Source organism: Caretta caretta, chromosome 5 (genome assembly GCF_965140235.1).
Source record: "Caretta caretta isolate rCarCar2 chromosome 5, rCarCar1.hap1, whole genome shotgun sequence".
Classification (NCBI taxonomy): Eukaryota; Metazoa; Chordata; order Testudines; family Cheloniidae; genus Caretta; species Caretta caretta.
The window spans coordinates 6464672-7618104 of NC_134210.1; the positions used below are offsets into that span (position 1 = coordinate 6464672).

The window sequence follows — 1153433 nt, forward strand, 5'->3', positions numbered from 1 at the left end:
ATGGACGATTTACTGAAAACGAAGTTAAAATATAAATAATTCCACAATTCAGCTGCTGTATTAAGTAGGCATATGAGAAAAGCCCAGAAGACCAAGGGTGGCTTTTATTATTAACAAGGAAAAAAATTAAATTTAAATAAATGTAATATTTATTAAAATTTCCTTTCACGCTGTTACCTGAGGTTCATAAAACTTTTGAGCTGTGTCAGCTTTGCACTCCCCAGTACATTGAACTCGAGGGAAAACTATAAGCAAATTCTTAAGATCAATGCAAACTACTTCTCCATTACTCAAAAAAAGGGAATTTTAACTATTTTTTGAAGGCCCCAGGACTCCACTAATCCAGATATAAAGACTCTTTTCACCTTCAAACATCATGATTCCAACTCCCCTTTCACCACCCCCACCCCCGTCCTCTTCCATACATGCAGAGCCCTTTACACATTCTTCACGCGGGGCGGGGGAGGAATGAATATACATTACACTTAAACATCCAGCCATGCGCCTTTTGTGCATTTTCCCTCATTTCCCTGGCCAATATTTCTTTACTAATTATGCCGCAAGACAATTACATTTGATGTTGCACCATTTTCCCAACATGCAGCAAGTTACAGGGTTGGGGCTGTTAAAATCCAGGGCTTGCCTGGTTCCAGTCCATCAGTGATTAGGACAGTGGGAACTCAACAAGAAGAAGGTCTTAGGGTGCTGAGGTGAGAATCAGAGGAAGAAGAAAAAGCAGCTGTGAAAATCTGGCAGTAGTAAAGGATGTTATGGGGAATGGGTCAAACTCCTGGATTGTAGGCAGCAAGGAAGAGGGGTGTTTGGAGTAGAGATCAGCCTTACCTTAAAATCTGGCTCTGGTTCTGGAGTTTGAATGCAGCATAAAGATCTTGAGGTTATTGTTTCAGCCCATTAAACAATAGGCACAAATCAGGAGAGAGGTCTGTGGGAAAGGGCTGGCTGTGGGGTACAGTTACAGAGCAGCGTTAGCATTTAGAAAACTTCCTACACACACAGTTTGGGGTGCTCAGACGCGGGGGGATTGATTTCCTTTAGTTCTGAGATAGGCCTTACAAAAGGATGTAGGGAAATCAGTGAGGTGGAGATGGGCGGGCAGATAATTCTGACTGCAAATGTTCAACCACCAATGGAGGAAAAGAACGACTGGGAAGAGTGAGAGTCCTGAATTGAGGAGGAGATAGAATCAGGTGAGAATCTTTAACTCTTGCAATAGGTCAATTTGATCCTTTCTGCACGAAGCTATCAAAGATAAGGGCTTTATTCAGGGGTTGTACCGTATGATTGGAGAATTGCTAACATAGTTCCTATTTTTAAGAAAGGGAAAAAAAGTGATCCAAGTAATTATAGGCCTGTTAGTTTGACATCTGTAGTATGCAAGGTCTTGGAAAAAATTTTGAAGGAGAAGGTAGTTTAGGACATTGAAGTCAATGGTAAATGGGACAAAATACAACATGGTTTTACAAAAGGTAGATCGTGCCAAACCCACCTGATCTCCTTCTTTGAGAGAGTAACAGATTTTTTAGATAAAGGAAACGCAGTGGATCTAATTTACTTAGATTTTAGTAAGGCGTTTGATACTGTGCCACATGGGGAATTATTAGTTAAATTGGATAAGATGGGCATCAATAGGAAAATTGAAAGGTGGATAGGGAATTGGTTAAAGGGGAGACTACAACGGGTCCTACTGAAAGGTGAACTGTCAAGTTGGAGGGAGGTTACCAGTGGAGTTCCTCAAGGATCAGTTTTGGGACCAATCTTATTTAATCTTTTTATTACTGACCTGGGCACAAAAAGTGGGAGTGTGCTAATAAAGTTTGCAGATGATACAAAGCTGGGAGGTATTGCTAATTTAGAGAAGGACAGGGATACCCTACAGGAGGATCTGGATGACCTTGTAAACTGGAGTAATAGGAATAGGATGAAATTTAATAGTGAGAAGTGTAAGGTCATGCATTTAGGGATTAATAACAAGAATTTTAGTTATAAGCTAGGGACGCATCAACTAGAAGTAACGGAGGAGGAAAAGGACCTTGGAGTATTGGTTGATCATAGGATGACTATGAGCTGCCAATGTGATATAGCTGTGAAAAAAGCTAATGTCATCTTGGGATGCATCAGGAGAGGTATTTCCAGTAGGGATAAGGAGGTTTTAGTACCATTATATAAGGCACTGGTGAGACCTCACCTGGAATACTGTGTGCAGTTCTGGTCTCCCATGTTTAAGAAGGATGAATTCAAACTGGAACAGGTACAAAGAAGGGCTACTGAGATGATCCGAGGAATGGAAAACTTGTCTTATGAAAGGAGACTCAGGGAGCTTGGCTTGTTTAGCCTAACTAAAAGAAGGTTGAGGGGAGATATGATTGCTCTCTATAAATATATCAGAGGGATAAATACCAGAGAGGGAGAGGAATTATTTAAACTCAGTACCAATGTGGACACAAGAACAAATGGATATAAACTGGCCACTAGGAAATTTAGATTAGAAATTAGACGAAGGTTTCTAACCATCAGAGGAGTGAAGTTTTGGAATAGCCTTCCGAGGGAAGTAGTGGGGGCAAAAGATCTATCTTGCTTTAAGATTAAACTCGATAAGTTTATGGAGGAGATGGTATGATGGGATAACATGGTTTTGGTAATTAAATATTCATGGTAAATAGGCCCAATGGCCTGTGATGGGTTTTTAGATGGGGTAAGATCCAAGTTACCCGGGAAAGAATTTTCTGTAGTATCTGGCTGATGAATCTTGCCCATATGCTCAGGGTTTAGCTGATCGCCATATTTGGGGTCGGGAAGGAATTTTCCTCCAGGGCAGATTGGAAGGCCCTGGAGGTTTTTCGCCTTCCTCTGTAGCATGGGGCACGGGTCACTTGCTGGAGGATTCTCTGCTCCTTGAGGTCTTCAAACTACAATTTGAGGACTTCAATAGCACAGATATAGGTGTGAGGTCTTTTTTAGGAGTGGTGGGTGAAATTCTGTGGCCTGCATTGTGCAGGAGGTCAGACTAGATGATCATAATGGTCCCTTCTGGCCTAAATATCTATGAATCTATTCTGGGTGATGTTCACCCCTGTGTAGAGAGCCTTAAGTATCACATAAAACCTCAAAATCGGACTTAGGTCTTGGGTAGGCCCTCTGTAGAGGGGTGAATTTCACGCAAGGTGACGCGCTAACATGATGGGAACTCAGGTTGCTCCTCAGCTCACAGGAGTGACTCCACGTCTCATTGGAGCGGGACATAAGCAAGTAGTGGGTTCAGAGTACAACTCTGCTATATGACAATGTGCTTTGATGTTGATACATGTGTCTAGTGGAGGCATAAATAAAAGGGAAGATGGTAAAGGGGGATGATAAAGGAAGAAAAAGATTTGGAAGTGTTTGAGGGAATCTGCATTTTAATTTTTTCATGCACATCTCGCCAGCTCTCTCCTGCTGTGAGGAACATTCATGTTACTTTGCAGATAAACTCTCTGAGAGGGAGCTGTCTGCCTCTGTGGCGACAGAACGGTGTCTCGAGAGAACCACCACTGCATTATCGTTTCTCCTTCAGTGCCAGCCAGTGTCTGTCACCGAGGTGCTCGTGGCACCTGGGCTATGATGGAGGAATTAGATCCATGTCTTTTCTGGATGATGAAGGCCAGCCAGGGACATACTGGGTCCACTGTTGGCTGAGATTGTCCATATTTTACTTCAAGGAGTGTGGGACAAGATATCAGTTGTCTGTAAGGAACGTATAATTAGGCCTCTGCTCAAGAAACCGTCTTGTGATGCTGAGAGTCTCTGTCTAAGCTGCCTTTTGTGGGGAAAATTGGTTGAGAACCTAGGATTTGCAAATCTGTGGTCCAGCCAGCCCAGTGCCCTGTCTCTGACAAGTCCAGTACGAGATGATTCCAAAGTAGGTGCAAGAAGCCCCCTAGTGGAATTTTATGGAATTACTAGGCTGTATAGGCCAGCTTTCTTCCTGTTTTTGTTATATTCAGGTAGCACCTAGCAGAGCCAGCTCATTATGCTATGCACTGTATGAACATGTAGAAATAGACCGTCCCTGTCACAGAGAGATCACTGCTTAAGCAGGCAAGACAAGATGAGCACAGCATACGAGTAAGGGTGATGGTTAGGCACATGTCTTGTTAGTTTCAGGTGATTTTGGGGGGGAGGGGAATATGGGACATCTGAGTTATATGGTTGAAAGAGGTGATGGGGGCGGGATGTAGGGAAGGGAAGAAGTTGGTGTAATTATGCAGTAAGATAGTAGAAAGGAAGAGGTAGGAAGGGGGAGTATGCAAATAGAGCAGAGTTGAGAGTCCAAAATAATCCAAGCATAGATGATACTTGTGATGGCAGAGAAATAAGAAAAATGACTGTCTTGTCTTCAGGGCCCTGTACAACTCGGCTGCTCCCTACTTATTCTGCTCTCTTATCGAGTTGCACCCTCCACCCCTTCTGCTCCCAGTGATAGCAGCCTTGGCCAGCTGCTTGGCCGCTTCTCCTGCAGACACCTCCATGCTTTCTTCCATGGTGCCCTCATGCATGGAGCAGCCCCTGAACTGGTCTGTGAGCAGAGCTGCTTGGAGAAACTTGGACAGAACCCTACACCGTCAGACAATGTGGTTCTGTTGAAATTGAAATGCTTAGTGAAATCGGGTTGATTTTGCTGGAATTTTGTTTTGGAAGAAAACTGGAAAAAATAATTCTGACAGTGTTCATAGAAATGCTTGGCTGGAAGGGACCTTGAGAAGTCATCAAGTCCAGCCCTCTGTGCTGAGGCAGGACCACATAAACCTAGACCACTGGTATTTGTCCCACTTGTTCTTAGAAACCTCCAGTGGTGGGGAGTCCCCAACCTGCCTTGGAAGCCTATTCCAGAGCTTAACCACCCTTATAGTTTTACAAAGCTTTTCCTAATATCTACCCTAAATCTCCTTTGCTGCAGATTAAGCTCATTACTACTTGTCCTACCTTCAGCAGACATGTCAAACAATTGGCCACAGTCCCAGGCAGACTGCGAAGAGCTATAAAAGGATCTCACAAAACTGGGTGACTGGGCAACAAAATGGCAGATGAAATTTAACGTTGATAAATGCAAAGTAATGCACATTGGAAAACATAATCCTAACTATACATATACAATGATGGGGTCTAAATTAGCTGTTCCCACTCAAGAAGGAGATCTTGGCATCACTGTGGGTAGTTCTTTGAAATCATCCACTCAATGTGCAGCAGCAGTCAAAAAAACGAACAGAATGTTGGGAATCATCAAGAAAGGGATAGATAATAAGACAGAAAATATCATATTGCCTCCGTATAAATCCATGGTACACCCAGATCTTGAATACTGAGTGCAGATGTGGTCGCCCTATCTCAAAAAAGATATATTGGAATTAGAAAAGGTTCAGAAAAGGGCAACAAAAATGATTAGGGGTATAGAACGGCTTCCATATGAGGAGAGATTAATAAAACTGGGACTTTTCAGTTTGGAGAAGAGGCGACTAAGGGGGGATATGATAGAGGTCTATAAAATCATGAGTGATATAGAGAAAGTAAATAAGGAAATGTTATTTACTCCTTCTCATAATACAAGATCAAGGGGCCACGAAATGAAATTAATAGGTAGCAGGTTTAAAGCAAACACAAAGTATTTTTTCACACAACGCACTGTCAACCTCTGGAACTCCTTGCCAAAGGGTGTTGTTTGAAGGCCAATATTATAATGGGGTTCAAAAGGGAGCTAGATAGATTCATGGAAGATGGGTCCATCAATGGCTGTTAGCCAGGATGAATAGGAATGGTGTCCCTAGCTCTGTTGGCCAGAAGCTGGGATTGGGTGGCAGGGCATGGATCACTTGATGATGACCTGTTCTGTTCATTCCCTCTGGGGCACCTGGCATTGGCCACTGTCAGAGGACAGGACATTGGGCTTGATGGACCTTTGGTCTGACCCAGTATAGATGTTCTTATGTTCTTATGTCCTTTTTATAAAAGTCCTTAACATATTTGAAGACTGTAAAACTGGTTACACATTGGCCGTTAACATGATTGGATGATGTATGTAAGGATGATGTATAAAGAGTTCTAGGTGTGTGCTGGAAATATGTTCCTAAAATGTGCATGGCAGGCAATGCCTGAGCCCGACATCTCCTAGGCAGTAGCATAGCTAGGGGGGGAGTGGGGCTGCGGTCGCTCCCCCACTGAGTACAAGTGGCGCCTTGTCAATGTCATGGCGCCTTTTAAATTTTCCCCGGTTGAGGGAACAGGGGGAGAGATCCAAAAAAAAGGCACCACCCACTGCGGTGCTTTTACTCACCTGGCGGCGCTCCGGGTCCTTGGTGGCACCTCGGCGCCGGGACCTTCACTCGCTCCGGGTCCTCGGCGCCGGGACCTTCACTCGCTCCGGGTCCTCGGCGCCGGGACCTTCACTCGCTCCGGGTCCTCGGCGCCGGGACCTTCACTCGCTCCGGGTCCTCAGCGGCATCTCGGTGGCGGGACTTTCAGTGCCGCTGAAGACACCCGGAGCCTTTTTTTTGGATCGGTCCCCCTGTTCCCTCCACCTGGCTACGTGGCTGCTCCTAGGCCAGGGATTCTCAAAGTTCATTGCACTGCGACTCCCTTCTGATGACAAAAATTACTACATGACCCCAGGGGGCGACCAAAGCCTGAGCCTGCCTGAGTCCCGCCACCCTAGGTGAGAGAGCCAAAGCCAGAGCCCCACCACCCTGAGCGTGGGGGTGGGGGGTGGTCAAAGCTGAAGCCCAATGGCTTCAGCCTGAGGCAGGGGGCCTGTAATCTGAGCCTTGCTGCCCAGGGCTGAAGCCCTTGGACTTTGGCCCTGGGTGGTGAGGCTCAGGCTTTGGACCCGGGCCCCAGCAAGTCTAAGCCAACCCTGGCAACCCCATTAAAATGGGTCCTGACCCACAGTTTGAGAACCGCGATCCTAGACAAAGGAAGGTGGTTTTGCCAGCTTGACTGTGTCTCCAATGTAAATTAAGCAAGGTGAGGCCAAAGACAAAGCAAAGCACATTTACATGTATGGTCAACAAAGCCAGCAGGTGAGCAAATGGGGGAAAGGTGACCATTTGGGGGGTGAGGGATAGCTCAGTGGTTTGAGCATTGGCCTGCTAAACCCAGGGTTGTGAGTTCAATCCTTGAGGGGCCATTTAGGGATCTGGGGCAAAAATTGGGGATTGATCCTGCTTTGAGCAGGGGGTTGGACTAGATGACCTCCTGAGGTCCCTTCCAACCCTGATCTTCTATGATTTAAGAATCTCAACAAGGGTTGCAGACTGCTCCCACTAGGGAGCCATCCTGCCTCTTGAAACGGGGTCAAGGAACTTTGGGAAGACAGAAGCAGAGGCAAACCGCCATTTTATCATCTATCAGTGGACGGACACCAAGGGCAAAGAGAGTTCTTGTAATCTGAGAAAGCTGGACCCTTCAACCAAAGAGGCTGAGATCTTGGGGAGCTGATTATAGGTGAGAAACATGCTTAAACCAAGACTGTAACTTGCAGATGTGGTGAGGTTGTCACTAGAAAGTGTTTGTTTGTTTAACTTGGAACCATAACTGTGCCTTCCATTTTTACTTATTGTCACTGAAATCTCTGCTCTTTGTCGATAAACTTACTCTTGTTTTATTACAAAACCGTCTCAGGGCTGCGTATTAAACTGAAAGGTTAAATCCTCAGCTAAACTAACAGGTTAGTGTGTGTCTGCCTCTTTGGAGGCAGTGAATTTAATAACTTCCATGAGGGGCCAGTGGGAGGGACTGGAAACTGCAGACAGACATCTCTGGGGAACTTGGGAAATGGGGTGCACTGATCGTTACCTACAAGGAGCGGTTTGGACAGGCAGCATCCTGAGGAGTTGCTGGCCAGGCAGACGAGCCGGTGTGTCCGGGAGCTGGTTCATAGCCTGCCTCAGCAAATTGATCTTAGCACGGCACTGCTGTGTCCCCCTTTCGGGTCCCTTCTCCTGCTTGCCATGAGCGATCTGCCCATAGAGATCAAAGTTCCTATGGCTTGAGCGAGGGTGCAACTACACAGCCTCCTCTCCCCACAGCCCTAACAGCTCTGGTGTACTCTCCGTGGGAGGGCGTCTGCTGCAGAAAGGTGGCCTGGTCAGCTGGGAGGATGCTGCGTGAACAGTCCACGCCAAGCAAACAGGAAGAGGAATTCCAAAAATTCCCCGGCCTTTAAATGGGGGAAGGGTGCCTGTAGTAGGAAGAGAGCCTGAGACAGGGGTAGGCAACCTATGGGACACAGGCCAAAGGCGGCAAGCGAGCTGATTTTCAGGGGCACTCGCACTGCCCGGGTCCTGGCCACCGGTCCGGGGGGCTCTGCATTTTAATTGAATTTTAAATGAAGCTTCTTAAACATTTAAAAAACCTTATTTACTTTACATTCAAGAATAGTTTAGTTATATCTTACAGACTTATAGACAGAGACCTTCTAAAATCGTTAAAATGTATCACTGGCACGCCAAACCTTAAATTAGAGTGAATAAATGAAGACTCGGCACACCACTTCTGAAAGGTTGCCGACCCCTGGTCTGAGACAAAAGCCCTTGTATCAGAGGCCTGGTGTGAGGCAGGACCTCCTCACAGGATCTGGCAAGAACAGGGCTGATATTGTAGAAATACACATTCCTAAGAAGTGCTAGACACAGAGTGCTCACGCAAACACATCCCGATATCAAGTGGTACCAGAACATCCCAATATCAAGGATGGTACAAAAACATTCCCCAAGGATAACAGGAACACAGTGACCCCTCCTAAAAGATAGGGTCAGGATAACAGTACGTAATAGAGATATTTTAATCAAACCAACATGTACAAGGTGATGGGTAATAACTAGCCATGTCAGGGGACAGTAACTAACTATGTCAGAGGAGCAGTATTAACTTGTTTGTATCAGGGCTAAAGATGTATCTCAGAGGGAGTGTCTTTGTCTAGCCTAGGGAGGAACAGAAAGTCCCGCTGTTCACTAAGCTGGTCCATTGTTACGGGCACACATATATTAGTGGTCCGATAGAGTCTGCGGGATACTAATACCGTGCTTTGTTGACAATAAACTTGGCTGGATGCCTTCATCCCTTAATGAATCTTGTGGTCATTGGGCTGTTCTCTCGAGGCCTGCCATGCCAGCTGTCTGCGCAGGGCTGGGCCGGCATACAAAGGGAACACACGCAGCCAAACATCTATCAACATCTAACCACAGTGCATACCTATGTACCTGCAGGACAGTGGAGTTCAAATTGCTGACCACAGCGGTCATGATGGGCATTGTGGGACACCTCCTGGAGGACAATTAGGGCAACAGAAGCAATCACAGTGTCTACACTGATGCTGTGTTGCTCTAACTATGTCACAAAAAGCTGTATGTCTCTCATCGAGGTGGTTTTATTTTGTCAGCATAGCAATGGAATTACATCGGCAGGAGGAGTGTTTCAGCAGGTACATATCCACTGTTTTGTTGACAAACGCTAACTTTTGTTGACAAAACTGTGTAGTGTAGAGAAGATCTAAGTCTTACTGAAAGTTACTAAAACCTAGGCTCCTAAATCACTTAGACACTTTTGAACATGTTACCCCAAATCACTCGGGGTCTCAGTTCCGCATCTGTGAAATGGGGATAACACCCCCTGCCTCACAGGGATCATTCCATCCGTGGTTGTGAGGTAACCAGGATCCTGTGGTGATGAGCCCTGTATAAGTACCTAGATACAGGGCATTAGAAGGCTCCAGATCTGTAGCCAAAGCTCTAATTTGGTAATGTTCCAGAGTTGTGCTGTCAGTTTACCTGTATTCAAAATCTACGTGGATCACTAAAAAGCCCCTGATCTCCCCTTACTCCAGCATACGTTGCCTTGCATTTTACGTGCTTACAGCTCAGGTCTGTCTGGCAGACTCCGTGGTGAGAGCGATACTGAGGAAAGTCATCTCTTTTCTCAGTAATTTTCTCTGCTTCTCTTGATCATTAACATGCTGGAAACCACTTGAAAGAAACACTGCAATTTTTAAAGGGATTTTATTCATTTATTCATCAAGGTTAAGGACCCTGAAAAGCTGCTGTCTGCATCTTTTAGCGTTTAGTTCTTTCAAATCTCAAACACCCGGTAGTCCTAAATCTGGAGCTCTCTTTTTGCTATAAGGGTTCCTCCTTGTGTGTCTGTTGTTACATTCTTAATATACAATAAACTCCTTTACCATTTGTTATATGGCTACCATTGTCAGGAGAACTCCAGTGACCTGATGACCTTCATAAGAAATCCAGGCTATAAAATAGAATACTTAAACTGATGAGTTATAATGTTCATAGAGTCACATGCTATGATTAAGGTTGAATTGCACTTTCCCTTTTTCAAGTCCTCATAACTTTGGCCAACAAATTGGGCTAAAATTTTACATGCTTGTTCTCAGCTCAGAGTGGAATATGTAACTATAATGAGCTTTGGACCTTAAATCTTGTGCTTGATGCCTGATATATTTAATAACTGGAAGTTTTATACAGTCTAGCACAGTGATGCTCAATAACTGGTCTGCAGACCAGTGCCGGTCCTGAGATCTCCCTGACAAAGTTTGGGAAGGCAGCAAGGTGGTCCCTGGTATCAAAAAGGTGGAGAAACACTGGGCTAGCAAATCGCCAGTTAAGCACAGAACGTATCGTCTTCATGCTTAGTGTGGTTTTTAATCTCACTGAGCGCTACCAGAAAGGCTCAGGCAAGGTCTATATACTACAACGGGATAATGTAAACGCTTCCTGAGGTAACAGAAGGGGTTTTTCTGTAGGTGTAGGTAAACCACTTCTCTGAGAGACGGTAGCTAGGTTGATAGAGGAATTTTTCCTTTGGCCTAGCTGCCTCTACAGCAGGATTGCCCTGAACAACGTAGCTAGGTCACTCTAAGTTTTAAGTGTAGGACAGGCCTAAGTTTGAAGCATCAGTTTTACAAGTAAATCAGTTTTACCGTGACCAGCAATTGAAGTCTGTAATTTGATCAGCCTCAGCTCCAACCTAGAACAATTCTACTCAGTTCCAGGGCAGTGCCTCATTTGTGAGACCATCCTTCCTCCTCGTTTCTATGCTGTCTCCATTTCCACTGCCTGGTGTCGGTTTTGTTGTTGTTTCTTTAGAGTGTCAGCTATTGGGGGCAGAGACGGTCTCTTCTGCTGTGATTGGGGAGCCCTTTGAATGACAGACCCTGCTGCAATACGGAGAGCAATATGTTGATGCTTGGTTCTGAGCCTCTCAACTCTGGGGAAGTTCAGCTCCAGATGTCAACTTTTCATCTTGAGCCTACATCTAACGGCAGAGTAAACTGGACTCGGGCCTAGGAGTGTAGGGTTCACTTCCTGACTATGCCATGGGCTCCCTGCATGACCTTGGGAAAGTCACTTATTTCTCCGTGCCTCAGTTCCTCAGCCATAAAATGAGGACGATGAGCAGTCCTTTCTTCCACCTTTTGTCTTGCTCCGTTAGACTGTAAGCAAGGACTGACTTTCAGAGTGGGTATGTCTAAACGGCAGCCAGAGGTGTGTCTGCAGCTCTGTGTACAGGCATTAGGTTTAATCTAGCTAGTGTGGTTTAAAATAGCAGCACAGATGTGGCAGCGGAGGCTTCAGTCTGGGCAATACAAGCCCACCTGGACCCCAGGTTTGCACTTGTGTTTCCAGCACACGTCGAGGTGCTTGCCTGCTGCTGCATTTTCGCCCCACGAGCTAAATTAAAGCCAGCATGGGCGGGCTTTCCAAAGCTGCAATCGCACACCCGAGTGCAGTGTAGATGTTCCCTATGAGCACAAAGGGGCCCTGATCCTGGTTGCGGTCACATAATACCTGCTTTGAAAAAGAATGGGAGAAAACAGAAGAAAGAATAAAACCTGTAGCTTCTTTGCGGACCAACCCCCCTCCCTGACCCCCGCCCTGGAAAGGACAAAGAATGTGTTTTTTCTCGGTTGCTGCAAAATGTTTTATTCTACTTATGTGACTTTGTTAAGGCGCCATGGGAGCCAGGAGTGTGTGCGAATGGGGAGGGAAACAAAGCAGTGGCTGGGGGACAGACTGGAGCACTAAAGACAGGAGCATGTTATGTGGGAGAAAACAGACAAACATCTGTTGGGAACCCTGAGATGAAAGGATTTATGTTAAGAAAATGATTTTTGTTGGGCGCTCATGATGACAAATAGAAAATATAGTTATATATTTTTGGAAGCTGGGAAGGGTGAGCCGAAAAGATTCATTATGAAAGGAAATCATTGGAGTTGGGGAGCGTGAGGTGCAGAGATGTACGATACAAAAAAATCCAGTTTGCAGGGAGCTCTGGCTCAGGGAGATTCATGGGCAGGGGAGGGAAAGAGATTGGAGACTGAGCTTGCAAGGAGGAAGGCCATTGCTCTTAAAGAATAAAAATCACGCTATGTTTCCTCTCATATTGATATGGCTCAGGCTGCCTCCTTCTTTCTGCTCCTCCATGCTGCCTCCTGCACTGTGCAGGATGTAACCATGGGGGAGCTGAAAGAATGGTCCATTGTGCAACACCATTCTTCTGCCCAGCACCCATCTCCATTGGCCTCAGCGGGCATCACCCATGCGTCAGTGAGGGTAGAACTGGGCTGCTGGTTTTCTGGCTTGTTGTCATTAAACTTCTGTCCCTGCTGGGGAATGTGTGGCAGCTTTGGTGAAGACACCAGCTGCGCCAACAAGCAGGGTTTTCCCATTGGCATAGGTACTCCACTGCCTTGAGAGGAGTAGCTAGGTCAGCAGAAGAATTCATCTCGTCTACACCAGGAGTTACGTCAGTATAAGTACACCTCTTGGGGGAGTGGATCCCCCGCCCCCCCGAGAGACGTAGCTATGCCGATGTAAGTGCCTTGTGAAGACCAGCCTATAATGAGATACAGCCCCTGCCTCAAAGATTTAAAATTTTCTTTACAGACAGATAAAGTGTGGGGGGAAGGGGGCATTATTCTCCCTCTTTTCCAGGTGGGGAGCTGGGGGTGTGAGAGACTTGAGTGACTTGCCCAAACTCCCACGTGAAGTCCTTTGTGCAGCTGGGAATTAAGCCCGAAGATTCCTGATGCCCAGTTCAGAGCCGTAACCACAGTGCCAGGGGAGACTCCGACCAGCCAGGAGAGCAGTGGGCCTATCCTGAATATGTGGGAGTAAATCCATATTTGAACCCAAATGAGTCACCTCCCCACCCCTGATGTACTATCCCAAACAGAGCCAGAGGCGAGTGTCAAAGGGAAACATTTCCAGCCCTGCTCCCAGTGGCATAAGGAGATCATGTTCGACCAGTGGCCCGTGGACTTTCCCCTTTTTGGGCCATGCTGATGGTGCTGCTGAGGCCATCTGGAGAAGAGGGCATGTTTTAGTATCTAGTGTCTGGGTTCTGGCCCTGGCCCTGTCTCTGGGGTGGGTCACTGTAATATACCCATCTGTAAAATGAGGGGCATGATACTTGCCTCCCCTCATAGAGTGTTGTGGCGTTGCCACTTGGAGCCAGTGTCATAGTTTCACAAAACAAGCGTTCCTTCGGGGGGCAGAGTAGCCTGGTGGACAAGGCACAGGAGTGGGACTCAGGAAACTAGGGTTCACTTCCCGGCTCTGCTGCTTTGTGACCTTGAGCAAGTTGCAGCGCCTTTCTGTGCCTCAGTTTCCCTATCTGTAAAATGACACTGCTCTCCTTTGCAAAGGGCTTTGAGGGCTACAGCTGACCGGCTCTAGACAAGCGTTGGGGGGTTATGATTCGATGTGGCATGCAGACCAGATGCACAATTTGGTGACGCAGCTTGGCAATCTCTATTAAACTAGGCCTCCTTGCCTGACCACCTAGAGGGAGGAGTGGGAATGTGCAGCAGCCACTCAAAGGAAACCTACTCCCCTCTCACTGGAGTTCTTCGGGCGGGGCGGGAGGCATGCGGCGGTGTGGGTAGCAGAGGCGGGGCTGAGGTTGGTTGGTGCACCTCAGCATTCTCCCCCCCACTTTCCCTGCACCTGCTGATCAGTTGCTGAGCAGAAGTGAGACCCAGGGAGGGAGGAAGCAGCCTCTTGGCGCAGTAGGGGGCTGGGCAGGTAGCAGGCTGCTGTCTGCAAACAGCTCAGCTCTGTGCCCGCCCTTCCCCTGCTACTCCTGCTGGTAAAACTCCACGACTGGGCCATCTAGTGCCTTGATTACTGTGCCTGTGGCCTTTCTGCCCTCCTCCTCATCTTACTTTTCCCTCTGCCAGCCTAGCCAGAATACTCAGCCTCTCCTGGGTCATTCTCAGCAGGTCACCCCCACAGGCCCTCCACCAATCCCTGTCTGTCTTGGCTCACGTGACATTCAAGTGCCTTATCCTCAGCTTCAAATTCAAATGTGACATCACCACTGCCCATATCTTTGCCTTCAGTTCCTCCTCCCAGTCCTCTGGAGTTCCTGCCTCGCATCCTCATGCTGCCTTCTGCACTGGGACTATCCCATTTCCTCTCCCACACTGCCCCCCTTAAACCCTCTCTCCTTTGTTCCTTGTTCACCAAACCCTTCATCTCCTCTTACTATCCCTTCCCTGAGCTATAGTCTCAGGTCTGGTCTTGTGCTTAGACTGTCTGCTTGTTGAGGCATGTTGGCAAAATGCTGTGTGATGCACAAGGGCGTGAATAGCGTTAGCTGTTTCAAGATCCCCACACCACTTCATCCCCATGATGTCCATTCACTTCGCTTATCCCCGCTCCGCTGGGAGCTTCATATTCCCCTCTTGAAACCTGACCCTGGTTAGGCTGCTGGTATGCTGAGACCACTGACTATTGTGTTGACTGATACTGTTGTGTTGTTTCCTTCTACTACTCCTGTCTGTAGCCACCTGTTGTCTCTTGTCTCATGCGTAGATTGTGAGGTCACTGGAGCAGGGACAATCTTTTTGTTTTATCTTTGTACAGCGCCTGGCACAATAGAGTCCTGATCCATGATCTGGGACTTCTAGATGTTTCTGCGACACAAGTAAGAAATAGCAGAGCTGGTTGGGAATTTTCTGTCTAAATGTTTTCCAGAGGAAAAATGTTGACTTTTCCCAAAAATTTGATTTTTCATTGGGCAAATTGAAATAAAAATATTTCATCTTGGGTCAGGTTGCCCTGAATCGAAACATTTTGTTTTAGTTCTTTTGACTTCGATTTGACTCCATCTGAGCTGCCGCAGGGCCTCCTGGGAGTTGTAGTTTGGGTATCTCATGCCTCCATTCTCCCTTATGCACCAGGCTCCTTGGCTGGATGACATCAACCATGATGCACTGCAGTCTTCCCTCTGGCTGAGGCACAGCGGTGCATGAAAAGTTTTGACATTTCCTAATTGAACTTTTTTGGAACTTTTTGTCCCATGAAAAGTTTTTGTCCTAATTTTGGATAAAAACAAATGGTAATATTGGAATTTCCCAGGAGCCAGAAATTCCAGTTTCTCGATGAGCTCCAATAAATAATAATAATAATGGTGTGTTGGGTGGTGGGGTCTTAGCACCTCCTGAGATGCTCAAGTAGGCCAGATGTTACCATCCACAGCCTGAAACCAGCAACTTAACCTCAGCCCCACTCTTTAAATTTGACTTTACAAGTCCTTTCTGGTTGCGTCGCACCACAGCGGGAGGAAGTGAAAATTACGGGCCACAGGCAAGGTTCCAAAAAGTGCGCTCTCTTTCTCAGAAAAGGGCTGGCAGCTTTCCATGGCCCTTCAATATATTTTATAGCTGTACTACAGTTTTTAACAGCATAATTTAGTAAGTGTCAGTACTTTGTAACGGAGTGTGCAGACACCATCTTATTCAACCTCTGTCAGCATTATGCTGAGTCAAGTAGCATGCAGAGGGGAAGTGTTAGTGTCTCAGGAAGTGAAGTTGGCAAGAGAACTGGCCATCAGCATAAATATTGGCATAAATATTTTCTTAATCAGCAAGCAAAGTGCTAAGACTTTTTACCTTTACTGGATTTCTTTCAGAACATCAGGTGTCATTTCGGTTACCTTTAAATTATGCCTCCCCCCAACCCCCAGACACACAATCCACACTGGTTCGTGCTTTTGACACATTGCTTTTCCACCTAAACTACCAAGGGAGAAGTCACTGGCTCCTCCAACCGTATAGTGCCAGTGACTTCTTTATTAATCGATTATTATTACGCATATTGATGAAGTGCTCCTCACCATTGTACTTGGGCACACATACTTATGTTAATTGTTCATTTACTTTACTTCACTTCTAGATACACAAAAATGCTAAAAAGGACTCGAGTTGCCTTTGACATACTTTAAAAACACATCTGGATGCAGCAATTTAAGATAGCCCACTGAAAAGCCCTCGCCTTCTGAAACCATTCCCCACCTTTTCAGTGACAATTTGTCCCCACTGCCAAATTTTCACATGCTTGGGTGAAGTGAAGTGAAGTGAGCTGTAGCTCACGAAAGCTTATGCTCAAATAAATTGGTTAGTCTCTAAGGTGCCCCAAGTCCTCCTTTTCTTTTTGCGAATACAGACTAACATGGCTGCTACTCTGAAACATTTCCCATGCTTCTAATCAGAAGGATCAGACTCCAAGACTACCTCTATACCTGGAGCGAAGGATGTGATTTCCCAGCTTGCGTAGACACATTTGTGCTAGCTTCCATTGAGCTAGCCTGCTAAAATTAGTAGAGTACCTGCAGTGGTGCGAGCCGTGCCATGGGCTAATTATACCATCTACATACCTGGGCGGGGGGAACAGCTGGACTTGCACGCAGGGAGGCTAGCCCGTGCCTCTGCTCACTGCTGCCCAAGCTGCTGTGGCTACTCTACTGTTTTTAGTGCACTAGCTCGGTAAAAGCGAGTGCAAGCACGTGTGCGCGAGCTGGGAATTCGCTCCCAGTGTAGATGTAGCCCAAGTGGAGTTGGGGGGAAGGCAGTTGCCTGGGGAAGTAAGTCATGTGTCATCTCTTGAAGGTGGGTCAGATTTGTGTTTAGGTCTGTTTTCATCCAGGAAGGCTCTGATCGTCCCTCATGTTTTCCATTTCTTAGGCTTGCCTAGGATGTGCTCAAGCGTGCAGGTTGATCCCCACAGTGTTGCTTGTTGCCTTGCAGCCAGAGGTTCTGATGCATATTAGCACTTAAAATTCAGGGTGTTATGACCGTTAACCTAGAGTCCCCCTGCTTATCTTAATGGTGAACGTTAGTTCTGGGACCCCATGTGCCATCAGTCTGACCACAGACACATGCAGGCATAGGCGCTGACTTCTTCTGGCTCCGGTGGGTGCTCAACTCCCCTCTGCCCATGGCCCAGCCCCAACTCCAGCCCTTCTCCGCCCCCTCCCGCCCCCATTCCCCAAATCCCCAACCCGGCCCCGCCTCCTCCCCTGAGCACGCCATGTTCCTGCTCCTCCCCTCTCCCTCCCGGAGCTTGCTACAGCTGTTTGGCGGTGACAAGCTCTGGGAGGTAGGCTGAGGAGCGGGGACAAGGCGTGTTCAGGCGAGGAGGTGGAAGCAGAGGAGGAGGTGGGGTGGGGCGGGGAGCTCGGCTGCCAGTGGGTGCAGAGCATCCCCTAGTTTTTCCCCATGGGTGTGCCAGCCCCGGAGCACCCACCGAGTCGGTGCCTATGCGTGCGGGTGAGAATTGCCGAATGAGGGCACTATGTAGTGAACCGGCTAGCATGCGTCTGCAAAATTTCCCCCTGTTGGATTGACCCAGAACTGCTCACTTGTGTGTATTGTGGTACCTGTGCTGCTAACAGCTGTTTCTCCTGTAGGTCCAGTAACAGGGGGCCTGTGATTTTGGAGCAGGAAGACCTGGGTTCTAAGCTTGCTGTCGCTTTGAAGCTCTGTGTAGCTATGGGGGGCAATGCAGTGGCATCCACAGGTTTGATGTAGCAACCAATAATGTATTTTGCACATACATTAGCATCTTTCACTAAAGGTTCTTAAAACGATGCGGGGCAAGATTTGAAAGGCACAAAGGGATGGGAGTTGGGAACCTAATTTCATTTTGAGCCTTAGAAAAACCTCTCCCCTAAGTCTCAAAACCTCACATGAGGTAGGTAAGCAGCATTTTTCTCATTTTATAGATGGGGACGTTGAAGTGACCCAAGGCACAGGTGGGGACAGAATCCAGAAACTCGGCACTAAAACACATGCTTTTCTCAAGATGGTATGTGGTTTGGTAACTCTCCAGTTCCAGCATCTGCAGAGAAGGAAACTCAATTGCAGTTAATGGCAGTGAAATTATGGAGAGATTAGTGTAATTACAACTAGAAGAATCTTCTAGTTCAAAGATGATTGATGACTCATGGAAGAATTTGGATGGAGGCACGAGAGGAGATTCCAGGAACATTGGCTCAGACTTTATTTACCTCCACAAGTTCCCCTAGGTATGGAAAGAAATGGCTTGACAAAAATAAGGCATGGAAGAAAGAGGATTTAATGTGGCTACTCAATGCTATTAAATAAATGATGTGTGTTGGCAGGACTGTAGGTGAGAAGAAGGGTGGGAGACTGAAAAACCATATTGTGAAAAGAACCAGAAGAATTGCCCTCATAAATCTACTCCACTATTCCCATCATATAGAGGATGGAAGGAAGTAGATTACTGGGGTGCATAAGAAAATCAAAGGGGTATAGAAGGCGTCCACATCTTTGGCTGGCCCTTCAGCGTGAATACTGCACATGTGTGTCCTTTCTCTAGAAAAGAGAGCAACAGATGAGGAGCGGGAAAGGGTAAGAGAGAAGAAGGCATGAAACTGAAACGTAGGGGATTTTTTTCCCTGTATTTGAGGTGGGTTAAAGGAGCTCCAGGTGTTCTCTCTAGAAAAAAGAGATTAGGAGGCAACATTAATCAAGTTTACAACATATTTAAATGAACAGATAAAGAGGAAAGAAAAAAAAACCCTCCCTGAAATGTTTTTCTAACAAATGCATATTTGAGCTAAAGAATTCACAGGGGTCGTCATGGAAAGCCACATGTATATATGCAAAACTAGGGTTAGAAGACAAAGCGGGATTATTTTCTAGGCTCATAAATAATGTAACGGTTGGAAGAAAAATGTGGAGGCTTCAGCTGATCTTATTGCCGAAGGAGGAACTAACAATATGTCTGATAAAGTGGGAGGTTGAAGGGAATTTCACACAGAAGAATGATAGAGCATTGCTGATTGTCATACCATGCATGGTGTTCTTCGGTGAAGGATCGGCATGTTTTCTGCCTTCCTTGATGCACGGAGGCGTCTGTTTCCAGGATTTAAAGGACCTTTCTGGAGGAAGGAAATTATGGGCGTGCCGAGTTTGTGGGTTAGAGTTTCGCTGGTGCCCACTGAAGGCAATTGTAAAACTCCCATTGACGACTTGGGTACCGAGTTAGACCAATGCGGAGCTCTCTTAAAAATCCCACCTTTAATTGTTAAGAAAGATACTTACTAAGAGCCAGCTATTGAAAAACTTTAGGTGTACAGGCACACACTTAATTTGCACTTGTAGTTACCATGTAAATTGAGTAACTGTGCAACGGCCAACTGAGGTCATTTATGAGCTTGGTTGCCGATTTTGCATACACAGCCATCCATTCCATCTTCACACTTACTTGGTCTGCACATCAATCACTCTGACGCGCTGTACAATTTAGTCATGCACTTGCACACATAATGTTCTTGAAGTTCTTGTTTGGAATCATTTATGTTCTCGTCAGTAGGAATTCTCATGATACATACCAACCACTGCTTGTCTGTCTTTTAGTCAAATTTTGCCTTATCGATCATGATCCATAATTTCCTTTTTTAGAGTGCAGTGTCATACTAGTGAAAGTGGCCAGATTGAGAGCCCTCCAGTCTAGTTTCAACGACTCTGTGGTCTTCTATATAGCCAGGGAATAGACCCAGCAGGGGCCATGTAAAGTTGCCTTATTTTCCCAAACCAATATAATCCAGCCCTGATGGATAATCTCTGGGAGCTGGGAAGCTCTCTCAAGGTCTCACTCATTCCTGTGTCTCTGTTGACAGTATCAACAAGGGGGCCAAGTGGGCTCATCAATTTGTTATAGGGATCCCTCTGCATGAGGAGCTATATTGAGACCATCAAACGATTTCATGTACAGCAGTTTACCTAAATGCAATCAGATGACAACTTCATCACTACCAACTTGGGTTAGAAGCAAAACTGTGACCTAGTGGGGAAAGGCTTTGTGTCCCAATACCAATTCCTCAAATGCAATCCAGTATGGACTGGTGATTCTAAAACCTGACCATCTCTGGGTCTTTGACTTTTTCTCCATGAACACTATAATCCTGCACATAGCTTGGCTTTCACAGGAAAGCATGCAGAACAAGGGGACCTTCTGGGTGATGTAGATTAAAGCTGAGCACTATCAATGTGAAACAAAATAAAAAATTACCAAAGTTAGCCTCTTAAATTCATGTTTACCCTGATTTTCAGAAGCGTGCAGCACTGGAAATTCTTCATATGAAATATTTTGGAGTGAAAAGTGCAAGTTTGGCAACACCAAAACATTTTTGTGAATTTGTCTGTTTGCTGAATTGTTTAAATAAATAAATAAATAAATAAAAAATTTTAAAAAATTGAAGCTTTTCATTTTCACATTTTCTGAATGAAATGTTTCAATTTTTCCATTCAAAATGACTTTTTTGTTTCAAAATTTCCTTTAATTTTATTTAAAAAAAAACCCCAAGCTTTTAAAAATGGTCTAAATTGAAACAAAACATTTTGTTTGACCCCCAGATAATTTGTTTTGATGAAAATTAAAAAAAAAAGGGGTTGATTTGATTTGAAGCAATTCCCTTCCCCACCGTGCACCCCACCAATTTTTGGGACTATCCAGTACACCGACAAATCCATTATTTGCAGAGCTCTACTCGGCACCCAGGAGCTCTCTTTGACTTTTTGGCCAATAGAGGCATTCCTGTCCCGACTGCCAAGAGCAATGGGAAAATAGACCCCAAGGGTCGCAACATGGAGTTAGACTGGGGCTAAGTTTGACTCATAGCGACCATCTACATTGTCAGTGGGGTGACACAGTAACAATTGTACTCCTGAGATGTTGCTGGCTCCCAAGGTCTTGATTTGGAAAAAAACCCACCCTAGCTTGTTGTTAACTGTAACACTTTATGATCAGATGCTACACCAATGCCACCATGCTCATTGGCTCCCTGTAGTGTCCCTTTGTTATAACCTTTCCTTTAAGAGCCATTAGGAGGAACTAGATTCAAAGTGCTTTCTGACAATCCTTTCAAACCCAGGAGCATGTTCTGTGATTCACTGGAGTGTTGTCATCTACTTTACGCTCATGCTTTCTTGTTTTGGTCCCTGTCAGCTGAATTTGTTTTCTGGTTTGCAGATGCTTAAGGATGGCCAATAATAGGAAGACGCTATGAAAAGGGTAACGTGGATTTGGAGTGGCTGTTAGCCAGGGTGGCCTGAAAAGCAATGCTATGCCAAAGCTACTGGCACAATAGCACCTCAGTGTGTGATCTTGTCATACCTTGTGCTGAGCAGGGTTGGGAGACTTGTGATGGGAGTCAGGTGGGAGAGGCAGTGATGTTAGAGATGATGGATGAGTAAGTGCCATTCTTCCCTCTGACCCAGTATGTAGCCACCGTGTGCTGTCAGGAGTTGCCGTGGTCATTAAACGTCCTGTGGGAATTTTTGCCATCCTTACCAAACTCCAGCCTGGGGGGAATTACATTCTGCCTGCCTACAGAGCTCCAGCGAGATGATGCAGTCTCACAGTGTGAGGTACCAGAGCTTAGGCTTGTTCATAGCACGGACCACATCTTAAGAGCCAGATCGTCTCATGGACACCTCCCTAGCCTGGATCCCTTCCCCTTTCATTTGCGAGCAGATAGCAACTCTAGCAATTGCTTACTTGGACAAGTAACAGTCGTAACGCATTTAGGGCATTCTTAGCTTCTTTCAATGCGATTTAACAGCTGCAACTAAGGAGAAGGAGCTAGCACCATGTGGCCAGCCGTAGAAGACAAGTGTGGACCCTCTAGGCTAGTTGTATGCTCTCTGTTGCTTTATTAATGTGAATGTTTGAAGTGTGTGACACCCTGACAGTCAAGCTGTGCCTCTGTCTTCTCTTTTGGTCTCTCAGATCCATGCAGGTGCAGGGACCTTTTGCCACTCACCATTCACTGCAGTGGACTCCTGCGATTCTCCTGCTCTTAGACCGAGACCAGATTATGCTGCCTTAAGTGCACAGACTCCTTTTCACTTACAGGGCCCTTTCTGATGATGCCTGCAAGGTAACCTCTTCCTGGAGACGGGTGACTGTGGCAATTCTCCAAGCAACGAGCAGCTATAGTTTGACAAGTTTTATTTAGGAGATTTAGAAAGCATAGAGAAGACAAAAGTGATTCAGCAAAGAAACATGTATCTATGTTGGGGCTTCCCTCCTCGCTATCTTAGATGGGCCGTGTTCTCCAATTGCAGGACAAGAACGGAACCAACTCACCTGTAAAAATGTAAAGGTCTCCCCTGGTCAGAGTTAACAGCCTCTCTTGCGGCTGCCCTCGATACCCACCTCTGTGTCTCTCCCCAAAGAAGCCCATCCTTCGTGACAGTTCTCGACATGATTCCATTAACATAGTCTTTGTCTCCGCTACATCTCTGTCAAGTATCTTTCAGAGTTTGTCTGGGACATCAAAGTGGGTGGTAACGGTATTGTTTTATGGCTTTTGTCCATAGCCCAACTTCTCCATCTCTAGCAGTGATCAATCTTCCCCCTGCTCTTTGCGGTATGCTTCAGACAGGACACAGGAATCAGATGTAGGTTTCATGCCCAAATGACAATTAATTTACCCACTTTGTCCCAAAGGCCAATTCTTGTTGTGGATTAGACCTGGGGCAGGCAAACTTTTTTGGCCCAAGGGCCACATCTGGGAGTAGAAATTGTATGGCGAGTCATGAATGCTCACAAAATTGGGGTTGGTGTGTGGGAGGGGGTGAAGGCTCTGGTTGGGGGTGCGGCCTCTGGGGTGGGGGTGAGGCTGGGGCTGAAGAGTTCAGGGTGTGGGAAGGGGCTCCGGGCTGGGGCAGGGGAGTGGGGTGCGGTGGGGTGAGGGTTCTGGCTGAGGGTGTGGGCTCGGGGTGGGGCTGGGGATGCGGAGTTTGGGGTGTAGGAGGGTGCTGGGACCGAGGAGTTCAGAGGGCAGAAGGGGGATCAGGGCTGGGGCAGAGGGTTCGGGTGCAGGAAGGCGTGCAGCCTGGGGGTGCAGGCTCTGGGGTGGGGCTGGGGATGAGGTGTTTGGGGTGCAGGAGGGTTCTCTGGACTGGAATCGAGCAGTTTGGTGGGCGGGAGGGGGATCGGGGCTGGGGCAGGGCATTGGGGTGCAGAAAGAGGCTTGGGGGTGCAGGCTCTGGGTGGTGCTTACCTCAAGTGGCTCCCGGAAGCAGTGGCATGTCCCTTCTCCAGCTCCTATGCGGCGGTGCGGCCAGGTGGCTCTGTGCGCTACCCTGTCCACAAGTACCGCCCCTGCAACTCCCATTGGCTGCAATTCCTGGCCAACGGGAGCTGTGGGAGTGGCACTTGGGGCGGGGGTAGCATGCAGAGTGGAACCCCCTGAATGGCCCCTTAGCATAGGAGCCGGAGTGGGGCCATGCTGCTGCTTTTGGGAGCTGCATGGAGTGGCCCCCAACCCTGCTCCCTGGCTGGAGTGCTGGAGTGGAGCAAGCCCCAGACCCCGCTTCCCAGCGGAAGCTTGAGGGCCAGATTAAAATGGCTGGTGGGCCAGATCCAGCCTGTAGGCAGTAGTTTGCCCACCCCTGGGTTAGACGCTCTTGGGATAAAGAGACTGACTGACCTGGATTGAGCTGTTATTCTCTTTTAATTACATTACATAACATGCAGCCCCCAAAGGGGGTCCAAGTGACATGAGATGGGGGATCTGCAGGTAAGTGGGAGTAGGAGACTGGGAAGTCAGAGAGGCAGGGTTGGGGGCAGAGGCGATCCACAGCGCTGGAAAGATCACCAGGGAAAAAGGGATGGAAGAGAGGCAATGATCTGCAGCGCCTCCTTTGTTGTTCCAGGTCTCACCTGCTGAACTAAAGTTTCCCCACATTTGTTAATGGCATTTTTCAGAGTCTGTGTGATTCCCCCCTTTCATTCTCAGCCTGGTCGCTGTCTGAAGGCGAGGCGATCAGCTGCTGATTATGGATAGGAACCTGCTTCCATTTACCATCTGCATCCTCACAGCTGTGCAGCAGTGAAGACAACCAGGTGCAGGACTTTAAGCAAGAAGAGGGGGAAGAAGCGGATTGCCAAGGGGCCCTTCCTTGAGTGTCCTGTCCTAGGGCCACTCACAAGCAAGTGTCCTCTCCTGGTGAGTGTGTCTTGCAGGTCCCCCTCCGAGCCGAGCCACAGAGGATATGAATTGTTACAGCCTCAGCTGCTGAGCCTTGGCTCTGGGGGGGGCATCACATAAGGACTTATACCCCCATTCTGTGCAGCCCCTGAGAGGAGGCCAAGCCATACCAGCACTCTGTGCAGCACCATCCAGGCCAGGTTGGGATCGACTCTCTCTCTCTCTCTCTCTCTCTCTGTCAAGCCTGCCGGTTGCTCTGATGCGCTCTATAATGCAGCCGCTGTCTCACTAGAGACTGAGTCCCACCCACGTACTTCCCACCTGAATCGGTTTTGCGCCAGTGATCAGGGTGGTGAAAGGCTTCATAGCTTATTACCCCTACCCAGTCTCCCGTAGCATGTCCTCTGCACCAGGAGGCAGAGATGGAGCTTGTGTGTGTTCGAATGCGCTGTGCGTTCATCTTCATCCGAGAAGAAAACAACGAATCCTTTCCACATCCCTGAATATCTCTCTCATCTCCCTCCAGTTTCATTTGTTTCTTTCCTGTAAATAACTGGACCCATCAATAGCTATTAGTGGCAAAAAACCAACCCTTTCCACTTACACATTCTCATTGCCTCCATTGAGCAGTAAGCACCATGAGTCCCATTTATAAAGGGTGAAACTTGCCCAAGTCCACAGGCCGCTGGGAGAGCCAGGAAAAGAATGCAGATTTCCCGAGTCTCCGCCGTGCGCTCAGGCCAGCTTGTCTGCAGCTAGCATTAAAAATCATCCAAAAGCAGAGACGTGAGGGCTGCTCTGAGGAAAACCTGAGCCTCACTCCCAGAGCCTGGTAAGTTTCACACAGTTATCCCAAGGCAGCAAAAGGAGCAAAGTCCTGAGCTTTAGCCCCTGCACTCATCAGCATGAAAAAAACATAAGTGTGAATCAAACAACAGGCTTCAAATAGGAACTGCGATGACTCTAATTTGTATGTACCATTATTTGATGTTCTAACCTACCAGGTTTAGGGTAAACCACAGTGGAATATCAAGCAGACATTAAATGAAACCATGTCATTAATTCAATTCAACGAGATATGTTTTATATAACAAAGGGATTTGTTCTGATTCTCAAACAATGTATATTAATGAAAAAGTCGAAATAGATTCATTTTGTTCTCAGAGCAAACACATTGAGGAAAGCCATCAAGAAGTAAAGAACATGGCTTTTTTTTTTAAACTGTGCTTTATTTAGGGCTAAGCTGGAAAGCGTCATTCAATAATTACAGAAGATTACAAGGAGTTTTAGGGAATTGAGAGTGAAAGAGCAGTTGTATGGAACTGCAGCTGCATTACACATCTGTACCTCCTGGCTGTGGGCTCGTTTCTGCTGTCCTTACTCAGATGAAACACCCGCTGTCACCCAAAGGGAGTTTTGCCAGAGTAAGGGCAGTAAGATCCGACCCAATAAGGTGTTAAAAAAAGGCCAAGATAACAATCACATTATTTAAAAAGCAAACAAAAACCAACCCCAAATCAATTAAAACAAACTAAGATTTAAATGAAGAATCAGAAATAATCATCACACTCTTCTTAGTTCAACTAAAACGAATGAGAATGATGCAAATCAAGTCTGAATACAGTGGAAATAAATTATAATAAATATGATATACTTTAAAATATATGTGTTTTTAAATAATTCATTGTTTTTCTGATTCAGTTTTTCAAAGCAATGTCTTATTTTTTAACTGCTCTAAAGTCATTTACCAAAGATAAATATCGTGCTTTCATTAAATAGTTTTCCTTGTTTTTTTCTCTATCATTACAATTAAAAGTCCTACAAAATATGCAAATTTATTTACAGAAAAACAGAGCCAGCATCTCTTTTTTTTTAAACATCCCCCTGTTTTTCAAAATTCCTTGTAAACAGTTTCAGAAATTCTTCAAAGAGATTGTTTGTTTTTTTATGTTATTTTTTTATTTTTATTTTTTTATATTATTTTTTCTTTTTTAAGATTAAGGTTCTAGGCTAACCCCTTGCCCTGAAGGTTTCTAGAGCAAATATGGAAGCTACTGAAGCAGAGGATGATGGGAATTTGCGGACAGCAGATCATGAAGACATGAAGCGTGTAGCTGGGTTTTGTTGTTCAAGTTAGAACGGCATCTGATAAAAAGACAGCTGTTTTGTTTCCCATTTGCGTTGTCTACAACAATCGAGTTTTGTTTGTTTATTTTTGTTAATAGCTGGAATGCTTGCAGTTAAAAAAGCTGCCAAAATAGCCATTTCTCTTCTTTTTCTCCTCGATAAATAACAGCATCCAACAGCAGTTGGCAGAGAGTAGGAATTTATGCTCAGTCTAAACTCTACAAAAATTACAATTCTACAACATCTTTGTTTTTAGCATTAACGCTAACTTCTATGTAGTTTTTTTTTTTTTTGCTTTTTGTTGTCTAATTTTTTTTCTATGATATAGGTATTTTAAAGTTTTTTTCTTTTTTAAATTCTGTACAACTATTAGGATTTTAAATGGGGAGAGTTAGAAGCATTTACAAACCTTTTTTGTTTTTCACTATCAACCATCTTTCTTTTCTCTTTGCTATGCCTTTTTATTTATTTACTTTACTTTTTTTTTTTTTTGCTTTTCACAGACATCATCTTACCTGCTTTGAGCAGTGCGATTCTTACGTATTATACAGAAAACCATATGAAAGTTTCATAGACTCTAATTAATGTATAACCAAAGAACCTCCCAAAGTATCAAAGAACTATTATCTTGCCATTTTAAAAGCATTTAAGCATTTTTTTTTAATTTTTACATATTTCATATAATTGCTCTCAAAAACTGTTTTAGGAACAGCTCAGAGAAAAGCAAAGAACTTCCATATTTTACATACAGCTACAAGTCTGCGATAAAAAGTTTTGTCCTTTGGTCCCTATATAGCTAAGGAATGACAGATAAAGATGCTCAGTGACCGTTACCATGGGGTCAACATGGTAGCCGCATCCTTGGTGGCAAACAGGCACTCCTTTGTCCGTATCCAGGTTTGCATTTCCTGTTTGGAGAAAAGCCGCTGTGGTGATATCAATGTCTCTTCAGAAATCCTGGTTGATCTTGTTCCTGTTCTGATTTATTTATTAATTTTTGTTTGTTTCCAGCCCGTGTCCTTCGAAGTCAGCAGACGTGATACTTTTCTTGAAGAAATGTTACAGTCTAAACAATCAAAGAGAGAATAAGTCTGAAGTCTTCAGCTTGATTGATATTTGCTGATATGTCAAAGGTGTAATCCAACAGTTCCTGTTTTTTTAAAATATATATATATATATTTTTCTAAATGTGGCCCATTCAGCTGCTGCCCTAAAAAAATGAAGAAGATCATTGCAAATTAAACTAAAAAGGCAAAGTAAACAAATAAAAAAGGCCTTAAAAATAAAAATCCTATTCTTTTGGGCCTAATCCTGCTTCCATTGAAAGTGAATGTGTTTCGCTCTCAGATTCAGTGGAAACAGGACTGAGCTCTTGCTCTGGAGTTTGTTTTTGAGGTATACTCCCACTAAAGTCAATGGAAAGATTCTCATGGACTTCACTGGGAACTGGCTCAGACCCAAAGTGAGCAAGGCAGTCAAGATCATGATAAAGAAAAATACAATTGCTCCTTCTGCATTTTTAATAATAATGATATATATCCATAGAAATATATATACTCACATCTATATATATGTACAGATATATACTTTGTAAAGTGGCACTTAAAAGAAAAAGCCAGATCACAATCTTGCTTGGTTGGACTTTCTAACGTGTGAAGTCTCTAGGAAAAATTACTCTAAATTTTAACCGTGTGCTGTATATGATGATATATGGACTTCCCATGGAGAAACAGCTGTCATTAATGTATATTCCTTTGTGAATGTCAGAAAGTAACACTTTGAACAGGCAATTCATGGGAGGTAAAAGGAAAAATAATCAGTTGGAATGAACTTTTGAAAAAAATAGTAAAGCTAACATTTCTTAAATAAAAAAGTTATTTAAAAAAATTTAATCATGATCCGACTAGACTTGACATTTAAGTAGGATGCTTAATCATTACGGATTAGCTCTTATCTCTTTCTAGCAAGCAGGTTCTTCTTATACACTCGGTGATTTATTACATCAAGAAACTTAGAAACTGCAAAAGGTCCACTCTGGTGGAAAAGTGTCATGCGGAATATCAATCCATGCTGGCAGGTTTTTCACACTGTTGGTTCAACAAACAGCAAACCGTACACAGCAGTCTAAACAATTACAACACCAAAAATAATAAGAATAAGAGAATAAAAAAATAAAAAAACACTCGTCAAGGACCCTTTTTCAGTTGTAAACAAAAAGATGCATTTTGCTTTTTTATCAGGATTATTTTTTCCCCCTCAAAACAATCCCTCCCTTACCCCAAACAAATAATTTGTCAGGAGTGGCTGGAATGTGGAACCTTAGATTTAGGAATTCTTGAAAAGGCACACAAGAGGCCGCAGGCTTTTCTCTAGGTTGCTTTTTGGTTGGATAGCTATTGTTTTTACACGACTGTTACTATCATTACTTTTTAAAAAAATTTTGGAGAGTGATTTGAAATATCCGAAGGGAAAAAAAAAGGTGTCAATTGAAAAAGGCCCCCAATTCTCCGGAAAAAAAAATAAAATCACAATATTTTTCAAGTGCAAAAAAATCAACCACGCGTTTTCTTTTTTCATTTTTTGGTAAAATATTTGTACAGTTATAACAATCCCATTTGCTAAAGAATTAGGAATCCATCTTTTTTTTTTTTCCTTCTATGTGACATCTAAAGAAGCATAAAACGCTGACGAGAAATTAAACGACAAATAAAGAAACCACTGCAAGCACCAAACAAAACAAAAATGAGCACAGCAAAAAATCGTGGCAGCACAAAGTCAAAAAAGGCACATGTGATCATGACTGGCCAATCATCAACTGATACAACATCCAAGAAAAATACGGCACCTGCACGAAACTTGACGGCATGTCATGCAACCAATTCTTAGCTTGTTACATGACGCCATCATGTCACACTTTCAACTTCGAGTTGATTTGAACTTACGGACTGGGGGACTGTATTCTCCACTTTCATGTCATTACGTGAACTTTTTTCCTAGCTCAGCTCGAGACTGTGGTGGATTTGACTGGCTCTTGGTTGGTTTTGTTGGAATTTGATTGAATGACAAAAGAAGAAAAGATTTTTTTTATATATATATATATATTTATATATAGTGTGGAAAAAGGGAAAGGTGGGGGAAGAAGATATATATCAAAATAATAATAGAAATAATAAAAAAAAAAGTACCAAACAGCATCCGTCAAAAAGCTCTAGTGAAAATACTTGCGATTAAACGATAAAAACGAAAGAAGGAAAATGAAACGAAAGAAAGAGGGAAAAATAATGGAGGAGGCCTAGCAGGGGACAAAGACATATTACACACAGTTTATGTGGACACATGAACAACAGTGAACAGGAACAAAACATTATGCCGTGGCTGCTGAGGAGAGCATGCGCTGAATGGATGAGAGCACACACAGATCGGTTTGCGGCTGGAAAATACATTTGCTGCCAACCGCCGTGGTTTTGTTCAGACCGTCTTTCCCAGGGCCACCCCTCCCCACGAACTCCCGGGAAGTGGCTCTTCAGTAAGGGGTTGATTCACAGCCCATTGGAGCCTTTCCGTTGACTTCAATGGGCTCTGGATCAGGTTCTCCGCTGCTATGTTTGCAGCTGAAAAGCTAAAGGGCTGGTGGAGTAAAAGAAGAGGGACTGCTTTGGTTGTTGAGAAAAAGGAACTAGCGTCTGTCCCTTTAAGGGGTTGTATGATGAGAAGCTCAGAACAGCGGCACAGCTGGTGTGGTTATGTGAATTTACTCCCCCGTTGTTTTGATATGGCCTAAAAAACCCCCAAAATTCCACCTAAAGGCCTGATCTCACATCCTCCCTCAGGCAAAATGCCCCCTGGACTGCCCATATACTCCTGACCCTGCAGTCCTTACCAGGAAAAACTGCCTTTAACTTGCTCTGGGAGTTTTGCCTGAATGAGCACTACAAGGATCAAGTCCCTAAAAGTCACTGCACACAATGAAACATAAAGTAGCGGGCTTAACCAACAGCTAGAAGTACTGTACTTCAAGTGTTTGCTTCCTATCCCATAGGCGGGTTGATTTCTCACCAGCATGCCTAGTCCTGAAAAGTCACTGCACATTACTGAATTTCACTGCACATTCTTTTGTCACAAGGACATTGTCTTAGACTCTAGTTCTGAAGTCATGCAAGCAGGCCAGAAAGGATTCTTTCCATTGGCTTTTGCTCAAAGCCAAACTGTGTGTGCTGGCAAGGGGAAGGGTTTATGTTATCCAGAATAGAGATGGCCTTGAACAAAACCCAGGATCTGAACTCTGGATTTGGCTCCAGCAGCCAGACTCTGCTCTCTGTTACAGCAGGGTAAATCTGGAGTAACTGCACCGATTGTTGCTGTTACACTGGATTTACCTAGTCTGTGTCACTACCATCGGCAGACCAAAACCCCTGGATCTTGCACGTTCAAAATTTGAATCTGAACTTGTGTTTGAATGATGCCTGGTACAGAGGTGAATGTATGCACCCAGACAGGATTTTGGTTCAGCTCCGTTTCTGCTACAGAAAGAGAGGGCAGCGCTAGAATAAACCTCCCGTCAGTGCTGGTGCACGAGGCCTCGCCCTAAAGGGATTGTAGGAAGGCTGCTGTATCTCACGCCCCACAGTCACCATTAAAAAGTCAGCACTAGTCACACCGGGCCAGCTTGTGAATTCTGATAGATGTGCAGCAGAAGAAAAAGCTGTAAGGAGCCACCATATCTCTTCGGGCTTGTGCCTGTGTTGTGAGAACCACCAGTAGGGGAGAGCAGGTACTGCAGGGTCAGGAGTGCTGAACTGAGTCTTAGATCTCCTTTTGCCCACCGAACATGCTGGACAGTGTGGCTAAGCTGGAGCAGAGGGGAAAGGCCAACCCAACGCACTTCCCACATGCAGCAGCAGGGGCTGGATTGGGACTCTGAGTAGCTGTTCAATTCCTGATCTGCTCCTGGGATTGGCCTGCCCTCTTTGCAGGGCTACACTGCAAGATTACACCCTAGTCCAGCATGTTAGCTGAGAAGCTTCCCCTAATACACAGCGAGACCTGGTGGGTGAGGTAATATCTTTTATTGGCCCAGTTCCTGTTGGTGAAAGAGCCAAGCTTTCGAGCTTACACGGAGCGCTTCTTCAGGTCCGGGAAAGGTACTCGGCGGGCCCGACCTGAAGACAAGCTCTGTGTATGCTCAACAGCTTGTCTGGTTCACCAACAGAAGTTGAGCCAATAAAAGCTAGTACCTCTCCCATGTTGTCTCTCTAATAACCTGGGCCCAACATGACTACACCAACACTGCAAACTTCCCTAATGCATGGACTAGGCGGCGACTGTGTGTCAACTCTGGAATGGCAACCACAGTACCTCTCTGCCTTTAGATTAAAATTTCAGACATTGGGAATGTGACAACAAATATATATCTGTATACATATATATATATATATACACACACACCTATACATATATAAATGATTAAAACTCACTGAAAACAAACAAACAAATGCATTCAAATAAAAATCAACCAAATCTATTTCATAAGCAGTTCACTTCTCTGGGAGCAGATAAAAGCTTTGGGTATGGCTAAGAGAGAAGCCGTCCCATTCATGAATAAAGATGTTAGGGTTATGAAGACAGGGCTACAGCCTGATACGGAAATGGGGCCGTTGGGACTTGTGAGACTTTGTTACAAAGTGAGAGGGAGTGCATGCCTTGCGTCCTTGGAGACTGGCTACAAGAAGTGATGGTGCAACGCATCTCTGAGAGCTAGAACGCCGAGCCGGAGCGTGTCTCTACGCAACAGGCTAAGGCCAACTATGCCCTGTAATTTCACACCGGCCAAGCCTCTACTGGGAAGTCTTTTACAGCAGTCCTTTGGCAATATTCTCATCGACCGTTGAGACCCTAGTTACTGAGGATGTCTTTAATCAGGGCCCTGAGACGCAGCTGGAATGTGCATGATTACAGTGGTGACCCTAAAAACATTTCCAGCTCTCTTTGTTACAGCAGCTTCCCCCCGGTATTGCCTGGACTCTGCTGCTGGAGAGGACACACCACATTAAAGGCCCCACTGGAAAACTTTCGAGGGTGGCCACTGTCTATGCTTTATTGCCTACAGCTGCACTATTAGGTGAAATTCACGCCCATGTAGTGAGCCAGCACAAGACGGTGTGACAGCTATTCCAACCAGAGGCGGTATTGTTGAAGACTGCTTTGTATTATATGTAGGAATGTTGTGGGTTAGGGGGTTGAGTTCTACTCCATGAAGGAGTTACCACAGCTACTACCGGGAGGGGATTACTGCAGGCCCTGGGATTGTAAACAGCTCCAGCAATGTACCACCCCCTGGGCTGGTTTGCGGGTACTGGTGCAAACAGGTACCAGAGGCCAAGGAGACAAAGAAAGGGCTTCTGGTATAAAAGGTCCAACTTGACTGGAAAGAGGAGGCCTTCCTTTTGATACAACAAATGGCCCTTACCTTTGATCCTCGGGGGGGACCCAATGCTACAGGAGGGTTGGAAGGACTAGAACCTATCAGGGTTCCCATAGGAATGACGGGTGACTTCTGGTATGAGGGAGCAAGGAGCATTTAGACCCCTTTAGTTATTATTGTTTTACATGTTTCCTTGAATAAATATGCTGTGCGTTGGATGAGCTGGATGGGCCCTGGTACAGCACTGCCATTGGCCTTGGAGAGAAAGCAAAGAGCACGGGGTGAACGGCAGTCACAGTGTGCACTAGCCTAAACTCCCTGCTCAGGAGGGAGTGGCTGGCAGGTCCCTGCCCAGAGAGAGGTGATGGCTAGGGTAGGCTTGAGATCTGAGTGGGTGTTTCTGCAACGGACCGGTTTCCCACTGAAATGGTGCATGCCCTCTGCGCTGGAAGAATTTCACCTGGGCTGAGTGCTCACGCAGCCCACACGAAATGCCCCAAGTCCTGTCCCAGGATGCACGGGGCTCAGGGAGTGACCTCCGAAGGAGGCTCTTAAGCTGCATTCGTAGTTCCTGATAGTGAGGGGACGTCATTGTGGGTGTTATGTTCAACTCAGTGGGCGTTTTGCCTGAGAAAAGACTGCAGGATGTTAAAGTTGACTGAGGAATTCTCTTGTATCTGAACATCCCCCTCTCTTCACTCCCCGTCCTCGCTTTTTATGCAGATTCCTTTCAACCCAGTAGTAACACAAAAGCATGCTGCAGTTCTTACTCTCTGGGATGGTCAAGCACTTCCTAGCATTTTACTCCACACAATGCACGTGGCTTTCTTGCCATGGCAGATTCATACTCGACTGGCTGTAGAATCAGGGCCCCTCCGCCATGCCCGCTCTTAAGACTACGCCATCTCCTATGGACTGTTGTTAAATCCAGGTTTGTGACTTCCTCCCATTGGAGTCAAGGGCAAAACTCCCACTGACTTCAATGGAGGAGGATCGTTCTTGTCACTATTGAATATTTATGACTGAGATTGGGGCCCGATTGTGTTAGGCGCTGTACAAACAGAGAGGTAGACATGGGCCTTGCCCCGACAGTGTTTACCATCTCAGGAAGATCAGGCTTTACACTACCCTGCTCACATGTTTTGTGTCACTCCCAGCGTGGGGGAGGGATTGCGACTCAGACACAGTTCCTGCTTGGGGCTGGTGCAGCTAAAGGGTTTCTCTGCCCCTCCCCTCACTCCTCTCATTTCATTGCTTTGTGCTTCCAGGGTCTTTCATAACGCTGCCCTTCCTTTCTTGTCTGCTCCTGTCCCTGCACCCAAGCTCTCACTTTTGCTCAGTCAGAGAGGCCAGCCATCTCCCTTTTGGTCATCGCCTCAGACAAACCTCTCTGCCTGCTTCTTTCGCACTGTCCCATCTGCAAGGGGCCCCTTCCCTGAAGTGACTCACAAGCGGCTTTCATCTCCTCTACCAAACGGACAACACCCCAGGGCTGCCACCATGCCATTGTTCTTTATTAGCGCTGGGCTCATCCCAAGCACTGCTGCTAAAACTTCTATACCACTCCGTACCATCCTGTCACCATCCAGCTAAACATCATACACCCAGCTACACAGCCCCACTCAGACAGATAGGGCCCCAAGCCCCAATGCAGTCCCATGGCTTTTGGAAAGGAGGGCTCTGTGTGTGTGTACGAGAGACAGAGCCAGACATGCTACACACATAAAGATAATACATGCAACTATGGACTGCCTGGGAGGCATTAGCTATAAAATATTGTCCTGATGGGAAAAAAAAACCAAACCAACCCAAGCTCTGGTGTGTTGCATGTTTAAGCAGGGGAGGGGGAAGAATTATATTTTCCCCTGCGTGACAGTTCTTTACAGCTGTTGGTCCTGGGGGCAGTCAGTATTTGTTTTATTACACCCCAGAATCTCGCACTCTCCTGGCCTATCTCTACACTTGTTTTGTCTTTTCTCTGACTTCCTCTAGCAATTTTGCTCTCCTAGGCCGTTTCTTTCTGGCGCGGGTGCCCTATCTTTCCCCTCCCCCCGCCCCCCTCAGCTTGAACAGGTCAGCTGCGCTCTGCTCCCTGGCTCGCCACTGAGGCATTGCATGCTTGACACGAGCCGGTGAAGGGCCACTGATGGTGTTGCACAGCTGGGGCCAGGCGGCCAGAGCAGGACTGTCTGATTGGGGGTAGGCCAGTGTGGCGGAGGGTTCCCAATACCAGTGGTAGGTCCTGGCTCACTATTTCATGGCGCCTGGCCATTTCCACCAGACAGCAGTCAATGTTAGCGCCTCACCTGTTCTCGTGTGCGAGGTGAGAGCTTTATTAGTTAAAACCACAATAGTTGGGGTTTTTTTGGACATAAGATTCATTTTAACAAATAAAGGACAAGGATACAAAAAAGATGGGGTGTGTGTGTGTGTGTACATATATAAGTTATATACCTGTGTACGCACATATATGTAAATTATATATGTACCCCCCCCCCCATATGGCTACAGTCTACTATATATATTAGCAAGGGTCAGAAAGATTCCAATGAAACATTGTTTTCGTTGGCATTTGCTGATTTTGACGAACTTCACATGGAACGCAGGCAGGATGCCATGCTGGATAGGCTGTTGGCGATCCCAGGCTTTCCAGGTCCACAGCTCCAGGGCAGCCCTCCATGCAGATTGCTTTGGTGTCAGGGACCTCAGGGCTTCCAGGCCAGCTGGGACTTGGGCAAGCTGGGAAGCAAGCTGCCTTGGGATTGGGCCAACCCAGGAAACAAACCGGCCTAGGAGTTGGGGAAGTGAGTGAGTCCCAGCTCCCAGCCTGGCTGTGGCAGGGGGCATATTTTGCTTTGAAACACCATCTTTTAGTATTTTCAAAACAACATATTGAGGGATTCCAGAGCTGCGAACATTTTCATCTTGTCTGAAAACAATTTCCAAAAACCGGAAAATTGTGTGGCACTGAAATTTTGTTTCCTGGCCAGCGCCATAGAGAGAGACAGACAATTACACAGATACAGCCACACATGACAGTTAATGCTAGCTCCAGTGCGCTAAGTCAGGTGATGAAAACCCAGCCCTCTGGAGTTCTAATGCCCGCGCTCTGTGTCCTTGGGCAAGACAGTTGCCCTCCTTGCCTCAGTTTCCCTACTGATGAATTAAAGCTGCTGCTGCTAATATCTATAACGTCTTTCAGCCACAGAGCTCAAGTAACCCTACATCCCTTGTGGGGATGTTATGGGAGGTTTTTTTTAAGTTACTTACATTACATTTAGAGTTGGTAAAAAAAAATACCAACAACCACCCTTGGTCAACTTGTTTTGTTGGTGTGGGAGGGCATCACAGTCGGCTGCTTTGTTGGTGTGCGAGGGCATCACGGTCGGCTGCTTTGTTGGCGTGGGGAGGCATTTGGAAGAAGGGCTATGGCGAGGTACGGCCTGAACCTGTCACCAGTAGGGGGAGTAGAGAGGCCTCCTGAACCCAGAGCCAGGGCAGGCTGGAGAAGGCTGACTATGAGATACCTCAGCTGAGCTCCAGGCAGGCATGTCCAATGCATGAGTGTCGTGCCATGGGCGGGCACTTCCACCCCTGCTTTCCAGATGAGCTTAGGACCCAAGTCACTCCCCTGTGGGATGGCCCAACAGTGGGCGTAACGTCCCATCCCTCAGCCAGCATTCCCCATCTCATGCAAAATCAGTCGGTGTGGAAGGGAGTTCGTGTAAACCCAAGTGTCCCACAGTTGCTCCTTGTGCATGGCTCACAGAGACGGTCGCGATGGGAGGGCCTCAGCGCCAGCCTGTCAGCAGTGACCGTGCAGGCAAAAGGAAGTGCAGCGGGTGCACGGACTGCCTAGGGGCATGGCACGGTGAGGCACTGACTCGGCAGGCAAGGCTAGCAGCCAGTCAGCACGCGGCAGCTGGTGTCACCCAGCCGTAGTCACGTGGACTGGGACAGCTCCTAGTTTTGCAAAGTACCATAGATCTCGAACTTCCGCCCGGGTAGCCTGGCAGGGACGGGTAGAAGGGGTCCTGCCTTTGGGTCTCACGGCAAACTGAGAGTTTGGTCCCAGGGCAACGCTTCCCTTCACGGCTGCTGAGTGCCAGGCAGGAGATGAAATGGAGACGCTGCTCTGCCGCACCTAAGATGGGTTCTTTATTACGCCGGGGCGTTAGACCAAGGTGGCATCGGGGAGTTCATTAGCTCCCAAGCACCACGACAAAATTTTAATTTAACAAAGCTGCATGTGCTTGAAAAGCAGTTCTAACTGGGGCACTGTACGTGCACCTCAGCACCTGCTCGCCATTTGTTTGTTCTGGGTTGACACGAATGCATCGAAATGCTGCACTTCCTGACACTTTAATAGTCTACCGTCGTTGGTAGAGGAGAGGCAGAGATGCCGTGCCCCAGCTTTACGGCGCTGAGGATTTCAAGGCACTGGCTACAGATCTGTTCACCGACCGCAGGAACCCCGGCGAGGGATGTGTGGCCACAGGTGCGGTCCCTGGAGAAGCTGGGGCATCCTGGCTCTCGTCCAGTTACATGGAACATGATGGCCCAAAGCAGCTTGCCAGGTGTGAGCGGCGAAGTGATTTACACAAGGGGACCCCCATGCTCCAGGCTTGCAGGGGAGGAGCTCTCTGTGGCTCACACTGCTGAGGTAGTGGAAGGGACATGTGGACGTGTCATGGGTGTTGCTAGGGGGTCTATGCACAGTGTTGGATGTACAAGTCTACATTGAAGAGGAGCAGCAGGTTTGTCTGCGGCTCCTGCCCTAAACCTACACACCGGCTCCCGACCTTGCGCCTCTCCTCCAAACGCTCAAAGGCCTTTTGCTTGGGCTGTCTTTGCAGACTCGGGGCTTTGCGGGGCCTCTGCGCTGCGGCTGAGGGACAGTAGGTTGACTGCAGAGGAAAGGGACTGCATTGACTTCAAAGGAAGCAGGCATGGGACCAATCCTCTTCCCATGTGAATGTCAAAACTCCCACTGACTTCAACAGGGCACAAATGGACCCAATCCTGCTAGCGTTGAAGTCAGGGAACAGGAACAGGTCCATTAATAATCACCTTGGCTGCTTTGTGGGTGACACTTTGATCTTCACTCATCCACGACTCTCTGAGCAGGGAGCAATGGATTGTCATCTGAGTGACTTTGCCAAGATTGGCCAGTGGCAGGGCTAGAAATGGAACATGTAATGCCTAATTACCTGCCCTAACTATCAGCCCATCCAGTATACGGAGACTCTCTTGTCTGTGAGAATCTTTCCCATGGCATGGGGATTTGCTAAGTACCCAAACCTGAGCTGTCCAGGGTTTGGTCAGCTAAGCAGCCCCCCATGAACCATCACAGAGCCAGGAATATGCTTCTGCTTGCAACACCCCATTACTGCACCTTAGCGTTTATTTTTCTGCCTGCAGCTTCAATTTACCTCCAAGGGGCACAGTGCAATCAACTAAAAATATTTCCTGCTTCGTTTTAATTGCTCTAAGACTCAAAGGCACCTCCAGTGATGAGCAGTAAGGTGAAAATCAGTGCCCCAAATATTTCAAATTGATGAAAGCATGAGATGGCTCAATGAGCATTCACAGCCCTATTAATTATTAAACGGAATTCATTTTTGGGTTAAAAACACAAGAAAACAAACCCCCCAAAGCCTAACTCTGTGATGTGTCTGAAATGCAGTTGTTCAGCCATGAGGCTGTAACTCCAGTGTGGGCTTGAGAAAACTATAACAAGAATCCTTCATACTGCTGGATCACCTTCCATCCCACGGCTCTGTACAAATGCTCATGAATTAGGGCCTTATGCCAAACACACTTCCCTACGTGAATAACTTTACTGCTCCATCTCTGGTACTTATCTGCCCCCCAGGACCGTAGTCTCTGAAAGCCTCATAATCTTCGCTGTATTTGCCCTCACAAGCCCCCTGTGAGGTAGGGCTGTGCTACTATTTTGAGGCCCAGAGAAACTAGAGTCGTAAAGCTACATAGGAACCTAACACCCATTGAGTTCAATGGGCGTTAGGCACCTAAAGAGGATCTGGGCCTAATTCTGTACTCATCCCGTGAGCTGCGGACTATGTGTTTTCCCGAGGCTGGTGGTTGGGTGTTTCTCGTGCACTTTCACTGTCTAGTGGAGGTCTCAGAAAGTGAAATCACCCCATGGGTCTGTGAGCTTATCAGTGACTGAGGATGAAATCCCACAATAAATGTACAGAGGTACAATTTTACTTCTTTGTAACCACAACGGATCTCAGCTACACTCAGCCAGGAACTGCTTTTGTCACAGAACCGTCTCTGAAAGGGCCCTCGGCCATTCCGAGGGAATTCGGGACAGCTCTCCTGCTACTGTTACAGGGACAAGCTGCAGAACAAAGAGCCTCCCGGCTGGTGTGCAAGCTTATTAGCTCCATGACTAGACCTACAGCAAGACAATTATCGGCTCCTCCTTCCCCATATAAAAGCCTTCAGTGCACTGCTCTGGAATACACCAAAGACCATTCAAATGGCTATGGGCATGCTCAAGTGTGGCCCATCAATCCTCCTGCAAAGTTCGCCTCCAGCTGGCCAGGAATGGGTAGGCATTGGTCTCCGCTAAGAGCGTGGCCTTGAGTTTCTCCATTTCAAAGAAAGGTTTTTGGGCAAGAATATTCAGTTACTTGCCAAATTGGAAGTTAAGTATTAGGCATGTTTTCCAGCAGAAGCAGTAGTATAGTTTGCTCCCCTGGGACCTAGGTTTTGGGTTGTACAGGTGTTGATAGTAATGGGGACAGGTAGCTGTAACAGTGGGACTAGCAATGGCTCGTGGTGCTTGCAGTGTCCCTCTGCGGTGCATTATGCACCAGCCTCCTTCAGGGCTGGCCCAGCAGCTTCAGCTGCCTCTGTCCCTCCACCTGCTTAGAGAAATGGCTCCCAACCTGTTTGGGTTCATGACCCAGAAAAGGGCCGGAAAATTTCCCCTTGACCCACAGCTGAGACAAGGTGAAGGATTTGCACCCCCAGGTCTGTGTGCAAATCGGAATCCTGCTGTGCTCAGGTACCCTGGAGAGGTAAGGCGGGAGAGTCAAGGTGCTGAGAGGATAAAGAACTTCTGATGCCTCCTGGATGGCGAACATTATCGGCTGGATTAGCCATTGCCCTGCTCAGAGTTTAGACCAATGCAAGTGCATCTGCAACACTACCAAGTCAGAATGGGAGCCTTTCACACCCACTTTGCGTTGATGTAAATGACTGACAAGGAATCAGGTTCTATCTACCCATGAAGGCCGGTTACTGTGTTGCAGGAGAGGACTAGAGTCTCCATGATGATGCACTGGCCCTGCTGAGCAGATTTTTAGTGGCAAAGAGACCATTCATTTAATCCCTCTATCCAGGTCTTGGGATCTCTGTCTGGATTTCACAGTCATGAGGATATGTCTCCACTGCATTGTTAGTTATGGGTATAGTGCCCGGTGACTGTCCCTCCAGCAAAGCCCTACACGCATTACTGTCTCGTCACTATTTCTGCTCTGCTCCATGTGTGTCTGGGGGCATAGCCCACGGTTTTTCGTGCTGAGTCGCTCTAGGCTTCTTTCCCAGTCAATGTTCTCAATTGTGAGCGAACTTGTCCATCGAGTGGGGGGAACTGTGCGAAGGCATTGGAAGACTGAGTGATTCAGCTTGTGTTCTCACTGCAAAGTGGGTAGGGTCCACCCCGAGTGAAAACAGAGCGTGAGTTCTAACCCATATTTCCAGCCTGATAAACCAGCCAGAGTTTAAGGCATCTCTAACCTCAGGTCACAGGTTTTTCTGAACGGATTGGAGGGGGTCTGGGCTAAAACCTGGCTAAGAGCCTGGGCTAACTCTGCAGTGAAGATGTAGCTTGCATCTTCGAACAGCCCTCTTCTGTCCATCCTAACCTGGAGGTTGTCTTTCTGAAATAAGGAAAAAGAAAAATGCCCTGTTCTCCCCTGGGGCCTGAGAAACAGCAGTCAGAGCGGCAGCCTGTGCCTCTCTGATGGATTCCGCCTCAGCTAAATGAAATTAAGATTTCAGCAAACAAGCCCCAATTCCACTGTACCAGGAGAACAAATGACAGCTGATAATTGCTAACTCCTTTTGCTCATTCTTTGCTCTGTTCACCCCATCAGTCTCTGCAGATTATATTTTCAGCTGCGTTTAATGAACGTCATTTATTAAACTAACACCGGGGTTCTGCTCTGGCCTCAGACAGATGGGCTTGCTAATATGAATCATTTTGGTCAATTGGATTATTCTGAGAGGGAATGGATCCCTGCCACTCTGTGGAACACAACACAAACAAACACGGATGGCTCGCCTCCGGTCGTGACCATACTCGGTTGGTGCTCGTTCGGCGGCAGCATTCGAGATGGCATCATGGTGTTGCTATTGCTTCCTTTCTGCTACCGCAGGTAAAAATAATAAGAAAGGCACACAACTCATTTTATTCCTGATTGTTTAGACAGAGTAAAAGCCTGGCTCACCCTGGGGTTCGGCAGAGGGACATGCATCATCACCGTCTTTCACGTGCTTAACAGACGCACAGTCAACCAGATTAGTCTTTCACTACAAATAGCACTTATTCTAATGTGTAACAAAGCAATCAAAATAAATATCCCCCCTCCCATTCTCCTTCACATTGACCCCAGAGAAGACAGGCAAACTTACTTGGTGAGTGGCATTACTTCTCCCCCAACTCCTAGTCAAATTAATCGGGGAAGGCAAAGGGACATTGTTTACAACAGCTACATGCTGTAAAGGCGTACAGTGCTATTCTAATAAAAGGAAACAGATAAAATCCCTCTGAAATCTTCCACATGGAGATGCTCCCAGCCGCTGTTTCAGGATTTTAGTGCTAAGAACTTTTTAAACTTTAGAATAATGTGTTATGTTCAGGGATCTATCTATCTAAACACAAAGCCCAATTATAAAGAACAAACAAGCCAGTGGGGTTACATTACCAGTCTCCAGATCCATCAAAGGATGTATCATGACAGGCAACAAAGTATACTAATGCATAACCATGTGTGACTTCAACTATCTGCATATAAACTGGTCAAAAGATGCAACAGAAAAAGGTTTAGAAATACACCAGGCCAGGTCATCAGCTGGTGTAAATCAGCACAGCTCCATTAAGGGCTGATTTATACTCATCAGTGATCTGGCCCAACATATACTGACACCTTCAGTGGTTGCTATTCAGAGCAGCTAATTCTAGAGCACATGGCTGGAGAGATTCTCCTCAGTTTAGTCCTCAGTAACACACAGGAGCTGGTTCAAGAAGTCACCACAGGGGAGCGCCTATGTAACAATGACCACAATATAATTAAGTTGAGCAGTCTTGAGCGAGGAAAGGTACCACATACAAGCGTGGTGTCACCAAAAAGGGGAAAATTTAAAAAAAAAATCATGAGGACAAAGGCTCTAAAGGCAAACCAAAAGAAATTAAAATCCCTACATTTGACCACAGAACTGGAAGGGACCTCTTGGTCATAGTCTAGTTCCCTGTTATCGCAGGCATCCTCCATCATATAATAGGAACATAATCTGGCACTGAGGTTAGGAGGAAACTTTCTCTGTGGACAGATTATCTCATAACTGCCCACTGCAGGGTTTGGTGCCCCTTCCTCTGTCTTGTACTGGCCACTGTTGGAAACAGGCTACTAGACTACAGGAACAATTGGTCTATCTGGTACTGCAAACCCTATATTAAAGAACATCCTGATTACCATAAGAACAAACTGTTGTCCTGTGTTTTTAAAACAAAAAAAACTTCAAATCCAGACTCCAGAGAGAAACTGCTGAATTGGAATTCATTTGCAAATTGGATACTATTAATTTAGGCTTAAATAGAGACTGGGAGTGGCTAAGTCATTATGCAAGGTAGCCTGTTTCCTCTTGTTTTTTCCTACCCCCCCCCCCCAGATGTTCTGGTTTAACTTGGATTTAAACTTGGAGAGTGGTCAGTTTAGATGAGCTATTACCAGCAGGAGAGTGAGTTTGTGTGTGTATGGGGGTGGGGGGGATGTGAGAAAACCTGGATTTATGCAGGAAATAGCCCGACTTGATTATGTAAAGAGTTGTCACTTTGGATGGGCTAGCACCAGCAGGAGAGTGAATTTGTGTGTGGGGGGGTGGAGGGTGAGAAAACCTGGATTTGTGCTGGAAATGGCCCACCTGATGATCACTTTAGATAAGCTATTACCAGCAGGACAGTGGGGTGGGAGGAGGTATTGTTTCATAATCTCTGTGTATATATAAAGTCTGCTGCAGTTTCCACGGTATGCATCCGATGAAGTGAGCTGTAGCTTACGAAAGCTCATGCTCAACTAAATTGGTTAGTCTCTAAGGTGGTGCCACAAGTACTCCTTTTCTTTTTGTTTTAAGAGTGAAGTCCCCTGTTTGGAATGTTACAGACATGTCAAGAATTTACTCCCCAAAAGCTAATTTCCAAAACATTTGAAGAAAAAGGGGGGAAGAAAGGCTTTTTTCCCCCTGCTTCCTTCCACCCCAATATACTATGAAACATCAACGTGTGACATGCCAGGAGGATGCACAGAGGAGAAACCAAAGACCATGAAAAGCATATACTTATTTTATTTCACAGACAACTGTGAAATGCAAAGTTTAAACATGAGTAGAGTGCTTCCTCAGAGATGGAGAAAGAAAAAGTTTTATCCAGCAACTTGAGTTAAATTTTAGCTGACTTATAGCCCAGGGTTTTCATGGGCTACAAAACAATCTGTCCCACTCTGTTTGACAGTGCTTAAAAATCAGGAATATGCTAGTCTCTTTCTTTTGGGGGGAATCCAGCCTTTTAAAACAAGGTGGTTTTTTTTTTTTTTTACTTTACAGAATTCTACAGCCATCAGCTGATGACCTGAGCCAAAGCTCACTAAAATCAATGGCATGATGCCTGTTGGATTAACTGGGCTTTGACTCAGGCCTTAAAGCTCACAACAGTGATCACATTATTGCTGTAGTGATTTTAATAAGGGTGGGACAGCCTTGAAAAATGCAGTGCCTGAACTCACCATGGGAGAAGGTTGTTTTGTTTCTTTTTAAAATGAGTGATTCAAATATCATTTGTTTTTCATTGCTGGGGTAAAACACAGGGTAGCTGGTAAATGTCCATCACAACTTTGCCAGGCCCTGTGGCGATTTTATGTCGTGTGTGTGGCAGGGGCCTGGTTGGGAAGATCTCTAATTTTATTGGCTTGGTCCTATACTAGCAATAGGAGAGAAAAGCCCCAGCAATGATCAGGGAACCTGATTTCCAGCAATTGCCACCTGAATGTCTAATCACAATCCTCAGAGCAGCTCCAGGGATGGCCAAGCACAGAGCTCACACTTCAGAAATGGGTCTCTCAGCTCTATTAAAAAAGTGTGTTTCACTTAATCGCAAGAATCCATTAGGATGTAAAAATGTCAATGCAGAGACGTTTTGGAAAGCCCATAGAATGGCCAGAACTCTGATGTTACATCCCAGTGAACTCTAGTAAGTAACTAAAATACCCTCTGGTGTAATTCAGAATTGAAATGATCACTGGGCCAAATTGGGCCTCAGCTGGTGTAAACTGGTGTAGCTCCATTGACTTCACCCCCCATTGACTTAGTGGAGCTGCCAATTTAGTCTAGCTGAGGAGATGGTCCCATTATCTAAATGGCTATTAACTTTCCAGGGAACGTGCACTCTGCTCTTATTCATTGTGCTTCTCAGTTGGGAACTACTTAATGGCAGCCATTGTAGTTTCCCCCCTCTTGTTTGCTGTTCGATCCAATCTTACAGGAGGGTTGGGTGAAGCTCAGCTGAGTGGAAGAATGGAATAATTTGAAATAAAAGATACCTTTTCCCCAACTCTAGTTATGGGGCAGGAGGAAAGATATTGGGGAGGCCTTGCTCACACTTGAAGCCTTCAGTTCTGTGCTACAGCTGAATCAAACCATTCAGAGCCCGGAGGGTTGAGATTCACTTGTATCCCGTCAACGTTACCATCCTCATGAATAATTCAAATACTCAATTATTGCATTTGCTATACCACTGGAAGCCACCCATGCGAATGAGAAACTGCTCTAGTGCAGCTGATTGTGTGTGCCGCCCAAAACCGTAAGGGCATCGGTCGAAGGTGCTCACAGTCATGGAGGCTTCGCTGCATCACCTCATTAAGATTCTTGCCGGTTCCCGGAGCAGAGTAAATTTCATGGAGTGTGTTACCCTCCTTTCTTTTATACCTACTTTTTAAGCACTAGCAACTACAGCCCTGCAAGTGGGACTGGGACCCATGGGTCTTGCAGGACCCCTGCAGCGGGACCGGGTAAAACATACGTTGTTGCACGTAGGATTGGGTGGGCAAAAAAACCCCCAAACCAGACCATGGTAATTTGCAGGAGGATTGGGTGGGCAAAAAAACCCCCAAACCAGACCATGGTAATTTGCAGGAAAACATGAACTGTCTCATCAGTTTGTCATAAATTGAATGTCAGCGATGTAAAGCAGCTATTTTTAATACTTAAATGTAAGCAAGGGATAGAAAGATTTAATGTCTATTATAACAAGAGTTAAATAATTTTTTACATGATTTAAGCAAGATTTGTGGTAAAGTTGTGTCTGAATTCTGTTTATATATATCATATATTAACCAACTGTGGTATTTTTTTAGTAGCGGGGGGAGGGGGAAATCTGTCTGTCGTGCGGGATTGGGATTGCTGATTTTTGCAGCTGAGAGAGGGATAAAAATACAAGAAACAATGTGGAAGCAGGTGGGATGGGGACAGAATTAAAAAAAAAAAAGTTGCACGCAGGGCTCTCCTAGCAACCACCACATTCTGTTTCGCGGTATGGCTCTGCAGTAACTCTGAAGAACTTTCTGACGGCCATAATAAGATCTGGCCATTTTCAGCCTACCAAAACATGCTGTAGAATTGACCGGAGTGATATAAGTCATGAGTGGACCTGGAATCCTTTAAATGTTGACTTTATTATGGTTTCAGGTTGTCCACATTACTGCCCTTGCTAACTCACTGTTCTTTAGGACCAGCACACAGTGCCCTGACCTTGGCATGTGTTGTCAATATCAAACTTCAGCGGACAAAAAGAATGTCTGCGATGGAGATACTGTTATATTTCTGGAACCAGCAGAGAAGGGGATAGACATACAGCTGTCTGCTGTGGTGGATTTATCGTTCTGGCTGCAACGCTAACATGAAAGTGAGGCTTTGCACTGGGGAAGGGCTCAAACTTTTAAAGGGACAGGACATCGTATTCCTACACCTTACTTTAAAAAACTTTCCAAACACACATACATTATCGTTTACATGGCTAACATGGAACACTGTATAACCCAACTAAAAGTTGCAGATGGACTACCGTAGACTCTTAAATTGCAAGGTATTAGTCTGCCCTGGAATAGCAACTCACTAACTAAACAGTTTTTAATTTCAGGCACACAACTGATTTTCTCACTCTCTTGGGCTAAATATAGTGATGATGGTGCAGCAGTGTCATGAACAACAGGAACAGTCGGTGGCAAGAAATCAACTGGTTCTAGTATAGAAACAACTGGATCTGATACCAAAGTTTCTTCCACAAACTCATCAAAATTAGGAGTTGTAATGGAAGGAGGCTCAATTGGAGGAACAGAAAGTCCTACTGGAACATCCCCAGAGTTCAGTACTAGTTGAGGCTGCAACTAGTCCATATGTTATTTCCAGAAAATACCATTGGATAGTTTTACCATGAGTGAAATGGGTCTTGTTCATTTCACAAGTTCTCCAGGTACCCAGTTCACTCCACAACCATAGCTGTGAGTCCACACTAAGTCTCCATCTTGAAAAGAACAATGACGAGTCTTGTGTCGATGATCAATTTGCATAGCTTGGGATTTGGCTACCCTGTGAGGCAACATCAGGATGTAGACGGTTTCAACAGGTCCGCAAAGACTGCTTCAAGAAAAGAGTTGCAGGTGACTCCTGAATGGAAGCATGTGGTGTGTTTGTGTAGACAAGCAAGAAATTGTCCAATTTCTGCTAATGACTCAGAATAGACTTGTTAGCTTTTAAGGCATGCTTAAGTGTTTGTACAAAGCATTCCACTAGTCTGTTTGCAGCAGGATGGTAAGGAGCTGAGCATATGTGCTGAATTCCATTTGAAACTAGGACCCTCTGAAATTCTTCAGAACACAGTTGAGGTCCATTGTCACTCACCAACCGTAACAGTAAACCAAACTGGCTCAACAAGGTCCGAAGATGTCCAATAGTAGCTGTAGTAGAAGTCATTCTGAAAACTGGCCATTTTGACTATGACCAAAACCATATAACCTTCCAAAGGTCCAGCAAAGTCCATGTGAATATGTGTCTAAGGAGACTGAGACCACAACCATGAGCTGGGCCATGATCATGCTGAATTTGCTGACACATAACATAGCACCCCACCTTCCTCTCAGTCTTTTTGTCAATCTCCAGCTACCAGACATGACTCTGGGCTATGGACTTCATTGCTATAATGCCAAGATGACCTCAGTGAAGAGCTTCCAAAACCTGAGATTGAAGTGATTTCAAAATGATCACTCACATTCCCCATAAGATGCAGCAGTGATTCACAGATAATTCATGTTGACATGACATGAACTGTGTAAACTGGGGATTTTTTTGATCCAACACTGTACCCCAGGGATTGGCAACCTTTGGCATGCGGCCCATCAGGGACATCTGCTGGTGGGCTGGGATGGTTTGTTTACCTGCAGTGTCTGCAGGTTTGGCTGATCGCGGCTCCCACTGGCCGCGGTTCGCTGCTCCAGGCCAACCGGGGGCTGCGGGAAGCAGCGGCCAGCATATCTCTCGGGCCCACGCCGCTTCCCGCAGCCCCCATTGGCCTGGAGCGGCGAACCGGGGTCAGCAGGAGCCGCGATCGGCCGAACCTGTGGATGCTGCAGGTAAACAAACCATCCTGGCCCGCCAGCGGATTTCCCTGACGGGCCGCATGTCAAAGGTCGCCAATCCCTGCTGTACCCTGTAGTACCACCCCCTTCACAAGAGAAAGTACGTCATACATAGTGGTTTCTTTGTTGATGTCCGTACTAGTGATGGGTGACCTACCCATCAAATTGAGATAGAACACTTTGTCTGAAGTTTCTTTGGGTCAACGAGAACTTTGGCATGGTCAGCATGACAGCCCATTGGCATTCCCATGCTGAATCCTTTTACAGAACTGAAGAGTATAGGAATGAGCTGAAAACAGTGGTGCCCATTGTTGCATACGAGCATCAGCTAACGATGGAATTCCAAAAATTCCAAAATTGAAAGTAATGGATGATGCTCCATTAGCAAGGTAAAATAAATAGGTATGCAACTTCCAAATTCTGAAGCTCATGCTGAGACAGCTTCTTGCTCTATTTGGGCATAGTTCTTCTCTGGAATAGTGAGTGTTCATGATGTAAAGGCAACAGATTTCTCCATGTCATTAGGAAAAATGTAGGAAAGAATCACACCCACTCCATATGGTGAAGCACCGCAAGCCAATTCCAATGGCAGAGAAGCATCACAATGTGTAAGAACTTCAGCTGATGTCAACAGGTTTTTGGCTTTCTTAAAATGTACACTCACACTATTCAGCAGGGCTGGATTTACACCTTACACAGCAACTTTAGCACTCCCCCCGCCTACACCTGATCTTTCTGTTTTCTGTAAAAAATGAACACTTTTAACCCACTTTTAACTTTTAGGTGCCCCTAGGCATGTGCCTACTGTGCCTAATTGGAAATCTAGCCCTGCTCTTCAGTCCATTTCCATTTTTTCTTTGCTTGTATGAGTTCATGTAAAGGTGCCAATACCGTCACCAGATTAGGCAGAAAATCACCATAGTAGTTAAGTAGTCCTAAGAACGAATGTATCTGGTGATGGCACTTAAAGAACAGCCTTCTCTTTCTCCGATGATTTCCTTAAACCCATGGCATCCACTACATGTCCAAGGTGTTCAGCTAAAGGTTTGAAAAACGTCACATTTGTCTGAGGTACTCTCAGTCTATGGTCTTCCAAATCCTGCAAGACAGACTCCAAATTTTGAAGATGATCCTCTTGATCATTCCCTTTAACAAGAACTCAATTCAGTCCCTTCAGAATCTCACCCATGACTTTCTGGAACATGGCAGGTGCTGATGTGATACTGAAAGGCAACCTGTTGTAACTAAATAAGCCTTTTCGTCTGTTGATTGCGAGATATTTGTGAGATCCTGAATCAATCTCCATTTGTAGGTATGCATTGAGCAAATCCAATTTACTGAAACACTGTCCATGGTTAAGAATAGCAAACAAATCTTCAGGGCGAGGTAGTGGATACTGATCTGCACATAAAATTGGATTCAATGTCACTTTGAAATCTCCACAATTTCGGATTGACCCATCCTTCTTGATCTCTGGTACAATGGGTATAGCCCACTCACTGTGTGAACCCAGTGACAAGACTCTGAAGTTCACTAAGAGGTCCAAAGCAGCTTCTACCAGAGGCTGCAGAGCATCAACGGCAGAGTTGTGCCTTCAGGGAGGAGTATAAAGATATTGCTCAGGCATGCAGGAGTGAAATCAGGAAGGCCAAATCACACCTGGAGTTGCAGCTAGCAAGAGATTTTAAGAGTAACAAGAAGGGTTTCTTCAGGTATGTTAGCAACAAGAAAGTCAAGGAAAGTGTGGGCCCCTTACTGAATGAGGGAGGCAACCCAGTGACAGAGGATGTGGAAAAAGCTAATGTACTCAATGCTTTTTTTGCCTCTGTCTTCATGAACAAGGTCAGCTCCCAGACTACTGCACTGGGCAGCACAGCCTGGAGAGAAGGTGACCAGCCCTCTGTGGAGAAAGAAGTGGTTCGGGACTATTAAGAAAAGCTGGATGGGCAGAAGTCCATGGGGCCAGATGCACGCATCCGAGAGTGCTAAAGGAGTTGGCGAATGTGATTGCAGAGCCATTGGCAATTATCTTTGAAAACTCATGGTGATCAGGGGAGGTCCCGGATGACTGGAAAAAGGCTCATGTAGTGCCCATCTTTAAAAAAGGGAAGGAGGAGGATCCAGGGAACTACAGGCCAGTCAGCCTCACCTCAGTCCCTGGAAAAATCATGGAGCAGGTCCTCAAGGAATCAATTCTGAAGCACTTAGAGGAGAGGAAAGTGATCAGGAACAGTCAGCATGGATTCACCAAGGACAAGACATGCCTGACTAATCTAATTGTGGATGAGGGGAAAGCAGTGAACGTGTTATTCCTTGACTTTAGCAAAGCTTCTGATACAGTCTCCCACAGTGTTCTTGCCAGCAAGTTAAAGAAGTATGGGCTGGATGAAAGGACTATAAGGTGGATAGAAAGCTGGCTAGATCGTTGGGCTCAACAGGTAGTGATCAATGGCTCCATGTCTAGTTGGCAGCCAGTATCAAGCGGAGTGCCCCAAGGGTCAGTCCTGGGGCCAGTTTTGTTCAATATCTTCATTAATGATCTGGAGGATGGCGGGGACTTCACCCTCAGCAAGTTTGCAGATGACCCTAAACTGGGAGGAGTGGTAGATACGCTGGAGGGTAGGGATAGGATACAGAGGGACCTAGACAAATTAGAGGATTGGGCCAAAAGAAATCTGATGAGGTTCAACAAGGACAAGTGCAGAGTCCTGCACTTAGGACGGAAGAATCCCATGTACCACTACAGACTAGGGACTGAATGGCTAGGCAGCAGTTCTGCAGAAAAGGACCTAGGGGTGACAGTGGACGAGAAGCTGGATATGAGTCAACAGTGTTCCCTTGTTGCCAAGAAGGCTAACGGCATATTGGGCTATATTAGTAGGAGCATTGCCAGCAGATCAAGGGAAGTGACTATTCCCCTCTATTTGCCACTGGTGAGGCCACACCTGGAGTGCTGTGTCCAGTTTTGGTCCCCGCACTACAAGAAGGATGTGGAAAAATTGGAAAGAAGATATTTCTTCTTTGTTGCCCAGCGGAGGGCAACAAAAATGATTAGGGAACTGGAACACATGACTTATGAGGAGAGGCTGAGGGAACTGGGATTGTTTAGTCTGCAGAAGAGAAGAATGAGGGGGGATTTGATAGCTGCTTTCAGCTACCTGAAAGGGGGTTCCGAAGAGGATGGATCTAGACTGTTCTCAGTGGTAACAGATGACAGAACAAGGAGTAATGGTCTCAAGTTGCAGTGGGGGTGGTTTAGATTGGATATTAGGAAAAACTTTCACTATGAGGGTGGTGAAGCACTGGAATGTGTTACCTAGGGAGGTGGTGGAATCTCCTTCCTTTGAGGTTTTTAAGGTCAGGCTTGACAAAGCCCTGGCTGGGATGATTTAGTTGGGGATTTGTTCTGCTTTGAGCAGGGGGTTGGACTAGATGACCTCCTGAGGTCCCTTCCAACCCTGATATTCTATTAATCTTCAATACTTTGGCTGGCTGTCAGAGAACAGTAAGTTTCATTGAAATATTGCTCATCTGTTCATGTCCTTTGGTGCGCCTGTACAGTATTTCCTGAAGATTTGGCAGTGCTTTCGCGATCGTCTTGATCTTGGCCCAATTCACCTTGAGCTTCTCAGGCTAAGATCTGCCAAATAATGGTGGATACTTCCCTTCAATCATAGGCAAGGGTAAAATGACTGACTGTCCATCTAGTTGAACTTTCACCTGAAGTATCCATTTTGGGACTAACTTTTTCCCCCAGTATAAGTCTTCAAAACCGTGATGATTCCTTCTAGGGGAACTTCTGACAAAGTCTAGTGATAGGTAGATGCAGAAATCAGTGAACCAGCAGCTCCAGTATCAAGCTTCATGCTTGTAGGAAATTCTTCGATCATGGGTATAACCCAGATTCCATCTCTGACTCCAGCTTCTGATAACATCTGTAATGTTAGGACTTGGTCAGTGTTTCAAGAGCGCTTGCATTTTCCCACATTATGAATTCCTGACTTTGATCCTTTCTTAGGTTCAGTCATCACAGGTGTCTTCTTGGATATATGGTTATTCTGTGTTGCTGGTAGCTGAACTGTGTGACAAGTCAAGGTGATGTGTACTTTCTTCTGGCACTTTCTTCAACTAACCTGACATGCCCAGCAATTCTCCTCAGAGCGTGCAGTTTGCACGCAACAGCCACATGGAAATTCCTTTCATTTCCATGGTCTTCTCTCTCATTGATGTAGGAGGTAAACTTCTCAGTTCACACTAAATTCCAGAGAATCGTTCTCTCTGGTCTCAATTGCAACCGCCACTTCAACAGTCTTCTTGAATGTAAGCGCTGATACAGTCAGTAACTTCTTCTGGACCTGATCATTGTGTAATCCATAGACTAATCGGTCACGCAGGGCATCACTTAATGTTTGTCTGAACTGACAATGCTCTGACGACTTCCTTAAAGCAGCAACAAACTGTGCTCCTGACTCTCCACTTCCCTGATGAAACCAACATCATTCTGCTATCGTTGATGGGTTAGGAGAAAAATGTTCCTGCATTTCCTGCAGTAACTGCAGTGTACGTGGCAGTTCCAGACACAGATGGAGACAACAGGCCATGTGGAAGTCTGTATGCCTTTCGACCCATCACTGTCAGTAAGGCTGAAAATGGTTGTCCATTTGGAATGGTGTTGCAAGTTACAAATTGCTCAAAACATCTGAGGTATGCCACCCACGATTCATGGTTTTTGTTGAACTCATCAACATTGCCTGCAGAAAAGCACCATTTCTCTATTCTACTGTTCTACTGGACTTCATGCCTCCCGGATGCCTTTTCCACTGGGAATTCTTTAAAAAAAAAGATCTATGCACCATCTACGCTCGATCACCCTCCACTGGATATGTGTTTGCCACACTCCTTTGGCTGCCTTTGTACTTGGGCTGCCTTTGTTGGCTATAGACCCTCAGTGCAGGCTAAGCTATTTCTCTGCCTGCATGCTTGCACGTGGTCAGGCATTATGTCTGTCTGCTTACTTTGCACAAGCTCTGGGCAGCAGCCTATTCCTTTATGCTGTCTTTATTTGCCTACTTCTCCCTCTCTAGCTAGCCGACTCACGCTGTCCCAACAGCAAAAACAGCAGCCTGCCACCCTGTGCCTCCAGGTGAACATCTGTCCCCTTTTTTTAAAAGTATTATTTGCTTACTTCTTCTTGCAGGGGAAACTCTGTTCCTTCATAGAACAGAAATGCTGCGTTGCCAAATGTTATCTCTGGAGCCAGCGGAAAAGGAGATAGACAGACAGATGCAGAGGGAGTGGATGGAAGCACAGCTATCTGCTCTGGTAGGTTTATTGCTCTGGCTGCAAAAGTGAAACTAACATGAAAGTGAGGCTTTGCACTGGGGAGGGGAGCATGCTCAAACATTTAAAGGGACAGGACATCACAGATACCGTGCTTTCAGCTAAACACTTCAAGGACAGAAGTTACTATTGGAGAAGAGGAGCATCCATAGGAACAACACCTTCTCTTCTAGCTCTCCTTCCTTTCTTTAGACCCTCCGTTCTCCTTGCCCATCCATATTATCCTTGACTCTGAATTCTCTTCATTCCTCTTCTGTGTCTGCAATTCTGCTTCTGAGAAAGTGCCTTGACTTGACTACACTGCTTCTGACTTCCCCATTCATGCCTTTCTCCTCTAATGTTAGCAAATGTATTGTAAGGAATAATTCTGCATCAGCTAGTGGTGAGAGGATCTGATAGGCCTTTTCTGCCTCTAACTGTAGTGTTAACAGAGTGCTACCTTCTCATACACCCAAAGAAGTGTTACCACAAGGCCCCCCAATCTTGAGCAATGCCTCTGGGTCTCCATTCATTTCAGAATCCTGTGAAAAGCAGCCTTGCTTGTTTTGAAAACCCTTTGCGGATTTGCATCACCTTCCTCATGCGTCTTGTCTCTCTATTTCTCTTTCTGCCCTCTCTGTTTGTCTAGCCCTGGCTTTTTGTCCTGCCACATAATCTTGCTACGGTTGGTGCAAGAGTCTTCTCTTCTGCAGCTTCTGTATCTCCCCACCACATTGCCTTTCTGTCTCATTTCCAATTTCAGCTGAAAGCATCTTTCTTCTCCCTTGCCTGTACCTCTTGATTTTTCCCTCCCTATGCTATTAACTCTCACACACTAACTGAGCATGTCTTTGCTCCCCTTGTAAGGGATGTATGGAACTTGAATGATGAATAACTAATTATACCTTCTGGCCCTTAAAATAAAAATATTAGAAAAGCTATTCACCTCTTTCAATCCCAAAATAGGATCCACCAATAAAGACAAGAAAATGTTTCACATCATGTGAGACACTTTGTCCAAGGAATCAGCTAAGTTTGGGTAGTCCCCTACCCCATTACAGAAATGAACATGGCTAACCGAGGCTATTGTTAATCACCGAAGCAAGAATCTCTCATAATTTGCACATGTATAAACCTCTGGTTGTGTCTCCATTTGAGTGGTGAACTGTTGATTATACGTTAATGTGGTTCTGGGTGAATTGATAAATTGTTGGTTGATTAAGAATAAGCAAGTGTCCTGGTTTGAGCAATACTGTCCAGGTTGAAAGCTGATCTGGAAAGAACCCAGCGTTCGACGAGTAAGCAAATGCTTCCTGGACTGAATAAAAAGCGGTTATTCTATTAGATTCTGTTATAGACTGGCAAGCCTAGTTTGTTAGATTTCAGCTTTAAAATCTAACGGGCACCCTGGCAAATTCATAAATTGACCCCCCCCCCTTTCATGTTTACGCCCTCTAGTGGCTGGACCGCATAGAAATTTAATTCTGCCTTGAAGTTAATGGATCTGATCTGCGCCAGTAGAAGCTCATGTTGTTTAGATCTAGGTTCAATTCATGCAGACGAGCCCTCCAATCAGGGGCAAGATTACAAGTTCTGGCCCATATGAGAATTTGGATGAACTTCCTCAGCCACTTGGCTGTGACTAAACACCTTTGGAGAGTCACTACCACTGGGGTTTTGTGGCTGCTCTCGAAAGTTTGTTAAGAGGTATGCATCTCTATAGCAAGACCCTTGCTCAATTTCGTTTGGGGTTACCCACTTCAGAAGGGGTGACCAATTGTGAAATGTACTAACGAGTCTCAGAGAGGTTATTTCAGCGCATCAGTGCCAACTGGATGGCAAGAGGGTGAGAACTGGGAAGCTGCTTTCATATCTATTGTTTACCTCTGGAATAACCGTATTATCTAATATGGACACATTGAAGGACACAGTTTTTAATGAGGATCTCTCTATAAATTAAAATAAAATCTTTGTTGTATTGCTTTATGTTAATGTAGCACTCCCAAGACAAACAACGTGGATGCTTTAGCAACCTACCTGGACTCACTTAAGTGCAAACACAGCAATGCTCCTGAATAGCTGCCCTGTTTTTAAGAGGAACCAGTTCCAAATATTGCTGAATGGAGTTTAGCCTTGACGCTGTAATTACTGATTGTAATTTTTGAGCGAATGCAGCGATTAATTATTGTAGTTTTCCATCAGTGCATTATATTGTGTGCCAATCTTAGTATAAGTTCTTAGTATAAGATTGGTATTGAATTTGCAGCTCACAAAACAGAAATTAAGTATTTTAAAATAATAAAGTGATTAGTAATTTGAAAGGACAGTCGGGTTAAAAAATGATAGGCCAAAAAAGAAAACACATTTCTTTACAGGTTTTACTAGCAGCGTAGATAATAAAAACAGAGAGAATTAGTCCCTCTTAGTCAATTTCATTTTTCATGTGTTACACAAAGCCTGGCTTGCAAACACACTGGGAGGGAATGTTTAATCCCAGTCATCACTGGAATTATAAAAAAGGAAGCAAAAAGAAAAGGAGGACTTGTGGCACCTTAGAGACTAAACAATTTATTTGAGCATAAGCTTTTGTGAGCTACAGCTCACTTCATCATTCATGCATCCGATGAAGTGAGCTGTAGCTCACGAAAGCTTATGCTCAAATAAATTTGTTAGTCTCTAAGGTGCCACAAGTCCTCCTTTTCTTTTTGCGAATACAGACTAACACGGCTGTTACTCTGAAACCTATAAAAAAGGAAGGAATTCCTGGAAACATTTTGGTTGATCTAAGGTTTTTCCAATGCCCAATGTTAGGCCTTTCCGAATGAAGCTGCACTGAAATAAGCACCCCTTTGCTCAACTGCATTAAGACTGGAGTTATTGCATCAACATAGTCACACCAATGCAACTTTCTGTAAATTAGGAAAACCTTAAATGATGACTAAGGGATGGATAAGATAACAGTCTGTACAGGAGGGAAAGGAATTGTTTTTATGGGCCTAGGAGGTATAACTACAAGTAATTGAATTAGATTGTACTAAGGGACGTTTAGGTGGATTATCACGATTAACATCCTAACAGTATGATCAATGAGTGTGTGCAATAGTCTCTTAAAGGAAGTGGTACAAGCCTCATGACTTGGGACACTTAAAGGTAGATTGGACAAATGAAAATTCAGTCAAAACTGCAGTTTCATGGAATCATAGAATCGTAGGACTGGAAGAAAACTCGGGAGGTCATCTGAGCCAGTCCCCGGGACTGAGGCAGGATTTAATATTATCTAGACCATCCCTGATAGGTGTTTGTCCAACCTGCTCTTAAAAACCTCCAATGATAGAGATTCCACAACCTCCCTAGGTAATTTGTTCTGGTGCTTAACTATCCTGACAGTTAGGAAGTTTTCCTAATGTCTACATATCCCTTGTTGCAATTTAAGACCATTGCTTCTTGTCCTGTTCTCAGTAATTAAGAAGAACAATTTATTACTCTCCTCTTTATAACAACCTTTTTACATTGAAGTCATCTGAAGTCACAAACAGAGCTGGGCAAAAATTTTCCATCAAAACTTTTTTCCAATGGAAAAATTGGGTTTTTGACTAAACCAACATTTCCACAAATAGCGTCTGCTTTCCTCAACCCTGTTTGTTTTTCATTGAAGAAGTGAAAACCTGAAAACCGAACAGTTTTGTCTGGACACTGAAATATTTTTTGGGGAGGTTGGTTTTCTGACAAAAAGTTGACATTTTCTGCAGACTGTCCCCCTTTTCTGCCTATTTCTAAGCACAAGTGTCAAAGCAGACATCAACACAAGTTTGCAAGTCTGAACGCCCCAACCTTCTGTATTTCCCCCGATATGTCAGACAGGGCAGAATGATCCCAACAGTGCATTCACCAATGCTTTGCTGATGGGGTTTTTCTTCACTTCCCTCTGGAGACTCTCCACAGCCAAAACGGTATCAGCATCAGTAAGTTTTTTCTTGCTACTCCACCTACATTTACCTTTGTTCGGTTTCACTGCATTACTCCTGGCTGGCCTACTCTAATCCACCCCTCTTCACCTTGGGCATTAATAATATTCCCAGCAGAGGAGGCTACAAGGCCGTCAGTAACACTTTTCTGACGATTAATCACCACAATGAAGCCACACTGGGGTAATGGGCAGGTTCGCCAGCCATTTGCACTGCTCTGGGTAACTGCTTTGCTGAGTTAGGGTGAAATTCACCCCTGCGCAGAGGGCCAGCATAAGTCCTATGCACCAATGTATGTTAGCTCTTTACCCAGAGATGAATATTACCACTAGTGATCAGACAGAACTACGGCACTAGGGCTGTATGAATGAGGGAGACTTACAAGAAACCCAAAGCTTGGTGCCATATAAAATGTCCCATAGAAAAGAGGGAGATGCTGTACTTTAAAAACTGCCTGTGAATTAAGTGAGACAGTCTCTGTTCATACAAATGAGACATGGCAGGTCTGAGGGGTTCACCTTGTAGTGTGATGGGTATAATATGGGGGATATCAAGACTTCCTTTCTTACCACCCTTTGTCTGTCTTGTCTATTTAGATGGTAAGCTCTTACGGGCAGGAACGGTCTCTTACTATGTATTTGTACAGAGCTTAGCACAACTGGGCCCTGATCTCAGTTGGGGTCTCCTGTATAGCCATCTTCAAGTGGTTAAAAATCACAACTCAGACCCCAAAAATCGTAAGATTTTTTTTAAAATGACACATTTTGGGTACTTTTTCTTTGCCTTCAGGTTTCTAAGCCTTTAGGGTACACTCTGCTCAAGTTTCCTAGCTTTTCTCTGCTAGCCCTCATAGTTGCAATGTACTTAAAAACAATACAACCCCCCCCCCAACAAACGCAAACAAGTAAACAAATGAACAATCCCCACCCCCCAAAACAGAGATTCTCACATAATCGCAGGACTCCCGGAGCTGGGGCTTTACCTAACACCAAATATTGTGAGATTTGTGATACAATTATGAGAGAGGGCAAACTGGAGGTTCAGGCCTCTAGGCAGTGTTGAACTGTTACTGTTTCTCCCAACTTACTATGGTGGCTAGGGCAATGGGAAGTGGGGATGGGGCTAGTGTGTGTCCACATGTCCGTGGCTGGATAATATGGAGCGGCTATTGCTCTCACTATTAGCAATGTGCCAGCAGTGGCTAGGTAGAGTTATGCTCTTGCTCATACGCTTGTCCCTTAGGTACTGTAATCTGCACCGACATCTTTGCGGTAATCTACAGTACGCCAGTGCTCCTAAGAATGCCAGGCCTTATTTTTTCATTATTTCATGCATTTACGATCTGACAGACACATAAAGTTACCTCAACCTCCCGTTCCTACGGGGAGATTTGTAATAGAATATATTGATTGTGGCCTCAAGCGATCCTCTTTTGTTTCTTCTGCTTTCTTTCCCCTCCCACCCTTCCTTTTGATACAACCTTTGGGATGAGAAAGAACAGAGCAAACAGAAGGCAGCCATTTTGGAAGCGTTCTGCCACCTGAAGCCTTCTGGGTTTTGCTCACGGCGGCTTGTGATCTTATCTCCCCCATCCCAGCAAAAAATTTTTGAAGTGTTTGACAGCAACTTTAGCGCATTAGTGAGGAAAACAAAGGACTTTACATCAATGTGGCCTAAACCAAATTGGGTCATAAAAGGGAGATTAGATAAAACATGAATCCAGCATGAGAATTATTTGAGCGAGGAGAGGATTTTTTTATTGGGCGGGGAGGGGGAAAAGAAAATATCCTTGTGTTATCCAATCAGGCTGGATTTAGCTCACTTTTCTGCTGGCAACCTCCCTAATTTTGTAAAGGAGTCCAATAAAACAAATGTTTCTGCTGGAAAGCTGCCAGTTCAGAAAGGTTCTTAAGCACATGCCTACTTTTAAGCACATGTAACTGCCCTGAAGCCAATAAGATGACTTGTGTGCTTACAGCTAGGTGTAAAATTAAGTATCTTAATGAACTGAGTCTGAAAAAAACCCGCTACCCAGGCTAATATATAATGTTCTGTCAGTTCAGTGTGTTGGTTACCTCATAACTTGGCAGTATCTATCTACCTTTGCCTCCCTGCCTTTCGGTCCCCATCATGGGAGCTGTCTTTAGGAATCTTGTTGCTGTGACAGTGCTATGTACTGATTGGCCTCCAATGAGTATGCTTAACTGATGGTACCTCTTATTTCCTCTGTAGCAGAGATGGACCTAAAACAGGATCTGAATACCTCTGAATCTCCATGACACCGCCTGGTCAGGGAATGTCTTCCCCATTCTAGCTTGCCAAACTACCACCTTCATTTCATTCCAACCCCTCCCCAAGATGAACTTCTTCAATGATCACAAGGGGTCCCATTCTCAGAAAGGCAGCCTCCCTTTCCACCAGTGCCCACCGCAATTCAGCCACAGCTGTATATGAGGCAGACAAAGGCGCACGTCACTCACATCTGCACCCGCTTCTCTTTCTGTTAGGTGCAAAATTGCAAGTGTAAATTTTGCCGGCGCAAACGTCGCCTGCTACAAGTGAGCTGGTCCTCAGGTCTGTCAACATTTACAACAAGGAATGAGGCAATTAGAAAATAATGATTGTTTGTTTATTTAGGAGGCATCCAATCAGGATTAGGGCCCTACTGTGCTGGGCACCACGCTCCCCCCCCGCCCCCCCTATAATTACAGTCGCTATAGGCAGAGGGTGGAGTAGATTGGATGGTAACAGCTTACCCAGTTTTACTGAAAAACCGGAGAGAAGCCCAGTTAAAACCTGGACTGCGTGGGAGGCTAAGGTACTCAACAATTAGAATACTCTGAGCAGAACTGTTGTTTCTGCTCCACAGAAGCCAAGGCAGAAAATAAGCTCTGAAGGATGAGTAGATTTCTGACTCCACCTTGTTTCTCATGATCAGACAATTACTTTTTGTATAATTTATTAGTAAAAACCACTTGCCCTACCCAGGAGCAGCCCCCTTATAATAAGTCAGTGTATGCAGCTCAGCCCTCATGATTAGCCTTATCACGACAAACCAGTATGGGCAGCCCAGTGCTTAAGAGCCACCCTACAATAACAAACCAGTGTGCACAGCCCAGGGCTCATGATTCACCTATAACAACGAACAAGTGTGTATACTTTAGCACTCAGAGCTACCCTACAATTCTAAGCCAGTGTGCACCGCTCAGCATTCAGGGTGAGATTTTCAAAACTCAGAACTTGCACTCCTAAATCTCTTAAATGCAACTGAAAAATCTCTTAGGCGCACCGGTGTACTGGGTTAAGAAATTAGCGTGCATGCCCCCAGCACCTGCAATAAGAAGCCAGCGTGTGCACAGGATGATGAAGCAAAAAAGCATTTGGATATGGAAACCTATTTCAGTTTCAAGCTTCCAAGGGGCCTTGTCGTAACCAAGGAAAAGAAAATGTATTTAAAAAAGGGTGGAAGAATACTTTGGCCATCATCTTTGTATAATTACATACAAAGGAGTTACTAGATTACTAAGACTGCATCTTTCTTGAGCCATTATCGCCCTGAGAGAGTCAAATGACCTGTGTGAAATTAACATGGTCAACTAATGCATTTACGGAGAGGGAGTTTCTTAATCCACTTCATGTCTTGCCTCCAGTGCATTGATTCTTGAGGGAACAGAGTTTTGCCATGAAGACTAGAATAGGGTATTATTAGTGATAGTCTGCATATCAATTAAAGATGGAAAACTGGGACTAGAACAGCCTGGAAAGTTGGGGAAGGTCAAATCTGGGCAATTGATGGTTGACCCCTAATTCTGTGATGGCCTGAATCAAAATCTTAGATCCCCAAACCCCCCAATGTTGGAAAAGTTTGGAAATCCAAAACTGATCTTTGCAGTTCAGGTACATCTTTGGTACTGGCCTTCTAATAGAAACTTGCAGATAGCTTTAACTACGGAATGGATGGCTACTTCTTCTCCATAATAAACCACTCATCCATATATATATTTTCCTAGGACCTAATTACTGGGGAAACCAGCCAATGCATAACATTTTGGGACCAGTGGGAGAGGAGCTGAGTAGAGTTATGGATGGTCATCAGGAAGAAGAGCAATATCCATTCACCAGATCGGGGACAATGGTTTCTACCTTACCATGTGCTGACACACTGTAACTTGCCAAACCATGAACCAGGTCATGCCCTTTTTGGAAAGGAATGCCTCTGGTCCTTGAAGATAGGAACTGAACTATCATCAGTGATGTTTCAATGCCACCATGCTAGGCAGGAGCCATCAGAAATACCAGAGTTCTACCAATGCAGCACCAGGCTGGCTGCTTCTGCACCACCTATCAGGCTGGCTGCTTCTGCACCACCTCTCAGCACCACCTATCAGTAGCTAACTGGCAGGGCACTCTTAGTGCAGTAATGCTGTTACTTTGCGTTGGAGACGAGAAACAGCTGTTGCAGGGACAGAATGTATCCATTTTCAAAAGCACTTAAGTGACTTAGGATCCTACTTCCCATTTTCAAAAATCACGTAAGGTTTTTAGGTGCCTAACTCCCACTGAAATAAATCAATGGGAATTAGGTGCCTAAGTACCTTTGAGGATGTTGGTCTTAGACGCCGAAGTCTCACTGAAAATGCTAAGCACCGATGGGTATAGCGATACAGTGATAAAAGACCTGCAGCATGGCCATGGTTGACTCGGGACAGCTTGCTCGGGCTTAGGTTTCATCCACACAGGGATTAAAAAACCCTGGCTGGCCTGGGTCAGCTGACTTGGACTCACGGGGATTGGACTGTGGGGCTAAAAATTGCTGTACAGACATCTGGGCTCAGGCTGGATCCCCAACTCCGGGACCCCCCCACTCTCACAGGGTCCCAGAACGTGGTCTCCAGGCCAAGCCCGAATGTCTACACAGCAATTTTTAGCCTCACAGTCCAAACCCCTTGAGTCCAAGTCAGCTGACCCAGGCCAGCCGGGTTTTTTTAACCCCTGTGTGGATGAAACCTAAGCTTGGGTTCTGACTTGGGTTTGAACCCAAGCCCCCCATCCATCCACATACAAATCAGCTGGACTCAGATCAGTAAGCACTCAGGACCCAAGTCATATAACTCATACTGAGGGGGCGCTTCAGAACCCAAGTCCTGCAGTGACTTGGGTCCATGCCCGGGTGGACACAGCTCAAGCCAGAAGGTCTGCTTAGGGCAGTGTGGAGGTGTTAACACGGTTGGGAGACCCAGGTCCAGCAGTCATAAATCCAAGTTTACAAGGCAATGTGGATGACCATGTGCAGGCTTGGAAGAGGACAGTCCACAAGCCCAGGTCCTGTAGATCCGTGTTTACAATGCAGTGTAGACATACCCTGTGTGACTTCTGAAAATGGGACACTTCGGATCTTTCGAAAAGTTTATCCAAAGCCTAGACTCCATTTTGCTGCCAGGGGCAGGCTTAAATTCCACCTAAACAAGTGAGTTGTGCTGGTATTTTTGGCACTGTTGTATGTGCTTAGAAATTCCCTTAGCGTACCATGTTTGCTGCCTCCCAACAGAAAACAATTTACTGTCCAGGAGGCTAATCCTGAGGTCATTATTCCGTTTTTAACCAAGTCCTCACTCCAGCAAAGCTCCTGTTGGCTTCAGTGGGAGTTTTATCTGAGTAAGGAATTAACAGAAGCTGAGGGAGGACATGAGCATGGATTCCTTTATCCATTTCTCTAGTTCAGCAAGGAAGATATTAGGGGCTATTTAGTTGTCAAGGAGACCTATTTGCAGGACTCTGTCACGCTGAGATGAAACTGGACATGGACTATACCACACGAAGAATGAAAAATGTTTTGGAACATTTGCAACATGGAGCTACTGCTATATACGCCGGACTGGTCCAACTGCTTGGAATTAAACTGCAGCCTGGTTCCCACCTCTTAATTACAGGTTGTCTTCAGCCTCAGAATCCTTTCTATGGCTGAGCAAGTGACCGGAACAGCTGCTATCCTCCCTAGTGGTCAGGAAGACGCATCATAGTCACACGATGCCACAGGGAGGAGGACTTTGGCCTGTCCCACATTTAGCCTCTTTCTACCAAAGTGCACACACAAACAGTTCCTGTTTTGTGTGCGTGTGTGCGTGTGGTGGTGTGGCTCTAGCCAGAGACCTAGTGGAAAAGATAGAAGCCAGAGGATTGCAGAACTAATCTTTCTTTAGGGTCCACAACACAGATTCTGTACAACAACAGGTGACATCCCCTCCCCCGTGCAGTTACCTGTGCTAGTCATGTGTATCCAGCGGTTCCCACAACTCTTCAGTAGGGACGGTTAGCATCCTTCGGCCTCTTCAGCTGCACCTTCAGCCTCTTCATGCCAATCTGGAAACCATTCATAGCCTGGATGGCAGCCTGGGCACTGGCGGGGTTGTCAAAACTCACAAACCCTGTCAAAACAGGAGGCAAGGCGGGGGGTTTAACGAACTGAAAGGGGCTGCAGCACTACATGCAAGACCACTTAGAATGAACATGGGGTGTGGGCGAGGAAAGGACTGGGGAGGTGGGTGGGAGGGAGGGAGGGTGAGGGGAAGATGGTTGCCAATGGGGTGGGTTGTTACAGATCACAGTATCTGATCCGAAAGCAGTTCCAGACATTACACCACACAGAGTCCGGGGCCCTGCGTGTTTGAACCCCAGCATTAATGCACGCAGCTCTGAGGCTATGTCTAACTGCGAGTTGGCACTTGTCATGAGTCATTTTCAAGGCACTTATTCTGTGTGTCTCTCTCTCTCTCCCAAGGCTGGGGTAAATCTGCTTCTACCACCCTTGATGTTTCCCTCTTATCTTCTCTGCAGCACCTTCTCCTCTCCCTGCTGCATCTATGAATGAGGGAACTTGATATAGCCATAACTACTTGCTTATAATGGCAGAGTAAATATGGGAGAACCCAATGACTTTCCCATGCCAACCTGAGCTGGCTCAAACCCTAGACCATCAGCACTGAAAGCTTGAACAGTTATCACTTGAAGTGAAGGAGCAGCTCTGTTAACTGATAGCTGTAGGGGACTCTTATTCACACCTTTGAGGGAGGCAAACACCCACACTTCCCTAATGGGGGTTACATGAGTAGCTCGGGTTACTCTGCATGGCATCTAGACAGCACTGCGCTTTGCAAGCAGGCATGTAGAGCTTGCTGTGATGGGAATCACCCTCAGCGACTGGACATGTGAATGGGGTAATTATAAGGGGCTAAGGGGACCACTTTGGGACCAGACGAGCGAGGGCAGGTCAGTTCCCAGCATGTTGGGACAGAGGCTGAGCAGAGATGCAGCTAGACCAAGTCCACGGTGTGCTGGAGTAGCCAGCCTAGTTTACATACTTGGAACGGAGTCTTATTTATTATTTTGTAATGGGGGAGAGCGGAGCTTGTCATTGTGGCTTCGCCCCCCCAATGGCTGGAGGCCATTATAATGACACGGATGCTAATGGGATTAGCTACTACTTGGGGTCCTACTTTAGATCCAGCAATAGAAACCTGTGCTTCTGAAGACTGCTGGGAGTTCTGCCCTCCCTTCCGGGTGCGCATTTAGCTGGTAACTGGTGTCTGGAGAAGCATGAGGCAACCACAACATGCCAGAAATGCCCCTCATGCTCCAGCCATGAGCATCCTCATGTGTTGTCCGCCTCCCTTGGGTCTGTGCATAGATACTGTGTAACAGCCTGTGCTGGTCATCCCCCTACACAGGGCTCCGGCAGCACAAACCATCCAGGGTCTGCTGATAAACAGGGTGAGGCAAAGAGGCAGTTTTAGAACCCCCAAAAGCTAAGGATGAGCCCTTGCTGACAGATACATGCCTGCCCCTGACAATGGAATGGAACGTGGTTTGCAGCCCTGCCCCTCCATACGCTCAGAGTCCTCATCAGTGTCTCATCTCTGAGCTAATCCTTGGCTATCAGCAAGTCTCACTTGCTACAGGACTGATTTCTTTCACAAATCACACACAGACACACACACACAAACCAGTCTTAAACCCACACACTCTCTGCCTTTGGCTGTTAATGCAGCTCTGTGAGAGGCCGTGAAACGAATGAAATTAAGGGTTACATCAAGGTGAGATGATATCCTACGTGAGCGTGGCAGTCACATCTTCAAGTGGCAGTGATGGGTCAGCACATGGAACTAACTTGTGCTCCCTTCCCCAGCACCAAAGTCAGTAATCAGTTCTTTGTGGAGTTGCCCTTAGAGCACAACACAGATGAGGAGGTTCTGGTATTGCAGTGGTGAAGATGGGAGCAAAGACCTTTGCTTGCCCCTCATGCTTGACATTTGCTTGCCCCTCATTTCTTGACAGAAAGCTGGAGCGCAATGGTAGAGGAAACTCATGAAAGAGTCAATCAGATCTTGGATGTTGTTACATAACAATTATCCTGCCCCCGGGATCATGGATCAGCCAAGAAGAGGTCTGATAATGTGAGGATTCTAGGTTGTGTGTGATTGGTTGACTGACTTGTCACTCAATAGGGCCCTGATCCTGCTGCGAATGAAGGAGCTAGCAAAGCTCCCATGGACTTCAGTGGAGCAGGAGCAGGCCCTGGGAGCTGCAGTGGGTGTATTTCCCTAGATCACTAAGTTGAAATTGCTAGTCACCTGGCCCATGTCTTTGAATGCAGCTCTTAATGAGAGCTGTTTCCCCCCCCAACTCTCTTCTAGGCTCTCAGTGCTCTTATTCCAGACATGAGAAGAACATGCCTCATGCCGAGTTGGGCTGGTTTCAGCTGGGTAACTACCAACAGTCATGTATTGAACTACCTCTGAATGTGGGGTTCCACCCTCTCAGCTGTCTCCCTTGCAAAATACATTGTGCCCACCGTTTCCATAGCCCAGGACCCATCTGTCTAGGATCTACATCCTGATGTTACAGCGGTGCTAATTAATGGATGTCTGGGTCGGGCACTCCTGAAGGCGGTGCCCGCGGTGGGAACTTAGTCAAACTCTCACAGACAAGAAACTCCAGCTGCGTGTCAGCCACATGCTCTATTGTGCTGCTTTTCTACAGAGGCAGTGGGATTTAGTAGGATTTGTTTTGCACCAGTACATCTATGCTCCACGCAGGGCTTTTCACTGGGGTAACGACAACGTTGTAGTTAGTCCACTGACAGTTTCTCTTGTCTGAACATGCTCAAAGCCTTATAATGGTGCTACTAAGCCATAGCTTTTACAGTAGATTTCTGAGGGTGACCGTTCTGTGTAACACCACATGGAATACTAACGGGTGGCACTTGCGAAGATGATAGAAAAGGTGGTCACCAACCATGTTGCACAGATGGCATAGGGAAAAAAAGCAGGGAGAGGTACCTGGATGTTCTTTGGTATTGGGTATGTACCCTGGGCCAGGCTTATGGTTCTTTAGAATGTCCTTTTTTCAGACTTCTTTCATCAAATGTCACAATTTTCCACTGGTACTTCAGTGCATGGCATGAAAAATGCTCTGCTAGCCAGAAGCTGGTGTGGCATTTCCCAGGAGCAGAGAGCCAATGTCTCCCGTCTAAAGGTGATAGTTTTGGCCGCGAGTGGCCTGATGTGCTTGGGAGGCTCTGTTACAGGTTGTATAGAGCTGAGTGTATTATTTCTGGGGGATGCTTTGCAGGCTGGCAAGGCAGTTACCTGGACTCCAAATAGCAGAGATGCTCTGGTTCAACTTGAAAGCTGAGATGCCACAGTGCTGGGCGATGGATTGATAGACAACAGTGACTTTTCAGGTCAGATGCCTGCTAGTGGATTAGATAACGGCCACCTCATGCCATTCTTCTTCTGAAGAAATTTTGCAAGCAGGATAATGACAATGAGCAACATTTTGCTCTCTATTATTCAAGGGTGAATCCAGAGTAACTCCACCAACTTCAGCAGATCTACTCCAGTTTTAAACTGCCAACACTAAGAGGGGAATTTGGCACAAAAAATACGCCTTAAACATTTTACTGAATGTCTTTAATTCTGGGGTCTGCTGCTATTGACTTTAAAGCACTACTTTAATGCACCACCCATTCTGGTTAACACCCCCTACTTTTTAACATCTCTCCTGCATTGTGGTCCCCACTCTTGAAGGACAAAGAAAGAGAGGGAGAGGTTAAAAAGCTTAAAGCAGTTTCTGTGCATCAGTTAATTAATAAACTGAGAAAGATATGTACCAGTCTGTAGATGGTTGGTAGGAGGACACGGTTTTGTGATAAATCTATTTTATGTTTTTTTCAGAAATTTATGTAAAACGGCCGATCTAATAAATGATTTACCAAGGTAGTAAAGGATCAAGAAATTTGCTAGGACTGCAGCTCAGAGCGTTGAATCTCCCTTGTTCTGCACTTCTTAGCGTATGTGCAACGTGCCTCAAGTGGTACGTGACCAGGATTCATCTCCGAATTTGGTCCGCTGGTTGAATCAGTAGCTTCCCCGACTAGGGCTGGGTACGGATGGGGAGTGTGATGTGAACGCTGATCCATGCCTCCCTGTTCTGCACTGCACTGCACTGCACTTCCAAAAAGTTGTCAGCTACAGAGTCCATGGCTTCTCCTGACCCACCTCTCCCTCCCTGACTGTGACATGACCAGTGGGCAGCAACAAGGACAGAATAATGGAGAGCTGGATTTTCCCCATCCCCCATTTCTTTCCCTGGCTGTTGCTTCAGGCTGCAGAAAAGTGGGACTCTTAGGGGCTCTCAGAGCACAGCATGCCTTTCCCACCACAGAAACAGTCTTGGATGGGTTGCGTCCAGAGCGGGCTCCAGCTTTTTTGCCACCCCAAGCGGCGAAGGGAAAAAACCCCAAAACCAAGCCAGGTTGAGCTGCCGTCAAAGTGCTGCCGAAGAGGAAGAGAGGGACTGCAGGGCTCGCCGTGATGATGGACAGAGTGCCGCCCCTTTCTATTGGCCGCCCCAGGCGCCTGCTTCCTTCACTGGTGCCTGGAGCTGGACCTGGTTGCAACACTGTGGGGCACTAAGAAGGTTGCTCCCTGACTGCTCTTCCATTTAAACCACCCCAGATGGGGAGTGGGGAGAATGGGGAAGAGCAGATCACATGTCTACTACAGAGGTGTACTTGAACGCTGCTTTGCACCGCAAAACACTTCAGCCTTGATCCTGCAGGTCCTTGCGAGGTGCTAATAAGCACCAGAGTAAATGGTGGCCATGTGTGGGCATGAGTTAGGCTAAGCATTCAGCCCAGTCCTCAGTGGTTGTATGGCAAGTCTCAAAGTCTTGTGTGCCCACTCCCTTAGTGGCAGGGTGCAAGGAGAATGGGTGGTGTGAGGAGATACAGCCTCAGGCACAATTATCAACATGCAAGTGAGCCTCTTGCCTACCCACAGCCACTCTTAGGTTTCACTCCTTCTACTAGGCTGGAATACCATGGTGTCCATTGCAGCAGGCTCTCTTCAGCATGTGATCCTCTGGGCTTTCTGCTCAGCACCAGGCTTAGTGACTGCACAGGGCAGGATCAAGTCCAGCATGTATGTAGCCGTGCAAACAATGAGACATCGCTCAGTTGCTATTAGAGACAGGCCCGAACCCAAACCAGTCCATTCCTAGCGATCTCAGCAGAGAAGCTGAGGATGGAATGGATATGGAGAGTGACCGAACTCATGCCTACAGATGAACCTTCTAGGACATAGTTATAACATTGTTAGGGTGACATTTGGGGGGAGGGAGAGAGGAACGCTTGCACTTGTCATTGCTCAGGTTGTGTCTGTTGTGTGGCTAAGAAAGGACTTCAGGTCTCCTGGACTTGGCACTCTTGTCACCTACACTAAATTTGCTTCAATGAGCGAATTAATGAGTGGGAAAGAAAGATACAGAACATATCCACTCTCTCAGCAGAGCTGATTCCTTCAGTGTGGCTAACTGCCGGGAGGTTTCTGCAGTTCTTTGTAAGCATATTGCTCCAGGGATGGTCACTCCCTTAAGACCTTCATTTTCCCACACTTTGTAGGCAGGAACTCAAGTGATTCCTGGAGCATGATTGTGTTGGCTTAATATTTCCAACAAAGAGAAACAGGAAGCTAAAATGAGAACCGAAGTTGTGAAGGAAACATACTGCAAGGGCCCATGCTACACTGGCTGAGGAATGGACTGGATTTCTTAGCAGGCCTTTTCCATCTTCATTTACTGTTATTCCTGGGTTTGACATACTGATGAGCCAATAACCAGTTTTTTCCTTCTGGCACTGGAAGCATCTTCCATCAGAAGACGCAAGTTCTGCACATACATACTACCATCGAGCTGGGCACTGCTGAGAATCTAATCCAAGCCTGAGCAGCCCTGGGAATATTCTGTTGTCCTCAACTTCTTGGTGCTGGGATGGCCTGTGGAGGAAAGCTTAGTCACAACGAACTGTTGGGATGGGGGCTGGAAAGCAGCAGCCCTTAGCTGTTCTCTGTCAGAAGAACATACTGTGTCTAAGAAATTCTTTATCTCATGGTGAAAAGTGCTTTAAAAACCAAACCATGAATGAGTCACTATAAAAAAAATAGTGAGCCCAATTCAATTTACGTCCCTTTGTTTTCCATGTATCACAACCAAGCATTTTTGAGAACTCTCCTTGTGTACAGAGACAGAGACAACAGCCTTTAGCCTCAAATCAAAGTGGTTTTGGACTGAAAGCACATGGCTGCACTTTGTGCGTGGAGAAAAAATGTAACTCTCCTATTCTCCAGCTTCATGTTCTTTTTTTCCCCAAGTAGTGTCCCTGGTTCATCATGGGGTAGCCCACAGCTTCAGACTGATCTTGGTGGCATGTCTCTTCACTCCAGTCCCCGGTTGAATATGTTCTGACTTTTCCCATGTGACATCAGTGGCTAACTTGAACTGGCTGAGTCCAGCTAAAGCCAAAAGCTATTTGGCTTGAAGTAATGCCCAATATATAGGTAATTCATCACACACACTTTTCTGACAGCCACTCCAGAAAACAATGGTTGTTAACTTATTGCAGGTGGTTGTCAGAAGTAAATGGGAACTGGAATCCTTCGTCCTCTTTTGTTCCCTTTCCGTATCCCTAATATGTTCGATTCACAGGTGAGGAGGTAGCAGCCTCAATGGAAGTGGGAAGCAACTCTGGTAGTTGAGGAAAGTTTGGGACTGGATAGGGAGGCTGAATTCCAAGTTTTTGTTATTTATCACAGTAGCACCTAGATACCCCAACTGAGACCAGGGCCTCACTCTGCTGGATGCTGTACATACCCATCATAAGAAACAGTCCCCTTCCCCAAAGGGCTTACAGTCTAAATAGACAAGACAGACTAAAGGTGAAACTGAGGCACACACTGGCAATGTGACTTGCTCAACAGCATACAGCAGGCCAGCGACAGAACCAGGAACACAACCCAGCTGTCCTGACCATGCATCCCATAGCCAATCATCTCACAGCTCCTCTGTCGGTCAATAGAAAATGATTGAGTAACTGCATGCAGTCCACAAAATACAATAGTTTGTTGGAGGGTCCCATGCTAAATTGCTTCCGTCAGCGCTAAATCAACGGCACCATCTGGATGACTACAAGCACAGAGCGACCATAGTCAGGACTGTTCAAATAGGGTTCTACATGAATCCCAGATGACCAAACGACCACTCTCTCTGCCACAGAGCAGATGCAGATCTAGTGTCCTTCTAATGGAACACTCACAGGAAACCCACACTCAGAAACCTTGCAGCATCAGCTCACACAGCACAATCATGAGGTCCAACTGTTGTATATTTCATCAGCACAGAATGACGCCCACAGTCCAGACAAGTACTTTTGTTTAGAAAAAACACCCGATAGTCCCATAATTTATTGTTGTGATTTTTTGCAGTTGTTCTGTTTTGCTTCTCCCTTCCTTTCTCCCTTTCATTTGTTGCTTTCACATTCTACATCTGTTCAGACTGTAACCTCTTTACAGTGGCCCAAGTTTTCAGAAGTGGCGAGTGATTTTGGGTGCTCAACTTAAGACACCTGATTTTCAGAAAGATGCTGAGCCATTGAAAATCAGGCCATTTTTTCACATCTGAAGCTGGGCATGCACCAAAATGAGGCAATGAAAATCGCTCGTCGCTTTTGAAAAATTAGGCCAGTGTATTTATTTAGGGTCTATCATGGGCAATGTTCCCTCTAATTTTTGACAGGTCGTGTGCGCAAAAAATGTCTTCTGTGCAAATTGTTGTGCTGTGCAAATTTTTGTGCACGTGGTGTTCCGCCATGTGCGCGGGGTTTAGGATCTGTGTGGGCACACACATGCGCACAGCTTAGCGGGAACAGTGATCGCGTACCATCCAAAAGGTATGGCTGACTGTTATTTATTGATAATTAATTAAGAATAATAAGGAAAGATAGATATAGGCTGCCATTCCATGTGTCTAGATTTGCTCCTGAGAAAATAAGAGGTCAGGGTTCAAGGAAACTAGATGTGAAAAATTAGGGAGGGTTAAGGTCAGTGTGTGGCTACTGGTTATGGCGTACCTTCCCCTGACCCAGGAGGAGGGTGGATTGAGCTAGCTGCACAATGACTTTTAAAACTGCAGGCAAAAAATGTGCATGCAATTGGATGCTTCATTTGCACATGCAGTTAACATCACTGAATGCATGATTTGTGTATATTGCACACACAAGTGGCCTCTTGGACACATAACTGCCCATTTACATGGGCAACTGCCAGATTTGTCCACGCTGTGGTGGTAATTGCACATGAAAATTAGGCGCTCACTTTTAAAGACACATTTCAGAGGAACAGCCGTGTTAGTCTGTATTCGCAAAAAGAAAAGGAGTACTTGTGGCACCTTAGAGACTAACCAATTTATTTGAGCATGAGCTTTCGTGAGCTACAGCTCACTTCATCAGATGTATACCGTGGAAACTGCAGCAGACTTTATATACACACAGAGAATATGAAACAATACCTCCTCCCACCCCACTGTCCTGCTGGTAATAGCTTATCTAAAGTGATCAACAGGTGAAGCCCTCTACACCAACATTCCACACAAAGATGGACTACAAGCCGTCAAGAACACTATCCCCGATAATGTCACGGCTAACCTGGTGGCTGAACTTTGTGACTTTGTCCTTACCCATAACTATTTCACATTTGGGGACAATGTATACCTTCAGATCAGCGGCACTGCTATGGGTACCCGCATGGCCCCACAGTATGCCAACATTTTTATGGCTGATTTAGAACAACGCTTCCTCAGCTCTCGTCCCCTAAAGCCCCTACTCTACTTGAGCTATATTGATGACATCTTCATCATCTGGACCCATGGAAAAGAAGCCCTTGAGGAATTCCACCATGATTTCAACAATTTCCATCCCACCACCAACCTCAGCCTGGTCCAGTCCACACAAGAGATCCACTTCCTGGACACTACAGTGCTAATAAACAATGGCCACATAAACACCACCCTATACCGGAAACCTACTGACCGCTATTCCTACCTGCATGCCTCCAGCTTTCACCCTGATCACACCACACGATCCATCGTCTACAGCCAAGCTCTGCGATACATCCGCATTTGCTCCAACCCCTCAGACAGAGACAAACACCTACAAGATCTCTATCAAGCTTTCTTACAACTACAATACCCACCTGCAGAAGTAAAGAAACAGATTGATAGAGCCAGAAGAGTTCCCAGAAGTTACCTACTACAGGACAGGCCTAACAAAGAAAATAACAGAACGCCACTAGCGGTCACCTTCAGCCCCCAACTAAAACCCCTCCAACGCATTATTAAGGATCTACAACCTATCCTAAAGGATGACCCAACACTCTCACAAGTCTTGGGAGACAGGCCAGTCCTTGCCTACAGACAGCCCCGCAACCTGAAGCAAATACTCACCAACAACCACATACCACACAACAGAACCACTAACCCAGGAACTTATCCTTGCAACAAAGCCCGTTGCCAATTGTGCCCACATATCTATTCAGGGGACACCATCACAGGGCCTAATAACATCAGCCACACTATCAGAGGCTCGTTCACCTGCACATCCACCAATGTGATATATGCCATCATGTGCCAGCAATGCCCCTCTGCCATGTACATTGGTCAAACTGGACAGTCTCTACGTAAAAGAATAAATGGACACAAATCAGATGTCAAGAATTATAACATTCATAAACCAGTCGGACAACACTTCAATCTCTCTGGTCACACAATCACAGACATGAAGGTCGCTATCTTAAAACAAAAAAACTTCAAATCCAGACTCCAGCGAGAAACTGCTGAATTGGAATTCATTTGCAAATTGGATACTATTAATTTAGGCTTAAATAGAGACTGGGAGTGGCTAAGTCATTATGCAAGGTAGCCTGTTTCCTCTTGTTTTTTCCTACCTCCCCCCCCCAGATGTTCTGGTTTAACTTGGATTTAAACTTGGAGAGTGGTCAGTTTAGATGAGCTATTACCAGCAGGAGAGTGAGTTTGTGTGTGTATGGGGGTGGGGGGGATGTGAGAAAACCTTGATCTATGCAGGAAATAGCCCGACTTGATTATGTAAAGAGTTGTCACTTTGGATGGGCTAGCACCAGCAGGAGAGTGAATTTGTGTGGGGGGGTGGAGGGTGAGAAAACCTGGATTTGTGCTGGAAATGGCCCACCTGTTGATCACTTTAGATAAGCTATTACCAGCAGGACAGTGGGGTGGGAGGAGGTATTGTTTCATATTCTCTGTGTGTATATAAAGTCTGCTGCAGTTTCCACGGTATACATCTGATGAAGTGAGCTGTAGCTCACGAAAGCTCATGCTCAAATAAATTGGTTAGTCTCTAAGGTGCCACAAGTACTCCTTTTCTTTTTAAAGACACAATGACCGATGTCATGCTGACCATGCCAGCGTTAACTGGAGCCAGCTCCCCACCACTCAGCGAAGCGCTCATCCTAGGGACGACCCAGAGAAGCAGATCTCCTGCACTCTAGGGGCTGGCAGAGGTAGCAGGGCAGATGTATTACCCTACCTCTCTTAAGTCCTTATATGGCCCCCATTACTCTAGTATCTGAGAACCTCACGATTGTCATTGTATTATCCACAGCACCCAGTGAAGGAGGAAAGTGCGTTTATCCTCATTTTACGCATGAGGAACTGAGGGTACAGAGAGTAAATAAGTGACTTGCCCAAGGTCACACAGGAAGTCTGTGGCAAAGCAGGGAAATGAACCAGGATAACACTCCAACCACTGAACCATTCTTCCATCACTGGCCGTCTGTTGCATCTCTGCAAGTTCACCTGGATTTCAGGAGAGCCATGGGTTTAGGGGGATAAGCCCTTCCCATTCCCCAGAGGCAGAGCACATCAATCCTTGCCTGCCCATAGAATCATTAGATGGGCTCTCCCTGCAGTACAAACTCAGGGAGCTCCCCTTGCCCTCCATCAGAAAACCCTGCTTAGGGGACAATGTGCCCTGAGTGAAGATATACGGCTCCTAACGTGCTGACAGCTCTTTACAAAAAGTAAATAATAATGAAGAATAATAACATGCAATTGTCTGGCTGCTGGCCCACCTACTGGGGAAAAAGTGCATCGCTTTGCCCTTGGTCTGTCTCAGAACGTGCCTTACTTTGATTGCTAAAGCCACCAAATTGTGATGCACCGAAGTGGTAAGACTTTTCTGTGGGGGAGGAAACAGTCTGCTTCAAAACAGCTTCTCGTCTCAGTGTCGGAGCCTGCTCCTCTGCAGCCTGTCCCCTCCACCTCCTTATTACCTCAGCTCCTTTCATTTCTCATCTCTTCTATTTACACCCGTGCTGATGCCTCTCAATTTCTCTCTGCCCTCGTTTATTAGTCCTATCGATGAATGGAGGTTTTCATTTAATTATTCTGCAAGGTCTTTACCTGGCCATGTTCCTTAAAGCATGCACTAGTTGCTGTCGTGCAATTTTTTAGCACTGTAAAGAATTTCAGGATACAGTTTGTATGAAAGTAGCTCTATAATGTACATGCGTATTTGAAGGTATTGTACTGTAATGTGATTTATAGCTACTGAAACCCTCAGTAATGGAGTATGTCTGAAGACCAAGGACATCATTTCGGCTATTTTCCAGTGTCTAATGGAGTTGGATGACTTTTGGAATATTTAACCTTGTGCTGGTCTTTTACCATCTCTTGGTGCAATAGATATATAGATAAGAAATATTTCTGCTCTGCATTTGGAAAGAAGCAGGATGATGTATTTATATCTTAAAGTGACAATAAAAAAACTATTCCATCAGTTACTAGGGAGGATGTACAGCAATGATTAAAGTTAAATATGTATAAATCTGCAGGACCAGATAACTTGCATCCAAGAGTATTAAGAGAAGTGGCCAAGGAGTTCTCTGAACCATTAACTTTGATTTTTAACAAATCTGGGTACACTGAGGACTGAGAAAAAGCTAATGTTCTGCCAAGATTTAAAAAGTATAACAGGATGATGTAGGAAACTATAGGCTGGTTAGTTGGACACCGGTGTGGGGCAATATCATGGAAAGGCTGATATTGAATGCAGTCAGTAAAGAATGAAAAGATAGCAGCATAATTAATGCCATTCAACACAGTTTTATGGAAAATAGGGGTCTTGTCAAAAAAAAACTCGATTCTTTTGTCATGAGATCACAAGTCTGGTTGATAAAGGTAACTGTAGTGACATAATACTTGTAGACTTCTGTAAGGCATAAGTCCCGCATGACATTCTGATAAAAAATAGCACTATAGAAAGTCAATGCAGCCTATATTAAAGAGAATCATAGAATCATAGAATATCAGGGTTGGAAGGGACCCCTGAAGGTCATCTAGTCCAACCCCCGGCTCGAAGCAGGACCAATTCCCAGTTAAATCATCCCAGCCAGGGCTTTGTCAAGCCTGACCTTAAAAACCTCTAAGGAAGGAGATTCTACCACCTCCCTAGGTAACGCATTCCAGTGTTTCACCACCCTCTTAGTGAAAAAGTTTTTCCTAATATCCAATCTAAACCTCCCCCACTGCAACTTGAGACCATTACTCCTCGTTCTGTCATCTGCTACCATTGAGAACAGTCTAGAGCCATCCTCTTTGGAACCCCCTTTCAGGTAGTTGAAAGCAGCTATCAAATCCCCCCTCATTCTTCTCTTCTGCAGGCTAAACAATCCCAGCTCCCTCAGCCTCTCCTCATAACTCATGTGTTCCAGACCCCTAATCATTTCTGTTGCCCTTCACTGGACTCTCTCCAATTTATCCACATCCTTCTTGTAGGGTGGGGCCCAAAACTGGACACAGTACTCCAGATGAGGCCTCACCAATGTCGAATAGAGGGGAACGATCACGTCCCTCGATCTGCTCGCTATGCCCCTACTTATACATCCCAAAATGCCATTGGCCTTCTTGGCAACAAGGGCACACTGCTGACTCATATCCAGCTTCTCGTCCACTGTCACCCCTAGGTCCTTTTCCGCAGAACTGCTGCCTAGCCATTCGGTCCCTAGTCTGTAGCGGTGCATTGGGTTCTTCCGTCCTAAGTGCAGGACCCTGCACTTATCCTTATTGAACCTCATCAGATTTCTTTTGGCCCAATCCTCCAATTTGTCTAGGTCCTTCTGTATCCTATCCCTCCCCTCCAGCGTATCTACCACTCCTCCCAGTTTAGTATCATCCGCAAATTTGCTGAGAGTGCAATCCACACCATCCTCCAGATCATTTATGAAGATATTGAACAAAACCGGCCCCAGGACCGACCCTTGGGGCACTCCACTTGATACCGGCTGCCAACTAGACATGGAGCCATTGATAACTACCCGTTGAGCCCGACAATCTAGCCAGCTTTCTACCCACCTTATAGTGCATTCATCCAGCCCATACTTCGTTAACTTGCTGACAAGAATACTGTGGGAGACAACTAACGGGGCATGTTAAAGGGCTTTCCCTTCACCCGCTCCCCTGGTTCTTGACACGCAGACAGAGAGCAAAAGACTAGAAGTCCGAAGTGCAGGCAATGCGATGTTTATTGGGGATTTGTTCCAAGCAAACATATTCCGAAGCCCTTTACACCAGTCGGGCTTATCTCTATACGCCGATAGAGTTTTCCCCTTCCCCTCCCCCAACTACAGTTCTACATGCCAACAGAACCCCCTAGCTCTGCACCCCCAATGGAGCTCCCTCTTGCCAGTGTTCTGTTCCCAGCTCTGATGCTGCAGAGCCTTGCCTGTGTCCCGGTTCCTCATTCCCCTATTCCCAGTCCCCCATTTGTCCATTACCATTATCATTCCCCTTCCCACTCCTCCTCCTTAACAGGCCCAAATAGACCTGCAATGCACGCCCCAGTCACACCCCTTATAACTTATGGGCAGGTTCTGTTCTGGAGGGTCGAGAGTCGGGGGTCTTCATCCCACCTCTTTTGTACCCCATAGGAGGGGTAAGGAGTTTCTCTGGTCTTTTAGTGTTTTACCTCCTGCCTCAAATCCCCCCTTGGCCCTCCCAACTGTTTGCCTGACCTTGCCTTGAGATAAGGAGTTGAGGCAGTTGTTAAGTGTATGCTCATATATTACACTCCCATCATGCCCAGTAACACTGTAACTGCGCTATCCCTTATCTCTTCCCATTGTACGAAAAACCCCATCTGGTTGTGGGAAATGCAACACATGGTGTCTTTGTTCATTGTTATTCACACATATTAGTATAAGATATACAATTATCAAAAAGTCAAACCCAAAATTCTATCGCAGGCTGACAACCAAGCCTATATGCTAACAAGGCATATGATCACAAATGGTGTGGAGAAAGTGACTAGGGAAGCATTATTTACCCCTTCACATAACACAAGAACCAGGAGTCACCGAATTAAATTAACAGGCAGTAGATTTAAAACAAACATAAGTAAGTACTTCCTTACACAACACCTAGTCAACCTGCGGAACTCATTGCCATGGGATGTTGTGAAGGCCAAAAGTGTAAACAGGCTTAACAAAAGAACTAGATAAGTTCATGGAGGATAGGTCCATCAATAGCTATTGGCTAAGATGGTCAGGGACAAAACCCATGCTCTGGGTGTCCTTAAACCTCTGACTGCCAGAAGCTGGGACTGGACGACAGGGGATGGCTCACTCAATAAATACGATGTTCTGTTCTTCCCTCTGAAGCATCTGGTACCAGCCACTGCTCAAAGACAGGATACTGAGCTAGATGGATACTTGCTCTGACCCAGTATGGCCATTCTTATGTTCTTCTTATTAAAACCCAGTTAACCGAGAGATCACAAAAAGTAATTGCAAATGAGGAATTGCCATCCAATAAGGGTGTTTTTAGTAGAGTCCTTAAAGGATCTATTCTAGGCCCAATGCTATTCAATACCTTTATCAATGATCTGGAAAAAAATATAAAATCAATGCTAGTAAAATTTGCAGCTGACAGAAAAATTGGTGGAGTGGTAAATAATGATGGAGACAGGTGAGCTATAAAGGCCAACCTGGATCGCTTGGTAAGTTATGTGCCATTTGAACAATATGCATTTGAACACAGCCATACATACATAGGCCATACATACATAGGTCATACATCTAGGAACAAAGAGCGTCGGTCACACTTATAAAGTAAGGGACTGTATCCAGGAAAGCAGTGACTCTGAAAAGGACTTAAGAAGCACAATCTATTTAGTTTATCCAAGGAAAGGTTAAGTGAGACTTGACCACAGTCCACAAGCACCTACATGGGGAAGAGATTTCTAATAGTGGAAGCCGACTCCAATGGTTGGAAGCCGAAGTTAGACAAATTTGGACTACACATGAGGAACAATTTCATAACCATGAGGGTAATTATCCATTGGAACAACTTATCTCAGGATGTGGTGGCATCTCCATCACTTGAAGTCTGTCTTTTTAAAAAGGCATGCTATGGCTCAAAGAAAGGTTATGGGCCAGATATAGAAAATATTGAGCTTTTTGGCCTATTGAGTTCTTTTGTCAGACTCGATGATCAAAATGGTCCATTTTGCCCTTAGACTCAATCTATCTGCCTGTCCATCATTCATTCAGATACAGCACATGGTCATGGAGATATCTAGCATAATAGTTCTTGCCTATTGATTTGGCATAAGTTGGTGTAGTATTCATGGTGTCACTGACAACTGATGTCAGAGCCTCAGAACAGAAGGTCCTAAATTGTGGGCTGGGGACCACTGTGGAAGCTGGCTGGTCACATGAAAATGGCTCTTCAGCTTGTTTCAGCTGAGACAGATAGGAAGGGGAGACTGAATGAAGAATAAAAATAGACAGTTTGATTAACTTTCTTCAAAAGGTCAAAATGCTTAGTGCACAAAGGGGCAGCTAAAATTGGATGAACATCTTCCTAATCAGTGTCAAGTATCAGAGGGGTAGGCGTGTTAGTCTGGATCTGTAAAAGCGGCAAAGAGCCCTGTGGCATCTTATAGACTAACAGACATATTGGAGCATAAGCTTTCGTGGGTGAATACCCACTTCTTCGGATACATGTACATTTCGTGGTATTCACCCACGAAAGCTAATGCTCCAATACGTCTGTTAGTCTATAAGGTGTCACAGGACTCTTTGCCAATCTTCCTAATGTCACTTTCCCATGTCTGCAAGTGCTCTGGTTGCCCCATGGACACAGTGTGATCACAAAAAGGAGGGGAAATGGTCTGTGCAGGGTAGATGTTCACCAGATACTCTCTCTAAGAGGTGGTACTGTTAGGAAGAAGTTAGAGACCTCTGCTTGTGGCAGATGACCTGAATTTTGATGGTACAAGCGGGGAGGAATTTTTCCTCCTACAGCATCTTATGCTTCTCTTTCAGGACAAACTCTGCTATGTTGGAACTGACAGCTTGGCAAGTAGGAGAAGACCATACTCATGTACAAGTTTTGAGGTTTGGATTCAACATTGGATCAGAACCTGAACTTTCACTAAATTTGGGCATGTTCAGATTACAGAGCAAGCCCTCAGCTGTGACGTTTGGATACAGGATTCTTGGTCAGGATCATCTCCAATATAATAAGAAACAGAAGATAGAAATCTGATATGGATGATTATAACAAAGAGGTCTCATACTAGCTGTGGTGTTCAGATTGCCAATATTCCCCCTATCCCTGACTAATATGTATGTTTGCATTGAACATGGAGCATCACATGGTTCGACATGCCCAAGATAGCTGATGTCTGTGCCCTTCTCTGAGAAAATTCACCAATCAGGAATCCTCACAAGAGAGGAGGTTGGTCGTTTCTGTGGAGGTCCGAGTCTATACTCATATCAGTCTGTACTAAGATCAACAGAGGGAGTTTGACTTGCCATCTGAAAGCATGGGTCTTCTGCGGGTCTTTTCATGAGCTGTGGCTAGCGCTTGAAGCTGTGATTCAACAAACTGCAGCTCAACATGTGTGTAAACCCACCTTTATTCAGCAAAGCATTCTGGCACAAGGCTAACTTTAATGTGAATGGGATGTAAGCACATGCTTAAAATTAAGGCTGTGCATAAGGGCTTTGCTGAATCCATGGCTGACTTTGCTTTGTAGGAGTAGCGTAATATCAAGATGCCAATAGCTGGTGTAACTCCCACCATCTGTCTTCATCCACCTGAAGAAACTCCTAGCTTCATCTATGCCACTGTTAGTTTCTCACCAGTACTACTGGATTTCTGGGTAATTGGAGAAGAGTCTAAATAAGATCATCATTTCCATGTCCAAACTGATCAACAGGCCATCTATATTGTCTCTACCAATGGCCAGTCCTGGGCCCAATGCACAAAATCACAGTAATGATGCATCAAAAGTACAATAAGATACCATGGGGTGGGGCATTGCTTCTTGATTAATAAATAAAATAAATAAACAATAGCAAGAAAACATGAACATGAAGGATGCAGTAAGACCTAGGTTAAAAAATGGTGTCTAATTTTCACTGGCTCCTTAATGCTCCAGAGAGACTCTTAAATGGTTTGTGGGCATTAAAAAGCCAGTGAAAAATAAACCCAAATTCTTGTCATACTGCTACACTAGATGCTGATCACTGGCTATCTTAAAGCTCCCCATTGTTATGCTACCGCCTTGTGCTTCATTACTACCAGGTTGGGGCATCTCTTAATAAATGGATTAAAAGACTTAAAGCTGCTTGTGGGGGGTAGTCTAAAAGTTTCTGCTCAGAAGCAAGAAATATTGATTAACAGCTTTCAGTGAAACTTTCCAGCCCAATAAATAATTCTACATGTAGGTCACTGTGTGAAGCACAGCAATTAATGATAGTGTAATTGATGAGAAAAAAAATCCCTGTAACATGCAATGAACCATTAAAAAATTAAAAATGATCTTGGTTTTGGGATCAAGAGGTTCTCTATTGGCACTGAACTTAATTTAGTACCAATGGGAAGAGGGGAACAAATAGAACCCCAAATGGAAAAGTCACCAAATAATCCACACTGCTCCCTGATCCAACCTGCTATAGTTAGATTCCATCCTTTTAGTGCTGATTGACACCCCCTGTGCTCTCAAAGAGCTGCAATGGACAGAAAGATGATCTGTCTACTTCTTCCATAGTAAACATCAACTGAAGCTTAACTTCTCTTACGTCATAATATAGCTGCGGATACACATACATGGATCAGACAATCATGTGCTGTCCACAATATCTCCTGTGTGATAATGCCTGAGTACCAGCTGTGTGCATGCTCCCAGGACCTGCCCAAAAGCCCATTGCAGTCAATGGGCATCTATCCATTGCAGTGAGCTTTGGGTTAGGCCATCGGTGACAGACTGGGAATGTGCTTGTGTGTTGGGCCTTTTAAACAAATGTTTTCTTACACCCAGACCCAAGGACAGCGGAAACTCTACTGGGCAAAGAGACGTATAGGATGCTCCCTTTCTCAAAATGATGAGACTCAGAACCTGAAGAATGTACTGTTTCTATTGATAGTATAGCGTAGAGATTCTGATCCAAGGGGACGGATGGAGATGAGCCTGTAGGGGGGATTCCATAAGAGGCACCAGAAGTCCCCTAATGCTTTCTGGGTGGCAGAATGGTATATGGGGTTCTAGGGAAATTCATCCACAACATGACTAATTATTATCACCTATGTAAATGTACCCATACATGATCTGATTAGTTAAATCAGGATTACTTGACCAAAACCTAAATTAGTCCTATTGCCCCAGTGCTAGTCAGTTGTAGCAGCTATTGGCTGGGGAGCAGGTGATAGAAACAGGGTCCTCTTTCCTCTCTTTTTGTAATGATAAACACACCTGGGCTAAGGTTTAAGGGCTGATCCTCAGCTGATGCAAGACAGTATAGTTTTAATGTCTTCAGTAGTGCTCGGCCAATTTACACCAGTTGAGTATCTAGCGCTAACTGTATATGGAGAAATACTGGCCAGTAGGCAATAATGCCTTTAACCCAAAGCTATAGCCATTGGTCACAATTGTGAGGTAACAGCCTTCCACTAAGACACTCCTGTTCCGAGAACAAGGCTGGAGCAAAATACTTTGTTTTGCAAGTTTAAAAAAATATATATATCAGCCATTTCTTTAAGAATCTCTAGCGCCCCCATAATTTGGAGCAGGGACTTGACATTTGTTGGGAGGGGGGTTTTGGTGTCAGGGAGGAGCTTGTGTTGTCCCTGTGAAAATCTGCAGAGATTTATGTGGAGGATCTAAAGTTCCAACCCTGCTGATGAACCAAGTGGGTGTTGCAACAGGGTTGCCACCCACCTCTCCCTAGCACCCCCTTTCTCTGGCCAATATGCCTGCAATCACAGCTTTTTCACAGGAGAGCCCCATTTGGTTGGCTGGGTGTGAGCCTGCTTTTGGATTTAGTTCTTTCAATGGAGCGCCCCCTGGCCAATGGCTCTCTTGGCAGGTCTTCAGCAACTCAGCACTCTAGCCGAGCTGTATACACTGTCCTCCCCTCCAAGGTACACAGTCCCAAGTTCTTATCAAAGCCCCAAAATGGCCTTCTTCAACCACCCAGCTGGGACCCATCTTGGTACCCTCAGCTGGAGTCCTTTTCAGCAGCCCTCTCTGGGCTCAGTCTGTAACCAGACCAGCAAGGTCTACCTCAGTACACTCACCTGGTCTGGACAAGTCCTGGGCTCAATCCCCTGGGCTCAGCCTGCCCACACTGACCTTTCATCCTCCTGCTGCTACTCTATCCAGTCAGGTTTCAGAGTAGCAGCCATGTTAGTCTGTATTCGCAAAAAGAAAAGGAGTACTTGCGGCACCTTAGAGACTAATAAATTTATTTGAGCATAGGCTTTTGTACCAATGTGATATATGCCATCATGTGCCAGCAATGCCCCTCTGCCATGTACATTGGTCAAACTGGACAGTCTCTATGTAAAAAAATAAATGGACACAAATCAGACATCAAGAATTATAACATTCAAAAACCAGTCAGAGAACACTTCAGTCTCTTTGGTCACTTGATTACAGACCTAAAAGTTGCAATTCTTCAACAAAAAAACTTCAAAAACAGACTCCAATGAGAGACTGTTGAATTGAAATTAATTTGCAAACTAGATACAATTAACTTAGGCTTGAATAAAGACTGGGAGCGGATGGGTCATTACACAAAGTAAAACTATTTCCCCCATGTTTATTCCCCTCCCCTCCCCGTTCCTCAGACATTCTTGTCAACTGCTGGAAATGGCCCACCTTGATTATCACTACAAAAGGTTCCCCCCCTCCCCTGTAATACCTCACCTTAAGTGATCACTCTGGTTACAGTGTGTATGGTAATACCCATTGTTTCATGTTCTCTATATATATAAATCTCCCCACTGTATTTTCCACTGAATGCATCCGATGAAGTGAGCTGTAGCTCACGAAAGCTTATGCTCAAATAAATTTGTTAGTCTCTTAGGTGCCACAAGTACTCCTTTTCTACCCAGTCAGTCAGGCATCTGATCTTTGGCAGTCTTCCCTGGGCTTGGTTCTGTCTGGTGAGCTCTCTGTAGTGAGTCGTCCATGACCCTGCTGTTCGTCTAGCCAGCCAGGAACCCAATCCTCCCTTGTTGAGCTCTACACAGTAACTGAAGTCTCTGTTCTGCTGCTTGCCTTTTATCTGGCCCTTCTGCCCCCTTATTGGTCGCTCCAGCAGCCCCTCTGATTGGCCGCTCCTCTGCAGCCACTCTAGTGCTTGGAGGACTTCTCGCTGCTCTATTCCGGGGCAGGGTGATGCAGGCCCATGAGGCCTCCAGCCGGGAGCCTCCAGACCTAGTCCGCCCTGCCACAGGTGTCAATAGGATGCCACATGATGGAGTTTCTGTTTTTTTCAGTTTGCTTTTATAAAAACCTAGGAAATCACCCCCCCACACACACACTACATTAAAAGAACAGTAAGGTTGCAAAGTCAAGCACTCCAAATTCAGGAAATGCCAGAGTTAAGGTGTAGCTCCCTTGTTTGTATGCAGTATGATATGGTGTTTAATTATATTATCACATATTATTTTTGATTCGTTCAGGGCACACAAAAGAGCAGCTCTGTGAATGAATTAGGATTGTGTAGTGAAGGAGACTCCGGTCTGTGGGAAGTTGGAAGATGTGTAGTGAATGAGGCAGGGGACTGCAGGAAGAGAAAAGAAGGTCTCAAGGCTACGTCACCCTGGAGAACTGGAATCTATCCTTGCCTTTGGAAGAGTTCCTGTGTGATTCTGGATAAGTCACTTAAACCAGACTTTTCACAGGTTGTCACTAATCATTTAGTTCCTCATTTTCTGGGTCCCCAACCTGGGGCCCTGAGGTCCAATTTGCAGATGTGCTGAGCATTCACAACTGCAACTGAATTCAATGGGAGCTGTGCTTTGAACACATGAAGTGCTATATGATGCTGAGGACTCTGAAAAATGAGGCCCTAGGCACCCGAAATTGGGCATTCAAAATTGGTGGATATTTTTGACCTTAATGTCCCCGTGGCTCAGTTCCCCATGTGTAAAAGGAGGAGGAAATGCCCTCACTTCACAGAGGTGTTGTGGAGATACATTCATTAATGTTCGTGAAGCAATCAGATCCTGCAGTGATGGTGGCCACAGAAAAGCCCATGAGGAAATTAAATTTTTGTCTTCAAAGCAGGGTTCGAATAGTGAGCAGTTAATGAGGCCAAGGGCCCCACAGTGAACAATGAGGATAAAACCAAGTATTGAATAGCTGCTCATTAACTGAGCACCGACCCTCCTCTTCACGGAATGAAATGGGGGTTCTGTGGAAAAACCTCTTTTTTACGTTAGCTGTTCTAATGCTGGAATTTTTGTTATCCACATAAATGGCCAATCTCTTTTTGACTCTCCCTGAATTCTTGTGGCTCCAAAGTTACCATGTGGCAATGAGTCCCCTAGCGCAGTGGCTCTCAACCTATCCAGACTACTGTACCCCTTTCAGGAGTCTGATTTGTGCTGCATACCCCCAAGTTTCATCTCACTTAAAAACTACTTGCTTACAAAAATCAGATATAAAAATACAAAAGCGTCACAGCACATTATTACTGGAAAATTGCTGACTTTCTCATTTTTACCATATAATTATAAAATAAAACAATTGAATACAAATATTGTACTTACATTTCAGTGTATAGTATATAGAGCAGTATAAACAAGTCATTGTCTGTATGAAATTTTATTTGTCCTGACTTTGCTAGTGCTTTTTATGTAGCCTGTTGTAAAACTAGGCAAATATCTAGATGAGTTGATGTACCGCCTGGAAGACCTCTGCATACCCCCAGGGATACGTGTACCCCTGGTTGAGAACCACTGATCTAGTGCAATTACATATTAAGTGAAAACATTTTTAAGGTATGGGTGTGTATATGTGTGTGTGTGTATATATATATATATATATATATATATATGTCTGTGTATGTATCTGCGTGTACACAAATATATAAATGACAGCTACAGTCATTTTGTATATGGATTTTACATATAGATTAACATGTCTATCATTTGTCTGTCTAGACAGAGATAGAAACAGACAAAGAGAAACAGATTGTTTGTGTATTCTCTTTTAATAAATTCTTAAACTATGCAAGAAAGAAAAAGTCCCGGCTTATAGTGTACAGATTTTCCCTAATAGGAGTTATTGGGGAAAGGTAGAGCTGTCCCTTTAACTGGGGAGCTGCAAACAGCTGTTCCTTGTGCATACATGCTTGCTTGGTCTGAAAGTTTTGGTAAGTCAGTGCATAACTGACAGTTAGATTTATCTCCCCAATAAGCAATCAACATTATAATAAAGGAAAAATGCTTTCAGTGCACCTTTGAGAGTGCATCAGAAATTAATCTAAACACCACATTAATTATAGTTTGTAAATGAATAGTGGCTCACAGCCCTAACACTTCTACTGCTCCTCTCCCTCACCACCCCCTCCTTCTGAAGCTTCCCCTGACCAGCTGCAATGGCTGTGGATGTCAGTGGGGTGCAATAAGTTTTCCGTGCATCTCTCCCATTCACACAGTCCACTCCCTATCAACTGGAGGGTGTTCAAAGTACACCACAACCTAGTGCTCTGGGATGGAACCTGCATTCAAATTTTGAGTGGGTGACAAAACATCCTCCTCACCTCAGACCTGCAAGATCTTTCTCTTCAAATTTGCTGGTGCCACATTTCAGCAGGCTTGTGTCACCTGCTGCAGCCCGCATTTCATGCTCTGACATCAGAATCATTCCTTTCCCTTCAGTCCCCTTTGGCAGGCCCTTGAGCCCCTCTCAGAGCATTCTGTTCCTGCCTCACCTTGTTTACTGCCTTCCTTAAAATAGGTCCCATGGGCACCCTTCCTCTGAGCATCCATGACATTCTTTCATCTGGCCAGGGCGTCACATGGGGCACGCCTTGCTCAACGGGGCTGTCTTAGACTTCCCGGCCAACATTTTCAGACGTGTTCTGTCATTCTAGGTGTCTTGATTTTGGGGATCTGACCTGATATGCTGAGAAGTTGATCTGCAGACGCGCTTGTCGCTTACAACTCATGCTAATGTCAGCTGGAGCAGGGGGTGCTCAGCATCCCTGAAAATCAGGCTTGAAGATTCTCAGGAGGTTCAAACTCCAACGTGCTCCAGAGGAGTGGGTGCTTAAAAATGTAAGCCCACAGGCAGGGGCACAACCAGAATTTTCCTAAGGAGGGGAGCCCAGGTGACCAGCCAAGTAGCGGAGGTCACACCATGCGCTGCATACCCAATTTCCCTGTTGGCGGGATCCTGCTTTATGCATGTGTTATATTCTGAGAGGCATCTGTGTGTGTATGGGGTTGCCTTTCCCTCCCTTCACCTTGCCACATGTGTCCTTGCCGAGCTGCCATCTCTCCTCCCAGAGGGGGCCCAGAAGCAGAAGAGGTGGAGCAGACCGCATGAGGGGATGGTGGCCCAGGGTTTTGGGATGCGAGGAGCTGGGTCTGGGACCTCTGTCCCCACTTCTCCCACCAGAGAGATCAGGACCTTGAATTTGTAGTGGCATCAGTCTGTGGCAAAGCAGGGGTCGGTTGGGATCCCTGGGCCCCCACCTTTATTGGGTCCCTGCCCCTAGGCACTCTGATTCCCTGTTGGCCTGGGAGTCTGATCAGGACCTGAACTTGGATCACCGGTGCAGCAAAAGCCCAGTCTGCTGACACTAGGAGGTTTGGGCTAAAGAGAGAAGGGACGAGAGGGGTGGGATGGGACTTTACCAATGAAATCTGAAAGCAAGTTAAAGGTAAAGTATGATAAGCTTAATAAGACTATTGCTAATAATACTCGGCAGTCAAGCAACACTCTGCTTCCCGAATGCTTTCCAGTAATGGCCTCGCGTATGATGGGGGTCATTTCACCTGTGGGGGCCTGAGGAGAGGTGAAGTGATTTGCCCAAGCCAGTGGGGGATGGGGGATGAGACGACGCAATTAACCCTAGACTGGACTGCCTGTGCCATCTCTCCATTTCCTTTGTCAGTATGTGCAGGCAGAGCTAGATTCTGCTCAAACCCAGAGCCTGGGTGGAGGCACAGTGTGAGCAGGTGCTAAGCAAGATTTTTCCATGCAGCTCTGCCCCCTGTTGTTCCAATCCTAGGTCTCATGGAGCTCTGCCAATGTGCATCAGTCCTGACCTACAATGCCCCCGTTCTGGGACCCCACATAGTTCTGCTACCGCACCCCCCATCTTGATATGCTGCACCCACTGCTATTTCAGTTCTGGCCCCTCCAATTCCCCCGCCCTGAAACTTTGCCAATACATTTCAGCCATGCCCTGCATCTCCCCCTGCTATTCCAGCTCTGGTTCCATCCCACAACACTGCAATAACATTTTGTAAATAGAACCACCGAATCATAGAATCGTAGGACTGGAAGGGGCCTCGAGAGGTCATCTAGTCCAGTCGCCTGCACTCGTGGGCAGGCCTAAGAATTAGCTAGACCATCCCTGACAGGTGATTGTCTAACCTGTTCTTAAATAATATGATACTAGCACTTGGCACCCCTCAAACTGTCCCCTGGGCTCCAGCGCCTCTTGTCCTCACCTTTAACTCCCTTTTTCTCCTTTATCTTTAACTGATCTCTTTCCTCTGGCTACTTTCCGTCTGCTCACAAACCTGCTCTAGCATCTCTTGAGCCACCCCCTCTTGTCTCTTTTATCATCTTGCTGCCTTCCCTTGTCTTCCAGAATGCTGTCCACTCCCTTCTCCTCTGGATCTTTCCTTGATCCCCTGCAATCTGGTGTGCACCACCTCCACTCTTCCAAAACTGTCCTCACCAGTCACCAATGACAGATGTGATTTTCCTAAATACAGCAAAGCAGCACATCAGTGTTCTTACTCTCCTTGTTTTCTCTGGCACCTGAAACATAGCCAATCAATCTCATCTCCTTTGCTTTCTCTCCTCTTTTGGAATCTATGATTCTGTGTGCTCCTGGTCTGCCTCCCACCTGGCTGGCTTGGTCCTTCCATATTTCCACTGACAGCTCTTCATCATCCTCTCCTGCTCCAGAAATTGGATTTCCATCTGCAATCCCATCCTCTCCTTCCTCTTTATTAGATCTCATCAGCTCCCATAGCTTCAGGGAAGGGGTTCAAAGAAAAGCTACAAGGGTGATTCATGGCATGGAAAACTTGCCTTAAAATGAGAAACTAAAGGACCTTTACCTATCTAGAGATGGTACAGATATGCGGTAAAATTTTCAAATGCACCTAAGGGTCTTAGGCCCATTTTCAAAAGCAACTTAGGGTCCTGGAGCCTACATTTCATTGACTTTCAATGAGACTTGAGTTCACTTTTGACAAGAGGACTAAGGTTCCTACATCACTTAGGGACTTTTGAATCTAGCAGACAAAGGCATAATAAGATCCAATTTGTGGAAATGGAAGCCACCAAATTTCAAATTGGAAATAAGAGGCAGATGTTTAACAATGAGGATGACTAATCACTGAAACAGATTACCAAGGGGTGTGATGGATTCCATCAAATGAAGACTGAATGTCTTTGTAAATTATATGCTTCAGTTCGACCACAAGATGGGCTACTCACAGGAATCACTGGGTGAGATTTTCAGGCCTGTGTTTTACAGAGGGTCAGACTAGATGGTCATAGTGGTCCCTTTACAGTCTAGGAAACTTTCACAACGCATTATCAAACCCACAAAACTCATTGCCACACGATATTGAGTTTAGGATTCAAAACAGCATTAGCCATTCCTATGGATAATAACTGAATCCATAGATATATAGAATAGAATAAAAACGGACAGAGATAACCCCTCATATTTCAGAGCACAAGTCTACACCTAACTTCTTTGGGGCAGGGACTGTCTTTTTGTCCTGCGTTTGTACAGAGCCTAGCACAGTGGAGTCTTGGGCCATGAATGGGACTCCTAGGCACTACAGAAATTCAAATAAATACAAACAGAAAGGCATTAGGAAGGTATTTCCTCTATGGTCTGGAGTGTCTGGTGCAGGCCACTATCAGAGGCAGGCTACTGGACTAGATGGATCCCTGGTTGGACCTGCTATGGCAGTTCATACGTTCCTCATTTGTCCATGTCTTAATTTACACCCCAAAATACTAATGCGTTCTTTGCTGCTCCATCCGCATCCATTGTCATGTCTTCCTCATTAATATTGCCAAAATCTATCCATTTTTCATGGTCTCCGCTGCTACAACCTTCATCTAGAACAGTGGTTCTCAAAGCCGGTCTGCCGCTTGTTCAGGGAAAGCCCCTGGCACACCGGACCCGTTTGTTTACCTGCTGTGTCCACAGGTTTGGCTGATCGCAGCTCCCACTGGCCACGGTTTGCCGCTCCAGGCCAATGGGGGCTGCGGGAAGGGCGGCCAGCACATCCCTCGGCCCGCACCGCTTCCCGCTTTCCACAACCACACTTTGCTTTCCAGGCTTATGGTGATTGGTGAACATATGTTCAGACAATTTGCAAATCCACTTTCCCAGGTGTCCTTCTGGGTTGTGCTTCATAAGGAGTCAGGACACGGCACTGTGATCTGTTTACACTGTGAATTCTGTCCCTAGTAACTAGGGATGATAGGCCTCAGGGCCTCCGCAATAGCCAGACACTCCAGTTCTGCAGCCGAATACGTGGTTTCCCTCTTATTTAATCTGTGACCTCCACAAGCTACCAGTCTGCACTTACCAAGCTCATCAATTTGTTTCAGTGCAAATTTCATAGCAGCATTTGAGGCATCACAGGTTACCATGAACGGCTGGGATAGATCTGGGAATTTAAGCATAGTGAAGAAGTCCCTCCTTCAGTGACTCATATGCTTTCTAGTATTCTTCCGTCCAGACAAAATTGCTTTTAGTTAGCTGGTATAATGGCGTTGCCCGCTCTGCGACATTTTTTACAAATCTCTTGAAGAATCTGCAGTGGACTACAAACCACTGTATGGCCTCCAAGTCTGTAGGAACCTTCCAGTTCTTTATAACTTTCAGTTCCTGAGGTTGGAGCTCCAATCCATTCTCACTGACTGTATGTCCTAGGAAGGTGATGCGACTCTTTGCAAACTGACATTGGTTTCCTGCACGTTTAAATTCTGACTCCTTAAAAAGCTTTAGAACCCTTTCCACTCCTACCAGAGGCTCCTCCTGTGTTTTATGGAAACAAATGAAGTCATCTAAATATGTGGGGATGTCTTCATCTCTCAACATTTGGGATTAATGATTTACTACCCTCTGAAACATGCCTGGTGCCCCCATGCGTCCAAAAGACATTCTGCAGAATTGAAACAGTTCATAGGGTGTCACAAAGGCAGGAGTTTTTTTATCGTGAAGTGTCACTTTAATTTGATGGTATCCAGATATCACATCGAAACTATTAAAATAATTTCCTCCTAACATTTTATCTAGCGCATCTGCTATGTGCTGACATGGGTAGCTATCTGGAACCATCTGTGTATTAAGACTCCTGTAGTCAATGCATACCCTCAAGTCTCCGTTTGGCTTTTTTCACAGTTACACCTGTCAGGCCATCCTCCAGCATGCAAATTTAGCTTCTCTTTCACTGTGACCTGATACACCAGGGGAATCCAATGTGGGGGCTACCTCACAGGAACACTCTCTGGCCTAAACAAAATCCAGTGTTGCACCCCATCAGATCTGCCAAGCTCTTCATTATTCCTGGAAGAGCAGCTGTTCTATTTGCTTCCTTTAATTGCCTTCTATGGCTGCTTCTGTCAAGTCAATTCCCAGCTCTTTTACTGATTGGGCTGCTTCACAGCTCTTGATCTCTGTCCCTCTGAAAGGCTTTGAGACACCAGTTACACTCTCCCCATAGTCTGATTTTTCACTAATTGAACTTCCTGGTCAGTCACATTAATTGGTCTTACCCTAGAACTCCCTCTTTGGTCCAGCTTGAAACAGAGTTCTGCATCCTGACTGCATATTTGTAGATTCAAACACTCCTATAGGTTCACCACAGCAGTCCTTTATCCTTAGGAGTATTATTGCATGATGACCCGGCTTCACCATAAATTTATTTCTGAGAGACCACTGGGAGCAGTTCATCTTGTCATCCTGAAGGCACGGTAGAGACACCTCTGTGGCCCCAAAAATTGCTTCCCAGAGTCCACACTTCCTCCTACTCACCTCCTGCAAGGGTATCTGAATATTGTCCAGGGAAAAGTGTGTTCTACTGACACCTGTGACGGGGTGCGACTCACCACTCTGGCGCCTCCTGCCGGCTGTCATGGGAACGAGCTCTTCTTGCCAGTGCACCCTCTTCTGGTGGCGCCTCGCCGCAGTCACTTCTACTCTAGAAGCCATATCACTCCCAGGACTGCGGCGTCCTCTTCAGTGACACAGTCCTCCATCTGTGCCACACTCTATGCTCCCCCCTTCTGGGGGAATATCGCAGTCCCTTAGTCCAGCCACTTCCTCAGTGGTGAGTGCGAGCAGGAGGGAGCGAACACGGGCCCGCCGACTACTCCACATCCCAGCCCAGGGACCCTGTAGATGGCTGCTGCTTGAGGCACCCCCTCTGACTCCTCAGTAGATTTCCCTGGGCTATTTCTCCGGAGCCCCAGCACCCTCTTTGCCCTTGCCTTGGGGCCTCAGCCTGCAAATCCCTGCAGCCACCCAGGAGCTGCCTTTAGCTCCTCGGGTCTCTTCCTGCAGTACCACTATGTCCAGGATGCTTGCTGCCTTAGCCTGCCAGGCAGCCAGTCCTCCTCCCTCCTCGAGCTCCAGGGAGTGACTGAAGCTGCTCTGCTCTGCAGCCCTTCTAATATGGGCAAGCCCGGCCCTGATTGGCTGCTCCTTGCAGCCTCCCTGGGGTTTGAATAGCCCCGTATGGGCCAGCACATGCCCCATCACAACACCCCAGGACTTCTTGTGATGCTCTCAAATGAAATCCACTCCCAGCACAACAGCACTAGAAATACTGGTCACCACAACAAAAAATCCTCTTAGGATGCAGAGACCCCAGATTCAGAGGGAGCTGGATTTCTCCTGATGTCGGCGGTGGCTGATTATTAGCAGTCACTAATTTAACTTCTGCAGTACAAATTTTCTTCCCCTTCTCCTTTCTTCTCTTCAGCACTGGGTGTTCACCATGGATCAGACTTACCTCAGACCCCGAGTCCAAGAGCATTGTGGTTCTTCTAACTGTCGATGTCTCCAGACCCAGATTAACAGGTAGTTCTTCACATTGGCCATTATCATAGTTGCTGATTGCGACCCTACTGCTTCAGCAACTTCTAGTGGCTTCCCTCTCCTCAGGCAAATCCTTCTTCAGTGACGGCTCCTCTCAGCATCACCTGCAAATGTCGTCTGGCTTGGGACCCACTCAGGAAACACCAATTTCTTTTGACCCATCGGTCGCCTGTGAATAACTTGCACTTGGGTCTCCTCCAATTTTTTAGCCACTTCACTAGCTATCATTTTTTGAAGTGCTGCATCTGGTATAAAGGAATCACCCTGAGGCTGGGAATTAACAGCTGATACCTTTCAGGAAACCCCAATTTCTGCTTCCACATTTTGAACACTGCATATAACCTGGTCCATAGTACACTACCCTCCTTCACCAGGAGGTTATGAAGCTACATGAAGCTGTTCAGTATCTTCATCAATGGTTGAGATAATGGCATAGAGAGTACACTTATAAAGTTTGCAGACAATACCAAGCTGGAAGTGGTTGCAAGTACTTTGGAGGATAGGATTATAATTCAAAATTATCTGGACAAACTGGAGCAATGGTCTGAAGTAAATAGGATGAAATTCAATAAGGGCAAATGCAAAGTACTCCACTTAGGAAGGAACAATCAGTTGCACACCTGCAAAATGGGAAATGACTGCTTAGGAAGGAGTACTGCAAAAGGGATATGGGGGTCATAGTGGACCACAAGCTAAATATGAGTCAACAGTGTAACAATGTTGCAAAAAAAAAAACCGAACATCATTCTGGGATGCATTAGCAGGAGTGTTGTAAGCAAGACATGAGAAGTAATTCTTCCACTCGACTCCATGCTGATTAGGCCTCAACTGGGCACCACATTTCAGTAAAGATGTGGACAAATTGGAGAAAGTCCAGAGAAGAGCAACAAAAAATGATTAAAGGTCTAGAAAACATGACCTATGAGGGAAGATTGAAAAAAATCGGTTTGTTTAGTCTGGAGAAGAGAAGATTGAGAGGGGACATGAAAACAGTTTTCAAGTACATAAAAGGTTGATACAAGGAGGAGGGAGAAAAATTGTTCTTCTTAACCTTTGAGGATAGGACAAGAAGCAATGGGCTTAAATTGCAGCAAGGGAGGTTTAGGTTGGACATTAGGAAAAACTTCCTAACTGTCAGGGTGGTGAAGCACTGGAATAAATTGCCCAGGGAGGTTGTGGAATCTCCATCATTGGAGATTTTTAAGAGCAGGTTAAAAACACTTGTCAGGGATGGTCTAGATAATACTTAGTCCTGCCATGAGTTCAGGGGACTGGACTAGATGACTTCTCGAGGTCTCTTCTAGTCCTATGATTCTACACTTCTAAAGCATTTATAAACTGAGGTTTCACCTAGGATTCTCTCATGGCTTGCCGCCTGGCATAGTTCCAGATTCAGCGCTGCAGGTTCTGCTTCACTCAAGCCATCTCCCAGACAGGGAAAACCCTATGAAACAGTCCCCTTAATTCGCACAAATAACTATGCGTGGGTTCCCCTTTCAGCCACTCCTGACTTGCAATTCCTTCCGATATTTCAAAAGGGCCAATCCCCTCTCATAGCAGTGCTGTAAGTGTTTGCGCAACTGTGTATAAGACCCACAATCTGTACTGGGAAACTGCTGGTAAAATGCTTTGGCATCACCATCCAGAACCACTGCTAGGTACTGTGCTGCTTCCTCATCAGTCCATCTTATTCACAGAGAGCGATTGCTTAAAGTCTGTCAAGTGCTCACAGATTCCGGTCTCATCTGCATGACTGGTAAATTCCTTCTCAAGCAAAAATGCTTTTGATGTCTGGAAGCCACTGCCACCAGTTGTAATTCTCACTTGTAGAATCACAGGGATTTATTGGGACACTGCAAGGACCAACTCCGGTATATAAAGGCAAGACTGAACTTCCTGCTTACCCCCAAGATCAGATCAACACACATAATGACATACAAGACTTTGGCTTAGTAAAATCATGATATAGCACCATCTACTGGTGGAGGTGATATCTACATTAATTATTATAATTACACACACATTGGGCATCCTTATATATTCCATATACTAAAATGGGGAATTACTACTTGAACCAATAATATCTTTGGAACTGGAATGAACTTTATGAGTCGGGCCAGTATGTACTATATACCAACATATAGCATCTCTTCATATACACTCTCCCCCACAACACATACATACATATATCAAAAAGAAAAGGAGTACTTGTGGCACCTTAGAGACTAACCAATTTATTTGAGCATAAGCTTTTGTGAGCTACAGCTCACTTCATCGGATGCATCTCCCTGCCTATCTCCCCAGCAGGGCCTGATCCCTTAAGTGTGCTCCGAGGTGCTGTGGGGTGGGCCTCTCTCTCCTTCTCTGGTTTTTCATAAGCAAGGGCTGACCTGGCTCAGGCACCTAATGCCAGGAGATGGTTCAGGGCTGAGAGTCTTGAGCAGAGATAGGTGCCTCCCTCTGGCCCATCAGGTGCCTAGAAGCCCAGATTAGTGGGAATTAGGCACCTAAATACCTTTGGAGATCTGGGCCTTTCCTTTGCACCTCACTCCTTGCCAGTTTAGGGTATATTTACTCTGTAGTTAGACACCTGTGGCTGGCCTGTGCCAGCTGACTTGGGCTCGCGGGGCTCAGGCTAAGGGGCTGTTTCACTGCAGTGCAGCCATTTGGGCTCAGGCTACAGCCCGAGCTCTGGGGCTCTCCCACCTCACAGGATCCTAGAGCCCAGGCTCTAGCCTGAGTCCAAATAGCTACACAGCAATTGAGCAGCCCCATAGCCTGAGCCCTGCGAGCCCAAGTCAGTTGGCACTGGCCAGCCATGGGTGTCTAACTACAGTGTAGACATACCCTTAGGGAGTTCCCTGCCCAGCTTTCTGCCTTCTGAGAATCCCTTTCTTCGGGTACGTCTACACTTTGAACTGTGGAGTTAATTCCCAGCAGAAGGAGACATACCCGCATTAGCTCTGATCGAGCTAGAGTGCTAACAATAGAGTGGAGCTGTGGTAGGGGTTACTGGCCCATGTACAGGCCTACCATCTGAGATGGGTATGTACTTGGGGTGGCTAGTCCCTCCCACTGCCACAGCTGCATTCTATTTTAGCACGCTGCCTTGATCAGAGCTAGCACGGGTATGTCTCCTCAACCTGGGAATTACACTCCCAGCTCGAAGTGCAGACATACCCTTAGGCACCTAACTCTCCCCAGGGGCTGTGTGGGGAGCCTGGCCACCTAACTCAGGGCTCTGAATTCAATAGCCGTCAGGATGCCCAGGAGTTAGGCATTGCCATGCCTAAGTCCCTTTATGAATCCAGCCCTGAATTATTTGCTCCAGGAAGCACACCTTGTCTTTGGCAGAAAAGGTCATTGAACCCAACTGTCCTGAGTCCCAGAGCAGCATGCTAAGCACTAAACTATCCTTTCTCTTGCTAGACTGCAAGCCTTTTGTAATGAGGAATCCATCTTGCTCTATTTAATGATCCCTACCCACCTCCGAGGGAAAGCAATAGAGGTCCCTGTCATTTGAGAATGGACACATATTGACTGGACTAAGGCCTGAATGCACAAAAGGATTTAGGTGTTAGGAGTTTCGCTGAGCGTCACAATGCCTAACTTTTGGGCGCCTGGGAAATCACTTGTCACATAGCCAGAGTTCAGTACCCAGCAATGGCTGGGGAGAGCCAAGAGCCTTAGAATGGGATGCACAAAAGATACCAGCATGCTAGGCAGGGAGCCACCTAAAGTAGGCAGTGGGAATTCCTAGCTCTGCTTGCAATTCCTAGCTGTGAACCTTCTTTAGAGTTTGGCGCCTATGCCAATTTTGCAGGAAGCCACTGGGGACCACCCCCAAAACTTTTAGCCCAGTGCATAGGGCATTCACCAGGGATGTGGAAGACCCTTGGTTCAAGTCCCCCCTCCACCTGAGAGGGAGAAGGGATTTGAACTGGACTCTGCTACTACTCAAGTGACTACCCTAACCACTGGGTAGTTCCCACTGGGGTTCCCTCAAACACTCCTGTTGAAACGGCATGGATAAATAATTAAAGAGTCATTGGAGCAGAGGAGCTGCTTCGTGGACCTCCCACATCCTGGGGAATGGTCTACCCACCATTGGCTGCAGGGTGATTCTCATTTTTGTGAGCTCTCTCTCTCTCTCTAGCCAAAATGACTTTTTGAGGGAGAGTGAGGGAGAAAGGCAGCACAAACATGAGAGTGACTGTGTAATCTGGTGGTTAGAACACTCACTCACACTGAGAGATTCCAAGGCTAGAATGGCCAATTATGATCATCTAGTCCAATCTCCTGAAGAACACAGGCCATAGAACTTCCCTGAACATAAATTCCTAGAGCAAATCATTTAGAAAAACATCCAATCTTAATTTTAAAATTCCCAGTGACAGAGAACCCCTCAAGACTCTTGGTAAATTGTTCCGATGGTTCATTACTCTCACTGTCAAAAAATTGACACCTTATTTCCAGTCTGAATTTGTCTAACTTCAACTTCCAGCCACTGGATCATGTAATACCTTTCTCTGGTAGCCTGAAGTGCCCATTATCTAATATTTTGTTTCCCATGTAGGTACTTAGAGATTGTAATCAAGTCACCCCTTACCCTTCTCTTTGTTAAGCTCAATAGACTGAACTCCGTGAGTCTATCACTATAAAGGTTTGTTTTCTAATCCTTTAATCATTCTTGTGGCTCTTCTCTGAACCTCACCAATTTATCAACATCCTTCCTGAATTGTGGGCACCAGAGTGGGACACAGGATTCCAGCAGTGGTCGCACAAGTGCCACGTACAGAGGTAAAATAACCTATCTACTTATACTTGAGATTTCCCTCTTTAAACATCCAAGGATTGCATTAGCCCTGTTGCCCATAGCATCACCCAGGGAGCTCATGTTCAGCTGATTGTCCACCATGACTGATTAGCCACCTTTGTTTGTTGGGTTTAGTGTGTGGGTGCTGGGTGGGGTTGGTGGCCTGTGATATGCAAGAGGTCACACTCGGTGAGCTGCTGGTCCCATTTGGCCTTACACTCCATGACGTGACCCCCAAAGCTTTTTCAGAGTACTGCTTCCCGGGATAGAGTCCCCATCCTGTAAATGTGGCCTACAGTCTTTGTTCCTCAATGTATACATTTACATTTAGCTGTATTAAAATGCATATTGATGTGAGAGATCCAGCATCATTTCCCCCCCTGCTCCAATAACTCTATTTATCCACAATGGAAGAGCTTCATTAGGAGACATTGAGAGAGGCCCTCCCCCATCAGAATACCCAATAACCCGGGGCTAGGCACTCACCTGAAATATAGCAGATCCCTGTTCAAATCCCTTCTTCCTGCTTAGGTGGAGGGAGGATTTGAACCAGGGGTCTTCCACATCTTAAGTAAGTAAACTCACCACTAGGCTAAATGTTATAGAAATGTACAACTGGAAGTGACCTCAGTAGGTCATCTAATCCAGTTCCCTGCTCTGAGGCAGGACTAAGTATGATCTAGATCATCCCTGACAGGTGTTTGTCTAACCTGTTCTTTAAACCTCCAATGACGGAGATTCGACAACCTCCCCTAGGTAATTTGTTCCAGTGCTTAACTACCCTGACAGTTAGGAAGTTTTTCCTAATGTCTAACCTAAATCTCCCTTGCTGCAATTTAAGCCCATTACTTCTTGTCCTGTGCTCAGTGGATAAGGAGAACAATTTATCACACTCCTCTTTATAACAATCTTTTACATACTTGAAGACCGTTATCATGCCCCTCTTGGTCGTCTCCTCTCCTGACTAAAAAAACCCCAAAACTCCAGATGAGGCTTTATCAGCACGGAGTAGAGTGGAAGAATTAATTGTTGTGTCTTGCTTATAACACTCCTGCTAATACATCCCAGAATGATGTTTGCATTTTTTGAAACAGCGTCACACTGTTGACTCATTCAGTTTGTGATCCACTGTGACCTCATAATCCTTTTCTGCAGTACTCCTTCCTAGGCAGTCATTTCCCATTTTGCATTTGTGCAGTTGATTGTTCCTTCCTAAGTGGAGTGCTTTGCATTTGTCCTAACTGAATTCCTCCTATTTATTTCAGACCATTTCTCCAGTTTGTTACGATTATTTTGAGTTCTAATCCTGTCCTCCAAACCGCTTGCAATTCCTCCCTGCCTGGTATCACCTGCAAACTTTATAAGGGAAGTTTATATAAGGGAAGTCTTCCTCCTTCTCCTGTAATTTGCCCCAGCTGTTTTGTGTGACCTCACCTGAGGGGCCCAACCTGGTAGGTAGCTGAACGTCTATTTTCCCCCGGTTTGTGAATCGCTTTTAGGGGGGAGTTAGGCCCCTGGATATCGACAGGTATGCTGCTGCGTGCATGCTCAGAAGCAGAAACATAGGTACCTAGGGAGCTTTTACTGCAAAAACTTAGGTGGCAATTGAGTTTAGGCACCTACAGGATTTAAGTGGGAGTTTTATGCACCACCGTGGTCCTGAAACTGGAACGTAGGAGCATAAAACAAGGACTTGGGCACCTAACTCCTTTTGTGCTTTCAGGCCTAAGTACTGAAGAATGTAAACTGTGCACTGATTCCTCTGGGTGACAGATGAGGCACCCTAAGGGCATGTCAATCTCTAGCTTCTGTGAATCTATGAAAAAGATGTAAACTGCTGTCTAGTGTTTCTTATTCATAGATTATAAGGCCAGAAGGGTTCACTGTGATCATCTAGTCTGACCTCTTCTATAACACAAGCCGTAGGACTTCTCGGAATTAATTCTTCTTTGAACTAAAGCACAGCTTTTAGAAAAAGATCCAATGGGCTGAACAAATCCTGGCGCACCTCTGATCTGCCGAGATGCATTTCACTTGTTTGATACAGGTTCCCTGCTTCTCACTTTGTCTCCTCTCCCTATTCCCAACATCGTCCCTTCTGCCAGCCCACATCGAACACTCGGATCAGCCTCTCAACTAATTTTCACCAATTGCCCTTGAGAAAAAGAAGCAGCTGCTGATGACCCTAATGTTGCATGCAGCATGTCAGCCATCATCGGGATCCACTCCCACCATATAACCCTCCTGCTGCCCAGTGCTCTGTGAAGTTCTAAGCTACTCGGGGCAGGAGGTCTGCTCTTCTTTCAGTTCTTTTACATCCTGTGCATCACTGTGCATCTTTAGAGTGCAACATACATACACTACTCAGAGAGATGATGACAGATTTGCCTCTTCTGTGCCAAACCTTGTGAAAAATACTGCAGGATCTTACAGCAAGGATAACTAGAGCTGGTTGAGAAATGAAAAGAAATTGTTGATTTTTTGGGAAACTTTTTCTTAAAGTTTCATCAAAATTTTGATTTTTTGATACGTTTAACCTTTCTATAAACTGGTTAAAACAGGATTTTTTTCATGCACAATTTTAAAAAAAACATTGGTCTCAATTTCAATTTTTGTGACCAGATTGAGGAACGACATTTTTATCATATAAGCACTGAGTGTCTATTATTATTTGTTTGATCTGGTCCCAGCAGAATCATATTTTTATTATAAGTGAAGATATGAGAACGTCCTCATTCACAGGGAAAGGTGTCTGCTTCTCTATTGCACCATAAGAAGTATGGAAGGGCAAGTTAAAAAGGGATGGATGGATGATCTAATGATCCCATATAGAACTCTAGAGTCCTGCTGGAAAAACACAACTGAGACTTGTGCAGGCATGTTTTTGCATGGTGCATGGTAAAGAGCACAAAGCTGCTGCAATTTAATACAAGTGGATACTATGGGAGAAACGTTGAGTCTGGGAATAGCATCCTGAACTATAAAGTTAAACCCTCTGCACAGCCACTCTATGGCTTGTAAAAACACAGGGTAAAAAACAGGGCATGGAGTGGGCGTCGCTGAGATATGGAGATAAATCAACACATCAACATGCAAATTAAATTGAAATATTAATTTTTCAGTTTGATTTTTAAGTAAAATACATCAGTTTTTGGCATAAAAAAATCTAAAGAACTAAAATTTTATTTAACCTAAAAAAGATTTTTTAAATACTAATCTTTCTTTCGTTCTTTCTTTTACTGGAAACAATTTTTGAAAAATGTTTTGTTTTCTTAGTTTATGAAAAAGTAAAAAAAAAATTCTCAGGAAGTATAAAAAACAAAAAAATTTCTGTGCAAAATAATTGTCCTTTTTCAACCATTTCTAATTATCATATCTGAATACTCGCTACTCCCATATCTGTGTAACAGCAAACTGCAAATCAGAGACCAGCAGCACTGCCAACCCCAAACATTCAAAAATCAAGAGGTTGGCTTACAATCATGATACTGTTAAAAATAACTTATGAATTCTTTTTTATTATGTGTGGTTATGTTTTCAAGCTTTTCTCTGCAACTACGAGGACAAAAACTTATTTTTAAAAAAAGAAAGTGGAGACATTCCTAATCACATGCCTCCAGGAGCTGGAACTTTAAGAAAAGCACCCAATATTCTGAGACTCACAATAAATCACCGGGTTTGGCAGCACTGTAAGCATGGAAGCAAACTCTCCATCTTGCAAGAACAGCGTGGGTTGTACAAGGTATTTATCACCATGTACCAAGGCAACTCACAACTGTTTCTGACCAGCACTCTCCATGCTGCAGTTTTCCCCACCAGCAAGTAAGCACTGAGCAGAGCTGTTTGGGAAGTGCGTTTTGTTCCCATGACAACACTTAGATGAATTTTTTTCTACAAAAGATTTTGGGCTCTTGTTGGAAAAAAACAAACAAAACAAAATGCATACATTGACTTGTTTTGCTTTTGCTATCTGAAAAATGAAATGTTCTGTCAGAAAATCAAGAATTTTTCAATCAAATATAATCAAAATTGGACATTTCCTGTAGGAAAAGCAATGCTGTGTTGGAAAAAAAAAAACGTTGAATGAAAAACGTGGTCCAGCTCTAGGCCCACTGAAAGCAGCAAATAGACTGAGGACCTGATTCTCTGTACTTTTGCGTTGCTGTAAAACTGGCAGATTTGGCAAACTGGGAATTCCTTATATGTAGGGGGGAACCCCATGTCGTACAGACCAAATGCAATTGCTGTGTGCCACTGTCATACCCCTAGTTCCAGGGCTAAGGGGCAAGGCCTAGGGAATGGTGAAAATCCCTCTATGTTTTGGCTATCTCTGGCTACTAGAATGGCCCCCTTAGCTACATAGGCAGCCAAGCTCAATTCAGAGAGGATGTTCTAACTTATGCCATGGGCCCCAGCATTGTCTGGAGCTGAGAATCGGGTTCTGAGAGCCTAAATGAAGTTACCAAGCTTCTCTCCTTGTTTTTTGCTGAACTTGGGGACTAAACACCTGCGTGGGACCTTTTTACTTAGAGGTTGGGATAACCTCCTTACCCACAAGTATTTTGGTGGTTACTGCCCCAGTGGATTGCTAAATGGATTGTTGTTTTAGGTTTCATCCGCTCTATAACATACAGTAAATAAATATTTGCATTCTCCTCCTATTACATTGCAGCTATCATCTTTTTCATCCAAGGATCTCCAAGCACTGCATAAATATCAATGAATACCAGCACATGAGCTTGGGTTGTGTGACTATCCCCATGTTACAGATTGGTGACTAAATCACAAGGCCAGGACAGGTTAGAGATGAGAAGAGAACAGAGAGAAATCTGAACCCAGCACTCTAGCCCCCAGATGATCCTCCCACCTCACTGAGCCTGATTCTCATCTCCCTTACTCCACTGCCACACCTCCATTAACATCAACTGAGTTCCCTCTGCTTTACACCTCTGTCTGGAGGAGGAGAACCAGGTCCATTAGTTCTCTATAAAGAAGAGCGTGGAGACAGCCATTTCACTGCCAGAAGCTCCAACTTGACTGTCCCACGCTATGGATACCATCAGCGTGTTATCTATCATTTACACCTAGAAGTAGGATGGTCCTCCCATTTGGGCAGGACGCCACTGGGGCTGTAAACAAGAAGGGGCTGGGACTGAGTCATAAGTGTAACGCTTATTTGAAATCCCCCAAGATGAATCCTCATACTGGGCCCCTCCACGCTCAGTGTCCAAGAGTTAATGAGAGCAGAAGGGCGTGAAGATAACAATTGCTGGCTGAGACAAACTCTGTGTTCCCACCCATTATGAGGAGCTCAGTGGTCTGTCCAAAGTCACATTCAGATGCTCTCTGGATGGACAGGAAGAACTGTATAGACCAGCAGCTGTTGGGGCCAAGAACTCCCGGTGGCTAGTCAGTCCAAGCCAGCTGACTGCTTTCAGCACGGCACTGATTTCCAGTGGGAAACCGGCCAAGAGAAGTTGGAAGGGTTGTCTGAGGGGGAAAGGTGGAGGAGACCAGGGAGGGAACGGGCAAGGGAGACATGGTGTGGAGATTGACAGAAGCATCAAAACCAAAAGAAAATAAAAGTCTGATATATGGAGGGATCCCCCAGAAGCTGGCTCCAGACCAGCAGCCGGCAGAGAATCCTCTGAGTCAGGGCAATTAAAAAATATAATTTGCCCCATTGCACCTCGTAAAGGGCATGTGTGCAAAGAGCAAGGGACGGCAGGAACCACATGGCAGATCCCAGTGGTGAGCGCGGGGACATCAGAGAGAAAGTACACCCCGAGAGACACCCACCACCCCGGGAAACTGCGGTTCAGAGGGAGGGGAACTGGGTGAGGAGAGGTACATGGATGAACGTGGACAGGGTCCCGCTCTGCCCCACAACAGCAGTGGAGTGAGTGTGACATTTACAGCAGCATGATAAGAATTTGAGATGGGGAGGGGAGATCCTGCAGAGAATTAAAACACAGATCTCACGTCTGCCTGCTGGCAGGGCCTTGAAGCAGACCTCTCTTAGTGGCTTACACTCAGAAGGTCAGATCTTTAGCAGAGAGAAATCAGCATGGCTCCCCTGCAGTCTAATGCATTACATCAGCTGGTGATCTGGCCCAAAGAGCCTTTCTTTCCCCCACTGCCTGATTTTCCTCCCCCTGGGCCTTGTACTTTCTCCCCCGACCAACCACACTGCCACAAACCCATCCCCCAACCCCACTGGCTTCTCTCCAAACGCTTGTTTTGGGGATTTTTCTCCCCTGTAGCCAGCAGCCGGAATGTCCATCTGCTAGCAACCTTCCAAACCTTTGTCTCTGAGCAGCGCACACGGTTCTGAGCATGAGACGATTAAGGGGAGGGGGAAGGGAGAAAAAAGTATCGACAGAAGTAAATCGAGAAATCAAAAAACGTAAGCAAAGAGAAAGCAGTTCGAAAGGCAAAGTGTTCAGAGAAAGCCCTTTCCTGGATGAATCTAATTGTTTTGTTATCTTTACCCACCAAAGCATTTACTTTGGTTTGTCGCCCGATCCACAAACACTTTCGAGGAGATGACATTACCGAAAGGCAGGAACATCTGCATCAGCTCAGCATCCCCAAACTCCTGGGGCAGATGGTAGATAAACAGGTTACAGCCCTCTGGTCCTGCAGGTGAGATGGGAAAGAGAAGAAGGGAGGAGGTTTGAATAAAGAGTACCTGGATTGGACACGCCTCTTTCTCTTCTCAGCTACCTTCTGCTGGGGTGGAATGTTCCACGGTAGAATATTCCCTAACAGTACTTCTGTACGGTCTATGTTTTAAATGCATCCAGCAACAGGGGTGGGGGTGAGAGGGGGGCTTTCCACCACTTCCTTTGGCAGACTGCTAAGATCTTGCCACTAGACTTCCTCAGTGGAGGGGATCTGGCTGTGGGGATCAACTTCCACAGGTGTTTTGGCCAATCCAGGCTCTGACCCACCAAATAACCAAAGTGACATTTACAACAGCTGCCTACCCTCCCTCCAAAAAAATCCTCAACCCAAGCCAAGTTTCTTATGACCAGAGAAGGGAGGAGACCAGGAGACCCCATGGGGACCTTGCTATGCAAATCTAAGCAACATGCCAGGTGATCAAATACCACAGGGATGGCATTAGCATAGAACTGATAGCGAGGCAGCTAGATAGAGTGGTATGTATGGAGATGGAAAGAAAGAAGCATTTCTTGGTATTCCGTTCAGAATTTTTCTTTGCTTCGTTCACTCTCATTAACCTTAGTTCTACCTCCCCCCACATCCATCTTTTTGGACCACTCTGAATGGTCCCCCTCCCTCCCTGGTGTTTATAGGCGGAACGTCAGTCATCTTTGTCAAACACCTGTTGAGGCAATTGGTGATGATGAGTGGGAACAGACACACAAACACATGGCATTCTATATTCAGCCACCCGCCTCTTTGCCCAAACTCAGACAGAACCTGGCCAGGGTTGAAACCCTGAAGCCCACCCTGAAGAATGACTACCTCCACCCCCCCCCCCACAGAAATTCATATTCTACACGTTGGTTCCAGGCAGGGACCTGCCATTCTCTTCCTGGTGCTGCAATAGATGCCAGAGCAAGAATTCTGGCAGCCTTTTGCAGCATGCAGTAGACTCTAACCTGAAGCTGGTTGGGAAAATTGTGATGGAGCAGTTTTCCATTGGAAAATGCAGTTCTGTCAAAATGAAAATGCTTTGCAAAATCACATAGATTTCGCTGAAATTTTGTTTCAGAACAAAAATGTGTGTGTGTGTGTGTGTGTGTGTGTGTGTGTGGAAAAGCTCCAACAGTGTTGAAATGTCCTGGTTTTGACATTTTTGGAATGAAACATTTTGATTTTTCCTTTCAAAATGACTTTTCATTTCAAGTTATGTAATGTATTGTAATTTATACGATAGAATTAAAAAAATCAAAATGGAAACAAAACAGAAAATTTCATTTTGGATAGATCAAGACATTTCAGTTTTGTCAAAATGGAAAGTTTCGGTCAATCTTAAATGAATTGTTTTTGGTATTTTCTTTCGTGGATCATTTTGAAATCTTCAGGTTTCGTCCTGATCTGGAACTAAAACAAATGTTGCAATCCCGAACTCCTCCATGAAATGAAGTTTCCGGTTTCTGCCCTGTTCTATTCTTAAGAATATAGGAACGGCCATAGTGGGTCAGACCAATTGTCCATCTCGCCCTGTATTCTGTCTTCTGACAGTGGCAAATGCCAGGTGCTTCAGAGGGAATGACCATAACAGGGCAATAACTGAGTGATCCAGCTTCTGGCAATCAGAGGTTTAAGAACAGCAAGAGCATCGGGTTGCATCCCTGACCATCTTGGCTAAAGCCACTGATGGACCTATCTTCCATGAACATATCTAGTTCTTATTTGAACCCATTTATACTTTTGACCTTAACTCTAATGGTAGCTCACTTTTGCTAGCCAGTGTATGGGAGGGCCAATTCCTGTGCATGCTTTTGGGGATGCTCTCCGAGCACCCAGCTGTGCTCCCAGTCCTGACTGTGAGAAAGACACAAAGGGTGAGGGGGAAGATCCTTGTGTCTCCCTTGACCACCAGTATGCACCTCTCTGACCCAGCAAAGCAGGGCTTCTATCATTTATTGCTGGAGCACAGTACGAAGTAGGGAAAGAAAAGGATTTTAATGCTCTCACTTTCTTCATCAGGGCATAATTATAGTGTCGTAACACAGCAAATTACAACTTTGCCTTTCCTATTGGGGAGGGGAGTTCGCCTAGGCGCTCCCACCTTTTATTGGCCATTACTCATTCCCCTGGCTGGCAGGATAAGTACGGTGAAGTCAGGATTCTGACAGATGCCCATTTAAAGCTCATTAAAATTCCTGGGCCTCAGCGTGATTGAAGTCACAGGCTTTCCACATTTCCTTTTGGATTAATGGAAAATGAAGCCTTAATGAATATTTGCTAAGCACAATTTTCCCCACTAATTTGCTAAAAGGACTGTCAGGAAGGAACAGCCGATCCTTTGCATTTTGTGCATTTCCTAGAGGTTGCTGAAGAGTTTATTCCATATGGGGGGATGCCAGTGAACCAGGGTAATTAACTAATTAGGCACCCGGTTGTCTGTTTAGCTAAATTACTTTTGAACCTGAGTGGCCATACAAATCATACAAAGATTTACCCTACATCTGTACCTTTTTCAGGGTTATCCCCTCCCTTCTCTAGTGACCGCTGTTCTATCTCCAGGAAAGAGAGATGCAATTCAGTTCAGTTCAATGAGACTTTATTGGAGAGACGGGAAAAAAATTCAATTAAGTTTTTGTTGAAAAATGTATTTTTCAAGGCTTGAAACTGGGTCAAATTTGACAAATAGCTTTGATTGAAATTTGTTTTTTGAAAGAGTCGAAACCACATGTTTTCACTTCTTTGTTTTGAAACATTTCGTTTTAACTTTTTGATTCAAAACGTCATGTTGGTTTCAAATGCGGCCAATTTAAAAAAGCCCATGCACGCCCCCAAAAGAGGGTGAAAAACACCCAAAATGGTGGAATCAAAATGAAGAACAAAAAAAAAAATTCATTTGGAGTCAACTAAAAATGTCAACTTGAAATCAATTGAAAAACCTAAAAAAATAAAAACAAAAACTCATTTCAATTCAACGTGAAATGTTTCAGCCCACTGAAAATAATTTTTTTGTTTTTTTTTTATTTGATGAAAAAAATTATTTTGGTTTAAATGGAACTGGATTTTTTTTAACTCTATTTGATCAGGAATAGACAAATGTTGCCAAAGCATGAGATGAAGACAGACCTCTCAGGTACCTGATAGAGGTGGGTGAGATCTCCCAGGAGAGAGAGATGGACAGATGCATTCCCTGAAGTCTTGGATATATTGTACATTAGTGGGAATCCTACCCGGTTGTAATCTGACCTGGGATGTACCTAGCGAAACCTATGAAGGCTTAGAAATAGTTAGTTGAAACAGGGAATGAGGTCCTGAACTTTAGCCTTCCCCAGGTTTGAAAGTTGGACCCACGGTGAGGAAACCTTTATACGTTAGGCCTGAAATCAGCATTGTCTGATTCCACTGTGGGATCAAGCACAAAAGAGGAAGATGGAAGGAAGCAAAGCCCCTGCTTAAAATGCAGCCATGTTCTGAACCGTGACTGTGACTGTGACAGCATGGAGTCCCACAGAGAATCATAGGACTGGAAGGGACCTCGAGAGGTCTTCTAGTCCAGTCCCCTGCACTCACTGATTCTATCTCAGTGAATCAGATCCAATTTGTTCAGTTCTCAAGTCAAAAGAGTCTTTTCTAATTGCCAGCCCTGCAAACTGAAAAAAACTCAGCTGGGATTGTTTGGCTTGTTATACTATACCACCACCAGCAATAACGATGTGGTAATCAGAATTCAGGTGACAAGCCATTTTTTATCTGCCTGCCTGTCTATCCACCCATTCATCTATGTGTCTTCTACCACAAGTAGTAGTTAACCAGTAGTTGTTGAAGAGCTAACAAAACAACCTCTCTCTCCTTTGCCTTATCTGCAGGAGTAAAACCGAATAGTTTGTGCGTGTGTGCGTGTGCGTGTGTGTGAGAGAGAGAGAGGAACGTACTGAGAGAAAGCTAAATCAAAGAAACGAGTTATGTGTTTATTTCTGAATGCTGTTAAGCCCATGGTCTTTCTCACTTCTTGTGACAATGAGTTCCATAGTCTAGGCCCAGCAGCTAGGGAAGTTCTGTCTCCCATAATCATGAGTTTCCATCTTACTAGTCAAGAGTTTCATGGTTTCTATGGAAAATAGCTGTCATGGGAAATCAGGGCCAGAGAGAGAGAGAGAGGACATCTCTCCATTAGTTAGGGTCACTCTCATGGAGGGATTTGAATATCAGGACAAAGAGCTTGAGTTGGACTTTGTATTCAGTGGGGAGCCAGCGCGGAGAGAAGAGCACTGGGTTGATGTGTACCTGGAGACCTGTGTAGTTGCACTGAGAGTTTAGGGCCACAGAGTAGCTGTCAATGGCTCACTGTCATACTGGTGGAATCCTGCAGGGGTCCCTCCTGGGTTCTGTACTAGCCAATATTTTCATTAATGACTTGGATAATGGCTTGAAGAGTATGCTTGTAACATTTGCAGATGACACCAAGATGGGATGGGTTGCAATTACTTTGGAGGACAGGATTAGAATTCAAAATTACCTTGACAAATTGGATGATTAGTCTGAAATCAACAAGATGAAATTCAGTAAACATAAGTGCAAAGTATTATACTTAGGAAGGAAAAAGCAAGTGCACAGATGCAAAATGGGGAACAACTGGATAGGCAGTAGCACTGCTGAAAAGGGCTTGGGAGAGACAGTAGATTACAAATTGCAAAGGAGCCAACAACGGGATGCTGTTGCAAAAAAGACAAATCTCATTCTGGGTGTATTAACAGGAGTGTTGTACGTAAGTCATGGGAGGTAATTGTCCGGCCCCACTCAGCACTGGTGAGGTCTCAGCTGGAGTGCTGTGTCTAGCTCTGGGCACCACACCTTAGGAAAGATGTGGATAAATTGGAGAGAGTCCAGAAGAGGGCAACAAAAATAATAAAAGGTTTAGAAAACCTGATCTATGAGGAAAAGTTAAAAAATCTGGGTATGTTTAGTCTTGAGAAAAGCAGACGGAGGGGGCAATCTGATAACAGTCTTCAAATCTGTTAAGGGCTGTTATAAAGAGGACAGTGATTAATTGTTCTCCATGTCCACTGAAGGTAGAACAAGAAGTAATGGGCTTAATCTGTTAGGTTAAACATTAAGAAAACTTTCTAATGGTAAGCGCAGTTAAGCTCTGGAATAGGCTTCCAAGGGAGGCTGTGGATTTCCTGTCATTGGAGGTTTTTAAGAACAAGTTAGACAACCCACCTGTCAGGGATGGTCTCAGCACAGGGGGCTGAACTAGATGACCTCTTGAAGTCCCTTCCAGCCCTTTATTTCTATGATCTGAGACCACACACCCCAGTCTTTCCCATTGAATTCAGTGAGGTTGCAAGTCAGTTCAATTACTACCTCTTTCCTGGCAGTGCTAATGATATTTTACAAAGCAGGACAGAATCAAGTTCACTCTCCCATATCTGCCCCGCTCTGTTGTACTAACACCGAAATGAGCCAATGTGACTCAAAGACACAGAGGGTGTGATTCTGATCTCACACTGGTGTAACTCCACAGACTTCAAAGAACTTATTCTTAATTGACCTCCGCGTAAGTGAGAGGCAAAGCAGCCCCTCAGGGAGCAGAGAGGCTGACTTTTATACACAATCACTATTATGACCATCAGTGCACTTTAAGCAGAAATATCCGTGATCCAGGCAAAAGGGAAAGCAATAGGACAAAGGTGGGAGATGAATGGATTCCATATTATATGCCAATGTTTTCTTCAGTATGGAAACCTCCTCTTCTCATATAAATTCCACTTGTAGGGCGTGCAGCAGTGGAAATTTGCATCTAGTTGAGCCTGACTGATTGAAATGCTCCACCAAAATGCATCCGTTTCAAATGTTCTCATGAAATGAAAATCCCAAAGAACTTACAGTTGGAACCATCATAATGTTTCATTTCGATATTGTCGTTTCGCTGAGTTTTGTTTTGACTTTCATATTGTGTTAAAATATTCAACGGTGTATGTTATAGACAATGTTAAATGTGCTATATACAATGAAATATTAAAACCAACATTTTACTGTAGTGTGCACGTTGACACGGAATGGAGCAGAACGACACCACCGATACCAAATGTTTTGACACGATTGAAATGAACCGTTTCAAATTTGGTCAGAACAGACACATTCCCGTTTTGATCTGGACGAAATGGGCCTTTTCAAGGAACGCTTTTTTTTGACCCGCCACAGCTGGCCTCTACTGTACGCAACATAATTAAACCTTCTGAATTATGCTGCCCTCTAGTGGCTGCAGCCCGGGGAGGACCTAAGCACATACCCCGCAAGCGTGACCGTTTCCATAGGTTACCAGTAATGCCCGATGATATTACACAACAGATGGAGAGTAGATGAGGAGAGGGTCCAACATGATGAGGCGTTTTCAGGGCTCTATGTAACTTGGGGGTTGGGGGAATACAATGCAATAGGGATGACTTACTAGATATGGAAGAGAGAACAGCCTGTTTACTTACCTTCTCTCTGTTGCTGTGGGATCATGGGAGGCGGCTGTGGAAACGCTTGGCTAATCTGGCCATAAGCAGCAGGATAAGCAGCTATAGGAGAAAGAAGAGGAGAGAAGAAAGATCGAAAGATTTCAGCAATGGGGAGTCAAGACCTTTCATCCCAATAACCACACCAAGCTCTTTTTCTGTTCAGCCCATTTGTTTTGGCTGCAATAGCCATATGGGGGAGAAGCACGTACTCAAATGGCAGGGATATCACAGTGCAGGTTAAAATGCCAGGCTTTGGCAGGTCTAGGAGTCCTTTGCTTTGGGCACTGACAGTCACTTGGACTTAATCACCTGCAACACTTCAGGCCAGATCTTCAGCTTGTATAAACAGGGGGAACCCTGTAAAGGTCAATGAAGCTCCCCCAGTTAAAGGTCCGGCCCCTTTTTTGATTCAGGAGTGGAGTGGTGAATATCTGGATTTACAACAGTGAGTTTCAAAACGTCCTGCCTGCAGAGCTCACAGGGAAATGAGGCACTTCTGCAGCACCTTTAATGTGATGGTCCTAATGCACATTACAAACATTAGCTAATTCATCCTGACTCAAGCACTGGTAGGTATTATCTGTCCTCTCGTTTTCCAGATGGAGAGACTAAAGCACAAGCAGGCTAACCTTGAGGTGTCCCCTGTGGGATCACATGGGAAGGACAGTCTTGCATCACAGCCCACATTTGACACTCTAGACCTTTGGACAGTGGGACAAGATACACATGAAGATGCCTTTGAATTCTGACCTACACTGAGCATGCTGACTCCCGCGGGAGTTGTGTGCGCGTGTATGTGTGTGTGTGGAGCAGATATGAAGGAAGGAATTGCCCCACATTGGGGCACTGCAGAGGGGGATGTATATTAAGAAGCATCAAGGAGGGATCCCATTTCATTGTTAAGGCCTGAAGGAATCAGTTGTTATTGATATGAACCAAAACACCGTTTTAACCGACAGGAAGTGAATTTCAGGTAGATAGTGCCATGTAGCAGAGGATTTTCTTGGGTTGGATGGCAGGGGGCCAGCTGGAGAATGCTAGGCTGGGGAGGAGGGACAGCTTCTAGACAACAGGAGGTGGATCCAGGTCGGGCTTCTTAACAGGAGTCAGCCCCACTTTCTCTCTCCCTGGCCTGCCCTTCTGATATGACCCATCTCCCACTACAGCTGGTTCCAGTGGCTGACATCTCCCCCCTCGAGGTTCTGCTTTGCTCTCCCCACATTTTGCTTTGAGTTTCTGGTCCAGGATGAGGGGATGCAAATCCCGTTTGCCCATACAACAGGCACACCCTTGTCTATTGTTCTTTTGGCATTACATGCTTTGCACGCGAGAGAGAATGGATGGGTCAAGGACGAGCTATTTTAGACTGGCCCTCGAGGAGTGGCTTGGAAAAGGAGCCTGAAGTTATCACATGGATTTGCTGGATTCCTAGCAATGGGGAGGCAGATTCGCTATGGGACTTGAAGAATGTGCCCTATATTGTCTGCCATATTATCTCATCACTTCAAGCTCTTCCTGCCATCTGCTCAGTAGACTTTGAAAGGGAAGGGGTTGGTTCAGGCACTTGTGGGGAGGGTCTGGGGCAAGTATCTGGGGCTTTGGGCTTCCTAACACAGGGAAGGTGATGGCAGGATGGGGTTTATCGCCTAAGCCAACAAGAGTAGCTCAGCCAGGGAAAGGTTCGGACACAAAGAGGTCCCTCCTGCTGGAAGCCCACACTGACCTTCTCACACAGCACAACCACCGCTCAGGCTTTTGGGGCCTCATTTTGTCCTTTTGCACATTACGCTGCCATGGTGATGGGCCCCCGACTGGCTAAGCCTCATGGACTGGCTGACGCTGCATTCCCCAAACTCCCCTTGGCATTCTAAGGGCATAAAGGTGGCAGGATGGGGCCACTAAAACACCCTTTCTACAAAGAGAGACTCATACATTGACTCACACGCACACCCCCCTTCCCTTCCCCCGCTTTTCCACACAAACACATTCACGCTGATTCTCATGCTGCTACACACTCACCCCCACCCCCGCCTCCCCAGATGGTCTCTCACACACTCACTTGGATCCTCTTACACGCTCAGCAGAAGACTAGCTCACACCTACTCCCCTCCTGCTCCACAGGGTGGAAGCAGTGCTTAGCTGAGGAACAATTTTGCCACACTCAGCTCTCCTCCCCGCCGATAGGGCAAGGGGAGCCATTTGGTCCGACAGTCGGCAGATTACATGCCTGGCTCTCAGAAACACAGCGTAAGGGCTGCCTGAGTCCCAGAGAGAGGGGAAAGGGGCCTACATGCGTGCAGAGGGGTTAATTAACAGCTCAAAGGGTTGAGCTGCCGCTCATCCATCAAACTTCACGAGCAATAAATGACAATAACTAAAACACCAGCAAATGAAGCTTTACATGAAGAATTAAATTAAGTTCCCAGATACAGCCCTGACATGAGATAATAGCCATTCCTCAGCGGGAGCCCATGGCCGCCCTAGTTACCACAGGAAATAATGACTTTGGGGTTGCGGCTTCCTCACGGTGTCAGCTTGGGTCACCTCATGAGGGGATGTTGAACACGCTCTGAGCCCAGTCATCCCAGCTGGTGTCGGTCCATCAGTTTCAAAGGAGTGACTCTGCATTGACACCGGTGTGACGGGGAGCAGAGGCTGGCCTTGTTGGGAAGCTGCTGGGAAATGTAAACCAATTTCTCAGCGGGGGAAAGGCTGGGAGAGGTTGTGTGGGGCTCTGCCATTGGCATCCCCCTCCGGCCGTTACACAAGGGAGACATTTGCACAGTGATCACAGAAAGTGGGAAGCAGAGGGGGTTATGGGCCTGGTTTTCCTCTCGCTAACTGCAGTGGAAATCTGCAATGATTCCACCACACTGATGTAAGGGCCTGATCCGGCTCCCACTGACGTCAACAGAAGTCTTTCCTGGCCTTTCGAGGGGAGCTGGATTGGGCCGTAGAAGCGAAGCTAGGCCGTATGTTTTGTTGTGGGAGGAATGCAATCTCAGACCTCTCTGCCCTGGCCTGGTGCTGCCCCTGGGAATGGCTCCCTTCACCCAACCCCCTCAGGCACATTCAGCGGTTAAAGGCTTTGGGGACGTGAAAGGTTTATTGGGAGAAAGTGTTAATACTAACGACCTGCGTACTGCTGCACTCCAGCGTAGGCTTGTTGCAAGGGGTCTGCTGCAGTGGGGCTCTGTGCTGTGGAGACAGAAGAGAGAGAGGGAATAAAGGCATTAAAATATCACGTTCACACTGGCTTTCTCGCCGCTTAAGTGTTTAGGGGGCGGGACAGATGAACCTGGAGAGAGAAACCCACAGAACAGGTGCGGCATATGCATCCCACACAACAAATTACACAACTCTTGTTTTACCGACCCATCACAGAAGAAGTGTATTGTCAGTCCTTGTGCAGGGGAGGGGGATGGAAATGAAACAGAGCTGAATAGCTTTTGGTCCTGAAATTGGGATGGACTTTTCATATGAGATGTTTCTCCGGAGAGCTCTGCTATTTCCCATTCTTACCATGAGAACCCATCTTGTGGGACTGGGGGACTTCTACCTTGCGCTGCCTGGCAAAACGTGACTCCAGGCATGCGCAGGTATACACGATTGATCTAGTTAGCAGCAATGCTGCACGCATCAATTGTTCTTGGACTCAGCCCCGCTCCGAACAGTGCCCTGATCCTCAAGAGACAAACCTTTCTACACTGCCCTCTGGAACTCCTCTCATTCCTCTCCCGGAAGTGGAGAGATGTACAATAATAAAAGAAAAAGCAAAGAAAGGAAGAGAATCCTTTCAGAACCAGGACTCTCCTTAATGTGTGTCCTCTAGCTTTAATGTTACTCAGCCATAAGGGTCACAAGACAGACGCCTGGGGGTGTGGTGCACTGAGGCAAGAACCAACGACGTGATGAGTCTCTACTTTTTCTTACATACAATGCGTGTGTCAGGGTGAGGAGCTGTACGTGGGAGATGGAAGGTGTGAAATGAAAGGAAGAGCCTGGATTTCGCAGAGAAGTCATTATTTTCCTTATAATAATGAGCACTAGAGATAGCCCTGAGCCTATCCCAAACTTCGGGGAAAAATTTAGATCTAGACCCAACTTTGGAGTTTGTGCCCTTCTCTAACTATACCATTTATCCAACTTATTATTATTACTATTTATTTGTATTACTGTAGCACCTCAGGACCTCACTGTGCCAGGCACTGTACAAACACAGCACAAAAAGACAGTCTCTGCCCCAACAAGCTTAAAATCTTAGCACAGAACAAGAGACAACTGATGGACATGGACAGACAGATGGGGAGCAGAGAGAAACAAAAACTCATTTGATCTCTGAAGCCTCCCAGCGCCCTTTACAAAATTTTGCTTAATCTGCTGCACAAATGCAGCCACCTCTGTGGCAGAATACGGCAGCTGTTTCAAAGGGCATAGCAAGGCTGGCCAACAGCTTTAGGAGAGGAAGCAGCCAATCTCTGTGTAAGCCACTTAGTCCTCTTCCCAGTGCCTTTTCTTTCTGCACAAACCTCCTGCATGCTCTCCTAAAAGTGTTTGTTTTTGTGAAACTTTGAAGTCTAGTTCAAGTGCAGCCAGAGCTGGTAGGCTTTTTTTCTCTCCCTTTCCCCTCTGGTTGATGAAAAAAAAATACAAAAAAAAAAAACGTTGGATAAGCTCTTTCTTTATCTGCAGCCATAAAATATTTAAAGCAAAGCTTGACTGAACCTCCAGTCCGAATGTCACCTTGGCCCTAATATTTCACTTCTTGTTATGAGTTTAATTTGTATTTATTGGTGCGGCACAGTTTTACATTTATGTGGCCCCCTCCAGGCTTTGTACTTTTAAGACAATCCCTGAGGGAGCTGATACTTCCCCCCTCCCCTGTCTCCTTTCTCTGAGCATGGAGGTGTGGCTGGAGGCAAGGGCTCAGATGGCACAGCCAAGGATGTGGAGGTCTCGCAAGAAAGTCTGGTTGCCCTTGGTAAGGTGAAGGAGAGACACTGAATGTGTGACAGGGAGGAGTACAGGCTGGCTCTTATCAGCCCACTGAATTATGGGAGAGCTCTGTAGCTTCCCTGTGTGTCTCCCTTCCCATCTGATTTGAGCCAAAGTGTCAAAGAACAATATTAACCATAATGGAGGTCTTCCTAGTTGACTTGCCTCACCAGGGCTTGGGACAAGGGCAGAGGCAAGTTGCACATATCTTAGAGGGCAGAACCCAACTCTGGCCAGCTCTCAGACTGAGTTTAAAGCATCTCTTTGACTGGTTGGGCTGTGAGAATGGGTCATGTGGGTGCAGGCTTAGAACAGGGACTGGAGTCAAGATTTATGGGAGCCAGCTTTGCCACAGACTGACTGAGGACAAGTCTTTAGGAGGGGTCTACACTGAGATGTAAGGCCAGGGTTAGCAGAGCTTGAGTTAGCAGACCCAGGTTTGATAACCTAGGGCTTGAGCATCTACACTCATTTGTAAGCCCGGCTTAGGAATTGCTGAACCCTGGCTCCCAACTGGGGTCTCCAGCATGTACACTGCATTATGTGGGCCCAACTCCAACCATCCATATAGCAGACTTCCTCGCGCCCTCCCAAAATGTGGCCACTTTAGCACTTTGTTCGTGGTGCAGAGTAGGAAAGCTTCTTGACTGCCCACCAAACTCGACTGTCCAGAGGACAATGAAAGTCGGCCCTTGGGATTCTTCTGGTGGACTCCCAGAGCACAAGTCCAGTGCAAAGTCCAGAGCACAAGTTACTGCAAGGCAATAGGGCTGGAACCCTGGGTCCCAGCTTGCCTCAGGCTCAGGCCGCAGGTGAGCACGATTTATGTGTAGACAGAATGGGGGTTAGGCTTGAGGCTGAGTTCAAATCCTGGGCTTACATTGCAGGAAGTGCATCCAATGCATGGTCGTCTTAGACTATGTGTCTGCACATGTTTTTGCCCAACCCTCCTACCATCCACACACAGCCTTAAAGCACATGCTAGTTTGTGCTTTGAACCCACACTCAACTACATGGCTGAAGGTAGGGTTAAAGCCTGAGCTGTGCTTTAGCTTGGGCTGGAACCATCCCACTTTGCAGTGACAACATAGGCAAGATCACCCGAGTGCTGATTGTCCCCCACTGCTTTCCCACAATTCCCCCTGAGGGAACAGATACCTTCTCCTGTAATTGACAGAATTGCCTGGGAAATAATCCTAGAGTGTTTCAGCATAAAGCACCGAGGGCGAGTACAGAGGACACAGTTGTGGGGCTATGCGTAGCTGTGGGGATGCTCACACCTAAGTTAACCTGAGTGCTCAGCTGCAGATTTTGATCACCCAGGCTAACGATGCAGTGTAGACGTACCCTTAATTTATACATGCCTGAGTTTAATCTATATGTAAAATGGGTAAGTACTGTGTTGTCATAACATTCACCTCCCCTTCCAAATATGGTTTAGTCCATGCCTTGAGTGCTAGGTGAAACCTCCCAGTAATAACAAAGTCTTGTGACCACCAGAAGATCTCAAGGTGCCAGTTACAACCCTCTCTCCCCGTCTGTGTGCTGGATAAATATCTGGAGTACAGCTAGCTGGAAACATTCCAGAGAAACATTTTTTTTCTCGGAATTTGCTAATGAATCAAAATAGAAACATTTTGCAGAGATGGTTCAGTTCTGACAACATTCCTTCAGACACCAGGCAAAGCTCGGATACAACCTACCATCTTGCCCTGCAGGCTGCTGGGGGGGCATAGGCTTTCATGGTCCATGGCACCAGGGCAGCCCGTCTATGCAGGCTTCCCTGCGTTGGGGACCCCAGACCTTCCAGGGTCTGTGGATCCAGGGCAGCTGGCCAGGGACCCTACGTCTCCATCCCCTTTCACAGAGAATTTTGAAATTTGTAGTTTTCGTTCCTAATTGAAAAAAAAACAGATTTCGAGCTATCTAAATCCTCAGCTCTATGGAATTATCTTTCTCTGCCCGCTCTAATCTGGAGCCTCCTTTTATAAAGGTACTAAGGCACAGAGAGGCTCATGATGGCCGGCTCTCACAGAGATGACAAACGCCGGCAGCCCCTATGGAATTTACTCCTCATTTCTGACAATCAGACTGGACATTAATTGTCCAGTACCAAATAGCCACTCAGTGGCAGGGCTAGGAACAGAAGCAGGCTTCCTGACTCCTAGATCCCTTGGTCTGTCTCCAGCATCCATGGAAAGCTCACCTAGCCTATAAGCCACATTCTTGTCATCAGGGCCAAGGCAATCATCTTAGGAAACTTAATTTTAAATTACTTTTAACCATTTAAGATTAAATATTAAAAAATGGCAACATGTTTTATTTAAAGGGTTTGCAACAACAGGCCCCTAAATGCAGCTCTGGTCCCTCCCACACAAAGCTTTTAGAGGTCGTAATTTTCCTCTACCTTTAGGAGACTTGTCAGCATGGGCATTATCAAACTGTGAAACTGTGGGTTTCTCACTTGATGCTGATCTCTCCATGGATCACATGGAGAATTCCCCCTGGCCCATGGAAAGTTTCCTTATTGATTTCTGTAGGCTTTGGATTGGGCTCCTGGAACGTTATTGACAGGTAAGGAAGATGCAGGAGTCTAATGCTTTCGCCTTACTGCTGGCACCTGGGCATAGGTGCAGCCCCAGTCATTCTGTACAGACCTGCCAGCCAGGGAGTGGGGTCACGGAGAGGGGCGATGCCCTGTATCTCCACACTAGTAAAGAGACCTGCAGGGAGGCAACACTCCAGCAGCTTGGGGCTCTGGGAACCATACAACCAGCTTAATTCTGTACCTTATTCCTTGCCCAGACCTCTGGGAAAAAGACGATGAGGTGGAAGATCGGTAGTGTAATGATGCCCCTGGCTGAATCCTAATCTGTGGGGCTGAACCTCGGACCGGTGGATCTGAAAGCTTCTACAGCTTGAGCTAAAGGACCCAGCTTCCTTAGCTCAAAAGCTATAGCAGATTCATGAAGCTCTCAGCACAGACTAGGCACTAGAGGGAGACAGAGCCATGCTATGTTAATGTGTATTGCAGCCAGTTTGTATCTCAATTTACCTATAAGCTGTAGCTCATGAAAGCTTATGCTCAAACAAGTTTGTTAGTCTCTAAGATGCCACAAGTCCTCTTTTTCTTTTTTCTTTTTCTTTTTTCTGTTCATTGTGGCATTTCCCCTTCCCTTTCTGTGTAGACACACTTCTCTTTTCTGTAGCGCTATCTTCTCCTTTACAACCAAACTTAAGCTGAAGTTAGCATGGTACAAGGTGTTGGACTGACAGCACTGGAAATGATAGGCCAAATTCAGAGATGTTGCACACAGAAGTGTAAGTTAGACACCCTTGCAATCAAACTCCCTTGCTGCCAGACTCGCATAGCTCTTACACCCATTCTGCCGATGTGCAAGGTCGTCTAAGCTGATGTCACTTACACACTGAGGATCTGGAAGATGGTGTCAGAAAAGGAGAAAGGCTATTGTTTACAGCTGATCTCAAAAGGCCAGATTGCTGGTGGAGGTTAAGTTAGCTCTGCTTAAGCCTCTTGAGCTACGTTGATGTACAGCGGCTGAGGATCTGGCCCAGTAAATGCAAGAGAAAGGTGCACTGTGCAAACAGATGTTAGTAGTAACTTTTGCTGGCAGCTCAGGGCAAGAGCCTTATCCCTGGACAGGAGACTGAGGAAAGGAGATTGCCTCGATATTAATTTGATCATTTCCATATCTCTACGGGAAAAGTCCTGCTCAGATACAATCATCTCTTTGCAAGATGACCCTGGCCAAGATGACACAAGGTGACCACAGCAGATAACCTTCCATAAACCTGAAGACATAAAGCAAGCCAATGACCTACTTTACGACCATAAATATAAATTTAACAAAGGCAGCACTAATTCGTTAGGCAGAAGTCAAGAAATGACTCCCAAGTCCTTCAAAGAAAGTAGATCCATTAATGTCACTTTCTGAATCCTTTGCCCAATGCCAAAAAACCCCCAAGGATGACTTCCCAAAGTCAGCACGAAATCCCAGCGCTTTCAAATAAATGCCAGGAAGCTTTCATGTCACTGTAACGTTTATCTGCTTTTTAAAGGGACACCCAGCTGCTTTTAGGCCCAATATTTAGCTTCCCTAGGAACATATGGGGATGATGGTTACAGAATCTAATATGTTTTCTTAAAAAGAAATTCAGTGAAAATAGTGCTTTGAAAAAGATGTAATAAATATCCCATTCCTCCCCGGGCATCAGTAACTCAAACACAACAGCTGCAAGTTAGCCAGTGTCTGGGTAACCAAAAGGTGAAACTGACTACGTACAAAAAGGGCTGGATTCTGCTCTCTTATATTTCAGGGTAAATCAGTAGGAGCTGAACTGAAGTCAATAGAGTTACACTGGTGTAGATGAGATGATTAAGATTAGGGCCTGATCCAGCTCCCATTGAAGTAAATAGGAGGCTCTCCATTTTCTTCAGTGGGATTTGGATTGGGCCCTGAGGTCCAATGTATCCAGAGTATTGTAGTTTCACTGTCCCAGGTCAGGTTTAAACACATGCAGCGTACAGGCTGCCAAGCAACTGTTATTGCTGAAATCCATTCAGTTTGATTTAAGTGAGTTCTTTGCTCCTGTGAGGTGTGGAGCAGAACACAGCAAAGAACTGATTTTTCGGTTCAGGGACTGAATTGAAATATCTGAAAAAAAATTGGGTTTAGTTCAAAATGAAACTGAGGTTTTTTTGTTTCCCCCCAAAATGAAAAAAAAATTGTTTTGAGTGGAATGAAGCATTTTATTTCACCCCAAATGATTCCCCCCCCCATTTGTTTCATTTTGGGGGCTTTTTCCACACTTTTTGGGGGGGTTGTTATAAATTAGCGACATATCTATATGAAATGCCATTGCCAAACGAAAAGTCAAAACTGTTTCATTTCAATCGGGTTAAAACGAATCATTTTGACTTAAAAAAAAAAATCCTGTTCTGTTTTTGTCTGAAACTATTTGCTGAATTCGACCCGAATTGATGAATAGTTTTGTTGCCCAGAAAAATTCATTTTTCAATTAATTTACTAGTTATCAAAAAAATTCCCCCAGCTGTATTGCTGAGCACCCTCAGGTCGCCCTATCAGAGCCAGTGATTTCACTTCCGTGGAATGATCTAGGGCAACTTTCTCTCATCTCGCCATTCTCTGCCTCAACATGGTCAATAACAGCCACGCACAAGGAATTCATTTCATTCAATCTGTTTTTCTGTGCTTCGCACGATCATTCCTTATCTATACGATGCGGGGCTCTTGCCTCAGGCTGCGGCTTCGGGACCTTTTGCGCAGCCTTGTAGAAACTTGTCCAATAAATCCGCGAGCGGTGCTAAGACCGTGTCACCTCTCACAGGGTTCCAGAGGGGTGGATATTGAAAGCGTGTATTTGGGGTTGAGCATGGTGAAGTTGGGTGATAAAAGCAGGCCATGCTGTTACCCGCTTTTCAGTTTAGAAGGAAATAAAATAATCACAAAAAGAAAACCCTCTGCAAGGTCAGGATCAAAATAAATAAATAAATAAACGAGTGGGAGGACTCTAGTCACCTTCTCCTTAAATCCAATTTAAATCACTCTCTACAGCCCTAATCTATATCCATAATTATATCATTTCGTACAACAAGCTTGCGAGAGGTCTTAAGAAATTTATGTAGATTAAAATTCATGGGTGCCATAGTACGGATTCCATATTATTAAGATTGATTAGGACAGCTGATGCTGTGATTAAAGAAGCCAGCGTTTACTGTTGTAATTAATTAGGTATTCAGACACAACAATAACTGCAATAACAGAAAGAATGTGCTGATCCGGCAGAAAACAGTGACCGATCCTGTGCTTTCTGGTCTCGTTTCGCCTTACGGGGCAGGATGCTGTGCTGTCAAAGGCATGCTATTCCATCCTCCATGCCCTCCACACTGAGAAACTCCTCACGAGACCCAGGGAACCTGTTCTTTTGGCCTCTCTCCTGCAGGACTGAGAATCCCTGTTCCTGTCCACGTGGCAAGTTCAGAGTATGTTCATGTATGTTCAGAGTAGAAAAACGAAGGGGTAAGAGGCCCCACCTGCTTTAAATTAATATAACTTGCCTCTGGGAATTCTTATCTTTACTCGCTGTGTGTCTTATGGCAAAGCCTATGTGCCCCAACGCAGATCAGGGCCCTGCTGTGCAAGGTGTTATTCAAACTCATTGTGAGCCACAAAGAGCTTCCACGCTAAATAGACACAGGGAAAACAGAGGCATGGACAGTTGAAGTGACGTGTCCAAGGTCACGCAGCAGGTCAATAGCAAAGCCAGGGATAAAGCGCAAGTCTCCTGATAGATTATTATTTATTTAAAATACACAGATATTGTGGTAGCTCCCAGAGGCTAGATAGTTTGAGTCCCTGTTGTGCTAGGTACAAACAGAGAGCAAACGACAGTCTCAGCTGTACAGGGTATGTCTACACAGCCCACGGCAGGAGCCTCTGACCGGGGCTAGACAGATTTGGGTAGGTGGGGCTTGTGCTTCAATGCTAAAAATGACATTGTGGCTCGGGCTAGTGCCTGGGTTCTGAAGGGCTGAGGGGAAAGGGGTGTGCTTCAGAGCCACAAATCCAGCCTGAGACACAACTTAAAAGCACTCTCCACACAGCTGGTTTTAGCATGAGCCCCGCGAGTCGACCTGGGCTCGGAGACTCACTGCGGCGGGCGGCTACTGGCCATGTGGACATCCCTAAGGAGTCTAAAAGACGCCTTGACTGGCGGATGAGAGACACGAGCGGGCCTGGGCACAGGGCGAGAGAGACAAGATAAGAGACATCCCAGGATGGGGGCAGATCTGAACCAATCAGGAGCAGTGAGCCCAGCTTGCCACCCGGCTAACCATTATTAGGCTACAGTTTCCTGTAGAGGAGAGCGCTGGTGAGGGACTGGAAGGAGGACAAGGTGAGGGCTCTTTCCAGATTCTGGCTGGGAGCTTTTCCCAAGTGTAAGGGGTGGGGTAGGAGAGAATGCCAGAGATCCCAGTGGAGAAGTAGAGAATCAAAGAAGCCAGGCTCACACCCTGGGCAGAGCACAGCGGGGAATCAACCTGGCAATGAGATATGAGGGTGGATATGTGTAGCTGTAGCCAAGATAGAAGATGTTCTTGGGTGAAAATTTTGGCAGTGCGAGCAGATTTTGGCTGCATTCTCCTGGGAAAGATCTAAAAGTGACCTCTTATCAACTGTGTGGGTGAAGGAACTGCCAAGGGTACTAGCTTTGTCATCCTTTCCCTGCATGGTGATCCTGCCAGGTTCACAACACTCCCCCAGAGAAATCCTGCTGAAGTCACACTGAATCTCCATGCTTTTTTCCCCAGGCCACAGGGTGTCCTGTGTAGCTGGTGATCATAGTGCCTGTGTGTTTAATCCCACCAGGCTTGCCCAGGAGGCTTTTTATGTTGATTTCATTCTGCCATGTGGCTTTCATGCATTCATAGACTGACAGATTCCGAGGCCAGAAGGGATCACTGTGATCATCTCGTCTGGCCTCCTATATAACACAGGCCCTAGAACTTCCCCAAAATATTTCCCAGAGCAGATCTTTTAGAAAAAACATCCAATCCTGTTTTAAAATGTGTCAGTCATGGAGAATCCACCATGAACTTTGGTAAATTGTTCCAAGGTTAATTACCCTCTCTGTCAAAAATGTAGGCCTTATTTCCAGTCTAAATCTCTCTGTTTTTTACTTCCAGCCAATTGGTTTGACACCACTGTGCTCACCCCCTAATAAAAGACTGGCAGCCTGTCTACCTTCCACCTTATCAGTGGCAATCTATCCTCATCAGAGCCACTTGCTCTAGACTGGGAACTGGACCACATTGCTGTAAACCACATCCTGGCTAGTGATGTGTGCTACAAGGGATGTAACATCCGGCCAGCTCAGGAGTGTGAAACCATATCGCCTTCTAGTGGCTGGAGTCCCACAGAGGATGTGGGAGGAGATTTTCAAAAACGCCTTGGGAATTTAGGAACAGAAATCCCACCAAACGGTGGTTTTGAAAATATGCCCCCATAACCACTAATACTACCAAAGATAATGAGGGGACCCTAGGCACCTATGTATTCACACACCTTACACACTAGTGTAATAATATTTGTACACAATGCATCTTGTGAGGTAGCATCTGAAAACTAACAACACACCATAATATCATGGTGAAATATATGTAACAAGGTTACATGTGAAGTTATAAATGCTCTCTGTGTTATGTTACTAGAACATGTTTAAGACCAGACAGCCTAGCCCAGGTAAAGGGGATAAACAGGTTTGTTCTAGACAAAGGAATGGGGGTTTCCTTCAATTTACATATTAGCAGTAAACAAAGCCGTCAAGCTAAACCAGAGGGGGCTATCCTGAAACTGCACGCGAAAGACAAAGAATTAACATGGCTCCTGTACCCCACAGAGAGTCAGGAGGCCTTCCTGACTTTTAGGGCAAAGATAATTCCTTTGGGAATATAAGGGCCAGAGAGAGATGCCATCTTTTTCCTACACCTTAAGAAGACAAAGAAACCAAGTGATTTGATCACTGTGATGAGTCCTGGCCAGTAAAAAGCCAGAAAGGAGACTGTGGATGAGAGAAACCATCTTGAACAAAGACTCTATCTTGCTAGATTACGTTTTAGACTTTTAGGGGGGTGTTTTCATTTGTTTGTAACCACCTCTACCTTTATCCCTTTTACTTGTGTAAGCAGTGTCAGGATGAGCTCCACCCTGACATCTGGTGGTGAGGTGTGGCAAGTTGTGGAAAAGAACTTCAGGGGCCGATCTCATTTGCATAGGCACACCCACCACGCCTAGAATGAGACCATAGCTGCCCAAATGGTCACTTTGGCTGCTGTGGGATCCCCAGTGTCTCTGTTATTGGGGCAGGAAGAATAAATTGTTATTACCCTGATTATGGGAACTGTGCTTGGAACTGTACGTGGCCTTTTGTTATGATGGAGGGACTCACCATCAACTAAGTAGCACTCGCTAGGCAAGGGTCATGGGTTCCAAAACTGTGTGAATAGAGAGAGGCTGGGGACAAGTACTAATACTTGGTGGCATGGGCCCCTTGGTGAGGGCCTTACATGCTAATTGCACTTCCTCCTCTCTCCACTGTGGAATATCAGAGCTAATTTTGATTTCATTAGAAGTCTAGTTATAGGCTGCTGAGCTCATTTTGGGCTGACAGTGCACCAGCACTGGGGCTCCCCTACTACAAGCTGAATTCACCTAAGAGCTGAAATCACTGAGTGTTGTGTTAAGTAGTGGGGGAGCCTGAAGATATATTGTGGAGCAGTTGTCGGGCCGGCTGGAGTGCCTTGCGGACCGGCTGGTGGAGCAGTTTGTGGATGGCAGGAGCTGCTTGTGGGCCGTGGAGCGGAGCAAAGGAGTTCGTGGGGCGGCTGGCAGAGCGGAGCGCAGCTGAGCGAAGGAGTTCGTGGGGCGGCTGGCGGAGCGGAGTGCCGCTATGGAGCTATGGGGCAGTCAGCTTCAGATCATGTAAGGTGCCTCTTACCCCCGTCCCATTTCCACCCAGGTTGAGAGGTAAAGCTCCGCAGATAAACTTTTGAACTCTGGGGCTGCCCTGACCAGGGACAGAGACTTTTGGGGCATTGGACTTTTGGGACTTTGGGTGATTTGGGGTTGCTGGACTCAAGAACCAAAGGGAAAAGGGCATGCCCCAATTTGCTTGGGGTGGGTTTTTTGCTCATGGGTTGTGTTATGAATCCTGTTGGTGGTGTTTCCCCAACATAATGCCACATTGTTTCTCTCTGTTATTAAAAGGCTTTTGCTACACTCAGACTATGTGCTTGCGAGAGAGGAAGTATTGCCTCTTGGAGGCGCCCAGCGGGGGTGGTATATATTTGTCCCAGGTCACTGGGTGGGGGCTCGAGCCGGTTTGCATTGTGTTATTGGAATGGATCCCCTAGATATTGAACCCGGCCCTTGTTGCTGCCAACTCTGACGGGCAGAAGGGTTACACTTGGTATCACTTAATCCACGCTCTTTTGTTAATAAACTTGTTCTGCTGTCATGAGAAATCATCAGTGCTGGGTAAGTTCAGTAACCTGTGTGTGGTTCCAGGAAGCTGACAGGTTGGAATGTTTTGCTGACTCTGGAGAGGCACCAACTTTCCCTGCAAGGGCCCAGTGAGAGGGCCTGGTCCCTGCAGTAGGATGATTTTGGGGTGGATTCAGAGCTGGAAGGGTACCAGGAGCAGCCTGCCAGGAGTAACCAAGTTGGGAAAGACAGGGTGAGGCTTGTGAGTTTCTGGCAGACGGTTGGGGTCAGAGCTCTGGACCAAAGCTGCACGGCTACAAGACACCCAGGGTTACAAGGCAGGTGGTGACTGAAACCCTTACAGGCCTGGGTGAACCCCCAAACCTCACACATGATTCTTCTTTGCCTCAGATGGGGGAAACATGGGTTTCCAAAAGCTCCTGATTTCTAGCCCTACTGTCATCCATTCAACTGTAGCATAAACCATATCAATGACATCTGCCTGGTTCAGTAGCAATGTATGAGGAGAGGCTGAGGGAACTGGGATTATTTAGTCTGCAAAAGAGAAGAATGAGGGGGGATTTGATAGCTGCTTTCAACTACCTGAAAGGGGGTTCCAAAGAGGATGGCTCTAGACTGTTCTCAGTGGTAGCTGATGAGAGAACAAGGAGTAATGGTCTCAAGTTGCAGTGTGGGAAGTTTAGGTTGGATATTAGGGAAAACTTTTTCAACAAGAGGGTGGTGAAGCACTGGAATGGGTTACCTAGGGAGGTGGTGGAATCTCCTTCCTTAGAGGTTTTTAAGGCCTGGCTTGACAAAGCCCTGGCTGGCATGATTTAGTTGGGGTTGGTCCTGCTTTGAGCAGGGGTTGGACTAGATGACCTCCTGAGGTCCCTTCCAACCCTGATCTTCTATGATTCTATGAATGTATCAGAATGGCTGCTTTAGGAAGCCAGTAGGTTTGAAGGGCTTATTTGAAAAATTCATGGGTCTATAACTTGCCCTCTCCCCTACGTATTGTCCTTGAGTATAAACGCCATCCAGCACAAAAAGGGGACAAGCAGCAACTTGGTCACTAAGATGTAGGGCAAGGGGCCTGTGATAAAATTTTCAAAAGCACCGATGTGAGTCAGGAGCCTCAGTCCCATTTTCCAAAGTGACACCGTATTTGTGCATGAGACCTAGTGAAAGAATGTGACCTGTCTGGTTTTACTGTATACAGCAGAGTCATTAGTAACAGAGGAAAGGGATTAATGGTCACTACCTGAGGCCAACTTCTGCTGTCCATTACGCACTATAAATACAGAGTAATTCCACGAGGGTCACAGGCTGTTAGTGGTGCAACGGAGAACAGAATCTAGCCCATAAAGAGGTCATTATCTTTCTTATTACATTTCTTACGTTCCTGTAAATGAAGCACTGAGCCCTCAGCTCTCATCTCAGCTGGTACGAGGCCTCGCCGGCCGACTGCAGTCCCTGTCACTCCTGTTAACCCGGAGCCGGTGAGCACTCTTTGCGGTTGCTGTGATGTTGCTCACAATCTCATGGCACAAAGGATTAGGCTTTTGCTCCTGCTATATGTTCTGACACACTGCCATGTTCAATGGCGCTCTGAACTGAGACACCGAAAGGCCAAAGGGCCTGCAGATAAACTAGCGCAATTCTCCAAATGGCCTGAGATTAGCGTAAAGGGAAGGAAAATATTTGTTCCCCGGACAGAATCCCTAACTGTGAGAGAACCTCAGAACAGTGAATTCTGGCCAGGCTTGGCGGGTGTGAGAGGAGGGCAAGCTTGCCTGAGGCTGACTGATCTGCAGTGATATTGCATGGGATCCGTTGGTAGGTCACAACAGCACAGTGCAGTGAAGCTGTTGGCACGGAGGCTGAGAACACACCCTTGACAAGCTGTGATAGCTGCACTCATGTTGCCTAATTTCCAAACCCTCTCAAACACGGTGGGTTCAAAAGTTCAACGTGAACTTGAATGATATTGGGTTCACGTCCTCTGCCTGCCCGGCAGGAGAGAATGGTAAAAAGGAGCCAGGGAGGAGAGAGAAAAAAGAAAGAGGATTTCTTTTCAGATGTGTCTGCTGCACCTACTGTGACTGCACTCTTTGGGTTTTGTTTTGAAGCTTTTATTTAAGAAAAATGAACAGAGAAAAAAAATCCAAGGCAAAATAAAGGGAAGGCAATTATATGATGTCATCCTGCCTTTATGTTTCAAAGATTGAAAATTTTTGGTGGAATGCTAGAGTAGTTAGGTGTGACAGACAGACAGACAGATAGATAGATAGATAGGCTTCATGATTAATGGAATTTACATTGATTCTGACACTCCAGACCATATGTATCTAAAGACAGCGGTTGTTCTATGTTTTGCTATTTTCATGCAAGGAAGGCAGTGGGTCAAATTCTGCCAAACTTTACAATGGTATAAACCCACAGTGGAATTGTTCAGCATTTACGGAAGAGTAACGGAGAGATGAATTGGGTCACAAGGTGCTATATATGCTGCTAAATAAATAAATAATAATAAATGTTCCTGGACATTTTTGTGCCAGACGTATACTGTGAACCAGAGGCTGGTGAAAGCTGGGTGGGGAGATGTGGTTTGGGGCAGTGAACATATATATTACGGGAGATCTGTGTTTTTTTTCCTGTGCAATCTGTGGGTGTAGACATGGTTACATACCCTGTTTTAAAATTTAATTACAATTGTTGTATATAGAACCATTGAACCACAGGAGTATAAGGCAGTGCCAATATCAGATATTTCAGAGGAGGGTGCAAGATATCTCATAATGGACAATGATAGATTAAGCTGCTGAACACTGAAAGTTTCTTCCTAACCCTAGGCGGTTGGCTTCTATCATAAAGCATGAGAGTTTGTGTCCTTCATACGTTTTTATCCAGTCGAATATAACTGTAGATGTTCTCATTATCCATATAAGTGTCTAATCCTCTTTTGAGTCCTGCTAAGCTCTTGGCCTCAATAATACCTCGTGGCAATGGCTAAAGTTTTGGCATTTGCACAGAGCCTGAGACAGGTACAGAGAGGAAGTTGGAATCGATACACACAATAAAATAAATCAATCCTATTTTGGGAATGCTTGGATCCAGGCTTGTCCTCTGGGCTCATCTCAAATTGGGACAAGCAGCACTGAACCAGTAGGCTAGAATCTGACCCACTGAGATCTCTGGAGAAACGTCTGATTGACTTCAATGACAGCAGAGTTAGGCAAAGGCTGATTGGTAACACACTGCATTTTCCATAGCAAAGAGGTCCACAGAGCACAGATAGTGTTCCAAGTTTTTTCAAATCATATTGTTTGCACGTCGCTCCTCACTAGCTGGGATTGGCCAGCCTGGGAGCGATTTGGGTTTCTGCAATATCTCTGGCTGAAAATATTTTATATAGGGCTGGAGGGAAAACAAGAAGTCAGTTTTGTGAAAAATGTGCAGGTTTTGAAATGTGATTTCTTTCCCCATTTGAATGAATCAGAGACCTTTTGAAATATTTTAGTAAACAAACAAACCAGCAAACAAACAAAACCCCCCCCCCCCAACTCTCTCTCACTTGCTCTCTGTTTCCTGATTTGACCAGAAATTCCATCCTGGAGCTGAGAAATCCTTCCCAATGAAAGTTTCATGGACACTGATATGTTTCTGTGAAACATTTTGGTTTTGACAAATGGGCATTTTCTGACACAAAATGTTTTATCGAATAATTCCTGACCAGATCTAGCTTTAAGCTTCAGATTTTATGAAACTTGATTGAGTTCTAGAAAACTATTTCCCCTTAATATAAGCCCTGGGTTTTTCCCAGGTAAAATAAATTGAAAATCTATTTCTCTAAGCAGTCAGAGGCCTGGGCTAGGCAAACAGTAAAGATTTTGATTTGAAAGGAATTCTCTTCCTGCCAGGGCTATCAGGGAATAAAACAATATTAATAAAAACCCCGCCATGAAGCAGTTCTGCCAGGCTTTATCACAAGGGCCTGATCTTGAAAATCTTCCTTGTTAGTCTAGTTGGACTAGCATGGGGAATGGTGGTAGGATTGGACCCCTTAGTATAACAACTCAATGGGCCTAATCAACTCATTAGTCAAATTATTCAAGTTAAATGAAGGTGAATTTCACCAAGTAGTACCAGGAATCGTAACTAAAAGTGAGTGGCATTCACTGCCTCAGAACTTAGGTGTTTGTGCAAACATTCTCTTTGCCTGGATTCACATACCTTGAGCTTCAGTTTGAGGGTTTGAATAAGCCCCCAAACTTACACAAAATTGGACAGATGCCTCCAACTTTTACCCAGTCTTATGTCAAAACCATAACCGAGCTTGAAAACCCTCAGAACCTTTCCTGGGGCTTGAGCTGAGACTGGAGTTGGGAATGAGATCTGGAGGCAGACAGATTCATGCATGTGCATACAGAAAGGTTTCCACTGCTCCAAACATGACAGTGACAGGACTACATACATACACAGACTAGCTAAAGTGAGCAGTTAGATAGCTAGATCATCTGACCAAACTATTGCAAAATGACATTTTGTTTTGAAATTTAGCTAGATTGAAGAAAGCCAAAAAACAACAACAACAAGGGTATGTGTGTGATAGAGAAACCATAAAAAGGAAGAAAACGAAGCCCCAAACGTTTTCATTTGACCCCAAATAAAAACATTTTTTGGATTTTTCGGTTCAGCCACCAAACGGAAATAACTGATTATCTGCTCAGCTCTGCTTCTATCACCTAAGACTTCCCATCCCCACAGCACATCAGTAAAGTTCCCTGCGAGGCTGAGCTCACCTACTCCAAGGGAATGGCTGAAATGGAAGGAGTGCTTTTTGTGTCGCATGAGGCAAACTCACTGGCTGAAGTACTGACTCAGTGTTCAACTTTCTAACGAGCTAGATTAATCGCTGCGTGCTCCAGAGTAAAACATTCCTACACCAGCTGGTGGTTAGTGTTAATTAGTAACATTTATTTAAAACATTTTTTTTATTGTGTATAAAACAGCAAGAAATGCCTTTTCATCAGCTTGAAGAGGGATGGATGGTTATGGTGAGATAACCGCACCACAGAGAAATCTAGGTGCATAGGTGGGCCTCGTGGGATGTTGCTGCATCCTTGGCTTGGTTGTACCAAATCAATTATATATACACACATAATATAATATATCCCCCATTCACTGCTGACTGCCAAAACCTGAAAAAAACACCACCTCACAACTGATACCCTTTGTGTCAGCCATAGCAAACAGGCTATATGTTGAATGCCTATGGAAACTGGTCTAATCCCTCAACCCTAGAGGCAGTCTCTCCAGTGCAGGGTTGAGCCATATTTGTGGTGTGGAGCTGGACCTATTCTGTGGATACATAAAGGATTTCAGTCTCCAGGGCTGTTAAGTGAGTTGAGCAGGGATACGACCAGGGGGTCAGTGAACGGCACTGATCCACCACATGAAAGGCCTTATGTAGGCCCCGGCTACAGCACATGGGTTGCAACACGAGATGGACAAAGCAGGCTAGCTGAGTGCCAATCCCATCCCATCCCATCAAGACAGACTCCCACAGTGTCCTCCTTCCACAGTCACTCTTCTACCCATAACTGAATTCAGGGAGGAGATCCGGAAGAGTCGGCCATAAGAGATGTAGCTGACAATCTTCAGCTGAGCCAGGCTCAGCACGGCTCATACAAGATCAGCCAGGAACAAGCCCCCTTTTGGTATACCTGGGAGAACTGCCACACATGCACCATGTTGGTTTCAGCTTGACCTGGCCGCACATATGTGCAGGGTGGACATATGTGCATGGGGCCGGCTTACCAGGTAAGATCTCCTGACCTTAGTGTCCAGCTACAAGGTAGCTCCTATGGCAGAGAGAAACACACTGGAGCAGGATATCATTGCTCAGAAAGAGAGGACGTATCAGATAAAGTTATCAGCACTGGACCATCTCAATAGGATGGAAACCAACTGGATCTGAGAATCGGGATGGTTTGGCTTACCTGGGTAAGGGTGGATGCCATTAGCGAACACAGCTTCTGCGGCGGGCTGCCCATTAGCCTGCGGTGGGAGGCCAGTGAAACCATTCACCCCGATTGGGGATGGGATGCTAGGCACAGCCGGTGCAGTGATGCCAGGAGGTGTGCTCCCACCTACAGGAAGGAAGTAAACAGAGGGGAAAAAACCAGCCTTAGGATGGTGAATTCCACAGGTGGTGACCACACACAGCAAACCCGGATACTACGGTGATGAACACCAGAGGGACGCCTATAGATAACAAAATGAATAAAGGTCAAAACCATCTCACAATGCAATGGACAGTTTGCACCATCACGGGCAAGACTGTGCAACAGTTGCTCACGTTGCGGAGAGCGTAACATGAGAGGTTTGCCCGAGCTTGTTTAACCCCAGGAGTGGGCTTTTCCTCCAGTGATCACAACCTTTAGACTAGATCCTCAGCTGGTGTCAACTGGCATAGTTCCAATGGTGCTAAGGTCTGGCCTAATTTATTGGCAAATCATCAAGGCTTTTGTTTTCAAACCATTGTTTGGCCTCAGAAGAGAACTCTGAGTCCCACCTGCATAGAGCATCTCATGTCATTTTGGTTTTAGTCTTGGAGATGTCAACCTTCTGATCTTACTGAATCCAACGACTGGCCTACGGCCAAGGCTGTCACATGACCTGCCTCTGAACTAGTAGGCTCTTCAGTTTGAGAATACACCGAGTAGATGGCTAGTCCAAGAAGGAAAAAAGAACAGCTACAGTTTGTAGCATTATAACAGCTACCCCTACAAGGACAGCATTTCACTGGTGCAGTTTCACCCAACCCTGTCATGCACCTTGCCGTTCTGGCTGTACTGAGAGAGGCTGACAGAGCAATGGCTAAATTCCGGGGTGAGTCGAGCGTGCTGCCTACATTAGAGAAATAGGTGTACCAGTGATGAGCCCAGTGTGGGTATGCGGCACCTATGTAAGACAAGGTCAACACTGCTAAGATTTAATCTCATAATTTAACAGAATAAGACGAATGGTTCTCATCTCTTCTTGACTTCAGTGCATCTGTGTATTTGCACCAGATTAAGTTTTGCTAATGGAGACAGGACCTAAGGAAGTCCAGGAGTAGTCTAAATTTAAGCAGCCCCCCAACATGTAAATTACTCCAGCACACACCTTCCAGACTCAGCGAGACTCACACCCATTTAATGTGACCAGGTGCATTCTTCTTTTACCTCTGAAGAAGAGCTGTGTGTGGCTTGAACGCTTGTCTCGCTCACCAACAGGAACTGGTCCAATAAAACATATTAACTCATCCAGCTTGTCTCTCTAATATCCTGGGACCGACATGGATTCTGCTGTACTGCATACCCACTTAATGTGTCATTCACCCCTCCCTTTGTATAGACTCCAAGGCCAGACGGGACTATTAGATGATAACATCTGACCTCCTGTATAGCACATGCCATAGAACTTCCCCAAACTAATTCCTTTTGAACTAGAGCATACATTTTAATTAAATATATTATATTTGAATTAGGCCATTGACTCTAATGGCATGTAAGAGGCTTTAACTCATGCACCACATGTAATTTGCACCAGTGTAGACATTCTTACACAGCAGTAGGTGGGAATAAGTAACAGAGTGTAATTGAGTCTAGTTCCCTCTGCCTCACACATCATGTCTGAATTTATTATCATGATATTTTATTAAGGCAACGCTTAGAGGTCTCATCTGAGACCAGGGCCCAGTGGTGCTAGTCACTGCATAGACACAAAGTAAGAAGTTCCGAAGATTTTACAAAAGAAATAGACAAAGGGTGAGAGGGGAAACTGAGGCACAGAGCGATGACACAACTTGCCCACGGTCATGCAGCAGAGACAGGAACAGCACTCAGCTCTCCAGAGCTGCAATCCAGTGCCGTAATCAGTAGAGAACCTCGCCTCTGGGAAGCTGATCTCCAATAGCAACACCCAGCAAAGTGATAACCATTCACCCAGCTGCAATACTCTGACAGAGGCTCCTTGCATGTTTTCAGGGGGCCTTACGTACAATCCCACCACCAAAGTGACATGAAAGTTGGGGTTGATTCCCTGCTTCTGACAAACACACCCTCTACCGCATCCCTGCCAGAGGTGACTCACTAAAAATATTTCTGAAGAGCAATTTTCTTTTTGCTTTTGGAAGGGATCAGCTTGTCCAGGTGGCAGGTATTTTCAAAATATTTCCCAGGGGCAAGAGTGATTGGTTAATCAGTCAGCTGGCTGGCTAGCAGTGATTTCAGCAGAGGAAGAGTCTTCCTGGATTCCAACTGCAGACTCCTACAAGCAAGTGGAGGGAAGATGTTGTTTTTCAGAAGGGACCATTATGATCATCTAGTCCGACTTCCTGCACAACGCAGGCCACAGAATCTCACCCACCCACTCCTGCGTTAGACCTCTCACCTATGTCTGAGCTATTGAAGTCCTCAAATCATGGTTTAAAGACGTCAAGGAGCAGAGAATCTTCCAGCAAGTGACCTGTGCCCCATGCTACAGAGGAAGGTGAAAAACCTCCAGGGCCTCTTCCAATCTGCCCTGGAGGAAAATTCCTTCCCGACCCCAAATATGGTGATAAGCTAAACCCTGAGCATATGCGCAAGATGGTGTTTTAGATTCCACAGACTGTATAGATTTGGTGATCAAAGACTCTAACTGAGACTCAGGTGAACAAAACCTAAGCTTTTGGGAACTCTCCGTTTTTTCTCACTGTGTTTCTGTGGGTACTGATTTTAATTTGTTTCCTTTATTTGTTTTTATGTATAACTGTGAAAGTAATGTCTGTGGATTATAAAATAGCCATGTCAAGCTGTAAAAATTAGCTTATTATTTGTTTATTTATCGTATGATTTTATAAAGTTATTTAATTAAATTCATTTCTTTAGTTCCTTTTGGGACTTGAATGTGGGGAGGTTGACCCTCTGCAATCCTTGCTGAAAATCTGTAGAGACTGAATTCTGGGTCTCCAGTGACTTTCTATGGGAGTTGTTTTTTTTTTTTAAGGCACTGGAGATGGGAAAAGAAATGAACTCTAGCCCACGCAAAGGTTACACAAACACTCCGCTTTCACTATATCATAGTGGATGCTATTTCAGTGCCTTCCTGCTACCCAGAACAGACACGTTGCTGCTTCCCCTTTGCTTCAGATGTTGCTGGCCTGAAGAAATTCCCTCTATGCCGTATGCGGGTCCAGGGAACAAGAGGTGACATCCTGAGGTCCAAGGGCAAAACTCTTTGCACACATCATCAGTCTGAATGTCACAGAGGCTAGTTAGCATTTCAGTCGCTTTTCCTGACCTCTCCTCTATTTGCATAGGAAATGTGATTTCTTTACTTAAAATTGCACTGAGGATTTTTTTTTAAGTTTATTCCTCTCAATTTTAAAATTTTCCTTTGCATAAACCCAGTGGGGCCGGATCCTGAGCTGGAGTAAGTCAGCGTAGCGCCGCTGAAATGAGTGGAAGGAAACCACTTTACACTAGCTGATGATTTGGTCCTATATTTGGAAATATTTTGTTGCGATTACACAGATGATGTGAGAGATGCAAAACTCACATGGAAGGAACAGTAGAAAGGTGGGTGTGGGGGAGGAATAAATGGCAAATTCTGAACAGCAGGGTGATCAAGTTGTGGCCTGTAAGTCCAAGGCCACACATGGTCCAAGGTCACTAGGATCAAGATGGAGCACTGCTATCTAGTTAACTACCATGCTAGTTTAACACCAACAGACCCCAGTTGTCGGTGGGTGGGATTGAACCTGGGACCTCTAGAGCTAAATGCATGAGTCTGTACTATATGAACTAAAAGCCACAGGGCCGTTAGCTAAGGCTGTAGCAGACTCATTAATCTCTCTCTAAGTGGTCTTGGTGCCACTTGAGGGGCCAGAGCACCACACCCAGGTGTCTGGGTTACAGTAGCCACATTAGCAATACCACTGACAGACAGAAAACAAGATAGAGGGGCATATATGGCAGTAGATGGATAGATGTACTTCTCTGTTTTCCCTCCCAGCCTTTGTCTGTCATTTTTATTCAGACAGTAATCTGTGTGGGGTCGGGATTATGTGTCTGCACAGAGCCTAGCACAATGGGACCTTGAGTTCAGTTGGGAAGTCTAAGTGCTACCATAACGCAGATAATAAATGATGATAATTAGAGCTGGTCGGAAATGTTCTGGCTGCCATCCCCACTGCCTCTAGGGACCCCCATCCTTCTTCATCCTAATTTTGAAAATGGACCTGACCAGACCAGGCCAGGGAGAAGGACTCAGATGGCATCACCATCTTCTCCGGCTCCAGCTGAATCCTGAACACCACATGGCACGTGAGACTTTCTCACCCGCACTTTGCATGTGTCCTTTTCCTTCTCCACCTTATTTCTTCTCTTCCCTAGCCTCCTTTTGCCTTCTCTCTACTAAGAATCTGTCTTAGCTGGTCAAGACTGTAGATTTTGCAACACTGCTGTAAGCCTGTGACCAGAAAGAGGAAGTTAAATGCAATGCCCTAAGCCTGATACTGGTACAAGTTTGCCAGGACTCTGAGTGGCTGATAAGACCATGTGGTGCGCCTGGGTTTCCCAGCAGTGAGGTTGCAAATGAAAGCCAACACCAGAGACAGAAGGTGCATTTTCTATCTTTGCTGGTCTCTTCTCTCCCGCTTTGGGTGGGTTTGTCTTGCTTTGTCTTCTTGGAAATGGGATTGAACAGCGGCAGCTACAACATAGCTCCAGCCCATCTCAACTAACTTTTTCTCTTTTTGCCAAAAAGGACAGGTATTATCCTCTAAGAGATGAGACAGACAAGGTGGGTCAGGTTTCAGAGTAGCAGCCGTGTTAGTCTGTATTCGCAAAAAGAACAGGAGGACTTGTGGCACCTTAGAGACTAACCAATTTATTTGAGCATAAGCTTTCGTGAGCTACAGCTCACTTCATCTGGTAGGTGATATCTTTTATTGGACCAACTTCTGTTAATGAAAGAGACACGCTTTCGAGCTTACACAGAGCTCTTCTGCAGGTCTCTGTGTAGCTCAAAAGCGTGTCTCTTTCACCAACAGAAGTTGGTCCAATAAAAGATATTACCTTACCCACCTTGTCTCTCTAATATCCTGGGACCAACACAGCTACAAGAACACCGCAAACATCTAACAGACTGTCAAACAAGAGATTTTGCCTTTATAGACTGTCTCCGGCTAAAGAGAAAGGGAACAAGGGATGATGTTAAAAAGAAAGCCTTACTTAATGCTTTATATTTCAAATGCATTAACTGTTTCTCCTTCTTTTCTGTATCTTTAAGAAAAAGTTAAAAGGCTGTTTAATGGTGTGTTTGCCATAGTATTAAGCAGGCTGAGGTCTTTGTGTACCAAACCCCAAATCTTGTTTAAAACTATTTAATGTTGGACAGCTTCAGAGTCATGTTAACACCTTTGAGCCTCTGGGCCAATTTATTCCATCAAAATTGATACAACAGTTCCCCAGCTTCCTAAAGGTGATATCTTTTATTGGAGAGCCAGCTCCCCATTAGCCCATCTGGTAGAATTTTGTTTAGAATTTATCAAAATGAAATCTTTCGGTTTTTCAAAACCATTTTTTTCCAGGTTTCTGTTTCAAAATTTGCAGGTGGGATGGGAGGGGTTGTTTCAAATCAGAAAGAAAATAAATCTTCTCTGAAGCAGAATTTCTGTTCTTCTCCTAATAACAACAGACACACCAATAATGCATGTTGGGTCTGCAGTACCTCCTGGGTGTGGTGGTTTGGACGTGAAATTCACCCTCTACATTTCTTCGTAGCAAGTTTTGTGCCTGTTACACAATGCTGTGTTACTGGATGGGGACATTTCCAAAGGTAGGCTTTTCATAAATGAATATTAATTGGCTATTCATGAATGGGTATTTTCATGGGATGGTCTAGGTTTACTTGGTCTTGTCTCAGCACAAGGGGTTAGAATTGATGACCTCTTGAGGTCCCATCCAGGCCTACATTTCTATGATTCTATGAATGGCTATATTTGGTTTTCATGAACGGAGATACATAAGCAGTGTGAAATTGGAGTAACACCATAGTGGACTAGGCCCTAGAGTTGGAAATGTCTTCCCAAGGGAATACAGTGTCACAGAAGCTTGCACAGAAGTGGTGCAGGGATATAGTTCATACACTGTATATCATGGCAGCCAAAACATTTGGCTGTTATATTGGTATTTACACAACTAAGTTGCAGAACGCATTCATTTTCAAGCCTTATTTATATGCAAAAGAGCTTGTGCTCTTTTGTGTCAGGGCCGCCATGTACCACACGGGATGGATTCAGTGCTTTTCAGACCCTGAGAGCGTTTGAATTCCAGGCGTTTGCTGCTTGACGCTTTCTCCGCTCCCACCAACACAAAACAAATCTAGCTAATGCAAATATGATAATCTTGTCAGCAGCGGGTTTAAAGGGTGCAGATATAATTAAGCCACTTTTCTATTTGGTTTTGCAGTAGCTCCATCGACTCGTTGTTTATATATTTACCGTTGTGTAAACACACATTTTGAAATGTATGGGGTAAGATTTCCAAGTCAAGCGTTTCCTTGGCTTTTCGTAAACCAGCTTGGAATGAGATTTGTTTTTCTATAACAAGAGAAGCAAGGAGAGAGATAGGTAAGAAGGCCCTTGACTGAATCAATAACCGCTGACACTGTCCCCAGATGCAGCTGCAAGGAGATGTTAGGGCTTGTGTGAGCCAGTGGACTCTCATGGGCCCAGGGAGTTCGGCAGACAAATGCTAAGGTGACTTAGCTTTTCGCTAAGCCCCAAAGATCACCCTTCTGCACCCAAAGATCACCTGCAGTTCCCACTGAAGTCAATGGGAGCTGAAGGGCGTCAGTACCTTTGAAAACCTTTTGCCAATAAGAGCTGGAGCTCTCAGGGAACAAGTCAGGCCTCATGCTCCCAAGACTGTGATTGCTGTGGGTACACTAGGCTGGTATGACAGGGCTGGCAGAGTTAATGCCATCCAAGGATGATGCCCCCATGAAACAGAGCATCTAATAAGCTAAGGTGCCTCTGGCTAGACCTGTTATAACTACAGATGGTCAAAGGTTTACATTTAAAAGTGGCTTTTCAAATTACATGAAAATCTCTGAGCCTTTTTTGGGTTTATCTAGATACTTATCTGGCTGCCATTACCATAGTATCTGAGCACCTCTCAGTCATTAATGTATTTTTTCCTCACAATACCCCTAAGAGGAGGACAGTGCAAGTGTGCCCATTGTACAGATTGGAAACTGAGGCACAGAGAGACTAAGTGACTTGTCCAAGGTCACACAGGAAGCCTGTGGTAGAGCAAGGAATTGGACCCTGGTCTCTCAAGTCCTAGGGTAGTGCCCTAACCACTAGACAATCCTTCCTCTCCACCAGAGTATAGGTCATAATTATCAAATTTTTTGTCAAAATGAAAAAAAAAGTTTTGAATCAATTTTATTCAAATCTAAGTGAAAGATGTTTGGGTTTCAGTTTCCTTTCCCTCTCCTTCTTTCCAGAGGAAAAAAGGGAAAGAAGGGAGTGGAAACCAAAAAAAAAAAGAAAGAAAGAAAAAAAGAATTTTTTTTTGTTATGATTCAAATCAAGTTGAATAAAAATTAAAATTTTAATTTCAGTGAAAAACCCGGAAACCCAGACCAAACAAAACTGGTGTCACTTCTCCCCAAACTTTCCAGGGAATGTAGTTACTATTTGTCAACCAGATCTATTCTGGACAATGACAGCCTGCAAGGAGCAAATGGAGGCTACGACAGATATTGATCTCCACCGGAGATGTCTGGAAAGACGAATTCAGACTGGGACAGGTGCAGAGAAGGGCTAATAGGAAAATCAGGGTGATGGAAGGCCTATCTGACATGAGAAGACAAAGACCATGGCTTGTTTAGTATAGCAAAGAGAAGGGATCTGATTGCCCTCTATAAACACATCCCAGGTAAATACCAGGGAGGGGGAAGAGCTGTTGAAACTAAAGGACAATGTTGGCTCAAGAACAAATGGAGATAAACTAGCCCTTGGTAAATGAAAGCTGGACATTAGGAGAAGGTTTCTAACCATCAGACGGCTGAGGTTCTGGAACTGTCTCCCAATAGGAGCAGTGGAGGCAAACAACCTAACTGGTTTTAAGATGGAGCTTTATGAATGGCATTATGAATGGCAAATGACTTTATGAATGGCATTATGTGATGGGGTTGGCTGGACTTGCTGACTTACGGACACTGCGCCAGGCCCTGCAAACACCTTCTGATTTCAGGATCTGGTCTGTGCACAGCCTGTCCACCCCTCTGCTGGAGACCTCAGTGAAGTACATCCCCCCACAGCCAGCTGTGAGACAATGCTGGCAAAGGCAAATGTCGCCAGTCTTTGAAGGAAACGCCTTGATATGGTGCCAAGATGCTGTGCTGTGCTGCTGATTGCAGAGGATTTTGGTACCAGATGGGAAAAGAAGTTGCTGACCAGTTGTGGGGGCGACATGAACTAGGAGAGATCAGCAACACGAACAAGGAGAGCAGCTCCTTGAGTTATGCGAGTTGCCCTGGAAGTTTTACTTCGGCATCCTAGCAGGGCAGAGGTCCGTGGAGCTCTCCATAAGCAGCACCGCAAGAACCAACACATCAACAGTGCATTACTTCCTTTTATATGGAGCACACGATCCTCAAGTGCTGTAGTGTGTTATCGTTACAGGAAGTGGACAATATATGGGATCTGATCCTCAGCTGGTGTCAGTTGGCGTAGTCCCATTGGAGTCACTGGAGTCATGCTGATTTACACCAGCTGAGGACTGACTCCTGGTGTGGAATGCTGAGAAGTGGTGGCGCAAGTGAAAGTGATGAGAAGAAAATGAGCACATTCCCGCGTAAGGCGAATAAGAGAGGAAGAGGCAAACAAAGAGGTATAGGGCAAGTGAGCATAAGAGACGATCCCTGACATGAGATGGAGACTTGACAAGACATGAGCTGTCGAAGAAAGATACACAGGGGCAGGAGCTGCAAAGGTAAAGCTGTCACACCCGCAAGACTCTCAGTGGGATGCGAGGACAAAGGAAAAGCCCGTGCAGGTGGCAGAGTGGTGAGCAGAGGCAAAACGCCAGATTTAGAAGTGAGTCTAAAAGAGGAGTCCAGAGTTCCTGATAAATGTGGAGTTCGTGCCCAGTGGTGGAGTTAGTGCCCAGTTGTGTGTATGCAAGCATTTTCAAACCAGATTAACTCAATCTGACCCATTTTAAAATCACCGTGTAGACAAGCCCTACCTGACACCTTTTGGCAGCCCCCTCCCTCAAATGCATTTCACACACCTCCTAATTCAGCCCAAACTCTGGAAGACAGGTTGGAGCCAGGTTCCTGGAACATTTTAAAAAATGAAGAGGATGACTGTGAAGTCAAAGATGCACGAATGGGCTTAACAAGTGCACGCCTGGCATTTCTGGGAACATAGTGGGTCCTGTCGAATGGAGTCTGGTGAATAAGAGATTTTTTGGTTCACTGGCAATTCCAACTTATTTTTTTTTAAAATTCCATTTTGGGGGTTGAAACAGACATGAAAATTTTTGACAATTTTCATCAAATGGAAAAGTAAAAAAAAAAAAAAAGTCCGGGTCAGGTTGAAACGAAAGGTTTTATTCTGACCCGACTTTATAAATGTTATTTTGATTTCAGGCAATGTGACAAAAGCAAAGCATGGCTAGCTTCACAAACCAACCAGTGGTGTGGTGACGCCATCGCCCTTAGGAGCTTTAGCCCACTGGGAGGCACTCATCTGGGATTTGGAAGACCTAGATTAAATTCTCCCCTCTACCTGATGTGGAGAAGGAATCCTAATGTGGGTCTCCCACGTTGTAGGCGCATGCCCTATACTCTGGGCTGTGTGAAAACCTGTAGCTGCATAATCCAGTGTCTCCTGTTAAAGTTGTTCCACGCTGTATAAATAGTCATTGGAGCAGGGACTTCAACTCCAGCCACTCCCTCTCAAGGGAGTCCTGAAGACTAGGCTATAGAGTCATTCGCACCCTTTTCCCTGCACTCAGTGGCTATTTATTGTCATCATGAATGACTATGACTTGCCACTACGGATGACAATGAATAGTCATTGGGTCATGGAAAGGGAGTGAGAATAACCCTCCACTGGCTTCCCATGGACCATCCATATACCTATATCTCACATCTATCAGATGTCTAGATTCTCTGATGATACAGAGTGGGTGTAAGTATTATATGGGGTGTGACCAAGAGAAGAGGGTCATGGCTGGGATTCCATTGCCCTGGCAATCCTCAGCTGTTGTACTTGCAGCAGGTGTAACTTAGAACAGCCTCCAGGCTGCTCCACCATATGCTTCAAAAAAGCCTCAGAAGAACGGTGACCGACTTAGCCAGACTTCCTGATCGGTAGCAGCCCTGTGCAGCAGAGCCCCTGCACACTCCCAACGGGCAGTAGCGGAAAGCCTCCATATACCCCCTTAAGCCCCCTGCCTCAGTTTCCCTTCCCTTCCATGGTGGTCGTGAGACCAGATTGGCTAATATTTGCTCATCACCTTAAACGCTCAGGAAACGGGAAAAGTTTGACCAGAGATGAGCCTCACCAACCTCTGCAGGGGAGCAATCTCACACCACAGTGTGTGCGAAATCTAGCTCCAAATTTTACACGTATTCCCCAGTGCCCTCTAAATAAGGCTGCTGCACTCAACACAAAGTGGCTGATGCCCATCATCTCCCCTTCCTGCTCCCCCCCGGCACTGACACGACTCACAGCACTTGGGGCTGGTTCCCCTGAGCCAGAGAGCTCTCGTTCTCTTGGCTGGGCAGCCAGAAGTACTTCAGCGTAATGTTGCAGGCCGAAGGGCTTGGGGCAGGAAAGCTCTTTGTTAAAACGTGTGTGAGCTGAAGGCCAGGAGAGCCCTGCGCTCCCACAGCCTAGTGATCCCACAAATAACAGAGATGCCTACGGCAGGAACTGTGCCCCCCGCCCCCGAGCTTCCTACTGAGCATCGTTTGTCCCCAGTTCCTCCCTGATAACCCTGCCTTGCGGCTGTAACCTGCACATGTCCCGGTCTGACTTCACCGCAGCAGTTGTTATTTTGTGATACGTCACCTGGCCTCTCTGCCCTTGGCCAGGCCCTCCCTCCTGCTCCAGTCTAGCCCCTGCTCTGAAATGGACAGTAGCGGCTGGTTCTTTGTTCTTCGATCTCCCTTTCTTGCTTTGCCCTATCACACTGTGCTACTGTTATCACCTCTCCCCCGACATCCTTTACAAACACACATCCAGACTCACAACGCCCCCGGCAAGCCACACGGAGTCTAATCCCCATTCACACTACTGGGGAACTGAAAGATTAAGGCCAACATTTTCAAGCTCAGCTACAGGTATCTAAGCCCACCTAAGCAAGCGACCTGCCTCTGAGAGGCACTGACCACCCGCAGCGCCTGCTAAAGTCAATGGGGAATGACAAGCGCTCAGCGCTGCTCAGGATCTGGCCTGCTGCATTCAGTGCTTTTCTTTGAAAAACGGTGGCCCTCACCATTAAGGCTTGGGTATCAAAAACGCCACAGAGGGGTGTGGGTGAGGTGCTGGGGGCCGAGATGTCTGCTCTGCTTGAAGCTATCCTGCTGGGTGGAAGATCATGCTTCCTTGCTGGGCTGTCCCCTTTGTTGTCAGGCCTCCCCTGCAAATCAGCGCCACCCTCCGGCATATTTTCCCACTCACCCTTTCTCCTAGAGCATAGGGGAACAGGGGATGTCAGGTACAGGGGGATGTTTTCTCTGCTTTGCCCCAGTCTAGCCCACATGCTGGCACAGTTGATGGTTTTGGCTGGGCCAGGCCAAACCCATCCTGCTGTGTTTCCAGCAGTCACAGCTAGCAGGGTTTCTGCTGCAGCTCTTCCCTGACATCTTAAAAGAGAAGCTGCAGCTTCAGGGGAGCCAGAGGATTGCTCCTTGCCTATGGCACGACAAAGGATGGCGTGGACTTTGCTGGCAGAGAAGGGCCTCAAACCGAAGCTCTCTCTCCCTGGATTGGTTCAGCTCCAGAACCAAACACCCTGGCTCCGGTCTCTCGCTAGACTGTCTCAGACTGGAACGCCACACGGGAGTGTGCGCAAAACTTAGGGCAAGTTCAGAATTGACTGTGACGTCAGATCTGAGCGGGGTGACTCCCTGCAGATGGCAGGACAATCAGGCCTTTCCACGTAGAATGCCTTTCTGTGTTTTCCTGCTACCCTCTGGGCGCCCGCTGAGTCATTCCCCCCTCTCTCTGCTCTGTAGCACAGCTACCTCGGCCTCCCTAGCCCTCTGCGTCCGACTCCTCCTTGCTGCCCTGCGGTTGACTGCTCCTTACCTGAGGTTGGCGTCATGGGAGCAGCAGCCAGACCGTTCATGTTCAGAGCTGCCATCTGCTGCATCTGGGCTGCGGCAAAGGCTGCCATGGGATTCAGGTAGCCTCCTTGTGCCACGGATGCCATGATAGCCGCCTGCTGCTGCATCAGCTGGAACAAAGAGAACAGGGAAAAAATATCACGCGTTCACCAGCAGGGCAACCCCAGAGAGGAGACGCTGCAGGCACAGACCGGTCACTCAGGCTCTTCCACAGCGCCGGCTCGACCAATGTGGTTCTGCGCTAGATTTTGTTTTGTCCAAAGCCAGAAAAAGCCACTGGCAACCGACCAGACAACCCAATTTGCAGGTTTTCAATCAGTATCTGTGGGCTCTGGATCGGAAACACTTTGCTATGTGCGTGAGATGGGCTGATTTCCATTGGTCTTAAGTCACTGAAATTCATACATGCATGTCCTAGGACAGGGGTTCTCAAACTTCATTGCACTGCGACCCCCTTAGGACAACAAAAATTACTGCATGACCCCAGGAGGGGGAACTGAAGTGTGAGCCCACCTGAGCCCCACCGCTCCAGGCCGGGGGACAAAGCTGAAGCCGAAGGGCTTCATTCCCAGGCATGGGGCCTATAACCTGAGCCCTGCCACCCTGGGCTGAAGCCAAAGCCTGAGCCCAGGAAGTGGGGCTCAGGCTTCAGGTTTGGCCCCAGGAGGTGGGCCTTGGGCTTGGGCTTTGGCCAGGCTAACACCAGCCCTGGTGACCCCTCACGACCCACTTTGGGGTCCTGACCCACAGTTTGAGAAGCGCTGTTCTAGGAAAAACCACAGGATGAGGAGTCAAGTACTCCAGTCTCCGCTGCACCACTCATTCACTCTGCGACCAGGGGCTAGTCATTTTAGAGGAAACCTGCAGCGATTAAGTTACACGTTACATGTGTTGGTCCTGCTTTGAGCAGGGGGGTGGACTAGATGACTTCCTGAGGTCTCTTCCAACCCTAATATTCTATGATTCTATGTCATAGCACATCTCTCTCTCTCTCTAATGGTAAGAATCTACATAGTCATCATTCGAGCTGATCAATAATTTTGTGATGGACAGTTTTCCACTGAAAAATTCAGTCTAATTGAAATTGAAACATATCATGGGAACATGTCAATTTTAGATAAGACAAAGTCAGAATATTTAGTTTTGACACTGTCTAAATATTTCGCTTTGGCTTTATCGTTTTGATTCATTTTTTTAGACTTCTATGCTACGGCAAATTGTTAATTTAATATTCTATGATATGCATTATAGTTAATGTTACCTAGGTAACATTATTTAACATTTTTGTGTAATATAGAAGTCTACACAAAATTAAATGCTTCAATGGTCCCAAATCAGGTTTTTTTTTAAATTTTCATTTAGTGGAAAATGTTAGCTTTTCGTTGTGATTCAGAATTATTTTTGTCCCCAAAATGTCAGAATTTCCCCCGGGATGGAAATTCCAGTTCCCAACCAGCTCTAGTCATTGGTTCTCACAATGAGCTGGTTCTCCACTTGTGCTGTTCATGAACTCTTATGCAGCAGGAGTGAAAAATGCGTGTCAAATGCTACCATTCAGGTGAGTAAGAGGAGCATTTTGATTGGGCAGCATTTTACTTTCTCTTTTCACAGGCATAAATGAGAACACAAGGAGCGGGGCAGGGCAAAACCAGCACCTCTTGCATTTAGAAACGTCTCTCGCTGCTTCACTCGCTCTAGAGCTGTGGGGGACACTACTGACTCAATCTGCTATTTTGGTGCCTTCTCCATCAGAACGTGACAGCCTGATGATGTAGTTTACCATGTCGGCCATGGATCTCAGCATTAGAAGGAAGGACACTTTCAAAGCCATTGCAAGGGAAGGTTTATTGTTGTTTACTGGCAAATTTAACAGTTAAGAAGCTGCTAAATTAACCACAAACATAAAAAAAAATAGCAATCACTTTACAATGTTGAAAGCATCCTTGCTGGGCATTCAAATGCAGAGGCAGTCTGGTCCAATGGACAAAGAGTGACCGAGGAGCTAGATAGGCTCAGCTCAGCTACTGATGTGCTGTGTGACCTTGGCAAGCCATTTCAATTCTCTGTGCCTTAGTTTCCCCTGCTGTAAAATGGGGATAATAATATTTGCCCTCCTTGGTAAAAGTGCCTGAAATCTATGGATTAAAAGTGCTGTATAAGACTGGAATATTATTATTTCTTGCATCTTAACACACAGCAACTCAGTGCCAAGGTGGAGGCTTCCCTTTTGATTGTTAATTACCCTTCCTTATTATATACTGCATAAGACACTTTCACATTTTAATTAGTGATTTACTCTTCTTTGTAATTACTGATGGAGTGATTAGATGAGCTTTTTATATTACAGCACAATGCCAGTCCCCTTTAAGGAGCAAATTTGTTGTAGGCATCAATTGGATTTATTCTCCAGATCAGACACTGAGCAGGTGATTTTATTAAATACTCCAATAAAGTGAGGAAGGGAGAGGGAATGCATCCATCTTTAAACAAGGATTGACTCTACCTTTGGGTGTCTACTGACCCATAGCTCATTTCCTGCGTGGGATATTTATTCTTCTGTCTGGCTGAGGACAGAGCTTGCTCCATGGCTGGTTATGTAAGTGATGGCTGAGGTCCAGGATCGGCTTAATACTGCTGATCAAATTTGTATTTCTCGGAGGTAAGGAGAGCTTCAAGGGCTGGGAGGGAGCTGAGTCTAGGCTGACTGCGTTAGACTTTCCTCTTATTCCTCCAAGGTATGTCAGAGATGGAAAAACTTTTGTGACCTGCTTGTACAGTGTTTATGGTGGTTAGTCTGCAGAGTGGCTAACGGCCTACTGCTGGTTTCAGTTACTGGAGCTAATCCTTCTGCTCAAGTGATACAGCTTTGTGTTTTGGTGCTGAAGGTTTCGGGTTCAGACACTACTCATGACCTATAATGGGGATATCATAACGTTTGCTCGTAACCCTGGTTAAGACACTGGACTGTGACTCTCCAGTCACTCTCTGCACTGGAACTCTGCCACAGACACCATGGATGACCTTGGTCAAGTCATTTCATTTCTTTGGGCATCAGTCCCCACCTGTAAAATGGGGATAATAATTCTTCCTTTGTCTTATCTAGACTGTACGACTTTCAGGCCAAGGGCTATCTCTTACTAGACACAATGGGGCCCTGATCTTGGCTGGGGTAACTCGCTGATACCATAATACAATTAATAGTCATGCTGTTCCAAAGACAATCCCTATTATGCATGTTGCATGTTAGTTACTAGAGCCCAGCAAATTGTGAGTAGCATTTGACTGCCTGGATGGTGTAACCTCTTGTTCTGCTCATGACACATCCAGGAGCTGTTTGCAATTGTTTCAAACATAGCGGGTGTTCAAAATGATCTGCCGAATCCCACCTGGTCTGTCAACAAGTATACAGTGGGAAATGCACACGAAATGGTGGCCTGATACAACCCCAGGTTGAGGCATGCACAGTTTTGCAACATACTGTCATTACTCCATCTCTGTTACATCTGTCCAGAGTCACAAATGGCATTTTCCTTTCTGTGTTCATGCAGAAACTGAGGCTGCTCCTAACCTGCCGATTACAGGTCAACGCACTGTGGACACCCTAAAGTCCCACTGATTTCAGTGGAATGGCAGCGTAAAATTGACTGTACTGCTGGTAGAGGGAGCGGAGTAGGCTGGGAAGAGCGGAGGTTACATTTAACTTACACTTAGAGAGGAAGGATGGTCTGGGGGTTAGAGCACTTGTCGAGAACTCAGAAGGCCTGTGTTCAAGTTTCTGCTGTGCAACAGAGTGCCTATGTGACCTTGAGCAAGTCACTTAGGACATGGCTACACTATAGGGGTTGATCTTTGGCTCTGCAGCTGTGCAGACATGGCCAATATTGATGGAAGGGGTTGAGGTAGGTAATCCTCCTCTCCGAGAGGCAGTAGTTAGGTCAACGAAAGAATTCTTCTGTCGACCTAGCTGCAGCTACATGGGTAGCCCTAACTACAGCGCTAAGGCTGTGAAATTTTTCACAACCCCGAGAGTGACATAGCTAGGTAGAGCTAATTTGTAAGTGCAGACTAGGCCTAAGTCTCTCTGTGCCTTAGTTCCCCACCTGCACTATGGAGATCATAGCACTGCCCTCCCTCAGAGGGGTGGCTGTGAGGAGAAATGCACTGAAGATCATGACATGCTCAGATTAGAACATATGGACAGTGGGAATTTCCCTTCCTTGAGAAATTTTGGAGAAAAAAAAGTTCCATGTCTGAAGAAAAAGTCGAAATGTTGAAAATTCCAGCAAAAACCTGTTTTGAAACAATCCAATTATTTCATTTCAAAAATGTCTAAATGAAATTCTACCTGGGATCCCAAACCCCAAGGCTCCCGGCTCATCGACAGCTCCTGGCTCCACCTTGGAGAGCCTAGAAACTCTGGGGTCTCCAATCCGGGGGCAATCTGCATGGCTGGCTGCCCCAGAGCCACGGATCCTGGAAACTCCGGGGTCCTGACTCTGAGGCAGTCCAAGGAGCTGGGCAAGCGAGCTGGCAGGAAACTGGTCCACGTTCTGTCAGAACATGGGCTGAAATTGTCCCATTCGTGGGAAACATTTTGAATTCGATGAATCTGCCTTTTCTGTCGGAAAATCTCGGAGCAGCTCTGATCCTATGGCAATGGAAGCTTTCTTAGAAAGTCACAGCACTGTAAGAATAGAACTATACCGCGGGAAAGGGAACTCGGTAACCTTGAAACAAGCGAACGGAATAGACCCGTCTCCCCTCCCCTACGGTGAGTCAAGGGAGATTTATGAAAGGAGGGCAAGTCCTGCAAGGGTCATCAGTCTGTCTTATAAAATCCCTGGAGCGTTGCCTGGGGCATTCAAATAAGTCTTCCCACTCCTTCCCAGCTACCTCCTGAAGACAAATGTCCTATCCAACCTCCTTTCATTTAAAAGAGGCCCAGTGTGTGAGTGAGCTTTTTCCTTTCTTGGCCAAAGGAGGCATTTTTTTTTCTATTATTCCTTCCTTGGGATGATCTCTGCCTGAGCAATTAAGGAGCTTTATCCCGTCCTTATCTGATAGACAATTCCCTCCTCTCCCAGCCCTGTCATTGTCAGTATTCAAAGCCTGGGCTTATGGTGACCGGTGGATGGTTCCAGGGTGGTGTATGTTCATGGAGAGCATCTGCTGAGCTATCTGCTATCTGATGAGCCCTAGCTCCCAGTCCCTGAGCAGGAGGATCTGCTAAAGGGTCGCTTACACAGAAATGAGCCACTGGGAAGGGTTGGGGGCAATACCTGCCAGGAGGAAAGCAGAGCGATTGGGATGGGATGGGGGAAGAGAGATGATTGGTTGGGCAGTGGAGACCTGCCCACTGATGGAAGAATCTCCACACACCCTTTCTTCTGCAACCACTGATCCTGTGAACCCACTGAAGGTTCCTCCAGGGGCCGAGCATGCCTCATCACCCACTGACTTCCATGACTGGAGAGAGGGCCCTTGCAGTCAGACACGAAGCACTTGGGCCTGGCCCCTAAATGAGGGCAGGATGTGTCTTCGGGACAGAGTTGAAATGCAGAGTCTCCCAGGAATCTTTGCTTCCACTTTGTTTCACTCAAGCCTGCACTTCTGGAGTTGAAGCGCATACAGGCCCCTCACACCAGTTTGCTTTGGGCATCAAAAATACTACAGCTAGCAGTGAGCAGACCCAGGAAAGTTCCCCCAGGCTGCCCCTCCTGCTGGGGAGAAGCTCCCCATCAACAGCTGCAAAACAAACTCATTGTCCTCCTTCAAACCCCTCCTCAAACTCTCCTTTGCTCTGATGCCTACAAAAACCTTGGCAATGGCCAGGCTACTGGTGTGCTGAGACCACCATCTACCACGCTGACCTGTATTGGCTCACTGTTTCCTTGCACTCTGCCATCTGTCTGTATCCATCTGTTGTCTCCTGTCTTACACTTAGACTGTAAGCTCTTTGGGGCAGGGGCTTTCTTTCTGTTATCTATTTGCACAGCGCCTGGAACAATGGGGCCCGGGGCCGTGACTGGAGCTCCTAGGCACTATGATAATGCAAATAAATAATAGGTAATAATAATCATAATTAATAAGTTGAATTTCCTGCAAGATTCACTTCACTCTTCACGTCCTGTCCTAAGCCACTGTGCAGTGTGACTGGCTGCTGTTAACCAGCTTCTGTGGTCCCAGCTCAGTGGTGGTGACATCGTACGCTGGTTGAAACCATTGCTCTGCCCCGTGAATTATTACGGGTGAAGCAGCTCTTACAGAGTAGGTTGCACAAACCTTCCTCTTCTATTCACTTGTTTATAACTTCTTGTTTTTTACTTTCCTGGCTGCGGGCAGGTTGGTTCTCCACCAGGAGCACAATTTCCAACCAAGTCTAAGCCACAACGGTTGAGAGAGACAAGGCAGGTGAGGTAATATCCTCTCAGCGACAGAAGTTGGCCCAGTAAAAGATATTACCTCAACCACAGAGTCTCTCTAATATCCTGGAACTGACACAGCTCCCACAACACTGCATATACCAGACATTTGCAAGAGTGAAAGAGGCAACAATAATACACCCTTCCATTGTATGGAATATCTATACACTCCTCCCTAGGAGGGAAGATTGAAAAAATTGGGTTTGTTTAGTCTGGAGAAGAGAAGACTGAGAGGGGACACGATAACTGTTTTCAAGTACATTAAAGGCTGTTACAAGGAGGAGAGAGAAAAATTGTTCTTCTGAACCTCTGAGGACAGGACAAGAAGCAATGGGCTTAAATTGCAGCAAGGAAGGTTTAGGTTGGACATTAGGAAAAACTTTCTAACTGTCAGGGTGGTTAAGCACTGGAATAAATTCCTTAGGGAGGTTGTGGAATCTCCATCGTTGGAGATTTTTAAGAGCAGGTTAGACAAACACCTGTCAGGGATGGTCTAGTTAATACTTAGTCCTGCCATGAGTGTAAGGGACTGGACTAGATGACCTCTCGAGGCCCCTTCCAGTCCTATGATTTTATGCAATAATGGCTCACAACTTATTTTGAACTCCCCTAGCTTGACAGTGGTAGATGGGAGACACTTGAAATTAGACAGTGAGAGATTCCTTGGTCGCAGATACACTTTTGGTTGCGATTTGTCTGAGTTAAAAGATGTATTTTGCAGATGCCAGCTGGATTTTGTAATACATTCCCCTAACAGTCCACCAGTATTCTATTAGGGTGTGCACAGAACCCCTCACTAATGCAAACACAGCTGAGTCTGTATGAGTGCTATTAATTATTTGTATTACAATAGCACCTACAGGCCGGAGCTGAGATCAGGGCTTTATTATGCTAAGCACTGCATAAGCCCATGGTGAGAGACAGTGCCTGACCCAAAGAGCTGACAAAACAGACAAAGAGCGAGAGAAAGGAAGTATATTATTCCTGTTTTCCAGATAGGGAACCGAGACACAGAGAGGTTGAATGCCTGGCCCAAGGTCACACAAAAAGTCCCTCCTAGCCAATGTGGGAATTGACTGAGGGAAGGGTGCTACAGAAAAACATAGCACGGGATCATGAAAAAAACATATTATTGTCTATCCCAGTCTTTGAACAGCCTAGCATTTTGCTCGCTTTGTCTTCTTATTCTTTTGCTCAGAATAATACCAGCGGGCGCTTTCCACCTCCCAAGCACTACACAAACACTTTGCTAATTAATAAACCCCTATGGGAGAGCCAGGGGGGCAGTAATGTCAGGATCTAGCTCGTGTTTATGCCTACAGATCGGCTCCCCCTGCTGGAGGGAATGAGAACAGCAGAACTGTTCAACGTGGGCAACGCTAGGCAAATAAAATTCATCAAATAATTCAACCCATTTTTGTGATTTAAAATATATATATATATATTAGACAGTTTCCCCCTATTCCATAGAGCTAGCAGGATAATGAGTGAATATTGTATAGGGCCTAATCACATCAGCCACACTGTCAGAGCTCGTTCATCTGCACATCTACCAATGTGATATATGCCATCATGTGCCAGCAATGCCCCTCTGCCATGTACATTGGCCAAACCGGACAGTCTCTACGTAAAAGAATCAATGGACACAAATCAGACGTCAGGAATTATAACATTCAAAAACCAGTCGGAGAACACTTTGGTCACTTGATTACAGACCTAAAAGTGGCAATTCTTCAACAAAACAACTTCAAAAACAGACTCCAACGAGAGACTGCTGAATTGGAATTAATTTCCAAACTGGATACAATTAACTTAGGCTTGAATAGAGACTGGGAGTGGATGGGTCATTACACAAAGTAAAACTATTTCCCCATGTTTATTTCCCCACCCCCCACCGCTCCTCGGATGTTCCTGTTAACTGCTGGGAATGGCCCACCTTGATTATCACTACAAAAGGTTTTTCCCTCCCCGACCCCGCTCTCCTGCTGGTAATAGCTCACCTTACCCGATCACTCTCCTTACAGTGTGTATGGTAACACCCATTGTTTCATGTTCCCTGTGTATATAAATCTCCCCACTGTATTTTCCACTGAATGCATCCGATGAAGTGAGCTGTAGCTCACGAAAGCTTATGCTCACATAAATATGTTAGTCTCTAAGGTGCCACAAGTCCTCCTTTTCTTTTCACAAAATCTACCGTTGGTGGAATAATTTCCCTCTCGTTATTCACCCAGTTTATGTCATGGATCCTACACCCTTAACCATGATTCTTCTGCAGCTCAACGGGGCGGGGCCCTGAGCTTCTAGAGCAAAGGGATGGAAGTTCTAGCTCTTCTTCTGCCCCGACACTGCACTGCCCACTGCCTGTCGAGATCCACGTAATCCTGGGTGACCAGAGATTTGTTGCAATTCAACAATTGCCGTTATTATCGCCTTTGCACAGCTAGGGGAATGGTGAGTCACTGACAGTAAATGACTCACCCAAGCCCAAACAGCAAAGTCAAAGTGCCCCTCCTAACTCCCAGCCCCTTCCTTAGCTGGTAATCCCATGCTCTGTGCTGCAGAATCTAGTTCCTACCCCCGTCTGGAATTTAGCCAGGACACCATGGCTAACACTCGCATGTCGTTTTTATGCAAACTTGACAGATGGCTTTGATCTCATTTTCAAAAATTAAATCACTTTCCCCATGGTTGTTACTTTCCAGGGGCTCCTTCCTTTCTGCTTGCTTTTCTTGTCTGAATTTTCCTACCTTCTCTGGTTTACCCTCAAATGATTTCCGTTCTGCCTAGTGGGTGGCAGCAATATAAGGGAATCACTAAGGGCTCAGCTGCCTCTTCGTTAAAAAAAAAAGGGAGCTCAACAAACTTTGTTACGGCGGCTTACCTGGACCTGATCTCTAGTAGTGAGTTTAATATTCTGTGCTGCTTTTTACCACACATGGCTTCGATGCTGCTTGTTATCTATGCTTCTGAATGTATTACGTGAAAGAAAGAAATAATTTCCCATTATTTTGTGGGGGAGGGGTGTTAAACAGGCCGAGAAGATTCAGTTGGGAGACAAACACTCATTCGGTCTCTGAAGTAAGAGATTTCATCAAGCTGTGAAACTTGGCTCTCGCTATATTAAGAGCAAAGAGGGGCCGATACAACTTTCTGCCTCTTGAGTGTCAGCAGACACATCTATGTCATTAGGACCAGATCCACTGTCATAGGCTTGCCTGGTGCCCCACGTGGGTTGATATGCAAAGGCCAGGTGTAGAAGAGAGCTTGAACCTTCACATCCAAGCCCAGAGGGCACAAAAAGGGGGCATGTTGGCTCAACAATGTGTCTCACTTCCCCTGAGGAGAAGACTCTCCGTAGGGGCTTAATCCAGCTCCCTTGAAGCCAGGGGAGAATCTCCCATTGACTTCAACAGTGCAGACTAAAGCCCTGGGTTCGTTATGGGGGTTGGACACTGCTGGTGGGAAAGGGTGGGGCTGAGCCATTGGCTCTGTTTCTCTGCCTTCTCTCTGATCAGCAAGGGGATGGATGGCCAGGAGGCAGTGTAGACGTGTAGGACTGCTGAATCAATTGGTCTGGCCTTTTGGAGCGTGCACAGGCCAAAACAGATCTGCAATGGAATAGGTAGGAGGCAAGGCTATGAGTACAAACTCAGTGTCGAGTCCCTTATGTAGGTCATACTCTAGTAGGGTATTAGCCATTGAGCCATTAGTATTGTCTGTTTAATGGTAGCATCTAGAGGTCCCAACCAAGATGATGGCCCCACTGTGCTGTCCCTACCCCAAGGGCCTTTCGGTCTGAATAAGGATTATCACCATTTTGTAGATGGGGGAAATGAGGAATAGAGAGAGATTAAGTGATGTGCCGAAGGTCACACAGGGAGTTGGTGGCAGAGCTGGAAAATGAACCCCTGTCCCCTAAGTGCTGGACACTTTAGGCCAAGCTTCTTCTCCCTTTAGCTGGGGCCTTACATCCAGGCAGCAGGCTGAGCTCTTAAATGTACATTGCATCTTCCCGTCAAAAGAAAATGCCCCCCCACCCCTTTTCTCTATCTGTAACCACTCCATGTCTCTCTATCATTCTCTCCATCTTTCTCTGGTATTTCTAAGGTGCCAATCACCTTGGTATCTAAGAGCTGGCAGTCCAATGTGGATTAACTGGGGCTGACGGGACACTGCACAGCCTGAGCGCTTCACTCCCTTTCTTTTGTGTGCGATTTGGAGATGAAACAGATAGGAAGAGGCAAAGATAGTTCTGCTGATTGAAAGACAGGCTTCAAGCCCATCTTGGCTATGCAGACGCCACACAGAAATGTGATCCCGTCACTTAGACAGCTCTGAAGTCTCCAGGGTAATTGGTGTCACCAGCCTGTCATATCAGAGGGCTTGAATTCTAAAATGTATCCCCTCCCATTAACATATTTAGCAGCAAAAGATGGTGGGACCATATCCTGCTTCCACTGAAGTAGATGGAAAAACACCCATTGGTGTCACTGGAAGCAGGAGCAGGCTCAGTAAAGGTTCTTCCTCTTTCTTTAGAGTCAAATCCTCACTCCAGCGTCTTCCCACCCTGATTTCCTTTGCTTACTACAGGGGAAAACAGATTTGGGGTAATTTTCACTGTTAAAAGTAAAGGGCCAGAATCTGCTGCCAGTTACATCAGAGTAAATCCGGAGGGATTCAGTCAGTACCTTTACAGCTATGGCAGAGCACATTTAGTGCGAATCCATGACCATGGAAATCATCAGTCACACCCACACTGGTGTAAAGATAGACCCCACCTCTGCTGCAGTCAGTAGGGTTACAGCCGGATTTGGTCTAGCGGGTCAGTGCAGCGCAGCGGGCACCTCCCAAACTGGCCGCACTTCTACATGGTGTGCTTTGTGCAATACAAGGCCTCGGGACGTCTTCAGAGAGGGAGAGACAGAAAGCATGGGTAGTAGGAAAGAAGGTGGGAAGGAAACGAAAGAAAGAAAGAAAGAAAGCATGTGTAAACAGGGAGAACAGAGAATGGGTTCCGCTTTGACTTGTCTTGCAGGATTTCTGCCTGAGAAGTAACAACTGAATCTCTCTGCCTCTCAGCCCTTAGAGATGCTCCTTCTTGGCCCACATTTCTTGTGGTCCTGCATGTTCCCCAGTTGATACCTCTACACAAGGGGGCACTAAGGCAGCATCCCCTAGCTGGGATGCCCCTGAGGTGCTGGGTGCAGCTTGACCTCCCTGTGGACTGGCAGCAGGGAGGGTCAGCCCGCTCCCCTGCTGACTGCTGGGGAGGTTGGATAAACGCAGCCAGGCTGGGGGAAGGATGTTTCATGCATCATGTCGGGAGAGGAGTCGGGAAGGGTGGCCGAGGGCTCCTCTTCTAACCACTAGGGAATAAAACAAACAGGAGGCTGGAAAAAAAGATGAGCTTGCTTGATGGGGAAGGAATGAAAAAGTGCGGCTGTGCGGTTCTGGGGTGAGGGGGGCAATTTCTTGGGGCTCCCAGGATGTTTACAGAACGCTAAACTGTATTATACTATTCTGCCATTAGGTTGCACTGTATTTTAAATACCTTATTTAAAGCTAACCTTAGCCTACCTGGCAGAGCATTAAAGATGCTTATGATGAATATATCTGGTCTGTATAAGCAAGCTCTGTAATCACTCCATATCCGACACAGAAGAATATGGCACGGTGTCAGGAGTAAACTAAGGACAGGTCTACACTTAAAACACTGCAGTTGCACATCTGCATTGGTGCAGCTGTGACACGGTTAGTGCTTCACTGAAGACGCTACTACACCAATGGGAGAACTTCTCCCAGCAGCATAGTTAATTCGCGGCCGTGAGAAGCAGAATCTCTGATATAGCACTGTCTACACAAAGCGGTTAGTTTGGTCTAACTGAGTCGCTCAGAGGTGTTGACCTGGCCTAAGAACAGAAAGAATGAAGTCACAAAAGTTGCAGACAGAAGGATTAGCAACAAAGGTTGCAGGAGCTCATCAACATGCCATTCTTCAATGCCCCAGAGAATTTCAGCTTAGATAAAGCTTCAGCGTGGACAGACTGGAAACCGTACTTTGCAAGATTTCACATTGCTACCAAGTTGCACAAAGAAACTGGGGATATACAGGTATCATCTTTAATTTATGCTACAGGGAAGCAAGCAAAGCATATCTTTAAATCCTTTGACTTTACTGTAGACAGGAACAAAGATAACTATGAAAGGGTTCTGGCTATGTTTGATGCATACTTTATACCGTGGAGAAACATAATTTAAGAAAGAGCATGTTTCCACCAGAGAATTCAAGAACCAGGAGGAAAAGTGGAATGTTTTACAAGAACTCTGCCTACACTGGCTGAAAGCTGTGATTTGGGGAATGCAAAACATGAAAATATGAGAGACAGACTGGTTATTGGGTCAACAGATAAACCCAAATAACCCAGGTAAACCCCTTCACAGCATCTGCAAGTGAAGGGAGATTTAATCCCAGCCGTGGGGCGTACAGAGAGCAAAGCAGTCTGGACTAGTGAGACAGCAGCACCTACAGCAACTTGAGAAACCTGAATCCAGCTTAGAAACTGTAAACAGACACTTGAATGTTAAAAGTCATTTATCATAAACCCTCTGAGGCAAGGAGAGAGAACTCTCAGGCTAAGAGGGACAAATTCCAGCCTACATGCACGAGGTGTGGGAAAAGTCCTATCCCAAGAGATGATGCACGTTCAGCCAGAGGCACACAGCATAGCTAATGCACGAAATATAGACATTTTGCAGCTGTTTGCCGCACCAAAGCAGTCAGGGAGTTTAACTCATGTTACAGACAATCAAGACCCATTTTTTTCTGGGATCTATCACTTGTGATGACATAGAGCCTGCCTGGAGAATGAAATTGACTATGCATGGCAAGACTATTGACTTTCAAACGGACACAGGAGCTGACATCACAGTCATCTCAGAAGGGACTTACAATTATCTTCAACCTCTCCCAGAGCTGAAGTCACCTGACACCGTTTTGACTATCCCTGGAGGGATGCTGAACTGCATGGGTCTGTTCACCACAGAAGCAACTTACAAAGACAAAAGCTTTGCATTCACAGTGTGTGTGATCAAACGACCACAGATCAACAGGCTCCTCAGCCACAGTGTGGCAGCCATGATGGGTCTGGTGAGAAAAGTGGAAGAACTCAATGGACTATTTGGTGAAATACGACTTTTCAAAGGCGATCCAGTACAAATCATCTTCAGAGACAATGAGGAACCATACCGCTTACATACACCTCGCAAGATTCTTATCCCATTACTTCACAAAGTGAAAACTGAGTTTAGGAGAATGTAATGGGATTGGCATAATCGAGAAAATCTCAACACCAACAGCATGGTGTGCCCCAGTGATACCAGTGAAAAAGAAAAATGGGAAAATACGAATATGTGTGGATCTTAAAAGACTTAATGAAGCACTTGTGAGAGAAAAATATATATCCTTCTAACCCTAGATGATTTCTTTCCCAAAGTGAAAGGAAGTACAATATTCTCCAAGTTGGATGCCTCAAGTGGATTCTGGCAAATCCCTTTCGCCAAATCAAGTACTAAACTGACTACATTTTTCACACCCCTGGGGAGGTTTTGCTTTTGAAGATTACCTTTTGGGATTGCTAATGCACCTGAAATTTTCCAAAGAAGGATGGCAGTATAATTAACAAACACAGATGGAGTGGTAGTTTTCATGGACGATATTCTGATATATGGATCTTCAGTGGAAGAACACAAGAAAACCTTCAAAGAAGTCCTAACCCTAATCAGTCATTCTGGATTGAAGCGACACAAGGAAAAAAGCGTTTTCCATCTACCCCAAATTGATTTTTTGGGGAGAGACAATAAACAAAGATGGAATCAGTCCTAGCCCTGAGAAAGTTCAAGCAATTTGAGAATTGAATGTACCAACTAATGCACAAGAACAGAGATGTATCCTGGGGAAGGAAAAATTATCTTGGTCAATACCTACGAGACCTTTCCACAGTGACAAAACCACTGAATGAACTGTTAATGTCCAAAACATCTTGGCTATGGAGGCCAAATCAAGACATTGCCTTCAGAAAGGTAAAGGAAATGACCTCAACAGCTCCAGTTCTGAAATACTATGATGTGAACAAACCTACCATGGTCAGCGTGGAGCAAGCAGCTATGGCCTGGTGATGGATTGTTGCTACAACATGGCTCCGAGTGGAAGCCAGTTGCATTTTGCTCTTGTATACTCACTGAAGCAGAAAAATGACATGGACACAGTGAAAAGGAGTGCTTGGCAAGTGTATGGGAAGGTGAGAACTTTTACCGGTGTCTGGGTGGACTGGATTCATTTTCACTGGTAATAGACCATAAACGGCTTATAACCCTCATCAACGGAAAAGACCTGGATCGAGGAATGCTGAGATGCCAACATCTATTGTTGCGGTTAATGTGACTAACCCAGTTACTAAACATGTTCCAGGGGAAAAGGTAGTAGTAGCGGGCACCGTGTCAGAGAGCCCAACATCGCACTCAATTACCTGGGAGCTCGAAGTCGACATAAAGGCACATGGGGATGCTGTGGAGACATGCAGCCCAATGTCAAAACAGAGACTACACCAGCTACAAAAAGCAACCTCAACAGACATACAACTTCAGGAATTTCTAAGTTATACTAGCGGTGGCTGGCCCAAGTATCTAACAGACCCTAAGGAAGTGACAAGACACTATTTTGTGGTGCATGGAAAATTACGCAGTTCAGATGGACTCATGATTAAAGGCAACTGCATCATAATTCCAAATGAAACCAGAGGAGAAATCCTAAATCTCTTCCATGAAAGACATCAAGGGCTTAACTAAATGCTGTGAATGGACCAACCAGTCAGTGCGGTGGTCGGGCATCAGCCAGGACATAAAGAGTAAATATCTGCATATGAATGTTGCAGAATTAACAGATCAACACAACACAAAGTAACTTTAATAACAACACCTCTACCAGACAGGCCTTGGAAGAGACAAGTTGGAGTTTTATGCAAATTCAGAGGACATCATTACCTAGTCACAATGGACTGTTTTTCCAGGTATATAGAAATAATGCACTTGGAAGACATAACGTGTTGAAGTGTGTTTTTAAGGTCAGGCTTGACAAAGCCCTGGCTGGAATGATTTAGTTGAGGATTGGTCCTGCTTTGAGCAGGGGGTTGGACTAGATGACCTCCTGAGGTCCCTTCCAACCCTGATATTCTATGATTCTATGATTCTAATCGAGAAACTGAAGTTCACTTTTGCTTATTTCAATATTTCAGTCCAAGTAGTGACAGACAACAGACCACAATTTACTGCAGCAGAATTTAAGTCATTCTGAATGAGATATTATTTTGATCATATTCCTAGCAGCCCACATTACACACATGTGAATGAAGAGGCTGAAAGAGCTGTACAGACAGCCAAGAAAATCCTACAGCAGGAAGATCCATTCTTCACTCTTCTCAATTACAGATCAGCACCAATACAAGCTAATGAATGTAGTTCTAAACAATTCTTGAAGGGAAGACAACTATTGCAACTTTGGAAAAGAATCTATCTCCAAAGTGGCCAGACATTCAGAACGCAGCCAAATCAAATAAAAAGACTAAAAGAGCTTTTGAACACTTTTACAACAGATGTCACTCAGAGAACTGTTGGGTCTAAAATCTGGTGACTGCGTACGTCAAAATGGATGGAGGAAAAGGATGGACAACTCCAGCTGTCATAAAGAAAAGGAATTCAGCACCCAGGTCAGATGTGACTGAGACCAACAGTGGAGAATTCAACAGAATCAGAAAGAAGGATCAACAGAGCAAACTCTACAGATGTCAGATGGAGACCAAGAAGACGACTCAAGGATTCCAAACGGACTACACCCAGTCGTTGCAACTAATGGACAGCCAGATGACCAAGTTGTTAATGTGTTTGGGACGTGTAATTAGAAAAACAGTATGATTCAGAGACACTTAATAGATTGATACATACTGAACCTCAGTGATAGCATGATCATATAAATATTGTAAATGGCAGGAAAGTAGAACGTAAAAGGGGGAGATGTGATGGAATGCTAAACTGTAGTATACTGTTCTGCCACAAGATGGCACTGTGTAAAATACTTTATTTAAAAGGCTAACCTTAGCCATACCAGGAAGAGCATTAAAGGATCTTATGATGATCCTAGTGCGTATAAGTGAGCTCTGTAGCCAGTCCATATCTGGTACAGAAGTACATGATAGGAAGTGTCCTCACAAACTCAATAGCTCCACACATGCTGGGGAGAGAGCAACTCAAGAAAGGGGAGGGAGTTCCCCAAAGGAGCGGGCGATTTGAGATAGATCGGGGCATGCAGGATTCTCCAGGGCATTCATAGAATCATAGAATCATAGAATATCAGGGTTGGAAGGGACCTCAGGAGGTCATCTAGTCCAACCCCCTGCTCAAAAGCAGGACCCATCCCCAATTAAATCATCCCAGCCAGGGCTTTGTCAAGCCTGACCTTAAAAACTTCTAAGGAAGGAGATTCCACCACCTCCCTAGGCAACGCATTCCAGTGTTTCACCACCCTCCTAGTGAAAAAGTTTTTCCTAATATCCAACCTAAACCTCCCCCACTGCAACTTGAGACCATTACTCCTTGTCCTGTCCTCTTCCACCACTGAGAATAGTCTAGAACCATCCTCTCTGGAACCACCTCTCAGGTAGTTGAAAGCAGCTATCAAATCCCCCCTCATTCTTCTCTTCTGCAGACTAAACAGTCCCAGTTCCCTCAGCCTCTCCTCATAAGTCATGTGTTCCAGACCCCTAATCATTTTTGTTGCCCTTCGCTGGACTCTCTCCAATTTATCCACATCCTTCTTGTAGTGTGGGGCCCAAAACTGGACACAGTACTCCAGATGAGGCCTCACCAATGTCGAATAGAGGGGGATGATCACGTCCCTCGATCTGCTCGCTATGCCCCTACTTATACATCCCAAAATGCCATTGGCCTTCTTGGCAACAAGGGCACACTGCTGGCTCATATCCAGCTTCTCGTCCACTGTAACCCCTAGGTCCTTTTCTGCAGAACTGCTGCCTAGCCATCCGGTCCCTAGTCTGTAGCTGTGCATTGGGTTCTTCCATCCTAAGTGCAGGACCCTGCACTTATCCTTATTGAACCTCATCAGATTTCTTTTGGCCCAATCCTCCAATTTGTCTAGGTCCCTCTGTATCCTATCCCTGCCCTCCAGCATATCTACCACTCCTCCCAGTTTAGTATCATCCGCAAATTTGCTGAGAGTGCAATCCACACCATCCTCCAGATCATTTATGAAGATATTGAACAAAACCGGCCCCAGGACCGACCCCTGGGGCACTCCACTTGACACCGGCTGCCAACTAGACATGGAGCCATTGATCACTACCCGTTGAGCCCGACAATCTAGCCAACTTTCTACCCACCTTATAGTGCATTCATCCAGCCCATACTTCCATCAGTTATGCTGAAAACACTTAGGAGAGGATGGAAGCTTCTTAGGCCTTCATCGAAAAAGAGGGAAGATGGGGAGTCAAGACAGGGGACAGAGGGTACTCTAGCTGAGTGCCAACATACTAGAGAAAGCTGGTAGGGTAGAAAGCATGGTCTAGTGAATGGGGTACTAGGGTAATATTCAAATACACCTGCTTTCAACTGGTGACTCAGCAACAGCCTCCGGATATAACCTTGGGCAAGTCCCTGATCTCTGTTTGCCTCAAGTTCCCGTTTAGAAAATGGAAAGAGTAGCCTCACCCTACCTCACAGAATATAAGGATCAAAGCCATGAAAGACTGTGAGGTGCTCACATGCAATGGCACGGAGGGCTAGCTATGTGGCTAGTGGGATCTGTGCTGTTATGTCTGCATGTCGCTCCTGAGTTCACCCAATGCTGAGGCACCCAGAATCACTTTTACATCTGCCTACAGCAGGGTTCTTACACCTTCCTCTGAAGCATCTGGTAACAGCCACTCTCAACAATGCGATACTGGACTAGATGGACCATGAGTCCAAATCAGTAGGGCAGCTCCTGTGTTCCTGTGTAAATGTGTCTCAACTGTTTTGCCTCTGTCTGACTCAGATTTAAGCTCTTTGGGGCAGGGACCATGTATGAGTGTGCGCGTGTGCGTGTTACCTGGCATCTTTTGACGACCCTGAAGATGCAAAGACTAAGGCGGCCATTTTCTACACTGACCACTGATTTTGACTGCCTGAATATGGGGGTTCACAAAATAATTAGAAGACACTGTCGAAAATATGGGCCTGGCTGAATACAGTTGAGAGCTATCTCACCGGCCAATCCGATGCAGCTTAGGGGTTATAGCCTGGGAAGGCCAGAGGGTTAAACCCGGGATGGTTTCCATTTCCTGAAACCGATCTGGGGTTGGATGTTGGTGACACAACACTAAAAACTGGGGTGGAATTGGATTCGGGTCCCATTTTATCCAAATCCTTGACGCTTCGTGGTGTCTGGCTTTGGTGGTTATGGATTGGACCAACTGGTCATAACTGGAAGCAGCCGTTTTGCCTTCTGCACTGTCTGGGAAATATCCCAGCCTACAGCAAGCTGAGTGGCTTCGTGGCTCAGACTTGTCTCTGACCTATCTCTGCAGAGCCAGTTTAATGAAGGAATCACACAGTCTTTCTTTCCTTTCCTCACTCTTTCCTCCTGTAGGGTGTCTCTGTGTGCTGTGCCATTGTCTGTATGGTGTCTGGCAACGCAATTCTCCTTCACGTGTAGAGAACAGTAGCTATACTTACTGCCTGTGCGTAGGCACCGTATGCTCCAAACTGGATCGCCATGGGGTTGAACATGCCCATCTGTCCTGCCATTTGCTGCATGCGCCTCATTGTACGCTCCTTGTCCGTGTCTGCAAACTTCACCACCAGGCTCGAGGAGGCCCCCTGGAGGTAGGAAAACAGAAAGAGAGAACACAACAGGGGTATTTTCCCATTAGTGCCTACTGGGAGCAATCTGCATTTGCACATGTAACAGAGACTGGCTGAGATTCGGCTCCAGTGGGCTTTGAAGACAACCCTGGGCATCCTCCCGTGATCTTTAAGTTCCACGCTGATCTCAGCCTGTGGCAGGCTGGAGAGAGCAGCAGCAAAGAGGAAAAGGAATCTGTACCACGAGGGTGGGGTGAGTGGGCCATCTGGCCAACTCTCATTCTTCTCTGAGCTCCTCCTTTCTTTGCTTTGGTTTAAATTCCCCCTGCAAAGAGGTGGGCCTTGTTCTTTTCCACCTAGTGAAGCTGCTGGTCTATTAGGGATTTACACTGAGAGTTGGTGCCACTGCGCTGCAAGCGAGTAACTTCTGCAGTACATTTGGCCTGATTTATTTTTTGGACAGTGCAATGGGTTAGTTCTATCCCTGCCAGATCCTGCCTGTGGGACCCCTGCCTCCCGCAATTGCTTGGCACTCACTATTTTTATGCTTGTGTCTGGTGAGAACACAAGGGTCAGCTTTGATTCCAGAACTTAGCACCTCACAGTCTGCAGACGTTTAAGCATCCTGCAGCATCTCCGTGAGACGCAGTCAAGTCAGGGAAGGGAAAGTGGTGATAAGTGGATCAGAGTTTCCTCCTCTACCTCGAGAACTGCAGAAAGTTGAGAGGTGACCTCAGTAGAGGTCATGGGAAGATGAATGCAGAGTTTGTTAGCTGCAGTTAGGAAAGCTCTACTCATTTGGAGCAATGGAATTTCTCAGCAAGGAAAACAAGGTGAAAACCCTTTTGTGCAAGCTGGCACAGACGGCATGCTGTAATGACAGTGGAAATGCAATAATTAGGGATGGGCAAACTCTTTGTGCCAAACTTTGAACCCGCTTGGGTTCAAATTCAAGAGACACTGACTTGATCGTTGTTGGGTAGGGATTTTCCAAAACACTCAGAGTTGCTCTCTCTTTCTGCTCCTGCTGACACTAGTGGAAGTTTTACTAAAGATTTCAGTAGGAACAGAGATAAGCCAGCTCTGAGCACTTTGGAAAATCTCACACGGTTGGGCTTATTTCCCACTTAGGAGAGAGTACATGGAAGGCACACTGATATTTTTCATACGCATTGAAACAGAACGACAGTGCGGTTAACATATGGGATTTTCTGGTAAACACATGTAATATATGAGTCATAACTACAGCTGGTAATTAATATGCCTTTTTAACACATGCAAACTCAAACTAATCATGCAGCTAGACTTTCTTCCATTTGTTCCCTTGATGGAACCATGTTTTCTTCTCACTCCTAAGGCCTTGATCTTCTATCCAAACAAGGAAACCCAGATCACCCTAGCAGGTGACTGGTAGGAAGCAATCAGCTGTGAAATGGGTTGTCACTTTGGATGGGCTATCACCAGCAGGAGAGTGAATTTGTGTGGGGGGGTGGAGGGTGAGAAAACCTGGATTTGTGCTGGAAATGGCCCAACTTGATGATCACTTTAGATAAGCTATTACCAGCAGGACAGTGGGGTGGGAGGAGGTATTGTTTCATATTCTCTGTGTGTATATAAAGTCTGCTGCAGTTTCCACGGTATGCATCCGATGAAGTGAGCTGTAGCTCACGAAAGCTTCTGCTCAAATAAATTGGTTAGTCTCTAAGGTGCCACAAGTCCTCCTTTTCTTTTTGCGAATACAGACTAACACGGCTGTTACTCTGAAACCTGTTCTACCTCTCACTCACTCTTGTGTCTTAGGCTCAGTGGGACAAGAACTTGGCTTTAATTGGCCTTGACACTTGAGCTTTAGTACTATTAATCCAGCCACAGCCAGCAATCTGCAGCTACACCCAAGCTAGCAGCAATGCCAACCTGCTTGGGCCCCTGTCTACACTAGAACTCAGCACTGGCAGCTAGACTTGGATGGCAGGTCCCATTTCCCTCCCATGGAAAATTTTGAATTTTTGAAAAAATATTAATCCTGGCTTGGGATGTTTTGTGGGAGAGAACAATAAAAGAAAATCTAGTTCTGGGAGAACCAAAGCAGAATTTTTCCAGGGAGTCAGGCAGCCTAGGTAGCTGGGAAGTTTGGCAGCCCGTACAGCCTGCTGTTTGGAGAGCCCAGCTGATGCAGTCATCCTGGGAGCCTGGGAAGGCAGAGGACCTGTTAGGAAACCAGGCAGGTCTCCATGGGCAACATGCGCGGTTTCCATCTAAATGGACCCATTCCCATGGAAAGGTCGGTTTCGCCAAATCAGTCTTCCGCTACAGAAAACCATTCCACCGGAAAAATTTCTGAACAGCTGTAGTGGGAGCAATGCTGTGGCCCCAGTTTAGCACCAGAACAGTGGCGTTGTTGCTGGCTGTTGCTGCAACACGGGCACTAATTGTTCCAGTACAGGTGCACCGTTATGGAGACGGGGGGAGTATAATTGCTGGCCCCCCAAACTGGGGAATAATATCTATTTCACTGAAGGCAGAGCTGCTTTGCTGCTCGTTAGGAATATCTTAATAAAATACTTTAATGCACATACAATGCCTAGCACAGCAGGGTCCCGGTCTCTGACTCCTAGGCACGACGATAATACAAATTAATAAATAATAATAATAATAGATACGTCTGCAGGAGCCCCAGCACATGCATATGCAGCACCTGCTGCAGATCCTCGTAAGGAATAAAAAGCCGAGGAATTAACTTGATAAAGAAACAGTCTGAGGCCACACAATGAGTGATGTTCCCCTGGATTAGCAGCACTGGAAGAGATTTTCGTTGGTGAGGAACCTTTCTTTTTGACCTGTCACTCTCCCACTCTTTCCCTCTTGCTAATACATCTATAACCTGCCTGAACAATGTGGTGAAGAACAAAAGAAGTGAAACAAATGACTTAGCAAAACAAAGGGAGGGAGAGATGAATGCCCTATTCAAGGCTGTACAGTGGGATCCAGGAGTTATTAAGAGAGCGAAGCAGAATAAAATCCACATTCACCAGGGTTTCTGCTCAAGGCTGGGCAACTTCTCATTTTTTCTTAATCACATGATATAGCTATTGATCCTTCCCCAAATCACATTCTTAATTGCAGCTCATCGACAAATGAATATTTTAATGCATACATTTCCTGCTAATTATCGCCCCGACCAGTCCTTAATTAGATTTCAACACTCATTTAATTAACCCTGATCCAAGAGGCTGTTTGGTAACCTGGATCTAATGATCTGAACCTATTTGCAGCCGCACTGGAGAGAGGCTTTGGGTCAGGGTAGGTTGGGTGGCTCAGTGCAGCTTAGAAGCCTAACACGGCAGAGCTGGGTTAGCCACGGAGGAACACAGTTTAAAGGACGCAAGATTTTGAAGCTGAGTAAAGGGAATTATTGTTATCTTCTGGGACGTGTGTCAAAAATGCAGAGTGGTCTAGTGGAGAGGGTACTCAGGAGAGGGAGGAAGCAAGAGACAGGATTAGACCTTGAGCAAGTCACTTTGCCTCTCAGGACATCTTTTTCCCCACCTCCAGTCCTTTGTTTGTCTTGTCTGTTCAGGCTTTGGCACTGTCTCACTGTGTTTTTGGACAGCCTAGTACAACTGGGTCCTGATCTTGGCTTGCCCCTTTAGGTATTACCATAATACAAAAAAAAAAAAAGCTGTAGAAACATGGCAATCTACAAATAGTGGGGGATTTGGTATTGTAAGTGTTATCGAAATTTTGAAGGAGGAGGAAGAAGGAAGTCTATTGGCTGCAGCCAAACAGAAGCAGCATGTTACAAGATTGCTCTGTAAAACAGAGATGTCTGTATATATGCAAATATATTTAGTATATATGCAAATATAGTTAATAGACAAATTGCCAGTAGATGGCGCTCACCAAAATGCAGTACAGCTGGTTTTATAGGACCAATCAAATTGATCGCTGTGCCCTGCAAATGGCTCCTTAGGTGCAACTCTTCCCACGCAGCACTGAACAAACATAGTGGTGGAGTCAAACAGGGCTTTAATCTGAGGATTATCAGCAAAAAATGCCATGCAATGTAAAGGAGACTTCTCCTCCATGGCTGTTGCTTCATTTGCAGCACAGAGTAACTTGGCATCTACCCCTCTGTTTATTCAGACTTTTAGAATTCTGTTAATTCTGAGAACTGAGTGTCATTGTGAATTGAAGAGGGTGGTGGGGAAAAATGAGGCCTTCGTCTGAAATATCTCATGCTTGCTGTCATAAATATAAAGGGAAGGGTAAACCCCTTTAAAATCCCTCCTGGCCAGAGGAAAAATCCTCTCACCTGTAAAAGGTTAAGAAGCTAAAGGTAACCTCGCTGGCACCTGACCAAAATGACCAATGAGGAGACAAGATACTTTCAAAAGCTGGGAGGAGGGAGAGAAACAAAGGGTCTGTGGGTCTGTCTATATGCTGCTTTTGCCGGGGATAGACCAGGAATGGAGTCTTAGAACTTTTAGTAAGTAATCTAGCTAGGTATGTGTTAGATTATGATTTCTTTAAATGGCTGAGAAAAGAATTGTGCTGAATAGAATGACTATTTCTGTCTGTGTGTCTTTTTTGTAACTTAAGGTTTTGCCTAGAGGGATTCTCTATGTTTTGAATCTAATTACCCTGTAAGGTATCTACCATCCTGATTTTACAGGGGTGATTTCTTTACTTCTATTTACTCCTATTTCTATTAAAAGTCTTCTTGTAAGAAAACTGTATACTTTTTCATTGTTCTCAGATCCAAGGGTTTGGGTCTGTGGTCACCTATGCAAATTGGTGAGGATTTTTACCAAACCTTTCCCAGGAAGTGGGGTACAAGGGTTGGGAGGATTTTGGGGGGAAAGACGTGTCCAAACTACGTTTCCCAGTAAACCCAGTTAGACTTTGGTGGTGGCAGTGGATATTCCAAGGTCAAAGGATCAAATTAATTTGTACCTTGAGGAAGTTTTAACCTAAGCTGGTAAAAGTAAGCTTAGGAGGTTTTCATGCAGGTCCCCACATCTGTACCCTAGAGTTCAGAGTGGGGGAGGAACCTTGACACTTGCCAAAGCAGGTAAGACCTTGGCAGCAACGGATGGTTAGTTGGAAGATGTTTTCCTCCACCACCGCTAGATTTTGCCTTTAATCCTCATAAAGAACAAAATGAATGCCAATGGGAATTTTCCACAAGGATCCCACTGAGTAATAAGTAATAGATGGCTACTGTGTGAAAGGGAGGGCGTTGGACAAGTGGTTAGAGCAAAGGCCTGGAAGTCTGGATTCCTGGGTGACATTATTAGTAGCAGTATTACAAGTAGTGCTTAGAAGCTTCAAATGACATCAGCACCCCAGTGCGGTAGGTGCTGTACGTACACCTGCAAGAGACGGCCCCTGCCCTTCAGAGTTTACATTAAAAAAAAACCAAAACCCAACAAGACAGGGAGATCACTGAGAGTCACTGTTGCTATCTCCATTTTATAGCTAAGGAACTAAGGCCCAGAATAATTGGACGACCGACAGTTTATGTGTGGCAGAGTCAAGAATTGAACCCAGCTATTCTAAATTACAGGCTCATACACTAAGCATAAGACCACACTTCATCCCCAGCATCTGCTACTAATACATCATGTAGGATCTTGAAGGTCATTAAATTAAACATCATTGATTTAGTCGGGGTTGGTCCTGCTCTGAGCAGGGGGTTGGACTAGATGATCTCCTGAGGTCTCTTCCAACCCTAATCTTAAGAATGTAAGAACATAAGAATGGCCCTACTGGGTCAGACCAAAGGTCCATCTAGCCCAGTATCCTGTCTTCTGACAGTGGTCAATACCAGGTGCCCCAGAGGGAATGAACAGAACAGGTCATCATCAAGTGATTCTGTGATGCTATGATTAAACTGGCCAGATTCCGAATGGATGTGGGTGATGAATTCTGTAGGGCGTTCATGTGATATCACTTCCCAAGGCTGGTAAACCTGAGTTGGTGTAAACTGGTGTAGCTACCGGCTGAGAATTTGGCCTTACTCATCTGCAAAATGAGGATAATAGAATTGGCTCCCTGCTTACTGTCATCTACAGACAGGCTCCCTTTGGACTCCCTGGGACTGGGCCCCTTCAGTACTTCCTGAGCCCACAGGGTGTTAAGAGGCTTAAATCACTCATCTGTGGAAAATGCTTTGAGATCATGGGTGAAAGCTTCTGCATACTGTGGATGGGGAAGGCTTACTTATTTGTCCACCTCATGGATTCATTGCTTTTAAAGCCAGAAGGAGCACAATGAAAATTTAGCCTGACCTCCTGCCTAACACCTCAGCTCCCTGTCATACAATTCCACACAAAGCATTATTACGGGAGCTCCCTAGTGCCGCTCGGAGCGGAGAATGTTGGACCATGAAGGACCACATGCGGCCCGGATCCAAAGCTCATGGAAGTCACTGGCTTCCACTGGTTTTGAATCAGGCCCTCAATGAACACGAGACAGTGCCATATATTTCCTTTGCCACAGGCTGGCTAAAACTGGAGCTCATCTCCTTTCCTCCTGACCTCCTTTATTAAGTGCTATGAGATCTACTGCTGAGAAGCACTATAGTAGAGGGAGATATTATTTCCCGTTTGCTCCTAGGCTGGCAAGTCTACTTAATGTGACTATCCTTGTTTGTTCCCCTGGGGCAGTTGGTAATATATTGCTCCCCTTAGTCAGCACAGGCAGACACTCTGCAGCCTGGTGCTGCGAGGGGAAAAAAATGGAGGTAAAAATCCCCCTCCACTACACTCAGTTTGTAATCCCTAATCAGAGTCCTCTTTGGGAAAAACTAATTTCCCAGCCTGTCTTGACGTGTGAAATAAAGTCACACTTGAAAACAGGGGCTTGACAGGTCGCTTGTGAAATTTCATATTCAACTAAAAATAAAATATCCATCCATTGATATTTCATTAAAAGGGCACAAAAACAAATCTCTTCCCTGGATGTCTGGAGTGCTTCCTGTTAGTTATGGCCCTCCAAATGGAGTGTATACACAAATTAAGCATAAACTTTACAGAAGACTAAATAATACTGTACTACCCCAGGTAAACCTATGTCTTCCAGCACAATTGTCAATGAAAAAGTCTTGAGAAATTAAGTCACTGCAAAGTACAATGCCATATATTTATATTTAGTAGGGCCTATAAGCGTAAGAACCTCGGGGCTCAGCGAGGCAACTCGCCCCCCTAGTAATATATAGAGATTATTTTTATAAGCTCGTGAATTACAGCCCTGATTCCGCAGAGCATTTAAGCACATGCTTAATTTTAACTATCTGAGCAGCCGCACTGGAGTGCAGCATGGGTGAATTCAGTGCTTTGCTGAATTGTGACCTATACCTGGTATAGGTGGGGTCAGCTCACTGGATAGATCCAGGGCTGGGAAGTCGAGAGGTTTTGGCTGCTTAAAGTTAGGCTTCGAGGCTGGGATTTAAACATGTCCAAGAGAATCAGGTGCCCACATTTGATTCGGGTCCTTTTGAAATCCCAGCCCTGTGTCCATATCGCGGCACCTATGTCAATGGAAACTGCTCGGGGTTCAGCATTTTTGAAAATCAGGCTACTTATTGAGCTGCCACAATATGAATTTAGGTGCCCACATGTGAGAATCTTGGCCTGCAGTTCTATTCCCAGCTGTGGAACTGATTTGGATAGGTGCCCTTAGACAAGCCACGAAGGGCAATATGTTCAAACCAGCCTGCCTGAAGTTAGGCATTGAGAGTCAATGGGAGAAGCTGCTTGCCAAGACTGAAAACAGGGCTACATCGGCTGATGTAAATCTGTGTAGCTCCACTGAAATCAAGGATGCTATATTACATCAGCTGAGGATCTGGCCCCAGTTTGTAAAGACACTTGGGTATCATAGATTCATAGATATTAAGGTCAGAAGGGACCATTATGATAATCTAGTATGACCTCCTGAACAACTCAGGCCACAGTATCTCACCCACCCACTCCTGCAATAAACTTCTCACCTATGTCTGAGCTACTGAAGTCCTCAAATCATGGTTTAAAGACTTCAAGGAGCAGAGAATCCTCCAGCAAGTGACCCGTGCCCCATGCTACGGAGGAAGGTGAAAAACCTCCAGGGCCTCTTCCAATCTGCCCTGGAGGAAAATTCCTTCCCGACCCCAAATATGGCAATCAGCTGAACCCTGAGCATATGGGCTTGAAGTTCAGGACAGGAAGTGAAAAAGAACAGTGTATCCATTTAGACCTTGCAGAGGACAGGGAATGTTAGATAGGCAGAATGTAATTACACAAGTTGGAATTAGGCCAGGACATCAGGAAGAACTACCCTCCTCTTGTGAAATATGCCATGGTATTTTTCCATGTCATGTCTCATCTGAAAGGTGAGTGGGAAGGCAGCCACAAGGAGCAATTTTACTTTAGATTCCTGAGATCCAGTTTAGACACACTCGAGCCGTGGGTGACAGAGACGGAAGGAGATAGGAGACATTCATCCAGCACTAGAGTGACAGAGGCCTTTGATAATGGCACTCCCTTGGCAAGGGAATGTCTAAGCAGAGATAGTAGCTACAGGTACTTCCATCCACAGGTCTCCTGAGTTGTAATTTATTTGGAGTAGATGCTTGAGTTAGGTCTTACTCCCCCAAACACTTGTCAGTTGGTATCACTCTGAGCTGAAGTAGTTACTTCCTTCAAGGTAACTGAAGTATTAACTGGTGGCGAAACTGTACCGGATTTTAACTAGGAATAACTAGATACATACCTCAGATATTAGAGATGGCCCCCGAATCAAAACTCCAAGTCTTTAATACCTCAACACTTTGGGAAAGTTTGGATCCCAATCCAGAGCTGGATTTTGTGGCTCAATCTACTTATAATAATTTCACACACGCCAGAGCTATTCACGTCGCTTCATGCACTACTGGCAGGCGATCGTTATTGTTGAGTAATGGTCAGAATGTATTTTTTTCCCATGAAAAATTTTGACAAAAAAGAAAAAAAAGTCTTCATTTAATTTTATTGGGTTTCCATAGAAAAACTGAAACCCCCCAAACCCTTTTTTCTTCTCGGATGATTTTTTTTGTTTTGAAAGTTTTATATTTTCAATGAAAATCTGTTGTGGTGGTATTTGGTTTGTTTTTGGTTTTTTTTTTAGGCAAATGGATTGTCTTAAAATAAACCTCACTTCATGGGAAAAAATTTTGAACAAAAGTTTTTGAGCCGCTCAATTATTCATATTATGGGAGACAAAGCTAAGATCAGGACCCTTTGCGTGAGGCATGGTACAAACACATAGTAAGAGACCGTCCCTGACCTACAATCTAAATAGGCAAGATGGAAAAAAAGTGGGAGGGGACATAGTCACTGATAGGAGAAGTGAATTGTTTAAACTTAAACAGCAGGTCAATGGCTCAGCCAGGAATAGACCCTTGGTCACTCCAGGTCACTGATTTTAAAAAGAAATAAGAGTTAAAGAAGGGCCAGCAAATGAGGGAAATATACAATTTTTAAATAGCTCGTTTTAAAATTAGAATATTGCACAGGATAAGGAATACTGCAATAACATTATTTAGTTATAAAGATACTGCCCATTAAAGCATGTTACAATCACTTCTATACTGTATCCATTCTCCATTAACACATTTCAATTTGATAGCCTAAATAATAAGTCTTTGCACTTCCACAGCACCTTCCATTTGAGGATCACAAAACTATGGCCAACCATCACTCTGTTAATTAATCTCATGTCATCTTTGCATTATCATCACCATTTCACGTATGGGGAAACTGAGGCACAGCAAGATGATGGCCATATGGTGCTATACCCTTGGCTGGTGTAAAATCAATGTACCTCCATTTGTTTCAATGGAGTGATACTGATTTATACTAGCTGAGGATCTGGCCCTTTATATGCCAAAGAATCTGCTTCCATTTGGACTGAAACAAATGGGAATGAGGCGTAGATTTTTAATGGGGAGAGCATTTAACCATTGGAACAATTTACCCAGGGTTGAGGTGGATTCTCCATCACTGACAATTGTTAAATCAAGAGTGGATGTTTTTCTAAAAGATCTGCTCTAGGGATTATTTGGGGGGTAGGTCTCTAGCCTAGGCTATACAGGAGGTCAGACTAGATAATCACAATGGTCCCTTCTGGCCTTGGAATCTATGAATCTACTAGAGAAACATGGCAGCTGTTGAACAGTGTACCACACCACCATGCAAGAGCTTAGGGCAGGAAGTGAAGCAAAATGGCATATCTGACTGAAAGAGCCAGGGGATTTTAGGAACCCAGAATGTAATTACTCATTGGAATTTGGCTGGGACACCTGGGTTAATAAATCTAATTTTGTCAAAAATACTATGAGATCCTTCACAACCACAAATTACAAGGGTCTCGGCTTAATATCTCATCCAAAAGTTGGTACTGTGACCTTGACCTTTAAAAATGATCTTGGTCAACATTTGACCACTTTGGCCAAAACCAATCAAGTCACCTACAAATAAAGGCATTCTGGAATGGGTTAACACACACAGATTCCTGAGGATTATCTGTGTAGGCTGCAGGAAAGGGGTTCATTCATTCCTGAAGAGACTTCAAGGGAACTTCTTCATTCCAGCCAGTGAAGATATCGTGCTTTAAGGGTGAGCTGGCTGGAAGACAAGAATTCAAGGGAAATAGTTGGAAGCATCCAGAGTGATTCAAACCTGGTCGAAAGCCCATGGAAAGGTCCAACTGACTTCACAAGGCTTTGGAGCAGGACCCTAGTGAGAAAGAGGTGCAAGAAAGGAAAGAAAATCATCAAAGTGATAAAGATCCAGTCCTGGGACTGTAATTCTTCCTCTTCTACAGGACGAATGTGTTCTTAACACAGGATCTCTGTGTTATCCACTGGAATTCCCTCTGTTGGGCGAGAAATCCCCCTGTAAGAGAGGGAATGTTTTATGTCTCCAGGACCATAGGTTTATAAATGGCTGTGATCCCTCAGGAAAGGTTAGTGCTTGGAAATTTTTTTAGCCCTCTTAGGTTCTAATGTCCAAAAGAGACAGGTGTTGAGCATGGAATATCTGGGACCTCTACAACATTCCACTTCTCTGTCTTTCTTCCCCACCCCCCAGCAACCTCCTCCTGTTGTTGATTTAGTTCCTTCCTCCCTCTGGAGCCACAAAAGGACATTATAGCGCCAATTAGCTCCTTTTGTCTAAAGCAAAGATGTGAGGCTCACTATCGCTTATCCCTCTTAGCCCATTTGGAGGTAATGAATTCTGCAGCGCAGAACAGTTTGAAGGGAAGAAAGAGAGAGAAAGACTGCAACTGAAGCCTATCAACTCCCCTGGGCCTCTTAGCTGTCCTGCCAGATGCCTGCACTGCTACGGAGATGTGACTAGAGAGGAAATGCAGCTCAGTTGAGTGCTTAGGCCCCAAAAGGCCATCTTCGGTGCCGGTATGATTCATACCCCCTGTCAGGCAGCCGGGCTGCCTGGCATTCTATTCCGGGGCCTAGAAACATCTGATTTATTAGTTCATTTATGAAACAATGGGGAAGGGAGGGAACGTTGCCCTGGGATTTGATTTTATTTTATTGTAGGACGTAAGGGATATTATTGCTGGGGTGCTACCGGAACCTCTGGCTAAAGGAAGTGAAACAAGTGGTGGTGGTGGCAGGAGTGGGGTGGGCCAAACTGTGAAGGTCTATCCCCTATTGGGGGACCTGGTGACTGAGGGAAAACTGACCCATAAGTTTTAGGCTGTGGTGACTTTTGATAGCAAACAGAGACTGGGCTAGATCAACTACTGAGAGATGGGAAACCCAAGTTCTAATCCCTTCTCTACATCAGATACAGAAGAGGATTGAACCGGGTCTCCTACATCCTGGGTAAGTACCCTGACCACTGGACTAAAGGTTACAAGGCAGAGGCCCACTTCCTTCTCTCTCCCTTTTTGTTTGGAGTTAGGCATGTGCTGCCACCTTTCTTGCAAAAAAATGTCTTAGGTGCCTACCTACAGTTCCTGGCTGAGAATCCCAACTGGAGATAGGTGCCTAACTCCTGGAGACAGGTGGGGCTTAAGCCACACCTCCGTCTTCAGCATCTCCCATTGGCTAGCTTAGGTGGCTCCCATTCTTAGGCGCCTCACTCAAAGCTGTAAATTCCACGAGGCTACAAGGGGCTATGATGCTGAATTTTGACACACCTAAGTCCGTTTGAGGATTTAGCCCCAAGCTCTTTGGGACAGAATGTGTATTGCACAGTTCCCAGCCCACTGTTGGCATTCAACAAAGAATATGAAGTGCAAATGGTTCCCCTGAAACACTTGATGATGCCAATGATTTACTCATCTGGCACCAGCAGTCCACTAAGTCCTTTACTGACAGGGGTAAAGACAAGATGACAGCCCTGAAGAGCTTGCAATCCAGAGAGATGACATATGAACACAAGCACTGGAAGATGAGGAGGTGGAAGGGTGCCATTAAACTTGACTCTTAAGACTTCTTTCTAATCACCCTCACTGTGTTGTTAACCGTAATATTTTAGGCACTCAAGTGTCCTTGAGTTAACTCTTCTCTGCTGGGACTCGGGTGTGCTGCTGCTGTGACCATTTCTATTGATTGGCTTATTACAGCTGTGCACAATGCTCCTCTAAGTCAAATAATTTAATATGGAGATATACCTATCTCATAGAACTGGAAGGGACCTTGAAAGGTCATCGAGTCCAGTCCCCTGCCTTCACAGCAGGACCAAATACTGTCTCTTATTGTTGCCCCAGATCCCTAAATGGCCCCCTCAAGGATTGAACTCACAACCCTGGGTTTAGCAGGCCAATGCTCAAACCTCCCTCCAAACCATGCTGTTGTCACTGCTACCCTTCCTCCCACCCATTTGTTTCACCTCCCTGCTATTTCTTGCCTTTTAGCTTGTAAGCTCAGGGGACAGGGGCTTTCTTTTACGGTGTCTACCCAGTGCCCAGCACAAAGAGACATCAGCTTAGCTGAGGCCTCTTGGGGCTACCCCAATACGAACAGTCAGGAGAAACCACTGGAGTCTAGTTGTGGAGAAGGAATCCGCTAGGGTGAATCCAACCCTGCTCCGACTGAAGTCATAACATCTCTTGGCATCTAAAGGAGCGGGCCACATCCCATGAGGCCGCATGCACTTGGGACCCACACCTGCCAAACTTACTCAAGTGAGGAGCTCCATTGACTTCCCACGGATGAGTCTTCCTGGCATGAATGGAATATGGCAGGATTTGGGTTTGGGGCAAATACTCCCCAACTTTTCAGAAAATGACACACCTGCCTTTAAAAAAATTAAAAACCAGGTAGCTGCCGGGAGCCAGCAATGGGAAGTGGATTGTGTGTGTGTGTGGGGGGGGGGGGGTGAGAGAGACAGACAAGGAAAGTTTCTCCTATGAAAGAAATGATCCAATTTGAAGTAAGTCCCTTATGGGAAAAGCTGTGACAGAGGCTGCTCTGTTCCTGTTAATTTTCACAGTGCAGCTGTCAGCGGGTCTGTAAATAGTACTCCATGAAGCCAGCACTTCCTATCCACACATCAACCGTTCAATTAACAGAAGAACAGAAGAAGGAAATAAAGTGCACCACAGCCTTCTATCACGGCTTTGATGTTTCCCAGCAATTTATGAAAGTGTACACAAACCTAATTACAAGCCCCACTGCTTCCCATTTACATGGAGCTTCTCAAGTTCAGAGCTGTTTATATCAAAATAATTGTTAAAAATACCTCAGCTGATGTATGGCTTTGTGGGGCCCTGCTCACCGCAGCCACCACACCCCTCCTCCTGGGGAGTTTCTGCCTACCCAGCTCTTTGGCACAATAAAAGCAGCTTCCCCACCGCCGTGCATGCGAGCTGCACAAGATACATCTTCATCAGGACCTCAGCGGCTTGTTTCCTCTCCTCCCCCTACTTGCCCATCTCCTCCCACTTTTCTTCCACCTCCCCTGTCGTCTTTCTCTGCATTTACCCCCATCCTGAACTTGGCTGAATGTTCCTCTGCTATGTTACGGTGGAACGACAACAGCTGTTTGTCCCCCTCTCCCCCCGCCACACTGTAATGGAACGGTCTCAGCCTATGCTTTGTAAAGCACTGTACAGGTTAGCTGCACTATAGGAATGTCTAATAAAAAGACTCAATAGTAATAATACTGTATGTTGCAGGTTAGTATTTTTTTGTATCACTGCCCTCTGTTGGTTGGATGCAGAAGCACTCAGCTGCGTGACATCAGCCCCACCATGTAATGCAGCGTCTCCATGAGTTTACCTGGTAGGGACCTGTGCTTGCGAGTGGGGATCTGAATTTTAGCGCCACTCTCACCAGGACAATGCATGCATCCGATGAAGTGAGCTGTAGCTCATGAAAGCTCATGCTCAAATAAATTGGTTAGTCTCTAAGGTGCCACAAGTACTCCTTTTCTTTTTGCAGATACAGACTAACCCGGCTGCTACTCTGAAAACTCTCACCGGGAAGTGCCGGGTGGCTACTGACCGCAGGAGCACGACCACCGGGATGGCCCCAGCTGCAGCATGAATTTGTTACACTCATAAATATTTTAGTAACGCCAGTCCAGTGACCTATGTGATCCAGAGTTTTCGTCCCACCAGTCTAGTGAACTACAAAATCTGTTCCAGCCTGAAGAGAGAATTTCCATGTCAAGTGTAGGCAGCAAAACAGCTGCTTTTCTGGGCTATTAAATACAGGGAAAGCTAGGAAGACCTCAGCATCTTCAGGGTCATGGCTGGGGTAAAGAGCAACAGGACACATGGCTGATGGTGCTGAATCTACCCTTTTCCGGTTGTTTAAAAAACTCAGGTAAATAAAATCCATTGCAGAAGTCTCAACTGGCTGCCCAGCTAGTCATAAGCAACTGGGAATTTCTCATTGCCTTCATGGGAGAGTGGGGATATTGAGGAAGGATCTGTAGGAAGAATCATAGAATATCAGGGTTGGAAGGGACCTCAGACAGGGTGCTGACCAGAGCTGGTTGAAAACGGCTTTTATTTTCAGCAGAAAAAGATTGACTCTGTCAACACTGCCCCAAGCCCAAAAGTTTTCAAGAGGAAAACAATTCCATTGTCAGCTTTGCCAGGAAAAGCTGAATGCTTCTGTGGAGAGGAGACACTTTCCGCGAAGTGTAGCTGAAAAGCCATTTTTTTCTTTCCTTTTAAGCTCCTTGGGGCAGGGACTGTCTTTTTGTTCTGTCTTTGTACAGCACCTAGCGCAACAGGGCTGTGACTGGGGCTCCTAGTCACTACAGTTCTAATAGTATAGTAAAAAAAAAACAATTTTCTGTCAAAGAACTGTCGATGAAAAATTGTCAGCCAGCCGTAGTCGTGACTTTAGCAAGTAATTTGGGGAGGGCCCTCCACAGACAGGTAAAAGGATATCATAGAATCATAGAAGATTAGGGTTGGAAGAGACCTCAGGAGGTCTTCTAGTCCAACCCCCTGCTCAAAGCAGGACCAACACTAACTAAATGATTCTATGTTCTAGTTCAATCAACAGTTGGTGCTGGCCTGTGCTTTACAGGAGGTCTGACTAGATGATCATAATGGCCCCTTCTGGCCATATGGTCTATGACTCTATTAATAAAGAGGGAGGGGGCGCAGAAGAATTGTTAAAGTATAAGGAATGGGGGGGCGATATGAGGAGATCTGTGGGCAGGTAAGTAGAGTATGGAAGAGTTTATGTATTACTTTAAAGGTAATAACAAACAGCTTGAATTAGATAAGGTGGAGGCAGGGGGAAGCACTCAGAGAGGTGGGAGATGTGGTCAGAGCGACAAGCTAGGAAGATGATCGTCTCCATGGGGTTTTGAAAGGAGGTGAGAGGCTTGATGTGAGTGTTGGAGAGGAAGAGGCTGACAAAGGCGAGATGATGAAGTTCTGGCTGTGTGGACGGAGAGACAAGGCCTCCTCCTTCTATGCGTCTGGCGTGGACATTTTCTGGTTAAGCTATTGGACTGCACTCAAGAGACCTCAGTTCAATTTCTGGCTCTGCCACAAACTAACTGTGTGACCTTGGGCATGTCACTTGCTCTCTGTACCTCAGCTCATTGCTCATAACATGGGAATCAGAATACTTCCCTCCCTTACTATTCATTTCTGTGAGACATTAGAGGTGACAGAGGCCACGTAAGTACTTAGAAGACCCATCCTCTAGGGAGGAAACATCCTTATGAGCTAGGCTGGGAAGCAGGAGTAGGGCAGCATGTATCTCTAGTTTGCATTGTAGAAACACTTCCATACCACCCCCTCCTCACAGCTTATTTGGGGCTTGAGAGAAGGAGCAAGTGCTGTGAAGAGTTTAACGGACACTTCTCACTTCTCCAGGAAGTTTACGATGCTGGAGAAGCTCCCTGAAAAAGTCACAAAGTACATCTATGAAGAGATAAGCGTGCATCTGTGCCACCAAACACAACCCTTAACCTTTGCAGAAGTTTAAAGAATTCAAATAGCTTGTCTGAGGGAAATAAGTTTCATTTCTGGTTCGTGTGTGCACTTCCGGATTCCTGCTGGGAGTAGGGGACTGGTCCAATATTCGGGGAGGTCAGTGTAAGGACTTGGAACCTGATGAAGTAGTGCCGGAATACTAAGAGGGTGGCTTGATCGGGGAAAGAAGCCTTGGTAATCAATCATGAAACCCTCCCTTAGGAATATTTCCAGTTTGACCTTGCATCCCTGAGAAGCTCTGGTTGAGCAAGTGAACATTTGGGTGCTTAACCATGGCAATCCCCTACACCTCTGGTGTTTATTCCATTATTAGAGCTGACAATAATAATAGGCCAAATCATGAAGTCTTAAATTTTTACCTTGATCAGGCAAAACTCCCATTGAAATTCAGGGGAGATGCGATTGGTCAGCACTTGTGAAGATCACACCTCTCTCTCCAGATCACAGGTCTCTATCCATAGCCCTTTAACTAGGATTAACTAGAGAGTCTGCTCACTTTCAAATAAACTCTAATTTTGCACTGGGTAGCACCAGCATATTTTCAAAGGAAACTGAAGAAGGGAACAAGCAAGCACTAATAGGATGGGACAGAGGATGATCCATTGACTAGAGCATTAGCATAGGACTTGAGAGACCTACACTATGTCTACACTTAATTCTGAATAATGATGATTTGTTATTACCATAGGACGTAGGAGCCCCAGTTCAGGACCAGCGCCCCATTGCGCTAGGTGCTGTTCAGACATAGAACAAAAAGACAGACTCTGTCCCAAAGGGCTCACAATCTAACTATAAGACAAGAGAAAACAGATGGATACAGACAGTCTGATGGGGGAGTACATGGAAACAATGCGACCACATTGGTCAGCATGAGAGACAGTGGTCTCTGCGCACCAATAGCCTAACCATTCTCAATTTTTTTGTAGGTATCCTGGCAAAGTGCGGGTTAGCTCAGTGAGCATTGGCCTGCTAATCCCAGGGTTGTGAGTTCAATCCTTGAGGGGGGCCATTTAGGGATCTGGGGGAAAAATTGGGGATTGGTCCTGCTTTGAGCAGGGGGTTGGACTAGATGACCTCCTGCGGTCCCTTCCAATCCTGATATTCTATGATTCAAAGGACCATTTTGATGAGGCATATGGAGGAGGATAATGAGATCATTCTGTGCATGTTGATGGGGAGCTCCTCCTAAGTGTATGGGGAAGCAGGGGAGAAAGCACAAAGATGCTTGTTTGACAATGTAACAAGTGGGTGATGGAGGCGGGCATCGTTGGGTGATCTGAGGTGGGAACTGACATTTTGATAGTGAGAGATGATCAATAGGGTGGGGATAGTTCGCAACACGCCTTGAAAGTGAAGACAAGTATCTTATTCTTGATGCAATAGAGAAGGGGGTGCGAGTGGAGTTATTCGGTGAGAGAGGGAATATGGTCAAAATGACAGGGTAGGACAGTGATCTTTGTAGCAGCATTCTGAATGGATGTGAGCAGGGCAAGATGGCATTTGTCAGAGAAAAGGATCTTGCTGTCATCGAGACGAGATTATGAGGGCCTGGATGAGCGTTTTAGCTGTGAAGAGGATGGATAAGGAAGTCCGTATCTTAGAGATGTTGTGGAGAAAGAATCTTCAAGATTTAGACACAGTCCGGAGGAGAGGAACTAGAGAGGCCCAAGTGGAAGATGCTGGGCAGGTAATGGGCCTGAATGACAGGCAGGATGCTGGTGTTGTCTGAGAAAGGAAGTAGTGGGACAGGAATGGGGGGAAATTCAAAAGCTCTGTTTTAGCCATGTTCAGCTTCAGCTGACACTAGACATCTACAAAGACACGTGAGAGAGTCAGGCTGACGTTTGAGTTCAGACAAAAGGAGACAGGTCTGGTGTAGAGAGGTGGATCAATGAGTAGTCAGCCTGGAGCTGGCAGCTGAATGTGTGTATGTGGAGAGAGAAGGTATAGAGGGAGAAGAGAAGGGGGCCAAGGATCGAGTCCTGTGGAACCCCCACAGAAAGCTGGAGGGAGGGGGATGAGGAGCCTCCTCTGAAGGTATGCTGAGGGAGCAAGCAGAGAGGTAGGAGGAGAACCAGGAAAGGACAGAGTGACAGAAGCCAGGGAACCCAGGCTAAATGGGGCCATATAAGTACCACAGACAGAGAAATGTGGATGAAACTGTTGGACTCACATAGAATGAAAGGATTTAGAGTCAGTAAAATAAACTCAGCAAAAGATTGTGAGGTGCTTAGATACTATAGTAAAAGAGGCTGTAAAAGCACCATCAGTCAACAGCTGTGGATGAAACTGTTGACCCCATACAGAGGCAAAGGACTTAAGGGCAGTAATTCCCTGAATCAGCTGCTTTGGAACAAAGAATGGCCCTTTTGTACCACCATTGCCTGCACTGTTACTGGTCTCTCTAAGGGAGAAAAAAATTCTTGCAGAGGTACAGAGCGTGTGATGAATGGCAGCTAGGCTTCTATCCAAGGAAAGGGTTAAAAAAAAAAAACTTCCACAAAAGAAAGTTGCCTTTTGAAACTATTAGGCAGCATATGTTGTGTGAACAGGAAGTCACAGCGGAGCAATAATCCTGGCAGCTGTGGAGAAACAGGAGCCTGCTGCAAGAATGAACAATTCGAGACCTGACAAGAATGATGATGGATGCCCCGTTGGTCGTACGCGAGGACGAGGCAAGAGCCATTTAAACTGACTGAACCACAGGGACAACTTTGAGTTGGCATTGCAGCCAGACAAGCTGGCCTAGCTCTAACGGCAACGGGAATGGGAGGAAGTGCGAGGAAAGAGAGAAGTGCTGTTCCTCTCCTTCCAAAGTATGGGGCCCTAGATCCTGGACCTGATTCACCAAGGTACGTCATCAACTCCCAGCCAGTGAACAGGCCCATTGACTTTGATTTAGACATACACTTAAGTACCTTCCTGAACTGGTTCTAAAAGACAAAGGGACGGGTGTGACCCTAAGCATCCCTTTATGCCAACTGGCAAAGGGCATACTCAATACACTGTTGTCAGAGTATCTAGCCATATAGTGTCCTGTAAAGTATCATATAAAAACTGGCAACACAATGGTCATGAATCTCATCACATGGTGTATGTAAAGAGTTATGTATATGTGTGGGAATATGTTCCTAAAATAAGTTTTGGAGGCAGTGGGCACACAAGTCTGCCTTAAGAACATAAGAATGGCCATACTGGGTCAGACCAAAGGTCCATTCAGCCCAGTATCCTGTCTACCGACAGTGGTCAGTACCAGGTGCCCCAGAGGGAGTGAACCTGACAGGTAATGATCCAGTGATCTCTCTCCTGCCATCCATCTCCACCCTCTGACAAACAGAGGCTAGGGACACCATTCCTTACCCATCCTGGCTAATAGCCATTAATGGACTTAACCTCCATGAATTTATCCAGTTCTCTTTTAAACCCTGTTATAGTCCCAGCCTTCACAACCTCCTCAGGCACAGAGTTCCACTCCTTAGAAAAAGGAGTGTTGTTTTTCCTCTTTGCCTGGTCTCACAGCAAACTTAGCAAGGTGAGGCCAGAGTACATTTATATCTAAGGTAAACAAAGTGATTAAGCCAACCAGAGAAGTTAAATTGATCAGAGGAGGAGGGAGACAGCATTGCACCTGCACAAGCAGCAGGGAAGAAAAAGCCTTTTCTGGAGGTACACTTCAAAGGTTCATTGGACTATAAAAAGAAGGAGAGAGAACCCCCTAGAAACCCCTTAGATATCCACTTAGGAAAAAAAGGGGACAGCACCCTCTGATTCTGTGAATGTTGGATCTTCCTGCCAGGAAGGGCTGGAGATGCAGTAAATGAGAAAGCTGTTTAGGCAAAGACATACCTTGCTAGAATTAAGTTTTAGGCACTAGAAAGTGTGCTCAGTTTTGTTGGTAACTATTTTCTTTTCTGTGATCTTGCTTGATATCACTTAAATCTCTATTCTTATGAATAACCTATTCTTAGTTTGACTATAAACCATCTCAGTGCCATTACAGTGAAACAAAGAGGGAGTCCTTAGCTAACCAAGCAGGCTGGGGTGTGTACTTTCTCTGTGGAGCCAGTGAACTCAGTAATTTCTGTGAGTGTCCAGTGAGGAACTGAACACAGCGGAGAGACATCTCTGGGGAACTCAGGAACTGGGATTCACTGTTGGTTACCTGCCCAGCAAGGTTAAGATGGGCAGAGTCTCGAGGAGTTTGCTGGTGAGGCAGATAGACTGGTGTGGCAAGGAGCTGATGCACTGTCTAAGCCCCAGCAAAGCTCTCACTTGCTGAGGCAGAGGGGTAACACAGGGGCTTACGGTTCTGGGTATCCTGAACAGAGAGTCACAACCACACCTGCAGCCATTACGCAGCTGATTAGTTTTACTGGCACTGCTCTCACAAAAAGCCAGGCCCAAGGCCCTAGCCGTTTGGGTCATTAATGACTATTTTGCACCTTTGGTAAGAGCAGGGGCGATAATTCTGTGGCGCTGGTCAAATTGCAGTCTGGTCATTTGGAAATGTATAGTTCCTTGCTTCCTACCTCAAAACAAAGATTCCGAGAAAAACACAGGACACAACAAGAAAACTCAGATGAGCTGTCTCCATGGAATCTATGCTCACTAACACCAGCTGAGGATCTGGTCTTTGATCCATAACGTTCTCCCAGGAGTGCTTTCTGCTGAACCTTTGCTCTCTGTTCACCTTCCCCCATGGTCCGCTTTCCTTTCTCATTGTGTTACCCGTCTCATTCCGACTAAGCTTAGTGGGGTGAAATCCTGCTTCCACTGAAATCAATGGCAAAACTCCCATGGATTTCAAGGGGGCCAGGATCGAACCCCTGATATTCTTATTTGCTTGAAAAACACCTTATCCTCGCCCCCCCCCCAAGATGCCACACAAATAATAAATGCTAATTTTTCCTCCACTTTCAAGAGGTTGCAGTATACTTCTCCACTTCCTGTCCAATTTTTTCAGTGTAGTGTTGCTGTGTGCTGTTAAACAGCTGCCATGTTCTACCCCTGAGATGGCTGTATTATCAATCTCCCTATGGCCCAATCCTGAAAGATGCCGAGTGTCCTTCAGCTCCATTGAAATGGATGGGTGCTGAGGCTACTTGTGGGATTTATAAAGCACTCTGGAGTCCTTGTGGATGCAAGGCACTATACAGAGTAAAGCTAATGGTATGATGCCTTCTAAGAAGCCACAGGTTTGGTTATTGAAGGATATTTCAGGCACAAGTAGTTAACAGAAACAGCAATAACCATTTGGTCTAAGTGAGCAGGAAAAACAACTGAGGCAACGGTCCAAATTCTGCACTGACCTTCACCCTGAGAAACTCAGCTGATTTCACTGGGGTGGCAGAGGAGAAATTCAGTGCAAATTCTGACCCTAATGCACAAGAGATAGATTTGAGTGATGAGGGATGGTGAGGAAAAAGGAAGATGGCAGGATAACAGCTAGATTGGTGGTGAGCTATATTTTGTGCACAGCTCAGCTACAAGACAACATGCTCATAGTACCCTTACTTCACCCTCCTCCTCTCCTCCAACCCCCACCTGTGGTTCCCCCCGCCTATCTCTTGCATCTTGTCTTTAACAAAGATTGTAAATCCCTTGGGGGCTGCCTCTTTGCTACATGTCTGTACAATTCCGAGCCCAGTGAGGCCCTGATCCCTGACTGCGGTCTGGTAGCGCTACCTTGAGAGATTCATAGATTTTAAGGCCAGAAGGGGCCATTATGATCAACTAGTCTGAGCCTTCTGCAGAACACAGGTCAGAGAATTTCATCCAGTGGTTCTTTCATCAAGCCCATAACTTCTGGTTGAGCTACAGCTGGTCTTTTAGAAAAGACGGCCAATCTTGACTTAAAGACTTCAAATGATGGAGAATCCACCATGTCCCTGGGCAAGTTGTTCCAATGATTAATTACCCTCATTGTTAAAAATGTGCACTTAATTTCTTTTCTGAAGTTGTTGAGCTTCAGCCTCCAGCTATCAGATCTTGTTCTGCCTTTGTCTACTACACGAAAGAGCTCTCTACTATCTAAAATCTTCTCTCCTCATAGATACTTGTGACCATGATCCAGCAACTTCGTAACATTCTCTTGGATAAACAAAAGAGACTGAGCTTTTTAAGACTCTCATTCTAAGGCAGGTTTTCTAGACCTCAAATCATTCTTGTCACTCTTTCCTGAACCCTTTCCAATTTGTCAATATATATTTTTTATCCTTGCAGTATTTATCCTACTGGTAATTAGTAATAAAAGTCACAAACCAATAATCATAAAGCAAAAAATGTTAGGACAGATTGTCTCTCCCCAAGGTTTCTAAATTGTGCTTTCTCCTCTGTGTAAGGCAGATGTGTGTGTGTGTGTGTGTGAGTGTGTGTGAGAGACAGAGAGAGAGAGCAAAATAAGCCTACCGTGTTTTCCCCAAATATCAGGCTGGAACCTCAACCCTGTTGGGCGTTTGTCCAAATGGAGTGATCTGAGGTTGATGGCCAGGAAGACTCTTTAAATAACTTCACAACTCTTAATTCTAAGTTGTAGAGATGAGGATAAGAACCGAATTTTGCACTTTTTTGTGGTTGCACACAGGTGCAAATCAGAGTTCAGCTTGGCTCTAAATTCTGCTTCCGTCATATTTGTGTGCTTTTCTCTGCTGAACACCAAAAAGGTTCCTCATTGTTCCCATATAGACCGTTATTCCTTGGCAAAGAAAAAGCATTTAGACACTGGCAACAAGCCTGAATCATCCCTGTGCAACCAGTGGGGTTACCCCAGGGATAAATCTGGCCCAGCTGGTACAACATGTGTGATCGTGTGTCTTTGCAGACAATCAAAACTCTATCATTATCAGTCACGGGACACTGCGCCTCTTGAGCTCACATGTATGTGAAATGATATCAGTGCCACCCTGGCCTTTTAATGAAGTAGCTAAACAAACCCGAGGCCCCACACGCCTCAGCTGCAATCCATTTTCCCTGGAAGAAGATTCAGAAAGCACCAATAAATCATCAGCCCTTCCTCCCCTCACCCCTTCATCAGGCCTCTGGGCCGCATGGGCAGAACAGATCCCCGAGGCGTTCTCCTCCATTAGCCTGCTACTCACCGGCATTGTCTGGCTGCCATGCAAGGCGTTGATGGCTGCTTGGGCCTCTGCATGCGAGGAGTATTTCACAAATGCACACCCTGCAAGAGGAGGGAGAGGAAAGAGAAGGGGTTTTAAAACCAGAGATCCGAAGGCAGCAGGCGTCTAACATGGGCAACTGCAACCAGCCACATGAAAGGGATTTACTCTATTGAAAACCCACGTGTCTCTCCTATCTACATAAATTATTTGCTATTTGCAGAGTGCTACAGATGGGCATCACCCATTACAGTCCACAAGTGCTCATCTCTGCCCCAAAGAGCTTGCTGTGATGACACAAGAGGTGAGAACAGGAAATTGCATTTATGGGATGGGCACCACCTTGGCCAAGGCCATCTATAGAACCTTGGACTTCCAGCGCTAAATAGCAAATGTCACGACAACTTGAGCTGGAGCGCCATGCCTTGGAGCTGTGGGCATCAACAGAGTCACATCCTCTGTGCGTCAGCCACGGCGAGGACACACAATGCACACAGATCTGGGGATTACATTTGGGTGTTCAGAGGTGATTTCTCTTAGCCTCTTCTAGCCAGGTTTGGGGGCTGAGTGGTGAATTTGTATGTAGGCACTTCAGGTATTAGCGTGAAGAGCACCATATCGTAACTTTACCCAGGAGTAAGCCCTGTGTCAGGGGCAGGGAGTCTCACATCATCAGTATGGAGAAGGTATTACTATAACTATTTTAATTGACACAGAAGAAGATAAGAGACTTTCACATAAGCAGTGGCCAAGGTGAGAAAACCCCCAGAAGTCCCGGCTTTCAGCCCTTTCTCATACTATCTGGCTATCCTCCCACACGTACCCCTGAGGATTACAAAAGAGGCTATTGAAAGCATGGGAGTTAAAAACATTGGGTTTTTTTGGGAAAACAAGCCCAACCCTAAAATGTAATTGGGAACCTGTAAATTCCCCCCCCCCCTCCAACACTCAGACTGCCTCTCGGGGGAAGTGTAGCAATTGCAGTTGTAGACGGATCGAATTTATAAGGGGCTAAGAGAAGACCATCATGAGAAAGTGAGATAGATAAACTTCAGCTGGAAACAATAAGGATCGATTATCACATAATCGCAGACCTGCATTCCCGGACGCCTGAGATACTTCACCTTCCTTTTCACTAATCAGAGATAATCCAAAATCAGGGTGTTTAAGTATTTGCAGAGATTCTTTTACACTTTCTGCTTCTAAAAGGAGGATGATTAGCAAGTATACAAAAGCTTTCCGGGTCCAGTAGCCCAGAATTTTGGCTGCAGCTATCAAACTGTGTTCCTTTGTTTCTTGGAGTGAAATCCACCCTCTCTGCACAAAGCCTCAATTAGTGGGAGCTATGCAAGAGTTGGAATTTACTCTGTTCAACCCACAGGGTGTCAACACAACCCCTCTGCCGCTGTCATTCCCTGTTGGGTTTTGAGATTAACTGAAATTCTTGCTCTGGACAAAGGACCAATGGTATTTAGACACCTAAAATGCAGCTAGATACCTAGTGGGATTTTCAAAAGACACCTATGCATCTACCTCCCACTGAAATAAATAAGGGTTAGGCACTGAAGGCGCTTTTGAAGTTTGCTGCCGGCAAACTCAGGTGCCCAAATGTCTAAAAAGGTACCTGATTTTTAGCTGATCGCTTCCTGAAAAATCAAGGTCCCCCTCAAAGGTGTTGAGATCCTCTGCAAGTCCCTCAAACCGAGGCCCCCAATACCCTTCAACACGGGAAAATGTCGGGCCATCTACTCAGCAGGGGCTACACTGATTTAATCCAGCTGAGGATCTGGTTCCTCGTGTCTAAGCACTATAAGAAACCACATAGAATAGAATAGAAAAACAGCCCAAAGTACACTATAGGCATCATCATATGGGTGACAGCCGCAGCAGCTTGCCCACGGGCATCATCACTGGAGATCTCTGCTGGGACAGCTCACCCTGATACGCTAGTGGGGAAGAAATGGAACAACAAACAGGAGTTTTTTGGGGGGAATATTGTGTGCTCTTTGCCAAATGGGGTGAAATATGCAGTGTGCAAAACCTGCAACATCACAATAGACATTATATGTGGTGGTGTTTAAAAACATAACATCAAAATAAATAAGCTGATTAAATGCAGAAAAATGGAAAGGAGAAAAAGGCCCAACATATTGATTATTTGTCTTCCTGTAGCACCTAGAGAGTCCAAAGATCAGGACCAATGAGATGATTGCTAGACACCGTACTAACACCTAGGAAGACTCACTCCCTCCCCTGAAGGGGTGCACACTAAACAGAGAAGACAAGAAAAAGGTGGGAGAAAGGAAATATCATCAACTGCATTTATAAATATCGTTTACAGATGGGACCCTGAGGCCCAGAGAAATTAAGGGTCACGCTCAAGGTCACACAAAAAAACAATGATAAACTGAAGCCAGATCTCCTGCGTCTGAGCCAAATGCCTTAATTCCAAACTCATCCTTCCACTCTTAGGTCTTGTCTGTTGCCCACAAAGCACAGTATGCAGCAAGCGGGGGTGTAAATCTCTAGCACACTAGCTCACTGCAGAGAACTGTCCATGTGGATCCTGCTATTGCACATTAAGAGTTCACCGTGCAGTTTGACGGTCTGTTGTGAGGCCTTGTCTGGGCGAGGCTAGAAGGCAAGTTGGCACATTTTAGCTCACACGTGCTAACGAAAAGTCTAGTGTGATCAGGGCAGCGTATTCTTTGACATGTGCTGAGCTGGTTGAAATGAAGCCCTGGCTCCCTTGATGTCCTTGATCTGCTAACACGTGTTAAAACTACAGCTGCCTTGTCTAACCTTTTCCCCTAGGATAGACATGGCCGAAATCCTACTCTAGACAAGGTCTTAGAAGAAGAAAACACCATGAGAATGACTGTGTCCTGAAATAACTAGTTCTTCCAGGGAGATGTATCACACTGGCCTCTGGCAGGTGGAGTAGCAGCTTACCTGGAGTTCCTGCTAGCTCTTCCCCACATCTAACTGTCTCATGAGATAAGATAGCTACCCTGTGCTTCTCTGTTGGCTGGCTGTTCTGTGTGTGTAAATCAGGGGCCTCACAGCTTCCGTAAATAGCACCAGCAAATGGAAACTGGTAATATTAACTCTGTCAAGGCTCAGTATTGATCCCAAATAGCTTCTGAAAAGCAAAGGCTGAGACTTCTGCTCACTCGCGCTAATAATTAAACTGGTTAGCAATATGGAGCTGCCACTCAAGTTCAAGTTGTAAAAAAAAGAGAGAGAGAGCAGGAGAGAATAAGTCTCGAGGGCTGTGTCCTCCTTGGAACCAGCTGCTGACAGATCTCAGTGATTATTGCCTTTATTATTACTGAGGTTTGATTCCTTTGTGGTTATCTTTTATGCCTGACAGCTTTGGGTGAGTGCAGAGGGGCACTTGAATTTCCTGCTTTCCCTTATCCCAACTGTTTTTTTCAATTAATGGAGTGTCTAACCTCATAAGATCAGTGGGGTGGAGCCCCTCCAAGTTAGCTCAGTCTATCCCCTTCCAGTCTGGCTGGCTTTTGCTCCCCAGTTTATATAATACAGTTAGTTGAAAAATATATTTAAAGAAAAATGGGGAAAATTGGTCCCATTTTTCCCCTATTGAAATTCAAAACTGTGATGACCTTTTTCATTGAGATTTGAAATTTTTCAGCTGGCATGAGAACAGGTCATATACCAGGGCTGAATTTGTCCACAAATATTTATGTGAAAAAGGACACCCAAACTTTCTGTTTTGGTCAAAACTTTGATGAAAAACTGAAATTCAGAAAATGTTGACCAGCTGTATTCGTCAACCACCCGTCAGAACGGATAAATGGGATTGTCAGCACGTCACTGCCTTTTCCTTCGGCGTCTCCAAGCGTGCAGTGGCTGAGGTGATTTTTCAGCTTTCTCCACCTAAACTAACCAACTCTATTCACTAAAGCAATAGACAAGAAAGCATTCATTTCCCTTCCATCAGCAAAACAAACCGTGCACTGAAGAAAAGTACTGTCATTCTTGGGAGACCAGGGTTCAATCCCCTGCTCTGCCCAGACTCCCTGTGTGACCTTGGGCATATCACTTAGCTCCTTTCTGCCTCAGTTCCTCATCTGTAAAATGGAGGTGACAGCACTACCCTGCCTCACAAGGGTGTTATGATGCAGAGACATTGGGCTGAGTCCAGTCCCCTGTTATCACAGGAAACTACTACATGCCCTACTGTATATTCTCGTAGGCTGCATCTGTCCCAGATTTCAATAGCTCCACCAGTGGGGCTTCTAGTACTTTCTTCAGAGGTCTTTCCTCATTGACCTTATTGCCAGGAAGTGTTTTCCTGAATTCCAAAAGAAATGTCCTGGTTTTTTTTATTTCATCCCCAAGTTCTTCAACTAACTCACCCTAAAAAGTTCTCCCTGCATACAGACTGTCAACTACAGCGGGTCAAAAAATGGAAACAAAAATTTCAACATGGAGAATTTCACAGAATTTCAAGCCAATGTATTTCAAACTTGTGAAAATTTCCAACCAGTTCTGCTGTTTGGCATTCTTTGGATATTTGTCACCAGTGATCACCGTGTGCAATTAACTTTGCAGACACCAGCCATACCGCGTCGCATGGCTACTTGGACATCATCAGGAGGGAAAGAACTTAGAAGGAACCTTCCACTCCGCAACCACAGGTTCCCAATGTCTGAGCTAATGGGAAATTATTTCAGCTGTATTGGTGATCTGTGCTTTGTGGGCATCCAGCCACAAGAGAATGACATAATCACATATTAATGATTAGTTCTGACATTTCATGAGACATTAAAACCCTGTGGAACTTTCTCACAAAGGGGCCATCTATCAGAAGTCAGTGCAGTGCTGCCAACCCCACATGTTCAAAAAACTCATGAATCGGCCCTAAAAATTCCGAAGACTGGCTTAAATCATAGTATTTAAAAATAATAAATGTGCGGTTCTTTTTGCTTTCTGGGTTTTGAGCATCTAGATTACAGCCGGGTCTTGTTTCCAGCCTTTCCCCGCAACTGTGAGAACCAGGCACCTACTTGTTTTTTAGAAAGTGAAAGCTGAGATCCTGACGACTCCAGGAGCCAGGACTTTATGGGAAGCACCCAACTTTCCAAGACTCAAGTTATGAGAGCTGGCAACACTCGCAGATATATCAGATATATATTTACTCTGTCTTCCCCCTCACAACCCCCTACTCCAATTCTATGACCTTATATGATTAAAATATTGGAATGCCACTGTGGTTAAGGGCAGAAAAGCTATGTATGAGAGAATCAGCCTGTCTTCCTGCTTTTCTTATTATCCCAAGTGAGTTTTCAGAACTAGGAATTGGGAGCAACTGAGAGAAAGGGTGAGAACGTTCTTGTTTCTTCCTCAAATGAAGTGATTCACTTCATACACACAGAAAAAGGCTAGAAGAAAAGGATTCTTGGCTTCTTTTTTCATTAAGACCTTGGGGAGTCTGGTGCCTCTTGTTCTTGTTCTTGCCAATGTGCTTAAGCAAGTGCTTAAAGTTATCCGTGGGCCAGATTTTTTAAAGGTATTTAGGTGCCCAACTCTCATTGATTTCAATAGGAGTTAGGCCCCTAAACACCTTTAGAAATCTGGCCTCATACATTTAAGTGCATTCCTGGTTCGGGATGGCTTTCTAAACAGGAGCCGAAAATGCTGGGGGCTCTTGGCCATCTGACTGGTGTTTGGCAAACTCTGAGAAGTAAATTGGTGGGTCTCAGGTTAATTCTAATGGACAAACATGGCTGGACTGAACAATCTCTAACCCCTAGAGACTGGCCCTCTCTGGGAAGATATTGGCAGAATGGCAGGGAGGTGGGTATGTAGTGGGGGAGATTAGTGTTCTGTCAATCCAGCCCCATTCACAGCACTACACTCATTTAATTTGCTTTACAGCGCTGGTGCAACAGCAGGATCAGACAGAACAGTAGGAGGAGCTACAAGGACAGAGGGAGACCAAGGAAATACTTTATTGAACAACAACACAAAATTAATCCATGGAACTCACTGCCATAGCATGCTGTGATGGCAGAAAGTATAACTGAGTTCCAAAAAAGAACTAGGTAAATCCATGGAGGATAGATCCATCAATGTCTATTAGCCAAGCTGGGAAGGGATGCAAAACCATGCTTGGGGTGACCTCAAACCTCAATCTGCCAGAAGCCAGGAGGGGAAGATGGGGTGGATCTGTCCGCTATTGCCCTGTTCTGTACATTCCCCTGGAAGCTCTGGTACTGGGAGACAGGACACTGGGCTAGATGGACCATTAGTCTGACTCATGGCAGCTGTTATGTTCTTAAGTCCCAGTCGTTCAGGAGATGAAGCTGTAATTTACAGGCAAACCTGTCCAGCTCACAATGGGTCTGCAAAAGGGCTGGAAAAAATACATCAAGACACAGGCTGGCATTTGTGTGTGTCTTCTTCTCTAGCCACCATCAGGCTAATACTTCCATAATGAGTAACGGGGTCGGGGGAGCAGTGATGCATCACATGGGACTGTGAAAAAGCAGAAAAGTGAGCCCTATGGAATCAGAGCCAGGTTCAATAGCCATTCAGATCAGTAGATAGAATCCCATTAATTTCAACGTGAATTGGATCAGACCCTCAAAAAGTAAGGTTTCAGAGTAACAGCCATGTTAGTCTGTATTCGCAAAAAGAAAAGGAGGACTTGTGGCACCTTAGAGACTAACCAATTTATTTGAGCATAAGCTTTCATGAGCTACAGCTCACTTCATCAGATGTGATGAAGTAAGTGGCTTGGAGGGAATCGTGGCTGGGAGAAAGCTGAGATCCTCTGGTGTGGAACAACACTCCCATTCTGCCATGATTGCTACCTCCCTGCACAGTGTTAGCATCCAATTTCTGCTCTTGGTGTTCGACTTTCCCAGACATTCACTCTCAGAGCAGAGAGTATATCGGATGGCACCCTCCCTTTCCCCCGTCTGTTTCCTACCACAGTGACAAGCTGTGGCCTGTCTGAAGATGAAGAATCTTTGCTGGCTGAGAGTGACTTTCCAGGCATATCAGGGTCTTTCTCAAATATGTCACTGTGGTTAGGATCCTCCGTCTTCGTGTTGCAGAAATATGCCCGTCGATGTTGTCACATGTCAAAATAGCTGGTGACATATGAACTGCAACAGCAGGCCTGGTGTCTTCTTCACCCACGCCAGCACATTTGATGAACTATTTATTACATGCCGATCAATATTTAATGGATGCATTTCGTTGTCAAGAGAGGAGGGCTTCCTCTTTAAATTGAAGATACTTTTCTAGGAAATGGCTGGAAGAATGACCCTGATATTAGATGGAAAATTCTTGTTCAAATGCTGACGCTGGAGAAAAGGCTTCAAGGACAGAACACCCGCAGCTGCATGCGGCCAGGTGGTAAGTACTGTCTCAAAAGGGCCAACAACTGGCTAGTCAATCCAATGAGACCAATTTTCACATTTTAAGTATTTGCCTTTGAAACCTGATAGAAGAGCTTTTAAATTGGGGATGGCAAATACCGACGAGTGCAATGGGCACACACTCAAAAATGTATGTGCATTTGTTACCCTGCAGTTTGTGCAAGCTAGTGGGTATATGCACATGCAAAATGGCCCTTTTGTGTGTATTTACCTCTCTTACAAGTGCAGATTCCTATTTGTATGCAATTGGGGGTCTTTGCATTGTACACACACATTATGCCTGGCTGCGAAAGTTAGGTCCATGTGATTATCCACTCCATTCTTCTGGGGAAAAATGCAAGATCATTTCCTTTGTTCTATACATTCTTCACCACTTTGCCAACGCCAGCTTTAAGTGATGGGGCTTCTACCATTTCCAGTTAGGAAAAGCACAGTACGGGGAGTTGAGAAATCTGGGTTCTCAGTTCAGCTGCATCATTCTGCCTCCTTGGACACTGCTGGCTTCCCTGATTTTAGACTCTGCTAATGGTGGAGTAAATTCTATTTTTAAATGTCCAAAAATCAAATAAGAAAATAAGTTCAGAAGTTGATCTCCATACTCAGAAGTCAGAATGCTTATTGGAATCTGCAATACTGGTCTGCATATTACAGCTAGTTGAAACATTTGGCTTTTTGATCATAGAAAATTTTTATTTTGGTCAAAGTTACCTGGCTTTTCTCAGGGGGCGAGGGGCACAAAAAGCACCCTTCCCGCAATTTTTTGGGTAAAAGATTTTGGGTTTTGAAACTGAGTCACTGTCTCCAGATTGCCTCTTTGTGGCCAAGGGTGGCTTTGCCTCAGTTTCCCTCCGAGGTTCCTGGAACTAATCCACAAAGGCTTTCCCCTAGCTAATGACACCCTTGCTTGGGGCTGGTCTAATAACAAACAAGTTGAAACAAGCCTCAAAATCCCACAGTAAAGTCCATGAACCCATAACACAACAATTCATTCACAGCTCTTGCTCTTCTTCAGGCCCAGTCTACCCTTCATCAAGCTGCCAATCCCAGACGTTTCTAGCTGGAGTCCTTCCCTGCTCTCCAAGCAGCCACTCACAGGCTTTCCTACCTGGAGTCCTTCCTTTCCCTTGAATTGTCTTCTCTATCATTCAGAGAGACCAGCAGATAAACCCCTTTGGCTGCTCTGCTCTTTTGACTCTTAGCCTTCCCCAACTCTCTCTGGCTCAGAGACCAGCAGGTGCACACCTTCTGCTGCATGCCTGGTCCTGGCGATCTCAGGGTCTCCTGCAGGAGACTTGCTGCTCTCTGCAATCCTCAGCAACCTTCTCCAGACCTTTGCTGACCTTTCTCTCTCCCTCTCCCAGGCCTTTGCTTTATTTATCCAGGAAGCCTGATGGAATCACATGGCCCATCTTTCTATTCCCCACCCGTGGAGAGGAGTTAATCGTCTCACAGGTGAGGCTGAGACCCATTTCCCATTAAAGGTCCAGCCACCCAGCGACACCCCCAAATTTAACATTTTAATCAAACCTCTTTTGTGAAAATTGACGTCTTTTCAATTTTTGTTTTCTTTGGAAATCTAGGGGAAAAGAACCATTTTAAAACCATGTTTTTCATGAAAAATAATGGGGATCTTTTGACCAGCTCTACTGAACATACTACAAGAACTGCCTTCCTTCTGATATTTCATTACTTTTGCTTATGCTCCCAATGGAAATGGTCAAACTCCCATTGACTTCATTGGGTGCTGCAGCAAACCCTAAAACACTATTTCTGTAGTATTGGCATGAATATTGATAGCCTGGAGTGGCTACAGTGAGAATTACACATGATAATGAAGAGGAACTTTTGTGTTGGAGGTGAGAGAGAAGAGAAAGGGGCCCTGGGTTCCATTCTTGGCTCTGCCGCTAGGCAGCTGTGTGAGTTTAGAGAGGCCTTTTCTCTCTACGGGCCTCTTTTTTTCCCCTAAAAAGAAAAGGAGTACTTGTGGCACCTTAGAGACTAACCAATTTATTTGAGCATGAGCTTTCGTGAGCTACAGCTCACTTCATCAGATGTTTCCACGGTAAACATCTGATGAAGTGAGCTGTAGCTCACGAAAGCTCATGCTCAAATAAATTGGTTAGTCTCTAAGGTGCCACAAGTACTCCTTTTCTTTTTGCGAATACAGACTAACACGGCTGTTCCTCTGAAACCTTTTTTTCCCCTCCCACTCTTTGTCTTGTCTATTTGACTTTTAGCTCTACGGGACAGAGACTGTCTCTTATGGTTCATACATCACCCAGAATAATGGGGCCCAATATGGATTGGGGCCTGTAATACACATAATAAAATCATCTGGGACTTGGGAAGAGCTAGTGGTTGAAGATGGCAAGTGGAACACTTGGTTGTGTTAAGAGAATGAAAGAGCACGTTTCACCTGAAGGCACACAAACGCAGACAAAGGAAAATGTGGCTCTGGATTGCTTCAGGGCAGATTATGAAAGCAAATTTTACAGGACATGAGTGGGCACATTTTCAGAAATAAGTACTGTACTTAGGTGGTGCTCACAAAACACGCACTTACAAGGTGGGCAGTGATGCATGCAAGCTGGTATGCATGCAAAGAAGTGTACGCACATAATCATTTGTGGGCATGTACTTTGTGCACGCAACTGGTTCTTTGTGCTCAGGCACACATATCCTGCAGAGACCGGGCCAAACTCAGCTGGTGTACTTGGACTTCAATGGGCCTTGGCCCATTTACAGCAGCAGAGAGTTTGGCCCACTCCTTGGGGACCTTAATATGAAAGTTTGGCCCTAATCAATCCAAGAGGTGAGATTCATCTAGCCACTGAGTCACCCTCGTCTACTGGATGCTGTTGTTCAGAGGTTGGTGCTGGCTGCAGGGGCCATGCACCGTGTAGCATGAGCCGTCTTACCTTTGCTGTTGCCATCGGGTCCCCGGAGGATTGTGCACTCCTCAATGTTCCCGAACGCCTCAAATAGCCTGCGCACATCGTCTTCTGACTGCTGCTTGTTGAGCATGCCCACAAAGAGTTTTCTGTCTTCTGGAACAAAATAAAGAGATGCTTACCATATTTCAGGAGGAGTGCGAAAGCCAATGTGGCTCCACACAACATGCAAAAGAAAGAGGTGGGAGGGAGACGCGGCCCTCCCCCATCCAAGGCAAACAGTTTCAGAAGTGGCTATGGATTTTGGATGCCAAGCTGGAAACGCCTTAAAGGGGCCTGGTTTTTAGAAAGTGCCGAGCGTCATGTTGAGCACTAGAAAACCGAGGCACCTAAAACCAGTCAGTCACCTCTGAAAATTGATGCCCCAAGCCTCGTGAGTCAGTTCTCTCTACTCAGTCTTTGCAGCCGAGTCCCCAGAAATAAAACACTGGGATTTTCCAGACTGCCATTCAAAGGGAATGCATACAAGGATGGCATTTAGAACCAACCTTCAATTAGGAAGTGCCCTTTTTAGTAGCCACACTTTACCCTATAAGCTGCAGGAGAAAATAATTAAGTTTAACAGAAGCGGCTCTGTTTTGAATTGGTCTTTGATTTAAAGCAGCGAGGGAAGTAATTAAATGGAATGGAAGCCCCAGCTTGTAAATGAAGATTTTGGTCTTATATAAATATATATAAACGTTGACATACACGTTATACATATAAACACATTTATGTACACACACAGATCTCTACACAGAGAAAACTATTTTTGAAGGTCAGCTGATTGAAGCCAATGGAATGGATTTTGCCCAAACTTGCCCAAACTTGCAGTGGTCACCATTTAAAGCCAAAATTTACTAATACAAGTATCTGAGATAGGACAGGTACTAATACAAATATCTGAGATATCTGAGATAGCTCCTATTTCAACTAATGGGCTAGACCACTGTGCTCTGTTGGTAGATGTTGTTTTTTTAATGGCAAGCATTGTATTTACCTTTGGGCTTATAGTAAGGCTATGTTTACAGTACAGGCATGTCAGTCGGGTGTGAAAAGGTATGATCCCTGATCAACACAGCTGTGCCTGCATAAACTGCTAATGTAGACGCAGTTTTATCAGAAAAACTGCACTTTTACTGGTATAGCTTGTTTAGCTTGGGTGTGTTATATGTGTGGAATAAACTACACCAGTGAAAACAAAGCTTTGCCAGTATAAGCAGTGTCCCCACTGGAAGCATTTTGTCGTTATTCTATACCGTTATACTTATATTGGTCAACAGCTCCTAATGTAGACCCGGCTGTTAAAAGGAACAAACCTCGACAAACCATCCTGGGCCCAGTCCAATGGCCACCAAAGTCAATAGAAAGACTCTCATGGACTTTGGTGGGCACTGGATCCACTCTTAGAATGGATTTCTATTCATTGCATTGTTACGGGCAGCACTATACAATATCACTGCATGAAGGGGAAAAAAGGAAATTTACATTGTTTACATTGTGTATGTAAATAGGCAATTTACACATGCTTCATAAATGTGTGACTCATCATTCATTAAATACTATGTAAATGTGTGTGAACCAAGATGTTTTTTTTTCTCGAAGCAGTTTACAGAACAGATGCAACCAATTTGAATAAATGCATGTTAGTAAATAAATACTTTGACTTTTTTTAAAACGTGCATGTTAATAACCTGAACCTGACCAGAATGCCCATTTACAAAACTCCTTTCCTGGCTGAGAACATGGGTGATTTGCACCAGCTTTACTCATTGAGAAAGTGGTGATTTAGGCAAACTGCTCTGCTTAAACTGGTTTGATCAATGTTCACATACCAATGGGTCATCTGTAAATTACCAAATTGCCTTAGAAACTGAGCTAAAGGTCATTTTTCATGCAGTGGATTAGAACCCTACCCCATTAGGGTGATCCTGATGAACCAAGAGCACTCAGCGTATAGAAAATGCACAGATGGCTAGAGTAGGAAGATGACCAGCCTTTACATTGCCTTTATCTGAGTAGGCAGAACTGAAATAGTAGGAACAAAACACACTGGGTTATCCCCATGCCTTCTTTTTTTCCCGTCTCACCTGAAGCAGCTAAAGTAATGGACAGCTCAAAGGCTTGTTTTCTAGAGGCATGCATAAGGAAAGTGATAGCTTTGATGACTGTCTTAACCGGAGCTACTGTGAACCATGGAAATAGGAGCTAGGAAGATGGGATAGTGCAGTTTCAGACTTCCACACTGTACATTTTTCAGTGCTTTGTCTAGACTGTTTCTCAAGTAATCGAGTCCTTTAATCCTCCAATGGCAAGGAATGGACTAAATATTATAAATGTTCTCTATAGCTCTATGAGTCTGAGGGGCTTCCAGCATCCCCCTTGGTCACATCTCTGTGATGGGCTGCATGTATCTGCCAATGAAGGAATATTTCCTAACCATTGAGTGGGCACAGGGAGAATGGGAAAGCTTCAACTGTAGAAAAGTCTCCCCCACAGCCAGATGAAACCATCTTCTTCGAGATACAATGTGTATGGCCCATCAGAAACCACTTTACTCCTTGGGCAAATTGCTCTGTGCAATGGAATCTCTGAGATGGAGTGTTACACCTTTGAAAGGTCGCTATTAAAGCTAGTCATATCCTCAATTAAACATCTTTTTAGGCCTTGGCTAGGCAAAGCCTGAGAGAAAGCAGTAAGTCAAAAACCCTACTGTGTGTCTAGGTGTCTGGGGAAAACTGGTTTGGAGAAGGAGCAAGTTAAAGAAGTATGGGCGGGATGAATGGACAATAAGGTGGATAGAAAGCTGGCTAGATCATCAGGCTCAACGGGTAGTGATCAATGGCTCCATCTCTAGTTGGCAGCCGGTATCAAGTGGAGTGCCCCAGGGGTTGGTCCTGGGGCTGGTTTTGTTCAATATCTTCATAAATGATCTGGAGGATGGTGTGGACTGCACCCTCAGAAAGTTTGCAGATGACACTAAACTGGGAGGAGAGGTAGATACGCTGGAGGGTAGGGATAAGATACAGAAGGACACAGACAAATTAGAGGATTGGGCCAAAAGAAATCTGATGAGGTTCAACAAGGACAAGTGCAGAAGAAGAATCCCATGCACCACTACAGACTAGGGACTGAATGGCTAGGCAGCAGTTCTGCAGAAAAGGACCCAGGGGTTACAGTGGATGAGAAGCTGGATATGAGTCAACAGTGTGCCCTTGTTGCCAAGAAGGCCAATGGCATATTGGGATGTATAAGTAGGGGCATTGCCAGCAGATTGAGGGACGTGATCGTTCCCTTCTGTTTGACATTGGTGAGGCCTCATCTGGAGTACTGTGTCCAGTTTTGGGCCCCACACTACAAGAAGGATGTGGAAAAATTGGAAAGCGTCCAGCGGAGGGCCACAAAAATGATTAGGGGTCTGGAACACATGACTTACGAGGAGAGGCTGAGGGAACTGGGATGGTTTAGTCTGCGGAAGAGAAGAATGAGGGGGGATTTGATAGCTGCTTTCAACTATCTGAAAGGGGGTTCCAAAGAGGATGGATCTCGACTGTTCTCAGTGTTAGCAGATGACAGAACAAGGAGTAATGGTCTCAAGTTGCAGTGGGGGAGGTCTAGGTTGGATATTAGGAAAAACTTTTTCACTAGGAGGGTGGTGAAACACTGGAATGCGTTACCTAGGGAGGTGGTGGAATCTCCTTCCTTAGAAGTTTTTAAGGTCAGGCTTGACAAAGCCCTGGCTGGGAGGATTTAGTTGGGGATTGGTCCTGCTTTGAGCAGAGGGTTGGACTAGATGACCTCCTGAGGTCCCTTCCAACCCTGATATTCTATGATTCTATGATAAGGAGGGTTGGCTGCCCCAGATGGAGGTGAGGTGCAGGGAAAAGAGAGATCTTTGAACACAACTGAAGCCAAGTCTCCACTAGAAAAATGCTTGCCGGTATAACTACACTGGTATGGGTATGGAAGCAAACCTTCCCAGTGTTGACATAGCTAATACTGGCAAAAAAGTGCTTTTGCCAGTAAAGCCTATACTGGCTCCCAAGAAAAGCACTTTTATGCCGGTATAACTGTGTCTGCTCTAGGGTTTTTGCCGGTATCGATGTGGCAGACAAAATTGACACCCCTAACTAATGTTATAATTTCAGCAAAAGTTCCTAGTGTGGACTTGGCCTGAGACTGCCTTGTCTAGTTTAGTTTATGCAAAGCATAAATCTAGGTATGTTATGCAAATAATTTATTATTTGGTTTGACTCCCTTTTCCCTGAAATTCAGTCATCCGCAAGTCACTGAAGACAGTGAGCAAAAGGTGCCCATCACCGCCAGTTTTGTGACATGTCCACCAGGTGGCCACGTGACCACCAGCTATTGGACTGAGACCCTCTACTCACTTACCCATGGCTTTAGGGCCAAGATTTTCAAAAGTGGTTTGTGACTTTGGGACCCAAGTTGACCCACCTTAAAATGGTCTGATTTTCAGAAAGGGCTGAGCACCCGCCTTGCTGAAAATCAGGCCCCTTTAAGATGACTCAAATTTGGGCACTGCAAATCACTTTTGAAAATATTTGCCTAGTGTTTTTTATAACAGGGATTTATGGCAACTGCTGTCTCAGACACCTATATGTTCACACAACCGGCTGGTGAAATGAGTCGCTTGAACAACCACCGGCTCCCAGGCAGTCTTTTAACCAACCATTATGTTTGCTCTTTGCATTCCAGCCCTGCAAGAAAGCTCATTGCGATGTTATAATAACATATCCCGTGCACTGAATGGGAACAGCGGAGGAGCACGGCAGCAGCTGGGAACATTCAGTGGGCTCCTGATCTCGACGTCCACCTGGATTCATTTGCATGCGACTGAAATTACAGCCCCGTAATCCACTAATGAGCTTACACTGAACCTTTCACACCACCAGTGCCCCCAGATGCTTTGCCAAGTCCCAAACAAAAGGCTGACATGCTGTGCGCCACAGTAACTCGGCTCAACTTCATCAAATATGTCTGAGAGAGCACGAGTCAGGCCATTAGGCCAGCAGAGCAAAATGGAGAGGGATTGCATTGGACACGGTGTGTTGTGCATGGGGATGAATGTACACTATATACTCTCTCTATTGGGGATGCTTCCAGAGCATCCTGTTATGAGAGTTCACTGCACTGGGTTACTGTCCCATCATTCAGATCACGCTGATTTTGCTGCTGCAAAGGGAAAGGCAATGTCTGCACAGTGGAAGTTCAACAGAAAGGGAGAGACATCAAATGTTCAGGACTGGGCCTGGACTTGGACCAATCCCCTGGATCAAACCATTCTGGAACGTTGTGTGTGTGTGTTAATTTCCAAACTTGGATCTGAATTCCATGCAAGCCTGTGGGTCTGAATACCCCACATTCTGAACTTGTCACATTCAGAGAGTTTTGCAACCATGGGCTACGTCATTCTCAGAACAGCCCTTTGAAGAAGGTGGAAATCATCATCCCGATTGACTGAGCTGGAGAAAAAGGGGGGTTATGCTCTGAAAAGTGACTCCCTACAAACAGCTCCACTGAGCCCCACGGTTATTATGTCTCAGTGATTTCAGATCAATTAAGCTCAGTTTACGAGTAAAAACTGCCTAGTAGAAAAAAACCTGAACTTGGAATCTGAGAATCAAGCTGGTTCCTTTCCTTCTTAGGAATCCTCAGCAAGAATAAAGCCAGCACTGGTGGACACTGGTAATATTTTCTACATTTTTGACTGTGATTTCTCTGCTCAGTGCTGATTGGCTGTTTGCTCCAGCCTCCTTTTCCTGATCTCAGTCTTGCGGTCTCATTACCTCAGTCTCATTCTATGCCTGACTCTCAGACATTCCTCCCTCCCTCTTTTTGCCTTTTATGTCACCCTTACCCCTCTCCCTTCCCTTTGTCTTCCTATTTAGCTGATCCCCTTCTATCTAACACTCTTCCCTAACAGGTCGTTTTCCGCCATCCCACTGATTGCTCTGCTCGACCAGCTGCAGCTACTATGTTGATTGGTCCTTTCCCCTATTCTGCATCTGCCTTGCCTATTTAGACTGTAAGTCTTTGGCGCAGGAACTTTCTAGGGCTCTGTGTTTGTACAGCACCTAGCACAATGGGGCCCCAGTCTTGATTGGTCCCTAGGCATTACAGTAATAAACATGATGAATAAATTAAAATATAAATTAACCACAAGGTCACCCTTCCTCCCCGTAGAGTAACTGTATGTAGCCAACATTTCCCCATCCATTCCAGCAACAGTGCAAGGTACCTTGGTCTCTGCTGGGACATCAAAAGCTGGAGAAACTAAACCAAAAAAACAAATATAGAAGATGTACCCTTAATGACACCTCTGATATTAAAATGTAACAAGGCTTCCCACCCGCAGGCTCCTCTGTCAGCCCGGCTAGGGCTCGCTTGAGTCAGTGTCACTGGCTTCACATGGGTGAAGAAATGTATCTTGTTAGCTAAATATACGGTGTCTATAAATCTCCCGGGCTGTGTTTATATGAAGGCCTGGGCACCTCTCTTGGCGTGAATAGGGGTTAAATTATTCCCTGTTCTATTTGTATTTAAATGTTATGTTTCCATGATAAGCGTAAGGCAGAGGTGTCAGACGGGCCCAGGGAAGGAGACGGCAGGCAAGAAAGGTGCAATAATCGAATGTTGTACACTGAGTGTTGAGTGGGGGAAAGTGCTAATTCAAAAGACAGAAGGGACAATGAGATGCAGGATGCCTGACCCTCTGCAGGGCAAAGGATGTATATGATACTCACAGAGATTGTGAAGGGCCTAGGGGAAACATCAGGGTCACACACACACATGTATGTGTAGCTAGCTCTCTCTCGCTCTCTGTATGTATTCTTCATACTAAACGAAGAGGTTGAATCCCTGCTCGAGCAGAAAAACAGATTTCAACCTTATTATCTGTGAAGTTGCAACCAGTACCTCCATAATACAGAGATAGATCTAACTGTCTTCTGTGGCCTGTGTCATGTAGGAAGACAGAGATGATCACAACCATGTCTTTTGGCCTTAAAAGCTATGAGTTTGTGTATCTGTGTAACAAGCTCATTGCCATGGCATATGATACAAGTGGGTAGATTATGAGTGGGTGTGTGTGTATTCAATAGGCAGGTAAAATACAGATGTGTGTACATTCTATAGGCAGGTACAATCCAGATGTGTGTGTGTGTGCTATAGCAGGGACCATACAGATGTGTATACATTCTATAGGTAGGTACAACAGATACCTTTTCAGATCCTGCCAAAGGCAAACACATGAGGAAATGCGATAAGGCAACTGCTGACTTTCTAACATTCAGGGCTCAGCCTGCTGCCTTTCTGCCTTTTGGCTACGAATCCAGATATTAATTAATTCCTTATTAGTATTATTCATCCCTGTTTGTCTCACTACTATTCTTTTCTGCTTGTAAATGTCACCAGTTGCAACTGGGATTGCACATACAACTAGTGACCAGCAGCAGAGCTCAGATCCATCTGCAGGGTGTGTGAGCCTGTTTCCTCCAGCACCCTGGAAAGATGCTCCAACACCCGAGCAGAGAGGGAGCGAGAGGTAGAGTGGATCTCCCCAGCGGTCTGCTACCTACTCCAGCAGGCTATGCACTCTGCAGCGAGGAGGGGCCCTGCTGCATTCAGTGTGTCCTGGGAAGGCAGCTCCTGTTTTGCTCTACTCAGCAGCTGCTAACACAGGCACCAAGGGCCGGTTTCTTCTCTTTGTTCCCAGCAGGTTGTACAGGCCTCCAGGTTCTTCTCTGCAGCAAGCAGCCTACAGGCCAATGGCAGCAGCCGGAAAGAAGGTGGGGGAGGGGTGCGTGAAGCTAGTGTCATGTGACCAGCCAGCTCGATGCAAAGTTCCCCGCAGATCACAAGTGACCCACGTGCCAGTTTGGGTTACACCACAGGAAGCAAAAATAGCCCTTCAGCTGTGCTAGCTTTCAGAACAGAGGTAGTGTCTACCTTGGGCCAAAGCATAGGGAGGGAACTCCAGATCTGAGCTACTGAACTTTGGGAAAGTTTGGAACCAGCTCCAGTTCCGAATCTGAATTTGCTGGCTCAGGCTAAATCCCTCATCCTGAGTCTCTGTCTAGGAGTCCCCCCACAACTCTCCCCCTCATCACATTTGCTAATCAGGCAGCTCAGTAGGCTAAAAGCAGGGCATTTCCTGTGGTCCGAGCCGCGTGCTCCTACTGCCATTCTCACAGCAGTCCTACGGCTGCGAGATGATGATTATGTCCCTTTCCACAGGGGAAGCAATTACGAATTCTGTTGTAGCTAATTGTAAATTAGCTAATTAACTTCTCCATGGTACCTTGCTGAAAAACACATGAACCTTGTAAAATGGAGCGGTTTCGGAAATTAGGACAGAAAACCCCAATCGCCCCCAACAACTTAACTCAAAACAACAAGAACAAAATCTACTCTCCTCCCACATAGCCCCCTTCAAACAACACATCCTCATTCTAATTCTGCTGCAGGCTTTAAAATGTTTGCTGAGTTCACCTGCTCATCGCAACCCGGTGGTGTTTGGGAGCTCTAATCATATCTCAGCTGGAGCAGTTTCCTTGGGTGTAACTCTCCCCCTTCTCCCATTTTTGTTCTATTTAACAGATTCTTTATATCCCTTACATTAGGAGTTATGATTGCACAGATGCCAGTCTCCTGGTGCTGGAGACAGAAGCTTCAGAGACGCCCGGGCTAGAGAAAATACCAGCAAATCCGAACAGCTGTGTCATGGGGACAAGTGCAAATGGCCATAAGCCCAGGTGTGGGCTTTAATTGTCCCATGGAGGGAAGGGTAGATCCATCTTCCTGTAAGCGTGCTACTCCCCAGTTACCCCCTTGAAAAACTTATTTTGCAAGGTTTTTTTTAACTGTACAATTGCACCTTGAGTCCTGAATTTTAAAGAGATCCTGGCCATGCTGTACAAAGTCAGAGAGTTCCTATAAAGTAATCACCATCGGAAATGCCAAAGGAAAGAAGCAATAGATGAAATGCCCCTCATCTTCACTGAGCCTATGAACATCCTTCTCTTCTTTTAAGTCTGGGGGTCAGGGTTCTATCCTGAGTTTTGCCACAGATTTGCTGTGTCCTATCAGGCACAGTCACATAACCGTTGTGTCTTTCATTATTCTTATTAAGGAGGAGGGATGGTCTTTACCATTACTCTTACAGTACCACTGAGGGACCCCAATCAAGGATCAGGGCCCCATTCTGCTAAGCACTCTACAAGCACTGGAATAAAAAAGACACTGTAAAATGAATATGGTGGTGCTCCAGCCCGGTTGACAGGGATGTGCTGAGGATCTATCCATGTCCTTGGTCCCTCGGGCAAAAAGACCCATCTCTGTCTATGGAGCAACAACCACAGCACTGACAAAGCTCTCAGAAGCCTGAGAAGTTCAGAGCTACATGCTGTTATTAAAGCTTTCAATGCCCCATGCTACCCCAGCGGAGTCAAAAGATGTATAAAAGAGGTGAGTCAAAGAAGACTCTGGCTCCTCATGTAAAGCCTTGTTGAATAACAGGCAGCAAGGCTAGTTAGGTGCCTGACTCCCCTGGGAGGGCTGGGAGCAAGTACTGACTTCAGAGTGACTCTTGGGAAAAGGTCCTTGAGTGATTGTGCTTCTGCATCCTTCACTACCCGCAGCCGACCAGTGGTGCGCAAGGATAACCGCAAACACAGTGCATCACAGTGATCTCGCCTGGAGGTCAAGGCCTGGATCGCTCAGAACAGGTTCTGACACCCTGACCCGTATTGACTACCAACTCATCCCAGTAGCTCACCTTCAGAACCTGCTGAAGTCAGCGGGGCTATTTTGGAGTACGGCATTGCTCAGTGTGAGTAAGGGGGTCACAATCTGGTGCTAAAGGCTTGATCCAGCGCCCAGCGCCGATGATGGAAAAACACCCAGTGACTGCAATGGAAGATGGATCAGGCCCTAAGCCAAAACGCAGTGTGTTCCTCCGGGCAAGGGCATGAGTTCAAGCCAAACTGCAAAACAGGCCCTTTTCTAGCTTTGTATTCACTTCAGTCCAAAAGGTAGCAAGTGATTTTGGAACTGGGGATTTAAGTCCGGGGACCTGTAAGGCTTGGGGGGCTGGGTGAGGTTCCAGTTTGTCCTCTAGTAACTGCCATTTGTTTACTCCTTATCATCCGCTGGGCAGGCTATGTCAGAGGCGCAGCTTGTCATCTCTGAGCAACCTTCAACAGAAGCAGCCTCCCAAATTCAGCCCCCCACCCATCTGTAATAAACACAGCCGACAATCTCCCCAGCAATCCTGCTCTGCCTTGGGATTACGGCTGTCATTTCTTTCAGCACTTGGATCATATCAATATGACCCCTCACTAGTACATCACTGGAGCTATTTTAATTGCATGCCTGGAATTGGTAATCTAATTAGTTGCTTCAATGTCAATAACCCTTTCCTTGCCCACAGTAAGTTTAACCCACCACTGGACTATCTCAGTGCTTATCACAAGCCTGGCTTGGCGAAACAAGAAGCAGTTTCAGTTCACCTCCTGTTAGGCAGATCCCAAAGCAACTCCACCGCTGCTGACCTTAGATGGTGCCTTTCTTGGAAGTGTCAGAAGAGCGGGACACAGATTGTATGGGCAATGGAGAAAGAGTTCCGCTCTCACGCCTCGAAGTGCTCTCACCAGGCAAAATGTGGGGAGCAGGCTACACTCTGCCTTTTTCAGGGATCGACAGAAGTCTTTCACCTCCAGAGCTTTCAGCCCTAGCACCTTTCATCACTCCTGCAATCACTGAAATACCCTTTTAACAGGAGTATCACTTCCCCTGTCCTAAGGTAATGAACAGAGCTGGGGGAATAACTGACTTCTCAGTTTGGTGGCAGTCCTGAAATATTGGAGAAAAAAATTAGTTCAAGTCGAATTGTATCTGAATGTTTGGGGGCATTTTTACTGAACCAAAAAAGTCCAGTTCAGGTCTGATCCAGAGCGGGGATTTGAACTTTGATTCCCACATCCCTGGTGAGTTCCCTAAGGACTGGGCTAAAGATTATTGGGTGGGGAGGGAAGAAGGGGAAAGTACACCATGGCATTTCCTCCTCTGGGCATTTTGTGAATAGCTGAAAGAACATTTTTTAGCAAATTTTGTGAATAGCTGAAAGAACATTTTTTAGCAAATAAATGATTTTTATGACAAATTTTGCCCAGCTCTAGTTATAGCTTCAAGGCAAATACCAGCAGTTCTGGCTAGCTGAACCACTGTCTTAGGGCAGCAAAAAGAGGTGTAATTCCACACTTACGTGTTAAATGGCAGGTTCCTTTATGGCATTCCGGGTGTTCAGTATAGAGCTGGGAAAAATAGTTCACAACTAATATTTTCTAAGATGAATTTCAATTCTATTCCCTATAGGTTCATTCACAATAGAGTAGAACACAGTTTCCCCTTTTCTGAATTGTCCACAAACAGATCAGGATTCTCCCCAGTTTATTCATGACCGGAAATTCTCAGCTAAAACATTTCTGTGAATGGCTCTTGGTGTGTAGCTTTTTGGTGAGTATTCAAAATCTGACCTGATATTTGATTCAATGTGAAGATCATGTGGCCTGTTTTTCTTCCCACCATCACACTTCGAATCAGGTTTCTGGTTGTGAAAATCAGTTTTTGTTTCTTGAATAGTCAGCAGCATTTGCCTACAATTCACTATTCCATGACCATCCCTGCTGGTAAACTAGTTCACTGGAATATTAATGGGAAGCAAACACAAAAGGAGGTGAGAACACTGTAGAAGTGGTGTGTGCAAGTAGATATATTTTTCTCACTACTGAACTTTTTATGACTCTCTTAAAAAGTTGTGGGTTCGGTATTTTTATATATCAGAATCTGTTCACCAATCCAAAATATAACTGATCAGATTTCCCAATTAGAGAGATAAAGCCATCACAGCTTTAACTATGAACTGATACTTCAAATTAATATCGGGTCCAGTTACCTCTGGACCGCATCAGTACCTGTAAGTGCGGCTTGGAGAGAGAGCTCAAACACTGAGTTCTGCTCCTGTGATCCAGTTCTGATACAGAACTTGGATGCGATGAATTTAGCACACCTTAATTCTTACACTCTTCTGCACTGATATAGCACATAGTATGGACGGAGCCTACAGGGCAGTTCAATTTTCATGCCTGTTCAGTGCAAATCTTAAAAGATTCTTGACAAACTTTGCAGGGTCAGTGGTGTGAAGGCTGGTAGGTCAAGAAAATAAGTTTAAATCCCTAAATTCATCTCTCAGGTAACCTGTAGGGTTTGAAACCCTCGCCAGAAGCCTAAAAAGCCAGGATATTAATCCATTGCACCACTCAAGCCTTGAATTGCTGTAACAGCACGGACATGGAAAGTGGGGGAAAAAGGACATATTTTCTCTTGCAGGAGCTGTGACGGCATTTCAGATCAAATTAAACTTCAGTTTTTAAAGACTTCAGTGGAGGTAATTGAAACACTTCCTCACAATCGCCTGAACCTAACTGTTATCTCTCTTTTCCTCTGTATATCATCCCTTTTCCCCCAAGCCTGAGACAGCCCTGCCTGGCTGCAGCCTCCTTAATATTAAAGACGGTGATTAAATGGGATTCGCCAAAAGACAAAGGGCTGAAAACCTGCCAATTGTTAATCCCTCTTTCGCCGTGCTTAAAAATTCCATTTCCTTCATTTGAAGAAAGGGGAGAAAAAAAAAGAGAATTATACGCCTATGTCTAATTTAAATTCTGGCGTCGCGGGTCCTGTTCCCTTCTCCCTCTCTTGACGTCTGAATATATTCCTTTATTACCATTATTACAGCTTTCTGATTGCATTAAAATTCATCCACACGCTTCTCTCCACATTCCACTTTTCTTTTGCCAGTTTTTTTGCTAATTCCCTTTTTCTCCCCCCTCTCCACTTTCAAATTATACAGAATGTCATTAAAGAGCTCCAGAAAATACCTCAACTCCTTTCTCCCTCGCTTTTATAAACTCGCCGGCTTCCTCTCTCTCTCTACATCTACAAACAAAGAAGGAGAAGAAGGAGAAGAAGAAAACAAAACAAACACAGCAGCACAACTCATCATTTTAAATAACATCTTTCCTACATAAAACGGCTGAGGGCCAAGTGCTGATTTCACAAACAGAAGCGCAACTCCTGCTAAAGTTATCAGCATTATTTGTATCAGGGTAGCACCTAGATCAGTGGTTCTCAACTCTGGGCCACCGCTTGTTCAGGGAAAGCCCCTGGCGGGCCTGGCCGGTTTGTTTACCTGCCGCGTCTGCAGGTTCAGCCCATCGCGTCTCCCAGTGGCTGCAGTTCGCCGCTCCAGGCCAATGGGGCCTGCAGAAAGCGGCACGGGCCGAGGGATGAGCTGGCCGCCCTTCCCGCAGCCCCCATTGGCCTAGAGCGCAAACCTCGGCAAGTGGGAGCCGCAATCGGCCGAACCTGCGGACGCGGCTGGTAAACAAACCGGCCTGGCCCAGCAGGGGCTTTCCCTGAACAAGTAGTGGACCAGAGTTGAGAACCACTGACCTAGATGGACCAACTGAGATCAGGCCTCCATTGTGCTAGGCTCTGTACATACACATAAGGCTTGTCTACACTACCCGCTGGATCAGTGGGCTGCGATCGATCCAGCGGGGGGTCGATTTATACTAGACACGATAAATTGACGGCTGAGCGCTCTCCCGTTGACTCCGGTACTCCACCAGAATGAGAAGCGCAAGCAGAGCCGACGGGAGAGTGCCAGCTGTCGACTTACCGCAGTGAAGACACTGCGGTAAGTAGATCTAAGTACATCGACTTCAGCTACGCAATTCACATAGCTGAAGTTGCATATCTTAGATCAACCCCATGCAATAGTGTAGACAAGCCCATAGAGAGAGACAGATGCTGCTCCAAAGAGCTTACACTGTAGGCAGAAAGAAGAAACACAAAAGAAGTTTTATTTTCACGCCCATTTTATGGCTGGGGAACTGACATAAAGGGAGATTAAAAGACTTTGTAACGCAGCAGGTTAGTGGCAAAGCTGGGAATAGAATCCAGAGAGCTGGTCCAAAGTCTCAACCATTCTCCTTCTCAGCTCTTGGAAATCCATTGGGATTGTATATTGGTAAATGAGGACAGACTTAGGCTGCTAGTCTCCTTTCTAACACTGTATTGGTTTGCTTGCTATATAATCTAAACTATCTGTCTACTACCTCTCTGTCCATTTTTCACCCTGCATGCCTTTCTTTTGTTGCCCTCAGTTACACCAGTGCAATCAAATACCTACAGCTGGTTGGAAAACAATTTCTGTTCCATGGGAAATTTCAACATTTCTAAATTTGTTTTCACTTTGAATGGGAACAAAACATCAAATTTAAACATTTATTGTGGAATAGAAATTCTAAAAGATTTCAGTTGAGAAACATCAATAATGTTTTGTTTTGATAATGTCGAATCATTTCATTTCAAGCGTGTCAACACATTTTGTTTCAATAAGGCAAAAACATTTATTTTTGTTAACCTAGAAACATGGTAATATAATGTAAACTATTAAACATAATATATAATAATAAATATATAACATATTATTAAAATTCATATTTTAGTATAATATTAAAGTCAGAACTAAATGAATCGGAACAATAAAGTTGACACTAAACAGTTTTACCTTATGAAAACAAAGTATTTTGACATTTTCAAAACAAAATGAGAAAGTCAAAATTATTTATTTTGAATTTTTTTCTGGCAAAAATTTTGTGGAAATCCACACAGTCCCACAAATATGTTTAGATTTTGATGAAAGTGCATTTTCTGACAGAAGTTTGCAGTGCCCTAGCCATATAATAGAGAGACAAGGCGGATGAGGTAATATCTGTCATTGGACCAACTTTGTTTGTGAAAGAGAGAAGCTCCCAAGCCACACAGAGCTATTTCTTCAGGTCTTTCTTTCTTTCTGATGGAAAACTGTTTTGTCAAAAATGTTTGGACCAACTCTGCAAATGATCCACAAAATAAGTGGGATGGCATGAAGGAAGAACCTGGCCCAACATATCCACATACCCAGAGGGTACGTTTGAACAGCAACATTCTATCCAAGGGACGTTATATCAGTACTTGAAATAACACCAGGGACTCAGGGCTGGATCCAAAGTACATTGAAGTCAATGGAAAGACTCCCACTGGCTCCCATGTGCTATGGATCAGACCCTTAGCTTACATGCATTGTTATTTGGTATATTAATTGTAGCTGATAATGCGTCCCTCCATCCTTCCCCACTCTTATAGCCTCCTTCATGCCAGGGGTGTTTGTTGAGGTCACAGAGCAATGAGGCGAAGGATGGCAGGGCCTTCCCCCCACCCGGAGAAACGCTATCGTCATCATTGATGTGCACGGGTTCTGGAGCGGCACGCGTGCTTGCCTCTGGAACGAACTTTGTTTATGTGTCAAGGAACCAGACAGAATAACAGCTTTGTTCTTACCCTCGGTGCCCCAGGTCCGGGAGGCTGAATAAATCCAAGCACCCACCCAGGTGATGTTATTTTAGCTTCACAAATGTCACAAACAAGCGGACCCAAACCAAGAATAATAGCCTTTGGACCTTCAAGCACAACCACAACTAGCAAGGAGTCATAAGCCAGGGACGGCATCGTGGGATTTTAATGAGAGAGAAAACCTAAGAACATAAGAACTGCCATACTGGGTCAGACCAAAGGTCCATCTAGCCCAGCATCCTGTCTTCCAACAGCGACCAATGCCAGGTGCCCCATAGGGAATGAACAGAACAGGTAACCATGAAGTGATCCATCCCCTGTCGCCCATTCCCAGCTTCTGGCAAACAGAGGCTAGGGACACCATCCCTGCCCATCCTGGCTAATAGCCTTTGATGGACCTGTCCTCCATGAACTGATCTAGCTCTTTTTTGAACCCTCTTATAGTCTATGTACAGAAAACATGCGCACAGACACAACAGAATCCTCCCATAGTGAAATCACACATGGGGCCCTCATCCAAAACCAACTGAAGTCAGTGGAAACACACACATACTGCAGTGAGTTTTGGATCAGGCCAATGTCTCTGAGGGTCCATTCCACACCCCTCCAGGATTGGAAGTGATCCTAAAATCAGGGCAGACCTTTCCCACTCCGTGGATTGTATTTTTTTTTTTTTTTGCTAGGGATGGCAAGATTTCTTTGATGCTACTTAGCATCCCCCTCACCCCGCAACCATTTTATTAAAGATGATTTCCTTCTTCTCCCCTCCCCAACCAGCTTTAAATGCCAGTGTCATTTCCAGCTGCTGACAGAGCTCTCGAGCTGCCGCGCCGAATGGCATTCGCTAAAACCAACTAATAGAAGGAAATGAGGTTAACCTTTAAGAAAGGTGAAGATGAGCGGGGTGCTATTCTGGCAGTAAAGATGAGTTCATAAACAGGCCTCTCGCTGCCAAGACAGCTTAGCCCGCATGCTGCTGCTCCTGAGAGCCGAGCATGCAGCTCTTCACAGGCCAGTTTTGTGAAGGAGAAAGAAGAGCAGTTATGAGAGAGCTATACAAAAAAAGACCTCTGTAGGCGTATCGTTAGTTATCGACTACGTGTTGGAGCTGGTTGGAAAATTTTGGTTGAAACAGTTTTCGGTTGGAAAATGCTGTTTAGACAAAACTGCCCCCTCCCCCCCCCCTTTTTTTTTTTTTTTTTTGCTGCAGCGTAGCGGTTTTGATGCAATTTTGTGTCGGGAACAAAAACTGAAAACAAACAAAACCCCCCACAATGTCAACATGTCCTGGTTTCACATTTTGGGGAACAAAAAAGCTTTGAATATTTGGTTTGCAAATGACAGGTTTCAGAGTAGCCGCCGTGTTAGTCTGTATTCGCAAAAAGAAAAGGAGGACGTGTGGCACCTTAGAGACCAACAAATCTATTTGAGCATAAGCTTTAATAAATTTGTTAGTCTCTAAGGTGCCACAAGTCCTCCTTTTCTTTTTGGTTTGCAAATGACTTCTTTTTCCCAAGGTACTTTATTTTACATTAACAGTAAAAATCTAAATGAAACAGTTCAATTGACCTGAAACTACTTTTTAAAATGTTTGTTTCCTGAAAAATGTCAAAGTCTCACAATGCCTTGGTGGGATGAACAATCCCTTTTCTGACCAGCTCTATGGAGTGGGATATATTTTAATTTTCAAAGGTCTCCATTAATCCCCCGGTGAGCCTAAGATCCAGGAGAGCACAGGAAAGACCCGCTCTAGGAATTATTTGGGGGAATTTCTATGGCCTGTGTTATAGAGGTCAGCTTAGATGATCACATTGGTCCCTTCTGGTCTTGGAATCTGAATAAACTATGCTCCATCAGGATAGCGTCCCCTAGTGTGGCTCATACGCTCAGGTTTTGTACAATGTGCCTGACTGGCGACATTGGTAGGAGAAAAGAAGAGCTGGGAGCAGAGAATTAGGTTGTGTTTCCTTGCAGCAATCGCAGGGAGATGGACCCCTGACAGGAAGGACAGAGAGCAGCAGGAGAGAGCTCAGCATCTCACAGGCTCAGGCTCAGAAGAAGGAGCTGAAGCCATGAGATCAGTGCAAATGTTTGGACAGGGAAGGGATCCGCTTCAAGGGATCCGCTGACATCCGATCTCATCCTCAAAGCCCAAATTTAATTTTACAGTTGGGTCTCAGGGAACCTGCAGAACGAATCTCCTGTTATCAACCGCATTAGCAGCAGCTACCATTGCCGCAGCAGGATGTGACTGTGTGTGTTAGGGAGGAATTTTGCTCTCCTGTTCTCAGCTGATTTGCTCCATGTGGCCTGCATGTATACATCTTGTCTTGCCCTTGTTACAAGCAGGGGTGTGTGTGTGTGTGGTGGGGGAGATCTCCCATTTTAATCCTGTTGGCCCCCATCCCATGGGAACATGCTGGTATCTGACTTTTACGATGGCAAATTATTCACTCTAGAAATGCTGAAATCATGAAATTGAGCTAACAGGCAATGGGCCAACGCTCAACGGGTGTAAATTGGTATAGTTCCATTGAAGTCAATGGGCCTGATCCCCAGCTGGTGTCAATCAGTGCAGCGCCATTAAAGTCAATAGGCTAGATCCTCAGCCAGTGCAAATCGGAGCAGCACCAGTATACCTTCTGGGGATGTGGCCTAATGAACCTTGGTACTGGAGAAATTATTTCTTCCTCCAATAGGTCCCCAGCCAGACCAGCAAGTGTGAAAACAACCACATGCACCCTGGTGAGGTGCCTGATCAAAGTCACTTTCTTTGCTTGCCCCAGATCAGAGTCTGAAACTGCCTGTGTCTATCTGTCACATGGGCTCTCCACGACCCTGCAGGGCTCGTTCCACCTCTCACCTCCTCAACACTCAGAAAAGGTCTGAGCTGAGGATGTTTTGGGAGTGCAGGATGGGTGACCCAGACTAGAATCCAGCTTATGTTTCCTGGAACTGAACCGGCCATGGCAGTGCTGCAAGGAACCACATCTTTCTTTTGTCAGCAGTCAGCAGTTACAACTCAGACACACACGTGGGGAAAAGGGGTCATTTTACAGAGCCTCTTTTCTGTGCTTTAAAGCTCCCGGTGCTATTATTTTCCCCATTTCCCATCTTTTGGGCCTTTTTGGTCCTGGGCAGGCTGAGAGATGTGTATGTAAGCGGGGGAATAGTCCCGCGCTTGTGAGGAACTTTCCTGACTTCTGCACTCCCCGGTGAAGTGGGCTAGCGAAAGGATCTGAGTCCTCGCTCCCCTTGAGGACTCCCCTTCCACTCTCCTGTCTGGCAGATTCCTCGTAACCCCAACAAGGCTGGGCCCAGGATTCCTGGGGGGCTCGACCCCCAACCCTGCTGTGGTCACCTAGGATAGGGGCTAGGGTGTCCCCACTCCGGGGTACTGTCTCTGCACTGGGCACTTCTCTGACCTACTGACCATTACATACAATTTGAAGCAAATGCAAGTTATTTAATCAACAATTAATTTTAAAAAGAATAAGGAAAAATGGGAAAGGTGAAAGGAAACACATCACCCCGCTCTGTGGCAGGGAACATCACAAACTGCGTCTCTGGAATGTCCGGGCAGTTCACAGTCTGCTCCTTGTAAGTCCCAGGCCCCCTGCTCAGGCCCTGGCTGTGCTGCAGGGACGCTGTGGGTTGGACACTCGCTCTGGTGGTGGCCACACGCTCTCAGGCTCTAGGTGGTAGGACCCTTCTTCCCTGTCGGGGTTACGATCCAAGCCTGGCCTGCAGAGCCCCTTGGCTGAGGCGTCTCCCTGTGCTGGGCCCGCTGCCCAGGGTCCCCCTCGCTCTCCCCAGCTGCTCACCGCACCCAGCTGCGGACTGCTCCAGCCCCAGCTCCACCGCTCTGCCTCAGCACGGCTGCTTCTCTGGCCCCTCTGGCTCTGCTCACTGCAGCTCTGCTCCCAGGACAGGTCTGCTCTGCAGGCTGCTTCTGTGACTCTGCTCCCAGCACTGACCTGCTTTGTGGGCTGCTTTTCTGGCCCCTCTGGCTCTGTTTGCTGCAGCTCTGGTCCCAGGGCAAATCTGCTCTCTCTGGGCTGTGCCTCTGGCTTTGGGCTGCAGCTCTGCTCCCAGGACAGGGTCTGCTCTCTCTGGGCTGCTTTTCTGGCCCCTCTGGCTCTGGTTGCTGCAGCTTTCCTCCCAGGGCAAGTCTGCTCTCTCTGGGCTGTGCCTCTGGCTTTGGGGCTGCAGCTCTGCTCCCAGGACAGGGTCTGCTCTCTGTGGATCTGGCACGGCTCTGCTCCCCAGCTCAGCTCGGGCCCACTCTGCCTGACGCAGGCAATTCCAGCTCACATGGAGGATAGGACCTCCCTGGCCTCCTGACTCCCCGTTTAGCCTGCCCGCCCTGTCATTCAGGCTGACCTAGAGCATTGGCCTCTCCCCATTGTTCCTGGGGACTGTCAGTCTCAGGGTCCTGATTCCCCATCAACCCTTTCCCCTTTCAGTACTGGGAGCTAGCAACTAAAACACCCCCACTGAATGTTAGTAAGGGGGCAACAGTCCCCTTACATGTAGGTTGTAACTCACTCTGCTTTGCAAAGGCTTTGGACGCCTGGCAGCAGCGTGTCTCCTTGTGAAACGGGACAGCGAGTGGTAACACTGACGCAGAGAGCCAGCAAATGGTCTCAGCACGCTCCCTCTGGAAAAGACCCTCTCTAGTGAGCTGCCCTATCAGGAGGCAGGTAAAAATGAGTATCGCCCATAAAAACTAATCAGGATTAATAGATTTTTTAAGGTCAGTTCCATTTTAACGTGTTCTCTGTTGAACACTGTATTTCAGATCTGAACATCCCAAAACTTCAAGAACGATCATGTTCCAGAAATCTAAATTTTGCTGCTCATGACTGTCTCTAGTAACAGGCAAAACAGATTTGTTTTCCTTAGGAGGGGAGGATCTCAAAGACTCATGGCCCAGTGTAAAACAGTTGTGTCATTATAATGATCCCTCCCTGCAGGCTTTGAAATCAGGACCCAGGAGCTGCGGAAGGGCCCGTGGTCCCGCCCCTCACGCTGTGCCACCCCCAAGGCCCCGCCCATTCCTCCAAGCCTCCACCCGTGCACCGCCCCTTCTCCCTCAGGCCCCCCTCATGCCGCCCCTTCCCTCAACATCTCGCCCCGGGCTGGTTCCTCCCCACAAGACCCCACCCCCCGCTCGCTCCTCTCTACCCCCTCCCACCCGGCACTTGCCCTTATGGCCAGTAAAAAGTGGGGGCGGGGCCCCATTCCGGCTCCCCTGTCAGGACCTTCAACACCACAGCACAGATCTCTACTACTTGAATTAAAGCTGGCAGCAGTAGTTGGCTGTTATCCTCTAGCACACCAGGTGCTTTGTCAATGGATTACACCTGGAGGATCTTGGAATGAAACAGTCTGCACCCCTAAGAAGAACCAAGAACAGCTGGAGAGATTGAATGAAAACAATGCCATAGTTACAGTAAGGCTGTGGAGACCGATTTGGATAAAGAGAAAACTCAACGCTTCTCCTGAAAAGTTGCCCCTAAACTTGAATGGAATGTCTTAAAAAATGAAGCTAGCTTATTTTTCTTTTTCCAAATTAATATTTCCTCTGATCACCTGGGGGCAAAGCAAATGTCACCCAGAGAGGGCCTTAGTGTGACTCCCAAGAGATTCCCATCATGCAGGGAAGCCTTCGGTCCTCTGGGCATTTCTCTGAACTAGGAATGGGCCTGAACCCCAGATCTGGTCCGTGAGTGGTGCTCAGAATCCGAATGGTACGCCGTCCCCTAGTTTACCTGGAAGAAAGCTGCCGAGCCTACTTTCAGACCTAGGGATTTGTTTACGACCTTCCCTAAGCTGAGCCAACCTCTCGACACTTTTCATGTTTAGCCATCGCTAATAGACTTTACAGCAATACGAAACTACTGCCTTCTAGAGCATCTTTCAGTCAAGGGTGCTTTTCAGACATTAACCAATGAAGCTTCACCACTTCCACACTTGTCATTGCTGCACATGGCTGCATGCCGCTGTGAAAGGTTCCAGTAGCGGGGAAAGGCTCAGGCAGTGGGGAGACAGCAGGATAAGACACGACTAAAAAATAGCCAAGTAGGCATGAGAGGCATGCATGGCTGCACAGAGAGCCATGCAGGGCATATACGCTGGGGTTCCGGCATGTAGGTCACTCTAAGGTACTCGTCTAAGCCACGCCTCACTGTCTATTTATACCACTGCTAGATGTCATCCTCATTGTAAACATTATACCTTGACTGTCAACACGCAGTACGGAAAGAATGACTCCAATTACAGGCTGCATACAAACAGCCAACACTTCAGCTGCTTATTTGACACTTTTGGAGACACACTTGGATCAGGGAAATCAGCTGCTCTGGAATTCCCGCGGGAACATGGTTTCACCTGAGATTTCTGATATTCCGTGATGTGAGCCATACAGAAGATGGCTGGAGAATGTGATGGCTTTGGGCCTGTCTGCATCTGGCCTCAGCTGATTTCATGAAGTGCAGGGTTGGCCAGTTAAAAAAAAAGGGGGGGGGGTCTGGGGCTCAGGGTTCAGCCTAGTCTGAGATTTGTATGTGAGGGGAATATATATGCATGCGTGCTGTGCCAGGCTGGGACTACCTGAATGCAGTGCAAAGTGTGTGGTGCAGGGAATAGACAGTAAACAGGTTTATGGGCTGTAAGAAAGAAATCAAGACTCAGGGAAAAAAAACCCAACCAACAGCCACCAAAATTACAGAGCAATTGTGTGTGTAAGGAAAATAAAGCTTTGGAAATAAAGGGCTAAATGACATTTGTTTTTAGACAACTCCCCCTCCCCCAAGTGATTAGAAAACGAGTTGGACTTGGTGTGAACTCGGAGTTGGACTGAGGCAGCTGAAACATTTTCAGTTCAAGCTTGACTTGGCAGCGGCATGATTACCCCTCATTAAGTGACTCGGGAGAACAGCCCTGCTGCTGTTCCACAGCAGGTCAGGGACCCATGGGGCACTGGGTGGGGTCCGACAGGCTGTCCTTTAGATCCACAGTCAAAATGCCACCCCCCCATCCCAAAACGCAGCACCCTAAATCAGAGCCAGACCCTGAGATCGTTAATGCTGGTTAATTTCATCCCCTGGGAACCTGGACCTGCTGTCTGCAGAGCAAACTGGTAGGAGAGTTTAGCAGAGATGAGAAAGTATCAGAAATAGGAAAGCAGGTACTTCTTTCAGTGAAGGCCCCTCAGAGCCATCAGATGCTCTGATTCGCTTTGCAGCAGAGCAAGGGGACAGAGGGGTGGGGGTCATCAGCTAGGACCAGGGAGAACCTCATGGAATAGATGTTGCCTGGAATGAAACGGTGCCATCAATAAGGTATGTAGCCACAGCAGTGAATGTCCAGCATGGGTAGCATGAACCAACCAAAGTATTTAATGTGACAGAGAGCGACTTCCTCCCCTTTCCTGGGTATTTAACACAGTTTAGTGGAGTTCAAGGTTCACTGTCTCCTCTCCATTCACATCATCCGTCCATCCTGACACAGCCTGATCCAGCAAGGTGCTGAGTGCCTCTTAAGAATGCTAAGCAGCTGGTGGGACCAGTGCCCCTGGGTGAGGCTGGTTTTCCTCCCCATGGCTGCTTGGGGTGGGGAAGCTGGAATGATTGAGAGGAGTGGGGCGGGAGGAGGGGGAAAAACACAGTCAGAAAGCCCCGGTTGCCCTCTGCTATTGCGCTGCTCGCTGCAAGGCTCCCTAACAGAACCGTGGTGTCGCTTTGCAAGACTGACTGTAATAACTGAAAACACCATGTCAAAAGGAATTTTTCAGGCTTTGACACCTCATAAATTACAGTTCGTTGACTTCTGCCAGGGTCTAGATTTAAATTAATGGGCAGCCGGGGATATATTTATTTCCCTCCCTCCTCTTGTGTAGTAGGGGTGGTGGAAGTGAAGCACAGTGCTAGATCCCGCCCCACAGCTGTCTCCCCATAACCCTGAGCAGTGAAACTCCCATTCCAACTTTCATTCTCAGAGTTTGGCCATCATGCCCCAAGCCAGACAAGCAAAGCTCTGGGGTGGGACATAGTTATCAGATATGCCAGGAGATGGCTTTTCCAAGTTGGTCCTTCCAGATGGGGCATTTGGCAGACGAGAAAATAGCAGGTCATGGGCAAGTCGTGGGTACAAGTGCCAGGGTGGTGGGGGCTGTATATGACACTAAATAGAACAGAGCCTGTCTTTTAAATGAAGTGAACATTCAAGGTCCTGAATCCATGTGGTCAAAGACCCATTGCACTTTTCCGAAGATTAAGGGTATTCAAATGCTGTTTATGGTGAGACATATGATATAAATGCCTGGATGGACTGAGGGCTAGACAGACAGACAAATGGTGTTAGCCCAAGTGCTTGACCAAATGCCAGCTGGGCGATTTGGCCTTCCTGAAATTCCTTTTGTGCAGTTTTACTTGGATACAGTATTAATCTGCATGGCTAAAGCTGAGCTATTTTGTAGCATTACTGGGTCTTATTGATCAGCTGCCATGATTCATCTAAATAGAAGCTGTGTTTTGGTGCTGGGTGAAATGCTCCCAGGACACAGGAGTTTATATGTTATATGTAATGTTATGGTTAGCAAGAATGTACACTGCTGCCCTCTTCTGTATTGTCTCAAATGGCTCCATGGTGTACCATAGAACCTACACATGAAAGAGCTAATGGAGATTCTCCTTTAGCTTAAGTAGTAAGGGGACTTGTGCTTTTGGGGCAGGAGGATCTGAGTTCTGTCCCTGCTGTTGCTATGAAGTTGCAACCGGTGTAGCACACAGCTGTGAAATTCCTTGGTGGCCATGGGTTTGCTACACGTGTGGTTTGTAAAATGTGGCAGATGCTTCTGGGACTTTCAGACTGAAAGGAACTCACATAAACAGAAGTTATTAATGGTATTTTAAGTTCATCCCGCATGTTACAATGGAAGCATTGGCGGCTCCCCGGTGCTGTGCGAGGTGCTCCTTTGAAAGAGAATTCCAGAGGCACATTTATGTTTGGGAAGGCTGAACTGGTCAGAGAACTGGAAACGGTAGCCATTTTTTCATTTGATACAACAACACGGTGCCTGGAAGGGATAAGAGAAAAACCAGAGGAAACCTGGCTCTGAGCAGCCTTTATGGAGCTGCACGAGGGGGCAAGCCTCAGATAATCTCACATTAGAGCCATTTGAAATGTCTTTACTCTCAGTGCAGGACACGTTCACACTGGAGTAGAAGGGGCAGTGCTGTTGGAGGTACTTTGAGAAAGAAATCCCTTGCAAAACTCTGCTGGCTCCTGATTTTGGAGTTAAACAACTTGCAGGTCACGCCCTGCTCGCTTTCAGATGACCTCAGCTTTTGAGTGGCGTGTCTATGTGAGCTGTACAGTGGTGCTCTGTGTGGTAAGATAGGGACAGGAATGACCGGATTGTCAAGGACCCCAGCTGCCTCGCACCGAGCGCAACATTGAATTGTGGCACAGCGTTAGTCTGCAGGATCTTTGGATGTCTCCAAAGATCCTGCAGACTAACGCTGTGCCACAATTCAACTGAGAGGTTCAGGGTTCAGCTGAAAACAGGCCACGCCCAGAAAGATACAGGGTGAACAGCAGCCCCACTTCTCAGGGCTACACTTGCGAAAAGTCACCCAGTTACGCCTTTAGGCCCCAATCTCGTAAGCCTGTGCATAACTTTTTGCAGGGTTCGGGCTTTAGGGTGCAATCCTGCTTTACTCAAGCCAATGGTGATTTTTGCCACTGAGCTGAATGGGAGAAGGATCAGGCATGAAATCCTGGTTCTATTCAAGTGAATGGCAAAATTCCCATTGACTTCAATGGGGCCAGGGTTTCACCTCAGCTCTTTAGGATGTAAACTGCATTGGAGAGGGGCTGTTTCCTGCTCCTGGCTTTGTGGTGCACCAAGTACAGCAATGACCATCTTCAAATAAAAAAATAATTGCCAGTGAATATTTGTAGTGATGTATTAAACAGGGATGTTCATAGTTGTTGTTTGCTGTAGCAGGCGGGTTCGTATGAATAGAGGATTGATCATTCTGTAGCGTGGCACAGACATTTGTGACAGCAATCTGCTCCCAGTACTGGAAGAAGACAGAAGACTCTTGACTCCAGGAGATGCAGTGTGCTGAACAGTCTCAAGTCCTGCTGACTTCACAAGGAATTGAGGGAGGTCCGCATGTCACAGGACGGAACCCCTGATCTACTGGTGTTGCATGTGGAATGGGGAACCACAGAGATTAGATACAGGAAAGATTTTTTAGCTGTGATTTATCTAGTCCATTTCTCTGCCAGTGCAGGATGGTTCCCTACAGTGCATTGTCCATATGAGTATTAAATACCCCTAGTAATAGGGGGATATTCTGCTGTTTTGGGCTCTTCAATCTAGCCGTGAAAAGTCTAACTAGAATCAATGGCTGGAAGGTGAAGCTAGACAAATTCAGAGAGGAAATAAGGGGCAAATTTTTAACAGTGAGAGTAATTAACCATTGGAACAATTTATCAAGGGTTGTGGATTCTCCATCACTGGAGATTGTTGGATCAAGACTGGATGTTTCTCTAAAAGATCTGCTCTAGTTCTAACAGGAATTAATTCAGGGAAGTTCTCTGGCCTGTGTTCTACAGGAGGTCAGACTAGATGGTCACAATGGTCCCTTCTAGCTTTAGAATCTATGAATCCTTAGTGGGAGCACTCTCTAATTCAACAGATCTCACAGCCAGGAAGAACTTTCTGACATTCAGCATAATTTCCCCATGTCTTTATAGCAGCTCATTACTCCTAGCTGCACCTGGTGGTAGCACCCCTAAACTGTCTCATGGGTGACCCCACATTTGGAATATCTGTAATCTGTTACGTCCTCCTCTGTGTCTCAGCTCTTTAGTCTGATTAATATCTACTGCAATCCAGTGCTTTAGGATTGCAAAACAGCCTTGCTGCAAAGGGCACAGCAGCAGATGCGACAGTGAAACGAGACAACATTTCAATCCATTTATCAATGTACTTGAAGTTCCTATTTCAAGGAAACAATAATAAATAGGAAGCAGAGAAATTGAATCCGAAATCCAGAGCATTTTAAATAAATGGAAAGGTTAAAAAAACCCACAACAACCCAGCTCTACAGTAATAAAAGAAAATCAGCACTGGGACCTGTTAAGTCTAGCCGGATCTTATTTATTAGAAGGAACCAATTGAATGAGTCAATCCAATAAAACATGGAAATATAATGTTTATTCATCTCCTGTTTCTGCTCCCTTAATTGAATGTTTTGCCTTGCAAAGTGTGAAAATGTTTCTAATGTTGTGTTGTAGCCGAGTGAAACCCATTTAATCACACTCAACGGGTCATACTCAACATTAGGCCATGCGCTATTGAACTGCACCTGTATTCCCCTGGCAAATGCATCATTAGCTAGCGAAGCTCAGCCGGCAGTTACCAGAGACAGAGCAACAAAACAAAGCCATGCCACCCCCGCCTCGGAAATGGCAATCGTTAATGGAACATTTAGACCGGAGGCTCACAACTGGACTTGGTAGCTAGCCCATGCTGCCGTTAATTTACTGCTTATCTGATAAAGGGAATCAGGCCGTGCTCTTGGAGAAACAAACTTATTTCAATGCCGTTTATTCGGAGCAATTATTTTCAGACGTAGAGACATTTACATCATGAAGCTGGGAAAATGGAGAGCTCAGGGGATCGACAATGGGGTCTGATCTCCCTATCTAGGCGTTTATACCGTGCTCGTCACTATGATAGCTGAACACTTTGTTTGTGGATCAGTGCACACATGAGACCTTCGTGAGGGCAGGTTATTCCATGTCTGCCCTATGGGGAGGTTTCTTGAACTTTGTTCTGAAGCAGCTGATGCTTGCCATTTGTATGCAGGATACTGCACTAGCTGGACAATGGGACTGATCCAGTCTGGCGATTTCTTGTTCTACCCCTGGAGATATGCAGGATCAGGGTGCTGCCAGGAGTGAATGGAACAAGGATTTATCCCATCTGGATACCAAACTGATTAAAAGCCAGTCACGTCAGCAATGAACAAAATTATTGTTATTGCTTGCAATTTCCACAGGAACAATAAGGGAATGATGTGCTCAGTTTCAATAGAAGTTGGTCATCTAACTCTCTTAGGTACTTTTGAAAATCCCAGTCTTTATTATTAATTAAGGGAAGAATTTTAAAAAGTGCCTAAGTGACTTAGGAACATGAGTGACTTTCAGTGGCACTTTGTGCTCCCTTTGGATTCCTTGAAAATCCAACCCTCTTATTACTATTATGGCAGTGTGGCCTACTGGAAAAGAATTAGAGATTTCAGTCCAGTTCCAAGTGGACAGGTATGCCCATTGCAGAAGCCACCACCCAAGTCAGCACAGAGGGGCCACCTTGTTGGAGGCCTCAGTTGAGAAGCCAAAGATGGGATGGGTCAAGGGGATTGAGCTCTTTTTCACCCCATAGTCAGGGATGGGATGGGTCAAGGGGATTGAGCTCTCTTTCACCCCATAGTCAGGGCTGGGGTAGGCTGTTCTGTGACTAAGCAGAGGCCCCAGGCTCCATCTGACACCTCTCATCATTGTGACGTTAACTAATGGGGATTTCTGGTATTTTTAGCAGATGGTCCTTTAGGACCGAACCTGCTTTATGATCAGTCTGATCAGCTGAGGACATGGGGAGTGAGGCTCAGCTGGATGTTACTGCCAAAGGCCACGATAGCCCAGTGTAGTCAGTACAGTGTTTCCATCAAAATGCTTTGAAATCTTAGAACACCTTCTGCGCGAGGGACAGGGATCTCTTTACCACGCAGGAGGCAATGCGGAAAAGCAAGCAGGAAGCTTTTAACCCCTGTCAGTCATCTGTCTGATTCACAAGCCTGATCCCAGGGAAGCTCCCCCTCCACCTGATGGGATGCCTTCACCATGACATAGCTCTGACAGCTCTTCTCTCTCCCAGCACTGAAGCTCTTGATTGTGTGGGTATAAATCCAGGCTGCTCAAAGGAAATCAGGCACTATTTACTCTGGTCCCTTTTGTTAATCATATCACAACAGTCAACCCCCATTTGCTCCAGTAGACTCATGGAACATAGGAATGCAACCCACCTGATAAATCTAAACCAGTCCTCCCGGGACCCTGTGTGTGATGGCTTCCTACAGGATCTGATTTAAAAAAGGACTAGGAATTTGTATGGATAACAAGGACAACGAAAATTACAATACTCAGTGATTAAAAAGATAATTGTTTGGGAAGGTATATAAATCCTGTTGCACCAGGACAAAAGCCAACCTGTAATTAATGGAGGCTAGCAAGGAGATTCCTTGATGGGCAGGTTATTCCATCATTGCCTACTGCTGGACTTCTTTCACCTTCCTCCAAAACATTTGGTACTGGCTCCTGTCAGAGACAGGTAATTGGATGAGATGGAGCACGGGTCTGATCCAGTCTGGCAATTCCTCTGCTCCAGTGTTTCACCCAGTAGAGTCTTAACTGTCTCAAGTAATGGGACCACCACCATTTTTTCTTGCAAGGTTTTCCCACAGTCCAATAGAACACAGATGGTTTGAAAAGGAACCTAATTACATTACCCCACCGCAAAGTGTTTTGCTCTAGGTGCCAGTCAAGCAAGGCAAAGGGCAATGTGCCAGGTGAGCAGGAGGACCTCCCAAGCTGCACTTCTCCAAGAGTTAAGAGGAAACAAACAAAGCGTTTCATGCTAATTCACTAGAGCAGCCAAAGAACTGGCACAAAAGTAGAAAGAAATTAATGCAGGGGTTGGCGGATGAGACCTGTTCTCCTGTTTTCACTCCTGCTTTTCCAGGGCACCACATCAATTTTGGGCTGTTTATACCGGGGCAACGTAGACTGGAACAGGCTCGTACAGTTCCTCTCTCTTAAGGTTTAGATGAGACCAGGCTGCACCTGGAATACTGTACTGTGTTGGCACCATATTGGTCCACATTAATTTACACGTCATCCATGGTCATGGTAGTAATGGAGAGCTGGAGATTCAGGTTCAGATAATTCAGAGTGAAGCCAAATTACCCATAACTAGCAAAATATGCAAAACACAGGTGGACATCTTGCTACCACATGATTTTTCCTGCAATTATTACGTAGACACAATATATTTCTGGCTGGAAGCAGGAAGTGCAGATACGGGAGTAAATGAAAAGTGGTTATTGGAGGGGAAATGCCATCAGAATTCTTTCAAACCTCAGGAAAGGTTCAGCTTGAGTTTCAGGTGAAGGTTCATGTCAACTCTGAATTTATCCAGACAGGTTTGACAGTTCACTCATGCCGAATTCATAGTAGTATATCCTGCAGCTACTGAGAAAGCTGGGATTGTCGGTATGGGTGGGACATCTTGAACTGATGCTTCGTAGGTGTGTTAATGATTTCAGACAAAAATTGCTCTTTGATTTGGAATGTGAACTTTTAGACATCGCTTCTATTTTGAGGACTAACAGCAAGGCCTAAAAAAGAGCGAGTACTTCCAACTATATTTGGTGTGCTGATGACAATGTGGGGAATTTAATGTCTATTCATATCATGCATGACATCCACCAATGAAAAATATCTTAAATGTTTAAAAGATTCGAGTTTTCATTTTCCTTTTTGAGCCACATGGTTCACGTAAGTATTCCCGGGGCACCTAAATAGAACATGTCCGCAGTTGGGCTGTCGACTAATCGCAGTTATCTCACGCGATTAACTCAACAAAATTAATCGCGATAAAAAAATTAATCACAGTTTTAATCGCACTGTTAAACAATAGAATACCAAATGAAATGTATTAAATATTTTGGGTTTTTCCTACATTTACATATACATTGTATTCTGTGTACATTATTTTTGTATTCGCTGTATATGATTTCAGTGTATATTATTTATTATTATATTCGGTGTATATTATTTTCTGTGTATATTATTTTTGATTACAAATATTTGCACTGTAAAAATGATGAACAAAAGAAATAGTATTTTTCAATTCATCTCATACAAGTACTGTAGTGCACTCTCTTTGTTGTGAAAGTGCAACTTACAAAGATAGGGTTTTTTGTTACATAACTGCACTCAAAACCAAAACAATGTAAAACTTCAGAGCCTACAAATCCACTCAGTCCTACTTCTTGTTCAGCCAGTCACTAAGACAAACAAGTTTGTTTACATTTACAGGAGATAATGCTGCCCTCTTTTTATTTACAATGTCACCAGAAAGTGAGAACAGGCATTCGCATGGCACTTTTGTAGCTGGCATTGCAAGGTATTTACGTGTCAGATATGCTAAACATTCATATGCCCCTTCATGCTTCAGCCACCATTCCAGAGGACATGCTTCCATGCTGGTGATGCTCATTAAAAAAAAATGCATTAATTAAATTTGTGACTGAACTCCTTGGGGAAGAATTGTATGTCCCCTGCTCTGTTTTACCCACATTCTGCCATATAGTTCATGTTATAGCAGTCTTGGATGATGACCTAGCACATGTTGTTCATTTTAAGAACAGTTTCACCACAGATTTGACAAAACGCAAAGAAGGTACCCATGTGAGATATCTATAGATAGTTACAACACTTGAACCAAGGTTTAAGGATCTGAAGTGCCTTCCAAAATCTGAGAGGGAGGAGGTGTGGGGCATGCTTTCAGAAGTCTTAAAAGAGCAACACTCAGATGCAGAAACTACAGAACCCAAACCACCAAAAAAGAAAATCAACCATCTGCTGGTGGCATCTGACTCAGATAATGAAAATGAACATGTGTCAGTCCACACAGCTCTGGATCGTTACTGAGCAGAACCCATCATCAACATGGACGCATGTCCCCTGGAATGGTGGTTGAAGCATGAAGGGACATATGAATCCTTAGCGCATCTAGCACATAAATATCTTTTAACGCCAGCCACAACAGTGCCATGAGAATGCCTGTTCTCACTTTCAGGTGACATTGAAAACAAGAACTGGGCAGCATTATCTCCTGCAAATAAAAACAAACTTGTTTGTCTGAGAGATTGGCTGAATAAGAAGTAGGACTGAGTGGACCTGTAGGCTCTAAAATTTTACATTGTTTTATTTTTGAATGCAGCTTTTTTTGTACATAATTCTACATTTGTAAGTTCAACTTTCATGGTAAAGAGATTGCACTACAGTACTTTTATTAGGTGAATTGAAAAATACTATTTCTTTTGTTTTTTTAAAGTGCAAATACTTGTAATGAAAAATAAATATAAAGTGAGCATTGTACACTTTGTAGTCTGTGTAGTAGCTGAAACTGATATATTTGAAAATGTAGAAAACACTCAAAATATTTAAATAAATGGTATTCTATTATTGTTTAACAAGTGCAATTAATCGCAATTAATTTTTTTAATCACACAATTAATTGCAATTAATTTTTTAAATTGCTTGACAGCCCGAGTCTGCAGAACTGCTGAGCATTCTGGGTGTACCCAAGTAGAATTCACCAGCAGAGCTGCTGAGTTCTCCAGGCATATGCAGGTATTATGCACCTGCAGGACTGCTGAACGGTTCAGGTGCACACGAGTAGACTGCACCTCTAGTGGTGCTCAGTGTTCTCAGCATGTCCGGAACACTCTGATGCCTCCAGTAAGAACACAGTTGCATACCCCAAAATGTCACACTGAATGGAATCGAAAGAAATGGCACAGCATGGACCAGAAGGAATAGGTTGGGTTTTTTTTAAAGAAAACCAACAGCAAACGCATTGAAAATGCTCTCATTAGAAATAAGCTCAAATTTGCCACTCACTGCAGGGTTACAAATCTATCCCAGTTGGTCCAAGATACAGCCTGAGGAAAACCCACCCGAGGACCTCTGCCATCCCGTAAATGCACTGGAAAGAATTAAGTACGTTGCAGCATTCTGGTTTAGATTTGACAGCTATAGCACATTGTGCAGCATGATGGCAATTTCCCCCACAGATCTTGGAGAGTCAGAACCAATTAGCATAGCCCCACCCATCCCCCCTGGGGGCAGGAAAGAGTGTCATGTAGACAAGGAGTGATCTTGCCAGGCAATATCGTTGGGGGGTGACACAGCTGAGCCCCTGATGAGATGCTTGTTGACGTCTGTCAGGATGGATCATGGCATGCTTCCCTACATGCCCAGGTGAAATGTGGGTATGCCAAGAGACAGGGGGCCTCGTAACATTTTGTAATATGGCATTTAAGACAAAAAGGAATGAGCTAGGCAAATTAATGCATGATGACAACTGCCTTAAGGACCATCAATGTCCAGAGAGAACCAGGAGAATTATTTCCACCTAGTCCTCAATGTAAATTCTCTCTCTCTCTCTCTCTCTCTGTGTATATATATATATATTAATGGGCCAGATCCTCAGCTGGTGTACATTGATGAAATTCCATTGAAAGTCAATAGAGTTTATGGCCCTGTGTGTATGTGTACATCCATAAACTCACACACTACATACACACTTTCATACATGCATGCATTATACATATATACATGTCATGCACATGTGTGCGCATAAATATATGTATAATAAAAGTAGTAATAAGTGATTGGGAAGAACAACTATAAGGAACAAGAACCATAGTAAAGAAACAGGTAGGAATGTGTTAACCCTTTGCAGCTACCTGAATGGTACAAGCACCAAGGAGGTGGAAGAATTGACTGGTGTGGGTCATGGGTCTACAATTAGGCATAATGGGATGAACTTAAGAAAGGAAAAACTTCGGCTGAAAGATTTCCTGATGGAGAGATGTGTTACGCTATGGAATTGTCCCAGAAAGGAAGAGGTGGAAGCCCCATTGTTTGAGACTTTTAGAATTAGACATGACTACACTAGACAATACACAGTAAGAAACAACCCTACATCACCAGGGAGAGGGATTGGATGGGCTGCTATCTGTAACTCTTGTGATTCTTTGAAGCTAGATCAAATACTGTGAAGCTCTCATTGCTAGACTAGATTAGTTAATATTGGCTTGCAGGAGCCATGTGGGTGCAACTGGACACAAACAGTGAGAACTCCTGAGTCTGTCTGATTTCAAATAGGTCAATATTCATCTTCTTCATGAAATTAGATTTAGCCCACAAATGAACCATTTGCTGCTTCAGTGCAGGATTACTTCTCCTGCCAGGGGAAGAAGAATCACCAGAAAGGGATCCAGCTTCTTAAGCAGAGGTGGGTATATAGGTCCAAAAATGACGTATGAATACTTGGTTAAATATTTCAAAGATTTAGAAAGAGATGTGGCTTAGAGTACCGTACACTGAATTGGGACTCAGTAGATATGGGTTCTATTTTTGGCTCCGCCGCTGGGTGACCTTGGACAAGTCACGTCATCTCTGTGCCTCAGTTTTCCCAACTGTAAAATGGGGATAATACTACTGACCTGCTTTGTAATGCACTTTGAGATCTATAGATGCAATGTGCTATATAAAACTGGGTATCGTTGTCATATCACAGTCTGTTTGGGTTCGCTACCGGCAAACATTCATGTGATGGTGTTTTACTGGCATGAATGTTCACAGAAAGGGAATTTCAAGGTTACATTCACGGCAGCAATCTTCAGCTGATTTACACCGTTGACTTCAATGGAACTACTCCCAATGCGAAAACTAAAGCACATGTGAAATCACTTGCAGGATCGGGCCTACATTTGCCTGTGTATGTATTCTGGCTGGATGTGCTTGCTTGCATGTTCACTCAGTCCGGGTACAGATAAAATAGTTTGTGTCTTAAGTAACTTGTCACTGTGAGCCAACCCACAGCCCATAGCAGGTAACTACGGTCCTTTATGCATGATAAAATCTATAGGGGTTAAAAAAAATTGTCCCCTGCCCCCAACATGCATCAAATAATAAACATCTGAACGTTAATACATTTGAGATCACTCCAGTCTGCTTGCAGATAATGCATGAGGAGAAAAATGAGGCAAAGCTAATCAGAACGAAATATTAATGGCGAATTATTCTACTGTTAGTGCTGTATTCTGCTGTTAGCCTACAAAGAAAATTCCTAGCTCGAGGGCTAAATGATTCTAAACATGGTGACATTCTAGATAATTCTGCAGCTCTGGAGTTTTCAACATCAGCATACTTTATAGTAATAACACTTTGCACTGATACAGAAGCTGCCACATGATAAGTGCCAAACACTTTGTAAATATATATACAGGTTAATTATGCCTCACAACTCTGTGAGATGGGTCCTGTTCATAGCATTGGTTGAAATGCAGAATTTCCATTGCATGGGAAATTTCATCATTTCAGTTGTGACTCAGAACAAAAACAAACATTTTCAAAATTTCCCATGCAATGGAAATTCTATTTTCCCCCCATTTCTGTAAGTTTTTCTTTTGTGGGAAATTGACTCAAAATCAATAGGAATTCACAAAGTGTTAGAGGTGATTTCGGAAAATGTTTGGCAAAAGAGTTTTTCGTCGGAAAAAGCTGTTTTGAAGACACTATAAGTGTAAGTATCATTATGCCCATTTTACAGTCGGGGACCCTAAGTCACAGAGTGGTGAAAACATTTCCCTACGTTCACACAGTGAATCAATGGCAGTGGTGGGATGAGAACCCAGCTGTCTTGACTTCCAGTCCCCTGGTCTAATCCTCCAGACAACAGTCCCTTAGTAAAAGCTAAAAGTAAGCGGTACAATGAGGAATGGAGTGTTTTGGGGCCTAATTAATGAATTTTTATAAAGGATTTTGAACTCCTTGAATAGATGACATGATCTATGTGCACAGTATTATTTGTTATTAATTGTTAATTGGCATTAGCATTGTTATGAATTTGATCAATAGATATTGTTAGTTGTCAGGTCAGATCATATCACTATTATCTAATTTTTATGACTAAGATTACTGCTTAAAAGGAGTGTTTCCTTAATAAGCAGTTCTTAGAAAGGTGCAGACAGCAATCACACTGCTGCACATCTTTCGTCTTCATTTAGTCTGACGTCTGTGTTGCATTTTGTAAATAATCTGAGGCTGTCCCCACTGGGTAGAAACACAGCTTGATATAATGTCAGTGCAGGATGAAATTGAGAAAGCTGAGCCTGGAGTGAGGGGGGAGACTGCCTCCGGTATTAAATCTGAAATCTTTAACCTACTCTTACCTTAGTAAAAGTCAACTTGCCAACATGTAAATGGCAATGAACAATAGGGAATGACATCTGACAAACATGGGCAATATTCAGAGGAAATGTTTATGTACAGTAGAGTAGCTTGTATTATCAGAGCTGCGAGTTCCCTGAGGAATGCCTGCCCTCCCCCCCTCAGTGGAATAATAAAGTATCATGTTTATATGATGGTACCTTTCATCTGATGATCTCAAAGCATTTTACAAACATCTCTCTCTCCCCCAGTGTTTTCTAGAGTGCCTACATATCACTGTAGTATCTAAAGATTTAAAGGGACACTGTCAACTTGAAGCTGTTTTTATTTAAATTAACTACTCAGATGATTCCAGTTTCTATTCTATTCTATTCTATTCTATTCTATTCTAGTACTTATACCAAGCACATCAGCATGGTATCTGTGTACATGAGTTTCAGATAATTCTTTAACATTATGTCCTGATTTTTTCATTTGTATTTAATAAATCTGCCTTCCTTCCTTCCTATTTGTTTTGCTCCCCTGGGGTTCACCAGGGGATTTTAACCAAGGAGGATACTGACTAAGACACCCCCCCAGTTCTGCCATTAACTTGGCCTGGGTAGACTTCAGTTGGGAAACCTGACCTAGTCTCTATGGCTAGTCCTAATGGATCTGGAAAGCTGGCAGGGAAGCCCACAAGCTGAGGCTGTCTCAGGAGATTCACAATGTATCCCCATCAGGACATGCTGGAAAGACTGTGGGCCTAATCCGTTGTCTCCAATGGGCTTTGGATCAGGCTGTATGAGAAAAATGTTGGCAACTCCATTTCCTTCCTTGGCTAAGAACAGGAAGGACCATGGTGAATAATGAATTCCACGAGACAAACTCAAAAATCATGGAAACTTTTAGAACCTTAAAGGCTCATTTCAGGCTCTGGGAAAAGGCTTGAGTCAGTTCTTATTTCATCCCACCCCACTGGCTCAGTCCCTAGTTCACAGGTGGGTTGGATGCCTGGAGATCACAATAGGCCAATTCTGTTCTCTGTTATCCCCATACAACCCCACTGATGTCGACATTCTTCACTGGCCCTTTGTTTGGGAGTCTGCGGGGTTGTACTGAGGGCAGAATTTGTCTTTTGATTTAGGCTTGCTGGGGCAAAGAGAAGAGACCCCTGAGACTCTCTTTGGGGTGTCTCTTAATCCCTGTCTTCTGTAATGACTCCCGCATGCTCCCTCATAGTTGCAAAGGCTACACGAATGTGGCTGGTGGCTGGAATCGAGGAACAGACACAGAAGGGACTGTGACAGGCATTGAGGGGCCAAACCTGGCCTTGGGTTATACCCGTCTAGCTCCCTTGAAGTTGTGTAACTCCAGGACCACTGTAGTTCCAGAAATGGTACTTTTTAAATATAGACATTTTCAAATTCAGCTCTCAGATGCACCTTCTAGGAGATCCCTACTGAAGCCAATAACAGATGTGCATGAACATCTGAAAGCAGAACTTGTCCCTTCGCTCCCTTCTGTACTGTATCCCCCTGAGGTATTAACTCCTGCTGCTAGGCTGCCATTCAGGGTCCCTGCATGCAGCACATGCCCTTTTTGCTCAGTTATCTTTCTGTACATATCTCTAAAGGAGGTGTGGGGGGGAGAAGCCAAGTGAAGGGAAACATATATCCTCAAAAGTCAAGCGAGAGATCTCCAGCAGCACTGTCTGCAGCATAATGAGGTTCCTTCCCTGCCATTTCTTCCTTAGGTTAGAAAGCTGCCAATGCCCGGAGATGGATTTGCGGTATTTGCATGGATTTATTTGCAAAGGGAAAACAGTGCTACACTGCGGATCTGTGTTGCTTGCCACATTGTTATGGGCACCCAGGGGCCCCTCAAAGAATAAAAAAAAATAAATGCAAAAATAAAAAATAATAAATTGCAAACAATAAAAGTCATATTGTATTTCCCAGAAAGCCCTGATATAAGACTGCCTCTGAGTAAAAGCACAGGGGTAAACTTGACACACAAATACAACTCTTGTTCTAGCAGATAACCCCCGACCTGCATCATGTTCCAATTACCACCTTTATGTACCAGACATTTGGTACTGTAGCTGTGCAGATCCTTCCAACCACTTTAGCATCATTTCATTTTAGGGCAAACGCTGATAATCTGAAATCTAACCATGGGAAAAGATCTATTTAACCCTGAAAAGACAGCATCACTTTCCTAGTGACAGATCAGAACAAATACGGCAAAGGAAGCACACAAACCACCTATAGTATGTATTCCAGAGATGCTCCGTTTCTGATGAGACAAAATCAGAGAAGCTGACCGTTTACAGCCATCAAAGATACCACTGGACTTTTTTGCTAAAATAGGGCTGGTGTCTTAGCCATATCTTTCAGCATTTTGAATGGAATTATGGATCCATCCTGCCATTCCAGCCAACGCCTTGGTCCATGGTGTCCAATCGTTCTGGGCATGAATAATGGATTTATCATATCAAGCCCCTATTTTAAGTATAATCTTAACTTTTGATTGGTTGACAATGGATCCAACCCCAGAGGTTCTTTTCGACACTGTTGTGGGCTGTCAGCACAACTTATAATATGTCCCCAGAGGTGAAATGACTTTTCTTGTCTTTATGATAAATACATATACAAGTAATTTCTTAATTTTTATCATATCCTGATTTCATTGAACAAAATGGTAGGTTTGCCAATGTCTTCAATGGCAACAGGACTGGGTCCTGCATAACTCTATTGAGAAATCAGTCTGATGGCTAAGTATCTCTCTCTGCTGTTTCTGAAGGACATAAAGGGCACAATTTTGCTTCCATTAAACTCCAAAAGGAGTTTTGCTGGTGGGTTCAGTAGGAGCAGGACTGGACCCACAACAGATCCCTACAGCCACTGTATTCTGTCAGACACTTTACATTTTAGTTTTTAGTTTGTCCCCAAGACACCCAAACCACTTCAAATGAGGAAGAAGAGAAATGCTGCAAACTTCTTCCCAAGATTCAACGTAAATGCAAATCAAACCCTTTTTCAAGATTCTTGAAATGTTTTTAATTATTTTTCACATTCTTGGGTTTTTGCTCGCCCCATTTCCAGTGGGAACAAGGAAGAGAGAGAAGCGGCCATACTCTGAATAAGTTGGTTCTTTTGGTGTTCCCAGCCGACCTGAAAAGAAGCACCAGAAGAGAAGGAAGTCCCAGAAATCCCCTGCCAGAGTCTCTTCTCAGGAGACAGCTATGGCTGGTCCAAATTTTTTTTATCAAAACTGATTTTCAACAGAAAATTGGGTTTTAGATTAAGCTAAATATTTCATGGAAAGTATCTGCTTTTCACAGAAAAGTTTGACTTATTTGACCAAAACCTTTTCTTCTGAAAATTTGCTTGTTTTCTTCTAATTTTTCTGTGGGGAAAAAGTACCATTTCCTGACCAGTTCTACTCACAGCCCATGTCTGAATACCAAAGAATGTAAAGACTTCAGATAAGCATCTGAGTGAAAAATTTTGAGGTTCGTTAGCCTATACATGTATTAAAAGATGCTGAGCTACTATGATGATAGCTAGGTTAGATAAGTACATAGATGGACATTTCATTCTTTGTATATTTTGTACAGCGACCTTTTAAAGTAGATTAATATCCTGGCCACGTATTTATTTATTTTTCCCCCCAAAATAAAATTGAAAGAAAACCCCATTTCATTTATTTTCTAGCAAATTTTAGACAACGGTAGGCCGTTCTAATGCCCAAGACAGATCTTCCCGACAAATCAAATCCTAAATTCAACAGCAGCAGCAGCCACAAGGAACCCAGTTAAAACATTCACCCAACAGAATAAATCAATAAATGTGTAATAAAATAAATGGATTTGATTAAAAATATCCAAGCACAAACTAAACATTTAAGAGGGGTGAGGGGTGGGGGGATGGTTTAGCAAAGGGAGCTGAACTGAAAGATGTGTATAGAGCTGGGGCTGGTGGGATGATGTGAAATCAAGGAGCAGCACAGATGAAACCTGACTTTTGAAGTCAATAACTAGGTACAGACTTAGCACTGTAGACAATTACTAAGATAAGATGCAGTTTTACCAATTGTACATCTGTATGTCAAGCAGAACAAACAAAATCCTTGACAGCCTCTTACAGGATCCCAATCCAATTTAAAGTGCATGGTACAAGGATGAGCGCGGTAGTCACAGGTTAAGATAAATCTCACCATTTTGCTGTAGTCTCCCAGCTAATTTATTCTGTCTTGTCAGGAAAAAAAAAAACAGAAAAAAGAAAAGAAAGAGTTTCCATGTGTGCTGCTTCAACCATGAACCCAGGCAGGCAGGCTATAACAGGGGAAAGAATTGATTCCACCTTTCCGGGAGAGTTTTTAAGATCAAAATGTAATTTGGTGGAGTGCCGAAGCACTGCTAATTTTAAATTAATATTAATTAATATCCACCAGCAACATGATCCCTGGAAAGATCAAACTATTTGAGCAAAAGGGTAGCCCACCTGGTACTGGGAGATGAGCAATGCTGCCCAGTAATGAGGTCCTAAAAGTAGACATAATCTCATCTCATGCTGGTGCAAACTTGGGCCTGATTCCAACATTACATATAGCAATGTAAACCTGGAGGAACTCCACTAACTTCAAGTGTAGTTGCCTAGGTGCAATGGGAGGACAACCAGGCCTGGTGTCAATGGAGTCACTCCAGATTTACATTGGTGTAAGTGAAAGAAGGAGGAAACCCTCTGAGTCTGGTTTCACACTGACGTGAGATCAGAATTTAGCCTGCTATAAACCCCGGGATCTGAGTGCTCGTGATCAGGCCAGATGATGGGACCTACGGCAAGCATCAGAGTGTTAGTCCTCGTATCTTTAACGAATGCCAACATGGGTGATTCCATTCTGTCCCCATAGCTTCCACCCGCCATATGTCTTGAACGTTAGTTTTTATTTAATCTCTAACAAACTAGCGATGGATGCAAACCAGAACCCTGAACCCAAGCATCTCAGAACTATGGGAAAGTTCAGCTACTTGGTCGCTGTCAAGCTGATAGATTGTAGCTCCAGATCATCTTTCTTATAAACAATGGTTGGGTGAACATCACAAGGCTTTAAGTACTTGGAAAACCACTCGACCAAATCCACAGATGGTGTAAATTAGCATAGTTTCATTGAGGTCAACACAGCTTAAAGAAATGGCCCCAGTTTCCTGGAAGAGTCAGGGAGTAATTTTTTCCCTGATGAATAATTGTGATTCGGGGCTTGGAGAGGGGTTCACCTTTCCCAGAGCATCAGAGATCAGCCATGTCCAGAAATGGGATACCAGTTGGGGTGGACCGGTGCACTGAAATAGTACAGAGAATCCTCTTTCTCAGTAGCTTGGCTGGTGTGTCTGGCTTATGTGCTCAGGGTCTAACTGATCTCCAGATTTAAGCTCAGGAAAGAATCCACCCCGCACCCCCAGTCAGATTGGTAGGGACCTTGGAGGTTTTTTGCCTTCCTTTGCAGCATAGGGCATGGGTTGCCTGCTGGGATCATCTCGGTGTATCCTACCACTAAACAATTCCCTGCCCTTGCAAGGGACTCAGGGATTGGTGGCACTTCCGTCTCCTGCTGTCTGCCTGTGGCAGGTTGGCTCAGAGGGACCACAGTGGCTCTGGATAACTGTCGACCCACTGCCCAGTCTGCATCATCAGCCTTGGCTGCTCTGACCGCTCAGTTTTTGCAATACCAAAAGCCACCCCCGGGTGCCCCTGTTCTGCAGATCCCCAGACACGCTGCACTGATGAACAACAAAGAGGTCAGATTAGCTATGCTGCCAGCCCCCAATCATTGCAGGCGTTGGGTCCCGCAGTGGTGTGTTTCCATTGGTGGCCCACGTGCCAAATGTTGGACCCTCGCTTTAATGTTTAATTTCATGTTTAATTTTTAAAATTTGATTTGATCATTACCATAAACATTAAACAATATTTCCTGTTTAAATATGAATGGGCTGCATTATTTGATTGAAATGAGTGTTCAGATGGCTAATGCGTTTTATTACAGCCATAGAATTTTACTGTTATTTCCCTTCCAGCTGCTGCTGTTTCAGGGAGCTCGAAGGGGCTGAGTTTTCAATAGGCTGGTCCCATCTGATGGCATGGAGAGGGAAACAAGCAGCCAAGGGGAGACCTTCCCTGCCTGGGGATGCCCCTGCTGGTAACAGTCAGCATGGTTTTATAACACTGAGAGGTCGCTGTCATGGTTCAGTGTCCAGACAGGAGCTCAGAAAGGCCCTTCACGGCCTATCCCCACCTGTCAGCTCTCATTCACTGTCAGAGTGTCAACGCTCACCTCTGACCGGTGCATGGTGCCAGCTCTGAACACCCGGGTGTTAAATTTACAAACACGCATATTTGTGCTTTCTCCCCTGTGGCTCCCTCGCACTTGTGATGAGCGCCCCGTCAGACATCCACAGATCTCGCACATCAGCCTCCTTCAAAAACTCTCCTTTGCCATACTGCCGACATACAACATGGCAACAGTTTGGCTGATGGTGTACTGGGACCACTGATTGTGCTGACTGATATTGGCTCATTGTTTCCTTGCACTCCCCCATCTGTCTGCATCCATCTGGTGTCTCTGGTCTTCTATCTAGAGAGTGAGCGCTTTGTGGTGGGGGCTTTTTTGTTGTGTTTGTACAGCACCTGGCACAATTAGGTCCTAGTCCATGACTAGGGCCTATGTGGGTAGGGTAGGAAAAATAGTGAAGACACAAGTCTTTTGGCAGCATGCTGGATACATGCAGACTGGGCATTATGGGAAGATGGTGATGGGATTACAAACCTATAGCTGCTCTTTCTGAGAGCACAGTTGGCATATTCCAACCCTGGCAGGGGGCAGGTATATTCTAGTTGGGCTAGCCCACTCTTTGTAGTAACCAATCTCAAAGGATGTCAGAAAGGCCAGCAGGGCATCATTCTCCATGTTTCACACAGGGGATAACCAAGGCAGAGAAGATCTCTTTGATTTCCTGTTGAAGTCAATGGAAGTCCTGCCACTGACTTCAAGGGCAGCAGGGTCCTAAATGAATTGGCCATGATTGCACAGCTAATTGATGGCAGAATCAAGACTAGAATGCTGATCTCTCAGCTCCGAGGCCCATGCTCAGCCCACTTCCCCACAGATGTCTGCCTAGCTGACACCCTCTGCGGCTGTGCTAAGTTTCCCTTGGGAAATCTGGACTGTCTATGGGTTTGCAATCTGGCATTTTGCAGCCACTTGCCTGTGATGGCATCTCTCTACATCATTATGCTGAGGCTTTGTAAAATGCATCTATATTCTTCTTTTTAATGCACAAAGATAGAAAATGAATCTGATTCATGGTGGGGAGGGGGCTGAGGTATGGGAGAGAAGTGTCAGGGTAAATCATAGACACCAGAGATGGAAAAGACCTATTAGGATATGCAGTCCTTTCCCTGCCAAGGTAGGATTGTTTCCTACTGAGCATTCATAAGCGGTTTGTCCATTCTCATTTTAAGTAATTCAAATAATGGAATTACTGCCACTTCCCTTGGGATACTCTTCCACAGACTGATAGATTTCACCATTAGGACATTATTCCCAATATCGCAGCCTAAATTTCTTTTTGCTTGATTTCAACCACATGATAGGGCTTCTACCACTTCCCTTGAGAGACTAATTACACAGCCTAACAGAGCTCCTCATTACAAAAATCTGAACAGACGCATATGTCCTGGCCCACCTGTATTTGCCAGCCGTGAACATCAGGTATTTCTTTCAGCAAAGGCAGATGTTGAAGCTGGGGTGGGGTGGTCCGCTTGTGGGTCTTTAATGCCACCATAGTGATAAAATCTGACCTAAACAAAAACCCAAGTCAAGGCTTTGCAAGAGTTTAAATCGGAACCTGAAGTCTCAGCTTGGGCCTGTCTAACTGCACATCCACTCACCCTCTGATCTGCCTCTATGGACAATATTGCTAACGCTCTGTATAAACAGATTTTATTGCGAGGTGGGGGTGTGTCATAAATATAAAGGGAAGGGTAAACCCCTTTGAAATCCCTCCTGGCCAGGGGAAAGCTCATCTCACCTGTAAAGGGTTAAGAAGCTAAAGGTAACCTCGCTGGCACCTGACCAAAATGACCAATGAGGAGACAAGATACTTTCAAAAGCTGGGAGGAGGGAGAGAAACAAAGGGTCTGTGTGTCTGTCTATAGTCTTTGCTGGGGATAGACCAGGAATGGAGTCTTAGAACTTTTAGTAAGTAATCTAGCTAGGTATGTGTTAGATTATGATTTCTTTAAATGGCTGAGAAAAGAATTGTGCTGAATAGAATAACTATTTCTGTCTGTGTATCTTTTTTGTAACTTAAGGTTTTGCCTAGAGGGGTTCTCTATGTTTTTGAATCAAATTACCCTGTAAGATATCTACCATCCTGATTTTACAGGGGGGATTTCTTCATTTCTATTTACTTCTATTTTTATTAAAAGTCTTCTTGTAAGAAACAATGCTTTTTCATTGTTCTCAGATCCAAGGGTTTGGGTCTGTGGTCACCTATGCAAATTGGTGAGGCTTTTTATCCAACATTTCCCAGGAAAGGGGGGGTGCAAGTGTTGGGAGGATTGTTCATTGTTCTTAAGATCCAAGGGTCTGGGTCTGTAGTCACCTAGGTAAATTGGTGAGGCTTTTTACCAAACCTTGTCCAGGAAGTGGGGTGTAAGGTTTTGGGAAGTATTTTGGGGGGAAGGACGCGTCCAAACAGCTCTTTCCCAGTAACCAGTATTAGTTTGGTGGTGGTAGCGGCCAGTCCAAGGACAACGGGTGGAATATTTTGTACCTTGGGGAAGTTTTGACCTAAACTGGTAAAGATAAGCGTAGGAGGGTTTTCATGCAGGTCCCCACATCTGTACCCTAGAGTTCAGAGTGGGGGAGGAACCTTGACATGGTGGCATAGTGGTGGGATTAACCTGAAATCATTTTGAGATCCAGTTGAGATTTTTTGAACTAGAAATACAGATTTTAAAAAGGAAATTTTTTTTTCCTTTGGAAAGGAAGTCCAGAAAGCAGCTGAAACTGAAAGCAGCTTGTTTTTTCTCTGCTTTGTGGCCAAGCAGAGACAAAAGGGGATTATCTTTGTGAATTGCAGGTTTTCTTTGCCTGGAGGCCGGGTACTTAACTCCTGCAGGGAAATTCACAGTCTTCCAACCCAGAGTTTTTTTTTCTTTTCTTCCTAAAAGTAAATAGGGGGTGTGTGTTCTACCCATTTGCTTTTTCTTTGGGCTGGGTAAGCAGGTTTCCAAGTAGTTGGAGGTTTTTTGCTTTAATTTGGGCCCAGAGCAGAGACAAGGGAATTGTCTTTTTCTGTAGGCTGACAATCACTATCAGAGAATAGGTATTCTATTCCAGCAGAGCAAAATTTTACAGCCAAGTTTTGTTTGTTTATTTCTAAACCTCGGGTGTAAAGTTAGTTAAAAACAGAGAGGTTAGAATGACCAAATCTGCAGCTTGACTACAGCTGGAATTAGCCAAATTTCTGGCTGAGGAAAAACAAAGGGAACATGAAAGACAGATAGAACTCATGCGGCTGGAGAAGGAGGTACAGGAGGCTGCCCACAAAAGGGAAATGGAGGCAAGGAAGCATGTGGAGGAGGAGAAGGAAAAAGAGAGGAAGCATGTCAAGGTTCCTCCCCCACTCTGAACTCTAGGGTACAGATGTGGAGACCTGCATGAAAACCCTCCTAAGCTTATCTTTACCAGCTTAGGTCAAAACTTCCCCAAGGTACAAAATATTCCACCCGTTGTCCTTGGACTGGCCGCTACCACCACCAAACTAATACTGGTTACTGGGAAAGAGCTGTTTGGACGCGTCCTTCCCCCCAAAATACTTCCCAAAACCTTGCACCCCACTTCCTGGACAAGGTTTGGTAAAAAGCCTCACCAATTTGCCTAGGTGACTACAGACCCAGACCCTTGGATCTTAAGAACAATGAACAATCCTCCCAACACTTGCACCCCCCCTTTCCTGGGAAATGTTGGATAAAAAGCTTCACCAATTTGCATAGGTGACCACCTTGGATCTGAGAACAATGAAAAAGCATTGTTTCTTACAAGAAGACTTTTAATAAAAATAGAAGTAAATAGAAATGAAGAAATCCCCCCTGTAAAATCAGGATGGTAGATATCTTACAGGGTAATTTGATTCAAAAACATAGAGAACCCCTCTAGGCAAAACCTTAAGTTACAAAAAAGATACACAGACAGAAATAGTTATTCTATTCAGCACAATTCTTTTCTCAGCCATTTAAAGAAATCATAATCTAACACATACCTAGCTAGATTACTTACTAAAAGTTCTAAGACTCCATTCCTGGTCTATCCCCGGCAAAAGCAGCACACAGACAGACACAGACCCTTTGTTTCTCTCCCTCCTCCCAGCTTTTGAAAGTATCTTGTCTCCTCATTGGTCATTTTGGTCAGGTGCCAGCGAGGTTACCTTTAGCTTCTTAACCCTTTACAGGTGAGATGAGCTTTCCCCTGGCCAGGAGGGATTTCAAAGGGGTTTACCCTTCCCTTTATATTTATGACAGGGTGGTTGCATTACTCCCGAAAGGTGCAGCCATGAGTGAGTTGCGCAGGTCCTCTCTGATAAAGCTTGCCCACCACATCACCACCCATTTCCCCTCTCTTATAGACAGATATATACAGTGAGCACTTACATAGCACTCTACATCTATATAGCACTCTGCCAACATTAACAGGACTGATGGAGTGTAAACTGATGCTTGGAGAACACAGGTCCACGCAGACACTGCCAGGCTGAGAATTCAGAGCAAGACAAGAGACAAAGCAACTATTTTCTCACGGCATATGCTCGATTCCTCAGTGAACCTCACTCAAAACACCAGAGCTAACAGTCTGTTTGTACGATTTCGCAAGCACCCAGTGAGTCAAGCCGCTTATATTAATATATAAAAATAGAAATAGGGTTATCAATACTGCTCGCAGTCTGAAACGATCTCCTCTTTCATCTCAGCAGTAGCCGTTGAACAAACCCCTGATTTCCATCCCACCCCAGTTTTGCTTCCTTCCTTCCCGTGGCTCTTACGAGGATTTTAATGGAAAGACATTCAAATTGTAACACTCAGTAGCCCATGAGAATCAATTATATTTTTTTCTTCAGTTGCTGGTTACCGTATTATTTTGTATAATTTTTTTTTTTAATGTCTGGCACCTAAATTAGCTCTCAGGAAGGCGACTGTGTGCACATTTATACAAAAAAGGCCCCCCCCCCCCAGCCCCATCCCTGAAAAAACGTTCCGCGAGTTCCTCTGCCCAGAAAATGCTTGTGTGGCAGATGAGATAGGCTTGATGGCAGGTGATCAAGGGTCAGGGGCTTGCACACACTCTGAAAGGGGTTTGATGATTGCAATTACTCGCCCACGCTTTGACACAGCACACAATACAGCACTACAATTAGACAACCATTATTCCTAACTGCCGGTCTCAACCGTGTCCATAAAAATGCAGCTCACTTTGTCTTTGCATTATTCATACTTAGGGTACGGGGGGGGGGGAATAGAAAAAAAGAGGCTGGTATGTGTGTTTATGGTACTGTATAAATTATGTATCCATCCACCAATCTAGACACACACTCACCTTTGAACATTCTCTTTTTCTCTCTCTCTGTACCAGTGGTTCTCAACCTATTTACCATTGTGGGCTGCATATGCAGCTCTCTGCGTGTCATGTGGGCTGCAGCCACACAATATATCTACTACCTATATGGCCCTGAGGATGTCACATGAGCTGCTGCTCTGTGCTGATTGGGCTGCAAGTGGCCTGCAAGCCGCAGGTTGAGAACCACTGCTCTACACACACACATGGATTGATCCTTTGGCATGCAAGTGTGTTGAGTTCCATGTATAAGCACAAAGGTCCTGGTCACAGGTGAGTGAAGTCAATGGAATGACTCCCATTGACTTGATGAGGCTTTGGATTAGGCCCAACCAGAATGGAGAGAGGACATGGGGTACAGGGAAAGCAGATGCTTGATGTAACACGGTGGCTCTCAACTTGTGTCAACCTGTCCAGTCTGATTTGTCTTGCGTACCCTCAAGTTTCACCTCACTTAAAAACGACTTGCTTACAAAATCAGACATGAAAATACAACAGTGTCATAACACGCTATCACTGAAAAATTACTTACTTTCTCAATTTTACCATATTGTTACAAAATGAATGGCAATATAAATATTGCATTTACATTTCAGCGTATAGTATACAGAGCAGTATAAACAAGTAATTGTATGAAATTTTAGTTTGTGCTGACTTCGCTCGTGCTTTTTATGTAGCCTGTTGTAAAACTAGGCAAATATCTAGATGAGTTGATGTACCCCCTGGAAGACCTCTGCAGATCCCCAGGGGTATGTGTACCTCTGGTTGAGAACCACTGGCGTAACACACTTCGCACATGTCTTCAGGTGATCCCATGCTCTGCTTGTACCACACCTCTCCTTTACCTTGTGCTCTTGTGTGGAAGGGAGTAGGTGACCAAGGCTGCAGGCCCTACTTCATATAGTATGTGCATAGGAACAACTGAGTCTTTTGTTTTCCCTGCATGCAGAGATTCACTTTAACTGGAATACCAGCGGAATCCCTCAGTCATTTACACTGGAGATACTTTGACTAACTCTTGCCCTGTATCCCACCAAAGCAACAGAGAAGAGATAGCTTGGCCTTGTTCTCTGTCCCATGGGTCCGTTGGGATTAAGTGGGGCTATTCTTTGGAATGGCCGTCAGTCTTCATGCTTGTCAGTCTGACACTTGTCATTAGCGCTAAGGCCCAGATCCATTGAAATCAATTGAAAATAGCAGCCAAAACACTTTTGTGGATCTAGGCCTAAATTCTCATTAACATAACTCACACCTGCCCCTCAGTGCTGTCTAAAGCCTTTTCTCAACCAGAAACACCAGGATTATCACCGAAGGCATGATATAATATTCACTGAAACCTAGTTATGTCTTGCCCATGTAGTTAGATTTGTTTTATTCCGCAAGATGTAGTAAAGGGAACTCTCAACAAATATTACCCAAGAGAGTTGAACTTTCCATGGCTCACAGATTCATAGATTTCAAGGCCAGAAGGGATAATTTGTGCTCATCTGGGCCGACCTCCTGCATAACACAGACCATAGAACTTCCCCAAACTAATTCCCAGAGCAGACCTTTCAAAAAAACCCACCCAATCTTGGTTTAAAAATTGTCAGTGATGGAGAACCCACCACGACTCTTGGTAAATTGTTCCAATGGTTAATTACTCTCATCATTAAAAATTTACGCAGTATTTCCAGTCTGAATTTGTCTAGCTTCAACTTCCGGCAACTGGATCATATGATACCTTTTTCTGCTAGACTGAAGAGCCCATTATTAAATTTTGTTCCCTATGTAGATATTTATAGACTTTAATCAAGTCACCTTTTAACCGTAGAATCGTAAGGTTAGAAGGGACCGCAAAGGGCATCTAGTCTAACCCGCTGCCAAGATGCAGGATTTCTTGTGTCTAAATCATCCAAGACAGATGGTTATCCACCCTCCATTTGAAAACCTCCAGTTGAAGGAGCTTCCACAATCTCCCTAGGCAATCTGTTCCACTGTAGGAAGTTTTTCCTGAGAATTAATCTAAATCTGCTATGCTGTAGCTTCTTGTCCTGCCCTTTGTGGCAAAAGAGAACAACCTTTCTCCATCTTTTGTATGGCAGCCTTTCAAATATTTGAAGACCACTATCATGTCCCTCTCCTCTTTTCCAAATTAAGCATACCCAGTTCCTCCAGCCTTTGATTATATGGCTTGCATTCCATCCCTTTGTTGCTTGCCTCTGTCTCCTTTCCAGTATATCTACATCTTTCTGTTCACTGGTGACCAAAACTGGACACAGTACTGCAGCTGAAGCCTAATGAGCACTGAGTAGAATGGTACTGTCACCTCCCATGACTTGTACACTAGGCCTCTGTTAATGCAACCTAAAATTGCATTTGTTTTTTTCTTTCTTTTTTTTTTTGCAACAGCATTGCATTGCTGACTCATGTTGACATTGTGATCCACCAAAACGCCCACATCCTTTCTTGGCAGTTCTGCTGCTGCCAAGCCAGTTTTCCCCCATTCTGTATTTGTGCACTTGCTTTTCCTTCCCTAACTGTGGCACCTGCCTTTGTCTTTGTTGAATTTCATTTAATTGTCTATAGACCAGTTCTTCAATTTATCAAGATCCCTCTGAATTTTAGCTCTATCCTCCAAACTGTTGGCAACTCCCCCCCAGCTTTGTCTCATCTGCAAAATTGATCAGTATGCTCTCTATTCCGACATCCAAGTAATTAATAAAGACGTTAAATAACACCGGACCACAAACAGATCCCTGTGGAACCCCACATGAAACATCCCTCCAATCCGACATCATTCCATTAATAGTTATTCTTTGCTGTTTTTTAACCAATTAGGTATCCACTTAATGGTAGTTCTGTTGAGCCCAATTTCTCCTGCTTACTTATCAGAATGTCATGTAGGACTGAGTCAAAAGTCTTGCTGAAGTCCAGGTATATTATGTCCGCCACATTCCCCCATCCACCAAATCAGTTTTGTTTAGCTCAATAGAGCGAGCTCCTTGCGTCTATCACAATAAGGCAGGTTTTCTAATCCTTTATTAATTCTCATTGCTCTTCTCTGAACCTCTCCAATTTATCACCATCCTTTTTGAACTGTAGGCACCAGAACTGGATGCAGAATTCCAGCAGCAGTTGCACCAATGACAAAAAAAGAGGTAAAATAACCTCTTTACTCCTACTCAAGAGTCTCCTCTTTATGCATATGGCTTTAGCGTCATATCAGGAGCTCATGTTCAGCTGGTATCTGGATGCTCTTGTCTGTGTAGGCACTCGAAGGGCAGAGGCTTAGGAAAAAACATGAGTCCTTGATTTAGGCCGTGATCATGTAAATGTAACACCGACAGATCCCGGTTGCCGGTGGGCAGGATGGAACCGGGGACCTCTGGAGCTTAGTGCATGAGCCTCTACCCTGTGAGCTAAAAGTCCACTGGCCCTTAGCTAAGGCTGTAGAGCAGACTCATTAATCTCCCTAAGTGGTCTCGGTGCCACTAGATGGGACAGAACCCCACATCCAGAAGGTGTGTGGGTTACATAAACACTTAAGTATATGTGTAACACTACTCACTGTTAACCCCAATGGGACTACTTGTGTGAGTAAATTTACACAGGTGAGTAAAGTCACACAGTAAGCGTTTGTAGAACCAGAGTGGTTATAGAATCAACAGCAACTTTCCCCACACTTTACAGTGATGGTTTTATGACGCAGGACGACTGTTTTATCTTCAAGCTGAAAGGAACCTCTTTGCTGGCATTGTTCGTAAACCTTTGGAACGAGACCTGTCATTCCTTTCAAGAAAGTGAGTGATACCGAAATGAAGTGTAGAGGTAATTATTAATGATAAAATGAAATAATAAAATACAATACAAGAATAATAAACCTCTCATAGGGATTTCATCATTGTTAATGAAGCATATAATCAATAGGTCATTGTTAGAAAGTGTTGCTTGCTGCATAATGGCATTGAGTGTCCTAATAGAGATGGGCTGGTATGGAAAATTAGGCCCAAGAGATTATATTACAGTGAGGTGGGGGCATAACTGCTGAGATGGAGATAAAGGCAGAGGAACAGTAGCAGTGAGAAAAAATTTGAATCCCGGATAAAAGCAGCCAGACTGAGGTATTTGGGGATTATGCTGCAAAGTCTATTTGGAAGACTAGAAAGGTGTGTTGGGTGACACTCAACTGACTATGAGCACCTGCATCCTCCAACAGGGCACCTGGAAAAGGTTTAAATTACAGCTGTTGATTAATCACAGTTAACTCACGCGATTAACTCAAAAAATTAATCATGATTAATTGCAGTTTTAATCACACTGTTAAAAGATAGAATACCAATTGAAATTTATTAAATATTTTAGATGTTTTTCTACATTTTCAAATACATTGATTTACATTACAACACAGAATACAAAGGGTATAGTGTTCACTTTAAATTTTTATGACAAATATTTGCATTGTAAAAATGATAAACAAAAGAAATAGTACTTCTCAATTCACCTCATACAAGTACCATAATGTAATCTCCTTATCGTGAAAGTGCAACTTACAAATGTAGATTTTTTTGTTACATAATTGCACTAAAAAACAAAGCAATGTAAAACTTTAGAGCCGACAAGTCCACTCAGTCCTACTTCTTATTCAGCCAATTGCTCAGACAAACAAGTTTGTTTACATATATGGGAGATAGTGCTGCCACCTTCTTATTTACAATGTCACCGGAAAGTGAGAACAGCCGTTCGCATGGCACTTTTGTATCCAGCATTGCAAGGTATTTACGTGTCAGATATGCTAAACATTCATATGCCCCTTCATGCTTCAGCCACCATTCCAGAAGACATGCTTCCATGCTAATGACTCTCGTTAAAAAATAACGCAGGAATTAATTTTTGACGGAACTCCTTGGGGGAGAGTAGCATATCTCCCGCTCTGTTTTACCCGCATTCTGCCATATAGTTCATGTTATAGAAGTCTCAAATGATGACCCAGCACATGTTGTTCATTTTAAGAAAATGGTCACTGCAGATTTGACAAAATGCAAAGAAGGTACCAATGTGAGATTTCTTTCGATAGCTACAGACCTTGACCCAAGGTTTAAGAATCTGAAGTGCCTCCCAAAATCTGAGAGGGAGGAGGTGTGGAACATGCTTTCAGAAGTCTTAAAAGAGCAATACTCTGATGCGGAAACTACAGAACCCGAATCACCAAAAATGAAAATCAACCTTCTGCTGGTGGCATCTGACTCAGATGATGAAAGTGAACATGCATCGGTCCACACTGCTTTGGATCGTTATCGAGCAGAACTTATCATCAGCATGGACGCATGTCCTCTGGAATGGTGGTTGAACTTGACGATGAAGGGACATATGAATCTTTAGCACATCTGGCATGTAATTATCTTGCTCCGCTGGCTACAACAGCGCCATGAGAATGCCTGTTTTCACTTTCAGGAGCTATTGTAAACAACACGCAGGCAGCATTACCTCCTGCAAATGTAAACAAACTTGTTTGTCTGAGTGACTGGCTGAACAAGAAATAGGACTGAGTGGACTTGTAGGCTCTAAAGTTTTACATTGTTTTATTTTTGAATGCAGTTTTTTTGTATATAATTCTACATTTGTAAGTTCAACTTTCATGATACAGAGATTGCACTACAGTACTTGTATGAGGTGAATTGAAAAATACTATTCCTTTTGTTTTTTACAGCACAAATATTTGTAATAAAATAAATATAAAGTGAGCACTGTACACTTTGTATTCTGTGTTGTAATTGAAATCAATATATTTGAAAATGTAGAAAACATCCAAAATATTTAAATAAATGGTATTCTATTATTGTTTAACAAGTGCAATTAATCGCAATTAATTAAAATTTTTTAAAATTTTTTTAATTAATTTTTTAATTGCTTGACAGCCCTAGTTTAAATCTGTTTTTGCAATACAGTAGTAGAACAAGAGTGGGATAGAGCTATGGTCTCTAGGTGCCTTTTAGAGAGCTAGAGGTGACATGGCAAGATTGCCGTGGGATAATTGCTTGCACACATGACTCTTGAAGACAGTGGTCCCCAAACTTTTTCACTCGCATCCTCCCACCCTTACCTAAGCTGTGTCCACCCCTGGAAGCTGTGGTTGGGAGCCAGGGCCAGAGCTGCAGTGGGGAGCTGGGCCTGGGAGTGGGGCTGTGGCTGGGAACTGGGCCTTGGTTGGGGCCTGGGCCAGAGCGCAGCTGGAGCTGGGGCTGGGACCACGGTCAGGGCCAAGGCCAGGAGCGGAGCAGGGGGAAGACTGGGGCTGGATGGTTCACCCATGGGGGCTGATCTGGGCCCTGCTCACCCCCTGAACATTCCTGCACACCCATGAGGGGGCATGCCCCACAGTTTGGGTACCACGTCTCTAAGATGTCTTCTGTGTCCTACCCATCTGTCCATTGATATGTCTGTATGCCTCTCTGCCTACCGTTTGTCAGGCTCTCCATTCAACAGAGCCAGCCCATTGCACAGATTTCCTAAATCACCCATGTTTGGCCTGAGTCACAGTCGGTACTTGTCATTCGTCTCTGGTGCTTTCTTTTGGAAGGCTGAAGTTGCTAATAGCGTGTCTGGTTTACCAGCTTTCAGCGTGGTCATGTCGGTGGCACATGACTGGGCTTGTCACTGCTGGTAAATGTCAATTTTGTGCGTGACCAAGAAGCAGGAGGGGGATGTGCGTTCTTATGATGGGTGCTGCTGCCACGCTGCCTACTCCACAACTCAATCGGCGGCAACCAATTCAGGTTCGTTGAAAAAGCTGAAACATTTTTGTTTCGGCTCGTCCTGACTTGAATTTTGTTTTTTTCATTTTTTGGTTTGGCCACTGAACCAAAAAATCATTTATTCGCCCAGCTTTAATTACAATACTGGGACCAAACCTAGTAGGAATGTGCACCACTCTATTGCCCAGAATCTAAACTGTTCAACTGTGTGTGTCATGAGATCTATATTGCTATTATCCAATGGAGATTTTCCTCAAGTTCAAGTGGCAGGGGGGCTGTGCTCTGTGGGTGGGAGGTTCTATTCCTGCTGTTGCTGTGAAGTTCAGAGTAGCATGGCTCGTGATATAGCAAGAACTAGGAGATCCTATGTGATCACTGATTAATTTTTGTATGTTTTTTCCATGAGTACAGTGTGGATAATAATGTAGGTCTTTGTGTCTCTCTCTCTGGTCAATTTTCTACTGAGCCAAAATCCAGGCTCTTGCTATGAATCTGCTCACAAATAAATCCTCTCCTTTAAAGCTGCTCTTACATGTTGGGAAAATCTCATCAGCTTTGAAAGGAAGAAGCACAACTTTACGGGCCAGCCTGTCCATGGAAGCACCTCGGTGTCTGTGAACACGTGCATGTGAGCCTCTGCATGTAACTGCTTTTGCGATGGCCTCCCTCAGTACATCAGCCTGCTTGTGCTCACAGATCACTGGATCTGTCTCCCCCAGAGGGTGTATTTCTCAAACCCACCTCGCAGGGTCCTGGAGTCCGAGCTCCAGCCTGAGCCTGAACGAACCTGCAATGAAACAGCCCTGCGGCGTGTGCGTGAATCAGCTGGCACTGGTCTTTAATTGCAGTGTAGACATAGCCATTGACTCCCCTGGGCTTAATCTCCATTTCCTATAGTTTATAGCCTTTGACCCCTTCTGTAAATTCATCTAGCCTGCGAGTTGAATTTTGTACTATGCTCTGCTTGAAATATTGCCAGGATAGAGCAGACTGGGTTTAACCCATGTTAGGAGAGAGAGAGAGAGAGTGTGTGTGTGTGTGAGATATGCACATTGTAGTCTAAAATTAAATGCAGCAGGAAGGAATCTCCTGCTGGAATTTCCTAAAATATGGCATTCCTCCTCCCTAACCACTTTACATTTTAAGCACTGACTTTCCTAATCCAGAATAAAATTACGGGCAATGTGTACTAGCCAGAGCAGAAGGCAATTTCTCCCCTATGGTGTTCCATGCATGGGATCCACTGAAAGTCAGTAGGACTAAGTAGGAAAGAGAGAATAAGAATACAAAAAAAAAAAGAACAAAGCACATAGGCCACTTTATACAACTGTCTCCTTCATCCCCCCTTCAGCTAATAACCCTCCCTAACCTCAGAGGTTGGCAGTAAAGAAAGCTTGTCACATTGTTCTTGGGCAGTAAGTTGTACATCTAGGTCACCTCCAATTTTTAGTCAGTCATTTGAGGCTCCCTTTCCATGAACAGTGCACTGCTGCTATCCCCCAACAAACAGTGAGATGATGAGTCTGTGTCACAGTGGAGGACACCATCTAAACTCCTCCTGTCCCCTTCACTGCAGTAACATGATGGGCGATGACAGAGACATGAAACTGGGGCTGATTCAAGCATATAATCTTCATAACAAGTACCCTCCAGAAGGCAGTGAGGGGATGATCTCTGGACATCTCAGAGACAGAGAGAGCTGTGAAGAGGTTGAGGGTCACATCTGAGAGATGCTGGTTCAGAGGTTGGGGCTGGAGGACGGAGACTGAGAGTTATTAGACATGAGAGTATGAGGAAAGAGAAGCTGCTTCTCAGATCGGAAAAGATCCAGGAGACACCTTCTGGACATCTCGCTTGCTGAATGCATCAGCTTTTACTGTGTCTCGCTGGCAGATGAGAGGAAGAAAAAGAAAGATAGATCTCATAAAACCAGATTTTGGTGGGGAAATTTATAAAATCTACTGATGGCTCATTACAAAACCAAAGAAACATTACCAGACTTTCTATTTCAAGATAATTCTATTGTAAAATGGGTCAAATTTGGCCACTAGAAATACCACTTCTATTGACTGCAGTGTGGGTTGCGGCTCCTCACCAGAGGCAAAGTTTGGTCCCGTATTTTTAGCTTTAATTCCAGTTCCACTGGTTTTTATCAGCAGTATCATAGACACCTGCTAGAAAATAGGATCTCGGCCACCCACATCAGTTCGTCTGCCCCTGTTGCTTGACCTTGACCAGGAGCTGTAATCCTGTTTGTGATGTCAAAAGTGGCGGCTGTGCTAATCACTGTGATACAAGGAGGCAGTTATGGCTGCATGGGGTGGAAGAAGCAGTAGAAGCAAATGGAACGGTAATCTCTGGAACTGGCTCTCTGGAAATGTGGGCTCAACTCTCTGTCCTTCCATAGACTCTGTGGTCCTGGAAAGTTGCTTAATATCTCTCTTTTGTAAAATGGGGACAGTATTATTATTACTATTGATTATTTATATTACCATAGCACCTACGAGACATAGTCATGGACCGGACCCCGTTGTGCTGGGAGTTGTGCAAACCCAGAACACAAGATGATCCCTTACCCTTCCTTTCTCCCACTCTTTGTCTGCCTTATCTATTTAGATTGTAGGTTCTTTGTGGCCAGGACTCTCTCTTATACATGTATGTACAGCTCCGAACACAATGGGCCCTGATCTTGGTTGGGGCCTCTATCTAAATATAAATAATAATAAATGGACCCTCCCTGTCAAAGATTCCCGTGTCATGAAAATCTCTTTCCCTGGTAATAACGAACAAGGGAAAGAGAACGATAGAGTCTTGATGACAGAAGCTGGAGGTAAGCCCCTACAGCAGAGCTGCACTTTGGGAAAGTTTAGATCTGAAGTTTGAGGCTCAGACTTGTCTTTACAATAAACACTCAGCATGTCTGCACACAAGAGGTTTCCCATGCATCCTCAGTGAGCTTTATTTTCCCTTTGGCGTGCAGGGGATTCAGTGCGGCTCGCTTGCACTGGCTTTAATGGGAGTCACACATAGAACTTGGTGGGTAATTCCACTGTGCCATTGAGTTGCAGCCCTGGCTATCACTTTTAATGTGGTCATGTCTTACTTACTCCCCTCTTCACCTTGACTGACACTCAGCAAAGAAAGAGCCGCTTTTGTCTCATCTGGTTTTAGACCTTGTCCTGCTTTAATCATAGGAACGTGAATTTGCCTGGAGCCTGTCAAAGATGTTTTTGTTTATTTTACCCCTTAACACTAAGTCAGGAAAGGCTGTTGGTAGAGCGGGGCAAAACTTTTTCAACTAATTGTGTTTTTTGCCACAAAAATGCATTTTTCGGGGACCAACATGATTAGCCGAATTTGGGTTAAATTTGGCAATCCGTTTCATTTGGAAATGTTCGTTTTTTGAAAGGGCCAAAATGTTGCATTTCAATGTTTTCATTCAAAACACATATTCAAATTAGACAATTTACACAAAAAGAGTAAAATACATCTGAAACGGCCAACATGAAACGAAAAAAAAAAAACCATAGAAAAACCCTGTTTTGAGTCAATGGAATCATGTTGTTTGACTCAAAACAAGTTGAACCCCCCCCCCCCAATCATTTTGAGTTGACGCAATCTACTTCGGTCAATTAGAGAATATTACTTTCCCTGTGTTTTTCAATTCAGTGTAAACACTTGTTTCTGTTTCAAATCAAACCAGATTTTTTTTCTTCTGATCTTTCAGATCGACCCCTTTGCCCGAGGAAGTGTGTTTCATGTAGCTGCTCAAACCAAAGACTCACAGATTCCAAGGCCGGAAGGGACCATTGTGATCATCTAGTCTCTAACAGGCCATAGGACTTCCCCAAAATAATTCATGTTTGAACTGCAGCATCTGTGTTAAATTATACATTTGCTAAGTACAGCATATCTGCCAGTTATGAAGAATGCACTACAACCCTTGGTAAAGTTGCTCCACTTGGTAGAGGGTCATCAGTTCTTCCAATGCCCATCTTAGGCAGGTATTATGCAATCTACCGATGAAGAAGTATATTATAGAAGCCTGCAATTAATTATTATTATTATCATATGCTCAAGATCAGTGGGAATAGGATTCCAGAACCCCTGTGCCGTGCTCTAACCAGTAGCTTAACTCTCCCTGTGCCTAAAGAACCTTTTCTACTTTATTCTGAGACTTTTTTTTAGCAAGAAAAGAAGAACTCACCCTGCTCTGAATCCAGTCTGGGAAAAATACCGTATACAGTATCTTCTCATGAGCGACATTATCATATCACAGGAAGGAGAGCGCGGGAGGAAAGGGAGGCTGTCGTGGGGAGCGAGCTCAAGAATCAGAAATTGTGGGAGCAGTAATGCAAATGAGTCAGATAGATTTCTTCACATTTATTTTTTGTTAAGGACTGACCTTAAGTTGAGCTGTTATCAGATAATCCACAACTAAAGTCTCTCTGGTGGTTAGCACCACTTATTTCTTGGCGTGGAATTCTACATGCTCAATAGTCTCCCACCTGCACCCCAGGAGAGCTGCTTGCGAACTTGGGCTAAGTCACGATGGCAGCAGGACAGTCTTTGAAAGGGGACCGAGTTCTGGATGCTGGAGCATTAGCAAAGCAGAAGTCCTCTTGGGGATGCTTATGGGAAACAAGGAAGAGAGGGTGTGAAATAAAAGTCTGGCGCATGCTTCCTATGCATTTCCTCTGTTACCTGTCTGTCTAGGCCCGGATGCACAAAAGGAGTTGGGCATTGTGACACCAAGTGTCAGAACATCTAACCTTTAGGCACCTAGAAAACCACGGTGATTCACAAAGCCTGAGTTAGGTGCCTAGGCCTGCCAGTCACAATGGTGAGAGATAGGTGCCTTAGCCTGCAAGTCACAAAAGCCAGCACACTAGACAGGGTGCTGCCTAAACCAGCCAATGGGACATGCCGACCACAGTGGTGAGTGCTGCGCCCTGCCCCCTCACAAAGACCAACACCAAAATGAGTGGTATAGCTGGGTAGACCATTTGATGGGGATGCATAAAATACACAGTGTTGTTGGCTCTCAGGGTTTTAGCAAATGTCTTGTGATATTTGATGTTTCTTCAAAGTCCCAGCTCCTGGAGTCATAGGATTACACGAGAATCTCAGCTCTCAGTACAAAGAAACATAGGTTTCTAGCCCTAGTGGTTGCCAGAAAAAAGATTGTAAACATGACCCAAAGATGCCTTAAAGGCTCTGAAAGCAGATAACAGATACCCCTCCTCCCCAAAAATCCACTGTTAAAACACAAACAAACATGATTTTTTTGAGGCCTGGCTTATGAGTTTTGAATGCTTGAGATTGGCCGTACTGACTGCGTGGTCCTGGGAGTCTGAGCACCGGATGGGATTGGTTCTGCAGGACGATATTTAAGAAGAGTGCTCAGGAACAAGAGTGACTACTGCTAGATAGCGCTGAAGCCATCCAAACTCCTAGATTTGACCAACCGGGAACTTTGGGAGGGGTTTGCAAGTCCAAAACAGGGATGTATGTACTGTTTCTTTCAATCTATAGAAGGCAACCAGTGAGGAGGAGAGGCTGAGAAAGGTTCTAGGGAGAAGTTCTACAGTGAAGCAAAGAGAGTAGCTTTAGGAATCAGACTGTTTTCCATATTATTATTCTTATTTTAATAAAGCTCCTTGGAGAGAAGTAGAAGAAAACCACTCTTTCTGTGATACTCTCCCATTATCACATGGCTGGAACATCCTCTGAAGCATAAGACATGAAAAAGGTAGCTCCAGATCAGAACTTAGCCTCTCTAGTGCTAACTAAATGTGCTCAAGGAAAGCTTCTGGACTGGCCCTGAATAAAATGACTCCCATTCTTCTCCCTGCATATGTCGTAAGGGACAGACATTTTAAAATAGACGCAAGTCATTTTGTGCAGCTGCCACGGTTACCTTACCATTATGGAATGTCTTTCAGAGGTTCTCTGAGTATTTTGCAAATGTTAATTAAGCCACAAAATACCTCAGCGAAGTCGGGTATAGCATTATTTTTACCGATTTTAGAAAAGGCTAGATTGAGATGCAAAGAGTCTTTCAGTAATACAGAAAGTCAGAGGCAGAGCCAGGAATAGAATCCAGGAGTCCTGACTCTAGTCCCCTGGTCTAACTAGTAGACCACATTATCCTTCAGAGCCAGGGACAGTACCCAGTAGTCCTGGCTCCCAGAAATCAAGTCTCCTACTCTAACTACTAGCCAACATCCCCTCCCCATGTGCATTGGACACAAAGCTTTTCAAACCTGAAAAAACTGCTCTATGTTCAAAGGAAGTAAAATCTTGAAGTGTTTGAAGGTCTTTCTGTCTTAGCAGATTTGCATGAGCAGTCTGGGTAGCAATCACGCATTTCCTGCACGCCTGGATAGTTAGATGCTCTTCAAAGATTTGCAGTGGGCAGTTTTAGCCATGCATCCTCTCATCCTTTATAGCCACACTCCTTATGTTGAAGCCATTACCAATATCTCTAAACTTCCTTTCAATCATGTTTTACGGTGGCTGTTCAGTGCATTGAGGTACCTTTCATGGTTGAGATGACACTTTCATTATATGCTGCTATTTTCAGTGGTTTATCACTTTTCCCCAAAATTACCTTTGGGGGCTGAAATTTTCTCATGCTTTCTTATTCACAGTCCAAAAGTGAATTTATTTGGAAAGTTGGAAGATAATCTCTTTGGCCATTTTTGAGTTATCTGAGATTGAAAAACCACTGGGGTTTTGCCATTAAAAAGAGAGTCAGCTGCTTATTTTCATGCTCAGACAATTCAAACATTGTTTGGATTGAAAACCATGTGCTTAGCATGTACACCGGCCATATCCTTCTAGATATGAATGTGCAAACATGTCACACTTGCTGTTGACTCTCTTGCTTTGACTTTCCTGCCTTTTCTGCATTTAACATTTATCCGTAACACTGTATCAATCAATGTGTTTTTTGGGGGGTTTTTAATAAACTAGGTAATCAAGTACAACACAAGAATAATCAAATATGTAGGCAAAAGTCATACAGATATTTCTGAAATGTTCTAAACATGTTTGAGAGTTTTTCAGCTTGTCTGCTTTCAAATAGTGTATTCAATACTAATAATCACCCAGTTGATTTTGGCTGATTGACTACGGGAATAGCTGAAATGATGACATTTCCAATCACCTCTTCATTTAATTTTTAAGCAAAGAAAACACATATTGACATGTTTATCATCTCAGTAGTTAAGCCAGTTAATCTTCACAACAAGTGTGCAAGCATTACCATGCCTGCAGAAAATCCTGTCTGGTTTATGATTTTGTACCTATTAAGAGGAAAATAAACATGCAGGTTTATTCAGTTTAGGTTAGTCTCTATGAGCCTGATGCAAAGCCCATTGATCTCTTTCTGTTAGCTTCAGTGGACTTTCAGTCAGGCGCTAGGGGCTGATTTTATGTTCAGTGACCCTGCTGCTTAGGTTATTGATGACAAGGTTTCAGACACTTTCAAGTAACTTGAGTTGCCAAATCCTTTAAGACACAAAATGGTCACCTTGGCTTATAAATTGTTGTAAAACATTCAGCATCCAAAATAATTGCTAGAGATAAAAGGATCCTGCAAAAGATCTTGAACATTCCCTTGAAACTTCAAAATGGATTTGCTTTAGCCCATCCTAAGGGCTTGTCTACACGGAGAGCTAATGTGTGGTAAACCCGTATAATCTAGATTGCCGTGCGCTAACTGGCTATGCGGACACTAAAAGTTCTGTAGTGCACTTTGTTGGCTGAAAAGCAAATACATCAAAGTACACCACAGACCTTTCAGTGGGTGGAAGCAGGGTCTACATAGCCAGTTAGTGCCCGGTGAGCTGGTGTGCTACAGATTCACAGCCCGGCTTGCTGTGCATTAAACCTCCATATAGACAAGCCTTTAGTTTTACCCGATGGAGTTATGCTGCATTCAGTGGAGGCCCCTCCTGATTTACAACAACATAAATGGGACAAGGATGAAGCCCTAAACCTACATACTGGGGATCAAGACGCGAGTTCAGCAAGGTTAGGGCGACCATATGTCCCGTTTTGGGCGGGACAGTCCCTTTTTTTAGGCTTGGTCCTGGACGTCCTGACTTTTTTGACAAAACTGGGCATTTGCTCTCCCATTTGCTCATCATTTGGCAAGAGAAAACGGGATAAATTCCCAGTTTTGTCAAGAAAGTGGGGTGGGACCCCTAGTGGGGCACAGAGGAACATGCAGGTGGAGGAGCGAGTGGCAATGCCAGCCCTGCCCTGGAGGGAGGGGTAGGGAGAGCAGCTCTGGCCGTCTGGCCCATCCCAAGGCGGGGGAGGGGCGGGGGGGGCTCAGGCGGCCCCACGCATAGACAGAGGGCTCACATGACCAGTCCCGCACATGGGCCAGGGGCCTCGGACAACCAGCCCTGTGTGAGGACGGGCAACAGGGGGGATCGGAGAACCAGCTTGATGCATGGGGGGAAAGAGGGCCATACAGGAGGGAGGGGAGGTCACGGACAGGCAGTGGGAGGGTTTGGAGGACCAGCCCCACATATGGCAGGATGGCGGGGGGGGGGGGGCTGGGGCCAGCCCTGGGGGAAGGAGGACCTCGGTCCAGCTCCGCGCCGGTGGGAGGCAGGTAGGGCTTGGGCCTAGGGTGGGAAACCCTCCAGGATTGTCCTGGAGTCTCCCAGAATTACAGATTAGTCTTTAATTAAAGATGATGTCCTGTGATGCAACCTCCAGGAATACATCCAACCAAAACTGGCAACCCTACTTGGGCTGGCCCTGAGTGGGGGTGGGGTGGTTTAGGCTGACCTGGGGGTGTCCCATTTTCCCTTGGGAAAATCTGGTCACCCTAAGTAAGGTACTTGAACATGTACTTAACTATAGCCCTCTTCAACAAATCACCTAAGAATGTGCAAAAACAACGAGGAGTCCTTGTGGCACCTTAGAGACTAACAAATTTATTTGGGCATAAGCTTCTGTGGGCTAAAACCCACTTCATCAGATGCATGAAGTGGAAAATACAGTCGAGAAGTATACATTTTTAATTTTAAATCCATGGAACTTAAATGCTTCGCTGAATAGGGGTGTTTGTTGCACTGGGGTCATAAGGGCCTTTTCCAAATCCCAGTGAAGTACAGAAAGTCTTTCCACTAATTTCAGTGGGCTTTGGATTAGGGTTCTAAATTAGATGCCAGTTTACTCCATCCTATAGTATGATATGGTGTATTTAACACTTCCTCTTAAGCTGCTCTGAGCTCAAATGAATATAAATACCCAGTGGTCATTCTCCTTATTAAACAGGATCTACACAAAGGACTAATAATCTGGTTGTCTTGTTGTCCACTCTAATTATGGTGTCTGGTGTGAGGAATCCCTGGTACCTCCTAACTTGGGTTGAAAACAACTAGTCCACAGATTTCTGATTGTCCTTTTATTGTTATCATTACTGCAATTAATAAACTTCATCTCCTCATCGTGACTCTCTACAGATGTGTGTGTTACAAGAGAAAGAAGAGTAGAGGGGAATGGTGCATTTTATCTATTTCATGCCACGCTGCTGTTACCCCTTGGATGGGATTTGTTTTGTATTTCAGGGCAGGGAGCTCAAAGATTTTAAAGCGGGGAAGGAGATTAAAAAAAATGCTCAAAAATGTTTGTGGTAATGGAGGCTGCTGTCAACATTTCTCAAGAACAGGCCACGTAGAAACCTGGAAGAGGGGCCCTGGGGAGTGATTTATAGTACAGACTGATACAGTAAACGCAATTTGTTTTAATTAAGGCAATGGGTTATTGCATAATTCACATTGCGCCAGCTAAAATGACCGCACATGGCAGTTTTGGAGAATTACAAGTCGTTCTCATAAATTCCATTAACTGTAATGCAGCAAATGTTGCAGGAAATAGAGAGAGAGAGAGAGAGAGAGAATGTTCCATGAAGAAGCAGAAATGCAACATTCTGGATTCTCACAAGTTTACATTAAAATGAACTCTGCCATGTTTGTCTTCGCTGTTCAGCCACTTTATATTGCTAAGCACATTCTCTCATTCGCCAACCCAACCTACCTACCAAACTTGCAAATGTGATTAGTGTTTGAGACCCTAGGCCACGACTACAATGACCACACACTGCCTACCTCAAAGAACGGGTCGGAACCCCCCCACGCTGGATTTCTATGGGTTCTACGACTGAAGCCTGCCACCAGCAGACCATGCAATCCAGCAAGATTTTCACAAGTTTTGGGTGGCTTTGGGTGCTGAATTTGAGACACCTACGCCTTTCAGAGTGAATGTGCCAAATCTTTGTGCCCGCCTCTTTGTCTGTAACCAGTAGTCCAATCAGAATGGGAAAATGTTATGTGGTCATGTAATTAAAGAGTGTATCATAACACATACATACAACTGGGCAAAATTGCCTGTGTCACCTTAATTCTGGCATTGCCTAACTTTTCCACCCTGACTTTGCAACATTCTCTCTCTTTTTATGGAGATTTTTTGTTTTTGTTTTTACAAAATATTTATCTGTGTAAAAAGGTTCTTTGGGATCCTTCAAATGAAAGATACCATTCGTCTCTAAGCAGTTATCATTTAGAAATGGGCATTCAATGCTTTTGAGCTACTCTTGTTCCAGAAAATTGAAAGATTAAATCAAATGCTTAAAAAAAATGACACCACCGAAAGAAAGAAAGAAAGAAAGAAAGAAAGAAAGAAAGAAAGAAAGAAAGAAAGAAAAGCTGTTTGAGATCTCAGATCAGTATTGGAATTCATGAGTAGGTTTAACAATTCAACATGTTCAGTAGCGAATCAATAACAACCTAGGTGTTTGTTAGTGTCTGACTCCCAAGACAAATGGACCAGTAGATAAGGGAGGATGGTATTGCTGTACAAGGGGCTGTAAAGTGTAATGGATATTATATGGAGGCTGCTGATGTATTGTTGCATACAACGGTGGCGTCTTGTCATGTATGTTCTAAGCTCTATGGGTCTGACCCAGTACCCCCCGAAGTCAGTAGAAAGATTCCCACTGACTTTAATGGGAGCATGAAAACACAGGACGGTCTCCTGCTGTCATTTGGGTCAGACCCTAAATGCACTCCCACTATAGAAGCACTAAGGTAGTTGTCATCTTCTGGCAACACCTTCCATTTGTGGCTATGTTGTGGAGTGGTGCAAAGGGACCATAGTGGGTAGGAAGGTGTTTGGGCAGGATCTGGCCATAATGATTTATATTACGAATGTCTTGAGGATTTGCAGATTCCAGAGGGACAGATTCCACCGTCCTTACCCCATCCTTTCTCATGTCAAATTGCCAGTTAATCTGATTGGTATCCTTCTTGAGTTACAGTGGGACTGCAGAATTTGCACCAAATATGGACGGATGGAGTTTACAGTGCTGTCGCTGTGTTGGGAGTCTAGAGGATACATTGCTCATGTGAAATGTTTGCTGAGAGGGTTGCAAGAGGATGTGTTGCACCAATTTTGATTTTCTCTAGACTGACTGTGATCTTTAGTGTGTCACTTCCCCTCCCTGTGCCTCTGTTCCCATGTTCCCAATTGATTTAGACCAGGGGTGGGCAAACCTTTTGGCCTGAGGGCTGCATCTGGGTATGGAAATTGTATGACAGGCCATGAATGCCCGGTGGGGGAGGGGGACACTATGGGGTGTAGCTTGGGGGCGCTCTATAAGGAATGTCACCAGGGAGCGAGGAGGGGAAACTCATGGGGGGGAGAGCTCTACGGGGCAGCACCAGGGACTCCTAGGGGCCCTGCCGGCAGTGACACCAAGGTGGCCGTACCAGGCACTGCCATGGGCGAAGGCACCCTAGCTGGGATAGGTGTGGCCCCTGGGTGGTTTCCAGGCTCTCGAGGGTGGGGCCGTAGGAGACCGGGGTGGGGGGGATTGGGAGGGGTGGCGCTGCTGCCTGGGGGCGGGGTTCCGATCCCGGAAACAGCACGGTGAAGTCCTGCCTGCGCAGTGTGGCTCTGCGTACCTGAAGATGGTGCTCAGCAAGGGAATGTGAGTCGGGGATCGGGGGGCACCGGGCAGGTGCAGCGGGGAAAGCCCCTGACCCTGCACCCTGGCTGGAGCACCGGAATGGAGCAAGCTCCCGACCCCGCTCCCCAGCTGGAGCACCGGAGCGGGGCAAGCCCCTGAGCCCGCTCCCCAGCAGCTTGAGGGCCAGATAAAAATGTCTGACAGGCCGGAAGTGGCCCGCAGGCTGTAGTTTGCCCACCCCTGATTTAGACTGTCGGCTCTCGGGAATATGGACTGTCTTTCCGTCTGAGTTTTCCCAGCGCTTACCACAATGGGGTCCTGATCATGACTGGGGCTTCTCATAGTACCATTCAAAAATGGATGATAATAACAATACTAAATAAAAAGTAAACCTTGGTGTCTGTGTTCTTTTCCCTCCTACCCCAGCCTCTCTCTGCCGCACTGTCCGTTTTCCCCTTGCCGTTGTGCTTCCCTTTCGGAACGTCGTCGTGAATTTAGCAGCAAGCCGCAGCTGCTTTTGAGCAAAGTTCCCTTCCTGCATTATACATGAGTTTGGAAACAAGAGGAGTTTGTTCTGAATGCCGTTTAGCCTCGTGAACTTTTGCAGGTGAATTTCAGACCAATCTGGCTGAATAAAGCTGAAGTTGGAATTATTGAAACTTCGGGGGGGGGGGGGGGGGGGAGGGGGGGCGCTTTGGATCTCCGCTGCCGTAAAAGGCGGAGAGAGAGCGAGAGAGAGCATTTTATTTTCAGCCTTATTAAAACTTGTCTATAGAGAGGAAGTCGATCTTTTCAATTGCTCCAAATCCCCAGAGAAATCTCCCACTGATCCTCAACGTGCCAAACTTGCAATCCTGGAACAGTTTTTAACCTGCGACATCTGAACGTTTCAGACTCTTCATATGCCACTTAAAGGCAGCACAGTCCACACACTGCCCTACCAGGGATGGACTCTCTGCAAAGGCACATGGCACCACTAACCCATACCACACAGACCTACATGTTGGTACTGAGGGAGAAAGGCTATGCCAGCCAGAGGCCACCTCCCCTGTGGTCATGGTTCAGCCCTAAAACCTCCTTGCGTTCTCAGCTGACAACTAGAAATGGGGTCTTGGGCATCCCATCTTTTCCTACTGGGATGCTCCAGTACGAGGAGAAGAGAGAAGGCCAATGGCATTTTGGGATGTATAAGTAGGGGCATAGCGAGCAGATCGAGGGACGTGATTGTTCCCCTCTATTCGACATTGGTGAGGCCTCATCTGGAGTACTGTGTCCAGTTTTGGGCCCCACACTACAAGAAGGATGTGGATAAATTGGAGAGAGTCCAGCGAAGGGCAACAAAAATGATTAGGGGTCTAGAACACGTGACTTATGAGGAGAGGCTGAGGGAACTGGGATTATTTAGTCTGCAGAAGAGAAGAATGAGGGGGGATTTGATAGCTGCTTTCAACTACCTGAAAGGGGGTTCCAAAGAGGATGGCTCTAGACTGTTCTCAATGGTAGCAGATGACAGAACGAGGAGTAATGGTCCCAAGCTGCAGTGGGGGAGGTTTAGATTGGATATTAGGAAAAACTTTTTCACTAAGAGGGTGGTGAAACACTGGAATGCGTTACCTAGGGAGGTGGTAGAATCTCCTTCCTTAGAGGTTTTTAAGGTCAGGCTTGACAAAGCCCTGGCTGGGATGATTTAACTGGGAATTGGTCCTGCTTCGAGCAGGGGGTTGGACTAGATGACCTTCTGGGGTCCCTTCCAACCCTGATATTCTATGATTCTATGAGGCTGGCAAGATGCAATGCAAGCGGTTAAACCATCAAGGGTTCTATTGAAAGCCTGATATACCCGATGCTCCGGGGACAGGCTGATGATTACCAGCTCTCGTCTATGGGTCAGCTGAGGACAGGCAACAGTGGAAATGCTGCTGAGGTTCCAGCTCTTCATTCTTGGATGTGCTTAACTTCCCCCTTGCTACTTCCTCACACAGCCCTCTGCAGAGCTCACTGTGGGGCCCAGTTCTTTGGCTGGAGTTTCCACACTGTCCTACCAGCCTTTTAGCATGGTGCGTCTCTGGGTTCCATACTGGTTCTGCCCAGCCCTGGCTATTGAGACGGCTCAGAGATGCCCTCCCCTGTTTACTCCTGTTGCCAGGCAAAGGGTTGCAGCTGGAGGATGCAGGTTGAAGAAGTGGGGCTTTATGGCTGGGGAGGCAGGCTGGAATAGCTCCACCCAGAAGGCCCAGCCTGACTCCTCCTTCCTTACCTCCACTGGCTTCTCCAGTCCTTTGGAAACTGGCCAGTCCTGATGCTTTGCTTTAAAACACTGCAGGCCTTGGCCAGTGCCCTGAAACTTAATGCAACCTGAGCAGCGGGAACGCCCACGGACACAAGTTCCAGCATGACTTGTGGGTATAAGCCAGCACTGCCCACTTGCATAGCAAAGTGGGTACTTCTGAATGCCCAATATGGGAATCTGAACAAAGCTCTTGGGTCTTTAGGGGACAATCCTACCCAAGCTGATGAGGGTTAGATGGGACCTTGTACCGAATTCAGGGCCCCATTGCACTACGGGCTATCCAAAGACACAGTGGGAGACAGCCCCTGCCCTGAATAGCTTACAGTCTAAATAGACAAGAAAGATAAATGGTGGGAGAAAAGAAGCATCATTATTCCCAACCTACAGGTGGGGAATTGAACAAAGAGATTAAGCAGCTCACCCAAGACCGCACAAGCAGAATCAGAAATTAAATCCATTTCTCCGGACTCCCAGTCTAGCAACATAGCCACAAGCACAGTCCTTTGCTGGAGAGGTGAACAAGGCTGCTGTTTCGCCTAGCTGTGATGGGGCCTTTCCTTTGGGGGCAGCCATCTCATGGTTTGGGCAGGCGATGCGAGACATTTTGCAGCTGAAGTGCAATCTGAGTTTTCCAAAAGCCCCTCTGGATTCAACCCAGGGCAGAGGAAAGGGTCGGGACTCAGAGACGTGATGAGACGGCCCTCTCTAGCGGGATCCGCCGGGAAACCTTCAGTGGTTTGAAAGGAATTCTCTACCTATTTAAGCAATTCCAGTATAGGCAAAAACACTCTGCTGGGATGAAACACTCTCTCTAAGCCTGAGGGGACAGAAATGGATTGAGGAGGGGAATGCTGGAGGAGGAGCAGCCTGCCAGCCACAGAGACAAAAGACAACATGGAGTCCAGCAATCGGAAGGCATCAACTAAGTCTTACCTGTACTTTAGCATTAGCTGTTCAAAGATGATGAGCGCAAGATTAGCAGCCTTTGTTTTCAGATCTTAGCTGCCTCCATTCCCTGGCCCGGAGTTATTCTTTATCTCAATTGCCAGCTTTGCATGTCATTCAGTTCAACTTAATCGCAAGGATCCACAAATCAAGCGATTTCAGGCTGAGGGCTCTGGCTTACAAAGCCTTTTGCACGTCAGCAAATAGGATTTTCTTGCACTTCCTCCTGGACTTAACAAAGACATTTGCTCGCAGTTTACAGCATTTACATAGCGCAGTTTGGGCATTCCACAGGGCTATTGGTATGCACATCTCTTTGATGTCAAAAGGCCCACATGAATGAGTATGGATTAGCACTGCAAATGCAAGCTACGCCCAGGTCAAAGGCTCAGATTATTAAATTGCCAAGCAGTTAAAGAGAGATTCACAGCCAGAGCCTCAGCTGGTACAAAGGATTGTCACCCCAAAGAATGCCGATTTATACCAGCTACGGATCTGTCCCTCACAGTCAGTTCTAAAATATATGAGAGCTATGGTGAAACATTCACCTCACTCACTTAGCTTTCTGCATTGTTTTGGCTATGCTCCATACTCATTGAAGAGTTAAGTAAAGGGGAGGGGGGTCTAGCCATAACGTTTAAATCTGGATGGAAATCCAGATTTTGAATGCCTCCCTCCCCTGAAAATTTGGAGTGTGTTTGGGTCTAGGTCTTTTGTTCAGCCCATTATAAAGAAATGCACCGTTTCCGAACTTCAGATCTGGAAACATATTTACGATCTGAGCACCCTCAGAATCCAGAGGGTTTTGGAATTTTGTTCTGGGCTCCTTTCTAGTGTTAAGTGGATTCATATCATATTAGTATGGATAAGTAGTGAGATGCAAGCCTCAAAGATTTGTTTTGTATATGAAGTTAGAATATCAGCAGAACAATGACCCTTTGAGTACAGTACATCTCCAGTGGGAATTAATGCCTCAGAGGAATGTGTAAGATTCCACAAAATGCACCATTAAGCCCTCTTCGTTTAACAGTGAGAACTGAGATTCCCCAGTGTTTCCACATATTTGCCACATCTGAGGTACCACATGGCAACTGTTTGCTTTGCACTGGTTACCTTTATAATTGTGCAATACTGCATTAGGGAGAGGTGGAGCACATGATTTACGTAGCTGACATCATACTGTCCAACTGACTGTCTTTCTTTTAGAATTAATTACCCACCACTAAAATTCAGCCACTTCTGGGGTGGATTGTGGGAGCTGTTTACCACCTCACACTAACAAGACACAAGAGTTTAGGGCAGCAAGGGAGGCAGGATTCTGTATCCAGTTGCCATGGCCACATGACAAAAAGGGAAATATAGGCTGGCAGGAGAGACTTATCAAACTGGAATTTGGCCAGGACAAGGGTGCTAACTCTCTTTCCACTGAATGCATCCGATGAAGTGAGCTGTAGCTCACGAAAGCTTATGCTCAAATAAATGTGTTAATCTCTAAGGTGCCACAAGTCCTCCTGTTCTTTTTGCGGATACAGACTAACACAGCTGCTACTCTGAAAACTCTCTTACAGTTCCCCAAAGTGCCAAGGTATTTTTAATGGCCACAAGCCCCTGTTTATGTGCTATAGTCCATACCAACAAGTTGGGGATTGAGCTGTTACACGGTATCTCTGAAAACTGCCTTCTACAAAGTTGGAAGCTTCATTTGTTGCAACCATCTGAGATTAAAAAGACAGAAGACAGGTTGTTATTGCTTCTCGCTGTCTTTGGAGAACGATAGCATTTTATTCAAATAGATCGGTTTGTCTCTTTCTGGTGATGTGTGCAAACAGCTCATCAGGAGCAATGCAATCCTGGGTAAATGAATGAATGACTGATTTAGAAACCCTCTGTCATGAACTAGAAAAGCCAACTGTTGCTGAACGTCACTGCTCCAGCCTCAGTAACTCATCCCAGCAGATGTGCAGGCAAATCGGAGACTGAAGAAGAAACACATCAACGAAACTTGTTCACGCGAATCTCTGCAAACTGAAACTTCTGTGTTCCAGCCACCTCTAAGAACTACCTCTGAATATTGTCCAGAGGCAACACATAGACCCTGAGGCCATACATTGTTTGGGATAATAGTTGTTTTTAAAAACCCCTGACTGTCTTCATTTTCTATCAGCCTGCAATTCAAGGGGACGGTCAGTGGTTCAGAGGCTGAGGGTTCAACAGTTAAACTGAACGGGAGGAAACAAAAGCAATTGTATTTTAATAAAAGCAAAAGAGGAGTTTGATGACCAACTGCCCTTTGTGCCTCTGAAAATCTTACCCTGAATGATTAAATTAAGAGGGAGGGGTGTATGGAACATTGAATAAGGAAGTGTTAATGGTTGATTCTCTCTAACATATGATTCTACGGAAAACCCATCCGTCCCTTTTATACCATGCTCATCAGCATGTATGAAGAAGAATCAGATGATTATCTCCTCTGAGGTCTCCTGCCCACTTATTTATTGGGAAGAATGGATTACAACAGACAGAACAGCTCATTAGTTTGTTGGGGTTCATGTATGTTCCCAACATTGTACTCCTTCTTCTTCTTGTAACACCCAAAGGCCAGCATCAGGGTCCATTGCGCTGGGTGCTGTGCAAACCCAGAAAAGAGAGAAGCCCTGCCCTGGAGAGTTTACTACAAGGTAAAGAGACTAGGTCTCTTGGCTGTGTGCATGAGGAGAGACCTACCATCTCTTTAAAACTGTAAAGCAGGATGCTGGCTGGGGAAGATTTTAACAGAGCTACGCAAAGAGAGCGAGACAGAGCAGCTTTAACAATCACACTGTTTTCCGCATGCTAATAAAGGTCCTTGTTCAGTGTGAGAGGAGAACAATTCTTTCTGTGATTCCTTACCATGCCACATGCTGGTTTCTCCCTGGATGCAGTGACTGCGGATGTGGCTCCCCCTCCTAACCCATTGATGTCAGTCTGCAAAGCAGTCAGCTAGAGAATAAAGTTTTTTTCTCCTGCTGATAATAGCTCATCTTAATTAATTAGCCTCTTACAGTTGGTATGGCAACTTCCACCTTCTCTGTAAGTATATATATATATCTTCTTACTATATGTTCCATTCTGTGCATCCGATGAAGTGAGCTGTAGCCAATGAAAGCTTATGCTCTAATAAATTTGTTAGTCTCTAAGGTGCCGCAAGTCCTCCTGTTCTTTTTGCAGGTACAGACTAACACGGCTGCTACTCAGAAACCTGTCATAGGTGCTAAGTGCAAACTGCCAGCCCGGACGCCTGGGTGTGTGTGTGCTTGAGATGAGGGTGGGACCTGAACTTTGATACTCTCCAGGAGAGCAATACGGCACGATGCTGCAACCCAGAACACTGCTGCAGACAGGTCAGACCTGGGAATGGAGGATTTCTTTTTTAATAGGAAAGATCTGTAGCTATATTTGATAAAGCTGGACCTAAGCTGGACCTAAGGAGAAACCTCACTTGTATAGAACTCTGTCCCATGCTCTTGGTCAGAATCTCCAGTGGCTGCTAGCAGACTAGATTCTGTGACATGCAGTTGAGCAGCTCTTTTCCCCTCCAGTAGGGGGTGGTGTCTTGCTCTCTCTCTCTCTCTCTCACACACCCCCCATGTCTGCAATACGCATATCACATGGTGTCACTTCAAAGCTGACCACTTTTACAAGTTGCATCCCTTCCTTTGCAGTCTGCAAAGGGAAGAGCCATTAAACATAATACAAGCTGTGCACACCCACATATCGATCCACGCCCATTTATCAAAATATCCATGTAAACATTCCCACATACTAATACGGCAGATGCCATGCATCCCTCCCACAGAAAGTGGTGGGAAAGAAAGTTTTGTGAGGGATTCATTTCTCTCCTGGCGAGAAGTAGGTTTTGGCTGTGAGAAAAGTTGCTTTTCTTTTACAAATAGGGCCCATTCGTTTAGGCTGGTTTTTGAGGTGTCAAACATAAAAACGAGAAGAGATGTCAGTCAAGGGCCCTTGGGGATGGGAGAGACAGAGAGCCTGAAAAATGCTCCCAACATGAGCAGCTTGGTTAAGCACTGAGAGCTTTGCAGCCAACCGGCTCTTTGGAGAGAAAGATGAATTTCTATCCATTTAAACATGAATAAGGTGAGATGGAGGGAGGGGGAAAAAATCCATGAAGGTGAAGAGCTCCCCCGCACTCTCCCCAGTCATGATGGATGGTTTTTGCTTAAAGTCCTGAGTCTCCCTCTGAAGAAAATATCTACAGTGATTCTGATGAATAAACATTGAGATCTTCCCATCAGTGGCTTGATGCTTGAGAGGGAGAGCTTTGCAATTTAAAGTTACTCTTTGGCTAGTGTCTCAGAATGCTGGATTGGACAGCCCTTTCCCACTCTCTGCACCAAACACGGGGTTCTGCAGAGGCAGGGAAGGTACAAATTCAGGCCTGCTGGGACAATTCACCCCATGCTTGGGACAATAGTCGTGTCTGAACTTGGGACCTATATTACTAACAGCGCGAGCCTCTGCAACCTCCCCTACAGCACCATGTGCTCATAAAATCGCTGTGGTCCAGCCACTACAGGGAGACAAACACACTCTCTCCCCACACTGGTTTAGATTGCAAGGCAGCAGGTATCGAGGCTGCAGTAGTGTCTTGGTGCTGTTGTGTCTCCTTGCTCTATGGGGGAGGGGTAAATGGCCAAGGGGTCGATGTGAAGAAAGATCGCTTGAACCTGCAATGACACATCCCCGATTCTGCCTCTCAAACCGCATGGGGATGTGCAGGGAGCCCCCTTGGAACAGCTGGTGTGGGGACCCTATGCAACAGAACTGGAATGGTTCTACCACACATGGGGCCTTGGCTGTAAGCAAAGGAGAGGGCAAGTTTTAGCTGTATGAAATCAAACTATTCCACATTAACGTTCCATTGGGAGTGATTGTTAATCTTGATGAATATACATTGGTATTGTCCCCATAGACCTTTACAGCCTTTACTCACTGTTTGTACACATTATATACTGAGGAATCCCTGAGCACTCGATAATTGCCTGGTTCTGGCCATTCCCTCTGAAGCATTTGGCACTGGTCACCATCGGAGGACAGGCCATTGGACTAGATGGACCATTGAACAGACCCAGTATGGCCATTCTTATCTTATGTTCTGAAGTGGAGCTACCTCTGGGGTATAACAAGACCAACAGTGTTGGTAAGTGCACAGTATCACTGCACCTCAGATTAGGACTGTAAGTGAAGAAGAATACTGCATCCAACTGGAGCTTGAGTTGGCAGAACATAATGGCCCAAACTGGATTATAGTCAGTGCTGTAAAAAAACCAAACGACTGACGTGGAAGGACAGTGCTATTTTTGTAATGCACACACAGAGTCAGGACTTCTGTTTTACATCTCATCAGAGAGATAGCATCTCAAACTGCACAGCGCCTCCTAACACCACACCAGATGGCACTGGCTGAGTACCCCAGAGGTGACTAGTGAATCACCCACACTGGTTTCTGCAGCAACTTGGTTTTCCCCTGCAACTCTCCCGTTCCAGGCCTGGCCTGACATGACATTGCTTAAACTGAGGAGATCTGACCAGCTCAGAGCTTGTCAAACTGTGCCCTGGAAAAGCCAGGATTTGGCACTTCCATACATGTCATAGACCTAAAATTAGACCTGAGATTTTCTTGATTTCCAAATCAACTTTCAGCAAGAAATATACCCTATAGCTTTTGGCATACCGGATATCTGCCGTTCCTAAGGCTGGCTAGGATTCCTGGCCCCAATATTCCATTTCACATGGAGATAATTTCATGTCAGTATAATGGGAATGTCTTCGGAATGTCGAGCATACCCTATGAGAGCAAACCACTGGTCCTTTGAGTCTGATTTCCCAGTGGTGGTGAATACCTGATGGCTCGGGGACATCTTACCAGTCATCACTTATATTTGTTTCTGAGGAATTTAGTCCTGCTTCCTCCATTTGTACCATAGTTCTCACCTGTCCATCACTGATCCTGTCCAGCAGAGCTGTAGAATGTTCCATATACAAGTGCAGGGTAAAGAAAGATGAGCTGAATGGGGAGTATCGGGACAATCTCAACCCTGCTTTAACGAGAGCTTGCCAACCCGTTACACTTTCCTAGTAGCAAGAGTAAAGCCTAAGGGTGGAGGACACAGCTAGACAACTTATTAGCATGAAATTCTATCTTTCTGTGCATTTTGGCTCCTTTATTGGCTCTAACTATGACCTAACTATGAATCCAAATCTGAGTTTCATGGTTGGTCCCTTTGTCCACATTGGACAGCACCAAAATCCTGGATGTAACCTCCCCTGACCTGTAGAAGAGGTGAGCTCTGCATCCCAGCTTTGCAGCTTGGGCCTGTGTCTAGTTCAGTGAAAGCATTTGAACATCTGAATGAAGTTCGCTTTGTTTGAAGTTTGCTCAATGTGACCAGTAACCACAGAGTTCAGAGATTCTACAGACGCGCCAAAGCCACAGGATGAAAAAATGATGGGGAGGAGAACTATAAACAAGATCTATATTTATGTTCCCCCCTCTACCACCTCCCAGCAAATGGTGGCAGAAGCAGCAGCAGGCAAGGATGCAAATGTCCCTGTCATTTGTTCCCCAATATATCAGGAGAGTGACAAGTCAGCTCTTGGGTTTGGAATGATTTGCATTTCCGAGCTGAGCAGGGTGACAGTTTGAGCCAGTGCGACAGCAGGAAACATTTGTAGCCATATTGGCCCTTGAGAAAACATGCACGGGACAGAAAATGTGACGTCTCTTATTGGGCCCAATGGAAAGACACAGTTTGGGGCCAGAAAAGAGCCCCCTGCCAACACCTGCACAAGGTGTAGGGTATCTTCTTGTCTGTGACTGGAATGGGTTAGAATAGCAAAGAAAAGAACGGAAAAAAGAATTTCACTTGATCTGGTCTGTCTATCCATCCATTCACCCCATCACATCCCCTCTCTCACTCTCTGTGGATGTGTATATTATATACACACACTACTCAGTACAGTATCTTCTGAATTGACACGGACCCTTGAAGACAGAGAGAGACATGTCAATTAAGCAACCATCCCAGGAGACTCATGGAAACACACTGTGCAGGGAGATATCCTTTTAAAAATTTTCCCTTTCCCTTCCAAAAGAATCTGATTTGCACATTAGGGTCAAACCATTGTATCCATCAGCACTGGTGGCAGAGGAAAGTCGTTGGACTAGCATTTTTAAAATACATTATTTGGAAAAAACAAAGAACACGAAAAGGAAGCAGGAAACAGGATTAATTCAGGACCCCTCCCCTTTTTTTCTTGCAGCTTTGTCTTATATCTGATGCTGGTTTGCAACCATCAAATTTATTTCCCCACTGACTGCTTGTGTGCTCCTTGGTGTTATACAGAGGGACATGAACTGGGTGTGTGAGATGGAAAGACGGGAGGATAAAAGTTAACTCTTCATGGGCCTGCTTTTTTTCTCAGCCTAAGCACATAGCTGGTCAAAAAAGGGTCAACATTTTTGTGAACATTTCCTCCAAAATGTCAACAACTTTTTTTCTTAAAAATTCAAAATGCTGATGAAAAAATTCATCAAAATTTTGAAACTTTCCTACCAGCTCTACTCAAGAGAGACCCCCAGTGTGAAAGTCCACAAGGAAGCAGATGGATGGCTGAATGACCAAGGGCCTTTCTGGTTGGTCTTCAGGGTTGGTGGATTGTCAGCCAACATAACATAGCCTAAAAGAATGTCATTAGTCTGGTTGGAAAGACTTGCCCACTTCAATGTTCTTCACTTCCTGTCCAAGGGATTAATCTATTGCTTAGTGAAGTCAATGGGAATATCTCCATTGACTTCAGCGGACATTATATCAGGTCCTTGACCTGATGTGTAGCATTGCCATGCTCACTTAAACTGCTGATGCATTTCACCCCAGAAGAAACACCTCTGAGTATGGGATGAAGAAAATTCTGAAGATACATAGGGTCATATTTTGAAGAAGACCTAACTCAGGCAAAAATCCCATTGCAGTCAGTCAGAGTTTTGCCTGAATAAGAACAGAATAAAAGCTAGGAACCGACATTGTAAAACTCTTTGGGAAGCACTGGAATGAAAAGAAGAAAGACAGCAAAATACCTTCAAAAAAAGTGCTGAGATGAATTTTGGGGCCAGTAAAGCAGAATGATGTGTGGAGAAGAAGATCTAATTGGGAACTGCGGGAGGTCTATGGAGAACCAAGTATAGTAAATGTAGTGAAAACCCAACGATTTCAGTGGGCAGGATAGGTGTTTAGGATGACGGAAAAGAGACCAGCTAAGCGTCTCCTGATAGGACATCCTTTATGGTCTCTGATGTCACGGCTGACCAAGGAGATGAAGGAGGGATAGTACTGAGCAGGATCAAAAAGCTCTTAATTTGAATTACCTTCTCTGGGAAAAATATGTCTCTGGCAGAAAGAGATAGGTGTGAATTGTGAAAACAGCTAAGGACCTCTATGGTCTACAGAGCCAGGCAGGAGAAGAAGAGGAGTAATTTCAGTTTATTTAACCGTGGGGCAATTGCCAATGAAACACCAGACTGTTTACTGGAAGGATGCATTTAATCGGAGGTGAACTGTTGAAGGTGTTGCAAAGCTTTGGGGAGTGTTGTGATGTTTTCTTAGCTTGGCTTTTGTCATCTGAATTTGGGAGAGGAGGAAAAAGAAAAACAAGAGCCTGTGTGAAGCACAGTGTGATCTAAATAGGGTCAGTGTCTTCTAAGCCGTAGTCTCTTGGACCTGAGAGGTAGGTTGCAGCAGCTTAAGACTGTAATGACACATCTCAATGCAAACATCATATCAGGTCCTAACCATTACAATAACACTATTGGTATGTCTACATTGTAAATGGGAGAAGTAATTGCAGCATATGTAGACATAAATGAGCTAGCAGCTGCTTGGATACATCCCCAGGGTCCTGGACAACTGGGGCTAGCCTATGCAGCCTTCCATGTGGCCATAGCTTCACTGCTATTGTTACTCAAGCCAGCTAGATCAAAGCCAGCTCGAGTATGTCTACATGTACTGCAATCACACCTCCCAGTTGCAGCTTAGCCATACCCTAATCAGAGGTCATCTTTGTCCAGGATATCGAGGTATTGATCTATACAGTTGGTTGGCTCTGTCAATACAGCACGAGTGTCTCACAAACATTAAGTAAATTATCCTCACAACACCCCGGCGATTTCTTCCTCTAGGTTTTACAGCTGGAGTAACAGAGACAGAGTGAAATATATCCATCTGTCCTACACATTTCTATCCATGGTGCCCATCACCATAGTATCTAAGCTCATACATGAGGCTATAAAGACACTAAAACCCCATCCACAGCTTCTCATATTTCACCTTAGGGCCAAATTCTGAGCTTAGGTGCACCAGTGGAAACGCAGAGCAACCCTACTGACCTCAGCAGTGTTCCTCTAGATTTGCATCGGCACAGCTGAAATGTTCCATGGAGCGAAGCTCTTTTAAACTGCCAATTTTGTGCTATTTAAAAATGCATTTTCCATAATGTCACCTAGTTAATTAGGCAGGTGACAGCTGTACAAGGCAGTGCCAAACCCTGCCAGCTACCTCCATGCAGGAGAACACAGAGAACAACTTGGTGACAGCTGTACAAGGCAGTGCCAAACCCTGCCAGCTACCTCCATGCAGGAGAACACAGAGAACAACTTGGGTCTACTCTGACCTCCTCTGACAGTGCATAGGGAGCTTGTAATAGAGGGAGTGGGAATAATGGACTAATGACAAACATACATTACCTCACGAACTTCTGTCAGTGGGGCTGTGGAAGTGCCTCCGCAAGAAGAATTTAGCTCTTAGATGAATCCACATTCCCAAAAGACCCATCACCATAATGGACAGTCTCAATGTAGAGGCCAAGGGCTGAATGGCCAGAAAACAGCCCTGCTCTCTTTACCTATCCAGAGGAGATTGTCAAAGTTAGGGTGACAGGCAGTAGTAAGGGGGAGCTGCCCATGCTGTGGCTCAGTAGAGGTCTTCTGTCTCCGGGACTGTCAGTCCAACACCTTCCACTAACTCTGAATTCACGGATCAAAAATGTACGGAAAGAAAATGTGCAGGCCACAAAATGTCCCCCTGTTCTTCCTGCCAACAGGGGAAGGAGATTCAGATCCTCCTAATTCCACTCTCTCTCTCATTTGCAATGTAGAAAAGTATATATGTTTTTTCTCTCATCCAGTGGCAGCTATGTTTGTGTGAATCAATTTTATATTCCAAAAGGAATAGAGAGAGAGAGAGAAAGCAGAAAGCTGAGTGCCAGTGGCCATCATCCAGATATTTTTGGCTTCTGTATTTCTCCCATTCCAAGAAAGTCAAAGTAAAACAGCTTGTCAGCTCCTGGCTTCACACTCCCCTTACATTCTGGGCCTGGCTTGTTGGGAAATATAACTAGGAATGGGATTAGCATCTCCATTGTCCATCTAGTGTCCAGGGAATGAGGTTGATTTTGCTTGGGAGGGGCAATGGTAGATAGGCCAATGTCTGTCTCCATCTTCTCTGTGATCGGTCCTTTCAATGCTATCACTGAGTGGGATTTTCAAAAGCCTGACTCTGATCCCTTTGAAGTCAGTGGTAAAACTCTTGTTAACGTCCCGTTAACATCAATGGGAGCACAGTTAGGCCAGCATTGCTGAGTGCCGTTGAAAATCCTGTTTGCTTTCACAGTGAATGTCCCATTGTACCTTTCCCTCTCCTGTCTATTTAAGATGGGCAAGACACAAAGCAATGCATATCCATACCCAACCACTGCAACTTGGGCCCATCTGTCCTCTTCCTCCAACCGTCTTGTAAGAGGAATAAGACTCAAATACTGAGCCATAGACAAATCAATCTATTTTGGGCATAGCCAACAACTCCAGAGGTAACAATGCCTGAGGTTTAATGATGGCTCCTAAATAGCAATTTTTATATGAAAAATATCTTCCTGGACTGATCTGTGTGGAGCAAATGGGGACACTCCAGAAGTCAAAAGATTTGGGATACAATTGGACTTGACATCTTCGTTTAGCCACCTACTGATTAACAAATTAGGGCCTGATAAAACAAAAGGTTACTTTCCCTTTGAAGTCAATGGGAGAACTCACGTTCAAAGTTAAGCATGGGTTTAAGAGCTTGGATGGATCAGGGACTAGACAGACAGCTTGACATCTTGCAGGATTGCACTGCAATTGGACGTGTGATAAAAATAGCAGTGAAGACATGGCAGCATGGGCTTCAGGGCAGGCTGTACAAGCCCAGTTGGAACCCTGGGTACGTACTTGATTTCTTTTAGCCCGTGCTGGGATCTGTGTCATCTTGTCAGCTGTGCTAGCTAGATTAAAGCTAGAGAGGATTTGCCAGTTCATGCTGCAATCATATCTTCCAACTGTGGGGTAGACAAACCTTTGGTTAGCACTGGCCTACCAGCAGCTGATGAATGGAGAAGCTGTGTTTGTTTGAAACTATTTCAGAAAGAAGAACTTGCTCAGAGTTGAGTACAGCAAAGAGCTTCCCTAAGAAATGAAATATAATGGTCTCAGCTTTCAATACACTCACGTGCTCACACGCGCATTCCTTGCTCACTATTAATTTTAATGAGACTGCTGCAAGAGTAAAGAGTACTCAAGCGAACAAGGGTTGGAGGACTGGGCCCTACAATTCTATCACTAAGAATGTGTTGGGGTTCCCCTGAGACCTCTTCCACTTGGTTCTCCAAGAACTCAGTTCAAGCCCAATCTCGTCACGCAGGTTGCTCTATTTGGCATAAAGCAAAGCTATGCTGAGTTGATCAGACTCAAGCATAGGGGATGGGTATAGGGTTTACCACACATCCAAAGTTACACAGCAAACCTCTTCTTTTATAGACATTTACATATGTCGCTGCATTTACTATACATTGCATCACACATTTTGGGATTGGCTTCATCACTTTGTAGGAACCAATCCCAGTACAGCATGTACTGTTCATCCATGATTTACTCATTACCTCATTTTATGTTCCAGGCTTCTCTTGGCCATTGTTATCTTGTCCATTGTCAGGGATTCCCTGGGTGTTCTCCCTTAACTTAGCTAGTACAGACATTTTGTCTCCACCCTGCTGATCCATTCCACTCCCCCCTCTCCCGTCTCCCAAGAAATTAGGCCTCACCCACGGCCAATGACTCATGTCGAACAAGGACTACACAATGCAGTATTTACACACTCAATGCCAAGTATATTAACATAAATTTTCATGCAGCATAAAAGATCAGTGAAATGGCCAGACAACAGGAGACTGAAAACATCTCTAGGGCTATACTTAATTCTATAGTGCATGTGTATGTATATGTGTGTGTGTCTTTAAAATACCTGGGTGGCAAGCAGGATTTTCCTTTATAGTTCTCCCACAAGTACTTTTTAAAATGTCCTTTGAAAACACCTCTAGTGACAGCACCTCAGCCACCCTCTTAAACAGATCTTCCGATGCCTAACTGGGCTTACCATTAAGATGTTTTTTTAAAACTAATGTCTAACCTAAACGTTTCTTTTTTAAGATTCAAGCCATTGCTTCTTGTTATGCCTCTCTCAATGATGTCTCCATAATATGGATTGATACAATATCCAGCGACGACTTCAAAGAAAGCAAATACCATCCACTAAAGAGAGGGGACATAGAAATGAGTCAAATACACATACATACACACTCACTCAGTCACTCACTCTAATGGTTAGGCAGCTAATATGATGTGACTGCTGCTTTTCATAGATTCATAGTGTTTAAGGCCAGAAGGGACCATTAGATCATCTAGTCTGACTTCCTCTATATCACAGGCCAGTACATTTCACCCAGCTTCTCCTGTACTGAGTGTAATATTTTGTGTCTGACTAAAGCCTATTTTGTATCCTGCTTATCTTGCTGATCAAAATCATCTCGCAACTTTATGCTTCCCGTCAATTATTGCCTCTCGCCATATCAATTATTTGCAAGACTCTGCAGCAGGGACTATCGTTTTTTGGGGTATAGAATTTAGCACAATGGGGGGGCCAGTTGCAATTGCAATAATAATAATAACAATTGGATTTGTGATAAGCAATACACAAGACAAGTCCTGGCAGCATATATTATCAAAGCCCATCAAGTGTGCAGTGTGTACAAGGAAGACTGTGATGCTGTGATATTTGCAAAGTGCTTTGAGATCCTTGAGCAAACGGCGTTAGGGGAAGTGAATTATCATTATTGCTTCATCACTGCCATGTGTGTTTTCTTTTTTCCTTAACACTGCTCAAAAACACTGATTTGTTCCATGGCAATTGATGACCCAGCTACGCCAGCAGCCTTTGCTCAGACCAGCTGTGATTTCATAAAAGCACAGTACGTGTGAAGCAGCTGCTATTGTTAGGAGGCACGCTGGGGCTGCAGAGACCCAAGCTTATCTTCCCTTTTGGAAGGTGGGGTTTTGGACTGCAGGGGACAGAACAGACAATGGCAGGCTGCCTCTTCCACCAGGGCTGTGTTATGCAATGCTTAAATAAAAATCACATAGTCACTAAATACAAGCTGCTGATGTCATACAAAACAAAGCATAGAGTGAAGTCCAAACTAAACCACTGTTATCATTCTTGCTGTCCACCCCCTCTACCCATTCCTAAAACCCATTAGAATTACTAGTCCCACCAGAAACTGCAATGCAAGATTGTCCTTACAGGAAAGTAGCTGGGTTTTTTTGTCCAGTCCAGTTTTAAATCAAACACCATCCATGGGGTTTCTGCCACATCATTTGAAGGATCATTCTACTATCATCAAAAAGATCTCACTTTTCCTGATACTTACCATAGAGTTTCTTTGCTTTCTGATTTCTCCTTATTATAGTCTGCTTGGCCCACCTTAATAATGTTACACGTTCGATTTATATACCCTTGAAATACTTGGACTGTTATCATGTGCCCACATTAGCGATTGTTTGCTCAAGTGATAAATACTTAAGTCTTTGCAACCTTCCTACCCTTTCCCTTTGATTATTTCTGCTGCTTTTCTCTGAGTTGCTTCCATCTTTTTCAGATGCCCAGAGAAGAATATAGTCTTCTAAATATGGCCTCATCACGAGATGAATCAACACTTTACAGTTCTCTGGCCTGTTGCTTCTTGCAGGAAGATGTTAAACTTGAAACCACTGCCACCTTTACTTTCAAGTGCTCACAACTGACCCCAGTGTAAGGAGTGGTGTGCAAAGCAACCTTCAAAACTAAACCAGAACAAAATAAGATCTACATCTTTTCCTTTTAATCTGAGCCTCCTACAGGCCTTGCTACCAGATGCTTCATCTCCTCCTTGTGTGCTTCACAAGAGGCCTTAGAAATGAACTTTCGACAAATTACATTTCTGTAGATTACGTCCGCAATACATCTGAATTTTAGATCTTAACATCGGGGCCATAAATTGATTAAAAAACCCTGAACTCTCGAGCCATATCTGCTGCCGTTGTACTGAGTATTATAAAGCCAAGCAAAAAGAGTGACAACAGAGAAGAACCACGGGGTGAATTTAACACAGTTGGGTCTGGCAAGCTGCACGTGTCATCAGGGCAATAATCTCTAATTAAACCAAGACAGAGACAAGCAGATTTATGGGAATCTAGAAAAGCAGGGAAAATGAGATTCTGTGAAAGACTATAGCTTTATTCCTCTGCTCTCCTACATCCTTGGATATAACTCAGGCATGTTAAGCCATGTATTTGGCTGCTATCAATGAAGCACGTTGGGTTTTTTGATGGGGAATTATTTATCTAATATTGGAAAGAGGAGAAAGAAAAACTAGCCGTGATCCTTTAGTATATTATATCTACCCATCAGGAGTCCAGCTTGTATGGCTGCATCATTGGTACCTGACAGATGCAATGGGCTAAAAGATGTTCATCTCAGTGGCAGTGTGAATACTAAAAGTGGCCTATAAAGCTAGAAGATGGAACCCATCTACCTCTGAATCCAAAGTCAGGTGCATTAACCACATCTTCATTGACTAAGCTTTTCTGTTCCTCTACCAAACTGGCTTTGGCCAGTTTTTCAAATTCCACCAAGCTGTCAGCCCAGTGACATCAGTGGACTTAAAGCCAGGGAGTAATTTGGCACTCTGTGCTGCTGAGGGGAGATGTTTGGATGACTTTAGAAAAGATACACTCTAGCTCCACCACAAGGAATTAGGCTTGACACACCACTCACCGGGTGAGATTCTATGGCCTGTGTCCCACAGTAGGTGAGACTAGATGATCCGAATGATTTCTTCTGACCTTAAAATCTATGAATCTATGGGGGGAAGTCATTAAGAGGAATATCACTTTTAAATGGGAAGAATGTGTATGAGAAAAGGGAAGGAAGGGGGAACTAATGCTTTTTAATCAATGTGTCCTGTGGAAACAATTCTGCCTCTTGCTTTAAATGAACTCCAGGCAGGATTTTCATGGCCTGGAAACAGCCAAAATAAAAGCTTTTGCCTAATTAAAACAAGCAGTTGAAAGTACCAAGTGGTGTATGAAGAGGGAGAATGGAAAGGCTGTAAATGTCCCTTTTATGGCCTACTAGCTAAACTGCACTGGTCCTCCAGTATTTCTGGGATATTTATGCAGCAACCAACTTCCTTTCCTATTTAATTTTTGCTTGTTTCTGAGGTTACTGCTTGTGAACGAGACTGACGACTGCCATTCTCTGCCGAGGCAGAGAGAACTTCCTCACATTGCTCAAACAATGTGCCTCAGGATGCTATGGGGAGGGGGGAAATATATGAACCTCGATGGACAGTTAGACAAATAGATTGACTGATCTGGGCCTGGAAGGTTCACTTCCAAATATGAAGGATCGTCATCTTTCTGCATGGCCATTCACACCTTAGCCGAATCATAGAATATTAGGATTGGAAGAGACCTCAGGAGGTCATCTAGTCCAATCCCCGGCTCAAAGCAGGACCAGCCCCAACTAAATCATCCCAGCCAGGGCTTTGTCAAGCCGGGGCTTAAAAACCTCTAAGGATGGAGATTCCACCACCTCCCAAGGTAACACATTCCAGTGCTTCACCACCCCCTTGGTGACATAGTGTTTCCTTATATCCAACCTAGACCTCCCCCACTGCAACTTGAGACCATTGCTCCTTGTTCTGTCATCTGCCACCACTGAAAACAGCCGAGCTCCATCCTTGGGACTTCATTGGGACTGCAGGCAAAGCTGCCAATGAGTGGTAGTTCTTGTGTTTTGGACCCTTGTCAACTGGGAACTAGCTGGAGCTGGACCAAAATCACTTCACAAGTGGCTGTCTTTCTAGCCTCACCACGTGGGGCTGTCGTGTCCCAGAGGCTATGCTTTCAAGTGAACTTTGTGAAAGCTGGGATACTGGCCAGGGCTCAGGCTGTGCATCTGAGGCCTAACCCAAAGCCCACTGAAGTCAGTGGGAGCCTAGCCAATGATCAGGCCCCAGGTACTAGGGTAGCAATGCCATAGGTAAAGAACACAAAAGATGCCTGTGCAGGCTGCCATGCCGATCCTGATGCCTGGATGTCCCCAACAAACTGGGCGCAAACCCAAATCCCAGTACAGCACCCGCCAACAGCAGCGGGGACCCCTTGGATCAAAGGTGGAAAGGAGCGAGGAACTCAAATGTCCCTCTTCTAGTTCAACAGCAGAGAGGCTTCCTGCAATTCAGACTGTGGCGTAACCCCCAACACAGAACAGATTGCTATGGCTGCACGTACACATTAAATACGCAGCAGAGTCACTGCAGATGTAACAGCCACTTCCACGTACCAGGCCAAACCTTGGGGAGCCCCACCATTGCTGGGGAGCAGGGACATCTTGCTGACCGCACGCTGCTGTTAGTGGAAGACAAAGGGGGAACGGATTGCAGGGAGAAGCAGGACTTTGTTAATGCAAGCATTAAGTGTTTTCTATTCCCATGCTATTAATGCTCCATCTTTCAGATGGTAAAAATCTCCTCCGGTCTGCACAACAAACCTCAGCTCTCATCATCTGTTCTCTCTCCAGGCACATGTTCTGCTGAGAGATCTGGACATACAAGCAGATCAGGAAACCAGAGTCCACATGGGTCTGAGAGAAAACCTCTCCTGAGGTCAGAAGAAAATGGGAGGGGAGAAGGAGTAGGAATATTTTTTTCAAAGACATTTGGTCCCCCTTTGAAAATCAAGATATACATGGACCAGCCTAACAACCATGAAATGTGAATGCAGCCCTAACAAACCATTCTGGGTTAGCTGTTTTCATTGAATGCCATGTTCTGTCTGACTCCTCGCTGTTCAAGCCTTGGCACCTTTTGGGTCTAGACAATATTTCTGTTGGGTAGACAATCATCACAACTATTGAGATGACGGGCCACTGATTGATGATGGGAGCTGAGATGAGCACAAAAGGTCACGGTGAGATGTTGTTCTTTAAACTACCCCTTGCTCTCCAAACTGAAGGGATTTTTCACTGCTGACATCGAATGGAGTGCAGGACCTTACTCAATGGTGTCAGACTGAAGCAGAGTAAGGCACAACCAGCACCAGTGAATGCTCCCCTGCTTCCCACCCCGTTCCTGACCCGAAGGCGTCACTTGCAGGGGAGAGACACTTTGACGAAAGTTTGAACCTTATCCTCTCTCTAGTTAGAGTCATGCGCTTGTCACACACCTTGTGAGGTGATGAGTAGCTACCTCGCCCCAGAGGGTGGCTCGGGGAAGGGTTGTATTCCTCTTAGACTCCCTCTAGGATGCTGCAGCAGGCTGGTCCAATGGGAAGTCCTGGACCACACTCCGTCCTCCTCCTCCCCCTCCTTGGGGATGCCGTACAAGGCTTGTGATTGCGGCTGGCTCGGTGAAAGCCATGCCAGGAGTAGGAAGGCTCTTTGCTCCCACCTCCCCACATACATACCCCTCTAAGGCCAGGTGTACACTTACAGCGATGCGTTCAGTTCTGGCACCGCCCACGTTGCTACCCGCCGCGATGAACGGCAGGCTGCCGCCGCGCTTGTCACATGGCAGAGAGGGGAAAGGCTCTGGTGGGGGGGGGGGGGGGGGGCTCCACTGGCAGGGAGCAGAGGGGAGAGGCTCTGGAGCCTTTTCACACTGCCTCTTCCTGCCAGAGCCTTTCCATGCTACTGACGTTTTCCCTGTGGGTGGTGGGGAAAGGCTCCAGCAGTGGGGAGGCAGCGGGGTGCTACACGGCTAAAAGTAGCGGGGTAGCCAGGGGAGGCCTAGCTTGGGTGTGTAGAAAGTCTGTGTAGGGCATATACCCCAGGGTTCAGGTGTGTAGGGAACTTTACTTTATTTGCGTAGATTGCGCCTCTCCACGTACACTGCTATTTTTATCCACGCTCGCTGAGCATGCAGTGTCTGTACTCTACACCCCCCCCCCCCACAAATGTAGACATACCCAAAGGGATGGGCAAAGCCTTGACCGTTGAATGGCTTGCAGAACTTCCGCTGCACTCTACTCTGTTGTGCATGTGACAAGGACTGCTCTGGAGGCCATTAACAGCAAAATATTGCCCATCGGTAGTACAAGTTCCTGTGATTTAGCAGATTGCCTTGTACTCCCCTGTCTGTCTGCATCCGTCTCTTTTGTCTCATACTTAGATTGCAGGCTCTTTGGGGCAGGGGCTGTCTTTTGTTCTGTGTTTGTGTAGAGCCCGTCCATGAGGAGGGCTCCGAGGAACTAAGATAATATAAATAATAAACTGATGCATCCGATGAAGTGAGCTGTAGCTCACGAAAGCTCATGCTCAAATAAATTGGTTAGTCTCTAAGGTGCCACAAGTACTCCTTTTCTTTTTGCGAATACAGACTAACACGGCTGTTACTCTGAAACCTGTCAAACTGATGATGGTAACATTCCCAACTGAATTACCGAAGGCCTATTCAAGGGAGTGTGCTATTTGTTATTTGAGCATACTGGGATTCCCACATGGTTTGGGTGGAAATATTAACAAATATTAACAAATCCCCCCTTAAATTTCAAGAATACATATTGGAATATGCATCATCCACCATTCGATAGTCTCCTGTTAAAAAGTATGGGTCCTGCAACAGGGAGCAAAAAATATACCACACGGCCAATCACGCACTGCAACTAATAGCCACTCAATGGCTAAGATGGACAGTTTGCAAACAGCCAAGGATTTAGTGAAGGGAAAAAAGGTTCACTTGAACTATTCTGCAAATGCTCCTGGACACAGGATGCATTTGCAGTTCATGGGACTGCTTTGCAAGTCATTCATGTACCAAAACCATTGCATTGTGGGCTTGATTCATATTATTCGGTTAACTCTAATAGACTGATGCAGGATAGATAGATTCTGTTTTTAAAGCTCTCTATAATGTATCTAATATGTTAGTATGTAGAGGAATCTATCTATTTTGGGTCCAGCCTGGCTTGCCTGGCAGAAGCAGTCCTAGTGAAGTGGCATGGGTAAGGCAAGTAGGATGTGGCTTGAACTTCCTATATTTCCATATGATGTTCACTCACTGTATGGAATAAACAGTTTTTGTTACCTTCATTAGCATGTTACACTGACTATATAATGTCCTGTCACTTTCACTAGTATGTTACATTGGCTATCTTGTTGCTTGTCACCCTCACATTGAGTTAATGTGCTCGATTTATTTATACAATTAATTTTGCTTTATTTGCAGGGGTTTGCTGTGACCACACTGTGATGCAGCTACCATGATAGTGATTGCAATGCATAATTCCACTGGGCAATTATCTCCAAAGTACTTCTTCACTGACATGTTTCAATGCACTATGGTTCTTCTCTTACCCTTAACAGCCTGTGGTCATGTACCAGACGTTTAGGCTTGACCACCAAACTGACAGGAAGAACAATCAACCCACTTGTGATCAAAGCAGTAGAGAAACAGTGCCTCTGGTGGTAAATCAGATGAAAGTCAGTTTTGTGGTGTGTGTAAACAATCAATCTATCTATCTATCTATCTATCTATCTATCTATCTATCTATCTGTCTATCTTCTTCCTGTTACATAGTGCCTAAATTCTTCAATGATGGTTGCATTAGATAGATAGATAGATAGATAGATAGATAGATAGATAGATAGATAGATAGATAGATAGATAGATAGATAGATTTTAGGAAAGGGAAAATTGTTCTTTTGAAATCTTGCATCTCAAGTGAAAAGCTGTCTATTCTATTGGAAAATGGAAAATATTTGTTTCTTTCTGTCAAGAAAGTTAATTTTTCACTGCGTGAAATTTCAGCCTCTGCCAATTTTACTTTGCTAATTCTTGCTGTGAAAAAATTGGACTTGCTGATTGAAATGACTGCATTCTGCCAGTGACTGAATTGGCAAATTAGTATCACTGAGCAAAATTGTATACGAAAATAGGAATTGCCATATTGGATCAGGCTCCTGCTCCTGCTAGTCCAATATCCTGTCTCTGACAGTGGCCAGACCAGATACTTCAGAGGAAGATGCAAGAAACCTGAAGTGGATACTTATGCAATAAACTGCATACGGAGAAGTTTCTTGCTAACCCCATCAATTAGTGATTGGTTTATAATCTGAAGCCAGATGGACTATATCTTGAATGGATTTTACCATGACTACATATCAACGGTTAAAAACCAGTGGCTTTGATAGCAAAAGTGGTCCAAAATCCTGAAATCCCAACCCTAATCTTGCCCATAGACCTTCCTGTCATCTTGACCTCTGCATTCTGAACTATTTAATTCACACCATTGTGTCCAGCTGTTGTAGAGGACTTTCTGAAAATGAGGGTGTCCACTGGTCATTAGACAGAGGGAGCTAGAAGTATTAGCGTATTAGCGGCAAAGAGTCCTGTGGCACCTTATAGACTAACAGACATATTGGAGCATAAACTTTCGTGGGTGAACACCCACTTTGTCGGATGCATGTAGTGGAAATTTCTAGAGGCAGGTATAAATATGCAAGCAAGAATCAGGCTAGGGATAATGAGGTTAGTTCAGTCAGGGAGGATGAGGCCCTCTTCTAGCAGTTGAGGTGTGAACCCCAAGGGAGGAGAAACTGTTTTTGGAGTTGGCTAGCCATTCACAGTCTGTGTTTAATCCTGAGCTGATGGTGTCAAATTTGCAAATGAACTGAAGCTCAGCAGTTTCTCTTTGAAGTATTAGCTGACCTTTGTATAAACTGGACTCTGCCTTCTGCTATGCACCTGCCAAAATATGTGCAATTATATTAATCTCTGGCCTACAAAGAGGATAAAAGGCCTAGAACCACTATTGGCAGTGAATGGAGAATTTCAGTTGGTGGAAGTTTTGGAGCAAAACATCTTCAGTTGTGTTCCCCATTCTGCTGTGCATGCAGTTCGCTTTGTGTGCAATTTTGCTGAAGACCGGTGTGGGTGCAGGAATGTGAACACAGATTGGTCACGGTGGCCCACTGCAATACCAGTGCACACCAGGGTGCAGGGAGGGAGGATGAGATTTCAAACTGAACTCTGAGTTGCCTCGCTTTCCTGGGTTTATGTCAAGCCCTTACCGTGATTTGAACATAGTTTTTGTGGTTTAATTTGCATAATTGATGAGATGGAAAATTATCTCTATGATTGATGGATGTTCTGAATGCACCATAGTTTGTCACGAAATATAATGCGTCTGTAGATGAGTGAGCTGCTCCTGCCATGTTATTTCCCAACAGGGCTATAAAATGCAAACTTAACTCTACCTGGTTGGTTTTTTGTTTCTAATTCGTTTCCAGCATAATATGCAACACTGTAAGCAATCACGGCATCAGCTAAAGTTGCCATCTTCCTTCATTGACCTGCAAGGACATGGTTAAGGTAGAAGAAAAAAAAGACACTGTATTTCTGGAGCTGTTTCATGGATTCCCTGTCACACCCAATGAGCTGCCCACTGGAAATCATTTAATTATATTGCTGGGTTGTATTCTGTATTCATCTGCTTTGGACACACTCCTGCCTTTCTTACACAGGTAAAACACCTCTTGAATTCCAGGATTCTCTTTGAGTGATTCCACTGTCATTTGTCCTAGCATGGGCCTGATTCAGCAGTCTATACCCATACAGCGAAGTGCTTAAGTGCAGGTGACTTAAGAACATGCTTAAGTGCTTTGCTGTACCTCAGTATGCACTCAAATGATCTGCTGAATTGTGACCTTGGGGAGGAGGTGTACCATGAGTGAGCTAGTGAACTGGAAGATGTCTGTGATGTTCTGTTTGCCAGTCCGTGACCAGACATGGGAACTCTCTTTAGACCTCAGCCCCATTTGGTGGCTGGACTCACTTAGCAGCATTCGTTTTCCACACATTAGCCTCAGCTGAGACTTGGACTGGAGACCTCTTGGTAAGCCAGCAGAAGATTTATCACATAAGCTAAAGGTACTTTAAGAGATCTGAGAACACGTGACTCTTTTTTCACCCCATTGGCCATACTGCAAGGCACACACCCAGAGAAACTCTCCAAGAGGAGCAGACATGTTCTGAGCCTGTGAGTTACAATTCAAGGGCAACCCAAGAGCGGGGTTTGTGGTGAACAGCAGCATGGGTCAAGTTGACAGCTCTTTCCTGCCACCTGAGACGTGACTGTGTCTGCGTCTTGCTGGAGAGCTAAGCACAAATTCGACTTTGATAAAAATGGGCACAATTCTGCTGAAGTCAATGGAGTTATGGGAGCTGAACATCACCTAGTTTTCACCTGCTCAGAACCTTGGAGAAATCAGAAGAATGAAGGGTTAACTCTTGAGCGCCTCGCTATAACAACTCCTTACACTGGGCCAAGCTGGTCTCATCTGGAGGTTGCTCTCTGAATTGCTCCCAGACTCTTTCGAAGTGAAAAACACACTGAGATTTGGTCCTACCCTGTAGCATCCTTTAGAAGTAATTGAGTCAGGGACCTTCCCTTTCATCTGAGATACTCTATCAGGTGTTTACTGAGGGGAAAAAATCAGGCCAGAACAGGAAAATAATGAAGAATTCAAGGTAAACCGTGATCATGTCTTAGCTACTCCAAAGGCAACTCCCACGGCTCTTTTCCAGCTAAGAACTTTTCCACCAAAGAAAATGAAAGATATACTTCTCTCTCTCCCCTCACCCCACAGCAATGCCTGCTCCAGTCTGAAGTGACAAAGCGTTGATTAGTTATGATTGGATGCTAAAGCTGAAGCGATAGACTGCTCCAATCAATTTCTCTACAATCAATTTGTTACACTGAGCTCCCTTTTTCTAAGTCCTCAGCCGCCTGACAGCCGTCAGTTCTTCTTTCCCGCCCTCCCCTCGTAAGTTTCAGCGAGCATCTGAAGAAAACTCACTGAGCTGAATTGGAGATCACTTGGTTTGCATGCTATTGGACAGTCACATTAACTGCCTGAACCCTCCAGAGCTGAGAAGCTCAGCTGCACATTTCAAGCTCCAGTGAGATATTATATTTGACATTCAATTTGAAACCCCAAACTCCTTTAATGTAATATCTCAGCACAATGATCGTAATAAGGCAGTAAGGCTTGCTTTCTATTTAACCACCCAAAGGAAAATAAATAAATAAATAAATAAGACCACTCCAATTATGTTAACTCCTTAACTGCTTTGCTGCTGTCTCATGGGTACAGTCCATCATATTTAAATAAACTGGACATTAGCGAAAAAGCATGGTTTCTGGGTGGCCACAAAGGTATGGTCTTTCCCTGCAAAATCCCAGGTGCTGGATGTGTAAAATCTGTAGAAGTTGTCCATGAAACTTTTCAAAATTATACAGGAACTATGCTGGTTGCTGGTTAACCTGTGTCCACCTCGCACATTTGGCAGAAGTTAAAGTGTTAAAGCAATGTTCGACCTCCTGTATAATTTTCAAAGCATTGCTTGTGTTATTCGTGTCATGGTTTCCATTAAAATCACATGGCTAAGATTCCATTGATGCTGCAAAAACTATGCTATCATAAATCCATCCCCACATTTAGATGATGATAATATTTATAGTTCTTGGCACGTCTTTAGTGCTTTTCAACCAGAGGTCCCAAGGTGCTTTACAATGGTAGGTCTCATGATCTCCTATTTTACAGACAGAGGAACTGAAGCATAGAAAGATTAAATGACACACAAAGAAGAATTATGGTTCTGGTTGAAAATCATGCAAAACTAGGAAGATTTTTCACTAGAATCATAGAAGTGTAGCGGTAGAAGGGACCTTGAGTGGTCTTCTAGTCCAGTATCCTGCACTTGGGGCAGGATAAAGTATTATCTAGACCATCCCTGACAGGAGTTTGTCTAACCTGCTCTTAAAAATCTCCAATGACGGAGATTCCACAGCCTCCCAAGGCAATTTATTCCAGTGCTTAACCTCCCTGACAATTAGGGAGTTTTTCCTCACGTCCAATCTAAACCGCCCTTCCTGCAATTTAAACCCATTGCTTCTTGTCCTTGAGAGAGTTCCAGCCTGAAACCCTGGTCTGAACTGCCCCCCTCTCATCCGAACATTCCTCCAAACTTTGGGGACTTTAGGATCGGGACCTGAACTTTGCAGATCAGATTCGTGTCCATTTTGCAGCCTGATACAAGGCAAAACTTGGTGTTTTGCTTTGATTTTCCAAACTCTAAGTGAGACTCAGGGAAGCACGAACTCTCATGAGCCAAAGCCAGAAAAAAAGAGTTTCCATGGCTCCCTTGGAATAAAAGCCACAGAGCCCAACTCTTCCCCCTCTCCCAGGATCTCTCAAGGTATGTCTACATTTTGAGCTGGAGGTGTGAATTCCACCTTGAGCAGACATACCCACGTCAGCTGTGCTGGCAGCTGCAATGATCTGAGCAGTGGGCGGGGCTAGCCTCCCGACTATGTACCCAATGTCTCAGACAGGATTGTACTTGGGTTACTAGCCCCTCCCATTGCTTGCATCACTATGGCTACGCTCTATTTTTAGCATGCTAGTTTGAGCAGAGCGAGTGTGAGTATGTCTCTTCAAGCTGGAATTATGCCTCCAGCCTGAAGTGTAGACATGCCCCACTGAAGTCAATGGGAATTATTTGTACCCTGTGGAATTGGAGGGGAACTGACTCCTGTTAAAATAAATGAAAAGTTTTCACTTAACTTTAGCAGTAGTTTGACTGGATCCTACATCAACACATATCCATACTCTTGTGGTAGGAGTGGGGGTTGCAGTGGGGGAGGTCTAGGTTGAATATTAGGAAACACAATTTCACTAGGAGGGTGGTGAAGCATTGGAATGGGTTACCTAGGGAGGTGGTGAAATCTCCTTCCTTAGAGGTTTTTAAGGCCAGGCTTGACAAAGCCCTGGCTGGGATAATTTAACTGGGAATTGGTCCTGCTTCGAGCAGGGGGTTGGACTAGATGACCTCCTGAGGTCCCTTCCAACCCTGATATTCTATGATTCTAGGATATACAACTCTTTTTCACCATGTCTCTTTCTGTTTATTGTCTTTGTTTTCCGCCTTTCCTTCCTTCCCTCTTCCATTCGTACAGCAGTGGCTGAGTGTAAATTTTTCTTTCGATGCACATTTCTATAGCTATACTATGTGTGCGGCAGTATTTGAATATAAAGCTTTCTCTCTAGGTATGTTTCTATCCTTATTCCACATGTACTGTGATGGGTGGGTATAAAACTTAACTGGCTCCCTCTTCCTGGATTGTCCTCAGAAAAGGACTGAATGCCAGAAATGTAGGCTCAAACTATTTAAAAGCATTTAGACAGCTTTACTCGGCAACTCTCCGGTCAAACTTTCCCCACTTTAGGAAAGGATATATCGCCCCTCTTGGCGAATCAATTATTCAGGCACTGTGATAGTCCGAGGCATCGGATCAGTAATAAAGTGGTGAATTATTAATCATGGCTTGTGCCATTTTGATTAGATTTGGGGAATTCAGGATTAAATTTCCGGCACCCCGTGTCTCGGACTGAGCACAGCCCAGCTGGGCTGACAGGCGTGAGATGGCTTTGTACTTCGTAGGAGGCTGCTGGATAAAAAATTACTTGAAAAAGCCTGAGAACTGCAATTATTATTATTAGTGTTTTTGTTGGAGTTGGAATGACTGAAAATAGATTTGCAATCTGCAGGGCAGTTTCAGTTTTGTTTAAAAACTTGGGCTTTAATAGTTCAGTTTTTCTCTTCTTTATTACCTACAAACTCACCAACCTGCTGCTAGAACCATGGCGTTAAAGACTAGCCACTCTTGTGAGTACTGCGTGTGTGTGTATGGTATTTACACTTCCCACATTTTATCTCAGCTCCGAGAATACTCAGGGAGGCTGAAATCATATTAATTGGGAACACAGGGCCATAGCTAAAATTGCTAAGGTGTTACTGGTTTGGAGAAGGGAAGATGGAGGAGAGAAGAGGGAGCTTAATGGGTGAAACAAGAGCCTTGCAGTCCATCAGACCATGCCTGGAGCCCACTCAAGGTCCAGAGGAAAATGATTCCGGCATCCTCTGCTCAGTCCCCAGCAGACTGTCATCCTGTCTAACAAACCACCACATAAATTCAACCCAATTTTACCCAATCGATTTTGTTTAGCTTTCTCTTACAACTGCTGTATACCACAGAGAATGTGCTGCAGAGCTGCTTTTTGCAGGCAAAGAGGCTCTTGCAAGCCTGCTGCCATTTGCAATGATAATAGGAAAAGCAGGTTTAAACCACGGTTCACAACCGGGAGGCATGGGAGGAGAGAATGCGGGGTGGGGGGAAGGGATTTTCAGGCTTTGGCACTTCCCAGTGGACTCCTACCTGCTGCCATCCATATAATTCTGTCTCTTTACAACTGGTTTTGATGGGGAAAGGAGTATGAATGACAGTTTACTCTCCCCGCTCTAACCAAGTGTCATGGATGGAGTAGGGCAGGGGCAGAAGAGCGAGTGGTAGGGGTGGCATAGCAGGGACTGCAGTGGGTGACTGCTGGCATCTGGGGTAGAGGAGATTGGTTCTGGAGTCGCGTCAGCCTGGGTTAATGGGCACCATTCCACCCACAATCCTGAACCCTCTTAAAACCCTGGAAGGGCCAGAGGGACAGGACGGGATGCTGTCAGACAGGTTGTTTCTCAGCCCGAGGAGAACAAATGTGTGACACAAACCCATTTCCACTCCAGCTGAAATTCAGTCCTGATGCACAAGGCCCCCCATGCAACTTATCCCTACTTAGAACCTTAGCTTGGGGTATACAAGGGCTGGAACCTTCACAATTCTGGCCTGAGCTTTCCTTGAGTAACACTGATTTCCTGTAAAAAGAAGAACCCTTCCTTCCTGCAGCACAGAAGGTATTTGAAGGCCTCAGGACTGTGAACATGCACAGAGTCTTCTGGGGGCCCTCAGAATGTCACCCAAGTCAGTGTCAATTTACCAGACGTAAAAAGGGAGAAACGGAGACGCAGAGAGGGTCGGGAACTTGGAGAGGCAGCAGCAGAATCATAATTAGAACCCAGGGTCTCCTGACACCAGCTCCCACCTTGTGATCAACGAGAAAAGGCGATTCAGGTTTAAAATCAAACCTGCCCTATGTCTGTCTATGAAACAAACAGTTTAAGGGCTGACAGAAGAACAGTCACCTCAAACGAAGCCCCGTACAAAAGCCGAAGAGGACTCTCCAGGGACGGGGAGGAAAATCCCAGACATGAAGGCAGTAACATTGCATTCGGTGCCCTTTTTATTCCGTCCATCTCCCCTGAAGCCAAAGGTTCTCAGCTGAAGAGGCAGCATGAAGGCATTGTGGGGAGAGGGCTGAGGTATTGCGTTGAGCTAGTTTCTTACCCACAGAAGCCTTCATGACTTTGGGGGAAAGGAAAGGGGGAAAAAAGATTTTAAAAGAATTATTTTTGAAAGAGGAGCTGAAAAAGACATCAAACAGATCAAAGAAACTCATGGAAGTTAAGGGGTGGGGTGGAGGGGTGGAGGGGGTGGAGGAAAAGCTCCTGCAGTAACATTGGATGAAAACTAAGCTTCTCAGATCTGTTTAAAAGATATTCTGTTTGATCTTTTCTATCTTCTGCCCTGATTATCCAGGTTCCTTTTGATGTTGCTGAGCCCTATAGAACTGATATGTAAAAATACACATACATATGTATTAACACAGATGACACACACGTGCGCTCACGCATGGATGTGCTAGCCGGCTACAAAGGGGAGGTAATGAACCAATAGAGAGGAGGCATCACGAAGGATGGATTTCCTCGCTCTGGTTCCTAAACTTTGGCTGCTTTCGTGTTGCTAGTTAATAAGAAGCTCCCATAGTGGGAGTGAGAGAATAAATTATTTTGATGGCAAAATTCTTGCTATGAATCACAAAGTGTTCAGAAGGTGTTGCTGGGGAAACTAAAGGTTTTAAAGTCTCACAAGTAAAGATGTCTTTTTCCCCCTCTGCTTCATCCCTGTCATATATCTTTGTGTCCCTTCAGAGACTGGGGCTCTTGAAAACACCTAGATTGACAATCCTGAACACCAAAGTCCTCTATTAACTCACAGAACAGATATGGCACTGGGAACAACAACATAGGAATCCTCAATGCTACCCTTTGTCAATGTGCCACATGGCATGGGTGTGGCAGGTAAATTCAGTCTCTCTGAGTGTAGACGGTTAGCTTCATGGTTGGTTGGTATTTGTGATGTTGACACATATCCAATAGGAAATGGACTATGATCACCAACACATTTGAGAGAGGCTGCTAAATAGCCATTGGTTACTATTGACCCGAGGAGATTCAAACCGATAGCATCCATCCATCCATCAGTAGTACGAAATAAATGTAACACATAAATACTGTTGTTTCCAGCACTGAAGGTGTACATTCATTTTCTATCAATGCGTATGTCCAAATTGCTTCTTTAAACAAGCCGCCCCCTCAATCTCTCCCCAGCAACCAGCTTTGGCTTTGTGTAAATTTACCTTTTATAAAAGATGTCTTCAGAAGAATTTGCAAATATGAATTGGGACAAAATGCTGCTCCATCCACCAGCAAATACAACTTCTCGGGGGTTCCACCTACGACATCACATCTAAGAACAGACCTAAGACTTCTGTGGACATCACAAATGCAGCTGGGTGTTCACTGAAAGCCTGTTCCAAAGCCCAGTGGAGTCAATGAAAAAGATCCAACTGACTTCAATGAGCTTTGGATTAGACCCCGATATTATTATTATTATTTCTACAGCAGTAGCAGATACGGACCCCAATGAAGGATCAGGACCCCATTGTGCTTGGCACTGGATAGACAGTCACTGCCCCAGAGAACTCACAATGCACATTACAGGATGCAACAGGTGGATGAAACAGACAAATCCAATGGGTGTGGATTAGGAGCACAAAACAACAATAAAATGAACAAAATTTGGCAGAAAAGCAGAAGGCAGAATTCGTCCCTGGCCTAACCAATGCCAGACAGGAGTGATTTGTAGACATCACAGCAGAGGGAGGTGCTCTCTGGGGCTGAGTTTCTCAACATCTGCCCCCCACTTTAAAAAAAACCAACCCTGTTTCTGCTCAGCCAGGTGCAGCAGCTGCTTCCAGATCTCAAGTCTACCCCAGATCAGTTGCATCATCTCTCCCAAAGCACCATGCAACTGATGAGAAGGATTCCAGGCATATATGTGGGAACCGAACGCACTCCTTCACTGACTATCCAGAAAGTAGAGCAGCCTTATTAAGAAGGAAATTATACAGACAGGAAGAGGTGTAAAGAGTGGAGAGTTAAAGATAAAACTTTCAAAAGTACCTAAGTGATTTAGGAGCCTCAGACCCACTGGACTTAGGTTTCTAAGCATCAAAGTGACTTCTGAAAGTGGGTTATAGGTGCTTAACCTCACTTAAGCACTTTTTGAAAGATTACCCAAGAGCTACTGAAATTTCTCAAATGTTGACATTTTTCTAAATTTCAAAAAGCCAGTAAAGTTTTGCCAAGCAATTCCGATGATTTTCAACCAGCTGCCATGGATAACATCAAACCTCATGGTGTCCTAGGGCACACCTCAAGTTCTGACCCGTATTCAAATACTGTGAATTTTCATTAATTTATCCCACGGAACTTGCCTGCTTTTTCATTGCAAAAATGACCTTTTTAAGTTAAAAAAAACCTAATTTTTAGGAGAGAATGAAAACACTTTTTCTTGAAAGCCACAAAATTGTGATGATCTGTCTCTGGTTTTGCGACTTCTTTTCCTCTTCAGAACGCTAACTGTAGAGAAGCACACACTATTTACTCATCTGAAGACGCTAGTCACATCACTCAATGTACTACTGGAAGGTACTGTGATACAACAGTGATGAGTGTGGTAGAAGAACCAATTATAGAATAGAACAGAACGCACCAGCTGAACTATTGCAAAGAGTGATCAAGTGGTGGGAATGATAGATTTGGTTTAACAGGGATCATGAAACAATTTTCATAGAGTTTCACTGATAAGGTTAACAGCCCTTTAAGATTAGCTTGGAACCAGGGTTTTTAATTGACCTCCAAACTCAAAGCAAAACTCATCCTGAAACTACCAAATTAGATTTCACCCTTAAACCATGAACTATTGGGAATTTTGATTTAAAATCATGTGTATGTATATAGGTCAATGTGCAGTCCATGCTCCAGAATTCCATACCCAAGGCATAGCTAGCAGCAAAGGGCTGGATGGCTGAAGAGATAGCCAGCTGGAAAGACTCCAAAAGCTCTGGGAGACCATCTTCTTGGAGGATAAGAGGTGGTCAGCCTTTTCCACAGGAGGCTGTCTCTCTTTGGCTACCTCCAGCTCCATTCCTGGAGCACAAGCTATTCTAGGAGACACATCGAGGATACATACAACTACATGTTGAAGTTGCTTGTTCATCCATGTTTGCAGCTTATATTGCCCACAAATTGTGAAGTCTTCACTTTTCTAGAAGGATCCTTTTCTGAGCTGCAGAGTTTGGATTCGGATCTGGATCCACGCTTCCCCAAAGGCTCGTGGGTGTTCACACCTGAGGTGTTGGGTTTGTTTCATGATAGAGAAAGGGGATGAACTGTGAAGAGACACCTCCCTTTTACCCCAGGCAAAACCTCTGTCGAGATCAACGGGAGTTGTGCCTGAGCAAAGACGAGAGACTTTGGCCCCCTGTTTACGTGACCTTAACAGGACCTAATCACAGAGTTTTACTAAGTATGCAAGCACATGCGTAAGTCCCATTGATATCAATGGGGTGTTAAGCACATGGTCAGATTTCAGTATGTGGTTAAGTGCTTTTCTGAATTGGGTCCCGGGCCTTGTTCTGACCTAGTTGTCTGTGGCCTGGAGAAGTGATTTTCTTAGCCTCAGTGTCACCATCCGCAATACTTCTCAGGGTGTCTCAAAGTTTAATTACTTACAATCTAGAGGGCCAGGTCCTCAGTGGGTGCAAATCAGCGTAGTGCCGTTTAAATCAACAGATATACAGCAAATGACACCAGCTGAATATCCAGCGCATGCCATCAATCATAGCTACTTATTTGGGCCCAGTTATCAGTGTACCTGAGAACCTCACAATGCCCCTGTGAAGAGGGCAGTTCTGTTATCCTCATTTTACAGATGGAGAACCTAGGCACCGAGAATCCAAGTCATTTCTACGGTCACATAGGAAGCAGAGGAGGGACTTGAGCCCACTGAACCATCCTTCTCTTTCTGTACTGTGCTGTATATTATTATACCACTTGAGGAGGAGAGGAGAAGAGCGCTCTCCTGGTGAATACTGGTTTGCGAGCGTGTGCTTTAGCGCAATTTTAATAGGGTGAAATGCCTGCAATTGTTACACACGTTCGGAGAAGAATTCACTATGGCTGGGAGCAGCTTGTATAGTATTTTTTTCCCTGGCTTGGGCCTGTGTGCTTGGTCCTTACAGCCTGTGGGCACCAATAGTCTGTTTTCTTCACCAGCTGTGACTTTGTATTTATTTTCTCCTCTCTCTCACCCTCCCCGCGTTTTTCTGACATTTCTATTGTGCTTTGTCGCCCAGACGTCCAGCCCTCCTCCCAACTCCCATGTTTGCAAAGAGACAAACCCTAGTCAATTATTTTATTTTCCTAGACAGCAATCAGATGATCAAAGGCTTATTTGGAGCTAAGAGCCCACACACACACACACAAGCCATGCAATGAACTGGGGCGGGGGGAAGCATTTTCTTTCAAATGTGTTCCTTTAAAAAAAAAATCAATGGAAGTGGATTTTTAATTAAAACAGATGCTGATCCTTCCCCAGCCCTAGCGCTGTTAAATATTTTTTTGGTTGTGGCTATCTAATCTGGGATTTGTATCGCTAACAGTGGGAGAGCCTGGCTTTGATTTCCCAGCTAGAATAAGGGGAGCAAGGAGGAGGGGACAGGTTGTCAAGAGGAAAGCACTTCTGTTTTGTCTCGGGCTGCATTGCTACGCAGGTGAGGGTCAACAAATACAGTACCGGTGACAGCTACAAAAGCTTAGCCTGGCTGTCTCCTTCTCGCTGTCCTTTTTACAGATGCAAATCTCCAACGCTGGGGCTCAAGAGCGTCTCAGGGAATGAAATGTGCTTTGCGGAAATGCCTCCGTGCGAAAGTGCTATGGAGCCGTGGAACTGAACCACTGAATGGCCAGCTGGTCTTCCAAAGAAAGAGCCAATTTAGGAGTCTGAGGCAACAGCTGAGAAATCCAAATGTAAAGCATTCATCTGACTGCCTAATCCAGGAGAATTGACTCACCATGTCCCTGCCTCCCTCCACAACTGTGTGGAGATCAGAGGGTTCCCACGGAGGCTTTAGTTATGAGTCTTCAAGACAAACAAGTTTGCTCTGGATGTGCTGGGGTGAGGAGAAGGGCCTCATTCTGCATTACAGGCCATTGATGTCTTGCAGTTTATGCACCCTAAAAACTAAAAGAGAGACGAATCCTCGGCTGGTGTAAATCAACATTACCACATTGACTTCAATGGAACAGCGATGATTTATGCCAGCTGAGGGCCTGGCCCAGATGTTCTTCCCCTCAGGACATGAGGGGACCACTGCCGGGTCTGGGATGGAATTCCTCCCCGCCCAGCTTCATCACTGCATAGTTGTCCAGGTGCTATATGGGTGGGTTATCTCATTCCTCTTAAGCACCAGGCATAGACCATGGCTGGAGGCAAGATACTGGACTGAATGGATCACTGGTCTCGTCTGTTATGACAAATTGTAGGCTTGTATGTGGAAAGAAACTGATAAATAGAACCGTCCATAGTGTTCTTCATCTTATGCCTGTCTATCTGTCAGCTACCTACAGCCTAATCAATCTGCATGCCTAGTTTTAAAAGGTGCTGAGCATTCACAAATTTAATTGACTTCAGTGGGAGCTGGAGGTGCTGAGCACTTTTGAAAATCCACAGGCCACATTCTGATACCCGTACTCATCTACTGAGCAGTCCTTTAGTTATCAAGCAATCCCACTGATTCCAACAGAACCATTCCCAGGGTAAGCTAATACTCAATGTGAGAAAGGGTGGCAGAATCTAGTCCTGTGTCTCTGTCTAGATATTATGCACATACACAAATTTAAAAAATGGGTTCAGGACTTCAAGCCAGAATCTCAGTGTCCTAGAATGTCCCAGAATTTGGGAGGTTTGAGATCTAGGGATTTGGATTTGGTTTTGGTATTAATAATACCCATTGGAGCATAAGCTTTCGTGCATGCATCCGACAAAGTGGGTATTCACCCACGAAAACTTATGCTCTGTTAGTCTATAAGGTGCCACAGGACTCTTTGCCGCTTTTACAGATCCAGACTAACACGGCTACCCCTCTGATACATAATACCCATTGTTTTGTAAAGTTCTTGGGACACTACACAGGAAATTAGGACCCGATTTTCTAAAGGTTAGGTGCATGGCAGCACATTGCACATGTAACTTTTGCAAGCAGAGGACCTCAACTGTACACAGAAATGCACAGGTGGTCATTTAAACATGCAAATACCCACTTTGCACACAGAATCATGTTACCTCCAATTAAATGTGCAATTGTGAGCATAATTTTTCCACACACAATTGTACACCTGATTTTTTTTTAATAATCAGGCCCTTGAAATACAGTGATAAATTAGAATAATTGAGGTATACACCTGCACATGCATATTATATAAGCACACGCACTGAAAAGGGGTAAAAAAAAATACAAAAGGTCAAATCAATTAAAAAAGCTAGTATCTAACTCTGTTCCAGCTTTTGCCTTTATCAGGTGGTGAGTAAAGTCTTCACGCCAGTGGTGTGTAAATTCTGTTAATAAATTCTGCTACAGTATCTTTGAAAGTGCGGGCCCAATAAAATGTTATACAAGGAGATTAAATTATACCCAGCTTCAGCAGAAAAGCACAGAGCTCCTTTCAGTCAGCTTGGCCTCGGATAAGGAATTTTAGGCATCTTTCTTCCGCTTTCAAAGGGAGCGGGGGAAGAATGCTTTATTCACAACACCCTGGGATAGATGTATCACATCACTACAACCCCTTAACTATCCATGTACAGTTGTTACCCTGGGACTACTGTGCTCAGTGTATGCATCTTTTCTCAATTGTGCCGTTTCAACTGATGGTCTAGCAAAGTTTTTGAGCGATAGCTCAACAATGGAAAAGTTCCAGCCTCTCTCTGTTTCAGAACAGGGGAAAGCACTTTATCCTCATCTCCAATCGAAATATATTGAGCATGAGCCTGCACTGAAATCCATGCAGCCTCAGACCCATTCACCAAATTCCACCCTTCATGGCCCCTCATTGACTGTATCTGTATCACATTCAGAAATGCTGGGTAAATGCTCATACTTACTGCACAGAAGTCAGTCAAAGCCTTTGGCCCTCCTGTAAAATATGTGGACTTGATCCTCACATAGATACTACATGTAAGTCCATTGAAGTCAATGGAATTACACCGATTTACACCAGCTGAGGGTCTGTTCTTGCAAAGAGTGATTTCCAGCTGAGACAGGCTGAAGCTGGAAGTCCTGCTGTCCAGGGCCCATTGGGTCACCAATTCAGCTCTTAGATTCACTAATATGCAGTTACTCGCCTGTGCTCCAGGCCTGATTTTGCTGCGTGTACCAATTTCAGTGAGAGTTTTGTCTGTCTAAAAGATTGCAGGGTGGGGCTGATATTGCCTACTGGAAGGGGTATACTGTCACATGTTCCATTCCACTCTAGTGTCTGGCCACCAGTCGGCAGACCCCAAACTGCCACTCCCTGCCCTCTGGTTCTGCTTTCTAGCCTTTGCCCATACTGCCGATTAGTGACCCATTCTTGCCTTCATTGACTTCAATGGGAGCAGGATGGAGTCCTAAAGGGCAACTATGAGTGCAGGGGACTGGACTAAGGGTCTGGCTACACTTGCAGATGTAGAGCGCTGGGAGGTAAACCAACCCTCAGAGAGCGCAGTAGGGAAAGCGCTGCTGTGCGTCCACACTGTCAGATTCAAGATCACTGGCATGGCCACACTAGCAGCTCTTGCAATGGCCACACAGACCAGTGCATTGTGGTAGCTAGCCCAGCATGCAAGTGGCTGCAACATGCTTTTCAAATGGTGGTGTGGGGGGTGGAGTGTGACAGGGAGTGTGTTGTGTGTATGTGGGGGGGGGAGAGAGAGTGTTTTCTGGGGGGGCTGAGAGCATGTCAGCATGCTGTTTTGTAAGTTCAGACAGCAGCAGACCCCCCTCCCCCCACCTCCCAAGCAGCAGTTCACACTAATGGTTGCTTTGTCCCAGAGCAGATAAGCAGCTGGCTGTCAGAAACGGAGCTTTGAAAGGGCATATCCACTTTCCTACAGCCGATTCCAAACGACCACAAGAGTGGCCACTTGACTTAAGGGGATCATGGGATGTTTCCGGAGGCCGATCAGAGCGCAGTCATGCAACACCTCAGTCACACTGACGCTGGGGAGTTTCAGCCGAGACACACGAAGCGCTATGCTTCTGGTGGAGGTGGACTACCAGGAGCGCTCCAGCTGCAGAGTCCAGGTGCTCTAAGTGCCTTGCCAGGGTGGAAGGGTTGTGAGTTAGGGAGCCCGGGGCTGCTTTAACGCACTTTAACTCACAAGCGTAGCAAAGCCCATAATGACCTAATGAGGGCCCTTCCAGACGGCATGCTTCCAGTGGTCCCTGTCTACAGAGAGTGTACTGAGAATTCTTGGGTTATTTTCTTTGCGTTCGCCAACCCAACTTTACCTTTAAGAATAAATCATTTCCTGCTGCCCCCCTCCGCAGCCTGTTTGATCAACCCATTCTAACCACAACAACCCATTTCCCTGACACGCTGAAAATCAGAGTTGACCTTGAGCGAACACCACAACTGGAAGAGTGTCTGCAGGGAGTGAAGACGTTGGGTTGTTTTTCCTTCGGACTCTGTGCCAGAGGGTAAAAGCGGCGCAAGTTACTGGGCAAAATAATACCTACAAAGGGAGAATCTCTTTGTAGGACGTTCTCTTTCACATCCCACTGGCAATAACAACCATAGCCTTGGTCTTATTTTGAAAAGGAGAATGGTTAAGATGTGGGGGTGGGTAGAGCATGAATTACAGCCTTGTATTAATCAGATGGAAATGCTCTGTCTCCTAGAATTCCTTCATTAGCCTGCAAGGCAGGTGACCTTTAACCTCCAGTATCACTTACTTCCTTGGTAACAACTACTGCTGGCAGATCATCTCTCTTGTAGGCTTCATCCATATTCAAGGAGTTGTCACATCCAACCAGCGCTAACAGGCTAATCAAGTGGAATTTTCTTTTTCTTTTCTTTTTCTTTCTGTTTCTCCTTCCTCCTCCCGCATCTCCCTTCTAACTCAGCAGGAGACCTTCACTGCATGCAATCACACTCTTTTCAAACCTGGGCAAGGGGCAGATACAGGGGGAAGGGGAGAAGACACCCATTCAGTCAGTGCCTCAAAAATCTGCCAATTTTCCTTTTTTCCTTTCATCTTGCAGAAAAATGTGTCTCGCTGCTGTTAATGGAAATGATGACTGGCCACAACTAGAGGGTTGACTGAGCCAGTTAAAATTATCCAACTGATTAATTTAGGGAAAATACACACCCTCTCCATTGAAGTTTTGGTTCCAAGACAACGAAAAGACTGAATTCTTGAACTGAAGGGGAATGGGTACAAGAGAGAGAGAAGCAGGGGCAGGAGAAGGAGAAAGAAAGAAAAGAAGAAAGCAAGCCACTGTGGTACCACTGTTGCTTACCAGCGCCGTAAATCTATTTATTTCCACCAGCCTCTGCTAGGGTTCTCTTTGAAATGTGAGCTGCATAATTTACTGCTCATGTCCTTCCTTTTTTTTTTTTCCATTCTGTACAGACTTCCACAAGTATCTTCGGTATTATTGGAATGCCGGCCACCAGTGTAACCTGATGTTGGATGGTTAGCTCATGGGTCTGTTGATATAAATATGCTCTCTGTGTGATTGCTGCTGCTTCTCAGGAACCTCTGCCTTCACCTTTCTATTTCTGGACCCTCCATCTCACTCTCTCTTGTTTAGCAGTGCCTCATCTCATGCAGAACAGAGAGTGACAGTCATTAAAGTGGAATTTTGTGGGGTATTACGCAAAATTAACTCTATTTACATCTGCTGCCTGTCACTTTCAATGCTTTTCTCCTTTGATCACTTTATACTTCCACTACCTGCCCAGGCCAGCTTTCCAGTGGGCAGCAGTTGTACGCTCAAGTTAGCATTGTTCGCCGCATTCACTCCCTCCTACACAGACTACATGAGCTTTCCTCTTGGCCAAGCATATTTTTTCTTTGGTAAGAGAGCTGCAGCTGTGCTGTTATCTAGAAACACCAGTAATACCCACAAGGATTTTACGAGGCTGAACTGAAATCCCTACACCTTTTTAAACTCATCAACTGCTGCAAAACGTACTAGGTGAATCTAGCAAAAATAAAATATCTGTTGCGGGGACTGAACCTGAGTCCTTTCATCCGCACCAAACCCCTGGGTCTCTGATATTGCAGTAAATCCGTTAGTTGGCTGCAGTATTAGGTTGTTATCATGCGATGGACCTGACAGGACACACAAAAGCCACATGTTACATAAACCTTGCATAGGGTCCTGGTTGTCCTGCACTGCTGAATGTGCCAGATAAGCCTGGCAGAAAACACTCATAGTAGTGCCCAATGTGCCATGTACATATCAAGTCCATGATCCTACAAGCATCTATGCACTGCTTACTTTTACTCATGGAAGTAGTCCTCTTGAGATTGTCAAATGGAAGTTGCCCTAAATACTTTATCCGATGCCCACTGAAGTCACTGGGAATCTTTCCACAGATCCCAGAGGATGCTGGCTTATGCCCTAAGTGTAGGCTATCAATATCAGTACATTTTCTTCTCCTATGCTGTTCAAAAGCATTAGGGGATTATACCTGAACATCCAACTCACTACCACCACAAAGCAAGCATTTTTATTTTGTCTACATTAAAATTTCGCATACCCCAGCTCTTATGCAGCTCAGTCCTGGGGGTGCTGATTTGAAACTGTGTTTTTAAAAGCTTCCTTATTCATGCAAACTTCATGTCCTTTTGTCAGTGAATTAACACAGCATCAAAGTGCCTGCTTTCCTGATCTCTGACCTGGAGGCTATTAAAATTGCATTTGAGGCCAACAATGGAGACCGAAAACAAAGATCAAATGAATAATACATAAACAAAGCACTTCAAATAGATATTAGAGTAAATAATATAAATATATTAAGTGGCAAAATCCCTTGAATTATAAATTAGATAAAAATGCTTTTATTATAAAGGGAAACAAAAAAAACCACCCTGGACTTTGATTGGTTGATTAGTAGAAATGGTTAGTATATTTATACATCCTGGCTGCTCAGGCTTAATAATTTCATGTGTTCTTGCAAGATAACACTTGGGTCATGTGATTTCATCAACCAATCAAGCTTCCAGGCTCGCTCTTGACACTTGGTAATGAATTGATATGGTAGCATAGGACACATTCACCTTATCTTTTTATAAATGCATTGAGTGGCATTTGGGATGCCTTCCACTTCTCTAGTTCATTTGCATGACATAAGAAACCTCTAAATGTTAAAGCTTTCACTCCCAGCTAAAGTTTGAGTTTCCCAACAGGTTTCAGAGTAACAGCCGTGTTAGTCTGTATTCGCAAAAAGAAAAGGAGTACTTGTGGCACCTTAGAGACTAACCAATTTATTGGAGCATAAGCTTTCGTGAGCTACAGCTCACTTCATCAGGTGCATACTGTTTCAAGGATCTCTGTCTTGGGCTGGCACGGAAAATAATCAGGTGTGGTTGTTAGTGTGTGTGTGTGTGTGTGTGCGTACGTGTGTGTGTATGCATGTAGCAGCCAGATGAAGAGCAACAGAGCTGTCTCCTGCACCCAGGCACACGCATGGGCCCCATCAGAACTGACAGGCCTACCCGACCTGAAATCATCTGAGTGCAGTTTCTGAAATCGTTTGAAAGTGGAGTGTCAGGAAGATGTTCGCATGGAGGATGACATCTCCTCTCGGCATAGTTTAATGACATCCCTCGCTTGTCATCACTCTCTTCATGCTTCACAAATACTAACAGTGGAGGAAATTCTTGGCAAGGCTGAGGCAGGGGCCAAGGGGGGAGTAAAGTGTAAATAGCCTGCACAAAGCCAGTTGGAAGAATTCAGAGGGGTCCAAAAATTACTACCAAGAAGAATCGGGGCGTTTGAAGCTTCCTGGATCATTCTACAATGTTGTTAAACAGTGAATAAGGATTAACCTCTATTAGGTCACTCAGCCCATTTAGAGAAGTCAGACATAATGGACTCTTTGTCTCGGTCTGTCAGTGCATTTATAGAAGGGCCGATCATCATGGCATCTACCTGCCACAATTTGCATGTGTTGCTGGCGTGAGGGGACATGGAGGTTTCAGGCCACAACTTTCAGCTGGTGTACTTCGGCATAGCTCTTCTGAAGTCAGTGGTGATGCCCCAGTTTCCACTGGCACAGGGAGATTGGCAGGTGACATACTTTGGGAGAGAGATGGGTAATGAAAGTCAGAGGTCTAATGGATTGAGTTTGGGGCTAGAACTCCAGAGTTCGAAGACCAGCTCTGCCACAAGGCTGCTGTCTGACCTTGGGCAAGTTGCTTCACATCTCTTTGTCTCAGCTTCCCTGTCCGCAAAATAGGAATAATAATATAATACCTGGTTTCAGAGGAACAGCCGTGTTAGTCTGTATTCGCAAAAAGAAAAGGAGTACTTGTGGCACCTTAGAGACTAACCAATTTATTTGAGCATGAGCTTTCGTGAGCCACAGCTCACTTGAGCTGTGGCTCATGAAAGCTCATGCTCAAATAAATTGGTTAGTCTCTAAGGTGCCACAAGTACTCCTTTTCTTTTTGCGAATATAATACCTGACTCAAAGGGGTAGCATGAGGGTTAATTAAAGAAGGGACCATCTTTATCCCCACAACAACTCGCTTGACATAAAAATGATGAACTAACTGTGTGTAAAGACTTATCAGTGCTAAGGGTTCTGAATAAAATCTGGCTACAACCAGAAAAATATCTATGAGGTTCTACATTTATTTCCTGTTGATGACTTCCAAAAAATAGGGTGATTTTACACTTGTTTGCTAACTTCTAATGCCTCGCACTCAGCCTAAGAGTTGAAAACCAAACTCTGCTCTCTCTGCTTCGTAGGCTACCACTAGCAGGGAAGACCCTGGATCTGGAATTCTGCTGGAGGGTGGTGACGCATCGCACGCAATATAATACGCTCCATCACATGCTCCTACAGTTTCAGAGTCTGTGGACTGCCAGCTGAAGACTTGGGGTTTTGTTTTTCTCAGGCTTGAAGTCACGCACAGAGCAGAGAAGTTGAGTCACAAGTTACATAGTTGCTGGATGAGCCATCTCTTCAGCAGCGAGAGACAAGTTGTGGGCTAAATCCTGAAAGGTGCTGAGAATCTGCAATTGCTGCTGAAGTCAATGGGATTTTGGGGGTGCTTAGCTTCTCAGGATCTGGCTGTATAAGAAAATTAATGATAATTAATAATAACGGGTCAAATTGTGAGGCCTTTCCTCAGCCCTTACTTGGGCAAAACTCCCTTTTAAATTAGTGAGAATTTTGCCTCCGCAAGAACTGAGTAAAAAAACCAAACAATAGCCTCAGGATCTGGCCCAATATTATTAATTGCGTACGTTATTCATCTGCAAAGACCCTCCACTCCTGAGCAAACAGATTAGATACACATGAGATGCCTATCTCATGTAAAATGTACTCAGTCAAATTTGTCCCTGCTGTAACTCTCCTGACTTCGGTCAAGCTGGGCCCACTGTGTCTGGATCAACCTGGGTATCGCAGGAAACACACACACACTCTTCACATCTGGAGAAATGTCACAAGCCTGTTTTTTCTCTATGTTTGGCCCTAGGCCAGCTGATGTACAGTGGGCACATTTCTCTAAGGATGAAGGGCCTTTCCCAAAGGGCATGAACAGGCGTTTATGACTTAGGTTCTGATGACCAACACTGTGGTAGACTCTCAGTCTTACATGTGCTTTCCCAGAGCTCTGGGAGTGTATTTACAAATTAAACAAAAGAGACAACAGATGCTTTCACATTACTTCACAGGGAGCCGAATGGCAAGGTCGAGGAAGAGGAATAGAAGAAAAGAGCTTTATCAAAAGGAATGAGTACCTTGGTGGCCAGAATTATGTTAAATGGGTTCAGACCAAAGGCAAACCAGTATCCTTCTGCTTGTCTCTGTAACCTCTCCAGCTGGAAGATAAAATGTCCCACGGCACTTTTCAAAAGGACTCAGAGCCCCATTGTCCCAATCATTATTCCCTCGTTCAGTAAAGCAGCTTCTAGTGTTCAACGTGGTGTGGAGGCGAATATTTCAGCATATAGTGATTGGCATATTTTCCCAACCTAGTCGCCGCCTGTCCAGCCTCCAGACTTTATACAGAGCTTTGAGGTACTTTAAAGAAAGGAGCTGCACAGAAACAAATTCAAGCGTATCTCAGATTAGACCTCTATGCTTAATGTAGGCAAAAGATACTCCCGAAAAACTGGGTGTGTGGTGAAGGCACACCGATGCTATTTTGTAGAACTTAGCGTTGAAGAGATTCCTAAGAGTGATGAGCTCCCAATGCGATGCCATGCCCAAAAGCGTTAATGCCATCCTGGGATGCATAAACAGAGGAATCTCCAGTAGGAGTAGAGAGGTTATTTTACCTCTATATTTGGCACTAGTGTGCTCTCCGCTGAAATACTGTGTCCAGTTTTGGTGTCCACAATTCAAGAGGAATATTAAGAAACTGGAGAGGGTTCAGAGAAGAGAGATGAGAATGCTTAAAGGATTAGAAAGCATACCTTATCGCGATAGACTTAAGGAGTTCGATCTATTTAGCTTCACAAAGAGACGGTTAAGGAGTGACCTGAGTACAGTCCGAGGTGAAAGTGGGCTGGTACGGCGTAGCGGTAAGAAGTGGTCGCTGGTACAGGCTCGTACACAGCCGATGTTAAAGTGCTGCCACGGAAGTGCTTTAACGTCACTGCCCCCTTTGCACCCCCAGGACCGCCAAGATGGGGGGGAAGGGGAAGCTTCCCTGGGGGCCAGTGATTTAAAAGGTTCCAGAGCTCCAGCCACTGCTGTGGTAGCGGCGGCAACAGCCAGAGCCCTGAGCCCTTTAAATTGCCATTGCAATCCTGGCGGCGTGGGCTGGGCTGCACTGAAGGGCTGGCTGGGGCAGGCTGACCCCAGCCCCACCCCTTCTGTCTGATGCCCCGCCCCTTCTGCCCAAAGTCCCGCCCCTTCCAGCAGCCTGGAGCCAGGCCCCCGTACCAGTAAGACTTTTTAGTTACTTTCACCCCTGTTACAGTCTACAGTATCTACATGAAGAAAAGGAGTACTTGTGGCACCTTAGAGACTAACCAATTTATTTGAGCATGAGCTTTCGTGAGCTACAGCTCACTTCATCAGATGAAGTGAGCTGTAGCTCACGAAAGCTCATGCTCAAATAAATTGGTTAGTCTCTAAGGTGCCACAAGTACTCCTTTTCTTTTTGCGAATACAGACTAACACGGCTGTTCCTCTGAAACCTGTCATTATGCAAGTATCTACATGGGCAACAAATATTTAACAATAAGGTTTTCAATCTAGCAGAGAAAGGTATAACACAAGCGAAAAGCAGGAAGTTGAAACTACACCTTCATGAAAAAGGCCATGGGATCTTTAATGCCCACAGAGTGGTCAGGGTGTCTGGTTTATGTCTCATCTGAAAGACAATGTGAGAAAGGCAATGTGAGAAAGGCAGTCAGCGGTGAAGAGAAATTTTCAGACTTTGGGCTCCTGGGTTTTTTCTTCCTTGAGACAGAGGCTTATAAGGGTATGCTCCTAAGCAAAGAAAAGAGCCCTGTGTGATGGAAGAGAACGGCTGTTCATGAAGCTCGTCTGAATCAGGCAGGGCTGTAGGGACTGCTCTTCGTGCACATAAGGTCTGTGCTGGCACAAATGAATTTCTCAGCGATTGATTATGGAATCCAAGCTCATCGTTTCTCCTCAGTGGGCCTCAATATCATTTTGTGTGTGTGTTAAAGAAGCGACTCATCTTTGTTGATACAGATTAGGATTAAAACACACAAGGGGAGGCGGGCAGGAAGGGGGGCTTTAAGCTTCCACCTGTATCTTCTCATCTTTGGAGCTTACTCTAATAAACAAAGAAAACAGATGCAGGTGGCTGGCTCAGAAATACTTTGCCAAAGTATTATCTGCTGAAAAGCTTCCAAATGCTCAAGATGTTTACGAACCAGGGATAATATCCATCTCCCCACCATCACCATCCATACTGCTGCACCCAGTCCCTCAAATAAGAAAACAAAACATCAAAGAGCACGGCATTTGGATGAAGCTGCAGGGCCTGCCCTGCTCCCACTGTTACACCATTGACTCTAGAGGAGTTACTCCAGATTTGTGCTGGCACAACAGAAGGATCAGAAGAGTATCTTGATCTTGCTTTCCTTTCCTAAAAGAAATTATAGAGGGCTAGATTGAGGCTTTAGGAGCTCATACGCAGTGGTGATGGGAACAGTATAAGAACCCGAACAGAACAGAATAGCCCTGAGTATGAGGCATTGCATAGCATCCAGCCAGAGCCCACTTCCTCCAGAGGTCTTCTTTCCCACTAGCCCCACACAGCCCTGAGTCAGCCCTTTGCAAGAGAGGTGGAGTCATGGTTCTACTGGCAAGCTCCTACCTAGCATATCTCTGCCTCCTCCTCCCCATCTTGTCCCTGCTCACTTGCTTGTAGTGGGGAGTATCAGTCAAGTAGCCCTTCTTCTGTGCCCAGAGCTGCTGCAGTCCAGGTTAGTCTCATGCAACCATGCAGCAGGGAGGGCCTTATTGCCCTGTATCACTATGTAGCAGGAGGGAACAATCCGGTTTAAGATTTTCATATATATAGATATATGTAAAACGAGAGAATGTCACATGAGAAAAAAATCATAAGAAATATCCTGTAGTACTACATAGATCTATATCTCTCTAGCTATCTATTTACCTAGCTTTCTATCTGTTTAGCTGTAGTATTATAGGATATTTCTTATGATTTTCTTTCTGCCTGGCATTCTCTCATTTCCTTCAAAACTTTTCAAAACTCTTTCCCTTTACAAAGAAAATAAATAAACAAACCCCCAGAACCCAAAGAGTTCTTATCAAAGTCCTGAACATATGCTACTTAGGAAAAAAAAAAAGAAAAAAAGAAAAATGAATTTAAAGTGAAATTGGCTGATAAAGAAAGAGTTCCACAAAGGACTGGTCTTCCAATCATCCTGTATTTCTCCTGTAATTTCCTCAGAGATTGTGGAATGATTTTCCAGATGTCTCTGTTTCTTCCAGGTGGCATGTTCAACAGGATTTGGACTACGGCCAACGTTATGCTGCGTCTTCCTTTTTCTTAAAAAAAGTGTGGGTGCACGTGTGTGTGTATACACACACACACATAATTTTCACCCAGAAAACCCAACATTTGACAGATCCGAGCAACTCAAAGGAGAAGAGATTTTTTATTTAGTCATTTACTTAAGGTTAAATAGACCGCCATTATTCCAAGCCCCAAGAGAGGTGGCCACTTTTTCTGCATGATTGTAGGAAAAGTCAAAGGGGGTTATTATTATGGGATGCTGAAGTTGCTAGGGACATAGCTAGTGGCACGGATTTCAACTGTCCTTCATATTGAGAGATATTCATTTTTCTGTCTCAGAGTAACCTATGTTCTACACAAATTTTAACACCCTCCCACACTTTTATTATTCAAAATTATTGACAAGAGAAATGCAGCATCATGGAGCTGAGGCTACAGGGAGAGTGACTTATGCTAGAGGAAGGAAACCCACAGGATTTTTAAGTTTCTTGCATGAATAATTTTTGTGTGTGCCCCCCTGCTTTTAAGTCTAGATCACATACTGTGTCCCATGTTTGGGCCATGGCAGGTTGAGAGGCCTAGATAAAGGTACTATGAAATTTCTTATTAAAGTCTGAGAGAGGAACAAAGAGAATGATCTGCCATGCTGGGTTCCGACCCTTGGGTCATCAAACACAGCATATCCTGACTCTGGTAGTATTCACTACCTGATGATTCAAAACAAGGAGATTTGCTTATGTCTCCCTTAGGGGGCAAGATTCTGTGAAGTGTTGAGCGCTTCCTGCAAGGTACTGAGTGTCTTTGACTGCTATTGACTTCCATGGGAGTTGAAGGCACTCAACACGCAAGAGGTGGCATGATCCCACTCAACACTTGGCATGGTCATGGAGAAGGGCAAATGTGATTTATCACAAAATTAGTTATCCTGTTCTAAAAGTTTAACTCCAGCATTTGCCTGGGACTCTGTTGTTCCCTGTCTGCAATTTAACTGCTACACTGTAAATGAGAAATGTCTTAAATGTTTTAACTGGCCAGAGACTCTTCACTGAGATAACAATGATATCAAGACTACCAAAGTTGCCATTAGCCTCAGACTATTTGGAATTGTAGGAAGTGATGTTTCCTGTGCTTTGGGTGGTGTATCTAATACTGATGACTCTCAAGTGACGAAGATAGTACCTCGGCAATCAAGTGACAAAGATAGTCCCTCAGTGGTAAGAGAGAATAGATCAAGAATAAATCATTTGCAGCTCAGTTCACAGACTCAGCACTGCCTGGAGGGGGAGAAAGATTGGACTGGTAGGGTCTTTGAGTGAGGGAGGCGGGCAGATGTTTCCTATGTTGTTCTCCATGCTACATCTAAAAGCCACCAGCTTGCCAGGATCATAAGTCAAGCATGAGCAAAGGGGTGTGGCCCTACAGTGGTCCAGCTCCATATGTAACTGTTGCAGTTCCCCGGGCACAATTCCCATATACATGCGTTTGTCATTTTCACTCATGTTCCTCAATAGACGCACACCATTTTAATGTAAAAATTTGCTAGCAGAAAACAGCTAAATGTACCTGAAGAGGCATTTTTCAGCAAATGACTTTTTTTTCAATGAAACTGCTAAGTCTGATGCAGTCAAAAGGATTTTGTTTTCAATGAAAACTTTTATCACCTGGGAAATCAGAACATCCATCAAAGGGGAAGATCATACGAAGTATTCTAAATACCAGTGATCCGATCCTGCTATGGGGGTTTACTGGGAACTGTCAAATAGATCCATAGACGTTAGGGGTGAAAAAGACGCATTAGATAAAGCTGGGTGGGAAATAGCTTTGAAAAAAATTCCTGTCTCAAATCAGGACAAGTTGAAATCTTGTAAATCTTGTGAACTGATAAGTCAAAAACTTTTTGGATTGGGTCAATCAAAAAGTTCTGTTTTGATCATTTCAAATGAGTTTGCTTTGGTTTTGATCTTTGCAATTTGTTAACCCTTGTTATTGTTATTTAGAATAATCTACCTACAATTTAAAGCAAAAAGTTGTTTTGAACAAGAAAATGAAAATGCTCATTTTGAAAATGTCAAAATGGGATGTTTTGACAATTTCAGAACATTTTTGTCAATGTTTTTTTCAAATTGGGAGATTCATCAAAACCAACACTTTCTTGCAAACAGTTTTGTTTTCGACATATCAGCATTTTCTGATGAAAAAACATTGTCCGAAAATTCCTGACCAGCTCCATTATTAGGCCATATAGTTCATCCCTCTTCCAAATCAGAATGATTTCCCAGAGGGTATCAGCAAATCATCAAAACATTTGCCTCTGAAAATCTTTTTTATCACCATAATTTATTCCCTGTGAGTTTGCACAGGTTGGGTTCTGGTTAGTGTCCATCTCTTCCTGAGACAGTGATCAAGAACATGCAACTGACAGTGACTTTCTGGATACAGGAATCTGCAAAAATTACTTTTTTGAAAGTAACTTGAACAGTGCTGAGTGCCGCAAATACTTTAGCCTGAATCAAGACAGCCTTGTAAACAAATACAAAAGCCTGAAAGAAAAGCACCTTTTCTGACTGGAAGTTGATTGGGTGGTTGAGTATAGCAGTAAGCATTATGGGTAGAAATACATATGGCTAGGATAACAAAAGAGATCTTACATTGTTGTGGGGGGACGGGAGGTGAAACAGGGATATCTTAGTTATCCTAGCATACTGAGATCTTAAATGAAAACGGAGCAGAAGTTCAAAAAGATGAGGGAAGAGACCATAAAACACATTGAGTTTGACCTTACTGAACTCAGCTCATTGGTCTAGAAGAAGATTCTGAAGGCTGGATATTTCCAGGTTCTCTCCCTATTCCTCACCCCCACATACTGCAGGGCAGAGAAGGAAGAATAGTATGATTGGTGTTTTCACCCCCTTGTTTTATTTCTCCAAAATATCCTCTTCCTCCTGTACACAATAGTAAAACCCTTAATCTCGCTCTCCTTCAGCTTGGATATTCTGTAGCTTTAGAATCATTCCTTTCTAGCAGGACTCAGATAGAGAAGACCTTACAATCTTGGGGCCTTTACAGGATTTTCCCATATTGACCTAAGTCTGCTCCCCTTGGAGTGAATAGTTAACACTTCCATTGACTTCAGTCAGGGCAGAGTTAGACCACGGCTCAGCTCTATTGAAAATACTACCCTACTTACCATTCAGTTACACTGCAGGAATGTCTTTTGGCAGGAACTCAGTGTTATTCAATGGCACCCAACTTACAAAGCAGAACTTCCCCCAGTATGGCAGGTAGAATTTTAAGACCATCTGTTCATAAGTCTAACCTTCATAAAGATGCAAAGCCAAATGTGTCAGTGAAGGAAGAGAGGATTTACTGCAGTGGCTCAGACCTTTGGTCCATCAAGTAAGGTATCCTGGTGTGACAGTGGAAACTACCTAGCCAATTTGATAGTGCTGCACACAAGGGAGTTAAAATCCCCCCGACCTCTGCAGATAGCTACTTATGCAACAGAGCCTGAATTAAAACCTCTCGCTGCTTTGATGCCTGCAAATCACTGCTGTCTGTCATTGGCAAGGGAAGTGAGGACACAAGATTCCATTTTCTGCCTAAACTTTGTCCATTGAGTTGTTTTATCCATCCTATTTGTGTACACGCTCCGGGGAAAGGACTGTCTTCTTTATTACCTGTCTGGACAGCTACCAGCACAATGGGGTTCTGATTGGTGCTCCTACACACTACCATAGTAACCTAAGGAACTTATATGACCTCACCCATTACCACAGCATCAGAGCACCACATCATCTTTAATGCATTTATCCCTACAATATCCTGGGAGGCAGGGCAGTTAGCCCCATTTTGTAGAAGGGGAACTGAGGCACAGAGCAGCTAAGTGACTTGCCCAAGATGGCACAGGAAGTCTGTGGCAGAGCAGGGACTTGAACCCAGGTCTTCCAAGGCCTAGGCTAGTGCCCTAAACACTGGCCCATCCATCTCTGATATACTGCTACTACTAATGATTTTGAATGCTGGCTAGTGAACTCTCACAAAACTGTCTCCGATCAATCAATGGAGTGAAAAAAATATGAGGGAGTGAGGGGGAAATGTATCAAATAAATTCAAATAATAAATAAACCAGAGGAAATCAGGATTTGCTCACGGATATTCGGCAAGCATGAAAAGAATCAAAACCTGTTGGATGAATTATTCATTCCCAATTATTTGCCACAGTCATAAAATTATACAGTCCATTTAAAAAGTCCAGTCACAGTATTTGACTCAATTGCACAAGATGACAGTCTACTATCAGCCCAGTGCTATGGTCCTTGCTCAGGCAAGACTCCCAGTGGGTCAGCTCCTACAGGGAGTTGCAAACCCTCTAGTACTGATGGGAAGTGAGGGCGCTCGGTGCCTTACTGGATCAGGCTGTGAATGAGGGGTACTGTGGAGCTGGGTAAGTACTGCCTACAAAGCAGATGGTTCTCTCTGAGGCACCCCTTCCCTAAAAAGAGGGCTTGGGAGACTCAGAGCTCCTAAATTCTTGACATACTGAAGTCACACAAGCTGTTCAATCTGAGGACAAGGGGGGCAAAGTTGTGTCCTCATACAGAATATTGTATGTGATTACATTATATCCTGAAAAGTCAGGGTGGGGGTGGGAAGTAGGGAAATTAGACCTATGAAAAGTCTGCGGGGGGGGGGGGGCAAACCAAGGTCTTCGGTGCGGGTGCAACTGCCCCCCTTGCTCCAGAGCAGATGACGCCCCGTCTGAGAATTGGAATGAAATTGCCGACCATGACTCGCAAGCTATATTTAGGGTTGGGAGTGCTCCAGTACCTACTTCTTGGGCACATCCAAGCATCTTTGACTCTCGCCTATTCTGGGGCTGGCTGGGCACTGATTTGACCCTGCCACAGGTTACAGTAACCTCAAGACCACAATAACTTGTGTCTGGCTGCCTATGGCCTTGAAGAAAGAAAAGCCAGAGCATAGCGCGAGACCAATCACGCCTAGACATGCCCCACACATGCCCCCTGCATCAGGAGCCATGACGACAGCTCTGAGACATACTGGGACTGACCCTGTACTGGCCTGTGGCTCAATGGCCCGTTTTTGCTGTGCTGCCAAGCGTGGGTAGCTTGGACCCAGGGTGATAAACGCAGAGGCAATTCATCCTACTTGGAACGGCCCCACAGAACCCTTCACGCTGCTCCAAGAGAGACATGCAGTGCAGCCCGTATCAATGTAGAGCAAAGCCAGATCCTAGGAGCACGTGCTTTTGACTCCATACTGGGCTGTTATGACATGCCAGGCAGAGTGTGAAACAAGCAGAGATGCCTTTGATTACATGCACCCACCAACACGTATGTATTTAAACAAAGGCCGGTGAGAGTTGACTAGCCGTGGGAAAAGATGCAGACCTCAGAGTGAAAAATGCCAGTTACAAAAACCAATAGAGAATAATAGTTCCTATTCAGGATCTTATACCAGCCTCATCACCTTGGTATCCATCTCTCTCTCTCTCTCTCTCTCTCTCTCTCACTCTGCTTTTTTTCTTTTTAAGGCTTGATCTGAGGCCAGGTTTTCTAATGAGTTTAGAGAGAGGATTAAAGGACCAGAATCACCATCTGCCTAAAGAAAACAATAGTATTTCCAATTGCATGATGGTATCTGGCAGGGAAAAGAGGTTATTAGGCTTCTTAACTGTATCATAGGAGAAAGAGAGAAAGGGAGAAAGCGCAAGAGAGAAGAAAACCTTATCTAACCAGACACCACAAGATTTCAAGTCTTTCCTAGCCCCTGCTGATGATTTCCTTTTGGCATCGGGAAAGAGAGAAAATATATTTGTGATTAAACAGCACCCAAACAGAGCTCCCAATGCACACATAGCAGGGCAAGGAGCGAATGTATTTACCTACCTTCCAAAGTGAGCATCAGAGGTGCAGGAAGGGAAATTCAGGCAGGAGATAGATAGAGTGCTTATTGGAATGAACTTGTATGTTTCCAAAGCAGCTCCTTTCCCCACCTTGTTTGTTGCATCTCTTGACAATTCCCATTAAGCTGAATGGTGAGCTAACTGGTTTGCAGAGGGCTGTGGACTGCTGCAGGGGAGCAATCTTTCTTACAGAGAAAGAAAATGAGCATCTCATCGAGGACCAGTCTGGTATTGCAGCTACAAGGAGTCAAGAGGTTGTTTACGAAGGGTCTGATCCTAAACACTTTGAAGAAAACGGGAGTCTTTCCACGCATCTCAGGGGGGGCTGGATCAGGCCTTAAAATAATCCCGTGCCTGTTTTTACACCGATAACCTTTCCCTGAATGTATGAGAGCGTGTGCTGGGTTCTAAATACACAAATATTAAGTACGGGCTGTACATCCAACCACTCAGCCACTGGGTAACACTGCACCAGCGCCTGTTAAAGACAGTGCGCAATCTCCCTCCACTCCAGCAGTTGGCTTCGTACCCGAATCATGCTCTTAGGCCTGTGCAGGTCACCCACGCAGGTGTGTAGGCAAGCTGCAGGGCAACAGGGTGAGACTAAGTCCACAAAACAACTGATGCAAACTAAGCAAAGAGCGACACCCCTGGGCCTCATGAGCAGCTCCATGACTGACCACTCTGCATTCCAAAGGGGTGGGCGAATCCTCTGCCTTTGATTAATCTTTAATCTCAGCACCTCGTGGCTGACGCCGGCACTAACTAGCACATCCTGGCGATCAAAGTCAGGCGCTTAAATATTTCATTTATAAATAAAAAACTAAGGACTTCATAATGGCAATAAGGCAACTCCAGGGGTGTAGTTATCACCAATTAATCGCTCTTCTGGGATAGCAGAGGAGATCTGCGGCTCCTTGTACCTCCTAATTTCCCTATGGGTGCAATTATCCCCTGATAACAGTGACCCCCTCTTTCTCCCCTGCCCCATCCACCCATCCCTTACAGTGTAATTGAACAGTATGCTTCCTGAGTTTTTTTCTCCTTCATTTCTCTCCGCAACCCCTAAGGATATTTTCTCGCGCCATGTTTCAGGTTGGGCATATACAGCGATAAGAGCGACTGATCATTTTTTCCTGTGCATTCATTCACATGGACTGGCTGCAGAGGGTGATTCTGCAGTGGACTCATCAACTCCTCTGCACCAGCACACACACTGTACACACACAAGGGTCATCGAAATCTTAGAAATGTCAAACCAGAGGGGACCTTGATAAGTCATCTTATCCCTAGTCATTCGGTCCCTAGTCTGTAGTTGTGCATTGGGTTCTTCCGTCCTAAGTGCAGGACCCTGCACTTATCCTTATTGAACCTCATCAGATTTCTTTTGGCCCAATCCTCCAATTTGTCTAGGTCCTTCTGTATCCTATCCCTCCCCTCCAGCGTATCTACCACTCCTCCCAGTTTAGTATCTATGATTCTATGATTCTATGCCTAAACCTAGGGGGAAATGGCTCAGGGCATTTCATAGATTCCAAGGTCAGAAGGGACCATTAGATCATCTCATCTGACCTCCTGTATAGCCCAGACCAGAGAATTTAACCCAGTTACCTCTAGTGAACCTGGAAGCAGGGATTACTAGAAAACTCAAGAGGTAACCTGCTCATGAGATCTCCAGCCTTCAGAGTTTAATTGAGCAGGATTAGGGAAGTTATATTACCTCTGTATCCAGCAATGGTGCAACTGCTGCTGGAATAGTGCGTCAATACTGATGTTCACATTTCAGGAAGGATGTTGAAAAGTTGGAAATGGGCCAGAGAAGAGCCATGAGAATGATTAAAAGATTGGAACACCTGCCTTACAGTGATAGACTCATGGAGCTCAATGTATTTAGCTTATCAAAGAGAAAGTTAAGGGGTGATTTAGTTGTAGTCTATAAGTACCTACAGGGGGAAATAATATTTGATAATGAGCTCTTCAATCTAGCAGACAAAGCTATATAACACGATTCCAATGGCTGAAAGTTGAAGCTAGACAAATGCAGGCTAGAAATATGGAACCCATTGTTTAACAGAGAGGGTCATTAACCACTGAAACAACTTACCAAGGGCTGTGGTGGGTTTTTCATTACTGGACATTTTAAAAATCAAGAATAGATGTTGTTCTAACAGATCTGCTCCATGTCAGATACAGCTATTGGATTTGAATAAGGAATTAATTCAGGGAATCCTATGGCTAGAGTTTCCTGCTTTGAGCCGGGGGTTGGACTAGATGACCTCCTGAGGTCCCTTCCAACCCCGATATTCTATGATTCTACACAGGATGCCAGGTGAGATGACCATGGTGGTTCCTTCTGGCCTTAGAATCTGTGTGTTTAAGAGTCCAGACACTAAACCTCTGTGACTCTTACAGCATGTCTGAACTGAGGCCAAGTTTTTTAAGATTCACAACTACTTGCAGGATCAATCACCTTTGACAGAAGGAACAAAAGACTCTGAATTCAACTCTTAAAAATAAAGGGCCAGACTGTGAACCCCTCACTCACATTGGTGAGTATTTACCTAAGTAGCTAGTTCCATTGACTTTCCTGGAACTAACCGAATGAGTAACTCCACAGGAGTGTGACTAAGTGGGGAGAGGCAGCCTGCCCCAAAGTAATTACTCAAATATAACAATAATAAGAACAATAGCAACAATGATAATCAGACCCAAACTTGAATGCTGGATCCAACCATTGAGGGCATCAAATCTGTTTCCAGATCCTGACCCAAACTTTACAACTTGGTCCCAGCTCTATAAGTGACATGAAATGGAACCCTGAATCCAAACTCATCAAGCTCGACAAGAGCTTGGATCTTAATCCAAACGTGGAGCCAAATGCCAAGGTTTGTATCTATCTCTATACTGCCGGGAAACAGAATCCCTAATCTGAAAGCCTTCCGAGCCTTGGGGAAGTGCGACCATTGATCCAGAATTGAATATCACGATGTAGACCGGTAACTGTTAATTATACTTAGCGGTTTTTACAGAATGTGGTTTTCAACTTCATAGCAGCGCTTCATTGACTGCAGTAGACCAATGCACATTTACACCAGCTGGGGATCTGGCTCCATTCATCTCTCCCTTCACTTGATGGGACCATATTCAGGGGCAACAATGATTGCCAATTACCCCCCCACACACTCACTCTGACAGAATCTCTGAAGCTCTCCTATAAAGAATGTGGCCCACCTTTAATAAAACACCCATATTGAACTCTTTCCGTGCCTTGTACTTCCCTGAAGAATAGCCCTGTGGAGCTCCAAAGCTTGGCTCTTTCACCATCAGAAGTTGGTCCAGTAAAAGATATTATTACCTCACCCAGCCTGCACTTTCCTTTAGCAGTTCAGGCATGACAAGCTTGCTGCTTGCGTTGTAATCTTACCCAGCTACAGGATATGTGACTGTGTTGCTTATTCCTCCCCTGCGTAATGTAGACCTCCATGCTTCACATGAGCCGGAGTCTTGTATGAGTTATATGGCTATTATGTTATAAGTAGGACTGATGTATTACAGAACGCTGCCATAGATCCTATTAATGGCACTTGGGTTCCATTTTTTTCCCCTTGTAGTAAATTCAGAGTTTTTGGGCTGTGGATAGCTGCACAAGGAGGCAGGGAGACCTGTGTCTGGGAGGGGATTAGGCAAAGTTAGAGGCTTATCAGGGAAGATGGATCTGCTAGTAGAGCATCTAGCCTATAGCCCTTCCTCTATGCAGTGGCATAATTTATGTCCTGATCCTCAAACCTTTTCTGATGAATTGGTGCCTTGGCCAGCTTTGAGCACCTCCACTGACTGTGATTCTACCACTTCCCTGGACACTTTATTCCATTGCTTGGATTGCTTTTATGGTGTCAAAGTTTTCTCTGATTCTGAATTTACATGTATCCCTGCCCATCACTACCTGTTCTGTCTTCTAAGACCAATGACCCATTAATTGCTCTCTTTATAACATCCCTTCAGACTGAGAAACAGCCTGATATTCAGATCCAGATGCTATTCACACTTGGTGGGCTTGGTTAGAGATGAGCCTAAATTTTGGAACACAGACCCCAGTCCAGGATCAGCTCCTCCCGCTACCAAAGTCTGAACCGAAACCCAGCTTCTGTGCACCTGTTGTGTTTCAAAATTTGTATCTGAACTTGGATATTGGGGACCAGCGCTAGTCTGAATATTCAGCTCCCCCCACCCACAGTATCACTCAAATCATTTCCCATCATCATCATGTCATCCCATAACATTTGGGTTCCTCCTCAATTTACAGCTATCTTCTGGGGTGGTGAGGGTATAACCAGATGGGGGCTTTCATTGCTTTCCCATCTTGTGACATTGACCCTGGGGGCATTTTAGAGGGCGTAATGAGCAATAAAATCCTGAGTGTGTCTTTGGGGGTCGGACTCCATTGTGTGTCAGTTACTGGACCCAGAAGGTATACAGCCACTACACTTCGGGGTGGAGAAGGGATATATCTGCCCCACATGATTATCCTGCTAATGGCCTCTTCAGTAACACTGCAAATATCCTGCATTCTCACACCTCATTCCCTCTGCCCCCCTCTCCCATCTCAAACCCAGTCAACATGTCCTGTAGCTATAATACATCATTTCTCTTTCGAACCTTGCCATTTCCACGGTGTGTTTAAAAAGAGTCCAGTTATTTGCGTGGAGGGTTTGAGATCAGAGGGGTAGGGGATCTAGTCAATGTGGTCTCTGTTCAGCATAACCAAACATTCCGAAAGGAAGGGAGCGAGTGAATAAACCCATGATGCAATCCCTGCCTGTCACTTCTGATTTAGTAAATGAAGTCGGATGATCTTACAAAAAGAAAAACAAGTTAGCGTAACGGGTGCTTTAATTCATCCCCATGCCGTTGTGCTGTAGCTGAGGCATTAGCAGTCGGGGAAAGTACTGAAGCTGTACAGAATGCACATCAATCTTTGCCGCATCAGACCAAATGGAAATCCACAGCCAGCAGATACAAGAAGTCTAAATACCTAGAGGTGTGTGAGACAGACTCACCCTGACTATAGAGAGCCAAATCAGGTGCCAAGCTGGAACTGCAAATCTGAACCGTGCAGCGTGATGAGTGGAACTGGGGAAAGAGGGTCAGGTTTAAGGAGCAGGTTAGTTTTGTGTTGTGCTGGGGGCTCAGGAACTTAAGCCAGGGTTCTGTCTTATTCCACGTAGAGATTTAGCATGTAACATTGGCCTCTCACCTTTCTTAATAAAGATCTCTTTCCTACAACTCTGGCTGGCCTGCCCCTTCGCTTATTGCTAGTGAAACAAACTACTTCTTCATTTTGGGGTGAGTGGGATGGAAGGGAATTTGCATTCACATACCCTGAGCCATACTCACCCTTATGATTTGGGTCAATGGAAGAGCAAAGCACCCACAGCCTAAGATGGGGCCAAAATATATGAATCAGAAAAACAAAAATGACCAAGAGGCCTATATTCTGGTTCCAGTTTTCCCCGAGGTGGCATAAATCTGATAAGAAGAGCTGATCTCAGGAAGTTGCCACCATGATCTCATGAGATCTCTGAAACTTTAAGATTTCAGTGATGCCAAACCCTGCCATGAAACCCTTTCCTAGAATCCAGGTTTGGCTTCGATCCTGAGCCCTGAACCAATGTCTAATTTAGACCAAGACACAGGTTTCTTGGCCCTTTGTATGAACGGAGGATTCTTCTCTGCCTTGCACATATATAATAACTAAGTGCCTCCCAATGCATTACAGATATGACAGCATGAAGTTTCACAACACACTTGTGAAGACAATCAATATTATTATGATTTCGCCTTACGACACATTTTCTAGTCCTTCATCTATGTTAGTATTAAAGAGATGCAAATTTAAAGCAGGAATTCAGCCTACCTTGGTATGAATTTAGTTTCAACCAGACACAGTAATGATATCCAGTCCCTGGGCTAGATCCTCAGCTGGTGTAGATAGTATTGTTCCAGTATGTTCAATGCAGCTACACTGATCTACACCAGCTGATTAGAGACTGTTGTCTAGTGTTGTTGTGAATCATTAAAATTGCTGCTGGCTACTCTCTCAGGGTGGTTGTATTTCAGAGTTGGGAAAACTTATCCCTTTCTAGACAGTCCCAACACACTACAGGAATCTTCCATGTGTAAGACGCTACATGAATGTAATATTAAGACAGACATCAGGAAGTATGCTGCCGATTGTCCACTGGCCAACACTCTTAAACCATGTCTCATAATATTCGGTGTTTTTTCTTAAAGCTGCAGCTCCCAGAGTCATGTGATTATGTGAGAATCTCAGCTTCGGGTTTTTTTCAAAGTAAGTTGCTAGCCCTCGCAATTGCAGAGAAAATTTGAAAATGTGAAACCTGCTGGTGGTGGGGAGTGTTTAGAAAAACAGAAGGACAATAAAAAAGAATCCCAGACGTATTACTGAAAAATACCTCTTGATTTTTAAACCAGTCTTATGAGCCTACGCAGCCTGACTCCTGATTTTTGAACACTTGAAGTGGGTAATACTGCCACAGTGTCATGAAATGGATGCAGGTTGGAGGGAGAAAACTAGTGTTATCCTTCTGCTTTCAGGTGCAAAGTGTGAAACAAACATAAAACCCCAAATTCTTCCTCCAGATGAGCGTGCACAGCTTCTGTTGAAATGGTTGGCAGCCCCATGGCTGCATCTGAGGGCAGAATTTGACACTCATTTTCTAGCACCAGAGAAAAAAGAAAGGAGAAGGTTAATAGTAAAGCAGCAAACAAGAAAGCCTTCTGCTCACATCTGACATTCTTTGTCAGTTTTTATTTCACTTGATTACGTGACACGGCTTTGGGAGAGAAAATGATTAACCTTGCCATTTTTAACCCTCAGTTGCTATGAATGCGAATGCTGCTCCTGAAACGCATGCCCTTAACTTTCCTTGATGCCTAACACACTCCTTCGTTTTGTCTCTGTGAATGTGTGTCTTTGGAAGGAGGGAGTGCAGTGCGGGGGGTGGGGGTGGGAAATGGAAGGCACAGTTTGGGAATTTAGTGCAAAGTAGATTGTGTCACTGATTAGGCTGGTTAAAAGAAAGAAAAAAGTGTACTGAAAATGAGTTAAGGAACAGTATTGTAATCCCTCTTATTGCATTCCCGAGATGCTTGACTTGGCCTCATTATCATAGCAGGATGATGTGTACCCTATGAGTGTATCAAAATATATGAACTCCTGGGACAATATAGCTCAATCTGCTCTGCTATTACCCATCATGCACATCTAAGCACACTACTGCTATTAGATCTGTTTGTGGAACAGCTGAGCCCATGGATGGATCTCCTAAAACCAGAGCCTGAATATACAATTGAGACAGGCCCTGCATGTAAAATATATAAAGGGAGAGTCACAATGGAAATGAATGTACAATGAGCGGGGTGCCACAATGGGAAGGACAATAGGGATGAATATACTCTGGCTGTGTATGTGTGATGATCAAACAGACAGGTTGCCATCTAAATTCATGGTGTTTGTTTCCCCCTTCCCCTGGCCCAGATAACTGGGAATCAGTTTCAGTTGGGGAAGCTATTCTTCCTTGCCGTGTGGTGTTACAAAGCTGTTTTTCACCCCAGAGATAGCTGCATTTCAGAAGTGGGTGAGTTGGATTCTATATGTACATGACATCACTGCCTCACCACTGACATGCAGCTACCTCGCAGGTGGATATCAGCAACTGTCTAACAAGTCACAGCATGCAACAAAGAATAGCATACACAGAGAGCTTTAAAATGGAGTTAAAGGTGAGAATATGTATCAGTAACAAAGTTTAAAATCATTACAGGGATGTTATAACTATCCCAACTGAACATGCACATTAAATGCACCAAACAATATTAGTTTTCTATAATGACAATGTGCAATAACTGTATGATTACAATATGTGGAATATTTGTTATCCCAGATTAGATTAAACTAATTCTTAAAAACATAAAAAGAAAAGGAGTACTTGTGGCACCTTAGAGACTAACCAATTTATTTGAGCATAAGCTTGTTGGAGTTACAAGGCAGAATTAAGGTTGTTTGGGCACCTTAACTGTGTATTTCTATGACTTAACATGTTTGGATTCCTTTTAAGTGGAACCATAACTTTGAATTTCATAGATTCATACATTCCAAGATCAGAAGGGACCACTTGTGATCTAGTCCTGGATATGTAATGTTTGGGTTTGGAATACTTACAACATTCCTGCAATGTTTTTACCGTGAAGTTACTGATATAGACTCTTCTCTTTAACATATTTGTTTTGTCTTGGAATTTCCTTGTTTGTTTGTTTTTTAAAGTAAAATGTTCGCTCATTAACACCTATCAAGAAACTTAACGAGAAAGCTACCGTACAACATTTCTAATGTTTTGAAGATATGCAGGGTGAAATCCTGGCTCTATTGAAGCCTGGGTGAGTTTTGCCAATGATTTCACCTTTTCAGGACAAATTCACTGGTACATCAGATCACCGCAAAGCAGCTAGAGTACACCACCCCTTTAGGCTGGGTTTGCAGCTGCTTTTCATTATCAGAGCAGTGGAAAGAAGCTGACCTGTTCTGGAAAAACTGGTTCTTAATTTGCAATTGATTGATTGGTTTGAAGAGCTATGATAGTGAGACCAGTGTTATGTAAAGGGCAGGGTGAGTCCAGTCCACGAACCCCAGTGTCTCTGTGCTTTAAGACGCTCTTGTCTCAGCTTTTCTGGTAATGCTACCTCAATGCACAGTGGAGGTGAGGCAGCATCACTATGGGGACTGATGTCCAAGCTAACAGACCGCCCAGCAGTGTTTAAAGAGCAGTGAATGATGGACCAGGTAATCTACCAATGAGAACTCTTGAAACATGTCCAGTCTACCTCATACTATCAAGGCATTGCAGTCATTAGAATTGTCACAGGCAAATTAGCTTTAGAGGAAAGGCTATGGTTTGTTGAGTTATCGCTGATGTCACAACCCTACTTAAGAGTTAAATGAGCTATTGACTTCCTGTTTGTAGCTTATATAATCATGGGAATTAGATATAACAATTATTAATCATTTAGCTTAATTGTATTCTAACTTCTTCAAGTGTAGCATAGGAATGAAATTAATGTTAACGATATGGAAAGTTTGAAGTCTGTATTACTCTGTTATTACAATCATTTGGGACTAAGGGTATGTCTACACTACCTGCCGAATCAGTGGGCAGTGATCGATCCAGTGGGGGTCGATTTATTGCATCTAGTCTCGACGCAATAAATCGACCCCCGAGCGCTCTCCTGTTGACTCCTGTACTCCAGCGCAATGAGAGGCGCAGGCAGAGTTGATGGGGGAGTGGCAGCCATCAACTCACCTTAGTGAAGACACCGCAGTGAGTAGGTCTAAGTAAGTTGACTTCAGCTACATTATTCACGTAGCTGAAGCTACAAAACTTTGGCCTGGTTTACGTGGGTGGGGGGGGATCGATCTAAGATTCACAACTTCAGCTACGAGAATAGCGTAGCTGAAGTCGACGTATCTTAGATCGACTTAGAATCACTTATTTCGCGTCCTCACAGCGCGGGATCGACGGCCACCGCTCCCCCGTCGACTCTGCTTCCGCCTATCACCCTGGTGGAGTTCCGGAGCCGACGGCAGAGCGATTGGGGATCGATTCATCGTGTCTACACTAGATGCGATAAATCGATCCCCGATAGATCGATCACTACCCACCGATCCGGCGGGTAGTGTAGACGAGGCCTTAGATCGATCCTCCCTTTCCCCCCCCCCCAGCGTAGACCAGGGCAAAGGAAAGACTAGCACAGATGCTAAATTTCTGAAAAGACTGTTTTAAATTAATTTTAACTCAAAGTAATTAACGGATTCCCTTGTAAACACTCAGAAAATTCCTTCTGTGCTCAAAGGCAATGGCTACACCTGGGGCTAAGGGTGTGATTTCTGACTTGGGTAGACACACTCATGCTAGCTGTCACTGAGCTACTGCCCTAGGCATAGTAGTGTAGGTGCGGTAGCATGGGCTACAGTGCGTGGTCCCACAGACTAGCCGCCCTGAGTCCTATCTATGGAATCCAGGCAGATTTGTACTAAATCACTCCTGCAGACATAGGTGCCCAGCTAATGGCAATATAATCCCTGAAACATTGAGCACTGTCCCTGGCTATTATTATTTGTGCAAACTGGGTCACTGGAATTCAGGAGCTGGCAAACTGGTCCTCACTGGGTAAGTCTCTGTACACACACCCGCAGCTAGCTTTACACCCCTTCACTGCCTGTTTGCGACAGCCTGATAGGGTCTCTGAGGAGGTGTCCACACTGCAGTAAATAACCCATGGCACTGAGTCTCAGAGCCTGGGTCAGCTCACTCAGCTTCGCAGGTCTTGGGCTGCAGGGCTGAAAATAGCAGGGTAGATGTTTGGGCTCAGGCTGGAGAGCCTCCCCCTCTTCACGGGGTTTGGGAACCTGGGTTCCAGCCCAAACCTGACTGTCTAGACTGCATTTTTTAGCCCCGCAACCTGAGACCCGCGAGCCCAAGTCAGCTGCCCCGGACCAGTCGTGGCTGTGCCATGGGGCTTTTATTGCAGTGTAGACATACCCTGAGAGCTGGTTTTGATAACTGGGTAGCTGAAGACTCCACGGTATGCATCCGATGAAGTGAGCTGTAGCTCACGAAAGCTCATGCTCAAATAAATTGGTTAGTCTCTAAGGTGCCACAAGTCCTCCTTTTCTTTTTATAATTACAATCAGCTTCACTTCCAGTTCGATAACAGGGAGCTGGCTTCAAATTAAATATGGGGGAAAGAACAAAAGGAGAGCTGAGACATAATAAAGCATGCTGTGATTTGAGGGGAGGGGAGACCGCAGAAGAGGGCCATAAACACTGACTGAGGGCTTGAAACTGACCCCCACACGAGATCGTTTGGTTAAACACTGCATTGACATCTGGTTTCTTTGAACAGAGCTTTGCTTAAATATACAAACACACACACACACACAGAGTGTAAGAACCATACTAGCTGCTATAGTTAAGGCTGAGTTCTACTTTCACTTTTTAAGGAGTATGCGTGTGTATGCACACATAGGATATTTAAAAATGCCTACAGCATGGTCTACGCACACTTTTCTTATACCAGGGTAACTAAGTTGGTTAGGAGTGTGATTTTTTTTAAACAATATAGTTATATAGGTGCCTTATATATAATGTACCAATATTGTTATATGGGTATCGAGGTTCCTTATACTGGTACAACTTATTTCCCATCCCTAATGGGAATAAGCTAGCATACTAAGCACATTTATACTGGTATATCTATGTCCACACTAGGGGTTGTATTGCTTTAACTAGGCCAGGTAAGGCAACACAACTTTTATAAGCTGACAAGGTCATAGTGACTTAGGAACACTAATTTCACTGGAAGGCAAAGTTGTACTCCTAAATCACATAGGCACTTGTAAAAATTACACCCATGTATATTTGTAGCCTAAGAGCTCTGTTAAGACTGAGAACAGTTTCCATTCTAACCCTCTGGTCTCATACATACAAAACATTCTAAACAGTCATCTTTTGCATAATTATTGTCCATGCTTAGAGCTCGATCCTGCAAGGTTCTGAGTATTGCAGTGAGGGACTGAGTAGAGCTGGGTGAGAAACAGTTTTCCCATACTGCAAATTTCTTTTGAGATTTCAGAAAATGTTCCTGCCCCCAATGGAGACAGCTAATTTTGTGAACCGAAAATCTGATTTTTTTTTTTTTAAGGCTTGAATCAATTGAAACATTTTTTCCAAAATATCTGAAACATTTCATTTTGATTTCAACCATTTACTTTTTTAATATAATTTAAGTTTCAAAACAAAAAGTAATTTTGAATTTAAAAAAAAACAGAAATTTTCATTTTAAAATGCTGAAACAATATATTTTGACAATTTTTGGGGGGAGAGGGGGAAGGACTCTGCATTGGAAATTTGTTGAAATGGAGACTTTCCCAGTCAAAGCTTTGTTTTGGACAAATGGGCATTTTCCAGAAAAAAAATGTTTCATTAAAAAATTCCCAACCAGCTTCAAAGTGCTGATCACCTTTGACTCTCACCAATTTAAACCAAGAGAACATGCAGTGTTCAGCATCTTGCAGGATTGAGCTCACAGGTTCTCTCCAAAGGTCGTTGTTGTTTAGAGTATAATGAGGGGTTAGGAAGGCACACATTCCTATTAGAAAACTGGTAACCATTATTTTTAGACATGGATACAGAGAAACAACTTGTTTTGTTCACTGCATTCACACAAAGAAGTTTGATAAATACATAAATACTCTTGTTGGAAGGTTCCAACTAACACAACTTTATTTCTTAGAATTCAGAACGATAACACACAAGAAACCAAAACAGAGAGAGACAAAGCAGGCTGCTGTCTAAGAGAGAAAGAAGCACAACTCACCCCACTTTACAATAGGCTGGCAGTCTACTGACTGATGGCTGCTTGGCCCAGATCACACATTTCCCCTAGCCCCCTAGTCTGCAAGCAGGACCAGGAAAACACTCTGAAATGTAAAGGGACAGTCTACCGTTTTAACACAGTGTTCAATACACTACACAACTGCCCTTTAAAACTTGGCATGGCTATATTTCTCACTGAGGCCTAGCTAGTGGCTTTGGTAGCCAAAAACAAAGGAGTGGAGGAGAGGGTTGATTTAACTAACTTACAAGCATTTCAAAATTGTATATGGCGAATGCTCAGGAAATGTATGTTAGATCAATAAATGTACACTAAAAAGGCATTTACACTCATTGAATGGGCCCTTTATACTGTTAGAATGGTACAAAGGGGCCTTAATGTAAATGAGAATTGGGCCTATGTACGTATATGCACACACACATTTAAGTCCAGATCCTCAGCGTGTGTAAATTGCTATAATTTCACACACACACACACAGAGTCTTTAAAAATAGTAAGCTTTTTTCTGGGTGCCACTTTCCATTACAGAGGACTTATAGCCTATGAAAATTCATAAACTCTGCAGGCGTTTCCACGGCGATTTGACGGCGTAATCTCCTGTCATCTCAGCTTCTCGGTGACAATGACAAGAGGAAGATGGATTTATCAAACACACAGTGACATGTTTATGACCCTGTTTTGCATAAGCAGGAGCCTGAGCCAAAGGCTGTGCAGCTTGCGATAGCAAGAGGGGTTTTATAAATATTGTGACAAGCAGGAGTGATATTTGGAAAAACATGAAAAAAAAAAAGTAGATTGAGTCTTCCCGTTTCTTTGAGCCAGGCTGCATTTGAGGGGAAAGAAAGCTTTCCTCCCCTGCTTCGCTACACGAAGAACGAAAGCTTATTCTGCTCTCTCACACACTGAAAAGTTTCCTATTAACCCTTCTTTTCCCTGCCAGTGAAATTCCTGCCCTGAATTCACTTTTAGGAAGAGAAAACGAAAATACCCTCTCTCGAGTGTGGTGCCTTTTGTTCTTTACATACGAAATAAAATGAAAAAAAAAACTACAGGGGCACAGCTGGGTCCCAAATAACTATGTTACTAAATATATAAAATCACGCCAGGCCTAGCGACGTATATATTGCTGGTTTCTGTTCACTTCTGACTCATAGAACACAGTGAGAGCTACTAGAGTGTTCAGAAACTACTTAAAAGGGATGCTACCCTATTCCGATACACTACAGTGTATTGTTATTATTATGTGCATGACATTAGCCACTAGAAGCACCAGGGAAAACCAGGGTCCCGTTATGCTAGGAACAGTACGGAGACATAAGTAACAGACAAACCTCCCACTGACAACTTTTAATGTACATAGACCAGATAGGGAAAGGAAATGTTGTCCTCCCATTATATGGATGAGAAACTGAGGCACTAAGAGATCAAGGACCAGATTTTCAAGTCCTTAGCCATCACGGGCAGATTTTCAGAAGAACTCAGCCCCAATGCCCTTTTGAAAACCAGGCCCAAAACAACCCCAGGTCACTCAGTGAACATAAGAACGACCATACGGAATCAGACCAATGGTCCATCTAACTCAATATCTTGTTTTTCTGACAGTGGCCAATGGCAGATGCTTCAGAAGGAATGAACAGAACAGGGAAAATATCGAGGGATCCATTCCCTGTCATCCAGTCCCAGCTTCTGGCAGAGCTGAGAATGGACCTCAGGCCAATATCTTACCCCTAATTCCTCTTAAAGAAAGTATAGAAGAAGTCTGCAAATACTATGGATAGACCATGTAACCAAGAAAGAAGTACTGGGGGTGACTGGAACTCAGCAAATGCTAGTCAGAGATTGTATGAAAGGAAAGATTGGATGTGCAGGGCACATTTTAAGAGATTCAGTGAGCAACGCATGTTCACGGGCATTGGAAGGGAAAGTTGTTGGCAGAACAACATGGGCAGAAAAAGAAGATCTTGGATGAACGATGGGGTATCCTGGGTGGATCAAAAGGAGCAGTTAGCCAAGGACTGTACAGAATGAGCTCCTATGATTGTAAACCTCCGGTAATGGAGATGTCACGTAAGGAGAAGAAAGTATTCATGTCTTTCTATTGTAGCACTCAGAGGAATCATGCATGATTCAAGGCTCTACCGTTGTGCCAACACCCAGAAGATACAGGTCTTGTGCCATACATCTTACAATCTATGCCCTTGTGCTCTATTTATCCTGTTTATTGTGTACCCAGCCCTACAGCATCTTCCTGTGGTTTGCATGAGAATGATACTTTGCACTTTTGTGGTGCCTTCCACCTGAGCATCTCAAGCTGCTATCCAGACTTTTAACTGTACCGTGGGGAAACGGAAAGGCATGATGAAATTATGGCTACACTGCAGTTGGAGGTGGGACTGCAGCTCAGGTAGGCATAGTTGTGCTAGCTTTAATTTAGCTAGTGTGACTAAAAATAGCAGTGAAGCCCTGGTGGCACGGGCTTCAATGCACGCTGTACAAGCCTGTCTGGAACCCTTGTGTGACTAGCCTTCACTAGGGTCCATGCTGCTGCATCTTCACTATGGTTTCTAGCTGCATTAGCTAGATTAATGCACGTCTACCCAAGCTACAATCCCACTTCCAATTACCATGTAGACATACCCCAAGAGGCTGATTCTGTTCTGACAGCAGTGTAAATCAGGAGTAACTCCCGTGAAGTCAGTGGAATTGCGGTGATATAAAACCATGGTGAAAGCAGGCCCTTGGTCCTGTGACTTCCCCTCCCTCTTCCGGGTTCCGTCATTAGTTGCTCCATGCATAAGAACCAGAGATGCGTAAAACACAGTGAAGCCAGTATAAATCTATAAGTGACCTTGGAATGTGTCCTGGATATGGTCTAAACACACTGACGGAGAAGAGCATATGATGTGTGCACAAATGCGTTTGTACCATACATGATCATCCCATAAAATCATGAGGACCAAGTTAGAAACACACACAGTATGGGAATAACAGGAACTCCAGGAGGAAAAAAAAAAAAACAGAAAGAGAGAGCGTGAGCAGTGCCTCTTTTCTCTTGTCTCTCTTTTCTCTATGATTCCATATTTTTTGCCATTATTTATTCATTACATACACCACTAGAAGGAGAGAATAAGAAAGCAAATATGTGGGAAGGAAGGAAGGAAGAAGGATAGATAGATAGATAGATAGATAGATAGATAGATAGATAGATAGATAGATAGATAGATAGATCTGGAATGCTGAACATGAAATATGATCTTTGTTTTAAGTTTGTTCTGGTTTTATTCCTCCGGATATATGTATTAATTAAATGACCCTTCTTTAGAATTACATAGAAAGGAGAGTTCAGGCACCTTTATTGAACCAGCCTGTAAAACTAGAGCAAAATCAGCTTCTCTGTTGTTCTCTCTAAATGATTTTTCCATTGCATTTCACATCTTATCGGGGACTTGTTTGGGCTTGAAGCTCCATAGCTTTTTCTGTAGGTCAGTTCAATAAGGTGCTCAAAGCTGCTTTTCTCTCCATTGATTGGGTTGTTGGGGATTTTTTTTGGTAGCAAAAATTATACATACACACACACACAATTATTTATTCAAGGGAAAACAGAAACGGTCTCATTCTGAGTCCATCAGGAGAATGCTCTCTCTTACACAGGATCCATTCTGTTGTATAATTTAACATAATACAAATAAATAAAATACCAGCAATATCCAGAACTGATCCCATCTTCTCCAGATTGGACTGGGGTAAAGTTTTGGGTGAAGGTTAAGATCGGTATTGGTTTCATCTTAGTTGTGGTATCAATGAGAAACTTGCTCATTGACAGTATTACACGTGAGGGGTAAACGTGAGTAGAATTTACGTGTCTGACATCTGTCAATTCTTTAGCAAAACTTCTATCTACCTCTTCTCTTTTGGCATATTGTTTTGTTTGATTTCAGACTGCGAGCTCCTTGGAGGAGGGTTCATGCTTCTTTTGTGTTTGGAATTCTCCGTGCACGCTGTGGTTGCTACGTTATTACTATGACTTATTATTAGCTTATGATAGCACCTATAATGCCCTGGATGCTTCCAGATGTTCAGGGTATGTCTACACTGCAGCTGGGAGCACACATCCTGGATACACAAACTTAAGCGAGCGTGGTAAAAATAGCGGTGTGGCTTTTACAGCATGAGCAGCAAGCGTGGTATCTTGGACTAGCCACCTGAGCTCAGACTGAGGGGTCGGCTGGGCTTGTACTCAGGGTAGCTAGCCCAAGCTGCCACCTGCGTCAAAATGTCCACACTGCTATTTTTAGTGTGCAAGCTCGAGTGGAAATAGCATGTGTCTGCCTAGCCAGGCTGGGAGGCCCTCTCCTAGCTGCAGTATAGACATAACACAAGGAGCTCAGAAATAAGGACAGACAGGTGGCCAGAGGTTGGGTGAAAGGGAACAGCAGGTGCTGACTTTAATACAAGTCAATTAGATTAACGGTGGGCACCACAGGGAAATTAATGAAAAATACCGATGATGATATATCAGAGCAAGCCCATCCAAAAAGTTCCGATTTAGACCCAAGCTTCCCATTGGGTTCTTGTTTCTAAAATGATCCAAGCCAAATTTTTTGCTCCACACATACCAAGATCTTAATCCAAGCTTTACAGCTGGGCCATATTTTGAACCAGTTTGTGGCATTTTCCTATGCAATGCCTCCCATCCCCTGGTCCCTGTTCTCATGTAGGATCCACCAAGCATGTCATTGCTTCAGGCCGGGGGAGGAGGAGGGGGGAGAATGGGTTGGGTCACGCAAGACAGCCACCCAGGTGGGAATGGAATCTCCCATCAGGATAAAATCCCAGAGGCCACCCAGTGCCATATGCAACATTTGCTCCCCCACCCCTTACGTTGCAGACTTTTTTTCCCCATTCAAGTTGTAGCCGACATTACAATATCCCAAGTGACCAAATCTGAAATTGCTGTAGCTCTAAATGGAAGTCACCTTTCTTTTTAGGCGTTTGTAAAAATTTCATATCTCCAGTTGACTGATTATACATTTTATCTGTTACATTATATTCCCACCCAACAGCTTTATGCAAGCCTCCGACGATTTCTGTGGGGAATGCTTTTGCTATAGGACTCTGTTGTCTAATGGGATTTCCACCAGCATTTGGCATATTTCCTGGCATTTCACCCTTCATATCATAATTTATAGTGTAATGTATTTTTTTTGTATCGCGCTATAACATAAATTATTGCCAGTTTGTCCTTAGCTCTCAAGGAGACAATCTAGGGCTGCAAAAAAAGAAAGGAAGCTCCCAATGTATTGAGAGAAACAGCAGAGTGGGGAGCGCGGGAAGGGGAAATGATTACAAGCACCATTCGCAGCTAAAGGAAATCCATTTACAGGACTAAAAAGTCTGCCCAGAGCAAAAATAAATAAAGAAAAATAAAAAAGAACAGAATTTGTCCTATTCAGTGTGTAACTTGGTTTAATGCTTTGCTTCAGCCTAAGATATATTGGGAAGGCTCAAATGCCTGAGACATACAGGAAAGTCTGAAAAGGAGCCAAAAATACTATATTTTAAAGTTTCCTTATCTGTGTTGGTAATAACTCCTCCAGTGATTAAGAAACAAAAGCAATTTAAGTATCACGTTGGGGCTCTTTGTTCCACTTTGCATCTCACTCAGCCTGAAGAATGAAATTATCCTGGACAGTTTCTGCCACGTGATCAATATAATGGTGGTACTTGGATGCACCATCATACTGATCATATCTATGACCAGGGTACCAGGTGCTTTACATATAGTAAGAGACAGTCCCTGCCCCAAAGAGTTCACAATCAAGCATTATTTCTTCCATTTTACAGGTGGGACACTGAGGCTCAGAAAGATCAGGAGGCAGATCCTCAGCTGGTGTGAATTGTAATAGCACTATTGAGTTGAGTGGAGTCTGACAATTTCCATCGGCTGAGGATCTGGCCCTAAATGGCCTGTCCAAAGTCAGGCAGCAGGTCTGGGGTAGAGATTCCTGAGACTCGATACTGATCTTCTGAGTCATAGTCCAATGCTTTAACCACAAAGCCGTCCTTCCTCTTTCACTGATGATGATTTGTATTACAATGCAGCCAAAGAGGGATCAGGATCCAGCTGGGCTGGATGCTGTGCAGACTTTTACAATCCAGATCAGTTTCCCTTTCTGGTCCTCTTGGGCGAGGTTAGTACAACACTGGCATGTTTGTTTTTCTGCCACTGCAGAGGATATATTTTAACTAAAAGAAAAAATGCCAGTTGGGAGTCGAACCCATCACAACTTCACAGGCAAACTTCCTCTCACCCTCATTTAACCCCTCCCTATCACCCAAGAAGATAGACAGCCTTTACAGCCTGCCTGGAAGGTTAACAAATCCAGGCCTGGGTGGACCAAATCAAAGGCCCTTTTGAAAAATGCCAGGTTAGCAGCCCCTTCCCATTTAAACAAAGTGACTCCAGCTCAGGGGCCTTCACTCAGACTTAGAGAGACGTAGTCTTTGAGATAAACCTTTATAGGTTTAAAACACATATGACTGTAGGAGCTAAAACCAACGCTCGAAAACTCCTCCCCTAAACCAACAGGTAGCCAGCGTGGACGACATAAGTGCTGGCGGTGTGTTCTTCTAGAATGAAATGCCATGCACTAGGCGATCATTTTGCACGAGGATGGTTTTGCGATGTAACCCCAAGGAGAAAGCAATAAAATAATCTAGTCTCCAGGGGTCCGTCTTCACTGAAGAGTTAGTGCAGGTGATTGGCACGCAGGTTAGCCTAACCCAGGTTTGAGCTAAGCCCTACCTGAGTTTACTGTGTCCTCACTGGTGCTGCAGTCCTGTGTGTGGGGTGCTGGCACTTGGGGGGGGCACATCCCATGATTCTTTATGATGCACTCAGCTGAGCCACTCTAGGATGGTTTCCCATGGAATTGTGGGAGAACTTTCTGGGCACAGATGGGGGGAATTGTGGGATGGCACTGGAGGACTATCAGCACTCAGGTGGCTTAGCCTGTGTCCTCACTGCAAAATAGATGGGTGCCAGCCTGAGGGAAAGGAAATCTGGGGCTCTAACCTATACACCCAGCCGGGCCAGCTAGCCTTGTCTGAAAGCGCCACCAAATGTGGACCAGAAGTTTTTGTGTGTAGACAGGAGAGTGGTTAGGGGCAACACCCGGGCTAACTCTGCAGTGAAGAGATACCCAAGATGGCTGAGGCATGGCTCATGGTCAGCTGAACGAAGGTCCTGAATGGCTGGTCTTGCCTGCATGGAGGATTGACATAAACAGGTCATGCATTCCCATAAGGGCCCCATCCAACTCCCACCAAAAGCAATGGGAGTCTTTCCACTGGGAGCTGGATTGAGGTGACATACAGGAATGTTCCCCCACCACCGGCAATGGCATGACAGTAGGACTAGGAGATTGGTTTGTTAAGGAGGTGTCCTAACATCTCTTGTGATGGGAGGTCAGAGTAAGTGACTGCCCCTTCCCCCATTCCAGAGAGGCCAGACAGTCGTGCCATCTGCCTCTGCAGATGCTGCACAATTAGGGCCTGATCCATAGCTCGTTGAAATCAGTGGAAAGAGTCCCATTGATTTCAAAGGCTTTGGGAAGGTCCTTTCTGGGCAGGTTTCCTGCTTCACCCCCCTCCCTTTCTGCAGCTGAAGTGAAGCCAAGAGGTTAAAATATATCACAAACCTTCCAGCTGCAATAATCTCTGCCACTTGTGCAGGATTTACACTCTGCAGTCGTTGGATTAGTCCTATAATCAGCTCAGAGAAAATAAAATAAAAACAAACAGGCGTTTTCCCTTCCTTCTCCCCATGCTCTCGCGTTTCACTCCCCTGTTGCCACTCTACTTCCTCCTGGACCACTCATCTGTTCCTAATCTCCAGCATCCCACTAACCCTCCTGCCGTCTCACCCTGTGCCAAGTGCCACTCATTCCGTTGAGCAATGGTGATCTGTGCCTTCTGGAATTGTCACTGTTTGACACTGTGCACCAGGCATGCTCTGGTGTCTCCCCCATTCCTGCCCTCCCCTACCCTTTGGACGTCCTTTACCTGTATATTTCCATTTCAAACCATTTTCCATCTAGGGGGATCTCTTTCAGCCTGAGATAGGCTGGAATCCAAAGCCCAGATCCAAATTCTGGGCGGATTCAAAATACAAAGCTAGATCATTTCAATTGTCTCAGGGAGAGACTGTACTTGGCTGTGTGTCCTTATATACAGGCTGGGCATGCAGTCCGTGCTTAACAAACAGAGGTAAAAAATAACAATATAATAATCCACCAGATACACATATTGCCCGTGACATATTTCTTTTATGATGGATTGACCCGATTTCCCAGGGTCAAAACACCTCCATTAATAATAAACACCAGCTCTTATATAGCACTTGTCTCACAGAACTTTACAAAGGAAGACTCATTGTTCCCATTTTACAGATGGGGAAACTGAGGCACAGAGAAGTGAAGCAATTTGCCCAAGGTCACCCAACAGCAGAGCCAGCGACAGAAGTTAGGTCTCCTGAACCCCAGTTTAGTCCTCTAGCCCCTAGGCCACGCTGCTTCCCAAATGGTGAAGTGTTCACATTCGGAATGAGAAGATTGCTCCTTCCAGTCACAGAAGGCAATACAGTCTCCTGGTTAGGATTCTGTTCCTGGGCAAGTCACTTAGGTTTGCTCTGTGCCTCCGTTTCTCTCTCTGTAAAATCCAGACAGTCAGTGCTTATCTATGCCACGGGGTGGCTTGTGAGAATTAATGAATGTTGGCAAACTGCTTTGAGATCCACAGAGGAGAGAAGGGCTTTGGAGCTGCCCTTTTATTTCTGCTATGGTCAATTATTTAAATGGATGCGACAACATTATTTACACTACAGAAAGAAATCTCTCAGTGTTTTTCCTCTGCTGTCCCATGTTTGTGGACTGAAGCAAAATCCCATTGGCAGCACCCATTGGCACCTCCGCCAATCAGCTCCCCCCCAACACCTCCCGCCTGCTGGTGGGCCCCACCCCTCAGCTCCTCCCCATCCCTCCCAGCGCCTTCCACCCACCAGTGATGAACTGTTCAGTGGTGTGCAGGAGGTGCTGGGTGAGGGGGAGCAGGGGCAGGAAGAGGCAGGGGAGGAGGCAGATCGGGGGGTGGGAAGAGGCTGGGTGGGGGCGGAGGCTTGGGGGAAGGGGTGGAATGGGAACAGGGCCTGAGGCAGACCAGGGGTCAAGCACCCCCCGGAAACTCAGAAATCAGCGCCTCTGCCTTATTTCCTTCTTCTCCTACCTACTGGCCCATTACCCCAGATTCTTCACTATCCCAGTAATCCTCACTCCAAGTTTTTCCATCTGCCCTCATCTGTCTTCAGATTGTGAATGGCGTTTAACTCAGTGTGTTTGCTTATACCGTTTTTGTCAGGCAGCCGAGCAGAACACAGAGCATTACAGGGATGAGCGTCGGCCCCGCTCGGTCTCAGCCCACTCCCCGTGTTTTCAACTTGAAGGCTTCAAATCCAATTGATCGGTAAATGGCTAAATAGTGAGAGAAATTGCTTTCTCTCATTACTCTGCGTGGCTGTGTCATTACCCTTTAATATTGCATCATTATTGACTGATGCAGCCTGTCAAGGCATGGCGGGTGGGATGTAATGCAGCGGTAGGGATGTGCAAAATATTTCATTAGAAGTTAACTCCTCTAATGGGTGGGGGAGTGGGGGCGGGTGTATGGGTGATCTGAGCAGAAGCATAAAATTTCAGCTACCTGGAATGGAGACACTGGTTCCAAGGATCTTCTTCCTTGACCTTGGTTTGTAATAAGAAACTCATAAGAGAGACGCTTGTCACAACTGGGGGTGATTGGGAGGGAGGGTTGAAGCACTGATAAATACTGCCTCCAAGATGGAACAATTTCTCCACCACTGCCTGGCTGCAGAAAAGCACACACTGCCCCATAACCACCCTGTGATCTTTCCCTTTGAACAATACACTGGTCGGAGTGATATCAGATGGATTGGGCCCAAGAGATAAAGTCCAGCTGAGCAGGATGGTTTACTCCTGTTGCTGCAACTCTCATTTCCCAGTGATCATTTTTGGCCCCTAATCTTTCTTCCTGTTTAAAAGTGCTTCTAGTACATGTTCCAGAGGCCAGCACCACTCCAGGGTCTCATTGCACTGTGGGATGGACATTGGCAAGGTTGTCAGAGGGTTTGAGTCTTCCATCCCGCAACACTGATGGCGCCAACTAGTCCCTCACCAGACAGGTCTGGGTCAGCTTCTCACATGGCTGGGCGATCCACAGAGGATGGAAGAGAGAAAGAGCTGAAAGAAGGCAATGGGTAAAAGCAGGAGGGATAGAAAGAAAGAGAGAGCGTGTAAATGAGGGAAGAAAAGAAACTGAAGGAGATGGAGAGTGAGAAAGAGACAGAGAAGAGCAGAGAAAGATCAGCAAATGAATGAAAAAGAAAGAACAGAATGAGAAAGATGTTGGCAACCAGTTTAGACAGCAGGAAAGACAGGAAGAGGGACAGCATGTGATGGACAAAGGAAGATGAAGACAAGGAGGGGTTGTGCCCAGCAATCCCTGGTCTATGCCATATTGTTCTGTCTCCACCCCCAGAAACACAAACCTTTCTCCTCATTTGGGAAAGAAGACTCATCAAACTAAAGATGAATAAAAACTAATTAGGGATCAACAGGCATAGTCAAAACTGCTGCTAGGATTACACCAACCAACTTGTTCTTTCTTTCTTTCTTTCTTTCTTTCTTTCTTTCTTTCTTTCTAAGACTGCAAAACACCTTCTCCTCTAAAGCCTTTTGCTCCACACTGGCCCTGGCTAGCTTCACTCAGAAATGAACCCGCGGGGCAAAAGGGGTACGTGTGTGTGTTAGGATAGCAGTTTGCGATTCTGCCTTTTTATTTTTAATTAACCTCCAGGTCTTTCTTTGCCTGAAGAGATCTAAGCATCCCTCTTTGCCTGACTTTTTTTACACATGCCTGCACTCGGACTGAGGGGGAAGAAAGAACAAGCGAGAGAAAGAGATGAAAAGTGCTTCTCCGTGAAAAGACAGAGCATTATGGGGAGGGAATTGTGGTCTGTGAAACTTTCCCAAGATGCCCTTTAATTACAAATCCAGCTTTCTCCATTGCATGGAGGTTATGTCTTTTCACACCCTCGGTTGAAAGGGGGATGCAGCAGCAAACTCAGATAGTCACAGGGAGCACAGTATATTTCACGAGAGCGTTTGGATTGGGCTTTAAATTCTTTGGGCTTCTAACTCTCTTCCCCTTGTGCCTTTCTCATGGCATTAAACTCATCATTGGCATGCAACAAGCCAAACAAAGATAGATAAATAAATGAATAGATCAATAATAATAATAACGGGGAGTTGCTTGAAGGCCAGACTTCTCCTGACCACAGTGCTTGCAGCATACTACACTGTGGATAGTCCCTGGCAGGGAAATCAGATGCACTTACCTCAGACTTTAAGACAAAAGGTCATAACATGACCCAAGCATTTCTATTGCCCAGATGATGGGTGTGTCTCCTACCCAGTCATTTCTGAAGAGCAAACCCCAACAACATCAAATCCCCACTTAAACAGATGGGAAATAACTGTGACATGTCCATAAATGAACAACGAGGCAGGTAGAGGTAGCTTTGTACATCTCCCATCATGCTCTGTGACAAGGTGGCAAGAGAGGGCGCACAGAATGGCAGGTCAGAACCCAGAATGGCAGGCGAGGACACAAAGTATGTCAAGATATAGCACAGGGTAGCGAAAGAGAGGAAGCAGTATGCCACTGCAAATCATAGGACAGCAAGACAGGAGCCCCTAGCTCCCTTACACTGAATGGAATGGAGCTCCTGTGAGAAATAATAATCATTTGTGATCAACAGCATCATTACTGATTATGTTTCATATGTCTAGATCACCAAAGGAGCCCTGAGCACTATACATACAATGCCACAAATGCGGTAGCTTGGGAGGAGTTAATCTGAGCTATCCAATCTTTCCCCACACATACTTGCAAAAAGCACACACAGTCTTTAGGTGGCTCAAATGGAAAGCAAGAAGGGTCTAACACAGCATTATAAAATCATCATGTTATTTTACCAGCCCTGGCACAAAGTCTACTCACTTATCTCTTACTCTGATGATGCTGAATAAAAGAAGGGCATATTTTGCTTGCCCATCAAGAGAGTTTATTGCTGGTTTTTGCACAGTCAAAAGTGGGCTCATTTCTGGGAAAAATACATCACTAATTTCACATTTTTGGAATTAAAAAAAGAGACTTGTTTCAGAGCAAAGTGAACTCTGCATTAAAATGAGAAGGAAAGTCAAAAGCTCACTGTTTCTCTGAGCAAACAGCCATTTCAGTGCCATTTGGCAAAAAAGATATATAATTCGGGGTTGGGTTAAGCTGGACATTCCATTGAAGGGAAATAACAGAAATGGTCCCATGAAATTTTGATTTTGTACAACTCTGCTTGAAACATGGCCACAGACTCGCTCAGTACTTAGCCTGTTGTGCTAATCCACATTGCACAGATGATAAAGAGAATGAATGTATCAATCAGAACCCACCCCATGGGGAACTGGTGCTCTGGTTCGTCAATTCGCAAAGCCCAGGCTTTCACTACTTACATTCAAGGAGCGCTCCTGTAGGTACTGATACTAACGTTTCTTTATCTTTTCTGTGGGACAGCCACGGACGGATGATCTCGCTCACACATCAAAAAATCAGTACATTTCACCAGGGTTGCCTGAAACTTTCCGAGGGACATCAGATTGACAAACCTTAGTAAGCAAGGCCCAAGTTCCAGTTTTATAATGAAAACAGAAATAAGGCACGTTTCACCAGGGCCCTGGTTTCATTAATGAAAGTTTTGTGCAGCTCTGTCTTCTTTGCTCTTTGAAGATGAAGCAAGCCCCCAAAGCGACATGACAGGTTTTAGAGTAACAGCCGTGTTAGTCTGTATTTGCAAAAAGAAAAGGAGTACTTGTGGCACCTTAGAGACTAACCAATTTATTTGAGCATGAGCTTTCGTGAGCTACAGCTCACTTCATCGGATGCATACCGTGGAAACTGCAGCAGACTTTATATATACACAGAGAATATGAAACAATACCTCCTCCCACCCCACTGTCCTGCTGGTAATAGCTTATCTAAAGTGATCATCAGGTGGGCCATTTCCAGCACAAATCCAGGTTTTCTCACCCTCCACCCCCCCACACAAATTCACTCTCCTGCTGGTGCTAGCCCATCCAAAGTGACAACTCTTTACATAAACAAGTCGGGCTATTTCCTGCACAAATCCAGGTTTTCTCACATCCCCCCCACCCCCATACACACACAAACTCACTCTCCTGCTGGTAATAGCTCATCTAAACTGACCACTCTCCAAGTTTAAATCCAAGTTAAACCAGAACATCTGGGGGGGGGGGGGGTTGTAGAAAAAAACAAGAGGAAACAGGCTACCTTGCATAATGACTTAGCCACTCCCAGTCTCTATTTAAGCCTAAATTAATAGTATTTGTGCTGGAAATGGCCTACCTGATGATCACTTTAGATAAGCTATTACCAGCAGGAGAGTGGGGTGGGAGGAGGTATTGTTTCATGGTCTCTGTGCATATAATGTCTTCTGCAGTTTCCACAGTATACATCCGATGAAGTGAGCTGTAGCTCACGAAAGCTCATGCTCAAATAAATTGGTTAGTCTCTAAGGTGCCACAAGTCCTCCTTTTCTTTTTGCGAATACAGACTAACACGGCTGTTACTCTGAAACCTGTCTATATACACACAGAGATCATGAAACAATACCTCCTCCCACCCCACTGTCCTGCTGGTAATAGCTTATCTAAAGTGATCATCAAGTTGGGCCATTTCCAGCACAAATCCAGGTTTTCTCACCCTCCACCCCCCCCACACAAACTCACTCTCCTGCTGGTAATAGCCCATCCAAAGTGACAACTCTCTTCACAATGTGTATGATAAACAAGGTGGGCCATTTCCTGCACAAATCCAGGTTCTCTCACCCCCTCACCCCCCTCCAAAAACAACACACACAAACTCACTCTCCTGCTGGTAATAGCCTATCCAAAGTGACCACTCTCCCCACAATGTGCATGACAATCAAGGTGGGCCATCTCCAGCACAAATCCAGGTTCTCTCACCCCCTCCAAAAACCACACACACAAACTCACTCTCCCGCTGGCAACAGCCCATCCAAAGTGACCACCCTCCCCACAATGTGCATGATAATCAAGGTGGGCCATCTCCAGCACAAATCCAGGTTTTCAGTAACTAGCTCCTTTGATAAAACATTGTGCATGATCACCATCAGGGGAGAAATTTTGAGCCCAATTTCCATGTCATCTTGTAAACGGAGTCTCTTGTTAAGTACGGCACTCTCCCAGCCAAACAATTGGCATCCTGCAACCGCAATACACAGAAACAAGACCAAGGCACAAAGTCAGGATGACGGGTATAGCACAAAACAACCCCTTGGCCTCCCACCTGCAAACTCTTCTGAGAGTCAAAAGTGGAATATTCAACATTCATTTTGAGCTCCTGCTCATAAACTTGGCAGACCGGGCTATTTTTTTTTTAAACCATGCTGTTCACTTTCTCTTTTCATTCTTAATTGGCCCATCTAAAAGCAATCAAGTGCACATTTAGCTGCAATGTAAAGAACTCCAGGAGACCTCTCATTCAGACTCCATTATTCAGGAGCTCACAGGGGTTTGCGTAAGGGCGGGAGGCACTTTGCGAACGACCTCTCAGGATTTGGTGAGGGCTCAATGTGGCAAGGTGCTGAGTGCCGTCCACTCCTCTTGACACCAGTGGGAGATGAGGGCACGCCTCTTCTTGCAGGATCAAGGGGGCCGAGACTCAGCTGGCACAGCGCCCCTGAAATCAACGGAATTAGGACAATTTATCCCTGCCGAGGATCTGAGCCAAGAAGGTTAATGGCACTGAACTGTTCTGGCTTCATCCCCGGGCCATATGTGTGGGTTTGAAATTCTCTTGGACTCCCCCCATATTTAAATTTTTAATTTTAATTGCTTGTCAAAGACATGGACTGACCACCTCAGCGGCTGAAGCTCTGTTTATCCATTGAGAAGGGGCAGTATGGCTTAGCGCAAGGGGCTACTGCCTATGGGCTGCAACCTTCCACATCTAAGAGTGAGAGGATGGTTCTAGCCACATGTCTAATTCAATCCTCATCCTCCCTGTTGCACCTGCCAGCAGGGGGCTCAATTAGTGTTAAGAGCTATCGGGCCAATGCTGTCCTGATTTTGGTCAATGGAAGTTTAGCGGCTGACTTTGTGCCCATCAAAGTCAATGGCAAAACTCCTTTTGCACTCAAGGAAATCCAGGTTCTGAGTCTTAAGCGGAATAGCACTGGGCCCCTAAGACTTTAAAAGATGGGGCACTTATCCACTGGGCTCACCTAACCCATTTCACATGGACAATGGCGTTGCATTGTCATAAGCCAGGTCTGGGTTTGGTTCATAGTGTGGAAAGTATCAGGTGTATATGTCCAGTGAATACTCCAGAGCTTTTCACAGCAGACAAAACAATTTCGAGGAATACGCACACACACATGCAAATAAATGTGGGCTAGGGCAAGAATGGTATTTCAGTACAAGATCCATACCGAGAGCATAATTATATTTTGCATTTTTAATAGACCGTATTAGCATAATAATGCATTAGTCTAATAGAATATTAATGTGATGCAGAAATATTAGCATATTACAGATCCTTATTCATTAATATATTAGACCCTTATTGTATTACTGGCACAATCTAGCAGACAAAATGCAGCTTTATGTCTGATATTGCAGTCTAAGAATAAACACTAGCAGGCAAATTGAGAGACTAATTGTGCCATAGGCATGTTTGGGTTCTGTTGTTATGAATGCCAACAGTTCTTATATGGACACATTTCCCATTGATTTCAGCGGGAGTTCTGTCTAAATAAGATTTGAGCAAACATTAGAGACCTTGGTCCTTAAAGGCCTATGAAGGAATTTTGAAAGAAAATGGGGACTCTGTCTAGTTTTTGCTCCCTTGTATTGTAGTGAAGGCAGTGTAGCCTCATGACAGGGGGCTGGACTGGGCCTCAGGAGATCTGCCTTCTCTTATTGGATCTGACCTGCTGATCTGTCATTTTTCCTCCCATCCTTTGTCTGGTTAGACTGTATGTTGTTCACGGCAGGAACTGCTTCTCACTCTAGGGCCATGGGCGGTGGGTATCAATGGCCAGGGCAGGTTAAGCATCCCCTAATCCAGGCCGTGGCCCTGCCCATATTCTGTCCCCAGGCCCCACCCTCCATCCCCCTGTTCCCTGAAGCCTTTAGGTGCTCAGCTCCAGCTGGCGGCCTGGAGCTTGGGTGGCCAGGGACAGCCTGGCGTGGCGCTGGGGCTGGCCAGCAGACCGGCACTGGGGCCAGCAACTTGGCCCCATGCTGGGGCCGGCTGGCACGAGTGGGCCGGGGCTTCTCCGGCCACTGGGGGTTAGGGAAGGCTCAGGGCTCCAACAGGTGGGGGCGGGGCCTTGTGCAGAAGGGGCAGGGCCAGCGGGCTCGCCTTCCCAAGTGGGGGATTCGCCCACTGCCCATGTCTTGGTTCTGCGAGGGGAAACCATTTGGGGGTTTCAGAAAATGTATATTGTGAGCTATCACGGCTTTTTTTTATGGGGTTGGAAATGCTGCAATTTTAAAATGAAGGCTCCCTGTCTCCAAAATGCTTGTTAGCCAGTGAAGTCAATAGGTATTCCTAAGACACAAAGAATTTGGGGCCACCTGTCTCAGAACCTCTGCCCCAGTCACTCAACTTGTACTCTTGTGATGTCACCATTTTACTTCAGGATTTGTCTGCACACAAAAGATGCACCAGCTTAGCTAAAGTTGTGGGTTTGAATCAATGTGACAACTGCCAGGCACGCTGACCAATATTACCTCATTGTTTCCTTGTCCTCCCCTGTCTGTCTCTATCCATCTGTCATCTCCTGTCACATATCAGACCGCAAACTCTTTGGGGCAGGGACCGTCTTTTTGTTCTGTGTTTGTACAGTTCCTGGTACAAACGGGTTCTGCTCTATGCATAGAGCTCCTAGGTACTACGATAATAAAATAAATAATACTAATATAATTAAACCTATGCAAAGCCCTGTGTGGATGCTCTTCAACCAATTTAAATCTGGCTTAAGTCAGTAAGGAATTAGTTGATGATAAATTGATACATCGGGTTTAAAAGTGATGTTAAAAGAAAAATAATGTTTAAAGACTTTAAAGGTGGGTAATAACAGCTGATTGTCATAGAATCATAGAATATCAGGGTTGGAAGGGACCTCAGGAGGTCATCTAGTCCAACCCCCAGCTCAAAGCAGGACTAACCCCCAACTAAATCATCCCAGCCAGGGCTTTGTCAAGCCTGACCTTAAAAACTTCTAAGGAAGGAGATTCCACCACCTCCCTAGGTAACGCATTCCAGTGTTTCACCGCCCTCCTAGTGAAAATGTTTTTCCTAATATCCAACCTCAACCTCCGCCACTGGCCACAGATTCTGAACAAGCCTCAGTAAAGAAATACCATCTATCTATCTAAGCTTACATCTAGCACTCTCAGGCTATGTCAGCAATAGAACCCCTGTACCATCCAGGGAAACTGGTAGAATATACTGGATATACATCTGCGCTAAAACTCCAAAGCTGTGCTTTTACCAGTCTACCGAACCCCACCTCCAAAGAGAGAAACAAGTTATACCAGCAACAGTGCAGGTTTACCAGTATAACCATCTCTACACTGCGGGGGGCGTTCTGTCAAGACACATATGTCAGTCAGAAATCACACCTCTTCACACCCCTGTCCAACATAACTATGGTGGCAGGATCTGCAGTGTAGACATAGTGAAAAAAGAAAAAGAAAGAAAGAAAGAAAGAAAGAAAGAAAGAAAGAAAGAAAGAAAGACACTTCCATAATTTGTTTTGCTGTAAACATTTGTGCTCATTGAAATCACTCATGGGTTGGGTTATTTATTTCTTTTAAATGGAGATGAAAACATATGTCAGGAAGGAAAGAAAGCAGACAGAGAGAAAGAAAAAAAAATTCATTAAAGACTTGCTATGGACTGAAGATTTCTTTTTCTTAAGGGGTAACCGGAGCTTATGAAAGCGTAAGTTCTTTCAGAGGCGGATTTCAAATGTCTCCAGGTAACCCTCTACAGTAAGGAGCACAAAGGAAGTCTGAAACGCACATTGTTTGGTCTCCAGAAGCAGCATCGGCATCCACCCGGCAGCTTCATGACATTAGGATTGTTTGAAAATCCTGTTAAGAAGCTCAGCAAAGCGAATATTTTGCTTTTCAAAATGTTTTACCAGATCCTGGATAAACAAAGCTCTTGAACTGAACTGATCCATCCCTAGCATCATTTCCCTTGGTCTGTCATTAGATCCTGTGGGCTGGTTTTCTTTTTCCTCGATGCACTTAAACAGCAGCTTTTCTCTTTTCCTTACAATCATGTTAAATGTTTAATTGCTCTTTGCATTTGCTTGTGGCATAACATAAGCCACGGCAGTAAAAGAGATTTGTGCTAAAACTCCAGTGCTCAAGACAGAAGGAGAGAGGTTATTTTGGGTCAGTTCAATTATCTCTGTATTTTTTTTTATATTATCTATTAATTTTAATATAAGTTTCTGCCTAGAAGCACAATTAGTATTCACACAATGCAAAGAAGTCTGGCATGAAGTTAAGCCATGTGTACATTCCAGGCAAGGGATTCAGCAAAGCTAGGCAATGCAGATCACCACCAGAGCACAACACAGCCAAGTCCTCAGCTGGTGTACATTAGTGTAGCTCCACTGACTTCAAATGGAGATTTGCCAATTTATACCAGTTGAGGATCTGGCCCAGCGTCAGTGCTTGGAATTGAGATGACTGCATAGGTATCAGCATTAGAAAATCAGGCCTTGTCTAGGCACTGACTTGCACTCAGTTTAATGTAACTGGTTTGGTTAAATCGGGCTAGTGAAACCTGTGCACACCCCTGTGTGGACATTTACTTTGGCTTAGTTTGAACCTACTCCGAATCGACTGCAGGTAAAGTAAAATAAGCCAGGTTTAAACTGGTGCAAGTGTCCCCGCAGCCTTTTGCAGCAGATTAACTAAACTAGTTTAAAATCACAGGTTAGATGTAAACTCTGCATGAGGACTGACCTGCTAGGCTAAAATGTCACCTGGTGCCTAGACGTCGCACTTTACTAGAAGCCCTGGGTGACCCTAATTTGTGGTAAAACGTTTTCCCCCACTCCAAGGGTGGAAGGCCTTAAACGCAGCATAACCCTGAACTAAAATCCCATGGGGCTAGATAGAACAGCTGCATCCTTCACCCATTATTGTAGTGTATGGTGTCCTCTGAGTCAGATGACGCAGGATAACTGGAGAAAGGAGATTGGAAGAGGAGGGAGTGCTCTCTCCACAGGAGAAGAGGAGCTGTGGGGGAACACTGCTTGAGACCTGTGCTTCTCCCCACTCCCCCTTACTGTAATGCCTGGGCATAATGGAGATGCTACCACATGCCGTTTCTATCCCTTCTACCCCAACGGCAAAGGGACTGAGATGGCCCCAAATCAGGTGATTTCCGTGCAAATCGTTGAAACGTGTTTGTTCTCTATGTTACTTGCACTTTTCATGCCAAGGTACGATGCACGCCAATTATTTGTTTTAAGAACATAAGAACGGCCATCCTGGGTCAGACCAATGGCCCATCCAGACCAGGATCCTGTCTTCCGACAGTGGCCAGTGCAGGTACTTCGAAGGGAATGAACAGAACAGAGCAATTATCAAGTGATCCATCCCTTGGTGTCCACTCCCAGCCTCTGGCAAACAGAGGCTAGGGACACTCAGAGCATGGGGCTCTGAGTGTCCCATGCTTTTAAAGAAAGGAATATCCATGTTCCCCGTTTACTACCCCAAGTTGATACTTGATACCCTACACGGAACGAACAGCAGAAGCACAATCAACTCTCCTTTTAAGCAGCAGGCAAAGTGGGACTTTGCAGTCAATATGGATCGGGAGACAAATGGTAGGTAAAGACTTCTGGCTTGCAAAGCCCTTCCCTGGATCCCATCCTGCAGTTGGTGCCACTCCTGCAGCCATCCTCCCTCTCCCCCCACCCCCAGGCCCACGAGAAGCCCCTTTGAAGTCAAAGAGTGCAGGGGCCAGCATTGGCCAATACGACTGCAGGAACGGAGCCCTGGCTTGCGAAACATACAGCAGGGGTGGCCAAACCTACCGGCCCTTGGAGCCGCATATGACAATCTTCACAAGTTGGAGAGCTGGGGCATGCCTGCCACGGCTTGGGGCTTCAACCCCGTAGCAGGAGCCTGCTGAGGCTCAGGGCTTCAGCCCCACTCCTGCTGAAACCCTAAGCCCTGGCAGGTGCGCTCTGCAGGGCTGAAGCCTACCCCACCACCCCGCTGCAAGGCAGAGGTCCCGAGCTTGCCCCCAGTCTGTTAGGTGGAGAGCGGGGGGCATTAGGGGCTCCATGAGCCTCACTTTATCTACAAAAGACCCATGTGTGGCTCGTGAGCCACAGTTTGGTCACCTCTGACATATAGCAAAGAGATTGCTGCACCTGTCGATCTAACCGTCTTTCCCTCGCAGCAGTAAAGGCCGTGCTGTCTAGAAGGCAGAGCACCTAGATACGACAGTGATGGCTGCTATTGAAAACCATAAGATAGGTAAATGGATAGATCAAGACACAGGGAGGTGGGAATCCTGTTTTTTTTTTTCCTCCTGGGTCTGCAGCTGATGCACTGTGATATCATGAATACGCCCCTTAATAATAATAATACCTAGCTCGTATGCCACACTTTTAATCAGCAGTTATCAAAGCGCTTCACAATTTCTAATTCATTTACCCTCCCAACGCCACTGTGAGGCAGGGCAGTGCTGTTACCACATTGTATAAATGGGGAACCAAAGCACGGAAAGGTTAAGTGACATACCCAAGGTCACACGGGAAGTCTGTGGCGGAGAAGGCAACTGAACCTCTTAACCTGAAGAGCATCTTCGCAAGCAGGCTGGCTAACCTAGTGAGGAGGGCTTTAAACTAGGTTCACCAGGGGAAGGAGACCAAAGCCCTGAGGTAAGTGGGGAAGTGGGATACCGGGAGGAAGCATGAGCAGGAGTGCACGAGAGGGCAGGGCTCCTGCCTCATACTGAGAAAGAGGGACGATCAGCGAGTTATCTCAAGTGCCTATACACAAATGCAAGAAGCCTGGGAAACAAGCAGGGAGAACTGGAAGTCCTGGCACAGTCAAGGAATTATGATGTGACTGGAATAACAGAGACTTGGTGGGATAACTCACATGACTGGAGTACTGTCATGGATGGATATAAACTGTTCAGGAAGGACAGGCAGGGCAGAAAAGGTGAGGGAGTTGCATTGTATGTAAGGGAGCAGTATGACTGCTCAGAGCTCAAGTATGAAACTGCAGAAAAACCTGAGAGTCTCTGGATTAAGTTTAGAAGTGTGAGCAACAAGGGTGATGTCATGGTAGGAGTCTGCTATAGACCACCAGACCAGGGGGATGAGGTGGATGAGGCTTTCTTCTGGCAACTAACGGAAGTTACTAGATCGCAGGCCCTGGTTCTCATGGGAGACTTCAATCACCCTGATATCGGCTGGGAGAGCAATACAGCAGTGCACAGACAATCCAGGAAGTTTTTGGAAAGTGTAGGGGACAATTTCCTGGTGCAAGTGCTGAAGAAACCAACTAGGGACAGAGCTCTTCTTGACCTGCTGCTCAAAAACCTAGAAGAATTAGTAGGGGAAGCTAAATTGGATGGGAACCTGGGAGGCAGTGTCCATGAGATGGTCGAGTTCAGGATCCTGACACAGGGAAGAAAGGAGAGCAGCAGAATACGGACCCTGGACTTCAGAAAAGCAGACTTTGACTACCTCAGGGAACTTATGGGCAGGATCCCCTGGGAGAATAACATGAGGGGGAAAGGAGTCCAGGAGAGCTGACTGTATTTTAAAGAATCCTTATTGAGGTTACAGGGACAAATCATCTCGATGTGTAGAAAGAATACTAAATATGGCAGGCAACCAGCTTGGCTTAACAGTGAAATCCTTGCTGATCTTAAACACAAAAAAGAAGCTTACAAGAAGCGGAAGATTGGACAAATGACCAGGGAAGAGTATAAAAATATTGCTCGGGGATGCAGGAGTGAAATCAGGAAGGCCAAATCACACCTGGAGTTGCAGCTAGCAAGAGATGTTAAGAGTAACTAGAAGGGTTTCTTCAGGTATGTTAGCAACAAGAAGAAAGTCAAGGAAAGTGTAGGCCCCTTACTGAATGATGGAGGCAACCTAGTGACAGAGGATGTGGAAAAAGCTAATGTACTCAATGCTTTTTTTGCCTCTGTCTTCACGAACAAGGTCAGCTCCCAGACTACTGAACTGGACAGCACAGCATGGAGAGGAGGTGACCAGCCCTCTGTGGAGAAAGAAGTGGTTCGGGACTATTTAGAAAAGCTGGACGAGCGCAAGTCCATGGGACTGGATGTGCTGCATCCAAGAGTGCTAAAGGAGTTGGTGGATGCGATTGCAGAGCCATTGGCCATTACCTTTGAAAACTGATGGCGATCGGGGGAAGTCCCGGACGACTGGAGAAAGGCTAATGTAGTGCCCATCTTTAAAAAAGGGAAGGAGAAGGATCCGGGGAACTACAGGCCAGTCAGCCTCACCTCAGTCCCTGGAAAAATCATGGAGCAGGTCCTCAAGGAATCAGTTCTGAAGCACTTAGAGGAGAGAAAAGTGATTAGGAACAGTCAGCATGGATTCACCAAGGACAAGACATGCCTGACTAATCTAATTACCTTCTATGACGAGATAACTGGCTCTGTGGATGAGGGGAAAGTGGTGGACTTGTTGTTCCTTGACTTTAGCAAAGCTTTTGACACGGTCTCCCACAGTATTCTTGCCAGCAAGTTAAAGAAGTATGGGGCTGGATGAATGGACTATTAGGTAGATAGAAAGCTGGCTAGATTGTCGGGCTCAATGGGTAGCGATCAATGGCTCCATGTCTAGTTGGCAGCCGGTATCAAGTGGAGTGCCCCAAGGGTTGGTCCTCGGGCCGGTTTTGTTCAATATCTTCATAAATGATCTGGAGGATGGTGTGGATTGCACCCTCAGAAAGTTTGCAGATGACTAAACTGGGAGGAGAGGTAGATACGCTGGTGGGTAGGGATAGGATACAGAGGGCCCTAGACAAATTAGAGGATTGGGCCAAAAGAAATCTGATGAGGTTCAGCAATGACAAATGCAGAGTCCTGCACTTAGGACGGAAGAATCCCATGCACCGCTACAGACTAGGGACCGAATGGCTCGGCAGCAGTTCTGCAGAAAAGGACTTAGGGGTTACAGTGGACGAGAAGCTGGATATGAGTCAACAGTGTGTCCTTGTTGCCAAGAAGGCCAATGGCATTTTGGGATTTATATGTAGGGGCATTGCCAGCAGATCAAGGGACGTGATTGTTCCCCTCTATTTGACATTTGTGAGGCCTCATCTGGAGTACTGTGTCCAGTTTTGGGCCCCACACTACAAGAAGGATGTGGATAAATTGGAAAGAGTCCAGCGGAGGGCAACAAAAATGATTAGGGGTCTGGAACACATGACTTATGAGGAGAGGCTGAGGGAAGTGGGATTGTTTAGTGTGCGGAAGAGAAGAATGAGGGGGGATTTAATAGCTGCTTTCAACTACCTGAAAGGGGGTTCCAAAGAGGATGAATCTAGACTGTTCTCAGTGGTAGCTGATGACAGAACGAGGAGTAATGGTCTCAAATTGCAGTGGGGGAGGTTTAGGTTGGATATTAGGAAAAACTTTTTCACTAGGAGGGTGGTGAAACACTGGAATGCGTTACCTAGGGAGGTGGTGGAATCTCCTTCCTTAGAAGTTTTTAAGGTCAGGCTTGACAAAGCCCTGGCTGGGATGATTTAGTTGGGGGTTGGTCCTGCTTTGAGCAGGGGGTTGGACTAGATGACCTCCTGAGGTCCCTTCCAACCCTGATATTCTATGATTCTATTATTCTAACCTTAATTGACCAATACTTTGCATTTATAGGGGCTCCATCATCCAAGGACCTCAAAGCACTTTTCCACACAATTAACCCTAACCCCTCCCAATTTTCCCCAACTGTAAAATGGAAGAATAAGATGGGAGGGGTGCATAATTAATTGTTCGTGCTTTGAGATCTTTGGATAACAGATCCCCTATAAATGCAAAGGATTAATTAGTTGACATTTTGTAAAGTGTTTTGAGGATAACAACAGAGGTATAAACTCTCAGTATCAGCATTATCATAAATTATAAGCCATCTTTTTGTTCACGGCCCCTAACACACTGGGGTCCTCGGCCAGAGCTCTTCCGTGCTATGGTAATATAAATAATAAATAACAACTTGGACCAACTATTGTAATTTATTGTCAACATCTTCCCCTTGTTTGTTTGTAATCCTGAATGATAGCCATTCATCTTCCAAAAGACAGGTTTCTCCTCTACCCGCTATTAGAAGGACCCACTATTAGAATGACGCTTTTGCTTCCAAAGCACTGTTCAGGGAGTGTTTTATATAACAAAACAAGGTCAGCTCATCAGCAAAATCGGAAAGTTTCACAGGGTCCAACACTGCTGCAATCTATGGAATTACTTTTTAACACGTTGCGAGTTAAAATTACCCTCTTGGAGCCAAATGCAGATTGACAGCCAAACACCAAACAATCACATTTTGTTAATCCATTTACAGAGGTGCAAATGGCTAATCCAACTCCATTGCCGGTGCCGGCTTGTTCTGATGTCGCGGCAGCTCTGAATTTCACACCAGCTGGTTTTTATACAGACTTTGGAAAGATATATTCACTGCTAACAAAAAACAAAACAAAAAACCCACAATAAAAGTTTCAGTAACCCCCCGAAGCTGTGGAATCGCTTGTCACCACCTCAACCCTGCCGTGACTGTTTATAGTTCAGAACACAGTTTTCCATCAAAACCTGAAGCCTTTTTGCATTTTCAAAGCCTGCCTGCCTCTTGGCTTTGGTGCACACACCGGCAGAGAAAACAAGGGCACCCAGAATTCAGGTTGTTCTCGTAATTGGACCTAATCAATTTTGTTAAGGTCAATTTGAATATAAGGCTGCAGGTGCCACTCAAGGAATGATGTGGTGGCCCTTTGGGAGGATGTAACATTGCAGAGATAAAGAGCAATACTGTAGCAATGATCAGGCAGCTTTGATAGCTGAAATGTGCATTCTGGATTGCGTGGCTCCGGAATAAATGATTGATCTAGATCATAAATAAAAGACAGGGAGACCCTAACCCTCTAGATAGATAGATGTGAGCAGGGATGCAGAATTCCACTTCAGATACAATTTCATGCATTTGAACAATTTTCCATTTTGTCTGGTTTTCTCTTATTTGTGTGTGTTTAGCTACAAAGTTGCCTATAACTTTGATATCTAAACACTGGAAATCAGAATTAGACTAATCTCAAATAATAGAGATAGATAGATACTATTTTTTTCTCTCTACCCACACCTCTAGCTATCTGTCAATCTTAGCAGATTTAGTGTTGTTGAAATTTGGCAGATAGAAACTGGAGTCCTGCACCCAGACAACGTGTACAGCATTACTAGTATTAATTCAAGCTTCTCTCATTCACTGTCCTCACTAGTGTCTCTAAACCCTGAGTCTTCATGCTCATTCAGTTCCTGGCCTGCTACTGAAGATATCAATGAAGGTGGCTTTTTGTGGTACGAACATTTCTCTGCAAACTGGACAGAAGCAACCCAATTTCATATAAGAACATAAGAGCCGCCATACTGGGGCAGATCATGCTCAATCTTGCCCATTATCCTGTTTCTTATAAAAATATAGATTGCTGAGCAAATGACCAACAGATAACACTGATTTCATATGCTGCCAGCCTCTTCTGAATTTGAATCAGAAAAAAATGGATGGGTTTTTATCTTGAATCTCAAGCAAAGATACTTTGTTCTCAAGCTTGCTCTGAAGATCTGATGAGAATAGGTTTTCTTAGTGAGAATTCTGACCCTTTCTGGGGATTTTTTGTTCAGCTCTGAAATTCTCCTGAAACTGGGAGGATTTAGTTAGTGTTGGTCCTGCTTTTAGCAGGGGATTGGACTAGATGACCTCCCGAGGTCTCTTCCAACCCTAATATTCTATTATTTGAACCTTTCCTGTGGCATTTTAATGCTTCTCTTTCTGTTTCTGGCCAAATCCAAAAGTGCTAAAGAATGAGATTTTTTAAAAAAGTAATATATATTGTGACAGGGTTGGGCCAGATGGCTACAGGAGAGTAATAGAAGGCAGATATATTAGCCCCAGGTTAAGTAGGTCCCTTTTCCCTGGGTAAGGTAACAGGTAAGGTTCAGGAACAATCAGGAACCTTCTGGAAACAATTAAAGCAGACAGGCTGATTAGAACACCTGCAGCCAATCTAGAAGCTGCTAGAATCAATTAAGGCAGGCTAATCAGGGCACCTGGGTTTAAAAAGGAGCTCACTTCAGTTTGCATGCGTGTGTGAGGAGATGGGAGCAAGAGGCACTAGGAGCTGAGAGTGAGAACGCGGACTGTTGGAGGACTGAGGATTACAAGCATTATCAGACACCAGGAGGAAGGTCCTATGGTGAGGATAAAGAAGGTGTTGGGAGGAGGCCATGGGGAAGTAGCCCAGGGAGTTGTAGCTCTCATGCAGCTGTTCCAGGAGGCACTCTGGACAGCTAAATTCCACAGGGACCTGGGCTGGAACCCGGAGTAGAGGGCGGGCCCGGGTGCCCCCCAAACCTCCCAACTCCTGGTCAGACACAGGAGGAGTTGACCTGGACTGTGGGTTCACGAAAACGGCCAAACTGAGGGCTGCCGTGAATCTCTGAGGCGAGCAAATCCGCCAATAAGTGCAAGACCCACCAAGGTAGAGGAGGAACTTTGTAATAAGTATATATATAAACCTCAGCAAAGTTTCAGACTTGAGTCTGTGTTTTGGGTGAATATAATAATTTAACCACATAGGTTCACCCCCCACCTTTTTTGTCTCTATAGCTCTACTGCTATAATATACATGTGCCTTTAAAGTGCGTATCCCCACAAAGCCCTCTGCAAAGGAGGGAGGTTTTATTAGACCCATTTCACAGATGGGGAACTAAGGCACAGAGAGATGAAGGCCAACATTTTCAAAAGTGGCCGCTGATTTTAGGTGCCCAAAGTGAGACACTCTTGGCTTGTTCTGTTGAGCATTCATGACTGTGGTTTCTCAGCATCTCTGAAATGGAGGTCAAAGTGTATCGAGTTGGCCATTCAAAATCAGTGACCACTTTTGAAAATTTAGCTTGTCCCAGGTCACACAGGGGAAGCCACGAATTGAGCCCCAATCTGCTGCATCCCATACCAGCATCTGAACCACAAGACCACCTTTCTTCCCTAATTAACCAACCCTCAAGGGATAATGTCTTCAGAAGGCATTTGGACCTACCCACTGTCCCAAGGATTCAGATGCTCAGCTAATCTCATCACGCTAACAGAACAGAACAATGCACATAGAAAGTATTTAGTACATTCCTTGAAACTGAGGAAAGTTGCTGTGGTTATTAGTAGCTCTTAATGATATTTGCATAGATTAACAGACTTTAATGCAATCACGAATGCTCCAATCCTGGGGAAAATAATGAAGAAATCCATTACGAAGTAATAAAGTAACTAAGTCAATACAGGAATAATTTGATCCCATATTAGTAATAATTTCATCTCCTGCTGCAAGGCAAGTTTAATGCACATACCGTTTCTGGGCAGTTTTATAAATATCACCTTTGTCTGAGATAATTAATTAGCAAAATCAAAAAATATATTGCTGGTATTTTATACAATAAATTAGTCATTAGGTTTAAACTGGCAGGCTGTAATAAAAGTTATTAAGATAAATGTGCTGGGATTCTTAACACTTCAGAGGAGCTGTTCTCCTCCATCTTAAGGCACTTCTGGTGCAAAGCTATTATTGCTGCTGGGTGGTTTCTATGTACGTTAAAACCCAATTATGAAAATCATGGTTATAACCCTGACTAGCTTTGTAACAGGAGCCGAGTACATTACCCAGTTCCTGCCCACTGGACAAGGCTGAGGTGAGGGTCAGGGGCTGAGGGCCCTATTACCTTTCTTCCCACGGTGATTTAGAGCTCAGTGACTCCTGGAAAGCTTAAGTGAAAATAATTTTACTTATGGAGAACTCACAGGCAAGGTCACTGATTGTGTGTGTGTGTGTGTGTGGTGTTTCCACTACAACCCAACCTAGGAGCTCCTGAGAAAAGGCAGCTGTTATTTCGTGGCTGGGGAGGTCACTGAGGGGATGTGCCAAGCCATTCTTTGTGTTCCAGCAGTGCCGAGAGGCCTTGACTGACCTGGATTCTCGCCTCACTTCAGCGCACAGAGCAAATAGCACCATGGTTGCTTTCTCTCATAGCTGGCTGTTACGAAATGTCTGCCAGCAACGCCGGGCTCCATCACCGTGGGGTTCTGCAGAGTTCAGGAAAGGATCTGTTGTAGGCATGGAGAGAGATTCCAACCAGATGGCACAAGCTCGCTGAGCCAAGCCAGAACTGGACGGGGATCAGCATCTTGTAAGGAGAATAAATCTTGCCACATAATGAGCCTGTCGTTAGAGACTCTGTGGGGCACTGGCCAAGGCAAAGGCTGCAGACCTGGGATTTGTGACACCACCTTCCAGTAGTAGCATAAACACATAGATTGCCTCCATCTAGAGCAATCTTTGTGCTCACTTGGAGTTCCCCACAGCCAGCAGATTCTCATCATCCCAAGGCATCCCATTTCTGCATTAAATACAAAGCATTTCATTTCAGGCAGGTTCCCTGCAATTCCCATCTAGCTGAGGTTTCCAAATCTGTGTCAGTTCAAATTTGGAGCTACAGAAAATGATGCAAGGCGCCGAACTGATGATCCAGCACATGCCAGTTCTTAATGTGAAGTAGTAACGTTCCCAGAATCCCACCTTGATTTATCAAGAAATCATCAGAGAGCTTTACAGTTTTGCTGGTAACAGGCCAACAGCGCTGCCGTTAACAGCTATGAAACTAGCATTACAGCTAATCAACCCAGCAACTCAGAGAGAAATCGCAAAAATCCATTGATACACCATCTAAAGCACCAGCATTTGAGACCTGCGCAGTATTGCCAGGGCCTGCAATAAAGGCATTACTTAACTGGAATTCTAGATGTGCTCCTTGTTCTCATATTCTATAACGTGTGGGCATCATACTTAAAACAGATGAGCAGACAGGCATATCGGGCACACTCCTTTAACCTCTTTGTGGGAGAGGTTGCTGCTAACCAAGCAGCCATGGCATTACCCTGGGGTTAGTGCATATCCTTGCTTTCTGTTCAGTTCCACACTACCCCTCCAATTGCAAACTATGATATGTTGCTTAATTTAGCAGAGAGAAGTCACACCCACATTTTCATTTCAGCCTTGTCTAAACTTGCATTGTCAGTCTTGGTGTAACACATGGCAATTGGCAATCAATTAACAAGTGTCACAACAAGAATGAACATTCAAGTCTAGACAAGGCCTTTTATTTTTGGAAACTTCCAAACCTTCCCCTCTCCCCCTGTGTCCCGCCCTTCCCTGGCTCTGCAGTTCAGAAGATATGATGTGTCCTCTTTAATTGCTTAGAAGAGGCAACAGGCAGGGATTCTGGAACGTGGAGGCCTCTCTGATCACTCGTTTAGGCGAATCCCTTTGCCACTGGTTTCTGCCATGACTTCTGTCTGGCAGAAGCAAGTTATAATATTCTTCTAAGTTTTGATGTTCCGTTAACACATTGGCAGCTCCACGGTGATGCATCAAGTGAATGGGGCAGTGCAGGAGGCGTTTCTCACCTGATGTCCCGCATCCAATGAACATATACATTAAAACACTCCGTGAGTACGCCTGTAGGGAGAGTTATTACCATCTCTTAGACTTCTCACCCTGCTTCTGAGGTCTAAAGAAGTCAGGCAGAGTCATGCGCCCTTGGGCAGTCCCATGCCTTCTCTTGATTCCCACAGTAGCCTCTTAGCCAAGTAGAATGAGGCAGCGGTTCATTCAGTATTCACTGAACAGGGTCCAAAAAGGAGGACTCAGAACTCAGCACCGTTATGCCCCGATTCTCAGGGCGACTCAGAAAAACGCCTACAGGCTGGGCTGATTTCAGTTGCAACTCAAGCTGCTCCGGAGGCTGTTTATCAAGTCAGAGAGCAGCTGCACCATTACTCAGGCTTCTCTTATGCCAGGAAGTCTCACCAGCTTGGACAGGCCTTAGCAACTGTTAAATCAAGACACCCGAGGGGGCTGGGGAAGGGAGTAGGAGGCATGAATGTGATGTCTTCAGAACATTCACTCCAGACCTCCTGGGTAAGCGGTGTTTGGTGACAGGCATCTTGCAAAAGACACATCCTCCTGATTGTTCCCCTTGTCAATACGATGACCTTTCAGAGGTGGAAGAGCCTTTCTATTACTCTGTGCACCAGGGTAAGCCAGACCAAGGCTGCGTTATCTACCCAATTTATCAGCACTCTATTTACAGCCAGTCCATTCCACTGTCTGGCTTAACTGAGCGCCCAGAGACCCTGCATTGAGAGAGGAGGCGGCTTGTGAAGGGAAAAAAATGTCAATTTCAGCCTGGTCCCCTAAAGTGAAATAAAAGAAACAAAGTAAATAAGGAAGAAGTAAATACAATACCACTAGGGTGACTGTGTTTATCTGTCCAATACAGGCCAGTGTGAAAGCCAATGGAAGTATAGTCTTATCCATCACTCACTCTCTCTCTCACACACACACACAAATATGCTTGTGGTCTAGGAAAAAAACAGGATACAGCATCCATTCTTAATGATTGTAACAACATACCTTGCACCATCTCATGTTATTGCCAACCCCACAACGTCAAAAAACAGGAGTCAGCCCCCACCCCAAAATCAGAGGAATGACTTAAAAATCATCAGATTTTTAAAAACAAATAACTTTGGGGTTGTTTGATTTGCTGTCATGTGTTTGAGATTTATGGATTCATATTTTCTTGCTTTTCATCACAAACATGAGGCCTGGAAACTTATTTTAAAAAAAAAGGAATGTTCTTACATATTCTCATGATTCCAGGAGCTGGGGCTATCAGAAAAAAACATCAACTGTTGCAAGACTTTCAATAAAATTGAGAGAACTGGCCATGCTGTCACATTGTCTGGTTTAAATCACCTGAACTGTGACCTCACTTTCCATTAGGCCCATGATAACCTTCTTCACACCCCTTTTATCCTGCAAACTACACTGTGTGCCTTCACTTACTACCCAGATACCTTGTTCTCTGTACCCTGGATTAGTATCCGTCCCTGATAACTATAACAACACGGAAACACAGAGTTTTGATTTTGCCTCCCTTATTTGTTAGCTTTCCCTAGGCTTGTATGGATGACCTAGGATGAGCCTGAAGAACTTCAAAATTAATTGCTCCCCCAATGTCAAAACAATGCCATCAAGAACGTAAAGAAGGCATAGCCTGATGGCTGAGTCTTGCAAGAGTTTTAAATGAGACCTACTTTGGGCACTTCACAAACAATGGATGTAAACAAAGACATGATCAGGAGACCAGAAGACTGTTTTATTTATTATATTAAAGAAGTCCAAAACATGGGACTGGACAACAGGGGATGGATCCCTTGATAAATTGCCCTGTTCTGTTAATTCCCTCTAAAGCATCTGGCACAGGCCACTGGGCTAAATGGTCTCATCCAGCATGGCTGTTCTGATGTTCTTATGTGAAATTAAAAACCATGTGGCAAAAATATTCTCTTGATGAAAGAAAGGGTTTCAGGTAATAAGAGTAATCCACAAAGGTTCCATAGCACCTAAATGAACATTCTGCTTGCACATATCTTTGAACCAATCTCTCCCAGTCACAATCAAGCACTTCCATAAAGGTACCTTCAGATCCGAGGGCTGGAAAGGCAACTGATGATCAGGAAGAAGACAACAGAGAACAGGCCTTGCTTGCACTCCTAGTAGTATCTCCTCCAGCAAAGAACTGGGGATCAACCTTTACCATTGTCAGCTTACACAGGTCAAGTGACAATGGAGCTAGGAAGCCAGAAGGGATCCCTGGAAATATTTCTCTGGCTCATTCACTACGTGGGAATAAACTCTGCTGTCAGATGCATGGCCTGGGATTCCAAGTGATTTCAGTGGATGCATCCAAAGGAAGAATATTTGGCATTTAATGGGACAATTTGGCACAGGTTCTAAGTTAATCATTCTGTGTATGATCTCACTTACACCAGTATAACTCCATCAACTTCAGTGGAGTCACTCCTGATTTCCCCTACATGTGAGAGCAGAATCACGTTCATCCAAAGGAAGAATATTTGGCATTTAATGGGGGGTAATGTTGTATAGGTTCCTGGGATATATTTGGAACTCCTCTCTGACCAGACTTGCACTGGTGCTGAGGCATAACCTGGCTAGTACTGAATTTTCTGTGGTGTCTGTTGGAGATAAGAAAAAAAAATTGAATAATTTATGCAGTTAGTTTAATTTAAATAATTTATGTGCTAAGCATTGCAAACAGAGCTGGAGTTGATAATGAGTCCAAAAAGCACATTCTGAACTCAGTTGCAACTTCAACTGTATGGTAATTCTTACAGGATACAGGGTTTCGTAGGACTATAAAGGAAGGCGAATGTAAACAAGGTATTGCTGGGAGAAGACATCTGTACCATCCTTTTTTTTTTTAAACTAATTATCACCAGTATCATCTTAAGCTCTTGACGGCTTGTTCATCTGGAACCCTCTTAAATGATCAAGACCGGCATGCATTTCCTGGGGCGGCAGGGAGGACGCCTGCTCCATTGTTCAACAAATAAGAGTTTGTAACTGGTGTAATCTGTAATCAGGAATCAATTAAAGAGATATCAACAGGGAAGGAAAGATAAGGGAGAACCAGGGGAAAAAAATCAATGAACAACGTCAGGGAATTGATCATTCAAAAGGTCTTTCTTAAGCCATGGGGCCCGTTAGGATGGTTTTTTGCTTCAGCGCCCCACAGGGTTTGGCTTTTCTCCCTTACCATCTTTCTGGCTCTTATAAAAGTCCTTCTGTTTGAGAAGAGCACAGGGTTCGTTCAGCCGCTGCTGCTTTTCATGCTACTTAGAATGCCAATGAAATTAGTTTTACATGTTCTGTAGAGCTACCTGAAGTCACGGTCATCTCTTTGCGACTATTCCTGACCCCAAAGCTGAGCTCCAGGAGCCTTTATGCTGCCAGACCAGACCTCTGTGAGCAACTGGGGTGCCCAAACCGATCATCGGTCATATGTCCTACAACAAATCTTCCATGACTACTTGCGCAGACCAGACCGCCTCTTGTTCCTACGTGATCTCTGGCACCTTTCACCAGTTCTCTCTATTTTTCCCTCTTGCAGTGATTGGTTGATTTTTGCACCTACTCTGACTTAATTATTATTTTTTTTAAATCTACCTGTTTGTTTCAAAGAAGCCAACAAAACAGTGGGTACGGATGGTGCTGTAACCCTGATTACCTTATCATGTGTCTCTGGCTATTTGGGAGTTACGCCATCTCGTGGAGCACAGCCATTATGGGTGAGAATCTCAGCTTTCAGTTAGAGAAGAAAAAAAAAAGTCCGTGCTCTGTGGCATGTAGACATAATATTGAAAATGTGAACTGAGAGCACCCCGACGGCTCAAAAACCTCGACACAAAGACAATGAAATCCAAATGTATTCTTTTTTAAAATCTCATGATTTTTAGAATCATAGACTATTGGGATTAGAATTATAGGATCATAGAATATCGGGCTTGGAAGAGACCTCAGGAGGTCATCTAGTCCAACCCCCAGCTCAAAGCAGGACCAACCCCCAACTAAATCATCCCAGCCAGGGCTTTGTCAAGCCTGACCTTAAAAACTTCTAAGGATGGAGATTCCACCACCTCCCTAGGTAACCCATTCCAGTGCTTCACCACCCTCCTAGTGAAATAGAGTTTCCTAATATCCAACCTAGACCTCCCACACTGCAACTTGAGACTATTGCTCCTTGTTCTGTCATCTGCTACCACTGAGAACAGCCGAGCTCCATCCTCTTTGGAACCCCCCTTCAGGTAGTTGAATTCTATGATTCTATGTTTCTCCTGTCTAGCTTACAACACTCCTGCTAATACATCTCAGAATGACATTGGTTTTTTTTGCAACAGTGTTACACTGTTGACACATATTTATTATGTGATCCCCTATGACCCCCAGATCCCTGCTCTGCCCCAGTCCATAGTCCGCTCAATTGGAGCCAAAAGGCATCATGCCCAGTTGCAGAAGGATCTTTGCAGGCCAGACTTGAATACCATCAGTGGGACTTTGCATTCCCTGAGCTCCTCTTGGAAAAAAAGATAGACTTCTTCAATGTCTAATCCATTCATTTCACTGCCATCTGCCACTTCCAATTTGAGAAGCATTCATGCAAGAGGGGAAGCAGGGGAGGGAGCATTTGCTTGTTTTTCTTTTTAGAGCTAGCCTATTCTGAAGCTACCTCAACATTAGCCTACTCTAAAGCTACCTCAACGTGTGGGATAAGAGACGTTGAAATGAATATGATACCAAACTTCAAACCAAAACAGGTAAGCATAACTAGGTTTCAGTACCCTAGTTATGGTGGTTTATCTTTGACATCAAAGACAAACCCCCATAATAACTGACCCCTTTGCATTGTCTGTAGGAGCTCAGGAGAAAAAATGAAACCCATCCAGATGTAGTCCACTAAGCATATCGCACAGCATGCTGCAAATATGGCTGGTAGTAACATAATAGCTAAAGATGAAAAAGACTTATTGGGCCAGAGTCTACTGTCACCCACTGGTGTAAAATCTGAAGGAATTCCATTATTGAGCCTTGATTTACACCAGTGTAACTGCAATCAGAATCTGGCCCCCTCTGTCAGGCACTCTAAGACGGCGAGATACAGTCCATCAAAGGAGAAAATAAATTAAAATTAAATGGACAGGGCATTTTATCCCAGAGATTTGTTTTAGGTTGCTATCTCAGTACCCCAGTCTATCGCAGTGAAAGCGATGTCAGTAGTAAAATAAGAGAATAGGATTTGCAGTGCCAGATCAGATGACATTGGTCCAGCATGTCTGACATCCTGCCCGGACAACACCCTACCCCTATAATCTGGCCAGTTGCACAAAGCTATATATAAATGCAATTAGAAATACCCTCCTGGCCCCATGAAAGAACAGTTTATGCCTTGAAGCATGATTCCTTTGCTGTTAGGTAATATGGACCGGAAGCTATTACCATTGCTGGTAAATCAAGGTGTTATAAATCCACTACAGGGAGAATTTAATGGGTTTTCTTTACAGCAAGGTCTCTTTGTTCTGTACAAAACACAAGCTGGAGTGAGACATTCTCCAAGGGGAGAGTGGGAGCAGTCTGAGGGTCCTTTACCTCCTTGCATCTGACAACTCTCTCCCTCTGCTCTTTAGGGAGCGGTAGGTTAGATGTCACCAAAGTCTTTCTTGTTTCCTTCCTTTTTGCTCTCCGAGAAGGAAAATCCTAGAATTCACAGCTGTGACATCAAGTAAGGGCTCTGCTGAACTGGGCTGTAGCCGCTGCCCTGTCAAATTAACACAGAATCAAAGAACTCTGCTTTCACTACTTCTTGGCCTTGCCCTGTGGCATGAGGGTGGGCATTTTGGTAGCTACCGAGTCCCCATCACCCACAGGTGCCTTTGCCTCTCAAAGCCAAGCCTGACCAGGGGTTAGCTCTGGGTGGCTTTCACCCAAGGTTGGAGTGCACCATCTAACTGCCCCAGAGTGTGTTCACCCACTGCTGATGGAGTATTGGGGATGGGGCAGGAACTGGGGGTGTATAGGAGACATACTCTATCAGAGATACTGCTTAGACACAGACATAGACCCACTCACACACCACCTGCACCTCATGCCACTCACACTCATGCTCCTTCCAACATCCCCCTCCTGTACAGACTACACACCCCCACATCAACCCTTCACACGCACACCTCTCCCCAGACACACCCATATAAACATACACACTACCTACTCCTCCCTCTGCCACACAGCCCCTCAGACACCACATCTCTCTCTCTAGACATCCCACACAAGTCATCGGCATGCTCCTCCTTAAAACACATAGACACGTCCCACAGCCTTCCCCGCACACAACTCACAGACCTCACCTCCACAATCAGCCTCTCCCCTCTCCAGCAGATCTACCATGTAACTCTTCTACCTCTACCATTACACCCATATGCCCCAAGACTGTGCACACACCCTTTATTCTCCTGCCCCGCTCAGCCAGCTCCCCCACACTGCTGCTAGGGTTCGCTTTGAAGTCTAGATGGAGCCAGCCTGTCACAGAAAGCGGGAACTGTATACCCTCCATCCGCAAGCCATGACTACCGGCTTGAGACTATTGTCACTTCTCCACTAGTGCATCACTGGAGCCCTGGGTCAGCAAAGGAAAATGAATGGGGAGGATGGGAGAAAGGAAGGATGGAGAAAGGTCCTTCATGCTCAAGAAATCAGGTCCTGCTAAGCTAAACTGCTGGGGTTCCTCTTCTGCGAGAGATTCAAGGACTCCCCAGTCATAAAGTTTAGCCTCTCTGCTTTTCCTGAAGTGGAATGTGAAATGAAGTTCAGGGGTGACTAATGCATTTCAAGGTCAGCTGAATGTGTGTAATTTACATATGCAATTGCAAAGGGACAATTTTGGGAAAGCAGTCATCTTTGTTCTCATCTGCACTTGATCCTGCTCACTTGACTTGTGTGGAGTGAGATGGTCTAGTCATAGAATCATAGAATATCAGGGTTGGAAGGGACCTCAGGAGGTCATCTAGTCCAACCCCCTGCTCAGAAGCAGGACCCATCCCCAATTAAATCATCCCAGCCAGGGCTTTGTCAAGCCTGACATTAAAAACTTCTAAGGAAGGAGATTCCACCACCTCCCTAGGTAACGCATTCCAGCGTTTCACCACCCTCCTAGTGAAAAAGTTTTTCCTAATATCCAACCTAAACCTCCCCCACTGCAACTTGAGACCATTACTCCTTGTCCTGTCCTCTTCCACCACTGAGAATAGTCTAGAACCATCCTCTCTGGAACCACCTCTCAGGTAGTTGAAAGCAGCTATCAAATCCCCCCTCATTCTTCTCTTCTGCAGACTAAACAATCCCAGTTCCCTCAGCCTCTCCTCATAAGTCATGTGTTCCAGACCCCTAATCATTTTTGTTGCCCTTCGCTGGACTCTTTCCAATTTATCCACATCCTTCTTGTAGTGTGGGGCCCAAAACTGGACACAGTACTCCAGATGAGGCCTCACCAATGTCGAATAGAGGGGGACGATCACGTCCCTCGATCTGCTCGCTGTGCCCCTACTTATACATCCCAAAATGCCATTGGCCTTCTTGGCAACAAGGGCACACTGCTGACTCATATCCAGCTTCTCGTCCACTGTCACCCCTAGGTCCTTTTCCGCAGAACTGCTGCCTAGCCATTCGGTCCCTAGTCTGTAGCTGTGCATTGGGTTCTTCCATCCTAAGTGCAGGACCCTGTACTTATCCTTATTGAACCTGATCAGATTTCTTTTGGCCCAATCCTCCAATTTGTCTAGGTCCCTCTGTATCCTATCCCTGCCCTCCAGCGTATCTACCACTCCTCCCAGTTTAGTATCATCCGCAAATTTGCTGAGAGTGCAATCCACACCATCCTCCAGATCATTTATGAAGATATTGAACAAAACCGGCCCCAGGACCGACCCCTGGGGCACTCCACTTGACACCGGCTGCCAACTAGACATGGAGCCATTGATCACTACCCGTTGAGCCCGACAATCTAGCCAACTTTCTACCCCTTCCTTCCTTTTTTCTGCCTCACCCCAAAAGCTATTTCAGAATCCTAAATGAGTTTTTTACAAGATTTATCCAGGGACTCTAACCCAAGTAACCAGAGAGGCTAGTCATTGAATTCACTCCGGCCTGAGGATTGCATTAATAATTATTTCTGCATTTAATTAATAATAATAATAAATTCAGTAGCACTAAATAAGTCATGCTCCCTGCCAGGCACTGCTCATAATCTAACGCAGGCTGGACAAAACAGAGAGCAGCTTTTGCATGGAAGCGTAGTCGTAGAGCTGGTTGAAAAAAGGCATATACTTTTCACAAAAGAAGTTTCCTTTTGTACAAAATTAGTCTTGTTTTGGTGCAAAGGACCCCATTTCACTTAAAATTGTTTTCCCCTTTAAATTTTTCCTACAGTTTGAAAAGTATGAATATATTTTAAAAATGGACACTTTTGGTCAAAATTTTCTGTTTCAAAATTTCATCAAAAATTAAAATTTTCAATGAAAATGAAATTTTCCCACCAAAAATTCATTGTTATCTTCTATTTCTCCTGGGAGTTATAGTTGAGCTGCGTCATGCCTGCATTCTTTTCTATAGCCTAAACTCCTTGCCTGAAGTACATCTGAAGCACCGTGATAGGTTGGACTTTAGGAAAAACTTCCTTTCAAGGTGGTTAAGCACTGGAATAAATTGCCTAGGGAGGTTGTGGAATCTATGTCATTGTCTAACCTGCTCTTAAAAATCTCCGAACACCTGTCAGAGATGGTCTAGATAATACTTAGTCTGCCATGAGTGCAGGGGATTGGACTAGAAGACCTCTCGAGGTCCCTTCCAGTCCTATGATTCTATAATCAGGCAGTTGCTGTTTAATGTCAAATTGACTCAAATTAAATGGTTCGATTGGGAATGTTTAAACATTTTTGGCTCAATGGAAAATGTCAAAATGAAATGTTTAAAACATTTCTGAATCGACATTTTTTGGAACTTTTTCTTTCTATGAAAAGTTTCCATATTTTGACTTTTTCTTCTGATTCATGATAAAAAAAAAGAAATGTTAAAATATTGGCTTGAAATTCGTATTGTAGCTCAGCTCAATTAAAAATGGATTGAGTCAAACCAAAGCAAAGGGCCTTGTGGATGCTCTGATTTCTGTTTCGCTTATATTACTTAGGAACAGGTTTAAGCTAAACAAAACTAAGCCACTCACATGAAAATAAGAGTGTCTGGGTAGGGGTCTGCACTGGTTTAACTAAACCAGTCTAACTAACCAGTGCAAGTTTCCTGGGGACAAGGTCTTAGACTCACCTCTGAATTTGGCCCGACGTGCAACAACAGCCAGATAGTGCCTCTATTACAGTGAAATTGTGGGCTTCAGAGTTACAGTCCGTCAATGGTGTCTGTGGACACTTTCCTCTATTTGCAAATTAAAAGTTGATTTTTCTAACTGCCAACCCTGCAAAACCCACCTCTGATCGGACAGCTAAACTGGGCTCTCGCTGCCATTTACATCATCGGTAATAATAAAGGGGCTGTGTTGGGAACTTTACTGATTATTGTGTTGATGTTGAGCTCAGAAAAATGGAATCCACTTCAATTTTTCTTAAAGGGAAACCATCAAATTTAACAGCCATACTTCTGTCAGTCACAAAAGCCATGCTGGTCATTCTGCATTTGACAGCAGGCGGTCTTTCATGTGGCAACAGGGGAGAAAAAAACATTAAAATATTAGGAAAATATGCTTGTAGGACAACAAAAGTCAGCAGAGACACTCATAGTGCCTGAAACTACTTGTAATTCATATTTTGTAACTGACTAGACTGGAAGTGCATTGACTCTGCAGGGATAACAACCTTTTCCCACCAGTAAATAATCAACTGTGACACCAAGATGCACAGGGGTCAGACTGTGTTGAGTAAGAATGTACTGTTCTTCATTCCTTTTCTGAGCATTCCTCCTCTTTAATAATACTGTTCACTTCTATGGTGCCTTACATCTCAGATCACTTTCTAAACCTCAGTCATTTTCACCTCACAACCCTCCTCAGAAGTAGGGAAGTACTATCCCCATTTCTAAAACTAAAGCAGAGAGAGATTTACCCAGTCACAAAGATACCTGTAGCACCAACAGGAATACAACCCAGATCACCTGATTTAACCGGGACCTAAACTACCTAAGCATTCTTCCTCTCATTTAAGAACAACCCCAATATAACTGAAGTCATTCCACCTTGTGTTACCAACTCTTTAGGTTGATCCTGACAGATGAGAGCTGCTCACTAAGCAAACAGCAAGAGACCTAACACTGGTAAGGTTTTAAAACACCAAAGTGGAATAGACTATTTAAGGCAGGTGTGTAAGACTGTCCCCATTTCACAGATGGTCAAACTGAGGGACAGCTATGTTGAGCTACTCACTCAGAGTCACACAACAAGTCAATATCAGAGACTGGGATTAGAACGACTGACCCCTTGACTTATATGGCAACCACTAGATGACCCTTTTGCCCATATGGGGATTGATCCAAAAGCCACTGAAGTCAAAGGGAGTCTTCTCATTTACTTCAGAAGACTTTAGATCAGGCCCATGGTGAAGAGCAAAAGCATGCTTCACAGAACTTCAGGTTACATCACTAGTTCTCCTTTCACATTGTGCTGATCTCAATACACTTGCTCTATTTATTATACCTATCCTATTGTTTGAAATACCATATGTCTAAGAGGTAAGAATTGTCAGCTGGATCCAGCTGCAATCTGCAGGATAGACTAGCTCAAACAAGACCACCAGATCATATCAACGGTAGGAAGTTCTTTTTATGAGAAGGTATCAACAGAGGCATGTTGAATGTAATTGACAGAAGTTATGGCACTTCCTCTTATCATCCAGGGGCATCACTATGAGGACTACACATTGGCAACTTGTCAAGAGTCTCTCCGGACCACTGCTGATTTGCTTGTACATGAACACCAACACATGACCAACCTACTTGCTTGCACTTGGTTTGAGATATGAACTCCTCCTTGAGCTATGAACTTAATGGCTCATGGGTTGAATTATACGGTAACCTAAAAGCATACAAGTGGATCAACCTTGCCCTCATGCCGCAGGTAATGTATGGAAGGCAATCACACTTCAGCTAGGCTGCATTTAAATAAGACTTGTGGGTGTCCTGCCCAGTCACATATATTTTGGAAGAAGCTTTGGTTAACTTCTCCTGAGAGACCCCATGGGCGACAAAGCTTCACTAACTTTAAAAGTGACCCTTGAAGCAAACAATGGGGTCTAGATTTGATCCGGAGAGGGAAATGGCTAGATATATGTTGGTCAAAAAAAAAAAGAAAGAGTTTCTTTCTCTCTCCCCGCCTCTTTCTTTCCCTCTCTCCCCCAGGTTGCAGAGAAGCCAGAAACATTCTCGGCTAAACATACATTGTTCCCACTAGGAAAATCAGTTCTCTGATTGACAAAAAAGGGGGAAAGATGCAGAGCCAGAGCACAGTGGCTTTTTGTTTCATCCCCTCTGCTCCTCAACTGAAATACCACAAGTGTTGCAAGGCACACGGGCTCAGAGGAAAATAGCTGTAATTTGTGCGAAGAAGGCATTTGCAGCAACTCATTATAATTCCTTGCTTGCTGTCACCCGTCTCCAAAGTCACTCGCAATGCAGTACTTGTGTGAAGTTATTAAGGCCAGCCTCTTTTTAGATTCATGGCAAGCACTGAGTGACAAGGCGAAAGCCCGGACTGTGATAAAGTGAACTGACATGCTATACCAACCCCTACCATACACACATCACCACCATACCGAGGCTGACAACACTTGATTTCGTAAATGATATATACCTCCTCAGCTGGTACCCCCTACACTTGATCTGCCTGCCACAATAATAAAAGGGTAGTATGTTTGTGTGTATGTGGGGGCGATTTCCACCTCCTTACTCTCACGATACACTTGTGTATTTCCCAATCCGCTTAAAGGGATAAAGCATGCATTCCTTCAGATCAGACAGAGTTCTGTCAAAGGGTGCTCAGTCATACAACAGCTTCCATGCTCTCTGTGGGAGTGTGTGTGTGTGTGTGAGAGAGAGAGAGAGAGAGAGAGAGAGAGAGAGAGAGATTGGAGGAAGCAGCGCTGACGCTTAGAACTTTTCAGCCATCCCAGATAAATGTGCCTCTTAAAAAAAATTGATCACTAACTTATCTAAGGCTCAGTTTATCCCTCTATTTTTTTCTGTTCAGTCCAGTGACCCCAAAGGCTAGAGAGAGAGAATAGAATTTCTTGCACCTGGCTGGACTTTTGCAGAATAGAATGTTTAAGTTACAGATGACAACTCTAGAGATCAGGGGGTCTTCATATTCTATTTCTTCTTTTACCCTCCTCTTCGCTTTTTCCTCCCTGGCTTCTACTAGTTTTTTTCCCCCTCTTCCCGTCTCTTCCTAAACGGGGCAGAAAAATCAGCTTAAAGGATAATACCGCTCAGCTTTCAGCAGAATAACACAGCCAGCCTACAGGGAAGAGAAAAACCTCAAAACCCACCAGTACCAGGAAAACAAGTAGGTTATTAAAGGTCTTCCTAGAACTGCAGCTAAACTCATGTTTGCAAATGCTAGCAGGTTGTCGTGCAGGGATTCGGGGTGCAAATCCAAGCACTGGTTCACAGCAGAGATTCGAATGGAATGACCATCCCCCTCATCCGTTTGCTTCCTCTTGCACAAGAGCATCCAGACACCATTCAAGACCACCCGTCCTTCTCCAAAGGCCCCTGCAAATTAAGTAAAAACCTCCAAACAGCTCAGTTACATGATGAGTTCAATCAGTGGCAAAATCCACATCAGTAGGATTCAAGGCGAAGAAGATGATGAAGGCAGTTGGATGGACACAGCTATTTTGGTGCACTTATGGGATTAAATATTTAACCATGGTGATTCCTGAAGACATGCACAAGGTGGAGTTGGTCACTTGCCTTCACACTCCCATCCCTCTGCCTGTGGCCTTCTCAGCCTCCCTTAATGCCTGGGAGAATATATGGGTATTTGCAGTGTGCCCAGAAGGTTAGTAAATCTGGATTCTTGGCAGTGCAGGGATGGATGAGAATTCCAGAATCAAGGACTCCTCCCAGATAAGGGCAGCACACTTATATCGAGTGGGGATACCATCTCAAGTGCCTGCTCTGGCCAGGCCAGATGGGGAGAGAAGTATCTTTTGGATAACAAGATCCTGTACGATTTAGGCTTTTGGGGGCTAACACCAGCACCGTGAGCTCCATCCATTTTATCAAAGGCCAGGGCAGCTTTCTGGATAAGGTGCTAATGCTACCTACAGGATGTACCACTCCACATCCACTCAGTAACAGTTGTGCCTGAAGGAGGACGTCAGTACTGGGCCTAACGTCGGAGGTACTCAAACGCTCTGACACCAAGGGCCATACTGGAGGCCTGAGGAAATGCATTCAATGCATATGGCTCAAATTCTCGCATCGGGCCTTGCTCCATCATTATCATAGATAAAATTCACATTGAAGCCAATGAGAATATAGGCTGAGCAAGGACCCAGTTAACACAGAGTGAGAGTATTAAGATTACAACAAGGAGTCCGGTGGCACTTTAAAGACTAACAGATTTATTTGAGCATAAACTTTCGTGGGTAAAAACCCCACTTCTTCAGATGCATGGCGTGAAAATTACAGATGCAGACATAAATATACTGACACATGAAGAGAAGGGAGTTACCTCACAAGTGGAGAACTAGTGCTGACAGGGCCAATTCAATCAGGGTGGATGTGGTCCACTCCCAATAACAGATGAGGCGGTGTCTATTCCAGGAGAGGCAAAGCTGCTTCTGTAATAAGCCGGCCACTCCCAGTCCCTATTCAAGCCCAAATTAATGGTGTTAAATTTCCAAATGAATTTTAGTTCCGCTGTTTCTCTTTAAAGTCTGTTTCTGAAGTTTGGGACCCATATGAATGCGCATAATTGTTTAATTTCAAATGGCCCATAACTCTATGTGATGGGATGCAGCAGGCATTTGCTGCCCCCTACTGGAAGATATGCTGCCGAGGCGCACCCCGCCCTATGAAGCTGTCCTGGAAGAGAAGAGCAGTTGATGCTGGCAGGCCTTGCTTGGTCTGAGCTCACTGCTCTTCTCTTTCAAAAGGACAGCTTCATAGGATGGGGTGTGCCAAGGCAGTAGGGCCTTTAATAGGGAGCAGCAAATGCCTGGTACACCCCATTACACCCTATTATTTCCTGGAACCTGATTTGTCCATGGTAGGTGACAAAAAATTACTGGTGGTTTGGGTGTTACTTGAAATGAAAACCCACAGTCAATCAAGCTTTCTCCTGATCCTGCAGCTACAGGGAGAGAGGGTGACTCTAGGTTATATTTTTCAGACTTCACAGGTTGCATTTAGCCCACACTCAGTGCTCCCCCATGTTATAAAAGATCAGGTCTCTCTCTTATAAAACAGTTCTGGCATTTCTATTATCACATATGCCTGAGAACAGGGATGCGATTGTACTGAATGGTGTGAAAAGAAGACAAAAAAAGAAAAAGAAAATCAAAGCACAGCCGAGTTGATTATTTAAAGAGCTGGGTGAAATTTAACATCCTTTTAAGGCATTCTGGGTTCTGGAATATCACTGTGTCACTTAATGTTTGCAGTTAAGTATTTACAGATCTGTTTCTATGGCAACCAATTCTTCAAAGTTACTTTTACAATTCTGTTTTCTAAAATGTGTTTCTTTGGTTGATTGCACACGGATATTTGGAAAGCAGCCAGGTCTAAATCATGATTTTTTTCCCATTAAGGAGAGGTCCTTTCTAATCATGTTTAGTTAGTTCTTTGATGGCTTTATCTTGATTCGAAAATGTATTTTATTTTTGTTGACGGCGAGAGAGGGGAGAGAGAAAAACATGATCACACATCTTAGGGCTTTAAAAACATGTGTTGGAAATGAGGGATGTGAAATAACCTTGTCTGGGTTGATTTTATTTATCTTTTATTGTTTGGAAGAGTAGACCTTTAACCATGCCCCCCCCCCAAATAAATTCCACTGACAGTTTGAATGCACTTAGCGGCCATTGGAGAGGATGATACACTTATTAATTAGGTGAGGAGCTGAAGGGGAAAGGACAGAAATTGGAGGCAAAGGATAATATAGAAACAAATGTGGGATGGTCTGAGATGCATTCATCACTGCCCCCCTGCAATCCCAAGAAATCACCATGAAGGATGGTCCTGTGATTTGAGAAACCTGGCTTCAACCCTTTGCTCTGCCAGAGTTTTCCTTGGACAAGTCACATAGGCTGTGTCTGCACCACACACTAAGCCCAGGTCACATCGGACTCACACTGCATCATAAACCTGGGTTTATATTTTCTGGACCCAGGCCTCACAGCTGCGGCTAACATTTCCATATTGCGCTATGCAGACATTCTGCCTCACGTCTGCAGCTTGACATGTGTCCACGCTGCCAAATGAGAGGGCTTGGACTCAAGTCTCAACAGGACTCAGGCTGTGACCCAACCCACTAGCAGGGACCTAGGACCCAGGTCTTGAGTCGTTGCTGACCTGCAGCAGATTGATTTGTGTGTGGACAGATGTGGAGCTTCAGATAAAACCTGAGTCAGCACCTGAGCTTAGAGTGCTGTGTAGACATATCCTTAGTTTCTCTGTTCCTCATCCGGAAAATGGGGCGAATAGCATTTCCTGAGTATAAACACATTTGAGGCTGTGAGGTGCACAGATACCATGGTATCGGGGGTCATGTAAATACCTAAAATAGATAGGAATGTGGCATATATGCACCTAATCCCAATACATTAGCCCTGCTCGTAGCTTCAAAGGAAGGTTTAAGAAACCCAGAGTCCATGGGGGGAAATTGCTTGCTGATGCTGATTTGGAAAGCGGTTCAACATTGTGAATGAGAAACAGCATGATTATGCATCTTATCTCACACATAGCTCTAGACAGGAATGATGTCCAAGCACGATAATTCTCCACCAGTTTCTTTAATTTTGGGAAAAGAGGTTCTGCTGGAACCTATGGGCAGAGAATGACAAATGCTGATCATCCACTGGGCACTCCTGCCCCTCAGGGCCTATAACCTCAAATTGTGGCAAAGGAAAAGAGTGATGAGCTCCGTTGTTCAGCATCCATCTGAGATCATCCCAAATTTTACCCAGTAAACCAGCGCCTGGACAAAGGGCGCTTGCAAGTGAAATGAAAGAGCCCTTTCCCATCATTCTCAGAATGACGTCTGCACCATGTGCAACCCACTTCCATCCTCCATGTCCACCAAACAGCAATTTCTAGAAACAGGGAAAGATAAAGTGCAGAAGATGCCATGAAGTCTACTGGGGAGCTCACTAAGACAGTGTATTAACCTGGGAGAAGCTATGGGTGACTAGTGTTAGATTAAATTAGATTAGATAAACACTCTACTTAGTGCTCTTCCATCTGGCAGGTGATTCAGGACTCCTGGGTTCTTTGCCTGGCACTGAGTTGACATTCAACCCACTTGGCCACCCTGTGCCTCAGATGACCTAAAACCATCTGGGTGCTGTGAGGCTTAGTTATTTAATGTCTGTAAAGAGCTCATTGGTGTACGTAGAGAAGTGAAAAACATTGTCATAAGCGGAAGTCTGGATCTGAAATTGAAATAGCAAAAGCACAAGTGATCCAATAAAATAAAATATAGATGGAACTGGAGGAATAAAGGCAAGACAGTGAAGAATGCCAGGTAAGTGAGTGGAAGGAGAATTTCAACTGGCTAAGATAAGACAACACTTTTAAAACTCTCTCACTCTTCCCCCCATTGCTGCAGAAATGCTCCGTTAACTCTCAGTAAGATGATTTACCATTTGCCCTTTGTAGACAAAATTGAAGTAGTGGGAACATCATAACAAAACACATGACCCAGCTTTAGGCTCACCCTGTGGCTGCAAACCTTTAATGCACAACACAGGGAGATTCTTTGAATCTGAACCGGAGATGGTGGCGAGGCAATGCCCTGCTATGATGCTTGTTAAAACCACAACAACAAAATAACAGGAGCTGGGGAAAATGGAGGGCAGATTCCTTAGTTACTGGCAGTAGCAGTATGTAAAAGGCCTACCTTGTTCTGATGAGACCCTTCTGGCCAATTTAGCAGTAAAATTGATGGGTTCTGAAGGAAGCTCCCTTCAATCTGTTGGATAAAGAATAATCACCCTGATATATGGCCTTGAGAAAGGTGTGGAAGGAGGAGAAATCGGGAGGCAGGAATGCTTCCCAGAAGGACTTCAAAGAAAGAAAAAAACAAACGTAAATTGTGTCTTTGAACAACTCAAGTTGGCAATGACCAAAAGTTGTCACTACCTGGTGTCTGTTTGGTAGCCTGTGTGGGATGTGCCAATGGTCTTAGCAAGGGTTTCAGTGAAAATGGTGTCCACATTACTAATGTCATTGGCAACAGCTTCATCCCTTGTTGGCTATCATAGTTGAGAGGCCAAGTTGTGAAGGGCCCATGGGAATGGATGATTTTTCCAGCCCCAGTGTGGGGATCCCTCCAGTTTGGGGTTGAGGCATGTAGTTGGAGGAGTCAGAGGAAAGCTTGCAGTGACCTGTTCTACAGATATTAACAGAGATGGGGCCAGATTGTCAGCAGGCATAAAGTGGCAATGGTCCATTGAAGTCACTGGTTAATGTCAGCTGAGAATCCAGATCATTGGCTTTACATCCAGCAGTTTTCATCAACACTAAATTCAGCTGAAAACCCAATGGGACAAGTGGCTAGAATTTGTCAAATGTGAGGTTTTGGGAGATCATTGCAAAGTTGTGTATTATTATTTCATTAGGATACAAGTAAGAGCTTTTATTCTAATTTGTATGGGAAATATGTCAGAAAAGAGTGGAGACAAACTGTACTTTGTCTCATAATCTATACTGTATAACATGTTCATTAGCACTGTACAGCCATCCTGGCGAGAAACATTTCTAAGCCAGCAACTGTTTAAGACTTTCATAAGGTAATAAGTCTTTGTCTAATCCTTCTGGAATGAAACAAGCTGACTTCACTAATAGTCTATTGAGTTCTTGAATCTCTATTATAAATTATTTCAGTTGCAGACATTTAATTAATAGTATAAGTACAATATTGATGAGATAGTATGGGAAGTGATGATATTTTCTTAATATACATCATGTTTTGGTTTATTATTGTACTTTGGATTGGCTCTTGTGGCCAAGTATCTTACAGAACCCTTTACTGTTAGAGCACAGGCTACATGCACAAGATGGGAGCTCTCTTGTGTGGTGAGGTTGGGATTCTCAAAGGAACCTAAAGGAGTTAAGAACTTTGACCGGATGATAGAGCCTATCGCCATTAGGTGCTGCTGAAAATCCCCACCTACATTTTCTAAATAATTTCATTTGGGTGGTAGTGGGTTTACGTCACACGCTGGATTTCATACGAGAAGAAAGATTACAGCAGCCAATCATTCGGAGTCAGTTCTCATAGTGCTTCACATTTACCTAATGATTTTTATTCAAGGATCAAAAGGCACTTTGAAAACATTAATTCAGCCTCAAAACACCCACACGAGGTAGCAGAGCAATGGTATTATCTTCAGTTTTATGGATGGGTAAACTGAGGCACAGAAAGGTTAAATGACATTTTCAGGGCCCCATCAGACATTGGCTGAGCTGGAAATAAAACCAATAGACAAAGGATTATCTTGTGGTTAAGGCTCCAGACTGAAAATCAAAAAAATCATGATCAGTTTCCCTCTCTTCCACGGACTCCCCATGTGACCTTGAGCAAGGAATTTAATCTCATTGGACCTTTGTTCTCATCTGTAAAATGGGGACAATACTCCTCCCTTTGTCTTGTCTGCATAGGTCTGATCTGGCAAAGCACGTAAGCATTTGTTTAACTTTAAGCACGAGCAGTCCCACTGGCCTTACTTTGTGCCCCTACAGTACCTAGCACATGATCTTCAGTGACGCCTCTAAGAGTTCTGTCATTCAAATTAATCATAATAAAAAAATAACAACAATCTTGAATCCCTATCCTAGGCTAACAACACTAGAGCATACTCAGTGCACACACTCATTGATAGCAGCGGAAATTCTATACATGTGTAAAGGATAGCAGATTTCACTTGTGCATACTGTTCTGATACCGTGATGGCTGCTCTGAAGTTTCACTTAAAAACACTACGGCATGCACGCATGCGTGCACACACACACACACGCAAAGATGGAGGCTTCTGCCACTTTCCACCTGGTAACATATTAATCTTGTGTTTCGCATTCTCAAAGAGCTTCACCATTATAACATAATTACTGTTGAAATTGACCTTTAAATACATATTTCAAATTTCAGTGTCTTTAAACCCCTCAGTGAGCACCATTTTTCAATTTCACATATTGTTTTCTTTCTTTCTTATGTGTGGAAAAGGTAGGGAGGGAAATTAACAAATGACTGATTAATAGATTCAAGTAATAAAAAAGCAAAATATTGCTAACTGTTACCTGTGTACCATCAGGCAGTTACAGTTTCTAGTAAGGGAAATGAAAGTGTAATAAGAGTAACTGAAGGGTTGCATTTATGTCTCACACTTCCTCAAAGTAACTCAATCAATCCGTTTAGCTTCACTAATATTCAAATTTATACGTGACACTGACAATACAAAAGTTCAAGAGTTCCTCAGCTTCAAAATACATTTCAATCACATTTACTAGAACATTCACTTCCCTAAATTTACATTGGGACCAATAACTGGCTTGTGTTTCCAACTCTTCTTAAAAGAACACATAACCTTGCCTGCAAATGAGATGCCAAACTGTTGGGAGACAAATTTCCATAGCACTATGTCTAAGATTGCATTAATGTTGATATAATAAACAGATGATCTTGTGCATACTTACATGATTGTGCAAATCAGGAAGCATAAAAGCATGTGGTATAACTTCCATCCAGAAATACTTTCAGCCACCTAATAATGCAGTTCTGCTGTCCATGGTGCTGAAATGGCAGGCACTAAAAGCACTGTTCTTTACCACATGATATCGTGTAAATGCTCTGATTTCTGGTGAGAAACCAAAAGGTTTGGAAAAGGTTATATGTAGCATACACCGGGGTTTTTTCCACTTTCTTTGGTCAGTGAAAACTGTGCAATGGTTTATTCACAGAGCCTAGAGACATTTATTATATATGTGTTTTGTCCATGGAAATTTGCGATGGAAAAGACCTGTTAGACATAAATGACCTATCTCCCCCTGCAAGCAAGAGTATGACCTATATGCATGCATGCACGCGTGCACGCACATACACACACTCGCAGAGTTATACCATGCCAGTCTGCAATTCCACGCTGATAAACCCTAACAGGGTGAACTGCGTCTAGGGTTGCAATCAGTCTTGTTAAGCCCCACTACACTTTGAAAGCTAGATTGTGTGGCAGCAATAGCCAGGAATTTGAAGCCAAGTAAAGCTCTGTCTCTACATTTCACATCTCAACAGCCAGAATTCTCTAGCAGATCTCAGCTCCTTCATAGCAGGGCTGCTGTCTGAATTCCATGAACAATGTGAGAGGTTTGGCCAGTGTTGGCAGATTAGATGAGTTTTTTCATGTATGCTCTCAAATCTTTCCTTGTGTTTCATCTTCAGACCTTGACTAATGCAGGCTACATACCTCACAGAACCCTAGAACTGAAGAGAAAATATTTTAGAGGATAAACTGAGATACTGTGGCACACTTAGATATCCATAGGGATGATAGATAAATAGACAGATAGAGATGAAGTTGAAATATGTGTATACAATATATACATACACACAGTGGGCCAGATCCTCGTGGATATAAATTGGTTTAGCATCATTGAAGATAGTAGTTGTATGTCAGTTTACACCAGCTGAGGATCAGATCCATTATTTCCAATTAAGTCTGATGGGGAGGATTAATCTGAACTCAGGTGTCAATTTTCTTCCCCATGACAGCTGTTTGTGGCATGATGTGCATGAAATAACCTGCTGGCCCACCTCTAGCTTTCTCTTTATGAAATAATGCCCTGCAGAGCCACGCAGGCTAGAAATGAAGACAAATGAAAATAATCCGAAATCTCATTAGAGATGATCCAACAGCGTTCCTGATAGGTAGAAGGGTTTCCTCTCCCCCGTCATCCCAACACCATTTTAGGTTTTCTCTGCAACACAACTAGATAATGCAAAAAGATCACTTAGTTTTTTCCATACAAAGGTTTACATATTGTTCTATTGATGCCATTATTGATACACGAAATAGATGTAAGGCAAAAATATCTGACTATATCACTTCTAAAGTTTTTCATTCTCTAACTAGCTCATACTGCTTTAGAGGTTTTAAGCCCTACAAAAGAAGTCCTTTGCCTGTGAATCCTTTATGTTATACCTAGGTGTCCTCATTATATGGACTCTACTATTTGACAGCAATGCTTGTTCCCAGAGTCGGTGATGAACACAGCACGACAGGCACTGTGTGCCTCTGTCCAAGGCACTGAATCACAATAAAATGGTAAATTACTGTCTGTCATTGCTAGAATCTGCTGTGACTAATGTTCAATTCCCTATCCTACATGAGGGTGTGTGTTGGGGGGGAGCAAGTGTGGGGATGTAGGTGGGTGGATGAATGAAGGGAAAACTAGTGTCAGAATCATTTCCACAGAATCCACGCTGTGGAAAGATCAGGGGCATCAAACGCCAGAGACTGAAAGGGGATCGAGTGGGAGGGAATGGGATGAAATGACAGCAAACAATGTTATGCCTGAAATATTTTCGGAGGGTTTGGGATTTTTCTTGTTTCATACTTGCAAAGGTGATTCATTAATTTCAGTCTGTGGCATAAACAGCGAATTCAGTTTTCATTTTTAAAAAAATGCAGTTTGGAATGTGTGCTTTAGCTATTAAGAGAGACTCCCCATTAGTGCAGACTACATTTTAAACCATGCCATTCATCACTGGAGGGTAATTTCCAGTAAATATATTGTTTATTCCACAGTAATGCTAGGAATAAGATTTAAAATTCTCCACTCACATCTCATTATCAAGTAATTGATAACAGCATGGTCATTTCTTTTCATTTTTGGTTTGCTTGGGTTTTTTCCCCTCTTCCTTTAAGGCAACCTCTTGAAACGATCAATATCAGCAGTTTCAAAAGTGAGATACAATAAACAAATCTCTTAGACGTTGACAAGGAACATCCTTATTATAAATTTACCATAAATAAAACTGAGTGTGATATCCTTAGAGCCATTTTTACACTAAAGCCTCCCAGATTGAAGAAAGAAAGAAAGAAAGAAAGAAAGAAAGAAAGAAAGAAAGAAAGAAAGAAAGAAAGAAAGAAAGAAAGAAAGAAAGACTTGTATTCTAACAAATTGGTTCATTCTCAAGATGTGTTAAATTTAGCTTGGAATAAATAGCATACAGAGAACACCCTCTCCCCTGCAAAAGAATCATACCCATGTACAGCTTGGGGAATTTTTCAGAACTCCTGTTAATTTCAGTTTTGATATCACTTGAACATTCTGTTACATTTTTTTTTAATGAAGGGATGAATTCCTACAGCAGAGCTCAGAATTCATTCATTGTTTCACAGACCACTTGAGGAATCTTTTGGTTGTGATATTTTTAATGCACTGCAATTTGGTAAGGATTTGAGCCAGAGCCATGTAAGCCTTTCCATAGATTTCATTCAACTTTGGATCAGATCCTAAGAGATTCATCAAGGATTTAACAATATTGTCCTAAAAATCAGTGCAGCTCTAAACTAAATTTAGTCAAGACTTTCTTGGTATAACTGGTGATCCCATTCTTGTGCTTTTCTTTCATTATATTGGCCATGATTCTACAAAGTACTTAGCCAAGAATTTTCAGAAGAAACTCAGAAGAATTAGGCATCCCATTCCCATTGAAGTCCAATGGGAGATTGGCACTTATCTCTCTTAGGCTTTGATGTCCCAACCTTAAGTGCATGCTCAACTTTAAGCACATACTTAACTCAATCCCTGTTCAGCAACACAAACACCTTGCTTAACTTTAAGTATGTGAATACTTCCATTGTCTTCAATCACAGTATGCACTGTTTGGAGTCAGGACACTATAAAACACACTGAGAGGAAGAGGGGAACGTGAGACTTTCCCTGCAAGATTTACACTGGCTTTCGCCAATTTGGTACAATGCAGTCTTGCACTAATGGAAGCATTTCCTCTGAATTTTTGAATTACTTAAAGCAAATCCAGTTTTTTAACATCTTTTTTATGTTTTCCCATTTTTTAATGTTTTCCCATCTAGTGTGATTTGAACTCTATAATCATCTTTTTTCTTCCTCAATAAAATCTTGTATGGGGTATATTTTTGTTCTGAATTGTAGTACTTGGCACTAAGGTGTCACTGTTCATCTTCAAAGCACTTTACATAATTAACTAATTTGTGTTCGCAGCCCCCCATGTGAGACAAGGGTTTTGCAGATGGAGAAATGGAGGTGGAGAAGTGACGACTGATATTTGTCAAAAGGGAATCTGCTTTCTGAGTGGTTCAGATTTTGGGATGAGACAATTGGGATCTTGTATTTCAGAGGTGCTGTGTTGTGTGTCTTGAGCCTTGGTCCTTCAAGCAGCACCTGTGTGCCTCTGTGTGTAGATATACAGATATAATCCTGGTGACCTCTGTGACACTGCTTCCCGTATTTTTCATAGTAATATTATGATATGATTCGGTCACAAGGTGTCATTGGAAAGGTTATGATTTACTGAATATGATTATCCTATTTGTATGCATGTATCATTTTTGTATCTAAAGTTAAGAATATTGACTATACATCTGTGCTAAAAAAGTGTTTGCACCTGGGGAATGCCTACCAGATGGAGTGTAATCAGTCTGACTGGCTATCTGGGAAAATTTCAGTGGATCATTAGGGAGAACAATAGGTCTTTGAAGATGCTAATCTCCCACCTTCCTGAGAAGCTTTCCTGGGATGCTACAAATGGCCTTTGACTCATGGCTGCTTTAACATTGCAGGATCATGTGATCAAGTCACCAGGTACTGGACTCCATGATAGAATACCAGTATGTTTCCACTGAGGGGGGCAGGGGGAATCACCCTAGAAAACAAAGGATTCCCACCATGTGTCAAACCTATTTAAGGCAGGGATGTGACATAATCAGGGTTCATTCTTCACTGAATCCCCACCCAGGATGACTGCTGAGAACCTCTAAGAAACAAAGACAAAGGCGGGGGATGGGAGGGAGAAGGACTGAGCCCAGGTTGGAAAAGGTGTCTGGCTTGTAAAAGAAATACCTGGACTTTTAAGCTACAAGCAAGTGCAGCTTGCCTTCAAGAACCTCTGCAATCTGCCTAAAACATCATTTAGGGTGAGAAACTACTACTTGTAACCAGTTTTTTAGAATATTAAGCTTATATTGTGTTTTTGTTTTATTCGCTGGGTAATCTGCTTTGATCTGTTTGCTAGCTCTTCTAATCACTTAAAATCGATCTTTTGTAGTTAATAAACTTCTTTTTATTTTCTCTAAAACCAGCTTGTGGAATTTATAATGTGGGAGGGGGGAAGGGGGGCGAAGTTGTGCATATCTTCCTCCACATTGAGGGAGGAGGCAAATTCAATAAGCTTACATTGTATAGTTCTCTGTGCAGCGCAAGACAATGCAATTTTGGGTTTACACTCTGGAGGGGTGGGGTGCAGTTGAGTGCTGGGCAATTCCCTAGCTGAAGCCTTCCCACGCAGTGCTGATTTCAGAGTCGGTGTCTTTCGGCAGCTGGGTGTGGTCCTACCTGTGTGTGTGTGTGTGTGTGTGTGTGCTAGGGGAGGCTTGAGGGCCTGGCTCAGCAGAACAGTGTAAGGGAGCCCAGGCTGGTGGAACAGGTGGGCTCAGTGGTACCCTAGTACACCAGGTGACACCCCAGAGGGGCGGGGGTAACCCATCACAACCCTCTCCTCTGGGCTTCCCAGTGTGTCCTGTAAAAACAACGAGGAGTCCAGCGGCACCTTAAAGACTGAGAGATTTATTTGTTTGTGTGTCCTGTGTACTCTGTATCTATCTTGCTGAGATACAAGATACAAGGTGCCAGTCCTGCAATTGCCTCCACATGCATAGATCCTCACAACAGTGCAGGCTTTCCTGGGGCTGGGAAGACACAGGGGCCTGTCTGCATGGACTGATTGCAGGATCAAGGCCTTAGATAGCCCCTTGCAAAGACTGTCTTTATTGTGTATTTCATACAGCACCAAACATCTTTCCAATTCTTAACAAATCACAGGAGTGACAATGGGAAATCTGTGGGTTTAGTTAGCAACCATATTTCCTGATATGATTTCTTTTTCCTGGGGAACAAGCAAGCTTTGCATTTCCTTAGGGCCTGATCCAAAGCCTACTTTGATCAGAGGGTCATTCTGCTACCTCCAATCCGGTTTTAAGGGCCCAGTGCAACCACCTCATCTCTGCTTGAAATACACTTACGGAGCTGAATAGTCCCATTCAAGACAAAGGACTTGATACACAAGCAGGAATGGGTGGGAAATGTTTTTCCATCCCATAAGAATTTTTCCCATCTCAAATCAAAAAGTCAAACTCTCCTATTTTCAGAAGCTGAAAATTAAAAAGAAAAATGATGTTCTGGTTTGGGTCAATCATAAAGTTTCATTCTGATAATTCCAAAATGTTTCATTTTGATTTCGACCTCCCCTCCCCACTTCCTTTGTAAACCTATTTTTAGTGTAAATTTACTTAAATTTCATTTTGACTTAAACACTGGAAGCTTTCTGGTTCAACTATGCTGAAATGGGCAATTTTGACACTCTTAAAACTATTATTTAAGAACAATTTTTCAAATAGGGTTTTTCATCTAACCTGCTGCTGATTCATAAACAGTTTTGGTTGGACCAATTGGCATTTTTGGGATGAAAAATGTTTCATTGAAAAATTCCTGACCAGCTCTACACATAGGTGGTACTCAGGTGGAATTAAGGCCCGGAGGGTCTTATTCTACACCATACATGGTGATGGGAGTTTTGCTTCTTACTTTAATCGAGTCCGTAGGCCCAAATTCAGGCAAACATTTAAAGCATGTGCTTAACTTTAAGCATCTGCTTAAGTCCTGTTGAATTCCGCGGGACTTTAAAACATGCTTACAAGTTTTGCTGAACAGCGATGGACTGCTGAACTGGAGAATGAACAAGGACACAATTAGCACTTACTTTTCTCTTGTGCATATGTTTGCGTATATGTATACGGGAGGCAACGTGTAGTGGAAGGGCATTTGTCAGAAAGTCAAACTGTGCAATTAGAGGAAGCTACTATACTTAAGAGAGAGATGTAGAACATCCCAACACTGGCTGGGATTTATCATATTGAAAGAACACAGTCCTATTTATACGCAGTTGCAGTTTTTGATAAACGGCCTACATTAAGACACCTCAAAGGTGTGCTGCATCATTAACTATGAGAGTATATGCTGAAAAGGAAGTTAATAAAACTTGTCTCCTGCATGGAAGTGAGCAATCTTGCTACCTGATGATTCCTGATGGAAGAAGATGTTTCTGAAGCCACATGTAAAACCTTGCACAGGTAATAATAGCAAAACACTCAGGGGAGGCTTTTAAGTTTGAGGATATAATTTTTCTTTTTGATTTATAGTATACTAATGGCTTTTTTTTCTGGAGCCATGGCAAAAATCATGCGATGATACTCAGATTTGAAGAGAAAACAGAAAATAATAAATAATAATAATAATAAAAAGAATAGAAGGGACAAATGCATGGCTACCTGAGAGGAATTCTGGCTGCTAGCTTCGGTATTATTAAGCTGGAGAATCTTATAAAACTCCAGCCATTAATAATGGGCTGCTGCCAGATATTGATAATTTATTCCAATGGTAGGTCTGGATCGGAGGGAGCAGATGTTCTTCAGACAGACACTGTCACAAAATGAATTCCAGGAAAACTTGGTGCCATCACTAACGAGGAAAGGCAACCTTTCCTCAGCACATTGTCAACATCTGGGGCTTCCTCTTTTTTTTACTGCCTACTCTCTTCTCTCTGTCAACTGCTGCATTGGATGATTCTGGTGCTCTTCTCTTTGCCTGGATGTCAAAAAACCCAAGGCCCTGGTTCTGGTCCTCCTTACATTTGTGTAAATCAGAAGCACCTCCACTGACATCAATGAAATTACACTGGGTTAGAACCACTGTGAATGAGAGGAAACTCCAGCCCAAGGATTTGTGAGGAGGGATTGGTGTGGAGGTAATTTATGATCCACAATGAATTCCTTAAGCTGCTTGTATATTTTGAGCATGCTCTCCACTAAAGAGTGCTCAGCATTCCCTTTCAGCAAAGAGACACGTAGTCTCTCTCTTACTCTACCTCTTCCAAAACCTTTGCTGTGCTGGAAGAAGAATGGGCTTTCTGACTTCAAAAACGGCACTGGAACTGAAGCTGAGCAATGAACCGAGTTGTTTTGTCGTCCTCTCCGTGTGCTCAATATGCCCAGCTTGCACATGATGGAGCGGAGTGCACCGGACAGTATAAGCACGTTGCCTTGGCCACAGTGACCCCTGCTGGTGAAGGCAAAAGTCTACCTGTCTCCATCTTCCATCCTGCTAACCCCAGCTAACAAGCCCGAGGTCAAGAACCAAATTCAGAGGTGATATATACGGTACTGTAGGTCAAGCCCTGCCCCCTTGCTTTCACTTGGCTTCCCACAGATCAACCTGCTACTGCTCTGCCAATAGATAAGTGAATCTAAGTGGGAGTAACTCACACTTAGCCGCCTTGATATATCAATAATGAGGGTGTAAGGAGGTCAAGAGAGTCTGCATGAATGGAAGAGGGTCTAGGCTGGTGGTCTAACTCAGTGACTCTCAATCTTTCCAGACTACTGTACCCCTTTCAGGAATATGGTTGGTCTTGCGTACCCCCAAGTTTCACCTCCATTAAAAATTACTTGCTCTCAAAATCACACATTTTTACCATATAATTATAAAATAAATCAATTGGAATATAAATATTGTACTTACATTTCAGTGTATAGTATACAGAGCAGAATAAACAAGTCATTGGCTGTATGAAATTTTAGCTTGTCCTGACTTCGCTCGTGCTTTTTATGTAGCCTGTTGTAAAACTAGGCAAATATCTAGCTGAGTTGATGTACTCTCTGGAAAACCTCTGTGTACCCTGGTCTAACTTGTACTACCTTATGCAGGACTTCTGAATCTGGCCCTCAGTCTACATCCAACATTCATTGCACTGACAGACCACGGAATCTTTTCTTCCTTTCCACAAGAATCTGGTGTCGCAAAGAAAACAAAGGACATAACCCTGCCAAATAGATCGGTCCATAGAACTGTCAAGCAGAACCAGCTTTGTCCGAGGATGTGCAATAACATAGCAGCTGAAAGCAATTTGTTGATGAGAGGTACGAAGGATATATTCCTGTACAGCTGCACACATCCCATGGTGCCCAGGGTAGTTGGGGGGAGGGATAGTTCAGTGGTTTGAGCATTGGCCTGCTAAACCCAGGGTTGTGAGTTCAATCCTTGAGGGGGCCAGTCAGGGATCTGGGGCAAAAAACAAATTGGAGATTGGTCCTGCTTTGAGTAGGGGGTTGGACTAGATGATCTCCTGAGGTCCCTTCCAACTCTGATATTCTATGATTCTATGATTCTGAGCCCCACACCCATTCTCAACTCTCTAGCGCTGTCCTCTGGGTAACAGCGTGCATAAAACAAAGGCTCTTACATAGAGAATGGGACTGGGCTAAAATGGTCGGAGAGCAACACCGTCTAATTTTCCCCAAAGGTCTTGGCTTGACCCTGAATGAAGAACTTCCATTAACTTCAAGGATGGGGGGGCGGGGAGATCTTTAGGATGGCTCCTTTGTGCAACAAACACCAGCTGCCGGGAATTTTCATACAGCTCTCTGGACCAACTTTTGTTCCCCTGTTGGCTTCCACAAGTGCAGGTGAGAAGAGCATTTGGCTCGATCCTCTCAGTTGCACTTGGCCTTTGGCAGCATTTTGTGGCTAAATATTGGAAGGTGAATTTGAGCATTAGATGATCTCTAGCCCTTTCTGTTTGCTTCAGTCCCCAATGCTGCAACGGGTGCTGCGGGAGCAGCTCTGTGCAGGCACAGGGATCTGCCTACCCAGAGCTAGTGAAAAGATCAGGGCTACCATTTTTGCAATGCAGAAGTACTGGATGCTATTAACTTCAGAAACTTCACTGATCCATGTTACACTCAGTGCTAAGTAACTTTAGACTTCATTTAGAGTAAAGGAAAAAAAATCGAGGGGCAATCAGCTAGTTCCATGATGAATGAAGCCCATGTCACTCAGAGAAAATTAATATTTCTTTGCAATAATGACCAGATGGTAGAAAGACTCAGATCCAAATTAAAACATGCATGATAAATGCCAAGAAAACACAGAAAGACAAAAACCCAACCTGGAGTGAAATCTCTCTATAAATCTTTTCCCCCTACAACACAGGCACTTCTAATGGGAATTGAATTATTAAGAGATGCTGCAAGGAGAATACAAATGTCAGAGACTTCCTCCTTTTTGGAACTTTTTTGAAAGAGTATTACAGCACAAAACAGCTGCCCTTTCTTCTACAGATAAGGCAGGGCTAGCTGAACAGGATCTTTTAATGCAGAAGCACAGGGGAAAAATACTCGTCTAGCAAATAAATGGTGCCTTGTAGTTTATGGCAGAATGCTTTTTTACCTGTTGCACAATCAAGTTTTGGAACTCATTGCCACAAGAAATTGAGGCCAAGAGCTTAGCAGGATTTAGGAAATGATTACAAATGTATGTGGATCCACAGTTATAAATGTATAAGGGATAGAAACCCTCAACCCACACAATAGAAGCCGGCTAACTAACTAAGGATGCTAGGAAGAAACTCCTCCTATGAGCAAGAAATCTCTGCAGGTTTCTTCCACCTTCTTGAAGCATCTAATCCTGGACAGCATCAGGAGAACGGACTTTATGGACCATTGTGACTGTTCTAGTTTGGCAATTCCTATGCTCTGTTCTAGACATCAGATCCAGACTACTGAACTGCTTACGAGACATCAATATACTTTGATCAGTATACTTTATACAAGACTACGAATACACTTTGTCTTGGTGATCAAGAATCCCATTATAGTGCCAAAGGTCCAAAAGAGGGGATGTGTGATCCACAGGGGATGCTAGAAAAAGAATATTGCAAAGAAGTGAGAATGGTAAAGGAGTCCCCACTTTTCTATCAGGACTAACATTTTTAATTACCCCATATTCCTGATGTCAGAATAACTGGAACCCTTCTGTAGCGAAAGTCATTCTTTTCCACAGGAAGAAGAAAACGTCAGTACTATAAACAGAGGTTCTAGTGAGGACCAAAACCGATGTCAGTGGCTCTCGTATGGCGCCAATCCAGCAAAGCACTTTAACCACAGCTTCAAGCACATGAGTGATCACGTTGACTTCTATGTGCTCTAATAGATGGAGGATGAAAAGTGGAACTAAAATATTCACATGATGAAGCACAGAAGTAACTTTCAGCCAAAGTCACCGTAAGTCGGGTCTACTGTACTTTACAGTGATTTAAAGTGAGATAACACCAAGGTCTCTGTGAGATGGAATTTATTATAGATCTCGAGGGTTCAAACCTGGACCCACAGAAGTCAAGATTTCAGATCCCAAATGAGGGCCAACTAAAAGGTGCAAGGATTGTGTCTTTTGCAGATATTCCAAACAGCAATTTCCTATTCTGCTTATTTTAAAAATAAAATGAAACAAAGATTTGATGACACCACACACTTAGGGATTTTGGAACCAAATCCCTCAGCTAGTGCAAATTGGCAGAGCTCCCCTGAAGTCAAGGGTGGTATGTGGATTTACACCAGCTAAGGATCTGGGCCTTTTATTTTGGTCAATGCATATTGGTTTACACTGGATGGTTAAAGGCATTGGCAAGGGTATATGGAGTCTTGTAGTCCAAGGTAAGTTTTTTCCATCCAGCCCAGCCATGGGGTAACTATGACAGCTGGTAACTTTATACACACCAGCAGTCCCATTGACTTCAATGGGGCTTTTCATATGGGACCAAATGTGGTTAGAAACCAAAAGCCATTATTATCTGAAGGGTGTACACTGCCATGCTGGAAATGAGGGGATGCTCTCCGGTCAGTTTCCAATGGCCAGCGATCTACCACATGCAGCCATCTCACCTCTGAGTGCTGTTGTTGGCAGCAGAAAAGTCACCAAGACTGACCTGCTCCCTGAGCCCTTAGAGGTGGGTCATGGGTGGAGAATGGTGGGTAAGGACAGTGTGAAGGAAACCTACCTTGCTGCTGTACACATTGTACCTGCTTGGTGCATAAACAGAGATCATTACCCTACAAGCAACATTCCCTCTAATTTTTGACAGGCCGTGTGCGCAAAAAATTTCTTCTGTGCCAATTTTTGAAGCAGAGTTCAAATGTGTGCTCCATGAGGCAAATGTGCCCAAGCGAGTAAAATGCTTATACATTTACAAAGTTTTAATTTGCAATTTGTGTCAATTTATATGGGTTTTCAGATAGAGACATCATAAGTAAAAAAAAAACAAAAACAAGGGTTTGTGTTTTAAATTTAAAATTTTCCTAAAAAATATAAATAAATCAGCCAAGAATAAAATATGTAATTACACATGCATTTTAATTTCCTTATTGGTCGAAATGTCAAAGACTGTTAAATTAACCTAAACAGGGTGACCAGATCTCAAGAGTGAAGTATCAGGACACATTGGGTGAGTTTGGCGGGGGGAAGAAAAGAGCCACACAGCTCCCCTGCCCTGCACCCCCTGAACCCACTATGCTCAGAGCCCCCCCCACAACCCTCCCACATTTCCACCACAAATGCAGAATGCTATGCACACCACCACCCCTGCCCAGTGCCCCCCGCCCACAGCCCCACAACAGCTGCCCAGCACCCCACACAGAACCCCCCACTCGCTAGTTTCCCAATACACACAGATTTCTCCTCCCTCCCTCCCAGTGCCCTTCCCCACAGTCCCACCACAACTACACAATGCCCCACACAGATCCTCATGTCTAGTTGGCAGCCGGTATCAAGTGGAGTGCCCCAAGGGTCGGTCCTGGGGCCGGTTTTGTTCAATATCTTCATAAATGATCTGGAGGATGGTGTGGATTGCACTCTCAGCAAATTTGCGGATGATACTAAACTGGGAGGAGTGGTAGATACGCTGGAGGGGAGGGATAGGATACAGAAGGACCTAGACAAATTGGAGGATTGGGCCAAAAGAAATCTGATCAGGTTCAATAAGGATAAGTGCAGGGTCCTGCACTTAGGACGGAAGAACCCAATGCACAGCTACAGACTAGGGACCGAATGGCTAGGCAGCAGTTCTGCGGAAAAGGACCTAGGGGTGACAGTGGACGAGAAGCTGGATATGAGTCAGCAGTGTGCCCTTGTTGCCAAGAAGGCCAATGGCATTTTGGGATGTATAAGTAGGGGCATAGCGAGCAGATCGAGGGACGTGATCGTTCCCCTCTATTCGACATTGGTGAGGCCTCATCTGGAGTACTGTGTCCAGTTTTGGGCCCCACACTTCAAGAAGGATGTGGAAAAATTGGAGAGAGTCCAGCAAAGGGCAACAAAAATGATTAGGGGTCTGGAACACATGAGTTATGAGGAGAGGCTGAGGGAGCTGGGATTGTTTAGCCTGCAGAAGAGAAGAATGAGGGGGGATTTGATAGCTGCTTTCAACTACCTGAAAGGGGGTTCCAAAGAGGATGGCTCTAGACTGTTCTCAATGGTATCAGATGACAGAACGAGGAGTAATGGTCTCAAGCTGCAGTGGGGGAGGTTTAGATTGGATATTAGGAAAAACTTTTTCACTAAGAGGGTTGTGAAACACTGGAATGCGTTACCTAGGGAGGTGGTAGAATCTCCTTCCTTAGAGGTTTTTAAGGTCAGGCTTGACAAAGCCCTGGCTGGGATGATTTAACTGGGAATTGGTCCTGCTTCGAGCAGGGGGTTGGACTAGATGACCTTCTGGGGTCCCTTCCAACCCTTATATTCTATGATTCTATGATTCAAGATCCAGTGCCCTGACACACACAGATCTCCCCCTCTGCCCAGCACCCCCCAACAGGCCCCCACTGCCTAGCACCCCAAACACACAAACCTCCCCCACTGCCCAGCGCCCTCCACACCCTCACAGCCCAGCACCCCACCACAGACCCTCCCAGACACTCACTCCATAACACCCTGCCCCCTTCCCTGGCCGCACTCACCCGCCCTGCTGGGCGGTCTCTGGCTCCTAGGGTCAGAGCGGCGAGGGGGGGAGTGGGGGCATCTCCAGATTCTCTACGAGCTGCGCCCGCCACAAGCGCGAGCTCCGTGGCTCTCATTGGCCGGGAAAAGCGCCAATGGGAGCTGCTGGAGCCGTGGAGTGCCGGCAGCGCTCAGAGACCCTAAGAGCCAGCAGGTCCCTCGGGCTCCTAGGGTCGGGTCGGGTCGGGTCCGGGGAGGCTTGCGGGGGCAGAGGGCTCTCTGCCCACTGCTGGTGCCTGCAAGCCCCGCCCCCGCAGCTCTGATTGGGCAGGAGGGAGCCGGTGCAGCACACTGAGACCCCCTGTGCCTAGGGACCGCCCACACTGCCGGCTCCTGCCAGCGGGCGGGTGCGCCGCCGGGAGCTACCCCAGGAAACGCCACCACGCCAGCCCCGGGACTTTGGCGGTGATGGTGAGTGGCCCCCGATATCGGGGTGCGGGGTTTCGCCGTGTGCGCGGGGTTTAGGATCTGTGTGCACACGTGCACAGCTTAGAGGGAACAGTGCCTACCAGACAGACAGACCAGCACCTTTCACTTCACTGGCCCCCACACTGGAACTCTCCTTTAGATCCTTGTTATTTACCCCGCCCCTTTTCGCCCCCAGTTGACCCTATTTCCTTTCAGGCCCCTCTACTCTAATCGAGGGTGTTGTCATAGTTACGCAAAAGCATGTGACCTTTTGAGAATGTTGCCGATTCCTTCCTCTGGTTAAGCAGATCGTTACTTTTCATGGGCCCTAAATTAATGAGAAATATTAAATTACACCCCCCCCACTTCAAATGAAACCCGATGCTCCCCCCCCACCTCCAAATCTGCCAAGCTCTACTTAAAACCTATGAGAAATGTTCCTCCCTAGCAAGATGTGATTAGCTTTTATACCTGTGCAGATTGTGCAAACACACAAGAGGGAGCTTTTAAATATCATTGATTTGCCTATTTGAAATTATTAATTTCAAATTCTCCTGGAACAACCTTTGCTAAATTACACTGTGCCAGTGGGAGTTAGGAGAACCACAAGTCTAAACTTAACTTAATAGGGAGGGAGAGGGGCATTGGGGAAAAAAAAAGAAAAAAAAAAGAAACAACTAAAAGTCCATTTAAACTCCACAGGTTTTTCGTTAATTACATTTTCACACCTATCCCAGTAGCTACAGATGTATTTATAATGTATGCCTGCCTCTGTGGATACAAAATGCTGCATTCTCCATGGACTCCGTGAGCTGGAATTTCTTTCCTACATCTACCAGACCTTCTGTTTTAATTGCAGTCACATCCAAATACTGTCTCGGTTCAATTGTGCTGGCTCAAAGTAATTTCCCCCTCCTCCCCCCCCACGCACTCTGTATAAAAGAAACAACTGGTTGCGGTGCATGGAGGCATCTTTCACAGACGAGGAAGCTAGTTCGAGGGAACGCCAGCCAGTCGGCCGCTTGGTGGAACAGTCTCACTTCACTGACCCCATCAGCACCCCACCACTTGGCAGTGCAATGTCCCACAGGGCGCCTTTCCCAATGGCAAGTGCGGCATCCACTACTTAAAAAAATGTAGCAGTGCTCTCTCTTAGGTGCATACTTGTCCCCTGTTACTGTAGTAGCTGATGACCTCGCAACTTTTAATGGGTTTATCCTTGCCCCTGTGAGGAAAGGCTCATTATCCCTATTTTACAGATGGAGAACTGAGGCACAGTGAGGTTGACCAAGATTCCACATAGGACTGATGGGAGAGCAGAGGATTTAACCCAGGTCTCCCATGTCCTAGACTAGCACCCTATCCACTGTACCCCCCTCTTCTGGGAGGCACCCTAAACAAAAATGATCTTATTTTTGGTGCAACTCTCATTCACTGTGCAATTTCATGATGAAAATGTCCCTCTCCCGCCCCACTGTATCTCCTCTCCCTATCTCTGCCACACAGCCCCCTTTTATCCTGATCTAATCCGCAAGGCCCCTATCCGGTCCACAGGTAGGGCCCTCTTAAAAACACACTTGACTTCAACGGGATTATTCATGTCGAGGTTACACAAAATGAGTAAGCGATGCAGGAAACCCGCCCCCCCCCACACCCCAGTAGCGCAGCAATGATTTTTCAATAACCAAAGAGGAAACAGCTTTGTCTATGACAAACGTGGGCTGTAAAAAAAGGGGAAAATAGAAGCGAAGCATTACCCAGAAGGATCACGCTTTTGGGCCCGAACAGGCAGATTCTTCTAGGCAGCCTGTCCAGAAGTGGCTGAGGCTATGCAGTGCATGAACAGATAAGAAAAAAACACACCTGAATCAGGCAGCTTGCCTGTCACAACTCCCAGAGAGGCTGTGTGGTAAACAAGCTACAGGCACTGGCTAAGGAGTCCAGAGTCCTAGCTTCTCATCTTTGCCACTGACCTGCTGAGCTGCGTTGGAAACGTTGCTTCACCTCTGCTTCCCCTCCTAACTTTTGTCTGCTTGGACAGCAAAGGGTATTTTTAATGATTTTTTTCAGAATGGCCAGTGAAGCCAAAAAAAAAAACCCCCAATAAATCTGTTATTTGCCCTTCTAACTGTAAGTTCTTCAGGGCAAGACCTCTCTCTCCTTCTGCGTATGTAGAGCACCTAGCATAAGAAGACCCAGCTAAGGTTCATAACAGGAGCTGGGGCTTTCTCCGGGGCTCGTCTGGGGCTGTGGAACCAGGGAGCATCACAAACCTCGCCACCTTCCATTCCAAGTGTAAGGCACACTTCTCCAACTACTGGATGGTGCTCAGGTACTAAAGTAATGAGGAGGCCACAAAACCCTATACAGAATAGAACAGTACACAACAGATTATGTAGAGCAGCAGCATAAAATGATACTGAAAATTTACTGGCGTGCATAGGGCACTTAAGTGTGCAGCTAAATGAGCTTCGAAGTAACGGAGCTGCCATATTCCCCTCAGTAAAGTTGCCCTGCTATTTAAAAAGTAAACACAACCTACATGGTAGCACCCCAGAATATTAAAATACTACCATAGGAAGACGATTAGCTGTCTAAGTCAACAACAGTAGAGTGGACCAATACCATAGTAAAAAAATGTAAGTACAGAAGGCATGTGTATCAAAGTTTGTAGAGACAATTATATGAAGTTATATTGTATTATCTAAGAGACAGTCTGGGGTCAGCTCCCCCGCTGGTCTCTATCCACATAGCCTTCAATGCCCTTTAATTGTACTGTTGCTTAGATAATACTGTACAATGCAATATCATTTCTTTTCAACTTCAGTGGAACTACACTGATTTACACCAGGTAAGGATCTGCTCTAAACTCTTCATTGTGATGCCTACTAAGAAGAGGGTACAGTTAAAGTTACAAAGCCTTATCCTCATGTTCTGCGACTTGGGTGTTTAACTGTTACAATATTATTCCAAAGTGGGGTTTTTCTTCCTAGAATTTATAAAAATGTACTTTCCACTTGATAACCGTCTCCTACCCAAGATCTCAAAAGGTGTAACAAACATTAATAAATTAAGCCCCAGAACACCTCTGAGAGTTAGGGAAGTGTTGTTGTGCCCAGTTTACAGGTGGGGAAACAGAGGCACAGAGAGGATAAGTGACTTGCCTAAGGTCATACAGGTTGCCTCTTCTATTCTGTTCAGGCCCTGTGTCAAAGAGCCAAGCCTAGAATCCAGATTTTCCGGTTCCCAGTCCTCAGGCTTAACCACTAGTGCTGGGTGAAATTTTTCATCCAAAACTTTGCTTATTGAAAAATGTCAATTCGATGACAGAGAAATAGTTTGCAAATCTGTGTTGATTTTGCCAAATTGCTCATTTCAAGGGGGAAAAAAACCCCTGAAAGGTGAAAATATCTCAAATGTTGGTTTGAAATGACTTTTTGTTTCAAAGTTGCCTTTAATTTTTGTATTTAAAAAAAGATCCCAAAATGTTTTGAAACATTTGAAATCAAAACAAAGTGTTTGGATTTTGTCAAAATGAAATGGATCATTCCGACCAAAACATTTTTTTTTCATCTTTCTGACTCACCAAAAATTTCAAAACGTGCATTTTCAGTCTGAGCCCAAACAATTTTTTTTTGTTTTACTTTTCGAAACTGCCAATGAACTGAAATTATTTGACCAGCTTTATTAATCACCCTTCTTCTCCACCCGTTGCCTTTCTGTCCCCACAGACCTTCCCTGTGTACAGAACTGCTATAGAAGCTCACACAGAAATGCAAAAAGTTTGGATATTGATTGGGGGGGGTCCCCAAATTCTTTCATGTATGCTGTTGCATCCAGAAGAAACCTTTCCCAAGGCATCACCCCTGCCCCTTTACTGGGTTTTGTTAATCCACTTTGTATCCTCTCTGTGAAATTCAGTTTTGCTGATACTGGACAATATTTCGGCCTCCCATATATATTTTAACACCCCTTGTCAAATTGGATGGGGGGCACACTAGGTCTCTTTCACTATGCGCAGGTTGTTATAGTAATAATTACTATTTGTTACAATAGCATCTAAAGGGCCCATCTGAGATCAGGACCCTCTTTTGCTGGGTGCTACATGCACAGAGAGTTGAGAGACAGCCCCAGTTTACAATCGAAACAGACAAAGCAGACACAGGGTGGGAGGGGAAAGAGGTGCACACAGAGGAGCAAGGCTCAGAGTTACACAGCAGGTCAATAGCAGAGCCGAGAAGAAAATCCAGGTCTCCTGAATCTTGGCCTCTGCCTGCCTGTCATTCCTCTACTCTGTCTCTCCTTGGAAGTGGAGAGCAGCCTCAGCGGTGACAATATTCCCTTGCATGTGCTTTCAGATAAGCACCTCCAGCCCAGATGCTCATTGCATTCACTGGATTCTAACGACTGTCATTCATGAGCGCCAAGCATAAACCAGGCCCTAATGCTTTCCAGAAGACCGGGGAGTGGGGACCATCTCTCAGAATAAAAACAAACCACTGGGGGGAGAGTGGGTCCTGGGGAAAAGACAGAGGGTTGATCTTCCCCACCAGTTTCCTTTGCTCAGTGGAAGAGTTTGGGAGCTGCAGTGAAGTCAGGGATGAGGCTGGGGTGAAAGTAACTTAAATGACTTAATGGTATGCAGGGCGGCCAGGGTCCTGGGCAAGGTGTGTGTGTGTGTGTGTGTGGGTGGGTGGGGGGGAGGCGGCGGCTCTGGGCCCCTGGAAGGGGCGGGGACTCAGGCGGGCCAAAATCCCCCAGCCAGCCCTTCAGCGCTGCCTGGCCCGCATTGCCCAGGGCTTCAGAGGTGATTTAAAAGGTCCAGGGCTCAGGCCACAGGTGCAGTGGTGGCAGCCCCGGGCCCTTTAAATAGCCACCGGAGCCCTGGGGTAGCGGTGGCTGGGAGCCCAGGGCCCTTTTAAATCTCTGGGCCCCAGGGCAACTGCCCCTTTTGTCCTCCCTGCCTCCTCCCATCTGCGGCCCTGCCAGTACGGTCAGCACTTTTTTACCGATACGCTGGACCGGACCGGCTTACTTTCACCTCTGGATGAGGCCTCCGTGGATGTGTCTACACTGCATTGTAAATCTGGGTCTGTGGGACCCGGGCTCGTGGGCTCAGTGTTTCCAAGCCCATGTGTGAGCATGGACACTGCCTTGTAAACCCGGGTCTCACAGCCATGCTAACGCGTCCATGCTGCTCTAAGCAGACCTTCTGATTCAGGTCTGTGGCTTGAGCTGTGTCCACACTGCAAGATGACAGGGCTTGGACCAGAGTCATGGACTTGGCTCTGACCCACAGAGCAGGGCCCTAAAACCCAGATCCCGAGTGCTTGCTGACCCGAGTCAGACTGTTTTGTGCATGGATGGTCGGGGGCTTGGGCTCAAACCAGAGTCAGAGCCTGGGCTCAGTGTGCAGTCTAGACATACTTAAGCGTCCTGGATCCTGCGGGGATGAAGCACTAAACCTCTCTGCAGTGCTGTCAGCCTCCTGTTCCCCATGGACATCATGGCTTCCAGGCTGGCACTGGCTTCTCCACCCCACCCCAGCCCATCCCACCCCAGAGGGATGCAGTGGAAGAGAACACCAGCAGCAAGCTGCACCCTTTCCCTCTTCCCCCAGCCAGACAGGGAGAACGCTGCACTGGGCCCAACCAGACCCTGCCGCCAAACCTGGATCCCCAGGGGATCCTGTTTCACCGTGGTGGGAGGTGTCTCAGCGGCTGGCAGGCCTCTGACTCCCTCCTGGCTCCAGTGCCGTGTGGTGTGGAGTAGGAGCTGCTTGGTGCTGGCTGAGAGCTGTGTGTGTGGGGGGAAATAACTGGGGTCTCCTGGGGAATCAGGGCGTCTCTGCCTTCACACAGGCCTGCCTGGGGCCATGGTGCAGGTCAGGAGGGCTGGAAAGAGCAAAGGTGGCTGCAAGTAACCTTTGTGGCCCTTGTATGTTAGTGCTGGCCAGGGACTGCTCTGGTTTCTGGTAAAGTCATGTGCAGGTTCCCATAGTCTCAAGTGGCTGTTCCAGCAGCAGAGAACAGTCACAGCCCAGGGATGCTCTGGCATTCTCTCGGGTGGAGTTGCAGGGTTGCAAACCCTTATATCATCTCTGTGCTACCAGGAGCTTCCCGTTGTGCCAGGGAATTCCACGGAGGCCAGTGAAACTGGCGTTCTGGCTGCTTCACATGGCAGGAGCCTCTGAACTGGACCTCATTTTGACCTCAGTTATACCAATGTCAATTCAAAGTAACTGCATGGGAATAAACAGATTCGCTCTGGATTTATGCTGGCTTAAACCAGGGCACTATCTGTTCCCCTCCTTGATGTTGTGCTGTGAATTCGGTACATGCTTATTCAGCAGAAAAAGGAGTGGGGGGGGGAAAGCACCCCCCCCTCAAATTTTCAGCCCCTGTCAGAGGAAGACAGATTGGAATGACACAGAGTCACCACTAATTGATTGTCTTCTGCCATGACCATAAAGTAGGCCCTTCCAACCCTTCATGCTTTAAAGTTGCGTGGGCTTCTTAACGTAAGGTCCCCGGGCTATCCTCCCAGTTCTTCTTTTTATTTTATTTTTAAAATAAATAACAGTTGTTTTCACATTAAATAACATCGGAGGCAAGCCTGCCACAGTCAAAAGAATGAAACTGTCATCTCTAATTTGCCTATGAGAAGCTGCGTTGACAGGAAGTTGTCTGTGGCTGTTTAGAAATAAAATAATGCTCTGAGGAGAAGGGGAGAAACTTAATAGGACTTTAAAAACAACAGGAGCCAAGGGGACTGCAGATGGTTCCTGGGCCTAAGGACTAAATAAACAATGATTTTATAGGCAAGAATGTTGCCGACGGGAGATAGCCTCTAAAGAGATGTTCACACATATTGTGTCCAACATCATTAGTCTGCCCAGTGGGAGTGAGCGCTCGGCAGTTAAAGACATTTTGAAAAGGAAAAATAAGCCTCAAAAGATCCTTTAACCGAACAGGAGGTGGAAAAGCAAACTGTCTGAAGAACTTCGTGCAGCTAAATGACTCACCAAACATCTGTCTCTGGGACCAATAATTTGAAACTGATTGACTTACTGGATGTATTAAAAAAAAAGAGGGTGGGAGGGAATTACTGGGGGGAAAACGGAAGGGGGAGGAATTGATCAGTTAATAGCGGTAGGGGCATGAGAGATGAACAGTTTCAAAGGTCTGGAGCACTGCTCTCTCTGAGGTCTCATTTAAGCTCTGGCACAGCCGAACGCAGAGACAGAAAGAGACAACCTGATATTCACTGATTGAAAAAGCAAACACAGGGACCGGCGTGAGAAGGGCTCCAGAGCTGTGATTTCGAACATCAGCACCGTGGGGCACCAAGTGGAATATTCACCGTGGGCCTGCTAAACCCGTTCTCCCAAGCCAGGGACATTTATAAAGCCTTCACTCATGGATTTTGCTTCCCCCTTCTCCTTTCTCTTCGTTCCTCAGAGTGCTCGTTTAGTTCGCTCTCTTTGGTTACTCCTTTTGGCGAGCTGGTATTTTAGTGTTCATGCAGGCTGGCTTCTTTGGAGGGATTTCAGTACGCCGCAGAGCTGGGGCACTGCCTGAAGTTGTGTGTTGAGTTTTCTTTCAAGCGCCTCTCCTCCCTGCAGTTTGTCATAGAGGGGGTGCTGGCGGTATGTGTGTGGGGGGTGTTCAGTGAAGAGCCACTGTGGCAGGGCACACTCACCCCTGGAATGTCCCCTTGTAGCCAGGCCTAACGTAGCCGATACCTTCGGCTTCAGTGCCTTCTGCTGGGTGACTGCCTCTGGCTCCAGGTCTTCTGTAGCTCAGCCCTTCAGCCAAGTGACAAAGTTCATGGTATAATGAACAATCCAAATGAGTCTGAATAATTCGGCTGCCCCTTTGGGCTACTAAAGTCATAGAATCATAGAAGATCAGGGAAGGGACCTCAGGAGGTCAGCTAGTCCAACCCCCTGCTCAAAGCAAGACCAACACCAACTAAATCATCCCAGCCAAGGCTTTGTCGAACCATACAAGTACAAGTGCTCTCCTTGAACTTGCAAAACCCTATCTCGGGGCGTCCCCTATGCTGCCCCCATAGTGCGCTGCCCCCCTTAGCTCTGTTACCCTAATCCTGGGCTTCTCTCAGCCACAGAGACCTGTTTCCTCTGCAATACCTCCCCAAACTGAGCTTCTTTAGTCTTCTTCTTATGGCTTAGTTCCACCCCCTCTGGCTAGGAGTCAATTAGCTACGGTTGCAGGTAGGAGTAATTGGGTGCATTCACTAGGCTTGCGGGTGATTGGGGTTAAGCCCCATCCAGCAACCTGCCTTAGTGAGATAGTGAGATCCTTCCTTTTGAATCTCATCCTCTTGCTATCATACACATTATTATTAAGGTTACAGCACAGGATCGGCACCTCTTTGTGTGAGCTGCTGTACATACCGAGAGGGACAGTTCCTGCTGTAATGCAGATTCAGTCTAAATAGATAAGAAAAGGGAGTGATAGAAAACAGGCACAGAGTGGTGAATGACTTGATCAAGGTCATGCAGCCTGCCAATGGCAGAGCTAGGAACTAGTACCCAAAGCTTCTGAGTCCCAGTCCAGTGCTTACCCAAAGCACATGAGAGTCTTGCTCCCAGGCAAGCCTTAAAATCTTTCTTGTCCTATCTTAAGTGTCAACGTCACTTACTTAGATAGCTAAATATTGGTTTAGGGGCCTATCTTTAGGTTTCTAAGTGTGAACTTTCCCCCCTGAATCTCTCTGTGCCTTGTTTTACCCTTCTGTGAAATGGGTATGGTGTCACAGGGGACCATGAATCTTTAATGCATTCATGTCTATGAAACACCTTGACAGCCTCCATTGAAAGGTGCTACAGGAGTGCAAAGGTCAAGGAGAGCAAGGAAATTAAAAGTGTTACACCATGACATACATCTTATATGGTGCCAGGCCCTCTCAGGGCATACATTGGTTTCCTCTTATAGGACTACAAACATATAACTGAATTCTAATATGAATGACACCACCCAGGCAGAACAAAGATAATACAATCTAGCCATGCAGTGCACTGTTCTATCTGTTTGAAAAGCCATGAGACATGATTTAAGGGCAAAAAGGACCATTGTGATAATCTTGTTTGACCTCTGGAACCACCCAGAAAGCACTGACTAATTTCTGCATCAAGCCCATGACTTCTGTTAGATCTATTCCAGTGCATCTCCTTGAGAAAGAGCTCCAGTCCTGACTGATCTGGGATTTGCCCATAGAGGGTGGGCTATGTGCCCAGTTTTCAACCGGAAAGTCTGGTCAAAAAGGGGACCTGACAGGGTCTGGTCAGATCTACTGACTAGACACCAAAAGTCCAGTTGCTGGTGGCGGGGAGGCACCGGGCCATCACCCATGCCAGCCTCTACAGAGCCGGAGCCACCTTCTACCTGCATCAGACGGCTGCAGATCCCAGCCCTGGCTTCACAGACAAGTCCCTCCTGACCCAGGCAGTGCATGGGGGAGAGGGGAAGAGCAGTGAGTGACAAGAGCAGGAGGGAAGAGGAGCAAACAGGGGGCAGGGCCATGGGGGAAGGGGCAGGGAAGGGGTGGGGCCTTGGGGAGGAGATGGGGCAGAGGCGGAGCCTCGGGGGAGAAGCGGCAGGGTGGGGAGGTTCCCGCACTCCTGCTGGAGTGTCCGGTTTTTAAATATTACAGAGTTGGCAACCCTGTGCCCATAGCACCTTCCATCTGACGATCGCCAAGTGCTTTTACAGGCACTGCTGAATTGAGCCTCACAACCCCCCCCCTTCCTCCCGTGAGGTGGTTAACTCTCATAATAGCCATTTCACAGATGGGAAAATGGTCCCAGGATGGCTCAGCGCGCAGTCCAAGCTCAGCAGAGCCAGGAACAGAATCCAGATCTGCAGATTCTCAGTCCTGTGGTTTGACCACTAACCTTTCTCTGGTGGGTGACCCTGACCCCTGTGCAGAACGCCAGCACATGGTCTACGAAGCTCTTAAGCCTTATGATGGAACTCATGGTGCACGTGACCTGGTGCTTGCTATCTGCATCTTGATCAATTTCATCCCTCTATTACCCTAGCTGCATAAATCCACACTGGAGAAGCCAACAACAGACCCTATATGATCAGCAGCATATGAACCTCCAAAGGGTCAGAATTCTGGTCCCATTCAAAGACCCATCTTAAAGCTTGGACCCATATCCAACCCAGCTGGCCGAAGTTTTGGCTTCCTCTCTGCGTATCCCATACTGCCCCCGACCCCAGAGAAAAAAATGCCTTTTCTTGCTGTCTCTGGGTCTGGCTGAATCCAAGAAGTACAGAGACCTGCAATGCTGGAAATAAATAAATAAATACACAATTTTATTCTGATGGATTTGAAATGCAGGGTCAGATTTGGGGTAAATTCTTATTCTAGCTCCATTCCCACTCAGGACCAGGAAGGAGACTGTATCCTGTCCATACTTCCTGGCCTCTGGTCATTTCCCACCCCACGCGAATGTCCTTTCTCAGATTATAAAAAGCATCCTTTTACTGAGCAGGGAGGGTACGAAATTACTGCATGTCAAATGGCAGCTTCCACCAGGCTATGCGGTTTGCACAAACACACACCCAGTCCCTTCCCTATTTAAAATCTTCCCTAGCCCAGGAAAGAGGGAGCAAGAAAGCAGGCCCCTCCTGGAAGCCGTAAGCAGACTAGCTTTGTTTTCAGTGTGGTTCTTTCCAGTCCCATTCAAAGCAAAACTGGTGCTAAATTATTCACCAGTCAGTTGTGTGAAGGAATCAAATCCGGTGGCACCCACATGTGGCACACACAAGCCCACTAACAGTATTAATGCTTCTGAGGTTTAGAGGAGATTTGAATCAAAGGCAGGGGAAAGAAATTATGTGTTGAAGTATTTAGATGTAGCCACTTTCCATGCTGCCTTGATGCCTACAGGCCCTTCTTCTCCCAGCTAGAGGAGCAGTCGCAGGCCAGGACCAGCGGCCGAATCTGAAGACTTGGACTGCACCAGGTTTCTGTTTTGCATACAAAATTGCAGAGGTCTGAAAAGCCACCAGGGAGTGTCTGGAACTGAGTACTTCTTGCTGCAAGGAGAGACAGACTCACTTCTTGTGTATGTGTGTGTACATATGCACGTATGCATATGACTATATATCTATGTGTGTGTAATTGTGTATATATGTCCAGATAAATACACATACAGAGCACTCCCCATTATCCGAATAGCACTGGGGATGCGGATTTAATTCGGATAATCGGGTGTTTGGATGAGTGGGAGAGCAGGAGCCATTCAGCACTGGGATGGCCTCCTCCGGGACAGCGGTTCATCCTCCTCTATCTCGCAGCCCTGTCTCTGCTCAGCCCCGCTTGCTCACTCCTGTGGCCGCAGGGCTGCAAAGGACTCCCTGCACTGTTGCAGGACTGGTGACTCTGGTCCCTGCAGGCGCAAAGTGCAGGGAAGAGGCCCTGGTCCTGGTGGGGCAGAGCAGAGACCTCAGCCAGGACTTTGCTTTGCCCTGCCAAGACCGCAGTCTTCTCTGCACCTTGCGCCTACAGGCATGGAGTGTCACCAGCCCTGCAGCAGTGCCCTCTGCAGCCTGGCTGTCACAGCCATTCTCACTCTGGTCCTGCCCGCTCCTGTGACAGCAGGCTCCCTCTGCTGCTCGCCTCCTCCTCACAGTCCTGGCTGGGAGGGGGGGGGTGTCTCCGCTCTATTATGCTAACCTCTGCATGATCCAAATGCCATCCTTGCCCTCCATCCCCCAGCATGAGATACATGCTGCAGAGAGCATGTATCTATCTCACGCTGGGGGACAAGGAAGGCTTTGGATAATGCAGAGGATTGGATACTAGGGTTTTGGATAAATGGGAGTTTATTGGATCGCAACAAAAATTCCACATCTCCCCCCCCCCCCAGCCCCAAACACACACACACCTGGCCAAATCCTGTTTCAAGACTTTAGCCTCCAGCATATTGCTGTCGACATGAATTATTACTTGCAAGGCTTTCACGCTTTGCAGACCAGAACATTCCGCTCTCAAACCAGGGCTCACAAAGATTTTAAATATCTGGGGCTCTTGGACTGTTCGCCTGATTTCAATGAACGTGCAAATGCCACGGCATCTCAGCACAGCCTGCTTCTAAAGAGCTTATGTTAGCGGAACTCCTCCGTAACCAGGCCAGCCTCAGACTCGCCCTTTGTAAGTAGTTTACCACTCACTTAGCAGCATTCCTCGTTTGGGATTCTTTTTAAAATAGTTTTAAGTGTTATCAAAACAGGAGTCCGGAATAAAATTCCTCCTGATAACCACCTGTTCTGGAAAGGACAGATGGCAATGTGAGGCAGATAAAGCACATCGCTGCTTTTTGGAAAAGATGGCTTTGCACTGATGAAAAAGTCATTGAGTATTTAAAATCCCAGCTCCTTGTGCTTTCTCCTTACAAACAATATAATCAAGATTTTACTCCAATTCATACTTATAATACTGATGACAAGAGAAGGCCAGTTCAAGTAGTAATAATAATATTTTTTAAAAAAATAGCATTCGCGAACATCTCCTTACCCAAAGGAGATGTTTGACTTCATGCAGAAGTTGATACATTTCACTAACCTCACCCCTTCTAACGCAGGCTCTTAGAGAAACTTTTTTTTTTTTTTAAAGTAGAACAGACTTGTCCTACATCATGGCTATTAATCACCTCATCCGGCTAATTAAACAAATGCAGGATGTAGAGATTTAGTGGCTGGAGTGAGGAGGGCGACAGGGAAACTTTAAAAGCATTCAGGGATCTGGTGCCATCAGGAGCCCAGACTGTCAGAGCAAAGGCTATGTGCCTGAGGGGCCGTATTGGTCTAGAGCGAGGGGTAGCCTTGCCTATGTGTGCAGTGAATGCTGGTGCATCAGGAGTGGTGCACGGTGGGGCAATCTTTCCTTCTTAACTCCTGGTCTCTTCCATTGCTACATGCCTATATTATTGAATCCCACTGGCATGCACTCCCTGTCCCTTCTCTCCCCTGCTAGTTCCTAACCCAAGTTATGCTAAAGTCTGCCAATGGCCTAGGGAGAACATGCCAGGAACTGAGGAAATTTTTGGCACTGAGCACACAGGATGGGTTGGAAATCCTTCATGAAAGAATCCTGACCTGACCTGCTGACATAACTTCTCTTTTCTCCCCAGACGAATGCCACCAACACAGCCATCTGTAAACCCTAGAAATAGTCAGTTCCCAGCCCAATCACGGAACCTTTTGGGTTAACTAAACTCAGCCCAGCAGCAGCTACAAAAACTGTGGAAGGCCACCAGTTTTAGAACCATCTTGCCTTTACTTCAAACTACAGATCGGTTTTCACAGCCATGGACATCCTCCAGTATGACTCACATTTGTGCACCCTCTCTCCCCATTCCTCTGCCAGCCCTTTCCCACTTATTTAATGCCAATCTCCTCTCCTTCCCCCATCCCAATTTAAAAAATGTTTTTCCTCTGCATCTCCTGCCATCTGGAACAGCCCTGTGGTGCAACATCTCTTCACTAGACACTGGCTCCAGACCAAAAACCTGGATCCAAACCCAGATTCTGCATTCACAGTTGAGTTCAGAGCCCCAGCCTATCTCTGTGAGGCCCAAATCCTGAACTCTGGGGCAGTTTGGAACCAGATCCAGATGCAGGGCCTATCTCAGCTCTCCACATGGTCAAATCTCCATCTGTTTTCAGATCTCACCTTTTCTAGTTTAACCCTAGGATTTGGGGGATTCAGTTTATATAACAGAGGTTATACAAAATAAAAATGCATTGAATGGGTTGGGTTATGGGTAGGAAACTTCAGGTATCGCTCATAAAAGCTTGAAGAACAAGTGTTGGTGCACGCTTTGCCAGTGGTTGGGAATTGATGCATAAGAAAGCTAGTCCATGAGGCTGGTTAAAATAATATATTTTTAGATCTTTTTGTGCTAAGGGAGGCAGTGTGGTCTAGTGAATAGTGCACTAGATGGAGACTGAGGATTCTTTTTCTGACCCTGCCACTGAAGGCTTGCCAAGAGGGCCAATGGCATTTTGGGATGTATAAGTAGGGGCATTGCCAGCAGATCGAGGGACGTGATCATTCTCCTCTATTCAACATTGGTAAGGCCTCATCTGGAGTACTGTGTCCAGTTTTGGGCCCCACACTACAAGAAGGATGTGGAAAAATTGGAAAGCGTCCAGCGGAGGGCAACAAAAATGATTAGGGGACTGGAACACATGACTTATGAGGAGAGGTTGAGGGAACTGGGATTATTTAGTCTGCAGAAGAGAAGAATGAGTGGGGTTTTGATAGCTGCTTTCAACTACCTGAAAGGGGGTTCCAAAGAGGATGGAACTAGGCTGTTCTCAGTGGTAGCAGATGACAGAACGAGGAGTAATGGTTTCAAGTTGCAGTGGGGGAAGTTTAGGTTGGATATTAGGAAAAACTTTTTCACTAGGAGGGTGGTGAAGCACTGGAATGCGTTACCTAGGGAGGTGGTGGAATCTCCTTCCTTTGAGGTTTTTAAGGTCAGGCTTGACAAAGCCCTGGCTGGGATGATTTAGTTGGGGATTGGTCCTGCTTTGAGCAGGGGGTTGGACTAGATGACCTCCTGAGGTCTCTTCCAACCCTGGTATTCTATGTTTCTATGATCTACATTATGCCCCTGGGCAAGTCACTTCACATCTCTCTGCTTTTGTTTTCACACTTGCCTCGTCTATCCAGATTATAAACTCTTCAGAGTAGGAGCTGTCTCTGACTACGCATATATGCAGCACCTAGCACAACAGGTCCTCAGTTGCAGCCTCTAGTGATATTAGAACACAAATAATAATGCCAAACATTTCCATGGGTGTGTGTATTACATGTGAACATGGAAGCCACGATGCTAATTTACGTTTTACCTTTGATCAAATAAAAACAAAACAAAATCTCTTTTCGAGGAATTTCACTGACCTTAATTTCAAAGATCCGCATTTGGTGGAGGGATTAAGACCAGGTACAACAACCTGGAAAAGGGAAGAGGGAAAAAAAAAGCCCAAACAGCCACTCTTGCTTCCTACTGGGAACCTAATACCTTTCCAACTCGTCACAGGACTTGGGACAAAATTTCTTGGAGTTGCAAACTGGTAGTAAATACTCATGACAGGGGCTGAGTGTAAAAGGCAGGCCAGAAGCAAGAAGCTCATTAAGCCTTAAGTGTAAACTAAAAGAGTCAAATCAATACTCTTTCAAATACCCATCTTATCAACCTTGGCGTGTGATTTCAGCCCAGGAAAAATGACCTGCTGTGAATGGTTCCAATCCCCCGCCTTTTGGTTTATTATTATTATTATTCCTGTCCTCGGATAATCCTTTGTTGATATGATAAAGCACTTTTAGCCCAGTGCTGCAGGGATAATGGGCTTCCATTGCTTCATAGGCAATGTCACAGTCAGGGCATTTGTGTCCAGTCTACCAGCAATATAGATGCATGAAGCCTGGGGTTATCAAAGGAGTTTAAGGGAGTGAGCTGCCCAAATCCCATGTACTTTCAATAGGAGTTGGGTGTCTTTGTCTAGAGGTGCCTTTGAAAATACCAGGTCAAACAGTTACCTTTATCGAGTATAGATGTATGCTTCAAGAGGTCAGAATAGATTGTCACCGTGGTTCCTTCCAGCCTTATAATCTATTAATCTTTTTGCACATATACCGATGCACCTTATTTTGACCAACTATTAAAGTACTACGGCACGGGAGAGAGGTGGCTTTTCAGAGATGTTAAGCCACATTCTGTCCTCAGGTACCTGCTTGGAACTACGGCCATGATGCTCCCTGCTCCTGGAAGTCTCTCCTGATCCTAGTGCACCAGGTACCCACGTTCTTTTCTGCCCCTACTCAGTACTTACTCGTCACTATTTATTTTTTAAAGATGCTCTAACACACAGTCTCTCCATGCATCTGATTCGCAGCGCCTGCCTAGTTCAAGATGAGGTGCCCGTCTGTGCGTTTGAACAAGTGGGGTGGGGAGTTATACCTAGTGCAGCTAACCTGAGGCGGGTGGAAACCTATTATTTGTGTTACTCACCACTGTGCCAGCACTTACTTACCCCATGGGCTGACATTACGCTGAACGCATCCTGCTTAAATGGAGGAACCCATCTCTCCAATGTGCAGAAAAAGAGATGGAATTGAGTCTGGATGGAAAGGCTCCAAGTGTCTGGCACATTAACAGAGGGGTAAGCAGGCTGGGAAGTGGGACAAGGATATTAGCAGCTTTCTTTCCTCAGTGTGGGATAAGCTTGGAAGGAACTAGTGGGCCTTTCTAGTGAAGTCACTAGAAGGAAACAAAAGGGCCCAGGAAAGTGCCTGAGAGGGGTTTAGAAGATTCTGGAGGAAGAGCTTTTGGAAGAGGTGTATGAATACAGCTGGGTGGCTTGGTAATGAACCTAAGGGAGGGGGTGTCTTTTGGCCAAGAACCAGCCAGGCCAGTCCTGAGAGGCAAGCAGATTGGTTGTAGCAGAGCCAGAGGATGCACTCTCTGGGAAGAGAAACAAGGAGAGCTTGGGACCAGACCTGGTGCCATTATATGGAGATATACATGGGCACTGCACAGAACTCACACTGCTAGCTACACCTCTGCCTGAGGTGGACGCTTGGAGAAGGCAGGAAAGGCCCAATTTACTATGACAAGAAGAACACCCCAGGGGCTGTGGTTCTTAAACTAAGTCAACCACATCCCTTTGAACAGCTACAAACACCACCCAGCTGGCAAGCACACCCAGCGAGGACAGGACATGAGCACTGGGCTTTGAATCATCCCCGACTGAGGTGGTATCATCCTGAGGCTGTCATCATTCCAAATATAGACTGGGATTCACTGGCAGCCTCAAATTCTTATCTCCAATGCCAACCTTTGTCACATCATGCTACTGGCACCCAGAGCTGACCAGAGAGGACCAGGGCTTGTGGTTTACCATGCGCCGGCTGTCTCCTCTTTTATGGTTTGCACTTTTACTTTATTATCTTTAATTTTCTTCTTCCAGCTCTGGAGTGGGTATTAGAAAGTCAATACAAAACCTATTCTGGCCTTTTATTCTAAAATAACAGCACTAAGCTTGTTTATTTACAGTGAGACAAGGAGATATTTGTGACAGCCTTGTCAATGGTTCAATGGGATCATGCTAACTTTTTCTTTTTAAACTCAAATGCACTTTATTTTTCTGTGTTTGTCTGTCTCTCCAGATTAACTCTTGTTTTCCACAATCAATAGTCTCCCAACTGCCTGAAGTCTACAGAGAAGAGCAGGAGAGGGGTGTGTGACTTGAGTTACTCAACAGGGTGGATGCAGGAATAAAATTCCCAAACCCACATCCAATCTGGAACTGCATGTTTATGCTTGGCTATTCGGAGACTGAGGTTAGAGTTCTCCACTCACCCAGCTCAGGGATGTCTCTGGCACAATTTGCCATGACCAGCTAGGGACAGTCCTGGATAGCTCATGGAGGTAAGGCGATACAACTGCTTCTCATTCCCAGTAGGGTTGCTGCAAATGCCATCTTAGGCCAGTTATCCTTTCTGTGCCTCAGTTTCCCACCTGTAAATGATGAATTCATTGGTTAATTCATTCCGCCAAAGTTTTCAAACTTGGTTGCTTGAAGTTAGGGACCTAAATACATACATAAGCACCAGAGTGAGTGGCCTGACTTGAACACTGACACCCACTGCTCCTATTTAAACTAATGAGAGAGAGCAAGCCTGAAGTCAACAGGATCTGTGGGTGGATAACAACCTCCCACACCAAGTCATTATTAGGTTTGAACCTTGGGCCTTTAGCTCCGACTTCTGCTCCTTGACCTAGAAGGGTAACTCCACTGGCTGGTAGCAGCAAGAGACTGTTATCCCCTGTAAACCAGTCACTGGGGAGGGATGCAACACCCACTCAGCAAGTGTGTTATAGATGCTCAGCACCTCTAGGAATCCCAGCATTGACTGAAGTGCCTAGATATAGATGTTGGTGCCTAACTTTAGGTGTGCAAGTTTGGAAGACTCTGTGCAATGTTTGTGAAGGAGTTTAAGTTCTTTGGGTGGAAAACCCGGTGCCCTTTGTAAGATCACATGCTCTTTCTGAACTCTTCCTGCAGGGTGTTACAAACACAGCACAGACTACAATGTTCCACAAAAAACATAAAGGGAAAAAAAGCAATGCAGAACAAGATGCGCATGGCTGCTCTTGCTATTCCTGATGGAGGTGACTCAGTATCTGTGCTCCGCTCGCCAGGACGTTTATAAAGTGGAAGCTCAATTCATTGGTTTAAACAGATTAGCAGAATCAAAACAAAGGAATATAAATTGCACTTCAGAAAGTCCCTGTTTTGGCTGTTGAAATAGTGTCCTTCAGCCCATATCTGCTGCCACAGAGTGAACTGGGCAGCAAATGTCAGTGCGTTTGTAATCTAGTGGGGGCTTGTCTCCCACCTTTCCAAGAGGTTGTATCTCTGTGGAGATGGTTAAAGAAAATGAGACACAAGACCCCCCTCTCTGAAACATGTGAGTAATTTCAAACTGGCTACTTTCATGAAGTTATTCTACCCTAAAGTCGTGGCAGGTAGAAATGAACAAGAGCTATGAGATCATGCAGCCAGCTACTTGCCAAAGCCAACTGCCCCTTAGAGCCCATGAGGAAGGGAAAATGGATGCAGTACCATGAGTTTTCTTCATATAAGCAGCCAAAAGTTAGGCTGCCCATCTGAAATAGCCAAACCTCTGGGGTCTGCAGAACTGGAATGGGAGTCTCTGAGTCTAGGCTGCCCTAGAAACTTCCTGCTTTCGGTCAGGCCAGGGAATCTCATGAGAAAGCTGTTGATAAATAGTATAATCCATTGCTTGACCCCACTTTGGTTTGTTATGAAATATACTCAAGAGGCCAAATAACCAGCGTCAGTCAGGTTCATTAATACAGTACTGGGGAAAGGGTCTATTCAACACCCGTCTCCGACAAGCAGTCCCGTGCAGCAATGTTACATTCCCCTCACGCAGGAGCTGTGCTCCTCAAGTTACACACTGCAGCTGGCAACATCCGTATGATTTTACAAGTTACACATCTCTTTGCATGGCTCTAAAATCCAACCCATCAGTTTGTCCCAGTTCCCTAACTTGTTGTTCTGTTTCTTATCTTAATTCTGGGTACGTGCATCCCAGGTACTCAGAGGCATGAAGACACTTCCTAGGCCTGTACTCGGATAAACAGGATTGTGAGAGTAACTCTTTTTCTGTTGCTGTGAGGATACAATTATGTCCAGATACTGACAGTTTTCCTATCTGCTTAAGCCGAACCTTACTTCAGCTACGGCAAAGTGTTTTGGGATACTTAGCATAAGTGAACAGGATTATAATAAAGGTATAGGCTAATTTGGGCTCTATAACTGCTACATTAATCCTTTATATAGCTACTTAATGCTTAATATGTGTGTATGCTACCTAGCGTACATTAGTCAACAATGCCCTTTCTCTGAGCACCGAGATGCTGCACTCAGATACTAAAATACACCGGGAGGGGGTTTAAGATTCCCCAAACCTGGATTCATTCTCACTTTTTACCAAATGGGCAAAATCAAACCTCCAGGGGAATAGCCTGTTTATAGGCTTGGAAGGGTTAGATCTTTATTGCTAAATGTCGGTAAACAGCTATTTCACTGCACACATACAAACCAGTGAAAAAAATATTTCCATCGATGATCATGGAAATTTGTAGATAGGCAAACTATGAAAAATGCTGCTTGAGAACGTATGAGAGAGTCTGATTTAAGGATACATGTTTTGACGTGATGTTGACAATTTGTGTTTGATCTGTTATAAAGCTTTACTTTTTTGAATCTCAACATCGGTGGTCATTAAATAATTATTGTGTGATTCCCCCATGTCTGATGCCCCCATAATTTCTGAAACTGAACATTTAAACCAATGAAAACGGAAGAAAAATGCTGAAAAATAAACCAGTATCATTCATCCAAATGATAAAAAAATCAGCACATTCTGCCAAGCCTGCCCATTTGAGAGTAGAAGGGAAAGGTTTGAAACCAGACCTGCAAGGGCTCAGAGAATGAGCCTAGTGCTGATGCATCTGTCAGGGTGCTACCCTCAGTGCCATGAGAAAATTACTGCTAAGGCCCCACATGCTTGTGGACGTACTTAACTTTACTCATATGTGTAGCCCCATTGAAGCCAATGGTTATGTTTGCATTAGTCAAGTTACCTACGTATTTAAGTGTTTGCAGAATCTGGCCCTGAAGCTATGGGAACCAGCAGGTTTGGCTCCCAGTGGGCTAGGCAGTGATGGACTGCATAGGTTCAATCTTCGAATCCCACTCACGCATGCTCCCCATACTGAGCGTGGGGTTTCATGAACCCACAATTCCAATGCAAAACGTATGCATCAAAGTCACCAAGCTTTGCCTGACCTGGGGGCAGAACATGAAACCAAGTGTAACCACCACATTTTACGTGGCTCCAACCCAAATTTTAAAATCTCTCCCTAGAAATCATAGGAAAGTCTTTGCTTGCCCCTAAAGCCCAGTTCCCTTGCCTTTTGGTCCAGATCATAAAGCCTTGTCTGCAATTGGGGTTTGAAACAGTACTTTCTTTTGCAAATGTTTCACACTGCTGCTGTGTTCCACCTCATAGATGGCGGCAATTCGGTAGTAGGTGAAGATAGCCTGGCACATAGTTTGCAAAGTGCTTTGGGATCATGTGGGGGTAGGAGTTATGTAAGTGCAAAGATATATCATTAAATAATATTGTGAGTGGTGATTAATAATGAAGTGGTGCCCTGGAACGGATGCAAAATTAGGAAATTCAGGGCTAGCTTGCTGAATGTTTCCTTTCTCCTGTTCCCCCTGATGGGAAAATAATGTATCCACACACTCCACATCTCAGATTCCTGTTACCATCAGATCAGATTGTGACTGAAATGCCCTATCTCAGCCGCAGACGTTACAGAGTATTATTTCAGTGGTGGCACTCACCCCTTCCCCATGGATTTCTTGACTTTGGCTGTCAGCCAATCAAGGCTTCAGCAATCTGATCAGCTGTATAATTTAATGAACCCTCTTTTCCTGGGGAAGGCCCCATTCCTTTATAAATGCTGGCGAGATATCACATTTCACAGGATGACCTCTACTTTTATAAGATGATGGGAGAAAATTGGTTTTGGAAATCGAGGAAGATTGCATCTTGTGAAACAGAATCCGGAGAGTGACCCAGAGACCACCTTTCCATTCCAGTCCATTTCATTTCAGTTTTTGGTTTTGATGAGTAACTAAAAATAGTTAGGGTCGCTTGACCGAAAGTGCAAATAATTAACCAGCAAAATAACACCCCTCCTCTTCCACTCCTGTCCTCCAGCTCAGTATTGTACCAATGCATGGCAGTGTGGGCTGGAGAGATAAGTACCACTTGTCCACCACGGAAATGCAGCCATCTCTGGAGTGGAGCGGGGCCACCTGTTTAACAATGCACTGCAATACTTCTACACACCAATTGAGGACTTGACATAAATAAATGCTCTCTCCAACTGAAAACACAAAGGGTAAATTGAGGCGGGAGCCTGCAGTGAATGGAATTAGGGTTTAGCCAAGACACTGTGGTTAACACACTTATGACAAGGAGTATGGGATTTTTAATGTCTGGGACAAATGGAGAATAACTCCTAGAGATATGCAGATAACTTAAGAACTGTTCCCTTTTAGGAGGTAATAACCACTATGCGCTGGATAAACTCTGCCATGCCCAGAATACCTTTATTGCTGAGTGACCAGGAAGCCAGCCTGTTTCCTGTCATGAAATGCCGAATACTTAAAGAGCAGAATGAATGAAAGAAGGAATTAGAGTGACAGAAGGAGCTGAGTGGCCTCATTTGTTGCGGGAACATGGTGGCAAGTTGGGCCCTGGGCTATTCAGGGCGTTGTGTACTGTGTGTTTGCCGAAAGCTGTGCTGCAGTTGTTAGGCATCAACTGCACAAACACCTCTCCCTGCACGTGCGTGTATCAGACTGGCAAAGGGCACGGAGCCAGCGAGGCATGGAGTGCCTTCAGCTCTTAAGAAATCCACCAGCAGGGCAGTCAGGTACCGGGGCATGTGCGAGCTGCTCAAGCATGTGTTGTTATGTCACCCTCTAGTAGTTGGCTTGTAACCCCTAACTCGCTCCAAGATTCTCCCTTCATTCTGCGCTTCTGTCGCTGAAGTCCCCGGAGTGAGATCCTAGCTCCATTGTAGGCAGTGGTAAAGGATTTCTGGTTTCTATCCCTAACGCTACGTACGTGCAGAGTCGCTGGCTGCCGTGATACCTTCATTCCCTAGCGTTGGGTCAGATGCTTAGCCGGTATAATGTAGGGTGACCAGATGTCCCGATTTCATAGGGACAGTCCTGATTTGGGGGGGCTTTTTCTTATATAGGCTCCTATTACCCCTCAACCCCTGTCCTGATTTTTCACACTTGCTGTCTGGTCGCCCTAGTATAATGCGGTGTGGTGCCACTGAGGTCAATAGAGCTATGCAAATTTACACCTGCTGAGGAAGGCGGGGAGCTGGCCCATTTTGTGTAGCTGGGTACATTGCGTTTGACTGAGTCTCCAGGAAGAAGAGGTGCACACGTTTCATCTTAAAAAGAAAAGGAGTACTTGTGGCACCTTAGAGACTAACCAATTTATTTGAGCATGAGCTTTCGTGAGCTACAGCTCAGAAACATCTGATGAAGTGAGCTGTAGCTCACGAAAGCTCATGCTCAAATAAATTGGTTAGTCTCTAAGGTGCCACAAGTACTCCTTTTCTTTTTGCGAATACAGACTAACACGGCTGTTCCTCTGAAACGTTTCATCTTGAAAAGCTTCGTGTTCGTGCCCCCGTCTCATCCACGCTCCTGATCTTCCATCTCTTTCCCACTTGGCATCTTCACTCAGGACGTTATGGCATGAGGATCTTTTCCCTTCTATACTACAGTAATCAGCGCTGAATGGTAAAAAGAACCGACTACAAATCTTTGAAGGGAGCAACACCAAGAAGTGAGAGGAATTGCTTAGGGTGGTCCAAGGAGGTCACAACTAGAAGTATTGGGATGACACTGAAAGAGGAGGAGAAGTAAAGGGCCAGATCCTCAGCTGATGTAAATCAATATCTCTCCTCCTCTGTCCCTTAGGATGGATATGAGGAAAAAACTTCTCAACAGTGAGATTTACCAGCACATGCAACAAGGAAAGTAGTGGAAGTTCCATCGCGTGGCACATTTAAACACTAGACTACACAATATAATATACTAGTCGAGGGGACAGGTTAGACATCCTAATATGTCTATCCCACGTCTAAAACTAGTTCCTCTGGTAATATTCCCCCCTTGTCCTTTTTTCCAGTGAAAGCAGAGAACACTCTGATTAAAAATGGGACTGAAAAGACTAACCCAACCAAAAAATCAGCATCCAGGGGTCCTTTCACCTGGAAACGCTTCTTTGTATTTCTACACGACTACATGTGCTGCAACTTTATGACTGTTCTGGGTCGCCCTGGGGAGTGTCAAACCCTCTTAATGATTTTAAGACTGCAGGTCAATTTCCAACCAGAAATATCTGCCATAGAAGAGATGCACAAGAGGAGAGGAGAAAACATATATTCATTGGACCGGGAGCTAAAGCAGCGTCAAATCGATTGCACATGTGTAGAAGGCCAATAAATTGAAGGCAAGGCTCATATTGATGTTGTACGATGTGCCCCAAAATACCATGTCACTCTGGAGCTTTGGGCTATGTTTGGGCTTAAAAAACATTGCTTTCTCCACTCTCCCTCCAAAAAAAGGGAGACTTCCTTTTTCAGAAGGTGATGATTAAATAACAGAAAACTGAATAGCAATAGACATTAGGCCAGTCGGAGGAATAAATAAGGAACATCACTGGCGGTTGTAAATAACCAGCGCCGGCTTGAGCACAAAGCAACACATCTGGTAATTATTCTCAATTCCGCTCCAATTGCTTTGATTTGCCGATGTGAGGGGGGGTACAAAGAACTCCACTTTTATTTATTTATTTTTTGCAAATCAGTGTTTAATTGTAAATTGCCTTGGAGGAATCAATGGGATTTATTGCTTCTGCCATGTGAGGTGTGAAATGTTTGTCATTATTACACAATGGATTATTTTTTAATAATCTTTGCCTGAGTGTCCCATTTCCTTGTAATAGGGTTGATTTGGGACTGGAAGAAGTTGCTGTAGGTTGTTTTTCTCTCTGCTTGTAGTTTTATGGCTGTTAATTCATTATAACTACTTCTTTCTTTTTTAAAAGCGTAGTTAAAACAAGGTAAACTGAGTCCGATGGTTTAATAATAGACTTGTTAGAGAGCAGGGATGGGTTTGTGGATAAGGACTGGACTGGACTAAGGACCTGGGTTCACTTTCTTGTTCCACCACAGCCTCCCATTGTGACCCATGTGAATTCCTCTGACCCAGAGATTTGCAGAAGTGCTTTCCAGAGCTACTCAACAAAAGGGAAGTATATTTCATGACAAGTTTAGAAAAGAAGGTAAAAATGGGTATGGGAGGACATTTTTTTTAATTTTTCAATGGAAAATGACATTTGGTTTCCTTAGGAAAGTAAAAGTTAAAAGGCCAGGACCTGTGGTCCCACTGTGTTGGTATTAATTTCTATATGTCTACATCACCATGATTTATAATTGTGCCGTCCAGAATATTGTCAGAGAAAGTGATTCCGCATTTTTCCATGGGAGCTTGTCCTGTTGCCCAGATTCTTCTAACAGCGATAACATTTTACCCTGAATTTTGCGATAGTTTAAGCTAGGACTGTTAATTAATTGCAGTTAACTCACATGATGAACTAAAAAAAATTAATTGTGATTAAAAAAATTAATCACGACTAATCGCAGTTTTCATCACACTGTTAAACAACAGAATACCAATTGAAATTTATTACATATTTTTGGATGTTTTACTACATTTTCAAATACATTGATTTCAATTACAACACAGAATACAAAGTGTACAGTGTTCAATTTATATTTATTTCTATTACAAATATTTGTACTGTAAAAATGATAAAGAAAAGAAATAGTATTTTTCAATTCACCTCATACAAGTACTGTAGCGCAATCTCTTTATCATGAAAGTGTAACTTACAAACCAATACAAAACTTTAAACCTAAAAGTCCACTCAGTCCTACTTCTTGTTCAGCCAATCACTTAAACAAACAAGTTTGTTTACATTTACAGGAGCTAATGCTGCATACTTCTTATTTACAATGTCACCAGAAAGTGAGAAGAGGAGTTTGCATGGTACTTTTGTAACCAGTATTGCAAGGCATTTACGTGCCAGATATGATAAACATTCGTATGCCCCTTCATGCTTCAGCCACCAATCCAGAGGATATGTTTCCATGCTGATGACATTCATTACAAAAATAATGCATTAATTAAATTTGTGACTGAACTCCTTGGGGGAGAACAGTATGTCTCCTGCTCTGTTTTACCTGCATTCTGCCATGTATTTCATGTTATAGCAGTCTCAGATGATGACCCAGCACATGTTGTTCATTTTTAGAACACTTTCACTGCAGATTTGACAAAACGCAAAGAAGGTACCAATGTGAGATTTCTAAAGATAGCTACAGCACTCGACCAAAGGTTTAAGAATCAGAAGTGCCTTCCAAAATCAGAGAGGGATGAGGTGTGGCGCATGCTTTCAGAAGTCTTAAAAGAGCAACACTCCGATGCGGAAACTGCAGAACCCGAACCACCAAAAAACCCGAACCACCAACCTTCTGCTGATGGCATCTGACTCAGATGATGAAAGTGAACATGCGTTGTTCCGCACTGCTTTGAATGGTTATCGAGCAGAACCCATCATCAGCATGGATGGACGTCCTCTGGAATGGTGGTTGAAGCATGAAGGGACATAGGAATCTTTAGAGCATCTGGCATGTAAATATCTTGCGATGCCGGCTACAACAGTGCCATGGGAACGCCTGTTCTCACTTTCAGGTGACAATGTAAATTAGAAGCGGGCACCATTATCTCATTATAATGTAAACAAACTTGTTTGTCTGAGCGACTGGCCGAACAAGAGATAGGACTGAGTGGAATTGTAGGCTCTCAAGTTTTACATTGCTTTATTTTTGAATGCAGTTATTTTTTAAACATAATTCTACATTTGTAAGTTCAACTTTCATGATAAAGATCTTGCACTGCAGTACTTGTATTAGGTGAATTGAAAAATACTATTTCTTTAGGTTTTTTTACAGTTCAATTGTTTGTAATCAAATATAAATATAAAGTGAGCGACTGTACACTGTGTATTCTGTGTTATAATTGAAATCAATATAGTTGAAAATGTAGAAAACACCCAAAATATTTAAATAAATGGTATTCTATTATTGTTTAACAGTGCGATTAATCGCGATTAATTTTTTTAATCGTGCGATTAATCACAATTAATTTTTTTAATCGCTTGACAGCCTTACTGTCCATTGCCCTTGTGCTTAGGGGCCTGAAGAGCTGGAGTAGCACTGGAAATAACTAGTCCCTGTCCTGTCTATTTTTATATTGTTCATTTTATTTACCTATTTGGATTATTATAAATATTGGGCCAATTTTTCATACTTCGACATAAAGAGGCAGAGGCCCTTATTCAATCAGTTTCTGTGGTATTCAGTACTTCCAAGCTCTGGCCCAAAGAGAGAATCTTTCTATCCCATGTGCAGCTCAGCCCCCATTTGCCCAAGGATAACTAGAAGGCTGCTGCCTAGAAAGCCAGAGTCTTTTGAAGAACAGCAAAGTCACTGGGGCCAGTCACAAGTCCTTGTCTCTGCTCCTTCGATGACAATCATCACAGATTTAGCTCTGCTGAGGAGTGGAGCAGGAGAGCTAATTAACACAAACAGTCATAAAGAGATTGTGCCAATGGGGAGAAATAGACTCACGTGAGCTGTCTCTGTGTGTATCCTTTACAGCCCATGTGTCAGAGGATTCTAACAGTCTGATTAAGAATGACAAGTGTTAACCCTCCCCGTCAGTGGGTTCCCAGCTCCCTTGCTGCACTGGCCTTATCCCATTTTCTTCAGCAGAATCAAAGCAATTACAGATAGAAAAGACACATTAGTTCATCTAGTCCGTACACTCACTCTTCTCAGCCAGTGCAAAATTATTCCCTATATCGTCCAATTTTTAAATGACTCAAACACTAGGGGTTCCATCACTTCTCCTAAGCAGCCATTTCACTGACTAATGTATCTCCCGGGGCCCGATTCCCCGCTTTACACACTAGAACAGCCCCTGCTATTTGGGGGATAGGAACCTCTTCCTGGTTCCCCTGGTGAAGGTTCTACCAGATCGTTTGTCAATACCCTGGCAATGATATATTTACTTGTAGTATATAATTAAGTCACGACATGTCTCTGTGTGCTGTAGAGAGATCCAGACAGGGATCTCTGTGTCATCTCTCATTGTAGACTCACCTTTTTTCATCATCTCTTTGCAAGGTCTTCAGTGGAGAGGGGTTGATGGCATATAAGACCCTTGAGCAGAGTCCTTGTCACCAGGGCTACGTTTCTGGACAACGATAGAGGAAACCCTTTTCCCTGCTTCCATTTTTAGTTCAGTTCCACTACCCTCACCAGTTCAGAGTTCATGTGCAGTTCTGGTAGGGTGACCAGGTGTCCCAATGTTATAGAGACAGTCCCGATTTTGGGGTCTTTTTCTTATATAGGTTCCTATTACCTCCCATCCCCACGTCCAACCCTGTCCTGATTTTTCACATTTGTTGTCTGGTCACCCTAAGTTCTGGTGAGTCCCCAGAATGTCACCTGCAGGACTTCTGGGTAGAAAGCTTATGCAAATGAACTCTCTCTGCAGCCATTTCACTTATAGATGATGGCAGAGATCTCCTTCCCTATGGAGCTTCTGTCTTTTTTTTTTTCTTGTTCACGAACAGATCGCAGTAGCAAGCTCCTTACTCTCTACAGCTTCAGGCCAGAGATCTTACATAAGTAAACTTCTCTGGCTGGAGTCTCTATACTGGATTCTGCTCTCATTTACCCTAGGGTAAATCCAGAGTGACTTTTTAAAACTTATTGTTAGTTACGTTAATTTAACTGAGAACAACAAAACCTGACTGTTCCTTTACCTGCTTGATATTATAGCGTCGAAATGATGGTTACAAGAAAGAAAACAGGATTAAGCAGTTACTTGGAAATGGGAATCTGGAAAAATTGTCATGGATTTTTTAACAGCAGCACAGAGGTATGGAGGTGGAGAACACACACACACACACACACACACACACAATAAGGGGTTTTATATGATGAGAGGAATAAAACTGAGTTTTTATTCAGAACAGATCATAGTGAGATTCCAAACTGTAACTGCACATATTTTAAAAAAATACCCAAAAGAAATAAAGAGTAAAAAAAAAAAAAATCGATTTCTGACATTCATGACAAGCAATAACACTGACTTGACCTTGGTTTCTAGTAGCCACTCTCTGAAATACTGGCTGCCGTAGCACCGGTGCCAATTGGTGGGCGTATTCCAGTTGTCGTTCCAGGCCGTCCTTGAAAGAATAGGGTATTTTTTTTTAACTCCACTGATTCTCTGAGATTTGTAGCCAAGGTATATCAGCTCTCTATCAAAGAGCTCTGACAGAAAGCTTCACCCATAGCTTGCATGCCGTATATGAAACCCTACACCCGCACCCACACACAGGGTTTGACTTCTGTTCAGAACAGCAAAGGGATTTCAGAATTAAAGCTGAAACTCCGTTCCTCTGGTGCCAAGAGATACTGCCACGTATTTGGATCTTTTCAAAGCCACTTCAGAATGCGCTGCCCACACTCTGAGAATAACGGCACAAATGCTCTGATTCCATCTGACAAGCCTCTGAACCACCAAGGCAAAAGGCCAGCTGGAGTATGAAGTTTCATGGTAGATGCTGGATCATGGTCCTTGAATGAAGACTTCTTAGCACCTGCTTATATAGTAATTAAGGAGGGCAACTTTTTCTATTCACAGTGAAGCGCTGCTGATAACCTGACATAAAGATGAGTATCATAGAATCATAGAATATCAGGGTTGGAAGGGACCTCAGGAGGTCATCTAGTCCAACCCCCTGCTCAAAGCAGGACCGATCCCCAATTAAATCATAAGTAATATCTTACAGTTAGCAGCACCTTTCATACTCAAGGCTCCAAAAACACTTTACGCACGATATAGACACCATTTCCACTCTCCAACAGATTCATTTCTTCACCCACTGCTGGGATGCAGCAATTATTCAAGGGTACGCAGCAACACTGCCCCTTGGTTCTGGACAGGAAATGAAGAAGAAAACAAGTGGGCCAAACTCCCTGCTGGGTGAAGCGCTGTCGAAGCCAGGGGAGATGAATCTGTTTACAACAGCTGAGACTTTAGTCCAACATCCAGTTAAAATGAGGAGAAATCAGAAGGAAACCGACAGAGGGATTCTGCCATGGCATCAGGATTAACCACCTCTACTCAAAAAGTGCCACTGGGTCTTCACTGGTGGGATGTTGCACCAGATAGTTAGCACCTCTGCCGGCCCACCCCCAGCACCATGTAGAAGTAATACTCCAGTGACATCTCACAAGGCAGAGCACCAGACTGTAGGATTTACAGGTCTCCCTTCCAAAGACTGGCCCTGCTGAGCTGATGTCCTCACTGCCCAGGATGTTAACAGCAAAACCCTAGAAGCAGAAAAGTGCTTTTCCTAAGCATTCCCTTCATTTTAAAGGGCAAGGCTGAGGCTTCAAGGTGCTGAATGATTTCTCTAAAGCAAGCTTGTGTTTGCGCTGCAGGGATATTCGCTGTTCTGAGGCTTGCTGGCATTTTGGTGCTGGCAGTAAAAAGAAAAGCCCAAGCCTTCAAAGGAGCCTTGAAAGGACGATATCCCGACCCAACGTTGGTTTGTGGGATCTGACCTGGCCTGAGCTAATGCTGAGGCATTTAGGCATTTCCACGGCAGCATATAGGAGAGAATGTAACTGACTGGCTAGCAGGGACAGCGTATCGTCGCACAGAGCCGGCGGTCAGGATTGGGGCCAGCGCCTGTTCAACGTTATAAGGAGATTTTTTCCCTCACAGAGGCAGCGGAGAAGCGTTCTTCTGCCACAGGGACAATGTCCTAAAGGTCAAGATAGGTCAGGGCTAGATGGGACACCTTTCTGCACCCATCAGGGCTGTTCCCCGTTCGTCCAAAGGAGCAGCTACTGAGCAAGATGAGGCATATTCTAATGCATGAAGAGAGGGTGAGTGCGCTCTCTTTGCCATGTTCCTATTAGCACCACAAGCCCAGGGGTAGGGGAGAAAGGAGTACAATTGAGCAGAACTGGAAGTCAAAGGCAACATTCCCTAGTGAATAGAACACTGTCCTGAGACTCAGAAGACCTGGGTTCTAGTCCTGGATCTGCTACTAGCCTAGCCTTCTGACTGACCTTGGGCAAGTATTTGTGCCTCAGTTTCCCCAACTCTAAAATGGGGGATAATGATCGTGATCCTCCTTTATAAGGCACGTTGAGATCTACTAATGACACATGCGGGATAAGCGCTAGGTATTATTATCTCCCATATAGCAGTGTCATAGCTTGCTTATCAGTTATAGTCTATCCTAACTGCAACCTTGGAAATGCACAGTAAAATGCTCAGCGTGCAGCTCATTCCAAATAAAACCCCACAAACAAAGGTTGGGTTGGGCTATTCTTCTTCTACAGGCCATTTAAAAAATATCTGTGGCCCTTCTTAACCCGTGGCACACTGCTGTGATGGTAGAGGTGGGAGGAAAGACCCTGTTTTTCTATATTTTACACCAGACCAGATGCATTTGTATGAAATCAACCTCTCTTCTGCCCTTTGCCAGGGGCCCGGTAAGGGATTGGAAGGTTGGGTTTAACAAGGTTGCCGCTAAGGTTTAACATTTGAAGCACATTCATAGCTGGGAGTCTCTCACTGTGGAGATCACCAGGACTTCAAAATTTAAAATATACAAGTAGCACCTGGTGGGCGCTGCATCTCTCAAAGGAACGGGCAAGGTGGATTCCTTTTCTAAAATCTGCACTCAGCCCTCCACAGCCCTGGGCTAATTCTTCAGACAGTCTTGTTAACACCGAGTCGCCAAAAAGCCTCCCCGTTTGCCTATGCAATGGCCACGCTTTCGGAGGGTAATCTGCCTCAGTTCACATCTCAGCTCCAAATAAATTAGGCAGCAGGTTCCCTGGTGAAATGAATGGATACATTCAACGGTAAAAGGTGCTAATTGTCTGTACGTCTCATCTGGCCCTGCTAAGGCACGCACGACAGCCTTTGTGCCCGGAAAGATTGTCTCGAATAAATCTTCCCGTTTGCTCCCTTTGTAACCGTTTTGAATCCCTTTGTGTTTGTTTTGATGGTTTCACATTGTAGACGATGCCTCAGGCTTTTTAAATATTTGTCTTGACACCCTGCAAAGTGACTATAAGCAAATCTGCATCAAGCTCATGGTTATTTGAAGGGTCCTTTCTTTGTGTTTCTCTAAAGCAAATCTTCAGTAGGGGGCCTGATCCAGTGCCCATTAGAGTCACTGGGAAGCTCCACATTGACCCCAGTGGGCTTTGGGCCAAGCTCTCAAAGATTTCATGTGTCAAGATTTCATGTACCCCCAGCTCATCTCTGTACCCCTTCCATTCATGGTCATGCAGACCCCACCCACCCACCCCGCCATTCGTGATCACAAAATGTTCCCTGGGTAATTACAGCACTTGTTGACATGGAAAGGTTACTGTTAGGAAAATATTAAATGTATTTTAGCTAATTGTCATGGAAGGACAATGAGTCATGACCAGATGGTCATACGGCTCTCTGCTGGTCACCAGCAAGTGTTCTATGGTTTGAGAACCCCGGGTCAAATCTAATCCATCTAAGCATTTATAGTATGCTCATCATAGTGGTTTTTTCATGTGCTTTGGTCAGGGTGTCCAAAGTTTGCCCAACTTGGCAGGACTCCCTTACGCAGCATTTAAATAGCAAATTGCAGAAGCTTCCATCTTCAATACAAATGTGCAGCCCATGCAGACTGCAGCCTACAATGTCTAATACAATGATGCTTGGATCAATATGAAACACGGTCTGTAGTCTGCAGGCCAGATTCTCATTCCCAGAAGCTGGGAATGGGTGACAGGGGATGGATCACTCAATGATGACCTGTTCTGTTCATTCCCTCTGGGGCACCTGGCATTGGCCACTGTCCGAAGACAGGATAGTGGGCTAGATGGACCTTTGGTCTGACCCAGTAGGGCCATTCTTATGTTATGATCTGACTGTAACTAGCCACCAGAAAATTCCATTCAGCAATTGGGAATTATGTGTTGACATAAAGCCAACAGAGCTGTTTCCTGTGCAAACATCTCCCTCCCTAGCAAAGGGCATTATTTAGGCAGGATGAGGTTGTGTGGCAACTTGGTTACACCTGCTGCTCACAAACCTAACATATGTTAGAGCGGTCCCTAGGCTGCTCTAATTCATACTGAGGTTGGAGCCAGCATAGACCAGGATCAGGGACCCATAACTAGCTTGTTGACGCTCCCCTGCCCTGGAGCGAATGTGGCTCAGATGTAGAGGAAAATCTGGCTCTCCTTGGGTTGTGTCTGTACACTATAGATAAGGGAACTCTTTTAGAAATCTGCAGGATGCAATTGGCTAACAGGCCACACCACTGAATTAGAAGGACCAGCTTATCACAACATGGGTTGTATTCAACGCCAGTACATTTTAGCATCCTTTCTTTTCACTAATAAATAGTGGGAACGAAGTTCATTACAGCAAAGCCCGTGAGCTATTTTATTTCTCTCTTTACAAACTACAGCCATGGATTTTCAATCATAATTGTTCCTAAAAGCCCTTAACTAACAAACATCCAAGAAGCAGAAATGTGCACACCTTGGCATCTGCATCCCCCTTTCTATTCATCAAGGAATACTGATGCTAATGGTAGCTACAGTGGCGTATCTATCCATTAATACAACACAATACAATATTTGTACTGCAGCGTTACCATAGTATCAAAACAATCCATATCCAGGGAAGAATATGCCAAGGAAAATGACTCTTCCTTTTAATGTTCAGAAACCAACGTGTTGACTAGAGATGGGCCGGAAAGCAAATTCTAGATCTGAATAGCCTCTGAATACTGAGCAACTGCTCATGACCTCCATTTCCAGTTTTACAACTGACAAATAAAAACCCAGATCTAAACATCCTCAAATCTGGGGAAGGTTTGCAGCCAGGCCTGGATCCTAAATTGGCAGCTGTGTCCCATCTCAAGTTCTTTACAGAATTATAGGACAGTATACTAAGGGATGGAAGAAATGGCTTTGGAAAAAATGTAGCCAATTTTTCTATTATACCTTAGAATTAGACCTGGGCAGGAGCAACAGAAAAGGCTAAATAATCTTCATTATTCCAGGAATTTCTAACCAACATACATGACTGGGGTGCAATCACATTCGAATAGCAGCCCATAAGTACCCCATGCTCTATGGCCAGTTTGCAGGTTCTTGTTTTACACAGTCCTGAAGCAAAATCCCAGGCCTCTGAAACTTGGGGTGTCCGAAGTCCCAGCTCAGAACCAAATGCAAGTTTTGTGGATCCATTTTCAATAGACCCCGTCCCTCTTCTAACAGACCCATCAAGCTCCACCCAGGCTTTCTGAGTCACTTGATAAAACAACAAGGAGTTGGCCGTAATATTGTTCCCTTTCCCTTCCTTCCCCCTTACTGTTATTATGTGTATTACAATTGCGCCTAAAGTCCCCAACTAGCACCCGAGCCCCATTGTGCTAGGTGCTGTACGAATGTACAGAAAACGTTTCATAAGTGCATAGGACTGGAAGGGAGCTGCTGGGTCACCAAGTCCAGTCTTCTGCTATTGCAGTAATCTCCAGACATCATTCTGCAGACACTAGTGACACACGGGCCTTCACCAATGTCCCAACACGTCCCAACGCAAGGCACATTTGCACTGACGGCTTGGGTTCTCAGCCAAATTGTGTCGATTTCTCTGGTCCCTCCTCTCTCCTCTTGATTGCTTGTGATGCACGCTTGTTGCATTTGGTTCAGTTTACATCACAGGTCAGGAAGTGCATCTTGACATGGTTTCTGAGCTATCTAGCGTGTTTCTTGGCACTCAAAAATAATTATAATAAGCCAAAAATAATTATTCTTATGAATCTTGAGCTGGGTTTCCATGTCCCAGATTAAATGGATTTTGGATACATCTCTGACAGAGCTATCTGTCATGAATCAGGGAGGCTAACTTGTCTGTGTACAAAGTAGAGAGGTGGACATGGATAAGATAGTCTTGGTAGCTCAATTGCATCTGTCTAAGGTACTTATATGGCTTTCATTTCCACGGCATCTCAGAGTCCTTATCCTGACAACACCCCTGTGAGGTAGGGAAGTTTCCCCTTTTTCAGTCACATAGGAAGCCTGTGGTACATCAAGGACTTGAACTTAGGTCTCTAAAGTCCAGGGTAAGTTCCCAGAACACTAGGCCATCCTCCTTCTTGAGTCATAGCAAAGGGAAGGTGAGGTAGAAAGGAAAGAATAGCACCAAGTCATGCAACAGCTTAATCAAAATCATTACAACGCTAGGAGACCGGAGGGATAATACAGTCCCAAAGCACGGGCATGGATTAATGTCATCAGCATTGGTATAAATAAGGTGTCTGCCTTTAATTAATAAATAATAGGCTGCAAAGCTAATCCCCTTCTGCTAACTACTTTCTAAAGGTGCAATCTGTTCATCACATGTCACTCCCAGCCTGGTCACTTCTTTTTTTAGATTTGAGATTTTTTTTTTTAAAAAAGGCTAGACATAAATGGATCCGAAATCAGTCAGGGCAATTGAATAGCACAGCCAGCCTTATGATCCACTGCTGATTGCAACCCTTAGCGACGCGCTTTTTCCCCAAGGGAAAATATAATGCTTTAAAGAGAGTGAAGGCTTGTGATGTTGTTAAAGGTCAATGTGTTACTAATGTCTGAGAAATGAAGCCTTTCCTGGTTAGATGGCCAGGTAAAGCTCAATGTGATGCAGGATTTCTTCACCCTGGTTCCTTTCAGCCCCTGTGGGCCCAGGCTAACCTTGGCCAGAAATTGCAGTGGGAGGTAATGGGGACAGCACACCTGTCTCAGCTGAGTTTGTAAATGAACCTTCTGGGAGGCAAGAAAAGCGCTGCCCAGATGTTATCATTGGCAAGTGGAGTGAGGGAGAGCCCATCTGGGTCATTAGCTTTTGAGCATGCAGAACGAACTGCGTAACCTGATGCATGGAGATATAGAGATCAGGATTCAGTGGCGTTGCTATATTAATGGAGATTCATAAAAATCACAGATATTAGACCGAAAAAAATACTCCTCTGACTGTCCCCATATCTCAGCACAGGATTATTCCCCCACAGTATATTTTTTAGTGCTTTGTCCAGGTTAGTTTTAACACAGCAGCCCACACCAGACACCCCTACTGCTACCTAGCCCTATTCTTGATCTGTGTTGAACTGCTATAGTGCTACAAAGCCGAGATCATTTATAGTGGTAGATCATGACAGCCATTTTTCATAAAATTCCACCACTTTCTTTGGTTGGAGTCAGAAGAATCATAGAAATTAGAGACCACAAAGACCTGCTGGTTTGCTTGGCAAATACAGAATTGTCCCTACGTTGTCTGTTCACCAATTTTAAATACTCTGGTGGTGTTGAGAAGGTGTCAGTTCTCTTAATATAGTAACAATGCCATTCTGTGGAGGGGAGGGGACAAAGGAATCATAGAGTCATAGACTTTAAGGTCAGAAGGGACCACTATGATCGTGTAGTCTGACCTCCTGCACAACACAGGCCACGGAATCTCACCCACCCACTCCTGTAACAAACCCCCAACTTATGTCTGAGCTACTGAAGTCCTCAAATCGTGGTTTAAAGACTTCAAGGTGCAGACAATTTTCCAGCAAGTGACCCGTGCCCCACGCTGCAGAGGAAGGCGAAAAATGGTTCTATGTTTAAGTCACAAGAGTGGGAGACAAGAGATCTGGGTTGTATTTTCTGCTCTGCCCACGGACTTCCTGTGTAACCATAGAGAAGTCCCTTAATATGTCTGTGCCTTAGTTTTCCTATCTATAAAATGGGAATACTATTTCCCTTCCCTAGCATTTAAGGGTATTGTGGAGTTTAATTCACCAGTGTCTATAAAGCCCTTTGAGATCATCAGATGGGAAGGACAAAGGATTACTATTAGGGCCAATGGAAAAAGACCAATTCTTTTTCACAGGAACTTCTGAAAAACGTTTGATTTTAAATTTCCCCGGAAAACAATATTTTTACTTATTTGATGAAAATCTGAAACTGGGAAAAAATGGTGGTTCCAGAGACCCATTTTTGATAAAACCCAGTCAGGGTTCTGAAAACTGAAGACCAAACACTTTGAATGGCAGCTGAACCCCAAACCTGAATACTTACGCTGGAAACTCACAATTGTCACTGAAAACATATTGCGTTTTCACTTTCTGGGCTTTTTTGTTTGATTGGTTTATGAAAACATGGAGACATTTTGACCAAAATAAAGACTTTGAGGGGAAAAATATGCTACCAGCTCTAATTGTTATTCAGATTTCATCACTAAAATGGCTTGTGATTAATCAAAATGTGTGCTAGGTGTGATGAGTGTGAGGAAAAGCTTACCGGAGATGGTTCAGAGAAGGAACCAATCTTCCGATGAAGTTCAACCAAACTTATTTCAAACTCTTTGATCTCCTAGTTGAGCAGGAAACCTCAGAAGAGTAGTTTTCTGTTTTGATTTCTTTATGCTTTCGTCAAATGCAAATTTGACTATGTAGTGCAGGAAGTCTGACTAGATGATCTACAACAGTGTTTCTCAAAATTTTTGATACCAGGAACTGGCTTGCTTTCCTAAACTGTGTCAGGGAGATCTCAGGGACAGGTTGAGGAATCTACAGATTCCTTCTGGCCTTAAAAGCTATTAATCTAGGAATTTTGTGTTCCTCCAGTCCAGCCAGAAGTACAGAGAATAGCAATGTTCTGGCCCTTCCTCTTACAGTCCTGGCCAAGAGGAGAAAGCACAGAGTCACGTGAACACAAATGTGGAGGAAACCAAAGAGCTTTGAACTTCAAGAAACATTTTTGTTCCGATCTGGTGGTGGTAGAAGTTCCCACTCAGTTCTTGCCTGAGCCAAATCAGTCTACCCATCCTTCCTAATCAAAAATCAGGTTTCCTGTAATGTCTAGAGATAGGTCCATGATCCCAAGTTTAGTTCAAGAGCTTGATCCAAATATTCCAGGGGAGAGGGATAAATTCAGCTCATCACAGACATGGGGAAATGACCAAATTTGGATCAGGATTTGAACTTCGCCAGAGTTCTAAGGTGTTCTTGTATTTTGTGCTTTCGCCCAAGCTTCTCCAGTCCTCACACTTGATATCCACGTCACTACCTCATTATCCTCCTTCACAGCCCTTCTCAAAACCCTTCTTTCCCATAACACCTACAAAAACTTGACAAAGTTTGGGTAGACGGTATGTTGAGACCACTGCCCATCCCACTGACCGTTCCTGCGTCACTGTCTCCTTGTGTTCCCTCATCTGTCCGTCTCCACCTATGGTTTCTTTTCTTAGACTTAGACTGTAACCTCTTTAGGGCAAGGACCATCTTTTTGTTCTGTACAGCGCCTAGCACAATAGGGTCCTGCCCCATGATTCGGGCTGCTAGACATTACTGCAATACAAATAAAATATAACAATAATTCTGATGCAGGGCGTGGGGATAGTAGCTTGGTTTAGACCCATCTCTAACGAGGCCTTATTTAAATCACATCATTTTCATTCCATCGGGCTGGGATTCCTGGGCTGGTCTCCCACCCCTTGTCCCTGTTATCCATATTTAAAATAAAATAAAATAATGAGCATCAGGAGAAACAAATCAAATGTGTCTTACATTGTGGCAGCATAATTTCGACTTAATTGAATGGCTACTTGCAAGCTTCAGTGTTTGTGGTTTATAATCAATGCATCTGGCCATTCTTCAGTGACTCATGAGATGGATAAACTAAAGATTTGGGGAATTAATTACCAGTCAGACAACATTTTCATGGGCAGGAGGTACTGTGCGGGTCGTGCATGCCTACTAAAAGCATTCAGTGCTACAACCTCCCCTCCCCCGCCCCACTAAGGGCTCAGTTCTGATGCATGTGAGTAACTTTACTTATCTGAGTAGTTCCATTGGGCTATAGTCTAGTCTCAGCTATGCCAGCAGCAGCTCCCACTGGAGTTACCGTGATTTACATTACCCAAGTGACAACATGGCGTAAGACATTAAAAATAATGGAACAGAAAAAAAATAGAAATTGCAATGGACTTTAAAGGGATACTGACCAGTTTACTTTCATTGCTCAAGCTGAATGGGATGCAAAAATTACACCTCACTAAAGAAAAGCATTGATTGGGAAAAGTAAATATGATTATGATGATTTTTTTCAGCTTGGATAATGCAAGGTGCTTTGTAAGTAACACAGCTGAACATTTCTTATAAACAACATGTGATTCCTGGGTCAAGAACTCAATGTCTCTAATGATACTTGGTTCACTCAATGAATTTGTATTGGCAGTAAGAACGGTAAGATCACCCCTTCGTTGTTAAGGCTAACCTAAATTATTCCCTACCTGCTTTTTAAAGCTGTGTATCATCTGCAGATCTCAAAGCACTTCACACAGATCAGTATCATTATCTTCATTCTACAGGTGGGGATACTGAGGCACAGAAAGAAGTCACTTGTCCAGAGGCACCCAGCAGACCCGTGACAGAAGCAGGAATAAGAATCCAGGTTTCATGATTCCCAGTGCATTAGGGATCTGTAAAGCCCAGACTGTCTCTGGGTAAAAGTAACACATGTTGCTCATAGCGCTATCCAATTTATCAAGGAGCTCGGAAGGCTAAATTCTAAAAATCTGCCCCCAAATGAGTTCACGTACACTGTGCAGATTATACAGCAACTAAGCTCTGCAGTGCAGACCACAGGGGGGAAAGTATTTTTGCCCTATGGCACCTTGTGAGTCTCAAAACTTGTCATAAATTCTGATCCTATAATCTAGGCTCTGAACAGGTATCTGTCATTTGTAGCGAAGGGGAAAGACTCTTCAGTCATCACACAGTAAAACCCCCACTCAAATCAATGACAGTTTAGCCCGCTTTAAGATTGCAGGACTGAGATGGTCTTATTTTAAATTGCTCAATTCTAAATCTCTTTGCAAACAACAGAGGGCATCAAGTACTGTTCAGATATTTCCTGGTGTCTGCACCATATTAAAATGCACTTTTAAAAAAGAATGTGGATTACCCAGGAAAGTGAAGGGTTTGCACCCAAGCAAATGGTTCCAGGAAGAGCTGAGCACCTGCTACAATGGCCTGAATATCTGACTTGTCTATACACAGCCCCCACTTTCTATGAAGGCTTGAATATCTGTAAAGTGCGAGATTATACAAGGTTCTGTTTATTTAAGGCTCACTAAAACAACCCTGGGTCCTTCCCACAGCTCAGCTGCGCTGGAAGACAGAAGCATGGAAATCACAGCATGGTCCAGGTTCAAGCATGCACGTCTCCATGGTTTCCATCTAACAGACTTGTGACCAGGCACTACAAGTTATCAGCATGGACAGGACACAAGTCCTCCTCATCAAGGCCCAACTTCTGCAAAGTTCTTCGGCACGTGGCTAACTGTAAGCATGTAAATGGTTCCACTGACTTCAGTGAGACTACCCAGGTGCTTAAAGTCAGGCATGCTTAAGTACCTTACTGAATCAGGGTCCAAAAGCACATGCTCCTTAGTACTTGAGTACTAAGTGAGTAACTTTATGAGCTGTGAGCATCAGGCTTTTAGAGTCATAGGAGCAAGACACTAGAGGGAGATATAACCATGTGCGCTAAGCCAGGGTGTTACTTTCAGACTTGGGATCTGGGTTCAGGCCCTTCTTTAATGATGTCCATGTTAATCCCACATCACTGTCAAACCTACCGAGCCAGGAACAGGATGGTGCTTCCAGAGCATGCACAAAGTGCTGGCTACTTAGCTAAGTAAGACACTGGATCTGAGGCATAGACTGCACTACATTTTGCTGGCATAGCTGTGTCGGAAAAGTGGTGGGGAAAAAAATCACCCCCCATAGCCAACATAGCGATACCAGCAAAACCCCTATTGTGGACACAACTAGGCCAAGTCGTTCCGGAAGGTGGTGTAGCTATGGCAACAGAACTACTACCGTCAGCTTACACTGCATCTCCACTAGGGGGCTCTGCTGGCAAAGCTATACTGACAAAGGCTCTGTACATAGACAAGGTCAGTTTCCCTGATGAGTTAAGGGAAGCCATATATATGCCAAGGAGGAAACATGGATGACATATAGAATCAAAACCAAGCAGCTATGAATGATAGGGGCTATAATTCACTTGTGGGGGCCTGATGATATCAACTGTGAGACAGAAGCATGAGTGCTTCACTGGAGCTTCCTGAAGGAATTAGAGCCCCATAATTAATGCTTCGCTTTGGTGGGTACTTTTTAAAAACATGGGTCCAAAGTAAAAATGGATTGTCATTTTGAGAGCTAAGATATCTTCTTGGGAGAGAAACCAGATGATGGAACTGCTTTCGTCAGCTTTGGATTTGCATGCGTAGAGCTACTCCACAACCTCTGCTGTGTCATCTACAAGAAATCAGCCCACCATCAAACCTGTTTGTTCTCCAAGATGGTGCACAAAGTTTGCTTTGCATACAGTTCAACAATATTATCCACATTGATTAGTGAATGGGTTAGGCATGAACATAGCCCCTGTGGGCAAATATGGGGCATTCATTACCTAAAAATCCTTCAGAGCAAGAAGTGGACTTTTGCAGTGAATATGCTACTGTTTCCAAATTCTTCCTGTTTTAATGACTGTATTCAGCTTACGTGTAGAAGGGAGAGTGCTACTTGTTCCATATTCATGCTCTGAAAAAAGAAATTAACTTTCAGGTAAATTAAAGATTTACTTTAAAATAGCTACCCCAAAATAAATAATACACAAAAGTAAAACAACATTTTGGTCATCTTTTAAAAACAGGGTTTTTTTTTAAAAAAAACTTTTTCTTTCCTGAACTTTGTTTTCAAAAGTTTTAATAATGAACACCCATTGGAGATGGTCGCTTCATGCTGCTGGTGAGAATTATATTTACTAAAACATTATATGGATGAAAAATGGCTTTTTTTTTACTTAAAAAAAGCTATTGGGGAAGATTTTCATTTTTGAAAAAGTAAACATTTTCCAGGTTTTTGATTAAAAAATAGAACTGAAAATTATTCATGAAAAAAAAAGATTTTTTTTTCAGTTTTCAAAAACATAAAACTAAATGTTTCAGTTTTCATTTAGCCAATGAACCAAAAAATACTGCCGCAGTTTTGGATGGAGCGCTGATGTTTCATTTAATTTATTTTTGTTAATGGAAAATGGATAGCATTTTTCTACTAGTTCTACAGCTGTGGTTTATACCATGGTAATGAAGGAGACAGTATCTGAGAAAGTGTAACATGGGAAGCTTGTATCTGCATTTTCTGCCCCTTATGAAGTGGAATGTCAGGTCTGCTGTAGTGTTTGTGGTTCTATCACCCCCTAATGGCTGGTGAACCACAAAGGCTACAAGCCCCAACGCTACTAAAGCAAACAGAGATTCTCCTTCAGCTCAAGTGACAAGTTGTATTTTTGAGATGAGAGGTCCTGGTTTCTAGCTCTCACTGTGGATCATCACCTCTGTGCAGATATAAAATAATACATTAATGGTAGATATACTTATATAGGATGAGAGTTTCAGAGCTGCCAAAATGACCCAGTTCCTAGGAAGATGCTTTGAAAATTTCAACCATAGTCTTGTATTTTGTAAATTACAAGTAAAAGCCAAACAAACCTTCTCTCTTGAGCACTGAAAAGAAAAAAATAACTCCATTGTGACTTTTCATTTTTAAAGAAGACTGCTGTAACCATAACTACAATTATACCTCAGATAGCAAAATATATAACAACAGGTTTGCTTTTTCAACTGTTCAGGGAGCCAATTCATTAGCAACCTCATTCATCTACAAGGATTGCACTTATTTGGCTATATTATAATAAAACACACATCATTTCCAATAAAGGGAATGTGTTTGCTATTGATGTGCTATAAACAACTATGCAGAGAGGGGTTATTACATCTCTGTGTAATAACAAGCCAATTAGAATGATGAGCAAAGCCCTTGCAATAAAGGCAATGCACTTGGAGTGATTATACTAATGCATTCCAACTGTTCTGTGCCATAAATACTTTGCAAATTAATTGTGAAACATGGCTATAAATGCATTATTAATGCCGTTTAATAACTCATTGACAAGCAACCTTTACGTTACAAAGTTACCAGGATTGCAATGTGTCCCCAAATTCAACTAGGGTGTTGAGTTGTGTTTACAGAGGTGGAATTTTATAAGGTTACATTTTTTGTCACTTGAACCTTTGTTTTTTCCCCCCCTGGGTAGTTTGTCATTGTCCTATTGTTAAAAAGACCTCAAATGTCCGTGCATGAATTGGTGGCCCGCATTGCTCCGCACATCTGAAAGGCTGGCCATTCATAGTCCCTAAGTTCTACTCCCATGTACATTATTTTCAATGTCATTTGTATTATGGTAACACCTACATGCTTCGGCCAACCCCATGGTGCTGGGAGCTGTGCATCCCTGAAGTATGAGGCAGTCCCTACCCATCAAAAATTATAATCTAAATAGACAAGAAATGCAAAGGGTGGGAGGTTAAGTGACTTGCTGAAGGTCATCCAGTAAGTCAGTGGCAGAGCCAGGAATGGACTCCTGATCTCTTGAGCATGTGATACACTGGACCATGCTGCCTCTGTAAGTTCTCTTATGCAGACTGAGGATTTGTCTACACTGCAGTTAAAACGCCACTGCTGACCCGTGCCAGCTGACTCGAGCTCGAAGGGCTCAGGTTAAGGGGCTTTATAACTGCAGTCTACATGTTCAGACTCGGGCTGGAGACGAAGCTCCAGGACCCTGGGAGGTGTGAGGGTCCCAGAGTTTGGGCTGCAGGTCGATCTCAAACATCTACACTGCAATTAAACAGCCCATTAGCCCGAGCCCCTCAGCTGACATGGGTTAGCTGCGGGTGTCTAATTGCAGTGTAGACATACCTTATGTGCCCTCTTATAAAGCTACTTAAAATTCATGAAAAATGTTTTTATTCTTTTATTCCTTTAATATTTGGTTTAAAAATACACTCCTTAGTACACGTAACTTTAATGTACAGACAATTATGTGCTATGGGTCTGATCCAGTTACCACTGCTTAAAAACAATGCAGAGTCCTTGTGGCACCTTAGAGACTCACAAATGTATTTGGGAATAAGCTTTTGTGGGCTAAAACTCACTCCATCAGATGCATGGAGTGAAAAATAGAGCCCACGAAAGCTGATGCCCAAATAAATGTGTTAGTCTCTAAGGTGCCACAGGACTCCTCGTTATTTTTACTGATACAGACTAACCCGGCTCCCCCTCTGGAACCTGATACCATTGGTAGGAATCTATCTATCAATTTCCGGGGTGAGAGAATGCACTCATGTGTCCCCGAGACATAGCTTGATAGGTGAGGGTGGAATGTAATGCACTGACCATTACAATAATCCAAGCAACACATCAAAATATAAGATCTCTGCATATAACGCTTTTCAGGGTCCGCTATCTCAGACACACACGTGATGTTTTAACTGATAGTGAGGGGACTGTGGAGGCACTGAAAAGAATCATCCAGAGGCATGCTGAATAATATGCATGCCCAGGTACCTGTTTGCTCTTGTGTTTAGCCTGGTTTTGAGAATTCGGTCCTGTGCGTTTAGCAATAGCTCCCTCCCAGGCATGAGGACCTACTCTTAGGTTTCTACAGCAAGGAGGGAGATGTTTGTTGCCCGGTGACCTTAATCAAAGTCCCACGGAGAGCCACATGTGCCACTAGAAACAATTTCAGTGCGAAAGGGGATGCCAGGTCAGGGTTATCCTAACTCTACAGGGAAAATACCACAGAATCTCTAACTTCTCTTAGGCAAAGCAAGTCTACTCCATAGCTCAATGACATCAAAGGAAAGATTCCTTTTGATTTCACTGAGTTTCGGATCCAGAAGGTTCAGTCATTTTTAGTGGGTTGATCAAGCAATCTAGGGTCTAATCCTGGTTCTCTACCTTTGGGTATGTCTACATTGCAACTGGGAGGTGTGATTGCCGCACATGTAGACATACCCCGGCTAATTCTGATCTAGTAGCAATAGCAGTGAAACCATGGCAGCATGGGCTAGTCCTGCCCACTCAGGGTCGTGGGTACATAGACACATGCCACTGCAGTTGTGAATTGAGCGAGCTTTGATCTCACTAAATCAAACTAGTTTGGGTACATCTACACGTGATGTCCTTGTTAGGATATAGATGTAAAGGCCTGTACTCTAAGAATTTAGGTGTATTCTTATCACTTGGCTAGTTATAGCGGTATAAAAGAAAGAATCAAAATCACTGTCTGCGAGAGTAAGGGCCTTCTCTTACTGTGACAGTCTGAGGCCCTGTGCTTAGGTTAAGGCCTTTGGCTAAGCAGCAGAGGCAGACATAAGCTGGGAAGCGAACGGTCACCTCCTCACATCCCAAACTAGTCACATTGAAAGAAGGTGCTATTGGGCTGTTAGGAATACAATCCTGACCTGATAATGCCTATCGCCTCCAGAGAAAGGGAAGTGCCTAGAAAACGTAAAAGGAAACTTAATTTGATAGCATCCTGTCTGGCAAGAACTCACTTATCAATAGCTGGGATGTGAAATCCTCACTTCTGTATTGTTTTGTCATTATAGTTCCCACTTTGCTATTGTTTGTCTGTATAATCTCTGTCTGGTTCTGTGATTGTTTCTGTCTGCTGTATAATTAATTTTGCTGGGTGTAAACTAATTAAGGTGGTGACATATAATTGGTTACACAATCATGTTACAATATGTTAGGATTGGTTAGTTAAATTTCAGGAAAATGATTGGTTAAGGTATAGCTAAGCAGAACTCAAGTTTTACTATATAGTCTGCAGTCAATCAGGAAATGGGGTGGGTGGGTGTGGGGAGGGGAAATTGGAACAGGGAATGGGGGTAAGGAAATTGGAATCATGTTTTGCTGAAGGGGGAAATGGGAACAGGGAATGGGGGTAAGGAAATTAGAATCATGTTTGGCTAAGGGCAGGAATGGGAACAGGGACACAGGTGTAACGCTCTGTGGTGTCAGAGCTGGGAATGGGGACACTAAGGAAGGAAACTGGAATCATGCTTGCTGGCAGTTCACCCCAATAAACATCGAATTGTTTGCACCTTCGGACTTCGGGTATTGTTGCTCTCTGTTCATGCGAGAAGGACCAGGGAAGGAAGTGGGTGAAGGAATAAGCCCCCTAACAGTCCTCACCCCTCCCAACTTGGGCAAGTCACTTAGCCTCTCTGTACCTCCTTGGTGAAGCACTACAGGATAATGTGACTGAAAAACACCATGTCCCATCACTGCACTCAACAGCTGCCAAACACTGAGGGCAGAGACCTTGGTTTAAACTCTCTGCAGAGTGACATCTCCAGCAGTTCCACAATCCCCTTTAGTGCTGTCCCCACTGTACCCACCCTGCAAATGGGGCTTGGCACATGCCCCCCACTAGAGACCAGATTGCTGCCCACGGAATTGCACCTGGAGCCTAGTATCAGGCTCCCTTCCCCCGTGACTCATTATTTTATCTTCTTCTTTCATCCCACTGGATTTCTTTAAGCAGCCCCTATTAGATTATTTTTAAACAGCCTTTTCTTTGTCTTGTTTTCTCCCCATCATGCAGTGATACTGCAACTCAGCCCCATGTTATTGTGCAGTATTGAATATGCAACGAATAGATGTTTTCTTTTTTTGCTTCCTCCTGTAAGACAGTCTTGTTTGGGGCAAAGGTCCGGAGGAGGGGATATATGGGGAAAAGGAGATGCCGTTCACAAAGACGTGGGCATCATCTTTCAAAGCAGCGAGCATAAGAGCGTCAATGAGATTTTGTTTAAACCGATATAGCCTGGGATGAGGATCCAGGGCAAACTGAGGCCCAGGGATGTTACGTGTCCAAGGTCAGACAGCAAGTGGGTGGCAAAAGCAGGAATGGAACCCAGGAGTCCTGATTCCCAGTCCCGGAGCTGTTACCAGTTCTTCATATATGTACAAAGCTGACAGTTATATTGGTCCTTAATGAAAGTAATGACTACAGTGGTTAGAGCAAGAGACAGGGAGGCCCTCACTCACTGGATGACAATAGGCAAGTCACACCATACCTCAGTTTCTCTTGGTGTAAAAGGACTGTGATGACTCTTATTGAGTTCATGGGGGTGTCACGAGAGTTAACAATGGCCCCCATCAAGCCCTTGAGATCTGCTCAGCATGGATCTCCCTCATCATGCATGAAAAGGGGGCTTAGCTGCCTCCCGTATCAGAGCTTCCGCTCTTCCCCCAGATGGCTCTGCGTGAGTCTGGGGATCAGTGTGAGAGGGGGGAGTGGTCAGTCTAGGAAGAGCGTCTGTAGGCCAGGTGCCAGAACTGGAAGGCTTGCCCCTCTCTGTCCACTGGCATTATGGAGCAAGGGTGACACTTCCACAGCCCCCTTCCCAGCTTGCAAGGTGGCTTCTCTTTAAGGAAGTCCAGCGGGAAGATGCCCATAGGCACCACCCACCCTCAACAGAACAGAAAATTTGCCCTGAGATTTCCTCCTCTTTATCCCCCATTTCATTGGGTTTCCCATGGCACAGGGCAATCAGGTCCATAAGGTTTGACAGGTGCTTCAAGATCCATAGCTGAAATTGCACGGACAAGTTCAAATTATTCTTGAATGTTACAGTAATATTCCACCTGCATGCTCAAAATGTACTGCTTACCTTGAATGAACATCAAGCCATGGGTAGCTGTAAAGCCATTTTACCCAAGAACTAGGATGAATCAGAACCAAGCATAAGGAAAACTAAATAGTTCATAACCAGGCTGCTTCAAAACTAGCTTATGGAAAGGAATCTACCCTCCACCCCTCTATTTTCCAGCAACTGTTTACAGGGAAACCATTCTGATTAGAGGGACATTTGCCTCCCCAAATAATGAAATCATGCAAGTCATAGGAAATTCATGGCAATCAAAACTTTACAGCAGCTGCCATCACATCTTTCATCCAGGAAAGCCAAAGAGAGAGAGAGAGAGAGAGAGAGGTGTTTGTTCTGTGATGCCTTGCGTGCAGAAAACACTGTCATGGAATTAAATGGAGACTCTCTTGCAAAACCCTCTAATCCCTCTCTGCAGGGCACTGCTACCTTTCAACTCTCAACCACCTTTGGACTTTATTTAACTTGCTTTTTGTTTTGTTTAGTCTAGCAATTTCCTGTGAATCTTACATAAGGCCCGGGAGATCTCCTGACACCACTCCCAGGGTCTTTTCATTCAGAGATTAACACTGGGTCAGTGTATCACATTGTGTATCTCTCTCTTAGCATGTTATCCTATATGGATCCTTTTTATCAGCTCTGGGAGGGAACAATCCATCTACACATCACTAACAGAGCAACTGGAGTGGAAGAAGAGTCCTTTGTGTTTAAAAATCTTTTGCCCAATACAAGCCAGGGGAATCTAGAGGCTGTGTTTATTCCAAGTTAACAGCAAGTGCTGCAGCCAAAGTGTCTAGTCAATGCTAGAGACGGGGGAATGTCAGGATAAAATAAAAAGAAAAGGATTCAGAGTAACAGCCGTGTTAGTCTGTATTCACAAAAAGAAAAGGAGGACTTGTGGCACCTTAGAGACTAACCAATTTATTTGAGCATAAGCTTTCGTGAGCTACAGCTCACTTCATCGGATGCAATGAAGAAAATAAAATAAAATAAGAACTGGTTCAAAACGTTTCCCCCAAATCACTTACCACACCTAAAACCTTTCCTGAGATTTGGAAAACTTTGGTTAACTTTGCCACTTTTCTTCAGGGCGGAAAGTGGGGTTAGAAGCCAGAATCTCCTGTCTTAACGCAAAAGTCCCATAGAAATGAATAGAAACTGCTAACACTTCACTATGGATGTTTTCACAATGACAGAACTTAGCAGGGAGTTATCCCCTTTCCCTGGAGAATTACGTTAGCTATGGTGATGATCTATTACAATCTCTACTATGGGGTGAAATCCTGACATCACAGCTGTAAAGGTGAGTTTTGCAATTGACTTCTATGAAACCAGAGTTTTGTGCTAAGTTTTAGAATAATGTCTAGCCTGACTAATTTCCTACAGAGACCTATTGATTTTACCCTGGATAAAACCTGATAGAGAATGTAATAAAAATGATAACCTTTCAATAAGTTATTTGACCCCTCACTAAGAATTCTGTAGAGAGGATTCCACACTCTATTAAATTCTGAATTTCAGGAATTTCTTAAAACTCTTGTGAAATTTGCAAAACACTTTCCCCCTCTAATTTAAACCATTGCTTTCTCAAGAAAAATATAACTTAAAAATCATGTATTTCTAATATGATGGGCACTTAGGCTAATGAAAATAACAAAGAGTACTGAAAAGTGCTGTCATCTTCCAAACCAGACGCCAAAATATTTTAATGGGAGTGTTTTTAAACACATCCAAAGAAAGGAAAGGAAAACAAAAAGGCACAGAGGTGGGAGTGAAAAATGCAAAACCGATGCAGTATGATATGAACCAGACTTCTTCCTCTCTCGGAGTAGATTCTGGGTGCAGGTTTGTTTCAATTTTAGGGTGAAGGATTGGGGGAAATGCGGGGCTTCTTATCTGATCTGAACTCATGTGTCCATCACAACAGAGAACAAGACCTCATTTCACAGGGATCGCCTTCCGTAAAGGCATCCCAGTGAACTACCTGGTAAAACAGCACTTTGTTCTCCCTGTAATGCTATGACAGGGCACCAAACACTTCCCCAGAGGAGGGGGAGGCAGGAGGGTGGTGGTGGAAAGGAGTGTCATGTGTATCTGGTGGACTTTGGGAAAGTCAAGGGCTTTTGCTGTACAGCTGTGGGTTAGAGCCAGTCCCTCTCCTCTTCAAACAGGGCACACGTGCTGTGTATTATAGCTATAACTTAAGTTTCTTTGTTGTCGAAGTTGACCTTTATCTTGCAGCCCTAATGATGCCTTTTGATGTGCGCCTAAGATACACAGACTCCTCTTTAGCATTCTGCTTGCTGTGCCTGCTTTAACCAGTGGGCTCACAGAGTCTAAGTTTTCATACAGTGCCTCCCCTGGGTGCCCATTGTTCTTTTTTCCCATAGTTGCCCTTGAGTCATGTTGTCCTGCAACTTCCCTAGCCCAGAAGCAGCTTGTCAGTGGGGAATTTGGACAACGTGGCTTTCATTTCAATGCCAAATGTTTGGGCCCCATCTTATGATCCTGGCAGAGAGACACAATAAACAAGGATAGTGGGTGGGAGAGGGGAGATAATTAGCTAAAAATACAGCGGGGAGGCGATTGTCAGTGTGATGAGTAAAGATGATTTAAACAGCCACCGATGCACTTTGCAGTTCAAACCCACCTTCCTGAAAGCAGCTGCCGGCAAGAGAGGCTTAAAACCCATTCTAGAAAGCCAGGCATGTGTCTGCTATTAGCGATCTGCATAAAAGGGAGTGATTTGGAGGCACTAAGCAAACTAGCTGGCCTAATTATTATTTTTTGGTGTGTCTAATTAAGCAGACAAAAGACCATCCCTTCACACACGCTGTCATCCTGGGCTGTGCCGGAATGTGCATCTGGCCCCAGCTGTCTGCCAGGCAGCTGACCCAGGAGGTCATCATTTGACAAGTGCCCTGGGCATGCCAATTCAGATGGAGATATGGGCCCAGATCGTTAGCTGGGGCATAAATCGACATATCTCCATTGAAAACTATGACATTCCATTGTTCTACACTAGCTGAGGATCTGAAAGACGGTTTTTAAATTTTCCTTTGCTGAATGAAAGAAACGGGACACGACCATTCCTAATCGATACCATTGGAATATGCCATTCCCAAATCTTGTTTTGTTCATAGGAGTAGCCCCTCAGACTCCAATAGAGCAAGGTTGATCCCTGAATTTGATTACACAGTAGTGGAGTTATTCCAGAGACTCCCATCCGACACAATTACACCATAAGATAACCAATCTTATGGAATCTCTGTCAACCCACCAGTTCCACCATTTCATAATGCCAGGTTGTCATCTATGCCTTCCAGTTGAATCCAGCCACTGGTGAATTTCAGCCTCTGGTTGTATTTGATCAAACCACTGGATCTCTCAATCTTTTGACTAAAAAGAACATAACTACTGCTCTTTTATTGTGATTTGCTTCATTCACTTTAGACAACTGTTGCTGGATAATTCAATCGTTGCCCATAGAAAGAGGCAATTTACATTAATGAAAAATGGCCCAAAGAGTTTTTACCCAGAGAAGAACCAGATTATTATTAACAGAAAACTCTGGCCTATTCAGACACTGATACTGATTCTATAATCACTAGCATGCACTATGCAAGCTGTCCTTGACAGCCTTATTGGTAGTGTGATCAACAATATCAACCTCTTATTTCAATTAAAGGAATAGGAAGAGATTTGACTGGAGTAGGAAGAAACCATCATGTAGATAGAAACAGAGAGATGTAGCCATACCATAGAGGCTGATAAATACATAACACTGAATAACAAAGAGTCCTTGGCCTACATAACCCTTCTGTATACAATAAAATCTGTGCTGGGACCACATCTGACAGACAACTTCCTGTTTTAGGGAAGCCCAGTGAAGCATCTCCAAGCTTTCCAACACAATTTTGTTTGAAAACTACCTAATGGAGGCAACCCATTTGGGGTGACCCACTGAGTGGTCACTAAATAAGGGACTTGGATATGGGCCAGGGGCAGATTCTGATCTCAGTTACTCGTGTGCAAATCCAGGGTAACTCCGTGTCACTGAGCTGAGAATCTAGTTTATATGGTATGTTCATCACGCTATACCGGTACAGGTGCAGGAAATATCTCAGAGTAAGTTTGCTTTCTCCAAAGGCAGAGAAGCTTCCATCCACGTTTAGTCACCACAGTGAAACATGCGGGCTGGAGACACAGTGTTCTAACCCAACTGAACCATCATTGCAGGTTGGCCTAATGGCAGAGCACGGTCTGCAAGAGACAAGTTGCTGTCAGTGCCGTTAAACTTTGATAAGTCAGTGCCTGATGCTTCATTTCTTAACAAGGCAGTTATTTGTTTCCCAGGCAATCACTGGCACCTGCCTGCCTTTTAAAATCAAATAATAATTGAATATGAGGAAAGTGAGACGAAGGAAAGGAGATTTAATAAAGAGGATCTTTGCTGCAGAGGGAATTTCTTTGGCAGTGATTACACTGCTAATTGATCAGCGCATTGCCTGAGAGAAGCCAGAGACAACAATTAAACTTAGCGCAGTGGCTAGGAGCAATGTAGTCAACTACCTCCTCGGCTTTCGCTGTCCGCTGGCTTCACCTGGATTGGTCTGTTCATCTGCAAGGAAAAACAGAGAGAGAGAAGTGCAATTAACAACGGAGCCCACAGATCCCCTACTTGTGCTGTTGGGTTTTTAGCGTGCTCCTTTTAGCAGCAGGGTTTTCTGCATATGCAGAACACAGTGGCTATTTAAGAGCGGGCAACAAGAATGCAGAACAGTTAAAAGAAGGAAGTAAAAGGGCTGGGGTTGGGAGACGGGGCAAGGAACCCCTCGCTCCCTTACTTCCCGACCATGTGGCTGGGAGGTTCAGCGCTGGTGGAGGCCCGATGGGTAGGGGGGTGAGGTGAGCCCTTCGCACCCTGCACCTGGCCAGCAGAGGTCCCCAGTCAGGCCCAGCGAAGAACCTGCTGTAACAGCAGCAGGACTGCTAATGTAGCTTTTTGCTCCCAGGGAGAACAAAGGAGGATTTCTGAGATGGCCAGAATCCCTCCTAAAGGCTCTGCTGCAAACAGCCTTCCTTCCTCTTTTGCACGGACTGTGGCAGAGCGAGAGAGATAATGCTAGCATCAACCATGTTAATGCTAAATCATCTGACCTTGTGAGAGGGATATACAGCATGCTCCTTTGTTTGTATCTTCTATGGCTAGCACTCCCCATTCTTGCCACTCCACTGACCAGTGACTTGAGTAGTTATATATTTAGGACCTCCATAGCCCTTTCCTCTAACCTGCCCTGGTCTCCTTTTACCCTGCAGTCCAGCCATGTTGATTCCCTCCTCCATTATTTTTGCTTAGTCTCGGTTGAACAGCAAAGTTGGCTCCCCCCTGCCCCCCCCCTTCCCCCCGGCCTCGGCCCCGCTTTCGGAAAGTATTTCATAACTGTCTAGATTTATTCTAATTGCTCCGCAAACATATTTAGTATTAAAAAGCTATCAAAGTGGCTGACAAGTAGGTTAACATGATGGAGGGCCTAGAGGATCCTGCTGCATTGTTGTCTCGAGGGGGAAATGTACATAGACATAAAGAGACTACAGTTATTATCACACTCACATTCAACAGAAGAGAGGTCTGTCTTGCAGCTCAGTGCCTCTAGACCCTAGAGGACAATATCTGCCCACTCTTATGCCCATGCAAGGCCAGTGAAGTCAAGGGATTTGAACCAGCAAAACAGGCAGCAGAATTTGGCCCTGTCATTTGCCATTCTCTGGTTTTGGAATTGTGAGTAGCCTTGGCCAGAATACTAACATATTAGCTGGGACTGAACCCAGGATCTTCAACAGCCAAATCACAGGCCTGTACTACGTCAGCTGTACAAGACTGGCTTTAAGGGGAGTAAGTTGTTACAGTTGGTGTGGCTAGCCACTAGAGGAAGACCTGATCGAACAGTGCACTACATAACATCAGTGACACATCCCAAGTTGGGACTGATCCAAAGCCCACTGAAATCAATGTAAAGACACCTGCCAATTCAACTGTGGGCTCTTGGAAAGCCATGACAGCTCCTTCCCATCACCCTGGGTGAAGGGTCTGATGTGATCAACTGCAAGAGGTGTAGGGAAAGAGTCAGAGTACTGGACAATGATGAGGGAAACTGAACCCACTGGTCACTACTTTCTGAAAATGGGCCATCAGACAGGGGTGGAGAGAGGGTGGAAGGGAGGAAGAGAGAATAGGCAGTGGGCAGAGGAGAGAAAGAGGGAGGGAAGAAGAATCCAGTGGAGGGGAAAAAACTGGGGAAATTAATAAGTAAAAGGATAGCGTAATTTAATGTGCACTATGATTTATGCACTTGACAATTTCTTTATAGACCAAAGAGAAAGTGCTGTGTGCACGGAGCCCATAATACAAATTGAGATCATCTTGACATGAAAGACACCAATTATAGGGAGACACATTGAGAGCGAAATAATTGAGTTCCCTCTCTCCATCATAAAACTTTCTTCTTGTGGAGAAAGTCTGGGAGCAGGGAGGCAGCTTAGGGCTAGAGGAGGGGGGGAACAGGCAGAGGAGCCCTTCCCTAATGAGGGAATAACCTGCCTAGAAGAAAGGGAATTCAGAGAGGTGCATCACTCAGAGTTTACTACGCAGTGTCTATCTGGGGAGAGAGATGGAGACAGGCTTTTCTGGGGAGGAAGCCTCGGTCCAGATCCTAATCCAGGGATCTCAGGGGGGTCTGCCAGTGGCAAGAGGCATCTTCATGGAGCCCCCTTGTCTCTGCACCTATTGGTTGGCTTTGTTGACCCCTGGAGAGCATGGTGCCTTCAGGAGACATACTTCCATGGCTCTCCATGTTGTAACAACCTGCAATGAACTTGGAGGGAGGAGCACAGGTTGCAGGAGGGAAGAGTTTGGAGGGTGCCCCAGGAAGCCAGTCTGTGTGCACATGGCTGGAATGCTAGCTGCAGTTGCAGCACCTCTGCAATGAGCTGTCTTACTAGAGATCCAGTTTTAGAAACATGGAGTCCGCTCACAGCTAGCACATGGGGTACATGACACAGCTGTTCACTGAGCCCTCTAAAGGAGGGGAGCCCATGAAAGGTAAGGGGAAGAGTACATTAAATCAACGTTATTAACTTGTGCTGCCTCCTACCATGTACTGGGAGGGGTGCGGATCCAGAGGTGGAAGCCTGGGTCCTTTGACTCCCATCCCCCAGGTCACCCTGTGGGGTCCTCTTGGAGCATCTTCCATGGGGTCAAGTGGCTGGGCCTGGAATGTGTGAGGTGCTTTTCAGGGGATATCTTGTGGCCCTCTAGGCTCACATCACATCCCTTGGGTTACAGCTGGAGAGGCTCTGTGCCTTGAAGCCTGGATCTGAGATTCTCCAAAGTTTGTAGATGATCAGATCAGACATTTCCATTTAGCATATGACATTGGCGGGCATGAGCTGGGAACGTCCAGTTGGTATCTGAATCCAACAGGATCCAAATGGGTCTGGTTTTCCACCCACTTATACTAGTGTGAGTGGGGAGTAACTCCGTTGAAGTTAATGGAATGATGCCCATGGGTAATCAGTGTAAAATTGGATATAGGAATACAGTGCCAGAAGGACCTCACTACAACATTCATGTAACCACGGGACTGCCAGAAGCCATCAGTCAGCACAGATGAGTTACCCAGAGAGTTTTCCACGGACATCTCACTAGCACATCACATTTCTCTTCAAAGATACAGATGAGATTCAGGTACCGTTTCACCCCTCTCCATCTGCCCCAGAACATCCTGGGCAGTTGGTACTGTGTTTATTGAGAACGCCCCCACCTCCGAGGCAAAAATCCTTTGAAATGCTAACTGCGTCCTGCCAGATCCGTGTCAGAAGTGGGCACAGTGGCAGGGGAATTTTGTGTCCTAATCAAACATGAGATTTCAACTGGGATTCACCTTGCTGAATGGCAGAGGGATCATGGTGCTGAGCAGGAACAGAAACCTCCAGCACAGGAGCAAAGAAGAACCGTAATGTTGTTAATCCAATTAACAGCTGCCTTTACTGACTAAAGGAAAGAAGTTGGTAAAGAACAGATAGGAGCTAGTGAGGAACAATCAAGTCCCATTTAAGTATAACACACAAAAGCAAGCAACTGAACAATGACAACATGTACAAGTGCTTATATACAAACACCAGAAGTCTAAATACTAAGATGGGTGAACTAGAGTGCCTGGCATGAAATGAGGATATTGACATAAAAGGCATCACGTAAACTTGGTGGAATACGGCTAATCAATGGCATGATAATACTAGGGTACCAAATATACAGGAATGACAGAGTAGGTTGCCCCGGTTGGGGAGTGGCACTATATGTGAAAGGAAGCATACAGTCAAATGAAGTAATGACACCAGGTGTCCCACAGAATCTCAATGGATGGAAATTCCATGCTTGAACAATCGGAGTTTAGTTGCAGGGATATCCTACCAACCACCTGACCAGGATGGCGACAGTGACTGTGAAATGCTTGGGGAGATTAGAGAGGCCACTAAGGCAGAAAACACAATAACGGGAGATTTCATCTATCCCCATATTGACTGGGGATATGTCACCTGAGGACAGGATGCAGAGAGAAGATTTCTAGACACCATAAATGACTACTCCTTGGAGCAGCTAGTCCTGGAACACATAAGGGGAGGAGTAATTCTTGATATAGTCCTCAGTGGAGCACAGGATCTGGTCCAAGAGGTGATACAGCTGAACTGCTCAGTACTAGCCACCAGGGTGTAATTAAATTTAACATCTCTGTTGTGGGGAAAATACCAAAGAAACCCACCACATTAAGGGAACTACATAAAATGAGGAAGCTAGATGACAGAGGATGGATCTGAATTGCCCTGTTCTGTTCATTCCCTCTGAAGCAGCTGACACCGGCCACTGTCAAAAGACAGGACACTGGGGTAGATGGACCCATTGGTCTGACCCATTGTGGCCGTTCCCAGCAGGACAGTGGGGTGGGAGGAGGTATTGTTTCACGATCTCTGTGTGTATATAAAGTCTGCTGCAGTTTCCACCGTATACATCTGATGAAGTGAGCTGTAGCTCACGAAAGCTCATGCTCAAATAAATTGGTTAGTCTCTAAGGTGCCACAAGTCCTCCTTTTCTTTTTGCGAATACAGACTAACACGGCTGTTACTCTGAAACCTGTCTTCTGTTCTAATGACACAGAGCAGCAGCATTTACAGAATCACTGGACCACAAGGATTAGGGATGGAAATGACCTATTTATATTACTCGTCCAATTCGCCTTTGCCCATGCTTTACTGTACAGCAACGTTTGTGGCTCTTTATTCTAGATGATCCTTGTTGGGCTGACACTAGGGAAAGAAATTATTTAATTTCACCCGTGACCTCACCACAGACTAGTAACATGGATTTATCCCAAACTCGTTCAGCTATACGTTTCAAAGACAGAATAGCTCCCTTTAATCTGATTCATTGATTTTAAGGCGAGAAAGGACCTCCATCCTGATTATCACTACAAAAGTTTTTTTTTCCTCCTGCTTATAATAGCCCACCTTAATTGATTCGTCTCGTTAGAGTTGGTATGGCAACACCCATTTTTTCATGTTCTCTGTGTATATATATCTTCCTACTGATCCTACACGAATCTGATGAAGTGGGCTTTAGCCCACGAAAGCTTATGGCCAGATAAATTTGTTAGTCTCTAAGGTGCCACAAGTACGCCTCGTTCTCTTTGCTCTTACAATCCGTCTATTTTTGGTACTTATATGTGGCCCCAAATAAGCAGCGCCTGCGTGTCTCACAATCTTCAATGTACTTCTCCTCACCAAATCCCTGTGAATTAGGGGAGTGCTTTTATGCCCCTTTTACAGATGCATCGAGTTTAAGGCCAGAAGGGACCCTCGTGATCGGCTAGTGTGACCCCACTGGGTGCTCTACGCTGCCACTTTGTGGTGCTGTCATGACAAGGCTTTGTTGTAGAAGGGGACTGAGGTGCAGAGAGACTAAATGACTTGCCTAAGGTTGCACAAGAAGTCTGTGGGAGGAAAGGGAATTGAACCCAGGCCTGAAGCGATCGCTCTAACCACTGGGCCATCTTTCCTCATCCAGGAACATTGCGCTTGAACGCCTGCATAGTACAGGCCGCCGTATCTCACACAGTGCAATCCTCCTTATTGCAGGCTTTAGTCCCAACTCGTTCTCCATGCAGGAGACCCAAGGAGTATTCCCAGCTCTGCCTCTGACTTGTCCTCAGGCAAGTCATGTCAGTGCCCCGTGCCTCAGTTTCCCCACCTGAGTTGGGACTTCTGTGGGTGCTGCTGTTTTCTGACTCCCATGCCCATTTGATCTGGCTCCATTACAGGAGGGGAGCATTGGACCCTTTAATAAATAAAACATGTAAACAGGCAGACGGGTGATTTGGGAGTTTTTACCTTGCTCATACAAATAACCTCCCATAGTACCATTCTGAGTAAAGCTTCCTGTCTCCCATGATCCTTTGCACCTGGCAGCTTCAGTCCCAACAGAGGGATTGCACTGCAGATGCTGCTAACACTTCTGCATACCCGGGTCCCCAGGCAGATGCCCCCCTAGCCATTCCCATCCCCCACATTGCTAATTCTGACACCTTAAATACCAGCCAGAACCAGCCCCTGCCATCCCACTTTAGCCCACGACTCGCCCCACCCAGCCCCCAGCTGAATCTTCCCTGCATGTCCAAACACGACATCATTTTTCATGTCCAATTATAGCAGGAGTGCTGCCACTGTTAGAAGACAGTGCAGGTACTCCTGTCAGAAAGGGTTTGAGTTACAAGAAGCGATGAATTACAGCAAGCCCTTTTCCAATTCTCTGCAGAAATGAAATGTCAGAGCTTGCTGCTGTATATTTCACAGCACCATCGGCTACAGGCCAGCGCAGGAATTAGACAGGGGACGGACGCTTCTCTGCATTGTGATTTTTTTTTTTAAGGTTCTTTCCCCCATCCCACTCCCCTTTCTGCTCCCTCTGGCTTTGAAATTAATTTAGAGCATGTAGAAGGATCGCCTGGGAATGGATGGTGGAAAAGAGAGACAGCTGATTTCTCACTGACTCCATCTCTCTCCATTTTCTCTTTCCCTCTCTGTCCCTTCCACCCTCTTCTTCCCCAGCTCACCACCTCATTCATTCGCATTTCTATTGCCATGGTGTCCAGAGGCCTCAGTTGGGACGGAGGGCCCATTGTGCAAGGTGCTGGACAGACACAGAAGTAAAAAAGACAGACCCTGCCCCAAGCAGCTGGCAAACTGATTTGAGACAGGACACAAAGAGCGAGAGTGAAAGGAGGGGAAGGACAAGAAGATTATTGGAATTTGATTAATAATTATGTTGATGATGCATGAGACAGAACAGAATCCAGCTCCCTCACCCAGAGCTGGGCTGCAACCAGCCAGATAACTAGCAGTATAGGGCCAAGTTGCTGGACTCAATGCAGAAATCTCTGGGTGGAATCCTATGGCCTGTATTGTGCAGGACATCAGAGCAGATGATCTCAGGGGTCCCTTTTGACCTTACAAATCAATCAAAGATTTAATGATGCTAGTTAGAGCTTTAAAGGCACATGGGGAGTGGATCGGCCGAGTAAGAAGGTGCCGTTTCTACCTAGTCACTTTTCTGCCCAAAGCTTCACTTTTAAGCCTAGTAGGAGGAAAACCCTTCATTCTCCACAGCCTATTAGGCTTAGAGGAAGACAGTGTGGCCTAGTGGACAGAGTACTAACCTGGGGCTCAGGAAACTACCAGCTCTCCAACTAGTCTGCTGGGCAAGTCACTTCTTACTGCTCTCTGCCTCAGTGTCTCTATATTTAAAATGGGGCTAATGCTACTGACCTCCATGGAACAGCCCTAAGAGCGCTGCTGATGAAAAGTGCTATATAAGAGGTAGTAGGTAAGATGATGATGATGATAATAATGTATAATAATTATTATAGTTTCCTGTGAACAAGTAACAACCCTGCATCTGTAATTTTCACTCCATGCATCTGAAGAAGTGGGGTATTTACCCACGAAAGCTTAGTCCCAAATAAACCTGTTAGTCTTGAAGGTGCCACCGGACTCCTTGTTTTTGTGGCTACAGACTAACACGGCTCCCCCCTGATACTTGTGAACAAGCAGTCATTTCCATGCCTGAAGTAGATGCACAAAGTGGAAATTAGCAGCTTTCCCTGCTCAAGAACAAGCAAAGCCTCAATTCCCCCAACATAGCCTCAGTTAACACAGATTTCAGAGTAGCAACCGTGTTAGTCTGTATTCACAAAAAGAAAAGGAGGACTAGTGGCACCTTAGAGACGAACAAATTTATTCAGTAACTGCATGCATCCGATGAAGTGAGCTGTAGCTCACGAAAGCTTATGCTCAAATAAATTTGTTCGTCTCTAAGGTGCCACAAGTCCTCCTTTTCTAGTTAACACAGACTAGATCACCTCAACACAGCTAGCTCTTTCCTCTCCAACCATGTCTGACTTGTGAACAATTAGGAGAACTTGCAGCTTGAGGTATCCATCGAATGGAGACGTGGAGTTATGTGAACACACAATGTCACGGCAAAGACTAATCAGGAGGGTACAGGACAGACAGATTTAGGCAGAAAGTTGAACAGCAAATAGCATGGACCCCACAGTAGAGTAGGGGCAAGCCAAGTCAGTGCTTGGGATCTGACCCTGAGCCCACTGAAACTGATGAAAATTCCCCATTTTCTATCCTGCCTTTTCACGAGAACCCCAGGAGCACTCAGATGTTGTATGAAGTGGAGTTGATGGTTCAGCAGGTAGCCCTCTGATTTCTAAGACAGCACTGAACCAATGCCCCAGCTGTTAATAAGGCACAAGGCACTCTCCTTTGGAAACAATGTATTGTCCGATGCTTTATGAGTGTATGTTCATTGCTAATAGTGAGGCCCAGGTTGAATTCCATGTTCTGCCACAGACTTCCTGTGTGACCATGGACAAGTCACTTAGTCTCTTTGTGTCTCAGTTCCCCATCTGCAAAATGGGGATAATGGCACAACCCTACCTTGCAGGGGTGTTGCAAGGAGAAATATAATAACGATTGTGAAGTGCTTTGAGATCTACAAGAAAATTGCTATATAAGAGATCAGTGTCATTACTATAAAAATCACTTGTGGTTATTTAAAGATCTCGTGGCATTTTGCCAGAATTGGGGTGTTAACTGAGAGTCGAAGACCAATTCCAATGTTTGGGTAACTGCCCTGCAGTTTCCACCAGATGCATATTCACCTTCACTTCCTGTTCCAAATGGTTGTAAGTGCAACTGCCACCACATCTCCCCACAGAGTCTGCTTCATTTCACTAGTGGGCAAACGACAGCTCTCCAGAGGCCAGCAGGAAGGAAGCCCAGGGGACTACTCATGTGCTTAAAGTTAAGCATGTGCCTAAGTGCTTTGCTGGATCTGGGCTAGCATGCTCAGCACCTCTAAGGATTAGCGAGCGAGCCCATAGTCTGCAAAGCATTCTGGGATTCAGGACCCAACGTTGCACTTGTACATGTCAGTAACTTTACTCCCATAGATAGTCCTATTAAAATCAACAGAGCTACTCATGTGAGCAAAGTTACTCACATTGATAAGTGTTTGTAGCATTGGGCCCACAGCTACTGAATGATCTTTCAATATTAAAGGCACCAAGGAAATATAAACTTTTTTAATGTCAAGGTTGGAAAGGACTGGAAATTAACTTACAATTTGACTGTATTTCATATCTGATTGCAAAGTTCTGGGCCTTATTCTGATTTAGACTAATAAGTCAGGACTAACTCCACTGACGTGAATGGAATTACGGTAGTGTGAACCTGCAGTCAGTGCCAGCAGATTCAAGCGAACCCTTTTCCCTTTTACAGAGACCAGATTTAGGATCAGATCTTCAGCTGGTGTGAATTGCTGTAGCTCTCTTGAAATTGTCAGAGCTACATCGATTTCCACCAGCTGAGGATCTGACCCTCAATTTTCTGATCTTTTAGCTACAACTAAATGAAAAAAATAACAACTCCAACGGTATTGGAAGAGAGTAGCCTGACTGCACCAGCCGTCTTACGACAAACTGGCGAGTCTGCGGATTCTCACTTGCAAAGTAAAACGGTTCGAGCTTCCCCAGTTAATTAAACAACTGTGAAAGGCAATGTGATAAAAAAGTTATGGAAAATACCATGGCAGCATCCAGGGGGTAAGTGCTGGTAATGAAGAATGTTTATGAGATTATTCTATCCCAAACCTTATCTGTCTAGCATGGACTCTTAATTCCATTCTCCCCGTCCCAGATGAGACGTGTGTCAGAGACGTGTACACAAATAGATGAGAAGATCTGAAATGGGATTGCATGAAATATGAAAAAAATATCTTGAAGGGTTTGACCTTTACAAATCACTCAATGCTCTGGCGCCTACCTCCGAGAATGATTGCTACTGGCCATCCCTGCACTCCAAGAGTATTTTCTATATATCATATAAAACACATTATAATCCATCCATCTAACTATCGATTCATCTTCCCACTTGTCTCGTGTATATAGATGAACCTAGAGGGGCCTTAAGTTCAGTGCGGGTTCATGCACAGAAACCTTTGGCTTGAAATCCCAAACTTCTTAACTGAGAAGTGTTTTGGGCTGGGTTGGAAGCACTTGCTGATCTGGTTCATACCAATATAAAGTCTTTACAATTCAAAACGTGCTACGATTTATTCCTTGGAATGTTCCGCTGCCCGGGGCTCAACCGTTGAGTGCTTCAGCTCCTAAATGAAGCCAATGGGCACTGGAAGGCTTTCAGCACCTCACTGGAGCGCTCAGTGCCTGGCAGGATTAAGCCTGTTTCGAAGAACGTATCACTGCACGCCTGGAACAATAACGTCTGATTTTGCAGAGCGAGAGGGACATCACCAGCTTTGTTTTGCAAGAGCTGGTCACCGAACAAGCCACTAGTTAATATGCAAATCCACCTCCAAAAGAGCCAAGGATCAACTCATTCTGTAAAACAGCCTCATCGAGCTGTGCAGCTACCTGTCATAAATGACTTCGGGTCTAAGCCTGAAAATGCCAGCTCACACCAGCAGTCCCTTGGAGGCCGATGAAGCTACACAGGCAGAGTCAGGGACTGCAGGATCAGGCTCTTAGTGGTAAATTACAAAATCCCATTCATTTTAGGATTCCGACTGCACGGCAGTTAAACTGCAATTTTATGCTGTTCTATGCTATTCTATTCAGATCCATAGTTTGCACCCATGACCCTGGGGCCTGGCCACCTTCTAACAGTGCATTTCATTTTATAAGCTCGCTCTCTCGACCTCTGAAGCCAGCACCAAATGGTGAATCCACCACCGGGTCAGTAGCTCCAGCCTACAGATTTTCTGCAGGCAAAAACCCCATTGATTTCAGAGATGAGTTCAGTGGGATCTTGGCCATCATCAGCCCTGCAGGATGAGGCCCGCCATGCTTGTGGCTTTCTGTGCATGGCCACCGAGATCAGAACCACTGCTAAACCCCTCACTCACATGTAAGTATCTTGCAAGGCCACACTGCTTAACAAACAGATGTGCAATTAGAGTTGTGTAAATTAATAAGTCAATTTCACCCAGTGCCAGACTCAGTAGGTAAAATTCTGTTCTCCCATTGGAGAACATCCTTCTGAGAGCACATTCTATGCCCTTGTCCCGTTCGTAAGATGTGCTCTCCTTTATGCCAGGCCAGCTCCTTTGCGAGCCATGACCTGGGGCTCCCCCTGAGCCTTCCCACCCTCTTTCGGGGGGTTAACATTGCCACTGCCCTTAGCACGTCAGCATTCTCTTACTTCTGCCTCATTGTGTCCCTCTGCAGGGCCAAGCAAAGCCTTGACCCGTCTTCGCTCGATTTACAGCTAGAAGATAATGGGCCATGTCATTGGTCCTGCAAAGTCCCCTTTGCACCACTCAGGCAGAACAAAGGGGACTTAAAGCCACCCTAAGGGGGGCGGGGGTGATGGCGAACGGCAGCTTGTGCAGATGTACTCATGCCAGCCATCGTCTAAGAAGAGAGGGGAAGACACTGTGGTGCACGAGTGAGTAACACAGCCGGGGGCATCAGGCAGGTTTGGGTGTTGTTGCTCATGCCACCTCATCCTCACTTCTATTTTTAGCAAGCTAGCTAGAGCACAGCTAGCACGGGTACGTCTACTGCCATTCACATGCCTGGCTGCAATGCAGACAGACCCTAAGTGAGCGAGACAAGGTGGGTGAAGTAATGTCCTTTTCTCGGACCGACTTCTGCTAGTGAACAAGACAAGCGTCCGAGCTACAAGGAGCTCTTCTTCCGGTCTGGAAAAGGTAATCAGAGTGTCAGAGCTAATTACAAGGTGGGACAGACTGTTTAGCATGAAGGTTAAACACATGTTCCAGGAGACCATTTAAGATGAAGTGGCCAATTAACACCTCTACAGTCATAGGACATAGGAGGGTTAGTGGGTTACAGAGTGTTATTATGAGTCATCAAACCAATCTCTCTGTTGAGTCCATGGTTTTTAGTGTCTAGCAGAGCTACGAATTGAAACTCCCAGGCTCGCCTGGTGTTGAAGGTGTTGTGTAGGTTTCCTTTGAGGATGAGGACTGTCGGGTCATATATGGAGTAACCGTTTTGTGAAAAATGGTCGCCCCTGGGTGCTAAACTGTTTTTGTCTTTTATTGTTTTTCTGTGTGAGCGCATTCGAGAGCGTAACGGGCGTCTGCTTTCCCCCACAAAGTTGCTGCTGGGGCATTTGATGCACCGGATGAGGCACGGCATATGTTGTGAAAAGCATGTGTAAGACTCGTGGATCTTGAAAGGCGTGTTGTGGTGGCAATTGATCATCATAGCCGTGGAGATCTGTCTGCAGGTTTCGCAGCTGTTGTTCTGGCTGGGTCTGGTGCTGCTTTGAGTAGTTGTGTCCTGGTGTGTGGGGTGCTTGCTTCTGAGAAAAGAAAAGGAGGACTTGTGGAACCTTAGAGACTAACCAATTTATTTGAGCATGAGCTTTCGTGAGCTACAGCTCACTCACGAAAGCTCATGCTCAAATAAATTGGTTAGTCTCTAAGGTGCCACAAGTACTCCTTTTCTTTTTGCGAATACAGACTAACACGGCTGTTACTCTGAAACCTTGCTTCTGAGAATGAGCTTGGCAAGGGCGGGTGGTTGTTGGAAGGCCAGAAGAGGGGGTACCACAAGTGGGCAGCTGACCATTCCCATGACACAAAGGAATCCTTAGCTGATGTATGCCACCTCCTGGCACACACGGCATTCCCGTAATTCCCACCCACAGAACAGCGTCTAGGAGGTAGAGGCAAGCTGCACCAGTACAGAGTCACACTTAAAACCACACATTTGGTTAAACCTGGGAAACTTTCTCATGCACACAAGGCCTAACTGAATTCAGCTAAACTGAAATAAGCGTGTTTGAACTGAAATATGCCTCCTCACAGCCTATTACTCTGTGACTTCAAATCACACCTTAAATTAAACCAGTGGAACTGCACATTGACAAACCCCTGAGCAAAGCACAGCATCAGGCCTCTGATTATTGAAGGGGTGAGCAGTAAAACAAGAAAATCTTATTCTTATAAAATATCCGATCTTGACAGTATCCCTTTAGTGAAAGGACTCAGAGCACTAACTCGAATGTCCTCATCTCTTGGAGGATGGAAGGGCTTATTGAGGCTGCCGGTTTAAACCCATCACGTGTCCAGAGAATGGCCCACTCTCACCTACCAGGGAATGTTTGCGTCTACTTTTATATAATTATAGGAGCCTTTGTCATATGAATGTTACCAAAGCACCCAAACGCTTCTTTCTTCAGTTTGGGAGGGAGTAAGAGGGGAAGGTTTTAAAAATCTCTGCAAAGTTCTGTGTAAAAGAGCATCTATCCTGATCTCAGTTGATGCTAGGCCTAATCTTCAGCTAGGGTAGATTGGCATAGCTCCAATAAAGTCAAAAGAGTGATGTCGATTTACACCAACTGAGGATCAGACCAATTGATCTTCAAGGAGCTATTCCCCATTTGCATCACTGTATAACATCAGGTCCTATGTTTTGATAATGAACAATATCAGAATGACTACAGTGATGAGTACCCCTGATAGATTATACCATCCTTCAAAGCTGATCTGAGTAAACGAACACCCTGGTTGAGGAACAAAGGAGGCTCTTTGATCCTGCCTCAGCCAGCAAACGGTTTACTGTTGCAGGCTAACAATTTTGTTCTGCCAAACAAATGGACAGATAGGACGATATTTCAAGGCTAATGGGAATTTTCTTCTGATCTGTCACTTCCACGGCTGGCTCTGCTGCTGGTCTATGGCCACGCCCCATTTCCTCCCCCACCCCAATAAGAAATATTTCCTGTAGAAACTCCACTGAGAGCCATCCAGCAAGCTCTTATCCTCAAGATTAATGCATCACCGACACTTCCCTCTTCTGTCTAATTATACCCAAACATTGTCTTTCTTTCTTTTTTCTGAACACCACTTTTTTTTTCTTGCATCAACATGTACCAATGCATTAAACAAGACATTCCATTAATTTCTTCATCATCATAACTTAAACCCAGGACATACCCTTTAAATATTCATTCAGCTATGAAAACTGGGCATTAAAATTTTAATAATGTCAAGCTCATTTGAACTGAGCTCCTGGGGGACTATTACGACACAATTAGAATAAATATGATGATTGATTTGGTGTAAAGGTTCACCTGTCCACGTCGGCTAATGGCCGGAATCTGCCAGACACCCTCGCATCACAGCAGAGAGCTCAGAGTTATTTACTCCCTTCTCCCTAACTCCCACTGGCTTTTCGCTAGGTCACTGGCTCAAACCATTAGCTTGCTTGTGTAACATTTTCGTCTCCAGTGATGCCCCAGAGTAATGCTGGGGTAGACGAATGGGCGAGATCTCATCAAGAAGAGAAAACTCATTGGCAGCATATATATGTATTTTTTGCCACAGTATTTGATCAAAGATTAGAGACACTAAAAGTTCAGCAATAAACTTTCAGGCAGTATCAGCCATTAACCTTTTAATGGTACATGTCTGAACTCACAGGGTCTGATTCTCCTCTCACATGAACCAGAAGTAACTCCAGCTGAAGTCAATGAGTCTGAACCAGCATAGGGGTGAATGAAGCCCACGGAACAGCAACATTGTTCTAAACAGCAGTAAAGACGGCGTGATGAAAAATACACAGCATGATGTTTGAAAGAAGTGCAGGTAGGATAAACATCACTTACAGAAAAACCTGTGCAAGAGCTCACCCTTTTAAATTGGCATCTGACTCAATCGCAGTGAGTCCCCAAACATACAATGAGATTTTCAGAATAGTTTAGTACACTGTCTGCTTTTGAAAATCTGGGCCTGATTCTACATATGCCAATGTAGATTAGGGGTAGCTACATTTACTGGGGTAAAACTGGGGTGAAAGAGATCAGAGCCAGACTCACTGAGTACAATTATGTTTTGGGAGACCATCTCCTTTTAGCCAACAATGCTTGTGCATCTCTTGAATATTTAACATGTGTTGATGTATATTTAAAAGCGGTCCTGACCAGGGCATATTTATAAGCATTTTCAGTGCTGCCAACTCTTATGATTTTATTGTGACACACACAGAGAACAAGCTTGAAAGCACAAACTCTAAAGGCTTCAACCCCACAAATAAAAGGTAAATAAAAGACCCCTAAAGTTTACATTTTAAAATTCCTGTGATTTTTAAGACAATTTTGTGAGTTTTGCATGCTTGGAGTTGGTAAAATTAATTCTGAAAGTCTAATTAGCTTTTTACTTTTTATGTGGTTTGTTTCCTCTTTGGAGTTTACTTAGCTTGGACAGGGAGTCTAGGCTGGCCAGTTTCATTTTCCATTTCCAATCAGTTTCACTTCTTGTGTCTGACCTCACAAGATCCTAGAGTTTAGGGGCTCTAACTGCACAAGGAAATGTTTAAACTTGCCCCCATACCTGTTTTCACTGTAGATTAAAAAAAATAGTATGGAAATATTTTCACTCATATTGTTTAATAAAATACAGTTTTTTTTGTTTTTTTTTAAAACCAACTCCCCCTAAATGTAGGGTCCAATCTACTTGACATCATCTCACTGATGCTAAAATTTGGTAGGAGCATAAAAGCACGCCAGATGTTGCGAATGAAAGTATATATGATATTTTATTATATCCTCTCTCCTTGTTTTAATATTATGTAGTGACTGCCATAGTTGTTCACGGTGCCTTATTTGCCAAGGAAACAAACAAAGGAAGTGAACTCAGTGTTGCTAATAGTTACACTAATTTGATGGAGACAGATAAGCATAAGTCTCGGTAATGGAATATTGCATTCCAGACAGTTATTTTTTGTTACCAAAATACTTTTAACAATAACGCTTAGCATTTATAAGAGGGCTTTTCAAACAGTAACCAATTAAACCCTGCAAGCCTTGTGGGAGGGATGTTTATCACTATTCTAGTTCAGCTGAAATCTTTTGAAAATTTGCCCCAACTGTGGGTTTTAAGTATTTAAAAATCTGGGCATGGTCTGGGTTTTTTTGTTGAAAATCTGGGCTCTAGAGTCACCTCCCTGCCTCAATTTTCCCAGCTGTAAACTGGGGATACTAATCCTTACCTCAAGAGGCATTGCGAGGATTAGTTAGACAGCATTTGTATGGGATTTTGAAGTTGTCAAGAGCTATATAAGCACTGAGTGTTATTATAATGTAACACACTCAGCATAATGTATACTGTTGGAATATTACACCCCAGGTGCTCAAGAGTTGCTTCTTCTAAGTGAGTTAATGGTTTCATAGGTTGGTAATGTAATAAAACAGACTGCTTAAACAAGCAAGGTTTTGATTAAATGGGGTGTGTGCAAAGCGGAATTTATATTTATTAGAAGCACTATAAATCCAAGGTATCTAGACACAGATATTGCTAGTATGATAGTTCATTGTACAGATTGGAAGAAAGGATTACATGAGGAGTCATTTTGGGAATGTGTGTCACCTACAGCTGTAGTTGTATATGATGGACTGAACTGAGGAGGGAAGCTAGCAAGTTAAAGTTTGTAGATACACACCAGCTACTGCCCTGCCTACAGTGCTCCTCAATTGCTCAGAACAAAGGAAGCTACTGTGTAAAGGTTTCAGAGTAGCAGCCGGGTTAGTCGTATCCACAAAAAGAACGAGGAGTCCTTGTGGCACCGTAGAGACTAACACATTTATTTGGGCATAAGCTTTCGTGGGCTAAAACCCACTTCATCAGATGCATGGAGTAGAAAATACAGTAGGGAGAGATATATACAGAGGACATGAAAAAATGGGGGTTGCCATACCAACTCTAATGAGACTAATCAATTAAGGTGGGCTATTATCAGAAGGAGAAAAAAAACTTTTGTAGTGATAATTACAATGGCCTATTTCAAACAGTTGACAAGAAGGTGTGAGTAACAGTAGGGGAAAAATTAGCATGGGGAAATAGTTTTGAGTTTGTGTAATGACCCATCCACTCCCAGTCTTTACTCAAGCCCAATTTAATGGTGTCCAGTTTGCAAATTAATTCCAGTTCTGCAGTTTCTCATTGGAGTCTGTTTTTGAAGTTTTTTTGTTGAATTATTGCGACTTTTAGGTCTGTAATTGAGTGTCCAGGGAAGTTGAAGTGTTCTCCGACTGGTTTTTGAATGTTATAATTCCTGATGTCAGATTTGTATCCATTTATTCTTTTGTGTAGAGACTGTCCGGTTTAGCCAATGTACATGGCAGAGGGGCATTGCTGGCACATGATGGCATATATCACATTGGTAGATGTGCAGGTGAACAAGTCCCTGATGGTGTGGCTGATGTGATTAGGTCCTATGACCACTACAAAAGTTTTTTTTCTCCTGCTGATAATAGCCCACCTTAATTGATTAGTCTCGTTAGAGTTGGCATGGCAACTGCCATTTTTTCACGTTCTCTGTATATATATATATATATATATATATATATATATATATATATATATATATATATATATCTTCCTACCGTATTTTCAACTGCATGCATCTGATGAAGTGGGTTTTAGCCCACAAAAGCTTGTGTAAAGGTTATCACCTACTATAGTGAGAAACTGAAAAGCCAGAGAAGTTCCTTTCAACTGACCCTAAGTCTGGGGTTTATCTCTGGCACTTGAAGGGGAAAAGAAACCTAATATCAAAGAAACAACACATCATCTTTCTGCAATGAATGTGGACAGTGATGGTGGCTCAAGAACTATGGACCTGATCTAACATCCACTGAGGTCAGTGCAAAGACAGCTGCTGACTTCAGTGTGCATTGGAGGGAGGCCTGTAGCCTTCTTGCACAGCGCTCAGTCTCTGTTGTATAAATGCCACATTCATGGGTACTTCACCTTCTTCAGCACCCATGGCCCAGCACCAATGGGAGCTCTGACATTTTAGAAGCACCATTCCTGTGATACCATTGAACGCTATGTCAAAACTTTCCACTGCGCTCCACAGCAGAAGTAGCAGATGCTGAATGCTGCTAGAAAGAAGCCAGACATACCTAACCTAGCCTTGTGTCTGACTAAGAGCAAACAAATAGAAGCGACGGAGAGGCCGTGTGTGTGTTTAACTAAATCATTTATGGTCAATAATACCAGGTTATTGTATGTCAATAACTTTCAATTATTCACTAGCCACGGTGTCAGGCAGCACATCAGTCAGCTGGTCTTCGAGGAGCAAACAGCTCATGAAGGGAGCTTTGAAAAAGCAAGCATGAACATTGCTTGTCCAGAGAAAGGAAGAAAGAGATCTAGAAGTATGGTAGCTCAGAAGGATAATCATTAGGGGAATCATAGCTCATCTCATCTCTTATAATCTACAGTCACTGGAAAATGGAACCTCTCTTAAAGAAACAAAAGTGAGTGAGGAACAAAAAATATAATTGTGTGGTTAAATATCTGCAGGAACAGTAACCAACAAACCCACTGAGTCATCCACATTAAAACCTTTCCACCCTCTGCTGGGAAGAGCATTAGATACTACCCTTCACGGGGAACCAGGTAGGATTCCAATCCACTCTCCATGGAGCAGAACTGCACAACTGACTATGTGAGTGGAATCAAGAAGAGGGGAGAGAGATGTTGCCTTCTTCTGCAGCATCAGCTATTGGCTACTGCCATGTCAGACTTCACTTGATCAATTCCTGTGTTCCTCCTGGTCTCTCTAGCCATTACGGGCAATAAGGAGTTAAAAGGAGTTCTGAAGAGCCAGTGGGTTTTGAATGTGAATAATGGGAACGCTCGCCTTTAATCGTGTATTCAGCACAAGAATGTACAAAGGTATAAAGTTAATCACTAGCTGGGCCACCCCTATTTCCAGAAAAAGAACTTTAATACCTCCTTTATCCAATGAAGTACCATTGTTATACCTGCATATTATGAAGGGTTTATTAAACCAGTGATAATCTATTCAAGATAAAGTGATCTGTATGGCCAACTGAGCACAGATCAGACAGAATGATGGGAGGTTATTGTTAAAATATGCAAATTCACATCCTATTGAAATGCAAACCCTCCAGATAAGATTTTTTAATAAATCTGGTCTTTTTTCACTGCATGAAGGTAACCTAATGTTTATTGACTTCAGGACCATATAATGGAACGTAATATCTATTAGTCAGATTCTTGCCTCTCTTTCGATTACAGGAGGTACATGTGGCTTACACAGAATTTTTGTTTTATGGTTTTGTACAAAAGAAAAGAGATTAAAAAACCTGAAATTAATTAACTCGCCTCCAACCCCGCCCCCGACCAATCCTCACCACTGTCATTAGTTCCCCAAGTAAAAAGGAGCATTTCCTATCAACTGGGAAGCTTATCAAAAGAGTCCAAAGGAGAACACACCAGTAATATACAACAGTCCTGTATGTCATAGAGCGGAAGTATGGGCTAATGGTTAGAGTAGTGTACTGAGAGTCAGGGCTCCTGAGTTTCATCCTTGGGTTTATTATTTGCTTCCTCTGAGAACTTGCTTGCTATCCCTCATTTTATCCCTCTGTAAAATGGGAATAAATATAATATTCATCTCCCTCACAGGGATTGTCAGACTTCATTAATATATGTCTGGAAAGTGCTTAAAGATAAAGCGGGTTGGGAATTTTCTGATGCGGTGTTTTCTCCTCAGAAAATGCTGTTTTGTTGAAAACAAAATGGTTCTCTGGAAATGGTTGGTTTCAACAAATTTCGCATTTCAAACATTTTTTGAAAAATAAAGTTTTGAAATTGTCACAATTCCCCTGTTTTGACATTTCCTAAGGGAAAAAGATTTTTTTTGTTTGAAACAACTTTTCATTTAGAAATTTAAGTTAATTTACTGTAAAATTCAATGAATAAAACATGTTAAATTATCAAAACAAAATGTTTCAGTTAACCCAATCTGAATGTTTTGGGGATTTTGGGTTAGCAATATTTTTTTTGAGACTATGAGGTGACATCCTTGTTCAAAACAAGAAAATTTTTGGAAATCTAAAAAATTCTCATGGGCTAGAAAAAACCTTTTCCCACTCAGGTCTGCTTTAAGATCCTTGGGGGAAAATGTGCTACAGGATCAAGTTCTTGTTAACAAAATACTGTATATAATAAAAAGCTTTTATTATATATATTATACTATACACACACTTGACATTATATTGCATTGTGTATACACACACTTGCCCTATTTTCAGAGGTGCTGATCAGCCATGCCACCTCTGAAAATCAGGCCATTTATATAGCTAATATTTTATACAGGGTTGGATTTTCACTGAGGCCTCGATCCTCAAAGTATTTAGGCACTTGACTCCCATTACTTACAATGAGAATTAGGCACTTAAATACTTTTGGGGATCTGGACCTCCGCTCTCATTGGAGTCTACGGCAATTTCCCGTTGACTTCAGTGGGATCAGATTTCGGCCTTTGCTGAACACTTTTGAAAATCTCACCCATTAGCATGATACAGTCACACATGTAAAATACTATATGCAAGCATGGATATCATGTAGATAGATATATCACTTCCTCCTCCTCGGTCCAAAAAACAGCATTGGCATCCAGGTGCCCCGGTAGTAAGTAACTTTGTCATAGGTAGTATGAGTTACAAATTAGCATTTAATCAAGATAAATCACATTGGAAGGGGGTGGATAATATGCAGTGTGTTAAGCCTGCAATTAAGATGGCCTGATTTAGCCTGATTGGGAAAACTCCCAAGATTACACTGGGACAAATGATGGATTGACATGGCTTGCCCATCGGACAGGAGTTCTACTGGGGTGACACTGGCCCTCAGCAGTGGCTGCCCAACAGTGACAAAGCCAGTACCAGGCAAATACCGTACTTAGCACTTATTAGAGTGTCACACTCTTCATTGCCCTGGGAATGTGCTTAGTTCCACTAAGGACTGGTTGTGATAATGACACATTGCACTATCTGATAATGATAATGTTTATGGATTTCAGAGTTAAGCAATAAAGCCCAGCTGATGGGGTAACTATATAGCACAGGGCAGTTTTACAGAAAAGGAAACTGAGGCATAATGAGACTAAATGGGTCAAATTCACACAGAAGGTGAGAAGCAAAGCTGGCAAGTGACAGCAGGTGTTCTGTGGTTCAGTTCCCAGCACTAACCACTAGACATGCCTGACACTCTCCCCTTCAGCATAGCTTGGAAGGCTACTGCAGCTTGTGAGGATGGGCAGGGCTGCTAGCTCTTGTGGAACGATGGCTATTGGTAAATCAAATTGGGGACCCACAGTACAGGGTGCTGTACACACATGTAATCAGAGACAGCGCCTGTCCTGAAGAGTGTACAGTCTAATCAAATAGTCAGAAAGCTCTGGTGATGCTGACGGAACAAGGCAGGATCTATCTGCCCCGTCCCCAATAACACCTCTAGCTCATAAGCCGTTCCCTATGGGGATGGGGAGGATAGTATAGCTACAGTGTGTCTGATCTCCTTTTGTTGGAGCAGGTACATGCTATTCAGTCACAGACATCAGGTATCATCATTAGAACCCTGATGCCCAGAACTTCCCTCTGCGAGGTTTCATTCAGGGAGGAAGACAGTGCTTGCTTGGTAACAGGGAAAAAACCAAAACTTCCTGCACGCACTCATCCACTCTCTGAGTTTGGGGTCCCCCAGAGCCATTAAATGGAACCGAACACACAGAAGCACGCTGGAATTCTGCATAACTCAGCAGCAGCAGCCACCTGAGCAAAGCCGTAGACAGTGCCTTGGATTGTGCAACAGAAAGCAGCTGCCCAGCAGGACTAATAGAGGGCCAGCAACAGGGCTCTAACTCTGCCACTGCCCTATGGATGGCTGGATCAGCATGGTACGTGAATTGCCCCCTTGAAACTCTGCATGGAAGAAAGGAGAGTGCCGCGGTTAAAGCACTGGATAGGGATTCTGGAGGTCGGAATTCAGCGGGCAGCTCTGCTACAGACTCCCTGTATGACCGTGGGCCAGGCCCTTAATCTGGCTGTTCCTCAGTTCCCCGCCTGTACAAACAGGAAAGCGTTGCCCCTCAGCAGCGGCTGCGCAGCAGAGACAACGTCAGTGTCAGGCAAGTTCTCTACTCAGCGCTCATTAGGGCTTCACACGCTTTATCGCCCCTGCTTTGCCCTGCTAAAGACAGTTGTAATGTTGTAAAGACGTTTGCCCAGAACGTGCTTTGCCCTGCTAAAGGCAGTTGTAATCATGACTTGTTGCACTGAGACAGCATCCACATATTTAAGGATCTCAGAGTTAATGAATAACGCCCGGGTGAGGGTCATAACTGTTTATATGGCACAGGCCTATTTTACAGAAGGGGAAACTGAGTTCACGTTTTTTCCTCTATGGACCAGGCCACCTGACTAGATTCTCTCTCCCAGGATGCACTGCAGTGTTGTGACTCCGAAGATGTACTATGGTAGTTCAGCGGAGGGGCGGCCATGGTGTAACATGGGAGATGTAGTTCAGCCAGGGAGCCCAGCCAATAGGAGAGAACGGGGAGAACAACAACTTCCCATGAGGCATCCTAACAATTCAACCCTATTTGAGTTCTGGATTGATACCAAAAACAGGTCCCCCACGTCAGATGAAGGGAGACGCCCTATATCCCAGAATAAAACTAATTACAGGAGGCAAAGAATGAAAAGAAAAAACCCCACCACCTTCCAGGGATGGGGGTAGAGGCGGCAGACACAGATTAATGTTGAACTAACTCAAAACAAAACATTTCAACCAACTGAAATGTTTCAATTTGGGGGTGACCTGACTAGAAACTAAACTCTTTGGTGTCGGGTTTCGCAATAGCAAATCAAAAACGGTTGACAACATCAACATTTCCCTGCAGAAAATTTCAATTTTGTGGAAACCACATTTTCCATCGAAACAATATTTTGATGGAAGATTCCCAACTAGCTCCTCAGGATCATCTCTCTCTAAGGATCTGACCAGAAAAGAGCCCTGATTTCAGCTCGGGTCTCTAAGTGCTGCCCTGATAGAAACAATATTAATGATTAATAAATCATTCCACAGGAGTATAACAAAAATTGGCAGCCTGCAAACATAATGCCCCAGCTGTGGCACACAAAGGGTTACGGTGGCTAGTTCTGGCCGTTGTCAGTGTAACTCAGAAGTGATTTACAAAAGGAAATTGCTTTAAAACAACAATAGTAACAGCTGTCTTTTTAAACAAACTTTTCTTAAGACTCACATTAGTGTGCAAGCTGATTACTACATGGTATGTTTCCTCAATGCACAGAGCACTTATTACAAGTATAGGCTGGGAATAACAGTTCAGAGCTTCTTCAGTTTATTGCCTTTTAAAACATTGTCATCATATTCCCAATAAACGTCATCTGGTTCACTGAGTGTCTGTTTTATATAATCTCTCCTGAAAGATTAACAGCAACTCCACAAAGTACATGCTGGGGAAAAAAAAGTTTGGACACGAAGGCTTAGTCTACACTACAAAGTTTTGCTGGAAAAAAAAATCATACCCCCTAGCCAACATACGTCAAAACCCGTAGTGTAGACACAAAGATGCAGATGCAAGAGTACTTCTGGTGGCTTCACTAATGTTATTTGGGAAGGTGGAACTCCTTCTGTCAATTTATGCTGCATCTCCACTAGGGTGCTCTGCTGGCATAAATATACTGGCAAAGGCTCAGTACTGTAGACAAGTCCAAAGTGACAAAAAACAAAACCCACAAACTCAGAGTCAATTCCAGGTGATCAACTGTCCTGAACTTGTCTCACTGCAAATGTTGCCCTGAAGAGAGAAAGGGCTAGTAGTGTCCTGGGAAGAACTACACCACTAACACATTATTTGGTGTTTGTTAAAGTGTCAGCTCCTGGAGTCATGTGATGAAAATCTCAGTTTAAAAAAAAGGAATAGGTTTCTAGCCCTCAGAGTTGCAGATAAAAGTTGGAAAATAAGACCCCCCACAAAGGCTTAAAAATGAAAAGGCAAATAAAAAGACACCCCAAATCTATTATATTGTCAACTCTCATGAGTTATAAACCAATATTATGATTTTGGGGGTCCGACTCGATTTTTCAGTGCTAGTGATTGGCAGTTCTTTAGTCCTATCACATCCAGACTGCATAGAGATGGGAATAAGAGGGAATAATTATGGCCATGAACGTTTTATGACTCTTACAACTATATTTTCGCTTTGGAGGAGTTCAGGTTGAACTTAAAGTTTACACCTTTGAGTCCATTGCAAATTGGGGAAAAAACCAGCAAATCTTTGGTTTTTAATTGTAGGCTTTCAGAAATCACAAGAGCTCCCCCCCAAATTCTGGCACTTCTGCTTCTGGACAGAACCAGGGAGTGCGTCTAGCCATCAGCTCAAACTCCAGGTGGATAAAAGAGAGCTCTTAATCTTTCCCTCTGCCCCCAAGTCCTTCCCCCCTACCTCCTTTCTCAATCACTGTGGACAATACCAGGATTCTACCTGTCACTCAGCTCCCTGTAACCTGGGACCTCTTGCTAGATCCTCACAGCCAGGCTGTGTCTAAGTCCTGCAGCTTCTTTCTGCACAACATGGCTAAGATATGACCTGTCCTGTCCATCCACCCAGCTAAAACTCTCATCCAGGCTGCGGTTGGGGTTGAACTCGAGCTGCAAATCAGAGTCCAAAGCCAAATTGCTATTTGAAGCCGAATTCGTTGATGTGGGATAGCTAACACCAGTTAAGGACACTTTTTTTTTTTTTTTGCAATGCAAACATACACCATAGGCTTCAACCCTGCAAACCCTGACACACATCAAACTGAAGTGAACTACTCACGTGTGCGAAGTGGAGCACATGGGTAAACGTGTATGAGATTGGGGGCGGAGACCTCCCCCGCAATGCAGGCAGACTCAGTGTCTAGAGAGCTAACAGTCAGCTGCACGAGATAGCATTATGACCCCAGATCCTCCATGTATGTCGCCAGGTAACTTCCTCTGCATTTTGTACAGCACCCAAGAACACTGCTGCACTCAGTAACACATGGGAGCATGCAATTAGCTTATGAATAAGGAGGAAGCTTTTCTGAGCTTCATTTTTTATTTTAGGTGTATTTGGGGGTTTTGCTCTGCTCTCTTCCATCCTCTTCTCACATCCCTTCCTTCCTACAGCGCAAGCCAGGTACCAGTAAGTGGAGCTCTCGGCCAACCAATCTAGTTTCCTGAATTATACCTCCCACCATCTCCTTAGTCAGGTCTCCTTCTAAATGACAAAACTTGCTGCTTCTGATCATTCTTCCTTTGTTTTTTTACCCCCGTCATCTGCCTTGATCTGATAAAAATTAACCCACTTATTAACCCCAAATCAAAATAGAGATGGCAGCAGAGGGGAGTTTGCCCATGAAAAACAAGGAGACAGCAAGAGAAAGTGGCCATGTATGGTCATCCCCCTCTGCCCCTTTCTCTTGTTTAGGAGGTGGGTGAAATGATTCAACCAGCCACAATCAAAAATAGAATTCTAGCCAGGGATGCACTCTAATGAACCAGCTAGGAATTACTGAAGCAGAGATGAGCTTATCATCACCATGACTTTTTCACTGCTAGACAGCACTTTAAGTCACACATCAATAACAGGAAGGCTTATGTGTGACTTATATAAGGGCCCCAGGAATCTTTATTTACTTCACCTCTAAGATAACAGGCCAGCCACTGCCAACTCACCAGAAAGAAGTATGCTTTGTGATTACGGATTGAGATTAAACTGGATTATGTTAGTCAATGGTGCTAATTCTGGAGATCCATATTGCATTGAGGGAATAGTGTGTGTGTGTAGGACACTTCTAGATTTATTGCAAATCTACTTGAGTACCATGGATTTGAAAGTTTGACCCAAACACGAGTGTGTTCCTGTTACACGTAGAAGAGACTGTTGAAAAAAAAATTGCAGAGAGGGGAAATAAGGCAAAAACTGGAGCAAAAACAAGAGAGTGAAAATTAAAAAGTGGATGAATAATGGAGCTGAAAGAGGGAGGGTGAAAAATTCTCATGAAAATTTAATGAGTCCTGTCATAGATCGTTAGCAGGTTAGAACCTGTTACCTTCATTAGGAAAAACATAGGCCTTTAATACTTGAGTAACACTGCTTGGTGGGGAATGGGTTTCTCACTAAATATGTGACAAAGGTGCCTTTTTAAGTACAAATATTTACAAAAAATATATTAATTTCCCTTGAAAATGCAATACCCACCTCAGAGGTTTGGAGTGATTTGGCAAAGTCTGTGAACTCGTCGATAACATTTGCAAACCCTCCAAACTACACAATGTTCACCCCTCCCGGCAAAGTGCCACATCGGGGATGTTTCTACCATTCCCTGCTGTATTTGCTAGAATAAATAAATAACTGGTCGGTACCAAAAATCACATAAATACACTCAAATCATAGTAACTTATATTTACACAAAGCCAATCCCATCCCACAGGATCCCACAGCTTTTTGTAGACATAACAGTGAAATAATACATGAATTTCTGAAATGCAGCTACTTATGGGGTGCAACACAGCATAGCTGTTTAACTCTGTCAAGAAGAAATTCTCATCATTATGATGCTTGGAATCTGGAGAGGGCCATATTTCTAAGCATAAACTAGGGATTCCCAAGCTTCTTATCTTGGGTTAGCCTTAAAGGACATATAGAGCTTGCACATTATAGCAGCTTCTATTACTTTTTGGAACCTAAAACTGTCACTTTTTTGTGTGTACGTTTATCTGCTTTAGCCTTGAAAATAACTCTCATTTCCTTTTCTTAGTTAATAAATCTTTAGTTAATTACAGGATTGGCTACAAGCATTGTCTTTGGTATGTGAACTAAGGTGCAATTGACCTGGGGCAAGTGACTAGTTCTTTGGGACTGGGAGTAACCTGAATATAGTTGTGATTTTTGGAGTAAGGGACCCATCTATCATAAAGGCAGTCTTGCCTGGGTGGCAAGACAGACTGGTGTGCCTAACAGGATTGTCTGTGACTCCATGTTAAGGCTGTTATAATGCTTGAGGAGTTCACACTTGTTCCTTGGTTGGTGAAATCTAATTATAGAAACACAACCAATTTGGGGTTTGTGCCCTGGTTTGTAACAGTCTGCCCTGAGGTTGGCACCCGCATTCAGGAGCCACTCCAGAAAGCTTGACAGGTCCTTTTATTTACTTTCTGGTTCTTGAGTCTTTATGATTCTGATTTTCAAGCTTTTCTCCATAAACATGGTGGCTAGAAACAGCAAGCAAGCAAGCAAGCAAGCAAGAAAAAGCTGAGTTCTCACATCATCACATGACTCCAGGAGCAGGAGCTTTAAGAGAAACATCAAATGTTGCTAGACTTATGATAAAATTGTGAGTGTTTCACAGAAGCAGTGATGTATCAGTTTTAGAGAACTGGACCAAGACAATCTTGATTATCTGTTCATTATACTTATTTCCCTCATCTGAAAGTAAAATAAGTGGATCCCATTTAAAAAGAAGGCATTACCTAATGCACATGAATGGAAGTCAAGAACTAGAGCTGTTTGAAAAATGCCAATAATTTTTTGGGTGAATTTCTGTTTTTTTTTTTTTTTAATTCTCAGGTCTTTCACCAAAAGTCTGATACCAAAGATTGACACCACCCTTAGAGGTTTTTAAGGCCCAGCTTGACAAAGCCCTGGCTGGGATGATTTAGTTGGGGATTGGTCCTGCTTTGAGCAGGGGGCTGGACTAGATGACCTCTTGAGGTCTCTTCCAACCCTAATATTGTATGATTCTAAGATTCTACCAAAAGACAAAAAATAAAAATAAAAATAAAAATGAGTTTTAAATTTAAAATTAAAATTATTTTGGGGGGTAAAAATGTATGGATTTTTGACAAATTTAGTGACAAAAAAATTTTACGGACAGGAAATGTTTTATTTCATCAAAAACCCAGTCACTTTTGACCAACATGAAAATGTTCTGCATAATTTTTCATTTTGGTTAAAAATCCAATTTTCTTCCAAAAATGCTTCCACAAAATAAAACGTCTACCAGTTTGATGCCTGCCTTCAAATCCCAGCTGCCACATGGAATCCCAGCACTGCCTCTCTGTATTTCAGTCTCCCCATCTCCATACTGGGAATCATAAAATTCACCTACCTTATAATATTTTCTGAAAGTTAAATTAATGAAGTGGTGCAAAGCGCTTTAAGATGCAGAGTACTGTGATACCAGAGACGGTCTTGAACCTGGCATCTTTATATCCCTTCTTAAATTGAACTCTGGTTCTGAACTTTACCGCTTGGGCCCTTCTCTGCTATGTATATCCATTCTGCAGCCCGCAAAAGTGCTTTCAAAATCAGAAGCTTTGGATTTTTGAGGAGAAATATCATGGTGATCAGCATGGTACAGACAGATTGATAAACCGAAGCTAAGTGAACTCAGAGTCTAAGGTTCTATAACCATTTAAACAAAAGAGGAGAAGAGAAATAAAGACGGCATCATGATATTAGCCACAGAGTTGCCCCCAAGCAGAATGCCGCTCTAAGATTCTCAGTGGGTCTGTCTATTTCTAGCTCCATAGCCATGGCTCCATTAAAAACCATCTCTGGCTCTCTCCCCAGGTTAGGAGCAACTATCCTGAAGGAAAGTGACAGGCAAATCTGCCTTTCTCTTAAAGAGTTAGCCAAACCAATCTTCTCTTTGGCAGGTGACCCCCTCCCCTTTCCCCACTGCTACCCTTTTGTCTTTCTCACTCCGTGCTGTAGTTAGGAGCCAACATTTTGGCACATTAATTAAAAATAGCAATAGCTGCAACAGAAGAAAGAAGGGGAGGGGAAAGCTGAAGGGGGAAGTTTGCGGCAGCCCTAATTAATAGAATTACTCTCAGCTGAAAGCCTGTCTGATGAGGACTGTAGTCCCTGGATAGAAAACACTGCTACTCTGTTGCTTAGCAGCCAGCAACGTCCTTTCATGAGGAGGAAAAAAAAAGTTACGTGACAAACCATCTCAAACACAAAGTCCCACGAAAATATTTCTTTATTCCAACCTAGGCAAAGAGTGGCCCTGAAATGAATGTTTCATAGAACGGCTGAAGAAATAAATAAGCTAACTGGATTTCCATCTGTTCCAAACCATACTGCACAATAACAGCAAATCATATGGTAATCATTACTAATAATGCATCTTTTATTTTAGGTTTTTTGTTTTATTTTTCAAAGGGGGCAGGTTGGATGGATTTGGAGTGGTGTGTCATTTACAGATCAGAGACAAGACATTCCTGATGTGCTGCATCTTATGGATGAGAGGGAAAATCGTAGCCCAGACTAGAGCTGGTGACATTTTTCATCCAAAACATTTTTGTTGAGCAAACAATGTAGACTCACAACACCAAAATGTTTCACAAATTCACGTCAGTTTTTGCCAGTTGGGGGGGGGGGGTAAGGGGGAGTAAAAGGAGTCTGAAAAACTCAAAATGTTTTGTTTTGACCTTTTCGAAATGAAACATTTTGACCTTTCAGTTCAAAATGACGTTTTGTTTTAAAATGTCCTTTAATTTTTTTTTAAATCAAAATGGTTTAAAATGGTCAAAATCAAAATGTTTTGGCTGACGGAAGCAATTTCTTTTCAATTTGCCAAAACATTCAGAAAAAGTGTTTTCAGTTCAACCTGAAACCATTTCATGACTTTTCAGAATTGCCAGTGAACGGAAACGTCTGTGATTCACCCAGCTGTAGTCCTTACAGCACAGGGTCATTAAAGATCCTCTAGCTTATTATCAAGGAGTAGGAGCTGTTCTATGTAAATTCCAACCTCACGTTACCTGCCTAAAATCTCACCTACATAGCATGCTTCATTTAAGGATTTTCAGGTGCTAGGAAGGGTGATCACGTGCAAATACCCCTATCTTACCAATGAGAGGTTGAAGACTGATGCTTATCACACTGTTCATAATGGTCTGATTGGAAATGTCTACACTGCCCTGCATGTAGAAGTCTGTGGTTGTGGATAGCGGGGTAATTGTCCATTATGATGCCGGGAGCATGAACTAACAGGTTCCTGGTTCACACTAACATAGTCAGAACGGTGGCGCAATATAGACTAGCCCCTTGTCACCTTGTGCTCCTTCTGTCTGTCTGTTACATCTACCTGTTAGAGAGACAGGGTGGATGAGGTAATATTTTTCACTGGACCAAGTTCTGTTGGTGACCGAGACTAGCTTTTGAATGACACAGAGATCTTGAGGCCCAGACCTGAAACAGAGCTCTGTGTCCCTCAAAACCTAGTCACTCTCACCAACAGAAGTTGGTCCAATGCAAAATATTACCTCATTCACCTTGTCTTGCAGCAGAGAAGAATGAGGAGGGATTTGATAGCTGCTTTCAACTACCTGAAAGGGGGGTTCCAAAGAGGATGGATCTAGACTGTTCTCAGTGGTACCAGCTGACAGAACGAGGAGTAATGGTCTCAAGTTGCAGTGGGGGAGGTTTAGGTTGGATATTAGGAAACACTTTTTCACTAGGAGGGTGGTGAAGCACTGGAATGGGTTACCTAGGGAGGTGGTGGAATCTCCTTCCTTAGAGGTTTTTAAGGTCAGGCTTAACAAAGCCCTGGCTGGGATGATTTAGTTGGGGATTAGTCCTGCTTTGAGCAGGGGGTTGGACTAGATGACCTCCTGAGGTCATTTCTAACCCTGATATTCTATGATTCTAGTTCTCTCTAACATTCTGGGACCAACATGGCTACAACAACACTGCAAACATCTACCTGTTGTCTCTTGTCACATACTTAGATTAGACCGCTCGAGTACCATCTTATTGTTATGTGTTCGTACAATGCCTTAGCACAATGGGGCCCTGATTCCCTGACTGGGGTGTCTAGGCACTACTACAATACAAACAAACAAACAATGAAAAAGGCAGCCCAGTGACTTACCCAATGTCACATAGCGAGTCAGTAGCAAAGGCGGATTCAGGACCTATGTCAAGTGACTCCCAGTGTTTTGTCACCACCACTGGGAAACCATGCCTCTGGTTATTATTTATTTTTATTACAGGATCATATCAAAGTCCCAATCAAGATCAGTGCCCCATTGTGTTAGGTATTGTACATGGATATAGTAAACAATAATAATCTCTACCTCAAAGAGCTCACCCATCAGTCAAAGTGGGGAAATGATTGATAATGCTGTTAGTTAGCACTGATGTGTGCTGTTAAACTCCTGCCATGTCCCAGCTCAGAGGTAGCTGGCTCTTCAGCAGTAAGGGACGTGCTCTAAACCTCGCGATAGATACAAATGGATGGATAGATACAGGTGATATATAGAGTTTGAACAATCAGCTATTAAAGTTACAAAGTACTTTGGAGTGGGGTCCTTCTGGATGGAGAGTGCTATATAAATGGAAGATAATTATGAGTCCATCTTAACAGTACGTGAGTATCACTCACCACCTCCTGGATGGACAGCTAAAGTAAAAGAAAATACATAAAATATATGGCTCAGAGGATATTTTATCCCAACTCTTGCAGTGGAGGAGTTTTCGGCTTTCACTTGCACCGTACATCCCCATTTGCGGGCAGAGGGGAAAAGTGTGCAATAGTTCAACTGATGAAGTTGGTGGCTTTGATATGTGTGAACAAGGGTGCTTTCCAGCCCCGATACAAACGAGTAGTTAGGAATACACTAGAGACAGGTCTTGATACTGTAAGGGACTGGCTTGCCAAGAGGATAACAGGAGTGACAGGGTGGTTGGATGCTGGTTGGAATTGGTTAAAAATTATGACCTTCTTCTGGTGCTGATGTGAGTTTATGTGTGAACTGAGTTGGTGAGTCTCAGTCCAGTGTCTGCTGAGGTAAGTGTCCACTTTACAAAACCTAATATCCTAAATGGTAACAAATGTCCCTTTCTTGGTAGCTTCAGCTGAGAGGTGGTTTGATGATCCCTTGTAGTACAAAGGGTGGAACTGGAGAAAGAATTTCAGAAGGGACAAATATGAGGGTGGGACTAGAGACTTGGGAATGAGGCTTGGAGATTAAAAGCAAAACCCCAGCAGATAATGTCTCAATTTGGGTACTGAACCCCTGTATAAAGTGGAGTACCCCAAGGGTCAGTCCTGGGGCCGGTTTTGTTCAATATTTTCATAAATGATCTGGAGGATGGTGTGGATTGCACTCTCAGCAAATTTGCGGATGATACTAAACTGGGAGGAGTGGTAGATACGCTGGAGGGGAGGGATAGGATACAGAAAGACCTAGACAAATTGGAGGATTGGGCCAAAAGAAATCTGATGAGGTTCAATAAGGATAAGTGCAGGGTCCTGCACTTAGGACGGAAGAACCCAATGCACAGCTACAGACTAGGGACCGAATGGCTAGGCAGCAGTTCTGCGGAAAAGGACCTAGGGGTGTCAGTGGACGAGAAGCTGGATATGAGTCAGCAGTGTGCCCTTGTTGCCAAGAAGGCCAATGGCATTTTGGGATGTATAAGTAGGGGCACAGCGAGCAGATCGAGGGACGTGATCGTTCCCCTCTATTCGACATTGGTGAGGCCTCATCTGGAGTACTGTGTCCAGTTTTGGGCCCCACACTTCAAGAAGGATGTGAAAAAATTGGAGAGAGTCCAGCGAAGGGCAACAAAAATGATTAGGGGACTGGAACACATGAGTTATGAGGAGAGGCTGAGGGAGCTGGGATTGTTTAGCCTGCAGAAGAGAAGAATGAGGGGGGATTTGATAGCTGCTTTCAGCTACCTGAAAGGGGGTTCCAAAGAGGATGGCTCTAGACTGTTCTCAGTGGTGGCAGATGACAGAACGAGGAGTAATGGTCTCAAGTTGCAGTGGGGGAGGTTTAGGTTGGATATTAGGAAAAACTTTTTCACTAAGAGGGTGGTGAAACACTGGAATGCGTTACCTAGGGAGGTGGTAGAATCTCCTTCCTTAGAGGTTTTTAAGGTCAGGCTTGACAAAGCCCTGGCTGGGATGATTTAACTGGGAATTGGTCCTGCTTTGAGCAGGGGGTTGGACTAGATGACCTTCTGGGGTCCCTTCCAACCCTGATATTCTATGATTCTATGATTCTTAGAGCCTCACCTGTTGCTTATGAGACAGTCCCTTCTGAGGAGCAATGGGACACTCTGAGGGAAGTTCGTCTTGCTGCTGTACCTATTTTCTTACTAATCAGTAACTTCAGTCATGAGCATTTGAATTAGGATGGGTCATACATTTTCCATTGAAATAGTTTTTTGGCAGAAAACTGAGTTTTTGACTAAATGAAATTGTTTTGCAAAAAGTGTCTGCTTTCTGGGGGGGGAAAACATATTTTTGGGTCAAAAACCAAATGCCCCCAAATCAAAATATTTCCAGTGATATGTTCCACCTGGGTGCCTCAAGAAAGGTGCAGTTCTGGATCTTCACATTTCTATTCTCCTTCATGAGCTGTATTACATCTCCCATGCTACATCATGCCCAGAGTCTCCCATGATGCTCCAAAAAGGAGACCGTGATGCATCATGGAGATGCAGTCCAATCAGGGAGCCCAGCTAACCGAGGACAATGGGAGCGTGAATAGTCCAAACTGCAATGCCCATGAGACACTAGGATGGAATTTCCAAACGGAACTATTTCCATTTTGATTTTTCACTGGAAAGTAAAAAGAGTCCATGGAAAATTTTGAAAAAAAAATCATTTTTGTCAAAATTTTCCATGGGCAAAACCAGTTCTAGGTGGAATAACTTACACTTTTTTTTTTACAAAGCCAAATACTCTGCCTTTATGTTGCTATTGAGTTTCAAGTCCCGGTTAATAGATGTTATTGGAATAAGTCCTTCCTTACTCAGCCTGACCTCCCATTCACACTGGACCTAGGGACGGATTAAGGACTCGGTTCTCAATTCTAAAGCCCTCTTGAAGGGCTAGGACCAATCTGCTTAAAGTACCTCATTCTGCCCCAATCCACTGTACTGTAGAATACTGTAATCAACCGTATGAGGCAGCCCCCAGCACCCTGGATGAAGCTCATTGGAACTTTACCATGAAGAGTTTGTGGGTATGTTACTCAACACCATGGGAGACCGGGATGAACTGATCTCTTGCCTCCTTAAGAGCTATCCATTTCTCTTTCCTTACCAGTGAGTGGGAAGAGGGAGAAGGAGTTATAAGTCCCCTGAGGGTGGAGGAGAGAACACGGTCCTGCTGGGTCAATGCTAAGACTTATAGGTCCCATGCTTGGCAACCAGATACCAATGGGAGCAGCTTCAAGATTTGGCCCATTTCATTATTCTAGTGCTGTAGATAGACACATTTGCTCTAGGTAATTAAATGGTAGCTGGGGACTGGGTAGATACAAGTGTGACTGGTTTTGCTCACAAACCCATCAGGTGGGCCAGAGCTCGGAGGTGGTACTGAGAATTCTCTTTCAGCTGCTTGGCTGGCAGGTCTTGCTTGTATCCTCAGAGTCTAACTCATCACTCTGGTCAGGGGCAGGAAAGAATTTTCCTCCTTGGTTAGATGGGCAGAGAACTAGGGTTTTTTTCACCTTCTTCTGTAGCCTGGCTCACTCGCTGGGATCATCTGGCCTTATCTCACTGCATCAATTCCCTGCCATTGCAGGGGACACAGGCATTGGTGGCATCTCAGTCCCTCCTGTTTTCTGCCAGTCGCAGACAACCGTTTAGTCTCCTTAGGGATGCAATATTTTGATCCAATTTCGGTTAACGGGCTTGGTGTGAGGGTGGCGGGGGGGTTGTTAGTGACCTGTGACCTACAGCCAGCCAGACTAGATGAGCTGGAGATTTAATCACATGGAGACCATTTTTAATTAAGGATTCATCTTTAATTCCTGGAGACTTCTGGCCAATCCCGGAGGCCTGGCAATCCTATCTGTGGACCCTTCTCACCTTAAACTCTAGGACAACACAGGGGACTGTCCGGCGCTCACAAGTGCAGAGTCATAAGAAGAATCTCATATCATCATCTCATATCATCTACGCATTTGCTCCATTACTGTAGTGTCTAGTGCTGAATCAAGCTGTTGGGGCGAGGGCAGCACAAAGGAGACGGTAAAACCCGGTGAGGTTATATTGCTCCCCTAACTGCTGCAAGCAGGAGGTGGAGTGGCAGCCTATATACAGGACGTATACTGTATCAATAATTGCCTCCAAACAGGACTAGGATGGAGAGATGGACGAGGACATCAAGGTCAAAGTATTATTATTATTTTTTGACGACAGCAGCCAGGCGGCTCTCAAATGGTGGATTTGAACAGCTTTAATAGAACAATGTCATTAAAACTCAACAGTCAGTGCTTGGGGAATGACATTGTTGAATGGCTACCGAAGTTCATACCGTTAATGACTAGCATTTGTAATGATTGTTCTATTCCATTTCAACAAATGCTCTGGTTCCAGAGGAGCCCTGAGACGAGGACAGGGAATTGAATCAACATACATTTTGGGCTCCTGCAAGCCAGCAGCCTTTAGCTTAGTCACAGGAGGATAGAGAAGAGACCCCCTTCTGCTTTATCGTGAACCAGCTCCTTAATGCTGCTCTTTCTAAGGCTACAGCATACGCTCTATTAGTATCACAATTATTAATCACAGTCTGATCCCTAGTGTGCAAAGCTCTACATAAACCAGAGGTGTGGAGAGAGCCCCTGCCCCACATAACTTACAGCCTATGACCCTGATTCAACAAACCACTTAAGCACATGTTTGACTGGCTGAATAGGGTTGGTTTGCTGAGTTGGGGCCTGAAGGACAGAAGAACAGACTGTGGTTTGGGGGTGGGGATATAGTAGATGGCAAATAGACACGATGGTGCTGACTGTAACAACGTGCTTACTAGGGATAGAGGTAGGGTGAGAAGGTAGCAGGAATGGGGAAAGGAAAGAAGGGTAAGTCACAGGTTGCCACACGCCCAGGCAGAGTGATTGAGAATGGCTCCTTGAAGGGACAGATTCTCAGACCAGAGTCTGGCCTAAGAGGTTGGAATTTGGTTGCAACTGAGCAGAAAGAAATTTCCCCATCAGAGGGGGACTCTCTGTGGTTGCAGGTGTCCTGATCCTGGCCCCAATGCGAAGGGGAAGGAGTGGGTGTTTTGGGGCATGACAGAGTGGGCTAAATTGCTTTGAGTATCAGTACGTTGGCTCTGTTCCCTCCTGCTTTTTCTCCTCTCTTGTGTTGAACTATGCTAGGCACAGAAGAGAATCTAGCCTTAAGTGGTCCCTCCTGCGAAGGATGCCCATTGACTTCAAGACGCTCAGCAGGTTGCCCTTTTGCACTGAGGCTAGCAGATTGCAGGTTAGAATCCCACATCACCAGATGTGGGCAGTGCCTGGTCCCCCATACCCTGCCCCCACCAAGAGCTGTCCTACACGGAGCATTGTCACTGACATCCCTTCTGCATTACTATTATTTGCATGACAGTGGTGGCTAAGACAACCAAAATCGGGTCCCCATTGTGCTAGGTGTGTACACACACACCGCAAGACACAGTCCCTGCCCCAAAGCACTTACAGTCTAGTGTGTGTCAGAATAGAGACACAGAGAGGTGACCTGACTTGTTCAGAGTCACACAGCAGCTCAGCGGCAGAGCCAGGAATTGAACCCACGTCTCCTGATTCCCCAGCCAGTGCTCTATCCTTTAGGCCATGCTGCCACTTGCTAAGCACATGCCATAAAGAGCTGGACGATGGAAGCCATTTGCAGAGCACGACAACATTGGTTCTAGAATACCTATGGAAAACGCTGCATATTCTTGAGCACCATCTATTAGCACATCATCTATTAACTATCAAGCTAGATACCGTCATCTCTCTTGCAGCTACAGATCCTGTGGCTCTTTCAGAACAGACTAGAAGTGAATCCCTCTGGACAAAGTCAACATGTTATTTTACTCAACAGATTTTAATGTTTGGACATGAGCTGCCACTCAGGGCATAGTCACTCAGCTGCCAGCCTCTGACTCATTGCTCTGCATTGCCCTCGGCGATTCAGAAGCCCCCGTCCTAGTCAATAACATTCCAGTGCCTCTTTTTACAGATGTGAATCTTTCCAGAGTGAAAGCCTGCCTGACACTGATCACCTTCATTAACACCATGCCACCAAGCTTATTAAATAAATAAATACAAATTAACCCCTAATGCCCAGGAGCTATGCCATATACACATCTTCCTAAATATTGAGTTGGCTGAAATAGGCCGGTATGCTAATGGTTAAAAAACAATTTGGATCTCAGATTCTGAGCTCACTGTCCTACTCTGTGGGGACCATAATAGGAGGCAGTTGAAAGGGGCAGGGGAAGGGAACAGTGCCTGGAAATGGCTTGTCTCCAATTTGTTTAGCTGCTGTCAGACACTGCAGCTGCCGTTGTCCCATGCAATGGAAGTGAAAAGAGCTTTCAATTAGGTGTTTGGTTTTTAAATTCCATGTACTGGATTCCCGGATGTGAAAGCCTGCCAGTGTGGTATCAGCAGACTAGGCCCCAGATGCGAAGTCTGGGTTACCGAATGTGAAACTCTGATCTCACGCAGATTCTCTAGAAGCTTTGGATAACTCCTGCAAACCTGAAAATAATCAGTAACCAGGGGTGCATTAGATATGGACTCCACACAGTCACCAGTAGGGTAACAGGCAAGAATTTGCTGACATCATAATTGTGAATGTAATTCAAACTAGAGGGTCAGTTCCACGGTTCTTATCCTCACTGTCAGAAATCTGGACAGCACAGTCCCTGTCCAGATGTCCGCTTTCTCATCTCACCTGACACCTCTTGCAATAGTTCGAAGACCCAGGGGGTCCTTCCGGTCCTTTGCTCCTCTGCCATTCCCTGTACTCCTCCATATTACTTTTCCTTCCTGTTCCCTTTATCCCCTTCTTTCTTCTGTACCCTCAGCTGGGAAAAGCTTCCCATTTCTTATTCCTTCCTATCTAGGTTCTTATCTGGCCCCCACCACTGCAGTATTGGAGCACTTCACAGGTAGTCATGGATTTACCCTCCCTGTCTGGTTGAGAACCACTATTATGCCTATTTTGCACAGAGGGAAACTGAGGCACAGAGTGTTTCGCTGACTTGCCTAGTGAGTTACTAGCAGCAATGGAAAGTGAATCCAGTTCTCCTGAGTCCCAGTCCAGTGCCTTAAACCACAGGACCAGCTGTCCTCCACCCTGTGGCAAGTACAATCACTTTCTCTCTCCTGCTTTCACAAGGCCTTCCTGTGCTGATCTCCTCACTGACAAAGCTTCTGCAGCTCCAAACACCTGAAGTGCTGTGCCTGGTGCAGCATGTGTCCAAGTAAGAACCGGATCCTACGAGGTGCTGAATGCAGTCAACTGCCAGCTCAGTGTGGAGTGTTGACGGCACTCAGTCCCTCTCAGGAACTGCTCAGCAGAACACATGGACTTTTATCGGGGCTCGAGATCCCACTGTGATCCCCACAGCTCCACTTCAGCACATGCTTACCTCCATCCCCGTTTAACAAAGCACTTCGTTCAGGTGCTTAGGTCCCATTGAAGTGAATGGGATTTAAGGACCTGCAGAAGTGCTTTGCTGCATAGACACGGGGCTGCTGCTTTGGGGCTACAGGAGCACCATTATTCCTTATTTGTCTGATCATAGTGCCTAGATGGAAACCCCAGTCCTGGACCAGGACCCCATTGTACAAGCACAGAACAAAATCAGTCTGTGGGACAGGGGCGGTCTATTACATGGGAGTACAAGGAGGCCGTGGTCTCTCTATACTCTACCACAATGTAAATTACAAGTTGCAGTGGGGGAGGTTTAGGTTGGATATCGGGAAAAACTTTTTCACTAGGAGGGTGGTGAAACACTGGAATGCATTACCTAGGGAGGTGGTGGAATCTCCTTCCTTAGATATTTTTAAGGTCAGGCTTGACAAAGCCCTGGCTGGGATGATTTAATTGGGGATTGGTCCTGCTTTGAGCAGGGGGTTGGACTAGATGACCTCCTGAGGTCCCTTCCAACCCTGATCTTCTATGATTCTATGACTCAATAGCAATCAAACTAATGGGATTTAGCATTATAGAAATAAAGAACAACAAATACATAAATTACACTAATATAATAATGAAGTTGTGTTTACTTGTGCCCCGTGTTTTTGGAAACACAGCTTTCAATACTTGCTGTTTCCCAACACAGCCAGTGCAATGTTATTTGCAAGAATCCCACATGGCAAGTAAGGGGAATAAGGTAAATACCACTAAAAGCGGCCGGTGTTTAAGGGCACCTGCAGTGAGTACAATATATACTGCAGCTCCTTCATTGCTTAAATTCTGTTGTATTGTGCGTGGCTTGGAAAGTTTTTAAATGGACCCGACCAAGTGAGGCTTTGGCTATAGATTTGATAAAAAGAAGAGAAAACGGGCAGAAGGTAGGAAATGGAGGACGATGAGAAATGTTTTCAAGATTTTCTTTTTTTTTTTAAAAGACACATGCCCGTTCCCCCATAATACACCGAGGGCAAAATTTTCAGACCAAAGTCCAGAGAAGTTACAGTCCAAAATCCTGATTTGAAATACTGAGCATCCTCAAATCCCACTGAAATCAGGTCAGGTTCAGCTTCTTAAATAGGGGGCTGAGTGGCTAGAGAGTTTGGTATGAACGTTCGCGCCCCGGCCCATTTGCACTGCTGCACAACAGCAGAGAAAAGCTCCTTCCTGGCCCTAGGGTGATCAAACAAGCTCCCAGGCACGCCCCCACAGTTGTGAGATGTTGTCTCCTAAATCCAAGGAGCTGCATTCTTTCTTACAGGCCTGATCCTGAGAACTGCTGGAGACCTGAATTTCTTTTCACTCCCAATAGGGCTTATGGGTACTCAGCAGAACCTATTCATAGAGGTTTGGCCCAGTGGACAGGGTCTCCAAAGACATGGGCTCTGTTCCAGTATCTGCCAGTGTATTGTAAATGTGAACTTAAGGAAGCTACTTTGCCTCTCTTTCCCCTTCCCACCTGTGGTCTGTCTTGTCTCTTTAGGTTGTAAACTCTTCAGGGCAAGGATTGCTCTCACTAAGTGTATGCCCAGGGTGGAACATAGTGAGGCCTCTAGGTAACACTCTAATATAAATCATCATGAAATAGCAGTACATACAGAACATTGAGGGGCAGCTCTGCAAGGTTCTGGGAATGATAATCCAGTGGCTAGAGCACTAGCCTGGGTATGGGGAGACCTAGGTGCAAGTCCCTGCTCCACTCCATGTGTCTTGAGCCATATCATGTAGCTGGCCTGTGCCTCAGTTCTCCATCTGTACAATGGGGATAGGGCCCTGCCCTACCTCACCTGACGAGGATAAATACATTAGAAATTGGGTGATGGTAGTGGATTAAATGACCTAAATAGGTTTGAGGATCTAGCTCTTAGAACAAACAGTTACTGAAAACAGAAAGAATGCAAGAAACCCTGGAAAAATGCAGCTGTTCGCCTCACATCCTACATTGCCTCCACGTATTTAGATTGTTATTAAATGAACTTTAAGTAAGGCATTCTCCATTTGTCATCTTCCCCCTGGTGAATTCAGCTACCAACATTGATTTTTTTTTTAATCTGAAAACTTGGCTATTAACTTTTCAAAACTTATTAATCTGTTTTCACTCCATTCCTAGCAACTCCCCCTCCCCCCTCCCGACCTTCTTCTGGGCTTGTTAAATCTCAGAGTTGATTAAATATGACACGATAGTAAAATATTACATAAGCTCACGAGCAAATTTTTATTTCATTATCAGCACAAAGTGAGTCATCTTGAAAATGACACTGACTTGGGCTCTATCTTCTCTTACTTTTTTGCTCTCTTTTTTAATTTAATCACCACTTTTTTTTTTTTTTTGCCTTCGCTCCTACGATTTTTCTCCCCCAAATCCACAGCGGAACGATCCAACTTTGTTCTTGAGCTATTAATTAACATCACGCTCTAGCCTCCAACATACTTAAATGATGAATAAGGTTAAATTCCAGACAGCATTCTGTACATGGCCATCAATTAACAATTTTCGAGGTACCGCTTCATTAATAAACATTGATCAGCAGGGCCTTTGCGTGGAACGCACCAGGGCTGTGAGTTTTACAAGAGACTCTTTTATGTGTGCGCGCATGCGGGTGTGTGTGAAAGAAATCAATGAGATATCCGAGGAAACTCATCAGCACATCATATCCTTAAAGGTTAATTAAGAATTTGAGGAAGAACGGAGGGGCTGAAGCAGAGGTGATGGACATCCGTGTCTCTCCAGATCATTAAGTACTAATTAGGTTTGGAAAGCCTATTGAGCTCTCTTGGTCTCATCAAGGCATGTGATGGTCCCAGGGTACCTCAGTGTGAAATGCCACTCACACTATATCTTTCTTTATGAACATGAGGCACTTTCATCTCAGGTGTGTGTGTGTGATTCTCAGTATGTGTCTGATTAAGTTATTTTATACACTTCATAAAAACAGCATGGAGGAGAAAGCCGATTTCAGACTCCTGTTTAATGCAGCGTTTTCATTGACAAAGCAAAGAGAAACTCAGGAAAAGCTAAAGCAGGTCCCTGCAAGGCCTGAAAGGAGAACAAGCCAGGGGGAAAAGCTGGAGATTTCATGTGGATCCTTTTGTTCTTGCTGGAGGTTTGTTTGCTTTGGGAGATGGCTCCACACTGGCTTCCTTTCCTTCTGAGCTGTGGGTTCAGGCTGGAGGCGGGAGGAGAGGACAACCTTGGGAGGTGACTGACTGCTGCATGAAACTCATAATCAGACCAGGGGCCTGCCATACAGCTTTAAAAAGCTGTCCCCGCACCGACTGCCCCAAGTTTATGAGGGGACTACAGAATGTATGAAAACCCAGGTCCAGCTGTGTTCTGCTGAGGGAACCAGGTGGAGAGACGAAAAGCATTAGAAGGAGCACCATGCACTGCTCTCAAGAGACTCCTGGCAGAGCCAGAGAGGGTCCGGGGAAGGAATAGAGTGAGGGCTACTGCAGGTCCGAACAGAAGCGCTTTGGCAGAGTTGTGACTGGAACAGCAGGGGGGGATGTAGGTCAGAATTGGGGAGCGCTGGTAAAAAACGGATGGGGTCAGGACTGATATGCCTGGATCTGGGATTGTAATAGCAGGGGGGTGTTTCATGTCGGGCAGAGGGGTGTGTGTCAAGATTGCACTACTCCTGTTGGCTCTGTGCCTGACTGGTGAAGAATGCCAAGGCTCTTGGAGACGCACAGCAGACTGAAGGGAAGAGAAACCACTGCCATGCAAATATGATGATCACGGTAGGATGAAAATATTTCAACTGGAATCAAGGACCCATTATGCTAGACACTGCCCTGCTGGCCCTGCCCCTCCCCCGTCCGTGCCTACAGTGCAACATACTGGGGACATGGGCCCAAAGAGTCTGCAGTCCAACTAGATAAGGGATGAGGAGAAAAAGAGGGGAAGTGACTTGCCCAAGGTCACCTGGCAGGCCAGTGGCAGAGCTGGGAATAGAACCCAGGGCTCCTGACTCTTAGGTTAGTGCTCCAATCACTGGAGTTGACACCATTGACTGGAAATATCACAGGGAGAGGCTTTTGCTCAAGATGTTGCATTTCCCAATCAGGCTGGGAACACAGGGTCCTTAGCTGTGGCCCAGGAGTGCTCAGTTCAGTTCAGGAGGAGGGGAGCAGTGGTGCCTTTAAGCCATTTTTGCAATCCCCAGCTCTGGGGCAGAGCCAGCCTACACCATAAATGGGTGCTCTGATTTACACTGGTTGCCAGCGGCCCATACAGTTTGATCTGGCAGACCGGGATAAAGAACTCTTGGTCAGGCCCGTTATGCCATTCCAGTGCTGCCGATCCAAACTGGTCCAACTGTGGAGTGTAAATCTGCAGGGGAGGAGGGCTGATTTTACCCAGAATAGCTGTCCCAGGTCAGAGCCATAAAGCCATTCTCTCTAACAGGGTGGGGAGATGAGTGATGGACAGTATGCAGCAGCCACGCTTGTCAGAATAACAGCGCTGGGGAAGAGGGGCTATGATCGGAGCAGGCAATTTCAGCAGCTGTGCTAATATAAATAAATGTGTTCTCTACGGGGACAGTATCTCCTGCCCTTTTATGGCTCACTGACTCAAAACATTGCCTTCCCATTGGTGCACTGTTGGCACTTCCAACATTAAAGGCACGTCCGGTTTCATTGGCGGAATAAGGGAGGTGAGGAGTGCAGCTTGGGAACGAACCTCTCAGCTTTGGGATCATTTAGATGCCTCCAGAATGAAAATCAACAGCATGCCACCACCGCGACCACCACCACCAAACCCTCGGCTGGAGATGGACGGGCAGATAGGAAAGCTGTTGATAATGATGCATTCCACACGTCTGCTCTGGACTATCAAGGACCCACTGCAATGCCTGGAGCACTTCATCTGCAGGCGACTTGTTCCCTGCAATATGGAGAGGATTGCCACTAATCCTGTTGCATTACCATTCGCTTGACAGAAGTCGCCTGAAACAACTTGCGTCTGTTCTTGTCCTGATTTGCTGTCGGTGTTTATTAAGAGCACTGTCTTTAAACATGGCACACAACGTAGCCTGCAGATAATATCTTAAGCTTCAAGCCTTTAAGAAAGAAAAAAAATACAAGGTTGTCCCTCATCACCCTCTTTGGCCATGTCACAACCACTGCCTGCTCCCCAATTGGTCCCTGCGAAAACAAAGGTGGAGTTGGGAGATTGCAAATCAGAGGCCACCTTGTCTTGAGGGCATCACAGATGTACGCCAACAAGAGAGGGTTTCCGTTGGTTTAGCTAACATTGCTCAGAACATTCCTACACAGGGCAGAACAAATCCTCCTGTCTGTGTATGCTGGGTCTACACTAGCAGACTATGTTGGCATAGATTCTGTAGATCAGACAGGCCCCAGTTGCTTGAAAACAAATTTTAAAATCCAACTCAGAGTTTGTGCCACATGCTGGATAGGATCCAGCAAATAATAACCTGGATTTATCGGGTACAGTTGTAATGACTTTCTTGTTAGTGAAAAGTGCTGGCTTGATAGCACTGGAGACTGAAGCCCTCTATTAATCAATGGAAGATGCAAATCTCCCCACACTTCTCCTTGCTCGAAGATCTCAACATTAATCTCCAATGATGGAACAATAGTTTGGCTTTCATGGCTGCTTCGGCTTCACCTTTTTGCTGAGGAACCAAGAAGAGTCACCAATTGGTGCCATCTGAGGTGGTGGGTTTGTGGTGTGGACACTTGATAACTAGGAGCCAGGTTGAAACCACTAGTTCATTTGACGTATGGGAACAAAGAGCAATTGGATGGCAGTGGCTTACCAACCTGGCTCGATTCACACCTTTTCAGGCAAAAGGGACCATTTTGATCATCTATTCTGCACAACACAGCCCAGAAACCTTCCCCAGTAATTCCTGTAACACGCCTAATTGTTTTGTTGAACTAGAGCCTGTCCTCTCAGAAGAAAACTGGTGACCTTCAAGTGAAAGGCTCAGAAACCCAGTACCAATTTCCTGGCCATGCAGTCTCCCAGCCTGGAAATATTGAAAGTGTTTCTGCTAGTGCCACTTTGTGAATGCTACTCATCCCACTGGGGAGATGCTCCTCATAAACATCAGCAAAGTGCTACCTCATTATCCATCTTCAAAACCCTTCTCAAAACTTTCCTTTGTCATGATGCCTACAAAAAAAACAACCACCCCACAACTTGACAACGACTGGCCTGCTGGTGTGCGGAGACCCCCATTGATCACACTGACCAATACCGTCTGACTGTTTCCTTGAACTCCCCTGTCTGTCTGCATCCATCTGTTGTCTCATCGTAAACTCTAAGGGGAAGGAACTGTGTCTTTTTGTTCTGTGTTTGTATGGTGCCTAGACCATGGGGTACTGGATGCTACGGTAATACACATAAGAAATAATATTACGAATCACCAGCTGTCCGAATAACAAGAGACAGCTCTCAAGACCACCGGCAGAAAGACTCTGCTGTTTCAAACCCCTCACTTGGATTACGAGCATGTGGTTCGTTCTGAACCTGAATCAAACCAACTCGTGCCAAAGGTACCATAGAGCAAGTAAGACACACAATTGCTTTTCAGTCAATGTAAAGTTATAGGACAGTAAATGAAATGCCATTCAGCTGCCTGAGTAGGTGGTTGGAATATTTCTCTTGCTAAATTAAGAAATTAGTGCTGAGATTTGATCCTTAACTGCAGAGGTTTTCATCCCCTATCCATGCATTACTGATTAACTACCAGATCCACAGAGGCCTACTCCCTGAGCTCTCGAGTGGCAGCTATGGACTGTACTTAAAAAGTAAGCATCAGTCAGGCTATATAATAGGATTTTTTCCCCCTGCTAAGGAACTTCTGGTAACGTACGTGTGTGTGTGTGTGTGTGTGTACACGCACACAAGCGTGCATGACAGGAGGACTGAGGTTGTAGGCGTGTGTTTGTATGTGGGGCTTGTCCATCTGTCTGGTGTTTAAATGTGGTGACGTCTCTGCTGAGTATGTAGTCGTTTGCCTTCTAGGTGAGGCATTTTTGGGTTGCGTGTGGTGTGGCAAATTGTACATGTACGTATGGGTGTGGTGTGCATCCCCAGCATCTGTGACTTTTACTTCTGGATTCGTTCGTTAGACCTCTTTCTCTCCAGCCTGCACGGGGCCACTGTCAAACTTTTCTAGATGCAAGATGACTGTGACAGAATGGCAACACTGTGCTGGAGTTCCTTACAGTGACGGCACCATTTGTGAATGCATCTGGCAAGTCTAAGCAACATCCAAGTGCACAGAGTAAATCTCTCTAGGAAATGGGTATTTTGCTTTTATTCCATTTATATCTTTTATTAATTTTTCCAGATACAACAAATATACCAAAATAACAGCTTCATCACAGCACACAAAGTAAATAAAGACGGTTAGAATAAAGGAAGGGGAGGGGAAGCGACATATCTATCTTCAGGGGCTACATTAATCATAGACCTCTACAAAGTCAGGTTAAATTCCTTTGAATTTTTCAGGTATTCTCTTGTTGTGGTGGCTGGAGTTATATCTGTGTGTGTGTGGTGGCGGGGGAGGGCGGGGGGAGATACTTGCGTGTATTGGGGAGCAGCGGGAGAGGAAGCCTTGCAGAACTGAAAATGCCACCCAGTCCCTGACATGAGATCACAGCGAGTCCAAAAGAGAAAGACCTAATGACTGACCAAGCTGAAAATGCCAAATCAGAGAGAGAACAGGTTCTTCACAATCACTAAGCCTCATCCATCACTGTCCTGTGAGGACCAGGGGGATACAGTGGAGAGGAATGATGTGGTGTCTCCCCTTTTCTTTTACCTCTTTAACCATCCTTGCAACTAGTGCAATGTAGGAATCCTTTATAAGCTGAGTGTTGCAGCAAGGGGCACTCCTGCTAGCCGAACACAAAGACCTCGTAGATAAGCCCCGCTCTTACATAACTGGCAAGGCTCTGTTGTATATTTTTGAGCATTGTTCCTTCCTTGTTGGGAAGCCCCATCATGAGGCCCCAACCCAGCAAGTTGCTGAATGTTCTGAGATCCCACTGAGACGAAGGGAGCCTCTCCCTTTGGGTCCCCCCTTGCCTGACAATTATTTTCTGCTCTGCTGGTTCTAAGCAGGAAGCATTGGTGGAAACTATGCAACCCAGGTGGAGTTATTCACGGATGGAGAGAGAAGAGGAGACTTACTCAATTCCATCTGGTCCATCCTTCCTGCGCTGGATTGTTCTTTATGGTATAGTCCCCAGGCCAACCACTCGGCTGCATCACGTACTGCTGAAAAGCCATCCAACGTGAAAGCAGACTGGGTCTTTTGGTGCAGCCATTCAGATGAATTGAGATTCAGACAGAAAAACATGAAAAGAACCCCACTTGCTTCTGAACTACCTGCCCTGTAGCACAGCAGCCACATAATCACTCTTTCCCAAGATATTTCTCTCCTTTTTTGTCCAAGGGCAACTGAAAACACACACCTCAAATCCAGTCCACGAAGACTGGTAGGGAGCAGGGGAGAGAAAGCGAGAGACATCTTTGTGTATCCACTTTATAATTGCTTGGAGAATTCTCTTCTTCTTAGGTCCCTATAGGTTTGATGCAGAAATTACTGGGTGTGGTTCTATGGCCCGTTTAATGCCGGAGGTCAGACTAGATGATCATAATGGTCTCTACTGGCATAAAAATCTACGAATCAATGAATATATTAGAGCACATTTATCCACAGGGGATTGGAGCTCAAATCTTAAGGTGTTGGTTGAACATTGTATATGAATCCAGATAGCAAGACAGGCCTGTCTTATAGTAGAAAGGAAGAATTTAGACGGGTATCCTGCCATGGAAGAGCAAAAGGCAATTGACCCAATCAAGCAGTTCTCAATATGTGGCTTTTCCAAGAAAAAGACCTAATCCTACATATGGCTATAAGAAAATGGAGGCGATTTTTATTAAGAGGTTTGAGTTCAGCGAACTGATTTTTATGAATGATCTTCTCACTCATTATTCCCCTCACAAACTGTTGCCCAAAACTCCAACTGGACCAAACTCTTTTTTTTTTAAATTATTTTGACGTTTAGGCAGAGCTGGTTGAAAAATGCCCTTTCCCTCTGGAAATGTCAAAAGACCCCTTCTCCAAATCATCCTATGATTTTTTTGTTTGTTTTTATGAAAAGACAAAACTTGAAACTGATTTTCAGTTTTTCAGAGTTTGATTTTTCATTGGCAAATCAGACAATGTCAAAGGAAACCAAAATTTCCTGTGAAAATGTTTTCAGCTCAAAAAGACATTTTTCATAAAAAAATGTCTCTGTGACAATTTTTTTGGCTATTTCTAGGTTTAAATGAGCTAATTCCCCTCCCTCCCCTTCACTGAATCACAAGCTCTGTCTTTAAAGTACCTCGCGTGCTGTGGGTGGGATACAAATAATAACTAAATAATTCTTCTTCGTTTCCCCCGAGAGACTCTGCATTTCCCCATTCTGATCAGCAATACTAACGGCAATGCACCATATGGAAGGGTGTTTGCCAGCATTTCCTGCCTCATCAGCTGTGGGAAGAACTGTGGTGGCATTCCCAACCATACCAGCAGAAGTGCAAGGTACACATCTGTGTGCTTCAGAGATCATGCATGAAAAATGGGAGAAAGACCTTGACAAGGCTTAACTGATCAATCTGTGCATGGCGTCTTGCATCGTGCATGCATGGGCTTTGCACTTTTGCTAGTGCAAGCAGCCTGGTTTTGCAGGACCCAGAGATCCTGTTACATTAGAAGAACATCTCAGCTTTCAGGAACCAGAACCCAAGCCTTCTGATGTTTGCCCATCACTAAATTAGACTGATGGGCTGATTTGAATCGTAACTGGTATAACTCCAGGTTTCAGAGGAACAGCCGTGTTAGTCTGTATTCGCAAAAAGAAAAGGAGTACTTGTGGCACCTTAGAGACTAACCAATTTATTTGAGCATGAGCTGTGGCTCACGAAAGCTCATGCTCAAATAAATTGGTTAGTCTCTAAGGTGCCACAAGTACTCCTTTTCTTTTTGGTATAACTCCGTTGACCTCAGTGAGATACTCCAGATTTAAACCTGAGTCAATTAGAAGAGAACCATTTCCATTGTTTCTTTCACCTTTCCACTGGGAATATGGCTCCCTGCAGGAACTTGCTCTTCTCAGTGCAACCAATTTTGGCTTTCCTACCTTCTCTCCTCCTTCCCTCCCTTACTGTTCCACCGTCGTTCAGCAGGAGAACATTCCCAAATTGTCCTGTAGACTCAGACTTCAAGACACGCATGATGTCACTCTGCAGGGACCTGAGGGTTGACAGGCCACCGCAACCAAAATGTGTCCCCATCCACCTCCCAAATTGGGGCTCAATCACACTGCAGGCCCCCCCACATATCTTGCCACAATTTTTTGGCGGAAAGTCGCCTACGTGATCCAGGAACACTGTTGGAACAGCCCAATGTTACAAGCATAAAGTATTATGATTGCATTGATTTCCGTCATAAATCATACTTCCCATCCTCTGTCTCTCTTTCCCCGCACTGACTGAATTAAGCCTTGGTGTCTTCTTTAGCTGCTGCTCCAGCCGAGGCTTGAGATGATATTAGGGTAATGATGATAAATTTTACCCTCAAGACAACCCATTTCCACATTACTGATAACGTTTTTTTCCAAATACGTCCTGTTATTGGACTCTGGGACCGGCCACATCTGCAGGCTTGGAGCACCGGCGCTTTGCTGTAATGGGTTTATAGATTTGAAAATTTGCTCTAAACAAATGCAGAAGAAGAGAGAGGAATGAATGAAAGAAAGAAAAAGAAAAATGAACAAACAAACTAAAGGGCGGGGGAGGAAAGAAAGCAGAACAAAAGAAAAAAGAGAAGAAGAAAGGATGAATAAAGGAAGAGAGAGGAAAGAGAAAGCAAAAGAAGAGAGAAAAATCCAAGAAAGGGAGTGAGTGAAAGAATAAAGAGAGAGGGGGCGTAGAGCATAGCAGAGTATTTGTTTGCAGGATCCAGCCATCAGTGTATGTCTCTAAGAAGACTTGGAGCTTTCTGAGGACAAACACGTGTACCACACATGCATGAATGCTTGCAGATCTACAGTTGCATGTGTCTGAGTCACGGATTCCCCTCTCCTCAGCAGCAGGGTTTCATAGAGGACATTATGTGAAGCAGAGCTGTGTCATTAAGTGACTTTGGAGGGCATCTTATTGTCATATAAAATAGACTAGATGGGGATAGACACAGTGAAAAAAATAAGAATATTGTATCATAAGAAATCTGTGGCCATGCCGTACTTTGTGGCTGTTATTCTGTCATATACATGAAACATCCCAGGGGCAGAAGGGATAGATCTCAGACACCTCTGCTTTAGAAGCCCAAGTCCCTAACTTTTCAGGAGAAGGAGGATCTCCACAATCAATAGAGGGGCTCTGACACAATGTAGTCACTCTGAAACCATCCAGTAGGAGGCACCAAGTGCCCAGAGGCACATCCACCCACGAGTTCATTGCACTCAATCTCAATTCAGGGAGTTTGGATTCGGCCCATGGTAGGACAAAGGTTTGGGTTGTCAACCAGGATATGAACTGGATGGCGACGCTGGGTTTTGACTCTCTCGGGGACATGCACGTGTCTAGGCACATATGTATTCTGAGTGCGTTTAAGTGCCTGGCTGCATGGCTGGCTAATGACAGTGTGCAATAAAGGGTAGAGCTCTGCCCATCCCAGCATTTTGTTAAGAGGTCTAGATCTCTGACTGGTCCTGACTAGTTGAGCCATCCCTTACCTGCATCATTTTTTGCCCTAACCCTCTGCCCTTGTCTCTAGCTTCAAGGTTCTTTTTCTTTTTAAGAGTGTTTTCGTTTCTTCTGCATTTCATTCAGAGGATTGAACAGACTCCCAATAAATGCCACGCCAAGATGGACACGAGACATGCACTAAAAACTTTCTTCTGTTGCCCCTGCTGCTAACACCCCCTGTTGCTTCCCAGCCTGTGTTTGTTTTCCCCACCATATAATCTCCCAGCTGCAAACAAGAGAGCAGGACAGCTGTGACTAGCACTCCCCTGTAAATGATTTTGTCCTTGATGTTTGTTCTCGCTGGAGAGGTGCCGAATTCCCTGCAAGGAATTTAGGTACAGGTGGTAAATAGGCTTCTTGGCCACTGTGCAGGTAATTCACAGGTAATTTGCTGTTCATGCCAGGTTTCGACCCATGGAGAAAACAAAACAGCTCTAAAAAAATGGTCACTGACTAGGTATGTTTGATTATGATGCAAAGTGGATAAATGAGCTATGTTCCTCACTAGAGACATATTAGATGCCTCCAAAATATTTCATTGCTTTCTGCGGAACAACAACAAAAAGGTGTGTTTCTTTAAATGTGGCCCTGAGCTACATTGCTTCAGCTTGCAACAGAGCGACACCTGAAACTTCGCTGGGTGCTTCCCAGTGCAAGCTTTGCTGCTTCCCAGTGCAATCAGTTGCATTTCTCTCTTTCAACAGAGTTTGCTGATATGTGGAACAAAGACATGGTCTAGAGCCAACTAAGGTCAATGGGACTTCAACCGGCTTTGGGTCGGTCCTGTGCTACTGGCGGATCACATCTGGGCCCATTCCTGCAGCCCTTACTGAGGGAAAAAGTCCACTGGGATAGGCTCTGCTCACAGCTCCAGTGGGTAAACCCAGAGCCACACCGCTGAAGTCAGTAGAGTATCTTTGAGCATCTGCTGGAGTAAAGGAGAGCAGGATGTACCCCAGTGATTTAAATGGGAGTCCTGCCTGAGTAAAGACTGTGTGGCGGGGACCTGTTTGTATATTTGTTATTCCCTTCCTAGTTGCATCATTTGTATTTAATGATACCGATATTATCATTATTATTATTCATTAGAGACACAGACTTAGATTAGCTGGGGTTCAGCGCTGAGGGTGTATGAGGACCGAGGATTCTTCCCAAACTATTCTCACAAGGTTTTGACCCTGAATGGTGTCTTTCAAGATTTCCACCAGCTCAGATAGGAGACATCTCACCAGGTCAGCTGTGCTCACGAGACTCAGCTGTTCTTGGGGGGGAAGTCAGTCACTTCAAAACAGGAACTGGGAAACGGTTATAGGAAGTGCTTCTAGTTCTGGAGCTGACCCTCTGCAGAAAGGAGAGGGGCAGGTTTGAATCCAAGGGCTCTAAGTCTGAATCTATGTGAAATACAAACAACCACAATCCACTATTCGCAGAGCTCTACCTACAACAAAGGGCCAGGACATTCTGAGCCTGGTTCACCTCTCACTGACGCCCTGGTTACACAGGTGACATCACACCGGCTTCAACTGAGCTGCTCCTGATTTACAGCAGTGTAAGTGAAACCAGAATCGGGTGCCACCTCTTCAGCTCCTTAGGCCATGTCTACACAGCCAGGGTGTGAATCCGGAGTGCACCGGCTTGGCAGGTAGTAACATTCCATGTGGACACTCTACAGCTCAGGGAAAGCCCTGGGGCGTGGCTTAGAATAGCGCATTTTCAAGTCATAGTATGTGAAGCGGCACTTTCACGGCACTGCAGGCTGGCGTGCCAGGCAATCACTCGCTCATAGACAAGCCCGTAGAAAACAATCCCTCTGCTTTGTCAACTGACATGAGAGCTAATCCACTGGCACAAAACAGATACTATTCCAGGGCCCGATCTTTCATAAAATAGAACTAACTCACCACAGCCACAGTGGGCTGGGGCTGGATTCCTGATGACCCCACAATTTCATTTGGAGGGTCTGATGAGGTTGGTACTAGAACTGGTCAGGAGTTTTTCAACAAAACTTTTTCTTCATCAGAAGATGCGCAGCCATCAAAACCAAAACATCAGGGGAAAGGGTTGATTTTGATACGTTTTTGGACTCAAAAGAGTGTAGGAAAAGAAACAAGGGTTCTAAACTGTCAAAACAGGTGGGGTGTTTGGTTTTTTGTTTTTTTTGACATTTTCAAAGTGAAAAATTACAGTTTACTGGTTCAGAATGACTTTTGAAATTTAAGCTAATTATAAGTAAACAAAAAATCAAAATTGAAATATTTCATTTTGAAACAAAACAAAACTTTTCAGTAACGAACCCAATTTTTTGGTGGGGCGGGGGATTTTCAGTTTGTGAAAATTCTCAAGATTTGGACTTTTCATCCCACTTCGGGATGGGAATTTCTTTTTCAAATTTTCAAAACTGTTCAGGGGATGGGAAAGCCGTTTCCTACCCAGCTCTAGTAAACTCTGCTTTGTGGCTGGTGCATCCCGGTAGATGCATGTTATTGCCAGCATCTAGCCAGCGCTTAACAATGGCAGCTAAGGAGAAACTTCTCCCCTCCTCTGATATCCCCCTCACTCCTTCTCTGATTTCTTTCCTGTGCAGATTGCATAATAATTGCCTCATTTGGAGAGTAATGTGATAAACAGGGAAAGATTAGATGCAGGAGTCAAAAAGCCACAAGATGGCATTATAGAGCAATTAAACTCAGAGCCTTGTGCTGTAATTTTTTTCACCCCCCCCCCCCCAAGAATGAAGGAGAGAACCCTAGAAGCTGATTTGTGCTCCCTAGCAAAGGGGACAGGTGATCTGGAGCAGCTTTCAGTACATCCACTGTCCCCTCTGTTGATGGTCTCACCTGTTAACTATTATTTAACATTTCCAAGATTTCAGAGCCCACCAGGACACTGAAGAGGGAACACACGGTTTCATCTTGAGCTTTGTTTTCTTTAAATCATCCCTCTTCTTCTTTCCTTCTTTGTGTGTGTTGCGTATCAGCTTATCGTGTGTGTAGCGCAGCTGCGTGCCGCCTGATGAGTGGCTCAGGTGTGTAATGTACACACACGCATGGGACAGTTAAGCCCTGTATGTGGTAAGTTGTGTGTGTGTGATGTGTTGGTGTAAATGGCAGGTGTGTATAGTTCATGTGTATAATACAGTTATGTGCAACAAGTACTGTGTATAAGTGTGTCTGTGTGAGGGGGGGTTGTGTGTGGGGCGGGGGGGTCTAATAAACTGAAACTGTTGTCAGTGGAAAGCTGTGTGTCATGTGTACTGTTGTTCAGGGGGCACGGGGGGATGTGTACAATGTATTATTTTGTCTCTTGTGTGGTGACTCACAAATACCTAAGTGTCCCTGTGTTGTGGTTGGCCATGTGTGTCTGTGCAGACGTGTGTACTCAGCGCGTGTCTGTGGTGGGGTGGTATCTGGGACTGTGATGGGGTGGGGTGCATCTGTGTTTCAATCTGTTGTGTGGTAAGCGGTGTGTGTGTGTCTGTGACATGGTGGGGGGCGTGTGTGTGTCAAAGTGTGTGTGTGTGTTTTCCGAGTGTCCACGGTGTGTATGCTTGTGCACGCGTTGCAGTGATTGTGGGGCAGGCTACGTGTTTTTAAAGTGCTCTATTTGCAAAATCATGGGACACTGCGACAGTAAGGAAAAACAACAACAAAATGCATTTGGTTGTTATGGCAACTAATGGCCTAAAGGGGAAAAAATAAGGAAAAATCAACCCCCTACTTGACTTTCCCTGAAGCTCTGAAGAGCCGGCTGCACTCACCAACATCACCGGGCCACTACTGAAATGTGACATTACCAAAATGCACCAGGGTAATAGCATAATCAGGCCTCTTTATTTAACACCTCACATTGTTACAAACTAGTGCAGGGAATGAATCAAGACTGATTCCTGCAAATGAGACGAAACACAGACCAAGTGCACTCTAGAATCCGATTGCTTTGAAACAAAGGCTGCGGATCACCATCTCTCTCTTAAGCATAAGCATCTTTTCTCTTCCTAATCATCTGAGCCACTCTTTGTTGGTTATTACTGAACGAAGAAATGAAAAACTGCTAACGTGCTATCTATTTGGGGGCCCGGTCATGGTAAGGTGTGTGTGTGGCAGAAGCCATCTTTATTAATTTATTATTATGATTAGCTTCGTATAATGGAATCAGAGAATCATAGGTTTTTGAAATGGAAAAGACCTATTAGGTCACTTCATCAGTGCCCCCAGGAATCAATGCAAGATTGTGCCCTATCAGATATTTTCTAGTGCTGTGTCATTTTAATATTATGATGTATTCTTTGGATTGCGGTAGCACCCAGAGGGCCCGATAAAAGATCAGCACCCCACTGTTCTAGGAGCTGTACACACCACCAAGTACAAAGCTGCCCTTCTCCAAGAACACTTAAAATCATTGCGTATAAAAACCATGACCATGGTTAGGCTGCTGAAAGCACTGACTGTCGTACTGAGCAATATGGTGTCACTGATTCCTTGTACCCCCCTGTGTCCCTCCACCTGTTGTCATAGCTTCTGGAATTAGGGGGCGCTTGAAGTGGTGTCCATGACAGACAGGGTTTACAGTCTGAGCATCCCCACTGTACTAATTGTTCCGGCACCCCGTCTGTTGTCTCTTGTCTTACATTTTGATTGCAAGCTCCTTGAGGCGGGGTCGATCTTTTTGTTCTGGGTTTCTACCACACCCAGCACAATGGGTCCTGGGTCCATATTGGGGCTCCTAGGCATTAGGAAAAACAACAGTACCATACCTAAATACAGGACCATGCCTACAGTGCCATACCGAATAATAATAATGTAATGATGAGCAACAGACCGAGAAAATCAGCAAAGGTAGGGTGGCACAGTCACAGAGAAATGATTGCTTGGCAGAGCTTAATGGGCGTTGGGCATGAAGCTTCTAACACTTCCCTTGAGCCATCCAAAAAGCAAGGAACACATACCATACCATTGTGAGGTGTTTGACTTGACTAGATAGAGAGAGATGCAAAGAACACTTAGGCAGCTGGTCGGAAGGCAGAGTATTGTAGGCGATTGTTGTGGAAACCTGTAGTTCTAGACGATGACAGATTAGAGAGATGGAACATCCTGAGATAGGTGTGGGCAAGGAAACGTCGTATATCATTCAGGATGCAGCCAAGCATCCCAAGGATGGTTGAGTGGGTTAATAATGTCACAGTGACATAATCAAATTAGTAATGCTATCTTGGCTATGTGGTCTAGTCTATCAAGGCATTTACCTGGTTACGTTGTTAGAAACAATACAGATTGAAAAAACAAACCCTTCACAGCCTGGTGCTATTATGTAAACTTCTTCACTGCAGGGAGATGGAAATTAATGGGGCAGAAATTAAGCCCTTCTAATTGCCACACTGTTTAACTGCCACATTGTCAGCGCCCTGACTGACTTTATAGCATGGCGCACAGATCAGGGTTTACTTGTTCTGATCTACGTCTTAACGGCGGGAGTGAAATCCATGGTTTGCTGCCTGTAACAGCCTGTCTCGCATTCTGCAGAACAGGGACTGCTCATCAGTGGAAAGCATTTGTGAGGACAGTTCCACTAAGTGATGCTTATTTGAATGAAACATAATCAGCCCTGTGCCTACCCTAAGCTACAAATAAAGCCTTGCCACTAGAAAGGACTATCCCTTCTGGAATCCAGAGATTTAAATGCAGGGAGGGTGGGGGAAGATCCTACCACATTCCCGGGATGTAAATTCACTAATCTCTCTCTATTCCCTACCAGAGACCAGAATGAGCTTGTGTCCCCTACTCTCCAACTCTTTCAGAGCCCAATGAAAGGCACAGCTCTTTGCAAGGCAAAGGCAGCTAAGGAATGGTCAGCAAGATTATCCCCTTCCTTAAAGAAGCCGTGCAGATGGTAGGCAGATGGAGAAAATATCCTGTTCTTGGACAGCGATAATGACTGCTCTTAAATGATGTATTCAGACACTAGGTACCCAAATGGACATGGGAGAGAGAGAGAGAGAGAGAAAGGGCGGGGGTAGGAAGGTAAAGAGATGAGATGAGATTAGATTGATGGACAGATAGATAGATTTCTTGTACAAGACCAGAAGTCCAGAATAAAACCAGAACCTCTCTTCTAACACTAAAAAATGTTGTAGGAAAGGAAAGGAAACAGAAACAGAAAAAGAAAAGCAAGGAGTTGATTCCACAAGGAGATGGTTGACCATGCATAGTCTTATAGTTTCAACTAACTCACTCCTGAAGCTAGTACCTGGGATGAAATTCCCATATTGTGTCCCAGTGAGATTAAAAATAATACTTAAAGAGAAAAAGAGAATGGAGGGGAAGGGGGAGAGAGAGACTTTGGGTGTTATAACTTCAAATTCACCCCACCCCAACACTATTTATGGCAGGCAGTGGAATGAGATGGGGTGTTAGAATGACTCTGCTCTGCTCAGCGAGAAAGACCTTGTGGTCCACCCCCTCCCTTCAGGACAGCAAGAGGAGAATGAAAGAAATGCAATTCTCACCGTTCCACTTCAGTGAGGAGGGATGGCAGAGATTCCCTGTGTCCGTCTGCAGCCCGCAGGGCTCGCAGACGGGTCGGGGAAAGAAACGGAGTGGACAAATAAAATGAAACAAGGCTTTATCCAAAAGGCAAATGTTTGCTGGGACAAAGGCACCACAGTGGTTGTTATTTAATAAATTGTATTAATCTGGGCAAATAGTGCTTTCAAAATAGTCCCCACTTTGTTTATGTTCAACCCCGGCCTTGTCTGGTTGCCCAACCCCTTATGCGATCCAATCCTCACACTAACAGCCCATGATTAGAGAAGGAAATTTGGAATTTTCAAATGAATATGATTTTAAAAAAGATGTTGCAAAAGTACTGTGTTGTTTCAAGTGCCATGCCATGTGAATGAGGGGCAATTCCCCCTGGGATGCTAGTCGGCGTTTGGGGCGCTGATCTCTACCCCCTGCAGTCCTTGTTTGCATGAATAATCTTCACTCACTCCAGAGGTGCTGCTGAAGCCGGTTGGGCTAGCTGGAGTGCAGATTACTAAGGGAAGGTTGCAGGTCAGGGCCCGTGCTTTGTAAGAGGATGGAAGACTTAGGGTTAGCCTGTGAGTTGGGGTAGGCGCCCAGACAACGGAGGAAGAACCTGTCTCTACACCTCTGCATGGGCTACCTGGATCTTGGGCTCAGGTATGATGGAGTGAGTGAGTGATGGGTGCCCACAGACTCCCTCTCCACAGCAGGTGGGTGGAGAGTCTTGGCTCAGCTCCAACCCTGAACTCACTGGCCTTAGTTGCTGAGCCATCAGAGGAGGGCAAGGGAATGTATCACCGCCTGCTACAGGAATAAACCAAGAGCAAATTACTACCCCCTCCCCCACCCCCCGCCACCCTCTGGAGCAAGGAGGAAGCAGAGAAAGAACTGGGACTGCTCCTGGGATAGTGCTATTTACCCCTCATCCATTACTCCTGTCTGTGCCTGAAGTCCCTCTCCAGCCCATATCCAGGGGAGCCCCTCACTCCAGCCCCTGCCTGTTACATCTCAGCTGAGAAGCAGGGTGAGAGCATGGTTTTTTCCAAGCACAGTCATGGGAATTAGGACAGTGAGAAGGGTTCCGGCTCCCTCCAGCCATCTGCCTGTTGTTAGTGCTCCCTGTGATCACCAAGGTATCTAAGCACCTTAGGTTCCAGGTGTCTAGGTTCCGATTGTCATTATATGGCCACTTGTCAGACTATGCCTTGCAGTAAAATAACATGCTCCTTGCATTGTAACTCTGTGTTTTATCTTTGTAGTGACGATGCTGTAACAGGAACAACACAGGCAAAAGCAGCCCTGTCTCCTACAAATTCTGAGTCAGGACGATTCCTGGGGAAGAAAGCTTTATGGCTTGTTATCCTATGTAATCTACAAGACCTATTCAGGAGCTGAGGTGGCGGGGGAATCGGGGAAATTCTTCTGCCTAATTTCAGAGTCATTAGAACATCACAGATTCGAAAATTTCAACTCTCATATTATTGAGTTCATGTTCTGATTCAGAGAAGCAGTGAACAAAGGAAGAGAGAGGGGGGAAAAACACAAAAACAACAGGGTGAAAAATGAGGCCGGGTGAAAAACAGACACCATGAAAGGTGCCAGAGTGAAGAGAGAAAAATCCTAATGAAAAAATACCCACAGTACTTACCTATCCATCCATCCATATCTTATCTATCCTACCAATTACCAGAACTTGGTGTCTATAAATTATACAGAGGTAGGGGTTTCTGCCAATCCATATACAGCACACAGAGTTCCCTCTTTAGCTGGGGAAACATATTTTTCCATTTCAGCAACCTCAGAATGACCTAAATTACAGGGAAGAAAGGTTGGCAAACTCCATCTGGTTTTTGAGGAAAAAAATAGAAAAGGTTCCTCAAATCCCAGAACTCTGGGCAACGTGTTCATCCCGCTGTATAAAGCTGTTTTCGTTCTAACTTACTAATGCACTGTATGCAAAAACCCGGATTTTTTTCTTACTAAGCTCCCTGCACCCACATGAAGGGTTTTCCTTCGCTGCATCATGAGCTCGAGCTATAACTCGAGTGTTGCCCCTAACCCGACACCCGTCCACACGCACAACGCTTGAGCTCAAATGACGTGTTGCGTTAAGCTCGCGCTGACTGGCTCATACCTCTTGGGCTGTAGGGGTAGTTGTGTTTGAAGCACAAGTGCTGCTGATAGAGCCGCTAGTAGTCCCACGGGAATGCAGCAATTTGAGTTACAACTCACTGCCCGCTAATCCAGTCACGCTGCCAACCCAGCCCCCCATGTTTCACAGCATGGTCACTCGTGGGTATATCTGCCCTGCGCGTGAAGGGGTGTTTGCATTGCAGGCATGCTAGCTTGAAGCTCCCTAGCGTGGGCAACAGTACCAGTGAAGACACTGCAGAATGGATCCTGGCACGGACCAGCAACCCGAGAGCGTACCCAGGGTCCTTGTTGGGCTTGCATTTGGGTGGCTAGCCTAAGCTAAGGCCTGCACCACCAGGCCTTCACTTCCATTACCCGCACAAGCTAGATTATAGGTGGTGCAAATATGCCTATCCATGCCATTGTTACACCTAAAGCTACATCTAAGTTTGGAGCTGGGGGCGTGATTCCCAGCATGCGGAGACGTGCGCACGCCAGATCTCATGGGGCCATTGTGCTAGGAACAGTAACGTAGCTGCAGTAACACAGACAGCATTGTGGAGAGGCATGGGCTGGCCGCCCCGAGCACGTACCCACAGGGCCCGGACAGGGTTATACTCAAGGTGGCTAACCTGTGCTACCATGGTGACACCACTATGCTCGGTGAGCTAGCTCAATCGGAGCTGGTGGGAGTATGTCTGTGTGATCGGGGAATCGGACCCAGAGCTCCAAGTGTAGAAGTAGCCTTCATTTGTGGTGTAGACGTACCCAGAATCCACTCTCGCTGGCTCACAGAGCTGAGAGAACAAATGCTTTTTCGGATCGGTGACTGAACTAAAAAATCCAAGGGCAGGGGATCGTTTAGAACCCAAACTTATTTCTTCCTTTTTTGTTTGTTTTTTCTTGATGAAAAGGAAAATGGGAACATTTTCGCTTGGGTTGAACAAAATGGTTAAAAAGTCCCTTCACAACAACATTTCCAACATAAAGTATCCGTCTGGGAACAACATTTTCTCAATAAAACTGTGCGCACGTTTCCAAAATGTTTGTTTTCAGGTTTTTTCCTGGCCAAAACTAGTCACTGGATTCGACCCAAATTTGTGAATAGTTTCAGGGCCCTGAAAAATGCCAATTTGGGCAAATGTACTATTTTCAGGGGAAAGAAAAGATGCCCAGCTCTACTCCCTAGGTAGAGTGGAGCAACTCACTGGTGCAATGACACAAGCTCATCGTCTAAACTCCTTCAATGAGGCTTGGTCTAGTTACAGGAGATTCAGTTGTAGGATCAGGGCCTGTCTATGTGGTAAAAGCTTTGATTTCATCAAGACCAATATAGGACACTTACAATAAAATTAGAAATCCAGAACCCAGGGCATTCTTTTAGTGTCTTTGTAATGTCCCAGGCAGTGGCCCTCGGCTTAGCTCATTTTTGGTTCTGTGGATGTGTGGCTGGGATGGGCAGGAAGGAGTTAAACCGCCCCTTCCTCCCCAGCTCCTCTGCTCTGTTTAGTAAGTTGCAATCCATAGCTGAAATTTTAGCAGCCGCATCAATATCTCTATTGTGCCTTCATTAGCTCGTGATCTCTAAATAAGAGGCAGCCGGCCCATAATGCATTATGCAGCATTGTTCCGCCTGACATAAACCACAGAAGTGTCATTTCCAGGAGAGGCCCTGGGCTTTCCTCACCCCACTCCAACCACAAAACCCACTGCAGTTTAGTTTGAAACTGGTGCTTCCGCTCCTCACACGCACCTGGCTCCAAACATACTGGAGGCAGCTGATTCATCCTGCATGCATTAGGCTACAATATTACATTGCTGGAAGCAAAGAAACCCCTTCATCATAGCACTGATTATGCCAGTGGTCTGTTTTCTCTCAAGTACCTCCCATTAAGAGCAATCCCTGAGCTCCAGCGTCATCCCGCATTATTGTTCGGGTCACAGCACCGCACACAGGGGTTTGGTTCGGTTTTTAGTGTCTGGTCTCCAGTCCAGCTGGAATTAACCTTCAACGAGCCATTGACTCCTTCTAAGAACCATAGAGGGTCACTGTGCATGGAAGGAATCCCCGAGTCTACGTCACACACAGTCATCAAGAAGAACAGATATACAGAAACAGGAGCTTGCCCTTATGGGCCCGTTCTGCTGTAACCATCCTGGAGAGAGGGGAGAAGACCAGCAGTTCAGAGTTGCAGGATGGAGAGGAGGGCTGTGGATGAGTGGTCCCCTGTTCTACCCTGGCCTAGCAAAAGCTGCCCAGTTGCTGGAGATGGCTGTTCTCAGCATCATCATGCTCCCCCCAGGCCCTCAGGGACGTGGTTTAACTATGACCATGTGATCATTAATGTATGTTAACTTTCCTCACTCCACTGCACTATGGAACTGCCTAAGGGCAGGTAACCCATGGCAGGCGTGGGCAGCTTGGCTCCCCACACACAGTCTTAGCTCAGGGTATCTGCAGGTTCTGGAATCCAAACACCCTTCCCCAGGGAACATGTGTCCAGAGGGAGGACAGGACAAACTCTGCCCTCCTGCTGAATGTGTTTCTACATAGGGAAAGCCTGTGTGTTTGGGAAACAGACTCTCCCACTCCCCAACCCTCTGCACGGCAACAGCAGTAGCAGCGTATTGGCACTTGATTTCCCCCCACCCCACAGGCAGTCTCCGTATGCCCCCTTACTGCTCTGCAGGGGTGCAAAGTGGGGCTCACAACCGAGCTTCTGTGCAAAGATCCTCACGCCCTTCCCGGCCCAACAACCAAATAAAATAATCCCACCTGCATGGGAAATGCTGCCTGTCTACAGGACAGTTACAGAGACACAGACAGCTCTGGAGGCAATAAAGAATGTACCATAAAACACAAACTAAACAGGGAACAGAAATGTCTAGGGAAGCCTGATTATTCCACCCAGCATGGGAGGGGAGGGCAGGGAAGAAGAAAAAGGGACTAGGTTTGTACGAGCTGTTTTGGACTTTCCCTTTGAACACATCCCTGGGAACAGGGGCCACTGAAACTGTTGGACTTTTCATGGGAGCATGTGCCCTGACTCCTTTCCCAGCCGGCTGGCATCTGTATGTGCTGCTGATTGGAGATGTGCCATGAGGAGGAAGGCATGCTAGGCAGGGATCACAATGCATGGCTTAGAGGACTATACACCACACTGGCAGCAGCAGTAGCTTTAGCTTTTGCATGGCTATTTCTTCAGCCCTAGAAGTTGCTTCAGGGTGGTAGCTTCATTTTTCACCTGCTGTGGAAATCCCAAATGCATTCGGTCCTAAAATGTGAATACAATTTAATGGGAGTTTGTGGGGGCATAAAGTGGCATCTTCATAGAATCATAGAATCATAGAATATCAGGGTTGGAAGGGACCTCAGGAGGTCATCTAGTCCAACCCCCTGCTCAAAGCAGTATCAATTCCCAATTTTTGCCCCAAATCCCTAAATGGCCCCCTCAAGGATTGAACTCACAACCCTGGGTTTAGCAGGCCAGTGCTCAATTTTATGGTACTCTTCTTTTCCCACAAGCATTTGGAAATCAGAGCTGAACAGCACCAGCCAACACTGGGTTTCAGTTGGTTTCACAGCACATTATCCAGCTTGGAGTTTGGAGTTCATAAATGATCCCTATTCCCAATCCCCCCCAGATACCCATTCCCCACAATTTGTTATGGGATCTTCCCACACCATTATCCTTAAGAGTTGCCCTGGTTCCTATGTCTTCTGGGTGGGATGGTGCAGCTGGCATAGTTCACATTACATCATCCTCTGCAAGGAAGTTCAGGGGCCACATGGAGACCTCCGCTGCCTCCATGCCCACAAACAATCAGGGGAGGGTTAATTGAATAGCCCCATCTGCCACCCATGCCCAGTATGAGACCTTAAAATACTCCAGCTCCTGAAAAGAAGTGGATTCCAGGCTTTGCAAACACAACCCTATGTAGTGACTATTACTGGACCTAGTCCTGTTGACTTGGACTTTAGACCCAGTTTTGAGCAGTACCCCCAGCAGGGTCATCCCCTAAGGTTGGAGCGTGAGACACTGAGAACTTAGGGAGAGTTACAGAGGTTGGTGTGAGTGGTTTGCAGAGTTCTGTACGACCTGTTGGTGGTAATGAAGCTGAGGAGGTAGAGTACTGGAAAACAGCAACAGCATTACAAGTCAAACCCTGTAGGCTAGAGAGACAAAAAGGTGCCACTAATCCATCTGTAGTAGCAATTAAGCCAGTGGATTGGCTTAGCACAGGCTGAGATACACACTGGGATAGCTAAGAAAGAGTAAATTTTCTTTCCAGTTTCCCCATTTTATGCTCTCTGCATGTGAAAGCCTCCTGAAGGACAAGTGGTGCATGCTCTGTCCATGGTGCTGAACAACCAAAAGGCTAAGGCTGGCCTGCACACACTATCCATGGTGTTGAATGCTGAATTAGCAGGGGAAGCAAAAGTGGATGGGAACCTGGGAGGCAGTGACCATGAGATGGTCGAGTTCAGGATCCTGACACAGGAAAGAAAGGAGAGCAGCAGAATACGGACCCTGGACTTCAGAAAAGCAGACTTTGACCCCCTCAGGGAACTGATGGGCAGGATCGCCTGGGAGAATAACATCAGGGGGAAAGGAGTCCAGAAGAGCTGGCTGTATTTTAAAGAATCCTTGTTGAGGTTACAGGAACAAACCATCCCGATGTGTAGAAAGAAATACTAAATATGGTAGGTGACCAGGTTGGCTTAACAGTGAAATCCTTGCTGATCTTAAACACAAAAAAGAAGCTTACAAGAGGTGGGAGATTGGACAAATGACCAGGGAGGAGTATAAAAATATTGCTCAGGCATGCAGGAGGGAAATCAGGAAGGCCAAATCACTCTTGGAGTTGCAGCTAACAAGAGATGTTAAGAGTAATAAGGGTTTCTTCAGGTATGTTAGAAACAAGAAGAAAGTCAAGGAAAATGTGGGCCCCTTACTGAATGAGGGAGGCAACCTAGTGACAGAGGATGTGAAAAAAACTAATGTACTCAATGCTTTTTTTGCCTCTGTCTTCACGAACAAGGTCAGCTCCCAGACTACTGTCCTGGCCAGCACAGCATGGGGAGGAAGTGACCAGCCCCCTGTGGAGGAAAGATGTGGTTTGGGACTATTTAGAAAAGCTAGATGAACACAGGTCCATGGGGCCAGATGCGCTGCATCTGAGAGTGCTAAAGGAGTTGGGAGATGTGATTGCAGAGCCATTGGCCATTATCTTTGAAAACTCATGGCAATCGGGGGAGATCCCGGATGACTGAAAAAAAGCTAATGTAGTGCCCATCTTTAAAAAAGGGAAGGAGGAGGATCCAGAGAACTACAGGTCAGTCAGCCTCACCTCAGTCCCTGGAAAAATCATGGAGCAGGTCCTCAAAGAATCAATTCTGAAGCACTTAGAGGAGAGGAAAGTGATCAGGAACAGTCAGCATGGATTCACAAAGGGCAAGTCTTGCCTGACTAATCTAATTGCCTTCTATGATAAGAAAACTGGCTTTGTGGATGAGGGGAAAGCAGTGGATGTGTTATTCCTTGACTTTAGCAAAGCTTTTGACACGGTCTCCCACAGTATTTTTGCCAGCAAGTTAAAGAAGAATGGGCTGGATGAATGGACTATAAGGTGGATAGAAAGCTGGCTAGATCGTCGGGCTCAATGGGTAGCTCCATGTCTAGTTGGCAGCTGGTATCAAGTAGAGTGCCCAAAGGGTTGGGCCTGGGGCCTGGTCGGTCCTGCTTTTGTTCAATATCTTCATTAATGATCTGAAGGATGGTGTTGACTGCACCCTCAGAAAGTTTGCAGATGACACTAAACTGGGAGGAGTGGTAGATACCCTGGAGGGTAGGGATAGGATACAGAGGGACGTAGACAAATTAGAGGATTGGGCCAAAAGAAATCTGATGAGGTTCAACAGGGACGAGTGCAGAGTCCTGCACTTAGGACAGAAGAATCCCATGCACCAGTACAGGCTAGGGACCGAATGGTTAGGCAGAAAATCTGCAGAAAAGGACCTAGGGGTTACAGTGGATGAGAAGCTGGATATGAATCAACAGTGTGCCCTTGTTTCCAAGAAGGCCAATGGCATTTTGGGCTGTATAAGTAGGGGCATTGCCAGCAGATCAAGGGAAGTGATTGTTCCCCTCTATTCAACATTGGTGAGGCCTCATCTGGAGTATTGTGTCCAGTTTTGGGACCCACACTACAAGAAGGATGTGGAAAAATTGGAAAGCATCCAGCGGAGGGCAACAAAAATGATTAGGGGACTGGAACACATGACTTATGAGGAGAGGCTGAGGGAACTGGGATGGTTTAGTCTGCAGAAGAGAAGAATGAGGGGGGATTTGATAGCTGCTTTCAATTATCTGAAAGGGGGTTCCAAAGAGGATGGATCTAGACTGTCCTCAGTGGTAGCAGATGACAGAACAAGGAGTAATGGTCTCAAGTTGCAGTGGGGGAGGTTTAGGTTGTATATTAGGAAAAGCTTTTTCACTAGGAGGGTGGTGAAACACTGGAATGCATTACCTAGGGAGGTGGTAGAATCTCCTTCCTTAGAAGTTTTTAAGGTCAGGCTTGACAAAGCCCTGGCTGGAATGATTTAGTTGGGGATTGGTCCTGCTTTGAGCAGGGGGTTGGACTAGATGACCTCCTGAGGTCCCTTCCAACCCTGATATTCTATGATTCTATGAAAGATGGACAAGATGGAACCTAGCCACATCCAGATCTAATTGGTGTGATTTTCAATTTCCATGGTTTAGCTCCAAAAGTTGATTAAAGTGTCACCTTCTACTGAATAAGAAAGGGGAGGGGACCTTGGAGTGTGTGGATGAGTGTCAAGGCACAGTAACAAAAATGGTAAGAAACTGGCTCTGCCGAGGCCACTTGCATATCTGGCTTGAAACCTGATAATTGCTAGGCAGATGGCAGAATCTATGTCCTGTGGGAAGTAGAAGGGTAGTGGAAAGAAACAAAAACAAAAACAAAAAAAAAGAAGGCAAGTGCTAGCTCATCCCACTGGAACAGTGCAGATCAGTTGGGAAACCCAGCTGGAGAATCTTCAAAGGACCAGGCGGGAAACAGAAGACCTGGGTTGGCATCTGCAAGTTTCTCCCAGGCCTTATCTGTTGCTTACTTGATTCTGATTGTAATGATCTCATTTGGATGAGATCACATCCTTAGAAAGAAAGGAGAGAAAAGGAAACCAGAGATTTCAAGCGTGTGTGTGTATGCATGTATGTGTGTGTGTGAGAGAGATATTTTTTTTCCTAAACTTCTTGGAACAAAACACACACAAGGCAATGCCAAAAACTTGAGAAGGAGAGTGGTTACACACTAATTTAATTCCCTAATCCCCCTACTCCTGTCACTGTTTACTCACTGATAAATGTGCAGTAGCTCAGCTAGACAGCCACATTTGCAGAAACTGACAGCCTGACTCAGAGACTATTTACCTAAAGACCATGAATATTAAAACAGGTTTCCAAAAGGGCCCCATCTTGAAGGAGAAGATTAGCACGGGGCCTTTTGCTGACACCCCCCCCCTTCCCTCTCCATGATGCACTGCTTGTCCAAACACTCCAGAAGTAACACCTAGCTGAAAAACCGAAACGTTGGAGCCATGCCCTGGAGCTTGCAGTTCAGCTTGAACTTGACAGAGAACATACTCAGCCATGCAAGGAGGCAGTTTGAGTGTGTGTGTGTGTAAATGACAGACAAGCATGTCCTCTGATGAAAATGTTTGGGGAGCATGGGGTTCCTGAACTTCATTACTGAGATGGTAAAATTGTGCCACAAAAATCTAATGGTTAAATGAAGATCGTTCTGGGGAGCTGGAGGTGACATGTAGGCTGAACCATAGACCCAGAGTGGGCATCGTCATGAGGGATTGTGGTGTAATGGACAGGCCTGAGTTGTGGGAGTCAGCAGTGCTGGGTCTACATTTTAAAAAATGACTTGGGTGTCCAACATGAGGCACACAAAAGGGTCCTGTTTCCAGAAAAGGGCTGAGCACTTGTTCTCTGAAATTTGGGTCCTCTGTAATGTGCCTCAAGCTGGGCCTCCAAAAATGGAGGCATCCAAAATGATTAACTACTTTTAAAAATTTAGGCCCTCTGCCATATACCTGTGTGATTGCACAGGCCAACATTTCAAAAACAATGGGAGCTGCTCAGAAACCATCAAAACTAGGCCCTACTGAGAGATTCATTTTGGATTTACGGGGATAATTTTCAACATCCAAGGTTGACATTTTGGACCTTAATTTCTCTGAGCCTCAGTTTCTCATCCTGCAAAGCGAGACTAATAACGATCACCCCCCAGAGATGGGAGAAGTTGTGAAGTCTTAATTCATTAACATTTATAAAGTGGTCCTGAGCAATTCCTTGCTCAGGCAAAACTCCCACTGATTTCCCACCTGAGACCAGGGATCTAATTCTTCTCCTAGTTACACCCAGGCAACCCCACCCCTGCCCCCGACCTCAGGATGCTGCACTCAGTACAGGCTTCAGATCTGAGCCCATTGTTGGAAGGAGCTAAAGACTGAGGACAACACCCCACTATTTCATCACACATTTTTCCCCCCGTAAGCCTTCCTAGGCTTGTTCCCATCTGTATAATGTCTACTGCCTTGTTCAGTCTAGTTCGAAACAACAGGGCTTCTATCTTTCCCCTTGGGTGATTACCCCGTAGTCTAATGGAGTACTCTGTCTCCTGAGTCACTAAGATGCTTTTGGAAAATGTTCCCAAATTCTAAAAAAATTGTTTCCCTGGTAACCTGTTGGAAAGCAGATTTTCCTGAACCTGGGTCTCACTGACTTTCAATGAGACTTAGACTCCTAAGTGCCCAGGTCACTTTGGAAAATGGGATTTTGAACATTTTTACCCTTAGTTAATTTCCCTGGCAGGGCTTGTCACATAAGAAGAATTATTCACACTACAATACAGTGCCCTGCCTCTTCGAAGTGCTGCCCAGACCCTTGAGCATCCCCACAGCTCTCCGGTGAGGCAGGTTTCACACGTGGGGATCTGAGGCTCTGTCTAAGGTGAGTCACTGACGCAGATGGGATTAGAATCCAGGATTCGCCAGGCTCCCGATCTGTCACAGCACTCTCTGGGCCAGATCCTCAGCTGGTGTCACACAGCAGCACCCCAATGAAGCTAAGCTGATTTACACCAGCTGGGGATGTGGTCCTTGGTTTGCCAGCATCTGGGGATTATTCGCGCCTGTGGTGCGAGTGGAGCAGGGACGAGGCTGGGACAAGGAGGAGCACTTCCTGCTGATCGCCATCCTGTGTGCAGTCCCCCAGCATCTCCGGAGGGACTCCATCTGTCATAGGCCCCTCCATGGGAGCTGCCCCCCGGCACTGCCTGCAGCAGAATACTTGCTTTCCAAAGCCACAACAGAGGGAGGCCCTGTTGTCTGAAAAGCACATGAAGATCCTCACTGGGAAGTCCACGAAAGGGTTAAATCCACTCACACATCTGGCCATCAGCTCCGTTCTGGCGATTATCCGGACAGCACATCCTCGCCAGCCACAGAAACGACCCCCTTCCTATCCCTCTTTATCCTTCCCAGATTCCACCAGGCTAAAAATAGACCTAACTAATCATCAGAGATGCAGATTAAGTCTCCCTGTGAAGACACTGAAGGCTACTGAAAGACACCTCACACCAAGGCTTCAAGAGGGGGCGGGAGACAGGAGAAGACGAGGGTGGAAATGTCTCCTGGCACAGATAAAAATCCTCATTGAGCCTTCCTCGTAGGCTGGATTTAGTATCTCATTAAAGGAAGAGTTTAATTATAACAGGAGTTGCCATTAGGAACAGTCTAGGACAGGGCACTAGAAAAGCCTGCTATAAGCAGAATTTCCCTAGAGAACATTTCAGACTAAGCCAGGTTTCCCATGGAACCACAGTGCCCTGCTGATCTGTACCACAGCGCCTCCCTCTGGCTCCGCAGCACAGCACCCCCTCCTTGGCCTTGCATCACTGCACAATGCCTCCCTCCCGGATCCACATCACAGTGCCTTCCCTCGTCCCTACATCAGAGTGGCTCTCGCATAGTCTCTTCTAAGATGGCTTACTGAGCTCTGTCCCACATGATCCGATAGATAGATAGATTGATCCTGCAAGGAAACGACATTTCCCACTGCCATTGAAAAGAACGAACAGGGAAAGAGAGGTCAAGAGGGGAGGGGAAGACTTATTCATAACATCATAGCCAATATTTCGCGCTCCACGCCCCTCTAGCACTGAAAAACGCATGCCCGTGCCCCTAAACATACTCTGTTCATGTGTGTGTGTTTGAAGATCAGCTCTACTTCAGGACTGATACTACATACATGTTTTTAGCAAAAGGTCAGAGGTTAAGGAGAGACAGCTACAAAGTGCCATGCATTTCTATTTGTCTGCCGTGGGCAGTAAAGTGGGCTCAGGAATCCACAGGATGCACTGGGCTCTTTGTGGCATCTTAGACTCTACCCTGTTCTGAAACCATGCAGCCTTTTCTGTGCCATTTTCTCTGCTACTCTCAGCATGCTCATGATGAAATGCAGAACTCAGGTCTGGGCGTAGCTTTCCCTCAATAAATTTTTCACAGAGAAAGAGCTAGAGAAACCCTCCTACACACACCTGTCACTCCACAGAGACACAGCCATGCTATCTAAGGCACTTATATGTCTCCCCCTATCCTAGTATCTGAGCATCCCCAATCTTTACCTAGGAGGTGGAGCAGTGCTATTATTCCCCACATTCCAGAGGGGGAAACTGAGGCACATAGTGACTGGCACATGGTCACACGGGATGCCTGTAGAAGAGTATGGAATTGAACCCAGATGTCTGAAGTTCCAGACTAGCATCATAACCACTGGGCCAACATCTCACTGACACAAGCATCACCCCCGCCTTCCCCTAGCACACACAGCAACACACACATCCCGCCACGACAAAACCTAGAAGCTCACCAGACTTTTCTTCTTACAGTCTGAGAAGTAGAGAGATTGTTACTGTCATTTCTACTTCTAAATACTGGGGATGACGTCGACACAAGGGTAGCATGGCCATATAAGTACGTTGGTCGGCAGAGATCATTTTTAGGAAAAGACACAGCATTAAAGATGACTTGTTTGTTTAGAAATAGCTAACTAGCTATGAGGAGAGGGGATAGTGTATTCTATAATCTATTTGTAATCACCTGGGGCTCTGTTTCCTTTGTCATAATACCCAGGGAGACATTACATCCCTGCCCTAGCGCATCTCATAGCCAATTGTTCGCTGGCCAGTCTTCAGGAGGTTTTGGACAAGGCAGCAGAGATCATCCTGACCCAGCCCCTTGCAGGAGTCACTCAGAGAGGGAACGTGTGATGCCCACTCGACAGGAAGTTTCACACAGTGGTTCGTAGTGGTGGCATGACTGAGCAGTAAGATAACTGGAAAACTGACTGCTGTCACCTGAGCAGCACTTGCTTTCCATGATTCATTCACAAAAGCAAACCCCAGAATCACACACCTGCCACATACACTGCACAGGCAGCATGCGGGTGTGTCTGGATTTGTACAACTGTTTCTTTGTGCAATGTATTTTTGTGTGTAGCATTTTACACCCACTATGCATAGGGGATGACACCATCACCTAGCTCTTACATAGCACTTTTTCTCAGTAGATCTCAAACCACTTGCAAAGGAGATCAGTGTCATTATTTGTGATTTTACGTGGTGGGGCGGGAGGTGGGAATTGGCAAGTGACTTGCCCAAGGTCATCCAGCAAGCCAGTGGCAGAGCTAGGGAATAGAACAGAGTTCTCTAGAGACCCAGTCCAGTGCTCTATCCACTGAGACACACTGCCTTCCATGATGCTGGTTCAAGAGGCTGGTGGGTATTCAAACTGAGCAAATCATTCAGAGAATCATTTATTGAACTATTTTTCTGCTTTAAAATATATGCATATGTTATTCATGAATCATCCTTGAGCAGCTTCTAATTCTCCCAAATTTATTCATTATTTGAAATTATTCACTAAGCAATGTGTGGGAATGATTTCTGGCCTGCAGATTGATCACAATCAGTTTCATCATGACAGAGGATCTCATGTCCCAACTTCAAGTTGCATTGGCTAGTGTTGATCAGACCCAAGACGTATGCTATTTTAGCAGTAGTTGGTTGGAAAGATGGACTGGGGATCAGACCTGGGTTTGATTTCCAGCTCAGCCACCTAATCCTTGTGTGACCTTCGGCAAGGCATCTAATCTCCCCGTAAACTCAGTCCTGCCTCTTTGCAATGGAGATATTTCCCTCTTTCCCGGGGGGTGAGGTGGGTGTCGAGAGGATATGTTCAGTCATGATGGTGAGACACTCACATAGCATGAGGAGGAGGGCACGCAAATATCTACATAGATCAGTTGTTTCGGTTCCCTGACTGAATGAGCATAAACTCTGAAGTTGTGTTTCCAGAGTGAATGCTCGTGATTAGGAATTCAAAAATTCACCAATCTGTATATATTCCACAATTGTTCACTATTTCTGTGAATGCTCCTGCCGGCTAGCACATTCACTGCAATAGCCATGGAAAGTGAACGTAAAAGGGGCATCAAGACAGTCAAAGCAAGTTCAATCCGAGAGTCACAGAATTTCCATGACACACAAAGTTCAATTTTCACAGAGCTCTGCACAACATTCAGACACACGGCCAGGTGTCTACAAAATGATGATTCTTTTCTTTTCTTTTTTTAAACTTTCCTGGGTAAGTGGATGGAGTTTATGGTTGTTTCCCCCTCCCAGTGTGAAATAAAATAGTTATGAATGCATTGAGATGGTCCGTTCAAGCCAGGAGATTTAGACATACATCTTCCATTTGGTTTAATGGTGAATGTGTGTCTAAATACCTTAGTCTGATTTGAAAACCTCACCTCAAGGTGCTCTCCTGCAATGCTGAGATTTTGCATTGTGCTCTCATTCAATCGTGGCCCTAAATTGAAGTTAGCCAACCATGGGCTCATTACCCAACATTGGGGAATCCTACAATAATGTATTGCTTATACCACCCACCCTGCCCTTGCTATAAGCATCAGCTTCCCTGCACCATGCTGATCCAATGGCCTTTTGTTCCTGGTACAAGTTATAGCAGCCATCTCCTCCCTCACCACCCCCCAGAGAAATTCAGTGCACCCCTCAGCCGAAAATGGGCCAGTTCAGTGGTTAGGGTGCTGGCCTGTGACTTAGAAAACCCAGGTTCAGATTCCTACCCTGATTACAGAGAAGTCATTTTAGGGAAGGTCTTCACTGCGGCAGCAGGTGTCATTTCCAGCTTGAGCAGAAATACTCACACCAGCTCTGATCCAGCTAGTGTGCTAAACGTAGAAGTGCACCCCGGATGGGACAGGCTCGCTGCCCTGAGTGCTGGATGTACCTAGGGTTTCAGATGGGATCATACTTCAGTGGCTTGGATGTCCTGCTGCATCTACACCGCTCATTTTAGCTTGTTGGCGCCATCAGAAATGACGCCTCCAGCTCCAGTGTAGACATACCCTAAGTCTCTCTCTGCCTCACTTCCTGCTCTGTGCAACGTGGATACACGCACGGCCCTTCCTCCCACAGGGGTTGTGAGGTTCCAATTTGTTAGTGATTGTGAGCCACTCGCTAGAGTAGCGGGGGCCCTGTGCAAGACAGATAACAGAATAAAAAGCCATGAAATGTTGCTATTATAGATCCTCCTCCCTGCCTCGTGAGACAAAACTCACAAAGGGGCCAAGCTGCCCAGGCCAGAACCTCAGCTGGCGTAAATCAGTGCAGTCCATGGAGATCTGATCATTTACAATGGCTGAGAATCTGGCACGTGTTGCCCTTAATCTCGGGTCTTGGATGACTACAGGGAGGGAAGAGACCTGAGATTAAGGGCAACACATGCAAATATTTTCTTAATAATAATTAATGTGTGATTGATAGAAATGGATTCTGAATATAAACACTAAGATATCTCGCTCACCTGCGTGGGGATACATGGCACTGAGCACCTGAAAGTTGAGAGCCCATTACTAAGCATTTATAAACTAGAATGCATGCAAATATTTATCCACGTCTCCCTAAAACATGCTCTAATGTGTCTTAGAGCAACTTATCTGCTAAAAAGCAATTTTCATTAATCACGTATTAATTATTAATAAAGTGTTTGTAAGTGTCACCTTGATTTCAAGTGTTTCTGACTCGACATGTGCTCAGACTTTATCCAGAGAGGAGATCACGACTTTCAGAGTTGAGTCCTCCAGGCGCTGGTGACCTTGGTACACCCCCCTTCCCCCCACCTTCCCCTCCCCAGGCTTCTGCGCCTGTTAGGCTTGCAAATGGACTAAATCATGTTTTTGGAAATTACAATTTGTCATTTCGGAAGGAAACTCGATCAGATCCTCTTTCTCCACTCACAGAACTGGGCGCTGGGACTTGGGAACGCAACATTCAGATGTTTCAATTTATCATTACAGTGGAACCCCGAAGAGATCACATCTGCTAGGAGCAGAAATTGGACCAGATCCCAATTCATAAGGCACAGGCTCTGCTTGCTATCCCATTCTTAAACCAGGGACCAATTAGCTAGTCTTATTTACCTGTCAGAAAATGAGATGCTGGCTGCTGATAGAACTCAGTTAAGGACAACACCACAAAAAGTCTCTCTCATCTTTCTGTTAAAAATGGCCTGTTCCAGAAAAATAAGCACATCCATTCACCCGTCCTTCTTTCTCTTTCTCATCTTCATTCCTCCCTTTCTTTCTCCTTTTAACGTCCCTCCATTTTCCCTTATCATTCTTCATAAGAACATAAGAATGGCCCTACTGGGTCAGACCAACTGTTCATCTAGCCCAGTATCCTGTCTTCTGGCAGTGACCAATGCCAGGTGCCCCAGAGGGAATGAACAGAACAGGTCATCATCAAGTGATCCATCCCTGGTCGCCCATTCCCAGCTTCTGGCAAACAGAGGCTTGGAACACCATTCCTGCCCATCTTGGCTAATAGCCATTCATGGACCTATCCTCCATGAATTTATCTAGTTCTTTTCTGAACCCTGTTATGATCTTGGCCTTCACAACATCCTCTGGCAAGGAGTTCCACAGGTTGACTGTGTGTTGTGTGAAGAAATACTTCCTTGTATTTGTTTTAAACCTGCTGCCTATTTCATTTGGTGACCCCCTAGTTCTTGTGTTATGAGAAGTAGTAAACAACACTTCTTTATCTGACAGAACAAGGAGCAATGGTCTCAAGTTGCAGTGGGGAGGTCTAGGTTGGATATTAGGAAACACTATTTCACTAGGAGGGTGGTGAAGCACTGGACTGGGTTTATCTAGGGAGGTGGTGGACTAGATGACTTCCCGAGGTCTCTTCCAACCCTAATATTCTATGATCTACTTTCTCTATACTAGTCATGATTTTATAGACCTCAATCATATCTCTCCTTAGCCGTCTCTTTTCCAGGCTGAAAAGTCCCAGTCTTATTAATCTCTCCTCATACGGAAGCCGTTCCATTCCCCTTTGTTGTCCTTTTCTGAACCTCTTCCAATTCCAATATATCTGTTTTGAGATGGGGTGACCACATCCACACACAGGATTCAAGATGTGGGCATTCCATGGGTTTATATAGAGGCAACATGATATTTTCTGTCCTATTATCTCTCTCTTTCTTAATGATTCCCAACATTCTGTTCGCTTTTTTGACTACCACTGCACATTGAGTGGATGTTTTCACAGAACTATCCACAATGACTCCAAGATTTCTTTCTTGAGTGGTAACAGCTAATCTAGACCCCATCATTGTATATGTATAGTTGGGATTATGCTTCCCAATGTGCATTACTTTGCATTGATCAACATTAAATTTCATCTGCCATTTTGTTGCCCAGTCACCCAGTTCTGAGAGATCCTTTTGCAGCTCTTTGCAGTCTGCCTGGGTCTTAACTATCTTTAGTAATTTTGTACCATCTGCAAATTTTGCCACCTCATTGTTTACCCCTTTTTCCAGATCATCTTCTTCCCCTCTCTGTCTCTACTTTCTCGACTTTTTATTTTCCTGGTCTTTTTTCCATGTCTTCTTTTCATCTCTCTCTCTCTCTCTCTCACTTTCTTTCTTGTCCAGTAAAAGATTTAATTTTCATCCATGATGTCTTCATGATTTTTTAAATTCTAGTTGCTCATGACCCACATCTCAGAACAGGACTGGGGCTACAAGGACACACTTTTTCCTTTGCAAACTACACTCCAAAGTAGGATTTACTACTCATCCAAGACTAAGTTCAGATCCCTTGAAGGGGGAAAAACTTTATATTTAAAACAGACATCTGTCTCTGCATGTAGCCTGAATGCAGCTGCTAAAATCTCACAGATAGATAATATCGTGAGGGCTCCTGAATCGGAAGCAGGGTTAATTGCCTCCATGATCGAGAGTTTGTTTATATAAATAAATAATAATCAAATTCTTCTGAAAAATAAATAGCCTGCGGATTCACTAGCTGGAATGACTCCCTTCCCCCACTTATATCCCAGCCTTAATTTGAAATCCAGAGATGGGATCTGTCAGGGTTAATCCCTACCTAGACTTAACCCATTTCAGACACCCGAACAGCAAAGGGATTAAGTAATAAAGCTGATTCATCTCTGCATTATAAGTGGGGGATGGAGGGGGAAAGAATCTGAAAGGCTATTTCTACCCACTCCTTCCACTGAAAGTGCTGCCAGGGATCAAAATCTTGTGCTGATTGTCTGTAGCATCCCCTGATCCCTCAATAGTCTCTCTCTTCCAGTGTAACTGGGGTAAAATCCTAACTTCACTTACAGACAGTGACACTCCCGCACACACACACCCTGCAGGCTTGCATGGGTGTAATCCAGAGTGTATCCCCTCTCCCTGTTGATGAACCTTTCCATCAGAACCAAATGACCCCTTCAGCAATATCCTGTTCAACTTCCGGTACGTGCCTAAATTCCACTGACTTCAACTGCATTTATGTATGGACTTAATGACTTTTCTAGATATGGACTTAAACACGGGCATAATCGCTTTGATGAATTGAGGCCCAAAGGAAGGGAGGGGAATAATGGGCAGGAAGTGGGAGGGGAGAAAAAGCAGGAAGAAGAAAAAGGTATGGGGTGGAAGAAAGCATGAACAGTACTTCCCATCCCAGCACACTCCATGCAGAGCTGCTCTACAACTGGGAAGGAAAGTGAGCATCAGATGTATAAATTCCACTAGAACCCTGCCATGCAACCTTTACATCCATAGAAGATGTTCAGATAATACAGTGATGGGCGTAAACTGATGGATAGGCGGAGAGATGTGACCCTCTTCTAAGAGAAGAGTGAGGGGGGATTTGATAGCAGCCTTCAACTACCTGAAGGGGGGTTCCAAAGAGGATGGAGCTCGGCTGTTCTCTGTGGTAGCAGATGGCAGAACAAGGAGCAATGGTCTCAAGTTGCAGTGGGGGAGGTCTAGGCTGGATATGAGGAAACACTATTTCATTAGGAGGGTGGTGAAGCACTGGACTGGGTTACCTAGGGAGATGGTGGGATCTCCATCCTTAAAAACCTCTAAGGCCCAGCTTGACAAAGCCCTGGCTGGGATGATTTAGTTGGGGTTGGTCCTGCTTTGAGCAGGAGATTGGACTAGATGACCTCCTGAGGTCTCTTCCAGCCCTAATCTTCTATGATTCTATATGGAATGGTCCAGCTGGGCTGCTGGAGCTTTGATGCCAACCACTACTGTCTCCTGGTACTCCTCCATCTGTCTCTCTGCCTGTCCATCTCTAGTTTCTTTTCTTATACTGTTAACTCTCTGGGCAGGGGTAGTCTTTTTGTTCTGTGTTTGTACAGCACCTAACACAATGGGGTCCTGGTCCAGGACTGGAGCTTTTAGGCACTATGGCAATACAAATAATATATAACAATATACAATTTAACAGAAACACACTCACACCAGTTTTTAAAAACCATAACAGGGATATATTTTTCTACAGCAGGGATCTAATTCTGAAGAAGTGTTATAAGAGGACTTAAAAACAATGAAGCACCCCTATCATTCTCTGTGCAACTCTCATGGGCTTTTAGCGGTCATTTTACAATTTCCTCCTTTATTTTCTCAGTCGCTTGCCAGCATTTTCTGTGCTTGTTCCTTTGCTTCCCTTTTGTCTCTAACACAAAGACCGGGTTGATCCCAGCTTTGGACCTGGAAATGTCAGGCTGGAAATGTTACTCTTGGAGTGATTTGCATGCATTACGAAGTGACAGGTGACAGGAGCACACAAGCTCGGCTAATAGATGATTAATGATGTGATCTTGGCCAGCACTGTTGACTCGTTTGCCTGCTCTTCGGGAAACTTCAAAGGCAGCTGGCATTTCAGTTGCCTTATGACAGGTAGGTGTGTGTGTGTGTGTGTGTATAATTGTTTACTCGATATGTGCATTGAATAGGTGGAGGTCGCGTGAGCAGGTCAGCGTGCGCGACTTCATGGGGAGTGTTTGCGGGGATATGAGTGTGTGTGTACATATGTGGGTGTATGAGTGCTTACATGTGTGTTTGTGTGTGCATGTGAGCTCCTCATAAATAAATCTGGTTCCAATGTGTTACTCAGATCATCCCAGGAATCTATATTCTGTGTAAAAAGTTTAGTAGGCCCCATTTGGTGTTATGGGCTATGGGAATGAAACAAACTGTCTAGAATTTTAATCAGGATGTAGAGAAACTATCCCGAAAGCAAACAGTATGTTTGGAAGGGAGCCCAGTCGCTAGCAACCAGCACAGGAAACAGAGACGGGGCAGGGCTGCAAAACTGGGCTCTAGATTTCAAGTCCCCTCTCCTTCTCCCCTCATGGGAGGGTGTTGATTTGGGCTGTTATACAGGTAAGGGTTAGTGGTGCAATCTGGATTTGGATTCCAAACTCACTCAAAATTGAAGGCACACACCCATCTCTAATTGATATGTCATCAGTCTGGAGATTAAAGGGAGTCCAGATAAAGAAGTGTACTGGGGAAATATCCTTAGACCGATTTCCCACAACACACAGACATTCCAACCTCTTTTGTCTCCAATGTTTGACTCTAAAATCTCTGCACCACATGAAAACATCAAGAAAACCCTGCCTCACACATTTTCATTTCCCCTCCGGCAAACATGAATCAACCGAAGACCCTGCCTATGGGAAGTCTGCTTACAAATAAAAGTTGTGGCCAGCAGGTTTGAATAGGGGTGCGTCAGATGGGTCAGTTATAGTAAGAACTGGCTCCACCTCAGTGGTGAAAGAACTTTTTTTTCAGTAGTTCAAAAAAGTTTGGATTAGGGTCTCTCCTTGTACCAGATCAAACACAGGTTCCCAAGTCAGATCACCTAAGGAGACAGAACTGAATGAAGCTGTGAAGTACCATCCATTTCACAGAGGACCCGAGTGTGCCAGGACACTTTGACATTACTCTTGTGTTGGCTACCATTTTGTCCTATACACCAGGGATTGAACTGGGTATCTCCAGAGCTAAATCTACAGCCGGAGCTAAAGAACCAACAGGGGCAAATACAGACTCACATCCTCTATAGATCAGACACAAAGGGGTACCTGTAATGCTCACTGACCAGTGGCTTCCATTCTTCCTCTGGACAAAGGAAGCTTGCCCTTAGCCCCGAGGTCTGTAGCAGTCTGAAATCCAGCCAAACCTCCACTTATGTGACGACTGCCATCAGAGACTCAGCTGAGGTCCTCCAGAGCTAAATGCACAATGCTCTACAGCTTGAACTAAAGAAGCAGGCTCTACCATGGTGGAGTATAACAGACTGACACCGGCAAGTGAGTTACACAGCGAAGAGGATTAGCATTGGGTCTGAAACCATCCCTTTTCGTATTGTGCTTCCCCTAAGCCCACTTAATTTTTCGAACCAATTTAAAGAGTTGGCCGCCTCCTCCTTCACCACTGCAGAATACCACCCTGATGGCTATTATCCTTATCCTTTTAATTCAGAAAGACAGCTCCCTCTCCAAGTCGAGTGCTGCTCAACCCAGGGCAGATCACTGAATATCAACAGTATTCTGAGTATCAACTGAGTATCAACAGTAATACTCCCACAGTATTCTTGCCAGCAAGTTAAAGAAGTATGGGCTGGATGAATGGACTATAAGGTGGATAGAAAGCTGGCTAGATTGTCGGGCTCAACAGGTAGTTATCAATGGCTCCATGTCTAGTTGGCAGCCGGTATCAAGTGGAGTGCCCCAGGGGTTGGTCCTGGGGCCGGTTTTGTTCAACATCTTCATAAATGATCTGGAAGATGGTGTGGATTGCACTCTCAGCAAGTTTGCAGATGACACTAAACTGGGAGGTGTGGTAGATATGCTGGAGGGTAGGGATAGGATACAGAGGGACCTAGACAAATTGGAGGATTGGGCCAAAAGAAATCTGATGAGGTTCAATAAGGACAAGTGCAGAGTCCTGCACTTAGGACGGAAGAATCCCATGCACCTCTACAGACTAGGGACCGAATGGCTCGGCAGCAGTTCTGCAGAAAAGGACCTAGGGGTTACAGTGGACGAGAAGTTGGATATGAGTCAACAGTGTGCCCTTGTTGCCAAGAAGGCCAATGGCATTTTGGGATGTATAAGTAGGGGCATTGCCAGCAGATCGAGGGACGTGATCGTTCCCCTCTATTCGACATTGGTGAGTACTGTGGAGTACTGTGTCCAGTTTGGGGCCCCACACTACAAGAAGGATGTGGAAAAATTGGAAAGAGTCCAGTGGAGGGCAACAAAAATGATTAGGGGACTGGAACACATGACTTATGAGGAGAGGCTGAGGGAACTGGAGATGTTTAGTCTTCAGAAGAGAAGAATGAGGGGGGATTTGATAGCTGCTTTCAACTACCTGAAAGGGGATTCCAAAGAGGATGGCTCTAGACTGTTCTCAGTGGTAGCAGATGACAGAACGAGGAGTAATGGTCTCAAGTTGCAGTGGGGGAGATTTAGGTTGGATATTAGGAAAAACTTTTTCACTAGGAGGGTGGAGAAGCACTGGAATGGGTTACCTAGGGAGGTGGTGGAATCTCCTTCCTCAGAAGTTTTTAAGGTCAGGCTTGACAAAGCCCTGGCTGGGATGATTTAGTCGGGGATCGGTCCTGCTGTGAGCAGGGGGTTGGACTAGATGACCTCCTGAGGTCCCTTCCAACCCTGATATTCTATGATTCTATGATCAAGACACAAGGTAAGCGAGCAAATGGCCGACGTGAAGCACTCGGGGATTTTATTCAAGGCAGAGCTCACGGGCTACTTGCTGGTCTGGAGAGTCTGGCAACATTACTACATTCTGCAGCTGCCTGTGCTTGAAAATCCAACGGCCTCCTCAATATTCAGCTCCCCTGTCCAGTCACCTTCTAATTGACAGCCAGTGTACAAGGTGGTGTTTTGTTCAATCAATGTTTTCAAATCATACTCTCTCTTTATCTGATTGTAGTTTACAGTTTCTGCATGTTTATTGGCCAAACGAGGAGAGCTTCCCAGACTGGCCACAGCAGGAAGATCTGGCTGTCTCTAACCCAGCTGGTTGGGACATAGGACAAAGGTTTTCTTATGCAATCGAATAACAGGTTCGTTTTCTGACAACGAGCTGGGTGCAGTAGAAACTAGATCTGGGCTAATTTGGGGAGGGACTAACTGGCTCACAAGCATTTTTCAAACCCTTATTTCGGTTTTCATTGCACGTGGATTTTCTCCACTCCACCCCCAGTGACGAGTTGTGCCTGGTGTTGTCCCAAAATCACGTCAGCCCATGTTCCCTCAAGATCCATGCCACTTGCTCCCTCAAGTCCATCAGCAAAGGGAGCCTGAGTGGAACTTCTGGCAATGCTGGCCTGATTTGCAAGTTTGTGACAAAATCTGAACCCTGGTTTTGCTACAGAAGTTTCACAGAGCTCTAACAGAAACCACTTCCACAAGTGCAACCATGGGGAGCATGCAACACTGCAACCATGGGGAGCGTTGGCAGTTCCTGCAGACATACCTGAGCTAGCTTTCATCTAGCTAGCTCCGTGTAGTGGGGTGGTTGCCCCACACCAGGAAGAGGAAGGGTTAAAACAGGCCAGAGGGAGCCTGTCCAGAACCCTCCAATTAGAGGAGGGCTCACTAAGCGAGCCAATCGGGAGGTGGCTTGTTGCAGTGGCCAATCAGGGCCAGCAGGGGCCATATATAAAGGGCTACTCAACAGAGCAGAGGGCAATCTCTCCCTGGCCTGCTAGGAAGAAGGATTGGCTGCCTAGGAGCACCAAAGCTAGAACAGCGTGGGGCAGGGTAGCAGAGCAGAAGGAGCTTCTGCCTGACCGCTGCCAGACTGAGGCCCTTGAGGAAGGGCAGATAAGGTGCAAGGGCTGCCCCCACTTTTCCTGAGGGAAGTGGCCAACACAGACTGCAGTTTGCCCCTGGAGCAAGGGTGACTGCAGCAGGGCACGGAGGTGAGTGGCTGGACTATAGACTACTGGTTCCCCCCCAAAGTGGGGGAGACAGCAGAGCCCAGAAGACAACGACGCGGTCCGGGCAGCGATGCGGGTCCCAGAGTGGTGGAGACAGCAAAGTGGGAGTAAGCGGCGTGTGAGACACCACCGGAGGAGGTGGGCGCCCCGCGGAAGGACTTGAGCTAATTCCAGAATGGCCAGCAGGAGGCGCCACGGCGGTGAGTCCTGTGCTCCATCACACTCCAGGACCAGTAGCAGCATGGGCTTCAGAACAGGCTCCACAAGCCCTCTGGGGAATTATTCCGGATGCTCGCCCACACCGAAGCGCAAGCTGCTGCAACTTCACGGCTATCAGTACCCGAGCTAATGAGGTGAAAACTAGCTCGGGGATGTCCACGCAAGCTGAAATCACACCCGGTGACTGCAGCGTATAACCTAAAAGCCACAGTGTTTGTCTTACAGGGGACTATGTTGCTCTTTGGCAGTGTGGTTTATTGCACTGACCGGAGCTGATCCACAGCCAGCGAATGACTTCAGTGGGTTTTGGATCAGGCTTATAATGACGAACGTTGCTCTTGATACGTTAGCGGTTAAGACTAGCAATTTCCAACTTCAGGATCTAAAGTTTGGCTCCTAAATCTATAGATAGGCACATGAATAAAGGTGGCCTGATTTTCAGAGGTGCTGCTTTCCTGGACTTCATAGGGAGCTGGAGGGGCTCAGTACCTGTGAAAATAGGGCCACTTTTACTTTGATGCCTAATTATGGATTTAGTGGTAACATTTCAAAAGGCACCTACGTGACTTAGGTGCCTATGTGCCATTGAAAGTGAATGGCACGTAGGTTCCTAAGTCACATAGGCACTTACATTTTTTTACCTTTAGGTGCTTAATTATAGACAGATGAAATTGTGGCCTTTGTACACGTGTGTGTGTGTGTGACGGAGAGAGAGTTAAAAGTTAACATCCCCAAGGTTAATACTTTAAAATGTAAATAGCATGGGTATATAGGCACTTGGATAAGCAGATAAAGATCTTCAACAGTGGTGCTGATTTTTTATTAACTTAAAATTTTCAGGTTTCCTAGGATTATTTTGAAATAAAAGAGTTATTTTAAACTCCCCCCTCCTTAAATTACTGACAAATGTTAACATTAGGTTTATGCTTAAAACACTTGTAACTTTAACGATAGTAACCAAGTTTCTTCAGACTGAGCTTTGTTGTTTTTTTTTAAAGGATTAACAACAACGAAAAATCAAAAACAAAACAACAAGTTAACAATGATGTTTCTGGGCCAGATCTTCATCTGGTGGAAATCAGCACTGATGTCAAAGGAGCTAAACTGATTTACACCAGCTTAGGACCCTTTGTCTTTAGATTGTTTTGAAAATATGTAACATTGGAGCAGAGTATATTGTTTTCTTCTCAGGACTTGCATAGTTCAAATGTGGAATACCTGACTTTGTTCAATCCTCCTGGAGGACACCGAGAAGGGAAATTTTCAGAAAAAAGGAAAGTTGAGAAAATTTGGAGTAAGCGTAAAAGGGAGAGTTACGATGGATGCTAGAATTCAACCTCCGCAATAGTGATTGCTATGGACGCTTGCTGTAATATTGGAATCATTTCTCATCCCCCACCAAAGTGCAACCACTTCAGGGTGAAATTAAACTGCTCTAACTAAAATGAATGGGAGCAAGACTGGTTCCTAACACTGCACAGAACCGTTTAGGACAGGAAGTGAAGAACAATCTCGATCTCATTATCTTAGTATTTCGAATTCTTGTCCTGACTGAAAAAATGGGATGGAGAAAGGTGCTTGAAATTTAAAAACTCAAATTAAAAAAAAAAAGTTGTCCTGACTTTTGCAAAACCAATCAAAGGTCAGGGTTCAATACAGTTCATGCACAGAGTGGATGTTTTTGTTTTATCTAAGGCAAATAGCTCAACCTGGAAACAAGATAGGGAACACTTGCAAATATGACAATTTCTGCACACAAATCTTGGCGGAGTATAAATTGGTAAATTCCACAGGGCGCCGTGGGAAGGCCGACTATGTAAAAGGTGTAACTGTAAATAAATAGCAGTAATTTCATGGCATGTCAGAAGACTAAAAGGCTTTCACTCAAAAACCTTACAGTCTGCTGCACTGGACACTCCCAAGAGCAGATGGTCTCTCCATCCCTGGCATGGTTTCAAGAGCAAAAGCGGCACTACTGTAAAGTAATATAACTAATTATGTGCTTCTTAAATAAACAGGCAGAGAGAGATGTCATATCCTAGAGAGATCCATTCTATGCTTCAGACCAGAACATAGTCCCTTCCATAATCCTGCCGAGATTTTTCAATGAGCCCCTCGTGCAATCTAGGAACTTCAGGAGTTGTCGTTCCTTTCAGGCAGAGGGTGTATCCAATCAACCTATTTGATCTGTATGTTAATACCAAAGCTCAGAGCCAAATTCTGATTTCAGTTTTGCTAGTATGAATTCAGAGTACCTTGACTGAAGTCAGTGGAGTTGCTCTTAATTTGCATATATAACCAAGAGCAGATATTGGATTTTCTTGTATTAATTAAAAAGGTCCCAGTAACCTGGGGGATACAACAAAATTTTTGCAAGATCTCTGTGTGATCGACCTTCTCAGTTGGGGTGTTGCACCTGTCACAGTGAGAAACTTCAGCTCCACAACCGCATCTGTCTTTCACTACTTTTCCCTCTATTTTGGGGTCTGGTCAGGCAATTACCATTATCTCCTCTCATTAATATTATATTATCAAAATTGGGAAAGGGGAGAGGTGTTGGCATATGCTGAATAATTAGCCCATCATCTCCTCCAAACTGTCAAAGATTTCTGCTCATTGACAGTTTACTGTAAGTGGCCCAATTAGCATAACAAATGATTCACCAAAAGTTCTGAAGGCATCCTGTTGATTAACGTCATTTATCTTGCAAACCAGCAGCAGACGGTTGAGTCGCTCCTAACGATTATTGTATACATTTATACGCATTATGTATCACTCTTGGAGAAGCGATACAGTTTGAGTTACCTGTAAGACTTAACAAGCAAGAAAGCTTTTACGCACACAGACAGAAGAAGGACCACTTCCTGACCAAGGATGAAATGTGTTAGAGAGACAGGTGTCTTTTTCTCTCTCCCCCCAAGACGGAAGTATTATGGATGGAGCTTTTAGAGGCTATGTCTACACCACGAGGTAGGGGGTGCGATTCCCTGCTTGTAATGAGAGCTAGTGGAAGTATAAATGTCACACTAACACAAACAGCAGCAGCGTGGGCATGGCTGCACACCCCTGGGGTTCAGGCGGGTTGGGCCAGGCTGCAGCTACACTGCTATTCAGACTCATGCTGGTTCTCATCACCTACCACGATGCATACACAAGCAAGGGAATCACACCCCTCGCTGGCAGTGTAGACGTAGCTTTTGAGGGTGTGGCCTGGCTTTTCAGAAAGAGGCGCAGGGGCTGATCTAAAGCCCATTGGAGCCTTTCCATTGACCCTGATGGGCTTCGGGTCATGGGCCATAGGTCCAAAAGGACAATGCTATATCTTGACCTAGCCTGGTACCAGAACAGTCTCTGCTCACACGTCACCTGTTCGGTGGCTATAATAAGGAATTTGTGATGGAGGCTGCAAAAGTACCTGAGTGACCTAGAAGCACAAGTCTTGGGGCCTTTTGATAAGACTTGTGTTTCTACCCTCACGTCCTCCAGGCAAGCTTCATAAGTACTGGAAGGAGCTACATAAATCCAGAGAGCTACTAGTGTTGATTTCATATTCAAAATAGAGGGCCCTGAATGAGAGGTCATATGATCCAAGGGACTTGGGTTTTATTTTCAGTTTTGCCACTCGTCTGTCACTTGTCCTTTGGCAAATCACTTTACTTCTCTGTGCTTCTGCTTCCCTTCTCATCCTTTCTCTGTCCTGTTTATTAAGACAGTAGGACCCATGCGGCAAGGGCCGTCTCCTCCTATGTGTCTACACACTGTTTAGCACTGTTCAGCAGAGTGAGTCCCTGATCTCGGCTTGGGCCTCTAGGTACTACCATAATATACATAATAAAGTTTCAACAGAGACCAAATTCTAGGAATTTGTCACTGTGGGATATTGGAGAAGATGGATATAAATCAGACCCACTCTGATATTGGCTATGATCAGACATTCATATGCTAAACCTCTGCAGGTAGGGGTTTGTTATTGATGAAATCACCGATGGCTAGAAAGCTGGGCAGGAAATGGTTTTCCCATCCTGTGAAAAATTTTTGAGATTTCAAATATTTTCTCATTCTGCATCAGGATAAAACCGAGACCTTTTGAAGTTTTTCATGGTGGGAAGGGGAGGGAAGATGATGATGAGAGAGACCCATCCGTCCAGAATAGACCAGTGGTTAGAACACTCATGTCACACCTTTGACAAGGTGCCTCACCACAGGCTCTTAAGAAAACTAAACAGTCATAAAGGAAGAGGGAAGGTTGTCTTGTGGATCAGTAACTGGTTAAAAAATAGGAAACAAAGGGTAGGAAGAAATGGTTAGTTTTCACAATGGAGAGAGGTGAACAACAGGGTCCCCCAAGGATCTGCACTGGGATCTGTTCTGTTCACTATTCACTCTCTTTTCCAGATCATTAATGAATATGTTGAAGTGGCAAAGTTTGCAGATGATATCAAATTATTCAAGATAGCTATGTCCAAAGCTGACTGCAAAGTGTCACAGATCTGGATGAACTGGGCAAAAAAAAAAAAAAAGGCAAATGAAATTCAGCACTGATAAGTGCAAAGTAAAGCACATTGGAAAAATTAATCCCCACTCCACAAATATCATGATGGGTTCTAAATGAACTGTTACCACTCAAGAAACAGATGTTGGAGTCACCAGGGCTAGTTCTCTGCAAACTTCATCTCAATATGCAGCAGTGGTCAACAAGGCTAACAGAATGTTAAGAACTATTGGGAAAGGAATAGAAAACAAGACAAGAAAATACCCTAATGCCACTATTTAAATTGATGGTGTACCCATACTTTGAATACGGTGTCCAGTTCTGGTCACCCCATCTCTATAATGTTATAGTGGAACTTGAGAAGATTCAGAGAAGGGCAACAAAGATAATCAAGGATATGGAATGGCTTTCACATAAGGAGAGACAAAAAAGATTAGAGTTGTTCAACTTAAAAAACAGATGACGGAGGGAGAATATGATAGAGGTCTATAAGGAAAATGTGAATAAAGAAGTTTTATTTACTCTTTCACACAACACAAAAACCAAGGGGCTACTCAATGAAATTGATGGGTAATAGGTTTAATACACACAAGAGGAAGTACTTTTTCACACAATGCACAGGTTCATGGAGGATGATGCATCAGTGGTATTAACTAAGGTGGTCAGGGATGCAACTCCATGCTCAGGGTGACCATAAACCTCTGGCTGACAGAAGGAGAATACAGGGGTGGATCACTCCAACTACCCTGGATGCTCCCCTGAAGCTCTGGTACTGACCACTGTCAGAGACCGGATGCTGGACTCAATGGACCATTGGTCTTATCAAGTATAGCAGTTCTTATGTGGGCAACTGAGTATCAGGTTGCTAGCGTGAATCAGACAGAGCAGGGACTTGAACCTGCGTCACCCACAATCTAAATGTGTGCCCAGCCCATGGGGCTATTGTCTGTTCTGGAACGAATACCACTCTCTTTCTCTGGCCTTCACCAGAAAATCCATACTGGACCTGGGAAGCCTTTCCCAATGAAAGTTGCATCGAACCAGGTATATTCCTGCAAAAAGTTTTGCTTTCAATAAATCACCGTTTTCCAATTGAAAAATATTTCACTGTGAAATTCCCGATCAGCTCTACTGATGACCCTTTCTTACCCTTACTGGTATGCAGGCCTCTACAATCATTATGAAAAGTATAGGTACGTGTCAGTTGTTTCAGAGTAATTCTCCTGCCGCCATAGACTTTTAACACTGAACTCTTTAATAAGGGTTCTTCCCCCAGCCCCAAGAAGCAAGCTTTAAAGGAAGTACAGCAAGCACTTTCACCACTGAAGCCACTAGAAATATATTTTATAACGCAATATTAAAGAAATAGTCAGAGCCAAATAATTTAATCAGATTCATGAAATCAAATACCCCCAAGGCAGCGATGAAGATGCAGCTTAACAAGTGTTGGCATTTTATTTCATGGGAAAGCAAAATTCATCACCTGCTTATTTTTTTTTTCATAGAAATAAAATTTGATGCTAAACAAAACTAAAGTCAGTGTTCCCTGGGATCTGATGAACATGCCCTACCCACCCTACAAAAGACAGCTTAGCCCTCCTTTTCAGTCATATTCTGTCCTCTACTCTTTCCCTTTATGGGGAGCAGGAGCTATTCACTAACTGGGAGCCAGTGTGGCCTGGGAGCTAGGCCACCAGCTGGACTTTAGAAGGTGTGGGTTCTACACACAGTCCTGCCACTCATCTGCTGTGTGACTTTGAGTAAATCAATTCATTTGTTTCCCTTGCCTCTGTCCTATCGATTTAAACTATAATCTCTTACCTGTACATACAATGGGCCCTGACCGTGCTGTGGGGTCCACAGGAACACAAAATAATAATAATACTTGGAAACCAGATAAACAGCCAGGAGCGAGGGACGTGATCGTTCCCCTCTAGTCGACATTGGTGAGGCCTCATCTGGAGTACTGTGTCCAGTTTTGGGCCCCACACTACAAGAAGGATGTGGAAAAATTGGAAAACGTCCAGCGACGGGCAGCAAAAATGATTAGGGGACTGGAACACATGACTTATGAGGAGAGGCTGAGGGACCTGGGATTGTTTAGTCTGCAGAAGAGAAGAATGAGGGGGGATTTGATAGCTGCTTTCAACTACCTGAAAGGGGGTTCCAAAAAGGATGGATCTAGACTGTTCTCAGTGGTAGAAGAGGACAGGACAAGGAGTAATGGTCTCAAGTTGCAGTGGGGGAGGTTTAGGTTGGATATTAGGAAAAACTTTTTCACTAGGAGGGTGGTGAAACACTGGAATGCGTTACCTAGGGAGGTGGTAGAATCTCCTTCCTTAGAAGTTTTTAAGGTCAGGCTTGACAAAACCCTGGCTGGAATGATTTAGTTGGGGATTGGTCCTGCTTTGAGCAGAGGGTTGGACTAGATGACCTCCTGAGGTCCCTTCCAACCCTGATATTCTATGATTCTATGATTCTTACTCTTTACACAGAGAGGGCAGTATCTAACGAGCATCAAAAAACCTCTGTGAACTATAACCCTGAGATTTTTGTTCATGTATCATCTTTGATGTTTACTGACCAATCAGTGGATACTGATGCTTACGGAGTCAATTCCTGATTTGTAGAGTCGTATCTAGAAAGCAGCATCCCAGAGGTCATGTGGCTTCCACAATGGGTAGCAAGAAAGTAGATGGCTAAAGCGGGGAGGAGGAGAGCATTATTTCTAAAGAAACTTTGCCCTAATGAGCACAGAGTGTGACTATGTTTGTGGGTGTAAAATATTGGGTGTGATTATGTCAGTGAACTTATTTCGAGGGAAGCCAATGGTCACTACACAAGCTGTACAATTAACTGTGTGTGTCTGGAGGGTGGCATTTGAGGGGACCTCTCTTTCTGATTATAAAAAGATAGGCAACAGGTTTAAAATAAACAAAAGGAAGTATTTCTTCATGCAATGCATAGTCAACCTGTGGAACTCTTTGCCAGAGGATGTTATGAAGGCCAAGGCTATAACAAGATTTAGAAAAGAACTAGATACGTTCATGGAGGATAGGTCCTCCAATGGCTATTACCCAGGATGGGCAGGGATGCAAAACCGTGCTTTGAAGTCTTCATAGCCTCTATTTGGGAATGGGCGATGGCGGCTGGATCACTTAATGATTACTTCTTCTGTTCATTCCCTCTGAAGCACCTGGCTTTGGCCACTGTCGGAAGACAGGATACTGGGCTGGATGGACCATTGGTCTGACCCAGTATTGCCCTCCTTATGTACCCAAGGCCCCATTATTGTTGTATCTGACCACCTCATAGTTTTCAATGCATTTATCCTCAACCATTGCCTGGAAGATAAAGGAAATATTTGTAACCCGTTATACAGATGGGGAACTGCAGTACACAGAGGCTAAGTGATTTGCCCAGGGTCACACTGGAAGTCGGTGGTGGAGTAAGGAATTGAACCCAAATCTCATAAATCCCACATCAGCACCCTAACCACTAGACTATCTTTCCTCATAACAGAACCCAAACTACCTCTTCAGAATAAGGATGGGACAAGCGTATTGTTTAACCATATTGTTTAACCAACCAGGCGCTTGAAGAATGCAGCCCACAAGCATGCATGTATTTTGGAGCAGGTGACAGATTGCACTGGAGTAAAACAAAACATGCAGGCAATATATGATCCTGACAGGTGGCAAAGATGCAACCCATGGGACAGGGTGACACAAAGAACATGTAGTAAAGCCCTCCGTTTATGATAGGCATTCAATAGCTGAAACAGTTTGGACACCAAAGCATGCTATCTTTGGCCAATCTCTCTCTCCTGCCCTGATACCACCCCGCCCTCTAATTTCTGTCTCTACCAACAAGGCCATCATAAATTCTGCTTTGGGCAAGGCAGCACTGATTGGTCTCAATTCATTCTTCTTTAAAACACGGACACACCCCCGCAGCAGAGAAAGGACACAAACGTTCTAGGAAAAGCCATAACTCAATTGCCATTGTAGAACAGAAAAATAATTAAGGTTGGCAAAGAATAGCATCGAACAAGCCAAGCTGAAGGAGTTCTGCTTTACCTTGCCCTTTCCAGAGATGGCTCCTCCTCCCCCATGTCCCCCCAGCCTAAAGCACTTTGGATAGCTCTGCTTTTCCCTCATTATGCATGCTTGCTCAGTTTCTGCTGGGGGCCAGTGGGACAGGTCACACAGGCCAGTGGTTAACCCTTCTGCCGTTAGCTGCTTGCGGCTTTGGAGGAGTCAGGCACTTAGATGGTATAGCTTGGATAGGAGATGGGTGACTGCAGGGAGCACAGGTAGACATACTCAAGCTAGCTTTGATCTAGCTCGGGTAACAAGAGCAGTGAAGCTACAACAGCACAGGAAGCTGCATTGGCCAGCCCCCCTTTCCCAGGACCCTGAGTGCATCCTTGTGCAGCCACACACCTCACAACTGCCATGTGGACTGAACCACCCACGTCTACAACTGAGAGTATCAAAGGGACTATGCAAAATTGATAGTGCATTAGAAATGTGCAGACAGCCCAGGAATCTAACTGGCAGCTGCTCCTACCTGAGTGCTTTGTGACAGGAAAAAGCAGGATATTTTGTAGGTGCCTAGTAAACTTAAATTATACTCAGGATATTTTCATTACGGTTACATTGTGGCAATAAATGTCATTTACGACCCTGAGTAAATGCAATTCCCTCATACCCCCCTGCCCCATGCTTTTCAAAGGATCTATTTTTTACCAAGGATATTGTAAAACCAAAGGCCATGGGGCCAGAGCTCTGGATTGTTAGGGAGACACTAGTCACAGCTCCTAATTATTTCCAAGGGCTGCTAAGTAACAGCTCTCTGTTTTTTTATTTGTCCCAAGTGGTGATCCATTGGGTTTGTGGAGTTTGATGTGTTTTATGTTTGGAATTTATCATGGGGGTTATTGCTGACCAATAAGTCAACAGAAAATAACAATAATAAAAAACCATGGTAAATCTTGTACACCCATGACTTCGCATGAGAAAGAGGAGAAGAGCAAATCTAAGGAATAAATGTTGCATGAATGAGGCCTGATCCAAAGTCCATTGAAGTTAGTTGGCGTTGGTCCTGCTTTGAGCAGGGGATTGGACTAGATGACCTCCTGAGGTCTCTTCCAACCCTGATATTCTATGATTCTATGACTTGCAGTGGAAAGACTCCCAAATGACTTTGGATCAGATCCATGGACCTTTCTGTGCATCTCTCTCCTCTCACTGTAACAGACACAGAGAAAATGACAATCACGTAATTTTTAGAAAGCTCATGCTCAAATAAATTGGTTAGTCTCTAAGGTGCCACAAGTACTCCTTTTCTTTTTGCGAATACAGACTAACACGGCTGTTACTCTGAAACCATTCTTTTCACAGCTTCATAGAAACAGAGCTGAAATTATCTGCCAGTACAGGTCATCCAAACTGTCCAATTGCAGGATCATTCCCTACAGTATATTCTCCAGAGCTTTGTCCAGTCTGGCTTCTTTTTGAATTAGGCCAAAGTATTTTACCGAGTATATATATAGAATTATGAACCGACCAATGAAATGCAGCTACTTCTCGGGTTGAAAACAGCTGATGTTGTCCATCAGCAACACATTGCTTTTTAGGATCATGACAATCATTCTGTCACTTTCTGTGATACCTCCCATCAACTGAATTTTAGTGTATTTAATGCATACTAATGCATTTAACCTCATAACACCCTGGTGAGGGAGGAAAGTGTTGCTGGGCCTCTTTTGCAAGGGAAAATTAACACAGGCAAGAGATTTGTTCAAGGCCACACATGAAATCTGTGGTTTGGCCAGGACTAGAACCAGTCTCCTGATTCCCATTCACCACAAGACCATCTACTTTGCTTGCACAAGAAACATATAATTAACTATACTACCTTTGTAAAGGGCTCTTTCAATAAGCGGAATGCAATGATCTGAGTTAGGCTATTGCCAGGACCCTGGGTTGAGATCCTTACTGTTGCACAAAGTGTCGTAGGATATTTTATGACCACTTGAGTCAACATTGCCTGGTTTCATGTCTTATCTAAAACACAGTCTGCAGCCACGCAGCACTCTCCCCTTGTACTCAGATGGAAAACTGGCTCAGTTAGAAGAGCACTTCCTACTGAATCACCAGCAACACTTCGTACAGCATCTGAATCTTCCTTGGAGGTCTCCCATCCAAGCAAAGACCAGCCGCTAAGAGGCGAGATGAGATCTCAGCCTGAAGTGGAAGGTATAAATAGATAAAGGAAACACAGATGTTTTCTGAAAATTAAAAGGTCCCATTTACAGAGGGGGACCTGAGGTGCAGAGACATTAGGTGACTTGTCTAAGGTCAGACAGGACGTCTGTACAGCAGGGTGATCTTGTGACTAATTGGGACAACTACTGGGGTGTATAATAAGGAGAGTGATATAAAGGTAGTGCACGGATTGTAATGCACATCACCAGAGAAATGTCTTTGGCTGCCAAGTGAGAGGTTAGCTTTCCAATAACAAAGCCCTCTAGGTGTACGTTTCATATAATAAGATATGCCATAGAACAGGCGGGACTTTGCCCAAATAAAGAGCACCTGTCACCTTGTAGAATAGTATGAAACCCATTCTGACAAGGAACCATTCTTTCATGCTGGAATTTAATTTGTAATCTGCGGTCTCGTTTTATCAATCTCCTTAAAGTGTTTGGGGACACAGTCCGGATAGAATGCTACCTGGGAGGCAGAGTGGTGGAGTGGTTAGAGTATTGAGCTGCCTTGTGTCCCTTGCTTTGCAACTGGTACATCAGATCTGCAGTATTAACAGCACTGTAGGGAAGCCACTTCATCTCTCTGTGCTTCCATTTCCACATCTGCATATGGGTTAATGAGACATAGAATCATAGAAGATCAGGGTTGGAAGAGACCTCAGGAGGTCATCTAGTCCAACCCCCTGCTCAAAGCAGGACCAACCCCGACTAAATCATCCCACCCAGGGCTTTGTCAAACTGAACCTTAAAAACCTCTAAGGGTGGAGATTCTACCACCTCCCAAGGTAACCCATTCCAGTGCTTCACCACCCTCCTAATATATAGTGTTTCTTAATATCCAACCTAGACATCCCCCACTGCAACTTGAGACCATTGCTCCTTCTGTCATCTGCTACCACTGGGTCCCTTCCTTGTAAAACACTTACAAAGAACCATGCCTTGTAACATGATATGCAAGCAGACATGCGTCTGACCCCACAAAGCCACGGGTTTGGAGCTGAATTTTCTCAAAGACCAAGAATATTTGGCTCAGGGATTCTGGTCCAGGCCCATCTCTAGTGCGAATAAAGATCCTAATTCAGGAAAGCATTTAAGCATACACTGAAATCTGATTGCTTCTGCCCCAGCCATCCTGACTTTCCTGTCCCTCATTGTGCTCCTCTTTTGTGGCATCGGACTCTCTGTCCCATGTTTTGGAATAGCCTTCCAAGGGAAGTAGTGGGGGCAAAAGATCTATCTGGATTTAAGATTAAACTCGATAAGTTTATGGAGGAGATGGCATGATGGGATAACCTGATTTTGGTAATTAATTGATCTTTAAATATTCATGGTAAATAGGCCTAATGGCCTGTCATGGGATGTTAGATGGGGTGGGATCTGAGTTACTACAGAGAATTCTTTCCTGGGTATCTGGCTGGTGAATCTTGCCCGTATGCTCAGGGTTTAGCTGATCGCCATATTTGGGGTCGGGAAGGAATTTTCCTCCAGGGCAGATTGCAAGAGGCCCTGGAGGTTTTTCACCTTCCTCTGTAGTATAGGGCACGGGTCACTTGCTGAAGGATTCTCTGCTCCTTGAAGTCTTTAAACCACGATTTGAGGACTTCAATAGCTCAGACATAGGTGAGAGGTTTAACGCAGGAGTGGGAGGGTGAGATTCTGTGGTCTGCGTTGTGCAGGAGGTCAGACTAGATGAACATAATGGTCCCTTCTGACCTTAGTATCTATGAATCTATGAATCTTTTCCAAATAAGTTTTGGGCAACCACATTAGCCTTAGACTCCCAGGGTTCTGTTTAGAGTTGTGTGCTGCAGACTTCAGTGTGCACCAGCCTAATTAAGCACCAGAAAATAAAATCAAGGCGGAGGTGCCTGTGTTTAGCACAGAAGCAAGCGCATCTCACAATCCATCCTCAAAATTCTCAGGTGCAGAAGATAAATACGAGAGTGGGGAAAGAGACTCACAATAGAATCATAGACATTTAAGGTATATGAGAAATTAGACACTTTCAATAGTGGACAACTGAGCAGTCACTGGTGGATTGGAGAGAGGGACAGTTGGGCACAGCACTGGATTGAATCTGACACTGTGAGACCTTGATGGGTAGATGGATGATATTTTCAGTCTGGCTAAGCTTAGCATAACCATCCAGTGGATGGATAGAACCAGATACAGGGGGTGGCATGCTGGTCCATTGAAGTATGGGATTTTTTGCCCTTTACCTCAATGGAGCCAAGATTTTCCTCAGAATGTCTACGTTTTTGATGTTGGCACTCAACTGACATCTAAGAACGACCACAGGTTGTCTACATTTGGGATGGGCACCCAAAGGCTTCATAGGACCTCCACAGGTGGTCTAAGCTTCAGATAAGCCTCAGTAGATGACTCCTCGCAGTGAATCTCTGAATCTGAGCTGCATCCATCACAATTTCTTAGTAAAGAAGAAACAAGGGAAAAGATTTGCCAGAAATATATATGATGGATCAGCCAAATTGTTTCTAAATGGTACCTTAGTCAGAGTTCTCCACGGGGGATCAACATCCAGCTGCACGACAGTATAGTGTAAATGCTATTGCGTTGGGGAAAAAAATCACTGGCAAGTGATTTGCATTAAACATTTTTCTCCTCTTCTTCTTTTGTTGTTGTTGTTGTTGATGCTATTTTTGGCTAACACAGAACCGCATCAGCATGTGAAATTCAGAGAGAAAGTGCCCAACTGCTGATTTCCAGTATTTTTTTGCCTGTGTGTTTAGAGATTTCACTGCCAACAAAAAGGGGGGGGGGATATTCAAAAACACAAACAACCAGAGAGACCATCCACAGCCAGAAACAGTTTCTGTTTTCCAACATTTTCTTTCGAGCTTGTGAATAAACAGAAATCTGTGATTTCTGAACACCTGCAGTTCGCTAGCCTTGGAAAGAGAGCGGGAAAGAGAAAAACAGACCCATGCCGAGAGCCACTGAACTCATGTATATGAAGTGGGGACACTGTGTAAATAAAGTCCATTCACTCACTGATTTGTTCATGCACTAGAAATATTTTAAACATGTGACAGTTTGTATGCAACATATTTCGGTCACTTGCCCTCCATGCAATCTGCTTATTCAGTGCTGCTACACTATAGTTCTCAATTTGTGTGTCTGTGTGTACATACACACACACACACATATACTACAGCTGAGCAAATAATGGATTTTTTTATTCAATAGATTTATTTATTCAGGCTGAACTGAAAGATCTGAGGAAAATATGGTTTGATTTGAAACCATTTTTTTTTTAAATTTTCCATCAAAGCAAAAAAATTGAGAAAGTTTCATTTCAGATCTTCCAAAACATTTCAGGTCAATTTGAAACAAATGTATCTTTGAGGTTTGCTGAGTGTTTTTATTCGATTCAACAATTTTTGTGGGGGGGATTTTTGTGTGTTTAATTTGGCCAAATTTGAAAAAGAAATGCTGTTTTGAAATTAAAACTTGAAATGAAACGTTTCAACTTTTTTGGGGAAAAAAAAAGTTTTTTTCAAACTAAACGATTTGTCAAATTCAAATAGTCTGCTCTAAGTGGGAGTGGGATTTTTTTTTCCAATAGTCCTCAATGGAACCCATCCAAAGAGCAAGAATCCAGCATATGACAGGGAGCCATTTAAAATTCCAGGGCTATAATTCCTAGCTGAATATAATCTTCCCTCTGATCTCCCTGTACTTTCATTTGAATATTTTCCTGATGACAGAACCAGGTTCTCTGGTGCTCACCCTAATCTGACCTAATGCAGGCTCAGTTCTGGCTTTTTCCTTGGTGTCAGCATTGAGTGTGTGTGTGTTTCGTCGTGTTAATTAAGCCCTTGAAGTGAAATATATCAAGCGTCTTGATGGCACACACCATCGACCCGTTGTCAGGTATGGCTAATATGCAGATGTGCGGGAGTCTCTATGGCAGGGTTGTCAGGAGCTCACACACTTCAAGCATCTTTTGCAAAAGAACTCCAGTGCTCAGATTGCAAGCGGGCTGCTATTTCTCTTTTGTACGCTGCAGCCATGTCTTCCCCTGATGGTTAGGAAATGGATAAGGTATGCAGAATGTATTCTCAGCACAAGGAGAGACAGCCGACTGAGCCGAAGGGAGAGAGAGACACAGAAATACAAATAGACTCCTTTCTCAATAGGCTGTTCAGCGAATAAGCCACTGACGTGAGAGTCAAGGGATGTGGGTTCTTTGCCTCCTATCCTTTGTCTGTTTTGATTGTAAGTTCTTTGGGGCAGGGCCTGTTTATGTCTTTCTACAGTGCCTAGCAGGACAGGGCCCTGATTTCAGTTGGGGCCTACAGGTGCTACTGTAAACAAAATAATTAATAACCATGCTCTCATATATCAAGCTGACTCCATTTTAAACTCAACAGCTTTGGAAGAGGAGTATTTTCCCTTTAATCCCTAAAATAAGTGTTGGGAAGGCAGCTTCCACCCTTAACCCCGCTCCTAAATTCACTGATTTCCCGCCTGGAATTACTCTACCAGCCCTCAGCTGAAGTATCAGGGTGGTACCAAGATGTACCAAAATACCAACTTTACCAGGCCACCTTTTCAGTCTGTGTTTGTTCAGGACAAATGTATTCAAATCGAGAGGCAAGGCAGTGACAGCACAAGCTTTGTCATACCTGGCCAAGGGAACATCTCTAGAGGGAAAGAGTTGTTGAGAGTAGCTTCTGTGACCCCTTCAGTAGCAGCTTCTCTGCAAAGACCATCAATAAGGCCAACAGTGCTGGAGTTTTGTAGTGGTATAGAGATCTCATAGGAACCGGGCTGTGATCACCATTGCTAGGGGCCATTGAACAGACACCAGATGGCAATGAGTCAGAACTGATGACCTAGACATTTGCGTCTTTGTAGCCCATCAACAAACCTCCGAACCATTTGATTTCCCTGCCATTTCTGCTCCCCTTTCTTTGGTGACTTGCCTGATGAAGTTGTGGCAGATCCTCAACTTGGGTAAATTGTCGTAACCCCTTTGATTTCAGCAGAACTATGACAATTAAGGATCTGCCCCCACATTACCAGCTGCAACATTCTGACATTGATGGAGTAGGAATTCATCAGTCATGCCTACAGCACAGCTAGGATGGGCTGAAAAGGAGGCACGTCAAAGGCAGACTACACTTAGCTGGATACGTTCCCTCAATCACTGCATCAGCTTGTCCTGATCCCATAGTTAAAAACAGCTATTTATGCTATCACTACAGGCTGGCGAAGATATATTGCACCAAGTCAGCACCTACAATTATGATAGTACAGAAAAGCTTTGCTGTAGCACGTTTCGTGCTGCTATTTATCACACACAAGGCTATTACATCTTGGCTCCCAAGAAGGCTATACAATTCTGGCACCCAGGAAGACAGCAGGTGCTCTGAATTAAACCAAAGCCCAAAGACTTTCTCTCCACCCCCATCCTTCTGGCTTTTGTAAAAAGACTAGCATCGCCGCTGGCCCAGCAGAACAAAGGGCTTGCAGGGAAGCATTCTGCTCATCCGGGTCATGTCTCTATAGGGAAAGGTGTTGGGGAAAAAAGAGTCTGCACTCGTTCCCTGGAGAGCCTAGAATTCATCAAAATCAGAGATAGAGACGCCCTACTAGGACACACTGTTCATCCTCATGCCAAATGCACACTAATAAATGACCCAAGGGTTTGAGTTTCCGTCATTTGCCTTGGGGAGACTATTCCACAAGCAAATAAATCTCACCATTAGGAAGTCCCCTACATACCATTTGTCTTAAGGTTCCATATAGCACTCATTGCTGCTGTACTTAAGCACCAAAGAGAGCCATCCCTAAATAGTCCCTCTTGCCAGCCCCATCATATTGTCTGGTTCCCGGTGTTTGCAGTACTGGCATACATTAAAGGCAAGCTTATTTTTTCTTTTTCTCTCTTTAAATCAAGTCCCTTTTCTTACTCTTCTGGGAATTCTGTCTAGTTTGTCAATACCGGGGCTGGTGGCAAACAACAATTGCATTCCATGAAAACCCCGAGGTTTCTAAATTTGCTTTTGATTTGATGCACAATGAAAACCCTTCCAAAACGGAGAGAGATGCACTACAATAATCAAGTGTTTAGGGTTTTCCCGCAGGGATGTTGGAGACCAAGATTCGAGTCCCTGATGTGAACCCCAAAGGGAATTGAACCTGGGTCTTGTACATGCCATGTGAGCAGCCTAACTGCTAAGCTCTTCTACATGTCTCTACCTGTTTCCTGGCTTTGACCAGAAATTTTATCCGGAACCTGAGAAAACTTCCAAATGAAATCTTCATCAGAATTGGTATGTTTCATGGAAATGCTTTTATTTTGAAGTGATGGAATTTTTCATTTGAAAAAAAACAAAAAAAAAAACAGCTGTCCTCAACATTTTTCCGATACCCAATGTCCCTGTAGCTACACACCGTATTCTAGCTCTGGTCTCACCACCTCTGTCCAGAGAAGAACTATCACTATTCATCACATCTGCTCAAACCTCCACACGGCATTTCTGGGATGTCAGTCAGTCAGTCAATCCATCGATCAGGCGAGTCCAAACCTTTATAACCAATAGAAGCTACTGAGAAGGAACTCTGATTTCTAATAGGGATCAAAATCGAGGGGGATCTCTGGTGGGAATATGTAGCAATATAGAATAGGCAAATGAAGACATGTCTAGATGTAGTAGGTGATATAATAATCTTCACTATGGGTTAGATCCAAAGCCCATGGAAGTCAGTGGGAGCCCTTCATTGACTTCAGCATGCTTTGAATCAGGTCCATTATGGACATTTCCGGACACTTTTTTAGGCTGCTCTGAGGTGAGTCTGAGTTAGTGTGATTCTCACCACGTTCCAACCAGAGGCACATTTGCAAAGTGGCTCCCAAGGGCAGTAGGCTCTGAGGCTCCCTCTAAGTAGCCAGATCATCGTCTGAAGCACTGTCTCACGTACCATGGAGCCACTAACAACAGTCACTGGCTGATACTAGTAGCCGTAGTGGGGTGTTTATGCTGGGGCTTATTTATTTATTTATGGTTCTCCTAGGCAGCAGTATCATCATGACGACAAAGAGAACGGCAGATCAAATCAAAGTGACAGAGGAGTTTAAAAAAAAAAAGAAGTGGAAATATTTCACATAAATAGTACTATAAAAGAAATCTCTTCCTTCTGGCAGTCCCAGGGATGCACGAGACACACTGGTTGGATGGTTCTATTGACCTGGTATTCCTGCCTACTGTGCAAGTGTGGTTTATGTTAGGATGACTAAATTAAAGAGACAGAACCCTGGAGGAGGCATCATCTGATGGAGCTGCAGACACCACCAACGGTTCATGCTACAGATTATGGGAAGCCAGGGGAAATAATTTGCTTAACAGCACGTTGACTTGGACATCCCTAATCTTGGCATTGATCTCCACCAGTATTAACGTTGCGGTTAAAGGAAATAATTAAACCTGGGACTGCCACTAGTTTTATAGATACAAAATAGGACATTGTCCTTGGCTTCAAGACCCAGTTGATTTAGCTCCTGCCAACTGCTCATGCTTTTTTTCTTTTTCACTCCTCCTTTCCCCCTGGCCCAAATACATGCTTTCTCCCACATAGCCAGCTATGCCTGGAATACCTTTAATCTGCCTCCACCCTCTTTCTCTTTGAAATACCTCTTCTTCTATAAGGCCTTTACCTACCAGCTGCACACCTGAATGAAGTGAGAAGAATGAAACTCAAAGACCAGGAAATCAAAACCCAACAACAACAAAATGCACAAAGACTTCAGATCACACTAACAGGGTGGGCAAACAAGGACTCTGAAAAGGACGTAAGGGCCATAGTGGATAACCAACTGAACATGCACTCCCAGTGCAACATTGTGGCTCAGAGGGCGAACGCCGCCCTGGGACGTATAAGCAGGGGAATGTCACGTAGCAAAGAGGTGGTATATATGCCTATACCTATATGTACAGCATTAGTGAGACTGTTAGTGGAACAGGGTGTCCCGTTCACAGAATCATAGAAATGTGGGTGTCATGAGGTGCACCACTCACTACTGGTCTGGCACCTCCTCCTGGTCACTCTGGGGATTAACTCTTGAGTTCACTGCCCCTCCCCCCCCATTTCATGCCTTGCTTGCTGTCTCTTTCTCTGGTCTGCGGTCCCTCTCTTGCTCCAGAAACCACAGTGTCCTCTTTCTGACTCAGCCCTCTGTCCCCCCCCACACACTTCCAGGTTGCAAAGTCCCTTCTCCCTAGCAGTCCTAGGTAGTCTTCCCTCTCACTTCCCCATGATACCACTCCTTGAGTGGCTGCCAGTGGAACATGGGCCTGCCCTCTACTCTGGGATCCTGTCCAGGGACCCTCAGCTCAGCAGTTCTGGCCTATCCTGTCTTAGCCCTCATGCTCCTTCCCTGGACTGCTTCCTACCACAGCTAGTTCTCCTTCTCTCTCTGGGTGTACCAGCTCCCAAACCCTCCTTTCTCTTCCCAGGGAGTAACTGCTGCCTGCCTTCCTGCAGCCTTTCCAAGCAGCCCCGGTCTATTACCAGCTACCTTGCGTCATACACACCCTGCCTGTTCCTGCACAGCTGTACATGCTTTCAGGTAGTTCCCTGCTCCCTGGCTCTTCCTCTGGGTGCAGCCTGTGGAGATAATTGGCCTGCCAGGCCATCTTAACCCCCTTCCAATTCTATGTGGGGTAGACAGACACCCCATCACAGAAGGGTTTGTCTGAGTGCTGGTGTCCATATTTCAGAAAGGATGTTGAAAAACTGGAACATGTTCAGAAGAGAGCTACAAGAATGATTTGAGGCCTGTCTCACAGAGGAAGCTTGTCAAAGAGAAGGTTAAGAGATGACTCTATTACAGTGTACACCTCAGTGGAGGTAAGAATTACGATAGCAGAGGGTTCTTTAGTATAGGAAGCAAAGGCAGAACAAGACCCCCTGGCTCAAGCTAGACAAACTCAGACTAGAAATAAGGCAAACAATTTTTAACAGGGAGATGGAACTTCTGTGACTTGAAGTCTTTGAATCAAGACTGGATGTCTTTCTAAAAGTGATGCTCTAGAACTGAAACAGGAAAATAAGGGGAAACAGCAGGAGCAGCATTGCAGACAATAAGTTATGTGATGGAAGAGTGCTTAACTTGCCATCTGGAGGATGGTTTACAATGCCAAGCCTTCCTTATTACAGAGGCTATTCTCTGGTTACAGGATGGGGACATTAAGCTCTGATGTCTGCATACAAGAAGAAAAACAGGCTTGGAGAAGCAGGGGGGGAGTAGGGTCCCATTGTGCTAGGGGCTGTACAGACTTAAATGTAGTCACAGTCCCAAAGACTTTACAGTCTAAAAATATAAGTGACACGAAGGGAGAAGAGAGTGGAATGCAATCAGATAAGCAAGTTTTATTTAATAACAAAGTAAGCACCAGCTAACCTCATCTATTCTGGAAGCCAACATTAACTGACTGGGTTTGTTTATGGTCATTATGGCAGAAGTGGGTCTAGAAAGACCTGATTGAGCGAGGGCTTACTAATGGATTTGGGGAAGATCTCCCATGAATAAGGGGGAGCATGGAAAGGGGAACACATCAGAGACATCCCACCTGCCCACTTGCCATAATTTACTTGGGAATGGGGCTGTTGGCTGTGTGAAACGTGATGAGAAAACCAGAGGCGGAGCCTCTGGAGCCTAATGCATCATGGGATTGTTAAAGGAGGACATCTCATGAGAAATCTGGGACAACGTGAGTGGGAGCATTCCATTGTCATCTCCTCATCAGAAAGTCCCCAGTAGAAATGCCACTGCAAGAAACAGAGACTCATCCCCCTGTTCCTCAATTAATGTCTGAATTATAGTCAAGCACAATGCAGCTGAGGGATCCTCAAACAGACAGGAAAATAAATGTTGTTTTTCAAGCTCAACATGAAAATACAGTAAAGACAGCAGGATTATAATGGGAATACATGGCCAATACGGAATTTGGAGGGGTCTGTTCTATTCCAAATCCAAATCCCTTTGGGTCTCTTAATCCATAAAGCTTACTATAGAAGTATGTTATTGCTAAATTGGTGCATTTAGGATTTGCTGCTGGATTTTCACATACAGTTGTCTATCAACATGCATCTGTCAAAGCATCCTCAATAATTGCTTTGCATTTCTACAGTGCTTTTCTTTATTTAAAACAATGATGCAAATATTACCTAATTTCTCTGCACATCAGCCTTGTGACCACGGGACTGTTATTAACCTATTTTACAGATGGGAAAACCAAGACACAGGTAGGTTAATTAGACCCACATTTTCAAAAGTGACCTTGTTTCTTTGATCCACCCCATTTGGTCCTTTGATTATAGGTTGTCTACTTCGGTCCTGATTGTCAATTTTTAATTGTTTTTAATTTATTGTTCAATTTTAATTTATTGTTCAATTTGAGAGGCGTTAGACCTGATTTTTCAGAGGGGATGAGCATGCCGTGTTCCCATTCCATTTCACTCGGAGTTGGAGGTACTCAGCCATTCTGAAAATCATGCCCAAGGTGTCTTCCATTTGGCACCCAAAATTTGAGATCACACCTGAAAGCATGGGCCTTTGTGACTTGCTCCGGGCCAGAGAGGACACATAAGAACTGAGATTAGAACCCAGGAATTCCCACTACAAGGTCCTATGTACAGACTGCTAGATTCTGACTAAGTAATAACATCTTTTGGCCAAGTAGCTTGTACAAAAGTATCTGTGCACATGTACTGTAAGCCATGCATATGCATTCAAGCACTATTTTTATATTATTTTCCTACATGTGTGAGCACAACCGATGAAATATATCCCTATTGAGAGTATGCTGGGTGAAATGTTATAAAAAAAACAGTTTCTACTGGTAGATAATCTTTGCCGTTTACAACAATTTCTATTTCAGTCATGAAACTTGCTAACGATAACTTACTTTTTCAGTCAATTACTTTATAATTGTGTTTTTAAATGTGTGTGCCTGCACCTGATTTTAGAAAATCTCTTTGCTTTTAGCACTGCTAAACGAGAGAAAGAGTGTGTCATTACATTGTGATCATTAACGTGAAAAGGTAGCTACATACAAGGAAGGTCAGAACGTGAGGGTGTCATTCCATGCTTAACTCATCCTGTTTGGCCAGTGGGCAGCACTTTGCTCAGTCACACTAAGGTTAAGGACTGAAGTCTTCACTCTGAACTTGCTCTCTGTTTTTTTTAATAGGTCAGACCCTGAAGCCTTCGTTTCCAAAGTGGTGCATGCTGCTTAAGCCATGTGTACCTCCATTTACTGTGCATTCATGTACCCCTGTGCACAGCTAAATCCCTGTTTGCTGCTTTGAAAATTTACCCCCTGATGCTATTCTAATGTAGCTGTTTGTCTCCTCATGAACTTGTAATGATAATAATGATAGTAATAATGACTGACATTCATATAGTGCCTTTCAGCCAGAAGGATCCCAAAGTGCTTTGCAAACTGATTTACAAATGACTGCATATCCATATTAAATGCGGAGCCCTACGTTAATGCAATGATAATGTTGCAAATCCGAAGCCACAAAATGCCAGGAAATGCAAAGGTTAAGGTTTCAGTAGCGACTCTAATGCAGACACATTGTGCATCATGCATATTAAGTTAAATGTTTCACAACAGAACTGAGCAGATATTTTGCAGCAAAAACCACTCTGTGGGCTGCGATAAAGGAAATCAAATTCTCATGCTTCTGGGCAGAAATGTAATTGCTTGTGTGGGTCAGGTAGAAATTCCACCCCACCACATTGCCACACAGCATTATGCAAAAACTTGGCTCCATTATGGGATATTTCATCTTCTGTTGTTATTTGCCACTACTGAAAAGAAGATGTCAGGGGTAGATGCTAAATGGTCTAAACCAATATGCCAAATCCTGCATACTTAGGGGTTTGATGAAATGCCCATTGAAATCAATGGAAAGACTCCTATTGCATTCAGTGTATGTTGGATCAGGCACTCGCTGAGTTACATGAACAAAAGAAATTGCCAAATCTCTCTCTTTCACACTTACTATTCACACTTACTCACTTTACAGAGTGGGGAAACCAATTATTTCTTCTTCTTTAAACTATGGGGAGGAAAGGTCTATTTTGGACTCAGATGGCAAGTTTCAGTTGCAAGCTGCACCCTGTCTATTTGAGCCACGTGCCCCTTTTTATGTGACAGACGAGCCAAACTTCAGTGGTGCAAATGGTGCCACTTTACATGAATAATTAACAAGTTCAGTGCCTCTATGAATAAAAAATAAAGCCAGCATGGGTGGGGTGAACCCCACAAATCAATCAGGTAGGGATCTGTCATCCCCCAAATGGGCTGATTTCTAAATAGTCTTGACAACCCCACTTCTTCAGATGAGATGAAATGACGTGGATCAAAAGGCTGAAGCAGAAGAGGGAGTTTGTAGAAGGAAAAGCTGCTGCAGGAGTGTGAACTGTTTTAAATAAGGCAAAACCACACACACACAACCACTCCCCCCCGCAAAAAAAAAAAAAAGAAAAGAAAAGAAAAGAATACAACCAAGCAAACAAACAAAAAAAAACCCACCCTGACTCCAACCAGCTGTGAGTTTACTTTTGGGCCACCTGGGCAGAGAGATTTTTCTGTAAGATGGCCTAGTGTGCTGGGAGAAATCTCTCTCTCTTACACACACACACAGAGGAGACCAAATATCTCCAATTCTTTGCTGCTGCTCCTTAATATAGATATAAAGTCCAGTCATCTGTTGTTACTGTGGTCATTCCCTGCAAGATGGGAGGAGGATTCCAGCTATGCAAATCATCTGTTTTGATGAGCTGCTACAGCAGGAAAATATGCTGTATCGGTGATGACAGCGTGTGACTGATGGACAGACAGATTTCCTCCCTTTCCTTCATGAGAGATGGCCTGAGCTACTAAATCAACTTTGCTCGCCACTGATCTATTCCTGTGCTTAAATGGGCCAATGGATTGCAACAACATAGATCGTCTATCAAGGGAGACAATTCCCTCCCCCCCACCCGCTTCCCCCTGGACAGACATGCTGCACTGACTCTCTAAGGGATCAAAATTCTTTATCAGCGTGCTCTGGTTTCTCATCTGTTTAAAGAAACCCACCCTTTACCCTAACTCCCGGTTAAGCTGCTGCCCAATCTGTCTTCTCTTCTTTTCCAAAGGCATGGAGTGTACCCTCTACAGACACTGGCTGGAGTCCCTTTCTTCCACTTCTGCTCTTGGCCCTCTCCAATCCGGCTTTCACCCTTTGCTCTCCATTGAAACCAGATCTTCCAGATCCTTCGCAACTTAGCCCCACCCGACATACCTAACATTGTAACCTCCAGCAACCTCAGTCCTCATCTTCACTTTGTCACCATTCCCAGCCCAGCTTCTCACTGCAACACATCCAGGCTTTCCCCTAGTCTGCCCCTTTCACAGCGGAAACACTCTGTGATAAATCCAGACAGCCACTAATGTATCCTCCTCCAAATCCCTCCCTGAATCTTACCACTGAATGGGGAGGGCCAGGACTCTGAGATGGGATGGAGCATTCTCTCTCTCAGGCGCTTGGCTGGAGGGTTCTTGCTCACATGCTCGGGTCTAACTGATCACCATAGGTGGGGAGGGGGTGGAATTCCCCCTCCCAACCCCCGTCAGATTGGCAGTGACCTTGGGTTTTTTTCACTTTCCTCTGCAGCGTGCGAGTCACTTGCTGGGATTAATTGGGTATATCTCACCACATCAGTTCTTTGCCATTGCAGGGGCCTTGGGCATTGGTGCATCTCAATCCCTCCTCTTCTCTGCTGGTGGCACCTAATAGTCTAGTGTCAAGTGGCCTGTAATATTCTCAGCTCTTTTTGGTTGTTGGGTTTCGTGTGTGGGTGCTGGCGGCCTGTGATGCACAGAAAGTCGGACTGGATGATCTGGGAGTCCCTCCTAGCTTTAAACTCAATGACTCTGACATGATGTCAACAGAACCCAGCCTGCCAATCCTAGTTAGGCTGGTGACAAGCTGTAACTGTTACTCTTTCCCTTTCTTTTTCCTAGTCCCTACCTCTCCCTCCAATAAAATCAACAAACAAAACCCAATTATACCATACGTACCTACCGAAGCTGGACCAATCCATCACCATATTTATTTGCTTGTGTGTCGTACCCTCTCCCCTACCTTTCATTTGTGTGTCTTTCAATTGTAAACTCTTCAGAGCAGGGGATTTTTTTTTGACAACTGTACAGTGCCTAGCACAATGGGACACCAATCCCAGTTGGGGCTTTTGGGGTGCTCCCAGAGATGTTTACTCTGACTACCTGTTTCTGTAATAAGCAGTGACAGTAAATACAAGGTTTTAAATTGTAATGATTAAATTCTTGTATTACAGTCCTGAGCTCAGGGGCTTCTTTGTTCTATGTGCTTGTATGTACATCCCTTCTTCCCCACTTCATGCATCAATGGAGATCATGGCTAATTCACCTAACCTGAGGGTTGTGCAAAGAATGTGTCTTCCTGGCGCTGCTTAGTGGCGTTGGGATGGTTCGGGCTGTAAGGGAAAAGGGGAAACCTGATTTCAGGTCACAAAGGAAGCTGGAGAAAGAATAATAATAATAATAAAAAAAAATCAAGCTATGGCTCCCAAAGGCTCCCCCTGCCCTGCCCCTGGAAGGATAATTAATGTCAACTCTGCCCACTCCCCTACTATGGTGATGTGAGCCATATATGTACTGAGAGGCAAGAGAGGAAGGAATTACCTTGGCCCACTGTGTGCTTCATAATCAATTTCAGCAGATGATGGGCCCAAGGCATGCCCTTGGAATGCCACTACAGTCAGTCTCGGTACTTTTATGGTTCTCCAACAGCATTGCACGAAACACTGGAGTTAGCCCAGGGATGATTTTAGCCCATTGTTTCCACACTCCATTGGCATTAATTTCAGCCTCTGCCCTGCCTATGGTAGTGCTTCGGATTTGTAGTGCTTAGCTCAGCTCCAGGAGTAGAGTGGTTAAACATGTCATTTTGGGACTTCTTATTAACAGGCCAGCAAAACTGCAAGGTTGACAGCACTATTAAATATGACAAAGTCTTCTTTAAAACACTGACTGTTTGACTGGTGGGAGGGAAAAAAAGTGGCGTGATTTATATATGGCTGCACGAGTCACAGGCTATCCTCTATATCTTGTGTCCAAGGAATGATCGTTCAACTGCTGTCTGCAGTGTCCTCAAACAGCTTGTCTAGAGTCTCCTTTGTTCACAGATGGCTCATCTTGACTTTCTAACATTGAAATACAAGCTGCAGCTTGTTCCCACCTTGCAGCTTCCCCAGACAAATTTTCCCTGAGCTAGGACGCTCTCCCAACATACAAGAATAATGCTTAAATTAATAATTCTCTGCCAGCCTCTGCCCTGGCAGGGCAGTAGCACTTTTGAATGAGCAGAGGGGGTTTCTGGATGGCGGAGCTGTGGAGGGCAGCACAGTGGATATTACAATGTCATAGTAACATAGCGCTTTTCATTCGAGACCATTCCAAAGGACGGAAGGATCCTTTCAAATTGAATTGATGCTTTTCCCAGGACTTTATGTATATGACCACTGGATGTGAGGAGCATTTGAAAAATGCGTTAGATAGACAGATAGATAGATGGATACTGGATCTAGATAGTCTGTCTAGCCCAGTAACCTACCAGCTCATTCTCTGGAATTTGCAAGACACCCTTCAAGTAGGAAGATCTGGGATAACATACTCATAGGACACCATCTTTTTAAACCCCATTAGAGGTTGTTCTATGTGCTGAAGCAGGAAAGCGTATACCCCTTGCAAAGATCTGATTTTTTAAAAAATTCTTATTATTGTAACTCTGGATGTTCTTGTTACCCAATAAAGGTCTAACATATTCTTTCCGCTACTCTACCCCTTGATTCTGCTCAGTTCTTGGTCTAGATAAGGCTACATTAGGATCAAAGCATTTTCACACTGAATCGCAGCTACACCTGGGGCAGAACATGGGAACTGATCAACAGCACACAGCACCAGGGCCCAAACATTTAGGAAAAGGGAAGACAAATGCCATAATCAACTGAAACGAAGGTAGAGGGAGGTGTCACATTTTTTAGTAGGCAGAATGTAATGACTAAAACAGACTGGAAACTCCTCATGTCTCGCCATATATTTCAAGGGAAAGCTGGATTCCTGCACCAATTTTCACTAATAGTTCTAGTTATTGCCCAGGGCACCAAGGCTAACTCCCTGCCTTAGATGGATTATGTACCAAAGGTTCTTTAATGACGATTGGCTGGGATGTCAGTTTTATATCTTGTTTGAATGGTATAGGGGTTTGTTAGGAGGATGAGGAACAGACATTATCCAAGTGGGGAAGGAAAGATTTCAGTTCTGGCTCATTTCCAATGCAGACCTGCTTTCTCATTTTATGGGATAGGTTATACCAGGTCATGAATACAACCTCAGGACTAAGGGAGCACCGAATGCTGGTAATATTTCCATCTGAAGTCTATAAAAGATTTAAGAATATGATGGAGTATTTAGACAGCACTTTGTAACTGCAGGGAGGTTCAGATTATGTTGGTTCACATACTGTTTCTTCATTTGCCTTTTGCACTGCATCAAATCCATGCAATGGGGTATTTATCGACTGGTGCAAGGGATGAAGAATCAGAGCGATCATATGGCATTCCCAACTCTGGCACTGACTCAACATATGGCCGTGGGCAATTCATTTAACCTGTCTAGGCCTTGGTTTGCCCTTCTGTAAAATGGGAATAATACATCACTGGGTTTTGACATTGTTTTCCCCAAAAAGCATTTTTCCATGGGAAATTTTGACTTGGAATGTCTGTCAACCAGAAATATAAACATGATAATTCAGATATGCCACCGAGGGACTCCCTGGGAATTGTAGTTTGGTTGCATCATGTCACCATTGTTCTCTATGGGCGGTGCTCCCCAGATGGACTTCAACTCCCATGATACACCACTGCCCTTCACCTGGAAGGGAAGCTGTGATGCATCATAAGCAATCTAGTCTGAGCACAGAGCATGCAGCACCTGGACTACAACACCCATGAGGCACCCAGTTTCCAGGTGTAATATTTCTCTTTTTGATATTTCACCCCAAAGTCATTGTTCTCCACGAAAAAAACTGTTTTCCATCCGGCTCTTCTGATAATGTTAACATGCTACATCCCAGCTTTTGGAGGTTGTATTTCCTGGGCAGTCATAAAAGTGGGGGTGGGGGTGGCGAGGAGTTCTAGTACCTCTCCATTCTGGTGTGAAGGCATGAGGAGGGAGTGGAATAATTTACATCCAACAGGTGTCTGAACCACAGTTCTTCTCCACTTACTTATGTGTGGTTTTGCTTTGTTTTAATACGATCTGCTGAATAACCGAGAGCATTCTATTAAGGACAAAAGCCTGGGTAAAGCCAGCAAACTATTCACTGCCAAAATCTGCCCAGAAGTACCTGTGTAATTGAATTTGGCTGGCTCAAGCAAGTTATTTGATTTTCTATAATTGGATTGGCTAATGGGAGAGCAGGGTGCGGAGAGAAAAGAACTAGAATGATATCTGTCCCCCTTGACCAAATGATGCAGCGACTTGGGAAATTTATCATCCCGCCAGGGAACATAAACCCAACAAGCAGATGACCGCCCCCCCTGCAAGGGTATGTCTACACAGGGATAAAAGAACAGTGACACAGCGGTGGCTGGCCTGGATCAGCTGATTCACGCTCAGGCTGCAGGGCTAATATTGCTGTGCAGACATTCAGGCTCGGGCTGGAGTTTCAGCTCTGAGACCCTCCCTATTCGCAGGGTCTCCAAGCCCAAGCCTGGGTGTCTACACTGCAGTTTTATAGCCCCGCAGACTGAGCCCTGCGAGCCTGCGTCACCTGACGCAGGCCAGCCACGGGTGGTCAATCGCAGAGCAGACAAGCCCTACTTGCGCGTACATCTTTTGAACAACAAGGTAGCCATGGCAGACGCTCTGCCTCTCCAAGCTACGCACTGCCCTTCATTCAGGGCTGTGCTGCATACAACCTAGCCCTAAATAAATAGTAAAAGTCATGTTTTGCTCATTGTATTATCTAAATCCATAACTCAAACTGGGGGCATTTTTTTTTTCAAAAGATGATCTGTGGACCCATGTGGGAGAGCCCAAAGCTAAACCCTGGATTCGAGCCTCAGATCTAAAGTTCTCGTTGCTACCTGGTCACTTGGAGCTAGACTGTTGAAGGCTTTACTTGGCTGCATGGGGGAATACAGCTCCCCTTAGCCCCCCTGCTTAAATTTGCTCAGATTATAAATCCACCTGCAGAACAGGGAGAGCAGGGCTCCTTTCCCCAAATTCCCAGTGTGAGCGGGCAGAGAGTTGTAAAACACTGGCTTCGCCACCTCATCTGGCAGCTGGAGTGGCAGGCCAGGTGCACAGGAAGGAGAGTAAATTGCTCCCCACAAAAGGGGAAAGAACGTATTCCTCCTTTCAGAGCAAAATATAGCAGTGATTCTCTAAGTCATGGTCTGCCCCGGGGCAGCTCCCCTCCTGTGCTACCCCTGACTGAGGACTGAGTGCAAAACTACCATATACAACAATGGGGAAGGTCATGGCTAGATCACAAAGAAAACCCCAGGGAGGCAAATGCCCAGATTTGGGATTTTAGCTATCCAGATCCCAAACTAAACTGCCTGAGATTTAGGGGTAATTCAAACTGCAGTCTTCCATGTGAACAGAGATACAGACAAGGGATTTCCCTCCAGAATGTTTCTAGTGAAAATCATCCCATATTTTTTCTGCCCGGCTTGTAGAAGACACCAGACTCTTCCCAGCTCTATTTCATAAGCTAGGCTGCTGAAGTGAAGCACACAGCAGAAGTCTGAAATGACAGTGTTGCTTTTTCACCGTATAGATGGATGGGCTATTGCTAAGGCTTGTAACACTTTGTTTTATTAAAAAAAGATAAACAAGCAAACCCCACCTAAACCTTCCCTGTAAGATTTAACAATGACTTATTTCTTGGAGCAACCTGTTACAAGATCTTGTTTTATAGTTCTTGCAAACTAATAGTCTGGACTACCATTTACCTACTCTTCCTTGGCCTGCTGGCTGCTCTGTACCAGTACATTTTTCAATATACATGAAGTAGACTCCCTTAATCGGTTTAAAAGCCTTTTGAAAATGTATTTTGCGGGTGTCTCACTCGCTGGATCTTTATTTATGGGCATGTACCAGGATGGTTATTTGAATTTTTGTTGTGATGAGTCCATATTTTATCATGCATTTTATTTGGTTTGTACGGAAAGCTTTTTGAAGCGCCGGGAAGGATGCTGGGTCTGTGATTAAATAAAAGCAAACTCATTTTGAAATCCCTCACTGACCCCACTCTTTCCCTGGATCCCAACATGAGCACACACAGACCTTTGCCCTCCTTCATGCTGCATGCCCCAAAATGTTCCCTCTGTCCCTTGACAACCCGATGTTCCTGTGCTGTTTTCATGAATCATAAACCTCAACGATGCAGAAGCAGGAGCTGGAGATTCCAGCAATGCTATTTTGAAGGAATCCTACAGAATCTTGTAAGGCCCCTCATTTTCCTAGAGCTGTTTGAAAATTTTCCCTCAAAACTGGTTTTGGATAAAAAACAGCCTCGCTGCCGCGCCCCCCCCCCCCCAAAAAAAGGAACATTTCATGGAATTTTTTTTTTGTTTCATTCAAAATTCCCTTTATTTGGTAAAAACCAAAACCCAACATTCTGTTTGATTTTTTTTTTTAAAAAAACATTTTCAATATTTTTATTTTCAAAAACTAAACGCTGAATAATGTTACTGACAAATGTTTACTTTTTGTCAAAACCCTAAAAACTGACACTTAAAAAAACCCCAATCCAACACACAGACACCCTGTTTAAAAAAATGTTATGGAAAATATGTACACTTTTCTAGTTAGCATTATATTTTCCTGTACGATCCTCTGTGTCGCAGCATGGGGCCAATATGGTCCCATTAACTTGGTGTGAATCTGAAGTAACTCCAACCAAGTCAACAGTGTTACTCCACATTCACATTAGTGGGATATGGTCTACCCTCCTCCCCACTTTTAGCGATGACAGATTCATGAAAGGTAGAAGCTGATGGAAGCTATGGATGTGCTAAAGGACCCCATTACTATTAGGTGAGAATGATACAGGAGGATAATTTTATGTAGAGTACAATTTGCTCTCAGCTCTTGTACAAAATGTCCACATGCTGATCATGTTATATGGAAATAAGCAAAGAAAACTGTAGGCTTAATATCATGGAGAATTTTCCTAAGAAGGAAAATACATTAGCCAGTACCTACCAAAGGAAATGGGAAAACTTCATTGCTTTGAATATTAGATCAGACAGAACAATGGGAAATATACATCAGAGAATGATCTTGCATTGGCAGGCTCAGGAGCTCGATCGTCTTTTCCAGCTCTTTCTTCAGTGATGTTGAGATCACGGAGTTCTCCCATGCATGCATGGATACTGATTTAAGTACAGTATCGGACTTTTACTTATGACGAGCCCCCCGCCTCCCACAAAATGATTATTATTCCAGATCATTCAGCTTAGAAATAAAGGAATCTTGTTATGTTTGGATTCTGCTTAAAAGGTTAAGTCAACATGACTTGGCAGGAAGAGCTATATGTGTGTATCCAGCTCGTAAACACCCGAACCAAAAAACAAACATGCTTTTCAGGTTTCTGACCTTATTACACCGAGCGTGTGGATATTTGTGTATAGATTTATGGAGGTGATGTGATAAATTGCAGCCCCATGTGATAAACAGTGGAATGGTGTGATAAATTTCATCTATCACGCACCTCTGACCACGTCACCTGCACTCTGCCCACTGATCCATCTCCTCTAGATGGAAAAAACAAGGTTGAGATCACAAGAGAGTAATAGAATTGCTGGTGGGCAGAAATGAATACTTCATTCAGCATGTTGTGAGCAAGGTGCACATGTCAAACTTATGCAGATGAAACCTTTACACCAGCTCCCCCCATCATGTGTTCCAGGTAGGCATAGATAACACACAGACGTCACACATATGACTCCAACACAAATAGACAGAAAGGAACTATAGTGATGAGCAGCCAGGAAAAGGCTTGAAACCTGGATTCAATTCAGTTGAACACTTGAAAGTGCTGAGGAAAAGTGGTTAAGGTACTAACCTGGGATACCTGGGTTCAATTCTCGTAGCTGGCCTGTGTGACCACGGAAGTGTGTTTAAAGGTATTTAGGCACCTAATTGCATGCAACCAGTGGCAGTTAGGACCTAAATACCTTTAAACATCTGACCCTTAGCTTCTCTGTGCCTCAGTTCCCCATCTGTAAATGGAGAGAGTACACTGCCCTCCCCCACAGGGGTGTGTGAGGATAAAAACATTTCTAGATCATCAAGAGCTCAGATAGTACAGTGAGGAAGTCCATGCAAGTACCTTAGATCAAGGTTTCTCAAAAGGGGGTCCACGAGTCATGTCCAGGGCCACCAGTCCCACTGATCAACTCTTCCTCCTCCCCGCCCAGGACCTTCTGCACTCTGTGGAACAGCTGGGGCGCACTCGGGGGAGGGGGCAGAAAGAGGCGGGGAAGAGATGGGGTGAGGCCTTGGGGGAAGGAGTGGAGTGGGGGAGGAGCCTGGGGCTGAGTGGGAGGTTTGGGGTTCCGTGAAAAATTTTAAATAAAAATGGGGGTCCTCAGGTTGCTAAAGTTTGAAAACCTCGTGCCTTAGATAGACCAAAGTCTGCAGACCCATCCAAGAAACCCAAACCTTTTAGTCCCACTGAGCTGGAAATCTTGCAAGAACAGAGTTCCCCACAAGTTGCGTACTTCCGTTTGTGTAAGGGGACTGTTGCCCCCTTACTAACATTCAGTGGGGGTGTTTTAGTTGCTAGCTCCCAGTACTCAAAGGGGGAAGGGTCAATGGGGAATCAGGACCCTGAGACTGCCAGGCCCTAGGAACAATGGGAAGAGTCCAATGCTCCAGGTCAGCCTGAATGACAGGGCGAGCAGGCTAATCCGGGAGTCAGGAGGCCAGGGAGGTCCCGTCCTCCGTGTGAGCTGGATTTGCCTGAGTCAGACAGAGTGGGGCCGAGCTAAGGAGAAAGCAGGGGCCCAAGCTGAGCTGGGGAGCAGAGCTGGGCCAGATCCAGAGGGACCAGCCCCTGTCCTGGGAGCAAAGCTGCAGCCCCAAAGCCAGAGGCACAGCCCAGAGAGAGCAGACTTGCCCTGGGACCAGAGCTGCTGCAACCAGAGCCAGAGAGGCCACAAAAGCAGCCCACGAAGCAGGTCAGTCCTGGGAGCAGAGTCACAGAAGCAGCCTGCAGAGCAGACCTGTCCTGGGAGCAGAGCTGCAGTGAGCAGAGCCAGAGGGGCCAGAGAAGCAGCCGTGCTGAGGCAGAGCGGTGGAGCTGGGGCTGGAGCAGTCCGGAGCTGGGTGCAGTGAGCAGCTGGGGAGAGCGAGGGGGACCCTGGGCAGCTGGCCCAGCACAGGGAGACGCCTCAGCCAAGGGGCTCTGCAGGCCAGGCTTGGATCGTAACCCCGACAGGGAAGAAGGGTCCTACCACCTAGAGCCTGAGAGCATGTGGCCACCACCAGAGTGAGTGTCCAACCCACAGCATCCCTGCAGCACAGCCAGGGCCTGAGCAGGAGGCCTGGGACTTACAAGGAGCAGACTGTGAACTGCCCGGACATTCCAGAGTCACCGTTTGTGGTGTTCCCTGCCACAGAGCGGGGTGATGTGTTTCCTTTCACCTTTCCCATTTTTCCTTATTCTTTTTAAAATTAATTGTTGATTAAATAACTTGCATTTGCTTTACCTTGTATGTAATGGTCAGAGAAGTGCCCAGTGCAGAGACAGTACCCCGGAGTGGGGACACCCTAGCCCCTGTCCTAGGTGACCACAGCAGGGCTGGGGGTCGAGCCCTCCAGGAATCCTGGGCCCAGCCTTCTTGGGGTTACGAGGACTCTGCCAGACAGGAGAGTGGAAGGGGAGTCCTCAAGGGCAGGGAGGCCACTGGGTAAAGGAAGTGGGAACAAGGACTCGGATCCTTTTGCTAGCCCACTTCACCGGGGTAGTGCAGAAGCCAGGAAAGTTCCCCACAAGAGTGGGACTATTCCCCCGCTTACATTTGGGTCAGAAGCAGCCTTTCCTCAGGCTATAATTCAAAGGTCTGAAGAAGAGGCATCCTAAAGCAGAGCACGTGCAACACAGAATGTAAGCATGCTCTGCCAGGCAGTGTTTCTAAGAGAGGGGAATGCTCACTGTCCACTCCCAGCAGGAAGGGGAGGGAGAGAAATAGCTACTGGGAATCCACTTGGAAGAGGCGAAACAATGGAGTAGCTAAAACCATAATACGTCTTATCAACCTTTGCTCAGAAACTGAATATTGTAACTTTGTAAAGTGACTGAGCAACCACCATACACAGAATTAATGAGACAGTAAAAAAAACCCTGCTCTGAACGCAAGTCCTGGGTCCAGTGTATAAGGATTCCTCTGTGTAACTTGGAAATTTGCAATGTCAAATTGACATAATTTGACAGAGACAGTGGGCATTATCCTGGGGGGAGGAAAGAAGCCCATTTGTAATTTGCATATTCATATTTATTTATCAGATATAGCAGAAAATTCTGCTGTTCTCTGAGCAGCACCTGTGCAACTTACAAATTCCTCCCCATTTGCACAATTAGCGCTGGCTGAGAAATGCCTTGGTTGGCAAAGCATTCTCTTTTATCCTCTCCCCCGCCAAGATCTCTCACTGGGACGCAAAGCAGGGAAATATTAGAGATGGGTTTGCCTGCAAAACTCAGATCTGGTTCGGGATTTCAAACATCCTTGAAGTTCAAGAGTCTCAGGGGCTCGAAACTACAAGATACGCTGAGTACTATTCCCCCAAATGGTGGGGATGTAAAAGAAACATATTAGGAAAGAAGATACCAGTGCATTAGCATCATTGTTGGGGGGAACGGCTTTGGAAGAGGATGGGGCACTAGATGAGGATTTAGAAAATCTGGGTTCTGTTACACTTCTGTTTAACCTTGGCAAACTCTTTAGTCCTGATCTTGCAAACTCTATGCTTACGTTTGGCTTTTGCATGGACTCCGATGACACTTAGTTAAAGCACATGCATAAGTGTTTGCAGAATTGGAGGCTTAAACACTTTGTCTGTCTTGTCAGTTTAGACCGTGAACTCTTTGGGACAAGGATAAAAGCTTTCACGCTAAACTCATAACGTTATTGTGGACGCTTCTCGGAAGCAAACATAAGAATGTAGGACTGGAAGGGACCTCCTCAGTCAGTGAGTCTAGTTTTCCTGCTATCACAAGCAACCCCCTCCTATAAACTCATCAGAAATGTATCAAGCTTGAACATACAGACATTTTGAAGGTTCAGCCATTACTAATTAATGCGGTCTTTTCACTATTTAGGGTTCGGGTTCCTTACGATCATGGAGATTTGGGGATTATTATTCCCACTAAATTAACTGAATTTATATTTACGTATATATGCGCCCTGATATGGCAGAGGATTTAAGCGCATGCAGAACTTTCAGCAGTAGTAGCACCAATGAAATCAGCAGGATTCCTCACGTGCATGGAGTTATGCATGTGATCAAGTGCTTTGCTTGATCAGGCACTACCTGTCATGTGCTGGGCTGGGGCCTGGTGAAATAGTCACATTTGGGTGGAGGGTTCATAATTAAAGACTGGGCCAAGGGGGAAGTTTTGGATCCAGATTTTGATCTGAATCTTAACTGTTTCCAAATTCAGATACAAATACATTGCTCTCCTTGGAGAACACAATGCTTTCTGCATGGTCCTTGATGGCTGAGAACTCCTTGGTTCTGTTCCTGGCTCTGGGTCTGATCTGGTGAGTGATCATGAAATTTACTTAACGCCTCAGTTTACCCATCTGGATTGTGTGAATCTACTCTATGGCATGCCGCACAGCTTAATTAATGTCTGCAAATTACTACTCAAGCTTTGGTTCATAGAAGGTTCTCTAGAAGTGCAAATCCTAAACATTTTTCTTTCCTAGGCACACTCATCCCTTTAAAAATACTTTCTCCTCCCACTCACTCCTGTATCATTGACCCTGAAGCAAAATAAAGGAAGTTTGGATTAATTGTCATATCACCTGTAAGGGCCATGAGTTACCACTGCCCAGTCCCCCCCTCCACACACACACACCACAGCCCCTTTTGACCTCCCAGGAATAAGAGAAGGATTTTCAATTAGGCATCAAATTAATAAGGCACCTCTGATGCTCCATTCCTGCAGGAAGACATTAGTAATTTGTTTGTTCCAAAGGCACCACTCATATTCACACAAAATGGCATTTAAATGTTAATCGAGTCAGGGGATGGGGAGTGCTTGCCAATCACTACGCAACTTAAGGTCAAGGTTTTTGTCTTAAAGGAGGACTCAATGTTAATTTTAAATTTAAAATTCTTGACAGATAGCAGGTTTTCAAATGCCTGCTACAATCTGGCTTGTTTGATTCATTTTAATGAGTAACTAACTACTGGCAAAATGAAGGTTTCCCATGTCTTCAAGGAAATGGAAGGGCAAAGAGGCACAGTGGACTAATCCTGCATCCACTACGGGGAACAGGAAGCAAAACCAATTTAGACTCCTATTCATCTCCTTGCTCCCCATATAGAGACCAAAAAAGAGTAATTTACATTCCCACAAACGTGAGGCAATTATTGGAGGTTTCAGTTAAAAAAAAAAGTTCTGAATATCAAATTCAGCTTTGACTTTTAGTGTTGGAGGAACATTTTGTTGTGTGTTTCTTTCATTTCCTTTGATACATTTCTTTTTAACCTTCAGAGCCTGTCTTAGAAATGGGATAAGGAACCTGTGATCTGTCAATGCCTTTATTCCAAACTCATGAACCAAAGAGAAGATAGATCTCTATGCATCAGCTAGCAGTGCACAGAATGAAATTGTCATTAACATATGTGTGTGGGTGTGTACACATATACACACATATACACAAGGGACAAGGCTGTCACAGTCCTTACTCAGTCAGGAAGGCTTCCTTTTACTCTCTTGTGCAGATTGTGATTTGAACCATGGAAGGGAGACCAGGGGCTACTCACCTGATATCCTTGTTGCAAGTGTCTGGTTAAGGAAGGGGTGAAGAGGGATGGAAAGGAGCCAAAGTGGCCAGCCGGGCATATAGTAAGGAGCGAAGTAATTTACTCTCTCCACAGAGTTATGGGAGAGCTGAGACAGAACTGTGCTTCTGATCTGCTCCTAGATCAGTGTAGTTACATTCTGTCCCTTATTCAGGGCAGACTGTAGAATTACAATCTACCCCATTGTATTTTTCATATATATATATATATGTGTGTGTGCATATTTGTGTGCATAAGAGAGTACAAAATAGGCCTATGTTAATGTTTAATTTTCATGAATTGTTACTGTTCATAATAAAGGAAGATAACATTTTAAAAAGGATAATCATAGATCTTTAGGGTCTTTCATCTCCAAGCACTAGCAAACACTAGTTTAAGAAGGCTCCCAATCCTAACCTCTCCCCCAAAAGCACTTTGACAGACAATCAAAGTGTCAGTGAATTCAGAACACATCATTGAAGCTACACAGACATCCACATTTAGACCTACTCAACTTTAACACTGACTTTAGAGCGTGCTAACCCTGGAGTTGGTGTGCGGGGAAGGAAGGAGAAAAAGGAAATAAGGAGAGCAGAATCCAGACCAAGCCATGGTTTTAGATTCTAACAGGTCCATTGTTCTGTGTGCTGTGTCAAACTCCCCTGCAATGCAGAATAGATTAAGGATAGACATACCCCTATAACAAAGGTTTAAGAGAGGTAGAAGTTAAACCTAGATTTGTTATGAATTAGTGTCTATACCCACAGGGATAACCCAGGTAACTAGAGATGGCCGTGAGCTGCATAATTTATATTCTGGTGACTCCCAGAAGCCCCAGCCAGGATAGAGGCTCCATTGTGCTCGGTGCTAGGAAAACAAGGTCCCTACCTCAAAAAGATTACCATTTAAGATCAATAGAAAACGGTTGATTAGTTAGGCCCCGGTGGGATATCACTGGGACCACTCATGGCCGTACAGTTGAGCAGGTTAGCAACAAAGGAAGGGTGTTCTTATGGTCAAAACACTAAAGTAGGACTTGGGGAACTGGGATCCAATTATCTGCTCCACCAGAGACTTCCTGTGTGACCTTATACAAGTCACTTAGCCTCTCTGTGCCTCAGTTCCCCATGTAAAAAGGAATAATAGCACAGCCCTGCACTGGGGCGTGGTGAGGATAAGTATATTTAAAGATTGTGAGGTGCTCAGGTACTCTGGTGATAAGGACCCTGTAAGTACCATCATGCTTGCAGGACTGGAGTCTGAGATTGTTAGCTTTTGGGGAAAGAAACTACAGCCCCAGCACAATGGCCCTTGATCCAGAACCTCTACATGCTACAATAATAATAATTTGATCATAAACCAGCATTTTTAACAGAGGCGGGTGTTCCATTCACACTTCACCACCACTACAGAACAGACAGATGCCATTTTAATGATCACACCATACAGTAACAGCACTCTGTAGGTTAATATAAAATTATGTCATTTAAGACTGTGTGATGCTGAACATCCATATAACTGCCATTGATTCAGTGAAGGTACTAAGCATCTCGCAGCACCTTGTAAGGTCAAGTAAATGAAGTCATAAAGAGTCATAGAAATAAAAGACAGGAGATACCAGCTAAGTTAGCTAGTCCATCCCTTTCCTAGTACACAATGGTTCACTACAGTATATTTCCCAGCTTTTTGTCCTCTATAGTTCTACAGTAACTGAGTCAAGCAATAGAGCGTTGATGCTTTCCTTGGGAGATAGCTGCAGTGTCAAATTGACTCCAAGAATAGGGAATTTTCCCTGCAATTCAGCCTAAGCCTCTTTCTCAATTTTATCTCTTTGCTCCTGTTTACGGTGTTTATCCTAAATGCTGGCCAGTTATTAATCTGTAATGTAGTTGGCAACTTGAGTTATCCTTGCATTTGTCCATGTTAGGAAATCATGGACGTAGTAAGTTGCTGAGTTCCTTTCTTCTGTAGAACACTCACTCACTCTCTCTCACCCACACACACTTTCTCTCCCTGCTGGTCCTGAACGGTCATTTGACCTATCCGTGGCAGACAGCTGGATTTCCTTACAGAGTAACAGCAGGTGTGATAGTGCAAAGTTGATACAGAGTGGGTATGTGACATAAAGAAGAGGAGTATTTGTGGCACCTTGGAGATTAACACATGTATTTGAGCATAAGCTTTCGTGAGCTACAGCTCACTTCATCGGATGCATGCATCCACTGCATGCATCCGATGAAGTGAGCTGTAGCTCACGAAAGCGTACGCTTAAATAAATGTGTTAGTCTCTAAGGTGCCACAAGTCCTCCGTTTCTTTTTGCGGACACAGACTAACACGGCTGCTGCTCTGAAACCTGCCATTATGTGACATAGTAACTCTTTTTAGCCTACCAGAATAGACCAAGTTGATTACAGAAGCGTATCCCAAAAGGCAGAACCTTCCAATGAATGGCACCAAATTCTGTGATTAATTGGGAATGCGAAAAATAGCCCCAAACCTTGAGACTGGAAACAAATCTAAGCTTTTAGGTTTGATGACATTTGGTTAATAGAACACAGTGATTGGCACACAATGGACATAATGGGGCCACAGTCTTGATTGTGGCCTCTAGGTACCACTGCAATACAAATAAATAATAATAGCAATAACAGTTGTCCCCTCTCCCTACAAACCAAAAAGCAAACAAACCAACCAACCCACCCCAAGCACAGCTCCTTATGGCTGGAGAAGAGCCAAAGACTGGGGCTGGCTGAAAAACAACATTTCCATTTTGTGAAAGATTTCAAGGTTTTGGAATGTATTTCCACTTTGATGTGGAATGAGCTGAACATGGGTCTACTCCATCCCAGGGTAATGCCCTAACCACCAGGCTGTACTGTGGTGGGTGGGTCTGTTGGTCTGTCTAGCTCTCTTCCCAGTTCCACCTTAGACCTGAGAAAACTTCCCAAAGGAAATGTTGTTGAAACTGACACGTTTCCACTAAATGTTTTGGTTTCCCTGAAATTGAATTTTCCAGGGGGGATGGAGGGTGAGGGGGGGGAGGCAGGCAAAGGTTTGTTGAAAGTTTTTCAGCTTGATCGACAAAAGGCCTTTTAATGTGTGACTTGTTCAGGTGCTGTGGTGATGGCCACCAATAGAAAACCCAAAGAGAGAAAGATTTCCAACCTATCCATCAGCAAGAAATATTGGCCACCAGAATTCCAACCTGATGAAAGATGCTCAGTTGAATTTGGGTAACCATTGGATAAGCATCCATCCATTGCCTTTTGTGGTTTATGCATTTTTGAGAGTCCCCTGCTGTGGAACATCATGAATTGAAATTATACCATTGACCAGAGAAGCAAAATACAATGGCATTTTCACTGAGGTGGAAGAGCATTCACTTCTGTCCCGTCTCTCTCTGGAAAGGCCAGGAAAGGAGTTAGAGTTCAGATGAACCAAGCACATGAATGCACTGTGCACGCCGGGGTCTGGCCGTATATTCATTATAGAAGGTTAGGGTCTCATTTCCATTCCTCCTTGCACAATTTGGGTAAAGCCACCACACAAAGCCCGGCATTTCCATGGGACAAGTTCCCTGCTTCCCAACAGGGGGCAGTAAATGTGTGTGTACTTAAAGACAGTGTTCCGACAGACCAGGTCTCCGCGGTGACCTGGCCTCCCCCCTCTGGCTGACCTTTCAGATTGAATCTGGCACGGACTACCGAAGCCGGGAAATGGCTAGAGCTGCAGCACAGCACAACAAAGGAGGGCATGTCTGAGTAAATTAAAACGCATTCCCCCTCCCCCGTCCCTTTGGGGCAGCATAGACCAGCGGAGGCTGCAGTCTGCCAGGTCGCTCTGTGTTGAAACAGAGTCCGAATGCAGAGGAGGAACAGTTGTTTATTCTTTAACTAGACCCTGAGCTGTTCCTAAGGCAATTATTTTTATACGGTAGCAAACAAAGGCCCTGCCCACAATCAGCACCCATTGTGCTTTGCACTGTGCAGATATCTAGTAAGCGAGACTCTCCACCCCCAAAGAGTTCACAGACAAAGGCTGGGAGACAGGGGCTGTTGTTATTTTACAGATGGGGAACGGAGGTACAGGAAAGGTACATTAGGTGCTTGTAGCACACCAAGGAATTAAACCCAGGTCTCCTGAGTCAGAGCCCAATGCCTTAACCACAAGACTAGCCTTCCTTTTTAGAGCAACTTTGATTTTGAATAGGTTTAAGCTGCTTGGTTCTCAGCGTCGGGCGGTGAGGTAGGGAACTGCTCTATTCCTCCCTCCCCCGAAATAATCAGACAATCCACACACAAAGCAATCAGATTGAAGGTTACATCTTGGTCTTCTCCCAGTTCCAGCATCCACAGGGTATTCTGTGTGTATTACTTACATCACCTTTAAAGCACAGCTTTAGCATATGCTGTTCAATGTTAGCTCTGGGAGGCATCCGTGTTCTGGTCGGAAGTAATTACCCCAGACTTGGGGTTATTATAGGCACGTGTAACTCCCACAAAGTCTGCGTGAGGCGGGGCTGGATTATCAATAGGGCAGCAGGTTCAGGGGTGTAATGATACAGTACATTAGGCTACAATCTGTGGAGATCCAGACCGAAAGTGAGACTCTCATGCAAAGGGAAGCTCCACAATACATCTGAATGAAAAACATAAAATCTCAGTTAAACATCTCTTATTCTTTATGCCTTTCCTTGCCAAATATGTTGATTACTGTTCAAGGGACTCCAGTAATAGAAGTGTTGTCTACTGCGTAAAGCAAGGGATTGATGGTCAGGACTCTGAGATAATGGGCCAGATTCTCATTTAAACTTTGGTCCATTTATACCGTCCTGGCAGCGTTGAGGGGCCTTAAAATGTAATGTGACTGACACCCGCATTAAGGTCCTTTACACTGTAGTAAAGGAATCTCAGTGTAAACGAGAATCAGACCTTTTATTCCCAAGTCTATCATGGGCTCCCTGTGGCACCTTTGGCCAATGGGTGTGTTTATTTCTCAGCCCCTTAGACATCTCTCAGCCAAAGAACTTTCACTGAGATCCTGATTCAGCAAAGCACCTGTACACATGGGTCCTTAAAGAACATGGACACTCCCATTGAAGTCAATGAGATTATTCACATTCTTTAAGTTACATGTGTGTTTAAGTACCTTAGTCCTTATAAAATGTGTGTGTGTGTGTGTGTGTTTAGAACATTCAATCTTGATTTAAAAATGGTCAGTAATGAAGAATCCACCATGACCCATGGTAAATTGTTCCAATGGTTAATTACTTTCACCATTAAAAATTTATGGCTTATTTGCATCTGAATTGATCTTGCTTCAACTTCCAGCCATGGGATCACGCTGCTAGACCTTCGCTGCTAGACTGAAGAGTCCATTATTAAATATTTGTTCCCTAGGTAGATACTTATAGACTGTGGTCAAGTCACCCCTTCACATTCTCTTTGTTAAGCTAAATAGATTGTACTCTTTGAGTCTCTCAGGATAAGGCAGATTTTCTAATCCTTTTATCATTCTTGTGTCTCTTCTCTGATTCCCCTCCAATTTCTCAACATCTTCCTTGAATTCTGGGCCCAGTATTCCAGCAGTGGTCTCCAATGTACAGTGCCGAATATACAGAGGTAAGATAACCTTTCTACTCCTACAAAAGAGTCCCTTGTTTATGTGTGTCCCCCCACATTAGCTCTTCTGGCCACAGCGTTGCATGGGGAACTCATATTCCCCTAACTCTCCATCAAGACCCCCAAATCTTTTTCAGAGTCACTGCTTCTCAGGATATAGTACCTCGCCCTGAAAGTATGGCCTGTATTCTTTGCTCCTAGATGTATACATTTACATTTAGTCATATTAAAATGCATATTGCTTGCTTGCCCCCCAGTTTACCATGCTATCTGGATTGCTCTGAATCAGTGGCCTGTCCTCTTTATTATTTACCACTCCCCCAATTTGTGCATCCCACCCAGATGTTTTCAGTGATGATTTTATGTTTTCTTCGAAGACATTGGTAAAAATGTTAATTAGTGTAGGGGCAAGAACAGATCCTTGGGGTACCTACTGAAACACACCGAATCAATGATGATTCCCCATTTGCAATTACATTTTGAGATCTATCAGTTAGCCAGCTTTCAATACACTTACTGTGTGCCATGTTAATTTTATATCATTATAGTTGTTTAATCAAAATGTCATGCAGCACCAAGTCAAACACGTTACAGAACTCTAAGTATATTATATCAACATTATTACCTTTAACAACAAAACTTGTAATCTCATCAAAAAATAGCAAATTAGTTTGACAGTATCTATTTACCATAAACCCATGTTGATTGGCAATAATTATACTACCCTACTTTAATTCTTTATTACGCTATCAGCTGTTCCATTATCTTGCTGAGATTGATGTCAGGCTGACAGGACTATAATTATAGTTCATCCCATTTACCCTTTTTGAATAGTGGCACAGCATTAGCTTTCTTCCAGTCTTCTAGAACTTCCCTAGTAGTCCAAGACTCCTTGAAAATCAACGTTAGCAGTCTAGCTATCTCCTGAGTCAGCTCTTTTAAAACTCTTGAATGCAAGGTATCTGGACCTACTAATTTAAAAATGCTGAACTTTAGTAGCTGCTGTTTTACAGCCTCCTGAGGTACTAGTGGAATGGAAAGAATGTTATGAGACTCCATCATCTGGTTTTTTTCCCCAGATACAGAACAGAAATATTTATCAGACACTTCTGCTTTTTCTATTATTATTATTAATATACCATTTTTATCTAGCAATGGACCAGTACCATTGTCAGAATTATTTTTGTTCTTAATATACTTTAAAAAACCTCTTTTGTTTCATTGAGTAAATTTGTTCTCAACCTCATGATTCTGTGCTAAATGAATCCTCATATCCTCCCTCTTTGTACCCTCCCCTTTAATGACCTGAGAGCTGGAATCTCCAGGCTTCTACACCTGGCTCTGTCATTGATTCTTTGTTTCATCGTGAGCTAGTACATTAAATTCTCTGCCTTCGTGAACAGGCCATTTCAAATTCTTTCTGCTCTGGAGGTTGACTTCCATTCAGCAACACTTACAATAAAGAAAGGAAAAAAGACACCACCTTTCATAGGGACTAGGACACATTTTAAAGGACCAGGTCTGCAGCCTTCCTGGATGTAGAGATGGGTCTAAACTAGATCCGGCTGGGATTTTGCTGACAACTTTTATTTTTAACTAGAAAATGTTGATTTGTCCAAACCAAAACTGTTGGCATGAAACATGACATGTTGGGTAGTGATCAATGGCTCCATATCTAGTTGGCAGCCGGTATCAAGTGGAGTACCCCAAGGGTCGGTCCTGGGGCCGGTTTTGTTCAATATCTTCATAAATGATCTGGAGGATGGTGTGGATTGCACTCTCAGCAAATTTGCGGATGATACTAAACTGGGAGGAGTGGTAGATACGCTGGAGGGGAGGGATAGGATACAGAAAGACCTAGACAAATTGGAGGATTGGGCCAAAAGAAATCTGATCAGGTTCAATAAGGATAAGTGCAGGGTTCTGCACTTAGGACGGAAGAACCCAATGCACAGCTACAGACTAGGGACCGAATGGCTAGGCAGCAGTTCTGCGGAAAAGGACCTAGGGGTGACAGTGGACGAGAAGCTGGATATGAGTCAGCAGTGTGCCCTTGTTGCCAAGAAGGCCAATGGCATTTTGGGATGTATAGGTAGGGGCATAGCGAGCAGATCGAGGGACGTGATCGTTCCCCTCTATTCGACATTGGTGAGGCCTCATCTGGAGTACTGTGTCCAGTTTTGGGCCCCACACTTCAAGAAGGATGTGGATAAATTGGAGAGAGTCCAGCGAAGGGCAACAAAAATGATTAGGGGTCTGGAACACATGAGTTATGAGGAGAGGCTGAGGGAGCTGGGATTGTTTAGCCTGCAGAAGAGAAGAATGAGGGGGGATTTGATAGCTGCTTTCAACTACCTGAAAGGGGGTTCCAAAGAGGATGGCTCTAGACTGTTCTCAATGGTAGCAGATGACAGAACGAGGAGTAATGGTCTCAAGTTGCAGTGGGGGAGGTTTAGATTGGATATTAGGAAAAACTTTTTCACTAAGAGGGTGGTGAAACACTGGAATGCGTTACCTAGGGAGGTGGTAGAATCTCCTTCCTTAGAGGTTTTTAAGGTCAGGCTTGACAAAGCCCTGGCTGGGATGATTTAACTGGGAATTGGTCCTGCTTTGAGCAGGGGGTTGGACTAGATGACCTTCTGGGGTCCCTTCCAACCCTGGCATTCTATGATTCTATGATTCTATGAAATTGATTTTGTCAGCCCTCCTGTTTGGCAACTTTTTGTGAAAAAACAGTTTCAAAATTGTCAATGTCCCATTTTGACACATTCAAAACAAAAAAAAAAGTTTTGCTTTTTGATTCGCAATGACTTTTTGTTTTGAAAACTTTGTTAATTTATACTAAAAGAAAACATTAAAACAATTGAAAATGGTCCGAATCAAAGCAAAATTTTTTCACTGGCATTAACCTTTTCCTTTTCTTTATTATTTACTTATTCATGTACTGGATTATCGATTGGTGAACATTTTAACTTTCTATCTCATTCTGGGATGGGGGAAAATGTCAAAATCTCAAAAACTCTCACGGGATGGGAAAACCATTTCCTATTCAGCACTAGTCTAAATGATAGACGTAGCCCAAACTTTCTAAACATCTGGAATTGTTCAAATCCAAGGTTTCAATTCAGCCCATTATAGAGGAAGGGGCCAGTTTCATAATGCAGGAACAGTCAAGTCAACGGGTTCAGTTCTGATCCATCTATAGCCAAACAGAGACCATGCTACTTGTGCCATCGGGGCACCGTGCTGATTATTTAGTAAGGGCTTGGGAGAACGGTATACACGTTATGCTTATGAGCCTTTCCAATTCCTTGGGCTGGTGTTGGCCGGCTGAAATTTCTGCTAATGCTATTTTGACCTTTCTGCACAGCAACCTTTAGCAAGTAATCCCCCTTTGCAGGCTGCTGATACTTGATCCCTTTGACCCACCCCAAGCCTGGAACAGGGTTATTTACAATCAGAATGAAAGCAGGAGACAAAGGGCCAGTGAGTTAGTTCTGAAGCCCGGGCCAAGGATCAGTGACATTAAAACCGACAAGAGAGAGAGACCCACTTTCCAGCAGCCTCCTTCTGCAGCTCTCAGCATAAGAGGAAGGGATGGAGGGGGAAATGTAAATCAAATCAAAAGGAGTTCTAGATAGAGCAGAAGTGACATTTGGAGCTGTAAAACCTTAAAGTCAATATCATTACCTCTGATATTTACTGTAGCATGCAATGCTCAGATGAAATGGTAAAGTTAATCTATCTTCCAATATGTACTACATCAGCATGTGTGTTGTTTTTTGTTGGACTTTACTTAATTGTCCTGTGTGATTCTCTACCTACGTTCCAGTCAGTGCTCGTGACAATTCAAACCCACTTCATTGGCGGGTGGCACGTTTTTGCTAGAAGCCAGCCTATGGACTGGTAACCTTGTTCAGCAGCCTTCTATCAGGGATATAATTATACCTGGCACTAAGAGGGGAAAACTAGAGTGTGGAGGGTCAGATTTAGAGTAGGGGGGAGTGGGGAGTCAGGATGAAGGAGGGCAGTTTAGTTTCATGTTTAGGCAGGGAAACTGGGAATCAGGGCTTCCTAGAATTAATTGCTAATTCTGGAAGGAAGTGGTCTCTAGTGTTGAGAGCAGGTTGGGCTGATAGTCAGGACTCCTGGGTTTTACTCGTAGCTTTAGAAAGGAGTGGTGTCTAGTGGCTAGAGCAGAAAGGGACTGGGAGGAAGGATAATTGGGTTCTATGCCTAGCTCTCAGAAAGAGTTTAGAGCAGGGAACTCCTGGGGAGAGTCATACAGAACTTTGTATTTAATTTGGTGTCATACCCCTGAGAACCCTCCTGAGTTCAGGACCCTTTTGTAAAGCTTAACCTCAACCAGAACAAAAAGCCAAAACTTTGAAATTTGTCACAAAAAAGAAAACTTGGGGAAAAAATTGTTTGAGGTTAATCAACAATGTTTTGGTTTTGAGCTTTTTATTTTTAACCTAAAATAAATGTCAAAATGAAAAATCAAAATGTTTTGTTCCAAAAATGCCGACATGGGAAATTTCAACATTTTTTAAAACTACTTTTTAAAACCCCCTAACCCAAATGTTGTGGAAATCAATATGCCTTCAAGGACAATTCTGGCTTCATCAAAATGGCATTTTCTGGTGCAAAACTGTTTTGACAAAAATGTTCCAACCTGCGGTTACAGACTACATTACAATCATCCTCCCCACCTCCAGGAAGGAATGTGTAGGAGAGTAAAGAGCACATTTTCCTAGTGGTTAAAACACAAGACTGGAAGCCAAGAACTCTTAGGGGCACATCTCTGTTGTGGAACTCTGACAATTTACACCAGGGGAGGATCTGCACTGATATTTCTAATTACATGTCAGATACTGACTTGCTCTGTGGCTTGGCGCAAGCTACATAACTTCCCTTCCTCAGTTTCCCTATCTTTAAAGTAGGGATAATACTACTGACTGACCTCATAGGGATGCTGTACAGATCAGTTACTGCGTAAGAGCCACTTTCACGATGAAAGCAACCATCCAAGTGCTCCATTTTATTATTAATAAAGATGGCGTCACCTCCATAAGAAATGACCAGCAAGATGACACCAATTGTCTTGACTTCAAAGGGGTCCCTGCTCATTTTCATGCCTTTGTAATTTTACCCGAATGAACCCCTTTGATGTGATCAAGGGATGTGTTTGCCAGGTATGGCATTATCTTAAGCAGGAGATCAAGGCACTTCCTTTCTTGGGTCTCTCTCTCTGGAAAACTGTCGTCTGATGACTTGGCCTTTGAGAATGATTAGGGTTATTACTGCAGCACATACTAATGCAGGAGTAAGTGAGACCAAGATAGAATATGGTAAGTTAACACTAGTGCTTTCCTCTGAGCGGAATGCAGGGCAGGGCACCTAAAGTTCCTTAAAGGGGAATTGAAAAGCTGTCACTTTCCTGCCAAGATCTAATGTCATTGTTCCAAGTTCCCCCGGCAACTGCTAATTATAATCATAATGATGCTTTTCACACTTTACTAGCTGTTCCTGGGCAGTCAAGCACTCTAGGAGGCTGCTTCCTTTCTCTTCTTCACCCCATGGTTCATTTCACAGGGTTGGGCCCAAAGATGCACCCCTGGGAGGCAGGAGTTAATGTTATCACAGCACTTTTCATTCTAGATCACAAAACACATTATGAAAGTGGTCAATGTCATCATTCCCCTTTAACAGACAAGAAAACTGAGGCACAGGGCGGGAAGGGACTTGCCCAAGGTTACACAGCAGACCAGTGGCAGAACTATGAACTGAATGGAGCTCTCCTGAGTCCCACTCCAGTGCCCTACCACCCTTACGCTATACTTAAGGAGAGATTGTGGAACTGATGCATCTTTTGTAGCAGGGAGCCAGGCAGGTGCTGAAATGCTGTGCTCCTCACAGGCTGGGAGTGGGAAGAGGACGGGAAGCTCAGGCCCAGCTCTGCTCCTGGTCTAGTCCTTCCCCTTGCCTAAAAACTGGCTGCCCTTCCTTTCTCTACCTCCTCTGAACTGTACAAGGCTCATCCCCATCAGCCACCCCCAATGACTCCCCTCTTCAGACCTCAGGGCTCTGCTCAGAATGGTGCCATTTTGCATTCCACATTTGCCATGGGCCCGCTCCGGTTTATTTCTAAGGCACCGTCTCTCCTCTACCTCCTCTTTCCTCCTCCTCCTATTCTAGCACCTAGTTCAACTCTTTGCTTGCACCCGCGGTGAGAGAGCCTTCTCCTCTGCAGCAGATTTCCTCAATCTCTTCATCTCAGAGACTGTCATCTAAAACCTCCCCTGACCAATATGCCCTTTTCACCCTTGCTCACACCTCTCAGATAACACACAAGTAGGCAGTGGAGCGAGAACAAGTGTCCTGGGGGCTGGGCCCTCTGTTCAGCCCACCAGGTTGAACAGCAGCAGCAAAAGGAAATTGACACTTGACTCTGCAAATGTTTGAACTCCGTTAATTATTTGTGGATGCTGTATTTGGGAATGGTCCTGTACAAAGTATGGTGCATTATAATGACTCTCTCCCAAATCAGGTCCCATCCTGTAGATGTGTAGCCAGATTCTGATCTCAGTGACGCTGAAGTGACTCGACTGGGCTCAAATTGACAGTGACACTGTGGCCTTTTTATGCCACTTTGAGAGCACAAAGGGGCCTTACAATGAATGGAAACATCCGCCCAGGAATAGCTCCTCTAGCCAGTTTCCGGGATTTACATCAGCCCTGCCCTATCCCCTGGGGTAGAGGTGAAGCAGGGGGCATTGGGGGCCTGACCAGAGTGCTCTGCTCTACAGCTATTCTCTGCTGCCCTGGGGGGCATGGGAAGCAGCACACAAGTTACAACAGACCTGAGGCATCTCTAAAATCCACAGACTCCGAAACGTGGGGAACACAAAGGTGGCTGAAATCCCACCCTCCCCCTCGTCCCAAGAACAGGAATGGAGTCACCAAGAACCGGGCTAATGAGGGTCATAGAATCATAGAATATCAGGGTGGGAAGGGACCTCAGCAGGTCATCTAGTCCAACCCCCTGCTCAAAGCAGGACCAATCCCCAATTTTTGCCCCAGATCCCTAACTGGCCCCCTCAAGGATTGAACTCACAACCAATGCTCAAACCACTGAGTTATCCCTCCCCCAGTCAATGGAGTCACCCTGATTTACACTGGTGTAACGAGGCCAGAATGAGGCCCACCATACCAAGCTGTCTGGAATCTCCCTTACAAAACGTTTCCATGGAGTATTCTCAGGACTCTCTCAAAGCCTCCGACACCTGATCCGAAAGGCCAGTATGTGGATTATGGGGTCCAAAAATAGACCGTATTAGCTCCTCCCAGGCTGGTCCCTGAGGAGCTGGGTTGAAAGCTTTGGGTCTGGGCTTGCCAGAGAAGATCTAAGTGGCACAATTACAAAACACTCAGTGTCCGTTCAGGCATCCAAATGAGAATCTACTCCCTTCTGAAGCCAAGGGAAAGCTGAATGGGGAAGAACGCCTGGACCAGGCAGCTGTTCCTCACTGTTGGAATATCCCCCAAAGGAGAGCAAAGAGGAGCTAAGGTGACACACGAATGAATCAGGTATTTCAATACCAAGAGGTCCACCCACCCAACCCACAGCCGCAGAGTCTGAGATGGATCTGAGCCCTCAGAAAGCGAAAAATACTCTCTCTTCCTCTCCCCCTTAAAGCTGTAAAGTTCAGGTGAGGACATTAGAGATCGTTTGTACAGACAGTTTTCCGTGGGCTGGAAGGAAAGCGGATGGAGCCGATTGCATCTGGCAGGCAGGGTGTGTGTTTGTAAACTAGAATCAACCATTGATGTGTTGCTACCTTTAAAAGATTCTCTCGCCTCTCCCCCCCACCACACAGTCTTGTTTTAGGCACAGTCCCCCTCTCTCAGGATTCTGCTGGAAGAAGATAGCATCATTCTTTGTATGCACTCAATCAGAGCCCTTGTTGGATGAGGTGCTGTGTGAACACAAAGGATAAACAAATGGGACTGTGATAGTAGACATATATATATATATATAGGCCTTTTGATCCGTAGGTCTCAAGGCACATTACAAAGGAAAAATCATTAGACAGATTTTACAGGTGGGGAAACTGAGGTGCAGAGAGGGGAAGTAACTTTCCTAAGGGAGGCAGAGTGGCATAGCAGAATGAGCACTGGACTCAGGAGATCCACATACTATTCCCAGCTCTGTCACTGGCCTACTGGGTGACCTCAGGCAAGTCACTTCACTTTGTGATGCCTCAGTTTCCCCATCTGTAAAATGGGGATAATGCTACCTCCTTTGTAAAACACTTTGTAAAGTGAGATCTATATATTTTTGTCACCCAAATCATGGGCAAAGCTGGGACTGGAAATACTGACCTTCTGAATCCTCAGCCTGGAATTTAATCATTGGACTATGCTATTTCCCTCAGATACTATGCCAGTCTTGGGATCCTGTCAACCATCTTTTTTCTGCTCAAGCATTCACATAAAGGCAGATTCTGGCCACAGCTAAACCTTTATCCTATGGAAGTCTATGGGAATTTCATGGTTTGAATGGAGAGTAGGATTTGGCTCAGGTGTATATTTTCATAATACTACTACTAAATTATAATAATAAAAACTATAAGGAATATTTTCTTTTGAACAGCAAGAAAGTGTGTGACTGAAGGAACTAATTACCATCCACAGCCTGAGAAAGACCCTAAACAAATTCCAGGTTTTCCGCTCTGGTGGCTACACAAAAGGAGATTTATGTGAAAAACAAACAAAAAAAACCCCATTCTTAGCAGCAGTTTATTTACCCATTTAATTGATATTTCCTCTCAAAACCAAGCTGCTTTTATTGTCCAACGCTGGGTGATCTATTACTCAGCAAATAGAATGATCTAAGCTAGTGATGGGAGAGATCTTTTGGGACAGATTTCCAGGCAATTTATAGGCACAGTTACACGAAATGGGAGCACTGTTGCACACCTAATTTGCGCATGCAGTTAACAAAGCAGGTAACTCTGCAGGGTAAACAGCAAATCAGCTCTTTGTGTAACCAATTCCTAGCCACAGCTACGGTGACTGGGTATGCAGATTAGAGCAGTCACACAGGTTTGGCTCTAGCATCCTGCGGCAAACTGCTTTGTAAATCTGGCCCGTTCCAATTAGGTTATCCGGCTCATAGCAGTGCAAGATGAGGGGGGGAGGGATAGCTCCGTGGTTTGAGCATTGGCCTGCTAAACCCAGGGATGTGAGTTCAGTTATTGAGGGGGCCATTTAGGGATCTGGGGCAAAAATTGGGGATTGGTCCTGCTTTGAGCAGGGGGTTGGACTAGATGACCTGCTGAGGTCCCTTCCCACCCTGATATTCTATGATTGTGGTATACTTGGAAATACAGGACATAGCATTGAAAGCATATTTTCTCCATCTTGTTTTAAATACCACGAGCAATGCGATTCCACCGCTGCCCTCGGAATGGCCATTGACATTCACAGAGTAACTGTTCTCAATATGAGGAAGAGACTTCTGCTGGTAGTCAGCCTAAGTTTTTCTTTGCTTAACTTAATCACATTTCTCTTAGTCATAGTCCCACCCTGAACGACATCTCTCGCTGCATCATAAAGCTGCCGCTGTGTTCTCCTAACACAATCGCTGCATTGCCAATAGGTGTTTTACTGCTGCATGAAGGAACTCAGAGAGAGCACAAGCAAGGAAGGGGGAAAATTCTATTCTGCTTTCCCTCACAGAGTGTGTGTAAATTCAAAGGCTAGTGTAAGGTATCCAGTGTTCACAAGCCAGGGAGGGAACAAAGAAAGGAAGTTATCAGTAGATTGCAAAGTACTTTACAAGGAAGACAAGGATCATTATGTCCATTTTACAGATGGGGAAACTGAGGCACAGAGCACTGAGGTGACCAGCCGGAGCCTTCATCCCCTCCCGCACCCCAACCCACTGCCCCAGGTCAGAACCCACACCCCCCCTGCACCCCAACCCCATGCCCCAGCCCTGAGCCCCCTCCTACAACCAAATTCCCTCCTGGAGCCCGCACTCTGCACCCCTTCCCATGCCCCAACCCCCTGCCCCAGCCCTGAGCCCCCTCCTGCACCCCAAACCCACCCCAGAGCCCAAACCCCCAGCCAGAGTCCACACCCCCTCCTGCCCCAGGTCGGAGCCCCCTCCCGCACTCTAAATCCCTCCCAGAGCCCACACCCTCCACCTCATCCCTCACCCCAACCCCCTGACCCATCCCTGAGCCCTGACCCAGACTACGAACCCATCGGCCCCAGTCCAGAGCTCCCTGTTGTACCCCAAGCCCCTCATCCCCACCCCAGAGCCCGCACCCCCAGCGAGAGCCCTCATCCCACCCCACACCTCAACCCCAGCCCATTGAAAATTAGGGTGGGGAAAGTGAGCGATGGAGGGAGGGGGGATGGAGTGAGCGGGGGTGGGGCCTTAGGAAAGGGGCAGGGGCAGGGGTGTTCGGGTTTTTTTGCAATTAGAAAGTTGGCAAGCCTACATATTGGTATCAATGAGGCTACACCAGGGAATTGTGCCCACATGCTATAGGGCTTGAATTTGGCTTAACCCAGCCCAATGCTAGTTCTGCTTTGGCCTGAGGTTTCTATGCATCAGACTCTGTTATACGTATATAATATTATGTGTTCTAGATTGCATATCTTACAGCTACACTAGGAGCACTTATCCCATACTCAAGGTCCCCTTTCCAGTATATCAAAAGCCACAATAATCAAGAATTACACTCAGCTGCTAAAATATTAGAGAGAGAGAAAGAACACATTTTTGCAATGTTTTGAGCCTCCTGTCACTGGGAATTTTTAATGCATAAGAGGCAGAGTAATTTTCCTCCAGCTCCACATTAATTCCTACACAGTATGCATTGGGGATATATATATATATTTTTACAAGATATTTTAAAACTAGGCCTGAAAACAAGCAAAATCCATTACTGAGTTGCAGTAAATTCCTAAAGGATTCTACTCACTTCTGTTCCTACTTCAAAATGGCTACACACACACACAGCTTCTTTGAACGTGGTTGTCGGTGTATTTGAAGACCCACCGTTTTGAAGAAAGGAAAAGAGGTGCAAGAAAGCTTACTCAGCAAATTGATTTTACTTCTTTAACTTCACCCTCAAAAAGCACAGATGAACATTTATGGTGCATCGTCATTTTTAATTCCTAGAAAGTGATTTCCACTGTGGATGCTCCTGACAGAATGGCACACTTAATATAATGCCCAAGCCTGGCTTGATTCTCAGACTTGCAGCCACTAGAAAGACTCTGGGTCCAACAGATTTGAAAAGGACCTAGGGGTTACAGTGGACGAGAAGCTGGATATGCATCAACAGTGTGCCCTTGTTGCCAAGAAGGCCAATGGCATTTTGGGATGTATAAGTAGGGGCACTGCCAGCAGATCGAGGGACGTGATCATTCCCCTCTATTCGACACTGGTGAGGCCTCATCTGGAGTACTGTGTCCAGTTTTGGGCCCCACACTACAAAAAGGATGTGGAAAATTTGGAAAGAGTCCAGTGGAGGACAACAAAAATGATTAGGGGACTGGAACACATGACTTATGAGGAGAGGCTGAGGGAACTGGAGATGTTTAGTCTACGGAAGAGAAGAATGAGGGGGGATTTGATAGCTGCTTTCAACTACCTGAAAGGGGGTTCCAAAGAGGATGGCTCTAGACTGTTCTCAGTGGTAGCAGATGACAGAACAAGGAGTAATGGTCTCAAGTTGCAGTGGGGGAGATTTAGGTTGGATATTAGGGAAAAACTTTTTCACTAGGAGGGTGGTGAAACACTGGAATGCGTTACCTAGGGTGGTGGTGGAATCTCCTTCCTTAGAAGTTTTTAAGGTCAGGCTTGACAAAGCCCTGGCTGGGATGATTTAATTTGGGATCGGTCCTGCTTTGAACAGGGGGTTGGACTAGATGACCTCCTGAGGTCCCTTCCAACCCTGATATTCTATGATTCCCCTATTCGAGATGGGCCTAAATAAAATCCCTAGATCCAGCCTGTGCCCAGAACGTTGGTAACATTATCCTCCAGATCCATAATGATCTGAAACAAAACCCTAAACCTGAATAGACCTGTAAGCTTTGGAATTGGGATGCCGGACAGGCTCAACTTTCTGTTTCGTTATGGGATCCTTTTCTTCTTAACAGAGAGAACAAAAATAAAATGACTGAAGGTTCTAGTGATGTTTTAGAGTAAAACTATGCTACACAGTATTGCAATAATAGAAAAGATGTGTGATCTATCAGGTCACCTCTAACGGAAAAGGGAGAAGGAAAAATAAGAGATGAGATGTGGTGTTACAACTATCTGTAATTAGACAGACAGATCAGACAGCTAGACGGCAGTATACAATAAGACGTTGTCCAACGCTCACTGAAGTCAACAGAAGCCTTTCTATTGACTTCAAAGGGCTTTGAACCAGATCCTAAGCAACCAAAAATAAGTGAGGGTTGAACATCAAACTCTTTAAAGGTTTAGATCCGGCACTTGTTCATTCTGCTGAGTTTGCAATAGTGGGATGGAACTCTCATAAGAATGCCATGGGACTTCCCGCTTCCAAGTAGGGTAGAAATATATCAAGAGCTAGATTATACAACACTTCCCAATCCTTTAATAGCCCAGAAATGCATAGGCAGGTGAGAGTGAAAGGTTGCAAAAAAAAAAAAAATCCAGATATTGTCAGTCTTAAAGAAGATTTGACTCAGGTTCAAGGAGCAACCAGAGAACTGGACAGGTTCTGATGTTCTCAAGGGATTCCCCAGACATCATTACTCATAACAACAGTAAATAAATAACACCGCTTAGCACTTACCATGTTCACAGGGCTGCACACACATTAACAAACTCCTCACAAGGCCTCTGGGAAGGAGGCGTGGGGTGTATTCCCATTTTATAGATGGGAAAACGGACTGAGAAGTTAAAGCCAACGTTTTCAAGAGGGCCAGTGGCTACCCCACTCAATCCATGCTGGATCTGAATTTTCAGAAGCCGCGATTTGCACTGACGTCTGTTTGGAGTTCCAGATGCTCATCACCTCCCAAAATCCAACACTTGGTGTGTCAAGTCAAAGCACTTCCAAAATGAGGCACCTAAAATCAGAAGCCACTTGGGGAGACTTTGCCCTAAGTCACTTACCCCTGGCCACCTCTTGAGACTGTGGCAAAGCTTGGATTAGAACTCAGAACTTCCTGACTCTCACCTCAACACTCCAGTTGCATGTAGCTTCCTGGATGATCTGGCATAATTTAGGGATGTGGCAACTAGGGTGACCAGATAGCATATGTGAAAAATCGGGACAGGGCGTGGGAGGAAACAGGCCTCTATATAACAAAAAGCCCCAAATATCGGGACTGTCCCTATAAAATCAGGATATCTGGTCACCCTAGTGGCAACAATTTGGCCTGGCAACTGGTAGGATGGGATTCCTGCATCACATCAGTCCTTTAGCTGGAGAAAAAATACACCCTACATGCTCATATGACCTTTTTGCTGCTTTCTTTCTTCCTTCTGCGTATGCTGTTCAAGCCAGTGTGCGTCAAGATCAGGAAGAGCCGCGGTGAATTCAAGTGGCAAGCGTGGAACAGAAAAGCACTTTGTTGTCACTGCTGAGGTTTTTGGTCTCTTTCCCACAACTTCCTTGTGATGTTTTATTAATGCACACATACAAAATCTAAACAGACACCGAGACTGTCCATCAATACGGAGGGGGAAGGCATCTGCTAGCAGGAGCTGGGTGGAGGAGGAGATTTCATCTCAGTTCTATTTTTAAGACCAAAAGAGTGATTTTATTTTTAGATGTTCAAACAAAACAAGGGGAAAGAGCGCTAGTGGTATGTGTATCTTACAAGCGTGGTTTGGGTTAATGACTGCTGAGAAAGCACGTCCTGGGCCTCGGGAAAATAAAAGATCCATGCTCCACCAATAAATTGCTCCTGTCGTTAACATATAAATGACCCCCCTCCCGTCTCTTTCCCTTTGGACTTTGTATCATTGCCATCTATTCTGCCAGACAACCAAACAGCTGAACTCATCAGCAGAATTTATAGGCCAAATATTTGTGCTGATTGTTAGTGTGGGCCGATGCTACAAAAGGGGAAAAGTAAAATCGAAAGAGGGAAAGTAGGGCGTGTGGGGGGGGGAGGTCGGGGAGAGAAACTGTCTCGTCTTGTGTGAGAATTTGTCCATGTGTATTTGTAAGTTTGCCTGTATGGGATTAATAAAAATCTGTATCTGACTGTATGAGGTGTGACTGAATCCTGCCTTGCTTGAGTGTGGGAGTGATTCTGGCTTGCTTGAGGGATTGCATGAGAACGTGCGGATGTAAGCGATGGCTTGTTTGACTGAGTGTGTGTGTACTATTACATAAAGATCTGCTTGTAGGTGCTAGATTATTGGAGAGTCTTTGTGGTAGGCAGGATGTGTTACCATGATTGTAAAGGCGTGTACGTGCTTGTTTCAGAGCATGTCTGTGTTCTGGCCTGATTGACTGCGTATATTTGTGGGAGGTGATGTTTGTGCTGGTTCATTTGAGAGTCTGTGTGTGCGTCTTAAAGTTGCAGGTGGGTTAGTGTGTTCTGGCTTGGGTGAGAGTCTCTGCGGGTCTGGGGCATGTGAATGTGTAACAGTCGGCATGTGTCTGTTAAAGCACAAGAGTGCGTGTGAGCACATACACGTGTGCATGAGTGTGCATGAACACTGACCTGAGAACATTAAAGGGCGTGCGAGAGCACGTGTGCTGGGTGAGTGTGTATATCTGCCCTTAACAATTGAATTGCCGCAGCATATAAATATTTATATATGTAACTGTCATAAATCTGTCAGCTTGGCAAACGTATGAGTCGCCAAGGTAACTTTGGGAGATTTTTATTGAAGAACTCATAAGCTGGAGTTGAGGAATAGCTGAAAGAAATGAGAATTAATGGCTACTCAGCATCACTATCATAAAGTTAGTTATCCCAAGTTTCAGAAAATGAAACAGACAGAATGTTGGCCAATGTAGGTGCAGCTTAAGTATGCCAGACTCACTTAAAGCTTAATACTCTGATTAAAACAGAATCAGGATAGCGGGTCAATATGTTCCCTGGGCAGTCAGCATTGGGAGGCTGCCTACTGTAGTCCTGACTGATGCTGTGTGGTTTTGGTTGATGCTAAAAAATCTTCAGAATTTTCTAAGTGACTTTTTATAGCTTACAATAGCCCCCTTGAAATTAAAACCGGTTCCCTCAGTGAGATGTCCCCCCCTTTCAGTTGTGCACAAGCACAGGTTTGTTATTGTAGGGTGCTTTGGGTTGCACACACCAGTTTGTTATTGTAGGGTTAAGATGGAATTGAATAGGTTTAGGAATGGGATTATATGATGAGGTTGCCAGCAGTAGCAGTGGGTTGGACTCAATGATCCAGGATCTCCCTTCCAGTCCTAGTTTTATGGGGAATCACGTGCACACTGGTTCATGACTGTAGAACTGGTGATGGGGACTGGAGTGCATGCCCTGGTTTTCTTAGTGTGCAGCCATTTATGTGGGTTACACCAAGTGATTTATTATTGTAGGGTTACTCTTGCATCCTGGGCTTTACACACTGGTTTGTTATTGCAGGGTTGCTCACAGGCCCTACACTACATGCTCTGGTTTATCAGCACTGGCTGCTTACGAGTGCTAAGTGGCAAGCGCTGTTTTGTTTTTGTAGGGTTGTTCACAAGCACTGAGATGCATGCAGCATTTTACTAGTGAGGGCTACAAAGTCACAATGGGCTGCACATTCTGGTTTGTTAATTTAGGGTTGCTCCTACGTGATGAGCTTCCACCGTTTGGTGGTTTGTTTGCTTCCCAACAAAAACAGTTATTTGCTTTGAACCGAAAAACACCCACGGAAAGAATGCATGGGCTGGATTTGACAAAGAACAAAACTGGGCTTGCAAAACATGCCAGTGTCGCTTTAAATGTGGCACAGCAGATGATGTCATTTCGGACTGAGCCTGGCTTAAAGGAACATACACAGCATTTTGATCTCAGTTGCATTAGTGCAAATCAGTAGCTCTTCTGGACTAAGCGGAGATATCTGAGTTACACGTGTGTAAAGCCGGAGTCAGTCCCATTCACATGCTGGGACTGAGTGGAAATTGCCACTTCACCTGAGGGCTTGTCTCCACTTACCGTGGATCGACGCTGTGGCGATCGATCCACCGGGGGTCAATTTAGCGGGTCTAGTGAAGTCTACGGCCTACGCTTAAAGTGATGGCAGCATAACTATGGCACTCAGGGATGTGAAAAATCCATTCCTCTTGAGCACTCCAGCTATGCTGATCTACCTCATTGAGCAGATACAGCCAGGTCAAAAGAAAATACTTCCATCAATCTAGCCACGGTCGCTCGGGGAGGTGGCATTCCCACAGCAATACGTAAACCCCTTCCGTCACAGGAGGCTACATCTACACTATGTGATAATACCAATGTAGCTACGTCAGGACAACCCCCGTAGTGTAGACATAGTTTGGACACACACAAGGTTGGAGCTATGTAATTTCAAGGACACCGGTGTAATTAAATTTAACTCAATTTGCATCTTTCCAGCTTTTCTTCAGCTATTTTGTATTCTTTATTAGGAAGTTACTAGGATTCCTGTCCATTTCAACATGGAAGGTTAGGAAACAGCGATTCATCATCACACAAACCAAACTCCCATTTTGAAATACAAGTCTGCAGGCCACTTCCTGTTTTGAAGACATTCTCCTCTTCATTTTACCTTCCAATCACTGAGAAAAGAGCTCTAAACTCTCAGAGATTGAGTTCAGTTATTTAGGCTCTGTCTTGTATATCATCACTTCAAAAATAGAGAGAGAGGATTCCTAAATTTCAATTCCTGGATTTAAAACGGAAGCAGAGGTTCTGGGTTGGGCAAAAGGGTTACCCGCTATAAGGAAGGGGTTAATTTAATACAATCTCCAGATTCGGGGGCCTGGGAAGCTGGAGAGCAACCTCATCTCTCCCAAAGCAACAGAAGAGCTTTTGGTTTCAGAAGTCAGACAGTCTCTCACCCTAGTCTTAGCACTGACTCATTTCTCCTGCACCCCATCAGAATGAGATCAGGGAGGATGCATCACTGGCTGCCTCTGCCCTACCACAGACAATGGGTTTACACCAATATAAATGAGAACAATATGTGCTACCAAGGATCTGGTGATGGGGGAAACTCCCATAGCCACATAAATTGAATTCAAAGACCAAATCCAACCTTCCTGTCTACGTTGCTGGACTACTTTTCTATACGTTGGTAAGTATTTTCCCCCCATGTCACCCTTCGTCTAGTTAGACAGTGAGCTCGTGTGGCAAGTTAGACAGTGAGCTTTCTCATGCAGGGTGGGCCTACCCTGCAGCTGGAAGGTGTAATCCTATGTTGGGTAGACATGTTAACAATAGCAGTTTGGCCACAATCCTACATACGTGCACAGGCTGCCCTGGCGATACTGCTGCAGCATAGACGTACCCGCTACGGTTTGTACAGCGCCAAGCACAACGTGCCCCCAATCTCATTCAGAGCATCTAGCTGCAATAATCATGTCTGAAGGGCACCGGCACATTCGGCACATTTCTACCACATCCAGGTAGAAAGCAGCTTTTATTTACTATTCATCAGACCCTGCTCCCTTCTTCCCTGAGGATAACCGGCTGCTCATTATTTGCACATTACGGTGATTTCGAACTTATTTGAAATAGTGGCATCGTCCCTGTGTGCTCCTGTTCTCTCTCTCTCTCAGGGTCCACATGGCAGCCATGGGTGTGAAAGACAGCTCATGTAGACATACCCACACAAGCTGGACTCTGGCTAGCTTGCTAAAAATACAAGCAAGGATACCGCAGTGTGGGCTTCAGGGCCAGTTTCACGAGTGAGTATGTATCCAGGGGGGCCAGGTATTGCCTGCGTTTAGCCTATCACGGGTACGACAACGCGAGCTGTTCTTCACTCCCCTGGCCGTAGTGTAGACACAAACTGCTCCTCTTTAGTTATAGTGGAAGCCAACAAACAAAAACAGAGGAGGTGAGTTTTAGGCAGCAGTGCAGCTCTGCCTCAGGCAGAATTTACCACATCCCAGAAATGCAGGATGCTTCCTTAAAATGCACTTGCCACCAGGAAAGCCACGCAGTCTAAAATGCCATCGTGGGGTTTGGATATTTTATTCGCTCCCTCTCTTGACAACTCCAGGTCAAAATTTGTTCAAGTCGAGAAGAATGTTTGTCCTAATTGCTGACCCCAGCGAATGCCCCCGGGACACGTTGTATGTTACCTGCCTCTTGTATCATCACCCGTTGTAAAGATTCTGCAGTCAGAATTTAGCTGTCCTGTTTTCACTCCATTAGGCCACCATGCCCCCTTCATTAAATCCTAGTGGACAGTGTCTGTCCCTGCATCTTCCTGTTGCAACCCTGTAATGCTTGGGCCTGGCACTTTACCAGGAAAACAAACAAACCCTCCCGTGCAGCCCAATGGAAAAAAAAAATATCCCATTTCTTAATTAAAATTATGAATGTGACTTTTGTTGTGCAGATCTCCCAGCAGAATAGCTGAGATCTTCCTCACAGTGTCTTCCATTAGCTACTTAGAAAGCTGGCCCCGACATCAGTACAATTATGATCATGCTGGCTAGCTCAAGTGAAGTGAGAGGCATCTCTTTGTGCACGGAGCCTTTAATTAAGCAATAATAAATGAGATCTACCCATAGTTCCATGTGTCAAGCTCTGGCTTAGGAAACATAAAGACCAAGGAGCTGTGATTCATGTTCAAATATAATGCATGATTAGGTAACATCCAAAGTGATCGAAGAGTGGAGCCACGGTCCTGATATAACCAGCCCCCCCACACACACACACATTATGTATCAGCTCTAACTTCTCGACAAACGGTGCCCCTCCCGCTCCCGGTAATAGGTTAATTATCAATTTAGAAGCAATCTTACAAATCAGCTGTTGGCCTTGACAAGAATGAATTCCAAATCCTTCTTTTTTTTTTTTTACAACATATTAAATGGGCCTTTCTTTAAAAGGAAATAGCGTCAGAAAGCAGCAAGGAAAAGGACTCTCTCAGAGCAGCCCAGGAGTTAGGAGAATGGCTGAGATCCTATCCAGTAGGTCCACAACGAGTGCAGGCATTCACTATAGGGCTGCTTTTATTGATTCTGAAGGCCCTGTGGATGACCATGCTACTTCTATGACTTCTTAAATGTTGCACCCTATCCTCTGCATGAAACAACCACCCTTTTCTTATTCACCAGTGTCCTACCCTATCAGCATTTAAATCCCTCTTCACACTTCTGCCATTGTGTTTCAAGTGCCTTCTGTTGACTTTGACATATGTTGCCTATTGTTTTCCTTTTCCTTTAGCCTGTCTGCTTATCTGTCCTTATATGGAGAGCTCCGCAGAAGAATGGACCCAACTCCTTGTTTGGAAAGTGCTTAGGACACAGCGGCTGCTACTGCATATAATATTCCACTGAATGTAGGCAAACCTCATGAGAAATACTGTGGACCCTTAAACTGAACAAGCAGGGCCTTGTCATGGCCTGATTTCAGCACAGTGTATAGCTTCACGTTCATTCGGGACGCAGCAGTGCTTAAGCTGCACAATTCAGATCCAAAGTTGGATCTTGAAAACTGCTTCCAGCTCCCTCCAGATTTCAGATCTGTGATAGAAATAGGGACTAGCTGTGAAACCCCAGAAGTGAGGGGGTTTCTAGGTCTGAGGTAGGTCCATCTTTAATAAGAATCCAAACTTATCCAGAACTATCTGATGTTTATCCATCGCTAGAAAATGTATGTGCTGTTTCCAACCCCCACTGACATGACTCCATGTGACAAAGGACTACTGGAACCAGTGTGTTTATGGATTTGCAGCCATATGAATCAAATTCTTTGAGGGTGAAATTTACGCCTATGCATAGAGCCAGCCCAAAGTCCTCTGCAAGCTCCCACTAGGGCTCTTCTCTATTGTTGCCAAAGCAAAGAGATTAGAGTGCACAATGAGTAAACCTCAAAAAGTTCTGGCTTTAGGTTTGAATGATCGCCCAGAAACCTAGATGATTATGCGAAGTTTATCCAAACTATTACGTTTACAAAACTGGGTTAAATATCTGAAGAGTTTTGCAGTGCTTCCTGATTCCGATCAAGTTGGGGGTACCATGGGGACCCTCACATTATCCCAGCATTTCTAATACTGATCCCCCGCATGAAAATGCCATCATGTGCCAACAATGCCATGTACATTGGCCAAACCGGACAGTCTCTACATAAAAGTATAAATGGACACAAATCAGACATCAGGAATGGTAACATACAAAAGCCAGTAAGAGAACACTTCAGTCTCCCTGTACACTATAACAGATTTAAAAGTAGCCATCCTTCAACCAAATACCTTCAAAAACAGACGTCAAAGAGAAACTGCAGAGCTACAATTTGTTTGCAAACTTAACACCATCAAATTGGGCTTGAATAGGGACTGGGAGTGGCTGGCTCACTACAAAAGCAATTTTCACTCTCTTTCACCTCCTCATCAATTATTGGGAGTGGACCACATCCACCCTGACTGAATTGGCCTCCAACAGTGGTTCTCCACTTGTAACTCCCTTCTCTTCATGTGCCAATATATATTTACACCTCTATCTGTAATTTTCACTCCATGCACCTGAAGAAGTGAGTTTTTTTACCCACGAAAGTTTATGCCCAAATAAATCTGTTAGTCTTTAAGGTGCCACTGGACTCTTTGTTGTTTTTGCATGAAAATGAAATAAAATCATAGTTGGGGTGGGGGAAAGTGGAGTTTACCATTTTTTCCCAAAACAGCCAAAAAAGTTTGGTTTAAGATTTGGACAAAAGTTTGGAGAGAAACAGCTCTTATTTTACCTACATATGTTTGTGCATCCTTAGCTACAATAGGGTAAATTAAGCATGGTGTATGTCAGAGACCTAACTACAGTTTAACATGGTACTTCCTCATTGGAAATATATTGTAATAGACTGGAAAGTGTGGATGTGTGAGGTTGCCCGCTACTGAAAGGAATCAGAATTGTCCAACTGTGTTTCATAGACCCTCTACTGCTAAAGGCGATTCTCTTGAGCTCAAATGCTAGGGGCCTATGTTTGTAAAGCAGGAAGATCCAATTTCTATCCTTGCTGTCACCATGAAATTCTGAGTGGCCACAGAATGCAGTATAACAACACTCATGAAGTGCTAGGCAGCCATGGATTTGTAGCACTATGGTTTGTTGTTAAGCACATGGTCTCTATTTCCAACTACAGCAGAGTTCCTAAAGAGGCTTTCCCTGCGCCATACAAACCTGTTTGCAAAGAAAACATGCAGAGACTTGATTGTGTTTAGTCGTTTTGGCTGGTCATACTACAAATCTGAGACTCAGGTCCAACTTGTTTAAAGGGAGGGATTCATCGTTTCATTTCCAACCCGGCTAAACTCTGTTAATTCAGCTGAGTTTCACTTCAAGTTTCTGAGCCAATCAGAACGTGAAATGCAACATGAATCTACTTCTGTGAATGGATCCAAACAAAATATCGGAATGTTGCCCCCCTGAGGTTCACCCTGTCACCACCATCCCTTTATCTCTATGTTCCTCACCAAACAGATTCCATACATCACACCAGAAATCCAGAAAGCAACCCGGAATACCGAGCTGAGAATGCTCACTTCCTGCAGTCAGGTAAATTACTCACATGGCATCTACACCGACACACCAAACTTGCACCCCTTATGCTTCTCTTTTACCGTGCAGAAGCCCTAAGAGATGGCTGAAGTCCTGCAGAATAAGCCAGAGAATGCCTCTTTAATTGGGTCCAGAAGAAACTTTATTACCCTGTAGCTAGCTCCTTTGGTTTTTTTCTATAACAAATTATCCTAATGATCTGACCCAGGACCAGATGTTAATTGCAATGGAAAGTAATCAATTTCCTTTACTGAGCATGAACTGATTTGCAAGGTTAGTCAGTGAGCAGATATGGAGTTCTTAATGAGGCAAGGGCATAGCAGACCTTCTGGGTTCCTTGCATCGATTCCAGGTTTACTGCATTGCACCCATTTTCACCCTACCCATCTTTCGTTAGGCCACCTCTTAAAAAAGAGAAAAAACTCAGTCTACCTATAATTGCTCGTAAAGGGGGAAAATAAACACACACACACACACACACCCAACACAGGCATACGAGCATGGCTGATTCTGACACGAAAAAAAATCACACTTTGTTTATATATGTCTAAAACAAGAATAATAAATACATAAATAACATCGGAAATTATGGCTAATGGCATGTTGTTTAATAGAGGATATTATTATAAATATGGGAGATGCTCAAGCAACAAATTAAGCCTGCAGTATTTCGAGAAAAAACTCAGAGGACATAACCTAAATTCTAACTTGGCTGCTGCCTTCTGTGCTTCCGTCTGGGTTTTATATCACCATTGAGCACAGCGTTAAGAGGGAAAGGTTGGGCCATCCAGAGTGATAAAAATGTAAAGAGGGGAGGACTGGAGCAGAAGAAGGTATTAATCTTCCAGAGAACATCTTGATAGTTTTCCAAGAAAAGAAAAGAGCCCTTGCTGGTATATGTCTAGACATGGGTACCTGCCCCACAACCACCACCATAGCCGCAAATCCCTAGTGTAGACAGGCAACGCTGCAATTTAAACTGGTGGAGCTGAAAATGGGAGTGAGCACCACTAATGCAGATATTGATGTTGCCTGTCTACCTAGGGTTGCAATGATGCAGCTACGCCGATGATTGATCGGGGCAAATCCCCAGTCTACACAAGGTTTATAAAGTGTCTGTCTATTGTGATGAGGTCAACTCCTTTAGTTCCCCTTTGACTGCTGCATCTAAACCAGCTCCCTCTCCCCACACATTCCTCCCCATTTACACTGCCCTAGGAGTATAAAGGGGAGTGTAAATGTAATTTAGGTTCACCATCAGAGCAGCATAAAGGGGCTTCAGTCTACATAAGAATCAGGGCCAAAATCTCGAAGATAGAATCTACCTCCATGTATATTTTTTAGCTGTTCATTTTTCACCTGAGAAATTTCAATTTTTCCAGCTGGAGAGTGATTTGATTTCAGTATTGCTCTAGTTAGGTTTGGTTCCACTATCGAACTCCTCACTGTGGTTCCAGATTCTCACGTCATTCCAGATTCTCTTTCCTGCAGTACTGTCCTAAATCCAAAATTCCTGCCCTTATCAGCTATACGAGAGGCATAGCCAATCTCCATGCTACCTCCTCCCAACAATCTAGAAGGACCACCTCTAGAGGCATGGTGGTAGTTGGCCCATTCAGTCCTTTGGCTGCCAACAAAAGAACCAGGGATGAGGCTGGTTTGGGTGGTATGGGCACATGGCGGCTCTCTTCTGGGCTGAAATCACCTACTCAATTCAGCAACTTGTCACCGAACACGCATCATTGGAGAGCTAAGATTTTACGTTCTTGACATGAATCTCAAAGTCCTTCCCAGCCTGTTTATAGAAATCTTAATCTGCTTGTATACAAATCAGCAAGGAAAAAGGTATGCCAAAGATGCTGGCTGGCGTGGCAGATTGAAAGAAGTCTCACTCGGTGTGGGGCCCTGGTTCTATTTTGATCAGGGCTGCTCAGAAGCCTGAAGGCAGAATGAGCTCTTGGCTAGTGGACGGAGTGTGCATCAACTATTTCCTTTGATCATTTCTCTGAATGGCCACCTCAGTTCTGCCTGAGTGTGGTGCTTTGAGGAATGACGCCCCCGCATGGCCCAAAGCTAATTTCCTGAGCTCATCTCTCTGGATCACTGCTACTCCGGAGAGGATCCTTCTGCAAATAGTTTCAAGGCATGGCAGCCCTCAGAGCGAACCCCAGTACATTCAGGGGTGCCAGCCAAGTCTCTCAGTGTTTGTCTTTGCCCCTGCCTGCTGGAGTTGAAAAAGTCTGGATTGGATGGCTTGGGAAATTGCATTAATGGACAAAGCAGCCAATGTAATAAGTGGAGGTAGTGTGGCCTAGTGGATTGAGCACTAGACTCGGATTCAGAAGACTAGGGGCCTATTCCTGCTGGACCAGAATGCTGCTGGGCATCCTTGGGCAAGTCACAGCCCCTCTTTGTGCCTCAGTTTCCCCATCTGTAAAAAGAACTATAATATGGCTTGGGATTCCTGCCTCTGTCACATATTTCCTACCATTTTGGGCAAGTCACATTGCCTTAGCTCCTCGTCTTTAAAATGGGGATGATCAGACTGACCTGCTCATCGGGGCACAGGGATGTTTGTGAGGTTCTTGGGTACCACTGGCCTGAGCTCGGGGGCCATATATGTATCTAACTAGACAGCAGAAGGGTCCCTCTCGCCCTTTCCCAGCCCCAAGCGGGAATGACACATCGAGCCACGTTGGGGAAACATACGTATTAAGAACACGCACACACTAAGAACGTCAACGTGGTGGCTCGGCCCATCAGCTCTTGGACTGGAGGGACAATCCTAGCTTTGCCTGGGAGTTGGATGAAAAGAATAAAGATGCACCCTATGGAACAGTCTGACTGAACAAGGGATACATTGACAGGCAGTACCCCCAACCCCTTCTCTCAGTATGCCGTGTCCCACACCGCTGAGGGAGTTTACAATGTGGGCACTTGATGCAGCGCCGCACTGCCAGGCCTCCTCAGAGAAGCCAAACAAGTGGGCATGAGGCCATGCAAATGGTGGAGAGGAATCCGAGGAAGGGGAAGGAAGCAGGGATTAATTAAGGAAGGGAACCTCACACAGACCCCATCCCCCTCGTCTCCACAATATTTTTTCCCAAAGGTATTAGAGCAGCTAATTGTAAGATGGAAATCTCTGCGGCCCCCAGCGGGGTCACAAAAAGCACGGGTGGTTTCCTGTGCATTCAGGTAGAAAGAGGATTGGAAGGGGCGTTCTGCGTCTGTCTACGTTAATAAAGACAGGTTCAGTGAAAGGCTCCGCTGGTGAAGAGGTCACCCCCATGTTGTGCCTATATTAGAGACCCTTTCAAAGCGCACACGACAGGTTGTTCTGCTACACCAAGCACAGGGCTTCACAGAGCTTGGCGGCTTCCCAATTTGTCTGAGTTTGATCCAAATTCCGGAGAGGAGAGAGAGGGGGGAGGAATGTGTTTGTCGTGTCATCGTACCGGGCACGCTTCTGGGTGGAAGAAGGGGAAACGAGGGCGAATTAAATGGAGGTGTTAGTGGTGTGGATGATAGGCTACTATAGGACGGGGGGAAATTACCAGGGCCCAGTGTCAGTGACCAGGACGTGGCTGGTCATTCCCAGTGGTCAGAGCAGGAGTCATTAGTCAGGAATCGGAACCTAGGTCAGAAGCCAGATTCCAGAGCCAAGGGCCAGATATGGAGTCAGAAGCCAGGAACTGGAGTGGAGGATCAGAGCCGGGTTACCGGGAGTGAGGCCAACCCAGGAGCAAGGCTGGGAACAAACAAAGCGCAGGAGCAGTCGGAACCATGAGCAAATGCTTTGAGCAGCCACGCGTGTTAGGGTGTCCAGAGACCGACTCTGCTGCAGGCCGTGATTCCTGACACCCCAGAGTTGTGGAATGAGGAAAGAAATATCATCAAGAGTACATCTGAGGGGGAGAGAGAGATGGGTGTGTCATCCCTGGCAGTGGCAAAATTAAGGATGCTCCTTCTGCAGCCTACAAGCCGAAACAGTCTGAGTCAAGGCAATACATCCAAACTCACTTAAAAAAGCTATCCCGATTTTTCTCTTTTCCAGCCCATTTCTGCTTTTAAAGCAGAGGCAGCAGACCAGTACTCATCATTAGGCTCAAGAAAAGTTGGTCTTCAGAATGAGGAGCAGCGCGAAGCAGCAGAATTTGAGCGGGTTGGGAATCTCTCGACAACTTCTCTGGTCCAAAAAGGCTGATTTGTCAAAAAGGAAACTTTTTCCAAGAAAGGGAGAGTTTCACCTGATCTCCAGTTTGGAAATAATATGGGGGAAAAAAGTTTTAAAATGGTCAAAACCTCCCGTTTCAACATTTTTAAAATGAAAAGTTCTCTCGGTTCCAAAGGGCATTTATTTTTGAAACTGAAGTTAATATTCCGTAAAATACATCTCAATAAGTGGTCAAAATCAAAAGGAAATATTTCAGAATGAAAGGTTTTGAGCGACACATTCTGTATTTATCTCAGATTTATTCCCACTGAAGTCAATGCGAGCTGAGGGTACTCTGCACATTACAGCTTCAGGCCCACATCAAAACCATAGGCTCCACCATAACAAAATAGACTACAGGGTTACCAGTCTATGGACCCTGCCTTAAGCAGCCAAAAGGTGCAGGGCCTCATTCATTGTTGTCCAGCCCTTAGTGTAGCTGATTCTACCAATGCAAAGTGGATCTAAAATGCCACCAAATCTGAATGGAAGCATTTGCACCGGTGTGACAGCACAAAGTGATGGTCAGTCAGGCCCCTAATGCTTCAAAGGAAGGCAGCTCCCATCCCAAACCTCCGCACTCAGCCGGAATCCAGCCAGCGTCCTCCGGCCTTCCTCCCTCACCGAAGAAACCAGTTCCACAGGGTGAAGGGACAAGCACTTCCCGATAGCCAGTCCGCATTCGGAAAGGGGCCAGGGGCTTTGTAGGCTTTTTTAAGAGCACCTGCATTCCCAGCTCCTTCCCCGGTGCAAATGCCACTCCTGGTTACTGCCCTGACAGCATAAGTCTGTGCAGATAAACTCTCCGCATTGACGGCAGAGCTGAATTCCCAGGCCGCCCCATTGACCTACTAGTTAAGCACCGCAGAGCCGGCTGCTTGATTCCCAGCACAAACATATGCTTTCAAACACAAATTGGGATTCTTCTAGGAGATTAAAGCTGTTTTCCTTCCCTGGAAAACAGCCTGTGAGGAGAGTTTAAAGGCTTCCGAACTTCTCGACACTCTGAGGCTCAAGAGGTTTTGATATCCATGTGGCTCGTCTGCCAGCGTCCCCCCTCCCCACCACCGTCTCCACGTTCCTCCTGCCGATTTCCCTCAGGTCAGAGGAGCTCTGTCATCAATCCCCCACTGAGACTTCTTTCCAAAGATCAGCACTGACCCAGAAGTCACTTGGCACAGCACCATTAGAACAGTGTGTGCTGCTGTGGCTGAGAGGAGCCTCTCACAGAGACCCAATTCAGGCCGTTGGGGCATCTGCTAAGCACTTGTCAGGCTCCCATTTTTCAGAGAGAAGCCTTTATGCTGCTGACCCAGTGACTGGACGACGTATTTATAAAACAACACACAAGGGCTGGCTCCTTGACCCCTGCCGCTAGACAGACGCGCCCGCGTGGGATTCTTGATCCTGATCGCTCAGCCCAATGAACGGCTGTGGGGCAGAATGCTATTTCTGCATGGACGTGAGCGAGAGATGGGGTGCTCCACGCAGAGAAGGGAGCAGGGACAGTGGCGCCGGAAGAGTTTTCAGAATGGGGTGCTGAGCTGCGCCCCCACCCTTACCCCTGTCCATGCCCCTCACTACCCCCCTACAGCTGGGGCCAGGAGCAGGGCCGCGGCTCTGGGAGCGGGGAGTGTGGACAGGAGCAAGGTGGCCGAGGCTGTGGCCAGAGCTGGGGGTGGATGGGAGTCTGAGGCCAGGGCTGGCAGCCAGGTCATCGGGCGCAGGGCCAACAGCAGAGCCCTTGGGCACGGGGCTGGGACCCCATGCAAAACCTGGGGTTGCTGCAGCACCCCCCACACCCCTAGTTCCCACAGCTCTGAGCAGGGGTGAGTGCTGACAAGGACGGGGCTGGGTGCCTCTCTGACTGGAGAAGTTATTAGAGCCACATGAACGTTACACAGGGCTCTCAGGAGCACACAGAGCTAGCACAGGCCCTGTGAGAACACAGGTGAAAGGGGGCAGGAGAAAACCCTGTGTTGTGAACTGAGGCTCGAAGAGCTGCTTAGCCCAACACAAGAGGTTTGGGATTTTAGTTTCGATCTGCAGACAGAGTTTGCTGATCGTTCCAGCCATCAGTTAAAACAACATTAGCTCTTGCAAACAAAATAACCCCCCCTTCCCCACCACGCCAATGAAAGCTTGCCAACATCCCTCGTACAAGCTCCCCGGTAAAAGCGTGACCAGATACGTTCTTCATCAGCACCTAAATCTGCACACACGGCCTCTGTTGGCCTAAGGGGCACACTGATTTCCTGAGTCGAAGCCCTTACCCTGACTCCTGCATACCGACCTCGTGGCTGCTAGCCCAAGTGTCTCAGCTGAGCCTAACTATCAGAGTGAGGTCTGTAAAGAAAGGGGCCAGCTCTAAAATACCCAAAACCCAAACAATAAAGGGATCTATAGATCTAAACCAATGCCTTGAATTGCATTGAGAAGCCCACTGGAAGTATGCAGAATCTCTGGAGCACAAGTGTAACATACGCTAGGTGAGAATTATCACCACGTTTTGCATGCACTAGCTGCAGTCTCTGAGGTTGCAGGTGTGGAAGAACATCAACATCTAGTTGACCAATTTTCAAATTCTTCACCCTATGGACGAATGGTGATATTTGAAATTCAAACTACATTGATTAATTGTGATTGGTCACATTAAGTCACACGGTACTGTTTCTGCACTGGGGTTGGGTGAGTGGCGCAAATTTTTGCATGAGAATCTCAAAGTCAGCTTCCACAAACGGTCAGGCACATGTCTTTGAAATGTTCTTTCTGCAGATATTCCTGCCAGTAATCCTCAAGGGCATAAACGTTTATGGAATGTGAACATACAAAGGTCATTAACATGGGAGACAGAATGAACTTAAAAGTCTACTAAAAGAAGCCAGAAGAAAAGTCACCAAAATAATAATAAAAAGTATGTTTTTATTGCTTTATTTGCTCAGCTCTACTGTTAATGAACAATTCCTTCCACTACAGAAATTACTGGGTGAAATTCTCTGGTTTGTGTTATGGAGGAGATCAGACTAGATCGTCATAGTGATTCGCCTGACGTTAACATCTGTGAATACACCACAAGAGTCTGGATCTGCGCTTTAAATGACTAGATGTCCTGCATGCTTACAGTGTGGCTTTATGTCCTGGTTCAATGGCTGGACCACATTTATGAGTCCACTAGCGGCTTTGAGTTCACACAGCTGGGCATTTTAGCTCAGGCATTAGCGATTGATGCTTTTAGATACAAGACATCCCAGGCTCAATGCCAGCTGCAGATGACCCACCCAGGGGTGTTTGGCTCACCCTCATTGTGAGGAGACAGAAATGCAGTGCAGAAGCTCTCTCGCCAAGTGGTTAGAGCACTGGAAGAGGCCTCTGTTCTATTCATCTCACACTGATCAGTTAGGTGATCTCAAGCAAGTCCCTTCATCCCTCTCTGCCTCAGTTTCCCCATCTGCCAAACGAGGACAATGCTATTGTCCTCCTTTGTAAAACACATTGAGAGCTACAGATGAAATTTGTTATATGAGAGCTATTATTAATCAGTCTTTACCCAGATAAAGTTCCCATTTATTTTCATGGAAGTTTGGTCCAAGTAAGGACTGAGTTAAAAGAATCTCAGTACTCATCTCACAGTGCAGATATAATCTATCAAGCTAACATTAATTCCCCGTTACCCTGTTTCAATGCTTCTATTTAAGGAGCTCTCAGTAACCTGGGATCCAGGCCTTACATGGTGAGTTTCACCCATAGGGGAATACTCAGGGGTGGCTGTACCTGAACTATCTTTGCCCATCCCTCTTTAAGAATCTCTCTATCTCCCTACATCAGTATGTAAAGAAAGCCAAATTATATAGGGCATTAAGCATGCAATATAAATGAGGCTACAGGAAGAAGAGAGTGGATGGTGAATGTTTATGGAATAACTTAACAACTGGGAATGATGCTGCATTTTCCATGCAAGCAGACGGACAAATATAACACAGTCCCAACAGGGAAGAGTAAATCCCTGTAGTTTGTGGCCTACTTTCAGCTTCATTAATGGAATAAAGACCAAGAGGCATGATGTCATGAAATTAGCATCCTAATTAAACATTGCCTCTGACTCTGTCTCTCTCCCTTGGCCCCTCCCTTCCTCTCTGGATGAAGTCCGTCGCTTTGCTGGCTCAGTGCATTGCTGTTTGCAGAGGGTTGCAAATTCTTCTGAGTTGTGTGTTATGAGGCTGTGCCAATACACTGACGGCAGCTTGGTCTGTTGGTTGCAGCCAGGGGTCAGGCGACCTAGCTTCTCTTGCTATGAGAGCCTACAGCGAGAGGTTTACCTCTCAATGCCTGGAAGACCGTGAATACTGTCTCACCCTTGCAAAACACTTTGAGATCTTCAGATGGAGGGTGCTATGTACATGCAACCATGGAGGGGGCGTGAAGCAAGCTCCATGATCTGAACATGCCAAAGCTTTGGGGGGGTGGGGGAGATTCAGACCTGAACTTGCATCCCAAGTTTGCAGATGGTTCCTGCCTTTTGGGCAGAGCCAACACACCAGATAACAAACAGCCTTGGACTTGGGGGGACAGAATCATAGAAGATCAGGGTTGGAAGGGACCTCAGGAGGTCATGTAGTCCAACCGCCTGCTCAAAGCAGGACCAATCCCCAACTAAATCAAGAGCTGGACATCTAGAGCCAGAGCCCAATCTGACACTTGAGCCCATCTCTATTAATACAACACACTGTTGTCTTTCCTCCCATTGTACTATCGTCGTCATCATAAGATCAGGCCCATTTGACACAGCCTGTTGTAAAGAGGAGGAGAGGGTTAAAAGTACTTTCCTTTTTGGGCCAGGGGCCAGCAACAATGTGGCTGGAGAGCTGAGGCTGTGGTACATGCCTCTGCTCCACTCCAAGCTAGGCAGCAAAGCGGAGGTCAGATACAGTGGGGGAGCACATGCAGTACCCATTTATAGGGTGGCCGAGCTATCACCGCGCTCCCTGGGGAGCCCCCCAAAAGAATTCTAGCCGAGTCAGCTACAGCTGCTCCACTTTCTTGTGGCATCTCCTCATGCCCGCCCCGCAAAGCCAGGCAGCACCTTTAGGGGACCGTGTAGCCCCTCACTTGTACAGCACTTTGGGATCCCTGATGGATGAAAGAATGTAAGATATCATTGTGACGATTTAACAAATGAATAAAGACACCCGAGAAACAATGCCAGAGAAAAGCCCTGCCCTGGAAGATCATTAAAAGCCAGACCCAAGAAGAGGCGGAGCAAAGGGAAATGATATATCAATTTTAGAGCAACCTGTTACGTACTCTTCATTATTATTAGAGACAAGCCAAACACAGAACTCCCAACTCCACCCCCTTTGGATTTCAGGTGAGGTGGAGAGGAGGGACAGCAGGACCTGATTCCTCAGATGCTGACCTGTCCCCAGACACTGTTTTTCATGTCAAGTTTCATCCAGAAATGGGAGGGGCCTCTTGCCCAGCTCTGCTGTGGCTTTGCACAAGAACACAGCTGAGTTTTCAAGAGATTTCAGCCCAACGTTCTGGAAAGCTCCTGGGAAGAGCTGATCTCATGAGATTTCCACCATTCAGGGTGTCTGACGGCTGAGAAGATCCACTCGCACCAAATTTCAGCTCCGATCCGGCTTCACACTCCAGCATTGGCCTACCATCCAAACGAGGAGCTTTTCTGCCTGGTGCCATATTCCACACCAGCAGGGATGGACATGTGAATTCACACCAGCATGTTGCACACCAACTGCAGGCGTGCACTGGAAGTTCCCTAGCACCCATTACCGTAGTCCCATTTCAAATAGTGCCACATTCATGCACAGCAGGGCCCATACCGGCCACTTAGGGTATGTCTACACTGAACACTAAGCCCAGGGTCTGACTCAAGTTTGAGCCCAAGCCCCGCTTTCATCCACACACAAATCAGTCTGACTCAGGTCAGCAAGCACTCGGGAGCTGGTCCGAGGAGCCTGCTGGGGGGTGGATCAAAGCCCGAGTCCCACTGTGACTTGGGTTCAAGCTCCATCATTTGGCAACATGAATACAGGTCAAGCTGCGTACCCAAGTCAGAAGGGCCAAGGATCACAATATGGACATGTTAAGATGGCTGTGAGACCCAGTCCAGTGACTGTAAACCCATTTCCATTGCAGTGTGGATGCTCAAGCACAGCCATGGGATCACCAAGCCCACAAGCCCTGGTCCCACAGTCCCGCGCTTAGTGTGCAGTGTAGACACACACCTTGGTGCATCACTTGCAGCTGTAGACAAACCCAAGTTTGGATATATGGTTAGTATTTATCATTTTTATTACAGTAGATATCAAGGTCCCATTGTGCTGGTGCTGTACGGGGAGCAGGAAGAGAGAATCCCTGCCCCTCCAAATGTTTATCCCCATCAAAGATGGAGAACGGAGACACAGAGAGACAGAGGCCCAGCTTTTAAAGGTATTTAGGTCCCTAACTCCCATTGATTTCAATAGGAATTAGGCACCTAAATACTTTTAAATATCTGGGCCTAAGTGACTTGCCCAAGGTCACACAGGAGACCTGTGGCAGAGCTGGAAATTGAAGCCAGTCGAGTGTCCACAGACTGGTCTTCCTCTCTAACTCATTCATTTCCTTTCCCCGGGGCTTTCATACAACTCCCCGGTGAAGCTTCACCGAGTCATCCCTGTAATGTCCGTGTCTCCGTGTGCGTTTGTCTCCAGTAAAGATGGAGCAATTTCCCTCACTCTGCATCTTTTGTGCAGGTGCGCGTTTTAAAAACACAACATCAGCACTCTGCAAAAGTGTTTCTGTTAACATTTATCACCCTTTCCCTTAGTCATCACTGCCACTGCCCTCCCCGGGGAACGGGAATGCTAATTCAGAGGAAGATTTAAACCGGCCCATGGGGAGCCTTCGCATTAAACCACCACCACCACCACCAAAGAGAGCGGAAAAAGAGACAGAAAGGGAGAAAGAGCCCTGTAAGAAAGAGAGAATGGGAATCTCAATCACCTTTTATTGCAGCCCCATGCTTTCTGATTGTTCTGCCTGAGCAAGCCCTTTCTTTGCAAGACTGTTGTTAATGAAAAAGTCCATTGTGGTCATTCTGCCAGCTATACGCTTATTCTTGTCCAGTAGTTTCTTGGAATCCCAGAGCTGTTAATATACCTAGAGTGGAGCAGCTGCAGGGCAACCTAGTTCTATGATAATGTGTATTCAGAGTTTTTATTGTCCTTTTTTGTGATGCCTGCTATCCTGCCCCCCCCCGTAGAAAGTCATTTCAAAGCATTGTCCAGTTGCAGTGAAACCCTGATTCTAGGTTTTAAGGAGAAAATGACTTTGCCCATGAAAACTTATGCCCAAATAAATCAGTTAGTCTTTAAGGTGCCAGCGGACTCCTTGTTGTTTTTGTAGATACAGACTAACACAGCTACCCCCTGATACTTTGCCCTCATGGGGTTCCGATGTATATATCTACAGGGCTTAATTCTATTCCGGCTTCTATGTTGTATAGGGCTTGGTCAAAAACTTTCCATCAACATTTTCCCCGCTGATTAAAAATTGCAGTGTCGATTAAATGATCGTGCTTTCCTCAATAATGTTCATTTTTTGTCAAAAGAACAGAAAACCTGGAAATGTTTCTATACAACTCTCCACCCCCCCCCCCCCCAAGTCATTTTTAAAGGAAAGTCAGACCTTTTTTCTGGGAGAAAAACAAGAAACAACGTCTGACCAGCTCTAATACTGTGCAATTCCACTGACTTCAGCAGAGTACCCATTAGAGGGAGAATTTTCTGGAGATGATTGAGAATAAATAATCAAAACATCCAGGAGAAACAAGAGCCTCACAACACAGAAGCTAACAGAGACATTAAAGATCTCAACACCATACAGTGAGAGTCTGATTCTGTCTTCAGTTACACTCATGAAGCTGTATTGAAAGAGGTGATAAACCCTAAATCTTCAAAATGGTGGCACAGAATGTTAGCTCCATGACTTCTGTTCATGAGAAAGGGTGTTTGCACTCAACACGGTTCATATCAAAGCAATTCGGTTGTTTATGAATCAAGGGTTGGCATTGCAAGTTCAACCTGGAATCAGGAAAAAACAAAAACAGGCTCTCTACCTTCTGGCTCTTCCATCTAGTAAGAAAGATCCTGCAATAACAGTGCAGCTGACAAGGTTGCCACTAAAGTAGCAAGCTAAAAAGAACCAACCTCACCCTCCTGTTGCTATGTTGGCTCTGAGGATCGAACAGCCGTAAAAACTTTCTTGTGTCCGTAAAGTGCGCAGATGTGACTCAAAGACAGGTAGAGATCGGAAAGGGTTATTCACTTTTCTAACTAAAATTGCAGTCTAGATTTCCTCTGTCTGGTGTTTTGGAAGGGAGACATTTCTTCTTGGTGCCTGTGGAAAATTGGATACTGAATTCCAAATACCATGGCCCTTTAAAATAGATCGTTATTTCCTTTTCTTAATGGGAATATGGAAAGACGGCTGGGTTAGCAGCTGTGGAGACTGGAATTTTGTGTCCACAGAACAGGAGAGCTCACCCCTTGTCAATGCGACCCACTCTAAAGGTGAGAGGAGATTTCAGTGTCCAAGCCTGTTCAAATCCTTGATCTCTCTGCTCAGCAGTAATCCTTTTTAACCTTGTGAAATTGACCTGTTTTGGTCTCGCTACGGCCAACTAATGATCCCGAAGAGGCTTTTACCTGGCCAGCTGTTGCAGATTGTACTCCACTAATCATTCCCCATATCGAATGGAACTCAGATTCCATTTGCCATTAAAAAAATGGAGAAAGGAAACTATTAAACAGAACAGATCATTGGGTATCCCAGAATTCCTCCATGTCAGGCACATCTGCGTTATATATGAGAACAGCAGTTCTTTGGAAATGATTTGTCCAGGTCCCTTTTCTATTATTATTTGTATTATGGGAATGAATAGAGAGAGTCTCAACTGAGATCAAGGCCCCGTTGTGTTAGGCACTGGACAAACACATAGTCAGAAACAGTGCCTGCACCAAGGAGCTTAAAATCTAAATAGACAAAACAGCCAGAGAGTGGCAGGGGAAAATGAGCCACAGAGGGGGGAAAGGTAAAATGTTTAACGGTGCCTAAGTCCAATTTTAAAAAGTGCTTTTGAAAATTTTACGCAGAATGATCACCAAAGGTCTCAGTCCGAGACAGGGTTAGAACCCTGCTGTCTTCAGCACCAGACCAACACCCTGACTACCAGACCACATTCCCTCTTTAAAAATAATCTCAGTCAAAACTGCCATATTTGACTTCATTTTGTGTCGAAGCCATGAACTTTGCATGGTTTTTACAGGGGATGGATATGAACCTAAATTCTGTTTGTAGGTCCCGCTCTGCATTTGCAGCTCAAGGCTATGTAATAGGGTGAGTCTGAACAACCTGAAATTTGGGATAATTTGGATTCAGATCTTGATTTCGAAGCCAAAATTCAAGGCATGTTTTGAGCAGGGGTTTGGTTTGCTCATTGGGAAGATACAGATCTAGACCCAAGGAGTTTTAACGTTAGTTTTGAACACCACCATGAATCTGTCCCACCTTCGCTCAAGGCTGGTACAGATTGTCCACCCTGAGTGCATCTGGGCTGAGCATGGAGTCTCCAGCAAGACCAAGTGCCTTTGACAGGGTTTGAGAGTTTGGTAATGAATTTTTGCCTAGCTCTGTCCTGGTCTTTAATTAGAATAACTGTGCACACCTGAAAGATGCAGATCTATGTAGGAGTGCAGATGTACATGGCTGAGAGCATGGAGTGCTCAGACTTAACGGTATGTACCTTTCCCCCGACCCACCCCCAACAAGGTCTGGTGACTCAGGCAAAACAGAAGTTGGATCCAAACCAACCTTGGTCTTGTCAAACTCCCCACCAGAGAAATGAACAGAACAGCTCCACTCCAAGGAGTGCTAGCAATGCACATCATAGTAGCATCAACCAAGCTGCAGATGCTCTGCAGTGAGCATCCCTCAAGGATCTGGGAAGCCAGCCCACCTGCTTATTGAGCCATTACCTATTCTGTAAACATTACATTTACCAACCACATGCCTAACAGAGACCAGGCTATGATTTCCTTGCCCCTGAGGTAAAAGCGGATTCTGCCAGCCTACGGGCCTCTTAGCTTTGGGGTTTTTGCCCTCGTTGTTTCTCGGTAGAGGGGAATGGAGGAAATTTACTCTTCCGAGCCTGGCACAGTCTCGCCACCAGCACAAAGATGCTGAAGGAAGCTGTTTTCATTTTGTTCTATTTGTCAACTCTGGATGAACAAAGGGAGCCCTGGTCACCTCCAATGGTAAACTCTGAGACTGGATTAAGGCAGGGAATTCACAGTTTGCCTTTACAGTCTGTGGGTGTCATTGACCCCTCACATCAAAACTTCCCTGAGTCTTGGCATGCCTTCTAGATGTTGCAAATAACAGCTAATCAAATTGTCTTACAAATTATGAATATTATTATTGTTTAATACAGTAGCTGCTAGCTCAGACAAAGTGAGTAGGGGAAGGGAGAAAAGGAACCTAAAAGGATGCTGGGTATTTTTTTCCTTTTACCTCATTAAGTTTTGCTTCCAATTACATTTTAATGATTCTTGATGTCTTCTGTATGCTAGCATTTACTGCAGTCTCTTTAAATTTAATCGTCTTGATAATGGGTTACTCTGACACTGCAAATTAGGGGCTGAAAGAAACCTTTTGCCATTTACAGAAAAGATTCTGTGTCCAGACTACAGCTTGTTGCTGTACTCAGCAGGTTCACACACTTCCTTCTGGATACAGGATTCCTAAGAAAGCAAATTAGGGCTCAGCAAACCAGCTGGGAGAAAACAAGATGCTCTACTTCAACCACAAGTTATTGGCTTGCGGCAGGAATGATGGGATAAAATGCTATGGCCTGTATTATTCGTAAAGTCAGACCAGATGATTCCAATAGCCCTTACTAGCCTTATGAAGCTATAAGAACCCATCAAACTTCAAACCCCAGTGGATACTTTTGCAGGGTTCAAAAAGGTTCAAAATATTCAGTATCTAACTCCCGTCCCATCCTTTCATTATTTTTTCACTTTTACATCCCTCCAACCTTCCTTTTCCTAGCGGGGATCGGCAGCACCAACATATCTTAACCGCGGTGGCTGTTCTTTTGATATTTCCAGTCAAACAAGTCTGTTCTTGTGACTTTTACAGCCCAAATATTTATGGCAGTCCAAAGAAGCTCCGATCAGTATCAGCACTTAGATACCCGGGTGATGGGCTGTAGGATACCATGGCGAGATTAGATGAGTTAGGTAAAACAGAACACACAGCTCCCAGGATTTTTGGGTGCTTAACTGAACCCCCCCTTCTAACTTTGGAAGATCTCCTTTCCATTGCTGCTGAAAGTGACAAATCACTAGGCAATGCTGCTTGTTAATCTCTTCTTTTAAATATCTGAACACTGTCTGGTGCAGATTCTTCACCAGCCTGTGGCAAACCATTGGAGGCTGAGGGCTAATCTGGCAAGGTGCTGAACTCCTGTCAAGGTTCCTTCCCCACTCTGAACTCTAGGGTACAGATGTGGGGACCTGTATGAAAAACCCCCTACGCTTATTTTTACCATCTCAGGTTAAAACTTCCCCAAGGTACAAACTATTTTACCTTTTGCCCTTGGACTTTATTGCTGACACCATCAAGTGTCTAACAAATATATAACAGAGAAAGAGTCCGCTTGGAAACGTCTTTCCCCACAAAATCCTCCCAAACCCTACACCCCCTTTCCTGGGGAAGGCTTGATAAAAATCTTCACCAATTTGCATTGGTGAACACAGACCCAAACCCTTGGATCTTAAGAACAATGAAAAGCAATCAGGTTCTTAAAAGAAGAATTTTAATTGAAGAAAAAAAGTAAAAGAATCACCTCTGTAAAATCAGGATGGTAAATACCTTACAGGGTAATCAGATTCAAAACATAGAGAATCCCTCTAGGCAAAACCTTAAGTTACAAAAAGACACAAAACCAGGAATATACATTCCATTCAGCACAGCTTATTTTCTCAGCCATTTAAACAAAACAGAATCTAATGCATATCTAGCTAGATTACTTACTAAATTCTAAGACTCCATTCCTTTTCTGTTCCTGGCAAAAACAACACACAGACAAAGAGAACCTTTGTTTCTCCCCCTTCCAGCTTTGAAAGTATCTTGTCTCCTCATTGGTCATTTTGGTCAGGTGCCAGCAAGGTTATCCTAGCTTCTTAACCCTTTACAGGTGAAAGGGTTTTTCCCCTGGCCAGGAGGGATTTTAAAGGTGTTTACCCTTCCCTTTATATTTATGACAACTCCACTGAGAGATGTCAACTTCCCCCAACTCCCACTGCCCTCAGTGAGGATTGAGGATTCTCGGCCTCTCGCAGGAATGCTCCATGTCTTATAGAATTGAACCCCAAAAGGAAGAGGTGAGGAAATGAGAGGCACTTGTCTAGACCGAGAGAAGTGTTATGTCTGTACAGCATCTTGCATAACAGTGCCCCAATTCCGCACTGAAGCATTAATAGATGCATTATCTCCCAAGGCAAATAAACTGATGCAAAACAGAGGCTCATCACCCACCAATGTCCATACATGGTTGGTTTGCATTTGAGGCACTGGATTCTCTGACTGTCCAGTGCTTACATGGTCCCATCCCCAGAGCATCGGAGCACCTTGCAATCGTGTTGGGTTCAAGATGTTTCTGGTATTTGGATGCTTCCATTACTGACCTTACTAGGGGATGTAACAAACAAACAAGAAGAGGAAGGAGAGCATTGAGGAAGGGAGATAAAGAAGAACAAGTGTCAAAAATATTGCATTGGGATTCAGTCCAGGTACAGGTTTCACTGACATTTTCGGTCAGTTCTGTTTTACCCACAGCAGATCCCCCTACCCCAAGCCAACACTTCATGTTTAAAACCGCACTGAAAAAGCAATTCCAACTGAAAAGTGCTTTACTGTGGGACGATAGGCATGAGTCTTGATTCAGAACTCTGCAGCAATTTTCAGTTGCTTCCTGGTCATACTTCCCTCTGGCAGACAATTATTTCGCTAGCAAATGACTCCACCCTCAAATCAATTTTAGCAAGTTGCTCTGGCATTAGCTCTTTGGACAATGAAGTCCAATAAGTTCCCCTGGATCCCTTGTGCCACATGATAAAAAATAAAATCCCACAGAACTTAGTCCTTTCTTAACACCCCTGTAATAATGAGCTGGTAGTTTCAGCCCTCTTCTTATTGGACGAGCATCCCATAGCACCAAACTCACCAGAACTGGCACTAATTTGGTGCCCATGTTGGCAGGCTCAGAAGACGTGTAACGAGCCAGAGCCTCTGATCTGTTCTCACTTGGTCTCTCCAGCCCAGAAAGGGGCATGTTGATGGAATGATAGGGGGAAATCATTCAGCCCCATGACCCTGTACTGGACCTGTTCCCAGGATAATAGAACATTGGCACTGTTTAAAAGTAGTGTGTAGTGGATAGATGGTTTCAGTCCAATTCCTAGTGGGCAGATGCTTGTGCCACAAATCTAATTGTCATGAGCGGTACTAGTTGGTCCACTTGTTGGCAACCTCACTGGAGCTGCCAACTGATTTAATGGAAGATGGAGACTGAACTAATCTCTTGCCCCTACAGGTTGTCACTGTAGCAGAGACAGACATTTCCTGGAGCAACCATTTGTACCAGCGTGATATAGTATGTGGGCATTTTCACCACCTCTCTAAAGGTCAGGGTAGAGGCCCAGTGACAGTATAGAGAATATTAGTGCTGCTCTTGTCATCACTGCTGTAACTACTATGTAGACAAATACTGTAATTAACTGACTACTCTCTGTGGTTATCATTGCCATCTACTGGATGGAGTCAGAACTGCTCAAATGCACATCAAAAGCCCTCTACTGCTAACAGTTAATGAAGATTCTCTGTGGAACTCTATTTTTAGAGTCCTATTCATTTCTGTTTGTCTGAAGATCCTTGTGGCCATGCTGTGCAGCAGAGTGGGAATCAGGAAATATTAAACAGAGTTGGTTGCACATTTCTGAATTTCGATTTTTGATGACATTTCTCATTGATATTGCAAATTTTCTCAAAAAGGAATGACTTCTTTTGCAAAAATTTGCAAGAAATTTTCATACCATTTTTTTAAAATCAACAATAGAATGGCCTGAAAAAAAACAACAAAATGTTAAAAAAAAATGACTGACATTTTGAATTCTGACCTCAAAAACAGGATGAATTTTTCTGGAAAAAGTTTCCCATTTTTCAACCTGCTCTATCCCTGAGTTTGTTCAAGAGAGATCAGTCTCCAGCACTGTCACTCCCGCACATCTCTTTAGTGCCAAAAGAAATTTCGAAGGGGATTCATAAATGAACCTGAAATAAAAGGATTATAGACTCGTGGAAATGTCAGGCTGGAAGAGACCTCAAGAGGTCATGAAGTCCAGCCTTCTGCGCTGAAACAGGACCAAATAAACCAACATGATCCCTGGCAATTTTTTGTCCAACCTGTTCTTAAAAACCTAGAACATCCACGGCTGACAGAAATTCTCCCTTAGCAACTGCATCATTGCTTGGTAGGCAAGGTGTGCAAAGGGAAGATACTGGTTTGAGTTCTGAGTCCCAAAATATCTCCTGGATTTAGGTGAAGTACTGTCTAAAAAAATCCATTCGATATCTCAAGGAAAAAGTCTCTTTTCAAACAACTCCCCCAACTAGCACATCTCCAATTGCTCGTCTCCCTTTCCATTTTAGTGCTGCTCGAATGGGGTCTCCTCTCTTCTGCTCTAAAGTAATCCCATCTTTAGAATCAATTTCACAAAGGCCCCAAGGACCATCCCTGTTGCATCTCCAAAAGTCTCAGCAATAGGATGGAAATCCGAGAGGGTCGGACTTCCTCAAGAGGTTTCAAGAAGAATTATATGAATATAACTGATTTTTTGCTCCACTGGCAGCTCCAAAAAATCTTTTGAAAAATTATTTTGGATCAACCCAAAATGATTTTTTTTTAAATTCTCAGAGAACCGAGAAGTTGGGAAAAAAATGCTCCGGATTGAATGAAACACTTCATGCTTTTGTATTGATATGGGACCTTTTCTTAAAAAAATATTTAAGATATTTCTTGAAATAAAATGGAAAGAAAATTTGAAACAAAAAGGTTTTTTTTTCCCAAATCTTAATTTTTTTTTTCAAGATTTTCAGAATTTTGGGAGGCTTTTTCCAGCTGAAACAATTTGGGCCCATGTGAACTTTTCATCCGTATTTCTCTAAGGCAAATAAGTATCCTCATCCTGCAGGCGAGGAAAGTGAGATGCAGGGAATTAAGTGGTTTGCCAAAGGACACACAAGAAATCAGTGACAAAGCCAGGACTAGAACTCAGTCCCCCCACATTGCTCTCTACCCATTGAGCCATGCTTGGTAATAAACTGATCTCCTGCCTCTTGATAGAGGGCTTTAATCTGCTTATCACATCACTCAGGTCTAAAATTAATAAATAAAGAGGAAAAGACCTGCTTTTCCCTCCACCCCTCCTACACATTTATCATTCAGGGAACATAAATAATTGAGAAGAATAGTACATAAAATTAATTGTCAAAAATAAAGGCTTTTAAAGTCTTGTCTGCATTAAAAAATAAAACAGGAATCCCTGAATATTGCATTTTGTAAAGTCACTTCCAGCAGACTTTCTGCATCTGCATAGAATTAGCCGCAAGACTGAGCAGCACCATTCATCCTGCTAGGATGTGCTTATCTGGCACCCATAGATCTTTATCATATGAAAACATTAATTGAATATTTATTGACGAACACTAGAGAGAGGCGAGAGAGAGAGAGAGAGATGCACACTGGGTGGGGGTCGGGGGAGGGAAATGGGGAAGATGGTGACGGCGGGTTCGTACCGTTGCTGCAGCTATAGATTGTCCTTGCTGGTTTCCTCGTTCGCCCCCCTTGTAATCATACATTAAATCGCAGCAAAAGAAAAAATGAATTAATGAATACAGAGAGCTTCCCTTCCTCAGCAAGAACCTTCTGCAGGCAGGACAACTCAGAAGACATGACATAACAAATAAGAGAGCTCAGGCCCTGCCGGGTAGAGATAGAAACCACAAGCTCTTGCTGTGAAAGACTTTAGTTGCTTGAATACTGCTTTCAGCATATCCAGGCAGAATGTCCCTCAAAGGGATACACTGCAAACATGACCACGGTCCATGGTAGCCTACTCTATCTCCCCTCCAGCTGACAGATAAGTGCAGGGGGTGAACAAGTCATAAGTTTGTCAGACAACGGTCGGCTTCAAAAAATAAGCCCAATGCAAGACCCGGGCTGCATCCTATTTGCTTCTGGTTCTATATACTGTCCATAAGAATGGCCATACTGGATCAGACCAAAGGTCTATCTAGCCCAGTATCCTGTCTTCCGACAGTGGCCAATGCCCCGATCTTGGGATCACTGCCATGACCTTCCTTCTGAAGCATTTTCAGAGGTGACAGAAGCTAGGTTAGGTTTATACCCCTTGTTCCACCATGCACGCTGGAAGGAACATTTGTCCTTTAAGTTGAGTCAGATATATTCCTGGTGTGATCCTTGTTAATCTGCCATTGTCACTAGCCATGGGACAGAACAAATCTGACAATACACACCAAGACCGCAACAGAAGACAGACACAGATGTTGACATAAACAGCCCTTTTCAGGGGCTCAGCCAAATATGGCCCTAAAAACCGTTCATTTCAGTGTGGAGGGATTTTCTGCAAAGACGACGGACAGTCTATCTGGCATGAAAGCAGACATCATGTTCTTTCAATGGACACATGGAGTGAGAACAGCACCAAACATCCCTAGCACGTGCATATTGTTGCAGATATTGAAAGTAACATCTATGGCTGCATGGCACTTGTATGTGACAAAAGACTGGTGAAAAACACTGCTGTGACAATGGAACTTGGAATGATTGAACTCAAGAATCAGTAGTTTCTATTTACAAACCACCAGGTGAACAGTTTGCATGGCAAACCAACTTTTCCCTGGCAGAAAAAACTGCCTTATTATAGAATCATAGGACTGGAAGGGGCCTCGAGAGGTCACCTAGTCCAATCCCCTGCACTCATGGCAGGACTAAGTATTATCTAGACCATCCCTGACAGGTGTTTGTCTAACCTGCTCTTAAAAATCTCCAATGATGGAGATTCCATGACCTCCCTAGGCTGTCATTATAGGTGACTTCACCACCATCTGGGGATACTCCAACAATGGGGAAGAAGTTGAGAAGCGGGCAACAACAATTTGACTGCTCTACTTGGGGATAATGCTACGGATCTGCCTCTCAAGGAGTGGAAAATACCTTCAGACCCCCGGAATGGAAGCAGTGTCATCACACATACTGACATCAAAAGCTGTCACTCAAGGAGATGCTCAGAACCAAGCTGCTCTAGAATCATTTAGACTAATGTGGGAATATAACTGGAAGTCATGGGATGAAATTAAGAAAGGTAAAATATAGGCTTGGATACCGAGGGGTAAAATTCATGACAGTGATATGAATCAGATTGTAAACAGCCTCCCAAGGAATGTCAGTGGATGCTCCTTCACTTGGGACATTAAAAATTAGACTAAACAAAGCACTAGAAAATGGATGTTAGAGGACAATCTTGCATTGGCTCCAGGGATAGGCACTAGACTGGATCATAGTTTAGGCTGTCCCATTCCCCAACTTTGATGAGTCTAAGAATTCAGCCTCCCCATCCCTTCTTTTACTGGACGAGCTCCCAAACTTCCTTTCAGAAGGAATTGTGATTCTCCGCTCATGCGCTGCTATTGACAGAAGACATCAGGCTTGTTTGCAGCTCGACTGGGAGTCAGATAATCCTGACACAAACATTGCCCAGACACGGCGGCTTCGCTCTTGCCAGCAAACTCACTGATGTATGGCCTCAGTGGGGTCTGTGCTTCCGCTGTGCGTCTTTTAAATCTCTGTTTTGTTAGTGGAGGAAGAGAAAAGATACGCCACGCTAACGCTTACCCAGGGGCCAGCCAACTCCCCTCTATCCCTCCTGCCCTCAGCGTCCAGAAGAAAATGAGGTTCTCTCTTCTAGGAACCCCCTGGAAAGTAACACCTTCCCTGTGGTTGCTGTTTACATTCCAGCGCGTGTGGTGAGGATGCGGCATGCTGATGGGAGAGAGCTCTCCTGTTGGCATAAAAAACCCACCCCCGCGAGTGACAGAAGCTATGTCGGTGGGAGAAGTTCTCCCATGGATGTAGCATTGTGCACACGAGTACTTATGCTGGTGTAACTTATGTCACTCGGGGCATGGTTTATTCATACCCCTGAGTGACACCAGTTAGGCCGTCATAAGCTGTAGTGTAAACATAACCTCAGTCTCTATTCAATGTTATTACAGATTTCCTATAGGTTGCTTGAAGGAAGGAGGGTCTAAGCTAGCTAAAGACCTGGAAGACCTCAGTTCAATTCCTTGTGTGACCTTGGGCAGATCAGTTAGTCTCTCTGTGCACCATCTGTCAAATGGGGATAACAGCCCCCTATGCCAGGGGAGTTGGGAGGATCAACACACAACAGATGGTGAGTATTACGATCATGGCATACACACAGAGAAGTCAGGTGAAAATACTCTTACTGGAAGGTTGCAATGCATCTAATTCATTTCTTAGAATTCACAATCCTAACACACAAACCCCCAAAACAGGGACACTGTGAGGATCCACAGGTCTTGAACCATGGCCGCAGGCTGCTGTTCTGTTCTAGCTGCTCTCTAGCAGCTTGCTAGTATGGGGTGAGCTGAGCAGGTTATGAAACCCTAGCCCCACCAGGGAGCAGCGCCCGGCCCCATTGATTGGTCCAGCTGCGCAATTTAAGCTGGAAAGAGACGCAGGAAGTTGTCCATAAAAGTGGGTTAGATGCTGGCTGTTACATCAGACCCTGCCTTTTTGCCTGATTCCTGAGCCCTGCATCCCTGCCTTGTCCTGGTTCCTGAGTTCCTGCCGGGTTCCTGACCCCTGCCTCCAACTCCAGTTCTGACCCTTGGCCCTAGCATTCAGCCTCGGCTCCATTTCCCAGCTGCTGGCTCCTGCTCCGACCGCTAGGTCAGACCATCCACGTCCCAGTCCCTAAGAGACACACAAAGCAGGCTGTGCCCTAACACAGAGAAACACAACTCATCCCACCTTACTCTAGGCTGGCTCTTTGCAGACTGCCTGCCAAAAGACACAGATCTTATGCTTCACTGCAGAGCCTCCTAGCCTGAATGCAGCACCAGGAAACCCTTTACAGACTAAAGTGATAGCTTCACATTTTAATGCAGTTTCCAATTGGCCACAGTGAGGGGCTCAGATGCTGTGATAATACTGGCCACAGGAGTACCTTGGAGAGAGAGAAAGCTTGTGCCTTTGCCAGTTTCACTGCTCGCCCACTTCTTACACACGTGTGGATCCACCATAAGGTTTCTAGGGCCCTGGGACATGGTTTCACCCGTCATGCGGATCTATGGGGCATGATCTGGATCCAAGTTAGCGAATGGGTCAGGGCCCAACCCCTAATTAAATCCCCCACAATAGGGGGAAGCACGTCTTGAGCCCCCACTGCAGCGTGTCTCATATGCACAGAGATTTCTTTGGTTGAGAAATCGTGGGGGGTTGTGGCTTTCCCACATCCCCCAGCCCTGCAAGAGAATTTGCATAGCGCTTCTTAAAAAATGTTTTTAGGGTGAATTTAGTGTTGCTGAAAGATGAAGCCAGATTGACAGCCCTGGAGACCAATGGCAGCCATTTATTCACAGGATGTGTACACCAGCTGCAGGATGCGTACACCATGGGCTGCGCCAGTCTCAACGCTGGCTTGATGGACCGATTTTAGGGTGGAGCAGGCATTTCGGAGCAAATAGTCAATGTAACAGGGTCTCACTGATGCCTGGCGCTGCCAACCACATCATCAATTAGTGCCCATTGTTACAATGCTGGTTGTGACGCGGCACAGAGCCTTGTTCCCTGGGAAATGGACTAAAAGCACCACATTTATTCCATGTGGGACACTGAGCAACTTTTGAGCCGCACTTAGAGATGGGTTTGCATCAAAATGTAGGCCACAAGTCCCCCTGAACTTCATAGTAGCTCAGTGCATGGACGCCCACACTGGTAAAATAAGTTGAACCAAAATTTCCACATTAGCACCCCCCTGGAGACTGGGAGCAGTTGAGATCCAGATGCAAACTCTGCAGTTTAGGTCCAGCTTGTTCTTGATTCCAAAACAGTGACCTGAGGGTAAAAAACGCTCTCTACTATTATGACCCATTGAAGCAAATCCTGGCTGATCATACCAACCTGATACAAGCGGGATGGGGAAACAAATTCCAAAGGGGATTTTCATTTTTATTCAGTTTCTTAGTGGGTGGAGGCATCCACAGCTGGATTTGCAATGGTGCGAAAGTACTCACTGCTTCCATTGGCTTCCGCTGGAGTGGTGGGTACTCGGCATCTCTGAAATGTAAGCACTTTGTATCGTGGTACCAGGTAAACACCTGAATCTCCAGATAAAAGCCCTGCAATGTGCAGGAGGCAGAGAGAGCTGCAGTGGTTTGCACTGAGGGAATGGGAGAGAATTCCAAGTTGTTTCTTAGTTGTTGTTGTTTTTAAATCACAGATACATGAAAGTTAATTGGGAAGATAAATCTCCTAGGGCTGAGTCCCTCTGAACGAACATGCACATGACAGAGATTCCTGAAATAAAAGAGTCTGGCGATCAGCCAGCTTGCTTTCCCCCAAGACTGATGTGACAAGTAATTAACCGAGAAGGGGAATATATCCTTAATGCAGCAGTGATGTATGAATTGCCCTGTTCATGTATCTGACTTTTTCATTTTCTGACCACGTGCACGTGAGATAGTTAGAAAGTCCATCACCTGGAAAATGGTTTGGATCACAACTTTCCTGAGATGGCGAAGAGACTGGGAAGGCCATCTGTATTTGAAGAAAAAGGAGGAAAAGAGAAAGAAAGGACAGAAAGAGAGAACTAAGGATTTCAGAGGAATGCATTATTCAGCACACTGGGAAATAACCCTTTTCACTGGCTCTGCTAAGCCCAAATGCCCTGGAGGTTTACACTATCTCTCTTTTTCCAGTGCAGCTCGGAAAAGGCTCACATCTGTCAAGATCACAGTTTCAAGAGTCCCAGTTTATTCAGTTGAACAGGATAAAAGTGCCTATTGGAAAAGATTTGAAAGGGGGAAAAATGTCCAGTTCCTCCTCCCCCCCTCCCAACACCCTCCTCACTCAAATCCACACACACAAAATCAAATCTGCTGAGCTCCTGCCAGCACAGAGCTGTTCCTCTGTCTTCATGCAGGGCTGTTCTGCAAAAGCTCACATCTGTCAAGAGCTGGGCAGATTTACATGCATTGACCTATACATATGCAGCCTAAGCACATATGGATATGGTATAAGCAGATATGGATAGATTTGGGAGGGTGGGAGTGGGAACAGAAGGAAATATAAGGGAAAAGCTTAAAAATCTTGTTGTCTTTTTTTTTAATCTCTGCCTTTCTTGATCTGCTAAATGCTGTCACAAAAACATTTATTAATATGCAAATTCTAAGTAGCAATCTGGAGCCAGTCAGGTTGCACTAATTTGCACATTAATATCGTTTTTCTGGTTTGCCTTTGCTCTCCAAAGGAGGAGAGGAGACGAAGGAACAGCGTGCCGTAGCCCTTTAAAGGCTGCCACAACGGTGGCCCAAAGTTTTATCTGAAATGCGGATGCAGCTTTGGAGAGGAGGAATATGAACGTATCTAACGGGGCTGTGAAGAACAGCGCAAGGAGACCGAATGGAAAGATGGAGAGGGAGAGACTGTCTGGCAAATGCTGTCCCTCAAGATACCTGAGCTCCGTAATTGCAAGCAGCTAAGACAGAACCAGAAGGAAATCACTCTCTGAAACTGGCTTTGGGGTTTTGGTTGCTTTCCTTTTCTAGACTGATTGGTTCTTTCTATGGTCAGAATCACCTGAGGGGCTGGATCCTCCATAGATCTTAGGTTCCGGTTAGGCCACAGAGAACACAGGGTGCAGTCTTTAGAGAACCTGGCCATTTCACATGATAGCTGCTCCCCTTCTTGAAAATCTGTCCTTTATTTAAGGGGCTAAAATGCAACTGAGGCCTTTTGAAAAGTTAACCCCAGTCATTAGAGATGAACCCTGGATTGAAAATTTGACTTCCTGTTTAAGGACTCAATCTTGCAACTCACTCAAGTAATCTTTACCTGTACTGAGCATACTGCAGTCCCGTTGTCTTCCATGGGGCTACTCAGCTGAATAAGGATCCCTTGCGCAAGGAAGGGTTGGTTGGAGGCCTAGGCCCTAGTTTGTTTATGTTGTTTTATTAAGGCATCTGGAGGCCTTGGGGTAGTTGGTGCTGGGAAGTTATTTATGTAGAGCATGTTCTAGCAGCCTCACGGACAAGACTAGAGACAACAAAGCTCAGGTTTTCATGGGCTCACCACCCCCAATTTGGGGGACAGATTTTCCAAAATTGCTCTGCTTCCATTTGGTCATCTAGATTGTGGCCAGTTCGTAAAAAGCCCTCAGCAGCTCCCATTGTGACACTTACGGTCAGGAATTTTAACAAAGCTCAGCAGGCAACGTGCACTTTTGGTCTCTACTGACCTGTGTCATATTCAGGCCAACGAACCAGAAACAAAATAATTGTTTCCATCTTGTTTTTCTCAATGTCCTAAGCCTGGTTTCAAAATTGTCATGAAGATTTCCCAGCCAGATCACCAAGTTTGTGTCCCCATGTTGACTGTAAAAAAATGAACGATATTTTATTCACTGGTTACAAAGGGCGATGAGTGGATGAGAATTTTGCAAAGCTGCCTGATGCCATTAAGCACTTCCTGGCAGAGCCCTGCATGGGACTAGGATCCCGTGGGTCCCATTGGACCTGCTGCCATATTAGCAGGAGCAGGTGGGAGTGGGATTGAAGAACAATCCCGCACAGGGCTCTAACTCCTGGCTTGGGGTTTGCACTCCATAGGACTACCTGGAATTCTGTTAAATAGCTCAAATTTTCTCTATAGCCCCATCCCAACAGTATCTGTCATCAACAAATTTATTCTGGGAGGCAGAGAAATATTGTTTCCCCCCATTTTACAGGTGGGGAAACTGAGGCACAGAGAGACAAACTATCTTGCCCAGGATCACAGAGTAAGTCGATAGTAGCGGTGGGAAGTAAACCCAGGTCCCTGAGTCCCAGGCCAGTGCCTAACCCACAAGAAAAGTCTTCCACCTCTGGATCACCCTTTCTCTCCAGTGATTATGTCGGTGTGTGAATGAGTTGCAGGGAAACTACACTGCAGCAATGGAGAAAGTAGCTGGGAAGTAAGTTTCATCCAGCCAAGTAAGCAATATTAGAGTCATCCTCACATTGTTCTCTGCCCATACTGGGCCAGCTTTTCCACTGCCTCGCACCTTGGGTCAATACAGAGATCAGCGCAAAGTCAATCCGACTGGTAGCTTACAATCACTCTGCAGCAGGGCAAAGGGCTGCACAAGACACAGGGCAATGAAGAATCTGGCCCATTCTCTCCATCTCCAGGGCAGGGTGCCGAGGTGCAAAGGTCTCTGCAAGCTGGGCCTGCTGATAACAATCACAGACAAGCCGAGGAAGGTGCAAGGTCAACCTGTAGATCACTGAAAACTAAGCACTTCCAATCCATTAATTAATTACACAGCTGGAAAGAGGGGACCGTGAAAAAGGTGAACGCAATGACATTGCTGACGACGGGAGCCCTCTATTTATCAGTCATAATGAGCTTCCTTCCTCCCCCCGTAGCCTCCCTCCCCCAGCGCGGCAGCTGCACCGATGTGACTGAGCACTAGGCTGCCCTCTCCCAGCCCCCCCCTCCCCCCCAGTCAGTCCCCTCCCTGCTGACATGAAGGTGACTCAGTCATTTAGTGTCATTTAGTCCTGGGGTGCTTCACTCTGTACCAGGCTGGTATTATAACATGCAGCGCTCTGCCAGTGCATCTCTTCTGCTCATCGCTTCACTCCTGATTTTGCACTAAACATCTCCATCCTCCTCTTCCTCTCCATCCCACCATTCTTTGCGATCAGCCCCTCAGCAAGAGACACGACACCCAGAGCAAAAAGCACAATGACTTGCTACAGCACTGGAAACTAACCATTGGGCTACCTGACACTTTAGGCTCTTTATGCAAAACCATATGCAAATCAGCTCCTTCAATCTGAGACAAGCCCAGCATGGCTCCTACCACCATGTTAGCCCTGGGGAGGACTTTGTGTGGATCTTTTGTCTGCAGACCTCAAGAGTCCTGGTTCTCAGTTGTGACTATGCACAAAACCCACCCTCCAAATTCTGTCCTTATTTGCACCCGGGGAATGGATAAATCTCATGGATCGGACATTTCTAATAGGGCTGTCTCTCTGAACGAATGTGCATGACAGAGATTCCTAAAGAGATGAGAGAGGAGAGTCCATCTGCTAACGAGTAAATAATCTTTCTAGAATGGGTCAGGAGTTTTCTGTCGTGATTTTGGCTGAAAACTTTCAGTTTTCTGTTGGGAAACCTGAAAGGAAACGTTTCATTTTTGATCAGTTCAACATTAATCAGGAAGCACGAGGCACCGGGGGCCGCTCCGGCAGACACAGTTCAATGCTGAATCGGACCAACACGAAATGCTTTGATATTTCCACATAACATTTTTTGGAACTTTGCATGCTGCAAAAATTTAAAAAATGTATTTAGGCTTTTTGTACTGGTTCAGGATGATTATCAAAATATTGGAACTTCCCACAGGATGGAAATTCTTATTTTCAACCAACTCTAGTTCTGTCCAATGCCTGGCCTTTGCATTTGCTGTAGCTCCTGTCACCCAAAGGTCTCCAAAACCCTCGGTGAACATTACTTAACCTTCATAATTACCCTATTGTTGCATTATTCCCATGTTATGGCTGGAAAAACTGACACACCGAGTATTTACATGACGTGGCAAAGGTCAGTAGCAGAGAATTCTGAGCCTTAAAGTGACCAGTGATTTTGGATGCCAAGCCTGAGACATGTTAAGGGGCTGGTGGTTTTCAGAAAGTGGGTGCTCAGCACTTTCTGAAAATCAGGCAATTCAAGTTGGGCACCCCCTAATCATTAGCCACTTTGGAAAGTGTAAGCCCTGGTCCCTGTCCCCTCCTCTAAATACTAGACATGACTCCACAGATATAATGACAAACACTGCTTTTAAAATTCCTACTAATTCCACCCATTCTGCCATTTAGATGCTGCTACCTGAGACTATCATAGAGAAAGCTTCTCCCTCTCCTCCTTTCATGCCATTTCTAACTGGGGAGGAGGTAGCACCCAATCACATGCATCATGGTCTACATTGCAATTAACTGCACTTGGAGTAGCAAGGGGAGAATCTTATACTTTGGGAGGTTCTGAATTAATTTCCCCAAAAGGTCAAATGTATCTCAGGACTTGTTTGATCAGGAATCAGGCTAGATATATCACAAGATCAGGTTTTCTTGATGGGGTTTATAGACTCTCCTCATTTTGTTATGAAATTCAGGGTCTGGAGGCAGGAAGTATTTCATGAGACAATCTGCTTGCATGGGTTTTTCAGCTCAACTGTGTTAGATCTAATGGATTTTCGAGCATTCAGGGAAGGAGCCAGAACAAACCTCCAAACCTTTTACACCCATTACCAGCAATGGGGCAGCAGGAGAGAGTGCTGCCGACTTTAAAATACATCCTTTCTTTTAGGGTGAACTCCAGCGGATAACACGGAGTTCCTTTTTGTTTTTTGCTGGACAGGAGAATTTTTTAATGGGCCCGAAAGATAAGAGCAGGTTTATGTGGTAGTGGTTTGGGAGAAGGGAACGTGAGTCTATAATGTGTGGTACCCCTTAGGATCAGTTAGAGCTGGGAGGTGTGAACCTGTCATTCGGGAGGAAAAAATAAGGAGGGAGATGGTGCACCTGAAACAACATGCTCCCAATTTGCAAAGAAAGGAACAATGCCCATTACTGTCTCCTGCCTTACTCCACACTAATGAATGCCTGTGAACGAGCAGTAGTCATTCCCATTAAATTCCTGCATTATCAGGCCATTACTTGACAGTGCAAAGATTAATCACAAACTTTCCAGGGACCATTTATTCCATTTGCCAATCTCTCTCTCCCCGTTCCGCTACTTCGGTTGCATTGTCAATTTTTAAAGCGCGAACGAGTTTGGTCCGGTCCAGCTTTCTGTCCATCCATCTGTCACACAGCTGTCAATCTGGTTCGATCGGGATGCGTCGGTTTCTTTGGAAGAGAGGGGAGGGAAAGAGTAGGTTGGTCAGATGGAGTGCTGAGTAGGACGTGAAAGGACCGTGTTAGGAAAACAAACAGAGAACAGATTAGCTGAAAGTGTAATGTACAGATGGGAAGATTTAAAGGAGCGACACTAGTGATGCTGACAATATAATGTCCTTGTCATCCAGTGATGTGGTCTGAGTCATATCCCTTGGCTAATAGCTTGTGAACCAAGAACCTCAAAAGATGCCCATCTTTATGGCTGATGCGAGTTTCACTTAAAGCTTGGTCTAAGGCAAATAAGATTGTGCAACAGACTGTGTGTGTGAGCATGAGTGTGCAAGAATAGATTTTTTTAACATAACCTTTTAACTAAATCGTCTCAATCACCATTTAACATCTTAAGTACCAAATGCTGGGCATGCTCAGGAAACCTAGTGAAGGCAAAGGGAAATGTACCAACACTCGAGAGCAGAGTTAATTATCCTGTACACTTTCAATTTAATAAGAACTCTTTATGATGATGAGCTTGTTTGCTATAACACTGTCTTTAGGCTGAATTAAACAAAATCACTTAACCTGCTTTTTGACTCTTCTCCTCTTCCTCTGCCCCTGATGTATTAGCCAATCACTTCCATTGCAATTACAGGAGGGAGAGCATCTGGCAGTTTGGCCAGCTAACATCTGCACCCAACGTTCTGTAGATGCAACCTTAATAAACCTGTGGCAAGGAAGTAGGATTTGGATCTGAATGAAGGTCAAGGTGGCATTCAGGGACTGGTTTCAAGGCTGAATGAGGGGAAGGATTTGGATTAGATAGCACCAAACTCTAGCAAGCTATTCTCATGACATATTGGGGGTCAAACTTACAAAAAATATAATGGAGGCCAGACAACATCTCATCTCAAGACAGCATCTGAGGATAACAGCGGGTCTCATGAGATTTCCTTTGCATCTGATTCAGAACCAGAAGAAATTGGAGCTTTCCAGTTTGGGACTGGACCAAGAACTAGAATCGTATAAGTGGATTCAGAGGATCCAAATCTGAATCCTGCATGGTCCCAATAGGTTTGGACTCAAAGTTCCAGTTTGGGTCTCTCTGTAGCCCAAATGATGCAACCTCCCACAAGACATGGAATCATAACAGTCTCATGATTTCAGGTTGTCTTACGATATTTGCAGAACAGCTGGAAATACAGCAAGCAGACCTCTGGTCTTTTCTACTAATTCTCTCCCCTTCTTGCACCAGTATCGCAAGAAATCAGACCTGAAGGTACACATGAAAATGAAAAATAACTTCCCCCCTTCCCCTCCCTTAAGTTAACTGAACTTTTCAAATACCAACAAGTTTAAGCCCAGTCAGGAGTGATCACGGACATGTCTGTACTGGACTCTCTCATCCTGCAATGTCAGCAGCAGCATTTTGGCTGCCTCTGCACCAGGCTCGCTGAAGGGGATGGAGATGCCTACAGCCCAGTCATTGATTCTGAACCCTTGATACCTCAGGCCTCGGCTTTTCCACAGTGCTGAGAGATGCACAATGCCAAATAAAGACAACATGACTCAGCAGCTTGGGCCAGTTTTATTTTCCTAAGGTGTCTCCTGGTGAAGAGCCAGTATTGAAATCAGGCTACTTTCGAAACCTGGGCCATAGCGTACTTATTCCAAGGTCCGAGTGGTCTTGGACATGACCATTTCCCTGCCTCTTTTGCAGAGCTCACTGTGATTCCCAGAGTATGCACTTGGGGGCGCCGTTTGGTTACGCTTTCCTCCCCCCGTATCCGCATACAGAAGTACAGGTGACAGAACTTTGATTTAAAACCTGCCTAACAGTAAATGACCTCCACAGAGTTCATGCTTATGAAGATCGCTGTAGCAAAATTAGCCATTAAACATCTTTATTCTCCCCCCTCACCCCCGTCTTTTAAACTGAAGGTTTAAAGCCGAGACGCGGCAGAACGGCATTCTCAGACAAATATGAAAAATCAGAACGGCCAGGGTTCTCCCATAGTGCTGCAGTGGCAATTCCTGTCTCAGCCTGCATTAGAATTCTCTCCTCCTCCTCCTCTCAGTTCGTCAAGAGACAGCAGGGCATGCAGGGCTAGAAGCTCAGACTACCCAGTAGCCACAGCACCGAAAGGGAGAGTTCCTTTTAGCTAATCCACAAGAAAAAAGAGAAGAGGCCTACCCACTAATAACCACCCAGTCCTCCCCCACCGGCCACGTACAGCTTTTGCGCTGAGGAAGAAGGTGGCATGTCCACTCTTTTCTTTCTGCACCTCTGTTTCTCCTGTTCTCTGCCTGTGGCACACAACAGCTTAGTCTCTTGAGGATTGAAATGCTTTGGCCTAACCCAAGTTACTGGACTCACCCTAGGGGTGACTGGGTGAAATTTAATGGCCTGTGATATACAAGATGTCAGAGTAGATGACTTAATGGTTCCTTGTGGCCTTAACTCTATGGAATCTATGAGAAAAGAACCAGGTGAAACACAGAAAGTGGGCCAGGGACACTGGGTGTCCAACTTGAGATACCTCGGACTTCCCATGGAACCTTTCCCTTGTACGTCACTGGTTCAACTGCAACCTAGATCGGTAAATATGGAAAGAGACCTGTGGGCTGTTTGGGTGGCCTATCCAGAATGAGCTGGTGGGTCCCAGTGCAGATCCGAGTGGAGAGCGGACCGCACGCCCCAACCACCCACAATAGTTCTAAGTAACTGGCAACCTTGTTGGGATTCGCAGCAGAGACGAGGTGAATTGGCATGGAGAAGCAGATTGATATACTGTCCGTGCTAGACATGGCCCCACCAAGACAGGATTGAGACATTGCCATGGGCAGCATGGGAAGCTTGGCATGGTTACTGTCCATGCTATGCTTGTTTGATGGAGGGGGGGCATCAGCCTCTAGGACTGAAGATTCTGCATCTTTCATTGACAAGAAAAAGGAAGGAAGGAAGGAGCTATGGTCTGTCTCTTGCCAAACCATTGGTGCAGCAAACGTTATTGCACCATACACAGCTAAACTTTGTACTGTTGCCTGATCCCAAGCTGTGTGTGTCCCTCTTTCTCTGTCCCAGACTTAGGGATGCAACCATGAACCATGTTGGAAGGGACTCTCAAACACACACATGCTTGCACGTCTCTCTCTTTCCCTCTCTACAACTCTTCCCTTTTTACTACGACTGCTGAGTTTCCCCCCCTTCCCAGGCAGCTTTTCTGAAGAATATTTTCTTCAAAACAAAAGAGGCCTCTTCTGATGTCTGACTACCCCACTACTCCCTTTCATTCAAGACCGCCATACTGTGCCTTTCACTCAGACAGATCTTTTAAAGCCTTGAACTCATCTCCAAGCTATTTCACGCCTTTGTTTCTCCAGGAGCTGCTATACTCCTTTCCATCTAGCTTTCCGAGCTTTTGTTATTTCAGCAGAGATGTCAAAACTTTTGCATTGGAAAAAGAAATCCTGGTGGGGGCAGCTGTACAATGGTAATCTGAGAAGAAAGTCCAGAACAAGCGTGTAACATAGATCACCCTGTTAGTATAAAGAGAGGGGAAGGAATTTGAATCTCCTATCCAAAAATCTACCACCACCTTGTAATGGAAACCTCTGTCAGTTGTAGCTCCCAAAACTGTTGTACAACTGTGTAAGGGGTAGCACTCAGAGTCTAAAATAGAGCAACACATTCTCTGATCCAATGGCTAACACTGCAATAGCCTCTCTGTTACTGATATGATGACAGAGCCTAAAGGCCCCAGCCTACTCCGGCCCTCATTGCGCTATGTGGAAATGAGGACCAAAAGGCGGATGGGAGTAGGGAGCTGGGGCGTGTTCATGGCTGTAGAATGTGTGTTTGCCTCAGTGTTACTGAAATCTTGCCAAAGGAGAGAGCTCTTCCTCCCCTCTCCTCCTGACAGGCCCATTACGGGGAAGAGGAAATGAGATTCCCTCATGTGTACAAACAAGGAGGGTGGTGCAGATCGGGCTGTAAACTGAGCCATCGCTGAGCGGGGCTCATTTCCCAGCTGTCCTGGAGGGTCAAGGCATGTGGGGATGGACCTGCCATGCCTGCAGGCCTGAGGAGAGGCACCACACAGAGCCAAAGGAAGAGAGATGGACAGATGGACACAGGGAGAGAGGGGCCAGGGCTGCTCCATAATGGAAGACAGGAGTTGAGAGCAGCAGCTCAAACACCCTGCACCATGTACACACAGCTACTGTCTCAGTGGTTGGAGAATTCAAGCAGCTGACCCACCGCCCTGCTAACGTTGCCTGTTTCCCAGCTGCCTGCCCGGTTGTGGTAACTCTGGCCGTGGCAGGTGGGGTGAGCGGAGAGCAGGTTGCTCTTTGCCAGTGCAACGCTCTTTCTCCTGCTTAGCCATAAAGCAATATAAATCAAGCATGCCATCCGATCTAATTGCACGTTCATATAGGACTTAATTGGTAATATTCCTGCAACTGAGATCCTCAACCTTCATGTTGCACTGAGCCCCTCTCAGAGACTAATGAGCTTTATATAACAACAAACATTTAGGGCTGTTGTTCTAATTCATTAGCATAATGGGCAATACAATGAGCAGTTATGATAATAAACACTAATAAGAGGAAGAGCGACACTTATCCCCAGCAATACCAGGCCATACAGTGTATGATCACGCAGGCTACAGGGATGGTAAAAAGGGGCAGGGAGTCCTTTTGGGGGAAATTCTCTGGCCTGTGTTATGCAGGAGGTCAGACTAGATGGTCCTTTTCAGCCATGGAATCTGAATCTTTTCTGAGACCTGCCCCTATGATATTAACAAGCATCTCGCCACTCAGCTCATGTGAGGAAGAGCGGAGGCTCCCTTTCACCCGCTTCTTCCCACTGTAGAATGTCATCCATAATGAAGGAGTGGTGTCTAGTGGCTAAAGCACAGGACTGAGGCTCAGGACCTTTGGATCTGCTGCTGACCACGGGCTGTGGGACCTACTTGAGTCATGCACCACCCTCCCTTTGCTTCAGTTCCCCTTCTGCAAAATATGGACTACTTCGTTCCACCGCAGCGTCAGCAGGCCTAGAGTATTTATAAAGCACTTTGTGATCCCAGATGGCCAACAGATGCAAAGCATCATTATTACATGGCTTGTCCTCCAGGGATTTGAAAGCAAAAACAAAAAACAAAAAAACCCTCCAGAACTAGTATCCATGTACTGAGATTTCAATGGCCTGTGGCTTGATTGTTCATAGCCAAGAGGAATGCTGGCTCTTCGTGGGACAGTTTTTAGAAGTTTGCCATCACAGCTCAGTGACTGTGGGATTGGTGCCCTTCACTGCTGCACAAGAATTCAGGTCTGATCTCTTGCTGCCAGAGACTGAGAGGGAACTTCAGTGCCCACAAAAGGAGGACAGGGTAATCTGAAAAAGCCCACTTTGGGGATGTTCACACTGCAATGTAAGCCCAGCACTGGCAGAACTTGAGTTAGCAGACCCAGGTTTGTTAAACTAGGGCTTGAGCATCTACACTCATTTGTAATCCCAGGTTAGGAATTGTTGAAACCTGGGTCCCAATCAGGGGCTTCAGCTTCTACACTGGATGATGCAGGCCCACATCCAACCACACATATCCCAGACTTCCTCATGCCCTCCCAAAATGTGGCTGTTCTAACCCTTTGTTTGTGGTGCAGTGTGGGAAAAGCTGACTGTCCACTAAACATGACTGTCCAGAGGACAAAGAAAGTTGGCCCATGTGATTATGGGATACTTTTGACTTCCAGAGCTTGAGGCTAGTGAGGCTGTGTCTACACTTCAAAGCAATAGGGCTTAAACTCTGGGTCCCGGCTTGACTCAGGCTTGGACCCTCTGCCCCCAAGAGGTCCTGGGACCCTGAGTCCGAGCCCTGGATTAGGGCATTTGTGTGTAGACAGAAGGGGGGTTGGACTTGAGCCTGAGTTCAAACTCTGGGCTGATATTGCAGTGCAGACATACCCTTTGTGACCACAGAATCCAGCCTACCGAATTCTCAGTGAACACCAAGGATTCCTATAATCATTCATGGCTGAGCAGTGCAAATGTTTCCCCCGAAGTTGGTGCATTTTCTCAACACCTCATGGCATGTTTCTAAGGTCCTGTACAAAGCCTATCATATGCTCTGAAAATTAAGGGGTATATTCACGAGGAGCAGTACATTACTTAGATATAGTAAGAGCAGACTCAAGCCTTCATCTACGCATTTTCCAGAGGTCAAGTTTCTTTGCAATTTTTTCCATACATGTTGTGACTTCCTGATTTTAGCTGAAGCTGGCAGTGGGAATCTCAGGCCACTACCAGAAAAGCTCACTCGTGTACTTAATTCTAACCCAGCCAAAGACAGAAAATACTGGAATCCTCATGGAAAGGCCTGTTACATAGTTTTCAGAGCAAAGGGGGTGGATCCATTTCAAATCAGAGATCTGAAGAAGGTGAATGCTTATGCAGGCTGAATCTTTCAAAATTTGCCCATTTCTGCTTTATTCTCTGGTTTTGTGATGTCCATAGACCTGGTTTAATCTAATGGAGATTATGCAGATGGGCTGTAGGAAAGATAGGTATATAGGATAATGCTTGACCCTCAATCACACCAAAACAACCATATTGACTTTTGTAGGATCAGGTAAGTGTGAATGAGGGCAGAATAAAGTCTGTATCCTTTCACTTTAGTTGACCGTAATACCAAATCTGCCAGTTAGGTTAGGAGTAATTTTTTCCTGTTAGTTCTCCTAGCAATGGAAACATGTTCTTTCACCCATGAAACCACACACACAAGCATGAACATTGAGTGATAGGCATTGCTCAAGCTGAGAATTATGAGGCCACAAAAATGTATGATTTCTAAAATTTATGGCCAATTTTACTACAATGGAAATATTTTTCTAATTGAGGTTTACACTGCCATTATGCTGCTAATTTAATTATTCCCTCTATTTCATCCATCATAATCTGATCTTCTTGAAGAAGAAAGCAGTTCATCCCCTTAATAAGAGGAGAACTGACTAAGAAGGGAATGGAGGAATTTGCAACCATAACGGGATCATGCTATAATAAAGAAGGTATAAAGAGGGTGTTAAAAAAAGAATCTACTGGGATAAATACATCGAAGTATCCCAAATCAGGCTAGAAGGAAGAGACATACAGAAAGTAGGTGTATTTGGCATCCCTGAAATCCTGTGTAGTTCTTTCTCCTGCAAGAGACTATAAGAAATTTGCAAGGGACAAAAACAGAAAAGGGTGCAAAATTCTAGGCTGCTTGTGAGTTAATTCAACAAACAAGGAACCATTCCCTCTTTCAGTGGGGTCAGTCAGTGGGGTCCACACTGTCCTTGGGGACCCTGCTGCTGAGACTCCCTCCTGGGCAGCCAAGTAGAGCAATGGGCCTTTTGTTTACATGACCAGCAGAAGTAGACCAAGACCCACCAATTCGTTTCACCTTGGGTAACAAAGAGCCACTTAGGCCAGCACTTTCCTCTGGGCCTCCCAATGAGTCCTAATATTTGTCTGGTAGACTATAAGCTCCCCAGGGTAAGAGTTACCTTATGTGCATTGCACAAGACCAAGCACAGTGTTAGCACATCACAAACAAACAGCAACCACCAGCAGCATGCTCTGGATTGGATTGGGTGACCCAGCAGATTCTGTTTCCCATTCACACCATCTCTGCAGGTAGCGAGATGACCACACCACCTTCCCTCCCCACACCAGCAGCAGGAAAGAAAAGGAGTACTTGTGGCACCTTAGAGACTAACCAATTTATTTGAGCATGAGCTTTCGTGAGCTACAGCTCACTTCATCGGATGCATTCAGTGGAAACTGCAGAAGACATTATATGCACAGAGACCATGAAACAATACCTCCTCCCACCCCACTCTCCTGCTGGTAATAGCTTATCCAAAGTGACCACTCTCCTTACAATGTGTATGAAAATCAAGGTGGGCCATTTCCAGCACAAATCCAGGTTTTCTCACCCCCCCCCCCAAAACACACACACACACACAAACTCACTCTCCTGCTGGTAATAGCTTATCCAAAGGGAGATACACAAGTAATAGCTTATCCACTAGGGAGAGTGGTCACTTTGGATAAACTATTACCAGCAAGAGAGTGAGTTTGTGTGTGTGTGTTTTGGGGGGGGGGGTGAGAAAACCTGGATTTGTGCTGGAAATGGCCCACCTTGATTATCATACACATTGTAAAGAGAGTGGTCACTTTGGATAAGCTATTACCAGCAGGAGAGTGGGGTGGGAGGAGGTATTGTTTCATGGTCTCTGTGTATATAATGTCTTCTGCAGTTTCCACAGTATGCATCCGATGAAGTGAGCTGTAGCTCACGAAAGCTCATGCTCAAATAAATTGGTTGGTCTCTAAGGTGCCACAAGTTCTCCTTTTCTTTTTGCGAATACAGACTAACACGACGTTACTCTGAAACCTGTCATTATGCAAGGCAGCAGCAGGGAGTCATCTAAACATAGGCACAAATCCATCAGGCAGGTTTCATAGATATTAAGGTCAGAAGGGACCATTACGATTATCTAGTCTGACCTCCTGTCTATAATCTCTTAGGCGGAGTGTGTATTTGGTGACCTACAGTGGTAACAGTAGCACGATTCAGGGAGAGAGAGAGCAATCTCCAGCTGCTTTCAATGACTGGGATATCACAATGGGGGGAGACATGGTCATTTGAAGCCTACCTGTACCTAGGGATCAATATCACTGGTGCTGAGACAATCTGGGCCACAATGGGCATCATGTGCCCAAACAACACTTCTCTGGTTTTTCTATCTTTCTTTCAGGCGAGCCTCCGTGTCTGTCCCGCCAGGGGCTGCTAAAAGTCTCACCATGTTTGCACTCTTCTCCACCCACTGAGGCAATACATATTAAAAGCTTGATATGGTATTGTGCTAGTCTTCTTTCTCCCAGTCTCTGCTGGCTTTTTGATCCACTAAAACTTACACCTCCAAACCTCCAACTATTAGATGAAAAGTAACTGATTGCATGAAAAGCAATGGATATTAGTTTTCAAAAGGAAAGGTGGGAAGGAAGTGGGCAGGGGGTCTCATTGACAACCATGGGTCCCCCATCAGCAGTGACAGCTCCATCCATTTATTTACAGCTCGTCCGTGCAAGATGGAATGATGGAGCCTTGCTTAATGACTTCAGAACTACTGCTGCCATTACTCCAAATCAATTTGCCATTAAATAGCAAAGACGTGGAGCATTTCCACCATCCAGTCTGATTTTCTGAAAGGAGAGGAGACAGGAATTACTTTCTCTGTAGGTGCTGAAAAGTTGATTTTCTCCAGCAAAGATTAGAAATCTTAACAGATCTGCACGGTTTTCTGATGTATATTTTAGTAACATTTGACGGTTTTCAAAGTGCAGATCCCAGGCACTTAGAAACAGAAAGGTTTTGCCCAGACAAAGCCTTAGCTGCCATAAAAGCCATGGAGCTTTTTTCTGGAACGCTAAGCTCCAGAGTTGCTTGACAGTACACACCGCAGTTGGATATTAATGTCTCCAGAGTCTTATATAAAAGACTCCCAGGAACATGGCCCTAAACATATTCTTAGTACAAAGTAGATCATCTTAAATTACAAATGAGGAGGGATGATGTGTGGGTTGGTTTAGTGTCTAGGACGCTGAACTGAGAGGAGGAAGAAGAGCAAGGTTCTAGTCCCATCAAGTCACTTCATTCTTTCATGGATTCATACATTTTGGGACCATTCAGTCTTCAAGTCTGGCCTCCTGTGTATCACAAGCCATAGAATATCACCCAGTTACCCCTATACTGTGCCCAACAACTTGTGTTTCTTCCTGAAAGACATCTAGCCTGGACCGTAAGACATCCAGAGCTGGGGAATCCACCGCACCCCTTGATAGTTTATTCCAATAGTTAATCATCGTCACTGTTAAAAAGCTGTGCCTTATTTCAAATTCAAATTTGTCTGGCTTCAGCTTCCAGCAATTGGTTCTAGCTATGTGTGTCTTTGCTAGATTGAAGAGCCCTTTAGGACCTGGTATGTTCTCCACTCCTTTGTCTATATGGTCTATGTAGATTATAAGGTCTGTCCCTTACTATGTTTAAATATAACACTTAGCACAAGGGGGTCCCCTCATCTTGTTTGGAACAGGCAATTATCTATCTAGGTAATTATGTAGTGCCTGTCACCATAGAGACAGTGGCTGCTGACTGGGAATCAAAATCCCTGGGATCTATTCCTGGTGCTCTGTGTGACTTTGACTAACTCACTTAGCTGCGCTATGCCTCAGTTTATTGATGTGTACATTGTGCATAATAAATCATAGCATCAAGGCATGTGTGAGGATTAATGCACCAGTGGGTTTAAAGTGCTTTGAGATCCTTCGACGTTTAGGCTCTTAATAAATGCAATGTGTTGGTGTTTCATAAACAGATGCGATAGCTTTACAATCTTCACTCTGCTCCATGCTACCATAGGCTCTTTTCCCTATTGAGTTATAGCATGCATTGCAGCCATAAATTCCCACCACTAAGGGTATGTCTATACCACCCGCCGGATTGGCTGGCAGCGATCAATCCAGCGGGGAATCGATTTATCGCGTCTAGTCTAGACGCAAGAAATCGGCCCCCGAGCGCTGTCCTGTGGACTCTTGTACTCCAGCGCCGCGAGAGGCGCAGATAGATTCGACGGGGGAGTGGCAGCCGTCGACTCACCGTAGTGAAGACACCACGGTGAGTAGGTCTAAGTACGTCGACTTCAGCTACTTTATTCACGTAGCTGAAGTTGCGTAACTTAGATCAATTCCCCCTCAGTGTAGACCAGGCAAGCGACTTTTGCATCTAAGGGGAGACGATCAAAGACACAAATGAGAATTAGATGCCCAATTTCCACTGATTCCATTTGGGAATCTAACTTTGTGTCTTTGGAAATCTGCTTCCTGCTTACAAACAGCTATGTGAACTCAGGTGTAACTTGCTGGTTTCAACTAAGTATTGCTTTGGAGTTTTGTTGGCTTGTTTGAGCCTGAAACTGACAGCTAAAGCCAGGTGGTGTCAGCCCCTGTGAAATAAAACAGCTGAGTTTCACATAAGCGCCGGCTACGATCGCCACGAAGCTTAAAAGTAAACCACATCGAGGGCCTCGCTAGCTTATTTTCTCATTTATAGCAGGGAGAGGGCTCAAGACACAAATATTGGTTCCAGATTTTGAAGACTTCAAAGTTCAGGGGTGCTCAGATCTGTGGTTTTCGTTCAGGTTCATCTCTAGCACACAGTGATTGACGTTCTCTTGAGTGCCAGAGCTGACAGTTCATTCTTAAACCAGGCATCCTGGTCAGGCAGAAATTGCCAAGTATTCAAAAGATACATGCAGGAGAGACCAAGTCAGAATAAGAATTAGGGTTGGGAGAACCTGGTGGTATTCTGAGGTCTTGCAAAAAAATAAACCAATCTCCCCTCCCCCCATAAAACAAAAAAACAAAAACAAACCTCCAGAGCTTTTTTCTCTCTTTTTAAATATTAGGGATTTACAGAGTATTTTCAAGATGCTCTAAACCCTCCTCTCCTAAAGGAAATAACTGATTTTCAAGGGGGTTTGTAATTTCAGAAAATGTGTTTAGAACTAGATAGACACCTGAGCGCTGCACGTAACTAATTCCTGTTTGAAAGTGTGGAAATACTTGTCCTGCTTCTAGGATGATGAGATGAATACAATAAAGAACCCCCAAATCTGCCTGCTGCAGGATTCTTACACCTTCCTCGGAAGCATCTGGTACTGGCCACTGTCAGAGACAGGATACTGGATTAAATGGACCTTTGGGTTTGCTCCAGTCTAGCAATCCCAGCAGGAGACAGTGATCCCTAGTGGGTAGAGTCTTAGACTGGGACTTGGCCTGCTGGGTAGCATTAGGGAATCACTTAACTGTTCCATGATTCAGTTTCCCCATCCTTAAAATGGAGACAATAATACTGACCCTATTTGTAAAGCACTTTCAGATTGTCCAACGGAGGGCAACAAAAATGATTAGGGGACTGGAACACATGAGTTATGAGGAGAGGCTGAGGGAACTGGGGATGTTTAGTCTATGGAAGAGAAGAATGAGGGAGGATTTGATAGCTGCTTTCAATTACCTGAAAGGGGGTTCCAAAGAGGATGTCTCTAGACTGTTCTCAGTGGTAGCAGTTGACAGAACAAGGAGTAATGGTCTCAAGTTGCAGTGGGGGAGATTTAGGTTGGATATTAGGAAAAACTTTTTCACTAGGAGGGTGGTGAAACACTGGAATGGGTTACCTAGGGAGGTGGTGGAACCTCCTTCCTTAGAAGTTTTTAAGGTCAGGCTTGACAAAGCCCTGGCTTGGATGATTTAATTGGGGATTGGTCCTGCTAGATGACCTCCTGAGGTCCCTTCCAACCCTGATATTCTATGATTCTATAATTCTACTAATGAACAGCATTAAGAACTAAGCATTATATTTTATCATTATAATTCCCCAGTCCCCACCACTCAACAGTTCACAACTCATGTTTTGACAGATCTCGAACCTCAAAAGTTTCAAGTTCTGCTTTTGTTCCCACCCAGACCAGACAAAATCAGGTGACAGAGTTCTCAGAGAACAGGCTGTTCTTGAGAGATTCCTGGCCCAGTTTCGTGGATGCCATAATGTCCAGGCATACTTCCGGTGTAGTCCAGATCCGAGCTTTTGGCTGCTGATCCAAACGGACTTTAGGAACCCCTTGAGTTTTGCCCATCACAGAGCAGACTCGAGCTCAGGATTGAGCAAACACATAGACACATAGGAATTGCCATAATGAATCAGGCCAGTGGTCCATCGAATCCCGTATCCTTTCCAGTGGCCGATACCAGCTGCATCAGAGGAAGATATAAGAAACTATGTAGCAGGCAACTATGAGATAATCTACCCCGAGGGAAAGTTTATTTCTAACTACCAATAGTTAGCGGATGACTTGTGCCTTGAAGGGAGAGGGATACCCATCATTAGACAACTAGGCTGGACATGAAGCTTATCTTGAAGACTTGTCCAAATGAGGCAATGACTTGCCAGAAGAGAGGCCAAGTGATGAGTTGCCCCTATCTTTTCTGGAACCAGAAGGGGATGTTGAGCCAGTCCATCAGACGTCAAATCTAGGCGAGGCCCCAAGAGGGCCAGTCCTACTCATTTCCCCTTCCCACCTATATCTGAAGCTAGGGGCTACAATCTCCAGACTGTGTGCAGAATAAAAGGAAGGTTTTGCCGCTTGCAACTATTTTGCTCCTAGACTGAGCGGGGGAGGTTGGGAGGGAAAGAGAGTTGAAGTGATACTGATGAATGAATTTCATTTGGTGAGTTATAAAGTTAACGCACCTGGTGGGAACATAAGGAGAAAAAGAGAAAAACCGAAAAAACCTATATAGCCCTTAGTATTTTTCCCCTTTCTTTTAAAGGCTTGCCTGTCATTAGTCATCATGAAAGCTCCTGGTGACCACTGAAACACAGGAGGGACCTTTGACACAACTTGATCAATCCTAATTGAATCGAGCAGAGGGACACCAGCCAAAAGGAGGAGACCCATTCTTTGCTTCTGACAGCCCCGTCTTTTTTAGTTTGTCAGCTGTCAGAAAACATTCAGGCATTATGAGGATGGAAGGGGGTGCTTTTGGCTACCTTGTGACTTTTTACCTCATAAAGGAGATTGTTTTAAGGGTTGAGGGGTTTTATTTGTAATTTTTTTTTGGGGGGGGAAGGGGGGAGAGTTATTCTAGGGCATTTCCTGAGCTTCAAAACTCAGACCTTATTCCAGCAAATGTCTACTGAAGTCGATGAGTCAGCCAATAATGTAAATAGGAATTTTGCCTGGGTACTGACTGAATAAAGAGCTCAGGATCTGCCCCTTAATGAACAGGGGGCAAATCCTGCTTTCTCCATTGCCTTTCCCCTCCTCATTTGCCCCGTTGCAAGATGAGCGCCAAACACTGCCAAATGAGAGGAGGCATTTTAAAGACCCTGCTTTGCATAAGGGTAAATGGTTACACAAGCTGCAGGGCGACAGAGACTCTAACTCAGTCCTCGCATACAGACAGCCCCCCAACCTGAAGCAAATACTCACTAGCAACGACACACCACACAACAGAAACACTAACCTAGAAACCAATCCCTGCAACAAACCCCGTTGCCAACTCTGTCTGCATACCTATTCAAGGGACACCATCAGAGGACCTAACCACATCAGCTACACCATCAGGGGCTCGTTCACCTGCCACATCTACCACTGTGATATATGGCATACTGTGCCAACAATGCCCCTCTGCCATGTACATTGGCCAAACCTGACAGTCTCTATGTAAAAGAATAAATGGACACAAATCAGACATCGAGAGTTATAACATTCAAAGAACAGTAGGAGAACACTTCAATCTTCCTGGACACTCAATAACAGACTTAAAAGTGGCCATTCTTCAACAAAAAAACTTCAAAACCAGACTTCAACGAGAAAGTGCAGAAGTGGAATTAATTTGCAAACCGGACACCATCAAATTAGGCCTGAATAAAGACTGGGAGTGGCTGGGTCACTACAAAAAGTAATTTTCCCTCTGTTGATACTCACACCTTCTTGTCAACTGTTGGGAATGGGCCACATCCACCCTGATTGAATTGGCCTCATTAGCACTGACCCCCCACTTGGTAAGGCAACTCCCATCTTTTCATGTGCTGTATAGTTATACCTGCCGACTGTATTTTTCACTCCATGCATCTGATGAAGTGGGTTATAGCCCACGAAAGCTTATGTCCAAATACATTTGTTAGTGTCTAAGGTGCCACAATGACTCCTCATTGTTCTAACTCTGAAGCCATGTCTATACCACCACTTATGGCGGCAAAATGTATGTCGCTCTGGGGTGTGAAAAAACATTACCCCCTCCTCCCCCAAGTGACATAAGTTTTGCTAGCACAAGTGGTAGCATGCACAGTGTTATGTCGGTGGGAGAGCTTCTCCTGCCGCTTGTTGGGGGTGGTTTGATTATGTTGATGGGACAGCTCTCTCCTGTTGGCATAAAGCGGCTACACGAGAGATCTTACAGCGGCACAGTTGAATCAGTATAGCTGTGCCACTGTAAGATCTCTAGTGTAGATAGAGCTTGAGTTTCGTATCAGAATTTCCTTTGAAGAGCTGCAAGAGTTCTCTAGAAATGCTGAGTTAACCAGGACTTCCCCTTGAGAAGTCATTGCTGTGTTGGTGTAAGAGGGACTTCCAGCCCATGCAAAACAGAATGTGCTGGGCCAGATGCTCATCCAAGTTACATTGGCATTAATCTGGTGCAATCCCACTGAAGTGAAAATTCAGAGAAGTTTAGTCTACATTAACCCTGGGGTAACTGTGGCCTAAAAGATTTAAATATAAATTTGCCCAACTTTCACAGGCTTAGCATAAATGCTCTCACTGAGACTAGTACATTTAATGGCCAAAGAGATTTGCTTGTAGTGATGGACTTTAACTGCAAAATTTGGATCTTGGGAGGAACTTTTACAAACCTCAGGGAGTGCTCGGGCCCAGGGTTTTGCTTTAGGACAATCTCTAATATAAACACACACTTTATTTCAGGCTTATCCCAGCATCAAAGTCCCCTCTGTCAACAGGTTCCCCTCTGACTGTGCGCAGCTTGAAACCAGAGCAGAGATCCCGTGGGAGTTACACCCAAAGCCACGGCAGATCAGGGTCCCTTAAAGGGTCACTTAGCCCCTCTCTGGATCCATTGCATTGTTTTGTTGATGCAAAGCAGCTGGAAAGCCAGTGGAGCCAGCTACTTGATGACTCCCTGGTATAAATGAATCCCTGGGTGGTGTAAAACCAAAGTAATGGGCCTTCCTTGTGGCTCACTCCTTACGGAGTTAATCAGGGGAAAGGGATTATGACCGGTGTTTTTAGGGGTTCCAGCAATACCCAGATGCTGGTAGGGCTGGCTTTAGGTTGCCCCAAAGGCTGAACAAGCTCTTGAATGGCTCCAGGACAGGGGAGAGGTGTAAAGGTGACCTAAAATACCTTTGTCCTCCCCCTATTGCTTCCTCAGCTGTACAGCACGGGATACCAGTGCAGCCGAAGAACCAGCCCCAAATGAGAAGGGAGAAAGATCAACAGGCACCGGCAGTGAACAGAAATACCCAAGGCTGATGAAAACCAGTTCAGATGGAAGAGCCACCAGCCAGAATCTTCCCTGCAAACTCACAGTGAGCCCAAAACTTTCATGTTTAGATATGAAGGACTTTGGCTTCCCAGGCAAACCTGTGGTACCACATTAGGGTTTGTTTTCACATCCATCTTCGCACTCCCTGGCCCCATCCTGAATTAGAAGTGCCACAGTACTGATATAGCATGGCTAGAAGTTTGACATGCTGGAAATCTCACCAGAAGCCCTGGTGAGATCTCCAGGCGCCCTGGTGAGATCTCCAGGCCAGCTGTGCAAATTCAAGCAATTAAGAAGCTCTGAGATACTTTGTTCACCCCAATCCTCTGCGTTATTTAAGATTCAGCCACTAGTGCTTCTCTCTCCCTCTGTAACTTTCCAGGCGAGAGGCAAAGAAGAGCTTAGTAAGATTTTACAACTTTTTCATTTCCTCCTCAAATTATGTGTTTTGCTTATAAACCACTTTGCTGCTTCTTTTTTGAAGATCATCTTCCACTGGTTATTTGACTAGTCAAGAGAAGAAGGGCGTCGGAAAGTCACAGTTCCTCTAGCCTTTACTGCACAGAGAGGCTGATGCCTTCTTTATGGCTATAAAGGAAGTGAAAATTGTCACATTGCCAGCTCCCTTGGGTCAGTGCTTGGAATCCCGCATCCATTTATGCAATGAATAATTTCTCTGCGGACGCTCTGCCTGCACTGTATAGATCTAAAGGGGCCATCTCTAAGCAACAAACATGCCACACAACATTAAAATAATTAAAGCAAAAGACCAACCGCTCCAACAAAACTTGGGCAGATGAAAATTTTTCTAAAAGGAAGAATCAGTGACTTCAAGGAGGCCAAATGACCAAAGAGGCACTGACCTGAATAAAATGGCCTTATGCAGTGCCTAGCTGGCCACAGAGAGTGTTACAGAGAAGGAGTTCCTTAAATAAGATACCTAAACTCAGAGGGACCTAGTCCCTGTCCCAGTATGGAGAACCTCAATGCTGAAGGGCTAGGACAACCTGAATGACCTCAAATGCATTGGCAGGACCATGGTGAGATAAGAACAGACGTCACTAGCTGTCATATCATGCAGCACTGTCAGGAATTCACTGAGGGTGGTTGTAGAGAGGAATTCGCTCCCCACCTCACTGCACCAGCTAACACTCCTGTCAACCCAGTGGGGATTCACTTCAAGGGGCAGCAGGTAGCTTCAGTCTTCTCAGATTGTACTTTTACTGTCCCTCGTGCCCCCCGCCCCCAGTTTGGGGGCTTCACTGGCCTCTTATGTTTCACCTAGAGAGAAGGAGGTTGTGACTGCTGCCCACATGATGCGCTTCCCAGCTCTGCAGCCCTTTGCTGGTATAAGCCCCAAGTCCACTTGATCCCACTAGTTTCTCAGTTCCTAATACTTCCACAAAGTCTCATGCTTTGCCCCAGGTTTCGATCTGCCAGCCCTGGACTCCAGCCTGTGTTTGCCTGCATTTACATTTCCAGCACAAGGCAGTTATATTCTCCCAGGGTTCCTGGAGGATTTTTTTTCAGTGAATTTAAGTCTCGGAGCCATGACAGCCATGTGACATTCAGCCAGCTGCGTGCACTCCCCCCCACTGCCACCACGTGATGGATGAGGAACGGTCAGCAGTGCTTCAGGACGATTTCGCAATTCAGAACATCTCGGCTTGATCCGGGACAGCTCCTCACCATGATTTATGGCATTTTACAACAGCATGTGTGGTGCCTGCTGTCAGTTTCTCTGATTTAAAGAATAGCAATGGTTGCTTCATATTAGGAGAGCGAGAGAGAGAGAGAGAGAATAAGAGAAGGGGAAGGAAGGAGAAAGGTTTGGGCTTGCCTAGTGTTAATAGAGATGTAACATACATAAGCTGCTGGGGGTGCCTCTGAAATGCTCATGGCCAATAGGCATGAAGGTCCCAAAGATACAAAATATCCACATTGCGCTGGGAGAGGATCAAACACCCCACCACGTTTCGATCCTACCCAGGAAGGTTCAGAGGGTTTCGTGATTCACAGAGGAAGGTGACTTTTGTTACCCAATTCAGGTATAAGGGAAGCAGGAGAGATTTTTATGGACAGAGGAGGATGGAAAGGAGCCTTTGGTGCCATTGCTGCAATGACTAAATGCTCAGCCAAGTTTACAGAGGGCTCCATGGAGACTGGGTGCAGTTAGGCCAGATGCAGGAACCACTGGGCAGAATTATAGAGGATGTCAGACGAGATGATTATAACTGACCCTATGAAGGGATAAGATATTGGGATCCCCTAATGGAACCGGGAAGGAGCACAGTGCAATTGGGAATAAAATGAGGAAAGGCCCCTTGTACCAATGGAGATATCAATACAGAGCGAGATTTAGGAGAGGGAATGATCTGTTTGGGGAAGAGACCGCAAGAATGACTGGACAGGTGTGGACGCTAGAATGCCCCCAAGCAACATTAATAGAGATGGATGAGACTCAAAAAAAAAGTTAGAAATACAGTATTGATTTTTGCATTCAGACATCTCCTTAAACAAAGTAGCTCCTTCTGCAGGACTCTTCAGACCTCCACTTCCAAACTTACGGCAGACCTGTAATGTAGTTAAACAAATCTGAGGGTAGTGATCAATGGCTCCATGTCTAGTTGGCAGCCGGTGTCAAGTGGAGTTCCCCAGGGGTCGGTCCTGGGGCCGGTTTTGTTCAATATCTTCATAAATGATCTGGAGGATGGTGTAGATTGCACTCTCAGCAAATTTGCGGATGATACTAAACTGGGAGGAGTGGTAGATATGCTGGAGGGGAGGGATAGGATACAGAAGGACCTAGACAAATTGGAGGATTGGGCCAAAAGAAATCTGATGAGGTTCAATAAGGATAAGTGCAGGGTCCTGCACTTAGGACGGAAGAATCCAATGCACCGCTACAGACTAGGGGCTGAATGGCTAGGCAGCAGTTCTGCGGAAAAGGACCTAGGGGTTACAGTGAACGAGAAGCTGGATATGAGTCAGCAGTGTGCCCTTGTTGCCAAGAAGGCCAATGGCATTTTGGGATGTATAAGTAGGGGCATAGCGAGCAGATCGAGGGACGTGATCGTCCCCCTCTATTCGACATTGGTGAGGCCTCATCTGGAGTACTGTGTCCAGTTTTGGGCCCCACACTACAAGAAGGATGTAGATAAATTGGAGAGAGTCCAGCGAACACATGACTTATGAGGAGAGGCTGAGGGAGCTGGGATTGTTTAGTCTGCAGAAGAGAAGAACGAGGGGGGATTTGATAGCTGCTTTCAACTACCTGAAAGGGGGTTCCAAAGAGGATGGCTCTAGACTGTTCTCAGTGGTAGCAGATGACAGAACGAGGAGTAATGTTCTCAAGTTGCAGTGGGGGAGGTTTAGATTGGATATTAGGAAAAACTTTTTCACTAGGAGGGTGGTGAAACACTGGAATGCGTTACCTAGGGAGGTGGTAGAATCTCCTTCCTTAGAGGTTTTTAAGGTCAGGCTTGACAAAGCCCTGGCTGGGATGATTTAACTGGGAATTGGTCCTGCTTCGAGCAGGAGGTTGGACTAGATGACCTTCTGGGGTCCCTTCCAACCCTGATATTCTATGATTCTATGAATCTCCCTTGTACACCAGCCAGCTACTTGTATATTCATAGGCATCCATCCGGGCACACGATTGTATAAAATGAGGAAGATACAGCCTCTGACAAAAGATAAGCCCCCAGCACAATGGCAGAGGTTAGACATGTGTTGTGATTAAAAGGTGACCCTCAAGCTTGGCTTGGAAATCCCAAACCTTTAAAACCTCAAGGCTGGTTTTGTTTCAACAGGTCTATGCAGCTCCATTAACATCCTTAAGAGCTCTGTGGCAGCAACTCCTTCACAGATAGCAGTTTGGGAACCGGGGTTTTACGAAACTGGTGAAGAATTATTGTAGATTTTATAATGTGCTGGTCCTTCATTAAAATTAAGCCATCATGCCACTCAACCTCAACTGAGGAGCAGTAAAATTTGGTTTAATTGAGAGACAGTTGTGTAGCTCATTACAAAATCAGACATGCTTTTTTGGAAATTAATGTGAAGAGAAGGGGGGAAATAGACTAGGGCATTAGCACATGGTTCATTACAAGTGAATTTGAGTCTGTTCATAAAACCCTGAAAATAGCTGTGTTTGAATCAGCAAAACGCAATGCTTGGCTAGGGGCTGGGAACTGGAACTACTGCGTCCTAACCTTGCTGTTGCATCTTTGCTCCTCATTCAGCTTGTGGCCAGGAAGGAGTTGCACTGAGACAGTCAATGAAGGAAGGCTCAGCTCTGGTTTACAATGAATTAGCCACCACAGGGATTTGAGTGTGTCAATGTCTGTCTGTCCCAGCTTACGTGTTTCTAAGGGTATGTCGACATTGCAGTGAGAGATGTGACGGCAGCAGGGTATAGACATACTCGCGCTAACTTTGATCTACCTCGCTCCAATGACAATAGCCCTGAAACCACAGCAGCTCAGGCTGCCCAGAACCCTGGGTTCATACCCAAGTAGCTCGCCCATGCTGCCGCGGCTTCACTCCCGTTATTATCTGAGCTAGCTAGACCAAAGCTAGTTCTGCAATGTCTACGCGTCCTGCAACCACACCTCAGATTGCAGCACGTGCCTTAAGGCAGCAAGGGCTCCAGTAAACTCTGAAGAGCTCTGTACAGCAATGAGATTAGAGGGGGGTCTTCTTCCGTGATGCTCCATGTCACAGGATAGCTCTTTGCTGCGGGCCATTTTGCAGAGTGAAGATGTAGCTGGTTCACTCAGGTTTCGCGGTTAAGGAGATCTATCGGGATTTGTAACTGGTTCAAAGCAACTGGTGGCAGAGTCGGGTGCCACATCGCCGCAATCCTTATGAGAGTGGTATTGCAAACTAGAAGTAACGTTTTCACCTAAAAAGGCTTGTCACGCAGGACCAAACCCACCCACTGCAGTCATGTGATATTGTCTTGCCATGTTACAATGCAATATTACCGCGCTGTGGTGCATCACTTTGTAACAATGGAAACATCAGAGGCACAATGTCATCAAGTTTCACCCCGACAACTCAACAATCAAAGCACTAGAGGGTCCTGGACGCTGACCAGTTACTATTAGTGTGCATTTGCATAATTCCCCAACCGAGATCAGGGGCCCATAGCACACATAGCAAGAGAGAGCTCCTCCTCTGAAGGGCTTCCAATATAAATAGAAAAAAGCTGGAAGAAAGAAAACATTCTCTCAGTTTTAAAGATGGGGAACCGAGGCACAGAGAAACTGGGTGACGTGTCCAAGGCCACATAGGCAGCCCATGGGAGAACCAGGAATTGAAGAGGTCTCCTGAGTCCCAATCCAATGTCTTAACCATAGGACCATAGTTCTTATAGCTCTTGGCGATTTATCCCACAAGTAAATGGAAAACAATACGTCTCTCTCTCCCCCTTCTCTCTAGACTACAGTTCAAGGAATTGCAGTGAGAGAATCAATTCACGAGGACTCAGACATACCTTCCAATGGATTCGCCATCACAAGGACTTGTGTGTGTGCCAGTGTTTAATTGCCCCAGCTGAGAGGTTTCTCAGGCAGGAAGGGCTCCAGAAAACTCTGATGAGCTCTGTAAAGCCATGAGACCAGTGGGTGTCGTCTTCCACTCATGATGTTCCCTCTCAGGAGGCATTTCAATTGTCCACCCTGTGGAGGTAGGGGGTCAGCAGAAGGGAGCCACCTAAAGTAACAGCCAGCACCCTCAAGTACATATCTTGCACTGATCTCACCTAGTTTAGTTTCAGTCTGAGACCTCACTTGTGCTCTGCTCCTTGGAACGCAAATCTCTGGCTCACCTTGCACTTGTGTGTCTCACAGAACTAAGAAAATTCAACTTTTTTTTTTATTATTACTTTCAATATGTCAGCAACTAATGTGATCTAAATGGCTTCCTGCTCAGGAAATACCACATGGATATTAGCTGCTCATTTGCTTTTGATCCGTCTACCCCAGGTGAGTCAGTGGCATTTCAAATGCGGCTTGGTTTATAATTCTGAACATTGTGAGAGGAAAGCTGCCCCTCCTCATCGGAGCTTCCAAGAGACGAAGGTAAACTGGACCTGTCACTCTTGGAAAACTAGCTGGTGAAGGCCTCAGAACCTAAATGATACTGACTCTGGAGAGAAGGGAATGGCTTGTCCCTGGTGAAGGCATTTCTCTGGAGTGCTTGTGGCTGGCGGTGCAAGATCCGAAGTAGGGATTCACCAGGGGAGCCCTGGATATCATAGAATCATAGAATATCAGGGTTGGAAGGGACCTCAGGAGGTCATCTAGTCCAACCCCCTGCTCAAAGCAGGACCAATCCCCAATTAAATCATCCCAGCCAGGGCTTTGTCAAGCCTGACCTTAAAAACTTCTAAGGAAGGAGATTCTACCACCTCCCTAGGTAACGCATTCCAGTGTTTCACCACCCTCCTAGTGAAAAAGTTTTTCCTAATATCCAACCTAAACCTCCCCCACTGCAACTTGAGACCATTACTCATTGTTCTATCATCTCCTACCACTGAGAATAGTCTAGAACCATCCTCTCTGGAACCACCTCTCAGGTAGTTGAAAGCAGCTATCAAATCCCCACTCATTCTTCTCTTCTGCAGACTAAACAATCCCAGTTCCCTCAGCCTCTCCTCATAAGTCATGTGTTCCAGACCCCTAATCATTTTTGTTGCCCTTCGCTGGACTCTCTCCAATTTATCCACATCCTTCTTGTAGTGTGGGGCCCAAAACTGGACACAGTACTCCAGATGAGGCCTCACCAATGTCGAATAGAGGGGGACGATCACGTCCCTCGATCTGCTCGCTATGCCCCTACTTATACATCCCAAAATGCCATTGGCCTTCTTGGCAACAAGGGCACACTGCTGACTCATATCCAGCTTTTCGTCCACTGTCACCCCTAGGTCCTTTTCCGCAGAACTGCTGCCTAGCCATTCAGCCCCTAGTCTGTAGCGGTGCATTGGGTTCTTCCGTCCTAAGTGCAGGACCCTGCACTTATCCTTATTGAACCTCATCAGATTTCTTTTGGCCCAATCCTCCAATTTGTCTAGGTCCCTCTGTATCCTATCCCTGCCCTCCAGTGTATCTACCACTCCTCCTAGTTTAGTATCATCCGCAAATTTGCTGAGAGTGCAATCCACACCATCCTCCAGATCATTTATGAAGATATTGAACAAAACCGGCCCCAGGACCGACCCCTGGGGCACTCCACTTGACACCGGCTGCCAACTAGACATGGAGCCATTGATCACTACCCGTTGAGCCTGACAATCTAGCCAACTTTCTACCCACCTTATAGTGCATTCATCCAGCCCATACTTCTTTAACTTGCTGACAAGAATACTGTGGGAGACTGTGTCAAAAGCTTTGCTAAAGTCAAGAAACAATACATCCACTGCTTTCCCTTCATCCACAGAACCAGTAATCTCATCATAGAAGGCGATTAGATTAGTCAGGCATGACCTTCCCTTGGTGAATCCATGCTGACTGTTCCTGATCACTTTCCTCTCATGTAAGTGCTTCAGGATTGATTCTTTGAGGACCTGCTCCATGATTTTTCCGGGGACTGAGGTGAGCCTCACTGGCCTGTAGTTCCCAGGATCCTCCTTCTTCCCTTTTTTAAAGATTGGCACTACATTCGCCTTTTTCCAGTCATCCGGGACTTCCCCCGTTCGCCACGAGTTTTCAAAGATAATGGCCAATGGCTCTGCAATCACAGCCGCCAGTTCCTTTAGCACTCTCGGATGCAACTCGTCCGGCCCCATGGACTTGTGCACATCCAGCTTTTCTAAATAGTCCCTACCCACCTCTTTCTCCACAGCGGGCCGGCCATCTATTCCCCATGTTGAGATGCCCAGCACAGCAGTCTGGGAGCTGACCTTGTTAGTGAAGACAGAGGCAAAAAAAGCATTGAGTATATGGCAAAGAACAGCCTCATTGCTGTACATGCACTGGCAGTTGTGACCTATTTTTGGTAAGCAGCACGGGCCATGTGTCTACTGTGCACGGAGCTGGAAGTAAAGGGTGGGGGACATCCTGGACTTGCACCTCTGCGTGCTCATTAAAATCACTAGAAAGAACCAGCTCAGGCCCCACACTATGGGATCCGAGGTCTAGAGAATGACTTGACTCCTTTAAAGGCACAGGCACGAACGGTTAGATGGTCCCACTTTGCACACACTGACCCAAAGCCGTACCTGGTGTAACTGCAATGAAGTCAACCGAGTGGAGACACTGAAGTCAATGGATTCACATTAGGTACAAGTTGGGCACGATCTGGTGACATTGCTTGTTTATCCTGGCCAGCTGAAGGTCAGACTGTGAAATCACATGTGATGGGGTGGGAAGCACAAAAAGCCTGCCCTTATCATAGTAGAAGCTGACCACAACTGCAGGGCTCAGGTGGATCTGATTTTCATGTCACTTCCCTGCCACTAAGAATCACTCTATATCCTACTAGAGACAGCCCCACAGTGCCCAGTTTGGATCCAAACTTTCCTTGGGTTTGTGGTGGGTGCAGATAGTGATGGTGGGAGGGGTCATAACTGGAGTTTTGATTCAGGTGCTTACACGGAGATAGGGGGCAGCTGCAATGTTTGGAGCCAGCTCTGAACTTCCCAAGAGTGCAAGTTCTTCGGATGCAAAGTTCTGGCTTGTGCCCATCCCTACCTCCTAGTACTGAGGACAAATCAAAGCCTCCCTCATTTTTGAATTCACAGGTTTAACAGATCCATAGGCAAAGATCACGGTAAACCTTCAAATTTCAGTATCTTTTGTCCAGAGCAGACGGTCAAAAAAAACCAACCAAACAAAAAAAAAAACCAACCCAACACCACACAGTTAAAAGGACACACAGTGCAAACAAAGGGATTAAAGGATCTAAACAAAACAATATATTCATTGTCCTACAGGTTGTATTGCTCACTGCTGAGAATAATAGACACAGTGAATGGCACAATGAACAGTAAATAGCACAAGGACACTTAGACGCTACCCACATGACAGCTGCATGGGCAACTTATCAGAAGCCCCAGAGTTCCTGTGCAATGAAGCACGTTGCAGTGACCTTTCACTTGAATATGAACAAGCAGCTTGAGCTGGCTAAAGTTGCCAACACAGCAAATTACGGGTCAGAAGGATGGTCTAGCAGATAGGGCACCGGACCAGGCCTAAATTTAATTCCCAGCTCTGCCACTAATTTTATGTATGATGCTGGGCAAGTCCCTTAATCTACCCTGTGCTTTCATCTATACTCCCGATGAGGCCTGAACGAGGACCATGATAGAGCTGAATGCCCTGCAGCTGTCCTCAGGCAGGATGGTACAATTGATTTTGTGGGCTGCATATGGCCCATGGAGTCCACTTTGGCCACCCCAATATGTGCTATGATTTAAGTCTTTGGAGTCTTCTTCATTGGCCAATTTCCAACACACCCTCCACCACATCCATATCTCTTGCACTGGGCCAAGGTACGATCTTTCAGAATCCCCATGCATAGAATCAAGCGCGGTAAAGAGAGATCCTCTCCCCAAAGTTCTCTGTAATAAATACCCAACTCTTGGGTCCCATTTGTCCCGTGTGACCTGCCAGGTTGCCTCTGTGTGTGTTGCCCATGCTAGATTATAGGAGTTTGACCATGGGAGTAATGTAGAGGAATTTGCAACCCTTTGGGTGCATGATTTTTATGCACTGGGACAGATTCTGCTGTTGTGTCAGTTTAAATCCAGAATAACACTACTGACCCAATGAAACGACATCAGATTTACACTGGCATAACTGAGAGCGGAATCTGGCCCGCTATCTATAATGAAGGAGGGAACTGAATTAAGCTGAGCTCCTTTGGATCCCCTTCCATCACAACAAACATATGAGTCTGAACCCACTAGGACCTAGGTTGTGGGTCAGATCAAATGAGAACGCTGCCCCATCACACTCAAAACCTGTCCTGAGGTTCAGAAAAATGTCTGTTTTATGTTTTTCTAGGTTATCATAGTGTCTACATGATTTAATTTTTTCCCCTTGATTTCCTTTCTTCTTTTTCTTTTATTTATTTATTATGCCAGTACAAAGACTGGTCCTACTGCATTTAACACTTGGCTGGAAGCAGAAAGGAGCAGAAATTATAGGAAAGCCTGTTCTCGATCCATTTCCAGCTCAGTTTTGTGGACTCACAAGGAAACAGAAGGGTTGAACTTCCTGGGTGCCTTTGGACCTGGGAGCCATTTGAGGTTTGGACAATAAATATTTCCTACCCCTACTTAATTTCACATGGGGGTGAGGTGGGAAGGGAGAAGAGGGAGAGATATATAGATTATACAATAATGGACCATAACCAAGTGAGAGACTACAGCACCACAGAACTCTGGAGAAGTTCCTATTCTGAAGTTTGTGGCTTGGGCCCATGTCTCTCAATTATACTCTCTTTATTCTCTTTACTTTTGCACAAGCAACTTTAAGGCTCATGCAGAATGTTAGCTGATTGCCTTGAATATAAATGCCTAGAATATTAAAAGTGGAGTTTAAGAAACTAGACTCGTAAATCATAAAAGGAAACATAAATTCTGTGTTTTAGTGGGGGCTTTAAATTCCTAAATGGGTTTTATAGGAGCCACATAAGACCTATTGACAATACCCCTTTATGATAAAAAGTAAATAGAAGTGACAAAGTCAGAATTCAAAATACCGTTGCTTAGTTCCCACTGGCCTGAAGGAGACCGAAAAATGGCTGGAGGAAATCTCAGAGGGAAACAAATGATAACATGAAATTAAATGTGTAATATTCCTTTTTATGCTGTGCGAGGGGGGCAAAAAGCACTTGGAGAATGAGCTGGCACATTTGCATAACAAAGGAAATCAACAACAACAACAAATTGCCATCTTGTTCAAAGCTGATAATTGCACAGATGACAACAAGAAAGTGCCTTTCTTCTTGGCTCTCTAGGGGACAAGCCTTGTCGAGATGAGGAAAAAAGGTGGAGAGTGACCCCACTTGCTTTCATGGAAGATTAGCAAGCTCAGGAAATGTCTTTAGTGAAATGGGGGTGGCTGCTTCCTCATATGAATGAGGACGAAGACAAGGAGGGCAGAGAGGTCCAGATCAACCCTACCAGATGATCAACAAATCAGCAGCATCTGTTCTAATCACCATCGATACCACCCACCCGCCCTCTCAACAAGTGCCTTTCTGCACATCACAATTCTCCTCCTACACTGTGTGCTCTGCACCTCCTCTGAATCCCGCCATCCCTTCAGGCATGCCTGTCTCTGTACTATTTACGGACAGCAAGGTCTGGAGCAGCTGGGCTCAACCATTCACACATCAAGACAATCCTCTCCCATCCCGCCAGGATGCCTCTCCCATTTATCAATTTGGGGACAGCGGTGGAGTCGCAACCTATTGACACCTGTCAGTCTCATAAATCCCAGGTTGATTACCCCTGGTCTGGAGGACTGTGTGTTGGATTGGCTATTAACAGGCCGTGAGTCCTGTCCCCAGCCCTGCCACTCACTTGCTGTGAGGCCTTGCACAAGTCATTTTGCTTTCCTGTCTCAGTTTCCTCATCTGCGAAATGAGGATAATAGCAGATACTAAACTACATTCTAGGTGTGTTCTGACTCATGAGGATCAGTTAATCCCTGCAGAGAGCTTTGAAGAAGTACTACAGAAGGCTAAGCATTATTATTCCGTAAAGTATCCAGTGGATGAGGGACAGAAGTTGGTCCAATAAAAGATATTACCTTATGCCTGTTGTCTCTCTAACATCCTAGGGACCAACATGGCTACAACAACACTGCATACAGAAGAACACAGAGAATAGTGCTCATTAGGTCTGCAAAGCAATTTGAGCAACCCAATGTTCAAATGGGATACTTGAAGCATGCCTGTACAGAAGGCTTTAGATATCTATAGATATAGACAGCCAGCAGCTATTTGGTAAGATTAGAGATTCAAAGGCCCAGACAGATCTCATGGACAGCATGACAGTATGATAAATTCTCACTTCTGCCCCCTCCAAATTACCCTGGCATCACTTCATCACTTGTTCAAAAGAAGGGATGGATTGAAGAAGCTGACGCTCCTTGTGATGTGTGTATGCTAGTAATCTGGATGGCATATTTTTGCCATCTCCTACACTCTCTTTTTCCTGCCCTATCGCCTCCAAAGAGGAGTAAAAGTGAGAAGGCTTTATAGAATTCAGAAGAGCAATGCTAATTTTTAGATAGGATTTTTCTTGTTGTTTGGTTTTCTGTGGTTTTGTTTTGTTTTTGGTTTTCTAACCAACCTAAAGAATTTGATAGAAAATTATTCTTCTGATATAAAATTCCATAGGAGAGAGAAAAATAAAACTTTCTAGATGGGTTCTCCTTCTCTGTTAAAGTTGTTGGTAATTTAAAAGTAATTTCTGTAGAACCCTGTTGGTCTCATCACAGTTAAACTCTGTAGGACTCTTTCAAACAGAAACCAGACAGATCCGACATTTTAAACCCTTGAGCATATGGAGAGGTTCTTGCCAATGAGAACTATTTTTGTTTCACTGACTCTTATCCTAAAATAAGAATGTCTCTGTGATTCAGTTTGGTTTCCATTGGTTGCTACAGAATTAATGCAGGCCTTGGAAGAGGTAAAGGAGAAGTAGGGAGGTAAACGGGGATCTAATAGAATCATTGGCTGGTCCCAATCTTCAACAGCACTCACCCCACAATGTTTTGGCAGCAGCCAGCTTCTTTCAAACCACTCTAGCAGATTTTGTCAGGGATCCCTCGTCCACTGGATACTTAATGGAATAATAATGCTTAGCCTTTTGTAGTACTTGTTCAAAGCTCTCTGCAGGGATTAACTGATCCTCGTGAGTCAGAGCACCCCTAGAATGTAGTTTAGTATCTGCTGTTATCTAAAGAAGATCTGAAGAAGAGCTTTATATAAGCTTGACTCTCTCATCAACAGAAGTTGGTCCAATACAAGAAATTGCCCTGCCCACCTTTTCTCTATAACTTCTCCTGGGCATAGCTCATACCTTGGCTGCCTGGTAGTTTGCTAAAGATCAGCATTACCCTCCTTCGATTTAGGACCACCCCTGGACTCAACCAACTTCATGGCTTTCTGCTCATTATTATTTATTTGTGTTATAGAATCATAGAAGATTAGGGTTGGAAGAGACCTCAGGAGGTCATCTAGTCCAACCCCCTACTCAAAGCAGTACCATCCCCAACTAAATCATCCCAGCCAGGGCTTTGTCAATCTGGGCCTTAGAAACCTCTAAGGATGGAGATTCCACCACCTCCCTAGGTGGTAGCACCTCAAGGCCTTCATCAGGGATCAGAGTCCCATTGTGCTAGGGACTGTACACACATAATGAAAAGATTGTCCCTGCTCTACTCCCTTTGCCTTTCTGGCACTAGGGTCCTCTGTGTCCTTTAATAGACTCTTGCCAGTGTTGGGATTAGAACCTTTCTATCTGCAGCTCCTCCTCCCTGAAACAGCCTCTTACTATTTCCGTACCACATTGATTCTACATCACTTTTCAAATCTCATCTAAAAACATCTGCCCCTCCTCCCATCTGGTGTACCTTGATCTCTGTCTCCCTTTGCTGTTATGTATTATTTAGCATAGTAACTACATCATCTAACTCTAAAAAGCCTTTTGGGGATGTACTGGCAAAGATAGGGCAGAAATTAGTTGACACAAAAATATACTAACATCTACAAGTAACTGCTTATAGGTCATCTTTGCAAGTTTTTGGAGAGACTCGTGCATTTGAAAGGCAGGCCTCCATCCCACCTCAAACACCCTGAGCTCAAGAGGGAACTTGATCAATGCCCACTCCTGGAGGCAAAGAGAATTTACCCAACAGGCCCTCCAAGAGCATCACTCACAAGGCAGCAAAGATGATGGGTCTGCTGATGTCACTGCTCTGTCTGGAGCACAGTGGTAGCTATCGCATGATATCAGCCGTTGCCATGTGAAAGTGAAATACAGTCCTGTTTCTCGTGGGACCCTGAGCACAGTCTGAGATATTTATTGGTTCTACAGCTGAGATACCAATGAATAATATGAATTTGAATAGTTTCTAAGGAAGCCAGAGTGCAGGAAGGAAGAGTTCAAGGGTTTTTCTTTGTTTTGCTTTTTGTTTGGGATGGACTGTAAGAACAGCAGATTGTTGTTTGCAGCCTGTAGAGTGGCTCATGAAGACTTAATTAGTTAAGTGGGCCCTTTCTCTGCTGGTTTTCCTGACTGGCTGATGAGGTTCAAGACCTGTTTACAATGGATGAAACACCAATCAGCACCTCTCTGGGTCTGGGTTTTGTTAGATGCATCTTTAATGAGTTATGCCTGCCAGGTTCTGACTGTAGCGACGAGCCTGGAATCTTCAGGCAGATGATTCCTCCAACTGCGGGCAGCAGGCACACAGCTTGGACTATGCAACTGAAAGGAAAATGAGACTGGCTTGCTTAGTTCAGCTAGGATTGATGAAATCTGAAATGGGGACAGCCCTCTCTAATGGGCTGCAGGAGGTGCTCAGTGTTTGAGAAAGGGGCTGATGGTCAGAAGCTGGAAGCACTTTGAAATGAGTGTCCCTGGGTTAGATTCATCACAATGAGTAATCAAGTATGTAAGTAAAGCTTGTCTTAAGGGACCACCTGCAGGATCAGCAAAATCAGTTGCCTATAGAGTCGGTTTTTTAAGAAGGTCAAAGAAGTATATAGCAGCAACGGACCAAAACTTTGCAATTTACAGTACTTTTGCAATAGGGCCAGACCTAGAGGTCCTTCAGTGTTTAACTCAGTACTTACACAGCAAAAAACTCCCACTGAAGTTGAACAGAATAAGGATGTCTGTTTGTTTTTACATTCACGTAGTCCCTGCCAGAGTGTCGTCTGTGTGCCCCATAAACATGAATACATTTAGTCTCACCACAACTATGCTGCAAGAGAGGAAGATAGTATTAGCCCCATTTTGCAGGTGGGGAACTGAAGAACTGGGAGATTAAGAATACATCTACACAACAAGCAGAGGTGTGACTAGGGCATGTGTAGACCTACCCAATCTAGCTTTGATCTAGCTCACTCCAATTATAATATCAGTGAAACCATCGCAGCACGGACTAGCTACTCGAGCATCTACCCAGGGTCCCAGGCGTGCTCTACCCATGTTACTGTAGTTTCACTGCTATAGTTGTTGAAGCTGGCTAGATCAAAGCGAGCTCGGGTACGTCCACACATGCCGCAGTCACACCTCCGATTGCAGTGCAGACACCCCCTTCGTGTCTCAACCAAGGTCACCCAGGATTCCTATGGCAGAGCCAGGAGCTGAACCCAAGTCTCCGGAGTTCCAGTCCAGTGCCTTTCAAGTCCATCCTCCAGCTCCTTGGCTTGCGTCATTATGGTACTGCTCTACAGGATTCTTTCCTAGGGGCCATTCTTCTGGCAACCACGTAAGGACACGTTGAAGTGATCATTTACAGCAGGGGGTGGCCTATTAGTGCCAGGTTTTTCACTCGCTAGTCACCCAGCTAACAGCACAATCCTGCCAGTTCGAGGGCAATTTAGCTCCAGCCTGGCCAAGGCCACACACCCACCTCCTATTGACTTACTGTGGCACTTGTGAAGGGCCAGGAGGAGAGAGCCGACAACCTCCTGCGTCCCGTGTGCCCGTTAGCATTTGACATTGGTGCTCTCTCTCCTTTATTTATTTCATTCCCCTAGCCCAGCGTTCAGGGAGCCTCTACGGGTCCGTTCATTCATTCAACTTTGGCAGCGTGTCACTGCGGGGACAATCTATTGAGGATGAGATGAAAATGATATTACACTACTGAGCTGATAATACCAGGCTTTAATATCTCTGAGCAGCATCTCCATTGTGCTATGTCAGTGAAACTGATCAGACAGCTTAGGCCCCTTGTGCCTAGACTGAAAAAAAAAACCCTTCAATATTAAAATTAAACTTCTTATACATCAGCAGAAAAAAAAAGGGGGGGAGCAGGGGGAAGGGTATTGCTGCAACGGAGCCAGTGGCCCCTTGAGCTGTTTTCCCTTAAGTACTTCCTCAGAGTTGGTAATTAATAAACATCTGTATTTAACTCAAAGCACTCCACCCCCCTTCTCCTCACCCATCTCCTTGTCTTGTCTGCTCCCGCTAATACACTAGGTTGGTTATATATAGCTCATTTTAGTGACATCATAACCATTCTGTCAGTCATTATCATGTTACTTAAACAGATTTACAGTCTCTCCATTTGAATGGAAAAGGACAAAGGGGGATGTTCAAGGAGGCATGATAAGATATGCAAGAAGAATGACTTCCTGCTTAGACAACTCTTGGAACCTCTCCGAGCAGCTGAGCCAGAGGCTTGCTCTCTAGGGCAAGGATGAAAAGCAGTGTCTTGTAGATAGGACACATGACTGGGCTTCAGGAGGACCTTGATTTTGCCTCTAGCTCTGCTACTATGCTGCTGTGCGATCCTGGGAAAATCACGGAGCCGCTCTTTGCTTCAATTTCCCCAACTCTAATCTGAAGATGACACTACTTAACCTCCTTGGTAAAGTGCACTGGCATCTGGATGGATGGTATATAAGAGTTAAGTGTTACCACCATAGTCTCTTGATTCAGCTGTTATAGCATCTCTTCAAGGACCATGAGACTCTTGGTTGAAGTCTTGGTCATTATAGTAAATGCTGAACACAAAGCCACAGAGGATTAGGTTCATCCCTGGACTCAAGGAATTTAGACTGAAGATGAAGATGTCCTCACATATTCTACAGACAGAACAGAGGGAACCAGCCTGTGAGCAGAAAGAGCAGGCACCAAGTAATTCCAAACATGTATTTATACCCCAGAAAAGGAGTCCGTAAAATCCCTCAAAATTTTCAACCTATCAGATTGCTGAGTGGGCTTCAATTGTCACAGGCAAATTTCCCAACAGTTGAAGGGTCAAGTCCAGATGCATCTGGCCTCTCCCTAACTCACTAGGTCCCAACCACACCCACTTTTCTCCAAACCACTCCCTGCTCTTAGCCTCGCCCCCAAACCCTTAGACCACTCTCTGGTGCAACTGCTCTGATGGCCACATCACACCCTTCCTAGCTGGTATACTTTCCTGCTGGTGGTGGTGCACACAGGCCCGTTGCTTTCGCTGGGCTAAAATCCCAAGCGAAGAGCGGTGAGTACCAGCGTTCAGATCAGAATTCAAACCCCTGGCCCCCAATACTCAGACCACATCTGCTTCTATAGTATCTCTGCACTTCCAGCGGAGCAAGATGGAACCACTCACCAATCATGACCACATTACCGCCCCTTTGGCATAGCCCTTGTGACAACACAGCACTAAGTAGCCAAAGAGAGATGGCTGTGTAGGGGCTGCAGTAAGGCAGAGATGCTTACACCAAGGAAACAGCCAGAGCGGTACAATGAGAACTAAACTTTCTAATGGGTTTCTAAACTTTCCGGGAGGCTGCAGACACCGCATCCTAGTTATAGAGATCTATGCGTCGATACAGCCTCTTCTTTCTCTTTTGTTACTAAACTTCCTCATGCAGCCAAAATCAAAGTGGTCCCCCGGTACCGATTTATATTATTTTTAGAGCTGTGCAGGCAGCAACAATTTTAGGTCCTCAACGGCTAATAATTTTTTAAAAATAAATAAATGATCTGCCACAGTAGCCCAGGAAATTGGGGATGGAGCAGGCGGCTAAATGTTGGGGCTGCATAGATGGACTGGGCAAGGCTCCGCTCTGTGCCCTGAACTGATAGCAGCTTGGAATTAATGACACTGCTGTTATGGAAGTTCCTCTCCTGCCAAATGCACATGCTGAAGAAAGGAGAGAGAATAAATTCACACTCTTGTGTATAGGACCCCAGTGTATATATACATTTGCCCACATTTTCACCCCAATAGCAGAGGTGAGCCTGGAGCCAAATGACATACAGCCAGCTAAACATTCCCAAAGTGGCGTGGCCCAGCACAGACTGAAGAAAGCTGGATTGTCATTAGGGCACTAGGCTAGAACTCAAGAGATCTAAGTTCAGTTCCCAGCTCTGCCACAGACCGGCTGTGTGATCTTGGGCAAGTCACTTCATCTGGCTAGTAAATGTGTCCAACAGAGATAAGACAAGACTCCCTGTGCCTTTCTTGTTTATTTAAACCATAAGAACTTTGGGACAGAGACTCTCTCTTAATATGCATTTGTACAGCATCTTGCACAATGGGGCTTTGATCTCATTTGCCTCTAGGCACCACCACATAACTAGCCCTGGTTAGATTCTTCAGGGGCCATTGGAACTCTGATTGCCCATACGGAGGGAGGAGAACTTCCCAAGATGAGCCATGGCTGTTTGCTTGCACAGCAGTGCCCTAGGTGAATTCCCAGCAGTGATATTCGTTGTGGCTTGTGGAAAGCCAGCTCAGCACCTACAACTTTGCATTGCTGTAAGTGGTTGCATTGTGCTTTGATACCAAGCAATCCTGCTTTGACTGCATGGCCACCTGCAAAATGGGTAGTAGGATGGGCGGACACACACACACACCCCCGCACACACTCCACACTTGTCACTTCACCATTCTCCATTCTGCTGTAGAAAAAAATGGACAGAGGAAAAGAAAACGCAGACTGGAAACCACCAAGCTGTCACAAAGAGAGCCATTCATTTACATTCTCAAGGAACCCAAGAGCAGCTGGAAGCGTCTGGGCACTGCAGATTCCACAGATGATGTCGGGCCTGCAGAAGATTTTTCAATTAATCTCTCTTGACCCCATGTCTTGAACCCTCATTCCTATTTTTAACAAATCCATTCTGTTGGGTGACCTCCAGACCCGGTGACCAATAAGACCCATTTAAGTAACTGCGGGGGTGTCTGTAAGTATGCAAGGAGAATTTGCAAGGGGCTCATTAAAGAGAGTTAGTTACCCTGGCCGAACTCTCGCTCTTTCACACTCCTTCCCACAGTCTGAGACCTTGTTATGAGATGCTCAGTTGTTAAAGACAACCAAAATGTTCCTGAAAATGCCATTGATTGTGTGTGCAGGAGGTTGTGAGTGACAGAGAGAGAAAGAAGGGCTATGGACAAGTTACAAAATCAAACAGAAGGACAATATCACGGGGAACTATTTGGAACACTTAAACTTATTTTCTTCTTCTAAATATTAGGTAGAGGTGCATTCACCCCAAACAACCCCAATCCAGATCCCATTTCACAGCTCAATGTGAATCTGGATTGAATATCTATATAGAGTTGAAACATCCCCTCCAGAATACAGGAAGATTTTTGGATTCAGATCCACATTTGAACCCTCAAGTTTGGGGAAGTTTGGTTTGGATCATGGAAGAAATAAGGGGCCAGATTCTCAGCTGGTGTAAAGGCATTGTAGCCAATGGAGCTACATGGGTTTACATTAGCTGCGTATCTGGGTCATGACATTCCGATCATAATTCAGGATCAGGCCTGGAGTTTGGGTGGAAGATCATCTCTAATATTGGGGTGTAAATGTTTGCGGGGACCCTGTCATATATTGCAAGGTTCTGAATTTGTTTTCTCTCCATTCTTTAGCCCACGCGTTTAACGGGCCAGAAACGTAGACATTTCTCTGTTTTAAAAAAGGTTTGTTAGCTCATTTATTGCTGGAGAATGGCGCTAGGAGGGCAGCCCCAGCAACGAACAGAACACATGCAGTGCAAGCTTCTCCATGCCGCCTTGCCAATGGGATGACCACAGTCTTGGCCAGCAATGAAGCTTGAACCAGAGAGCTCTGGAACTAAAACCATCTGCCTCTTTAGCTTGAGGTACAGAACCATGATCAGCAACTGAGCCTGACGGCAGATTCATAGCCTCTATGAATCAGGCACAGAGGGGGATGTGCCATACTATGGAAGAGTGGGTTACACCTGAACCCTGTCATGCAGGAACTCACTGTGAGTGGTGAGAGGATAATAGTCATTGGAGGATCAGTCCTGCCTGGGCCTTCTCAGCTCAGACTTTCAGTTAGGGGCCAAGTGTGGGGCTGTTTATTGTGATGCGGACATTATTGGACTAATATCACTTGGTTTGTTTCACAAAAGCTACCGAGGTACCACCAGATGGTTCTCAGCTTCCAGTCACTGGACTGGATTGGGACAGGCAACCTCAATGAATTGAGGAATGGAAGACCCCAAAAATATTAATTTCTCTACGGTCCTGGAACCACAGCAAAACTGCTTCCTGCAGGAAGGGTGCATCTTGTTTTTACAGGGTGTCAATTATATTCAGTCTATCTACATACCTATTAATGTAGCATCCAAATGCTGGAATCGAATGGAATCTGCACTGCAGGGAAGGAAATACCATGATGGAGAAGTGGCATTTTAAAGCTCTGTGACTCTACATTACACATAAATCCCATTGGAAATATCCTTTCACTAATAATTTTCCTTGCATCCCTCCTTTTGGGTCATCCTCTGACATCATGCCCCACAAGTTTGGCCCTAGTAATGTTGCACAAATCCAATGCAGGCAACCAGGGGTTGATGCAAGGGGAAACATCAGGGCAAAGTATCAGTGTGCAGATGCAGCAAAGCCCAAAAAACCTATAGACATTTAAAATGTATCAGATGCACCGAATACCTAACAGGGAACAAAACACATCACCAAGGAGGATCAGATAAAGACCTGAGTCACTTTTCTTGTACATCCCTCTGTAGCTGCTCTCTAGTAGAGTGATGCACGGCCCCGTCACTTCAGTGCTACAGCAGCCTCAGTCACACCCCGGCCACAAATCACCCTCCACAATTTTTAAAATCTTCTAGGGACACTTCCCAGTCCATCATTTCAGCTCTCTCTTATCACCCAGTGTTCATCCAGCATTGGTCTTCCCTCTCCTCCGGCTTCCAGCACAATCTTGCCACTGATCCTTAAAGACCCATCTCTTCTGCATCTCTTCACTTCCCTGTTTTTTCCTCTCCACCACAATGACTTTCTAGCCCATCTGGAAACATCTCTTTTTTTCCTACTTTGTATGTACCTTTATTTCCTCTACCTCTATGTATTGGCTGTGTACCTGAGTGACTAAACTCCAGGATCTACTTGGGGATATGCTTGGTAGGAAAGATATTGGTACTATAGCACCAACCACATACTGTATTTCGATCCAGGCAGTCCCGCGTTTCCCCGTCACTGTAATATCCATGTGCCCCTCAAGTATCAATGGATTTATCCTTCCAGAAGCCTCTCTGCTGAACCCAATATCCTGACTCCAGTACTGTCAATGCTAAGTGTTAAAAATCATGAATTAGACCTCAAAAAATCATTTTTTTAAAATAATGAATGGGTACTTTTTTTTTGCCTGCTGGTTTCCGAACCTTTAGGGTACACTTGAGTTATGTTTTTAAGATTGTTGGCACAAACACAAGGGATAGAAATGTACCTTTTCTAAGGAGAAAACTCAATCTCATGGAATCCATTGACTCCAGGAGGTGGGGATTGAAGAAAACACTCCTAATATTGTAAGACTTGTGATAAAATCACAAGAATTGGCAACAAACTGCACAAAACCATCCTTGCTCACCCTTGCATCCTTCGTGACTCTGAGCCTCACAGATGTTGTGCTAGCAGGAGACACAATTTATCTGTCTTTCAGTAACTATACAAAATGGTCCTTTTCTGCTGGAAAAGCTCTCCAAAGTGTAGAGCTCCAGATGTGACTGTAGGAAGAAAGCACCCCTCCACCCGGGATTTTCAACTCCAGAGTCCCTTTCCTTCAAGTCCCATGCTTCACTTATTTGTAAAAACTTCCAGTAAACATGAATCTGACAGTCTGCCTAATATGCTGGAATCAAAAGCTATTATTGACTTTGCCATATTGATCAAGGGCGGCCCAGGCCCTGTAATAGATTACAATGTTTCTTTCTTAATGTCACCTCTGCTCTGCCTTTCCCTCTCGGCATTAAATGAACGTTCCTCTGTCAGGAAGTGCTAAAATGACCCTTTCGCTCCAGCCTTTGGCCTTTCATGGACTGCGTGTGAGCTGTATTTCTCAGCACGGAGTTAAAATTCCCAAGTAGCCGGTCACGACTTTTGGTTGCTGGTGTATTTCACCTGATCCTTCACCATCTCCATTTTACTCTATCTTAAGTGCTTACGTGGCCTCCATCGCTGTAACACCTGTGCACCTCTCAGTCTTAAAAGTATTTTACATGGACAATTCCCCCAGCATAAGTGCTTTGATCCCCATTTTATAGATGGGGAATTGAGGCACAGAGAGACTAAGTGACTTTCCCAAGGCCACACAGAATGTCTGTGGTTGCATAGGGATTTGGAGCCAGGTCTTCTGTATACTAATCTAGTGCCCTAAACACTGGAGCATCCTTTTACTCCTATCGCAAAGCACCAGAAGGACTGGTCAAATAAAGTCCTCTTTTTGTCCACAGAAAGGTACAGCAGGATACCTCTCCATCCCACCAAACTGCCTTAGCAGCAGTTACCACTGGTTATGAGACAGTCATTCAGATCCTGTGCCCCCATCAATCTTTGGCCTCATTTCAGACTGCCTTTAAAACTGTGATGCAGAAAACCACCAGCTGGGAACCATACAGATCCACCAATAAGTTATAGCAAACAATCAACTGGATTGCACCCATTTTATTTCACTAGTGGTCTGCGCTGGGATTTGTATCAATGACAAGCTTTTTAAATTTCTAGAGGACACATCACTTAATCTGGAATAGAGCCATTTGGAAACTGGAATTTCTGTCCTGCAGCCCATTCTGATATTTCTACATCTGTTTCCATTCTAAAATGGGGCAAACAGTTGCAATACTGAACATGTTCATGGAATGAAAAGTTCTGAAAATTTTCAATTTGAAATGTCGAAAGGAAAATTGCAACCCACCTTTTTTGATCAAAATAAAACGTTCCCTTTCAAAATGTCAGCGTTCAAAATGTGAAAATCTCGATTTGGACAAAAAAGTTTTGTCTCAAATGTTCCCACTGAAAAATCAGACAGTTTCGTCAAAATTGACAACCTTGCACAAAAAATATTGATTTCAGTAACCCCCATATTAGCCCAGGAATTTGTTTCAGTTGGGAACACTTCCACAAGCTCTGACCAGGAGAAAAAACAAGGATCAAAAGGGCATGGAGGGTGAATTAGCCTCACGCTTCCTAGATGGATTCCCTTTAAGTCAAGACCAAGGCATGTTACGTGGCAACACAGACGAAGCGAACGCTGTCATTGCCAGTGCTATACCTGTCCTGTGAGAAACTCAGTTCTCCATTCGCTAGATCTGTTAAGCCGGCACCTTTCACTCAATCTAGGAGGAAACTTAACCACACAATGCAATGAACCAGAGACGCGGGTTTTAAATTAAGAAGACGTGGAGAGCATGATAGTGTTAGAGCAGGTGGCATCAAACCATTCCTGTGAGATTCAAGGGCTCAGTCAACTACGCAGAGAGTTCCCCAAAGCAATATATTCCGCACTCTTCTGTAGAATGTAAATTTATTGAAATGCAAGTCCCCTTTTCCTACTGGGAGATGAGCTCACTGTGATCTGTACTTTCAACCCACACTGACACAGGCAGCTGACATTGTGCTTTTGAAGCTTTCTCTTTTGTTTTCGCTGCCAGCTTTGGGAGAGAAGGGGCAACATGCATACGTAGGCAGACCAGAGATCTGTGCCACCGAACACCCAGATGGCAAGAAAAAGTCACCTTACCCTGACTGTATCAGAGGCGGATTTCTGTAGCGTGTGTGTGTGGTGGGGGAAAGCTGCAAGCCAATGGAGGAATGGACACCGTGTAAGCGCATCCATGTCTGCACGTGGGCGTACGTGTATGAGGAGGATCCTGCAGCTGGTGAGCGTGCTTGTATTTGCAGGCATGTACTAGTAGAAAGCTATGCAGGGCTGGCCAAAGAAAATGAAGAGGTTTGGAAATTTGGTTTCATTCCTTACCGGAAAAAAACAAACAACCCATGAGATGTCCCCCGCCCTGGCAGAGCCAGTCATGCAGTGCTTAGGGCACAGACCTGGAACGTAGAAGACACCGGTTCAAGTCTTTGCTCTGTTAGTGTCAGATCTGACACTCAAACCTGGGTCTTCTGTCACCTAGGTCTATTCCCTAACTAGCAGGCTGTTGGCTATTCTAGGGTGAGCACTCCTTCCCTCCACCCCCACATCCTGGAACAGAGAATCCTTCCCAACAAAACAGCATTTTTGACAGTCTAAAAAGAGGTGCACTGAATATTTTGCAAACAGCTCTATTGAATGTTCCTCCCTTCCTTTTCCCCCACCCCGCAGAGAGGTCAAGGAAGACTTCTTGTTTTCTCTCTCCCTGCCAAGGTGCATTATGGGATTTTTAAAAAGTCTTCCTGAACATCAAGTATTGTTTGATGCAAAGGCAAGAGATCAAACCCTCATGGACCATTGGTTTGAGCCATACAGCATGTCCTTTAACATACAAGCTCCATCTTTTGAGACATTTATTCCTAGGCTGGAAAACAGACTGCAGGGAAAAATCCTGTCTCGGCTGAAGGTGGATAGATGGATAATAAAGGCCTGATTTACAAAGATGACTAAAGATGCAGATAAAGGCGCAGTGGGATTTTCAAACATGCCTAAATGAGTTAGGCACCTAACTCCCATTGACATTCATCTTTAGGTGCCTAAATATCTTTTTAAATCTGGCACCATGTGCAGAGGCAGAGGACATGTTCACAATGAAACCTGAGCCAATGCCAGACACACCTGGTTTGGGGATTTTGTTACAGACAGGAAACACCAGGACTTGCTGAAAGGGGTGGGAATGTTTCCAGTGTAGCTGCCCTGACTGATGATTGTGTGTCTCAACCAGGTGAAAATCTGACTATTTAGCTGAATTGGGGGGTGGTGGTGTTCATTTGAACCCCCAAACTGCAAGCGCCATTTGGAGCGGTGCAAACCATGTGATCAGAATCTGGAATAGAACGTTCATAGCAGCCCTCTGCAGAGAAACCAAATCGTGCCCTCGCTGTTCGGCAAGAGCATTCCCAAGCTCTAACATCTAGGCATCCAGGTGTTCTGTACTCCTCGATTTTTAAGACCAGAAGGGACCATTTACGATCATCTGCATGGCACAGACCCGGTGATTTCTGCAGCAAGCCCAACAGCTTACGGTTGAACTAAACCGTATGTTTCTCTGCATCCCTGCCGACGTCCCAAGGGAACATCTCAGTAGTAGCCCAGTGCCCCTGACCACAGCAAGTGGGATTTTGCCCAGAATTTTTGCAATCTGAATGAGGGAGGGGCGTCCCTTATTCTTGCTTGCATCCCCACTCTGTGCATCTACAGAAAGGCTGTCTTGGATCTAGCGCACAGAAAAGAGCATGAAGGCATCTTATCCTACAGACACACAATGTTGTAATGTCTCTACTCTGACTATGCAGCCGGCCTTTTCTCTGCATTCAAAGGAAAGGAAAAGCAAAAGAAAGGAAGAAAAATCCCCTCACGTCTTCCTCTCCGAACACAGCGGATTCTTTAAAATTCACCAGCCGAGGTCTGCGGTGGAGCAGCCAGCGGGGCGGAGAGGGGGGCTGTTCTGTATGGCTCGGGGGTGCTCCCCACGCTGGCTCCCAGGGATTGCATCTGCATGTGCAATTTTGGCATTTCCATATATTTTGACAATTGTTATGCAGCTGTTAGGTGCAGGGCATTGAGTTGGCTCCCCTGCTCCTGTCCCCCTCCTCCGCTTTGGCGAGCGAGGTCTCACTGTAGTTGGTAAACAGCACGCTGCGTAGACTATTAGTAATCCACAAAGTGGCCAGATACCAGGAGCCGCTGCAAGCAGCATTCCAGCTGACTCCGACACTTTAATTGTGTGCTCTGGCTTAAACAGAAATGCATTTCTCTGTCTCAAGATCACAGACTGACGCCTCACTCCCCTCCCCTGCCCTGCACATGATTGCGTCCTTGTCCTGTTTCTCTCCCGGCGAAGACACCTTGTGGCATGGCTTCCTGCGACCTTATAGGGGAATGCAAGATCATCCTTATTAACTGCGGGCTTGATCCCCCTACCCACAGTCACATTGGGTGGGACCTGACTTTGAGCTAGATGCTTCCAACCCTGATGCTTGATGAGTCGTACCTGACCTAGTGCTTGACTCACATCCCATTGAAGTCAATGGAAAGACTTCCACTAACTTCAGAGGCATTGGATTAGGCAATAAATGAGTAGACTCCAATGAAATTGGCCAGATCCTCAGCTAGTGCAAATCGGCAGAGCGCAATCAATTTCGATACAGCTGTGCTGATTTATGCCAGCTGAGGGATCTATTTCGATGGGACTACCTGTAACCAATACTCAAGTGTAACAGTGGCAGATTTGGGCCCATTAGATTGTAACCTCTTTTGAGTCATGGCTGTGTCTTCCTAGGTCTTCTGGGATGCACCTAGCAAACTTCAGTGCGCAAGAAAATAAAATAAATGAAGACTATCAATGCACATATTTGTGGGCTTGATCCTTCTGTCCTTCACAAATCAAAGTACATGAAGAGCAACACCCACAAATAGGATCAGGCTTCCTGGGACGAAACTGGCTATTCTGTCTAGCAGGAGGAATTCTCATCTCCTCTAAATTGGCACCTGTAACTTCTACAAAATTATATGTGCTGGTATTCAGGCCATGAATAGCCAGAAGAAAGCCCCCTCTGGATAGTGTCTTCTCCTCTCAGAGTGTAAATATCTTGCAGTGCACCAGACACTGGCTTGGCTGGGACTGTTGCTGTCTGCTGAGGCTAGAGAAATTAGCATATGTATATTAATATGCAGACCACACCTTCTGACCCATTGGCCACACCCCTCCATCGTTCTTGTTGCGGTACTGCAGGCAGGGATCCTGATAGATCTGCAAGAGAACCACAATACGGGCATCCTCCTTCCTCTGCATGCTCCTGCAACTGCTGCATAGATTTGTGCTGTTTCGTTGGCACGCACAGACGTACAATGTCTGCCCGGATTTGACATTATAGGTCTGTTTTCCTCAGGGCAGCCTCCCTTTTGGTAGGTCCAATTTGCCCTCTCTATTGCAGGCCAAATTGTAACTGAATTCAGGCACAAACCACACACACTCAGAGGCCCATAAACTCAGGTCTCTACTGCTGCAGGTGCAAAGTGAAAAAGGCTGAACATGTCTCCCTCAACATGCAGGTTTCCTTTACTCGCTCCTGAAACAGGGAGCTCTGGGTGGATCTGAGTCACATTAATAGATTTTAAGGCAGCGGTACCATTAAATCATCTAGTTTTGACTTCCTGCATACCGAAGGCGAAAGCTCCCCTGATTTTCACATGTGCTGCTCTGGGATTTGAACCTGGCACTGTAAGGCCTGACCACACCATTAGGCCATGCATGGTTCAGTGTTGAAAGAAAAAAAAAAAAAACACAAAAAGCTCGACCAAGTTTCAAGTGAAACTAACTGGGCAAAACTTTTATCTTAAAAAAACAAAAACAAAAACAAACCAACAAAGTGGAACCTCCCCAGGGAAACGCAACACACACAAGCAACATGTTCTAGTTGGAGAACAGCTCTCATTTGGGCAGGTTCGTTTAGAAAAGCAATAAGATGACAAGAATGTATTTGCCAAAAAAACCACTGAGAGGAATCCCACTACCGTCACCTCAGCTATTCCGAACATGAACCGCTCTGGATTTGAACCTTATAGCTTAGTGTGCGTCAGTTCACTAGCACGATGAAGGTGAGCAATACATTCGTGTTACTGTAATTCCCCCGGAACCCGACTGCAAAGCTTTGCAGTACAGCCGGGTTCCACAGAGAGTGGGAATAATGCAAATATCTGGCCATTACTCTGTGTGTGTGTGTGTGTGTGTGTGTGTGTTGTACAGTTTGCTTGTTTGTTTCACACCTTGGGAGTCATAGATGAGGCTGGAATAAAAGCATGATCCCGAAACAGCTTGAGCAGATCAGGTCCTCCCATTCTTTCAATCTAAAAGCATTCAGGACTAAACAAATGAGAAACAACCACCTGTGAAACAGACACAGATTAACACAAACATGTGCAATCCAGACACCGGACCTATGCACTGCCCCCCCCCCCCACCACCACACAGAGCCCTCAGACTGTTTCATTTATTTTTTCCTCTCCTCCAACACACGTGCTACATTAGCCACCAGAGGGAGCCCGTGAAACCCCCATGAATTACAAGATAAACAGACCAGCTTTGGTGAAATAAAGGTAATCAAACATTATCTATCTGGGGGTTGCAGAGGTCAGTCAACTTGAGCTTCTTTATATCCCTCTAAGCTCTGCATCCCGACAAGATCTCCTGGAAATGCAAGATCGGATTTAATTTACTGCTTAAAAAAATCAAAGGGAAGAAAGCAGCATGTTGATTTGGGGAGTGGGGTGGGAGGAGGTGCTGACAATTCCCCCCCACCACACACACCTCACTACTCTGGGATCATTTAGTGTTTGTGGGTCCAAGGAAGAGAGAAAAAGAGGAGCTGAGGAGGTCTAAGGACAAAGTAGGGTTCAAATAATAATTCAGCCAGGTATTCTATCCCGCTGGGAACTTGTGGTTGCTTCCTCTGCTGTTCTCACTGCTCAGCTGTGGAGGTCAGAGCAGAGGAATCATGCTACCTATCATCTCCCTCTCCAGTCCTGAAGCCAGAGGGTGGATGTGGGGTGGAAATCAGGACCTCAAAATGGTAGGACATCACAGGCTGCTGGTTAAGACCATGCTGGGTTAGGGGCGACGTATCACCTGAGCGCTGCATGAAGTGGATTCCTACGACTCCAGGCTGCCAGGGTTACGTCAGATGGAGAAAAAACAGAGTCACCTGTATAGGCAAGTGATGGAATGAAAGAGAGGCAACTTGGGATCCATGATACGGCAACCACAGCGGGACAATCAGGCAAGGAAATGGAGCTTGAACACTCAGCCTCAGCTCACCCCCAGCGGAGCTGGATGGAAAAATTAACATCACGACACACTATGCAAGAGTTAAGGCCTCAGCCACACAGAAGGACGCACAGCAGAATCCAGGGGTGATCTGTCAGGTGGAGAGGGGCTGTGGTGAGAGGGAAATGAACGACTTGGGGAACACCTCCTGGAACAAATCAGCCCAGAATGGGGGAGAGAGAGGAGGAGAGCCTTGAACGTTTTCTCCTCCGCACCAGGAGCTTGAGATAAAATTCCTTGGTGCGTCGTCTGTTCCCTGGATCAGCAGATTTGCTGGCACAGTTAAAAAGAATAAAGGATGATTTCCCCTCACAGGATATTTCCAAATAGCATCTAACAAATTACTGATCGGGCTCGGAGCCCAGCACATCCCATTCCTAGCACTCACGTCCTCATACACAGACAGGGCCAGATTCATGTTTAGTCCCTTCAGTCGGGGCTAGATTTCCTGAGGAGTTCAATTCCCACTGAGGGACCGAAATAAGCATAATGACAGGAGTGCCTGGGTGGTGACAAAACTCCTGTAAATCCAGCCCTCTCCTCTCGCTTAACTAGACGTAGCGCCGCTAAAGCCAAGGGGGTTACACCAGGGCAAGCGAGATCCGCCCTTTAACTGGCAGTGCCTAGCAATTACACGACCTACAATGCTGCAATGGGATCAGAGCTGCAGTCTAATCTCCATCCAATGCTTAGCACCAAAGTCTGGAGGACCTGACTGGCTGAAGTTATTCTAGATAGGGGCCAAGCAGGCTTTGACACCTCGCTGAATGGCAGGGGGCTTTAATACAGAGCTATAAACCGAACCTGGGGTATCAGGATCTGCTGTGGGCTAGCCCCAGCTCTGACATTGACTCCCGCACATGGCCTCGGGCAAGTCACTTCACCTCTCTGTGCATCAATATTGCTCTCTGTTGGGAGGATTAGTTAGCCACATGTAAAAGTGCTGACGAAAAGTGCGAAGAGGCAAGCTCTGAGCATTGTTATTGCTCAGGTAGTCAGTGTACCAGTAGACAAGCAAACAGAGGGGCAATCACTGGACTAGTGTGGGGATGGGAGAACCAGGTGTGAGACTGCTGGGGCCGGTATACACCTTTCAGGGGACATCATTATGGTAGTAAAAGATTGGAGAGCGACATGCCTTTCCTCCACCACCCAAGTGGCTGAACCTGTGCAAGCAGACTAGAAGTGGCTCACTTGCTTCCCCCCTTTGGATGATGTGATGGAAGCTGGGAAAGGCTGGGCGGAGGACAGCGGATAAATCCATCCCATGCTGAAGACAGTGAAGTCAAAAGTTAGGTGCAGTATATTTCTTGGGGATTACGGGCTGGTAGGAGCATCATCTGCTCTCAGCCAGTTAGCAATGCCCTGGCAGCAACGTCAGCCTCACAGAAGGACGCACAGCAGAATCCAGGGGCGATCTGTCAGGTGGAGAGGGGCTGTGGTGAGCGGGAAATGAACGACTTGGGGAACACCTCCTGGAACAAATCAGCCCAGAATGGGGGGGAGAGAGGAGGAGAGCCTTGAACGTTTTCTCTACACTGAGAATGAAAAGAGGTGGAGAGTCTAGAGGGAGTTTTTGTTGCATTGGGGCAATCAGTTTCCATGGCTATGTACTGGGAGAACACCATCCCGGATATTAAAAAAGGCAGGTGGCTCATGGCACTTGGTAAGGACTCAGAAGTTCTGACTTTGCCACTGACTCCCTGTGAGACCTGGAGGAAGTCTCTTAAACCCTCTGTGCCTCCGCTTCCCTTGAGGCTGTGAGGATAAAACCCTGCAATACCAGGGCAGCACTCAGATATGACAGTAATGAAAGTCACCTAAGTATGAAGGCATGGCAAAGTCTGACTTCAAATAGGGATAGCACCGGAGAAAGGGAGTATTATTATCTCTACTGTATAGGCTGACAACAGAGGCACCCAGTAGATCAAGTGATTTGACTAAGGTCACACAGGGAATCTTGTGGTTGAGCCTGGAACTGAATTTAAGTCTTCTGAATTTGAGTCCAAGCACCCATCTGCTAGGCCAGCCTTCCTCCACTAACTAGCCTTCCTATCCCATTGATTCCAATGGCTCTATTTGAGAAGACAGACACTCAAGGAGAGTAAGCAGATCAGAATCTGGACCTTAGATTGTAACACTAGCACAAAGGGGTCCTGATCGTCTTCGGGATCTCAAGGCAATACAAACAGTAGCAAGAACTCGAGACGTTCCAGGCCAGATCCTCAACTGGGGTAAACTGGTATGAGTGTCAGTTTATAACCCAGTAGTAACTGTCACTTGTGCATTATATAATTCCTATTTTATTTTGTAAAGAAAAATAGAATAGATTTTTTTCTGGCAAAGCTGGCAAGAAGGTAAGTGTCAGTCTCCCTCTGAGTACCAGCTGGTTTTCATGGGGGATATATGAGCAGTTTTATACAGTTTTAATATCCACCAGAAATTACATCTCACTGCCTTTAGGGGCTGAACCTTTAAAATTCAATTTCAAATAAATATAATTATAAAATAAGAAGGAAAGGAGGAGAAGGAAGAAGGAACCAGAATGCAGTTCCCTGGTAGAAGAGCTTCAGGGCAGAGCTAGTGGGGGCTGTGTTCTCTAGCAACAGCAAGAAAAACAGCCTGGGGCTCTAAGCTCAGCATGTTGATGTTTGGTCGCCAGTCACAGGGCTCTCCGTATGAAGCAGGAGAAGGCAGTATCCCACAGCGAGTAGAGAGGAAGGGGGGAAGAGGCGGGGAGATTTGTAAAGGATTTTTTGCCCTCCAGAGAGGATCTTTCTGTCAGAGTGCCAGGAACGTCTGGAGATGAGTCGGATGGAAAGGGCGAAGGAAAAACATGCCATGGAACAAAGAAGCGGATGGAGTCAAGAGAAAAGGAAGGCAGCTTCTCAGCCTACTGTAATATCACCTGAGATATAGCCCTCCTTACCCACTGAAGCCAAGCAGGCAGCTTGTGAAACTAGATTGCAAATCTAACAGGAAAAAAGTGGCAATCAAGTTACACTGCAAATGACACTCAGGCTGATTCTGTTCTTAGGTAAATTGGATCTAACTCCATTGACGCCAAAGGGTGTTACACCCATGTGTGGGCACAATTTGATGGCCATATTTTTATACACTTCAGCAGATTGTGGTTCCCTGCTTCTGAGGATTTCCTTCTCACTCAGATCGGTCACTTCTCCAGCCCGGGGTGGCAACACTGAGGTGTGTTACAAAATTGTTTCCTGGAGTCAGACCATTTTCTACAGAAGCTTCCATTACAAAATGAAATCACCGAAGGGTGAAATCGATGGCCGTTCGGGTGGCCAGCACAAGATTAGGGTGTGTCTGCACTGTAATCAGAATTGTGCCTGCAGGGTGCGTAGAATTATCCAAGCTAGTTTTGATCGAGCTAACTCCAACAACAATAGCAGTGAAGTCAGGGCAGCGCAACTGTACAGGCCTGCCCAGGACCCTGGGTTTGTACGCCGCTGTGATTTCTCTGCGATTGTTATTTGCTCACCACAGGAGAACCTCAGAGTTACGAACCCCTCGGGAATGGAGGTTGTTCATAACTCTGAACAAAACGTTATGGTTGTTCTTTCAAAAGTTTCCAGCTGAACGTTGACTTACTACAGCTTTGAAACTTTACTATGCAGACGACAAATGCTGCTTTTATCATCTTAATTTAAATGAAACTAGCACAGAAAGAGTTACCTTACCTTATCCATTTTTGTTAATCTTTCCCTTTATTTTTTTAGTTGTTTACATTTAACAAAGTACTGTAGTGTATTTGTTTGGGGTTTTTTTGGTCTCTGCTGCTGCTTGATTGTGAACTTCCAGTTCCAAATGAGGTGTGTGGTTGATTGGTCAGTTCTTAACTCTGGTGTTCGTAACTCAGAGGTTCTGCTGTAGATCAAAGCTAGCTTGGTGTGTGTCTCCAGAGCAGACCTCTCATTGCAGTGTAGATACACCCATAGGGTCCACTTATGCAAGTCCTATTTGGTGGGAAAGTGGAGCCGAGGGCTCATGTTGGCCCTCTGAGTGGGGCTGAATATCACCCAACATATCATTACTTGTTTAGTGGCAACATAGTTTAGTGGAGTTCAGGTCCCTGAGGACAAAGAGAGTGCCTGGTCCAAAGAACTCCCCAGTCAAGGTGTCTGATCCTGAGAGGTGATGAATAGAGCTAACAGGGAATTTTCCAACAAAGTATGCTTTTTTGGTCCAAAATTGAAAGTGTTGGCTTCTCGATTCAAAATTGTTTGGAAAAAAAGTTTCGAAATTGGGCAAATATTCTGTGTTGACATTTTTGAAATTAAAAAAAACAACATTTATTTGGTTTGAAAAGACTTTCCATTGTGAAACTTAAGTTAAGGTATACCAAAAAAGGTTAAAACAACCCATAATAAGGTGAAAATCAAAATGAACGATTTCAGTTAACCTGCTCCAAGATTTATTTGTTGGATTATCAGTTTACTAAAAAATTGTGATTTCAGTTGTTGGCCCAGTTTGGGACAGGAAAATGCTCAAAGTCTCAAACCCTCTCGTGGGACAGGAAAAACATTTTCTGCCCCGCTCTAGTGACAAGCACCTTCAATGCTCTGCTATGGGAGATGACAATGCTCAGCACCTTGCAGCATTGGGCCCTAAATACACTGCCCAAATATTATTACTTATTGTTTGTATTAGAGTAGTACTTTGAAATCTCAGCCAACATCAGGACCCAGCTGTATAAACACAACATAGGAGACAGGTCCTGCCGCAAAGTGCCAACCTCAATGCCTGTAACTGTCTCCATGCCTTCCTCCACACAGGCCCACATGGATGGCATGCCCTTCCCTACCCCCTCAGCATTTAAGTCCTTCCTGAAAACCAACCTCTCCTGTGCTCTCTACAGAGAACCCCACTGACTTTATCCTGAAGAATAACATAAATACATTAAAGGTAGGGGGCGGGAAGGGCAGGGGGCTAAAGGACCTTATATTGCCAAGGCCTGACCAAACATCGCCTTGACTACTCATAAGTCTTATCCCACCTGCCCAACCCCTGATTCTCTGGTTTGAGACTGTGGATGCTTTGGGGAGTTCCTATTCTGCCTGGAAAGTACCTAGCATGTCATAGGAGCTACCACAAATGCATAACAACAACAACAACGAGGGGCAACAAAGCCTTTCATTGGAGTCTCCCAAATTCAAGCCTGGCCCAACTCAGTAGTGACAACTGGGCCTTCCTATCTGAGGGATATTTGATGCCCTATGCAAACGGAGTTGAAAGTCAAGCAATGAAAACTGTGAGATGGGATTCACTGGGTGCCTAGTGCCTAAAATGGGTGGAATTACTAGGCCACAGGATAAAAATCAAGGCCCAAACCCTGCATCTGACTACACTAAGACTCCGTGTGGGCTGAAGGGTTTGCCGGCGCAGATCCCGTTGCATGAGCTGCCTTTAAGAAGTGAATACAAACACCAAGCCACGGGGTAGAAATTCACTCTTCTCCTCCAGCCCGTGGCTCTTGTGCACTTTGGGGACATTAACAGAGGATCAGTTGTAGCGGAATTCCTATAACATTGCATAGCACACCTCTGTGAATAACAGAATTCACCATGACCTGGGTTATTGCCAGAGAACACAATAATAGTCAGCTACCATTGATAAAGTTCCCTTTCTTTTACCTCGCCTCTCTTGCTCCCTGCCCAGTCCTTTCCTCCACAACCTGTTCATCATAAGACATCCAAGGAAATATAATTTCTGTGAGCTGCCCCCTTTGCCACACGTCTGAATAAGCAGTGGGTTTGCAGTTATTTGTTTAGCCACTCAACTGAACAAATTAGATCAAAACAACACATGCAGCAAGGGGGCTAACAGAGAAAGGAAGGATGCTTGGGAAGTGGTGTCATCATGACAATTAACCCTGCCTCAGCAATGGGCATCCATCATGTCACCAGAGATCTGCCAGGTAATCTCCCCTCCCCTGCCTTTCTTTGCTTACATCTCAGGATTGGGGCAAAGCTGGAGAGGATCAAAGCTCCACTCGGGTTCAGAAGGTTCTGACAGTCACATCTGTGCTAGAGAAGATGGAGAGAGCTTCCCTCAGCTATATTCAGTGATGCTCTCAAACTGTTAACAAGACAATGCATCAGCCTTTTTTTGGAATCCAAAGAGACCTTTCATTATATTTCAAACGTATTTTTTAAGCTGCTGTGAAATTTCCCTCCTGCAGATTGCTTTGCTCTTCCTCTTCTTTCAATTCATCTCATAAGCAACACACTCCACCGTCTGTTTAGACAGCAGCCAGGCACAGGGGCTTTGGCAAAACAACTAGCTAGCCTCAGCAGAGATAGGCCAACTTCACAAGGGGTCAGTTCCTCAGAAGATTCTGATCACCCTCAACTTCCCAATAACTTCAATGAAATTTGAGGGTACAACCCACCTCACAGGACTGGGTGCCAGGCTTTGGAGTACAGTCAGATAGGCTGTCAGGGCCAAATCTCAGCTGGCGTAAATCAGGGTCGCTCCAATGAAGTCAAAGGTCCAAAAAGACAAGACTATTGGGTGCAAGACAAGTAGGAGTGGTAGTATCCTCACTTTACAGATGGGGGAAACTGAGGCAGAAAGTGATTAAATGAAGTCACACACAGGATGTCCGTGGAAGAGCCCTAGATCTGCTGAGTCCTAAAATCCAGTGTGTGAACCATAAAAAGAAGCGTCCTCTCTAGCTCCAATGACTTGCTCAAGTCCTCAAACAGACAATGGCAGAATCAATGCTCCAGAGACCGGTGTGTTTGCCAGTGGTAAGTATTGGAGAGGTCATTTGAAGAATACTCCGGACAAAGCACTTGACAGCACTGTGTACCGCAGACAATAGTCCTGCACTGGTCAGAAGATGAACTAGTTGAGCTAAGAAGTCCTTTTCATTCCAGGATTATGTTCCAGAACCCTAAGATAAATACTTCTCTCTCTCTCGAACTTTCTTTGTTCCATTTTTGAGGGCTCTGTAAGCAGAGCACTGTTCTCTCTACCACAAAGAGAGAACAGTTACATGTAAGTGCCTGGCTTTCGGAGATATGATTCCTCTGAAACAGAAGAGTCCCACACAGATAGGAACATCTAACCAACACCGCCCCTTCCATAGAAATGAGCATGCCAGCGTTGGGATAATTTGAAAGGGGATGCACCTCTTTGCAAGAGAAGCTTTACTGGGTCAATCAATGTAACATCACCTCTGATGGTTCTTGAAGCAACACAGTGAAGACAATCAGGACGTCTTGATAATCCACACTAAGCAATGGGTGTATAGGGATGGAAAAGCCTCTCACTGGTGCTGTTGTTACAAAATATATGTGGGCGAGGAATTAAGCAGGTGTTTTCCTGTTTTTTAGTTAAAGTGAATTGAATCTCCACGAAACACCAGCTTGACAGATGTGGGGTCTGAAAGTCCTCTTGTCATCCATCATTTATCTGCTGAGCTGGAATTGCATGGGCAGTTCCACCTCAAGATTCTGCATCACACTGCACCTTCTCAACACTCTTCAGCCCTGGCTTGGAATCTAGGGGCCACTCTATGGTTGAAAAATGCTCCATCTCTCTTTCCAGCTTCCCCCTGGCAAAAATGGCCAATGGCAGTCCATAAATCCACTGCTTTGCTATGACCACAAAATTGTTTTCACATCAACAGTGGAAAAAAACAACCACCTCCAACCACTCAATGTAAAATGTTGAGAGGAACAAATATAGAAAAATGGCCTTATTAATTCTGGGGGTTCACAGTGAACTTCTGCTCTTGGCCAAATTCAGTAATACTGCAAATGTGTATGCCTTTAAACATGACAATACAGTCAACAGTCTCGCACCGGTATATTAATAGAAGAGACGGAATGTGCTTAGTGCAGGGGAGTGGGTATCCGGACTGGGTTTCAGGACTCCCAGGTTCTGTTCCTGGCTCTGCTAATGACATGCCGTGTGACCTTTGTCAAGTTACTTGAGGATAAAATATTCAACCTTGAACGTTTGTAGTCAGGCACCTAAATGAATCTCCTGGGTTTTGGGAGGTCTGAAACCTCAAATATGAGGCCACTTATTTTGGTGTCTAAATATGATTTTAAGAATCTGTCGTTAAGCACCCAAGGTTGACACCTTAACCTCTCTGTAGCTTAGTCTCACCCAGCTGTAAATAATACTACTTACCCAGAAGGACAGTTGTGCAACTTCAATGCTTGCAACAAGCTTTCAAATCCATGCATGAAAGGTGCAGTGTAAGTGCAAAATATTACTAGAGCTAAAACGTTTTACAGTTTGCATTCACTGTGGGTGTAATTCACCTCTGCACAGAGAGGCCCAAGGCAAGGCTGTTGTATTTGGACCCAGAAGTGAAGGAGACAGACACAGGAGGAACTGATTTAAACACACCTGTTTGCTGTTCTGGCAACAAACAGGAACAACTGGAATTGAGGATGTGCACTGAGGACAGGGTGCTCAACCATTTAAAGGAGCTGGACATCACAGCAGTCTCTAAAAGCCTGAAGCGGTGCCTAGGCCATGTCCTGGAATCCCTACAGAGGAATGAATTTTACCCCACATGTCAAAGGCCCAGCTGCAACTTCCACAGCAAGACCTAGAATCAATTTACAACCAAACTCAAAAGGCCTATTTTTCGCTCATTGGCTTTTGATCACAGTCAAACTAGCTGCTGATTTTGGTTATGTTGTCAAATTCAGCAATAAACAGACTGGAAGCAACAAGGTCCTCACTGGATAGGTGGACTGGAGTTCAGGAGAAAAGACAATGGGGTAGTGTTTGCAATGCAAGCAGTCATATGTCCTTGCTAAAGCAGTTTCCTTCCAGTTTCAGGAGAAAAGAAGATGGAGGTACATTTAGGGAAGAAATTTAAACAAAAGAATATTTTTGGGTAACTGAGAAGGTCTTAGCTTAACACTGAAGACAAATGGGGGCCAAGGAAAGGAGGTGTAAGGGCTTAATATGAAAACATGATCTCAAAGTTTGAGGCAGAGAAATAATTTTAGAACCACAAAGTGCTGTCTGGGAGAAATGGCATATTTCCCAGTATAAAAATATTCCCTAAACTGAGGTAATAAGAAAAATCCTCCAGGTTAATGGGAGGTTGGAAACGTTACTATTTCCTCTGATTCAGACCAAAACAAAAATAACAGCTTGGCTTTTTTCCATTGACCAGGACTGCCCAAATCCCTGTCTGACTGTATTAAATCCTGGTTTACCCTGAGCTCCAGTGCTGGTTGCTCCAGACCTCAAACGTCAGGATGAAGTGGGTTGTGGTTTTTCCCTTTTGCCACTGCTGATGTTGGTTTGTGGTTTTAGGTTAGGTGGAGCTGGGTTCTGTGTCCCTTCAGATAGAACATTAGGGCTTTTGCTGAACCACAAGCTACAGATGCAGCATGCCTTGAGTCAAATAAAATATTACATTCACACATGAAACACGTTACATCCATATAGGGTGAATTTCATCCCTGTGCAGAGAGCCAGCCAAAGGCCTGCCTATGCACTACTGAAATTTCCCTTAAAACAGGGTTGGAGTGGGACATGGATGGTGCACAGCCCTCATGTCGGCTTTATCATAGAATTACAGAATATCAGGGTTGGAAGGGACCTCAGGAGGTCATCTAGTCCAACCCCCTGCTCAAAGCAGGACCAATCCCCACTGTTATGCACAATCCCCAATTTTATGCACAAGGGTCAATGGTACCCACTGTGCTTTCCATCCCAGCATGCCATACACGCTGCAGTCCCAGCAGCCATAAGAGTCCTCATGTTCTTCTGTGTGTTTCCTGCCCTGCTAGGTAGATTCCATTGAATGACACTGAGTTCCTGCAAAAAATAGAACTCTTCCTCCTTGCAGGACAGGTGGTATTTTAAGTCTCCAAGGCTGCACAGATACAAAATACCCACTGGAGTACAGTCACCTCCACGGCAGTGGAGGGCAGGGAAATTTGACTAAGGACACCAAGGCAAATCAGGACCGTTATGCAAATTGCTGAGGGGAGGGAATTTACAGTATCCTTGGGTAACAGAAAGAAACTGTCTGAGATACTTATTTGTCCCCATTATCTGAGCATCCCACACCTTTAAAGTTATCCTCACAACCCCCCCGTGAGGTAGGGCGGTGCTATTATCCCCATTGTATAGATGGGGAACTGAGGCACAGAGAGGCTGACTTGGCCAAGATCACACAGGAAATCTGTGGCAGAGCAGGGACTTAAACCCAGGTCACCCCAGCCCTACACTAGTGCCCTAACCATTGGGCCATCCTGCCTCTCTGGGATTTGAGGCCATGGCTAAAAGAGTAAACCACATGGAACTCCTAACTTAGAAGGCTGAAAGACTCATCTAACCCTACTGGGATTCTAACTCCTGATGCACCAGTGACACAAGCCCCATGAGACGTTCCCTCAGTTATTAACAGAAGCAAAGTTTCAAGAGGAGAAAAAATATAACTACCACCACCACCACGAGTCATCGATGGTAAATCTGAATATATGGAGCCATACACTGTGTGGCTCCTCTGCTCTAAATGCATTTTGGACTGGCAGATGAAATATTGTAATGCCTTATAGGCCAGCCCCTTCAGGAGACAGCCCTGACACTCCACTATATTTAAAATGCCACTGTTTAACTCAAACTCCAGTATGAATTATGCTGCACAGTTTTGGCCAGGGTTAAATTGATTCATAATGATTTGTGCCTCTCTCCTGCATAGTAACTTTTCATTAGACACACAGATGTCTTAATAACACTTCAGTTTGGCTTTAGTTTCTCCTCTAAGCAACCTCGGTTCCAGTATTTCGGGATGGGGGGAAGTGGATGGGAAGAGATTTATTTCTGACTGATGCAGATGGAAAGTATTAGCTAAGAAAGTCTCCTTTGCTGTCACACTAGACTCCCTCAGTCTCTCAATTCTTTTGGCATAATTCATTAACTCAGTTTCTCTCTATCAGGGGATAATAGCTGATCAGTTCCAAACTGGTTTCCTCCGCTCTCCTCCTACCCAAATTGACTATAGCCCAGGGTCATTAGATGCAACACGTGTGTTGATAACATCGCAGAGGGACATTAAGATTCAATGTGACTGCAGGAGCTAAATATTATCCACCGAATTTTCAGGAAAGACACAATGCCAATTCCCACAAGGCTCTTACTCAGGACAATGGCATGTGTGGCATATATATCACGAGAGACAAACCTCCAATATTTGGAATTATCCCAACTGGGTCAGGTTATAGGACGCTGCCAAAAGGGGCAGAGGTACGCTGCTAACTCACCCTATCAGAGAGACCAGCTCGGACCTCTTAGATACAAACAAGGAGTTAAATGTCTCTGAAGGAAGAGGGAACTCAGGTCAGGGACAGCAGTGGTCCAGCAGGGAGAAACACTTGAAACAACCAACCTTAGGAAGGAGCTCAAGCTTTAGTTTCTTTTTCTTATTTTTAATTTGAAAATCATGGAAAAGCCCAGGAAGAGGTTCTGTTTGGACAACATTCGGCACATGGGTGCACTGTGGGAAAACTGTGTGCTTATAGTCAAACCTTTTGGATTTGCTCAGTTAGGATGAATTTCTCATGAAAAAAAATGCTTCTTGGGAACTTATCAGCACTGCCTGCTTCTAGTGAGGCCAAAACCCACCACAAGAACATTTGTCACAGTATTTTAGTGCATCTGCTTCAGGAACCAGGAAGCACAGAGGCAAAGTGCGAAGGGAAATGAAATAATAATGAAAACATGTTGCTTGCATTTCAAACAAGGGTCAGTTTGGGTTCAGACTAAATCTGGTGTATGTGTGTGCGCGTGTGTTGGGGGGAAGAGTTAGGGAGGCTATTTTGCTCTAATGCCAGGGAACCCATCTTTTTCTCAGACCCATCTTTGCTCCCCGAATTCCATCACATCCTGAAGCCTTCTACCAAATTCTAATATGCCCTTGGAAACCAAAAAGCCCGTGTATCCTAAGGCACCCCAACACACTGGACTGTGGCAGGATCTGCTCTTTAGTGCACCACCTGGGAAGGGGTAATGGCAACTTTCTGCAATTTGACAGCATAAATGTGGGGGTTTCCCATGCAGCACAAGGGATTCAAAGTGCCTCCAAGCATGATGGGATTGCAAATTTCTCGTCAAAACTGACAAATCTTTTGAAGCTTGAGTTCAGAGGTACCTAGGTGTTAGGCCCTAGAGTACCTAATGATGAGTCTGATTCAGCTGAAAATATCTCTTGGGGAAGTGTCAAAAGCCCCAACACTTTAGTCATTTAAGGGAGGTCTGGATAAAGCAGTAGAAAATAAACTATAGGGAAAAATCCTCCAGTAGCATAAGGGTTGAGAGGAAGGATAGTCCTATATCTAGGGTGTTTGTCTCAGACTCAGAAACCCCAAGTTCAATTCCCTGGTTGACCACAGACTTCTTGTGAGCCCATAAGCAAATCATTCGGTAGCTCTCTGCCTCAATTTCCCATCTGTAAAAAGAATTAGAGATTGCCAAAAAATATGTAAGCATATTTAAAATAATACATTCAGATTCTGTGCATCTTCTCTCTTCCTGCACTCCGCCCACACCCCCCTCCCCGAAAAATATCAAATGAGAATGATTGTAAACACTCTGGGGCAGCAGCTAGCACGTAGACTAAATTCTATGGTAAGAGAAATAAATGATGATGATGTGCGGTTTGTTTCCCCACTGAATCGGGAGGACATTTTAAAAAATCTATTATTTTCATAGAAAAAATATATCTTGACCAAAATAAAAATTTTACATAAACATTTTCATTTTGGTCAAAAAGGCATGTATTTTTTTTCAACCACTTCTAACGATGATGGGAACTATTTCCGCCCCCCCCCCCCCCAATTTTCCATTATGGTTCAAAGAGTACTCTACAGACAGCCTTCATATTCTGCCCTCAGATCCAAAGGAACTCCACTGACTTTGACAAAGTTACGGTTCATCAGGAGTGGTGTATGCAAAAGCTAACCGCGGTTCTATATACGCTTCTGCACAGGTCCCATGCTTCTGGTCTGCTGGTGGCCTGTCAGCTCATCCTAGCTTCTTTTTTCTTTCTAGCACTGCTAATATATTCCTGGGTTTCACCACAATAAATTCCCCTGATTAGTAAAGCCCTATTGCCCGCCCCCTCTCTCAATTAATCTATGCATCATTTTTTGCAGGAAGATGTCTGCTTTGATGATTTAGTGACCATGGGGTGGGGGGGGGGGGAGGAGGGGAACACAGTAACCAGATTAGCCTTACCCAAAAAAAAAAAAAAAAAGGCCTAGTGGTACAAAACTATAAAAGGTTAGATTAGACTTTAGATGAAAAGTCTGTGTGATAATTACTGTTATCTGCTGATCCATAAACTCTTCACACAAACTGCAACAGTAAACCAAATAACTGACACTTTAATAGCAATGTGCTTTGTGGCGCGGGGACATCTCTCCTCCTCCTTCCCACGTCTCTGTGCCTCCAAATGCTTCATTTCCTCGCAGCCCTCTGACAGGTGGAGCTGACAACCAGGATTCGTAGCGAGAAGTGAGCAGCCAGAGGTCGGCACTAATTATTGCAAAACTTTTGCAGACTCACACTCTGACTGGGTTGGGGAAGGAGGAGGGGGCAGTGGGGACCACAGACAGGCTTTTGGGGAGGTAGGAGGAAATCAGAAGGTAGAGGGAGAAAAGAATTAGGATGCTCGTTCATAGAATAGCTGAGTACCGTCATTTCCTGCCACCCCCCCAAAAAAACCTTGTTCCTCAGCTGGTGTAAACTGGCAAAGCTCCACTGAGTTCACTGGCACACAGCTGATTTATACCAGCTGGGAATCAGGCCCATATGCTAAAATGTCAAAGGAAAGAGCTAATACGAGAGGTTCTAGGGGACCTCTTTGGGCTTTTACACACACCAGCCAGGAGCAAATCCGTCAACATCAATTTAAGGATGTGACTCTGGACAGGGAAATTAAGTGCTTCATTTGCCAGGTTTGAAAGAAGTTTTATGAGCGGCAGCATGGCAGAGCTGCTGCCGTTTCACACAAGCTTAGGTGTTTTTGGTCACTATATGGGAGAGCAGATGGGTGTTGGGGGAAGAGGATTATGGCTAACAGGGAGCAAACCTCAAAAGAGCACCCAACTGGTAGCTAAGCAGCGTGTTCTGGGGCTGACAAATTTAGCAGGAAAATAATAGGAAATTGCTAGTATCAATTATGATGAGATATTATGGGCCAGATCCTCAGAAAGTGTATATTGGAATAGCTCTATTATAAAAATCAGCTGTACCAGTTGGGGATCTGGCTCACATCTTACTCTGGTGGAAAAGTCCTACAGAATTTTATAGGACAAAATAATACCTCTATAATTCTTTAGAACTATCCAACAAAACTCAGTCGAGATTTGAATCTATTTTATACAATTCTATAAGGTGGTTTCAAAAACCCTACACATCTGGTTTTGCTTTTCGATTCTATAGGTTTTTCTAATGGACACTTTTAAATTTTAATAAAGTATTATTGGGTACATACATCCCTGTTACACTTCACCAGGGGAATCTATCCTGAATTGCAACTGCTGTAATCATTAAATCGTGATTCAAGTCCTGCATTTTTTAAAATTTAAAATACACTGCACTAGTAAAAAACCACCACAACAGCACCTAACCCACTAACAATTGGGATACAAACCCCACAACAACTTAGAACTGGAAATGAACATAGAATTATAGAAATGTAGGGCAGGAAGGAACCTCAAGAGGTCATCTACTCCAGCCCCCTGCACTGAGGCAGGACCAAGTATACATAGACCATCCCTGAGAGATGTTTATCTAACCTGTTCTTCAAAAACTTCTAATGACAGGGATTATGCAACCTCCCATGGAAGCTTATTCCAGTGCTTAACGATCCTTAGAGTTAGGAAGTTTTCCCTAAAATCTAACCTAAATCTCCCTGGCTGCAGATTAAGCCCATTATTCCTTGTCCTACCTTCAGCACACATGGAGAACAATCACCGGACTTCTTTATAACCGCCCTTAACACATTTAAAGACTATTAGGTCCCCCCTCCATCTTTTTTTTCTCAAGAATAAACATGTTCAGGGTTGTTGTTTTTTCTTCAAACCTTTCTTCAGAGATCAGGTTTTCAAAACTTTTTATCATTTTTGTTGCTCTCCTCTGGACTCTCTCCAATTTGTCCATCTCTTTGGACAAAATGATATTAGCCTTTTTTACAATCGCATCACATTGCTGACTCATATGCAATTTGTGATCCCCTATACCCTCCGCCTAGCCAGTTATTCCCCATTTCGTAGTTGTGCAGTTGATTTTTTCTTAAGTGTAGTACTTTGTGCTTGTCTTTACTAAGTTTCATCTTGTTTGTTTTTGCAACAATTCTCCAATTTGTCAAAGTTGTTTTGAATTCTAATCCTGTCCTCCAAAATGCTAGCAACCCTTCCCAGCTTGGTGTCATCGACAAATTTTATAAGCTTAACCTCCACTCCATTATCCAAGTCATCCATAAAAATGTTGAATACTACTGGACCCAGGACTGATACCCACAGGACCCACTGTATATGTCCTCCCAGTTTGGCAGCAAACCATTGATAACTATTCTGAGTACAGTCTTGCAACCAGTTTTGCATCCAATTTATAGTAGTGTCACCTAGATCGCGTTTCTCTAATTTGCTTACGAGATTGTCATGTGAGACTTTGTCAACAGCCTTGCTAACATCCTGATATGGCACATCTACAGCCTCCCCCCATCCACTAGGCCAGTAACATCAATACATCTGTCAAAATTAATAAAAAAATCAAATCCTTCCAGCCCTGTTTGTCTGTAGCTGACAGGAACATAGATTCATGGATTTTAGGGCCAGAAAGGACCATTATGATCATCTAGTCTGTCCTCCTGCATAACACCAACCAGAGAACCTCACCCAGCAATTTCTGCATTAAGCCCATAGAGCCTCTCTCTTAGAAAAACATCCAGTCTTCATTTAAAGACTTCAAGTGATGGAGAATCCACTAGGTACCAAGGCAAGTTGTTCTAATGGTTAATGACCAATTTTCACCTTATTTCTAGTCTGAATTTGTTGAGCTTCAGCTTCCAGCTACAGTATCTTGTTATGACTTTTTGTGCTAGACTGTGAATATTATGTACACCTGCATAAACATACACATGCCATAGAATTTTAGCAAGGTAGGCTTGGAAGGAACCTCAAGAGATCATCTAATCCACCCCCCTGCACTGAGCAAGATTAAATATATCTAGGGAATATTTCGCCAAACATGTATACACACATATACCGTGGAAATATCTGAAACATTTCCCCCATTTTTAAAAGCTATTACCAGCTTGAGATATAGTTCCTATAAATTTAAAGGAGAACACATTTAAAATTGGCCAAAAATTGCATATTTTGTGCATATATTAACCTGTGCAACTGATTGCCACAAGGTACCATCAAAGCCAAGACGTCAGCACAATTCCAAAAAGGAGAAGACATTCATATGCATAATGAAAACATACAGAGTTACACTAAATAGAATAAAAAATGCTAGGGAAATAACCCCCATGCTTCAAGGTATAAGTCAACAAAACTTGACAGGTTATTCCATAATTGTCCTTTATGTGGATTTTAACATTTCTTCTGTAGCATCTGGTGCTGGAGGCAGAAAAGTAAAGTGGAGCATTGATCTGGACTAACAATGCCTATGTTCCTCTGGAATTCCTTCAAAACCAGTAATAACGTTCAAACCAGTATGTCTATCGAAATCTACGTCTCTTTGTCCTATACGTATTATTTTATACAAACACACACAATATGGACATACAGACACAGATGATATATACACCAAAACTCACTCTCAGGATTGAACGAACAATTCTAATCAACTGTAGGATTCTTTAGGATGGTTCATAACACCCCTGAAATGGATATTCTTTTCTAATACATTCTATACATTTTAGAATCATTTCTATAAAATCCTATGGGTTTAATCTCTCCCACATTCTATAGGACTTTTCCATAAGAGACTGACAGATAAACTTCCAGCCATCGTGTAGGCCTTCAGTAGCTGAAGATGGTATTTGTTTTTTAGTCAAAATTTGATTTTTCTTTGTTGCTGAAAAATCAAATGTGAATAATTTCAACCATCTGCAATACACAGGCAGCCCACGTTAACTCAGTGTAGGGCTTCCACTGTGTCTGCTGGCTAGTCCACAGAAAGAGGTTTCTGAATCTACTGTTGCCTGCAGCTAATTAATTTAATCCCTTAGCTCAAAGAACTGATATTTATGTTTTTAGACAGAGAGGTCTTGGGTTCAATCCCAGCAGACGACTCAATCCAGGGTATCATAACTGACATAAATTCTATGAGTACAGTGTAGGTGTAGCCGGGTTGGTCCCAGGATATTAGAGAGACAAGGCGGGTGAGGTAATATCTTTCATTGGACCAGCTTCTGTTGATGAGAGAGACAAGCTTTCGAGACACACACAGCTCTGCTTCAAGTCTGGGAAAGGTACTCTCAGGGTCACAGCAAAATGCAACGGTCCCTTACAATATGTGCTAACAACTTATACTAAACAATCTGTTCCACCTCACATGTTGCTGTGAAGGTAGCAGTACCTTCCCCAGACCTGAAGAAGAGCTCTGCATGGCTCAAAAGCTGGTCTATCCCCCCAACGGAAGGTGATCCAATAAAAGATATTACCTCACCCACCTTGTCTTTATAGATGCTATAGTCAGTGCTGGGCAGGCGATCTGCAAAGCCAACCTTCTTGAAAACTTTTTTTCTGCTGTCATGCCTACAAAACACTTGCTGACTTTCTATGGTCAATGTTTTGACATAACATAAGAGCAGCCACACTGGGTCAGACCAAAGGTCCATTTAGCTCATATCCTGTCTTTTGACAGTGGCCAATGCCAGATACTGCAGAGGGAATGAACAGAACAGGGCAATTATTGAGTGATCCATCTCTGTGACCTAGTCCCAGTAGTGAGAAATTTAGGGACACCCAGAGCATGGGTTGTATTCCTGATCATCCTGACTAGCCGCCATTGATGGACCTATCCTCCATGAAGTAATCTAATTATTTTTTGAACCCAGTTATACATTTGGCCTTCACAACATGCCCAGGCAACAAGTTCCAGAGGTTGACTGTGCATTGTGTATGCCGACCATCATCCTTACATTGTTTCCTTGTGTTCCCCTACCTGTTTGTTGTATCCACCAATTGTCTATAGTCTTACACTTACATTGTAAATTCTTTGAGGCAGGGACCAAGCTTTTCTTATGTGTTTATATGGTGCCTAGCACCCTGGGGCCCTGGCCTCTAGGCATTACTGTAATACAAATGATAAATAGTAAATAGGGTACTACTGCAGGAAGGATAGATAGATTAGACTAGATTAGATTACTTGCCCAAGTGGCAAATGATCTCATCTCTGTGCACATCAGAAGACTGTATTCAAAAGCTTACTTTTCTTTTCTAACCACCTGATTGGACTTTTTTTTCCAGCAAAAACGGTGTATACATTCTCCCCTTCCTGCTTCCATATCCATCACCCTTGCCTGTAGTCATCTCATTAGTCCAGACTGAGACAAAGGAAAACCACCCAGTACCAGCAAAATGCTCAGAGAGAATGAAACAAAACAAAAAATAAGGCGGGCAGGAGTTAAAAATATCTCAGTGCCTCAGCCTCTATTGGACAACTTTCAGTCTCATTTATGTATTTACTAATTAAAATTATTTAAGACAAGAAACAATCTCTGGGAGATGCAGCATCTCATCTGTATATCTTTATCTTCTCAGCGTATCCTGGAATGATAAGCAGGAGGTTTTAAAACAAACAAAATTAAGTATTTTTTCACACATGCACAGTCAACCTGTGGAACTCCTTGCCAGAGGATGTTGTGAAAGCCAAGACTATAACAGGTTTCAAAAAAGATCTAGATCAGTTCATGGAGGATAGGTCCATCAATGTATATTAGCCAGGATGGGCGGGGATGATGTCCCTAGCCTCTGTTTGCCAGAAAGTGGGAACGGATGACAGGGATGGATCACTTAATGATTGCCTGTTCTGCTCATTCCCTCTGGGGCACCTGGCATTGGCCACTGTTGGAAGACAGGATACTGGGTCAGATGGACCTTTGCTCTGACCCAGTATGGCCGTTCTTATGATCTCCACGTGCGGGCCGAGGGAAGACACAGCATTAGCAATAACCTGGAATGCTTTAAAAAACCCCAAGCAAAGTTAGAGGCTTCTTAAGGGCACCTATGTGGTCTGCCAGTCCTGAGTTCAGGCCTAATAGGAAGATCTTCTTCTTCTCAATCTCTTCCTCTAGTCATGGGACTGGAGGAGGTGGCATCTGAGCTCAATGCCAGGAATGGAATCCTGGCCTCAGTGAAACCACTGGCACAACCATACCCTTGCTCTCCCTGCTCCTGATGAGGAATCAAAAGAAAGGCAAACTTGTCCTAAGTCCAGCTTCCCCATCATAAATAATTCCTGGGCATGCTGGAGTTAGGTTGGCGGAAATGGTGAGAGGTTTTGGCTGAAGGGCATGGTAGCGAAGCCAAGAAGTAGTTAAATTTCTGTGATACTCCTTCTCTGAAGCTAGAGCTGGACAGGCTGTCATGGAGAGGAGACGATGTAATTCGAATACATGGAAGGAGACAGTAAAACGCACCAGATGCCAAAAGACTCAAGATCTAGGGCATATATGACTGTTAATGTTTAGCCTGCAGCTTCCTGGTTCCTAGCTGTGTCCTTCTCTCTCTGTCAGTGTGTGAGGAATGGGTGTTCTGGGAGTAATGCGCGTTAATGAAAGCTTTTTATTGGGTGGTATTCCCAGCAGAGAGAGCCGGCTCCTCCACTCTGGCTTCTGTCCAGTTAAGGAAGAGAATTCACTTTTTTTTCTTAAATGGATGCACACCAAAATAGCAAACCCCTATCCCAACACATACATGCATGTACACATCCCAAAATCATGCACACACTATACAAGCTCACTCCCTCCAAAATAGTAGCTCCCCACCCCCAACACACACACAACTAAACAAACACATCCACCCCTATACACAAACAGTAATATCCCCCATCCCAACACACACACACACAAGTAATACATCCCCCACCTCCACATCTACCCAAAAACAACACACTCACACCGCAGCCACCCCCTCCTAGATAACACACTACCCAACCCCATATACCAAAATAATACAGCCCGACACATACACAGATCCAACACACACACCCCTCACCTCACCACATGCAGAGATACGCTTCAAAAATGTGGCTCCCCTCATTGGGCCAGATCCCCAGCTGGTATGAATAGGTCCTCTGCTATTCAATTCAGTGGAAATATGCTGATTTACACCAGCTGAGGATCTGGCCCTTTCAGTCTACCTCAGCAGCAGAAACTGTGAGCCCCCCTCCATACCAACAAAGCCAATGGTAATTTCACCATTCACTTCAGTGGGCTCTAGTTACGCCCGTGAATTTCACTCACCAGAGCTTACTGGGCTCTGAATAAACCTGGGCCCCACATTGCAGTAGTCAGGTCTGAATCGTCAGGAACATTCCAGGCTTGCAATGTTTTCAGGGGTAGGATCTGGGTTAATAGTGCAGCCCATTATAGAGATAGGGCCCACTGTGCAAGTCAGATTCAAAGCCACACCCCAGCATACAGAGGCTCTTTGGATCTAGGGGCATTTTGCCTCAGGCCCTAGATGTCTAGTTATTCATAAAAGCCTATTCCTTGTTCTCACACAGTGTAGCTGAGAGCTGTGGCTAAAAGTCAGGGAAGACACTGCATTCCACTTGACCTGTCTGTGCCTCCATTTCCCTCTTATCCATTCTCTGTTGGTCTGTTTACACTGTAGCCCTCTGGGGCAGGGACTGCCTTTCACTCTGGGGTTGGATAGCTCCTAGCACAACGGGCCCAGCTCTCAGGCGGGGTCTTGAGGTATTACTGTAATGTTAATAACAAAATCTGAACTCCAGACCCCTGCTGCACACCCAGGGTTCATCGTTTGGTTTGTCTCCAAGCCAAGCCTCCCCCAAACAGACTTAAGGGCCAGGCTTTTAAAGTGATTTAGGTGCCTAACTCCCATTGATTTCAAAGGAAGTTAAGTGCCTAAATACCTTTAAAACCTGGCCCTTAGTCTTTACTCAGGGGACTAGCTCCCACTGAAATCAATGGGTCTTATATGCTTAAATACCTTCAAAAATCTGGCCTTCTCTCTTTTGAAAGACCAAATAAGGTGTAGCTAAAAATCGGTGTATTTCTAAGGTTACCAGTGGGATAACCTCTAAGCTCTCCCTCCCCGTTAATAAATTCATCCTGTTTTAGCTGGAAAGCTTGTCTCTCTCACCAACAGAAGTTGGTCCAATAAAATATATTTCCTTCCCCCACCTTGTGTCTCTGTTTAAGACAGGCTGGTATCGTATTACAGATGGGAAAACTGAGTCATGGAGTGATGCAGTGACTTGCCTGAGGTCATTCAGTGAATCAGTGACAGAGCGGGGGATGCATCCTGTAATTCCCAATTTGCAGTCCACAAAACCACTGCTTCCTTCAACTGGGGCATCCTCCCTTGTTCTATAATTAAAGTCTTCCCTCTTTAGTTTAACGCTGAATGCTACATAATCAGACAAAGTCATGCCTGAAACACCCACTTCTCTGGCATACAGGGATGTCATGTCAAAGTGTTCCATGAAGTCCTCTCTCTCCCTCTCTTTCTCCAGAGCCCCTCACATTAGTCATCATAATCATAAAACATTCATTTGCGCTCCTGACCAATTGGAAGGCCCTCGAGGGAGGCCATAATGGGGGGGGGGGTGTTGAGGTTATAATGAATGTAAATGCCAGGTGTTTAAGCTGGATAATGTGCAATTTGCAACTCAAGCAATCTGCACAATAAGCAAGCCTAACGTTATGGTACCTGATAGGGGCACGATAGCCATTCAGAGAGAATGAAACATTTTACGACCTCTATGTTGCCCTGATCTCATGATCTAATAATAGTCCAGACAAAATTAGTTCCTGCTATAATGTGTTAGAGTGTTGGGGGTGGAGGGGGCGCATGAAGGGGGGAATGAAAATTATCTATCAGGTGGCTGAGCTGGAGTTTCAAAGGATCAAACAGGGAATTGCAAGCTGGATGTTCTATTTAAGACAATAACCTGCTGAAAGTGAGGAGGTCGGAGCCAGGGCTTTCATAACCATCTCTCTCTCACACACACACACACACACACATATATATACCCCTGCTTTCCAGAACTCAGACGCCAACGGACTAAAAATAGGCCGATCCCTGTGAAAGGGTTGTTTTACAGGCAGTGCTCGGCTGGATAGACCGTTCCCCAACTGCCTTGCAGTGCATCAACTCTCCTAGAGATCAACTAAATCCGGAGCTAGGAAGAACTGCAAGGAGGAGCATGTTTTCCCCCCCAGGAGGATATTTTCTTTTTCTATTCCCCTGCCCTGCAATGTCAGCCTTTGGTATGTGGGAGGAGGGGTGGGTATTGCTTGCTACAACGTACCGTTCCTCCTGCTGTAGGATATGGTGTCGTGAACAATCCTGGCCTGCCCAAATGGGACGACCCGAATAAGTTCTCTCCCAGCTCTGTCTTCTGCAAATTCTGTGCAGTGCTCTGTGAAATGCTGTTCAGATTGCAGGGAATATGGGGGTGGAAATCCTGCAAACGTGGGCTTGAAAGCTTCTGAACTCACTGATCCCCCTGGGAAATCAATCAGGTTTGTTTCTCTAACCCACATGATACAAATGCTTTCCTCTTATAATACCCCAGCTCCATATGCATGCATGACAACTCCACAGAGCAGGAGAGGGTTGCAGAGACTAACCTAAAGGGCAGGCAGACCTGTCAAAACCAATGGCTTAGTGGAAGTTAGCTGAAAACCAGATCTTCCCTCCCTCCCTTCCCCCCAACACTAACTCCTCCTTCCATTGCTCTCAGAGCCTCATCAGCTTGGTGCATCTCCAGGACCAGGTTAACACATGGACTAATTGGAATATTCATTACTTTGCTCTTTGGGATGGCATTATGATAAACACATCTCATTCCTTTGACTGTCCCAGTGGAAAGCAGTCAAACCACATTTCTCTAGCATGCTATGCCCCAAGGAATAGGTTGCTGGGAACTAGCCACCAGCTGAACATCACTGAACAATCACTCCTTGTTGTCCATTTTATGCTGAAACAGTTTCTTCAAAGGAGAGATTGAAACAGCCTCAGAAACAAGTAACTTGGTCACTTTCTCTAAGGAAGCAAAATCAGCTCGGCACAACTTTTTGAGGAGATTTCTACAAGCAGATCATCTGAAACTTGTGAGAATCCAGATATGTTTCAGATGATAATGCAGCCATCTCTTGGACTTGAATCCAGCAAAAGTGCACAGGGTCAGCAAGTCTTGAATTTTGCTTAATTTTCAAAAAAAAAAAAAAAGGAGGACTGTTGGCACCTTAGAGACTAACTAATTTATTTGAGCATAAGCTTTTGTGAGCTACAGCTCACTTCATCAGATGCATTCAGTGGAAGTGAGCTGTAGCTCACGAAAGCTTATGCTCAAATAAATTTGTTTGTCTCTAAGGTGCCACAAGTCCTCCTTTTCTTTTTGCGGACACAGACTGACACGGCTGCTACTCTGAAACCTGGCTTAATTTTCAGGAATTCGTAATGGAATCTTTCTTGTCATCAGCTAATTGCCCCAGTGTTTATCTAATCTCAACTAGTGAAAGAACAAACATGCGAGAGAGAAAGAGCTGCCTGGGTGAGTAGTTAGATAGGGCAGAGCCAGTTGTAGCTACATATGATTTAGATACTATAGTAAGTACAGATGCAGCAGATTATAGTTAAGGTTTCAATGAGGTTTCCATTATAACCCAGCTTTTTCACGCGCTCCTAACTTTGAGAAAGAAATTCCTTTTGGGCTAAAAGTTTGCATGGCCAGAGGTATATTCAAAGAGGACTATGTGAGTAAAATCTCATGAGCGTATTTGGAGTTTTAGGAGACTGGCACAAACAAACAGCATACTTGACCTCATAGATTCCAATCAGAAATCTCCTGCACACATTCATTCAGTGATGGCTGGACAAATGGTGATCATATTTGTCTTGTTCATATTTGATCTCATTGTGATCTAAGGAGCAAGCTGAGGGAGAAGGAAATTGGCGACATTGTTTTAAAACGTTTACTAGCAGAAGTGTTTTTCACCCATCCCCTGTCAGAGTGGTTGGTAGGGGTTTTTTTAACTTGATCTATAGCTTACTAAACTAGAGCAGCAGCTTGTTTAAAATTTCCAACGGGCTTTTAAAGCCTGCCAAACCTTCCACAGTTTGGAAGTCTTGTAACACAGCAATGTCGCTTAGACCAGGCATGGTCTAGAAGCATAAACATGGGGTTGAGAGACCAGGACTCCTCTGTTCTGTTCCTACCTCTGCTGCTGCCTAACATCTATAGAAAACTTTACAAACCTGATTTCACGTAGGTCTCACAAAGCCCTTTTCAGGTAGCTGAGTATCATGGTCCCCGTTTCATAGATGGGGAAACTGAGACACAGAGATATCAAGTCATTTGTCCAAAGTCACACACCAAATCAGGATTCAAATCCACTTCACATCACTCTCAGCCCAGCCTGACCCCCTGGACCTTCCCCCTCTGCCCCAGCCATCATGAAATGAGGCAGCTGGGCCAGGTGCATTCATGATTTCAGGTGAGCATATAAAACCAGCTTTGCTTAGATCCCAACCTCCCGATAGCTTTGAAGGCTATAACATCCCTGCAAGCGCCTTTCTCCCCTAACCCTCTCCCTCCCCTGCAATCTACACACACAAGGCCTTCAAAGAAACCCCAATTTACTTCCAATGTAAATCTTCACATCAGACAAAACCTTCCATCGTGGGGGGTCCATAGGTTTTAAGGCCAGAAGGGACCATCATGATCATCTTCTCTGCCCACCTGGACAGTAGAAGCCATATAACTTCCACCCAGTAATTCCTATATGAAGCCAGAAGAGGAGTTGTTTTTGTGATGCTTCAATGCTCCATCTCATACCTCGAAGCCAGGTGCCTCCTTTTGTTTTTTTGGAGCGGCTACCAGCATCCACCAAACGCTGCCAATGGGATTTGGCTCCGATGAGGCAGAGCTTGGCAGGTCTGAGCAAGTCTCTTCACGTTTTCCTGTGTTTCAGGATAGCAGCCTGAAGCGACTTTCATTTTGCAAGGACAGGGATGCAGGGTAGTGAGTTTAATTTGCCGTACGGGAGAGTTTATGGATTGGGCTTTTTAACTCCGGACTGGTGAAATAAAATCATATCTTGGGGAAACAAATCCTCCTCCACAGCCCAGATTCTACTGGTTTTATTTCCCAGAGCAGATAATGATCTTTGTTTATGAGAGAAATCAAGCCAAATCCAACATTTTCACAGATCACGATGGTCCCTTCTGGCCTTAAAACCCATGGACCCCCCCACGATGGAAGGTTTTTCCTGTTGTGAAGATTTACATTGGAAGTGAATTGGGATTTCCTTGAAGGCCTTGTGTGTGTAGATTGCAGGGGAGGGAGAGCGTTAGGGGAGAAAGGCGCTTGCAGGGATGTTATAGCCTTCAAAACTATCTGGAGGTTGGGATCTAAGCAAAGCTGGTTTTATATGCTCACCTGAAATCATGAATGCACCTGGCCCAGCTGAATTATTTATAAGAGGTTCATGATTTTTTCCCCCTCCTGGTAAATATCAAGGCCTAAAAGGCTGATATTTCAAAACTAGAATAGCCTCAACATCACCTAACCTAAAACAATTATATACCCTCTCTTGGAACATAGAAATTGCCAAAGTGGGTCAAAACCATGGTCCATCTAGTTCAGGATCCTGTCTCTGGTCAGTCCAAACTGCTTCAGATGAATGTACAAGAAACTCTGCAGTAGGCAGTGATGAGATAATTTGTCCCCATGGAAAGTTTCCTCCTCACCCCTAAAAGATACAGGTTGATGTATGCCCTGAAGCATGCGAGTTTAGATCCTTTCCTAAAGTCTTTGTTTGTGTTCTATATTTAATATGTACCATTCTATCTCTGTATAGTTTTGTTATCTATATAAAGCCTTGTGTTGAATCCTGAGTTCCACAGGGTAACTGGGATTTGAGCTCCACAGGGTAATGAGTTCCACAGGGTAACCGGGATTTAGTCTGGGGAAGAGTGGAAGGACAAAGGGTGCTTCAGCAGGGATGGAATTTTGAGAGACCAGGAGCGGAACTAGAGCTGGGCAGGAAATGATTTTACCATCTTGTGAGAATTTCTGAGATTTCAAAAACTTTTCCCCATTCCAAATCAGAATGAAAAGTCAAAATCTCAAAATTTTTCACAAACTGAATGTCCCCAAAGTATTTCAGATCTGGCCAATTGAAACATTTTGTTTTGATAATTTTGAAGTGTTTGATTTTGTTTTCAAACTTTTCCTTTTCCTTATAAATTAGCTTACATTGCAAAGTAAACAGTTCTTTTGAACTGGGGGGGAAAAAAGGTACTTCTCATTTGGAAAATGCTGACAAGTCACATTCTGAGAATTTCATAACTTCATTTTTCAAAAAAAATTGAAATGGGAAGTTTGTCAAAACTGACCCTTTCCCACAAAAAAATTAAAAATCCGTTTTGACAAATTGACTTTTTCCTGTGAAAATGGGAGAGGGGAGGCAGGCAAGGAATAGTAGGAGGCCTTGTCGGTCAGGACTGAGGTGCATTGGCCGTGCTGTGTGTTGAGGGCTAGTACTAGAATGGTGCTTTAGATCATGGTTAAGATATTGGTGAGATTGTGAGGACAGTGCTACCAATAATACGTGGGGTACATTGACCAAACCGTGGAAAAGTGTGTTCCTCACCAGCCCAACCTACCAACATTATACCGGTCCCATGCTTTTCTAAGCACACTGTCCAGCCTGTATCTTTGTATTTTCATAACCATACCATGGCAGATCAGATATAGCTTCAAAGGTTGGCACACTAGTAAATTAAATATGGACAGGTCAATTTTAGAGCAATGCATGCAAAGCTCTTGCAGCTAGATATTCAGCAGATCCACAATAGCTCATTGTATTGTGAGGCCCACTTCAAAACGTAGTGCAGTATAATACATACATATCTGAAATAAAACAGATTCAAGATAAGTTGCTCTCTTTCTCCCCTGCAGACAGGACTAGAACCCTGGCACTTAAACTCCAACACACACTCTTTAGCTTTAACTCTTTAGCTACGGCTCAGGACCTTAGTTAGTAGTTGAAAAAGTAGGTCCCTTACTGCCACCAATAGAGGGTGACATTATATACTCATTGCTACACAAATCCAGTCCATGGCAACATCTGCTGTGAAATCCACAATAACTCTTTTAACACAAAGCACCAACAGTAAAGGGACATTTGTGGAGAGATCATGAGCTGCTGATGTTTAGCAAAGACTGGCTCAACAACCAGAAAAGACATCTGATCAGTCTGCCCCGAGTCCCAGAGATGTGCTCCTGTCAAAGAAGCTGAAACTAAATTGGTTTTCCCTTTTACTGCCATTAAAGCCGGGTTATGATCTACCGATCGGCTGATCTAATGGAGAGGTCAATTTTAGCGAGATGAGGTAGGTGGGGACCTACAGGGATGGGTCATTTTTCATCAAAGTATCTGGTTTTGGCACAAAAATAAATCTTCTTGTAAGCGATTTAAGATAAACAAAATAAATAAAGATGTTTAATGAGTGCTCTAATTTCTTTTCTTACCAGCTTTGCTTCATCTCTGGTAAATCTCAACACCCTCGAGAGAAACCACAGTGATTATTGGGCTAAACACAACCCCTCTACGACAAATTATTTGCTCACCTGTAATTTCTCAAGCATCTCTCAACCTTCCTCCCTTGCTTGTCCCACCCCACCTCTCACACGTACACAGACCTCCACCCTTTGTGAAGGCTTTGCTGCCCTGGGAAAAGTGGGGAAAAACACTAGTCCGAGAGACGGCACGCACAATTCTCCTCCCAGGGAGAGGATGATAGAACTAACCACACATGACCAACGGCAGTTGTGTTGCACCTCTAGAAAGTGCTCAGTTACCACCAGCAATGAACCCATATGGGAAATAACAGAAAAGAATAGAACAGAAGGGGTTTTGTAGGCCTTTGGGCAGAGGTTAATTTTAAAGCAGGATTTAAAAGAAGATATGATTTATAGATTCAAAGAGTTTAGTGCCAAAAAGATCAGTAGATCACCTAGTCTGCCCCCCACCCCCAATATAACACAGGCTATTACATTTCACCCAGTTACCCTTGCATGGAGCCCAATAACTTGTGTGTGGCTAAAACACAGCCCAGAAAGGCATCCAGTCTGGATTAGAAGCCACCAAGACATGGAGAATCCATCACTTCCCTTGATTCGTCTCCCTCACTGTTAAACGTTTGTGCCTAATTTCTAATTGGAATTTGTCTGGCTTCAGCCACTGGTTCTTGTTACCCTTCCTCCTCTAGGTAGATGATGGCTTTATAAACGGCAAAAAGCAGAGCTGGGCCTGGGAACCAGAGTTCAGATTGAGACTGGGATGAGAATTTTCCCGAGAGTTCAAGGGGCATTCGTGCCTTTCCATACAACTCAGAGCACTGAAGAGAGAGAAACTCAGAACGGTTCCAGTCCAGTTGAGATTTTATTTCCAAATTTGGAGCTGGGGTTTTGATTTGAAAGCAGCATTCAACTCGAACTGAAAGTGGGGTTCACTGTTTTAATTGGTTGAAAAGGTGAAATTATGTGCAAGGACATACTTAGTTTACCTGAAGAAACAAAACAAGCATGGAACAGACAACTAGTTCATGAGCTGTAACCTGTTATTTAAAAGCGATGTTGTCAGGTAAAAGCCCCACATTAATGTATCTACACACATCACAGGCTATTAGAGAGGCAGTGTAGCCTGGTTTAGGACTCTGGTGACTGGGGTTTTAGTCTCTCTTCTACCATTGGTCCATTAGGTGACCTAGGGAAAGTCACATCCCCCCTTTGTGCCTCAAGGTCCCCATCTGTAAAATGGGGATAACACCCCCAACCTCCTCGTAAAGTTCTTTAAGATATATTGATGAAAAGTGCTAGATAAGTACTATTTTTATTAAAACTGAAAGAATATTAAACATATCAGAGCTTTGGAGCTGTGCTCCAGCTCTGCTCCAGCTCCAGGCAAAAACCTGCAGTTCCACGAGCTGCTCCGTGGGCTCCGCTCCAAAGCCCTGAAAATAGAATTCACTTTTCCACCATTAATACTGTTTGCTTCATAGACTCAGACTTTAAGGCCAGAAGAAACCATCATGACCATCTAGTCCGACCTCCTGCACATTGCACACCATAGAATCTCACTTACCCACTCCTATAATAGGCCATAACCTATGGCTGAGTTACTGAAGTCCTCAAATCTTGATTTAAAGATGTCAGGTGACAGAGAATCCACCATTTACTCTAAATCAAAACAGCTAGTGACCCACACCCCATACTGAAGAGAAAGGTGAACCCCACCCTCCCAGTGCCTCTGTGTATGGCCTGTGGGAAAATTCCTTCCCAACCCCAAATATGGCGATCAGATAGACCCTGAGCATGACCCACCAGCCAAACACCTGGGAAAGAATTCTCTGTAGTAAATCACAGCCCTCCCCATCCAGTGTCCTGTCTCCAGCCAGTGAAGATATTTGCTAACAACAGTTGTGGATGGGACATAAGCCATTGTATGCAATCTCATCATACCATCTCCATTATAAATTTACCAAGTTTAATCTTGAAACAAGTTAGGTATTTTGCCCACACTACTCCCTTTGGAAGGCTGTTCCAGAACTTCACTTCTCTGACCGTTAGAAACCTTCATCTAATTTCTAGCTTAAACGTGTTGATGGCCAGTTTATATCCATCTGTTCTTTGGCCAACATTGGCCCTTAACTTAAATAACTTCTCTCTCTTCCTGGTGTTTATCCTTCTCATATATTTATAGAGGGCAACCATCTCTCTCCTCAGCCTTCGTTTTGCTAGGTTAACTAAGCCAAACTCCTTGAGTTTTCTTTCATAAGGTAGGTTTTTAATTCCTGATACCCTAGTAGCCCTTCGCCTCACCTGTTCCAGTTTGAATTCATCTTTCTTGAACACGGGAGATCAGAACTGCATACAATATTCCAGATGAGGTCCCACCAGTACTTTGTACAAGAGCAATGACACTTCCTATCTCTATTGCAAATACTTCACCTGATGCATCCTAGGATTGCATTAGCCTTTTTCATAGCCACATCACATTGGCAGCTCCTAGTCATCCTGTGATCAAACAATACACCCAGGTCTTTCTCCTCCTCTCTCATTTCCAACTGATAAATCCCCAGTTTGTAGCAAACATTCTTGTTGTTAGTCCCTAAATGCCTTGCAATTTGCACTATTAAATTTTATCTAATTTCTATTACTCCAGCTTTCAAGATCATCCAAATCTCCTTGTATGATATTACGCTCCTCCTCCAAATTGGCAATTCCTCCAACTTTGCAGTTCTCCCCACTTGCACAGGGAAAACAGACTGATCCAGTTCACTTTTGCTTCTTGTCAATTTCATCTCGAGCCTCTAGACCACTAGCGCAATCATCATTGTTGTTGTTTGATTTATTTATGAGCTTTGCATACCTGCAACAGTGTCTTGTGAGCTGAGAACTTGTTATCTACACAGACATGGTACACATGAGGAAAGGGGAATCTGATGAACAGAAAAGCCGTGTGTGGATGAATGGGGAAGAAGACCTCATGTTTTGTTAATACCATTATTTGTGTGCTTTTTCCCCCTTTGGGTTATGTTTGCTCTTGTGCTTTTCAATTTATTATTTATATTACAGTAGCACCCAAAGAAGTTCAGCGCTCCATTGTGCTAGGCACTGTACACACACCTACAGAGACAGTGCACACCAACCTGAATAGACAAGATAGACAAAAGGTGGGAGAAAGCACATGTTGCTCCCGTTTGTTTTCAGAAGGGGGACTGTGGAACTCAGGGATGTCAGTTGCTAAAGACCGCAGAGGGAGTCCATGGCAAAGCCAAGAATTGAACCTAGATCTCATGAATGCCAGTGAATTAACCACAAGACCATCCTTCCTCAATCAGTTAACTTCTGGCATTTGCAGGCCATTGGAAGTGGTGTGCCATACGGAGGGACCCAAAGGAGGAAGTTGCAATGGTTGAGTTACCATCACTGCAAGGGAATGTGCAAAGTCAAAGGGGATTTTTCTTTTAAGCCCGAGGAATGTTTCTATTGAACTTACATGTTTTACAAAACTATATTTTTGGGTCTAGAACCATCCCTTACAATATGAATCAAAGGAAAGCAATATACCCTTTCCTATCGCTCCAGTAGGAACTGCTGAGCCACACACTCGTAGGCATAAAACAATTCCACTGAGGTCCCCCTGCACTCAGGAAATTCTTCACAGGTCACTGACCATTATTTAAAGGGCACATCTTCTCCCACTGTCCAGCATGAATTTTTCAAATTAGCTTTCAGTGCTGCCTCTGCAGTATACATGCCCACGTTTAGAAAGCCTGAGCTTTTCAAAATGTCCTCCTTAGCAGACTTAATGACAAAAACAAACTGTATATGTTATATGACACACAGACATACATAGACCCTACAAACTAAAGACACCAGCTCAGATTCTCCATCACTTGCACTTTTTAAATTGAGAAGAGATCTGCTCTTGCTCAACCACAAGGTATTGGGGCTCAATGCAAGCATCTCTGGGTGAAATTCTCCTCTCTCTTTTATGCAGGAGGTCAGACTACACGATCCCTTGTGGCCTTAAAATCACGGAACCTTTCCTTTTTCTTTTTTTGGGGGGGGTTGTGGGGGGACTGAGGTAGGTTTGGGAGAACCTCCCTGAAGTCTAGTCCAGACAAATATCTTGCCAATGATGATGTCTCGACCCCACGTATATTGCAGGTGTTTCTAATGTTCCAACACCTGAGCTCACTGAGCATGCGACAGAGACCGTAGCAGGTTGTTACAGCATCTTCCCTAAGTTCCCTCCTTGAAACTCACCTTTGTCATGACATCTCCAAACCATGCAACCATCACTAGGCAGCTCGTGTGTTAGCTCTGCTCTTTACCAACACAATCATAACCAGCTTACCGTTACCTGGTGCTCCCTCCGTTCGTTGTATCCACCTGTCGTCTGTCATAATATGCTTGGACATAAGCCCTTTGGGGGGCAGGGACCATCAATTTGTTATGTGCGTACAGCAGCTAGCACAATTGGGCTCGATCCCTGATCTGGGTCTCTAAGCGCTACCATAATACAAATAAATAACTACGCTGCATTCCACGGCCATTTTAGACCCTGATGTACGCATGGCCCCATTTCCCTGCTCATCCCCACGAACACCTGAGACTCCTCAGACTCTCACTTGTTGCCAGCAGGATGAGACAGATGCAGCAACGATATATGATCATCTTGACGGGCAACCCCCAGCTAGAAACATGAAAATGTGCCTGGCGGACACAAACAGAAAACATTCCTTCCTCCTGCATCACATCCATTTCCTCAGTCCTTTCAGACATCATCTCCATCAGCTCAATGCGCTCCGGATTGGAATCCCTGGACCCACTTCAAGAGTGAGTGGAAAAATCCATCAAGCAACTGTGTTTTTTAAATAACTTTTTACACACACAATTTTAAAAAAGCCAACAACAACAAAATCTCTCTATTCTCTTATTTTTTCCTAACATATGATAATCTGCAATCCTAGCTTGCTTGCTTTCTTTTGTATAATAAAAGTACTCTATACATCTTTTCAGTCACCCAAGATAAAAGCCGCTGGGTGTACTACCTCTGTGAGGTTATTCTATCTTTTTCCAGTAGAATTCAAACTCAATTTTCTTAGGAGATGTAGATGAAATGAAACGATCCTTTTGTTTGTTTTTATCGAGTCACTGGATTTGAACCCACAGATCAGAACATGGCAAGAGCCTTACTTTGACTCAGCACCATCCCTGAGACACACTGTAAATTACAGGGATTACTTCATTTCCTGTGGGACTTTGGTTTCTGTGCACCTCACTTCTCCAGCTGCAGAATGGGCATAACATCTCCCTTCGTCTGTCTTGTCTGTTTGATTATAAGCTCTTTGGAGCAGGAAACATCTCTTACTTTGTGTTTGTACAGTGCCTAGCAGAATAGGTTCCTGCACCTGACTGAGGCCTCTAAGTGCTACTGTAATATAATTAAGGACTGAGCATCATGGAATATGACACCACCTTCTTGCAGAAGTTGGGCATTTCTACATCTCTTTGGAAGTCCCCCATCCAAGTACTCACCACAGACCTAGCACTGCTCAGGAGCTCAGACCCCAACATGGTATATCTGCATAGATTTAGACACTTTAAGGCCAGAAGCAACCATTAAATCACCTAATCTCACTTCCTGTATGTCACAGTCCATAGAATTTCATCCAGTTACTCCTGCGCTGAGTCCAATAACTTTTTGAGTATGGTGCCCATGGAGGCCCTAGTTCAGCAAAGTACTTAAGCACACACTTAACGTTACATAAAGCATATGTTTAAGTGATGCCCTAAACAGGACTCCCTTCCATAATTTGTAAACATGCCCACTCTGGGATCCCATCACGCTTTCACAACATTTGGGGCTTTTTATAAAGCCCTAATCCTGGAAGGCCGACGAACCGATCAAATGCCTGAAAACATGAGCTGAGTGTAGCCTTGAAGGCACAGACCCCTGAAGGAAAAGGAATCTAAAGTTTAGTATTCTTATTTTTAATTCTAGGGTTGGTAAAATAATCTCATGCCACTCGGGAGCCTGCTGTTCATGACTTTTTAACCCTGGGGCTTGGCAATTCTGCATCACACTTTACCAGTTAAGCAGGAGTCTCTGCAGTGAGCTACTTGTATATCATTCTGTAGCCCACTGGCATCAGCAACCAACCAAGTGTCCAGTCTGGTGCTATGGATCATTGTGCTACTTAAGGTGTCTATGTTTCGAGTGAGACATAAAATTGAATCGTGACCACTTGAGGGTAAGAAGATCCCAGATCCCTTTTAATCAGTACTCCCTGGTCATCAGGAACAAATTACACACACATTATTATGTCTGAGCATAAATACATATTTTGGAGGTGGAGGGTGGGAGAAAGGAACCAAAGAAGATCTATCCTAGCTAGCAAAGGCAGACCCTCTCCCCTCCCCTCTTTCTGTCACCTTGTGGGCTTTTGCAATAGAGGAGATACTTTATTTGTATTTAATAAAGCCCAGCAGTGGGGCTGCTTATGAATCAAGCCACATCATGCATGGAGCTAGAAAAAAATATATATTGGGATTTTCTAGCTCGCTAGAGTTATTAATCTGGCTCAAAGCCTGCAGTTGGATTTAATATATTAAGTGAAATTGCAGGCCTTTGCTCCCTGTCTTTTCGCTAAGACAACAACATACATACGCCATATTAGATTCCATTTTTTTGTACATTTCAGATAAGAAGTGGATTAAATAATGAATGAGATTCCCATTAGCTTGAAATTTTGCTTATTTCAGGCAGCCTCTCTCTCTTTTTTTTTAATAATCAAAATGTCTCCACTGTGGAATATTTTTGCATTGATTTGAAGGGATTTCCCCCCCCCATTTTTTTTTATAAACCGCTTATGAAATTTTCATTGACGCGTCTGATGATACTTTTTGTCCAAGACACCGTGCGTGGCATAGAAGAGACTGCTTTCCTCTTGACTGGCGTGAAACGCTTTCCAGACACAGCGAGAAAGACCACAGAGGTTCCTGGCCTGACCGAGAGCCTGATCAAGTCAACTAAAAGACTCCTCTTGACTTGATTTGGAACTGGATGAGGCTCAGAGATGTTAGCAGCTACGTCTGCAGTGAAACTGGGAGGTATAATTTCCAGCGCAGGTATGTATGCCAGCAGGGTAGCCACAGCAACATGGGCAGAAACTTAGGTTACCCACAAGAATGCAATTCCGTCCAAGATGCTAGGTACATACTGGTGGGGTGAGGGAGGCTAGCCCGGGCTGTCATCTACAACTACACTGCTATTTTTGGAGTGTGCCAATTTGAGCAAAGCTAGTGCATGTCCATCCAACCCAAACTGGAAATTAACTCTTGAGCTGCAGTGTAGACATGTCCAGAGACGGAACACACCTAGTATTGGTTCACCTTGTCCAGTCCCACTAGGTCGATAGGGGAGTGTTCCTTATGAGCTGTTTGCTAGGGTTCTGTCTAGGCTACCAGAGAATTAGATGTCCCAAGCAACAAGACTTCTGCCTCTTCCCTTAAAGAGGAGCCTACAGCCCAATGGAGTGAGAGGCAGAGTGGTGCATTGGATTGGTCACAGTGCTACAAATCAGGGGCTCTAATCCCAGATTTGCTCCCGGCTCACTGCAAAACTCCTATGGAAAATGATTCTCCACATGCCTGGTAACATTGTCATGCCTTTGCAAAGTGGAATGGCAGTATCTCATACTTACTTTGCAGAGAAGGTGACTGGGCACAAGCTGCAAAGCAGGAGAAAATCACTCCCTTTAACTGCAATGGGCTCATCTTCCCTTGAAAATGTCACAGAGTTTGATTGTTCACAACTGAGTCAGGTCACCAAATGCTCTTCTCAACTAATCAGTCTGTGCAGAAATAGACCAGTCATGGTCATCATTGGGTGAGCTACTCATGGGGAAACAGTGTTCCCAATAAGATTTACCCAAAACTAGCTGACATGACGACAACTCATCCTTCTCTGCACTGACCAGGCATCATCACTTTGGAGAACTCAGCTGATAAAAATCAAGTTTAACTTGATTTTCTAATGAAGACAAGGGTCAATGGGAGCAGAAAGAATCTCATGGTAGTTAACCTTGGGCAAGCCCCTTAACGGGCCTGATTCTCCTTTTGCTTATAATTCAGGAACTACCCTACTGAAGCCAATGTAAGCAAGAGAAGAATCAGGCTGTCTGTGACTTAATTTTACCATCTGCAAAAGGGAATAAACAAGAATATTGCCCTAACTACCCAGAAATGTTGTGTGTGAAGATTAGTTAGCTTCTGTTTATTACAGCACTTTGAACATGTTATGGGATAATTATTTATTTTCATTATCTTAGCCCTTAGCAAAGTTCTCTTGACGTTCAGCTGATATTTTCCTTTGTTTAATTACCTACAACAAGTCCTAGTAAATCCCCCCTTGTACCAATATGAGCAGCTCATTTCCTTCCTTGGAATTTATGCTCTTGCAGAATATATGGATATAAATATCCTCTTCTCTTTAACCATATTTTGGCCAAGCTATACATATTTGGTTCTTTTAATCTCTCCTCATAAATCAGACCTCTCCAGCCCTACATCATATTTGTTGCTCTTATGTGAACTCTTCAATTTGCTGACATCTTCCTGGCGAAGCAGTGCAAGATCTGAACACAGAATTAGAATTGCCCAGCTGTGTGTCACAGACTTCATACTGCTGACATTGACTGAAGATTCTCCTGGTAGGTTTCAGTTGAGCTGGTTGAAAATTTCCCATCAAAACATTTTTTTTTCCAATGGAAAATGGCTTTTTGACTACCTGGAAATTTGTTATCAAACCATTTTAATCAAAAGTTTTCAGGTTTTCATAAGAGCAAACAAACTTTTTTCAGTTTTCAGCAATTGAAACCATTTAGGTTTTCAACACAAACTCAAAATAAGTTGCAGAAAATGAAAAACGAGGTGAAGTTTTGTCAACGGTTTTCACGGGAAAAACATAAATCATTTCCCAACCAGGTCTAGCTGTCAGGCTGTCTTTCTGGAGCCAGGGGACGTGTGTTCTAGACCGACTAGTTCTGCAGGCTGGGGCTTGCAGCATAGTGACAAATGAGTCCTAGGTTACTGATCTACTCTCCCTCCTGGGGTGTTCCAGGCTGTGTTTATTACCATGTGTAAAGTGCCGAGATCCTGCTATGCAGGCGTGACAGAAGTGCAAAGCTTTTCTTGGCAATTGGGATGCCAGCTTCTCCCAGGCTGTCCAAACAACAGGTGTAATCAACAGTGCAGTTATTTCTCACCCCTACAAAGTGTGTCAGAGTTGGATTTACAGCTGTTTGAGAGTTTTTTTTTAATTGCACAGGGAAAAAAAACAAACAAACCACAAGGCTTTTTCCTCCTCCCCTTTCTCCAGCAGTGACGTTTGGTTTATGAACCCATCCTGCAACAGGTCTTTCTGGATTTTATTTGCTCTCCAAATGATATGTTGGTTATTCAAAAACACAATTAAATATGAAGGGGAGGAACAGTAAATCCCAAGGAGTCAAAAGAGGAGCTACCAGCCAGCCCCAGCTTTGGAAGTTTGTTTTACAGAGTAAAACCGAAAGCATGTCAGACATTCCCACAACATTCTGGGACAGAGAAGGACCCCTCACCTCAAAGTTACACAGAGTGGTGAGGAGGGCAGGCGGTCTAGTGGGGAACAGAGTCGGGGATTCCTGGGCTCCTTTCCTGACAGCTGTCACTGTGTGACATGGGGCAAGCCATTTCACCTTTCTGTGCTATAGTTTCCACATCTAAAGCAACCACATCACGATACTTGTTTCCTTCACGGGAGGGTTGTGAGGGTCAGTTATGTACTGTTTGGGCCCTGTGGGAGAAAATAAGTAATATCATCTGTTTTCCCTCTGCCACTATCCCCTCCCCCTACAGGGCTGGAGCAGGTTGCAGACACATTCAACAAGAAATCCCACAAAACGGGGGAAGTTCCTAAGTCTGAAGCCCCTTCAGCACCAAAGCCCAGACCTCTGCCATTTGAGCCACAGGCAAACCCCACTAGAGGGTAGTGGTAATAGGCTGTTATCCTCTATGTGGCTCAACCACTAGAGGGTGATATGACACATTTTACCAGCATGTTACATTACACTGCCCATTGTGCCACCTCATCTTTGCATTACCCAGAGGGCCCTACGCTTGCAGGGATGGCATTCCCAGTGGAGTGACCAGGACCAGGAGACTCAAACAGCCCTTGCTAAAGGGCTCCTTTCCAGTAGGCCTACATCATTAGGAGCAGCCTCTGGGAACCTGCATCCCTTGAGAGACAAACATAGGAGCATCAGAGTGGGGTGAGTATCCATTCTCCATGTATCCCCTACTCCTCTCTCATCACCCAGGATGGTGGGCTGACATTTACAGCGAGAAAACAGACAGACAGGCACAGACAGAGAATAAACGCCGGCAGGGTGAAGACTGGGGGGAAAGGAGAGGAAGAGGAGTTGTCTTGCTCTTTCTTCTTCCAAATCTTGAGCAAACAGCTTGACTGAGCTTCCTCCCCTGCCCCTGGCCCGGAAAACAAACAGCACCCCAAGCTCAACAGCAGCAGACCCCTTCCTGGAATAAACCAGGAGGCAGGTGATAAAGAACAGTGGTGGTACCGCTCAGGGATTTGAGCAGGCAGTCTGCGCTGTGGGTGCTAGCAACGATCACTAACAGATTGCTCAAAACCTTCTATTCAGCCAAAAGAAAAGGGGGGAGAGGGAACCCTCTGAAATGAAAATAAATCGATACAAGAAGCTGGTGTCTGCTTTCATTTCGTGCTTATGACAAGCTCCCTTTTTGAACACGGGGGTCTGAGCCTATTGGCTCACTTTCCACCAGTGGCGGCAGATGACAGAAGAAGGAGCAATGGTCTCAAGTTGCAGTAGGGGAGTTCTAGGTTGATATGAGGAAACACTATTTCACTAGGAGGGGAGTGAAGCACTGGAATGGGTTACCTAGGGAGGTGGTGGAATCTCCACCCTTAGAGGTTTTTAAGGCCCAGCTTGACAAAGCCCTGGCTGGGATGATTTAGTTGGTGTTGGTCCTGCTTTGAGCAGGGGATTGAACTAGATGACCTCCTGAGGTCTCTTCCAACCCTAATCTTCTATGAAGAGCATTGCTATGAAAATATCTTGCAGTCCACGGGCCTGCTGGGAGGGCTAGCCGGAGAACAAGCTGATGTGCAGGAGGAGTTTTTCTGGTGAGTGAGGCTGGGGTCAGGAGAAGGAAACGCGCTGCTCTCCACCAGCCTCCAGCCTCATCTGGGGGCAGCACTGAACGGCCCTTGGTAGGACCATGCCTATGCCTTGTGCATCCTTTGATATAATAGGATCAATGGGGTGGGGGGACTCAGGAGAGCAGATGGAGGGAGAAATGGCAGGACTTTCTCCTTCTGACACAACCGCCTGTCTCCTGCAGAAGAAACTAGCTGCAGTCACACTGATTCAGGAGCACGGGTTAAAGGAGTCTTCTGAACACGTACAACAAGCGTGTCAAAACCTGGCTGCCTCTCTCATGCTTCCAAATCAGATCTCATAGAGCTTGAAACAAAGGTGGTCAGTATCATGATCACCACTGTACAGATGGGAAAACTGAGGCATGGAGCATTTACATGATTTTCCCAAGGTCAGTAGCAGAACTGGAAGTAGAACCTGGGTCTCCCAAGTCTCTGTCCAGTGCTCTATGCACTAAATCACAGTGCCCCTCCTATGTCCCAAACTACGTCACCAGACTGAACTTAGCTTGCTTGAAAATAGCAATAAAATGGCAGCTGACAAGCTCACAAACTCCAGGGTCACAGATGGTTCTGGGGACAGTGACAACTGTATTCATCAGCCACCCAATCACCATGGGATCTGCATATCTACTTACATAATTCTGTATATCGGTATATTCTATAATTCATAGGGATTCTATCATGGCAAAGACACACACAAAAGATGTATTTGGTCCTCCAGCCTGTCTCCACCAATCCTGGGTATCCCCCACCATCGGATCCCACCATTATCTTGTACAATCTAGTTGTGCATACCCCCGACTGTGGTTTCCATCGCTTCTTTTAGGAGACTATCCCACACAGTAGCAGAGAGAGGGACGACATAGCGGTTAAAAGACACAATCAGGTGTCCAAAGACAAAAGCTCAGCTCTGCAACAGAGTTCCTATGTGATCTTGGGACAAGTCTCATCATCCTTCTGTAGCTCAGTCTGCCCATCTGTATGGTGGGGAGAATAATACTTACTTGCCCCCTGGAAGCGTGTTGAGGTTTAATACATTAAAGTTGACATTTTTAAGGGAGCCTAAAGGAGTTAGACTCCCAATTCCCATTGAGTTGGTGCTTGCCTCCCTTAAAAGGTTGCAGGCTTAATATTTATAAAGTGCTTTGAGATCTTCAGATGGATAGTATTATAGAAATGCAAAGTTTTCTAACAGAATATCTAGCTCTCGGTGATTCTGCTGGCTATTCAGACTGCATCTGGCCTTAATTTCACCAGGGGAAGGTCATATAAACCGTTGGGATAGATTTTCAGATGTATATAACCCAGCATCACTCCAGTGACTTCAATGGTGTTATGCTTGATTACACCAGATGAGGATCTGGCCCCTTATATCTAATCAGCTTTCCTTTAACCTCCCTTGTTATTTTTGTTTTAAACACACCTCTGCAGATCCTTCAGGGACACGCATCCCTGCCTCCCAGATGGAATGTTGTCCTGCTTTTCTTACGTGTGAAATCTGCTCCTTTCTTCACACACTTGAGCTATTATTTGGAGCCTACACTGCACGGGGATACACAGCTTTTCAAATCACACCACAAGGAAGGGAAGGGGCCAAGAGGAAAGCTTATCAAGGCTTTGAAGTGCGCTGTTATGTTGTTTTTACCCTCTGCAAAGAGGGGATGGTTTGTGATCATGTATAGCTTCCCCGCCGCATTCAACGTTCTGCTCTCCACTTGCAAAGCTCAACATAAGCTTCTCCCAGCCTACACCTCTCACCACCTCCTCCAACCCACCCTCAGTCCAGGCTTCTCTCCTGACCATGCCTTTTGCCACCAAACCTCATGACTTTTACTGTGTCACTCAGAACACCTTCCTGCTTATGCGCCACACTCTCACCCTTACCTACTCCAAAACCATTGCAGAGCCCCATCTCCTCTGATGCATCCCCGACAGCATCTGTGCACATCATGACGAGGGCCTTTGAACTGTAAGCGGCTCGATTCTGGGAGTCGGTCTTTTTCTGAGGTATAGTGCAGGCTACGTACTCCACTGGCTCAAAGAAGGGCTCAGATTAAGGGTGGAGAGCGTGCTTTTACATTCAGAAGGATCTCCCTCTCTCCCCAGACCTCCTCCCCAGATGTGACTCAACCCTAGTGTTTATTGAGGTTGGAAAAATGTTGGTCACACGAGATAACAAGAGGCTGAGAGGCAAGAACCTCTGACTTCCAATCTGGTAAGCCACTGGCTTCCCCTCTGGCCTTGGGCACATCACTTAATGTCTAGCTGAGCAGAGGAAGAGGGGCAGTAGAGAATCCTGAGCTCTCCAGCTTGCAATGACTGTTTCTCATAGGGGCAGTCTGGCTTGACAGATGTTCCTTCCATTAATTACAGCTGTTTTTGCTTCCTCCCACCAAAAGAAAGGGCCTGTCACCATTCCTGGGCTGAGGGGATTCCTATTATCCCCTCTCTTTGTTATAGTGAAACTCCACTCAGAGCCAGTACGGAAATGTACTGATTTCTCATGAATAATTTCAAAGAAAACATTTTTTCCCCACACCATTTTTTTGATTTTCCCAAGATTTTGGGGTTGTCAGCTACCCATGCCCCCTGCCCCCAAGTTTGATGTCCGGGTTTTTGCTGAAATCCCAAAACATTTAGATAAAACGAAATATTTTGTTGCGATGATTTCCATCTGGTTAAAAAGGTGGTTTTTTGCGGGGGGTCAAAATACTCGTTTGCAGCCACCTCTAACATTGTAGACAGGAAATCACTTTGCTATAGGGCCTCAGAGGTGAAGAACGGCATGGCACTTTGTGGAAGATGGTAGCAACCAGCGTCTTGCAGGACTCGCCCCTCTAAAAGCTATTAGGGTAGCATTCCTATTGAATGTATTCAAAATGCACGCAAGAAGCTGGCTAGGGGGCCAATGGGAAGGAAAAACAGGAAGAATCCCTTTCCTCTACCACTGAACAAGCAGTTTTATTTGAGTGAGGAAAACAGCATTATCTCTAACGCTAGTCTGTCTCTCCCTAGCATCTTTCCCAGCCCGACTTCTCACTACTCATTTAAAGACACAATGCACATATCCTTTCAGGCTGCTTCTTCCCACTCCTGCCTGGAAAATTACCGTCAGATTTCAGCCATTCAATTTATGTCTCCTTTCTTTCTGCTGTACCCTCTTTCCTATCCTTTCGTTCTCATCAAGTGTAAAAGGAGAGCCCTCGAGGTCAAAATCTTTTGTTTAAATCTCTGAAAGATGAGACTCTAAATGGATTTTTAAAAGGTCAGAGATCTAAGCCTCCAATTCGCAGGGAACATGAAAAAGTTTGATTCTTTCCAAGATTCTGCTGAACAGAAAAGCACTCTGGAAAAACCTGTGCGTGGCCATGATGTACTTCAGTCCGATTTCCCCACACCCTCTACACACACAGATCTCTAAGCTTCCCTTTGCAATTCCCCAAAATCAATAAACCGGGGAGAATTGTGTTCGCCCCCCACCACATTCGCTATTCGCTTTTCTGTAGTGACAATATAGAACGCCCCATAAAGGATCCTGTTTTTAAAGACAGCTAAAGCTACGGGAGGAAACAATCAAGCCAGCCCCAACGGACAGAGAACATATTTCACAGGGTTTAAAGCGTTCAAATCACAACTGTACCTGATTACCACAAAGCACATCACTCACTTTAGAACCAAATTTACCTGAGCAAACTCAGCGTTCGCGCGCTGTTTATTACTGTAAGTTATTGCCCTCAGAAATGCTGACTCATGAAACCGAGCTTCTGGAAAATGATCTACATGTGAAAGCAGCGAACCCCTGCAACCCCACCATGATGCCTGGCTCACGCCTCTTCATTGGAAGGGCAAGTTGTCTAGCAGATAAAACAAGGAACTGGGAGCTTGGACACCTGGTAATTAAATATTCATGGTAAATAGGCCCAATGGCCTGTGATGGGATATTAGATGGGGTGGGATCTGAGTTACCCAGAAAAGAATTTTCTGTAGTATCTGGTTGGTGAAACTTGCCCATATGCTCAGGGTTTAGCTGATTGCCATATCTGGGGTCGGGAAGGAATTTTCCTCCAGGGCAGATTGCAAGAGGCCCTGGAGGTTTTTCGCCTTCCTCTGTAGCATGGGGCACGGGTCACTTGCTGGAGGATTCTCTGCTCCTTGAAGTCTTTAAACCACGATTTGAGGACTTCAATAGCTCAGACATAGGTGAGAGGTTTTTCGCAGGAGTGGGTGGGTGAAATTCTGTGGCCTGCATTGTGCAGGGGGTCGGACTAGGTGATCATAATTGTCCCTTCTGACCTTAGTATCTGTGAAATTCCTGACTCTACCACTGATGGTTGGAATGAGCTTGGGCAAATTCTTTACCATCGGGGCCTCTCTGGTGTAAAATGGAAATTAAAATCCCTAGCCCTCTCAACCTCAAGCATTTACACATCTTGAGCCAGCCACCCCCCAAAAATGACAAGATTGGCTGAAAAATCGTGAAACTTTTAATATTGTCTTAGGTTCCTTTTAGTTGCCTTCCGGCTTTTGAACCTTGCAGGTTCACATTTTTAGTCAGCTTTGCAATTGTGAAGGCTAGAAACTTTGTTTGTTTGTTTTAAATAAATCACAAAATTCCAGGGGTTGGAACTTTAAGGAAAACATCAAATATCACCAGACTTGTGAACAAATCATGAGTCAGCAATGCTGAATATGTGGCCTTCACAGAGGAGCTGTCAGGCTTAATTACTTCATAGCTATAAAAGTGCTCTGGAGAACCTCGGAGGGAAGGTGTGGAAAAAGCACTGCGGGGTGGTTGTTTGGAATCTGAAAGCGCTGTGTCACATTTTAAAGTCCAGGGGTGCACAACGAAGTCTGTAGGGGCTCCCTTATGGGTGTGAGAGAGGAACTTGAATGGGATATAACAGAACAGGGCCGCTCTACTCTACCAGTTTATGATCTTTACTCTAAAAATTAAGCAGTACTAGCATTGAATCCCCTAGCTCACAAAACATAGCAACACATGACTGGAAGATCATAGAGTCCAGTCTCCTGACACGACAGGCAGCTTCATCAGTACAATATGCTACAAGCTGTGGTCCCAAACACCAGGCTACAGCTCAGAAGAATAGCTGGCTCCCACAAGCACTTCTGCACATGCTTCACGATAGTCTCATTGAGTTCAAAGAGGTTACTCACATGGGTGATGTTACTCATGTGATTGAGTGCTTGCTGGATCGAGACCAAGAGCAAACAGTTCCAGGAAAAAAATTCCCAGGGATCCCCCAAAAGCTTTGCCTATCTCCATAACTAGCCCATTTCAAAAGTGCTGAATGTTCAACACTCTTTGCCGGTCACTATCATTCTGATGTAGTTTTCAATTTTAATATTAGGTTGAATTTGCCCTTCAGGATTCCAGCCTGGAGCAAAAGCACTGAAATACCGTGAGGAAGGCTATTCTCGTATTAAAGTCCTGGCCCAACCAGAAGCATAGAATCATAAAATATCAAGATTGGAAGGGACCTCAGGAGGTCATCCAGTCCAAACCCCTGCTCAAAGCAGAACCAATCCCCAATTTTTGCCACAGATCCCTAAATGGCCCCCTCAAGGATTAAACTCACAACCCTGGGTTTAGCAGGCCAATGCTCAAACCACTGAGCTATCCCTCTCCCCCAAGAAAAAACACAAATGGCATGAGAGAGTCATTTTCTACAGGCCTTGCAGCCTCAGGAGGTTTGGAGTACAGGTTGTTGTAATTCCCCCCCCTCAAAAAAAAGTGAAAATTGAATGGTTTTCATTGACATTTTCCCCTGGAACTTTTCGACTATTTTTTTCAAATCCAAACCTTTTTGGCACACAAATTGCAAATGTTTGATTTTCACCCAATCTTTCTTTTTGAGTTTTGATAATAAATTAGTATTTTCTGCAGCAAACAAGCACTTCCTTCAAACACATTCATGTTGTTGGAACCTCAATTTTCCATCCAAAATCAGTTTTAACAGAAAACGTCCAACCGGCCCTAATGTGGACAGACCTCTCAACTTGCAAGCAATTATCTGTGCACCTCCTGAAATCCCTCTGGCAGTATCATGGCAGTGTCTTTCAGCTGCAAAGTCTGAGAAACACGGGCCACTTCGTAACACCTTAGACCTGAGGAGAGGATAGATCCTTCCAGAAGGGATTTCAAGCCCCTGGTTTAGCCAGTCTCAGTCTGCATCTCCATGATGCTCTCCAACATATACAACACTTCAGGTTGAACTCGCCTGAGTCGCTTGTGCCCTCATATACTTTTCAAAATCCCATTCAGAGCCCTGCTGGTCGGCTGTTTGCTGCAGCCTTTCAGCTGATTTGGAGCCCCCTACTAGACTGGGGCACAGATTCTTCACCTAGCAGGCAAAGTGCTAGATAAGAGCTGGGTACTATTATTATTATTATCTAGATCAGTAGACCCCAAAACATTTTTGAATGGAGGTGCAGATCCCTTTGGAAATCTATTGTCTGTAAATGTAGTTGAATTCTGTTGCGTCCATTTTCAGTCTAAGTCTTTTGCAGAGGTAGTCTGCAGACCCCCAGGGGGGCGTGGACCACAGGTTGAGAACCACTGATCTAGATATTTTTATAGGCCCCACAGCCATAGGATCAGATCACCTCCAAACCAGTAATGCATCTAGCCTCAGAACACCCCTGTAAGCTGGGCAGAACCGGTCTCCTTTCCCCATCCCGATCCAGAGGCATTTCTTGTAGCTGCTCCGCGCTGGGCAAGGCCTAGAAGAGCTCACAGATGGTTAAATGCATTTGACATTTCACTGCAGGGCCTGCAGCACAAACCCTTGCCTGCTGGAGCCAGATCCCCGGATAGGAGCGAATCAAGGCTCGTGGCTCCGGCGTTCTGGGTGCACACTCTGCTGTGCGTTAATATTATTGGCTCGCTCCTCAATCATGCCTTTTCCAGCTAGCTGCTCCTGTCAAAGCACATTTCATTAGGCCTGAAGGCTCAATGAAATGGAAATTCATGTTTAAATTTAAAAACAACATATTGACCCTGGGAGCCAGTGATGGCCACGTTTTTAATAACTTACTGAGACTAAAAGAAGAGTATGTGCGTATGGGGAGAAAGTGGGAGCAGGGCGGTGGAGACCCAGGAGGAGTGGACAGTGCCAGATGACCAGCCCAAGGCTCCATCCATGCACTTTTCTCCCATTTAACTTCCACTTTATCTGTTCCCTTCCTTATACGAAGAAGTGCTCAGGATATCACTTAAAGGGACCTTGCGTCCTCATCAGCAGAGAATGACCATTGCCAAATAATAAAAGGGGCAGGGGAGGGGAAGGAGTGTGGTCTCCAACATGCTGTATTTTTCTTTTCCCCAACCTCCTGATTCTGAAATGTCCAAGGGAGGTGCGTTTCATTTACACTGCGAAGAAGCATGCAGTGGAGTGTGAGTAAAGACAGAGCCTTTAGGAGGAGCAGATTAAGGCAACCCCACTGCACGTGCCTTGCCATGTGGAAGCAACCTGACATCACTGCCCATCAGAGAAACATGCCATCCAATTGCTCTCCCCAGCAAGTTGAGTGGGTTATTCAGATGGAGGTAGGGACGGCATGCGTCTCTGCTCTGATTACAGAGGTGCTGTTCTTCTTCACGCCACCAGGCCTTAGATGTCACATTCCAGACATCAGGACCTTCAGGATAGGAGAGAAAGCCAAGGTCCCGATCCCTTGTGACCACTGCAGACCCCATGGCTCCTTTCTTAAGAATGAAGGCATGACAATGTTGTCTTGGCCAAATTCCAGCTCAGGAAATTACGTACTTGGCTAAACTCTCCCTGCAGTTTCAATTGGCTGCAGAGGTCTCCTCCACTTCCTAGCCTTAAATATTGGACTGCAGGCTGTTGAGTAGCTGCAGTGTTCCATCCCAGAGAAGGCTGCATTTCAGTGGGTGGGTGAGGTGAGTCCCTAGGTACATCATGGGAACACCGTGCACCATGTTTGTAAAGGGCTTTGAGATCCTTGGAGGAAATCACTATGGCAGTGCAAACTATGTATATTTCTAAGACTAGAGAGTTGGGGAGGACTGCAAAAGCCCTCAATCCTGGTATAAATGCATGCACTCCCCCCTCTCAGCGTGACATCCCCTGTTTGTAATGAGTCCTCTATTGAATACTGCAAGTGTGTGTGTGGGCCCACACCTCTAGAATTAGGCTACAGTCTGGATCAGGGTGAGAAAGCCCTCAGCCCCTTCAACCTTCTCAATCCAACCCTAGACAGAGGAGGTATGTTGCTTCCCCAGCTCAGTATCCTTCTTCCTTAGAAGTCCAGGCTGAAGCAGCTTCCTTTCATTCTACCTTTGCCTCAGGTAATCCACCTGCCCTCTTGGTTTCTAACCCACCATTTTTCACTTGCCCTTGATTCTTTCTTGGCTTCCCCACGGACTCTGTTTAATCCCTATGGCTCTTCTGACTGCTTTCCGACTTTCACCAGCCCTTTTCAATTCTGCTTTCATCCACTATTGTTCCTCAGTCACCTTAATCTGAGATTTTAAGGCCAAAAGGGACCATTAGATCATCTAGTCTGATCTCCTGCATAACCCAGGCCATAGAATTTCACCAGTTACCCAATAACCTGTGTTTGGCTAAAGTATATCTCCCAGAAGCACATCCAGGATTGGTCTGAAGACACAGAGATGGAAACTCCACCACTTACTTTGGTAATTTGTTCCAATGGTTAATCGCCTTTACTATTAAAGCCACTAGTTCTTGTGATGCTTTTCTCTGATAGATTAATGACATTTTAGTACCCAGTATTTCCCTGGTATCCCAGGCTTTCAATACTTTTCTATACTTTCCAACAATCCACTATCTTCCTCTGGCCCTCTCTAGTGTTTAGTGACCGGCTGTTCAATAATTCTCTGCCTATACAACCTACACTTTTCGCAGACTTCTGCTCTTGCTTTTCCTCATAGATACTGCCCTCCCGTCTAGCATCCATGTTTCCCTTGGCGAACCTCAGGGTTTACAATGGTGCATAGGATTTGTGTTGGCCCCTCTGCACATGGGTCAATTTCACTCTATAGACTTGATTCAACAACTATTGAAGACACCGGAAAGACTCCCATTGATTCTGGTCTGTAGGTCTGATCCAAAGTCTACTGAAGTCAATAGAAACACTCCCACATTGAGTTTAATGGCCTTTCCATCAAGCCTTGTGTGTGAACAGGGGTACCAAAAGGGATCGGACATTCCACGAGGTAGATCATATCTGAAGGATTTTTAAGACAGTGTGTGTGTGTGTGTGTGTGTGTGTGTAGGTTTTACTTAAGCCAGAAGGGAAGTGGGAGAAGGGATGGAGGCACTTTGTTTCCCAATTTGTGTCTATTATCTATTGAAATTTGACATAATGTCTCCGCAGTTCCCCTTAATATTCCACTGTATATGAATGTGACTGGCTCCACCATCTAATGTGACAGCTTAGGAAGATTAAACAGAAAAGCTAAACTAGCAGTAGTTGGAGATGAGGAAAAGTAGCACATTTATGAATAATTTCAGCTGAATTCTAACAACATTGCATTCCCTGGACAGGACACATTTATTATCTTATTCACCATGACTACTGCAACATTAGTGATTTGTTACTGAATCAATTATTAATTCATATGAGTGAATAAGGCTCTGTCACTTAACTCTTCGGTGGGCTGTTCCCACCATTTGCTGACTGCATTTTTAACTCTCTGCTTTCTCCTTGCCCAGTATTATGCTCTTGCTCCCTTCACCCCAAATATTAATCGTGGGGGAGAAGGTAGCTCTCCATTTTATTAAACAGTTCAGCAAAGATTAATTTTTATAAAGATATTTTCCCAATACCCTTCCCTTTGGAAACCATGAACTCCAGGCCACCGAAACACAGTGGCTCTGCATCCAGAAGGTTGTTTGGGATATCACAAGTCAAATTGGATCAGACGTGGGTTATATAAAAAGAATTGGGAAAATAAACACTATTTTACTTATCCTACCCTGTCCTCACAAATGGGGAGACTTAGCTTGTCTGTAGTGCTTTCAGTGGGTAAATCTCAAAGCACACTACAAAAAATTGGTTAAAAGCATGATTATGTCCATTTTACAGATGGAGAAACTGAGGCATGGAGAAGTTAAGCGATTTGCTTGAAGTCACACAGCGGATCAGTGGCAAAGATAGGAATTGAACGTAGGTCTACTGGTCCCAAATCTTCTGCTGCTTGCACCGGACCTCCTCATGCACTGAACCAGTGTTTACTTTCCTGTCTAGTGGTTGGGTCACATGGCTAGTAATCTGGTGGCCTGGATTCTAACCCCACTTCTGCCACTGATTCACTGAATGGTGTCTTGGACAAGTTTTGTAAAATGGGGATTATGCTGCCCACTTCTAGGAACAATACTGACCTCTCCAGATAAACGGAGGCATGTTCGCTGGTCACGCATTAAAATCATTCCATTAACCATTTGCAAGCCGTTAAAATCACAGTCATGTTCTCTGGGTAAAGTACAGAGAATAGCATGAATATCAACATTCCTTAGGACAGAGGGTGAAGCTGTAACTGTTTCAATCACAATGACTGTAAGTGAAATATATTGTGATTAAGGACTAGATTGTGAGATGTCCCTACATGTGGCAGATGGGAGACTGCAAGGAGGAATCTCCTTTCTGGCAAGGACTAGGCATAATCACAATCTCTCCTAGCACCTCCAGGAGAGCAAATGCACCCCACTGCCTTCTCTCCCTAATCCAGCTGAAGAAGCTCCACCCCTCTGTTTCTTCAAAGCCCCACGAGGTAGCATCACTGATACTAGGGTGAGTTTTGAAAGAAAATGCAAGGAGTTCAGTCTTCAAACCCAGACTAAGGTTCTCTCAGTGACCATTAGTTCTGGGTCCTCGATCTGAGATGCCATAATAGAGCCTGGTTTTCAGTGCATGGGTGCTCTGCACTTTAAAATGGCTCCGGTTGGGAATCCAAAATCATTAGTCATTTTTTGAAAAGCAGGGTCTTAAGCTTCTCTGGTTTTGCAAAGACAGAGCTGTTCTGACGAGATCAGGAAAAGAACATTTATTTTTGGTTTGCAATTTAGCAATAGGATCTTAATCTTCGGTTCCCATAGCACCATGCATTTCACAGGTGCACATGCAAACAGCAGACACGTACTGCAGTCATTTCTGGAGTGGCAGGCAGACAACAGGCGCATACCATGCTAGAGGAGGCTGCACCAACGGGAACTCTGATGAAGGGACATCAGGACACACTCCTTCTTGCAGGCAAAATGCTTGGGTTCCATGCAGAGCAGAAACCACATTGGATTATTCTGGGTTTCTTCTGAAGGGACCCTACAGAGCAAATTGTGTGGAACTGCCAATGAAAGGCTGCACTGACCTCCATGGGATTCATGCATGCATTTGTAGGAGGTGTAGGTAAAGTATTGCAACTCTGACATTTAGGGCCAGATTCTGATCTCAGCTGCACCGGCAAACACCTGAAGTGACTGCATTCAAGTAAGGAGTTACTCTGGAATGGAGATCAGAATATGGCCCTTACACAGAAAGCATTCAAAGCCCATTGAAGACTTTGGGAGCCTTCTTATTGACCTAATTGAGATTCCAATGAGGCATTAAGGGCCCAATCCTACAAACATTTCCTACCAAATATAGTGCTTACAGCTGGATGGTTTCCATAGCATGACTCATAGAAGCAAGCCTTTCAGTCAGTAACATTTAAAGGGTCAGGCCCTAAATTGTTAATCCATCTTAAAAAAAAATCCCTGCAGTCCTCTAAGGCTGGAGACACAAAACACAACAGTGGAAGAGGCCCAAAGGGAGAATGAATGATGATCCGAAGTGCTCCCTCTCCTGCCCCCAAGTCTCACTGCCCAAGATGAGAGCAGACCAAGAACAAATGTAAACAGCCTGAATCGCGAGAAGTCAATTAGATGATTGAAATCATGTCCAAATTAATCATCCGAGGTGTTAGAAGTAATACAGGAGGGATTTTTGTATGTGCGCATGGGAGTAAATAGTTGATGTTTTATCTTGACGTTGTCCTTTCAACGAAAGTCAGCGAGGGGGAAACGATGGCGATTAGAAAGATGCTACAGGCTGGGCTCCGAGCGTGAGTGCAGCAAGTTATTTCTGGCTGGGATTAGGTAGCGCCTAGAGACCTCCACCAACCCATCGTGTTAGGTTCTGTACACACAGGCGCGCACAGACATTGCTCCCAAGAGCCTGCAATCTCAATAGAGAAGAAGAGCAACAGATGGGAAACCGGGGGGTGTTCACAGCCCCGCTGTACACATGGAGAACGGTAGCACTGAAAGATCACATGATTTGACCAAGGTCACTCAGGGAAGCTGTGGCACAGCTAGGAACTGATCTCCTGCATCTCAGTCCAGGGACTTAACCACTAGACCAGCTTTCTGAGGAACATAAGAGAGGACTCGAAGGGACCTTCTGGGTCATCGAGTCCAGCCCACTGCTAGTGTACACAACCCCGGCATATCTTCCTCTTCAGGCTATCCCCAGATATTCCTCTATGGTTTGTCTTATGAACATGTTGTTGTTCTGTCAGTATCCTGAGCTCACTCGCTCTTTGGGATGCTTTTTGAAAGGGAGGGGGGCAGTCCTTGGAAGTTGATCTCAAGAGTGTCACAGCCCCTCCCCCCCCAATCTTTAGCCATACGATTAACTCCTACATAGACCAGAGAGACGCTATCTGATCATCAAATACGCAGCTCCATGGGGAAGGAGAAGCTGCTCATGGAAACCTTCCATTTCCCTTCAGCCTCATGTCTCTTGTTCAAAGCAGAAGCCCCAATTGTGCTGAACTGTATGAAAAAACTTTTATTTTTGTCCTCTGGAATCTCTCGCCAGGAGCGAAAGAACTCAGACCCGGCATTTTAATTCACTTAGGACCTTTGTGTGTTAATCCACGAAGCAGGGTTTTCAATCAACCTCCGGGAAGGCTCATCTTACGCTTCCAGAGATGGGGCAGTGGGTGTGTTATGGAGAGCCTCTCTCAAGAGATGCCCATAACACACAGCCTTTTCTCATGGTACTTTGGTATCTCAAGCTTTGGAAGCAGGAAGCGGGCTAGGAAAATGGAGAAATAAAATGCTTCCTTACTCTCAGAAATATAACCACCCTAAACTTTTTGAACTTGAAGAGGTTTGCTTCTGATGTTTAGGATACGGCTTGGGAGGGGAAAGCCATTGACCCTGGTTTCTGTACCACTAAAAGATGCACATGGGTCTAAGACAAAATGGTATAAACGCAGCATGGAAATCTCTTTATAATGGATTTGGGAAGGAAACATAAAATCCCCATCTGTGGCTGTTGTAAATGCATTCAGTGTCTGTACGTAGATGCTCTGCTGTAAGTTGTACATGGCTATCTTAAGGTTTTTTTTTTTTTCCATTTCTGATGCTTTATATTAACAGTGAACATTAATAAACACTTTAATTCAAAAAATACCCTTCTCCCCACTCTTTGCCTCCTGCAAACTGCATGCAGCCCAGAATTCACTGCCAGAACAACAGTACCAAAACCAATCCATGATGTGTTCTGGGGCTCATTTTGTTGCACTCTGGGCAACGTCAGAGCAACAGCGGGGTTGGAACTTGCCTTCTGCTTCAAAAGCAAACGCCATACTCTATTACACTACGGGGCCTAGGAGACACACATGAGCACTTCTGATTCTATCCAGCAGGAGGCTGCATAACACATACACATTAGCCTCTCTGCACGCATCGGTAACTCCCCATTGATGATAATGGGTGCGATACACACATGCTTACTAAGGAGCATGCAGGACACCTGGGTACCAGATAATGTTCAGCACAGTGGAGGGAATTCAGAGATGAGAAATAAAACATACGGTGGCTGGAGAGAGCGACAGGAGAAGAACTAAGCACAAGTTGTTTGGGTTAACATTGCTTAGTGGAGATGGGAGAGTCCCCTATGAGTGTTTGAAGGTTACAAACACAATGGAAAGAGAGGAATCCTATCCTGGTTTCGCTGGAGGAGGCAAATGAGTTAACCACACCAGCAGCTTTTAAATAACATTAATACATTTGAAAAATGGGATAGCACAGAGCAAGGGAAAAGTCTGAATACAGGAGATGAATGCAGGGAAGATGGTCTTGCAGAGAAAACACTGGCATGGGACTCAGGAGGACTGTCCAGCTTTGCCACAAACTTCCTTGTGTGACCTCAGACAAATCACAATCTCAGTGCCTCAGTTTCCCATCTGCAAAATAAGGCTAAAGCATGTTTTCTTCCATCTTTCCTCTGTCAGGCCATTGCAATATCTTCATGGCAAGGACTGTCTCTTACTAATGTCAGCACCTTGTTACCTTAAACCAGTGGCCCGCAACATTTTTACCTCGCCCTCCCCACCCCCGGAGCAGGACAGCAGCTTCGGGGGAGGGGGGGGAGGGTCAGAGATGCAGACAGGAGTAAGGGGGCCTAGGCTGTGGCTTATTGTGTGGGGGGGCAGGAGTGGGGCCAGCACACGGGGTGGGAGAGGAGCTGGGTGGTGCCCCATGTGGGGGCTGGCCCAGGCCCCAGCTGCACCTCCCTGAACTTTCCTCTGTGCCCCCCTAGGGGGCGTGCCCCAACATTTGGGGACCTCTGCTTTAGACATTAGTCTGAAAGAAATGCTAACAGATGTACCTGCAATGGGCGAGAGCAGGGACTTCATAGGTGTGCCCTATCTGCACATCCGATGCAGTGGCCAGGAGCAGATGGAGATGGACCTAGCGTGTGGCTCCTCTCTGTATAGTCTATGGGAACACATCCCAGTACGCACTGACAAGTTGCTGCTGGTTCAGCCGCGGCTGGGCTGTCCCAAAAAGAGGCCCTGCAGGAGGCGGATGAGCAAGCCCCAGGGGGCTCGAAAGGAACCAAAGCCCCTCTGAACAGAGACAGTCCGTGAACGCCTGATCGGAATTAATTGCAGCCGGCGCCGCGGAGGTAAATGCCACTTTATGAACTCCACCATTTATTGACTCACCAATGGTGTTTGCTTTTGGGGGGGAAGCTTTAATGCCTCTTGTTCATCTCAATCTCGCTGCAAGGAGACGCCTATTTATTCATCTGGCTGCTCGGGCATGCCACGGTTCCTGCTGCACATGGTCCCCTGCTCCCTGCCACGGATGCTGCTCCATTTCAGCTCTGAGCCTGTCCCTTTAATGGTACATCTCATCCTTTTGCAAACCCCAGAGTAATTCCAAACCTGAGGGGTTCAGAGGTTCAGTCTTTCTCCGTGCTGAGCAAATGAACTGGAAGGCACCCAGAACTTGGGATACTTAAAGGGGCGGCAGCTGCTTCTAGTTCCAGTTGCCCTCTGAGAACAAGCTGATGTTTCTGCTAGTGTGCAGAAGCGAACGTTTGTTTATCTGACCCTTGAAGGAAAGATGGGCCAGTGATGGTGAGGGTGACAGCCTGGGACGCGGTGCTGCTGGCTTCAGACTTCCCGTGTGACCTGGGGCAAGTCACTTAGTCTATCTGTGCCTCAGTTTCCCATCTGTACAATGGGAATAATAGCCCTGCTCTACATCCCGGGGGGTTGTGAGGTGCTCAGATGCTACAGTGATGGGGGCCAGATAAGTATCTAAGAGATGGACAGAGCTAAGGAGCTACTGCCAGAGTTGAAGGCAGGCACAGGGAAGATGCTTAGGCCTCACTAGAGTAAGACTGAAGTAACCGCAGCCCATTTCAGCACAAGGGGATCGTTACAAGAAAGGTGTCCCAAGATGAGCGGGAGCAAGATCAAAACATTAGCCGAAGCCTCTGAGCCTTTAACAGTCACTGCCCACCCCTCGTCACCCTCACACCTCTACCTTCTCCGCCCGGTCAAGGCACACTGAGGCACAAACGTAGGTGCCAGCACCGATGTGGAGTGTTGGGCGGGGAACCCGGCGCTGCTATGCCACTGCCTAATTACTCCTGCCTGCTGACAGGAAGAGGGTGGAAAAGGGGAGCAGGGAGCTGAGCGCCTCACAGACAGGCCGAGGATACGAACGAAGCCCGCAGCTGGCCCTGTCGTTATACCCTGCGGTCAGACTGAGGGAGTGGGCACAGAAGGGCCGGGGGCGAGCCATCCAGGTGCTATGTGCCGAGGGCTAACGTCCAGCGCTCAGCCTGGCTTATCACCTCCACTCACTCTGAAGCTGGCATGCCCCAGTCCTGCTCTGCGACTATGCAAGGACTGGCAGGGATGGGGGCCAGGGTATAATGAATGAATCTCTGTATTAACCACAGAAGCCCAGGACAGTCAAATGAAAGGGTAAAAGTGTGGTCATGAAAGACAAGCAGTCACTCCGACTGTGTGCTGGAGGTAATTACTGCTATATAAATAAACCAGAGGAAAAAAATCTTTTAAAAATCTAATTACCATGCAGCACTGTGGGTTTCAACCTTGGTCAAGTACAGGCAGACCTGATTTACGCTCCATCATAAAATCCCAAGCACGAGGCTAGTCTATTTCTCTCCCTGTGTCTAGTGTATGAGCCAGGGAAGCACAGGACAGGGGAGCTCAGAGAGGAGCTGCTTATTAGCTTAATACACCCACAACTGGGTTTGGTTCAGCTGGTATATGGGCCTGCTGCACAAATCTGACCAGTGAAACAGCTTGGTTTGTGCTTATCACAGCAGTCCCACCTCTTAGGGGATCTTGGTGATAGCTTTATAAAAAGCCATTATTTCTCATTCCCCCCATGACTTTAATAAGACTTCACCTTTCTACAGGTCTTTGCCCTTCTGTAGATCTTTAAGTGCTTCACAAAGGTGAACATTGGTACATTATCATCATTTTACAGAACAGGTCAGCTGCGGCATGAGGAGTAAATTGCCCACAGTCCAGTGGCACAATTGGGACTAGAACCCAGGTCTCTGACTGCCAGTCCCTTGATATAACCACTAGACCATGCTGTATCATTCAGATACAAATGAATCAGAACCCGACCACCTCATTATGGCCCAGCATTGCAGCGTATACACTGCAAAGCTGATTGTAAAGACACCTCTATATCTGGAGTTGTTCTATCCAAATTTAAATACCCTCACCACAAGAGAGTCTTTAACTGTTTATATCTACATGGTAGACTGGGTAATTGCAACTGTCCATTGGGTTGGTAACACACCTATGAAAAAGCCTCTGCAAAGGCCACTGCCTTGGACAAACTAGAAAAGGAAAAGAGAAATCACCCAGGTAAAATGTCTCCGATTTTTTCTTTAAAACCACATAAAAAAAGTTGTCCCATTTTGGTAAATTTCATATTGGAAATATGACCGACGGGCTGAGATGTCACAGGCTTTGAAAATCTCCGCCATAACCAACAGCACTTTTATATCAGCGCTTCGTAGAGTGGGCTTACCCATTCCATGAACTTCGCTGCTAAATTCTATTGATCTGTCGGAGACCCTCTCTATCAGGTCTTATGTAAGCAGAGATCTGGGTCTGCCAACAAATCGCCTTATTTCAACTTTAAACAGAAAAAGAAACTACAATTAAAATCTTTCTGCCTGACTAAAAGGAGAGAGAAAACACCTGAAATAGCTCTTGGGAAATGCACTCGTCTCTTGAATACATTTCAGTTGACAACCTTCTAAAAAAAAAGTGTTTTCTTTTCCCTATTTTCCCCTCACAATGAAGTAAACACACACACACACTGCTTTACGTTGTAATGTACAGTGGGGTTTGATAAGCCCCAGGAATGCTGAGTGTGTGTTTTATATCATGACTTAAGGAGAAGTATGTGACAGCATCAGCTCCACATTTGCTGCCTTTAGTAAGTCTGTGCCACATGCTAAACATTTCTGGACGGGTCTGCAACGCAAAGAGCGCAGGACAGCCATACCCCTGCACTTGCTGGATGAAAGACACAGTTAAAAGACAGAAATGCAGGGAAGTCAAGAGGAGCTCAGGTCTGTCTCTTCCTCAGGCAAACGGATCTGCTTATCTCACCCTCCACCTTCAATATACTGCTTTCCATCCTCACCCTTCTATCTCTGGGCCCCCCATGCAGGCCGCTATAGCATTTACTGTCATTCTCCCGGACAACAGGCTGGCTGGCAGAGATCTTCCCAGCTTGACTTCTGTGGGTTAGCACTGCAGAGGAGACTAATTTTTTGGTTTGAATGCCTGGATGAAGATCGGCAGCTGACTTCCCAGAATGGAACAGCCCCGACATCTGCGCCAGCTCTGGATGTGATGACAGTCAAGCAGCAAAGGGACCACTATGCTCTCATGGCAAGATGAGCTCTCCCGTTGCAAGACTCTCTCTCTGACATAAGGTGAACAGCTGCAATAAATCTGTTACCATGACTCAGAGAAGGGCTCTCTAATGGTCAGAGGGTAGGGCTGGGAGCCAGGAGCTCTCTGAGTTTGAATACTGGTTCTGACTGCCTTTGTGTGGGGGCAGCATGCACAGAGGGAAAGCTGTCCACACTGACTCCCATCCATACGCAGTAGGGATCGTGGGAAACTGTCATGACTGCAAAGTGCTTTGAAAAGTGCTATTTTGAGTCCACATTCAGGGTGCATCTTCACCGGGGCCTGCTCTGCAGTGATCAGCATCCAGATCTGAAAAGCCAGATTGAGCAAAGCCTTACCTGAGTTACTGGGCCCACACTGGTGCTGCACTTGCTCCCCCATGTGTGTCACTAATAGTCCTGGGGGCACATCCCATGGTTCTTTGTGCTGCATTCAGCTGAGCCACTCTACGATTCTTACCCAATTCACTGGAGGAGAACTTACCTGTCCTGGGCATGTGGGGGGAATTGTGGGACGGCACTAGAGGACCATCAGCACCTGAGTGATTTAGCCTGTGTCCTCACTGCAAAGTGGATGGGTTAGCAGCCCAAGTGAACCCTGGCTGTAAGCCATGCCCCCAACTGAGCCAGCCAGCCAGCCTGGATTTAAAGAATCACAAAAGTCAGCTGAGAGGGTTGTATGGGTGGAAAAGGGGGTTAAGGACAACAGTTAATTCTGCAGTGAAGACGGAACTTCAGACACAATTGAGTCATTTCATAAACCAAAACAGGTGGTCAGTTCCCATTCCCCCACTCCCTTTCGTATTCCACCAGAGAATCACAATAGGGCAGAGGTTACTGCTAATTTGCGGGCCACTGCCTGCTGCTGGACACCCCTCTGTTCTCAAAAAGCTGGTAGGAGAGCACAACCAACCCCTCCAGGGTTAGTAGCCAGTTATAAAAACAAAACAAACCACAGTGCATTAGGCCACTTAAAATAAGCAGATAGGACCTGTGCAGAAAAGCCTGCCTACCCACTGTAGATTTATAGGAGGATCTGGAATGATCAAGCAAGAGGCACCAATATACCCAAATCTCAAAGGATGCAGTGTTCAGACCTGTTTTGTTGTTTTTGTTCATTTAGAGCCCATAGCAGAATCAAGTCCTGGTGGTCACTTTGTTTTCACCAGTCTAACTCCATTGGCTTCAGGAGGCTTACTTCTGATTTGCACCAGGGTGAGAAGAGTCAGGCCCACAGGATCCAGCTGTGAAATTCACAGTCTCAGGGATTTTGGTTTGGTCCATATAGAAAGAGGATATAAACTCGCAACTGGAACTGAATGCCCTTAGAGTTTGGGAGCATTGGCACATCTTGAGAATAGAGGAACAGACTTTCAAAGTGCTTAGCTCCTATTTTGGACCCAAAGCAAGTGACCAGATTGGCAAAAGCACTCAGACCCAGAAAATCCAGAACAATGGCAGCTGCTGGGGAACAGACAAGATGCAAGGAGATTGGTCTGGTGATTAGTGCACTAGATTAGGACTCAGAAGACCTGAGCTCAATTCCAGGTTCAAACGGAGACTTTCAATGTAACCGAGGAAAAGTCATTCAAGCTCCCTAGTGCCTCAGTTTCCCCGTCTGTAAATTGAAGCTAATAATGCCCTATCTCACAGGGGAGTTTCTAAAATGCGGAAGTATGTACAAATTCATACAAAGATAAAGGACTTATACAAATTTAGCCCTTTTTTCAGATTGCTCAGTGGAAGGTTTTGGGTACGCAGCATGTCTGAAAATTCCTGAATGTCTTAAGAAAAAGCCAGAGGTCACTGGTTTTCTTTTCTCTCATAACAACAATAAAAAAAATACACTTTATTTTATAAAACACTTCTCCCTACCTGCAAATCTATCTCCAGTATTTCACAGAATTTATAATGGAAATTCTGAATTGCATCACAGGGTTAGAGAATTAAATTATAAATAAGGGGATAATGAAAAATAGATAATAATAAATAATTGAGGTACAGAATTATACTATAACTGTTCTACTCCAGGAGGAGGAAGGAAGGGCAGTCCAAATCTAGTGGGTGGGATCCCAGCCACTGTGTCACTAGCAAACCTCAAATTTACCAAGCGATTAAACGGCTATCAACGTTACAATAAATGTATTCTGAAAAATTTAGGAGCAAACGGTGGATCCTGACACAGCACAGAGCTCGGATTTCTACCTTGAATTTATGGTCCTGCCCTGACAATGGATATTGGGAAGAGTTAAGAGATGGCTCTAGCATGCACATCCTTTCTTAGGCCCTAATCGAGCAAAGCACTTAAGGACACTTTGCCAGAAGCTGGGAATGGGCGACAGGGGACGGATCATTTGATGATTCTCTGTTCTGTTCATTCCCTCTGGGGCACCGGCATTGGCCACTGTCAGAAGACAGGATACTGGGCTAGATGGACCTTTGGTCTGACACAGTGTGACCATCACTATGTTCTTATGACATGCTTAACTTGGCTTCAGTAGGGTATTGCTGGATTTACACTGGTGTGACAGACATCAGAATCAGGCTATTTGATTGGAAAGGTCTTTCGGGTAAGGAAGTCACCCCCCTATACAAACATATATGGACATACATAAATTAAAGATCATCAGAACGCACCCGATGGATTTATCAGCACACCCCCCACTGAAAACCACTGAGAACCGTGTTCCTAAAGTGGCAGGCACTTTCCAAAAAAAGATATCATGGAACATAGATAGTTTCTTTATTGTAGCTTTAATGTGACTTTAAACATCATAACCTGTTTATATTATAGGCACACACATACACACATGTTCATTATATGGCAAATGTAAGCTTCCCAGCTGGGTTAAAAGCTGGGTTAAAAGCTAAAGCTGATCTGGCCCTGGAAGCTACCGAAGCTATGTCAGTTTACACTACCTGCGGATCTGACCCGTAGGTCTTAATCAGGCAAGGAACTTCTAATTTGTGCTACGGCATCACAGCACTGCAACAGCAGGGCGCCCACGTCGATTTATGGATGCGTCCGACCAAGGAAGACAGATGCTGGAAAAGGTGGAATGGAATATTTATTGTGCATCATTTAGGGGACGCATGGTATTGCTTTGACACTTCAGTAGATGCATGAGTGTTAACTGATTTGCTCCAAGGTATTGCACGCTAATCAGAAGGGGTGCACGACATAAGGTCACATTAATGCTGTAATAAAGGAAATCTCTGTATGTGCTGTAATGTCTTTATGATTAGCTTTAATTTCAGATAGCTAGTGAAAGAATACGTGTTCAATACTTGGATCTGCTGTCTAATTAGGTACGACGTAACAAGAACCAAACGTACGATAAAATGCCAGATTTGTACCGGACATTGCTGGTGACATAAGCCATGAGAAAATCTCATGATCTGTGCACGCCACTGGAAGCCTGTGATAATGCAGCCTGATAGGCAGGTGTAATTGTGTAGGTGTGTTTGGATTTCTTTTCATCTTTAGCTGGCAACCTGGAAAAACTCAGACACCTAGAGGTACATTTTCAAAGCCACTCCCAGAAGGATTAAATACACTAGTCTAACTGATGTTCTACATTTACTTCTTCAAATAAACACACCCACAATTCTGTCATTCAATTCAAGACATCTCTTATGCCTGCTATAGTCTCCAAATTGACATTACTCCAAGTCCCTTTCTCATGTCCTTCAAAAGACTCATTAATATTCCCCTTTCCAATTCAGCTACAATCCAGACATACCTGGCGCTGTGCAAATAATAGATGTGTCAGCTCACTAGCAAACACACACACAAAATTTCAAATTTTTCAGCAAATTGAAAAGAAGGAAAAAACAGTTTGAGGTTGAACAAAAGGTTCTGTTTTGGCAACATAGAAATGTTTTGTTTTGATTTTGATCTTTTTTAATGTTTTGGAGTCTTTAAAAGTAAATATAAAGGAAACATTGAACTGAAAAATCGAAACATTTCACTGGAAAAATGTCAAAACGTGTTTAGATTGGGGGGGGGTAGGGTTTTTTCCAACTGAAACAATTCAGGAAAAACAACACAAAGTCGCAAAATGTGTTGGTGTCATTGAATCTGCATTTTTTGCCTCTCACCCCCAACAAATCTGAAAATTTTTGCCCACCTCCACACTTTCCACTATGGATTTGTCTATACGGTTCTTGGGTGTATTGCTTCAAAACCACTCAGGTTTTAATACTACCACTCTGGTCTTATATAGTGTTTTGCATCCATAGTGCTCAAAGCAGATTACAAAGGAAAAGAAGTAACATTATCCCCATTTTACAGATGGGGAATCTGAGGCACAGAGATATTAAGAAACTTGCTTAAGGTCATGGAACAGTCTGCAGCCATCGCCAGAACCCAGGCGTCCTGACCATTGTCTTAGCAGTGAAGCTCTTTGGGACAGGGATTCCATGTACACAATCAGTGTGTGCAAAGATGAATAGAAACACACATTATTTAGGGGCAAATCATTACCTCAACTTGCATAGCTAGGGAAGGTCTTGGATGAACAGGAGTGATTACAGTTGTGCTATACTGGGATGGGGGAAGTATTTAGGGAAGTATTTAGTGCAGGAGCAGCATAAGGTAATTTCCGGTTCAGGACCTGCCCCAGTGGATGTGATGGATTTATACCCTTCCTCCCACAATCAATCATTTCAGCTTAGTTTTTATAACTCCTTGCAAACCAGTCACTTGACAAATCTGAGCTGATTTACTCTAACAACAGGCTAGCTGAGCCTCTGAAGGACCATTCCTCACCATGGACATGTGGTTGTCCCTCCACACCTTCTAGTGAGTCCCCTCACTTTCACACTACTGGCATTTACTCTCTCTCAATATGCAGAATCAACAGGCTGTCATTAATGGAGTTACTCCAGATTGACCCTAGTATTACTGAGATCAGGTAATTCCATTTGGTTCCAAAGACAGACAGATGGGACAGATGGAATCAATCCTGAAGCACTTGCATGAGAGGAAAGTGATCAGGAACAGCCAGCATGGATTCACCAAGAGAAGGTCATGCCTGACTAATCTAATCGCCTTTTATGATGAGATTACTGGTTCTGTGGATGAAGGGAAAGCAGTGGATGTATTGTTTCTTGACTTTAGCAAAGCTTTTGACACGGTCTCCCACAGTATTCTTGTCAGCAAGTTAAGGAAGCATGGGCTGGATGAATGCACTATAAGGTGGGTAGAAAGCTGGCTAGATTGTCGGGCTCAACGGGAAGTGATCAATGGCTCCATGTCTAGTTGGCAGCTGGTATCAAGTGGAGTGCCCCAAGGGTCGGTCCTGGGGCTGGTTTTGTTCAATATCTTCATAAATGATCTGGAGGATGGTGTGGATTGCACTCTCAGCAAATTTGCGGATGATACTAAACTGGGGGGAGTGGTAGATACGCTGGAGGGGAGGGATAGGATACAGAAGGACCTAGACAAATTGGAGGATTGGGCCAAAAGAAATCTGATGAGGTTCAATAAGGATAAGTGCAGGGTCCTGCACTTAGGACGGAAGAACCCAATGCACAGCTACAGACTAGGGACCGAATGGCTAGGCAGCAGTTCTGCAGAAAAGGACCTAGGGGTGACAGTAGACGAGAAGCTGGATATGAGTCAGCAGTGTGCCCTTGTTGCCAAGAAGGCCAATGGCATTTTGGGATGTATAAGTAGGGGCATAGCGAGCAGATCGAAGGACGTGATCGTTCCCCTCTATTCGACATTGGTGAGGCCTCATCTGGAGTACTGTGTCCAGTTTTGGGCCCCACACTACAAGAAGGATGTGGATAAATTGGAGAGAGTCCAGCGAAGGGCAACAAAAATGATTAGGGGTCTGGAACACATGACTTATGAGGAGAGGCTGAGGGAGCTGGGATTGTTTAGCCTGCAGAAGAGAAGAATGAGGGGGGATTTGATAGCTGCTTTCAACTACCTGAAAGGGGGTTCCAAAGAGGATGGCTCTAGACTGTTCTCAATGGTAGCAGATGACAGAACGAGGAGTAATGGTCTCAAGTTGCAGTGGGGGAGGTTTAGATTGGATATTAGGAAAAACTTTTTCACTAAGAGGGTGGTGAAACACTGGAATGCATTACCTAGGGAGGTGGTAGAATCTCCTTCCTTAGAGGTTTTTAAGGTCAGGCTTGACAAAGCCCTGGCTGGGATGATTTAACTGGGAATTGGTCCTGCTTCAAGCAGGGGGTTGGACTAGATGACCTTCTGGGGTCCCTTCCAACCCTGATATTCTATGATTCTATGAGGCAGCAGTCAGTTCAGAGGTCCTGATTCTAATCTCTCTTACAGTGGTATGAACTAGGAGTAGTTATTGTCAGGTCAATGGAGTTACACCGATATAGAAGTTAGATGAGAACCAGGTCCATGGATTAGAGCAGGGATGCTGCAGAAGTCCAAAGAGACAGAAATAAATCTCTGTGATAGAGTAAAATCCTAATACAATGTGCAAAGCAACCTGCAGGTGAGTTCTCTCTCAGCATCTGTAATGCATTTCCCAAAGCAGAAATCAGATGACTCTTTGCAGAGGAGCAAAGCCATGGAAAGAGGCTCCCGTTTAATGACACCAATGCATGCCAGGTTGTGTGGGTGAGGAAACTGGCTTCCTCATTACTTGGTTCTATCAAAGCCACTCTATGGTTTCCAGGGCTGAACACCAGGGTCATTTACAGTGTGGTCGAATAGACAGTTCAATCTAAAATAAAGTAGGGTTTTTTGAAACATGGGATCTACTGCATTAACCTCTGGAATATGAAAGTTGCCAGAGATAGGCCCACGATTGGAGAGAGATCTAGGAAGAGGCCTTCCCAAAGTTTAGTTGGGGAGCAGAGATGGGTTCAGCCCATTGCAGAGACAGGAGCCAGATGTGGAGTTCAATTCTAGGTCCCAACTTCCTTGGTTGTTCACAGGCTTTTGGATCTGGTGCTTTGCTTCAGGCCCATCTCGAGAAGGTGCTGAAGCAAAATGCTAACCTGAACAAAAGATCCACCCTGCTTTTCATTGAGTTCTCTCTTCTGAGATTGTGCATCGAAATCTCACAGGCAGCTCTGAAATGCCCACCCTGGAATTTATATATTGCCTATAGATGTGCAAGTGTACCTAGATGGCACCTTCATTTAATATACCAGATACCAGGCTGGCCAGCTACTTGAGTGATTTGGTGAAGAGGTAGCATAGTACAGTGTCCAGAATGCTGGCCTAGGAGTCAGGCAACCTGGGTTCTAGTTTCTTCTGCCATTCACCTGTGACTTTGAACAAATAAAGCTCTATTCCCTGTGTCCGCCTATTTAGATTGTAAGATCTTCAGGGCAGGGACTGTCTTTCACTGTGTGTTATACTCTTACAGGATGGAGTCCCAATCCTGATGTCTAGGCACAACCATTATAAAAATTGTTGTTAATAATGGAGACCAGAGATTCAAATGGCAGCCTGATATCCCACTCACGTTGCTGTTCAAGGGGAACTTGCCATTTGTGCCTTTGAATCTCTCATTGGAGTAGCTCTAGGAAAGTGCTAAGTATTAGTATTACTAATTATAATAGATGGGCTGAATTCTGCAGGGGGGTCTCAGTCAAAATACTCATTAAATCCCTTTATTTCTCCCTTATTTTTCCAGGCAGTTCATTTTGGGGGCCATTTTCCAGGTTCCCAAATTGTCCTCTAACGTCATCATTTAAAGGGTAGCAAGAATCATGCCAGAGGTAAGTGTCCCATTGTTTGGGTTGGTTGGGGGTGGGGAAAGGGTTAGATGAAAGTTCCAAACCTCAGGTCTAGGACGTCACCTCTCCTAGTGCAAGGGTTAGAAAAACTGTCCGCTGCAGAGCACCCTGGACTTCCATTTATCCTACAAATGCTGCTGCAGCAGAGTCAAAAATTGCACGCACACACACACACACTCTAACCAAACTGGCTGAAACTTGAATTGAACCTGAATAGTTCTGAGTTTGCTTAACCTGTATTTCTAATGCTGTTTGCTCTGAGTCAGCAAGCCCCAGTTTCCACAGGGAATGTTTGAACTTAAGTCCTAATCCATATGAACCACGGTGAGAACACATGAGAATGGGAATCGTAAATCTAAAGCTTTTTATTTTATTTTATTTTTCATTGCCTGATCGTTCTATGGCTCTAAGCAGTGAGCTTTTCACCAAGGATACCAGCACACCGCCAGCAGCATACTTAATTAATTTTACCTTACATGTTCCATGGGTTTTTTTTCCCCCTCTCCTTCCATTTCTCTGCTGGAAGGGCTAAATGACTAAGGAATAGAGGAATCTTTAATTCTGGTGAAGGATCAAAGCTTACATGAACCCAACATTGAGTAGGCCCCTTGGCATTTTCCCTCCGGGCCTCCCTCCTCCCACTGAAATCAATAGGAGTTTAACGTGGTCTTCAATGGATTACCGTACACCTCTTGAGAGGTACCGAATACTTGGCACTTACTCTGTGCAGTGTCTTTCGTGAGAGATGCTTGCATTCTCTCACTTCATTAAGTCTGGGGTGGGGGGGGGTAGTAGTATCCCCATTTAAGGAATGCGTAGGCTGAGGCCCAGATATGAACTGGATCCTGTGAGGTGCTGAGAATACTCAAATTCCAGTGAAGTCAGTGAGAGATGAAACCACTCAACACCTTGCAGGATTATGCCCATGCCTGAGCGATAAAGGATCTCCAAGTGAGTTCCAGAACAGAGTTGGCCTCATAATCCTTCTGCAAATAAGCATTGCCCCAGCAGAGCAGTGAGGGAAGCAGAAACATTCTAGTGGAAAGGGAACAACACTGCAGCAATTGGATTCTATTGCTGGCTTTGTCTTAAACTCAGCTGTGATATGGTAATGAGAGGCTTTTAAGAATCCCCGTTGTAGCTGAGTGCCTCACCATCTTTAACCTATATATCCTCCTGTGAGGCAGAGCATTGTTATTATCCTCACAGCACAGGTGGGAAACTGAGGCACATGTTTAGATGGCAAACTGAGGCACAGTGAGGCTACGTGACTGGCCCCAGGCCACACAGGAAGTCTATCCTGGAGCAGCAAATTATAAGTCCCGGGCTAGTGCCCTAACAATTGGTCCATCCTGCCTCTCCAGGCATTGCCATAACACAAATAATAAAGGGCTGGCTATGGGAGTGCAGTGATGCTAATATGCCTGCTGGATGCTACCCCTTGCCATGGATTACAAAATGGCTGCTTTACCTTCACTCCTCCTTTCTGCCCACGAAGCTGCATGTATTTATCACATACTAAACACTTCCATTCTTTCTTTACAGATGAGGCAAATCTGCTGGCCTCATTAAGCCAAGGCTCATTACAAACACCCAGGCAGGCAGCTCCCTACCCAAATTAGCGAACCTACCCAACGAGATGCATCATTATCAGAGGAAAGGAAGGGAATAAGGACACTTTGCCACAACGCAGACTGCACAGAGAGACAAACAGCCAGCTCTCTGTTGAAATCAGGCATGGTATTTTTGTATGGCAGCTGTAAAACAGAGAATTAAGTTAGCGCGTCACTGAGCCTGGGTGCTCTCCGACAGAGGATAATCCATACCATCACAGCATAGCCATTTCCTGCTGCAGATTCAAGGAACTGCTGAGCTTTTGCAATAAGGCCATCTAATTGCAAACACTCGGTGTTAATGTTGGATAGCTGGGTGCACAGCAATGCTAAGGTGTATTTCAAAACAGAGTGAACACCATGCTTCCTTTTGCTTTGGGAGCAGTGTTTCTTTGCAAAGTGTGTCCACTGGAAAGATCACTCTGTGACCATAACTGGATAGCCTCGATGACCATAACCAAATGGCCATTAGTGATTAAGAAGGTCTATTAGGTCATCTAGTTCATCCCACTTGGTCAGCGCTGAAAGGTTCCATCCCAGTGTTATCCCCCAGTGCTTTGTCTAGTCATCAACTTCCAGATTTCGAGACCAGAAGGGATGCTACGATCATCTAGGCTACACTACTTCTATAACAAAGGCCATAAAACGTCACCCAGTAATTCCTGCAGTAGAGAGAATTATTCTTTCCTGCTTCCTAAGTGACCAGTATTGAGCCCAAGAAATTGAGGTTGATCTAGAGCGTATCTTTTAGAAAGATATCGGATTTAAAGACCACAAGCAATGGGGAATTTATCACATCCCTTGGTAAGCTGTTTCAAAAGTTAGTTACCATTGATGCTGAAAGTTGCATGTGCTCTCCGTTTTATTTTTCTTCTAACTTCAACTTCCAGCCTTTGGATCTTGTTATGCATTTGTCAGCTAGATTAAAGAGCCCCTAATATCAGATATCTTCTGCTTGTGTAGATACGTATAGTTCAAAGCCAGGGGATTTCCACCACTCTACCCATAGCCTAAGAATTTTTATGATAGGATACTTTCTCCCGGCTAGTTAAATATCCCTTAGCACATTTCCACCCATCATTCCTAGTTATAAGGTTTAAGATAACCCTAACAAATTCCACCTCTTCTATATGCACCCTCCAAATACTAGTGTAACACCGACAGACGCCAGTCATCGGCATGCGGGATCGAACCTGGGATCTCTGGAGCTTAGTGTATGAGCCTCTACTGCACGAGCTAACCACCACATGCACCTTGGATAAGGCTGTAGCAGACTCATTAACCTCTAGGTGGTCTCAGCGTCACCAGAGAGGACAGCACACTCAGGAGGTGGGTGGGTTACACTAACACTCTAGTTATCTATTTTTATTTATTAGTTATTTCATTCTATTAGCACCTCTCTCAAACGCTGGATATTTTGCAGTGTTTAGAATAAAGTATTTTTTTTAAAAAAATCTATAGTAAATATACTGGCCTCCTCATGCCTAAAAAACCTAAGATGAACAACCCATATTATAATGACCCCAATATATGCCACCCATTAATCTATTTCCTCCCCTAAACACTTGAGAGAGAGAAAAATATCTTCCCTTCCTCAACTACAATTGTAATATTATTAGACACACACACACTGTCCCCCTATCTCTTGGACAGATAGATAGATAAAATTAGATTAGATTAAACAGTCCCACTCTTGCTTTATGTACTTTTCACTTTAGAACTATTGCTATCAGTGATAACTCGCATGTTGAGTTTAGATGAGGACCAACCTAAGACCTTTGCCTCAAAACCTCCAACCAAACCTCAGCTTTGAATCTTGAACTTTCTTCCCTTGTTGTTTGTTGTTTTAACTGGACACACAACTTTGAGCTTCCTGTTTTCCATTAGAACTAGAACCCAAACCCCATTAAGACAGGGCATGTTGTGAGGCATTTCCAGGAGACAATAGGAAACCATAACAGAAGTCTATCCTCATGAGACGTCCAACCCTGGCTGTAGACATGTTCTGTGAGGATTTGAGATGTGCAATACTGTACTGTCCTTCAAGTAAGATACCACTTCACCTTCAATTCAAACAAGTCCTGTTTCCTTCTTATGAAGGATAACAAGAGGCAACAAACCTGAGGGAGAGAAATAGGAGGGGAAAAATATGACAGATGGATGCTCAGCTTCAACTGTGAGGTGCACTGTATAGGAACCTGACTAGAATATCATACCTCGGGACTGATATAAGAATCTAAACAGGATAGAATAAGAAGCCTATAAACATCAGGATGCTGCTTTTCAAAGAGCATGTACTGTTGCCCTTAAAAAAAATGCAGTCGACCTACAGAAACAGAGAGGTAAGCCAGCTTCCCAAGATTAGCAAAGAGGAATTACAAACTAACTTTCAAGACGGTCATCTGAAGTCCTTTCCCTCAACAAAGGAAAACAAATGGGTGACACTATGCTAATGAGGACAATTCACTCCCAGGATGTGTCATTCAGCAACAACAAGGTCCCCCTGTCCTGCCTGTTGATTCATATTTTTCTTCCCTTTAGCATCAAGAAGAGTCTTAAAAAGGTTGGCTGGGTGACCTACCCACTAACGAGTTTGGGTTTGATTGTGTTATTTATTTGGTATTAGCATAGTGTCACCCCCAAAAGATTTCCATTCAGTGATGGAACACCCTCTGGATTATTTTCTGAAGGGTGGGGACAAAGAAAAGCAAGACAGTACACTAAAATCGACTACAAAGGAAAAAGGGAGATTCAGAGATGGAATGTCTGCAGAAAGTCCAATTTCATTTCCACACAAAACTGAAAAAAATAAGATTCACATTTTTCTCCTCATTTCCTTGGAGTGTCATTGCTGCTCTGTGAATCATCGTGAAACAATTTTTTAAAACGTTTTTGCATGGAGTGTGGTGCATAGGAGCGATATTTTTATACAGACAAGGTGATGGAGGTAGTTTCTTTAATTGGACCTACTTCTGTTGGTGAAGGACCTGAAGAAGAGCTCTGTGTAAGCTCGAAAGCATCTCTCTTCCACCAATAGAAGTGGTCCAATAAAAGATATTACCTCACCCAACTTGTCTCTCTAATCTCCTGGGACCAACATGGCTACAAAAACACTGCAAATAAGTTTAGAGCAGGTCGGCTATTTGGACAGATGTTCATCTCAATCGAAACTAACACCCATTACAGGATACAGGTCTAATTGAGCAATGCTTGTTTAGGCAAAACTCTATAACTAACTAACTAAATCTTAAACGATGATGATAACAATGGAAGTTATTCCTGAGATAGGGCTATAGTTTTTGGCTTTGACTACAGTGAAAGCAATTCTCTGCATTGTCCTTAAAAGGTATAAATGTATACAGTATCTTGTATAGAGTGAGTTTAAAATGTATTACATGTTATTTAGATAGCAAGCAAGTATTAAAACACATTCTTTTGTATGTTTTTACATTTATTTTGTGGTGTCTTGATATTAATGAGATATTATGGTGCAGATCCTCAGCTGGTGTAAAATGGTATAGCTCCACTGACTTTATTGAGCTCTGTGTGCCAGATTCGGTTAAATACTTGTATATTATTTTAAGGAGAGTGGTCTGCCTTCAGTTACACCAGTGTCAAGCCCCAGTTCTAGAACCTCTTACTCACATGAACAGTTCCACTAAAGTTAATAGGGCCATTCACATTAATAAGGGTCAGCGGGATTGGAGCCTAAATCAGGAATGACTTAAGTCGAGTTACACCTGGTTTTCACAGGTGCACCACTGAGCAGAATTTGATCCTGCAGATTTATTTTATGGCCAGTAAAGCTCAATAAAACACCCATTAATTATTACAAAAATAACTATTTTGATTTGTTGTTGATATTTTATTGTCCCTAACAAGGTGACCAATGACGTCAATATCAGAAATGACCTATTTAGGAACAAGAGTCAGAAAGATGCTTCAGATGAAATTGGCAATAATTAATATGACAAGAATAAAATAAAACACAGACTCAATCAATTGTTAATATCATATTAACCGAGGACTCTGTACAATGGCTATGCATTGTTTGTCTCACACGAGTTCTTGCACCTCAGTAAGTACATTTTTAGTAATGCATTGTGGTTTCCTTAACACATAACAATGTTCTTTTGAAATCAGAGCAAAATGTCTATTGAAAGAACTGCATTTGAAAATGTCACTCATTTCCCTACTTCAGATTTTAATTTTCCTCTAAATGGCATGCATTTATGGGACAAGAAATCAGCACACACCTTTTGTCACTTTTTCTGCTTTAAAGGCTGATTTTCTGAGTGCAAGAGCAGAATGCTGCTCCATTGGAGCTAACAGCAAAACTCCCATCGACTTTGATAGGAGAAGACTCTGTAATGCAACTTTTCTTCTTTCTTTTTCTTTTCTTTTTTTTGGTAGCAACGTGGTGTCACTTCTCTTGCTGCATTCATGGGTAAAAACTGAAGGAGAAAGGGAATCTCCAGACAAATGGGGTCAGATTCTGATCTCAGTTACAACAATGCAAATCTGGTAACTCCATCAAAGGGAATGGATCTGCACCTGATTAACACTAAGTATAACTAAGATCAGAATTTGGCTCCATGGATTTTTTTTTTTTTTTAAAGCCAATAGAGGAGACAGTTCATCTGTGATTGACAATAGCTAGTGAGCTTCAGAAACTTTTTTCCTCTTCTGCCGAATAGCTCAGGCTGTCTGCGGCTGCTACAAAGGCAACCAACAGATTCTACTCCCTTATATCATCATTAGCCTGAGAGAACATGTGATGTGCACTCCAATTTACCAGTAAGCGTTGGATAGATGGCTCTGTTGAAGGTAGCAATATCCTGGCAGCTGTGCTACAGGAACAATGAAGGGCATCTTCCACTCAGTCTGGATCAGCAGATCTTTTCCCTGTTAAGGCTAAGGATGTGCAGGGGGTGAGTGACGCCTGCAGAAAGGCTCATTTATTGTCTGGACGGTGATCGTCTGTGGAGAGGCACTTTGGATGCAGAGAACCTTTATCTGCAAGTCTGTCCCCTTGAAGGGTAATTATTTTCTGCCTCCTTTATCGTTCCCCCTCCCAGCTCCAGTTGGGGGTCACACTGTTCCGGCCTACACTGTAGTGTCAGGTTGCTGGTGCTGTTAACACAGCTGCCATGAACACTCCAGGGTTATACTCGAAGGGTATGTCCACGCTGGAATAAACAACGCGTGGCTAGCCCAAGTCAGCTGACTAATGGTTTATGGGGCTTGGGCTCCGGGGCTGAAAAATTGCTCTGTAGGTATAATACCGACAGACCCCTGTTGTCAGCGGACACGATCGAACCTGGGCCCTCGGGAGCTTAGTGCATGAGCCTCTACTGCATGAGTTAAAAGCCACATGGCTCTTAGCTAAGGCTGTAGCAGACTCAATCTCTAAGTGGTCTCGGTGCCACTAGAAGGGACAGAGCACCACATCCAGGAGGACTGTGGGTTACGTAGGCCTTTGTGTTCAGGCTGGAGCCGGAGCACTGGGACCCCATGGGGGTGGAGGGCCCAACAGCGCAGGCTCCAGCCCAAGCCCAAATGTTTACAAAGCAATTTTTAGCACTGCAACCTGAGCCCTACAAGCCCAAGTCAGCTGACCCAGGCCAACCACAACCCTGCTGCGGGGCTTTTATCCCTGTGTAGATGTACCCTAAAGGTGAAATCCCAGCCCCACCAAAATCAGTGGCAAAGCTCCCATTGACTTCAATGGGTCCAATATTTCACCCTAAACTTCTGACGCTGCAATTGGCCTTTGCACCTGCCGGGAACCCTGCTGACTTCAATGGCTCTGTGGGGGCGTAGTGATTTGTATGTATAGAATAGCTTGCAGTGTCTAAGTTTATAAACTGTTTGGTAATGTTTGTAATGCCACATGGGACACTTCCAGATTACTATGAATGTGTAAGACTATTGTCCTTAACCTGAATATGTTTCATTTGCAGTCTCTCCAATTTTTTCTCCAAGTTATATTTCCACTTTTCATCAGCTGATTGTCCAGGAATAATAAAAGTCTGATTCTGGGCTTTTCACAGGCAGATTTCTGAAATCAAATAATATATGTTACCTTCCCACTGTAGACCTTACCTTGCTTGCTGAATACATACTGCACTTATTGTTGCATTTTTTGCTTTGTTTTGTTCAGTAGATCAAATAAAATGTTCCTGTCCTTTAAACTGGGCAATATTCTGAGAGTCTGAATAGACAGAAGGAAAGCAAAGAGGAGGAAAGATGGAAGAAAAATAAAACAATAAATCTGGTTTCAAGGTGTGCGCACTGGCAGCCACAGAATCTTGTTGCTGTAGCCTTCAGCTTCCTGCCACCTCACTTATCCCTGTCTTTGTCCAAATCCTTTGTCATACGTCAGGTTAATTTAGACTACGCTCTTGTAATCCCACCCATGCAGCTGTTTGATTACAAGACACTCTATGTAATCGATCCATGTGGAACTCCACTGAAGTGGATGGTGCTCTGCTTGCATATGGCCCAGTTCTGATCACTAGAAGGGCGGCTTAGATGGTACACTGTAATGCCATGATCAAGATTTGCAAATGTGACAAGTGCCTCAGTGTTTGGATGCCCAACTTGATATACCTTTAAGGAGCCTGGTTTTCAGATAGTGCTGAGCACCCACCTTCTGAAAATCAGGCCCCTTGAAGGTGTCTCGCGCTAGGCATCTATACATTCTAGCACCCAAGACCACGAGTCACTTTTGAAAATCTTGGCTAATCATCATCATACTAGGCCTTCAACTACAACCATTCAGCCTTACTGAGAATGATATAACTGAGGTAGTGATACATTAAGTAGCCTGTGAGACAGATGGAAAAAGGCCCAGGATGACTAGAAATGAGGATTATCATCCAGTGATCCAGAGTAAGAAAGAGAGAAGGGATACAAAGCAAGTTTCTGAGATAATATTTCTAATTTGTTTTTGTTTCTTATTGGTATATTTCTCCATGACTCACTTTAATCATTTAACTCTCTGGGTCCAGAGCACATTCATAGAATCATAGAATATCAGGGTTGGAAGGGACCTCAGGTGGTCATCTAGTCCAACCCCCTGCTCAAAGCAGGACCAATCCCCAATTAAATCATCCCAGCCAGGGCTTTGTCAAGCCTGACCTTAAAAACGTCTAAGGAAGGAGATTCTACCACCTTCCTAGGTAACGCATTCGAGTGTTTCACCACCCTCCTAGTGAAAAAGTTTTTCCTAATATCCAACCTAAACCTCCCCCACTGCAACTTGAAACCATTACTCTTTGTCCTGTCCTCTTCTACCACTGAGAATAGTCTAGAACCATCCTCTCTGGAACCACCTCTCAGGTAGTTGAAAGCAGCTATCAAATCCCCCCTCATTCTTCTCTTCTGCAGACTAAACAATCCCAGTTCCCTCAGCCTCTCCTCATAAGTCATGTGTTCCAGACCCCTAATCATTTTTGTTGCCCTTCGCTGGACTCTCTCCAATTTATCCACATCCTTCTTGTAGTGTGGGGCCCAAAACTGGACACAGTACTCCAGATGAGGCCTCACCAATGTCGAATAGAGGGGGACGATCACGTCCCTCGATCTGCTCGCTATGCCCCTACTTATACATCCCAAAATGCCATTGGCCTTCTTGGCAACAAGGGCACACTGCTGACTCATATCCAGCTTCTCATCCACTGTCACCGCTAGGTCCTTTTTCGCAGAACTGCTGCCTAGCCATTCGGTCCCTAGTCTGTAGCGGTGCATTGGGTTCTTCCGTCCTAAGTGCAGGACTCTGCACTTAACCTTATTGAACCTCATCAGATTTCTTTTGGCCCAATCCTCCAATTTGTCTAGGTCACTCTGTATCCTATCCCTGCCCTCCACTGTATCTACCACTCCTCCTAGTTTAGCATCATCCGCAAATTTGCTGAGAGTGCAATACACACCATCCTCCAGGTCATTTATGAAGATATTGAACAAAACCGGCCCCAGGACCGACCCCTGGGGCACTCCACTTGACACCGGCTGCCAACTAGACATGGAGACATTGATCACTACCCGTTGAGCCCGACAATCTAGCCAACATTCTACCCACCTTATAGTGCATTCATCCAGCCTATACTTCTTTAACTTGCTGACAAGAATACTGTGGGAGACCGTGTCAAAAGCTTTGCTAAAGTCAAGAAACAATACATCCACTGCTTTCCCTTCATCCACAGAACCAGTAATCTCATCATAGAACGTGATTAGATTAGTCAGGCATGACCTTCCCTTGGTGAATCCATGCTGACTGTTCTGATCACTTTCCTCTCATGTAAGTGCTTCAGGATTGATTCTTTGAGGACCTGCTCCATGATTTTTCCAGGGACTGAGGTGAGGCTGACTGGCCTGTAGTTCCCAGGATCCTCCTTCTTCCCTTTTTTAAAGATTGGCACTACATTAGCCTTTTTCCAGTCATCTGGGACTTCCCCGTTCACCACTAGTTTTCAAAGATAATGGCCAATGGCTCTGCAATCACAGCCGCCAATTCCTTTAGCACTCTTGGATGCAACTCGTCCGGCCCCATGGACTTGTGCACGTCCAGCTTTTCTAAATAGTCCCTAACCACCTCTTTCTCCACAGAGGGCTGGCCATCTACTCCCTATGCTGTGATGCCCAGCACAGTAGTCTGGGAGTTGACCTTGTTTGTGAAGACAGAGGCAAAAAAAAAGTATTGAGTACATTAGCTTTTTCCACATCCTCTGTCACTAGGTTGCCTCCCTCATTCATTAAGGGGCCCACACATTCCTTGGCTTTCTCCTTGTTGCCAACATACCTGAAGAAACCCTTCTTGTTACTCTTGACATTTCTTGCTAGCTGCAGCTCCAGGTGTGATTTGGCCCTCCTGATTTCATTCCTACATGCCCGAGCAATATTTTTATACTCTTCCCTGGTCATATGTCCAATCTTGCAGTTTTTGTAAGCTTCTTTTTTATGTTTAAGATCCGCTAGAATTTCACCGTTAAGCCAAGCTGGTCGCCTGCCATATTTACTATTCTTTCAACTCATCGGGATGATTTGTCCCTGTAACCTCAACAGGGATTCCTTGAAATACAGCCAGCTCTCCTGGACTCCTTTCCCCTTCATGTTAGTCCCCCAGGGGATCCTACCCATCCGTTCCCTGAGGGAGTCGAAGTCTGCTTTCCTGAAGTCCAGGGTCCGTATCCTGCTGCTTACCTTTCTTCCCTGCGTCAGGATCCTGAACTCAACCAACTCATGGTCACTGCCTCCCAGGTTCCCATCCACTTTTGCTTCCCCCACTAATTCTTCCCGGTTTGTGAGCAGCAGGTCAAGAAAAGCTCCCCCCCAGTTGGCTTCTCTAGCACTTGCACCAGGAAATTGTCCCCTATGCTTTCCAAAAACTTCCTGGATTGTCTGTGCACCGCTGTATTGCTCTCCCAGCAGATATCAGGAAAATTAAAGTCACCCATGAGAACCAGGGCGTGCGATCTAGTAGCTTCTGTAAGTTGCCGGAAGAAAGCCTCATCCACCTCATCCCGCTGATCCGGTGGTCTATAGCAGACTCCCACCACTACATCACTCTTGTTGCTCACACTTCTAAACTTAATCCAGAGACACTCAGGTTTTTCTGCAGTTTCGAACCGGAGCTCTGAGCAATCATACTGCTCCCTTACATACAGTGCTACTTCCCCACCTTTTCTGCCCTGCCTGTCCTTCCTGAACAGTTTATAACCATCCATGACAGTACTCCAGTCATGTGAGTTATCCCACCAAGTCTCTGTTATTCCAATCACGTCATAATTCCTTGACATCACCAGGACCTCCAGTTCTCCCTGCTTGTTTCCAAGGCTTTGTGCATTCGTATATAAACACTTGAGATAACCTGCTGATCGCCCCTCATTCCCAGTATGAGGCAGGAGCCCTCCCCTCACAGACATTCCTGCCTGTGCTTCCTCCTGGTATCCCGCTTTCCCACTTACCTCAGGGCTTTGGTCTCCTTCCCCCGGTGAACCTAGTTTAAAGCCCTCCTCACTAGGTTAGCCAGCCTGCTCGCAAAGATGCTCTTCCCTCTCTTCATAAGATGGAGCCCGTCTCTGCCCAGCACTCCTCCTTGTGTCCTTGAGTCCTTGTGGCACCTCAGAGACTAACACATTTATTTGGGCATCAGCTTTCATGGGCTAAAACTTGGTATCAGAGAGCTTAAATCGTGCCAATGAACAGCAATGGCAATGGGCTCATCTGGACAGATCACTGGACTGGGGCTCAGGACACATGGTGTGACTGCTGATCTGTCGTGTGACTTGGGCAAGCCACGTCACCTCTTGGTGCTTATGTTTCCCCTTCCTCCCTTTGTTTGTCTGATCCATTTACACCGCCAGCTCTCCAGGGCAAGGACTGTCTCTTAACACGTGCTTACACAGCAGCTAGCAAAATGGGGGCCTGATCTCAGTCTGGACCTCTAGGCACGATGGTAAAATAGTAATTTTACAAGCTAATTGACTGAGTTACCTACTGACTTCAGTTCTACAAGGCAAGAAGCCAGGGTAAATAAGTAGAAGTGCCTGGGATTTTGTCATTCTAACATAGATACAATCATCATTTAGATCCAAATGAAATGTTAGCTCTTCCTCTTAGTGTTTTTGAAATAGTGTCTTAATGTTCAGTCAATGAGCCGATAAGTTATTTCTAATATTTCCAAAACACGTTGATCTCGAATAAATAAATCCAGAATGACCCCAACAGGGCGTTTTAAGCCCCACGTTCCAACACACTCCCATGCACAGACAGCTACTGAGTTGCTGCTCACACCGTTTGCATTGCATGCTGAGGCTTTTAATTACCAGATGCAAAGGAACAGGCCAACACATGTTCAGATGCCATAGCATGGCGTTTAATATAAGGGCCAATCCTGGTCCCTCTGAAGCCAGGAGTAAAACTCCCATTAATTTCAGTTGCTCCCGACTCGGCCTTAAACACAGCCAGGAGCAGATCAAAGGATCCTGGGGACTGGGAACAATGTTGAATGATGGGAGAGAGAACAAGAACAAGACACAAAGTGGCCTGCACTCTGGCATGTCATCCTTCTTGGTTATCAAGGAGTGTAACAGGTGAGAAGGGGAGAACTGGACATAGGCCCATTGGTATGAACAGCTGCTCCTGCTAATTGCCTGTCAGTTACTGAAGTCCATTGTCAGAAGGCAGGGGAGTAGCATTCCCACCGATGGAGCTCTTAATAGACCATCAGTTTTTATCATCCGCCCGGAACCAGAGGCTCCCCTCCCCAGCAAGTTTAGTGAAAGAACATAGTAAATCAAATAGGGCCTGGTTTATGTTCCTGCTTCCGCAACGGGGTCAGAACGTGAGGCTGTATTACCTTTACCTGTAGAGTCCCCCTCTGTGAAGCAACCTGAAGCAAATACTCACCAACAACCACATACCACACAACAGAACCACTAACCCAGGAACTTATCCTTGAAACAAAGCCCGTTGCCAATTGTGCCCACATATTTATTCAGGGGACACCATCACAGGGCCTAATAACATCAGCCACACTATCAGAGGCTCGTTCACCTGCACATCCACCAATGTGATATATGCCATCATGTGCCAGCAATGCCCCTCTGCCATGTACATTAGTCAAACTGGACAGTCTCTACGTAAAAGAATAAATGGACACAAATCAGATGTCAAGAATTATAACATTCATAAACCAGTCGGAGAACACTTCAATCTCTCTGGTCACGCAATCACAGACGTGAAGGTCGCTATCTTAAAACAAAAAAACTTCAAATCCAGACTCCAGCGAGAAACTGCTGAATTGGAATTCATTTGCAAATTGGATACTATTAATTTAGGCTTAAATAGAGACTGGGAGTGGCTAAGTCATTATGCAAGGTAGCCTATTTCCTCTTGTTTTTTCCTACCCCCCCCCCCCCCAGATGTTCTGGTTTAACTTGGATTTAAACTTGGAGAGTGGTCAGTTTGGATGAGCTATTACGAGCAGGAGAGTGAGTTTGTGTGTGTATGGGGGTGGGGGGGATGTGAGAAAACCTGGATTTGTGCTGGAAATGGCCCACCTTAATTATCATGCACATTGTAGGGAGAATAGTCACTTTGGATGAGCTATTACCAGCAGGATAGTGAGTTTGTGTGTGTGGTTTTTGGGAGGGGGGTGAGGGGGTGAGAGAACCTGGATTTGTGAGGGAAATGGCCCAACTTGATTATCATGCACATTGTGTAAAGAGTTGTCACTTTGTATGGGCTATCACCAGCAGGAGAGTGAATTTGTGGGGGGGGGGGGGGGGGGTGGAGGGTGAGAAAACCTGGATTTGTGCTGGAAATGGCCCAACCTGATGATCACTTTAGATAAGCTATTACCAGCAGGACAGTGGGGTGGGAGGAGGTATTGTTTCATATTCTCTGTGTATATATAAAGTCTGCTGCAGTTTCCACGGTATGCATCCGATGAAGTGAGCTGTAGCTGACGAAAGCTCATGCTCAAATAAATTGGTTAGTCTCTAAGGTGCCACAAGTACTCCTTTCCTCTGTGAAGTGAGAATACCTTGTGTTTAAGGGAGGACTCAACGGAGGCCCTGCGAAGAGTTGCCCTACCAATGAATTATAGGGTGATAAAGCATAAATCCTCCATATGAATAAATGCAAAGGTTTGAGACAGCTTAATCCGAACATCAGGATGCCCCTGCCTCTGCCCGGGAGAAACTCCACAAAGGGAACCTCACAGAGATTGCCTTCCCTGCTCCCTTTCTGCAGGTGTTTCTTTGGGAAGGCGTGGACCAGCCCATACATTCTCCATGGTCCATTCAAAGTCTCCATCCCTTTGTTGAAACTGCCGGCAGTGTTAGCTGTTTTGGTGGGTTTCTGGAATGTGAACTGGCCAGAGAATGAAACATTTGTTTTCAGAACCAAAAAAACTCTTAAATCGAACAAGAAAATCTAGCTGAGCAACTCACTCTCTCCTTAGAGAATTATTTTTCCATCACCTTATTCATAGCAATAAGGTTCCCTACAGCTTTAAAAGAACTACCAACATTTTGGGGGTGAATGAAGACCGGGGGGGGGGGGGGAGGGCTTGGATCCAAACCCACTGATGTGAAGAGAAAAATCCCAGTTGACTTCAATGGGCTTTGGATTTAGCCCTTAGGTGCTCACCCACTCTGGGCAGCAATGATGCATTAAGGCCTCAATTCAGGAAACCAATTCAATACATGCATTGATGTCTATGGGACTCAAGCACATGGTGAAGAACTTTCCTGGATCAGAGCCTTAAATGAATATCCAGTCATAATGAATTGTTTAAATAAGAGCAAACATCATGTAAGATTTAATAGGTTCAATGCAACTTTTTTTATCACCAATAAGAACGGCCATACTGGGTCAGACCAAAGGTCCATCTAGCCCAGTGTCCTGTCTTTTGACAGTGGCCAATGCCAGATGCTTCAGAGGGAATGAACAGAACAGGTCATCACCAAGTGATCCATATCTCTAAACCCAGGGAAATTCTGTTTCATCATGAACAAGTGGTATTGTACCCAACTGGGGAAAAAAGACATGGGACATACAGAATGGATTTTTCACACAGCTCAATCATACAGACAGCAATTAATTTCTCCTATAAATGAAACACCTTTCACGTGATTTTATCTGGGAAAGAATGACTTGACATTAGTAAGGACTGGTGGCAGTGTAATTTATATACTCTTTTTTACCCAGCTGTTAGCATAAAGCTTTCTCTTGCATGCTTTTGTTTTTCTTCACTCTCCAATTCTCCTCGAAAATTGAAAGGGATTAGGTTAGGATTAGGTTAGTGTTTTAAGCAGAAAGTCAAAAAGATGGATGAAGATATTTTCAAATGGATAATACACTGGAGAGCTTCACTACCAATTGTCTCTGGGTGGGAGGGTGTTTTGTTTTACTCAATATGGTTTGTAATCATTTTTTGTCTCTTCTGTCAAGGCAGAATGACCAAAGTACCACTTAACTTCATTCCCTGAGACCTGACCAAGGGTCAACAGTTACCTTGAACTGATGCCTGACATTAGCAAATAAGCAATCTTCTCTCATTTCCCACCTGGTGAATCAGCAGTCCTCATGCTAATCAGGTCATCGCATTTTGCTTCGCTATGGTTGTGAGGGAGAATTCCAGGCTGACAAAAAGGTCCCTGGAGAGGCGCACCTGTCAGATGTAGGAAGATCTACATGCACCACATAAACAAAAGCAACAGTGCTGATCTCGGCCATTGAAAAAAGAAATTCAAACTGTCTTCTTATGCTTTCACGGTGATACAATGGCATGGATTTACATGGCTTTCTTGGGGGGGAAATGCGGCTGGGAAGGGGAACAGTCTCTGCCAATGCTGCCTTGTTGGCAGGTTGTCTTCCTCCTGGGCATTCCCCTTTCAGAGTACCACTCTGCTCTGCAGTGGTCTGTCCCTTCATTGACACAAGCTCTCTGGCCAGGCTCCCCATTCTGGGCATATATAAAAAGTCCCATAATGGGGAAGTCTTTGGGATCAAGTGAGGGGCATGGGGCTTACCTGTTGGGTCAGGGGGTCTGGACCCCTGTATCTTCAGCGTCACCCCCAACGAGGTTCCCTGCATGAGGGATTCAACTTTGTCGCTGTCCCTCTTTAGGGGGAGGTGGGAGAATCCAGGCCCACTCTCTCCACCTGGCTCCGATCCATGACCCAATGGTAGTCCTGCAACCCGGAGTGCAATGAGGCCACCTCCCTGGATCTCTTCCTACCAGTCTCCTCTCTTCCCACTGGGTAAAGTAAAGAGTTAACCACCAAGATAAACTCTCTACCTTCAGAGAATCACTGGTCCCTTCTTTGTTGGCTTGGTCAGGTTACTATAGGCAGGCCTCAGGCAGCAGGTGCTCCTGTGGACATTCTTCCTAGGAGCTAAGCACAGGTCAGCTCACCTCTGCTGTCTTCCAGTTGCTGAGCTACTTTGTTCCCTTTTCAAAACTCTTCCTCCAGCCTGTGAAGGCATTGCAGGTGCAGTGGGCCAGGGCCACCTGGGCCCAGAGCTGTTCCTTAACCCCTTCCTTCCCAGTTTGGGTTTTGTACACCCCGTCACAGAAGCCAATAGACTATCAACTGCAGACACACACACCCAAAAATAACAGAAAAATTACAAAAAATAGATAATGGTCCATTACCCTTCCTATTGTTTCTTGCTTAATTCTTCTCTATCTTGCCTCTCTCCTTCTGTCTTGGTTTGTTCTCTTAAATCTAGATTTTCCATCATTTCAACAAAAGCAAGAAGTTACTTCCAATATACATGCCAACATATCACAACATGACTATGTTGTATGTTGAATTCCCACTTCACAGAGGACCAGTGTCCTTCATACAAGAACTATTCCCACAACTGACAGGCTCAGCAAAAAGAGTCTGATCTACCTCTTATTTACTTAGGTAGAGGAGTGTGAAATGTTCACAAAAGGAAACATAATGACTTGAAGTGCAAGGTTTTTCGCATTTTCTTACAAACTTCAAAATGGGCACATTTTGTGGAATATTTTGCCACGTTTGCCATTGCTTTCACAAATAGGGGCAGTTTTCCCAGGGAAAATGAGACCATTTTTTCCAACAAAAATACCCCAATCCTGACAAGAAGATGGTTTTGACATTCAAAATTCAGAAGTCTACACTGAAAATTTGGAATTTTGGCATTTTTCCAATGTGAAAAAAAACAACAACAATTCTTGGTCAAATGTTATGGACAAGTCAAGTTTGAAGGGTGCAAAATGGCCTGAAAGACATGATAAAAAAATCATGCAAAAATGTCTAGCAGAACCTTTTGCAGATCTCAGCACCAAGAGTTTCTGCAGAACAAGCTTAGGGCACATTGGCTGAACAGTGCTGGTGAAACTCAATGTTACTGCATGTGCTATAGCTCTTCTGTAGGGTCCCATTCAAGTCAACTTGAGTCTTTTTGCTGACTTCAGTAAACTCTGGTTCAAACAGAAGATAAGCAGAGGGATTTAATCTCCATAGCTTTCAAAGGAGCCCCTTTCCCCAACCCTCAATTCATACAATTCGTTCAAAAGTGTCATACTTTCCCTTACGGAAACTGAGATATTTGAGGAATTTACTTATGGAAACATTAATACAATTTTACTCATTAAAAGCATGGAAGCTTTAAGACAGCATTGAATTTCTATTCTTCAGATGACCTCTGAGGCCCATATGAGCTCAGTTTTGAAGCCATTATTAGCAGTACTTTATACGTACTTTACAACTAACAAAACAGTTTTATATTAACACGGGGACTTGAACAGATTTGCCAATTAGATGCAAGTACATTAGACCCCAAGGTGTCCCTTGCAAGTTTCCCAGCAGAGTTTTCCAACAAATTGTGGCTAGAGCAACCATGGTGAGACAACTTTACTGCTACTATTAATAAAAACCCTTCCAGGGTTTGAAATTCAGGGGCTAATGCAGAGCTGTCTATGCGGAGAGCATCCTAGCAGGAAAAAAGAAGGCACGCTAAGGGGCGTGAAGAGGGAATGACAGAAGAAACGTGCGGAAGAAACAAACCCCAGCTGCTGATAATATGATCAAAGATTTAGGTTTGAAATCAATAAAATTAAAGGGAGGGTATTTTTATTTGTTTTTGTTGTTTTGGCATTTAAAATATTCCCAAAGCAACAAAACTGCATTCAGAGTGGTAACTGTGTTAGTCTGTATCAGCAAAAACAACAAGGAGTCCTTGTGGCACCTTAGAGACTAACAAATTTATTTGGGCATAAGCTTTCGTGGGCTGGAACTCACTTCATCAGCTGCATGGAGTGGAAAATACAGGAGCAGGTATAAATTAGGTTTAGATTTTGTAATGACCCAAGCACTCCTAGTCTTTATCCAGGCCTAATTTGACGGTGCCAACTCTGTCCACATATCTATTCAAGGGACACCATCATAGGATCTAACCACATCAGCCACGTCATCAGGGGCTCATTCAGCTGCACATCTACCAACGTGATACATGCCATCATGTGCCAGCAATGCCCCTCTGCCTGTACGTTGGCCAAACCGGACAGTCTCTATGCAAAAGAATAAATGGACACAAATCTGACATCAGGAATAACAACATTCAAAAACCAGTAGGAGAACACTTCAATCTCCCTGGTCACTCAATAACAGACCTAAAAGTGGCAATTCTTCAACAAAAAAAACTTAAAAAACAGACTCCAACCTGAAACTGCAGAACTGGAATTAATTTGCAAACTGGATAACATCAAAATAGGCCTGAATAAAGACTGGGAGCGGTTGGGTCATTACAAAACCTAAACCTAATTTCCCACATACTAATTTCCCCCTACTGCTACTCACACCTTGTCAACTGCTTGAAATGGGTCACTCTCATTACCACTACAAAAGTGATTTTTCCTCGCTTGGTATCCTACTGTTAATTGAATTATCTTGTTAGACTGACCTCACACTTGGTAAGGAAACTCCTTTCTTTTCACGTATTTATACCTGCTCCTGTATTTTCCACTGCATGCATCTGATGAAGTGGGTTCTAGCCCACAAAAGCTTATGCCCAAATAAATTTGTTAGTCTCTAAGGTGCCACAAGGAGGACTCATTGTTAAAACTGTATTCCTTACAGATTAAAATGAGGTGTTTATCTTCAGGTAGAAAGGTCTGTTTGTTTTTTTGGTTGGGGCGGGGTGCAGCTGAGCAATGAAATCAATATTGTTGTAATTATTAATTTCTTCAGTAATGTGATAAATCTCCTCATACTGTACCTATTGGATACATCCTTTAATATTATTGGCAGAGCAATTTCATGTCTTGTCTTCTCAGGGGAAAAAAATCTGAATAGAATTAAAGATCTGAGATCCGACCTAGCAACATGAACAGAGACAGAGGGAGAAATAAGAAGCATATCCTTGCTAGGTTAGAACATATGGGAGTATGTTGAGGAGAATATTTCATACCAAACATTAATGTGTCCTTACTGGGCCAGCTGCTTTTCCCTGATTCAACCACTTCACCTTTCAAGCAGTGCAAAGGCACCGATACCAGCCATGGATGAAAATGACTGTCTGGATGGAAATCCCCCTGGGACGAAGGAAACTCTTAGTGGGTATAAAGGTGGGTTCTGCACCACTGTGGTCACTGTCTGCAGTGCAGAGGGCAGGCCATAGGCATGGCCGTAGCATCCATGTGCTTTTGTGATTCTCATCTGAAAGACTGCCAGCCGATACAGGCTACAGCAACCAAGGGTCGCTCTAAGCCAGTAGTTTTCAACCTTTTTATTATTTGTGGACCCCTAAAAAAATTTCCAGTTGAGGTGCAGATCTCTTTGGAAATCTTAGACATAGTCTGTGGACCCTCAGGGTTCCACAGACCACACATTGAAAACTATGGTAATGACAACCTCTCTCAGATCTCTTAGACACAGTCTACAGACCCCCAAGGGTCCGGAAACCAGAGGTTGAAAACCACTGGTCTAAGCTACATCCGGACAAGAGCTGCAAAAGAGCAGAGAGTCAGGAAGCCAGTGCCAGAGACAGACCATCCCCCTCTCCGGAGCTCCAAGCAGACCTTGACACAGATGACAACCTCACCTACTAGATCCCCATTCACTATTTTATCCTCCTGTAGAGCCAACAGATTCATTTTACCTATTAACGCAAGCAAGCTCGGCAGAATCAGCCACAGTGCCTTGAAAATATCCAGCCAAGTCCTGATAGTTTGATCCAGATACTACTTGGGGAAAGTGCAAAAAACAAGTTACTCCTGTTGGCTCTACTGGGTGTTTTGCCTGAAAAATGGCTGAGAAAGGACTTCAGTAACTGGCCTGTTGTCTTTAGACTGAAACGAAACGATACACATGGCTGGGCGTGAAACAGAATACCCAGATTGCACCCCACAGTGAAACAAGTTCAGCTTGGATGTCACAATGGGGAAAGGTAAAGATTGGACTGGCTGCAAAAAGTACTGACTAGCATACTGTGAAAATACAAGGGCCTGCGCTACCTCCCCCGATCTCTCTGGGAGTGCTTCCATCGATGCCAGTGGGAATGGGACGCGGCCTGTGACCTGCAAAGGGTTCTAATGAATGAGCTGGAGCGCACAACTATGGAAGTCAATGGAAGTTTTGTCATTTCTGCCCCCGCTGCAGGACTGGGTCCTTCCCCCAGGCCCCATCACGTTTCACCCCACCACCACCACTGTCGTAGCAAAAGGAACCTGAAGCCGTGCTCTCTTACATACCACCATTGTTGGCTTTCCCCCATTTCTTCATTCTGAGACATGTGCACGGCCCATTCCGCCTCTCTCCACTGCTGTCTGCTACGGCTGCTTGCCCCGGGAACTCATGTGATTGGCAGTGCCCATTACATAGGCATCCCACCAGGGGCAAATACATTGTGACAACACCTGAGTCTCATTCACACCATGCAGCACATTGGTGACAAAGCACATGTCTACGCAGTGGAAATTCGCAGGCATGATGCCACAAAATAGCAAGTGAATTTTCCATAGCTCTACCTGAGTCCATGCTCACCCCCAGAAGACAGGGAGGAAACCAGGAGTCACTTCCTTACTCCACTGCAGATTTCCTCTGTGACCTGGGGAACTGAGGCACAGAGAAACTATGGGTAAAATGGGGCTACCAGTATTTCCTACCTCACATGTGTCTTGGGTATACAAGTAGATTAAAGATGGTGAGCTGTTCAGAAACCACCTTAAATAGAAAGTGAGAGGGAATGTGCTCTGTACCAGCCTTAGTCCAAAACAAGGTATTCCTCCCAAGCAATGATACCTAGTATAACCCCTCAGTTCCACTGACTGTCCTGATTCTTCCTCTCATTAAGAGTCATTCAACGAACTCCAGCTTAGGAAATGCCAGCTTCTCAGCGCCACGGTGCTCTTTTGGGGTCATCAGAGGTTCTGCCGTGGCTTTCTGGTTCCCTTCTTTGGTCTCAATGCACCAGATCGGGATGCTAATTAGAAAAGCAAGCTTAATTGGAACCAAAGAGGCACGGGGAACGAGGGGAGGAGGGGGAAAAGAGAGCAAGAAAAAGCACATAATAAAGAGGAATATCTCAGCCCTGCTGTTCCTAGGAGGAATCTTGTAACAGTGGTGCAACAGCCAGAGGCTACAAAGAAAAAAATTATGCTCTTGTGTACAACAATGAAAACATCAAGCCCTGTGTGTTCTGGAGAAATGGAAACCAAGAAATAAAGTTAAGATGCTAAACAAGTGTTTGAGGGGCACCGAAGCATGCAGCATGTATTTGACTTCCATCTTGTGTAGCGAGTAGAGAGGCATGACTGTGATCTATTAAATCCAGCCATGGTCGAATGCTCCAAAGGGCCACAGCTTCAGTCCAGATGGGCACCCAAAAGTATATCTGGTCTATCCAGGCCTCTGGAGGAGGGATCCTGTTGGCAGAAGCTCTGCCCTCCCGTCTGTCTCTTGAGAAGGTCCTTGGCCTTCCTCCCTAGCTGGAGACGGCAGGTGTACTAAGACTCACTGCCGCCTATTTAGAATTTCACAAAAATGCCAGGGGACACTGTGGCTGAGCGGGTCACACAAGGTATGGGGCTTACTAGGAGCACTTTGCACTCTATCTAGCTACCAGTACATATAGGTGGCCACTCGCACCTCCCCAGGATACTGGTACTTTTGGGCCTGCCCATCTGATTCGGGACAAAACCACATCAGGTTTTGTCTCAGTACCAGACAGGGGATAAAGGTAGAAAAGCAGGACTTAAAGCTGGATGAATGGCCTGCCTACCCCATCATTGTAGTATCTGAGTGTCTCACAATCTTTTACCCTCATGGCAGCCTTCTGAGCTAGAGAAGTGCTAAGATCCCCATTTTACATTTGGGGAACTGAGGCACAGAGAGATTAAAGACCAGGTTTTTAAAGGCATATAGGCACCTAACGTTGTAGAAAGGCACCTAGTAGGATTTTTAAAAGCCATCCCACTAGCAGCCTATCTGCAACTTTAGGTGCTTAAACACCTTTACAAATTTCACTTTAAGTGACTTGCCCAAGTTTGCATGGGAACTCTGTGGCAGAACAGGGAATTGAACCCATGTCTCCCCATGCCCAGGCTAGGGCCCTAAACACTGGACCATGCTTCCTGCCTAAAGTACAATGGTCAGGCCAGTTCTTGGGATGAGGTAGCAACATTCTCCATCTTCTCATCGAAACGTGAGGGGGCCCAGGTGAAACAGCAGAGGTGTTAAACAGAAGGCTCAGGTAAATTTGTTTTACTTCCAAGCCCATATGCTCACCCTTCATTAAATCCTATGGACTTCAGTTCTTTTCAGAAGAGAATAAAAGTACCTAGCAGTTTTTAACTCCTTTGGTGGCTTTGATTCACTGAAACTGCCTGCAAACCGCAGAGTACACACATACTTCTAAACTGAGATATGATTCCAGAGGGTGAAGTTAAAGGCAACTGTCTCTGCCAGGCAAGGGGGACAAGGAGGGTGAACCTCTTAAGAAACCTAGAGATGAGCTCATACCTCAATTACCTAGGTCCCCTCCCTCAGGCTTGCACACAGAATGAGGAATGGCTGCCCCATGGCACTTAATTTCAAGCCCACTCAAACACGCTGGGTTAAAATGTCCGCTGTGGCGTCAGTGTTATTGGGTTTGCCATATGCTTAGGAGGAATGACAAAGAAAAAGGAGCTGGGAGAGGAAGACAAAAAGCCAACGGAGAAAGAGGTCAGAGGAAAAATCAACAAGTCAGAGAGACTGAGGAGAAAAGAGAACAGAGAAAGGAAGTGAAAAATTTGAATGAAAAAAGAAATACAGTCTATATAGTTTATATACAGTGACTAACTTATGCCAGCCTAAATTCTAGGTGAACCTACCACTCTTGACCTTTCACTTGTCATGGCAACTGCCAGTCCTAGGGGAAAGGAGCAAACACCACTCTAACTGTTCCCAAACTCCAACTCATTTTGCAAGTCCAAAAGGTGGCCTGAGAGGTTTGTAAACTCTCATTCTCCAGGAGGTTCATCTACCCTTATGCATAATTAATGGATTCAGCTCAAATGAGCACATATGGAGGGGTCTGTTGGGAGCACATAGGGAGTCCATGGCATGTCTACTGCTGAGTGGTTATAAAGACAAGTCTCTTTACATCACAGATCCTGATTGATAGGTGCATGGTGACCCTTTTGTGCCACACAGACCCATTTGGATAGAAGGGCCTTCCCTGCTAGAGCACTCGGCTTGCCCAAAGTGCAGTCATTGAGCGAGAGGAAGGATGGTCCCAAGGTTGGGATGCTCCTCTGGGACCACAGAGATCTCAGTTCAAGTTCCTGCTTGGCCACAAATTTCTGTATGACGCTGGGCAAGTCATTTAGTCTCATTTGTGTCTCAATTCCCCATATGCAAAACCCTCTATTTGGGACAACAGCACTCCCCTACCTCACATTAATGTTTGTGAGGTGCTCAGATGCTACAGTAAGTATGCACAAGGACCTAAGATAAAGAGGGGAACTGAACCCAAGCGTCTGGACTCCCAGTCTAGCGTCCTGTTGGCTAGACCATGTTCACAGGGAATACTGCAACCCCCATGTAAACCTGTGATTTTGAGGCACCTGTTCACTCCATATAGTGCAGAATGAGAAGATGGGTTCTATAAAAACAGATAATTTCCGCTCCACATCACAACCCCTTTCAGTTCAGCTGACGCAGGCAGCCAACCCCAAAAAGGCATATATGAACCACCCCACCCCCCCAAAAAAAGGCTGAAGAAAAACCTGAACATACAACCAATTATAATTTTTACTTTCTCTCAAGCTAACTTTTTTTTTTGTTAGCTTAAAAATTAGCAAGTTAATTGGCTGGATGGAGGGATAGTGTTTACATTAATGAGGCAATTAGCTGCTAGGGAAAAAAGGAGGAGGAAAGTGAAGGAAGAGATGTCTGAGACTTGCACACAATGCAGCAGTACAGAATGCTTTGGGGAGTGTTAATATCCCAAGCAGAATGTTTTCCCAACCCTTTCCCTCCCTCCCACCTTCCCGCTTTACAGGCTGAAAATCCCCTTGGAATGGAGATTGAATTCTTCCGTTAGCTTCCCGGGGACTGAGGTCAAGCTGAAGGTAGTAGGACCTTAAGGACAAAGAGGGGAAAATAAATAAATAAAAAGACAAGGACAATCTCAGAGCGGCCAGCATTAACGTCACTGTATAAAGGGTCGGTCAGCATTTCCATTAGAAACTCCTATTTTCAAAGGTTTATAACTTGGCCATAAAAATTCACTCCAAACAGAGGCAGGAAACTTGGCAAACAAAGTCTCTCTCAGCTTCAATTGATCTTTTTTTCTTTCTTTCTTCCCTCCTTTTTTTGGGCGGGGAGGGTTGTACAAATTTTGAAATAAATCAGTTGGGCTTGTTTTAAGGGAGGGAAGTGAAACACAAGAATGTGCTCACACATACACCTGCAATCCAACATGCCCGTTTGGGACATTTTGATTTTGTTTCTTTGCTTACTCTCCCTTCCACCCTTCATGCTCATAGTAATTTTGTTTTATTATCCAGTCCTTTGAGGCCTTCACTTTGCTGCAGGAATCTTCCTTTTTTTTTTAAATTCCAGAGGATAATAGCAACAGAAGAGAGTGCCTAAGCCTTACAAACTTGAAGCTTCTTTGAGAATACATGAACCCATCTTTCAAAAAAAAAAAAAAAAGATTAAGCACACACTGAAATGATTTACTATCGTTTGTATTTTCGTATTGCCTGGGAGCCCCCATCATGGGGCAGGCTCCTTTGTACTAAGTGCTGGACAAACACAGAACAAAAAAGTGGTTCCTACCCACAAAGAGCTTACAATCCTAAGCATAAGACAAGAGGAAATGGATACAGACAGACCAAAAGGGGAATACAAGGAAACAACACGAAAGGCTTGGTCCTCATAATAGACAGTGGTCTCAGCACAGTAGAGGCCTAACTCTTGTCAATGTATTATCAATCGGTCCTTTATGGCACCGGCAGTCTGGTCAGAAATCTCAAGATGGTTAATTTAGGAACAGAAAATGGTACCTCTCTGGTCTTTACCCCATGAGTCCTCTTTCCCATACTATGCCAAGGGCTTTTCCACACTGGATGTTCTGACACTAGTGAAGATATGATAGTGGCCATTTTGGCCAACATTAGGCACTGAATCAGGTACTTTGTGAGCCTTCAGACCTCAAGTTCAATTGCCGGGCTCTGTGGATCGAGGAAAGGCAACACACACTCAACAATGGCTATATATGCTACACAGGGGTAAGAAGTGACTTGTACTTATCCTGCAGTGAATCTATTTTTTTTTCACACCAGTGTGAAGAGTCCACAGGTTAAAAGAGAATGTTAATTACCGATACCTCACTTGTGCAAGATAGTTGAGAAATTCTTCTTCCATCCAACAGGTGGCAGTGATACACACACGAACACAAGAGCCTGTAGATTGGGTTTATTTTCTTTTTGGACTACTCAGCAGGGTTCAGCTGACTGAGACAGGGTCATTTAGATCTACAGTATGACAGTATGTGCACTATTGCTTTTCTAAATGTATGACATTAAAATTATAATTCCAATGGTCATTAAACATTGGAACGATTTACCAAGGTTTGTGGTGGATTCTCCATCACCGTTAATTTTTAAATCCAGACTGGATGTTTTTTTGCTGAAAGATATTGGTCTAGTTCAAACAGGTATTAATTCAGGTAAATCCTATTGCCTGTGTGATTCATAGATTCCAAGGCCAAAAGGGACCATTGTGATACTGTAATATGGCCACTTGCATAACTGATTGGAGAACTTCCCCAAAATAATTCCTTTGATAGGGGAGGTCAGATTAGATGAGCACAATAGTCCTTTTTGACCTTAAAATCTATGAAATGCCCATTTTATTTTTTCACTAATCCAAATAAAAATAATCAGTAAACTGTGTGTGTACATGGGGATTTACATAAATATGGAAGTATCTTCAGTATACTCATCATCACTTCCCTAACCACATGGGTTGTTGGGGCACCATCACAGATGGGCAATCAACCAATTGTCTCCCCCCCGACGACTGTCAGTGCTTGAGTCTCCGCGAAGTCCAATCCTGTCCATTCTTTTATGTTGTCAATCCATCTCTTCTTCTGTCTACCTCTTCTTCTCTTCCCCTGTATTGTCCCTTGGAGGATTATCTTGGATAGGCCAGATGATCTTGTTACAAGGCCGTAACACTTCAGCTTGTGCTTCTTCACGGTCGTCAGGAGGTCTTCATATGACCCAGTGCATTGGGTGATGATGTTACGGACCTCTTCATTAGTGATGTGGTCGAAGTAGGAGATACTTCAGTATATAGTCCTATTTTTTAGAACCTTAATGCCAAATGGTCCATGGGATTACAAAGAGACACTCATACAAATTCCTCAAAGAGCATCCTTCTTGTGCATGAACTGCTTTCATGCACTTTGACTGTATTCATCTAAGTTGGTCGGTATGCAACATAGAACTGGATTCCTGTCTTTTTCTGAAGTGCAATGTGTTCCCATGGCATTTATGCAAAATAGACAGTAAGAGAGGTGGGTCTAGGCCAAAAAGTTTAGCCCTCTAGCTGATACTCCTCAAAGTTCAGATTCAGGGTTTGGTTTTGATCCAAAGTCTAAATAATAGTGATTTATCCAACAAACTTAGACACAAGACTAGGAATCATGAGACCTGGGCTCTGTTCCTTGCTCTACCACTGACTTGCTGTGTGACTTTGGAAAGGTTACCAAACTGCTCTATGGTTCAATTCACCATCTGTAAACTGGGAATGAAGATATTCACACATTGTTATAAAGTGCTTTGAAATGAAAACTGTTCCAGACATGGGTCTTAATAAAAATAAACTAGGGCTGAATTAGATACAAAGGCAGTTTTGGTTAAAGGATCTTACTCTACCATTTATCTTAGATGACAAAACTCCGTCAGGGTGTTTCCCCCGTTAGGGAAGAGTGAAAGAATGGAAAGAAAAAAAAATGTTAGGAGAGACCAGAGGAGGGGAGAATCCAAAATAAAAGAAGGAACACGGGAACTAGGAGCTAGGAAAAGAGTTACAGCATCTAGTGGAGTAAGAGATCAAGTGGCAAGAGGAGGAACCAGGAGAGACTTTGGTTTTGATGTTTTTAATTGATGCAAAGTAGGGTTGATGCCTGAAGATTTGCTACCAGGTTTGATATTCTAATTCACAAAGCATACAGACAGGAAAACCAACATCAAAACTCCTGATCCCTCGCAGCCAACTTCAAGCTTCGTCAGCAAGGGACCGAAGGGGGGTGAGCAAAGCACAGTCGCACCAAACACCTCCACACTAATCTAAGAGATTTATGGGCTGGCACGGATTCATGAAACACTGCAGAGAAACAGTCCCTGATTGTAAGGGACTGAGGCATCTGTGTCAGGTTACAATGGGAGCAGCACAAGAAAGGCTGGGTATTAAATAACAGACACATAGCCATTAGCTTAAACCTGCACTTAAAAGATTTTACATATATAGAGAGAGGTTCATGAATATATTTGATGTGGATATGTGGATTTATATCAGTTAAGGTAGACTAGTTACTGGATAAGAGAGGCTAAGGAGAAGTTTGGTTAAGGATTAGAGTGTGATGAGGAATTAATATATACTTTTCATAATTAAAGCAAATCTTGTGTTAAAAAGGACTGGAGTCTGTTTGATTGGTAGATGTTCCTTGGCATCTATTCACAGCCAAATGAAACTTTTAAGCTGCTGAATCTGTACGTCATCCCAGAGCCTGTAGTTGTCTGAACTCTGGGTCTGTACATTCCATTTTCCCACCTACCCTTCCTAATCAAACATAGCACCCCTACTTTCTAAAAAGTCTGGTTTATTTTCTTTCTGATCACTTTTTCCAAAAACTATGTTTGGATAAATCGACTGGTCCTGTAAATATTGGTCTTGCTCCCCTGTTACGTTTCCCTACACACAACGAGCAAACACATCTTTTCAGATGTCATGAGTTGTAGATTAGAACAACAAAACAAGAAAGGATAAAAATATTGTCTCCTTGAGAGCTGTCAAGGTTCCTTCCCCACTCTGAACTCTAGGGTACAGATGTGGGGACCTGCATGAAAGATCCCCTAAGCTTATTCTTACCAGCTTAGGTTAAAAACTTCCCTAAGGTACAAACTTTGCCGTGTCCTTGAACAGTATGCTGCCACCACCAAGCGTGTTAACAAAGAACAGGGAAAGAGCCCACTTGGAGACGTCTTCCCCCAAAATATCCCCCCAAGCCCTACACCCCCTTTCCTGGGGAAAGCTTGATAAAAATCCTCACCAATTTGTACAGGTGAACACAGACCCAAACCCTTGGATCTGAAGAACATGACTTATGAGGAGAGGCTGAGGGAACTGGGATTGTTTAGTCTACAGAAGAGAAGAATGAGGGGGGATTTGATAGCTGCTTTCAACTACCTGAGAGGTGGTTGCAGAGAGGATGGTTCTAGACTATTCTCAGTGGTAGAAGAGGACAGGACAAGGAGTAATGGTCTCAAGTTGCAGTGGGGGAGGTTTAGGTTGGATATTAGGAAAAACTTTTTCACTAGGAGGGTGGTGAAACACTGGAATGCGTTACCTAGGGAGGTGGTAGAATCTCCTTCCTTAGAAGTTTTTAAGGTCAGGCTTGACAAAGCCCTGGCTGGGATGATTTAATTGGGGATTGGTCCTGCTTTGAGCAGGGGGTTGGACTAGATGACCTCCTGAGGTCCCTTCCAACCCTGATATTCTATGATTCTAAGAACAATGAAAAATCAATCAGGTTCTTAAAAGAGGAATTTTAATTAAAGAAAAGATAAAAGAATGACCTCTGTAAAATCAGGATGGTAAATACCTTACAGGGTAATCAGAAACAAAACATAGAGAATCCCTCTAGGCAAAACCTTAAGTTACAAAAAGACACAAAAACAGGAATATACATTCCATTCGGCACAGCGTATTTTACCAGCCATTAAACAAAAGGAAATTAATGCATTTCTCGCTAGATTACTTACTAACTTAACAATAATGCAAACCTGATGGCTGAACTTTGCGACTTTGTCCTCACCCATAACTATTTCACATTTGGGGACAACGTATACCTTCAAATCAGCGGCACTGCTATGGGTACCCACATGGCCCCACCGTATGCCAACATTTTTATGGTTGACTTAGAACAACGCTTCCTCAGCTCTTGTCCCCTAATGCCCCTACTCTACTTGAGCTACATTGATGACATCTTCATCATCTGGATCCATGGAAAAGAAACCCTTGAGGAATTCCACCACAATTTCAACAATTTCCATCCCACCATCAACCTCAGCCTGGACCAGTCCACACAAGAGATCCACTTCCTGGACACTACAACGCTAATAAACGATGGTCACATAAACACCACCCTATACCGGAAACCTACTGACCGCTATTCCTACCTACATGCCTCCAGACCACACCACACGATCCATTGCCAAGCTCTACAATACAACCGCATTTGCTCCAGCCCCTCAGACAGAGACAAACACCGACAAGATCTCTATCAAGCATTCTTACAACTACAGTACCCACCTGCGGAAGTGAAGAAACAGATTGACAGAGCCAGAAGAGTACCCAGAAGTCACCTACTACAGGACAGGCCCAACAAAGAAAATAATAGAACGCCACTAGCCATCACCTTCAGCCCCCAACTAAAACCTCTCCAACGCATCAGAAAGGATCTACAACCTATCCTGAAGGACGAAGACCCATCACTCTCACAAATCTTGGGAGAGAGGCCAGTTCTTGCCTACAGACAGCCCCCCAACCTGAAGCAAATACTCACCAGCAACCACATACCACACACAACAGAACCACTAACCCAGGAACCTATCCTTGCAACAAAGCCCGTTGCGAACAGTGTCCACATATCTATTCAGGGGACACCATCATAAGGCCTTATCACATCAGCCACACTATCAGAGGCTCATTCACCTGCACATCTACCAATGTGATATATGCCATCATGTGCCAGCAATGCCCCTCTGCCATGTACATTGGTCAAACTGGACAGTCTCTACGTAAAAGCATAAATGGACACAAATCAGATGTCAAGAATTATAACATTCATAAACCGGCCAGAGAACACTTCAATCTCTCTGGTCACTCGATTACAGACCTAAAGGTCGCAATATTACAACAAATTGACTTCAAAAACAGACTCCAACAAGAGACTGCTGAATTGGAATTAATTTGCAAACTGGATACAATTAACTTAGGCTTGAATAGAGACTGGGAGTGGATGGGTCATTACACAAAGTAAAACTATTTCCCCATGTTTATTTCCCCCACCCCCCACTGTTCCTCAGACGTTCCTGTTAACTGCTGGAAATGGCCCACCTTGATTATCACTACAAAAGGTTTTCTCCCCCCCACCCCCACTCTCCTGCTGGTAATAGCTCATCTTAAGTGATCACTCTTACAGTGTGTATGATAACACCCATTTTTTCATGTTCTGTGTGTATATAAATCTCCTCACTGTATTTTCCACTGAATGCATCCGATGAAGTGAGCTGTATCTCACAAAAGCTTATGCTCAAATAAATTGGTTAGTCTCTAAGGTGCCACAAGTACTCCTTTTCTTTTTGTGAATACAGACTAACACGGCTGCTACTCTGAAACTTAACAGAGTTTCTGAGACTGCATTCCTGATCTGTTCCCGGCAAAAGCATCACACAGACAGACAGACCCTTTGTTTCCCCCCCTCCAGCTTTGAAAGTATCTTGTCTCCTCATTGGTCATTTTGGTCAGGTGCCAGCGAGGTTATCCTAGCTTCTTAACCCTTTACAGGTGAAAGGGTTTTGCCTCTGGCCAGGAGGGATTTTATAGTACTGTATACAGAAAGGTGGTTACCCTTCCCTTTATTTTTATGACAAGAGCACAGTGGGTGCATTTTCCTCTGGGAGAGTCTGCAAAGAACAGTAGACAAAATGGCAACCCTGGTCTATAGTTATCAGAGTCCTGTGAGATTTAAATACGCAACATATAGAAGACAAATGGTAAAACAGCTACATAGTTAGATCCATTACAGTCCCAACCCAAATGTTTCCAACTCTCACAGCTCACTAGAATTCTGACTTCAATATCCTATCTTTCTGAGTACCCTGGTTATTTTTATTTATATTATCCCCCTTTGATTCAGAGAGATTTTACCAGTGGACAAATTATATACCACTGGAATTAAAGATTCATGTTTAGTACATCTGGAATATTGTGACTGCATGAAATACCAAGCCTTTAACGTGTTGATAGTCCTTCAGACTAAGAAGCATTTTCAGTTTCAAACATTTTTGAATTTCAAAATATTTGGACAGCAAAGGACACATTTTTCACATCTATTTTGACAAAAAAAAATGAATTCTCATTTTCTGACCAGCTACAGAGCTGGTAAAAATACATAAATGAATAAATAAAAAAATAAAAACAATCAGTGTTTTCACCCATAAAAAGGGACACGTTTTTCCCCCAAAGAGAGTGTTCACGTTTCCTCATTTTTAATCAGCCTTAATTTCTAACACTGTTCCATGGAATTCCAGATCCAAATCTATAATAATAGTAATAATAATAACAACAACAACAACAGGCCAAATCCTCTCCCCACAAAAAAAATGATTCCCTCATCACAAATATCTGCAAGTACTCTTCTCTCTAGATTCTTTCAGCCCTCAAAATAATATACAGCCTGGCCTCTGGGTTGCATTAGTTGCCTGTGAATTCATTCTGGCTCTTGCTGCGCTGTCATTCAAAATGTGTCACCAACTGTGTATTGCAGTTTTCCTTAGCCAAATGCCTATCAGGGATCGATGGCAACAATCAGCACAAATATACCTTGCAATTGAAGATCTCAAAGTTTTATGCAAATGTAATTGAGGCCTCACAATATGGCTCTAAAGAAAGTACCATGCTACAGAGCTGCCAACTAAGGTTAAGTGACTTGACAGAAACGTAGTCAGAAACAGAACTAAGAAGAGATCCCAGGTCTCCCGCCCTCCACGCTCTAACTGCTAGAAAACACTTACGCCCACAGAGGGTCAATTTTTCAAACCATGACTTTGGTTTGTGCACTCTCTTGCTTGTGCAAATATAGAATTTACAGGCTTTCTTGCACAAATAGGTGATGAGAGTGCACAAGTCAAAACAGGTGCTTTTGCACACATGACATAGGGCTGGCAGGAAGGATGGCCATGTAGAAACATCTTTCAAAATATAGCCCTTAAGGCCTCTGAAACTGGCACCTGCAATTTGGTATATGAAAACACCTGCATTTGCCTGCATGCATTTTGGTTGTTACATATCTAACGATCCAACTGGCACACAGAAACTCTGCCTGAATGTGCATATGCGTACCAATTATTGCAGGTGCAAACCTAGAGGCCATTTAAAAAAAAAATCTGACCTGTAAAAGGTCTATCTACAGCTAAGTTTCTTTTGAACAACATCATTGCCTTGATTGCACGGCATTCGCTTTGTGAGTCATCTTCCGCAAGAGCTTCTCTTAACTCCACTCCCTCCTTGTCTTTCCCTTTCACACAGATCAGAGGCTTAAGATCTTGAGGGCTGGTTCACACCAGAACCCTAATAATGTATGGTGTTTTATACAAATATAAAATAAGAATAGATATTAATGATTTCATTTTCTGAGCTTTGCTGCAGTACCCCACACTCAAAGAAGAGTTAACACCCTGTGCTAGAAATGGTACTTGTCTATATTTGTGTGTGCTCATGCCAAATATACACGTATATATGTCGTGACGCACATAGAATCATAGAATATTAGGGTCGGAAGAGACCTCAAGAGGTCATCTAGTCCAACCCCCTGCTCAAAGCAGGACCCACACCAACTAAATCATCCCAGCCAGAGCTTTGTTGCGTTACCTAGGGAGGTGGTAGAATCTCCTTCCTTAGAGGTTTTTAAGGTTAGGCTTGACAAAGCCCTGGCTTGGATGATTTAACTGGGAATTGGTCCTGCTTCGAGCAGGGGGTTGGACTAGATGACCTTCTGGGGTCCCTTCCAACCCTGATATTCTATGATTCTATGATTTGTCAAGCCAGGCCTTAAAAACCTCTAAGGATGGAGATTGCACCACCTCCCTAGGGAACCCATTCCAATGCTTCTCCACCCTCCTAGTGAAATAGTGTTTCCTAGTATCCAACCTAGACCTCCCCCACTGCAACTTGAGACCATTGCTCCTTGTTCTGTCATCTACCACCACTGAGAACAGCCGAGCTCCCTCCTCTTTGGAACCCCCCTTCAGGTAATTGAAGGCTGCTATCATTATATATGCTCACACAAAAAAATTCTGATAACTAAGAATCGAAGTGGTGACCAGTGTATTTCCTTTCACCGCAATCACAAAAGAACAATACAGTGGCCAGTTAAGTGACATTTGTGTAACCCACACGGACACAATGTACGTCTTTGGTTCCCTTTTAGTGGCTAGACCATATATAGTGGTTTAGCAGTGTTAGTGCCTGTCAAGTGAGGGTTCTGGTTCTTTAGCAGATGCTCTTCCCTTAAAACCAGAGGTCCCAAGCTTCGTAATCACAGGTGACCTTCCTAGGAGGGTGTTGGTACAAGATCAACCACAACTTACGGGGAGGGATAGTTCAGTGGTTTGAGCGTTGGCCTGCTAAACCCAGGGTTGTGAGTTCAATCCTTGAGGGGGCCATTTGGGATCTGGGGCAAAAATTGGGGATGGGTCCTGCTTTGAGCAGGGGGTTGGACTGGATGACCTCCTGAGGTCCCTTCCAACCCTGATAGTCTATGATTCATATACCTTACACATTTCAAGTACATGAGCCTAGTAAATGTGGGGCTGTTGGATGGAGGGTTTTGTCAGCAGGGGGATGCCATGGGAAGACACAAAGAAGTTAAGTGACGTATTTCAGAACTCTACACATTCACTAGAGCCACTGAGAGCTACAGAGTGCCTTCTCTTTCCCATTCTTAATGGGAAGGAAGCTTGCAGGGGCTAAGAGCAATTCAAAGAGGTGCTGGAACTCAAACCCTCTGAACAGGGCTCCTTCTCTGGCTATGTGCATTTCTTCACACTTCATTATGACTGATAGTTAGCGATAAGGAGAGGTGATTAAGAACTCTGGTGCTTTCACAGTCACTCCTAGAGCAGGAAGAACTCTCACGAAAGCTCATGCTCAAATAAATTGGTTAGTCTCTAAGGTGCCACAAGTCCTCCTTTTCTTTTCATGACTGCATCCGTATCTCTACTGATATAGATATAGAGAAGCAGCAATTTTAGATATAGGGATATATGCAGAGCTATAGATTCACACACATATAGTCACAGCCGATAAAATGCACACAGCTGTTAGCAGCTGAAGCAGGCCTTAATTACACCCAGGTTGCCATGGTAATGCTTGACACGCGCTGTGTTGCGGGACTAGAATACTTGCCCTCTTGGAGTTTTCTTCGAGCAAAGTGAGAGGAATTAGAGACAGTAAAAATAATCTCACAACTTCACTTCACCTTTGCATCCCTACAGCAAATCAAAATGTTTGAGACCCCCATTGACCAAAATGAGTCAAGAAAGGCAATGGCAAGATAAATACAGGAACAAACAGGGCACCAAAATGGGTTTCTAATGGCTAGTATTTCAGCCTATCTGGAATTTGAATCTCAAAGCATTTTACTAAGATTCATTAACACTCCTGAGAGGTAGGTAAGTTTTTCTGTCTGTCCATTCATCCAGGTTAGGGTGACCAGATAGCAACTGTGAAAAAAACAGGAGAGGGGGTGAGGGGTAATAGGCACCTATATAAGAAAAAGTCCCAAAAAACAGGACATCTGGTTACCCTAATCCACGCGGAGTGACAGAGCCAAGAAGAAAACCCAAGAGATCTGGTCTTGGGTCTCATACAGTTTCCACGGTATGCATCCGATGAAGTGAGCTGTAGCTCACGAAAGCTCATGCTCAAATAAATTGGTTAGTCTCTAAGGTGCCACAAGTACTCCTTTTCTTTTTGCGAATACAGACTAACACGGCTGTTACTCTGAAACCGGTCTTACGACTAGCTCTTGCACCCTGTTTAAATGCAGCGGCTTTCAAATGCTTGTGTGTTGTGGAAGTTTTGCCATCTTTGATTGCTCACAGTGATTTTGGCTATACTTAGGCAGCTTGAGGAAGGGTGACAAATAAAAGTGACAATAATTGGTCCTTCTTAAAAGAAAGATCTTTGTTTTGGACTGTTTGCCTATTTTGACTGAAAGGTTACTGGAAAAGGCGAAGAGAGTGTAAGCCTTTTCTGTCTGCTACGGATGAGAATGGCAAAACCCCCTTGGGCTGAAAGCTGCAGGTGATGCAGTAATGCAAAACTTTGGCATTTAAAGCAAATATTTTTATTTAGTTTTCTAAGTCTGCAGAAATTAATTCTCTCCCTGAGCAATGAGACAGGCGGTGTCTTTTCCTGTTTGTTAGGTTCTTTATCTGTCTTAATCTGAGGGTGGATCCTTTTCTAGAGAGGATTTCATTATTAACACTGATTTAGTGTCTCTGGTTTGCACACACGTTTCCTGAATAGGTGAAAAAAGTAGTGCCATGGAGGGTTACTTGGGAAATAACTTGGAGGTCGGGGGGGGCTTCTGTCTCTATCAGAGACACACACACATTACTCTCTTTTAGGTGGAAAATATATCTGCCTTACCTCTAGACAAACGCATCCAGTTAGAACAAGTTAAAAGTTGTGCTCAGGCAAAAACACACACACCTCCAAACAGCACATGAGAAGACCTATTCATAGGCAATAACACAGCTAAGAAAACAGAACAGGCTGCTCTGCAATCTAAAGGCCTGTTCTGCTTTGAAACATATGCAATCCAATAGCAAGGGTACTCAGAACTCAAGGCCTATGGTGGAGAAAGGAAAGGCATGCATGGGATTGAAGAGCTACAGACTGTTCAGCTGCACCGTAACGAGCCATTCATCCATCTCCAAGTGTCTGGGCTGTTCTTCCTTAATCAAGGAGCGGGTAGAAAAATCAAAGCACAGGACGCATCAACCGTGGTCAGTGTCTACTTTGCTTAAATGGCTCAGACGTGGCTGCATGCACGTACTTGGCACTCACTTGGCACCTTTCATGCCCGGATCTCCAAGCACTTTGCTACACGGAATTAATGATGCCTCAATGCCATCCCTGAGACATGGGTGAGTATTTCCATCCTCCACTGTGCAGTGGGGTAAACCGAAGCATGGCTAAGCTAAGTTTGTGACATGGGTGGAGTGGGCATCAGGAGATCTGGGTTCAATTCCCACAGACTCCCTGTGTGATCTCTTCTTCCACTGTTCTGTGATCTGTTTCGCTTCCTTTCTCCCATTCCTTTGTCTGTCACGTATTCGGACGTTGAGCTCTCCAGGGCAGGGAGTGATTGTACAGTGCCTGGCACAACAGGGTGCCAAGCATGGTCAGGGCCTCCGAGTGCCACTGTAACATCAATAAGACTCAGGCTCCTCATCAAAGCAAACTTGCCTACAAATTAAAATGATTCTTTTTTGTCTGCAATCATCTCCCACCTCCAGTTTCACCTTCCATCCTGGTCCTCTGCAATAAACAAAGTACTGGGAAGCAGAGAGTAAGATTTCTGCTTCGACTCCCTAGGCCTTACACACATTGATGGGGCATCTTTTGTGTGATGCCTTTCCTGGCAGCCTGTTTCCACATGCTGCCATCCTCCCCCTCCCTCCCTCTAATTTTGTTATTATTATTTCTTTCATTTCATAAGCTTTCAGCTTTTTAATATGAGCGCCTTTTATTTCTATAAAACTGCAGCTGCTTTCATTTAGTTTTATGGATTTAATGTATTTAGAGGTTCCAAGAGCAGCACAGAACTGGCAGTATTATCCAGGCATTTGCTGCTTAGTGCCTTTTCTAATGACAAGACTTATCTGATTCAGAGTATTTCATATCTGTATAAAATTAATTCCCCCTCCTTTTGTCTTTAGGCCCCGAGATTTAATTTGTTCAGTGTATTCTTTCAAGCACTTTTCTTTCCCCTGATGATTTACTGCCAATGCTAAAGTTTTCTTCCTGCTGGCATTTGGGTCTGTACCATTTGCAACTTCTTACTTATAGGACACCCATTACCATAGCAGTTGCGTGTCTTGCAGTCTTTAATGTATTTATCCTCCATAACACCCATGGAGTCTCCTGCTGATTTCGACAGATGAGCTACGGTCACTTATTGGGAGACCAGGGACCAATTCTGGACCTCCAGTCTTATCCGCAAGTGCCACAGTTGAAACAACTGTCGATGAATGTGCACTGCTTTTAGCTTCACACCTTGCACATCTCTCCTGGACTACAACAATCCACAAGCTCTCAGAATCGTTCAGTCCAAGATGACAGAGCTGCTGCTGCCATCGGATCATGTCACGGGCTAAGAGCTCCCAGGTGTTGAGGGCAACATTACAGATTGGAGGTTGGCCTTGACCTTGTTCAATGTTCATTGTGTGCGATGTTGCTTTTTATGGCACAAATGGGTGACCAGCTAATCATGGCATCCTAGCAAGTCGATAATGGAGAGAGAGATGTTTTGAGATCCTTTTCTCCCTTTTCCTCAAACTGGGGAGACCAGCAATGAAAGAGTTAATGCTGACTTTCCCATGTCATCATTAGGCTTTACAGATAACAAATAAGAACAGGAGTACTTGTGGCACCTTAGAGACTAACCAATTTATTTGAGCATAAGCTTTCGTGAGCTACAGCTCACTTCATCAGATGCATTCAGTGGAAGTGAGCTGTAGCTCACAAAAGCTTATGCTCAAATAAATTGGTTAGTCTCTAAGGTGCCACAAGTACTCCTTTTCTTTTTGTGAATACAGACTAACACGGGTGCTACTCTGAAACCAGTTAACAAATGAGATTAATGGAGGCTTCAAAATTTACACTTCCCAAAGTCACTGTTTCAGGCTCCCTGCAGACGCAGGCAGAGATCACGAAAACACTTACATTCTGGTTACATGCTCAATGTTGTCTTTACATCCCTGGCTAGAAACTCACTTCAGTTGGAGCGGATTGAAAAATGGAAGATTTTTCATTTAAAAAAATTCCAACCAATTTTTGTTCCACAGTTTTCAAAAAAAGAATATTTAAAAATACTGAATAAAAACGTTGGCTTCCCCATTTTCCTCCTTTCTCTCCTCCTTTGACGCCACCATTTTTCTAGTGAACAAAATGTGAGTGGAGAAAGGGAGGAAGGGAGAAACAGAAAAACACAAAACCTGAAAATTGAAGAAGCGATTTCTTTTTCATTGAATATGTGGAAAATGTAGAAAAACAAAACCTTCATTTTTAGGCAAAAAAAGCCACTGGCAAAAAATATAGATATATTATGTAGACCGGCTACTTTTTGATTTTTTTTAAATGAAAGTTGAGAGTCCGCAGAATCTAATTATTCCATGTGACCAGCTAAGGGTGTGTCTACACTGAGACATAATTGCAGCATATGTCAACATACTCCAGTTAGCTTTGATCGTACTAGCTCACAAAAAAAAAAAAAAGTTGTGTAGTCAGGGTCACAGGGTCACACACTTCCTCAGTACACACTCAGGCGGTTTGCCATGCCACCACCCATGCTGCTCTTTTTAGTGATCTAGCTGGGAGCCGGCTGTCCTGATTGCAGTGTAGACCTATCCAAATCGACATCGGTCAGGCCTGGCCCTAACCCCAGGATGCTATCCTACTTTCAGAGATGCTATGTAACCCACACACCTTCGGGGTGTGGTGTTCTGTCCCATCTAGCAGAGGTCTACACTACCGCAGGGATTGACGCTCTGAGATTGATCTACCGGCAGTCGATTTAGCGGGTCTAGTAAAGTCCGGCCAAATCGACTGCAGATCACTCTCCAGTCAATCCCTGTGCTCTACTCCTGACGAGAAGAGTAAGGTAAGTGGATGGGAGATTTTCTCCCGTTGACCCCTCGCGGTTATTCACGTAGCTGGAGTTACATAGCGTAGGTCGACTTACCCCAGTAGTGTAGACATAGCCCTAGAGAGTGATTAATGAGTCTGCTCCAAAGCCTTAGCTAACAACCTTATGGTTGTTAGCTCATGCAATAGAGACTCATGCACTAAGCTCCAGAGATCCCAGGTTCGATCCTGCCTGCCAACAGCCGGGGTCTGTTGGTGTTACAGCCGCAGCAGAAGGCGATGGAGTGCAGTGGCGATGATGCCTTTGTGAAACACAGATCACCCGTAGAGTGGGCAGCAGAGGAACGGATTAATGCTTCAGGACAATACATATGGGAGTTTCCCTCCATGTGCAAGAAGCCTGTCAAAATACATTCACATTAATGTAGCATGACATTCCACAAGCCTCATCCTGCAGGCCTGTGGAGGGGCTTGAAGTTGATAGGAGTTTTGCCTTGCAAACCAGAGGACCAAGCCTTAAGAGAGTCATTAGAACAACAGACATCCCAATGGAATACAATTATTTGCCCTCCTCCATCAACACATTCTCTATTGTTTGACTCCCCATCACAGCTGCATGTAAAGCTGAGCTCCATCCCCTCCATTTCACAGCCTTCCCTTATAAACCTTTATTAAGGCTTTATGTTACACAACTACCAGCAATACAGAACTATTGCGTTTTGGCTTCCAGGCGACCGAGTGCATTAAAACGCCTTTTGTGGAATGGCAGGAGTGAATTCCTCATTTTTATTGGCCGGGAACTGAACCTTAATAGACTGCAGAGCACAGAACTCATAAACCACTACGGTAACGGGGGAGTGGTGGGGAGAAGTTTGTTGCCGAGGTTATGAAATTACAAAATGAGAAGAAATATCTAAACTAAATGGCAGCAAGGAATTCACCCCACACATGGTGGAGTTAACCTCACCTGCATGACAGCAATGTCACGGCAGCTGAAATGGGGCTGTGCTTCAGCAGAAATGAAGCACCAATCCTAGATGCCGGAACAGAATCAGCCTTCATCTATAGCCTTCAGTTCTTGAGAGGCAGTTTGGAATGGTGGCTCAGGTGAAAGTTAATTTTGCCTTGCTACCCGTGTGAAATCCGTCTGTCAGTATTTTCCACAATCACCTCTGTGCTTCCTTCTCCCCTGTGTAATATACAATACCTAGTTCTTATTAAAAAAAGACCTGGTTTAAAGGGGAAGTGAAGGTTGCTATACGAAATAAAAATAAAACAATACATATAACAAATGGAAGAAACGGGAAATTGATAGTAATGAATATATATATCAGAAGCTAGGAATTGTAGAAAATTGATGGGAGATGCTAAGCAGAAATCTATGGCCAGTAAGTTAAGGACAATTAGAAGGAGAGTTGTTGTTTTTAAGTATATTAGGAACAATGGTATCGTTTCACTACTAAATGGAAGTGGTAGAATTATCAGTAATAATGCAGAAAAGGCATACCTTTTCAAGAAATATTTTTGTTCTCTATTTTGAAAGCAAACAGACAATGTAGTCACATATAATATGATAAAACTCTTTCCACTAGTATCTCAGGAGGATGTTAAAAAGCAGCTACTAAATTTAGGTATTTTTAAAGCACCAGGTCTGGATAACTTTCATCCAAGAGTTTTAAAAGAGCAGGTTGAGAACTCTGTACCACTAATGTTAATTTTCAATAAGTCTTGCAACACCAGGGAAGTTCTGGAAGACCAGAAGAAAGCTAATATTATTCCAATATTTTAAAAAGAAAATAGGATGACTCAGGAATTATAGGACTCAGTCTGACATCGATTTCAGGTGCAGCTTATATGGGAATCAATTAATAAAGAACTAAAGGAGGGCAATGTAATTAATGCCAGTCAACATGAGTTTATGGAAAATAGTCAAACTTAATTTGAGAATTTTTCTGATGAAATTACAAGTTTGGTTGATAAAGGTAATAGGGTTGATGCAATATATTTACACTTCTGGAAGGTGTTTGATTTGGTGCTGCACAACATTTTAATTAAAAAATAGAATATAAAATCAATATGACACACATTAAATGGATTAAAAGCTGGCTAACTGATAGGTTTCAAATTGTCATTGTAACAGGAAATCATCATTGAGTGGATGTGTTTCCTGTGGAGTCCCTCAGAGAGCTGTCCTAGGCCCTATGCTATTTAACATTTTTACTAATGATCTGAAAGAAACCATAAAATCATCACTGATCAGGTTTGCAGAAAACAAAACAAAAAAAAAATCGGGGGAGTGGTAAATCACGAAAAGTACAGGTCACTGATACAGAGCAATCTGGATTGCTTGGTAAACTGGGTGCAAACAAACAGTAAGGGCTTTAATACAGCTAAATAGGAACCAGTGGTGTACAACTAGGAACAAAGAATGTAGGTTACATTTACATGATGGGGGACCCTATCCTGTGAAGCAGCAACTCTGAAAAATATGCGGGGGGGTTCATTGCAGTGGATAATCAGCTGAACATGAACTCCAGATGTGATGCCGCTATGGCAAGGAGGGCCAATGCAATTCTTGGATACACAAACAGAGGAATCTAAAGTAGGAGCAAAGAGGTTATTTAACCTCTGCATTTGGCACTGGTTCAACCACTGGTGGAATCCTGTGTCCGGTTTTGGGGTGCACCATTCAAAAGTGTTGAAAAATTAGAGAGGGTTCAGAGAAGAGCCACGACAATGATTCAAGGATTAGAAAATCTGCTTTATAGTGAGAGACTCGAGGAGCTCAAACAACTTAGCCTAACAAGGAAAAGGTTAAGGAGTGACTTGATTACAGTCTGTACCTACATGGGGAACAAATATGTAATAATGGGCAGTTTAATCTAACACAATCCAATGGCTGGAAGTTGAAGCTAGACAAATTCTGGTGGAAGTAAGGCATATAGTTTTAATGCTGACAGTAATTAACAATTGGAACAATTTATCCAGTGCTGTGGTGGATTCTCCATCACTGACAATTTTAAAATCAGGATTGGATGTTTTTCTGAAAGATCTGCTCTGGGAATTAATTTGGAGCAGTTCTATGGCCTGTGTTATACAGGAAGTCAGACTAGATGATCACAGTGATCCCTTCTGGCCTTAGAATCTTTGAAACTTCTGTAGAGCTTTTCCATCAGCAGACATCAATGCATGGTATGATGCCCCTGAGCTTATTCGCCAGGCTTCTGCCCTTTCCACATGTAAGCTCCTCTTACAGACACATTTCACCCATATTGGCTACAGGGAAGCATGGTAGCTTGGAACTTAAATTGGGGCTGGGACCCTCTTTTTGTTCCGTATTTGCATAGTGCTAAGCACAATGGGGTCCTGCTCCATGGCTCGGGCTGTTAGTCACTAAGACAATACAACTAATACATAAATTGCCTATTCTGTTCCCCCATCTTCTGGCTACTTCTCTGTCCCTACACTGTGAGCACCTTGGAGCAGGGACCATCCCCTTCTTGCACGTCTGGAAAGCATGCAGGTCAGCCTGGGTAACACCCTAAATATGCCGTAACGACAGGAGATGTGGCACATCCCTTCCTGTCTGTGTACTGGCATTGACCTGAAGAGGCCCAGTCCTGCCCATAGACACACACATTCGTTGCATAACATATAGCTGGGACCAGGATTTGCGGGCAGGGGAGAAGGGGATAAAAAAAGAAAGAAAAAGGAAGCTGATTGCAAGGGGATATTTGTTTTTCAGGGTTTCTTCGTTTCCTCCCCTTCAATCAGTAAATTCAAAAGTAACGTTGCGGGTGGCAGGGTTTGCGGGAGAAAAGGGAAAACTACATTTCAAAACACTTCCCAGTTTTGTCAGAGAAGAATTTGGAATACAGCTCTGCAGCCACTTAGCCTGTTGCTGACAAAAGTTGACGCTGGTCCCCTGCGATGCTGTATCGCTCCACGATCTGGACTCCCGGAGAATGGGCTGATATTGCTTACTGGTATAGCAAGAAGTCACACTGCTGTCTGGCCCAAGAAAGGGAATTATTAGGATATTAAGAAATCTAACAATCCATAAACACAGTTGTGCTCCACTCAGCGTTAGACTGACTGGCAGTATTCCAAAGGGTGAGGTAAGTTAGTCCGTGCATCCGGGGATGCTCAAAATTGGAGTTGGAGATAATTGTCCACTGTAGGCAGCAAATACATCATGTATTTTGATGTCAGAAATGGAAGGATTATCAAATTTACAACAAGCATCTAATAGCAGATACCTTTCCCCTCTTAACCAAGTTATCCGATTCTACTTTGGTTAGATCCGATTATAGAATCATAGGACTGGAAGGGACCTCGACAGATCATTTGTCCAGTCCCCTGCACTCATGGCAGTATCTAGTATTATTATGGGCCAGAGTCTCAAATGTGGGGTAACTGGCAGTAACTGGCCAACTTAGAATTCCCCTGGCAGAGGACACAAAGCTGCCCCTTCCATCAGCCCCCAATATCCAATCCCAACTTGAGGAACAGCTGGGAGCTCTGCTACACTGATCTTCAGCCAGTGTATAGTCCCTTAAGGATCACACAATGGTGGAAGTTAGAGTAGCCTCTAACTTACATTGGACTGGGACTGGCACAGACCTTCCTATAGGACAGTATGATTTGTGTCCATTCATTCTTTTACATAGGACAGTAGGCTCCCTGATAGAATTATAGAATCATAGAATATCAGGGTTGGAAGGGACGTCAGGAGGTCATCTAGTCCAACCCCCTGCTCAAAGCAGGACCAATCCCCAACTAAATCATCCCAGCCAGGGCTTTGTCAAGCCTGACCTTAAAAATTTCCAAGGAAGGAGATTCCACCACCTCCCTAGGTAACGCATTCCAGTGTTTCACCACCCTCCTAGTGAAAAAGTTTTTCCTAATATCCAACCTAAACCTCCCCCACTGCAACTTGAGACCATTATTCCTTGTTCTGTCATCTGCCACCACTGAGAACAGTCTAGATCCATCCTCTTTGGAACCCCCTTTCAGGTAGTTGAAAGCAGCTATCAAATCCCCACTCATTCTTCTCTTCTGCAGACTAAACAATCCCAGTTCCCTCAGCCTCTCCTCATAAGTCATGTGTTCCAGTCCCCTAATCATTTTTGTTGCCCTTCGCTGGACTCTCTCCAATTTTTCCACATCCTTCTTGTAGTGGGGGGCCGAAAACTGGACACAGTACTCCAGATGCGGCCTCACCAATGTTGAATAGAGGGGAAATATCATGTCCCTCGATCTGCTGGCAATGCCCCTACTTATACAGCCCAAAATGTTGTTAGCCTTCTTGGCAACAAGGGCACACTGTTGACTCATATCCAGCCTCTTGTCCACTGTAACCCCTAGGTCCTTTTCTGCAGAACTGCTGCCTAGCCATTCAGTCCCTAGTCTGTAGTGGTGCATGGGATTCTTCCATCCTAAGTGCAGGACTCTGCACTTGTCCTTGTTGAACCTCATCAGATTTCTTTTGGCCCAATACTCTAATATGTCTAGGGCCCTCTGTATCCTATCCCTACCCTCCAGCGTATCTACCTCTCCTCCCAGTTTAGTGTCATCTGCAAACTTGCTGAGGGTGCAATCCACACCATCCTCCAGATCATTTATGAAGATATTGAACAAAACCGGCCTGAGGACCGACCCTTGGGGCACTCCACTTGATACCGGCTGCCAACTAGACATGGAGACATTGTTCTGTACCCGTTGAGCCCGACAATCTAGACAGCTTTCTATCCACCTTATAGTCCATTCATCCAGCCCATACTTCTTTAACTTGCTGGCAAGAATACTGTGGGAGACCATGTCAAAAGCTTTGCTAAAGTCAAGGAACAACACGTCCACTCCTTTCCCCTCATCCACAGAGCCAGTTATCTCATCATAGAAGGCAATTAGATTAGTCAGGCATGACTTGCCCTTGGTGAATCCATGCTGACTGTTCCTGATCACTTTTCTCTCTTCTAAGTGCTTCAGAATTGATTCCTTGAGAACCTGCTCCATGATTTTTCCAGGGACTGAGGTGAGGCTGACTGGCCTATAGTTCCCAGGATCCTCCTTCTTCCCTTTTTCAAAGATGGGCACTACATTAGCCTTTTTCCAGTCATCCGGGACTTCCCCCGATCGTCATGAGTTTTCAAAGATAATGGCTCTGCAATCACATCCGCCAACTCCTTTAGCACTCTCGGATGCAGCGCATCCAGCCCCATGGACTTGTGCTCGTCTATGATAACCCCACCACTCTCCTACCCAGATCAGAGTATGGGTGCAGGATGGAATCAAGCCCTAGACAGACATGTACTTCAATAAAAAGACTGCTTTCAATTCACACTATGCCCAGGACAAAATATCAACGTAGATATATGTGCCTCCTGCTCCAAGACACAAGCCAAGGTGCCCAAGGTCCAAACTTCCATTGAAGTCGACAGAAAAAGTTCCATTCACTTTAATGGGAGTTGTCCCAGACTGTAACTGCCTGGGATTAGAGACTGCACCTCTCTTCATCTCCTACCCCTGGGCATCTTGTTGCACAGTTGTCCTCTCTGAGGGTTTTACACTTGCCTTAGATGTATCTGGCTCTGACCTCTTTCTGAAACAGGCTGCTGGACTAGGTGCACTGTTTGTCTCGTCCAGCCTAACATGCCAATTCCCAAGTTCCTAAGTCTCAGAGGCTGAGTTTGAAGCTGAACTCCTTTCTCACTTGTAGAAGGGTCCTTCTAGGAAAAGGTCAAGCAGACTTTGTCATCTGGGTATTTCCCACTCAAGACACTCCCTGCCACGACAGGGGCCTCACGCACTGGTGTACTTCACTCCCTCCTGTTTTCTGCCTGTGGTACACAACAGCTTAGTCTCCTGAGGGCTGTAATACTTTGGTCTTGTTCTAGTTATTGGGTTCACATCTGGGTTGCTGGGTGTTGTTGGTGGCCTATGATACACAGGTCAGACTAGATCATCTAGTGGTCCCTTCTATGACTATGATACATTTCTTTACGATTCTATGAAAATAATTTTATTTTATATTTTGTCTAAATTTTCCATTTTTGACACCCCACCCTCTGAAAAAAAGCTAAAAGATTTTCAAGTTTTGAAAACCATGAACCAGAACAATTAAAAAGAAATGAAATATCAAGGCTTTATTTTCAGTGACAACTTTCTTTTAGAGAAAAAGGTAATTTTCTTGTTGGGAAAAAAAAGGTTTGAACAAAATTTTTTTGACCAGCTGTAGGGTCAAGGAGTGAGCAATGCTGAGGAAGCTTTCCAGATCAACACCTGCAATAAACCAGCTTCTGGGCATAAAAAGCCTTAAATTCAAGTCTGATCTTGAGCCAAAACTTGTCACTGAACTCCACTGAATTCAACTACGTCACTCCAGATTGATGAGGATGAGATCAGAATCTTGCTCTTGTTCTTCAGGGCTTGCAATTCCAGCACCAAATTTGCTCATCAAAAAGATTTCATCTTTAAAAAAAGGTATAAAAAACAACATTTTTAAACATTTTAATGACACCAAATTCCACTGAAATGAGCTAGTTTGTCATCACGGCTCATTATCGATTGGTATGTGAATATTCTTTGCAAAAATGGAACAGATTGGGAGTAAATCTTACATAAAAAGCACTGTTCTATTGATTAGAGCACTAGCTGGTGACCCCTCCACCAAGGTAACTGCCAGCCACTTTAATAACAATGTGATCCTCAGATAGAGAGGAGTCCGTCTGCCTTTCAATCCACTCTGAGTCATCCTGTATCTGTTAATGAGAAATTGAAACAGACCAAGACGCCCCATGAGAAAGCAATGTTACTATTGAGAGGCTCCTCCACACTGATTTAACTACGTGTGGCATTTCCACATGTAGTGCCCAAAGCAATAACATTAAAACAAAAACAAAAACTGAAGAATCCAACTAGCACCTATGTGTGAGCTATTTAAGTTACTTATATGATCCCTTTTCTCATTGTATCAGAGGACCTCACCATCATTAATGTATTTATCCACACAGACCCCCTCAGAGGCATGGAAGTGCTACTATCCCCAGAGGGCGATAAGAGGCACAAGGAGACTACTGTATGCCTAGACTATGGAGATAACACTGGCATAGCTACGTCACTGTAGCTAAACCAGAATAATCCCGCAGTATAGCTACAGTTTACACCAACAGAAGGGTTTTTTCCAACAGTGTAAAACACCAGATCCCTGAACCAAGGGCAACTTCATGGAATGAAGCATTCTTCTGCCAGCACAGCTGTGTCTACACTGGGGGTTAGGTCATCATAGCTACATCAGTCAGGGATGTGGGTTTTTTCCACCCTCCCTGACCAAGGTAGCTATATCAACCTAACTTTTAAGTGCAGACCAAGCCCAAATCATTTGTCCAAGGTCTCGCAGGGAGTTTCAGGTGGAGTAGGGAAGTCACCCCGTGTCTCTAGTACTCCAGGCTAACACCCTAACTTCTGGGCCATGCTTTAACTGAAGGCAGAACTGGGGGCATCGGGATTCAATCAATACAAGAAATGATGAGATCATTACAAATGTGCACACACGAGGAACTTGATTCTGATCTCATGTACACTGACTCCCCTGCGATCCATGGAGTCCCACCAGGGTGAGGGGAGGATCAGGCCAATGGGCACTGTTTTCAAAGGATGTTGGGCCTGATCCTGTTGCCCACTTACACCGGTGTAAATCAGGAATAACTCCAATTAAATTAAACTGACCAACACCCCACCAGACCCTGGCTGGAAGGACACACCCAGCTTCCCAGCTGGCCAGGCAATACTGGGAAACCTGGAGACTGCAGGGCCTCTGCTGAGTGAGCAGAGGAGTTAATAGAAGCAAAACAAATTCCCTTTATTTGCCTCGGGGTCAAGGGTCAGTGTAAGTAAATCATTAATTAACAGGCAGTGCCACAGTGCTATTGACAAGGATTTGTGTACACAGTGGGACAAGAGCACCCCCTGCAATTAAGCAGTCAGTGAACTTTTCTCCTCAGCTTGTTTCCTGTTCAGCTCAAGCAGGCTCAGTGACTCCCTTGTCATTCTGCAATGGAGCTCTTGATTCTTCCTTTCACCGCTGGTTACTGAATGGATCACACACACACACACACACCCCTTCCCTCTCCACCTCTGGAGAGCCACCTTCAGGAGCCAGTCTCCTTTCCTTGTTGCTTCCCTAATTCGTGCAGCACCTGTCCCATTAAAACCCACAAGCGACGAAAACCCTAACATATATTTTTATTCTACTTCCAGGCAAAGGTAGAGCTCTACACACGGTCTCAGGCTAGAATAGCCCAGAAACCCAGTGAGCACATTTCTGACTGAAGAAACCACAACAGATTTGTCAAAAAGAAGATTTTTCTTTATTTTTCCTCTGGAATTAACAAAAAAATCAACTTTCCTAATTCATTACTGGCCTCCTCCTGAGTTTTCATAAAAATTCAGTTGAGAGCCAGCCTGGCTGACTTGTATAGCCATCGGGAAATGGCTAGGATGTGCTCATCACTGAATGGGAGCTAGGAGCTAGGAGTGCTCATCACTGAACACCAGACCTCCAATTTTCAGGGGTTTGTGCAAAACATTTCTTCTGCTTTCCTGGGGGTGAATCTCATCTCTTTTGTTTTACTTTGTACTTCAGGTAGAGAAGGGGCTGTGCCAAGAAGTTTGGCACTTAAACCATCTCCTGGGATCTAGGATTTAGAAAGCGTGGCAATGGACCCGAGCTGTAAAGTTCAGATTTGGATCCAAATCTGAACTTTTCTAGAGTCCCAGAGTACTTAAGTCTGAAGCTCCAATTTAAGGCCCATCACTAGCCCCAGGTATGGATGAGACAAGCAACCCAGTCCAAAGAACCAAACATTCCTTGATTTTATGTTGTAACCACAAAGTTTTGTTCAGGTTCCTGGACTATTAATCAGTCCAGGCTTGCTAAATTTTCATCACAATTCAGAGATGTCCTTTATCTGCTCTGTGACAGTGTTCTAGCTAAATCCCCTATTAATGAAAGTACCTTGAGATCCAGCTTTTCTCAGCCCTACACAGTGTTCAAAAACATTATATTAAAGCCTATATTAAACTAGGGCTAATAATGATATGACCAACACAGCCTTCACTAGAGCCTCTCTAGTACAGTATCGAATATCAAAGGGGTTAATATTGGGGATGGGTAAAAGTGGTTCCTTCAGTTATCTGTAACTCTAGGCTCGTTTGGAAGCCCACAGGTGGCAGGTGATTTTCTTTATCTAGATCACCTTCTTAACCAGCCAGGGGAGCATCCATTTCTTTCATATCTTTGTGGCACATTGTTGCTTCTGGGAAATAGCACCGCTCTGGCGAGAACTCCTCCAAGTGACACTTTTTGAGCAGCATTGAGTTCAGTTCAGGCAAGTGTATGCCTCCCACTGACACTGTTATGAGCTACAGGTGCACACCGGCGACAGAATTTACCTCAGCACTGGTCCACCAGAATGCGGCCCAACTTTCAGAGGGATACCGGGGCAAGGTGACTGTGCCACTCGTGTGTCTCTGTACTGCTAACCTTTATAACTAGCTAATTGAAGGGTATCCCCTCCCCATCCATCTCTGACATTTTAAAACCGGATTCCCTTGTATGCTGCAGGGACCATCCTGCCCCACTAATTAACTTCCCTTTGATGTACTATTGCTATTGCTCGTTTACAGCTCCCACAATGCACTTCTGCCAAAACAGTGTCCCCTGGGGGTAATGGTGCTCCATGTAGCAAGTGCATGCATTCAGCTCTCTAGTATTTTTAGTCCTCAAGGCCGGGGTTTGGAGAATCAAGGCCGCGCAAAGGTGTCCAATCTGCACTTGACTTCTGCACCTCTTCACGACCCCATACACCTTTAGCAACCAGCTTGCAGCCCTGGCAGTAGCTAAATGGAAATACCACTCAGAACAGTCCCCAGATCAATGACTGTTAAATGCAGAAAGCTGCTAGCTACCAAATTGGCAGTGCTTAATTAGTCGCATACATAAACCTCTTAAAACTATAGGGCAGTTGGCTTTGAGATTAGGCAATTAACTTCGTCCGTGCACAGGACAACAGGTGAAATGCTCATATTTGTATTTTAGTATTAAGCCTGGAATTCTCCCTGGGACTCAGTTGAATAAATACTTTAGGCCAAAGTTCTGACATCCTTATTTAGATTTGGTTCGGTCATCGGGGTTTTATTCATCTGAGTCCCAGAAGTAACCACTGTGCATCACCGGAGTGAAGACTTCAGGGGCTGGCTCTGCGTTCGACAGCATATCAAAGGATGGCTGAAGAGTAAGCAAGATCAGCAAAGTGAGCCTGAACTTCCACTGAAACCAATGGTATTTCACACCGTGGCCAAAGCAGGATTGTACCTTGCAGCATCTGTGGCATTCCTCTGTCCAGTCTAGGTTTAAATGGCTGCCACTTCCCCTAAAAGAGAATTGCATAGCCGAACAGATCACTTCGGCTTCAAATATTCACTGATGTTTCATCTAATCTAAGGTGATCTCCTTCAGATCATAGCCAGGATCAAGAAGTGTCTTTTCCTGGGGGAGTGGCAGACGGAAGAGATTAACACCTGTTTCTCTCTTCTATTTATCACTGGCAGGTGCTTAAGGGGAGCCAGATATCAGCTTTGCTAAGGAGAAGTAAGTTCCCAAAAGATAAGATGAATGTCTTGGGCCACTGAGCCACCTTGCATTCAGAAAACAGGAGCAAATGATTCTGATTGCTTTGCAAACAATGGTTTTGTGCTAATAGGGGAAATGTATTAGCCCATTAATATGGTCAGAATTAAGAGCTAACATAAAGAGTTGCCTAGGGGAAGCCATTTGCAGTGACACAACAAGTTTTATTGGTCCTACCAAACCCAAAGTGCATGCTACACAGTCTTGAGTACCACCTACCAGCTCCTTCTCTATTAACCAATTAGTTACATATACACAAACTTACAGCTCTCTGGTAACAGTCAGCCATTGTCTCACATAAGCACCAGGTGCTGGATACCTTCAGTAAAACAGCAGATTCAGGTGTATCCAAGAAAGCTCTGAAATTGTCATTTGTATTATGGCAGCACCTAGAAGCACCACAAGAACTTTGGGCTATTGTACAAATATAGTTAAAGATAGACCACAAGTTCTTTGGGGCAGAGACTAACTAGACAAGACTGACAAAGGCTGGGAGAAACAATATTAGTATAATAATAATACCTACCTCTTATACAGTGCTCCTCATCAGTGGATCTCAAAGAGCTTTCTAACTGTCATGTCAGTATAATCACCCCCATTTTACAGAGAGGTGGAGAGACTTGCCCAGGGTAACCCAGCAGTGGCAGAACCAAGAACAGAACCAAGCTTTTCTGGGTCCTAGTGCTCAGCCATTAGACCACATTGTAACCCTGGCTAGCTCCACTGTATGTGTGAGGAACAGAGGCAGAGAGGCAAAGTTTTCCAAAATACTTAAGTTCCCTTTTCAAAAGTGTTTTTAAGTACTTATAAATCTAAGTCCCATTCACTTTCAAATACACTTGGACTCCTTTTGAAAAGGGGACTTTGGTTGCTAAGGCCTGTCTACATAAGAAAGTTTTCCTGCTTTAACTATACCGGTACAGTTAAAGTAGCTGATTCCCCCAGTTTGGATGCAGTTAAGCTGGTACAAAAGTTCTCCTATGGGTATAGCTTATTCCTGTTGGGGCGGTAAAACAGGCTACACTGATATAATTGAATTATCCACTCTCGAGCTTTCACCAGTATAATTACGTTGGTAAAAACTCCCAACCTAAATGACATAGCTACACCAGAAACACATTTCGGATGGAAACCATCCCTAAATCACTTAGGAAAAATTTACCTAGAGAGATTAAGTGACTTGCCCAACATCACATAGACAGTCTATGGCAGAGCTGGGAACCAAATCCCCATGGCTTAACTAAAAGCTTTCTATTACATTTGGATAATTCTTATAACACCAATGTAAGGCCATGGTTTGGGGTGGGGGGGAGTTCTCTATGCATTTGTTTAATGTAAATAAACCCTCTATTTATCTTTGCCTGCTAATAAATTCATACATTATTAGAAAATCCTCTATACGAGAAGACCCGCTGAGCTATATCATCTCATTTTAAGAGATTTCCTGTTGGTGGAATACAAAGCAGCCACCTGCAATCGCATAGTGCTCGAAAGGATTTAAATAAACACACACAGATAATTAGATCAGTTAACCTTGCAAATTAAAACAAGCAGATTGTATTATCTCCAGTTTATCCTAAAAGAAAATATGAAGTTCTCTCAGATAAATAGTTTAATAAAGAGAGTGAGGAGTGCACGTGAGCATCGAAATATTAAGTCCTCTGAGCATGTAGGCTAAGAGCATGAGGGTTTGATCCGTTTTACACTGGTGGAACTTCACTGCAATCAGTGAAGTTACTTCTGGTTTCTAGGAACATTAAGGGTCAGATTCAGCTCTAATGTAAAGGTCATCCTACACTGAGCAGTGTGAATAGGATTCTACTTTCTTCTTCTAGGGTTAAATACAGCCTTCACTTCAAATGAGAGGGAGTTTCCCGTGTAGCTTGAAAGCCACATATGGCCCACTTAGACCACAGGGAAGAGAGGTTTAGACCAAAAATTGTTCTAGCATCTGGTTATTGCCAGATATCCATTAACAGCCGCGTTCCCAGCCTAGAGTCATGGAAGGACAGATTCTTTGTGCTTTTCTCCTAATGTTGAACAGCTCACGTATATGTCACAAGAGTAAACCACATTAATACAATGTAATTGGCATACTAGCCCCAATCTGAAAGTGGAGGTGATAGACAACAGACATCTCCCCATAAATAAGGCTGGCTGGAAAACAACAGTTTTGCTTCTCAAAGGACTGAAGTTTCAAACTGTGTTTTTGTTCCACAAATGAGACCTTTCTATTTTTTTTTTTCCAATAGAAACAGCGAAAAAGAACAGGGGACTTCCTCTGTAGCCGAGTGGACAGGACAGTGCCTAGGAAGTCCCCACTCTGCCTGATTCAAAGCAGAGTTTTTCATTCCAGCTCACTCCAAATCAGGCAGTAGAGAGGTTCTCCCCCATTTGGATGGAAAATGTCATCCTTTAGTTGGTGCTGGTCCTGCTTTGAGCAGGGCATTAGACTAGATGACCTCCTGAGGTTTCTTCCAACCCTAATATTTGATGATTATATGATTGTGGAGAGAAGACTTCCTGATAAAAATGTCATTGAAACCAACATGTTTCTAAGAAACATTTTGTTTTCCACAAAGTGGCATTTTTTATGGGGGGAAAAAAGGTGGTGTCAAAATGTTTTCCACTAGCTCCACCTACAAAGTTCACTATGTCTTTGTTTTAAAAGCCAACTGATAAGGTAGAGAATTTTAGCTCTGGGCAAATATGCCCAAACATCTTCCCTATCTGAAAGCTGTCTGGTGGCTTTAGTGATATAATCTGGCACCCTATGTCCAGATCCTAGTAGACATGCATCCACACCATATAGTCACAGGGTTTGAGGCCGGAACAAATCATTAGAACTAGTCTGACCTCCTGTATCAGAGAGCCAAGGATTGAATGGGCCCTGGGAAATGAACTCTTACTTCTTGCTCCCAGAGCTGGGCTGCTCCAGAACAGGGTCAAGTTATTGTGGCTAGCAGCTCCTAATGCCATCAGCCAGGACCATACCTCTACTGTGAATAAACTGAGCACTTCCGTTCCCGGGGCTGTGAATCCAACACATCTTATTGGAGCTAAAAGCACTTAGGGAAACAAAGAGAGACAGACAAAATAATCTGTCTGCTGCAATCCTAACCAACCGATCCTCCTCCTTTGACAACCCCCAGTACTCTTCTGCTGCTGATCCCACTCCCAGGCCCTGAGTTTCATTTCATAAAGTGAAGCAGCTAAGCAGTCACCAAATAACCTTTGCTTCTCGGGTGAGTATTTATGGCAGGGAACACATACATCAACCAAAAAGAAAATCCCCCAGTAAAAAAAAAAAAAAGAAAAAATTTCTGCCGGCACCGTGCCTGCTACAAGTTTAATAATCAGATTAGAATTGCATCAAACCAGGCTGGAAAGCCAGGGTGAAGGCCTTTGGCTTGTTCCCATGAATACCCTACACTTCAGATGGGGTTGTAACAAAGTAGCTTTTTATATATATTATTTGGTGTTTTGAAGAGAAAGGGTTGGAAGTTGATTGGTGTTTGCTCAGTTTACTGTAGCCAGCGTCCAACCACCGTGGAATGGCAAAGCAGAATGCACGAGCCCTCTTGTGCATGATGATAGGGATTTTTTTTAGAAATCACTAACAACAATATCTAGCTCTTAGATAGCTTTACAAAGGGTGGTAAGTACCATTATCCCCATTTAAAGATAGGCACAGAAAATGAAATGACTTACCCAAGGTCACCCATTGGCCAATCCAGGAGTAGAACCAGCTCTTCTGAGTCTCAGAACAGTGTTCTATCCACTAGACCACACTCCCAGGGCCAGGAAGGGCCCGATTTTTAGAAGAGCTCTGTTCCTTCCATCTAGGCCTCAAAGTGAGCGGCCAGGATTTCAAAACAACTCTGCATGTGGTCACAATGGGAGCAGCTGGGGGCAGAGCACTTTTGACAAGCTGGCCACTATTTAGGTTGCCTGGAAGGGGGCACTTTTGAAAATCTGGTTCCAGAAGGGGGTGCTTAGCCCTGATTGCCTTGTGCAACCCTCATTTTGGAGTGCAAAGGTCCTCAATTTCTTCATGAATTAACAACAGGATATGGACACTTTTCCCCTCGAGACAACCAGTTCACCTTGGGCGTTGGTCACTAACACCTGATTGCTGTGCAATTGTAATGCTGAAAGACCCCGGTTGTGGGCAGGATCGAACCCTGGACCTCTGGAGCTTCGTGCATGAGCCTCTACTGCATAAACTAAAAGCCAACTGCCTGTTAGCTAAGGCTGTAGAGCAAACTCATTAATCTCTCTCTCTCTAAGTGGTCTCGGTGCCACCAGATGGGACAGAACACCACACCCAGGAGATGTGTGGGTTACACAATGTTCTCTCTGACCTGTGATGGCTATACTTGACCAGGTATTGGTGGGTCACATCTAGAGTTGGCAAAAATTCAGAATTTCCATTTCATGGAAAATACTGGCATTTTGCCACTTGTTTTCATTCTGAATCCACACAAAAATGACTATTATTTTTCCCAAACTGCCCGCAAAAAAGAAATGCTGAAAAAATCCATTTTGAAATATTTTTTTTTTATTTTTTTCTTCAAAATGTCTGCTTCAAAACAAAATTTCCATTTTGGAATTTATTTTATGTTTATTTCTATATCCTTTTTATTATTTTGTAATTAATTTTAAAATAGGTCAGTAGTAGTTTTGTAACATAATATATGAACTATTCTATTATTTTATTTGATATCATTTTTAAAACCATTAAGGGCAGCAGCCAATTAGTGTAAATTGAAACACTGGATCTTTTTTTCTAGTTCACTACGTCTTCTGTTCATGCTGTATTGAAACCGTTTGACACTGTTATTTTCTTCTTCCAACTGTCAAACATAACATGAAATGTCAGCAGCCCCTAATATATCACATCACATAACTCGTCATATTGTGCACTATTAGCGACATACCATGGCATAATGCACCCATAATAAAAAATAACATACAAGTGAAAAAATAAATTAAAATCTATTTCAAAACACAAAAAAAAATCATTTTGAAAATATTATTTCCTGGGGAATTTTCATTTAAATTGATGCAATTTAGCAAAAATATTCCATTTAGTCAAAACGGCATTTTCCAACAGAAAAAAGTGTTTTGCTTAGATTTTTATGTCCAGCTCTAATCACATCAGAATTGGTCCTCGCTTGCTTTCAGTCTGAGAAAAGTAGCTCATGATTGAATGAGCCACGAAGACTAAACTAACCATTTCATCCTTAGAGGTGGATCATCATCTACGGTGATAGGAAACGCAACATGTTAATGCCTGTTTTGAAGATACAAAAGTACTTCAGTTTCCAAGGGTATGTCTTCACTGCAGAGTTCACTCAGGTGATCAGCACCTGGATTAGCCTAGCAGGCACACTGGAAACTCTATCTGAGTTAGTGTCCTCACTTGTGCTACACTCCTCCAGGTGTGTCACTAGGGCTTCTGGGGGCATATCCCCCGGTTCTTTGTGCTACTCTAAGCTGAGCTGCTCTATGATTCTTTCCTAGTGAATGTGGGAGAACTTGTCTGTCCCTCTGGGTACACAGAGGAACTGTGGAAATGCATTCTTGTTTCTGAGACAGGGGCAAGTCACATAACTGTCTTGTGTCTCAGTTTTCCATGTATAATCAGAAGAGACATTGTAAAAAGGTTTCCCTCCCTCCCACCAAGACTAAGTGGGATTTTTTAAAGTGTTGGCCTAACTTTGCTCTCACTGAAGTCAGTGGGAGTTTTACCACTGCCTTTTGTTAGAGCAGCGTTAAGCCAATACTCAGCATTTGAAAAATTCCACCCACTGGCCATTTCCATACCAAGCTGTCTCTTCCATCCACTATTAACTTCTTACCAACTTTCTTTCCGAATGTCAAAAGCCTGAATTAGCCTTTATTTTTTTCTGCAAATGACTAAGATGGGTTTTCTGCACTAAAGTGTCACTTCTAAATGTCTAATCTACAGAGCCACTGTACAAAACTCTTGAGGATACTCCTCACCTTGTTCCACGAGGAACTGCTCCCTCACTGAAATTCTGTTTTGATCCAAGCTTGAGAAAAAGCTTGTTTTCTATCCATGCACCCACACTGCTTCATGCCATTAAGTCATCAGATCTCACCAACTAGGCAGCTTCACCACATGGATAGGAAACCTCTACCAAACACACAGGTTTTGCATGAAGAGGTGTCAGTGAGATCTCATTTGGCCCCTCTGAACCGATACCAAGCACTGCTCAGCTGGTTCAGAGAATCTGGGTCATAATTTAGACAGCATCCTTTGATTAGAGCTGGCCAAATATGCATTGGAAAGGAACTCTGATACACATTTTAACAAGCACAACAAAAAGGCAATTGAAGTGTCATGAAAAAATTGGGTTCATTTCTATCCCTGTGAAATATTAACAATAATGGAATTTCTCATAAAACTGGTTTCCTGGGTTTTGACCAGCTCTAACTGTGATACTTGGGTGCTAGACAACCGTCTGAAATGATTATCTGAAAGAGTTTTCCAATTAATGGCTTACAAAGCATTTTTAAAATCTTGATAAACTTTTTGGGGCTCATCTCCTCTCAAATCTCCCCTCAATCTCCTGCCTACCGCCATACAATCTCCCATGCCAAAGCCACTATCAAAATTCATTTAATTTAACCAATTTATTCCCCAGTGGAAGTTTGGTCTCCTTGAGCCAAGGGCACTAATGTACAATTATTTTAATGATTTTTATCATAATTTGCGGCTGTTCCTGCCTCAGCTTCTTGCAATGGGAGGAGGGGGCCTTCTTGGGGAAGATAAATTTAATCCCCAGTGAAGTTTCCTGGAAAAATAAGGGCCTGAATGAATTAAAATCAGTTGAGGACAGCATCCCTCCCCCTACCCGTCAGAAGATGAGCGAATGTTGATTATAACACTCGGAGCCTAGAAATATTGAAGACAATTAACGCAGAAAACCACTCTTCTTCCCTTTAGTCAAAATGAAAGAGAATAAATATTATCTAGCAGGCAGAAGAGGAGTTATTTACTCTGCATGGAACCTAGCAGAAGAGAGCAAGGGGACAAGATCTCAACGGCTTGATCAACGGGTGTTAGCAATGCCAATGGGAAATGGTATTGTCTCCCCAAATCTGCTGACCATATGGCCAGAGTGATAGATAGCATGACTTTTGAGCCTTATTTTTCTACCCTCAAGGGCCAAGGTGCCAAATACCCGTGAATACTAGAGTTGATACAGAAATGAAAGTCACAAGACTCTTCCACCAAAAACTCTAGCTCCTTGAAGACACAACTAAACAATGCAGGAGTGGGGACTGGGGGTGCATTTTTATCTCTAATTTTCCTTCTAGAAGCAATGTACTTGACTTAGAATTCACCTACACCAGTGATAAACTCAAGCAATATAATTGATCTCAATAGTCACTTGAAGTATATCAGTGTAAATCAGCATAGGTTCAGGGACAATATCCTTAAGACCTAGTCTACTAAATTGTAACATGGCTGCACTTGGTTGTCAACAAGAAAGCTGGTCACAATTTTTATGATGAATATTGGGGGTTTGATACTAATCTTTGTATGTGCTCACACAAACAGGCGTGCACAAAAAAATAGTTTTTGGCAAAAAAAATTTTTGGCAACATTTTAATGAACAAATGACATTTTTGGTTTGAAATACTGGGAGAGGGAATCCCACTCTTTCTTTTTAAAATTTCTTCAGTGGTAAATACAGGAGGGAGGGAGTAAAACAGTGAAAAAAGAGTTGATACAAAACTGTTTGAAACAAAATGAAAAACAAAATTTCCATTTCATTTTGAAAAAAAAAATCACCTAGAGATTTTCCATCTTCCCCTCCAAAAACACAAACAACCCCCCCCCCCCTAGAAAAGTCTGAAACATTTTGAACAAAAATAAGATTGTTGTTTTTTTCCCCAAAAAAGTTTAACCTGAGAAATGCAAACAAATTTCAACCTGCTCTAGGCAACAATCACATGAGTTGAAGATGGTTTAGTGGGATGGCGGTGCTGGTGAATGACAGCAGTGATGTAGGGGAGGTATACTAATGATGGTGAGAAAGGAGTCTCTTGAGTTTCTGGAACCAAAGGTACTCGTCGAATGGTATGTCTTCACTGCAGAGATAACACAGGTTCTTACTGTGGTTTTAGCCCAACCCACTCTGCTGTCCACATAGAAAACTCCTGCCCCAAGTTTGGAGGTGCTTTATGCCCCGGCTATAGGTTAAAGACCAGGCTCTAGTTTAACTTGGGCTGGTCTCTTTGCAGTGAGGACAAAGGCTAAATCACTCAATTGCTCATCGTCCTCCAGTGCCTTCCCACAATTTCCCTCGAAAGACAGACAAGTTTTCCCACAGTTGACAGGGAAAGAATTCTAGAGCATCTCAGCATAAAGAAAATTCAAGAGCACCTCAGCAGAACGAACCATGGGATGCGCTTTTAGACACCCATGAGTGTGTGAAGAAACAGTAACGCGAGTAAGTCTTTGCTGTGGGGGTGCTTGCCCCCGTGGTAGGCTACTCCAAGCGTATGCAGACTCAGGTGCATGTTCCCCATGCTAACTCTGTAGTGAAAACATTCCCGAAGGGTAAGTCTACAATGCAATAAATAAATAAATAAATAAATCAATCAACCACTATTCTATAAAAAAATAGAAGTGTACATGTTCCCATTGGGGCTCTGAGATTCACTCCGCATCGTCAGGTTTCAAAGCTTGAGCAGGACTGTCTACGCTGCTATTTTTAAACCTGTAGTGTGAACCCTGCAAGTGGACTAAGCAGACCTCGTCTCTGAGACTCTCTGTCTTTTTGTTTTTTGCAGTGTAAACATAGTCAGTAATGCTGGAAGGGCTTTGCTGTGGGGACACTCACACCCGGAGTGTTTCTTCACCAGGGTTTTCACATTTTGGTGCATATTACCCAGTCTAACTCTGAAGTAAAACCATTCCCTAAGTGACTTTCAATGGCGCTTGTGCTCTTAAGTCACATAAGGCCTTTTAAGAAAATTCCAGGCTACAGCTGTAACTCTCCATGAGTACATAACATGAGGTTTACAACACTCCTCAGAGACCCAAGGTGATCACAGGACCGTGTGTGGATGTGAACAATACTTCATAGTTAGGTCTCAGTACAGTTTTGCAAACATCAAAGATGCCTCACAACTGCCAAATAAGACTCACATTGCCTGTGTACTAGAGCTGGGTGACATTTTTCAGCCAAAGCTTTTTTTTTCTTTTTTAAGCAAAAAGTGCAGATTTGGCAACAATCAAATATTTTAGGAATGAATGTCAGTTTTGCCCAAATGAAATGTTTTACTTCAAATTTTTTTTCCATGAAAAGTGTAGATTTTTTGGGTTTAAAATGACTTTTGGCTGCAAAATATGCTTTTAATTTGTACTTAAAATAAAAATGCTTAAAAAGGGTCAAAATCAAAAGGAAACATTTCAAGTTTGTCAACATGAAACATTCCGTTTGACCTGACATGGTTTTTTTTCGACGTTTTGATCGACTGAAAATGTCAAGAAATTGGGTTTTCAGTCTGACCTGAAACCAATGTTTCCCTTTTGAATGTTTTGCAGTTGCCAGCAAACCAAACAAAAATCAGCCAGCTCTGCTCTGCCAGGCACAGATCCCAGGTTCAAATCCTGGCCCTGCCCGTTCCCTCTCTGCATTGGCAAAGGCTACTCGGCCTGCATAGCTCAGGATTCAGTTCAATAGCATTTTCTAGATAGCGAAATAGAGGCAAAGACATAAGAAGTGACTTGGATCAAGCTCACAGAACAAACCATTGCAGCAGCTGACAACAGAAGGCAAGATCCTTGACTCCTAGTCTCCTGCTCTTAACCACTAGATACACTTTCCCTCCCCTATCCTCTATAAAATAACGTCCACAGCTTCTGCGCAAACCAGTTGCATGGCTGTATTAACAAATGTCTCTCTCCAAAGTCACTGAGCAAAAACGCGTTCCCCTGTTCCCGGCATCCAAAGAGAGCATCCTCTGCCGTCTCTGAGGGGGAGGGCGAGAGAGAAAGTTTCCTTGTGGAATCAAAAGGTTCCTCCGAATCAAGCCTGATAGGCTGCTGAAAATACAGCAGAGCAGCGTGTTTCTGTCAGTGAAAGAGCTTGTTTGTTACCATAAGGTTTGCACAAGGCAGATTGTTTGATCCTGTGAGGACTTTGATCTGCGCCAGCACCCGAAATACAGCAAAGAATGTCACTAGGCTTTGGAAATTGAAGGGAAAAGGGAAAAAAAATACAGGTGTGAGGCATCAAATGGCTGAATTCTGGATGTGTGAGCCAGCAAGTGTAACCATGTTTCAGGCGGAGGAGAGCAAGTATTGCAACCCTGATGGGGACGTGATGTCAATTTTTCACCTACAGCAAAAAAAAAAAAAAAATACAATCCCTCAGGAAAGGGGAGATTCAATAAGCAGCAGCAGAAGCTACTTGGCAGATGTTAAGGAAGCAGGAGCATGAGCCTTTCACCTATGGTAGCCTGGCGTCAAAGCCTGTCTTGGATCACAAGTGAAAATGAGTTTGCTGGTCTCCCCCTCCCAGCTTCCATTTGTCTAGATCACACAATACAGAAGTTGGTGTGATTGAAAGCCTATGCTCGAGACACACTCAAGGACCAGAATAGCAAAAGGTATTGATTAGCAAAGGGAGCCGAAGTTCAGGACTGGCATGGCTGCAGGCAGAGTTCCAAAACGAGAAGAGCAGCACGTGGGGTAAAGGCAGGGCATTGCTAGATGCATGCAGGGCTTGAATAGCAGAGAGCATTATGCAGGTCAGGTCAGAGGTGCCTGGGCAGAGCAGCCTGCCGGTCTGCAACAGAGGCGTTATGCAGAGAAGAGCTAAGTCAGCTGTCTTTGTGTGGCGTGTGTTTACAGTGTTTAGCACAACGGGGCCCTGCTACTTAATGCTAATGCAATACAAATAATGCACCGTAACAATAAATAATGTAAGCTAGGCCACGGTGCTGGAATAGCAGGGAGTGTAGCAGGGCAGGATCAAGTTGAATTGGCAGATCGCGTAAAGGGCCACAGGGCTGGAATAGCAAGAAACGTGCTCAGGAGCGAGACGGATTGGCAGAGTAGCCCCTGTCCACATTATTCCTAGTGCAGGATAATGTCATGTTACCCCATCACTGTCAAATTCAATCACAGAAAACAAAACCATAGCATCTCTAGAGGGAGCAACGTTAGGAGAAGCCAGATTACTCTTGGAAGATGCCCTCCTCCCCCCTACAACCATCCATCCAAACAGGGAGAAAGGACAGAGGTGACCCAACAAAGCCATCCATCTCCCCATATTTTTCTTCACCCGGGGCTGCTGAAGAAGAAGGTGGCACGCAGAACGACACTGACAAGCCCTCACTGCTGCTAACCAGCCTCCGTTCCCTGCCCCTTGGAGAGATGCAGAAGAACCTGATAAACATCTTGCATTATGTCTGGGAGAGGAGCAGAAAGGGAGGGGTGAGGGGAACAGCACAAAGCAGTAGGCTGAATGCAGTGACAATAGTTCTCTTTATTATTCTTGACATGACCCTAGTACTAGTGCAGGGTTGTTTGCGGGATGCCTCTTTTTATTGAAAGATATATCTGACCCGAGTTTTATTACAGATGTCAAATACAGTGTATGGAAGTGTAGTAGGAGTCTACAAGAAATTCTCCTTCTCTCTCTCTCTCTTTTTTTTTTTTTTAAGTAATACTAAGAATGTCACTCTTTCCTTATTTATTTTCAGATCAGTCATGAGGAAGGGAAAAGAGACAGGGCTCCTTTCTGAATGACAAACATCACCCTGAGACTTCACCTTTCATTCAAGAAAAGGCACATTCCACCAGCTATTTTTATTTTTTTATACCATGGTATCATCTAGAGACCTCAACTGAGGTCAGGGTCTGTGCGCGCCGGGTGCTGTACATACACAGAATGAGATACAGTCCTGGCCCTGAAGAACTTCAATCTAAATAGACATGACAGACAAAGGGTGAAAGAGAGGTAGGTTATATATCCCCATTTTACAGTAGGGGAACCAAGGCACAGAGAGATGAAATGACTTGCCCACCATCATTTAGGACATCTCTGGCAGGAATGAAACCCAGCTCTCCTAGTGGTAGTTCAGTGCTTTAGCTCAGTAATTTTGAACCAGGGGTACATGTACCCCTCGGTGTACACTGAGGTCTTCTGCGGGTACATCAACTCATCTAGATATTTGCCTACTTTTACAACAGGCTAGATAAAAAGCACTAACAAAGGCAGTACAAACTAAAATTTCATACAGACAATGACTTGTTTATACTGCTTTATAGACTATAAGCTGAAATGTAAGTACAATATTTATATTCCAGTTGATTTATTTTATAATTATATGGTAAAATGAGAAAGTCAGCAATTTTTCAGTAATAGTGTGCTGGCCCACTTTTATATTTGATGTCTGATTTTGGAAGCAAATAGCTTTTAAATGAAGTGAAACTTGGGGGTAGGCAAGAAAAATCAGACTCCTGAAAGGGGTACAGTAGTCTGGAAAGGCTGAGAGCCACCGCCTTAGCTCAACAAGACCATCCTTTCTTCCAGGCTGGATTGGCCAGTGGTTTACTACCATGCCTTCCCTTTCCCATGTTTTGCCCTAAGGCGGAACCTGGAACCTACCCAAGGAGGCAATTTAAGAGGCTGCACAAATTCCACAAGTGACATGGCTAAGATAGTTTCTTATGAAAATGTTCATAAAAAACGCTTCCCATTTTCTAACCAGCTCTATTTGTTAGTCATCCTCCTTTGGCCCTGCTGGGAGGACTCAAAAAGGATCAGATTTTCTTCACAATCAGGAGCTTTTATTCCCCAAAACTTGTGCCCAAAGGAGTCATCGAGCAGGTCCATAAGGATGGGGCAAGCTAGAGCAGCCATGCATCCCCCCAGCCTGGGGGTCAAATTCAAATCTGGGATCAGTGAGTGTAACTGATGTGGGGGGAGGTGCAGCCATTTTACACTAGCTCTGAATCTCGTTCACTAAATAAAATGAGCTTTGACTCAGGAGAGATCCTGTCTTTCGACCTTCTGGGTAAGATATAGCAATGCAGGGATGGCCAGCAGAGACTTTCTAGGACACCCAGCAATTCTTTCCAGAATCTAACCAGAGTGCCCTCCAGTGGCTCAGCTCTATCATCACACCATTCTGGATAGGCCTAGAGTTCAAACAACGCTGAGAAGCAGTTGTGGCCAACTGGCCGGGCCATGAATAATAATAAAAGTAACGATAATAAAGAGTGTTTGCACATCAATGCAAAAGAATGAGAAATAAAGAGGATAAATGTGGCTCTTAATCTTCAGCTATCTGCATGGGAAAGTTTGATTAATAACTACAGAGGCTTAACATAACCTCCTTGGATAACGAGTGAGGTGGCCTTCTCGAAGCCCTGATTATCCTCTTCTAATGGGCTTCATTTATTGTGTAAACTAATAATGGAGGCCTAAGCACTGCGCACTCCTGGGTCTGCAGGAAAAACACTGGGCCCAAATGTGATTATGTTGGTGAAGAGTGCCCGACAATACAGCGCGTTGCTGTGGGAGGGTCTGTGGAGGGGAGGAGAGAAAGAGTACATATTGCAAAGAAAGGGAAGAAACAAAGAAAAATGGGAGATTTAAAACAGAAACGTTAATTTCAGTCTCGGCAGCACTTGTATAAATCCACTGGGATCATTCAGGGTTTACACCAGACTCCACTGAGAGCACGAATATGGCCTTGAGCTGCTAAGAATGGGAAAGACAGGTATTAGTAATGAGGGAGTCTGATTGGAATCCTGTCCAGAGAATCAGCAGCAAGGCCAAGACCCCGGGAGTAACTTGAGTTGTCAGTCAGGCTTTCCATGCCAGAGAGTAAAGAGATGCTCAAACAGCAATGGATTCCCCAAAGTGAGCAAGTTCAACAGCACAGCCTCGGTCCCAGAAAAGAAACAAATGACCTTCCAGGTCCCTAGGCTGAATCTCTAAAGTGCAAGCCCTACTGAAGGGAGGTGGCTTTTCAGGGCATCTTAAAGGGACACCACCAGGATAAGCCTATCTGATTCTGACCTGAGTTACATCGATGTAAATCTGACTTAAGGCAATGAAGTGTCCCTGTCTACATCAAGTAGACAGAGTGCAGAATTAGGCCCGCTCTATTGAAAACCATATTTCTTAGCTGCATAATGAACATCACATTTGATTATCCAAAATGAAATAATTGTAAATATACCTGATCTGAGTCTGTTTAACTGTTGCACTTCACTCAATAGAGACAATGGGATGAGGTTGGACAGACTCGCTTCGGAGGCATTAGCTCTAGTCTCTGGTGTTTGGGTTCACAGCACTGAGGGAAAATGTTTCAGGCTTAATACCAGAAACACAGATGGACCCAAACCAAAGCTCCAGATTTGAAACATCCCTTTGAAGATGTTCAGATCTGGATTGCAGGGCAGAACTTTCCAACTTCCCTCATTGTATAGGACTGATCTCATTACCTATTATTTATTTTACAGTAATGTCTATGGATCATCATCATGGACAGCCGTGCAAGGCACTGCACAAACTCACAACAATGGTCCCTACCCTGACATATTTTAATTGAAGTATAAGAGATGAGACAACCAGTGAACACAACAAACAGATGTGTGAGGGGCGAAGGGAGCATATGGAAATGATGCGACAATGCGACATGGCTAGCCAGGCGAGCAATGGTCACAGACTGCCAGACGCTTAGCCAGTGTCCAAAGGCGAGCATTAAGGAGGAATTGTGAAGGATGACACTGAAGTGGCCTTTGTGGATGTTTATGGGGAGTTTAAGGCCAGTGTGGGAGAAAGTGCAAAGGGGATTGTAACCAATGGCTAACATCATTAGCAGGGATAGGGGCTGGAGTGGACATCTCAACAGCAAACAACAGAGGACAGGTGGGGAAGGGATAGTGAGGAAGGGGCTTAAAAGAAAAGATGAGTAGTTTGTGAATATTAGACAGACAGATGTGTCTGTCCATATACATATAAGTATCTATGGGCCTGATTCTGATCTCACACCAGTTTTACAATGGTATAATTGAGACCTTTGTGTTCGTTTTTGTTTTTTTTTAAATCTAACATTTAAAAAACTTTACTGACAGTTTTTGTGAAATACTTTACTACACATTAAACCCTAACCCTAGGGCTATTGTCACTCAACAATGTTACTTTAACAGCAACAAAAAAGCACAAAGAATGAACCTGATTCCAATCTTGCTTATACTCGTGTAAATCAGGAATTATTCCATTGAACAAACTGGTGCAGTGTAAGTGACATCAGAAGCTGATCTCAACAGGTTTTAAAACACAACCATTGACCAGAAATGGTTTCATAGCAGCAGAGCAGAGTTGATCAAGCCATGCACAGAACAAGGGATAAATAAACCCAGCACTTCAACATGCGAGTTAAGCAACAACCTGAGCATTAGCTTGGAAGAGCTTAATTACAACCGGACAAAATTCGCTTTGCCAGTGCCTGGCCAGGAAACAAATATGCAACTCCACCATCCAGGTGGCATGCTGAAGAACGAATTAACAGTGGTGGAAAACGGACAGAAGCAGCAAAGGATTATGGGGGTTTAGCTTCCCACACATAATGGGGCAAGGAAGGAGTTTGACTTCATCCCCATACCACCAAGGAGCTGATTTGGAGCATGTATCCAAGGTCAAAATTCAACACACACAATTCACCCGAGTTCTAAAATGCTTTTTAAAATATACATTAATAAGACAAGACTTTTTTGGGGGGGTTGGGGGGGGGGGGGGGAAGGAAGTATGGGAAACAAGATACAATCACATTTCCATTAAAGAGAAAAAGGCACATTTCTTCTTTGAAAAATAGGTTAGGCTTAATTTTGTCCTTGTACTTACAGAAACTAATCAGAAAGCTTTGACATTGCTGGGAATCTGCCAAGTGCCGCCGCTCATACATGTGGTGCCACTTTAAGGTTTGCACTGCAGCTACTCAGCAGAACAAAGTCACTTCGGATACCTACTTGCCTGAACTGATAGCACAGACCCAAGTCTAGTCATTCCCCATCTCTCCCTCCCCCCTGCCAAAAGAAAAGAAAAGAGCCTCTGAAGTTAAGTTTAGATATTATGTAGGTCATGTTATGCCAAGTCACATTAGAAGTTGTTCTGAAGCAGAGGACTATGATGGGAGATTACACTGTAATTACACTACATTATTAGCACTAAAAGGCCCCCATTCAGCAAAGTATTTAAACACATGCCTATCTTTGAGCACCTGAGTAATTCCATTGACTTCAAAGGTACTGCTCCAATGCTCAAAGCTAGTCACATGTTGAACTACCTTGCTGAATTGCAGCTGGAGATGGGAGAGTGTTTAAGGCAAAATAGGTTACTCCCTTGTATCTGTTTACATCAATGGGATTTTGCCAGAGTAAAGACAAAGGCCTGGTCTAACCTAGGAAATTAAGTCCATATAACTATGTTGCTCAGGAGTGTGAAAAAGCCACACCTGAGCGATGCAGTTAAATTGACCTAACCCTCAGTATAGACGCTGCTAAGTCAATAAGAGAATTGTCCTGTAGACCTAGCTACTGCCTCTTGGGGAGATGGGAGTACCTATACTGATGGGAGAACCGCTCCCGTTGACATAGGTAATGCCTTCACTGAAACACTACAGCTGCACCCACTGCAGGATTTCAAGTGTAGACAAGCCTTAAGGGTAAAATTTTCAAAAGGCGTAATTGATTTAGGAATCTAAATCCTATTTTCAAAAGTAACTTAAGTCTCATGCATCCGACAAAGTGGGTATTCACCCACGAAAGCTTATGCTCCAATACGTCTGTTAGTCTATAAGGTGCCACAGGACTCTTTGCCACTTTTACAGATCCAGACTGACACGGCTACCCCTCTGATACTTAAGTCTCAAAGAAACTCCAAAGTTTCACCTTTGAAAATGGGACTAAGTCACATACGTGCTTTTGAAAATTTCACCCTAAGAGTAAAATAATGACCGCCAGGTTTGGCTCTCTGCCTCCAGTTACACAGAATTACCTGTCTGTCTAGATACACAGGGAGAGAAAAACATCAAAGGTTCTCTGCATTTTTCCTCACTCATTCTTTATTATTGAGAGATGATTACATGAAAACAGGATCATAATTGCTTACTAATTCAGATGCTCCTGCTTTTCCCTTGAAAAATGCATGCTCCACAGAAGGGTCATGGCTCAAAACTCTAGAGTATTGCAATTGGAAGCCTTAGATTTATGGGCCCATTAAGTGGTAAGGGCCTGACCCTGAAAGGTGTGTATCAGCTTCCCCAAGACACCAAGTGCCCTCAGCTCCCATGATCTTCAACTGGAACTTGCCTGATTACAGTGTAAGGACTGCATGATATGGCCCAGTAAGTCTTGTGGATGCTCAGCATTTTGCAGGATCAGACCTCCTAGTTGTAGAATTCTTAGTAATGTTTTATGTCCCCACTGCAAGTCCTGGTTTCTGGTTCACCATCATTTTAACAGCAACCGATACAGGGCTGATTTCCCTCTTTCCCACAACATGTAGCTCCACTGATCTCTCAGTCAGATTACTGCTGATTTACACCGGTGCAAGTGAGGACAGAATCAAGGGCCTGGTGTGTACAAACACAGGCCAGGGTGAAGATCGCTCACAGAGAAGAGAAAACTTTTTAGGGTGAAAAAAGAATGTCCATGTTAATTCCCTTAATAATAATAATGAACAATGGATGTAAAACAAAAGCATACAACCAAGAGGTCAGATTTGTTTCCAACCTTAGATGTTGTATCAGCTTCCCTTTCAGTAGCTTAAGCCCAAAATATGACCTATCTTAAAGTTACATAATGTGTGTGTGTACGCACACACACACTGAACAGGGATATTATGAGAGCCTAACTCAATCTCCACGCCTGGCTTTGACAGAAACTGAGGGCACCCATCCTCTCACTGGATGAGTCCCCGAGCTGATTTGATTGGTGTGTGCTGTGCCGCTATGAAAATGGAAATGTTTTTGCTGAGATCCAGGTTTGCCCTCAAATCGTTACACATTATCTATTTATTTATGCATAAACAGTGGCATTCTGGTTTGGAGAATAGGGACCCTTTGATGGGAGGTAAGCTTGACTAGCCTATGGGAGTTTACTGTTATGCATATAAATGAGGCCATACATACAAATATGCACAGCAGACAAGTGAAAATATATAGCACCTCTTTAAAATGAAATACTTTGATTGCTCCAATCACAAGAAGTTGTAAAACTACCCTGAAGAATTAACAGCCTCAGTACATGCTAACTACATCCATCATGAATTCGTCTTTAGTTTCTGTTATCACATCACTGTCTCCTGGGATCCCCAGCCTTGTCATCATTTGCCCTTTATAATTTATTCAGCTTGTACTTGCCTGAATCCTTTCTACTTATCATTCATCTTTACAGTTGTACATAAAATTAGATTGATCCTCCTATGGCATACACGTCAGAAAGAGAAAAGTTGTCATTGAGTAACACATGAAGCGAATGAAGGTCCAACAACGGCTTTTGTTGAATTGCTCAGCAATTGTCCTTTGAGATCCAAATGAAAAAAAAAAAGAGAGAGAGATAATACAATCTTTGGAATTTCATTTTAATTTTCCTGTAGATATGTGTGCGCGTGTATATATATATATACACATACACACACATATACAGTGTTATATATTCATGTATATATTAATTTCCTCTAAAGCTCAAAGACAAGCAAGATCTCATTGCTCGAATTTTGCAAATCTAAAAGGGAGCTATTCGGAAGCTACAGATGTAATGAGTGTGCTGGTCTGAGGTGAGACGGCAGCACACACACACTGGTTCTGACACAACACTTACACTGTAGCCTTTTCCTCCAAAGCTCTTTGGACTGGAACGTAGAGAGTGAGTTTACTTTGTATTCCTGTGGTTGCGGGAGTGGGGCTACAGAAGCCAATCTTTAACTAGTGAAATGGAACTTTAATGTTTACAAAGCAGATAGGACCCAGGTGTTTCATCTCATCTGGTGAATAGCACAGCACTGCCAAACTACAGGGGTTTTTAGTAAATGGAAAGTGGCTTTACTCCCCCCACACCCTTCCTTTCCCTGAAGAAAGAGCCAAAGAGCCTTTGACCTTCTGATCAGCCTGGGGAGAGGAGGGAGAAGAATCTTTTTTAACCATGACGTGGATGCCCGAAGATTTCAAGGAGAATTTCTACAGGCTCAGTGTTTGCAAGTCTCTTCCCTCAAATCTGTTTTTGCTCCTTTTCATCTTCATTTTTTAACTTTGGAAACAGGCATAGTTCTCCCAGGGGAACAATTAAATGTGTTTTCTTTCAAAATCTAAAGGGCATGGTGAGCAGCTTGTATGTTCAGAGGGCTACTTTAATCAATGGAATCCTTCCAGCCTGCCACTGCTGACCAAATTACAACTTACATTGGTAGTGAAAACTTTTCAGGGCGGTGGGGGGGATCTAAATCCAGCTTTTGGCCTAATGCAGTGTGCAGGGCAATATGCAACTTCATAGTTTCCTAACAAGCTTCTAGGAAACCCACTGAAGCATTAAAAAGTGAATTAATATTGTAAAATTACAGCACAGCCTACTAGACTGGATGAAATTCATACCCTGTGCACAGGGCCCTTGCAAGGTCTACGCACTACTTGAGTCTCACTTAAGCCCTGTTGTGAGGATTTCAGTAACTAAGGGCTGAATTTCACTCCTTACACATGATGAATTTCACGGAGGCATGATTGGTAACATGCACATGCATTTCATCAAGGCATGATTGGTAACACACAGGAGAATTTCAGTAAATTATGAAACAGGAACCACGCCTCTGGATTCAATAGCTATCGTTTCCTTCCAATTTTAAAGGAGCTTCAGAGCACCTTGACATTCCCCAGTTTCCTGATACTATTGCAACACATATTTACCCTCCTTTGGTTTTACAGAAACACTCAATTAGATGTAATACGGAATGGCATAGGTTGGTTTGGGCGGCATAAAGACAGCAACAGATTGGGTGCTATTAGAAGCAAAATAGAAACTCTGTAAGTTGCTGAGAAATATAATACAGCTGCAGTACTATTTCTCCCCTCTCAATAAGATGACAAAATAATTTTTGATGGATTTCAAAGTCTGGGAAGGCACCTAAAATTTTGGAGGTTAACAGTTTGCCAGCTATTCCTTTTTATATTTATTCTTTGGAGCCTTGCTGGTGAGTTCTGATTTTATAGAAAACAGGCAGCCCCCCACAACCAACAGCCCCTTCAGTCCCTGTGTCTGAGAAACCACAAAGAAACAGAGAAAAAATGCAACCGTGCTTATCATACATGAGCTCAGTTTATTTGTGTCATAAATAAAAGTCGATCTTGATAGCCTAATTACATTTCTCAGCATTATCCTCTGACGTTAGCCTCAGAAAGAAAGAAAGGGGGAAAAGTTGACTTTGCTATAATTTGTAATCAAAATGACTAACTTAAAACAATTTTATTTCCCTAATTTCATTTCCTATGGAGCTCTGCGGGGCCAATAGCTAATATTAAACCGAGCGGGCAGGCACATAATTCTCATGTCCCCTGCACTGTCATTGTTGGGGTCATATTTTTGCTTTCTCCTAGATTATGGACTGCATTTCTTACATTGAACTTTCATCATGGGGAGATTTACCAGGCTCAGAATTCCCAAGGGGGAATCAACTTTTACATTTTGTATTCTCTCCCATCCCCCTCCCATTAAAATATTCCACCTTGCCTAATTTGCCTTTGAGATGTCTAAAAATGCTAGTGGTTTTCCCAGCATGAAGGATTAGCACAGATTATGGTGAACAGTGTTAATTATAGGCGGGGAAAGAGAATAGTGCATCTCTCCAATCTGTTCTTGATTTCCCTTGTGTCTGTCTGGCTGGTAATAAGCCTCCTTTAATCTGGCAGTCCCCTTGGTGAAATCAGCACCACGGACAGCAATATTGATTGCTTCTGAGAAACCATCACAGCTGCTCACCCAAATTACCTTTGATATGTGACCTTTAATGTAATTACTGCAACATCAAAGCATTTCTATAAATTATTAAAAAACTAATATACTTCATCATCCAGCTATTCTATTATATGTAAAATAAACAATCACAAGTAAATGTTAAAATTTGAATCGCCTGGCACTCACAATAGTGTTCTAACGCACACCCAGTCCTTCAGTTTTAGGCAGAAGACACTTTCAAACTGTCCCAAGCAGTGGACTGAAGAAGATTTCACAAGCAAGTTGATATTTTACATTACGTTCTACTTCCCGCAAAATATTTATCACAACTCTCCCCCTAAAAAATGGACCATAAAGACTTTATTAATCAACACACACCTGCTTAGAAGTGTTTTGATTATTCCACAAGATGACTTTATATCTCACATATAACAAGAAAATATGTGAAACATATTTCTGTCATCTTACAAAGCACATCCAGAAAGTAATTACTGTAAAATATGTGCATGTAACCACTCCACTAAAAACACAGTGATACACAGCTGAGAGGCAGGAGCTTGGATCTATGCACAAAATTCTGGTGCCTCATCATTTCCATACATTTGCATTTATGTGCATATTATTACAAATGACTCAGTTCTATGTTTTATAACAGCAAATATGCATGCAGTAGTAATACAAGAGCAAGTACTGTATAATTTACTGGGGGGGAAGCCTCAATTCAGTGATCTACTGTATGTATTACTTTCCCCTTTCTATACCTGGCTTGTTAATTATTTTCATGCTTCTTCAGTAGTATTGTTTGTGTCACAGAAACTAGCAGGTGAAGGGAATGTGTTATATATGTATTGTTTGTAAACTCATGTCAGAGAGGACTTTGACCCTTGACCTAAGGCATGCTTCTCATTTTATGGTGATGAATTATGCTTAATATTGCCAGTGCATGTCATCAAGCCCAGTTAGGTATGTCATAAAATACTCCCCTGCTACTTGCATAGGAGCCATAAAATAATATCCTGGCATGAGAGCTTATCAAAGACAAGGCTGGTTCCCTGAAACAAACTAGAGAAACATCATCCAGAGGATGAGTTCAGGAACTTGATGGAAAGGTGTCTGCAGCCAGGTTGGGTGGGAGAAAGAAGGGCTTGATCCCAAGAGGAATAATTGGAATTGAAGTCAAAGGCTCTGGTGGGTGCTCAGTATATTTGAAATTCTGGTCACTTATTTCAGCACAGAGCCTCCATCATTGCCCTCGGGGTCAGATTCTGATCACTATTACAGCCAGTGTTAAACATGAATAACTCTCCTGAAGTCAATGCTGTTAGTCTGGGTTTAGAGCATTGCAAATGAGGTCAGAATTTGAATTGATAAAAGCTAGAGGTACTCAGACCCTCATAGTATCAGACATAAAACGTTAAGGGTAAACTCCTACCCCTGTTGCAATCAACACAAGCTTTGCTATTGACTTCAATGGAGCCAGGATTTCACCCTCAGAGCTTTGTTGTTTATATAGACATACAGACATACACCTTGGCCACAAATACAAATCTGGGTGTCTAAAATCAGGCTCTCAAACTCCATATTTAGGCAAATAATTTTTCACCTGATTTTCAAAAGTGCTGAGCACCCAGCAACTCTCATGGACTTCAGTTGAGTTATTCCAGTTTTACACCAGCCTCACTGAGACATGACTTTGACCTCATGGAAATGATATGAGCTCTGGGCATGATTAAAATAGTCTGCTTTTCAATTCCTGAGTATCCAACAACTCCCAGTGAATGGCTCTACTAAATAAACAACCTTTTTTGAGAATCAGGACCCCAATTTAGCCACTTAATTATGGATTCAGGTTTGAAAATCTTGATCCCTGTGTTTTTGCATGCGTATGCCTCTAAAACATGCTCAATAAAATATAAACAAAGAAGCTGTTATTTGAAACATCCCTAAGCTAAATATCTGTCTTTTGTGAGTATGTGCACACACACACTCTTTAGTTGGTAGCCCAGGCACAGAGACGGCATGGATTTAAAAAGAAAATAAACAGGAAGGAATCACCCCTTAGTAGCAACAATGCAACCAGAGCCACTCATATTTTTGAGAAGAACTAGTTTGTTGGAGCTGTCACCAGGCGTGAAGGTATTCTTAGTGAACAACGCGCATACATACACACACAAACCACACCCGTTATGACAAAGATCGCACCGAACGAGTGAGTGTGTGGGCATCTGCACTGGTAAGGGGATGAAAAGATAGGTAAGTTCTAGAGACTGATACAGGGCCATGGAAATATCAGGAGAAACAACAATTTCTCAGCAGTTGAGAGTAACTTGAGTCTAGTGATAGCAACTCCCAGCTTGCATACAGGGGTAGATTAAAGTAATGCAGTCCTTGTTCAAAACTCTGAGTGTATAGACTTATGGGTAAACCTTTCCTCCCAGCCTCTTCATTCTACACATACCCCTTGCCCCCTGACCTTTATGGACACATCTCTGTCCCTCCTGAGTCCTTCATCCTTTATCCACATGAGACAGAGCAGGCAGAGATACTCCCTCCAGCTGCAATCAGATCTGCACTGTGCTTCTCCCTGTCCCTGTACACCAACCACACCCATGTCTCCCCCACCCCCAATCCTTACCACTGGCCTGAGAAACCCAAGGACCGGTCTCAATCCGCCCCTGCAGGCCAGGTCTTCCCCTCAGAGTGATGTTTCTATTTTTAGTTCTGCTTGTGTTGTCTGAACCTCAGATCTTGCTCATGTGAATAATTTTCCTCATTATCTCATGTTCTTCTCTTCTCTCTCTCTTTTTTCTCCTTGTCTCACTGCCTTTCCAATCTGCTACAGCTGCTTGAATACTAAAGCAACTGAGTCAAACCACTTTGTCATGAAGAACATGTTTTCAGTCTGTGATAACTCAATAATTCAAACCGTTTCTTTTTGCCACCACGCCTTGCTTTGTCGAGGGGCGGAGGGGCGGGGAAGTGGAGGTGTTACCTCATACACACATGTCCATGCACGAATCAGAAGGCTGAGCCCTAAAGCCTCTTTCTCACATGACAAAGGGTGGCAGAATCCAGCCCCAAATGGGTTATTTTCCGCTGTGTGCTTCTGGATACAACAACAAGCTGAGGTTTGCTACGTCTGGAAACATCTAGGCTGGATTGTGGCACCTTGATTTTATAGCCCCATGCAAATATGGACTCATCCGAGCAACAACAGTCATTAATCATCATACCCCCAAATGGGAACGTAATATACAACCCAATGCAGATGAAAACAGCAATCTGGACTCACCCCTGGCAGTGTCTTCTGTTCATGCAGCGCACTCTGGGCCTTCAGGGCAGACTCCCTTTCGCAGTATGTTAGGAAGGCACACCCTGCAAACGAAAGACAACCCTGCGTTAAGTACAGAGCTTCGGTGTGGATCAGCTTAGGAGCAGGATGCAGAACAATGCTCAGCTTCTTGCTTTTCCAGCGAGGGAGCTGCAGACTCCCTTTCCCTAGTGGGATACTCTCCCAGGAATAGAATGAATCCCTTTCCCCAGGCTCTCACGATAACAGGAAACTGTGTCCAGCACGTGCTCATCGGGGGGGGGGGTGATTCCGCCTCATTGCATTTATCCATGCTGGGTAAAAGCATGGAGCAGGATGCGGAGCAGAGAGGAACCCACTCCGACATTAATGGGGCTGTTGATATGGGACTGACATTTTATTCCTACCAAGTTGCAGCAATGCGGACAAGGAGTGGAGTGTGGAACCAAGATCTCCTAAGCACACTGTGGACCATGATTAAATCCTCATGCTCCCCTTTGGTACCATGCATCCAGAGTAAGGGGCACACAAGGACTTGGGATTTCCAACTGCAGAGGATGACACATAGCACTTAACCTGGCTCGCATCCCCGAGTAACCCCCCATTTGCATTCACACTGGAGAATAACCACCTGGCACTCCCCGCTTGCTCAAAGCCAGACATACGAAGGCAATTACGCTGAGGCCCAGATGAACAATCCAAACATCGTATCACTTTAGAAAGCATTAGAAATTCAGAGCTGCCACAGTGGATCAGATCACTGGTCCATCTAGCGGGGCAGCCTATCAACTGCAGGGGCCATTGCCTGCCATGGTAGAATGGTAAAGGAAAGTAAAAAACCTCATTGTGCAACAGGCCAATGTTGCAATATCCTAGTTATGCATGCAATGTGATCAGATTATTCCCCCTTACTGGAGTATACGGAAAGGCTGCCAGTCACTGTGGCACAAGAACTGCTTATCATGCACAGGACACTTTCCCAGCAAGTTACTACAAAACAACTACAACCTGTGTCTCTACCCCCACCCCAGCTTCTTTGACTGGAGATATCTGACCAGTCAAGCTTTAGATTGTTTGTCCATCAAACTGTGAGCTTCTTCCAAACCTGGGAAGAAGGAAAGGGGAAGTCTTCTCAACAACGGTCTATTTATGTTCCATTATCTTGCCTTAGAATAACAGAAATAGAGGGCTGGAAGGGCCCTGTCATAAATATAAAGGGAAGGGTAAACACCTTTAAACACCCTCCTGGCCAGAGGAAAAACCCTTTCACCTGTAAAGGGTTAAGAAGCTAGGATAACCTCGCTGGCAGCTGACCAAAATGACCAATGAGGAGACAAGATACTTTCAAAAGCTGGGGGGAGGGAGAAACAAAGCCTCTCTCTGTTTGTGTGATGCTTTTGCCTGGGACAGAACAGGAATGGAGTCTTAGAACTTAGTAAGTAATCTAGCTAGATATGCATTAGATTCTGATTTCTTTAAATGGCTGAGAAAATAAGCTGTGCTGAATGGAATGGATATTCCTGTTTTTGTGTCTTTTTGTAACTTAAGGTTTTGCCTAGAGGGATTCTCTATGTTTTGAATCTAATTACCCTGTAAGGTATTTACCATCCTGATTTTACAGAGGTGATTCTTTTACTTTTTCTTCTATTAAAATTCTTCTTTTAAGAAACTGAATGCTTTTTCATTGTTCTTAAGATCCAAGGGTTTGGGTCTGTGTTCACCTATGCAAATTGGTGAGGATTTTTTCCAACCTTCCCCAGGAAAGGGGGTGTAAGATTTGGGAGGATTTTGGGGGGAAAGACATTTCCAAACGGACTCATTCCCAGTAACCGGTGTTAGACGTTTGGTGGTGGCAGCGAAAGTCCAAGGGCAAAAGGTAAAATAGTTTGTACCTTGGGGAAGTTTTAACCTAAGCTGGTAAAGATAAACTTAGGAGGTTTTCATGCAGGTCCCCACATCTGTACCCTAGAGTTCAGAGTGGGGAAGGAACCTTGACAGGCCCTAAAGAGATCATCTTGTCTATCCCGCTTTGCTGAGGAAGGATTAAGTATACATAGATCCACCAGCTCCTCTTTGTTTATTCACCTGTCACACTTTGTTTAAATCTTAGATTGTGAGCTCTCCGGGACACAAATTGCCTTTGTATTATTTGTGTGGTGTTTAAATTATTTGTGTGGTGATCTTTGACTGGGGTCCTTAGGTGCTAACACAGAAATAAAATAGGTCACTTTTCTCTTTTAAGAAGTTCTAAATAGAATATGTTAGAGCAGAGGCTCTCAACATAGATACCATTGTGGGCTGCATATGCGACCAATGATATGTTATGTGGGCCACATCCAATACTACCTGTATGGCCCGCAGCTGTGTGCTGATTGGCTGCGAGCATCCCATGGGCCACGGGTTGAGAACCACTGGGTTAGAGGATGGAATAAGTTAAAAGGTAGTTTTCTAAATATTTTCTTGAAGAACTCACCCCACTAACTCCCACAAATTGGATGATCGTTAGACTCAGAGATGGGAAACACCTGCTGGATCATCTTATCTAATGTCTGTGTGTGTGGGGACGGCTCCTTTTCGTATATTCCAACTGTTCACATGTATCATGCATCAATGACTGTGCACGTCAGAAGTAAAAACAGCAGCGAGGTAAGGAAAGGAGGCAGAACAGCTCTGAGTAGCAATGATTTTATTCTCTCTAATTGGTACCCTTCAATTCTTCTTTCAACTTCCAGTGGTGCTCTGTGTGTGTGTGTGTGTGTGTGTGTGTGTGTGTGTGTGTGTGTGTGTGTGATTTTATTTATTTTGGGAAAGAGTGGGGACAGTGGCAGTGAAGGCTCATGGGTGGGGAGTGGAGGGTAATGGATTGAAAAGCGTTTTTTAAAAGTCACCTACAGCTTGATAATCAAATGGGAAACAATGCTTAAATTTAATTTCAGTGATAAATCATAAGCAGAGAGCTCTCTGACCAGACACAATAAGAAAATCTCCCTTTGGGAGCAGACCTGGACCAGTTGATACAGTCTAATTAGGTACATCATAGCACACTGTTATAGAGATAAACTATATAGTGTAAAGCTTCCATCATGGTAGTTATATATTTCCTTTTATTGTGATGGCTATGACGACAGCTTAGAATAACGAAACCCTGCAATGCTGGCCACGCTGTGACCATAATTCAGATGTCTCAGGCAGAAGGCCCCTCCTTTCATTATAAAAGCAGCATTTCCTTCAGAGATCCAGCCAGAGTGTGATGAGTTATCAGGAGGAAGAAACCAAAATGAAATCCCTTCCACAGCTATATGTGCCTGCCCTGGAATTGCAAAGAAGTCCCAGGCAAGCTGTATATAACGGAGGGCATCAAAATGTCACTGGCTCCCCAAACAAGGCACTCAGGGCATCAAGATTTTGAAATGGAAGAAGGGAATTTAATCAGTGACTCGCACATGGCGCGGCACCAGGGAAGAAAGGGAATGAATGTTTCAGGCAAAAAAAAAAAAAATAAAAAAAGTCTTGTTGAAGTAACTTTTCAGCATGCTCCATAATACACAACGTGCCTCAGAGTTATAATTTATGTTGACAGCCTCTCATTAGGGAAATTGATGGCACAGCCTCAGTGGTACCTTTTTAAGAAACAAATATTTAAGTGAATTTAGAGTGGAAGATTAATGGCACCAGAGGGTTATCCCATTCCCACCAAACAATGAAAGAGAGCAGACAGCAGCAATGCAAACTTCTCCATACCTCTTGCCAATGTGGCACAAACCTGACTCGAAGTTGAAGGAGTCACCCCGTGGCTGTCTGTATGCCTTGACTTCTAAATCGGTGCGGATTGTGAGGACATTTTTTAAAATGTGTTAAGGAACTAGACAGACGCAGAAGTAGAGATGAGCAAAAAAGGAATTTCCCCTCTTGGAGGTAATTTTGATATCTCAACATTTGTTTTCATCCCAAATCAGGATGAAAGATCTATATCTATCTATCTATCTATCTATATTCATAGAATAAAAAGCTATGAACAATGTCAAAACAATCAATTCGATATCACACTACATCTACCAATGGCACTGTAAAAAGAGCAAGGAGTACTTGCACACCTTAGAGACTAACACATGCATTTGAGCATAAGCTTTCGTGGGCTAAAACCCACTTCATCGGATGCATGTAGTAGAAAATACAGCAGGAAAATATAGATGTGTGTGTATATATATATATACACACACACACAGAACATGAAAAAATGGGTGTTGCCATACCAACTATAATGAGAGTAATCAGTTAAGGTGAGCTATTGTCAGCAGGAGAAAAAAACCTTTTGTCGTGATAATCAGGATGGCCCATTTCCAAGAGTTGACAATCAGGTGTGGGTAACAGTAGGGGGAAAAATAAACATGGGGAAATAGTTTTACTTTGTGTAATGACCCATCCACTCCCAGTCTTTATTCAAGCCTAATTTAATGGTGTCCAGTTTGCAAATTAATTCCAATTCAGCAGTTTCTTGTTGGAGTCTGTTTTTGAAGTTTTTTTGTTGTAGTATTGTGACTTAGGTCTGTAATTGAGTGACCAGGGAGATTGAAGTGCTCTTTACAAAAACTAGACAAGCCATTTACAACACACACTTTGCTTCTCTACAAAGAAAAAAGGACACTAAACTATCTAAACTACTACATGCCACAAGGGGCCATGACAGTGGTTCCTTTAACCCACCCAACAATATTGTTAATCTGTCCAGCTATACTCTTAGCCCAGCAGAAGAATCTGTCCTATCTCAGGCTCTCTCCTTCTGCCCCTCCACCTCCACAAACATGAAACAGTTCTGTGGTGACCTAGAATCCTATTTATGACGTCTCCGACTCAAGGAATATTTCCAACACACCTCCGAACAGCATACTAACCCACAGAGACCTTCCTACCAACATTGCAAAAAGGAGTCTGGGTGGACTCTTCCTAAAGTTCAAAACAACAGACTGGACTTCTACATAGATTGCTTCCGCCAATGTGCACAGGCTGAAATTGTAGAAAAGCAGCATCACTTGCCCCATAACCTAGGCTGTGCAGAACACGCCATCCACAGCCTCAGGAACAACTCTGACATCATAATCAAAAAGGCTGCCAAAGGAGGTGCTGTCGTCGTCATGAATAGGTCGGAATATGAACAAGAAGCTGCTAGGCAGCTCTCCAACACCACTTTCTACAAGCCAATACCCTCTGATCCCACTGAGGGTTACCAAAAGAAACTACACCATCTGCTCAAGAAACTCCCTGAAAAGCACAAGAACAAATCTGCACAGACACACCTGTCATAAATATAAAGGGAAGGCTAACCACCTTTAAATCTCTCCTGGCCAGAGGAAAAACCCTTTCACCTGTAAAGGATTAAGAAGCTAAGATAACCTCGCTGGCACCTGACCAAAATGACCAATGAGGAGACAAGATACTTTCAAAGCTGGACAGGGGTGTGGGGGGGAAACAAAGGGTCCTGTCTGTGTGTGTGATGCTTTTGCTGGGACCAGAGCAGGAATGCAGGTCAGAATTACTGTAAAGTCAGTAAGCAATCTAGTTAGATATGCGTTAGATTCCGTTTTGTTTAAAAGGCTGATAAAACAAGTTGTGCTGAATCGAATGTATATTCCTGTTTTTGTATCTTTTTGTAACTTAAGGTTTTGCCTAGAGGGATTCTCTATGTTTTGAATCTGATTACCCTATAAGGTATTTACCATCCTGATTTTACAGAGGTGATTCTTTTACTTTTTCTTTAATTAAAATTCTTCTTTTAAGATCCTGATTGCTTTTCATGGTTCTTAAGATCCGAGGGTTTGGGTCTGTGTTCATCTATGCAAACTGGTGAGGAATTTTTATCGAGCCTTCCCCAGGAAAGGGGGTGTAGTGCTTGGGGTGATATTTTGGGGGAAAGACGTTTCCAAGTAGGCACTTCCCCTGTTATTCTTTGTGTAACACTTTGGTGGTGGCAGCTTTTAACCTAAGCTGGTAAGAATAAGCTTAGGGGGTCTTTCATGCAGGTCCCCACATCTGTACCCTAGAGTTCAGAGTGGGGAAGGAACCTTGACATACCCCTAGAACCCTGACCAGGGGCATTCTATCTGCTACCCAAGATCCATAAACCTGGTAATCCTGGATGCCCCATCATCTCAGGCAATGGCACCCTGACAGCAGGATTCCCTGGCTATGTGGACTCTTTCCTCAGACCCTGGGCCTACGCTACCAGCACTCCTAGCTATCTTTGAGACACCACTGACTTCCTGAGGAAACCACAATCCATTGGTGATCTTCCAGAAAACACCATCCTGGCCATTCTACACTATGGATGTAGAAGCCCTCTACACCATCATTCCACACAAAGATGGACTACAAGCCATCAGAACAGTATCCCCGATAATGTCATGGCTAACCTGGTGGCTGAACTTTGTGACTTTGTCCTCACCAACAACTATTTCACATTTGGGGACAATGTATACCTTCAAGTCAGCGGCACTGCTATGGGTACCTGCATGGCCCCACAGTATGCCAACATTTTTATGGCTGACTTAGAACAACGCTTCCTCAGCTCTCATCCCCTAACACCACTACTCTACTTGTGCTACACTGATGACATCTTCATCATCTGGACCCATGGAAAAGAAGCCCTTGCGGAATTCCACCATGATTTCAACAATTTCCATCCCACCATCAACCTCAGCCTGGACCAGTCCATACAAGAGATCCACTTCCTGGACACTACAATGCTAATAAGCGATGGTCACATAACCACCACCCTATACCGGAAACTTACTGACAGCTATTCCTGCCTACATGCCTCCAGTTTTCATCCAGACCACACCACAGAATCCATTGTCTACAGCCAAGCTCTAAGATACAACTGCATTTGCTCCAACACCTCAGACAGAGACAAACACCTACAAGATCTCTATCAAGCATTCTTACAACCACAATACCCGCCTGCTGAAGTGAAGAAACAGATTAACAGAACGAGAAGAGCACCCAGAAGTCACCTACTACAGGACAGGCCCAACAAAGAAAACAACAGAAAGCCACTAGCTATCACCTTCAGCCCCCAACTAAAACCTCTCCAACGCATCAGCAAGGATTTACAACCTATCCTGAAGGATGACCCATCACTCTCACAGATCTTGGGGGACAGGCCAGTCGTTGCTTACAGACAGCCCCCCAACCTGAAGCAAATACTCACCAGCAACCACACACCACACACCAGAACCACTAACCCAGGAACCTATCTTTGCAACAAAGCCCATTGCCAATTCTGTCCACATATATTCAGGGGACACCATCATAAGGCCTAATCACATCAGCCACACTATCAGAAGCTCATTCACCTACACATCTACCAATGTGATATATGACATCATGTGCCAGCAATGCCCTTCTGCCATGTACATTGGCCAAACTGGACAGTCTCTACGTAAAAGAATACATGGACACAAATCAGACATCAAGAATTATAACATTCAAAAACCGATAGGAGAACACTTCAATCTCCCTGGTCACTCGATTACAGACCTAAAAGACACAATACAACAACAAAAAAATTTCAAAAACTGACTCCAGCAAAAAACCGCTGAATTAGAATTAATTTGCAAACTGGACACCATTAAATTAGGCTTGAATAAAGACTGGGAGTGGATGGGTCATTACACAAATTAAAACTATTTCCCCATGCTTATTTTTCCCCCTATTGTTTCTCACACTTTCTTGTCAACTGTTAGGAAAGGGCCATCCTGATTATCACGCCAAAAGTTTTTTTTCTCCTGCAGATAACAGCTCACCTTAATTGATCACTCTAGTTATAGTTGGTATGGCAACACCTATTTTTTCATGGTCTGTGAGTGTGTGTGTGTGTGTGTGTGTGTGTTTGTGTTTGTATATCTTCCTATTGTATTTTCCACTACATGCATCCAATGAAGTGGATTTTAGCCAACAAAAGCTTATGCTCAAATGCATTTGTTAGTCTCTAAGATGTCACAAGTACTCGTTCTTTTTGCTGATACAGACTAACAAGGCCACCACTCTGAAACCAATGGCACTGTGTCACCTCATGGGAGTTGCAGTTCTGGTGTCTCTTACCACCATTCTCTCCTATGGGTTGTGCTTCCTGGCCAGATGACATCTCCCACAATGCACTCACAGTCATGTGAATAATATGATATATTATGCGGCTTGGTCAGAAGAGAAATTGTGGTGCATCATGGGAAATGTAGTCTGGCCAAAGAGTACAGCCCATAGGTCACAATGACGGCATTAGATATTCAAACACATATGAAATGTTCAGGAAACACAGCCAGGTCTAATGTTGAACTGATTCAAAATTAAACATTAAGGTTCAGTTCAATAAACGTTTCTGAAGCTAAACATTTTTTGATTTTCCAGACAGAAAAATTGAAGACAAACAAAATTTTCCATACAAAAATTTCAATTTTGCAGAAACTACATTCTGCTAAAAATTATTTTGATGAAAAGTTCTGGAGCCATTCTACTCAACAACTCACTTCACAGAACAACTTGCCTTCAGCAACCTGGTCTGGACTTGAACCTGACTTATAGACAAAGGCTTCATACCTTATAACAAATCGCTTGAGTCATCCAGCCCAATACAGTATCCTCACTTAATGGTATTTTTGAAGTACATCTTATAAACGAAGGTAGGCTGAAGGCTGTGCCTTTTTCTGTCAGCTAACTGTATGGGCAACAATGAGAATACATGACTACAGTGCATAGGAACTATATCTGGGTTTGAAAAAAAATCTAATCAACTATTTGTTGATAATGAAGGGGTTTTTCTTAGTTATTCCTAATTTCAATTTAGCTTCTCTGGACCATGCTGAATTTTCCAGACACATATTAATTAACTGAAGGGTGCTCTGTTTGGATCACCTTTTTCTGGCTGTTCATTTGCTAGCAATGGCCAGCTCTTTGCGATAGTACATAAACATCTGGAAACTCCCAGATGTTAATTAACTCTCAGCCTATTGAACTGCAGTCTCTGGGAAGCATGAGGATGTATCAAGTGTTCTCCTGGGAGACTGGGTTGTTAAAGAGAAGGGGAAACAAAAACAGAAGCAGAGATGGAAAAAGAAAAGCTCTATTTTAATTTTACCTCCAGAGAATTCAATAAAATAATAATTGCATGGAATACATGTAGATAATGTGGTGGTGATGGTGACTCCAACCCTATAACGAATCCCCTGAAGAATTTGCACAAATTGGGGGTGAAACACAGTCATGGGCACAGATTCTGATCCGAGCAATGCCCGAGGAAATCCAGAGTTACCCTCCACCTCAATTATGCTTGATTTATGCCTGTGTCACTGAAATCTGAATCTGGCCCACAGAATCTAAATCCATTTTGCTTGACATCTCACCACAGACTGAACTGAATTAGTTTGCTCACATAGCCAGTGGTGTTCAGCTATATATAGGCAGGGATCTCTTTTCTATTTTCTCTGTTCTTCTTCAGCCACCCCAGGGATTGTGCATTATCTGGACCTCTAGTAATAATGCCGTGATATATCTGCGGGATGAAGATGATGCATATTGGCCAACTATTAATAGTTGTAATTAAGGGCTTTTTCCCCCTTCCTTGCTTTATTTTGGCAAAGAGCCACAAGTATCCTGGCACAGCCTCTCTCCTTTGCCCACTGTTTAGACCAAAGGACAAGCACTTAGCAAGTCACGACTGTTTCTTTGGCTGATGTATGTTTTATGATATCTTATATGATTTTCTCTATCTCTCTACATAACCTCATACAGAACATGCTTGTAACTATACACCTGATGCTATATACATGCTGGTCACACCTTTATTTCTGGGTGAGGAAGTGCTGCCTAGTGGCTAGAACACAACCCAGAGTGTCAGCTTTTCCACTTATTTGCTGTGTGCCTGTGAACAAGTCACTTAAAGTGTGGCTCCCAGCCAGTGGAGATACACTCATTGACTTCAGTCAGCTTTAGCTCAGGCCCTTAATCTTTCTGTGCTTCCATGTATACGTCGGTTCTTCAAGGTGCTTTAAGATCCTCAGATGAAAGCCACGACACTATAAACCAAATTCTGATCTCAATGACATGGGTGTAAATCCAGAGAAGCCCCATAGAAGTCAGCACCATTACTCCGAAGATACGCTGGTGTAACTGAGTTCATAATATCTTGCCTCGCACCTGAGATTCCATGGGTCAGATTCTGATCTCAGTTACATCAATGTCAAACCAGAATAACCATTTTCACCTTCTGGGGTTACTTCAGGTTAACTCAGATCAGAATTGGAGCCTCAGCAAGGGAAAAAAACCTATTAATAGAACTTTCAAAAGCAGCACCGACCTAGGCCGACTAACCAGCAGACTTGCTGATGCAGTTTCTATCAGGTCAGACCTTTTCATAGAATCATAGAATATCAGGGTTGGAAGGGACCTCAGGAGGTCATCTAGTCCAACCCCCTGCTCGAAGCAGGACCAATCCCCAACTAAATCATCCCAGTTAGGGCTGTGTCAAGCCTGACCTTAAAAACCTCTAAGGAAGGGGATTCCACCACCTCCCTAGGTAACGCATTCCAGTACCTCACCACCCTCCTAGTGAAAAAGTGTTTCCTAATATCCAACCTAAACCTCCCCCACTGCAACTTGAGACCATTACTCCTTGTTCCTGTGATGCATCGTTGTATTTGAGGCTGATTAATTTCTCTTGAAGCATACGCTGTTTGCACTGCTTCTTCAAGGATTTCATATCAAAGGGAGGGTCACAAATTGAACCTATTTGAGTCCTACATCAGTTTGTGAAAAGTGCACAAATTAATTGTGTGTGTGCGCGCACACACACACAACCTGTCATGTTTCTATTTAAATAAATAATAATAATAATAATAATGAAAAAAAAACATGTTAATCAAGCATCCCTGAGTGTCCCTATTTGATATCTCCTAGAGGCCCCAAGCAGGAACCAGAGCGCCATCATGGCAGGTGCTGTACAAACAAGAAAATAAGGAAAAGTCTATCTGTCTTAGGTACTTACATGGCCCCCATGGATCTGGGCACCTTCCAATCTTTTATCTATCCTTGCAGCACACCTGAGAGGCAGGGCAGTGTTATTATCCCCATTAGTCAGATGGGGAACTGAGGCCCAGAAAGAATAAATGACTTGTTCCAGGTCACACACAGAGTCTGTGGAAGAGAAGGGACTTGAACCAGGTCTCCCAAAATCCAGGCTATTGCCCAATCCTTCCTCTGTCAAAAAAAAGTGATTTCAACTACCAACAGAGAGAAAAAAGATGTTTCCAGTTAGAACTCCCTTATTGAAGTGATCATCTCAGATGATGCCTCCAGTCTAGAAATTCAAAGAGAGAAAAGACCTTTTTCCTCTGAGCTATCCTGGATCTTATTCTCTGTGTTTAAAATTATTCTAATTTTCTCAGTCTAGAGTGTATCCTTCAAGCATTGATCACCGGAGCGTTCCTGGGATCGGAAATGTTGTATCTAATTTCTTTATCCAGTATTTTCATAGTGATTGAGTGCCTTTAAGGAAAGTTAGCATCTTCGGTGAAGAACCATTCACAGGGTTGGAGCTGTCACCTCCTCTGCCTAGCTCCACCCCACCATAACCACGGAGTGCTAACTGTTTGGAGGAAATACAGGCATATAAATCTTCCTGGACATCATCTTCTCTGTCAGATTCCTCACAAGGCAGATGAACATTTGAAAAGCCCTGTTGTGTGGAATGCTCATTTTTTTCCTCTTGAAATTGTTTGCCATCAAGTCTTAGAAGGCCAGCATTTCCCATTCAATTGAATTTATTATATTAAATTATATTTACACATACACAAGCCAAAACCTTCATTCATGCAGCACATTAAGAATCAAAGAGTTAGGAAACACAAAAGTTAACATTTCTAAGAGATCATTAACTCATCTAAAATTGCACGTATTGTCCCTTAAATTATACATTAATAGACAAAGTCCAATCATGCAAAATCCTTCCTCAGGTTCAGCAACACCTAACTTCTATCAGTAGCCCCAATGAGAGGCTCCTCTCTTGATAACAAAGCTGTACTCTAATCAGTAACAAGTGAACTGCATTAGTGTCAGTTTGGCTTCACTTTGTAGAAGCATCCAATAGCCCAGATGTGTATGCAAAAGTTACTTATACTGACAAATTTGGCCTGAAACCCAGCAAGAAGAGCGTCTCCCATGCTATAACAATACTTCCTGCTTCTAGTCGGGTAAGAACTGCTCTGCAAGAGCTTTGCTTGCAGAGGTTTGTACTCCTGCTTCCAGCTACACCCGTCTATCTGATCATTCTCTGTCACTTGTGTTCAGCTCATCATGTGTTAAATCCTTTTCTAAGTGTGAGCGCAAATTAATTAGGCTCTGAACCTGATGTTCTGGGTCCTGCCTTTGGAGTTCTCTCTGTTACTAGTAGCATTTGAATCACTCAGTGGATTCTGAAATATTCCTAGATGCTTCTCAAACTGTTTTTCCCCTCCCCTCATCACTGATCATCAGTCCCACTTGCTTTTCAGGGACTCTTTCCAATTTTGCTTCCCATGTTTCCAGAATTCTCAAATAATCCATCAGCAGCCTCATTATCAGTGACTTGGAGTTCAAAAAATTGGCACTTTCCATCCCTTGGGTCCTCCGGCTGCCTTTTGAAATGGCCCAAATCAAATGGCCCTTTCTGACCACCACCAAAACTTTGATCCCTCTCTCTGCCATGTCTGGCTTCCTCATAGCCTGGCATTTCAGTCCCCAAACCAAGAGCAAAGACAACACAATAGTTTGCCCAGGTGAACGGCACAACCCCCTTGTGAAAAAATATTAAAGTTGGGACCCAACTTTTGTTCCCATTATTTCTCAGAATTAGCTACACAATAGGAGTTTGGATTTTCATCCCATGATGAAATGAGCAATGAGAAGTCTGCAAGGATCATTCATGGATGATGCAACTGTAGGAACTGCAGACCACATACATACAGTCTTTATGGTCAGACAAAGGTTAGTTATTCAATGTTCAATGCCAGGAACACATAAGGATCATACCTTAAGGGCACATTAGCATGTTCCTGGCACTTTTGCTTCTGTGCAAGCAGCAGCTCTCTCTCGTGAGATTTTCAGACCAAGGTGGCAGAAGTTTTCTGAGAACAACTGAACCCACATGATTCACAATTCAAGCTGGTTGAAATCTCACAGGATCAGCTGACTTCAAGAGAAGTCTGATTTGGAACTAAAATCTCATGAGAACAGCTTGTAAAATTCCAGTATCTGTGACTCCGAATGCTAATTTAGCTTTGAAGATCATTTTAAATCTAATCCAGACCGCAACACTTCTCCTTATCCCACCTCACGCACGTACTCACTTAAGGCCAAATCCTGCCTTGCACTTGATTCTTGGTCTTTGCATTGGAAGGGATTTGAGGAGCTAGCAGTGTTAATCTAACTACACCCAGTAGTAGTACCAACTTGTATGTGTAGTTTCTGGTTTATTAACAAGGCACTTCCCTCTGCTGAAAACACACATGCTCCTTTCATCACAATAGTGTTTACTCAATTTTGTCTGAGGTACGGATCACAGGATCTGGCAGTAAGTGAGTCTGAATAAATTCTACACTGCTCAGACACTGAACTCAGGGCCTGATCCTGGATGTTATGGTCACGGTGAAAGCCAATACTATAATGGGGTTCAAAAGGGAGCTAGATAGATTCATGGAAGATAGGTCCATCAATGGCTGTTAGTCACAATAGGCGGGAATGGTGTCCCTAGCCTCTGTTTGCCAGAAGCTGGGATTGGGTGACAGGGCATGGATCACTTGATGCTAACCTGTCTGTTCATTCCCTTTGGGGCACCTGCCATTGGCCACTGTCAGAGGACAGGATACTGGGCTTGACGAACCTTTGGTCTGACCCAGTATAGACTTCTTATGGTCCCAGCTCACCCAGAAGTAAGATTTGTGCTCTATGCTGAGGTAAGAAAAGATTGACATGTTGGCCCAAATGCTTAATTTCTCCTTCTTTAAATAATGAGTTTTCAAAAATAAGCCAGGCCTAGCAAAGGAGCCAGAAAGGTGAAATGTAAAAGCGCTCTCCCTGGTCTGCGTCAGGTCATTATCGAATGTACCAGAAACGTAAGCTGCTTTGTACAGTTGTGACTGTGGCCACTTTTTCCCTGCTGCTCTTTGGCTGTTTCCTCCATTTCACTCCTGCTATCACCTCAGTATCAATCCAGTCCTGTCCCTTATACCTTACTGCTTCCTCTCTCATCTCTTCTCCCCTGCCCTGTTCCCCTCCCTCCCTTCATCCTTCCAATTAGCTAATCTTCTCTTAACAAAACCTCAGCCAAGGAATTAACTCCCCCCCACCCACCCGCCCAAGAATCCTGGCACTAACATGAGATTTGCTAGCCATCCCTGCTTGCATGTTCCATCCCTTTCCTTAACCCCATGTCTGTCATGTCTATTTTGATTGTAAGCTCCCTGGAGCAGGGACTATTTATTACTCTATGCTGCACAGTACCTACCATGGTGAGGATCCATTCTTGGTTCATTCCTTGACACAACCACAATGCAGATAATAAATAATCATTCCCTTTGCACACCCTGATTTTCAATCTCTGGAATCTCTCTTTAAAAGTGTCCTTTTGGGAAAGAAATTTCTCATGGTTTAGTCTTAGCCTACGGTGACCTTTGCCTCATCCCTAATTGATAGGTTTCAGTATAATAAGGTGATTTACACTTTGTACCACTGTCTAGTCACTGCCAAACTGATGATTTACCAAATGGGTCAAGATCATCAAAAGGAGCTAAAAGTGTCCCAACTTCTGTGAAATACTTAGCACATTCTATAAATCATGCTTCAGTAGCAGATTACAAAGTGCTTTGCAGTCAGTGCACTAACGAGGCCTCATACGGAGGTAAAACCACAGTAAACATTCTCTAGGACTGTGTAAAATGGGGCACAGCAAGTGTCCTGGACCTCAACACAGAAAATGACTGGAAGGGCTGGTAGTAAAACCAAAAACTGTGATCCCCACTCCGGCGTTCTACCTAGCGGTGCAAGTAAAAAGCCAACAGAACGAAGAGTTTGCAGAAAGTGACATTCGTCACATTACTTGTTAATTATTAGAATTACAGCAGCACCAACAGAGGTCAAGACCCTATTGCGCTAGGCCCACTACAAACCCGTAACAGCAGCCAGTCCCTGCCTCAAAGATGTAATTACGCTAGGCAAGACACGCAGCAGGCAGGAGAAAAAAGATTTAGTGACTCAGGAGAATGTGGCAGAGTACAGAATTGAACCCAGTACTCGAGTGTTAAATTTAAGACCATCCTTCCTCTTAAGTGCTGAAAATGTGTGATGTGAGTGACAGTGCCTTGAGGAGCTTACAGTCTAAATAACTCTCACTAGCTAAGACACAGACCTGTCTATCTTAGGTACCTATATGGCCCCAATTACTGTAGAACCTCAGCTCCTCACAGTCCTTAATCCTGTGAGGTGGAGACCGGAGAGACGGCATTGTTGTACCAATTTAGATATATAGGCCATGCCTATCACCATAGTATTTGAGTACCTGCACTGCAAGCTGATCACAAAGGGTGTATGAATTAGGCTACACAGAGAGAGGCCCTACGGCTTCCAGTTTCCACAAAGGTACAAAGCAGCCATCTTTGGGGCTGGGAAGGAGAGAAACTTAGCAATATTAATTGCATGAAGATCTGTGTAATTTAAAACCCCCCTGTCTCCTAAGTTAAAAGGGGCTCTTGCCAGTTTGAAGGGTAGGAAGTCCAACTTCCAGACAAATGGAAAAGATGAATTAGAGTGTCACTAGTGGAGAGAGAGAGAGATCTTGATGGCACTTATTTTTGATCGAATTATGAAACTAGCGAATGAAAGGAATGGACTAGATGGGACGCAGCTAGACTGTAGTCAAGCATTTGATACAGCGCCTCACAAAAACCTTCCTCCGAGAATGAATTCTAACTGGGCTGGCTGCTGAGAAGAGTTGCAGGTGCTCTGGCAGGAGGACAACGTGTGATAAGTGGCAATGCATCGAGGTGGGAAAGGCAGCTGGGGGGCAATAGATCTGCTCTTATTTACAGTCATGATCTAGGACAGGGAGTAAATAGCACATTAATGAGATATGCAGATGACACAAAACTGGGCGGTGTTGCAAACGAACTACAGGCTGCATCCTTTAACAGGCTGAGCACTGCAGCTACACGTTCAGTGCCTTTAAGCTATACTGTGTGTGTGGGGGGGAGGGGGGGGGGGCTGACAGCTCTCAGCACCTTAAAGGATTCAGTCCCTAGAGAGGTTAGAAATACAGACAGGAAATATCCAAGGATAAAACATCTGGAAATTCAGCTGGAAGAAGGAACTTGAAAAGCAGTAATGCCAAAAGACACCTATAGGTGACGGTGGACCAGCACGATCTTGCAAATGTGGTCTGGTGAAGGTGGGGGGGAGAAGTCTAGAAAGAGGCATCGCATCACGGAGCAGAGGCAGTCTTCAGTTCTGAGCACCAGAAAGACACTGAGAGAACAAAGGGAATTTAGAGAAGAGCAATAAACATGGTTAGTGGGCCAGAAGGACTGACTTCTACATAACCACACTGGGTCAGTCCAATGGTCCATCTACTCAGTATTCTGTCTCTGAGAGTGGCCACTCCCAGATGTTTTGGAGGAAATGAACAGGACAGGGCAACTATTGGGTGAGCCATTCCGTCACCCAGTCCCAACTTCTCATAGTTAGAGATTTAGGGACACCGAGAGCATGGGCTTGCATCCCTGACAATCTTTCCTAATAGCCACTGATGCATGAACTTATCTAATTCTTTTTTGAATCCAGTTATACTTTTGACCTTCACAACATCCCATGGCAATGGGTTTCAAAGGTTGACTGTGGATGTTATGAAGTACTGCCTTTTGTTTGTTTTAAACCTGATGCTTCCTAATGTCAACATGTGACCCCCGCTTCTGGTGTTATATGAAGGGGTAACTAACTCTTTCCTATTCAATTTCTCCATTCTGTTCATGATTCTATAGACCTCTATCCTATCAACCTGTTAGTCTCTAAGGTGCCACAAGTACTCCTTTTCTTTGAACGGCCCCAGTCTTTTTAATCTTTTTAAGCTGTTCCATACCCCTGATCATTTTGTTGCCTTTCTCTGCACCTTTTCCAATTATAAGTAAGGTCAATAGAACTAAGCTTGGCTAAATGATGACTCAGGGGGATAGATGATAGCCAGCTACAAAGCTTTGAAGGGTACAAACACTACATACGGAGAGGAATTGTTTGGGATGGTGCTAGGGAATAATAACTAGAGTAATGACATGAAATTCAACAAATGAATATTTAGGCTGGACATCAGCAAAGCTTCCTAGCCTAGCTTCTACTAAGTCATGGTTTCAGTGTCTGTTTTTTTTATTTTAGCTGTTCTCTCTCTGAGTCTTTAATCTTTTGGGGGCAGTGATCATGCTGGATGTGTGTACATTTATATGGTATATAGCACAATGTAGCCTTATTTCCTGACTGGGGCCTCTAGGTGCTACCATAATAAGCAATTGTAACAGCAGAAGAGTCTTACAAAGGCAATTCCTCATCCCATGGAGCCTTTAAATCATGGCTGGAAGTCTTTCTACATGATATGCCCTAGTTCAATAATTCTCAACTTTTTCCATACCATGACCCCATATTACAAAGGGAAGAGAAAGGGCTCTCTGCCCTCTAGCCTTATACAAGGGAGCCTGGTTGCAAGTGTCTGAATCCATTCCCAACCTCGCTGGGGGTCACGACCTCCCTGATTCAGAACCTACATTGCTCAGGCTTGTGTTACTGGGCTCCATGCAGGAATTACTGGGTGAACTTCTATGACCTACATAGGACATCAGACTAGATTACCATAATGGTCCCTCCCAACCTTAAAGTCAATGAATCAATAAGGGAAGTAATGGAAGTTCCATTCCCCGAGACACAGAAAATGGCACTATGCCAAGCAATGGGGACTATAAGGCAGAGAGGAATCCTGCACAGACTGAGGCAAGGTGCACCTGGTGACCTAACCATCCTTCACCCATGTCTGATTTTCATGATTCCCTCTTACTGCAACTTCAGCACACTCCTTCATCCAAACAGAGAGAAATTTTGATTTTAAATACATAAGAACCTCTCTCTCAAAAAAAGCCAGCCCTCTTCTAAACAATCACAGTGTCAAGTGACTGGAGTGGAAAGAGATCTTAAGTGACAATCCATCAAAGGCTGACTGGTCAATCTTCCACTCTGTTTTTGGTATTGTCATACTCAGGCAGCCGGCCGCTGAGTTCTTTTCTGACTGAGATTGATTCCAGCAGACAGGAAGTGATTTCAATGACATAGTACATTGACACATTAGTATAATCTCATGAGTGCACCAGAATGGCTAACAAGGCATCCTGATTGGCCCTGTTTTCCCCTCCTTCACTGTCATTCAGGGTGGTCCAAGGGGACATAAACTAGGAAGAAGGGCATGGAAGCAAATAAATAAAGCTATAGGCTGAATGTCAGCAAATATTTCTTAATGGCTAAGATCTATAGGAGTGTGGCTAGTCTTCCCAACAGGTCTGGTGGAAGCCCTTTTTCTAGAGTCATTCAAAACTGGACTGGACAAAGCAATGATAAACCTACCACAGGGAACAATATTTTACTGGCTGGGAGACGGACAGAATGACCTAGCAGGTCTTATCTTTCCATCTCTAAAGTGAACGAATGCCAGAATCACTGGCTAGTGAATGCTTGGAAACATAAACAAACACACATTAATGATGCAGTTTTCTTTTATTTTGTTCCGTTGGTGAGGATATAAATAGCGAACAGCTGCTGAGTGACTGGGAGGCTGAAACTCACTGGAGAACCCCAGCTGACGTCAGAAAGTAGGAGAGGAGAGCTTAGCCTGTTTAGAACAAACAAGATAAGAATTCTGGGCCATGATAGTGATCTACAAGGAGCGAAAACTACATCTCAAATGGTTAGGTTGAGTCATAGCTATACGTTCAGGTACTTCTCTGAATTTAACCTTCATTGATCCAAAGCTTTTTGGTAAGGATATCGATACTGATTCTGAGAAACAGCCAATTATACATAGCATTTTAAGCAGGGGAGAGGGCAAAGGGGGGCTAGTGTCCCCACAATGGAAATATTTTTTGGGGGGGAGAGGATCTATGTTTCCGCAGTCCAGCCACCCAGTATCTCGTCAAGGCAAGAGTGGGACCCCGCTATGGTTCCACACGCATGGAGGTCGAGGGACAGAAATGAGAGAGGGGGGTTAACAAACATGTGGACAAGAATGATCCAGTGTACTTGGACTTTCAGAAAGCCTTTGACAATCTCCCTCACCAAATGCTCTTAAGCAAATTAAGAAGTCATAGAATAAGAGGGAAGGTCCTCTCGTGGATCAGTAACTGGTTAAAAGACAGGAAACAAAGGGTAAAAATAAGAGGTCAGTTTTCAGAGTAGAGACAGATAAATAGTTGGGGTCCCCGAGGAATCTGTACTGGGACTGGTGCTGTTCAACAGATTCATAAATGATGTGGGAAAAGGGGTAAACAGTGATATTGCAAAATTTGCAGATACAAAATTACTCAAGATAGTTAAATCCAAAGCAGACTGCAAAGAGTTACAAGGGGATCTCACAAAACTGGGTGACTGGGCAACAAAATGACAGACGAAATTCAATGTTGATAAATGCAAAGTAATGCACATTGACAAACATAATCCCAACTATACACACAAAATGATGGGCTTGAAATTAGCTGTTACCAATCAAGAAAGATCTTGGAATCATCGTGGATAGTTCTCTGAAAACACTCACTCAATGTGCAGTGACAATCAAAAAAGCTAACAGAATGTTAGGAACCATTAGGAAAGGGATAAATAAGACAGAAAATATCATAATGCCACTATATAAACCCATGATACATTCACACCTTGAAAGCTGCATGTAGTTCTGATCACCCTATCTCAAATAAGATATATTAGAATTGGAAACGGTACAGAGAAGGGCAACACAAATGATGAGGGGTATGAAACAGCTTCCATACAAGCAGAGATTTAAAAGATTGGGATTTTTCAGCTTGGAAAAGAGACAAACAAGAGGGGATATGATAGAGGTCTATAAAATCTTGACTGGTGTGCAGAAAGTGAATAAAGAAGTGTAGTTTACTCCTTCATATAACACAAGAACTATGGGTCACTAAATGAAATTAATAGGCAGCCGGTTTAAAACAAACAAAAGGAAGTATTTCTTCACACAGCCAACCTGTGGAACTCATTGTCAGTGGATGCTGTGAAGGCCAAAAGTATAACTGGGTTTGAAAAAGAACCAGCTAAGATCCTGGAGGATGGGTCCATCAATGGCTATTCGGCAAGATGCCAGGGAGGCAACCCCATGTTCTGGGTGTCCCTAGCCTTGGACGGGCAGAAGCTGGGAGTGGACGACAGGGGATGGATCACTCAATTACCCTGTTCTGTTCATTCCCTCTGAGGCACCTGGCTTTGGCTGCTGTATGAAGACAGGATACCAGGAGAGAATAACCACTGGTCTGATCCACTGTGGCCAATCTTATGTTCACTGCAGCACATGGGATAGGGCTGGCCACAGGGAAGCAGATGGGACTCCCTGGCCCAGCTCAGACTTGCCTTGCAGTGGTCCCAGTGGAGACACCTGGCCTGGAGGAGGGGTAGGAGCATGTCTGTCAGTTGCTGTGATAGGGTGGGGCACAAGGCACTGGCATCTGGGCAAGGAGTCAAACTTTTCCACCTTCTCTGTGAAAGGGAATGGAGCCCTGGCTCCAAGCTATCCTGGCAGCCATCAAGTGCCTGGTTCAGGGCCAGCCCCCCTAGTGGTCTGCCACAGAGCTGGGAGCCCATGCTCCCATGTCTTCCAGGCTCCTCCTCATCCCACCTGGTAGGCTGGAGATAAACCTGGATCCTGGAAACCCCAGCTAGGCTGTCACCTTGGGAGCTTAGGTGGGCTACTGAGAAGCTCAGTGGGCAAACTGGCAGGAAAGCATGGAGGTTTCTACGTCATAAGAAAACAGTCCCCTCAGAACACGGAGGATACGTCGATTATTACAAATAATGAAAGTATCTCCTGCACTAGAAGCAAAAAGTATTGTTTTGTTTCTCAGCACCTCCTCTTCTTTCTAAATCTCCCAGTCACTTACCTGTCAATCCTCTTTTCACAGTCTTGCCTGCCAATCTCTTAATACAACTGGTACGATTTCTGACAGGAACCAAACATTATTAATTTTATTTGTATTGTCACTTGATTTAGTTGCAACAGATCGCGTTTCTATGGTTACAAGGAGAGCATTCAACTTGCAGATGGAGGAAGGTTCCCAGGCCCTCGATGGGGGCATCTCCAGGCTGAAGAGATCTCCTCCTGTAGACATGGCTAAACTATCCTATTGCCAGAGAGGAGTTTCATCCCTAGGCATTTTTCCCTATCTTTAGACATTACTGGATTGCATGCTAGTACCTGGTGTTTTCAAAGACTCTTAACCAGAGATGGAGGCTACAAGGATCAATCTTACAGTAGCTTCATGTCCAAAATGGCAGATAAGGCTATTCACTTTTCAAACCTTCATCCACTACATTATCCAATAGTCAAAATACCTAACTTGCTGGCCATTAAAGGGTCAAGAAACAATTTCCAGGGACCATCACCGCATTGTGTTACAGCACAAGCACATCATATCACAACACAGTGGCACAATAAATGTCCTCGTGCACAAGTCAGTCCAGCAGATGAGCTCTCTTTGGTGGTGATCCTACCACACACTCATTTTGGGGTGTCCACTTCAGATAATTCCTTTGACATTCCATCTCCCCCCGCCCTTTCTCCTCTGTGAAATGTAGCCAGTATCCCCACAGCCTTGCTTCTGCTATGCATTGCCATATCTAAGACCATAGCAGGTTTTGAGTGAATATCCTGCAGCCACCACTGCCCCTTTGGTTCTGAGGGGACAGACAAAACTCTATGTCCCCAGAAGAACAACTCCACTCAGTTCCGATTCCCAACCTGGAAGGGTAACATACCATCTGTGTGTCTCGTCACTCTTACTTCCACAGCACAAAACCGCACCCAGCAATTCCTTCTTAGTCCATGTTAGGGTCAGCTTTCACAAGCCAAGCATGGTTAGGCCAGAGCAGCATTTAGATGAGAGATGTCTAAGCAACAACCATGAGGTGTTGATGACTCAAAAGGTGAGCTATTACTGGGAGCACTATGTTACAAGATGTGCTACACTCAACACTGGGACATAAACCCAAGAATTTAACTACCCTAGTATAGTCATTAACGATCCCACAATATTGTTGTTTTTTCCATGTGCAGAGAGAGGAGAGGGAAAGCTGAGGTGTTAGTTTATCACAGGGCTCTGCTCCAATTCCATCTCTGACAATTGTATCCATAATAACAAAAGAACGGCTATACGGGATCAGACCAATGGCCCATTTAGCCCAGCATCCTGTCTTCTGACCATGGCCAGATGCTTCAGAGAGAATGAACAAAACAGGGCAATTTAGAGTGATCCATCCCCTGTCGTCCAGTCCCAGATTCAAAAATTGTTTTTGTTTCAAAATGTTGACTCTCTCTCTCTATATATATATATATTTGCTTCGACATTGCTTGCAGGTAAATTGATTTTTTTTCTTTTTGACAGAATTGACATTTTCTTGCCCAAAACGGTTTTGACAAAACCATATTTTTAGGTGGAAATATTTTCTCCACTAAAAATTTCAACCAGTTTTATTGGCTGGGCTCCAGTGCGGGGTAAAGAGACAACTATATGTACTATGGATCAATTCTTAATCTGAATCCTGGTCTTTGGATAACACTGAAAAAGGACCAGACCCACTCCTGATTTTGCACAGCAAAACCCTGACCACTGGGCCTTTGCAACCTCAAAATCTACCCAATGGTAGGATTGCCCAATGGTACTGTGTAGATTATTTTCATTTATTCATATTACGGTAGTGTGCCTAGAGTGTGTCCAATGAAGTGCGTCAAGTTGCAGTGGGGGAGGTTTAGATTGGATATTAGGAAAAACTTTTTCACTAAGAGGGTGGTGAAACACTGGAATGTGTTACCTAGGGAGGTGGTAGAATCTCCTTCCTTAGAGGTTTTTAAGGTCAGGCTTGACAAAGCCCTGGCTGGGATGATTTAACTGGGAATTGGTCCTGCTTCGAGCAGGGGGTTGGACTAGATGACCTTCAGGGGTCCCTTCCAACCCTGATATTCTATGATTCTATGATTCTAAGGGCACCTATACATGGGCACACAATACACATACAGTAAGTAAGTCCCTGTCCTGTTTACATTCTAAATAGATGAGAGCAGACAAAAAGTGAGAGGAAAGTAAGGTACTTAACATGGCTCCATTACCGTAACAGCTGAGTGTCTCACAAGCATGAACGTACTTATCCTCATGACACCTCTGTGAGGTAGGACAATGCTATTCTTCCCATTTTGCAGATGGGGAACTACCCAGATCATTTTGAGTTGCAACTCAGTGGCTTAGCCACAAGACCATTTGTTTTCTCTATACCTATTCTGTGGTTAGTCACTCAGGGCTATTTAATCTAGATTCTGACTCCATGCCAGTACAGAGCCTGTTTTGGCTGTTCCCAAATTATAGACAGTACATTTTCCTTCCTCCCAAATCAGCTCATAAAGGGCTTTGGGATCTTCTGAGGAAAGGAGCTACACAGTGACAAGCTGTCGTAGGACTCAGCATGGTAGACTACCCTCCAGAGCATCAACATTATGGAAAGACGATACTCTCAGCTTTGCAGTTTGGCACGCACCTCTGAAGAATGCAGCAGGCACACAAAGGCAGAAGAAGGAAAAAGAACCAGCGATGGCTCTAAATCACAAAGTTCAGCTTGGAAGGCAAACTTTCCCAAAACTTGAGGGTTGTTTGGAGGCAGGGTTTTGATTCAGGCCCATTCCTAGAGGGAATGCAGAGGCATCGGAAGGGACAATGGAAAAATGCTGGGGAAAAAAGGAAAATAGCCAAAACAATCAACTTACAGCTAGTGAAATCCTGACTGTAGGATTGTTTTGTTTTCGGGGGAGAGTGACTCAGTTAAAAACTGCCCCCAGCATTTTCAGAATGCATGAACAGCACTTACTCAGCAGAGCACCCCAGGTCTCTCAGACTCTAAGGCCAGAAGAGACCATCATGATCATCTAGTCTGACCTCCTGCACATTGCAGGCCACAAAAACTCACCCACCCACTCTTGTAGTAGACCCTTAACCTCTGGCTGAATTACTGAAGTTCTCTAATACTGAATTAAAGACTTCAAGTCACAGAGAATCCACCATTTACTCTAGTTCAAACCAGCTAATGACCTGTGGCCCCAGGCTGCAGAGGAAGATGAACCCCCCCTCCATCTCTGCCAACCTGAGCTGGGGGAAAATTCCTTCCTGACCCCAAATATGTTTTCCACTGAGATACCGCACAAGATACCACACAAGACACAGCGGTTTCAATTCTGAGGCTGAGCAGAACTGAAAGTTCAAAGGAAAAGTGGGAGGGGGGGAGGGCATGGGAATATGAACCCTACACAAATCAAACCCAGAGGAAAAGTTTGTCCAAAAGCCCTAAAAAGCAAAATCTCTGTTTCATGCCATACTGGTTACACATCTCAAAAGCACCTCATTCACTGAGGAGTCCAAGTCCCATTGGCACTTAGGGTATGTGGAAGCAGTAGCTTATCCAAGCTAGCCTCCATTCAGCTCATGTGGGTAACAATAGCAATGCAGATAGTTCAAATCCGGCACAGACCTCTGTACATACTTGGCTCTCTGGCCCTTTCTGAAACCCACATTGCACTGTCTTCACTGCATCTGGTGCCCGCGCTACCTGGATTCAGGCTAGCTTGAGCATAGCTTTTGCTGTGCAGCCATATCCTTAGGCTCCTAGGTCATTTAAGCACTTTGGAAAATTTTTACCAATGTCCCATCTCACGGGACCAAGCTCTGGTGTTTGGAGAACTGGATCCAGTCTAACTGGCGGTGATTGGATGAGGGGGTGTGGTTCACCTGTTACAGGTTAGGGGACAGAAATGAAACTTGGATCTGGACTTTCCCCAAAGTCTGGTTCTCTTCCCTGGTGGCCCCATTCCTGCTGTCGTAGCTATGGATGCATGAGTACACAGTTCAGTTATACTTTTTGACTGACCTTTCCTGGCACATCCATGACAGGAGAGAGGAATAAGGACATGCTTTTTAATCTAACGTCAGTCAATACTAGGACACAACTAATGGATTTAGACATTATACATTCAATAATTGTTTTTACTTAAAGACTTTACTGTTAGCCCACTGAGACACTGCATGTCAGCAGCAGCCACTGGCTATTGATAGGCACCAGTGAGACATTAATTCAGGCCTCTCTGTCTACGTTTAGGTTCTTCTGTAGCATCCATCACTAGAATATCTGAGCACTGAGATATCAATTCATTTATGTATACACGTTTTGGCTCAGCTACAACAGCAGTGGGGATCCTTATAAGCATCTAGACAGAGAGCTAGATCCATACACACATGCATTTCTGTCACTTTGTGAAAGAACCTTACTTTTAAGGTTCGCAAAAAGAAAAGGAGTACTTGTGGCACCTTAGAGACTAACCAATTTATTTGAGCATGAGCTTTCGTGAGCTACAGCTCACTTCATCAGATGTACTCACGAAAGCTCATGCTCAAATAAATTGGTTAGTCTCTAAGGTGCCACAAGTACTCCTTTTCTTTTTGCGAATACAGACTAACACGGCTGTTCCTCTGAAACTTTTAAGGTTGTAACACAGAGGGGCCCCCCACTTAAAATGGGCCCCCCTTGTACTAGGTGCAGTTCACACACAAGTGACAGCCAGCCTCTGGCCCAAAGAGTTTACAATCTAAACAAAGGGTGGGAAGGGCCACAGAGAGATGGACTGACTTGCCCAAGTGGACTTGCTGAGCTAGGAGCAGAACCCAGGTGTCCTGACTCCCCTTGAGAGCACAGTCCACTAGCTCATGCTGTTGCATCCGCCTCAGAATTAATTGCCATTCCAGCATCAGTTGAATGCAACATTTTCAATCTCGTTTGGAGCCAGACAGCAGGTCACCAGGGTTAAATTAGGACTGAAGCCGCCAGAATTGCAACCATTAACTATTTTTTTTAATGCTTCCCTTTCCTTTCCTTTGGCAGGGGCATGAGTGGCGCTTTAATAGTTAGTTATTCCAAAGGCGGCTGCCCTGGGGTTACATTGCTAAAACACCCTTCTTCCCCCCACCACCTTGCTCTCCTTGTTTCGACAGAAGGATTAGGTTCCTCTCATTTTATGTGGGGAAGATGAATGACCCAGTGTAGCCATCCTGGCCTAAATTGCAGCCCTTTGCATGCTGAACCCGTCCGCCACTTACTCTGGTCACAAACAGCACCCTGCAATCCATTTAGTTTCATTTACAGCAGATTAATTTCTCTCTGGCCCCTTGCTCAGCTGTCAAACGGGCCCAAGACAGGACCAGCAAGTGCACTTGATGTCAATCACTGCAGCTCGGGACTAGGCTGGGCTGGCCCAACACACCAGACTGCCCCCTTTTCTCTTTCCTTTCCAGAGATTCAGGCTGGGCTTTCCTTCCAGCCCCACGTCTCTGAACAAACCCTGCCCTCCCTCCCCCACCCCGCTTACAAACAGACAAAAAAGCAACTCTTTTTGAAGTATTTTAAACGTATTTTCAAATCTTGCTTCACTCCCCATCCGTCAATTAGATTTATTTCCTTTCGGTTAAGTTTAAAAGGCGCATTCCTTAACGTAAGGGTCATCCTGCTCAAATGGCTACTTCAGCAATTGTACTGCCTTTCCTTCGTTTGCATATCATTACCCATCATGCTTAGTGGCAACATTACTTTGCTTTTATGACTCTTCATCTCTCTCTCTCTCCTTTTTTTAACTCTAGCCACTCTGCATTAGGAAGAGAATGGCGACACACAACCCTCTGCCATGCTACCAGGCTGCCACAGGAGGAAGAAAAAGAGACCCACTGATGTTTCAGCTATATATCTGGCGGTGGCTAGAGTAAACCCTCCGATTGGAAAGCCTGCCTTATGCTACATGTCCAGAGCATGTGGGCTGGAGTCAGCGGCAGAGGAGAAGGGCAGCCATGTTGTGGGGCACAGGAACCAGCAGTCAGGGCTCAGGCTCCTCAGGCAGGCATGCTCATGTGTCCCCACCCCCGGGAAGGAGAGCACTGACTTTTGACTCTCGTGGCCAGTTGCTCGTTGTTGGACTTGAGTGAGACAAAAAGATGAGAAGGTCGTGAGGGAAAATGAAAGGCCAAAGCCCAGTTGGGCCGATCTTGCAGCACTCTGCACCCAACTCAGTCCTGCACAAAAGCATTATGGGCGCAAACACCCTGCTCGGTCTTACCCTGCGGTTTGCTCCCAACTCAGTACTGTGCCTCAGCATCACACGGGTTCCCACATTACCCCACCTCTTCCTGTGCTTTGCTCCCTGGCTCACACCCCATGCCGCAGCATCATACAAATGCCCGTGTTTCTCCCATCTCCCCTGTGCTTTGTGCCCATGCTCAGAACCACACCACGGCATTATTGTAGCGTGCGTCAGCAGAGCACCGCTGGCAAAATCAGAAATCTCCATAGAGATCCCACTGAAGAAAGTTCTACCACTGTGCTTTGCCCACTGCCCAGGGAAGGTAATGGTGCATAGCATAGCTATCCTGGTACTAACTGGCATTTATTTGCCTGAAAAGCCTGGGAATTTTTTTTCCCCCTTCCTGCAATTGTGAGAAATTCACTCAGGATAAATTTAATCTGCCATTTCCCGCCAGAAAACACTACACATCGTTGTCGTCTTCTTTTGTTATTTCCTTGTTGCCGTTGCTACCAAGATGGGGATCTTTTGCGAAGTGCAAAATCAGGGAGTCGACCAAGGGTGACGTTTTGGCATTCCAGCCTTTAAAACAAACACAAACTTCTTCAGCAAAATAACAGCAGCCATCAGACCCCCCAAATCATAATTTTTTTTTCCCCTCTGGAACAGCTCTTGTACCTTAGCTTCACAGGTGTTTAAATATTTATTACGATTTTTAATCTCCCTCTGAGATCTGAACAGTTAGACTTCTTGCAGTAACAGTGTTATGTGTGATCCAGTAGTTAAGGAACTGCACAAGAAATCAGAATATGTGGGTTCTAATCTAGATCTGTCACTAACTTGCTGAGTAGGGTTCACCTCTCTGGGGCTCCCTTTCCTCATCCTTCCCTTTGTCTGTCTCATCTGGTTAAATTGTGCGTAGAGTTGGGCAACAATTCTTCAGCCAAACCTCTTTTTGTGTGTGTCCCCCAAAATGCAGATTTCAGGTCAAGCAATACATTTCACATATTCATGTTGAATTTGACAAATGGTTTTGGTTAAGAAAATTCCAAACAAATCAAAACAAAATATTTTGATGTTTTAATTCAAAATGACTTTTCATTTCAAATCTTACTGCAAGTTCATTTTCCAAAAAGGTAAAACAAAACTGAAAAACAAACAAAACATTTCATTTTGGGTCAAACAAAACATTCCCTTTGATCTGAAACAATTTTTTGATGTTTCTGGTTTGCTAAACAAATTGAAAAAAAAATAATTATGGGTGCACCTGAATTTCCTCCCCCACCCAACTTTTTAGCGGGTAGCTGTGGGGAGCCAGCACAGAGTCAAGGCCCCTCCACCTGCCCTGGGCCGGGCAGAGAGCCCAGGGGGAAGGGATATGGGCTGCTTGGGCCCCCCTGCACCATGCAGGCAGGTGGAGGGTCTGTGCCACGGCTCCCTACAGCTGCCCAGGCTCCCCGGCTAGACTCCACACTGGCCTGACCAAGGGGGTGGGGCCTTGGGGCAGAAGAAGAAGGAAAGGGACTGGGTCCACCCTGGCAAAAAGTGGGAGGGCCCTGACTCCATGGCTCCCCCTGCTCCGGCGCCACACCCCGGAGCAACATAGTTATACTGATGTAAGTTTGTAGTGTAGACATGGCCTAGGGTTTTGTACAGCACCTAGCCCAATGGGATCCACCAATTTGTATACAAAAATACAATAAATATGTTAAAACTAAAAAAACCCCCAAAATTCTTAAATATTGTCCTGTAATAGATTTTGTTGCATTTGGAATGCCTGATCATGCTGGGGAGAAAGATACATTTTCATGGTGTTCATTTGGGGTTATTTTTGTAGCTCAAGAGTGGCTTTGTCACACGTGAAACCCAGCCATTCCAAACTCCTGCCAATAAAACTATCCTGCTTTGCCACACCATCCAGTAAACACTGGCCTTCATCAAGGGTCAAAGGGCTGAGCCCTTTCTTGTTTGTGGTTATCATGTATGTGATAAGGGACACTATATGACGGGAGCCATCTGGGAACATGCCATTCACTGATGACTTAATGATGTGTGTGGAAGACTGTGGGTTCCTGCAAGACAGCTTTGAACACTGTCAACACAGTTTTGAGTGGACTGGGCTTAGAGTGAATGCTGGCTATTTCTTTAGACTGAAGCTATGACAACCAAGGCAGGAGGACACACCATAAAGGATATCACATGCAAAGAACTTGAAAGAGGGGAAGAATTTAAATACTTAGGGTATATGATAGAGGACAATGGTTCCCATTATATAAGAGGTAGGTATTATTTATTATTATTATTACTAAAGACTAATGCTCTAAGAGTTAACCAAACTTCTACCCAAATGGCTGTCTTATTGCTCTGCTTCTGACATACACACACACTCTCTCCTCACGTTCCTGTCCCCAAACACCCTACATCAACCAATGCTCAGAATGCATGAGGCTTATAAAACCATCTAACGGCTCAGGTATGAGTATATGCACCATTCCTTTTACAAAGCCGTCAGAAAGTAAAACAAGAAGTTGACATGAAATACTGATGTGCCCTTCCCCGATCCTCCAAAAGCAGAAGATGCCCCACATCAGATTGGCAGAGGGGTTTTTTGCTTTCCTCTGCAGCATGGGACAGAGGTCACTTCCTGGTTTAAACTAGAGTAAATGGTGGACTCTCTGCAACTTGAAGTCTTTAAATCATGATTTGAGGACTTTAGTAATGCAGCTAGAGATTCTGGGTTTAGTACAGGAGTGGGTGGGTGAGGGTCTGTGGCCTGCGTTGTGCAGGAGGTCAGGCTAGATGATCAAGATGGTTCCTTCTGGTCATTTGGCCAAGGTCTTGCTGGGAGTCTGTGGTAAAGACAGGCCTCCTGCATCCCAGTCCAGTGCCTTCTCTACAGAACTCTCCTTCCCCTCAAGTTGACGGAGCTTAGCATGCTGCAGAATCAGCCCCCACATGTTTTATCCTCCTTGCCCACCTACACCCCAGGTTGGATTGACCTATCCCGATTGAACGTGAGTCACTTATGGGGCACAAGTTGAGGGTTACTCCTTCCTCTTCACGAGGATGCTGTGGGGGTGCCCCCACTTGCAGAATTCTCTGACCGCTACCCCCATAGCAATCCACAGCGGCTATTGCCACACTGCTCCAGTCCCAGTGGAGCTCCCATCCCTGTTGCACTGCTGGCCCTGCCCTAGGCAGCTATCCAGAACTGATGATGCTCCAAGCCCCTGCCCTCCCTTGCTGCTCCAGCCCCTCTCTCTTTGGGGCACCTGGAGAAAGCCTGTCTTATTTCACAGGACAGATCCCTGAGCCCTAAAGGCTTTAGACTTTATATTTAAATCTATGCAATTTTTTTTTTAAAAGAAAAAAATCGGAACAATTTTAAGGGCAGGTGGAACTGGTCTCCTGCCAATGTGCTTTATTCTATAATGAACTCTTCTGTTTAAGCCACTTTGCAGACACTTTGGTCTGAACCCAATATCAATAATATAGGTTAAATTTCACACGTTTAACAACATTTAACCCTCTGGGACCATTAGACACTGGCCAGACAAAAGCCTGAGGTGCTGGGTTAGCAGGTGTGCACTCGGAAACCGGCACCCTGTTGGTTAACTGAAAAGAGAAAAGAATATCCCAACCTATATCCCAAGATTTAGCATCGCTAGTGATAAGGCAGTCTTCCTCTTTCAGACTGTTTGGATTCTCATTTAAATAGTCAATAATTCATCACTTACAGGGAGCATGTTAAATGCAGAAAGCAGCAGAATAGAAATTGAAATGGCTAATCCCTTTTAGTTTAATCCATTAACAACAAAATATTAAAGGCAAACGGGAAGGTGGGGAGGTACTTCAGGAGTTAATCTGCTGACTTTTTACCCTTCCAGGCTGCCTTAGGTCACTGTGTAAATGGGTTGGACAGATCTAGTGGACATTTGTCCACATCATGAAATCACTGACACCATTGGAAGGCTGGCCCCATATTTAGGGATAGCACCTACAGCTTGGGAAACTTGTGTTCAATTCCCAGCACCACCACAGACTTCCTGTCTTTGACAAGTCCCTTATCCTCTCTAGGTCTCTGTTCCCCACCTGTAAAATGCTGGAGAACGGCATAGCCCGAACTCACATAGGTGTTATGAGGATAAATCCATGAAGGACTGGGAGGTGCCCAGATACTCTGGTAACTTGGGACCTTAGATACCAAGATACGATTGGATGTGAAGGGCACTGGCTGTAATTTGAAAGAACTAACACTGGCATGACAGGTGGCATTGTAGGTCAGGACTGGGGTGCACTGACAGAACTTGAGGCGAGGGCAGGGCTGTCATGTTATAGGTCTGGACTTTGCTGCTGTTGAAAGCAGCTTGCTTATCCACCTATTTTCCTTCAGGTCCATCTCCAAAATGCACTTCCCCTCTTCCTACCAGCAGTCCAGCCAGCTCTTTCCACAGGTGCTGATTGTGAGTAAGAATTGAGAGAGCAGAGTGATGTGCTGTTTCCAGTGGAGGTCTATAAGCTGTAGGGCTAGCCTCGGTTCCCACCATAAACTGCTTGCATACCTGTGATCTCACAAGCTCTTCCAACAATTTCACATATATCTCAAATAATACTTTGGAAAGACTGACCCTTGTGGCCCTCCATAGGTGGGTGTTCTGGTGGTGGAAGAGCCACCATAACCATCATGACCCTTGGTGTTTGGTTTGAGGCATGTTTAGGCGTGTGTGTTCACACAAGCAAATTCTTGGAGGCTGGATAAATGTATCTGATGATCACCGATATCCAATGCTACAGAGAGGGCCAGCAGGGTGAGGCTGGATGGAGCTCCCTTGTCTATGGACAGGAGTAGAACTGGTTGGGAATTTTTCAATTAAACTTATTTTTTTTGGGAGGGGGAGAGCAAAGAAAAAAGTTTTGTCTGAATATTCGAAAAATGTGTCATTCTGGTAAAATTTTGTTTATGGGGGGAAAAATAAAACAATGCATTAAAATGTCCCACCAACATTTTCTGAATGAAAATTTTTGATTTTTTGTTTCAAAGGGACTTTGGGAAATTAAAATTCTTTGTTTTTATATACTTTTAAAAATAAATAGATCATCAAAATCAGCATGAAATGTTTTGATCAACCCAAAACATTTGGGGAAGTTGGGGGAGGGAAATTCTATTTCATGGGAAAATTTGAACTTTTTTTTTCATTCCATTTGGCAATGGAAGGGAAAAAAAACAACCACCACAGAATAAATGGAAAATCAGGTCCCTGCCCTGCTCTAGACAGGAGAACCTCATCTGCCAAGGCGCCATTGTTTCTTTACTATTTCCTAGTCTCAGTTACAAGGGTCTAGGATACTGGCAGCTATAAAGTGACACAATGGGCATATGAAGCTCCCACTGACTTTGGTTATAGTTGAAGGTACTCAGAAGCACTGAAAATCAGCTGTTAAGGGTTTTAAATAGGACACCTCAAGATCAATGGCCAAGTCTGAAAATGTTGGACTCGGCCCCTTCTGTGCCTCAGTTTACCTATCTGTAAAATAAAAATTAATGTTACATTACCTACCAAAAAGGGGGCATGTGCCGTGATGCTCAATTAATGTTTGCAAAGCTCTTTGAGAGCCTACAAGGCTAAATACATGACCAGTATTTGTATCAGAGTGATATAGTAGAATGGAATTTGATGGGGTCCTCAGGATTTAAAGCACAATATTGGGGTGACCTTTTTTGGGAAACATACTAGTTCATCTCCTCCCTAAAGAGCCCTAATAACTGTTGTGTCGGGTTTGGGCTTTTTTGTTTGTTTGGTCTTTTGTCTGTAAAATCTTTGCTCTGACGCCATTCCAGGCAGTGCTCCAGAACGTAACATTTCTACTGGGAAATAACGACCGCAAACAACCATAGCATCTACTTAGCAAGAGAAAGAAAAAGACAGAGAAGTGAGTTTTCTCTTAGTTTTTTTCGTATAAGTGCTTCTCATAAAACAATACAGTCCCGTAAAACCAAACACACTGTCAAAGCCCCATTTTTTCCTTTCATTAATTTGATCTATTCCCAAGAAGTTTGTAATGTAACATGCGCCAAATTGATGTGTCTTCCTCTGCCCCTTCTCCTTCCCCCAACTCACCCTGAAGAAACAGAATACACACACACACACACACAGAGCACACATTCTCAATTTGTTCAAAGCCGGGAAGAGCTTAAAAACCTACCGGTGCCTCATGGAAAACTGACAAATGTTCTATTTAGAGGAATTTTGGCTGCTTTTTCATATATTTTCTGTGGTTTTCCCTTTCCCCTGCTCAGTATGTGTTTGTTCACTACCAGGGATCATAGAATCAATGCAGCTGGAGATGGAAAAGGCCCGCTGGGTCATGCAATCCATTTCAGTGCAGCCTTTTCACCAGTGCTTAGAACAGTCTAGTAATAAGCATCCCAAGAGAGAGTCTCCCAAGGGAAAGCTCTATTCCACAGTATATTAGATCTTGCCATTAGGAAGCTTTGCCCTCAGATTCAGCCCAAGTTCTCCTTTGTCTAATTTCATCCCACTCCCATATCAAACAATTTAAGCAAATCCTTTCCTTTCTCAGTATTTACACCCTTCAAACACTAAAATAGCGACCGTATCTTTGTCCACCTCTCGCCACCCTTTGTTCACTGCCTGGCCCAGTTCTGCCTATCCATTCATCATAAAATCAGTCTTTTCCAGCTCTTAGTTATTTTGGTTGCCCTACTCTGAACTCCCTCCAACACAGGAAGTTTTAGACCTTTGCTGTTGATGAGGGTGAAGCTGTTCTTGCTGCTTGTGATAAATAACAGTACTTTGCACTCAGACATAGCACCTTCTGTCCAAGGATCTCAAAGCACTTTATGCAAATTAATTCGGACTCACAGCTCCTCTATTTTGCAGATGGGGAAACTGACACATGAATTGCAGAAGGTAGCTCAGGTACTCTACAGCAGAGCCAGGAATTGAACCCAGTTGTCCTTTTTGTCCTGGTACTTATCCACAAGCCCATTCCTTCCAGCCATGACCCTGATGGCACTCCAATCATTGCTGGGGAGGACAGTCAGAATGTCACAAACCGAGGAGGAGGGCATACACAGAAGGGAATAATCCCCTGGGAGCAGCCGGAACCTTAAGCCAGAAAGAACCTCTGTGACACCAGTGAAAAGAAAAGGAGGACTTGTGGCACCTTAGAGACTAACCAATTTATTTGAGCATAAGCTTTCGTGAGCTGCAGCTCACTTCCCCACCTGGGAAGGGTGAGCCTGCTCCAAGTTACACTCTACGGCCTTGTATATGCTAGAAAAATTAGTACCTGTACTAAAGCAAATGCCAGCAGAAGTGCAGCAACATAGCGTGAGCAGACAGTGCTCAAGCGCTTGACACCTACCCTCTGAGCATGACATAGCAGTAAATACATCTGAGTCCTGCTTACACTAGCAGTTTAGCACAAGTCCAGCTGCTGCTGTAATACTGCAGTAATTTGTCCAGTGAGTAACCCTACCATGGACAGGACAGGGATGTTTACACAACTTCAGTGGCACACAGGAGTTGAAAGTACCAGGGCCAGGTTGGTTGATATGGATCCAGTACAAGCTCACAGGCCATAGGGATCCATAGAAGCATCCAAGCCCTACAGGACTGCTGGGCCAAACACAGCACATGAAGGGCTGATTCTTTTCTTAATGGCTAGGGAAGGGAGCCTGGTGTAACAATGCAGGACTGTATCTCGCACACGTGCCCCCCACAGTTTTCAGCTATCCACACATACAAGGCATGGGGAGAGGAGAGCGGGTGACCTTCAACTCCAAAAGTACAAGTCCAGTCTCTTCCTCAGACACATGCAAAACCATAACTGATGTTTTAGAGGGAGTTAATCCCACGCATCCAAAGGAAGGGACAGAAAGAGGTGGGAATGGGAGCTACGGGGCTAGAATCACAAAGGGGATAGTATTACTCTGCTCTTCAAGACAGGAGCATTTATCTGAGGATCTGGGAATGAACTCTATTACATGCTGGTCTAAGACGATCTAAGCACACTTCTTGCTCAGGTGAAATGAGTGGCAGGGCCAAACTGCTCTCTGTTCAATTTGGAAGACCCCAAATTATGATCCAACAGATCTGGATCAGATCTTCCCTTAATCCCTAGGAGTCTTCAGTTCTTCTTAACACTGCTGAGCCAAAAAATAAATAAATAAAACAAATCAAAGTTGCTTTACCATCCCACTGCCTGCAACGCTCTGGCAATGTGATCCCTCGCCTCCCATTACCTACCCCAATAACTCTTTTATATGGAGTGTGAAATAATTAGGAGCAGCAAAAATAATTTAGGAAACAAGAAGAAACTAATTGTATAAGCTTGTTTGGGGAAAACACAAAGGACAAAAGCAAACCTGGTAGAGATGCTGACAGATACAACACTGGTATATTAAAGCCCACACATGTATTAATAATAAGCTAACTAATGGTCCCCTGCACAATACACAATGAATTTACTGCACAGCAGCCTTCTGTTGCAGAGCCCCATGGCTCTGTGGAAACACCAGGATCATGCTTTGTCAAGCAGCAGAGTTTAACACGGGATCCAAACCACTGACGTTGCCCTGTGTTTGGGAATAGGACGAACTTTCGTAGTGCCGGAATGGGAGTCTGAAAACCCTAAGCCCAGCTCTGTTACTGATTGATTTTGGTGTCTGTGGGCAAATCACAATCTTTCTGCCCCAGTTTCCCATTCCCTGCTGTTACTTTGCAGAAGCACTGTGTAAGTGTTCGAACAAACCCTTCACAAGTTAGGCCTTTACAACTGTTGCTACGCAGGACAGTCACAAATAGCTGGGACCAAATTAATATCCTCCTGCTTCTAAAGCACAGGACTCTACCACATGGAGGCTGTCTATTAGCAATGCTATGAAACAGCTATGTACATATAAGGCCTTCATTACCAGAGTATCTGAGCAACTCACAATCTTTAATAGAATTTATCCTCAGAGACCCCCTGCAAAGTAGGTAATTATTGCCCCCATTGTACAGAGGGGAAACTGAGGCACAGGGTCATAATTCTGAGCACTTAGAGTGATTTTCATTATTAGATCTCAAAGGACTTAATATCTTCTTTGTAATTTCCCCATTTTACAGATGGGGAAACTGAGGCACAAAGACGTGTAGTGACTTGTCCAAGATCACCCAGCCAGCCTGTGGCAAACTGGAATAGATCCCAAGTCCCCCACGTACCAGTCCAGTGTTCCGTCCACTGCTCTAGATTAAACGACTTGCTAAAGATCACCTAGCAGGTCTGGAGCTGAGCTAGGAATTGAGCCCAGGTCTCCCCACTGCCTTATCCACTGGGCCTGCTTCCTACCCTACCAAAATCCTGGGGGAGGATGTCTGCTTCTTTCCAGCAGAAGTTAGCAGTGCACAGACACACTAGCATGAGTATTAACAACCAGATGGATTTCTGCAGCATTGTTATGAAGTCACGCCTCCTCCCCCCCCCCCCACCGTACAGTACCTACATATTTTTAGGACATCGTTCATGATCAAACACATCCTGGGCACTTCTTCGCCATGGTACAAAGACAACTATTTGCTGAGCTGCATTTTAGTTCTGCTGCCAGAGGGGAAGACCCCACAGTCTTCTAACCTTCTCGAAGCGGGAGGAGGAAGAGATAAGGGGTTGGCTAGTGACAGACAGAGCTTGCACTGGGCAGCTGGTGCTCCCCAGTAGCCCACGAAGCCAAATGTGTAGCCTGTGCTTAAGGACAGCTGTGAGGGCTAGATCGTGAACTCGACAAGCTGGGAAGTGAAGCACATTGTAATCATGCATGACCACAAATGCCGAGAGGCACCATCCTTCTGTCAGCGAGCGTGGTAACCACATCCACAAGGCATGGCAAAGAGGAATCCTGCGCTACACAGACGTCCAACAGAAGAGAACTTGCAGTCTTGGCTGATGCTTGGGTGCTACAATGAAGGGCATTGTATAAGAACTTAGATAGATTACATCAGGGCTTCTGAAGCTTTTGGGTAGCAAAAACTATCTTAATGGTGTCTGTGATTGGGAGTGGAGGGGTCTACAAGAGAATGGTATGGACCATATCTCCCCCGCCCCTTCACAATGACCTAGTTTTCCTGAGGCAACTGCAGCAATGGCTCACATGGATGAGAAACACGGGGGAAGCATTTATATATTTTCACAGTTTCTTTTCATAGCCGAAACAAGGCAGAAAAGCCAGCAACATGTGACCAGCCAGTTCTCTGCTGACCACCAGTGGTTCACGTATCACAGTCCGAGCACTGCTGGATTGGGCAGATAGACCTAAAGGTGACTGACTCATATATGCTCAAACCAGGTTGCGATGCCAAGTAAAGATCTTGGACTTTATTCAAAACTTCTTTGCACCTTGCCTATTTAATTTGATATCTGTGCAAAGTGGGTGGAATGATGGGTCTCATAGAATCATAGAATACTAGGATTGGAAGAGACCTCAGGAGGTCATCTAGTCCAATCCCTGCTCAAAGCAGGACCAACACCAACTAAATCATCCCAGCCAGGGCTTTGTCAAGCTGGGGTCTGAGCATATATGGACCACCTTGGGAGGTCCAATTGGCAGTGATACCTCTGAAGGTGGCTATACAATCAGGAAAGCACTCACCTTGGAAATACATGGTTTGAAGAGTTAAATTGTATCTGAACGTAGGAAGAGAATCCTGGGCGGTGTAGTCTTGTGTTTAATGCTGAACAATAGGAAGAAGATACCGGGACTGAAAGGGAATTATGGGAAATAACTTCCCCATAAATGGGTAGTTGTGGGGGGATTGTACAACTTTTTAAATCTTGGTTGATTGCTAAAATGATCAGTTACCTGCATAGCTTATGGTGGGCTTGTTTGAGAGTGGTCTCTTATTCAATTCCATGGCTTGCTTTGATCTTTTGCTTCTCATCCATAGATATTTTATGCCCTCTACTTTGGTAATTAAAACAGCCCCATACTTAAAACTTGAAATCACCATCTCAAGGAAATTTTGCACATATGATAGATCCCTTTACCCCATCCTGCCTAGGTCTTTAAATCTATATGCTCTTTAAATTACGTGTTTGGGAAGAAAGTGCTTAGAGCATTCTGGGTACCCCTGCAATAATAAAGGATATTTTCTCAAGAATAAAGGACATTAGTCTAGATAACCTAGCCAAATTCTAATTTGAGTTGCCTACCTAAATTCCTCCTGTTGTATCAATTTGATTCAGCACCCTTCTTCAGTTCTCTTTCCAAACTGCTGTGTAATGTTGCAGTTTGCTGCTAAACAGCTATAGCCCATCACCCCAGCGGTGACTGAATGTCAGTAGTGGGCCAGAGGTTTCCTTTGTGTATACATACAGTTTTGTAATGCACTTTGGGACCAAAGGTGCCAGAGAAATGTCTGGCCATTAGGAAAGCCAAGCATTTCCTCAAAGATCACTCACTGTCTAATTGCATCTCTGTGCTCTGCTGAGAAAATCTGAAAGGTACCCAGAGCAGAACCTCATGGCATGGTCTGACAATGCTGTTGATATTATTAATCCTTTCAGGGCTGGCTTCAAACTGGACGTGAACTTGCATAGATATGTGGATGAGGTGCAAGTGCACCAATGCAGTGATCCACCACACCTTCCATCACTTTACACTTAACTGAATATTAAGCCTTTATAAATGATACTTGTCACTTTCCAATCTGAGGAGAACACAGTCGACCTCAGCTCTTGCTCAGGAGAGAAGCCCAGAACACAGGCGGTGGTTTGCATGAAGGAATGTTCACTGGAGCTTTTCCTTCTGAAAGTTTTGGACTTGCTTGCTTCTATATTCCCCTCCCCTGAGAGGCTGCAGGTATAGTGCAGGTTGCACGACTGGTGATACAGGCATAGGGCATATGAAGTGACATATCAAAGGTTACTCAGAAAATGCATCCAATGACATGAGCTGTAGCTTATGCATGAAAGCTTATGCTCAGATAAATTTGTTAGTCTCTAAGGTGCCACAAGTCCTCCTTTTCTTTTTGCGAATACAGACTAACACGGCTGCTACTCTGAAACTGGTCAGAAAATCTGTAGCTAAGTGAGGAACAAAATCTGGCCACCTGAATCTCGGTCCACTAGACCAGCCTTCCTCCCTGGTGAGGCCTGTCCTTTTGTCACCAAAGGTCTTGGGTTCAATCCCCACTTAGGGCCCTAGTGTCTGTACATATGTGGCCACAGTTTGTTAAATAAGTCAGTGGGTGGGGAGTGGGAGCGAACTCAGAGCCCCATGTTCCAGGCTCTTATTTTAACCGTTCTAATAACATTTCTCCTTCCAACTTCTTCCTCAGGACACCACAGAGTTTTCTCCCACCAGCACAAGAGAGATTCTGTGGGCTCTTACCTGGGAGTTGACGAATGTCAATAAAAATCATGGTCTCTCAGCTTTTAAATATAGGCAGGAGACTGGGGACCAAATAACAAAATGATAAGAGTGAGACGCTCTGAGAAAACCGAGAAAATCTAGTCAGAAAAAAAACAAACATTCTGACTCTGACTAAAAGGTGACTTCTCAGGCTGCTCATTTCCACCCTACGCTTATGTACCCCGAAGGAACCAGAATGTAAGTCTCCCAGCCCCAGTTTTGTAGGTAATTTGACAAATTGTTTTCTGTGCTGCTGCCACCTCCCCCCCACCCCCAACATGTCATTCTGCAAAGCAAAACATTTAGATGAGGACTTGACCCTTAGCTCAATGTCAGCACCTCCGCAGGTGGGAGGTGAGACTGAGGGGAGGGTCATCAGATCCTAGAAACCTCCTCGAGTAATTACCATCTCCATGGCAACAATGCAGGGACATGGTCAGCGGGGGGACGGGGACCAGTACTAAAAGTGCACAAGTTCCCACCTACATGCTTTGTTTGGCTGTCAAAGGGACACAGGCAAGTGCTTGACAGCCTGTTATGGTGAAAGGTGCCCTATGGGCAAGCCTTGGATACTGAATTTTTCTCTTCACAGAGCAGGGAGGAACAGCATGAGCATCCATGTTTAGTTGGCAGCCGGTATCTAGCGGAGTGCCCCAAGGGTTGGTCCTGGGGCCGGTTTTGTTCAATATCTTCATTAATGATCTGGAAGATTGTGTGGATTGCACCCTCAGCAAGTTTGCGGATGACACTAAACTGGAAGGGGTGGTAGATATGCTGGAGGGTAGGGATAGGATACAGAGGGACCTAGACAAATTGGAGGATTGGGCCAAAAGAAATCTGATGAGGTTCAACAAGGACAAGTGCAGAGTCCTGCTCTTAGGACGGAAGAATCCCATGCACCGCTACAGACTAGGGACCGAATGGCTCGGCAGCAGTTCTGCAGAGAAGGACCTGGGGTGACAGTGGACGAGAAGCTGGATATGAGTCAACAGTGTGCCCTTGTTGCCAAGAAGGCCAATGGCATTTTGGGGTGTATAAGTAGGGGTATTGCCAGCAGATCGAGGGATATGATCGTGCCCCTCTGTTCGACATTGGTGAGGCCTCATCTGGAGTACTGTGTCCAGTTTTGGGCCCCACACTACACGAAGGATGTGGAAAAATTGGAGAGAGTCCAGCGAAGTGCAACAAAAATGATTAGGGGTCTGGAACACATGACTTATGAGGAGAGGCTGAGGGAACTGGGATTGTTTAGTCTACGGAAGAGAAGAATGAGTGGGGATTTGATAGCTGCTTTTAACTACCTGAAAGGTGGATCCAAAGAGGATGGATCTAGACTATTCTCAGTGATAGCAGATGACAGGACAAGGAGTAATGGTCTCAAGTTGCAGTGGGGGAGATTTAGGTTGGATATTAGGAAAAACTTTTTCACTAGGAGGGTGGTGAAACACTGGAATGCGTTACCTAGGGAGGTGGTGGAATCTCCTTCCTTAGAAGTTTTTAAGGTCAGGCTTGACAAAGCCCTGGCTGGGATGATTTAGTTGGGGATTGGTCCTGCTCTGGGCAGGGGGTTGGACTAGATGACCTCCAGAGGTCCCTTCCAACTCTGATATTCTATGATCCTCAGGAAGCCACACAGGACTTAGGCCCTGCAGGGGCAAGAGCAGTCATTTTCCCTGGCTGGCTTTTTGCTGAGGTCGCCAAGAACCGGGGAGAGAGGACAAAGCAGGGGAGTGGCTGGCTGCGTGGCCTGGACACCTCATCCACTAGATTCCAGACGGAGACCCACCAAACTCGTCGCACGTAGGCCTCTGACCAGTCACCACATGGTAAGACACGAATTCACTGCAGCTGGATTCTAGCTACTCACCTAGAGCTCTGAGAGACTCCACAGACCATCAGTGGCTCCCCTGTATACAACATTGCATTTTCCCATCTGCAAAGGGCAAAGCCCCGGCAGCGTCTCCTCCAGTTCTGTGACCTTTCGCTCCCTATCCCAGTCGGACTACCTTCTCCTCAGTAGCAGCTTAGACATTCCCCAGCTCCTCCAGGCCACTCCATCCCAGGCAGTGATGTTTTAACTAGACCTATTCCTGGCTCTCCAAATCTCTACCGGCTGGGCTGCTAAGGAGCTGGCCAAGCTGGCAAGAACATATCACTTCCCTCAAATCAGCATTTCCCAATGGAAAAGCTATTCCACTAGTGATTTTTCAAACAGCTGTAGATTTCATCTCTGAGCTGGACTGGCCAAAGCTTAGTACATCACCCCTAGCCATGGGTTTAGATGCTTTCTGATCGCTTGGCCCCTGGCTTCAGCAGACACTTTCATCAAGAAACAGGAGATGTGGCTTGCACGACTCCTATTCAGTCTCGGAGGCCCGCTCTATCTTGGCCCCTCTGCTGCAATGGCCTCTGTGGGTCATCATAGAGCTGCAAGATCACAGGAGTATCCTGGCCGCATCTCCTCCTGTCCCTGATCTGCTCCAATCTATCCCAGAATGCTCCCTCCACCATGGGGCCTGCTGTGGTTGAGAGAGGACTAGGAGCCACAAAGTGGCTATCGGGCAACACGGATTCAAGCCTAAAGCATGATTGTACGTAATTGATATTTAATCTATTTGCAGAATTCCTCTGCAGTACCCTAAAGAGCTACTAGGGGGAGTTAACAAGTATTTCCCTTAACACCTTAAGGTTGAAGTGGGCAATATTTTTAATCTCAGCTCAGGGTGACAAATATGTGTCAACCCTCAGTCCCAGGTTTGGGATTGTAAACCACTGCCCCTTGGTTTTTATTTCACTTTAAAAAGCTGTTCAGTTTAATTGGACCATGTGGAAACAAAGAAAGCGCCTTTTAAAAACATATAAATAAATGCTCTATGTTATGGTCCAGAGAAAAAAACCATCAGAAATATCTTTCTGAGCACACACGATGCATTCATTGTTCCAGTGCCGAGCTCTGATTTTAGCGATGTTTACAAATGTCTAACTCAAAAAACAGACATTAACAGCTGCATTTTGCTGCCTCTCTCACTGTGAATTCTTATTGTTGAAGAACGGGAGGTTTTCATCTGTATGCAAAGCAATTAGATCAGTCATGAAACTGCAGAGATGTGATCTGTACAGCTCATCCAAAGATCTTTTCGCCCCAGAAGATTTTTCTCCTGTCTCACCCACCTCACTGCCTTTGACCCTTGCACATTTACATTTTTTGAAAAAAAAAAAAAAAGTCAAACTTTACTTCTGAGTTTAATGCTCCTGACAAGTGACAGAGGTTGGATTAACAGCCCAGGAGAATGGCGTCCTATTTCTCCAGAGAATAGATACAGTCTAGGCAGCCATAGTGCAAGCTACCATAACACTAATACCTGGATATTTATACAGCACTTTTCATCAGTAGCTCTCAAACCATTTTACAAAGGAGGTCGGTATCATTTTCTACATTTTACAAGTGAAGAAAGAGAGACAGAGGGGAGAAGTGAATTGTCCAAGATCACCCAGGAGTCTGGTGGCACAGCCAGGAAAAGAACCCAGTTGTCCTGAGCAGAACAGTGTGGATAACTGATTTTTCAGTTCACTGCCGTGTGGTTGTAGCCATGTTGGTTCCAGGATATGAGAGAGACAAAGTGGGTCCATCTTTTATTGGACCAACTTCCACTGGTGAAAGAGATGTGCTCCTATGTGGAGCTCAAAAGCATGTCTCTTCCACCAGGTGTAGTTGGTCCAATAAAAGACATCACCTCACCCACCTTGTCTCTCCTTTTCAGTTCGCTGGCAGTTCCCAATAACAATACAGTAGTTTTGGGCCTATCCGAAACTGAAATGTTTTGGAATTTTTGGCAAATTGAAAAGTGTGTGTGTGTGGGGGGGAATTGTTTCATGCTCAAACCACTAGGCTAAAGGTTATAACGGGGATGGCACCAGCATCTACTCCTTACCGGCTAAATGAAAAGTCAGGTATTTGCATGGCTCCTGTTCTTACTTTGCGAGAGGTAACACAAGGATAAAATCTTAGACTTCCCCATATCTTGACCTGCTAACATGTGTGATAGGTACAAATGGCCTAGCCTTCACTCGGATTTTACCTTGGCCGGATCTATACTACAGACCTATATCGGTATAACTACATCACTCAGGGGTGGGAAAAATACATACATAGTTATGCCGACCTAACCCACGTGTAGTCAGCGCTATGTTGATGAGGGAGCTTCTCCTGGCAACATCATCCACCTCCCCAAGAGGCAGTAGCTAACGACGCCCATGGAAGAAGCTCTCAGATCGGCATAGTAGTGCCTTCACTAACACACCACAGCAGCACCATAGTGCTGTACGTGCAGACAAGCCCCTAGTGTTAATGACCACCTGTTCGCTGACACGAGGCCAGAACACACCTTTTTTCCTCAGAGACCCATAATTAGTCAGGGCTGGTCTACACAGAGTTTATGCAGTGATCTAAACAGGTGCAGTCCCCTCATAGGGACACACTTCGATTGATTTTAAAGAGTTTATTTTGGACTAGCTTACTTCAGTCTACTGAAATCAATAGAAGTGTATGCACAGGAGGGGGGTGCAGTGAGTTAATTACATCGGTTTTTAATCTGTGTAGGTTAAACCCTGAGTCTCTCAGCAAATCAACATTCTGGGCAGGAGCGTTAAAGGCGTTAACTCTGGTGACCAGCACTTGGGTTAGCCTCACCTGGGTTTGAGCAGCCCCACTGCAAAGCCCTACTTGCATTATGGTGTTTCCACACGCGCCTGGGAGCCTCTCCCATGGTTCTTTGTGCTGAGACACTCTAGGATTCATTCCCAATTATTTATGTCAACTACAGGAGAGCTTGGACTGCCTTCGAGGGAAACAGTGGGAAGGGTATCGGAGGACCATCAGCATTGGAGTGATTTATCTTGTGTTCTCACTGCAAAGTGGGCAGGTTCCAACCCAAGATAAAGAGGAGCCCGGGTTCTTACCCATGCCTCCAGGCAGATCAGCTAGGCCAGGCTTAAAACACCTCCAAACCCAGGTCAGAGGTTTTTCCTATATGGATAAAAGTGGGTCAGGGGACTAAAGACTAAAACCCAGAGTCCAGTTTAAGTGTACAGCGTAGACAGAACTGACGGGTATGTCTTCACTGCACATATAACCAGGGCTCCTATTCAGAGGTTGCCCCTAACCCCTCCTCCCTTCCACACACAAAACGCTCTCACCCAAGTTTAATGGAGTGTTTAACTCAGGCTAGCTGATCCATCTGGGGCAACAGACTAAAGTCGAGAGAGGCTTTCTCCGAGGCTGGTAACCCCACCCACTTTGCAGTGAGGATGTGGGCTAAACCCTGAGCTCCTTATGGGTCCTCCAATGCTTTCCCACAATTCCACCTGTGCGCCCAGAAGAACAGGCATGTTTCCCCATAATCCACTGGGAAAGAATCACAGAGCAGCTCAGCTGACTATAGTACATGGGATAGGGCACCAGAAGTCCTAGTGACAAATGGGCATGGCACCAGGGAGGATCCAGTATAGGGCTTTGCAGTGTGGCTGCTCACACCCTAACTAGGATTAGAAAAACATGCCTTATAGTGATAGACTCAATGAGCTCCATGTATTTAGTTTAGAAAAGAGAAGGTTATGGGATGATTTGATGACAGTTTATAAGTAGCTACCCTGGGAACAAATGTTTGATCATGGGCTCTTTGATCCAGCAGAGAAAGGTGTAACATGCGCCAATGACTGGATGCTGAAACTGGACAAATTCAGACTGGAAATAAGGCGAACATTGTTGGTAGTGAGAGTAATTAACCACTGGAACGATTTACCAAGGATTGTGGTGGGTTCTCCATCACTGGCCATTTTTAAATCAAGACTGGACTTTTTTTTTTCTAAGAGATCTATTCTAGGAATTATTATGGGGCAGGTCTCTGGCCTGTGTTCTACAGCAGGTCAGACTAGATGATCACAGTGGTCCCTTCTGACCTTGGAATCTATGACTCTACGAACTCAGGTCCTCAAATATGAGTGCTAATCAGCTGAGTTAACTCTGCAACAGAGACATACCCTAGGACGCCCTGCCTCAACCTGGAGGTCACTATCACAGGAAGCCCACACTTGAGTCAGGACTTTGTAAAGGAATAGACAGAGACCAGCTAAAAGAGCCGGAAACTGATTAAGGATAACAGTACTTCACAGTGGGTGTATGAGGAAGAATATGCTATTGATGAAGACATGCAACTGCTCTAAAGCTGGTCAGAAAAAGGAGAGCAGTTTCACAAATTTCACCCACTACCCTAAATGTCATGCAGTTTTTCCATAAAATAGTCATATTTTTTCCCTGAACAAAATTTCAAAATGTCAGCCAACTCGATAGTTGGTTAAAAATATTGTCAATGTTTCCCCCTAATTATTTGGGGGGAATTCAAACTTTTCAAAAATTTCAACTAGCTCCAGCCCTTTCCACTGATCTTTTTGGCACTTTCCATGAGAGACAATTGCACAGATATCATCAGGTAATCTCCACCCCCCCACACCACGCACACACAAGACCACCACTAATATTCAGTCTAAATTTCCATTGCCTTGATTTCCTCTCATTTATGGATCGCCCTAACCAATTCCTCTGATACACTAATCAAATGCATGTAGAAGACAATGTAGGCGGCTGGTAGGATGGAAGAATAATGTAAATAAATACTTCACTTTTACGTTGCACTCTTCATCAGTGGATCTCAAAGCACTTTACAAACAAGGTCAGCATCATTATCTTCGTTTTAAAGATGGTGAAAATGAGGCATAGAGAGCGGAAGTAACTTGACCAAGGTAACCTAGCAAGGAGTGACAACACTGGTAATAGAACCCAGGGCTCCTGGGTCCTCTCCAGGGCTCTATCCAGTAGGAGATGCTGCATCTGGTGAAGTGGGTTTTAGCCCACAAAAGCTCATGCCCAAATAAATTTGTTCATCTCTAAGATGCCACAAGGACTCCTCATTGTTTTTGCTGTTACAGACTATCACGGTTACCACTCTGAAACCTGCCTCCATATTGTAATGGGTCAGGCACTCATCCGGGATGCAGCAGAACTGGGTTCAGTTCCTGCTCCAGCGACAATTTTCTTGTGTGACCCAACTTGCTTTATCACCTCTCCATCTGTAAAATGGGGATAAAACTTCCCTTCCTCACAGCGGTTTTGTGAGAATAACAATCCATCCATGTCTGTGAGCTGCTCAGACACAGAACGGGTTAAAATGTCCGATCGCAAAAAGTGATGAGAGGTTTTTTTGTTTTGTTTTTTATGAAAATTTTTTTCCCTCATGGAAAATGTCCATTTTCCTCTATGTGTTCTTAGGTTTTCATCATAAAACTAATTCCCACACACCACAGTTTTCCACATCTGAAAACCAAACATTTTCCAGCCCAAACCAAAAAGAGCTGGGTTTCAAATTTTCAACAAAACCCCCAGAACGCACTTTTTTTTTATTCCCATCGGTCAACTCAGCAGCGACGATGCAGCCAAATTAAATCTTTCCACTGCTTTCCGTCTTGTATCAGCTTCACGGATTTGCTCATCTTTGAACCTTTTATTCTGTGGGTTTCCCTGCCAAGACCAACCTGCCCCCCACCTCCCAAAAATGGCTTTCATATTTTCATTAAAAAAATAGTAGAAAGAAATTTTTTGCCAAATACAAAATCTTGGGTTTTTTCCCCTTTGAAATTAAAATGATTTCTGACTTCTGTAGTGATAAGGGCCATAGAAGTAACTAGATAGGATAGAAAGGAACATGCCATTTCCACATAAACACATTTCATTCTAATCATCTGAATGTACTACAGACAATTGGTTTTAAAAAAAAAACGTTTCACCTATTCTTATTATTGGGAGAAAATGTACAGCCCAGATGTAACCAGTTCCAGCCCATGTTACCTGATGTCAACTCTGAGAGCCTTGGGAGTGCAAAGAAAAACATTGGCATGTTTTCTTTCATACCATCATGCAGCAGTTTGTACCAATAGATGTATTTTTGAAAGAATACAGCTGCCTTCTTCACTAATTAAGGCTTCTGAGAGTGTAATGCAAAACTGTGTGATTTCATTGCATGGCAAAGGGCCAGCATAATTTGTTCCAGATACACAAAAGAGATTTTAGTTGCAGATTATCTGGGTATATATAGGGGGAGACTCATGCAGGTGTGCAGAACTGGGAGGGGAAAGTATATTCACAGTATGCTCAAAAATAAGCCCACTGGAATTTCTTCCAGTAACTGAACCCCATGAAGTTCAGAGTCCATTTACACGCTGTTCCATTGTAGCAAATGTTAACTAAGTAGAACAGGCAAGAGCAGATGCACTACATACTTAGAGACACTAGAGGGAGCTGGAGAAAGGAATCAGAGAAGAAGAATGGAAAGTGACATGGGAAAGACTTATTAAAATATCTAGTTTAATCCTGCTGACAACAGTTTAAAACAACGGTCCCACTCAACCTGGTTGGTGGCAGGAGAAAGAATTTGAATCATGTCATTCCTCCCCTCTTTCCCCTTTGTGCAGCATACAGCCAATTAAATTATAGCAGGCAGATTCTCTGCTACCCATGAGAAAAACTGCTTGCAATTATAAAAGGGGATCATTCACAAAATAGCTGCTCCATACTGAACAGTGGGCACATGGTTTGCATGTCAATGAAATACCTCCCAGACTATCACCTCTGTGATAAGATACATCTGAACAACTCAGGAGTAGGAATATTCACTACTCGAATCAAAGACCTAGCCCTGGACAGCAAGCCAATCTCACCACCCACCCACCCACCAAGTCAACAGAAGGTCTCAAATACCCTTAGCAGAATGTCACCTACAGAGAAAAATACCAGAACTATTGGTTCCAGAACATCACCCCAGCCTCACCATCAACAACAGGGCTGTGCTAGCAGACAGACACACCGCTCAATTTACACAGATCAACAGGCAGACAAGATGACAAATGTTAGAAAACCACTAAATGTAACAGATAACTAACTCCCAAATTTGAATTCTGGACATACCGGAAGTCAGTATTTATAACATTAGGAACATGACCACTTTTACTCTAAAGCAGCTGGACCATACAAAGTTTATTCTCCTCAGTCTTTGGAAACAAGCCCCAAATTTCAAACTTTGTTCAGAAAATATCATGATGGGACATGATCATATTACATGAAGCCCGGTAAGGCAGAGGTGCCCTTACATATTGCCTCAGTGGGGCTACTAGGCCACTAAAGACACAGTAAAGTGTCAATACTTTGGTGTTCTTTAATTTCTCTCAAAGATTTTGCAAAACACATTCGTCCTGCAAAGAAAGGCCAAAGTCACCCGTGAGTCAAAATATTCAGAGACTTCCTACACCTGCACTCTGATCTGTACCACTGTGCTCTCAATACACCCCACCTATTCTCCTATTATGACCAAGATTATTTCCCAAGCATCCAGTCAGAAATCAACACCTTTCAAGAACTGAGTAGAATTCTTATTCATGAATACAAAGGCCCACACAGGCTGAGAACCAGAAGGAAAGATGATATTAAGTCCGTGCAAAAGCCTTGGGATATACATTCTCAATGGGAAAGAATTCCTTAGGCCGGTTTACGCATAACTACGCAAAGGGTGACTGGCTGACGGACTGTTGCATAATGAACCTAGATTTCAGTGAAAAATGCTCTTGTAAAACTGATCCAAAAAATGCTGACATATTTTTTGGAGGGGGAAAAAAAGCTTTTTGGCAAACACATTTTTTCTCTGTGGAAAAAAAATCATTTTGATCAAAATATTTCAGGTTTGTGTAATATATATATGAAAACTGAACTGTTGGTTTTGGTTCAAATTGAAATGAACATATTTGCTTTATCGAAAAACTGAAAATTCCATGAAAATTGTTTAAGGATATGATTTATTGTTTTGTTTCCTGCAAAAAATTTCATTGAAAATACTTACCATTTTCCGCCCAACCCTAACTAATAGTTAGTTATACTTACCAGACCACAGCCAATTTGTTCTATGTTTCAGCGAACAGCAAATGCCATCACACCATTAAAAATCTCTAAACATTACCCAAGATCCAGAGGAACAATACAAGTAAGACCTTCAAACAGCGGTCATTGAAAAATCTAATGAATATGTTTCTAAATACTATGACCAAACAGCAAATTACATTAACAGTGCTATAAAAGACTTCCAAAGAGTTCACAGCAGAACAGCAAAGCAATTTCTACCCACTCCACCAGCAACACAGGATTGCAACTCAAAGAGGAAAAAAAAAAAGGGAAGAAAAATGAAGCACTACGCACTAAGGAAAAAAAGGGAGAGAACTCTCCTACTTAAAATACAAAGCTCTATGTGACCCTAACCGACACACATCTTACCTTGACACATCACGGAACTAGAAATCAATGCTTCAACAGAAAAAATAAGCAGCACGATTTTCAAAACTGCTGAGCAATGAGACGTCCCTATTGATTTCAATGGGAGTTGCTGGGTGCTTGGTACTTTTGAAAAATCAAGCTGCACATTGAAATGCCTAAATATAGAACTAAAAGTCTAACTTTAGGTACCTGGTTGTTTTTAGAATCTTGGCCTCTACTCCTGAATGTACCATCTTTCAGATCAGATGCAAAACCCAGAGGTCCTGATTGCCTCTGCCATCAAAGATCCCTTGCATTCTTTGCAATAGTAACTTATTAACCCCGAAGGCCTCACTTTATACATTTTATCTAGTTGCATTCATATTTGTACAGCATCTCATGTGTGTCTAGGTCCTAGGATAATGGGGCCCCAATCAGAAAGTGGAGCCTATAGGTATTACTGAAATATTAATATTCATACAGCTATGCTAAATATTAAATAATAATGTGTTCCCACTGCATTTTCAATCCGGTCTGGCATTCATCTTTACTCCCAGCACTAAACTAATGAGAGCGTCATGATACATTGTTAAAGAGCTGTTACATTCCACCCCAGAGGTAGATGCATTTCAGTACTAGGTGAATTTATCCCAGTATATAGCTTAGATCCTTCGGGATGAATCCTGGAAATGTCAGATTATATTATTACTTACCACTCACATAGAAGATGGGGGGGAAGTACTAAGCGTTTTAAAGATGTTAAACTACTGACATTATCTGATTCTGAACTATCTGTTACACTACAGGTGCTATGCAAGGAATAAATACAATTATGATAATAAATAATAATAATAGCTAATTAATTGCATTGTGTTATTTTAAGATGTTGTCACGTTCAGTGATAAGTATTTCCAAACTAGCGTGGTGCATTATTTGACAAAAAAGGTTCCAATCAGCCTTCAGGTACCCACATGCAATCTCACTAACCTCATTGTAAACAAGGGCAGAACTGAGCCCCTCTCCAGCTCAGGAAACCATCCCTATTCAGCACAGCACATAAGTACATGCTTCACTTCAGGCACATGCTTAAATCTCATTCAGTGGAAACCAAGAATATCACGAAGGATTTTTCTGAATCAGGGCCTTGTTGAGAGATTAGGCTCTCTAAAGTCCAATACTGCAATGCAGCAGCAGAAGGCATTGAAGAGATTACTATAGTTGACACTCTCCGTGATGGACAACCTGGTGTGTTTTAATTGAAGTGTTCAGTTTTCTTAGGTATTTGGCTTTCCATTACCAATGAGGCCTGGGGCAGGAGCTACATATATACTGACTTAGCTCATGGCACCGTTGGTTACTTTACAGCATTTGCCATTCTGGATCTTAATCATTTATACTGCAGTCCTCACCCACCTTGAATAAAGAGTAGACATTGACAAGCTGGCTGATGTGAAATAAGAACCTATCCAAAACATGCCCAAATTAAGTTCACTTTGGGGTTCAGAATTGTCTGGGTAACTCTGAAAACAATTCTAGGTTTTCACATTGCATCTGGGGCTGTACCATCTCACAGCAGGATACCAGCAGGTATCACTGAAACCAAAAGATATTAGTTGCATTCTAATTACTGCACTATCAATTAACCACTTCTTTGGGACCTGACACAATATTAACTGAACACTGTACAAATCTCCTGAGTCTCAATCCAGTGAGTGAGTGACTGTCAATCAGAAGACCATCCATTCCCTTAAAATTCTCAAACCATTTTACACACCTGTGAGGCTTAGGGTATGTCTATACAGAAAAAAAGAAGAAGAAGAAGAAAAAAAAAGCCTGCAACAGCAAGTCTCAGACCCTGAGTCAACTGGCTTGGGCTTGCGGTATGGAGCTAAAAACAGCAGTACAGATTTTCCTCTCAGACTGAGTTCTACCTCCTCGTTGGGTTTCAGAGGCCCAAGTGAGAATGTCTACACTGCGGCTTTTATTTCTGTACCATGAACCTGAATCATTTGCCCCAGGCTCTGAGACTTGCTGCCATGTTTGTTGGGGGGGGTTGTTTGTTTTTTGTTGTTGGGTTTTTTGCGCTGTCTAGACATACCCTTAGATAGTCAGTGCTTATCCAAATCTTGGTCAGAAATCTGAAGTTCTCACTCAGGATTATGTCAACGCTGTAGAAAAAAACTGAGTTCTTATCACAGCTTTGCCAACTTGAGTTAAAATAGCAGTGAAAACAGAAACTCCGCTTTTAACTCAGGTTAGCAGCTCATGTCAACCCCAGGCTGCCCTAGAAGCTTGAACTCTAGCTGCTAACCCAAGTTAAAAGCCAAGCTGTCGTGTCTTCATCACTATTTTAACTCAAGTTAGGTAACCTGAGTTAAGAACACACTTGTTTTTTTATTTATATGTTTTTTGTTTTCCAGTGTAGATGTATTTTACCCTCACTGTCCTTGCTGAGATATTGGTCCCATTGACACTACTGGACTTTCACTTGAGTCCATTAAGTCTATTAATGGCTATTAGCCAGGATGGGTAAGGAATGGTGTCCCTAGCCTCTGTTTGTCAGAGGGTGGAGATGGATGGCAGGAGAGAAATCACTTGATCTTTACCTATTAGGTTCACTCCCTCTGGGGCACCTGGCATTGGCCACTATCGGTAGATGGACCTTTGCTCTGACCCAGTATGGCCATTCTCATATTCTTATGAGTAAAGACTGGATAGAAACTTCATGCTTCATTCTCTCTTGAGGTTCACCCACCATTAATAATAAAAACAACTCTTCTTAATCCGGGGCATTCTTCACTGACAAGAAAAGTAGGACCTACAATAACTACAAATCAAATGCAAAAGTACATTGTACTGCATGCCACAGGCATTCACATAGCCCTGGTTGGGAAATGATTTTCATCTCTTCATGTAAATTAAGATGAAACACCAATTTTTCATTTTCAATTACTTTTTTTTAAAAAAAAATTTGGACTAAATCCCAAATATACTAGTTGAAAATGAAATACATGCATGAAAATTTTGTTTTCAATAAAACAATTAGCTTGACATTCAATAATCATAGTTATCTTCAAAACTGGACAAGGATTGTAGTTAGTTAGCTGGAGACCATGCCCATGGCTCTACCTACAACTTCAGGTGCTTCCTGGAGAAAAAAGGATTGGGGTCCAAAATTCCTATTTCCAACATATAAAGTAACCCAATCACTGGTTATCACACTGTCTATTTAGCTTGTCTGCTTGTTACATTGCTGTCTAAGCTGCATTACCAAGGAGATACATTTGGTGAAATCTCAGCCAGGATCAGGTTACATAATGTGTAATTGTTTGATACTGAAATACATGGCATCCAATCTGCCTCTATATCAGCCAACAGGAGGCTGTTTATTTTAAGGACTTGAAATATAATATAGGCTAGGAGTACGCTGCCCCTGCTTTTCTTTTTCTTTCTCAAGCAGCACGCCAGTGACTTTTGGAGTCATAGACCATCTGTAAAATGCAATGTACTGCAAGGAGAGCTGATAACATCTGTATAGCAGCCTTCAACTTGAAAGATCCCACAGGAACAAAACTGAAGTATAAATGGAGGACTCCACACATCACTGATTTGTGGGCACGCATGAGTTGAAACACAGCAATGGTACCCAGTGCAAATAATAAAGTATTTTAGTCCAGGATCTGAATAGTCTTATCCCATTGACACAGCCAGGGGAATTTAGGTAGGCAGCATCTAAAAACATGAGATGGAATGCGTTCAGGATTAACACCCTTATTTCGGAGACAAAGTTCCATGGCTTCCTTAGTGGTCATTGATTATCATGGCCTTGTTGAACATATCACCCAGAAAAGGGCACTTCTTGTAGCACAGAACCACTGAGTGCCAAGCTGGGATATGGAGGGAAAAGTGCTATCTTTGCCATCACCCACACCACTTCCCACAGAATTCCTTACAAGTCTCCCATGCAGCCACTGAGCCAGCCCAATGGTGCTTAGCTTTGACAAGCTGGCATGGCCGCAGGAAGTCAGAAACAAAGTACCTACTGTGAGGCTGCAGAATATACACACATTCTGCATGCGAGTGCTCATGGCTCAACCTCTCCCACAGTACTGCTGGCAGCACGGATATTACCTCTAAGATAAATGAATAAGAGTTTAGGTCTTATTGGATTACAGTTTATTGAACTTTATAAATTCCAATTAACAAACCCCTGAGCAATAAGAGACATGTAGTGTACTCTTCATTTTATAGTGCAATTATTACTGAGTTTATCCTCAGCTGAACAAGAGGTATTAACGGATAAAACATGGGAAAGGGGACACACGAATAGATAGAAGCAGATATTGGAGACAAGGAGATAAACAGATACAACTAGGACCGAACGTGCAAGGGAAGGAACAGCTTGCCAGGCTTACTTCATTGCTTATATTACTAACCAAGAGAACTACAGGAAACAGATGAGAGACAGATCTGCATGGGAACACTTGTCCTAGATAGGTTAACAAGTGGGGGGAATAGATAAGATTCATAAATCGGTTAGGGTTTTTGGTCAATTTTGCAGCTGCTCTAAAGACATGGGCATAAGATAAAGAATTCTCCTGATTCAGTGTTTTGCCATTGGATCCAGGAAATGTTTCGTACTCTTACCAGAATGAAAAAAAGTTCAAGGTGCTCATCCATCAGCTTATGGATGTAAATAAGATGGAAGGCGATTCCTCCCTCCTTCTCTCCCCCCTGCTATCCGAGCCACTAATACAAAATCCACACCAATTCGGCTCTGTTAAAAGATTGTTGAAGCAGTGCGAGTACAGTTCTTTCATTTCCCTCCCCACTTCCCACTTTTTGATTTATTGAGCCTGCTCCGACTTTGTCTTTTTCATAGATTAGAAAAGTATGTATGTATACAAACTCCAGCAGTAACTAGCTACATTGATCCAGTTTTCATGATTTCATTGCTGAGAGTCAGGGCTCTCCCGGCCCTGACTTTCATTTGTCATATATTTGTAAGAGCTCCCCAGCCTGTCTATTTCTGATATTATAAAGTGCTCTCATACACTGTTTAGGCAATATCAGTTGCCATGAGCTGTAACGAGAAGACCTTTGAGATGTCTTTCCTCGTGCCTGACTACGATGCTGTTCTGCAGTGGTGTTAGTGGCATTATGGTAGCACTTGCGGGCCTCCAACTGAGATCAGAGCCCCATTGTGCTAGGCGCTGCATGAACACTTAGTGAGAGAGAATCTCTTCCCCAAAGAGCTTACAATCTATACGGACAATACAAAGGGTGGGAGGTAAAACAGGCAACAAGAAGAGAAAGAACTCACCCAAGGTCATGTAGGAAATGAGTGTCAGAGAAGGCATCAATGATGTAATTATTTTTATTCTGATAGCACCTAGAGGGCCCAACCAAGGTGGGGACCCCATTGTACTAGATACTGTATGAACTCCTATTAAAAGACCGTCCCTGCCTCCAAACAGTTTACTGGCTAAATAGATGGGGAAGACCAAAGGTGGCAGAAAGGAAGTATCATTATGCCCATTTTAACACATGGGGAACTGAGGCACTGAGAATGATTAAGCGACTTGACTGAGGTCTCACAGAAAGATTGTAGGAGAACTGGAAACTGCACCCAGATCTCCTGAATCACAGCCCGGTGCTTAATCCACAAAACCATCCTTCCTAGTCTGACTACAAACTCCCCTATAATAGCTGAAGTTAAGTATGATAGATGCAAGAGTCAGAGAAAAACCACCTAGGGCTTGATTTATCAGTGCTGTGCACCTTGTGTAATCATCTACACTTGTGCAAAGTCAGTGTAAAATGCTGATTTGATTGCCCTTTGTACAGATGGAAAGGACAGACCAAGGTACAATGCAGTGGGAGAATGAAGCCCTTCATATCTTGCCTAGGTCAGTGGGGTGTACCCATAGAACATTCTCTGGCATTTGGCCCAGTTCTGTTATAAAGAAGCTTGTTATATACACCAGCATTTCCATCACCCCCCTGAGGATATTATTCCACTGCCTAATAGAGCTCAAGTTTAGGAAACTTTCCTTGATCCCAGCCCATTTTCCTGTGCTCATTTGCATCCTGCTACATGTCTAGTCATATCAACCACCGGGGCTACTCTACACATTCCCCCTCTTCCTCAGTATTTACACCCTTCAAGTGTATGGAGGTTGCTATACTCACCTCCATGATGCTATTAGACAGCAGGTGGAATTGAAATTGTTCTTCTACAGCATTTCTTGTTGAGAAAACACAAGCTGCTTATGCAAACATTGACATGGCAATGTACATCCATCAGTGAAGTGAGAATCCCATTCCAGGTTAGAGCGGGAATGCAGTCTAAGCAGTGCCACTTACAACCCAAAAGGTGTCAGATGCCATAGCTCACCAAGGAGTAAGCTCTGGCAGAAGTTAACACGTGAAGAAGTGTAGTAATGGACTCCCCTACTTCCCTACACCCTCTTCCAACCTCCACCCCCGTACTAGATCATAGAGAATGGAGTACATTAATTTTCTATAAACTATATCAACTTGAGTGACGTGTCCTTAAGGATTGGGTGATTGATATCCACAATGAAGTCTTATAATCTAAAATCATATTAATATTAATATTAAAGATTTTCTGTCCTTTATGTGCATCATTAAATTCTGAGTATAAGGTGAAATTGACAACATACATTTTGACAGCTTATCTATAATAAATATGCAAATCTTGATACTGGCATGTCATCACAGACTTTGCAGCTCCTTGAAATATCAGAGAGATCCTTTCTTTCTATGACATTTAGACAGTGAAAGATCAGATATCAAACATTTCATGTGACTGAGATTTTCATTGGTTTAGTCTTCAGATGCCGTGATATTGGCTTCATAGTCCATGCCACAAGCATTCACGCTGCCCCACCCCCATCTCCTCTTCATGGTACTATAAGTAAAAGAAAGAAATGCACCCCTCAGCCCTTCCTAGCAGGAATTTAACATTGGAAATACTCACAAAGGGCACATCTTCAGCAGGTGTAAATTAGCATAGCTTTACTGGCTTCAATGGACCTGTGTTGATATACACCACTGGCAGATGCAGCCTGTAGCATTGGTGAAGACTTTTCCCTTAGTTAAATATTGTCAAAACAAGAACAGACAATGAACGGATTTCTGCCAAATAATCTACCCCATTAGGTCATCTCTGTGTTTCCTCACTTCAACACAGCTGACTGTTGGGGACACCACCACACATGACAAGTAAAGCGAGGTGAAGTTTTTCGGACAAAACTGTCTTTCACCAAAAAATCCAGACTCAGGTCAACCAAACCATTTTGCAAATTCGTGTCAAATTCACCAAATTGTTTTGGCCAAAAAAAAAAAAACTGAAAAAGGCAAAACCTTCTCTTTCGACATTTTCAAAGTGAAACTTTTAAATTTTTCTATTCAAAATGTCTTTCTAGTCAACTTTTACCTTGATTTTATTTAAAAAAGGTGAACAAAAATTAGTTTCTGGTCAAAGAACATTTTGTTCAACCCAAAATAAAATATCTTTGACTTTTTTTTAAAATTCCACTTTGGATTAACCCACAACGATTTCCCCCACCCCCGAATTTTTCAGTTAGCCATCAAACTGATAAACTGGTTATTCACAGAGCTCTAATGACAAGATGAAGGAGCAAGTAGATCGGAATGGTTTGTATTTGTTTGTGCGCTTAGGTGTGTATAATTAAACAACATGGGGCACAATGTAGTTAAGGGTGTGTCTTCAGAGCGAGTGGCAGGCAGTAAGTCTCAAAGCTTGGGACTTGCCAGGCTCAGGATCACAGGGCTCACACAACAGCACTAAAATATCTGTGTAGCCATTGTAGCTTAGGCCAGAGCTCCGGCTCTGAAGCCTAGAGAGGGTGGTGGGGTTCAGATCTCGAGCTCCAGCCTGAGCCTGAATGTCTACACGGCACCAGTTTTAGCACGGTTGCATGAGCCTGACCTCTGAGACTCATTGCCATGGGCTGCCGCTCACTCTGTAGACACACCCTAAGTGGCTAGAACACTGGATTGAGAGCGAGAAGCCCTGGGCCCTATTGCCAACTCTGCCACTGTCCCACTGCATGACCTCCAGGACATCACTTCACATCTCTGTGCCACTTACCGTTCTTTCTCAGCCATCTCATCAGGACAGGGACTCTCACTGTGTGTCTGTACTGCACCTAGCATAAAGGGGGGCCCTGATCCTGCCTGGCAACTCCAGGGACAAATTTACTCTAAATAATAACTAACTATATACCTACACTACATCGGACAAGTGACGTGTATCATCCTACAGAGACGTATGCCCCGGCCTACTCGCCCGCATAATGTTTAACACATGAATATCGCTGGCTGAGACAGCTGTAGAACTGAAGACCTTGTGACCCTATAGACCTCCGGACCCCTATTCCTGTGCCTTGGAGACCATATTGGCCCCTAGCACGCGGCTCTGGTTGAACTATATTTTGGGAGGAAGGAGAAGTATGGAGAAGCTCATATGGCCACTGCTTCTGCAGCCAGTGAATTTCAAATTTATGATTATTTCTTATTTGGATTACAGGAGCATCTACAGACTACCATCGAAATCAAGGCCCCATTGTGCTGGGTGCTGTACAAAGACATAGTGAGCGAGCGGCCGTCCCTGCCCCTGAAAGCTTGCACTCTAAATAGACAAGACAGACAAGGAATGGGAGAGGAAACAGAAGCTACAGATGGGATGTGTTGACCAACATTGTACAGCAGGTCAATGGCAGAAAGCAGAGATTCTGCCTCTATCCTGCCCTCTGAATCAAACTGACTTTGAACCTGGTGCTTTACAAAAGCATTGAATACATACATAAGCATAAATAAATACATTAATAAAACCCACCAATCCTCCGCACCCCCTTCACACAAAAAAAGATTCATTCTAGTGAATAGACATTACATAAAACAGAGCGGGAGGGTAGCCTGGATTCCCTGCATTGGGGACGGAGTGGAATTAGCTAGGAGGTGGGGTGGGGTCAGTGATGCACAGACCGGAACATGATTTAACAGAAAGTAGTCCCGAGCTATGTTTCTTCCTTTGATCCAAATCGCAGCCCAGGTGGGGATTAGACAATGCAACACTTACACCTGGCTCTCCAGCAGGGCTGACAGAAAGAGGAATTGAGGCGGTGGCACTGGCTTTCCTTCTCAATTAATTCTTGCATCTTTTTGACAGCCGATGTAGAAGGTTTAAAGGGAGAGATGAAAAGAGCCATTTTCATTGAGGACATAATTCCTGGGACACTGACCAGAGGCTATCAAATGTCTTGTACCAAGGCCCATTATGGCCATTTACTTCTGACAAGGCCGAAGTGTAGGCAGAACAGAGGGGGAAGGTCAACAACGCTGAGCCATCTTTATTTCTGTCATCGCCCCTCCCCAGCCCAAAGGCGGCCGCAATCAGGCCAGCTCCTTCACCCTCCTCAAATGGTGTGTGTGTGTGTCTAGGGAACTGAAAGTCAGGCCCTTAAATACCGATGTTCACAGTAGCACGAGTCCCACAGCTCCACATGTCTTTCATCAGGGTTGAAGTACCCTTTTGGAGCACCCCCATGTGGACAAGTCTGTCCTGTTATTGGTAGTGCGCATAGCGCTGGTATTACGGCAGCACCCAGCTGCTCCAAACCAGACTGCGGTCCCACTGTGTGAGGTGATGTATAAACACCTCCTAAAAGACCATCTCTGCCCAGAAGGGCTGATAATCTAAATCAGCAAGGCAGACAAAGGGTGTGAAGGAAGGAAGCGTTATTAGTCTCTTGTTACAGCTGGGGAGCTGAGACACAGGGACACGAAGTGATTTGTCAAGGCGGTTTGCATTAGAGCGGGAAATAGGATGCAGATTCCCCTGTTTGAGCAGTGCCTTAGCCACTAGACCACGCTGCCTCTCCTGCATCTTCATCCACATGCTTTATGCCGGATCTCACTAGCGTGGGTAAAGTTGACACGGGTTTGTCTACCCCTGCTGCCATCGCACCTCGGATTTCAGTGTAGACATACCTCTGCCCCTCCCCATTGAATGCCTCCAGCACTAAAACCAAAGCTTGAGCTAAAGAGCCAGGTGGTGTAGTGGACTCACGTTTCAGGATGAGGTACAGAGGGGGACACAACACATATGGACCCGTGGGCTACACTTGGAGGCACTGATGGTTGCTACTCAGTGGGATGGGATGGCTTTCCCCTCTAAATAGCCCCCTCCCCAGACAGACCACTATTCCCCCTGATACTATTTGAGGGGCAATACTCAACTCTCCATTGTCTGGTAGAGGGGAACATGCAGCTTGAGCCATCATTGGCATGAAGGCTTCAGTGAGATGCAGAATCCTTTAGCTGGGTGTCTTAAGAAACTTCCATTGCTCTAGGGAACGGTGCCCTCAGAACACCACGGCACATATGGTGCACGCTGCCCAACCACTAGCCAGAGGAGAGAGAACAGGTGCCTTCTTCCCTTGCAGTTAACACCCAGCCCTTGTGTTGCATTCATCTCTGACTAATCCTCCCTGGCTTTTTATTTGTGTTGACTTGACATGCCTTAATCCCTGAGTCAGCTCCTATTTCTTGTTACACCGAAGGTAAATGACACCGAGCGTACCCGGCAGCTCTAAGCCTGTAGCATTTAGAACGCAAAGGACCTGCTAAAAATACCCCGGGGCGCGCCTTCCGCAAGGCAAGAAAGAACCATGACATGGCGTTCCTGGCTTGCGGGGCACCTCACTGCAGCCAAAGCGCTGATGAGGGCCTCTCCTCACGCAGCTAGCAGGGTGTGGGCAGGGACACTTGGGAACAGGAGGGGAAAGAAGTGCAAGACCAACAGATGGAGGGGGGCCTCCCTGTGTTTGTTTCGTTTGCGTGACTGCCTCTCCCTGGGCACGCACACTCACGTCTTTTCCCTCTCAACCACACAGTTGAGCATGACAAACACTGTCTCCCTCGCCTATACCAGGCACCAGGGATATGCCCTGTGACACACATCCATCTCAAGCGCCACCCACTCCCACAGCACCACGCTCAGGCTCAGTGTCTCTCACACCTGGTTCCTCACTCCCACGTGCGCTCTCTCAGCCCACTGGGCACGACACTCTCAATCTGTGTCACGCTCTGCATGTCGCACGCTGTGCATGACGCTCGCTGTCACAGTGCACTGCCCTCTCTCTCACACACACACTGTGTATGATGCACCGTTTCTCTCTTGCGCAGTCCACGCACCATGCTCTCCATCTCTCTCACACACTGTTTGTCTGTCCCCCCGCTCTCTCTCCCGCTCCGCCTGTAAGAGCCCATCTGCCAGCCAGGAAGATGGCTTTTGATTCATCCACATTATCAACAAAGTGCATCCTGATTATCCGGATCTGAACAGCCTTGTCAGCTCTTGAGAAATGAAACAATAGCAAATATCTGGTGAATTTCATGGTTATCAACACTCCTAATCATGCAGATGAACTGGGAAGAATAGCAAAAAGCTAATGACTCTTTAACATCTTTGCTTTCTAGTCTTGAGTTCCCTTGGGTTTTTTCCTATATATGTAGTGGTTAACTATAGATAGATAGATATTCATATATAAATAACTGTGTGTGTATAGACATATACACACACTAAATGCTAGGAAGATTTGATTTTGCTTCTTGGAGCAAATTGATGGGTTCCCCCCCCACACACACATTTGTGTGTCATTATGTAAGGATGTTTCTGTCCAGCCGGCAGGGTTGCATAGCAAAGCATGTTAACCTGGTGATAACAGAGCACTTACATTTTTTATCATGATCTATTGCCTTGCTAGCGTGCCGGGCCACTTCCAATAACACGGTGCATGCGATGAATTAGCGCTCTGGCCTAGCACCTGTGATGGAATATTGTTTGGATTTCTGGTGACTCTGCAAGTAATCGTATTTTCCCATCTGTTTGCTTTTCTTTGAATCAGGACTGTCAGCGGGCGAACGAGGGACAGAGCCTGTGCGTGAAATTGTCCCTTGGCATTGATTGTTTAGGCTGTTCCTTTGATTGGCATGATCCCCCCCCCCCAACCCAGCTTTCTATATGCAATCCTCAATCTGGGCCCGCTCCTGCAGGGTGCTGAGCACCCTCACCCCTGGATTCCTGTCAGATTCAGAAAGAGATGAGAATCCAATGGGGCTGCTCAGCACTTTGCACAATCAGGCCCTGTGTGCGGCCCGGATTCTGTGAAGCCCTGAGTTCGCTGAGCTGCCACTGAGATCAGATAGATTTGTGGCTGCTCAACTATTTACAGCTACAAAGTACGCTCCCAGGGTTGGGCTCTGTTATAAATCCCTATATCTCAAACATGGTTAAGATTTTAGCCTGAGATTTGGGAGACCTGGGTGCAATTCCCTGCTCTGTCACAGATGTCCTCCAGGACCTTGGCCAAGTCACTTAGCCTCTCTCTGCCTCAGTTTCCCTTTTGTACAATGGGGATAACAGCACAGCCTGACTTCCCAGGGGTGCTGTGAGGCTAACTACATGAAATAGTGTGCTCAGATCCTACAGTAACAGGAGCCACAGAAGTACCTAAGACACATTGGAGGGACCTTTCCGTGGACTTAAAGGATTTAAAGTGAACTCCGCATAGAACAGGATTGCACAGGTCGGGAAATGTGTATTCAGGGCCACAGCAGGGGGTGGGATGACTGGCAGTCACTATAGCTAACCACAGAACACAAGCCCTAAAGTGGAGGAAGACTTTTACCATTTCCTCCCTCTCCAGTTCAAAGGGCTGCTGCATCCCATCAGTGTTGAGTCTCTCAGTTATACACACCTCACATCTGGCGTGTACTTTACACTGGAACCATCTATTCATTTTCAGTCCACACAGTCTCAAAGCCATTTAGAAAAAGAAAGGGAGACATGTATCACCACTGTTTACGGAGGGCCTACATGGACGAATTGGGCCATTACAAATTATACTGATGTCCAAGAGCAGCCCACACTGAGCTGCACTCTTTCCACTGCAAACCAAGCTAGTCATCCCAAACGGCTAGAGTCAGCTAGCCACCTAAGGCTCAGATCCTGCAAACACTTAGGCATACACTTCACATTCAGCACTGGAGTAGCCCCATTGACTTCAGTGGGCTACCTCATGTGCTTAAAGTTAAAAACTCATGTAAGTGTTTGCAGGATCAGGGCCTATTTTCCCCGGTTGGAGATTGGGATTCTGGTAAATAAATGCAAGGAAATAAACAGAACAGAGACAAGTTGGTTTGCACATCCCAAGAAACAGACAAGGGAAACCAACTCTATGTAGCTGCAAAATTGGGACATTGCAAAAAGGGAAAGAAATGACAGAGTTTCCAGTGTCTATGGAAGTGTGAGCAGCAAAGGAGAGTACAATAAATTAAACAATCATGCCATACATACCCATTAAAAAGTACTCAGAACTTTTAAAGGAAAAATGCAGCCATTAATCAGAATAGCTCAGAAACCTAAATAAAGATTTACTGTTATGTTTGCATATCTTATCTGCCCACCTATCAAATGGTGGTGCTCTGTTTTTTTTCCAATGGGGTTTATTATCATCCTACAGTGAAAGAGCAGTGCTTAAGAACTGTAGGATATAAAGGAATATATTTATCAAATACTTATGTAGGTACATAAGCATCAACACTGCAAAGATAGGTGCATGTGCTGACATATACACCTGCACAGAGCCCTATTCTATTATGTGGATCAAAATTGCTCCCCAGTTGAGATCATTGTGCCAGGAGCTGTACAAACACTTAGTATGAGACAGTCCGATACCTGAAGCGCTTACAATCTAAAATAAAGTCCATGAAAGTGTCTGCAGTTCAGGGTTCAATGTATTCTAACACTTTACTAATGAGTGTTACTTGTATCCTGCTGTGGGAGAACAGGACTTCAGTTTTCTACATGTTCACAGGTTTCTGAACAATTCTCCTATTGGCTTGAAATTGCCCATGCTTAATCTCAGGTCAGACGTGAATCTGGGGGCTGGTACAGTTGCAGGAAAATCCCTTCAGACGCAGTTGAGATATGGAAGAGAAACAAAACTTTTAAGCTTTAAAGAAGGAGAAAGACCTTTGGGCCCAGAATCACAAAGGTATTTAGTCTCCTAACTTCCACTGATTTCAATCTACCTTTGTAGCTCTGGACCTTGCTTCCTTTCAGCACATGCAATCCACCTCAGGCATAAGAAACATTACAGGAGTTATGATTGCTCACCAGCTAGGACAGAATGATGCAGGAACAAACCACCATTTGCAAACTAGCCAAATATAAAGGGCCATCCCCAGAAAAGCATGCTGGGGAAAAGGTTCTATAAAGGGGCAGCTGTAGCTAAGCAAGATTTAGTAGAAATTAAGTAGTAGCAAAGGAAGGTGTTGATTACGTGCTGCTTCTAATCTTGCACTTGTCAGCGATAGCTGAATATATAACTGCCCTGGACTGGAAGCTTGTTTTCTATGGAGCCATTTCTTTGCCAGGTGCTTTTGGGGGGGAGTTAAATATAAACTATTCATAAGCATGTAAAACAAATTGATTCTGAGCATGCTCAATAGGCAGGGGCTAAGATTCTTAGTATCTAATGATGCTTCATCTCATGTGTGATGTCCCCAAAGTGGGTGTGGGAACTTTTCATTTGCCTTACCTAGCCTGCCTGGTGCAGCTGGGACAATCTGTGTGAAGAAGATTGTAAATGTCTAAATGAAATACAAAGAGCTGCTTTGATATCCTGGTCCAAAGATACACTGCATGCATCGTGATTGGGTGCCATTACAATTCTCTGCATTTCAGTTTTATAAAACTGCTACACGTCGTAAATGTTAAAAAAATAAAAGTATCTTTCCACTAGGTAGGTAGAGTTGTTGCAATGAAAACCAGCATGTTTCTGCCCCATTAGCCCAGGTTGCTGCTCGCCACAAAGCTAGAGCAAAGGGATATGTTTATACCTCCTTTGCCTCTTTCATCTCAATGAAATGCAAACTGTGAAGCCTACATAGTTTTTAAGTGGACTAACTTTATTAAGCTGAGGCAATTTGGCCCAGATGGTCAAAGGTATTTAGGCTCCTAATTTCCACTGAAATAAGAGGAAATTACATACCTTTGAGGATCTGAGCCTTTCTCATCTTAGAGGGGAAAAAGGAAATTAAATGTAATGAAGTAATGAATTTAAGCTCACAAAAGTAAGGAAGAAGAAAAGCTATTGTTCTCATAGTAACATTAACTTTCTTTTAGTGTATCTTCTTTAGTCTGTATAAACAGACACTTAATACTCTATCTAGTAATAAAATATGCTATATGGGCCAGATCTTCAACTGCGATGAATCTGTGCAGCTCCATTGACTTCAGTGAAGTGACACTAATTTACACCACTTGAGTAGGTAGCTTTATAAATGCAAGGTGGGGGAAATTGAGCCCAAATCCTGCACTGAGCTGCTACGTCCATGAGAAGCCACTTCAGCTTCACTGGGGACTCTGAGTCGTTGCAGAAGTCTGTTTTCAAAGAACTCGTTGCAGGACCAGGTCCTTTGCGATTATGAAAAGCATATTACTTTCTAAATTCCTACAGTACGTGCAATCAAATCAGCACTCTACCCCACTGTCTCCTCCAAGTTACTTTTAATACACCTAAAAGCAACATTTATAAAATATTTGTGCTTTTCTGATCTCTCTGTAACTGTGGGTGATGCTTAGATCTCCCTCCGTGAGAGCTGTCAATTTATTGATATGCTCCAGCAAGTGAAATGAAGTTAACCAGTTATTATAAAATAAAATAAAAATAAAATTGGTCCCATCCTTGGTTGTACCTGAGTGGTGGTTGGCCTAGCTGGGATGGTAAAGAGATTATACTACCATGCATTCCTCAGTCCCAGTCCTGTGCTGTCTACGTGCCATGGAAATGCCCAGTCAGCTGCCAACAGCCCAACGGGACAGCTATAAGAGGCAGGGGTTACTCCAGCCAGGCCTTGTTTTAGCTGGCCATGCCTCCTAGTCAGTTGCTGCACAATGACTTTATACCTCCACCCCAGATGGACCTATGTGGTGAAGAGGGAGCTGCTTATGCCTGCTTTAGTGCTGTTTTGCGCCAGTGGAGTGGATCAAAGCAGGCTTGGAGCAGAGAGCACGACGCCAGCCATGACTCATCTTTCAGCCATGCTAAAAGCCTCCTGCCTGTCTCAAACATTCAGATACCGAGTTGCATTTCCCGGGCTCAAAACGGCATGCGCCTGCCTGTGCCCAGCGTGTGCCCAGCTGCATGCCTAACTGGTGTGTGCGGTTAGCATGACAGTGCACTCACATTGGGTATGTGAGCATGGAATTGGCTTGTCATGCACCACATAATCACTCGTCTATTTGCATGTAGAAAACCCCAGCCAGCATGCACAATCATGGCAACTGTGCATGCATTTTTGCATGAGCAACCTACTATGCATACGTTTGAAAACTAGATCCGAACCTGCATTGCTACTCTATTAGGACGAGGGGGGAAAGCGGGGGGGGGGGGGGGGAACCTGTTTGCTATTCATTCTTTCTTAGGTCTTAACCAGTTTTTTGTTTGTTTGTTTTTTAAATAGTGTCTCACTCGTTTCTGTCATGCTTGGAATAAATTTGAGGCCAAGCTGGAAGTTTTCTTTTCAAAGAGGTAGCATTCTCTCTTTCTGTTAAAGAAAGCACAGGCTTTGCATTTCCCCGACCTAGCACAACATTATTTCCAGCGTAGCTTTAACAAGAAACCCTAGAGGAAGAGACTTTAAAATTTAAATGCATTTCTGTATCCTTTTTGTGTGTGTGTGTGTGTAGATGTGGCTGGTTAGGAATCACGGGCATAGCTGTGGGGAAGCAGCTGACTTGCTGATGTGGATGTGCTTAGCATGGAGGGACAATCTGAGTAACTGCATTCACCACTGAGCACATGCGACTGATTTGACCAGACAACTACTACAGATCCCAAAATAAACAATGCACACCAAAGAGAAACCCAGCCAGTGTTTCGGGGATTCTGCATTGGCAAGGGAGACAAGCTATGGCCATTGCTGTCTCTAACGTCTTGATTCTGAAACCAGGGCTTTGAGCCAAGCAACCGTTTTAATTCATTTTGCTTCTCTTTGTGCAGGGAAATTTCTTTTCTACTCCGTCTCATTGCAAATTCGACCCAGGAGCAAATTGTCACAATGGTTTCTTTGCAATGTATGTTAGAGAGGAAGGTGGTTAGGAGCCTAGGACTTCAGAGTAGAGCTGTGCAAAGAACGGATTTTTTTTTTCAGTTCACTGATTAAACACACACACAGACACAAAACAGGAAAAAATGTTTTGGGTCAACTTTCCACTGAACCAAAAAAAGGGGCGGGGGGAAGTTTCAAGTCAAATGAAATATTCTGGTTTTGAGTTTTTTTAAGCTTCTTAACAAATAAAATTGAAGCCAAATTCAACATGTAAATTTGTTTCAAGTCAAAATGTTTCATTTTGAAGATATGGAAAAAAAATCCTTTTTTAAAATGTATTTTTGTTTGTGTTTTGGCTAAAACAATTCAGCAAATTCAACATGAATTGACTGTATGTTTCCATTGACCCTACTCTGTTTTTTGGCCAAAAAAAATTGTCCCCCAAATTTCATCCAGCTCTACTTGAAAGACCTGGATTGAATTCTGTGCTCTGCCACAGACTCCCAGTGTGACCATGGTCAAGTTCCTTAAGCTCTGTATAGCTCAGTTCTCCGGCTCTAAAAATGGTGGTCCAACCTCACAGGGGCACTGTGAAGATTAATATGTTGCAGACTGTGAGATACTCAGATACTGCAGTGATGAGGGCTATGTTTGTTCACCTGATGGCAAAACATAGGCTAGTGATAGGACACCAGACTGCACTCAGGAGCCCTTGGCTTAATTTCCTACTCTGAGCACAGTGAAATGATTTCATCCCTTTTCCCTTCCACCTTCATCTCTTTTCTCTAGTTAGACTGTGAGCTCCTTGGAGACTGTCTCTCAGTATGTGTTTGTAAGCACCATGCGCAGCATGTATCATAGGCTGTGTCTCCCCAAACAGCCAGGCATGGCCCCACTCATGCTCTGTCCCCAGCAGGCCCCTTCTTGCTTCTCGCTCTGCAGCTCCTCCTATGCTGTGGCCTCGGCTTGGGATGGGGCCGCGCTGCCCACTCTCCCAGTGCTCCAGGGCTGAGGGGGCTGGGGAGGCTAGCCTGGGGCTGGGGCCAGCGGCCGTGGTGGAGGAGCTCTGGGTTCCGGCGGGTGGGTGGGTCATGGGCAGAAGGGGTGGGGCTGGGGGCTAGCCTCCCCCAGCTGGCGGTTCACGCTTCACCCATATATAGCACCTTGCCCAACAGGGTCCCAGTCTCAGTGGGGAGTCTCCAGGTGCTACCATAATACATATGATAAATAGGTCCACCTCACTTGGGGGCAAAATCGTGAATTGTTGCAGTTTGGCTCCTGGGAAGAAATATCTCTGTCATTGCTCTTCTAGTGTGATGTCCCTGTTACTGTAGGGAATTAGAATTTCCTACCACTCTTCCAAGTCACACAAAATTGGTGGCAGAACTGAAGATCATTTAACTTTCTGTGAACGCAGAGAAATGTAGTCACTGCCCGGTTATGAGATTTTTATTTTCACATCTGACTGTGGATGGAATGCATAGATTCCAAGGCCTGAAGGGATGACTGTGATTGTCTAATTTGACTTTCTGTATGACACAGGCCAGAGAACTTCCCCAAAATAATTCCTAGAGCAGGTCTCTCTGAAAAAGATCCAATCTTGATTTAAAAATCAACAATGATGGAAAACCCACCATGACCTTTGATAAATTGTTCCACTGGTTAAATACCCTCACTATCAAAAACGTACATCTTATTTTCAGTCTGAATTTGTCTAGCTTCAGCTTCCAGCCATTAGATCACTTTGTACCTTTCTCTGCTTGATTGAAGAGCCCACTATTAAATATTTGTTCCCCGTGTAGACTGAAATCAAGTCACAACTCTATAAAGGCTAATAATAATACCGTGCTCTTATACAGCTCTTTTTATTAGGAAATCTCACTGTGTTTCATATGGTCGGGCCCCGATCCTCAATGGTATTCATATTCCTAACTTTAATTTAAATTAATAGGTCTTAGGTGCCAAAGTCACTTTGTGGATAAAAGTCTAGATCTCCCTGCACTTTATAAGGAATCAGTATCATTATTCCCATTTCACAGGTAGGAAAACTGAGACATGGAGCTGATGAAGTTACTTGCCCAAGCTCACACAGCAGGCTAGCAGTAGGAATTCAACCCAACTCTTTGGGGTTCTATCCCAGTGCTCTATCCACTAGACAAAACTACTTCCCCTACACAGTGTCTATTTTCAGGAACTTAAGTGGCACATAACACTTAAATTGCCCATCTGCACTGGAGTGACTTTCACCATCTCTGTTCTGTTACTATCCTGGGTCCCTCAAGGTGGAGAGTGTATTAGTGATACCAGAAAATGCTGTTCAGGTAATATTCCAAAAGTTGAAGGCCAAACACAGACTGGATGTAAAGAGTTGAAACCTCACTGAAACCTCAATAGGGCTCTGCCTGCTTGGACTGGCTCTGAAATAGGCCCTGGAAGCTTATGTCAAACCTATTAATTCTGGAAAGTCTGAATGGGAATCACCTGTTCTTTCCTGTTTGCTGCCAGGATGCCAATATTAAGAGGCCATTTTTTCCCTTGCAGCATTTTGACCCCATTGCTTCCCATGTTAGAGCTGAGAAACAGAGAGTCAGCACAACAATGAAAAAAAGCAGGAGGGCCAAGCATATCTGGACATTCCAGGCAGCCAGAGCCTGAGACAGCAGTATTTGGGTTTCAGTCTGCAAGACCTTTCCGCTTGGGTTTTGCAAAAACACAGACCAGGGTGTTTGGACCCTAGCTGACCCACCTCCATTCAGAAGGAATGGGGAGAAAATGTTCTGAGTTTGGTTCACCTCTATCGTTTGACACGAAGAATATTATTTATGTTGCAGTAGTGCCTAAGAAAACCCTAATGAAGTAAGTTCTAGCCCACGAAAGCTTATGCCCAAATAAATTTGTTAGTCTTTAAGGTGCCACAAAGACTCCTCGTTTTTTCCAGTCAAGATTGTGGCCTCATCATGCTAGGTACTTACAATCACATAGAAACAGTCCCTCCCCCATACAGCTTATAGTCTAAATAGACAAGAGTGGGAGGGGAAATTAAGGCACAAAGAGGTGATGTGGCTTGTCCGGCATTACTCCGTAGGACAGAAGTCACCTCTCTTCATGCACAGTCCAGTGCCCACATCACAACACCACCCATCACTGTGCCAGTGTAACAGCAGAAAGCATCCTCCATTCAGTACACTGTATTTCCTGACAACAATCAGAAACTGCATGTCCGGCAGTGGAAACGGAGGGGAGGACTAGAAAGCCTTGCATGGAAAGGATTTACCTAATTTCCATCTGGCATTACCCCTCCATACAGCTGTGTGAATAACTATTGTTTTGGTTTGGTGGCTGAACAGAAAAAAGAAAGTTTTGGGTCAGACAAAATGTTTTATTTTGGTTTTAAGGGTTTTTTTTAAGCCTTTTTGTTTTTCCAGAAAATAATGAAATTGGAAAACTTGAAACAAGCAATTATTTGGACTAAAATTGTTTCATCTCGAAAATGTCATAGTTTTGGCTTGTCTGGATATTTTTTTTCTTTAACTCAAACAATTTGGCGAATTCGACACAAATTTGCAAAATGCTTTGGTTGACCTGAATCTGCATTTTTTGGTGGGGACAAAAAAAGTTCAGTCCAGAAAATGTCCCCCAGCTCTATGCCTCCTCTTCTATTGCCAGGGAGAAGGAAAACTCCTATTTCTTCAGATTCTCCACCTCTCCTGGTATATTCACCTGCACCGGATGGCGTCTGAGCCTGTAGGAAGCAAGCATGGTCTTTGGAACAGCTTTCTTGTAGCTCTTGACTGCCCAAGAGCACCAGGAATAGGAGAGGAGGCAGCTTACAAAGTGCCGAGTTGTACCACTCTTGGGAATTTAAACTTTGTATTATTCTCACTTGCCTGTGACAGCATCCTACTGTGCACTCCTAACAGGGTGTGGCTGAGTGCAAAGCGCCTGTGTGTCCATCCTCAATAAAAATTCCTGCTTCTTGGATCGCGGTCCAGGCTTTATCCAACCCTCCACTGCTCCCTGCATAGCACATAGCTTTTATTTCCTTCTTTTTTGGTGGTGGTGTGGTATTTAAATTTGTTCTCTTGTTCCAAGTTATAATGTGAGACTTCAGTGTTTGCACTTTGTCTGCTGGGGATGCGTGGCAGACTAATTAAGAAACCAAAAGCAGCCATATTGGAATACCCCACTGCTTTACCATTTCCCAGAACGATGATGTCTAGAGCTGCACAACCCTTTGTGAAAGGCTCTTTTGATGCCTGATCCTTCGGCTTACAGGGGCTCCTTGCATGCCCCATAAGGGCTGTGTATTCTGCTGGTCAAGGAAACAGTGTGTGGCTTGATCACACCTCCCTCCACAAAATATTAACAATGGAGGCAAGAATGAGACATGTAAAGGCTCCGTAAGGCAATCAGGCTGGTGGGTTGTTGGACCTGACTGAGACGGGGGAAAGATGAAGTTAATTCCCCCACCCTGGCGAGGGAATCTGCTTAGCCTCTGGCATCAGTATGAATTCCTCCAGGGATACTAGCATGGAGGGGGGGAGGGGGGGGCTAGTTAAATCTCAGTGGGGTCATGTCCAAAGGGTCAGTGGGAGAAATCTTCCTTGCCCGGTTAAGCTTAAAGAGAAACTTAACGCAAAGAGGATGGCTAAAGTGCATTTAGAGCAAGTGATTTATGTAAAACTATAACCTTTATAAAATAGGATTAAGTGCCAATGTGCTTACACTTGGATGGGGAAATGCTTGTTATTTGCCCTGAAAGAGTTATGGCCCATAGGTCCCTGCAAAGGAAGACCGAGGAAGAGACAGCGAGTCTCAGCTGCTTTCCCCCCCGCCCCCATTAAAGCTACACATCACCTGAGGTGGCTCCGTGCTCTGAGAGTCTCCGACAAACCCATCACATGCAGCATAAACACAGATGCCACTGCAGCTCTGTCTCTCTGCCCTTCCTCTGACATTTTTTCTGTGTACACCTAAATTTCTAACCTTCCTTTCTTTCTTTCCCTTCCTCTCCTGCCTTGGGTTACTTGCTTGTTTTCCTCCCACCCTGCAACATAAAGTTTTACAGCTCTGTCTAACGACAAGCACTTTTTGATTTATCTCTAATCTTTTCTGGGTTCAGGATTAATAGCCTAGTTTGGGATCAATAAGTACAGAAAGGAAAAGATATAGCTGGGGGGAGGAAGAGCCAAAGGTCAGTGGAATAAAAATGAATTGATACATATCAGTCTGTATTTTATGACTCTTAAATTGTTGAATGGGCTGTTTTGAAAAAGAGGACAGCTTTCCTCTTTGTTTTAAGCTCTGCAGATATCAGTTGCCTGTTGCTTCTGATCAGATGCTCAAGAGCTGTCTTGATGATGGATATCCTGGATATAAGGTGCATGCTGTCAAGTTAAATGATCAGGCGGGCTGGTGTGATGGTTAGTGATGAGGCAATATCAAAAAGCTCAGTTTGATCAGGCCCCAGCATTCAAAGATGACAGAAGGGTGAGATTTTGCAAAGCTTTCTAATTTTTTAAGAAACCAGTTTGGACTGAGCTGGGCCAGGTCAGTTTCTTACACCATTACAACTGGATTGCCACCCTTGCTTTGGAGCAGCTTTCACACTCTGGGCCCAGACCCTGAGGCGTGTTTAGGCGTCTAATGCCCGTTGATTTCACTCCTGACTATTGTGAAATCTCCTGCCATGACCCGCTGGCAGAATTCATGTAACTGTGTCTTTAAGGCGGGCAGCATGGTGTATCAGATCTAATAGAATTATCAGGCAAAGGTATGGTCTGATCACTGAACTACATGCTGGGAATGCCACAGTTCTGACACTGGCTTGCTTCCACTTTCTTCTGTGGGAAATCACTTGTTTTCTGCCTCACTTTTCCTATGTGGAAAATGGGATGAATACTTGCCTACAGCGATTGCCATGAGAAAGCCAACAGCTACTGCACTGCAGAATCTGAGACCAGGTATTTCCTTTTCTAAGTTTGAGGAAAATACTGCTGTTATCTCAGGTGAGAGGACTGTGAGTAAACATTGACTTTTAATAGCAGCCAGTTTATTTCACAAGGCTGTTGTGAGTATTAATTAATGAGCCTGAACCTGCTCTTCACTTCACTCTACCTGTGTCAGCACAGGTTTACACCACCAGGAGAGGAGAATCACGCCCATTGTTTGTAAGTCACCATAAAGACCCTGGACCTGATTCTGATCACACGCCTGATTCTGGTCACACTGGTGTAATACCAATGACTTTGCTGCAGATGCTCCTGATTTATATTGGTGCATATAAGGACAGAGATGCTCCTAGATATTAACTGTAGTAATTAATTTCTAGGCTGAAACCTAGCATGGCATGTGTCAGTGACTGATGGATGAGTAGCAAAAAAGGGTAGAGGCTCCACTCAGTGTGAATTATTGCTTAGCCAAAACTTTCCCAACTAATCTTTAGGCCTGGTATTGCAAACCCTTACTTACACTACTAGTCCTTACTCATGCAAGTCTTCCAATTGAAGATGGGGCGGTGACTCGTGTGAATGACTTCTTGTCGGAGTAAGGTTTGCAGCACTGGTCTCTAGAAATGAAGCTAGGAATCTCAAAGTACCTGGCTTTCTCCTGAGGTTTTCAACCCTTCCCACTCTGACTGGGCTGGACAAAACATGAAAACAGATTTTCTGTTCGTGGATCTGCTTCATGATCTACCCTAGTATACAGGGAGCTCAGGCTAGAAATCAATTAACCAAACCTTATCAAACACCCAGTCATTTTGATTTGAGATTTGGCAGAAGGCTGCTGTTTGTGCACAATTTTATTCTGAATGATCGTCCATTTTCATATATGGTTTATTCCAAATCCTTGGGATAAAACAAAAACAAAGATCTGGGCTACACCTAAAATGTAGGCTGACTTAGCTACTTCACTCAGGGCTGTGAAAAATCTCACATTCTGGGTGATGTAGTTAGGTCGATCTTTCCCCCACTGTAGACACAGCTAGACTGACAGACTAACTCTTCTGTTGACTTAGCTACCACCTCTCGAGGAGGTGGATTTCCTATAGTGAGGGAAAACCCCCTCCATCGCTCTAATAAGTGTTTACATTACATGCAGCTATGGGCTGACATAGCTCCTGTCATGTAGCAGTACCCAAAACCAAGGATGATAATAGGAATACCACCGATGCCCCAGCCACTCTGGCTGTGGTACCCAATGGCAGCTGCTGTAATGAAATCCCCACCTACGGTGCATTACCGAAGTCCAGTGGGTGGAAACATTTGCATTAGCATTAGCAGAACAGCGAGCCTTCACTTATTCACATAGTTAAATTTGTTATCTGTATATAAACCCCAGAGATGATATATCTAGTTGTCAGCAGTGACCTGATGATAATAGCGGTACAATTTAGTTACAATATACAATATCATTAATCATCCAGCTGTAGTATAAACAGACCAGACCATTCCCTAAAGTCTCACCAGGGGTGGGAGCCAGGGTGAGGAAGGGTCTCTTGCTTGCAGTCACATGTAATCCAAAGGTTCTCCAAAGGGAGGCGGATTGGGTGGAGGAAGGGGAGAGCTATCGAAATCAGAATCACCTTCAAGGGTGCTACATGCCTCTATTTATTAGCATTATGGTACATATGCTAATAGCAGGCTGTACACTATTTCTGAGCATTAACATCTGCTCAAAGCAACAGACTTTCACTTACAGAAACTGATTTAAACTCAGTGAAGCAGATAAACACAGAAATCTAAGCAGGTGGCTGCAACTGAGGAAGAATTCTCAATTCCTGCATTCAGCCGATGAACTTCACTAAAGCCATAATTAATATTCAGATAACTATATTCCAACATCTAGAATAAACAAGATCATTTAAAGGATGCAAATGTATTCTGGAGAGGGATGGGGAAGAGGCAATGTGGTGGGGGGGATTGAGGATGCAGAATGGTTTGAATATAAATCTAAACTAGCCCACAATTTTGCCTGGGTGTCTTTGATGGGCATAAATAAGACCGTCATATTATTACAGCAACCTCAGATACAGGGTGCAAAATTGACTCCTTTTGTAGCTTTAAAAGGAGCACAGAGATAGTGATGAAGAAACTTCTTTTCAATTACTCAGTGTGGGCTTGAGTCCAAACCCAATGAACTCAATAGAAAGATTCCCATGGTCTTCAATGGGTTTTGGATCAGGCCCTCTGTGTATTACATACAGTGCACTTACTAGCCTACCCTGCAGGCCTTCCAAATGCAACACCTTGTGTAACTTCAGTGGGAAACCCCATGTGCAGAACGACTGTAGGACTGGGTCCAGTGTGTGTGTGTGTGTGTTTGTGTAGCTAGATTAGATCTCAAAGTGCTTTACAAAGGAGATCAGGATCATTATTGCCATTTTACAGATGGGGAAACTGGGGCACGGAGCAGTGCCATGACTTGCCCAAGCTCACCAGCCAAGCTAGTAGCAGAGATGGGATTTCTGTCCAAAGACCTAGCTGGGAAGTGGTACATAAAGGGTGAAAATAGTAGAAGAACAGGAAAGAATAGAACAATAAAAGTGAGAGCTTGAAGGGGCATAAAGGTAGAAATAACAAACAAAAAGAGAACAAGAAATGCTGCATCAATTCAAGGGCAGGATTTGTTTCATTGCCTTCTACTGCCTACCCCAAATCCTAGGCTCTGGGCTCTACCTGTTCATTTGCCCATGGGGCATTTTGTCTTTAAATCTGCCCCTGAGCAAGACTAAAGTTTGTTGAGCTTCTGGTCATGTGGTATGGCCTATCTTCTTTTCCAGGCTTTCAAGAGGGAGGCGGGTTCAGGAAGGCAGAGATAGGAATTGATTATTCCCGACAGGCTGTTAGCATGAGCAGAGTAGATAGCTGGCTGTTGCTGTATTGATAAGATTGGTTATTATTGTTAATCACCTAGCAGTGAAATTTGCCCCTCTGAAGAGAGCCTGGACAAAGCCTATGCTCCACTTAGCCCAAAGGGGCTCTTTGAACAGCAGGACATTTCCCCCGGCGAGCAGTCAACAGGAACTTTTCTAAAAATCCAAATAAAATGGAGACATGGGCACAGTTTCATTTTGAGCCTTGATAGCTAATCTCAGACTGAACCATCATTGTCAACTCTCTGCGACACCCCAAGTTTTACACGTTGTAAAACCAAACATCAGGCCAGTCTCCCTTGAACGAGGGTCTGGACTCAGCTGAAAGAATGGATGGGCTTTAAAACTAACCTGGGCCTGAGTTGCCAGTCTCTGAGAAAACACGAAACCGGGGTGAGTTATACATCAGTTTTGCTTGTGTGGCAGACATTTCACACAGCTCCCACTGCTAAAGGTCTCCAAGGAGTTGTGCATGTCATATTTCTCTTTACCTGTAGGGGGGGTCTATGGCACTGTTACCAACTCCAACTGCTCAAAAATCATCAATCTGGGAACCAAAATCCTGAGACTGGCTTCAAATTCATGAGGGTTTTTTAATAACTACATGTGAGGTTCTTTTTATTTGCCTTCTGATTTCTCAAGCCTTTCGGGGTAGTGTTCTCAAGCTTTTCTCCACAACTGTGAAGGCTAGAAATGTACTTTTAAAATAAAATGAAAGCTGAGATTCAAAGACACATGAGTCCAGGAGCTGAGGCTTTAAGACAAAGAGCAAATAAATCAGGAGACAGGCAGTGAAACCATGAGAGGTCAGCTTCAGAATACCTTCGTATGCTGAATAAATAGTCAATCAGCTCCTTTTATTGTTCCTTCACCAGTATTTCCAACTCTTGGGATCCATTTCGGAGTCTCTTGTAATCTGGCGTCTTTTAGGGTAGCTCCAGTTCTTGGGAGCATGTGAATGTGTGAGAATTTCAGCTTTCATTAAAAATGGCTATTTTCTAGCTCTTGTGTTGGCTTAGAAAAGCTGGAGAACATGAACCCTAAAGGATCAAACTCCAGAAGGCAAGTAAAAGACCCCAAAGTTTTTTTTTTTAAAAAAAAGCTCATGATTTTGGGGGCAGTCTAATTCACGATTTTTGAATGCTCGGGGAGGAGGGCTAATAATACTGCTTTATTAAACCTTTGACCTGCAGTTTCCTGCAACCCACATACACCTTTCAGGAGCACATCTACCAACTCTATGGCCTTTTGAATAATAATACTAGCTCCTTCTGCTGTATGTATCTAACAAAACAAGGTGCTACCATGAGACCTGAGGAGGGAGTCCCAGATCATTACCAATAGTAAAGTGGGTACCTTGAGATTTGCTGTTAATAATCCACCTTGTTTTATTTTCTCTGTCCAAACACGAACACACTTACATTCCTGAAAAGGATTCTCGGTAGTGCGTCCGACAGGCATTTCCTGTACCAAGATGTAGGGCTGGGCACATAAAAATGTTTCCATCCTGTGAGAACTATAGAGATTTCAACGGAAATTCCTTTTCCGAATCAGGACAAAAAGTCAATAATCTCAAATTTTTTCACAAACTGAGAAACCCCAAAAATTGTTTGGCTCAGGTCAATAGAAAACTTTTCTTGAAATAATTCAGAAATATTTTGTTTCCATTTTGACCTTTTTCTTTCTTTTTTTAATCTTTCTTTAGTCTAGATGTACTAAAATTTCAAAACAAAAGGTTGTTTGGACTCAAAAAATTGGTTTGAAAATGTGACAACAAGACATTTTCATAATTTCAAAACTTTCTTTTCCAAAACCTTTTCTCAGGAGATATGTCCAAACTGACCCTGTTTCCTGAACAGTTTCTGCTTCAATGAACTGAATTTTTTGAGTGAAAAAACCTTCAGTAAAGAAATCCCAACCGGGTCTACTAGGATATATTATAATCAAAACTATATTAGAGCACAAATTCTGCCTTGAGTTATACCCATGCAACCTATTTGAATTAATTGAGGAGTCAGGACTTGATCATATCCACATCGAAGTCAATACAAAACCTCATATTGACATAAATTGTTCAGAATCAGGGCCTAACTGAGGACAGATTGTATGATCATGTTAGGACGTTAAAATTATTGGCTTTCGTAGGTTCCTGTGTTTTGTGGGTATTTTAAAACACTGCTAGTGGCATGCACAACTTTTTGTAAATTTATTCACAGGCATGAGTTATTTAGGAATATTAACAGCATGCAAGGCTTTTCAAATACAATTATTGAGCTGTTTTTCCTCATGCTTAATCGTATGCATATGAGTAGTCCCATTGTCTGCTTGCTAGAAGTGAGAAGAATTAGTCTGAAAAAGTGTTTAATACGCAGTCACGAGAGGGCAGGTGGGGGGCGGGGGAGGGGAGAATGCTTTTAACAGATTCCTACCAAAATGTGTTGTAGCAATTTTCAGGAAAAAATATTTTTCAAAAGCTTTTACTACAGTGCTAAATTAGTCCTAAATGACAAATTAGATTGGTAGTTTTTCTGGGAAAGAACTGAGTGAAAAGCATAAAACCTGACTAAGGACCATATATGTACAAGCAAACATTCTTCAAAAGAGAAGCAGAGGTATATTTTAGGGGAAATCCTCCACAATCTGATGTGTCTGTTGTCCGCCATCTTGTTTTCTTGAATTCCCTTGTACATTTGCACATGTGCCCTGTTTTTCAGACACTAGAGCACGATTATCTGATGGTATTTTATCCAATCCAAATTGAGGAGGAGGAAACAACCAGTATAGCAATATAGACTTCAATCCGGCCAACTTTTACACATGTGCCTAAGTCCAACATGCAAGCAGACCCATTGAGTTTAATGGAAGCATGAATGTGGTTAAAATTAAACACATGTATAACTAAGTGTTTTCAGGGTTGGGGCCACAGATGTAAAGGGATGGGTGGAATGCTGTGAAATGGTGAGAACGACTCGGTCACTGAATCACTGTACAACCTTGCAAAAGTCAACCTCTCCTTCCCTTCATTTACCCTTCTGCACAATGGGGGTGATACTGCTTCCCTAACTCACATGAACATTGGGAGACTGAGGCTATGTCTATACTACCACCTATGTCAGCAAAACTTAGATCACTCAGGAGTGTGAATAACCATTCCCCACTTCCACACCCCTGAGCAACATAAATTACACCGACGTAAGCACTGGTACGCACAGCACTATGCTGGCGGGAGAGCTGCTCCCACAGACATAGCTTATGCTGCTCGAGGGGGTGGGGTTTTTTTTATGTTGAGAGGACAACTCTGTCCTGTCGGAATAGAACGTCTTCACTACACTCCTTGCAGCAGCGCTGCTGTAGAGATACAATTGTGCCCTGCAGCACTGTAAGTGTAGAGGTGCCCCTAATGTTTACAAAGCACCCTGAAATCTTTGCTTGAATGATGCTGTAGATGTGTCAGGTAGAGTCAACATATATATATATATATATATAGCGAATGTACCAGACTAGAATCAGGACATGAAAAGATTAATGCTCTCTCCCAAGTATTCATCCTTTACGTTTCTTTCTTTCTTGTTCTGTTGACTGCCTATTAGTGTGCTAATCCCTAAAGGGAGATTACTGAACAAATAGCTTTTGGACAAAAATATTGAAAGGGAAGGAAGCCATTAAAAAAAGAAACCCTAACATATAGGGGGGGGGGGGGAAATATCTGGAACCAGTATGGTGTGAAATCAATTGCAGATGTAAAGACGAGGGAGAATAAACCCAGGTATCTCAACTTCCCTATAGGTCAAAAGAAGATGAATATCAGTACCTAACAGAATAATAAAATCATAGAAATGTAAGTCTGGAAGGAACCACAAGAAGTCATCTAGTCCTACCCTACCCCTCTTTGCCCTGAGGCAGTTGTAAGTATACCCAGAAGGCTCTCAGCATCCTTGCAGAATCAGTCCCCCAAAGAAACATTTATAAAATCTCATTCTTTGTCCACACAGGCAAGGGGCAATTTCCTGTTTGCCATTCTTCAAGGGTGATAGCTGCAATCTTGGCCAATACATGTAGTTGACCCAGGTACCTCCTGAGCTAATTGGCCAGCCTGTATAGCTCCGGTCTCTAAGGGTATGTTTGCACTGCAATAAAACACCAGTGGCTGGCCCACATCTACTGACTCAGGCTTGCAGGGCTTGGGCTGTGGGGCTATAAAATAGCACTGTAGATATATGGGCTTGAGCTGGAGCCCAGGCTTTGGGACCCTCCACCTTTGCAGGGTCCCAGAGCCCGGGTTCCAGCCTGGGCCCAAATATCTCCAATGCAATTTTATAACCCTGCAGCACCAGCCCCGCAGGCCAAGTTAGCTGACACAGGCTAGCCACTGGTGTTTTATTGCATACCCATAGAGCCTCACTAAAGTCAATGGGTTGTTTCCATAAAGTTCCTTGCATGATCAGTACCTATTTCTATCCACTACCTGTTAAATAAGGAGTTTTGGTGAACTAAACCTCTTTAAAGCAGATATAATTTTACTATTATGCTTTGAAAAACAAAACACAATGGTTAGTTCCCAGAAACCTCTCTATTTATATACACATTTTGCCTTTGATTACTTCCACGGTGGATTTTTATCTCATTTCCATGCAATGATTAACACTTGGCTACACAGTGAACAAAGGAAAATAGCTTGGAGTGGGCTGGTTTAAAAATCCCTGTACTCTGATAATGCTACAGCCAAGGGAAGATGTACTGTAATTTGGGAACAGTCCTATATATAGTAATATGCCCTAGTGCCTCCAGGGACCATAATCACTTACACATTTCACGTATTACACAGAGCAGAGCACAACTCTCTCTGTTCATGTGGGGATGGCTTCATTTCTGGTCCATGCCAGCGTGTGTCTCTTGGAGGCATATCCCAGCATTCCTGGCTGCTGCTTTAAACAAGAGTGCCCTTTTGTGAGAATAAATCCCTTTCCCTATTATGCTGACTTTCCTTCCTGGGAGTTTGCTTAAGCATTTCTAGTTAGATTGTTCCTGATTTCTATTCATTTTTGGGGGTGGGGGGAATGATGGTAGCTGTTATATAACTCCTTGTTTCTCTCTGGCTAAGGCTCTGGGCTGGGAGTTAGCAGACCTATGTTTTAGTCCCATCTCTGTCACTGAGCTGTCCTGTGACCTTGGGCAAGTCTCTTCATCTCTCCGTGGCTTTGTTTCCCCTCCCATCCTTTCTCTGGCTTGTCTATTGAGAAGGTACATTATATGGGGCAGGAACTCTTTCTTATTATATGTATGTGCAGCACCTGGCACAATGAGGCCCTGATCTTGGTTGTGCCCTGTGGGAGCCACTGTAATACAAACAATGGAAATAAATTATTATACTTTCATGGTACTGTAGCTACACTGCAGTTACAATGAGCATGAAAAAACACTATTGTTATAATGAACAGTTTTAGCACTTAAAAACACCACCATTATTGACCTAGTTATGTCAATATTTATTTCTTAGTTACTCATTACAATGGCAATTCAGCTCCCTATCCTGCTCTCACTGAAATCAGTGGCAAAAGTCCCATTGATTTAGCTGGTGCAAAATCCAGCCCTTAATCTGTTTTGTGACTGCCAAAATGGCTTTGTTTTTGTACACAGATGTAACCTCTCCAATGTAAAAGTACATCCATTATGTGCACTTTGCTCCAATATCTGTAACTGGAAGGAAATCACACCTTATTACTATTTGCTGCATATCAACAAGTCATTCCTCACCTGGGAAACAACAAGAAGAACAACAACGGTTTTTAAGAAAGAGTTATAGTTAAGAAAGTTAAATGTGCAATAGTTTAGAAATCCCAGAAATCCCAGCCTCTAAGTAACAATTCTTCATAATGTGTAATGGTGCATTCTCCAACTAGAAAATTCACTCTGAAAAATGCAATCTTTAACCCAAGCAGTAAAAACCACTGTAGGCAAATACTACGCATTCTCTCGTTAACAGTGCCATTCATGATAAAGTAAGTATGATGCATATATTTTATCCTACGCTGTAACCAACGATGTCAGAGTAAACTTGTTTTTCATGTCTGCTTCCAGTGCACTGCAAATCTAGTATAGGTAGGCTCAGATTGTGAACAGTTTACTTGCGTTGATGAGCAGTTACTTACAGAAATTGACTTCAATGGGGCTAGTTCTGTGAGTAGCGGCTGATCGGTAGGAGTAAAGGGTTCATATTTTGGCCTTTAATTAACAAGAGTTGGTGATGAAGGGACATCAACTTCAAAATCACATTTCTGCCTCCTGTTATTACGAGCTACACCTACATGCATTTGGCTAGATTGTCAGCTGGTGAAAATCAATGTAGGTCCATTCAATGGAGCTGTCCCAAGTTCCGCCCACTGAGGATCTGGCCGTTATAACAAAGAAATAGAAAGAAAAAAGTCTCTAATATTTTGAGAATGTTTATCTTGTATGTTTGACAGCACTGTGTGTATCATGTCTCACCTTTCCCCCTGTGTACTCACACCCTGCTGGGGCAATCATTTACATACACGAATGACATCAGTGGGCCGACAATCAAGCACATGCGTGTTTGCAGGATCAGGGCTTTCGTCAGTCGTTTTCCTGTGTTATTTGCATGGGCCTGAATGGGCAGGTTGGCAGAATGACACTGGTACTCCAGTCAGGTAAAGTGACTTTATTTATTCTGTCCTCCCCAACATGGGCTTTCCTGGATTGGAGTCCTAGTCCCCATTCCTCTGACCTAATTACTGAACCACATTTCCTATCTCCTGTTTTCCCCCCCTGTCTTTCTTCTAATAAGAGCATTAATAATTCCAGAGCTATCAAAATCGCTCCAGAAGAACTCATGGTGAGAGGTGCTTCACGATTTTTTCTGCAATGCAGGACAGGAAACCAAGTAGCAGTGGAGATGGGACAGCTCATGGGATTGGGGATGAGATAGAGAGCCTCTCTTCAAGAACTGGTTAAACTTCCGTCCCATTCATCACCTACCCAAAGTTGTTAGGACCTGATAGTTGTGTGGTGACCTCTGTGAAGTGACTTGGTGGATCTCAGCCCAGGTGTCCACACCACAAACCTGATTGCAATTCATTGTCCCCTCAGGTCAGGTCTGGGTGTGTGCTCCCGGCCTGAGTAGGCACACATGCTGCAGCTCAAGCAGTGTGTCTGTCTAGCTGGGCTGGCAGTCACGCTCCCATCTGCCATGTAGACATACCCTCAGAGCACCCAAGGATTGACCAGAGACTGAATTCCCGCCTCATCCCTCCACACAAAGACTGAGGAGAGCTGCAGCATGCGAGGAACTGCATGATGTGAGGAGCTTGTGTTGCCTCTGGCACTGGTCCGCTAGTCAGAGTGGCTGTCAAGTGACACCTCTCATGAGCGTGAATGTGTAACAGTCCAAAACTGAGCCTGTAGCCATGCCCCAAGAATGGTGCGACGGCCCTGTGCGGGAGTCTTCTTGGTTGACTCTGTCAGGAGCTGGTGGGGTATTCGCCTCTGAAATATTACCTGGCCTCAATATGCATGGGATTTTTAAAAGCACACTAATCCACACTGCATAGTGGCTCTGTACACGGCAAAATTATGCTGGTGTAGCTATGTGAAAAAATCACGCCCCCTACCCCATGCAGCTGTGCCGACAAAACCCACAGGGAAGACACACCCAACAGAAGAGTGTTGCTGTCTGCTTAGCTAACATCCTTTGCGGGGGTGCTATTACTGTACCCACAGAACAACACCTTCTGTTGGCATATTTTGTGTCTACATTGTGCCGACACAGTTATGCCAGCACAGGGTCTGCAGCGCAGCCATGGTCTCAGTGGGGTGCAAAAGACCAGACTCGTCAGATATTTCAATACGTACAGGCAAATGGGTTCCCAGCAGAGAACACCGAGGATCTGAAGATAAGCAGGGAACAGAGACATCCAGGCTGCAGTGGAATTTGTCTGGCCTGGCAAAGCGAGAAACCTTTGAGCAGCTGAGGGAATGGCTCTGCGTGGCTTGGAGACAGCCTTCCTGGACAGCTCATTCATTTACTCCCTCGATTTAGAGCAGCCTCCAAACACATTGATGATACTCCAGTGCACCTAGCACTCATTAACATCCGACATAGGCCCAGTGCTAGCAGGGGAGGGGGTAAAAGGGGCATCCCCCCAAATGATCCTCAAGGTGCCCCCAATTATTGTAAGAAAGGCCAAAATATGTACGGAGGTATCCAGTGTTAAGCAGCGGACGTGACAATGACAAAATACTGACACAGTAGCCAAATGCTACTTTTCTAAATGCTTAAAATCCAAGTTTTTCTGGGGATCTAACTAGCCCCTGAACCCCTGGAATGTTGTTTTCTAAAACAGTGACATCCAGCCCTCCCACCTCCCTGAATACTCACCTCGCTCCCTAATAATGGGCATCTAGAACCAGCCCTGAGGCGGCACAATGAGGATATTAATACGAGGCGGAAGCTGTGACGTTGATGATACACAGACAGATGGTAGCAGTTCCCACCCGATATATTTATTTCATCTGGGTGCGGCCGGTTGCTTTAAAGCTCTTCTGAAAGCTCTTGCTTCTACTAAATGAATAAAGTAACTTTCTTCTCCCTGCCCACCATCCCCGCAAATAATGACTGTACAATAAATGAGTGAAAAGCCAGTGTGACACCAAAGATTCTTTATGGAGGGGTTTAATTTCCTGTCCTGCTCTGGGATTTTTCAGAGGAAGGAAGGAAGGGCGCGGGGGGAGGGGGGGGAATTGGGAACATGGCAGTAGGTTGAGACAAATGGTTGATTTTTTTTAGGAAGACCAGAGGCCTGATCCAGCAAGCATTCCGTTGGACATGCAGACCTGTTGAAAGCAACTCCTTACCTGAGCAGGGGTTTGGAGGACTGAGTCCCACGTGGCAACAATGATTACAATGAGCGGCTTTGTGTCTGAAACTGATGGAAGTCAAATACTGCCTGCCCCTGAACGCACACTACATTCTATTTGACTTTGCATGAAGCCCAAACAGACGTGCTTGACAAAGCCCTTGAAACATGCAACCTGTTTGTAATTTACAGTCATTGGTGCGGGGTCTTTTTGTTGGTGTGTGCGCAAAACCATCGGGCTGGGTGGTGTGTGCAAAAATGAGAGGTGCATGAGTCATCAAGCAACCCGTCCTCCCTGGAGAGACAGTGGAAATGCTCCTTTCCAGAAGGCAAGCATAAGGTGTGTGCATTGTGTGCGGCAGAACCGATAAGAACAAGCCACAATGTGGCAGCATTGTATCTGGTGTGTCAGAGAGACACAGCGAGTCAAGCAGTACTGACCTTTGTCCTTCCTATAGCAAATCCAGGCTGATTAATAACAGGGTCAGTGCTCAAATAGATGTCCTACGAGAAAAATTTATTCCCAGGCATCAGTTGTTCAATCGTTATCCCCAGCATAAGAAGACTGAAATAGAAAAGGGGTTTGGTGGTTTCACAGATCATTCTCCAAACAAGGCCAGTTCCCCTCTTGATGCAACAGCCAGGAACAGTTCTGGTTACGAGGGAATATCTATTCATTCAATATCTACGATACTGAGAAGACACACCTATTCCCTGTGCATGGATGGTATAGTAATACAACGCCTAGCACATCTGGAGGATCTCAGTGCTCCTTACAAAAGAGGAAGTATGATTGTCCCCATTTTGCAGAGAGGGAAACTGAGGCACAGAATGATTTTTTTTTTTAGGTAGCCAAATTTGCAAAAGTGGCCACTCAATTTGAGAGCCCAATTTGGAGATGCCTACACATCTCAAGCTGGGCACTCAAAACACGGAGGCACTAAACATTTTCGTGGCCCCTTCTGAAAACTTTCTCTGGAAGTGATGTGCCCCCGGCTGACGCAGTGAGCCAGAGGCAGGGCTAGGAATAGAACGCACATCTGCTGACTTGCCGCTCCTGAGGGTACATTGCTGCAGCACTGGGAATCGGTAGAGAAGAGTGGGTAAAACAGAAGAAACTAGTGATGAGAGAAATTCCACAATGGTCCCAAGGTAGGTCAGAGATTGCCAAAGCACCAGTAAGTTGGGCTGCTCATCGGATATGAACAGAGCAATCAGAACAGGGAGTTTCTCATAAGACTCGCAATACTTTCTGATTTTGTAAGAGAAGCCCAGATGTCTGATTTTTCCTCCCCAGGAGAGAACAGTCCCCCGGAAATGAGCATGAGGAGAAAAAGACATTGTCTTTGTGTAATTTTAGCACACAGTAAACATAAACCATTTGCTGCAGCATCTGGGGGGTGGCAAGGGGGAGCGGGGTGGAGAAACAACAGCCTGATCTCATCTGAAGTATTGTTTAACACTTTACTGGAGAATGCTGACAGCTTCAGACCAGCTGTGGCCAGTGTGGAAGCACCCTGCTGGCAAGCTGATAATGTCTTAAGAGGAGCATATATCTGGGAAAGATGGAAAGGGACAGTGGTTCCTTCCAGCTGAATTAAGGCAATAGACACCAAGTAAATGGCCTGGTGAAGGATCACTTTGATGACAAAGCATTTCGGTTTGATTTCAGGACCCGGAATGCTGGCATTTAGGGTAACATGTTTGGCATTTTGTCTGGCATTTATTTGCCTGGGTAACATATTGGTACCATTAAAACAGGCACTCTGCTGCCTGCTTGAAAGTAGACAGGTCTGAAAAAAGCAACATGGATCTGTGTGCCCTGAACGCTGGGGAAGAAGATCCAAAGCTGAATTTGGTAGCTGGCCCCTGTCGCCATAATATGACAAATCAAAATCTGAGATCCATACAAGCCCGCTGGTCTTTGCAAGCAGCGCGAACCCACATCTAGATCCCAGCTTTGCAGTATGAGGCAGTCTCTGTTCTTCAGACGTTTTCGGTCACTTATCTCAAGAGGCTCTGGGACTCCTCATGTACAGACAGTTTTTGATGCAGTATACCTAGATCAGATAGGGATGTGATTTTTTTTAACCAAAATAGTTATATCAGTACCACCCCTAGCATGTATGTGATTATACCAGTTCATGTCCCTTCCCTTTGGGAATAAGCTAGACCACTATAAGCACCTGTGTGCCAGTAAAACTGCATGCACACTAGGGCTCTATATCACTTTAATTATACTAATACAGTCAAAGCGGTGTATCTTTGGTGTAGACAAGCCCTGAATGTAAAGAGCCCAATCCTGAAAGCTGCTATCCCCATCAACTCCAGTGGGAATAGAAACTAGGACCTCAATGGGAGATGAGGGATCTCAGCCATTCAGGACTGGCCCTCTAGTGAACAGAAATTCTGGCTGTTTCATTTTATCTGCTGTTTGAGCCGGTATCCTGCCTTATCTATAGAACATAGGTTGGTACCCAGATACCAGGGGAATTGGCAACATAGATGTATCTGAAACAGACAGATAGTTAGGACTAGAAGCCAGATGCTCCTGAGTTGCAATCTGTGCTTTGACCCTGGCTCTGATGCACTCCATAGTGAGTCATGTTAACTGTCCTGCCTCAGTTTCCCTCTGTGTCAAAGAAGGATGGTGCTACTGACTTACCTCATGTGGGCACTACAAAGCTGAACCCATTGATGTTCGTGATGCACTGCTACATCAGATGCTCTCCCTACAGTACGATTGTGTTGGCTGTGTTGTACCGGATTCACCTTGTCTTTTTGATGCCCTGCCAGAGCCCTCATGGAAATGAGCTGGACAGCTCCTGATGCTGGCCCAGGCAACCTACGTTTTCAATAAAAGAGAACTTTCTTCCATCTCTCTCTTTCTCTCCCCACCAGAAGGGGCCCGATTCTGCTCTCATTTGCATGAGTCTAATCCCAGAAGAAATCAGTGACCCCAGATTTACATGATGTAATTGACAGCGGAACTCCTGACAGAGGGCTCCTTAGCAGGGAGAGATGCTAAAGGCACCTTAATCTTGACGGCACAATTTGATTCAATAAATGTAAAGCACATGTGCTATGGAACGGTAGAATAATCTATGGTATTGTGCACTCCCAGGCAGTGCAAGATTTTCCATTTGCAAGGGCATTTTTTTAATCAGTATAGAAATGTATATTTTCTGAATAAAGTGCTTGTTGCGGGATTTAAAAAAAAAATACCAAACTGTGAAACCTAAAGTAGGGCAATACCCTTCCTTTCAACAATACCTTGACTTCCTACAGTCAGCAGATGCAATATGCATGGGATTCAGAATGATCCCATTAAAATTCATTAAACCGTGTTTCCAGCTATTTAGTAAATTTTGAAGAAAAGAAACCTATTGCCTCTTCTCCTCCCTACTATGGCCTCTTTGAATGTAATTAACCCCTCATTCATGGGTCTTTCTATCCAACTAATCTCCCACCTCGTGCCTTCCAATGCATTTTTAATACCACGGCTAATACCGCCACCTAAAATCCCCTAGCGCTCGCTGCGCAATAGAGCTCTTTGCAGAGGCAAGGTATTGTAAATCTCCATAAACAGTGCTTGGATGAACAGCAAATTCAGATAAGTGATGCGTTCCTTTTCATGTCTTCCAGTTACAAATAGGGAATGCTCTTCATTCTTCAAGGTAGATTTTTGTCAAGGATGAGGCTGCATTCGTACCACCCCAAGGGATTTAGCTGGTAGATTCGGGGATGGTTGGTTGTGGGGGATAAATAAATAAACCATGGCAATACACATGCAATAAATTAAAAAGCAAACAAGTCAGAAAGACATGCAAATCAGCTGGGAGACGTTATACAGTGTGTCATCCTCTCTCACACGGAATGCAAAGAGTCCGTCTTCTGCACTGCAGGCAGCCAAGGCCCAGTCCTGAAAGGTGCTGAGCCCCACTAGTTCCCCCCAATTAAAGGACTGAGTCCTTATTTAAGGATTGTTGTGGGCAAGAGGAGGAGGAGGAGAATGGGGAGATTATTTAATCTTCAATAGAACTGGTCGAAATTTTGTAATGCAAATTTTTTCTTCCCTCTAGGATTTTTCTTCCAAACAAAAGGTCTGATTTGGATGGAATTTTGGGAGGGGCTTTGGCTGACAAAACTAAAACTTTGGATGAGACTGAAAACTGTTTTGTTGTTTTCATTGCCACATTTTTGCAGGAACCAAAACTACTTCCTGAACTGCTCTGACCCGTCACTCTCTGTAAGAAAAGCCAGAAAGAGTCTATTAAGAGGTAGGAAACGCTGTGGAGACTGTAGGATGAGCCATTTCATGTATTCACAGTGCTGAGGGCTTCCTTTACAATTGCAATAGCTTGCAATTTAAAGTGCATAGTTTTGAGTCACGGTGCGATACTTTCTCACCAGATCTCAGAAAACTTCTACTAGGTTAGAGCTTCCTTATATACCTTAGATAGGTCTCAAGGTCTCTGATCCAGCAAAACACCCACTGATTTCAGTGTGGCTTCTCACCTGGCTAAATTAACCATGTGCTTTGCTGGATAGGGGCCAATGTGTTATAACTCCATTTCATCTTTAAAAGAAAAGGAGGACTTGTGGCACCTTAGAGACTAACAAATTTATTTGAGCATAAGCTTTCATGAGCTACAGCTCACTTCATCGGATTTGTTAGTCTCTAAGATGCCACAAGTACTCCTTTTCTTTTTGCAAATACAGACTAACGTGGCTGCTACTCTGAAACCTTTCATCTTAAAGAGATAGGTATCCAACCTCCTGGGTACATTGCTGTATAGTACATTGATCTGAAAGTACCCCGTGTGTGCCCAGGTGTGTGTAATTTGTATTTCTTGGTTGTATTTTAGTTGATTGAGCTCTGGCTATGTGCTCATGTTCAGTGCAGGGCAAACATAGAAGAACCAACCCCAGCCTTGTCAGTTCAGTCACAGATATTACAGTTTATGTGCTGGATGAATGTTCAATCTTAAAGAACCAGGATGCCAATTTTTAAGTACAGCATTTAACTTGTATGCATTATCACTGTCGGGCTTTGCAGAAGAAGTGTGCTCTCAGGAGAAAGCAGGTATTGATATGTCTATACATTGTTCTGTCAGTTGGAGGTTTAGGGACACCCAGAGCATGGGGTTGCATCCCTGACCATCTTTGCTAATAGCCATTGATGGACCTATCCTCCATGAACGTATCTAATTCTTTTTTAACACAATTGTGCTTTTGGCCTTCACAACATCTCCTGGCAATGAGTTCCACAGGTTGTGTGTGTGTTGTGTGAAGAAAGACTTCCTTATATTTGTTTCAAACCTACTGCCTGTTTTCACTGTGTGTTACGTGAATGGGTGAATATCACTTCCTTATTCATTTTCTCCTCATATGGAAGCTGTTCCATACCCCTAATCATTTTTGTTGCTCTTCTCTCTACTTTTTCCAATTCCAATATGTCTTTTTTGAGATGGGGCAACCAGAACTGCCTGCAGTGTTCAAGGTGTGGGTGTACCATGGATTTATATAGCTGCATTATGATATTTGCTGTCATATTTTCTAGCCCTTCCCTAAAAGTTCCTAACTGTTCACTTTTTTGACTGTCGCTGCACATTGAGTGGATGTTTTCAGGGAACTATCCACAATGACTCCAAGATCTCTTTCTTGAGTGGTAGCATCTAATTTAGACCCCCTCATTTTGTATGGCTAGCTGGCATTATGCTTTCCAATGTGCATTGATCATTTATTTGGACCTCAGGCTCTAGAGGTGGAAACTGAGGTACAAAGAATGTTAAGGACTTGACCTGCAAAACTCTCAGCTCTCGGTGACTTGATGAATGTTACACAGCCAGCTAATGAAAAAATCAGGACTAGAACCGAGGAATCCCGCCTCCCAGTCTCCTGATCCTATAACTAGAGGTACCACATCAAAGAAAAGGGATAGTTACCTGTAGAAAGCTATAGATTAGCTAGGGGTTTGTGTGTGTGTGTGTGTGGGCAAACAGTTCAGCACACTGTTGTGATGAACAAATTGTATACGAAGGGGTCCATGTGTATATTAACAGCGTCATGCTATCGTTCAATTAACATACATCTCTATTGCACGGAAAATACATGGATAAATTCACCTGTGATTTAAAGGTAAGGCACCAAAAAATTAATCTGGGAAATAGCCAGGCTGACATAGTGGGTTATAAAACTGCAGGAACAATCTAGTTGGAGTGAAGCACTCCATCTGGAGCTCTTAGCCTGATACCAAAAACCAAAACAAAAAAAGGCCCAAATTATCATTCTTATTATTTATGAACACAGATGAGAAGCTAAAGGGTACACTGCAGTGCACACAAATGCTGATTATCTGGAGATTATATTGATGATGTAATAAAAATTCACTTTGGCTATTAAGCAGCACCAGGACAATCAGAGAGAGATTAGATAAAAATCAGAGAGAATGAATAATAGAAGGGAGAGGGAAAGTCATAAACCATACCTCCCTGCAAAGCACTCCATCCCAGAGTACCCCTTCAATCAGAATAAATAAGTGTTGGAGCATATATATACCATCCATATGTACACATACACACCCATACAGGATATAGGTAGATTTGTGTGTGTGTGTATGTATACGTACACCTGTAGGTAAATATGTATACACACACACACACACATATATATACATACACACACAGTTCTATGTAGCTATGTGTGTGTGCATAACACATATACACACACCATTTATTTCTGCGTGTGTATGTATGTGCATATATCTCACATTTAGGAATATACCTTATGCACACAGACTCACAAGGAGATAGATAGATAGATAGATAGATAGATAGATAGATAGATGTGTGCATGTCTAAAACAAGCTCCCTTTGCCTGCAGCAAACCCCAGTCGGATGGCGATGAGAGAAAACTTTCTCCTCCAGAGTGCTTGCTTGAATGAAAGCGGTGCTGCTGCACGTCCAACGTTGGTTCAAGTTTACTGACCATGTTTAATATTTGATTAAACCTTTGGCATAGCTGACTATCCTGATCTGAATAGATGATCCGACACTTTCTCTGGTAGTAAAGCCAAGCATAAGTAATAGTCATCCTCTGACTATGCGACTTGAATTTTGCCATCTCTAAAGAAGCTGCTAAATGCTTTTGGATTCCTTTCCACTGTTCTGTGTTTTCAGGTGGCCTCTACGAAAACAAACAAGCAACAAACCAGGAAATGTATTCATTTGCCCCAGACAAAGGTAGGGCATTGATTTATTAGTTATGGGGGAGAAATCCCCCTCCTTCCAAACACTCAACCTTCCCCGGCTCTAAGTATTTTTCCTCTCCTCCTCTCTGTACTTTTTGCCTGTGGTTTGCATTATCCTTTGGTAAATACATTACAACATGCTCAACACCTTGCTCGGCAGCTTGGAGATGTTTGTGCCATTGCCCACACAAACACACACACATATGCACACAACCAGCAATTTTACAAGTAACCCATGGTGGCAGGGACAGGGGATGGGCATGCAAGCGTTTGCAAGGGAATATAGCTAAGGGTGGCAGAAAACAGCAAGCAGATCTGCAGGACTGGAGTGCATTGACTGCCATGGATTATGAAACAGCCACTGATGCTTTCAAAGTGGATAGTAAGAAAGGTGATTTTAGCTTAGGTGCTCCGTGCACTGGCCTGCTAGATCAAGAAATGCCCAGCCCTTCAGCACAGACATAAGCCAGACCTAATAATAATGATAAACACTTTGAACCCAGACGGATGCTTTCCACATAAAGATCAGTGCAAAGCTGAGCATCATGGTTCTCTTTCTTACACACAGAGAAATTGAGGCACAGACTGGTTTAAAGACTGTGCTCAAGATGATACAGGATGCTAGCTGGGAACAGAACGCAGCTTTCCCGGCTCCCAGTCCCCGTCATCTCAGACTATGCTTCCTCCCTTCTCTGAGATGTTTTCTTTATTTATTTTTGGGGGGTGGGGGGTGGGGAGAAAGGATTTAAGATATGAAAAAGCTTCAGAACTACAGGAAAATCTGCTTGTAAGAAGTAGCATTCTTGCCCTGCAGGGAAAACATAATCCCGTGGAAAATATGTGAGGGATCATTGCGCTGGTGGGAGAAATCTGGTGTTGATTTGGCTAAAAAAATGGTGACATTATATAGCCTTTGATATATTGTATTGTGTTTTGATCTTCAAAGGAGGATACAGAGCCTTGATCCTCTCTCTACTGAGACTGCTTTCTTTGGCCTGGATGGACAGAGTCCGCTCCTTTCTAATGCTTGCCGTGGCTTTTACTTCGGCTGGCCAGAGCGGCCTATCTTCTGCACAAATATTGAGCATGCCTCCAGCCCTGCTGTTTGGTGGAGAGCAGAGAAGCACGGGGACAGGCTAGAATGATGGGAGTTAAATTGCAGGTCCAAGGAATGGACCCAGAGCATGTGCAGTGGCTGACAAGAGCACAAGGAGAGAACTTAACGTGGATCAGGGAACCTGGGCAGCAACAGTATGGAGCTAAGAATCTGGTCAGGACAGTGAGAGCGTGGGAAAGGTGAGCAGGCCTGGGAAGTGAATGTGACAAGCAAGCAGGTAGCTATGAGAAGTGGGTCTCTGAGGCAAGCATGGGGCCTTGGGAAACTGAGCCTGGAGTTCGACAGAGCGAGCCCAAGAACTGAACTCCTGGAGCAAGAGCTGGCACTTCAGCTAGGGGGCAAAGACTGGGCCTTGGGACGAAGCTTAAAGAGCCAAGCCTTGGCACCAGACCCAGAGAGGAAGAGCCTGGGAACTGAACTTGGAAAGTAAAAGCATAGGCCTGGATCTGAGAACTGAGCCTGGGGAGACAACCTATAAACCAGTCAGTAGCGAGTGATCATTTAAAAAACACAACCACCCCCCTCTCCCCCCCGCATTGCTGGGGAGACCAGACTGGAGAGAACACAGAGCCCCCTCTTCTCAAACAAGAACACACCGTTCTTCCCCTTCATGCTGCCAGTAAAGCTAAGCAAATATATAAATAATTAAACACAGACTTTCCCTCCTGCCCCAGGGCCTGCGAAACGGAGACTAAGTTGGATTTCAGGCTGTCAGACACCATCATGTTGCATGGACACACACACACAAAACCTGCCTTCCCACCTTCCGCAGAATGTCAGCGACAAAAGTGGACCATCCTGACTGCAAGCAACCAGAGGCTGAAAACGCGGGTTTACGCCACCAGCAATTCAGAGCCACCCTTCCACCAACCCCACTTCCTCTGTGTTGGGCTGTCAAAACAATGAGCAGGAAGGAGGATGAGAAATGACAAATGTGATATTGACGTAGTAGAAAAAAAAACCCCAAAAGCAACACCCCAAAACAAAATGAAAACAAAACCCACCTGTTCAATTTGCTAGTATTGGTTGCCAGCTGGTTAGTGTGGGAGAGACCCTGAAAAACCCCTTTTCACTGAAATGATTTTCAAATGAGTTTCATGCTGATCTGACAGACTGGCCACTGGAATCCTCTGTTTGTCCACATAGCGAACCCCGGAAGTTCCCCCACCCCGCCCCTGCACTGGACCACTCTGCCATGGAAGGATAATGGGAGTTCACATTCCATGGCCTCCTTTCCCGTCCTCTCATGCCCATAGTGGTGGTAGTTTTTTGTGAAGTGGCCCTCTGTTCACTGGGCACTTCATCCGAAGCCCACTGAAGCCAGATGGGAGAAGTCCCATTGACTTCCTTAGGCTTTGGGTCACATCCTAGCCAATGGACAGAGACCACCAACACAATTAAGCTAAATCACTGAGGAGCCATCAGGCGGGAGCAACTTCCTGCCACCACAGACCCATGCTCGCTAAGGACCCTGATGCTCGCTAAGGACTTGCTTAAGCCTGATCCAAAACTCATTGAAGTCAACAGGTTTGGCACCAGGCCCTTAGAGCAGAAAGGCCTGCCATAGCCCTTTCCCAAAGCCCGGAGGCATACAGTTCCCTAAGGAGCAACAATAATGACTATACATAGCTCCTATATGATTCATTTTTAAATAGTCCATTCAAAATCCTGAGTTAGTGCATGAGTACATCTCTGTAGGCACCGACATTACAAAGAAAGGGCCTGAGCCTGCTTAATGGCAAAACTCCCATTGGCTTCAGCAGGCCCAAATAGACACTCAGCCAAAACGTTTGAGATCCATTTCTTCATCCTGTCCCCACATTTTAAAGCCTGAACTCAGGTTTGGGTGTTTCCTCTGCTCCCAGTAATCTGCCCTGATTTAGCATCTTTCATCTAAGACTCTCAAAATCATTTACCAGTATTGATTAAGCCTCACATTATACCCCCGCTTCCCTCAGAAGTCTGATTCTTCCCATTTGACAGATGAAGAAGCTATGGGTATGATCCAAAACCCAGTGAAGTATTTCCATTGATTCCACAGCTTCAGATCAGGCCTTGGAGTTTAACGACCTGCTCAGGTTGTATTGCTGAGTCTTTATCAAAGCTAAGATTAGAACCCAAGAGTTCTGGTTGCCCATTATGAGCCCATCACGGCTAGATCATACTCTGTCCCTAGCTGGAAAACAATAGAAAGCACTGGTAACACTCAGAAGAGGGCAGCCCTGCCATATATTAGCCAGTAGTGAATAGTAAAGAATGAACACCAATGTTTTCTTTTGTTTTGGTTAATGTGGCATTAACTTTTAGTATCCCCACTAGTAGAAAGTAAAAACTGTCACCACTGTATCACTGTTATCTCCAGCAACATCTTTATGTGCAAATTCACCTGTAATGTATTGATGGGTTGGTTGGTTTGGGTTTTGGTTTTTATTTGTATCCCTTATGCTCATGGTGAACTTGGAATGAAATCATTTGTAAGATACTTATTTTCTGGGCCTCTAAATCAGCTATGTACCATCTCTTGCAAACAACAATGTAATAATAATGTCTTCTGAAGACTTTTGCAAGGGTTTTTACCTTCACTTTCCCACCAAGGTACTTTTTTTTTTTTTTTTTACTGCCAGCCTATCGAATGAGACCTATGTTTCTTTGTCGTCTTTTAAAAAAACAACCCCCCAAAACATTCTGATGTAGGGAGGGGTCGCATAAATGAGGAACGGCACATGTCACAGAAGAGAGTGAAAAATCAGACCCCTGATCCATGTATTATGGAAGACTGAATCTGATCAAATAAATAGCTTTCAAAAGCAATTAAACCCCTGCAAAAGGAAAACACTTGCCCTCTACACTGAAACAAGGAATAATGCGAGGCACACCATCCTGAAACTACCGTATGGCGACTAGAATGAGACACTTCAAGCTGAATGGTATAACCGAATGAATGAACTAGCAAACCTAGATAAGACAGCATACAGCTGAAGGGAGTAGTTAGGAGATTCTGATGCAAGCTGGTCTGCATGTCTAGATTTATACAAGTAACAATCTTAAGGCAGTCACAATCCATATTACTGGGAGTTTCTGTCTCATGAGCAGTATCCTGCAAAATTGTTTCTAACTTGAGGCCTGATCCAAAGCCCCTTGAAAACAGGGGGAGTCTTTCTGTTGATTTCAATGGGATTTGGATCAGATCCTTGTCTGCTTTATAAAGAGAGAGAGAGAGAGAGAGAGAGAGAGAGTGCATTCCTTCCCCTTCAATTCTTTTCACAATAATTAAATTAAAATATTTTAAAAACAAGAAAAAAAAAGGGGGGGAATAACCAGAAAATAACCAGACACTTTTTTCTGCATCACCAGGTAGGCTAACAAAGCAAAATTGCTCTTAGGGATCAATCCTTCACTGATAAGGGCTAGACTAGGTGGCCCAAAGAGTCTTTGCTATTTCTAATGTCTCTGATCCCCTTGCGGCTGTGATACAGTCATGCAAAGATCTTATGTAAAAGAAAGATACAGATAGATGTGTGATAGCAGAGAAGTGGGTCACTTTCTGTTTGGACAGGGTGAACATTCCTTTCTCTGAATAACGGGGAAGGGATGAGCCCTGCTTTAATAGGCAGTGAAGCAGAGTTTTCACTGTGTTAGCTTTCAAAGAGTTTCAAGCCAACACAATCTGCTCAGGAAAGGGATCTGTCTTGCATGCAACGTTTCAAAGAAGTGCTTCAAAAGATCTGTACCTTAGTATATTATTAGCATCAATCAATATTAGTAACATTACAGGACAATTTTGTAAATTCTGCATTGTCCTCCTTCCCTAACTGTTACAGCAGTTACTTTATACAGTCTCTGGTTAGGTTGGTCAACAAAGCTATCGATATTATTAATGAAGAATATATCTACATTGTGACCTTTGCTCACAGAACTGAATCTCTCCTAAAGGCTGTCAGTTTCCTTAAAGAAGTATTGATAAGCTCATTACTGTATTGCTTTATATAATTTTAGGTATGATTTTCACTCACCCTCAAACATCTTAGGATAATAAAGTAATGTTCTTCCCGCCCTTCCTAAAAACTGGTCCCCTTAGAATGGATCAAATGGTGAATTAGAACATTACGTAGAGGAAATATAATCATGGGAATTCTACAAGCACTCTGTGATATATATTTTGATCTTTTGAAAGCCTTCATCCCTCTGGATCCTGGTAAGAAAGCACTGTTATATAGGGATATTATTAGGTTGATGCTGCTTTATTCATCCACCTGCAAGAAGCTGTCGACAACAACAAAGATATTTGTGTGTTTGCAGTGAGTGATGCCTATTGTGTGAGGTAAATCTACCCTTAGAGATTGAAAAAAAGGGGAACTATGTGCAAAGAGAAGTCTGTCCTTTATATACATGTGTGCATGCATGCTCTGTGTGTGCGTAGATATTTGTATTAGAAACTGTCCAAGTATGCAGTCAGATCTAATCAGACCAACACTGTTTGCAAAACTCCATTTTTCTTCTCTCTGAAGAAAACTCATGTCAGGAGCCACACGTTCAGCGCACTGTAAAGTCAGTCTGGGTATCTTTAAATATTTTTGAGACCCAGACAAGCTACGCGTAAACCAGACATGGATTAATTAGGTGTGACCGTCTCATTAAATTAGCACAATGAACAAACAGCTTCATATCACATTCAACTCTTCACATACTGATTCCAAGAAGTCAAGTCACCTGTTACTTTTGCCGAAGAATAAGCTTTCCGTAATGTTGTATTTGACAAGTGAAATATTTAGAGAGATATGTGACTATGTGCATATTGTACACACACACACATAAATACTTATCCATGTGTATACTGAACATGTGTTTTCATGAATATGTATGTACAATATATGTATGATTGTGTATACACTAGTATAGCTCTCTGTATAAACATTATATAGACAACTCTATTCAGTACAGCACCTTCCATACAAATGACATCCCATAATCTTTTCCAGAGTTAAAGAAGAGAATTATAGATTTAAACAGCAGTGCGGGAAAAGAGGGATTGTGTGGCATAAGCAAAAGAGAAAATGTCTGTCTATCTGCCTGTCTATCTGTAATGAACATTAGTGTGATCCACTATCTGCAAAATACTCTAACTTATATCTTTACAGCCCATCTGTCCGGACAACAACAGGCTCCTAGTGACAAAGCATCAGCAACATTCCCATCCTATGAAATGGTTAATGTTAAGCAATGGTTGTCCCTGTTCAAATAAAGGAGGGAGAAATAAACAGATAAGGGAGAGGTAGATCGAAATCTGTATGCCTCATTGGCTCAGCTGTCGGATATTTCTAATGCATGTTAAGGGTTTGTTACTAAGAACCTGTTAAGTATATTTAAAGCTTTGATCTGTAGCCAGTCTTAACAAAGGTGACAATTAATTAAAGGAGAGAGCCTTGCAATAAAGTTCCATTGTGGTCAGTTTATATACACTGTCCAAAGCTGGCTCATGGAAGTCACTGTCAATTAAAATCTTGTTGGAGTCCAGTTCATTATCAATTTTTCCCCTTGCCTTGATCAATATTTTTGGTTGCTCCTGCTTGACAAACTTAACACAATGTCTATATCTATATGTCTTTCCATTCATTTCCATGGAATAGACCTGTATATTATTTATTTTTAGTCATTACATATGGTCAGGCACTTTATTTGAGAGGCTTAGTGTTCCCATCCATCTTTATGTTAAGCAGCTACAATAATAAGCCTTCTCTTCCTTAGAGAAGATGTCAGTTGTGTATAATGAATGCGCATTAAAAGCTGCATTCACCTGCATGTTGTATCCAGGCTGGGGCTCAAAGTGACAAAAGCAAACAAACGCAAATCCCACGATGACACCCTGACTTCAGCTCACACCAAGTATTGCAGCACAGAGCGTGCAGAATATCATTCCATAAGATCATGAGATCTCAGTCATGCCATGGCATGGAGGACTTAGGAAGAAAAAGATCCCTATAATATAGCCCACAGCTCAGTCCACCGAGCTACGGTAGGGTAACAGCCTTAATTTCTCCCTGCCATGATGCCTTCCCCTCCCCATCCCCATTGCAGTTTTTAATAGATAAGGCTCAGTCCTTCACAGCTATTTCTGGCACAACTCCCTGTGGCATCAGTGAGTGAGAAAGGAGGGAAGAGACTTGTAATAAGAGTTGTTTCTCTTGTTGGTTTCCCTCCTTCCTTTAAGTATTACTTTATTCCATTGAAGGGAATCTAGGAAAAGAGATGAGCTCAGCCCTGGAAGTGTAGGACAGCTGATAACATCGACCGGAGATATTGTGGTTTACTATGTAAATCCACCACCCACAGCTTTTAAAAAGCATGCGGCCCATACAACCAGCACAGGGCTCGCGTGGGAAGGTAATTGACTGCATGCAAACCTGGGGCCCAATCCTGCTCCCATCGAAGCAGATGGTAAAACACCTATTGACTTCCATAGGGGAAGGAGAGGGCCGGCCCTTGGTGCTAAAGAGAGGAGGATGCTTAGATTCGTAGTCTCATTCTCTGTGAGGACAGTGCTCAGCTTAGCTCATGTAACCGTTCACCTGCTTTGGACAAGCACAGGAACAAAGTATTGTAGGGCACAAATACAAAGGAGTTGGCAGATGAGCACCTATGAAATTTGTGGCCTTCTGCTGTTCTGGACTATTACTGTAACTTTACAGCCAAGACATATTTAAGTTGCTGGAATTGTTTGGGTTTTTTTTTGTTTGTTTTTTTTTTCAATACAGGTATCATCTCCCCCAATCATTTCTCCTTTGAAACCGTTACTGCCTGTCGCATAAACCCTCCGTTAGTCACACTCGATTGACGTGAGGGACCGTAACAGCTCCTTCAGAGTCGTCATGGTCTGCCAGGTCAATGCGGCTGGCCTGCATGCGCATACGGTATGCATGATAAAAAACCCTCTTATGCCTGGCTGAAGAAGTTGCTGCGTATTTGCAGTTCTCGAGGCCAGAAGGGCCCTTCCTTGATCTTTCAGCCCCTGAGCGCTGAGCCCACCTGCAACGCACAGAGAAGTTCCTAAATCCGCCCTCCCTTTCGAAGGGTTGCATCCAAATTTATGTTGAATGTGACACAGCTCCTGTGGCTTTACTCCCTCTTCACTCAGGCAAAATTCCCCATGACTCTGTCAACTTCCCTCCCAAGACTGTTCCATTGCCTGCCTGACTCTGCTAATATCCAGTTTGAATCATCCCCCACAGGGTGCCCTGCACCTGCCTCTGAAGCATCTGGCACTGTCCACGGTCAGAGACCGTAGAGTGGACTAGACGGATTGCAGGCTTGGTCCTCACTGCGACAACGTTTCTAGTGTTTTCTACTGTCAGGACTGTCATTTCTGGTCAGTTCCTCCAATGACCATGCTCAATAATCCTTCAGGTATTTGGAAGCTATTACAGCCTTTATGGCCTTCCTTTTATGATTCTCATACATGTTACTCTGTTGGCCTCACATTAAAAATAAGTCAGCCCCTTAAAAAAACTTTTTCGTCCCAGTAATACGTGTTATTACTGACTGGCATGAAGAATCTCAGTTTAGAAATATGTATGAAATGTAGGTTTAAGCTGTAGAATTTTTTAAAAAAAGCTCCTAGAACTACAAACTTTTCCCCCTTTCTTCTCACCCACCCCACCCCCAGTTATATAACTATAAACTAAGCACGTTATAGTAATTATTATTATTTCATTTGATAAATGCAAAACTTTACAGCCAAGTGAGAGACCCCTGAAAATTGGAGTTTGTATTGGAAATGCTGGCACAATGGTAACAACCATAACGGTACTGGGTGCAGATGCTATACAAAACCAGAATTCATGTCCAGGCCACTGGAAAAAAAGACTTAAAATCTAGCATTTTAATTTGCAAAGCAACCTGCGCTATTTGTTTGACATAAAATGTACATAGATATAGATACATCTATATGGGGTGTTGTTAATGTACAGAGGCTTGTTTGAGGTTTTTTGTTCATCTGTCTTTTGCTTGTTTTGTTTTCCTCTCTTACATCAAGCTATCCAACTGTCTTTCGCCTGTTTTCAGGGATTGTTCTTCAGACAGCAGGCATAAAGCCTCCACTCTTTTGTTCCAGTTTATTTGTGCATTCTCCTCCCTAAAACTTGTCTGCTTTACTACCGCACTAAATACTACATGCATAGTGTTCAGCCAGGCAAACCTTATGTTTCAATTATGGAAGTGTTTATTCAGCACCTGTATTTACTTGTGTTCCTTTTTGACTAAATTTTCATTTCCCAAAATCTTTATAATCTATCTGTGCCTCTTAATTTAATAGTCATTGTTATTATTTTGAATTTCTGAAGTATCCTAAAAACTGATATCATGCTGAGCAATCTCTTTCTCTCTGTCTCTCTCTCTCTCTCATGGGAGAATATAAATAAGCCTTGCATACCTTTACCCCAGGTGTCAGAAATTCCAAAATTAGTCATGCTTTTGAGAAGAGGGTATGGCAAACAGGGGAAGTAAACTGATATGTTGGTACTGCATCTTGCTAACTGCCTTTCCTGATTTGTTGAGTGAGATTTGGGTCATCTGAGTACATCATCCTAACAATGTGACTGCCATGGTGGTTTTCTCTGAGTTCTTTTTTTTTTTTCAGAGGCAATTTGAGAGGACATTGTAGCTTTCAGGACAATGCTGTACCTACCAGCCCCCAGAACCTCTCTCTTTAAGTGCACTAACCTGCCTCTGTTTCACTGAATCGCAATTGAGAGTGGGATACACAGATCTATTCGGACTTCCTAAATAGAATATTATGAGGCCTGTGTGCTTCAAATTAAAACCCACTCCAGGCTTTGGGTACCAGTATGCATCGGTAGGAAAGGCTGCTTAAGTCTGTTGGGACAGTTCTATATTTTGATTACATTAATTCATAAATATTATACTAAATACCACTAAAATGGGCCTTAAATGACTTCAAATAATGCATTATAATATGGCTGTCCTGAGAGCACTAACCTTTATGTCTCCCAGTAACTCAGCCTTTAAGCATACTCTGCTGCCAGACAAGAGGGGGGAAGTTATGAATGGATGGCTTGCTAAATTGTTAGTCTGTGATTAGTTGACTCTCTCTCTCTCTCTTTGTGTGTGTGTGTATTAGTGTGTGTGTGTGGGGGGGGGGGGGTCAAAGCTGCCTAGATTTCTGCTGGCAAAACATCCGCACAAACCTCTCCCAACAACACAATAAAGTAGCAAAGGATATGAGTGTGTTGCTCCTGCCCCATTGGGGAGAGGAGCGGGAGGAAGGAGCGGGGGATGGAGGGGACATAGGGGTTAAGATCATGCCATGAAAACCTTTCTGCGCAGGGATCAGGCGATCCTTACACTTACACACACACGTGCCTGCAAAACAAATGTATTTCTATCAAGTATCTGGGCTGGATGTCAGAGTCTGAATCACTGTAACAGAGCCTGGGAGCTCATAAGCTTTTGGGATGGATTTGTGTGTGTGTGTGTGTGGGGGGGGGGACAATCTCTGACTTTACCTTTAGATCTATTCTTCTCAATTTCCCATGTCACAGAGAAAAACCCTACAGGGATCTCTTTACTATTGCTGAGACGCACACCTCCACTCCATTCATTTCAGTGGCTTTACACCGGAGATGACTGATCTCCATGTTTTTACTCTACGGGTTGTTTGTGGTTTTTTTTTTTTTAGTAATACAATTTATTTATTTATTAAAGGGATCGCTTTCCACACAGTTAAATAAACTACAGCTCCCATTAACCCTTGACATCCTTCACTGGGATACCCCCAGGGCTAGGTCTGCGCGTGAAATCGACTAAGGGAAAGGGATCAATTTATGGACGCTCATTATGCTGCAGTTGTGGAAAGCGTCTGGGGTTTTTATACCGCCACCCTCCGCTCTTGCATCTAAGTTAGAGGATCTTTATGCCATTCTTCAACCATGCCAAAAAAAAAGGGGGGGGGATCTGAGTTAATATTCTGCTTTATGTTGCCGACTTAGATGAGAACAAAAGAAAAAGGGGCGAGTGAGAAAGAAAGAAAAAAAAAACGAGAAGCAAAACACAATCCTAATTTTTCAAAGCCCCGTCATGCTTTTTGACTTAATAGTAATTAATCACCAGTGGCAAGAAAGTCATTTTTTCCCCCCAGGTAGCCAGAGGCACATTTTGATCAGGATTACCTAATAAATCAGCAGCATCACCCGAACGGAGTTCAGACACTTCTCGGACGGACTACATAAAACCGATCTCTCAAACGCTGGCATCTCGGTGCCTAGCCCCGCTCCATGACAATAACCATCAGCATCCCCCCCCCCCCCCGACTCCCCCACTCCGAAGTCCAGAAGTACTAAGAGGTTGAAAAGGAGTCTGCTTTCTACAGCAGCCCGGGCTGATCCACCCTGACCGGTCCCCCAACCTAGGTGGCAGCTTTAAATATAGAGTTGGAGGAGAATGAAGTCCTAGCGGCTTGCTTATTTCAGGAATATTCGCTCAACATTATTCAGACAGCAAGAGAAGTGCTCGCTCCCTCTCTGTGTGTGCACACAAACACACATCTCTGCGGACAATGCATGATCTACAGGGTGAGATACGTAGTGTACAAAATAGGAAGACATTAAAGTTTGCCCAGAGCTAGAAATAATTACAGACTAAATCCAAGAAGCCTCTAGCCAGATGCCATCTCCAAATGCCCTGGATTTTGCATTCAGGCGAAGCTCTGTGGTAAAGTTTGTATTCTTCATTACTATTGTTTCCTCTTTCTTAAGGAAGAAACCCGCACCATTCACACACACCGCCCACGGGAACTACCCCGCATCTGCCAGAGACAGTCTCCTAGGACCTCGCCTTCCTGATGCTTATTTTTACCGACGAGTTGTTTAAACGATACACACCAAACACTAACCTTGATGTGGTTTCTAGGAAGCTTGACTGAAAGGTGAGAAAGCTCCTAAGTTATACTGATCGTCTGGGGGGAGGGAAAATACCCTGTAATTTATATGCCCTCCTCAGTCTCTTTTCTCTGTATATTGTTTTCTTGGATATAGGGTTATATTTGCATTCTTGTTTTCTTGGATATAGGGTTATATTTGCATTCTTTTCCGGGGCGGGCGGGGGGTGGGGAGTTGACTGCTAAACATGCCGTTAACTTTACGATTTACAACTCATCAAGCAAGCGGAATAGATATTAACCCAACGAAATTGTTCTCTGGGACTCTGTCCACTAGGAGTCTGCGGGGTTAACAGAAGTTGAGATTTAAACCCTAATGTAATACATCTGACTTCCCCCAGCCCTGGATCTAAAGGGACCACCCATTCATATCTGTGCTCTGTTTCATCAAGGCGGTGTCCCTTTTTATAAAAGCAATGCTAAATAAAATAAAATAAAAATTAAGAAACAAGAATTAATAAATAATAACAATAACCTCAGGAGTTAACGGCGTTCATTTGGGCTGCCAGCGCATCCTGTTTGTAAGCGGGTCTTCTATGTAAATTGCCTTCAACTACTCAGTTTAGTCCTACTTTCATGCCTGGCGATCAACCTGGTGGCAAGCACTAAACTCCTGCTGATCCCAACTACACATGCGAACATAACAGCCCCGAGGATGAAACATTTGCAGACCCCACTCCGCCGCTACAGCTAAGACCTGGGGGGGGGGGGGGGGGGGGGGAAGGAGGGCGGAAGGAAACGCTTCATGAACGCTGCTCCAGACCGTTAAAATAAAATCCCAAAAGTTACTGATCTCTTCCAACATGCCCGGAGAATTGAGCATCCACGCTAAAAAAAAAAAGAAAAGTATCGCTGTGTATGCACGGTAGGTTTGCTCGGGATGGTCTAATAGTCCCTCCTTTTCAATGAGCCCCGCTGTTCTCTACTTTGCAATTGTATAGAAAGAACCCTGCCTGGGATTTCTTTTATTGTGTCCCCCCCCCCCCCCCACACACACACACCCTTAACAAAATTAACTCAACCTCCCCCATCCCTTTATTTTAAAGTCCTGAATCTCTCCCACGGAATAGCTGTAAAATACACACACACACCCGGTGTGGAAATGTGCCGCTAGGAAAGATAAATAAATAAGCCCTCCCCGTCTTTTCAGCACCACCGATCTGTGGACAGCTGCCTCTGGCCAACCCCGGCTCCCTCCCGGCGCTCTCCGGCTGCCTCAAGTGATTGCATCGCAGCGCAAAGCAAAAGCAAATATATATATATTTTAAAAAAAAGAGAAGAAGAATAAATAAACCGCGTGCGATGTCCCCCACCCCCTTCCCTCCTCTCGCTCTGCTTCTCTTTCTAGGAGGGTCTGGCAGCCCCTGCGCCCCACCGCGCCCCCCCCAAACTCCCCGGCTCTCCCGGGAAAGTTGGAGGGGAGCTCACCTTTGTGCATGCCAGTGAACCTGTCCTTCAGCACCGTCAGTTCGTAGATCTTCCCGAACTCCTCGAAGAGCGGCTTGAGGTCCTTCTCGTCCAAGTTGCGGGGGATCTGCCCAATGAAGAGCTTGATGGCATCGTGGTCCTTCATGGGGATGGTGGCGGGGTTTCCGGGACTGTGGGTTAATCCGTTCATGTGCCCGTTGGTGCTGGGGTTGGTGTGATTGCTACTCAGGCTGGTATTGTCTGCTTGTCCGTTTGCTAACGTGGCCATCTTTATATACATAGAGAAAATCTTCTTTCCCTTTCCCCCCCCACCCTCGCTTCTCTTCGCTCGCTCTCGCTCCCGCGTTCACACACACACACATACACACTCACACACACACTCCTCCCTCTCTGCCTCGCTCCCTGGGTCTGGGCTGGTTTCTTGTTCTTGTGTGTGTTTTTTTTTTTTTTTTTTTTTTTTTTACATTGAGGATCTGTGTCCTTTCCGTTTAAACAGGCTGGAGCGGTTCAAATTCCCAGCCAGACGAGGGGGTGGTGCGTGTGTGGATGAGCAGGGTAGGGACCGGGGGCGGAGGGGGTGGGATCTGCTTTTGCCTCTACCCTGGCTAAACCCCCCTCCTCCCAGCTAGCCCCCCCCTACCTCCCCCGTCTGCCTGCCTGGGAGAAGCTCAATGGTACCTTCCAACCCAGCCCCTGGCTATAAATAGCATTAGGCGCATGGCTATTGGAGAGAGAGTCAATTTCTATTGTGCCAAGTGAGCAAAGGGGAGCGATTGCATTTTTAGGAGCAATGATGATGATTTCCACCCTCCTTTTCCTTTGCAAGCCTTACGATCAATCGCTGGCGTGTTTTAATTTCAGTCATCACCCGGAAAACTGCCTTTTATTTGGGGAGGGGGGACCCCAAGGTGTTCTGGCTTTATTATTCTATTAAATCTGATGATGATGATGAAATTGATCTTAAAAGCAGTTCAGAGAAGGAGGAAGCCTCAGCATCACAGGCTGCTCTTACTGTTGTGGCTGTATAATTTCTCTCTCTCTTACTCTGTCTGATCTTGTTGCATCTGAAAAAAAAAATTACCCTGCTTGCTCTTTAGTTATGTTATTATGCCATCAAGGCAGGAAAGGGGGACTGTATTACTGTAGATCTTTAGAGAGGAAGGGGGAAGCTAGGACTTCTGTTGATGGTGATGATGATCCTGTATTTTACATGCAATCAGTGCCGGGAGTGGGCTGTAAAGGAGTATATGTGCTGGGGAAGAGACGGCTTAGATAAGATTTCCTTGTTCGACTCCCAAACCATCAGACTAGTCTGTCTCTCTCTCTCTCTGATGGAAACATTAAACGTATTTTGTTCTCATCAGGGCTGAGAGATGCTCGTCCGAACAATGCATTATAGACAATTAAATTGTACTCTATTAAATATATAAGATCTCATTTCCTGTCGTTTGGAGGGGGCAAAAAAAAAAAAACGACCAAACCCCCATGAGCACAAGGTTTTTTTAAAATAAGGGTATTACCAGCGTTCAAAGCATCCCCCCCCCCTCCCTTAAACTGGAATGAAATCTGTGGAGGCTTGCTGGCGGGGCTGATGCTACCAGCAGAGAAAGGGAAACAGGAGGAGGAGAGATGAAAGCTGCTTTGCAGACTTCAAGTTACCTGGGCCGAAAAAGAAAAGCACCTTCTTGGTTGATTTCTCTCTCTCTCTCTCTCTCTGTGCTTCTCTCTCTCTGTCTCTGTGTGTGTCTCGCTCTGTGTGTGTCTCTCTCTGTGTCTCTGTGTGTGTGTGTGTGTCTCTCTCTCTCTCTCTGTGTGTCTGTGTGTGTGTGTTTCTCTCTCTCTCTCTGTGTTTCTCTCTCTCTCTCTCTCTCTGTTTCTCTCTCTCTCTCTCTCTGTGTCTGTGTGTGTGTGTTTCTCTCTCTCTCTCTCTCTGTTTCTCTCTCTGTGTTTCTCTCTGTGTGTGTTTCTCTCTCTCTCTCTCTCTCTCTCTGTGTGTTTCTCTCTCTCTCTGTGTCTCTCTCTGTGTGTTTCTCTCTCTGTGTGTGTCTCTGTGTGCGCGCACACACACCAAACTATTATTCGTTTCTCCCATAACGGGGCCATATATCGATTAATCAGTCAGCTAATTTTCATCTTGCCTGGACTCAAATTTGAAGCAGGGGAGGGAGCTGTCATGGTTTTACATGATCTCCCCCTCCACGTCACCCCATCATTTCAGGGAGCAACAGTGAGGGGCACAGAAAACCACAGCAGTTAGGCAACCGCATTGTGCATCAGCTCCAGCCTGGAGACCGTGTGTGTGTGTGTGTGTGTGTGGCGGGCGTGGGGGGCTGGGGGGGGGGGGGGGGGAACACGTGTTATTGTAAACGGAAGGGAGAGGAGTAAGGAGGCTATTCCTTTAATTTTTTAGCGTTTCTAAACGGTTATTGACAGAGCTATTCTCCCAGTGTGATAGAAGAATTTAAAAAAAAACCACTTTTTTTTTAACCTCCTGCCTTAAAGAAAGAAAGAAAGAAAGAAACTACAACGACATTAAATGAAACTGTCCTTAGGTTTGTCTGATGCATTAAATGAGCCGAGGCTGCATAGCACTCAGTGGGAGTATGAGGCAGGGGCCCGATCCTGCATTCCCGGACGATCCCCTTGATTTGGGATTGGGGAAAAGGTTGCAGGATCCGGCCGGAATTTTTTTTTTTTTTTTTGGCAACTAAAATAAACTCGGGGCCAGCCACTGGAGTAGCGAAGCCGGGCTCGGCCCCAGCTCTTATTCCCTTCGCGGGCGGAGGAAGGGGGGGAGTCAGTTCCTTCCTTGCTAAAATCCCCCGAGATCCTGCTTGCTCCTACACTCGGCTTTTCAGCCGGTCAGCATGCCAATGCATTGTCTCACAGTGGGTAGCAGGTGCAGGAGAGGGCGGAGGCAGCACTGGACAGCCTTTCCCTTGTATCATCGCTCTCCCGGTAACTCAGACCTACATTACAAAGCCCTGCCTGTGGCAGGTCCTTCTCTTTTATTGCTCTTTAAATATCTCACACTGGACATGAGAAGCAGCTTTCTTTCAGAGCCCTCCAAAGGTCTGATGGATGGCATCCCATTTTAGTGCCTCACTTAAATTATGGAGTGCTATTTGTGTGTGTGTGTGTGTGAAAGTTTGCATTCCTTTCCGAGAGCATTTCACAGCACAGTGCAATGTATACACAAGTGATGCATCCAACGCTTTGGGAAACTGACCAGGCTAAGATTTCTCCCCTCCCCACCTGCATTTCCCTTGAATTACTCACCTTCAGTGTTTAATTTGTGCCAGGGCTTGCCAGGACTGAGCCCTGACACCCCTAGGCTGGGCAGTTAGTAGCCCCAGCACCTCTGCACTTGGCAGTTCATAGTTCCCTGGGCTTGCTGCATCAGTTATGAATGTAAAAAATAAAAGTAAAAATTGCTTTAGCCCCAGCACCTCTTTCATTACAAATTAAGCACTGCTCGCCTTCAAATGCTGACTGGTGCCCATATCCCAGCCTATGTACAACCACACAGAAGAGCTCGTTACAAAGAAATCCTGAAGGAAGAGATCTGGGGAAAGACTGTGTTTTAAATCAAATATATGCCAAGGAGCCAGGAAGGCCTTTTGAATTAATACATGTGAAACCAGGCTAAAAGAATAAACATCCACCGAAGTCAAAGGTGAAACAGATTCCAACATTGATTCCAGCTGTTCAAGGGGCAGATCTGTTAACACATTTTAGTGCATGCAACTGCTATTCCAAATGCAGGCCAATTTAAAACAAAACAACAACAACAAAACAGGCAGGTGGAACGAATAATTTTACTGCTCAGCCAGGGTGTCCTTTTGACAGTTTTCTACCTAGGGCTGGTTCACATACAGGTTTTGTATGTCTATACCTGTCATGGCTCAGAAGTAGATATAAAGTGATAAACCCCCCTAGTGTTCACTTACAGTGGTGATGGGCGGCAGTATAAAAGTCTAAAATGCCATTGCCACAGACATACCAGTTAAAAGGTGCTTATCGCAATATAGCCTATTCAATGAATGGAAATAAGCTATACCCCCATAAGCACCTTTAGACCAGTATAAAGGGTGGTACCATTTTAACTACATTGGTTTTTAAACCATTATAATTAAAGGGGGGGTATAGACTGAGCCTATTCCATGGTTCCTAGGTGAGGACTGTTCCCAGGTAATCCCCTAGGTAATGCAGTAAGCCCACTTTTCCAGCCCTTAACCAGACAAAACTGCCTCTGCAGTCCATGAGAGTTTGGCCTGACTACAGTCTTCAAAAGCAAGCTACAGTTGCTCATAGGGAGGGGAAAGCAGTCGCTGCTCAGAACATAGAAATAAAAGGAATAAAAACTAAATCCAAGTATTATTAATTATTATTAAAGTTTCTACTGTCTACTTTCAAATAAATATCCATGGTCCAGTTGTCCCCCCTTTCTCATGGCCAGCAGCATCTTACTCTGAGAGTAGCCCCATTCATTTCAATATGGGTCCTCAGAGAATGAGGCTCTACTCAACTGAAGGGTGATAGAATCTGACCCATAATGCAGTGCCACTGAAGTCAGTGGAGAAGCAAAATCAATGGAACCATTCGCACAGGTGAGCACTAATCATGTGCGCAGAGGTTTGCATGATCAAGCCTTTGTTTGGGAATGCTACTTCATTTTCCTTTCAATTGGCCCCAATTCTGCAAACTCTTGGGCCCGTGAGTAGCTTTAATCACGTGAGAAGATCCATTGATGGTAATAACATTACTCACATAAGTAAAGGTCCTGACATGCATAATTATTTTTGCAGCATTAAGCATTGTGTGTGGGGGAGCGGAGGATAATCCTAAAATTCATGAAGTCAGTGGGAGGCTTTCCATTGACTTTGGGGGAAAGGGGGAATAGATCAGGCCCTTGAAGTGAACATGTTGTCATAGATTGAGAACTGGTTAAAAGACAGGGAACAAAGGGTAGGAATAAATGGTAAATTTTCAGAATGGAGAGGGGTAACTAGTGGTGTTCCCCAAGGGTCAGTCCTAGGAGCAATCCTATTCAACGTATTCATAAATGATCTGGAGAAAGGGGTAAACAGTGAGGAGGCAAAGTTTGCAGATGATACTAAACTGCTCAAGATAGTTAAGACCAAAGCAGATTGAAGAACTTCAAAAAGATCTCACAAAACTAAATGATTGGGCAACAAAATGGCAAATGAAATTTAATGTGGATAAATGTAAAGTAATGTACATTGGAAAAAATAACCCCAATTATACATACAACATGATGGGGGCTAATTTAGCTACAACTAATCAGGAGAAAGATCTTGGAGTCATCGTGGATAGTTCTCTGAAGGCGTCCACGCAGTGTGCAGCAGCAGTCAAAAAAGCAAACGGGATGTTAGGAATCATTAAAAAAGGGATAGAGAATAAGACAGAGAATATCTTATTGCCCTTATATAAATCCATAGTACGCCCACATCTTGAATACTGCATACAGATGTGGTCCCCTCATTTCAAAAAAGATATACTGGCATTAGAAAAGGTTCAGAAAGGGGCAACTAAAATGATTAGAGGTTTGGAACGGGTCCCATATGAGGAGAGATTAAAGAGGCTAGGACTTTTCAGCTTGGAAAAGAGGAGACTAAGGGGGGATATGATAGAGGTCTATAAAATCATAAGTGGTGTGGAGAAAGTGAATAAGGAAAAGTTATTTACTTGTTCCCATAATATAAGAACTAGGGGCCACCAAATGAAATTAATGGGCAGCAGGTTTAAAACAAATAAAAGGAAGTTCTTCTTCACTCAGCACACAGTCAACCTGTGGAACTCCTTGGGTTGTGAAGGCTAGGACTATAACAGGGTTTAAAAGAGAACTGCAAAAATTCATGGAGGCTAAGTCCATTAATGGCTATTAGCCAGGATGGGTAAGGAATGGTGTCCCTAGCTTCTTTTTGTCAGACGGTGGAGATGGATGGCAGGAGAGAGATCACTAGATCATTACCTATTAGGTTCATTACCTCTGGAGCACTTGGCATTGGCCACTGTCGGTAGACAGGATATTGGGCTGGATGGACCTTTGGTCTGACCCAGTATGGCCACTCTTATGTTCTTATGTTCTTAGAACAACGTCTGACAAAGAAAAAGTAAAATCCCAGTCCCCCCAACTTGCATCCTGTATAAAAGCTTGCACTATCAGGTAGAGAAGAAATAAAGGAATAGCAATTAAGGTTAATGGAGAGAGAATTTATAAATAGACTGGTATTTGTCGAATAATTTATCTGACAAATTTAACAATGTCCAATAAATTGCTGGACAAATCCACATATTTAAAAAAAAAATAACCCTTCACCCACCTGGAGTTCTGGGCTGATAATTCAACACACATATTCACAGATTGTTTACCTGATTATTTTCCTGATCTATTTCCAAACAAACTATGACATCATTTAAAAAAAAGAAAGTTCAAATCTCAGGCCAAACCTATACACCCCCAATTATTATGGAAGGACCCAATCCTGCCATGCCTACCAAACTAACTGGGAATACCTACAGTAGCATTCACTACACTTGGTAAGGAATGTCCAGCCCTAGTCTCATTAAAATAAATCAGGAGAGCTGCGTCTGGGCCCTTGATACATGCCACAAAATGAGAAGAGCTTGTGTCTTCTTAAGTCAGGCAAGAATGTGTGCACCTGGTTACGGGCCCAGTTGTGCAACCCCTTATACATGGCAGTGATCTGCATTCTTGGGAGTTGGTCCATTGAGATCAGATGGATTATACATGTGAGGAAGGATTACTCACATGAGTGTTTGCAAGGCTGAGCCCTGAATGAATACGGGAATTAGTGCTCTTCTGCATTAGTAAGGATAGCAAAGAGTGGCTGAGGGGAGGAACGAGAAATACCTGCGGCTGAAAGGACTTTGGATAGGGCTCAGACCAAAGGCAGGCAGCAAAAATTCTCATCGCAATAAAAGGGAGCATTTCTTAGCTCGGCCTTTTCTTATTAAACTAGGAATGGTGATTTTTAGGCGATAAACTGTGTTAATCTCTTCTTAGTGGTTGAAAACTGGAAGTGTGTGTGTGTGTAGATAGGCATTTGTATACAAAAACACACACGCACAAACTAAATTCCACTCAGTGAATTCTATTAAACAACCATCTCCCAGGTATTCCCATTATCTATGTTGTATCCACTGTAAACATGTTTTTTAGCCCTTTGAAAGTGGATATCAAGTAGATTATCTCCTCATCCCTTTTCCATCATATGTTCTGCCACAATTTCTCTGTACATAATCAGTAATGAAAGCGGGCAAGGCTGTATTGTAAGAACAATGATACTTCAGATTCCTACTGCACTTTTCATCACCAAATCAGTGTGCAATCTTTAGCAATTAATGCTCACGGTACCCCACTGAGGTAGGGAAAAATTAGTACACTAGGAGCCTGCTATTAAGGTTGCATGTCATTGCCCATTATAAGACCCTGTTTTCAGTTACTTATAATAATTTTGTCATACTTTAACTGCTTGGTTTGAAATCTTCCATGATGGGTATCTGCCTCTGGTGATATTTTTTCTTTAATTTGCAGCAAAATTGTTGAGCTGTTTCTGAGAACAAACCTAGGGGAAAATATGTTGTTTTGCCCATGTTAAAAAAATTGTGGCCACCTTGGTTTTTGAAAAGCTTTAGTGTCTGTGTGCTTTGAAGCTGGCAACGGACATTTGGCAGGGCGGTGGCCTTTGTGTCAGGGATGTGCCGTTTGTTTCCCTGTGTAAATCTGTTTTAGCAGCTACATTCCCTGAATAGTCCATCCACACTAGGCACGCTCCATACTGGGGATAAGCAGAACAACCCTAGCAATAAGAGCTCTGGACTGCTGAAGGCCATATCAGAGTGCAGGTCTGGCCACCAGAAATTAAATCCAGAAAGGGGAGAACTGGGACTGGCTGGGCAAGGACACCATGACTGTGAATGGGGGAGAGACTGAGACTGGGATGAGGAGAAGTTCAGGGTGGTAAGACTAGGCCTTGCTGGGCAAAGGCTCGGTTGAGAAGCCTGAGGATAGGAGACTGGGACAAGGAGTCAGGTATGGGGAATTTGCAGTATTAGGACAGGGACAGGTTGGAGGGGACAGGTCAAAAGGGGTCATACTTGGGGGGAATGGACGGAAGAGTCTATGTCCATTAGAGCACATTTCCCTCCAGAGCCTGGAATGGAACCCAGGATTCCCACGCTTCATCATTCCTCTGCTGTCAGCAAATATCATTAAGTGAGCATCATCCGTTGTATGCCCAGAATGAGGCCCGGGTTCTGTGAAAAAAAGTGTGATCATATAATTAAAGACTGTATTATAATTAGGACTGGGCAACTTTTTTCAGCAAATATTAAGTGGGCTGACATTTGAATTGCAGGGGACTGAAACTATTCATGAACTTGGATCAAATCTGGCAAATAGTTTTGGCTGAAAAAAAATCGAAAAGTCTAAATGTTTGTTTCAGCCATTTTGAAACGTTTTGTTTTGGCTTGTCATTTCAAGCCAGCATTTAGCTTAGACATTTAGCCAATTAAAAAAAGAAAAGGTGAACAGCAACCTAAAACAACTCAAAATAAAATGAAAAATTGGGGAAATATAATTTTGAGTTCAATAAAACCTTTTGCTTGGTCCAAAATGTATTTTTTGTTTTGATAAGGGGAAAAAAATCAGTTTCATTTTGAACTGAGCATATTGTTCTTCAAAGTTTTTAGTTTATCTCCTGACCTGAAAATTAATTAATTGCTCAGCTCTAACTGTAATGCATATGCACAAAGGGGCTGAACGGAGATTGCACAGGCAACCTTCATTCTGGCATTTCCTAGCTTTTGAATGCTTGATTCTGCAACCTTAATAATGGTCTTTTAATGTATTTTTGGTGTGTAACGATCTTTATTTTGCAGGTGGGGAAACTGAGGCACTGAAAAACAAAGGGACAAATTTCACTTCTTGAGAATGAGTCCATTTTTGGATACCCGCTTTAATCAGGATATAATGTCAACAGTCACTATTGGTGTTCAATAGCTTTAAAAATCGGACCCTAAATGTCTCAAGGTGTACTCCAAAGATCAGTGAACACTTTTGAAAATGTTGGCTCAAAGCCTCAAGTGAAACAGAAGAGCCACTATGAATACTCAGGACTTCCCAGTATCCCATGCCATGGTTCAGCTACTAGGCCATCTGCCTCTGACATTACTCTGTAAATGTAATGAGCACAACCTCAGTAGTGGGTATATTTGCATGAGTGCAATGCTCACCTTGCAAAACTCATTCAAGTTTCTGTTTTACTCTTCTGCTTGTGGGTTGTGATATCAAGTTAAGATGGATAGTAACACCACTGACTTCATGTATCCTCATTCTAGTGCAGTTGTATGGCAGATTACTAAGTGTTGAAAGTGCATGTTTCCATGTATATAAATACTGTAGACAGAGATGAAAAGAGAGGCTACAGCCAAGCTTCAGAAATGTTTCCTCCAATCTGAGATTCATTTTAAAATCTAGTTGCATTGTTAAAGAAAAGTTAAACTGTTTGCTATTTTAAGTTTGTTTCCCTGATCATCTATTTATCATCAGACTCAGCACCATGCTGTCTAACCACTGCATCAGTTTATCCAGCATTACAAATAAGGTCTGACCCCTAAATCCCGCCTAACATTTATGGGCCTGATCCAAAGCCCTTTGAAATTAATAAGAGTCTTCCCTTTGACCTTAATGGACTTTGGATCAAGCCTTCTGTCTTTACTTCTCACTCCCAAGGGATCCTGTCCATTCCTCTCCAACATAAGAAATGTGAATGATCTTTGGGTGAGTCTTTTGAAGGCAGATGGAGCCTGGTAAGCAAATAAAAGGTGTAATGCAAGGATTTACAAAATGGTCAAGACCACAGGAGCAACGTGATAGACCAGTGAGGATTCTCACCCAAGCATATGGTCAGGGAAATATCACAGTCCTATGAAACGGGGGCAGGAGACTGAATAGCTGCTATAACTGTGTGTCTGCATGTTGGGAGAGAGTAGAGTCTTAGGCTTGGTCAACACTTGGGGAGGGGGAGGAATCGACCTAAGTTACGCAACTTCAGCGATGTGAATAACGTAGCTGAAGTTGACGTACTTAGATCTACTTACCGTGGTGTCTTCACTGTGGTAAGTTGACTGCTGACATTCCCCCATCGACTTCACCTGCGACAGTTGACTGGAGAGTGCTCGGTGGTCGATTTATCGTGTCTTCACAAGAACTTATAAATTGACCCCCACTGGATCGATCACTCTGGAGGTAAGTGTATAAATGCCCTTAGTCTCATTACAGTGTTTTAAAATTTTGGGCTGTTCTCAGCCCTGGCAACCCCAGATCTTTGGGAAACTGCAGTTTTGAGTTTGGTTCAGGCTGATCTTTTTACAGCATTTGTTCCTGTATGTTTAAATGTTTGGGAAGCACTCTTGTACTATGGGAAAGGGGCCGTATTGCTATGGGGGGCATATAGATAGCTAGTTCCCTGTGTTTATCAGTATGGAAACAGTATGCTCGCAACAGGTAATACTGAGTGAAGAAAAATGCATAAGAAAATCTCAGTTCTTTAGTATTTATTCACTTTTACTGAATCATAGAAATGTAGGGCTGGAAGGGACCTCAGGAAATCATCTAGTCCACCCCCCTACCCCGCAGTTGAAGCAGGTCCAAGTTTGCCTAGAACATCCTGTGACGTTCTGTACCTGGGGGGAACACCCTACACCCCCATGTTCATCCTTATAATATGATTGTGTGGTATCCAATGCAAAGTTTGTCATGTTGGGTGTCTTGGGAAGGCTCAAGAGTGGGGGTTCTCACAGCAGAGCAGGGTAAGGCTGTCTCCCAGAGCTGAGGACTGGAGTGGACTAGCAGATCACCGGTCCAGTTAACACCAGGGGAACGTCACACATCCATGACGGGTGTTCTTCCAACTTGTCTTCAATGTGATGCTGCTATTACATCCTAGAATGAAATTAGTCTTTTCTGGAGCTGCATCGCATTGTTGACTCATATTCAATTTATGATCCACTGTAACCCCCAACTCCTTTGCTGCAATATCACTGCCTAGCTCGTTATTCTCCAGGGTGTATTGGTGCATTTGATTTTTCCTTTCTAAGTCCAGTACTTTGAACTTGTCTTTATTGCATTTCATTTTGTTGATTTCAGATCAATTCTCACTTTAAATTGTAATCCTGCCTTCTGAAGTGCTGGCAACCCCTCCCAGCTTGGTTTCATCCAAATAAGCACACACTGCACTCCATTATCCAAGTCATTAATGAAAATACTGACTATAGGCCAGACCTCTGTGGGACCTCACGAAATTAGCCCACCGAGTTTGACATCCAACTGTTCATGATTACTCTTGATGGCTTGATGGTTCATCATTATTATTATTTGACCAAACCAAACACTCAGACCTGAACATTCACCATCTCCACAGACGTTTAAAATCCAAACCCCAAACCAGAGTCATAATTTTAAGGCCAGAAGGAACCATCAGATGATTTAATCTAACCTCCTATATATCACAAGCCAGAGAATAAATTCGGAAATGGCACCCTTCCTTATGAAAAAAAATCAAACCCAAACCATGAATGTAAATGTTCCCAATATCTAGACCCAAATTCTACACCTGGAACAGTCATCTCTAATTATATGGTGCCGTTAACTAATGCAGAGCTGGGGAAGAGGTAAAACATGCTGAAAATATAAGATTACTGCCCCAAGGAGTTAAGGGTAAACTTCACCCCAATGCAGGGACCAAATTAGAAGCCACTTACCATCAGTTAATATATATCTAATAGATCATCTTTATATATTTCTATATCTCTGTGCAAAACCAGTTCTGTTCTGCTCTTCACCCTTCCATCCTCAGTTAGCCTACCTCTCTGCTATAGGTAGGGCTGGGAGCATCACCTATTATTAAGGTTGCCCAACACTTCCCATTATAAGACCTCTTTCCAGTTGCTTAGAGCTTTGCCAAATGCTAATGTTTTCTATGCCAGGTGTCTAGCTCAGGCTGCAGTCTGTGGGAAACTTTCAGTAAAAATGGTTCAGCTCTTTCTGAGAAAGGGAGGTGACCTTTGTGTCAGGAATGTGCCTAGCGACGCCTCTGTGAACATTTGCTCAAATTGGGCCTATTTATAAGCCATTGAAACATTGCGGTTCTCACATGATCAGTAGAGACTTAGATTTTAGCAACTGAATTCCATTTTGTCACTGCTCGTGTTCCACCTGGGACTGAATAGGATTTTCCCTGCAATGACAGATCTGGGCTGCCATGAGGTGGTGCCTAGGGCCTGGCACAGGAACTGAGAGAAAGGAAAGTGTCTCTCCTGTGCTCTCAGTGAACTGCATGCTGGGCCCAGGGGAGAGCTGCTTGATTAGAACATAGGGTGTCTAGATGAGGATGCTGGGCCAGGAAGGTACGCATCAGGAAGTTGCAAGACTGGGACAGTTTGGAAGGGACAGAGCAGAAAGGGTCACTACTTGAGGAGAGGCTGGGCTTGTGAGAGCACATTCCTCTCCAGAGTTCAGTATGGAATCCAAGAATCCCAAGTCTCACCATTCCTCTGCTGTCAGCAAATGTTGTGAACCCCCCTGGCAAAAGGTCACATCCCCCTCTAGTGCTCAACTGCATAGAGGATGACAACCTAATAGGGGTGTTAGTTATTTCATTGGCTTAAGGGGCAGAGGTCAGTGGGGAGGTCCTAAGGGCTCCAGGATCCATGTGAGTGACCACGTAATGCCATATGACTGAATTTTTTTTTTAAGTTTGCTTTTTTAAAAACTTAGGAAATTACACACGCACAAACTATGTTAAAAGAATATTATTAAGGTTGTAAAATCAAGCTCTCAAAAGTTAGGAAAAGCCAATATTAAGGTAACCTGTACAACTTTAATTCAGCCCCATTGTCTGAGGGAAATGAGGCACAGGGCCTTAAACCTCCTCCCACTGAAATCACTGGAAAAACTCCTATTGATTTCAATGGAAAAAAGGGTCAAGCCTATGGAGAAATCAGATATCTTCCCCAAGTCCATAGATGGAGTCAGTTGCAGGATCAGACTCATAACTAATATGCTCCTGGATCCCAGTCTGATGCTCCATCCACAAGCACATGCTGTGATTCTACCTCTGCATAGGCTTGAGTTGTATGGGACAATTGACACATGTAAGTACGATTAGGCATGAATGTTGCAGGATCAGGTCTGGGTTTTCAGGAGCAAGAGAGGGATCTGATTTTGGAGTCAAAGGGATTGTTTCTCTCCTGTGCCTGAGATCAGTGCAGGTGGGCTGCCTGACAGGGGATCAGTTCCATATTGATTCTCAGGACTGACTGGGGTTGGTCAAAAAAATTCTGTCAATACCCTTTTTTTATCCCTTTAGCAAATTTTTCAATTTGTCAAAATCAGGCTGCTTTGTGGGGTCGGTTGGATTTCAACAAAGGTCCAACAGAACCCAAGAATCCTGTCTGCCAGGCCTATTCCGAAACCTTCCTCCTTTCCCGCAGGTCACCCGTGCAGCTCTGGGGCAGCCATCCAGTCAGATTGCCTTGGAGTTGTGGATCCCAGGGCTTCCAGGGTCCGGAGTTCAGGAGCAGCCCATTATGTGGGCTTCTGCAACTCCGTTTCCTTTTGCAGAGAATTTGTGGGTTGTTTTTTTTCAAACTAAAATCAAATTTCACACTATGAAAAGCCTGCATGAAACAGAGTTACCTATCTCAGGCCAGCCTGGGCTTCTGGGAGCTTCCAACTCAGGCACACAGGGTCCTTAATGGACTCTTATGTGCACAGAGCATAGACTATACAATGCCTCTCTCTCTCCGGTCTCACCGCAACAAGCCGAGATGTAGGAAGAGCAGATGCAGGGCTCAGTGCTGGCATACTTGCATTTCCCCTCTGAGAGGAGAATCTTCTTCTGTCCAGCTGCGGTCAGTTCCCCATCCATCTGGGCCTCCTGAGTGGGACAGAGAGGCCAGATGTGATTACAGAATACACGAAGCTGAAGCTGAAGAGAACAGCTCTTTACAGCAAACGTTGTAGCAGACAACAGTTGCAGCTAACGCCAGAGCAGCTCAGAAGGCAGATCCTCTGCTGCTGTAAACTCTCCTCACTCACACCAGCTGAGGATTTGCCCTTGTATTCCAAACAACTGCTGTTTAATAAAACCCACAGCCAGTCACTTATAATTTTATTAGGACCAAAGGGGAAAAAACACAGCCCAAACCTCAAAACACACAGTCCTCTTCAGTGAACTTATCTCACTGACAAACCTTTGTTTTGATTCATAAAGCTCGTCTCAAACGTTTATAGGCATTGAAAGTTTTCCAAGGACTTTTTTTTTATTAAAGTCTCCCCGAGACATTTTTATTTTATTAAAAAAAAAAAAAAGAGTTTAACCAGTCGGTGCAGCTCCCCTCGACCCCCTTTCAAAGTGCTTGACTCGGTCAATGATAGATTATACACCACATTATCCCCAGTTATCGTGTCTCATTGATTTTGCTATTCTTGCAATATAGCACTTTGTAGTTTTGAAAATCAGAAGTCAATAAGGGAAAGGAGGTTGGGGAGGGCACTGCGCCACTGCATGAACCAATTCATCAATTTAACAGTCTCCACTTCTTTCCCAGTCTCCATTTATTTCCCAGTAGGACTTAATATTCTGGGACATATTTTTGCCACATGCTGCTTTTGACTCTCCATAATTCTAAATCTATATTGGAAGGAACAGATTTTTGTCTTACTTAAACCTGGGAGTAGCTCTGTTATGACCAATGGGTTTACCCCTGGGTATAAACCCAGCTCAGAGTTAGGCCCAGAAACACCTAAACTTACTTAGGCCCTAAACTTATTTCAGAACAGAACAGCCAGTTGTATTTGGGCCCACTCTATACCCCATTGGAGTCAATAGAGGGTCCTTTTATTGAGTTCAATTGATTGCTGATCAGGACCTAGGTGAGTTGGGTTGGGTATTATACCTAGGTTGGGTATTTTTTGCTTTGGTCTGAATAACCCCCAAAATTCCTGAACCTGGAATTGTTATTTTTTCAAAAGGGAAGGATGATCATGTGGCAAAAACACAGGGCTGTGAATCAGGAGGATTGGATTCCCATTCCCAAATCTGCCACTGATTCACCAGGTAGCCATGGGCAGGTCACTTATGCATCCAGTGCCTCAGTTTCCCTCTCTGTGAACTGGACTGAGTAGTACTCTGTGCAGCGGTGTTGGTAATAGAGCGGGGCAGAAAACCGTCTTCCCATTTCACAAAAATGTTTGAGATTTATTTTTTTTCCTGTTCCGCAGCAGGCACAAACTGACACCTTTTGATTTTTGTGCAGGAAAAAAAAACAGAGAGAGAGAAAGACCACAGAATAACCCTAACCACAGGACTGTACAGTCTCTCTCTCTTTTTCTCTCTGGCCCAATGAATATTTAATACAGTTTGGAACAGATACAATTGGATAGACTGTTACCCCGCAACTTGACATCTCTGCATGTACCCCAGAACTTGACAGTACTGCAGTCAGCCATTTTGTATGCAGTCAGCCACTGCCAGCTGAAAACCAAACATCACACCCCTAGGAATAATCTTAGGCTTTTGTGAGACACAGTCAGACAGCTGCATACTTGCAGTTTGTTAATCAGAATGGGAGGATGGGACAGAAAGTTATGGAGGGGAGTGAGTGAATAGCGACCTTTGTTTTAGGTGCCTCCTGATACAGTGTTGTTATGGCCAGAAACACTAGACATGTTTTGAGGTAATGGGCAGTGTGTTGAAATTAGGAGAATCGGTGACACAGTAGAGTCACTATAGGTTACGTGCTTTGTTAGCGTTAGCTATAAAAGATTAGGTAAAAGTACCCCGAGCATTCTGAGGGAGCAGTTCTTCGGGCAAGGAGCGGGCATTTAAACTCCCCATCAGCTGGATGGAAAGAGGGCCCCCTGGAAGCCTGGCTGGTGATCACTTGAAACCATCTCAGAGTGTGGGTAACTATATCTGGGATGACCTAAACCTATTGGGTATGTGTGTATGTGCTTAATATCTCATAAATAGTAGCTTTAGGTAAGAGCATGCTTGCTTGTATCGATCGTTTATCAGACGGAAGCACTGTTCCCATTGATTTATTCCTAACACCGCCTGGAGAGATACACTTAAGTTTCCACTGCTTTGGGTTCTGAAAAACCCCGGGTAACAAGACACCCACCTCAGAAGAGCCAACAGTCTGGTTAAAGACTTGAACCTGGGCCTTCCCACATCTCATGTGAGAGTCCTAATCACCTGGTTATTTTGCGGTCTGCTCTGCTCTTTTAGCCAGACATTCTAACCTGGCCCTGCAAATGCTTCCCAACAAAAATGCAGTCAGAACCAGCCCTTTCTTGTGAAAAATTCTTGTTCTGATGAGGCAGCATTTTCTTGCCAAGACAGATAGCCCCTCTCCCCCACAAAAAACAAACAAACAAACCCTTTTCTTTTGAAAATTACCAACCAGTTCCAAATAAGACCCTTGATATCTTCAAGTGACATCACAGATTTAGACAAACTGCAACATTACACTTGCTTCCAGAACAGCACCGACAGAAAGAGATGAAGTGATATGCCCAAGTCTACACAGAGAGTCTGTGGCAAAGCTGGGAATTTAACTCAGCTCTCCAGTGCTTTACGTGGAAGGTCATCCTTCTCCAATGGTTGTCACGTGCTCAAAATGTTTAGATTCCACAGGCACTTTTTTGAGCATCCCAGCTTTTCAGGATTTGTCCCTGGGGTGCAACTGTAAAACCTTTACTCCCTCTGGTGAACACTTCCTCACGCAGCCATGCTTGTGTGAGTGAGCACTCACCAATTTGTGTGAGTCATTTCCTCTATTCCAAATTAATTTTTTAAACATGACGGTCCTAATACTGAGCACCCGCACGCTAGGGTAAATGGAGGAGCAATCCCACGGAAGCCAATGGAGTTGCATCATTGTAAAACTATCGGAAGAGTGGAGAACACCACCTCAATTCCATTCCTTTGTCTTCTGGCACCACTTGTGATACAAACTGTAAGGAAATCTATTACATCCCAGATGGCAACTCAAGCTCCAATTAGGTTGAACACTGTCTGTGCATTTTTTAATGGAGGGTGTGACTCTGTTCCCATTGAACTCAATGGAAGAGTTGCTGTTGACTTGAATGAGAACATCAGGCTCTTAATGTTTCATCAAATCTTCTTGTTTTTAAGACCATATCAATGCAGGAAGGAAATGGGGTTATCGTTTCTTACACTGCTCCCACAGCACTGTGCAGTAAGTGCAGTTACACTCCAGCAAGATGATGCTTGGCAGTTAAACTTGGCAATGCCAAGTGTAATTAAAAACTCTACCACGCCCACAGTTTTGTGTCACATTATGCTGTAGCTTTCACTGCCTCAAGCATCTTTATATTCTGATATTTTATCCATACCATGGAAATGCAGTCACCTCTGAAGAGGCAGAGAGCAGCTGTTTAACAGCACACAGCAATGCTGCACGAGGGCTTAGAATGAGAAATGGATAAAATATTATATCCATTTATTTATTATTAATAATCCTTTATATCAGTCTGTATAACATGCTGTGTTACAGACATGGGGTAAGACCAGTTCTCTGTCTGAAAGGATGACAGCCTAAAATGGACATAACAAACAAGGACAGGGTAAGGAAGAGATTATTGGTGAGATCAAGCGAGGAAGGATCCATGGAAGAAGCGGAGGTTGAAGATGAACTCTGGAGTAAGGGAAGGGAGGGTGCCGTACAGACAAGCAGAAGCAGCTGCTGATCCAACATCTATGGTAGTCCGTAGAAAGACGCCAGCAGAAAATTCATGAGTGGTGCATAAGAATAGATGATTTCAGACTAGAACATAGCAAGTGTGAACATTAGACCCCAGCCCCTTACAATTCCAACAGAGGCATGCAGACATCCCACAACACACAGCAACAACTTCCCACAAGGCAGTGTGCCTGGACATGGTGCGGAGGACACTGGGATGCCAACTTAGGTGTCAGCTTTTGCGGGCAGGGACTATCCTAGCACGATGGGAATCTTGGGTCAGGACTGGGGCCCGAGCACTACGGTCACACAAATAATAAATAACACACACACACAGCGCATCACGATTCTCCCGGGGCAGCTTGGTGAGGTGCAGACTGAGCGTCAGCATGCTCTGCTGGAAGAGTTATTTCAGTGGCACTCGGCCAGCAGAACTTTTGCTTGTAAAACTTTCAGTGTAGACAAAGGCATTGACTCCAGTGGGCATAGGGTTGTCCCAAAGCCAAGAATAAGGGAAGTAGAACATGGGAACAGTCCAGAGAGAAGGGAGCCATTTAGGCAGCAGGAGGGAAGGATATAGGCCAGGGCCAGATTACAGTGGTGTCTTGCTACTGAGGGTGAAAGGCAGGATTCTGCTACACTGAGTCATTCCCTTTGTGTTCCTCTCCGGTGACAGCCCAGATGGGAGTTCAGGATCCCCTGGCACCTCCAGAAAGGAGGAAGGGTTCATGTCAATCTCAAGACAAACATTCTGTCTCGTTCTCACTAAAGCAGATTCTAATACATAATGCTACATGCAAGCTATTTCTGAGCATACAATGACTGCTGTGTTTGCCTACGCAGTCTCTGCACTCCCAGCACCAGGCTCATTGTACTGTATGTAAAGCATTTTGGGACCCATTGGGTATGAAAAGAAGTTCAATTTATAAACCCAAATTCTTCTCTATGCCCAGGTGCTGCACCCTGAGCTAGGTCAGCACTGCATTCATTTTGTTCCTCTCTTCTGTGTATACAGTGCCTGCTTCCCTTCTGGATTACCCAGTAAGTACATACGTGATTATCTATCTATAAAAGGATTCTTCACAAATGGTTCATAATAGAAGACGAAAGAAAGAATAAAAAAAATCCATTCATGTCTTTCGTCTCTTGAAATTTTCTATTGCCATGCTGCTGAATTATTCCCCTCCACTGTAGGTGTAATGAACACCTTCTCGCTAGATAATTAAAGAGACATTGTCTGTATTCGACTCTCTCTCTCACATGCGCACTCCTATTAATAAACATGTTAGACTATTAAACTGAGCAAAACCTTCAAAATCTTATTTATGTTCCCACCATTTATGCTGTTTGTCACCCTTTTTCCTGTGTGAGCAGTTGAAATATACCACATGAACAGCCCTGCGGACTAAAGTCGTCCCTTTGTGAAAGGCAGCATGGTCCAGTGGCTTGGGCACACGGTGTTAAGGGATCTGGGTTCTCTTCTTGGCTATGACCTTCAACAAGTCATTTCTCTGGGCCTCAGTTTCAAGCTCTGTAAAATGGGGATCACAATACTTACCTTCCTCAGCGTTTTGAGATCCACAGGGTAGCGTCACCCACAGCATGAAAATGGTAGTTCAAACTTCCTCAGACTGTCTCCATCAATTTACATTGACCTGCGGGGACCACCTTTAGCAGAGGGACTGGCAGCGAAGAATGCTATTTAGTACCAGTCCTGGGAGAGCTTCTCCTAGTGCAGACACTTGTACATTAGGGTCTGGGCAGAGACCACCAGTCCTGTGTCCTGAAGGCCACCAAACAGCTGTGTTGTTTCAACCGTGTTGGATTCAGTCTGATGACTTAGGGTTCTGCCAGTAGTTTACTTTGCATTTCACTGAGCAAAGATGATGAAACTTGACAAAGCCCCGGGCTGGGATGACTTAGTTGGGGTTCTCCTGCTTCGAGCAGGGGGTTGGACTAGATGACCTCCTGAGGTCCCTTCCAACCCTGATCTTCTCTGATTCTATTCTAAACTGGCCTGGTCAGTTTTACCCTTGGTTTTAGACATTTCACTTCCTGGTGCTGGATACTCTGGACTCTAGGTTTTTTTTAAAACCAGGAAAACGTTTCTATGCATTTTTAGTCTCCCTGCATCCCAATCTAAATTTGCGGTCAACACAACTTGACTGTGTGTCTCAACTATCCCAGCCTACCCCACTCTGCTGTGGAGAGTGGAAGAATCAATTCCTTGGCTAATCAGGGGCAAAGATCAGTTGCATTTGCCCAGTGTTTCACCTCTCAATGCATTCTGCACTGGCTTCTGTGTAGTCAGGCCTGCAACCTTCCCCACCCTCCCCTTGTGGTCACAGTCCCTCTCCAGCCACGATGGAAGCACGTCTCTCCTGCCTCTAAAACTTGGCCACCCCTGAGAATAGCGTTAGTTGCACCATTCAAAATACCCTACACATTATTCACTGACCACAATGCACTGTAGGGTCTCAGATTACAGATGTGTATTTGTGCTGGAAGCATGACCACGGTCCCAGTATCCACTCTAACACTCCCCCTCTCCATCCACTGTCCGTCTCTTTCCCTCTTTCTCACGCACACACACACACAGGAGCAGAAAATATTTTCCTCCACTGTCTATCTATACTTACATGGCTCCCATCACTGTAGTATTGGCTCCTCCCACAGTTCTGTAATATATTTATCCTCACAACACCCTGCCAGGGTGGAAAGCGCTGTGACCCCATTCTACAGATGGGGAACCAAGGCCCAGAGAGGCTAAGTGACTTGCTCATGGTCACACAGATAGCCTGTGGTGGAGCAGGAAACTGATTTTGCATCTCCCAAGTCAGTGCTCTAACCGTTGGACCATCCTTCCTCTCCAATCTCTTTGAGCCCCCAAATACCTGATATTTACTATCTCACCACAGGCTTGATCCTGTGCCTGTTGAAGTCAATAGCAAAGCTCCCATTGATTTCTAGGCTGCAGGATTGAGTCCCATATTAACCAGTCTTTCCTGATCCACTATGACATTACAGGGGGGAAAAAACCCTGAACTACCACCATAAAGATAAATGAGGCTTTCTCTTCCCTGGGCTACATACACACACACATTTACACTGCCTCTGGCATCTTCTCTCAGCCCCTAAATTACTTGGTGCATTTAAGCTGGCATTGGTGAGGTACCTGTAATTCTCTTTTCAGAGCCATTGGACCTGGTTGATCCAAGTAGGATTCACTGGTGCTGGGCCAAATAGCTGAAAGATTGGACGCGTTCTTCAGACGTAAAGCCTTCATGTGTTGCTTTTCTGGCATTTATTAGCAGGAGTAAAAGCAGGAACAACGACAAAATAGATTTTACAGAAAAAAGGAGTTGAATTAACCACAGATCTAGACTTTATTCTTCAGGTCCCTGGTTGAGAAAATATATATGGTTTCATTCCCAACCCTCAGCTCCTGTCATTTTACCTTATCTCATTTCATCCATTGCTCCTGTTCCCAGTCCACTTCTAGGTAATTTGTCTTTTCTATTGTGTTATATTCACTTACAATCATTCCTCTCTCTTCTCCCAGGTCCTTGGATTATTATTTTGCCAACTGCTTTTTTTCCCTTTCCCACTGAGTATCCCCAAACCTTGTCAACCAATATTTACCTTCCCCAATAAATCCTGTTATCTCTGTCTGCTTTTCAGGCCTCTCAATTACTCTCATTATCAGCTATATCCTATTTGCCCTAATCTGGTTATCTTGTCTCTTTACCAGCTTATCTTTTGAACCCCCACTCATGTGCCACTTCTTACTTGTATTTGACAGCAGACAAAAGACAATTCAACCTCCTAAGATTTGGTACTTATATGGACATTTATCCAAGAATCTCAAACCACTCTACAGATATTAATTAGATGTCACTGCATAGGAAAGATCAGAAGTATGGCAAGAAACAACTCTGGCTTAACGACCATACTCAGTCAGACCAGATGGAAATGGTCCATCTAGCCCAGTACCCTATCTTCTGACAGTGGCCAATGCCAGATGGTTCAAAGGAAATGAACAGAACAGGGCAGTCGTCAAGTGATCTATCTCCTGTCATTCAGTTTCAGCACCTGTCAGTCAGACGCTTAGGGTTACCCAGGGCATGGGGTTATATCCCTGACCATCTTGTAGAATAACCACTGATGGACCTGTCCTCCATGACATTATCTAATTATTTTTTTAATTTATTTATAGTTTTCATCTTCACAACATCCCCTGGCAACTGTGCGTTGTGTGAAGAAGTACCTACTTTTGTTTGTTTTAAACCTGCTGCTTATTAATTTCATTGCGTGATCCCAGGTTCTTGTGTTATGCGAAGGGGTAAATAGCATTTCTTTAAAAAAAGAAAAGGAGTACTTGTGGCACCTTAGAGACTAACCAATTTATTTGAGCATGAGCTTTCGTGAGCTACAGCTCACTTCATCAGATCATAGAATCATAGAATCATAGAATATAAGGGTTGGAAGGGACCCCAGAAGGTCATCTAGTCCAACCCCCTGCTCAAAGCAGGACCAATTCCCAGTTAAATCATCCCAGCCAGGGCTTTGTCAAGCCTGACCTTAAAAACCTCTAAGGAAGGAGATTCTACCACCTCCCTAGGTAACGCATTCCAGTGTTTCACCACCCTCATAGTGAAAAAGTTTTTCCTAATATCCAATCTAAACCTCCCCCACTGTAACTTGATGTTTACCGTGGAAACTGCAGCAGACTTTATATACACACAGAGAATTTGAAACAATACCTCCTCCCACCCCACTGTCCTGCTGGTAATAGCTTATCTAAAATGATCAACAGGTGGGCCATTTCCAGCACAAATCCAGGTTTTCTCACCCTCCACCCCCCCACACAAATTCACTCTCCTGCTGGTGCTAGCCCATCCAAAGTGACAACTCTTTACATAATCAAGTCGGGCTATTTCCTGCATAGATCAGGGTTTTCTCACATCCCCCCCACCCCCATACACACACAAACTCACTCTCCTGCTGGTAATAGCTCATCCCACTGAGAGTTACCAAAAGCAACTACAGCATTTGCTCAAGAAACTTCCTGAAAAAGCACAAGATCAAATCCGCACAGACACACCCCTGGAACCCCGACCTGGGATATTCTATCTACTACCCAAGATCCATAAACCTGGAAATCCTGCGCGCCCCATCATCTCAGGCATTGGCACCCTGACAGCAGGATTGTCTGGCTATGTAGACTCCCTCCTCAGGCCCTACGCTACCAGCACTCCCAGCTACCTTCGAGACACCACTGACTTCCTGAGGAAACTTCAATCCATCGGTGATCTTCCTGATAACACCATCCTGGCTACTATGGATGTAGAAGCCCTCTACACCACCATTCCACACAAAGATGGACTACAAGCCGTCAAGAACACTATCCCCGATAATGTCACGGCTAACCTGGTGGCTGAACTTTGTGACTTTGTCCTTACCCATAACTATTGCACATTTGGGGACAATGTATACCTTCAGATCAGCGGCACTGCTATGGGTACCCGCATGGCCCCACAGTATGCCAACAATTTTATAGCTGATTTAGAACAACGCTTCCTCAGCTCTCGTCCCCTAAAGCCCTTACTCTACTTGCGCTATATTGATGACATCTTCATCATCTGGACCCATGGAAAAGAAGCCCTTGAGGAATTCCACCATGATTTCAACAATTTCCATCCCACCATCAACCTCAGCCTGGTCCAGTCCACACAAGAGATCCACTTCCTGGACACTACACTGCTAATAAACAATGGCCACATAAACACCACCCTATACCGGAAACCTACTGACCGCTATTCCTACCTGCATGCCTCCAGCTTTCACCCTGACCACACCACACGATCCATCGTCTACAGCCAAGCTCTGCGATACAACCGCATTTGCTCCAACCCCTCAGACAGAGACAAACACCTACAAGATCTCTGTCAAGCTTTCTTACAACTACAATACCCACCTGCAGAAGTAAAGAGACAGATTGATAGAGCCAGAAGAGTTCCCAGAAGTTACCTACTACAGGACAGGCCTAACAAAGAAAATAACAGAACGCCACTAGCGGTCACCTTCAGCCCCCAACTAAAACCCCTCCAACGCATTATTAAGGATCTACAACCTATCCTAAAGGATGACCCAACACTCTCACAAGTCTTGGGAGACAGGCCAGTCCTTGCCTACAGACAGCCCCGCAACCTGAAGCAAATACTCACCAACAACCACATACCACACAACAGAACCACTAACCCAGGAACTTTTCCTTGCAACAAAGCCCGTTGCCAATTGTGCCCACATATCTATTCAGGGGACACCATCACAGGGCCTAATAACATCAGCCACACTATCAGAGGCTCGTTCACCTGCACATCCACCAATGTGATATATGCCATCATGTGCCAGCAATGCCCCTCTGCCATGTACATTGGTCAAACTGGACAGTCTCTACGTAAAAGAATAAATGGACACAAATCAGATGTCAAGAATTCTAACATTCATAAACCAGTCGGAGAACACTTCAATCTCTCTGGTCACGCAATCACAGACATGAAGGTCGCTATCTTAAAACAAAAAAACTTCAAATCCAGACTCCAGCGAGAAACTGCTGAATTGGAATTCATTTGCAAATTGGATACTATTAATTTAGGCTTAAATAGAGACTGGGAGTGGCTAAGTCATTATGCAAGGTAGCCTGTTTCCTCTTGTTTTTTCCTACCCCCCCCCCCAGATGTTCTGGTTTAACTTGGATTTAAACTTGGAGAGTGGTCAGTTTAGATGAGCTATTACCAGCAGGAGAGTGAGTTTGTGTGTGTATGGGGGTGGGGGGGATGTGAGAAAACCTTGATCTATGCAGGAAATAGCCCGACTTGATTATGTAAAGAGTTGTCACTTTGGATGGGCTAGCACCAGCAGGAGAGTGAATTTGTGTGGGGGGGTGGAGGGTGAGAAAACCTGGATTTGTGCTGGAAATGGCCCACCTGTTGATCATTTTAGATAAGCTATTACCAGCAGGACAGTGGGGTGGGAGGAGGTATTGTTTCATATTCTCTGTGTGTATATAAAGTCTGCTGCAGTTTCCACGGTAAACATCTGATGAAGTGAGCTGTAGCTCACGAAAGCTCATGCTCAAATAAATTGGTTAGTCTCTAAGGTGCCACAAGTACTCCTTTTCTTTTTGCGAATACAGACTAACACGGCTGTTCCTCTGAAACCTAGCATTTCTTTATTCACTATCTGCACTCCTTTCATGATTTTATAGATCTCTATCATATCCCCTCTTAGCTGCTTCTTTTCCCAGTCTTTTTAATCTCTCCTCATACGGAAGCTGTTCCATACCCCTAATAATTTTCGTTGTCCTTCCCTGTACCTTTTCCAATTCTAATATATCTTATTTGAGATAGGGTGATCAGAATTGCATGGAGTGTTCAAGGTGTGGGTGTATCATGAGTTTATATAGTGGCAATATGATATTTTCTGTCTTATTATCTATCCCTTTCCTAATGGTTCCTAACATTCTGTTAGCTTTTTTGACTGCCACTGCACATTGAACTGATGTTTTCAGAGAACTATCCATGATGACTCCAAGATCTTTTTCTTGAGTCGTAACAGCTTATTAAGACCCCCTCATTTTGTATGTATAGTTGGGATTATGTTTGTCAATGTGCATTACTTTGCATTTATCAACATTGAATTTCATCTGTCATTTTGTTGCCCAGTCACCCAGTTTTGTGAGATCCCTTTGTATCTCTTTGCAGATTTGGAATTGAATATCTGCAAACTTTGCCACCTCATAGCTTACCCCCTTTTCCAGCTCACTTATGAATATGTTGACCAACATGGTCCCCGTACAGATCCCTAGGGGACACTGCTATTTATCTTCCTCCATTCTGCAAACCGACCACTTATTCTTACCCTTTGGTTTTTTTGTCTTTTAACAGTTACTGATCCATAAGAGGACCTTCCCTCTTATCCCCTGACTGCTTACTTTGCTTCAGAGCCTTCCGTGAGGGAGCTTGTCAAATGCTTTCTGAAAGTCCACAGACACTATATGCACTGGATCATCCTTGTCCACATATTTGTTGACCTCCCCCTCACAGAATTCTAGTAGACTAGTAAGGCATGATTTCTCTTTACAAAAGCAGTGTTGACTCCTCCACAACAAATCATGTTCATCTATGTCTCTGATAGATAGATAGATTATAGAGATAATTCTGTTCTTCTATAGTTTCAAACAATTTGCCTGGTACTAAACTTAGGCTTCTGGTCTTTAATTGCCAGGATCGCATATGGATCCCTTTTTTTAAAACTGGATTCACATTAACTATTCTCCAGTCATCTGGTACAGAAGATGATTTAACTGATAGGTTACATACCACAGTTAATAGTTCTGCAATTCCATATTTGAGTTTCCTCATATCTCCTAGGTGAATACTATCTGCTCCTGGTGACCTATTACTGCTTAATTTATCCATTTCTTTAAAAAACGCTTCTATTGACATCTCTCTTTGGGACAGTTCCTCAGATCTGTCACCCAAAAGGAATGGCTCATGGGTGGGACTCTCCCTCACATCCTCTGCAATGAAGACCAATGCAAATAATTCCTTTAGCTTTCCTACCATATCCTTGTCTTCCCTGAGTGCTCTGTGGTGGACTTCTTTGGTGTTTCCCCCCTCCCACAATGATGTTAAATTTAATTATATTACGGTCGTTACTACTGAGTGGTTTAGCTATAATCACCTCTTGGACGAGATCCTATGCTCCATTTAGGACTAAATCAAGAATTGCCTGTCCCCTTGTGGGTTCCAGGACAAGCTGGTCCCAGCAGCAGTCATTAATGTTGCCTAGAAACTTTACCTCTGCATCCTGTCCTTAGGCTACATATACCTAGTCAATATTGGGATAGTTGAAATCCCCCTTATTACTGGGTTTTCTGTTTTTCTAGACTCTCTAATCTCCTTGAGCATTTCATAATCCCCATCAAATCCCCATACCATCCTGGTCAGGTGGTCAGAGTGCTATACACTTATTATTCTAACACAGAATATCTATGCATAGAGATTCTATATTAAAATTTGAATCATTGAAGATTATTTTTTCTAAATTTGAATCTGTGCTTTCTTTCACATGTAATGCCACTCTCCCATCAGCATGACCTTTTCTGTCATTGCTATATACTTTGTACAATGGTATTAGAATGTCCCTTTGGATTGTCATGATTCTACCAATTTTCTGTGATGCCTATTAAATCAATATCCTCATTTAATACCAGACATTCAAGTTCACCCATCTTATTGTTTAGACTTCTAACATTTGTATGCAAGCACTTACAAAATTTGTCACTTTTTAGTTGTCTGCCTTCGTGTGATATAATTGAATGAGACTCTTTCATTTGACTGTTTCTCTTCAATTCCTACCTGTACTTTATTAACTTCTATCTTTGCCTCTTTACTAGGATATAGAAAAGCCCCATTAATAGACCCTCCCATACGGGATGTCTCTATCTCAGATGTGTGCTCCTCTGCACCTGTCACCTTTATCTGAGCCCTCTGAAACTCCTCTGAAACCTTTTAAAATTTGCATGCCAACAGTCTGGTTCCATTTTGGTTTGGGTGGAGTCTATCCTTCCTGTTTAGGCTCCTCCTTTTCCAAAAGGTTCCAGAGCTTCAAATAAACCTAAAACCCTCTTCCCTACACCATCTTCTTGAGACCCTGCAATCTCTCTAACTGGCCTCTGCATGGAACTGGAAGCATTTCAGAGAATGCTACCATGGAGGTTGGACTTCAATCTCTTACCTAGTGGCCTAATTTTGGCCTCTGGGACCTCTTTCCCACCTTTCCCTATCTCATTGGTACCTACATGTACCATGACCACTGGATCCTTCCAAGCACTGCACATGCGTCTATCTAGACGTCTTGAGAGATCTGCAACCTTCTCACCCAGAAGGCAATTAGCCATGCAGTTTTCCCAGTCATCACAAATCCAGCTATCTACCTTTCTAATGTTCAAATCTCTTGTTATTGTTACCTGGCTCTTCCTAAAAAGTGGGATTTCCTCCTCCAGAGAGGTATCCTCAGTGCGAGAGGATGCCATGACATCATTTTGGAAGGAAGGTCCCAACTATGGGAGCATTTCCCTCTCCTAAAGTCTGATGTTTCATCCTCCTGAGACTTTCATCCTCCTTAACAGCACAGAGGCTGTCAGATGGGGGCTGGAAGCACTCTACTATCTCCCAGTATGTCTCCTCTACGTACCTCTCTGTCTCCCCTAGCTCCTCCAATTCAGCCACGCTGATCGCCAGAGCCCATACTCGGTCTCTGAGTGCCAGGAGCTCCTTGCATGGAATTCAAAAAGATGCCACTTGCCCACAAGACAGGGAATCATAAATGCTGCACTCAATGCAATAATCTGGAGAGCCCTCAACATGTTGCTGGACTTCTGCCTGCATTGATTTTACTCCCACGGCTTTTGTGTTTGGTATTTCTGTTTGTTGTTTGAGGGTTTTTTTTTTTGGGGGGGGGGAGAGGTTATTGGCCTATGTTAGAGAATGTTTTAGGTGTATCTGTCTCTCTCTCTTCTCCCCCACCAACATTCCCGTTTGCTGCTCCTATTCGCTAGTTCCTCTGGTTGTTTTGGAGCTGGCCTTTTAAACTCCTGTTGTCCCTGAATAGGCCCGCCCCTTGCTTAACCGTTAATGGATCCTAAAGGGATTAGGGATCAAAACCTCACTAAGAAGCTCTCAGCCTTGCCTACCAGATGGCTAGGCTCAGAACAGGGCCCCCCAAATATACCACTCTATGTACTACCGTCAAGCAGCAAGCACTCCTCCTTCCCCCTGGAGAGCTGCCTCACACAACCCCCCTGTTTGCTGCTTGATTGTGATTACCATAGCGGGCTTTGGGGAAGCAATGGGCCAGACCTCCAGCTGGGGCAAATCAGTGTCACTCCCATCAGTTCCATGGTGCTACTGCTGATTTACATCAGCAAAAAATCTGATCCACCATCACACTATCTATTTAGGTGCTTTTATGGCCTCAGTCCCCACAGTATGTCAGCCTCTCACAAACATGTGATCAGAGAATTCCAGTGGCCATCCTCCCTCAACAGTGAATCCCTTTTCAGGTGTAGGATACCATTCTCTGTCCATGTCACTGGTCTCTGTTCTCATCCCGCAGTTCCACAGCTTTGCCATCGAGTAGCTGTACCTTGAAGATGTTAAACTTTATCCTTGTCCTCTTGATTGTTCCTTCCAACCTCACTAATAGCTGACCAGCTTTCCACTGTACTGGAGCATAGTATATAATAACCTACAATTATTGTCCAATTAGACTTTCCCTAGGGTCTACTTCATTCTTGCCAGCACTGGACCTGTGCACTGCCTTTCTGCTGATTTCACTACCAGATTCATTGCTGATGAGAAAGAAGAGAAAAAAAAATCACTGATGGTGTAGAACCTGCTATTATAATTTCCCCATCTGCTGTATTTCTTTTTTTTAAAAGTTCATGGCCTACTGCAGAGACTTCATAAAAATCACTTTATAATAGGCATTCCTCAGCTGTTGCATCCTGTGACAACTCCTTGAGTTTGCTGCTGCATTCTATACTAAAGCCCCAATGTATATATTGTTCACTGGTCAGTCCTCATATATAACCAAGCTACATGTTTACCCTCTTGGTTTTCCTAGTGGGAAAGTGAGGACATTCCCCACACTGTTCAGGACAGTTAGGACAACTTGAATCCTGTATTGTGTTAGTAATATCCCATTTTCAGAAGTGACATAAGAATTGGGCATAACTTGGCTACACAAAAAGGAGAGCCTGGAGTAGGAGTAGAAAGGTTATTTTACCTTTGTATTTGGCTCGGTTATGACTGCTGCTGGAATACTGGGTTCAGTTCTGGTGTCCACCATTTAAGAAGAATGTTGATAAATTTGAGAGGGTTCAGAGAAGCCACAAGAACAATTAAAGACTTAGAAAACACGCCTTAGAGTGAATGATCTCTTTGAATCTATCTATTCAGCTTAACAAAGAGAAGGTTAAGGGGTGACAACTACAGTCTATAAATACATACACGGGGAACACATATTTGATAATGGGCTCTTCAGTGTGGCAGAGACAGGTATAACACAGTCCAGTGGCTGGAAATTGGAGCCAGACAGATTCAGACTGGAGATAAAGCATCAGTTTTTAGCAGAGAAGGTAATTAACAATTTGCCAAGGATCATGGCGGTTTCTCCAACACTGGCAAAAATTATAACTCAAGATTGTTTGTTTTTTCTAAAAGATCTGCTCTAAGAATTGTTTTGGGGAAGGTCTATGGCCTGTGTTATAGACAAGGTCAGGCTAGGCGATCACAGTGGTCCCTTCTGGCCTTGGAAGCTATGAGTTGTAGGAGCCTAAGTCTCATTGGAAATTAGTTGGACTTAAGAGTTTAAGTGCCTAAATCCCTTTTTGAAAATGGGACTTCGGTTCCTAAGCCCCTTAGACAATTTTGAAAATTTGACCCAATATGAATTATACTACTACCACTAATAGACAATGGTGGGCGTGAAGGAGGGAGTGCTGGCCTCACCTCAGGGTAGCCCAGCTTGTCAGTCACCTTGTGCCACAATCTTAAATACAAATTCAATTTTTTTGTTTGTATTTTCATGTCCTTAGTTCATCATCGTTTTGTTTGTGTTTAAAATTATTTATTTATTTTTACACTATGCTAACAATAAAATGGTGGCCCGGGGGGGGGGGGGGGGGGAGGGAGGAAGCCATCCTGGAAATTTCTTGTGTTATTTTTTGCCCTTTGAGGAACCCATATTTAGAATGGTTAAAACGCTGATGATAGTTGGCCATATTCTTTGCTGGCATAATGCTGTGCAAGTTCATGGAGTTACACCAATAGTAGAATTTGGCCTGGTATGTTTCCATAGCTGAGTGATTGAGTTAACCTTGGCCAATATGCCACAAAGCCAAGATATGGCCTTATTCTCACTGTCCACTGAAAGGTATGGAATGCAATGGAATGGGGTGTCCTTTGAGTTCACCTAGGACCTGTTCCAGAGCCCCCTGAAGTTAATAGAAAGACTCCCCTTGACTTCAGGGGGCCGTTGATCCGGTACAAAATGGGTGTTGCTCAAGGGGTTCAACATGCTTTCACAGATCATTCAAAAAACAATATTTTGTCAATGGCACATGTCCTTGCAGCGTTCAGTCCTGTTCCTATTGAGACCAATGAACAAAATTAATCCTCAGTCCAACTCTGTGGCCTTCAGCGGCAATTTTGCTGTCAAATTCAGTGGGTGTGGGCCTTTATTTTCCCATCAATCCTTTGTACACATTGCCATTGTAGCACAGTGCCAGGCTTGTGTGTGATGCCCTTGTTCCCTCCCAGAGAGAATCAAACCTGCTTCCATGGTTGTGGTTATGTTGCCCTCTAGTGGCTGGCACACAAAGCTGAATTAGCTGACCAATCTGATTTCTATACCTTTGCAGCCAGGGATTGATTACATTGTGAAATCAACGCAAGCTATCGTGAACATAGGAAAGCAAGATTAATCTGGTTGGAGCTAAAAGAGAAGAATAAAGAGGATCATCTGAAGCTTGAGTCTCCTATGAGTTTTAACTAGTCCATAATTTGTAAGAGGAAAACACTGATTGTGTAGTTAAGGGCTCTGAGCTAGGATAGAGAAGAGCCTGGCTCTGCTGCCGAACTCCTGAGCTACCACAGACAAGTTGCTCTGAGCCTTGACTCACCGTCAATAAAATAGAGATAATATAACCATTCCCTCATTCCTGTCTATTTAGACTGAAAGCTGTTGGTGACAGGGACTCTTTGTCATGGACCAGGGTGTGGGTAGTCAAGCCTAGTGGCTGGAGCAGCAAAGTCAGGAACCAAGTGTCAGAGCTGAGGGTTAGGAACCACACTGGGCTGGAGCAGACTGCAGCAGAGCAGGAGCAAGGCTGGGAGCCAAGTAGGAATCGCAGCTGCAGACATAAGCACTGAGTAGCTGCTGGCCTGATGCATAGGTGCTGGAACTAGGGGCTGATGCCGCACCCCTGGCTTGAAGTGGTTTCCATCATATACAGGATTTACAGCTTGATCCAATGGCTCTCAGCACCCCCCACTATAAAAACTGTTCCAGCGGCCCTGGCCTGCTGCTGCTGCCAGACTTAAGAGCAGGTCTGGTGATGTCTCCCAGCCAGTCAGGGGGCTTGCTAATTGGGGGTGTTCAACTGTAGGTCAACTAGCTAGTACCAGGCTCAGTGGCAGGCTCCTGACACTCTTGCTACGTGTTTCTACAGAACCTAGCACAATGAAGCCTGGACCTTGGCTGGGGCCTACAGGCACTAATACAAATAATAACTAAATGAAAAACACAGTTTTATTTTTGACAGGGTTGCGGGGAGAGGGCTTGAAATATATTTCTTCTGTGGCGAGACCCCTGCATGGAAACATCCAGGTATGACTTTGTAGCTTGAGTCCCTTCAGAGTGCTGGCAGTGAAACAGGGGGCTGAGTGGAGGAATCTGGGGGAAGAAGATGGGGGCTAGGTTTGTGATTTGGGCAATATCAGTGAATTTACTGGGGAGGCACGGATCATTGTTCATGTTGCTCTCCTTGTCAGCACCCGGCCCAGGCTGGGGAAATGAATGATCCAACCATCGGACCAAATTCGGTGACGAATCCTTGTCACTTGCCACCTGAGACATGTTGCGCACATGCTAAGAAGCATGAAGTCATTCACTACTAGGTGACCCCCATGGCCAGGTGAGGTGTGGCAGCTCTTTCTCACTACCTTTCTCGCTTTCTCCTACCCAGCCTCTTAAGTTCCATGCTGGGTCTGTCCAGCTCTTCCCTGCTTAATCAGGGTCTCTCCCTGCCTGGAGAGCTTGCCTTACTCTCTCAGCTAGGTAGCTCCCCGGCCCTGGCCCTGTCTCTCTCTCTCTGTCTCCAGAGCTTTCCCCAGCTGGTCTTTATCACCACTTAAGTCTGGCTCTCACTCCCTGTACTGCAGCCACCTTCTGTGCTTTCTGGGGAATTTGTTTATTCCTCTCAGCTGGGGCTCATTCTGTAACTAGGTTGGTTTAGCACCAGTCTCTCCAGCCCCTGGGGGCAACCCACCCTCTAACAGACCAGTCCTGATCACCTTTATCTTCCTCCACTGCTGCTGTGAAATTGCGACCACCTGCTCTCCCAGGGCTACCTGTCTCAGATCCAGCAGGGGGAGCAGTGATTTGGGAATCAGAGACCCCAACCAGCTGATTGCGCCACAGCAGTTGATCACATTGTCCTACATCGGGCACGCTGGAGGATTCTGGGGAGGGTTAGCAAGGTGAGCCTGGGTTACAGCAGAACGCAGCTGGCTCATTTCATATCTAGAAAAAAGGGGCCATTGACCACATCAGGCAGGATTCTGAGAGCTGCTAGGCCTCCAGCTAATGAAAGGTGAATTTGAGTATTTTCAAAATGTAGTTAATCACCGCAGCCATGCACCACCTTCCCCCACTCCCAAAGAGGCAGGCATTATTGTTGCCATTGTAGAGATGGGAAAACTCTGGGCCTAACCTGACTCCCAAAGATACCTCTTGACTTCATTAGAGGTTGGATGGGCCCGAAGTCAGAAAAGTTGAATGGCTTGACAAAGGCCAATCAAGATGTCAGTGTCAGAGCTTGCCAAAATCACTTGCTTCCAATATCACAGTCAGCCCCCTAGACTGCTGTCTCTATCACTATCTGTCTCTCTAGCTGGAGGTCATATTGGCTGCTAAGCGGAAGACCTGGCTCGTTACAGCCAGGTGAGGGGTGATTGTGGAGACCATGGTACCATCTATAGAAGCCTAGAGGGCGTTGCCTCCTACATTTACAGTCTGATCTGCTGTCTTCTCAAAACCTGGAAGCCCCATGGCAAAGACAATTTACAAACAGCTCCCTCTCTCTGGAGGCGTGTGAGAGGAGACTCTGAATAACTCATTGGGTAGGATTTTCAAAAGGGTTTAGGTGACTTAAAAGCAAAAATCCCATTGACTTTTAGTGGGACTTGTGTGACTCCAATGGCTTTGAAAATCCTAACCACTTAGGATTTATGGGAAATGGGAAATAGTCAGCCCCATTGGTCAGTGTATATTTTCAAGGTTACTTCTGCAAGGAGGGCTAGAGATCTACTTTATAAATGGAAGCTGAGATTAACCCTGGCATTTCTAGCTCTCACCATTCAGGGAGGACCTGAAGCTATAACTTCACCAGCCCCCAAAGGCCAGGTCGGTGCTGATCATGGAAGCATTGATACAAAATTCAGCAGTGCAAGTGGAGTTGCTACTCCCTAAACTGCAACACGTCTACAATTAAGAGTGTTTTCGCTCACTGTCTCACTATGTATGTTCTGTCTTGTCTCTCTAAAGCAATCTTATACATCATTGACGAGAAGAGTGCTATTTTTGTCTCAAATACCCCAGCCTAGGAAGCCTTATGAATATTTTCCAAATTAGGCCTCCACTTTAGCAAGATATTTTATCATTTGTAACAGGCTGTTTTGTTTTCTTTCCCTGCCCATACTCTGGGTGAATAATTGCTCCTAACCACCCTCCCCCTAAAGGGCTCATCATGTAACTAGCTAATGTCCTTCACATTTGTTGCAGAGCAATGATCCTCAATATTCCCATCCCCTGGGGCTGCATATTATGGTGAGATAGGCCTTGTCTTCCCTGGAAGGAAAAGGTGTGTTCTGAACTCACATTAGCTAAGAACTAAAACAAGGTAAATTCCTAGTCAACTCTAGGCAGATCTGCATAAACCCAAGTCCCCCCCTAGTTAGACTTGAAAGGACTCGATTTGTATTTGTAAATGCAAGTACACATCGATTTCACTGTGCACACACAAGCTGATAATAAATATTTCCGTCCACAATAATCAAAATTTCAGATAGGCAAAGTAAGAAAAACGTTGCTGGAGAACTTACAGAGTTTGAGTTAAGGGTGTTTACTTGGCATATTTTGACATGTGATGTTGACAATTTGTGTTTTAAGAGCTATAAAACTTCAACATTTTGCAACTGAGCATCTAGAGTCATTAAATAATTGTCTGACTCCCCCATTTTCTGACCTTCTCCATAATTTCCTGCAACTGTGAAAATTTAAATAGATGAAAATTGAAAAAAAATAATGCCTAAAAATAAACATACTAATTATAAAACCATAAAAATAAAATTCTTCCCAGACTACCCATAGTCTTCTCCTCAACCTACTATACCACGTTAAAACTACCAGCTGCCTGTTTTTCACTAGAGGTTTACCTTTTGTTAGTTACCACATGTTAGTTAACTCAAGTGCAGAAAAAGAAACCCCCAAAAACATTTTTCTCAGTGAAGTTGTACCTTCAATAGTTTCATCAAAGTTTAACTGAAATAATTTAAAGCCTGGTTTCAGCATAATTTTGCCTTGAAAATTTTGTTTGGTCTAAAATATGCCAGATTTATTCTCAAAGCAACAGAGATTGTTACTGAACTTCTAATACGGTTTGAAGAAAATTCACCAATGCACTTTTTTCAGCAACATGTCATTAAAGAAAATGACCCTGATTTGAAATTTTGACTTTTGTCTTACATTTTTTGGTCTCTTTCTGGTGAAAAAAAACAGCTTATTACTATCCCTTGGAACTTTACAGACAACTAAGTCTCCTTGAAAACTCACACACTACATTTGAGGAGCATAGATTATAATTAAACAAAGTAATTAATGATTTTTGTTGTGGATAATTTGGGCCCAGTCATGTTCTCATTGATTTCAATTAGAGGTAGTTAGAAACAAAACCAAGCAAACAACATTTTGCTGACCTTTGGGGGACAAAAATCCTTTTTCTATTTCTGAATTTCAAAATTCAAAGTTTCAAAAAGTCAAAAATGTGGGGGGAAACGTTGAACGTTTTGTCAATTTAAAAATAATAAAAAATATTGCAATCTGAAATATTGTTGAAATCCCAGAAGTTGAAATGTGTCGAACACCTCTCATTCTAACTGAAGTTACTAGCCCAATCCTGCACTTAGTGATGTCAGTGAGAGCCATGTTACCATTGATTTCAGTGGACGCAAGATCAAGCAGTACCTATTAGCGCATAAATATGTTGCCCTCTACTGGCTGGTCGCAGCTTAGAATAGACATTCTTTGCTATTATTAATTATTTATAGTAATGGTCTTTCCTTAGGTGACAGCTTACAGTCCTTCCTTTAATTCCCTGAGCTAGTAGAAGCTTGTGTTTTGGAGCTGTAGGTCCAGGGATCTAGACCTAGCTCTGCAGATATTTGTGTTTACAATGCAGAGGTAGTAGCCTCCCCATGATAGAGATGGCAACCTTGGGCCCCAGTCTTACATTGTCCAACCAGCAAGCAGACTGCTGCATCCACATGGAGCTCCACCGAGTGCATTTGGGCTCTGCATGGGACGGGTGCATCAGTCTCAGTGTGCCTGTAGATTAGTGGATGGAGAGGCGTTAGCCAGCAACTGAGAAACATTGGGTTCAATCCCATGCTCCGTGGGTGAGTGACACAGTCTATGACTTTGCTGCCCTACAGTTTGGATTACAGGGGTGTGAATAGCCATGAGTGCCCCAGGGCTGTAACTCCCCCATGTGGGCACAAACTAAAACGTTCCTAGTTTGCATTAATGTAGTCCTGGTTGAAGGAGTCAATGTTAATGTGAACTAGGAACTTTTTAGTTTGCACCCCCAAAGAACTGTAAGGGATTGGGGTGTAGGCAGTCTGGCCTAGCAGTCACAGCTGCCCTGGTGTCACTAAGACAAGGACAGTCATGGGGTGGCAGGGATCAGCATAATCACTGGAGCCAGGATCAATAGGGAAGAGCCAGGGTCAGATTGGGGTCAGAGCCCTGAGGTAGTTAGCAGGCTGGAGTCAGGGTCAGAAGCTAGAGATCAGCAAGCAATGTGAGATCCAGCATCACAGCAGAAGTCTGCGGGATTGCCCAGACGACTTCCTGGGCCAACCTCCTTTTAAATAGTGAACATGGGCCAATCAGAAGGCCACAGGGTTCTGTCCCTCTGGCTCCCTCGGGCAGTACTTCCTGTGGTATCTAATCTCCACAGTGCTCCTTGGATGGGGCACTGCATGGCTGCCCATTGGTGGCATGGGAATCTAAGTTGTCTCTACTGAGCATGTGGGAACTGTTACTCAACAGCTTATAACTTGGCAAACTGTGGACAGATTTTCACCGGGACAGCAAAAGGCACATCCCTAATGGTTCATTTAGTCAGTGCCAGAATGCACAGGAAACCTTCTCCTGAATTTCCCAAAGTTTCCTCCATAGTGGGCGTGTTCTAGCCCCGGGCTAAGTGGAACATTCCCTGTGACTACAGCTCTGCGCTGCTGCAGAACTGAACTGACAGCTGAGAGACGGTCTCTGTGGGTGTGTCTACACTGTCATTAGACACTGGCAGCTGGCTGGTGCCAGCTGACTCAGGCTCGCAGGGCTTGGGCTATGGGGCTGTTTCATTGTGGTGTAGACATTTGGGCTTGGACTGGAGCCCAGGCTCTAGGAACCGGAGAGGTGGGAGGGCGCCAGAACTCAGGCTGCGGCCCAAGCCTGAGCAGCTACACCATAATTAAATAACCCCTTAGCCCAAGCCTCTTCACCTGACTCGGCTGGCATGGGCCAGCTGTAGGTTTTTAATTGCAGTGTAGACATACCTTCTGTCCTCTCCGTGACCCACCTTCTGGGCCCAGGCAGCATAGAGGAGAACGCTGCCTGATTCAAATATAGAGGGGACAAGAGCCAATTTAGTGGGTGGTGGGAATAGATTGGAACAAGGAGCCTGGGATGGAGGGAGGCTGGACCTGGAGGCTGGAGGGGGCAGATGGAGAGGGAAATGGTGAGTGGGTGATGGGGTAGGGAGACTAGGACTGGCTGGATGAGGAGACTAGTACTATGAGCCACAGATGGAGACAGAGAATGCTGGCCAAGGATACTGGGACTGGGATTGAGACTTGGAATTGGGACATGGAGTCAGCAGGGATGAGAGCAGAACGTGTTGGGTGAAGAGACTGGAGTCGGGATTAGCAGAGGTTGGGACTTGAGAGATGAAGAAAGTGAGACTGGGGTGAGGAGTTTAGGATGGGGAAGAGGCAGGATTGGGACTGGGACAGGGAAAGGTGGGGATGAAGCACAAAGGATTATGCTTAGGGGAGCAGAGAGGCAGAAGAGTCTGTGCCCACTAGAGCATATTCCTATATGGAAAACCCACTGGCAAAGTGTCCCATCCCCCTACAGTAATCCCCTAAAAGGAGAAGCTCTACCTACTACAGCTGCTAAGGACCCAAGTGGGTCTCAGTCTGATGCCACATCTCTCATTTTCAGTTTACTTTTTAATAAGTTTAGGATTATACTTGGGGGAAAAAAGCCTGCATTAAGATGACATTATGAAGGCTGCCAAATTGACCACTCACAAATTAGGACATGGCTGAATAAAGGTTTCCTGGGTATTTTTGGCACTTTCTAAATGAACTGTGAGGACATTTCCAAAAGTTTTGTGTTCAGGGTTTTTTTCAGCCAAAATTATTCACCAAATTCGTGAAGATTTTCAGTGCCACCAAATGCATTTTTGGTGAATTAGTTGAAAAAAAAATCTCCCAGTTCTATTCATGGCACAAAAGTATCGTGGCATTGGATTTTGTGACCTTCCCTGATTGTTTCCCCTAAAGTCACATGAGAAGAGCAAGAAGTAGAGTTTTGATCTGGGAAGTGGCCCCTCAGTCTTAAATGGTGAGACTGCCAACAGAGAGCCCATTGGTGCAACTGATTGACCTGACACAGAATCATAGAAATGTAGGGCTGGTAGAGACCTCAAGAGATCATCTAGTCCACCCTCCACACGCCCCTGCTGAAGCAGAATTAAGTTTACCTGGGTGTCTGTCTAATCTGTTCTTATGAACCTCCACTGATGGGAATGCCACAACTTCCCTAGGTTCCAGTGCTTAAGAGGACATAGAGTTAGAAGTTTTTTTCCTAATATTAAATCTCCATTGCTGAAAATTCAGCTGATTCCTTCTTGTCCTACCCTTGGTGGACATGGAGAACAATTGATCTCTGTCCTCTTTATAACAATCTTTTATATATCTGAGGCCTATCATGTCCCTCCTCTAACTCACTTCATGTAGAGCACCAAGCAACTATGAAATAGTAATAATTGATTGCTACCTACCAGGGACTAGCTTCAAACAGGGAACTCAGAGAACAAAGCTCCCAAATCTCCAGAGTCACCATTTCCTGTTCATAGTGCTTTGACATTCGCAATTGTGAGGACTCTAAAGCTTCAAAGCTCAATGCTAAGAACAGTGAGGTAGCTCTGGAAACTGCAAAACAATCCTGTCTTAGATGCATAGAGATAAAACAAGGGGAACGTAGCTACCCTGTCACTGTTTTGTCTCCCTACTTTGGCTTGCTGCGTATACAAGGAAGAACTTTTAAGAGATGTCAAAAATTCAGAAGGTGGGGGGGATAAAATAGAAATTTGGAACTATTTTCAGAGTAGCAGCCGTGTTAGTCTGTATTCGCAAAAAGAAAAGGAGTACTTGTGGCACCTTAGAGACTAACCAATTTATTTGAGCATAAGCTTTCGTGAGCTACAGCTCACTGAATGCATCTGATGAAGTGAGCTGTAGCTCATGAAAGCTTATCCTCAAATAAATTTGTTAGTCTCTAAGGTGCCACATGTCCTCCTTTTCTTTTTGCAAAATTTGGAACTCTGAGTCCAACTGTATTTTATTTTTTAGGGAAATCCATCTACAGCTGTGAAACGATGCTGGTTCTGGTGGGACCCCACTGAGAGTGCCAATTCAGGACAAATTGCTTAAAGCAGGGCAGTTACGGCCCAAGGCTGGGGTTTTTCCACCTCTAAGGCAAACCAAACCAGCCAGACAGAGAGGACTTTGGTCTCACCCCACTGGCTAACGACAAGTCACACAAGTAAGTCCCTTAGACACTCCAGTTTCCCAGTATCACCACCAGTGCCACTTGTTATGGGGACAAATGGTTATGAAAACCAATACCCCAGTAAAAGAAAAAAGGTTCTCTCGATCTCAAAGGACCAAGCCCCAGACCCAGATCAATATACAAATTAGATCTTACCCACGAATCACGCTGTTGCCAATCATTTAGACTCTAAAGGTTTATTCATAAAAGGAAAAAAGATATAAATGAGAGCTAGAATTGGTTAAATGGAATCAATTACATACAGTGATGGCAAAGTTCTTGGTTCAGGCTTGTAGCAGTGATGGAATAAGCTGCAGGTTCAAATCAAGTCTCTGGAGTACATCCCCAGCTGGGATGGGTCATCAGTCCTTTGTGCAGAGCTTCCGTTTGTAGCAAAATCCCTCCAGAGGTAAGAAGCAGGATTGAAGACAAGATGGAGGAGCTGCAGCAGCTTTTTATAGTCTCTTGCCATGTGGTCTCTACTTTCTTTGCCCCAAAGACAAGCTGTCCAGCACATGGCATGGAAAACCCTCAGAGTTCTGTCCATTGGCATGTCCCTGCATACCTTGCTGAGTCGCTGGATGTATCTGCCTTCTTTCAATGGGTCAGTTGTATAGCTGAGTGTCCCTAATGGGCCATCAAGCAGGCTAGGCAGAGCTGATACCAACTTGTCTGGGGTGTCACCCAGAAGCATAGCACAAGTTTGAACTACAGACAGTATTGAGCCAATACTTATAACTTAAAATATAAAAATGATACATGCATACAGATAGCAAAATCATAACCAGCAAACCCTAACCTTGTCTTAGATACCTTATTTGACCCCCTTTATAGAAGATTTGGTGCCACTACAAGATTTGGTGCCACTTGGTTGCAACAATGATCTATATGATCCCAGTTCATGTCAATAATGTCACAAGCTGCAAAAAAGTAACAGGAAATTCCAGTGTAGCGGCCATTAGTTTATTACTAGGATATTCCTCCATTGAACACACAGCTTCAGGCCTCAGCTGGTCAACTTCCAAGCCTAGGCCCTGGATCCTGTTTGGGGTGGCAGTAGTGCTTGAACACTAATTACTGGCTGCTCTAATGTACGTCATTCAAGCATCAGAACAACCCCCAAACCAGAAAGGACAAAGATGCCTCAATCTACCTTTGCCCCTCAGCTGTCTGGGCTCTTCCTTCTAGATCACACCTCCTAGAGGGACAAGACAAGAGCAGACCTGATGGGTTTAAAACACACTTAAGATGTGTACTCTCCACTGCCTTCCCATATGTTTCCACATCCAATTAAAAGTCCTGGTCTATGAGAGCCAGAGAAGGCTATGACCTGTTTGTGTTTGAGACTGACTCTCCATCCCTAGCCCACAGAGAAGACAGCTGTGCTCCACAGATGCTGCAGATGACAGATCCTAGGGCACAGTGTTTGAGGTGGAACAGCCTGTGGAATTCCTACCTCAAGAGATCAGGATAAAGCTCTGATGGAGCATTTTCAGAGTAGTGTGCAGCCCTACCTTCCCAGGACACTGCCGTAACACTGTTTACTAGATAAAGAATTGGAGTTGGCGAGAGGAAAAGTGTGTGTGTGTGTGTGTGTTGAGGGGGTGGGAGGTATTTGCAAAGTTTTCATCTCTGCTTATTTTTTTCTTCTGAAAATGTAAAATTTCATTCACATTTTGAAATAGATAGACCGATTAATGATAGAGCTGGTCATGGAATATCAGGGTTGGAAGGGATCTCAGGAGGTCATCTAGTCCAACCCCCTGTTCAAAGCAGGACCAATCCCCAATTTTGGCCCCAGATCCCAAATGGCCCCGTCAAGGATTGAACTCACAACCCTGGGTTTAGCAGGCCAATGCTCAAATCACTGAGCTACCCCTTCCCCCTATAGTCAGTTGAAAAATAATGATGAGGCTGGAAAGGCAGGGGGTGTATGTCACAAAAATGCAGTCAACGTTTGCAATTGCACCCAGCCTAGTTCCAACAATGCATGGTTGAATTAATGCTTGTCGTTTGGAAAGGCAGCTAGTCATAGTATCATAGAATCATAGAATCATAGAAGATCAGGGTTGGAAGGGACCTCAGGAGGTCATCTAGTCCAACCCCCTGCTCAAAGCGGGACCAATCCCCAACTAAATCATCCCAGCAAGGGCTTTGTCAAGTCTGACCTTAAAAACTTCTAAGGAAGGAGATTCCAACACCTCCCTAGGTAACACATTCCAGTGATTCACCACCCTTCTAGTGAAAAAGTTTTTCCTAATATCCAAACTAAACCTCCCCCACTGCAACTTGAGACCATTACTCCTCATTCTGTCATCTGCTAGCACTGAGAACAGTCTAGATCCATCCTCTTTGGAACCCCCTTTCAGGTAGTTGAAAGCAACTATCAAATCCCCCCTCATTCTTTTCTTCCGCAGACTAAACAATCCTAGTTCCCTCAGCCTCTCCTCATAAGTCGTGTTCATTTAAATTATCACTGTCACACCACCCCTTGCAGGGTCGGGGGAGTACAAACACGGCACAGGGCAAGAACCAGTGAGTAGGCTGAAAAATGCCATATGCACTCTTAGACCCCATTCTATTCCAAGTTATGGGGGATAACTCCATGTTTAAGCCCCTCTCCCTCTTTGAAAATCCCAGCTGTAGTGCTCAGCATGCAAGCAATATTACAAGATGGGTTGGAACAAACTTGGTGGCAATGGTATTCTTTTGACTTACAACAAGAATAACACCCGCTGATATATACTAGGCCCTGTATTTATTTTAGCCATTTTTTATATAGCTGATAGGGTGATGACTAACATTTCTTTCCTGATGGAGAATAAAATAGGGTGGATGGAACGCGGTGAACACTTACATCAAAAGGCAGCTGCGATCTCTGAAAGACAGAATACATCAGTAGAGAAGTGCTCACATTGGAAATCTGGAAGCTCTTATTCCTCTACAATCTGTTTAAATGTCACACTGCAACATGAAGTTGGTCTGACTCTACTGAATATGAGCTCAGAGCTTTTCTTTTGGTTAAAAAAAAAACCACCCCAAAACTTCATATAACTTGTTGATTCAACTATTAAGGCCCACAGTTTCTGCCCTCAGACTGGAGTAAATAAGGAGGAAAGCTGTTGAAGTCAATGGACTTACACCAGATGCAGAAGAATTATTCATTTTGAAGAAATTGCTCGGATGTGTTTAAATAATTCATGCTGTTGCTCAGAGACCAAATTCTGCTCTCTTTCTTAAACTGGCATTATTCAATGGAGTGACACTAGTGTAAAGCAGAGTAGAATTTAGGCTCCACCAACTCTTCTGGAAAGATGGGCTTATGGTTAAGGAAGTAGACTGGTACCCAAGTCACATGAGTTCAATCCCTAACTCTGCCATTGACTTCCCAGATCAATTGGGTCAAGTTCCTCTGGTCCAGCACCCTGTCTGCAAAATGGGGATAGTACCACTGCCCTACGTCACAGGGGTGTTGTAAGGATAAATGTGTTAGTGAGTGGGATGCACTCAGATTGTGCAAGCAGGGAGAGAAGTGAAATGTAGTAACTTCTGTGTGTTTACAGTATTTGTGTGAGTGCTTGCAAATATTTAGGGCTAAATCCTATCCCTGCTACAAAGCCCACATGGTCTTTAAGCAAAGATGCTCCACACTAGGTGTGATCCTTTCCCCTCAGATGACATCCTGTGGCCATTACTGCAGGCCCTGGTGTGGATCCATTGGCCACGATGCAGTCCTCCACGCTAATAGGGTCGGGGATCCTCAGATCCACAGACATCTCTGTTCCAGCTCTGTACATCCTTCCCTCTCCCTGGACATACACATTCCCTACACTTGCCACTGGACTGATCACAACTACTGAGGGGTTAGGACAGGATTGGCCCCTTTGTGTGTATATGTTTGAGAACTTGATTCCCGGAACCAGCTGAAAGGACATGCTGAAAATGGCCATTGGAAAACTCCCTGTGCTTCTACTGGGAGATACGTTTTTAAAAGCGGATTTGAGACATTCATTATAAAGCAGAACAATTTGTATTGCTTTCAATAATGTTTTCAAAGCATTGTCAACAGCTGCAACTATGGCTGCAGGTACCTTTCCTTACAACACATAATATATAGCACTCATTTTTTTCTCAATAGCCATATAACAGTGATATGCATTACAGAAAATGTGTATAGGTTTGCCTCTATTACAGTCATGATCAAAAGGCTATGATATATTGAAATATTTGCTTTGTACAAATACATCTGTTATCAGAGGGCTCCTTAACATAAATGGTGTATTTTCTATAATGTGCTCCATCTAATGAATGGTTCAGCAAAGGCATGAGAATAGAGCTATGTGGGGAGAATGCAGTAATTTCTCTTTAACATGCAGGAATTCTGAATACAAGTAAATGCATGCCAAATTTTATTGCTTCTAAATCTGAATAATTGTATTTCTGAGCTGTGCATCTGGGTAGATAATAAAGCCACAAAACAATTTAATGAAACATATAAAAAATCAAATGACATTACTAAATATTATAATATGCAGAAAATATATTTTGCATATTGTCACCCAATTTTTCATCCACGTACTTACAAATAATGCAATAATAATTGAAAGTCTTATTATCCATCTACGTAAACTGAGCCCAAATTTACCATGTTTCCTTTTCTTTGTCTGTGTGCATGAACATAAAAACAAGATTGATATTATTGTTTTATGTTTATGGTATATTTTTCCATAATAACTAAGGTGACCAACATAAGTCTTTTTCTGATCAAATCACTCCTTATTCCATACTATGATTATGCTACCTCGCCTAATACTTACAAAGGTAAGGGTTGGGTGTGTGGCCTGCATTGTTCTCTGTGTTAGGATGTACTACCTCTGCAGGAATAAGAAAAAAGGGAAAACCAGGAAAACCACAAGATTAAAATACTTGCTAACTAGAAAGGAGCAAGTGACTTATCCAGGCCGTTATAATCATTCTAACTCTTTACCACTGGGGAACCCCTTACTGTGGGGGCAAAAAAGGGTTACCTTAGGACTTCAACTAGTTGTCTTGTCCAGATTTAAACTGGGCCCCTGATCTGTGATGTGTAGTTTGCAGGATGAGGAATTTGATTTGACTTCAAAGACTGTGGATGGGTTATACCCTTCTAATGTAGATCCCCTTTTGGATACAATGTTTACTGTGGTCAGGTTGAGCTACAGGTTCCATTGTGGTCCTGCTGGATTCATCTGTGCTTTCAGAGATAAAAGAAACAGATCTTTTATAACAGCTTGGTTGATACCAGAATTGAATTGCGGATGTCCAGGGCTAAGGGCATCAGGAGTTACAGTTTGAGCTAAAGGGACAGACTATATAATAGATCCATCAACAAACCTATATCTTTTTGATCAGGCACGGCAGGCCGCACACACCCACACAAGCCAGCAAGGATTTACAATTGTGATATTTCGGAACAACACTTTCCACCATGTCCTTTATTGCATGTATTCCTTTTCCCCATGAACTTTGTAATAGCTGACACGACCATATTATAATAGGATGCTTCTAGCAATTTATGTTCATCACAAACGTTATATTCTTTATTGCATATGCTGTCAAAAAAACCCTGGAGAAATAAAGCTTTTGAGGATGATAAAGATCAGGATTTGTACAAGTGTCTTTTTTTCCCCTTGGAAATATAGTACATTTTTTACAGTTTTAGACCACTGCAAGTTGGCTAATTTCTCGTCTTAACTCGTTATTCCAAAGGGTGATGATGTATGCATAGTTTCCTTGTCATAGGCTCATTAGCTTTTTATATGCTAACATATAAGGATATAGGCCCTTCAGCCTTAATTTAGGTTCAAAATGTAGTATGATACAAAAATGTTCTCTAACAATGTAAATAATTTCCCCACTCCATGAAACTGAAAGCTAGAGAGAGAACATTGAAAAGCACACAGGGTTTGAGAATTTAAATATCTCAGTATAACATCTTGAACTCAACCACAGAGCACTGTGTACATAACTGAGAACCAAGAAGTGGAAACTGACTGTGAACACAAAGTAAAAACTAACCGTTCTAATTTCAAAGTCCAACCAACGCATAGGAAGTAAAACGATAGTAAGCAGCAAATTGGATTCTTCCTTTCAATAAACTAAAGCATGGGTTTTCAGCTTGGGGTCATGATGAAATGGGGAGCGGGAAAAATTGAAAACAGGTTTCAGGGGGTCAAAACTACCTTCTATTTCCATATAAATGGGAGAAAAGTTGTGATTTTTTTTCTGTTGCATTGGGGTGGTCATGTTAGGGAAAAGACTGAGACTCACTGATTTAAGGTGTAATTTACACAGGCCACAAATGTGGTTTTGGATACATTTTTTTCTCTCAGGGGTCTTCACCTTTAACGTTAAAGGGTCATGGGAGTTAGAACCTTCATGCGTGTTAAATTGTTCTTGATTCCTTCTGCTCTCTGTGATAACTGTCAACTGTTATAACAACTTAACATTTCAGACATCTTATTTCTTAGGTTGATTCGAGAGAACTGCGCAGCTTATTGGTAAGCAAAGCAAGCAGCACTGGTCTCACTGGTAGCAGAAATATGTGTGGGTTAGTATCAGACATTATATAACGTAGGAAGGAATAAAAAAAATCAGGAAAAATATAAATAAAAAAGAGTGCAAAGTTTTATTGTCAAGCACGGCTGCCACTTCATGAAACCACAGTCGTATATAAGAAATATGTGACATACTAATAGGAAGTAATTTAGCCAAGGCTGTTTTTGTGCCTTGAAGTGCCTTCTACATTTCTGCTTTGAAAACTTTGAAAGTGTGTATGCATCAGAGCAGTTCCGAGGCGCTGAAGTTCCCAATTTGTGCACAATGTGACTTTTATAATGCCATTAAACTCCTCTCATGGAAAGTGGTGTGCACAAAACAATGATACATGAGATCTCAAGGAGGCTGCAGAGAGGGGGAGAGAGATGGGATGGGGAGAAAGCTTTTGTAAAGTCACTTTGAGACTGCACCTCAGCTGTAAATCTTCTGTTTGTTCATGCTGGAAATTATCCCCTGTGCTTTAGCCTTAAATTCATGCTGCTTGCATTTCCATCCCCCATAGAACAACTTGTAAGGAGTACATTTGGTGTTTTTTCCCCTCCCTTTTTTTCTTTTGGGTAAATTAACGTTGATGCAATGCACCAGATTGACAGCCCTGGTAACTGAACTTATCTATTTATCTACACCACAAGATTCTTCCTTGCCATGCCATCAGCTCAAATGGCCTCACATGATGATGGGTCAGTATCTGCAGCCCCATTGGCTGGGCAAACAGCTATCTAAGCCCACCATTTTTCTGCTCAGCTCTGGACACTCTTTCCTCTCTCCCACTGCTTTGTTTACTGGTCTGATATCTAGACTGTGAGCTCTCTGGGGGCAGGGACTCTCTTCTTTGTTATACAGCATCAAACGCTCTGTGACATGATTTTGCACTTGTCATACAAATAATAAATGACAATGATTATAATTCTTGGTCCTGGGTTTTTCCTCTGCTAAGTCTCCCATCAAGGGGGCTAGGTGTCCACTTTGGATGGGTGATTTTTGTCCAATTGGTGTCCCCAGTTCAACTCCTTACAAGTAGGATATGGTAATGACTTTATTTACTTGACTTAGGGCTAGATAGTGACTTAGCCTATGGGCCCATTCAAGGATGAGTAAAAACTCCTCTTACATCCTATGCTTGGGCATTCTAAAGTTTTCACCTAGTGCATAGAAGTAAGAAGGCACTGACTGATCATTTACACCTCATTCAGAGCAGGCGGACAGGGAATGGGCAGAGTCCTGGCTCCAACATCTTCACCCACTGGCCAGTGTAGCTGGCGTAGGCCAGCAGCAAATTAATACCCTTCCTGCTGAAGCAAGCAGTGAAGGAATGGTGCCTCAGAATCACAATGCCACCTCAGCTTGCTCAGGGCTGCTGTGACTAAAGGTACAATCTTGTCCTTCAGTTGGATTTGGACCTACAAGTCTCCATATACCACCTCCAACCTCTTCCTACTTTTATTTCCTTAATGGCATTCAGGGATAGCTAGGGTCTTTATTTTCACTTGATCTCAGGATACCGTATTAAATGTAGGATTCAGGCCCATGAAAAATCAGCCAACACACTGTATCCCTACGGAGACCAAAGGGGACTGAATCATTTTGCCAGATGGCACGCACATTGCGGTAACCCTCCACAGTCAGAGGATTGCCTGCTCTGTTGTTGGCCCCACAACAGGAACCAATTTACTGCAACATTCATTTACACCTCCCCATCGCCCGTGGAAGTCATTTTTGGGAACATTCTAACTAAGCAAAACACCATGCAGGGTTCAATCCTCTTATCACCCTGAGGCATTTATATTTGTTGCAGGGAAGAAGAAAAAATTTGTAGGTGGGAAAAAAAAGGCTCCCTTATTATTATTTAAATTGTATTTAATGAGGGAAAACAACCCCCAGTATTAGAAAGGAACAAATGTTTGGTTTTCAAGTGCTTAGGAAACTGCTATTCAGTTAATACACTCAGGTTCACTCTATGCCTGGCCCTCTAACCTTCTTCTCTGCTGCCCTTCCCCTTTGGACACTTCCCTTCCCATTTAGCTGACCCTTCCCGTCACACCTCACCCTCACCAAAAAAAAATCAGGGAACTAGCAAGATACTTGCCTCAGTTACATTGTTCATTCTGCCTAACCTGTGCCTGCCTGGTCTATCTGGATGGTAAGCTCTTTGGGGCAGGGATCATCTATGTTTGTACAGTGCCTGGTACAATGCAGCCCTGGTCAAAACTAGGGTTCCTAGATGCTGCAATAATACAAATACGTAATAATGATAAAGCAGGTGAAAGCATGTTCTGGCCATAGACTGCCTCTTTTATCCAGGGATCTCAAAAATCTTTCTGAACATTAATTAAGCCTCATAGTAGAGAGAGACTGAGTGTTTTCATATCTGTCTGCCTGTCATCTCCTTTCTCTCCATCTTTCCTATTATTCTCCCTAATCTAATCTGCATTGCAACAATCACCATAGTACTCAGCCACAAAATACAGGAGCTATGCGCTATATTCTACTGAGGATGTGGGGGAGCACAGACAGGTTGGCTTCTAGTTTCGCTCGGGTGAGATCTTGAGCTGAGTCAATCAGCACATCTTCATTGGTATCAGTATAGTTACACAAAAAGAAAAGGAGTACTTGTGGCACCTTAGAGACTAACCAATTTATTTGAGCATGAGCTTTCGTGAGCCACAGCTCACTTCATCAGATGTGATGAAGTGAGCTGTGGCTCACGAAAGCTCATGCTCAAATAAATTGGTTAGTCTCTAAGGTGCCACAAGTACTCCTTTTCTTTTTGCGAATACAGACTAACACGGCTGTTCCTCTGAAACCTGTCAGTATAGTTACAGTGATTTATACCAGCTGAGAAACCAGGCCTATAGCTTTTGTGTCTGTTTGTCTTGAAGGGGATTACTGAGCCTGTTCAAAATATTCAAAATAAAACTAGAAAACCCAAGAGAATATGAGGGTTCCCCATTATTGCTCTGCAATCACAGAACAGGCTCAGAACTAAAGATAGTCAAATTTTACCCTATTTTGCTATTTCAGTGAATTTTTTAGTTGAAAAATTTGGGTTTTGATGGAAACTCCCCATCCCACCAAAATGACAAAAAATGTCAGATTTTTTTTAAAACTGCACACAAACACACATAAAAGGTGGATTAAATGTCAAAAATTGGCATTTTTAAAAGTAATATTTTTCAGAATACTACTGCACATTTTTTAACTTTTTTTTTTGTTTTCTTAGGCCAGCTGGAATCAAACTTTTGTTGCTAAAAATGCAAGTAGCTTGGAGTAAAAACCTTATTTCCTCATTCTCTCCCTCTCAGGCCACACCAGCCCACACTTCGGGTGGATCCATAGACCTCCTTTAGCGCCTCATCCCAAAAACACCTTTCCACTCCCTATATCTCTGCTTTTATTTTCCCCATACCACTCTTACTTACTCCCCTATACCACTCTTACATCTTGCCTTGCTGTTCCTTATGCCTCCTGTTCTCCCTCTTGCCTCTGTAATGTCCATGAGGTTACCACCTGCACATGGAGCGTGACCTGGGCGAATAACGAGTTGTGTGGTGTGTTGGCATTTTCAAAAATTGTGAACAAAACCCAATCATAAGAACATAAGAGTGGCCACACTGGGTCAGACCAAAGGTCCATCTAGCCCAATATCCTGTCTAACGACAGTGGCCAATGCCAAGTGCTCCAGAACCTAACAGGTATCAGTGATCTCTCTCCTGCCATCCATCTCCACCCTTTGACAAACAGAGGCTAGGGACACCATTTCTTGCCCACCCTGGCTAATAGCCATTAATGGATTTATCCTCCATGAATTTATCCAGTTCTCTTTTAAACCCTGCTATAGTGCTAGCCCTCACAACCTCCTCAGGCAAGGAGTTCAACAGGTTGACTGTGTGTTGTGTGAAGAAGAACTTCTTTTTGTTTTAAACCTGCTGCCCACTGGTGGCCCCTAGTTCTTATATTATGGGAACAAGTAAATAACTTTTCCTTATTCACTTTCTCCACACCACTCATGATTTTATAGACCTCTATCATATCCCCCCTTAGTCTCCTCTTTTCCAAGCTGAAAAGTCCTAGCCTCTTTAATCTCTCCTCATACAGGACCAGTTCCAAACCCCTAATCTGAACTTTTCTGAACCTTTGCTAATGCCAGTATATCTTTTTTGAGATGAGGGGACCACATCTGTATGCAGTATTCAAGATGTGGGCGTACCGTGGATTTATATAAGGGCAATAAGATATTCTCTGTCTTATTCTCTATCCCATTTTAATGATTCCTAACATCCCGTTTGCTTTTTTGACTGCTGTTGCACACTGTGTGGACGTCTTCAGAGAACTATCCATGATGACTCCAAGATCTTTCTCCTGATTAGTTGTAGCTAAATTAGCCCTCTTCATATTGTATGTATAGTTGGGCTTATTTTTTCCAATGCGTATTACTTTACATTTATCCAATCATTTTAGTTAAGATCGAAAAACATTTTGGGTAAATTGAAAAGTCGAACAAAGTTTGGTTTGAGTTGAACTAAATGTTTTGTTTCAAAAAAATTGCTTCATTTTTGTTCATTTTGACCATTTTTGACTTTTTAAAAAAACAAAATGGAAGGACATTGGAGACAAAGATTTGGTTCAACTGAAAAGTTAAAAGTTTCATTTCAAAAGTATCAAAACAAAAATACTTTGAATATTTCCGTTTTTTTCCTAAACAAGCAAGTCAGCAAAATAGACATGAATTCATAAAATGGTTGTTACTAAATCCGCATTTTTCGAAAAAGTTTTGCCCCAGAAATGTTGCCCAGCCATAGAATGGATACTCCATGTCCTGACCTGCTGAGCACCCCTCTCTGTTCTCCTCAAAAATCATCTCTTCAAGCAATTACTGCTGTGCTGGTCTCATGCACTCTCCCTCTGCCGAATGGTTGCCCAGTGTCTTCTCTCACATGTGTCTTGTTCTATGGAGATTGCAAGCTTGTTAGGGACCATTTGTTTCTTTATGTATAAAAAGTTCCTTGCTAGAGCTGGTAGAAATTCCCCCAAGTTTACAGTTTTTGATTAAGATATGTGACAATTTTTTTCATCCGATTCAAAATCTGGGAAGTTTCCACCAGTTCTATTTCCTTGCCTGTTCCTAGTGCTATATTATTTTTATACATCAATTTTTATACGACCAATAGCATTTCCTTCAGACAGATTGGGGGCACTTTAACCTCACAACCCTTTATTAGTCCAGTATGGGGCCTACACCAATATGTCTCTCTGACTCACTCCTGATCTTTGGCAGTGTCCTCCTCATAATTCAGTCCTGAAATAACTTTGAGCTAAATTTCCAGAAATTCTGTTGGGTTTTTGGGACAAGGACAATGGTTCCTTGAGGACACTTTGGTGATCCTATCACATCCTATCACATCCACACATTTCTTTTTGCCCCAGAAGAAGGAAACTTAGATTCGGAAGATGAACTTAAGAGCTGCCATAGGGGGTCAGACCATTATCCATCTTGCCCCATATCCTGTCTCTGGCAGAGGCCTGTGGCTGAAGAGTAGTCTAGTGGCAAGGGAAGAGAACTAGGAATCAGGAGAGTGGAGATTTATTTTTGCCACTAACTCAGGTGATCTTGGGCTAGTTGCCTAACCTCTATTTACCCCAGTTTCTCTCTATTTAAACTAGGTGTAACACTTACCTACCTTACCAGGATAGTGTGGTTTAACATTTACATTGCAGTGACACTTAGAAGTCAACAGTTTTGGAGCCCAATTGCACTAGGTCCCATGCAAACATACCATATGTGACCGTCCCTGCTCCAAAGTGTGTGTCAAATGTGTAACAAGTGGAGTGGTGGAAGAAGTGGGGTTGAGATGGAGTAATACAAATCACAGGATGTACAAAATTGTTAGCCAATCAGCAGGACGTAATCACACCTCACCTACTGATATTGGTCAGGGCTTTAAGATCTTTGGATGGAAGTATGGAGATAGATAGATGATAGTATAAGGGAGCCAACTATGATTCCAGGGGAGAAATCTGTGCTTTTAATTGACATGCTGTCTTATTTTTGTCCTTCTGAGGATGAGGAAATACATGTTTGTGGCATTAAAAAAATATCGTATTTGCTTTGAACTCTCTGGAACAAAGCGCCATTTGTATTTAGGAAAAGTCATTGTTATGGAAATAAATTAGTTTCATGTTCTTTTGGTCAAGCATCAGAGAAAAAAAAATATGCCATGACAGGATGAGAAATGGATTAGCTTGGGGTGTGGAGGGTGGGGGGGGGGGAATCTATTGGATTAGATCAAACAAAACAATCTAGGTTGCTTTAACGTACAGCCTGTTCACTTAGTCTTTGATCTGAGAAAGACTTATGCATGCGTACATGAGTAGCCCCACTAAAGACAATTGGAACAACTCCCTGTGCATAAAGTTAAATATATATGTAAATCTTTGCAGGATCGGTTCCTATTGCCTCATTTCAGCAAGTCTCTTAATTGTGATGGATTTAAGCATATGATTAAAGTATTTGTTTAAATGCTTTTCTGAATTAGGACCCACGGCACCAATCCTGCAATGACTTTTGCAGAGGTATGTTATAGGAATATAGGCCAAATAAAAATCTATTAAGTTTGGTTATGCACATATGACTTTCAGTGACTTTACTTCCAAAACTTTCCTTGGTTCAAGGCCCATGTATCTCTTTAGGTGGAAAATGTATTGAGTAGGTTACAAAAAATACAAATAAAATAAAAATTAACCAGCTCTGAATTAGGCAACCCTTATATTCTTGCTACATCTGCAAATCTAAATGAAAAGTGTAACATTATCAATGTGTTGATTATAATGACAACACGTGGAGTTGTTTCTGAGACCTAACTGCAGGCAAAACCATGTCTGTTTAATGTCTTTCAACCACTGCCACCATTGTCTGCTGCAGACACCTGGGCTGAAATCCCGACTCTAGTGAAATCATTGACAGTTTTGCCATTGACTTCATTGAGTATGTCTACACAGCAACTAGCCACCTGTGGCTGGCCTGTGACAGCCAGCTTGGGGCTTGGGCTGTTTCACTGCTGTGTAGTCTTCTGGGCTTGGCTGCAGCCCAAGTTCTGGGACTTTTCCTCCACACAGGGTCCTGAGCCCAGAAGTATACATAGCAATGAAATAGCCCCACAGCCCAAGCACTGTTAGCCTGTCAGCTGTCACCCGCCAGCCACAGGTCTTCCTTTGCTGTGTGGACATACCCAATGAGGCCAGGATTTCACTCTGGAGCTGCAGTCAGAAACTTCAGCTTGATGCAAAGATCTTCACAGAATTGACTTCATTTTCCACGCTATGTTGCAAAGCTGGCTCCTGCACTTAAGAGGAGATTTATGCCTCATAGGAAGCAGCTGGTATTTCCCGGCCCCTCCTGGGTGTGTCAGTGATTTTCTGAATGAAACCAAACTACAAATGTTTGGCCCTCACTGTTCGAACTCAAAGCCCATGTATTTTACCCCTGCTGCAGCAGGTTCCCACTGAATGAAGATAAAACTGTTTCCTCCACTCAGTCCATTGTAGTGCCTATAACTGCACATGTTGCCAATTGAATAAATATTCACTGAGATCAATGAATATTTGTCACAAACCACTCTATTTTTAGTGGAGCCACTCAGATGGAAGATATATGATAACCAATGGGACAAAGCCCTTACTCACTTTATAGAACTATCACATGGTTTATATGCAGCATCTCTATTATGTGTATGTAATACACATACACAAACAAACCCACTAAATATAATGTCTCCTTTCTCTTCCTTGTTTTTTCTAACCTCCATCTAACAAACACTCCCACCCAGAAAGTAAAAAAATAAACTAAATTAAACAGTCCTTCCCCAAAACAAACACAAACGTAGAACTGGAAGACTCGTACAATTTTAGGCCAGAAGGGACAATCATGATCTTCTATTCTCACCACCTGTCCTTTGCGGGTCACAAAACCTCACCCATCCACTCCAGCAATAAGCCCATAACCTGTGGCTGAGATACTGAAGTTCTCAATTCTTGATTTAAAGACTTTGAGGAACAGAGAATCACCATTTACACTAGTTCAAACCAGCAAGTGACCCATGTCCCACACTGCAGAGGAAGGTGAAAACCCTGCAGGGTCTCTGTCAATGTGACATGGGGGAAGACTCTTTCCTGACCCCAAATATAGTGACCATTCAGACCCTGAGCATATGGGCTAGACCCAGCAGTTAGACACCTAGGAAAGAAATATGGAATTAGTAAATCATTTTCAAGTCACCACATTGTTCACTCTACATGTAGGTAACATTCCTTTCTCCTCATCCTTTGAATGTCTTGTCTATTTCAATTGTAAGCTTTCTGGGGCAGGGGCTGTGTTTTATTCTTGCCTAGTTCAATGAGGCCCCAATCTGAGTTGGATACTAGGTGCTACTGTCAGACAATTAATAAACAATAATAACCTATACCACACACAGAGCAGAAATACAACTGGAAGGAACCTCCTGAATCATCAACTCATCCTCTGCTATCACAGGCAGTCCCGTCAAAGACTCCTTTTCATAAACTTAGAGTTTTCAAAGTTGCAGTGCTTACTAGTATTACTTTAAGACCATTGTCTCCTGCCTCCCACCCCGCAATTAAAAGGGGACAAAACCTCAACAGCATAGAAATTGAACATGACCAGAACTGGGTTCTGAAATTCATTTTTCTTGTTTACTATGAAATCAGGCCTCATTAAGATTCAAAAATGCTAATGATTAAATAAATTAGCTAGCATTTTTTTCATTGGATTTGTTTACTTTTATCTATCTTGATTTTTATTAACCCTTTTTCTTCTTACCCCTTTCTTTTAATTTCACTTTATTCCTTTCCTCTTTCATATATTCCTTTACATCATCTTTTGTTTTGTATGTATACATATCTGAGAGAAGCGACCTGTGATTTATGGGCAAGGGCATGGGGGATTCCAGAGACCTGTATTATATTCCCAGCTCAGCTATCATGTAGATACTAAGTCACACAGCATAGGATTGGCAAAAGCTGTCAGCATTGGCCAACTCTGCTCACATTAAAGTTAATGGTAAATCTACCCATCATTTCAATGGGAACGAAAACCCCATCTTTAATCACCCTTAGTTGTCTTGATGAAGTGCTTTGAGATCCTCAAAAGGAAGGAAAAGTAAGTGAAAAATAATACCACTAGAGCTAGGCAAAAAATGGACAGATTTTTTTTCTTTTTTGGTAAAAATTGCAGATTCGGGTCAACCAAAACAGTTTGCAAATTCGCCAAACATAACATTGACATTTTCCAAATGTTTCAGTTCAAAACCACATTGTTGTGAAATTGTCTCCAATTTTATTAAAAAAATAAGAGACCTCAAAATAAAATGGTTTGTTCAATCCTCTTCTCTCCACTCTTTAAAAAAAAAATCAACTTTTCAGTTAACTGCTTTTTTTTTTTTTTAAATGTTCATTTGTGGTCACCCTGAAACACGTTTGTTTGTTTGAGAACAACCAGAAAAGTTATTCACCCAGCTCTAATTACCATCTACTTGCTAAAGGCCAAAAGTTACACTCACAGGGATACATCCAGCTATCACTGCAGACACTCATTCCAATCCACACACTTATGTGCAGACAGAATTCAGCCCTAGAACTGTATGCTGCATGAAGGTCTGATGACTCAAGGGACTGGTAATGGTAGGGTGAAACTATCACGAGCAGGTCACTGGTTTGCAACCAGTCCACAATACCAGTGACTGAAAGTCAATATCATCATCCGGAGATGTTTGTACTGCCTCAATCAGCAGGTTCAAATTCTAGTGGAGAATTTCCATCATAACCATTGCCCCCTGCCTTGGTGGAAGTCTCACTAAAGAGGACAAGGATGAAAGAGACTGTGGAGGCCGCTCTACTCATTCCTGGGATTGGCTTCTCGAGGTTAAGCAAAGCACCTTTTGAAGGAAGCTTTCACTTCCACCACCTTTTCTGTGAGAGATGACTTCAGTTTCTGGGGCTCTCAGTCTGGCTCCAGAGCACCCACTGCTGGGGACTAGAGCTGTGCACAGAAAGGGAATTTCATTTTGGAGGATTTGGATATTTGGTGTTGTTACTGCTTTGGAATAAGGCCCCCAAATGTCTAACTTCTCTGGAAAAAAGAAAAGGAGTACTTGTGGCACCTTGGAGACTAACAAATGGATTACTGGAGTACTGTCATGGATGGTTATAAACTGTTCAGGAAGGACAGGCAGGGCAGAAAAGGTGGGGGAGTAGCACTGTATGTAAGGGAGCAGTATGACTGCTCAGAGCTCCGGTACGAAACTGCAGAAAAACCTGAGTGTCTCTGGATTAAGTTTAGAAGTGTGAGCAACAAGAGTGATGTAGTGGTGGGAGTCTGCTATAGACCACCGGACCAGGGGGATGAGGCTTTCTTCTGGCAGCTCGCAGAAGCTACTAGATCGCACGCCCTGGTTCTCATGGGTGACTTTAATTTTCCTGATATCTGCTGGGAGAGCAATACAGCGGTGCATAGACAATCCAGGAAGTTTTTGGAAAGCGTAGGGGACAATTTCCTGGTGCAAGTGCTAGAGGAGCCAACTAGGGGGGGAGCTTTTCTTGACCTGCTGCTCACAAACCGGGAAGAATTAGTGGGGGAAGCAAAAGTGGATGGGAATCTGGGAGGCAGTGACCATGAGTTGGTTGAGTTCAGGATCCTGACACAGGGAATCATAGAATCATAGAATATCAGGGTTGGAAGGGACCCCAGAAGGTCATCTAGTCCAACCCCCTGCTCGAAGCAGGACCAATTCCCAGTTAAATCATCCCTGCCAGGGCTTTGTCAAGCCTGACCTTAAAAACCTCTAAGGAAGGAGATTCTACCACCTCCCTAGGTAACGCATTCCAGTGTTTCACCACCCTCTTAGTGAAAAAGTTTTTCCTAATATCCAATCTAAACCTCCCCCACTGGCAACTTGAGACCATTACTCCTCGTTCTGTCATCTGCTACCATTGAGAACAGTCTAGAGCCATCCTCTTTGGAACCCCCTTTCAGGTAGTTGAAAGCAGCTATCAAATCCCGCCTCATTCTTCTCTTCTGCAGGCTAAACAATCCCAGCTCCCTCAGCCTCTCCTCATAAGTCATGTGTTCCACACCGATGAAGTGAGCTGTAGCTCACGAAAGCTCATGCTCAAATAAATTGGTTAGTCTCTAAGGTGCCACAAGTACTCCTTTTCTTTTTGCGAATACAGACTAACACGGCTGTTACTCTGAAACTAATCATTTTTGTTGCCCTTCGCTGGACTCTCTCCAATTTATCCACATCCTTCTTGTAGTGTGGGGCCCAAAACTGGACACAGTACTCCAGATGAGGCCTCACCAATGTCGAATAGAGGGGAATGATCACGTCCCTCGATCTGCTCGCTATGCCCCTACTTATACATCCCAAAATGCCATTGGCCTTCTTGGCAACAAGGGCACACTGCTGACTCATATCCAGCTTCTCGTCCACTGTCACCCCTAGGTCCTTTTCCGCAGAACTGCTGCCTAGCCATTCGGTCCCTAATCTGTAGCTGTGCATTGTAGCTGTGCATAGGGAAGAAAGGTAAGCAGCAGGATACGGACCCTGGACTTCAGGAAAGACTTCGACTCCCTCAGGGAACGGATGGGTAGGATCTCCTGGGGGACTAACATGAAGGGGAAAGGAGTCCAGGAGAGCTGGCTGTATTTCAAGTAATCCCTGTTGAGGTTTCAGGGACAAACCATCCCGATGTGTCGAAAGAATAGTAAATATGGCAGGCGACCAGCTTGGCTTAACGGTGAAATCGTAGCAGATCTTAAACATAAAAAAGAAGCTTACAAGAAGTGGAAGGTTGGACATATGACCAGGGAAGAGTATAAAAATATTGCTCGGGCATGTAGGAATGAAATCAGGAGGGCCAAATCACACCTGGAGCTGCAGCTACCGAGAGATGTCAAGAGTAACAAGAAGGGTTTCTTCAGGTATGTTGGCAACAAGAAGAAAGCCAAGGAAAGTGTGGGCCCCTTACTGAATGAGGGAGGCAACCTAGTGACAGAGGATGTGGAAAAAGCTAATGTACTCAATACTTTTTTTGCCTCTGTCTTCACGAACAAGGTCAGCTCCCAGACTGCTGCGCTGGGCATCACAACATGGGGAATAGATGGCCAGCCCTCTGTGGAGAAAGAAGTGGTTAGGCACTATTTAGAAAAGCTTGATGTGCACAAGTCCATGGGGCTGGACGAGTTGCATCCGAGAGTGCTAAAGGAATTGGCGGCTGTGATTGCAGAGCCATTGGCCATTATCTTTGAAAACTCGTGGCGAACGGGGGAAGTCCTGGATGACTGGAAAAAGGCTAATGTAGTGCCAATCTTTAAAAAAGGGAAGAAGGAGGATCCTGGGAACTACAGGCCAGTCAGCCTCACCTCAGTCCCTGGAAAAATCATGGAGCAGGTCCTCAAAGAATCAATCCTGAAGCACTTGCATGAGAGGAAAGTGATCAGGAACAGCCAGCATGGATTCACCAAGGGAAGGTCATGCCTGACTAATCTAATCGCCTCTTATGATGAGATTACTGGTTCTGTGGATGAAGGGAAAACAGTGGATGTATTGTTTCTTGACTTTAGCAAAGCTTTTGACACGGTCTCCCACAGTATTCTTGTCAGCAAGTTAAAGAAGTATGGGCTGGATGAATGCACTATAAGGTGGGTAGAAAGCTGGCTAGATTGTCGGGCTCAACGGGTAGGGATCAATGTCTCCATGTCTAGTTGGCAGCCAGTGTGAAGTGGAGTGCCCCAGGGGTCGGTCCTGGGGCCGGTTTTGTTCAATATCTTCATAAATGATCTGGAGGATGGTGTGGATTGCACTCTCAGCAAATTTTTGGATGATACTAAACTGGGAGGAGTGGTAGATACACTGGAGGGCAGGGATAGGATACAGAGGGACCTAGACAAATTGGAGGATTGGGCCAAAAGAAATCTGATGAGGTTCAATAAGGATAAGTGCAGGGTCCTGCACTTAGGACGGAAGAACCCAATGCACAGCTACAGACTAGGGACTGAATGGGTAGGCAGCAGTTCTGCGGAAAAGGACCTAGGGGTGACAGCGGACGAGAAGCTGGATATGAGTCAGCAGTGTGCCCTTGTTGCCAAGAAGGCCAATGGCATTTTGGGATGTATAAGTAGGGGCATAGCGAGCAGATCGAGGGACGTGATCGTCCCCCTCTATTCGACATTGGTGAGGCCTCATCTGGAGTACTGTGTCCAGTTTTGGGCCCCACACTACAAGAAGGATGTGGATAAATTGGAGAGAGTCCAGCGAAGGGCAACAAAAATGATTAGGGGTCTGGAACACATGACTTATGAGGAGAGGCTGAGGGAACTGGGATTGTTTAGCCTGCAGAAGAGAAGAATGAGGGGGGATTTGATAGCTGCTTTCAACTACCTGAGAGGTGGTTCCAGAGAGGATGGTTCTAGACTATTGTCAGTGGTAGAAGAGGACAGGACAAGGAGTAATGGTTTCAAGTTGCAGTGGGGGAGGTTTAGGTTGGATATTAGGAAAAACTTTTTCACTAGGAGGGTGGTGAAACACTGGAATGCGTTACCTAGGGAGGTGGTAGAATCTCCTTCCTTAGAAGTTTTTAAGGTCAGGCTTGACAAAGCCCTGGCTGGGATGATTTAATTGGGGATTGGTCCTGCTTTGAGGAGGGGGTTGGACTAGATCACCTCCTGAGGTCCCTTCCAACCCTGATATTCTATGATTCTATTAAATTTATTTGAGCATAAGCTTTCGTGAGCTACAGCTCACTTCATTGGATGCACATCAGCCACGCTATCAGAGCTCGTTCACCTGCACATCTACCAATGTGATATATGCCATCATGTGCCAGCAATGCCCCTCTGCCATGGACATTGGTCAAACTGGACAGTCTCTACGTAAAAGAATAAATGGACACAAATCAGACGTCAGGAATTATAACATTCAAAAACCAGACGGAGAACACTTCAATCTCTTTGGTCACTCGATTACAGACCTAAAAGTTGCAATTCTTCAACAAAAAAACTTCAGAAACAGACTCCAATGAGAGACTGCTGAATTGGAATTAATTTGCAAACTGGATACAATTAACTTAGGCTTGAATAGAGACTGGGAGTGGATGGGTCATTACACAAAGTAAAACTATTTCCCCATGTTTATTCCCCCCCCCCCCACTGTTCCTCAGATGTTCTTGTCAACTGCTGGAAATGGCCCACCTTGATTATCACTACAAAAGCCCCCCCCCCCGGCCCCGGCTCTCCTGCTGGTAATAGCTCACCTTAAGTGATCACTCTCCTTACAGTGTCTATGGTAACACCCACTGTTTCATGTTCTCTATGTATATAAATCTCCCCCCTGTATTTTCCACTGAATGCATCTGATGAAGTGAGCTCTAGCTCATAAAAGCTTATGCTCAAATAAATTTGTTAGTCTCTAAGGTGCCACAAGTACTCCTTTTTTTTTTTTTTGTGAATACAGACTAACACGGCTGCTACTCTGAAACGTCTCTGGAAAAGGAAACTGAGCCCTGGCTCCAGGGAATTCCAGCTGGCATGCTGTGTTGGAGCCAGAGGCCCAGGAAACCCTGGGGTTCCCAATTCAGAGGCAGTCTGCTGGTGGGCTGCTCCAGAGCTGTGGATGGCGGAAGCCCAAACTGCCATGATCCTGGGAGCTGCAAGTCCCAGCTGATCCAGGAGCCTCAGAGCTCGGAAGCCAGTGCGTGCACCCAGCTCCTCAGCAGCCCCCCTGGCAGGCTAATGGGGAGCAGAAGCTTGACCATACAGTCAGGCGAGCTGTAGAGGAGCTAGGAGCATGGAAGACCTGGGCTTCCCAACTCCCTAACAATTTGTCAGGTGGTTGCTGGGCAGCTGGCAGAAAACCAGGCAAGGTTCTATTGCAACTTTGTCAAAAATCAAACCATCTCAGTAAGACACTTCAACAAACCAGCATTCTCCCACAGAAAAGCAGAATTCTGCTGGGGAATTTCTGACCAGCTCTGAATCATAGAATCATAGAATATCAGGGTTGGAAGGGACCCCTGAAGGTCATCTAGTCCAACCCCTGCTCGAAGCAGGACCAATTCCCAGTTAAATCATCCCAGCCAGGGCTTTGTCAAGCCTGACCTTAAAAACCTCTAAGGAAGGAGATTCAACCACCTCCCTAGGTAACGCATTCCAGTGTTTCACCACCCTCTTAGTGAAAAAGTTTTTCCTAATATCCAATCTAAACCTCCCGCACTGCAACTTGAGACCATTACTCCTCGTTCTGTCATCTGCTGCCATTGAGAACAGTCTAGAGCCATCCTCTTTGGAACCCCCTTTCAGGTAGTTGAAAGCAGCTATCAAATCCCCCCTCATTCTTCTCTTCTGCAGGCTAAACAATCCCAGCTCCCTCAGCCTCTCCTCATAACTCATGTGTTCTAGACCCCTAATCATTTTTGTTGCCCTTCGCTGGACTCTCTCCAATTTATCCACATCCTTCTTGTAGTGTGGGGCCCAAAACTGGACACAGTACTCCAGATGAGGCTTCACCAATGTCGAATAGAGGGGAACGATCACGTCCCTCGATTTGCTCGCTATGCCCCTACTTATACATCCCAAAATGCCATTGGCCTTCTTGGCAACAAGGGCACACTGCTGACTCATATCCAGCTTCTCGTCCACTGTCACCCCTAGGTCCTTTTCCGCAGAACTGCTGCCTAGCCATTCGGTCCCTAGTCTGTAGCGGTGCATTGGATTCTTCCATCCTAAGTGCAGGACCCTGCACTTATCCTTATTGAACCTCATCAGATTTCTTTTGGCCCAATCCTCCAATTTGTCTAGGTCCTTCTGTATCCTATCCCTCCCCTCCAGCGTATCTACCACTCCTCCCAGTTTAGTATCATCCGCAAATTTGCTGAGAGTGCAATCCACACCATCCTCCAGATCATTTATGAAGATATTGAACAAAACCGGCCCCAGGACCGACCCTTGGGGCACTCCACTTGATACCGGCTGCCAACTAGACATGGAGCCATTGATCCCTACCCGTTGAGCCCGACAATCTAGCCAGCTTTCTACCCACCTTATAGTGCATTCATCCAGCCCATACTTCCTTAACTTGCTGACAAGAATACTGTGGGAGACCGTGTCAAAAGCTTTGCTAAAGTCAAGAAACAATACATCCACTGCTTTCCCTTCATCCACAGAACCAGTAATCTCATCATAAAAGGCGATTAGATTAGTCAGGCATGACCTTCCCTTGGTGAATCCATGCTGGCTGTTCCTGATCACTTTCCTCTCATGCAAGTGCTTCAGGATTGATTCTTTGAGGACCTGCTCCATGATTTTTCCAGGGACTGAGGTGAGGCTGACTGGCCTGTAGTTCCCAGGATCCTCCTTCTTCCCTTTTTTAAAGATTGGCACTACATTAGCCTTTTTCCAGTCATCCGGGACTTCCCCGGTTCGCCACGAGTTTTCAGAGATAAACTCGGCAGGATACTCGGCACCTTTGGAACTCGAGTGCCTACTTCAGGCACCCATACTTGGAAAATATTTGCTGCATTCATTAATTTTCAGAACACTCATTACTTCATTTTTTCCCCCTGGGATCCTTTATTGGCAAATGTATCCTAAGTGCTCCCAAGTTGGTTTGAATCAATGTTATAGGCCTACACTTCCCACAATTAACTAGCAATTTGGGTTGCCTCCTCTTTTCGGTGCTCAGCTAAGGTCCTGATTTTCACAGGCTGCATGCTCAGCAGTTTCAGAAAATAAGACTCCTTTAAAGTTCCTCACCTTGGACACACACAAGCTGAGACTTTCACTGTCGCTAATCACTTGCCAAAATATTGGCGATCGTGATTCCCACTTGCTAAGTTATTATGTATTCCCCTGTGATCCCACTTACCAGCCAGTGCTGTCAGGGACCAGCATATAGGCAGTCTGACCTCGTGGTTAAAGCCAGCAGCCAGCACCAATGGTCAGAACTGGATTCAGAAGCCAGGCAAGGGAGCAGGGCTGGAACAATTCAGGACAGGAGTTAGAGAGTGTTTCTAGTCCCTTCTGCTGAGGCTCTCCTCCAACTGATTGGCTTCTAGCCTGCGCCCGGCAGCCTTGCACTCCCAGGCAGGGGTGCTGAGAGCCATTGACCCAAACTGTAAACCCTGTCTACAATGGAAACCACTTCAAGCCAAGGCATGCAACAGCATCCCTAGTTTCAGCACCTGTGCTCCCAAGCCAGCTGTCTACCTCAGAGCTTCAAGAAAGCACCTTTGCTCGCTCCCTGTCTCTAGCCTACTCTCTGGACTCAGGCTGTCCTCTCCATCCCAGCAGCCCTGGCTCTGAGTTGCCATCATCTACCATGTGACCCCAGGATTTGTTCCCTTCACCTGGGAAGGTTGATCAAACAGGGCACAGTTGAGCCTTTAAAAGACCAGATCACCCTGTGACACTTCACTTTAGATTAACAGTGTTTCCCTTTTCCTCCCTGTCCTTCCACAGCTTGTTTCCTCAGCCATTTCTTCACTTTAACAGATTTTTATTTCTGTCCTCCTACTATTTCCCCCCCCTAAATTTACTTTATTATAGTCAACCCTTCAATTAATTTTTCTAAGTAAAATGACTGCATTAGGCAAAAGTTTGTGCAGTAGCCAATAAAATGTCAGATAATATTGAACGTGGAGCCAGGCTAACCTTGAAACCCAATAAGTTGTTATTTGTAAACGTTATGACTTTGTTTCTAAGAGAATACACATGTATGAGGGAACCGTTTTATGGCTAAGCTGAGTGATTGATTACAGTATTCTGATCCATCTCAACAAGATAAACTCAGATAAAAGAATCTACTCATATTTAAGACGCTGCAATTTATTATCCAAAGACTACTGTAAAAATGATTTTATAATTCCCTTCATTTAAGTGATTTTTTGTAAGTAATAAACCATTTCTCGTGTAACTGATTATGATCAGGAACTCTCACTGCTAGTCCGCAGTAAATTCCAAAGGAAAAAAATGACATTTTTGGTTAACACACAAAGCTGTAAGGTTGGGGGTCACTGGTAGAGTCATGATGCTTTTCTACTGGAATTTTAAATCATCTTCCTTCACAAGTAAAAGTGTTGCTACTGACTCGGGGATATTTATAAGATGTCATGCACTTTTCCTTGGTGTCCCTGACAACTAGATAGCTAAGCATGTGGCTAGTTTGAAGCAGGTGAGTAGCCCCGTTGACTACACAGGGATTAAATCATGTGCTTAAATATTCTGTTGAGTTGGAGTCAAAACCTCTCCCTTTTCAATGGACTAACACCAGCCCCCCACCCAGTCACTCTTGCAGCAAGAGATGTGTGGTGCAGAGTCCTGCTGACATGAGTACATATTAGACGTAATTTGATAGACCTGTATTATGCTCTAGCCAATCCTCAGGACAGGAAGTAGTCAGGTGACTCCCAGGGCAGGCATATAAACCTCACAGTAGGAACAGAAGCCCAGACTTCTCCATGTCATCCCACGACTTGGAACTCTCTCCTGCCTGATAGTGGCAACAGACCTACCCAAGCCTTAGCCTGCTTGAGCCTTGCTCTTGCCTCATTCCACCCCTGCGCTGGACTGTTGATTCTGGTTCTGACTGCCATGGTTCTGACCACTAGGCCTGACCATTCCCATCGTGGTTTCTGAAAATTTGCGCAGACTGACCCAAGCCTCCCTCCGCCATCCACTCCACTTCTTGGTTACAGGCTAACTTAATACAAGGAATGGGTGTCAGTTCTTTGGCGCAAGGACTGTATTTTACAAGATGTTTGTACAGTGCCCTGATCCTAAATGGCGCATCTCAGTGCTAATGATATACAAGTCGTTAAATAAGTGGAATAGTTCCCTTTTGGTCAACGTAAGTCCCAGGGCTCTTTTTCCAAGGGTTGTGTTGTTAACCCCAGAGTCCCAGACAAAGTCTGGCTTGGGTCATTATATTCTGCCTATGTACATTAATCCTGCAGCTTCAAATGGCCTTATGGTATCTAATTACCAGATACCAACTCCAATTGTTTCATTTCATGTTCTACATTGTTAAGTGGAGTTGCTATGAGTAGTGAAAAAGCTGCCATAACCCACCCTCGAGGTGGGTAGTTCAGTGATAGGTGAAACAATTCCTGTATATAGTTTGCCCCCCACATCCAAGTTTATAAAGAGCTTTAAAATCTTTCAGGCAGAAAGATGCCTTAGCAATATAAGGTCTAGATGTGACAAATATATCTAAGGATGTCCAAACGCAATGAGGTGCTATAGATGACTAGTCACTGGCATCATGAATTGCCACTATGAATGGCAATGAATAACATGGGCTAAGAAAAAAAATGAGGATGACTTTCTAGCTTTGTAAGTAGGGCACTCACCTACAATGTGGGAGACTTAGGTGCAAGTCACTGCTCCAATGACTAATTATTTGTACACAGTAGATAGGGCCCTACCAAATTCCTGGTCAATTTTGGTGAATTCTTTGTTCTTAGGATATTAAAAATCATAAATGTCATGATTTCAGCTATTTAAATCTGAAACGTCATGGTGTTATAATTGTAGGAGTCCTGACTCACAAAGGAGTTGTGGAGGGGTCACAAGATTATTGTGGGGGGGCGGTTGTGGTACTTATTTGTATGCAGCTGCTGGCGGCAGTGCTGTCTTCAGAGCTGGGCAGCAGGAGAGAGGCAGCTACCGGCTGGGAGCCCAGCTCTGAAGGCAGAGATGTCGCCAGCGGCAGCATAGATGTAAGGATGGCATGATATGGGATTGCTGATGCCTGCAGAGCTGGACCCTCAGTCAGCAACCACCACTCTCCGGCCATCCAACTCTGAAGGCAGCAGTGCAGAAGTAAGGGTGGCATGGTATGGTATTGCTACCTTTACTTCTGAGCTGCTGAGGGCAGGGCACTGCCTTCAGAGCTGGGCACCCAGCTAACAGCCGCCACTCTCCGACCACCAGCTCTGAAGACAGCATAGAAGTAAGGGTGGCAATACTGTGACCCTCCTAAAAAAACCTTGTCACACCTCTGCAACTCCCTTTTGGGTCAGGACCGCCCCCAGTTTGAGAAACACTGATCTCCCCCGCGAAACCTGTATCGTATAGGGTAAAAGCACACAAAAGACCAGATTTTACAGAGGGAGACCAGATTTCACAGACCGTGACATGTTTTTTCATGGCCATGAATTTGGTAGGTCCCTAACAATAGAATAATTTCAACATGGAAGATTGAGACAAAGACTTACCTCAGATAATCCCATATAGCTCACTAGCTAAGCTATGTTCCTGCAGTATGGACCACGCAAGTTCAAATCTCTTCTCTGCACCAGGCAGAGGGGTAATTGAACCAGGAACCCCCACTTCTCAGAAAAGTACCCTAACCACTGGGCTAAAGAGAGGTGGCTTACTTCCTTTCACAGCGCCCCCCCACCCCTGTTTTGGGGATCTAGTCCTCCTGTGCTTTTGTCAAAATGCCAAAACTCAAAACAAACAAAACATTGAGTTGGGTCAAGATCAAAATGAAATGTTTTATTACAACCCCCTTTTTTTGATTCACTGAAAATTTAGAAATGTTTTCATTTTAGTTTGACTTGAAATAATTTTTTCCCCATTTTTTGGAATTGTGAGTGAACTGAAAAATCCGATATCTCCCATTTCTACTCTCCTACAATGTACCCTATTCTCTCAATTTAAAACCCCTTCTCCGCAGCAGGCAGAGGGGAGAACTGAACCTTCATCTCACGCAGCCACAGGGCTAAAAGTTACAAGGCCAGCACTACTGCCTCCTCCTGGCCATTTTTTTAATGTAGCTCTTACAAATCCTGAGATTGTTTTGTTGCACGTCGAACATTGTTTTTGTTTGACTCACGACTGATTTTTGGAATTTGCCAACATTTTGCACAATGTCCAGATTCAATTAAATCCAAACCAAGTTTTGTTTTCTTCATTTTTTTTGGTCCTGCTAGTGAACAAAAACCAGAAAACAAGCCAAACAACCAGTTGTTTACCAGCTGTAGTTAGGAGTGGGCATCCCTCATGCTGTCCCTGATTTGAGGGCTATGGTGGACCTACACCACCATCTCATGTTCCACCTGGATACTTGAGCTTTAGGTGCGTGGTGTGAACTCCACCCTGAAAAAATAGAAGGGTTAGGAAGCTGATACTTCCAATTCAACACCTGCACTACAAATAATTAAAGAAGAGAGGTGCACCTTAGGAAACAAGCACTGCAGTTTGCACCTACCCCTAGCCTCTGGTACATCTCTATCATTAGCATCAAATTCACCCCCTAAGTTCAATTTAAGAGAGAGTGAAACCCAAACCCTATGTTGAAATCAGCACCCTAATTCAGCCAGACTTACCACAGCCTTTGCTTTCCAGGCTGCAGTTAATATGTCTTTTTATTTACTCCAAGGCTGTTTCATGGACGCTTAACTCCTAAGCATTCTCTCAGGAAATAAACCCTCTTTGCAATAAAGATCAGATAAATATCTCCTCATTTTTCCACTGAATGCCATTCCTTAGATATGCCAATACATGTCACTTATTTATTTCTGACAATGACTCTCTTTAAAAGCACCTTTTATTTTCTCTGTTACAGGGACAACATATCCAGACCACTACGGAAAGGGGAGTAAACTTTTATTCTCTTCAGTTACTAAGGGGGCAATGCATAGACCAATGATGTCAGTTGAAAGACTCCCGTTGACTTCCATGGGATTTGGCTGACTCCCTCTGGAAGTGGTTCCACCAACATTATTTCCACCAGTCCTCTGAACTCATGGCAGGACTAAGTATTATCTAGACCACCCCTGACAGGTGTTTGTCTAACCTGCTCTTAAAAATCTCCAGTGATGGAGATTCCACACCCTCCCTAGGAAATTTATGCCAGTGCTTAACCACCCCGACAGTTAGGAAGTTTTGTCTCATGTCCAACCTAAATCTCCTTTGCTGCAATTTAAGCCCATTGCTTCTTGTCCTAGCCTCAAAGGTTCAGAAGAACAATTTTTTCTCCCTCTTCCTTATAACAACCTTTTATGTACTTGAAAACTGTTCTCATGTCCCCTCTCAGTCTTCTCTTCTCCAGACTAAACAAACCCATTTTTTTTTCAATCTTTCCTTTCTGGCCTATCAGGCCTTCTCTGCCACTCGCCCTCCCCACCCCCAACTGGAGCTGTTACTGCCCTGACACCTCTCTGGTCAAGGAAAACCCACTCAGACCAGACTACCAACCCCCCCAGCCCCAACCCTTAGTCTTCCAGAGGCCTAGAAAGGCCAGGAGGGGAAACTGATCAGTCAGGGGCCAGCAGACCAGTTAAGAAGGCTTGCCTTCTCCTCAGGGCAGTGTGAGGTGAGGCGGGATGGAGATGGAGTGCCTCAGTGCTACCTGAGAGCCTTACTCTCAAGTGCTGCCGCGAATTGCTTAACTTTGGGTTTTGTTAGCTTGTTTAAGGTGCAGACAGCCTTAGTTAATTGTATAGTGATTGTCAGCAGGCTTACAGCACAGGTCGCCACGCTGCAAGGAGGCAGCCACAGCTGGAGGAGTAAGGCCAGGAGTGGTTGCAGGACCACACTTGGCCCTGCTGTGAGTGTGCCAGAGTAGCCCCACTTGTGATCCTGCAGCGCTCTGGGGTTTTGCAGCTGGATTTCACACAAGTACGGACCTAGGTCAATTTGTTGAGACAAGACTCCTAGCCCTGAACCGTTTGTCCGCTTCCCACAAGTCCAGTGCGTCTTCTGCTTCTAGAGAAGAATCGTCCAGTGGTTACAGCACTAGCCTGAGAAGACTTGACTTCATTGCCCTGCTCTGCGCCAGACTTCCGAAGGGATCGTGGGCAAGTCACTTAGCCGCTCTGTGCCTCAGGGCTTCCTCTGTAACACTGGGAAACTACTACTTCCCTGCCTCCAAAGGTGGTTGTGAGATTAAAGAGTGTGAGGTACTCAAACACTACAGGAATGAGGGCCATTTCAGTACAATAGATAATCCTCCACATTTCCCTTATGGATTGGACTTTATACATAACAGGAACGAGAAGTATAATAATGAGCGATACATACAGTGCATGTAGTTTCATGTTGGACAAAGACAGATCCGTAACACTGACTGGCGGAAATAAACAAGCCTGATGACAAAATTCGTTTAAATGACCAATTGAAGTGTTATGATAAGGTGTTATACAAACCCGTGGGAAGTTTTAGCAAAGAAAAATGCATGCTGTTGCAAGTCGAGCTACGCAGAGGGTAGAGGTTCATTTCAGAAAGGACTTCACGATTTTAGAAATTGGCTTCATTCAGAGTGAAAGTGGAAACATTCAAAATTCTCCATGAAGAGATACCTCAAGTGTTTGTTTTGCTGTGTGTCAGTTGCAATGGTTTTCTCTAGGCGGACTTTTATTTAAAAAAAAATTGTGTATTATAATCCAAAATAGAACGGTTTCAAAATGGAGACATTACAAAATGAAAATTCAAAATGTTTTATTCCATAGAGATCAAACTGTCCCATTTTGACAGTGGCAGGGATATTTTTTTCCAGTTTTCTTCCAAAATGAAGTCATGAAGCATTTCATGAAGCATTTTGAGTTCCATAGTACTGCATAGTCCAAGAGAATATGGTTCCATTTGCTCGCCAGCTCTAATTGTGATTCCCAGGTCAGCGTGTGATACATGTCCCTTTTTTGTGCCTGGTGCACAGAGGCTACAATTCTATTGAAGCTCCTATTGAAGGGAATTAGGCCTTTAGCTCAAGTTTTAGAGGCTTATATGCTTACCTCTGGAGGTCCCAGGTTCATTTCCAGCAACTGGTGATTACTCTGTTGTGTTATTTGAGAAGGGGGTATATGATCATGTAATTAAAAACTGGATTTTGATGCACAAATAGACATAAAGATGTGCCAGCAACCACGACACTGTGATTTCCTGCCCTTGTGATTATCTAGAATGCAAATTTAAGAACCTTGACTTGTAGGGTTTTTTTTCCTACTCACGGAGGGATATATAGGTATACATGAAAATAAATTAGAGATAGATGACATAGACAGACAGATGGACATATATATAATAAAACCAACATAAACAGAGGGGTTTTTTTTGTTATTGAACTTGGGAAAAAACAAGCTGGGACTGCAGGTATCGCTTTATTACCACTAATTTAAAAGCTGTTCCTAATAATTTTTTAAGCACTTCCATATAATACATCTGTTCAGTTCAAATTTATAATTACATTTTACTGCAGGCTGGGAATACACATAATGACTGTCAGATAACATGCACGCTGTGTTGTCAGATTTTTACTTTATTTTGAGGCATATCATCCTTCCATTTAAAAATTCTAACCTAACACAATTCTTTCTCCTTCTGCCTCTCAGTTTAAAGTTGTGCTGTATCTATATTCAAGCACCCAGCATGTTAGGGTACTACTTGGAGCTCAGGAGACCTATCTTCAGAGCTGTGCTTTGCCTCAGACTTCCTGGGCAAGTCAACTAATCGCTCTGTGCCTCAGTTTGCCATCTGTAAAATGGGCATAATAGCACTGCCCTACCTCATGGGGAAGTTGTAAGCATAAATGTTTATGAGGTTCTCAGATGCTATGGTAAGATGGGCCATATAAATACCATTGATAAAAATGGATTCTGGGAACATCCTCCACGACCCATGCTACTCCCTCTGCTCCCCCACCCCCACCCCAAGGTAATAATCCAAAACATGTTTAATTGATCAACCCCACAGATATAGGGCCAGTTTGTTGGTTGTACTATTTTGGTTGATTAAGGAAATAACTTGAAGGGAGGTTGTTTATCCAAGTTTGGATGAACAGATTCAAACAAAATAAACACCAACCTAATACTTATGCTTATGCTCAAATAAATTGGTTAGTCTCTAAGGTGCCACAAGTCCTCCTTTTCTTCTAACCTAATACTTAAGGCCCAAGAACAAACTACCCTGATCCTGAGAGTTGGGCAAAATAATACGTCCTTTGCCTTTTCTTTAATTTTCCCACTTCTATGTGTGGATTCTGACAAGGTGATTTAGAGGCTGGGAAACTCTCCGAAGAGAGTAATGGAGTTAAGCGGCCAGTTCTCAACAGGCCTGTAGGCCCTTTGGAAATTGCAACCCGACATGGGTTCTTTTTGCAGATTGAAAATGATCTGACCTTTTGGATGCAGCTCCTGCTTTCTCTAAGTTACCCAACTCAAATGAAGATCTCCCACTACAACCAGCCATGTTTACCTCCTCTGGGGTTAGCTGTTGGTATCATTCTATCCCTGTTGTGGAATGATCTCAGAGCCATGGGGTAAAAGAACATAGCTCAAGGGCCAGGGTAACACAACGAGAACATCCAGAGTTATTGTAACTGATCATTACATTTGCTGTTCAAGGGATAATAAACTTCATGCTTCAAGGCTTCGGCCAATCTCTAGCTACTAGAGATCGGGGTGAGTCCTAATGTTGGGGGAAGATTATTGTACATCTGCTGCTGTGGAATTCTTACACAAGCTTCTGCTGTTGGCCACTGCCTGAGACAAGACACTGGCTTAAATGGACTAGGGGTCTGACCCAGTCTGGCAATTCTTATCTCCCTATAGTGCTTCACTTTAAGACTATGTCCACGTGGCCCCAGAATTCAGCTTAGGGTTGTGTGATTTGCAGGAAGCACTAGAATTCTGTGCAGTAAACTCTGTTGTAGACACCACAGGTGAGAATTAAAAGGTGCCTAGTTCACATTAATATAGGCCTACATGAGTACAAACTAGGTACCTTTTAGTTTGTGCCCAGAGTGTTCACATGGGGGAGTTACTGGTTCTGTAGACAATCCCTATGTCCCATGAACTAAACTGGGGTCCTCATTGTGCAATGAGCTTTGAGCGTGAAGTTCCATGTGCCCAACTAGGATTCATTGGGGCAGGAATGGTCCCTTGTGTTTGTATAGTGCCTAGTACAACTGGGCCCCAGCCTGATTAAGGCCTTTACACGTTACCATAATATGATGAGGATAACTATGATGGTTGTCTGATGTGGCGTCAGTAGAGCGTCCATGTCTCACAGCTGTAGAGGAGTGAGGTGAGTACAACCCTGCAATAGATTTGTATCTTTGTACTGAGGAAGACTCCACACTCACTCCAGAGCCTGTGGGTGAATGTAGGCGCTGAATGATCTCACCATTCAACATGGCATTGCTGGAAAGTATGCTACTCAGGTAGCAGAATCTTCTGACCGAGCTGAGGGGCATATAGTTAATTGTGATGATGGGATCATGACACTCATAATGCTGGCCATCTGGTGCTTTTTCTGGCTGACTGTGAAACTGAAACATTTTGAGGCATAAGCAAAGCAGTCCATGATAAGCTGAATGTCCTGGAGCGTGTGTGCAAAGAGGGCACAGTCATAAGCAAGCAAGAACTCTCTTAATATCTGTTTGATCACCTTGGTGCAGGCCCTGATTCACTGTTGATTGAATAGACCCCTGTTCAATCTAAACAGGACATTTACACCTCTATGAAAGTCCTCGAATGGAAACAAGAGCATGGCTGAAAAGACAATGGCAAAGAGGACTAGAGCCATTATGCATCCTTCTTTGGTTACCAGGAGGTAAATGTTAAATAATAGTATGATCATGGCCAATATCAACACAGCATTCAAATGAGTAGAAGTAAAATACCAAATAATTAATAAATAAATTAGGAGGAAAGGGCTTATATACATTTACAGTTTAATCTCTTTCCCCAAAACAATCAATACAATTTTACTTCACATCTGAACTGAAACAAGGCTTGGATGGCAAGTATTGTTTGGACTGTCTGGAGGGAAGCTAGCAAGATAATTCCACTCTTCAGACCTCCTTGGGACCCAAGCCAGACAGCAAACCAGTGCACACATCTGAACCAGCCTGGAAATACATTCCAATTTCCTCCCCAGCAACTTAGCTCCCTCGATCTGCCCAACACTGGGCCACATCTAAACAGTTCCCACCACCTGAAAATCCTTCCTCCTCCACTCTGTGACAAGCTAAAAGCACTGTAGCCTGTAAAGGGTTAACAGGTTCTTTGTGGATATGCAGTTGCTCAGGGCAGAGCGTAAAAGGAAGGGAAAGCCGGTCAAAAGGAAGGGAGTGTTTTCTCCCTTTCTGAATGGCCACAGCAGTGGAAGTCTCAGGAGAAATATTGTCCAGTATTTTCCAGTTGATTTGGTTTTGATTTTGTGATGATCTGGTGGCTAACAAACAAGCCCTGAGGAAAGACCTTTAGAGGACTGAGATTTGGACCTTTATTTACATTCCCTGGTTGGTGAGACCATCCACCAGCTTTAAATATTCACTGCCCAGTGAAAACTGAACTGAGGTCAGAAATGGTGGGAAGCTCAGAACATCTACTGTTTAACCGGCAGGCTTATGGCAAGGGAGCTCCCGAGCTTTCCCCAAGAGCAAGGGAAATACACGCTGAGAAGCACACATGGGACCTGTGGGAGATTTTCAAAGGATTCTTTGAAAGTCCATGGGATTTGGGTGCTTCACTCCCCTTTGTGACCTTGAAAATCACCCCCTTCCTCCAATATCCCCAGACACCAAAACCAGCTGGTCAGCTTTGGAAGACAGTGGCAAAGCTTCCATTGACTTCCACAGGTGCAGGATCCAGCCTTTTTGGTCACCTAACTTCATTTCTTGCTGGTACTCCTACCCCCAGCTCAGTACATAGCTGCACGCTCACTCCCTTTGACAGGAGAATGGGCTCATTAATGACAGGATTTGCTCTGCCCCTGGAAATCATGACTCCCTCTCTCAGGTGTCTGAGGGGTGTGGTACTCCCCTTTATGCTGCTCAGTCATCTGTGGGCACGCTCCCTCCCTCCTGAGGCAGGCTCAGGCTCTGTAGCACCCCCTTGTGGCCCACCAGGGCATTACTCACCCTGCCTCAGTTTCACTTCAGAGTGGCCATCTTCCCCCATCCAAAGTACTCCAGTGATGTGTTAGCTGAGCCCACTAGCTAGTCACACCAGACTTCCACCCCCTTTAGAATTTCAAAGTTCCCAAACAAGTATAATGAACTGAGAACTCTGTTCCTGGCAACTCTCACAGGGATCTTTAGTCACCTTTGTGTGAGGGATTCTCTGCTCTTGGTGACTCCTCACCAAGGCTGGGCCACCCTTCTGCCTCACTGTCATACAGTGTAATGGCCCTCTGGACTTTCTCCCTGGAGGCCCAGTTCCTACCCAAGCCACTGACCATCAGGGCCTCTTGCCTGGAGTCCTTCCCCCTGGGTGTTCTCCTCAGGATGGATCCTCATTCTGAGTCTACCACTAGGCTGTATGCCTGTGGTTTGGACTTCTCCAGGGACTGCCACAGCAACTTTCTTCTCTCCTGCTGCCCATTCCCTTCAGGACCAGTTCCAGAAGACAACCTCCCTCCTGCAGCACTTCTCCCCAACTGAGCCCTCCCAGCCTTTTAGAAAAATCACCCAGCCTCTTCCCAGCTGTGTCCGATGACTGAACCAAGCCATCTGCTCCCCAGTACACCAGGAGCAGCTGAGGGGCAGGGGGTAGCTCATCCAGCACAGGTGAGGCTGAACCCAACTCTACTTAAATGGCTGGCCAGCCTGTGACACAGGGTCCAGCAATGTGCTCCGCATGAAGACTCAGCTGCTGAGGTCTAGGACCTCTGTAATGTTTTCTTACGTCAGCCTATGGTGTAGGCCACAGCTATAACATATTTCAGGTAGTGAACGTACTTTGCTGGTGATGTCCAGTAGTTTCCAAAACAATGAAATGAAACAAACAAAAAATAACACCGGTACCACTAACACCATTTCTGCCAAGATCTAGCTGCCTATACGTTCAGTGAAGCAGAACTTGTAAGAGTTGGTGATACCTCTATCTAGTGACTCCTCATAATAATATACCCACTCCCTGGGTTACTCAGAGCATGACTTCGTGACATGACTTCATGGGAGAGGGAAGGACCCTTCCCGTAATGCTTGTCCTATTACTACTATTCTAGCCGCTCTGTCAAATTCCTTTGCTGTTGCAGACAGATGACTGGCAGCACATAGCAGCCAATCACTCTGCCTGTTGCTCTCTCCTCTTCTCCCTTTGGTTACAGTATAAGGAGACAAGAGGCGCTGAAATTGAGGGGGAGGAGGAGCATACCTCTCCAAGCTCCCAATCCAATTTGGCCTATCCACCTTTCCATCTCCATCTACGGGGGGGGGGGGGGGAGGAGGGGGCAGAAGGGCCAAACTTGAATGGCTGGGCCGCCTGCTTTAGCCACTTGAAATGTTGGGAGGTCTGATGTTATATCCCATTTACCATGTTACAGCCCAGGAAGGCTGGGCAGAGATCCAGCACTTGGGAATCTATATCTGAGTCATAGAGCTGAATGCCAGAAGGGCCTGCTAGCTCATCGGTCTGACCTTGTGCGATCTGATCTGATCAATCTGATCTGGGGTGAAATTCCTTCCAGACTCCACCTATGGTGATCAGTTAGACCCTGAGCATGTGGGCAAGACCCAACCAGCCAAGCACCTGAGAGAAAGAATGCTCCATGCCACCTCAGAGCCCTGGCCATCCCCACCTATAGTCCCATCTCCAGCTGTGGCCATCCGTGCTGCTTCATAAGACCAAGATTTAAAAAAAAAAAACCTCCCAGAATATCCTGGGAGAAGAGATCCCTTCCTGCCCTCTGCTGGTGGCCAGCTGAAATCCTGAAGCATGAGCTTTAGGAACATAAGACATAAAAGGTTGAGTCCTGCCCCCAGCTTTCACAAGCAACACCGTCATACAATTGCACTCAGAAATTTGTCCAGCTCTCTTCAAACTAACAAAGTTGTCTGCTCCCACAGCTCCTTTTAAGCAGCTGTACCAGAACCTCACCCCTCTGGCGGTTGGAAATCTACTAATTTCTAACCTGACTTTGCTCATGAGACTCTGTCCGCGACGGGATCGGAAATGCACTCGGAACAACCCCAGTGGTAGCTACTGCCTTTGCAGTTTAGCACAGATGTTCTCCCACTGGGACGAGAGCTTTATGTTGGGTCTTATTAGGAACCCTTCCTATTGCAGATAACAATTGTTGTCATAAAATTATCTTTAGCAGATAACAATTGTTGCTGTTCTGTTCTTCCCCCCCCCCCGCATTGTTACCAAAATAACAATGATCATAAACATCACTTTAAAAGCATGCCATTTTAGAGAATGCTGTGCTCTAATACCTCATTCGGAGCTCGACTGTACTCGCTTATGGTGAAGCATTTTATATTAATGTTTTCATTGCTTATCACAGACACTGGCATTATAAGTGCTTAAGTCAACTTGGCTCAGTTATTTATTAAGATGGGTTTCACTGCCATTTCCTTAAATAAAATGTTTGCTTTCCCAGTGCAGGAGGACTGTTTTATTCCTGCCAATCACTGCTAGCCATCTCCCTTGATCCATCATGCAATTGCCATCTATAGGCATTAAACAAATCAATCCTAAAAATAAAATAAAATCAGACTAATAGTAATTAATCCTTTTATTTATAAAGCATGCTCCCCCTCTGCCACCATCTTCTTCCCCCTCACTCCCAGGTCTCTCTGTGCAGCAGAATTAGAAAATTAAATACAATTATAAATATAAGAAAATCCAGCCTCTGAAAATTCTGACAGACTAAGAATGAGTTTTCATGGCTCAGTGGCTGAAGCTTTAAGGATGAGAGATCTCGACTCTCTGGAATCCCAGGTTCAGCTCTTCCAGGCATGCCAGCCCTGCATGTTTGCGTATATTCCCTGCACTTTCCTGTCATTGAGTTTTTCAGAGGAGACTATCAAACCCCAGGCCTTGGTGGCCGTCTATGGACATTAACGATCCAAGAGCACTTTCCATAAGAGGAGGGGTTCAGCCTGGTTTACTTAGACAAAATTCCACAGTAGTGCTGTGTGCCAGCTGGTTCCTTCTCTTCAGCCATTTTGGTGGTTGCGTCTTTACTAAAATTTGTCTTGAGCTTCCTGAAGCTGACTCTGTGAGGGTGAGTGGCACACACTGCAAAAAGACCCCAAAGCGTGAGAGCTGGGTCAACTGACTCTGGCTCCCGGGGCTAAAAATAGCAATGTAGACGTTTCCACTGGTGCTGAGGCTCAGGCTCTGAAACTCACCCCTTGTCCTAATTTCAGGGCCTGAGCTGCCTTCTCTAAGCTTCTTCTGAACCTGAGTCACATACCCAGCTCCATCCCACTACTTCTTTCCTGAGTCTCTCCTGCTTTTAGCCCAAGCTCATCTTCCTCCTATCACCTTCTCCCATGGCTGCTTTTCTTCCACAACCCATGGGCCAGGGACCCACTTCCCATTGGACCCCTTCCTGCTGCTTGAATCACAGAACCATTCCCTTCCTACCAACTCCTCCTACTGCCAAACATGGAGAGAGGACAACACAGGGAAGGAGGAGGAGGAGGAGAGTGGAAAGAGAAAGGAGAGGACTGTAGTTCAACTCCTCAGCTGGTGTAAACAGGAGCAGCTACACTGAAGTCAATGGAGCTGTGTTCCTTTACACCAGTTGAGGATCTGGCCCTATATTTTTACATGGGCCCAAATCCTAAAAGGTATTTAGGTGCCTAATTCCCTTGGAGGAACTTAAATACATTTGAGGAACTTGGCCATGTTGACTTGCATGGCTAGTGCATGCAACTTGAACACATTTTTCATTTAGTAATTATTTGAATTAATTGATGTTCAGATGCATCACAGGCGGCACTTTAGAAGCCTTCTAGAAGAAATGAGCTTTAAGAAGAGATTTGTATCTGTCGGCGAGAAAGAGACAGAGAAGCATCATGCATAATGCTTAGCCAAATTGGAATTGCGTAATGTACAATATTCCTTGCCCTTTAATTAGCTTCATGCCAGGGAAAATATTGAGTCTGACTTCAAGATAATCAGATGACTTCTTTAGTGACCAAACAAGATTCCATTAAATGATGAGGTCAAAGGAGATTCGACTTTGAGGTTTTCTTTAAGGGCAATATGAGTCCTGGATTTTTGTAAGGTTATCTGAGAACCATGCTCTCCTTCCCCTCCCACATGCAGGAGAGATTTTCAAGCTTAGATGTGGTTGGACTTCTTTTTATTTTCCCTTTCTTCTTTTGCCTGCATCTTGAAGAGCTTTGTTAAAAAATTGCTGCTTCAACTAAAGCAAACAAACGAAAAAGCAATACCGGTGTAAACTGCATGATACCATGCTCCTGGGGAGAAATTTAGCTACTGAGATTTATGTGTTGCTTGGTATGAAAACAAACAAATAAGGCTGAACAAAGAGCTTTCTTGTGTGCAACCCAGACCCCTTTATGACTGGAAATGTGTGGACACCGGGTAAAGCAGAAGTGAGAACATTGAGAGTATTAGGGGAGAATTGCCTTTTGAATTCACCACGGTAAGTAACGCAGAAGGACATAGGTGTTCGGTCCAGATTTAGCAAAACACTTAAGCACAAGCTCAATTTTCACCATGTGATGCAGCACTATTGACTTCAAGGACTACACATGCTTAAAATTAAGCACGAGGTTAAGGACTTTGCTGGATGGAGCCTTTGATTCTAGGAAAGGAAATGTTGAGGAATTAAGAACTCTAGCAGTAGTAATAAGTAAAATCTGATTGGAAGAAGTATTAAAAACTCCCCCATATTTGGGATATGTTAAAACTACGGCTGGGCAAAATATGGTTTTCCCATCCCATGAGACGTGTCAAGATTTTGAAAAATTTCCCATCCTGATTTGGGACAAAAAGTTAAAATCTTGAAAATTTTTGCTAATCAACAAACTGAAAAAAAAAAACATTCAGTTTGTGTCAATCAAAATGTTTCATTGAGATAACTTTGAAACATTTTGTTTTGATTTCGACCCATTTTAAGTATGAATTAAATTTGATTTCAAAATGAAAATAATTTTGAATGTTTTTCCTCCAACATTTTTTCAAATTGGGAAATTTATCAAACTCAACCCTTTCCTGCAAACAGTTTCAGTTTTGATAAATGGTCTTCTTCTAACAACCAGAAATATCCAATGAAAAATTCCTGCTCAACACCATAATGAGCTTTACAATTCCCCTGAAAAAGAAGAATTAAAGAAACAACAAATAGCCACTGTTGGTTCATGAAACACTGCTCAAAGGAAATCTGAACACAACAATTCAACCAGTCCATGGGATATGCAGCATTGTGTGTCTGAAGAATTAACAACCAATCAAGTTTTACAAAAGAGAAATATTTTTGAAAATGTAATTGAAAATCTAGGAAAGGAACAGAAACTGGGAAAAAAGCAAGTGTATTATTGATGATCTTTGAAAAAGAAGAAAAGAATGATCCTGATAATTATCACTTCTTATGTGTAACTTATAAACCTAGTCAAATAGTGGAATGCATATTAAGAGTAACACAAACCAAGGAACTTCTGGACAACATCAGAATGATAAGCAGCATATGTTTGTCAAAAAAACCTTGCTGGTCAAATTTCTAGCCTGATTCCTCACTGTATTGTGTAAACCATGGTGAATAGGCAAAAGTGAGTGCAACATCGGTGAATAAATCTGTATTCTCCCCTCACTCACAGCAATGGTGGTGTTACCTACTCACTTGGCACTTCTTTTGCGTGGTACACACTACTAATCCTCTGTTTAGAACATCACAACTGGTTGCTGTAGAGATGATTATGATATCATTTCAAAAGATAGATCTAGATCAATATACTATGGTCCTTGCCACATTATTTCAAGTCACTATTACAGAGGGTTATACATTCCATTTTTCTGAATGTGTATGAGCCAGATCTCGGAGACATGTTTATTGTCCACAGGGCTACAGTGCCAACATGGTTCCTTGCCTGAATCCAAGAATCTCAGGTGTATAACAGCTGTCTAGAAGTTATCTCAATGCAAAAGAAAAAGACACATTACATGGTGCCAAAACTGTACAGTCCTATGATTCTATGTCACAAAGAGAGTTTCATGATTTCTGGGGAAATTTAGGAGCAAAGGCTGAGAGGAGACCTTCTGAAATAAACACAATTTTCACTCAAAATGGTTTACAAATATTAAATAATTAATGCCTAACTCTTACTCATGTGAGTACTTTTGTTAAAGTCAATAGGGCTGCTCGTACAACCCCGCTATGTAAAGCTGGTCAGGAAGTTTCTCCACACTGCTGTGACGTAAAGGAGTGTTAGTAATGACATTATTCCTCCAAATCGCACAGATGGGGAAACTGAGGCATCAAGAGGTGATTTATCAAAGGTCTCACAAGAAGCCCTGGTAATAGAATCAAGACCAAATGTCTTTCAGTTCTATGCTTTAAACACAAGATCAGCCTTCCCTTTCATGAGAAACTAATCTTTGTGACACTCACCTTGACAGTATTTTTTTCTTCTTTCATTAAGGAATGAAAGTAATTATAGGCGTGAGATAGAAGCAAAAGCAAAAGCCAGAAGGGCAAAATTCACACCTGCTGTAAGTGCATCCAAGTCAATTGAGTTGCCCTGCGAATGAACAAAGTGTTACTTTCAACAGTTTTCATGAGACATCAACGGGTCTCCGAGAAAAAAATAAATCTAGAACAAGATGTTCTTACCAGCTAATTTGTCCAGGTCACAGGAAATGCCAAAGCAACAATTACCTGCATTTCAGCGTGCAATGGCACAGAAAATGGATGGTGAGTGTGACAGAAAATGAGCCACAACAAAATTAATGGATATACAGTGCAGCCTGACACAGCTTGAAAAGGGAAATGATTCCTTCATGAACAAAAGCAGCTTTTTAAGCAAGCAGAGGTGGGAACAAAGTCTCCCAAGGATGGAGCTTCTGAGAAGCAAGAGCCACCTCTGTCTAGACCTTGAGAGCTTCAGGGTGAAAAGACCTACAAAGAGTCCACAGCCCTGCAAGAGCAGGCTAGAGGGCCAAATTCTGGTCTAATCTAAATCAGGTGTAACATCACTGAAGTCAATGTACATCTACATCAGTGTACATGAGAGTAGAAATTTTCTGCAAACTTGGAGCCAAAGACTTATCAAATGATCTTTTAGCTACAAAGACCTCAACTCCCACCACATGCCATTGAACACAGCTGGAAACATGCAATCCTTGGTGTAAACTGATGTAGCTCCAGTGAAGTCCATGGGACTATGCCAATCTATCCTAGCTGAAGGATCTGGCCCAATACATACATTGCTTTTTAAAGAAGACATTTATACTAATTTTGTGCTCTTGTATAGATCTCAAAGCTCTTCACTTAGTACCATTGTTTGAAAATCAGCTGGCACATTTTGGGTGCTGCCAAACCTGATGAATACATAGGAATGAATAAACTCAATAGAGGTACAAGGACTCTGCATAAAATGCATGGGGAACTCTGAAGTCTTACTTGAAATGTTGATCACTGAATGGCTAGAAAAGCCAGTAACATTATCCTAGCCCACATATTTAGATTGCAAACTCCTTAGGAAAGATTGGAAGCTTTTTGTGGCAGGATTTTTTTTCTTTTTGTTCTGGGTTTGTACAGTACCTAGCACAATGGTTCATGACTAGGTCTCCTAGGCATGACAATATAAATAAATTATTACAGCCATGGGTATCAAAATTCCTGCTGACTTCAACACAGCCAGAATTCCACCTATGGTGCCCTGCACAGGTCCAATCAGTCAGCCAGATAGCAAGACCTCATCAATAAATACTGTGACAAAGCTCTGTCCTTGCCTCTATGGGTACCGCATTTCCTGGTGGATTTCGCTAGCCTCAGAGGCTCACTGTGACCCTCCACGTAACCCTTCTCTCTCTAGAGACAAGGGTCATAGTCTACTGAGCCATTTTCATCAAAAGCCAGCGAGGGAGGTGAGGAGAAGTTATCCTTCCTTGCACAGTCTCTGTTGTCTCCCAGTCTCAGTGATTAATCAGGGGGCAAAGGTGGGGAGGGGGAGCCCGGGCCCACCCTCTACTCCGGTCTCCAGCCCAGGGACCCTAATAGTATCAGCTATGGTAGCTGACCTTTTAGAAACATAACATGTAAAATTCCCTGGGCTACTTCCCCCACAGCAGCCCTCACTTCCTCAAGCTCCACTTCACCCTTACCTCAGGGCCTCCTTCCTTGTGCCTGATATGGTGTGTACTACTCAGCCTCTCCAACGGCACAACTTCCTCCCGCAGCTCCTGACATGCACACCCACCTGACTAACTGGGAGGCTTTTAACTAGTTTCAGCCAGCCCCTGATTGGCTTCAGGTGTCCCAATCAACCTAGCCTTCTCCCTGCCTTCTGGAAAGTTCTTAATTGGCCCCAGGTGTCTTAATTGACCTGGAGCAGCTGCCATTTCACTTATCCTGGTACCAGGGATTTGTTTAGCCTGGAGCTAATATATCTATCTCCCACTACTTTTCCATAGCCATTTGCCCTTGCCCCATCACAATACTTACAATTCTGTTTAGCGACCGATCCTTGAAGATGCTAAGTGCCCTCCCAATGATTTCCAGTGGGAGTTGATGTTGTTCAGCACTCACATGATTGAGACTTCTTAAAGCATCTACCATAATACTCTGACACAGCCTTTAGCTTCATAGTAAGCACACGATTCAGTTTTTACCCTAGGGTGCAGCAATGTCCCCAGTGCCCTGGCACGGCGCTAGTGGGCACAAACGACCAAGGGTCCTGAAGGCAGCTGAGGCTGTGTGGTATGCTTCTGCATCCAACAAAACCAATAATTAATAATCATTCTCTACTCTCACTCCTTGGTCAGAATCTGATTGGTCTGGTGGTGTACACACAGCATATGGTTGAATAGCCATCTCCAGCAACATAGAATCATAGAATCATAGAATATCAGGGTTGGAAGGGACCCCAGAAGGTCATCTAGTCCAACCCCCTGCTCGAAGCAGGACCAATTCCCAGTTAAATCATCCCAGCCAGGGCTTTGTCAAGCCTGACCTTAAAAACCTCTAAGGAAGGAGATTCCACCACCTCCCTAGGTAACGCATTCCAGTGTTTCACCACCCTCATAGTGAAAAAGTTTTTCCTAATATCCAATCTAAACCTCCCCCACTGCAACTTGAGACCATTACTCCTCGTTCTATCATCTGCTACCATTGAGAACAGTCTAGAGCCATCCTCTTTGGAACCCCCTTTCAGGTAGTTGAAAGCAGCTATCAAATCCCCCCTCATTCTTCTCTTCTGCAGACTAAACAATCCCAGCTCCCTCAGCCTCTCCTCATAAGTCATGTGTTCTAGACCCCTAATCATTTTTGTTGCCCTTCGCTGGACTCTCTCCAATTTATCCACATCCTTCTTGTAGTGTGGGACCCAAAACTGGACACAGTACTCCAGATGAGGCCTCACCAATGTCGAATAGAGGGGAACGATCACGTCCCTCGATCTGCTCGCTATGCCCCTACTTATACATCCCAAAATGCCATTGGCCTTCTTGGCAACAAGAGCACACTGCTGACTCATATCCAGCTTCTCGTCCACTGTCACCCCTAGGTCCTTTTCCGCAGAACTGCTGCCTAGCCATTCGGCCCCTAGTCTGTAGCGGTGCATTGGATTCTTCCGTCCTAAGTGCAGGACCCTGCACTTATCTTTATTGAACCTCATCAGATTTCTTTTGGCCCAATCCTCCAATTTGTCTAGGTCCTTCTGTATCCTATCCCTGCCCTCCAGCGTATCTACCACTCCTCCCAGTTTAGTATCATCCGCAAATTTGCTGAGAGTGCAATCTACACCATCCTCCAGATCACTTATGAAGATATTGAACAAAACCGGCCCCAGGACCGACCCCTGGGGCACTCCACTTGACACCGGCTGCCAACTAGACATGGAGCCATTGATCCCTACCCGTTGAGCCCGACAATCTAGCCAGCTTTCTGCCCACCTTATAGTGCATTCATCCAGCCCATACTTCCTTAACTTGCTGACAAGAATACTGTGGGAGACCGTGTCAAAAGCTTTGCTAAAGTCAAGAAACAATACATCCACTGCTTTCCCTTCATCCACAGAACCAGTAATCTCATCATAAGAGGCGATTAGATTAGTCAGGCATGACCTTCCCTTGGTGAATCCATGCTGGCTGTTCCTGATCACTTTCCTCTCATGCAAGTGCTTCAGGATTGATTCTTTGAGGACCTGCTCCATGATTTTTCCAGGGACTGAGGTGAGGCTGACTGGCCTGTAGTTCCCAGGATCCTCCTTCTTCCCTTTTTTAAAGATTGGCACTACATTAGCCTTTTTCCAGTCATCCGGGACTTCCCCCGTTCGCCACGAGTTTTCAAAGATAATGGCCAATGGCTCTGCAATCACAGCCGCCAATTCCTTCAGCACTCTCGGATGCAACTCGTCCGGCCCCATGGACTTGTGCACGTCCAGCTTTTCTAAATAGTCTCTAACCACCTCTATCTCCACAGAGGGCTGGCCATCTCTTCCCCATTTTGTGATGCCCAGCGCAGCAGTCTGGGAGCTGACCTTGTTAGTGAAGACAGAGGCAAAAAAAAGCATTGAGTACATTAGCTTTTTCCACATCCTCTGTCACTAGGTTGCCTCCCTCATTCAGTAAGGGGCCCACACTTTCCTTGGCTTTCTTCTTGTTGCCAACATACCTGAAGAAACCCTTCTTGTTACTCTTGACATCTCTTGCTAGCTGCAGCTCCAGGTGCGATTTGGCCCTCCTGATATCATTCCTACATGCCCGAGCAATATTTTTATACTCTTCCCTGGTCATATGTCCAACCTTCCACTTCTTGTAAGCTTCTTTTTTATGTTTAAGATCTGCTAGGATTTCACCATTAAGCCAAGCTGGTCGCCTGCCATATTTATTACTCTTTCGACTCATCGGGATGGTTTGTCCCTGTAACCTCAACAGGGATTCCTTGAAATACAGCCAGCTCTCCTGGACTCCTTTCCCCTTCATGTTAGTCCCCCAGGGGATCCTGGCCATCCGTTCCCTGAGGGAGTCGAAGTCTGCTTTCCTGAAGTCCAGGGTCCGTATCCTGCTGCTTACCTTTCTTCCCTGCATCAGGATCCTGAACTCAACCAACTCATGGTCACTGCCTCCCAGATTCCCATCCACTTTTGCTTCCCCCACTAATTCTACCTGGTTTGTGAGCGGCAGGTCAAGAAAAGTGCCCCCCCTAGTTGGCTCCTCTAGCACTTGCGCCAGGACATGGCTGAAAGCAACCTGCTGTGATCTCACCTTCCACCCAAGGTCAGGCGTGTTCATTCTGCTATATTCTGGGGAAGAGGGCAGAAATCAGCCATGGCCAAGTGCTCAGAGGCTGTGGTCCTTTCTCTAGACACCTTGCCCAGACAAGGACACGATTCACAGACAAGCACCTTTGCACAAATTATTCCTTCTTTTAACTGGAATACAATGTGCTGGCCAAATGCACTTTACTGGAGCATTATGATCTTTTTCCAAGGGTCCAGTGGAATTTGGCTCCCGGTGTTGTACGTATAATTGATAAGATGGAAAAATAAAAAAAAAGACAGGGAAAAGAGAATAAAGAAGAAACAGAAGTATCTGTTGTGGGCTATTCAACCCTTTTCAATAGCATTGTAGCACATCTTGCTGACCAATCAACTGCCATCCCTCACGAACCTTGTATGCTAGATCCTGCTCTCACTGAACTCAATGGGAGTTTTGCCACCGGCATCAGTGGAATCAGGATTTGGGCCACTCTAGCTATAAAAGGGGGGCGGGGAACCAATGCAAACAATTTAGAGCCCATCCCAGAGACACTGGGAAGATCTTGAAGGCTTTTCACATCCATAACTCCCGTTAAAGTCAATGAGACTTTGGGGCTCAGAAGAACTAGGGGATCGTGCCCCACTCCCGCGAATAAATGCATCAAGTGCCAGGACAGCTGCAGGAGGTGGCGGAGTGAATTATTATTTTTTTCAAACCCAGTCTGTGTGTCTGAACAGAATTACTAGTGAAGCACTAGCTGGTTATTGCTGATTCGGAAAGAAAAGCAAGTGTGACATGATGTAAAACTTCATGTCGAAATTAGGGTGGACATGGATTTGCTTTTAAGCACAGCACATTTAGGGACCATGTAGTTAGGGCAGCGAAATTCCCCAGGGAATTATTAGCCAGCGACACGTCAGCCAAGCCTCTCTTGATTGACTAGGGAGCCAGGACTGCAGAGCAAACAACAGCACTTTCTCTTATTCTGATTCCGCCTTGTGATTATGAGTGAATATACAGGGGTGAGGGCAGCAAAACCTCTTGGTGCCTAATAATAGATGGTTCTGTGCACAGGCTAGTGCTGTCCTATTATTCACTAAGTTCTCCGTGGGGGAAGAGGAAAAAGGCGAGAGACTATCAGAAAAAGTTTATATTCATTATGGCTTGGCCTTAAGAAAATGTGCCCATCAATCCATCAAAAATGAATTTTATTCTGTAATATTAACGTTTAAGGCTATGCTCTTCTGGCGTATTGATTCTCCATAGTCAGGAGGAAGCTGAAATGGAAACAATTTTAGAAATGTAGTTTTCAGTTTCCTTAATATTGTATGTTCATCTTATGAAAGAAAATGGCTCCCCCCCCCCTTTCTCCACTATATATATATTAATCATTAGAGCACTGGGCCAAATACATCCCTAGCACAAGCCCACGGATGAGAAAATATAGACACATCATTTCTAAAGCATTAGAGGGCTGAGTTGAGGGGGCCTTTCCACACTCACTTTGTTTCTCAAATAATCCTATGTCCGAACAATTATTATTTAAAACAATATTGGAGTAAACTCCTGGCCCCATGGAGTCAGTGGGAGTTTTGCCCTTGATTCCAAGGGGGGCAGGAGTCCATCCACTCCCTTGGGACTCAATAAAGGACCCTCTCCCTGCTCAGGGCAGCACTTAAACAAGTGCCTAACTATGCACTTGGGGCAATGGCACTCAAGCAGGGGCTTGGCGACTGTCCTGAAGCGGGATGGATTTAAACCCATGCTTAAGCGCTTGCCACAATGTATGTGAATCGGGGAAGCTCTGGGGAAGGAATCAGTGACCTTGCCAAAGTAGGCGTCAAAAGCTTTGAATCCAGACCAGTCGTGCCCAAATTGTCATTGCTGCGGGGTGGTCTCAATGAAATAAATATTACCTGTGATGCAGTGTTCGCCCTCCACCAGCACCGAAAGGGTTAAGGCAGCAGTAGCTAAGGGCCATGCTACTCATTGACAATGAAGCTCACCTGGTCAGGAACAGGCAGGGGCTTCTATGAAGCCCAGGAGTTGAGGCTAGAGGAGGGTTGTAGCGAGGTGAGCCTGCAGTCACACTCCCTGATACAAGGGGGAGAGTAGGAGCCTGAAGAAGGCAGGGTAGGAAGCAGCCCAGAGAGGAGCAGCAAAGTTTGAGGGAGTATAGACTTGAACTGCTAGTTCGAGGGTCCTTGGACTGGGACCTGGAGTAGAGGACAGGCCCAGGTTCCCTGACCAGCCACTGCGGGAGTGGTGCAGGCAGCGCGGATATGGAGACTGCCTGGGACTTTGTGGGAGGAGACTTTGGTGGGACCCCAGAAACGGAAGAGGATTGTGACTTGGCTGGAGGGCTAAGCCACGAAGGAGAGGCACTGCTGCTCCTGACTAGGGGGTCACAGCGTGAGGGACTGAGGCAACAGGTGTGAGACCACAGGACAGGGAGAGCTAATTTCCCAGAGGAGCCATGAGGAGGCGCAGCTGAGTGGTGAGCAGCAGACCCTGTTACACCATCTCAGACCAGGTTCTAGTGTGCAAACGTTCAACTTTCCTCTTATCTCTGCAGTTGGTGCCTCCAAGTCAGGGCTAAAACACATTAGTGTTTATAATGCCAGTGCGTCTATTATGTGACATCGCTCCAACTCTGTTTTTCCTATTGGTGAAGAGAAGATTTAGGTATCCAGCTCTGTCAATCTGATACCTACCTCCATCAAATAGCCCACAATTCCTCAGAACAGTTTTGTGGCCTGTTTTCTTACTTGCTAACAGTTAAGTCAAATGTCTCCTGCTCTTCGAAGAAAGAAATCACTTAATTTGATATGGCTGAAATTCACAAAATTATGACCTCTGCACCTTAGCTATTGACAGGGAAGTCCAACCTCCATCCTTAAAATAGGAAGTAGGTGGCTTTTAAAAGGTGCACAGACCTCATGCTGGACCTCTCCACAAGTGTAAACTTCACCCTTTGTGAAATAAACAGATTTGGGGCAACATATGTTTGGCTTAAAACACTATTGGTTATATAACAGCTATTTTACTCTACAGCAGGTCTCTGAGCACAGCCTACCATAAAACAGTCTGGGTAAACAGGAGTAGCTGACAGACAAACTGCCTTCTTGAGCCAATAAAAAGAGAGCGATAAAAATTGAACATAGCATGTTTATAAACTCCAGTAAAGCCAGATCTAAGTGGCATTTAAAAAACAAAGACTCTAGCCTATTTATAAACTGTGCTTCCACACTCAATGAAAGTTTGAAGGCTAAAAGCGTGAAAAGCCTTCTGCAATAAGGGGTTGCAAAACAGATGGAAAATAACTAAGTGCATTCACAAGCAATGCTCCAAACATTCAGTTTGCTCCCAGAGCTCAGGCAATGACCACATTTGTCAGATGGAAGAGCATTCTGGGTGTTGCCATGCCAATCGGTATGCCAAGCATCCATCTTTGTTTGCAGAATTCCTACATCTCAGCATGGCCGTGGAAAATCTGCACTACAGTCTGTGTTATACTCGATTTTGCAACTCAGAGAGGAAGGAATTGGCTCATAAAGAAGGCACAATAGTCACATCCTGGGGGGTGCGTTCTAATCTCTGCTATAAACTTCATCTAGGTCTATGGAAAAGTTGTATAATCTCTTTGTGACTCACAGTACTCACCTATAAAAGGTGGTCACTAGTAACTACAGGTTTCAGAGTAACAGCCGTGTTGGCCACATAAACACCACCCTATACCGGAAACCTACTGACCGCTATTCCTACCTGCATGCCTCCAGCTTTCACCCTGACCACACCACACGATCCATCGTCTACAGCCAAGCTCTGCGATACAACCGCATTTGCTCCAACCCCTCAGACAGAGACAAACACCTACAAGATCTCTGTCAAGCTTTCTTACAACTACAATACCCACCTGCAGAAGTAAAGAAACAGATTGATAGAGCCAGAAGAGTTCCCAGAAGTTACCTACCACAGGACAGGCCTAACAAAGAAAATAACAGAACGCCACTAGCGGTCACCTTCAGCCCCCAACTAAAACCCCTCCAACGCATTATTAAGGATCTACAACCTATCCTAAAGGATGACCCAACACTCTCACAAGTCTTGGGAGACAGGCCAGTCCTTGCCTACAGAAGCAAATACTCACCAACAACCACATACCACACAACAGAACCACTAACCCAGGGACTTATCCTTGCAACAAAGCCCGTTGCCAATTGTGCCCACATATCTATTCAGGGAACACCATCACAGGGCCTAATAACATCAGCCACACTATCAAAGGCTCGTTCACCTGCACATCCACCAATGTGATATATGCCATCATGTGCCAGCAATGCCCCTCTGCCATGTACATTGGTCAAACTGGACAGTCTCTACGTAAAAGAATAAATGGACACAAATCAGATGTCAAGAATTATAACATTCATAAACCAGTCGGAGAACACTTCAATCTCTCTGGTCACGCAATCACAGACATGAAGGTCGCTATCTTAAAACAAAAAAACTTCAAATCCAGACTCCAGCGAGAAACTGCTGAATTGGAATTCATTTGCAAATTGGATACTATTAATTTAGGCTTAAATAGAGACTGGGAGTGGCTAAGTCATTATGCAAGGTAGCCTGTTTCCTCTTGTTTTTTCCTATCCCCCCGCCCCCCAGATGTTCTGGTTTAACTTGGATTTAAACTTGGAGAGTGGTCAGTTTAGATGAGCTATTACCAGCAGGAGAGTGAGTTTGTGTGTGTATGGGGGTGGGGGGGATGTGAGAAAACCTGGATTTATGCAGGAAATAGCCCGACTTGATTATGTAAAGAGTTGTCACTTTGGATGGGCTAGCACCAGCAGGAGAGTGAATTTGTGTGGGGGGGTGGAGGGTGAGAAAACCTGGATTTGTGCTGGAAATGGCCCACCTGATGATCACTTTAGATAAGCTATTACCAGCAGGACAGTGGGGTGGGAGGAGGTATTGTTTCATATTCTCTGTGTATATATAAAGTCTGCTGCAGTTTCCACGGTATGCATCCGATGAAGTGAGCTGTAGCTCACAAAAGCTCATGCTCAAATAAATTGGTTAGTCTCTAAGGTGCCACAAGTACTCCTTTTCTTTTTACTAGTAACTACCTGTTTCAAAGGCTTAATTAGTTAATGTTTGTAAAACTCCTCAAAATCCCAGATAGCACTGGTGGGTGAATTGGACAAAATCCTCAATATAGAGGAAGTACCAATGCTTATGGGACTGATTGTGTTGTCCAGCTGCTGCCGTCATTTTTAAGAGCAGATTTTTAAGAGCAGGTTAGACAAACACCCGCCTGGGATGGTCTAGATAATACCTAGTCCTGCCATGAGTGCAGGGATGTGGGCTAGATGACCTCTTGAGGTCCCTTCTGATTATATGATTCTATGATTTTTAGCATCATGGCATCCAGCATTGCTTTGAGCAAGATTACAGAGGTCAAAATGCTGCAGGTCCATCGACACTAGCAATCCCATGGTTGCTAGAACCAGGGCTGGTGTGCACAGCAGGTTAGGGCAATGTTAGGTTATAGATATTCAGGCCTGTCTGCAAAGGCCTATACTCTAAGAATTTAGGTGTATTCTTATCACTTAGCTAGTTATAGAGGTATAAAAGAAAGAATCAAAATCACTGTCTGTCGGTTTAAGGGCCTTCTCTTACTGTGACAGTCTGAGGCCCTGTTCTTAGGCTAAGCAGCAGAGGCAGCCATAAGCTGGGAAGCGAATGGTCACATCCTCACATCGTTAGGGGGAGGGATAGCTCAGTGGGTTGAGCATTGGCCTGCTAAACCCAGAGTTTATTTTGCGGGGGGAGGGATAGCTCAGTGGTTTGCGCTTTGGCCTGCTAAACCCATGGTTGTGAGTTCAATCCTTGAGGGGGCCATTTAGGGATATGGGGCAAAAATTGGGGATTGGCCCTGCTTTGAGCAGGGGGTTGGACTAGATGACCTCCTGAGGTCCTTTCCAACCCTGATATTCTATGATTCTCACATCCCAAACTAGTCACATTGAAATAAGGTGCTATTGGGCTCTTAGGAATACAATCCTGTCCTGATATTGCTTATCGCCCCCAGAGAAAGAGAAGTGCCTAGAACATGTAAAAGGAAAATTAGTTTGATAGCATCCTGTCTGGCAAGAACTCACTTATCAATAGCTGGGATGTGAAATGCTCACTTCTGTATTGTTTTGTCATTATAGTTCCCACTTTGCTATTGTTTATTTGTATGGTCTCTGTCTGGTTCTGTGATTGTTTCTGTCTGGTGTATAATTAATTTTGCCGGGTGTAAACTAATTAAGCTGGTGGGATATAATTGGTTAAATAATCATGTTACAATATGTTCGGATTGGTTAGTTAAATTTCAGGAAAATGATTGGTTAAGGTATAGCTAAGCAGAACTCAAATTTTACTATATAGTCTGCAGTCAATCAGGAAGTAAGGGGGGGGGAATGTGGGGGGGGGAATTGGAATCATGTTTTGCTAAGGGGGGGAAATGGGAACAGGGACACAGGTCTAAGGCTCTGTGGTGTCAGAGCTGGGAATGGGGGGACACTAAGGAAGGAAACTGGAATTCTGCTTGCTGAAAGTTCACTGCAATAAACATCGAATTGTTTGCACCTTTGGACTTCGGGTATTGTTGCTCTCTGTTCATGCGAGAAGGACTAGGGAAGTAAGTGGGTGAAGGAATAAGCCCCCTAACAAGCAAGTTTTCGGTGGAGCTATGCCAAATTATACCAAGTGAGAATCTGTCCCTGCGTGTGGAAGTGCAAAGTGTTATTATTCATGACAGAATTAAAACAGTGCAATTTCCTTATTGGGACTGTTGGACAGAAATCACCTCCACCCCCCACCAAAAATAGGGGGTTTTTAAAAGAAGGTTTTGTTGTACAGTGTACTTCATTCACTTAAGTGAGATAAACGCCAGTCAGGTTGGATGCCTTTCTGTGACATCTCTCAGAAAACCAATGTCGCCAACGCTGAGGAACAGTAATGCCTGTTGCTTAATCAGAACAGTATTATGGCATGGGGTCTGGGGCAGAATTTATGTAGCAGGGGTATACATTTTGCAGATGCCAAGCGATTAAGTGGTTTTCAGCCAGGCTGAAATTCTGAGCTCTGGACTTTTAATACAGAAGTTGTCAAAGATTAAGTGGAAGAAAAGAAAAGTCAAACAAAGGAAGAAATACAGTAAAACTCATTTTTATTTTATTTTATTTTATTTTATTCAGGGCAGTATTTTCTAAACGATATGTTTATTTTTTGAACTGAAAAAAACTAAAGTCTCTTAATTGAGACGGTCATTTAGGATGGGACTTCCAAAAGCACCTAAGGAAACTGAAATCCCACCCTTAACCAAGACGACTGATTATTTGCCTTGCTACCAGAACTCAACTACATGTTACTTCACAGTGTGAAGTGAGGAAAATATATATTAAAGACCGTGAAGTGCTTTGAGATCTATTGTGGAAAAGCACTATATAAGAACAATGTATTCTTATTTGGTGGTATAAATTGTATTTAAATTATGATGTCAGGAATAAGTAGGTATCATTGTTACTTTTTTTCTTCCGCCTCCCTGCCATGGAATTTCACCATAGATCATATGCTATCATAGGCGCGGGAACTAGGGGTGCAGCAAGGGTGGTGGTGGCGTGTTCCAGCTTTTGCATGGGCTCCACTCCCGGCCCCCCACCCAGGGTCCCAGCTGCCAGCCCCGTGCCTGGGGCTCTGTTCCCGGGCTTGTTTGCAGGATCCCAGCTGCTGGCCATGCGCCCAGAGCTTCACTCCTGGCCCCACACCCAGGGTCCTGATACCAGCCCCGCGCCTGGGGCCCCGCTCCTGGCCCCGCGCCCGGGGCTCCGCACCCATCCCCAGCTGTGGCCCGAGCCTCGGCCCTTCCCTGTCCACCATCCACATCCCCCATCCTGGAGCAAGGTCCCGGCTCCTGTCCCCAGTTCTAGGGGGCGGCGGGGGATGCAGACAGGGGTTAGGGGCGGTGCAACACCCCCACTTGAAACAGTGTTCCTGTGCTACTGGATGCTGTAGCTCCAAAGTCTAGTGATCAGATTCTACAACCCTCGCTCATGCTTAGTACCACGTAGGCAGGCCAGTAGCTCTATTGAAATCAATTAGATGAGTGAGTAAATGCTACCCCACCAGATGTAAGGGTGGCAGAATCTACTCTTGTGGTAGCAGAACTGCTTTACTGACTCATTAATATTCAATGGAAAAACTCAAGGTGGTTTTACTCCCCAGGCCTAGAGATACATACCATGTATCACCATCATGTAGACTGCAGTCCATCTCATTAGCTGCAGGACCTCTGTGTAGCACTGCATGAGAAGTTCACTCTTATTTTGGGCAGGCAAAAGTGGTAGGTGCCTGAAATTGGTGTGTGGGAATAAGAATTCCCCTTAAGAAAAAAGAAAGCAACAAGAAGAAATAAATGTCCTTCATTTTCCTTTGCCACAGGACTAGATGATCATGGGGGCTTGAAGAACTAGGTTTCAGCTATCGCCAAGCTTGCACAGTGTTCTCTGTTATTGCGTGGAGAGGATACGGTACTGCTCAACTGTCTGCATGAAGCAGCTTCATGGTGCATCCCAAGTATGACACTGCAGAAGGCTAGGAGTTTTAAACCTAGTGTCCTACTTTCTTACCTTCCTTTGTCTAGTAGTCACTCCCTGCAATGAGAACTGCTTTGATTGTGCAGCTTATTTACCAACAGGCATAACTGCTGGAAGTGAAGCTTGAATGCACAAATACGCCAGCTGGACTCTGAGAAAGGTCTGCGGGACTCACACTGTACAGAGAGCTGAGAAATGGAATGGTTGATTATGATGCATTAATTATGGTTTTCAGAACACACACACACAACAAAATGTAACAAAAAGACAGTAAATGATGCACATCAATACACTAACTATAGGCCTTTGTTAGATGGGATTGTATTTAGGGCGGAATTTTCATAGATGGTCAGTCCCACAACTACAGACAACTTGAATGGAAGCTACAAGTGCGGGTACCTCTGAAAATCAGGCATTGTAAAGCCCTCTTGTGTAACAGCTGATGGAGTCTGCCTGAGTTATTCCCCATTAAGTACTACATCGCAAATGGGCACACAATCCATTGCCACTTAAGTGTGAAAAATATTTGTAGACAGAAAAACCCATCATTCAAAGCAGAGAATCCCTGAACCCAATGGCTTTCTGCTAATTCAAAATTTCCAGCAGATACTCCATAGATGCCTTTGGGATTTTGAAGCAATCTGTGTTAATCTACATAAATGCACATGGGCGCAATATGCCAGGGAGACCATTAATATGCTATGAGATATGTACTGACCGAGGCTATGCCAAAGAGTCTCCACCTGTCATCGTTCATGAGCGTAGTTTGTGAAGAGTATGGGAATTTGGGTGCTTCCATGTTTCTGCTGGTACAAGACAAAAGTCTTCCTACAGCACTGAGAGTCTTTTTCTATTCAGTGTCTTATACCTCATCTAAACACCATGAAATCCAAGCACCAGAGTGTTTATCAAGTCCTTGGATATAGTGGCTGTATCTCAAAGTCATTAGTGAACGCATTTATACTCAAATCTGAAAGACTGGCTGGTTTGGGAATGGATGTGTCAGGGTTTAGAGTCCGTGGAGGGAATATGCACCCTGTTTCTGCCCCTCAATCTAAAGACAAACTGTGGAGAATCCATCCTGACGCTCAACCAGAAGATATTGTTCATCAAGGCAATTCTGATCTCTGTACAAGCCAACACTTTCCTTCTCATGGGTTTGTGGACATTTGCTGAGCCGAACTCCTCCAGAACAGCAAGATTTTTTCCTGGCCAGATGGGTCCCATGGCCCCCTCTACTTCTGTCATACTTCACACCCCTCGATCTCCTTCGACTGTAGCTATCACAGATGTATCCAGTCTGTGCAGAGGGAGTCTCAGCTTCTGTAATCTGAGAATGCCATGCTCCCTGTAAACATCCATCAGTTGAGCTCTCCTGTCTGTCTATCCTTAATCCAGGGCCAGATGGGCAATGCATAGAGCCTCCCACTCTCTATACACGGTGGACACAGCACGGCTATCTCTCACCTTGGCTTCCAGCTCCAGTGCTTGATTTGGGAGAGCAGTTCTGCAAACTTTGTTTAATCAGAACTCACTCAGCCCATCTTCTTGCTCACCACCATAGGAAGTATATGGAGGCCACCTCAGAGGAGAAAGAAAAAGGTTACTTATCAGTACCAGAACCTGCAGCTCTCCAAGAGTGTTGCCTTGGTACATTTACACGGCTGGTGCCCCTTTCGCCTCTTCCTTGGAATTCTACTCTCATAGGACCATGGGGTTTAGTAGAAGGAATTGATACTGGTGGGAGCTTCAAAGCTCTTTTATCACCTCAGTTCTCAACATTGTGTGCCACAAGACACCGTTCATGCTGCCCCACTGGGCCTCACTGTCCCCAGAGCTCAGCAGCACCAGAGTGCTCACCGGAGAGGTGTAAATAACAGAGAGACAGTCCTTTCCAAAAACCACTGTCACTGACTTACACCGTTTCTTTCTTCTACTGTTGGGCACTATTATCAGAACATGCTTGTTTGACTAGAGGAACGCCCTAATGTAATAGACAAAGCCCGTGTACAAATCCAACACTGGCAGCTGAACATCATCATAATAATGAAAAATATAATAATCAAACATCAAATAATGGGAAAAATGTGTTTTGTTTGAACTGTTCAACCTCATAAAAAAGATGCACACTTGGGATATTTATGCCCCAGATTGTTATTTTCTGATAATGTACCTGGTTAAAGTAAAGTTTTCCCACTGGATGCATATATAATGCCTAGATAAGAACAATTCACAAAATCCTATTATGGTGGCTTCATACACAAACACGTTTTTGGATGCTCCAGATAACATCAGATATACATATACAAGGGGGAAAATGGTATTTCCAGGAATATCTTTACTGGTGCCATAGCTGTCTAAGTCACCACACACGTTGGGGGTTCTCTCTTGCAGCTGGACATTTAAAATATCAGTAATACATTCGATTTTGTGAACTGAAATTCTTTTTTTTAATTAAAATTAGTATTCCTGCCCTCCCCGCCCCACCATTAATTACTTTCAGCTCTTCAAAGCAGGGTCTCTGGTAGTTCTAGGATATGTTAAACTCAGTGCAAGAGGAGTACAATCCATGATGAGAGTACTGAGCTGCCTCGTAGCTTAATAAACAAATTTGTGGTGGTTTCTTTCTCTTGCAATCTGGAAACAGTTCTTCTTTTGCTGTGGGGCCATGTTGAAGAACGCCACCAGCTTACACACACAGAAAAGAAAGCTAGATCTGGCTAAGACTCTGACTCAGAAGACCTGAGATCATTCCCAGTTCTGCCACAGACCTCCTGTGTGACCTTGGGCAAGTCATTTAGGCCCAGATTTCCAGAAGTATTTAGATGCTGCTGTGCTCAGAGTTGCAATGTCTCATGTAAGAGCCTAAATATCATTTGCAAAAGTGATTTACTCATTTAGACTCCTAAAGCCCAGCAATACAATGCTCATGTGCACTAGGGAACTTTTAGTGCATGCCAGCAGGGTCTGCATGGGGCAGGGATGTGTAACACATTGGGATGCTTTAGAACTCACACCCCTCTTGTGCACAAAGCCGCACGGTGTAGACAAACCTGGAGACTTTACTTATGATGAATAGGGAATAGAGGAGAAAACAAGCTCTTCTTTTGGATTCTTCCAGAGTTTTAAGTGACACCCAGTATAAGGACACAATGCACCAGATTGTAATCTCTACTCCACCAGTGCAAATCCAGACAAAAGGCAGTGAATTTGATAGAGTTACTCCAGATTTACATCGGCAAACCCGAGATCAGAGCCGAAGGGCATGAGATTTTGCTCCTCCCAGATGAGAACTTGCCAGGGCAGGCTTCTGGAAAAAGAAATTAAAGTCAGGTGACATAAACTATCTTAAATTTTCTGACATTTAAATGTCAGTAATTAAGAGTTCAGATTGGTGGGTGGATCAATAATCTCTTGCAGCTATTGATCAGCAAATGCTGCCCTGCCAATCACGGAGCACAGCTGACCTTACTAAAAGCTGATCCCCCTGCTGTGTGTTGTCCTGCAGCATCTTTAATAGCTTGCACACAGCAAAGTTCTCTGATAGGATGCATAGGGGGCAGCATTCACCACCCAGTTCTGCTATGACAGAGGGTTTACAGGGAGCCCAGGGGTGTCTGGCTATCCCCACACACAGCAGAATCCTGAGAAGACCAAAGGACATTGTCATCACAGGTGTGTTCTATCTGAGATACTTACATAGATCCCGTCCCTACAGTATCTTAAAGCCTTACAATCTTTAATGTATTTTACCTCACAGCACCTCTGTGAGGTAGGGAAGTGCTATTATTGCCTTGGTTTTATATCTCATCTGAAAGGAAGCACCTCAGTGTCTCAGGACATGATGCTGGGACACAGGGTAAGGTATTGACTAGGACTGGTCCAAAATTTTCCATTGGAAATTGGGTTTTCATCTACATGATTTTTTTCACAAAAAGTATTTGCTGTGGAAAGTTTGTGGGTTTTTTTGTGAAAAAAAAATTCAAATGGCTGAAAAATAAAATATTCTCTCTGAAACTGGAAATAGTTTAATTTGGATCTGGGGCTGCAATGTGTCATGGGAGTTGTAGTCTGGTTTCCCCATTCTCTTCTATGGGCCAGGCTCCCTAATTGCAGTATGTCCCAGTTCCAGAGACAACTGACCTCTTTGCCAGCATCCCACTCAGGTCTCAAGCAGTCACCTTTCTCAGTGTGGCAACCGGAATTCCTCTCCCTTCAGACTAGAGATGTAGGCTCCAGGTGCCTCTGCAATTCACTGTGATTACCTTAGCAAGTCTGAGTCTAGTTCAGCACCTGCCTTCCTGTTCTCTCAGGAAAATGACAGTGACCAGCCAGCTTCATAAAGTGCAGTATTTATTCAGAACAAAAGCATTATAGAGAATCCATAGGTTGAAACCAATAACCAGCTTGTATGCATTCCTGCCTTACTGTTTTCCACAGGGAGACCCTGGTAGGTTTCAAAGTCCTCCAACCCCTCTCTGCAGGGTCTGTCCCTCTTGGTCTCAGTCTCTTATCAGTTCTTGGATCCAGTGGCCTCTGTATCAGGCTGATCACTTCATATAGCTCTCAGTTTTTGTTTTCTGGGTCTCTGAACCTGGTCAAAACCTGTCTATGTAATTGCTGCTGGGGGTAGTATTTCTCCAGACATATTTACCTATCTAGGGATTTGGATTCATTACCCTCAGTGACATTAGTTCCTCGTAGATCATCCATGCTAGGTGATTCCTTCTCAGTTACCTCTTCACACCCAACAGGGGAGAGGTAAACCTGAGTCACGTTTGCCATAAAACAAATCAGAAGGTTCTCATTTCTCCACAGGCTACATTTCCCTTGACGAATGTCTCCCCTCTCCAAGAGGGGAGACTCATGCTGCATCGTGGGAGATGTAGCCCAACCAGACAGCCCCGCCAACAGGAGAATGGGTCATGAGGCTCCTGGACAACAGCCCCTAGGAGGTACCAAGGCAGGATTTGTGAATCAATATGTTTCTGTGGGGGAATGGAATTTTCAATATTTGAATGTTCACTGAAACATCAAACCTCTCAGGAAAAAATATTAATTTCCTGACATGCTTTCGTATGGCTCACAGGGAACGCCATCTCCATCTTTTCATTCACTAACACTGCTTCCTGAAGCACTTTGTTTTTATCTTTGGAAATCTCCCACCCAAGTCCTGAATAGGTCCAATCTGTTTACGTGTGAGGTTTAACAGGATCTTGGGTTGAAATGGAAAGGCTTCACTAAAAAGTTGACATGTCTTCTCTTCTCTGACATATGGATTTCTCCTCTGAAGCTAAGCACAAGTGGCATAAAATGGGGCTTCCAACCTTACTTTACCTGCTTGCGGGGTGGCTCTCTCCCCCACTGGAGGATAGACCTTGTGGCAGTTTGATAAGTCAGTTGTAGCCTTTGTTCTAACAGCAGTGGCATATTTCAGCTCAGGCATTAAAGTGTTGTATTTTTTTCTAGCTAGAGGTCCAAGGTTCAATCCCCACTGCCAGCCAGTCCATCCAGAGGCATTCACATCACATATGGCTTTGGAGATGAAAGTAATGTCTGATCACCCCCTATCAAGACTAATAAATCCCTAAAGGAGTGGGTGACCGAGGGGAGGGAAAAAGACAGGATAGGTGCACGCGACAGTTATTGGGCCAGATCCAGAAAGTATTTAGCTGTCCCCGAGTCTAGGGCCTCCCATCAGCTCAGCACCTTGTAGGATTACAGGAACCATATACAGCCACAGATATCACAAAAGGGCCGGTTTGAAAACAGTGGAAGCTGCTAGATATAGTGCCAGGCACTCACAATACAATCAGCCAATGAAAATGTGTTCTGATGATGCAATGTTTCAAGCCGGGCATGCTATTGATTGAGCCTAGGACAAGCATCTAGGAGAAGGGATTGGCTGATTCTGTCTTTGACATCTCATCAATCTAAACTAGAGCCCTATTGCACTCTGTCATATATATATCACACTGGTGAGGTACTAGTGAAGCGCTGTCAATGTGGGGAAAACCAGGTGCAAGCAGTAAGTCCACCTGAAGGCTGTTTCAGGGTGATGTGTTAAATGAGAGGAAGACTGGTTTTGCGGCTTAGTTCCTGGACTAAGGTATAGAAAAGGTAGCTTCAATTCCAGCCTAGTTACAGCAGGGCTCTTACTTACATATGTAAATATTAGTGAATAGAAAAGGTACCAGTAGATGGCACTCAAGACTATGTAACATAGTTCCTGCCTTTTGTTGGACCAATCAGACTTGCTAAGCTCTGCAAATGGCTTTCTCTGGCTGCTCTTTGCATCGTCTCTTAACCCCACAGATTTCCTGTGTGACTGTGGACAAGTCATTCATCTCTCTGTGCCTCACTTTTCCTTTCTTCCCTGAGTATCCATCTTGTCTATTTAGACTGCAAACTCTCTAAGGATGGACATATCTCTTGCTTTGTGCATGTACAGCTCCTTGCACAATGGGACCCTGACTGGGACATAAGGTGTCACCATAATCTAAGGCAGAAAATTAAATATTGACAAATTTTATAAATGGTTGTATATAAATGCTAGAATTCTAAATACTAAGATGGTTGAATTTGAGTGCTTGCTATTAAATGAGGATATTGATATAACAGGCATCACAGAAACTTGGTGGAATGAGGATACTCAATGGGACATGGTAATACCAGGGTACAAAATATGTAAGAATGACAGAGTAGGTTGTGCTGGTAGAGGAGTGGAACTATTATGAAAGAAAGCATAGAGTCAAATATAGTAAAACTCTTAAATTAATCAAACTGTAACATAGAATGTCTATGGATAGAAATTCCATGCTTGAATAATAACTCTGGAGAGTAGGAATATACTACTGAACATCAGAACGGCCATGCTGGGTCAGACTAGAGGTCCATCTAGCCCAGTATCCTGTCTTCCGAAAGTGGCCAATGTCAGGTGCCCCAGAGGGAATGAACAGAACAGGTAATCATCAAGTCATCCATCCCCTGTCACCCATTCCTAGCTTCTGGCAAACAGAGACTAGGGACAACATCACTGCCCATCCTGGATAATAGCCATTGATGGACCTATCCTCCCTGAACTTATCTAGTTCTTTTTTGAATCCTGTGATAGTTTTCTCCTTCACAACATCCTCTGGGAAGGTGTTCCACAGGTTGACCATGCATTGCGTGAAAAACCTGACCAGGATGGTAACAGTGATTGTGAAATGCCCCAGGGAGATTAGAGAGGCTACAAAAATGGAAAACTCTACAATAAGGGGAGATTTCAACTATCCCCATATTGACTGTTTGTATGTCATCTCAGGATGAAGTGAAGACATAACATTTATAGGCACCAGAAGTGACTACTTCTTGGAAATCACAAGGGGAGAGGCAATTCTTGATTTAATCCTAAATGGTGCACAGCATCTCGTCCAAGAGGTTAATATAGTTAAACCACTAGTAATAGTAACCATAATGTAATTAAATTTAACATCCTTGTAGGGGGTGAAATACCAAAGAAACCTACCACAATAGTATTTTAACTTCAAAAAGGAAAACTACACAAAACTGAGGAAGCTAATTAAACAGAAATTGAAAGGAACAGTAACAAGAGTGAAATGCCTGCAAGCTCCATGGAAACTTTTAAAATACTACAGTAGAGGCTCAGACTAAATGTATACCCTACATAATAAATAAATAATAAACAGTCAGATGATCAAAAATGACACCATGGATAAACAACAGAGTAAAAGAGGCAGTTAGAGGCAAAGAGACATCATTTAAAAATTGGAAGTCAAAGCCTACTGAGGAAAATAGAAAGGAGCATAAACTGTGGGAAGTCAAGAGTAAAAGTATAATTAGGCAGCCCAAAAAAGAATGTGAAGAGCAACTTGCAAAAGATCAAATACTAACAGTATTTTTTAAAGTACATCAGAAGCAGGAAGCCTCCCAAACTATCAGTGGGGCCACTGGATGATCAAGATGCTAAAGGAGCACTCAAGGAAGACCAGGCTGCTGTGAAGAAGCTAGATGAATTCTTTGCATTGATCTTCACGGCTGAGGATCTGAGGGAGAATCCCCCACCTGAGCCATTCTTTTTAGGTGACAAATCTGAGGAACTGTTTCAAACTGAGGTGTCAGTAGAGAAGGTTGTGGAACAAACTGATATATTTAAACAGTAATAGATCAGCAGGACCAGATGGCATTCACCCAAGAGTTCTGACGGAACTCAAATATGAAATTGCAGAACTACTAACGGTGGCATTTAACCAGTCACTTAAATCAGCCTCTGAACCAGATGTCTGGAGGATAGCTAACGTCACACCAATTTTTTAAAAGGTTCCAGAGGTGATCCTGACAATTACAGGCTGGTAAGACCAACCTCAGTACTAGGAAAAATATTTGAAATTATAGTAAAGAACAGAATTATCAGACACATAAATGAACATGATATGTTGGGGAACAGTCAACATGGCTTTTGAAAAGGGAAACCATGCCTCACCAATCTAGTAGAATTCCTTGAGGGGGGTCAACAAACGTGTGGACAAGGGTGATCCAGTGGATATAGTCCACACTTAGATTTTAGAAAACCTTTGACAAGGTCCCTCACCAAAGGGTCTGAAGCAATGTAAGCTGTCATGGGATAAGAAGGAAGGCCCTGTCATGGATCAATAAATGGTTAATATAGGAAACAAAGGGTAGAAAAAAAGGGTTAGTTTTCAAAGTGGAGAGAGGTAAATAGCAGAGTTCCCTGGGATCTGTACTGGGGCCTGTGCTGTTCAACATATTCAGAAATGATCTGGAATAAGTGGCAAAGAGTCACAACGGGCTCTCACAAAACTGGGTGATTGGGCAGCAAAATGGCAGCTGAAATTCAATGTTGATAATTCCAAAGTATTGTAGTATCTGCCCACCTAACAATCTGAAGATTGAGGATCTCCCCTCCCTGAACTTTTGAGTGCTGGTCTAAACCAAACCTATGAACCTGTTGCAGTTGGATCGTCATTAGTTGTCACATTTTTCTCCTCTATTATCCTTCCCTTCACATTTTCTCTGTACCTCTCCCATCACGTATTTTGATAACTTCCTAATGCTGAATCAAATACAAGCATAGGCAGCCACTACAGTCAGCCCCTCATGACTTCATCAGGAATGCCACTTTTGGCTATTTGTAGATGTCAATCATAAAATGAACATGACTTCGGCAGGAGCAGAAATCTAGCTGCCCTATGCTGGGGGCTCAGTCTGGACAACACTTAATCACTGACCATGCATAGGACATACAAATGGTACTTGACTTGCCCCAAGATGGATTATTCAAATGAGTGAAGATTGGCAAGTTAAGACTAAATGTGCCTAGTGAATGGTATCTAGCAGCCTGATCCAACTCCCCTGAAATGAGCAGCTAGATTGTCAGGAAGGATGGCCCCCTGGATAAGGCACTTAGAAGACCAGTGTTCAAATACCTGCTTCCTGAGTGGTCTTGGGAAAATCACTTATTTGCTCTATGTGTTGGTTCCCAATCTGTAAGATAGGCATAATAGCTGGCACTGCCCTACCTGAGAAGGGTCTGGTGAGGCTAAATAGATTAAAGATTGTGGAGGTGCTGCGATACTATGATAAGGGGTTTGGGGGACATGTAAGTACCTTTACTAGAGCAATGGCACCAAGAACAGTTGCCTTTTGAGAGAGTGGCATATGATTCTGCTGATCACATTGTGCCAAATCCTGCAGTCCTTGCTCCTATGGGCAGGAGTTTTGCCATGAGGAATCTCCTTTGAACAGTGTCTTCTGTTTTTATTTTAGCCGCTTGCCTGCACCCAGACAAATGGCCTCATTCTTTTAACTAATGGCAAAGTACCTCCAAGGCAAGAAAATTTAGATGTATGGATTTTGGCTGTGGTTTGAAGCCTGTCATAAATATTCCCCTCTTCCATCCCCCCAAAAATCTACATACCTTTCTGCATATTTTACAACATAATCTAATAGAGAAATAATCCAACATGGCACCTGCTAAAAATACTTAGGTTATTGAAATATGAATGTAATATAGAAGAGATAGCTGTGCTACCTAGCTCCTGGTTTGTGAAAAAAAATATTAGAAAGAATCATTACCTTTAAAAGATTTTATTGCAGAGGGTGGGAAGAGAGAGCTGATTTTTTTTTTTTTTTTTTTTTTAAGAAAACCAAATTCAACTTGACTTTCCCTTTTTCCTACAAGGAAAAAAAAAGAATTTTTCATAAACATTTTCCCCTCTGGCTGGAATATTAGGACGGTATATTAAATTACTCCCCCAAAAGGAGGACCTAGAAACATTTACATAATAATGTCCCCACTGTGCTTTTGACAGATGGGTTTCATCGACGCAGACATACGGTTAGGGTCTTAGCAATAGATTAAAGAAACAACAACAATACAGTGTAACATAATAAAAGTGTATTGTAATGGACATCATAACTTGTGGCCAAGTTTAAATTTCCAGTTGGTGTATGAAAGTCGCATTCCATTAGACAAAATAAATGTCACGCTGCAAAGCATTAAAGATGAGTTGACTGAGCCATTTATTTTTACTTTATATTTTATTCTATTCTGCTAGACTCTATTTATGCAATATTTGAAAAAAATAACACAATCTCACACTGTACTACAAGATTATTATTGGCACCTAGAGATGAGTGCTGCATAAGAGCAAGATATTATTATTATCAGTGCGAGGCGCTGTACCAACACGGAGAGAGAGACAGTCCTTGCTCCATCAAGTTTACAATCCAAGTAGGCAGAAGAGATGAAGGGTGGGAGGGGAAACAAAGGGGAAGTGAGTGGGCCAAGGTGAGATAGCAGGTCAGTGGCACAGGTAAAAATAGAACATAGATCCCCTGAATCCCCGTCCAGTGCCCTAACCCTCTGGAATGCAAGTCTTGGTATATAATGATAGCCTCCCACAATCACTGCAGAGTAAAGAGATCTGAATGTGATTGTTTTTACTTTTCTCAAGTATTCCTAGGCTGCAGCAAATGTGCACCTCTCTCCAGTCATGACTTGGTGCAGCTCCATGATAAAAGACATCGCAAACTATATTGACTGGTTTTCTCTGGCTGTCTCTTGGTTTTGAGAGTTTCACTGACCCAAGTGCTACTGTCCCTTTAACATCAAGTTTTGGGGGCTTCCTCATGTTCGTCAGTCCCACTGGCTGTCCAGACACTTTGAGTGGAGCTGTGAGGGCTGAGCTTATCAAGTGCAGTCTCCTTGGGTGCTTGACTCTCTCTACTGGGACAATAATGGTCTCTTCAGGAGGAGATTTTAAACTCTGTATAGAAATGGCATTCTGCTAGGTTGTGTTAGGCAAGAGGTACAAAGTTCTGCGCGATACCATGATTCAGGAGATATCAACCATGTCTGTGATACTATCCTTTCCCCAGCAACAGACTCTCATGTGATGGCTGAGTTGTGTGATGACTCCAGTTGACATGGCATGTACCCAATGGGGCTCACTCTGCCTCAGAGGTGCTTCTGTATGCCCTATTAACCTGATACATACCCTAACAACTGCAAAGCACTGAAGGAGGAAGTTTCTTGGAGAAGGGAGACAAGCAGAAAGGCAAACATATCAAGCATCTTACTGAGCACATCAGACAGATAGTCCAACACCTCCCATATCCCTGGTCAGGCATTACTCAAGGTTCACTTGGCATGTGCTCCTGGTACTAGATGCTCACATGGTGCTAGATGCTGTGCAAACACATGGTCCCCAGCCCAAAGAGGTTACAATCTAAATTGGAGGACAGCCAAAGTGTGAGAGAAAGGAAGTATTGTTATCCCCATTTTACAGACAGGGAACTGATGTACAGATTAAGCAACTTTCCCAAGCTTGCACATGGTGTTTGAATCTACATCCACATGGGTGACTGGACATGGGTCCATGCATGTGGTTTTGCCAAAACCTCCTCACTGTCCACATTAAATCCCAGAAGCACAGGTTTCAAGGTGTGTATGGGGGAAGAATGCTAACATGCCTGAGGGTTGTGTGTATCAACATGTCTTGGGCAAAGGCATGGCCCCATACCATGACAGTTTCTGCAGTGGATGGGGCTAAATGGCATGTACCAGGTCCTGAGTTCAATAGTCCTCCAGCCCTGTCCCCCCAAAGCACTGATCCTTTCCTGCCTGACCGTTACTCAAATCTCTAAAAGGTCCCAGTCTTCACCGGTAGTAGTGAGCTGCGCTGACCACTTTAGAACAGTTTTGCACTGCACTCCTTTCACCGGCACACATGAATATGGAACAAGGTCTGAGGGCTGCCATGGGTGCTTATCAATGTGTGGTTGGAGTACACTGGCCTCTACAACTTCTCCCACAGCACTAGGTGTAAGTTCCTGTACTGGGAAGTTTTGGGGAGGATGGCACAGGCAGAAATTCACTGAACTCTGGCCCCAGTGGTGGGAAGTGATAGAGTACCTCAAGCTCTGGTACCAGAAAGCAAAAGACTCCAGGTGCAGGAAAAATCCTGCAATATGTGCCTTCTTCAAAGAGCTGGACTGCATGAGAACATAAAAACGGCCATACTGGGGGAGACCAAAGGTCCATCTAGCCCAATATCCTGTCTTCCAACAGTGGCCAATGCCAGGTGTCCCGGAGAGAATGAACAGAACAGGTAATCATCAAGTGATCCATCCCCTGTTGCCCATTCCCAATGATCTCCAGGGCTTCCAGTACTTAGCGGGAGGAATCCAGGATGAGGAAATTCTGCCCTCTGACAGTGGCCAGCCAAGCCTCAACTGTAAATTCAACATTTTATTGAATTATCACAAGCCACTATAAAATCTTTGACAGACACTACAGAAGAGATTTTCAGTGACCGATCATATTTCCCTTGAGTCTGTGTTTGATGGCCAACAGGCTGAAAGCAGGGGCGGGGGCAGAAAGGTCTGTTTCAGAGACAAGACATTTGTATTAGATTATTGCTTCTCCAAAGTTACAGTTGTTTGCTGCTCCTTTCAGGAACACAAACTTTCAGTACAGTACCTCCACCAGCCCACCTTTATAAATGGGAGCTGTGTGGAAGGTATGGGAAGAGGGGTAGTATCAGGACTGGTTACGTACGGGAAGGAGAAGGGCCTTTGCTTCTCCAAGGAATGCAGCAGTGGTCCTCTGTTACAGTACAAATGTTTTCATGCATTCCTGGTTCTGGGTGTCTGGGATCTCCCCACTCGGAGCCATGCTGCAGAACCCGGGAGTGAATGGGGGATCTGCTCTGGAAGCTACACAAACCAAATTGGTGGACTTTTGTAGTGGGGAGGCAAGTGGTTTGGGGTCTTGATCTTAAGGTTAATGGAACAAAGTAAAGTTGCTGTGTGACTCTCTTCCTCCATTCCTTTCTTTGTCTTTCATTGGATGAAGAGACCAGAATTTTCCTGATTTTGCAGGGGCTGATCTGGGGACTGGTGGCCATTTACGATGGTTTTCTTCTCCCACTCCATGCAGGCCCCATCCACTGACTTAGTATATAGTCCATTTCCATTTGGATTGCCTCCCAGTCTCATAAACTTGTGTCTGCAAATTTCCAATGCAGCAGAAACTCCAGCTGGTTCTTGAGGTTCTATGGCAGCAAAAATGTGCATGGTGCCCCTCCGTAGTTCACCAGACCCTACCTTCATGATATGGAGAGTGGTCACTTTGGATGAGCTATTACCAGCAGGATAGTGAGTTTGTGTGTGTGGTTTTTGGAGGGGGGTGAGGGGGTGAGAGAACCTGGATTTGTGCAGGAAATGGCCCACCTTGATGATCACTTTAGATAAGCTATTACCAGCAGGACAGTGGGGTGGGAGGAGGTATTGTTACATGATCTCTGTGTGTATATAATGTCTGCTGCAGTTTCCACGGTACGCATCCGATGAAGTGAGTTGTAGCTCACGAAAGCTCATGCTCAAATAAATTGGTTAGTCTCTAAGGTGCCACAAGTACTCCTTTTCTTTTTACAAGCAACACAGATATTTCTCTGGCACAGATTGCCAGATCCCCACCACAGGAATGGAAAGCCACTTCCCCTTTCCAGTCTAGTACTTTCAAAACTGTTATGTTCTTCAACCAATGGCCTGCCCTTAAAAGAAGACATTGGGAACAGTTAGCATTGCCTCTGAAATAAATGCACCTCCCCCCACCCCCCAGCCCAATCACACACACAGACAGATATTTAAAAAAAACCAATTATTTCCTGCTACCTACCATTTTCAACAGGTGCTCCTTTTCTCAGGGGACTGCAAAAGTTGCCTGAGGAATAAGGATAATGAGACAATTGCATCCCTGAGAAGTATCTATCGTGTGGCCTCCAACAGGAAATTTATGTTATGTAGGGGTATTGCTTAGCTGCTTTGAAAGGAAAGAAAAAATATAATGTTGCTCTTCTGAGTGACTTGTCAGGACCTTAGGCTAAGGAGGGTGAACCTATTGTACCCGGGAACCAAAAGCAGCAGCCCAGGAACAGTGGGGGCAGACAGAGAAGGACACTTGAGGACTACTCATTGGCATCGACAGAAGGAGTCAGGAGCAGTTTGATTTTATGAGAGAAACGGAGGAACGGGCTGTGGAGGGGGAGGAATGTTATTTGCCAGAGATTGGAGCCAATAGTGATCCAGTTCCTGAAGCAGGACGAATGGTCCAGGGAGTGGGAGCTTGCCCAAAGGGACAAATGGTGGAAAGGATTTGGGTCCCATTTGCTGCAATAGACACTGCCAGGGTCTGGAGACTGGCTCCTTCTCCTTCTCCTCCTCCAGCTCCTCCTCCTGTGTCTGCAGCCCAGAGTGTTCCTGAGGCAGAGGATCCAAACCCCCCTGCCCCAAATAACAGGGGGAAAGCTGCAGGACTCCAGGCACCACCACCTGCAATGGCAGCCGAAACTCCTCCCAGGGGGAGCCCTGTGACCATGCAGGAGGGGAACAATGAGCCTGAGCCTGTTACCGAAGTCCATCATATGTCCGACTCCCAAACCCTGCGCAGGAGATGTTCCCATTTGTCCCTCTAGACCATTTCCCACAGCCGTTCCCCCCTTGGCCTTCATCTCCCCCAGACAAGGACGTGGGGTGGTAGGCATTAAAGTTCTAATGTTTTTTGGGGGTCTGATCCATTCTGCTTTCATTCACAGTTCTTTTTCTAAAAAATGTTCAGAGCTACACTACATTTACTAGTTTCGATACTTTTGTGTGGACCTTTCACTCTGGCTGTGACAAAAGGGTACATTTTTTGTTCCCCTCCAGCTTTGGGCCCCACCAATTGGTCTCTTGAGTCCCATAACTCCCCAGACCCCAAAACTGCATGGTGTCTGTGACCCTCCCAATACCCCCGTCAGCCTATTAACCCCACTCTTCCAGCGCTATCTGAAGACTACCTAGTAAGCTGGAGACATGTGGAAAGCGCAACGTGCACAGAAATAACAGATTTTTTTCCTTCCCCCATTAGTAAAGCTAAGGGTGGATCAAGTTCCCTATGGGTTTTTACAACACAGAGAATTGGGGGGGGGGAAGTGAAGTAACTGTTCCACAACATACTGAACAGAGCTAAAATGGTGCCTACTCAAGCCCCCAACCATTACCGCTTTGAACCATGGGGTAACTCACAGTTAGCAGCCAGGAAGTGCCCTTATGCCTGCACACAATCAGAACAGTTGGAAAAGCCCCTCCCAAATTCTTCGTCAACTCTTCTCAAAGTCCTACAAATACTGTATATTCCCCCCCCTCCAAACTGTGGTCTGGTGAACAGCTGTGAATGTGAACACAAAACAAAAGAACAATAAATGAAATTTAACTGGGTAGACCCAAACCAAACCAAAAGGTGTTATACCAGAAGAGGCGATCTCCCCCAGTTACCCACAGTGAGTCACAATCTAACCAATTAGCTAATGACCATTGGTAGGAGGGGAACTAAACTGTGTGTTGGAAACACAATGAGTGTGAATGTTCCCTGTTGTGTTTTTACAGCAGGTGTGTGCGGTGTGGTGCTTTGTTTGGGATCAGGCTGAGGTCATCCACTGGCTGCTCAGTGTTCCAACCAAGATGTAGGCAGAAATTTCATCTTGATGTCCCTGGCCCGATGTGATCCAGCACCAATGTAAACAATCACTGGATCAGTCTGTCTGTACAGGTTTTGACAGCCAATTCTGTCCCTATTCTGTCCTAAAGTTCTCACCTTTAATGTCACAAATGATATGAAGCACACAGCATGCCACAATAATGCTGATGGCGTTAGCCACATTTGCATCCAACTGAGTATCTAGGCATGACCAACGAGCCTTCAGCCACACGAATGGATATTCCATTAACATGCGGCCGCTGCTTAGTTTGAAGCTCAATTCTCTTTTTGCAGGGTCATTGATGTCGGGGTAGGGTTTCATTAGCCAGAGTTGGAGCAGGTATGTAGTGTGCCCCAGAATAACCCTAAGCACAAAGATATGGTACAAAACCACTTCATTTCAAGGGAATAAAGTCCTTTTCTCCTGCTTCAAGTACAGTCCCAATCTCCTCAGCACTTTGACAACATGAACCTTTCTTGTGTGTCCGATGTCAGTGGTCATGAGCCAGTCTTTGTGATCCACTAAGGCTTGAAGAAGGGATGAATAGGAACCATTTTAATGGATGTACTCACTCGCTCCTTTTGGTGGGTTAAGTATGGGGATTTGGGTACCACTGATTGATTCCCCACAGTTTGGAAATCTCATTGTTTAGAACCCAGCTAGAATTTACAGAACTTTGATGATGACGACCCCCTTTGGGTATAGGGTGACCAGATGTCCCGATTTCATAGGGACAGTTCCAATATTGGGGCTTTTTTTAATATGGGGTCCTATCATCCCCCACCCTCTGTCCTGATTTTTTACACTTGCTATCTGGTCACCATATTTGGGTAGATGAGAGTGTTGACAGAATCACAAACTGACACCATCATGAACCCAATCGTTGACTTCCACAGCCTGAAGTGGTTTGCAACTGACCAGTTGTTGTCCAGTATGGCCAGCTTCCAGAAGGCAATAACCACCCATTTCTGCACTGGTATGGGTCTACGGAAATGAGTTTTCTGCCATTGTATGGCTCCTTACCAAAGCTCCAGAAATATTTTCTTTCTCACTCTGAAGTTCTGCAGCCACTGGTTGTCATTTCAGGTTTCCAAGACGATGTGATCCCACCTCCTTGAGCAGGTTCTCCTGTCCAGAAGCGGCAATCCACCCACAGACATATAGTCACAACATTGGTAGTCTCCGGCATCTCTGGGTCATGGGGATGCAGTGGATTAGTCAGCATACTGGTCATTAATCTTCAGCTTGTGGGAAAAGTCCAAATCTATTCACCCAAGATTCTCACCGGTTGCGTACTGCAACACACAAACACATTGTCAGTCACTCATTCCATTTCTTCCACCAAGTTGGGAGGGAGAGAAGGGTGAGTGGGAACTGACATCGATAAATGCATGAAGGCGGTGGACCGTACTACCAATGCACAGCAAGATGGTTCCAAGAGTGTCTTCTGTGATGCACAGAACCCTTGCATACCACCCCTGAAATGCTAGCGCCAAACACGTGTACCAAAAAGTGGCAGTATGAATGCATTTGTACGCATACATACAGCTTGTATCCATGTCCAGCTCAGCATATGTCACATTCAGAACGAGTATGGGCTACATAAATGTGCATATGCATGGGTAAGTACCAGAATAGGTTACATCTACATTGGTACGCATAAGGTAGAGCTAGGAAGAGAATCCAGATCTCCTGAGACTTACTCTAGTGCCTAAACTACAAGATTATCCTTCCTTTTCCCCAAGCCTCTGAAATCTCAAAAACTGGTCTTGAAACTTAAGGAGATCAGCCATTCTCAGGGGATGCCAGCATTTGTGCTTGCAGTTCTTTCTGTAAAAGAGAAGTAGAAAGCATATATCTACATGCTTTATTCAAACAAGTTACTGGGCTCAATATAGAAGTAACTGGTTGAAATTCTCTGGCCTGTGTTATATGGGCGGTCAGGCTAGATGATTTAATGGTCCCTTCAGGCCTCAAAATCTATGAATCTGTGAGTTTATTAACATTTCAGAACCTTACACCATTTGAGTCACATTCCATTCTAGAAAGGTACAATGATTCAGGAAGATCTTATTTTCTGACAACCTGTTTGCTGCCCTTACCCTTGAGACAAACAGAGAATAGTATTTCCAGATGGCTATAGATAATCCTGTACTAATTTTTGAGTGCAAATACATACAAACAGCAATCTTTTTTTTAAAAAAAACCTCTGTGCAGAACATGTAGTACATGAACTGCAGATAGAGGAGAAATGTTTACTTTTAAGCAAACTTCTTCCCTATTAATTCTCATCAGCCTCTAGAGACAAATGTTTTTAATTTCTTATTCTTAAACACTTTTTTCCCCTGGTTGCAGTCATGTTCCAGCCTCAAATTACTGAGAAATAGTGGGGGAAAACACAAACACCTTGTTTCAAGCATTGTAGAAGGAGAATCAACTTAGTTTAGGTAAGAATCAACCCAAGGCTTTCACCAAAATCTGGAAATAAGACTGATTTTAATGATGGGCTCCCAATATCCCACATGAACGGTGTACCTTAGACAAATCCATTATAGTAGAGCTGTGTGCTGACAGAAAGAAGGGTGAGGGACTGGAATCTAGGCCTTTGTTTTCCTTTTGTTTTGTTGAACAAAAAAATTATTCAGGGCCATAGCTAAGGAAAGAAGCAAAACCCCTGGGAAAACAGAAGACTTCTGTTAATTGCATTTGCTGGAAAATGTTTATCATTTGTTCCGGAATAAAATACTCAGATTCCCAGTTCACGTAAATCGGCCCAGGTCCATTGACTTTTGTGGAGCTTCGTCAATTCACACGAGTGGAAAATCTAGCCTAGTGAGTCAGTAGCACATTAGCGTAGCCCAGGGTTCAGATTGCATATTGTAGCCTGATCTATAGATTATGTATTAATTATATTGATTACTTAAGAATTCCCAGTTATCACTTTGAGGGTGAACAGGTTCTTGTCCCAAGATTGGGCCCAGTATTGTTCACATTATTATTTACTGGGGAACCCCAATGTGCAGAACTGCAACATGCAGACTATAGGAACCCTTCTATATTTACAAATAGTTTATTAATACACTGAACACAGTGACAAACACTCCAAATCAGTAAGGTAAGTCGCCAGCCAGTCAGGCAGCGGCACAGACAGCTGTAGCGGCCCAGGAGCCAGCAAACAGAGCTGTAAACAGGGGAGTTTCAGTGGGAGTTTGAAAGGGGAGTTTGTCTTGTGGTGCTCGTTTGGGGTTTGGTTTCGCTGTGGGTGGTGGGTTTTGAGTGTGGTTTGTCTTTCCCAGATTAAAAGGATTTCGGTAGGAAGGCTATGACCGATACAGAGGCAGCAGTGGGAGTGACCCATGTAGTGGAAGACACAATGGAGATGACTGGATGTGGAAGCTGCGGTATGTCCATGATCCTGGAGGGGGGACCTGGTAAGTTTTGTCTGCATGAAATGCCGTCTGATAGAGCCAATGGAGGAAAAGATCCGAGGACTGGAGATGCAGGTGGACAGTCTGGTTGGGTTTAGAAGGGCGTTCGAGCAGATTATGGAGCAAAGACATGAGGCAGCTGAAGGGAAAAGCTCAGACTTGCAGATGGAAGCAGGACTGAGGAATTCTGAGGGGAGACTGCTGGGTGAGGAAAGTGGACAGTGGAAGCATGTGACTAAGAGAACCAGGCAGAGGAAAAGACGGGCCAGTGAAGGAGAAATAGAGCTCAAGAACAGGTTTGCAGAGTTGAAAAATGAAGAAGGGACTCAGCAGGTGGTTACTGAAAGTGGAAGGGCAAGGAAGAAGAGAAGAGGCTAGTCCTATAGGAAAAAGGGAAAAGTCAATGGAGACTACACTAAATATGAGCCCCAGGAGGATACAGAATGGGTTGAAGAGGATTACAAGGGAGAATAGGAATGGAAAGAACTTGCAGCCAGAGGAAACAGAGGATAGACTGGAGAATAGCACCGTCACCAGGAAAAGGCAGGTCTATGTGATCGGGGACTCCTTACTGAGAAGAACAGACAGGACTGTAACCAGAGCTGATCCAGAGAATAGAAGGGTGTGCTGTCTTCCAGGTGCTAAGATATGGGATGTAGACCTGAGGTTGAAAAGGATCCTAAAGGGACCGGGAAAGAATCCACTGATTATCCTTCATGTGGGAACAAATGAAACCAGTAGATTCTTGCTGGAACGTATCAAGGGAGACTATGCCAGGCTGGGGAAGACGCTTAAGGAAATCGAGGCTCAGATGATCTTCAGTGGGATTCTGTCTGTTCCTAGAGAAGGGCAACAAAGGTGTGACAAGATTGTGACTATCAACAGATGGCTGAGGCAGTGGTGCTATAAGGAGGGCTTTGGGATGTATGGCCACTGGGAGGCATTCATGGACAGAGGACAGTTCTCTCGGGATGGACTTCTTCTGAGTAGGGAAGAAAATAGACTTCTAGGATGGAGGCTGGTACAACTGATTAAGAGAGCTTTAAACTAGAAATTTGGGGGAGATGGTTGGGAGATGTCCAGGTAATCTCCACGCCGGATTTTAGCATTGAGAGGAAAGAAAACCAAGTAAGAAAGGATACAGCCATCAGTAGGAGAATGGACATAAGGAGGAAGGGCAGTGTGGGTACCAGTCTAATAGGTCATACTGGCTGTAGAATGTCCGTGCCTAATTGGGTAAAGAATGTGAGCGAGGTCAAACAGCAAAAATTAAGATGTTTGTACACCAATGCGAGGAGCCTAGGTAACAAAATGGAGGAACTAGAGCTACTGGTGCAGGAAGTGAAACCAGATATTATAGGGATAACAGAAACATGGTGGAACAGTAGTCAAGATTGGACTACAGGTATTGAAGGTATGTGCTATTTAGGAAAGACAGAAATAAAGGTAGAGGTGGTGGAGTAGCATTGTATATCAATGATAAGCTAGAATGTAAAGAAATAAGAAGCGAAGGAATGGATAAGACAGAGTCCATCTGGGCAAAAATCACATTGGGGAAGAAAACTACTAGAGCCTCCCCTGGGATAGTGCTTGGGGCGTGCTATAGACCGCCAGGATCTAATCTGGATATGGATAGAGCCCTCTTTAATGTTTTTAATTAAGTAAATACTAATGGAAATTGTGTGATCATGGGAGACTTTAACTTCCCAGATATAGACTGGAGGACGAGTGCTTGTAATAATAATAGGGCTCAGATTTTCCTAGATGCGATAGCTGATGGATTCCTTCATCAAGTAGTTGCTGAACCGACTAGAGGGGATGCCATTTTAGATTTGGTTTTGGTGAGTAGTGAGGACCTCCTAGAAGAAATGGTTGTAGGGGACAACCTTGGTTCAAGTGATCATGAGCTAATTCAGTTCAAACTGAATGGCAGGCTAAACAAAAATAAAACTGGGACTAGGGTTTTTGATTTCAAAAGGGCTGACTTTCAAAAATTAAGGAAATTAGTTAGGGAAGTGGATTGGACTGAAGAATTTATGGATCTAAAGGCAGAGGAGGCCTGGGATTATTTCAAGTCAAAGCTGCAGAAGCTATTGGAAGCCTGCATCCCAAGAAAGGGGAAAAAATTCATAGGCAGGAGTTGTAGACCCAGCTGGATGAGCAAGCATCTCAGAGAAGTGATTAAGAAAAAGCAGAAAGCATACAGGAAGTGAAAGATGGGAGAGATCAGCAAGGAAAGTTACCTTATTGAGGTCAGAACATGTAGGGATAAAGTGAGAGAGGCTAAAAGTCAAGTAGAGTTGGACCTTGCAAAGGGAATTAAAACCAATAGTAAAAGGTTCTATAGCCATATAAATAAGAAGAAAACAAAGAAAGAAGAAGTGGGACTGCTAAACACTGATACTGGAGTAGAGGTTAAGGATAATCTAGGCATGGCCCAATATCTAAACAAATACTTTGCCTCAGTCTTTAATAAGGCTAATGAGGATCTTAGGGATAATGGTAGCATGACAAATGGGAATGAGGATATGGAGGTAGATATTACCATATTGGAGGTAGAAGTGAAACTCAAACAGCTTATTGGGACTAAATCGGGGAGTCCAGATAATCTTCATCCAAGAATATTAAAGGAATTGGCACATGAAATTGCAAGCCCATTAGCAAGAATTTTTAATGAATCTGTAAACTCAGGGGTTGTACCGTATGACTGGAGAATTGTTAACATAGTTCCTATTTTTAAAAAAGGAAAAAAGGTGATCTAGGTAACTACAGGCCTATTAGTTTGACATCTGTAGTATGCAAGGTCTTGGAAAAAAATTTGAAGGAGAAAGTAGTTAAGGACATTGAGGTCAATGGTAAATGGGACAAAATACAACATGGTTTAACAAAAGGTAGATTGTGCCAAACCAACCTGATATCCTTCTTTGAGAAAGTAACAGATTTTTAGACAAAGGAAATGCAGTGGATCTAATTTACCTAGATTTCAGTAAGGCATTGGATGAGGTGCCACATGGGGAATTATGAGTTAAATTAGAAAAGATGGGGATCAATATGAAAATTGAAAGGTGGATAAGGAATTGGTTAAAAGGGAGACTACAGTGGGTCATACTGAAAGGTGAACTGTCAGGCTGGAGGGAGATTACCAGTGGAGTTCCTCAGGGATCGGTTTTGGGACCAATCTTATTTAATATTTTTATTACAGACTTCAGCACAAAATGTGGGAGTGTGCTAATAAAGTCTGCAGATGATACAAAGCTGGGAGGTATTGCCAATTTAGAGAAGGACCGGGATATCACATAGGAGGATCTGGATAACCTTGTAAACTGGAGTAATTGTAATAGGATGAAATTTAATAGTGAGAAATGTAAGGTCATGCATTTAGGGTTTAATAACAAGAATTTTAGTTATAAGCTGGGGACGTATCAATTAGAAGTAACGGACGAGGAGAAGGACCTTGGAGTATTGGTTGATCACAGGATGACTATGAGCCACCAATGTGATATGGCTGTGAAAAAAGCTAATGCGGCCTTGGGATGCATCAGGCAAGGTATTTCCAGTAGAGATAAGGAGGTGTTACTACCATTGTACAAGGCACTGGTGAGACCTCACCTGGAATATTGTGTGCAGTTCTGGTCTCCCATGTTTAAGAAGGATGAATTCAAACTGGAACAGGTACAGAGAAGCGCTATTAGGATGATCCGAGGAATGTAAAACCTGTCTTAGGAACGGAGACTCAAGGAGCTTGGCTTGTTTAGCCTAACCAAAAGAAGGTTGAGGGGTGATATGATTGCTCTCTATAAATATATCAGAGGGATAAATACCGGCGAGGGAGAGGAATTATTTAAACTCAGTATCAATGTGGACACAAGAACAAATGGATAAAAACTGGCCATCGGGAAGTTTAGACTTGAAATTAGATGAAGGTTTCTAACCATCAGAGGAGTGAAGTTGTGGAACAGCCTTCCAAGGGAAGCAGTGGGGGCAAAAGACCTATCTGGCTTCAAGATTAAACTCGATAAATTTATGGAGGAGATGGTATGATGGGATAACATGATTTTGGCAATTAATTGACCTCTAACTATTCATGGTAAATAGGCCCAATGGCCTGTGATGGGAAGTTAGATGGGGTGGGATCTGAGTTACTACAGAGAAGTCTTTCCTGGGTATCTGGCTGGTGAATCTTGCCCATATGCTCAGGGTTCAGCTGATCGCCATATTTGGGGTCAGGTAGGAATTTTCCTCCAGGGCAGATTGGAAGAGGCCCTGGGGGTTTTTTGCCTTCCTTTGTAGTATGGGGCACGGGTTACTTGCTGGAGGATTCTCTGCATCCTGAAGTCTTTAAACCATGATTTGAGGACTTCAATAGCTCAGACATAGGTGAGAGGTTTATCGCAGGATGGGGTGGGTGAGATTCTGTGGCCTGCATTGTGCAGGAGGTCAGACTAGATGATCATAATGGTCCCTTCTGACCTTAATATCTATGAATCTATGAATCTATACTACAGAATGTACATTTGAACACAGAATCATAGAATCATAGGACTGGAAGGGACCTCGAGAGGTCATTTAGTCCAGTCCCCTCCACTCAAGGCAGAACTAAGTATTATCTAGACCATCCCTGACAGGCATTTGTCCAACCTGCTCTTAAAAATCCCCAATGATGGAGATTCCACAGCCTTCCTAGGCAACTTATTCCGGTGCTTAACCACTCTGACAGTTAGGAAGTTTTTCCTAATGTCCAACCTAAACTGCCCTTGCTGCAATTCAAGCCCATTTCTTCTTGTCCTATTCTCAGAGGTTAAGAAAAATAATTTTTCTCCCTCCTCCTTGTGACAACCTTTTCTGTACTTGAACATCCATATACTCAAACTATCCCTGGCAGAACAGTCTGAAATGTTAGCCATCATCTTCCTCATCACCATCGCCTTCCCCCTCATCACCAGTGGCCAACATTCTGGCACCTTCCCAGGCCTACATCTCTCTCTCTTTTCTCCTGCCCATAGGTTGGGATGTCACTTTTATGTTACCCTGATGCCACTATGTCTGATGCATATCAAGATGGGTTTCTCTTTATTTCTTCCTTATTTGCATTTCCTCACTATTTCCTCCTTACTAATGTTGGAGTGTCCTGCTCCTATAAGTTAGTATATCAATGATCTCAACTTATTATCATATACGTCAATTTGTTGCCATGGCCCCCTGGTGGTTGAATTCATGTTCCTGTGGTCAAAAATTCCCCTTCAACACTCTGTCTTCAGCTCCCCAATACTTGGGGTTTCTGTTGGGCCGTTTATCTGTGCCAAAATTCACAGGCCTCCAACCTTATGCTAACTTGCTGAAGATAATGTCTTACAGGATACAGGCCTGTAGGTTCCTTGCATTACTGCTCAATATAATAAAGGCAGAATCTAATGCAAACAATGAATATAATAAAGGCAAGCTAGCCCTATGGGCTGCAATACCTGGAATGGAGGTCAGAGAATATTTTGGTAAATAAAGAGGACATTCTTGTGGCATTTCCTGCCTAAATCAAATCTGGAAGCAATGGGAATCCTGTGGGAAAGTTTATTCTCGTTAGACTTCCAGATCAATCCTCTTCCAAAGAACCTCTGATATGCGGCATGAGCATCAGGTAAGTAACCAAAGTGACACCTTATGGTCAATGCAAGAATCCTCTTTGATTATCTTTGAGAATTCATGCAGGATGGGTAAGTTCCCAGAGGACTGGAGAAGGGCTAACATAGTGCCTATCTTCAAAAAGGGGAACAAATTGGGTCCAGGGAATTATAGACCAGTCAGCTTAACGTCAATACCTGGAAAGATCCTGGAACAAATTATTAAACAATCAGTCTGTAAGCACCTGGAGGATAATAAATAATAACCAACATGCATTGGTTAAAAACAAATCATGCCAAACCAACCTTGTTTCCTTCTTTGACAGGGTTACTGCCCTAGTGAATAGGGGAGAAGCTGTAGATGTGATAGATCCTGATTTTAGTAAAGATTTTGACATAGTCCCACAGGACATTCTCATACTCAAACTAGGGAATTCTGGTCTACATGAAATTATTATAAAGTGGGTGGGTGCACAACTTGTTGTAAAAGCATACTCAAAGAGTAGCTATCAAGGATTCACTATCAAACCGGAAGGGTCATATTTCAGGGGGATCTGCAGGGGTTAGTCCTGGTTCCAGGACTAGTCAATATTTTCATTATGACTTGGATGATGGAGTGAGGAGATCTACAGATGACACAAGTTGGGACACCAAGCAATTCAAAATGGCCTTGATAAATTAGAAAATTTGTCTGAAATCCACAAGAAGAAATTCAATAGAGCCAAATGTAAAGTACTACCCTTAGGAAAGCAAAACCAAATGCATAACTACAAAATGCGGAATAACTGGCTAGGCAGTAGTACTGCAGAAAAGGGTCTGGGGATATAGTGGATCACAAATTGATTGCCAACAATGTGATGTAATTGCAGAAAGGGCTAATATCATTCTCGGTGCATTAACAGGAGTTCCATGCATAAGCCACAGGAGGTTCCTCTCTAATCAGCACTGGTGAGGGCTCAGCTGGATTACTGTGTCCAGTTCTAGGTGCCACACTTTAAGAAAGATGTGGGACAAATTGGAGATAGTTCAGAAAACAACAAAAATGATATGAGCTTTGGAAAATCTGTCCTTCGAGGAAAGGTTAAAAAAACTGGGCCTGTTTAGTCTTGAGTAAAGAAGACTGAGGGGGGGATCGGATAACGGTCTTCAAATGTATTAAGGACTGTAATAAAGAGGATGGTGATCAATACTTCTCCATCTCCACTGATGACAGGACAAGAAGTAATCTGTAGCAAGGTTAGGTATTAGGTTAGATATTAGAAAAAACTTTCTAACTCTAAAGATAGTCAAGTACTGGAACAAGAATGGAATGGAAAACCCACCTAATGAGAGGAGACTGAAAGAGCTTGGCTTGTTTAGCCTAACCAAATGAAGGATGAGGGGAGATATCATTGTTCTCTATAAAAACAGCTAGGATGATGAGGGCCATATAAGTATTATACATTCATAGATAATCCTTCCATTGGGCTCTGCTGAAAATGCCTCTTGAAATTATAGCAGCACTTTGGGACGTCCCACTTGTTTATACATTCATGTATATTGATGGCCCAGTGAGACAAAACAAAACACCAGAGCATGCAAGCTCCCAGGCCAGGTCAGCAGTTCTGCAGGGAGGCAAGCCTCCAGATATTATGATCTCATGGTGAAAGCTGGGCAATAAACACCTGGGAAGCCCCAGGGTACACGATAAGTGAGACGCAGTAGACTAAAAAGACCCTGCTGGCATTGGAAAGGTGAGATAGGTTATCCAAATGCCCTTAAATAGCACCATCAGTAGCAAGGACCCCTGAAGAGGAGACAGATTGTTCGAGGAAAAGAAGGGAAACGACCTAAAGACAAGAGTGGTCAGAAGAGAGAAGCAGGGGGTAGGCATGAATGTTCAGATAAGAATCTGATTGCTTATTGCTTGGTGGCTTCTGCAGATCAAGCCTTGAAAGGCCAGCCTGCCACTGACAGCATGCCCAGATAAGCATGCTCTTAGAGATATTTACTAGGCTGGTGCTGTTCATCCCTCACTTTCATGAGCACTGAAGTTCACTCAGCATTCTTTAAAATATCATTCCTAATGTTTAATTACGGGAAGATGATCAGCTCTTTGTTTCGCATCTAAGCATCGCTAATGAAGAGGACAGAACCAGAGGAATACAAAACAGGCCTCGTATCAGTACACCAAATAGACATTTCCAGTACAGAGTCATTATTATTCATATTATGGTAGTGACTAGACGGCTGAGATTGGGGGCCCACTGGGGCTAAGTGCTGTAGAAACGCAGCTAGACAGACACTGCCCCCAAAAGCTTACTGTTGAAATAGACAGGACAGACAAAGGGTGGAAGGGGGGAAAGAGGAACAGAGAGGGGAAGGGACTTGCCCAAGGGCACACAGAAGGTCAGTAGCAGAGGCAGGTGAACTGCGTGTCAACCAAGTTTCAGATCCACACTGCCTCCTCACATAATAGCTAAGCTACTCTACCTTCTTCCTCTGCAGCATGTTGATAAAAAAGTCTGCCAAGTAATCATTGTCAGGTGGAGGGGCAGGTGGACATAGCTGAGACTTATTATAAAGAAAACATACTTTTTAAAAATTGCAAATGCATATATATGAGAGGCAGTATGTCCTAATGGATAGCACACTAGTGACTAGACTAAGCTTCAGCAGACTTCAAGTCCCAACTCTAGCATGTTGAGTGACCTTAGACAAGTTGCTGTACTTCTGTGCCTCGGTTTCCCCCTCTAACATGGGGGTGATGATATTTAGCTTTCCCGTGAAAAGCACTGTTAGGATATAGATATTCAGGTCTGTCTGTAAAGGCCTATACTCTAAAAATTTAGGTGTATTCTTATCACTTGGCTAGTTATAGAGGTACAAAAGAGAATCAAAATCACTGTCTGCCGGTGTAAGGGCCTTCTCTTACTGTGACAGTCTGAGGCCCTGTTCTTAGGCTAAGGCCTTTGGCTAAGCAGCAGAGGCAGCCATAAGCTGGGAAGCAAATGGTCATATCCTCACATTCCAAACTAGTCACATTGAAAGAAGGTGCTATTGGGCTCTTAGGAATACAATCCTGTCATGATAGTGCCTATGGCCTCCAGAGAAAGGGAAGTGCCTAGAAAATGTAAAAGGAAACTTAGTTTGATAGCATCCTGTCTGGCAAGAACTCACTTATCAATAGCTGGGATGTGAAATCCTCACTTCTGTATTGTTTTGTCATTATAGTTCCCACTTTGCTATTGTTTCTCTATATAATCTCTGTCTGGTTCTGTGATTGTTCCTGTCTGCTGTATAATTAATTTTGCTGGGTGTAAACTAATTAAAGTGGTGGGATATAATTGGTTAAATAATCATGTTACAATATGTTCGGATTGGTTAGTTAAAATTCAGGAAAATGATTGGTTAAGGTATAGCAAAGCCGAACTCAAGTTTTACTATATAGTCTGCAGTCAATCAGGAAGTGTGTGTGTGTGGGGGGGGGGGGGGGGGGAAATGGGAACAGGGAATGGGGTTGGAGAAATTGGAATCATGTTTTGCTAAAGGGGGAAATGGGAACAGGGAATGGGAGTAAGGAAGTTTGGCTAAGGGCAGGAATGGGAACAGGGACACAGGTGTAAGGCTCTGTGGTGTCAGAGCTGGGAAGGAGGACACTAAGGAAGGAAACTGGAATCATGCTTGCTGGAAGTTCACCCTAATAAACATCGAATTGTTTGCACCTTTGGACTTCGGGTATTGTTGGTCTCTGTTCATGCGAGAAAGACCAGGGAAGTAAGTGGGTGAAGGAATAAGCCCCCTAACAAGCACTATGAGATCTACTTATGAAAAGCACTCTACAACAGCTAGTTATTATTAATATTCAGAGCATCCTTGTCTCCCCACCATCCTTTATAGGTCTCTAAGCCTGAAAACACTTATGCATCTGCTTAAAGCACAAAGCCAGAAAGGACCACTGTGATCATCTAGTCTGACCACCTGTATAACACAGGCCATGGAATTTCACCAAAATAATTCCTAGACCATGTCTTTCAGACAAATATCCAGTCTTGATTTATAAATTGTCAGTGATGGAGAATCCACCCTGACACTTGGTAAATTGTTCCAGTGGTTAATATAGGTCATCCCGTTGTCTTAAATGGGCTACTCAAGGGCTCAAAGTTAGTAATGTGCTTAATCATTTGTCTGTCAGCTTTTGGGGGCAGGGATTGTCTCTTAATATGTAGGTATGGGATACATGTCCTCTGATCCACAGCTGATTTTACTCCATTGCATTTCCCAGCTAGAAAGCATGGCCCTTTATCTCAAGCTGGAAAGACTCACACTTTTAGCTCTGGATGTCTCCATTGTAATCCCTGTTGTCTGGATATGTACAGCACCTAGCACAATGGGCCATATTCAAAACAATTCAGCTAGTTGGGTGAAGAGTCCTCTTGAAATTATACTAATAAACATCATCACAGGAGCTTCTGCGTTCTGAGCACATTCAAAAATCTGGCCCAGTGGGTTCCCGGTCCTGACTGAGGCTTTTGAGCAATAACAGAAGAGAACTATTACATAAGAACACAAAATTATAAATAAAAATATTTTTGAATTACACAGGCATTCTTTCCCCTTAAATAATAGGGTGCTGGAAAGATTCCCTATTGCCAGCTATCAATTCTTGACTTAATTCATTCATTTCGATCTACATTTTTAAAAAAAAATTAAAAGATACAGCAGCTAGGAAAACTATTAGTGATCAAGGCAATTCTGTTAAACAAATTGCCTTATTACAGAGGTTCCATGCGTAGTCTTACAGGAGAGGAATCGTGCTCTGGAGTCTGCCAGTTTTACAGAGGGTGCTTTGCTGTTATTTGGCTCAAAATTACTTTACAGTCCATACTCTTGAGATGGATCAGCACCAAGATCCCAGAGCTAATGCCAACTATGGAAGTGCAGTGTGGCAAAGGAAGAAGGAAAGAAAACACAACAGGAGCTAAGAATATTCACGACAGCTAGAAAAGAAGGAGAGCAGCAATCAGGTGCAAAATGGCACGTTAGGGTTTCAACTGTGTGTCTCTGTGAGATTTAAAGGGCCAGCTAACAGAAAGGAATGCTGGGAAAAAAGTTCCTACAAGAGGGCAGATCTCTTTTTATACATACACACGCATGCAAAGACACACACACATGACAGATGCTAGGGATGTTGCTTATTGCACTACCGGAAGGCACTCAGGTAGTACAAAGATGAACATGGTATTAGGACCCATGCAGGATAGCAGAGCATCTGCTGCAGGGAGAGGATCCTTTAGCAGTGGGTGGGCTTCGCCCGCCCCCTTCCTGGATCCCAATATGGCTGCTGAGACAGGTTCAAAGATACAACCTAGTCTATAGGGAACGTGTAACAGTACTAACAGTTCTTCCTATGTGGGACATGCCACCACTATTTCACCATACTAAGGCTTCTAAGCTCTTTAGCTTTGGCCCATTATTAATATTTGTAGACTTAAACTGCATGCAGGCAGTCTCATGAGAAAGGGCAGGATGTGTCCTAGAGATGGGTGAACCAGAACTAGTTTTGCCCAGTATCAATGCTGTCTGGCCAGCTGAATCGTCCTTTGAATTTAAATTAATTTTACCTGAGTAATAGTTTACGTGGAGACATCAGCAAGCCCGATTATCCAGTTTGTACAATTGCTGGTCTTGTGCTGCCAAGGAAGAGAAGCAGAGCCCAAGCTGAGAATTTACAACCATGGAAGAGAGAAGCCAAGGACTAAATAGGCCACCAAGAATTATCCCACCCTTTCATTGCCTAGACATTAGTTTTCTAGCTCAAGCTGAGGCACACTGGTGGGGAAGCTGACAAGCCATGCCAGGACTGCTAATTGAGCATCATTCAATGATACTAAAGGAGATGGAGGAGGATAGTGTTATGGTCAAGACAGTTGACTGGGGAGTATGGAGACATGGATTGAATTCCTGGTGTGGCTATAGTCTTGTTGTGTGAGTCTGGGCAAGTCACTTCCCCGCCCTATTCAACAGGGATAATAATATTTCCTGTGATGAGGCTGGGCTTACTAGTGGTGCCAGCTAGTGGCTGGGTCACTGGGTCCCAACTCTCCCCTGTCTCTGACAACCCTTCCCAACCATCACTCTGATGCTATGGTGCTGCACCTTTCTGGATGTAGCGACTTGCCCCCCCAGCCAGATTGCCAGTCAAGTGCACCCCAGTTATGGGGGAAAAGAGTCCAACATAATATAGAGTCCAGTGTCTCCATAAAAGAAAGGTTCTTCAGCCCACTTCTGGGCCTTATGGTTGCACACCCTTGCATCAGGGTTTACAATGTCTCTGTCCCGCCCCACTCTTATCTCCAGGGGAAGGGGTTTTGTGCTCCCTTCAGGGGTTGGGAGTTGGTAGGGGAGCTCAGTCCACTGGGCTCCAACCCATGGCCCTATGAGATGCTGTGGTAGCAAACACTCCAGAGTGCTTTGGGGCTTCCTCCCTGGGGGTCACTTCCTACCACTTACACTCCCAGTCCAAGGTGTGGTCAAAACCTCACAAATGATGTACCCGACGTCGGTAGGGTGGCATGAAGGGTTCCTTAGGGCTAAGAAAATATCTCTAGGTCCTGGGGTAGCTACCATTTGCAGACCTCTCCTCTGCAGCCAAGACTGCTGCTGTACCTTTACTCAGAAGCTCCCAAGATAGGTATCTCCTCCTATCCTGTCTGCGCCCCTTTTGAGCTGTCTGACTCTCTTTAAGCTCCTCCTCTAGCTGCAGCAGACTCTGCAAGTGTGGAGGGATGGAACCACCTGGGACTAGAACTGCTCCTTAACCCCTTCTGTCCCAGTGTGAGGTTTATACACCCCACCACACTTCCCGAGGATGGAATATTTTCATGAAATGAAATGTTTGAGATATGCTCAGCTAAGAAGGTGATAGCTGATCTATAGACAGCAATAAAGCTAGGGAGGCAGTGTGTTCTAGTGGCTAGGGGACTGGACTTGGGGGGGGGCAGGAGACTTGGGTTTTGGTTCTTGTTCTGCCACTGACTTGCTATATAACCTTGAACAAGTCACTTTACCTAGCTGTGCCTCTGTCTATCTTGACTCTTCAGAGTGTAAGGTTTTCAGGGTAAGGACTGTCTCTCACTATGTGTATATACAGCACCTAGCACAATGGAGCCCGGATTGCATTTGGGGCCTCCTAGCACAACAGCAATACACATGGAAATCAGAAAATAAAGGCAACTTAAAAATAACCCAGTTTTAGATCTTTTGTGGAACACTGCAGACAGTTTTCCCCCACTCCCGCCTTAATGAAAAATGACTCTGGATGTAATAACAACAAGGTGTTCTAATTAAATAGATTTGTTTACATCTTGTAGCATGAAAAACTAATTCCGTCTGATATACTGTATGTGCCTGTGCTATCTCTCTCCCACTTCGTGTAAAATTACCCATTTTAAGTAGTATTTTATTTAAGAATATTTAACAGTGTCCTTGATTTAAGAAGCAAGTGGCTTAAAATACAAGGTATTTCTTTTTCAAAGTAGAGATTCGAGTTGTGTTCGGGAGGGGAGGAAAAAGAAATGATAGGCAGTGCTATTTATCACAATATTTCCTCCCCTTTTTATTGTATAGCAAAGGTCCCTGACTTTACTAGTCACGGGGACTCTGAAATACTCATAGCCTGTGGCTAGAACACAGTTTTATTAAGTGAAGGTTAGAGTCAGGAGCAGTGAAACTGGTAGGAGGAGAAGCGGACCCAGTGTAATACAGTTACTTATATGATATCCTAACCCATAGCTAAGTGTAGTGTCAGCTCCAAAAGGCTTAAGAGGATAGAACTTCCACCTTGGTTGCACTTTGTTCCACCTAGCCGAACAATTCCTTTGTGTGCCACAGTCAGAAGCATCATTAAAGGAACTGTTATAGAAATTATGTGTAAGCATTACGGATAGTCTAGAGGAAAAAAAAGTTGCAAAAAATGAAAGCCACCAGTGGATTTTATGTGTCATGCCATTTCATAGAATCATAGAATATCAGGGTTGGAAGGGACCTCAGGAGGTCATCTAGTCCAACCCCCTGCTCAATTTGCATTGAACACCTTTTATCCACGGCTTTCAAAACCCTTTAATATTTGCCATGCCACTCCAGGATAGGGATGTATTATGAGCCCCATTTTACAGAGGTGTCAGTATTGTGGTTCAGTCACTTACCCTTAATCACCCTGAGTTAGAGGCAGAGTCGAGTAAAGATCCCAGGAACCCAATCCATCCCTTTATTGGAAACGTGTCCATTCTGGTATTCGATACTGGGTCTAATTAACCAACCTCTGTCTAGCAATCTGTCATCCTCACCATTGTGGCATATGAGCCTCAAAATAAATGACTGTCGGGAGCTAGGCTATTGGTGTTTGTTGAATCAGGGTCATTGCAAGAAAAAGTCCATTCATGGAAGCCTTAAGGAGGGTGGGATTCCAGGTCCCACTACAGCATCCCTTTGCCACTGTAGCAGCATAAGGGAGCCACAAAGGCCCCTTTGCTGGCTAGTGGAGAATTCCTCTGTCTTGCAGACACTGATTACAGCTGCAGTAGGCTGCCTTGGCGTTTCCCTATAGCACATGGGTTTTCAACCTGTGGTCCACGGACCTCTGGGGGCCTGCAAACTATGTCTCAAAGTTCCAAAGCAGTCCACACCTCCATTCAGAATTTTTTAGGGGTCTGTGAATGGAAAAAAAGGTTGAAAACCACTGCTCTAGCACTGAGAGATTGAGAGATTCTCTGGTGAGGCCAGCTTTGGTGGGGTGTGTGAAATAGCGCATCTTCTGGGCCCTTCCATCTAGCAGAGAAAGGCAGAACAAGAACCAAGGCACATTTCTTTTACAGTGAGGGTGATTAGCCATTGGAACAAACTACCAGAGGAAGGGGTGGCTTCTCCATCCCTTGCTGTCTTCAGGTCAAAGCTGGATGCCTTTCTAGAAGATAGGCTTTAGCCACAGAAAGGCTATTGGGCTCAATACCTGTAAGTGGTTGAAACTCTCAGGCTTGTGTGATCTTGAGGTATAGGTCAGCTGACATTCCTTTTCCATTTAGAGAAACAGGGGAAGCCAGACTCACTGCCTGGTTCCTGCTGTACTCTCAGGACAGTGAAAGTGTGGCAGCCGCCATCTTGGCCAAGGAGCAGGGAAAGAACTGGGGAACCTCCAGAGCTAAAAGCACAAGCTGCAAAAATGCCACAGCTCTAGAGTTGGGTGCAGCAACAAACTCATTGCCTCTTTGGATCGGCACAGAGTGGAGGGCCAGTAACACACCATCACTAGTGGGTTATGAAAGCACGGGCTGACCCTTACTTGGGGTTCAATGAAATGTCACAACTACAGCCATAATACAGAGCACATTATTATGTAAAGTCATTCCTGTCTATAACCACTGATAGCTACTCTAGCTTACAAAGATCCCAAAGCCTTTCTGCTCCATGCATGATGGAATTATCCCATCCATCACTGAAATGCCTCTAGAGGCGGAAAGCTGTTTAACACCACAGAAACAAACTGAAAAAAGGACAAGGGAAATATGGTATCAAACTGAAACTGCAAAGTGTATATCAGAAGGGAGAATGTACAGATCCAAGCTGGAATCTGGCCACCATGCTCGGGTTAATCTCCCTGTGCCAATGAAGAGAATCATTTATGGCTATAGGATGTTGCTTTTGAAATTTAGCTCCTAGAGAATGAAGCTGATACTGACTCCGAAGGGAGAGCAACACCTACTAAACCACCATAGTTACTTTTTATAGTTCCCTTGGTTTTCCAGCTAGGTCTCCCATCCATGCACAGATCCACTCTCACTCTGCTTTGCATATGTGTGAGAGCCACCATCTTTGCTGATACCAGGGGTCGAGCCAGAGACCTGTAAACATGCATTTCCACAGCTTGACCTGAATAGCCAGCTGCCAGGGCATGTAGCAGACTACTCTCTTCTGTGGAGCAGGCCTTGGGGTACAACTGTAGCACACACTGACCAGTTATACATGCACTTAAAGAAAGGGGAGAGGCATATCTTAAAATCCAAACAAAGAAAATCCTAAAATAGCTTTTCTGTAGAAAAACCATAGATTATAATTTTAAACAGCAATAATTTCATATGACATATCTGCAAGAAATTTGCTTTTGCAGTTTTTATCTGTTTCACTGAAAGAAAAGGAGTCCCCAAGCAAACAAATATGTATTGGGGCAGGGAGATGAAACTAAGCAAAAGGCACTGGTGAAAATGTGTTTATCGGGATCAAGCAGACCTGGATTCGGTTCCCACCAATTCCACTACTCTGTGCTGTGGAAGTTCTTATACTGCCCCCATCATGGGAGCATCTGAGCACCCTCCAGCAGCGCATTCCACACCATGACTAACATATATCACAGGTGGTTTGCTAATCTGTATTGTCTGTCTTGCCTGTTTAGATTGTAAGTGTCTCAGAGCAGGGACTGTCTCTTGCTCTGTGTACATTTAACACAGCTAAGCCCTTCAGTGCTGCAGTAATACAAATAATGAAGCACATTTAACACATCAGGCTAAAGCAATGGGACCTGATCCTGAAAGCTGCTGAGCATAGGCTCATAGAACTGGAAGGGACCTCACGAGGTCATCTACTCCAGTCCCCTGCACTCATGGCAGGACTAAGTTTAATCTAGACCATCCCTGACAGGTGTTTATCAAACCTGCTTTTAAAAATCTCCATTGATGGAGATTCCACAACCTCCCTGGGCAATTGATTCCAGTGTTTAACCACCCTGACTTGAAGTTTTTCCGAATGTCCAACCTAAACTGCCCTTGCTGCAGCTTGAGCCCATTGCTTCTAATCCTATCCTCAGAGGCTGAGAATAATTTTATTCTCTCCTCCCTATAACAGCCTTTTATGTACTAGAAAACTGTAATCAGATCCCCTCTCAGTCTTCTCTTCTCCAGATGGAACAAACCCAGTTTTTTTCAATCTTCCCTCTTAGGTCAGGTTTTCTAGATCTTTAATCAGTTTGGTTGATCTTCTCTGGACTTTCTCCAGTTTGTCTACATCTTTCCTGAAATGTGGCTCCCAGAACTGGAAACAATACTCCAGCTGAGGCCTAATCAGCAGGGAGTAGAGCAGAAGAATTACTTCTCATGTCTTGCTTACAACACTCCTGCTAATACAGCCCAGAATGATGTTTGCTTTCTTTTTGCAACAATGTTACACTGTTGACTCATATGTAGACCCACTATGACCCCCAGATCGTTTCCTGCTGTACTCCTTCCTAGGCAGTCTTTCCCCACTTGTATGTGTACAGCTGATTGTTCCTTCCTAAGTGGAGCACTTTGCATTTGTCCTTACTGAATTTGATCCTATTTTCTTCAGACCATTTCTCTGGATCATTCTGAATTTTAATCGTGTCCGCAAAATCACTTGCAATCCCTCCCTGCTTGGTATCATCTGCAAACTTTATAAGTGTACTCTCTATGCCATTATCTAAATCATTGATGAAGATATTGAATAGAATTGAATCAAGAACTGATCCCTGCAGGAGCCACTCAATATACCCTTCCAGGTTGATTGATAACTATCGCTGGGAAGGGTTTTCCAACCATTTGCGCACCCACCTTAGAGTAGCTCCATCTAGGTTGTATTTACTTGTAGTTTGTAAGTCAGGTCATGTGAGACAGTAAAAAAAGCCTTGCTAAAGTCAAGGTATACCACATCAACTGCTTCCCCCTATCCACAAGGCTTATTACCCTGTCAAAGAAAGCTATTAGGTTGGTTTGACACAATTTGTTCTTGACAAATCTATGTTGACTGTAACTTATCACTTTATTATCTTGTAGGTATTTGCAAATGTATTGCTTAATTATGTGCTCCATTATCTTTCTGGGTACTGAAGTTAAGCTGACTGTTCTATAAATCCCTGGGTTGTCCTTATTTCCCTTTTTATAGATTGGCACTATATTTGCCCTTTTCCAGTCCTCTGGAATTTCTCCCGTCTTCCACGACTTTTTGAAAGTAATCACTAATGGCTCAGATATCTCCTCAGTCCGCTCCTTGAGTATTCTAGGATGTATTTCATCAGGCCCTGGTGACTTGAAGACCTCTAACTTGTCTAAATATTTTTTAATTTGTTCCCTCCCTATTTTAGCCTCTGATCCTACCTCATTTTCACTGGCATTCACTATGTTAGATGACCAATCACTGCTAACCTTTCTGGTGAAAACTGAAACAAAAAAGACATTTAAAACTTCTGCCATTTCAACAGGTTTTGCACTTACTTGTGGTATTTTGTCACCTGCCCCCTTCAAACTTAGTTTAAAGCCCTCCTACTAGGTTAGCCAGTCTGTATCCAAATACTCTCTTCCCCTTCCTCAATAGTTGGACCCCATCTCTACTTAGCAGTCCTTCTTCCTGGAACAGCATCCTGCGGTCAAGGAAGCCAAAGCCCTCCTGGCAATACCATCCTCACAGCCAGGCATTCACCTCCAGGATGCATCTATCTCTGCCCAGGCCCCTACTTTTGACCAGAAGGATCGTATAGAGCATCACCTGCACCTCCAACTCCTTCATCCTTACTTCCAGAGCTCTGTAGTCTCTTCTGATCTGCTCAGGGTCAGGCACTGAAGTGTCATTAGGGCCCACATGTATCAGTAGCATGGCGTAGTAGTCATAAGGCCAGATGATCCTCAATAGTCCCTCCATAACATCTCGGTTATGGGCCCCTGGCAGGCAATATGTCTCCTGGAATGCCATGTCAGGCTGACAGATGGGCGTCTCTGGCCCCCCTCAGAAGAAAGTCACCAACCACCTCTACCCTACATTTCCTCCTGGGAGTTGTGGCTGAGATCCTCCCAACTTCGGGAGTACAGAGCTTCTTCTCCTCCACTTTTGGGGTTGGTTCCTCATCCCTCGTTTGCCAGTGCAAGATAACAGTTCTTCATGACTGTGGTGGGTGGGTTGGGAGTAGAGGTGGAGCACTGACTGCTGCCAGACGTAACCAACAGCCAGTGTCCTCCTTGTGACAGAGCCATATCCTCCTCCCCCGGTGGTGTGACAGCAGTCCTCTCTAGCCGGATAGCTTCCTCAGCCTTGGATGTCTCCATGTGAACACTGTCAATGAATTCCTCATAGGCACGGATGCTCCTCAGCCTAGTCACCTCCTCCTGTAGCTCTCCCACCTGCTTCCTAAGAGATTCCACCAGCAGACACCTTTCACACTGGATGGTTCCCCCAGCCGAACTTTCTGTGAGTGGGAAATGAAGGCCACAGTCTCTGCAAATCCACACCAGGATCTGGGTAGAGGCATCCATGGTCAGGTTCTCTGTCTGGATACAAAAAGAAAAGGAGTACTTGTGGCACCTTAGAGACTAACCAATTTATTTGAGCATGAGCTTTCGTGAGCTACAGCTCACTTCATCAGATGCATACCGTGGAAACTGTAGCAGACTTTATATATACACAGAGAATATGAAACAATACCTCCTCCCACCCCACTGTCCTGCTGGTAATAGCTTATCTAAAGTGATCATCAGGTGGGCCATTTCCAGCACCAGCAGGACAGTGGGGTGGGAGGAGGTATTGTTTCATATTCTCTGTGTATATATAAAGTCTGCTACAGTTTCCACGGCATGCATCCGATGAAGTGAGCTGTAGCTCACGAAAGCTCATGCTCAAATAAATTGGTTAGTCTCTAAGGTGCCACAAGTCCTCCTTTTCTTTTTGCGAATACAGACTAACACGGCTGCTACTCTGAAACCTGTCTGGATACAGGTACAGGTGGAGGAAACAGAAGCAGTGTTGGCATTTGGTGATGCGGCCCTTCCTAACCATAGCAACTATATGATGACTCAGCATCTCCCAGGAATGCTGTGTGCTCAGCAACCTGCAGGAGAACATTCATTCTGTATTTTCCAATAGCTGCCCAGCACCCTTGCAGGATTGTGCCTTAAGTTTGGGGTAACATATGGGGTAACAGCTCCAGAGAAGATTGATTTTCACCTTTTGGGTGCTTACAGCATGATAAAAAACATGCTTTTGAATTAATTCCTCAAAAGGTCCAGTACCTGCACCCCCATTTGTTTCCTCATTGTTTTTATTAAACAAGAAAGGCAAGCTTTATTACTGCGCAAATGAAAGCCTCACCAGAAGATAGATACTTCCTGGATTCTTATTCATCTCCAAGAGTTATGAGTCCGCCTACGTCCCACAGAAATTAACATACTCTACAGCTTTCTTTCAGCAAATCACAGAGCCTGTGATACCCTGCACGGAGAAACAAAAATTAGAAAAGATCTGTACTGTGAGGAGGGTGGGTGAAGTCCAAATGTGCGTGTGTGTGTGTGTGTGTGTGTGTGTGTGTGTGTCTTTATTCTCATATATAAATAGGGCTAAGTTCTGTATGGATTTTTACCCCATCTAGCCCTATTGTGTACAGTCCATGGAAGAATTTGACTTTATCCCATACAATGGTGCACCGTGGAACACTAGCCATAATCAGATTAAAAAATCAAAATTATTTGAGACTGATCCCAGAAAATATAAATAGTGTAGAAATGTACTTATATCTTAGTCTGATTTTTACTACTCTGTAGGATAAGAATATCCTCCCAAAGCTTTGGGCATCCTTATTATTTGTATTATGATAGTATCTAGATGTAAGCACCAGGGTGTGGGCAGTCATGCCCAATGGTTAGAGCCAGGCACCTGGCACCAGAGCTGGAGTCACAGTCAGGAGCCCAGCCAAAGGTCAGAGCTGGAGATAGAGTGAGGCATCAAAGCTGGAGCCAGGATCAGAGGTAGGGCATAGGAATGGGGACCTGGAGCGAGGCAGGAAAGCAGGAACCAGGAACAGATGGGGGTCTGGGGTAAGGAGGATAGGAAGCAGGGTGTGAGGCTGGGCTCGAGTCAGACAAGTAAGCAGGATTCATAGTAGCGGCTAGACAGGAATTCACGTAGCTGCTCAGACAACTTCCTGTGTCTCTTTCTGGCTTAAGTTGTGCACCACAGCCATACGGTGAGGCTGGATGTCTCCCGCATTCAGGAGCTTTGTTGGCAGGGCCCTTTGTGAGTTAGAGTTTTGCTAGCCCCCTTCTCCACTGATTTGGGTGAGCTGCCAGTCTGAGCAGTTCCTGGGCACCCCTGGTCTTCTGTTTGAGGCACATGATTCCTCCCAGTGGAGGCCCCGGAAGACAGCAGGATTCTGTTGTGGAAGGCACAGTCAGGGAGCGTTTCTGCCCCAAAGAACTTCCAGTCTTCGTCAGGTTTGCTTGCTTGTGAGGGGAAACAGCAGCATTGCTGGGTGAAGTGACTGGCCCAAGTTCACATAGCAGGTCAGTGGGAGAGCACACTTATCTTGTGAGTTGCAGCCCAGAGCTCTATCCATTAGGGTTTTACAAAATGCACCAACAAGTTAACAGACACAGCAACCATCCCAAAATTAAAACATCCCAGCTAGAAAAGAGATGTATGCAATTGCGATGGGAACATCAATCACACACCCAGCTACCTATCTCCCATCTCCTCCTGGGCAAAGGAGGAGCTTTTGGTCCTGAAGCTCAGCATCATTGGTCTGTTTTGGAGGAAGGGAGTTTCAAAGGGTCTAAAGTGACTGATCTCATGCTAAAAGTCCAAGGATTTCACACAGCAATAGCTGAGTTCCGTTGGGTATATCTTTACAGCACAGTTGAACCATGGATGAAGATCATGCAGGTTTTTTCTCTAGGATTCTTTCGTAGTCAGTTGTGACAATTGAGAGAGAACTTGTTTGTTCTTTAGGGGGAACTGTGGGAAGGACATAGGCGGACTATCAGCACCAGAGTGATTTTGTCGGCATCCTCATTACAAAGTGGATGGGTTCCATCCCAAATTAAACCAGGTCCCAGGCTTAAGCCACACTTCCAGTGGGCTAGCCTGGGCTTAAAGCATCTCCAAACCCACATCAGAGGTTTCTCTATATGGATGGCAGGGGGGACGGTCTAAAACCCTGGTAAGAGTCTGGTTTAAATGTGCAGTGCAGACATGCCTTGTGAATCATCCACTAAAGGTGAAGTTTGGCTAGATTCTCAGCTGTCGTAAATTGGTGTAGCTCCATTGACCAAGTGTAACTTCAGTGAAGCTGTGCTGATCTACATCAGCCGAGACTCGTCCTTTCTGGCAACTCCTTTGACAGTAACGGCTGCCCAGAGCTATAAGACTCAACCGTTCTTTATTCCGGATTGTCGAGGTTAGCATTTGCAATGTTCCCCCTTTAACAAAACATTCCAGCACACACACACACTCCATGATTCTCATTTATGCTCTCCCACTACCCAATTAATGTCACATTAAATTATATACCTGCAACAGTTTTAATTTCAGACCACTGCACTGTAGCTTTTACCCTCTACGTGGCCTCCACTACCTTTATGGGAAAGTTGTATAGAACTGGATCGCTGATGAGAGCTTTCTAGAGGTTTTGGACCCCTCTGTGCCATTTAATAGAATATTAGAACCCTGCAAGAATTCTGACGGATGGTTCATCATATCTAGAGTAGGAGCTCCATTTGGAATTTTTTTAGAGTATTTTTATAGACGCCCTATTAAATTTCTATGGAATAAAAATGTAGTTAAAGTGCTATTTAGGGATCCACGCACTTCCTGTGTGACCCTGGGCAAGTCACTTCATCTCTCTGTGCCTCAGCGCCTCATCTATAAAATGGGACTAATTCACTTCCCTCCCTCCTGGGGGTTTTGTTATGATAAATATATTAAGAACTGAGATGTTCAAATACTAAGCTAATAATGCCCATATAAATACTGTAGAAAGACAGATTAAACCCCTATTGGTTTGGACCCTACTAAATTCCAGAGGGCTTTCTGATCAGAGTATCACATCTTAAACAGAACCAGACAAGTATTAGCAATCTCAGTGCTTACACAGTTCTTCCAAAATGCCAGCATTCTACCATTGGCACTTTCCTCATTCAGTTTAAGCTATAAGTATAGAGTTAGCATTTATTTCTTTATTGCATTCTTACTTCCAACTTCACCGGGCTGCTATATCTCTTCGTCAAGGTTCCTCCCCCACTCTGAACGCTAGGGTACAGATGTGGGGACCTGCATGAAAACCTCCTAAGCTTATCTTTACCAGCTTAGGTCAAAACTTCCCCAAGGTACAAAATATTCCACCCTTTGTCCTTGGATTGGCCGCTACCACCACCAAACAAATACTGGTTACTGGGGAAGAGCTGTTTGGAAATGTCTTTCCTCCCAAATACTTCCCAAAACCTTGCACCCCACTTCCTGGATAAGGGTTGGTAAAAAACCTCACTAATTTGCATAGGTGACCACAGCCCCAGACCCTTGGATCTTAAGAACAATGAACAATCCTCCCAACACTTGCACCCCCCCTTTCCTGGGAAATGTTGGATAAAAAGCCTCACCACTTTGCATAGGTGACCACAGATCCAAACCCTTGGATCTGAGAACAATGAAAAAACATTCAGTTTTCTTACAAGAAGACTTTTAATGGAAATAGGAGTAAATAGAAGTAAGGAAATCCCCTCCGTAAAATCAGGATGGTAGATACCTTACAGGGTAATTAGATTCAAAACATAGAGAATCCCTCTAGGCAAAACCTTAAGTTACAAAAAAGATACACAGACAGAAATAGTTATTCTATTCAGCACAATTCTTTTCTCAGACATTTAAAGAAATCATAATCTAACACGTACCTAGCTAGATTACTTACTAACAGTTCTAAGACTCCATTCCTGGTCTATCCCCGACAAAAGCAGCATATAGACAGACCGAGACCCTTTGTTTCTCTCCCTCCTCCCAGCTTTTGAAAGTATCTTGTCTCCTCATTGGTCATTTTGGTCAGGTGCCAGCGAGGTTACCTTTAGCTTCTTAACCCTTTACAGGTGAGAGGAGTTTTCCTCTGGCCAGGAGGGATTTTAAAGGGGTTTACCCTTCCCTTTATATTTATGACACTTCCGTTAATTGAAATTCACTCAGTTGTATTTCCTCCATTTAGCTGAAAACCAACATTTCCACCCAAAACATTTTGACAGAATTTTTTTTGACCAGCCGTGGTACAGTTCCCCGTGGGCCTCGTGACTAGAGCAACTAGGTTCCAGTCTCACACCTCCTAAGCAAAAGGGATAGAGATGCCTGGCCCCTAATCTTAAGATGAAGGCATCACAATCTTGGTCTGCGTTGGGACCTTGCTGTCAACTGGGAAGGATATGGGCACTTGGAATCTCCCTCTTCTCTGGGTCCCAGCCCAGGACTCTCTTGGGGAGTAGCATTGTCAGAGCCCTCCACACAGAAGCTCCTCGTCTGCTGCCTTGGGCCACTTCCCGTTCGTACTCTCTTTCAGTTTGGGCCACAGCCGCTATTGTCCAAACAATCAGGAGCTTGACAGTTCAGAGATGAGTAGAGCCCCTCAGGGCCTGTCAGTTCTTGATGGGAGTTGGAGAAAGCACTCCTGTGGGCTTTGCCAGCAGTATGGTTCTGTCTCAGGCGCAGCCTTCCAGGAAAAGGGTTTGTTCACTCTCCCTACATAGCCTGGGGTCCTGAGCTCCTTTTAACCTGCTTCTCCAGCTGGAGCATGCTCGGCAGGCCTGTAGAGGCAGGGCTAACTGGGCCCGGTCTTGTCCTTTTAACCTCTTTGGGCTCAGTGTGGGATTCGAACACCCAATCACTCAGCCCTACTCTTTGAACCGTTTGAAAGACAGGCTGACCCGCTCCCCACCAGTGCACAGCCATAGAGGTTGCTCTAACAGTTCTTAAAAGGACAACCATTAAAATTACGTCGGTGCCGGTGGCAGAGGCCTAGTGGTAAACATTGCTGTGATTTTGTCCCCTATCTCACGATTCACCAGGACTACAGGAAAATCACCGGAATGCCAAAAGTCTCAGCTGTTCAAAAAAGCATAACACTATACATTCATAGAGTAAGGCCAGACAGGACCATTGAGATCATCTGGTCTGACCTCCTCTCTAACACAGGCCTAGAGCACCCCTGAAATAATTCCTGTTTGAACAAAAGCGTAGCTTTTAGAAAAGTCATGAAATCTTTATTTTAAAGTTGCCTGTGATGGAGAATCCATCACAACCCTTGGTACATTTTCCCAATGGTTAATCAACCTCACAATTAAAATGTTACTCCCTTTTTCCAATCTGAATTTGTCTAGCTTCATCTTCCAGCCATTGGATTGTGTTATACTTTTCTCTGCTACACTGAAGAAGCCATTATAAAATATTTGTTCCCCATGTACTCACGTATAGACTGTGATCAAGTCACCCCTTAACGTTATTGTTGTTGAGATAAATAGAATGAGCTCCTTGAGTCTATCACCATAAGGCAGGCTTTCCAATCCTTTAATCATTCTTGTGGCTCTTCTCTGAATGCTCTGCAATTTATCAAAACCTTTCTTGAAATTGTGGACACCAGAACTGGACACAGGATGCCAGCAATGGTTGCACCGGTTCCAAATTCAGAGGTAATAAAACTTCGCTACTCCTTCTCAAGATCCCTCTGTTTGTGCATCCAAGGATCACTTTAATCCTTTTGGATGCAGTGTAGGGTATGTCTACACCACAAATTGAGGTGTGATTGTAGCAGGGATAGGCACACTAGCTTTATTAGCTACCTAGTTAGGCTGGGTAATAATAACAGTGAAGATGGGGTGGCATGAATTTCAGCTCAGACTAGCCACTCAAGTACTTCCCTGGGGTGCACAATAGTTTTACATTGGGGTGACTGCCCTGTGCTGAAGTCCATGCTGCCATGCCTCTCACTACTATTGTTAGCAATGTTAGCTAGATTAAAAGCTGGTGCAGGTATGCCTACCTGTGATTTACACCTTAATTTGTGGTGTAGATGTACCCTGAGGCTTGGTGAGAACACAGACCATACACCAGATATATAGCATGTTAAACAGCCGAGACACTGCATGTGCATTCAGAGATGCTGACAACATCAGCCAATGATTTGCAGAGACAATTGTAGTAAGGCAAGAGTGTATTATGTCCTTACTATTGTTTGCCCTGGTCATTGACTGTGTCACGAGGAAAGTAACTGCAGAGGGCAACTGAGCAATTTTATGGGCAAATGATAAAGCACATTTGGATTACCTCATTTTTGCTGATGACATTTTCAACACGTTGCTCAACGGAAGCAAAGACCTGCATTTTGCAGATACTGCAAAACAAGCGGGTTTGTTCATTTAACAAGGAAGACAAACTATACGGCTACCCATGCCCCAAAAGTGACCACAAGAGTGGACAAACAAACTATCGAGGGAGTGAGTTGTGCAAAGATGGTGACACCGTGCCAGATGGCGAGCAACAAATATCAAAGGCTGTCAACAGCTTACATGGTGTGAACAGATTTGGAAAAGTGGCATGATTGGCACTGAAACAAAGACATGAAGTCTTAGTCATCATGTCTGTCCTCCTTTGTTGAGCAGAGTCCTGAAAATCGGTAGCAGAAATTGATCAGAAAATTAATGCATTCAAAGTAAATGCCCATGGAAGATCTTCAGAGTTCTTTGAAAAGAATTTCTTGCCACATTGGAAATTCTAAAGTAGAGCAAACCAATTTAAAGCATCAAATATGGTACAAAGAAGAAGGAAAGGTAGAGGAAGAACATACTTAGGACATGCTTTAAGGATGCTACCAACGCAACTTCCGTGGCAAGTGATGATATGGACAACACCATCTGGAAAAAAATGAAGAGGGTGACCTGGAGAAACAGGACACCAACCAATAGAAAAAAAATGCCAGACCCATCAATGTGACACTCAGAAGCCTGAACAGACCAGCACAAGACTGAAATAAATGGTGGAAACTGGTGGATGCCCTGTGCACTGGATGGTGTGGGAGGATACAGAAGGAGCAGCAGCCAAGACCAGTCTGCCTGTAACTAACAGAGTACTCAGATATACCCATGTGTATTTATACTGCCACTATATGCCTTTTAAACTCTATTACTGAAAAGAATGACATACAATGTCTATTACCAATATTTATATTAGGACTGAATCCCTGGGAGCGATGCCCATCAGTATAAAAACAAAAAGCACATCTTGTTTTCTGAGTAAGATCCAGTGCATATATTGCCCAGGACAAATTGCAGACAGCTTGTTTATGACCAGCAGGCTATTTCTCCATGTTTGCTTTACAAGCTAATAGAGTTATATGGAGCCTTTCTCCGGGAATGATCCCAAAGTGCTTTATGAACTGTACAGATGCAAACATTTAATTCACCTCTGCCATTGCAATGGAGCCATTTCTGGGGTGCAGGGGTAGGAATCAGGCAGACAGAAATTGCACAGAACATGTGGCCGGTGAGGAAATGGTGGCCATGGACGACATGGCAAACCCCAGCTCTTCCAGAAAGTGCCAGTGGTTCTTTAGGGACAAATCTATGCCTGCTTTTTGCACGGGAGTGCAGGAAAGGGGGCTGGGGGAGGGCAGAAGGGGGACTTCTAGATGCCAGGGATATTTACAGTCCTTGCTTTTCCCTTGAGCACAGGGACTGGAGACAGTGAGAAGTGGGTAACATGACCCAGCACATCTCTCCACGCTGGCCATGAGAACTGGCTGGCTGCAGAGAGGAGCACATGCTGTAGGCACGGTGAAGAGTGTCCATGTAACCCATTGGCCAGTGTTTGTTACATGCCCCCCATCCACAGAGGATTTGGGTCTTCATTTCCCCATCTACAGAGCTTGCTCTTTAACTCAAACTGTACAGACTCATGATTCTTGTTCTGGAGGTCCGTGGTGCTGGCTAATTGGCAGACGTTACATGCACACACTTTTCGGGCGGGTAGCGCACTAACCTAAGTCACAATTGCCCTCCAAAAGTCCACCTGGGTTGATGCAGCTCTTCAGTGGCCAAAGAGGGCTAGAGCCTAATGGACAAAATCTGGTCTTGAATGTCTGCCCTGACCAGGTAGTCCCCTTGCCTTTAGCAGGTGACTCTTAGACCCATCGACCATCATAGATCTTGTTAAAGCCAATCGCTGTGCCAAGCCCCCTCTTTCTGAAGGAGCAACCGTGCCCCTTTGTGTCATAAATAATAACTTGGGGCTGTGGCTCTGCTACCCAGGCATTAGACCGCACGGCAGCTCAGAGCCAAGTCATGTGAACTAAGAGATCTCCCTTGTAGCTGTTCTATGCCGAAGGGAGAGAGCTCTCCCATCGACATAATTACACCACCCCTAATGAGCAGCAGTAGCTATGTCAGGAGGGTGGTGAAGCGCTGGAATGGGTTACCTAGGGAGATGGTGGAATCTCCATCCTTAGAGGTTTTTAAGGCCCGGATTGACAAAGCCCTGGCTGGGTTGATTTAGTCGGGGTTGGTCCTGCTTTGAGCAGGGGGTTGGACTAGATGACCTCCTGAGGTCCCTTCCAACCCTGATCTTCTAGGATTCTATGAGTCTACGTCAGCGGAAGAAGCTCTCCCCCTGGCATAGCACTGTCCACGCTGGTGCTACTGTCGGTGTAAGTTATGTCACTCAGGGGGGTGTTTATTCACACCCCTGAGCGACATAAGTTATACTGACAACAGTGCTCGTGTAGACATGACCTTGAGCACAGAGTTCCCTGGAGTGGCAGGGTTGGGGATTTCTGAACAAGGAAATGTTTTGCTGATGTTTTTGCCTACTGTGTTCAGAGAAAGAGGATCGTGCCTACATTTGTTGAAAACAAACAAGATTACACTGATAATAAGAATTGACTCTTCTCGCTGATTTCTTGTCCTAACAGAAAGAACCTTGCAAGGCCCGAAATATTGCTTGGGGCAAAGGAGGCAGCGGTATCAGGAATACAAAGAGCACTTTCCTGAATCCAGCTGACTTGAGTTCCAAAGGGATTGCAGCATTTCTCCTCTCAGATGGAGCATGGAAAGTGCTACCTCTCCCATCCCCCCCATCCCGTATTTGCAAGTAAATCCTTTCAAACATACCACTGCCCATGTCTGTTCAGTGATCAATGCCTCACCCCTACTACTGCAGCAGAAGCCATTATTTTGCTAGTGATGTTTCCATATGCAGCTTGACATTTCCTTTCTGAAGAAGCCAATCGCTTCATTATCCCACTTATTTATTGTTACTCTTGGATCGATGCAGTTAGAGATCAGGGTTCTGGAAAAATCGCATGCGACCATGGAGGTTACTTTAACACGGCTGGAATTAAGGATCTATGTAAGATCCTCAGAGCGGGGACCCGCAATTTTTTATTCATCTTAAAAATGATGGGTGCCCTTGGGGCTATGTAACTAAGAGTGATAAAGATACAATACTGATCTTCCTCACAGCAGTGTGAATCAGGTGCAATACTACTATCGTCAATTCAGTCAGGGAGATGTAAATCGGGAGCAGTAATACTTAGCCTCTACATAGCATATTTCACCCATAGATTTCAAAGCACTGCATAAACCAAGGTAAGCATCAGCTCCTTTTTGCAGATGAGCCCGTTGAGGTATGAGGGAAATGGCTTGTCTAACATCACATTGCAAATCAGCAGCAGAGCTGGGAATAGAACCCAAGTGTCCCAAATCCTAGGACAGGGTTTTTTGGGCCAAACCAATCACTAATTGAGTGGGTTTTGGAAGGAACGTCCCATATGGGCAGATTGCTCCATAACTGTCCACTAGGAGATTTTTCTGAAGCATCCAGTACTGACCAAGGCCAGAGACAGGATATTGGACTAGATGGACCTTAGGTCTAATTTAGGATGTGAATTCCAATATTCTTATGTCATATTTCAAGTAACTCGGCAGTCTTGATTGGCATATTTTGTTCAATATGATCCAAGCATTACATTTTGTGAGTATCCAACTGATTAACGGGACATTGTGAAATTAAGTTTCAGAGTAGCAGCCGTGTTAGTCTGTTTTCGCAAAAAGAAAAGGAGGACTTGTGGCACCTTAGAGACTAACCAATTTATTTGAGCATAAGCTTTCATGAGTTACAGCTCACTTTATCGGATGCATTCAGTGGAAAATACAGTGGGGAGATTTATATACATAGAGAACATGAAACAATGGGTGTTACCATACACACTGTAACGAGAGTGATCACTTAAGGTGAGCTATTACCAGCAAGAGAGCGGGGGGGAAAGAACCTTCTGTAGTGATAATCAAGATGGGCCATTTCCAGCAGTTGACAAGAACATCTGAGGAACAGAGGGGGGTGGAGGGGAGAATAAACATGGGGAAATAGTTTTACTTTGTGTAATGACCCATCCACTCCCAGTCTCTATTCAAGCCTAAATTAATTGTATCCAGTTTGCAAATTAATTCCAATCCAGCAGTCTCTCATTGGAGTCTGTTTTTGAAGTTTTTTTGTTGAAGAATTGCAACTTTTAGGTCTGTAATTGAGTGACCAAAGAGACTGAAGTGTCCTCCCACTGGTTTTTGAATGTTATAATTCTTGACGTCTGATTTGTGTCCATTTATTCTTTTACGTAGAGACTGTCCAGTTTGACCAATGTACATGGCAGAGGGGCATTGCTGGCACATGATGGCATATATCACATTGGTAGATGTGCAGGTGAAGGAGCCTCTGATAGTGTGGCTGATGTGATTAGGCCCTCTGATGGTGTCCCCTGAATAGATATGTGGGCACAGTTGGCAACGGGCTTTGTTGCAAGGATAGACAGCTGATTTAGAACAACGCATCCTCCGCTCTCGTCCCCTAATGCCCCTACTCTACTTGCGCTACATTGATGACATCTTCATCATCTGGACCCATGGAAAAGAAGCCCTTGAGGAATTCCACCATGATTTCAACAATTTCCATCCCACCATCAACCTCAGCCTGGTCCAGTCCACACAAGAGATCCACTTCCTGGACACTACCGTGCTAATAAGCGATGGTCACATAAACACCACCCTATACCAGAAACCTACTGACGGCTATTCCTACCTACATGCCTCCAGCTTTCACCCTGACCACACCACACGATCCATCGTCTACAGCCAAGCTCTGCGATACAACCGCATTTGCTCCAACCCCTCAGACAGAGACAAACACCTACAAGATCTCTATCAAGCGTTCTTACAACTACAATACCCACCTGCTAAGTGAAGAAACATATTGACAGAGCCAGAAGAGCACCCAGAAGTCACCTACTACAGGACAGGCCCAATAAAGAAAATAACAGAACGTCACTAGCCATCACCTTCAGCCCCCAACTAAAAGCTCTCCAACGCATCATCAACAATCTACAACCTATCCTGAAGGACAACCTATCACTCTCACAGATCTTGGGAGACAGGCCAGTCCTTGCTTACAGACAGCCCCCAACCTGAAGCAAATACTCACCAGCAACCACACACCACACAACAGAACCACTAACCCTGGAACCTATCCTTGCAACAAAGCCCATTGCCAACTGTGTCCACATATCTATTCAGGAGCCGCCATCATAGGGCCTCATCACATCAGCCACACTATCAGAGGCTCCTTCACCTGCACATCTACCAATGTGATATATGCCATCATGTGCCAGGAATGCCCCTCTGCCATGTACAGTGGTCAAACTGGACAGTCTCTATGTAAAAGAATAAATGGACACAAATCAGATGTCAAGAATTATAACATTCAAAAACCAGTCGGAGAACACTTCAATCTCTTTGGTCACTCGATTACAGACCTAAAAATGGCAATTCTTCAACAAAAAAACTTCAAAAACAGACTCCAATGAGAGACTGCTGAATTGGAATTAATTTGCAAACTGGATACAATTAACTTAGGCTTGAATAAAGACTGGGAGTGGATGGGTCATTACACAAAGTAAAACTATTTCCCCATGTTTATTCCCCTCTCCTTTCCCACCGCTGTTCCTCAGACGTTCTTGTCAACTGCTGGAAATGGCCCACCTTGATTATCACTACAAAAGATTGTCCCCCCTCCCTCTGCTGTCCTGCTGGTAATAGCTCACCTTAAGTGATCACTCTTGTTACAGTGTGTATGGTAACACCCATTGTTTCATGTTCTCTATGTATATAAATCTCCCCACTGTATTTTCCACTGTATACATCCGATGAAGTGAGCTGTAGCTCACGAAAGCTTATGCTCAAATAAATTTGTTAGTCTCTGAGGTGCCACAAGTCCTCCTTTTCTTTTTGCACCTACATTAATAGACTCCAAGGCCAGAAGGAACCACTGTGATCATCTAGTCTGACCTCCTGTATAACACTGGCCAGAGAGCTTTCTCCCAAATAATTCCAATAGCAGATCTTTTAGAAAAACATCCCATCTTGATTTAAAAATTGCCAGTGATGCAGAATCCACCACAACTCTGAATAAATTGTTCTGATGGTTAATTACTCTCAGTGTTGTAAATTTTCACCCCTTATTTCTAGTCTGAATTTGTTTAGCTTCAGCTTGCAGCCATTGGATCATGTTAGACCTTTCTATGCTAGATTGAAGAACCCATTCTTACATATTTGTTCCTGTCAGGGTTCCCTCCCCACTCTGAACTCTAGGGTACAGATGTGGGTACCTGCATGAAAGATCCTCTAAGCTTATTTCTACCAGCTTATGTTAAAACTTCTCCAAGGCACAAATTATTTGCCCTTGGAGGGTACGCTGCCACCACCAAGTGATTTAACAAAGAATCAGGGAAAGGACCATTTGGAGTTCCTATTTCCCCAAAATATCCCCCCAAGCTCTTACACCCCCTTTTCCTTGGGAGGCTTGAGAATAATATCCTAACCAATTGGTTACAAAGTGATCACAGACCCAAACCCCTGTCTCTTAGGACAATAGAGAAATCAGTCAGGTTCTTAAAAGAAGGATTTTATTTTAAAAAAAGGTAAAAATCACCTCTGTAAAATCAGGATGGAAAATAACTTTACAGGGTAACAAAAGATTCAAAAACACAGCAGAACTTCCTCTAAGCTTAGTTTCAAAGTTACAAAAAACAGGAATAAACCTCCCTCCAACAAAGGAAAAATTCACAAGCAAAACAAAAGATAATCTAACATGCCTTGCCTGGCTTTTACTTACAATTTTTGTAATATGAGAGACTTTTAGGATGATTTATAGGAGAAGGAGTTTTCTGACCTGATGCTTCTCTGCTTCCCAAGTGTACACACACAACAAAGCCTTCCCCCCGTCACCACAAGATTTGAAAGTATCTTCTTTCCCCATTGGTCCTTTTGGTCAGGTGCCAAACAGGTTATCTGAGCTTCTTAACCCCCTACAGGTAAGGAGGAATTCTAGGTTACCCTTATATGGTTATGACAGTTCCCCATGTAGGTATTTATAAGCCATAATCAAGTGACCCCTTAACCTTTTCCATGTTAAACTAAATAAATTGAACTCCTCTAGTCTATCTCTGTAAGACATGTTTTCTAATCTTTAATCATTCTCGTAGCTCTTCTCTGAGCCCTCTCCAATTTATCAACATCCTTTTTGAAATGTCAAATTCAGAACTGGACACTGCATTCCAGCAATGGCTGTACCCGTGCCAAATATAGAGGTAAAATAACCTCTCTGCTCCGACTCAAGATTCCTCCCTTTATGAATCCAAGGATTGCACTCACTCTTTTGACTACATTATGGCATTAAGGAGCTCATGTTCAGCTCACTATCCCAAATTCTTTATCAGAGTCACTGCTTCTTAGGATAGAGTCCCCTATCCTGTAAGTATGGCCTACAGTCTTTGTTTCTACTCTTAAATGAATGGGAATATTTCCACTGACTTGGATGGGTTCTGGATCAGGCCCAATTAGGATAAACTTTACTTAGTCTGACTCTGTAAACTCTTTCGCACAGTGTTTTTATTATGTGTGTGTAGCGTGCACAGCACAGTGACATCTGATCCTAACTAGGGCCTCAAAATGCAACAATAATACTTTTGCAAAGATGGCAGTTTCCCTGTAAGCCTGATATCAATTGTTTCAGATGCCACATCATGGATCCTAAGCCATGAAGATATCCTATTATTCATTTTTAAAGCCATACAGCATGCAAGACCCTTATAAAATGGTGAAAGGGGAATGGAGACATCAGACCCAGCTATACTCAGATTGTGTACAAATCTGGGGCATAATTAATGTTCTTGTGCATCCACACAGTGACCATAAATAATGAGCACTTGTAAAAACTAAATCACAAATACACCAAATGAATTTTTAAGCAACGTTGACACAGGAGCGCACTTGTTCTTTGAACATGCAAGCACACAAGTGTGTGCATGCACACTAAATATTGGTTAATTCCTTCCCCTTCCCGTTTTCCCTTTGCAAAGACTCAGCTCCATTGTGGTGTAGTATAGAGATCAACACCGACAGCAGCATCCTGGTGCAGGATGCTAAGATAGTTGAGGTGATTAAAAACCCCAGAGTCTTACCTCCATTTTTTTTTCATTACTCAGAATTATCTTATTATTTCCTTGTGCTCTCCCACTCTTGTACCAACTTCTTGTTGATTATCTGTTACTTAGATTATAAGTTTTTCAGGCCAGGAATTTTGTTTTCTTTATACAGGTGTACAGTGCTTAATGCAATTGGGTTTCAAGCCATGAGGGCAGCCACTGGGCATCATCATAATATTAAATCATCATTGTCTTCATCTTAAGGAGGGTGATAAACACATTGAAACAAAGGAGGATAGAAATAATATAAAAGGAAAATGACAACAACAAACCCTTCTAAAGTGGAGTTTATGTTAACTGGCAAATTAAAGTAATTTGAAGCATTTGCATCCACAGAACAGTCCCTGTTGGTTGAAGTTGCAGGATCCTAATTGGTTAATTCATTCCACAGTTTAGGAGTGCTCCTGGATTCCTCACTGATGCTAAATGCACATATAGCAGGATATGCATGTAACTCTTTCTACCATATCCAGTTGGCTGGAATGCTTTGACCCATACTACGTAATGATGACCTGGTCTCAGTTGTACACATCATCACTTCCTCTCTGGATTACAGCAATTCAACACATGAAGCTATAAGCCCTTAGGAATCTCCTTGTAATACAGTCATTGCAGCATGTCTCCTCGGCTACACAGGTCACCGCAGGTACATCAGACCCTTCCTCAGCTCTCTTCACTGACTTTCCATAGAATATCAAATCAAGTTCAAGTCTTTGGTCCTTATCTTTAAGGCACTCAATGGTTTGAAACCAGGATATCTGAAAGATTGCCTTATAAAATAAGGGGCTCTAACCAATATCCTCCCTCTGAAAAGGGGACTTGGATAACATCTGATTAAGATTGTTTTGAAGAACCACTCAGTTTCAATAATAAAGTTTTCATTTGGATTTTTTTCACTGTGTATCCTAATCAAAGTTTCCAAATTTTTGCATGATTTTTTTAGAATGTTTGCCAAGGGTCTAAGCAGGCCAAGGTCTCTTTACTCAAAACTCTGAACCACGTGTAAAGGTAAACTCTTACCTCTAGGGCACCCCCCATGGCTAGACGTGGAGTTGCAGGCACACTTTGCCTTTCTCCGCTGCCCTGGGGGCCATTTCCTTGGCCTTAAGGATCAGTGCCAGCAGGTCTTGTCACTAGACTGTCCCATCAGGTCTTCTATGTCTCAGTCCTCTGGCCAAGTCACTAACAACGTAGTGCTCTTCCAGGGTTCAGCAATACCAAAGCTCCTTTGTCCCTCCAGGGCTCAACTCTGATCAATAAGTTCTCGGTCCCTCCTGGAGCTTGATTTCAATTCTTCCCCCTTTTTCAGGTACTGGCTCCCCAGGCTTTTCTCTGCTGGGAACCTAAGTACCTCTTAACCTAGCCCTCTGACCCTCGTTGGCTTCTATCTCATTTCCTGGTCCTCACAGATCCTAGCTCGGGGCTCCTTTCCACTCTGGGGCCCCACAACAGAAGTGAATCCATCTCTTATAGCTCTGCTTTCTGACCACAGCCAGCCTCAAATTCCCAGACCTTCCTGGAGGCTGTTCCCCAGGAGAAGGAAACTCTCCAAGCTCTTCTCACCTAGATCTCTCCCTTCGCTCCTTAGACAGCCTAGCTCTGCCCCCTCTGGCCAGGAGATTGTTAATCAATCACCTCCCAGGTACAGAGCATAACTAATTAGGGACTTCCCATAGCCTTGCAGATTGTAGGATTAAAACCCATCATACATGTTTAACGTTATACAGTAAGAGAATCACACTGATAACTTATCTGTCGTTGAAAAGCAACCCCCTACCAACACAACATATACGGCTTAATTCATGTTAGTATATAGGCCTCTTTGTTTGCCTGAGGTAGAATTCTGGGTTTTATTTTTGATGCTCTTATATCCTTACTAATACATGTGAACAAAGAACAAAACCACTGCGTGTTGCATTTCCCACAACCAGATGGGGCTTTTAGTACAATGAGAAAAAGTAAGGAACAGAGCGAAAGTGTTGCTGAGTCTGGTAAGAGTGCAATATATGAGCATACACTTGAAGACTGCCTCGACTTTTACCTCATGCTAAGGTCAAGCAGCCAGTTGGAAGGGGCAAGGGGAATGGAGGGGAAGATATAAGAAACACTAAAAGCCAAAGAAAAGCCTGGCATTGGCCAGAGCACAACCTCACTCCTTACCCCTCCAGTGGGATACAAAAGAGGTGGGACCAAAGCCCCCAGACTCAAGACCCTCCGAAGTGGAACATCACCATACATTGTAAGGGGTGGGACCAAGGGCATGCACTGCAGGTATAATTATGTCTGCTAAGCAGGAAGGACACTGGGAAAAAGGCTCTGTGGAGTCAGAGATATGGATATGCTTGCTTGAAACTAACCCCAATAAATGTCACATTGCCTGCACCTCGGCCTTCCGGTCTTCTGCTTTCTATCTGCGTGTCAAGAACCTGGGTAGGGGTGAAGGGAAAACCCCTAACCCCTGAAATTAACACAATAGCAGTTTAAGCCTACACAGGGTGAAGAATAAGGTCCTTATGGGCACCATATTTCACCTCTACATTTTCTGTACAGCGGTTTACTCTGGTGATAGGTGTTATGTCCCGATATACCGCAATCTCTTTGAAGCAAAGTGCCGAGGCTCAACAGTGAAATAGAAAGCTCTGGCTGAGATTTTCAAAGCCACCTAAGGGGATTAGGGAATTGGGTATTATTGATCACGTCTGCACTATGTGAATGGTCACACAACACTGCTAAATGGTAGGCTCTCTACTGAACTATGGTGAGGCAAAGTGGCTGTAAAACCTTTGACTCTGGCCAGCTGTGTATAGAAATCCCCAGGTGGCTTACGCCATCCCTACTGGCTTCAATATTCCCATTAGTCCTCTGCATGAAGGGGAACAGAGAAAAATGGTCAAGGACATGGAGTTCAGTAGGAGCTGAAAATCTTCTGTAAATCAGGCCACTTACTTAGGCACCTAAAGGAAGATTCAGGGTCCTTATTCTCAGCTCCCCTGTACCTTGTGCAAATCATTTATCCCAGTGCAAAATGAGTGCAAAATTGAGGTACAAGACTGCCTGGTCAGAATGGTAGAATTGCATACCCATTTGGCATTGGGTAAATGTTTGCACAAGGTGCCGGCAATGATGATCCTTGGGAGCCTAACTTGAGACACTCACTCTTGAAAATATTGGGTCTGATTTGGTGCTGCACCTCCAGAAAGTTCAGCTCAGAAGCAGCAGGGGGCAGGAAGCAGGGAGAGGGGCAGAACTGGCATTACAACAGCTTTATGCCCTCTAGATTCTGGATTGCTCTAAGGGTTGAAACAGTGCCTCGCATAAGTTAGAGTAGTCCCTGGTTGTTCTAACTCGATCGATTCACAGAGTTTAAATCCAGAAGTGATCACTAGATCAGCCACTGTATCACAGGTCAGAGAATCCCACCCAGTGATGCTATGTTGAGCCCGGTATCTTGTGTTTGACTGAGCAAATCATCCAGAAAGGCCTAGCGTCTTGATTTGAAGGCATCGAGAGATGGAGAATCCACACGTCCCTTCGTACTTTGTTCCAAACTTAAAGAACTCAGTTGTCCTCACAGTTGAAGAAAAACGGTGCCTAATATCTCATTTGAATTTGTCTGGCTTCATCTTCCTGCCATTGGTTCTCATTATGCCTTTCTCTATTAGATTAAAGAGTCTTTTATTACACAGCATTTTATCCTTGTGAAGGACATGTACACTGTAATCAAGCCATCCCTCAGTCTTCTTTCTGATAAGCTAAACAGATAGAGCTCTTTACATCTCTCATTGTAAGGCATTTTCTCCAGCCCTTGAATTATTTCTGTGACTTTTTTCTGAACCCCTTCCAATTTTTCAAAATCCTTTTTAAAATGTGGACATTAGAACTGTGTGCAGTAATCCAATATCAGTCTCACCGATGCTGTATATAGAGGTAAAGTCACCTCCATACTCTTACTTTCTATTTCCCTGTTTCTACATCCAGTGATCACATTGGCCCTTTTTGCCACAGCGTCACACTGGGAGCTCATGTCGAGTTGTTTGTCCATTTTAATCTCTAAATCTCTATCAGATCACTGCGTTCCAGGATACAATTCCCCAGGATACACTACCCCATGCAGGTATGACCTACATTCCTTGTTCCAAAAAGTTAACTTTACATTTGGCTGTAGTAACGTGTATTTTGTTTCACTGGACCCAAGCTACAAAGCAATCCAGTCATGCAATATGACTATCCTGTCCTCATCATTATTTACAACTCTGCCAATCATGGTGTCATGCACAAATTTTACTGCTGTGATTTTATATTTACTTCCAGACCATTGATGGAAATGTTGAATTGCACTGGGCCTAGTAACAATCCCTGTGGAACCCCACCAGAAACATCCCCATTCATAGAATCATAGAATATAAGGGTTGGAAGGGACCCCAGAAGGTCATCTAGTCCAACCCCCTGCTCGAAGCAGGACCAATTCCCAGTTAAATCATCCCAGCCAGGGCTTTGTCAAGCCTGACCTTAAAAACCTCTAAGGAAGGAGATTCTACCACCTCCCTAGGTAACGCATTCCAGTGTTTCACCACCCTCTTAGTGAAAAAGTTTTTCCTAATATCCAATCTAAACCTCCCCCACTGCAGCTTGAGACCATTACTCCTCGTTCTGTCATCTGATACCATTGAGAACAGTCTAGAGCCATCCTCTTTGGAACCCCCTTTCAGGTAGTTGAAAGCAGCTATCAAATCCCCCCTCATTCTTCTCTTCTGCAGGCTAAACAATCCCAGCTCCCTCAGCCTCTCCTCATAACTCATGTGTTCCAGATCCCTAATCATTTTTGTTGCCCTTCGCTGGACTCTCTCCAATTTATCCACATCCTTCTTGAAGTGTGGGGCCCAAAACTGGACACAGTACTCCAGATGAGGCCTCACCAATGTCGAATAGAGGGGAACGATCACGTCCCTCGATCTGCTCGCTATGCCCCTACTTATACATCCCAAAATGCCATTGGCCTTCTTGGCAACAAGGGCACACTGCTGACTCATATCCAGCTTCTCGTCCACTGTCACCCCTAGGTCCTTTTCCGCAGAACTGCTGCCTAGCCATTCGGTCCCTAGTCTGTAGCTGTGCATTGGGTTCTTCCGTCCTAAGTGCAGGACCCTGCACTTATCCTTATTGAACCTCATCAGATTTCTTTTGGCCCAATCCTCCAATTTGTCTAGGTCTTTCTGTATCCTATCCCTCCCCTCCAGGGTATCTACCACTCCTCCCAGTTTAGTATCATCCGCAAATTTGCTGAGAGTGCAATCCACACCATCCTCCAGATCATTTATGAAGATATTGAACAAAACCGGCCCCAGGACCGACCCTTGGGGCACTCCACTTGATACCGGCTGCCAACTAGACATGGAGCCATTGATAACTACCCGTTGAGCCCGACAATCTAGCCAGCTTTCTACCCACCTTGTAGTGCATTCATCCAGCCCATACTTCCTTAACTTGCTGACAAGAATACTGTGGGATTCAATACTGTGGGATTCAATAATGATTCTCCATTGACTTCTCCTTTTTGAGATCTGTCAGTTAGCCAGTCTTTACCCATTTCACATATGCTCTAGTGAAATTGTACAGTGCTAATCTTTTTAAAATCAGAATACTGTGTGGTGTTAAGTCAAATGCCTCACAAAAATCTAGGTATGTTACTTCTATGCAGTTTCATTTATCAGCCAAATTTGTAATCTCATTAGAGATTGAAATCAGACTTATCCATTTTCCATAGAACCATGTTGACCGGCATTAATTATATTCCTATCCCTTCATTTTTTATCAGTTGAATCCCATAAGCACTATTCCATTATTTTGTCAAGGAATGATGTCAGGCTAATTGGCAAATAGTTTTATCCAGGTCACCTGGTTTGCCTTTTTTAAATATTAGCACAATTCATACTCTTCTATTCTTCTAGAATTGTCCCTGCTATTCAAGGATTTATTCCAAATTAATATTAGTGGACCAGAGTTCTCCTTAGCCAACTCTTTTAGGATTGTTGGATGCAAGTTATCTGGTCCTGCTGATTTAAAAATGTTTATCCCTAATAGATGTTGTCCAACACTGTGCTCAGTTATAATGGGCTGGAAAATACTTTATCAACTCATAAGATATGAGTAAAACCGCCTCATACTCCAAATATTTATTCAATATTTCTGCTTTTTCTGCATTATTGTTTTCAGTTTTACCATTTCACCTATATAGTAATGGGCCTATATCATTGATACAATTTCTTTTGCTACTAATAAACTTAAACTTAGCCCTGTTAACCACAGAGTTTTCTGTGATGTCTTTAGCTTCCCTTATCAACTTTCTACTCCTCATAGCTTCTAACATATATCAATTACTATCTATTGTCCCCTATTTTCCATTTGTTATATATCACTTTTTTATTTTATAATTATTGCCTTCACCAATGAAAAAGGATGCATTTATAGCCAAAGTTGTCCTCTTTCTTGATTGTGAAATCATGGCTTTTGGGCCATCTAATAAATGCTTTTAAGAACTCCTCTTTTAATTCATATTTTTTTCTGTCTAAATGTCTAAATTATGGCAGACTCTATGGGCTTTACTTCATCTTGATTCCCCATAGTATCATATGCTACAAGCCTTTCCACTCCTGCTTCCCCTTCTACTCCGCCCATCCCCACCCCACCCAATCTCACCCCACCCCACATGCCTCCTATGCCAAGACTTGGAAGGGGAATAGCATGGGGCCACCAGGCCAGTACCAGGGGAATTCTCCCAAGCCATCGCAGCTCCAGCACAGAATCTATACATTGATGGAGCTATATATCGGGGATGCAGTGGGTAATATAATCTGTCCCCTTGGACCTAACCTCTGTATAGAACAGGCATGTTGAGAAGTTTACTTACTGCTTGGAAATTGCTTTAAAGTCTTCAGATTAATGATACGCCAGAAGTTGAAATTATTGTTGTTGTTGGAGCGTGTGTTGGTGTGCTGTGGGTTTGCGTAGGAGAAAAGAGCTGGAAGAAAGAACCCGCAGTAACATATGATCCCTTTAACTCAGTCAGACAGCCTGACCTAGTTTTGACATTCTCCAGAGGAAGCCCTCACTCTCTTTCCCCACTGCCAAGTGGGTTGTCTAAATAGAAAGGTCTCTAGAGCCCTCCCGACTTAACCCACTTTGGAGCTCAGGTGTGAGCAGTGAGCCGGTCAAATTTGTAGACTTTAGCAGGCTCTGCAGAGATGCCAGTGAAACCAGAGGTGAGGAGATGGAAAATGTGCAATTCAAAGAATGCGACATCCTTGGATCAAATTGAATCTGTGTTATACTGTGCCCATCACCGTGGCATCTGAACACTTTAAGACTATGGAGTTACACTGATTTACACCAGCTATCACCCTATTACCTCACCAGCCTCCCCCACAATTGTATTACATGGTACAATATTTTCTTCTTTATTAATTATTGGGACTGCATTTTTCCTCAAAATATTAGTGCCGTTTTGGGAGGATCTATTTTACAGGATTCTGACCCCCCGACACACACATCTCCCCTTCCCCCAGCAAAATAGATGTCCATTTGTTTTCTAAAATATCAAGAGACTGAATTTATTGTTTGCATTTAGTTAAGGGAAATTCTGACCAGGATGAGAAGGATACATTTTCAAGCAAGACAAAGAGGAGGAGATGGAAGTACCCAAAAACCTCATGGTCCCCAGGGAGGTGAGATTGTGTACAGTCCCTATGATGGGATGCAATCTGAAAGTTGGCATGGCAACAAGGAGGAGTGGCAGGGAGTTTAGATTTGTCTAGCTTCTATTCAGAGAATCTCCTGACATTTTCATATTTACGTTCTCAACCTTAACTTGGATGGATGGATTTTCGCTGTGGAACTATGTACATTGAGATTGCCAGCACAGACCACTGCAATGAATGGAACATCTCATGAATACAGGGGTCTGTACTGCTGTATCTTGATGCAGGATTGAGACCAGCACTTGTATCTCAGTTTCCCTAATGTTTTGGGATCCTTTGGGTTTGACATAAAGGTCAGGATTTAATCTCCTAATCTCAGAAGCACTTCTCATTATCTGGGGACAAACCCAGAACAGGCAATTCATTCACATTTATGAACTGGGGAGTAATAATACCCTTGTACCTCCTGAGTGCAGCATGTGGCCTGTTTATCTCCATCCCATCTCCACTCCCAACTGCTAGCTAAAAAAAGTGAGTTGAGAAACAAATTGGAAGAACAAACCATCTCTTTTTCAGTGTCTTGTTTTGCTGTAATCTCTTCCTCTTGTCTGCCTATTGCTAATGCAAAACCCAGTCTTTCACATAGTGCTTTCTTCTGTCTGTAGCCTTCATTTAGGACATATTATGGCCTGATCCAAAGCCCAATGAAGTCAATAGGAAGATATCCTTCCCCTAACCCCAGCAGCAAATGTTTGCAGAATCAGGCCATTGACTGGTTTTAGAATAGCAGCGGTGTTAGTCTGTATTCGCAAAAAGAAAAGGAGTACTTGTGGCACCTTAGAGACTAACCAATTTATCTGAGCATAAGCTTTGAATGAAATCAGAGCTCTACTGAAGTCAAGGGGAGTTTTTTCCATTGACTTCAATGGAGCCTGGATTTTGCCTCTTGTGTTTCTCTCACTGAGAAAGGGGTGTAGTGGAGTTGTTTGTTCAGTCAGCAGACCTAGTCATCTGGACCTCCACCTCTAGGCTCTCTTTCAGTGTCCTGGACCTCCTGGATGGGGTCCCAGCTGGATCTGCTTCTTTACCAGTTATCCCTTGTCCTGCCAAACCCAGGTCTAGGAATAGGGCAATTTAGGGTAGGTAGGGAGACCCGGGCCTTCCCACTCCATTGGGTCCCAGTCCAGGGCTTAAAAGTGTAACAGCCTGGGATGGCCTGGATTTGGCCCATCTCCTGCTCACCTTCCCCTGGGCCACTTCTTACAACACCTGATGCCTCTGTTTGGGGCTTGGCTGCTGTTGGGTTAAAATCCTTTGCTTCAAAACCCCACGGTCTGTGGGTGGATGAAGGTGACCCCGTGTGCAGTTCTCTCTCCCACTAAAGTAAGGTCAAAAGCGGGGTGGAGGTTCACAGCCGGACCTCCTCAAAGGGGCTTCTTCCCCTCTTGCTGTAGAGCAGTGTTCCTCCAGGAAATGAATTCTCTCTTCCCCTCCTTGCCTGGGCTGCTGGGGCTCTCTATAGTGGCTTTTTCCCTAGGAGCATGCTTGGCTGTGTCTGAAGGGTGGAGCTTTCCTGGCTCAGTACTGTTCCCACCCTTCCCCTGTCTCAGTCTTGGTTTGGGGCCGATAAACCCCATCACAGTGGGCCACAGAAGTCCATAGGTAGACATCTGCACTTAGGGCACTCTGGCTAGAATTTTCAAAATGCTCAGCACCCACAACCAGGGCCAGATTTTCCATGGGGCAGAGCACTCTGGGCACATGATGGGTGCTGATCTCACTGGAAAAAAATCTTCCATAACTAATATATAATAACAATAATAATCAGTAATGGTGATGGGCATCTCTCCATTGCCAGTGAGTGCCAGCAGCTAACCTCCTGGGAGGGATTTAACCCAACTGCAAATGTGGCAAAAGAAATCCCATCCTGGAGTCTTTTCTTCCTTTTCTTTTCAGGTAAGTGAATTTTTAGGTCCAGATCCATCTCTGGTGTAACTGTATGGAAGCCACTGGACTAATGCCAGGGATGAATTTATCCTTTAATCTCTTTCATTCCTGTCAGTGGTACACTCAGCATTTTGCTCATTGACTTTCTCCCTGTGTTAATATACAGCATTTGATTTTCTCTCTGGATTTTTATTCCTCCTTTATGCGGACATTTGGCTCCCTCTTTTTTTTTCGTTCTCTTCATGGGTCCAGACATAGGTTTAATCACCAAGACAGCCCCTTAAAAGTAGCACTCAGATCAGTACTTAAAATAAAACAAGGCGGGTTGTTTTTTTCAGAATCCTGGAGAGGAGTATCATTTTACGGGTGATAATTTTTGGTGTTGTTGTATATGTCATTGGAATTATTAGAAGCAGGGAGGCATCAAATAATTGTAACAGTGTAGGCAGAACTGATGAAGAAAGAGTAAACTGGCAGAGAGAGAAGAATAGGAAAAGGGGAATGAACAGGAGAGAGAAAGAGAGAGAAAATGGACCTTATCTGGTATGATCAGTGTATTTCTATTGGAGCTACACCAATCTACACTGGCTGAAGGTCTGGGTCCATTTTCTCTATTTCTCCTATTCACTCATTTGATCTCTGATCTCATTTCTGGAGATGTAAATCAGAGTAACTCCACAGCAGATTTGCCTCAGCATAACAGAGATCCGAATCTGGCCTTGCAGCAAAAGGAGGGAGAAACTCATGCACTCACACATACCCAGAGCTTGATTTTTCTTTGTCCTGCACCATGTGTAATCAATTGCACCTATGCAAATTGAGTACAAAGTAGTAGCTATACCTTTCTGAGGCTTCTTTAATTGACACTGGTGCTTGGGAACCGTCTCCTCTCTCTTGCACCTTCTTTGCTGACCAGTTCAAACCCCGAAGCCATGTGATCTCACACTAGGGTGACCAGATGTCCCAATTTTATAGGGACAGTCCTGATTTTGGGGGCTTTTTCTTATATAGGCACCTATAACACCCCCCCGCATCCTGGTTTTTTACACTTGCTATCTGGTCACCCTATCTCACACTTGTTTCTCATTGGTGTAGGTCCATTGACTTCAGTAGAGCTTCTGCGGATTTAGATTTATATGACTTAGATCAGAATCTGACCTGCTGGGAGTCTTGCCTGAGAGCCCCTAAATACAGTGTGATTTTAATTACTGTGTGCAACATAATAGGAGTATCCTTTAAATCATGGTATAGTGATGTCTACACATCTACTACAGACATGTAACCGAACAGCTGAATATTTCTACTGTTTCATATATTGGAGACTCAGAGAATATAGGGATGGAAAACGAAACAAGCAAACAAAACAAAACAATTAAGCCCCACCCAGTCTATTTCTGTGCAAAAAGATGATTGTTCCACATTATATATTTACTCGTATTTTTGTCCAGTCTGCCTTTGCTAGAGGAGCTGGAGGGGAACTGGATTTCCTATTTCACAGGAAATCCCACCATTTTTCCTGTTCAAAAAAGAAACAAAATGAAAATAAAAAAAATCAAAATTTACCATGAAACAAAACTCTGGAAAAAATATCTGGGGTCAAACAAAACATTTAATTTGATAGAACAGTTTTGATTTTGGATATTTTACTTTATATAACTTAAAAAAAATGAAATGAAAAGTCATTTTGAAATGAAAAATGAAAACATTCTGTTTCATTTTGGAATGTTCTATCTCCCCCCAACCAAACAAAATTTCATCCAAATTGACTTGTTTCCATGATACATTTTGCTTTCGAGGAGCTGACATTTTCTGATGGCAAAACATTTTGTCAGAAAACTTTCTACCATCTTTCTTTAGAAATCCCAGCGGTGAGAGTGCCATCACTTGTGGGGCCAAATGTGTTCACACACCTCAGATGGATTCTCTAGGGGGACAGTTTCTAATTTGGTTGTTCCTCAGTCTTGGTCAGTAATATGGAGGTAACTTAGTTCGCGCTTACGCATCCTCTTTTATCCAGGGATCTCAAAGCACTTTGCAAGCATTAGTTCTCACAACACCGTTGTAAGGCAGGGAAATATACAGATTACCATTTCCTACAGGTGCATTGAGGTACTGAATCTTTGCACAGGCAATCAGCAGCAGAATCTGGAATAGAACCCAGGAGTCCTGTCTCCCAGTCTGGCACACTAACCATTAGACTACTCTACCCTGTTTTAGTGAAGTCCACTTCTTGTGAATAAATGCTGCAGCTCTGTCGTGAGCAGGGAGAAGGTGGCTCTATCATAAGAAAGGATCAAATTGATAATTCAGTGAAAAAAACCTATATGCTAGAATAGCCCTTTTATGCTTCTCCTGCATAAATAATGCAACCTCAGGACAATTAGAGTTTGGAGAGCGCTTCCTTGTCATATCAAGCACCACATCCAAAGCCTAGAGAAATCGACACATCCCTTTTACAATGGAAAACACAGTGGGATGAAGTGAACTATTTCACTTCAGTGGGTAAAACCTTTATCTAAAGGCTGACTAACAAAAGAGCCTATGATCTTTGCTCCCAGACACCTACCAGCCATTAATGTAAAAGGTCCACTGAAAAAAGACACACACAACTTGGGCTCTAATGAGGGCTTTGCTGTTTGATGACGACACATCCAGAACACCGTTAGAACTCTGAGTCCCAATTATCATGCCATCCAGCAGGAGAGACCATTATGGATCTGAGCTGCCAGACCTTCAAAATGAGGTTGAAGAGAAAAAAAGAAAAGGAAAGGGGAAAAAACAGTCAGACTGGAATTAAAGAAACAGACAGCAGGAAAGCAAAATTGCTTCTAGAGTCCCTGTAAAGTGGTAGAGCTAATTAGTGCCTTCAAAGGCCCGGTGAGGCAGGTGGCATTGAGGTTACATTTGGCACAGACCATGGGCATTTGAGAAGATAGCTCAGGAAATTTCCGTCTCTGTGAAAAATTAATGAGTAACTCTGCGGATTCGCGCACACACATACGCACACGCTCCTATTCTCTCAACCAAAAAGTTGATGTGAAGGGGCTGGTTTTCATCGACACCCCCCCTGCACCCCATCCTTTTCTTGTTTACTTCTAACTTTCAGCAATCCCCCCCCTTGAAATATCAAATTTCAAAAACTTTCAACCGCCTCTAATTATCTGCATTGCTATAATCCCTTGATCCAGACCAGGAGCCCATTGTGGAAAGCATTACAACGTCACACAGCGAGAGGCAGCCCCGTACAGAAAAGCATGCCGTTGAAATAGACAACCTGTGGCACAGAGAATTAAATTGATTTGCCAACGGAAATGCCAGGAATCTGTGGCAGGACCTGACCCCAGATTTCTTCTGTCCTAATTCAGCATTCCACAACAAGGCTATCCTTCCTTTTCTGTCCACCCTGAACAAGTACAAGCCAGATCTACAGCTGATGTATATATTGTTGTTGCTCCTTTCATTTCGATGGAGCTTTGTCGGTTTGTACCCTTAGCGAATCTGGTGCCTGAATTCATTTTTTTCCCTTGCTGTTTACATCCTTCAGATGATGACTATGTCCCTCTCCTCAACCTTTGTCATCATTTCTCAATACCATGCATCCCCTGTAAATGGGGTTGAGGGGAAACAGGAGGCGTACAGGAGGCCTGGGAGTTTAATCTCTCCCCTTTTTCATCTCTTAAGATAATGTGAAAACATTTTCCTCCAGAAAACATGTTTATGCAGCATCAGCATCAAAAAGCCATTTTCTTGTTTTCCCTAATGACTTTATCAGACATGCAGCAACACAATGAAAGATGTTGTTGTTATTCCTTTTTCTTTCCTTGATCTTTATGTTTTCATGGAAACATCATTAGTGAGGATAATAGTTGTGCCAGAATATATTCAACACATGGGTCTGACACTTTCATTCTAATGCATCGCCAGGATAATCTTTTTTCCTTTAAGCTCCCTGGCATACATCATCGGCCATTTCTGAAGCACAAACCTGGAGCTATCATTGCAGCCACCCTTGGGGGGTAGCACACAAGGAAATTCAAGGTTATAGACTCTTAGGGAAAGATATTCCCCACCCCCACCACTGCACTTCAATTCAGTGAGACTTTATCAGCAAGACAAGCTTGAGGAAGTATAAGAGAGAGAGAGACCAGTCCTTGTATGAAATGGATCTGATACAACCACATTCTGTTTTGGGTTTGATCCCCTATGTCCATTCACCAGTAGAGTCCATTCCTCAGCTGATGGCTTGTTGGTAAATAGCATCAGGCCATCTCACTCCTTTCTTCCATGGTCAGGTGAAGGCCTAGTGGCAGCTAGCTTCTGAGCTTGGGGTTCAGTTCCCCCTCTGCTTCCTGTGTGACCCCAGGCTAGTGATAGAGTCTCTATGCCTCTTTTCACCATCTTACAAGAAGTGGAAGGTTGGACATATGACCAGGGAAGAGTATAAAAATATTGCTCGGGCATGTAGGAATGAAATCAGGAGGGCCAAATCGCACCTGGAGCTGCAGCTAGCGAGAGATGTTAAAAGTAACAAGAAGGGTTTCTTCAGGTATGTTGGCAACAAAAAGAAAGCCAAGGGAAGTGTGGGCCCCTTAATGAATGAGGGAGGCAACCTAGTGACAGAGGATGTGGAAAAAGCTAATGTACTCAATGCTTTTTTTTGCCTCTGTCTTCACTAACAAGGTCAGCTCCCAGACTGCTGCGCTGGGCATCACAACATGGGGAGTAGATAGCCAGCCCTCTGTGGAGAAAGAGGGGGTTAGGGACTATTTAGAAAAGCTGGACGTGCACAAGTCCATGGGGCCGGACGAGATGCATCCGAGAGTGCTAAAGGAACTGGTGGCTGTGATTACAGAGCCATTGGCCATTATCTTTGAAAACTCGTGGCGAACGGGGGAAGTCCCGGATGACTGGAAAAAGGCTAATGTAGTGCCAATCTTTTAAAAAGGGAAGAAGGAGGATCCTGGGAACTACAGGCCAGTCAGCCTCACTTCAGTCCCCGGAAAAATCATGGAGCAGGTTCTCAAGGAATCAGTTCTGAAGCACTTACATGAGAGGAAAGTGATCAGGAACAGTCAACATGGATTCACCAAGGGAAGGTCATGCCTGACTAATCTAATCACCTTCTATGATGAGATTACTGGTTCTATGGATGAAGGGAAAGCAGTGGATGTATTGTTTCTTGACTTTAGCAAAGCTTTTGACACGGTCTCCCACAGTATTCTTGTCAGCAAGTTAAAGAAGTATGGGCTGGATGAATGCACTATAATGTGGGTAGAAAGTTGGCTAGATTGTCGGGCTCAACGGGTAGTGATCAATGGCTCCATGTCTAGTTGGCAGCCAGTGTCAAGTGCAGTGCCCCAGGGGTTGGTCCTGGGGCCGGTTTTGTTCAATATCTTCATAAATGATCTGGAGGATGGTGTGGATTGCACTCTCAGCAAATTTGCGGATGATACTAAACTGGGAGGAGTGGTAGATACGCTGGAGGGCAGGGATAGGATACAGAGGGACCTAGACAAATTGGAGGATTGGGCCAAAAGAAATCTGATGAGGTTCAATAAGGATAAGTGCAGGGTCCTGCACTTAGGACGGAAGAACCCAATGCACAGCTACAGACTAGGGACTGAATGGCTAGGCAGCAGTTCTGTAGAAAAGGACCTAGGGGTGACAGTGGACGAGAAGCTGGATATGAGTCAGCAGTGTGCCCTTGTTGCCAAGGAGGCCAATGGCATTTTGGGATGTATAAGTAGGGGCATAGCGAGCAGATTGAGGGACGTGATCGTCCCCCTCTATTCGACATTGGTGAGGCCTCATCTGGAGTACTGTGTCCAGTTTTGGGCCCCACACTACAAGAAGGATGTGGATAAATTGGAAAGAGTCCAGCGAAGGGCAACAAAAAAGATTAGGGGTCTGGACCACCTGACTTATGAGGAGAGGCTGAGGGAACTGGGATTGTTTAGTCTGCAGAAGAGAAGAATGAGGGGGGATTTGATAGCTGCTTTCAACTACCTGAGAGGTGGTTCCAGAGAGGATGGTTCTAGACCATTCTCAGTGGTGGAAGAGGACAGGACAAGGAATAATGGTCTCAAGTTGCAGTGGGGGAGGTTTAGGTTGGATATTAGGAGAAACTTTTTCACTAGGAGGGTGGTGAAACACTGGAATGCGTTACCTAGGGAGGTGGTGGAATCTCCTTCCTTAGAAGTTTTTAAGGTCAGGCTTGACAAAGCCCTGGCTGGGATGATTTAATTGGGGATTGGTCCTGCTTTTGAGCAGGGGGTTGGACTAGATGACCTCCCGAGGTCCCTTCCAACCTTGATATTCTATGATTCTATGATTCATCTGTACAATGGGGATAATAGCAGTGTCCTACCTCACAGAGGTGTTCTGAGGATAAATGCATTGATTTAGTTGGGGATTAGATCCTGCTTTGAGCAGGGAGTTGGACTAGATGACCTCCTGAGGTCCCTTCCAACCCTGATATTCTATGATTAAAGAGTGTAAAGTGCCCAAAGAATGGGGGCACATAATTACTAAGATAGATAGCTACAGAAATATGCCTATTTCTTTTCCAGCATAAACAGTAGGGGATGGGGAGATAGAACTACCTAATCAGTGATGGATAATATTTTTAATAGCTCCTTTGTTCGGTGAATTTAACATATTACTGTTTGTGCATTGTCTGTGTATAGATCACAGTTCCTTCCAATTTATTTTATTCAGTTGGGTTCAGCAAATAATTTCTGAGGATCCTCCTTGGCGTGTAGTGCAGTTGGAACAGTTCTTTCTGATTGCTTTGCAGTTTCCATGCAGCTCTGTCGGGGACATCCTGCCTTTAGATGACCACTACTAATGCACCCGACCAACAAATGTCTGTCCTTATATCAGACAGGTATTCCGAGATAGTCATCTCGTGGCAATAGAACAGCATGAATAGGGAATGCTGAAAGGGAACAACCTTCTCTTAACTGTGCTGTAGCTAGATGGCATGATGATGCCTACATGCTTATTATTTGCAGACAGTAGCACATGGAGGGGCCAGCTGAGATCGGAGCCCCTGGCCCAACCACCCAATGAGAGACAGTCCCTCCCCTGAGCACTTCCTCTCCCTGTAGACAACTGAGACCAAGGGTAGGAGGACTGGCCCGACGTCACAAAGCAGATTTCCTGATTCCAGTGCAGAATGCCACCTGCTAGGCCCTCCTGACTCCCAGGCTCATTGTATATCACCGTTATCAACTCACTAAGCAGAGGGCCAGGTATGAACTTTTGAGGACACAAACTAATCTGAACAGTCTGATTGCATGTTATTAAGACAATGAGATCATGGTCCATGGTGAGGGCTCCTAGATGGTATGGTAGTTACAATAATAATTAATAATTAATAATTGAGTGGAGGGAAAATCATGAGGTATTCCCCATCCCAGCCTCTTGCAGGAGATATGTATAGCCCAGCTTCATGTGCTTTTCAGGCCTATTGCTCAGGTTGCCTGGCTTTCTTGGCTATTTTCTCAAGGAGAAGGGCTGGAAACACACTTTTTAAAATTATTATTATTGTTTAACCTGAGGTTCTCCTTTATGGGCTGGCTCGGTTAAGGGACGGCCCATGTGAGCCCTCTCCAGCTCAGCCATCCGGTCTGCCGCCCCTGTGACACACAGAGAGTCTCAGTCACAGGTCATTTAGGATAGACAGAATGAATCAGCTTTCCGTTATGGTCCAGAACGAGAACGATCCATGAGATGCCTTGTAGAACAAATCAAAGGGCCCTCAGGGCACCATGTCAGTCTGGAACAAGCAATAATCCATTCTCGCTGTGGCATGCATCTACTTTTAAGAAAGCCTGTGGGACCATTGGATGGGAATATAGGACCAGAGGATATTACAGAAGGCACTAACCCACTAGGGACGATGTTGCTTCGTAACAGGATGGCCGCCATCACCGTAGCATTTGAACACCTCACAATCTGTAATGCATTTATCCTCACAACACCTCTGTGAGGTAGGCCAGAGTGGTACAGGTGGGAAACCGAGGCTCAAGGCAGCTAAGTGAATTCCCCAAGGTCACACAGGAAGCCTTTGGTGGAAAGTGGAATTGGACCCAGATCTGTACTAGTGCCCTAACCACTGAGCCATCCTTCCTCTTTAGCTCCTGGTCCCTCCCTCCCTCCCCCACTCAGTCTCTTATGACATAAAGGAGACAAAAAACCTGGTCTTCCAAGCTAGATGGAGATCCTCCTGGCCCATGGGAATCTCTAAAAAGTGTAAAGCCACCATAAGTAGTGTTATGCCCCAGGTTCCTGCTCTGTTGGGGATTGGCCAGAGAATACTATACTCTGGAATTCTTGGGATGGAAAAATTGCCCCTAATGAGCTGAGCCAGATGGCATAAATTAGAGCAGACAGGACTCTTCTAATCTGTCTAATCTCATCTGTCCCGGAGGCTGCTCTAACTTGAATCAGCAGCCAAGCAAGTGCCCAGGTACCCCAAATATCCCTGGACAGAGAGGAAATGGAAACTTAGCCCTTCATCAGTGCGGAGCCTAGCTTCAGGACACTTGAGGATCTGGCCCATTATTTATTTACCTCTGCCACAAAGACAAACACCTCAGGCCAAATTCAGCCCCATTGAAACTGTGAGCAACTCTTTTGAACCCAGTAGGGTTCTGAAGGGTTGAATTTAGCATCCCAGGGGTAAAGCTCTCGCTATAGCAAACATAAGCGGGGATCAGGAGAATAAATATGTGGAAAGAGACTCCTTTTCATCCCTATTAATTCTAATAACGATTCAGTCAGACTTTGCACCAGATGAACACCCTGTCGCCTGTAGGTATAAGTACTTGCTAAGTAAGGCGTAAGTAAGGTATAGATATGAGTGAAAGCAGTAAGTCAAGAAACCTACAGGGTCCAAGGCCTGTAAGACAACAGCTTAGGCAAAGTTGAAGCATGAGGCCCAAAAGTGTTAACACACATTTAGCATAACCAGTTGACTGGGAGTAGCCTTGGTCATAAGGTATCATAGAACAGACTGCTGTCAGAAACAAGTCTGACTAATTTTCTGACTGGTAACCACAAACTACGTTAGTGCTCATTTTGGATCTTTTAGGATAGGAACATCCTCAGAAGTCCAACCGCAAGAGTGGTATGGTAACCCATTGAAGCATATGAAAATGACCTTGAGGTAAATGTTATTTTAGCATGTAAGGAAAGAGGGCCCCAAATTTATCAGGGTGAGGAAGTTTAGACAGGGACTAAGGAGGCCGAACATCCTTATGAATGTTCATGGCAGCCACAGAGCCCTACAGTAGAGCTATCCATTGATCTTCTTGGCATGTCAGAGATAGGACCACTTGTGGATCACCTGTCTCACCATTTTTAATGTCTCTGCGGGGGATGGTGTGAGTATATGGATGTTCAGATGCTGGACATTTTGACCATTCAGTATTATCTCTCTCTACCTTGCTGGATTGGAGCGTTTGTGCTTTTGCTAACTGTGTTTAATAAAAATATCACTTGGACAAAATATCTTTCCTAAGTGTGATTATCTCCCTCAGGAACACTGGGGCCCTCATAGTAACTCTAATATTTCTGGGTCTGATCACGAGGCAAGACCCTACTAAACTACAGAGTGCTAATTGGTATTTCTGATTGATCGCTATATGCACAATTAATAGACCAGGCAACAGCTCAGCAGCCTGTATCCAGAGATTATCCAAACTTCCTTTGTTGAAAATTTATTCTAGGAATAATTTCTCATGAGATTTCCAGTAGGTTTGGGCAGAACTGTTATACCCCGGGAATGGCTTTCATCAACAAAGACCAGCAAAAATAGTTTATTGAAAAATTTGGGCCAACATTTTTGAACCTCATAACAGGCTCAGAACTGGGTTGAAGTGGCAAGACCAGAAAAGCAAGGGGTGGCCTGGCACAATATTGCCTATCCAAGCATTCAAAATCCAGGCATCAGGACAAAAAATATCCCAAGATTTTCTTAAAATTATATATTTTTAAAATAATAACTATGGGGTTCCTTTTCTTTGCTTTCCATTTGAGGGTGTGCTTGGGTCACATTCAAGCTTTTCTCCATAACCATGAGAGTTAGAAACTTATTTTCTTTTAAAATGAAAGCTGAGGTTCTCCTGACTCCAGGAGCTGGGGCTTTAACACCAAATATTACAAGGTGAAATAGTGAGAGTTCAGGAGCACTGGGAAGAGGTTTCCTAGGACTGGAATAGCTTGTGGTACTGCAAGTCAGAAATGAGAGTCATTGACCGAACATTTTGGTGACCCAGGACTGGAGTAGTGAGGAATGTTGTGGATCAAGACTGAGGAGCCCTGGCAAAACCGGTCAGGGCATCTGCACTATAGCCCTCATCCATAGTTCACTGAAGTCAATGGCAAGGCTCCCGTTGACTTTTCAGTAGCCTTTGAATCAGATGCAGTGCTGCAAGTCTGAACTCAAGTGAAAAAGCTTCTGGGAGGAGCTGAAAGAAGACTGGAATAACAGGGAATTTAACACTCCCACAGTGACAGGGCATTGCTAGTCAGCACTGGAACATCAGGGAGGTTGTACTGTAGTGCAAGAGCTGAGCTGTGTGTGTGTGAATCTTGTACAACATCCATCCATGCTACTTATCAACCCCTTTCTTGAGCAGTCAATTTACTCACCGATTTCTTAGGAACAGAAAAGCATGCTTTAGACTATTGGCGGCTCCAGGATGCTGACTAAGAAGGTAATGATTTATAATACATTATAGGAGTAGGCATGATAAAAGTCTACAGAAAGATTCTATTGCTCTGCAGCCTCTGGTCCCTGCATAACTTAAGCAACACGACTTCTCTTGCAAACTGCAAGATTTTAACCCGCAGCGATTACCAGTGCACGAGATAACATATTGTTTAATCCTTCCAACTTCAACATGAATCATTCAAAGGGAAGTGGGGAGGGGGAAGTTCCATAAGAATTATGAGTGCGAGCTGCAGTATTTAGTGATAAGGCAGAAAGAGCCACTGAACCAACTGTGATGGGAAGGTGGGACATTATCTGACAGCTCCCTGTGGTCTGGGGGCAGAGCAGGATAAGCTATTGGGTTATAGCTTAGCACCTAGCATTGGGTCTCTGTAGAGGGCTACAGAGCCTCTTGACGACAATGCCTGATTTTGGAGACATTTCTATTCCTGTTACAACATCTACTACTAATGTGGCTCCTGACACTCTTCCCCACTACACGACAGATCCCGCTTGTGTGGTGAATCTCTTATTATCACCGGTCAGTACAGGATGCGGCCACATATGAACAGACCAGGCCATTTTCCTATTGCCTTGTTGGAGGTAGCTGAGGCCTTGCAGGGTTGTTTCAGAAATCAATCAAAAAAGTCCTTAATAAAGAGGCGGCAAGTCCTACAGGATAGCGCACAGGCCTGGAACTGAGGTGACCTGGGTTTTATTCCTGGCACTGGCCTGCCATGTTGGAGCAGAAGGACTTGGGGGTGTGAGTAGAGAGACAGAGCTGCCAAGAAGGGCAGACTTGGGGATTTCTGAGCAATTTTTGGAGTGGGGTGGTCTAGGCCCCTCCCCCTCCTCTTTTAGGTGATCCGTCCACTGGAGCGGAGAGAAGGTAAACTCTGCCATTATGATTAGATCTGCAGTGGATCATGCAAGGATTCTTGCCCATTCTCCATAAGATGCTCTTTCACCTATCCCATCTGAAGTGATTACAACTTTGATTACTGGATAGGGTGGCCCTAACCAGACTCCCTCATCTAAGTTACTTCTCTCTGAGGCTTCAGTCCAAGCCACTTCAATGCTGTTACCTGCTTAGGGCCTCATCTACTGCACCGTCACCTCAAGTCCACCTCAGCACTATCACCTCGGTTCCCTCTGCCACCTCAAGGGCATCTTAGCTCGGTCTTCAGACTCTGGAGAAAAATCATTGGCCTATAGGACAGAATCCCTGTAGGTAGGAAGGAATTCTCAGCAGCAAGTAGGAAGCTTTTTTCTCACTCTTCTTCTTTCTAGAGTTCTCTAGGCACAGCTACTCAACCATACCGGATTGTGATTTTGGTCGTGGTAACTCCTCGTTCCAGGCATGTTCCATGCAGTTCTCACATTCTTTCATTTCCCAATGGGGACAATGGTGTTTTATTGACCTAAACTCAAAACTTGCCTGTATTTTAACCAAAATTCCCCAAACTGTGACATAACTAAGATGCAAATTAGGCTTGGCACATTCAGTCATTTCCCCTTGCTCGCCAGTAGATGCCAGCAAAGAGCTACCTGCCCTATGGAGCTTTTGTCCATCTGGAGTTCTCAAGCAGCCCTGGGATTCTCTTCTCCCTGCTTGCCAGCAGGTCTCAGTAGCAAGCTTCCTACTCTGCGTTAGGCCACAGGGCTTACATCACTGAGAGGAGATCCAGGCTTTGCAGCTAAGGAGTGAGGAGTTTCCTAGGCAGAGAGGTATTATCTGACCACTGTGCTGGAGACCAGTAACTCTGCAGTGCTTATCGTACCTCTAGCACAGAACCTTTTTGTGCCTTGAGTAACATCTAGATCAGCACCCTATTTTAACTCGAATCAAGATGAATTTGTGCAGTCAAATTGTTAACCTGAAATTGGTCTCCCAAAGCTGCATTAGAAACCCTAAAATGGGCCCTAAAACCAAGAGGCCCCATTTTTCCATCTCATTTACACCTGAGAAAAGTGCATGAAATACATTAGTATTCTGTATGGGTAGTACTAGACAGACGCCCACTTTGTACAGGTAGAAATGATTAGCCGGCATGAGGAAGTGGACCATCAGCCCCTTGAGCTCATAAATAATGTGGTCAACTCTTGTGATTGGATAATAAGTCTTATGATAATTGATGTATTTTTGTCTAAGCCCCGGCTCCCCGAGTCATGAAATGAGGTGAGAATCTCAGTTTCCATTTCAAAAACAAGTCTCTGGCCTTCATGGCTGCAGAGAGGCACCCAACACTTCCTGTTTTTTTAAAATCCCCGATTTTTAAGATAATCTCATTATTATTTTGGGGAGTGGCTCACGAGTTTTGAATGCTTGGGGTTGACCACATTGTAAAAATAATGGGGTGAACTGGTTGGAATCAATTCATAGATTCTAATCAAGAAGGGACCCAGTGCAGACCACAGAACATCCCTGGATTAATTCCTCTTTGAACTAACTCCGCTACCGGCTCCTTTACCCAAAGTTTAAATTTAAATGTTAAGGTTGGGCAGGAAATATACAGAGCTAGGTATTTATTATTTATTATTATTATCTTTTCATTTATATAGATGATAAAAAGGTAAAATGGTTCTAATTTGGAATACAGAACCATTCAGTCTCTATTATTATTAATGCCTAGCTCTTATACAGTGTTTTTTATCAGTAGATTTCAAAGCCCTTTACAAAGGATGCCAGGATTATTATCCGCATTTTGCAGAGGGGAAAACTGAGGCAGAGAGAGGCAAAGTGACTTGCCCAAGGTCACCCAACAGAGCCAGGAATAGAACGAAGGTCTCCAGAGACTCTAATCAATTGTGCTGTTCACTAGGACACCCTTCCTTCTATGAGGTGCAATAAAAGCACTTTGTGGGCTGGGGGGAGGGAAAACACCTACATTTTGAGCTTAAAGCACTTTATGAGAGTCCCTTTTAGCAGGGATGAACCTGTGATGCTCATTGAAAATGTTTCAAGCCTTGATTGTCTGGCTCTCTTTTCAATGCCATATATATATATATATATATATATATATATATATAAAACCATGCTGCCAACTCCACTGGTATCAGTAACAAATGCTTACAAGGATTACAGCGCGGTAATGAGCTTTGGTACTAATGGTACATCTTGTAATAACTGCTATCTGCACTTCCAGTTGTAAGTGATAAGTGAGGCTATATTGTTAATGACAAAACACCTCACCTTTCCCCTCTCCGCCACCCATCCCCCTCCCTTCTTGATCTTGCTTGGAATTCCTCAGCCGAACGTTTGAGAGGAATTAGCGTTAATTCTCAAGCTGTTGCCTGGCACCTGATGCTGTTACATATAGCCGATGCCTCCCATCCTCATTGCATGGTACAGATACTGTCACATTGTTTCCTTTACTCTGGGCTAGAGACTAACCAGAGCAGGGCCATGTATGGATGCCCAAAGACATGAGCTAAATGGATATTCTGAATGGTAATAATTGACAACTGAGGACCAAAAATAATTGATGAGCCCTCTAGTTTCATAAACAGCAAGCACAGTTTGGTTGTGCCAAGAGAAAAGGTGGTTTGAGTGCTAACCTAGGACTCAGGGAAGTTCCCCTGTGCTCTTCTTTTAGCTGAAGCTTGATCGTCAGGAAAACATTTCTTAACTGTAAGCGTAGGACAGTGGAGCAGACTGCCAAGGGAGGTTGTGGAAGCTCAAAAGGAGGCTAGATACCCATCTGTCTTGGATGGTTTAGACACAAGCAATCTTGCATAATGGCCAAGGCATTAGACTAGATGACCCTTGCAGTCCCTTCTAACCGTGTAGTTCTATGAGTCTGTGATTAGCTCTGGGTTTGACCCCTCCCTATGGGATGCAGATTCCCCACTGAATGCAGTCAGTCAGCTCTATTAGCCAGTGGAAGCCATAGTTCTGTGTCCTACGTGTCCATCTCTGCCCCATTTATGGGAGGTGGGAAGGAAGGAAGCAGTCCCTGAGTTCCCCATGGGCTGTAATCCTGCATGGCCCTTATACAGTCTGCATAGAGGGGGTCCCTTACACCCTAACTGTGCATCCATATAAGGGAGAGACCAATTTCCCCAATCTGCATTTTTCTCTAAGCAGTTACAGGGTAAACTGGCCATTTAGAAGAGGGTTGGGATCAGCTTTGGAGCAACCTGCGTGGAACTCAGAGGGAGAAGAATACGTTGCAGGATAGAAAGTTTGGAGGAGGACCAGGAAATTAGTCTGTGTACACATGGCTAGAATGTTAGCAGTAGTTACAGCACCTCTGTAAACAGTTCTTCTAATAAAGAGCCAGTTTAGGTCCTCTCGTGGTATGACCCACAACACAGTACATGAGACAAGCCACATCTGTGCCAGGCTTAGCCCAGCTCTGTAGGTGAAAGGAATGAATACAACAGTCATGTGATGGGGAGCATGAGACTAAGAGCCAGGATTACTGGGGATATGAGTGTGGCCTGAATTCAGTCAGAGGAGAGGCTCCAGGGTTGGAAACGGTTTTCCTGTCCCAGGAGAATTTTGAAAAAAAATTCCTGTTCCCCATCAGGCCAAAGCCAAGACCTTTCTCTCTGACCCCATAAATATTTAATTATTTATACAATACGGAACAGCTCCAAGAGGAGGGTCTAATAGAGTCCCACCCCTCAGTAGCCAAAGCACTCAGCTGGGCTATGGAAGACTACTGTTCAACTCCATGATATGAATCACCAGAGGAGGGACTAGAACTGGCTTCAGTGGAGTTTCCTGCCTCTGAGGTCACTGCCTAGCCCAGCTACAATGATCTATAAAAATAACCAACCATAACAAAGAGGCTTTCTCTCACAGAAACTTGACCATGGATCTGAGGAAGCTGCTTGATGCAAGTTTTATCAAAACAGACCTTTTTGCAGGAAAAGATGGGGGGTTGACTAATCAGCATTTTCCAGTGAAAAACAGTTTGGTTGAAAAGTTCCCAAACTGCTCTACCTGGGAGCGAGTGCTCTATTAAAATGCAGGACAATAGCCAGAAAAAGGCCAGTGAGGAGGCCTAGACTGAGTAACTATCCGGAGCTCTTAACTAGAAGACTGGGGTGAGAGGGAGCAGGAGCCTGACAGGGAGGAAAGCCTTAGCTGGGTCAGGACTAAGACTCGTGAGCCAAGGGTATGAGCCAGCTATGAAAGCTAAGGGGAAGATCTGTGGTGTTTTGAACTTTATCTTAATAAACCAGACTGGCAAGAGGGAAGAACTATAGAGAAAACACTCACCACATGAAGTCTGATTAACTGGGGAAGGAGGGAAAACAGAGGCAGCAAAGGGGCGCAAAGTCACACAGGGTAAGCCCTCCTCTGCCTTTATGCTTCCCCATATTCGTTACACACCACTGCCCTGACATCGCAAGCCTTCGAGGTTCAGAGATGAGGAAAAGAAATGCCATCAATAACCCCCTACTTTGCAATGTGAAAGCAGCAGAGAGACACCTGTAATCCCCCACTGTTGGTAGCAACAGAACTACACTCAGCTGACCACCAAGGAGAATCATAGAAAAATACCCAAACCCATCTCTCCATGATGGATGGTCTATGTGCAAGCCCTAAAGTTTATTCCCTTTAGCACTGCTATCTATTGATGCCCAGCTACTAAGTAATCTGAGGGAAACTAGTAAGCAATCACCATGATAAAAATAAAATGGATTGGGGATAAAGAAGGAATTTCATCAAAACCCTCATGATCAGAATAATATGGTATGAGAGTGGTGAGCTTTATGTCCGTCAGCCTGCAAGCATTTGTACAGGAAACTAAACCCACGGAGACTGGTGTTAGCTTGGGGATATTTTTTCCAGCACCAACGAAAAATATGAGCCTGATTCTGCACATTGTGACTCATGTGAGTAGCCCCTTTGACATACTGAAACCAATGAGACTATTCACATCTTCCCACAAGCCTTAGGGTTTGCTGTGTTCATGGCAAATACATACAGATGGTAGATAAAAACATCTTGCTGAAAGGTTGCAATGTAACACTGCTTTTATTCTTAGACTCCAGAACAGAGATGGGCAAACTACGGCCCACGGGCCACATCCGGCCTGTGGGACCATCATGCCTGGCCCTTGAGCTCCCGGCTGGGGAGGCTAGTCCCCAGCCCCTCTCCTGCTATCTCCCCTCTCCCGCAGTCTTGGCGTTTTGAAGGGGAAACCGCCGCTGCTCTCCGGCTGCACGGCTGCCCCTGCTCCTCCTTGATTCACTTGCTCTCTGCCCAAAGCAGATTTTCAACTCCCCAGTATTGAAACATCTGTCAGAGGGGAATTGAAAGTACTTTTCTTGCCTGAAGGCATCTTTTAGAGGCTTTCATTTTGCAGAAATTACTCCACTTTAAAAAACAAAACAAAACTCAGACTTGACATGGTGATAGTCCTCAACGAGGAGAGAACAATTCTCCTTTTAGGGGTGGGGCAAATGGTTTAGAAATAACAAAGATATATGCAAAAAGAACAAGGAGGACTTGTGGCACCTTAGAGACTAACACATTTATTTGCGCATAAACTTTCGTGAGCGACAGCCCACTTTTTTCTTTTTGCAGATACAGACTAACCCAGCTGCTACTCTAAAAGATATATGTGTAACAGGATAGGTGAGGTAATTATATTTTATTGGATCAACCAATAAAAGATATTACCTAACCTACCTTGTCTCTTTAATATCTTGGGACCAACATGGCTGTAACAACCCTAGAAACAAAAGTGTGAGTGTTTATTTAGACCACGGGGCGAGATTGCTGTACAGCAATTCATTGCCAGTGCCACAGGGTCTCATTCAGGCCAGTGATTTAGCAGATCCAAAGGAGAATTAGCCGTTTCTGTGGATAACGGGAATATCTAGAGTTACAGTAGTCATTTCCCAGCCTCCGTCTCTTAGAGGCTAGGAGAGTATATTCCCTGGGGGCAGGTTACATCATAATTGTTTCCTGCAAGGTTTTTTCCCTCTGAGGCAGCTGGATCTGGTTGCTATTAGTGATAGGATACTGGACTTGGTGGACCACTGGTCTGATCCAGTATGGCAACTCCTATGTTTTCCTACTGGGCAGCCTTCAGGTTGGTGAGCACTTCCTTTGCTCATGTAAGCAGCTCCAATTAAACCAATGTGAGCAAGGGTTGCGCAGTCAAGGGCTAGTCTACACTGGCACATTATTTATTGCCTGAAGAATGTGTGAACTCTGCACTGGGGATTGGAAGTGGCTGGCTCAGTACAAAAGCAATTTTCCCTCTCGGTATTGACATTTCCTCATTAATTGAGAGTGGACCACATCCACCCTGACTGAATTGACCTTGTCCACACTGGTTCTCCACTTGTAAGGTAACTCCCTTCTCTTCATGTGCCAGTATTTTTATGCCTGCATCTGTAATTTTCACTCCATGCATCTGAAGAAGTGGGTTTTTTACCCATGAAAGCTTATGCCCAGATCACAGAATCATAGAATATCAAGGTTGGAAGGGACCTCAGGAGGTCATCTAGTCCAACCCCCTGCTCAAAGCAGGACCAATCCCCAATTTTTGCCCCAGATCCCAAATGGCCCCCTCAAGGATTGAACTCACATCCCTGGGTTTAGCAGGCCAATGCTCAAACCACTGAGCTATCCCTCTTTAAGCTGCCACCAGACTCCTCATTGTTTTTGTGGAGCTACCCCACTGATACTCTGCACTGGAATGAATGCAGAGGGCATGCATAGGTAGAAGTGAATGCAGAATTTTGTCCATAGGTGTTTGTTTCAGCATGTGATCCTTTGTGTCTCTCATCATTCACAGGGATAAATGCATGCTCACCTGCTCAGTGTGTGATGCTCATTTGAATCTCATCTCTGTGAGCTGCATACTGCCTTGATTTCACTGTGTGTCTTTTTAACAACAACAACAAAAAAAGTGACTACATCCTGCAGCCCTCACTCAAGGCAAAAGTCTCACTGAAGCCTTGAAAGGTTCAATGATGCCAAAGAGAGCTTTGTCCAAGTGAGGACACCACTGAGATACTAGGGCCTAAACCTTTGTGTTGGGGGGCTGTCAGACAGATGGTACAGCTCTGTGGTTCTCTGCCCCGGGGAAGGTTAGAGCAATCTGAAAGACTGTTTTATCTTATAGTACCTGGCGACCATTTGTCTGCAGGGGAGAGCCCAGAAACCTATCCATCTAATCTTAGGACTTTACACTGCTGCCCACCACTGTTGTTTCTGAGTATCCTCCATGTACAATCAATGGTAAGAGCAAAGGTCCTAATGGATTCTAGGGAGTAGTTCCAGCTTCTCCTTTTGCCTGACCCCTGGACCAAGGGCTGCAAGCAGAGAGGCACAGGGATCAGCTTTTCCATTCCATTCCACAGCTGAGGACTTTCCACCTCTGCAGCAGAGCAGAATCTGCCCTTTTGACGTTGACCTATACAATACCCTATGATATAGTCACTGAGGATGAAATTCACATCTAAGCAGAAATCCAGCACCAGGCCTGTGCACCATTAAATTTCAGCTAATCCTGGTACACAGACCTTTTTCTGGCCTTTTCCAAAGGGGTGAATATCACCCTGATAGAATGTCTAAGAGCAGCAGGATCTAGTCCTTGAAGAGGTGATCACAACGGTACTGATCCTGCAAACACTTACAAAGGGAACAAGTATCAGAGAGGTAGCCATGTTAGTCTATATCTACAAAAACAAAGAGGAGTCCGGTGGCACCTTAAAGACTAACAGATTTATTTGGGCATAAGCTTTTGTGGGTAAAACAGCACTTCTTCATATTCATAAAGAAGTGTTTTTTTACCCACGAAAGTTTATGCTCAAATAAATCTGTTAGTCTTTAAGGTGCCACTGGACTCCTCGTTGTTTTTACAAAGGGAAGTAACTATACATTAATGGCTAGTTCCATTTATTTGAATGGGGCTACTCACGTGGTTAGTAAAATTACTCATGGTTACAAGTGTTTGCAGTATCGGGCTCTAAAACTGAATCCTCTGTAAAAACTAATGGTAACATTCTGCTCTTGGACATGAAAACATAAGAGCGGCCATACAGGGTGAGACCAAAGATCCATCTATCCAAGTAACCTGTCTTCCGACAATGGCCAATGCCAGGTGCTTCAGAGGGAATGAACAGAACAGGGCAAACATCAAGTGATTCATCCTCTGTCACCCATTCCCAACTTCTGGCAAACAGAGGCCAGGGACACCATCTCTGCCCATCCTGGCTAATAGACATTGATGGACCTATCCTCCATGAATGTATATTTTTTGAACCCTGCTATAGTCTTGGCCTTCACAACATCCTTTGGCAAGGAGTTCCACAGGTTGGCTGTGCATTGTGTGAAGAAATACTTTCTTTTGTATATTTTAAAGCAGGTGCCTATTAATTTCATTTGGTGACCCCTAGTCCTTGTGTTATGAGAAGGAATAAATAACACTTCCTTATTTACTTTCTCCACCCAAGTCATGATTATAGACCTCTATCATGTTCCCCCTTCGTTTCTCTTTTCCAAGCTGAAAAGTTCCAGTCTTATTAATCTCAACTCATGAAAGTTGTCCCATACTCCTAATCATTTTTGTTGCCCTTTTCTGAACCTTTTCCAATTCCAATATATCTTTTTTTGAGATGGAGCAACCACCTCTGTATGCAGTATCCAAGATGCGGGCGTACCATGGATTTATACAGAGGCAATATGATATTTTCTGTGTTATTGTCTATCCCTTTCCTAATGATTCCCAACATTCTGTTACATAGGTGACGACTTACTCAGATGCTGTGGGGTTCTTAAACCCCCGTCGCCCCAGGCCCCGCCCCCACTCCAGCCCTTCCTCCAAGCCCCCACCCCTACTCCACGTCGTCCTGCCCCCCACCCCGCCCCCACCCTGCCTCTTTCTGCCCCTCCTCCCGCCTCTTCCTTCACCCTCCTCCAGCACCTCCTGCACACCGCGGAACAGCTGATCACAGCGGATGGGAGGTGCTGGGAGGGTGGGGGAGGAGCCGATCATCAGTGCTGCCATCGAGCAGGAGGCACTGGGGAGGTGGGGGAGGCACTGAACCATGGGGCTGCCAGTGGGTGCTGAGCATCCACAATTTTTTTCCCATGGGTGCTCAATCCCTGGAGCACCCACGGAGTTGGTGCCTATGTTCGGTTAGCTTTTTGACTGCCACTGCTCACTGAGTGGATGTTTTCAGAGAACTAGCCACAGTGACTCCAAGATCTCTTTCTTGAGTGGTAACAGCTTATTTAGACTCCATCATTTTGTATATATAGTTGGGATTATGTTTTCCAGTGTGTATTACTTTGCATTGACCTACATGATAGATCTCATTTCCAATATGCTTTCAGTGCAGGACTGTGGCGGATGGTGCAACCATTGAGTATCTACTAGTTTGGAAAGCAAAACAGCAGTTCTAAGGAAAGTCGGCGTGTCCTCTGAAGAAGTCATTGTTCTGGGGGGACCAGGAAACATGAGTTCTTAGCTGGTGACCTTAGAAAAATAGCTACTCCTCTATTTCCTCTCCTACCCTTTTTCTGTTTTGACTGTAAGTGCCTGCTGGCTCCTCCCCACGCGTTTGGTACATCACTTAACAACACAGTTAATCATTACTGGAGTCTCTCAATGCTACAGTAATAACAAGGACAGAGATTGTCTGGGCAGATCTCGGCAAAGAACTTTGCTTTGAGATATGACAGTTCCAGTCTGGGGGGACCTCTGGGTTCCTTGCTTTTTGGGCATATCAAATCATACCAACAGCGTTGCTTGACTTTGGGATTGAACATGTTTGGTTTTTTATATTTTGAATTAACTTTTAACTCTGAGTTTGGACTGTGAGTGTAATATACACATAATCAGCTCACGCCTGATGGCATGATCAGTATACATGGAGGACAGGCTCAGGCAATCACTATAGCCAGTTTTCATATGTGCATACACACAGATTTTCTCATCTGTAAAATGGGGATAGGAGTTCCCTGCCTCCAAAGGGCTTTGTGAAGATAAAACTCCGTTAATGATTCTTAGGTGCTTAGATAGTGTGGTGCTGACAGCTAGATAAGTACCTAGGTAGATAGAAAGGAATGGTCAGCCTGGTGAGATATCAAGAAATAATCTAATGAATCAAACAATAGGCAAAATGAAAATGCAGCTAAGCCACAGAGATATAAACAGTTCAGGAAGAAAGAATGAAAGGTTTCTCTCGTACTTACCTGTATTGCATTGAGTTCAAGTAGCCCTTAAGTGGAACTGACGGTATTACAAACACAATAAGCACTTCTAGACAAACTGGAATAACAATCACTTCAGGAGCCTGGAAGCATTCAGAATTCTGCTGTTGTCAACTCTTTCGGTGGCTTTAATTTTCAGTGGTAAGCACAACTCCTATATAGTGTTGTCAAAACCACAATGAAGTTATGTCATTGAATATTAAAAATGCTGGCCCGCAGAATGCCAAACACAGGGATTTGAATTTCATGCTCTCTACTAAGCATCAAGACAAATATGTCTAATGTCATAAAAACCCCACCAGCCACTGCAAGACTGACAGTCAGCCCCAGGATTAACACTTTCCCAGGGCAAACGGAAGTTCATATTGTAATAAAGCCCTGTCAAGGTTCCTTCCCCACTCTGAACGTTAGGGTACAGATGTGGGGACCTGCATGAAAAACCTCCTAAGCTTATCTTTACCAGCTTAGGTCAAAACTTCCCCAAGATACAAAATATTCCACCCTTTGTCCTTGGATTGGCCGCTACCACCACCAAACAAATACTGGTTACTGGGGAAGAGCTGTTTGGAAACGTCTTTCCCCCCAAAATACTTCCCAAAACCTTGCACCCCACTTCCTGGACAAGGTTTGGTAAAAAGCCTCACTAATTTGCCTAGGTGACTACAGACCCAGACCCTTGGATCTTAAGAACAATGAACAATCCTCCCAACACTTGCACCCCCCCCTTTCCTGGGAAATGTTGGATAAAAAGCCTCACCAATTTGCATAGGTGACTACAGACCCAAACCCTTGGATCTGAGAACAATGAAAAAGCATTCAGTTTTCTTACAAGAAGACTTTTAATGGAAATAGGAGTAAATAGAAGTAAGGAAATCCCCTCTGTAAAATCAGGATGGTAGATACCTTACAGGGTAATTAGATTCAAAACATAGAGAACCCCTCTAGGCAAAACCTTAAGTTACAAAAAAGATACACAGACAGAAATAGTTATTCTATTCAGCACAATTCTTTTCTCAGCCATTTAAAGAAATCATAATCTAACGCATACCTAGCTAGATTACTTACTAAAAGTTCTAAGACTCCATTCCTGGTCTATCCCCGGCAGAAACAGCATATAGACTGACAGAGACCCTTTGTTTCTCTCCCTCCTCCTAGCTTTTGAAAGTATCTTGTCTCCTCATTGGTCATTTTGGTCAGGTGCCAGCGAGGTTACCTTTAGCTTCTTAACCCTTTACAGGTGAGAGGAGTTTTTCCTCTGGCCAGGAGGGATTTCAAAGGGGTTTACCCTTCCCTTTATATTTATGACAAGACCCATCTACCAGGCTGGGGAAGTGGAGGAGAGAGAAAGAGGACTGGGGGTAGGATTCAGGATGCAACAAGGCATGGGGAATGCAGGGCCCTAGAGGTAAAGTTCACTGCTGGGCAGATTTTACTCTCTGTTGAGCATGTGTGACAGGGTTCCCCTGTGCCGAACTGCAGAAGATATGGATCTGTTACAGAGCCAGTTAAAGAAAGTTCGTTCTTTAGCTCATGCTGGAGCAACTCCTGTGTTTCACCTCTGGAGGTCCCCAGCTCAAGCCCGCATTATTGGCTAAGATAGTGCCCATCCCACAGAGGACTAATTCTGCACCCTCAAAATAGAGCTTACATGGTGCATATTCCTCCTGTGGCTTTTCTACACTGAGGTGAATTTCACCCTATTGGCAGAAGTTCATAGGCCAGGTCTAGCTACGGGGTGGGCAAAGGCCCTGTAAGTATGAACTGCTTGCAGCAGCCACTGGGCCTTATCTTTGTGGTTACACAATATACCTTTTCCTTCCCTTTAGTGCCTTGAGAAAGGTGCTAGGTTGACCTGAAGGTTGAAAGATTGTATCTAGTCCCAGATGATGAAGTTCACTTTATCCAAAGGGCCAGCAAAAGGCATAGGCCTCATTTAAGCCTTTGAAATCAAGCTTAGATGGTGCATAATCCTTGCCCTGACCCTTTGCACAGGGCAGAATTTCACCCCAGGTAAGTACAATGCAGGCAGCGACTGAGGGAAGTTTAGTCCTTGGGACCTGCTCAGTCCAGAGTCTCTCTGCTAAGACTGCCAACAGGAGGGCTGACTAGTGCTAAATGTGTGTGTGGGGGGTGTCTTATGTCCTTTCTGTACCCCTGTCCACTCAGTAGTTGATTGAGACGCACCAAACTCATCTCACATAGGGCTTTGATAATTAAAAATCATCCATCAGCCCCGAGTGTACTCTTCCTGCCTAACAAATAATACACAATTATGAGTGTTTCCTGAGAGAGCACCAAAAGCCGATTAGATACATAACATTTCTCCCAAAGTTACACTGGCTGCAAGACATTTCCCTCTGATTGGATAATTTTATTTCCTTGGGGGGCCTCTATGTGCTCGTGGAAGTCTGAAGATGCTCCATTTTACCAATGTTTATATACTCTGAGATCTTGCATTATTAATAATACTAATTATTACAATTATTTATTAGTAGTTGAGGAATGAGAAAGCTTTCACCCGTGCACAAAGCACAGAAGAAGAGACAGACCCAGTCCCATGGGGCGTTCAGTTCAACTTCCTGATCCTGTGAGAATGCAGAGGAGGAAGGTTGAGGGTATTTGGTGACTCACAAAACCAGCTCATAAAGGGACAGAGAAATTGACCTGATGTCAGTTTCTCAGGTGGGTTAATGTTGGTAGTGCTGGCAGAAGAAGCGTCCTCCAAGGCTCAGCCCTGCAGTGTGTTGATCAGTTTCTGGTGATGACGAGTTCCTTCGTCTGCCACTGAAATCAAAGCAGGTGCTCCAGAGAGGGTGGTTATGAAGATTGCAGGGGTGCAGGGCGGTGGATATTGACCTGAGCCCCAAACTGGGTTTTATGTCTAGAATTTCTGAGGAGGTGTGTTGCAATGTTGGGGAAGCATATGCTTTCAGCGCATGCCCCTGCCACTGACACAAGGCCTGTGATTGCAAACCATGAAGGCTGAATGGGTCTAACAGCCAAACAATGGAGCCACCATCAGAGTGCCATGCTCTTGGATGGCCAATTAGGGAAAACCAGTTTGCGGCAAAAGGTAGACTTCAAACCTGGGTCCTTTAATGAGAGCCACTGAGCAAATGGTATTTAGGCTAAGGCTCAAAGGGAAGGTGTGAGTTTAAGATAAGGCAGTTCCCCATAGATGGACATGTCTCTGGAAGGGAAACGGAGACCAGGCTAAGTCCCAAGAGTGTCTGGGCTGGCTAGGAGGATGTGAGTCAGGTCTATTATATTCCTGTAACTCAAGAGGGAATCCCATCTAGTTGAGCTTTTGAAAAGTTTTTGTTTCGCCAAATCTACATTTTCTGATGCAAAAATAGTTTCACTGAAAAATTCCTGAATAGCTGTAGCTGTAATCCTAGCAGTTGTGTTCGCAGCTTGTGGCAGTTAATCTAGGCAGTGTCGCTGTAGCTGTGTTGGTCCCAAGATATTAGAATGACAAGGTGGGTGAGGTAATATCTTTTACTGGACCAACTTCTGGGGGTGAATGAGCTTCCCAGTTACACAGAGCTCTCCTTCAGGTCTGGGACAGGTATTGAGAGTGTCACAGCTAAAAACCAGGTGAAACAGATTGTTTAGCATATGTAGTTAACACTTATTGTAGGTTTCAGAGGAACAGCCGTGTTAGTCTGTATTCGCAAAAAGAAAAGGAGGACTTGTGGCACCTTAGAGACTAACCAATTTATTTGAGCATGAGCTTTCGTCAGCTACAGCTCACTTCATCGGATGCATACCGTGGAAACTGCAGCAGACTTTATATATACACAGAGAATATGAAACAATACCTCCTCCCACCCCACTGTCCTGCTGGTAATAGCTTATCTAAAGTGATCAACAGGTGGGCCATTTCCAGCACAAATCCAGGTTTTCTCACCCTCCACCCCCCCACACAAATTCACTCTCCTGCTGGTGCTAGCCCATCCAAAGTGACAACTCTTTACATAATCAAGTCGGGCTATTTCCTGCATAGATCAAGGTTTTCTCACATCCCCCCCACCCCCATACACACACAAACTCACTCTCCTGCTGGTAATAGCTCATCTAAACTGACCACTCTTCAGGTTTAAATCCAAGTTAAACCAGAACATCTGGGGGGGGGGGTAGGAAAAAACAAGAGGAAACAGGCTACCTTGCATAATGACTTAGCCACTCCCAGTCTCTATTTAAGCCTAAATTAATAGTATCCAATTTGCAAATGAATTCCAATTCAGCAGTTTCTCGCTGGAGTCTGGATTTGAAGTTTTTTTGTTTTAAGTTAGCGACCTTCATGTCTGTGATTGCGTGACCAGAGAGATTGAAGTGTTCTCCGACTGGTTTATGAATGTTATAATTCTTGACATCTGATTTGTGTCCATTTATTCTTTTACGTAGAGACTGTCCAGTTTGACCAATGTACATGGCAGAGGGGCATTGCTGGCACATGATGGCATATATCACATTGGTGGATGTGCAGGTGAACGAGCCTCTGATAGTGTGGCTGATGTTATTAGGCCCTGTGATGGTGTCCCCTGAATAGATATGTGGGCACAATTGGCAACGGGCTTTGTTGCAAGGATAAGTTCCTGGGTTAGTGGTTCTGTTGTGTGGTATGTGGTTGTTGGTGAGTATTTGCTTCAGGTTGCGGGGCTGTCTGTAGGCTACAATTCAAGATGAAGTGGCCAGTTAACACCTCTGCAATCATAGGACACACAAGCAGGAGTTAGTGAATTACAGATTGTTGTAATAGGCCACAAATCTAGTGTCTTTATTAAGACCATGATTTTTAGTGTCTAGTAAAGTTATGAATTTATGCTCCTAGACATTTCTGTTGAAGGTGTTGCACTGGTTTCCTTTGAGGACAAGGACTAAGAGGTCAGATATGGAGTGATCATTCTGTGAAAAGTTTTCACCTGCAAGTGATATGGTGTGTTTTTCATTTGTCATTTTTCTGTGTCAGTACATTTATGAGCACAGTGATTGTCTGATTTCTCCCACATAATTGTTCTTGGGGCATTTACTGAATGGGATGAGGTACACCACATGTTGTGATAGGCACGTGTAGGATCCAGGCTCTTGAAAGGCATGTGGTGGGGACTTTTGATCATTGTAACAGTGGAGATATGTCTGCAGGTTTTGCATGTGTTGTTATAGGAAGTGTGGCACTGCTTTGAGAAGGCAGGTCATGGTCTGTGGGGAGTTTGCTTTTGATAATGAGCTTGGCGAGACTGGGGGTCGCTTGAAGGCCAGAAGAGGGGGCTGGGGAAAGATTTATTTCATCACGTAGTCCCTATCGATTATGGATTGTAATTATTTAATGATACCCTCTATTGGTTCCAGTGTGGGGAGGTAGGTGATAATTAGGCTTGTGCAGTTGGAGGGGTATTTTTTGTCCTATTTTAAAGCAGTTTCTCTCAGGGTATTTGTGTGGCCCATTCGATGATGTGATCTACGTCTCTGGTAGAGTGTCCTTGTTTGGTGAAGGTGGTTTGAAGTGTGTTAAGGTGTGTATTCTGGCTTCAGCAGTTCTGATTTTGTCCATGTGAAGGAATTGGTGTACACGAGCCCTACCGAGTCAGTTTGTTCCACTCCACCTCCTTACCGCTATGCAGGAAGTGATTTTTATATATAAACCATGTTCTATAGAATAATAACCGATGTGTGACTGGAGACTGACCAGATCCAAAAGGCTGTGCCTGAGCAACTTCTGACGTGGGAATTGTTTACAATCTGAGCCAGGATCACCAGCTCTGTTGGTCCCAAGATATTAGAATGACAAGGTGGGTGAGGTAATATCTTTTATTGGACCAACTTCTGTGGGTGAATGAGCTTTCCAGTTACACAGAGCTCCAACTGTCTTGCCTCTGGGCTTAACCAACACCCTGGGTCAAATATCTCCAATCTCGGGGGGTAGGGGGCAGTTTAAGCTCTGGATCCCCAATGACTTCATTTCTGCAAATTATCTTTTATGTATTTATTTTAAGAACACACGAACATAAGAACGGCCCTACTGGGTCACACCAAAGGTCCATCTAGCCCAGTATCCTGTCTTCCGACAGTGGCCAATGCCAGGTGCCCCAGAGGGAATGAGCAGACAGGTTTAATCAAGTGATCCATCCCGCCTCGCTCATTCCCAGCTTCTGGCAAACAGAGGCCAGGGATGCCATTTTGTTGCATATATTATGATGGCATGTAGCGTATGTCTAGGTTGCAGATGGGAGCAAGTCTCGCAGCCCATGTAGACAGACTTGCTCCAGCTCTGCTCAAGCTAGTGCATTAAAAAGAGCAATGCGGACATTACAGCTCAGGCCCTCTGGCTCACCCAACCCCATGCATCTAAGCTTGGGTAACTAGCCTGAGTCTCTGCCAGAACCGTGATGTCCACACTGCTATTTTCAGCACACTAGCTCCAGGGAAACTAGTGTGAGTCTACTATCTGGGTTGAGAGGCATGCCCCAAATGAAGTGTAGACACATCCTGAAAGGGCAAAGTCCAGACTGGCACTGTACAAACACGTAGAAAGAGGCAATCTGTGCTCCAAAGACCTTAAAGTCTGAATAGACAAGACAGACAAAAGGTGGGAGAAAAGAAGTATAATTTTCCTCATATTACAGATGGGGAACTGAGGCATAGAGAGATTAAGATCAAAACGCTTAGTATTGGCCTAACTCTGCTCCTACTGTAGCCAATGGTAAAACTCCTTTTGACTTCAGCAGGAGTAGTGTTAGCTCAATCATGAGTGTTTCTGAAATTCACACCTTAAGTGACATGGTCCAGGTCACACAAAGTGTCTGTAGCGGAGGCAAGAAATGAAGCCATATCCCCTTAGTGCCTACATCTCCTATGTGCTGTTTACAAGATTGTCCATCTTCCCCCAGTACAATGGCAATGTCTTCTTCACATGGCGGGGAAGTTTTGCCTCTAGACATTTTTGTTTACAAAAGCACAGCCCTCCCTGTAGAATCATGGAATCATAGAATATCAGGGTTAGAAGGAACCTCAGGAGGTCATCTAGTCCAACCCCCTGCTCAAAGCAGGATTGATCCCCAACTAAATCATCCCAGCCAGGGCTTTGTCAAGCCTGACCTTAAAAACTTCTAAGGAAGGAGATTCTACCACCTCCCTAGGTAATGCATTCCAGTGTTTCACCACGCTCCTAGTGAAAAAGTTTTTCCTAATATCCAACCTAAACCTCCCCCACTGCAACTTGAGACCATTACTCCTGTATCAAAAGCACATGACAGAGCTTTCCCAGCACAGCGTGCTGTTGTGGAACAAAACAAGCTTACCTATGTTCCATGAGTGAAGGTTCATGTCATCTGTGCTCGGGGCACAAGCGTTCAGACAATCAACGTCACCAGTTTCCCTTTAGGAATCTTGATCTCTCATGAGGAAGCCAAGAAACAAGCCCGATTCCTTTCATTGGTCCCCGGCCGGCAGACAACTTCAGAGGGAGGATATTACACCTGTCACGCTCTCTGCCTCTGGACAGGCTGTGGATGAGACAAGAGAGAGGTGCACAAAAAAAAATCTTTGCTTGTGCGGCAACTTTTTAACGTGTTTGTATCCAAGTGGCTTTTATTGAGTACTTCCAAACTAGTTTGCCTGCATTATGTGGCTGGGAAATAGGGCAGCAGAAATACTTCTCTCTCTCTCTCCCTCTGCATTTTATTTTGGTAATAGCTGGTTCACTGAATGAAGAACCTGGGGCTGCATATGGCACTTGGGCATGAAGAGTTAGTTCGTCGTCTACTGGAGTTTGAGAAAGGCACAGGGTAGCAACGGCTGACTCTTAGTTTGGAGAAGGATGATATTTTGGTTACTTCCCAGGACTGGGAGTCATAAGTTCTGGGTTGTATCCCAGGCTCTGCCATGGACATCTTTGAACAAAATACTTCCTTTTTATTAATATTTGTATTGCAGTGGCAACTAAAGGCCAAGAGCAGGGCCCCTTTCTGCTAGGTGCTGTTCATATGTTCATATGAAGAATTCTACGCAGGCAATACCTGGAGGGGAAACAGGGGCAGAGAGAGAAAGCAGTCGGCCCACAGTCACACAGCCAGTCCAAAACCAGAACCCAGATCTCCAGAGTGTGTCGCTATCTTTTAGACCACACTGCCTCCGCTTTAGCTCTACATTCCTATAAAATGCGTATTTAAAAAGAAAATCAGTATTACTGTTTTGTCTTTGCTCGTTACACAACATTAAGACTATGGGGAAACCAGACTGGCACCACAGGATTCTAAGTAACCAGGTTTATTAACGATATATAAATATACAAGGCCACTCCACCTATCTACATGGTGAGACCTTAAATTATATCCCATAAACATGATTTGGGCTCGCAGGGACTGCATTCCTATAGGCCAATAAAAAAATTTGCAACATTATGTTGTAAGCCCTCTTCTTCTTGAATTGCTTGCTTGAAGGTCAGAATAAATCTTTCCACTTATCCATTTGAGGGAGAAAGGTGAGGAGTTGATATGACATGTCCGATACTATTGTTGTAGGCAGTGCTCTTGTAGCGGTGCCCGTCCCGGGGTATTAGAGACCCAAGTTGGGTGAGGTAATATCTTTTATTAGACCAACTTCTGTTGGTGAGAGAGACAAGCTTTCAGGTAAGTCCTGAAGAAGAGATTTGTGTAGCTCGAAAGCTTGTCTCTCTTACCAACAGAACTTGGTCCAATAAAATATATTACCTCACCAACCTTCTCTCTCTGATGTCTGATAATATTTCTTTTAACAAACAACTAGAACTCTTGAGATGTGAATTGTGTTCCATTGTCACTTAAACCTGTTCAGAAACTCCTATCTTTGGAAACAAGGGTCTTAACACATCCACCATTTGTGCTGAACTAATGGTGTTCATACAGAAAAGTTCAGGCCGTTTAGAATGACCATCTACTGCAATCCAAAACCAATGCCCCATAAATGGTCCAGCATCGGCTATGTGGATTTGCTGCCCTTGGGTAGCTGGCCACTCCCAAGGATGCAACATGTTTAGACAGGCATGCGATGCATTTGTTGACAAGCTTGGCACTGTTTTGCCATTTCCTCTATTTGTGTATCAATCCCTGGCCAGGACTTTCATTTTTACAATTCTCAAATTGCCTTCTTGTAAATCTTGAACTATGTGGGACCTGAGCTTCACGGGAATAACCATTCTGTTGCCACATTAGGTCATCTTGAGATACGCTTAACTGTTCTTTCTGAGCAAAGGAAGCTAGGCTCCATTGTTTGTGTCCATGACTCCATCCACACATTGTAATGTCATACATTTCAGCCAGCACCGGATCATTTTTTAGTTCCATGTTGTACCACAACACAGTCTAGTGCATTCTATTCCTGGATTAGGATCCCATCCTCATTGCCCGTTGTTGTGTCTTTGCTGTCTACACAACATTAAGAATATGAGGAAACCAGACAGGCACAGCTGGATTCTAAGTAACCTTTTTTATTATTGGTGTACAAGTATATAAGACCTAGCTGTCTATGCACACTGCTGCTCTGGCAGGGTTCTGAATGGGAGACAGAGAGGGCCTCCAAGCTATTTAAAGGGATTTTCCCCAATTCCTGTGCACTACAATCAGACTATCTCCATCTACCACTTTGTGAGAGAGCTGTCCACTTCTGAAAAAAAAAAAAGCAAGATCTAGTGTAGGGGGTCCGCAGACTATGTCTGAGATTTCCAAAGGGGCCCACACCTCCAGTCAATTTTTTAGGGGTCCACACATGAGAAAAGATTGAAAACCACTGATCTAGTGTGATGCTTGTGATGACTGGGGTTAAAGTGTTCTCAGTCAAGGGTGCCCAACTTTGGAATGAGTTCTTGAAAGAGATAAGACTACGTCAAACCTGGCCAGCTTCCTATAGACTTCCCACCACATAGGACAGGAATATGTGGACATGGAAGCCATAAAAACTGGAAAAATATTTTATAAAAATTCCTAATACTTGGAAGAGAAAAATCTAATACGAAGTCCAATATGGACAATGCTATAAAGATCTTAGTTGTCCAGTACTTAAAAATACCACGGTGACAGAACAACAAATATATAGAGAAGAACTGGCTAAAAAATGGGGAGAAGGAAAACTGCAGAATTTGCCTCAACATTTTTCTCTTTTTTGCTGAAATTCAAAATTTTGATGAAAGCTTTCATAGAAAAATCAACATTAAAAATTGACTAACTCTAATCATAGAATCATAGCACATTAGGGTTGGAAGAGACCTCAGGAGGTCATCTAGTCCAACCCCCTGCTCAAAGCAGGACCAACACCAACTAAATCATCCCAGCCAGGACTTTGTCAGATCGGGCCTTAGAAACCTCTAAGGATGGAGATTCCACCACCGCCCTAGGTAACGCATTCCAGTGCTTCACCACCCTCCTAGTGAAATAGTTTTTCTTAATATCCAACCTAGACTTCCCCCATTGCAACTTGAGACCATTACTCCTTGTTCTGTCATCTGCCACCACTGAGAACAGCGTAGCTCCATCCTCTTTGGACCCCCCCTTCAGGTAGGTGAAAGCTGCTATCAAATCCCCCCGCAATCTTCTTTTCCGCAGACTAAATAACTCCAGTTCCCTCAGCCTCTCCTCATAAGTCATGTACCCCAGCTCCCTAATAATTTTTATTGCCCTCTGCTGGGCTCTCTCCAATTTGTCCATATCCCTTCTGTAGTAGGGGGACCAAAACTGGACAGAATACTCCAAGTGTGGCCTCACCAGTGCCAAATAGAGGGGAATAATTGGCTGGCAACGCTCCTACTAATACAGCCCAATATGCCATTGGCCTTCTTGGCAACAAGGGCACACTGCTGACTCATATCCAGCTTCTCACCCACTGTAATCGCCCGGTCCTTTTCTGCAAAACTGCTGCTTAGCCAATTGGTCCCCAGCTGGTAGAGGGGCATGGGATTCTTCCTGCCTAAGTGCAGGACACACAAATCACCAACAGATTTGCATGGAAATAAAAGAGAAATATGGTTTTTTGACATTGGAGTGATGAGTAATCCAGATGATGGAAAGGATAGAGAAGAGAAGAGGAAAAGTAGAAGAGGGTGAAGAATGATGGCAGGGGAATAATATCTGAGAAATCTATTAATGGCCTACTGAGCCTTATGCATCTGGGAGAATGGAGAAGGGGCTGTAGTGCATTTCTATGGAGTGCACTAAAAGAAAACTCCATCATCTGTCATCTTCAAGAAATTGGCATGCTCTAGCATGGGACAGGTTTGGGCGTACTTCCAATCTGCTAGTCACTCATCACTGAACATTTTTTTCCACATCTCCCACACAATTGTTATTTTTATCATTATTATTATTTTTAATTGAGTTGGATCTTGTTCCATTACATTTTCATAGCTTTTAATCATCCAGGCCACCCTCACTTCCACCCCAAATGCCATACTCTGCTTGATTTTTTCCTTCAGATGCCATTAAGACAGATTCCTTAAGTGGTTAGGTTTCCCCAATCCAGGGATACATAAAATGTGTCATAACAAACCCAAGTATATAGAATACAAACATTGCGTCAGATCTTACTGGTATGAAAATCCAGAATTTACTAGCATATTTGGATAGATTATACCTCTGATTAGGGCAGGAATGTTTCTACTGGAGACTGTATGAAAATGGCAGTTAGATCTTAAGCAGTGCTTAATTTGTAATGAAAGAGGTGCTGGGCCTCAAGCAATTTGGTTCTGGGGCTCAAACCATTTTTTTTACTTTCATAAGTGATGCAGCAAGCCCAGAGGTGCCATGGCTATGAACTGCCAAGCCCAGAAGTGCCTGGATTCAGCCTGGCAAGCCCTGGCACAAATTAAACATTGGTTTTAAGAGTTTTAATCTTAGCGGGGCCATTGTCTTGCTGGATGACCTTGATTGGGCTAGCCAGTTAGGTCAATACTTGGGACCTGATATTAGCCTCCAGTGGCCTGATCTTCAAAGTTGCAGATCCAACTGGCTTCATTAGGAGCTGGGGGTTAATCAGCTTTTCTATAATTCAGCACGTAAGTGACTAAATGTGGATTTAGGGACTTAACTTTAGACTCCCCCATTAAAACGAGTTGTCTTAGAAGTCACTTCCTAGTTCAAACCCAGTTCAAGTTACTGACTGAAGACAACTTGTATTCTCGTCTTCATATTTCAGACTATGCTACCTGAAAAGCAGAAGCCTCAGGGAAAATCACATGCTTCTCAGCTGAGATTTCTCGAATAAATACATAAATAACTTAAAGGTGAACTCAAATGCTTTGTAGCAAAAGAATATAGGAATACAAAAAAAATGATGCTCATGCTGAATTGCTGAAATAAGCAGGCTTAAAATGACATATAACTACAGTTTGAAACAGGATAGTTAAAGAACAGTGGCTCTCTGTTAATACCATGGTCTGAATTTAGGTTTCTGAGCTTATTATTAGTATTAGTGGGCCAGATCTTTATCTGAAGGCCAATGGCATTTTGGGATGTATAAGTAGGGGCATAGCGAGCAGATCGAGGGACGTGATCGGTCCCCCTCTATTCGACACTGGTGAGGCCTCATCTGGAGTACTGTGTCCAGTTTTGGGCCCCACACTACAAGAAGGATGTGGATAAATTGGAGAGAGTCCAGCGAAGGGCAACAAAAATGATTAGGGGACTGGAACACATGACTTATGAGGAGAGGCTGAGGGAACTGGGATTGTTTAGTCTGCAGAAGAGAAGAATGAGGGGGAATTTGATAGCTGCTTTCAACTACCTGAGAGGTGGTTCCAGAGAGGATGGTTCTAGACTATTCTCAGTGGTAGAAGAGGACAGGACAAGGAGTAATGGTCTCAAGTTGCAGTGGGGGAGGTTTAGGTTGGATATTAGGAAAAAACTTTTTCACTAGGAGGATGGTGAAACACTGGAATGGGTTACCTAGGGAGGTGGTAGAATCTCCTTCCTTAGAAGTTTTTAAGGTCAGGCTTGACAAAGCCCTGGCTGGGATGATTTAGTTGGGGATTGGTCCTGCTTTGAGCAGGGGGTTGGACTAGATGACCTCCTGAGGTCCCTTCCAACCCTGATATTCTATGATTCTATGATTCTGACGTAAATTGATTGATCTACATTTACGTCAATGGAGCTATGGCAATTTACACCAGATGAGAATCTGGTCTGTTTTTTCTGTCATGACATTTGTGCAAAGCGTGGCAGGCAAAGATGAGGAATTGGAATTTGGGAGTCTGGGAGGTGAATAGAAGCCAATGCAGGGCTGGGGAAGAAGACTTGTGGAAAGCCGCCTGAGAGTTGGGGAGGCCTGAGAGTAGGAGATGGGTAAGTGATGTTATTCTAGACCAACAGACGTGTAACTTACATTACAATCTGTCCCACTGCCTAGATAAGATTAATCTGCTGACATTAAATGTTGAAAAGAATACTCATTAAACTTTGCAATCTTTGACCCTGTCTTCCGTCTGTGGCGCTGTAATTCTAAGATGTAGCAGAGAGCAAAATTTGGGCAGTTTATATTTCAGGAAAATTTGCTGTGAAGCTTGTGATAGATGCTATATAATCAATAAATAACAGTATCTACAACACCTGTGAGCATAGGCTCTTTGTTAATCGGAACATAAGTCGCCACACATTTTTGGATGCCATGCCTGGCACATGAACTATAGTCATATTGTCCATTGTTTCAGGTTTTTTTGTCATGTTGGCAGAGATGGAATCAGCAGGAGAAATAACTGGATTCCAGCAACTCCATTCCATGAAAGGTACCTTAGGGGGAAAAGAAACAAAACAAAACAAACCACATCAGGCCAACACTGACTTGGAACACCCTGGATGTGATGCATTCTCCTTTGGGAAGAGCCTATCATCTGTCCCGATGCTTAGCGCTCCCTAGAATTTAACCAATCAGGGATTACTGTGGTTGAGAATCTTACCCATTTTTTTCAGACACTATGAACTGATCGCTGAGAACATCTCGCAATCTTGACAGACATTTTACCTTGGAACTAGGATGACCAGATGACAAGAACAAAATATCGGGACACGTGGGGGGGCAGCCACAGACTGACCCCCCGCCCCCCCATCAGGGCCGGCTCTAGGTTTTTTGCCACCCCAAGCCAAAAAAAAAAAAAAAAAGCCAGAGTGCCGCCAAAGCAAAATATCGGGACAAATGTCATCCTGACTGTGCCGCCGAAGCAAAATATCGGGCAAATAGCATCCTGACCGTACATTGGTCGGGACGCAGGACAAACAACTAAATAGTGGGACAGTCCCGATGTTATCAGGCTGTCTGGTCACCCTACTTGGAACAGAGTGAAGAAAGAAGTTGGAAAACAGCCTTCATTCCTTCCAATTGTTTCAGATGCTTCTATCCACTGCCTCTCAAAATAGCCAGACTTGTTCTTGTGCACATAAAACAGTAGATGATGGAGATGCAATCTTCAGTTCAGTTCCTAATGAACAAAGGTCCACATCATGAAACCCACCATCCCAATATAGCACCTTTCCCAGTAGAAAGGTCAAGGACTGAATGAACATGGAGACTGAATTATCCTCCGATACCTTCAGGTCAGGGCTGAAGCACATGCTGGCGCAGTATGGGGAACCAACTGCTGGGACTATACCTGTTCTGTCGATAGAGGATTGCAGAGTCCAGGGCTGTCACTCCAGCACTAAATATAAAATAAAAGAATAGGTAGTATTCAAGACGTGACACTATTTGTTTGGCATTTTGTAGTACTCTCGGCTACTTACAGTCCCTCAGTCATTAACCATCAAATTCTGTCCTCACTAGCCACTTCCGTATGAGCTGTTGGTTCACTCAGGAACTAGGATAAAGAATATTTTTGGCTGCATATGATTTTTGCCGACATTATGAAGAAGGGGAAAAACAGTTAATTTATTTTATTTAACTGATAACCATCAGAAGTTCTGGATGGGCAATTTTGTGTAGTTACTTTGTCCCCATCTCATAAAGTTTCATTTACTGCCTTTTTAAGCAAATGATGACTTCAAATCAATTTGTCACACGGTAGGTCTCAAACACGCCAAACAATAACTATTACTATTCCTGGCTTGTTTGATCCGACTGGCATTTGCAGACTTTATTCCTCCCTTCTTCTCCATATGAGTTGAGTAGAAACCTTTAAATAAATAAAGCAAACCCAGAGCAAACCTCAAAAACAATAACCCAACATCCAAACCCTGGAAAATAATCACAAAAACAGGCTCTGTTATTGTTGTAAGGGGGGAAATCCAATTATGAGATGTCAATATTTTTCTCCTTTCAATTGCTTCAAAAAGATTTGTATGTGTATAATTTTTAGGTTGATTTCATTGGCTTTGTCAAAATGAAACAGAAATTATGTAGCTGGGAGGGGACTTAACCCCCAGCATCTCCCCACCACACACACATGATGTGATCGATATCAATTTTCAAATGTACTATTGATTTCAGTAGCCCTTAATTTCAAGGCAAACAATAGTTTCTTTTGTAATTTCCATGCTGCTGATATTACTGCTATCGTTGCTGACCTGTGTGTTGTCAGATAATATTGATTGGATATGAAATGAAAGAAGAAGGGGGGAAGGAGGAAGGGAATGGCATCATCCCATTAAACAGGCTGGAAGAAAAGATCTTGCCCCTTGTATGGACCAAACAGCAGATAGCATGGTCTAGTGGGTAGGTCTCAGAAGATTAGGGTTCTATTTCCAGTTTCCTCACTGATGTGACCTTAGACAAATCCTTTTGCCTCTGTTTCATCTCTCACCCTGTGTCTGCCTTGTCTGTGTAGATTGTAAGCTCTGTTGGGCAGGCACTATCTTTTATTGTATGTCTGTACAGTGCCTAGCACAATATGGTTGGAACTTTTAGTTGTTGCTGTACAAATAATAATAAAAATAAAAATATCCAAGCCAAGATAGGAACTCAGAAGTCTCAGGCTCAGATTATGCCTCTCTCATCTACCAAAATCAAACCACTTTCTGCTCTCTGACTGGATTTGTAAGGACTTATTCGAGTCCCCTTCTGTGTGACACGTCATTGGGGGAAGGATGGTCCCTTGTCTAAGGCATTGAATTGAGATTCAGGAGATCTGAGTTTGATTCCCAACTGTACCACTAGCTAGCTGTGTGACCACAGGCAAATGACTTAATCTTGCTGTGCCTTAGTTCACTATCTGTAAAACAGTAATAATAATACCTTGTCTCTCTGTCTTGTCTATTTAGATTCTAAATTCTTCAGGGAAAGGGCAGGTTCTTACTTCTAGAACCATGGGACCCTGACTTTGGTTAAGGCCTCTACATGCGACTGAAATACCAAAAATTATTAATAAAAAGCACACTAATTGAAAAAAAAGGGGCAGTTTTTTGCAAATCTATGAGTGGCATGGCAGTGGTTCTATACTCTACAGACCAATGCAGGAGCATAAATGTATGCATAGATTCAAGGATGCACTAGGATAATAAAACAACTCAGTTGACTTGAATTTCTGGACTGTCAGACACATCCTTGGCATTTGTTATATTTAGATGGAATATATGGGCCCAAAGAGTTAAACGGTTATCAAGATCTTGTCCCTGTCCAGCATAAAACAGTATTAAACAAGGTTTCAGGTTTGGTATACAGAAACCTCAGCCTGCTTAATACTATGGCAAACACACCATTAAACATCATGTTAACCTTTTATTAAAGACACAGAAAAGAAGGGAAAACAGTTAAACCATTTGAAAAGTATTAAGTAAGACTTTCATTTTAACAACATCCCTTATTCCCTTTAGCTGGAGAGAGATTTTAGAAGGAACCTTTCTACCCCCACTTGTTTGACATCTGTTAGATGGCACTGAAGATGTTAATAACTGTCCTTTGCGGAGAAAGAGAAGTGGGTTGAGATGGGCTGGAACTGTTTTTGTTTGAATCTGATCCCGTTTCCTAGAAGGCAAAACAGGACAAACACACACAAAGGGGGAAGAAAAGAACAACAAAGATAGAAAATTCAGCTTCTGTCCCTGGCACTGACTCTCACTTTCAACCTCACAGCTGGAGAAACACAAGCACAGCACACGGTCTTATCAGCCATACGGAGACCTTGAAAACTTGTCCCAGCATTAGGCTGTTCAGTGCATTGCTTTTAGTTACCTCTACCTGATCACAGGTTTACAGTACTGTTGGCTTGCTAAGCCAGACACTTATTCGAGAAAAGGAAAAAGGAGAGGAATAGGAAGGAGCAGAAATAAGGTGGGGAAAGAAAAGTACACATGGGGGCCGGGGAAGAGAGAGACACAGTCTGATATCCTAAGTGGTGTCTGGGATTCATCCAGAGCTGGTAGCACTGGGGATGTCATCTGGGTCCCTTTCTCTGGTCTTCTTTGGTCAGGACATCTCTCAGGATCAGGAGGATATGGACCTTGGGTCCTGGGAGATGGCAGGGGTGGCAGCCATGATGGTGAAGCTCACTTCAGTAGCCATTTCCCCCCCAAAGTCACTTTCTTTAAGAAACCCAAAAGGGAGTGCCCATCCTCTCATTATTTTGTCGACCTATTCGGACTAGTTTCTGACACACTGATTTTTGGTTCCTCACTTTTCTTGTTTACCAGGCATGATCTTATCATAGTCCTTGAGTTATATCAGTTGCCCTTTACGTTTGGATTAATTCAGCCTTTCTGTCTGCCTTTTGTTTCCCATTAACACTTATTATTATAGGTTATTCTCACATCTTATGAACTTTCACTTATTTTTTTTACAGCTGAGCTCACAATTAGGATATATTTGGAGACCCAATTATAACGACAGATTCCCATTTCCCTTCCAATAGCCACTGCTGAGTAGAACAGTGCTGAAGACAGTTTTCGTGTCCTCTGAGAGTTTTTGAGAGTTTGACATTTTTTTCCTGTCTTGAAAAGGGCTTAAAAGTCAAAATTGTGCACATTTTGATGAACTGATCATGCAAAAATAAATAAATAAATACAAAATAGGGTCAATTGAAATGTTTTATTTAGATAATTTTGAAACTTTACATTTTAATTTTGACCTTTTTTAAAAAAAAACAACAACCTTTTTTCAGTACAGATGAACTATTTCAAAACAAAAAGCCATTTTGCATCAAATCCAGAAACTTTTTGTTTCAAAAATGTCAAAATGGGATGTTTTAACAATTTGAAACCTTTCCCCCTCCCCCACCAAAAAAACCTTTTGGAATTGGGAGATTCATCAAAATTGACCCTTTCTCAAGAACAATGTTCGTTTTGGTGAAACGACATTTTCTGACCAAAACATGTTTTGTCGGAAATGTCCCAACCAGTTACCATCCTGAGTCCCCATCCAGTATGTTCACCTCTCAATCCATTTTAAAGCAAGGTCCCGACATGGTATGTGGGATCAAAGTGCTGCTGGGGATGCTGTCCTTCAGAATGAGACTTAAAACTAAGGTCCTGGATATTTCTAGCAACTAAAGAGCCAATTCCACTTTTCACAAGAAGAGGGGTCTCCATTCTCTTGTCTTGGTCATATGCTGACAAGTGTAATTTTATTCTACCCATTCAAATTCCGTCTGCAATTTTAATTGTCTACACTATTATTCCTCATTCCCTGTCTTGAACTGTTGAATAGTGATGTTCTGTGCATTTAAACCATTTGTTTTACCCATTCTGAAACTCTGCATCTTTTAAGTCAGTTTACTGCATCACTCCCCTACGCTCTTGGGTATCTGCATCGATGGTACATCAGCTGATTCCTGCAATAATCTACTTACTGCAGTCCAATTGCTTTCACTACTAGGAATTTTTATCCATAATATCTTATGATTATATGTCACAAAGGACCTTACAGTATCCTAGGATGCTTTGCTATAATATAAAAGGGCCAGATTTGAATCAGAACAATGAAACACCTAGAATTTCAGGATATTCAGATTCTGTGATTTTGACCCTGTGATGGGGCCTACAAACCCCACACTGGGCCTGAAGAGATTAAAAGGCAATATTGGGCCCAGGTAGCCCTGCCCCTCCAGACCTTCCGAGTATGCTCTGACTGGAGGAGAGGGTTAAAAGGAGCTCAGAAGCCCAGGGAAAGTGTGGTGGATGGTCTGTAGGAGAGAGCAATCCTTACCCCAGAAGCCAGGCAGAAGGTGGAGCCTGAGAGGGGACCAGAGAGTGGGTAAGACCCTCAGGAAAAGCCTTCTCTAACCATCACCTCCTTGGAGAACTTGCAGGTCGTGCTCCTTTGGACTTTTTTGTTGTAAGGTTATTGACTGTTTGGACTATAGGGGACAGACCACAAACTGAATGGATCTATAGGTGGGAAGTAGTCCAGGGAAGCAACTTAGATTCACTGCAGGGACGTCCCTGTTGGTGTCGCTTCCCACAGGGCCCTGGGGTGAGACCTGGTGGAGAAAGAGGTCCTTGGTCCTCCTACAAAACCCTCATAAGGGCTTAAATCCCGATGTGGCTAGAAAGTTGAAGATACCCAGCTTAAGGTCAAGAACAGGTATATAAATTTGTTAGTCTCTAAGGTGCCACAAGTACTCCTTTTTTTTTTACGGATACAGACTAACACGGCTGCTACTCTGAAACCTATCAACCTTATAGAGAGGCAAGGGCAGGAAGTCTGTGCACTAACCAGTAGCCTGCCCTCTGAGCTCCCTATCACAGACCCATTATAAAGAGAGGCACCAGCTTCAAAGTTGGATTCCAGTCTGGACATGAACTCCCCCTAAACTCCAGGGAAATTTGAATTCCATGTCCCAGGCTAATCTTTAGCATAAAATAGATATTATGGGGGAAATCCTGGCCCCAGTGAAGACGATGGCAAAATTCCTATTGACTTCAAAAGGACCAAGTTTTCACCTTATATGACTAAGAATCATTCCCTCTCCCACTGCAGTGCACCCCATTTGGGGTGGAAAGAAGCTGCAAAATCATGGTGCACTGTATTTTATTGAGAGAAGACTACAATACCCAGCTAAAACTAGAGTAGAAATTATAAGTAGTCAAATCATCGAGCAGTCACTCAAATTTAAATTTGGCCAGGACACTAGGGTTAATGACAAGATTATGGACTACATTTCCCCCTTTAATATTACTTCATATTGTTTTAATTATATTCAATATTAGGGTTTTTTTGTTACTTTATAGAACTAGAACATTAATGATCGGTAGCATGGGAAAAAAAATAAAAAGAAAACATCAAACCTTCACCATCCTCTTCGATCTAAAGCCAATTTCTAATTCTGGTGAAGACTGGTCCAGATCAGAACTCCTCTCCTCTCCCTCCCAGTCTCTTACTTGAGGGTGATAGATCATGTGTGAGTGTGAATGTGTGTATGTTACCAAAAGATCATGGACAGGCCCCCAAGACAGAAGTGGAGGAAAGGAAGCTATATCTATCTATCTATCTATCTATCTATCTATCTATCTATCAGATATTTCTGGCTACAAATTCTTCTCTTGTGTTGAAATTTGACCACCCCCACCACTCTGTGCTGCAGATATTTTTGCAGGTTAGGCTTCATTAGATATCAGCAGTGTAACCATAAGCAACATACAAGTGAAGAGGAATGCTGACACATTCCGAATGAGGCAGCAAGTGTAGCAGAAGCTCAGAACAATTATTTCAGGCTAGGATCCTGGTGCATTACAAAGGGGAGTTTGGGGATAATTTCACAAAACAACTAATAGATCTTCAAGGGTCTTGAAGATTGCACTGGTGGAACTGCAACATCTCCCAGAGATCCGGGGGGCTAAGCATTCAAAATATGGGATTTCTTAATAAAAACTTCTTTGGATCTTGGCAAATTTTACTGGGCTGGGATTTTCACAAGATCAGATTCTCACAAAAAATTCTTAGGGCTTCCTGGTTCGGGCAGGATCTGGAATAGCTTTAGGGGAAAAGCAGGAGCACAGAAGCATGTGACTTTTATTTGTAGTTAACTCAATTGTTTTCTCCCCTAATAAGAGAGGTCATGTTTTGGTATAAGGCAAAGGTCATCATGTCAGCTCTTAGTTAATGTGACACCATTCTAACACCTCTAATCACCGCCTTGGGTGCCCAGGTACTAGAAATGCATGGCCAAATTAGATTAGACTGATAGAAATACGTCCAGGCAAAGGACTAAATGGTTAAATGAATAAAAAGAAGACAGAGTGGATGTGAGTGCGACTGCAAACATGAGGTTGTTCAAATCCCTAGAAATGACTGACAACTCATGAAAAATAACATTCTGTGGTCAAATGCATTTTCCCCCCAACCCCTAACATCATGTGGTCGATGAATGGCATTTCCTCACAGGTTTATCAATAGACTGTAATTCTGGCCAGATCATTCTGTCAACAAGGAACAACATCAAATCATTTTGTCCACACAAATAAATCACTCGGTGTTTATGACTTCTTTTCTTTGTTTGTGACTGAACTGCGGTCATCAACAAGTCTTCTCTGGTCCAAGCAAAGAAAGGGAAAAGATGCTTTTTCACAGGCAATTGTTGCCATGCAAACAACCTCTCAATTTTACAACCCCGAGGGCAATGAGATGAATGCACATGAGACTTAATTGCTTGGTGACCTACACCTTGTGTAGTCACATGCAGCTGTGGAAAGGGCTATATGGAGCCTCAATACCTAGTGTAAGGAGTGACACATTGCAGATTGAAAGTTCTTTGGGGGAGGGACCAGCTTTTGGTTCTGGGTTTGTACAGTGGCTACCATGAAGGGCTCCTGTACCAGGACTGGGACTCCTAGGTGTCATCAAAAGACAAATAATAATAATAGCTGCAATGCTCCAGGAGGAGCCCTGGGAGGGAATTGTCACTCAGAGATTCACAATTAGGGCTGGTCGAAAATTTGGGTTTTCAACTAAATGGAAATTTTCACAGTAAATGGCTGCTTTCTTAGAAAAAAAAAAGAAAAGGATTTTTATTTCAGTCAAAAATCTCGAAGGGGAAAAAACTCATTTTCCAACCAGCTGTATTCCCCTTTCCCTCTTTTCTTTCTACCCCCACTCAGCCACTCCCTAACCCTGTCCATCTGTGCCCCACTCACTTCTCCATGGAACCTTCTATTACCCAGCCCTTTAAGTGGTGATCTGGCAGGCCATGACTCCTTGAGTCTCCCCTGTATTGGGCAGAGCCACAATCTAGCCCAAAATGAGGCTAAAGCCTAGAGATTGGTAGCATTCTCTGTCCACTTTGCACAGGTATAAATAATGACACAAGGTGGCACAGAATTGGAGAATGAGGCCCACTATCTGGTCCTGGGGACACTCAGAACAAATTACAGTGATTACATGAGATTGCTTTCTAGCTAGGGAGAAGTCACCACAACCTCTAAAGCAAAGAAGATCTACCTTTATTATAGTTCAAAGCTATGTACAGCAGGGCCACCTATATTCTGAATTACCACTGGTCTTGTCCACAGACTCACTGACCACAAAAGACCAGCTTGGGGTTTATAATTACCTGGAAGATTGTTGCAATTACTACAGTCAACATTATTTAAGAACAATACAAGAGATCCGTTCAGATGTGTGGATCCGCAGATTCTAGGGCAAACCTAAATTGCAAAGTAAAGCAATGCAAGAACACAGTGTCAGAATACACAGTTACACAGCCCAAGCTGTACCTTATATCATATTCATTAAGCAACTTTCTTATTTGCATAGTTAAATGAGTAGCTGCATGTGATCACAAAGACAATAGGTCAGATCCGTTCACTTCAGTGAGGCTAGAAATATTTACACTACTGATGAGGTGATGCAGAACAAGGAACTGAATCTCGGTTTCCTGAAGTAGCCCTCAACTGCTGGACCATTCTTGCTCTTGCCGTTTGCTGCATGCTAGAAGACCTCAGACTATAGCTTCCCAGGAGTGGAAAGCCATTCATCTAAAGGACTATGGCCCAGATCCTCAAAGGTATTTAGGTGTCTAGCCACCAGTTGGCATTAAGTGTCTAAATATCTTTGAGGATTGGTCCTTAGTCTTTCAGCTCAAGCAGTAGACATTTTAGCACTGAAGCTTCTATGCTCAAACCCCACGATGGGCCTAAGTGAGGTCAGTCATACAAGCTGCTTGCAACCCTGCTCCTCTGGTGGGCCTGGCTGGTGTGGTGGGCAGAACTAGCCTGGCTAGGGGCAGGGCCTGCTGGGTGATGGGACAACAGACAAATGTCTGTGTCAGGCAGGGCGTTTACTCTGGCACTCTGGATGGATTTGGAGATGCATGCCTAGAGTGGAAACCCTGGGGAAGGCTAGCTCAAGGAAGCTAACATACCAGCCTTCCTCTCGCCTGCTTTCTCACTAATCCTTTATCCCCTTGTTTTCCCCTGACTCTGTCAACAGGCCTGTTCCAAGCAAAAATATACTGTAAATGCCTTTGTGTTTGTTCTTCTTCTTCTTTTTTTTTCAAACTTAAGTCCCCAAAGAAACATCAAAGTACAAAGGAAAGAAAACAATAGCGAGAAATAAGAGTGAAACCAAACCAAACCAAAATCAGCAGTGGCCCAGGGGAACTTTCTTCAGGGGGGTTAGGCTTCCTTCAGAGCAAGTTTAGATCTCTGCTTGTTTGTTTGCATTTTCAAATTGGGACTGTTTGTGAGAATTCGGAGGAGAAGAACAAAAGCAATGCAAATTCCACAGGAGGCATTTATCCCAGTGTACCGCTGGCAGGGCCACCTGCATTCCGTGAGCTGCCTGCTGCCTGCTGTGAGAGCCTGCTTAAATATTAAAGATGAGTAGAGGGTGGAAGTGTATCAATAAAATATTGGGTCCCCCTGAGCAGAGAGAGGGGTAGGCTTTCAAAGCAAGGCGCAAATAGCTGTCTGTACCTCTATGGCTGTGCACATGGCCAGTTAGGTGTCTGAGGGGGCATGGGGCCTATGCTTGACTGGCATTGACATTAGGTATCTGTGCACTCAAATTAGGCACACAAGAGGATATTCATGTCACCACATGCAGCTAGAATCTGTCTCAGGGAGGTAATTTCAAAATGCGTAGGGTAAGGCTAGGAGGTTTAGTGAAAGCAGAATCAGGCCCATGGACTTCAATGAGTGTTGTGTCTACGTGAGACTTGGGCAAAAGCAAATGAAGGCCATATACTTTGAAGGCCTAATAGCTTCTGTTTTACAAAACAGATCCTGTCAGCGCCTGTCACTGATCTGATTTCCTCCAGGAACAGTTTTGGTTTGAATTTCAAGTGATTTAAAGCAGATCATTTTTACCTCTTCAGCTGCGCCATTTGAATTGCTTCCTGCCAGTTCAAATCTGCAGATAATTTGCTCTCCTCTTATTTCTAAAGAACTAATTACCTGCACATATAAAATGATGAAATCTCATTATATTTCCTTTTAAAAAATTCCGCCATGCATTTCATTACATTATCCAATTATTTCTGCACTTGTACAAAGTTATGTTACTGACCGATCACAGGCTATTTACTGCGCAGATGTGTTACCTTAATTAAACAAATATGATTAACCACATGGAGCAGTGTTTATCTGAGTTATATTTTTCAAAAAAACCCAAATGGCCATTGACTTTGAGTGCCTCAATATTTGTTGGCCAATATGAGACACCTTGGGTCTGATTTTTCATTGCTTCTGAGCACCTGCAGGACCTATCAACTTCTACTGGAGTTCTGAGTGCTCAGTGCAGCTTAAAATCAAGGCCAAGGTTCTCAAGTTGGGAACTGAAGATCGATGACTGCTTTTCAAAAGGTTGACCTCAACAGATGTCATTATAAAATGACATCTTTATGATGGTGCTGTTATAGTTGTATTGCAGCAGTGCCAGGAGGCCCTGATATGATTAGAACATAAGAACGGCCATCCTGGGTCAGACCAAAGGTCCATCAAGCCCAGTGTCCTGTCCTCTGACAGAGGGCAATGCCAGGTGCCCCGAAGAGAATGAACAGACAGGTTATCCTCAAGTGATTCATGCCCTGTCACCCATTCCCAGCTTCTAGCAAACAGAGGCTAGGGACACCATTTCTGCCCATCCTGGCTTACAGCCATTGATGAACCTATCCTCCATGAATCTATCTAGCTCCCTTTTGAACCCTGTTACAGTATTGGCCTTCACAACACCCTCTGGCAAGGAGTTCCAGAGGTTGACAGTGCGTTGCGTGAAAAAATACTTTCTTGTGTTTGTTTTAAACCTGCTACCTATTCATTTCATTTGGTGGCCCTTTGTTCTTGTATTATGAGAAGGAGTAAATAACACTTCCTTATTTACTTTCTCTATACCACTCATGATTTAATATACGTTTATCATAATCCCCCTTAGTCGCCTCTTTTCCAAGCTGAAAAGTTCCAGTCTTATTAATCTCTCCTCATATGGAAGCCCCTAATCATTTTTGTTGTTTGGAACCTTTTCTAATTCCAATATATCTTTTCTGAGATGGGGCGACAACATCTGCACGTAGTATTCAAGGTGTGGGAGTACCATGGCTTTATATAATGGCAATAAGATATTCTTTGTCTTATTCTCTATCCTTTTCTTGATGATTCCCAACTTTCTGTTCACTTTTTTGACTGCTGCTGCAGTGAATGATTTCAGAGAACTATCCATAATGACTCCAAGATCTCTTTCTTGAGTGGGAACAGCTAATTTAGACCCCATAATTGTATATGTATAGTTAGGATTATGCCTTCCAATGTGCATTACTTTGCATTTATCAACATTAAATTTCATCTGCCATTTTGTTGCCCAGTCACCCAGTTTCGTGAGATCCTTTTGTAGCTCTTTCAGTCTGCCTGGGTCTTAACTATCTTGAGTAGTTTTGTATCATCTGCAAATTTTGCCACCTCACTGTTTATGCCTTTTTCCAGATCGTTTATGAATATGTTAAATAGGACTGGGCAGAGTACAGATCCCTGGAGGACACCACTCTTTACCTCTGTCCATTCTGAAAACTGACCGTTTATTCCTACCATTTGTTTCCTATCTTTTAACCAGTTACCAATCCATGAGAGAATCTTCCCTCTTATCCCTTTAAGGCGTCATTGCACATGGTACTATACCAACCCATAACAGGAAAAAGTCCTTGCCCCAGACAGCTTCCAATCTAAATACAGAACACAGACAAAGGGTGGGAGGGAAAACAGTGGCAAAGAGAAGTGAAGTGACTTGCCCAAAGTCACATAGCTAGTCAGTGGAAGAGCAGGAAAGAGAATCCAGATTTCCAGCTCAGTGATATATCTACTGGACCAAGCTAAAAAATTACATCAAGTGAATAGTGATTTACTATAGCTTTATTCATTTTAATGGAGTTACTCTGATTTACACCAGCTGAGATCTGGACAATGACAATATCTATTTGCAGCAATGTGTAGTGGCTTTTAAGGGGCTTGATTGACTTTGTGGGTTAAAACTTGTACCCTAGGATGCACACAAACAGATGTTTTTCTCTCTGTGTCAATATAGCACTGAACTTATTAGCTCATTAATAGTTTCTGTGCTGTTAAAGGTCACTGGGTGGCCCGGGATAATGGGAAGCAGCTGCAGAGCCTTTCAGCTCAGGATCACTAGTTCAAAGCAGGTTCAGTGGGATAGTGACAGAGACAGCAAGTCTGCTGGCTAGGTGTGTTAGCACTCTGGGCAGCATAGCCCATTCCTGATGGGCTCTAGCTGTCTGTCGGATTTAGCTCTTCATGTGTCTTGGACTCAGACTGAGGTGCCCCATTAGTCCCGGGATGCCTCGGAGGATTTTAATACAGCAGTCAAGTCTGTGTGGAAAGAGACAGTCCATCCAAATGTTGTGTGGTCTTCTCTCATTAGCCTCTGTGGCAAATTGACGGCACTACTATGATGGGTCTCGCACTTTCTCTTCTTGGGGGGCGCGGGGTGGGTTTCAGGGCACCGTTTCTTGCCCCTGAACTGGGGTATTAACTGCCCCACTAGTGTCCTAGAGGAGGGGAGTGGAGAGGGAGGGACCCGGGCCCACCCTCTACTCCAGACCCCAGCCCAGGGGCCCTAGGGATAGCGGTAAACAACTAGAACTAGCGGTTCCTTCCCCTGGGCTACTTCCCTCTCCTGCCCTTCAGCTTGTGGAGCTTCCTGCCCTCCCTCTGCACAAACCAAATGTCCCTTTACCTAGGGTCTTGGTCTTCTTAGCCCACCGCAGCACTTCTCCAAACTCTCCTCTGCTTCCCTCCAAACTGCTCTCTGCTCCAACACCAATCCACTCTGCTTCAACCCCTCCAAACTGCTCTCTGCTCCAACACCAATCCGCTCTGCTTCAACTCCTCCAAATTGCTCTCTGCTCCAACACCAATCCTCTCTGCTTCAACTCCTCCAGACTGCTCTTTTTTTGATCTTCCACCCTCGGTTGGGGCAGATTTTTAAATAAGAGGCAATATCTGGGTTTTAATTGCAGAGTAGACATTGCAGCTCAGGGAGAGCCCCGATTGGGCCCTCCCTTGCACCTGTATCTGATTGGTCCCTCGCAGCTGCCGAATCCCACCCACCCAGGTCCTGGCTCCCTGAGGAGGGGGAAAGCCCCACAGGGAGGTGCTGACTGACAGCTGTTGCTGCATTCTGGGTCTGCCCCAGCCACCCTGCCACAGTGGCAGGGAGCAACCCTACCCCCCACCTCAAGAGAGATGCCAGGTACCCCCTCCAACACACCCCAAATACCTCTCCTAGTACACACGCACCCCACCAGGACCCCCTAAATACCCTCTCCCACTACACAGGCCCCTCCAGCACTTCAAAATACCTTCCAGTACACACACACCCCTCCAGCACCCCCAAATAACCCTTCCCAGTACACACACCCGTTTAGAAACCTCCAGGTACCCCCTCCAACACGCCTCAAATACCCTTTCCCAATACACATGCCCCTCCAGCACCACCAAATATCCTCCAGTATACATACAGCTCTCCAGCACCCCCCAAATTTCCCCTCCAGCACCCCCAAATATCCCCCAGTGCACATACACCCTTCCATCACCCCCAAAGTGTATCCCCCTGCTCCCTTTCCCCCCTCTCCAGCAGCGTCCTCTTTTTGTGAACCTGAATCATGGCAACCCTACCTGTGTGACCCTGGGGAAGCCACCTGAGTGTTCTTTGCTGCAGCTCTCCTGTAAAGTGGGAATTGTGATACTGCCTTTGTCTTATTTATTTAGTTTGTAAACTCTTTGTGTCGGGGGCTTTAACTTACTGTATGTTTGTTTCACACCTAGCACAGGAGGTCTCTGATCGCAGCCTATAGGCACAACTGTCATTCAAATAGCAAACTGTAATGATAAGCAAAACCTTGTGTTGAGTGAAGCATATAGTTCTTGTGCAGGTTCTATGCACAGGGCTGATTTCACCTGAAAAGCACAATAGAGCCCACAATTAAGATGCATTTTCAGTGTAAGAAATTATCTGCATTGCATTCAACCATTCTAAAAAAAAAGATATGATGATCTTGTTTTGTGTCTGTACAGCACCTAGTGTAATGGGCCCTGATCTCTGCTGGGGTTTCTGGGCAATGCTGCAATACAAATCATAATGAACCAGGCATAGTGTACAGCAGACTGCTGCCCCAGCAAGAGTGACTACAGTTGATGGCATCACACCAGGCATCGGGTACTGAAGTTCCCAGATCTGGCTCAATCCTGCAAAGCCATCAATCTCTGGGGCAGCCCCAAGCAGTGTCAGGGCATGCACCCCTTCACCCATTGATACAGATGGGGGTTAAAGTAGTGAGGAGTGTCAGGAGCAGAACTATTTTCCCTCCCTCCCAGTAGAAGAAGGAGCCCCTCCTCCCCCATCCTCAGCTGGTTGGGGGAGTAGCACTCAGCCACAGCTCATCCTCCCCATGGGCAGGTGAGTGAGCGCGAAGTCTTCTCTTAGAATCTACCCTCTGAAAGAGCCTCCAGTTTGAACAAAGACAATGAAGAAAGGAAGTGCTATGATCCACAGAGAGATTAATAAGGGAGTAGCCAATAGAGTCTCTCTCTCTCTCTCTTTCTCTCTCTCTTTCCAGTGAAACAGCAGTGACAACCTTTTTGTCTCCCCCATGTAAGGGTAAAAATCTCCCCCTGCTTTGCCACCGGTCCTGTAATTAGGGATCAAACCCCAGCTCCAGGGGCATCAAGCTGCTGTGAGGGACTAACTCATTAGGCATTCCTTCATTGTTTCCTATGCAAATTAAGTTAATGAGAATTAGGGACATAATGGAGCCCATTCACCATTCTAGTTGGTGGAAAATGGGTTTGACTACCAATTTGCCATTACAGCTGTTTTGTAATTACTCTGGAGCACTCTGCATTCTAATGGAGATCCTGAGCTGCTCTGACAGTTTCTTAGCTCTCCCCCCCCCCCATTTCAAAACATAAGCATTTGTCATTAGAAGGCTGGAGATAGATTTCTGCTGGAGTACAATCCCCCTGATTATACTCAGGAACAGCCTGCTCTCTGGGTCAGAGTTGGGGGCTGCCCTTTGTGGAAGCACGGGGTTTAGTTAGCTGCCAAAAATGGCATGAATTCTCTTCTTCTTCTTCTTCTTCTTCTTCTTCAGAAGTTTATTCTAAAACTGCATTTAGGGCTGCAGAAAAATTCAAATTTCCCCTCCCTGGAGACTACTATCGGCGATTTAGCTATAGAGCATGTCCACTTTTAGCGGCAGTGCTACGGGTAACGGACCGGTAGCTCAACCTTGTTCTGAAGAAGGCACTTACCTAGGGGCCAAGTTGTCCCCTATTTTACATGGATTATCCCCATGCTGGAAATGCCTCCTCCTCCAAAGAGAACACACGGGGCTAGATCTTCTGGAGATCTGTCCCGTGGTTTTTCTGTGATCCTCTGGGATCTCCATGGAGCCACTAGAGGTCAGGACCATTCATCTGGATGTTTTTATTGTTATTATTATTATTATTATTATTACCACAAAATCTAGGAGACTCAGTCATGGACCAGGGCTCCATGACGCTAGGTGCTGTACAAACTCAGAACAATGAGACGGTCCCTGCCCCAAGGAGCTTACAGTCTTTTTGTCACCTCTGCTTCTTGAATTGCCTTCTGGCTTAGCTCTAGCCTTTCTGATGGAGTTCAACAGGATAGAACACATGAATTGCCAGTTCAGGTTGCTTGGACCAGGTTTGCAAAGATGTTCAAGGCCAGATTTTTGGGTACTAAGCACCCGAGAACAAGAGGCAGATTTTCAGAAGAGCTTGACTCCTAGATCGGCACTAACATAACTCAGATTCACAGTGTGCTGAGTTCTTTTGAAATTCTGACTGTACATGACTTGCAATTCTAGCACTGTACAATTATACTTGTTTTCATTTCTGATGCCTGATGCCATTCATATGGAGGTGTAAAAATATAGGACCCGAACTTGCTCTGCTTACAGTCAATAGCAAAACTACCATCAAACTTCAATGGAAGCAAGATCAGACTAATGATCAATGAAGGTCAACAAAGTCGGTGGATACCACATGGGAGGAGGTGCTAAGATAACAGCCAGATACCTACAAACAGGGCTATATCCACTGCACTATGAGAAAAGGAGTACTAGTGGCACCTTAGAGACTAACCAATTTATTTGAGCATAAGCTTTCGTGAGCTACAGCTCACTTCATCGGATGCATCCGATGAAGTGAGCTGTAGCTCACGAAAGCTTATGCTCAAATTAATTGGTGAGTCTCTAATGTGCCACAAATACTCCTTTTCTTTTTGCGAATACGGACTAACACGGCTGCTACTCTGAAACCTGCACTATGAGAGAAGTTTAATTGAAATGCAAAAACCAAAAGGTCAAATTCATGTAAAATTAACAGCCATTTTTATTATTTGATGTGGAAAAAATTGTAGCTTTATATTGCCTTTAGATGCAATTTTGTTCAATGAAATTAGATTAAGCTAAAATAAAACACGCCCTTTAAAGTGTTAAGATGAAATAGGAGAACTTATTATGGGAGGGGGGGATTTCTATTTGTCCAATAAATACCAAGGAAAATATTTGGTGGAAAGACCAACCACCTAATTTGCATTAATACAAATGAGAACTATTAAGTTCAGCTGATTAGCATATTCATATGTACTGTAGGCGCTACATATTCAAAATAGACTCTGATTACTAACGTAAAATATTACATTTAAAAGCAGAGTCTTTGAAACTCAGAATGCACCATTCATTATATTTGGAACATGATGTAAATGGAAACGATTTACAAATTGAATGCGGAGTAGGTTGGGGGTTTTTTGATTTAAAAACACGCACAAAGGCGACAATTTAAAGAACTTTTTTAAAAAAACACTAAAGAAACCTAAATGAAGGAATATTGTCAGGAGTTTTCTGCTGTAAAAGATGTGTGTCTGTGCGGGGAGGGGGGAAATGACATTGACTCACAGGCCAAAAGGAAGTCAGAGACCAGATATCGACTTATGTGCTTATGTTGCTCTCATCACAGTGCACCTGAGCACCTCTTAGTGTACCTCTGCACTTTGAGCTGTAATTCCCGGCCCGAGGAGACATAATCACACTAGTTCTCCTCCAACTAGCACATTGCACATGGAGTGGCCACACTATGTACCCATCCGAGACATATCCCATCCACAGACATGTATTTGGGGCAACTAATCTGTCTTGCCACTTGCACAGCTGCAGCTACGCTCTGTTGTTAGTGAGCTATCGTGATGGGAGCTAGCGGGGATATGTTTCCGAGAGCTGGGAATCACAACTCCAGCTCAAAGTGCACATAACCCTTTAGTCATTAAAGGATTTTACCCTGGCAACACCCCTCAGAGGTACCAATTTTAGGTAGAGACTCTATTAAGTAACATGCCCAAAGTTACACAGGAAGTCTATGGCGGACTAGGATTTGAATGTAGATTTCTCGAGTCCCCTCCTATGCCAACTAGAGACAACCTTTCTACAAGATACGTACACTAGACCAGCCTTCATATTATGCCTTAGCTCCCCATCCAGCAAAGCATATAAGCACGTGCTTAACTTTAAGCATGTTGGTAGTTCCGTTGACATCTATGCTTACGTATTTTCCTGGATCAAGGCTAAAGTTGCAGATTCAACCTCACCTTTCATCTAAGGATCTATTGTCACTTTGCAGTCAGCAAGGACAAAATTCTGCACTCCACTGAAACCACTGTAAGAGAGAGTAGAATTTGGCCCTGATGAGCTAAGTCTCCCAGATATTTGCATCTTGGAAAGCTGAGGCACAAGGAGGCTAAGTAAGTTACCGAAGGCTGCATTTCAAGTGTGTGGCTGAGAGAGGAATAGAAACCAGTTCTCTCTGGGCCTGGTGCTCCTCCTGTTTCCTCCTGTGCAACTCAGTAGTAACCACATTGAAATCAGTGGAATCATATAGGTGCAGTGCTAGAAGTAGGAAAAGGATCAGACCCACTGATCATATTTGCCTCACTTTCTACCATTATTTTATTCACTTCAACTAGATTAGATTAGCAGCTGTGGTGGGGGAGGGCCTGAATGGCCCTAGCTAAGAAGAGTACAATCAGATCTTTGTAATAGCTGCTGGGTCAGCATTCTGATCAGGGACCTGAGGAACATTTCAATAGTTCTGTCCCTTGCTTGTGTTACTTAAGCACTGTTCTGTTCAGATCTCCATTTCACATCATCGACACACTTTGGTCCTGATTCAGCAAAGCACTTCAGCAGGGGCTTAACTTTCAGCATGTGAGTAGTCGCACTTTTCTGGTTCAGGTCCAGAGAGCTCAGCACCGGGCAGGATCAAGTCTTCAATGAACAAGTGAGATAGCAGTGGAGGGAGAAAGGGATCTGTGTAAAAGACTCATTCAGGTACAGTGCAGTCCCCATAGGGGTATCACCCCGGTCCCAACGTTAGACGTGAAAGTACCAAGAAGATGACATGATAACTCTCCACTATGAGCTGTGATGCAGGAAGTTTCTGAGTACATGTAACCCACTGGTGAGTGAGAGTGACTGGCCCCCCTCTGTGCCAATCTGCAGAGGATGTGAGTTGACAGCTACAGAGGTGGGGCTCTTTAGATCAAGTCGTAGCCACTCGTATTTAGCTATGGAGGTTCAGTCCCACAAGGTCAGCCAAGACAGCAGCTGTCACATACATCTGTAGGGCACAGACTGTATTATCCATATACAAGCAGGGTCTGAATGAATGCTTCCTTGACAGCTAGCTGGGAGGGGGAGAGACTATGGGTGTGTTTATGTAAATACAGTTTGTTCCAGCTCTGCTTACATATTCAGCAGATACAGTAGTGTCAAAGTGATCAACTTTGGCTGGTGTTGGGTACAAATCACCTTAATACTGAATGCCGGGGTAGTGAAATATGGTAACCAATGTTGTAATTATTGTAGGAATACAAGAAAGCAGGACTGTGCTTAACCTGTCCCAAATGAGGGGGCCATCCTCAGTTGGAAGAACCTTGTTAAGCCAGGGACTCGAATGTCAGAGCCCTGTGAAAGCAAGAGGGGTGGGGACAGGCTGCACACCCTCAAGACTCCTCCCTTGACTGGTTTAACCTATTCCTCCCCACTGTTCAAAGAATAGAGCTAAATAGGCTTCATTAGGAACCTCTATGTAATGTCAAATGCCCAATCAGAGCTGAACTCAGTTGTGGTAGGACTGTGTTTCTACCCAGCCTGCAAAGAGCTAAAAATCGCTAAGAGACTGATGTGCAGGGGTCACAGCAGAGGGGCAGGCGGCAGCACAAGGTGACTGGCAGTCAGCTGGTGAACGAGTGGCTGGTGCGGCGGAGTGGTGCAATGAGTGGCCAGCAGGGCGGCTGGTGGAGCGGCACGATGAGCAGCCAGCGGGGCTGCTGGTGGAGAGGCATGGCAAGAGCGGTGAGCAGGCGGCAGGCGGAAGCAGCGAGCAGGTGGCTGGTGAGCGGCCAGCAGGGTGGCTGGCAGAACGGGGCAGCGAGCAAGTTCCTGAGCAGTGGAGCGCGTAAGGTACCCTCTTTAACCCACCCAGGGCAGGAAGTGAACTCTACAGATCTTGTCTTTGGTTAGTGCAGACCCAGCGTTCAGAGGTGCAGCTCTGAGTGGGGTGCAGAGAAGGGTCGGGCATGTGAAAGGGACTTTTGGGTTGCTGTACTTGAGAACCTGAGGGGAAAAGGAGACTACCCAATCTTTTATTCATGGTTTATGTTTGTGAACACTGTTTACGGTAATTTCCCAAATTAACACGGAGTTCCCTCCCTCCTTTCATTAAAAGTTTATTTTCCACACTCAGACTCTGTGCTTGTGAGAGGGGAAGGATTGCCTCTCAGAGGCGCTCAGGGGTGGTGTGTAAATTTCCCAGGTTACTGGGTGGGGGCTTGAGCCGATTCTGTGTTGTATCAATGGAAAGGAACCCCTAGATACTGAACCCGGCTCTGGTTGCTGCTGGCTCCACCTGGCAGAAGGGCTACACATAGATAAGTCAGCAAGGCCTTGTGTGTTGTCCCAGGTCTCAGCAGCAGCCACTGCCATCCAGTCCTGAGCTTTGCTGTTGAGGTGCTCCATGAACTCAGGTCACATGGCAACTTTGTTGGAGATAAGGGACTTGATAGTCACTTACCTCTTGTGAACACTGACTGAAAAGCACCTGCCTTATTACTATTCTGTGCTAAAAACATTAGAAACGACATTATGCTGAATATCTGACTTGGGCTGATTGTTAGCTACAAAGTTCGGAGCAAACTTCAAACTCCATCCATAACATCCCCTTGAGTTTCCCTGCAACAGGAGGTTGCCCTGACCATACCATATGGAAACAACAAGGTGTGTTCTTCAGGATAACATTTTGGCCTTAACTCTTGAAGCACCTGCCTTCTTGATAAAAAAAAAATCTCAGCTCATCCCCCTTTGTAATGGAGTTTGTATCGATTTCTTTTTTCATTGTTTCTTTATTTTTTCTTTGAGAAGCAGAAGAATTTAAAGGGCCAGTCCCAAATTTGAGTGAGAAGATGCCTCTGTGACTGCCCGCTCTCCCAGCTGCCACCTAGTGGACTGAGAGGTGCACCACACTGGCTAGTCTTCACACGTATCGTGTGCTCCTTGCTGGCATCAAAAGAGTGATTTAGAAAGAATTTAAAAATAAAAGGGGAAGGGAGAAATGCCTCTCTACCCCTCACACTACAATCCACTATCCTACTCCACTTTTATCAGCTCTTGCCATTAGACTGCCTTGTGAACCTTCTGCATTGCATGTAATACTGACCATGTCTTTTTAGCCCCAGGTCCTCCTTGGAAAGACGCTGCATGAGCTTCATGCGGTTTCCTTGATGAAACGTTATAAATAAACTGGAGCCCTTGTGTAGCTGGATGTAGCTTCCTTATCAAGCATATAGCACTCGGTGATGGGTTAAGCATATGAGAGGCAATTTGCTAGTGCGTCATGTACACTGTGTTATCACAACACACTTTGGAACGTGAATGCTGAAAATCCTCTTCAGCATCTGGTTCTGTCTTTAATACACATCTACCCTTAGGTTCTTACTGTAAGCCTGAGAGCTCTCCTGTCTTGATCTCATGAGCCAAACATTACAGCATTGCATTCACAGACCTGCTGAACAAGGAGAGCACAACTTTCGCACAGCGACCAAGATCCATTCAGCCATTGATATCCAATGTACCCTCAGAGCTGCAGCCCGTGAATTTGTCTTTTCTCTTTCTTTACAGTACTTGTTTTCAAATATGGCAGTTAACATCTGAAAGATTGGATCTCCAGCTGTCATAGCCAACTTAGCGCTAAAACTGTGGGCCAGGACCCAAAGAGGGCCATGACCATGTTTTAATGGGGTTGCCAGGGCTGGATTCGACTTGCTGGGGCCTGGGACCAAAGCTGAAGCCCAAGCCCCACTGCCTGGGGCTGAAGCCCTGGGCATCGGGGATCAGGTTACAGGCCCTTTGCCTGGGGCTTAGCCTGTGGGCTTCAGTTTTACCCCCTTCCCTGCCCAGGGTGGTGGGGCTCAGGCTTTGGCCCCCACACCTCGGGTGGTGGGGCTCAAGCAGGCTCAGGATTAGGTTCCCTCTCCTGGGGTCATGTAGTAGTTGTTGTTGTCAGAAGGGGGTCGCGGTGCAATGAAGTTTGAGAACCCCTGCTCTAAAAGGTTTGTGGGGGGTGGGGTGGGGTGGGGGAAGTCTACTAGTAAATTGCCAGGATTCCACTTTTCTGCCTAACGTTTTGGAATCTAGATTAACTGCTTACATAAAGACTGAAAGGGTGGACTGCTGAAAAGCAATTGGAGAAAAACTTCTTGATGGGCAAATCCAACCGTTGACAAGGAAATCAGCATTCACAGACATACACTGAACATTTCAGTTAGGCTGATAGAAGTAAGAGTTGGAAAAGACCTAAGCAGGAAGCAATCCCCTGATAGAAGGTGTATTGGTTATTAAAAGGATACTAGCTGGATCTTAGCTAAAAGGCCAAGAAGTTGCAGTTCAGGCAGGCAAGAAACAAGCAAGCTGAATGAAATAAAAGTAATCTATCTATCCTAGGTATTTATATCGCCTCATTTCCATAATCACTGAGCACCTCACAGTCTTTAATATATTTATCTTTAAAACACCCCTATGAGGTCGGGCACTGCTATTATCCCCATTGTACAGATGGCAAAGCTAAGACATAGAGAAACTGAAAGACTTGCCCAAGGTCATACAGAATGTCTGTAGCAGAATGATGACTTAGACCCAGGTCTCCCAAGTCCTAGTTTAGTGACTTAAACTCTGGGCCAGCCTTCTTCTCCAGCACCATGGAGAATACAGGCTAACACAGCTAGTGGAGGATCTAACTGTTCATATTAAACTAATGGAGCGGTGACACCCCAACAAAGGATCAAGTTCTGGGTGGTATTAGTTCTCAGCTGTGCACCTGTATGTCCTCTTTGCTTCCGTGGGGGATGTAGTTGATATCATCTTTTAGGATCTGACACAGAGAGTTTCGTTGACAATTGCCAGCCTCCAACCCCCTCCCCCACCCCAAACCAATTCTCTGCCTTATGCAACCTCATTCACCACTTCCTTGCTGGGCTAGAGGAGAATAAGCAGAAGAATTTCAGTCTAGTGGACTGAGCGCTGGCCTTACGCCCAGCAGGCCTAGGGCCAAATTCTGGCCTCACTGGGTATGTCTACACTGCAATTAGACACCCCTGGCTGGCCTGCGTCAGCTGACTCAGGCTTGCTGGACTTGGGCTGAGCAATAGCAGTGTAGATGTTCTGCCATGGGCTGCAGCCCGAGTCCTGGGAGCCTCCCATCTTGCCGAGTCCTAGAGCCTGGGCTCCAGCCCCAGCCCAGTCATCCACACTGCAATTAAACTGCCTCACGGACCAAGCCCAAATCAGCTGGCATGGGGTGTCTAATGGCAGTGTAGCCACCCGCAATGAAAGCAATGAGAGCTTCACCACTGACTTCAACAGGGCCAGGATTGCACCCCAAGTTTTTAACACTGGATCTGATACCTAACTTCAGTTGCTCAGATACCAGAGTGAAGAGTCTGGGAAGAGATAACTAGCACAGGATAATTAGCAGTGTAACCGGAGCTACACGGGCAGTGGCTCCAGCTAGCTGCCCAAGTATAACTCCACCCCAACCCCTGGGGACGGAATTGGCTGTCTATCCCAAGCCGCTGCCCCGGGCATTGTGACCACACTGCTAATTTCCACATGGTCGCTCAAGCAGAGTGAGTTCTTGTATGTCTACCCAAGGTAGGAATTACACCTCCCAGCTGCTACGTAGAAATACCCTGAAAGGCATCAGGAGGCCTCCTACCTTCCTATCTTCCACGTCTATGTTTTAAAGAAGAAGACGCTGAGTTTGATTTTTTTTTAAACAATTACTTCTTAATTGTTGGCAGTTTCTTAGCACAGCTGTGCCTCACCCCCTTGTTAGCACGCCAGCAGGGATCTTCAGGGACAAGGCAAGAGGGTAGTCAGGCTTTACACCAATCAGACTCAAACTGATTTTTGAAAAAAGAAAAGCAAATGCATTTGGGAAGATAACTTCAATGGCACTCTTGGGAGAGTGAACAGCTGGGTTTTTCCCCTTTGTTTTAAGAAAAGGAACAAAAATAAGTTACAGGCGGTAGATTTGGCGGGGGGGGGGGGGTGTCATTTGATGTATAGCGCAGAGACCTGCTGAATGGGCAGTATGAGCGTAATGGATTCTGGTTTTCTTTGACATTAAGTGGCATGGGATTGGAGACAAAGAAAGTTTATTTACTACAGGACGGAGACAGACCATAGGCCCACTGGGAGTACGATAAAGCTGGAAGTTGTGCATGACAGATTACAGGATGAAGGGGAGCGGGACTCTTTTGTTTTAAAATAGACGTTGGTGCTGGCGAGTGGTGTCAGGTTGAAATTCTCAGGGCCAGATCTTCGGCTGGTGTAAATCGGCATCGCCTCATTGACAAATGGAGCAACACCAGCTGAGGATCTGTCCTAGTCTATGCACTTCCAGAGCAGCACAGCAAAGGCTGCATCAGCCACTGCTCCCCACAGTGCCCTAGCGCTGTTACAGAAGCCCCATAGCCGAAGGATGACAGAGTATTTGAGTCCCCAGGCCCATTTAGGCCTTTGCTACCCTTCTGAGGTTGCCTACCAGAGCCACTTGTTTTGGTGGTTTCTGAGAAATGGATATAGGTGGGTGACTCCCCAGATAAGACAAATATATACTTGGTTTGTAAACTCAGCATGTACTGAATTCTGTGAGGACAGTCTCCTTAGAACAGAGGTTCCCAAACTTTTCTTGTTGCGTACCCACTTCCATATTTTCCAGCTGTCCATGTACCCTTCTCATCAGTGATATTTGGTGTAGTCTTCTGAACACTGCCTGTCTTTAGCCATCTGGCCATATTTCACTGTTACGTACAAATATAGTTATAGTGCAAAGTATACAACTGAAAAAAATCCCTAAATTCTGAGCTCAGTTAGACTGGACAGTCGCTGGGAGATGAGCCCGGGCTGGCTGCACAGTGATTGGAGGTCAGGGCTCTGTACGTCAGCGTCTCTGTGTAGCTGTGTTCTCATCGGTACATCTTGAAGTAAATTAATGACCTTATTTTATATAACAAATTCCCAAAGAGTTTTAAAGCTTCACCTGAGTAGCCTATTATGCAAATGCAATAAATAAAATAATTAATACATAAAATCCACCATTATACAATTTCTCCCATGCACCCACCCAGAGATGTCTTGTACACCCCTAGGGGTATGCTACCACAGTTTGGGAACCCCTGCTTTAGAATCTATATTCATCCCATTACCTTAGCAGATAAGCACTTCACAATCTTTAATATGTTTAACCTCACAACATCCCTATCAAGGAGGGAAGTGCTTTGTTCCCATTTTACAGATGGACCACATCCTCCTAGGAAAATTGTCCTCTATCCGCTACTCCTCCCATTCCCAAATACATAACTTCCCTGGGTCAGCCGTTGGAGCAGGGACTTGAATTTGAGTTTCCCAGGTGAGTGCCCTAACCACAGGTTATAGAGTCAGTTAATCTCTCTCCCTCTTTGGTGCAAGAATATTTAATTATTTAATACAGACAGGAGAGACTGATGGCTTGTACCCACTAGCACATACTTCGGTATAACTTAAGTCGCTCAGGGATGGGAAATGACCCCGCCCCTCCCTGGGCGACGTAAGTTACACCGACCTAAACCCCGGTGTGGACAGCGCTATATTGGTAGGAGAGCTATCCGCTGCTTGGGGAGATGGAATAATGTCTGCATAGAGTGTCTGCACTACATCTGTGCAGCTGCGTCACTGTAGCAATTACAGTGTAGACGAGACCTGAGAAAACCATGCCCCAAGTAAGCCTATAGTCCAGTGGTTAGTGCACCTCGCTTATAAGGCTAAAAGATCTGGATTTGAATCCCTGAGCCATGTTCACTTTGCTCTGGCAGAGCTATTACAATGCTTCATCGTTCTATAGCCTGGTAAACTCAGAGGTTCCCAAAGGGATCTACAGACATGAATTAATTTGCACAGCATGTTGTTAAATGATTTTCTCAGTGTTGGATGCTGTACTGGGTATTGAACCCAGGAGTCCTGAATGCCTGTCTTGTACTCTAAGCCCAATACAGCACCCCTCTGTCTCATACTCAGGACAGTTCTCTGTTCCATGTGAAAGAATGGAAAACATATTGTAAACTCTGTATGCACGGTGATATGACTTGGTAGGCCGTGTGGGGCCATGGTGTAAAAGCCATGAGACTTGGGTGTTCTTCCCCATTCTGCCACTGACCTTTCCCAGAACATTGAGCAAGTCCCTTTACCCATCTATAAAATCCCTTGCTTTGTCACAGGCTTTTGAAATCTACAAAGGAAAAATGCCACATAAAGTCCTCCAGAGGGATCTTTAAACACGAGCCTCTGCTCTCTAGAAGGCCCCTTTTGCGATCAGGTGTCAAGGCAGGGTCTCCTTCACAGCTATCACCCCTTTTGAAGCCCCTGTGCAACTTTGTTTCCTTTTGGTTAGCACTCTGGGATGTAGGCATAGATACAGATTTTGAATTGCAGGCGGTGTGTTGGACCAGCTAGACAGCTGTACCAAGCAGTTGGTCCGTCACGGTATCCATCTCTCTGAATTCTTTGGCACGAAAATTCCTTGGTTTCCCAAAATAACATTAACTACAGGATCTCTTATCCTGTAATTGAACTGTGCATAGCTAGAGTCAGCTGTTTGACGCAAATGGAACTAGACCTTACTGTACTCCATAATTTGAACTTATTATTAAGTCACATAGTAGACAACAGACTCAGGGCTCAAACTGAGGTTAACCCTCTGTATACAGGCCACTTAGCTAGAAGAGTTCTGGATCAGTCATGCCAGGGATTATCAGTGGACTTGTGCCTGTATAGAGGCAGAAAGCTAAAACCTCCATATTAATTCGCTGTACATGGCAGTGCGTGTCTCAGTGAAAAAGACAGACAATATAGATAGGACCATCCCCAGCTGGTGTGAAGTGACATAACCATACAGAAGACAATAGAGTTACTTTAGATTACATTCAGTTTACTGAGGATCTGGCATATTATATATAGAGAGAGAGAGAGAGTGAGAGATCTGGACCAGAACATATACATTTATCACACACACAAATTTTGTTAGAAGAACATTCTGAAGGCTGAAAAGTCAAGTACCCAGAAGTTAGGAAATACTTGAAATAAGGTAGCCTGCGCAACAGGAATTTGTTCCCCTCTCCTTGTGTGTATACATTATGATACAGTCTTTAATTACATGATTGCATATTATTTTCTCCACAGGACCCCTGCCTCATTCAGTGTACGGGATGGACTGCGCTCACTTCATGAGCAGCTATTCAATATTTTGTTCTCCTCATTGGTCAGTGTGTGGTGCCAGGCCTTATTTACTGTGTACTATTCAAACCCTGCTCTCAAGATAGAGTGATTAATTTCCTCAGGGCTTTTCTGAGGCGCTCATCACTATAGTACCTGAGTGTTTCACAAACATCTGTGAATTTATTCTCAGAACAGCTCTGTGAGATGAGGGGTTAACATTCCCATTTTACAGCTGGGGAACTGAGGCGCCAAGAATAGCCACTAATTTTGCGTGCCCGATTTGAGCTGCCTAGGACTTGATTTTAAGATTATAAAGCACTTTATATGTTCAACGCACAGCTCTCGTTGACATCCGTCCCAGCCGTGAGTGCTCAGCACTTCTGAAAATCAGACCCCAGGGTCTCAAGTCAGGCACCAGAAAAAAAATGAACCATGGAAAACGAGTGACCATGTGTGAACAGTTTGGTTAAAGTGACATGATAAGCATCACCTAGGAACTCCAGGGAGAGAATTCAGTTCTCCAGGGCAGCATTAAATTGCCTTCACCATGAGGGCCATCCCTCGTCTTGTTCAAGACTCTGTGGCCCTTCCTCTTTCACACACACCTTCCAACTTCTGCAACAAATGAAGCAGGGGTCCTACAGACACAAGTCTCTTTCACTGCGCAGCCCTGATTTGTCCCCAGGACTGCTCTATTCTGTGCATTGAATGAGGCCGCGGGGTCGGTGGAAAAAACAGATCCACCAAACAGATGGCTGGTACTTTAGCTTGTAGAGTAACTGATAGCAACAGTAGGTTGGCATGATCTATTTGAACCAATATTACAGGAGATGAAACACATGCTTTGCCGGTAGGTTTCACAGATATTTGCTGGCAACAGGGGAATAATGTGACTCAGAAATCTTGAGTTCTATTTCAGATTCTGGTCGGCACAGACTCTTCTGCCCATTCCCCCTAAACACGGCTACTTCTACCCCCCTCTCCTCCACCCTGTCCCAGTCTTGTCTCTTCCCTATCCCTGGCTCCTGGCCCCAGTCCCATTCTCCTCACCTAGCCAGAATTAGCCTCTCCTCTTTAGGATTCTCATCCCACTCCCTATCTCCTAGCCCAGGAAGTCCATGTCTCCCCCTCTGGACTCTCTGTTCCAGCCCCACTCTCCTTCTTATTTCTGTACCCAGTCTTTTTGCCCATTCAGTCCCAGTTTTCCACCTCCCCCCATCTTGTTCCTCATCCACTCCCTCACCACCTCCACCATCCACCACCCAAATTCCCCATCTCTGCTAGCACCCAGCCCCAACCTCCTGCCTTGGGCTCCTCATTTAATCTCACTGTCCCCCTGCAGATCTTTGTCCCAGAGTCTTTGCCCAGCTGGTCCCATTTCTCTCCCCACACCTTGGCTCCTTGTCATCTGTCTTCCCTCACTCTTCGCTTCCTTCCCCTGCCCCACTACTTCTCCGTCTCAGTCTTCTTGTCCAGCCAGTCCCTACCCCTTGCTCCAGCTCCCAATACCTGGATTCCAGTCCTAGCTCCAGTCTCCTTACACAGCCAGTCCCAGTCTCCCCCACATGTTCCAATCTACTCCCCATCCCCAGTCTGGCTCTTGACCCCTCTGCATCTGAATTAGGCAGCTTCCTTCTCCACATCACATGCACTCAGCAGAGAGCTAATTGAGGAAACAATCTTCCTACTCTCAGTTCAAGTGCCCAGACCTGGACCCTGCAGCAGCCCAGAGTGGCAATTTCAGGAGAAGTAAAGCTTTGCTCCAGGCTGGAACATGCTCAGTGTGGACAGAATCTTCAGGGAATTTAGCCGCTAAAATCTAAGTCTCTACTGAGTGTGTGTGACTATGATGTTTCAAAGGCTCATAACTTGGCCAAATTTGGGCATGTTTTCAGGTGGACTGCAAAAGACACATCCCTGGCCAAAAGGCCACTCTCCTGCCAAATTTCAAGCCCCTGCTCCAAAACATGAGCGCACTAATGCTTTCAAAAAGAGATCACCATTATTTTTTAACATGGGCAAAACAATGTATTTATGCCCTGCCTCATTCTCAGAAACAGCAGAATCATTTTGGCTGAAATGTCCTAAAATTATTTCAGCCTTCAGAAGACACCCAGAGTAGAAAACTTCAGCCTGAATTGTTTATGCTGGGCAATGGTATAAGCAACTGAATGTGTGGTCTTATAATGGGAAGTGTTGGGTAACTTTAATAATAGGCTATTCCTGTAATGTTGTCCTGGGAACATCACCTCCAGGCTCCTGAGCAAGACTTTGGAGCAACCAAAGAAACTCCCCTCCGGAATCCATTCAAGGTTTTTCAATGAGTCCAGTGTGTTTTGAAACAGGTCTATGGGAGTTTAGTTAATGTTTTGTGAATGCTCAAGCAAGCCAGACATGATCAATAAAGCTCCTAGTTACATACCTCACTACTGAATCTGCTAAGGAGCTCTTGGTATCCTGGGACACAACAGTACAAACTGCTAGACTCGGACTTGTGAGCCCTGAAAATCCTAAAGATCATGATTTCAACTGTGTTTGTTCTCAGGAGAGAAACGTAGAGAAGATCGGTTTCAGAGTAACAGCCGTGTTAGTCTGTATTCGCAAAAAGAAAAGGAGTACTTGTGGCACCTTAGAGACTAACCAATTTATTTGAGCATAAGCTTTCGTGAGCTACAGCTCACTTCATCGGATGCATGCCATGGAAACTGCAGCAGACTTTATTTATACACAGAGAATATGAAAAAATACCTCCTCCCACCCCACTGTCCTGCTGGTAATAGCTTATCTAAAGTGATCATCAGGTGGGCCATTTCCAGCACAAATCCAGGTTTTCTCACCCTCCATCGCATCAGTATATTATATTTTTCTTTGAATATGGAAATAAAGCAACAATGGTTTTGTTAGGTTAAATATAAATGGTAGATCCTCAGTGTGGGTAAGTCAGTGGTATTTCATTGGCCTAAGCTGAACTATCCTGATTTTTGAGGTTCTGGTCCAATATATATTTTTTAAAACGTAAAGAGTTTCCCTATGTTAACTAATCCGATCTTAGATAAAGAGAACATAAAGACTTTGGAAAACAGGTCCCATTTGTGTTGTTTGTTCACTTTAGCTATGACAATGAAATGAGTGTTTCACTTTTTCTTGGTAGGTTTTTTTTCACTTTCTGGTTCTCGTGCACTAGCTCCATGCTGTGAAATCTGCTAGTGTAACCTATTAGTCAGTGTGCGTTATTCATGCCTTTGAGTGCAAAGAGCATGGGAGTATGTTACAGAGGTTGGTATCAGTGGCTGCTTCTTTAGCTTGAGCGGTAGCGACCGGTGTTTTAGATCTAGATGAGCCTGGTTCTATCCCTGGAATCATCCAAGGTGGTGGTCATCACACGAGCTTTATGAGTGTGATGGGGTGTACACACCCTGCATTGGGCAGGAAGGAGTTAATGAGAGCCTATGGGCTCAATTAGCCCTGCCCTGCTTCAATTGTGAGACGTCTCAAGCCTGGACGGAGGGACTGAAAGGGAAAAGCTCAGTTCAGTAGTGGGCTGACTGGGAGGTAAGGGGTCTCTTGTACTATCCCTTTGAAAGAGGTCCTGGCAGTTGCCATAAGAGAACCAGATACTTCTAGATGCCAGAGCCTCTCTAGGGGCAGGTAAACCTGGAACAGGACTTTTATAGGTACTTTGTTCCCTAGGACTGTGGTGCTTTTCCTTTTGGGATCTGCAGAAGAGTGAGCCTGGGAAGAGGTTGGTGGAAAGGACCAAAGACAGGCCATGGTAGGAAGTATCCCAGGGAGGCAGTGGTAGGTCCATATTGACAGACCTTAGCTGTTTATTACAGGGTCTCTGGGCTTGAACCCAGAGCAAAGGGAAGGCCCAGTGATGACAAGGATTGAAAAGGACTAGTAAGTTTGGAGTTGGGCTGAAAACCTGATGTGAAGGCACTGGACTATAGCTGTACTGGACTTGGCCCTCCGCTCAGGTCACTTGAAGTCCCTTCTGGGCTAAGTCATGTCATGAGAAGGAGTAGGCCTGAAGTGGCTCTTGGCAGGGAAGGTGCTTAAAGAGGAGACCCTGCTACTCCAAACAATCCCATGTAGGGGTGCATCAGCCAGTGAGTCACTATCACATTGGGTCCTCTCAAGGAGGCTTTCTTTCCATCATGGCCAAGTAGGATGCTGAATGTTATCAAGAGAGTCTTTACTTCAACCTAATATAGGCAGCTGAACCACAAAGTTTTGTGAGGGGGCATGAGAGGCAGATATTCACTGGTCGGTTTTGTTACCTGTTCTTACCCATGTTATGCAGAAGGAGAAAGGAAAAGAATTGTCTGGAAGTAGGAGATATTGGGCCATACTCAGAGATGATGTGAAAATAGCACAAATTTGATAGTCTTAACAACACACAGCCCGGGGCACACCAGGGGGGTGGGGGGAAGGGCATCAAGCTACTAGTTACAGTTCCCTGATTCTCTGACCAACCACTGCTGAAGCCACAGGTTAGAGCGTCCCCTAAACCACTTTAATTTGTGCCAGCTGACAACAGTCACAATGCATCAATGAAGGACAGCCCAGCTTGCTTCCACCACAGCCCATGTGCCAAGGACTGATGGGAGGAGGAAAAGGAGCTGGCTCTGCTGGCTTTGTGCCTGGTGGGGAGTCTGTCGGCAAGGGGTAGCCCCAGGAAGTGAGTTACGGCCTGTATCTCTTCTTCCTTTACACTGCCTGAGTGGCACAAAAGGAATGGAGAGGGGCAAAGCATCTGCCGCAAAGTTGGTATAGCCTACATACTGAGGAAGCTGAATGAGGTCTAAGTTTTCCTTAGTTTTACCTCCTGATTTGGTCCATTGACCCTTCTTTTCATTTAAAAAAATGGATTAATTTCCTACGCAGTACTTTGCTTTCAACGCTACTGTTGTTGGGATCATCTAAAGAATACATGGAGCATTAACAATTACTTTTTCCCATACATGAATGTGAGTCCTTCCCACTCTGTCAGATGTCACTTGGGGCCTGAGCAAGGCTCTGCTATGCCTGGCTTTCATGCTGTTTGTGTCAATGACAGATTCATGGGTAGTCTGGCCTAAAGGTTGGAGCAAAAGTCTGGCCTATCCGTTAGAGATGACTCCAGACAGGAGAGTCCAGGAGCAAAGTCAAGGCTTATAGCCAATGGCAGAAATCAAAGCCCAAACTGAAGTGTTAACCAGAGTCAGAAAGCAGAGCTGAGGGTCTAAGCCAGGACTCAGAAGTCAGGAAGAAGATGGGGGCTGGCACAAGACTAGAGACAGCAGAGGCAAGGATAGGACCAAGTGTGGCTACAGGCTAGGAATACATTAAGCAACCACTAGATGGTGCGGCTGCTGACTTTAAGTAGCAGCTTCATGACTTCAGCAGCCAATCAGGTGGCGAAGTCAATGTGGCAGCTTCTTTCAGGGCCAGCCGCACTCATTAAGTTGCCAGGAGATTGGCTCTGCTGCAGGCTGGCCCATAGCGGTTTGCCAGAATGGCTACCTTGTTGTGTCTCTATGACATAATGTTTTATGCGATAGGTTGCTGGCCTGTCACACTCAACCCCCAACCTTGAAGGCCAGTGGGCTGCTTTTCATCTGTTTTCTTTCCTACCATTCCTTAGAATCATGAACTCTACCATTTAATCATCACTTTCCCTAAGTTGCCTTCCACTTTCAAATTCTCAACCAGTTCCTCCTTGTTTGTCAAAATCAAATTAAGAATAGCCTCCACCCAGTAGCTTTCTCCACCTTCTGAAAGATCTCCAGTACATTCCAAGATTTTCTTGGATAATCTTCCCTGCTGAATTATTTCCCTAACTGATGTCTGGGTAGTTGAAGCCCCCATCATCACTAAGTCCTGTGCTTTGGATGATTTTGTTAGTTGTTTAAAGAAAGGCTCATCCATCTCTTCCTCCTGTTTAGGTGGTCTGAAATAGACCCCCTACCATGACATCATAACAAAAAAGCTTTAATTGAAACAAATATCCCTATAGGTCTTTTGTGTCTGTAATTCCTGCATTAGCTAGGATCCAGGCATGTGGCATTAAGAGGAGGTCTCCACTATACAGCCTCAAAAATGCTGTTTCGGTTCTTTTTCATCCGTGGTGTTCAGAGGAGCTATAAAGTTGCACACCTGTTGCCAGTGTTACTGGGAAAGCTTTGGATGTGAAGGATCTTAGTGTGGATGCGGATAGGTTATCCATTACCTAAATAAGTGCCAAGTGTTACAATATAGACGGAACAAACCTACCCAGTATGTGATAAAGTTGATGTGATTAAAGGCAGCAATGACTTTGTTGTATCTTTGTGTTAAAAGCAACTTGTCTGAGATGGGAACTTCTTATATCATTTTAAGGGCCTTTCAGAGAGTATTTCCAAAGTGTACCTTCCCCCACCCCCGCAATAGATTTTTTCTTCTTCTATGTTTAGATCCCTTGAATAGGAAGAACAAAAGCCCCGTGTGGGCCAACTTGAAAGAGGTGTTTTCTCACCTTCACACACTATGCACTGGGGAGAATGGGAAATGCACATCTTTGTGTGTGTGTGTGTGGATTTGTTTGAAAGCTTTGTGAAAGAATTTCCAAGCAGATATTTATTTCCTTTATTTGCCTCTTGTTTATTCATGAATCAGGAAGCTGAAAGTATTTGGTTTGATCAAAGCAGTTGTGAAGCCGCCTGGTAGAGCTAGCACCAATTCAAGGCACTCGTAGAGGGGGGAAAACACAGGCCCATGAACTGTGCTCCAGAAACATCACCTTTAAAAAGTGCACTGGAGCTCGGCAGCCTCTGAGAAATGAACGGAGGGTCTGAGCTTCCCGTTCCTGTGGGCAGATGTCCAAGGTGTGAAAAAACACCATCTCAGCAGACATTCCCACAACCAGTCCCAGCAGAGTGGGGAAGGATGGAAAGGAACTGAAGGATCTGATTCTCCTCTGGCATGCATCAGTGTGAATAAGGTCTGGGGAAGGTGATGGCTTACACAATGCTGGAGTCCTAAAACAGGAAGTGACAGAATGCAGGGCATTAGGAGGTCCTGGGGGGAGTGGGGAGAACTGGGGGTGGGGGAGAAGATAAAAAAAGCGGGGGAAGCCTCAGAAATAGCAGAACCTGTCCTGTCTCCACCTCCCCACTACTTGTGCCCTTGCTCCTGTTCCCCACAAGGCACTTCACTGTCCAGGCATCCCCACTACCTGGCTTCCTTTACTGCCTGGCTCTGGGCTCTGCACTTCCCCACCCAGTCCTGGCTGAAGCATCCCTGGCTCACACATGCCCCCACCCTCTCTGCTGACCTTCCACCGAGCCCCACTCAGCCCTGGCACCAGCACCTGCCAGCTGGGAGGATGCTCTGCAGCCAGAAAGGGAAGGAGCTGCCTGGCCCAGTAGTAGCAGAAGTATCAGAACATTGTTCCAGCTCCTAAAACAGAGGTTGTCAAACTGTGTGTCAGGACCGCATTTTAATGGGATTGCCAGAGCTGGCTTAGACTTACTGGGCAGTGGGGCTCAGGTTACAGGTCCCCTGGCTGGGGCTGAAGACCTTGGGTTTCAGCTTTGACCTCTTCCCTGCCCAAGGCAGTGGGGATCAGGCTTTGACTTCACCAAACAGGGCAGTGGGAATCAGGCAGGCTCAGGCTTCAATCCCCCCTGCAGGGGTCATGTAGTAATTTTGTTGTCGGAAGGGAGTCATGGTGCTATGAAGTTTGAGAACCGCTGTCCTAAAATGAAGTGCAGGAACAATATTCCCGAGCATTCTGGCATGACTCGAGCACTGGAATGAGGTGTCTTGGGGGGGCAGGGGGGAAGTGAGACTTCAGAATTAGAATCCATGATGACTGGATGATACCCTCACTCATGGAGGACTTATTCAACCACAAGTCACTGTGCATGGTGCATGGATTACTGGGTTAAATTCCACTGTCTGTGCTATGGAAGGAGATCCAACAAGATTTACAGTGTTGCCAACTCTCACGGTTTTATCTTGGTATCGGGTGTTTTTTCCCCTTAAAACTCCAGCTGCTGGAGGCATGGGATTAGGAGAGAATCTCAGTTTCATTCAGAATAAAAGGAACATTTCTAGCCTTTGTGGTTGCAGATTAAAGCTTGAGAATGTGACACCAAAAGACTCTAAACCAGGAGGCAAATGAAAAGAACATGACACATACTTTTAAATCCCATGATTTTTCAGCTGATCTCATGATTTTGCGGGACCTGACACGATTTTTGAATGTCTGGAGCTGGCAATACTGTAAATGATCACAGTGGTGCCTCCTGGCTTTAAAATCTATGCCCATATAGTTGGTCCTTCTAGGTCAGGATTGAAGAATATTGTGGGTAGCAATGGTGGAAATATGTGAGGGAAGTTTGTCCTACTCATACTGGATCTGCTCTGTGGAGAGATAGAAGATATCAGACTCCACGCTGTCCTTCCAGTACCTTTTTACCAGCACTAAATTAACTTTGAAAAAGAAGTGGAAAAAAAACTAAATGAAATTATCATTAGAGTAGGGGGAAAAAAAGCTCAGACTCCTGCCTTCCTAAATCTGATTAACTTTGCTTTGTAATTAAATTGCAGAGAAGTGGCCTAAACACAGTTAACTAGGCATTTATTTTAGGTTTAATAGGTTAATTATTATATGATTGATAAACTCTGAGAGCCAGATTCTGGTTTCTCTGCGGAAGGGGTGGTTATTGCAGTGCCTATCTGGAAAAACTGATGCAACTATTCAAGGTGAACATAGCCTAACGTGTGGGACTGGCTATTTCTCACCCTGCTAGAACTCTTCATATTTAATCAGTGGAAATCTCAGAGGGCCTCATGGGAGCCCCTTGTAAAAATTCTGTCCCCAAACTGAAGATAAATTTGGGGGGGGTCATTTCCCTACAGTGGGGACACCCCACCCCAAAGATCTCTTCAAGGTCCTCACCCCATGTTACCCCCATTCAATCGCAAGGTGAACATGCTGCTGTCCTAGTATCCAGAGACTCAGTGGAGTTGGATTGTCCATGGAATAGGTGCATGGGGGAAGAGCAAAGACACTTTGTTTCCCCCCATCCTTTGTGATCTCAGTGCAAGGGCTAGGGAGAACTTAAGTCCCTGAACTCAAGGTAGAACAGAGACTGTGTCCTTCCATGGGTCCTGGGATACAATCCACTGCCGGGGCTGAAAAGGAGGTGGGGCCATGGCCACACATACAGAAGCCCATGGACCTGGTCAGACTTAGAAAGAAGGGAAGACTGCACTGTCTCTAAACAGCAGGAAGGGATTGTGCTTTTGAGGTTCTGATGCTTCTTGGGGTATCAAGAACTGCGAGTCACCTTGTTCCTCACTGCCTCCAGCTAGAGGAAGAACTGTTTGTGCTTAACCACCACTAACAGTCTGTTAGCCACACAAACAATATTCTCAGGGCAATGCTAAGCCTCTCTATCCTTTTCAGGTAAACAATAGGTATACCCCAGTCCCTTTGGAAGCCTTCCCCTGTGATATCCAGCCCCTGACACTGGATACCCACAGAAATAACAGGTTTGCTATCCCCAACGGGACAGCACACACACTACCTTGATTCAGCTGAGGATCAGATCCTAGATAACATCACAGCACTGAGATATATTTAGAGTGAAATCAATGCTAAATTTATTATCAAAGATTAAGATTGACAACATAGTGAGTAAGGATAATGTAAACAGCAAAGCTGCATATAAAACAAAATCATAACACTCTTTCTAGAAATTAAATTAAATTAACAGGCTACCCTCCTGTCTGAAGAAGTCGTATCACACCCAGAGTCTTCTTGCAGCATTTCTGACCCAGGCTGGTTGGGATCCTATTTTCATGAATGTAATCGTAGTGCTCAATTACTTCCTCAAGTACAGGATAAAAAAGGTGTCCTTTTGCTTTTTCCATATATTGCCCCAAACTCTGTTTGTCCCCAGTGGTTTACTCCCTGTGGTGCTGACTTTATGTGGACTTCACATCCTTAGATTGACCTTGTATGTAAACAGGACTTCTGTTGTGTTGGCTGACAGTGAATAATTTACATGTGTGTCTAGGCAGACAGATGAATAGCAACAAAAAGCTTGTACCAAAACAAGACACTCAGTTACACACGCTTCTCCCCCTGGGAAGTGGATGAGAGGACAAACAGCACGAGACAGATGTGAGTCATGTTGCTTAATGCATTCCTGAAAGGGTCTCCAATGCTATGGTCATGAGCATAGTATAAGGGACATTGGCATTACCAGTGCACTGATGGCATGGAAAGTTACTGTGCAGCAAGTTGATTCATTGTAGATTCACAGCCGGGCTTGCTGCACACTAATTCTCCATGTAGACATGCCATTATAATCCCTAAAAGGGAGCTCGCGACTTAAATCAGAAAGGGTCTATCACCGGAACAGCCTTATATGATGTCCATAGTTCAAGACCAGCAGACCAGGGGCACTTGTTTTGGTTTTGCTGTTTGACAGTTGACTGAAGCACTGAAGGCCTTTGCCCGCTTGAGTATTGCAAGGCTAACCTGGCGCTGGTCTCTGCATTTTGAATGAAGCATGGTGGCAGGTGAAAGGTGATGCTAGTTCATCCCAGATGGCAGGTAGATAAGATGTGAATGAAAGGAAGCAGTGAATGGAGCCTCTAAAGTCGTTATAAGGAGGCCTCGTTGTAATTAAAATTGTCAAGAAATTGACGAGGACTCGTCTTAGCAAAAACTGAAAGCACTAGGAAATTCTGGAATGTGGAAGCACCTACCGAGAGACAAGGTGTTGAGGTAATCTTTTTTATTGGACCGACTTCTGTTGTTATTATGTCACCACTTTGTCTCTCTAATATCTTGGGACCTGCCCAGCTACGACAGCAGAGTGTCTACCTGTATAGGTGAGCCATTATCCAAAGCATCTGCTCCTTTTTGGACTTTGTTTACCTTGGGACTCTTAGCGCATGGGGCTTTCTACTCGCCTGCCGCCACCTCAGTCGGTGCATGACCCCCTCTAAAGGAGCACTGCACTTTTCACTCTGCCTCACTAAAGCATCTGACTGCTATTTACTGCACAGGGCGTTCTTTTCTGCCTGTGCACTTAAATAGCGGCTGCAGTTCACCCTAGGTGAGAATGTGTTTAAATACTGGGGTGATTCCTATGCATAATCCTTCATGTCTGGAAAGTTCTTCAGGATCCTTCAGGATGGTAAGATAACAACAATAATAACGATGCTATTTATTCAGCCTTAAACGACAGCTACTAACTGAAGAATCCACAAGATGACCTTCAAAGTCTCTGAGCCTAGCAGTGCACTAATAGGTTAGGTCCACCATAGCTTGGACGTTATTTCTGGTTTATGTAGTGCTAGAAGAACTCTGTGGATATAAAACAAGGTTTGTGCCCCAGGGGGCATCTCCCTGCTCCCACCCAGACAAACAGCAATTGGGGAACAAAGACTGTGCTCCCAACCTGAGTGTGGACAACAGAGGGGTAAAGGAGTGTGAGAAGCAACTTTTGACCCACAAAGCAACTAACCCAGTTTGGACTAGAGTTGTTGTAATACGAATAAATAATGAGGATATTCCTAACCAGGTAACAAAATGTTTGTACAATGGGGAAGAATTGTTGACTCCTTTGCACAAATCACTGTGTGGAATTCTCTGGTTTTTATTATGCAAGGGGTTATACTAAATGATAATGGACTTAAAATCTCTGTGACAGAGCCTGAGCTGGTGTAAATTAGGGTAGCTCCACGGAAGTTAACAGAGCTACAACGATTTACACCAGCTGAGGATCTAGCCCTAGGAATGTATGAATTTCATAGATTCCAAGGCCAGAAGGGACCACTGTGATCATCTAGCATGACATCCTGTATAGCACAGGCCAGAGAACTTCTCAGGAATAATCCTAGTTTGAACAGCAGACTTTCCTTTTAGAAAAACATCCAATCTTAATTTCAACATTGTCCATGATGGAGGATCTACCACAATCTTTGGTAAATTGCTCCAACCCTCACTGTTAAAAAATGTGCAGTCTTATTTCCAGTCTGAATTTGTCTAACTTCCTCTTCCAGCCATTGAGTCTTGTATCTTAGTCTGATAGATTGAAGAACCCAGCATCAAATATTTCCCCATTAGGTACTTATAGACTGTAATCATATCACCCCCTTAACTTTCTTTTTGCTAACATTAATAAACTGAACCCCTTAAATCTATCACTATAAAGCATGATTTCCAGTATTTTGGGATTATGAAGGGCAAGTTTGGGTTGGGTTAATTGGCCAGGGTACAGTGTGGGTTAAGGAGAGTTTGATGATTGCAGTTTGTTGTGGGTCTGTCACTGTAAGCCATGTTTCCCAATCCTTTGGGGGACTATCATGCCCTACATAATGAGTTGATTTGACAAGGCTGAGGTGTAGTTGTGGAGAGTTGGTTGCGGTGTGTTCTGAACTGGATCACCCCTCTTCAATATAATCCTTTTTTCTTCTCTCCCTACATCAAAAGTTCATGGAAAATCATTAGCAGTGGTTTCAGAATCTTCAAAAGGTATCACCCCTTTTATTATGACATGGAGGGAAATACACTGTGTGCCTCTCAGGCTTTCATCCTCAAGCATTTGCCACTTAAAAACAAGCTAGAAAGCAACTTAAATGTACAAGCCATCATATATTTATAAGCCAGGAAAAGAAATCAAGCAGTGTGGGAGGGATGGGGAGGAGGGAGAAATAACCCAAACCTATTTCTATACAAATTTCTTAGCACGTGGCACATTATCTTCGAGTCAAGAAAGTATTAGTGTGAGGTATGGGATAACTCCGTGCCTTTGAGTAGGACAAATGCAATGTGATGTGATTAAAAGGATGATTGTAATATTGCATCTCCGGTAGCATTAATAAGCTGCATTATAAATGCTCCCAGGTAACCATTTTTGATATCAGTATTATAAAATATTAATCAAGGAAGTGGAATCACCAGATAAACATTAAGCATTAGTGATCACAGATTGTTAGTCAACATGGAGCCAAACATTCACACCCTCACTGGTGGATAAAGAACTGTAGTCTGAAGTGCACTCCTTTCTAAGATCTTTATTGCTATAAGATATATGTGTGGTTGATTGTTTCATTTCTCTGGGGATTTTGGGATCTTCTTTTGCCTTAGTTTTGTTTTGCGCAGGCTGGAGTCATGCTTTGAGTTCCAGCTTTGAATTCATCTGATAATGAGACTAAAAATATCTGAACTAAGATGAAAAATATCACCAAAAAGGTAATTCTCACTGTACAGCTGGCCTGGCTAAGAATAAAGAGGACACCCCTCCCCCACAAGAAACCTCTCTTCATTGTATTTACATTACAGTTGACTGAAATTTGAGCCAACACGTTCCTACAGTGAAAAATTAAGATTTGGCAACACCAAATATTTTGCAAATTTGGGTCAATTTTGTTGAACTGTTCCATAATATAATATAATATAATATAATATAATATAATATAATATAATATAATAATAAATTAGTAATACTAGAAACATTTTGACATTTTCAAAATGAAATGTTTTGGTTTGAAACAAATTTTCACTTCAAAATGTCCTTCAATTTTATTTACAAAAAAAGTCAAAAAAATTAAATGATCAAAATCAAAATGAAACATTTCAATCAACCCCAAACAATTTTTTTCTACTTTTTGATTCACTGAAAATTTCAATTTTTTTGGTTTTGGACTGATCCCTCCTCCCACCCTGAATTATTTTTACTTTTCAAAATTTCAGCAGAACCAAAAAATCCATTCTTCACTCTAGTTTACAAAGGGCTGGCTCTACAATTGCATTCAGCATAGCTAAGGAGTCAAGGAGACAAAGATGCCTGTAAACTACTGTTGTATTAATTTAGGTAGAATATATGAACTTGTGATGAAGTGGGAAATTTTCTAATATTTACTGTCAATCCTATGTATCTGGCAGCTTCCCATACATGGTGCATTGCTACCCCGCAGGGGAAAAAATGATTGTTTGCTCTTGGGGCAGGCTAAGAGATACTGGTGTGTGAGTGAGAGAGAGAGAGACCTCCCTGTCTGGGTGGAATGCATAGAGTCATTAAGGAACTGGCTGAAACTGACCCAGATCCCCAAGTGATCCAGAGAGTCAATGCAACTTCCAATGGCTCACGGATCAACACTTTCAGCAGGGAAGCTGAGCAGAGACCCCCAACTTGGAAGGTGGGGGACAAGTGTTGGGTTCTGGAGGAAGTTGGAAATGCTCACCTGGGAACTGACTGAGGGGTGTCAGACTGAGATGCCTGAAAATGGAGTCATGAGAGCTTGGCTAGGGCTCTGGAGTGACCAGACTGGTCTATGCTTTAACCTTCAGTTCTCTGTACTAAATGACTGACTTCCTGTGTTAAGTTCCAGTCGACTAATAAACCCGACTGTTTTGAAAACACTGCTTGAGTTTCCCTGGAAATACTTGGTGAGGTGCATTAGTCCCTGAAGAGTGGACAATTCTCTACCAGGAGTCTGTCTGACTGAGCAGAGTCATGGTGTGAAGCAGGAATGACTGAAGTTCCAGGGGTTCAGTCTCACGAGGTGGTGAGGCCCGCATTGCTGACTGTGAAGGAAGAATGTGACCCATTAGGGGTCTGGCACATCAAAAGGGTTCCTCCAAGAGACTGTTCCAAAGCTGGGGGTGGGGGTAGCACTGATTCTGTGGATCCATGACAGGGCCTGAAGATTGCAAGGTGTTGACTTGACCCTGTCACTATGCAGCATTAAACAGTTTTCAACAAGTTTCAGGATTTGGTACACAGAGACCTCCGCCTGCTTAGCACCACAGCAAACACATGACAGAAAGTCATTGTTTAAGCTTTTATTAAAGGTACAGGAAAAAAGAATCGTTTACATTTGCAATGTGTTGATGCTTTCTTTTTAATAACATCCCTTTTTTCCTCTTCCCTCTAGCTGGAGGAAGTTTATAAAAGGAAACCTCCCCCTTCTGGCAGTCTTTTAGATGGCAATAATTGTCCTTTTGGGGAACAAGAGAAAATATTTGTTTAGATGGGCTGGAATCGCTGTTGTTGCTAACATCCATGCCCATTGCTTAAAAGACAAAACATGACAAACACACATACAAAAGGACAGGGAAAAGAACACCTGTGATAGAAAAGGCAGCTTCTGTCTCTGGTGTTGGCTCACTGCTATAAAACACAGACACAGCACGGTCTTGTCAAACCCTCTGAGACCTAGCAAACTTGTACCAGCGCTGGGCTATTTAGGGAAGTGTTTTTACCAGCCTCTGGTCACAGGCTTAGCAGTGCTGCAAAACTTAGTCTTGGCTGGCTAAGCCATACTCTTATTAACTTTAAGGGGAAAGGTGAGGGGTAGGAAAGAGAAGATATAAGATGGGGAAGGAAAAGGACACCAAGCGGTTGGGGGTGGGGGACCCACACACACACAAAATCTCACATCCCAGGTGGCATTTGGGATTCTGATGTAGACAGTGGAGGCGGCGATGTCAGCTGGGTCCCTCTCTTGGCCCAGTCTGGTCAGGATATTTCTCAGTATCAGGACAACAAAGGCCCAACAATGTCACAGTAGATTCCAGGGTCCTAGGAAATGATGGATGTGGCAGCCGTGATTGTGAAGCTTGCCCCTTCCCATTGTTTCAGTCAGCCATTGTTGCACTTACGCTTCCCCTTTGCATCTTTTGCTGGTCTGTTTCCCCCAAAAAAGTATCTTTCTGAGGCCCCCAAAAGGGGAGTAGCAGGTGGGAAAACCCACTCCCTCATTATTTTGTCTAACAACTAGGTCTAATTTCTCACACCCCAAACTTGGTCCATTGATTTCCAGTCCCACACTTCTCTTGTTTACCAGGCATGATCTTAATACCTACTTTGAGTTATATGAGTAGACCTTTTTGTTTAGACTAATTCTATCTGTCTACCTTTTTGCAGCTGTTCCTATGAACATTTAGGGTTGTAGGTTACTGTGACACTTTACGAACTTTCACTTGCTTTTCACAGTTGAGATTGCAATTAGGATACATTTGTAGTCCCATTTATAACAATATGGTCTCTCTCCCTCCCTTGATCTTGTGGCTGACCAAGGCCAAACTATTCTCTGAGTCCAAGGTAGCGCACCCAACAAGGTTGCTCTAATATATGCTGGTTGGAACATTTCTGACAGCCCAGGTCACCAGAGGGGCATCGTACTCCTTCTCTACTTCCTCTGCAGTCCAACACATCTTCCCTCCTCTCCGCATCTCTGACATGTCCCCTACACTGGAGGAGCAGGAACAGCTGACAACAGTTCTGTCAAGTGAGCATTCCTCCCTGCTTGGGGAACACTTAACTGACTATACAAAGCAGTTTTAGGTGCCCATGGCACCAATGGAGATGCAGAAAGGACTGAAGATCTGTCCCAAATTTAGCAGACAGAAGACATCCATATATCCATCCATTGGTTCTGTTTTTTGGGATGGAGGGATAAGGGCAGGTATTTTCGCAGAGGATGGAATCATAATTTCTCTTTCTGGTTGCAGAATTCTTTTAGTGGAGGTAGAACCAAGCCCCTAACTCTGTAATGTGTTGAGCATTGTGTTTTTGATGCATGAAAATAAACACAGAAATAAAACTAAATATTTCTGCTTTCCAATTTAACTGGCTTTGTATTATAGAGCTGTGTGCCTTATGATGTTGTAGAGGAATTAACATTAAATTGCCATTCAGTGTTCCTAGACAAAAGCTTTAGACAACAAAATCAATGTGAAATGTATGTATTTACTTTGCACTAAGAATATGTAACCATGATAGGCAAGTGACATGTGATTTTTCCTTTGAGGACCTGTGATTTTTGCACTCAGTGCATCTCGTGGATGTTCCAGGGCCTAAGGATTGCATTGACCTTACTCTTTCTAATATGGTCTATTCCTGAAAGCTGGGCAAGGTTCTTGCTCCAACTCCACGTTTCCACCTGTCTCTTATTTAAAGGAACTGATTCACATTTTGTACCTGACTCCTTCGGGGCTGTGCTCCAGGTGAGGACCGTATCCAAGCTTAGGAACAAGGGAAAAGTTATCTTTATGCACTCAATGCTATGAACACAGGAAACTGATGACTTGGCATTCACGTATTGAGTCATCAATCATAAAGAATCAATCCTCGCTCCCTGAGGAGCTGGCCCCAGGCAAACATAATTCTCTCTCACTGCCACGGAACTGAAAAGCTCTTGTCCCATTTGAAGGGACTGTATTTGTTCTTATTTCAACATTGATTCACTTGGCATTCAGGAGTATTTTCCAGATTCCCAGAAAATATCACCTAATTTATCCTCTCTACAGGGGAAGGTGATGTCTGTATATAATAGTGTAGCATACATTGGGAAAGCAAGTGTATAGTTCACTACAAGTTGAATGGGAAACAGCATCAAGCTAGTTTACATAGGGTCTTAGGTAACCCAGAGTCTTTGCAAAGAGAAAGAGAGTCTTGTAGTTAAGACTCTGGTCAGGTATTTGGATTTTCAGGGCACAATCTTTGCTCTACCAATGGGTTTCCTGTGTGACTTTGGTCAAGGCATTTAATTGTTATTTACTGTTGTGGTTGCATCTTGAAGCTCCAGTCATGGGACAGGATTCCCTTGCACTGGGCATTGTGCAAACAGAGCAAAAAGACGATTCCTGTCCCAAACAGTTTACAATCTAAGGCTATGTCTACACTACTGCGGTAAGTCGAACTACACTATGCAACTCCAGCTACGTGAATAACGTAGCTGGAGTCGACGTACCTTAGGGCGAGTTACCACAGGGTCTACACTGTGGGGGGTCAATGGGAGAAAATCTCCAGACAATTTACCTTACTCTTCTCGTTGGGGGGACAGTACCAAGGTCAACTGGTGAGCGATCTGCAGTCGATTTGGTGGGTCTTTACTAGACCCGTTAAATCGACTGCAGGTGGATCAATCTCAGAGCGTTGATCCCTGCCGTAATGTAGACCTGCCCTCAGTAATCTCTCTTAATGTCTCTGTGACTCAGTTTCCCATCTGAAAACTGAGGATAATAATATTTCCTCTCTCCCACCCTTTATCTCTTTAGACTGTAAACTCTTCAGGGCTAGAGCTCTGCTACTATGTGTATATATAGTGTGGCATATTGAGGACTATGTCTAAATTGTAAGCTATTACTTTAAGAGTGAGAGGTTTTTCTCATCTTGTTGCAGGCCACAGGGCTCTGTAGGTAAACAGGCAATCAGAGTAAACGTACAAAGAGTCCTCATACAGCAAGATGGGGTGAATTGTGCCTCTCTGCCTTAGGGAGCAGCCTGCTTTGTCTCTCTCTGGTTTTAGTTACTGTATGATATGTGTATGGATTCTAAGATTAGAAGTAGTGTTACATTGCAACCTTCCAGCAAGAGTTTGATGTTTTTATATAACTTTGGCGTGTGTATGCTGTGAACAGAACATACAGTGCCTAGCTCAATGAAACTTTCAGGTACTCTTGCAATAATGGAAATCCTGAAACTGTTACTGGAGGTTAGGTAAACAGTGCAGGCAAATTCACAGCAGGTCCTAAGGCTCTGCACACAGTGCAGTTGCTACTGATGCTCCACTGATGGGGGAAAAGGACAGGGAGTGGCAGCAATCCCATTCATTTTGTTTTAATTTATTGGGAAGAAGATGGAAGAGGTGAAATGAGAGGAAATGAGCTACAGAATCCTATCGGTACAGGGAAGGCAATTAAAGAAACTGATACCCCTGCCTAATCAATTCTCTCGCTTCCCCTAAAGGCATGTAAGACTGGTACTGCAGTGATAGTCCACATAGCAATTGCTAACATACCACTATGTTCCCTGGAATATAACAAAGAGGGAAAGGGGCCCAGTACATAATGACAGTTTGAGTAGAACCTAGAGGCCCCAACTAAGGTCAGGACCCTACTGTGCTAGGTGCTATATAGACACAGAGCAGGAAAGTCCCTGCCCTGCACAGCTTAAATCAGAGTGGGCAAGACAGACCAAGGAAGTGTTTTTAGCAGACAGTGAACAGAGACACAGAGAGATTATGTGAAAGAAGGTTTCAGAGTAGCAGCCGTGTTAGTCTGTATTCGCAAAAAGAAAAGGAGGACTTGTGGCACCTTAGAGATTAACCAATTTATTTGAGCATAAGCTTTTGTGAGCTACAGCTCACTTCAGCTTGTGCTCAAATAAATTTGTTAGTATCTAAGGTGCCACAAGTACTCCTTTTCTTTATGTGAAAGAAGATCAACAGCTTCTCTTTTCCCCTTCTCCCAGCACCAGAAGAAAAGGGACAGTGGATGAAATAGAGAGGTGGCAAATTCAAACCTGGTAAAAAGGTACTCCTTTTCACAAAATGTATAACTAGACTGTGGAACGCATTATCACAGGATGTCACAGAGACCAAGAATACAGTAAGACTCAGAGGGCTTGGACACTTAAACTGATATCAAGAATGTCCAGAGTTAGAATAATTA

The 1153433-nt window shown here is 44.5% G+C and overlaps 1 protein-coding gene and 1 long non-coding RNA gene across 12 annotated transcripts; one reads left to right on the top strand and one right to left on the bottom strand.

Annotated features, from left to right (window-relative positions):
• Positions 1–25520: 25520 nt before the first annotated feature.
• Positions 25521–914038, bottom strand: CELF4 (CUGBP Elav-like family member 4). 11 transcript variants are annotated; one of them, XR_007356644.2, is made up of 14 exons: positions 913551–914038; positions 807684–807766; positions 445603–445651; positions 197781–197909; positions 187427–187506; positions 163743–163886; positions 144500–144647; positions 132132–132281; positions 114239–114304; positions 111086–111166; positions 104436–104579; positions 63342–63508; positions 29382–29469; positions 25521–27505 (listed from the first exon to the last, which is right to left on the bottom strand). XR_007356644.2 is itself a non-coding variant. In XM_048849887.2 (13 exons), the coding sequence occupies exons 1-12, from the start codon at positions 913828–913830 to the stop codon at positions 63381–63383; spliced, it is 1482 nt and encodes a 493-aa protein (XP_048705844.2). In that variant the 5' UTR covers positions 913831–914038; the 3' UTR covers positions 25521–27649; positions 63342–63380. The 11 variants fall into 11 exon arrangements, 9 of the variants coding, with proteins under 9 accessions (XP_048705844.2, XP_048705843.2, XP_048705846.2 ...); XR_007356643.2 differs by having other exon boundaries at positions 25521–27649; XM_048849887.2 differs by lacking the exon at positions 29382–29469 and having other exon boundaries at positions 25521–27649.
• On the top strand, positions 911598–923105 carry LOC142072096 (uncharacterized). The gene is made up of 2 exons (XR_012668356.1): positions 911598–912110; positions 922479–923105. It is a non-coding gene; the product is annotated as an uncharacterized LOC142072096 (long non-coding RNA).
• Positions 923106–1153433: the final 230328 nt, after the last annotated feature.

What these genes read in the sequence shown, in the direction of transcription:
- CELF4 (XM_048849887.2), bottom strand. Translation starts at nt 913,830, where the DNA reads ATGTATATAAAGATGGCCACGTTAGCAAACGGACAAGCAGACAATACC. An exon ending in ACGGTGCCTACGCACAGGCA is followed by an intron (nt 144,648 to 163,742) that starts GTAAGTATAGCT and finishes TCTTTGTTCCAG; the next exon opens with CTGATGCAGCAGCAGGCGGC. An exon ending in TGGCATCCACCCTTACCCAG is followed by an intron (nt 114,305 to 132,131) that starts GTAAGCCAAACC and finishes CTGTCTCCACAG; the next exon opens with CACAGAGCCCCACTGCAGCA.